This window comes from Typopeltis vanoorti, chromosome 7, assembly GCF_054136105.1.
Source record: "Typopeltis vanoorti isolate ZY-2024b chromosome 7, IOZ_Tvanoo_1.0, whole genome shotgun sequence".
Taxonomy (NCBI): Eukaryota; Metazoa; Arthropoda; class Arachnida; order Uropygi; family Thelyphonidae; genus Typopeltis; species Typopeltis vanoorti.
In genome coordinates, this window is record NC_143555.1 from 132,787,779 (window position 1) to 133,860,323 (window position 1,072,545).

Sequence of the window (1,072,545 nt, forward strand, 5' to 3'; positions counted from 1 at the left end):
TAATAACTTGAGCTACAACCTCCCAGATTCAGCTGTAATCATGTACTGCCGTTCACGTGATGTAATAGTTATACAATCTGGAAACCCTGCTCTACCAACCAAACACTACAATATTTTATATCTATATGGATGGAACTTTTTCAAAAAATACACTTCATACCTATATATATTTATGAAGAATTGAATGACTAGAACCGAGATTTAAGTAAAAAGGTTTTACTATAAAAACACTACTAGTTTTGGCCTGTAACAGGCTTCATCAGGTGACATTATAAAAGAAAGAAAAAAGAAAAAACACTAAACACTGAAGGTTAAAAGACTATGAACAACATACAGATAGTCATTCAGCTGTAATCATGTACTGGCGTTCACGTGATACTGCAAGCACACACTCTCCCAACAATACAACAAATGAAAGAACAGCTTTAAATACAACTACAACGTTTTCATGCTAATTATGTATAGAGACTCTCTATGTTGTTCATAGTCTTTTAACCTTCGGTGTTTAGTGTTTTTTCTTTTTTCTTTCTTTTATAATGTCACCTGATGAAGGCTGTTACAGGCCAAAACTAGTAGTGTTTTTAAATTAAAACCTTTTTACTTAAATCTCGGTTCTAGTCATTCAATTCTTCATAAAAATATGTATGTTAACTGAGTTAATGATCATTCTTTCATATATATATTTTTTTTTTTTTCCTCTTTTTTTTTTCAAACACATACTTTGCATATATGAATGTGCATTCACATGCATTCTATATAAGTATAAAGTGCATTTCATAAATTTCATTTCATTTATTTGACATCAGAAAAGAATGAATACTGATTGAGGGTGAGGAAAATGAGCAGAATGTGAATGAAAATATCAAAGTAGAGAGTGTAGTAGGGTTGGAACATCATGAAGTTTTCAAAGATGTTGATTGGGAGGATGCATGTCGAGCAAGAGTAGGTAGCTTGCTGAAAGAATGATAGATGCACTGGAAGAAGAAGAAGTGGAATGTTTCAAAAACAAGTTGAGAAGCATGAAAGAAGAGATTAGGTGACTGGAAACAATGAATGTAAAGCGAATCAGAGTAGGAGTTATGAGAATGATAGAAGGAGAGAGAATAGGAGAATCAGTGAAAGAGAGGGAGTGAGAGAAAGGTGAGACAGTGCAGGAACAAGTGACAGAGAGATGACAGGATGGCTGGTAAGTGGGGGAACAAAGAAAGAAAGTGTAAGTGGAGAGTGAGTGAGGGATGCAGGTGAGCAAGGAAGAAACAGAGTGGCAATAAGTACGATGTACGGAGACTCAATGATCCATAGTATAAAATATTTCTATATTGTATACCATGGATCAGGGTGCCAGAGAAGTATTTGCCTGGAGGAACAATAGATAGTGTGACTATGGCAATTAAACAAGATGAAAGGGTGGATGAGATGATTGTAACAGTGGGCACAAATGACTTGAGAAGCAGTGTAAATCAGGTGACAAGAGATCTGAGGTTCATGCTTGAGGTTGTGAAGAGAGGAAAGTAATGAGTGTGTTGCCCAGGTATGATAATGCAGAGCTGTGGAGAAAAGCATCTATAATCTATAGTATAATAGCCAGAATGTGTGAACAATAATGAATGGTATAACAGCTACATAATCCAAGCCTCTCTTTTGAGAGGCTTTGATTACATGGATGCTAGGAGGACATTTGAGAACAAAAGGAACTGTATGCGAAAGATAGCTTGCATTTGAATGAGGAAGGACATAGCATCTAGAGAGAATGTTGTTCTCCGAACAAGTCAGTGTATCGATGCAGGGAAACCAGAATTATCTGGGTGGATGGCAGCAGGGGGTGGCCTCTTGTGAGAATAATTGCTTGGAAGAAGGTGGAATACATCATGTAATACTGAATCCAGTGGAGTCTGGAGGGGGATAATAATATGTATAAAATCAGTGACAATGCCTTGATTCTTTATACTAATGCCAGGAGAATTCAGAATAAAGGAGATGAATTGGTGGTACTGAGAGCATCAGCATGTCCAAAGATTATTGAGATCTCTGAGACATTGTTGATGGAAGATGATATATTGACAGGAATAGAAGAAGTAGCAGGGTATAGCATTTTTTGACAGGATACGAAGGGCAAATGTGGTGGTGGTGGTGGAGGAGTAGTCCTCCAGTGAGGTGAAGTGGTCCTCCAGTCTGAGAATATAACTCACCACTTATGATAAGTGGTGAGTTATATTCTCAGACTGGAGGATTTGGAAGGCAATGGCACTAATGTTTTTGAAAGCATATAATGTGAGCTAGAGGTGGGCAGGACAGATATTTAGTGAGGAGTTGCTATAAGCCAGGGAGAATAAGGGTGAAGAGTGAAAGATGTTTAGGTAGTTAATCTTGGCGAGTGCAAACAAATGATTGTTATGGGAGATGTTTTAACTACAGCAGTATAAATTGGGAAGAGGAAACTTCATGTAGTAGTAGTAAGGGAATGGAATTTCTGGAATTCTTGATGGACAAATGTAGTAGAAGGAATACGAGGTTCAAGAGTTTTAGGTTTGGTCATAGCGCCAGAAGATCTGATTATAACTAAGAAAGATATCTCTTCCCCCAATTTAAAGAGAGCAACCATGTGGTTTTGACTTGGAAGATTAATAGTTATGCAGGAGTATCAAAGAGAAAGGAATGTATGTGGAATTATAAGGCAGGTGATTATAATAGTCTTAGATATCAGCTTGGGGCAGTTCCATAGATGGAGGAATTGGAAGAGGGAGATATCATCAGTGCTTGTGAAGGAATATATATATTATCAGCAATAGCAAGTTGTGTACTGCAAATGAAGAAGAGAACACAATTTGGTGTAAAGTGGATGACAAACAATATAAAATGGGAACTGTAGGTAAAAAGATGTTATAAAAGAGATATAAGGAGAAAGGTGGATAGCAGATACATGAAGAATATAAAACTCAGGCCAGGAGAGTGACTAGTATGGTAAGGAAGGCAAAATTAAAATATGAGAAGAGATTGGCCCTGAGATGAAAAGAAAATCCTAAGAATTTTTTCATTAAGTGGCCAGTAGAAGAGAATGATTGTGGAAGAATGACATTGTTGGATATAAATGGTAATAAAGTGACTGATATAAAGGACATAGTGGAGGTTGTTCAATGAACACTTTATTGGGGTATTTCATCCTGGAGAAATAGATTTTAATACTAGATGGATAGAGCAAGTTTTGAGGTTTAGAAGTGCAAGAGGAAAGTGTGTTTCAAATACTGAGTACTCTGGATGTGAATAAAGCAGTGGGACTGGATGGAATTTTGCCATGGGTTTTGAGAGAATGTGCTAAAGAATTGCCAGCTCCATTGATCTGACTTTTCAATGAAAGTCTGGCCACAGGAAAGGTGCCTAAGGAATGGAAATCAGTTTAACACAGCTAAATGTAATGTCTTGAAGTTTCGGATACATCGATGGGAGGCTGCATACTCTGTTGTAGGAACTGTACTGGAAGAGGTGGGGAGGCACATGGTCTGGGAGTGATGATTGATAGAAACTTAAAATTCGAGGAACATATTGCAAAGGTGGTGAAAGTTAGAAAGTAACCCAGAGAACTGCTGGAATACTGAGAAGGATGCAGACCTGCACAGATAAAAGAGTTGTCATTTCCTTGTATAAAACTGTGATCAGACCACACTTGGACTACTCTGCTCAAATCTGGTCCCCCAGGATTTGAAGGAGATAAATTAACCGTGGAAAGAGTGCCGAGGCAGATAACAAAGATGATATTAGGACTGTACAATGTTAGTTATGAGGATAGGTTGAGAGAATGTAGACTGACTGCAGAGTGTGGTAGATAGAAGAAGGAGAGGTGATATGATTGAGACTTTTAAACTGTTGAGAGGTTGTTACAGGGTTGACACTGAGAAGGTCGTTTGTTTGCTGAACAGGGGGAAGAAGCGAGGACAAGGGGCCATCCCTAGAAGTTACGAAAATTAGTTTTGAACAAGTGGCTGAGAAGTTGTTTCTTTGCATGGAGGATCATTGAGCCATGGAATGCATTGCCTTATAGAGTGGTGAGAGCACAAATGGTAAATAGGTTCTGGGAATAATATAACAGATTTTTTCTAGGGTGAACCTCCCATGATGAGTCTTCTAACTTCACAGAGACCTGAATCATCATAACAATGATTATTATTATTATTATCATCATTATATGCTTGAAAAATTTACTTATATTAAACAGACTGAAATACTTTTCAAAGACAACTGACATCACCAAGTGAAAGACTGAAGGAAAAGCAGTGAAGAGAAGATGAGTGGGAATTGCAATGTGGAGGTATCATTGTAATAATAGAAATTTTATACTTTTTATACTGCTTAATTAATGAAACATGCTAAGAAAAGTTTTCATCAGCTTTTGTATTCATTGGAAATGTAAATTTATGTACTTTAACTGAAGATGAGATTGCAAAATATTTTAATAACTTCAAAAGATCTTACAAATAATTTTTATATTAATTATCTTTTCTTGATATTTAGATGATATAAATTATGAAGAATATTTTTAAGCTGCTGAACAACTTGTAGAAGTTATGAAGATAAATTGGAGCTGCAGAAATAATGAGAAGCACATTGACAAGAATAAGTGAGTGATGAATCAGCACATATATAGTGAGTGACCGACATAAAGTAATGAGGGACCATATATACAGCATTGGGCAGATGAGGGTACTAATTTTTTATTGATTTCAAAAATATTTACATATATTTGATGGTGGAAATAGCAATATGCTAGCCTTTTATGATAAAGTTACAAGAGTATTAGATGAGGGAAAGACATATACTGCCATTTTCCTACACTTAACAAGGCATTTGACAGGGTGCCACATGATAAGCTGATATTCCAGTTGCAGCAAATGGATGTGGATGTCAAATTCGTCAACTGGATTCAGGATTGGCTGTCCGATAGGTATTATTATTGTTATTATTGTTCCGGGCAACTCCAAGGAGTCGACAGACTCATCGAGGGAGGCCCTAACATCATGTCAAGAACAACTATTCGACATTGACACAGTATCTATCATACCTTGCCTTGAACTCATTCACGGTCGTAGCACCCACAACAGACCCTGGAAGCTTATTCCACTCATTCACGGTCATAGCACCCACAACAGACTCTGGAAGCTTATTCCACTCATTCACGGTCGTAGCACCCACAACAGACTCTGGAAGCTTATTCCACTCATTCACCACTCTCCAAGTAAAAAACCTAGCTCTAACACCTTGTCAACCACGCTCTTGCCCAGCTTCCATGCATGGCCCCTAGTCCTCCCACCACCAGTCATATTTTCAAAAATATCTTCTGGATCAATCTTATAGAAACCCTTCAGTAATTTGAATGTCTCAATCATATCACCCCTCCTTTGCCTATCATCCAATCTCTGCAACCCACAAATCTTCAACCAATTCTCATAAGGTTCATTCCACAGACCTGCTATCATCTTGGTCACTCGTCTCTGGATCCTCTCCACTTCCTCCCCATCACGAAGAAACCCTGGTCCCATAACTGGGCACAGTAGTCCAGATGGGGTCTTATCAAGGCTCGATACAGAGGAACAACAACTTGTTTGTCTCTGCATGTTAAAGTATTTTTCAGAAGCCAAGTGATTTGATGAGCTGATTAAGTCACTTTTGCAATGTGCCCCCTAAACTTCAATTCCCTATCCACCAACACTCCCAAATCCCTGGCCTCATCAATCTCCTGGAGTACGGTTCCACCAATGTGATATACTGCTGCTATTCTTTTCATCCAAAAGTGCATAACCTTACACTTTGCCACATTAAATTGACATCCATTTTTCCTAGCCCAGTCCTCCAAACTATCCAAATCATCCTGTAAAATTTTGACATCCTGTGCACTCGCAATTGCTCTACCCAACTTTGCATCATCAGCAAACAAGTGAACACTTCCTCTCAAATCCTTTCCTATATCATTGATGAACAAATTGAAAAGCAGCATCAGAGAGTTGTGTATGGTGGAGCAATATCAAAGAGGCAGAAGGTTAGAAGTGGGGTTCCACAGGGCTCAGTACTATAACCTATATTGTTTAACCTTTATATCAATGACATTGTCCGTGGATTGCAAGGGGATATTCGGTTGTTTGCAGATGATGTGAAGCTGGGAAGGGTTATTAGTAATAGTGCAGATGTGGTAGCCCTGCAAGAGGATTTGAATAAGCTAGATGGATGTACAAATGAACGGGGGGGGGGGGGCGTCAGTTTAATGCAGTAAAATGTAAGGTCTTGAGGTTTGGGACACATCGATGGGATGTTGCATACTGTATGGTAGGAGTTAAACTGGAGGAAGTAGGGGAGACAAGAGATCTGGGTTTGATGATTGATAGAAACCTGAAATTTAGAGGACATTGCAAAGGCGGTGAAGGTAATACAGAGGATTGCTACAATAATGAGAAGGACACTGACCTGCAGAGATAAAATGGTTATCATTCAGTTGTATAAGACTCTGATCAGACTACACTTGGACTACTGTTCTCAGATCTGGTCCCCAGGATTTGAAGGGGATAAATTAACTGTGGAAAGGGTACAAAGGTGGATAACAAAGATGGTGTCAGGACTGTACAATGTTAGTTATGAGGATCAGCTGAGAGAATGTGGACTGCAGAGTTTGGTGGGTAGAAGGAGAGGTGATATGATTGAGACTTTTCAACTTTTAAGGTTGGTTACAGGGTTGACACTGGGGAGTCCTTTTGTTTGGTTGAACAGAGGGAAGAAGTCATGACAAGGGACCATCCCTGGAAGTTATGAAAGGAAACTGTGAGAAAGAGGGTGAGGAGTGGTTTCTTTGCATGGAGGGTGGTTGAACCATGGAATGCATTGCCTGATAGAGTGGTGAAAGCGAGAATGGTCAATGCGTTTAAGGAGTGGTATGAGAGACTTTGTGTTTCCTAGGTGGGTCCTCCCTCGATGAGTCTTGATTGACTTGTGTTTCTTAGAAAGGACCTCCCGCGAAGAGTCTTTTGACTCCATGGAGGCCTGAATAATAATAATATATGATGTATGTTATCCTTGACAAGAAATTATATTCTTGTTTTAATCCATACCCAACTGTAAGCAAAGAAACTTTGCATCTGAAGTATCTTCATAGTCCATCTGATATAGAAGTTGTTGATTTCACATTAACTGCCTTAGTATTCCACAATGCAAAGCACACTACCATTGTAATGTGTACATTGCTATGCATTATAGGAAGTGCCACTATCCAGACTGACTTCACTACATAAGTACATGAATTGTCACCAAAAACTAGGCAATCCTTCAGATCACTCCAAATTAACGAGTGAACCAACAAAATCATTCTAACTCATTACTCTTGATCTGAATCACTCAGGATAATCAGCAGTGGTTCTGCCAACTGCAAATCCTCAGTTGCACCCAGTAACAGGCAAAAAAACATACCACTGAGCCAACACCAGCTTCAGCAAGCAAGAACCGCTAATATCCCAGGGCAAGTACTTACCAAGGGACACTTTAATAGAAGCCATGCCATAGCCAAACATCCAATGGAATACAGTAAAACCACTGCAGTAGATAATCTGTCAGATCACCAACCTCAATGAGTAACCCAAAGGATCATTCTAACTCATTATTCTTGATCACTCCAGGATACCGAGCAGTGGTTCCACCAGACAACTCCTGCAAGAGAGAGAGAGAGACAGAGAGAGCAGGTAATTTGCATAGAGAGTGATTAGTGAATAGAATGCATTGCCTGAAAATGGTTAGTGAGTAGAATGAATTGCCAGAATGTGGTATGTGGATATGCTGAATGAGTTAAATGCACAGTTTGATGAGATTTATGTATGACAGTTTGTATCTTCCGCAATGAGTTTTTTGTATGAAAATCTGATGTTAATAATAATAATAAATTGAAATAAGATTAGCAGATAATCCTACTGAAATTGCAGATGGCCATTTACTTCAATTAATTAGCTTTAAGGAAAAACAAGATAAAGAAATAAGTAGAAGAATCACACTAGGAAACAAAACATTTGGCTGAATAAAAATTATCCGTTATGAGATTTACCTGTATTTTTAAAAAGAAAGCTATTTATTTTATTATGTGCATTATTCCAGTTTATCCATTGATATGAGACATGAGTCACAACTAAAAAAACAGGAACACAGATTGTATGTAACCCAAAGAGGTCTTAGAGAGATGGCAGGATAGAGGAAACTGTGAAGTATTGTAAAGCATGTAAATGGAGATATGCTGAATATAAGTATTACTTCCAAGCATCATGGAGGCTGCAGACTCATTACAAGAGGTCAAACACTCACAGATCACAATGGTTATCATATGTGAACTTGAATACATTCAATGCTGGAGAACTCACCACCCAATCTGGGATGTATTCCAATAATTTACCATTCTACCTAACAAAAAAGCTCCTTTTCACCTTTTTACTCACATGATCCCTGTACAGCCTCCAGGAGCTCTTACATTACCCATTATCCCATGCAATAATTCCCCTGTATCTATTTGGTAGGCTCCTTTCACCAGTTTATATGTCTCAATCATATCACCCCTTCTCCTATCTACCAAGCTCTGAAGACCAATCCCTCAATCTGTCCTCATACTCAATATTCCACAGTCCTGAGACAGTCATAGTTATTCATCTCGCATACTCTCTCTCCAATGTTTCCTTATCACCAATATATCCAGGCGAACAAATATGTGCACATAAATCCAAATGAGGCCATAAATCAAAATTAAGCATTGAGCAGATACTAAGAAAAGGAAAGTTTGGTCACCAAAGAACATGGTGTAAAGATGATCTGTAAAGGTTTGATGTGAAATGGTGGATGTCAGCTAAGGACAGAAACAAGGAAATTTACAGGGGGAGGCTTATATCCAGCAGTGGATGGAAAGGGGTTGAAGAAGAAGAAGTGCCACTATATAAGCAAAACTGTATTCAACTTCTCACAGAAACAGAATGGTGGTTTTAAATGGAAATATGCACTCAATCTTGGTAAAAACTTGGCAAAGCACTCAAGCTAAAAAGGAGCCAGTCTTTTTAGCTTGAGTCTTTGAACTTCATCTTCCCAAAATACATTGACTGGAATACTGAGTATGTCTCCTCTTTATCCAGCATTTTACATTTACAACTATTCTGTGAACCTTGATTTATTATTGACTGCAAACAACCTCAATTAACAATTATGATAGTAATTACAATAGTAAGTACACATTAGCATACTTACTGATTGTAATTACATCGTTAATTTTTAATTCTTAATAAATAATTTCTAATTAATAATCTGAAAAAAAACTGCAGTAACTACTGCTACTATTCTGCTTTTGATGACCCATTGAAAACAAAGTGAAATACATATGTCACTATGCAAATGAAAGACATTAATTTTTGCAAGCTTGAACTCCTAAAACTTATTACATACAGAAGCAAAGAGATGCTTAATGAAGCATTCAGCAAAGCTAATTAGCTTTAAGGAAAAACAAGATAAAGAAATAAGTAGAAGAATCACACTAGGAAACAAAGCATTTGGCTGAATAAAAATTATCCGTTATGAGATTTACCTGTATTTTTAAAAAGAAAGCTATTTATTTTATTATGTGCATTATTCCAGTTTATCCATTGATATGAGACATGAGTCACAACTAAAAAAACAGGAACACAGATTGTATGTAACCCGAAGAGGTCTTAGAGAGATGACAGGATAGAGGAAACTATCTTTATTATTATTATTATTATTACCACGGGCTACTCCAGGAGTCCTTAGACTCATCGAGGGAGGCCCTAAACATCATGTTCACGCAGCTGTTCAACATTCTCACAGTATCTATCATACCTTGCCTTGAACTCGCTCACTGTCATAGCACCCACAACAGACTCTGGCAGCTTATTCCACTCATTTACCACTCTAAAAGTAAAGAACCCAGCTCTAACACCCCTGCTAACCACGCTCTTGCCCAGCTTCCATGGGTGTCCCCTAGTTCTCCCACCACCAGTCCTGATCTCAAAAATATCATCTGAATTAATCCTATAGAATCCTTTTAGCAATTTGAATGTCTCAATCATGTCTCCCCTTTTCCGCCTATCAACTAGTTTTTTACAACCCACAAATCTTCAACCTGTTCTCATATGGTTCATTCCATAGACCTGCTATCATCTTAGTCACTCGCCTCTGGATCCTCTCAACCTCCTCCCCATCAAGAAGGATGAAGTATACAGCATCTTAATGAAGTATACAGCAAAGCTAATTAGCTTTAAGGAAATACAAGATAAAGAAATAAGTAGAAGAATCACACTAGGAAATAAAGCATTTGGCTGAATAAAAATTATCTGTTATGAGATTTACCTGTATTTTTAAAAAGAAAGCTATTTATTTTAGTAGTTGTGACTCATGTCTCATATCAATGGATAAACTGGAATAATGCACATAATAAAATAAATAGCTTTCTTTTTAAAAATACAGGTAAATCTCATAACGGATAATTTTTATTCATCCAAATGCTTTGTTTCCTAGTGTGATTCTTCTACTTATTTCTTTATCTTGTTTTTCCTTAAAGCTAATTAGCTTTGCTGTATACTTCATTAAGCACAGTTTCCTCTATGTGGTGAAACATAATAACTTAGTATCTTTCTGTTGTAACATGAGGAGTGCAACAGAAAGATACTGAGAAGACTCTGTCATACCAAATAATAGAGGGGAGAAGAATAAGTAGACATTCCTTACATTCCAGAACTAAGTAAAATTGTAGTGATGAATGGAGTGAAATATTTGTACTGTTTGGAATGTACTGTTTTCCAGAAATATTGGTGTATTAATTTCAGAGTCAGTCTAAAGAAGTACTACATGCATAACGAAAGCTAATATTACTTTACCTTGTTGATATATGAGACTCCATGAAGGCAAGTAATAATGACAGAAGAAATTAAAGGATATACAAATTAAAAATCATAAGGAATGTCTTAGTTAATCTAATTTCTTATATCTGCTTATGTAAATACAATAATATAGAGCAAATTAGAAGTGGAAGATTAGTTGCAAATTTGATTTCATTTTATAGCAAAAATACAAAGCATTATAATAGGATAAAAGTAAACTAAATAAGAAAATGAATCTTGTTTATCTCATTTTCTTTTATTACTCTTCCTGCCATAAATAAGGAAAATGCAGAATTTGGGACAAATGAACAAGAAGCAACCATATTTACATTTTTTAATTAAAAAATTTCAAGATAATCTGTAAGGAATATATATAAAATACTGAGCCAAAGAGAAATTATTAGCCTTGTTTTTATGAGACGATAACAAATTGCAATAATTATTAATTTTTATTAGCACTCCAAAACTATGAAACTTATAGTTAAAAGTCATTTTTAATAGGATTCACTTATCCTCACATAAAAAATAATGTCTTTTTTAAGTTTTCTGGATAAAGTATTAATTTTTTTTATTAAAAAGAAACATGTGAATTCCATGAGCAATTTGTATAGGAAACATTTCTTTCGGTTATTAGAAATAGATAAGTAATAAAAAGAAACTGAAAAAACAATTATTAAAAGCAAGTATTCATTTAATGATATCACAGATTAGGAAGATCTTATATGTAGTCTGGTGTAGTTGCCTTTTCATTTTAAGCATATATATATAGAAAACATAATCTTACAGCAGTCAATTGATTTTCGTTATGAAATATTAATGTAACGAAATCATTAAAAGTATTTCTTAATAAATTTTGTTAAACAATTATAAAATAGTATTTGATTATTAATTAACAAGCAAAACTCATGCATTTAAAATAATATCATGCTACAAAAATTCCACAAAATATTTTATATGCCATATTATTTTCGGCTATATATATATATATATATATATATATATATAACAGTATTTAGCCAATCAATAATTTTATTCTGTTACTACATTATCTTGTTAGCTTATTAATAGGCTATTTATTATAAAGAGAAAATAGGGGAAAATAAAACTTAAGATAATGACAGAGCAAAATCTAATGTTTAATGTATTTCCTATTAGTTCATAATTTTCTTACTACCTTGCCTTTTGCTAAATTTATATTTAAATTATATCAAAAATTGATATTTGCAGTGCATGGCGATACTGTATTTTATTTAAAACCTGCAACTGACAATGCATCTTAAATCGACTTTTCCTGCATTACTCAATCGTTGTGCAATAAAGTTTCAAATTACTCTTCAAAGCGGAATTACACTGCATGAATTACACATATACTCAACGCTACATAAATATAACATTTTCCCTTCCTTATCATAAATATTAATGCGTTTCAACAACTTCAAACTGTGACGAGTAATACGCCGAAAACAATAAATAAATATTTTCCATTAGATATTAGTATTAATTCTTTTATCTGCTCATGACATTTGAAGCTATGTGAAATGTAAACAACAGTTTCTGTCGTTTGGTGATGTTGCTGTAAAATGTGACCTTCGTTTGCACTGCGGCTACCGCAAGCGATAAACCGATGACAATAAGAGTTTAAGTGTTAAATGCAGAACATTTTATGCAGTTAGTTAACATTCAAGTAAACACTTCTAAATATTTAGTAATATTTTCTTTCGATATATAGTATTAGCAGTAAGTATCACCTGCTGCTTGGCAATAGGGCTTTCCTGGAAGATGTTAGCGAACTGCTTCAGCAGCACTCATGCATTTTAATCTGGCTGATTTGGATTGCTGGAGGTTGACTGCGATCAAGGAGAAGCATAATGGCACGGTTGGAAAGGTACTACACACCATCTAGTAACGTTATTACCCCTGCTTAGTAGCAAAATGTCCCCAACGAACTCTGCAAAGAACTATCGCTGCTCTGCGAATATCTCGCAGATCAATAATATGCGTAGGAGTGATGTGTGCGTGTGTGTTGCTACCGAAGAAAATAATCAGAGCTGTCCACACCGTCACGAATTGGTCACGATATTAAGTATATAGTATTTATGCCTTTATTTTGTTTTTAAAATTAACCTAAATCCAGAATTTTTTTTTTTTTTTTTTTTTGCTGCAAGTTTAAAAACCAACCGATTCCGCAAGAAAGTTTTTGGCGAAAAAAGTATTATAATCTATAAAAACACATTTTGCAGTGTTTTTATTGTACGTATTAACATTATTGTTAATACGTAAAGATGTTCTAGTAAGATTACTCGGTTTCCAGTGGAATTGTTTTCATATCCTATTTATATATTTGTCAACTTGACATGTAAGAAGTTCGCTGAAATTTTCATTAGGGCTCCAAAAAATTCAGAGTTCCAGAAATCGGAAATTAAAAATTAAAAAGTATATTTTTGATTGAAAACAAACTGGCTACATACCTTAGTAATAAACGAAAATATTTCATTTAAATATACCTATGCAAAAAAAAAGAAAAAAAACTATAATTAAAATTATATATATATATATATATATATATATATATATATATATATATATATATATATATATATATATATATATATATATATATATATAAAGAAGAAAACTCGGAGTATTGTTTGAGAGGGGGGTGCAGAGGGTAGGAGGGAGAGAGAGAGAGCATTTTTTTTTTTTTTTTTGAGGAGCTGTGAGTCAGTTATCCCCACCGATCCAGTATGAATCCGATTTTTGGAGGCACGAAGTGTTAATAAAAAGAATAACAAAAATTTTAATTTTTAAATATTGAAATATTCTTATGGATTTATTTAAGTAAATTACTAATTAAATAAATGCTAAAAGCCAAATTAATTTTTTATCCCGCCCTCCAAAAAATGAAGACTAGATATACTCGCCCTTTTTTTTTATATCATCTGCCTTCTCAGTTTTGATATTCTACTTCAAAAGAGGCAGAATTAGCTGGGTTTTTCTTTCTGCAAAACTCGCCATCGGGACGAAAATAACACTGAAATGCTACCCTACAAGATACACTGACATTCTCCTGTCACAGATTTCGAGGTTTACTAGAAACCTCCAGTCTCCACAATATCTTTCACAACCCCAGGATACGAATTTTAATATGTGGTGTTTAGAATCTTTATTAGAATTGTCGATAACCTCAATGCTGATAATTTAATTCAGACCATTTTAATTAGAAAAAAAAAGTAGCCAAAAACTATCCGAAATGATACCAAATATTACCTTCTTTCTGCCCGGGAAGATTTGAAATGTTGTTATTTGCTACATTACTACATTTGTCGTAGCATCTCGATATGGTTTAAATTTGACCATTTTTGTAGCAAAATTAGACATAACGATACAAAATGAAACGTTGCAAATAGCAATGAAATCTGAGTTGTGCAGTACGCAGTACTTTTAAATTTGTATATAAAGGGTTGCAATCCTGCCTGGCCGAGTGGTTAGCGTATCTGCTCTCCAGCTGAAAGGGTGTGGGTTCGAATCCCGCCCTGGGCAGAGATATCTGTGATTGTCTTAGAAAATACTGATGGAGGTGGATGGCGTTGGTGTAGTTGCGGTTAGTTGGTGGATTGAAGGAGTTGTAGAGCAGGTGCCCTCCCTCGATGAGTCTTTGGACTCCCTGGAGGTGTGTAACAATAATGAAGGGTTAAATATCTAAGCCACAAAAGGCACAGGAGATTCAATAACGTAATAATGAATTATTAGTTTTCTAGAAATTCTAGGTTTTTTACAACCGATTCTAAAAAAGAAAATAACCGCCCTCTCTCTTTCCTATTGATTTTTACATTTTTTTTTACTTCAGAATTTAAAAAAAATAGAAATATAAAATTTGTAATTCATGAAATATAAACATTTTGTACTAATGTAGTCACTTTTACTTTAATATAATCACAGTTAGTTACAAAATTAGAATATTGAAGATTTCAAAAAAAAAAAAAAAAACCTTTCTTGTTTATTGAAAATTTTAAGTTATATTCTTGACTTATTTTGACACATTTCTGTAGGACATCTTCATTGTCTTGTAATGTAATCTGATCGCCTCCACACAGTATTGTATGCAGATAACATCATATGGATAAAGTTCTTCTGGTTAACCGGATACCTTGTTTTAGTGTTGTTTTCCATATTTTAATAATCTGATCATTATATATACATTATATATATATATATATATATATATATATATATATATATATATATATATATATATATATATATATGTATGTATATATATATATATATATATATATATATATATATATATATATATATATATATATATATATATATATATATATATGTATATATATATATATATATATATATATATATATATATATATATATATATATATATATATTATAATTTACTATACTATATATACTAATATATTTTGTATATTATATATATTATATATAATATTAACTCCGAGTTAATATTAGTAGTCATATATATATATATAATTAATTTAACTGACTAGAACCCGAGAAAGTATAACAAAAACCTTTAATAAATCACGACTAGTTTCATCGGTGCTCTGACTTCTTCAGGTGAGAAAGAAAAAACATAAGACTTATAAAAATAGCAAGGTAAAAAACATGGACCTTCCAGCTTAATAAAAAGAAGTAGAAATTTCTACTTCTTTCTATTAAAAATTAATAAAATTTTAATAAAAAGTCCACGTTTTTTACTTTGTTAGTTACCTTGTTATTTTTATAAGTCTTATGTTTTTTCTTTCTCACCTGAAGAAGTCAGAGCACCGATGAAACTAGTCGTGATTTATTAAAGGTTTTTGTTATACTTTCTCGGGTTCAAGTCAGTTAAATTAATTTTATACATGTATACATCCCGAGTAAATCCTAATTTCAATAATATATATATATATATATTATCGAAATTAGGATTTACTATTATAATTTAATATTATAATTTCAATAATATATATATATATATATATATATATATATATATATATATATATATATATATATATATATATATATGATAACTGATAACTGATGTGGCATGATGGATATCAGTCCCAAGGACTCCAATCCCTTTGTCTCTATGAAATAGTCTTGCATTAAAGATTAGCGAGCACTTGGCTCACCCTATTTAGAGCTGTATGGAGGAACCTGAACCGATAAGGAGAGCTGTTTTCGGGCGCTTATGTTTCCACCTGTCGTGTTCGTCATAGTTAGAAGATTCTCGAATGAGTTGATTTGGATGAACAGCTGCTTTGGCAAAATAAGCAGCAGCACTGTTATGGAGGAACGTGGGAATATCTGGAATATCGGCATCACGGTGCAAGAGAGCATTTCTGACAAACCACGGAGCGTTAAAAATCATACGGAGGCACTTGTTTTGAATAACTTGTAGCTTGTTGATGTTGGTGGGGGAAGTGTGACCCCAGGCTGGAGATCCGTAAGTTAACGATGGTCTGATAATTGTTTTATAGATCCGTAGTTTGTTTTCAGTGCTAACTTGACTTCTTCTATTGAGGAGAGAATAGAGTTGTACAATTGCAGAGTTTGCCCTTTTGCATGCATAAACTATGTGGGAGTTAAAGTTTAAACGGTTATCAAGCTGAATGCCTAGATATTTGGTAGTAGATCTCCATGGGATGGCTGTGTTAAAAAGTTTAACTTCTCCAGAGTGAGATGCTTGTCTTCTTGTGAAGAGAATGGCAGTGCTTTTATCGGCATTTACAGATATTCTCCATTTTCTGAACCAGTCCTCCAATTTTCTTGCTGCAGTTTGTAATCGCTGAGTAGCTATATTAGGCCTAAGAGATCTGCTAAGAATTGCCATATCATCCGCATAACTAGCTATAGTGGTTAGTGATGTGCTAGGAACATCAGAAACAAAGATGTTAAAAAGCAGCGGTGAGAGCAGCGAGCCTTGAGGGACACCAGCAGTGATTTTTTTCATTGAGGATCGAATTCCGCGCAACTTGACCTGGATTTTACGGTCCTGTAGAAAGGAGTTAATAATTTTGGTAAGGTAAAGAGGGATGTTGGCTGTAATTAATTTATAGATGAGACCTTTGTGCCACACCTTATCAAATGCTTTTGCAACATCTAAAAAGATAGCTCCTGTATGCTGTTTCCAGTTAAAGCCTGTAGTGATGAATTCAGTCAGTCTGTGAATTTGCTGTGTAGTGCTATGGCCGGTACGAAAACCAAATTGTTCTTTCGGAATTATGTTATTTTTATTCACCTCCTCATTAAGTCGGTTGAGAATGACTCTTTCTGCGATTTTTCCTAAGCATGATAAAAGACTGATAGGTCTATAGCTCTGTGTCATTTGAGGTGCCTTACCAGGCTTGAGAATAAGGAATATATCAGCTTGTTTCCATCTTGAGGGGAAATAATTTAATCTCAGAATTGCATTAATAATGGCTACTAGATGCATGACAGCTTTGTGTGGGAGGGCTTTAATTGTTTTGTTGGTAATTTCATCTGGACCAGGGGCTTTTTTGTTTTTAAGCTTCCTAATGATTGAATAGATCTCTTTAGGTGAGGCGGGACAGATATTATCACAGCTACAAGGTTTCCGAAGCGCAGAGCGTACACGACGGTGTATCCTCTCTATGAAGGTCAGATCAGCATGCGTATAATTAGGACGGCACTGAAGCTGGAGGGCATCAACGAAAGCTTCGGCTTTTTCATTATCTCTGTAAACAAGACCTCTTTCTCCGTGAATGGGCTGGATGTTAGAGCGATCTGTACGGAGAGCTTTAGTCAACTTCCACAGAGAATTATCTTCAGCTTTGAGAGAACAGAGTTTTCTTTCCCATTGCTGGTTTTTGTGATCTTTTAATGCGTAACGAACTTGGTTGGATGCTCTATTTAGTACTCGACGGTCTTGCGGAGATAGCGTGTTGTGATAGCGGCGTCTGAGTCTATTTTTGTTCCTGATCAGAACAAGGATTTCTTCAGGAAGTGAGTTGACTTGAGCTGGGGTGGAAATAGAACAAGCTGCGGATAAGCCAGCGCGTATTTTACATTCAAGATTGCTGACTGCCAGGTCAATTTCTTCACAGGTGGAGATAGTAGGTACTGAGTCTATGATAGTGTTCATTTTAGCCTTGAATTTTGCAAAATTAGTGTGAGATTGGTTGGGAATGAGCTCAGGCTCCCCCCCTAAACTTAAGAGTACTGGATTGTGATCTGAGCTGAGCTCGTCAACCACTTGAAGTTGAAATTGATGACAAATATTGTTAAAAATAGCAATATCCAAAACATCAGGTCTGCCGATCGCTCCATAATGTGTTGGCTCGATTGGGCCTGCAATAACAATATTTCTCTTCAAGGCAAAATTGTAGAGGATCATTCCGTTGTTGTTAAAACTCTTGCTGTTCCATAAAGGATGCTTAGAATTGAGATCTCCTGCTACAATTATTGCTTCATTTGTATCTAGTAGCTGAGAGAGATCAGAGGGGAGTAAAGGTTTGCCAGGGGGGTTGTATACAGAATAAATCTTTAAGCTGCCTGCATTGTTGGTATGAATTTCTATGCCTGTCTCCTCGAGGTTAGATGTATTAGTCTTCTTAATCTCATTATAGCGGATGTTTCTTCTTACAAAGATGGCAGTGCCTCCTCCTCTGGCATTGAGTCTGTCATTTCTAAGTAATGAATAATTTCTGAGTTTGGGATTATCGCAGGGACGTAGGTGAGTCTCGTTTATGAGGAGAATATCAATTTGTAAATGATCTGTAAGTTCCTGTAATTCCAAACTTTTGTTGTTGAGACCGTTTGCATTCCAGAATATTATCTGTATAGAATTTGATGTTGAAGCTGAATTAGTCATTAATCATGGAGAAGATGACTTGAGTATTCCTAAGGAATTTGTTGGTATCGGCCTGGCTTGGATTTGTTTTGCTGAAGGCCATTAGCATCTCCCCTAGTGAGGCAGCAAGAATTGCTGAGGAATTTTGACTGCTAGCTGCAGGGAGTGCCTCGGTGTTACGTGAGGAAACCACAGAAGCATAAGATTTATCTGGTGTAACTTTTCGTGCTTTGATTTCAGGCACATATCTCACAATATTTTTCTGCGTGGGCTGAATTAACTCCTGTCTAGGTTTTTGAAGGTTGGATGGATAGAGAGAACAGCCCTTGTAATTAGCAGGATGTGGGCCACTGCAGTTCGCACATTTAGCAGGTGTGGACTTTGGTTTGACGCAAGTGTGCGAGGGATGGTTGCCACCGCATTTCACACACTTGTAGTCTGCTCTGCATAACATTTGTGAATGCCCAAATTTTTGGCAGCGATGGCATTGACCAGCCGATGCCTTTCTTCTTAGTGGCTCGGTCTTGATGACCAAATTGCAGACTATTTTAAGATCATAAATTTCTCTCTGATCTTTACTGATCTCTACTAAGACCAGAGGCATGGGACGCTTGTCTGCTCGATACATTCGAGAAATCTTTATTGGCTCCAAGCCTTGTAATCTAAGGTCAGTAGCTATTTCTTCTGATGTTATGTTTTCTACCAATCCTCTGATCACTACCTTGAGGTTCTTTTCACTTTTGAGTTGGTAAGTATGGTATGGAAATTTATGATCATCCATAAGTCTGGTGAGCTGGCGGTAGTCCGTTGTTCCTTCAGGCTGTATACGGACTCCGTCATCTGTGTTTTTGGCTGATGAGAACTTGATGTTATTTTTCTTCATCGTCTCTGCAAGCAATGACCATTTCTCCTTAGATCGCAAGACTACTGGTGGGATCCTCTCTTTGGGCTGTGTCGGTATATTTGTCTCTGTTCTTGCGCTAGATTGTGCTGATGTGTCCATTTGAGGTACAAATTCAGGTTCTGCAGCAATAGACTCTTTCTTTCTCTTCTTTCTGCTGACTTCCTGATAATCATTGGAATCTATGTCAGTTGTTGTGACGTTGTCATGTGTATTGTGAGGAGAAATTTCGGAGGTTTGAGGGTCTTCTGTCTCGACCTCCATAACCTGATGAATTTCAACTCTTCCTGGCCATTTCGTGTGCAAAATGTTACCAATTTGCCGAAAAATAGCTAGAAGTTCTTTGAAAGAGAGATCCTCATATGGTGAATCCATAATTAAATCTAGACTTGAAGTGGGGGAAGGATCTGCCTTGTCCCTTCAACCACCAAGTGCTGCACAGGGCAGGGAACAGGAGAGGGCCTGAAAAATGTTTTTGAAGATGAAATAAAAGTCTTACCTGCTCTGATGATCGAGCACTCTGTTGACGCTGGATAATGCACTGACGAAAATTAAGTGACTGTTTATAACAGCAAGCTATTAACTACTATTACAATGAATAATCATAAAAAATCGCTAAAACATATCAATTAAATTCACAATTCATCATCAATAATACCCGATACGAAACACTAACACACTCGACTGATAATTCTAAAATCAGAATTCTCAACATCGACTACTCGAGACGCCATCCTGAAAAATATCGACTACCTGACTACTTCCCGACTACCCATAATCACTCATATATATATATATATATATATATATATATATATATATATATATATATATATATATATATATATATATATATATATATATATATATATATATATATATATATATATATATATATATAGGGTGTTCGGGATAAATTTGACATATTTATAATTTATAATGACATATTTATATATATATATATATATATATATATATATATATTGAATGGAGTTCGAAATAAGTTACATCCATGTCTAATACCTTGATTAATTTCAAATTACCTTCTGTTAATTTATTACCTAACTGTAGCTGTATTTTTGTATCTTTATATAAACTTTGTATAGCTTGAATCAAATGTAACGGTTATTTGATTTTTTATTATATTCCATAATTTTTCTCTGTATTTTATCAAAGCCTTCTCATAATCTATACAGGGCAGATGAGTCTTCAAATTAAATTCTCGTCTTTTTTCAATAATTTGTTTTAGTACATAAATATTATGTATGCACGATCTTCCATGCCTGAAATCATTTTGTTCTTCTGAGAGTAGACTGTTTGCAATATTTCTAAGTCTTTTATTCAGAATTTTACTGTAAATTTTGTAATATGTATTTAACAGACTAATTCCTCTACAATTTCCACAATCATCTCCGTCTCCTTTCTTCAGTATAGATATAACCTTAGCTTTTGACCAAGCTGACAGAACCTCACATATCCTCCAACAGTTATTCATTTATTTTAAGAATCTCCACTGTATTTCAAAAGCTTTGTATTTATGGCATCTAATCCGTTTCATTTTCTATTTTTGATACCTTTATTGCTTTTTTTAGTTCTTCCAATTTTTATTGGTTCTATATCGGTATTGATTTCTTCATTATCATTTTCTGTTATTATATTTGGGTCATACCATAAATTCTTATAATGCTCTATCCATTGTTTTTCCTGTATTATGTTGGTTTATGTTGTATCTCTTTCTTCATTGCTTCCTTAATATTTTGTCGGCTATGTCTTGTCTTTCATATATGTATTCTATTTTATTAATAAATACGCCCCAAGAATCTTGGTGAGCTTTCTGTAGTATGGTTTTAGCTAATTTTCTTTTGATTTTGTATATTTCTTCTGTTTCCTTTGTACGTTTTTGAAGGAATGGTTTGTACGAGTATGCCATTCTTGTTTTTAGAGAAACTTGCGCCATAGTTCTATGCAATATATATATATACACGAAAACACAAGGCAAAAGTATTATTTATTAATTAAACTGACATATTCAGCCTGAAATTAACAGACCATCGTAATTGATTTTATAATTGATTTCGAATAAATCAGTTGTTTGCATTCTACCTTGTAAACAGTTTTTTAAGCCACTGACGATAGTCTTAATTTCAGACTGAAATATATGGCAGTATATTTAATAAATAATACTTTTACCTTGTGTTGTCGTGTATATATTATATGCCATTTGTTTTTCTTTTATTACGTTTTCTATATCTGTGTTCCAAATTTTTAATGTTTTTTCTTTTCAAGTACTTCAGAAGCTGCTTTATGAATTATCTTTTTTGAAGTTTCCCATTCTTCTTCTAAATCTTCATTGATTTTGCCTTCTTTTAGATAATCTGTTAATGATGATTGATATAGAATTTTAATGCTTTCTTCTTATAATATATATATGCTTTGTATACTTGTTCTATTTCTTTTTTCCCCTTATTTACTTCATTTCTCCATTTTGTTAGTATTTTTGTTTTAGAAACTAGTAAGAGAGAAAGTATTTTAAAGTACTATATTTAGAAAGTATTGATCTGAAAAATTTAATTTCCTCTGTGAACATGTACATATCTTACACGTGGAGCTAGTTTCTTATTTGTGATGATATAATCAATTATAGATTTTGTTCCTCTGTCTTTCCGAGTATATTTATTTCTTTTTATTTCTTTTTTTTAAATATTAGTTATTTTAAAATTACGGAAAATACAAAAGTTTAGTAATTCTTGACCATTAAATTAAAGATGGCATAACTTTGTTTGCTTACACTTGGATAAAGGATTAAACCAAGAATATCATTTCTTGGCATCTTTAATTTATTATATAACTATAAATATTTACTATTTAAAGTATAGTATAATTTATAGCATAGTGGAAAACTTTCAGTTCTTGACCATTGTCATTCATGCAAATTTCTCCATATTTTCCTAAGACATTTCCAATTGGATAATTTCCAACTCTAGCATTAAGATCTCCTACATATTTATTGAACTTAACTGTTTTTATAGTTCCTCATAAAATTGTTCAGAGTCCTGTTTTTACCTTCTTCAGGGGCATATACCCCTGTGATATTTAAGTAGCTTCCATTTGTTTTAAATTTAACTGTTATAATTCAATCGTTTACAAAATTATACTTTTCTATTCTATTTTTACGTTTATTATCGATTAAAATGGCTACACCACTATAGAAGCTCTCTGCTATGTTGGTCCACTCCACTATATAGCATAGTAAAACCATATACATATATCTTTTGTTCCCTTTAATTTCTTTTTGTTTCTGTTATCACCGCTACATTAATATTTTTAGTTTTTAGTTGTTTTGTTAATTCTAATTTCTTTGTTGCTATGCTTCATGCATTCTACATGGCTACTTTTCAAATGTCCCAGAAAAGGCGCACTCAGGATTTAATCTTGGGGGGACGAGTTGAGTAGACCAGTGATTAGCAAACGTTTTACCTCTGAGCCCCCACCTGACAAGAGAAAACACTGTCAGCCCCCCACCACCGCCGGTTTTATTTATCAAAATAGAAGGTCATATTAAGTTTGACGTTTTATTCAGTTTATTTTGTGTTTTCTACATACTTTTTAACAGTTTTTGACACAAAATAATTAAAGTATCACAATATTAGGCCTACAATAAAAATTAGTTTTAACACTTGCAATTAACCAAAATATGTATTGAAATGAAACAATATTTAACTAACAAGTATTTAATTTTTCTCTGTAAAAATAATCAAACATTTAAATGTCAAAGTCTAATGTGATGGATGGACCTGCTTTTGAGAACAAAGTTTATCAAAACGTGGTGTAATATCAGAAATGGCCAACTATCAACACTGCCTCTGGCACACGCGTTTTATAAGTGGGAGTGAAGAAAATAATTATTAGTTATTTTGAAATTCATGATAATTAAAACCTGTTTCATCAAAAGTTTTTCTTTCTGTATTTTTATTTGTTGTTATTTTTAAAACTGATTTAGGGCAGTTTTAATTTTTATCTGTAGGAAAGTATGCCGCGCCCCCCTTTCAAGCTATTCGCACCCCTCTAGGAGTCGCGCTCCACAGTTTGAGAACCACTGGTGTAGACGATTCGAGAATACAGACTACTCATCGCATACGACCTAGACTGAATATCTGCAATGATCGCTAATTCATAATAGTATAGAAGACACGACGCAACATAAATAAAAAAAAATGAATTTTTATTAGGAAAAGATTTTTGGAAAATTTTCTAGTGTTTTTTCCTTTTTCTTTGGGGGAACAGCCCCCCCCCTTCTGGGTGCGCCACTGGACTTGTTGCACTACAGATGTATATTATATGATTTACCCAATTTTGCCATTGAAACGATTTGACTGAAACTAGTGACCCGTCAAATTTTGAAAGAGATCCTAAATACTAAATTTAATAAAATTTAGTATTTAGGATCATAAATATTGCTCTAATTTAGAATTGTTTTACTAAAATTTTGCAAATAAAACTCTCTCCGGTAGAAACCAAAATTGAACTGACTGGATACATTTCATTGAATATCTATATAAAAATTTCTCTCTCCACCAGCCAAAGCGGAGTGATTTCCATGTATTGTTTCAAAACGTTTTGTCATTTTTCCGCTCCAAACAAATCGACGGAAAGTTCCCAGATATCGAATTTAAATAAAATCTGACGATTCGAGCAGCGGGGATCTCATGAGTGCTATATAACATATTACGAAACACAGTGCTCGTTAAGCAAATAAAAGGGCCATATTATACTTTGTCAGACAGTCCAAATGCATAAAATAGTGTATGTACCAAAACAGCATGCTGTATGTGGACAGCTTAGTACTCACAAAACTCTAACAAGACAACAAGAATATTTCCAATACTCAGAAAAAAAAGAAAGTCGGAATTAACAAGCAACTCTGTTTTGTGCTGCCATCTATCGGAAGGAAGTTAAAACAACTGTAACTCAATAAGCAAAAGCTTTTAAGAAGCCTCGTTGCCACCTATAAGGTCCGGCTAGGGTAACTCGAAAATGCTGGCGAGTGTATTCCCGTAAGCTCTCTGGTCAAATTTCATACGAAACTTTCTTAGTTTCTGTATTCGTCTTTGAAATGAAGCTGGATTTAATATCCACTTGATTTTTATAAATATTCAGAAGCCTTTTTGATTTGTGCTGCCATCTATTGGAAAAAAATAAAACACGTAACTCAGTAACTCAATTCAGTCTTTCCCCACTTGATGGAAGCAAAGGCTTCTATCAAGTGGGGAACGACTCAATAATAATTATTATTATCCTACTTACCTATTCTCTTTATTCCTTGTGGTTTATACCATCAGATTTGGTAGGTTTTTAGCAAATGCGCTTTTTATAACGTGACCATTTCGATAATTGGTAAAATTATCCTGCCACTGGCACCCATCTGACACCAGCGCCCTTGGCAACTACCCCAATGCCAAAGCGTTCCTACGCCTCTACATATGACATCAAACATAATTAAGCTTTTGCTTATTACAGTATTTTCCGGAGAGGCATTTCATAACAGTATTATCATCAATTTAACGTGTAGAAAAGCAAGTGTAGATGGCAGCGCTATGCGCTAAAGGCGATTGTGTAAAGCGATGTAGCTTATGTGTTTCGTTTCTGCCATATAAACTATTGAAGTGTAATTATAGTCGAGGAACCATTCGCTTACCTGACTACCCTCTGTAGAGAAGGGTAAGCCTAAAGGTTGAATCACGTCATGAACATGAATGCTTGTGATTGTCTTTTACTGCATACAGGTTGCAATAAGCAGTGGTTCAAGCTATGAAATTTGAAGGCCCAGCATTCCATGGGTCTAGAGAGAGCTTAAGTTATATATACCTAAGTCCAATTCAGCGCTCGAGTTTCCTGCATTCAACAATTTCGAAGGGACAAATAAATAATGAATCATGTTTGAGGTAACCCTTTAGATTCCAAAACTATTAGCCTCTCTGAGATAAGCTACAGAAGGAAGAACCAGAAATTCTATGTCACAATTGTGATGGACCAAGAGAAAATGAAGTAGCACAAAAGGAACACACTACACTTACTAATGGTTTCAGGGTTTTTTATCTGATGAAAATAAGAATTCACTCACTTTGCTGCATGCAATCTAGAATACACTGAATTTACCTACCAATCCATTGAGGACTGTAAAGAGCGTTAAACATACTCCAGTCGTATTCAGTGATCACCACATGATAGAGGCTAAACTTCAGTATTCCCAAAAAGAAAAACCAAAAACATTTATTGATCGAAACTTTCCATTAAGGAAGTTCAATGAAAAGCTAACAGAGGAAAGTGAATTTAATACGAAAATATAATAGCAGAAGCAGAAAAACATGAAAATGCAATCAGTGCGTGGGAAACATTTAAATTACATACCAAAAAAGGGTAGCTATCCGAATAGGAAGTGGAATAAAGAACCAGCAAAAGAGAGAACAGGAAGAAGATCTAAAAAAATTATCTAGTCTATACTACTCAGGCAGAACAAACAGACAAATAAAAGTAGAAATAAATCGATTAAAAAATATAATAAAATAATTATAATACAAAGAAATGGATGGTGCATGGCTACGGGCGCAGTTAAAAGCTGTAGAAAATGATGAAAGCAAAACATCCATTGCCTGGCTGTTCGACGGAAGAGACAGCAACGAAAGAAGAAGGATAAATGCTCTGCATTATGAAGAGGAAACATGGCAAGAAAATGCAGACTTACTGAAGGTGTCTCACAAATAAAAAGAGAGTGATACCATTGAACGAAATAAATTCGTGTCACTTTTACCCAAGATAACTCAAACGGAGGCTGAAGAGATCGACGCTCCCATTACAATATCGGAATGCAAGAATACAATAAAGCATCTCCTAACAGGAAGATCTCCTGGAGCAGATAGTCTAACCGGTGAATTCTACAAAAGATATGTTCAAAAGTTTGAAAACTTGTTTATGAGGATGATTAAACAAAGTTAGAAACACGGACAAAACCAGCAAACTTCAATAATGGATAGATCACCTTAATACCAAAAGTTTCTGATCAAAAAAACACTGAAGGATAAAAATGGAGAAGTATAACACTATCAAATATAGATTATAAAATAATTTCAAAAATTCTCACAAACAGAATACAGAGATTTCTACAGAAACTTGTGCCGATTAACCAAACCATGATACATCTTAGATGTATATACGAATACTATCAATTGACCAACAGACCATGCATATTACTAAGTCTGGACATCGAAAGAGCTTTTCACACAGTGAGCCAATACGTGAGCGAATCTCTGCACCTATCCAAATCAACTGTTCCGTGTGACAAGGTGATCCTCTCTCTATGTCCCTCTTTGTATTAGCACTCGAACCACTAATTACAGCAATAAACACAAATAAACAAATTCAAAGAACAAATATTCATGGAGAAAGCGAAGCAAAATTGCTATATGCCGATGACATAACTCACTCTAGAAAATGAAAAATCCATGGAGGAAACAATCAGAATATTGGACTCCTTTTCAAAGGCTTCAGCTCTTTGAGTATTAGTATTATCTAAGTATTAGGAATAAAAATTGGAAGTCCAGACTCATGTGTAGATCAATGGAAAGAGTTGTATGAAGTCATATTAAAAAATAAAAATAGTAATATGCGAAATAGACACCTTTCTGTGAGAAGCAAAGCTAGGATTTGCAATATGTACTTAGCTTCTCGACTGTGGTACAAAATACACGTACATAACATTCCACACCACACGGACAATGGACAGATAAATTTCACAGGATCTTTGCGACATAATATGGGGTTTACAATATGAACCAATGCACCGTACGACGCTATTCCACGAAATAGAAGCTGGAGGTGTCGGTCTAGTTAATATATACCTAAAACATTGATAATCAGAACCATAACTGCAGTAAGAGCTCATAATAAATCATACTACGGATACGCAATTGCTTTTCTACAAAAGTGCCTTCCTGACAAAGTCATCACAGAGTTACACAGGCCTTGTGACATAAAACAAAGAAAAAATAATTAAACTTAAATCCGCAAGTCTTAAAGCCCAACTTTAGTCTTAAATTTAATCCTTTCCGCTTTGTTTTGTGGTGTCTGTGTGCATTTGATTTATATATATATATATATACACACTATCTGATCAAAAGTATCCAGACACCTACTAGAAACTGTAATCAGACTTTCCCTGTGGCATACTTTCCAGTAATGGACATTAATACGGGGTGGGTCCACCCTTTGTTTCTATCACAGCTCTAACTCTACCAGGGAGACTTTCTACCACGTGTCGGAACGTCTCTGGAGGAAAGACAGCCCATTTTTTTCTGAAGAGCTGTAGCCAAAGCAGTTCGTGATGCGTGTCGTTGTGGTCGTGAGTGGAGTCAACGTTCTAATTCATCACAAAGGTGTTTTATGGGATTTAGGTCAGGGCTCTGGGCTGGTCAGTCCATTTCTGAAACGTTATTGTCCACAAACCATTCCCTCACAGACCTTACTTTATGGCAGGTAGCATTGTCATCACCGAATTGATCTTCTACTGTAGACAATATTATTATTATTATTATTACGGGCGACTCCAGGGAGTTCTTAGACTCATCGAGGGAGGCCCTAAACATCATGTCCACACAACTATACGAGATTCTCACAGTATCTATCATACCTTGCCTTGAACTCATTCACCGTCATAGCACCCACAACAGATTCTGGCAGATTATTCCAGTCATTTACCACTCTAAAAGTAAAGAACCTAGCTCTAACACCCCTGCTAACCACACTCTTGCCCAGCTTCCATAGGTGTCCCCTAGTTCTCCCACTACCAGTCCTGATCTCAAAAATATCCTCTGAATTAATCCTATAGAAACCCTTTAGCAATTTGAATGTCTCAATCATATCTCCCCTTTTCCGCCTATCAACTAATTTCTGCAACCCACAAATCTTCAACCTGTTCTCATATGGTTCATTCCATAGACCTGCTATCATCTTAGTCACTCACATCTGGATCCTCTCCACCTCCTCCCCATCAAGAAGGAACATATGTGACCAAATCTGGGCACAGTAGTCGAGATGAGGTCTTATCAAGGCTCGGTACAGAGGTACAATAACTTGCTTATCTCTGCTCGTCAAGGTATTTTTCAACAACGAAGTGAGTTGATGAGCTGATTTAGCTACTTTTGCAATGTGTCCCCTAAACTTCATCTCCCTACCCACCTAACACTCCCAAGTCCCTGGCCTCATCATTCTCCTGGAGTACAGTTCCACCAATGTGGTATACTGCTGCTAATCTTTTCACCCCAAAATGCATAACCTTACATTTTGTCACATTAAATTGACATCCATTCTCCTTAGCCCAGAACTCCAATCTATCCATGTCGTCCTGCAAGAATTTGACGTCTTCTGCATTCACTATTGCCCCCCCCCCTACCCAACTTTGCATCATCAGCGAACAAATGAACTGTTCCTCTCAAGATCCTTCCCTATATCGTTAATGAAGAAATTAAACAGCAGTGGTCCAAGAACAGAACCTTGTGGCATACCACTAGTCACAGGCCGTCTTTTGGACTCTACTCCTGAATAAACCACTCTCTGATATCTCTCCATCAACCACCCACCTATCCATCTCACCAACCCTATATCCATTCCCATATGTTGTAGTTTACGGATTAGAATTCTATGTGGTATCCTGTCAAATGCCATAGCCAGGTCTAGCAGTATCACTGTAAACCCACTACCCTTATCCAGTTCAGCCGTCACTGTGTTATAAAACTTGAGCAAGTTACTGAGGCATGGTCTACCTACCCTTCACAAAGCCATGCTGTCCTCCGTACAGTATCTCATTTTCATCAATCCATTCCTGTATTTTTTCCTTGACTACTTTCTCCAAGACCTCGACAACGACCCCTGATATGCTGATCGGTCGGTAATTTGCAACTGTAGTCTTGGATCCTTCCTTATGCAGTGGAACTATTTTCCCCTCTTTCTACACCTTCGGAAATAAACCAGACCCGAGACTCAGATTAAACAGCATGGTCAAGCGCACTGATAATTGTTTAGCCGCTTCGCGCAAGATCCATGCCGGTATACCATCCAATCCCACAGATGTATTCACATTAAGGTTCTGTAATAGACTATTCACCTCCACTTCATTCATCACAATTCCCATATAAACTAATGGTTCCTTCATTTTTTCAATGTCATCACCTGGATAATATACGTTTGCAAAGTGCTCGCTCAGTAACTCCGCTATATCGACTGATTCAGTGGCCTCCTTACCATTATCATTCCTTAAAATAATTTTGCCGTGCACAGTTTTTTTTTTGCTTGCAGCATATTGAAAGAACTGTTTGGGATTCTCTTTAGCTTGCATAGCTAGTTTCCTAGTTTCCTTTCATAATCTGCTTTTGCTTTTTTTACCACACTCGTTACCCTTCTGGCCTGCACTTTATACCGTTCGTGTGCCTGCAGGTCACCCCTTTCTTTAAATTCCCTCAGCACAGTTGTTGTTGTTTTTTTTACAGCTCAAGCTTAATGGTGTTATTCATCCATTTAACCCCTACTTGTTTTACTATTCGGACCCTAGGTATACAATCAGCCATAACCTTCTGTAAATGCTCCTTGACCACTTCCCATGCTCTATCGACATCCAGCCCTTGCAGTTGTACATGCCATGGCACTGATTCAAGCAATCTCCTAAGCTTGTCATACTTGCCAGCATGATAATTCCACATATACCCTGTCTTAATCAAAAATTCCATACCTTTCGCCACCTCCCAGGTCAAGACCTTATGATCACTCTCACCAATAGGTGGCAACATGGTCATATTCATTACAGTCAAATTCTCAGATGCTATTAACAGGTCAAGCACTCTCACACCCCTAGTATTTTCAATTACATGCTGTCTCAGATAGTTATCCCTTAATAATTGAATAAATTCCATTTCCTTGTGTCCTCACATGTGTCCTCTCCTCCTTCCAATCAATGTTACCATAGTTGAAATTCCCCATAATAATTATCCTCCTTCCATCAATTCGTTTATGCATACTATCTCCACCATCTATTCCATCACCTGGTCTATAGCAGCACCCAACTGTATATTTTGTTCTGCCAGTCTCAATCTCACACCAAATGGCCTCAAATGAGCTCTTTTCACTATCTTGCGATACAACTTCAATTCTCCTTGACTGCAGTTCATCAGCTATCATCAATAACACCCATTCCCCCATTTTTATTCTCCCTGTCCCTCCTAAACACATTATAACCTACACATTCTATCCCACTAACTATATCATCTTCCGTCAGCTATGTTTCACTAATGCCAATAACCTGTGGCCAGGAATAGCCAATCAAGGTCAAAAATTCTTCCTTCTTGTTCCTAATACTCCTGGCATTAGTGTACATGAAATGCAGTGAAATCCCACCCCTATCTTGATGCGTTATTCTAACTATCCCATTCCGATTTTTTGTCCTTAGTACTGGCTCGGGTACATTATATACATTCTTACCCTCAACTGTCTCACTGATGTACGCATATCCACGCCCCACCCCCTCCTTGGTAGTTCTAGTTTCCCTGGTTCTGGACATCCATTTTCACTTCATTCAGCAACACTTTTTCCAGTCTCCGCACACCAAATTCATTCAAATGCAGGCCATCCAACTAGTATAAATCCTTTCGCCCATCAAACTCACTCCACAAGTCCACTTAATTCCACACCACACCGTCTGCATAACCTGTGCATAATGTCATTTGCGATTATGGCCCTCCTTCTAAACTCCTCTCTGTCATACCGCGGCAACAGACTCACCATTCTAATTCTGTCACTCTTTTCTTTCGCTACCTTTAACAATACTTTCACGTCCTCTCTCATAAAAAAATTATTTCCTTTCAATTCATTCGTACCCGCCACAACTATCAATTCTTTCATCCTCTGATTTTGCGCTCTAATACTCTCACTTGCATCCTTAAATTTCTCACCCGGTAAGTACGATTTAGTTAAACTCCCATCTGTCACTCGTCTTAATAACGAGTCACCATACAACACTCTTTCCTTCATTTCAGAAACTCTCCCACTCTTACGCTTATTTTACCTTTCAAACACGTGTTTATTTACGTTTTTATACTGTGTGGTGTTACGAGAGGGCCAAGTCCATTCCATGAAAAACACCCCTACACTGTAACGCCATCTCCTCCAAATTTCACTGTTGGCACCACACGCGCTTGCAGGAATCGTTTTCCAAGCATTCGCCAGACCCACCCATCGGACTGCCACACGGTAAAGCGTCAAGGGACTCCAAATCACACGTTTCCGGTTTTCCACTGTCCAGTGGCATCGCTCTTTACACCACTGCAGGCAGTACTTAGCGTTCACAGGAGAAATGTTTGGCTTATGGGCATCTGCTCGACCATGGAACCCCATTCCTCTTAACTCTCGACGAACAGTCATGGTGTTGGCTGGACAGTTAGTAGCACTGCGGAAATTCCGGGTGATTGTTCGATGTCTGGCGATTTCCACGAACTACCTTCTTCAGCGCTCGACGGTCTCTGTCTGTCATTAAACGCGGCCTACCCGACCGTGGTTTTGTTATGGTTCTGCCTTCACGTTTTCACTTCACAATCACATCACCAACTGTTGCTTTGGAAAACTTGAGGAGGGTTGAAATGTCTCCGACAGATTTCTTAATGATGTGGCAACCAATAACTAGTCAACGTTCGAAGCCACTGAGTTCCCTTGACCTACCCATTCTGCTCTCGTACTTCTTATCACTGAACAACACACAGCTCCGCGCCTCATTTATATCGGTGAGGTCGTAGTGACATCTAGACGTCAGTTTACGAATTACAGAGGGAGGGGGGGTCCGGATACTTTTGATCAGATAGTGTATATCCCAATGATGTCTTTCTGACACAGACAAAATATTGGAATCATTCTGTCATTTACGCTGTCATCTTCATCTGCTGTCTTCAAAATTAATCCTATGCACTTCAACTAAATACACATTCAAATATCTTTGAAAGTGGTGACATTTTTGTGTGGGGGAGAGCTCCATCACTCTGATAATAAAAAAATTTCCCACGTATTTGTAGAGACATTTTACTCAGTTTTAAAGAAACATATAATAAATAATATTATAATGATATTATATTATAATTAAAAAGTTATAATGTCATATATAAAAATCCTTAAATATTTTTTATATCTTTATAATATAAGACTGGAGACAGACTACCAACTGATTTTCAAGATTTTTGACTACGTTTTGTCCCAAAGGGCGGCAGGACTCTTCAATACTAACAGAATTTTGAAAATCAGTAGGTAGTCAGTCTCTAGTCTCATCTGTGTCTGGGTGAAAGGGCTGCGAGAATGGAACCGACGGAGTTTAAAAGAGGTGTTGTGACAGGATGTCATGTTGCAGGCATATCTGTTCGGTAAATTGTTGACATATTTGGCCATCCCAAGTCAACAATCAGTGAAAACATACTGAGATGGAATCGCAGGGAGGCAAATACAAGTGCTACCCGCAGTCAACGACCGACCACTACACTCACCGAACGTGACCGTAAGGTGCTACTGTACGGAGGATGATAGGTAAACCGCCATCCATTCGTCGGCCAACATGTTGAATGCGGAGTTCCGGACATCGACTATAACACGAATCTACACTTTTCTTGTGAACCTCGGAACATTCAGAACCGAGGTTCACAAGAAGGCTTTCCATGGTAGGACCGCAATATGCAAGCCGTACATTACCTGAATCGACCTGCAGCGTTGTCTTCACTGGTGCAAAGAGCGTGTATAGTGGGACATGGAAGCTTGGATAGCTGTGTAATGGAGCAACGAATCACTCTACCGAGCAATGAACAGGTGAAGGTGTGGTGGATGCCCTGTGAACGTCTGTTACCAGAGGGCGTAACCCCAACTATGAAATTCGGAGGTGGCAGTGTGATGGTATGGTCCTGTTTTTCTTGGTTTGGCCTCGGACCTCTGTTTGTGGTGCCACGAACATTGAACTTCGAGAGATATCTGAGCATTGTGGGCAATGCGGTGCTTCCTACTTTGTGGCGTTTCTACGGAAATTACTATTGTCTCTTTCAGCAAGACAATGCACCATGTCATACGCTGCCGCTGTAACTGCGTGGACATGAACGTCACCATACTTGATTGGCCTCCACAGAGTCTGATCTCAATCCTACTGAACACGTGTGGGATGAACTCGAGTGCCGTTATTTGAGAAGAGTGCAATGAGGTTTAACCTATAGATTCTCAGCATATACGGTATGCTGAGAAGAAAAAAAAAGTACTGAACTTCAACACCCTTCCCGCCACGCTCTATGAAATATGCCGTTCGACTACATGCACATTAATAGAAGAGCACGTGTAGCATCTACGTCATTACATTTAGCTGTAGCAATGATGTTGACGTTAAGCATTATTTTCGTTCATATGGAGAGCAAACTCGTGGAGATCACGGACTGTTAACACAAACGAGAATCACGGGCGTGTCCTGGAGCAAGTGTTAGTTTACGAAACGCAGTCAACGCCGATCAGTGGTAAAACTTGTGATACCGAGGCGGTCACTACAGAGAATCCTTAAGGAGCTGGGTGCCTCTTCGTACGTCATTCAGGTAGGTCAGTGTTTAACAGAAAAACAGATTACGCTGCATGGTGGGAATACTGTGCCTTCGTGCTGGTCAATGTTTGGTTCTCGGACGAAGCGCATTTCCATCTCAGCTGTCAGTCATGTAAAACAGACGAACTTACGGTTTTCTTGGTTTCTCGAGACCTGAATTTGTCCAAGAGAAACCTCTTTACAGAGAGAAGACACCGAATAGTGTGTTTTCTGCTGGCATAATTGGACCCTGCTTCAATGAAGAGGGTGGTATAACCGTGACCTTGAATAGCGAGAATGTATTGGTTCGTTCGCCCAGGATTTGCATATAATGTGTCGTGCCAAAATCATTTCATTTCGTGCACAGGTATTCCAACAGGACGGAGCAACCTGTGGTTCTAGAGCCTGTTTATCAGAACACTTCCCCGGGAGGTTCATTTCGAGGTTCACAGAATTCCTGTACCCTCCATGTTCTCCTGATCTTACATCACTTGATGCCCACGTTTGGGGTATGTTGAAGGAGTGGGTATTCTACCATGACCTGCCTTCAAACCTTGATGACCTAAGGGATAAAATTTCACGATATGTCCACAGATGTCCTAACCCTTGTTAGGACATCTGTGGACATATGTCTCGAAGATGACGGACAACCTTCGCATGTGCTACGAAACCTGTCGAAACCTATTGAAAGACAAGGTTCAATATTGCTATTTAATCTTTCCAATGTGTTCGAAACAGTTGTGCTAGTTCTGTTGTATTAATTAGTTGTGATTTGTGAAAATTCTCGGTGCTTATAATATTTATGTTGAAGAGGCGTGAAAGGAAAACTTGTTTTCATGTGCACATCAAATGAAGTTATAAATAACCAATTAATCTATGCAAGAAAATAGCAGCAATTTTGAATAAAAGGGAGCAATCACTGGACAAATTGGTTGTCCGTTTTCAATCAGTTATTTTCTAGTAACTCCTCGTGGATGCGACATGTTTTTATGAGAGCTTGAGCCTAAAGACTCACAAAATAGCTATCGGCAAGTAGTCCATTATTTTGTAGTTTATTTTAATTAGGGATTTTTTAAATCTCTCTATACGTCCTGTTGTGATACTCAAAGACAGGTGAGAAGTATATTGTGAATAGTGGCTAGAAGTATATTGTGGGCCTCTGCAGTGAGTTCTTGGATTCCATGGACATACCTGGTTAACAGCAACAACAACAATAATAATAAATTTTAAAGCTAGATGTTTCCTAAAATATACAATTTGGCATATTTCCGGAAGTACTAAATTTCTTTGCTGGTGGTAATAAACCCATATCATGCTAATATCTCAATTTATTGTTAATGTCGCTGGCCTGGTTTGTCGAGTAGTTAACGGTTCCGCTCTCCGATCAACATGTAGGTTTGATTCCCTTCTTGGAGTGGATGTCTGTGACTGTGTTTAGGTGAAATGTGAATTTCATCGCCGGTGTCAGAACATCTCTTCTTAGTAGGGACCTGAAGTAACTTAAAAAAGTTCTATGTTTGGTCTATAGAGCAGGATTTCAGGATTATACAAGCAATAATAAAATCGATAAGCTCACCTACACCAAACCTAAGCCCACCAATAGATTTATGACCATCTTCAAAAGTTCACATTCAGATATAATCCGGACATAATTCTAGTTAATGAAACACACCTTAGACCAGCAAATAACCCAAGACTTAGAGGCTGTGTTATGTACAGAAGCGACACACTCGACGCCAGAGGAGCAGGCACCGTCATCTATATTAAAAGCAACCTGAACTATAATGTAATAACCAACCTGCAAACTAAGAACTTGGAGATGACTGGCGTGGAGGTGCACACAGCAATGCCGGCAGTCTCAAAATCTACACAGCTTACCATTCACCAAGCAATCCCCTATTAATATTAGAATTGGACTCCATCCTGGGCTCTACAGACTCGATTATCATAGCAGGGGATCTGAATGCTAAACATACTGCTTGGTTTAGCTCCACAGTCAATACAAGCGGTTGCACTCTACACAGCTCTCAACTCAGCCATAGTTGCTGGTCCGGTCGAGCCCACCATTACAGCCCTATACAAAGATCGGATGTACTAGACATTGTCATACTCAAAAATATCAGATATGGATACCAGTTAGAAATGGTCAATGAACTATCTTCTGACATAATCCCATCTTTCTCAAACTTGGGATGCAAGAACAACTCCCCCCCCCCATCATTCATAGCATCCGATAGGCTGGCCAAAGTTCGGTAGTTTTCCAACTACCGATATCATACGGTTAAAGAAGCCAGGAAAAAACCCTCAACTCCCAGAAAGCTACAGACGCATCAGTCTTTTATCAAGTTATCCTCATACGCCTTCAAACAGAAACAGATAAGATTGGAATTATCCCTAATGAGCAATTCGTATTCCGTAAAGACATAGCACAGTCCAACAAATTACACCGACTGGTTGAACATATCACAAAAGGCTTCAAACGGAATATTCATACAGCTGTGATTTCCATCGATGCTGCGAAGGCATTTGATAAGTTGTGGCATCAGGGCCTTCTTCATAAACTTATAGAATTTAACATACCAATAAAGTTAACAAAAATAATCCATGCATACCTCATTAGTTATATGCAAATTAAAATACAACTAAATAGTATCAACCAGATGCAAAATCCTGGCAGGTGTACCTCAGAGCTCTCTTCTAGCCCCGCTTCAAATTTTCAATTTTCAATCTACATAGCTAACCCACAGAATCCGAGAACAACTATCACTGCACTATATGCAGATGACATTGCAATACTAGCAAGATCTCTCAACCGCAACTTGCAATCAGAAGACTTCAAGGTAATATCAATACACTGGAGAAGTGGTTGGCGAACTGGAGGATCCAAGTAAATCCCCGAAAAAGTTCTGCTTTCTGTTTTCCAGAAAGAAGGTCCTTAGGAAAGAGGACATTCATCTCTTAGGAGTTAAAATTCCATGGCAGACAGAAGTCAAATATCTGGGAGTGCAACTAGATAAAAAACTCCAATTCAGCAAACATATCAAACTCATAGACTCGAAGACATCCAAAGTAATTGCTGAACTTTACCCCACGATCAACCGCAGAAGAAAACTAGATAAACAAACCAAGTTATTCCAAGTGGATCTCACACGAGACAGGGCGTATTACCATCTACAAGATGGTAATACGCCTGGTCATCACCTATGCTTCCCCTGCATGGAGCCATACCTCTGAAACAAATATTCTAAAACTGCAGAGAATCCAGAACAAATATCTGAGGATAATTCTGGATATTCCAACTCCCAGATCCATACAGAAGTCAACATCCCTTACATTTCTTCCCTTCTCCATGATCTAGCAGAAAAGTTCTTCACCAAGACAAGCAATCACCCAAACCCGCTGATCAAACAAGCTACTGACTACAATGAAGAAGAATATTGCAAATAAAAAAGACCCTAGCTGAACACAGCTAATCTCACTGTCCTCACAGGGCGAGCATAAAGTTCAATAACAACCCACCCATAGTTTTTCCTCTACAGATAAAGGAGAATACGAAAAGCATGCATGCTTCACCCATCCTGCCACTAACGTTCTGAGTTCGTAAATGCCGGCGAGTGTATCCCGTAAGCTGTCTGGTCAAATTTCATACGAAACTTTTATAGTTTCTGTATTCGGTTTTGAAATGATGTTGGATTTAATTCAATATCTACTTGACTTTTATAATTTTTGCATCGCCGAACTGAAACATTTTAGCTCTTTCTTTTAGTAAATACTTTTACGCACCGACCAAGAGTTCGCTTACGAAAAATACACCTTTTCGACGTTTTAAGTATTGAAAGCGAGTTTTTGCTCTCTTAAGGTCTAGTCTCTGACGAAAACCAACCAGTTTGAAACAGCTGTCAGGCCAGTGCAACTTTATTCAAATGGACCAATAAGAGGCGAATATATGAACGCTTGGGCATAGCGATCATCACCTATAAGATCGGGCTGGGGAACTCGTAAATGCGGGCGAGTGTATTCCCGTAAGCTCTCTAGTCAAATTTTATACGAAACTTTTATAGTTTCTGTATTCGGTTTTGAAATAATGCTGGATTTAATTAAATATCCACTTAATTTTTAAACACTCTTATATTTACGTTTCTTACTAATAAAAATTCGTAAAGAAAAAAATCCTTTTTGTAACAAGAATATATATTTTTAATATTATATTATATTATGTATAAATGTAATACGTGAGTGAGAGAGAGAGAGCTTCATCAAGTTCGATTCTATGCGAAAAATATTTTCTATGTTTTGTTTTGTTTTTTTCAGTCAGTGTTCTCGAATTAGTTGATCAGTGGCATACGCAAGTAGAGTTTCTTTTCTTTTCTTTTTTTTTCTCCCGTAAAGTAGAGCTATTAAGTCAGAATATTAATTACAAAAATCGGCTTTAGAACCCGACCATTTCAGACAAATATGAGGGCTAGGGTTTAGGATCCTATGAGCAAGCGATTGGACTCATAGGTAATGATGATAGCCAAGTTAGCCGGTCTTAGGCTTGGACTGCAAGGCTTTTCTCCCCGGTTTATCTGGGATTTTTCCTCCGCAAAGCAGGCAAACCGGTCTTAAGTACACATGGTTGCGCGTGGGGGTAACGACCCCACCTCGTAGTGAGTTATGAAATCCAAAAATGGGTGGCCAAGGCCCTACATGGGGCTGTAGTACCAAAGAAGAAGAAGAAGAAGAAGGTATATAGGGTTACGACCTCTTGCTGGTGAGAGTCACATATCACATAATAAAATAAATAAATAATATTATAACATCTTCATTCAATATATATATATGGCTTCTACATTACTTCAACCTTGGTATCTCTCCTGGGTCTGGCTCCCACTGAAGAGACCTCAATAAAGGTCGATGAATTGTCTTTCGATATTGCCTTTTCGATGAACTCTCTGGATACCGAAGTCATCAGTTTCTATATACAAGTAGCTCAGACGTGAATATTTTTCATGCACAAAACTTTGTTTTACTTACTTGGGAAAAGGATTAAAACCAAGTATAAAATTTTTTGGTATCTTTATATATAATATAAAGTATCTTTATATATACACTCGGGTCTCTTTTTATGCGTATCTTTTTTATGCGGTTTTGAAATTATGCGGTGCATAACTTCAAAACTTATGTACCATTGTACATAATGAACAGCGTGTTGCAGCACATTCTGGCGTAACGTGAATAACGTGTAACCAGTGAGTGTCCGTGAAGTTTAATTTTGCATTATCGTAAGTCTAAAGTTTGTTAATTTTTATTTTAAAGATTTAATTTAGCCCAATGGAGAAAAATAAGCACCAAAGAAAAGCAATTTCTTTGGAAATGAAAATTGCAATTTTATATCGCTTATCAAAAGAAGAGGGATCTACGGCAATTGGTAAACATTTTAATTTAGGTAAATCTACTATAAGAGCAATTAAAAAGAATGAAGTTGCAATACGAAAATCTGTCATTTCTGGCACAAAACTAAGTTCCAAATTACCATCGTACTCAAGAGATGCTTTATTAGGAAAAAACGGAACGAGTGCTCATAATTTGGACTGAAGAATTAACTTAAAGAAGAATTTCTATAAGTGGTTATTTAATTAAACAAAAAAGCTCTTCTGTTTTATGAACATATGAAGCAATTGGAGCCATCTACTTCCGCTTTCCATGCTGACAGGGGCGCGCCAGTAGTGTCCGGCGCCTGTGTGCAAAACTTTAGTTGGTGCCCCTATCCCCTCCTCCAATAAAAAAAATCACTTTAAAAAAACGTTTTTTTTTAAAGTATTTCCTCCTCTTTGGCGCCTTTACTATCCTGGCGCCTGTGTACATCGCACGCATTGCACATATGGCTGGCGCGCCCCTGCAGGCTGATAAAGAATTTTCAGCTAGCAAAGGATGGCTAACCGGGTTTTTAAAAAGGAATGCACTTCATAACGTGAAGATTACATGCGAGGTTGCAGCAGCAGATGAAGAAGCAGCCAAAAATTTTCAAGAGAAGTTAGCCAAAATTATTGAAGATGATGGATATTGTCCCAATCAAGTGTTTAACGATGACAAAACAGGATTGTTTGGGAAGAAAATGGCTAGTCAAACTTACATCGCAAAGTCTGAGAAAAAAAGCTAGTGGGTTTAAAGCAAGCAAAGATCGAGTAAGTTGTTACTTTGTAGCAATGCATCAGGGGATCGAATGTTGAAACCCCTCCTAGTAAATCGATCTCTAAGACCACGATGGATAATACAAAGGCCTGGGTAACAACTGCTGTATTTACTGAATGGTTCTATAATTGCTTTCTACCAGAAGTGGAAACATATATGAAGCTCTCGATTTTAAAGTTTTATTAATTAGTGACAATGCACCAAGTCATTCGCATTTAGAACATCCAAATGTGCAGGTAGTGTTTTTTCCGCCCAATACAACGAGCGTTATTCAGCCATTAGATCAAGGCATAATTGCTACTTTCAAAAAATTATTAAGCACACTTTTCAATTTATGTTGGATAAACTAGAAAATGAATCATTAACAGTAACTAACGTTTGGAAATATTTTTCTATTTTGGACTGCTTAAATCATGTTGCGTCTATTATCGCTCAATTAAAACCACACACTTTAAATGCCTGCCGGAAAACAGCTTGGCCTGGATGTGTTGCAAGCAGTGCAACCATTCAAACGTCTACATTATCAGCAGAAATCATTACTTTTGCACATGAAATTGGTGGATAATGTTTTGATACATTTAGCCAGAATGATGTAGACGAATTGTTTGTGGATAATGACTTAAGTGACGATGACATTATTGGATATGGATTAGCTTTAGATATCCTCGAAGATTCAGAAAACGATAGTGAAGCTGAAGAAAAACCTGTCCCCCTCACTGCAAATATAATTCGAGAATGTCTTGAACTGTGCAATAAATTTGAAAATCATTTTCTTGTTGATGACAACGAGCCTTTAAATTCCAACCTGAACGGAAGAACTGTATGTCTGGATATCGCGAGCTGTATAAAAAATTAGTGAAATCATCATCGCAAAATTTAATCACTGATTACATTGTCAGATGAAAAAAATCAGCACAGAAAGAGGGTGAAGCTAATTCTGTTTTGAAGAACCATTGCCTTTATCATACAGATCTGATGCGCTGACTATCTCTTCTGGTGATGAAAGTGATTTAGCACCAGTTCGCAAACGTTGCCGAATATTGTCTAATAGCGACGATAATTCTGATGAAAAAATGTAAAAAAAAATGTCAGTTTTCATTAAAATTAAATGAATAAAGATTTAAAACAAACTTAGGCATTCTTATTTTCCCGATTTTAGGTTTATTTTAATTCATTGCTTCGATTTTATGCGGTTTTAGAAAATTATGGAACATATCCCTAATTTTTCAACGTAAGTTTCTATGGAACATATCTACCACATAAAAAGAGACCTGACTATATATATGTTAAAATTGATAAAAAATAAAAATGAATATGATTTTTTTAACAAGTAATTACCTGAAAACTAAACGAAGATGTCTAAGTACACCTCTCTATTCCTGGATGGACGCGTAAGTCCAGATAACATCGTTCAGTGGTTTCTTACAATACATCGTCATCTTTTTTGCCGTGCTGCATAAAATATCAATTCATTTCTGAGCTATGCCATTCATACTGTGCAAAATCAAAAACCCATTAAAAATAACAACCATAAAGTAAAGGTATAGCTTTATTATTATTATTATTATTATTATTATTATTATTATTATTATTATTATTATTATTATTATTATTATTATTATATACTATCAATATACTAAGATACGCTATAACAACGTATGCTTTCCGTGCACCCTAAAAATTAAATAGATTAATGTCGATACAGTACAAAATGACAAAACTGATCTTTTGGGAACAAAGAGAAAATCACGACCTTATAAACATTGTAATGGCAGAACACAAAATACTGACAGCAAAACATTTATGTCACTATGCAGCCTTGCTAAAACATTATTTCGATGCCAACTACAGGACAGTTAGAAATACATACCGTATAACAAGACCTCAGACTACTAATTATATCACATATAAATACAATAATCACTACGGAAAGGCCACGCGAAACTTCTACATCCCAGACATGATAAACAAATTACCTTTTGAATACAGAAACCTTACAAACTACAATAGCCTGAAAAGAGCTCTAAGGAAATACTACGAACAAGAAACACGCACCCAAAATACCATACAAACTTAATGAAACACAATATATTCGCTCAGGCTTCCAGTTCAGCGACGCATCAGTACATTCCAATTTATTGTGGGTTGGTGGGTGTGTGGGTTGGTGGGTGGGTGGGTGGGAGGGCTGGCGGGCGGGCGGGCGGGCGGTGTGGGTGTGGGTGCGCGTGTGTGTGACGTGCGTGCGTGGGTGTGCGTGCGCACGCGCGAATTTCTCAATCATAGATTCCGTAGCATCCTAACACAGCAAAAAAAAAAAAAAATACATAATAACCAAATGGTGTCATCCTCAGATAAGCTTACATTTAAGCTTCGAGGATGAAAGGAAAAAAAAATTAGTTCTCATCCAAGATGTATCATATGTAACCAAATGCATGTAATGTACGTATCACAAGAAAACCAATGTATGCAATGTAAAAAAAAAAAAATTATTTTAAAAGTAAATCATGAGTTTACACCGTATGTTTGTGAAAATAAGGACACACATAATATTCAGATTGCATATGTGTAAATACTGTTGTATAATCACACCTTTTCAAACTTGAAAAAAAAAAAAAGTAAACCACAACATGTAATATTATACAACTTATGTAACTCTGAACAATATAATTGTAAATTATTATTATGATTGTTATATAAAAAAAAACTGTTATCGTCATTACTAGTTAAATCTCATTATATGTAGCACAAAGTGCTGAACCTTGTAAAATAAAATACTGAATAGATGATCATTGTACATATGTAAATATTTGAAAGGACAATAAAAAAAAAATTATTATTATTATTATCTGAGATCTTCAGGGAGTTAAGGACTCAGGGGCACGCCAAGGGTATTTGTCGCCCGAGTGAGAACTTTTATCGGCCTCCCCTAATACTGCATTGTATAATCCAAATTAGATATTAGCTACATAAAATACCGCTCTATTAATGTTGCCGCCCGGGTGCGGCGCACCCCGTGTACCCTCGGGTTGGTTGGCGCGGTCCTGCAAGGACTCATCGTGGGAAGATGGTTCCTTCTTAAAACAACTAAAGACTATTAGGAAGAGTTGCAAACGATATATGTATAATTTATTTCAAAAAATTCGTTTCGATTAAGTAATGCTACATAAAATACCGAATATTAGCTACATAAAATACCGCTCTATTAATGTTGCCGCCCGGGTGCGGCGCACCCCGTGCACCCTCGGGTTGGTTGGCGCGGTCCTGCAAGGACTCATCGTGGGAAGATGGTTCCTTCTTAAAACAACTAAAGACTATTAGGAAGAGTTGCAAACGATATATGTATAATTTATTTCAAAAAATTCATTTCGATTAAGTAATGTTTAAATAATTTAAACAATAAATAGTCTCGCCTATTCCCTAAAACTAAGAAGTCTGCAATGTACATTTCAGTAGCCTCGCCTGCAATTTGAGATAATCTCCAACTGCAGGCAGATAAACAAAATTAAATTAAACAAAACGAAATGCTTATTTAAGTTCAAATAAGGTAGGGGGGAGTTTCCCTGGAGAAACTACTTAACAAGACTCGAGTATTTGTAAAGTATGCAGTATTTTTATGTAATCCTAGTACCTGCACAGTTTTAAAACTCTTAAATTAAGCACTATATAGAATTTATCTTATTGTTTTCAGTTTCTGTTCTTGTTTTCAAGAAGAAAAATTCAGTTGACCGAAACAAATGACTGTTTTGTAATTCTATCTTAAAGTTGTCTCGCTTAGTAACGACCTTGCATACTGTTTCAGGCTCCTCTGGTAGGAGACGGCCATGAAAACAGTCAAACACCTAAGTTGAGTCATTATTTGATTGCTTAATCATTTCTAAAGTTATTTAAGAATGAGGCGCTGAGCCCCGGAAGTATACACAAACTACGAAACTAGCAGTGATAGTTTGGAATAATTTTAAAACTCGATAATGACAATGACAAAGATTATACGTATATTATTAATATTCTAATTAAAACTAATCAAAAATACATCAATTAAGACTATTCAAATGCAGTTACTCCTAGAGAAATGAAACTAAATGTACCGCTACATTGAATTACACAACGATCAATTTGGACGAGGACGAAATAAACAAATTAACGAATTAATGAATGAATAACTGACGAAGTGAATTGTATTTATTTAAATGAATAGTAGCATTATTAGGAAAATTAGATTCTTGTGTTTCCCAAGGATTACAACCTCCGGTTTAAATTTCCTAATAATGAAATAAAAAAAAATATATTTGAATTAAAATCAATTAAATGATTAAAATAAATCTTAATTAACTAATAAGAAATTAAATACTACATTTTAATTAAATAATTAATTACACGTTAATTAGTTTATGAAAATATTTCTAGGTGTCTTTTTCAGCAAGTTCCGAGTTTGACGCCTAGAAATCTTTTTATTTGTATAATTATAAGTACTGTAGTATTTGTATATATAAACGGGGGGGGGGGGTGACTTGAAACGTCAAGCGATTTTCAAGTAAGTGAGAGTATTGAATTTTCTCATATCACAGCTATATTCAGTATCGTTTATGCAATCATTAGTAAAAGCAAAACGAAATCAGTGTGATTCTTTGTGAAATAAAATTATTTATGTACTGAATATAAATAATAAAAAAAAATCAGCTAATGCCTTTTATTCCCTTATAGGGAGTAGGAGAGGCCTTTATACCCTATCTAGCTTTTGGAGACTGAGTGGGCAGTTCAATCTCCACCAGTAGCCAATCAGAGATATCTGGTCCATGTCTTATTATAGCAGCCACAGATGAAGAGGCTGACAAACAAGTGCTGCCATCTCTTGGTACCTAACCTTAACAAGATATGTTACTGTCTGAAATAATGTGGGTACTACGGTCGATTTTCTTGAGTTTAAGAGATAAAAAACCTGAGTTTCCGGGAGGAAAAACCCACTTTTTCGTGCCAAAGATCGACTAATTCGGGAATCGGTCGAAGAAAGGCTTAGAAAAAACTTACTCCAGTCGGCAACTAGATTTGAACCTAAGTCTGACTTCGAGCGACCAAACGCCACTTCTACTAAGCTACACGGGAAGGTTTCAGGTTTAGAAGTAAATGATTACTCATTATAATAGATTTATGTACTCAACTACCGTTTTCGAAAAAAAAAAGAAAAACACCTAATAGCATTAAAATTCTATTTTGGCCAGTACATTAAAAAGCCATCTGAAAGGCCTATTTCTGATATTCATTTATTAAATTCTAGTTAGTTTTGCTACTTATAGTCTATGTATTAATGTATTCAATGAATATATTCAATTGTATTTAGACTAGAGTATTTGGAAGTACATGAAGAGGATGTATTTCAAATACTAATACTCCAGATGTCAGTATCTACAGACATAGGATACACTGGGAGGCATAGGGCTAATTACTTTATCCTCGAAGCGGTAGTGGTTTCAAATCGTAATAGGCCATGCCTAATACGTACGTAACGGGCCACTAGGCCTAATACGTGAAAGGAGGAGGAGATGTCAGTAAGGCAGTAGAACTGGATGGGAGCACTATCAGCACATGAAATGTGCTAAAGAATTCGGTGCCATTGACCTGTCTTTTTAATGGAAACAATGCGAATGGAAAGTCCATAAAGACTGGAAAGAGTAATATAGGGTGATAGTAGAATTTACGTATCAATCTATAGACCAACTGTTATACACACGTCTTTGATATCTATCAGACAAGATAAGAAATTGGCTCTCTCTCTCAATAATATTTTTAATGGGCTTCGAGGATATATTCAAGAAAGGAAAGTAAATAATGGATATTTCAGTTTAATGCAGCTATCTGTAAGATTTTGAAAGCTGAGATCACATATGTGATTCAGATTTCTCCGCCTATCGACCAACTTCTGCAACCCACAAACTCTCAGTCTATCAATGTAGGGAGCATTCTTTACACCACTCACCAACTTAGTCACTCGCCTCCGAATCGCCAAGAAATCCAGACGACCAGACCTGAGCAGTAATCTAAGATGTGAACGTATTACTATTATTATTACGGGCAACTCCAGTGTATCAATGCCTTATAAAAAGGAATAATAACTTCTTTATCTATGCATGTTAGTGTGTTCTTCAATAGCCAAGTAATTCTATGAGCTATCTAGGACACCTTAACGATATTCTTTCTGAACTTCAACTCTCTACCCACTAACACCCCCAACTCCCTTGCCTTATCAATCTCTTGGAGCACAGTTCCATCAATGTGGTACGCAGCTTAATCTCTTAATCCCAAAATGCATAAATTTGCCCTTTTCCACACTGAACTGACATTCATTATCTGTTGCCCATATTACCAGCTTATTTAAATCATCCTGCAAGCTCTCTACATCAGCTAAATTAACTATTGCGCTACCCAACTCTGCATCATCGGTAAACAACTGAATTCATTTCAAGTAATATCCTATATCATTTATGTACAAATTAAACAATAATGGTCCAAGTACAGAACTTTGAGGCACACACATCATCAGCTTCATCCTGGACTCTGCTCCTCCATGCATTACTTTTAGTATCCGTCCATGAGCCATACTCGTATCCACATCACCAGTTTAATATTCATCCCCATTTGTTCTAATTTGAGTACAGTCATACCCCGAAGTTACGCGGTAGGTGGGACCAACAAAAAGCGCGTAAGTCGAATTCGCGTAACTCGGGTATAATTTTGCATACAAACATACAAAATATTAGTTAATTGGGACCAAAGGCTTACAAAAACAGCTATATTGTTTAAGAAATATAATCATAATTGGAGTTTTGCGTACATAAAAAAAGAAAGTTATTTCGATGTCAATGGTTTCATAAAATCTAATAGATTCGTCTGACGACATAATGTCTTTTTCTTGTCACGCAATATTTCTTCATAGCAAGCTAATGATTTTTTTATTCCTTACCTTGTGGCTACAATTCGTTCCTCGTTAAAATCTATGTCCTCCAAAATCTGTAAACCTTTCTTTTATGATTGTTCTTACTGTGGATTCCTGTAAATCAAACTTCTTTGCTAGCTCACAAATTTTCATTCCGCCATCAAAATCCTTAATAATGTTGAGTTTTGTTTTCAAAGTCAATGTTTTTCTTTTCTTGCTAGCTGTAGAAGAATTGGACTTGCTTCCTTTGGACGACATTATATTTTTTATGTGATAAAATTTTTATCAAGAACATAACATTAAACAATCGCAAGGTATGTAGACTTTAAAAATCGTGTATGAATGGAGATCACGCGAAACACGCCAGTGCTTGTTCACAGCATGTGCGACACTGGCGAAGGCGGCCAGTGCCGGAAAGATATGACTAGTGATGAGGCGTGAAGCGGGACGGGAATAGGTACATATATGAAACTGCGTAACTCCGGATTCGCGTAAGTCGGGGTATGACTGTAATGGTTTTCCAACAAAATTCAGCAGTATTACTGTGTAGCCATTCCCCTTGTCCAACTCAGCTGTCACTCGATTATAAAAATATAATAAATTACTAAGGCAAGACTGAGTTTTAACAAAACCATGTTGCCTCCCTTCCCATAGAGTATCATATTCTTATCCGCCCATTCATGGATTATGTCTTTAATCAACTTTTCCAAAACTTTTACCACCGCTCCCGAGATAGTGATTGGTCTGTAATTTTCTATCGCATCTTAGAGCCACTTTTATGCAAAGGAACTTTTTTACCTTACTTCCACTCCCTACAGACCTTACCAGAGATCACATTTAAGTTAAACAGCCAGGTAAGTGGCACTGACAATTCCTTTGCACCTTCACGTAATACTCGAGCTAATATTCCATTCAAACCTTCAGCAGTATTTGCATTTAAATTCTGCAATATCCGAAATACCTGTGATTCATTAACTTCCATTCTCATATGAGTTATTGTTACATAAGACAGAAATATCCTAACTCGGTGATAGATTCTTGAAAAGTCACTCAGTAATTCCACTATTACATCCGACTCAGTCACCTCTCTACCATCACCGCCCACTAACGTTATCCTTCCAAAGTCATTCTTTCTTTTACTTGCCACACACCGAAAGAATTCTTTGGAATTTCCTTTAACCAGCTTGGTTGAGGTCCTCGTAATCTGATTCAGCCTTCCTTACTAAGCTGGTAACCTTTCTAGCTTGAGCTTTGTACTTCGTGAATGTGCTAATCACCTTTCTCCTTGTAAATCCTCCATAGCATTTTCATTTGGTTTTTTTCCGCAGATCACGTCTAATACTACTACTCACCCAGATATCTAAGGCCTACGTTATTTATCTTCCTGATCATGGGAATACATTCCGATATTGCTTCCTTTAGACACCCATTGATTATATCCCATGTACGAGTATCTAAAGGCAGCACTATCGGAATGTATTCCCCTGCAATTTCTTATGCCGGGAGGGGGGCTGCAAGCTGCCTTCGAAGTTTGTCAATTACCTACCCTGTAGTTTCTCATATACCCCTTCTTAAGAGAGAAATCCACAAATCTTGCAACCTCCCAAGTCAATACTGCATGACCACCCCACCAATAGGAGGTAACATTGACACCTGACTTATGCTTAGGTCTTCTGAACCTAAGACAAGATCCAACACGAGCCCCTTCAGTTATATGCTGTTTCAAGTAATTATTTCGTAGAAGGTGTATGAATTCCATTTCCTTTTTTTTTTTCACGTTATCTTTCATCTTTCCATTTGACATCACGGTAGCTAAACTCCTCCATAATCATTACTCGACCTGCACACATTGCGCTAATTTGCTGATGTATGTCTTCTACATCAGTGCTTCCCAAACTTATGGATGTCAAGCCCCCCCCCCCTTTGGAAAAATTAAAAGACTTCACGGCCTCCTCAACAAAACTAACGGACCCCAAGGGGGGGGGGGACGCGGCCCACAGTTTGGGAAGCGCTGTTCTACATCACCACTTGTATCCCCTGGCAGCAACCAGCACTATATTTGGTTCCTTTGGCCACTATTTCACAGCAGATCGTCTTAAATGAACTACCATTCCCACGGCTATCTTCTTAATATCCTACTTTTTTGGCTGCAGCTCTTCAGCTATCATAACCCTGAAAATATTGTGCCCATCACATTCGATTCCAGTAAACCCCATCTTCTGCTGTCAGCCAAGTTTCACTAATGACTTTTGACGAAATTGCACTAACTAATGCCAAAACCTATTTCGAATGCTTCTTGAATTAGTATACAAAAATTGTAGATTCCCTTAAGTTCTTATACCACTTTTACAACTGATATACATTCTACTAATTTCAGCATTCACAATAGCCCCATATCGATTTTTATCCGCTCTATTCTCTATTCTCTAAATTATTCAGCGATAAGGGATCACCAAACGCACATTCCCTACATAAGCTTCTCTCTCCTACTCTCAACCTTAGCAATTCTAGTTTTCCTTCCCAAACAATTCAACTTGTTTGCTCAGAAAACAGCAACCTCTTCAAAGATTTATGGCCTTCCATATTCAGATGCAACTCATCTCTTGCATACAGCTCTCTTTTGCCTTGAAACACACTCCAAACATCAACGTATTCCATACTTCTTTTTCACGCATTCTTGCAATCATATCATTCATTATTATCGCTCTTCTACTTAACTCATAATTATCAAAACGAGGCAGCACACTCACTGTCTGCCCTCTGACACGTTTCTTCTTTGTAATATCTAACATGGTTCTTAAATCCTTTGCCACCCGATTAATACTACTTCTCAGGTCATTTGTGTCCACCATCACTATAACCACTTCTACATCTTTCCCTCTCTTTGTCGCTAAATTTAGTCTTCTATTGTTGCACCAGACAAGCACTACTCTCCATACCCTTAATAATTGAATCATCATATATTATACCCAGGTCAGTCGAGAAAGGGGTGAAGGGGGGTAAGATGCCCCGGGCCCATCATTCCTAAGGGGGTCCGTGATTTCTAATTTTGGGAGCCTGCTAAGAGCTTTTTCTCCTGACCCGGCGGTGATTTTCGATGTCTTCACACTCAAACAAACGTCTCTCACTTCCTTCTTTTCTACAATATTCTGCGTCACTCTCCCAGTTTCATGAATATTCTTCATCACTCTTTTTCTTACTCCCTCACAGCATCTCATTTCCTCTTGTGCTTTCATTTTCTTGACTTATAATCACCTCCATCCTCTTCATTACTCCATGATTCACCAATTTCTCCCTTTCACCTATTCCTGTTCTAGTTACATGAGCTAAAGTAGTCTCAGTGGTCCTAATCTCTGCATTGATCACTCTCAATTCAGTCTTCATTCCCTCCCTGTACCTTCTTACTGAACACTTCTAATTCCTCTTTCAGGATATGAAGATCAGATAGCAAGCAAGTTCTTCCTACAGAAATCTTGATCTTTAATAAAAGTTAGAGAATCAGCAGAATCAGTACTTGTTGAACAGTTAAATGGTACACCACTCCTCTTTAATTTAGAAAGCGGATAGACACAAGAACTGATATGCGATCCAGTGTCGATGATTCCTTCTTCTCTGTGCCAACATCGAACTTGTCCCAGATGCCCTTCAGTGGCACAAGTGTTGTTTTTTATTGAACTGACGTTCACCGGAACGAGGTACAGCAGCCAATACATGTGTATTATCCTTTACCTTAAGACTACGAGCACCATGTGAAGAACAATCACAGGTAATGCAGGAGAATCTCCACCAAATGACAAGGCAAGCTTTATGTCAGTTGTATCCTGTGTAATACGAGGGAGGTCTGAAAAGTTCTCAGCCTAACAATGAAAAAACGAATTTTTTATTTCAAAACTAATTTTATTTTTCAACATAATTTCCCTTAAGACTAATACATTTATTCCAGCGATGCTCCAGCGACATTATCCCGCACTGTTGTGGTTTTCAGTAAGATCTGAAAAATACCCCTCTACAGCTATAATCACCTCTTGATTCGAAGAAAAATGCTGACCAGCGAAGACGAGTTTTAGTTTTGGGAAGAGAAAGAAGTCAGAAGGAGTAAAATCTGGGGAATAGGGTGGATGTTCCCACAATTTATAGTGCAGATCACTTAATTTTCCCATTGCCAAAACACCTTTGTGAGCAGGTGCATTGTCCTGATGAAATATGATTTTTTTTTCTTCTGCAAACCGGGTCTTTTCTCACGAATGTTTTCGTCTGGTCTTGTTAAAAGATCAGAATAATATTCGCCGGTTATTGTTTTACTCTTTTCAAGATAATTAATAAACAACATGCCTTTAGCATCCCAAAACACCAAGAGGCCATGACTTTGTCCTCTTTGGCGCGGAACAACCGACTTGTGTCCACTGTTTTGACTGCTGTTTGGATTCTGGTGTGTAATGGTGAATCCAAGTCTCATCACAGTAATAAATCGACGCACAAAATCAGTTTTATGCTTGTTAAAAAACGCTCCAAGCACTGTTCAGAGATTTTTCATGCGAGTGCGTTTTTGATCTCTTGCGCAAAGCTTTTTCATTTACAATTCTTTATGCAAAATATAGCCTATACGTTCTTTTGAGATGCCTATAGTCTCAGCAATTTCACGCAATTTGACTCGCCAGTCATCCAATACTATATCGTGCACTGATCAATGATTTCTGGTGTTGTTACACGTTTTGGACGCCCTTCACGTGGATCATCTTCAAGGCTGTTACGGCCATTTAAACTCGGCAGCTCATTTCTTAATTGTCGAAAATGAAGGAGAAGAGTGCTCATAAACTTTTATGAACTTCGAATGAAAATAAATTCATTCGAAGTTCATAAAAGTGAATGAGCCAATCAGTTTTAAAAGTATTAACAACTTTTAAAACTGATTGGCATTAAACCTTATTTTACAAAGAATTTTATAACCGCACGATACTCAATTTTATCCATTTCAAGGGATAGAGACAAAACTTTTGCTTCAGACAGATGTTTAAAACAAACTACTTTCCAGCATTAGCAGAAAATGATAAGCGACTGGTGACTGGAGCTAACGTAAATAAAATAGGAAAAAATAAGTTGGGGAAAGTTAAATTAAAAGTGATATTAAGGAATAAGAAAATGATAGAAATGAACCAGAGGAAACACTAAATTCACAGGTTCATAAACAAAACGTGTCCATCTTCCCTTCATGAAAATTTTCCTATCCCAACATACCAAACAGCTGTGGAAAAGGCTTCATTTGGTAAATTCTTAGTCAAAATGGAGCCACTGAAACATGGCCACTGGTAAATGAGACTATTATTTACACTTATTTCAGTTATTTAAGACACACAGGTTTAGAAAGTTTCACGTTTATTACAAGTAACAAGATAATAGTTAATCTTCTTATGAAAGCTAAAATGATAATATTTTACATTATGCTCGAAGCCGTCAAGTCGTGAAGCTCGCTGTACTTCGTGTGCTATTCAAATCAAGTTAGCAAACATTCTCAAGAAATATAAGATCCAAACTTCATTCACTCCTCTAACCGAACTTCGATCCTTGCTTCGCCCAGTAAAAACACAACAGCGTAAAGTACCCGTGTATCGTGTTTGGTGTGATACAATGCCCCTCATTATGGACAAACAAAAAATAGGACCTCGGCTCTATCCAATTATGTTCTTAGCTCTGATAATTCCAAAGCAATTATATATAGATACTTACAATGAGCTTGAAAGAAAAAAATTAGCATCAACAAAAATTGTTCTCATCTCTGTCCCCTTATGTAAACCTCGGCTACAACTTTTCATATTGTTATTCCTCTGCTATTCAACTATGGCGTCCGCGCAACCATCACCACGTTCACTGAACAATGGTTAGCTCCACCCGTGTTTTATATATATATAATGACACTTTGTATTCATGTAATGTTTAGTTTAATTTCTCTGATTTTTTAAAAAATTTTCCCTTTTATGTTTATGCATCCAATGAAATATTCTAGTAAGACAAAATTAATCATTTTTTTTATAAACAGATGTCATTATATTTTGTGTTATCATACGTCCAATTCGTTTGTGAAATTGGTGATACGCATTCATGACTGCAGCAGCAAGAATATACCGCAGACAAAATTATCAGTTATGTATATGTGAGGGTGACACCTTATCCCAGAAAAGTCCAAAAAAATCCAAAAATCCAAGGGATTTAGTGGGGCTCACAGCAGCCCTGTTTGGAACAATCAACCAGCAGTAATGAGCTGACACGGGTTCAGCTTAAAGAACTTGCACAGCCTCGGATTTTAGTGCCTCTTGGGTTGCTGCATATTAGCCAAATCTAAACCATAGCAGTCAAGAAAAAAGATTACTCTATTATATATCATGTTATCGCTCTTTCTGATCTGATGGATAAGCACGATAGATGCCTTGGGTAACATCTTATGCTTAAATACATCTTTCCAACCATAAAGTTTGGTGGCAAAGTAGTAATCTGAATCTCCTGGACCACTGGTTTCAGTGCCTGGAAAGCAGAGTTCAACGCAGATTATAAAATTTCTCTATACTGCAATACTTATTAAATTGTGACACTTGTAGGAACCAGACTCACGTCTCTTTCAGCGCAACAATCCTGGTGTCATTCTGTAAGTTGGACTACTGTGATATGGTGGAAAATTATATTTTCCAGCACGTTTGATTCTCCTGCACATATCCTGATACTAAGAGAAGACTTGTGACATGAATTAGAACATGAGACATAGGCCAAATCATGTGTGTGTGTGTCATAAAGGAAGAATGGTCCACAAATACCTAACTCATATTATCATAACTGCTGACGGATGTGTCTAAAAGGGGGGGGGGGCAGTGATTAGATTAAATTACTTACAGAGGTCTCACATGCTATTAAGAAGACGTCTGCAATTTAGTTTCCTCTGAAACAGAATGCTGTCCCAACATTTTCGTAATCTAATCATAATAAACGAGGCTTATAAACTCAAGGAGCTATACAAGCACAAGAGGAGGCATTCACTAACATCCATGTCTATGGTGGGATTCGAACCCACAACCCGTTGAGTGAAGAGCAGATATGGTATTAAATCAGGCCGCCATGTATTTATATCAATATATTCTAAATTAATTTATTGTAAAAATAATGCTATTCTTCTAACATATAATTACTTAATGCCAGACGAATATCATTGTTTTTATAATAAGATTAATTTACAATATATTAATATAAATACAGGCCGGCCTCATTTGATACCAGATCTGCTCTTCACTCAACAGGTTGAGGGTTTGAATCCCATCGTGGCATGGTCTTAATCTGGCGAACACTCCTATTTTCTGGAGTCATGCCACGATATCCCTCAAACATATGTAATCATCGTAGACATCTGTCTATTTTCATCTGCACAAACCTACATTAAAATATAAATATCAACTATAAAACCATATGAAGCATACTATATTTTTATAAATAAAATATGTATACTGATGAAATATAATTATTCTTATAACAGTGCTAATGATGAGTTAATATTTTTGTACACACGAAGGCGTGTATGTTATTGTCTTCATGCGGCATTCTTTTTGAAAACACCAGTTTCGCATGAACTTATTTTATTGACAGACGATTCTGCTTTTGTTTTATAAATACTACTGCCGATAACAATATAATGGGTTTATTATTCGAGACAAAAAGGCGATTTTGTTTATATTTTCTAACAAACACGTACCTGTATTTTAAAAATGGAAAAATGTTGTGATGAAAAGGCAATATTAAATAATGTAACCATAAAAAAATCTGGAAACATTCATAATTTGCAAATGAATTTACTAAAATAAAGAACATGACATTGATTCTAGTTATATAAATGATGCTATTTTATGATACGTTCAGTTTACAACATATGAATAAACCTTTATTTATGTCTAAATATCATAACAACCTATTGTAGAAATATAGAATGCGTTTTATCTAGGAATACGTAAACAAAATCAGTTCTATTTATGTATTCTTAGCTTTTCATGTAATTCTTATATGTGACTATAACTGATAATCATAGCTGAAACACAATTGCATTAGTATTTACATAAACGAATAACATTACAAAAATAACCTGCCGTTCTACTTGTCCTTGCTAACCACATTTGCGATCTCGACCCTAACCTACTTTTTATATATGTAGGTTAGGCTGAATACCCTTGCAGACCCAGAAATGCTCTATAACATGTTTTTTACTAGCCGAACCAGTTTACGTGTTCATCACCTAAAACAAAGTTCTGCCATAAATACAATTAAGGACGACTATATTTCCACCTAACGATCAAAATTGCTGTTAATTCGACATAAATATATTTTGCACGAAGCTTATCGATAAATCGGAACTTAATATCCAGTTTGTTTTTCACAAGTATTTTGTTATTATCGTTGAGTGCAATCGGAATCATTCGGGATGTTTCGTGAGGCAGACTAGAATACTTCACACGCATGGAGTACGGAATATAACAGAAAATAATAATAATAATAATAATAATAATAATAATAATAATAATAATAATAATAATAATAATAATAATAATAATAATAATAATAATAATAATAATATGTAAACAGTTGAGAAAATTATTTGCAAATGGGAAGTAAATTGTGTTTAAATAATTGAATAAAAATGACTCAAACCAATACTCCTAACACAAGATGTTTCGTTAAACTGTTAAAATGTTCGATCAGTATAATGATCGAGAAGTATAAAATAAAAAGTAAATGTACTTTTTATATTTTGGTCACACACGGCGATAGTGTATTATGGGTCTTTGGACCTCTAGTGTGTTAAAAGTATTTTTTAAATAATTAGATAAATGAGCCTGTGTAGCTCAGTGGATGTGGTGTTTGCATACCACAGCGCTTGACCGCACGAAGGAAGACTTTCTTTCGAATCTAGTTTTTTCGACCGGTTCCCGAGTTAGTCGATCTCTAGCACGGGCAAGCGGGTTTTATCTCCCGGAAACTCGAGTTTTTCGTCCCGTAATCTCAAGAAAATCGACCATAGAACCCACATTATTTCATAAAATAAATATATTGTGTTAGGGTTAAGGACCACGAGATGGCGGCGCTTGTTAAGCCGTCTCTCTCCTCTGTGTGCCGCTTAATTAGTGATAGCCTTGGGCCAGCTCTCTCTGTTTAGGTACCAGTGAAGTACCTAAACAGAGAGAGCTTGAACTGCCCACTCAGTCTCCAAAAGTTAGATAGGGCTGAAACGGCCTCGCTTACTCCCTATACGGGAATAAAAAGGCGTGAGCTGATTTTTTTTTTTTAGATTTTTGAGATATCTACCCTATATATATAAAATGATAAGCCTTTTTATGTAACGTTTTTTGTCAAGTTATTTGAAACGTTTTGAAACTCAAGGGCTACCCTGAGTGTCGAGTCATCAGAATTCAAGGAGAACTGGCCTACCAGTCCGGAACACGGGGGGAGGGCGCCGTAGGCCCCAGGGGGAGGATTCCCCCTAGTATATATATATATATATATATATATATATTCATGTCTTCGAAAACAATCAGAGAGAGAGAGAGATGCAATATGTCGTAAGAATGATATATTATTCTCTCTCTCTCTCTCTCTCTCTCTCTCTCTCTCTCTCTCTCTCTCTCTCTCTCTCTCTCTCTCCCCCTAAATTTAACGTGAAGTAAATGAGTTCCCCAACAGGATTACGGCGTGAACCGATTCAACAATGACAGTCTCAGTTTTGAGGTCTTCCAGGACAACCCAAGCTGGTTTTTAAGTTTGTTCAGAAGAACCGTGTTTTCAACTATACTGTATAAACTCCAAGATAAATTGATACACAGTATTCGTAACAGGGTATACTGCAAGAAATATGAACATTAATAATCTTATCTCTTTTCTTTGCTGTTTATTTTTATTTCTTTAAAAAAAAGCAATATGCTAAAAATGAATAGTAGCTCATGAAGCAGTTTATAACGGGGTTCACCAACGAATGAAAATCTCTGAGAAAAACATCAAGTTTATATGAAAATATTTAAGCAGCAAATAGTTGAATAGTTCCTGTTTTTTTGAATTAATATTCAAACAAGAAATCTGCCTGTGTGTTGCTCAAAAGATGCCCAGTAAACAATAGACTATAGAAGTCTTACTGGCTTTTCTGAACAACATTGGAAATATGGAGCTCTCGTATCTCGACAAGAGATGACAACGAAGCTGTTGACGATTGGTTGGAATAATGGCTGAAGCAACTAAACGATGTGATGTCGGTAAATTTTGTCTTGCGTGTGTTATCTGATCCGGCTTGCCTGTGTATCAAGGTGAAAAAGTTCTGAGAAGGAAATTATGACCATAGTCCTTTTATCATTTCTTTGTAAGATTATAATCATTGGAGATAAAGGTAGTCTTAAAGAACAATTAGTGTTGTAATGAAGCATCTGTAGCGTTTCGATGGATTCGTAATATCTCCGACTCTCAGTAATGGCTAATGAAAATTCTGAACAACACATTCTGAGTACCATCGATCCTTATTCTATCCTTTTGTTGAGTTAGTTAAACCATATTTTTGCAGTTTGAAATCTTCTCTAACAGATTTGCAAGGTCTTCCTTCAAAAACTCACTTCTATCTATTATAGGTGAATTTACTCTAAAAGTTGAGTCAAGCGTCATCAGTTTCTAGTTCTGCTCAGTAAAAAAAAGTCTTTTTTTGTACGTGGAAGGAGAATCGACATAGGAAGATATTATCAATGTAAATTAGCCTCGTCAAAACTTTACCGAAATTAAAAATGTCCATTTTGCTCACACCCTACTTTTCTCAAATTTTGTTACCAAAATAATTAGTCCATTTAATCACTATTTCTTTCCAAATGATAAAAATATTCATTACATCGAGATCATAATGAAGGGGGTAAAAAAAAACATTATTCATAGTCTTTTGGAGAATTCGAACTATTTCCATTCGGAATGTCCAAGTTACTTACTTCAGAAAAGATAGCTAAACTCCTATGTTCTCTAAGACTACTCATCTTTCATCCGATATGTAAGTTAGCTCTTTATTTTCTCCAGATAAGCTACACCCACTGCCCTATTGAGGAGAGTGTCTTATTCGTGTGTTATGTCTTATTTTCGTCAAACAAGGATGTCAGCGCAAGTCTGTATAGAATACCAAGATTATAAAATCTACTAGGACTTCTTATGTTGATCATCATGCAGTTTCTTCCAGTCAGAGTTCATTCAAGCAAAACAGAAGTCATCCACAATAAACACTTTCCAAAAAAGAAAGTCTATGTAGAGCTGTGAAGCTAATCGATTTGAAATAGAAATGATTGTGCTATATTCTGATGTTAGGACTGCATAGTCCTAACATCACATGTGGACATTTTGGTAAAAAAAAAAAAAGAAAAAAGAATTATATGTGAGATTTTCGAGTAGAAGAACAGATTTAGACAGCAGGTCTGAACAGTTCCATATTATAATAAACTGTTACAGGAAAAAAGAAGTCGATAGTGCATGAATGGGTTAAGGGATGTTTGATAGAAATAGTGTTATTCTACTTACAGTTGGTAGGATAAATCAGATGTGAATATAGTAGAGAAATACAATCATTAGGTAAGTAATGCGTAAAAAATAAAATGCTATTGGGGAAACTTGAGGGAGAAGGTTATGAAGCATATAAGAGAGTACGATGACCAAAATGGAAAATTGGTGAGTAGGATAAAGATAAAATCATATTATGAGAAATAGAAGTCAAGTTCAAAGAATGATTATGGAAGAATAGCTTAATGAAGGTATATTGTAGAAAATGTGATGGTGGTAGTAGTAGTAGTTGTCGCATGCAGTAATAGCAGAAGGAATTCTGAAATACGAGTATCTTGTACTCCGTTCATCACGCTATCCAAGTTCTCCATGCTGTGGAGAGACTAGATGAGATAATATAGAAATAAATTAGTTAAAGATATTGGAAAAGTTTAATGGTAATATTTGACAATTCCCTTAACTTGGTGGTACTATTTGAATCTTAGTACTACCGTGGTTCTAACACAATGGAAATAGATCAAGATAGTATCATTGTATAAGAATGATGCCCAAACAAGGCAGCGAATTCTAGGGAAATCATTATTTTTGAAGTAATGGTTAAGGTCGTGAAACAACTTAGTTATGGCCGAAATTGAGGAACGAGTATTTTGTCATATGATCTTCTAGAGAGGTGTGGGGGAATGGCTTTATTCCTCCTAGAAACTTAATAATATTAAGGTTCGTTCGAATGATCTCTTCATATTTGGATGACAGAGATGGATACAACAGAACGGTGCTGTACGTTATGAAGATATTTCACGAAATCATCCATAGAAGGTTATTGTAAAAATTGAGCAGAGGGAGACAGGAAATTAGTAGGTGCCTAACTGATAGGTGTGAGAAAGTAATCTGTGGAAGAGAGGAGTCTAAAAAAATTATATGAGACATGATTTTGTTCATTGATTATTACTCTTCAGTTCTTAAGCTAGTATTATTGGGAATGTGTTAAAGAGAGACATGCGGCCTTTTGAAGAAGTGTGATATGCAACGATTCTATTATAGTCACTGCAGGATACGTGTTCTTGGAAAATGAGTTGATACCACTTCAACATTCAGATTAATGTAAAATTATGAAATTTGACGTAAGGAGATCGCAGACATCACTACAATAACAACAACAATAATATAACTCCAACACCATTAACAGAGCAATGCTGTTAGAACTACCTGCCCAGAGGCGTTAGGTAGCAATCCTACCCCCTAGACTTACCCAGCTAAAGGCCAGTAGCCTCTCGTGGGAAAATTTGTGATACTTTCTAGTCTCAGCCAAAGAAACCCCAGTCGGACTATCAGGGAAACGACCATGATTCAAGAAAAAGTAAACGAATTAGATGAAGGAACATATAATGAAAGTTGCAACTGAGAAAGTAAGAAGCATGTCACACAAAGAACAGGAACTTGATAAACAACTTAAACCAAGCTAACATAAAGATATGTGTAGTAACCGAAACAAAATAAAGGCAAAAAATGTCACCAGACAAACAAATAACTATATACAAATCTATAGCGAAGTAAAATGAAAAAAAGAAGAAAAAGAAAAAGCAAATATAGTAATTACGATATATAAATATATGGAAAACAACCACTGGACTGAAAGCCTAATAAAAATCAGTCTAAAAACAGTAAGAGGTTACATGACAATAATCAGGCATAGAAGAGAGCAAAGAACACAGTAACACCTTTTATGAAGAATTGTAGAAACTCACGGATGACACAAATAAAACAGACTATTTATTACTAGCCGGGATCTCAATTCCATAACAGGAAATATGAAATACAAAACAAACGCCGGAAGATTGAGCAAAGATATTTATATGTAATCAAAATGGACACAGAATGAGAGATTTTGTCATTTATATATTTGTCATATATGAGAATAATGAAGTTATTATGTGAACATAATATTATGAAAGAATTAAACCAAGAACCAGTAATAGAAAAAATTAAAAAATATAAACATAAATGGATGGAACACGTTCAAAGAATGAAAACAGAAAGATTACCAAAACAAGCCTTAAAGTACAAGCCATTAGGAAAAAGAAAACCAGGACGTCCTCTTAAACGATTCAAAGATGACTTCTAAGGCCAGAACAGGCCATGCTAGGCCTAAATCCTTGATACGTATGATGATGATGATTATGTGAACATAAAGAAATACATAAATATGTATACATATGGTCAGCCACATGATGTAAATCAATTATTGACTACATTATCACAAAATTTACCGTATTTTTCTGTGTATAAGACGAACCCTACTTTTTTGAACCCAAAATTAAGAAATCAATATTTTAAACATAAAACAGAACACATTTGTTATATTTTAAATATTCAAAGTATATTTAGTAATTAGGTAATATTTTTAAGATACATACTAAGATGCATTTTCTGGGCTAACTTGGTTCGTGTTCTCATGGCCAACCCTTCTCTTCTTATGAAGTTGAAGCACCATTTTGCCTTTCCTGTGAAATCAACAATATTCATTTCTCTTGCAAACCTTTTTGCCTCATATTGAATAAGTTTAGTTGACACATATATTCTACTCTGGAGCTGCTCCATAATCCAAATCTTAAGTCTTTGCTCCAAGTTTGGCCATTGTGCTGGTTTTTTTCTCTTAAGGCCGTCTTACTTTTTGGCATCTTGAGTAGTTGTCCTTCCTGTTTTCTCCACTGTCTAATCATACACTCAGTGGGAGGAGGTCCAAACTGTCTCTCTGAAGCTTTATTTCCATGTTCTTTTGCGTAATTGATCACTTTTAATTTGAAATTTGAAGAATATGACAATCTTTTTTTTTTTTTCGGATATTTTTATGGGCTAGTGCTCAAAATATTGTTAATGCATTAAGTTACCCCGCAAACGAGTTGTTGCAGACGTATGAATGCTTTCAGAGTTCTGATTGGTTTATTCAGAATCAGCTGTTAATGACGTCAATCGACAGATTTAACGAAGACTAGTGATTGGCGGAAGCCTGTTCGAGGAGACAACGTACCGGTAGTTTCTCCACGGCAACCGCAGGTTTATCAACCGTTTACCCCCCCCCCCCCCGTGCATAAGATGACCCCCAATTTTTGGTCTAAAAATTTTAGAAAAAAGTATCGTCTTATACACGGAAAAATACGGTAAATTTGACGAGTTAATCCTAGATGTAAGAGCATATCGAGGCTTCGAATTAAACTCTGATCGTTATAGATTATTGGCAAAAATTCGATTTAAACCAAAATAAATATCATCCGTATTACGAGATATCTTCATTACTAGATTCTCATTCTAGACAACAGTACGAAAATGAATTGATTTCAAAACTGAAATCATGCATGAGTCAAATAACCCAGAAGTGAAATGGGAAAAATCTGAAGAAAACCCTGACAAAAGCAGTAACAAAAAACTTAAAGTTTTTTTGAGTAAACGGAATAGAAAAAGACTTCGAAACGGGAACAAAGAAATAGAAATGATGATAAAACATAAAAGACAGTTGTTGAAATGGTTTAATTCTAAGATAACAAAATACAATAGAAATAGCGTACAACCAAAAACCTATAAAATAATAAAATACATGAACAAAGAAATAAAAGGAAAGGTAAAAATACAAATAATATATAAAGAAAAATGGATAACTTATTTTCAAAACCTGTTCACTGATGATAACAAAGAAGTAAAATTTTATGAAACAAAGAATGACCCAACAGAAAATATTACTATGTCAGAACTAAAAAAAACTACAATAAATAAGATAGAAAATAGAAAAACACAGGGAGAAAAAATATAAACATGAAACTGTGCATAAATTCAAGTGAAATTTAATGAAAATCTCCCGAAAGTCTGGATTTCTGGAAAAAAATCCAAAACTCGTGGAAAAAATCACTGGTTATTCCAATTAAAAAAAAAAATAAATAAAAAGAAATAAAAACGGCTTAAATAACTATAAGGAAATAAATAAAAAGAAATGGGGGGGAAATAAATGGAAAAATGTAGGAACATTATAAAAAAAAAAAACTAAAGAGTATTAAAGAAATCCACTACTAGAAGAACAGAATGGATTCCAAAAAGGCCAATCTTGCGTAGACTCAATTTTCACTCTAAAATTATTAATCAAAAAGAGAAGAGAATTTCAAAAACAAACACATGGCCTTCATTGTATGAAAAAGCGTTTGATAAAAATAATTTAAAAAAAATTGTTTTTAAATATTAACCAAGCTAAATATAATAAACCAACTCTTACAGTCTATTCAACAAATGTATACAGGAAATAAAATAGCAGTCAAATTAGAACAAATATCAGAATGGAAAGACGTGTGAAGAAGAGTATGACGAGGATGTACCCCTATCACTTCTATTTTTAATGCATATAAAATAAATTATTACAATCTGGAAACAGCATAACCCATTTGGTATATAATAAAGATAAATACACTATTATTTGCAGATGAACGAATTGTATTAGCTACATAAGAAGATGATTTACAAAAATCAGTAAAATCAGTAAATGAAATTTCAGAACAATATAATATGAGAATATCTAAAGTAAAGACGAAAATAACGACTTTTAAAGAAGAAAACCCAATAAAAAGTAAAATAGTGGTAGACTGTATAATAAAATATTAGAACAAGTAATTTTTTTTTTAATTCTTGGGACGCAACTTATTATATGAAGATAAAGAATATACAGACCTTAAAATATAAAATTATGTTAAAGTAAATGGCATAACAAATAATATACAATGTATTTAAGCCATCCCTTAGTACAAAAACACACCAGAATCAGACTATAACGTCTTGTTAAAACCAACTTTATTATATGGAAGTAAAACAAGGGCCATAAAAAAGAAGAATGCAAACCGGATTCAAACAGCAGAAGTGAAATATTTGAGGAAAACAGCTAGATATACCAAGTGGGATCATAAAACAAATGAAGAGATTTTACATTCCCTGAATATAAAACCAAGTAAGTACTATACAAGTAAATATAATACTTATAACCAATCATTTCTTTAAATTAAAAATAAATAAATAAATAAAACGATTGCAACCGAAACACTATTATGTCTTGCGTGTGTACTCTCGTTTGTCTGCTTTTTTTTTTTTTTTGCGGAGGGGGGGGGGGAGTAGTGCAAATATCCCAATTTCTTGGAGGTAAACCTTGCTCTTGTATGTGTGTAATGCTCTAATATCTAAGAAAATTACATTTACATAGGGTGAGGGAACACTAAAGAAAGAAGATAGTGATTCAAAAAAATAACTACCGAAGCATATTTTTTGAAGGCGGAGTACGAATCGTACATGATAAACATGATGTAAGAAGCACTGGAATGGAAAGACAGTCTACATTTAGAAGAGTTAAAAAAAAAATCTAAAGAAGGATCCATCTTCATAACGCAGTCAACTAACTTGCTAGAAACGTTAACCTCCGTCAGTTTTCATGATGAAATACTTTCTCGAAATTGGGGCTATCATGACTATGGCAGTACCAATTAGAGATACTGGACAAAATTACTGTCATTAGAAGAAGAAGAATATGTTATGAAATTTGATAACCAGTTGTCTTGAATTTTATTTGTTTTCATATAAATAGGAAAATTTTTCTTTTATCGAATAATTATTGTTGTTAGAAAAAAGGAACAACATAATGCTTCCTTTTAGATTAACAAATCTTTTTGAAATAAATTTCTTTTTCTTATAGTTTATCGAGGTATATATACTGCATCCGCATTTTATCGCATAATCCCATTTTCTTACATTATAAACATATTCTCTTAAGCTGAGGTTCTAGGCCAGCCTTGCTCCACCATGCTTAGACAACATGCATCAATTCACAAGAATGCTGTCTCATTTTGTTATTTCCACAAAGTCATTTTTGCGATCTAGTTACATTATCTGTGCCGTGTAGAACGCATTTAAATTCCCCAGAAAATAACACCAGAATTCTTCAGGAGCAAAAAAAAAAAAAAAAAAAAAAAAAAAAAAAAAAATCGTTTTGAGAGTCTGTCTTTTTAGTTAGACATGATATTTCACTGTAATTAAATTTATATTTATTTATTTATTGAAAATTAGTTTTCCACCTCATGCGAAACTGTCATTTGGGTTGTCCGTGATGGTATCTAGTGTAGTTGTGTATTGACATACGGAAGTCTAACATCCAGTGATCCATTAGACATGGTCTAATAGACTCTTGTCAATCAGACTCAGTGATGAAGTCAATTCTACTAATACGGAATGAATTCGTATTTCGGATACCTTCATTCTTATCAACAGTTCTAAAATAATTTCACACAGGAAAAAATATCCGCTTTTACTATGTAGCCTACATGTAAATTTTCAGGTTTGCAATCTTGCTTTGATAAACTGGTTTTTATCATGTATGCAAATACACCATTTTCATATTTTTAAATCCGTTTATCTTTATTTATATAATGTCAGTTTATGTGTAATTTTCAACTTCTTAGTGGCAAACGATGTAAAATTTCATCCGTGTTAAAAGTCTCAGTGAAAAGCATGAAGTGAACATGCCAAATGTGTAATAGGCAGACGAAGTGACTCATAGAAGCTAGTTCTAAATACAGTAAAGCCTTTTGTAAACTTCTTTCCTAACTATGAAGTAATTCAAGCTAGGTCAATAAACGGAATTCTATGGAGGAAAAAAAAGAAAGTTTTTTAATTATCTTTTTAAAATTATCAATATATATATATACACACACACACACACACACACATTTTTGTGATATTGCTATTTTTTTAATATAATTCAAATATAAATATCAGATATAATTTTTAATATTTCTATTTTCTTATATTTTAATAATTTTTCAGGATTTTGAAATTATACGTTTCATATTTCATTGATCCACACGCGCAATTGATAGACAAAAATACTACTGTGGAGAGTGACGTAATGTCTATGGAGGACCAAGTACTTGGGAGTGTGTGTGTGTGTTATGGAGTTCCCCACCTTAATAAGTCAATGGATTTCTTGATGGTGTCACGTAATAATATAATAAAATAATCCGGGATACTTAATGGCCCTTAAGGCCTAACACCTGTCAAGACTGGCTTTCATAACAATAAATTTCGGATGAAGTGGTTACTCTATACGTTTATTATCATTGTCATAAATATGAATACAAAGTATTTACAAATATACAATTTAGATTAAGCACAAGCTGCCTAGGTAACTATTTTTATATAAGCATACATAAATAATAATAACCATGCTGCATTTTACATTAGAATAATTGAAATATTTTTTTTTACTATAACTGATATCGTTTTTAATAATATTGGATCTAGGTGAACTATAACGCAATTGCATACATCTACATCCTCGAAGCTTGTGCTAAACTTATCTCATTTATGCGTCCATAGGAACACATTCATCAGTCATTGCATATTAATTTATTGCTTTATTGACAGTAGCTCATATATATTTTACACACGACACCCGCGAATCTGATGGTGCATCACTGAACTGGAAGTCGGTCAGTTTAGTACTTTGCATTAAGTCTGTAGGTTGTGCAGTGTGCGTATTTCTCTTTCATAGCGTAACGTAAGGACTCGTTTTTGAGTACTTTGCAAGGTTTCTGATCTCAAATGACAGTTCGTTTAGCATGTCTGGAATATAAAAATTCGTGGCGGCTTTTCCGTAAAGACTGGTGTATTTATATGTAATGCAGTTTTGTCTGAGGCTTTGTTATACAGCACATAGTTTTAGTTATTCTATAGTTTACATCAAAGAAATACTCTAGCATAAACTGCGTAGTGGCATGGGCGTTCAGCTGTTAATATTATATTTGCTATCAATGCAGTGCAGATAAAGTTGCAAATAAATAATAATTTTTATTCTCTCTTTCAAAGAAATTACATATACACAAAAGTAGATAAAAGTTTCAGTTCTGAATAGTATTGCTTCCGTTTTGTTACAGTAAGTAAAATTAACAGATGCAAATTATTATTAATAATATTATTTATTCAAACTTCATACTATGTACAATATATACATGTGCACATATGTGCATACAAATACATGTTATATGCATAATGATATATAAAAGTCATCACTTCATCGCCATGATGAATACATTGTATGATTTATAGAGAATTAAGATATTTTCGAATGTATTCGTTTTTTAATTAATATACTTATAATTATTATTATAAGTATAGTTTAATGGTAAGGCGTTTTTACTATTAACAATTACATGCCTTATATAAGAAGTATACAGGGTGTTCGGGATAAATTTGACAGTTTCGTAAGGAAAAAGAAAATCTTCTTTGTATCTATTAAATTTAATGAATTGACAAAAAACATTACAGGCAGAGTTAATTACAATACTATCAACAAGATTTACTCAAAATAACCACCATTAGCATCGATCACAGCTTCAATCCTGCTTCGGAACCTCGAACAAGCTGATGCTACAGTCTCCCTGGGAAGGGCCGCAAAAGCTGTTTTAATTTTATCCATTAACTGGGCTTTTGTATTACTGGAAGTGCGATTGGTGTCTTTTTCAACTGCGCCCCATACAAAATAATCCATGGGGTTAAGGTCTGGGGAGTTTGGAGGCCAAACATTTGGACTGGTGAAGTCGTAGAAATTTTCAGACAACCATTTTTGACTTTTCCCAGAGGTGTGGCAAGGGGCCGAATCCTGCTGCCATACATACGGCCTACCATTGGCTACCCTTGTTATCCAGGGCTTGACTACAGTTTTTAGCAACTCCACGTAGCCATCTGAAGTCAACCTGAGGCCCTCTTGGAAAAAATGCGGAGGCATCACATTGCCTTCAGAGGATACACATCCGAAAACCATCACAGTTTGGGGAAATTTAGTCTGCATTACACGAGGAATGTCCTTTGTACTGTATGCAAGCCTCTAGTTCATGCCTGATTGTTTTTACTGTATTCAGGGAGCATTGGGCAGCAGTCGAAATATCCTTATTTTGATGGCCGGCACGAATCATCATGATACAAGTTATTCTCTTCCATGATTCAGGTGGGTTCCAGCTATCCATCCTTTCTGACATCTTGTATATGAATGAAGAAGGGTCCAAACTTTTAAATGAAGAGAAGTGTGTGTTAATACATGTAACTTACGGAAAAATATAATTAATTATAAATATGTCAAATTTATCCCGAACACCCTGTATATTATATTGCATTACAGATGTGAAATAAGTACACATATATAACAAACGTTCACAGACAGACTTACGGAAAATCTCTCCTGACTATAACATATCTATCACACTGAAGTTTAAAGTAATTCACAACCTACTCAGGAATGCATCCATTCTCCTACCACTCTCCACGTAATAATAATAATAATAATAATAATAATAATAATAACCTTCTTACCGTGTTATTCACCACATCCCTGCTATTTTCAGGGATGGCCTCTAGTTCTTGCCCCTCCTTATTTTCCACTATCTGAAAAATCTCTCTCGTAATCATGAAATACTTCCACAAGAGCATAATCGTCTCGTTCATATCACCCCCCCCCCCTTCGCCTTCTATCAGCCAACTCCTCTACAGATTATATGACTTCAATCTATTCAAAGCTAACATTCTCCCGAAGTCATTAACTGCCACTGCACCCTATCCAAAGTATCTTCCCCCCCCCTTCTAAATCTCGGTAACCAGATTTGAGCACAGCCAAATGTGGCCTGATCAGAGCCTACAATGGAATCACTACCATTTTATATCTGCTGATTATGCTCGTCTTAATATTGCAACAATCCTCTGAGTTGTCCTAATCACCTTTGCAAATGCTCCTTAAATTTCGAATTTCGGTCCGCCATAACCTCAAGATCCCATGCTTCTTCAACTTCCCCATTTAATTCCACATATAGAATATGCAGTATCCCATCTGAAGATCCCAAAATTCGAAACGTTACATTTAGCAACATTAAACGCATCCCCATTAATCAATCCACATTTCCAACTTATTCAGATCTTTTTGACGAGCTGCTACATCAGCACCATTCTCAGTAATCTTTTCCAGCTTCAGCTTGAATTCCAGTGAAAAAAATCATCGATATAAAGGTTGAAATGTAGTGGTCCCAGCACAGAACCCTGTGGAACACCACTAGTAACATTCCTTTTCCCCGATATTGTTCCTCCATAAAAGAATCCCTTGAGCTATTAAACAACCAACTGCCAATCCATTCCACCAATTTAATACCCAATCCCAGGCGTTGCAGCTCAAATATCTGTTTATTATGTGGTACCCTATCAAATGCCTTTGCAAAATCTATAAAAAAGTACAGTGTATGCATTTCCATCATCAACCACTTTTGTTAGTTTATTATGAACGTTAGCAAGATTAATGAAACAAGAACGCCTCTTAACAAATCCGGGGACCTTCGCAGATAATATTATTTTCAAATGCCGAGTTTTGTATACGAGCTCTTACCAATTTTTTAATACCTCAACAACCACAGAAGTAACACAAACTGGTCTATAATTTGATGTCTTCATTCTCCCGTCACTCTTAGGTAGTAGCACTACTTCACCTCCTTCCACTCCTCAGGGACATTTCTAGATTTCTAGATTTTAGTGAGGCATAAGCCTCACCTCCACAGAATGAAACATTCTAATAAAGTATTCATTAAACATCTGTACAATATCATTCGCTTTGCTCATTAGACCAATCTTTCCATCTAAAAAGACCATTCGTCCATAATTCCTTCTCTTGATAGCCACATAACGAAAAAATTCCTTAGGGTTGTCCCTTCCCTTGAATGTAATGCTATGCTCTGTCGTATTCAAAATTTCCCTTTCTGACTATACTAGTCGCCTTTCTTATTTGAATTTTATTCCTCATGCATCTTTTCACCGTTTCCCATTCTATACTTTTTCCGAACCTCTTTTTTATCTGCAATTCTTTCTTAATCTCAGTACTCACCCATTTTAACCCACCTTTTTAATTTTTTTTTCATTCGTGTTATATACTTTGATCCTGCTGTTAACAAACGGTTCTTAACTAACTTCCATGCACCTCTTTATTCTCTAATTCTTCCATCCATAGCACTATCCCAAGTTGGTTTCTAAGATTATTGAAGTCTTCTGCCTTATAATTTCACATGGCTTTCTTTCTCTTTAAGACTTTCGCATGTCTGTGCACTCCCCAAATCAAAATCACATTGTCACTTTCACCAAGCGGAGGCAAATATGACATTTCAGTCACCATTAAATCCTCTGATGCTATAATCAAATCCAAAACTTTTAATCTTCGCATTCCTTCCAACACATGATTAAGACATTTGTCCTTCAAGAATTCCATAAATTTGATTTCTTTATTACCGCAGGCTACTTCCTCTGTGCAATCTATATTTTCATAATTGAAATCACCCATAACGATCACCCGCTTTCCATTCATTAATCTAGTTTGTTTGAACATTTCCTGTTCATTTTCCTCGTCTACATTTCCTGGTCTACAGTAACATCCAACTATATACCTGGTCCTGCCAACCTCTAATTCACACCATACACTCTCAAAGCCGTGCGCATTATATCCCTCCTAGCTCTCTATCCTTAGAATGTGCATCTCATCAACTACCATAAGCAATACTTCGCCACCACGTTTCTCCCCCTATCCTGACGGAAAATAAGGAAAGGGGTCTGGAAAGTTCTGCTAAACACCTAGAACCAAAACGATATTAAAGCAACTGATATAACAACAAGAAAGAACATACTAGGATACAAGAATATAAGATCATAAGTTACCTTCATAACTCTGCTATTAGTGAAGTAGCAAACAAATTAATCCGAACAAGTCAAATTTTCATTTTTGGTTTTAGTTCACTATCTGGTAGAGAGATGAGCATTTCAACTATCTCTACGATGTTTATTAATAGCACTGTGCGTTTTTAATAGTATAAACAAGTTTATATTCGTAGTGTTTTATTCATTTTTTGTGGCTATAAAATGGATACATATCCAGGAAATCTTTCAAAAATATGTACTCTTTTTCAGCACACATTCATCACTAAAAGACAAATTTCCAGTGAGCGTGGTGTTGGTTTGGATACTGTCAATGCGATTTTAAAGAGATTTAGGGAGACAGGTACTTTTTTTTTCTGAGAGAAAAGGAAAATGTGGGCCAAAAAAGGAAAACTGCACTTAATCAAGATCGTTTACTTGTTAGGTAAAGCAAAATGAATCCAAGATTGTCTGCTGCATACTTAAATAAAGACTTTGCAGCTAGTGGGATTAATGTTTCTGACATGACAGTCAGTTGAAGATCGTTGGAAGCAAGGAGGACTCGCCACAGACCAAAAGAAACAACTCTTGACAATGACTACGCAGAAAAAGAGGGTCCCGCGGGCAAAGTATACAAAGATTGGACTGTTGAGAAGCGGAAGAAAGTCATATTCTCAGATGAGAGCCATTTCTTTGTTCAAGGAGAGCGGGTATCGTATGTTCGTAAATCAGCGGCTGAAAAGACTTCTCTCGCCAACCTTCAAAAAGCTCCTAAACACCCAACTAAAAAGATGTTCTGGGGTTGTTTTACACAATGCCCGTTCAGGATCATTTGTGCCTGTTGATGGTATGATAAAAATTGACCAATGCATAAAAATATTGGAGAAGAGAATGGTCCCACAGATCCAGAAAGAAAAATAACTCATCTCCCAACAGGTTCTCACCCCATACCATCATCATTATCAAATTCCTGATATATATCCCCAAGGGGTGTACAGGATATGATAGTACGCTCCATGCCACTCTTCAAAAAATTGAAAGAGTTTCTTAAAACTCACACCATTCAATTGCTTTAGTGGCCAGATAACTCTCCTGACATTAACCCAATAGAAAATGTGTGGGCCATAATTAAAAAGATTAGAAAATTAAATTGTGATTCAAAGTCAACTTAATGCAATCCATTATAAAAGTATGGTTTTAATTTCGAGATGCAAAAATAAGAAAAATGTTGAAAGTTTATTTATCACTAGGTTAGACTATAATGAATTTAGTTTAATCCTTTATCCCAGTGAGAGCAAACAAAGTTGCGCCTGAAAATATCTTTAGGACTGAATATAGTGTTGTACTAACTTACCTGGGTAAGTAGTGCAACACCAAGGCAACTAGTAGCAAAGGTGGAGCAAGTTACCAACACTTCTAACCCAGTATCTCCCATAATTATAGTGTTGCACTACTTACCCAGGTAAGATAATACAACACTATATTCAGTCCTGAAGATATTTTCAGGCGCAAACTTTGTTTGCTCTCACTGGGATAAAGGATTAAACTAAATTCATTATAAGAAAAATGTGTTCTACGTTGATAGAAGCTATGCCTAAGCGAATTAATGAATTAACGAATAAGTACGTGCTCCTCTATTAGGAATAGAGGAGCACCTACTTATATTATTAGGTAAAGTTGGAGTTTAATTTTTGTATGCGAAATTAAAATATTTCTTTAAAATATGCGTATTCGGATTAATTTGTTCGGTACTGTATGTTCTTTCTTGTGGTTATATCAGTTACTTTTTATATCATTTTTGTTCTAGGTGTTTATCAGAACTTTCCAGATCCCTCCCCTGGTAGTATATCCTTTTACCTCTATTCCAGTCAAGACATCATCCTCTGTTAACCACGTTTCACTTATACCAATAATTTAGGAGAGATTATGATTTAATCAGTGCTCCTTATTCATTCCCTTTATTCCTAATGCCCCTGGCATTAGTATAAAGAAAAAAAGGCACTTCTCAGTTCGCTCTCTATATATGCTAGCTAAGTCATTTCTTTTGGTCCCGTATCTATTATTGTCCGTAATCTCCAATGCACTCAACGTTACCTTATCTCCTGAAACATCTTCTCCACGCGAGGTCGTACTTTCAACTCTCAACCCTATCAATTCTAGTTTCCCTGTCCAAACTCTCCTTCCACTAACTCAGAGAACAGCAGCCTCTCCAAACTTTTTGTGTCCCTCCCTATTCAGATGCAATCCATCTTTTACATCCAGCGTCTTCTACCATCAAATGTACTCCAAATATCAACATATTCTAGACTAGGGTTTCCCAAACTGTGTTCCGCAGCAGGTGAATAAGTGTTCCGCGAGACGTTCTCCTGGAATTTGTCATTTTAGTTTTCTAAGCATTTTTCGTGAATAAATATTTTATAGCTGAAATATTCTGAGGAGAATAATATTCGTGAATATGTCGAAAAGCTCAGACCCAGAACGCCTAATAACATCTGGGTATTGTTAATTTTCATACAGCCAAACCTTTCAACATTTAGGAAAGGGAATACCGCTGTTTATGACCCGACATACAAAATTTCCTGCAAGCGGATTATAACAATGGGAGGCGTATCCTCTGTTCTCAGAACTGAAGGGAATAACATCTGTGTAGCATATGTGAGTGACCAAGCGGCATATTTTTAAACATGGAAATATGTATGAATTATCGTTAATTTTCACACATCGAAATGTTTCAACAATCGGGAAAGAGAATACCGCTGATAAAAAGAGAATACCGATCATAAAAATTACCTGTAATCGCATTACAACAACTTTCGGTGTATCCTCTGTTCTCAAAACTGAAAGAAATAACATCTGTGTTGCAAATGTTAGTGACCAATTAGCAAGGAAGTATAAAGAAAACTTTTCCACTAAAATTGAAGATCAAGGTAGTCTGTATCCGGTTCTCAAATCTAGTAATACTGAATACTTTCTTCGCAAGTTCGTATTGTAGGGTGGAAGTTTCGAAACCGTAGTGCCGTGATTTTTTAAAAGTAATAGGCCTGCAGATTTTAATTTTAATATGAATAAGAGACAAGGGACTTTGTTTAAATTTGGTATTAAGAATAGCTCAGTGGATGTGGCGTTTTCACACCATGGCGCTTGGCCGCACGAAGGAAGACTTGGTTTCGAGTCTAGTCGGCGACTAGAGGAAATTTTCCTAAGCCTTTTTTCTACCGGTTCCCGAGTTAGTCGATCTCTGGCACGGGCAAGCGGGTTTTTCCTCCCGGAAACTTGGGTTTTTCGTCCCGTAAACTCAAGAAAATCGACCGTAGAACCCACATTATTTCAGACATTAAACATATTGTGTTAGGGCTAGGGACCACGAGATGGCAGCACATTTGAGCCGTCTCTCTTCACTGCGTGCCGCTTAATTAGTGATAGCCTTCGGCCATCTATCTCTGATTGGTACCAGTGGAAATTGAACTGCCCACTCAGTCTCCAAAAGTTAGATAGGGCTAAATGGCCTCGCCTACTCCCGTTATACGGGAATAAAAAGGCGTTAGCTGATTTTTTTTTTTTTTTTTTTTTTTTTTTTGAAATCTCTTATTGAAGGTGTTTGTGACGCAACAGATAGTGAGTCATCCACCACCAGCCTACAAAGCTGGTGGTGGATGACTACAAAGCTGGTGATGGATGACTCACTATCCAGGATGTACAAAAGGAGGGTAAAACTACCAGCACAGAGGAGAAAAAGTCTGCATTCACTCATAAGTACTTATAATAATATTATAAATATTTGGTGATCAGAATGGGATATGTCAATGAAAATCAGCACAAATTAATTTAATGATGTTTATGTTTAATTGATGTTTAATTAATAATCAATGATCAACTATTAACTAATAATAAAATCAGCTAAATTAACAATAAATTATTAATTAATACATTACAAAATGAGCTTGGCCGTTCAGTAGTATTAAAGCGGGAGTTAAGCCAGAAGGCAAAGCTGGCTGTCTTCAATATAGTCTATGTCCCCATCCTCACCTATGGTCATGAGAGTTGGGTTATTTTCGTGACCGAAAGAATGCGGACACGAATCCAAGCGGCTGAAATGAAGTTCCTTCGAGGGGTTGCGGGGCTGACAAAACTCGACAGGGTCAGAAGCTCTGCAATTCGGGAAACCCTCAATATTCAACCGCTGCTTCTCCGTGTTGAGAGATCACAGTTACGCTGGTACGGGCACCTGGTCAGAATGCCACAAGAGAGGCTCCCTCAGCAGGCCCTCTTTTCCAAGCCAGAGGGTGAGAGGCCACGTGGAAGGCCAAGGCCTCGCTGGATAGATTATATCCAAAACCTTAGGTGGACACGTTTGGGAATCCCACCAGAACACCTGAACTTGGTGGCAGAGGATCGTGACCATTGAAAGTTCCTCTTGCAGCTTTTGTCCCCACAACCCAATTAGGAAGAGTGGGCCTTGAAGATGTATGTATGTATGTACATTACAAAATAACCAAGGTGTCCCCTGAAAATTTCAGGATTTGTGAAGTGTTCCGTAGTCGGAAAAGTTTAGGAAACGTTGTTCTACACTTCTCTTGCCACATATTCTTACAATCATATCATTCATGATTACCGCTCTTCCATTTAACTCTTTGATATTGTCAAAGCGTGGAAGTACACTTACTATCGTAACCCATACACTTTTCTGTTGCAGTCTCTAACATTGCCGATTAACGCTGCCTCTCAAATCATTCGCACCAACACTGCTTTCATCTCCTCCACATTCTGTCCTCTCTTCATCGCTAAAATCACCCTCTCCATTGTTTCACCAGGAAGGCATTCTTCGAACATGCTACTCTACACACCCTGGATCATTGAATCGCCATATATTATTCATGTCATGGTTTTCTTCAGCACTTTCGGCATCCTATCATCGCCTCTCTTTCTATTTTTCTTATATTCTCTCGATTTTCTGTTACTTCTACTATCCTCAGCAAAAGTTTGACTTTTATTACTATCACTTGCTTTCTTTGGTGCATGATGTCTGAGTCACATCACTATTTACATATGAATGAGGAAGGGAGAGTTCAGTTAATGGAGAGTTAGGTGATGAAACTGTGATCGGCACTGCCTTCTCATTAATATCTTGGAGCACCTCTGCTCCAAGATATTAATGACAGGTCTTTCAATTTCACCTCTTTCTTTGTATATTTACTAATTGAGTCGCGAGGAAATCTTTTCCTAGATCTTCCTCTTTTACGCCTTCTTAACGGTGGCAACGTTTCACGAAGTTGTTTTTGCTGTATTCTAATAAGACCTGTGCACCGGGACAAGATCGCATTCTACCTGAAGATGAGAACGAGTGTCGATTAATCCAGCGCTGGTAAGACCAGCCATGTTATTTGTAACTTGATGTGAAGAACTAGCAACAGTTGATATGAGAGGTTCTTCAAAGGATACCAGGGCGCCTGATTTGATTCTGAGTCCCAAGGAATATAACTGGGCATAGAAAAGTCAGATGCATAAAACAAGAAACGAATGCCTGGCTACCTCCACAAGGCCCTGGTGCACTGTAGTAAGAATGAGCGGCTAACAACCCAGCAGTAGTACGGGTGGGGGACTGATATGCAACTGGATTAAACATATGACAGTGAGGGGAATTATCGGACTATATCGGCACATTTTCTGTTGTCCCCGGAATAGACACGAAGTCTGGTGCTAATAACCTTTGTTTATGCACTTCACTAGGAAGCAAACAAAACGGCTTGAAAACTTGAAGTCTGCTGATTTATTCTTTTATAATATCCGAATCATCCCGTTCTTCATCTGTAAAGTCTTCTAACCTTTCATCCTCATAGAACTTTAGCTGCTTTTAGAAGAGTCGGAAGTTGGTCCTGTGAAATCTTTACCTCTCCACTGTACCTGAAGTCTACAAATGCTTTCAGATCAGTATTTTTCATGCCATTGGGAATAATAGTGGAATGATTACAAGAATATTCCATAAATAAGCTCTGAAAGAAAGGAAATCATGTAGATAGCACCATTTTATGAGCATTTAAGCTGAATCTTTCGCATGTAAATGCCACATCTACTAGGACTTCATTTGAAAGTAATCGATAGAATGTGGTTAATATATTTGTCTGTAATTGTTCAATTTTAAATTCACTACATGTATTAAAACTGTTTATTATATCTGTATCATGGAGAATACACTGCTTGGAAAGAAGTTAATGGACATCATAGTGTGAGGAAGAAACATAACGCATACTGTAAGATGTAGGACCTCCTTTCGTTCTGATGACCACAGCAATCCTATGGGGCATACTTTGCACAAGCATACCATAGCGATCAATGGGAATTTTAGCCCATTCTTCGTGTAGGCATGTGATGAGGTGCTGGACTGCTGAAGGGAAGGACGTCTCTTGAGCTCACCAGTTCATCCCACACATGTTCAATACGATCGAGATCAGGGATCTGTGGAGACCAGTCAGGTGTGGTGACGTTCATGCCCACAAACCACAATGGTAATTTCCGTAGAAACGTCACAAACTAGAAGGCATTGCATTGTCCAAAATGTTCAGATACCTCTCGGAGTTCAATGTTCGTAGCACCATAAACAGTGGTCCGAGGTCAAAAACAAGGAAAAATAGGACCATATCCATCACACTCCTACCTCCAAATTTCATAGTTGGGGGTTACACACTCTGCTAAGAGTCGTTCACCGAGAATCCATCTCATTCACATTTGTCCATCTGCTCGGTAGCGTCATTCGTCGCTCCATAACACAGCTTTTCAAGCTTCCACGTTCCACTGTACACGCTCTTTGCTGCATTTTGGTTCAGGTAATGTGAAGCTTGTGTATTGCAATCCTGCCATGGAAATCCACTTTATGAGCCTCGCTTCTGAATTTTTTTTTGTCCAGATTCGTGTAAAAGATAATATATATAAATACGAAAGATATGTAAAAACTGCTATTCGTGACGAATAGCAGTTTTTACATATTATCTTTCGAAGCACCTACGGTCAGGTATGCATGGTTGTACTTATGCACAGGCGCACAAGGCTCTAGCTGGGGACCCAAACAATTAGAAAGGGGTGGGGGGGGGTGGAGCACTGTAGGACTCGGAGAAAAGTGTAAGACAGCCCTGCACGTTTGGTGAGTGTGGTGAGATGTCCAGTGCGGGTCGTACTTGTAGTTGACTCCCTGTGCTTCCATCTCAGTATGGTATCACTGATTGTTGACTGGGGATTGCCCAATTTGACAAACAGATTGGCCTGCAACATGGCATTCTATCAGAACGCCTCTTTCAAACTCCGTCAGTTGCCTTGTCGCAATGCCATCAAGTCCCTGTATGAATGCCCAGAGTTTTGTGTCAGGGTAAACAGCACAAAGTCTGAACCTTTCACAGTGTCCGTTGGCCTCCACCATGGGTGTGTTCTGTCATCCCTTCATTTCATAATATTTATGGACTGGATTGATAGGCACAGCCAAGGCAGTGAGTGGGTCAGAATTGGAAGATAGAGCATTGGACGTCTGCTTTTTGCAGATGACCTAGTTCTGCTTAGCTCTTCCACAGATGACCTTCAGCAGACTCTGGATAGGTTTGTAGCTGTTTGTGCAGACGCCGGAACGAAGATCAGTATGGCCAAAACTGAAACATTTGTGGTCTCAAGTCAACCATCCCAGTGCAGTCTACATGTAAGTGGAGTCCCAATGAGGCAGGTGGAGAAGTTTAAATACCTTGGGTCCATATTCACGAATGATGGAAAATGGGACATAGAGCTAGATACTAGAATTGGCTTAGCAAGCTCGATATTGCGGGCACTTGGCCGTTCGGTAATATTCAAGCAGGAGTTAAGCCAGAAGGCAAAGCTGGCTGTCTTCAATACAGTCTATGTCTCCATCCTCACCTATGGTCATGAGAGTTGAGTAATGACCGAAAGAATGTGGACACGAATCCAAGCGGCTGAAATGAGGTTCCTTCGAGGGGTTGCGGGGCTGACAAGACTCGACAGCGTCAGACGCTCTGCAATTCGGGAACCTCAATAGTCAACCGCTGCTTCTCCGTGTTGAGAGATCCTACGTTGGAACGGGCACCTGGTCAGAATGCCACAAGAGAGGCTCCCTCAACAGGTCCTCTTTGCCAAGCCAGAGGGTGGGAGGCCAAGGACTCGCTGGATAGATTATATTCAAAACCTTGGGTGGACACGTTTGGGAATCCCACCAGAACACCTGAACTTGGTGGCAGAGGATCGTGACCATTGGAAGTTCCTCTTGCAGCTGTTGCCCCCACAACCCAATTAGGAAAGGTGGGCATTGAAGATTTATGTGTGTATGTATAAAATAAAATGATTAAAATATGAATTTAACATTCTAATTTAAAATTAGTTTCACGTTCAAGATATTGACCAGAAATGGTCATTTTTTTACAGTTTATACAAAACTGAACCACATTCCTTAAAGATAATAACTTCATTGAAAAGTTCCCAATTAACCTCGTTAAATTTCTGCAGATGAAATTAACTATTTCTTCATTTCCAGTAAAATGTATTAAAATGATTTCAGCCTAATTATTAATAATTTCTTATTAGTTTATTTCTTGGATGTTTTTGAATGTATTCGGAAAATTACTCAAAAATATGTGTTTTCAAACTTTTTTTTCACGAAATTTTGAAATTTTATATAAAAAATCTTCGGTGTTTTTCTTATAATAAGATATTGCCATACAGTAAGATACTTTTTTTTTGTTTGTTTGCTTTAGATTTGATATTCGTTCTTGACTGAAAAAATATAAATTAAAAAAAAAAATAAGAAAAAAAAGAAATCATAGATTCATAAAAAGTACAGACGTTCCCCGAACATAATACAGAAAAAAAAAATGAACCTATTTAAGTTAAGGGATATTACATCCCATATTCTTTTATGGACGAATAAGAAACTCAAAGAGTTTCATGCCGAATATATAGGCGAGTCCAAGCGTAAGCAAATACCTGGATAGTGCAACACCTGACCCATTTGGTAGTGCAACACTGAGGCAACTCATAGTAAGGGTAGTACAAGCTCCGATCACTATTCTTGGTATTTACCCATAATGTGAAACCCAGCTCCCAGGAGCTGTATTAATGTTCTACATTATGAGATACATTATGAGAGAAGGTCACTACCCAGAACGGTTTCAACCTATATTGAGGTCTCATCAGTGAGTATACGTAGAATGGGAGTTAATGTCTTTGAACATCGGCCATTGAAATATACAGATTGCTGAGGGTCAGCAGGTAGTAATAGGGGAAGTTAAAGAAAGGTAAAGTAGGATAGTAGGAGGTAAAAAGAGGCCTCCGTCAACCTGTTTAGCTGTAACAACCCAGAGGTTGTGGCTAAAAGGTCTGTAAAACATCATCTCCTTATACCTGTTCTAAAAAAAACACTTAAACTTTACACTTTACTTTACCCAAAAAACATAACTTTAGATTAGATTAATCCAGATGTCTGGAGACGTCATCTCGTAGCCCCTAAAAAAGAAAACTGTTTGTTAAAATTTGGAACTTAGATTGCTCTTAAACTATGCTTTACAACTGAAAAAGACTGCGATAACGGGATCCGTATTGAGGTGGATTTTATCAACCAAAAACCGAGAGTTAGGGGAAGAACTCGGCCCGAGTGATACAGCCCACAAGGAGCTGCACCGCCTAGTAATATCAAGTGAGAATTGACATTTATGACTCTAGGGTGAAGCAAGATGCTTTTCATATTCCCCGCTATCCGTTGTGATTACAGTGAGGGTAAAATTTATGAGCAGATTGCTCTCCCTGAATGGGCATGGAGATTATGCATAGCTAAAGGAGGCTAATATAGCTTTTGGTCTTCTATATTTGAATATGTCCGTTGCCTCGTATGCTGCAGCTTGCTGAACCAAATCGTTGGGGTGTGTAGACGTCTTTAGAAAAAACTTGGATGCTAAGGATTGTAGAAAAGAGAAACTATAAGGAATATTTGTATCTCTATGAAGTTGATTGTTTCTAACATACCACGGGGCGTTCAGAATCATTCTCAAGCACTTGTTCTGCACTCGCTGTATTTTGATAATGTTAGCATTAGAGATGTGGCTCCAGGCCGGAGAGGCATAGGTGATTATAGGACGAATCGTCATCTGGTATAGTTGCAATTTGATTCTGTTGCTGAGCTTGCTATTTCTATTAATTAGCTGATCGATCTGAGCTATGGCTTTAGATGCTTTTGCGCACGAAGATTTGATGTGTTGGTTGAAAGATAGATTTTTGTCGAGAATCACACCCAAGTAATTTGTTTCTGTGTGCCAGGGAATTTTAGTATTGAATAGTAACACATCTCCTGCAGGAGACATTGGCCTTTTTGAGAAAAGAACGGCTGAGCTTTTCTGGAGGTTAACTTCCAATCTCCATTTGGAGAACCAACCCTCCAGTTTTAGAAGGTTTGCTTGAAGCTTTCTGGTAACGAAATGGGGTCGGAGAGATCTGGTTAGTATTGCTGTATCGTCCGCATTCAAGGCCAAAATGGAAGACATCGGATTGTGCGGGATGTCCGACATGTATACAGAAAATAGCAATGGAGCCAGTAGGAATCCCTGCGGCACTCCAGCAAAGATATGGCGCTGGGACGAAGTAGAACCGTTGATTTTTACTTGCATTGATCTATTCTGAAGATATGACTGGATTAGATGAACCATTTTTAGTGAGGTACCGGCTGAGATAAGTTTGTGTAGGAGTCCAAAATGCCAGATTTTGTCAAATGCTTTGGATAGGTCTAGGAAAACAGCTCCTGTGTACTGGCGCCAGTTATAGCTGGTGGTGATGTATTCCACAATTCTGTGGATTTTCTGGGTAGTACTATGGTGTTGCCTAAAACCAAACTGTTCTTTAGGGAGGATGTTTAGGTCATTTACTGAGGTTTGGAGTCATGAGAGAATGACCTTCTCTGCAACCTTACCTAGATTAGAGATAAGACTGATTGGACGATAATTTTGCGGTAGGTGTGGGTCTTTGCCTGGTTTATGTATAGGAATTACATCAGGCAGTTTCCAGGTAGAAGTAAAATAGTAAAATCTTAATATTGCATTTATTATACTGGTCAGGTGCACTACAGCTTTCCAAGGTAGCAACTTGATCACCCTGTTTGAGATGCCGTCTGATCCAGGAGCTTTATTGTTCTTAAGTTTTTTTAATAATATCATATAATTCAACAGGTGATGTGGGTGCAATATGATCCGCACTGGTATCTGGGAAATTTAAAGCATGTCTGACCTGTATGTGGATTTTGTACAAGTGATTGAAATCTAAGTTGTTATAAGAGAGTTTACACTGCTCCTCTAGATTCTTCACTATGGCCTCTGCCTTATCTACATCTGTGTGAACTAAGCTCTGGTTTGAGATTATGGGGTGGGCTGATTTTATTTCTGATGTTTCTCAGTAACCCTCTATCTGGGGGTTACTGAGAAATCAATCAATAGGTGAGATAGAGGATAACTTTTTATCCCAAACTTGGTTTCTATGAGTTTTAAGTGCATCTCTTACTGCCCCATTTATCCTGTTTAGAACTTATCTTCATCCCTTAACTCCCATTTCGTCGAATCCAAGCGTAAGCAAATATACCTGGATAGTGCAACACCTGACCCATTTGGTAGTGCAACACTGAGGCAACTCATAGTAAGTGTGGTGCAAGTTCCGATCACTATTTACCCATAATGTGAAACCCAGCTCCTAGGAGCTGTATTACTGTCCTACATTATGAGAGAAGGTCACTACCCAGACCGGTTTCAACCTTTATTGAGGTCTCATCAGTGAGTAGGTAGAATGGGAGTTCATGTCTTTCATCATTGGCCTATGGAGTATAAAGATGTGCTGAGGGTTAGCAGGTAGTGAGAGGGGACGAAATAAAGGTAGTGTGAGATAGTGGTAGGTAATAAAGAGGCCTCAGTCGATCTGTTTAACTAGATAACCTATTAGAGGTTGTGGCCAAACAGATCTGCCGACATCATCTCCTGACGTCTGTTCTTACAGCTTTCATCTGTCAAATATGTAAAAGATGTTTGACAGATGAAAACAGAACCTTACACAAACAACAACAAAAAAAAGATCAAAAAGTGAGACAAATAAATTCTGGAGTAAATCAGAAGGAGAACTGGAATACTTTTTCGGGAAAAATAAGAAACAAGTGGACTGTAAAATTGGAGGAAGAGCCCGTATCGAGTGATGCAGCCTACCAGGGGCTCCACCGCCTCGATGTAAGGCTTTGCAGCTCGGGTTTTATCAGGCCAACCCCCTCCTCTGTGAACTAGATATTAAACGATTAGAACGAAAAGGCAAATCCTTGTAGTCTTGTTAGTCTGGTGTGGCTGTGTTGATGTCGTCAATGTAGATGTCTAACCATTCGAAACTTATTTTATCGTGCCGAAGGTTGAACGCTGGCTGTATTCCTGTGTGGTGCATTATTATGAACAGGTTTTCTGCTGCTTCTATGGGTTCCCTATATCTTCTTAATATTATAACTCCATTTATATGCCTGTCTTTATAAGGGTCGGATTCTTCATCAAGTTCGCCCGATGGGGTTATGTTATCTGTGTTTGGTTTCTTTTTATCTTCTTCCTCTGGGCTTATGGGACGCTTTTCTGTGGCATTAACAGCCTCCATTTCCTCTGCGTCTTCTTCCTTTTTTTTAGATTCCCGGTTATTACGCTTCTTTTTTTTCTTGTTTTTATCTGCCGAAAATTCTGTAGCGGCGACTGTAGAGATTTCCATTCCTTTCTCTTCTGTGTCTTCTTTGATGTTTTCTGCATTAGAATCTTCTCTTATGTTGTGGTCATTCTTTTTCTTTACCTCTGCTGAGGGTTCTATGGCGGCGACTGTAGAGATTTCCATTCCTTTCTCTTCTGTGTCTTCTTTGATGTTTTCTGCATTAGAATCTTCTCTTATGAATGTCCTAGAATGTCAAGGGGAAAAATTTTTTTCCCCTTGACATTCTAGTCCTTTGGTTAACTTGTTCCTGGTTTCCACATTCATTTCTACTACCTGGAACCTGCCTGCTCCATATGGGCTAAAGCCAACTATATTTTCTGCCCCTACTGCTTCGCTAAGAGCTTTCGCCAACGTCCTCTTCGGTATGTCGGCGTCCGCTTCGATGCCAAGGGTCCTGACTCACGGTGAAAACGAAGTCATCATGATTTAGAGAAAAGACAAAGTCCCAGAAAGGAAAGACCTTCAGAACCAGGGCCAAGCGTTTCCTGTTTGCTGAAATCTCTTGCTAAACTAGTTAGAGGCAGAAGACTGCAAAACAGGCACAAGGCAAAATTAGATAAAATTATAAAAAATAGATTGCAACCGATCTTACCACTAGGATCAGGGACTGGATTCTGGAACATGGAGCTGTCTGTCATGGTCACTGCAAACAGGGACTTCTGGCAATCAGTAAGTAGGTAGACCTAGTAATGCCAAGTGAACTTTGAACTTAATTGGTTGATGGACTGAGTCCTTGACTCTTTATCCTTTCATTAGATTGTGGGTGATGAGAATATTGTGGGTAATTTACCCGCTCGTTGTGAGCATTGAGGCTGTATCAACTTTCTCTTGCGATGGAGGATTTGGGTTTTTTATTTTTGAAGCGATCTGAGGGCTTGCTGCCTGTCGAACTAGCTGATTTGGGTGATTATCCGTGAGTGTGAAGAATTTAACAATGCCTGTCATGCAGGTCTTAATATCTGGAAGATTGGCTTGTTGATGTAACTGGATGTTTCTGGTGAACCATGGGGCATTGAATGCCATTCTTAGGCATTTATTCTGTATTATCTGAAGTCTGTTGATGTTGCTTTTTGTCGTGTGACCACAGGTTAGAGAGGCATAAGTTAGTTGCGGTCTGATTACCGATTTGAAAAGGAGGGTTTTGTTGCTTATGCTTAGGAAGCTGTTCCTATTCAAAAGTGGATATAGCTGTGCTATGGTTTGACTTGCCTTAGTGGCGACACTATCCAAGTAGTAATAATACCAAGTGACAATTGACAATTGACATTTATGACTTAAAGGGTGAAGCGAAAAGCTTTTCATATTCCCCGTTGTCTGTTACGGTCACAGTGAGGGTAAATATTATGACCAGTTTGCTCGCCCAGAATGGGCATGGAGATTATACATCCCTGAAGGAAGTTAAAATGGCTTTTGGTCTTTTGCGTTTGAATGTATTCGTAGGCTCATAGGCTACAGCTTGCTGAACTAGACCATTGGGATGAGTTGACGTCTTTAGGAAGAACTTTTCAGCTAAAGTTTGTAGGAAGGAGAAGATATAAGGAATATTGTATCTTGGTGAAGTTGATGATTTCTGACGAACCATGTGGCGTTTAGGATCATTCTCAAGCATTTGTTCTGAACCCGTTGCAAATTGATAATATTTGTAGTGGAGGTGTGGCTCCAGGCTGGAGATGCATAAGTAACTATAGAACGAATCGTCAGCTAGTATAAAAGCAGTTTGATTCTGATGTTTAACTTGCTGCTTCTGTTTATTAGGGGGTAGAGCTGAGCGATGGCTTTAGATGCCTTTGTACATGTAGCCTTGATGTGTTGGTTAAAAGTTAATTTTTTGTCGAGGACGACACCTAAGTAATTTGTTTCTGTCTTACAGGGAATTTTGGTGTTGAATAATAAGATGTCTCCTACAGGAGATATCGACCTTTTTTGTGAAGAGAATAGCTGAACTTTTTAGAGGATTTGCTTGCAGTCTCCATTTGGAGAACCATCTTTCTAATTTTAGAAGGATTTCTTGAAGTTTTCTAGTAATGAAATGGAGATCTGACTAATAATGCTGTGTCATCTGCATACAGGGATGTGTATGATGGATGTGATTGGGTTGTGCGGGATATCAGACATGTATACAGAGAACAGCAATGGAGCCAGTAGTGATCCCTGTGGCACTCCGGCCAAGATGAGTCGCTGATATGAGGTAGTGCCGTTAATCTTGACTTGCAGGGTCCTGTTATGAACTAACTAAATGTGTCAATTTCATTAAGATACCACCTGAGATAAATTTATGTAGCAATCCAAAGTGCCATATTTTGTCAAATGCTTTGGATAGGTCAAGGAAAATAGCTCCCGTGTATTGATGCCAGTTGTAGCTGGTAGTAATGTATTCCACAATTTTGTGGATTTGGTGAGTAATACTATGGTATTGCAGAAAGCCGAACTGCTCTTTAGGAAGGATGTCTAGTTCATTTATTGAGGCTTGAAGACGTGCGAGGATGAACTTCTCCGCAATCTTGCCTACATGAGATGAGACTGATTGGACGATAATTTTGAGGCAGGTGAGGATCCTTGCCTGGCTTATGTATAGGAATTACATCGGCGATTTCTACGTGGAAGGAAAATAGTGAAGACTTAGGATTGCATTTATAATTATGGTCAGGTGCACTACTGCTTTTCGGGGCAGAAGTTTGATCACCCGATTAATAACGCCGTCTGACCCAGGACCTTTTTTGTTCTTTAATTTTTTAATAATGTCATATATCTCAGCAGGTGATGTTGGTGCAGTATGGTCAGTGATGGTGTCAGGAAGTTTGAGTGAGTGTCTGACCTTGCTGTGAATCTTATGTATGTGGTCAAAGTCAAGGTTTTCATACGAAGGCTGCATTGCTCCACCAAATTGTTTGCTATAATTTCTGCTTTGTCTACATCTGTGTGAGCAAGGCCCTGGTCAGAGAATATTGGGGGAAGGGATCTCTCTCTTTGTTTCTGATATTTTTCAGTAGTCCCCAGATGGAGTGATCAGTAGGTGAAATGGAGACTCACTTTTCTTTCCATACTTGGTCTCTATGAGCTTTGAGTGCATTTCTTACTACCCCATTTAATCTGTTTAGAGCTGTTTTATCTTCTGGTGCACACGTGTTACGGAATGTTTTCCTAGCTCTGTTTCTGTCTCTAATCAAGTTCATGATGTCTTCTGGCAAACGATCTGGCATGCGGGCAGATTTGTAGGAGGTAGCTATCGTTAGAGCAAAATTAATTTGTTGTGTGAGATTTGTAACTGCAGTTTCTACTTCTTCTTTTGTGCGTATGTGAGGAACAGGTCCAATATAATCCTTGAGTGCTATTGACAGTCTTTCTCATGCTATGTAGGAGTGAGAAGGAGGACACAGGTATTCTTGTTTTCCCAACTGTAGTAGAATTGGGTTGTGATCGGATGATATTTCATCCATACATATAATGCTGTATTGAAGTTTGATATCCTACAGGATAGCTATATCCAGGATGTCAGCAGTGCCAAACGTACTGAGATGAGTTGGTTCGGTGGGGCCTGCCACAACAGCATTGCTTGATTCTAAGTAATTGGAAAGGATGCAACCATTCTTGTTGGTGGTTGTGCAATTCCACGCAGGGTGCTTGGAGTTCAGATCCCAAGCTATAATGGTGGGGTCTCTGACGCATAAGATGGCATTTAGGTCAGGTGTAGTAGAGATTTTTGGCGAGGGTTGTAAACTGAGTAGATTTTCAATCTGCCAGCAGAGTTGATGACTACTTCCACGCCTGTGATCTAAAGGTTAGTGGTTGAAGGGTTGCTCACAGAGTGTTGCTTAATGTAATTTTTAATGAAGATGGCAGTGCTGCCGCTTCTGTAGAGTAATCTATCATTTCTGTATAGGCGTTAACCCCTTATTGTAGGATTGTCTGAGGGTCTTAAATGAGTTTCACTGATTAATATAACATCTGGTTGATACCAATATGTGAAATCTCGGAGTTCCAGAATTTTGTTTTTGAGGCCATTTGCATTCCAAGCAACGATCTGAAGAGATGCTGGAATGAGTTTGTTACTATTCATTTCTGAGAGCTGTGAAGATGACCTGCGTTTCACGAAGAAATCTTTTAGTGGAGGTTTCAGTAGGGTTTGACTGGCTGAAATCTTGTAGCATGTTTGCTAGTGAGGCCGTAATAACAGCTGTAAGATTTTTAGATGCTATTGGTTGATTTGTTCTGGTATTGGCATATTTGTACGGGTCACATCGCATAACTTCTTGTTTGCTTTTGGGTGTCTCTATTTTTGGAGGTCTCCGATTTTGGCCGCTGAGTCTCCGGTTTTGATGCCTTGACCTCTGGTGTTCTTATACTGTAGGAGGATGGCTGATTGACTTGCCTCCATCCGTCTGTTCTTTGGGTGCTGAGTACATCCTTTGTATTTCGCAGGATGAGGGCCACCGCAGTTGGCACATTTGGCCGAGGTGGTCCTCGGTTTTGTGCAGGTATTGGTTGGGTGGCTCTTCCCACATTTCAAACATCTATATTCCGCTCTACATAGATTCTGGGTATAGCCAAACTTCTGGCACCTGTGGCACTGCCCAGAAGATGATCTTTTCCAGAGTGTTTCTGGTGTGACGATGAGACCACAGACTGTTTTTAAGTTGTAGATATTTTTGTAAATTTTATGAATCTCTACTAGGACTAATGGCATGGGAGTCTTGTCTGCTTTGTACATTCTATTGACCTTGACTGGAGACAGATCCTGAGAATTAAGGTCAGCAGCTATTTCTGCAGTGTCAATATCTTCACAGATACCACGAAGGACCACTCTTAAGTTTTTTTCAGAGCTGACCGCAAAGGTATGATACTGGATGCCTCTGTCGTCCAGTTCTTTTTTGATAACCTTCTATAGTCTGTCACTGTTGCTGGCTGGATCTTTATGCCTTCATCCATGTTTTTGGCCTTAATGAAGCCAATGTGCAGTTAGAAATTGTGGATCTTAAAGCTCCCCATTTCTGCTTTTCTCTAAGGATGTAAGGATGATCGGAGGCACCTCTTCTTTGGGAGAAATAGCGGCGTCCGAACCCTAAGCATACTGTTCCATTTCGTTGTCTTTGTGTGGTTCTTCTGTTATTCTTCGCTTTTTGCGTGCGCGCACTTCTACAAAGTCTGAAGGAGAAGGCACCGATTCTAACTGATCTTCTGCAACAACGTCTGTGACACTTTCCGGGGGAAACGAGTCTTCAAGTTTCACTTTTCCCGGCCAATTGATGTTAAGTCGTTCACCTAGTCTTATAAATTCTCTATATACCTCCTCGAATATTGTCTCATTTAGCTGTTTTTCCATGACTATCAATGTGAAATATCTAAAGTTGAAGGAAAAAAAAAAACTTACCGTGCAGTTGAAGCCTTACCGGCACTTATGCAGGACTCAGAATTTTTTGGGTAGGAGCACTGATATATAATGGCGTGGTGTTCAGGACACATTAACAACAAATATCACTTGCCGGTCACTCCACACAATCATCACCATTCAATACTCAATTCATTTCTCGACTCTCGCCTGACATCTTGAAAAGCTCAGTACTTACTTCCAAAAGCACATCATAAGAAAACTAGTCCGATACCCCACAGTTGTTGATCATGCAGTCAATTCAGAATTCAATTCCATTCAGAATACAAATTTTGGCGGGTTCATATAATACCAAGTTACCATTAACCATTAACATTACTGACAGGATGGGTGAAGCACTAGTGCTTTTCATATTCCCCTTTATCTGTAATGAGAGTTATTTGGGAATGGGAGGTTTGTGAGCAGTTAAGCTCGCCCTCTGAGGGCAGTTGTGTTAGTTATGATCAGATGAGAGAAGAATAACCTTCGGTCTGTTGTGTTTGTAGTAATCAGTGTCATTGTAATTGACAGCTTGTATGATTAGTGGGGTGGAATGTGAATTTGACTTCACGAAGAATTTTTTTGCAAGATCACGAAGAAGGGAGGAGATGTATTGAATGCCGGCCTCTCGGTGAATCTGTGAATTTCTTATGAACCATGGTGCATCCAGGATCATCCTAAGGCATTTGTTTTGTATTCTCTGTAATTTCGAAATGTTTGATCTTGAAGTGTGACTCCATGCTGGTGAGGCGTAGGTAATGACTGGACGTATTACCATCTGGTAAAGAAGCAATTTATTGTGTAGGTTCAATTTGCTCTTGCGATTGATCAATGGGTAGAGCTGTGCTATTATTTTGGAAGATTTGGAGCCAATGAGATTGATGTGCTTGTTAAAAAGGAGTTTCTTATCCATTAATACCAGAACATATTTGGTCTCTGATTGCCATGGGATCTTATGACGAGAGAGCAGGATGTCTTCTTTAATGGAGACCTTTCTTCTTGAAAACAACACGGCTGAGCTTTTGAGGGGTTCACTTGAATCCTCCAGTTGGTGAACAAGTTTGCTAGCTGACTGATACTTCCTTGGAGTCTAGTGATTGCTAGGCTGAGTGATCTAACTAGAATAGCAGTGTCGTCGGCATAAAGGGCTGTAGTAGTTGTTCTGGCATTGAGAGGAATATCTGTCATGTAAGTTGTAAAAAGTATTGGGGCCAGAAGAATACCCTGAGGTACTCCCGCAGGATTTAGCGCCTTGATGACACAATTCCGTTGAGTTTTACTTGCATGTATCTTTCATTAATATATGAATATATGAGTTTCACTAGTTTAATTGGGATATTGTTTTGAATTAGTTTGAAGATAAGGCCTTGATGTCAGACCTTATCAAAGGCCTTGGCAACATCCAAAAATACAGCAGCAGTGTGAAGGTGCCAGTTAAAACCATGAGTGATATGTTCAGTTAGTCGGTGAATTTGTTGCACCGTTTTGTGAGCTTTGCGAAACCCAAATTGCTCGTTTGGGTTTCGTTTGGGATTATTTTCTGTTGGTCCACTGCTGATTGTAGTCTTGATAGGACAAGAAAGAAGACTGATGGGCCTGTAGCTTTGGTGAAGTTGTGGGTTATTTCCATGCTTTTTCAGAGGTATAATATCCGCGATTTTCCAATCTGTGGGAAAGTACTCGAATCTTAAAATGGAATTGGTAATATTAACTAGATAAATTGTAGCTTTTCGTGGGAGTAGCTTTATTATTCTATTGGTAATGCCGTCAGGGCCAGGGGCCTTTTTATTCTTCAGATAGGAAATAATATTTATTATTTCTATTAGAGATGTGGGGGTGATCGTTTCTGAATAATCCTTAGGCTGTCTTAGTGCATTTCTAACTTTACAATGAACTTTGTAAATAAGATTGATATTTAAGTTTATGTAAGATGGGCTGCATTGATTTTCCAGATTGTCAATTAGGGCTTCTACTTTTTCTTCATCTGAGTCTGCAATTCCAAGATTGGTCTTGAAGGGGGAAGTGATTGTCTTTTGGTGAAAAGAGATTTTACAAACTTCACATTGAGTTATCTTCTGGGTTGATTTCCCTGAGTTTGGATTCCCATTTGGAATTCCTGTGCATCTGGAGGGTTTCTCGAACCTGTCTGTTCAAGGTGTTTAAGGTTGTTTTGTCCTGCGGGGCTCTGGTGTTGTGATATCGCTTTCTGGCTTTATATTTGGCCCTAATCAGGTCCATTATCTCTTCTGGGATCCAGTTGGGAGCGTGGAAGACAGTGATTTGTGTGACTGATGCTATTACTGTGTTGATTTGCCTAGTTAAATTGCTTACAGCTTGGTCTATTTCTTCTTTTTTACGAATAACAGGGGGAGGACCGATGTGGACTGGAAGAACCTTAGAGAGCTTGTCCCATGGTAAGAAAGAATGATGGGTAGAGAGCTGATCTTGAAGTCCTAACCTGAGCAGGATGGGATTATGATCTGAGTTAAGCTCTTCAACTGTCTCCAGCTGGTATTGATATTTGATGTTTCTGAGGATAACTATGTCTAATACATCAGAACTTTCTGATTGGCTATAGTGGGTGGGCTCAGTGGGTCCAGCTATTATTGATGAGTTGAGTAATGTGTAGTTGAATAAGGTACAGCCTTTGGAGTTGATTGACGAACTGAACCTGGCCGTATGTTTGGAGTTTAGGTCTCCTGCTATAATTATGGAATCTGTGGAGCCGAGGATGGAGTCTAAGTCTTCTGTCAATAGTGGAATGTTGGGAGGATTGTACGCTGCGTAGATTTTGAGTTTGCCTGCGTTATTAGTGTGCACCTCCACACCCGTCACCTCAAGGTTAAGAGTTTGGGGGTTGGTCAGTGAGTTGTGGCTTAAATAATTTTTGATAAAAATAGTTATGCACCTCCACTAGAGTTAAGTCTGTCTGTCTGTCCTATGTAAAATATAACATCTTATTTTGCGTTGTTTGATGGTCTGAGGTGGGATTCATTGATCAAGATTATGTCTGGATTGTATCTTTTTGCGAATAATTCTTGCAGCTCGAGAATTTTATTTATTAAGCCATTAGCATTCCATGCTGTTATCGTGAGAGAATTTGGTTTAAATTTTTTAAACATTATAGAGAGCTGTTAATGTGGATTGGGTTTCTAGATAGAATCTCTTTCTTGAGGATGGTGAGGTGCTTCCGTTGTTGAATTCATGCAGCATTGTTGCAAGTAATGAGGTTAAAGCTGATGTGAGATTAGAGATTGTTCGCTCTTGCGATGGAGTCTGAGTTCTTACCGCTTTCGCTTATGATTTGAACATGGATGAAGGTCGAGTGCCTTTCTGTGTTGCCGAATGTGAGGTATTATGATCTGGAGGGCGACCACTTTCGTTGTTTGTGTCATTGCTTGAAGGAGCGTGGTTCGTTCTTGTTGATCCACGGTTTTTTGGATGGAAAAGGCATCCCTTGTAATTAGAGGGATGTGGTCCTCTACAATTGGCACAGCAAGCAGGTGTGGATCTGGGCTTGGTGCAGGAGTTAGTTTGGTGATCCTCACCACATTTTAGGCATGTGTAGGCAGCTCTGCACAGTTTTTTGGCATGCCCGAACCTCTGCCATGTGGCACTGCCCTGCCAATGCCTTCTTCCTTAGAGGTTCAGTTGTAATTTTAAGCTTACAAATGTTGGTAACTTCATAGATTCTTTTTTGAGTGTTGGAGAGTTCGACCAACACCAGTGGCATTGGTGTTTTATCTGACCTCAACATTCTACTGACTTTGATTGGGGCCAATCATTGATTGATGAGGTCAGCTGTGATCTCATCAGTTATGATGCCCTCAGCCACTCCTCTTAGAACTACTTTTAAGTCTTCTCGCTTGCTAGCGCAAAGGTGTGGAAGGGCAATTTAGAGTTGTCCAGCATTTGCGTCATCATGTGATAATCTGTGACAGTGGTAGGGTGAATCTTTACACCCTCTTCAGTATTTCTTGCCCAGGAGAAATTGATATTTCGTTCTCCTAGGGATCTTGAGACTGAAGTCCATTTATCTTTATCTCGAAGGATAACTGGAGGGACCTTTTCTTTTCTATCTTTGGTGATCTGATTTTGTTGAGATTACATCATCTTCCATTCTACTTTCCGATGTTCTGAGTCTTTTATTAGATTGTTCCTCATGTGAATAATCGAACTGTCGGGGAGTTTTTGTAGGTGGAACGGTGTAGTGTCCAATTCCATGTCCAAATCATCATCTTCAGTGTCATTTGCTTGAGTGAATAGATTCAAGCAACCAGGATAATCTGTTCCAAATTTCTTTAGGATGAATTTGAGAATGTCAAGTGACATATCTTTGTTTAACTGTTGAATGGCGTCCTTGATCTTTTACATTCTCCATCCTTGTGTACAATGAGGGATGAAATATTTATAATGGCTAAGAGAATGGGCTAGGGCCGGAAAATTGAATCAAAAAGTCAAAGTCTTACCTTGTATTCCGCTATCAAAGAAAATGCACAATATCTAAAACTCACTAATCACCACTGAAATCAAAAACATTCTTCGCAACAACAACCATCATGCCGGTATTCATCTTCCGCCATCTTGGAACCCCTATTTCCAAGTCTGTAGCAAACAGAACTTACATACCCTACTATGAGAATTGCCAAGAAGGTGTCCTAATAAATTATTATTTATATGCAGGGCCAAAGGCTTCAATTCCGCGACATGAACTTATTTAAGTTAAGGGATATTACATCCCATATTGTTTCATAGCCGAATAAGAAACACAAAGAGTTTCATGCCGAACATATAGAAACTATATATATATAAAGTTCGGCGAGTCCAAGTGTAAGCAAATACCTGGATGGTGCAACACCTGATCCATTTGGTAGTACGACACTGAGACAACTCATAGAAAGGGTGGAGAAAGCTCCGATCACTATTCTTGGTATTCTTCCATGGTGGGGAGTATCCTCAAGACCATTAAAATAGATAGGTTTCCCCTAGAATATTTGGAGAAAGGAGATGAAATTATAAAAAAGTACTTCTCCAAATGGGGAACAGTTAGAGAATTAAAAATATCCGACGATATGGACATCCCAAAGTGGAAGTCAGGGGAGGTTTTCATCTCCATGGAGATGAAAACACCCGTCCCCAACTTCGTTTTTTAAGGATCAGCCAGAGTAATGGTTAATTACCCTGGTATAAAGAAGCAATGCTTCAGGTGTGGTGCCTTCACCAACCTTGGGGCCGACTGCCCTAGACATAAGTGTAAAAATTGCATTAAAGCTGGCCATGCATTAGAACAATGTGAATCAACTTGCCTTAAATGTGGCACCATGGATCATAAAGTAGACACCTGCCCATCCAGAAACCAGCAGAAAGGATGGGAGGTGCTATCACGCAAGCCACAGTAACACCAGCAGTAAATATTAATGACACAGTACGGGAATACTTCCCAACCCTGAAGGCTGCACGTAACACAATAGCAACATGGAATCAAAAACGCAATAAGAAGGAAGCGCCCATAACTAAGAATGCAGAAACGACCAGCAAAGAAAGAACAGAGGAAGAAGAAACAGCCAAGGATCAAGCCACCACCACCGCAGTGGAAGAAATAAAGGAACACAACCAACAAGAAACTACCACTTTAGATAAAGAGAAGGAAAGCGAAGCAGAGGAAGAATGCGAAACGGAGGAAGAAATGGAAACTACTAAAGAAGAAGGTACACAAAAGCTGCCACGAAGCCCTGAAGAAGGGAACATTAAAAAATCAAAACTAGGTAACTCAACCTCATCGGAAGAATCAGAAGCTGATGAAATGGAGACCAAATACAGGAAGAGGCTGAAGAGTTTTCTGTAGAAGAAATCAAACTAGTTATGGGTGAAAATATGTTTAAAAATGGGACTGCAATAATAAAGAAATGGCGTGGACCCATCGAATCCGCAGACAGTGTATTCTTAACAATATGCAGAGAAGATGGGCCAACGTTCCTCCTTCGGAAAGGAATTATAAGTATGAAATGGAAGGATATCGAAATCGAGGACATAGCCACGGCTGTGCCCAACCAGGTAACGGGTCATCTGGGCCTGACAGAGGTCGAGAGTAAGTACTTCTGCAGAACATTAAAAAATCAAAACTAGGTAACTCAACCTCATCGGAAGAATCAGAAGCTGATGAAATGGAGACCAAATACAGGAAGAGGCTGAAGAGTTTTCTGTAGAAGAAATCAAACTAGTTATGGGTGAAAATATGTTTAAAAATGGGACTGCAATAATAAAGAAATGGCGTGGACCCATCGAATCCGCAGACAGTGTATTCTTAACAATATGCAGAGAAGATGGGCCAACGTTCCTCCTTCGGAAAGGAATTATAAGTATGAAATGGAAGGATATCGAAATCGAGGACATAGCCACGGCTGTGCCCAACCAGGTAACGGGTCATCTGGGCCTGACAGAGGTCGAGAGTAAGTACTTCTGCAGAACTCTGAGAAGGTTAACAGAGTCAGAGATCAAAGAAGACACGGAGTGGTTTGGACGTAAATACTTCCAAAGGTTACGACAGCTAGGAAAGTTGAGTTTGTTCACGCAGGAGGGGGTAGGGGAAAATATTATAATTTTTTGCTTGCCCCAACAGGTTTATGATTATTAGTCCACAAAGGAGGGGATAGACCTGAGAACCCGAGCTGTGAAGGCTTACATCGAGGCGGTGCAGCTCCTTGTGGGCTGCATCACTCGGGCCAGGTTCTTCCACCCATTCTGTCAGTCCCTTTTTATTTTGAGAGTTTCATTTGAATTTCCATTGATTTCTTTCAAAGTCATGTCAGGTTTCTTTTCCTCAGACCAACTCCAGAATTAATTTTTTTTCTTTTATTTTCCTTTTTTTAAAGTTTTATTTCAGATATGTTACAGTGTAAACTGTAAAGAACAGACGTCAGGAGATTTTCTCCCCTGAGTCGCCTTTCAAAACAATGGATCCCTTTAATTCGGCAATAAGCTAATTAGTCAAGTTTCAAAATTCAATCCTATATAATTTAAGTTTAAATTGTTTTCCGTTTTTCTTTCTTGTAGGAACAAGAGATGTCTACAGACACCTGGTTTAATTTAATTTAAGTCACTTTTTTTTTTATATAGAGCAATAGGTGTTAAGAGATGACATCTTCAGACACCTGGTTAAATCTAGTTTAAGCTATGGGGTAAAGTAAAGTACGTTTTACGTTTTTTTAGAACAGGTGAGAAGAGACGACATGTACGGACCGCTTAGCCACAACCTCTTGGTTACATAGCTAAACAGGTTGACTGAGGCCTCTTTATTATCTCCTACTATCATACTCTACCTTTCGTTCTCTTCCCCTGTTACTACCTGCTGACCCTCAGCACTCTTTATACTCCAAAGGCCGATAATGAGAGACATGCACTCCCATTCTTACTCACTGATGAGACCTCAATAAAGGTTGAAACCGGTCTGGATAGTGACCTTCTCTCATAATGTAGAACAGTAATACAGCTCCTAGGAGCAAAGTTCACATTATGGGTAAATACCAAGAATAGTGATCGGAGCTTGCACCACCCTTACTATGAGTTGCCTCAGTGTTGCACTACCAAATGGTTCAGGTGTTGCACTATCCATCCTGGTATTACATTGCGAATATATATATATATATATATATATATATATAGTACTGACTGTAAACAGCAATTCATTTATCAAGTCCAATATTACCTGCTCAAATGGGGTCAAAGAATTTTAAACAATATATTAGCGCAGTGGGAGGGGGATTCTCAAACTAATGATTTTTTTTATGGTAACTTTGAAAATTGCATGGTAATCTGTTAAATGTTTGAGTGTTTATAAATAAAGCAGAGTAAAAATACAATTGAAGTGACTGGAAAACATCAGAGAAGTCAATTATGACATCTTCGCAATGTAATTGAAATTAAAAAAAAAATGAATAACAATGGGAACTCCAATCTACTGGCTAACTTAAAGATTCAGGGGGTTGACTGTAATATACGCTTCAACGAAGTCTTTTCTAGCTAGCTGTGTTCTCATAATGCAATTATTTATTCGTTGCCAGTTTTTATCACCAAGATTTGAAGACCGAATTAAGTGGTAGCAAAATATACATCGTAATAAAGATTCAGGGGCGACTCGTGCATAGGCACTAGGGAAATGCAGTACCCCCAATTTTTCTCGATATATAAATATATATATTTATTTATTTATATTTGCTTGTAATATTTAATTTTATCATCAACAATCCTATACAATTCCCTTATTTTGTATAAAAAATAATAAAATCTATCTGTAGCACTTAGGAGGGTAAAGGACGCTAGCAGCACTGTGTTTACCACAGTTATTTGCTACGCGCGCAAGCATATGCACGTCATAGTGAGATGCGAGCTATTAGCGTAATGCGGCACTGTCCGTCACGCAGTTCCACTGTTGTTCATATGTAGTTTGCGCCAGTAGTAGGGTGTTCGTAAGCTTATCGTGTTTACTCCATCTCTATAAATATTTGGACATTACAATTAAGCTAAACTTTTTTTTTTTTGAACATTATTGAGGTTATGATAATGGATTTTATTTTTAAGCAATTTTGAATTATACTAAACTGTATAATTTTATCGATAATAAATAATATTTTTTCATGAAACAAAACAAGAAGAACATATTTTATTTTAAAGTAATTTTGAATTATACCAAACTGTATAATTTTATCAATAATAAACAATATTTTTTATGTTTATTATTATTTTTTTTAAATTTTTGACATAATTTTGATATTTTATCTGAACACGTATGCACTGTACTGTGTGTATGTATATTTCGAAAGTTGCAGCACCCCCACAATTTCTAGCCACGAGCCGTCACTGTAAAGGCCATTGCAGTTTATCGAACATGTACACCATTGTCTGGAAAGAGAGAGAGAGAGAGAGAGTGAGAGAGAGAGAGAGAGAGAAAGAGAGAGAGAAATATAGTTCACTGATAAACCTTTTGTTTTCTTTATTCGAGCAAAATATGAATGAAAACAATAATATAATCGCTTGATATACGCTTGTCATGTATAAAATCTACTTTCGAACCGACGGAAGAGGGGGGGGGAGGACTTATTACAACCCTTTAATTCGTTGTACATGGTGCAAAAGTAACACGTGCTTCAGTCATACGATCAATACACCGCGCTACATGCAAGAAATAAACTGTCCACCGATGATGCTTTTACAATACGTTTTGGGAGCACTTTAATAGCATGCATAAGAAAGAATGAAGAACCCAAATAGAATGTACATTTACGTACATGTATATTTACATGTCTTCCTAATGTACTTTCTGTTCACAATTAACCCGGTCTAATTCATCCATTCATCTAACTCATCCTCGCTCATCGAATATTTGCAGTTTTCATCGACAACTTTTTTTTTTTTTATAAATATATATTATACAATGTATACACTCATACAAAATTCAGCTTGGGTTTCAACACTCGTTGAAGCCGTCCTTGTAACCTTTCTAATGTGATATCACAGATTAGAGTCATTGTTTTGCGAGGCTATAAAGGCGTTTGTTAATTAGACTTCTTTAAAGCTGCTATTGACCAAGCGTACTGTACAATCACCTACTTGCCTATATAATATCGCACTTTGAACTATGCTTACCATTGTCTACGATCACAGTTTATTAAAGTTATAATTCTTTTTTTTTTGACCATAGAGAAATAATAGTAGTTTTAATAAACATACGATAAACTAATCTATAGTTCACGGGTTATATGTAAAATAATAATAATATTATCAATCTTGATTACTAATTATTTACCAGTGTACAGTATGGTATTTCAAGAATACCATACTGTGACTGTGTATGGTATGGTATCCTTGGTATTTACAACGGCCAGCAATATAAATTATTGCTGGCCGTTGTTGTTGTTGTTGTTGTTGTTGTTGTTATTATTATTATTATTATTATTATTATTATTAGATTTATAATGCTTGATGAATTAAATTATTGAGGGGTTAAATTGTTTTCCTAGATTAAATTAAAAAAAAAAAAATTCAAACTTTTTTTTCTTCTAATATTAGGCCTAGGGTGTCTGCCCTAATAATAACAAACTCAGCTTATTTGGAGCCTCATTTTGTGGCAAGCATTCCCTCTCTCTCTCCCGCACTCCATCTTTGTATTTTAAAGTGAATTCCGCCCAAGCACGAAATGTTGTAAACTAATAGTACATTAGCACTGTCGGTGGGCTAAGGCTTTTATTTTATTTTTTTTTATATAAACGGTCTGGAGTCCAAATGTGGAACTTTGTCATCAGTTCAAGCCCCCCCCCCCCCCCAAAATGGGGAGGTCTTTCACACTGGGCAATGAAATTCATCTCCCAACAGTTGGACCACTTAAAAACATTAACAAACATCCACGCCCGTGGTGAGATTCGAGCCTGAAGTCTGTTAGTTGGAGAGCGAATACGCTATACACTCTTCCAACCAGGTCGCCATGTACTGTCGGACCACAGATGCGAGAGCCGTTGCTGGCACGATGCCAAGAATAGTCAATTCATATTGAAAGGGAGAAAGGAATAAGGCGATTCGTCACCAACACGCGAAATCACGTGCTTTGTAAGTAAAATTTTCAAACTGTTGTACAAGCAACAGTTGGAAATGGTTACCACTTTAAAAACTAGAATTATATGAGTATGTCGAATGCTGGTTGAATTCTCCTTCCCCCTCCGTCAAGGCAGTTTTAACATGCTGGATATACCTTCAATTTCAAAGATTTTATTTACTAATTTTACTAATTTACTACTAATTTTAGTTTTATTGTACTTAAGTTGACTGCATGTTGCTTAATATCCTGGGATCTGTTGCTACCGACTCCCAGACGTCTGTTTGGTTTAGTCACAGAGAATACTTTTGCTTCACTTGTGGTTGTAAACTACAACGTGTGCTTTGCGTATGGTCCGAGCGGGGATCGCACTGCTTGAGTGGAGGGATCTTTCCCCGTAGTTTCTAGGACAGTCTATAAAGTATTCAGTAGTCATTTGCTAGCTTTGGAAAGATTTGGCGTCTTTCATGAAGCTATGCGTTATAGTTTCAAAGGCGATGATTGCGGGAGTAAAATCAGGTCTCTCAAGGTATTACATAATTTTGTGTAGAGATTAATTTGTCTCTATAGCAGTTAATTTTTACATTTCTTAACTGCTTGTAAGACGAATCCTTGTTATCTTATTTTCGATTTTTAAAGCTACGCTATTTGGGCATGTCTTTAATTGTTTCAATAAAGTATCTTTTCTATGTATATCTAAGATTACGTTTTGTTCTCTCCGAGAATTTTGGTTTGTCTGTGTGCATATTTTGATTTTCTTTATAGCTTTTTATATTTCCTCCAGTACTCGTTTGATGTATGAAATATGTACAAAATCTGGCAATGTCTTGTGTTTCCGATCAGTTTTTCTTATTTCATGGCTGAATATTTCTTCTTCCATTGGTTTCTCATATTGCTTTTCAGATGTGAAACATTGAATGGATTCTCTTCTAGTAATAGCAAAGAATAATGGTCTGTTATTTTGCATTCTGTAATCATTGCTTTTTATCTATTGGTAGTGCCGTCAATATTCAAAGTATTAAAAAAAATGCTGGATACATATCCTTCACGCAATTTTCTGAATAAATTGCTTAAAGCTAGAGTTCTATGCTTTATATTATCAAGATGAATATCATCTACAGAATTTGCCATAATGCTTATGGCAAATTCTGTAGATGATATTCCAGAAAATTCCAGAAAACTCCTGTACCTACAGGAGTTTTCTGGAAACTCTTTAGGAGAATAACAAGGCATCTAAAAACTAGATTTACATTTTTTTTTAAATTTAAAATCGTTTTATAACATTTTTAAAGCAAGTTAAAGAGGAAAGAATAAAGGAATATAATAAAAAGAGTTAACTCCAAGTCACCGCTAAAATATTAACAAATACGGAAGTGATCCAATTCAATATAGTATAGAGGCGTGCGTTTCGTAATAGCATTCTTGCATGATGACGTAAGTTATTATCACGGCAATTGAACTAGAGTTGTCTTTGCTTTCGTATAATTTTGTATTCGTATAATTCTGTAGCATTTCTATTTTCTTTAATTTTGCCACTACAAATGGCCAGATTTAAACCAAACTTGATGATGTCACAAATCTTAGTAGAGATCGTTTTTTTTAAATAGTAATAGTAATTGATAGTTATAATATTATAGTAGTAATAGTTAATAATAATAATAATTTTTTTTATTGATCTCTCAAATATTTACATATATACAATTATGTGTATTTACATATATACAATTATGTAATTACAACAACAACAACAACAACAACAACAACAACAATAATAATAATAATAAAATAGTTGCTTGGGCTTTTTTGAAATACTCCCACATAGATTTATTGTTATTGTTGTTATTTTAATATAAGATGCTGTAAATAAAAAAATCTGCATATTAAAATAAATATTCTTACTTAATAGAAAAAAATAGCAAAGCTTAATGTACTATTTTGCTGCTAGCTACATAATAATCCTTTAAAAATTGACCCATCAGCAATGATTTTTTTAAATAAGTTTCCTGTTTTATACAATAAAACAAAAAGAAAGTTTTAGTGACACAATCAGTATATTTCTGAAGTTCACTTGTGCGTTTATTTCGTTACTAGAGTATGGTATAATCTCGTAGCACAATCTCGTGCAAATGTCAAGGCATTGTTATCATAGCAATCTACCGAACTTATAAGTAGTTGGAAAAATTTGAGCAGAGCAGTTCGGACTGCAATTCTAATATGTCTGCTTTTCTAAAAGTAAACTTTTAGCACTATTTCTAATATTGAGGACATTAGGAAAATCGCTAAATATGAATATCAGATACTTTTTAGAATTCTAACTTAAAATATTATGTTTTCTAAATCACCCTCAAGTTTGTTTAAGACATAAAACAAACAAAAATGCAGGCACATCCAGTACGCACATTCAGCTACTTGTGTCGAGTAGTTCAGTGATAGCTCCTTGGACTCCTGGAAGCGATGTAATAATAATAATAATAATAATATTATTATTATTTTTATTGATCTCTAAAATATTTACATATATACAATAATCATTTTGATTGACATTCCAACTTATTATTTTACAAAGTTCAGCATTTAGTGCTACATATATGATTCATTTTGTACATTAGATTTCAATAAAAACTTTTTAACAATAATATTTTTACTCATATAATATGTATTTACAAGACATTTTGTTCTAATATTAACAATGAAGATTAGACAGAGTTTTTATATAATGAAAAACTAATATGTAACTGTAATTGTATTTTACAGTTGCAGTTGAATAAAATTCCATATTCAACTGCATTTTACTTACATATACGCATTATGAGACATATTTTCTGTACAGTACAAAGATTCAGTACCAAAACGCAGAGTACTTAATTCTTTATAAATGTAAATATGCATTTTTTTAAAAACTAACTAAATATTTATCCATCGTATTTACATTGGAACTAGTGTGAATACATTTCACTATACAATGCAGTAATACAACACACAGTTCAATAGTTATAATAATGCTTTTTTCGACCACTGATTATATACAAAACACATATAAACTGGGTTTAACTAGTCGGAGGTTTTTTTATCATTTTATTTATTTTTTTTATTGTAAAGTGTGGCGAAACTAGTAGGCTATTACTTTACAACAACAACAACAACAACAACAACAATAATAATAATAATAATAATAATAATAATAATAATAATAATAATAATAATAATAATAATAATAATAATAATAATAAACCTTCGACCAGTTAAACCCAGTTTATATGTGTTTTGTAAGTAATAATAATAATAGAATGATTTTATATTAATAAACATAACTCTTCTGCATTTTGTCTTTTGTGTATTCTTTATTTAATATAGATATTTTATTTTTCTACAAAAATTCCGTATACAAGTTACTGAGTACATTCTTTTTGATATACTTTTTTTTGTTTGTTTGGGTGGCATTTCTGCTTTCTTCTTCGAAGCTTCTGCAGAGCTTATCTCAGGAAGATGATATATATACGAGAGCTGTTCAGTAAGTAATAAGACTAATTTTACTGCCGCGAAACCACTCATCACAATATTAATTTCTGTGGAATAAAGAAATGTTGTCTGTATTAACAAAAGAGGTTGACAGATGGCGTATACTGATGTGCCAGAGTGTCACGTGACTAAACGCAAGCTTGTTGCGGCGTGCCTACGAGCCGCGACCAGTCGTCGAAATGGAAGTGTCCTTGGAACAGTGTTATGCGATTAAATTTTGTGTGCGTTTGCAAAAATCGGCATCGGACACTTTTAACATCATACGCCGAGCTTTCCACGATGAAGCAATGTTGAGGGCAAGTGTTTTTCGCTGGCATAAAACTTTTAAGGAAGGAAGGCAAAATGTGGAAGATCTTGAACGTGAGGGAAGACCTTCAACGTCCATCACAGAGACAATGATCAACACAGCAGCGGTTATCATCAAGGAGGATCGCAGAATTACAGCACGCCAGCTGCATGTTGTCCTGAATATTTCTGTGGGAAGTGTTCACTCAATCATGGCTGAACATTTGGGACTGAAACGCCCGATGATTTGCGCCCGATGGATTCCCAAACGCTTGCCACCGGAGCAAATCCAGCATCGAGTGGATGTGTGCACAGAATGAAAAGAAAGACTGGAACAAGAAGGCGACAACTTCTTAAAACGCATCATTACAGCAGATGAAGCTTGTTTGTATCACTATGACCCTACAATGAAACAACAAAGCAGTGAATGGAAGCATCCGTCTTCGCCTACCCCCAAGAAAGCAAAAACTGTAAAATCGGCTGGTAAAGTTATGACCATAATGTTTTTTTGACTACGAAGGCATTGTTTACCAACACGCTGTAAACCCGGGAATACTGTAAACGGCTCATACTATGCGGATATTTTACGGACAATGGTACAGCACGTCAAAGGGAAGCGTCCATTGCTGAAGAATGGCTTCTTATTGCATCACGATAATGCAAGGCCACATATTGCTGGTTGTGTAGTGGACGTTTTGCAGAAGAACAACATAGATATCCTACCACACCCACCATACATTTCTGGCTGTTTCCAACGTTGGGACAAATGCATCGCGTCTCACGGTAGTTACTTCGAAAAAGACCATGTAAATGATGGCGATTAAAGGTAATCTGTTTTCTGTATAAATATAATCTTATAACTTATTGAACAGCCTCCGTATTATGGCGGTGGTTCCGTGTTTTTGTTTATTTATAATATATATATATATATATATATTATATAAATGCTTTTTCCAGTTAGCGTGTAGAGGCGAGTACTCACCTTCACGAGCTACCACTGCATGAGCACGGTTTAACCTTTTTGAGGGGGGAGGAGGGGGTTTGGATTTCGATATGGCGTGTTTGTTTCATTGTAATGGTGTTTGAGAGGAATATGTTATAAGATTGTGTGTGTGTCTGTGTGTCTGTGTGTGTGTGTGTGTGTGTGTGTGTGTGTGGGTGGGTGTGCGTGTGCGTGTGTGTGTGTGCGTGTGTGTGTGTGTGTGTGAGAGAGAGAGAGAGAGAGAGAGAGAAATTTCTCCCTAATTTTCAGTCTCGCTATAATACCTATATATATCGTATATATCTCCTGTTTCAGCTCTCTGTAGGCCCCTAGGTTTCTGTCTCCAAATAGCAGTTTGTTGATCATGTTAGGTATGTAGAAACTTCGTGTGACTTTTCGTAGTGATTTATATAAGTGTATGTTATGTAGTTTGTAGACTGTGGTCTTGTTATCTGATATGTTGTACTGAAGTAATGTTTTAGGATGGCTGTGTAGTGGCATAAGTGTTTCACCTTAAGTATTTTGTGTTCTGTCCTTACTGTCAATAATAATAATAATAATAATAATAATAAAACTCGCACATGAGGATTCTCATCTTAACCAGAGGAATCTTTATAAGGGTTGTTTTTAAACGGATGGTGAATTAGCCACTCTCTCACGTAGATAGCGTGTTTTTTCTGCCGGAAACTCGAGTTTTTAAGCCCGTGTATAGACAAGACAGGGAGCACGTTCAACAGGAAAACAATGATATTATAGGGCGGTAGGTGGAGAGTGGTGTAGTGTGTAGATGGAAGATTAATCAAGTAGACGGTTGTGTGATGCAGAGTGCCCATCCACTCAAGTAGGCTTTAAAACTTGGAAATATGGCTATTTAACACCGCATCACACGTTGCAGTGTTAAAACTCATTTTACTGAAGCCAACAACATGAGTTAGAATTTATGATCACGAGATGAAGGTGGTTGTTACTGGCCGTACTCTCTCTCTCTCTCTCTCTCTCTCTCTCTCTTCAAAATCATCGGCAGCCATTTGCTCAGTTATTGTTGATAACTAAGCATGTAGACCAGCTAGCTACCCACTAATTTCCAAAGTGTGGTGCTAAAGAACTGCTTCCTTTACTTTAGGAAATAAAAGATATTAGCAATTCATTAATTTTATAATTGTAATGGAAGTTCAAGGCAGAGGGATCCTATACATACGAGCAAGGAAGGCTTTTCATTTCCGAAGAAGTTTGTGTTTTAAATCCCACAGTTCGAAAACACGAACTTCTTCGGAAATAAAAGTCCTCCTTGCTCGCATGTATACTGTATTTTAACTAATAATACAACTAATAATACACGCGACAGCAACAGTTATCGGCTGAATTCCTGCATAATTCCTTTGTCTATCCATACTGGCTAAATTTAAAGAAATCTATAGAAATGCCAAAGAAGGAAATCGGATACCTCACCTTCAGATTAAAAGCCCTGATAAAGTTCTTCATTTCCTAGACGGGATTCCAACCCAGGTCCTTCCAACTATACGATATCGTCAAAAATCGACTGAACCACGGATGCTCCCCGCTCACACACACATTATGGAGTTTTAAACCTAACTGATCGATCTAAATGGCTATTTTTTCATCAAATTAAAGTGACGTGTTTATGCAAATAATAATTTGCATAAACTCGTACCATGTTTTTTTCTCTGATGTATATCTAAATTGAAAGGCCTCTGTAGTTTAGTTGGTATAGACGACTTCCATGAATTGATTTTAATATAGTGCATCCATTATAGTTTTAGTTTCATCTGTAGATATATTATAACTTTATTTCAACAGGAGTAACATCAAGTTTTATTTCCAAAAAAAAAATAATAATAATAATAAAAATAAAACATAGGTGACGCTCGTGTTGGATTCAAATTCAATTAAATATAATGTACTCCTGTTTATCTAGCTTCTATTTTAATTATCAACATTTCGTTTTGATTTCTTCTTTTTCATATGAAAAAGCGAAATCAACATAAAATATTTACAAATAAAAATATAATTAATAGCTATTATTTTCTGCAGTTTATATATTATTGTTTTGTTCTTTTGGTTGGTGGTTGTTCTAGAATATTTTGTAATACTTATTTCAAGTGTTTTGTTTTTCAGATGCATGCTTCTTCACTATGTTGTTTATTGATTCTGAGAATAGTAGCGTGTTGGAAGATCATTTGGCATGTAACGCTTCGCACACAGCCAAAAATATTTGAATAATGCATCTGAATCTTAACAATATTTGAATAATATAATGCATCCCCGGATAGCAATGTTATATTTAATAAAGAAAATCTCAATTAAGTTTTTAAAAAATAGTAAAAGAAGAATATCTTCTTCTAAGACGAATCGAGCCCAAGTTAAAGTGAATGAAGATCCTTGAATAAATAATTGTAGATGCATTATTATTAATTAAACAATAACTATCAGTGATTGTTTAAGCTTTATACATGTACTGAAGATGTCTGTGATACTAGGGCGAAAATTCTACTAATAAATAATATTTTTACGTGAGTTATTCCGTTATTAGAATTTTAATTATTGTAATAAAATATACCGCAATATAAATACACTATAAAAAATGGGATCAGACAAAGCAGTTCTTTAAGTCCACGTTTGTTTCACATAATTGTAGATTAAATAATAACAGAATTTAAGCAACAGAAATTAAATGGATTGAAATTGGGGGAAAGAAAAAAAAATTTCTTTGGATATGCAGATAATATAGTATGACTTTACAGGAAATTGATATCCAAAAGCAATTAATTAATTCCAACAGATATGCAATAGTTTTACATGGAACAACATAGAAATTAATCACAATGGTAATCGTAAAATAACCAACAAACATAGATTGGAACTAAGTGGAAAAATATTGAACTAAGTAATGCAATTTAAATACCTATTACTAAAACGAAAATTTTTCTTGTGAGATTTTGACTAAATTTATTTGATTGGAAATCTATTTTTTTTTTTTTTTTTTTTTTTAGAAGTACCAACAGTGTGTTTTTACGGCTTGAGAACTTGATTAAAATCCCACTGTGGACATGAACGTTTATGAATGTCTTCAGGTTGTAGATGAATTTCATCATTCAGTATGAGATTGCTACTCTGTTCACTGGTCTTAAATGGCTTTGGGGGAAGGAAGTTCCATATCTTGTCTCTATATTAGGATTTGTTTCGATAATGAAATACTGTGGGTTGGCATAATCAAAAGAATTCTAAAAACGGAGGAAAACTCACGTAAAAAACTTGATTAAAGTAGAATTTTCGCACTGCAATTAATGTCAGACAAGTCTAAAAAGTGCTACCTGAGGTCATTATTTTCCTAACTTATTATAAACAAGTATACTGTATAAATTATTATTATAAAAAACTTCCATGGAGTCAAAGACTCATCGTGGGTAGTCCACTGTTATACACAGTTTCTCGTACCGAGCCTTAAATATTTTTACTGCCGCTGCGGTCACCACACTCTCGGGCAATGCATTCCAATCACTCACCACTCTTCATGCAAAAAACCTGCTCCGCACTCCTTTGCTCACACCCTCCTTATACAGCTTCCAGGGATGACTTCTTGTTCTCTTCCTATCTTCACCCATTTACAGCAAAACCTCCCTAACATTAATTTGGTAATAACATCTAAATAGCTTGTATGTCTCGATCATATCCCCTCTCCTCCTTCTATTCACCAATTTCTGCAAATTGCATTTTCTCAATCTGTCTTCATACTCAACATTCCAGAGATCAGAAACCACCTTAGTCAATCGTCTCTAAACTTTTTCCAACACATCTTCATCTTTTTGAAAACCAGGTGACCAAATCTGTTCACAGTAATCCATATGTGGCCTGATCAAAGCCTTATACAAAGGAACCATAACATCCTTACTTCTACAAGTCAGTACCCTCTGCATCATTCCCATTATCCGCTGTATTGTCCTCACAATTTTAGTAATATGTCCCGAAATTTTAAGTCGTCTACAATCACTCTCAGATTTCTCATCTCTTCTACCACTTCCAAGATATTTCCACCGATTGTGTACTCTACATCCCATCTCTGCTCCCCAAATTTCAAAACCTTACGCTTTGCAACATTGAATTGACATCCCCACTCATTTACTTATTCAGCCAGCGTATTCAAGTCCTCTTGCAAAGCTACAGCATCCGCTCTACTCCTGATATCTCTGCCCAACTTTTCATCAACTACATTCATCACCATTCAGACCTCTTCAATTATGATTTAAATACAAATTAAACAGCAATGGACCCAAAACAAACCCGTGGGATACACCACTAGTAACTTTCCTCTTCTGGGATATCGCTCCTCCATAGACAACTCGCTGATACCTATCAGACAACCAGTCTCCAATATATCGAACTAATCTACTGTTCAATCAATTTAGATTTTGCAAAGGCGTTTGATAAATTACCAGCTTGTCATGTGGCAATTTATCAAACGCCTTTGCAAAATCTAAATATATCACTGTATATGCAACACCCTTATCCAACGCATTTGTCATTTTATTATAAAAAAGTAAGCAGATTGCAAAAGCACGATCTTCCTTTAGTAAATCCATGTTTGCCGCCAAAGAGTATTTTTGTCCTGTCATGTTGTTAAATATACGACATAAACAAAATAAAGTTTGGAAAGATTAGCGGATTTGAAAAGTTCTATCTCCCACATAGACATAGACCATCGGATCTAATATTTTGGGACAGCGAAGTAAAGTTTCCCACTTTTCTTTATAAAGAATGAGGAAACGTTCTATGAGTTCTAAAATGTTCTAAAAGTTCTATGAGGAAACGACTTTTATGAAGGACTTTTGTCTTGTTTCAATAAACTTTCCTTGTTTAGTATCGATAGCATGCTCCGCAAGTCCAATCTGTTCAAGCTCATGGTATTTAATATAAGATTCGTGTTCTTCTAGACGAATAAAAGCAGATCTTCCGGTTTTTTCAAAATAAGATAACCTACAAGAGCAAGGAATCTAGTAGATACCTGGATAATTGAGAGGTGGAAGCTTGTCCTTAAGAGAAGCGAGAAAGGTGGAGATTTTTCTGAAGGGGCAAAAGGCAACAAAAATATTTAGTGGATTTAAAGCTTTCGCTATGCGTTCAGAAATGCCTTGCACATAGGGGATAGGAATGCGAGTTATTTCTTCTGTATTGGAAGAGGGAGAGATACCATAACTGTTAAAAGCTTTTTTTTGAAGAAAGAAAGAATTCTTAAAACCATTTGATAACAAGGTGGATTTAATATCTTGTAGCAGTTTTTGTAAAAGTTCGTCTGACATAAAGAATGAGCACAATGTACTAAAGTCTTGATAGTTCCAGTCTTTTGATTATAATGGTGGTGAGATTCAGCGTGGATATAACGGCCTGTATGAGTCTTCTTCCGAAAAACTTAAAAATGTCGGCTACCATCTGTTTGACGAAGAATTAAAAAATCTAAGAAGGCCAATTGGTTATTTACTTCTAAAATGAATTGGATCCAGGGATGAGGTGCATTTAATTTTCTGCAACTTAGATGAAGAGCCATTCCAAATTGCAAACATATCACCCTCAAATCTGTATCAATGTGTAAGTCTAGGTGAAATGTTATCACAAATACGTTGTTCAAAGTGTTCCATGAAAAATTTGGCAATAGTAGCAGAAATAGGATTGCCCATGGCTCTTCCTTCAATTGCTTGATATAATTTGTTTTTAACGAAGAAATAACCGGATTTATTACAATATCAAATAATTTAACAATATCTGAAGGAAATTCTTCTTGAAATAATTCAATGGTGTCAGATAAAGGAATATTAGTAAACAAGGATTCAACATTTTAGCTAATCATAATATACGAAGTGTCCAGATGAAGATCGGGAATTTTGTTTTTAAAATATAAAGTGCTTTTATATAAGTAGCAGTTCTTCTAGTTGAAGTAGCAAGTAAGTTAGATAAGAATTTAGAAATCTTATAAGTGGGACATCCTATACAGTCTACAATTGGTCTTCGTGGAGTACCTGATTTATGAACTTTTGGAAGGCCGTACAATCTAGGTGAACGACCAAAGAAGTTTTTAAGCTTTTCTTTCTTTTGATCTTCATTCCAATTAGAAACATTATCGATAAGAGAATTAAGTCTGTTTAGCTGACTACAAGTAGGATCGAGATGTGAGGGGGGCCTATAAGTTGAATAGTCTCAAAGTAATAGAGACATTTTTCTCTCATACTCTTTTCTATCTTGAACAATTACATCCTTACCTTTGTCAGCCTTAGTAATAATAAAATTGTTGTTATTCTTCAATAATTTCAGCGCTTAAATTCGGAGCAAGAAAGATTAGAACGGAAGCGTGGCACTAAAAAGAATATTTGCACATTAGAAACAAATCTTGTTAGCTGTTTTTCGAGATAAAGTTCGAAAACGTCTGATCTATGCTGTACAAAAAGGGCCATAAGGGCATTTTTTGTAATTGGTAAGAAACGGCGAAATCGTATCATTTTGATAAAACAAAAAAAAAGTTCATCCTGTGTTAGTGAACGGCCAGAAATATTGTTGACGAGCCTATCCGTGTCACAGACATTGTGAGTACTGGTTCTAATGGCTTACAAGGGAATCAAACTTACACTTTAAATTATCACGAGAAGCATTAAAAACACGGATTTGCAGAAAACTTCATCAGTGGAAGGAAAATCCCGGAAACTCGTTTTAGTTCCGCAACTAGGCAAACCAACTAGTAAAATACACGCAATTTACAGACAAAAGAATACTTATAACCACAAGGCTAACCATCTTATCTTCGAATGACGGTTACGAAATCCAAGGATATTTGAAAGGTCGCTTGAATGACTGGTCGAATCATTGATAATGAAGATGTTTTTTATCATCATCATTATCTTTTTCGATGTCAAGCAAGCCCTTCACAAAAGAGAATATGTTATTATCTGAGAATAATCGATAGTACTAGATTGGTCTTTTTTTTAAAACAACAACAACAACAACAAACAATTAAGATGGTAGATTGCTGGAGCAAGATCAGGTGTACAGACCACATGTTCGATAACCTTGAAGCTACAATCACGCACAGCAACCATTGTCCAAAGTTAGAAGACCTTTTGCATCTCTAGCACATTACCAGAATGTGATTAACTCTGCCTTTTTGGTTACCACACTGACAGTGTCAATCTATCTGACATTACTAAATCGTGGATTTTGTTTACCCAGTTGGCAGTCTTGGCGAATTCAGTGACTCAAGACCACAATGAAATTTGATTGCTCATTTCTTTACTGATGCATGGAATTGGGCATCCCTTCTTAATGTCTGTACGGTCTCTTTGTGGATGACTTTTATTAGATTCTTTATCTACAGAGAATGAATAATGACACGAATGCCAGTGTTATCCATTTACAGAAAACTTCATCCTTCTAATCCGCATCCTTCGAACTTTGGCTAAGAACTTTTAATTCACTCTTAGTAAGTATAACCAATAAATTACAATTTTCCCATCAAAAATTCCTTAATATTTCAGATATCGTATACAGTGGAGTGAAAAACAGTTTTATATTTAGTCAAACCCACTTTGGTACTTCAACCCTCTCAAAGTAACAAAAATGTTCTTTTATTATTTTAAAAAAAATCGAATCGATTCCACTTTACTCTTCGCCTCAGAAAAAAAAAATCTAATCAAGATTGATGCTTTTCTAGAAAAACTCGTAATACTCAATACCAGAATCTGTATTTGCATATCATGTATTTTTGATGCTAGCGCGCATCTTATCTTATCTTTATTTAGAAAATGATAAAGCTCTATAATTCTTTTCGTTTTGGTATAAAATCTCAAAAGTGAATAAAAACACAAGTTCCTAATAGTGAATTAACTATTGTAGACGTGGAACATTAGAAGGAATAGAATCGCTTTCCTGTCTCCCTACAAAATTATTACTGCGATTATTATATTCAATTAACAGTGCTAATAGTCGAGTACAGAAACATGTAAGAAATCAGGTCTTTGACTGATAGATGCGTCCAGTTCAAAGGCCCAGGAATCGAGAATATATTGTCGTAAAATGTGAGATATCTCTAATGGTGCGGTTTTCTGGAGTTGAGATAGTACTGTATCTGGAATGTTCAGCTTTTCCAGATGTTACATGAATCGGTACTGCTCCTAGTATTCGTACGACAACTGGAAACGTTCTTTTCTTATAAATTCATTGAATACAAATATCTAGATCTCTGTATTATCAATATTATTAGGTGGCAATTCCAAGGACTCTAAGAACTCATCGTACGATTGTGCCTGGGTACAGTCGTACGATGTACTTTTTTCACATACTTTCTACGTTGCTGTCTCCTAGTATCCACCTCCGCTAACGCCACGTCAGTGAACTATATACATAATTATTCAACTAGAGTGATATCTGGCATACTGTGTTCCAGATATCTATCTGAATTTTAAAGTTTACATAATATCTTTGCATTTTCATTTTCAATAACGTTTTCAAATGTATGTTCCCATGGAGTTTGTAATTTAGAAAACCATATTTCCCATAAGTTCCAGTATATTGCTTTTGCAAACCGATCACTGCCTTTCTTTATAGTCTGATTGAACCATCTTGCTGCAAGAACTAATCAAATGGCCCACTGTTTCTTCTTTATCTCTTCATAGTTAGCATGTGCTATCATTACTGATATTTTCAATATTTGTATTTGTTGCATTGTAATGCTTGTTCTTGAGCAGCAAGTATCAGAATATATCTCTTTCTCTATCAGACTTATCTCAAGAAATATCTCTTTCTTGATGGTACCATTTTTTTTTCCTTATATTGAATTTTGAATCTAAGCTTCTTTTTAATTTTGTGTCTGAGCTTCAATTAGCATTTTTATTCTTACCGCGATGTAATCAATCAATACTTTATTTTCTTTTCCTACTATTTAGGCTTCATTGCAAAATGTCCATGTCCTCACTTTTCCTGGATAGGTATAATCGACGTATATCACTGCCCGCATCCAAGGCATCATTATTTGTCATTAACTGTCGCGTTTTACAACCAAGTGCGTCCAAATCTGCTTGCGTCCAGTCAATTATCCTTCCTATATATCTGATTACAGGGATGGTCCATGTATTGAATGTTGTCTCCATTAAGTTTTCACTTTAGACCTTTTCTAATATTCAAAGTCTGTTTTCTTTTTGATTGCTGAATACAAAATATCTTTTGCTTCAAGAATTCTTAGATATTTGCAGAATTCATTCTGGAACAGGTTTTTAATTCTCTTTCTTTGTGCGCATTTGATTCCGTTGATGTCTGTTATTTTTCGTCAAGCTATGGAAAATGTTGTTGCACATTTATCAAGTCCAAAATGTCTTTAAACTCAATTTGAAGTATTGAAGACAGATGTTATCACTTAAGATTCGAACTCTACTGAACAGTGATTCAATTTCTCTGAATGATTTTCAGTATAGTTATTATTATTATTATTATTATTATTATTTTATTTATTTATTTTATTTTATTTTATTTTATTTTTATTTTTTTTTTTTTTAAAACATGAATATAGCAAATGAGATGTGTTTGTCCATTCATGTTGGAGGTTTAATGGAATATTATCAGCACTGAGAAAGGATTAAAACTAATTTTAATGCTTCCAATATTTCGTCGCCGTCACAGAGATATCTTCAGGGATTACAAAAAAAATTTTCGTAACAACACACACACAAATACAATACAATAGTGAGTGAAATTAAAGTCCTATCTAGGTGGTGCGCCCTCTGTGGGCATTTGCAGGTGGCCTAGGATGTAAAGAGGGATCTTTGATAATTAATGTTTCCCAAATTTTGGGAAGTTTTATGCAACCGTGTTACGAAAAGGTTTTTGTAATTCCTGAAGATGTCTCTGTGACGGATACGAAATATTGGAAGCATTAAAATTAGTTTTATTCCTTTCTCAGTGCTGATAATATTTCATTAAACCTCCAACATGAATTCATCACAGCACTTAAGCCTCAATACACGGAGATGTGTGTCTTTCTTCAGAATTTATTATAGATAGTATTTATAAAATTTTAGATCCATAAATATTATATATAATATTTATGGATGTAAATATGTATAGTAGTTCGTTATGTATATATATTTACATAATTTGGTAATGGAGAGTAATATTGTAAAACCAATGAATGTACTTTGTATAGACATTTCTTTCCTCCAACTTTAACAGTGGAGCTGTACGGATTTCGTAGTAAAATACGGGAAAGGAGGGTGTATGATTATTATAGAATCTGTTTCCTTGAAATATTCCCAGTCATCACTGTAGCAAACTTTCTTTTATAGTGATTATCACAGTTCTATTTTTAATATTATATTCAGTACTTGAAGTGGAAGAAAATAGGAAATGGGATAGCTTATCTTCTAGCAGCAACTGAGCGCACAATAACTTAAATAAATGATAAACATCCCGAATCAAAGCTAACTACGTTATCGTACACAATGACACCAAATGTAAACATTATTCTAAATAAGAACGGGAATGCCAATCCCTTGAAATTTATAAAGAGCATGATCATTTCTGTTTAGTTTTATAAATGCAATGCTGTAAGCAGAACAAACAAGATATGTATACAAAGACCTATCATAAAGTTCGTAGACTGATTTTTCACATCGTTAATTCCTTATTAATATATTAATCATAAAATTATTAATATAATAAACAACGGATCCTTTAAAACCTTAAAATGAAAACCCTGATAGCTCTAATGGAAAAACCCAAAATACTAATACGTAATAGAACACTACAACAACTTCATAGTGGGAGTTTGTAACACCTGGTGGGCAAATACTGCATGCAATTAATGTCATTTTGTCAATTGGTTGTGTTGAAACCAGAATTTAGATAATTCTGTACATTTATTAGAGATCTTAAAGACTCACTTTCATTACATTCCAGCAAACAACTGAGTTACGCTATTATCTATGAATAATATCAAATATTGTTCACACCATACGCCTTTATGCAAAGCATTATCAATGAGGGGGAGAGAGAGAGAGAGAGAGAGAGAGAGAGAGAGTACTATATTAAACAAATATCAAGTGAGGAAACAAAACTTTGCACTTTTTAAATTGTACTAAGGGATATCCTTTCTCTTGCTCTGAACGACATTATAGGAAATACAGATTTCCTACGATGGCTGAAAGTAGGAAGCAAATTTAAACAGAAATAGTCAGCCTCTTTAACTGAATGATATATTGGGAGAAATTAAATAAAGAAGCTAAAGCTTCAGGGTTCACAAATTATTTTGTCGCGTTAAGACAAAACTGCCAAAGTAGAGCTAACCACAGGGTAGATTCTTGAGTCATAATAGAAGTAGAATGAGTGTTAATACCTAACATCCATTTTACAACAATGAATAAGGCGCAAATTCAGAGTTCGCTGCACTTGTATCCTGTTGTTCAAATTCCGGACAGTCGGGTCTAGATTAAATCTATGGTGTCACGGAAATAAATGGGCGAAGTAACACGTCCATAATTTAATATTTTCAAATTGAATATTACATTTAGAAAAATATAAAAGACAGGAAAAAGAAACTATGGTTAGATTTTATCTTTATATATTTAATGTACTGAAAAAAAAGTGGAGTACAACTGGTCCTATGAAATACGATGTTGTGTAGTATACAATAAGTTTTATGTTGAAAATTCTTTATTTCTTTATGTATTATTATTATTTTTATTTATTTTTTTTTTCGTGCTGTATTTTCATTCTTAGGTTCAAAGCTAGTCAATGAATAGTTCCGCTTTTAAGGTAGAATCGGACTGTTTTTATTTGCAAAAACCATTTGAAATCATAATACACTGGCGTCCAAAACCTAAGGACGAAACCGCAGATTCAGACGAATCAGCTTGTGGCAATTTGTATAACTGACAATTTCGAATAGAAAGCGGATACAGATTCAAATTTTCGAATCGCGCACATAGGGGGGGTCACGTGGCAGCACTCAACATGATAAAGGGCAAAGGGCTACGTTAAACGACTTGTATTTGAAGGAAGCTCTTTTCGAGAAGGGATAAAGTTACAAATTTCGATGTCTTGTAATCTCTCAAAGACATTACTAGATGATTTCACGTGGGGAAGAATTATTGGAAAGCTTGAAGAAGGCAGCAGAATTACTGATAATGCCATAGAGTTTGGAATCTCACATAGTGTTGTTTCCGGGCTCTGGGAAGCGTTTCGAACCAATGGAATTTCTTTCAGACGTTTGCTGCGAGGTCGCTTTCGTTCTATGACGGAACATGAAGACATATTTTTGGTTATAACAGCAAAACACAATCGACGCACTACAGCAGGTCAGCTTGCAAGTCGGCTCCATTCAAGTACAGGTACGCGGATATCTAGACAAAGTGTGGCAAGTCGTCTGTAACAAGTAGTCCTATACACTCGAAGGCTCTGGGTCCCTTTATCCACAGCTCATCGTAGAGTACGTTTTCCGCGTATCCAGGGTCGGTTTTATCATTAGGCGAACCTAGGTAATCGCTTAGGAGGAGGGGGAAGATTTTGCTACATAGTTCGGGGAAAATATCAACCTTCGAAAAAAATTAGTAAAACCTTGATTAATAATAAAAAAACTGAAATAAGTCAAGCCGTCCTAGTGCTCGCTGATGATCCTACATTATTTTCGCCTTTCTCTATTTCTTCCACTCCCCTGCTCTTTGTATACTTAACCTCAAGTGCAGAGATTTTTCCTCCTTCTGGCATTTGTCCCAAGATGGGTGGGGAAGTTCCGGGGTATCCCTCAAACTAACAGTCAATGGTCGCGACTAACTGACTGTACTCACTTCTTATTTTCATTCCCTATAGACTTAATTCTGTTGATTTTTAGATTAAACCCTGTTTTTGCAAGCTCTCTGACGTCTGAGAAGTTGGGAAGTAGTCGTCTTAAAACTTGAAGGAAGTTCAAATTTATCGCATCCTTCGTAATGTGGTATAATGTACTTTTTGAAATAAACTTTACAAGCAAACAACTTCAAAATACAAGCCTTGATATAAATGGTGCCATAAATTGTATTAATGATGCAAAGAATTTCTTAATGAAAATCCGAAATGAGGAGATGAATATGAAAAGATGTTAACAGATGCGGAAAAAATCGCTGAGGTCTTAAGTGTAACGCTTAATTTGAACAAGAAACAGTTAGACTTAGAAAAAAAAAAAAAGAAACAATTTGTGTATGAAGCAGAGGATGAATTCATAACAGATTTTAAACAAAACTTTAAAGTAGATTTTTATTTTTCAATTATTGATACGGCAATTGCATATGTTGATGAAAAATTCAAGCGCATGTCCACAATTAACGCAAAGTTTGGTTTTCTCCTAAATATATATGAATTTCAAAAAATTACTTCAGCAGAACTGCTTAAAAAATGTTTGATATTGGAAAATTATTTAACACATGATAATTCTAGATATATGACGGAACAGATTTATGTAGTGAATTACAAATAATAGCAAGTCGAATTCTAGAAAATACTTCCTCATTAGCTGTCATACGTATGCAAAAATAATTTAGAAAATAGTGTTCCAAATGTGTTTATTGCTCTGAGAATTTTTTCGACATTGCCAGTATCGGTAGCAAGTTCAGAAAGGAGTTTCTCGAAATTAAAACTTACAAAAAACTTACACTCGCTCTATGATGACTCACTGGTCTAGCAATAATATCTATAGAGCATGAAATTGCATCAACAATCAATATAGATAAACTTTGCCAAAGCAAAAGCCCGAAAGATTAATTTTTCATAATTTTTGTATTTAAGATGTAATAATTTTCTTGCTATACAGATATTAGGAGTAATCATATATGTATGCAAATGTATTGGTTTGATTAATTTTTTTAATGTTCATATTGATATCATTTTTATAAATATCCACATGTGTAGGTGTGAAACTCACACAAGCACACGTTTCGTGTGCTTGTGTGAGTATGACAAAATATATATAGGGGCGCCTAAATTTTCTTTGCCTAGGGGAATCAGATACTCTCGGACCGGCCCTGGTGATATCCATAAAAATTGGACAAGACATCAGTGGGCTAATGTACTCTTTACAGATGAGATCATTTTAGTTTTCCTCCGATTCTAGACGAAACTTGATCTGGAGTGAAATTGGTACTTACCATCGCGAGAATGTTGAAAGTGATAGATACAGCACTTGTAGTTCGGTGCATACACTAAGCATAAGAGGCATTATGTTTAATGTATGCACCGAGCTACAAGTGCTGGATAAAGGAACTATGACTAGTAAATGACATTGCTACGAAGTTCTTCGCCTCATGTTCGATTGTTCCGTAGGCGAAAAGTTCATTTTTATAGATGAAAATACCACATCGTACACGAGCAGTGGAGATATGAGGGGGTATGGAAAGTTCCGATAAACACCTAGAACAAAAATGATATTAAAACAATTGATATAACGACAGGAAAGAACATACTAAGCATACTAGTAGCAGACTTATGAAGGTAACTTATGTTCTTATATCCTCGTATGCTCTTTCTTGTGTTTTCCCCCTCCAGAAAACAGACAAACAAGCCTTATTCTTGCTCTGTAGGAGGAGGAGTGGGTCAGTTTGCCTCAAGAACTCCTGAATCACTTGGCGCTAATAATGGTACCACGTCGTGAGAGCTGCATCGCAGTTCGGGGTGGACCTATTCAATACTGAAATGTTTCTCCGCATAGTTTTCTGCAAGCACTGTACATTGACTCCTTTACTAAGTCCTTAGGAAATTTGTAACTTTTGCCAAAAATGTATCGGAATTTAATTTGTACGAAAATTATAACACATTTTTTATGTAATATAATTTATTAGTATGCTGGCAATAAATTTATGTCAACATTAGGCTATAGTCATGAAAATGTTTTCATATAGATAAAAATGTACTTCGTGCTTAGCTTTTGGGCACCAGTGATAATTTGACTGAAACTTAAGCAATTAAAACTCGGTATTTATAATTTATATTAAAATTGTGAGTCATTTCAGTTTTGAATTCAAACGGACCATTTTATTGGTAAAAATTAGGATACAATTATGTTTGCAGCATATACGAGAAACCAGCTCCAGGTTTAATTATTGCAATAATGAATCGTGTCTCTATAGAGGAATGCGATTATAGAATGTGCCTTTTTTTTTGTTTATGATTGCCACAGATCATTGCTTAGAAAATGCCTACTACGATTTCCATACAGTAATTCTCTCTAGTTATTCTCTTACATTTTATAAATGTATGGTCTCGAATTTTCGTTTGCTTAATTTTCCCACTAAAAATGGTTCGAAAATTTCAGTAACACATTTAAGTAAGCAGACCAAATATTGAATTTAAATAAAAATCCATCATCTAGAGACGATGAAAGAAGAATGATATGCATGCACTTTATAAAATGCATCTAATAACAGAATTTCATTAACAAATTGCATGCATAGTTGTAAAACCATCATTTTATGAGTATCTCGAACTAAGTTCAAAATTAAAAAAAAACAGCTCTAAAATGTAGTCACAGCGAGACAATACAATGGCATTGTTTATTGATTGTAACTTAATAAACAAAAGTCAAGACGTTTGTTCCAAGAAAATACTGTGAGACTGCGTGTTTACTGGACACAGTTATCTCTCTAAGGAGAATTGAAACCACCAGCTTCGAAACGTTTATCCAATACGTCATTCGTGTTTGTCAGTTATTCGCATGTGACGTCATTCTGACGCCATATGGTCACTCCCGTACCTCATTGGGATTTGGGAGTGAAGCGGTAGGATCACAGATGCACTTTCTACACAGAGTTATTATTATTATTATTATTATTATTATTCCTGATACCTCCAAGGAGTCCGAAGACTCATCGCGGGAGGACACCTACAACTGTCTCTACACCTAACCTCTACTACGAATCATCTCCATCAACGCCATCTACCGCCCACCTCCAACACCACCACAACTAGTAATTTTTGTCTGTAAATTGCGTGTGTTCTGAAGGGCCGATTTGTATGTATGCGGGATGAAAAACCCGAGTTTCCGGGAGGAAAAACCCTGCTACCTCCGTATGAGATCGGCTAACTCACCTTCGATTGAAATCAACCAGATAAAGATTCCTCCCGTCGCGACGAGAATCGAACTTAGGCCTATTCCAATCGAAGGGCGCAATGTACCGTCGTTCTTCCAATTGCGCTACGGAGGCGAGTTAATAGGAACAATCACAAACATTCATGACCCTGGAGGGATTCGAACCCGCAGCCACTTGGATGGAGAGCGGATACGTTAATCCCTCGCCAACCAGGCCGGCATTCGTCTTTGGGAAACGAAAAATGTAATTTTGGCTTCGTATAAAGTGTAGTTACTTTTGTCGGATTTTAGTAAGAATTAAAATTGCTGAAAATTTGGAAGGTAAAAGTTATTGTCCAAAGAATTAAGTTCGTTGGGTAATAAAATGAAATAAAAAGGCACAGCCGAAGGTAGGGGGGAAGAGGAATACTTATCATGGAAAGAAATACTGGATTAACTTGGATGGTTCTGTCTGCAAATGAATTAATCAATTCGACAGATTTCGTTGCAAGTGTACTTTTTTATTTTATTTATTTTTAATATGGCTCCGTACTACAAAAGGATTTGCTGGATCCCATATTTTATATCCGTACGGTTTTAATTGGGAGCATATCCTCTATGGGAGGAAAAATAGATGTTTGCTTCCAATGATTTTATAAAGATGTGATTAAAACGATTATTTGATAATTGCAGGGGACCTACAGAAAGTACATATACCACAAGCTGTGTGCAGATACGGACAACACCACTGAAATTAAAATGACAATATTGTTATTATTATTATTTAGAGAGAGACCTCCAGGGAGTCAGGGACTCATCGAGGGAGGCCACAATACTACACGCACCAACTATCATACTTATTCTTGAATTCATTCACATTGGTTGCACTCACAACATCCAACGGCAGTCCATTCCAATCCTATGAGAGAAAAGTCAAGCCCTTACTCTCTTCTTAGCAGCATTCTTTCTGAGCTTCCAAGGATGCCCTCTTGTCTTTTCTCCTCCCTCTATAACTTATAAAATTCCATCAATTGAAATCCTGTATGAACCTTTCAGAAGTTTTTAAGTCTCGATCATATCACCTCTCTTTCTTCTGTTTGCTAGTGCCTGGAGTCTACAAATTCTCAATCTGTCTTCATAATCAGTACTCCACATCCTAATATCATTTTTAACACTCTCCTTTGTACTCTCTCCAATATATCAGAATCACAATGGAAACCAGAGACCTGTGCACAATAGTCCAAGTGAGGTCTCATCAAGGCCTTGTAAAGAGGCAAAATAACATCCTTATCTTTACATGTGAACGTTCGTTTCAGCAGTTCGTTTGCAAATACAACTCAATTTATCTATTGAGTTGTATTTGCAATCTTTGCCACATGTGACCTGAACTTCAACTTCCTATCTATTACCACTCCAAGATCTCTAGCCTGATCAGTTTCTTCTAGCATAATCCCACCAATATAATATGACATTGGATATCTAATCACGCCGAAGTGAATGGCTTTACATTTACTGACATTGAACTGAAATCAATTTTCCTATGCCCGCAATTCCAGCAAATCATTCTGCAAGCACTGTATATCAGCAGCGTTCCTGATTACCCTACCTATCTTTGCATCATCAGCAAATAGCTGTATGTCGCTTGTCAAATCCTTCCCAATATCATTAATGTACAGATTGAATAACAGTGGACCGAGCACTGATCCTTGTGGTACACCACTAGTTACCTTAAATCTTGCAGGCTCACATCCCCCATTAACACTCCAAGATCTCTAGCCTGATCAGTTTCTTCTAGCATAATCCCACCAATATAATATGGCATTGGATATCTATCACGCCGAAGTAAAGCCACTTCGGCATGATAGATATCATGCCGAAGTGGCTTTACATTTACTGACATTGAACTGAAATCAATTTTTCCTATGCCCGCAGTTCCAGCCTATTCAAATCATTCTGCAAGTACTGTATATCAGCAGCAATCCCGATTACCCTACCTATCTTTGCATCATCAGCAAATAGCTGAATGTCGCTTATCAAATCCTTCCCAATATCATTAATGTACAGATTGAATAACAGTGGGCCGAGCACTGATCCTTGTGGTACACCACTAGTTACCTTAAATCTTGCAGACTCACATCCCCGGTATATCACTGTTTGATATCTGTCAGTCATCCATGCTCTTATCCACGCTAATATTCTATAACTAAAACCCATATTCTCCAATCTATGCAACAGTTTACCTACAGTGTTTGCGACACAGTCGCAAACATGCTGTATTCTGTTAAAAGCCTTAGCAAATTCCAAATGTATCATGGTTTATCTGTTCCCCTTGTCTAGTTCAATGATAATATGACCTTCCCTTAGTAAACCCATGTTACTCATTGCGAAGCAGAGATTCGCTGTTAACCTATTTCTGAATGCTATACCTAATCAATTTTTCCAAAATCTTCGCCACTACTCTTGAGATACTAATTGGTCGATCTTTGCACCATCCTTGTGCAATGGAATTACCATACTCAGCGATTTCTCATTTTATGAATTAAAAGTCACAAATACATTTTGGTGTTTGTGATTTTTAGTTCGAAAAATGATGAATCAAGAGAAAAAGAATAAATAAATGAAAGTGAAATATTTTAAAATGACTTCATAAAGACATTGTAATAAAATGATCATTTGGCAATTGCAAGAGACTTAGATGTTATAGTGGGGAACAAAAATATATCACCAATTGTACACAGATATAGAGAACAGCTCGCAGTATGAGTACCTGAAGACGAATCTTAGATCAAGTTGTCAAAAATAATAAATAACGTCTGTGAAGTCAGAAGACTCTTCGCGGGAGGTATGCTCTAGGCTGCAGAAAGTCTGTCGTAGCACTGTTTAAACCAATTCACTCTCTGCACTCTACCCTCGAAAGCAATGCATTCCACATCCAATTCTTCCTATGCGCAACTTCCAAGGATAATCTGTTTTCTTTCTCCTTTACCATGTTTTAGGCTTTTGAAAATCTCTCTCTCATCGAATGCATCATTAAATATTTCTGAACACTTTATGTCTCTGTGTTATCGACAAGTATTTTTTTTACCTTTCCACTAAACTCTTTAGATTAACAACCTATTCCCATAGCTAGCACTCCACAGTCGTGATATGAACTTGATTACTCGCCTCTTTAAACTTTCCAATGTTTCCTCATACATCTGCATGTAATAGTCAAGTTTTGAGCTAATCAGGACTCAGCTATTATCTATGTTGTCTTGGCCACCTTCGTAATGTGATCACCGACTTCAACTCCATGTCGCAGTACGAACCGTCAATCAAAATCCATCTCCACGTTTTCCATTGAATACACAATCATTGTAGATTCCAAGCTTTAATATCTCACATTCACTACAGTTAAGAATCATCCCCATTCATTTGCTCTCCTCTCCTTTTCAAACTATTCAAATCCTCCTGAAGAGTCAGTACATCAGCATCATTTCTAATACCTTCTTCAACTTCTCATAATCACTGCAAACAATTAAATATCTGGCTGTAATCAGTATATAATAGATATCAACATTAGATAGTACAAGCCTCAGTTGTAAGCCATGAAACTCCGACTTCCACCTTTTCAATACTGTTTCCCGTACATAACTCTTTGATGTCTGTCAGATAGCCAACTACCAATCAAATCCATTAAACCTGATGTCTAGGCTCATTCATTGCAACTTGCATATTATTCAATAATAATTAATAAAAACTTAAAATGAATTTAAATATAATATTGAACTGTTTTATTAATATATTGCTACAGATTTCTGCAATAGAAACTGCCAGAGTCAGCCGTAGCAAAGGGAGGGGGAAATTGAGTTCATTTTAGTGGGGGTCCTTAACTTAAGATAATGATAATGTCGGGAGTATATGCTATTAAACAATATTAAAATTAAATAAATATTTACTTAATTTTATTTTTACAGAAAATAAACTTTATAAACATTTTTCTCGCTATTCGTTTAGTCAAATTTTACAGTGCGGAGAGCTCGATTATACCCAATTGACTTAACCCCATAAATTGCGAAGAAAACTAATCGACATCCTCTGCAAGACCATTGAATAGCCACTTTCCACGTTTACCTAAATGCTGTTTGTCATATTCACCAAATGTTGCTCTGCAATATGAGGCTCGGAAACAGTACTAATGCTTTCAACTACGTACATTGTTCTTATGGAATAAGATGATGTTCATCACGAAACACCATAACCTTGCTTATCGGATGCTTGTAGAAATATAAAAAAAAGAATAAAAAAACAATGTTTAGTCAGAAGTGTAAGAGTTCGTGCATATATGATGCTTGACCCACCCATACCACTAATGTGTTGGGTCATCCTATGTGGTAATGCAAAGGGAAGTTCCAGACTATGCTCAATCCAAAAGACCTCAATGCTAACTGTGTAGAAGAAAATACTCCGTACTTCAGTGAGTGGAATGGCGAAGGTAAGCTGTTTCAGAAATGTGACCTCGAAGAGTCTTGGTCTCCATACTACTGGAATTATAGCTCTGAGATGTCGGGTACTGTATGTCTGCAGTAATACACCAACATTCCCACGTTAAAGGACATCATGCACAAGCATTTTCCAGATGAAGACCACCGTCATTTTCGCACAATATCTATATAGTTCCTTTCTATAAGCTCCTAAATGGCGCATCCGCTTTTCAACCGAGAGGCTGCAGGTTCGAATTCTGTTTTCGATATGATGTTTGTGATTGTCTTTAGGTAGGAGATGAACTTTATAGCCTGGTGTGGGACCAATTCTCCGTTAAATGGAGGTCTGAATTGGCTTGAAAAAGTTTCATGTTTGTTCCGTATCGGACAATATAAAAAATTAATAACAAGAAAAACATGTATGAAATTAATAAAAAGTAGAAAAAAAATTCCAGCTCGCAACAGACACACTATAGGTTCACAACCTTTCACAGGTGTGAACTACATAAAAAATGTTAAGTCAACACAACTTATTTTGATGTTTTATAATGGAGTAAATAATTTTTTTGTGCTGATTATATATAACAAAAACTCTTGTCTATGTCGTACCACTTGATTTGACTTTGCAAACTGAAAATATTTTCATATAAAGATTAGCCAGTCTTGATGGCGTTTTCCTTCTCTGTGCCATAATCGACCGGACATAATTGCAAAGGCTGACTGAGGTCTGGATGATATATATATATATATATATTGACATGTTCAGTCAACAGTATGTATATATATAGTCTTTATATAGTTTAGTGGTATAGTTTAGTTGTTGTTGTTTAATTAAACACTTATTAAAATTAATGTGATGCCATAATGCGAATATGTTTTGGAAGGTCTGATCTTCTGGAAGAGTAGCTTAGGATCAAAGCCCGATAACTGGGAAATTATCCACCTCCTTTTAAGAAATATTGAGAATTGGGACTTCTGACCTAATGCCCATTCTTTTCGTGATGGATGTTGAACGAAGAAAGATGGGGCAGTAATATAAGATTTAGCACACTAAATGTCTTCTGGAGGACTCAAACCAAAAGACGATGATGGTACAACAAGATGAAATATTATGTCTTCTGTGGTCTTGCTTGACTATTTTCGTAAAGTAATCATGGCAATATTGAAAAGTTACTGAAAAAAAAAATCTCCAACTCAACAATAGAAGAATCCAAGATAAATACTTGCAATGCAGTTAGTGGTCCTAAAATATTACAGTTAAGTTGGAGGAAATATTTTTATATGAAGTTAATAATAATGTAACCTTTCCATATTCTACTGTCATGGTATCCTATGTACCACATAAGGATACTGGTCAGGAATCTGATGACGATCTTCTGAAAGTGAAAAATATGCACTTTAGCCAACAAAAATCAAAACAACAAAGCTGAGTATTATCACCCTCCTACTTGCTATATAAAGTAATCTTTTACCATAATGTTTTCTCTCATAACTATTCAATTTAAAATTTTTTTATCACAAGTTTCCTTTTATCACAAATATAATTAGGTTAATGCGAAGCCTCACCAATTTAGTGGCTTCCGCACTTGCTTTGCGTACGCTTCTAAATTTTGAAAGCTGCTGCAGCTAACATACAACTTTCAGCTACTTCTTCTTCCTTTCCAGGCTTATAGGCCAAGTGGCCTGTCTACTTTATTAAGATATGTTAAACTTCATCAGCTCTCATAATAATATAAACCAACATTATGAGAGTTTAGAAAAATTCGCAATGACAATCGCTGTTGCTAACACTCTGAAAGTGCGCGATGTGTAGCTGGCAGCTGTCATTTGTCTTCATCGGTGAACTGCATCGCCACATTTAAGGCTGTAGCAGGTGCAGACTTTCGAAATAGGTAGACGATGGTTCTTCGTTCGTCTAGAACATGTTCAGCCAAACAAATTTCAGGTATCAAAATTTTTTGATATCTTCTTGATATCAAAGGTATCAAGAAGGTACCTACACGATTAATTCCAGATGAGTGCATGATTGACATGGTCTTCAGAGTGGAAGTTGTAGTTATTTAACATTACGTTGAGGTAAGTTAAGCCATATGCCCGATGTATTATGCATTTCAGTTGTGGATTAATGTGTGCTCTTCAGCCAAATTATCCATCTTTGTGAGGGAGGGGAAAAATAAGAATTTCCTAGTAGAAAATCCTTTCCTCTACATATGAAACCACTAACTCATCGTCAGTTCTTATAACTATTCTTTACCTTGTAGACCGCAGAGGATTCAAACCTAAATCTTTCCAGCCAAATAGCACTCCACTCGTTTCGAAATGGAATCATTCCGAGCTGTAGCCACGAAACTGTAATTTAATGAGATAGTTGTTTTCAAAGCATTCGTGACAGAGGGTGTCTAATCATTTTCTTTCCCATGGAAATTTATTGATAAATGAGTCAATTGGTTCTGAAGATAAACTGCTTCTCAAACAGAGATATTTGGTACACACTGTGCCATTGTGTTGCCTGGCAATACACCTGATTCAGATCCCACTGTTTTGGAATGTTTGTAGGTAGCAAATAAATTTTATCGTCTGGTGTGAGACTACCTTTTCTGCTTATCAGAGGACTGAATGGCTTAAATTATCTGATTATCTACCTCTATCCTGAACGCAGTACTAATGTACGACAGGTTTACGATTTTTCGATTATATATATATATATATATATATATATATATATATATATATATATTTTTTTTTTTTTTTTTTTTTCATGTGACAGATAAGTGCTTTTTGATTATTGAAACAATAGTAGTAATTATTTTCCGACTGGAATTTATTCAAGAACATTGGTAAATAAACTGTGTTGATGTAAACCTCAAGACATAAGCTCTTTTTCAAATCAAGCACTAGTGTGTGAATTTCTTTCACCACATGAGGACGCTACTGCAAGATAAAGAAAACAGCCTTAAAGAAGTCAACTGTACACTATCAGTGGCAAGTTCTAAAGTAATACCGACCACTGAATTTGAAACTTTTATTTTACGTATAGGCATTCGACTGTCAATACCGATTCTCTTCAATTCCTTTCGCATAGTTCAGTGAGATATGGTTTGGGAACAGCCTTCATGAAATGTTTTGGTCAATTCAAGTCTGTTTATCCGTACCCGCCTTCTCAGATGACAGACGGCGATCTCGTTTCTGACAAACTATCTGATTAAACACCCGGGATATCTCACCTCTTGAGAAACCAATCAGCTCTGCTTTTTCAAAATGATGGTTCTAGCCAGAAGGGCACTCACAATAAGTCCTTTATTGAAACCGAAAGATCCTTTGTTTTTCCCATTGTGATCAACACTATTAACAATTCTGATCAGAAGTATTCTTAAATCGTTGTCTAGGACATGCGGTGACGCACGTGACCAAGTATTTTGCGTATACGCTGCGCGCTGCGTAATGTAAATTTCCACGAAGGTTTCTAATTCAGTGGCAGGTGAGTGTACATCAATTGCCGGATGCTCAAGATATTTAAAATAATAATAATAATAAACCTCAGTCGATGGCAATGTGAGGATGCACAGAGAGAGCAAATGATGTTTAGTTAGAAGAGTGGTTACTGGAATCTTGGCTGTCTGATATGAAAATGATCCAGGAGTTCAAAGAGTGGGTTTATATGGAAAGACAGTTGCAAATAAGCCAAAGGTCAACAACGAAAGGTACATGCGCAAAACCACGCTGGTGAAAAGAACATCACCACTAGTCTATACAGCATTTTAAGTCTGTGATATGAAGCAACGAATAACGTTACAGTCTTTATCTAATCGGATGTGACGGGCTGCAATGAGGAAAGCACCCAGGGAATACTTTATGCCTGAGTATATCATTCCGTCTATGAAATTTGGTTGTAGAGGAGTCATGGTCTGGAGCTGTTTCGCCTGGTATAGATCTAGATCGTTGATTGTAATATCTGGGTGACTACTGGCGGATACGCAGCACTTTTGTGTATATATGTATATGTGTGTGTATATATATATATATATATATATATATATATATATACACAGGGTGTTCGGGATAAATTTGACATATTTATAATTAATTATATTTTTCCGTAAGTTACATGTATTAACACACACTTCTCTTCATTTAAAAGTTTGGACCCTTCTTCATTCATATACAAGATGTCAGAAAGGATGGATAGCTGGAACCCACCTGAATCATGGAAGAGAATAACTTGTATCATGATGATTCGTGCCCGCCATCAAAATAAGGATATTACGACTGCTGCCCAATGCTCCCTGAATACAGTAAAAACAATCAGGCATGAACTAGAGACTTGCAATGGTGACTACGAGGATGTAGCAAGAAGAAAGATCCCTAGCAGACGATCTGATTGCGTTCGTACAGCAGAATTCCTCGCAAATCTGCAGGAACAGGTGTTGAAGAACCCTGGCATTGGAATTCGGGCTTTGTTCGTGGAGTTGCTAACTGTAGTCAAGCCCTGGATAACAAGGGTAGCCAATGGTAGGCCGTATGTATGGCAGCAGGATTCGGCCCCTTGCCACACCTCTGGGAAAAGTCAAAAATGGTTGTCTGAAAATTTCTACGACTTCACCAGTCCAAATGTTTGGCCTCCAAACTCCCCAGACCTTAACCCCATGGATTATTTTGTATGGGGCGCAGTTGAAAAAGACACCAATCGCACTTCCAGTAATACAAAAGCCCAGTTAATGGATAAAATTAAAACAGTTTTTGCGGCCCTTCCCAGGGAGACTGTAGCATCAGCTTGTTCGAGGTTCCGAAGCAGAATTGAAGCTGTGATCGATGCTAATGGTGGTTATTTTGAGTAAATCTTGTTGATAGTATTGTAATTAACTCTGCCTGTAATGTTTTTTTGTCAATTCATTAAATTTAATAGATACAAAGAAGATTTTCTTTTTCCTTACGAAACTGTCAAATTTATCCCGAACACCCTGTATATATATATATATATATATATATATATATATATATATATATATATATATATATATATATATATATATATATATATATATATATATATATATATATATAAATCCACTAACACCTTTTATTTTCCAGAGAAAACCAGCGAGGCCGTTTAGCCTAAACTAATTTTGTAGATTTTCTAGATTTTACCAGTTTTTATTGAACAGCCCTATATCTCATTGGCCACTTCAGGTGTTATTCATTGACATAGTTTAAAAAACTGATGTAGAAAAACTAACTTGCACAGTTATCCAATATCAACCCAACAGAACACTTTTGAAAAGACCTGGAACATTGGGTGCAGGTCATACCAAAGTGTCCTAGTTGAAATGAGTTGTGTGTAATTGGGGTTGTTATGGAATGTAGTCTCTTCCTGATACTTATTTTGTGAGCCTCCGTAGTTCAGCCATTATAGGCGAAGCCCTTTGGTCGGAAAGACCTGGGTTCCATTCCTGTTAGTGACGTGAGGAACCTTTATTTGGTCTCTTTCGACGAAAGGTGAGTTTGCCGGTCTCATACGGAGGTAGGGGTTTTTCGGCCCACAAAACAGGCAAACTGTCCCCGTGAACACACGCATCTACAGATATAGAACATACCGGGAGGCATAAGCTAACCACCTTATCCTCGAAGCGCTCGCGGTTTCAAATCGTAATAGGTCATAGCTAATATGAACGTAACTGGCCACTATGCCTAATACGGGAAGGGAGGAGGATACTTATTTCAATGTACTGTATGTCATCTTTGACATATGCATTTTAATTATTTGTTATTATATGACGAATGCAGTGGAAAAGCAGTATCCTATGAATCATGAACTATTGTCAGATGTGATTTGAAAATGATGACTGGTCATGCATGGTCTGCAAGAATTAATTATGGTGAGATTTCTATAGCAAAATTAGATTTGATTTGCAGGAATGCTGCACTCCAGGAAAGCAGATACGATAAAAAATAAATAATGTCGGTAAAGCTAAATAGTAGTGAGGATATGGGTTTAATGCGCAGTTGCGTCGCGAGCAATCGCACGATGCCAAAATTCGTTCGTTAGAGTGGTTTTCTGGAAGCTACAAATTTCGAATTATCCTTCTACATGGTTGGCATATAATTGTAGCAATGGCTATTACTTCATGCTATAAGGAATTTAAGCACCACAATATATAACCAGTAGCACTGTGCATGAATTAAACTTGTAGAATTCTCCACGTCCCGGAATCACATTTCCAGTTGAAGTTGGAAATGTGAAAATCTTAAAATCCATTGGAACAGACAGCTACAGTTTTCAAAATCCATTTTCTAACAAAGAGTTCAGTTTTCTGAAACAGAGATTTTGTTTTTTGATTTCATTATTATACAGGCACCTCCATATAATCATCGCCCATAGGTTTCAGAACATATTGTGCATAAATACATGCGGCGTAGTTTACTGACAACGGCTTAGGATCAGTAACATTTTAGATTTTATGGTAAGTTTATAGTAAATAGTCTATTACTGCTATAAAAGGATATCGAATATGTTTAGAAGTGGCTAGGCCTGCATTAACAAAATTATAAAGAGGGGAAGAATATATTTTCTTTTATTAAATTAAATCCAACAGTCTTCATTATCTAGTTCTTCAATTAGACTTAAACAAGTATAAGTCCTAATAATAGAAATCGGCTGCAAACGCATTTCCGAAGAGTGCAAGGCCGGAAGTATTTACGTTGAATAGACTGATAAGATTGGATGGGAAATTTCTAAAAAAAACTTGCATAATTCAGTATAATTTAAAATAATCCGCTTACTAATTGTTTGAAATTATGAATAAATTGCACTGGTGATACGTATTTCCGAAAATTGCAAGAGCTACAATTAAACTTGCGATTAAAATAGTATAGTCCTCATCCGCACCGCATGATGAATTGCACGCCGTCTGCTAGCAGGTACCGTGAACCACGTGTAAAGGCATAGTAGCTTCCGTTCACGTGCAGGAAAACTGCGATTTACATTACGTCACTTCCTAGCATATCATTTTCTTTCCCCATTTCTAATAACGTTATTAATTGCTTTTTGGATATAACAGACATTTTTTATTTTTAATAACTTTTGAAACTTAATTATGCGATTGCTTATTACTATTTTTTAATAAACAGTATCGTATTTATGCTTTCATTCAGTGAGAAGCACTTTAACTGTGACGTTAAAATGTGACGTCATCATATCGTGTCTTCTGCACTGATCATGGCGACCGATGTAGGTGTGAATGGATGCTCCGAGCCAGATATCGTAGATTGTAGGAAGAGACCACTGGATTCTGAATTTGATATCGGGGCAACCAAAAGGTCTCACCATGGCGGAGGTAGTGTATGAGTTTTATAGTCCTCCGCTTTCAGGATTTTTGGAAATTTAGGTAATCAATTTGTGTGACGTGGGTACCATCTGACACGAGGTTTACACGGTTTTGATGTGTTCCTGTGCCGAGTTCTGCGACTGCGGTTTACCGATACATACGTGTTTGTGAAGGGCCGTGACTCCAACTTTATTAGAGCCGTTCACCAAAATTATAGTTGTTTGTAACGACTGCCGCTTCCGAATGGATACGTTAGATGTAGTTATATTCTTAAGTTCTATTCTGTTTACTTGCTTTTTCTAGTGTACTATGTTTACTATGCCGTTTATGCAGTTGGTTGCAGGCTTTACTTCTAAATTTCGATGCAGAAGTTAAATGAACTTGAGCAGGTAAAAACAACAAAAACTTTGTATTACTCACAAATTGTAATTACTAATTATACCCAAGCATGTACTTAAATTAGCGATAATAAACATGAAATGAAATTAATCTTTGACATAGAACCTAGAAATATAACATTTAGCTTTTCTTGGTTACAAATTGCATTTCTAATTGGTTTAGACTTGTGACTTGCCAATGGCTACAGAGGAACAGTACCATGATCAAGGTCAAGGTGAGTTCTTGGAGCAAGTTAAAATTTTCATGTTATATGCGTCCGTATATTGAATAGGTTACAGTGCTTTGTTATAAGCCATAGTAATCCACATTGTAATACTGTAATAATAATAAAAGTAATAAGTCATGCATATTTCCCCCCAGGCTACTGTAATGTTTGAGAACCAATAGTTTTTTCCACGTATATTAGCGAGAAAGTCCCCTTCTCATCGACATACATTGGCCTCTATGTTAACAGCTGTCAGGAAAATTTTGAGTGAGTGTTAATGTGCAGGAAGAGGAAATAGTATGATAACAGTGGAGTCAACAGTGCAAAACAAGCCTATTTTTAGCCATTGAAAGCATAGTATATATTATTTTAAATAATTTTTGTTCATTTAAAATAATAGGAAGGCTTTTTATCTATGTTAACACTTTTAAGAATATGTTAGATAAGTTTTACATGCTTTCGTATTTAACTGCACCGACTTAAAAAAATTAATAAAAAATAAACTTGCAACACTCCCATGTATGTGTGTGTGTGTGTTGTGTGGACTAAAACCAGCGTGATTATCATTGGAAATACGAATATAAGCGGGTTAAAAGGCCCCACTGATCTCTAATTTTATTATTTGCAGATTAAAAGTTGAATTAAACATTTATATTGCTATGTTTTGATTCTGCAACTTACATTTTTTCAACTCGATGCATCAATTTTTTTCGAGTGAAAAGGACTGTAACGTTGAATACTTCTTAGCATTTAGTCTCTTTTAAGATCTTTTGCCGTAAGTTCTCACATTGGGTATAGGTCTTGCAACTGGTCTTATTATTAATTATTATTAAATTAACATTTAGCAGATCGATTGCTAGGAATGTCTGTTGAGATGTTTTGAATATAACTGATTTCAATAGCAGTATTTTAAGTGTAATAGATTTTCAAAGTAGAATAACGAAAAACAAAATAATATTTAATTAAGAAAAATAATGTACCAACTCATAGCTGGGTTCTTTAAAATAACATCCTGTATAAAAATATTTTGTAGTATAAAATAACCATGTTGCAAAAATAGCCTAAAATTAAGCATTAGATGTTTTTTTTTCTTAATCCAAGAGTTGGCTGATCAATAACATACTAAATTGTCAGAGATGCGTAATTAGAAATTATAGATCCAAGTCTCCTTTGAGGCTTGACTTCCATACTTTATTAAGACTTCTGTGGAACTGGAGTGTTTTCTGTTTTCTTGTCTTAATGTCTGTTAAGGAATCTGAAATTTGTGATCCTAGGTATACAAAGTCCTCTACTTCATCAAGGTGATCATTTTGATTTATATAGATGTGCCCATCTATCTGATTTTTTAATATCTTTATTTTTAACTGAAATCTTTCCATGGTTCTCCTAAGGCTGTTGAAGTAGTTTTGGGCATCTGTAATCTTGGAGTCAATAAGGACTATATCATCTGCAAAGCTCAGGTCTTCAAGGTGCATCTGTATATATGGGTCTCAAAGGAGACGAAGATGCGTCTTTATAAGTGCACCAGCCAGTCTACCTTTTGAAACCGCTCCCAGATCTGGAACATCTCAACAAAAAGCAGCAACCAATATTATAAATAGCTTTGGAACTACTTATCTAAGAAATATCCTGGATTACTCCTGGCAAGACCACATTTCCAACTCTACTATATTAGATGAAACCAGCAAGATCCTCTAGTCAGCACTGTTCAAAGAAACCAAATAAAATGGCTCGGCCACCAACTCAAACACCCACCCTCCACACCTTTTTGATGCTCTGGTCCTCTACATCCCTACAGATGGAAAAAGAAAAAGAGGCAGACCCGAACTCAATATTGGAAATACACCAGCAATATTCTCCCCATTTCCCCCAGCTCTCTGCATCAGAGATCTGTCAGTTAGCATATGACAGAGAAGCCTGGTTTTCCTTCATGTCATAAGAACCTCCAAGTTCTGTCTTAGTGTACACAGACTACTTATTTGTTTTGATTGGTTTTCCTATTTATAATTGTGAAATTATAAATAGGGAAACCAATTTATGATGAGATCCAAGTGAACACCTAGTCACTATTTTGCAGAATTTATGAAGAGAATCATTAAAAGTTTAAATATCAAAACGTGCTTAATAAGCACAGCATTTTATTTATCGTAATGCATTATTTTTAGAAGGTAGTTTTCATCAGAATTAGATGATTTACAGTGTGTTTCTGGAATATCAAAATTCAAAATCAGTTTTGGTACCAGTTGAAATATCATTTCTCATGAGATTTAAGAGTAGGAATGGATTGTTGTATTCACAGTCTAGGTTTTCCCACCCCTGTTTGGTGATACCATCATGATCTGACAAGGCATAACTATTTCAAATGTTATTACTTCACAAAATTCTGAGTTTGAGATAATATTTTTCCTTTTTATAAGTTTCTAAAGAATATTTATAGAAGCATGTTGTAATAGGTTTCACGGTATGATAAGAACACAGGTGGTTAAGAAAATAACTATTTATTAACTTATTTTAACTTAATAAATAGATTTAAAATAAATAAATTTTAACTTAATAAATAGTTATTTTAAAATAACTATTTATTAAGTTATTTTCTTAACCATCTGTGTTCTTATCACACCGTGAAACCTATTACAACATGTCTGACGAACACATAAGCCTATCCACGCATATTTATAGAAGCAGAAGTTTCTTCATTACCCATTAATCATGAAATTTTGCAAACCAAAGAGAACAGTGTTTTAAACACTTAGGTAAAACAGCCTTATCTTCTGTTAACTGCCTAACCAGCCATATGGATAAAATACATCACTCTGCATACACTTTGTATCCATCATATATTTCAATGTAATATCAGTGGTTCCAATTTTAATATGCACTTTGCATCCATGATAACCTTACGTCCATAGACGTCATGGCAGGTTGGGTGGTTAATTATACACCAACAGGATGCTTGGGCAGTGTATAAAATTAGTGGGGGACTTCAATGTTTAAATAGGAAAAGAATCAAAATATAGACCAATAATTGGTTAGCCCAGATAGTCTGCATAACACTAGTAATAACAACAGGATTAAAGCTATTAACTTGACATCCCCCAGACAGCTTACACTTAGTAAGACATACTCTCCCAAAAGAGAGATTCATTAAAAATTTTGGTTCTCCCACTTGAAACAGTAAACAACCAAATAGACCATGTGATGATAACTAATAAGCAACAGACATATAAGAAATGTCTGTACCTACAGAGCAGCTTTTGCAGTTACTGATTATTATCCAGTAAAAGCACATCCAAGCTAAGACTTTGTTGAATGTCAAAATGGTAACAGAAATAGAAATGCTAATTGATATGTCCAACCTTTGAGGATGTAAATATATGAAAGCAGTATTCAGAAAATATAAAGCAGGAAATACAATATTCTGCTCTTCCTATAACTGAAAGAAACAGAAAACACAAAGGACTCAAATCAAGCAAAAATTCTATAATTGTCAAACGAGAAAGAAAAACAAACTGTTTGATTAAGTATAGTCTCTGGGGAAAAATTCCCATGTTGCTCCTCTTAAACACTATAATTTCGGCTATTATAGCCTGTTTTTGTTTAGGAATGTCCCTTATTTAAATACATTGGCTATCAGTACTCAAGAGGGGTATATATATTTAGGGCATTATTGGTGAGTATAGAAGGCAATTAAGGTAGAATAAAGGAGGTGGAAAAATTTTGGTACATACCTTTTTTGATTCTACGATGTCTTCCACTTCCATGATCTTGCTGAAGGTTGTTTACAAACGGGAGGGGGGAAGAAGAGGGAGGGAGCGTGGGGGTGTGTTTTGACATACGAAAATAATTTTGGATAATCTGGGTTAATATTAATAATATATATATAAATGTATACATATATTATTTTGAATTCATGCGCATTTTTGTGGGGAAGGAAGAGGAGGAAGGGTATACTTATGTGGCGACTGGGGCAGGGTATTTATATAAGGGACACTCCTAAACAAAAACAGGCTATAATAGCCGTAATTATAAACTGTTTGATAATGCATATCAAGAGTTTATAAAGAAACAATGTAGTGCGGTTAAAAATTCTACAAGGACTTTACCAGTAAATACTGAGAACTGTAGGAGCTGCAGAAATTTAATTAGTAAAATACTGCACTAAGAGAAAAGCTGACAGAAAAAAGTTAATTGAAGAAATCGAAAAGCATATGAAAAACCTAAGTTATCTATATTATTTTTAAATTTCAGTCTTCTAGGAAGATTTAATGACCCAAGATAAAGAAACTGTTGAATTCAGATAGTATTTTGAGAGAGTGCTAAGCAAATTACCACTAGATTTAATGTTACACCAGAGTTGTTTAGAAGGAAATATTGAAGAACCCATGATATGAGGAACCATCTCTGTCAAGAATGTTATTAAAAGACTAAAAAATACAAGTAGCCAATGAAAATAAAATTTCAGTAGAACTTTTAAAAATTAGAGGAACATCCTTAACTGAAATTTATGAACTTATCAGGCTAATATGGCAAAGAAATCCCCATGGATTAGAATACAGCCATATTATGACTTGAGTCTTTAAAAAAAAAAAAAGAAAAAAAAAGACTCCATAATTGCTAGTAACTATAGCTGTATCTTTGTCTCCCTTTTGGATCTTTGCTTCAAAATGCACTGATCTGGATAATAATGCATATGCTTCAAACATCAGCAGAGAGCCTATCAATGTGTAGTCTTCTATAAGGAAAAGTCAACAGTTGATCATATTTTCATGTGCTGACAATTTTTAGAAATATGAATTTGATGAAGAATTACATATAGTATTTGTGGACTATAAACAAACATATGACAGTATGCACCATGGAATACATTGAGATGCTACAATAAAAGTAAACCTGATACAACTTATAAGTTCAAGTTTTAAAATAAAATCTGGACTTTGACAAGAAGATACTCTCTCACCAATACTGTTCAATGGAATAAAAGAAGTGTGGAAATGAATGAGAAGACCATCCTTTAGGCTTATGCTGATTATGTTAGGAGACTGGTCCAGATGTTATACAAGACTGACAGGCTTACTTGCTTTAGCTATCATTTAATTTAAAGCTTGTAAGTCTTGTCATGAAGCAGGAAAAGACTAAATACATGTGATGATTCAACTTGGCTGTTGATTATATCTTTGAGCAAAGCAGATCATTTTAAATATCTAGGAGTCATATCTAATGTTAATCTACAGTTGTGAAAGATGGTCAACAGCTAATATTAATAATAGAAAACTTATTAAAGAAAAGTAAGAAAGATTTTTGGACCATCTTCCAATTGGAGATTTAAGACTTTTGGACAGTCTACATTCTGCCGAACCTTGCTGTGAATGTAGCAATGGGATTAGTATTATGAGAATAATAATATTTGTATTATGAGAATGTACAAGGGAATTATCAACTCCTCTGATCATGGTGTTTAATTTAAGCCTCAGTACTGGGAAAGTGTGCCATTTGGATAGAAAGAGGGCAAAATAGTCCTATTTTGCTCTTTTTCTGCATAAAGGATGCCCCAATTCAGAAGTAGCAAATTGGTAAAATTGGTTAAAGGCAGAATTCAGGACTGGGTGGATAGGAATATGATACCCTATAATTACAACATGGTTTGTGAAGAGTAGTCTTGCCTTAGTAATTTGCTTACTTTTTATATTAAAACTGAAAGTAAATGATTAGTCAATGATATTGCTTGTCTTTGCAAAAGCATTTGACAGGATTCCACATGCTACATAAATTGGAGCAAATGGGGATGGATATATATGAATGTGGTGATTTGGATTAGAGGGAAGCTGATGGATATATATTAAAGTCTGGTTTATGGAGGAGTTGAATCGAAAAGAAGTAGGTGACAGATTGTATACCAGGGCTCAGTAGTTGGTCCTCTGTTGTTTAAATTGTACATCAGTGATATAGGAAATGACGTGATAGAAAATATTTGGTTGTTTGTTGACGATGCTAAACTGGGAAGAGCAATGGTAAATGAAGATATATTTATATAAAGGAAGACTTAGACTAGCAGGCAAAAGTAAATGCTGCCAGTTTAATGTGGACAAGTATAAGATGATGCATTTTGGGAAGAAGAGATCACAAGCTATATTGCACTTTTTACTGAAGGAAACTGATGCCATTGACTTGGGGAGAATACTCTCCACCACTTATTCATCCCCACAGAATCCAGGTAGCCAAAACAGCACTTCACAGATCTGGACAACTGGATTCTGTAGGGATGAATAAGTGGTGGAGTATTCAGAGGTGAGTGACAAAGATTGTGGTAGATCTATGGAATGCTCCTTTTTTGAGAATAGATTGTTGGTCTGTGGGCTTCAAAAAATAGGTGAGAAAGAGGAGACACGATAGAAGCATATAAGTTATTAAGACTAAAGACTTATTTCAATACATGGCAGGAAGGAAGAGAAAATGAGGGATCACACAGGGAAATTGTGGTTAGCAGGGATGTTAGGACTAGATGCTTTGCTTGAAGTTGAGTTCTTTGTTAGTGAATGAATTTGAGGAGATGTACGATAAGTTTTTGTGAATAATGCATCTCCCACAATGAGTCTTCTGACTCCATGGCGATAACTGTGTAATAAGAATTTGTAGTAACCTCAGTCTTTCTTGCTGTAAATTGGAACAATTTTACCCTCCTTCCACTGTTCGTTATTTTTTTCTGTTGAAGGTCTCGTTCAACAGCTGTGCGAGTAGTGTCATCTCCCTGGAGCATTCCTTCAAATCACACCGGTGATATATTAAGTTCCTACTGCCTTATTAACATCAGTCATACTTTCTACACCCAAGCTTCCCATTATGCTGCATTTATGAGGAAAATCTGCTGATAAACTTATTAAATTCCTAAATTACATCTTCTGCAGCAGTAACCAGTCTACCATTTTTCATTCACTAGCATCATCCTCTTAATCATTCTTTTTACTTGAAACATATTGAACTAATTTCTGCTTGTATTGAAATTCTTCAGATCTTATCAATTGCATCACCTTCTTGGCTTGCTGTTTTTATTTCTCATGTAACTGACTATTACTTTTCTTTCTGTGCTACCCCCATAACTTTTCCAAGTTGCTTGCTTAATCTCTTTTTTAACTCATTTTACTCTTACTTATTTATCCTTTCATCTGTGTAATACATTCAGGTATTGCTACTGTTAAATATCTCTTGATTAGTGCCCAAGTAGCATTGATCTTCTTTCCATTCAAATCCTCTTTCCATGTTGTAGCTCCCATTTGTCTAAGTTGTTCATAATCACTGGCCTGCGTAGTTCCACATGTATTCCTATCCTTACAGACGTTCTTATGACTGGCTACAACCCATGGTCATGATCACTCTTGTCAACTGGATGAGGATTAGACACTCCATTCACAATCACATGCTCTGATATGATCAGATCTAAAACTCACTCCTTGTGTGTTTTTCATTACATATTGTCTATGATAGTTATTCCTCAAGAGAGTCATTCTCTTTGCCTCCATGTACTCTTTTCCTTCCAGCCTATCTTATAGGAATTAATCAGCCATAATGATTACCCTTCTCTTGTTCACTAACCCAAGTTGCCTATACATCACCCTTAACATTTCCTGACTTATAATGCCATCCAATTAAATCTCTCTTTATGTCAATCAACCTGCACCTTAATACCATAGTTCTCAGAACCACTACCACTATTTCTCTTTGCATCTCCAACTCATACAGGCACTCTCCCCCACTTTTCCTGTCTTCACAAAAACATAATACCCTTCCATTTCTATTCATGTCATCATTCTTATTCCATATATATTTTTGGGTGAATGAATGTAAATGCAACAAATTAATCACCCTTATTTCTGATACCCCTGGCATTTTGTAAATAAGCATAATTCATTTCTTGGTCTATAACCAGTCCTATGCATGCCACACCTCATGATTTCCCCCATACGTGCTCCTTCTTTCTCATCTTTATAACCCCTTTTCTTGTATATCTACCCAGACTGAACTACTTCCATGCATCCTAGGCCATTTTATTCCTAGGCTTAACATCCTCACACACATTCCAGAATTATTCTCCATATACTGCCTTCCTGACTATTCCAATCCTTCCTACCCAATTCCTTGTTCAGCTTGTATTCCTGTATTCACATTTTCATTTCTCATACTACTCTTCACTCCATTCATGGACAATTTAATCTCACCTGTTCTACTCCCTCCTGCTCGTTAACATCACCTCTGACATCCTTAAATTCCTTGTTCACATAACTCATTACATGTTTTTGAGCACAGTGAAATCTTTAAATTCCTGTAATAGTTAATTATCCTATAACTGAAAATAAAAAAGTTTTTTTTCTAAACCTGTGCTATATTTATACTGTTCATACGTAAGTTTTTTCTTTATTTTTTATTAATTTTATATATATATATTTTTTTATGAGTATTAGAATTTAAAAAAAATTAATTTTCTTTTATGAATGGAGAATTTTGTATATGTCCTCGGGTTAAAAAAAATATTCATTGAAAAGCCTGTCATGTATATGCTACTGTAAACTGATTTAGAAAGAAAATCCATTTTTTTTTTTTTTGCATCATTATTAAATCACTTAACATAATTCAAATTCAGAGAGTCAAATTCCAGATTGGAGTAGAGGTCTCAGAGTACTTATTTATAAAAAGGGAAATAAAACAATGTGATTTAAAGTACAATTTCTCTATTGAGTGTTTGTTTGTTTCTGGTATGCAAGCATGCTTGAGAAAAGACTAAGAAAAATTATGGACAAGAAACCTAGAGAAGAGCAAACTTTATTCATGCAAAATGGACTTGGTCAGGATTAGATTTTCACTTTAAGACAAGTAGTTGAGAAATCACGGGAATATAACAAGAATCTGTATTTGTTTTGTATATCTGTAAAAAGCATGTGCCAAGAGCAAAGCTATTCAAAATGCCACAATTATGTTATGAATAGGACATTATATTGAGCAATAAATAGTCTGTATTTGAGCTGTAAGTCAGCAGTTAGAATTGAAGGAGATGGTTTGATGTAAAATCTTGTGTGAGAAAAGAGTTCACACTATCCCCACTGCTATTATCTATATTGATCATGAAGGAAAGTGGCATTAAACCTAACATCAAAATTGGAGATATTAATCTCAGCTCTTCACTTTATGCAGGTATTATACTACTAAATAAATCTAGAAATTAAATTAAATTTGAAAATAGACAGCAGAATTAGCAAAGCTGATATGGTAGAAAATCAACTGAATACATTTATATAGAATAAGAGAGAGAAGGAGAGATTAGTCAAAACACTAAACTAGCTGTATGCAAGACCATGTTCAAACCCATTTTAACTTATGGATCTGAGAGTTGGGTTAAAAATAAAACTTTTGATCATTACTGGAGACTACAGATATGAGAGTCCTGAGAAAGATTGAGACTATAGATGGCATAAATTTCAATATCATAAAAATGAAGATATTAAGAAAAAACTTAACATTGTTAGTATTCAGGAATGTGTTATCAGAGCTAATCTCAGGTGGCCACTTAAAATGGGAGAGGAAAGATTAGCAAAATAAGTGTTCTCTGCCAAGATGGCAGGAAAAAGACTCAGAGGAAGACCAAGATATAGATAGGTTGACACAGTCAGTATTATCAAATATACTGTCTGATAATATTGGAATGTTGACAGATAACAGGCTAATTTGGAGAAAAATTGTTGATGGGAAGTTAGTAACGATGTAACTTTTTCATGTGGTACTGTCATGATATCCTATAATATCCCTGAGAGTATATGTCAGGAATTTGATGATGATGAAATAAATCCAGTATAATCTGCAGAATATCTAAATTTAATAACAGCTAATAAATTTGATATGAAAATCAGCAATAAAAAAGACTTACAGCCATGAAAATAGGCAGGAACATTGAAAATATCATCTACATCCTGAATGGAAAATCTATAGAACAAGTCAAACATTTCAACTATTTTAGATACAATTTTTAGTTAAAGAATTAAATATGGAAATAGACATCAGAATTAGCAATGTTGGTATGGTAAGAACTAAATAAATTTATATCGAATAAGAGAAAAATTAGTCAAAATGCTAAACTATTTGTATATATGGCATTCAAACCAATTAACTTTTGGTTCTGATATCTAGGTTATTAAATATTAGGCAGTAACTGTTGATCAAAGATTGGAACCCATGGATATGAGAGTTCTTATGATTAGGAAAGTGAAGAGATGGAATCGTTTGCAGAATCAGATTAAAAATGAGGGTATCATGAATGGACTTGATATTTTTAGCATTCAGGAATGTGAACCAAGTTGTTTTTTTTTTTTTTTTTGCTTGGATGCGAGAAAAAAGATCCAGTGGAAGACAAAAATATAACAGTGAGCAATATTGGAGTCCTGAAAGATAAAATTAATTTGGAGGAAAATTGTCGATATGAAATTAGTAATGTAAGCTTTCATGTTCTAGCTTACCTTGAACTCCCCTCCCCTCCAAAGGTACAGATAAGCTTAGGTGTTGATGGTTATTCATGACTTATCTTTAACAGTATTAACAACAACAAACAATTTTATCAAAAGATGTTTTATTAACTGCTTATATTTTGCTGAATATCAAATCAGCATCATCAAACTAGTATACATGATCTATCCTCCCTACACCCCATAGTCAATAGCATAGATAGTCCCATGTATAAACTGGCCCAACAGTTAGCCAAGTCCCTTGCACCCTCCTACTGGCAACTCTACTTTTGTTAAAAAAAAAGTCCATTTCAAAACACTAGCTGAAAATTACATTCTTAAAAATTCACATAATGGTTAGTTTTGATGGCACCTCTTTATTTACCAATGTACCACTGATAAACACCCTTGATTTGATCGTCTAAATTTCCCCCCGATATCTGTGAATTATTCATATTTACTATGTATGCAGGTTACTTTACATGGGAAGGAAAAATCTACAACCAGATTAATGGTACTGCTTTGTGTTCCCCTCTCTCCCTGCCTAGCAAACTTTTACATGGAGCACTTTGAAAACAAAGTACTTACCACAGCTACATACAAGCCACTAGTTTGGTTATGCTATGTAAATGATGTGTTTGCCATTTGGCTCCATGGACACTTTGGATGCGTTTATCACCTACCTAAATAGCCAACACCCCCAAAATCCACTTCACTGTAGAAAAAGAATCAAATAACTGTTTACTATTTCTTGACACACTAGTCACCCACCTTTCAGATGGATCACTATCTTTTTCCATTTACAGAAAAGCCCACCCACACACACATAGGAAGATACCTACAATCACGTCATCATCATCATCCAGTCCAACAGTATGGCATTTTAAAAACACTTACACACAGAGCCATTTGTTCTAACGATACAGCTCTGTCCAACTCAAATATCTGCACCATACGTTCTTGGCCAACAGCTACAGTCCCTACAAAATAGATAAAATACTCAATAGCCACATTACCATTTCTATTTCCTATGTCAGAGGTACATCAGAAAAGATAGCCAAAGTACTGATGAAACATGGCCTTCGCACCACATTCAAATCTCATGTTAAACTAGCAACTCTGATGAACTTGGCCTACTATGGGCAAACAGGAAGATCAGTTAACATCCGCCTGGAAGAACATAAAAAATATATTTGCTACTATGACTATGACAAGACTAGCAGACCACGCATTGGACACTCCTTCACAGGATTAGATGGAAGAAAACGAATGTGCTGTTTAGAAGTCATTATAGATCTGAAAGATTATTTTTTGAGTCAGCCATGACTTTGAATAATTCTTCTAACCTAAACAAACAATTGCATTAATTTGCCAGTAATTTGAAGAGACTGTTATTGTAAGAGCAACTCCCACATAGCTGTAATTCGTGTGTAGAGGCTTAAGTGCTGTGAGATTTTTTTACAACACTCAGAAAGGATTAAAACAGAATTTAATACTTCCTATATTTCATTCTGGTCACTAAGACATCTACGGGGATTGCAAAAACAACTAATGTAACATGAACACAAATATCTTACAATACTAAGCCCAACCACATGGGTGACACTAAAGTCCTATCTAGGTGGAGCGCCCTCTAAGGGCAGTTGTAGGTGGCCTGGAATGTAAGGTGGGACCTCTGGTGATGAGTGTTTCCCAAATCTTTGGAAGCTTAATGCAACCGTATTTATTAAGATTTGGTTGATTTCTGAGAGCTGCTGCTTCTAAGAATAGTCTCTCTTTCGTGAATTTGCTGTGGTGGAGCATGGTGGTTTTCTTCCATGATACCCTGTGGGTGGTGTCCAACACATGGTCAGCCAAGCCTGAATGGCCATAGTTGTATTTAACGATGTACGACTTGTGTTCCTCCAGGTGGATGGATGCTGATCTGCCTGTCTGTCCAAAGTACGCCAGCTTACAGGAACAGGGTACTTTGTAAACTCCAGGCAGAGAGAGAGGAGAGAGCTGATCTTTCGTAGAATGGATAAGGGTAGCAAGTTTACAGTGGGGCTTATATGCTGTGTGTAGGTTGTACTTTTTTAGAATCTTCGCTATTTTTTCGGATGTACCATGGATGTACGGTATGGTGATGGCATTTTTAAAATCTTGTTGACGGGGAATGGGGGAGGAATTGATTATTTTTTGATACTGTGATTGCTGTAGCCATTGTAGAGGAAAGTGCTGTGAGGGCAGTTCCACTGGAACAAAGATTGTGGGCTCTCTTGGTAAGAGTTTTAATAATGCCATATTGTTGAGAGGGGGGGGGGAGAGTTTGTGAATGTATCTGCCTGTGTGTGTGGGTTTTCTGTATACAGTGAAAGCAAGTGTATCATTAGGCAGCCGTGTAACTAAGGTGTCTAGGAAGGGTAAACAATTATTCTTTTCCTTTTCCATAGTAAAAAGGATTCTTGGATGTAGGCTATTGAAATGACTGAGGAAGGAGTCAAACGTGTCTGGGCCATGAGGCCAAATAGAGAACACATCATCTACATATCTTAGCCAGATAGAAGGTTTGAGTGTCACCCATGTGGTTGGGCTTAGTATTGTATGATATTTGTGTTCATGTTACAATTGTTTTTGTAATCCCTGTAGATGTCCTAGTGACTAGGACGAAATATAGGAAGTATTAAATTCTGTTTTAATCCTTTCTGAGTGTTGCAAAAAAAATCCATTAAGCCTCCAAACATAGCCGTAATGTTTTTTTTTTTACAACATTGGAAGGTGCCAAAAATAGGACTTTAGATCTTTTGTCCATTACAATTATATTATTTCATTTACTGTCACGTATACTAGCAGTATTGTGCTCTGATGATGCTGATTTGAAATTCAGGGAAATATAAGCAGTTAATAAAACATCTTTTGATAAAATTGTTTGGTGTTGTTAATACCATTCAAAATAAGTAATGAATATCAGGACTTGGACATACTAATTCAGTTCCTTTTTGGTTTATATTTCCATAGTTATTTCAAAGGAATTTGCATTTTAACAGACATTTAGCTGTCTAAATTCTTTTTCATTATGGAGGTTTAGGAAATCTACTGTATAAGGGACTGTATCTATATCCAAAAGAAAAGTGCAAATTTCAGTTTTGAATTTTCTGAAATGCAAAAGGAAATAGCTAGACATTTACAGGAAAGTGGTATTATTTAAAGATTTGATTTAGATCTGTGAAACCTGAGAGATAACAAGGTACAAAGTTTTAAAGTTAGGGTATGTGACAAATTTTCATCTTGCTGTAGATCATATCATTTGCACACCCAGGGAGGGGGCTAAGGGGGCCCTGGCCCCCTCCAAAAGAAAAAGGATAAAAAAAATACTAGAAAAATTTCCATAAATCTTTTCCTAATTAAAATTCATTTTTTTAAAAAAATTTGTTGTGTCATGCCTTCTATTTCTATGTTACTTATGAATTAGTGGTCACATATGGTGGGAATACCCTATAGCTCTTGGGAATATAGGAACGAGCACCTGAGGTAGTGCTCAGGTGCTCGTTTGCCCGAGCCGAACCAGAGGAGATCACTGGTATCATGTATTGGCGATCACTGCAAATGCTCAATCATAGCTCATATGCAATGCGTAGTGTGTATTCTCAAATCGTCTACTCAACTCCCCCCCCCCCCCCAAGATTAAATCTTGAGTGCTCGGTCCCCTCTAAGATTAAATCCTGAGTGCACCACTGGATCATATACATAATAACAAATGCAAGAATCTTTAAAGTCAGATTTCCTTATCCTGAAAAATTAACATTTATGTTCAGTTGTAACTTATGAGAGGTATGAGGTGTAGTGAAGAAAGAGAAATTGGCATATGGAAGGAGATTGGATTAAACAATAAAGCAAACCCTAGAGAATTCTATTTATGTTGCTAGTAGAAGAAAGAGTGAACATGGAAGGCTGACTTTAGTTTCTGCAGATGGAACATGAGCCACATCTGCTGAAGATATAGTGAAAATGTTCAATGAGTATTTTGTTAGTGTATTTCATTCAGGTGATTAAGAGTAGTGTTGAATAGCAGTAGATAGGAGGACAGAAGACTGATAGTTTCAGAGTTGGAAATGTTTAGAATATTAAGTAATCTTTATTAACTTTTATGGCTATTTTGCCCATTTTTCTTTAGTTTGTTCAAAATTATTCCTTCCTTATATTCTTCATGTATCTCTCTTTAAAACATCATAAAAGGGGTACTCCTAAAGAAAAATAGGCAAAATAGCCATAAAAATATTTATATAGAGAAGTAGCATGGACAATTTTCCAGAAATAATATCCTTAAGTAACCTTGATGTTAAGGCTATGGGACTGGAATATTACAGGAATATTCAAAAGAGCTAGCAGTGCTGTTGACTTGATTGTTCAACAGAAGTATATGACAACAGGAGCAGTCTCAGAAGAGCAGAAAGAAGGAAAAATGTTGCCACTACGTGAGGGAGAATCTAGGTCACTAGTCTTGGATTCCAAGAGAATAGAGAATCCAAGTCTATAGTGTGTGTCAGGTGTAGTTGTGAATGTGTTAGAGAGGCTGGTTAGAAACAGAATACAAACTTGACTGGATTGATGAGACTGAAAATCTTTTGAGAGAGCTGCATGGGTTTGTTAGGAGAGATCATGCTTTCATAACTTGGTTATATTTTATAATAGGGTGATTGGTGATGAACAGAGATGATACTTATACCATGATTTATCTGGATTTTGCTAAAACATTTGATCAAGTACTACATATAAATTACTGTTGAAACTGAGCAGGATGGATAGTCATTTGGTTACAACGATGATTGACTAATAGGAGCCAGCAATTGTGTGTGTGGGGGAAGTTACAGTACCACAGGGTTCTGTTATGGGAGCACTGCTGTTTAATTTATTTTATCAGTGATATATAAGAGGAGATATTCAGTTGTTTGGTGATGATGCTAAATTAGAAAGAGCAATATAAGGAATTTCTTATGTGATGTTGCAAGAGGATCTGAATAGGTTGGTGCTTTGGGCTGAAGAATGGGGATGTTATTTCAGTGTTCGCTCTGGCCAGAGAAGTAGAATGAGGTTTACCATATTGAAGAAACTCTGCTTCAGGAGGTGGAGGAAGCAAAGGATTTGGGGATCTTGATGGATGGTGAACTGAAGTTCAAGGGATATATATATATATTTCAAAAATTACCCAGAAAATGACCACTAAATGTGAAGAATGCTGACATATAGGGGAGGTGATAGTTCCAATTAGGCTTCATTTTGGATTTTTGTTCACAGATCTAGTCTCCTGACTATATTGAAAATAAGGAAATATTTGATGGTATAGAGGTGAATAATTGACTGTCTCTGGACTAGAAAATTTGAATACGAGGACTGATCGAGGGAATGTGGTCTACTGGCTTGGCAGATAGTAGGAGGGATGATATGATTGATATAAGTTGGTGAGAGGAGCCTGTCAAATAGATACAGAAGAATTATCACTTAGGATTGGTCATGTGAATAAGGAAATGAAAAGGAGATTTTTTGCTCGGTAGGTGGTGAATGAGTGGAATGCTTGTTGGAATGTGTGGTGAGTGCTCCAACATGAAATGGCAACGTATGATAGATATTATGGTATGTGTTTTGATTGTGCAGTGAGCATTTGGAGATTCCATGGAGGCTTGGAAACAACGCTAATACTATTAGCAGTAGTGTTCTTTTTCCCTTTTGCTAACCTCTATATTAGAGAGACCATATGAAAATATAATTATATAGATAATACTATGTTTATTTTAAAAAATAATGATCAGTTTCTTTGCTTTATTAGTTTACCTTTACTGTAACAATTGCTTGTCCAAAATTGCTGCTAACACTTTTCACATTCCAGATAATTTCCTTTCAAAATGGTATACAGTATTGGTGGCCCATTCTTAAGTTTATTTCTGAGTTTGCTTTGAATTGCAGGTATTACTTGATTGGTACACCTCCAGGGAGTTCTTTCTCTCTCTGTTGACTTCATAAGTAGTTATTTATGAACTTGTGGCACAGAAGTAATATGCTGTTAAATGTGTTTTGAACTTAAGGGACACATTTGCTTGAGAATATTAGTTCAAAATTCTGTTTTGGATGAATGCAGATCACATCCTCACCAAAAATATAGCTTAATTTTATCTGCATTGGTTTTTAGAGTTCAGATAAAATTAATCTGCATGAGCTTTTAATATATTAATTTTAAGAATGTTTTTTCTTTTCTCCCCCTCTCTTATTTGAGATGAATTTCTTGCAAATGTTACAAGATAGTTTGTAACATTTTGATATTTGTTACATAAAGATATTTTTTAATTATGTCATAAGTGAACCATCAGTTAGTTTAAAAAAAAAAAAAAAAAAAAAAAAGAAAAACGGATGATTGTGCTTGCAGTGTATGTTGTAGATTTGAAGTTTCCAAAAGTATAAAAATAAGGGGGGGGGAAGCATTTTGGCCAATTGGCCAGAAAACACATGATTTGGAGACAAAATACTGTTCGGTAGGCAATGGATAGCTGTTATGTGAAGTGCCCACCTACAATGAGTCCTTGAACTCTTGGAGGTGTCACATAATAATAATAATAAAAGGAGGATTATGTACATAGAAATATCATGGAGGAAATTATACTTTGAGTTACATGTGCTGCTGTGATCAATGTATAGCATAATTATATGATCAAATACTCAGATTCTATTTAGAATAACATTACTTCATGGAAACTGATCTTATTCTGTATTAAGAGAAGAAATACTCTTAGGAAGCGTCACTGGGAAGCAGCAAATTCTGGTTGGAAAAACACTATTAAGAGTAAAATTGAGATCTGTAGAATATTTCCTGTAATTAATAGCTGAATTATCATTGGTTGTAGAATTTGGTTATCATATATCAAAATTAAATTCAGACACACAAGATTTAAAATAACAAGCGGTTCCTTGATTTTATGGGTGATTGGTTGACAAGCTAAGCTGGTTCAACAAAGCTTGATCATTTGTTAATTTTAATTTCAGTCAACTTGTAAATAGGGGGGTGTAAATTATATACTCTTCTTATAGATAATGTTAGTGGTACTTCTGGGATGGAAAGATTTTTGGGTATCTGTCATAGTTGATAAAAATTTAGCCTGCTGATTTATTATAGGAAATAGTTGATGTTGATACACGAGCATTTCAGTAATTTAAATCAATTATTTTGATCTAAATATAATAGATTGTCAGTGAACAAACAATTTGCTGGATAGAATAAATGGATTTCATATGACTGCTTAGTAATGTAATACAGTACAGTTGATGATAGGGGAGAAAAAATACTGCTCGTAACTTATTAATTAGAAGCCGAGTTACTTGGCTCTCTCAATTCTCACTCATCTTTACTGTATTACACTAACATCTAGCTAATATCTTTTGAAATCCATTGATATGCTACTATATTGAACTGTCCATTCACTAATGGTAATCTATTTCAGTCTGATTGAAGTGTTTGTTTTGACATATCATAAGTGCCATGATAACAAGCTTTCAGAAAGGTTGGAAAAGCACAAATAAAAGCATAACTTTTATTCAACATTAAATAAAATAGTATTCAACATTAAACACAAACTTTTTGAATGGCAGAATCAAGTAGAATGATTTGGGTAAATTTCAAAATGGGAAATTAGACAAATGAGACTGATTTGTGTCTGTGGTCACAAAGAATGGAAGTAGAGGAATTTTTAGTCATTACAGAGGGCAGCTGACATAAGGGAAAAAAAAAATTCTTTGTTATAGACATAAACATCAGAGTAAGAAATAGAGCAGACATAAATGTTTTAAGAAAATTTGGAAGTAAAAAAAAAAAAATGGCAGTTGCCTACTGAACTTCTATTTAAGGTACCATGTTCTAGCAGAAAGATATGCATGAAATTTACATGGAGAGAAGATACAAGAAATATATCATTGATTTAGGGGATTTGATATAGGAGATAATCACCATTTAGTTTTGAGCAGAATAAAAATTAATATCATACTGAAAAGAATAAGTTTTAAAAAGAATCAATCGAGCAAGTTTCATAGGTGAAAATGAAAGTGTTTGAAAAAAAAAAGCAAACTTTTGAAGTTCCAGAATCTAATGTAACTTAATGGTGGATTTACAAATTTAGAATGGGTTCTGGAAAAGAAAAATATTGTGAAATCTATTCCAAAAGTATAAAAATAAGGGGGGGAAGCATTTTGGTAAATTGGCCAGAGAACACATGATTTTGAGACAAAATACTGAGAGAATATAGAAAAAACCCTGTAAAATAGCCAAGTTATGTGTAAAAGTATCTAAACAAAAGTCATAGAAGAAGATTAGTAAGAAATGGAAGATACATATCATGAAGTTGGCAAAATATTCTGGAGGATATTGAAAAAGCTTAGAAATGGAGGAAAGCATAAAAGGAATCTGACATGAAAACCAAACAGTGGTCAGAAATATTCAAGAGAAATGTAGTCGAGAAATTCATTTTACATCATTGCTTGAGGTTGCAAATGCTATCATAGATCAAATGTGGAAAGACTTAGCTAGAATAGTTACTTGCCAGAAATGTTCAAATGTACGGGTATGAAAGTTTTACTGTGAGCTATGTTGCACATTTTAGAAGGTTGAATTCTACTAGCATTCTCCAGCATGCTAAGGAAGATAAAATCAGATTATGATAAGAAACTAGCCAAACTGGTTAAAGGAATTCTTAGAATTCTTTCATTACATTGCAGGTAAGAGGAAGAATAACCTTAAGGAGTGCTGAAGGTGATGTGGTGACAGTAGCAGATAAAGTAGTTGAGTTACTCAGGACCACTTTGCAAAGGTATGTCATCCAAGTTAGGTTACTGCTTTGACATATGTGACAGAGAATGATGTGGAAACAGAGGTGGATGAATTGGGGATTCTTAGTATATTGCAGAATCTCACTGGAAATATGGCTGGGATTGGACAGGATATTAGTTTGCATTTTACAAGAATGTACAAAATGAATAGGCTCTTTAAGTCTCAGCTCTGGTAGAGTTTCAAGGGAGTGGAAAGAGGGAAAAATAATTTCTTTGTATAAGGGAGGCTCTAAGACTGCACTAGCAAATTATAGACCAATCAGTATCTCAGGAGCAGTGGTAAAAGTACTGGAAAAATTGGTCAGAAAAGGAATTCAAGAATGGATGGATAGGAATATCCATCCATTCTTGGATGGATATTGTTGTCCATCCAAGAATGCCATGTTGTCCCTCAGATACTCTGAAGGACAACATGGCTTTTCAGTCAGTCATTTTTTAGTAATTTATTAACTTTATAGTAGTGACAGCTGAGTTTGATAAAGGAAATGGCTACATGTTGATTCTGCTGGATTTTGCAAAAGCATTTGACAGATGGGGATGGATATGACACTGGTTATGTGGATAAAGGAGTGGCTGATGGACAGATATCAAAAAGTGGTATATGGAGGAGCAGTATCCAGGCGAAACCATGTGGCTAGTGATGTGCCACAAGATTCTGTGCTAGGACCATTGTTGTTTAATTTCTAGATGAATGATCAGGAAATATTTTGTTTGCTGATAATGCAAAATTAAATCGAGTAATAATTAATCAAGGCAGTGCAGGAGCAAGGAGCATGCAGGATGATTTAAATAGGGTGTCAGTTTAATGTGGAGAAATGTATAGTTACGTATTTTGAGTTAATTGGATTACATGCTGTGTACCACATTGATGGAACTGTACTCCAGGAAATAGATGAAGCTAAAGAGATTTGGGGGTGGTGGTAGATAGAAGGTTGATGCTTAGAGGACATATTGCTAAGGTTTCCAAGGTAGCTCTTAAGATTACTTGGTTATTGAAGAACACACCAACAAGTAGAGAGATAAGGAAGTTATTCCTCTTTATAAGGCCTTGATACATCCACATCTGGATTATGGGAGTGGCTGATGGTTTCTTGAGGATGAGGAAATGGTGGAGAGGATTCAGAAGCGAGTGACCAAGACGGTGAGTGGTCTGTAGAATGTGCATCTTATGAAGATGGATTGCAGAAGTTGGTTGATAAGAGAAAAAGAGGGGAAAAAATTTCCCATGCATCAATCCTATAAAATCCTTTAAGAAACTTAAAAGGTTTATAGGATTGATGCAGGGGAAATATTTTGACACTTGGCTAGAGGGGACAGAATTGGTCATCCCCAGAAGTCGAGTAAAAGAGTTGATTAGTAGTGGTGTGAGGACTAGATTTTTCACTTGGAGAGTTGAAGGAATGGAATGGGTTACCAGAGTCAGTTGTGGATACTTTGTCTATTAATAGCTCAAGGAGAGGTATGATAGATTGTGTGGATAATTTGGATCTGCGATGAGTCTTCAGACTCCATAGAGGTGCTCATACAACAAAAATGACGATTAATGTAGAGCTTTCCCATCTGTTAAAAGAGAAATAAAACCATATGAGTGAATTAGAGAAATTTCCCTACCGAATATTCCAGGTAAGATTTATGCGAGCATCCTTGAAAGAACAGGCTAAGAAATATGAAAGAAAAACTGGAGGAAGAACATGCTGTTGAGGCTGAAAAGTTATGATCAGATTTTTAACTTTAAGACAGATAGTTAAGCAATCATAAGGTGCCAAGAAACACCGTTCAAGTGCTACAAGGTGGTAAATTGGACATTATACAAAGAAACACAGACTCTGCACTGAAGTTTTAAGTGTTCAATTAGAACTGAAGAATGTACAAGATGGATTTGATATAAAATCAGGTGATAGGAGAATGTTGCAAGTCATCCCAGAATAGTAGATATTGCACTTTTTATTTACTGATAATGTTATTCTTCTTACTTTGGTATGAAAATTAGCAGTAAAAACACAAACTGTGACAATTGACAGGAACATGGAGAACATCAACATTGTTCTTGATGGACAACTTATAGCACAAGTAAAACATTTTCAGAAAAAAATTTTACTGAAGTAGCAGATTAAATTTGGAAAGATACTAATAGAATAAGGAATGCTGGTATTCTGTGGAATCTAGTTGAATAAATTTATACAATAAAAGAAATTAGTCAAAATACTAAACTAGTCACCCTGATTTGAGAGTTTGGTTGTAAATAATACATCTGAACAAGGACTAGGAACTCGGAGAGAAAAATTAGGGTAGAAGTGAAACAGATGGCAAATTCATATTAAAAATGAAGATAATGTTAATATGAAATTGATAACAGAAAGTGTTAGTAGCGAGAATGTTGCGAGGAAAATGAGTGCACGTTCGAAAGAGAAGGATGGTGTGAAAGAGAGGCAAAAAAATGTTAAAAAATCTTTAAAAAAGAAAATAAGTGATTTCAAAACTGTAATGGATGGTTAAAAGGACTAAAGTGAGGTGAGAGTAGTGGAAGGAAATGAAACTGGAAATAGTGTGATGCAAGATTCCAAAGTTGAAAAAATCGAAAGAATGAATGATAGGAAAGTTGGACAATGATACATGGACCGAAAGTACCGAAACTCAAAAGAATGAATGAGTGAAAGTAAGAAGAGGGGATTGAGAGTTAGAAAATTAGAGAGAATGTGATGTGAGATTCGGAAGTTGAATTGGATTGGATGAGGCAAGATTTCATTCAGCATCTATGTTTATTCATGGATGAATAAACATGGATGCAGAATGAAATTAAGAAAATTAGGGTAAAAACGATTAAAACATCATGATGGCACGAAAGAGTTAACGAAAGATGAGCATGTGGGGTTGTATGGTGACTCCATTATTAAAGGTGTACTGGATGTAGGATGCACAAGGTATGTTTTCCAGATGGTAAAATGAGTAGAATGATTGAGGCATTGGATATGAGGAGGGAGCGAGCAAAGGAATTGATGGTTTTAATAGGTATGAATGATTTGACAGAAGACAGAGAGCACGTCAGAATGGATATCAGGAGGCTGCTGAGAAGGATAAAAGAGAATAGTGTGACCCTTTCTTTTAGTGTTACACGGTGATCAGCATTCATTTTCGAAATTATGGATTTTGCAACCGTGTTGTAACTAACTCTTTTTATTATCCCGATGTTTCGATCTTCATATCAAGATCATCATCTGGAGCATATACAAGACAAGCTGAATTACATTACAAACTGTAAGCTAGAGAAACAATAATTTGATCACATGTTATTCTACTGGCATGACCTCTAGCGGGAAAAAAATTATAAATCAAGCTAGTTTTAATTTAAGATAACACGAATAAACATTTTTTCTTATAGATAGTTTTCTTTCAGTAACATTGATGTCCTATTTTTAGTATTACAATTGTTATTTTTGATTTAGGATCCTGGATTTACTACAGTCCTGTTTATAGTTCTTCTTAGAGAGGAAGGAAGGTTCCGTGGGTCGAATATATGCCTTCCATATGTATGAGATTTTTAGACATTCATTATTGTTGGGGTGGTTGATAATGATCTCACAGACTTCCTTAAATTTGCGAATGGATATCATGCCATGTTTTGGTGTGATGTAGACAACTAGTGCTTTTTCCATTCAATTCTATGTAAGGTGTTCAGGGCATGATCAGAAAGGCCAGCTTCACCATGATTATTATATTTAATGTGTCGTTTGTTCTTTTTGTCTAATAGGAATTGTGCGTCCTGTTTCTCCTATATATGGTATATTACAGATGCAATGAATACGGTATACTCCAGGGTGGGCCAGCAGGGGGAGTCGAGTCGGTTTTTGGATGAGTTGAGTAAGCTCATCATAATTTGGCAGGGGGTTTAAAGGCTGCTTTGAGGTTGTATTTTTGTAGTACTCTGTTTATTTTGTGTGATGTCCCTTTATTGTAGGGAATGGTTATTGTTGTTGTATGACACCTAGTTTTTGTGTTGGGTGGTGATGGTAGGAGTTTGTGTGTATATATTGGCCAGTATGTGTTGATTTTCGGTAAACTGCGAAGGAAAGATTACCAGAAGGAAGACGTGTGACAAGTGCATCTAGAAACGGAAGTGTGTTGTGTTTTTCAATCTCAATTGTGAACTGTATGCATTTATGTAGTTTGGTTAGGTGGCTAAGGAATGTGTCTCGCGATCATGGGACCAGATTGCGAAAACATCGTCAATGTATCTAAGCTGGACTTTGGGTTTCAAAGGGGAGGAACCTAAAGCAAGTTGCTCAAAATGTTCCATGTAAAAGTTAGCAATGGGGTGGGGGGTTTAATGGCGAGCCCATGGCTGTGCCTTCTTTTTGGAGGTAGAAAGCTTTTTGCCATACAAAATAACCAGAACGTAATACATGCGCAAAGAGCGCCATGATATCTGGAGGGAATTTGTTCTGTAAAAGAAGGATTGTGTCATTGATTGGGACATTCGTAAAGAGGGCAGAGACGTCAAAACTGACTAATAAATCATCTTTTTCTAATGTAATGTCTTTGATGTTTATGAAGTGTTGTGTGTTTTTGATATAGGAGGGGGAATGACCTACCAACTCCTTGAGTGTTGCTGCTAATTTTTTGGCTAAGTGATAAGTTGGGCTATCTATCCCTTCAACTATAGGCCTTAGCAGTGTGTTTTCTTTGTGAATTTTCGGTAGTCCATAAATTCTTGGGGAATGAGCGTAGTGCAGAAATAGTTTTTTGACCCACTCCCGTGCTGGCCCATCCTGGGGTATACCATATTCATTGCACCTGTAACATACCATATATAGGAGAAACAGGATGCACAATTCCTATCAGACAAAAAGAACATAAATGACACATTAAATATAATAATTATCTGATCGTCCTTTCTGATCATGCCCTTGAACACCTGATATAAAATTGACTGCAAAAGCACCAGTTGTCTACGTCACACCAAAACATAGTATGAACGCAAATTTAAGGAAGCCTGTGAGATCATTATCAACCACCCCAATCTGAACAATAATGAAGGTCTAAAAATCCCATACATATGGAAGGCGTATATTCAACCCACGGAACCTTCCTCTCTAAGAACAAATATAAACAGGACTGTAGTAAATCCAGGATCCTAAATCAAAAATAACAATTGTAATACTAAAAATAGTTACTGAAAGAAAACTATCTATAAGAAAAAATGTTTATTCATGTTATCTTAAATTAAAACTAGCTTGATGTAAATTATAATTTTTTTCCCACTAGAGGTCATGCCAGTAGAATAACATGTGATCAAATTATTGTTTCTCTAGCTTACAGTTTGTAATATAACTCAGCTTGTCTTGTATATTTGTATATGCTCCAGATGTTGATCTTGATATGAAGATCAAAATGTCTGGATAATAAAAAGAGTTAGTTATAACACAGTTGTAAATTCCATAATTTCGAAAATGAATGGAAGAATAGTGTGACAGGAAGAGTAGTAAGCGTGTTGCTTAGGTATGACTGTGGTGAGATGAGGCAGAGAGCAAGGATTATGAATATGTTGGCTGAAATGTGTGAGGAGAGGGGAGTACAGTTTGCTAATGTGTGGAATGAGTTTGAAGGATGAAGCGAACTGTATGGGAGCAATGGACTGCATTTGAATGGTTATGATGTGAGTCGCTTGGAGAGACTGCTGTTAAGGTAGAGAAGTGAGTAGAGAGAATGAAGCAGATCAAGTGGGAAGTGATGTGGAAGACAGGAGAGAATGAAGAGGTGGTTATGAATGGGGAAGTGAATGGCATGAGTTTAGAAAATGAGAGAGGTGTGCAAGAGGAACAGGGAAACGTGGAGGCTCAGGGTGGACATGGATGCACAGCATGAGAAAGATAGATGCTCCAAGAGGATGTGAGAGCATGTGTAGACAGGAAAGGAATGGGATGACCTGGGATCAATAGGAAACAGTTGGAATTGAAGAGGGTTCTAAAATGAATTAGCAGAAAGGGAAATGGCCCCAGTCGAGCATGGAGAGATCACATCGAATGATTGATGTCAGTGGAACTAGCTGTAGATCCAGAAATGAGCTGTTGTGTTTGTATACAAATACTAGAAGTATAAGAAACAAGGCAGATGAAATGGTTGCACTAATTGCATCTGTTTGCCCAAAGATTGTTGGAAGAGGACGACATCCTGACAGGAATAGATGGAAGGGTATGATGTGTTTCGTGAGGATAGAAGGGGTAAAAAGGGAGGGGGGAGTACTATTAATGATAGAAAAAGAGTTATGTCCATACAAAGTACAGATGCAAGAGGGGAAATAGTTCCAGTGGTTTTGAGGCGGCAGTATGGTGTGAGATAGAGGTGAATGGAATCAAATATTTGGTTGGATGTTATTTTAGACCAGGTAATGTGGATGGTGGTGATAATGAAATATATGATCAAATTAGAAAAGCTAATAAGAAAAGGGTGATCATTATGGGGATTTTAATTATGGCAATATAGACTGGAATGATGAGTTAGCAACTGAAAGTAAAGAAAATGGGTTTCTTGAGTTTTTGAAGGATAACTACCTCAGACAGTATGTAACAGAGCACAATAGGATTGAGGGTCTTGGATTTGGTCATCTCATCAGAGGATGTAATTATAAATGAGGTGTCAAATTATTCCCCAATTGGTGAGAGTGACCATGAGGTGATTACCTGGGTGGTTACCAGCAGTGTGAGGACCTCTGTGAGAAAAGGGTATACGTGGAACTACAAGGGGATGATTATGAAGAGCTCAGGAGACAGCTTGCAGGTGTAGCATGGAATGAGGAATTAGCTGGAAAAGAGATCAATGCAGCTTGGGGGATTTTCAAAAACTATCTAGTAGATGCAATGTCTAAATGTATTCCAAGTGTGAGAAGGTTAAATAAAGTAGGTGTGAGATGGATGATTAAAGAGATTCAGCATGTGATACAAAGGGCATTATGGAGACAGCATAAGAGAAGTGGAAATAACCAATTCCATTAGGTTTACAAAGACCAGGCAAGGAAGGTGACTTGGTTGGTGAGGTTAGCTAAAGTGAGGTATGAACAGCAGTTAGCTAATGAAGCCAAAAAGAATCCTAAGGAGTTCTTTCAAAATGTACAAAAGAAAGAATGATTACGGAGAATGGCATTGATTGGAGAAAATGGTATAAAGACAGCTGTTGCGGAGTGTGTTATAGGATCACCACGTATTCTGAAGGAATGTACCAGGGAGCTGATACCTGCCTTGACAACTCGCTCAAGTTCCTAAGGAGGGCAAGATTGTGGTACTTCATAAAGGAGGTGATCAAACTCAAGCATCAAACTATAGGCTTATCTGTGTGTCAGATGTTGTGGTTAAGTTGTTGGAGAAGCTTCTGAGAACTAGGATCCAGAATTGGGTTGACAACAATGGTATTATCTTTGATGGACAGCATGGATTTGCTGAAGGGAGGTCATGTTTTAGTAATCTACTTACGTATGACAATAAAGTGACCGCGTCCTTGGACAGAGGAGAAGGATACATAGTAATATACTTGGATTTCGCAAAGGCTTTTGATAGAGTACCTCATGATAGGTTGGCAGTCGAACTAGAGCAGATGGGGTTGGATATTAGATTAGTGCATTGGATTGGAGACTGGCTATCTGATAGGTATCAACAAGTTGTATGGAAATGGAGCGATATCCAGGAAAAGGAAAGTCACTAGTGGAGTGCCTCAGGGATCTGTTTTAGGGCCATTACTGTTTAACTTGTATATTAATGATATTGGTGAAGATCTGGATGGAGATATTCAGTTGTTTGCAGATGATGCAACGTTGGGAACGAACCATGAAGAGTTGAGAAGATGTTGTGGCCTTACAAGAAGACTTGAATAAATTGAGAGATTGGGCACAGAAATGGGGATGCGAGTTCAATGCTGCAAAATGTAAGGTTTTAAAATTTGGAAAACAAAGATGGAATGCAGAATTTATGCTTGGTGAGGATATATTGTTGGAGGTGGAGAAAATAAGAGTTCTGGGGTGATAGTGGATAAGGATCTGAAATTTAGGGGACACATAGCCAAAATTGTAAAGACAACACAAAGGCTTCTGGGAATGATGTGGAGGACACTGACTTGTAGAAGTAGGGAGATTCTTGTTCCATTGTACAAGGCTTTGATTAGGCCACACAAGAACTGTTGTGCCCAGATTTGCTCACAATAGTTCATGTGTGGCCTTCGTCCTGGTTTTCAGTAGGATGAAGAGATGTTGGAAAGGATCCAAAGGCGACTGACTAAGGTCATTTCTAACCTCTGGAATGTCGAGTATGAGGAAAGATTGAGAAGATGCAATTTGCAGAGTCTGGTGGACAGGAGGAAGAGGGGGAGATATGATAGAGACCTACACGTTGCTGAGAGGTTGTTATAGGATCAATGCTGGAGAAGTTCTACAGAAAATAGTGGAAGATCGGGGGAGAACCAGAGGTTATCCCTGGAAACTGTATAAAGAGAAAAGGAAATTGACCTCATTAGCATTCAAGAATATGTAATCAGAAATGTCTAATATTATATGGTCATTTAGACAGAATGGTAGGTTAACAGAACTGGTGTTTAATAGCAAGGGACGAAAAAAATTTCATAAAAAGACCATCATATAGATATGCCTTCAGTAGTGCATTTATAGACAAAGATGAGAATTAACAATATAGGAGACTTCATAAGAAGCTAATTCTTGTAGAAAGGCTTATACGCTGGTTAGACATGATAACTAAATACTTAAGGAATTGACAGTGTACACTAGAAATATAAATTAAATCAACTTTAATATATACTTTCCGATATTTCAGCAACGTGACGTTGCCATCTTCATGGGAACTTAAGATAAAGACACGTTGAGGTTAGATACACGCTTAACCTCAACAAATTTGGATGCATGAGACTGCCCCAAATTTAGGAAACATATATCAGAAGAACTTCAGCCCAAAGGCCAAGAACACCTAATATAGCCTGCCAGGGGCATCATCAGGACTTTAGGAAAATGGTAGCTTCCTCACTTCATTTCTCATTTGCTGTTATGTAGTACTTGCGTGCACGTGTCTTTATCTTAAGTTCTCATAAGAAGCTAATAATAATGTAAATTTATGTGATACTATTATAGCAGGAGATCTGTTGTTCACACACTAACCATTATTCACGAAATGAATATCATACCTCTTTATTGAACTCATTCACAGTCAAAGTGTTAGTTATGATAATCAATTATCCTGTCGGCTGTGCCATTGTTATTTATATATGTATTTTTTTTTATACTTCCCTCTATAGTATATTAACTTTTTAGTCTACCGGCTGTGCCTTTGTTAATAATTATACTATATACTTATGAGGTGAAATATTATATAAATTTCTTTTACTAACAATTATTTTTATTTTGACTCCGAGTGTCCCTATATGTTATTATATTTGCACAAAGAGTTCACTCCAATTGGTGCAATGACTTTAACTCACTCTTTCAGAATCCAACTAATCATTGACTCAATACCAAGTACAAAATAAACACATTTAATAAAACTAAAACAATATATATACACTTCTAGTAATAATACATAACTATAACTACAGATTATATGGATCCAAGGCCTTATTTAAAAATATAAACTTACTCTTAAGACTAAACACTTTTTCTTTCACAATCACAAAAAAAATTTCATAGTCTTTTTCTTTTTCTGTTAAGGCTCTTTTCCAGAGGTTATAGGGCTCTGTACTTCATTATCAGGATCCTTTTCATCAATCAATATAACACACAAAGTCTTCTTGACTAAATCCTGTTTTCCTTTTAGTAGTAATACTCATCAGATCAGGCACCTTTAATACCTAAAAAATCTTCTTAATCAATATATTTTCTAAACTTTCACTTTCAGGCATTCTTAATACTTATAAAACTTCCTTATCAATATTTTCTCTAAGAAAAAAACATTCACTTTAGAATGCAAGCAACAAGTTCTCCTTTCATTCACAATACTAAATTGACAGTCTTAACTTATTTCACCATAAAATACTTACAGTTTCAGGATTTCCTTTTATTCATTACTTATTTCTCCTTGAAACCTAATATTTCCACTATTCCCTTTTCGGAATATATTATGAAAATTCTTTTGACTGCCGCACACAAAAAATCAAGTTCCTTCCAACTTGAATATTCCTCGGCCAGTTTATAAAAACTTATAGTTTCAAGACTTCCTTTTTAATCTTTACTTATTCCTGCTTGAAACCTATTTATTTCACTATTCCCTTTTCGGAATACATTATAAAACTTCCTTTGACTGCCGCACACAAAAAATCAAGTTCCTTCCAACTTGAATATTCCTCGGCAAGTTTATAAAAACTTATAGTTTCAAGACTTCCTTTTTATTCTTTACTTATTCCTGCTTGAAACCTATTTATTTTCACTATTCCTTTTTCGGAATACATAATAAACAAGAGAGCGTTCGAAAAGTTTTTTAGAACACTGGCCGAGGAATATATTTAAGTTGGAAGGAACTTGATTTTTTGTGTGCGGCAGTCAAAGGAAATTTCATATTGTATTCCAAAAAAGGAATAGTGAAAATAATAGGTTTCAAGAAGGAATAAGTAAAGAAATAAAAGGAAATCTTGAAACTGTAAGTTTTTAGAACACTGGCCGAGATATATTCAAGTTGGGAGGAACTTGATTTTTTTGTGCGGCAGTCAGAAGGAAATTTCATAATGTATTCCGAAAAGGGAATAGTGAAAATAATAGGTTTCAAGCAGGAATAAGTAAAGAATAAAAAGGAAGTCTTGAAACTATAAGTTTTTATAAATTGGCCGGTAAATATTCAAGTTAGAAGGAACTTGATATTTTTTTGTGTGTGGCAGTCGGAAGATAGTTTATAGTGTATTCCGAAAAGGGAATAGTGGAAATATTAGGTTTCAAGGAGAAATAAGTAATGAATAAAAGGAAATCTTGAAACTGTAAGTTTTTAAGGTGGAATAAGTTAAGACTGTCAATTTAGTATTGTGAATGAAAGGAGAACTTGTTGCTTACATTCTAAAGTGAATGTTTTTCTTAGAGAAAATATTGATAAGGAAGTTTTATAAGTATTAAGAATGCCTGAAAGTGAAAGTTTAGAAAATATATTGATTAAGAAGATTTTTAGGTATTAAAGGTGCCTGATCTGATGAGTATTACTACTAAAAGGAAAACAGGATATAGTCAAGAAGACTTTATGTGTGTTACATTGATTGATGAAAAGGATCCTGAAAATAAAGTACAGAACCTTGTAACTTCTGGAAAAGAGCCTTAACAGAAAGAGAAAAAGACTATGAACATTTTTTTTGTGATTATGAAAGAAAAAGTGTTTAGTCTTAAGAGTAAGTTTATATTTAAATAAGGCCTTGGATCCATATAATCTGTAATTATAGTTATGTATTATTACTAGAAGTGTATATATATTGTTTTAGTTTTATTAAATGTGTTTATTTTGTACTTGGTATTGAGTCAATGATTAGTTGGATTCTGAAAGAGTGAGTTAAAGTCATTGCACCAATTGGAGTGAACTCTTTGTGCAAATATAATAACATATAGGGACACTCGGAGTCAAAAAATAAAAATAATTGTTAGTAAAAGATATTTATATAATATTTCATCTCATAAGTATATAGAGGAAGAAGAAATAATATAAATAAAAATACACTTATAAATAACAAAAGTACTCGCGACCACCTCTGCCAACTCATTTCATCTATTCTTCACTTTACAAGCAAAAAATAGTCTTAACATCCTTGCTAACTACATCTTTATAGTTTCCAGAGATGGTTCATTATTCTCTCCCTCCCTGTCACATAAAAAAAAAAAAAATCTGTGTCATTCTTATAAAACCTCTTTAACAACTTATATGCTTCAGTCTGTTCTCAACCTTCCACAATCTTTGTCACTCACGCATCTGGATGCTCTCCACAACTTTTTTTATCCCCAGAATCTAGGTGACCAGATCTGTGTGCAGTACTCTAGATGTCTTATTAAAACTTTATAAAGGGGAATAATAATCTCACTATCCCCACCTTGTTATTTTGTTCTTTAACAACCACATAATGTGATGTGCTGTTTTGGCCACCTTTGCAATATGTCTTCTAAAGTTCATGTTCCTGTCCACAATCACTCCAAATCCCTAGCCGCATCAATTTCCTGCAGTTCAGTTCTGTCAGTGTAGTACACAGCTTGTGATCTCTTCTTCCCAGAGTGCATTGCCTTGCACTTGGTCATGTTAAATGCAAGTCATTTGTCTTTGTCCATACTGCCAGTCTAAGTCATCGTGCAGATCTCTACATCTTCATTGACTATTAGTGTTCCTAGCTTTGCACCATCAGTAAACAATTGGATATTTCCAGTCAGATCATATCCTTTATCATTATTGAACAAATTAAACAGAGTATTGAGCCCTGTGTTACCTGTCTTTTGCTGGGCTCAACTTTTCCATTAAACACTTTATCTGTCCATCAGTCATCCTCAAATCCAAATTACCAGCTTCATATGCATCCCCATTTGCTCCAATTTACAGAATTTCATGTGGAATCCTGTCAAATGCTTTTGAAAGTTCAGCAATATTACTGGTAAGCCATTTCCTTTATCCAACTCATTTGTCATTTTATTATAAAAAGTGAGCAAATTGCTAAGGCAAGACCTAACCTATCTTCACACAAACTTTGTTGCACCCCCTCATAAAGTGTATTACTATCTGCATAGTTTTGTCCATCCTGAATTCTTTTACCATTTTCTCCAGTACTTGAATCACCAGTCTATAGTACTGATTGGCCTATTATTTGCTACTTCTGGCTTGGAGCCTCCTTTATGCAATGGTCTATTTTATCCTCTTTCCACTGCATTGGTACTTTCCCAGAATTGAGGCTTAAATCAAACAGCTTAGTTAGAGGAGTTGCCAATTTCCTTGTTCATTCTCATAATACACAAGCTGATATGCCATCTAATCTCATGGCTATGTTCTCATTAAGCTTCTGCAATACTCTAAGCACTTGCAATTCTTCGGTCTATTCTCTTTTCAGTCAGTGTTACATTTGACATTTCACCTGGATGGAATTTTGCCTTTGCAAAATAATTAGTCAGTAACTCAACTATTTGGTGATCAGTCAGTAACTCAACTATTTGGTTTGCTCCTGTTACCTACCTCAGTTTTTGTTAGTCAGTCTTCCTTTTACTTACCATGCTACTAAAAAAAATTCTTTAGGATTTCTTTTGGCCTCATCAACTAGTTTCTGCTCATAAATAGCTTTGGCCTTCCTTACTGTACAGGTCATCTTTCTTGCCTGCACCATGTACTGCTCATGTCCTTTACCATTTTCTTTGTCTTCCCACAACTTTTGCTTATTATTCTGCAACTGCTTAATTGTTCATTAGATGGATGGATGCTATTTATCCATCTATTTCCTATTTGATTTATCCTTCTGTTTTTGGATATGCAGTGATACTGCTTTCATCATACACCCCTTGACCATCTCTTATCACGGCTAGCATTTCATCCTCGAAATTCTAATGATTGAATTTGCTGAAAGCTAATTCCTCAGTTTGTCATAATCACCTGCTTTGTAATTCTACGTATACTTATTAACTGAAAATTTTGCATGTCTGGTAATCTCCCAGGTTAAGATTACATCATTGATTTCCCCGAGAAGAGGGAGCGTGGCTATATTGGTAACTGCTAAGTTCTCTGATGCTCTGACCAGATCCACACTTTCATACTTCATGTCCTTTCCATTATGTGCTATTTCAAGTAATTATTTCTTAGCAGTTGTATAAATTCCAATTCCTTTCCTCCGTGTGACTATTCCTCCTTTCAATCTACGTCCCCATAGTTGAAATTTCTCGTAATAATTACTCAACCTGTATTCATGCCATTGCATGCCATCTACGCAGCAGTCAACTAATGTGTTTCATCCTGTTGGCCTCTGTTTCATGCTAGATAGCCTCAAATTTGCCAACCTGGTTTGCCAAGTAGTTAGCATATCTGCTCTCCAACCGACAGGCTGTAGGTTTGAATCCCACCATTGACATAAATGTTTGTGATTGTCTTTAAGTGGAATATGAATTTTATCACCCAGTGTAAGACCATCCTGCTTGTTGAATGCCTGAAGTGGCTTGAAAGAGGTCCATGTTTGGTCTATAGAACAGGGTTTTCAGACTATATTAAAAATAAATTTAAAAAAATATTATTATTCTACGATCCCCATGGATTTGACTCATCTAGGAGGTCCCTTTTGTCATACATACAGCTCATTGTACCTTGCCTTTCAAATTCTCTGCAAACACCACACTCTCAGGCAATGCATTCCAATCATTCACAACTCTCTATGCAAAAACCCCTGCTTTTCACTCCCTTGCTAACATCCCCCCCTTATACAGCTTCCAGGGATGATCTCTTGTTCTCTCCTGATCTCTCTCACCACTTGATGAAAAACCTCTTCAATGTTAATTCTATGGCAACCCCTTACCGAGTTGTATGTTTCTGTCCTCCTATCTACTAGACTTTGTAAATTGCATTTTCTCAACCTTTCTTCATATTCAACATTACAGAGATCAGAAACCACCTTAGTCAATCGCCTCTATAGCTTTTCCAACTAACATCTCTTCATCCTTTTGAAAACCAAATCTTTGCACAGTAGTCCATTTGTGGCCTAATTAAGGGCTTATACAATAGAATCAGAATCCTCCTTACTTCTACATGTTGATGTCCTCCACAACATTCCCAGAATTCATTGTTTTGCTCAGTTTTGGGAGATCACTCTTCCACTCACCTCTAGGTTGTCTTGGACTTGCACTACTCTGCACCCCCCCCCCCACTAAATATTCTAATTTACCTGAATTTGCATTTCAGAACCATAACTCGAACAATGCTTTCTCAAAACACCTAACTTCAAATTGACTCAGATGCAAATCATTCTGCCTTTACATAAGTCCATTTTCATCTCAATCACTATACATCCACAAATTCTATATCATTCCTCTTACATGACCTGTGTACAGACTCATTTGCAATCATAGCTCTTCATATCAGCTCTCTTCTATCATACCATGCAGTAGAATTGCAACGTTTGCTTGTAGCAGCAACTGTTTTATATTTTAATTTAGTATTTTGTAAAATCTTTTAAGGTATTTATCAGGAATTAGCAATGTTAATCCTTTTGTGGATTCATTTTATTTTATTTATTCACATGGGATTCTTCCATCATCCCATAGAACTAGTTGAGCCCTCCTAATGAGGGATTAAATATGTATTTTATGAATGTAGATCCATGTGTTCATGAGCTGGTTTGCCTGTTTTGAGGAACAAAAAACCAGAGTTTCTGGGTGAAAAACCCTCCATCTCGACGTGGGCATGGATCTTTGTGATTGTCCATGAAAATACTAGTGGTGGTGGTCGGCAGTAGATGGCATTGGTACAGATGATGAAAATAGTTGCGGTTGGAGATGGAGAGCTGTCTTCCTCGATGAGTCTGGACTCCCTGGAGGTGTTACGTAATAATAATAATAATAATTAAGTGACTTCATCTACCTGCTAATTTTAAATTGTTTTATTGGTAAAATATGTTCACATGTGAAAATTCTTTATTATAGTTGCTTTCTATAAGCTTAAGTTTTTATTATGTATAGTCTTGCAATAATTGCACTGGATATAGAAATGCATTAAACTAAGATTTAGAACATTCATTAACCAGGCATTATACTATATAAGCAAACCAATTTACTCAAAATTCAAAATGTTCTCTAATTTTTGTGACCCATACACATGAAAAACATTTTGTTCAGGTTTCCAGATTCAGTGTGTGTGTGTGTGTGTGTTTGCCTGCCTGCCTGATGATGATGTAATATTTATTATTAATGTTGTCTTCTCCTTTTTTTTTTGGTCTAGCAATAATTTGTAAAATTGCAAGCACTAAATGAATTTTGCTTAAATCCATGTAGTTACAAAAATCCATCACTGTTTGCACACAATTTCCCATTGACTGTACTGTCAAACCATAGACACTAAAAAAAATTGCTGACATCAGTGTCAATTCATCCACAAGCTGTATTAAATTGAAGTGGAGACAGTGGAGAAATTACTAAATGAAATAAGTGAAAAATATGATTTATCATATAATTTGTTTTTATGCTATGTTCAAAAAATTGACTGTAAATTAGAAAGTCTGAAAGCAAAAATTGTGTGCACTCCCCTTTTTGACTCATGTGCACAGGTTAGAGGTAACATTGAGAAGAGTGTGTGTGCACGTGCTGTTTAGTTTATCGTTTAAAAAGTTTTATGCTAGGTAGAAAACATGACATTTTAGCTGGATAATAATAAATATCTTTTACCTTATTTTCAAACCAAAGACAAATGTACTATTTCTTGCTTAATTTCCCCACACCATTTGTGTTTATAGCTAGTTTTCATTGGTCAAGTGAGTTTTCTCTTCATTAATTGCACGCCAAGTATTAAAACTGTTATTCCAGTAAATAAAAACTTCAGTAAAAAAAATTGAGTAATTTGATGAAGGAAATTTATTCATCCAGTTTTGATGGACTTCCAAGTTTTTGAAGTCTATTTAAAATTTAAAAAAAAAAAACAATAAAAAAAACATGTGGTATATTTGTAAGTCTAGTATAATCACCACTGTTTTACCTGGAATGCAAATTCAAATGGTTGAAACTAAAGATAGAACTCTGAGAGACTCCTAGTTTGCATCCACCGAGATAAAACAATTTCTGGATATTTAAAGTATGGCAATAGTGAGGGGGGGGTGAATCATTCTGGGAAATATATTATATAAATCCTTTATTTTATTGCTAACTAACAAAAATGGTGTAGTGTTAATAGGCATGAGAAAAGTTTGCCAAAGAATAGCTTTTGCTTTTGTGAATAATTTTTATTTATTTTTTTCTTTTATCTTAGATTTGTGACAAATCCAGCACAATTAAATGTTTCATTTAGAATAATTTTTATCCTGGTATCCTTGCTTTTTTAAGATTAAAATACAAGCATGTTATTAATTTTATTGTTAATATTAGTATATATAATTATGAATGACATAAGTGACTAGTGCTCACTGACTAAAAATTCAAAACATTCCAATATATTCATTAGCACACATGAAGACTTAAATTGCATGTCATTTATAACTAGTACAGAACATTATAATGGCTGATACAATACAGATCTTGTAGCATTAGTAACCACAATGCTATGGGATCATAAGCTCTTAAAAAGGAAGACATCTTTAGCATTAAATTTAGCATTATATTATTCAAATTTTGATCCTTTTGTCTTTTAGCAGTGCTGTGTATTTGAGGAGTCAGTATTTAAGGGAGTGGGGGCTAACAAGCACATTACCTGGGGATTTATTCTTGAGTCACTTTTATTCAATCAGCATATTTGGAGATATGTGAATATTTGGAAATGCTGAGAAGGGAGTTTTGTTTGATTGCATACAATACAAAGTTAGGAAAGGTAGGTTGAGCTGATGTGGAATATTTTAGCGGAGAGTTTAATATACTTGAAGATGAGAAGGGATGGCAGTCTGATAGGTTTAAGCACTGTCTTGCACTTGACAATTCAGAAATGGAGAGCTACTATAGTATTGGTGGGCAATTTTGCTAGAAGTTGAAGAGGACAAGGAATTTTGAGATAATCATTAATAAGAAACTGAAATTCAGGAAATGCCTTTAAGAACATGATCAAGAGATTTCTTTAATGGTGAGGATGTTCATAAGCACGCAAGAAAATCTAGTTCCATTATCTAAGTGATTTGGTTAGACAATCCCCTGCACTATCATATGATTTGAAAAATAGGAGTTATGATTGAACATATGAACAGTGGAGAATAACTTGCATGATCAGTACTACTGTGAATTTTTAGACATAGAAGAGGTGGGAATAAAAACAAAAGACTATCCATAGAAGTTGTAGAAAGATGTTAAAAAACAAATTTTTTTAAGCATATGGAATGCATGCATTTTTATGCATGAGTGGAATGCATTCTTAGTCAGGTATAATTGATATTGTAGCAGTATATAGAGATCCCCTGCAGTGAGCCTTGACATAATGGAGGAATTACAGTTGTAATAATAAAGTAGGCTTTGAATGCACTGTTTTGAATAATTTTCACTTAAAATCCAACTTCCTTACAAGTTTATATGAGAATATATGTACAGGATATTTCATAGATAATTAGTTATTTCATAAACAACTAGTATTTGCTTACCAGTAATACTTTATTTATATGCCTCTCTGTGTATATATTGTTTACTGTTACTTTGTTCTCACACTTAGGAAATGTTATTGTCCAATTTTAGGTCATGGTACTTTGTTTTGAGTAAGAAGCAAAGATGATTTTCATGTGCATTTCCAATTTCATAGGTATTTCTCTGAAGAAAAAGTAGTATATTAGTTATTTTAGATATTTACACCAGTATGAAAGATAATAATTTGATTTTCAATAAGTACTTTTTTCATTATATTTAAAACTCAGGGTTTATAATAAATATTAAATTTTGTTCTTTTATTCATGGTTCCAAAGTGAGCATAAATTATGGATAGTGATTGAACCCATACTTCAATTTTTCATAATTTATTAATGCTTCCTACTATTCTTGCTTCTTTCATGGTAGGTATTGCATAGCTTAAGTGGATTATTTATTATTGTTTATTTTTCCTAGTTACTGGAAGGATATTCAATATTTACAGGTATCTGTTTTTTGTGAATGATCAAGTGCTTTGATATTTTATCTCTGTTTAAAATTTACTCTTTAAATTATTTTGCAGTGTAGTAGTTTTCCAAAAACATTGAAAGTAATGGGTGCTGATGAATGGTAATGTATTTAGTGGTAATGGAATTTGATGATTGATGTCATCCTTTTGAATTCAGTCATTGATAAGTTATACTGCCATTTGATTCAGAAATATTATACAAACAACTTAAAATTTTTTTTAAAATTCTTATCCCAGGAAGCTAACAGCTTTTTCACTGTCATATCAGAAGTTATTCCTGTTTTTTTCCTTCCACTATGCAAAGGGATGTATCGGTAACCCCAATTGGTAGAGGATTAATGTCTTCTGAAGTTGTAGTGAGTGAGAAGGCATTGTTTTATTTCAGGACAACTTGTTATAATGTTAAGTTTACAGTATGAGAACCAGTATGTGAAACTTATCTTCTAGACAAAATATGCAAATGCTATTTGGGGTTTTGTTGATGATAGAATGATGTTGAACCTTCTATTTCAGAAATCTTGCTATTTACAAACAATGTCTGGAATATGTTCAACGATTTTTGAAATGTTGATCCATATTCATTTTCCCTAGGAAAAGATAACCTAGTTAACTTCAGTTACTCCAGCATCTCTCTCACAAAAAAAAAGGCAGAAATCTTGACAAATTCCCTTTGCTTAAATGATGGCTTTGAGAGAGAGAGAGAGAGAGAGAGGCTGAAGAACCAACTATAGCTACATAATAACTATTAATAACTTTTAACTATTAAAATCACATTTTACAAATTCCCTCCGCTTAAATGATAGCATTGCGAGAGAGAGATTATTATTGTATGGGCACTTCCATAGAGTCTGAAGACTCGCTGCGGGAGACCTAAATTATCCATACAATCTATCATGCGAGGTAGATCCCAAATGTTTCTGGCCTGACATACAAAATTCGCACCAATTTTAAAACAGTGCGTGACACATTGCAACATCTCTGGGGAGCTTAGTGTATCAGTTTCAACTCTTTACTTGTGTCATTCAGTTGGAGGCAGTTGATCACCCACCCACCCTACAGCCCACCAGATATAGCACCCAATGACTACTATCTCTTCTCGAAACTGAAGAAAGGCCTTTGAGGAAGAAAATTTGCAGATGATAATGAGGTTAAAGATGCAGTTTTTGTCACTTTTCAACATAATCTCCTTTTACTTTAACACACTTTTCACATCTTTGAATTAATATTCCTTGAAAAAATAGTCTGTAGTTTTGTCTGCAAAATGCCTAAAACTGCATCTTGCAGTTGTTTTTTTTTCTATCACTCTAAAAGCTATCAGGCTGGAAACTTATGGAACCACTCTCATACTTCTTCTTGAACCCATTAACATGTAAACCACTCACAACTGACTCTGGCAACCCATTCCATTCATTCACAAACTCCCCAAGAAAAAAATCTAGTCCTCGCACCCCTACTAACCACACCTTTATTCAACTTCCAGGGACAACCATTTGTTCTGGCCCCTCCAGCCAAGTGCTGACACATTTCCCCTGCATCATTCCTGTAAAACCCTTGAAGCAGCTTAAATGTTTCTGTCACATCTTCCCTCTTTTTCTCTTATCAACCAACTTCCACACACTCTCAATCTATCTCCATAGGGAACATTCCACAGACCACTCATCATTTTGGTCACTCACCTCTGAATCTTCTCCAGCACTTCCTCATCCCCAAGAAACTCAGGAGACTAGACTTGAGCACAGTAATCCAGATATGGAATCTCGATGGAACTTTGTTATACGTATGATTTTTTTGCCGGCCTGGTTGGCCGAGTGATTAGCGTGTCCACTCTCCTGCAAAAAGGCTGCGGGTTTAAATCCTGCCGTGGGCATGAATGTTTGTCATTGTCTGTGAAAATACTAGTGGTGGTGGTGGACAGTAGATAGCATTGGTGTAGAGGTTGAGTGGTGGAGACGGAGACTTGTAGAGTAGGTACCCTCCTTTGATAAGCTTGAACTCCCTGGAGGTGTAAAATAATAATAATATGTACTTACAAGGCCTTATAAAGAGGAATAACAACTTCCTTCTCTCTACTTGTTAACGTGTTCTTTAATAGCCAAGAAATCTTATGGGGCTACCTTAGCAGTATGTCCTCTAAACTTTCACACACTATCTACCCCCCCCCCCCCCCCAAATCTCTAGCTTCATCTATATCCTGGAGTACAGTGCCATCAGTGTGATACACAGCTTGTAATCTATTTATCCCAAAATGCATAACTTTACATTTCTCCACATTAAACTGAAACCCATTTTCTTTTGTCTATACTGACAGCCTTTTTAAATTGTCCTGAAAGCACTCCACATCCTTGATTAACTATTACTCTACCTAAATTTGCATCACCAGCAAACAACTGTATATTTCCTTTTAGGTTGTTTCCTATATCATTTATGTACAAATTAAACAGCAATGGTTCTAACACCAAACCTTGTGGCACACCACTAGTCACCTGGATTTTGCCTCGATTTTGTCCCTCCACATACACTTTTTGATATCTGTCCAGCAGCTACCCTCTTATCCACTTAACCAGTGTCATATCCATCCCCATTTGTTCTAATTTGCATAACAGAGTTCCATGTGGTATTCTGTCAAATGCCTTTGCAAAATCCAACAGAATCATCATGTAGCCATTTCCTTTATCTATCTCTGCTGTTACTCTATTACAAAAAGACAATAAATCACTAAGGCATGACTGACCCTTCACAAAGCCCTGTTGTCCTTCAACATGGGACAACATAGCTTTGTGACCCATTCACAAATTCTTGAATTCTCTTTTTGACCAATTTTTTCAGTACTTTTACCACCATGCCTGAGATACTGATTGGTCTATAATTTGCTACTGTAGCTTAAAACCTCCCTTATGCAAAGGAATTATCTTCTTTTTGCTTCCTGTGAACTCTACCAGAGCTGAGACTTTAAAGAGCTTTGTCAGAGGAATTGACAGTTCCTTTGTACGTTCTTGCAAAACCCAAGCTGATATCCCATCTAATCCCACAACTGTATTGAGATTTTGCAATATCCTAAGAATCTCCAATTCATCCATCTTTTTTTCCACATTAGTGTGGAAACTAACCTGACTAGGATGATGTACCTTTCCAAAGTGATCGATTACTCAGTAACTCAACTATTTTATCTGCTTCTGTGACCTCATGACTTTTTTTTCTTTTCTTTTCTTTTTCTTACTTGCCATATAACGAAAGAACTCTTTGGGATTTTCTTTGGCCTGCTTGGCTAGTTTCTTCTCATAATCTGATTTTGCTTTCCTTGCCATGCTGGTCACCTTTCTCTTTATATACCTTCCACAGCATTTTTTCTGCAGCTCATGCTTAATGATATTAGTCATCCATCTAACACTTACCTGATTAATCCTGCCAATCAGGATTAATCCTGATTAATCAATTTAATATGGCTTCCTCTAGATGACCCTTAACTATTTCCCGTGTGCTACTAGCATCCTTACCCTACAGTATTTTATGCCATGGCACAGATTTGAGCTTCTTCTAAGCTTGATGTAATCACCTGCCTGGTAGTTCCATGTATACCCTTTCTTGACAGAATATTCCTCATACCATCTCCCAAGTCAAGACTGCATGGTCACTTTCATCAATCAGAGGCAATGTAATCAACTTGGTTATGGATAGCTCTTCTGATCTTATGACCAGGTCCAATACTCCTCCACCCCTAGTCCCCTCCATCACATGCTACCTCAAGTAATTATCTCTTAATAGGTGTGTCAATTACATTTCCTTCCTGTCATGGTGATCTTTCTTCCTTCCACTCTATATCTCCATAGTTGAAGTTCCCCCATAATAATTGCTTGATCTGTACTCATTGTACTAATTTGCCGTTGCATGTCTTCTGTATCATCTGTGGAACTCCCTGGCCTATAACAACAGTCAGCTGTATATTTTTCAAGATTAAATCAATGAAACAACAATTGTTAAACATAAATCGAACTAGGTACAACTACATAATAGGAATTGCTCTTTTAACTATTAAAATATGATTTTAATGTAATTCATTCATATTTCATTCTAACCATGAGGGAAATTCATTTTTTTTATTTTGTTTTCATGAGTTATTGGTGATGAAGTTTGCATAATCAATTTCCAAAATTTTGAATGTTTCTTGTAAATTTGTAGTATTTATTTTTAATTGAAACAATGAATTGCACATTGGTGTCATGTTTATGGCCTGGTTGGTCAAATGGATAGCGTACCTGCTCTCCAACTATCTAGCTGAGGATTCATAAAAATTTTGCCCATCATGGGCATGTTTATGAATGACTTTAGGTGATAGATGAATAGCGTTGCCTAGTGTGAGATTCACCTCATCTCTCATGAGATGTGTGAAGTGGTTTAAAGAAAGTTGTGGTCTTTAGATCAAGGTTTGTGGAAATTTTAATCCTTCACCCATCCATAGTATTAATATACTGTAGGTTTGCATCTTTCAGTGAGTGAGACAGACAAAAAAATCCTACTGTTTTGAAAAATTTTAGGTGTTTCTGAAAGTGCATAACACCTTCAGATTTGATTTGTCAATTCATCTGTACACAGTAACTCTGCTATGGCTAGATAGAATTTAATGAAATTTTTGGGTGCAGTCTGTTTACTTTCATTCATATTTTTAGTGGAAAACTGCTCAAAGTGATAGCAGGACATTTCTTTTAGCTAAATGGAATTTAATAAAATTTGGTATTTAGAAGCTACCAGAATTGGTTAGATAATCTGAGTTTTATTATCATTTGAGGCCAAAAATGATATGCATTGTGATAAAATAAGTATCGAAACACAGGTTTAGAATTAAGCGCTAACATGTATGTTCTTGTCTTCTCATTGAAAGTATACTAATGATTTTTTTTCCCCTTTGTATTGAAATTCATTTTGTCTGTTGTCGGTGACATGCAGATAATAAAACAACAACAAATTACACGATAATCACAGTAATAAACTTCAATGAAAGTACAGTTTTTTCTATTGAAAATAACAGTACATCAGTGTGTAGAAACAAGCAAATCAAAGAACAGAAATACAAGGTACATACTACAATTGGGTTACCAATTAAAAATGATTGCAGTTAGCTAGAAATTGATATATAAATAATATCAAAACTATTTTTGAAGTTTTGAAGGAAAGTTATGAAGCACTTTTACATTGGCCTAACCTGAATTAGAATGATTCTCTCTCTCTCTCTATCCCAAATTTTTGAGAGATTCTCATTTTATGTAAACATCAAAAATAGTTTTAATATTATTTATTCATATAATATTAATTTCTATCTTACAGCAACCATTTTTAATTGCTAAATCATTTGTTGTATATACCTTGTATTTCTGTTCTTTGATTTGCTTGTTTCTACACACTAATGATGTACTGTTATTTTCAATATGAAATATCTGTACTTTAAAGTTTATTATTGTGGTTATCATGTAATTTGTTGTTTATAGTTATACCACAAATACCTTTTTAAAGATTAGATGCAGATAGGAACTTGCAGATTTTGAGTTATCACAAAATGCCATATCAGTTGCCATCTGTTTGGGACACTAATCAGATAGCTTCACTCAAAATCAGCTGCAGGTAATATTATCAATTGATATGTGAGGATACTGCCTTACTAAGAAATATACAGGAAGCTAACACCCTTGGCTGGCTGTGGGAAAATAATTAACAGCAATTCAGAGATACTATGAAGGATTTAGATTAGTAGTAGGATATAAGACATAAGATATAAGACACTGCATTTCTTCATGGAGTCTCACTTTCTGTGGAAGGATTGCCCATAAACGAAACATCAACCTTGACAGACAACAGACTGTCATGGACCAGTGTAGACTGCACTGGTCCATACAGGCTTAAGTTTGCAATACAGGATGCTGAATTATTATTATTATAATTATGGACTACCATGGAATCAGACTCATCGAGGGAAGCCTGAAACATCATGCTAAGCACTATCCAATATTTGCACAGCATCTGTAATACTTTGCTTTGAAATCATTCAGTCATGTCTCCCGCAACAAACTAAGGCAACCTGTTCCACTTATTCACCATTCTTCAAGAAAAAATTCTAGTTCTGACACCCTTGTTAACTACCCTCCTGCTCATTTTCCAAGGATTGCTCCTAGTTCTCCCAACCACTCCTTTTCTGAAAAATTTCCTTTGTATTAATCTTGTAAAAACCTTTCAAACTCTTCTCTAGTTGATAGTTATATCAAATGCTTGAGAATGGACTTATGCTCAAGTGCATTATCCCATTTGGTAGCAGAGGTGTGTAATAGTTTGGAAGTATTTCTCCTGGTATATGGACTTGCATTGTAAGTTTTGAAGGATATGTAACACCTTTTGGATACTTCACTGTTTCCTGAAACATCACTTTTATACAACACCTTTTCAACATGACAAATGGAACAAGTCATACTGCATGCTATTGTGACAATCTTTCTCACACCATATCACAGTAACACTGGGAGTATGACATGGTTGTACTGGATAAAGTCATGGGGTCTGTTCTATGAAACTGCCACTATCTGAGAAACATTGCCTAATTCAGAAGTGTTACATATCTGTCAGCATTCATCCTTTCACATATTAAGATCCAGATCAGCTGCAGACCAATACTCCTCGACCACCAAACTTCACTTGGAATGATGGATGCATTGCAATGTTCTTACTACTAGTGTAGTCTGTGCTGTTGGTTGCCATAGTTGATTTGACATGTACTATTCTATGGAGCTACTGTTCCATAGAAACTATGATTTGCAGTTCTTCACTTGATTTTGCTACTGACCTCACACTGCCATCCTCCATTGACTCCTTAAACTCATAGTTGATCATCGTCACATTGGACTAGAAAGATAGTCACATCAGTCCTTCATTGGTGTTAGCATCATGTATCTTCCTGTGGGTTTCTTGACTGAGGTGGCACCTTCACATTTTTATTGGGTTATAATATTACCTACAGTACCTCTTGGGTGATGCTTTTTTTAATGATGCATCCTATGATAAACACAACTTTCCATAAGTTCTCCATGCATCATTGATATACAGTCAACTCAGGAGTATAATCTTCAGCAACAGTAAATGAACTCGGAAAACTTATGGAGAGTATAGAATTCCTGATATATATATCATGTATGTACAGGATACTGTAATGGTAGTGTATGAAAAATTTACATTATTAATTTCCTGTTAACAATTTTCTTCTAAATCAAGTTATTTGTCAGGACACCAATATTGTCAGATCTTATATTTTGGTCTTCTAAAGCACTTCTAACTGCATCGATTCATTTTTTTATACTTTCTTACATATATTTCTTTTCAATATGATATTCAATTTTATTCTGCTCAAGATATTTCTTGCTATCTTCAATAAACAATGACACTTTTTTCTTATTCCTTCTCCTGAGCAGAAATCCAACAGGTACTTACCATTATTAGCTTTGTCCTTTTCTTGAAATTTTCTCAATACATAAGTGTACGTGGCAGCTTTCTAATCAACAAGCTGCAGGGTTGAATCGTGGTGTTGGTCACAGATGTTTGTAGTTGTCTTTAGGTGAGAGATGAATTTCATAGCCTGATATGATACTTTGCCCCCTGCCTACTAAGGGTCTGAAATGGCTTATGGACCAAGTAAAAAATTAATAAAAATACAAAAAAAAATAGAAAATTAATAAAAATAGGAAAAAAAGTCTTAGTTCACCTATATAGTATGAATCGGCCTATAGTATGAATGTACTGTAGGTTTACAAAAACTTTCATCGGTGGGAGCAAAAAAAAAAAAAAGAAAAAAAAAGCAGTTCACTGTTTATTTCCTACTTGGGTGTTTGCCCATATCACTCTACTCAATGCTACTTGCCATTCAAGATTATTGTCTTCATGTTTGGCATTGAAAACTATAGCTTCTCCTTTTTCATAATCATCATTTCTTGAATACAACATCTTGTAGTTATTTAGCAGCATCTCACCAGTTTTTCTCTTCATTTCAGTAACACCAATTATGTTGATGTGGTTACTTCTCTAATTGGTGTTACTGAAATGAAGAGAAAAACTGGTGAGATGCTGCTAAATAACTACAAGATGTTATAGTTGGTTCCCACCCACAGAAGTTTATTAGTAAACCTATAGTACATTTGTATTGTGCATGGGCTAAGAATTTTTTTTACCCATTTTTATAAATTTTATTTTATTTTTTTAATTTTTGTGTAATTTTTTATTTATTTCTACATAGTCCAGAAACCCTGCTCTAGAGACCAAACATGAAACTTTTTCAAGCCACTTCAGGTCTCCGATAAGCAGGTCAGTGCTCTCTCACTGGGAAATGAAATTCATCTCCCACCTACAGACAATCGCAAAAATCCATGCCCACAGCAGGATTTGAACCCGACCTGTTGGTTGGAGAGTAGGTATGCCAGCCAGGCCAGCTTATGTTCTCATGAGTGGAAAAGAAATTCCACTTCTTTTCTTGATACTGCTTATGTTTATGATAGCTATCTTGAATTATGCTAATATCGAGTTTGAATTTGTTCCATTAGCTGACTTTTTTGCTGTTTGCCACTGGTTCAGTAATGAAAGCAGTCGAGTTAGGCTTGTTTAACCAAGGGACACTCCCAGCTGGCATGGCTTTTCATTTTGTTGTACTATCATTGTCAATTTATTTAATCCTTTAAAGAATACATTTAGTCAGCTAAACCTAAAATTGCCAACCCATCTTGTTTGTTCAGTATTCAGGTATATAACTACTAATGGGACATACCACGAGACTGTGAAGATTAGATATTAGGTCAGAAGTTTCACATTCCTTAAAAGGCTATGTAGAGATCTCCTTCTAGTTATCTAGCTTGGACCCTGAAGCAAACCCACCTAGAAAAGGGTGAAAAGTATGACTAGATGTTCAGTAGCATGTGAGCCAAAGTATATGGAATTTGAATTTTTCTGAAATATATAGTGCTGTTCGATATTAATTTCAGCACAGCATGAGTTCCAGTTGCTGTAATAATGAATTATATACAGTATGCTGTTGTAAAATAACTTTTTATGACTGTCTTGAATCATTTTCATTTAACATTGCTTTATATTAAAAGTTTCATGTGAAGTTTGGGAATGAGCAGTACTTCATTATCATTATTTTTCTTCTGAAATAGTTTTTGGTCAGTTTTTTTCTCCAAGGAGAGTTAAATTATGTGTTGATATCAATACAGCTTATCATGATTCCCCCCCTCCCTTTGATGTAAAGGAATCTGTTTTTGAGAATTAAATTTTTAAAATTTAACAATTGCATGAAATGTGTTCCTAAAATTTAATACCCTTTGAAATATTTAAAATTTAACATTGGTTCTTGAAAATGTGTATAGATCCTTTTTCAAGAACAAATATCCTTTTGAATATGTTTTTCATGACATAAATGTATTGCATGTCATTTATGGAAAATATCTGTTATTCTCAGTTAGAGAGTGATCATGTGGTCTTGACTGGAAAAGGAAAGTGGGCTAGCATATGAAAGCAGGGGTGGCTCATGCATAGGCACTACAGAACTGCAGCACCCCCAATTTTTCTTGATATATAAATACAAATCCAACAAGAAACCAAACTTTTCGAAAATAGAAGAAACTAGTGGCGCCACCTGTTGTATCTTTTTGTTGTCGAAAGCGACAACCTTCATTAGTGTTGTGTCAACTGTTTATGACATTTGTTTCATTAGAAGTTGAGTTATAGTGCCAAGAGTGACGGTGTGTTTTGACCAACATCACGATATTCATGCCGTACACGACGAATTCTCATTATCAGTCGCTTCAAAACTTTGAGATAAAACTCACCATTGACCCTTGGGCCAGGTGGAACGAATTCTTTGTGGAATCGTAGAAACAAATCAGCATTGTCTTTACTTTTGACTTCTCCAAGCGACTTTTTTTCGGATGCCCCTCTTCTGGTGGTCTCCATTCAGCACTCTGGCGCTTCGTTTTGGACTCATACTCAAAACACCACGTTTCTCACTAGTGACGATCGTTTCAAGGAAGTTTGAGTCCTTACGAGCGGTTTTAATGAGGTCCTTGCAGTGTTCAATTCGATACATTTTTTGGTCGTCAGTCAACTTGTGGGGAACAAATGGCGAATTCAACTTATGAAGGCCCCAGCTCACGGTTAAAATGTTGTGCACAGTTGATTTTGGAATCCCCAATTCATCTTCAATCAATCTCACGGACAATTTTGGGTTTTCTTTGATGAAATTACGCACTTTTGAATGTTAACTTTGCTCAGTCCAGTTTTTGGATGGCCCAGCTTTTCGTCTTCCTCAAGCATCTCATGACCACTTTGAAATCGCTTAAACCATTCGTAAACTTGAGTATGGGATAAGCATTCATCACCGTAAGCTTTTTGAAACATTTGCTGCGTTTCGGTAAAACTTGACTAAGTTTAACACAAAAGTCTATCGCAGCTCTCTGTTCGAAACTCATTTTCTGACTGTTTGTCAAAACACACTGTCACGCTTGGCACTATAACTTGGCTTCTAATGAAATAAATGTCATAAACAGTTGACACAACACTAATGAAGGTTGCTGCTTGCAACAACGAAAAGATACAACAGGTAGTGCCACTAATTTCTTCTATTTTTGAAAAGTTCGGTTTCTTTTTGGACAGAGGGTGTAAATTGATTCTTCTCCAGATTTTTGGTAAATTGATACAGCCATACTTGTTGAAGTTTGGTGAATATTTTTAAGCTGCTGATTTCAAAAATATCCTCTGACTTGCAATAAGTTCTGCGTACAACTTTAGTTTTTTTTTCATCTAATCCTGCCAAGGGATGTCCCATCTCTAACAATGGTGGCGACTGTACTCGCATTTCTTGTGTTCTCTGAGGCTGATGTCAATAGATTCCACAGTAAGTGAGGTTACAAGTTCAGGACACTTCATGTATATGTAATAAGGGAGAAAGTTTGATATATGGTTTAAATATGGTGTGCAGTGCATTTATTAAGCACTCGGGATATCTTTTCAGATGTGGTGTGGTCTTGCGTATTAGGGAAGGGAGAAGATTTTTTGAGGATTATAGCCATTGGCTGAAAAGTGTGAAGACAGGCAAGTTCAGTGGTAAATACAGTGGAATAGATGGCTTTATGTTAGTAGGATAATACCGTAGTGTTGGACTGAATGATAGTGTGATTGTTTTTGTAGACTTTCTATAGATAGAAAAATAATAAATCATTGGAAGGTATGTGACTAGTGTTTAGGAAAGGCAGACAGCTGATTCTTTTTCCATTATGAAGATTTTAGGATTTTGGGTATTTAAATACACTAAAGTGTTTTTGTATCTGGTCCATGTGACCAAATAGCACACATACGTAGTTCAGCCAGATCACTGGTTTCAGCATGGTTTTGTTGAGTTCTTTGAGTGTTCTGTGTAGCAATTGGCTAACAGGAGGGAAAGGGGTGACTTATCGCTGCTGATTTTGTTTGTATATTTTTCTTTTCTATATGAAATAACTGGTATGTACTGTAAATTTGAAAAATTTGAATATATCTGGAGGAAAATGGAACTTTATGAAATCAAGGCTCTCAGTTAACAAACATGTTAAAAATTCAGACAATGATATATTCTAATTATTCAAATTTATTATATGCTGGTTATTTCTCATGGAAAGGAAAACTGCAAATAACTGGATGGGACAGCCATGGGTTCACCCCTTTTCTTCTCTTTAGCCAATTTCTACACAGAACACTTAGAGAACCAAGCACAACATAGCTACACTCAAATCATTGGTTTGGCTGTGCTGTACTGTGCAGGTGATGTATTTGTTATTTGGCCACCTGGTCCACACAAGTTCATTTAAATAGCCATCATTCTAAAACTTCATATTGGAAAATTAATAAAATAACTGTCTGTCCTTCCAAGACACTAGTTACATACCTTCCAAATGGTTTATTATCTTCTATTTATAGAAAGCCTAGCTACATACTGGAGTGCATGTACACAAATAATCATGCTGCCATCTACCCCAATAGTTGGTATCCTAAAAGTGCTAACACGCAGAGCCAGAGCTGTCTGTTCGTTATACTGCTCTTTTACCTCAGAACTCTCCTATCTTCACCACACTTTTTAAGCCATTTATTATCCTCTCTCTCTCTCTCTTTTCAACCTAATGGTCGGTGAGATAGCAGTGATACCTTTTACTAGGGAATAATATAGAACAAGGTAATTTCCTGTTGCCTTCCTTGTCCAACAGTAAGTATTCATGTCCATAGATGTGTGTTCATGAGGCTGGTTTGCCTGTTTTGAGGTATGAAAAACCTGAGTTTTTTGGGAGGAAAAACTTGCCACTTCCATATGAGATCAGTTAATTTACTTTTAATTTGGAAAGTCGTGAAAGTCCAGATAGAAAATTCTTTGTGTCATGGATGGGGCTTGAACCCAAAGCATCCCATCGAAGCTGAGCTGCAGAGGCTCTCCAATGGCTGTAATCCCAAAAAATGGAGAAAATGCTCCTCTCAAATCCCCTTCCTTCCCTACTACACAATACTACAGCTAAACTTTCTATTCTATACATTTAGGACACATCTAAAAAGATATCCAAAGTACTTAATAAATATGAGATCTGTACCACATCAAACTAGCAATCCTCATCTGTTCCTAAGGAGAATCTTTCTTCTTCCTCACATTCAGGAGCACATGAAGTGCCTTTATACTTGTGATGAACCAGCTTACAATGTTCCTTTCCACAGTTAAGATCTATTGATATCCACCATGAAGAACATAAATACAATCAACACCGTTGCTACGACCTGCCTTTCATTCCCTCGACAGGATTGGATGGAAGAAAACCAAAGTGCTATATATATCATTGCGAGTTAAGTTACGGAGAGAGAATGTGTGTCTGTTTTTGAAATCAGCAACAGCTTTAAAACATCCTCTAACCTCAACGTGCATAGCTTTATCAATTTACCAAAAATCTGGGAGACATTTTAAAATCTCTCTCTATACAGACAATGTCTGTATTAAAAACGAATTATTGAAAAAAAAGACGAGAATTTAATATAGATTCATATGGCCTTTATAGATGACGAGAAAGCTTTCATAAAATACAGAGAAAAACTATGGGATATCCTTGTTTTTTCATTATATTCCATAGTTTTTCTCTGTATTTTATGAAAGCTTTCTCATACATCTGGTACAAGCTATACAAAGTTTATATAAAGATGCAAAAATACAGTTACAGTTTGTTAATAAATTAACAGAAGAAATAAAAAGAAAAAATTGAAATAAATCAGGGCATCAGACAGGGATGTAGCTTATCTTCAGCTCTATTCAATATATATATATATATATATATATATATTTTATCTGATTATTAAAATATGGAAAACAATAAAACAAGGTATCCAGTTAAACAGGACTGTTATCAATACAATGCTATATGTAGATGATCAGATTACATTACAAGACAATGAAGATGACCTTCAAAAATCACTTTATGAATTAAACAAAATCAACAATACAATTTAAAATTTTCACAAAAGAAAACAGTCATGGCATTTAAAGGTCAAGATCATGTTAGATCAAATATTATTAATACATGAACCTCCAGGGAGTCCAAGGACTCATCAAGGGAGGGCACCTACTCCACAATTCTCCATCTCCATCACTCAATTCATAAACTACAACTGACCGCATCTACTTTCGACACCTACCGCCGACCACCACTAGTATTTTCAAAGACAATCGCAAACATCCATGCCCATGGTGGGATTCGAACCCACAACCTTCTGGCTGGAGGTTGTGGGTTCGAATCCCACCATGGGCATGGATGGGATTCCAGGCCGATAGTTTAATTATTTAAGCTGCATAATAACATATCTAAAAGATATAAATGAATAAATCAAGAAATTTCAGAAAATCTGTGGAACAATTAAAAGTACATTGACTAAAAAACAAGATGAGAAACAACTAAAATTTTATAAAGTAATGACCACTTCCACTCTACTATATGATTTTCAGAAACATGGACCATTAAAAAGAAAGATGAAAGTAAAACACATGCTACAAAGATGAGATTTTTAAGGGCAATCAAAGGATACAACACAAAATTGGACCATATAAGAAATGAAGACATCAGAAAAGAACTAGATATTTGACATAAATGAAGAGATCAAGGAATATATATATATATATATATATATATATATATATATAGAGAGAGAGAGAGAGAGAGAGAGAGAGAGAGAGAGAAATGGAAAGAACATCTGCTTAGGATGGAAAGGTTATATCGGCTACCAAAAGAGGTGGATACATATAGACCAAAGGGAAAGAGAGAGGAAGACCAGCTACAAGATGGAAAGTACCAGTGAAGCTTAGCAGGCAAATGTCTAATCCTTAAACAGAAGAAGATAGCTTGACCTCATGTATAGAGGTATTCTAATGTAAGCACTGTTTTCTTGTTCAGTCTCTCACTGTTGTTCTTTGCTTACACTGACATCTTATATGCAAGATGAAATATTCATATTATTATTATTATGGGCTACTCCAAGCACTATCCAATATTTGCACAGTATCTATCGTACTTAGCTTTGAATTGATTTACAGTCATGGCACCAACAACAGACTTTCAACATATTCCACTCATTTACCACTTTCCAAGCAAAAAAAAAACTAGCCCTGACACCCATGATAACTACACTCTTGCTGATTTTCCAAGGATGGCTCCCACCACCAGACCTGTTTGGAAAAATTTCCTCTGTATTAATCTTGTAAAACAAACTCTTAAGTAATTTATGCTTCTCAATCATATCACTCCTTTTCTGCTTTTCAACCAATTTCTGTAACCCACAAATCTTGAATCTGTTCTCATAAAGTTCATTCCACAGACCTGCTACCATCTTGGACTCACACCTCTGGATCCTCTCCACCTCTTTCTCATCACCAAGCAATCTAGGCAACTAGATCGTGGTTAGATAGGTTGATCAACCTATTTAACCACGCCCTAAACAAGGACGAAATCTCTATACTTAACAAAGGTTTAAATTTTGCTATAGCACCGAAATCGATAAACAAACCTGAATTTATGTATAATATTGAAAGAGGCCTAAGATTCATCCCTAATAACATAGCAGACAAAATACGTTTAGAAACTGCTAACATTTTAAATCATAACAAAACAATAACAAGCAGCATTACTAAACACGAATTAACAGCGATAAAATCACTTAAAACAAATACGAACATAGTAATAACCAGAGCTGATAAAGGAAATGCCACCGTTATTTTAAACCGTACCACCTACGTAGAAAAAAAGAATCTGCTGGTCTCTGACAATAACACATACAAATTAGTTAACTACAACCCAACCAACAGAATAAAAAACAAAACAGAGAAGCTGCTTAAGTCAATTACCACTTGGCCCGAAGATACGGTCAAAAAACTATTTCCTCACTACGTGCGCTCCCCAAGAATTTACGGGCTACCAAAAATTCACAAAGAAAACACAGCGTTAAGACCTATAGTTGGAGGAATTGATAACCCTATGTATCACTTAGCCAAAAAATTAGCAGCAACACTCAAGGAGTTAGTAGGTCATTCCCCCTCCTATATCAAAAACACACAACACTTCATAAACACCATCAAAGGCATAACATTAGAAAAAGATGATTTATTAGTCAGTTTTGACGTCTCTGCCCTCTTTACGAATGTCCCAATCAATGACACAATCCTTTTTTTACAGAACAAATTCCCTCCAGATATCACGCCGTTCTTTGCATGTATTACATTCTGGTTATTTTGTATTGCAAAATGCCTTCTACTTACAAAAAGAAGGCACAGCCATGAGCTCGCCATTATCCCCCCCCCCTCTATTGCTAGCTTTTACATGGAACATTTTGAGCAACTTGCCTTAGGTTCCTCCCCTTTAAAACCCAAAGTCTGGCTTAGGTATGTTGACGATGTTTTCGCGATCTGGTCCCATGGCCGCCAGACATTAGACACATTCCTTAGCCACCTGAACAAACAACACAAACGCATACAATTGAAATTGAAAAACACAACACACTTCTGTTTCTGGATACGCTTGTCACACGTCTTCCCTCTGGCAATCTTTCCTTCACTGTTTACTGGGAACTGACACATACTTGACAATATATACACATAAACTCCTACCACCACCTAACACAAAAACCAGGTGTCATCAACATGCTAAAAAACAGGGCATAGACGATCTGTTCCAACGAAGAGACACTAAAAGACGAACTTAAAATTATCTTTAATACTTTCCAAAAAAACGGATACAGCCAAAACACTATTAACAAACACTACAAAACCTCGATAAGAAACAAAGACAAACCAGACTACAGTAAAACTGTAACCATTCCCTACATTAAAGGAACATCAGACAAAATAAACAGAGTACTAGAAAAATAAAACCTCAAAGCCACCTTTAAACCTCCTGCAAAATTAAAAAGCTTACTCAACTCATCCAAAACCCACTCCCTCCACTAGCCCACCCTGGAGTATACTGGATTTATTGTACTTGCAACATACCATACATAGGAGAAACAGGATATACAATTCCTATCAGACAAAAAGAACATAAATGACACATTAAATATAATAATTATGGTGAAGCTGGCCTTTCTGATCATGCCCTGATTCCTTACACAGAACTGATTGGAAAAGCACTAGCTGTCTACATCGCACTAAAACATGGTATGAACGAAAATTCAAGGAAGCATGTGAGATTATTATCAACCACCCCAATCTGATCAGTAATGATGGTCTAAAAATCCCAAACATATGGAAGGTATATATTTGACCCATGGAACGTTCCTCACTAAGAACAACTATAAATAGAAAATTCAGTATCTTAAAAGCAAAAATAAGAATTGTAACACTAAAAATAGGACATCATTGTTTCTGAAAGAAAACCATCTGAAAGAATGTTTATTCCTGTCATCGTAAATAGAATTTAGCTTGATGTAAATTTTATTTATTTTTTTATTCTTTCACTAGAGGTCATGCCAGTAGAATAACATGTGATCAAATCATTGTTTCTTTAGCTTACAGTTAATAATGTAACTCAGCTTGTCTTGTATATTGATGTATGCTCCAGATGATGATCTTGATGTGAAAATCGAAACGTCGGGATAATAATAAAGTTTTTTTAACATGGTTGTAAATTCCACAAATTTTTAAAATGATTGCTGATCACTGTGTAACTCTAAAAGAAAGGATTACAATCTAAAATTAATGTAAGAATTAATACAAATGAAATTTACAAAATGAATTTTTAATCTTTGTTTGTGCTGGGTTGTGGATCGTCAGGGACATGTTCTTGGGTTGAGGTAGGAGATGTCCTCTTGATGAGGAACGTGCTGAGCTTTGTTTGAACAGTTTGTTTCTTTTTTTCTTCATATATCTCACAATAACAACGTACAGCATCTTGAATGATACGTTCAACCTTTGTGAATCGTTCGACATTAGGGTCCATTGCTTCGAAACTGGCGAGAGCTTTATTCAGTTGCAAAAAAGAATCTGATAAACTCTTTGCATTGAATTTCTTTTTCTGGCTCCTCTTCTTCTATTGCTTTTTCTTCTGACACTCTGTGCTTCCAATTCAATCAACTCTTCATCCGAAAGTTTATTTCACAATCTAGCAACTCCTCTACGTCTTCTATTTCACATTCTAATTTAAGATTTTTTTGCAAGTTTAACTATTTTTTCTGTAATCACTTCCAGTTCCTCTCCATTTTCAAATCCTTCAAATGTATTCGCATAACATTTTACACTTTTTCTAAATTCCTGACATACAATTCTTTGTTACACATTCCCATGCAGTCGAAATATTCTTGATACACCGAAGAATGTTATACTGTTTCCAAAAGTCTCGCAAAGATAAATCAGCACCAGAATCTATCGCTTCGATGACTTGTGTGAATGTCGTTCTGAGATAGAGCCTTGAATGCTGAAATAGCACCCTGATTCATGGGTTGAATGAGAGCAGTTGTGTTAGGTGACATAAAAACCATTCTAACATCATGCTGAAGGTCATCTAGATGAGGAAGGTGGCCAGGGGTTGTCCATAATTAATAAAATCTTGAAAGGGATACCTCTCTCTGCACAATATTCACGAGCCTGGGAAATAAAGCAGTTCCTGAACCAGTCTTCAAACAGTGCTTGAGTCATCCAAGCTTCAGGGTTTGAACGGTAGTAAACGGGCAATGTGTGCTTGTTGATGTGCTAAAATGCACGAGTGTTTTCTGAACGATAAATGAGAAAAGGTTTCAGTTTAAAACCCGCTGCCTTCCCACCAAGCAACAAAGTCAACCGATCCTTAAAAGCTTTGAATCCTGGCATCCTTTTTGCTTCTTGGTGTATGTATGTACGATTAGGCATGCGTTTCCATTGCAAGCCGGTTTCATCTACGTTAAATATTTATTCCAGTAGATAACCTTCTTCTTTGATTAAAGAGTCGAAACTATCAACAAATTTTTGTGCTTCATCTTCATCTGCACTTCCTGCTTCTCCTGTGACATGTACATTATGCAAAGGAAATCTTTTTTTAAAACGCTTAAACCATCCAGTACTAGCCTGAAAATCTTCTGTGTAATCGTCTCCAGCACGTGATTTTAAACTCTGAAACAGACTTCTAGCCTTCGCTTGCACTGTGCAAAGGCTCATGGGTGAATTTTTCTGTATGAAATCTTCCATCCACATAAACAACAATTTCTCCATTTCACGGATGGGTCCCTGATGTTGTTTGGTTAAAATTGTAGACTTCATAGGTATGGAACCTTTCACAGCTTCCCGAATTCTTTCTTTGTCCTTAAGTATCGTCAATACCATGGAATGTGATAACTTCAAGTCACGTGCTATCGTATTCATTTTCTTTCCGCCTTCATACTTCTGGATAACTTTCATTTTACACTCTAAATCAATAGTTTTCCTTGACTTCTTAGCTGGTGTGTCTGTAGATGCAGGCATTTTCCTTTTACTAGACATTTTATGGGTAGTATTTCAGTAGAATTTTAATTAATACACCACACGCAACAGATGCTTGAAAGCGACTAAGTGTATGTGAGAGATAGTTATCGTACGATAACTATCGTATCCCATAGTTATTGTATGCTCAGCTGCCTGATTTATTATTAATTTATTCATTAATTTATTTTTATTTTTTTTGTGGTTGTAAGTAGACGACCAGGTATATTGTGATATATGAAGTATGTCTGAACAACTAGCCAGAACTAAGAAAATGGTGTCTCATCTGCCTCCCTAAAGACCAACTCCTTGCTCTCTTGATTCCTGGTATATAATAAATTCTTTACTCCTGCATGTTGGCATATTATGGATAGGTTTGGTCATCTGAATGGAAGAACATAAATACAGACACCACTATATCACGTCTAGTGGACCTTGTCTGGACACCTCACACAAAATCAAATTGAAAAACTGTTATGACTTTTTTTTTTTTTTTTAAGAATTTGCCACTGATCTTAAAACCCAACCTAACTTAAATGCATTTGTGTGAAACGGTAAGGTTAGCTGGTTTTTAAGATATCGGAAACTAATTTTTAGACATCTTGTATGACAACCAAGGATTGTGTCTATAGAGATCTCTGCTTAGCTAGGGACTTGAAATCTGTTTGGTTCCACTTTGTGTTGTTTGTATGAGTTATAATTTGCATATGTTATAATCTACTTTGTACTACTGAAGATGTCTGTATATCAAAGGGAAAATAGTAGAGGCTTTATTGTTCATTGAACAATAATAAAGCCTCAGTCCTTTTCATTTTATTAAATGTTCAACATGAGTTTAACAGCACCTAAGCTTAAATCCATGGCTAAACAGCTATTTGCCTCTTTCTGTCAAATTCATTCATCAGATTCTGCTTATTTTCTCCTCTGTGCTTCCAACTGTTTTGCAGCACTTTTTGATTTTAAATTTCCTTTTTTTTAAATGTTGATTTTCTCCAGTCCAACTATCAATAAAAAGGTCTCTTAGATTTTGATGTTCACAACTCCAGTTTTACAGATTTTTCACATGCCTACCAGGTAATCTTCACTATTTTCTAAATATTCTTAATCAGTTCCTCATCAGTAAGCCTTCTAATTATACAGTGGGTGTTTGTTTACCATGTAGACAGTTTATACCATATCTAGTGTAGATTTCTTCTCATTGAGCAACACTCATATAGCCACTCTCATCTTATCATATATAAGTGGAATGGTCTTTCTGATTTCCACTCTGATGGTCCCTTTTCATTATTATCCTTAGCAAAGCCATTCTCTCACCTCTTACTTTTCTTGAAATCGTGCAGTGAGTATGGTAAATGCTGTCTGACCATTCGCTACTCAAAATATTCAGTCACCTGATTCTGATGGCATTTCTCCAATTGTCCCAGGTTGATTCTTGCTCAGTGTTGTCTTATATACTTTTGTATTTCACTGGTATTATCTGTTTTGCAGCTTGGACTATTCAACCTGTTAAAGAGTTTTCCTTACTATCAGATTAATATCCTACTGCTCTTTTTTTCAATTTTTTTTTTTCTGAAGTATTTTTTTTTCTCCTAGAAACTCAGGGTTTTTCACCCTACATACAGACTAATCTGCATGCCCTTGCACAGTTAACAGTTAAAGAGAAAAAAAAAATTACTTTACAAAAATACTATTACTGGGAAGTAGGAGTAATGACTAGCGGGTGGATGGAAGATTAAGTGTTTATAGTGGGTTGTGTAGTATAGTGTCCTCTTACAATAAGTTCTTAAGCTCCTGGGAAGTGCCACATAATAATAATAGTGAAAACTAAGCACCCAACTTCTACCCTGAAACCTGTTGACTAACAATCACTAGTACAGATTTCAATTATGTTGACCAACAAGGGTATCTTTGTATTTGTCTTCAATCTTTGAAGATGGAAGAGTATGGGAAATCTTTGTTGGTTGCTTGTAATATTTATTACAAAGGCTTAAATAAGCTCCCATCTGTCATCTAATTTCTGTAAACTTGGTTACCAGCTTTCTCTTGTAGAACAGATTGGTGTTTATCCTCAATCTTTGCAATAATTTGGAGTTTCCACATAGCTGTAATTTCACCTTCCTTGTACACATCAGTGACTTTCTCCAGTTAACTGCAAATCCAATCCATAATTTTTCTGATAACAGTACACTTCACTTCTCATTCGACAAACCCTGCACTACGCAATCAACAAATTATACTTGAACAAGAAATTATATTCTTATTATCGTTTACCCAAGTATGAACAAAAAAAGTTTGCATATGAAGTATCTTCAAGGTTAAGATACTGTTATATAGAGGCTGTTGACTTCAAACTATCTTAGTGTCCTGTAATGCACAGTGTACTCACTTTCAGATGTGTATATTGCCATGCATAGGACATTATATTGAGCAGTTCATAGTCTGTATTTGAACTGCTGTAAGTCTTCTTTCTATCATGGATTTTAGGCCAAGTGGTCCATTCTGGTCTCATGCCATTGCTTTCTTGGTTTTCAAATTCTTCTTTTTCCATTTATTTTATATTTGTATAGCATTTTTGGTATATTTGTATAGACAGTCTGCTTTGTCCATTCAATATAGATGTTCTTCTAACCATTTTTGTTTATATTTAATTATACAGTAGTTGATTGGTTTTATATTTGGGGATTGTAAAATTTCTTCATTTGTTTTATGATTACACTTGGTATATCCAGCTGTTTTTTTCTGAGAAATTTCATTTCTACTGTTTGAATCCATTTTAATGAGATGGAAGGAATGATCTTCTAATGAGGTGGAAGGAATACATTGACGATCTATATGACAAGGAAAATAGACCAAATGAGTTGCCATTAGAAGATATAAAGAAGATAAATGAAGATGATCTAAGCCCAGAGATTTTGAAGACAGAAGTAGAAATGGCCATTAAAGAACTAAAATGTGGAAAGGCAGAAGGAATAGATGAAATACCTGCAGAATTCCTGAAACAACTTCAGAAGAAAGGAACTGAAGAAATAACCAAAATAATAAATTTAATTTATAACAAAGGAGAACTACCAAAAGATTTTGACCTTAATATTTATACCTATACCAAAGAAAAGTAATGCAGTGAACTGCAAGGATTTTAGAACAATAAGCCTCATTTCCCACACATCAAAAATACATATGACAATCTTAACACGAAGAATTGCATCTAAAGTGGAAGAATTTCTTGGAGAAGATCAGTTTAGTTTCAGGAAGGGTAGGGGAACAAGAGATGCGATTGGACTGTTAAGAATAGTAAGTGAAAGAAGTCTAGAAGTGAATAAAGAAGTTAACGTCTGTTATATAGATTTTGAGAAAGCTTTGCTTTTGACTATGTAAAATGGGATAAGATGGTGGAAGTAATGGAAAAGATAGAAGGCTAATTATCTCACTATATATGGGACAAACTGCCATGGTGAGAGACATATATGATACAACAGAGCCAGGTATCATTGGACGAGGAGTAAGACGAGGCTGTTCTCTGTCACTAGTTTTGTTCAACATGTATTCCGAAGCAATGCTAAAAGAAGCACTGGGGAATTCGGAAGAAGGAATAAAGATTGGAGGTAGACAGATATTTGCAATAAGATACGCGTATGACAAGGCATTACTATCAAACACTGAAACAGGACTACAACATCTGTTGAACAGATTACTGGAATCCTGTATCAATTATGGAATGAAAATTAACATCAGAAAAACAAAGGTGATGAAAATAGTAAGGAAAGAGGCAAATATGGATATCAGAATAAATGGGGAAAAATTGAATCAAGTAAAGACATTTAAATAGATAGGAATTGTTATTAGCAGTGATGGAAGATGTAAAAGCAACATAAAAGCAAGAATAGCGATGGGAAGAGATGCCTTTAATAGAAAATGGAATTTATTCAGAAGTAAAATGGATAGAAACCTAAAGAAAAGACTAATAAAATGTTGTGTGGAGTGTTGGTATGCATCTGAAACTTGGACATTGAAGAAAGAAGAAATTAAAATTTTGGAAAGCTTTGATATGTGCATTTGGAGAAGGATGGAAAAAATCAAATGGACAGATAAAATAACTTATGAAGAGGTCTTAAAAAGTGTAGAAGAAGAAAGAAGTCTGTTAAGGAGGATAAAAATAAGCAAGGGAAACTGGATCAGACATATTCTGAGAGGGAATGGAATCATCAGAGATACCATCAAAGGAAAAATAGATGGAAAAAGACCCAGAGGAAGAGTAAGGAAAACAATGCTAGAAGACATGCTCAGTGGAGACAGGTACACAACCTTGAAAGAGAAGGCTCAGAACAGAAGAGAGTGGAAGGAAAGTTTCTGCTTACAAAGGTCAGTAAAATCTTCTTCTTCTTTAGTATTCTGCATTTGAGCAGGTTCTTCTTTTAGTAGCAGAAACATTGCGATCATCTGAAAATAATAGTGTGACTTTATTTGTGGGTTTATTTGTATACCAAATGGGTTATGCTGTTTCCAGATTATTATATATATATATATATATATATATATATATATATACACACACACATACATACAGTGTCTGTCATAAAATGTATAGACACTTTAACAGATGTCATCTATGGACTTTTTTCGAAATCGGATCGAATTACAGTAGCAATGTGTAGTATGATCTCTCAAAAGATGTCATTATTCACATGAATACAGCATCAACACGTGACCAGTAGGATAGTCAAACAAAATGGCCGAGGCACGATTGTTGTTCGAGGAATGCAAGACCATTTTAAAGTGGTATTTGAGATTTGAGAATGTTGAAGTTCAACAACAAAGGAGGCATGAGTTTGCAACACAACATCCAACATTGTTTGAGACCCATGGTACCATGTGTGATGTGCACAAGGGAAGATCTGGGAGGCCTCTCACAGCAACAAGTCCTGCTTCCTTGGCTATGGTGTTGTCTGTCTGACTCTCCTACCAGAATGTATTGATGCTAGTATTCATGTGAGTAACGGCATCTTTTGAGAGAACATACTACACATTGCTACCATAATTCGATCCAACTTCGAAACAAGTCTATAGATGACATCTGTTAAAGTGTGTGTATACATTTTTTTTTGACAGACTTGTGGATGTGTGTGTGTATATTAAAAAAGTAGAGGTGATAGATATATCGTGCCTTACTCCTCTTGATAAGTGTCTGGACAGCAACTATCTGTATTTCCCATTGCTGTTAGAGTTCAAGTTTGACTCTCTTTTCGCTGCTATTACAGACATTACCCTTAGGGTAGGCTTTCCACTAAATTCTGGTAAACTGCTGCTTGAATTTGCTTCTGTTCTTCCTATAGTATGGTGAACAGCTGACAAGTGTTAGCTGGGTGAGTATATCTGGCACTCGACCTTTGAATGGTGAGCCATACACTGTTGTCAAAAGTGTATGGATGTTCAGTGGGATTGAAGTCAGGGCTTTGGGCTGGCCCATCTCCATGTCTTCAAACCACAGAGCTACAGCCTTCAGATAATGCATCTGCTCACAAAGCAATGACTTGTATTGTTCTGTCCTTTGCATCTGTTCCAGAGCTCATGTGGAAGTCATTTGCAATCGTTGCTAAGTCTCACTGATGATTTACTGTGACAACATATTTGAGAGTTTGCTGATAGTGATTTGTCAGTTTCTTGGGCTTACCAGTTCAGGGAAGGGTTTGGTGGTTCCATTTGTTTTCCACTTTATGATAACCTCACTGACAGTAAACCAGGGCAGGTGGCAGAAACCTCTTGAACCGAATGACCAAACTTGTGGGCTCCATCCATGTTTTGAATGGAATCAACTATTTTTGTCTACTTATCCTGACAGCAAAGAATGTCTATATTCCTAATGCATGCCCATGTGCTTATAGTTATAAGCACATGGGCATGTGCTTATAGTTATATAGCATTGCAGATGTGTATTTGTGTCATATGGACAAGGCAACACAGAGCTATGGGGAGGTGTCGACACTTTGACAACATAGTGTATGGCTTACCATTCTGATATTTGAGCTGGTTTGGTATATTTAGCTTGGTTAATATTTAAAAACAATTTTTTGTCTATTTTTATCAAATGCTTTTTCATAATCACTGAAGGTCTTTTTGATTAATATATTCAGAGTGAAAATTGGGTATTCTGTTCTTCTAGTAATTCGATCTCTACAATACTGTTCAGTTTCTCTTTTAATATTCCTGCATATATTTTGTATCCTGCACTTAGCAAACTAATTTCCTTATAGTTATTGCAGTCATTTTTATTTTCTTTCTTATAAATTGGGCTTACCAGTGTTTTTTTTTTTTCCCCAAGAGTTTGGAGTTTTTCCAGAAATCCAGGACCATGTTAAAGAATTTCAGAAGTCTTTGATTAAGTTTTTACCTCCATACTTGTTCAGTTCAATTGTTATATCTTATTTATTGTATTTTTTAGTTCTGACATCATAATACTTTCTATTAGATCATTCTTTATTGTATAAAATTTTACTTCTTTATTATCATCAGTGCAGAGATTTTGAAAATAAGTTACCCATTTTTCTAAATATATTATTTGTATTTTTACCTTTTGTTTTATTTCTTTGTTTGTGTATTTTATTATTTTATAGGTTTTTGGTTATGGGTTAGATATATCCTTTTCTACTTCTGTTACAAACTTGTTTCATCTCTCTCTGTTTTTTTTTTTCCCTTGTTTTGCAATTGTACTATTTCTTTTATAATCTATTCTTGCTTTACTGTCTTGGAATTTAGCCATTTCTGGGAACTCTTTATCTTTTCTATTTCTTTTAGTTTCACTGTTCTCTTTTCTTATTCCATTTAGTCTTTATTCTTAAGCTTTCTGTTTCTGCTTTTTGTCACAATTTGTTTCAGATTTTCTCATTCCTCTTCTATTTGATTCATGTATGGTTTAAGTTGTTTTTAAATCAGTGCATTTTTAATATTGTTGCCTAATATGGGGATCTGGTAATGAAGGAATTTTGCAACTCAATTGATGGTTATTTTCCACTTTATTTATTTTAAGCCATTTTAGTTTTAACTAAATTTTTGCCAATACCATATAATGATCAGTTTAATTAAAAGCCTTGATATACTCTTACATATAAGATTAACTAGGATAATTTAAAATTTGTGATAACGTCGCCAATAACTGACTTGCATCCTGTGGTTGACCATGTATATTTATCTATTTCTTTATGTTCAAATACCCAGTTCATTATTCTCATATTATTATAAATGACAAAATCTTTAAGTCAGCAGTTAGAATTAAAGATACAAAATGGTTTAATGTAAAATCAGATGCGAGACAAGAGTGCACATTATCTGCACTGTTTTCATCAATATAGATCACATTATGAAGGAAAGTTGCATTAAACCAGATGTCTAAATTGGAGCTGTTAATCTCAACTCTTTACTTTATGTAGATGATTTATTCCTAAATAAATCCAATACAAGTTAGCAGGATTCTGTTTGCAGGTGATGAAAAACTGGGGAGATAGATGAGGAATCAAGTAGATGTTGTGGTCTTACAGAAGGACATGAGTAGATTGTATGAGTGGACAACAGTATAGAACTGTTAATTCAATGCTTCAAATTATACACTTGGTAGGGAGAGTTTGGAAGAAGTGGGGAAGATAAGAGACCTTTGGAGTGGTGGTGGACAAGTATTTGAAGTTCAGAGGTGACATTGCACAAATTGTGAAGGCAACACATCAGATTATGGCAATGGTGCTGAGGAGCTTAACTTATAGAAATAAACCGTTTCTTGTTCCATTGTGGAGCCTTGATCAGGCCTCATATGGATTTTTGTGCACAAATGTGGATGAGGTTACATTGGAAAAGGTCCACAGAAGACTAAGGTTATAACTGGTCTTTGGGATGTGGGATATGAAGACAGGTTGAGAGAATGCAGTTTGCAAACCCTTGTGAATAGGAGGAAGAGACAGGATATGATTGAGACATTTACTTTGGTAAAGGGTTGTTACCAGGTTAATACAGAAGACATTTTTCATAGAATTGGAGAACGGGATAAAAGACGGGGACATCCTTAGAAGCTGTTTAAGGAGAGTGTGAGTAGGGGCATAAGGAGCTGGTTCTTTGCATGGAGATTGGTTGGTGAGCAGATTGTGTTGCCTGACATTGTGGTGAATGCAGTTATGTTGAATGAGTTGAAGGCACGGTTTGATGGGCTTTGTGTGAAACAATGTTTTCCTTCCACAGTGAGTCTTTTGACTCCATGAAGGTCTGGTATTTTAATAATTCCTTAACTAAATAGATTTTTTTATTTAGTTAAGGTATCAGCAATAAAAAAACAACTTTTTATTGCTGATATGAAAATCATCAATAAAAAGACAACTCTGAAAACAGCAGGGACGTTGAATACCTCAGTTCCACCCTGAAGGGAGAACCTGTACAACAGATAAAACAATTTTTAGTCAAGATGGCAAATTAAAAATGATAGACAACAGAATTGGCATGGTTGAAAGTCAACTGAATGGATTTATATGAAAAAAAAAAAAAAAAGATTTGTCAAAACACTAAATTTAGCTGTATACAAGATGATATTCAAACCATTTTTAACTTACGGATTTGAGAGCTGGGATAGAAATAACAGCTCTATCCTAGCTCTCAAATCCATAAGAGCTGGGATAGAAATAACACACTTAAATACAGAAATAATACAGATTTGAGATTTCTGAGGAAAATTTAGGGAGTGAACTGATTGTATCAATGGCAGAATGATGTTAAAACTTATTTATAAATAACTATTAGAAACAAGGATATTAGAAAGAAATTTTTCATTGTAAACATTTAGCAGTGTGCAAGCAGAGCTAATCTCACATGTTATAGTCACTTTCACAAAATGAGAGAGCAAAAAGTTAGCAAAACAAGTTTTTTTTTTTTGCGAAGATAGTAGGCAAAAGACATAGAGGAATAACAAGGTCTAGGTGGATTGATACATCAAAAAGTACCTTAGAAGATTGAAATGTAAGACCTGAGAATATTGAAGTCCTGAGAGAGAACAGATTAATTTGGGGGAAAATTATGATTAGGAAGTTAGTAATGATGTAAACTTTTCGTGTAGTACACAGTATCTTTCCTGAAACACATATCAGGAATTTTATGATTAAAATGTAGATGTAAAATCAACTGTTGACAACTGTAAAATGTAGATGTAAAATCAACTGTATTTCTTGGAGAAGAAACTTCTCCAAGAAATAAAATGGGCAGCTGTGGGAACTTCTTCCTCATTCCTTCCCCCGCACACATTGACCAGTTCCTTCATGGAGAATTTTGAACTATCTTTGTGTTACATGATGTCAGTGCATTTAGTTTGTGGCATTGTTTAATAACTGAGCCCAAATGATCAAGAGTAATGCTATCCTCCCATTCATTGATGAATACATCAAATTCCTGATATGTGCCTTCAAGGAGTATATGGGATATTATGATAATACTACAAGAATACATTACATCATTACTAACTTCCCTTTGCCAATTTTCCTCCAAATTAATCTGTTTTTGGAAGAAGGCATGCAAGCTGGACACATTCTTGCTCAATCTTGAGTATTGTTATATATGTCAAAAATCCTGCACTATAAGGTAAGGGTTCTTGTCTGCTGAATTCACTTTTTTACTCTATATATAACCATTACTTCAACAAGAAAAATAACATCTGCAATCTCATAACCTTTTATCACTATATGTGTCTCCATCATATCTAACCTTTTCTTCCTATTCACTAGACTGCATTACATTTCCTCAGTCTTTCTTCATGTATATCATTCTATTAAAAACTTCATCTGCAATCTCATAACTTTTTATCTCTGTATATGTTTCCATCATAACTAACCTTTTCCTCTTATTCACTAGACTACAAATTACATTTCCTCAATCTTTCTTCATGTATATTGTTCTACAGACAAGAAACTGCCATCACCTTAATCAAAGGTCTATGGATCTCCAATATCTCTTCATCCATTTGAAAATAGGTGACCAAATTTGTGCACAGTAATCCATATGTGACCTGAAACCATTAGCATCCTCTGCATCACTGCAGGATATTAGGTCATTATCCATCATCACCCCCCTCCAGATCCTTTATCTCCTCCAAGATATCCCCACTAATTGTATACTCTGCAACAGAGAACTGGGAAATCCCACTCACTTATCTATACCCAGGCTACTCAAATCCTCATCTTGCAAAGCACTACTCATGGTTCTTCCCAACTTTGCATCATCTGCAGACAACTGCATATCACAACTCGGACTTTCCCGCTATCATTACCATACAAGTTAAACGGCAGTGGCCCCCAAAACAGACCTTGGGTAACTGTCTGAGATGTTGCTACACCTATCAGTCACTCTCCAATTCAGTGTATTAATGTAGTATCCAACCTCATATGTTCCAGTTTTTTAATTATCAGCTTGACATGTGGCTCTGCACTGTACTCAGGCAGTATTCCATCATTCTTGACTTGGCATCATTCCATCATACTCTGCTCTTTTCTCTTTTAAAGTGTTTTGGATGCTGCTCTCTGATGTCTGTTCAGGTCTTTCTCTTGGTCTTTTTCTTGCATTCTTACTTACCAGGCTTTCTTCGAATATCTCTTGTTCTCCATTCTGTGAATTCCAAATCATCCCAAGTTGTTTCCTGGATAATTGTTATAAAGTAGTTTTACTCTTAAACTGATTATTCTTTTTTTGGTTTCTTATCTTGTCTCTTTTGGTTTTGCCTTCTCACTTCCTGAGAAATCTCATTTCATTGGTTAACAGCTAGTGGAATTGTTTGACTGTAACTCACAATGTAGGTTAGTACTGGGATATAAAATGAGCAGTAAAATTATAATTTTTGTTTTCCTACTGGTTTCCTTTTTACTTAAATTCCTATTTAATATGTTGTACAACCTCTTTCTTGATGAGATTCTGCTGCTGAATCTGATTCCTCTTCTCCTTTTGACTGAAAATTGACCTTTAAATATTTTAAGCTGGTCACTTGTTCTAGAGTTTTATCCTGAAGCTAAATTAAATCTTATTGAACTGTATTAATAGCCTTTCTCTGATTTTTCTAATTGTATCTCATCACTTTTCATATAATTGTTATAATTATTCATTTTAATGATATCTGTCACAAGACTTGAGGCAAATTATTGCTATAAGAATCAGCAACAAAATGACTGAAACATGCATAGAAACTGAAAACATCAAGTTCATTCTCAATGACAATCTAGAACAAGTATAACATTTTAGCTCTGTGAGTACAGTTTAATGGGAATGGAAGATGGAAATAAGTAATACCTAGTATAGTTAAAAAGCCATTTAATAAAATTACAATGATCTCTTTTCTGACCTTTGATTAGCCTGTGTAGCTCAGTGGATGTGGCATTTGCACACCACGGCGCTTGGCCGCACGAAGGAAGACATGGTTTTGAGTCTAGTCGGCGACTAGAGGAAATTTTTCTAAACCTTTTTTCGACCAGTTCCCGAGTTAGTCGATCTCTGGCAAGGGCAAGCTGGTTTTTCCTCCCAGAAACTCGGGTTTTTCGTTCCGTAAACTCAAGAAAATCGACCGTAGAACCCACGTTATTTCAGACATTAAATATATTGTGTTAGGGACCACGAGACAGCGGCACATTTGAGCCGTCTCTCTTCACTGTGTACCGCTTAATTAGTGATAGCCTTGGGCCATCTATCTCTGATTGGTACCAGTGGAGATTGAACTGCTCACTCACTCTCCAAAAGTTAGATAGGGCTAAATGGCCTCGCCTACTCCCGTATACAGGAATAAAAAGGCGTTAGCTGATTTTTTTTTTTTTTTTTTTTTTTTTTTTTTTCTGATTACTTGACTCTTGAATAGGTTAATATGTCAACTGATTTATTGTACAGCACCATGTAAATATGCCAATCAGAGAAGAATCTCCTTCACTTTAAGAGATGAAAAATGTATATTTCATCTCTTGTATATATTCATAATATATATAAGATATATATCTGATTCAGTTGAAATATACATTTCAATTGAATCAGAGGCCTGACAAATAATAATGATATGGGAAGAACATTTTTTGATAGAAAACTCCTCTTTCACATCATACATTTGTTGGACAATTGCATCAATCCAATGAAAAATGAATCAAAATAATAAGTGATTCATTTTTAATATTATAAAAGTTACTCAAACTAATCAAAACATAAGATATATTAATTTTGAGAAATTTCTCAGTTTCAAAAGTTTGATTTGGCTAATGTTTTTATTAGTGAATTGATTGACCCACACTATAGTAGATATCATTATAATAAACTACTGAAAAGTCCTAACTGAAATGCTTGACTTTTCTCAATTCCTAATTGATCACAGTTATCTAGATCACCCATTATGTGATCTGAATCTGTCAAAGTAACAAACAGAACTGATGTAGGTGAGGGTAAGAATTAGATAATCTGGAAATCTTGCTCTGGAGACTAAACATGTGATGTATGTGACATTAAGTCTCCAATCAAGAAAATGATAGTCTCGCATTGAAATTCATCTGTCACCTGAAAACATTCTTTAAACACCCATACCAGCACTGGGATTTGACCGTTTAGCCCATTACTGAAGTGAGGAAGCACTGTCCACGACAGTTGCATGCTGACTATACAAAGTTTTATTTGTACTGAATTATTACTGTCTGATAAATTTTGTTATCCATCCATCCAGTTCTCATTGTTGTCCAAGACCTTGGGTGGGTTCCCAGTTTTGTCCTAGGTAATATAATGCAGCTGGCTTGCCATTCCTCTGCTGCATCCCTTTAAGGATAAATATAAGTATTTAATGTCTGTGGATGTTAATAAGGCTAATTTGCCTGTTTGCATGGTGAAAAAAACAGTTTCCCAGAGGGAAGGAAAAAACTGTCGCCTCAGTATGAGCCTAACAATCATCAGTTGAAATGCTATGATAAAGGTTCTTTGTGCCCTAGAGAGGATTCAAATCCAGGTCTTTCCTATCATTGGATTTCTCTGTACTAACTGAGCTATGGAGGTTTCTCATCTTGTTATATTGTATGAAAATTGTGTGTTAATTGCTTCTTTCTTTTGTGAAGAAATGTAGGTATATAGAATTTGATTATAACATCATTGCTTTATGAAAGCAGTCTTCTTGAGCTAGTTTATTTTGAAGTTGATTGCATTGCTACCTTTTATTTAATCATTCTCCATAAAAATGCTGATAATTTTAATGTTGATGCAATATTTTTATCTGTAAAGAATTTTGGAACTTAAATATCCCATATTTGAGAATGTCTAATTTTCAGAATTGATAATATGGTTTCTATTTTCTTTCCCACCATACAAAATTATCAAAAAAATAAAAATAAATAAAAGTAAAAATTGAATATCTCTATGGAGCTCTATAGAACTATTCAATTGTGCATAAGAGTAGATTCTTTCTTGCGCAATGTGTAAACTTTGCCTGAAAGCTCACCCTTCACCCGAGTTCTTTGGGGGGTGGAGAAATTTTAGTGAATGATTCAAATACTACAGATATTAGCTGTTTCACATATTTGTTGTAGTGCCTTAAATGAGACTCATGATATGTGTTTTTTTTTTTGTGCTATCTCCCAAGAAAAATTCTGCTAGTCTTTTGTGCAGAAATTATATTATGCATTCTGTGAAGTGTTTTTCAATTAGGAATATGATTATACATTGTAAAACAAGAAATGAGCTGGCTGAGTTTTACTACAGATAAGATTTACATGCAACATGGTATAACATTATTATGTAAAAAAATCTGCAAACATTCAGAATAGTAAATGATTATTGCAACAGTTGATACTATTTCAAAAAAAAGTATTAGAGCATGCCAGCAAAAGTGCACATAATGGAAATAGAGACAATATAAATGACATTGCATTCTAGGGAGATGTTACTTAGAATGTGATAGTGGTTGCAGGCAGAGCCGGAGCTAGGGTCTTTGTCGCCCGCATGCAATTTCTATCTAAGCGCCCCTGTAATGATCCGGGCATGTGTGGTTCTTTTACAATAATAAAAATTTAAATTATTTGAAATTTCTTAAATAAATTTTGACAGAACAGCCACACATTGGTTCGCTAAATGTAATGAACCGGGGGCGTTGACTAGGCAGGATAATCGTTAAAAACCCGAATATTCAAAAAATTCTCAAACGTTAAAGCAAATTTTGATAAAGCCACTTCACTTCAATCGTTGAATATAATGATACAGGGATTATAGCCTTCTCACTGACCTGAATTGCTAACAAAATTAAAATGAATTTTAATTAAAGTTAAAATTTATTTCAACTAAAGTTTAAAAAATTCTTGCATTTTACAAGTTATTAAGAATTTAGTAACTTGTAAAAATTTTTTAATAATTTTTATAAGTGGAACTATCTTTTAGGAAAATAAAAGAAACTCAAGATAGATGAGAAAATAAGAAAAGAATTCAGAATTAATTAGAACATTTAATATAAGTTTAAATTTAATATGGTATGAAAACTGACTTCAGATCTCTAAGCCATGATCCCATCTCCCATATCCTTGTGATCAATCTATGAAACACTTATCCTTCCCCTGTGATCTTAATTAACTCTGCTGGGATTCCATATGTACGCAGGACCTTAATGTTAAGCTTATGTGGAGGAGGTCCCAAATCAAAATTTTCTTGGTAAGAGAGCATCTCCAAATTTTCCTTATCGTGGTTGGAGAAACAACCTCCTTTCGATCAGATCCTATGTTGAATCTGATATCTGTGGGTCTCTTGGTCTTCTAATTGGGCCTAGATACTTCTTGGTTGTATCTTCTGTTATAACCTTGTTCCTTTCCCACAGCATTTCAGGTGAGTTCTCCTTATTAGTCTCAAAAAGATTGTCCAACATGTTAAAGCTTCTTCTGTGAATCCATTAGGGATTACTCTGACATCCTGTCTTGCAGGATGGGCATGACTTGGAAGGTTTTGGATTTGGGTTTTGGTCCTGTCTTTAGCTCTTACTAGCTGAAGCTCAGTATCACAGTCTGCTCCTGGACGAGTATGCACGTTGAAGATACTTATCTTCCACCGTTTGAGAGCCAGGATGTAGTCAGTCTGGTGCCTTGACCTATCCATATTAGATATCCAGGTATATGTTCATTGTAGGTGTTTCTGTAAGCAGGGATTGATGATAACTAATTGCTTGTATGGGTAAATTCTAACAGTCTTTCACCAGGGTGTTACCTGCACCTAGACCAAACATTCCACACTCAGAACTCACTCTTATACTCTTTTCCACTTTTGCATTAAAATCCCATGAGATGAAATGTAAATCCCTTCTTGGCAGGCAGTCCAATACAGTTTGTAGGTTTTCGTAGAATTCCTCACTCTCCCCATCAGGCATAAACTGATGCATCCCCACAGATGTGGGATGCATAAACTGTGATTAACGATGATTAACACATAGGTAGGATGAGCCTTAAGTCATACAAAGTATTCTGTCATTAACTGGATTATAATCAAGAAGAGCTCTTGCCTGAACTTTCCTTAGCACTATAGCTACTCTATGATGTTTAGTCACCTGAATAAATAACTAGTTTACCATTTTGTCTTTTGAAGTGACCTTCTCCGTTCCATTTGGTCTCTGCAATTATCAGTGTCAATTTTATACTTTTCCATCTCTTTATAGACTATCAAGAGTACTCATCTGTAGACTGTACATTCCAAGTGCTAATATAAAGTTCATCTCTGAGATTAATCCCATCCCTTATGTATTCACAGTAATAGTGACTTGTGTTGGAGACTTGTATACTTCTCAAACAGGACCTTCTGCCTAAGCCCTAAATGCAGCTCTGATTATTTTGCGACAACTGATGCAGCATGAGATGTATTATAAGGTGCAGACATGTTAAGATTTTGGAGTGAAGTCACTGCAAGAAAAAGTAGTAGGGTTACACAGACCCTTTCTACATCTGGGGGTGGGGATTTTGATCCTGTAAGACATGGTCTAGCATCAGGTAGCTTTGGTTTGCCACTCCCTTACTCACTAAAGTGAGTCCTTGAGGAATAATCAGGGGTGTATGGTGTCTTTTTGTCAGTCTGAGGGAATGATCACCAGCTGTATCCCATTTTTATGGGTTGCTCTTGGCTTATGGAAGTTTTGAAAAAATCATCTTTAAAATCAATGCTGAAAATGTTAAGGAGCATTTTATGCCCTTTTGCAATGATTTTACAAAGCATGAAATGATTCTTTAAAATCGTTGTCAGCATTGTAGAGAGAGAAAAAAAAAATTGTCATACAAAGCAAGGGAAATTTAAAGAGAGCAGTCTTAAAGTGGGAGGGCTAGCTCTTCTGTGTGTGTGTGTGTGTGTGTGTGTGTGTGTGTGTGTGTGTGTGTGTGTGTGTGTAACATAAGATGGTACATTACCAAACTTTTGTTTATCCATTCATCACCTGCCAAAATTCCATCACCACTGCCTTGTTTATTGTAGCCTGAAGTGGCTATGTTTGGTTCCCAGAGCATACTAAATGTACTGCGAAGATCCAATGCATATGGGACTTAAACATAATGGTAATTTGTTTGTGTCAACCAATTGTGAAGTCTCTTAATCTTTCTGCTATTTGCACTGTTATATCATGCCTGGAGGAACTCAAAGTAATGCTCAGGAATACCATTGTGCCACATTATGGCATGGAGATTGGATGCTTTCAATATGTCTGAGTACTTCTCCCATTGCATATTCCCCTGTTGTTTTGCTCAGTATGGTTTTATGAAAGGAGGTTCTTGTCTTATTTTCTTTAATTAAAGTGATTTTTTTTTTAAATCAGTCCAATCCACAAAACCCTGCTCTAGATAATAACATTGGCTAAACTAGAGACTACTCCTCCCCCAAGCCATTTAGGATTCTAGCAAACGCTTAAGAGAATGATTTTACACCAGGCAACTGAATATTATTGAACGTTGCAAAAAATATTTAACAATATAATTAGCAAATCTCTATTGTAAATTGGATTAAAATGGGGAAACACATGAAACTGGCATGAATAAGATGACTGATTGACAGGGTGGAGTATATGGTGGAGCAGAATCTAGAAGGCAGGTGACCAGTGGTATACCACAGGGCTATGTGCTTGAACTGCTGTTGTTTAATTTGCACATTAATGATATCAGGAATGATATAAGGGAAGGAAAGTAGTCCTTGTTTGAGGATAATGCTGTAATGAGGAAGGAAATAGTAAAGAAAAATAACCTGTTGTCAAAACCTGATCTGTTATTTCTTCTAGAAACTCAACTGGCTCAACAATTAGTCCACTTAGCTATCTAAACTACATTGCCTGAGATTACTTCTGTAATAAGGGCAGCACATATGTGCTTGTCAAAACTGACATAATCTATCAGAGAATACTAAACCTAGAATTTTCTTTAGGATATGTACTGGATCAAAATGTCTTTTTCAACCTCATTGCTTTTGTTTGCTATATTTACTGATCTTCAAATTTTGATAACTATTCTTGATTTATGTTCAAAACTTGATTTTCTGCAATCTAATTTTGAGAACAGCAAAGACATCTTCCTTGGTTTCAGTGTTCACAACTCAGGTTGGTTTCTCTTCTCTTAGTTGATTGATCAAGTTTGAAGAGAGAGTGAAGTACCTAGGTCATCTATTAGTAATGAGTAAGCAGTCCAAGATAAAAATTTAGTATATCTCAAGTGGCTCAAATCAAAAGCCCGAACTTTACATTCAGCTTATAATTAAGACTACAAAAATAAATAAATAAATAACGAAAATAATAATCCAAATTAGAAAGGTCCAAATGCAGAGAGGAAGAGGAAAATTGGCACTTGGTTTCTTGCTAAGGCTATTTGGACTCCACCTCTGAATTTACCCTCCCACGTGGCTTACATCCAGGTGGTATACCATTGTGACATCATATATTGCAATGACCTTCTGGCCTCAGTCTTCTCCAGCTTTTGTATAGACAAACAAGGCAAATCATCTCATCAACAACTTACTTTATACCTCTTTTGATCATATGCCAGAAAGATTGGAGGAATCCTTAATAGCATGAATATCAGAATGTCTCCTAGTCCAGGTGACATCTCTGTGTTATGCCCAAAATTTGTATATCAACAGCTACACTGTCATAGTCATTTGGCACCTATCTCAATAATATGAATGTCTGTATGCATCTAATCTGTCCCAAAGAAGATAAGTTGCACATAAGACCATCATCCATCCTGCTACCATCACCCCAAATTTCCCCTGGTGGATTCACTACAACTACGGAAATTGATTCATGTTGAAGTTTTTGGAATTAAAGCTATGTAGAAACAGGAATTAAATAAATAATTTACTAGATAAATTAAATATTTACATTCGGATATTTTGTCAGCTCAAGCTACCATTATCAAAGGCAACTTTGAAGATACCCAGGAAAGACTGAAATCAAATGTCCTCCAGAACAAAGAGTCGTGTATGGAGAGTAACAGTGGTGCTCTCTGTGGTAATGTTCTGTGATGATTGCTGATGGGTGATAGGATAATGAGCCAAAATTTATGCAGAATTTAAGCCATTTCTATTATAGTTCATTGGATTCTATGGCACATAAACTAATTACAGGAACAGTATGTGATTTGACTAGGAATTTTTGTGTAGTAGTGTCACTTTGTGTAGTTTTTTTTTTTGTTTCCACCTAATGAAATGGCCTTTATTCAGTGTATGTTGGGCAAGTCTGCTTTTTTTTGGTTGTGTATACTGAATATATTTGTTATGTTCTTACTGTGGAGGTCTGTTCTGTCTATCCAACGTACTGGATCCCACATTGACAGAGAATACTGTACAGGGGAAAACTTTTACTATAGCTTGGGAAGGAGGAGTATTCTGGTAGTCCTTAATTTGTCTGAGGAAAGTAGAGATTTTGCCCAGAGGTTTGTAGGCCATTCTGATTTTGTTTATTTTAGGAGCGAGTCCAGTTTTTTTTAGGTGTTGGTAAGGGTTTATTGTAACTGTTCTGTTCAAAAATGTAAGTAGTCTGTTGTTTCAGATACATTGCACATCCTGAGGATGAAATTGGCTCATTTCTGAAGGTTTAAAAGTTTTGAAAATTCTAAGTTTCTAGGCAAGATGGAGATTCAAAGTGGCATGTATCTTGTGGGACCAATGGTCAAGGCATCTGTATATCTTGCCCATGCTATAAGCTTGAGGTGGGAGGAACAGACTGAACTAAGTGACAGTGTTTCAAAAGATTTCATGTATAATTTGGCAATGGGAGGTGAAAGTGACGAATCCATTGCTACATCTTCAGTTTGTTTAAAGAAATGGTTATTTTAGCTAAAATGCTATGATTCAAGGCAGTGCTTAAAGATAGCAAATATCAGGAGGAATATTTTGGAAAGGAGCTCTAGTGGGTCCACTGGAACATTAGTTAAAAAAAGAATAACATATCAAGGCTCACTAAACAGTCATTTCCCTCCAATTGAGGGTTCTGCATAGTGGTTTTAAAATGCATAGTTTTTATGTGAAGATGTCTTGCCAGTACACTCATTGAGTTTGGATGCCAAATATTTAGGAAGTTTATAGGTAGAGCAATTTATGGCATAAAAATTTTTAAATTTGGACAGTTTCCATTAGCCAGCTTGTAATATTGTAATAATAAAAAATAAAAACTTATGGTTTTTATTTTTTATCAGTGTTATGGGATCCTTCCCTATTATAATATATGTTGATGTGTCCAATAATTCTTTATTTTGTTATTGTAGTCATCTCTATTAAGGATCACTGTGGTATTTTTGTTGTCTGCTTTTACTATAACTGTTTGTTCAATTTCAGGCTGTTCACACAGAGCTTGCAGGACTTCTACTCTGTCAGCTGAGTCTGACTACTGATACTGTCAACTTCATTTTTTGATAGTGAATTCTCTGTTTGCTGTGATCAGTGTGCACCAAATTTTTTTCTGGAGTAATTGTGAAATTACATCTTTTGCTTAAAATTTTGGTTCCATTGTCCAAAAATGTATAGTCCAACTCCCAGCAGACAAGGTGATAGTGGATCACCTTGTCTGCTGAGAGTTTGTGGAGATTTTTCTTCTTTGTAGAAGAGTATTGAACTTTTTGATTAAACTTCATTTATTTTCATTAAATATTTTCAGTTCATTTTTAGCTGAGAGCCACTCTGCAAAGAATCCAAATATTAGGCTTGAATTGCTTGAACTGCATAACTGATTTCCTTTTTTTATATGATGCCATGACAGTAGTCTAATCCCTACATGTGTGATCAAACAAAACTTTCATTCTCCTCAAGCACTCAGAATGTATACAAATGCTAGCCTTCTCTACTAAAGGAACAAATACAAAATACCCAGAGGATTCTTAGCATTCTCAACACAAGATACTACCTTCACCTTAAGCTTTTCCAGGCACTCGTATCATATGATTGTACATTTTGAATCACTTTTCTCTTAGCACAGTCATATGCCTTTTCCAAATCTCTGAAACTTAAATACAGATCCTTGCTGTATTCCCATGATTTCTCAACTATTTCTCATAAAGTGACAGTCTGATCTTAACACCCTCTGTTTAGCCTGAACCCAGTTTAAGTTCTCTTCTACAATTTTTTTTATCCTGTTCTCAAGTATGCTTACATTGCCTGGAATATTCATTAAGGAAATTCCTCTGTAATTCTGAGTCAGTTTTATTTCCACTTTTATAGATGGGTACAGTGACATCTCTGTAAGTCTGTAGCAACGCCCACCATAAATTCTATTGGCCTACACGTCAGATTGCCTCGAACTCGCTGACTACTTAAAAGACGAGCCCATCTTTTAAGTAGTGCACTGCCCAAGCATTCCTATATTCGCTTATTAGTGCATTTTGATAAAGGTTTCACTGGTCAGACAGCTGTTTTGAACTGACTGGTTCAAAACAGCTGTCTGACCAGTTTGCTCTCTTGGTTTGCTCTCTTGAGGTTTCTTGAGGCAGAAACCTCAAGAGAGCAAGAATATAATTATATAAAAATTATATTTCTATATAACATCAAATGCCAAATTCTCATAATCTCTCTGGTCAAAATTTTGAAACTTCGTAAGTATTCGGCTTTGAAATAATGTTGGATCTTTAATATCCACTATTTCTATATAATTTACATAGTGAAATGAAGTTTTATGGCTTTTTTATATTTTAAAATCCTTTCCCAGTATTGTTCATACTCCATTATACATCCAACACGATATCCTCCTGGCACTTACATACACAATTTCACCATTCCACCCCATGATCTAGTTTCCCTGACTACATTAGGTCTCATGCCAGTAAATTTCTTCAGGCTCCTGATGCTAAATCCATTCAAGTGCAGGCGATCTCTACTATATGTTTTTTACCATCAAACTCGCTCCACATATCGGAAAAACTTGCACCCATTATTTCTACACTGCCTATATGAACTATCGCACCCCTTCTTAACTATCATTTCTTCCATGATATACCAAGTTTTCACTCTCTATCTCTTTTTTTTTTTCCTACTTCTTCCAGCATATCTTCTCTTATACTGTATTTATCATTACTTAGATGATTTGTTCTTATGCCTACTACCATCTTTTATTTTCTGTTTCTCAATTGCATTTGTCACATGCTTAATATTAATTCCAGCGAAGCTTGCAGTAGTAACTTGATTATCAAACTTAAATTTAATTAGTGAATAACCCTACCATATTGCTTTTTTCTTACATTATGCTTTTTATTATTGATTAGCATTGTGCCAACTTCCACACTTTGCTGTCTCTTATTTTTCTGCTTATTTAAATGTTTTCAGACTTTTTCTAACTCCATTGTTGATTGCCTAATAATTTGTTTTACCTAGAAATTTAATGAATATGAAATTATCTTTATTTGTATACTCGATATTGGTGTTCTAAAACTTTCATAAGAGATTGAAATAAGTTGTCCTCATTCAAAATAGCCTCCTTCAAGTGTAGGCAATCCAATATGCAAGTTTTTCTCTGCCATCAGATATGCTCCACACATCCAAAAACTGGCACCCAACTAACATGCTACACAGCTCTTATACATCGAATTGTTTCCTATCTTAGCCCTTCCACCTTTTTCTTCTATCATTTGAAAATTTTATATAATCATCATCATCGTTTATTTATAATTTTACAATTATAAACAGGGAGACCAATCAAAACAAATAAATAATCTGTGTACGCTAAGATAGGACTTGGAGGTTCTTATGACATGAAGGAAAACTGGTCTCTGTCATACTCTGCTAACTGACAGATCTGTGATGCAGAGATTTGGTGGGAAACAGCGAGAATATTGTTGTTGTATTTCCAAGACCCAGAGTTGGTGGCCAAGCCATTTTATTTGGTTTCTTTGAATGGTGCTGACTAGTGGATCTTGCTGGGTTTCATCTAATATAGCAGAGTTGGGAATGTGGTCTTGCCAGGAGTATTATTATTATTATTATTATTGCGTGACATCTCCAGGGAGTCCAAAGACTCATCGAGGGAGGACACCTACTGCACAGCTCTCCGTCTCACCACTGAATCCACCAACTATAATGAACCTCAACTACCGTCATCTACACCAATACCATCTACCGCCAACCACCACCACTAGTATTTTCAGACAATCACGAACATCCATGCCCACGGCTGGATTCAAACCCACAGTCTTTTGGCTAGAGAGCAGATACGCTAACCACTTGTCCAACCAGGCTGGCTAATCCAGTATATTTCTTAGACCAAAGCTGTTTTATAATATTGGTTGCTGAGGATTCCTTTTGTTGAGATGTTCCAAGTCTGGGAGCTGTATAGAAAGATAGACTGGCTGGTGCACTTGTGAAGATGAATTAATCTCCTTTGAGATGAGGCTTGACTTCCATACTTTATTAAGACTTCTGATGGAACTGGAGTGCTTTCTGTTTTCTTGTCTTAATGTCTGTTAAGGAATCTGAGATATGTGATCCTAGGTATACAAAGTCCTCTACTTCATCAAGGTGATCATTTTGATTTATTTTGATCATTTTGATCATTTTAGGTGTGCCCCATCTGATTTTTTAATATCTTTTGATTTTTGGGAGTTTATTTTTAGTCCAAATATTTCTACAGACTAGAAATATTCTCCTAAGGCTGTTGTAATATTCTCCTAAGTGGTTTTGGGCATCTGTAATGTTGGAGTCAATGAGGACTATATCATCTGCAAAGCTCAGGTCTTCAAGGTGCGTCTGTATATATGGGTCTTCTTTGATGAGGATTCCAGATTTAACTCGAATCAATTTAAAAATATAGTCAATTACTATGATGAATAGATATGGAGCCAGAGTATCTCCTGTAGGTTTCTTGTGATGGGAAAACTGTTTTGTCTTTATTAACTCCATTATATAATATTTATTATTACATTTTCAAATGTAAAATAGCTAATTTGACTGGAAGAATTTGCTACTTAGGATCTCTACTAAAATTTTAAAATATTTGATTTTAAAATCAACATTGTTATGTTGATTTTAAAATCAGGCAATACTTACTGGAAAAATTAGGCATAATGATACAACATTGCTACAATGATAAAAGCTTATGGGTTATGTTTCAAAATGGCTTATTTCAGTAGCTGTGTGATGATGAATACTATCACTTCAGGTAAATGATGTGCCAAATGTACTTCTTATCTCTGATCATTTCCTAATCTGCTGTTATCTTTCTTAATTTATACTAGAGTAAAATAAGTAACTTTCATTGTTAATAGCTAATTACCATTCTTTCATGATTTCTTTGATTTTCTTTCATTTAGGTAATTTCTTTTTTTTTATATAGAATATAAAAAATTAATAGTGCATTGATATAATTTTAGTAATTTGTCATAGGTAATGGAACTTATCACTTCAAGATATTGGTCCCATCTGTGGCAGCAGGGGCTATTATTGGCAAAGGTGGAGAAACAATTGCTCAGCTACAGAAAGAAGCTGGTGCACGAGTTAAAATGTCTAAAGCCAATGACTTCTATCCAGGTGAGTTGTAATCACCATTTCATCATCATCAATTTCCTGATATGTATCCCTAAGGGTTATACAGAATACTGTGAGAGTACTATGAAGTTAAGTTCACAATATTGTTAATTTCGTCTCAAAAAGTTTCCTCCAATATTGTCAGATCTTATATTTCTGTCTTCTCAGGCTTCTTATTACATCAATCCATGTGAATCATGATCTTCCTGTGGGTCTTTTTTCCTGCCATCTTAGTATTAAACATCTGTTTTTGCTAGCCCTTTTTCTTTAATTCTCTTTAATTGGCTGTGTTGCATACTGCTACTTTACTGTGTTTGCTAATATCTCTTTTATTCCATATAAATTTATCAGGTTAGCTCTGCTCACACATTCCTGAATGCTATTAACATCATGCTCCTCCCTAATATGACTTTTTAATATGAATCTGCCATTCATGTCATCTGTTCACTCCCCTAATTTTTTTCAGAATTTTCTTGTCTCCACTTTGATCAACTGTTCAGGTTCTAACCAGCTCCCAAGTTAACTGGTTTGAACAATGTCTTGTATATTGTTAGGTTCGTGACGTTGCTAATTTCTCTCTTATTCCATATACATTTATTCAAATGGCTCCCTGTTATATCAGCTCTGCTTATTTTGTTGTCTATTTTCAAATTTAGGTCAGGAGAAGCAAAAGGAAGGGATAGATGACATGCATTGGCAAATTAACTCAATGAGCACAAGGTGAGTAATTATTATGGGGACTTTAAATACAGACACATTGATTGAAAGAGGAAAAGACACAGGGAGAAAAGAAAATAGCATTATGCAGCTGTTGAGAGAGAATTACTTGAAACAGCATGTAATTAAAAGTACCCTGGGTTTTTGGGAATATGTATTAGACCTGGTGATGGAATTTGTCCATAACCAAGGTAATCACTTTTCCTCTGACTGGAGAGAGTTATCATGCAGTTTTGAATTCAGGAAACACTTTGAAGTGGTGTCATAGCTTAAACTGCAGAATAAAATTATTTTCCTAAAGTTAGGAGGATAAATGAAATGGCAGTTAAATAGATCAGTAGTATGGGGGAGTATATATAAAAGTAGAAAGGTGATTAGCAGGCTCCAGACAAGAATCATGACTAGAATAGTGCAGAAGGCAAATTTAAACTGAAGGCTAAAGGAAATCCCAGAGTTCTTTTGCTGTGTGGCAAGTAAAAGGAAGAATGATTAAGGAAATAACTTTAATAACTATGATGATGGTAGGTAGGCAGGCAGGCAGGTGACAGAAGCAGAAGAATGGTTGAATTACTGAGCTAGTGGAACTGCTGTCTCCAAGTGTGTTGAATTGCAAGTGTGTTTGTGTGCGTGCGTAATCCAAGTGGAGATAATGCGGTGACTGGCATAAAGGTGGGAATAGAGAGATCAACTTGAGGTGTTTAGCATGTTAAGAAATTTCAATATAAATACAGTCATTGGTGGTTGAGATGTTAGCTTGTGTAGTATGGAAAAATGGCAGTATCCATAAGTAGCAGTAGACTTAAGAAGCAGCATAAATACTCAAATGCACAAGGTTAATTTCCCTCAAGGAAAACTACTGTGCATGAGTCTTCAGCTCCAGTCATTCTTCTTACCCATATATCATTATCTACTCAGTGCATAGTACTTTTTTTGTCTTGAAAATGCCAGATTGTCTTTGGTGAAATGCCAAATGTTAATTTATAACTTGCTAATTTATTAAACTGCTTATATTATTGTGGATGGTTTATTTCTGAAGTATTACAGTAACATGGAATGAAGTAGTCGCCCTTTAATAGCATTGTTAGTTCTTGAAAACTTTTCAGAATATTTATGTAATTATGATAGCATTCATAATTGAATTGACAAGGCAACATTGGTTCTTTGATTTTCTCATCAGTTATAGGAGCCAGTCTGCATTTTCAGAATGAAAAATTAATTGTCAATAGGCTTGCTTTAAGTCAGTTGTTTTCAAACTGTAAGGCATGCTCCCCTTCCAGTGGGGGGAGTCATGGGATCCATTTCTGAGGAGGGATGCAAAGCAATGGTCACTATTATTGCTTATTTTCAAGCACAACTCCCATATGTATTCAATATTCCCTCCACTTATTTCAGTACAATATAGGATTATAAACATTTGCAATTTCCATGTTTTTAATTTCATTAACATTTTTACATTGTAAGCTACCATTGTGGTTATGACTACAGTGTAGTCACAACATTATTAAAATTTGATGAATTGAATAAAATTTGATTGGAGAATTTGATAATATCAAATTCTCCAATGTGCAGATATTCTGCATCTGGGTTTTATATTGTACTATTTTTGCTGAGCCACTGCTCTGCAAACATATTCTCATTCTCTGATTAGATTTGAAAGACTGAACTGTTTTATTGTGGCAGTAAAATTGTTCAAAGTTTTGAAAAAAAACTCCTCCATCACAATTTATTCCAAATTTTGAGAAAAGAAAAAATTGACTTTTGAAGTCTTATGTAAGAAATTCAAAGATGCACTACATTTAGTTTAGTTTTGTTCAGTAAGTAATTGTATTTACTTATTATTTTTATGTTAACTGTGCTAACCACTTTTTAGAAAATGATCAACAATATTACTGATGGCAAGGAAAGACTGTTTTTTTGCTTTTTACAAATATTTTAGCTGCAGACAGCATGAAACACTAAAAAATTGAGATGTTTTCAAGATGTACATGTCGACATATCCAGAGAATTTTTCCAGAGAAAATTAGAGGTCCCTAATAAGCAAAATGAGACTCTGTGGAAGTTTTTGGTATTGAGACCACATTATTTTGGAAATCTTTTCTGCTCATGGTGGGTTGAGTTCTCAAACGAATTTTTGCCATTTCTTTCTGTTTGCTGTCTTTTTATGAAGTTTTATTATGGAGTTTAAGTGGGTGCTTTCTTTAATGTTGTCAATCCATTTCTTTCTTGGGCTGCCCTTCAATTCTACCATTTAATAATATGTTTGGTTTGGTTTTAATCATAATAATAATAATATTGTAAATAAAGAGTTTAATAAAAATAAGCAGTTATAACCCTACAAGTTTTGTAAATTGTCAGACTTACACCATCAAGGATACTAGTACAAAAAAAGCTTTCACACAACAAAAGACTATAAACAATTAATTACACATAGTAGATGTTATCATAACTTCATAACTAGTACATGCAAATCAGAAACCAGAATAAAAACATGTATGTGTTGGAATGCTGCTAGTTGTTGCTGTCACATTCTGTGGCATCACATCCTAGGTTCATGGCATTTAGATTTTTAATGGTAGGAATTGGATAAATAGCTTCATTAAGCAGGATTTGCACATGAAGGGCAGAGAGATGATAAAGAAAAAGATGATTGGCATGCCCATGAGCAGTATAAGGTACAGGCAAGAATGGTGCCGAGCATAGTAAGGAAGGCTAAAACTAATTATGAGAGAAAACTAGCTGATGAGGTCAAAAGAAATCTTAAAGAGTTTTGTTCACTATTTGGCAAGTAAAAGCAGGAATAACTATGGAAGGATGACTTTAAAAAGTGCTGATGGTGGGGAGATAACAGAACCAAATTGAATAGCTGAATTACACATATGATACCATGAGCACTTTGCATGGGTGTACCATCTAGGTGGTAACATTGCAATGCTAGATGTGACATGATTGATAGGAGAATAGAGGTTGAAGAAATGGAGGTGCTTAAAACATTGCAGAACCTCAATACAAAAACAGCCATGGGATTAGATGGAATTATCACCACCTCTGATCAAGATGTTTAATTTAAGCTTCAATACTGAGAAGCTACCAATGGAGTGGAAAGAGAACAAAATAGTACCTTTGCATAAAGGAGGCTCCAAGACAGAAGTAGCAAATTATAGGCCAATCAGCATCTCGGGAGTGGTGATTAATGTATTGGAAAACTTGGTGAAAGACAGAATTCAGGACTGGGTGGATAGGAATATAATACTCTATAAGGGACAACATGGTTTTGTGGAGGGTAGGTCTTGCCTTAGTAATTTACTTACTTTTTATAATCAGTTACATTGCAGTTGGATAAGTGAAATAGCTACTCAGTGATATTGCTTAACTTTGCAAAAACATTTGACAAGATTCCACGTAGAATTCTGTTGCATAAATTTGAGCAAATGAGAATGGATATGAATCCAGTGATTTGGATTAAAGAGTAGTTGATGGATAAATATCAAAGAATGGTTTATGAAGGAGTTGAGTCCAGGAGAAGGCAGGTGACCAGTGCTGTACTACAGGGCTCAATACTTGGTCTTCTGGTTTTCAATTTGTATATCAGTGATATAGGAAATGATTTGACAGGAATTATTCAGTTGCTTGCTATCTCCCTTCTGGCAATGCTAAACTGGGAAAAGCAATGGTAAATGAAGGTGATGCAGAGATCCTGCAGGAAGACAAACAGACTAGCAGTATGGGCAAAGATAATTTGCTGCCAGTTTAATGTGGCCAGGTGTAAGGAGATGCACTTTGGGAAGAGATCATAAGCTGTATACCTATATTGATGGAACTGAACTGCAGGAAACTGATGAGGCCAGGAACTTGGGTGTTATTGTGGACAGGAAGTCGAAGTTTAGAGGGCATGTTGCAAAGGTAACCAAAACAGCACCTAAAATTATATGGTTGTTGAAGAACACACTAACATGCAGGGATAGAGAGGTTAAGGCCACGTCTGGACTGCTGTACATAGATCTGAATGCCACGATTCCGTGGTGATGAAAAAGTTTTGGAGAATATCCAGAGGTGAGTGTCAAAGATTGTGGCAGGTCTATGGAATGCTCCCTATGAGAATAGATTGATGATCTGTAGACTTCAAAAATTAGCTGTTAGGCAAAAAAAGGAGGAGACATGATAGAAGCTTCATTTAAGTTATTAAAGGGGTTTTATAGGATTGACACTGAAGACTTTTTTCAGTACATGGCAAGAAGGGAGATAGCAAGTTGCCACCAGTGGAAGCTGTGTAAGAGTGTGGTTAGCAAGAGTGCTAGAACTAGAATTTTTGCTTGAAGGGTGGTGAATGGATGGAATGGTTGCCAGAGGTGGTTGTGGGTGCTTCATCAGTGAATGAGTGTAAGGGTAATGAATGAGGTATGATAGGTATTGTGTGAATAATGGATCTCCCATAATGAGTCTTCTGACTCCATGGAGATACCTGTGTAATAATAGTAATAATTTAAATGTTATCTAATTCCCTATCAGATCACCTTTTAGAGTACTAATCTTTTTTTTTTTTTTTTTATTATAATTACAGCTATTTTGCCTGCTTCAGTTTAGGAGTACCCCTGTTTAAATGTCATTGGCTATTTACTCATGGATTCTTAGGGCATTATGAGTGTAGATGTAATAAAAAGTATATGTAGCCTAAGAAATAGAAAATTGCACATACCTTTTTCTGGGTGTTGTGGCTTTTCCTCAGCCTGCGATGTCGAAAACTGCAGAGTGTGCGTTTGGGGGGGGGGTAGGCAGTTTGGTAGAATAAGTTAGAAAAACCCGGGTTTTTTTCGTAATATATAGAAACATATACTTTTATATAGGGTGGGGAAAAAAGTGAAAGGGTTAATTTTTTAAAATAGGGAGGGGGAAGGGGAAAGGTGGTTGACGGGGTGTGGACCATTTCGACTATTCGTGGTCGTCATCTGAACACATTGGGAAAGTGGAAGCTATGTCAGGTCGGGTGAGTGCTTCTGCTTTAGAGGTGTTTGTGTTGTCTCCTATTGGTCGGGGTTGTGACCTCAATTTTATGTTGTAAACCTCAAAGGCTGCATATAATCCATAGTGATAATTGAGAGTTAATGGATTGAGCAAGGGGGGGGGGGGAATCCTAACTCCAACCTCTAAGCCATTTAAATGTCATTTTATGGCTCTTGCATGTTGCTGACCTTCCTATTTGCAAACAGCTTGTTACTAGTTATAAGAACAAAACATAAATAAATAAGATAAATAGAAATAGGCAATGGGTGAATGAACTAGCTAATTCTCTTGTTCCATGTTAAATGCTTCGGTCAATTGCTATTGAAGTTTTGTTTTTCCATACAAGCCTTCACAACATAAAATTGAGGTCACAACCCCGACCAATAGGAGACAACACAAACACCTCTAAAGCAGAAGCACTCACCCGACCTGACATAGCTTCCACTTTCCCAATGTGTTCAGATGACGACCACGAATAGTGGAAACGGTCCACACCCCGTCAACCACCTTTCCCCTTCCCCCTCTCTATTTTAAAAAATTAACCCTTTCACTTTTTTCCCCACCCTATATAAAAGTATATGTTTCTATATATTACGAAAAAAACCCGGGTTTTTCTAACTTATTCTACCAAACTGCCTACCCCCCCCCCCCCACACGCACACTCTGCAGTTTTCGACATCGCAGGCTGAGGAAAAGCCACAACACCCAGAAAAAGGTATGTGCAATTTTCTATTCCTTAGGCTACATATACTTTTTAGTACATCTACACCCATAATGCCCTAAGAATCCATGAGTAAATAGCCAATGACATTTAAACAGGGGTACTCCTAAACTGAAGCAGGCAAAATAGCTGTAATTATAATAGTTTATAAAGAGGAGTAACATGGGAGTTTTCCCAGAAATAATATACACAATTTTTTTTTTTTTTTTGGACAAGGTGTATTTATATGTAATTAGTGAAAGGGAACAGTTCCGGAAAAAAGTTTCATGTCATTGGTAATGTTAATGATTGAGAGGATACTTGAATTCTTGCTAAATATAAAAGTGCGACATAGTTCCAACAGGTGTGTTAGTGAAACGAGAAAGAGAACTTCTATTTAATAATATGATTCCTCAAAGGCTGCATATAATCCATAGTGATAATTGAGAGTTAATGGATTGGGCAAGGGGGGGGGGGGGACCTAACTCCAACCTCTAAGCCATTTAAATGTCATTTTATGGCTCTTGCATGTTGCTGACCTTCCTATTTGCAAACAGCTTGTTACTAGTTATAAGAACAAAACATAAATAAATAAGATAAATAGAAATAGGCAATGGGTGAATGAACTAGCTAATTCTCTTGTTCCATTGAGATGATAGAATTGTTTGGTATTATGTGTGTGGAACATATCAGTTATAATTTTGAGGTTTTTATTCTTACTTTTCTTAAATATTCCATGTACCTGTTTATTTTCTTAGGAACAACAGAAAGGATCTGTCTCATAACAGGGAGTGTGGAAAGTATTCTTCGTATTCATGAGTTTATCATGGAAAAAATAAAAGAAAAACCTGATCCTAATGCAAAAATGGCAATTGATTTTGATCATAAACAGCCAGCAGAGAGAGAGAAGCAGGTAATTATATAATGTAGTACAGTGTACATCAACAAAAAAGTTAATTATTATAAGATACTGAATTTTTTTGTTATATTGTATTGAATAATTTTAGAAATAAAAAAACTAGAATAGATAATTATGTAAATGTTTGTTAGGGTTATAGCTTAAAAAATGTAAAGACAACTTTTTTGCTGTTCACATTTATTATACTTTTGAAGGCCGGTAGACAATCATAGGTGATTTGATCAACATTTCTCAAGTAGACAGCTTCATAAAAAAAATATATACATGAATGAAGTAGTATACATTTTGCTTAAACATTCAACTAGATTATTTCACAGCAGAATGTAAACTGCTTCAATCAAGGTTACCAATGATAAATGACTTTTAGGAATGTGTGACAAATGTAAACTGCCTATTAGGATTTCTTGATCAACCTTGCCCTTCTGGATGGCTGAGTATGGTCTCTCTTTTCCAGCCAACAGGCTGCTGTCTTGAATCCCACTGTGAGCATGGTTGTTAGTGAATATCTTCAGTTGACAGATGAATTTAATTACCTAATGTGAAACAGCTATATCCTACTTACTGGGGACTTGAATTGGCCTACTAAAAATAGTGTTTTAAGCCAGTTTTTAGTCTCTAGAAAGCAAGGTTTCCAGATTATTTCACCCATACCATGACCTCAATACTCATGTACTATAGGTTTATAATCGCTCATAGATGAGATTCACATACATATACAAGTAGTTCCCAGCTTATGTAAGAGTTATGTTCTGCAAACATAACTCTTACACAACTCAAATTTTATGTAAGTAGGATTCAATCGCTTTGCCTGTTAATCATGCTCTATTGCTTATGTGCTTATGTATGTGTATGCTGTAGTGCTTTAACATGTTTGAAGTCATTGTGCTGGTCAGTAATTGACATGCAAAAATTGGATTTTAGTATGTAATTGTTAATGAAAAGTATTATAATATAGCATAAATAGTGTGTGGGGAAAATAGAAAAATTTTATTAGCCTAAAAATATGCAGCACTAAAACACTAAAAATATAACATGTCTGTGTTGAAAGCAAGACTGAGGAAAGTGCATGCATGTATGTTCTCCCTTGGACTACCTGCCTTGCAGAAAACCTGCACTAGATGGCATGCAAATAGCATATGCAAATTAAATAAAATTTTTGCAATTTCCCCATTTTTCTACCCTTTTATGATAATTTGTGTAAGTCCGAATTTACATAAATCAGACTGCCTGTACATATATTTTTATGTGAACTCAACCAATCAGGTTAGCTGTCTTAGTTGGCTGAGTGGATAGTGTACCTACTTGCTGTCTTACAGTTTCATCATCAATATCATAATACACATACCAGACACTGAATTAGAAAGCTTGATGTAGATGTATGTAAACACCATTTGGCATATATGCGAAATGCTTGGTCACGTGCATCACGTGTTCTAGGCAACTATTTAAGAATTGTGCTGGTTGGTAATTGTCAAGATTACTGGAGCCTTGATTTTGAAACAAAGCGGACTGGTTTCTCAAAAGGTAAGATATCCCATGTGTTTAATCACTGGAAACGTAACCTACATTGCTTGTCTAAGAGGCATAATTGTGGTCCTAAGACAGACTGTCAGGAAGGAATTGCCTTCATCTGAGAGAAGGCTTGTATGGAAAAACAAAACTTCAATAGCAATTGACCGAAGCATTTAACGAGGACTATTCCTGACTTATATTTCACCAAATTATGGGCAGGGAATTGAAGTGGATCTGTACTGGCAGTTTGCATGCCTTTATGGAAACCACTGATTTCTGTGCAGAACCAGTACGTTTGTCTACAGTGGTATCAGAACATTATGACTGGACGCTAGAAGACTGGGAAAAAAGTCCTGTCTTGACTAGTCACAGTACACCTTGTTCTGTACCAATGGTAGGCAGAGAGTTTAGTGGGAATCCCCATGAAGCAATGAAGCCAGTTTGCCTTTTAAACACATCTCAAGTTTTGAAGGTGGTATCATGGTGTGGGGCATGTTCTGTTGGTATGGAATGGGTTCCCCAATATTGTTGGAAGGTCGGGTGTCCTCCAAGGAATATCTGAACATTGTTGCCAATCAAGTAAATCCTGCAATGTTAATTTTTTTATCCAACAGATGATGATTGTTTCATGGATTACAGTGGTACTGTCCACTGGCAAGAATTATTCAGCAGTTGTTCAGTGAGCATAACTTCCATCTTCCCTGGCCACCACAAAGTCTGAATCTGAACCCCATTGAGAATGTATGGAACATATTAGAAAACAGATCTGGAAGCATAGTCTTCTTCCATCAAATCTGAGCCAGTTAAAAGACTGTCTGGTGAACACCTGATCTGTTGCAGGCAGCATAGAGGCAATCCAACACCTTGTGGAATCTATGCCAAAATGCATATGTGCTGTAATTTGGGTTAAATGAGGTCCAACATGGTATTAAATAAAAATTTCTAATTTAGTGGCCAGCATATGTACTCTCAAGAGTGGTGTGAGATATTGTGACAGTACTACATTATCAATAATATAATATCAGCAATATTCTCCCAAATTAGTCTCTTACTTGTCATCACTTTAATATTGTCATATTTCACATCATAGTCATCTAAAACAATTCTGACTAAATCAATCCATTTAGTACTTGGCCTTCCTCTTGGTCTTTTTTCTGCCATGTTGACATCACACATCTTTTGCTAACCTTTCCTCTCCCATTCTGTGACCATAAAGTAACATATCACCTTAGATTAGCCAGCTTACTTATTCTTGAAAGTTAACAATGTCAAGTTCCTTCTTAATATCGCAATTTTTACTATGATTTTGCCATTGATACTGTCTATTCAGGATTCTAATTTTTCTCAGAACTCTTTATCTGTTTCTAATCTTTGATCAAGTGCTTTATTTCTAACTCGGTGCTCAATCTATAAATTAACATTGGTTTGAACATCGTCTTTTATATAGATAGTTTAGTGTTTTGATTAATTTCTCTTATTTCATATAAATTTATTCATTTGACTTTCTATCATGCCAGCTTTGCTAATTCTGATGTCTCTATTTGTTCTATAGATTCTCCATTCAGGATGTAGTTGTTGTTTTCAGTGTTTCTTCATATTTTTGTTGGCTTTGTGTTTTTATTGCTGATTTTTATACTGAATTTATTACAGCAGTTATTCAGTTTAGTTAGGAAATCCTGCTGGCTTGTTCATTTTTATTAATTAATTATTATTATGTGAACACCTCTAGGGAGTCCAAAGACTCATCGAGAGAGGGCACCTACTCTACAACTGTCTCCACCACTCAATCCACCAACTAGCTGCAACTACACCAACGCCATCTACCGCCCATCACCACTACTACTAGTTTCACAATCACAAACATCCATGCCCACAGTGGGATTCGAACCTGCAGCCTTTTGGCTGGAGAACGGATACACTGACCACTCGGCCAGCCAGGCTGGCAAGAAGAAGAATTTAGAAGTATAACATCATCTTCATGGAGTAAAGAGCTGAAATTAACATCTCCAGCTTTAATACCACTTTTCTTCATTATAGGATCCATATAAATGAGTAACAGTGGAGATAATGTGCACCCTTGTCTCACACCTGATTTAACATCAACCTGTCTTCCTGTACTTTATTCAGTTCTGATTGTTGACTTTCAACTCAAATAAAGATTATGCATTGCTTGATACATCCCATTTACACCATATAACTAGCATTTTGAACAGCTTTTCTCTTGGCACTTTGATATATACCTTTTCCAGATCTACAAAACTTAAATATAGGTCCTTGTTATATTCTCATTATTTCTCTTATTCCATATGTTCACTGGACATCCACAGATGCCTTATGGTCACTCCGATGCTCAGTGATGTGCCACACCAGGCCTCACCATGTAGTCCTATTGTATGCTTTTCTGGAGGTTTCAACTCTCTGAAGATCAGTCACTCCACACACACCATCCATCCTTCTCATTGATGGTTTATCCCTTCCTCTTTTTCCAGGAACTTTGCCTTCATTATTTCTCAACTTTGTCTTAAAGTGAAAATCTGATTTAACAACCCCTGAAAGCTTCCCTTCCACAATTTTTCTTATCCCTTCCTCAAGTATACCTTCATAAATCTTACTAGGAACACTTAGTAAGGAAATTCCTTGGTAATTTTCATTGTTTTATTTCCCTTTTTTATAGATAGGTACTATGAGAGTTCTACTTCAATCACCTGGAATTTGACCCTCTGACCAGGCAGGCCATCTGAGCTATGCAGTGTATCTACTCTAAAACTTCTATACCTCCATATCTGAGTATTTGTGGTCAAATATAATCTACTTCAGCTGCCTTTCCACATATCAGGTGTTTGATGACTTTTTCTACTTCATGTATTGATATATATCCCTGATTGCCTTCCTGTTGAGTGTTTCTACCACTATGCTGTTACTGCTTGTTTCATTTAGCAGTCTTTCATAGTAGTTGCTCCAGACATTAGAATATCTCTATCTTCAGTTTTCATGTCACCTTTATCATCTTCGATTCTTTTTACGATACTCTTTTCCTTCCTTTCATAGCTTTTTCAATAGCCTCCAAAATATTTTCTTCCAAAATCTTTCCATCACTTTTGTTTAGCTAGTTTTACATAGTGCATTGTTTTCTTGTATTTTTTTCCCCTTTATTCTCTGAGCACAAGCTGACTTAATTACCAGGAACTTTCGATATGCTTTCTTCTTGTGACTAACTGCTTCTTTATCTTCCTGAATCCACCATGGAGTTCTGATTTTTCTATTATTACATACAACCTCACCACACCACTGAATCTCCAAGATTTGGTTCTTGTTTTCAAATTCTTTCATTATTTCTTGAATGATGTTTTGTATTTTAGTCTACAGTTCACCTCGGTTCAAAAGCTGCTCAACTTTGATTTGTTTAAAAACTTGCTTATATACTCTTTTTTTCATTATGAAATTTGACTTGTTCTGCTCAAAACTAAATAGTGTTCACTTCCTATTTCAAATCCTCTGGATACTTTTGTGCTGAAAAACCAATAGGAAAACATCACTGTCAATAATATGATTTCTTATTTATTCCATCTTCTCTCCATGTGAATTTCTGCACATCTTTATACTGGAACATGGTGTTAGCAATGACTACTAGTCCATGTTCTGAACAGAAATCCAGCATGAACTTATCAGTATTATTAGCTTCACTGTTTTCTTAAAATTTTCCTTGAATTTCTGGGAATCATTTTCTACTCTACTGTTTAGATCTCCAACAAGGAACAACTTTTTTTTTTTTGTTATGTCATCTCCCTTTTCTAGTACCTTCAGAAACTTCCTGTACTACTTTCTTAGGTGTTTAAAGTTTTTTACCACTTGGTTAGACTATAAATTATATTTCTCTAATCCAGAGTAATTTAATAATAAGGTGTGACACCTTTTGGCAATTGACATATGGAAATATGACTTCTGCATTGCTTCAACCTTGGTATCACTTAGGGATCTTCCCACTGAAGAGACCTCAATAAAGATCGAAATCGGTCTGGGTAGTGACCCTTCCCATAATGCATAGCATTATACATGTCCGCAAGGAGATGTGCTTTACATTAGGGGATACTAAGGAAAGTGATGAGAACTCAGTCCACCTTCACCACAAGTTGCATCAGTCCTGAAGATACTTCAGGTACAAACTTTGTTTGCTTACACTTGGATAAAGGATTAAACTGAATATATAATTTATACTCCTTTCTTAGTAGAACCTTCTACAGGACCATAGGCACAAATAAGTCTCATTATCCAGTTCCCTACTTTAATATTTCCTTCCATCACTACTTGATACTGCCTACCATTCAATAAGATTATCCTCATATTTAGTGTTAAATACTATAGCTACCCATTTTCCCTAATCCTTGTTGTCTGCATATAATATCTTGTATTTGTTGATGCAAGATTTCATCTTTTTGTCTTCTGTTTTCAAACACCTTTTGTTGATCTGGTACTTTTCCAATTCAGCTATGTCTTTGATCCTTAATATCCTTCTATTTCTTTCTTTCTTTATCCTATCATCATCATCATCAAATTTCTGACATGTACCCTCAAGGGATGTACAGGATATGATAGTACTACATGAAAAATTTACATCATTACTAACTTCCTATCTACAATTTTCCTCCAAATCAGTCTGTTACTTGTCAAGACTCCAATATTATCATTATCAAATCTTATATTTCTATCATCTAAAGCACATTGTACCGTATCAATCCATCTATATCTTGGTCTTCCTCTGGGTTATTTTCCTGCAAACCTGGCAGAGAACACTTGTTTTGCTAATCTTTCCTCGTCCATTCTGTTTAAGTGACCATACCACCTGAGATTAGCTCTGCTAATGCATTCCTGGATGCCGACAATTTCATTCGTGTCTCACACCAGATTTAACATTAAACCATCTTCCTGTACTTCCTTCAATTCTAACTGCTGACTTACAACTCAAAAAAAGACTAAGTATTGCTTGATATAATGCCCCATTGACAACATATAACTGTAGCGTTATATGGTGTAGTCGTAAAGTGAAGATCTGATCCTGAAAGCCTCCATTTGACCTGAATCCAGCTTGTTCTTCACCAAGCTTTTCTTCCACAATTCTTCTCAACCGTTTCTCAAGTATACTTGCATATATCTTACCAGAAACACTCAGTAGGGATATACCTCTGTAATTCTCGCATTCAGTTTTATTTCTCTTTTTATATATGGGTACTATGAGAGCTCTACTCCAATCATTGGGAATTCGTCCCTCTGTCCAGGCTTTCTGAACTATGCAGTGCAGCCAATGTAAGACTCTTATACCACCATACTTCAGCATTTCTGGTCGAATATCATCTACTCCAGCTGCCTTTCCACATTTCAAGCCTTTGATGGCTTTTTCTAATTCAAGTATGGATATGTATTCCTGCCTGCATGCCTGGTCAGTGTTTTTTTTTTATCACTGTGCTGTCATCACTGCTTTCATTTAGCAGTTTTTCAAAGTAATTACTCCATGCTTCAAGGATATCTTTTTCTCCAGTTTTCATGTCACCTTTATCATCTCTAACTCCTTTTACAGCACTCTTTCCTCCATTCCTAAGCTTCTTCAACAACCTCCAGAATATTTTGCCACCTTCTTGATATTTATTTTCTATGTTCTTGCCAAAGTCCTCCCATGACTTTTGTTTAGCTAGTTTTACACACTGTTTAGCTTTCTTACATTTGTCTCTGTATTCATTAAGAGCACAAGCGAACTTATTTGCCAGGAACTTTTGATATGCTTTCTGATTTTCCTTCACTTCCTCTTTAACTTCCTGTGTCCACCATGGAGTTCTAATTTTTCTATCCTTGCAGACAACTTCACCACATGCCGGAGTTTTCTTCAAGGCTTGCCACTGAATCTCTAAGGTTTGATTCCTGTTCTCAAACTCTTTCATTTTTTCTTCAATCATGTTTGTGTGTTTTAGTCTGTAGTTCACATCTGAGAGCTGCTCAACTTTTATTCACTTTAAAACATTTTTACATGTTCTTCTTTTCAATATGGCATTCGATTTTATCCTGCTCAAGACTAAATGGTGATCACTTCCAATTTCAAGTCCTCTGTACACTGGTGTCCTGCACCATGGAGAAAACATCACTATCAACAATAACATAGTCAATGAGACTCTTCTTATTCCTTGCCTCTTCTCTCCATGTGAATTTGTGCACATTTTTATGTTGGAACATTGTGTTAGTAATAACCGGTCCATGTCCTGAGCAGAAATCCAACAGATATTTGCATTATTATTAGCTTTGCTCTTTTCTCCAAATTTTCCCAAAACATTTTTGTATGTCTGACAATCACTTCCTACTCTGCTATTTAGATCCCCAACAAGGACCAACTTTTCCTTTTTCATTGTGTCAGTAGCTTTCTCTAGAGCTTCAAAAAATTCCTCCACTTCTACCTTAGTAGAGCCTTCTGTGGGACCAGAGGCACAAATAAGTCTCATTATCCAGTTCCCCATTCTGATATTTGCCCAAATCACTGCCTGCCATTCAAGAAGATGAGCGTCATATTTTGTGTTGAATACTATGGCTACTCCTTCTTTTCTTTGATTGTCATTGCCTGAATATAACATGTTATATTTATTGCTCAGAAAGATGTCAGCAGTTTGTCTTTTTTGTTTCAGTCGCCCCTATTATGTCGATCTGGTACTTATCTAATTCCTCCACTAGCTCCATTTCTTTGCCATTCCGGCTTCTTATGTTGATAGTACCGATTTTTAACTCTGGCGATGTTGAGTTGGGGTGTGTTTTTAGATTTGTTCCAGTAGCTGACTTTTCTCTGTTTGCCCTGGTTCCCTGGCGAAAACAACGGGGGCCTTGTTTAACCGGGCGAAGCTCCAACCGTCGCCCGGTTAAACAAGGTACAACATGACAAAATCATGAAATTTTGTCATGTTGTACCATCATTTTGTATTTTGATTTAACCAATAGGAATACAATTTGGTCGGGTAAATCATTGTTTATCCTATGGCTTGAATAAATCAAATCACCTTGTACTTATGATTTAGAAAGATTATTTGTTTTCAATTTAATAATATCTGTTATCTGTTATGTCGGTTTGGTGCTGATCATTAATTTCTGTGCTGGCTTGAGTGCTTTGACTTGCTGTACAAGTTGGAAATTGTTTCTATTGTCAGAACACTGCAAAGGATGAAAAACACTGCCCTTGCAGGAAGTATATAGGTGGCACTAGCGAATAATCAACATTAAATTTGTGCTCCCACATTTTCTCGCAACTGCAAGTGTTTTTTGTACAAAATAATCAGCAAACACAAAAGTAGCAGAAGGTACTGAGCAGCTGAATACTACAATACAACTCATAAGTACCCATAGTTCATTAAATCTGCTATATTTTACAACTAAAAAACAGCCACGTGAAATCGCTATCCTACCATCTGAAATAAAGATGGCGGCAACAAAAGCCAACAATGGAAAACTACCTTGAGTCGCGTCAGCGTAGCGTCGCCGATCAACAACAAACCGAATAACATTAAGAAGTGCCACAGTTGTGAAACAGAAGTCAAAGAAGGGGAAAAAAGGTATATTGTGCGATTTCTGCTGCAACTGGATACATATTTCTTGTGCGAAAATAAATGAGTCGGTGCATAAGCTTTTCACCGATCTAAACCACCCCTACTTCTGTACGATGTGCCTCCCTTCCGTAAAACAGATACTAAACCTAGTGCAAAAGAGTCACAAACCTTGAGCAGCAGCTTAATATCGTGATTGATAACTTCTTCTCCAAAATCGGAAAGTTAGAAACTAAGATCGAAATGCTCAATGATCAGCGCCCGACTGCAAGTGCGCCTGTGCCTACTAACGAACTTCATGAATTAATCACATCATCGGTACACGAGTCGCTTGAGGCTGAAAATAGGAAACTCAACGCTGTTATCCTGAACCTTCTGACAGAAAACAGTAAATCCCTAAAAGAAGACGCCGGCAAATTTCGATTACAGAAACATCGTCACATGCCATCGTATCGGACCCATAAACAAAAGAAAGGGCGGAATGAACTATCCACATTTCGTTTAAGTGACCTGCAACTCACCAATAAACACAACCAAATTTACAACAGCGATAAACAAGCTAAAGGACACTTTCCCCCAGTCGCTCATACGTGTTCGACCTGATTTAACCTTTGCCCAGAGAGAACAAAGATGCCAACTCTGAAAACAACTAGAAGAAAAACGCCAAAATGGAGACAACAGTTGGGAAATAGACTACAAACAATCCAAACTAGTACAAAAACCAAGTGATGCCAGTAGCCACCAAGAACACCAGCATGCAGACTGCATAGGAAACGTGCAGGATCCTTGAGGTCAAATCCATGCCTCACAGAACCTTGCATATCCCCTTCACCAACATCCGTGGCCTCAACTCTAACCTCAACAGCATCCACTACCACCTGCATCCACTACCACCTAACCTAACCCCACCTACTCTTTTTAACTGAAACACAAATTTCCCCCCCCCCCAAGCACTATTCATCTCAACCGTCCTAACTGTACACTATTTAACTCCTTTCGACCCAAAGGTGGCGTCTGTGCATATATCCGCTCTGACATACCCTGCCAGAGAATAACTAGCTTGATCTCACCCGACTTCGACCTTCTTTGGCTGAAGATATCCCTCCCCCACTCAGTCAAATTCATCTGCTGTCTCTATCACTCTTAACACCACCACTCACTCAGAGCTCTTTCATTTCATCTCCTTCAAAGTTGATTTTCTCCAGTCCCACTCCCCAAACAGTGAAATCATCCTCCTGGGTGATTTCAACGTCCATAACCCAATTGGCTTTCCTCTTCCAGTTATACAGATCCTACAGGCAGAGATGCTGAAACATTTGCCATCACTAACGACCTTACACAAATTGTTCAAAAACTGACCAGAATACCAGATAACCCAAACCACTCCCCAAATACCCTAGATCTCTTCCTTACTAATGACCCCTCCAAATATGCAGTAAATGTAGTAAGCCCCCTGGGTAATTCTGACCACAACTTAGTGATTTCCCCCCCCCCCCATGTAACAACGCCTACACAGTTACTCCTACACAAGAGTAGTTTGGCATTATAATAGTGCCAAATGGGACAGTTTCCGAGACTACTATGCTTCATTCCCACGGAGCATAGTCCAGACATATGCACTGAACGCATCACCAAAGTGATCCTCGCTGGCATGAAAGCATATATTCCCCACACTACTCAGACCTGCCATCCCCTAACTAAACCCTGGTTCTCCAAAAAATGTGCCAAGGCAGTACAAATGAAAAATCAGGCATACCACAACTGGCTCAAATCAAGAATCCCATCCTCATTCGATGCCTACACTGAATTCCGAAACAAATGCAAGAAAACTATGAATACTTCCAAAACAGATTTTGAATGGGCAAAAAGCAGGATGCTTGCAGCCTGTCCAAACGGAAGCCGTGCCTTTTGATCCCTTGTCAAGGCAATTTGCCGTAACTTTTGCCCTACACTATTCTCACCTCTATCATACCCACATGGCCCATTTGTAACATCACCCATAGAAAAAGCTAACCTTCTGGCATCACACTTTGCCTGCAATGCACACATAACTGACAATGGCAAATGCCCTCCAGTCATTCCAACTGCCCAACATACAATGTCCCCTATATCCTTTTGCCAAAAAAGACATCACAAACCTACTGTCTAAATTAGACACAAAAAAGTCTCCTGGCCCACACGAAATTCCCCCAATTATTCTGAAGGTCTGTGCATCTGAACTAACTCCTATCCTATGTCACCTGTACACACTCTCTTACTCCACTGGTGTATATATATATATATATATATATATCCCAAAACCTGGAAACTGGCCTATATTCAACCCATTCCTAAAAAGGGTGACAAATCACTGCCATCTAACTACCGCCCTATCTCACTCACTTCAGTCCTATCTAAAGTAATGGAGAAAATCATCAACTCTCAAATCCTAATCTACCTTGAAGGTACCCGGCTATTAAGCAACCACCAGTATGGATTTTGCCAAAGCCGTTCAACAGGAGATCTACTCTCATACATCACCGGATAAATGCTATGAAGAAATTCGGCGAATCCCAAGTAGTTGCACTTGATATTTCCAAAGCCTTTGACCGAGTCTGGCACAAAGGCTTACTAAGCAAACTCCCATCATTTGGACTGCCTCAGGACTTCTGCATATAGATTGCCAGCTTCCTGTCTGGATGCACACTATGTGTGATGTTAGATGGCTCCCTATCCTCTCACCATCCAACTAATGCTGGGGTCCCTCAAGGCTCAGTTCTCTCACCGATCCTCTTCCTTCTATATATCAATGACCTATTTCAGTTGACCTCTAACCCAATACACAGTTTTGCAGATGACAGCACACTACATTCCTCCCTTTCATTTGATAAACCCTACCTTACACAACTCACTTCAACCCACAGAACATTAACCACCACTGCCCTTAATTCCGACCTCCAAACCATCCTCCGATGGGGCTCAGACAATCTTGTCAACTTCAACGCTAGCAAAAACCCAGTTCTGTCTTATTTCTCACAAAAAAGAACCATTTTCCCCCAGCATTGTTTTCGATAACACTCAAATTCACAGACAAGATGAAATTTCTCTTCTCGGAATTATCCTGACATCAAGCCTCTTCTGGCATAAACACATCGCAACCATTGCATCCTCAGCTTCCAAAAAAATTAGGCTTTCTCTTTCGCTCAAGATGCTACTTCACCTCTAAACAGCTGTTAACACTATACAAGTCACAAATCCACCCAGCTCTCGAATCCTGCTCTCACATCTGGAGTAGGGCTCCAAAAAACTCTCAAAATGTTTGACTCAATACAGAGGAGAGCAATTAGACTAATAAATGACCCATCCCACGCCAACTCGCTTCTCCCACTTTCACATAGATGCTTGGTCTTTGCAATCTGTATATTCTATAAATACTTTCACGGGAAAGGTTCATCTGAAACAGCATCAATAATTCCCTCACCCTGTACCGAGCCCATTGGAACATGTACAGCTGCTGCCCAACATCCTTTTACAGTACACCTCGAAACCCACAGAACAAGTTTCTTCTCCTCCTCATTCATCCCTGCTACTGCAGTACTGTGGAACAGTCTTCCCCCCCTGATGTATTTCCTAAGGAATACAATATACAGGCATTCAAATCAAATATAAACAAGTTTTTCCTTTCACACCTCATCACCCATATATGGTACTAATGTATGTACTATAGGTTGACCAGATAACCTCCTGTATATGGGCCCAACATAAAAAAAAAAAAAATCTCTAGTCACTGGTGGAAAATTATAGGCTAGTGTCTTTGTGTGGTGGTAAAGGTGTTAGAAAGAGAATACAAATTGATAAGAAAAGGAATATTTCTAGAGCAGTATGGATTTAAGTTGTGATTTTGCTTCAGTAATCTAGTTAGATTTTGTAATAGTGATGACTGTATTGGACAAAGAAAATGCATATACATTGATTTTTCCAGATTTTGCAAACATATTGGATAGAATATGACAAGTTTTTCAGGTGAATTTGAGGAGGATGAGAATAGATAATGGATAATCTGGTTATATGAATGGTTAGCTGACGGACAGCAAGTTGTGCATGGGGGTGGGGGAGAGCAATGTCCTCTCAAAAGAGAAGGCTGGCAGGAGAAAGATAAATTGCAAAAATTATAAGAGTTATCCAGAAAATTGCCATGATCCAAAAGATAACTGGAAAAATGGGATGAGGAGGAGATAGGCCACATTTGAATTTCTGTATATAGATCTAGATATCCTGATAAGGAAGCATCAGGTGAATGACAGACTCTCAGTAGTTTGGAATGTTGATGAAGTCATATTGAGGGAGTGTTCTTTGCAGAGTATAGCAGATAGGAGGACAAGAGGTTATATGATTAACATATAAGTTGGTGAGTGGATCCCAGATATATTGTAGATATTGCATAAAGAAATAGTAGTGAAAGAATGAGAGATCATCCCTGGAAACTGTATTCTGGATCATATGAGTAAGGAAGTAATTTTTTATTTTTTTGCATGGAGAGTGGCAGTGAGTGGAATGCATTGCCAGAGTTGGTATCAAGTGTAGCAACACTGAATGTATTCATGCTCTGATTATGTAATATAGGTATCTCTGAAGGAACAAGAGGTGGCTGGCAATTTGGGATTTAGCTGACCAAATCATATTCTTTTTTGGCTTAAACCTAACAGTGATGGTACAACATGATGAAAAGCCAAACCAGGTAGGGCATAACCCAGTTAAATAAGGCTTCTGAATTAGGGTGAACAGAGAAATCTGCTTCTGGAGCAAACTCAGCATCAACAGAATTTGATAACTACTATAAATATTAAAAGTGTTAATAGAAAAGGAGGAGGAACTGGGAGAAATTAGAAAATACCATTTTCTAATTTCAATATAATTGGTATTACAGAAATGAAGACAAAAACAGGCGAGATATTTTCCAAATAACTACAAGATTTTATACTCAGGTAATGATGATCAGGGAAAGGAAAGAGTAGCAATAGTCTTCAACAACAAACGCAATCTTTTTGAATGATAGGCAGCATTGTGCAGAGTGATGTGGACAAACACCAAACTGGAAGATTGGACAAGGCAACTTATTTGTGCCTATGGTCTAACAGAAAGTTCTGAAGAAGTCTAGGCAATTTTTTGAGTCATTAGAGAAGGCAGCTGATGTAGAGAAAAGTAGGTCCTTGTTGGAAGGCCCTGTGTTCATTCCTTGTTGAATGAACACAGAAGGATGACTTTAACTACTCAGTAATAGTTGAGTTACTGAGTGGTCATTTTGTAAGGGTGTGCCATCTAGGTGGTGATATTGTGCAATGCCAGATGTGAGGTTGAAGAATCGCAGGTGCTTAGGTTATTGCATAACCTTAATGCAAACATGGTCATGAGATTAGGTGGCATATCAGCCTGTGTATTACAAGAATGTGCAAGGGAATTATCTTTTTTGACCAAGTTATTTAATTTAAGCCTCAGTTCTGGGAAGGTACCAGAGGGCAAAATAGTTTACTGCTTGAAGGAGGCTCCAAGACAATAGTAAATTATTATTACTATTATTACGGGCAACTCCAGGGAGTCATTAGACTCATCGAGGGAGGCCCCAAATCATATTCATCACAACTATTTGACATTCATACAGTATCTATCATACCTCGCCTTAAACTCATCACTGTCACAGCATCCACCACAGACTCAGGGATTGCATTCCACTCATTCACTACTCTAAAAGTAAAGAACCCAGCTCTAACACCTTTACTAACCACACTTTTGCCCAGTTTCCATGGATGTCCCCTAGTCCTCCCACAACCAGCCCTGTTCTCAAAAATATCTTCTGAATTAATTTTATAGAAACCCTTCAGTAATTTGAATGTCTCAATCATATCTCCCCTCCTCCGCCTATCAACCAATTTTTGCAACCCACAAATCCTCAACCTGTTCTCATACGGTTCATTCCACAGACCTGCTATCATCTTGGTCACTCGCCTCTGGATCCTCTCCACCTCCTCCCCATCAAGAAGAAACCTAGGTGACCAAATCTGAGCACAGTAGTCTAGATGGGGTCTTATCAAGGCTTGATACAGAGGAACAATAACCTGCTTGTCTCTGCTTGTCAACGTATTCTTCAGCAACCAAGTGATTTGATGAGCTGTTTTGGTCACTTTTGCAATGTGTCCCCTAAATTTCAATTCCTTATCTACCAACACTCCTAAATCTCGTGCCTCATCAATTTCCTGGAGCACGGTTCCACCAATGCAGTAAACTACCGCCAATCTTTTCACCCCAAAATGCATAACCTTACGTTTTGCCACATTAAACTGACATCCATTCTCCTTAGCCCAGACCTCCAATCTATCCAAATCATCCTGCAAAATTTTGACGTCATCTGCATTCACTATTGCCCTACCCAACTTCGCATCATCCGCAAACAAATGAACTGTTCCTCTCAGATCATTTGCTATATCATTTATGAACAAATTAAACAGCAGTGGTCCAAGAACAGATCCTTGTGGCACACCACTAGTCACAGGCTGTCTTGTGGACTCTACTCCCGAGTAAACCACTCTCTGATATCTCTCTGTCAACCACCCTCCTATCCATCTCACCAACCCTATGTCCATTCCCATATGCTGCAATTTACTGATTAGAATTCCATGTGGAATCCTGTCAAAGGCCTTGGCAAGGTCCCGTAGAATCACTGTAAACCCATTACCCTTATCCAGTTCAGCCGTCACTGTGTTATAATACATGAGCAAGTTACTGAGACATGACCTACTACACTGGATTATACATCCAGTGTCTCAGGAGTGGTTGGAGAAGTTGATAAAAGACAACTCAGGACTGGCTGGACTGGAATATAATACTTTAGGAGCAACATAGTTTTGTGAATTTTCTTACTTTTTTATAATAAAGTGACAGAGTTGGACAAAGGAAATTGCTGCTCAGTGATACTTCTGGACTTTGCAAAGGCATTTAGCAGAATTTCACAGTAAACTGTTGCACAAATAAGGATGGGTGTGAAGCTAGTAATTTGGATTAGAAGGGCCAATGGACTGATATCAGAGTACTTTATGAGGAATTGAGTCCAGAAGATGGCAGGTGACTAGTGCTATGGCTCAGTATTTGGTCCTCTTGTTTAATTTGTGCATTAATGATATTGGAAATGATTTGACTGGAAATATTCAGTTGCTTGCTGATGATGTAAAACGGGAAAGAGTGATATTCAGTGAAGGTGTTGTGGAGAGATCTTGCAAAATGACTTAAATAGAATGGCAGTATAGGCAAAGGTAAATGGTTTAATGTGACCAAGTGTTAGGGCAAGCACTTTGGGATGAATAGATCACAAAGTGTACTACATCGATGGAACAGAACTGCAGGAAATTAACCACTCAAACAGGCCATGCAGATAAAATATATCAAAAATATATGCTTCATATTATTTCTATAATATCCAAAGGTTATGTTGACTCCAATGATCACTTTGCTTTCATGTAATTATGGACATATATACACACACATCAAAGCCAGTAGCTGGGAACTTGGGGGGACAAATTGCAAAACTGGTCAAAACAGCACATCAGATTACATAGTGGTTAAAGAACACATTGACAAGCAGGGATAATGAGGTTATTGTTCCCATTTATAAAGTTCTAATGAGGCCACATCTGGGCCTGCCCATAGATCTGGTCACCTGGATTCCCTGCAGATAAAATGTTGCAGAGGATCCCTAGGCAAGTGACAAAGACCTTGACAAATCTGTGGAATGCTCAGTGAGAATAGTTTGTGGGCTTCAAAAACTAGCTGGTAGACAAAAAAAAAAAAAAAAAGTGACATCATAGAATCATACAAGTTATTAAAGGGATTTTATAGGAGTGGCACAAAATACTTTTTTCATTTTTTCAGTGCGAGGTAGGAAGGGAGAGAATGAGGAAATGCCTCATTCTCTGCATCGAGTATTCTTACTCCATGGAGATTCCTGTATAATAGTAATAATAATATCTTTTGGATTCTGTTCAGGATACAGAGTAGTCATCATTGACAACATATTCCAACATGTGCACAAATATACACAGAGAAGATAGAATGGAGAAGAAAAGTATGTTATTATTGGTTGCAGTATCTTTGTGCTAGTTAAGGACATGACTATACAAGAGATTAGAAATAGGAAGTGATTACCATTTGTTTATGAGCAGAATAAAATTGAATATCATATTGAAAGGGGGAAAGAAAGTTTTAAAAATAATCAAAGTTTGAGTAGCTTTCAGAAAGGAATTGTATTTTCCTTCAAATATTATATGAAGGAAAATCATGGTGATTGGTGAAGTTGTGTCTGTAAGGAAAGAAAAATATGAAGAATATGGTGGACTGCTTCTTTAATAAGAAGTTAAAGAAGCAGTCCTGGAAAAGAAGAAAGCATATTGAAAGTTCCTAGCAAACAAGTTAGCAGATTCCCTGATGGAACATAAAGAAAAATGTAAGAAAGCAAAGTGGTGTGTAAAAGTTGCTGAACAAAAGTCTGGAAGACTTTGGCAAGGATATAAACTGTTAGAGGCTATTGAATAGTTTGGAAGTAAGGAAAGAGCACTGAAAAAGGAATTCAAGATGATAAAGGCAATATTAAAAACTGAAGATAAAGATATCCCAAATGTGTGAAATTATTTTGTAACTGTTAAATGAAACAAAAAATGACAGGACAGAGATAGGAAAATATTTAAAAGGAATGACATCAAGAGTACATATCAATACTTGAGGTGGAAAAAAGGCATCAAAAACCTGAAATGTTGGAAAGCAGCTGGAGTAGATGATATTCAACCAAAAATGCTAAATTATTATTATTAGTATTATTGCAAACTTGATGGAGTCGGCACAGTCATCATGGGAGGTTCTTTCAACTGACAACATATTTATCATACTGAATCTTAAAATGCTAAACACTCCTTGCATTAACAACATTATACTTACTTAACGGGTTCAATTCACTTAAAATTCCCCATGTAAAAAATCTACACCTTGCACTCTTCACCACACTCTTACATAACTCCCAGGGATGGTTTCTGGTGCTTCTCCTCTCACCTTCTATTCTTTTTAATAATCCCCTCTGGCTTAATTTGATCAAACTTCTCACTAACTTAAACTTCTCTATTATGTCACCTCTTTTCTTTTCATCCACCAAACTCTGCAATCCACATTTCTTCAACCTCTCTCTCTCTCTCCATAGCCAACATCCTAGAGTCCTGATATTTTCTTAGTCATTTGTCTCTGGACCCTCTCTGTTGTTTCCACATCACATTGAAAACAAAGTGATAAATCTAAGCACAGTAGTCCAAGTGTAATCTGACCAGTGCTTTTTACAATGGCACAACCATTTTCTTATATCTACATGTTAGAGCACTTCTTATCATAGCAGCACTACAATGTGCAGTCTTTGCATCACTTGCATTATGCCCCCTAAACTTCAGTCTGTCAACCCTCTCTCCCAAATCTCAAACCTCATCCACTTCCTGCAGTACAGAGCCTTATATTTTTGCGCTCCAAAATGCAGAAATATAAGGTATTAATATAAGTATAAAGCATTAATACTACAATCCCACTCCTTTTGTCCAAGTCAAAATTTCTATTCAAATATTCCTGAAGGAAATTAACATTAGTAGTGCTACTTATAATTGTCTCCAACTTTGCATCATCAGCAAACAGCTGAAGATCCACAGTTCAGTCCACATAATCTATCATTTACAAGTTAAACAGCAGGGGTCCAAGAACAGAATCCTGGGTTCCTTTTTTGACTCCATCATACACAACTTGCTGGTATTGTTCAGAGATCCAATCTCTGATCCATCTAACCAATATACTATATATTCCCTTGCCCGCAGCTTGTACTTATGTGGTAGTTGATCAAACTCTTTTGCCAAGTTCAAGAATATCACTTTATATGATTCTACTTTATTTAACACACTCATCACCTTATCATAAAATGCAAGTAAATTGCTAAAACAAGACCTACCCTTTACAAATCCATGCTGACCATAAAGAATGCTATGTCCATCAATCCCAATCTTGTATTCTATTCCTAACCAATCTCCAACACTTTGACTACAACTGCAATTATACTGACTGGTCTATAATTGGAAACTTCTGCCCTAGAATCATGCTTGTGAAGTGGTACTATTTTGCTTTCTTTCCACTCCTTAGGAACCTTTATCCACTGCAAGACTTTCATTAAATAACCAGGTCAAGGGCATACTGACTGCTGTGCACATTCCTTATGAATATGTGGTGATATGTCATTCATTCCCATGCTCTTATTAACATCTAACTCAATCAACACCTGATTCTTTCACCTCCAACCTAATAATTTCCTTCTCTCTCTATATATTGCATGGCATCATTTACATCAGCATGATATACACTGATAAAGTGCTTCTTCAATAATTCCACTATATCCTTTGCAACAGTCACTCTACTTCCATGACTATCCACCACTGTCAACCTGCCACAATTATTCTTTCTCTTGCTTGCCATATAGCTCAAAAATTCCCTTGAATTAATCTTGTTCTGACCAGCCAATCTCTCCTTATACCTTTCACTGGTGGTGGTCTTTATACTCTTCAGATCTGATCACCACCAACTGTCTTGTACCTCCTCCACAGCCTTTTCTTTTCCAACACAGCTTATTTGATTTCACTTCATATGGAAACAAAAGTTTTGCAGTGGCTGCATTGTGTAATTTAGAAGGTATGGAAATAAAACTGAATCGGAATTAATTTGGAATTTTTCTACTGTGAGTGTTCTAGGTAGATTTATTCCAGCATACTTGAGAAGAGGCTAAGAAAAATTGCAGAATAGAAACTAGGGAAAAAAAAACAAGCCGGGTGCAGGGGCTGTAAGGATCAGATGTTCGCTTTAAGACAACTTGTTGCATTTTGAACTAAAATGCTATTCAAAATGCCACAATTATATGGCAAGTAAGGTACATTACATTGAGCAATAAATAATCCATGTTTGAGTTGTAAGTCAGCAGTTAGAACTGAAAGAGATACAGGGAGATGGTTTAATGAGAAATTAGATGTGAGACAATTCTGTGGAGATTATGTGCACATTTGATTACAGATTATCTCTACAGTTATATGGATCATTATGAAGGAATATAGCATTAGGTCTGATATTGAAATTGGAGAAGTTAATTTCAGCTTGTTATTTTATGTACATGTTATCAGGGAGTCGAGGAATCATCGAGGGAGGCTATACATTATCCAAACCAGTTGTCATACCTTCTTGCATTCACTACTTCAATGGGCAAACTGTTTCACTCACTTCTCTGTGAGAAAAAAAAATCTACCTCATACTCCTTAACTGCAAAAACAAACTTAACTTTCATGGATGCCCCCATGTTCTCTCCTCACCTTCCAAATAATGAAAAATTTCATTAGATGATGTAACACCCATTCAGAAGTTTATAGACCGCTGTCATATCACCTCTTTTTCTCCTGTTAACCAGTCTGTAGTTGACATACTCTCAATGTGTCCTCATAATCTAAATTCCATAATCTTTATATAGCCTTTGTGACTCTTCTAAGAATAAAATAGAGAAAAAAAATGACTTCCTTTTATGTGTCAAGGTATACTTCAGCATTGCAATTATTTTCTGAGTTGTATTTGCAATTTTTGCTTTGTGACCTTTAAATTTCAAATTCTTATCCACCATTGTGGATAAGAATTTGAAATTGATCAGTTTCTTGTAGCATAACCCAACTAATATAATATGTCTCTGGAAATCTCATCATGCCAAAGTGCATAACTTTACACACTAACACTGAACTGAACTGATAATCAGCCTACTCAAGTCATTCTGCAAGTGCTGGATATCACAACATCCTAGATTGCTCGCCTATCTTGGCATCATCAAACAATTGAACATCTTGTTAGATCCTTCCTAATGTCAATTATGTATAATTAATTAGCTTATGATGACTGCGGATCCAATATGGGTAGTAGAGCACCATCTTATGAAACCAACATGAAGCTATTAGTTATAATGTATTTTTTTGTTTGTCAATTGTGTGTGTTCTCCTGGCTGGTTTGCCTGTTCTGAGGGATGAAAAACCTGAGTTTCAGGGAGTAAAAACCCTTTACCTCTATATGAGAACAGGAGAAAGGCTAATTCACCTTTAGTTGAAAGAGAACAGATAAAGGTACCTCACATCATGGACAGGAATCGAACCCAGGTCTTTCTGACCAAAGGGCTTTGTCTATACTGACTGAGCTATGGAGGCTGTTCATTAATGTATGGATTGAACATCAATGGTCCACAGACTGAACCTTGGGGAAACACTGCCGGTCACTTTAAACCTAACAGATTCACACCTACCATATGACTTTTTGATACCTGTTTGTCAACCATTCACTTATCCAAGTCAAGAGTTCATATTTCAAACCTATATCCTCCAGTTTATGCAACAGCATTTCATATAGTATCTTATCAAATGCCATAGCAAAATCCAACAATATCATAGTGTGTGTGCATTGCCATTATCTAACTGGGCAATGGCATTCTTATAAAATATAAGCAAATTGCTAAAACATGACCTTCCCTTAGTAAACCCTTGAAGAGCATAGCTTGTCTGTCTACACATTTCTGATTGAGAGTTCTTACCAGTTTCTCTAAAATCTTGGCCACCACAATGGAGATACTGTACATTGGTTTTTGCACTACCTTTGTGCAATGCAATTATCATACATTCTTTCCATTCCTATGGTATCTTTTCTGAGACTAGTTATTCAAACATGTCAGATGTCTATCCATTTCGGCTGAATATGCTTCAGCATATGTGCTGATATTCTGTCTATCCCTATTACAGAATTCTTATCTAGGGTATGTAACAGCTCTTTAACCTCATTTTTGTACACCTCTAATTCTTCATCCAATGTACACTATGTTATGTATACCTGGTTGATATATCTTAACAAAGTGAGCACTCATTGATTGAACAGTCTCATTAGCTTCTGACAGTAGTACCATCTGCATTCAATAAAGTTATTCTTCCATGTTCATTCTTTTACTTGCAGCATAATGATAAAATTCTTTAGCCTGCTTAATTTTTTTTATATTCTGATTTACATTTGCTCACAATGTTCATTACTTTTCTGGCTTGTGCTTTATATATCTTCTTTTTATATATAAAGCACATTCTTGCTTAATATATAAGCTTTATATATTGATATCTTTCCCACGGGACCAAAAATAGTATTCTCCAAAGTTAGTCATAATTAGAAGAAACACACGTATAAACCACAGTGAAAATTATTTAATTGTATAATACAATTAAATAATTTTCACTGTGGTTTATACGTGTGTTTCTTCTAATTATGAACGCACCACAGATTTCGTTATTTAAAAAAGTTAGTCATAATTTCCAGCTTTGTAGTTCAGCCAACATGTAACCTGTTCTCACTGGAACATCTATATAATTATGTACTTCCCAGGAAAGTATGGCATGATCACTATCACCAACTGGTGGTAAATGGTCATATTCTTAAGAGACCCCTTCTGAAGATGTGAATAAATCTAACACTCTTTGACCTCGAGTTCCTTCTTTCATACTGCTTGAGAAAGTTGTCTCGCAAGAACTTGATAAATTCTACTTTGTTCTTATGAGATTTTTCTTCTACCCAGTCAGTGTTTGGATAATTAAAGTTACCCATGTTCACTCGTTTAGGACCCATGAGGGTAATTTTGAGATGCATTTCATTGTCCCCTGCAACACTCCACTATATAGTTTATCATTTTAGCCTCCATTTCCACCAGATAGCCTCAAACTCACTACCTGGGAAATTATTACTATTATTGCTTTCATGGGTTTCTACCCTAACTGAACTCAACCTGCCTGATATCATTAATCATACTCGTCTCCTCTTCTATCTCTTAGAATACTATACTCTTTACACTCGATTCCAGTTGTACCATCTGATTCTACAAGCCAAGTTTCACAAATGTCAACATTCTTGGGTTATGTATTCAATAATGCAATGAACTCCTGATGCTCCTGGCATTTGTGCATAGACAGCAAATTATCACCTGGCCTTTTCTTATAACAACTTTCTTTTTTCCCCTCTCCAGACACACTCAAAAGGTCTGAACTCTCAAAGTGTACATTTCCACCCTTTCACCTGATGCATAACCATGTTCAATGCCATTATATTTTTATCATGTTTGCATAATATAGCTGAACTTTCACAAACATGCTTGCCATTCCTTCCATGATGATCTCATTTCCCTGCCCTCTCTGCATTAGATCTCGCCCCAATAAGTAATTTTTCCAAGCTCATGATGCCAAATCTACCTGAAGGGCTCACTTTAGTGAGTATGGGAGTGGCAAACTGCGGTACCTGATGCCAGACCATGCTTTACTTCATGCAATATATATCTGTTATATTTATCCGTAGACTGGTCCTTCCCCTTCTTTTCTTTTTTGTTCCTTTCCCTAATGCTATTAGAGTATTTGAGGGCTGGGGATGAATCTTTCCTATTTTGCTATTTCATTTCATTTCATCTTATGCAAAAGGAGTAGCCAGATATGGCGAATCAACTTCCATGGTTGCAGGCAGCAGCGTACACCATTACTGATCTTGAGGCTGAAGATGAATGACATCAACACAGTTCAAGACTTGGATACCTAGGGACATGGATAGAACTTCCTTAATGGCCATAATACCATGATGCAGAAAGCAAGAAGGGGAAACTACTGCATTCAACCTTCCCAGACCAACCACCATGGCAGACATGAGCACAATGACCCAAAGTTCCTGGTATCCCTTAAATGGCACAGTGGTGCTGTGAATCTCTGGTGAACCAATCAAAACAGGAACATGGGTTAGAACTATGTCCGAAGCTGAGAAATGTTATTGAAGAAATGAGAAGACTTAAAATACAAATCTTAGGTCTGAGTGAAATAAGATGGCCAGGCTCAGGTAAATGCTACTCCAACGATATGACCCAATATTACTCTGCAAGCAGTAATAATACTCCCCAATGTGGGGTATGAATATTAATAAGTAAAGAAACATCCAAAAGTGTACTCAGTTTTATTCCTTTCTTCGATAGGTTAATGCTCCTACAACTCAAGGACCAAGCAATCAACATCAGTGTTATATATATGTACTGACTGCAGCTAAGGATGATGCAGAAATTGACCTTTTCTATTCTCAGCTGAAAGAACTTCTCAAAATGACAAAGTAACATGACATCAACATTATCATGGGAGACTATAATGCAAAAGTAGGAAAAGGAGCATCTGGAGTCACAGTAGGACAGTTTAGACTTGGGATAAGAAACGATAGAGGAGATTGTTTAATACAATTTTGTCAAGAAGGCGACCTAATAATTACAAATACGTTGTTTGAGCTACCAAACAGAAGACTGTACACATGGAAATCTCCACAAGACAATAGCAAGTATAGTCAGAAACCAAATTGATTATATCTTAGTCAATCAATTTTTAGAAGTAGTGTAAGGAGTATAAAGACCTATCCTAGTGCTGACATTGCTACATTGATAGTAGCAGAGCTCAGATTGAGACTAAAGACAGATCAAAAACTAAATTTAAAAAACTTAAAGAATGTGGAAATAGAAAAAGAACTTAATAGAAAATTTTACTTGAAACTTCAATGATGATGAACTAGAAGTTCATCAATGAATTGCAGAAGAAACTAAAAGAAAAATTATTAAAAATAAGTACAGAAATACTGGGTTATAGTCTCATAAGCAGAAGGATTGAATTACTGCTGAGATCTTATCCCTTATGGACAGTGGTGAGCTATAAGGGGCTCACCTGAGCCCTTTAAGTTTTTCTCAAATTTGCGAGCCCCTGGTTCTTTTTGTTTACTTTATTATTTTTACAAAAAAAATAAAAAAATAAATTTTTGAAATATATTAAGTGACAAACTCGTACGGTAACCTAACAAAGTGATTTTATTAAATAAAATATTATAGTTACTACCATTTTTCAAATAAGAATTCACTTTTGGTAGCTTATAAATAATAAGACTATAAAATAATGCTCCTTGATTGGTACCATTGATTATCACTTGAAGTATAAAAACAAAGAGAAATATAACTTACTTCAATATTATTGTGTTTAGATAATATTTATTTATTATTTATAGATTGTTTGTCAAAAAAACTTCTATCGCAAACAAAAGAAATTTATTTTGTTTATAAAAAATGTAAACCATTTCATATGTGCGATTATAAAAGATTTTATTCTTATTGTATTTTGATAATAAAAAACTGTTTTTCTTATGTAAGATAAATTAACACAGATGATTGTGTGCAAATATTTCATGTTTAGATCATGAAATATTTGTTTACAAATAAGAATTCACTTTTGGTAATCGCATATAAATAAATAGGACTATAAAATAAATGCCCCTTGATTGGTACCATTGATTATTCACTTGAAGTATAAAAACAAAGAGAAATATAACGTACTTTACAGGTTGATTGTCCCCTCATACTTTTTGATTGGCATTTGTACACAAGCTGTATTAATAAAAGTTTTTGTGTGAAATACGGCTTTTTTTTTGCTCGGTGATGCAAGCCCTTTGTTAAAATTTCCATAGCTCACCACTGCTTATGGACCATTGCAGACTGCATAAAGATAAAGATATTATAAAATATGAAGAGATACAGGTCAAGATAAAATCTAAAATAAAAGAAGCCAAAGAAAAGTGGATGAAAGAAAGATGTAATGAAATTGAGGATCTACAAAAAAAAACAAACAAAAAAAAAACTTCAATCTTCACAAAAAAATTAAAGAATTTTTGGGATTGATGCAAAAATGACATCCTATGCTACTTAGGACTAATGAAGGAGAAATAATCCTACAAACATTTTAAAAAAAAGAACAAGTTTGAACTGAATACATTAAGGCACTGTTTACTAATAATAGACAAGACTTAACAAATTCAAGGAATATAGTCACACGTCCACCTATCTTGAAGTCTGTAGTAAAGATGATCAAATTATCAAGAAATAGTAAAGCATGTGACCAGCAGAAACGATTAAACTAATCAATGATAGTATATCGATAATATTTTAAAATTATTCAACAGAATTTATGACCCTGGTAAACTACCCTCTGACTTGATGAACTCGGTCTTCTTTGCATTACCTTAAAAACTACAAAAACTTGTGATGATTTTAGATTGATTAACTTAATAGCCAAACTCAAAATATTCCTAAAAATTATTCATGACAGAATATACCAAAAATGTGGTGATCTCATTAGTGGAACTCAGTATGGTTTCAGAAATGGCCTAGAAACAAGAGAAGCACTTTTCTGCTTATCTTAGCACAAAGATGCAGAGAACAACAAACTGACCCTTATATTTGTTTTATTGATTTTGAAAAAGCTTTTGATAAGGCTCAGCATAATAAATTCATAAATGTCTTAGAACAACTAGATAAGGATATTAGAATCATTAAAAACCTTTACTGGGACCAGACACTGCATCTGTCCAAACAGACAACATCAGATCAAGCAATATCAAAATTGAAAGAGGTGGAGACAAGGATGTGTAATATCTCCACTTCTGTTTAATATCTACTCAGAAGTCTTATTTCTCAAGGCTTTGAAAGGAAGGAGTAATCATAAACTGCTGATTAATAACTTATGCTATGTAGATGATACTGCTTTAATTGCAACAAATATTCAAGATCTTCAACAACTACTAGAATGTGTCAACAAAGAAAGTACAGAAATGGACCTAAAAATTAACACCAAAAAAAAAAAATTTATAATAAAATGTAACAACCCTTCGATAATAGCTGGCTTAATTCTAAATGGAAATAAAATCAAACAAGTGAACAAATTCAAATACTTGGGATCCTGGCTAAATGAATTTTGGACTGTGAAATGGAGATAAGATCATTCTTGATCTTATCTCCATTTCACTTCATCATTTGAGTATGATTGAAGTTTTACGTATGGTCAAGTCAACTATATGGAGTTGAAACATGGACATTCAAGACAAATACAATTGAAAAGTAACTGGAAGCCTTAGAAATGTGGATATTTAGAAGGATGCTCCAGATCCCATGGACAGAAAAGGTGAAGAATGAAGAGGAACTGTGAAGAATAAATAAAAATCAAGAATTAATCAACATTGTAAAAAAGAAAAACTGCTTACTTAGGACATCTAATGAGAAATCATAAATATAATATTCTCAAAGTAATACTAGAAGGTAAAATCAACAGAAAGGGAAAACCTGGAAGAAGAAGAAAAGAAATATCATGGCTAGACAATGTAAAAAAACTGGACTAAACTGAATGCAGAGCTCTTAATCAGCCACTAAAAACAGAAGTAAATTTGCAAAGGTGGTTGCTGAACTCTAGTAAATAGCACTTAAAGAAGATGATGCCAAATCCATTCAAGTGCAGGTTGTCCCTCTTATACAAGTCTTTTCCACTATCAGATGTACTGCACACATCTAAAAACTACTATCTATTTCTTCTACACAGCCTGTGCATTGAATCATTTTCTATTGTAGCACTCCTTACTTGGTACTGTCATATCTCAGCAGGAAACCTACAACTTATGTTCATAAGTAAATCTAGTACAAGTTTGTAGATTCCTTAACTAAACTGAACAACTGTTGTAACAAATATTGAGTAGAAATTCAGCATTAAAGACCAAAACTCTGTAAATAGCCCTAACACAAAAACATAGGCTGTTTTCTGGATGGGAAACCTAAAGAACAAGTAAAACATTTCAACTATTTAGGCAGTTTTTTATGAAAATATATGGAAATACAGTGGAATTAGGAAAGTTGGTAGGTTGGGAAGTCAGATGAATAAATTTATGGAATAAGGTAGAAATTACAACACTAAACTAGTAGCATATAGAAGTGTTCAAGTTAGCTCAGTTTTAACTTAGCTGAATTAGAAAAAACATATGACATCATTGGCAGAATGATATTAAAAATGAAGATATTAGGAAGGAATATGACAATGTTAGCATGCAGGAACACAATTAATCTCAAGTTGTTTGGTATTTAAACTCAGTAGGAGAGAAAAGTTTAGCAAAGTAAGTGTTTGATGCTAAGATGTCAGGAAAAGACCCAGAGGTTAACCAAGATGTAGGTCTGAAGATAACAGACTGATTTAGACGAAAATGATTGATAGGAAGTTAGTAGTGATGCAAACTTTTCATGTAATACCATCATAGTATCCCGTGAGGATGCATATCAGCAATTTGATTATGATGTGTGTAGAAATTTAGTTTTCACAATGAGTCTTGACTCAAAGGCCTGGAAATATGTTGCTACTAATGTATTAATGACCTAATACTAATTTGAAGAAAATCATATACCACCTAATCACCTAAGCAGTCATTTCAATGGGATTTTCAGAGCTTATTTTATCAGAATTGCTATTGGGATGAGAGTGAAGTGTAGTACTATTGCCTGGGTGACAACACTGTTACATTTCACCGATGAAATATGGTCATCTGCTCATTTGATAGTACAATAACATTTGCACTGATGTTCACTGCATAGCTGCTGTGATAATATCTCAGTAATTAAGACTTTAATAAGGCCTGTCAGTGAAGTTGCATTCTTGTTAACAGGCCTAGAAATGTTTGGATTTATTGCTAATGCTGTAATAGTAATGCTAATGAACCAGTAATTTGAACCTGGTGGAGTCATTGTTTGTCATTACCAAACAATTTTACATCATTTTATAATTTTCTTTTATTTTCTTCACCTGTAGGTTTTCTCATGCTGAAATTATTGTCCATTGTCACATAAAACGACTTTATGGGCATCACTATATATATATATATATATATATATATATATATATATATATATATGTAGAAAGTTTTTTACCTTTTTACCTTGGCTATATACTCTGTTGAAGATACCAAGCAATTTTATAAGCTAGGTTTTAATCCTTTTTCCCAAGTAAGTTAAGTTTGCACCTGAACATAGTTCAAGACTGAGGCAAATCGTGGTAAGGTGGAGTAAGCTCAGATCACTTTCCTTAGTGTTTTCCCCCAGTGCAAAGCACATCCCCTTGCAGAGATGCATGATGCTATGCATTAAAGGCAAGGACCGCTACCCAGACTGGTTTCGATCTTTATTGAGGTCTCGTCAGTGGGAGCCAGAACCCAAAAAATGCCAAGATTGAAGTAATGCAGAGCTTATAAATTTTACCTAAACAAGTTGCCACAAGCTTTCGGGGGGACCCTGTAATCCCTAGAGAGTGCTTCCCCTGGGTGGTGGATAGGGGAGCCCACCATGTGTGTGTGTGTGTGTACGTGCATGTATGGTGGGGTGGTCCGAATATACTGAATAAGGACTCGTGGACCAACAGGGCTATAAGGGGCAATCACCTTGATTGTAAGGGAAGTGGTACTCCCATGGATCCCTAGCTGGATCTATCCTCTTCTACTTTGAGGAAGATCCACTTACTTTAATCTTTCCTATAAGGCCTTATCAGCCAACTCTTCTTATTTTATGACCCTTATGCTATTAGAGTACTCGAGGACCATGGGGTCTTTTCATTTCTGGCCTTACAACTATGCCCTCTGTATAAACCTTACTATAATTCTATAATCTATTCTTTCTCCCTTCAATATACCCTATTCCTCCTATGGGTTTAAATTCGGAAGAAGGCTAGTTCAGAAGCCTTAAGGTAGCAGCCCTGACCACTGAACTATTCCATCGTCAGGCTAGTCCCCTGACATGGAGAACATAATTCTACTTGTAAGCTGACAGAAAAAGATAATCTGATTGAATCTATGGAAAACTACCCTGGAATGGAAAAGGTAAAACAAAAATGGAAATGACAAAATATAATACACATAGCAAACTGGAATGTAAGAGGAATAGCATATGAAGAAATAGAATTAGACCAACTATTAAATGAAAGAAATTTTAAAATAGCAGTAATCACTGAAACAAAAAAGAAATTAAAAGGAACTATGAGAACCAAAAATTTTAATGTGATATACAGTGGAGTTGACAGAGAGCAAAGAGCACAAGCTGGAGTCATGATTTGGATTCATAACTTCCTTTCAAAACAGTTAAAACAATATAAATTATGGAATGAAAGAATAATAGAAGCTAGAATAAAAATAGATAGAGGCTATTTAACAATAATTGATTTATATGCCCCAGAAGAAGGAAGAGAACAGGATAATATTGATTTTTATAATCAGCTGCAAAACATATATAATAAAATAAATAAAAATGATTACGGAATTTTAGCAGGAGACTTAAATGCAAGAATTGGAAACACCAAAATTAATAATAATATAGGAATACATGGAGAACATACTCTAAACAGGAATGGTAAAAAATTGATTGACTTTGTAGTTTATAATAACCTAAAAATAATGAATTCCTTCTATAAACATAGACATACATAAATATACTTGGGCAGCAAGAGGATGGAAATCAATATTAGCTTATTTTATATTAAATGAAGAGACATCAAAATTTTCACGAGATGTTAGAGTTCACAGAGGATATGAGATAAGCAGTGACCACTTCCTTGTTAAAATAAAATTAAGATTTCCACCTAAATGGCTACAAGTAACAAGAACAAAGAAAATTTGAAACATTTGTTTATAAAACTAGACCATAGTTTCTCAAACTGTGGTATGTTAACGTTATTTTGGTGGTACAATTTTTACACAAAATATTTAAATAAATGTTCAGAAAAATGCATTTTAATATTGTAACAAGCAGATTGTTCCAAGAATTTAGCTTGGCGAATCGAATAAAACGAACAAATAAATTTTATTGCAGTTTTATGTGAATTTTCGGATGCGAAGTCTCATTGGCATGTCATAAGGGTTTTCATATTTAATATTTATTTTGAAACAGTATTTTATGGTGGTACATATATTTTTTGATTCTTATTTATGTGGTACAAAATTTAAAAAGTTTGAGAACCCCTGAACTAGACTATTGAATGACACAAATGTACAATGGCTATATGAACAAAGAATTAACCAATATCTAGATAAAATAGAACAAAATGTAGAAATAGAATGGCTTAATATAAAAACGATACTAAATGCAGCAGCAATTGAAAGCTTAGGAAAGACCAAAAAATTCAATAAAAAAGAAAAAACTGAACATCTGGGATGATACAATCAAAGAAATAATCAAAAAGAAAAAAGAAGCCTATCGCAAATGGTTAAGCAGTAAAAGACTAGAAGATGAAATAGAATATAAAAGAATAAGTGCCATAGCTAAAAGAGAAGTCAGAAAAAGATATAGAGAATCATGGAACAATTTTGTTTCTAATTTAGAACATGATTTATATAAAATAAGACCCAATATATATAAGATATTGAAACACTTAAATGCAGATACCAAAGAAAACAAAATTAAACACCGAATTGAAATTAGAAGAATTTCTAAATTACTACACAGAATTGTGGACAGACAAGTATTTTCAAAAAGACAACTGGCAAATAATTAACGAAAATGAAAAGGAAATGACTAAAGAAGAATTAGAAATCAGTCTGAAAGAAACAAGAAACAGAAAATCACCTGGAGAAGATAAACTAGGTTCAGAACTATATAAATACTCAGGAACAAGATTCAAAGAAAGACTCATTTTTAAATAAAATTTATTTAACTGGTATTCTCCCAATAGAATGGAAAAAAGAAATTGTGATTCCTATCTTTAAAAAAGGTAATAGAGATGACCCCAAAAACTAAAGAGGTATCAGTATACTAAATTCCTGTTACAAAATATATAGCAGAATATTAAATAGCAAACTAATGAAATATTCCGAAAACTTTATTTTAGAAGTACAGAATGGATTTAGAAAAGGACGATCATGTATAGACCCGGCCTTTTGCCTAAAATTAATAATAGAAAAGAAGAGAATACAGTTTAGAAACACTTATTGCATTTATTGACTTTGAAAAAGCATTTGACAAAGTTAAAAGAAACATATTATTTAACATATTAAAAGAAAGATAAATACCAAATAATATCCTAAAAGCTATCACAAGTATATATGAAAATAATCAAATACAAATAAGATTAAATCATCAGCTATCATATATGAGAGAGATACCAAGGGGTCCGACAGGGATGTCCCCTCTCAGCAACTCTTTTTAATATTTACTTAAATGAAATAATAATAAAAATATACATCAAGGAATTAAACTTTCTCGTACAGTGAACTTAAACACCCTCCTTTTTGCCATCGACCCAATAATAATTACAAATTCTAAAGATAACTATCAGAAAGCCATTTTAGATCTACATGAGATAGCCAAAGATTATGGTATGATAATATCAACAGAAAAATCAAAAACTATGGCTTTTAAAGGACAAGATCCAGCAAGAACTAAAATAATAATAGATAACAAGATCTTAGAACAGGTGAATTCATTTAACTACCTAGGATGTATGATCACGTATGAAAAAGATATAAACATAAAAATTACAAAATATTTAAAAATAAAAATTAAAAATGAAAGGCGTAATTAACTCTATATTTAAACCAAACCTAGTTCAAAAACAAACCAGACTAAAAGTACACAATGCATTAGCCCTACCAGTCTTAATGTATGGAAGCGAAATCTGGACAATAAAACAAAAAGACAAAGATTAATAACAACAGAAATGAAGTTTATGAGAAAAACTGCAAAGTATACCCTATTTGATCACAAAAGAAATGAAGTTATGAAAGAATTAAACCATGAACCAGTAATAGAAAAAATTAAAAAAAATATAAACATAAATGGATGGAACACATTCAAAGAATGAAAACAGAAAGATTACCAAAACAAGCCTTAAAGTACAAGCCATTAGGAAAAAGAAAACCAGGATGTCCTCTTAAACGATGACTTCTAAGGCCGGAACATGCCATGCTAGGCCTAAATCCTTGATACGCATGATGATGAGTTGCCACAAGGTGCTCTGACCTTATTAAATAAAAATCTCAGGATCAGAGTAAGATGTAGGAAGTTTTTTACCTTGGGTAAATGTCGAAACCGGTCTGGGTAGTGGCCCTTGCCTTTAATGCACAGCATCATACATCTCTGCAAGGGGATGTGCTTTGCATTGGGGGAAAATACTAAGGAAAGTGATCGGAGCTTACTCCACCTTTACCATGAGTTGCCTCAGACTTGAACTCTGTTCAGGTGCAAACTTGACTTACGTGTCTGTTTGCTTACTTGGGAAAAAGGATTAAAACCTAGCTTATAAAATTGCTTGGTATCTTTAACATATATATATAATATGAAGCCTTAACATATAATGGTATGTTATTCAGGAGCTGAGTATTGTCCAGTGAAAATAATCTCATACCCATGTTACATGCCTTTCATTTTTATGCTACTGTCAGTTGTGCTGTCATTTTAGATTTTTCTTGTAGGAAGGCTTATACGTTGGTTACACATGCTTACTAAATAACTTAAGGAATTCACAACGCACAATAGAATATAAATTAAATTAAAATTTAATAAATATTTCCAATATTTTGGCAACGTCACGTTGCCATCTTCACAGGAACTTAAAATAAAGACACATGCACGCAGGCACTACACACAGTAAATGAGGACGCTATTGTTTCTACTAAAAGTTCTGATGGTGCCCCGTAGCAGGCTATGTAGGTATTCTTGGCCATTGAACTGAAGGTCTTCTGATGCATGTCTCCCAAATTTGGGACATGCTCATGCAATCAAATTTGTTGAAGTTTGGCATGTTTCTTAGGGCTGAGGCTGATTCCATGAAAAGCCTTTCAAATTTGACTTCCCCTAGACCTACATGGTGTATACCAGGTCCCTTGCAACTGTAAGCTGTCCTACTTTGACCAAACAGGCAGAACATCGAATATCAGAATTTCAGAACACAAGGACTACATCTGCCGCAGAATACGGTGGAAGAAAGCTACAGTAATACGTCGTAGCAAATTCAAATTTGAAAGGCTTTTCATGGAATCAGCCTCAGCCCTAAGAAACATGCAAAACCTCAACAATTTTGGTTGCATGAGACTGCCCCAAATTTGGGAGACATACATCAGAAGACCTTCAGCCCAACGGTCACTAGGGGGCCACCATCAGGACTTTTAGGAGAAACAATAGCTTTCTCGCTTCTTCCTCATTTACTGTGTGTAGTGCCTGCGTGCGCATCTTTATTTTAAGTTCCTGTGAAGATGGCAATGTGACATTGCCGAAATATTGAAAATATTAAAGTTTAATTTAATTTATATTCTGTTATATGTTGTGAATTCCTTAAGTTATTTAGTAAGCATTTTAGATTTTGTATTGCTTCTGAGTTTTTGTATGTGGATGTTTGTTACATGGGAATGAAAAGGGTGCTTTTGCAAATTTAATGCTTGCTTTTGTTTTAAAATTTAATTATTGGCAATTTAAATCATTTGCCTGTTAAAGAGGACATCAATTCATCAAATCATAGGATAGAGCAGTGGTCGATATTGGCCTCCAGGAGTCAATGTAACATTGAGTGGGGTCGATTCGGGCTCGGGTTGATAGAAAAATATACGACATCATTGTATGGGTAATATTTAATTCGGTTAACTTGGATTATCTCCATCCTGAATGACAACGCAATTAAGAGTGAATCGTGGAAGCAGTGACATGAGTAGGACCTGTAAGATGGAGCAAGGTCATGAAAATAGTTATGGAGGCCAATCAAGTAGGCTAAAATGACGTATTTACCAATAAATGGATGTGTGTGTGGTTCCCGCTCGGCAGGCGCAGCGGGAGCGAGATGGCAACATGTGTGCGGTCACTTATTTACTTATACTTACACGTATTCGATCCCAGTCTCATTTTTGCCATCGACATACAAGTGAGCCTTAATGTTCTAAAATTCATCAACATACATATTATAATTCAGTCGTTATTCATTCACGAGCTAAACTTCTCTATGTTGAAGAGTTGAGAAGGGCTGGTAGTAATACCAGTGATATTACTAGTGATAGTAATATAATAATATATACTATATTATACATACAATAAACACTAACTATAAAATAAACAATCTAAAAACTCACATAAGCATCTTTTTCGCTTGTCCTATTATAATTACGTAATAGTAAAATAGAGGGGGTCGATAAAGCATCAAGACACTCTTGAAGAGGTCGACGGTCAAAGAAATTTGGCAACCCCTGGTATAGAGGATAACTGAGTTTTACTCATTACTTTAGCCACATGCCAGCAGACTCTTTGTTAATCACATTAAAAAATACATGGACTTTTTTTGTTTGTTTTGTCTCTAGAGAGACAGATGATATCTAGAGAACCATGATATTATTAACCCTGCATTGAAAATTATTAGTACCCATGGATGCTGATATCAGTACTGTGGGTAGAAAATGGCTATCCAATAATTACAGAAATTAGGTTTAAAAGAGCTCTGCCCATTCCCCTTGAGGAAATAGGTGTTTTTTAAGCTATTATTAACCATCTCAAATTTGTTGTAAGAAAGTGTATAGAGGTAGCGTATGATAGATTGTTTAGAGCAGAGGTTCTCAACCTTTTCCAGTGGCTTACCACTCTATTTAATTCAGGGTATTAGATGTACCAGTAAGCAAATTTATTCTGGAAAAGCATGATTTATTGGTCCCAGGGGCAAAATAAGTACAATACTAGTGATTTATTTAGTTATTTATTATTTTATTCAGATATTTATTGGAGAAACGTATACTCTTTGAATGTATTCAGTGGATAGTTCTGTAAAATGTGCAAATTTTAAAAATTAAAAATAATGAGTGAATACATAAACAAATTTTGACAAACACATATTCCTGATAATGGTACTCCAGTTCTCAAATAAACTTACAATCAGTACAAGCTATAAGTGTAACTTGTTTTTAATTACAGAACTCACATTCTTGTTTCAGTGTGAAGGTTGTGCTTGTTTAGCTAAACACAGCTTCTTGTCTGATTTCAATTGACTTAATTTGAGTCTTAAATCGGGTTCAACATTCAACTTGTTCCTGTACGTGTTTTTGATATAAATGAGAGAAGAAAACCCACATTCACAAAGGTAAGTAGTTGCAAATATCAATAGAAATTTTACAGCTTTTTTGGAGATCATTGGATATTCATTTCTTCTTCCCAACCAGAAGTCTGTTAAATCCATCCTCTTGATCGTTTGCCTGAGACTTCTGGCGCAGGAGAGCTCGATCAGTTCATCTTTCTCGGAAGGAGTTAACGTATCTGGTAAGGTGTCATCAATGGGAAACGGCTCTCTAATCCAAAATTCTGAAGCCAGGTTTTCAGGGAAGTATTCCTTGAAATCTATGATTAGACTCCCAAGATGCTTCTTTATGTTCACTGCCAATTCACTATGAAGTAGAATTTCATTCCCAGTTAAGAAAACATCCAACAATGGAAAGGAATGCGTGTTTCCAGTATCGATTTCTTTAATGATGAAGCCAAGTTTTTCCTAAGAGCTTCAGTTTTATCCTATACCTAGAATAAGGAAGTACGCGCATCCTGCAAGCTCGTGTTCAGCTGGTTGAGGTGGCAAAATAAATCTGCCGGGTAAGCCAACCAGGCAAGCCACAGTTCATCAGTGAAATAATTCAAGTCTGAGGATTTGTCAGAGAGAGAAATCTGCACTTCTGAACGAAGTTCAAACAGGCGGCTCAATACATTTCCCCTTGACAACCACCTAACTTCGGTGTGAAGTAAAAGAGAATCATGTTCAGCACCCATTTCATTGCACAAAATGCTAAATAGTTGTGAATTCATAGCTCTGGACTTGATGAAGTTAACAATTCTTACACTTTCATTCAAAACTGTCTTCAAAGCAACAGGCATATTTCTTGCGGCTAAAGCCTCGCGATGAATGCTACAATGTAAAAATTTTGCTTGTGGAGCTACTTCTTTAATTTTTGCAACAATGCCACTGTGTTTCCCAACCATTGTACATGCTCCATCAGAAACAAACACCAACACATTTATTCCATTCTATATCATTCATTTTCATAAATTGGTCTAATTTTGAAAATATTTCATTTGAGGTTATTTGAGCAGGCAGTGGTTCACAAAACAAGAACTCTTCCTTCACTGTTTTCCCATCTATAAATCTTATATATACGTAAGAAGATGGGCCATGCTAGTAATGTCAGTAGTTTCATCCAAAACAATGATATTCGGACAACAGGAGTTACTGAACAGAATTACGATAGACAGATTTCAACTGGAAAATGTGGAACACTTCACATATCTTGGTTGCCGCATGACTTGGACCCCAAAAAAGAGATAAAAATTAGAATAGCCAGAGCAACAACTATTTTAAAAGCCATGGACAAAATATGGAAGAGCTGAGCTATAAAGATGCAAACTAGACTGCGCATTGTAGAAACCTGTATCTTCAGCAACATGCTCTATGGATGCGAGGCCTGGGTACTCCTGAGAGAATCTGAAAGGAGGATATTGGCATTTGAGAGGAAGTGCTATAGAAAGTGCTATAGAAAGAAAAATAAGCTGGATAAAGAAAGTGAACAATGAGGAAATCTACAGACAAATACAACCAAAAGAAAACCTGATCCAGAAAATAATCAAAAGGAAACTACAGCTACTTGGTCATATACGTAGAATGAATGATGAGAGGAAACTAAAAACGTTGCTGTTTGGAATAATTGAAGGAAAGAACAAAAGGAAGACCAAACAGAGAATGGGGCGATGACATCGTCAAATGGTGCATTAATTCTATACACAAACTGAGTCATCTTGCACAAAATAGAATGCAATGGGAGAATCATATCAAGATGGCAGCAGACACCTACGGGCACTGGACCCATGGTTGTTGATGATGATGCTCCTTAACACATTTGAAGACAAATCTGAAATTCTTTGTGATACAGTGTCATTGGATAATGGAATCATTTCAAGTTGTTTTGCTGCCTTTTTCTCCCAAACTTATTCTGGCCATATCTGTAGCTGCTGATAATATTAATGACTCTCCGATCGTGTGAGGTTTTCCTGCCTTAGCTATTCTTAAACTGACTTCATAAGATGCCTCCAGAGCCTTTGTGTTAAATCCTGAAAATGAGGATGTTTGTTTTTTCCTTGCTGACAAATTGGATAGTTTTCTCTTGAAATATTCCAAAGGTTTGTGTTTCAAATTGCCATGATTGGTTTCAAAATGACATTTAAGAAGGGAAGGCTTCATCGAATGTTTTGATAGCGTTGCATAACAAATCACACACTGGGAAACAGATGCGGTTTCTTCTCCAATATATGTGAAACCATATGATAATAACTAAGATTATATTTACGTTGTGCTGTACTGGGCTTTCTGTTGCATTCTTGTACAATGATGTCCTCCATTGGTTGGTTAGGATTCGAAGTAGTGGCTTCTGGCAGGGAGAATTGTTTCCCCTCACTTACACTCATTTCTCCCTTCGATCTTTTTGAGGATCCACTTATTCATGTTCTGGTTTTTATCCTCTGGTACAAACTACATATAAATATGACAATTTCACAAATAAAATCTCACATTCAAAGACAATAATCTAACACCACTACTTTCTTAACTGTAACTGCAGCTCGTGGCTAAACAAACGACAATGAACAAACTGTTTCCCATTGTTGTTCGATCAAATATATTCAAGTTACTTTCTGTTATTGTCATTTGATTAATACTTATTAAATTCAAATTGAACTTCCATATTATTTTTGTATATTATTATACAAAAGTTTTTAATGATAACGTAAAATCTAATTGTTTTCATTTAGTTTCATGAAATATTTTAAGTAGAACTGTTAAATATTTTTGCATACATTTTTAATTCTCAACTCATGTTGCGAGTAAAAAAATATGTTAATTACACCCTTTTATTTTATACTCTGTTTTTGTACCATCCCAGCAGTGGCTCACGTACCATAGGTTGAGAATCCCTGGTTTAGAAAATCCTGTAAGCTTTATCCAACTTTTATAATTTGATAAATATACTTATTTCTAAGTTTTTGCTTTTTAATATTGCACTTCCAATTAATCTTGACAAGTTCATGTAGTCATATTTTTTTCATCAAATTATTTGATTATGAAATCCAATTTTCTGTTACATAGTTATTAATTATGTATATGAACTGCTGTGGTCATTGGTTTCACCACACACTACAAGTCTAGGTTCAAATCCTATCTGCAGCAAGAGGAATTTTCTGTGCCTTTTTTCTCCTGACAGGACAAAGATTTAGATTGTGCTAGTATACTTTTTATTCTTGCTATCTGCATGCAGGCAAATCCCATGGTATTCATTTGAAACATGATTGTGCGATGGCCTGAAAGCGACAAACTTGCTAGGCTGCGATCTCTTCCATAGTATTGGAAGAATATTTCTGGGTGTTTTTAGTGGAAAAATAACTAATACAGTTATTAGTTTCTGTTTTTTTAACTAAATAACTGCAACAGACATTTATTATCAAATTTCATTTTGCATTAAAGTAAGCATTCCTAAATTATATAAACTATCAAAGTAAAACACATAAAGTGAAATGTTGAGAGTGGCATAACTTGGAGTGATAAGAATTAATTTTTTAAAAAAATTTCAGTTTTTTTGAAGACTACTAATTTTACTCTTAATTTCATATCTGCAGAACTGAAACAATTCTAATGAAATTTTCTCATTGCAGGTGAAGATTCTTGTTCCAAATAGCACAGCAGGAATGATAATTGGGAAAGGTGGTAGTTATATAAAACAAATTAAAGAAGAAAGTGGTGCATATGTACAGATTTCTCAGAAATCAAAGGATCATGCTCTAGCAGAACGTTGTATTACAGTAATAGGCGAAATAGAAAATAATAAAAAGGCATGTGCTATGATTCTAGCCAAAATTGCAGAAGATCCTCAAAGTGGTAGTTGTCTAAATGTTAGTTATGCAGATGTAACTGGACCTGTAGCAAATTTTAATCCTACAGGTTCCCCCTTTGCCAATGCTGCTAATGCTTCAGGTGGAACAATGAATACTAGTAACACGAGCTATAGTTCCAATGGTAGCTTGAATAGTCTTAGTCCTACAGTCACCAATAGTTTTACCTGTCCTCAAACTAGTGCACCTCCTACAGGAATAATGCCATTTTCTGGAATGGGGATGGGGGTTGGAGGCCCAGCTATTCATGCTGCTGCTAATTCAGCACAACTCATTGACAATGTTAAGGCTATGCTACGTACTAGTGGTTATTCTGAGCAAGCTGTAATGGAGATAACCGCAGCTATGAATACTTTAGCAAATTATGGCATGCTTAGTTTAGGACTGAACATGTTAAACAATATGAACAGCACTCCAGTGATTAGTAGTTTGGGAATAGGTATGGCCAGCTCTGCTGCCAGCAGTTGTCCATTGCCCCCAGGTAATATAGCTAGTCAAGGCATGTATACTTCTCCTACTGCAATACCAGGAATGGAAACTGCATGCACCTCAGTAGGAACTTCAGGACCATTGGCTGCAGGGTCAAGTATGTTTGGACCAATTGGGAGTCTTGGAAATGGAATTTCTGGACTTGGCTTAGGACCTGGCTTCACATCTCCCACTCCATCTCGCTCTACTGATCGATTTCTAATGCAAGCAGAAGGTACAGTATATGATCCATTTCGAAGAACCTCACCAGCTTTAGCATCGCCAAGTGCAGCTGCCTTACCAATTAATAATAATTCATTTGGACTTGGAACTAGCTTGAGTAATGTTCCCTCCTCTTTGCGAAAAAGTCCAACACCCAATGATCGTTCAATTGGAGACACTACGAAAATAGAAGTAGAAGTTGGTGAAAATATTGTAGGTGCAATCCTTGGACCTGGTGGTAAATCTCTGGTAGAAATTCAAAGATTTAGTGGAGCTAATATTCAGATATCAAAAAAGGGCATATTTGCTCCAGGCACTCGTAACCGTATAGTAACAATTACTGGTTCATCAAACTCTGTTGGCACTGCGCAATATCTTATTGAACAGCAAATAGCAGATGAAGAAGCTAAACGAGCTCGACAGAATTCAATGGGAGTTCTTCGCTAACTGCTTTATTGTTAAGTTTACTCATCTGTCATCCATTGCTGCAATTTTTATCCCTTCTTCCATAAACTGCAACTTGAATAAGTACTCTTGGAGGTACTTTTTTTTCCATGTGTTGAAGGTGAGGCAAATGGTGTTATTTGTTATGCATAACTAAACTATTAACTATTCAAATGTTAATCATATGTAATATATACATGCAAATTGTATTTTGTTTGAATACAATTACACGTGCCACATCTACAAGAGAATTCTCACTCGTTTTTGCAAAGCACTTTGTTACCCATATTGAAACATGAATGATATTATCTTGAGATTGTGCTCTGTCTCTGTGTTAATTTACTTGCTGCTTGAAGTGTACAGATAATCTAATATTGCATAGTCATACCACAAGGAGAAGGAATATTGTATTCCCTTTGCATAATTGGGTAATACCTTGATGTTTAGTCATTTTTTTTCCCTCCTTCATTTATCATCCCGATGTTTCTGATTCTGGTGTACCATCTTTTCTGCAACTTATTGTGTTTGCTTTGAACTCTCAATTTTTTTTTTTATATATATAATTTTAATCCTTAAAGGTGCTGTATAAATATGATATGTGTATGTGATAGTTACATACATACATCATATTTATGAAGTGTTTATGTATACATATGTAATGTGTGTTGTGTGTATATATATAGATATATGTATACATGGATATATATACACTATAAATTCCTATTTTGTGTTCATATTTTATATATATATATACTTGTGATGAAATAGCATCATCTATTAAGTGCTTGCTTATGTATATGTACACACAAACACACACACGTATGCATTTCTTTGGAGGGAAAGGTCCCTATTGACTGTGATGATTATTAAAAATTATGGCTTTTTTTTTTTTTTTGTATAAATAATTTAAGGGAAGGATGAAGCCATAAATAAATAAAAAAAAATGAAAACCAAACTAAGTTATAATTTTCCTCCATAAACTGGTATCAGTCAGTTTCTCATTTATTTATTTATTTTTCTTACAACAACAAAAAAAACTGTTAATAATATAATTACATTAAATAAATTGATTTAATATATGATTGATTTTGAACAGTATTGAGCTTCTGTACATGGATAAGTAAATGAGTTTTGTAGGAATAATTACCTGATATGAAAAGATTTAAGTTCATTCAGAACAATCATTGATTATACTATTTTTTAATTAATACAATATATGTATTTTATGTTCTAGAAGTTGCAGTTATGAATGTAATTTTGAGTGCTACAATTTGAGAAGTTTTTGGTATGTGTAAAAAACAACTTTTAATTTATAGATCTTCCAAGTTTTTGAAGATTGATACATTTCAAAATAACAAAATTTTGTGAAAGAACGAAATATTTAAAAAAAATGCTACCATTGTATTTAATTATTTTAGTTCTGTTTAAAATTATTTATTCAAAATTTGATGCAAACGGCATCCTTCCCTTTTCTGTGTATTGCATTATCAGTTATTATCCAGTGAGAAGTTTGTATGCTGAATTCTGAAAATAAGATTTTTAATTATTATTATATATAGATATATATATATATATATTATTTTTTTTGCATTATCTCTGGCCTGTCATGGCCAAGGAGACTGCTAGTCTGAGTGAGTATCATATGAAAATGAATTATTTGGAGTTGGTTCAAGTTACCTGCATATGCACTTGATGCATTATTCCGGAAAATGTTTGTTTAAAGTTACAGTTCCAGATTACTTTTTTTGTGTGTGTTTTTGTGTGTGTGTGAGGAGTTTCACTAGTTTGAAAAACAAATATTTATAGTTTGCTATGTAATTAGTTTAGAAGGATAAGGAAAAGGCTCACAATTTATTTACAACATTGAAGTTTTTTACAGAAGCATTCATAGAACTAAATTCATTTTATGTATAAATTTTTTTTTTTTTTTTACTGCTAATGCTTCAGAATTCTTGAACTTCTTCTGAATTTCTAGAATTCAGATGAAATTAGTAGTCAAGATTTATTGCTGATGTTTCTTTACAATCCATGTTTAAGATTGAATGAATAATCAGTATTGAGAGCATTGCCGATACCATTTCAGAGCAATTTTATTAAATTTGATTTTAAGGTTTTTAATGCATTCAGCATTTGTCATTGAGAACAAATAATCATGTTTGGTTTAAGTAAAAAGTGACAAATGTATTTACAAAGTAAGTGCAGATTTTCATCAGAGTATAACATTACTAGTATGTATTCTCATTACTACTTATTTTACTTATTTCAACCAATAGCGGATACATGCTGGTCGCTTCATGTGCAAAATAGTTTGTTCAAGAAGTTAATTTCACAAGTGTTTCAGTAACTAAATTTGTAATACTGCTGCAACAGAAATAATGAAATAGTTGAAGGCAATAAAAATTATCTGATATGAGGCTTATGTATTATGTATGACTGTTTATTTTATGTGAAATGATATTTTAAATAGTAGTAATGTGCAATTTTAGCTTCTTGATATGCTGTTTACTAGTACTGTACTATTTAACATTGCAGTGCACATAAAATTTATGAAATGATTTCAGCATATATTAGAACTAAAAATTGAAGTGTTTAACCAGCAACAAAATTAAAGCAGAATGCCCAAAATATCAAATACAAGCAACTAGTCATTCGCTTAGGACTGCTCAAGCAACCTGCAAATATCCTTATCCCAATCCCGAGAGAAAGTTCAAAGTTATATATATATATTGAATAAAGAAAATCATGCTATTTTCTTCACAATTTAAGAATATTAAAAATACTTGTCGCATGATCATAACAATGCAGTGTTAAACTGACGTGTATTTATTTTATGAATACAGACATTCTTTGTTGTCACTTTGAAGTTGCATCAGCTTCAAAACCATTTGCTGATAATTTTTATTAACTAGTTGTCCATTTAATTCTTTTGAGTTGACTTTCAAAGTCCTGCAGGCACAACTCCTGTGTCAGGGTTATCTTAAATGGTAGAGATGTAGAATTTTTGATACAGTTGCGTAAGGCACATCCATGTGTCTTGATACAGCACATGCACTGCAGGAATCAATGTTGTTATTCATGGCCTGCTCCAACTGGCAGTAACAATTTCATTCACTTGTGAACCGATTGGTTTGCGATCTCTGCCAGGTCTAACTCCCAACAATGCTGTTTCTTCAAAACGACTAATCATTCATCACAGAGCACATGGAGATAGTGGATCTCGTTGACATTTGTTAGGCAATGGAATTCGCGGAGTGCAGCAACAGGTTTACAGTTGTTTGGGTCATACAGCTTCATGAGCAAAGCATGCTGGAGAAAGGTTGGTCCCATCACTGTGGATGATATTAACAACCACAATGAAGGGAAAAATCCTGTGTTCACCTTTTTAAACCCTTCTGTCACCTGCCGAGTTGCATGATATGCAAGTTCTATGATTGTTGCTTATAGTGCCACTGGTAGTGAATTTTGGAACTACCATTTTTCCCTCAGATATCACTTCCACATGATGCACAATGTATTCCTGCAAATGTTTGCAGCATTTGAATTACTGGATGGCATTCCACAAGGCTTTACAAAGATACTTGAATTTTGGTCCTTGTATATATTACAACTACTCATCTATGAGAGTCCACAAGACATAACATCAGTGCTGTGTGTGTGGACAAAGTGGTTAGAGAGAAAGAAGAAACCTGCTAATGTATTTCTTGAAGAGATGTGGGAATGGAAATTGTATTTGGTGGACAAAATGGTATGGAGAAGGCTGTTCCAAAGAACAGTGGAAGATAGAATGAAAAAAGAGGAAAGTTGGTTCAATAAGGATGGAGCTGAAATACTTGTTAACCAGTGGCTGCTTATTTACATGGCTAGAGCAAAGTATAAGAATGGTGTTAGCCAGTTTAGTAGAGCAGTGCCCATGGAAATACCTATATATATATATATATATATATATATATATATATATATATATATATATATATATATATATATATATATATAAAGACAATGCAGAAAACAGTATCTATGAGAAAGCAACTGGAGGGAGTTGATGAGAGAAGAGTTTGTCTGTTAAGCAGATAATTTATGCAATGGCATAAATTGATGATAATCTTGTTATTTAAAAAGGGCAGCAGAAATACTATAGGCCAATTGGTTTGTTATCATAGTTGTGCAGAATTTTAAAATTCATTATATTAAATAAATCACAAGATTTTGGACAGCCACATGAACAAGTAGAACAAGATTCTCTAGAACAGATCATATTCACACTGTTAACCAAGTGATAGAAAAAGTAAATGAATATGATTTTCCTGCATATTTAGTGTTTGTCGATTTTGATTTATTAATAAAATAAAAGATATACGTGGAAGACAAGACAGCCTGCAAAATATTAAGGAAATAAAATAATGAAAGAGATACAGCACAAATCAACATAATACAAGAGAAAAACAATGGATAGAATATAAGAATTTACGTTATGATCGAAATTTATTAACAGAAAAAACAATGAAGAAATCGGTACTGATATAGAACCAATCGGAATGGAAGAACTAAAAAAAGGAATAAAGGCATCAAAAAATAGAATATTAACCAGATTAGATGGCATAAATAATAGAGCTTTGGAAATATTGGGGATAATATTTACATCTTAAAATTAATAAAATGATTGCTGGAGGAAATGTGAGATTCCATCAGATAAGTCAAAAGCTAAGGTTATATCTATATTTAAGAAAGGGATAGAGATGATTGTGAAATTATAGAGAAATAAGTTATTAAATACAGGCAACAAATTTACAGTAAAACTCTGAATAAAAGACATAAGATCACGTATAGACAATATTTGTTTTAAAACAAATTATTCAAAAAGGTATTTAATTTGGAGTCTCATTAAGCCTTTATTTATAGATTATGAGAAAGCTTTTGATAAAATACATTTCAAATGAGACAAGAAAAATTATGGAATATAATGGAAAAACAAGGATATCCATTACATTTAGTACAAGCTATACAAAGTTTACATAAAGATGCAAAAATACAGTATGTTAATTAAAAAAAAAAAAGTAATCAAGGTGTGTTAGGGATGCAGTTTATCCCAACTCTATTCAGTATATATATTGATTTAGATTATTGAAATATAGAAAGCAACAGCAACAATAAAACAAGGTTTCATTCAAACATCAGTTTATGAAATAAGTCATCAACTTATGACTTATTTTTTTGTGAAATTTTTAGGTTGTATAAATATACAACCTAAAAATTTCACAAAAGAAAAAAGTCATAGCATTTAAAGATTGAGATCATGTAAGATCAAAAATAGTAAAAGAAAATTAAATAATGGAACAGTTGACAGTTTAATTATTTAGTCTGCTTAGATGTAAAAAAGAAATTTAAGAAAATCTGTGGAATAATCAAAAGGGACACTGATGAAAAAATTTTAAAAAGGTCTTAGGTGTACCACCAAAGATGAGAACAGCATTACAAGCTTTGGGAGATTTTGTGATTTGTACAGTATTAGTACAGATGAAAAATCATTTCTTGAATGAAAAAGGAAGATGCTTTTTTTTAAAAAATTGAAACTGAGGATGCTATAGAAAGAGTGTTTGTGCCAGAAAAGGGTAGGAGTGTCAGTCTAAGAGTTATAATCTGGTTTTGACTGTTATGCTGAGCATCATCAAAGGTATAGAACTAAGATATTTTTTGTGAGAAAAAGGCAAAATTGTTGATGTTTGAGCACTGCAACAGTTGTCATGAACAGGAGAAATGAAGACTGCTGTCAGCAAAATTGAACAGATCAGTTAGAGATAGTTGGTATACGAAGAACAGTAAAATACTTGAGTCTTGATCAACCTGCATTATTAGGAAAATCTAAAAAGAGAAAACATCCTCCATGACACACAGTGAATGATCTGAGAGAAAACTGGCAATCCCACTACAAAGGCAGACTATAGCATGGTACTGTTCCGAGAAGCCTGTGCTTGGCCAAGATGAAGGCTAGGTCTACTGTGTAGATAAATTTAGTTTAATCCTTTATCCAAGTGCAAGCAAACAAAGTTTGCACCTGAAGTATCTTCAGGACTGAGGCAACTCATGGTAAAGGTGGACCAAGTTCTCATCACTCCTTGTCTTAGTATCTCCCATGATGCAAAGCACATCTCCTTGCAGACATGTATAACACTATGCATTAAGGGAAGGGCCACTACCCAGGCCAGTTTCGACCTTTATTGAGGTCTCGTCAGTGGGAGCCAGACCTAGACGTGGTGATACCAAGGTGGAAGCAATGGAAAAGGCTGAAGATACTTAGGGAAAACTTTGTTTGCTTACACTTGGATAAAGGATTAAACTAAATTTATTATAGTCTACCCAAGTGGAAAAACTTCCAACATCTTTCTCTAAATCCAGAGTAATTTAATAAGTTGAGACACCTTTTGACAAATCGTATAGGTAAATGACTTCTCCATTGCTTCTACCTTGATATCACCACCTCTGGGTCTGGCTCTCACTGATGAGATCTTAATAAAGGTTGAAACCAGTCTGGGTAGTGGCCCTTCCCTTAATACATAGCACATCCGCAAGGAGATGTGTATAACACTATTTGCATTATGGGCGATACTAAGACGAGTGATGAGAGCATGGTCCATCTTTATCATGAGTTGCCTCAGTCCTGAAGATACTTCAGGCTCAAAGTTTGTTTGCTTACACTTGAATAAAGGATTAAACTAAATTTATTATAGTCTACCCAAGTGGAAAAAACTTCCATCTACTGTAGATCTTGACTAGTGGAATCCTTATTGGTTACAATTTTCAAGGGGCTGAATTTAACCATTGACCTCCATTACTTTAGGCAGCACTGGTATCAGAGCAACAGGTCAATAGTAATTATCTCTGTATTTCAAGAATCAGCTAAATACTGGCTTCCATCCATCCAGACAATAATTGTCTGGACACCCCTGTTATTTGAAGTTATGGAACATTCCAGGTTTGGTAATAACATAAACTGGTGTACAGATAGTCATCATCAGTTGCATCAGTCTTAGGACTGGTAGCTCAGCAGCAATTTCCTCCATTCCGCTCTGTCATTGGCTTTCTTCTTAAAAGTACAGATAGTAGGAAGCAGTATTTTGTCGTAGCAGTTGAATACAGGTTGTATGGCAACACGATGTGAACTCGGTGACTTTGAGAGAGAGGTGTCATTGTGGGCTGTCAGATTGGTAGCATGTCCATACATACCATCACTGCTCAACTGGAGCATCCAAAATCAATGGTGGGCAATGTGATCAATAAATGGAGACATTCTAGCATCACTAGTGCAGGAACACAACCAGGGCAGCTGCTGAAAATGATTGACAGCAACAGTTAAAATGGGTATCATGCAAAACCTGGCTACATTCATGGGCTGTCAGATTGGTGGCATGCTACTGCTGCTCAACTGGAGCATCCATAATCAATGGTTGCGATGTGATCAACAAATGGAGACATTCTAACATAAGTGCAGGAATACAACCAGGGTAGCTACTGAAAATGACTGACAGGAACAGGAGGTTGTTAAAACAGGTAGCTTGCAAAAACCGGCTACAATTGGCACAGACCATCTGTGATGAGTTCCAGAGTGCCAGTAACACCATGGTGAGTACTAATACTGTATGAAAAGAACTCCATTTACTGGGTTTCCAAGGAAGACCAGCGACACACAAGCCAAACATCAGAACATGAACAAGGCAGCTCGTCTGGCCTGGTGCAAAGAGAATGTGAACTGAACAGTTGACCAGACCTATGGAAAACGGTATTCTGGTGCGATGAATCAAGGTTCACCTGTTTTGCAGGGTGTGGAGGCAGCCTGCTGTATGCTTGTTACTACAGTGCATTGTACCCACAGTAAAGTTTGGTGGTAGAGGAGTAATGGTGTGGAGTGCATTCATCTGGTTTGGAGTGGGACCACTGAAAAAATACAGGAAATTTTTTTTTAGTTATTTTATTATCTGCCATTTCCATCTTTCTCAAAAACCAATATGATTGATAATCTTGCACATAAAACTTAATTACATTTGTTTGTGACATCTTAAAAGTGCTAATGAGGTTTGATTATTTTAACTGCAGTGACACTATAGATCTCAGTTTACTGTTATGTTAGCGTGTCAGAGATGAGGTGAAAAAGAGCAGAGGAAAATGCAATAGGCAGAGATACCCTTAGCAATGTTACCCATAGAGTGCAATCTGGTATCCATGCTATAAGGTGGCTTCTATGTGCCTCTCTTCAGCCACAAAGGATACACCCAAAGAGCAAGGATTCGGTTTTGTTCCCCCCCCCCTCCATATTCTCAAAGATGAGAGAAAGCTCTGGATTTCCATGGTACATTCACACTACATATTAGCAGGTTTGGAGGGGGGGGGGGGCAGAAACTAAACCCTTCTCTTTGGACCAGACATATCATTAGCTCCGATGTCCATAAGTAAGATTATGGTGGTATTCAACTTGGAAGGTATCCTTTAGCCATTTAGAAATGGGCCTTACCTTGAGAAGGTGAGGTCGACTAAATGGGAGAGGCTGTATGTTGCACATCAGCAGTCAGTTAGTGGCCTAACCTTCCTTCAGTCTCTACTCGTTTTGCACATGTGTGCCAATATTTTGCACTTTGTATCTGAAGATGTTAATTTCAATTGGAAAAATACAGGAAATAATTTTTTTTTAGTTATTTTTTCATCTACCATTTCCATCTTTCTCAGAAACCAATATGATTGAAAACCTTGCACATAAAAGTTAATTTCATTTGTTTGTGTTATCTTAAAAGTGCTAAACTGCACTTCTTAAATTAGTCTAAGCAAGGAATGAATTAAATGCATTAGGTAGTACTGAAATATATTAAAGTGGTGCTTACTAAAATAGGAGGTATGTAATGTGAATTACTATAGAGAACAGGAAAATAAATATCAAGAAGGTGGTAAGATATTCTGGAGGTTGTTCTTAGAAATGGAGGAAAGAGTGCTGTAAAAGGAGTTAGAGATGATAAAGGTGACATGAAAACAGGAGAAAAAGATATCCTTGAAGTATGAAGTAATTACTTTGAAAAATTGCTAAATGAAACAAACAGTGAGAGCACAGTGGTAAAAAAACACTCAACAGGTATACAGTCAAGAATACATATCCATACTTGAAGTAGAAAAAGCCATCAAAAGCTTGAAATATGGAAAGGCAGCAGGAGTAGATGATATTCGACCAGAAATACTGAAGTATGGTGGTATAAAAGTCTTACAGTGGCTGCACAACATAGTTCAGAAACCTGGCCAGAGAGACGAATTCCTGATGATTGGAGTAGAGCTCTAATAGTACCCATACATAAAAAGGGAAATAAAACTGAATGTGAGAATTACAGAGGTATTTCCCTACTGAGTGTTCCTGGCAAGATCTATGCAAGTATACTAGAGAAACGGTTGAGAAGAATTGTGGAAGAAAAGCTTGGTGAAGAACAAGCTGGATTCAGGCCAAATAGACACTCTCAGGTCTTCACTTTACGGCAAATAGTTGAGAAAGCATGGGAATATAACAAAGATCAGTATTTAAGTTTTGTCTATCTGGAAAAGGCATATGACAAGCTGCCAAGAGAGAAGCTATTCAATACGCTACGGTTATATGGTGTCAATGGGGCATTATAATAAGCAATACTTAGTCTGTATTTGAGTTTTAAGTCGTCAGTTAGAAGATGGTTTAATGTTAAATCTGGTGTGAGACAAGGATGTACATTATCCCCTCTGTTATTCATTATCTATATGGATCACATTATGAAGGAAAGTGGTATTAAACATGATATCAGAATCAGAGATATTAATGTCAGCTCTTTGCTTTATGCGGACAATGTTATACTTCTAAATAAATCTGCTACAAGTCTGCAAGATTCCCTGACTAAATTAAATAACTGTTGTAATAGATATGGTAAGAAGGTCAGCACTAAAAATAGGCAGAATCGTTGAAAATGTCAACTGCGTTGTGAACGGAGAACATGTCAAACAAGTAAAACATTTCAGCTACTTAGGCATGATTTTTAGTGAAGATGGTAAATTAAATATGGAAATAGATAACAGAATCAACAAATCTGGTATGGTAGGAAGTCAATTGAATAAATTCATATGGAACGAGAGAAATTTGTTGGAACACTAAATTAGCTGTATACAAGACAGTGTTCAAACCAGTTTTAACTTAGATCTGAGAGCTGGGTCAAAAGTAAAACACTTGACCAAAGACTAGAGACTGCAGATATGAGAGTCCTGAGAAGGATTAGAGAACAGATGGCATCAATGGCAATATCACATTAAAAACGAGGATATTAGGAAAGAACTTGAAATTGTCGGCATCCAGGAATGCGTTAGCAGAGCTAATCTCAGGTGGTATGGTCACTTAAACAGAATGGATGAGGAAAGATTAGCAAAACAAGTGTTCTCTGCCAGGTTGGCAGGAAAATGACCCAGAGGAAGACCAAGATATAGATGGATTGATACGGTACAATGTGCTTTAGATGATAGAAATATAAGATCTCATAATGATAATATTGGAGTCTTGACAAGTAAGTAACAGACTGATTTGGAGAAAAATTGTAGATAGGAAGTTAGTAATGATGTACATTTTTCATATAGTACTATCATATCCTGTACACCCCTTGAAGGTACATGTCAGGAATTTGATGATGATGATAAAAGTGCTTGAGGTCAAACTTAGAGCATCAATCACTAAGTTGACATTCTTAATTTTAAACAATATATGGTCTATATTTGAGTTGCAAATCAGCAGTTAGAATAGAAGGAGGTACAGGAATACAAATTGATATTAATTCAGGTATGAGATAGTGGTGCACATTATCTCCACTGCTTTTCATTCTACATGGATCTCATTATAATGGAAAATGGGATTAGGCTTGATATCAAAATTGGAGATACATACAGGTAATTGGGGTTGGTTATTGATAACACTTAATGCATGTACTAATATTTCACAAGTTTTCTATCCAGCATCACTATAGCATAAATTACAACTGTGGCAAGCACATAGCATTCAACTAAATAGGTGTAGAAATTTTTTGCATTTTAACTGAAAATAACTGGTGTCTTAACAAGGTGCTCTCTACAGGCCAGACAACCATAAAGTTAATTTGATGAAATTGGGCTAGCTCTCAAATCTTTGGCAACTTAATGCTGCCATATGATGATGTGTTTGCTGTTTGGCACACATGGCTCCGATGCACTCCTCTCCTTCCTAACACACTTAAACAACCAACACCCCAGAATCAAATTAACCCTGGAAGAAGAAAAAAGCAACTACCTTCCTTTCTTAGACACACTAGTCACCCACCAGCCTGATGGAAGCCCCACCCATACAGGCAGATACATTCACCAACAACCTCCCTCCCCTTGCAACAAATGGAGTCATTAAGACACTACACAACAGGGCTAAACTACTTATCTGTTCACATGGCAGTGCCCTAAACACAGAACTAAACCACATTCTCAACACTGTCAGCCAATGGCTACCTCCCCCCCCCCAAAAAAATACTGAAACCAATACCCCCTCCCCCACAACAAGGATTACTCTAAATCCATCACCATACCCTATATCCAAGGCGCCTCGGATATAGAGTATGGAAAAAATTACAAAAATCCTAAAAAAAAACATTACTTAACGTCTTGTTCCAGACCCTATAAAAAATTGGCATCCCTTATCCACTCCACTAAAGACCCCCCCCCCCCCCCCGTCCTATCTGGTGTATACCAGGTTCCTTGCAGCTGTAAGCTGTCCTACTTTGGCCAAACAGGCAGGACAGCTAATATCAGAATTTCGGAACACAAGGACGACATCCGGTTTCACCAATACAGCCACTCTGGTCTTGCAGACCATGCGCTGGATACCCGCCATAGAATACGGTGGAAGAAAGCCACGATAATACACCATAGTAAATTCAAATACAAAAGGCTTTTCATGGAATCAGCCTCAGCCCTAAGAAACAATCCAAACCTTGACAAATTTGGTTGCATGAGACTGCCCCAAATTTAGGAAACCTACATCAGAAGACCTTCAGCCCAATCGCCCAAGAATACCAACATTGCCTGCTAGGGGGCACCATCAGGACTTTTAGGAGAAAGAATAGCTTCCTGCTTCATCTTCATTTACTGTTTGTTGTGCTTGCATGTATGTGTCTTGTTTTTAAGTTCCTGTGAAAATGGCAACATGATGTTGCCGAAATATTGGAAGTGTATTAAAATTTATTTTAATGTATATCCTAGTATACATTGTAATTTCCTTAAGCTATTTAGTAAAAATGTATAATCAACGTCTAAGCCTTTCCACAAGAATTAATGCTGCCATGCATGTTGAAGGATTCATAGCTGATGCTGATTCTAAAATAGTCTCTCAGACCTATAATGACTTATATATGGCAAAGCTATTATCCATCATTTAATTCTGTGGCAAGGTATATATCTAAAGTATGGTCTGCCAGTCCTGACTTGTCATATGGATGATTACAGAAGTAATCTTTGTTCTTCAAGGTGGATATTAACATATTTACTGGTCTGTCCAGAATAGGCTAAACTGCAAACACAACTAACTTTATACACTCCATAATGTGCAAGAGGATGAAGTTGATCCTTAGAGAATGGATGATGGTAGCTAGTTGAATGAGTGGTTTGAAATTGGCATGGAGGTTATATTTGGGAAGAACTTTATATAAAAATCACATACAGGAAGGTATTTACGTGAGCAATCACACCAGCATGGCATCCTCAAAGCCAGGGTTATTTGTTTAAATGGCACAGGCCTTGAAACTGAACTTTGATACCTTCACAACACTTTTTTTTTTTTTAGCCAAAGGCTACAACCCCTATAAAATCAACCAAATACTGCATACTCCCTATCCTTACATCACAGCACAGCTGACAAGATAAAGATCTCCAAAAGTATTATCTCCATGCCCCTTTCAAACTCATTCAGCTAGGTGTTTTCATCTGTTCTACTAAAGATCATCATCTTGCACATCCTTGAGTGTATAAAAGTTCTTTGTACCTGCAGTTTAGCCTACTTTGCATAGACTGGTAGATCTATTAACATCTGCCTTGAACACATAAATTGCATTAGCAATCACCTGTATGACAAGTTGGGTATGGAAGACCATGCTCTGACTCTTCCATCAGATTCAGTGGAAGAAGATATCTGTATCACATAGTAATTCTTGTAGACAGGCTTTCCTAGACACACTAGTCACCTGCCAGCCTGATGGAACCTTAGTTTTTTCAGTTTATAGAAAATCTACCCATAACAGGCAAATACATTCACCAACAATCCCCCTCACCTCATAAAAATATGGAATTAAGACACTATACAACAGGACTAAACTCTTCTTCTTCTGCAGCTTCTCCCACTTAAGTGGGGTCACTGTTTGTTATGAGTCTCCTCCACACCTTCCTGTCTTTGGCTGTCACCACATCCAAGTTCTTCATCTTAAAGTCCTCTTCTACCAGCTCCCTCCATCTCTTCTTTGGCCGCCCACGCTTCCGCCTTCCTTGCACATCCATCTGCATGACCCTTCTTCCCACATATTCGTCCTCCCTCCTCATCACATGACCAAACCATCTCAACCTTGCCTCCTGTATTTTCGCTCCTAAGTTCGTAACTTTCACTGTTCCCCTGACATGGTCATTTCTCAGATGATCCTTTCTGGTCACACTGCACATCCACCTAAGCATTCTCATCTCTGCTACTTCCATCCTGCTAATGTTATTTTTCCTCAGGGCCACAGTTTCCATAGCATATGTCATAGCTGGCCTCACTATTGTCCTATAAATTTTGCCTTTCAGATTGATCGGCACCCTCTTATCACATAATACTCCAGCCATCTCCCCCCAGTTCCTCCAACCTGCTTGTATCCTGCATCCCACTTCCTTCTCACCTTCTCCATCTTCTTCCACTGTCGAACCTAAGTATCTAAAGTCTCTCACCTTCCTGATGACATTTCCTTCCAGCTCCAGGTCTGTCTCCTGGCCACCGCCCACTGCGCAACACATATACTCTGTCTTACTTCTGCTCAGTCTCATACCTCTCTCTTCCAGTACTTTTCTCCATCTTTCCAGTTTAGTTTCCGCTTCTCTTGAATCTACACACAGCAAGATGTCATCTGCATACAACATTGTCCAAGGTGCATCTTCTCTCACCTCCTCTGTTACCACCTCCATCACAATATTAAACAGAAACAGACTTAATGCTGACCCTTGATGCAAGCCAACTGTTACTTGAAAACTTTCTGTCTGTCCCAAACAGGTCCGAACACTTGTCTTCACATTTCTGTACATTTCCTGCACCAACCTGACATATTTCTCCGGCACCTTCTTCTCCCTCAGACACCTCCAGACTTCTTGCCTTGGCACTCTATCGTATGCTTTCTCCAGATCAATAAATACCAGATGTAGCTCCCTTTGTTTCTCTCGATATTTTTCCATCATCTGTCGTAACCCAAAGATAGCATCTGTTGTTGATCTACCAGGCATGAAGCCAAATTGTTCCTTTGCAATCTCCACCTCCTCCCTCAATCTACCATCAAGAACCCTTTCTAGGATCTTCATTGTGTGGGACATCAACTTTATTCCTCTGTAATTTTTACAGTCTTGTGCATCCCCTTTACCCTTGTAGATGGGAACAAGAGTACTCTCCCTCCATTCCTCGGGTATATTTTCCTGTTGGCAAACTTTCATGAACAGGTCCCACAGCAGGTCAATTCCCTCTTCCCCCAGTGCCTTCCATGCCTCCATTGGAATTCTGTCGGGGCCCACCGCTTTTCTATTCCTCATCCTCTTCATGGCCTCTGTCACTTCCATTCTACTGATGTTCTGCACCATTCCCTCAGAAGGCTGCCCATCTCCTCTGTGAGTCCTTGCATTTTCCTCATTCAGAAGTCCCTCAAAGTATATTTTCCATCTGTTTCTTATGTCCACATCCCTCCATAATACTCTTCCTTCAGCATCTTTGATCTGCCTCACATGTAAGGTGTCCTTAGCTGCTTTATTTCTACATTTCGCTAGTTGGTAAATTTTTCTCTGTCCTTCCTTTGTTTCTAATTGATCATACAGATCTTGATATGCCATGGCCTTCGCCTGTGCCACAACTCTCTTGGCTTCTTGCTTTCTCTCTCTGTACACCTCTCTGTCCTCTTCCACTCTTGACTCATCCCACTTCTGCTTTGCCTTCCTCTTAGCTGTCACTGCCACTTGTACATCATTATTCCACCACCAACCCTCCTTCTGCTCTCTAATCTTTCCAGATGTCTCACCAAGCACCTCGATTGCACAGCTCAGGATTACTTTTGAATTATGTTTCCACCAATCTTGTACACTTTCCAGTCCATCTGAAATCCTCTCTAACACTCTCTCCCTAAAACGATTCCTCACACTCTCTTCTTTTAAGCGAAACCACTTAATTGTCTTCATCCCATGGCAACCAGAAGTTCTTATCTTCGATCTTAATTTAAAGTCTGCACACAGCAGTCGGTGTTGTTGTGCTACTTGATCTGTTGGAATTACCTTACAATTTGTCACAACCTTAAGATGTTTTCTTCTAGTCAAAATGTAGTCAATTTGTGAGCTGTTGTTACCACTTCTAAATGTTATCAAATGTTCTTCCCTCTTGAAGAAAAACGAGTTCACAATTGCCAGATCAAACGCTACTGCAAAGTCCACAACCCTCTCTCCTTCCTGGTTCATCATTCCCACTCCGTGGCCACCATGCACCCTTTCACAGTCTCTATTCTGTCTTCCTATGTGCCCGTTCAAGTCTCCTCTGACAATCACCATCTCATTTTCTTCCAATTCCCTCATTTCTTCATCTAACACGTTCCAGAACTCATCTTTTTCCTCTGCTGTACAACCAACTTGCAGGGCATATACACATAATACGACCACCCGCTCTTCTCCAAGACCCAATTTCATTCACATGATCCTGTCATTCCTTCTACCCACGTCCAGTACTTCACCCTTCATTCTGCCACACACCACAATTCTTACACCATTTCTTCAGGACTAAACTAATCTGTTCAAATGACAATGCCCTAACCATGGAACTAAATTGCATTCCTAACACTTTCTCAGCCAATGGCTACCTCCCTCCCCTTTCACAACAAAGATTACTCTAAATCCATCACCATTCCCTACATCCGGGGAACCTCAGAAAAAATTCCCAAAATCCTAAAAAAACATGACTTGACCTCTTGTTACAGACCATATAGAAAATTGCCATCCCTTCTCCACCTCCACTAAAGACCAACCACTTCCCCTAGACCTATCTGATGTATACCAGGTCCCTTGCAGCTACTTTGGCCAAAGGGCAGGACAGCAAATATCAGAATTTCAGAACACAAGGACTACATCCGTTTTCACCAGTACAGCCACTCTGGGCTAGCAGACCATGCTCTGGATACATGCCACAGAATACGGTGAAAGAAAGCCCCAATAAAACACCGTAGCAAGTTCAAATTTGAAAGACTATTCATGGAATCAGCCTCAGCCCTAAGAAACATGCCAAACCTCAACAAATTTGGATATGCGAGACTGCCCCAAATTTGGGAGATGTACATCAGGAGAACTTCAGCTCAATGGCCAAGAATATCTAATATAGTCCGCTAGGGGGAACCATCAGGACCTTAGGAAAATAGTAGCTTCTTCATTTGCTGTTTGTAGTGCCTGCGTGTGTTTATCTTAAGTTTCCATGAAGATGGCAGTGACATTGCTGAAATATTGGAAATATATATTAAAGTTTAATTTAATTTTTATTCTAGTATACGTTGTGAATTCCTTAAGTTATTTAGTAATCATATATCACATAGAAATAACTATAGGTCTGAGAGACTGTGGCATCAGCTATAAAGCATTTCTATAACCTCAAGTATGGCTGCATGAACGATTGTTATTTATATGGGCACTCCATGGAGTCAAAAGACTCATCATGGGAGACCCATACTATTCATTAACACCCCAACCGACCATGACATCTATAGATGTCTAGCAAATCTGGATATGATTCTGTAACATCCTTTGAATAATATGGATAAGAAGTGCAATTTGGCCTCACTATATTTCATCCACCTTGACCAGTAGGGAGATTAACACAACAATACGTATCATACATCTTAAACCTATTCTGTAGATGGTGTTGATGGAGATGATCGGTAGTAGCGGAGACAGTTATTGTATAGTAGGTGTCCTCCTGCGATGAGTCTTTGGACTCCTTGGAGATGTCACGAATAATAATAATATTCACTGTTAGGGTGCCCACAACAGTGAATCTGGCAATCCATTCCACTCATTCACCACTCTCTAAGAAATGAACCTAATCTGCACACCCTTACTAACTACATAAGCAGCTTCCAAGTGTGACTCCATTGTTTTCTTCCTATATTCCTCATGTATTGAAAAATTTCTTCTGTCAATTTTATAGTGTCAGTAACTTCTAAGTTTTTATCATATCCCCAATCCTCTGTGAGCTAAACTCTGCAATCCACAGACCCTCAATCTATCCTCACAGGGAGCATTCCACCGACTTATCACCAGCTTGGTCACTCATCTCTGAATTCTCTCCACGACCTCCTGATTCTCAAGAAATGAATGAACAAATCTGTGCACAGTAGTCAACATGGCTAAATCATAGCCTTATAAAGAGGGATAATAACCTCCCTATCTTTATTTGTTAGTGTGATCTTCAGCATCAAAGTAATTCTCTTGAGCTATTTTGTCAACTCTTACAATATGTCTTCTGAATTTTAAATCTCTATCCATCATACCCCCCCCCCCCCCAGATCCCTAGCCTCATCAATTTCTTGTAAACTAGTACCATCAATATGATACAAGTATCATTTTCATCCCAAAGTGCATTACCTTTTACAATATTGAATCGACAACCATTGTCCTTTGCCCACGCTGCCAATTTATATTTAAATCATCTTGTAAGATACTTACGTTACCTGTATCGACTATTGCCCTTCTAGTTTTGCATCATTGGCAAATAACTGAATGTCCCCCTTAAAATCTTTTTACTATATGATTAATAAACAAAGAGTAGTGGTCCTAGTAGATTGTACCAAGAATCTGCAAACTGTCATTCTGACTTCTCCAGATTAACTTGTAGTTATCTGGAATATTGTTAGGATGTGTTATTCTTTTCAGTTACAATTTGATTGGTTCTATAACTATTTAGTTCAGTGCTGTGCACTGCCATAGGTGTAATCTACCTGCGATGATGCTACCATAGTAAACCAGTGAAATATTACTACATTCAATGAAGTATATTTCATACCCCCCCCCCCCCACCCGTTTGGTATTGTTGAAAGGAAGTGTGCTTTGCATTATAAGTTGCTAAGGAAATTGAAGTGAAGACTTCAGTGTTTATATACAAGAATCTAACCATGCAAACATGTATATAAACATAAAATGTTTGTATGTTGCCTTGGAATAAAAAACATAATTTCCTGGCAAGTATAATGCACTTTCTAACCCAGCGCTTCCCAAACTGTGGGCCGCGGCCCCCTTGGGGGCCATAGGTTTTGTTCAGGGGGCCGTGAAATAATGAAAACAAATTTAAAATGTTTTAAGACTAAGATTTTTTTTATTTTAATGGAAAAATTCGCACATTGGTGTTGGTTCACAAACTTTGCTTCCTGCATATTTCGGCGCTTAATGAATATTAGTAAATATTGTTTATCCCAAAGCAGTGGTTAATTGTATTTACTTTGAATGCTCTCCAGGGAAGCTTCAAATCTCCCTGTCCCTTTCATCACGCGTTCTCGTAATCAGGGACTGTTGATGTTGACTTTATATGCATATCAAAACTCGTTTTATATTATCAGTCATCTGAGCTAGTTTTCTGTTACCAATAAAAGTTTCGCATATACTTCACACATGAAAAAAAGCTTAAACAAGTTCATGTGGGGAGACAGTAACTTGCTTCCAGTGGTAAACAACACCCCTCCCTAACAACCACTATACTGCAGAGGCAATAAAAACAAGTACTTTTATTATGCCAGTGAATAAGGTATGAGGAGTCTGTGTAATGTATTTCTCAACAAATAGTGCAATTACAGACAACTGGGATAAAAACACTAATTAATGAATCACATTTCCCCTCATACAGAAACTATGCTGTATAGACTGAAACAAAACCATATGTTGCATGGGCAAACACAGTATCTAAAAACTATTGCTATTAATTAGATGTGTGCGAGTTCGATTTCCCAAGACAATAAAATTCAACCGAACGTGTTAAAATTCGTAAAAGTGTTAAAACTAAGTAATATATATATAATGAATGTTATGGCAGTTTTACATATGGAATTCGGTTGAAGAGAGTTAGCATTTCAACTCAGTTGTCAGCTATGCTTTTATCTTTCGGTTGCGTGATCTTTTGTTAATACCGCACCAATCATATGCACGTTTTAATAACCTGCCTTTGCCGTCTGTTTCGCGTTAGGCTTAATTACCGTAAAGGGAGAAAAGTCACAAAAGAGAAAAATGTTCCTGGTCTGGGAATTCCCTTATTCAGGTAATATTCACTAATTTCCTGTTATCAGTCTGTGGTGTATTGGTAAGTGGTGATATTATTTGACTTATTCTACGTTAAAAAAATTAACCGTAAGATGGAGAAGTGGCTGATAAAAAAAATAAGAAAAAAATTCCTGCGAACAATCAGAAGCAGAAATAGACTAAAAAAAAAAAGACTATTTCATATTTTACCAGAACAGCCCGCATCGTCTTCAGAACCAAACGGTAGGAGGCAAAAAATAATACATTCATTTGATTTTTGCAATATTCGCTGTGTATGTTTTATATTGAATATAAATACAATAAATATTATAATAATATATCTCTCTATTATGATTTTTTTTTTTGAGGGGGGCCCTGACATCCAGAAGTTTGGGAAGCACTGTTCTAACCAAGTAAAAAAAAAAAAAACTTTCAACAACTATCTCTGATCCAGAGTATTTTAATAATGTGGTACACTTTTTTGCCACTTGTATATGAGAAATATGACCTGCATTAATTTAGCCTTGGTATCTTCCTGGATCTGGCTCTCACTGATAAACCTCAAAGGTCAAAACTGATCTGGGTAGTGATCCCTTTTAATGCTATGCATTATGCACTTCTGAAAGGCAGTGTGCTTTGCTTTATGGGATTGATGTGAAGTCATTAGCCTCTATACATATACACACACAAGTAGCCTGGACATGAAGATACTTCACAAGCAAACTTTGTTTGCTTACACTTGGATAAAAGAATAGCAATATAATTTCTTGGCAAGCATAATTTGCTTTCTAACCAAGTGCAAAAACTCAACAACAGAGACCAAATATCAAACTTTTTCAGGCCTTCAATAAACAGAGCAGTGGTCTCACACCATACAATAACCATTTGCCATCTAAATTTAGACAATCACAAACATGCCTGCAGTGGGATGTGAACCTACAACCTGTCAGAGAGCAGATACGCTAATCACTTGGCCAACTTGATCAGAGTGGAAACAGACATGAGTGCTTTCAATTAAGGGAGTGAACAGGTAGCATCAGTGGAAGAATCATATTAAAAAAGATTTTGGCATTGTTATCATTCAGGCATGTGTGAGCAACAACCTTTGGTGTTATGGTCATTTAAACAATGGAAAAAAAAGGATAGCAAAAACAAGTTTTTTGCCAGAATGGTGGGGAAAAAACCCACAGGAAGACAAACATCTAGGTTGATTGATATATTAATAAGTGGCTTAGAAGACTAAATATAAAATTGACAGTATTGGTGTTCTGACACAAAAGATTAATTTTGAGGAAAATTGTGGATAGGAAGTTGGTAATGATGTAAACTTTTCATGTAGTACTATTATATCAATTGAGAGTATGAATCAGAAATTCGATTATGACCCTTGGTAAATGCTTTTAAAACTATGCTTCATTTTGCTCACGGTTTTTTTTTTTTTTTTTTATATATATATATATATATTATTTTGTACTCCTTGGGCATATACCCAAGAAAATCAATACCTGAAATAAGTTAGTTGTATCTATATAGTTTATTTCCTAAAAAAATTAGAAGCATGTCTAACCATCTAACCAGCGTATAAGCCTATCTACAAGAATTAGTTGTACCTAGTAAATGATTTAATTCTGATTATTAAAAGGGATTTTGGAAGAAGTTCAGTGGATACAATGCAAAAGTTAGGGTTACCCTGAAAATTGATCATATAATGCAAAGAATGCTGACGTACAAATAAGGAGTGACAGTTCTACCATATAAAGCATTAATTAAGGCTCATCTGGCTATACTGGTGAGAGTGCTGAGGCTAATAAAGATTGTGTCAGGACTGGAATATTCAGTATGAGGAAATGTGGTCTTCAGAGCTTGGAAGATAGGAGGGGTGATACAATTGAGACGTATAATTTGGCGAGAGGAGCCTATCAAATGGATACAGGGGAATTATTGCATACGTTCATATATGCAAGGAAGTGAAAAAGAGATTTTTTGCTTGGAAGGTGATGAATGAGTGGAATCCATTGCTGGAATGGGTGATGAATGCTCTAACATGATGTATTCAGAGCAAGGTGTGGTAGTTATTGTGGTCTGAGTGTTCAACCTCTTGTGAACTCCATGGAGGCTTGGTCAACTTGGTTCTTATTAAAATGGGATTTGGAAGTTCAGGAGATACAATGCAAAAGTTAGGGTTACCCAGAAAATTGATCATATAATGAAAGAATGTTGACATGTACAAATAAGGAGTGACAGTTCTACTATATAAAGCATTAATTAGGCCTCATTAATTAATAACTTAGTGCGAAACTAGTCAGTTTCGCACTAAGTTTTATCTAGTGTGATTTATAATTTAAAAGCTAGTTTTGTTTTTATGCCTATTATGTTTTAAAGTTGTGGACTACTTTAAAATAAATACCGTATATATCTCCATATAAGAAGACTCAAATACTACACCCCTCGAAATCATAGGTTGTATTATACAGTAAGTATAAAAACGGAAACTTAATTTCTTGGATGAACATTTAGGTAGTTACAATATGTAGTTATATGAGAAAATAGGCAGTATTTATAAACAAATCAGATTAATTTTTTGTTACATAAATTTAAAATATTACAATAGATGTAAGTCTTAAAAAAACAAATAATTATTAACCTCAATTTTCATGTTAATTTTCTTTATCTGCTGAAAATAGTTCTTCAGATTCATTATTTAAATGATCGTCATATGGATCCCAGTTCAAATCCAGTGAATTGATTTCGTTTTAATCATTATCAGTGTCCCACAACAAATTATCTTCCATATCATCCATAAGATTAAAGATACCACACTTTTTAAATGATTTCATTAGTCTCTACTTTTACTTTAATCCATGCTTTGATCACAAAATTGCACAACATATCAAGTGATGCAGCATGCATAAATCCACTGTTTGTAAATGTTTTTCACCAGTCAACATCCAATTATTCCACTCTTCTCACATGTGATCTTTAAATGGTTTGTTCAAGCAGACATATAGTGGTTGCAATATAGAAGTTAAATCACCTGGTATAACACCAATTTTTGTGTTATTTTTTTCTAGAAGACTTAATATTCTCAGTTAAATCCACCGTTTGCCTACGAAATAATGTGTTGCATACATTATTTATCCATAATTTCACACCATTTTCATGAAAATGTACAAAAACACCTGAAGGAAATTTTATCTTAGGTTTAGTTTTATGTTTGACGATGATCATTGGTTTTAACTTGGTTCCATCAGCCAAACATGATGACACAACCGTAAACCTTGTTTTTTCATGACCTGTACTTCGAACTAGCACACTCTTACTACCTTTAGACCCCAGTTTTATTGCTTATCATATCAAAGTTCATAGGAGTTTCATCCATATTTCCAATATATTTGACAATAGAAATTTATGTTCTTGTCTCAACTGAATAATAAATTTATGGAAACTGGTAAGTTTGTGGTCAAGGTCTGCTGGTAGTTTTTGAGCGATTTTCGTTTTTTTGTCGTATTACCAGATTTTGTCTGTTCATAAAATGATTACACCATCCTAAGTAGCTTGAAATTCTATACTTTCATCCAGATTCAATCTTGACCATTTTAGTGCATATGATCTAATCATATTTCTTGTAACAACCATTTTGCCTTTGTTCAAACATCCATTCTGCAACATGATTTTCTAGTTGCGGCCATCAGGTGATCTCTGTTCTCATCGCACATTTTTTCTTTGGCAATTTTTTTGAAATATCTTCTTTCTTCCTCCATTCTCTTACTATCTTCTCAGTTATGTCAAACTTTCTTGCAGCAGCACAGTTATTAGTTTGCTTTGCCATTTCAATTAAATCGAGCTTCATACTTTCTTCGTTTTGTTGCTGGTTCCATGATTTTAAATAATTTTAATAATCCTAAAATTTAAAAAAAAAATGCAAAATTAATAATTAAAATTGGGGATAATCACTTAATCATGATAATTTGCATAAATACTAAATCTATGCTATGCAAAAAAATAACGGATATAGCAACAATACCTAACGTTGCATTAATACAAGACAGAAGAAATTGGGGGATCGTCTTATACAACTGACATGTTTAAAATCTAAAAATAGCCTAAAATTCAGGCCTCGTCTCATGTGCCAGTTGTCCTATACAGTATTTTAAATAAATAAATACTAATTTCTTGTATATGTAAAACATAAGATTTGTAAAAATTTTGAGAATATAGTAAGCATTTTCAATAACTTAGGATATGTGATATGAAAAAGTTGTGAAATGCAGGTTTAGAGAATTAGTCATTGTAACTGATCTTTAGCCCCTTGATTTAGGGATTTTTAAGGGATGAGGATGATTGGCAAACATTTTAATATTTGTTTACTACATAATTTGGTAAAGTAATTCTGAGCTATGTGTTACAACATAGATCGAGCAAATTACAATGGCAAAAATTATAAGTGGTTGATTAAAAGCATTTCATGAAAGCAAATTAAATCAGCTTAACATGCAATATATTAAAGAGACAATTTGGCTGTGGTGGCTGATTGTCAGTAAAAGGTGTGTGTGTGAGAAAGAGAAAGCACATTTTGCAAGGAGTGGGCGACCTAACTGCTCAAACAGTGCTATCATATTTTAGCATCATAGCCAATTTCTATTAAAGTAATTTTAAAATATGAAGAACCTTAAATTGTTGAAGATATTGATGGATGGCATTCTAGAACTAGACAATAAAATAACATAAACATAAAAAAGAGACTAAAGGAGAATTTGCTTTGAAGTAGAGAATGATATAAAATTAAGAAAGATGTCTAAATTATTTCCCCAATTTAGTCTTTTATTCTATTCCTGTATAATTGGTTTTTAATATTTTTTGGAAGCATAACGTGGATCTACATAAAGCCATGGGGATTTCCAAAACCAGATCTGGTGGAAACAGGTTGGTTAATCCTTATTTCCATAGTGTCCTATGTCTGTATATTACCTGTGTTCTTCTGGCTGGTTTGCCTGTTTTTGCAGGATGTAAAACCAGACTTTCCAGAAGAAAAACATGCACCTCTATATGGAACTGACCAACTAACCTTTTGCTAAGGGTTCTTTGCATACTAGACAGGATTCAAACCCTGTTTTGAATCAGGTCTTTCCAACCAAAGAGCATTATTGAAATCAACCGAGCTATGGGAGGCCAATTAGTAATAAGCAGCTAACAGACAATAGACATCTTACAAGAAGCAATACTATTTCAGAGTATATCACCATGTCCAATCTTTATATTTTTTTTAATTTTATGGTAATAGCATTAGAATAATGGGAAAAATCCTTAAATAATAGGACTGACCATATTAACACCTAACAATCCAACACCACATAGGAAGTATAGTGACTCAGCATAAGCAATATTCTTAAAGCTATAACAATTAATGTGTGATTTGACAAAAATGTTTTATAGTGTGTCACCTAAATAATCCATAACAGTATCTTTTTGCTTTAAGGAGTAAAATTTTTTCTATTGAATTGCAATAAAAAAAAAAAAAAAAAAAGCCAGAATAAAAATGGAGATATCCGAAGTCTTCTTCTTCAATAACTTTAATAATAACTTTAATGGACAAAACCACAACAACATCTGAACATACATACTATCATAGCATGGACCAAAGTTAACAATGTATTTGCATATTTATGCAATGTTAACATTGCAATTATCAGAAACAGGTAAATATCGCTGGGTTCAAGACAAAGGCATAATTGTTGGCATTTGAGTGTAAAATGCCACTCAAATGCCAACAATTATAACAAACGCCTGTACAGCATGTTTGTTGTGCAGTAATTAAGGTGTACACTGACTGGTTAAATGGACGAAACCACAGGAGCATGGAAAGGTGAATATTCATGGTGAGCAAAGGGTGCAGCATCTCACATGGGCTAATTTCAAATAATGTTGCAATACAGCAATATCTCAGCAACGATGATTTCTCACATATGGGACAAAAGAAGAATAGTATGGTCTGATGAGTTGCTGTTCCTGCTGCAACATTCAAGTATATCATGCAAACAATGTTCATTAATGCCTCCACTAAGGGCATAGTTTCTGTTATTCAAGGTATCATGATATGGAGTAAAATATATTCAATACCCTGATACCTGGTCAGAATTAGGCCTTCTTTTGTGGGTTGTCCCACCTCATCCAATGCATGGTGTAAAGAATTTCGAGGAACATATGGATATCACCCACCTTAAATGACAGGCAAATTCATTGCACATTAACTGAATCCAATAGGATGTTTGGGAATGTGCTATGGAATACCTTGCAGAAATAATAGAAAATCAGTGCCATGGATGGTACAGGCTGGCTTCCATATGAAACAGGTGGTCATAAGTCAGTGCACATTGTTTCATCAGTACCTAATCTCTCCCCCTCTAAAAAAAAATAATAATAATAGAAGTGATGATTAATGTCAAAGAGTGTTTTCCCACACAGTCTCATTGTTACCAGTTAGATTTCATCAGTACCTAATCTCTCCCCCTCTAAAAAAAAAAAAAAATAATAGACGTGATGATTAATGTCAAAGAGTGTTTTCCCACACAGTCTCATTGTTCCCAGTTAGATGTTTTATCCATGCATGTTTCAAACACGGCCTTCATACATATTTCTGATATCATTATGAATAACATTACACAGGATGGTTTAACAAAAAAATAGCAATAATCTCTTGCATGAGACAACTGGATCATAAAGTTATTCTGCAATTGCATTCATGATAAAATACATCATTAACAAACTTCAATACAAAAACACTACTTCCTTACCATGTTATCTCAGTTTATGTTTATATTTGCTACATATTAATCAGAGAGAATAAGTAAAGATCCACTTAGCTGAGGTGGAACTGCAGAAATGGAAATATTTTAATATCCCCCTCCCACACACTGCATATGGATCAAAACTAGATAACTGGAAGGAGACATGCAGATTATAAGGAATGTGGAGAACTCCAAATTCTAACCCTATGTTTCTCATCTTCCCATTGCACAGCATGTTATCAGGTATTATCTGCTTGGATACTTAAGGTGAGCTAGCAATTTATGATTTGACCCACACAAAATACAGTTTGTTCAGCTTAGTCTTACCTGTGTAAGACTAAGCTGAACATATTGTATTCAATATGATCAAATTTCATGCCAGCTGGAATGTCACCTCCTTACCAACAATGTGGATGAAATAGTGACAACAAATTGCACTTCTTATCCATGTTATTCGATGGGTTTTACAGCTTCGTATCCAGATTTAACTGGACGTCGTGGCGGTTGGGGGGGGGTTAAACAAGCCCCGAGCTGTGTTTATCAGAGAATCAAGGCAAACCAAAATGTCTGGTACAAACTCAAAGGAATTGATGGTTACATTTTGGTAGCATTAAAGCTCTCCAGGTTTTAATTCTCAAACCCCCACGTCTTGAGAATAACTTTAGTTGTGATCCATCTGCAGTGAATGATTACAGAGCAAGCTGGTGATCTGCTTACAAAGGGTAGCAGGAATATCTTAAGATAGTTTGGTAAGGCCATGATCCCAGACTCGATAAAATGCCATATAAATATCAAGAGCAACCACTTGAGTTTTTCCAGACTTTCCTTTTACCTATATCTAAAGGTGGGTGAGATTAGCTAAGTGATCTGCTGTGGAGCAAGAATAGTGGAATCCATATTGGCGAGGCTCCAAGTAGTTAAACAGTTGGCTGTTGATGGCCTTTTCTATTATCATCAAGAGTACGGAAGTCGGAGCAAAAGTTCGATGGTTGACTTATCTTCCTTTTTTTGGAACAGGCTAGATAATAGCTTGGTCCTAAGCTGTTGGGTAGATGACAGATGGTGCATGACATGACATGACATGCTTGTGTCAGATGAATGTATTTAAAGACATGTATTTATCTCCAAAGTTAAAGACAAATGTTTAATGTCTTATTATACCACAAAAGTGTAATATCGCAATTTCATCCTTTAAATGAATGCATAAATAACTATGTTATGTATGTTTCTGATGTTCTCTAATTCAAAGGTACACTGTATAACTCCAAATTTAAAATTTTTTAATATATGTTTCTTTTCTGTAATGAGAAGGTTTCATCAAATGATACAAGTATAAAACTACCAGTAAAGTTATATGCTTTCAAGGTTTTGTTCCATTAAACATTTAGTTTAATGGAGCAAAACAGCACTGGGAAATGATTAAAAATTGTATTTAATGCTTCCAGTATTTCATCTGTTATGGAGACATCATCAAGAGTACAAAATAAGACTTGCAACACTTCGAGATCCCAGTTTAGGATGTAAACTGGGATCTCGAAGCATTAGTGTTTCCCATATTTCGGGAAGTTTTATTCAACCATATTTATTCAAATTAGGGTGATTTTTAAGAGCAGCAGCAGTTTCTAAAAATATTTCTCTTCTAAATTTACTGTGATGGAGAATGATGGTCATTTTCCAATTGATTCTGTGAATTGCTTCCATTAACCATAGTCATGAATGTACATGTATTTTTTTATGTTCTATCATTCACATGGTAGCTGATCTTCCTATCTCTATGTTACACCAGAAACTGAAAGAAGAAGGAGTTTGTCTTTAGTGGATTGGATAAGGGTAGATAGTTTAAAGTGGGGCTTGAAAGTGATGCAAAGATTGTATTTCTTTAAGATTCTGGATATTTTATATGATGTGCCTCAGACATGGAGTATGGTAATAGCATTGCCAGTGCCGCGGGTAGGAGGCGCCCTTGTGCAAAACTTTTTCAGCACCCCCATAAAATAAGTTTCCATAAAAAATTTTTGCGAAAAATGTTACTTTGTTAAAAGTACAAAACAGTTTATACTCATACATAAAAATAAATTTTATGTAACAATAGTAGAACATTGTAATCACTAAAATTCATTAATAAGGAATTTTTAATAATAAAAGTTTTCAAAAATGTTTATTTCGTTAATCAATCGAAAATATTTATACAATTTTCGCTGAGTCGATGCTTACTCTGTGAAATAAAATCTGTGGTAATATTGATAACATTTCACTTCAAACATTTATAATAAAACTGGTGATGTATTAAGTTAAAAATAGTTAGATTATTAACAATTCATAATAATTTTAAATTTCAATTTTATTGTATTAACTATAATTTGTAATTTATAAAGTACGATATAATTCAAGAATAAGAAAATTTATATATTTTTTAAATTATTTCCCGTGGTGAAATGGCACCCCTCATCTTCAAGCGCCCTTGTGCGGGGCACAATCTGCACGGCATAGCCCTGAGCATTACCAAAATTTGTCTGAAGAGAAGGTCATGGATTGGGGAAAGGATTATTTTTTTTTTGATATTTTGGGAACTGTAGCCATTAGATAGAAAAGTGTGGTGTATATGATTGAGTTCTGTTGCAAGAGGTCTCATTGGAACAAAGGTTATAAGCTCTATGAGCTAGTGTTTGTGTGATAAAGTTTTTGAATGTATCTGCCTATGTAAGTGGGTTTCCTATATACTTGGAAAGGACAAGTTACCATTAGGTAGGTGACCAAGGTGTTTGGAAAGGCCAAACTATTATTAGTTTCCTTTTCCATTGTAAATTGGATTCTATGGTGAAGACAAATCAGTGATATCTACTATGGATGTTGGGAGGGGGGGAATGGGTTTGTGAATCTTAGGCAAGCAATTCCCCCTCAGAGTGGGCAGTTTGCCTAAGATTTATACCCTGGGGGGGGGGGATGGCAACTGAATGGTTTGAATTTTTTGTGATGTCAGGAAGAAACTTTTTTGAGTAGACTTTTTAATTTCTTGATGTGCAATTTAGTGGATCATAATCTACACATTTGTAGCTGGGAGTGGTATCTAAGAATGATATTCATTTTCTTATTGTATTCACTTGTATTGAGTATAACAGTAGAGCTTCCCTTGTTAGACCTAGTGATGACTGTGCTGTTATCTTTATGTTTATTTATTGCATTGAGCTGGCAGGGAGATAGATTTATTTTGTAAGGTGAAGATATAGAAAGTGAACTGGTGACATCAAGCTTAATGTTATTAGCTATGTTAGCTATCCCAGGAGCTAAGTTACGGATACTGCATTCGATGTTAATCATTAGGTCTAGTGCTGGTACTTGTGGTGCAATGGCAAAATTGTGGCCAAGACTTTGGTAGGATGCTAATGACAGCTTTGTTAAGCCTTTTTGACAACAAATAAACTGTATGAAGAGTGGAGGATGGGCTTAGAATACAAAAGTCTGTTGTACTTACGTTTGAAGGAATTGCTTGAGCTGAAGCTTCTGAAATGTTAAAGAGTATGGTATAGAGTTCCGTGTTGAGAACCATTACGAACTCAGACTGTAATGATGCGCTGATGGCTGCAAGAACAGTGCATGTAGCTGCGATCTCTTCACATAGCAGAGCAAAACTGGCATGCTTGTAGATACACAGGACTTTTTGGATTTGAACTTGACTTTTTGATTTAAAGCAAGCAGATAAAATTCCAGTATCCCAACATTTTTTAAGAAATGCCAGCCAGTTTAATTGTCTAGACAATGAAGTTTCACCTTACTATATTGTTTTGCCTTGCGTACTATATCTTCACCATGAATGATCAATATCTGTGTTAAGGAGAAAAACTCATGATAAAAGTTTAATGGAGTGAAAGAGCACTAAGAAACAAAAATCTTATTTAATGCTTCCAATGTTTCATTACAGGTCCTCATTTTGTCATCTCACTCTTCACTAAAAAAATTTTCCTTTTGAAATCATTGACCTGTTTTTCCTTTGCTATCCATTCTGGTTATTTCTTTTGGAAGAACAAAATTTATAAACAGGCAGATGGGTATCTCTATGGGATCTCCCCTCTAATCCCCCCCCCCTTGCCATTTTTTTAATAAAATGGAAGATTTTGAAAAACAAGCTCTTGACTCAACCCTTCTCAAATCTATCTAGTTAAAATATGTAGATGACATCTTTCCTATTTGGTCTCATGGTCCAGACAAATTAGACACTCTAGACATCTGTCTACCTAATGGTAACCTGTCCTTTTCAATTCAATATATAGGAAACCCACTCACACAGGCATATAAACTTACCCCCCCCCCCCCAACAATATGGTATCATAAAAATACTAACTGATAGGGCTTACATTTCCAACAAGACCTCTCTTGCAATACCGTATTTACTCAAATATAACTCGTCCTCGCTTATATCTCGCATCCCTAATTTTACTTTACAAAAAAAGAAATGAAAAAGTTTTGCATATACCTCACACACGAAAAAGTTGACAACTTTAAGAAATAGACAGTGAATATTATTATGGAAGTTTCAGATATTTTGGAATTTGGTTGAATAGAATCAGCATTTCAACTCAATTGTCATTTTGCCTTTGTTAATACTGCACTAATCATATGCAAGGATCGGAAGTAGCAATAGCGAACAGTAGATTCTTGGCAAGTCAGCCATTTTCATTTTTTTTAAAATCATGGTGATCTTATGATTTCAAAATGATAAAAGGAGAAGCAAGAATGAAGCTGTTTGTTTTAATTTAATTACAGAAGTATTGTTGCTAAAGATTCAAATATGTGGCATGATGAAGGTGAGCACCCAATCACATAAATAACAATAGGAAACCTTTCTAAAATGAATGATAATTAAAATTTAAATGCATTCATTTTATAAATAATGCGAGTAATGAATATTGAGAATTTAATTATAAACACTGATTTCAGGGGTGCTTAAGGGTCAAATAAATAATGCGAGTAATGAATATTGAGAATTTAATTATAAACACTGATTTCAGGGGTGCTTAAGGGTCAAAGCTGTATAACTGACAGGAGACCTCCACATAGCCTTTAAAGGAATGCGGAGAACCGACCAGGGCTTCTGACCTAATGTCCAATCCTCACCTTCTCGTGGTGCACCCTGTTGGGTATCTACTTTGATACTGAACGAACGAGGATGGGCTGGCAATTTGGGATTTAGCCGACCAAATTGTATTCTTATTGGTTAAACCAAAATAAAAAATGATGGTACAACATGACAAAATTTCATGCCGGCTGGGGCGTCGCCCGGTTAAACAGGGCCCCTGTTGTTTTCGCCAGGGAACCAGGGCAAACAGCGAAAAGTCAGCTACTGGAACAAATCTGAAAACAAATCCCAACTCAACATCAGCAGAATTAAAGATCGGTACTATCAACGTAAGAAGCCTGAATGGCAAAGAAATGGAGCTAGCTGAGGAATTAGATAAGTACCAGATCGATATAATAGGGGTGACTGAAACAAAAAAGACCAAAACTGGTGAGATCTTCCTGAGCAATAAATACAAAATGTTATATTCAGGCAATGACAATCAAGGAAAAGAAGGAGTAGCCATAGTATTCAACACAAAATACGAAGCTAATCTTCTTGAATGGCAGTCAGTCTCAAGTAGAGTAATGTGGGCAAATATGAGAATGGGGAACTGGACAATGAGACTTATTTGTGCCTATGGTCCCAAAGAAAATGAAAGAGTTTGAGAACAGGAATCAAACCTTGGAGATTCAGTGGCAAACTCTGAAGGAAACATTGATTAATTCTGCCAGAGAGGCATGTGGTGAGGTTGGTTCTACTAAGGTAGAAGTGGAGGAATTTTTTGAGGCTTTAGAAAAAGCAACTGACACAATGAAAAAGGAAAAGTTGGTCCTTGTTGGGGATCTAAATAGTAGAGTAGGAAATGATTGTGAGACATACAAAAATATTTTGGGAAAATTTGGAGAAAAGAGCAAAGCTAATAATAATAGCAAATATCTGTTGGATTTTTGCTCAGGACATGGACTGGTTATTACTAACACCATGTTCCAACACAAAAATGTGCACAAATTCACATGGAGAGAAGAGGCTAGAAATAAGAAAAGTCTCATTGACTATGCTATTATTGATATTAATGTTTTTCTCCCTGGTGCAGGACACCAGAGTGTACAGAGGATTTGAAATTGGAAGTGATCACTATTTAGTCTTGAGCAGGATAAATTCAATTTCATATTGGAAAGAATAACATGTAAGAAAGTTTTAAAGCGAATAAAAGTTGAGCAGCTCTCAGATGTGAACTGTAGACTAAAATACAGAAATATTATTGAAAAGAAAATGAAAGAGTTTGAGAACAGGAATCAAACCTTGGAGATTCAGTGGCAAACTCTGAAGGAAACATTGATTAATTCTGCCAGAGAGGCATGTGGTGAGGTTGTGTGCAAGGATAAAAAAATCAGAACTCCCTGGTGGACACAGGAAGTTAAAGAGGCAGTGAAGGAAAAGAAGAAAGCATACCAAAAGTTCCTAGCAAATAAGTCAGCTTTTACTCTTACAGAATACAGAGACAAATGTAAGAAAGCTAAACAGTGTGTAAAACTAGCTAAACAAAAGTCATGGGAGGACTTTGGCAAGAATATAGAAAATAAATATCAAGAAGGTGGCAAAATATTCTGGAGGTTGTTGAAGAAGCTTAGGAATGGAGGAAAGAGTGCTGTAAAAGGAATTAGAGATGATAAAGGTGAAATGAAAACAGGAGAAAAAGATATCCTTGAAGTATGGAGTAATTACTTTGAAAAACTGCTAAATGAAACAAGCAGTGATGACAGCACAGTGATAAAAAACACTGACCAGGCATGCAGTCAGGAATACATATCCATACTTGAAGTAGAAAAAGCCATCAAAGGCTTGAAATGTGGAAAGGCAGCAGGAGTAGATGATATTCGACCAGAAATGCTGAAGTATGGTGGTATAAGAGTCTTACAGTGGCTGCACTGCATAGTTCAGAAAGCCTGGACAGAGGGACGAATTCCCGATGATTGGAGTAGAGCTCTCATAGTACCCATATATAAAAAGGGAAATAAAACTGAATGTGAGAATTACAGAGGTATTTCCCTACTGAGTGTTCCTGGTAAGATATATGCAAGTATACTTGAGGAACAGTTGAGAAGAATTGTAGAAGAAAAGCTTGGTGAAGAACAAGCTGGATTCAGGCCAAATAGAGGCTGTCAGGATCAGATCTTCACTTTACGACAAATAGTCGAGAAAGCATGGGAATATAACAAAGATCTGTATTTAAGTTTTGTCGATTTGGAAAAGGCATATGACAAGGTGCCAAGAGAGAAGCTATTCAATACGCTGCAGTTATATGGTGTCAATGGGGCATTATATCAAGCAATACTTAGTCTTTATTTGAGTTGTGAGTCAGCAGTTAGAATTGAAGGAAGTACAGGAAGATGGTTTAATGTTAAATCTGGTGTGAGACAAGGATGTACATTATCCCCTCTGTTATTCATTATCTATATGGATCACATTATGAAGGAATGTGGTATTAAACCTGATATCAAAATTGGAGATGTTAATGTCAGCTCTTTGCTTTATGCGGATGATGTTATACTTCTAAATAAATCTGCTACAAGTCTGCAAGATTCTCTGACTAAATTGAATAGCTGTTGTAATAGATATGGTATGAAGGTCAGCAATAAAAAGACAAAGACAATGAAAATAGGCAGAATCATTGAAAATGTCAACTGTGTTGTGAATGGAGAACCTGTGGAACAAGTAAAACATTTCAGCTACTTAGGCACAATTTTTACTGAAGATGGTAAACTAAATATAGAAATAGACAACAGAATCAGCAAAGCTGGTATGGTGGGAAGTCAATTGAATAAATTCATATGGAATAAGAAAGAAATTAGTCGGAACACTAAATTAGCTGTATACAAGACTGTGTTCAAACCAATTTTAACTTATGGATCTGAGAGCTTGGTCAGAAGTAAAACACTTGACCAAGGACTAGAGACCGCAGATATGAGAGTCCTGAGAAAGATTAGAGGCGTGAACAGATGGCATCAATGGCAATATCATATTAAAAACAAGGATATTAGGAAAGAACTTGACATTGTCAGCATCCAGGAATGCGTTAGCAGAGCTAATCTCAGGTGGTATGGTCACTTAAGCAGAATGGGGGAGGAAAGATTAGCAAAACAAGTGTTCTCTGGCAGGATGGCAGGAAAACGACTCAGAGGAAGACCAAGATATAGGTGGATTGATACGGTACAAAGTGCCTTAGACGATAGAAATATAAGATCTGATAATGTTGGAGTCTTGACAAGTAACAGACTGATTTGGAGGAAAATTGTAGATAGGAAGTTAGTAATGATGTAATTTTTTCATGTAGTACTGTCATATCCTGTACACCCCTTGAGGGTACATGGCAGGAATTTGATGATGATGATGACACTGATTTCATTTTTTCCTGGTAAACTTTAGTTTTCTGAAAATCCCTGCATACATCTTGCACCAAGATTTTTTAAACTTTAATTTTTGGGGAAAAAAAGTGCAAGTTATATTCGAGCAAATACATACAGTAGAACGCAATCATATACACCATACTTTTCTATCTAATGGCTACAGTTCCCAAAATATCAAAAAAATAATCACTCCTTTCCCCAATCCATGACCTTCTCTTCTTACAGATTTTAGTAATGCTATCGCTATCCCCAATATCCAAGCCACCTTGGAAAAAATATCCAAAATCTTAAAGAAATACAATCTTTGCATCACTTTAAGCTCCACTTAAAACTACTAGGGTGGTTCCATAAGTTTCCGGCATAACTAACTTTTAGAGTTGATAGAAAGAAAACAACTGTGTCACTTTTCAACATAAACTCCCTTTACTTCAACACAGTCCTCACATCTCCAAATTAATATTTCTTTGTCCTTGAAAAAAAATAGTCTGTACTTTTGTCTGGAAAATGCCCTAAAACTGTATCTTTCACCTCATTGTCATCTGCAAATTTTCTCCCTCGAAGGTCTTTCTTCAGTTTTGAGAAGAGAGAGTAGTCGCTGGGTGCTAGATCTGAGCTGTAGGGTAGGTGTTTAACCTCCTGCAAGCCACAGTCTTTCACTGCAGCCTTCACAACAATAGCCGTATGGACTGGAGCATTGTCGTAAAGCAGGCAAACATGTCTCAGCATTCGTCTCTTCTCATGACTATTAAATTATTTCAGGAAATTACAACATATACTAAATATTAAAAGAAAACTATAATCAGTACTTCCTATATTTTGGTGATGTTACATTGGCATCTTCATGGGAACATAAAACTATGATAAGTGCATGCAAGCACTAACAACGAGCAAATGAGGAATCAACAAGAATTTGTCTCTTCTCATTTATGGTATGGTGAAAGAGTGAAGCATAATATTCTGCATTCACGGTGGTATTCATTTTCGTGAAGTATTAATCATCATCATCAAATTTCTGATATTACCCTAAAGGGGTATACGAATATTATGATTGTACTACATGAAAAACTTACATCATTATTATTCTTCTTATCTACAACTTCCTACCTTCTGACCTTATATCTACAATTTTCCTCCAAATCAATCTGTTACCTCTCAAGACAAACATTATCAGATATTATATTTCTGTCTTCTAAGGAATTTTTTACTGTATCAATCCACCTATATCTTGGTCTTCCTCTGGGTCTTTTTCCTGCCAACCTGGCAAAGAACAGTTGTTTTTGTTAATCTTTCCTCTCCCATTCTGTTTAAGTGACCATACCACCTGAGATTAGCTCTGCTAACACATTCCTGGATGCTAACAATGTCGAGTTCTTTCCTAATATCTTTGTTGTTAATATGATATTGGCATTGATGCCATCTGTTCATGCCCTAATCTTTCTCAGGACTCTCATATCTGTGGTCTTTGGTCAAGTATATTATTTCTAGCCCAGCTCTCATATCCATAAGTTAAAATTGGTTTCAATAGTCTTGTATACAACTAATTTAGTGCTTTGACTAATTTCTCTCTTATTCCATTTAAATTTATTCAGTTAACTTCCTACCATACCAGCTTTGTTGATTCTGTTGTCTATTTCCACATTGAATTTACCATCTTCACTAAAAATTCTGTCTAGGAAGCTGAAATGTTTTAGTTGTTCTATAGGTTCTCCATTCACAATGCAGATGATACTTTCAATGCTTCTGCCTATTTTCATTGTCTTTGTCTTGTTATTGCTGACCTTCATAATCTCTTATAACAGTTATTAATTCAATTTAGTCAGGGAATCTTGCAGACTTGTACTGGATTTATTTAAAAGTATAACATCATCTGCAATCAAGTAAAGAGCTGAGATTAACATCTCCGATTTTGATATCAGGTTAAATACCATTTTCCTTAATAATGTAATCCGTATAGATAATGAATAACAGAGGGGATAATGTACATCCTTGTCTGACACCAGATTTAACATTAAACCATCTTCCCGTACTTCCTTTAATTCTGACTGTTGACTTATTATCCCATGACTTTTGTTTAGCTTTCTTACATTTGGCTCTGTATTCTCTAAGAGCACAAGCTGACTTATTTAGGAGAAACTTTTGATATGCTTTCTTCTTTTCCTTCACTATCTCTTTTAACTTCCTGTGCACACTATGGAGTTCTAATTTTTCTATCCTTGCAGACAACCTCACCACATAGCTCTCTGGATGAAGCAATCATTGTTTTCTTCAGGATTTGACACTGAATCTCCAAGGTTTGGTTCCTGTTTTCAAACTCTTTCATTTTTTTCTTGAATAATTTTTGTGTATTTTAGTCTGCAGTTCACATCTAAGAGCTGCTCAACTTTTATTCACTTTTATCCTGCTCAAGACTAAACGGTGGTCACTTCCAATTTCAGATCTTCTGTACACTCTGGTGTCCTGCACCTGTGAGAAAACATCGCTATCAACAATAACATAGTCAGTTGCTTTCTCTAAAGTCTCAAAAAATTCCTCCTCTTCTACCTTAGTAGAACCTTTTGTGGGATCATAGGCACAAATAAGTCTCATTGTCCAGTTTCTCATTCTGATATTTGCCCACATCACTCTACTGATATTGCCTGCCATTCAAGAAGATTAGCCTCGTATTTAGTGTTGAATACTACAGCTACTCCTTTTCCCTGATTGTTATTGCCTGAATATAAGATTTTGTATGTACTGCTCAGAAAGATCTCACCAGTTTTTGTCTTTTTTGTTTCAGTCACCCCTATTATGTCAATCTGGTACTAATCTAATTTCTCAGCTAGCTCCATTTCTTCGCCATTCAGGCTTCTTATGTTCATACTACCGATCTTGAACTCTGGTGATGTTGAGTTGGGTGCGTTTCAGGATTTGTTCCAGTAGCTGACTCAAACAGCCGTCTGCTGTTCAGTGAAAACAACGGGGGCCTTGTTTAACTGGGTGACACTCCAGCCAGCATGAAATTCTTTCATGTTGTACCATCATTTTAAATTGTGGTTTAAGACATTTTTAAGCAAATTTTTTGGCTGAATCCCAAATTGCCAGTCCATCCTCATTTCCTTCAGTTTCTCCAGCAATCCCAAAAGATTGTTGCCTTGGACTTTGCTCTGTGGTGCTTCGCCTGCTTTATGCCTCTGTGGATTCCCTTTTGGAGAGAGGATCATAATAAAGGACCATGGTTTCATCCCTGGTGACAAGGGATTCTAGAACTTTTCTCTGATTCCCTTCGCAAAACTCTAAAAACTTGTGGGAGCATGTCAAATGACGCTCCTGAACTGAAGAGAGAAGTCAGGGCAGGGCACCCAACTTGCACTGACCTTCATCATGTGAAGCTTTCGTGAATAATCCGAAAGACGGTTTTTATAGAAAACCCCAATTTCACAGAGATTTCTTTGAGCTTCAGCCATCTGTCATTGAGCAGTTCATCCTCAACAAGAGAGACATTTCCTCAAGTCATCACTTCCACAGGCGAACCATCACGATGATCGTCTTTGATGCTCTCTTCTTACATGAAACTGTTTAGCCCATTCTTCATGGTGAAATATGAAGGAGAAGCTTCTCCATAAATACCATCCAATCACTGTCTGATAGTACTTGGAGAAATCCTTCTTTGGCAAAAAACGTTATCACCACGTAGTACCCAATTTTTAACATTACAGTGCCACTTAGCATGCCACATGTTAGTCAAACGACTTCAACAAAGCGTGCCTTCAACTGAATGATGCAAATAGAGAGTTGAAACTGGTACACTAACCTCACAATAGATGATGCTATCTGTCCTGCATGGCATTTTAACATTGTGAGAATTTTGTATGTCAGGCTGAAAACTTTTGGAACCTTATCCACTCCACTTAAAACAAACTCTGTCCCCCTCTCAGTTTTAGGTGTGTGTGTGTATATGCGGGTGGTCTGAAAAGTTCTCGGCCTAACAATGAAAAAACTAATTTATAATTTCAAAATTATTTTTATTTTTCAACATAATCTCCCTTAAGACTAATACACTTATTCCAGCGATGCTTCAGCACCATTATCCCGTCCCTGTAGTGGTTCTCAGTAAGATCTGCAAAATATCCCTCTACAGCTCAATCACCTCTTGATTCAAAGAAAAATGCTGACCAGCAAGGAAGAGTTTTAGTTTCGGGAAGAGACAGAAATCAGAGGAATCCAAATCTGGGGAATAGGAATTGATGTTCCAACAATTCATAGTGCAGATCCCTTAATTTTCCCGTGGGCAGGTGCACTGTCCCAATGAGAGATAATTTTCTTTCTTCTGCAAACCGGGTCTTTTCTCACGATTTTTTTCGTCTAGTCTGGTTAAAAGATCGGAATAATATTCCCCAGTTATTGTTTTACCCTCTTCAAGATAATAAACAAAATGCCTTTAGCATCCAATGCTATGACCTTTCCTGCTGATGGAACCAACTTTGTCTTCTTTGGTGCTGAACAACTGGCTTCTGTCCACTGTTTTGACTGTGTAATGGTGAATCCAAGTTTCATCCATAGTAATAAATCGACACACAAAATCAGTTTTATGCTTGTTAAAATGCTCCAAGCACTGTTCAGAGATTTTCATGCGAGTGCGTTTTTGATCTGCTGTGAGTAAGCATGGCACTCATCTTGTGCAAAGCTTTTTCATTTGCAATTCTTCATGCAAAATATATCCTACACGTTCTTTTGAAATACCTATAGTCTCAGCAATTTCACGCACTTTGACTCGCTGGTCATCCAATACCATATCGTGACTTGATCAATGATTTCTGGTGTTGTTACACTTTTTGGATGTCCTTCACATGGATCATCTTCAAATCTGGTACAGCCATGCTTAAACTTGGCAATCCATTTCTTAATTGTCAAAAATGAAGGAGAAGAGTGCCCGTAAACTTTTATGAACTTCGAATGAATTTCTTTTGGCATTAAACCTTCTTTTACAAAGAATTTTATAACTGCACAATACTCAATTTTACCATTTCATCAAGGGATACAGACAACACTTTTGCTTCTGACAGCTGTATAAAAAATTACTTGATAGAATGGCTTGCAATTTCACATGGATGCTTATGACAGATGTATCAACTTATAAAAAAAAAAAAATCTTGCCGATAGTGTTGCCATCTATGGTCGAGGCCAAGAACTTTTCAGACCACCTCATATATAGTTTCTTGTTCCTGCAAGTTGGCCTAGCTACCATCCAAATGGAAAAGAACATAAAAAATACATATGCAGTCATGACTATGGTCAATCTGGCCTTGCAGACCATGCTTTGGATACAGCTTTACAGATTAGAAGAGAAAGACTACTCTTAAAAATCAGCCTAGTTTGAATCAGTATGGTTGCAAAACTTCCCAAAATATGGGAAACACTAATTTGAGAGCTTTGAGATCCCATTTACATCCTAGGCTTAGACAAGTGTCCACAGAGGAAGCCCCCACCTAGTTAGGACTCGAGTCTTTCATCCACGTTTCAATTAGTTTTGTGCTTTCTTTGTGTATGTGTTGCGTGTCTCATTTTGTATTCCCTGACAATGTCTCTGTAACTGAGATGAAATATTGGAAGCATTAAATACTATTTTTAATCATTTCCTAGTGCTGTTTCATTCCATTAAACTTTTATTATGAGTATATTTGGAAGTCTTTCATACATTTGATATTCAGAGAGAACATCATGTATGCTTCATTGCTGCTGTCCATTCCAAAAATAGTCTCTTTAATATGTAACAATTCTACATATCACTGTAGTTTTTTTTTTTTTTCCCTGTGTAATACTGTGTGCATGGATGTTCCAAAGCTAAGGATCTACAGAGCAGTTATAAATCAAAGAAACTATTTCATCATCAGCAGCAATTAAGCACTTCCCCAAACCTCAATAGCTATGGCTGCATTAATTTACAAAAATTTCTCCAAAAATTGGAGACAGTCATTTTAAAACCAACTATAACTTAATAATTGTATCCAATATTAAAGAGGCACACCAAAATTGAACTCAAGTTCTTTTGTCACACCATGACAAATATTGGTTTAAAATCTAGTGCAATATTACTTAATATCTGATTTATTTTATTCTTATGGCATTAAGACCGCTAAACATAAGAATATCTGCCAACACCAAAGCTGTCTACACATTTAAATCCAGTAGGTTTCTCTCCTGCAAAACAGACAGATCTATATGAAAATATTTACTTACAGATGCACACTTAAAAACAGACTGATTCAACTAGGACTTTAATAACTTCTGACCCAGGTTACGTAGGAATGATGCGATGGATAATGTACGTTGCAGGCATTTATGCTCAGTTTGTTCTATTATTTAATTGAATTTATTAGAAAATGTATAAATTTTATTGTCTTATTCAATAAGCTAAAAATCACTCATAATTTAATGAGTATAATATTGCATAGGTAGTTTTAAAAGGTATATTCCAGTTGAAGTTAGAGTACAATTTGAAGATATCATCTTACAAATGTAAAAAATACTATTTTACATTTATGATAAAATTCAAATAAACCATTATATATATTCCACAGATTTATCACGATTATACAAAATTTTACTCTCCTGATTTACACAACTCTCGATCTCTTTACATAATTTGGCCTCTTTCTTATAGAAAGTAAAATACATTCATAGCAATGATCTGAATTAGTATATTATGGATCTTTACTATTGTGTATATATTTATTTTCCCCTAAATATTCCATCATGTAAGTTTTTGACCTCCTAATTTCATGGATCTTGACACTGGTTTCTTTTGTAATTCTTTCTTTCTTTGTTCACGTCTTTCTTCCCGTTTTTTTCGAACTTCAGCTTTATTCTGGCTGATATCTGGTTAAAAATAAAGAATTTAGTTTTCTTTCCTCAAATTTGATAAACAATTTTAATGAACTTTTCTTATTTAAAAAAGAATAAATTAAAATAAACAAAAGGATAAAAAATAAAGCATATTAAAGTCAAGAGAATACTAAGCATACTATTAAAGATAATAACATACACTGTTGGTGCAACATCAGACAAAAAATAAGTGGCTGCTCAGGTCTTGTATTTGATAAAACTGTGAAACTGAATTTGATTTATAAACAACAAAACATTGTATTGCAAAATCATTATAAATGTGCCGCTAGAGGGATTTGTAGTCGTTTGTGCTTCTTGAGAGCTCCTGATAAGATAAGTGTTATTTTAAGCTATTGTCGATAAATTTACTTGAATATTACATAGTTTTGTTTGCCTTGCGTATCTTAGTGCGCCTGCTTGTGTGTTTTTGGTGTTTCATTTTATAATTTGATAAAATACGTTAGAAGTAAGTATGGCTCCCGTATGAAGGAAAATGGTGGCCAGTAATGATGATTTGCCATCTTTATTCAAGAACGGTAATATAAAGGAGATGATTCAGTGTACTATCTGTGAAATGTACGCTTTGCGGAGCATGGTCGGAGTATGGTTAGATGATAATAAAGGAGTGAATGTGTGTAGAAAATGTAAGGAGAATGAGGAATTAAAGTGTATTTCGGGTTGTGAGTGTGATATTTTTGTCAAACTTCAGAATGATGAAAATAGTGATATGACAAGAAATGGCGAGGTTGTACCAGAGAACTGTGAGGACGTGAATGTAGAAAGTGTGAATGATAGTATTAATTCAGAGCATATTAATGGTTTTACAGAGAATAAAAAAGATGAGATACATGCAATGAGCGAGATCGCGTTGTTGAGTGGAGCGATACAAAGGGCAAAACGGCAGCTAGAGCGTATGAACAAAAGTCAACTGAGTTAACCAACCAATAATAAAAAGTATGATAGGAAAAATACTATTAAAGATAATAACATACACTGTTGGTGTATGTTATTATCTTTATGGTGTAAACATAAACAAAATGAAGGATAGAGTGCTGTATGGAGACTCATTAGTACAAGGTGTGTTAGTAGAGGATTTGACAAAATCGTACCAACCTGGTGCGACCATAAAAGATGTAACGAGTCTATTAGAGAGCAAAAGGAATGGGTGAAAGAAATTATTGTTGTGGCAGGTATGAATGATTTGAAAGGAGATAAAATGGATATGATAGAGAACCTGAATGAATTGTTTGAGGCAGCAAAAGAAAAGAGAGAGAGTTAGAATGATTAGTCTTTTGCCATGGTATGACAATGAAATGTTTAAAAGGAGGGCCTTAATTGCAAATGACTTTATGCGTGGGTTATGTATGACGAGTGGTGTGGAATTTGTGGACATGTGGAGCGAGTTCGATGGGCGAAAGGATCTATATAAGATGGATGGCTTGCATTTGAATGGATATGGTGTAAAGAGACTTGAAAAAGTGTTGCTGAATATAGTGGATGTGCAAAATCAGGGAAACTAGATTTATTAAGGAGGGGGGGGGGGTAGATATACAGTCCTTAGGGAGGCAGTTGAATGTATGAATGAGTATAATATGCCCGAGCGAATAAGGACAACAAATCAGAATGGGATAGTTAATATAAGGCATCAAGGTAGGGTTGGGGCTAATGGGGGGGGGGTCTTAAATTCATGTACGCTAATGCTAGGAGTATTAGGAACAAGAAGGAAGAGATTTTGGCCATGGATGGCACTTCCATACCACAGCCATGATTCACTAATGACTATTAGTGAATCATGGCTGACTGCAGATGATATAGCTAGTGGGATTGAATGTGATGGGTATAGTGTGTTCAGGAATGACAGGGAGAATAAAATGGGGGGGAGGAGTATTGTTGATGATAGCTGATGAGCTGCAGCCAAGGAGAATAGAAGTTGAATTGCAGGATAGAGAAAAGAGCACATTTGAGGCAATTTGGTGTGAGATTGTGGCTAGCAGAACAAAATATACAATTGGTTGCTGCTATAGACCAGGTGATGGAAAAGATGGTGGTGACAGTATGCACAAGCAAATAGAAGAAATGAGCGGAAGGAGGGTAATTATTATGGGAGATTTCAACTATAGTCGCATTGATTGGAGTGAGGAGAGGACACACGGGAGGAAGGAATTGGATTTTATGCGGTTATTAAGGGATAACTATCTGCGACAGCATGTAATGAAAAATACTAAGGGTCAGAGAGTGCTTGACCTAGTAATTATATCTGAGGATTTGGCTGTAACAAATATGACCACATTGCCACCAATTGGTGAGAGTGATCATAGGGTCTTGACTTGGGAGGTGGCTAAAGGTGTGGAATTTACAATTACGACAGGGTACATGTGGAATTATCGGGCTGGAAAGTATGACAAGCTTAGGAGTTTGATTGGTTCAGTGCCATGGCATGTACAACTGCAAAGACTAGAAGTTGATAGTGCATGGGAGGCAGTTAAGAAGTGTTTGCATGAAGCAATGGCTGACTGTATACCTAGAGTCCGAATAATAAATCAAGTAGGGGTTAAATGGATGAATAACACCATTAAGCTTGAGCTGCAAAAAAAGGAACAACTATGGACGGAATTTAAGGAGAAAGGTGACCGGCAGGCACATGAACGGTATAAAGCGCAGGCCAGAAGAGTAACGAGTGTGGTAAGAAAAGCAAAAAAGGATTACGAAAACATTGGCCATGCAGGCTAAAGAGAATCCTAAACAATTTTTTTGATATGTTGCAAGTAAAAGGAAAAATGTATATGGCAGAATGATTTTAAAGAATGCCGATGGTAGGGAGGTAACTGAATTAGTTGATATAGTTGAGTGACTGAGTGAGCACTTTGCAAGAATATATCATCCAGGTAGTAATATTGCAGAAATGAATGAACCAGTAGATTATATGGGAATTGTGGCGAATGAAGTGGAGGTGAGTAGCCCATTGCATAACCTCAATGTCAATACATCTGTGGGATTGGATGGTATACCAGCGCGTGTCGTACGAGAAGCGATTAAAGAATTGTCAGTACCCTTGACCATTTTGTTTAATTTGAGTCTCGGGTCTGGGTTAGTCCCGAGGGGATGGAAAGAGGGGAAAATAGTTCCACTGCATAAAGGTGGTTCCAAGACTGCTGTTGTAAATTACCGACCGATTAGCATATCAGGAATCATTGTTCAGGTTTTAGAGAAATTAGTCAAGAAAAGAATACAGGATTGGATAGATGAAAATGGGATATTATATGGGGGACCAACATGGTTGTGTGAAGGGTAGATCATGCCTCAGTAACTTGCTCACGTTTTATAACACAGTGACGGCTGAACTGGATAAGGGTAATGAGTTTACAGTGATTCTACTGGACCTTGCCACGGCCTTTGACAGGATACCACATGGAACCCTAATCAGTAAACTGGAGCAGATGGGGATGGATATAGGATTGGTGAGATGGATAGGAGGGTGGTTGATGGAGAGATACCAGAGAGTGGTTTATTCAGGAGTTGAGTCTAAAAGATGGCTTGTGACTGGTGGTGGGCCGCAGGGCTCTGTTCTTGGACCACTGCTTTTCAATTTGTTCATCAATGATATAGGAAAGGATCTGAGAGGAAGTCTTCACTTGTTTGCTGATGATGCAAAGTTGGGTAGAGCAATTGTGAGTGCACAGGATGTCAAAATTTTAAAGGATGATTTGGATAGTTTGGAGGACTGGGCTAGGAAAAATGGATGTCAATTTAATGTGGCAAAGTGTAAGGTTATGCACTTTGGGGTGAAAAGAATAGCAGCAGTATATCACATTGGTGGAACCGTACTCCAGGAGATTGATGAGGCCAGGGATTTGGGAGTGTTGGTGGATAGGGAACTGAAGTTTAGGGGGCACATTGCAAAAGTGACTAAATCAGTTGGCTTCTGAAAAATACTTTAACATGCAGAGACAAACAAGTTGTTGTTCCTCTGTATTGAGCCTTGATAAGCCCCCACCTGGATTACTGAGCCCAGTTATGGGCACCTGAGTTTCTACGTGATGGGGAGGAAGTGGAGAGGATCCAGAGACGAGTGACCAAGATGATAGCAGGTCTGTGAAATGAACCTTATGAGAATAGGTTGAAGATTTGTGGGTTGCAGAAATTGGTCGATAGGCGGAAAAGGGGTGATATGATTGAGACATTCAAATTACTGAAAGGTTTCTATAAGATTAATCCAGAAGATATCTTTGAAAATAGGACTGGTGGGAGGACTAGGGGCCATGCATGGAAGCTGGGCAAGAATGTGGTTGACAAGGGTGTTAGAGCTAGGTTTTTTACTTGGAGAGTGGTGAATGAGTGGAATAAGCTGCCAGAGTCTGTTGTGGGTGCTACGACCGTGAATGAGTTCAAGGCGAGGTATGATAGATACTTTGTGAATGTCGAATAGTTGTTCTTGACACGATATTAGGGCTTCCCTCGATGAGTCTGTCAACTCCTTGGAGTTGCCTGGAATAATAATAATAATAATAGCAGTAAGTAAAAACAGTATACTGCAGAAATTTGTGGGACAAAACTACCTCCATCTTGAGTACTTGATGCCTAACTTGACATCAAAAAATAATGTTTGGTCTTTAATTTTTAAGGTGCTTCTCCAGAAGTAACAGTATCACCTTCTGAGAACAGCTAAAATAAAACATGTTCTTCAAGACATATAGCATTCATGAAAAAGAAATAAAACACTACTTATTTCTAACAGCTCAAACAAATCACATAGCATTCATGAAAAAGCAGTACAGTTAGGTATTTGTAGATGAAGTTTTCTTTTAAAAAAATATTTTATTCAGTGATTCTGGAACAGTCATAACAGAAACCTGCTGTTGTTACTCATGATCAGTGATTGCTGAGGCCACTGTTCAACATAAGAGGAATTTTAGTTCACCACTATTTCCCCTCAATGAAAAGCTTTTGGTTCGCTATATTTTCACATATTTATTGATATCTTAAGAATAAAATTTCACTAATGAAATATAACATTATTCCAGAGAAATATTATTCAACTGATATGAGCCACATTTTGCAAACAATTATTTACTAGGAACATGAACCATTTACTTCTCTATAAGGATGATGAACCTGTGGTATGATATTTCGTTTTAAAAAGCAATAGTCTCAACACATAGCATGTCTGGTTTGTATTACGAGTCAGTAAACTAGTGTTATAGCTAGTTGACTGACTTACAATGCAAATAAGGCAGCCTCATGCTGGTAGTATATATATTAAAATTGCACTTGCATTTAATAAGATAAGAACAGATAAATAATAAATTTTTGCTCTGCTCCTCCACACTATAAAAACTCACTGTGGGCTGTTGTGGCAAAATTGGTAAATTGTTGACTTACAAAAGTTTTACCAATCATTTTAAATGTAAGGTTATGATTTCAATGTTCTTTAAGAAATAGGAAATTCTGAAAGAAAAAATAAAAGTTAAAGAAAGTGTCCTGTTCAAGAGAACATAGAGTTAAAAATCATGTTTAGCAGATATGAATTGATGCCCTATATTATGCTCATAACATTTCTTTCTTAGAATTAAAAACAGGAATAGATAGGCAGTGGTACTAATTAGTAATCAGGAGATTAAGACAATGCTGTGGCCCAAAGCAATGACTTAAAAAGGTACAAGATTGCTGATTACACACACACAAAAAGAAAAACAGTCAACAGTGTGCACTTCTTGATATAACAGCTGCTTGAGAATTGCAGTTGTAGGGTGCCAGTGCCTGTGAAAATTGTCACATTAGCAGAATCGCAGCTGCTGAATATTTTACAAAATTAACTGCTGATGCATGCACACATGGCATGGACTATAGACCACATTTCCCATTTTGCAATCTACTAATTACTGCAATGAATCTTTATGCCACCCAGAGACTGTCTTATCCAAGGCCAGCTTGCCTGAGTTGATGAGAAACGAAATAAAAAAATTTCTATAACAGAAATTTTCATCTTAATCACTTATCAAGTCTAAGTAATAGTTTTGTAAGCTAACTACTAAAGAAGTGTCATTTATCAATCTCCTCTGATATGAAGCCAGCATGAATTATTTGATGCAATTAGTTCCTGGACATGCAATGATCCAGAACAAAAATGTCAAGATCAACCACACTCTGGACATTGCATGTCCAGAGTGTGGTCGCTCTTGACATTTTTAGAACATTTGACTGAATGTGACAGAGGAATAATTACCATTTTATGGTCTACTTCCATCATTTGAAGATGGATCTTTGGTTTCCTCTCTTCAGATTCCCTCACAAAAAGCCAAGTATCCCAAGGCTCTGTACCTTCACCTACACTTTTCTTTCTATACATAATGACCTTCTCTCACTCACCTCAAATCCTGTCCACAATTTTTCAAGACAGTGCACTCCATTTCTTTTCTTCATTTGACAAACCATGTAATGATAAAATATTTTAAATTTCAAGATCTTTCATGAACACTGATCTCGTCATTCTCCAGGTAGGGTGAAGATACCACTGTCCACTTTAATGCTATCTTGCTATCACTGTGCTTTGATAGCATTTTACACAAGAAATTTTCACAAGAAAAATTTCATCTCATATTCTCTGTCAATACCTACCTAGAAAGACAAGTTTTCAATTTTTGCAATAAACAACACATCCACAGTCTCATGAGTCTCCATTCGTTCTTTTCTGCTTAAAAAATTACTTTCTCATGTTAAGCTGCTAATCCTATAAAAATCCCTAATTCGCCCATCTTTAGAATACTATTCTCACATTTGGAATGGTGCACAAAAACTTTACTAAAAATACTATTCAGAAAGGATAATCCACTACACAGATGATCCATATCTCACAAATTCTCCTTTAATTGTTAGGAAATTCTCCTGCTTGGTTATAAAGTGAATTATACTAGACAACAAATTGTATTCTTATTTTAATCCTTCAACCAAGCATTAGCAAACAAAGTTTGTGTATCTTCATGACTGACTTCTTATCATTTGCCTCAGTATCCCATAATGCACAGGACATGTATAATGCCATGCATTATGGGAAGGTTCACCATGCAGACTGGTTTTGACCTTTATCGATGTCTCACTGGCGGGAACTAAACCCAGAAAGATAACTGAGGCTAAATCAACTAAAGTTATACAATTTCTGCATACAAGTAGTAAAATGATGTATCACCATTTTACTACTTGTTATTATTCAACTTCCCTGGATCAGAGATAGCGTCAGCAAATTATTACAATCTCAGTATCTTTCTGAGTCTAGCTCTCCGTAAACATGATTTTGTTTATGGAAAATGTCATTGTTAGTTTAAGTAACTGAAAATGAAATAAAAGATGTCTAAAATATTGTTACGTTGATAAAATTATATTTGTTAAAATATAATTTTACTGTAAATAGAATATAGTAGTACTTTCGCTCTTAGTTGACTAGTGACGTTGTTAAGTGCCTCATGGCTACATCATCAGTGGAAACAGCTTATCATTTAGCAACATGATGAAGCTGCAAAAGTAGATGCTTTCCTACATCGTTGGAATTAAAATACCTATACATATTTTTTTTTATATGCTGAGTGCAATGAAATAATCATGAAATGGAAGACACTTCATTACACTGCAAATAAACATTATTTAGCCCAACATTACTGAAAACTTTGCTTTGCTGTCTGAGATACCTGACTGTCATGACACGATTCAAGCAGTCACAAATGAGAGAATATGGCATGTGCTCAACTGTGATATGGAAACGAACAGCTGATGGACGCGAGAGAGAGAGAGAGAAGTAAAAAAAAATGGAACAGATAGAATATAAGGGAGAACTAACAACAATTCCCTTTAAGAAATAAGGAATGAATAACTAATTTGCAGATTCCTTATATGTTCAAGTTCCTATTGAGTTTATATATCTTCACTGTTTTCATTTTGGTATTTTTGAATGACAATTAGATGAAAAGCTATTCTTTGTTTGTGGAATTGAAAGTTGTCAAGTAAAATTGCTGGAATGTTCCATACATTGTTTTCTGCTTCAGTGCTGGATAGCTGTATTTTATGAAGTAAACTGTTAATGCTTTTGGTACTAGTTTTAAGTAGTAACTGAATATGCTAGAAGTAATTCATATGCTTAATACACAGGTATGAGTTGTCATTTTTCCTGTGATTGTGTGCAAGAAAATTTGTGGCTGCTGATCATTCCCTTAGTGAACTTAAGGACTGATGAAGAACATGTGTCTTGACTTCCCAGAGGAAGATTGCAAAGTTTTCTATCATGTGTCTGAATTTCAGACTAAAATGTGTTAACTTCTCCCCTTGCAGATATTTTGTATATTAATGCCAGACAATCCAATATTATCATCATCATCAAATTCCTGCCATGTACCCTCAAGGGGTGTACAGGATATGACAGTACTACATGAAAAAATTACACCATTACTAACTTCCTATCTACAAATTTCCTCCAAAACAGTCTGTTACTTGTCAAGACTCCAACATTATCAGATCTTATATTTCTATCATCTAAGGCACTTTGTACCATATCAATCCACCTATATCTTGGTCTTCCTCTGGGTCGTTTTCCTGCCAACCTGGCAGAGAACACTTGTTTTGCTAATCTTTCCTCTCCCATTCTATTTAAGTGACCATACCATCTGAGATTAGCTCTGCTAACGCATTCCTGGATGCTGACAATGTCAAGTTCTTTCCTAATATCCTCATTTTTAATATGATATTGCCATTGATGCCATCTGTTCACGCCTCTAATCTTTCTCAGGACTCTCATATCTGTGGTCTCTAGTCTTTGGTCAAGTGTTTTACTTCTGACCCAGCTCTCAGATCCATAAGTTAAAATTGGTTTGAACACAGTCTTGTATACAGCTAATTTAGTGTTCCGAATAATTTCTTTCTTATTCCATATGAATTTATTCAATTGACTTCCCACCATACCAGCTTTGCTGATTCTGTTGTCTATTTCTATATTTAGTTTACCATCTTCAGTAAAAATTGTTCCTAAGTAGCTGAAATGTTTTACTTGTTCCACAGGTTCTCCATTCACAACACAGTTGACATTTTCAATGATTCTGCCTATTTTCATTGTCTTTGTCTTTTTATTGCTGACCTTCATACCATATCTATTACAACAGCTATTCAATTTAGTCAGAGAATCTTGCAGACTTGTAGCGGATTTATTTAGAAGTATAACATCATCCGCATAAAGCAAAGAGCTGACATTAACATCTCCAATTTTGATATCAGGTTTAATACCACATTCCTTCATAATGTGATCCATATAGATAATGAATAACAGAGGGGATAATGTACATCCTTGTCTCACACCAGATTTAACATTAAACCATCTTCCTGTACTTCCTTCAATTCTAACTGCTGACTCACAACTCAAATAAAGACTAAGTATTGCTTGATATAATGCCCCATTGACACCATATAACTGCAGCGTATTGAATAGCTTCTCTCTTGGCACCTTGTCATATGCCTTTTCCAAATCGACAAAACTTAAATACAGATCTTTGTTATATTCCCATGCTTTCTCGACTATTTGTCGTAAAGTGAAGATCTGATCCTGACAGCCTCTATTTGGCCTGAATCCAGCATGTTCTTCACCAAGCTTTTCTTCCACAATTCTTCTCAACCGTTTCTCAAGTATACTTGCATAGATCTTGCCGGGAACACTCAGTAGGGAAATACCTCTGTAATTCTCACATTCAGTTTTATTTCCCTTTTTATATATGGGTACTATGAGAGCTCTACTCCAATCATCGGGAATTCGTCCCTCTGTCCAGGCTTTCTGAACTATGCAGTGCATCCACTGTAAGACTCTTATACCACCATACTTCAGCATTTCTGGTCGAATATCATCTACTCCAGCTGCCTTTCCACATTTCAAGCCTTTGATGGCTTTTTCTACTTCAAGTATGGATATGTATTCCTGACTGCATGCTTGGTCAGTGTTTTTGATCACTGTGCTGTCATCACTGCTTGTTTCATTTAGCAGTTTTTCAAAGTAATTACTCCATGCTTCAAGGATATCTTTTTCTCCTGTTTTCATTTCACCTTTATCATCTCTAATTCCTTTTACAGCACTCTTTCCTCCATTCCTAAGCTTCTTCAACAACCTCCAGAATATTTTGCCACCTTCTTGATATTTATTTTCTATATTCTTGCCAAAGTCCTCCCATGACTTTTGTTTAGCTAGTTTTACACACTGTTTAGCTTTCTTACATTTGTCTCTGTATTCTGTAAGAGTAAAAGCTGACTTATTTGCCACGAACTTTTGATATGCTTTCTTCTTTTCCTTCACTGCCTCTTTAACTTCCTGTGTCCACCAGGGAGTTCTGATTTTTTTATCCTTGCACACAACCTCACCACATGCCTCTCTGGCAGAATCAATTAATGTTTCCTTCAGAGTTTGCCACTGAATCTCCAAGGTTTGATTCCTGTTCTCAAACTCTTTCATTTTCTTTTCAATAATATTTCTGTATTTTAGTCTACAGTTCACATCTGAGAGCTGCTCAACTTTTATTCGCTTTAAAACTTTCTTACATGTTATTCTTTCCAATATGAAATTGAATTTATCCTGCTCAAGACTAAATAGTGATCACTTCCAATTTCAAATCCTCTGTACACTCTGGTGTCCTGCACCAGGGAGAAAAACATTAATATCAATAATAGCATAGTCAATGAGACTTTTCTTATTTCTAGCCTCTTCTCTCCATGTGAATTTGTGCACATTTTTGTGTTGGAACATGGTGTTAGTAATAACCAGTCCATGTCCTGAGCAGAAATCCAACAGATATTTGCCATTATTATTAGCTTTGCTCTTTTCTCCAAATTTTCCCAAAATATTTTTGTATGTCTCACAATCATTTCCTACTCTACTATTTAGATCCCCAACTAGGACCAACTTTTCCTTTTTCATTGTGTCAGTTGCTTTTTCTAAAGCCTCAAAAAATTCCTCCACTTCTACCTTAGTAGAACCTTCTGTGGGACCATAGGCACAAATAAGTCTCATTGTCCAGTTCCCCATTCTCATATTTGCCCACATTACTCTACTTGAGACTGACTGCCATTCAAGAAGATTAGCCTCGTATTTTGTGTTGAATACTATGGCTACTCCTTCTTTTCCTTGATTGTCATTGCCTGAATATAACATTTTGTAATTATTTCTCGGAAAGATCTCACCAGTTTTGGTCTTTTTTGTTTCAGTCACCCCTATTATGTCGATCTGGCTTATCTAATTTCTCAGCTAGCTCCATTTCTTTGCCATTCAGGCTTCTTACGTTGATAGTACCGATCTTTAACTCTGCTGATGTTGATTTGGGGTTTGTTTTCAGATTTGTTCTGTTTAATCCAATTTAATTTAATCCAATATTAAGGTTATAAATATGTGTGAGTGAGTAAAAGGGGTCACTACTGTGTTTAATACAAATTTATTTTATATGTTGTGTTTGTTTTTATATATATATATATATATATATATATATATATATATATACACACACACTAGGGAGGGCTATGCCCCCCCCCCACGTTCCGGACTGGTAGGCTGGTTCTCCTTGAATTCTGATGATTCGAATTTTGAAGATTCGAAAGGGAGATCTGCCCCCTGGCACCTATGGCACTCAACCCCCTTGAGTTCCAGACCGCTAGGCCAGTTCTCCTTGAATTGTGATGACGCTCAGGGTAGCCCCTGAGTTTCAAAACGTGACATAAAAAGCTTATCATTACACACACACACACACACTTTGTTAATCAAATATATTAAAGGAAAACATAGTTTTCATGTATGTGGTATAGTGAAACACTAAATACACAGGCCTGGGGGAAGAACCTGTAAAAGTTAGGGGAAAATATATGCACAGAACCTCTAAAAAATTAACAGCAGTGACCCCCCCCACACACACCATAATATGTAGCAATATACATGTCTGGCAGAAAATGTGCTGTGCATTATGGGATACTAAGATAACTGATATGAAGCAGAGGCGTAGCTAGGGAGGGGGCAGAGGAGGAGGTCCACCCCGGGTGGCACTTTTAACCTTTTTGAACTTTTGCATTAATTCTAAAATACAGTCTCGAGAATTCATTTCCAAATATTATAATACTACTGCGAATTTTACTCACAATTGCTGTAAGTGTTGCTAGTTGTGAGAGGAGTTTTTCTAAATAAAATTGATTAAGAATTACCTACATTATTATGAAATAGACTTCGCCAATGTCATCGACGATTTTGCTAACAGAAAAGCAAGAAAAATAACATTTTAGAATGTCAAAATTAAAGTTTTACTTCATAGTGGTTTAATTTATTTCCCTATACATCGTTTTGACTTTTTGTAGTATTTTTGGTGTGTATTGAGAGGGGCAGCAAAAGCTCTAGCTATATCACTGATATGAAGTCAACAGCTCTATATACAAGTAACCTAGTCATGAAGATTCTAAATGCATAAACTTTGTTTGCATACGTTTGGGTTAAAACAGAAATATAATTTGCCTAGTATAATTTTCCTCTCCAATTACTTTCTGATAGCTGCTCTGTTTCTGCTTTATTGTTTTTTAGATACTTTCATGGGTACTGTCTGCTACTTCATTATTCCCCTACTTTCCTCCTAAAAAAATGCAGCTCCTGGTCAGTATCTATTTCACAGTCCAGATCCAAACACACTGAACGCTCTTCTTGTCTTTCTTTTTTATTCCATTTATCTGACTTGTGAGCAGCTTTTCTTATGCTGTTTCCCCCAAGACTTGGGTTCAACTCCCATCTAAGACAAGAAGAACCTTTATCAGAGCATTTTCAGCCAGTTAAACAGTCTTATATGAAAGATGGCAGTTTTTTTTTTTTCCTCTCCCAGAAACTTGAGTTTTTCATCCCACAAAAAGATAAAACCAACAAGAAGAACAGATGCTATTAATAAGCTCACCACAATGTCTTAGTTATATTGGCCATAACTTTAAAACCACCACAACAGTTGATTTCCACAGACTACAACTTTCAGTTGTTCAAGAAAAAAAGTTGTTCAAAAAATTTTATGAATTCCACTATGAAAGAATGCAGATCTCTTGTACATTTAATACAAGTGTAGTGGGTGGACCAAGGGCTAAGTGAGCTGGAAACACTGCTCTATGGACAATGAAAATCATCTATCTAAATTCAGAAATGCTATTAAAATTTGTTGAGTTTACTTATTTATTTTTTTCAATCACACCATTTGCAGTGGCAAAATTATATGTGTAGAGTGTATAAGTAAAAAAAGGTCTACATTTCATAAACTAGATTATACACATTCATTCCATTTTTAAAAAAGTACTGGGAGCCTCTATAGCTCAGTCAGTATTGATGATGCCTTTTGTTGGAAAGACTTCAAATTCTGTCTAGAATTTCAGGCTTTTCTAGTTTATATGCTTATAAGTGGAAATGAAGTACATTTCCACTTATAGGCATGTAAACAAGGTGAGTTAGCTGGTCTCATACAGAAGTAGCAGTATTTTCCTCCCAGATGGGTTTTTCATAAGGAAAACTGGCTAGAAAAACATATGCTATTTACAGACATCATACATTGGCTTCATAGCTTTAGTTGCTTTGGCCACAAATCCAAAATAGACAAACAAACAAAAGTGCTGCTGCCACTCACTACTAATAACTGAAATAATGGCAATTTGAAATTCAACTCTGAGCTTCAGCCAGTAATGGGCTGATTATTTACAATATATAGCCTTTCCCAACTAAGCCAGCACCACAATCTCATGATGTGTCCCATTTCCACAAATGGAGCTTTGCTTCATAAACACATTTCCTAGTTGGAGAAAATGCTAACCAGACCTCAAAGTAGATAACTTTCTCTGTGTGGTGAAGCATCACCTGCTTATTCGAGGCCTGAAGTGGCTCTTGCTATGTTTGGTCTCCATTGCAAGATCTCTGGTTCCACCCACTCACATCATCCCTTCACATACTCTAATTAACTAGTGAGCCATTACTCTATTTGGAGTAAAGCAATAATGCACAGAACTAAACCAGATAGTAATGCATCAGAAGACCTCCTAATCAGCTAGTAATTACCATATAGAAGGAATCTGAGTATACATGCTTAAGGAATTGATACTTCCTGTGTGAGAGTCATATTCAAAGTTTTCATCCCCATTGCTTTGTAAGTTTCTGATATTATTTCTGAAGTGAGTACATTGAGGTACATCAAAAATGCTCACCTGACTTTATTGAATTTGGCAGCCTACCACAGCCAAGAAATAATTCAACATCATGGAAACCTAATTAATGTTATAAGGCAGTTAATCCTATCTGCTTAGTCTGCTATGTCAGTTAACTGGTTAATTGCAGTACTTCGACAAATTTACTTTTTGGGGGGGGGGGGGGAGAACCTAAGTTTTCAGGAGGAAAAATTCTGCCACCAATTATATGAAACAAGCTAATTCACCTTGAGCTGAAAATCTTGGAATCAGACAAATCCAGGTCTCACCAACCAAAGGACACCATCATTACCAAATGAGCTATAGAAACTAAAAAAAATATTTTTAAAAGATTACATTTAAAAAAATTACATCAGCAAACACTTGTTTGCTGATGTAATTTTTTTTTCTTTTATAGGGGTTGTAGGCATTGGCTAAAAATTGTTGCCAAGGTATCAGAGTTGTTTCAAGGCTGTGCCATTTGAACAAATATTTCTGACTCTATGTGTTTTGAGGATGCCATACTTGTTGGGACTGATGCTGGTGTGATTGTTTTTGTAAGTACCTTTTCATATGTGTGAGTTTTCTGAAAACAGAAGAGGATAATGAACCATTTGGTACTCATGTCACTAGTATGTTCAGGAGTTTTTTATGTGTAATGTTTTAGGCCGAAGAGTAAGTTGGGTCTGGAATACCATGCTCTGGCTGTTCCTTCACACAGATGAAATGCAAGAAGACATCTATATTACTTAGAAGTAACTATAGGTCTAAGAGACTATTTTTTAGTTTCAGCATACTTATTAAGGTTATGGAGTGCTATTAAGCACTCCCTTACCTCAACAAGTATGGCTGCATTAATGTGCCAAAGATAAAGGAGGATAATCATTCTAAGACTGCATTAAGCCTAACTACTCAGGATTAGGGTAACTAGTAGAGTGCCTCAGGGCTCTGCACTAGCACTATTACTCTTTAGTCTATATATTGATACAGGGTTAAGATTAAAGGGGGGAGGGATTATTCAATTGTTTGATGATGCAAAACTAGAGAGGGCAATAGCAGATAAAGGTGATGTGGAATCTTGCAGGATGATGTAAATAAATTGGCATTGTGGCAAAGGATAATGGTTGTCAATTTTATGTTGCAAAATGTGAGGTTATGCACTTCAGGTTGCAAAGGTAACATACAGACATACAAAAATATATTTACAAAAATATATTGGGAAAATTTGGAGAAAAGAGCAAAGCTAATAATAATGCAAATATCTGTTGGATTTCTGCTCAGGACATGGACCGGTTATTACTAACACAATGTTCCAACATAAAAATGTGCACAAATTCACATGGAGAGAAGAGGCAAGGAATAAGAAGCGTCTCATTGACTATGTTATTGTTGATAGTGATGTTTTCTCCATGGTGCAGGACACCAGAGTGTACAGAGGACTTGAAATTGGAAGTGATCACCATTTAGTCTTGAGCAGGATAAAATCGAATGCCATATTGAAAAGAAGAACATGTAAAAAAGTTTTAAAGTGAATAAAAGTTGAGCAGCTCTCAGATGTGAACTACAGACTAAAACACACAAACATGATTGAAGAAAAAATGAGAGTTTGAGAACAGGAATCAAACCTTAGAGATTCAATGGCCAGCTCTAAAGAAAACATTGACTGATTCTGCCAGAGAGGCATGTGGTGAGGTTGTCTGCAAGAAAAGAAAAATCAGAACTTCATGGTGGACACAGGAAGTTAAAAATGCAGTGAAGGAAAAGAAGAAAGCATATTAAAAGTTCCTGGCAAATATGTCAGCTTGTGCTCTTGGAGAATACAGAGGCAAATGTAAGAAAGCTAAACACTGTGTAAAGCTAAGTAAACAAACGTCATGGAGGACTTTGGTAAGAACATAGAAAATAAATATCAAGGTGGCAAGATATTCTGGAGGTTGTTGAAGAAGCTCAGAAATGGTGGAAAGAGTGCTGTAAGAGGAATTAGAGATGATAAAGGTGAAATGAAAACAGGACAAAAAGATATACTTGAAGTATGGAGTAATTATTTCGAAAAATTGATAAATGGAACATGCAGTGAAGATAGCCCAGTTGCCAGAAAAACACTGACCAGGCTTATGTTTCATCCATCTTGTTTTGTCTGGATGTATTTCCAATCCAATTTTTGGCAGTTTTGGCTTATGTTATTCAGTATTAATATCTCACTCACACAAACTCTTGGAATCAATGCTGAATAACATAAGCCAAAACTGCCAAAAATTGGATTGGAAATATATCCAGACCAAACAAGATGGATGAAAAACAAATAGTGTAAAGATTATACAATCACTCTAGAATCCCATACCATTGAAAAAGTTGAAGGTTACACATCATCGGTGAATAGTAGGATATTTAACATTTCACCATTAAAGTTTATTCCACCTTTCATGTCAGTTTTTTGAACGATGCTGTCTAGAGTAGATGTGAAGAGATTAGGTGATATTTGTTGTGCATTCTTTGTAGATATCTTTTATGAGGTGGATGTATACATTTTCTACACCTTGTTCTATTAAAGTTTGGAATACTGCATTATGTTCAACAGTGTCAAATGCCTTTTTAAAATCTATAAAAAGAAGACAAAGTGGAATCTGGTATTCTCTGCATCTTTCTGTTAGCTGAGTAACAGTTTGAATGTGATCTATTGTTGAAAAGCCTTTTTTGAAACTGGCCTGTTCTTTGCAGCTATTTTCATTGATGGAGGTTTGTATTCTGTTTAGGATGACTCTGGCGAATATTTTATATGCGTGCGCTAATAGACAGATGGGTGAAGTTACTCATGTCTTCTTTATTACCTTTTTTTATGCAGAATTATGGTCTTCGATGTTTTCCATTCAGTAGGTACTTTCCTTAATTGTATATATTGAGTTTTTTCTGCTAGAGCTTTAAAGAGTATTTGTCCACCCATTTTTAATTCATCAGATTTTATACTATCAATTCCTGGTGATCGGTCAGTTTTCATATGGCAGATAGCCATTTTTACTTCTTCAGGAGGACAGATTGTATTTCCAAATTTTCGTCTGGTACTGGAGCTGTGATTACTTGTTTAGATGAGTAAAGGTTCTCATAAAACGATTTTACTATTTTTTCCATTTCACCTCTGTTTGTGTGTCTGTTTCCTTGATTGTCTATGAAGGCTGATGGTAGTGGTTGCTTTAGATTTATTTCTTTTTCTACTTTTTTTAGGCTACTGCAGAGCCTAGCTGCTTCTGCCAATTTTGTCGTTCTATATATGTTATAGTCATCTTTGATATTCTGCCTAAGTTGTTTACAGATAATTTTATAGTCTAAGTGGTCTTTTCATGTATCTTTCAGCATTCTTCCTTTCTTCAATAGTTCTATCGTTCTTGCTGATAGGCGTTCCCTGGTCTTAGGAGGAAGTTCATAAGAAGTTCTTTCTTTGCAGTTCATTAACTGATTATTAAAGTTTGTTAAATCTTCATCAATGATGTCATTTTTTTAATTTCCAGTCAGTTTCCTCCACATTTTTTCTAAATTCTTCTGGATTTATCTGTTTTGAGCATTTTTTATGATTGGACTGTGCACATATGCGTTCTTCATTTTTTTCTTTGTATTTTGAGGGTGGCTCTTATTGGACAGTGTTCTGAATGAATGTCGCAGTAGGTTTTCCCAATGACTTCGACATTGTATATTATGCAATCTGTTAGAATGAAATCAATTTCATTTCTTGTCTCTCCATTTGGAAGCTGCCAAGTCCATCTTTTTCCAGTTCTCTTTTTAAAAAACTATTCATAACGTACAGCCTTTCTGCTTCTACAAATTCTGCCAGGAGTTCATCTCGTTCATTTCTTTCTGCCACTGTCCAATGTATTTTTCTTCAATAAATCCTGTACTAATCTTTGCATTGAAATCACCACACACTATTGTGTATGTTGTTTATTTCTGTAATGTTTATCATAGGTGTTCATAGAAGTTTTCTATTTCTTCTTTGTTGAGGTGGGTGCTGAAGCTGTTGAGGTGGGTGCATAGGCTACTATTATTTTTATTGTTACTGATTCAATTTCAGGCGCAAACAAAGTTTGCGCCTGAAAGTATCTTCAGGACTGGGGTAAGGTAGTGCAACACCAGGAAACTCACTGCAAAGGTGGAGAAAGCTCTCATCACTCCTATCTCAGTATCTCCCATAATGCAAAGCACATCTCCTTGCGGATATGTGTAATGCTATGCATTAAGGCAAGGGCCACTACCCATACCGGTTTCGACCTTTATTGAGGTCTCGTCAGTGGGAGCCAGGCCCAGTAGTGGAGATACAAACGCAGAAGCAATGAGAGGTCATCCTAACCTATAGGAGTTGCCAAAGGGTGTGCAACCTTATTATTAAATTCCTCCAGATTCAGAGAAAGATGTTGACAGTTGGTTAGACTATAATAAGTTTAGGTTAATCCTTTATCCAAGTGTGAGCAAACAAAGTTTGTGCCTGAAAGTATCTTCAGGACTTCCAGATCTTATTTCACTCTACTTTTGATAATATTTAGAACATTATTCAAGATTAGATTTCTCTTCTTGAGGTGTTTTACACATCTACTCCTTCCTGGCTGAAATATATCAAGAACATATATAAAACTCCTAATGCTACATAAATCCCAAATCCTAAAACCATTAGAATACTATTCTCACATTTGGAGCAGTGCATCAAAAACTTCCTAAGAATGCTTGATGATGTCCAGAAGAGTCTAATCTGCTTAACAGTGATCTCTCTCTCTCTCTCACACACACACACACACACACACACACACACACACACACACACACACACACACACACACACAGACTGTTTATAAGCATTTTCCCATAGATACTGTTTCTGCATCAGATCTTTTCTACTGATATTTTCTAGGATGTGTTGCTCCAGCAAACTTGCTGACATCATTCTTTTACTTTCCTCTAAACATGTAAATAAAAACATGAGCAGCTGCTGGTGAACATTCATAAGCATATGAAACCAACTTTGCATCCTCCTCTTTTCATTCCATCTACCTCTGTTCTCTGCCTCCTCCATACTATCTTCCTCGAGGACTTCAACCTCTAGTTGATGAAGAAAACACATAAATTAATTCTTCTTTCTATGACTTGCTTATACAAGGCATTGCTGTATTATAAGTTCTGAAACCTCTCATGAGTGAAGTGGACATTGAAAAAAAAAGTAAACAATTAAAGTCTGTTGGTCACATGTAAACAGTGTAGAATAGCAATATTCAGTTACAGGTTTCAATAGTCGACGAAAGTATCCCCACCTTTAGTGTTATAATTTCACTGGTTTTTATTGACAGAATGATCTGAAATCATAATTCCACATGTGAAATTGAATGAATTTCAGTAATAATGATTTCAATTTCAGATATTTTAATGGCAAAATTATGCAAAAAACAAATTTCTGTCAATAGTGTTTGTGCCAAAAATAGCTTTATGTTCAAATGTTAATGAGTGATGTTATTATATATATGTATAGGATCCTATACATAGACAATAATTTCTCTGCTTGGTTTATTCAAAAGTGATTTTGTCAAAAAAAATTCTTTTACTATTGCAGTTTAACCACCTTGCATGTAACTGCTTACTGTTAGTATTCTGGTCCCAATCTTTCCATGAATCTTCTCCTGCATCCCAACTTTCATTTTGCTTTTCTTTCTTTACAGTGCAAGAAATTTCCTGATAATTAGATGCTGTACTGCTATTCTTCGGCTTCAGCTAGTTATGAATAAATAAAACACAAATATTTTAATGGACTTTTAAAAATAATATACTGTATATTATCGCGTATAATGCGATCCACATATAATGCGAACTAGAAATTTTGTTTGAAAACTAGCCCTAAAATGCCATGTCCACGTATAATGCGATCTGTTAATCTTGTTCCATAACATTATAAATAATACAATACGAATTAATGAAAGAAATATTTATTTTAAAACAAAATGTCAAAATCCTTCAAATTCTTCATCTTTTGAGTCGTCAAACATTTCATTTATAAATTCATCTATAGGGATTGCGTCATCAGTGAAGCAGTTGTTGTCATCGTCTTCATGCTCTCCAATTTGTTGTGCGTCATCCTCGCTTTCATATATGACGTGATCTTCGGATCCATCCATTGAATTACTTATTCCCCATTTAAGAAATGAGCGTTGAATCATTTCAGATGGTATCGAATCCCATACTTCTTTAACCCAGCTGGTGACTAGAGTAATCTCAGGCTTCTGAAAATTCCCACCCTTTGTCATCTTCACCAAACCAGATGGCATCCATTCTCTCCATTTTTCACGTAAGTGATCTTTAAATGGCTTATTCAAGCTGACATCAAGTGGCTGCAAAACAGAAGTTAGACCACCTGGTATGACTGCTAGGTCTGTACGTAGCTCACGTGCTTTCTCTTTGCTTGCCTCTGTTAAATGCGCCCGGAACATATCCCAGACTAGCATGCTTTGTTGACGTAACAAGCTACCTGGACATATGTTCCATACTTGATCCAGCCACAATTGTACACCTTCTTCATCCATCCAACCTTTCTGATTGGTACGAACAATTATACCTGGTGGAAATTTCATATGCTTCAGAATTTTCTTCCTTTTAAATATCACTGTTGGCTTTAATTTGGTTCCGTCTGCCATGCATGCTAGAACAACGGTAAAATGCGTTTTTTCATGTCCCGTTGTTTTTATGACAACATCCTTTTCACTAACTGAGTTTACTGTTCGATTCCCAGGCATATCAAAGTACATGGGCGTCTCATCCATATTGCCAATTTGGGAAAGTTCATATCCATGACACTTCCGTAATTTTATGATAAATTTATCGAAGGACTGCACTTTTTCTTCAAGCTGCTTTGGTAACTTCTGCGCAATTTTTGTTCGGTGTCGTAATGTTAATGCTTTGCGTTCCATAAATCTGTTGCACCACCCAGGCGAAGCAAGAAAAGATGAAATACCTGGTGTGTCCTTGAATTTACCATTCTTGAGTTGTAGAACTCAAAAACGAATTGCATTTCTTGTTACTATAATGCCATCTTGTCGTTGCATCAAAATCCATTCATTTAGCTCTTCTTCAAGTTCTAGAAAGGATGCTACATCTCCACGACAGGCATGTTTCGTTTTGGGGATTTTTTCAAGACTGTCTTTTTGCTTACGCCAAAGCCTAATATTACTCTCTGCTACACCAAATTCTCTCATAGCAACACTGCTATTATGTTCTTCTGAAACTGCACGACACGTAATTTAAATCCTTCTTCAAAAGATGAACGTTTATGTTTCTGTTGGCTCGTTTTCAGGCTAAGTTTTTTTAACGAATAATATTTAAAATGAACTGTGGTTAAACCGATATACCTAACTGTCGATGGAGAGCGCATTCGCAGATACGATGCGCGCTCGGTCGCCGAATGCGAGTGGGTCAAGTAGATTTGGTTGCATAGGTATTAGGTAGTATATGTTGTGTGTGCAAGTCTAATAAGATGTTATATTTTTTTAGGATCCACATATAATGCAAACCCCTAACTTTAAGTAGTATTTTTTACCATAAATTTTTCGCATTATACGCGATAATATATAGTAATCTTAAAGTAAGGTTAAACTATGAAATTCAGAACTTTTCTAAAAGAAATTCTAAAGTTACATAAATACTGAAATTACTTGTATTCTTATTATCTTCACAAAAATGATGCTATTTTAAGCTTGTCATAGAGAATAACAGAAGTTCCAAATTTGAAAAATGAATTTATTACGAGATGACATCATAATCTACAGCAAACCTGATCATTTGGCTAAATTGAGATATATTTATCTACAACAGTAACAGGTATATAACAATAACAGATATATAAAGGTAACATGAAAACAGGAGAAAAAGATATCCTTGAAGTATGGAGTAATTTCTTTGAAAAACTTCAAAATGGAACAAGCAGTGATGACAGCATAGTGGTAAAATACACTAACGAGGCATGCAGTCAGGAATACATATCCATACTTGAAGTGGAAAAAGCCATCAAAAGCCTGAAATGTGGAAGGGCAGCAGGAATAGATGATATTTGACCAGAAATGCTCAAGTATGGGTGGCTGTAATGCATAGTTCAGAAGGCCTGGACAGAGGGACGAATTCCAGATGATTGCAGTAGAGCTCTCATAGTACCCAAATATAAAAAGGAAATAAAACTGAATGTGAAAATTACAGAGGCATTTCTCTACTGAGTGTTCTTGGTAAGATATATGCAAGTATATTTGAGAAACGGTTGATAAGGATTGTGTAAGAAAAGCTTGGTGAAGTACAAGCTGGATTCAGCCCAAATAGAGACTGTCAGGATCAGATTTTCACTTTACGACAGATAGTTGAGAAATCATGTGAATATAACAAAGATCTGTATTTAAGTTTTGTAGATTTGGAAAAGGCATATGACAAGGTGCCAAGGGAAAAGCTATTCAAAATGTTACAGTTATATGGTGACAATGGGGCATTATATCAAGCAATACTTAGTCTTTATTTGAGTTGTAAGTCAGCAGTTAGAATTGAAGGAAGTACAGAAGGATGGTTTAATGCTAAATCTGGTGTCAGACAATGATGTACTTTATCCCCTCTGTTATTCATTATCAATATGGATCACATTATGAAGGAAAGTGGTATTAAACATGATATCAAAATTGGAGATGTTAATGTCAGCTCTTTGCTTTATGCAGATGATGTTATACTTCTAAATAAATCCTCTACAAGTCTGCAAGATTCCCTGACTAAAGTGAATGACTGTTGTAATAGATATGGAATGAGGGTCATCATTAAAAAGACAAACACAATCAAAATAGGCAGAAACATTGAAAATATCAACAACATTGTGAATGGAGAACCTATAGAACAAGTGAAACATTTCAGCTACTTAGGCACGATTTTTAGTGGAGATGGTAAATTAAATATGGAACAAGAAATTAAATTAGCTGTATACAAGACAGTTTAACTTATGAATCTGACAGCTGGGTCAGAAGTAAAACACTCGATCAAAGACTAGAGACCACAGATATAAGAGTCCTGAGAAAGATTAGGGGCATGAACAGATGACATCAATGGCAATATCATATTAAAAATGAGAATATTAGGAAAGAACTTGACATTGTCAACATCCAGGAATGAGTTAGCAGAGCTAATCTCAGGTGGTATGGGTCACTTAAACAGAATGGGAGAGGAAAGATTAGCAAAGCAAGTGTTCTCTGCCAGGTTGGCAGAGAATACTTCTATGTAAAAAGTGCCGTAGAAGATAAAAATATAAGATCTGATAATGTTGGAGTCTTGACAGGTAACAGACTGATTTGAAGGAAAATTGTAGATAGGAAGTTAGTAATGATGTCATTTTTCATGTACTATCATATCCTGTATACTCCCTTGAGTTTATATATCAGGAATTTGATGATGATGAGTAACAGCTATACTGGTCATTAGATATAATGACTAGGTTACATAGTAATGGATGAAAGTGGTCACAATGTTTCAGATAAAGACAGGTAACTACACTTACTTTGAGGTGAATAGCTACTGAAAACCATAACATATAACTCCACTGTGAGTGTAACAATGTGAACTGTACTTCATGAAATTTCCTATTTGTGAATTTTTAAAACTGGAAAAGAAACATGATTACTTAATACAAAATGATTTTAACTACCACCAGACATGAAATTTCATCTCCTACCATTTGGATTTTAAATGAAATCTATACACTATACATTTACTTGATATGGTATGGTGATTCAATTATAAAATTTGAGCTTGCTGATGGAGTCAATACTACTAGGCTTGCGGGGGTACAAATTAAAAATATGACAAATGTAATAGAAAATCGGAAAATTAAAGACATGGTAGTTTTCTTTGAAACTAATGTCCATGCAAAATACTACATAGGCCCATTACTCTGCCCCCCCCTCCCTAATACACAAGAATACAACATGACCATTTCTATTCCCTATATCAGAGGTACATTGGAAAAGATAGCCAAAGTATTGTTGAAACATGGCCTTCGCACCACCTTCAAGCCTCATGTCAAGCTGGCAACTCTGATCTGCTCACCAAAGGATAAACTTCACCCTTTAGCACACCCAGGAATGTATGAAGTTCCATGTGACTGTGACTTGGCCTATTATGGGCAAACAGGAAGATCAGTGAACATCTGCCTGGAAGAACATGAAAGATACATTCGCCACTATTACTATGGCAAGTCGGGACTGGCAGACCGCGCTTTGGACACTCCTTCACACAGGATTAGATGGAGGAAAACGAATGTGCTATTTAGGAGTCGTTATAGATCTGAAAGACTATTTTTTGAGTCAGCAATGGCTTTGAAGAATTCTCCCAACCTTAACAAATATGGTTGCATTAATTTGCCAAAAATTTGGGAGACGGTATCCTAAGAAAAACTCCTGGATAACTGCTGCCTTTTTTTTTTTTTTTTTCCCCGTTAGAGGGTGCCAAAAATAGGACTTTAGATCTTTTGTCTTTCTGCAATTATATTGTTTCACTCACTTACTATCGCGTTTACATGTGTGTTGTGCTCTGATGATGCTGAGTTGAAAATCAGCGAAATATTAGCGTTAATAAAACATCCTTGTTGATAAAAGTGTTTGTGGTGTTGTTAATACCGTGAAAAATAAGTCATGAATAACCAGCAACGCCTAAGCTTATCTGTTAGATTTGAAACTAATGATTTAAGCAAATAGTGAATATAGTATGAGGGAGGAAGAGAGGATATGAAAGGTCTGTTTGAAGAAGTGAAAAATAAAAGTGAGTGAGCAAAAATTGTATTTTTGCTATGGAGATATGAATTAAGGAGAGCTATAATAGCAAATAATTCAATGCACAAGCTCTGTAGAAGAAATGGATATATTTGTTGATGTTCTTTTTTTTTGAAAAAAAAAAGTATTGGTTATTTTTAATTTATTGAAAGTACAGAAGTCTAATGGTTCTTGATGATTGTTATTCATGCAAATTTTCCCATATTTTCCTAGGACATTTGCGATTGGATTATTTCTAACTCTGGCATTAAGATCTCCTGTTATTAATATATATAGTCATTTTTATTATATTCATTTAACTGTTTTTGTAACTCCTCATAAAATTGTTCGGAATCCACTTTCCTGCATTCTTCAGGGGCATATACGCCTATGATATACTCCTTTAAGTAGCTTCTATTTGTTTCTAACTTAACTATTATAATTCAATCATTTACAAAATTGTACTTTTGTATTCTACTTTTCCATTTATCATTATCATCATCTTCATGAAATTCCTGACATGTACCCTCAAGGGATGTACAGGATATAATAGTACTACATGAAAAATTTACATCATTACTAACTTCCTATCAACAATTTTCCTCCAAATCAATCTGTTACCTGTCAAGACTGCAACATTATCAGATCTTATATTTCTATCTTCTAAGGCACTTTTTACCATATAAATGTTTTGCTAATCTTTCCTCTTCTATTCTGTTTAAGTGACTGTATAACCTGAGATTAGCTCGGCTAACACATTCCTGGATGCTAATAATGTCCAGTTCTTTCCTAATATTCTCATTTTTAATATGATATTGCCATTGATGCCACCTGTTCACGCCCCTAATCTTTCTCAGGACATTCTTATCTGCAGTCTCTAGACTTTGGTCAAGTGTTTTACTTCTAACCCAGCTCTCAGATCTATAAGTCAAAATGGGTTTGTACACTGTCTTGCCTATAGCTAATTGAGTGTTTTGACTAATTTCTCTCTTATTCCATATAAATTTATTCATTTGACGACTTCCTGCCATTCCAGCTTTGTTGATTCTGTTGTCTATTTCCATATTTAATTTACCATCTTCGCTAAGTAGTTGATATATTTTACCTGTTCTATTGGTTCTTCATTCACAATGCAGTTGATGTTTTCAATGATTCTGCCAATTTTCACTGTCTTTGTCTTGTTATTGCTGACTTTCATACCATATCTATTATAACAATTATTCAATTTAGTCAGAGAATCTTGCATATAATGTGATACACATATAGATAATGAAAACAGAGGGGATAATGTACATCTTTGTTTGACACCAAATTTAACATTAAACCATCGTCCTGTACTTTCTTCAATTCTAACTGCTGACTTAAAAAAAGACTAAGTATTACTTGATATAATGCCCCACTGACATCATACAACTGTAGCGTTCTGAATACTTCTCTCTTGGCAATTTGTCATATGTCTTTTCCAGATCTACAAAACTTGAACACAGATTATTATTATTATTATTATTTGACACTTCCAGGGAGTCCAAAGACTCATCAAGGGAGAGCGTGCCAACAGCATAGAATGATTGATCCCCTTTCAACAACTAACCACTCTCAAACTTGCATAACGTTTTGCGTGAGCCATTAGTAGCAGAGGCTTTAACCAATCAACCAACCTTTGCTCTTTGTTATATTCCTATGATTTCTCAACTATTTGTTGAAAAGTGAAAATATGATCATAACAGCCTTTATATGGCCTGAATCCAGATTGTTCTTCACCAAGCTTCTCTTCCACAATCCTTCTCAACCATTACTCAAGTATACGTATACTTGAATAAATTTTACTAGGAACACTCAGTAGAGAAATACCTCTATAATTCTCACATTCAGTTTTATTTCCCTTTTTTTTTTATATATGGGTACTATGAGAGCTTGACTCCAATCATCAGGAATTCATCCATCTGTCCAGGTAAGACTTTTATAGCTCCATACTTGAGCATTTCTGGTCGAATATCATCTACTTCAGCTTTTGATGACTTTTTCTACTTCAAGTATGTATATATATTCTTGATTGCATGCCTGGTCAGTGTTTTTTTACCACTAGCTGTCACCGATTGTTTCATTTAGCAATTTTTCGAAGTAATTACTCCATACTTCAAGGATATCTTTTCCTCCAGTTTTCATGCCACCTTTATCATCTCTAATTCCTTTTACAGCACTCTTTCTTCCATTTCTGAGCTTCTTCAACAACCTCCAGGATATCTTGCCACTTTTTGATATTTATTTTCTACGTTCTTATCAAAGTCTTCCCATCACTTTTGTTTAGCTAGTTTTACACAGTGTCTAGCTTTCTTACATTTGCCTAAGTATTCCCTTAGAGCACAAGCTGACTTATTTCCAAGGAACTTTCTTTTCTTTCACTATCTCTTTAACTTCCTGTGTCCACCATGAAGTTCTGATTTTTCTATCCTTGCAGACAACCTCACCACATGCCTCTCTGGCTAAACCAATCAATGTTTTCTTCAGGGTTTTGCAAATAAATCGCCTAGGTTTGGTTGTACCTGTTCTCAAACTCTTTCATTTTTTCTCCAATAATGTTGATGTATTTTAGTCTACAGTTCACATTTGAGAACTGCTCAACTTTTATTCGCTTAAAAACTTTCTTATATGTTTTTCTTTCAATATGCAATTCAATTTTATCCTGCTCAAGAGTAAATGGTGATCACTCCCAATTTCAAATCTTCAATTAAAATGGCCACACCACTATAAGCTCTGATATGTTGGTCCACTCCACTATATAGCACAGTAAAACCAATTATATTTTTTGTTCCCTTAATTTCCTTTTTGTTTCTGTTATCACAGCTATATGAATATTTTTAGTTGTTTTACTGATTCTAATTTCTTTGTTGTTATGCTTCGCACACCCCATGTGGCTACTTTTATAATGTCCGAGATTCCTAATCAGGCAATGACAATCAAAGAAAAGAAGGAGTAGCCATAGTATTCAACAAAATATGAAGCTAATCTTCTTGAATCGCAGGCAGTCTCAAGTAGAGTGATTTGGGCAAATATCAGAATGGGGAACTGGACAATGAGACATTTGTGCCTATGGTCCCACAGAAGGTTCTACTAAAGTAGAAGTGGAGGAATTTTTTGAGACTTTAGAAAAAGCAACTGACACAATGAAAAAGGAAAAGTTGGTCCTTGTTGGGGATCTAAATACCAGAGTAGGAAATGATTGTCAGACACACAAAAATATTTTGGGAAAATTTGGAGAAAAGAGCAAAGCTAATAATAATGGCAAATATCTGTTGGATTTCTGCTCAGGACATGGACTGGTTATTACTAATACGATGTTCCAACATAAAAATGTGCACAAATTCACATGGAGAGAAGTGGCAAGAAATAAGAAAGTCTCATTGACTATGTTATTGTTGCTGGTGATGTTTTTCTCCCTGGTGCAGGATACCAGAGTGTACAGAGGATATGAAATTGGAAGTGATCATTATTTAGTCTTGAGCAGGATAAAATTGAATTTCATATTGAAATGAATAACATATAAGGATAAGGGAAATGGGTTTACAGTGATACTGCTGGACCTGGCAAAGGCGTTTGACAGGATACCACATGGAATTCTAATCCGTAAACTGCAACATATGGGAATGGATATAGGGTTGGTGAGATGGATAGCTGGGTGGTTGATGGAGAGATATCAAAGAGTAGTTTATTCAGGAGTAGAGTCCAAAAAACGGGCTGTGACTAGTGGTGTGCCACAGGGTTCTGTTCTTGGACCACTGCTGTTTAATCTGTTCATTAACGATATAGGGAAGGGTCTAAGTGGAGCAGTTCATTTGTTCGCTGATGATGCAAAGTTGGGTAGGGCGATAGTGAATGCAGAAGATGTCAAAGTCTTGCAAGATGACTTAGATAGATTGGAGTTCTGGACTAAGGAGAATGGATGTCAATTTAATGTGACAAAATGTAAGGTTATGCATTTCGGAGTGAAAAGATTAGCAGCAGTATACCACATTGGTGGAACTGTACTCCAAGAGATTGATGAGGCCAGGGACTTGGGAGTGTTGGTGAATAGGGAGATGAAGTTTAGGGGGCACATTGTGAAAGTAGCTAAATCAGCTCATCAACTCACTTGGTTGTTGAAAAATACCTTGACGAGCAGAGAAAAACAAGTTATTGTACCTCTGTACCGAGCCCTGATAAGACCTCATCTCGACTACTGTGCCCAGATTTGGTCACCTCGGTTCCTTCTTGATGGGGAGGAGGTTGAGAGGATCCAGAGGCGAGTGACTAAGATGATAGCAGGTCTATGGAATGAACCATATGAGAACAGGTTGTAGATTTGTGGGTTGCAGAAACTAGTTGATAGGCGGAAAAGGGGAGATATGATTGAGACATTCAAATTGCTAAAAGGATTCTATAGGATTAATTCAGATGATATTTTTGAGATCAGGACTGGTGGTGGGAGAACTAGGGGACACCCATGGAAGCTGGGTAAGAACGTGGTTAGCAGGGGTGTTAGAGCTGGGTTCTTTACTTTTAGAGTGGTAAATGAGTGAAATAAGCTGCCAGAGACTGTTGTGGGTGCTAAGACAGTGAGCGAGTTCAAGGCAAGGTATGATAGATACTATGAGAATGTTGAACAGCTGTGTGAACATGATGTTTAGGGCCTCCCTCGATGAGTCTAAGGACTCCTGGAGTAGCCCGTGGTAATAATAATAATAAAGAAAGTTTTAAAGCAAATAAAAGTTGAGCAGCTCTCGGATGTAAACCATAGACTAAAATACACAAAGATTATTGAAGAAAAAATGAAAGAGTTTGAGAAGGAACCAAACCTTGATTGATTCAGCTAGAGAGGCAAGTGGTGTAGTTGTCTGCAAGGAGAGAAAAATTAGAACACCATGGTGGACACAGAAAGTTAAAGAAGTAGTGAAGGAAAAAAGAAAGCATATTCAAAGTTCCTGGAAAATAAATCAGCTTGTGCCTTGAGAAAATATAGAGACAAATGTAAGAAAGCTAAACACTGTGTAAAACTAACTAAACAAAAGTCATGGGAGGACTTTGGCAAGAACACAGAAAATAAATATCAAGAAGGTTGCAAAATATTCTGGAGGTTGTTGAAGAAACTTAGGAATGGAGGAAAGAGTGCTGTAAAAGGAGTTAGAGATGATAAAGGTGACATGAAAACAGGACAAAAAGATATCCTTGGAGTATGGAGTAATTACTTCAAAAAATCGATAAATAACAGTGGTAAAAAATACTCAACAGGCATACAGTCAGGAATACATATCCATACTTGCAGTAGAAAAAGCCATCAAAGGCTTGAAATGTGGAAAGGCAGCAGGAGTAGATGATATTCGACCAGAAATGGTGAAGTATGGTGGTATAAAAGTCTTACAGTGGCTACACTGCATAGTTCAGAATGCTTCGACAGAGAGATGAATTTTTGATGATTAGAGTAGAGCTCTCATCGTACCAAAATATAAAAAGGAAATAAAACTGAATATGAAAATTACAGAGGTATTTCTCTACTGAGTGTTTTTGGTAAGATATATGCAAGTATACTTGAGAAACGGTTGATTGGGATTGTGAAAGAAAATTTTGGTGAAATACAAGCTGGATTCAGGTCAAATAGAGGCTGTCAGGATCATATCTTCACTTTATGACAAATGGTGGAGATATCATGGGAATATAACAAAGTTCTGTATTTAAGTTTTGTCAATTTGGAAAAGGCATATGACAAGGTGCCAATAGAGAAGCTATTTAATACGCTACAGTCATATGGTGTCAATGGGGCATTATATCAAGCAATACTTAGTGTTTATTTGAGTTGCAAGTCAGCAGTTAGAATTGAAGGAGGTACAGGAGGATGGTTTAATGTTAAATCTGATATGAGACAAGTATGTACATTATCCCCTCTGTTATTCATTATCTATATGGATCACATTATGAAGGAAAGTGGTATTAAACCTGATATCAAAATTGGAAGTGTTAATCCCAGCTCTTTGCTTTATGCGGATGTTGTTATACCTGTAAATAAATCCACTACGAGTCTGCAAGATTCCCTGACTAAACTGAATAACTGTTGTAATAGATATGGTATGAAAGTCAGCAAAAAAAGGTGAATAAAAAGAAAAAAGACAATGAAAATAGGCAGAATCGTTGAAAATGTCAACTGTGTTGTGAACGGAGAACCTGTGGAACAAGTAAAAATTTCGGCTATTTAGGTACGATTTTTAGTGAAAATGGTAAATTAAATATAGAAATAGACAACAGAATCAACAAACCTGGTATGGTAGGAAGTTTTTTGTGAACAGAGAACCTGAGGAACAAGTAAAACATTTCAGCTACTTAGACACGATTTTTAGTGAAGATGGTATGGTAGGAAGTCAACTGAATAAATTCATATGGAATAAGAGAGAAATTAGTCAGAACACTAAATTAGCTGTATACAAGACAGTGTTCAAACCAGTTTTAACTTATGAATCTGAGAGCTGGGTCAGAAGTAAAACACTCGACCAAAGACTAGAGACCACAGATATAAGAGTCCTGAGAAAGATAAGGGGCATGAACAGATGACATCAATGGCAATATCATATTAAAAACAAGGATATTAGGAAAGAACTTGACATTGTCAGCATCCAAAAATGTGTTAGCAGAGTTAATCTCAGGTGGTATGGTCACTTAAATAGAATGGGTGAGGAAAGAGTAGCAAAACAAGTGTTCTCTGCCAGGTTGGCAGGAAAATGATCCAGAGGAAGACCAAGATATAGGTGGATTGATAAGGTACAGAGTGCCATAGAGATAGAAATATAAGATCTGATAATGGTGGAGTCTTGACAGGTAACAGACTGATTTGGAGGAAAATTGTAGATAGGAAGTTAGTAATGATGTAATTTTTCATGTAGTACTATCATATCCTGTACAATCATATCCTGGGCACATGGCAGGAATTTGATGATGATGATGAATTTTCCAGTTCAAAGCATATGAGTTGCAGAAATTTTTTACTTGGTAAGTTATCCAGTCTTATGCAAAAATACCCGACCTGGATGACCAGGGTATCTTTTCTATTCTGGCCCACTACCTTTCGACCTGTCCAGCTAGAGAGATCCTATCAGTAGCTTAGCTACTGTTGGCATACTTGTTGTCATTGGTGTTCACAAGCCTCCTTACCACATCAAGGTGGAGATACCATTAAGGAGGGAGGGGAAAACGAGTGAATAAATTTATGCAGAATAAGAGAGAGAGAGAAAGTAGTCAAAAGACAGTGTTCAGAATGTATTTAACTCATGGATCTCAGAGTTAGGTTAGAAATAAAACAGATAATCAAAGACTAGAGACACAGATATGAACATTCTGAGAAAAATCAGGAGCAAACAGATGGTGTAATCGTATTAAAAATTAAGATTAGGAAGAAACTTGACATTGGTAGCATTCTGGAAGGAATGAGCAGAGCTAATCTAAGATGTTATGATCATTAAGACAGAATGGGAGAAGAAAGGTTAGAAGAAAGGTTTTAGATCTTTCAAAACAGGTAGCCTGATGCAGTTTAGTACTGCATCAGGCTACCTGTTTTGAAATATCTCTTTGGATACAAACTCTTCTTTATTGTTTGGCTGAGATCTGAAAACGAGTATTCACAAGTATCCGAAGAAACACTTAAGATTCCTAATGCCTACTGGTTTCACATTCGACATGTAAGTGTGAAACTAAATTCTTGAATTCGGTTTTCTTAATAAACAAGCACAGAAATCGATTGGATGCCAAACCAGATTATTTCAAGATTTTAAATGTTATCTGTATCACCTAACACAAAACCAATACGTGATGCTGAAAAAAACATCATGTTTATTATTTAAAATCAATAAACGTATAGTAAATAAGATATAATGACTTTATTTACTGGTATTGCAAATCTACTTATTTAATTCAACAAGGAATGTAAAGTTTAGGAGGAAATGCTATTTTAAACAATGTTGGAAATAAGAACTGGAATGTACCGCTAATGTAAAAAAGTTTCAAGAGAAAAGCTGTTAAATATATTACAATTATATGGTTCAAGTAAGAAATTATACATCTATATTAAGTTGTACTTCAGCTGTCAGAATGGAAGGAAGCACAGGAAGTTGATGTGATAGAAAATCAGATGTAAAACAGAGTGCATACCATCTCCACACTTATTCATCACCTATGTGAATCAAATTATGAAGGGAAATGGAATATTACGAAGGTGAGTAGTATACATAAAAAGTTTTATGTAATGAAAAGACTATTATATTATTTAAGGAATTTACAATGTATACTGGAATATTAATTAAAAGAAACTTTAATAAATACTTCCTATATTTTGGCAATGTCACATTGCCATCTTCATGGGAACATACAACAATGACATGTGTACACAGGCACTACAAAAAGCAAATGAAGCAGAAGAGAGAAAATTATTGTTGTTTCTGGAGTCCTAAAGTTGCCCCCCTAGCAGGTTATATTGGATTGTCTTGGCTGTTGGACTGAAGTTCTCAAGATGCAAGCTTCCCAAATTAGGGGCAGTCTCATGCACCCAAATTTGTTGAGGTTTGGAAAGTTTTTTTAGAGCTGAGGCTGATTCCATGAACAATCTTTCATATTTAAACTTGTTGCGGTGTATTAATGTGGCTCTCTTCCAACATATTCTGTGGCTGGTATCCAGAGCATGGCGTGCAAGCCCAGAGTGGCTGTACTGGTGAAACCGGATGTAGTCTTTATGTTCCGAAATCTTCACATTTGCTGTCCTGCCTGTTTGGCCAAAGTAGGACAGTTTACAGCTGCAAGGGACCTGGTATACCCCAGGTAGATCTAGGGGAAGTGGTTGGTCTTTGGTGGAGCAAATGAGGGATGCCAATTTTTTTATATAGTTTGTAACAAGAAGTCAGGTCATATTTTTTTAAGATTTTAGTTAACTTTTCAGAGGTGCTGCGGATATAGGGAATGGTGATGGATTTAGTGTAATCTTTGTTATGAAGTGAGAGGATTGTGGTTAACTGGTTTTAATATTTTTTGTATTTTTTGAGAGTTGTAGCCATTGGCTAAGAAAGTATTAAAGATGTGGTTTCGTTCAGTTGTTAGGACATTGTCATCTGAACAGATTAATTTTCCCTGTTATATAGTGTTTTTATAACCCCATATTGTTGTGAGGGGGTGGGATAGTTGGTGAATGTATCTGCCGGTATGGGTGGGTTTTCTGTAAACAGAGAAAACCAAGGATCCATCAGGCTGGCAAGTGATTAGAGTGTCTAGGAAAGGAAGACCGTTGTTTTCCTCTTTTTCCAAGGTAAATTGGATTCTGGGGTGTTGGTTGTTTAAGTATGTTAAGAAGGCGTGGAGTGCATCTGAGCCATGTTACCAAATAGTGAACACATCATCAACGTAGCGAAGCCAAACAATGAGTTTTTGTGGGGCTGAGTTTAAGGCTTTCTCTTCAAAAGTCTCCATAAAGAAGTTGGGCAGGGGTGGGGATAGTGGTGAACCCATGGCTGTCCCCCTCTATCTGTTTGTAGAATTTTCCTTGCCAAATGAAATAGCCTCAGTTCATTGTGAACTGAAATAGGGTTGAGATATTTGGAGGAAATTTGGCTTGGATGAGTTCTAAGGTTTCCTTCAGTGGGACATTTGTGAATTGGGAGGAGATGTCAAAGCTGACCATTATGTCAGTATGTTGGAGTGAGAGGTTTTCTATGCTGGCATTGAAGTGGGCTGAGTTTTTTTTTATGTGTGATGGTGTATTGCCAGTATAGTGTGTGGGTGCCTTGGCTAAATGTTTGGCTAATTTGTATGTGTGGGAATCAATGCCATCCACTATGGGACGTAACTGTACATTTTGTTCATGTATTTTTGGAAGTCTATATATTCGCACGGGGGGGGGGGGTCTAGAGTTAAAAGGTTTTAGTTTGTTGGTAACTTTCACAGGCCAAGAAGTGACCTTCTTAAGGACCCTTTGGAGTGTTCTAATTTGGGAGCTGTGGGATTATACTCAATAGGGAGGTAGGTAGTCCGATCTAACAATAAAGCATTAAGCTTACCTGTGTAGTCAGTTTGGTTGAGAACCACAGTAGCATTTCCCTTATCCGCTTTGGTGATTACTATTTCTTTGTTTTTCTTCATTTCTTGTAGAGCTTTATATTCTCCTTTGGAAAGGTTGGTTTTTGATGGTCTTGCTTTGGTGAAAACACCAGCTACATCCAGTCTGATATTGTTGGCGATATGGTTTGGAAGGTTGTGGACACCACGTTCTATCTGAATCATTATTTCTTCGGCCGGTATTTTCTTAGGAGATATGACGAAATTGTGGCCACGTGCCAGTGTGTTGAGTGCCTCAGGCTTCCAAGTAACAGAAGAAAGGTTGATTACGGTGTTGAGTGGTTATTGAGGTTCGGAGGCAGAGTCCTTTTGACTTCTCCATGCTTCCACCTTGGTATCACCACCTCTGGGTCTGGTTCCTACTGACGAGACCTCAATAAAGGTCGAAACCGGTCTGGGTAGTGGCCCTTCCCTTAATGCATAGCATTATACATGTCTGCAAGGAGATGTGCTTTGCATTATGGGAGATACTAAGACAAGGAGTGATGAGAGCTTTACCACGAGTTGCCTCAGTATTAAAGATACTCCAGGTGCAAACTTTGTTTGCTTACACTTGGATAAAGGATTGAACTAAATCTATTATTTATTTATTATTATTTAAACTAATTTATTATTTGCCAAGTGTAAGCAAACAAAGCTTGAACTTGAAGTCTCTTCAGGACTGAGGCAACTCGTGGTAAAGGTGGACCAAGTTCTCATCACTCGATGCACTGGCACGTGGCCACAATTTCGCTATATCACCTAAAAAAATACTGGCCGAAGAAATAATGATTCAGATAGAACATGGTATCAGCAACCTTCCAAACCATATCACCAACAATATCAGACTGGATGTAGCTGGTTCTCAACAAAGCAAGACCACCAAAAACCAACCTATCCAAAGGAGAATATAAAGCTCTACAAGAAATGAAGAAAAACAAAGAAATAGTAATCACCTAAGCGGATAAGGGAAATGCCACTGTGGTTCTCAACTAAACTGACTACCTACCTCCCTACTGAGTATAATCCCACCAGCTCCCAAATTAGAACACTCCAAAGGCTCCTTAAGAAGGTCACTTCTTGACCTGTGGAAGTTACCAACAAACTAAAACCTTTTAACTCTAGACACCCCCGAATATATGGACTTCCAAAAATACATAAACAAAATATGCCATTACGTCCCATAGTGGATGGCATTGATTCCCACACATACAAATTAGCCAAACATTTAGCCAAAGCACTCACAAACTATATTGGTAATACAGCATCACACATAAAAAACTCAGCCCACTTCAAAGCCAGTATAGAAAACCTCTTACTCCAACATACTAACATAATGGTCAGTTTTGACGTGTCCTCCCTATTCACAAATGTCCCACTCAAGGAAACCTTAGAGCTCATCCGAGCCAAATTTCCTCCCGATATCTCAGCCCTATTTCAGTTACAATGAACTCAGGCTATTTTGTTTGGCAAAGAAAATTCTACAAACAGATAGAGGGGGGACAGCCATGGGTTCACCAATATCCCCACCCCTGCCCAACTTCTTTATGGAGACTTTTGAAGAGAAAGCCTTAAACTCTGCCCCACAAAAACCCACTGTTTGGCTTCGCTACATTGATGATGTGTTCGCTATTTGGCCACATGGCTCAGATACACTCCACTCCATAACACACTTAAACAACCAACACTCCAGAATCCAGTTCACCTTGGAAAAAGAGGAAACCAAGTCGCCCTTTCTTAGACACTCTAATCACTCGCCAGCCTGATGGATCCTTGGTTTATTCTATTTACAGAACCCACCCATACAGGAAGATACATTCACCAGCTATTCCACCCCCCACAACAATATGGGGTTATAAAAACACTATATAACAGGGCAAAATTAATCTGTTCAGATGACAATGCCCTGTTATATAGTGTTTTTATAACCCCATATTGTTGGGGGGGGGGAATAGCTGGTGAATGTATCTACCTGTATGGGGGGTCTGTAAATAACCCTTTAGTCGGACTGAACTAAACCACATCCTTAATACTTTTTTAGCCAATGGCTACAACCCCCAAAAAATACAAAAAATATTAAAACCTTTTAACCACAACCTCCTCCTTCATAACAAAGATTACCATTCCCTACATCCGGGGCACCTCTGAAAAGTTAACCAAAATCTTAAAAAAAAAATGACCCGACTTCTTGTTACAAACTATATAAAAAATTGGCATCCCTTATCCGCTCTACCAAAGACCAACCACTTCCCCTAGATCTACCTGGGATATACCAGATCCCTTGCAGCTGTAAACTGTTCTACTCTGGCCAAACAGGCAGGACAGCAATTGTCAGGATTTCAGAACATAAAGACTACATCCGGTTTCACCAGTACAGCCACTCTGGGCTTGCATGCCATGCTCTGGATACCCGCCACAGAATATGTTGGAAGAGAGCCACATTAATACACCGCAACAAATTTAAATATGAAAGATTATTCATGGAATCAGCCTCAGCTCTAAAAAAACTTTCCAAACCTCAACAAATTTGGGTGCATGAGACTGCACCAAATTTGGGAAGCTTGCATCTTGAGAACTTCAGTCCGACAGCCAAGACAACGTAATATAGCCTGCTAGGGATCACCTTTAGGACTCTAGGAACAACAGCACTTTTCTCTCTTCTGCTTCATTTGCTTTTTATAGTGCATGTGTGCACATGTCATTGTTGTATGTTCCCATGAAGATGGCAATGTGACATTGCCAAAATATAGGAGGTATTTATTAAAGTTTCTTTTAATTAATATCCCAGTATACATTGTAAATTCCTTAAATAATTTAATAGTCATGTGTTACCAACTTATAAGCCTATCTATAAGAAAAACAAAATGCAAGTAACCAGTTTTTTAATTACTAAACTTAATAACTTAATAAATTCATCATCATCATCAATGGCTTTTAACAACCACTTAAGTGCCCATGGCATTCCAAGTATCCTTGGATTTCCTAACTGTAATACGAGGATAAGGCGGTCTCCCTGTGCATCTAAGTATTCTTGTCTGTAAATTGCATGTGTTCTATTGGCTGAATTATTTGTTTTGAGGGATGAAAAATATGAGGTTTCTGGGAGAAAAAACTCTCTACCTCCATATGAGACCGGCTAACTCACCTTTAGTCAAAAGAGACCACATAAAGGTTCCTCAATTCACAGACAGGAATCAAACCCAGGTCTTTCTGATCCAAGGGCTTCATCTATACTGACTGAGCTAAGGAAGCTCTTAATAATAAATTACAGGCATTAAATAGTTGTATGGCTTACTTAGAAATGATTATTATCAAATTGGGATTTAGGCTGCTTACTTTTCAATAAAAGTAATACATATAATAGTTTTATATTAAGTCAAATTATAACTTACTTTATTTACATCTTCTAAAAGCTCACAAAATGGATCAGGAGAGGCCTGTGATCCCCAATTATAAGAACTAGTTGGTGGCACACTACTGTGTTTCCTTGTTGTAAATTCTTCTCCCCAGCTTTCAGATTCCCAATCACTTTTGGAACTTGGATCTGATATGCACTAGAAGTGTTATTTATAAGTTTTTTTTTTTTTTTTTTTTAATGACAAAAAAATATATGCTTAAGTTACAAACATTTAGACAAACAGAGATCTCAGTAAGCAAAATATGTTTATTACATAATCAAAATATTTTAAATGAATATGGAAGAAAATCTATCTGCAAAATCTGAGAAATGATCTGCAATCATGTGGAATGACTGGGGAACTTCAGTTGTTTGCTGATGATGCAAAGTTGATGAGAATTACAAGCAATGTGATGTTGATTTTATTCAGGAAGACTTCAACAGACGTTTTGCTTGGAACAAAGGAGAAGCTGGGTGTGAGGAGTAGATTTTTTTTACATGGAGAACTATGGGTGAATGAAATGCATTGCTGTGTTAATGCAGGGAGTATTAAGGATTTTAAGATTAAGTATGATAAAAGTATTCTGCATTACTTCAGCCTTGGTATCTCTTCTGGGTCTGCTCTCACTGATGAGACTTCATCAGTGAGAGCAGACTGGCTAGTGGCCTTCCCTTAAAAAATGCATAGCATGTTATGCATCCAAATATATGAATGCTTTGCATTATGGAACATACATTAAGGCAATTAATGTAAAATCATTATCTTCTACGTACAGCAGCCTAGTCATGTCATGAAGATACTTCATGCACAAGGTGTGTTTGCTTACACTTGGATAAAGGATTAAACAAGAATAAAATTTCTTGGCATTTTCAATTTGATGTACTTTTGCAGGGATAACTGGAACCATATTCAGAATAGCAGTGTGCCATGTGCCAACTTGTTCCCCATCCCCACAATTAAATACATTTGTCCCAATCCACATAGATATGATACTGCATTAGGCATCCAACATCATCTTGTCTTCTGCATACATACCACACAATAACTCTAGTTTTTCATGCAGTAATCTATTCTAACAGATGCCTCTACAATGCATTGTAGAGGCATCTGATAGAATAGAATTCAGCTGTTATTCTTTTATAAAATGTGAGCAAATTACTAATGAATTGTAAGAGTCGCCTTCCTCTGTCATTCCTTTTCTGGATACCATGGTTTCCAAGAACTAAATCTTCTGCCTTTTGTTGCTTAGTGCCTACCTGGGCATTAAAGTCTCCCATTATAATGACCTGGGAGTTGTGGTCGTCTTATTGCTAGTGCAAGTTCATCGTAGAACTCCTCTATTTTTTCCTGATCATAGCTTGTGGTGGGAGTATAAACCTTCATTATTGTTAGCGATTTGTATTTTTCTAATTCTAACTTTAAGGAGGTGATTCTGCTTGTATAACTTTTAAATTCTGTGATATGCTTTTCCATATGCTTAAGGGAGTCAGTTTCTTAATTAAGAAACTGACTCCATTAAGTCCATTTTTGCATTCATTATGGTATTCATTATAGAAGGCCATTGTCTCTTTTCATAATTTTTTTGGTGTCACATCTCATCTCTGAAAGTCCAATGATGTCCCAGTTGATTTTTTTCAGGACCTCTTGTAATTCTACTAATCTATTCTCTGATTGTAATGTACATTCAGTGAGGATGTACATTAAGTAATGTACATTCAGTGAAGTGATTTTTATTGTATACACCCTTGATTTCCACCTCATCTCATCACTGTCATACCTAGACAACACACACTGCCTACCTTTTCTATCACATTATTATCTTGTATTATCTCAACAACCTACTGATATCCAAATCTTACATTCTCTCTGTTCCCAGTTAAGTCAAGTCATTTGTCCCTACTACCACTACCAACTCTTTGGCTAGCTTACTCCTCATAACTAATGCCTCAATCACACTATTAATTTTACAACCCGATAAACTTAATAAACTTTGTGCATCTCATTTACAACAACTCTAATAATCAAATCCCCATACAATGCCACTTGCAGGTCTTTTGTTACCTCATTCATACTGACATCATTTGTTTAAGTCTTCTCCACTCTTCAATACATGTCTACAATTCTCTACATTTCACTCTGCATCTGCCTCATCTTCACCAATTCAGATTTCCAATCATATGAAATTTTTTTGCTATCATTCACTCTTGCTATTTTATCACCAGTCACAGATACTTGTTTGTTGTAAACCCCACTTGCCACATTACCATTAATTGTTCTCTGTTTTTCAACAGCATAATCTATTGCTTTCTCATTAATTTCACTTTTATTTCTTTTCATCATTATCATCCACTTCATTGTCAATTGAACTCTTTTCCTCACTATCACTTGCACACACACTTCCTGAAAATAGCACAATCTTCTTCAACTGCTGTTTCAGTTATGATGCCATGTCATCATCATCATCATCAAATTCCTGCCATATACCCTCAAGGGGTGTACAGGATATGATAGTACTACATGAAAAAAATGACATCATTACTAACTTCCTATCTACAATTTTCCTCCAAATCAGTCTGTTACTTGTCAAGACTCCAACATTATCAGATCTTATATTTTTATTATCTAAGGCACTTTTTACGTATCAATCCACCTATATCCTGATCTTCCTCTGGGTCGTTTTGCTTCCAACCTGGCAGAGAACACTTGTTTTGCTAATCTTTCTTCGCCCATTCTGTTTAAGTGACCATACCACCTGAGATTAGCTCTGCTAACGCATTCCTTGATGCCGAAAATGTCAAGTTCTTTTCTAATATCCTCGTTTTTTATATGATAGTGCCATTGATGCCATCTGTTCACGCCTATAATCTTTCTCAGGACTCTCATATCTACGGTCTCTAGTCTTTGGTCAAGTGTTTTACTTCTGACCCAGCTCTCAGATCCATAAGTTAAAATTGGTTTGAACACAGTCTTGTATACAGCTAATTTAGTGTTCCGACTAATTTCTCTCTTATTCTATATGAATTTATTCAATTGACTTCCCACCATACCAGCTTTGCTGATTCTGTTGTCTATTTCTATATTTAATTTACCATCTTCAGTAAAAATCATGTATAAATAGCTGAAATGTTTTACTTGTTCCACAGGTTCTCCATTCACAACACAGTTGACATTTTCAATGATTCTGCCTATTTTCATTGTCTTTGTCTTTTTATTGCTGACCTTCATACCATATCTATTACAACAGCTATTCAATTTAGTCAGAGAATCTTGCAGACTTGTAGCGGATTTATATAGAAGTAGAAGTATAACATCATTCGCATAAAGCAAAGAGTTGACATTAACATCTCCAATTCTGATATCATGTTTAATACCACTTTCCTTCATAATGTGATCCATATAGATAATGAATAACAGAGGGGATAACGTATATCCTTGTCTCACACCAGATTTAACATTAAACCATCTTCCTGTACTTCCTTCAATTCTAACTACTGACTTACAACTCAAATAAAGACTAAGTATTGCTTGATATAATGCTCCATCAACACCAAATAACTAGCATATTGAATAGCTTCTCTCTTGGCACCTTGTCATATGCCTTTTCCAAATCTACAACTTAAATACAGATCTCTGTTATATTCCCATGCTTTCTCGACTATTTGTTGTAAAGTGAAGATCTGATCCCGACAGCCTCTATTATTATTATAATTATTATTATTTTCGGGCTACTCCAGGGAGTCCTTAGACTCATCGAGGGAGGTCCTAAACATCATGTCCACACAACTATATGACATTCTCACAGTATCTGTCATACCCTGCCGTGAACTCGCTCACTGTCATAGCACCCACAACAGACTCTGGCAGCTTATTCCAGTCATTTACCACTCTAAAAGTAAAGAACCCAGCTCTAACACCACTGCTAACCACACTCTTGCCCAGCTTCCATAGGTGTCCCCTAGTTCGTCCACCACCAGTCCTGATCTCAAAAATATCCTGTGAATTAATCTTATAGAATCCTTTTAGCAATTTGAATGTCTCAATCATATCTCCCCTTTTCTGCCTATCAACCAGTTTCTGCAACCCACAAATCTTCAACCTGTTCTCATATGGTTCACTCCATAGACCTGCTATCATCTTAGTCACTCGCCTCTGGATCCTCTCAACCTCCTCCCCATCAAGAAGGAACCGAGGTGACCAAATCTGGGCACAGTAGTCAAGATGAGGTCTTATCAAGGCTCAGTACAGAGGTACAATAACTTGCTTGTCTCTGCTCGTTAAGGTATTTTTCGACAAACAAGTGATTTGATGAGCTGATTTAGCTACTTTCACAATGTGCCCCCCCTAAACTTCATCTCCCTATTCACCAACACTCCCAAGTCCCTGGCCTCATTAATCTCTTGGAGTACAGTTCCACCCATGTGGTATACTGCTGCTAATCTTTTCACCCCAAAATGCATAACCTTACATTTTGTCACATTAAATTGACATCCATTCTCCTTAGCCCAGAACTCCAATCTATCTAAGTCATCCTGTAACACTTTGACATCTTCTGCATTCACTATCGCCCTCCCCAACTTTGCATCATCAGTGAACAAATGAACTGTTCCACTTAGATCCTTCCCTATATCATTAATGAACAGATTAAACAGCAGTGGTCCAAGAACAGAACCCCACTAGTCACAGGCCGTCTTTTGGACTCCACTCCTGAATAAACCACTCTTTGATATCTCTCCATCAACCACCAACCCTATATCCATTCCCATATGTTGTAGTTTACGGATTAGAATTCCATGTGGTATTGTTAGATTGTGATAGAGTGGAAATTTATGAATTCCTATCTTATCACAGTCTAACATGCTTTTCCAAACAAAAGAATGATATAAATACAATAAATTGCTTCTAAGTGTAGAATAAGTATTATGTATATATAAATCAAGTGAGTTCTTTAATGAAAGGGTATTTTGTGCCGTTCATGAATGTGATTAAATTGATATTGAAGGTATAAAACATTAGCAGAGCATTATAAAATATGTATAAAAGAATTACAAAATGTAAGCACAAATTCAACGGTTGGGGGGGAGTCAAGTCCAAAGGTTACGCGAGGGAGCGGATCGCCCAGAGTAAACAATGACGTCATCGTACGTGCGATTAGCGGCGGAGACGATGGACGCCATGACGTAGTAGTTCGCTGGACATCGAAATGGGGGAGAAACGCTGAGAAAGAGGAGGGTAATATAAGGGTCATGCAACCCTGTAGCAAGGCTTTTTTTCTCCTGTGGTTCCCCTCTCGAGGTGAGGAAGGGTGCCAGCGCCCGGTACCGGCAGTCGCGGGTTTCGGCGACAGTATCTCCACGGAAAAGTCCGGCTGTCCACAGAAGGCCAGTTTCCTGTGAACTTATGATGCCATAAAGAGCCATAAAGGAAGATAAGTAGACTTTGTTTGTGTTTCACTGAATATGAATGAAAGATTTGTGCCACGTTAACATGTTATAAAAGGGAACATTAATGATATAGGATGAGGTTGTATTGCTAGGACTTTAGAAGGATATTGAATTTATGTTTATTATCTGTCGTTGTGTTAAAGTTCGTCATTACATTGAATGAAATCAAGGATATGTTTAGAGTAAAGAATTGGCATAATATTAAGAGATTGTGAAAGATATGAATGTTATCTTGTGTAGTCTGACAGAGCTACGGAGTCTTAGATTGATTGTGATAATAGTACATGATTAATGCATTAGCGAAGGTTAATATAATTCTTACTTTAGGAAGCTACTGTATACTATTTTATAATTGTAATAGTACTGTTGGAATTTTATATACCTTGTCTGAAACTCCCTTAAGATGGGATTTGATTTAGTGTTATTATGTGTATCAACTTTTGAGTATAATAAACCTTGCTTTCGATTCTAACAAAGAGTTTCTGTAATTTCTGGAATCTGATGCACCGCTTATAAAATATTAATGCGAACCTATGCGGGATATTAAAAGAGATATTTGAAAAGAGTAAATTTTGGCCACGTCTGCAGAGTTGATAGGTATCATTAAGTATTAAGTACTGTCCAGAGATTACCTCTTGGTTGTTAATGTTTAATAATCTAATAGCGCTAAGTGGCACAGCGAAACAAATAAATTTCTTGGCGTTTTATGAGCGGTAAATCTTAGATCATGCCTGAATAAGAAGAAGCGACACAACATAAATGGCGCAGCGGTAGCATAGTTATAATAAAGAAAAAGAAACGTTACAACATTATCCTGTCAAACGCCTTTGCCAGGTCCAGCAGTATCACTGTAAACCCATTTCCCTTATCCAGTTCAGCTGTCACCTTGTTATAAAACTTGAGCAAGTTACTCAGGCATGATCTACCCTTTACAAAGCCATGCTGTCCCCTGTACAGTATCTCATTTTCATCAATCCATTCCTGTATTTTTCTCTTGACTATTTTCTCCAAGACCTTGACGACAACTCCTGATATGCTGATTGGTCAGTAATTTGCCACCATAGTCTTGGATCCTCCTTTATGCAGTGAAACTATTTCCCCCTCTTTCCACGCATTCGGGACTAAACCAGACCCGAGACTCAGATTAAACAACATGGTCAAGGGCACTGATAATTCCTTAGCCGCTTCACGCAACACCCGTGCCGGTATACCATCCAATCCCACAGATGTATTCACATTAAGGTTCTGTAATAGACTATGACTATTCACCTCCACTTCATTCATCACAATTCCCATATAAACTAATGGCGCCTTCATTTTTTCAATGTCACCACCTGGATGATATACTTTTGCAAAGTGCACGCTCAGTAACTCCACTATATCGACTGGTTCAGTGACCTCCTTACCATCGTCATTCCTTAAGATCATTTTGCCATGTACAGTTTTTTTTCTTGTTTGCAGCATATTGAAAGAATTGTTTGGGATTCTCTTTTGCTTGCATAGCTAGTTTCCTTTCATAATCGGCTTTTTCTGTTTTTACCACACTCGTTACCCTTCTGGCCTGCACTTTATACCGTTCGTGTGCCTGCAGGTCACCCCTTTCTTTAAATTCCCTCCACAGTTGTTTCTTTTTTTGCAGCTCAAGCTTAATGGTGTTATTCATCCATTTAACCCCTACTTGTTTTACTATTCGGACCTTAGGTATACAATCAGCCATAACCTCCTGTAAATGCTCCTTGACCACTTCCCATGCACTATCGACGTCCAGCCCTTGCAGTTGTACATGCCATGGCACTGATCTAAGCAATCTCCTAAGCTTATCAAACTTGCCTGCACAGTAATTCCACATATACCCTGTCTAAGTCAAATTTTCCACACCTTTAGTCACCTCCCCAGGTCAAGACCTTATGATCACTCTCACCAATAGGTGGCAATATAGTCATATTCATTAGTCAAATTGTGAGATGCTATTACCAGGTCAAGCACTCTCTGATCCCTAGTATTTTCAATTACATGCTGTCTCAGATAGCTATCCCTTAATAATTGAATAAAATCCATTTCCTTCCTCACATGTGTCCTCTCCTCCTTCCAATCAATGTTACCATAATTAAAATCCCTCATAATAATTACCCTCCTTCCACTCATTTCATTAATTTGTTTATGCATACTATCTCCACCATCTATTCCATCACCTGGTCTATAGCAGCACCAAACTGTATATTTTATTCTGCCAGTCTCAATCTCACACCAAATAGCCTCAAATGAACTCCTTTCACTATCCTGCAATACAACTTCAATTCTCCTTGGCTGAGGTTCATCAGCTATCATCAATAACACACCTCCCCCCATTTTATTCTATTCTCTCTGTCCCTCCTAAACACACTATAACCTACACATTCTATCCCACTAAATATATCATCTTTTGTCAGCCATGTTTCACTCAATGCCAATAACCTGTGGCCAGGAAGAGCCAATCAAGGCCAAAAATTCTTCCTTCTTGTTCCTAATACTCCTGGCATTAGTATACATGAAATGCAGTGATCCCTTTGTCCCACCCCTATCTTGATGCGTTATTCTAAATGTCCCATTCCCATTTTTTGTCCTTAGTGCTGGCTCAGGTACAATATATACAATTTTACACTCAATTGTCTCACTGATGTCTTCATATCCACTCCCTCCATCCTTGGTAGTTCTAGTTTCCCTGGTTCTGCACATCCATTTTCACTTCATTCAGCAACACATTTTCCAGTCTTTGCACACCAAGTCCATTCAAATGCAGCCTATCCATCCTGTATAAGTCCTTTCGCCCATCAAACTCATTCCACACCACACCGTCTGCATAACCTGCGCATAATGTCATTTGCGATTATGGCCCTCCTAAACTCCTCTCTGTCATACCGCAGCAACAGACTTACCATTCTAACTCTGTCACTCTTTTCTTTCACTACCTTTAACAATACTTTCAAATCCTCTCGTATAAAAAATATATCACCTTTCAATTCATTCATACCCGCCACAATTATTAATTCTTTCACCCTCTGTTTTTCCACTCTAATACTCTCACTTACATCCTTAAATTTCGCACCCGGTAAGTATGATTTAGATTTATTTGGCCGGAATCCAGCTTGTTCTTCACCAAGCTTTTCTTCCACAATTCTTCTCAACCGTTTATCAAGTATAAATAAAACTGAATGTAATTCTCACATTCAGTTTTATTTCCCTTTTTATATATGGGTACTAAGAGAGCTCTATTCCAATCATCAGGAATTCGTCCCTCTGTCCAGGCTTTCTGAACTATGCAGTGCATCCACTGTAAGACTCTTATCCCACCATACTTCAGCATTTCTGGTTGAATATCATCTACTCCTGCTGCCTTTCTACATTTCAAGCCTTTGATGGCTTTTTCTACTTCAAGTATGGATATGTATTCCTGATTGCATGCCTAGTCACTGTTTTTTACCACTGTGCTGTCATCACTGCATGTTTCATTTAGCAGTTTTTCAAAGTATTTACTCCATATTTCAAGGATATCTTTTTCTCCCGTTTTTATGTCACCTTTATCATCTCTAACTATTTTTACAGCACTCTTTCCTCCATTTCTGAGCTTCTTCAACAACCTCCAGAACATTTTGCCACCTTCTTGATATTTATTTTCTATATTCTTGCCAAAGTCCTCCCATGACTTTTCTTTAGCTAGTTTTACACAGTGTTTAGCATTCTTGCATTTGTCTCTGTATTCTCTAAGAGCACAAGCTGACTTATTTGACAGGAACTTTTGATATGCTTTCTTCTTTTCCTTCACTGCCTCTTTAACTTCCTGTGTCCACCAGGGAGTTCTGATTTTTTTATCATTGCAGACAACCTCACCACATGCCTCTCTGGCAGAATCAATCAATGTTTTCTTCAGAGTTTGCCAGTGAATCTCCAAGGTTTGATTCCTGTTCTCAAACTCTTTCATTTTTTCTTCAATAATCTTTGTATTTTAGTCTACAGTTCACATCTGAGAGCTGCTCAACTTTTATTCGCTTTAAAACTTTCTTACATGTTATCTTTTCAATACGAAATTCAATTTTATCCTGCTCAAGACTAAATAGTGATCACTTCCAATTTCAAATCCTCTATACACTCTGGTGTCCTGCACCAGGGAGAAAAACATTAATATCAATAATAGCATAGTCAATGAGAATTTTCTTATTCCTTGCCTCTTCTCGCCATGTGAATTTGTGCACATTTTTATGTTGGAACATGGTGTTAGTAATAACCAGTCCATGTGCTGAGCAGAAATCCAACAAATATTTGCCATTATTATTAGCGTTGCTCTTTTCTCCAAATTTTCCCAAATATTTCTGTATGTCTGACAATCATTTCCTATTCTGCTATTTAGATCCTCAACAAGGAGACCAACTTTTCCTTTTTCATTGTGTGAGTTGCTTTTTCTAAAGTCTCAAAAAAATTCCTCCAATTTTTACCTCAGTAGAACCTTCTGTGAGACCACAGGCACAAATAAGTCTCATTGTCCAGTTCCCCATTCTCATATTTGCCCACATTACTCTACTTGAGACTGACTGACTGCCATTCAAGAAGATTAGCCTCGTATTTTGTGTTGAGTACTATGGCTATCTCCTTCTTTTCCTTGATTGTCATTGTCTGAATATAACATTTTGTATTTATTGCTCAGAAAGATCTCACCAGTTTTTGTCTTTTTTGTTTCAGTCACCTCTATTATGTCGATCTGGTACTTATCTAATTCTTCAGCTAGCTCCATTTCTTTGCCATTCAGGCTTCTTATGTTGATAGTACCGATCTTTAACTCTGGTGATGTTGAGTTGGGGTTTGTTTTCAGATGTGTTCCAATAGCTGACTTTTCACTGTTCACCCTGGTTCCCTGGTGAAACCAACAGGGGTCTTGTTTAACCGGGCAACGCCCCAGCCGGCATGAAATTTTGTCATGTCATACCATCATTTTTTATTTTGGTTTAACCAATAAGAATACAATTTGGTTGGCTAATTCCCAAATTGCCAGCCCATCCTCGTTCGTTCAGTATCCAAGTAGATACCCAACAGGGTGCACCACGAGAAGGTGAGGATTGGTCATTAGGTCAGAAGCCCTGGTCGGTTCTCAGCATTTCTTTAAAGGCTATGTGGAGGTCTCCTCTCAGTTATACAGCTTTGACCCTTAATCACCCCTTGATGATTAAGGGTCAAACTCATATTTAAACTCATATTACCTACTCATATTTAAACAAGCCTTGTGGTCCATCAGATTATCACACTTCATAGCCACACTGAGTCTTTTCTCTTATTCAGCCTCTCTACATAAATATTCACAATATCTTTACATGCTACCACATTCACAACACTGTACTAATTTTGAAAAATCCGTGCCATTTAATTTAATTGTCTCCTGTGTTGTCCTATGCAAGGATTTGCCTTTCATCACCATAATTTATTATAAATTTATAATGATACTGCCCAAGAAATTTATCCAAAAACCACATTCCACATAATGTAAAAACACATTTCCTAGGAAATGTATGCTGTTATTCGGTTTTAAAACAATGTGGATTTTATATCCACATTGTTTTAAAAAATCTGTAAAATATCCACATTGTTTTAAAACCGAATAACAGCATACATTTCCTAGGAAATGTGTTTTTACATTATGGAAAATACCTAAGAATAGCGATCTGAACTTCTCCCACCTTTGCAACGAGTTGTCCGATATTATACTACGTACTAGGGTCACTTCCATTAGCTCACGCCAGTGATCGCCGATACTTTATAGTTTACTATATTCGGCATGAAACTCTCTGATTCCAATCTTTGAGTTTCTTATTCGATTTTAAAACAATGTGGATTTTATATCCCCTTAATTTAAAATATTGTTTATATCGCCGAAATGAAGCTTATTAGCTCTTTATATTTAAGTAACTTAATGGTTGCACCTCTTTGGAAACTCGTATAGCAGAGTATACAAGTTCTTTTTGCTATACACTTTGGTATTATGATCTAGCTACTCACTGATGAGGCCTCAAAAAAGGCTGAAACCGGTCTGGGTAGTGACCTCCCTCCATAATGTAATAACAGCATACATTTCCTAGGAAATGTGTTTTTACATTATAGAAAATACCTAAGAATAGAGATCTGAACTTCCCCCACCTTTGCAACGAGTTGTCCGATATTGTACTACGTACTAGGGTCACTTGCATTAGCTCACGCCAGTGATCGCCGATACTTTATAGTTTACTATATTCGGCATGAAACTCTCTGATTCCAATCTTTGAGTTTCTTATTCAGTTTTAAAACAACGTGGATTTTATATCGCCAAAATGAAGCTTATTAGCTCTTTATATTTAAGTAACAAAGAAAATAGTTCTGGCAATATACAAGAAGATACTCATGAGCCATCTGAAATTTACCATTTGGCACAAAACAGAACAATTTAGCTCACTTTCATTTAATAGACTTTATTTCCATGAGTTGTTATATAAATATTTCTGTATATATTTTCCTATTCATATATGAATAAATGATGACCTGTATCATTTTTTATGTAGGGTAAGGAAAAGCAACTTTGTAGTTGTCTTGCTGCTGTATACTACTGGCATATGTGATGACTTAGCTAAGATGTTAGTGATGATTTTAAGATTGTGTCCAGTTTTGGGGTATATACCATTAACATTTCTTTCTTTCTTTTCTTTTTCTTTTTTTTTTTTTTTTTTACTGGATTATTTGAATGCCCTGTCTTTGAGTGTTTTGGTGATGCCTCATTTTTGGGAAGGATGATCATGATGTCACATAGCATGTAGATATCTTCCAATGTTGATTTCCTATAGATTTCAAATGAAAGATTGCCTTGATTTTTTACTGAGATGAGAATATATAGGAATAGAAGTGATAATTTTTGTTCAACTTCTAATGTCAATTTGATTTTGTAGTTTAAACTATTAAGAAATTCTGTGAAATTGTGGAGGATCTCTTTGAAGTCTGGCTAAAATTACAAAGATTTCATCAATGTATCTAAGCCACAGTCTGGGTTTTAGTATTGGTACATGTTGACTGCTGTTTGTTCAGATGATTCCATGCAAGTATGGTTCCTGCTTTTTCTCTTTCAGATTTCTTTACTATATTATGTATTTGAATATAATCATTCAGATCTTTAATCTTTTTTTTTTACTTTTTTTTTTATGGTAGCTATTTTTATATTATATTGTTTTAATATTTTCTATAATTCTTCACCTTTATGTGCTATTCCACTAATATTCCATGTTGAAATTTAATGTTTTAGTTGTACTTTTTTTTTATCCTATTCTTTGTCTGTCTAGTTTCTACTTGTAGATGAGGCTCTGATTTGGTTATCAGCCATAATAGATCAAGTCTGGTGGAAGAAATGCTCTCTGTTGCCCTCAGATATATATATACATATATATACGACAGGAAATGCACACACTATTTCTTGTGGAAATGGCATTTTCATCCATAACAGTAGGCTGCCTGAAGAAAGACCTAAGTTAAATTCTAGTCACAGACTAGAAGAACTTTTACTAATTCTTTCTTTGAGCAGTTCCCAAGTTAGTCAACCTTTGTCGTGTACATGTGGATTTTAGCTCCCAGAAACTCATGTTTTTAATCTCATACTACTATACTTTTTTTCATTGGAGGCCATTTAAAATTAGTCTGGAGCCATCTATCTCTGATTGGCTAACAGTGGAGATTGATTGAACCTCAGTCTCCAAAAGTTAGTTAGGGCTAAAACTACCTTGCTTACACCCTATGGAGAATTTTTTATATTAATCCCATACAGAAGAGGTTAAATGACCTATAAGCACATCAGTGCCATGTGTGGGGATGCAGTTAAGGACTGTGATAGAAATTTATTGACAAATGAAAGGTGTCGTTGGTTATATATATATATATATATGTTTTAACAATAACTTTCATTATCCTCCAGAGTGGTGTTTTCCTGCAATGCATGCAGTAATCTCTCAAGTTAATGAACCTTCACATTGAAGAAAAATGAAATTCTCAATAACACAGTTAGGTAAATGGTTGATTATGCTTCATGTGTAAGTCAGCAGTTTGAACTAAATACCATAACAGAAAGATGGTATGATTGGTATAAAGACAAAGGTGCATGCTACTATCTACTGTGTTTCATCATCTGATACCAAAGATTTCATTGGGAATTTTGATATAAAGTGAAACCTTATATCAAAATTCTGTGTATTTAACATTATATGAAAATTGGAGTTATGAAACTCAACTCTTTCCTCTATTCAGATGGTGATATACTCTTATGTAAATTCACTACAAGTCTTCGAGGTTTTTTAACTAAATTAAATAACTGCTGTACCAGCATATTGGCATAAAAATTAGCTACGAAAATATGTTAGAACATGGAAAATATCAACTGCATTCTCATTAGAGAACCTGTAGAACAAGGTCGAGCACACTTTTAGTAAAGATGGAAAAAATAGTTATTGTGAGATTTTGAGTGTGGAATGTGGTTTTTGGATAAATTTCTTGGGCAGTATCATTATAAATTTATAATAAATTATGGTGATGAAAGGCAAATCCTTGCATAGGACAACACAGGAGACAATTAAATTAAATGGCACGGATTTTTCAAAATTAGTACAGTGTTGTGAATGTGGTAGCATGTAAAGATATTGTGAATATTTATGTAGAGAGGCTGAATAAGAGAAAAGACTCAGTGTGGCTATGAAGTGTGATAATCTGATGGACCACAAGGCTTGTTTAAATATGAGTAGGTAATATGAGTTTAAATATGAGTTTGACCCTTAATCATCAAGGGGTGATTAAGGGTCAAAGCTGTATAACTGAGAGGAGACCTCCACATAGCCTTTAAAGAAATGCTGAGAACCGACCAGGGCTTCTGACCTAATGACCAATCCTCACCTTCTCGTGGTGCACCCTGTTGGGTATCTACTTGGATACTGAACGAACGAGGATGGGCTGGCAATTTGGGAATTAGCCAACCAAATTGTATTCTTATTGGTTAAACCAAAATAAAAAATGATGGTATGACATGACAAAATTTCATGCCGGCTGGGGCGTTGCCCGGTTAAACAAGACCCCTGTTGGTTTCACCAGGGAACCAGGGTGAACAGTGAAAAGTCAGCTATTGGAACACATCTGAAAACTTGATTGATTCTGCCAGAGAGACATGTGATGAGGTTGTCTGCAAGGATAAAAAAATCAGAACTCCATGGTGGACACAGAAAGTTAAAGAGGCAGTAAAGGAAAAGAAGAAAGCATATCAAAAGTTCCTGTCAAATAAGTCAGCTTGTGCTCTTAGAGAATACAGAGACAAATGCAAGAATGCTAAACACTGTGTAAAACTAGCTAAACAAAAGTCATGGGAGGACTTTGGCAAGAATATAGAAAATAAATATCAAGAAGGTGGCAAAATATTCTGGAGGTTGTTGAAGAAGCTTAGGAATGGAGGAAAGAGTGCTGTAAAAGGAGTTAGAGATGATAAAGGTGACATGAAAACTGGAGAAAAAGATATCCTTGAAGCATGGAGTAATTACTTTGAAAAACTGCTAAATGAAACAAGCAGTGATAACAGCACAGTGATAAAAAAAACACTGACCAGGCATGCAGGCAGGAATATATATCCATACTTGAATTAGAAAAAGCCATCAAAGGCTTGAAATGTGGAAAGGCAGCTGGAGTAGATGATATTCAACCAGAAATGCTGAAGTATGGTGGTATAAGAGTCTTACATTGGCTGCACTGCATAGTTCAGAAAGCCTGGACAGAGGGACGAATTCCCAATGATTGGAGTAAAGCTCTCATAGTACCCATTTATAAAAAAGGGAAATAAAACTGAATGTGAGAATTACAGAGGTATTTTCCTACTGAGTGTTCCTAGCAAAATCTATGCAAGTATACTTGAGAAACGGTTGAGAAGAATTGTGGAAAAAAAGCTTGGTGTAGAACAAGCTGGATTCAGATCCACCCCCCCCCCCCCCCACCCCCCCCCCCCCCCACCCCCCCCCCCCCCCACCCCCCCCCCCCCCCACCCCCCCCCCCCCCCACCCCCCCCCCCCCCCACCCCCCCCCCCCCCCACCCCCCCCCCCCCCCACCCCCCCCCCCCCCCACCCCCCCCCCCCCCCACCCCCCCCCCCCCCCACCCCCCCCCCCCCCCACCCCCCCCCCCCCCCACCCCCCCCCCCCCCCACCCCCCCCCCCCCCCACCCCCCCCCCCCCCCACCCCCCCCCCCCCCCACCCCCCCCCCCCCCCACCCCCCCCCCCCCCCACCCCCCCCCCCCCCCACCCCCCCCCCCCCCCACCCCCCCCCCCCCCCACCCCCCCCCCCCCCCACCCCCCCCCCCCCCCACCCCCCCCCCCCCCCACCCCCCCCCCCCCCCACCCCCCCCCCCCCCCACCCCCCCCCCCCCCCACCCCCCCCCCCCCCCACCCCCCCCCCCCCCCACCCCCCCCCCCCCCCAAGGAACACTCAGTAGGAAAATACCTCTGTAATTCTCACATTCAGTTTTATTTCCCTTTTTTATAAATGGGTACTATGAGAGCTTTACTCCAATCATTGGGAATTCGTCCCTCTGTCCAGGCTTTCTGAACTATGCAGTGCAGCCAATGTAAGACTCTTATACCACCATACTTCAGCATTTCTGGTTGAATATCATCTACTCCAGCTGCCTTTCCACATTTCAAGCCTTTGATGGCTTTTTCTAATTCAAGTATGGATATATATTCCTGCCTGCATGCCTGGTCAGTGTTTTTTTTATCACTGTGCTGTTATCACTGCTTGTTTCATTTAGCAGTTTTTCAAAGTAATTACTCCATGCTTCAAGGATATCTTTTTCTCCAGTTTTCATGTCACCTTTATCATCTCTAACTCCTTTTACAGCACTCTTTCCTCCATTCCTAAGCTTCTTCAACAACCTCCAGAATATTTTGCCACCTTCTTGATATTTATTTTCTATATTCTTGCCAAAGTCCTCCCATGACTTTTGTTTAGCTAGTTTTACACAGTGTTTAGCATTCTTGCATTTGTCTCTGTATTCTCTAAGAGCACAAGCTGACTTATTTGACAGGAACTTTTGATATGCTTTCTTCTTTTCCTTTACTGCCTCTTTAACTTTCTGTGTCCACCATGGAGTTCTGATTTTTTTATCCTTGCAGACAACCTCATCACATGTCTCTCTGGCAGAATCAATCAAGGTTTTCTTCAGAGTATGCCACTGAGTCTCCAAGGTTTGATTCCTGTTCTCAAACTCTTTCATTGTTTCTTCAATAATCTTTGTGTATTTTAATCCACAGTTCACATCTGAGATCTGCTCAAATTTTACTAACTTTAAAACTTTCTTACATGCTACTCTTTTCAATATAAAATTCAATTTTATCCTGCTCAAGACTAAACAGTGATTACTTCCAATTTCAAATCCTCTGTACACTCTGGTGTCTTGCACCAGGGAGAAAAACATCACTATCAACAATAACATAGTCAATGAGACTTTTCTTATTCCTTGACTCTTCTCTCCATGTGAATTTGTGCACTTTTTTATGTTTGAACACGGTGTTAGTAATAACCAGTCCATGTGCTGAGCAGAAATCCAACAAATATTTGCCATTATTATTAGCGTTGCTCTTTTCTCCAAATTTTTCCAAATATTTCTGTATGTCTCACAATCATTTCCTACTCTGCTATTTAGATCCCCAACACGGACCAACTTTTCCTTTTATATTGTGTCAGTTGCTTTTTCAAAAGCCTCAAAAAATTCCTCCACTTCTACCTTAGTAGAAACTTCTGTGGGACCATAGGCACAAATAAGTCTCATTGTCTAGTTCCCCATTCTCATATTTGCCCACATTACTCTACTTGAGACTAACTGCCATTCAAGAAGATTAGCCTCGCATTTTGTGTTGAATACTATGGCTACTCCTTCTTTTCCTTGATTGTCATTGCCTGAATATAACATTTTGTATTTATTGCTCAGAAAGATCTCACCAGTTTTTGTCTTTTTTGTTTCAGTCACCTCTATTATGTCGATCTGGTACTTATCTAATTCCTCAGCTAGCTCCATTTCTTTGCCATTCAGGCTTCTTATGTTGATAGTACCGATCTTTAACTCTGGTGATGTTGAGTTGGGGTGTGTTTTCAGATTTGTTCCAGTAGCTGACTTTTCTCTGTTCGCCCTGGTTCTCTGGTGAAAACAACGGGGGTCTTGTTTAACCAGGTGATGCCCCAGCCGGCATGAAATTTTGTCATGTTGTACCATCATTTTTTTATTTTGGTTTAACCAATAAGAATACAATGTTTTGCTGGCATTGAAGTTGATAATGTTATCCAAACCCGATTGATGAATGCTTTGAAGATTGGAATTTCAGGTAACAAAGGTTACATTTCTGCAGGTTGTGGTGCCAATGCCTTAAACATTAATCTCCATACCAACCTTCAGTGGGGCAAGGATATCTTGGTCACTTTCAATGACACCAAAATGCATTCTTGTCTTTTCTCTCACAAAAGGGATTCCAGCTTACCTTCTGTTATCTTCAGCCACACAAATTACAAGACAAGATCAGATCTCTCTCTCTCCTTGGACTGACATTTATATCCAGCTAGTTTATCCACAATTATATGGTGCATACAATATGTTTGATACAGTGATCTTCCATAGCTTAGTTGACGTGATAATCTCCTCCCCCCCTTCGCATACACAGAGAAATAAATGAAAGATAGAGGAATCTATAGCACATAAATGCAATGTTAGGAAGTGCAGATAAGAATGGAGAAAGAAGTCTGTCTTAAAGAGCTGTAGGTTGTAGGGAACACATTATGAGGAAGGCTGTTCCAGAAATCAGAGGTAGATCAAATACACGAGGAAGAGGAGAAGCAGATCCCCTTTCTGTTGGGTGGCTGCTACTCTTGTTTTAACAGATCCACACAAAGTGGAGAGATGACGTTTTCCAGTTTGCTGGAGCAGTGACATTAGAAGTGCTAAGAAACACAAGAACTGAGAGAGAGAAGTTATCACTGAGCTGAACTGTCATCCTCTGTACAGCACTAAGAATTTTTAGGGAGGTTTTAGGTGCACTGCTCCAAATGTGAGTAGTATTCTAAAAAGGAATGGTGGTATCACACTGATCAATGAAATTCATTTCCCACCTAAAGACAATAACAAACATTCATTTGTACCCACAGTCTGTTGGTTGGAGAGTTTAAGAGAATTAGCTGTCTTATTCTCTTAAAGATTTAAATCTGGTCTTGACAACTCTAATTTGAAATGAATCAAGCTTACTATTCACTATTTTTTTCTTTAGCATTCCTCTTCTTGAGTATTCTTAAAGAAATGTTGCCAGAGATTTTTAAGAGAGAAATTCTTCTACAAATCTCATATTCATTCTTTTCTTTATCCACCTTTCCATTTTTTTAAAATATCAAACTCAAGCACCAAAGGCTGCAAGAAATACAAGCACATCAGTGCTTATGTGAACAGACTAGTATAATCACCAATCATTGGGATTCTACTTTCTAAATTCTGTGATATAATAACTAAAATTTTCATTCTATCAAATTCATTTAAGAATTTAAATTAAACATATTTGGTCATTTATAATTAAAATACAATTTTATTTAATGATGACCATAAAAATAAACTTATAATATAGCCTACCAGTTTCGCCAGCAGGCTGTCTGGCTTTTTCAAGGCGTTTATGAAACGACATAAAAACTAGTAAATGCAAATTGAAAGGAACATAAAAAATGTTGTAAACCAACTAGTAGCTAAGGTTACATGTTCGCATGACAGAGAGGACTTATTGTTCTTATTCATTATCATGCATGCCTGTTTGTTGTAAACGTGTAATGTGATTATTGGCTAGCTGTAGTTCAGCTTGATTAAGAGAGAGAGGATAAGGTTTTTCCATGAACTGTTTAGAATTACACCCTGATTTCTGTTGAGGTTTCTGCCAGTTATTGACACTATTGTAGTTCCTTGAATAAACAATGTCTGTAGTCGTCATCGAGATATGGCATGGAGCTGTTTTGCCACTCTATCGTGTGGTTAGACACAGAAATGACGAGCTAAGCCGGAAGAGATACTTCTGTTGTGGTTTACATCACCAACATGTTCTTTTTGTCTGATTTCTAAACTCCGTGAAGTTTGTCCTATGTAGGCAAGACCACAGGAGCAGGGAATGTAATACACTCCTGGATATTTGTAGAAAGGTACTTTATCTTTTGGGATCCTAAAACTTGTCTGATGCTGGTGGTTGGTTTGAAGAGACCACTCTGATGTTGCAGGCTCTTAGTATTCTTGCTATTTGATAAGAAATTGACTTGATGAAAGGGATCACTACAGTAGAAATGTGCTGGGAGTGTGATTCTTCTTGTCTGGGGTTGTCATTGTAGAGATATTTTTTTATGATGTTTTGAGGATATCCATTTTGTGATAATGTGTTGGTTATTAGTGAGAGTTCAGTCTGAGTATCCTCCTCTTCTGATATAAACTTTCTGGCCCTATATTTCAACATGTGGATAATGCTCAGTTTGTGTGTTCTTGTGATGGTTTGAAGTATAATGAAGATATCTTCCAGTATTTGTGGGCTTTCTGTAAATAGATAATTTGACACCGTTTGATTGTTTCTTTATCAAAATGTCTAAAAAATGCAGTTGGTCGTTGTATTCCACTTCCAGAGTGAATTTTATCTTGTTATGTATTGAGTTGATTTTATCCACGAATGATTTTAGGTTTTCTAAGCTGTCTTGCCATATAATGAAGATATCGTCAACATATCTCCACCATGTAGATGGTCTGGGAGAGATTGTGGAGAGAATTTCTTTTTCAAGTTTTTCCATGAAAAGGTCTGCATAAGATGGTGATAGTGGGCTTCCCATTGCTAGGCCTTCAAATTGTTGGTATATGGTGTTGTTAACCTTGAAGAAATTAGATTGAAGGCAGTGTCTAAACATCTGTGTGATGTCTAGAGGAAAGGAAGCCACAATAGTCAATAAGCGGAAACCTCAACAGAAATCAGGGTGTAATTCTAAACAGTTTGTGGAAAAACCTTATCCTCTCTCTTAATCAAGCTGAACTACAGCTAGCCAGTAATCACATTACACATTTACAACAAACATGCATGCGTGATAATGAATAAAAACAATAAGTCCTCTCTGTCACGCGAACATGTAATGTAACCTTAGCTACTAGTTGGTTTACAACGTTTTTTATGTTCCTTTCAATTTGCATTTACTAGTTTTTATGTCTTTTCATAAACGCCTTGAAAAAGCCAGACAGTCTGCTGGCGAAACTGGTAGGCTATAATATAAGTTTGTTTTTATGGTCAGCATTAAATAAAATTGTATTTCATTTAAGAATTCTTACCAGATTCATGTTGAATATCAACTATGCTGCAGTCATTCCATCTTTAAAAGTTTTAGTGTGTTTTGTACCTGCAGTATAGTTATATATGCAGGCTCAAAGTTTCATGCTGAATATAGTAAGCTATAAACGTTTGGCGAGTCCACGCGTAAGCAAATACCTGGGTAGTACAATACCGGGCAACTCGTAGTAAAGGTGGATAAAGATAGTATCACTATTCTTAGTATTAACCCTAATGTAAAACTCATCTCCTAGGAGATGTATGTTGTTTTAGATTAAGGGAGATAGCACACTACCCAGACCGGTTTTCAACCTTTATTGAGGTCTCATCAGTGAGTAGGTAGACCAATAAATACCAAGATTGTAGTGATAATAGCTTTAATACTTTACAGTATGAGTTGTTAAAGAGGTGCACAAATAAATTAATGATATAAAGAGCCAAAAGGCTTCACTTCGGTGATGTAAAAATTATTTAAATTAAGGGGATATTTAATCCCACATTATTCCAAAGCTGAATAAGAAACTCTAAGAGATAGAAATCAAAGAGTTTCATGCTGAATATAGCAAGCTATAAAAGTTTGGTGAGTCAAAGCGTAAGCAAATACCTGGGCAGTACAATACCGGGCAACTCGTAGTAAAGGTGGATAAAGCTAGGATCACTATTCTTAGTATTAACCCTAATGTAATACATCTCCTACGAGATAAGTTTTACATTAGGGTTAATACTAAGAATAGTGATCCTAGCTTTATCCACCTTAGCAAACATTAGCAAACTGAGTCAAGTCTGCATTTTCGCAGTGCATTTTGGAGCCTTTTGAAACATTCTGTGTACCACAATCCCACCTAATACAACTGGTTTTTGAAATTCGCCTATTATACGATCATTTTTGGTAAATAACAATATAGCAAAACTTTGTCTATTAAATTTTTATAGCAGTATGTACCACAGATTAGAAATTTTCAAAGTAGCATTAATAATGTTTTTTATTCCAAAACAGCAAATGAAAAAATGATGTTATGACATATTCAAAGGGGGGAAATAAAATTCTGTATAAACAGAAATACAGAAAAATTATTTCAAGCAGCTTTCCTTCTTTATTTTAAGATCAGAAAATAATATTAACCTTTATATCTAACTTTCATGACAAAAAAAAAGATAAGACTTTTTAAGAACAGATAATGTATCAGTAAAAATTATAACAATTTTAGCTTATAGTTATTTACTAAACAACTGCATACTGGATATAGATAAGATATAGATAAGAGAATAATAATTTCATTTTTTATAAATAAAAAATGATGGTACAACATGACAAAATTTCATGCGGGCTGGGGCGTCGCCTGGTAAAACAAGCTCCCGTTGTTTTCGCCTGGGAACCAGGGCGAACAGCGAAAAGTCTGCTACTGAAACAAATCTGAAAACACACCCCAACTCAACATCACCAGAGTTAAAGATCGGTACTATCAACATAAGAAGCCTGAATGGCAAAGAAATGGAGCTAGCTGAGGAATTAGATAAGTACCAGGTCCACATAATAGGGGTGACTGAAACAAAAAAGACAAAACTGGTGAGATCTTTCTGAGCAATTAATATAAAATGTTATATTGAGGCAATGACAATCAAGGAAAAGAAGGAGTAGCCATAGTATTCAACACAAAATACAAGGCTAATCTTCTTGAATGGCAGGCAGTCTCAAATAGAGTAATGTGGCCAAATATGAGAATGAGAAACTGGACAATGAGACATTTGATTCTATGGTCAAGAGAATGGTGCCAAGAGAGAAGTTATTCAATATGGTACAGTTATATTGTGTCAATGGGGCATTATATCAAGCAATACTTAGTCTTTTTTTGAATTGTAAGTCAGCAGTTAGAATTGAAGGAAGTACGGGAAGATGGTTTAATGTTAAATCTGGTGTGAGACAAGGATGTACGTTATCCCCTCTGTTATTCATTATCTATATGGATCACATTATGAAGGAAAGTGGTATTAAACATGATATCAAAATCGGAGATGTTAATGCCAGCTCTCTGCTTTATGCAGATGATGTTATACTTCTAAATAAATCTGCTACAAGTCTGCAAGATTCTCTGACTAAATTGAATAGCTGTTGTAATAGATATGGTATGAAGGTCAGCAATAAAAAAACAAAGACAATGAAAATAGGCAGAATCATTGAAAATGTCAACTGTGTTGTGAATGGAGAACCTGTGGAATAAGTAAAACATTTCAGCTACTTAAGCACGATTTTTAGATTTTTAGTGAAGATGGTAAATTAAATATAGAAATAGACAACAGAATCAGCAAAGCTGGTATGGTGGGAAGTTAACTGAATAAATTCATATGGAATAAGAGAGAAATTAGCAGAACACTAAATTAACTGTATACAAGACAGTGTTCAAACTAGTTTTAACTTATGGATCTGAGAGTTGCGTCAGAAGTAAAACACTTGACCGCAGATATGAGGGTCCTGAGAAAGAATATAGGCATGAACAGATGGCATCAATGGCAATATCATATTAAAAACGAGGATATTAGGAAAGAACTTGACATTGTCAGCATCCAGGAATGCGTTAGCAGAGCTAATCTCAGGTGGTATGGTCACTTAAACAGAATGGGCAAGGAAAGATTAGCAAAACAAGTGTTCTCTACCAGGTTAGCAGCAAAACGACCCAGAGGAAGACCAAGATATAGGTGGATTGATACGGTACAAAGTGCCTTGGACGATAGAAATATAAGATCTGATAATGTTGGAGTCTTGACAAGTAACAGACTGATTTGGAGGAAAATTGTAGATAGGAAGTTAGTAATGATGCAATTTTTTTCATGTAGTACTATCATATCCTTTACACCCCTTGAGGGTACATGGCAGGAATTTGATGATGATGATGATGATGATGATGAATAACTTCATTTCTCAACGGGTAAAATGAAGTTATAGATTTTGGATACTGAAATGTGAAGTACACACTGCGAAAAGTATGAAATACGAAAGAATAAAGAAAAGTAGATATTTATGTCAGTAACTATAGGTAGTCCTGGCAGCAGGGTGATTGGAATACTTCGAAACAAACATTAAATTTAAATCAATTCCATACATGAATGTCGCAGATAACTTCTTCATATTTTTTAGAATGGTTAAGAAATAGAATTCTTATTATTGAAATGTGCACTCTACAAATAACAACAATAATAATAATAATCTGTTTCATTTTTGTTTTCAATGTTTTTCAATCAAGAGATCAAAAAGGTTGCAACTCTGTTACAATAAAGTTTGAAAGATTCAACAATATTATTGCCTTATTTCTTTTTCTCGTGTGGGAGAAAAATGGTAAAATGTCACTCTTATAATTCTACCAGATGTTCTGTTGGCAAAAATAGCAATGTGCACTTTCTTTTGAAAACACAAAGAACATTGCAAATTCATCCAATGAAAAAGAAAATAGTACATATTTTAAGTTAAGGGGATAATAAATCCCTCTTTATTTAGCTGAATACGAAACTCGAAGATCAAAATCTAAGAGTTTCATGCCGAAGAACTTCCGGTGAGTCCAAGCGTGACTTACGCTTGGACTCACCGGAAGTTCTTCGGCATGAAACTCTTAGATTTCGATTTTCGTATTCGGTTTTGAAATAATGAGGGATTTATTATTCCTTTAACTTAATTTATGTTGCTGAAAAAATAGCCTCTTGGCTCTTTATTGTAGTACATATTTTTTTCTTACTATTATTATTCTCTTGTGGTACAAAAAATTCACTGGACATTTTAAAAAGATTTTCTTCTAGTTTAGATAAATAGCATTGTTAGAGTAGCTATACTTTACTTTTATTTTATACTAAAGTGTATAAGCATGTTCTCTGGGTCATTTACATTTGTAACAATTGTCTTGCAAATGATTTTGAAAATAAATTTTCTGTAATATCTGCAGATTGAATAGGTTGATAAACCCACTCAAAAATTTAAACAATTATGTAACACATGCATCTTTTTTTTTTTTTAAAGAATTCAAATCCTTTTTTTTTTTTCAAGATAAATGTATCAAATAATTTATAATTTTTCTATAAGAAAACTGCAAGTATGATTATTATAAATTAAGAAAGTATTTTGGCATAAGTACTATAGCAGCCTCTAAAAGAAATATGAGTATTTTCTTTAAGAATATCTGCTAATTAACAATTCAAAACCAAAAAAACAAGACATTGTTGATGTATTCTAACTACATCTTGAAGCACATTAGTGTTATTTCTGGGGAAATGTTCTCTCGCCTTTCTCAATAGGTAATAAAACAGAATTTTTAATCTCTCGTTGTTCTTTCTTGTTTCTTCCAATGATCCTTTCATATTCTTTCTCATACTATATTTATCAATACTTCAATCATTAGTTCCAACAAACACCACCATCTTTTTTATTTTTCCCTATTGCATTCTAAATGAACGATATACAATAAATATAAACTAAACTGCATTCTAAATGAATGACATACATACATACCATTTGTGGCTTCTGATTATCAGTATCAAAGCTACCCCAATCGCCATCTTCAGCATCCCAGTTATCCTGTTTGTCCATAGTGTCGATCATGATCTGTTGTTGCTTTTCTGATGAACTGTCAGAAACCTAAGGAAAAAGAGATTAGATATGGGTTATAAACAGAGTAGAAAGCAACAATTTTTACTTGACTATTTTCTATAAATAAAGAAAGGCTATAGTTTTCCCAAAATTCAGACTATGCCCACACTGCAGGGAGTCATGATAAATGATCAGAATAAAACATTGTTCTTGCTTACAAAAGTGATGTTCAATGAGACTTTGGGATTCTGTGGATATGAAGCCAGTCATGTATATTAATTGCATGTTTTCCAGCTGGTTTGTTTCACAGGAGTAAAAATATTACCACATTATAACAATGACCAATAACTTTCAGTTAAAAAAACCCTTATAATGGCTACTTTAATTTTAGGCAGGATTTGAACCAAGTCATTCCAAAAAAAGACATACATGGTATCTTCATTCTCTAAATTGTACTAAGAGGATGCTAGCTCTGGTAAATCTATAAAGGCTAATTCAACCATCTGAGCATTGTATAAACCTTGTGCTTTACCTTGAATGTACCCAGAAGAGAGCAGCTGACTAATATATAACCTCTCTTTCTCCCACAGACTCCCATCAGCTGCGTTCATACAAATACTCTGTTTCTGCATAGGTATTACTTTACCAAACTGGCAAACATCATTCTTCTGGTTCCGTTCATTATGTAAGAACATGAGCAGTCATTAGTACATTAGTCCAACATCTGTACACAGTTCAAATCATATTGGATGGGGTCCAAGGATGCATCGTGGTAGACCCAGACTATTCACACAATATTTATTGTACCTCTCCTTGAACCTGTTAACAGACAAAACACTCACAACCGACTCTGCCAACCCATGTTTAGTTTACTTTAATAAACAAAACAAGGGTTGGCAACACTAAGTCTTTCTACCTACTCCAGCAACCATTCCATTCATTCACAATTTACCATTTGAAAAATCTAGTCCTCACATCCTTACTTCCAGGGATGACCTCTTTCTCCCCATCAGCCAAGTGCTGAAAGATTTCCCCTGCATATAAAACCATTTAAGTTTATCATATCCCCTTTATAGACAAAACAGTGATGACTGCTTCCTCTCTAATAGGTATTGAAAAAAGGTTCTTTAGCATCTACTCCAGAAAAACCTTTTAAATGTTTTTATCATATCACTCACACTTTTCCTGCCTATTAGAGAAATTTTGCAACACACAAACTTTCAGTCTATCCTCATAGGGAGCACTCCCCAAACCAGTCTCTATTCTGGGTTACCTGCTTCTGAATCCTTATTCGACACTTTCCCATCTCCAACAAATCTATATGACCAAATGTTGATAGTTCAGATGTTGTCATATCAAAGCCACAATAATCATTTAAAAAAAAAGAAAAAAAAAGCGATAACAACCATCTTATCCATGCTTATCAGTATATTTCATAATATCTGAGGAATCCTCCAAGCACTATTTTGTCTACTTTTGCAATATGTCTTCTGAACTTCAATGGTATCGGTCATTACTCCAAATCCTCCTTCATCAATCTGTTTCTCGTAGACAGGCTTATACATTGGTTATGCATTATTAAAGCACTTAAGGAATAGAACAACATAGTTAAGGATATAAATTAAATTAAACTTTAATAAATATTTTCCGATATTTCGGCAAAGTCACGTTGCCATCTTCTAAAGGAACTTACAAAACAGTTACGTGCACGTAGGCACTACAACATAGAAACCGGGAATGAAGAGATGAAGCTATTGTTCTCCTAACAGTCCTGATGGTGCCCTCTAGCGGGCTAAGTAGGTGTTCTTGGCCGTTGGGCTGAAGGTCTGCTGATGTAGGCCTCCCAAATTTGGGGCAGTCGCATACAACCAAATTTGTTGAGGTTTGGAGAATTTCTTAGGGCTGAGGCTGATTCCATAAAGAGTCTTTCAAATTTGTATTTGTTACGGTGTATCACTGTAGCTTTCTTCCACCGTATTCTGTGGCGTGTATCCAGAGCATGGTCCGCAAGCCCAGAATGACTGTATTTGAGACAACGGATGTAGTCCTTGTGTTCCGAAATTCTGATATTCGTTGTCCTGCCTGTTTGGCCAAAGTAAGACGGTTTACAACTGCAAGGGACCTCGTAAACACCAGGTAGGTCTAGGGGAAGTGGTTGGTCTTTAGTGGAGCGGATAAGGGATGCCAATTTTCTGTAAGGTTTGTAACAGGAGGTCAGGTCATGTTTTTTTAAGATTTTGGTAATCTTTTCCGAGGTGCCTCGGATGTAGGGATGGTGATGGATTTAGAGTAATCCTTGTTGTGGGGGGTGGGAGGGGATCTGTGGTTTGTAGGTTCTAATATTTTTTTGGGGGGGGTAGCCATTGGCCGAGAAAGTGTTCAGGATGTGATTTAGTTCAGTGTTTAGGGCCAAGTCGTTTGAACAGATTAGTTTACCCCCGTTGTATAGTGTTTTCACTACTCCATATTGTTGTGTGTGTGTGGGGGGGGGGAGAATCGTTGGTGAATGTATCTGCCTGTATGGGTGAGTTTTCTGTAAACTGAGAAAACCAAGGATCCATTAGACTGGAGGGTGACTAGTGTGTCTAGGAAAAGGAGGCTGTTGTTTTCTTCTTTTTCCAGAGTGAATTTGATTCTGGGGTGTTGGTTGTTTAAGTGTGTTAAGAAGGAGAGAAGTGTTTCAGATCCATGTGGCCAAATAGCGAACACATCATCAATGTAGCGAAGCCATATGGTTGGTTTTTGTGGGGCAGAGGCTAAGGCTTTTTCTTCAAAGGTCTCCATAAAGAAATTGGCCAAGGGTGGGGAGAGTGGTGAATCCATGGCTGTCCCCTCTATTTGTTTGTAGAATTTTCCCTGCCAAACAAAATAGCCTGACTTCATTGTGAACTGAAATAAGGCTGAGATATCGGGAGAAAATTTAGCTTGGATTAGCTCTAAATTTCCTTGAGTGGGACATTTGTAAATAAAGAGGAGACATCAAAGCTGACCATTATGTCAGTATGTTGGAGTGTAAGGTTTTCTATGCTGGCTTTGAAATGGGCAGAGTTTTTTATGTGTGATGGTGTGTTGCCAGTATAGTGTGTGAGCTCTTTGGCCAAATGTTTAGCTAATTTGTATGTGGGGGAAATCAATGCCATCCACTATGGGACATAATGGCACATTTTCTTTGTGTATTTTTAGGAGTCCGTAAATACGGGGGGGGGGGGGGGGTATAGAGTTAAACGGCTTTAATCTGTTGGTAACTTCTACAGGCCAAGAAGTGACTCTCTTAAGGAGCCTGTGAAGTTTTCTAATTTGAGAGTTGGTGGGATTGTAATTGATAGGGAAGTAAGTGGCCCGATCTAATAGAAGAGCATTCAGCTTACCTGTGTAGTCCTTTTGGTTAAGTATACTACAGTTGCATTTCCCTTATCCGCTTTGGTGATAACTAATTCTTTATTATTCTTCATTTCCTGTAGAGCTTTATATTCCTTGTTTGATATGTTGGTTTTTGGTGGTCTTGCTTTGGATAGGACACAGGCTACATCCAGTCTTACACTGTTGGCGACTTGATGTGGAAGGTGGCGGATTCCGCGCTCGATCTGGATCATAATATCCTCACTAGGTATTTTATTGGAAGAAATGGTGAAGTTGTGTCCACGTGACAGCGCGTTGAGTGCTTCAGGCTTCAGGGTGACTGAAGAAAGGTTGATTACCGTTTTAGTAGCAGGTTTTGGAAAGACGGTAGAGTTCTTTTTTAATTTTCGAAAATTAAAAAAGAACTCCTTTTTTTTTTTTTTTTCCCCTCTTTGAACCACGAACTTTGGTCGATTTTACATGACGTTTCATGTACCGCTGCCGAAAAAGAATTTAAAAAAATACGAGGCCAACAGATGAAAAAGTTCAAAAAATTAAAAAAGAACTCTACCGTCTTTCTCAGTTTACAGAAAACCCACCCATATAGGCAGATACATTCACCAACAATCCCCCCCCCCTCTCACAACAATATGGAGTAGTGAAAACACTATACAACAGGGCTAAACTAATCTGTTCAAACGACTTGGTCCTAAACACTGAACTAAATCACATCCTCAACACTTTCTCAGCCAATGGCTACCCCCCCAAAAAATATTAGAACCTACAAACCACAGATCCCCTCCCACCCCCACAACAAGGATTACTCTAAATCCATCACCATTCCCTACATCCGAGGCACCTCGGAAAAGATTACCAAAATCTTAAAAAAACATGACCTGACCTCCTGTTACAAACCTTACAGAAAATTGGCATCCCTTATCCGCTCCACCAAAGACCAACCACTTTCCCTAGACCTACCTGGTGTTTACCAGGTCCCTTGCAGTTGTAAACTGTCTTACTTTGGCCAAACAGGCAGGACAACGAATATCAGAATTTCGGAACACAAGGACTACATCCGTTGTCACAAATACAGTCATTCTGGGCTTGCGGACCATGCTCTGGATACACGCCACAGAATACGGTGGAAGAAAGCTACAGTGATACACCGTAGCAAATACAGATTTGAAAGACTCTTTATGGAATCAGCCTCAGCCCTAAGAAATTCTCCAAACCTCAACAAATTTGGTTGTATGCGACTGCCCCAAATTTGGGAGGCCTACATCAGCAGACCTTCAGCCCAACGGCCAAGAACACCTACATAGCCCGCTAGAGGGTACCATCAGGACTGTTAGGAGAACAATAGCTTCATCTCTTCATTCCCAGTTTCTGTGTTGTAGTGCCTACGTGCACGTAACTTTTTTGTAAGTTCCTTTAGAAGATGGCAATGTGATGTTGCCGAAATATCGGAAAATATTTATTAAAGTTTAATTTAATTTATATCCTTAACTAAGTTGTTCTATTCCTTAAGTGTTTTAATAATTCATCAATCTGTGCAGTGCAATCCTATCCTATCAATATAATATACTGCTTGCAGTCTCATCAGACCAAAGTATATAGCCTTACACTTTATTGCATTAAAGTTAATAGACTGACTTTGTGGGTGCAGCCCACAGTGTCAATCCTACAGGACCTGACTCCTACATCTTTATTAACTACTGCTTCTGCAGATTTGGCATTATCAGCAAATCATTTGATACCTCTCCTTAATTCATTCTTTTATATTTATTTATATATATATATATTTGGTCCACACACGAAAGGCTGCAAGACCAATAGCACTTTAATGAAGTGTGTGTGGGGAGGGGGGGGGGAGAAGAGGCATAAAAGAAAGGAGTCTGTTCACATTTTGCTTGAACAGCTGAGGGTTGTAATCTTTGGGGAAGGCAGAGTTGAGGGGGACTGTTCCAAAGGACAGAAGTAGATGGAATAAAAGAGGAGGCAGTGAAGTTGGTTTGGTGAGTTTTAAGATGGACTGTAAAAGGGTGTTGGTTAACAGTGGCTCTTTTTGTTTTAATAATTTTGGAGGAGAGTGGAGGAATAATGGTGGCCAATTCAGCAGAGCACTGTCCATGAAAGTATCTGTTGGATTGAAGTAGGTCTGTGAGAGGGATCATTAATTAACTGGATCTCTTCTGGAAATAATCAAATAATCATAGAGAGGATTTTGGTGCACCACCCCAAATATGGGACCAATATTCCATGGCTGGACAGATTTGGACTTTGCATATAGTTAGCAGTTGTGAAGTAGTGTCTGGTGCAAAAAAGTACACCAAATTTTTTTGGCGGCTGCAAAAATTATAGTTGAAATATGGTTGTGCCAGGAAAAATTGGAGGTCAAGTCAGTCCCAATATCATCAATGCACAAACCAAACAGCAGTGACCAAAGGGGAGAGCCTGTGACACATGCTTGGTGGTCATCTGCATTAATTTTACTCCATCATATACTACTGTATCATGTCTGCCCACTCAGTCATTCTCTTTATTCATGTTACCAACTTCATGCCTATCCCTGCTCTAGCTGACATAATAGGTTTCCACAAAAGAGCCAGTTTCATGCAGAAATAATTTAGTACAATGTAATCACCTTGAGATCCAATAATCTTCTATGAATACAAGACTGATTACTTATGTTTCAATGACCTGACAGCACTATTCCTGGGGGGGGGGATCATGTTGAAATGCAGAAACATTTCTACATATGTCTAGTAACAAAATTTCAGTACAATGATGAAGTTTACCAAAATGACAATGATAAATCATTACACTAATGTGGCTGTTCCTTAAATAAAGTGACTTGTAATTTCCTTAGAAAGGAGAGTTTAACACTCTTTTTCTAGACATACAATTTATGCATACAGACATAAGTATAATTATTTTTTAATAATATTAGTGTTTTTCTTAAATTTCTAATAAAAGCATAATACCAAAGCATACACACAAACCTCAATATTGCCCCAATCATCTTCATTCCAATGATTTTCACTATCTGACTCATCTTCAAGCTGTTTTGGTGAAGATTTTTCATAATCAATTAGTTTTTCTGAACCTGGAGATTTTCCTGAAATCAAAATGACAAAATAATAATAATAATAAAAATAATTTAAAAAAGCAATATTAAATTTAACAAGTTTAATGATTTAGAAATATTAAAACATTTAGAATTAAGAAACATTACAATCAATGCAGATAAACTAAGCATTTTTTTTTTTTTCCATTTTACACAAATTATGGACTCTACAACCATGTTATAAATAACTATTTTATTTTCCCGACATTTCGACCTTCATATTAAGGTCATCATCTGGAGTATACACACACACACACACACACACACACATATATATATATATATACATATATATATACACATACACAGAGACAAGCTAAATTTACATTTCACATAGTATGCTGAAGAGACAATGATTTGATCAACGGTTATTCTACTGGCCTAACCTCTAGTGAAAATAAAATAAAATTACAATAAATAAATGAAATAAAATAAATGAACTGCATCAAAGCTATATTCTATTTAAGACAACATCAGAGAAACATTCTTTCATACAGATAGTTTTGTTGCAGTGAAAATGATGTCCTAATTCAGCATGTCTCACTTTTCCTAATGGAACACTTCACAAATCCTGAAGTTCTAATGGAACACCTTGGTTAGACTTGAATATCATCTTTTTCATATTCAATAAAAAGCTAAGCATACACTGTCGGCGAAGCAGGCTGTATCGCAACGCAAAAATGTAACAGCACCCACTACAGGCGTGCGGGCCGAAGGGCATCACATTGACCTTGCTTGCGACCGCAAATTTCCTAGAATAGATACCTCTGTACTCTGCTCATGCTTGGAGGAGTCGACAACCGAGGGTAGCTGAGTCAAGGCCAGCAAGCACTGGCCTTAATAGCACAATCCACACACAAAGTGAGGAGTGCCTGAGACAAGTTGAAACATGTTGTTACGCCGTTGTTTTCTCTAAAATGTTTAATGCTTTCCTTAATGTAATTTCCTTCCCTATACTGTGATCTATCCCTTCCAGAATTTTCTAACCTTAAACTCCGAATCACCCTTTTGTAATTTCCCTATGAAAGTGAAAATTAGCCGCCAACTAAGAGTGAATTCTCTAGACCTTCTTTCTGGGGCCGTCTCCTTTTCAGACACAGGCAAATTTATTTTTTAAAGCTGCACCAGTCAGAGTCCTAAGACAGAAGGATCCTTGTTCAGAGAGACCTTCCCAGAATCTTAATGCCTATTCTATCTTATTAAAGTTCTACAGCATCTGTAGAATTCTCAGGTTGCAGTCATGACTCTAATGTTCTAAATTCCCCTTTCTTATTCCCTTTCGCATAGGTTCAGATTTTATGAGTGGTAAGTTGGTTTCATTCTCAGACAACACTCAGGTTTACATAACAAAACATGTTTATTAGGATCTTAGAGTACTTACAATTAGATTCAAATACACACAAGAATTTAATCAAATAAACACTAAATCAAACTGGAATACAAATGAACATTCTAATAAATAATCAACAACTCTAGCCTCTAAGTTAATCGATGATACACATAACATTCACAATATAAAATTTCAAATCAGATTCTATCTGCAATTCTATCTCCTCACATTAATTTGGTCACACACATGAGCATAAGTTTTCAGACAACCAGTCCAATGAAAACACCAACAAATTGCTAAGCATATTAGTCATTCAAAGTTCCCTAAGTATCTGTCCATAAATTCCTTTCCACTAGAAACTGATTTGCCCTTCCTTCTAATACTATTGGAAAATAAGTAAGAAAGTTCTGTATGTTACCATCACTGTGTCTGATTACCCTCTCCACCTGGTCCATCTTCTTTTCTTGGATAAGACTCTGCACTTCCATCAGGTTGCATCCATGTGGAGGTCACGTTGTTCATCCAATAAGGCCTTTCTCTGCACTCAGCGATGCTAGCGTTTGTCTCAATCTTTTGCGGGTCACTACGGTCAGCGTTCCCACCTTTGGGAAATAACCTTCCGCTGCCTCATTCCGGTAGGACTTCTATCAACGGTCCAAAACAGTGGATGCTGACATCTCACGTACTGCCCGTCTGGTACTCATCAAGCATTCATGGGAAAAAGCTTGCCATCCAATATCGCAGCACTTTCTTGTATTGGTCAGCAACTTCAAGTCCAAGCGAGAACAGGAACAAAACTCAAGAGAGCTTGAAGCTCGTGCGAATCCTCCTTTATTCTATCTCTGTTGCAGAGATCTTCACACAGCACTTTTCCTTGTGCCCTTAAGCTGGTTCGTCATAACTCTTCTCCTCAAGGAGCGCTCTTTTTGGGGAATGCGAGCTCAATTCACCTCAAACATTACGCTAAACTGGGTGGCTAGCATGCAACCCTTGGACTTTTGTTTACAGTGGATATACATTTCACATAGAATACATTTTGATTGCTGCAACTTACAAAACGGAATTTCTATTTACACAAACAAAATTCATTTCTCCTTTGTATTTCACATTAAAGTTCATTTATGCTCCCTTTTTACAATTTGTTTCCTTACTATAGTACAAGTATCTCTTAGTTGTTATTTTATTCTTGTTAAATCTTGAATGAAATAATTTTAATGAAATTTCCTCATTCAAGATCTAACAATGTCCTAATTTAACATGACAATTGTTATATTAGATTTAGTATCCTGGATTACCTATGATTCTATTTAAAATTAATTCTTAGGAAGAAAGGTTAAGTGGGTAGAATATGTGCCTTCCATATGCTTGGAATTTTTAGACCATCATTATTATTAAGATTAGGGTGATTGATAAGAATCTCACAGGCCTCCTTAAATTTACGTTCATACCATGTTTTGGTGTGATGTAAACAATAGGTGCTCTTCCAGTCAATTCTATGTAAAGTGTTCAGGGCATGATCAGAAAGATCAACTTGACCATGGTTATTATATTTAATGTGTCATTTATGTTCCTTTTTTTTTGATAGGAATTGTGCATCCTGTTTTCCCTATATAGGGCAAATTACAGGTGCAATGAATATGGTATACTCCAGAGCATGCCAGTGGAGGGAGTGGATCCTTGGATGAGTTGAGTAAGTTCTTTAATTTTGTAGGAGGTTTAAAGGTGGCATTCTGTTTATTTTGTCTGATATCCCTTTAATATATGGAATGGTTACAGTTTTATTGTAGTCTTGTTTATTTTTGTTTTTAAGTGAGGTCTTGAAGGAGAGGAATCTAGAGCATGTTTCTCCCACTGTTCCATGTAAAAGTTAGCAATGGGGGGGGGATAATGGTGAGGCTATGGCTGTGCCTTCTTTTTGAGCAAATATGCTCTAGATTCCTCTCCTTTAAAACCCAAAGTCTGGCTTAGATACATTGATGATGTTTTTGCTATCTGGCCCCCATGGCTGCCAGACACTAGACACTTTCCTTAGCCACCTAAACAAACAACACAAACGCATACAACAATTCACAATCGAGATTGAAAAGCAGAACACACTTCCGTTTCTAGATACACTTATCACATGTCTTCCTTCTAGCAGTCTTTCCTTTACTGTTTACCGGAAGCCAACACATACTGGCCAATATATAAACAAAATCTCTTACCACCACCCAACACAAAAACTAGGGATCATTAATACACTTAAAAACAGGACCCTGAAGATTTGCTCCAATGAACAAGCACTTAAAGATAAATTAAAAGTTATCAACAATATCTTCCTAAAAAATTATTACAGCCAAAATACTATCAACAAAATTCTGTACAAGACCTCACTTAAAAACAAAAATAAACAAGACTACAATACAACTGTAACCATTCCATACATTAAAGGGATATCAGAAAAAATAAACAAAATACTACAAAAAAAAATACAACCTTACAACCACCTTTAAATCTCCTACAAAATTAAAGAACTTACTTTACTCATCCAAGGATCCACTCCCTCGACTGGCCTGCCCTGGAGTATACCATATTCATTGCACCTGTAATTTGCCCTATATAGGGGAAACAGGATGCACAATTCCTATCAGAAAAAAGGAACATAAACGACACATTAAATATAATAACTATGGCCAAGTTGGTCTTTCTGATAATGCCCTGAACACTTTACATAGAATTGACTGGAAGAGCACCTGTTGTTTACATCATACCAAAACATGGTATGAACGTAAATTTAAGGAGGCCTGTGAGATTCTTATCAATCACCCTAATCTTAACAATAATGATGGTCTAAAAATCCCAAGCTTAGGGAAGGCACATATTCTACCCACTTAACTTTTCTCCCTAAGAATTAATTTTAAATAGAACCATAGGTAATCCAGGATCCTAAATCTAATATAACAATTGTCATGTTAAATTAGGACATCATTTTCACTGTAACAAAACTATCTGTATGAAAGAATGTTTCTCTGATGTTGTCTTAAATAGAATACAACTTTGATGTAGCTAATTTATTTTATTTCATTTATTTTTGTAATTTTATTTTATTTTCACTAGAGGTCAGGCCAGTAGAATAACCATTGATCAAATCATTGTCTCTTCAGCATACTATGTGAAATGTAATTTAGCTTTTCTCTGTATATATATGTGTATACTCCAGATGATGGCCTTATTATGAAGGTAAATCGGGAAATTAAAATAGTTATTTATAACACGGTTGTAGAGTCCATAACCGAGGGAGTCACCACTTCTAGTTTCCCGGGAGCGAAAATTAAAAATAAGACAAACGTAATTGAAAATCAAGAATGAAATGTAAAAGAAATGGTAATGCTGGTAGATACAAATAATTTAAGTGGTGACAAACATAGTATGAGAGAAGATATGAAAGGTCTGTTTGAAGAAGAAGAAAATGTGAAAGAGTAAAAATTGTAGGATTACCACCTAGATATGATAGTACTGAGTTAAGGAGGGCAATGATAGCAAATGATTTCACGCACAGGCTATAGAAGATATGGATGCGAGTTTTTAGATGTGTGGGGGTGTGTTTGATGGCAGAAAGGATTTGTATAAGAATGATAGCCTGCACTTGAATTCATTTGGCATCAGAAGCCTGGAGAAATTACTTCTTGGTATGAGACTTAATGCAGAGAGTCAGGAAAACTAGATCATCAAAGGAGGAATGGGGAAAATGTGTGTGAAAGTTTAACTATGGTATACAAACGTGATAAAGATATGAATGCCTTTGAACATGGTTATGTATGTGGCAAAGGAGTGGAAAAATATGCTTTGGGTTCGGACCTTTTAAGTATGTCTGGGGACAGAAAAGAGAAAATTCTAGAACAAGCCCAAATACATTGCATATCTAATTATAAGAATAGGCTAGGTCGTAATTTATTATGTCTATACACAAATGCTAGGAGCATTAGAAACAAAGGGGTTGAGTTTGTTGCTTTATTGAATACAATGTGGCCTAAGATTGTTGGCATTAGTGAAACCTGGCTATCAGAATCAGGTATGGTAAGTGGGATCGAGTGTCACAGATATACTATTTTTAGGAATGACAAAAGAGATAGGAGAGGAGGAGTGCTACTAAACAAAGGAGGAATGGGGAAAATGTGTGTGAAAGTTTAACTATGGTATACAAACGTGATAAAGATATGAATGCCTTTGAACATGGTTATGTATGTGGCAAAGGAGTGGAAAAATATGCTTTGGGTTCGGACCTTTTAAGTATGTCTGGGGACAGAAAAGAGAAAATTCTAGAACAAGCCCAAATACATTGCATATCTAATTATAAGAATAGGCTAGGTCGTAATTTATTATGTCTATACACAAATGCTAGGAGCATTAGAAACAAAGGGGTTGAGTTTGTTGCTTTATTGAATACAATGTGGCCTAAGATTGTTGGCATTAGTGAAACCTGGCTATCAGAATCAGGTATGGTAAGTGGGATCGAGTGTCACAGATATACTATTTTTAGGAATGACAAAAGAGATAGGAGAGGAGGAGTGCTACTAATGCTATCAGATGACTTAAGTCTAGTTAGGGTAGAAATACAAGAAAACAATGATGGTAATAATATTCCATGTAGCAATGAGTTTGAGTCTATTTGTTGTGAAGTGGAGGTTAACAGAATGAAATGTATGGTGGGGTGTTGCTACAGACCTGGCAGCTCAGTTGTAGGGGACGAAGAAATGCATCGCCAATTTAGCTTTGTGGGTACCAAGTGAATGATCATTATGAGTGACTTTAATTTTCCAAACATTGACTGGGTAGAAGAGAAATCTCATGATCAGAAAGAATAGGAATTTATTGAATTGTTGCAAGATAACTTTCTCAAGCAGCATGTGAAAGAAGGAACTCGAGGTCAAAGAGTGTTGGATTTGTTCAGAGCATCAGAAGGGATCTCTGTCAAGAATATGGCTATTTTACCACCAATTGGTGACAGTGATCATGCTGTTCTTTCTTGGGAAGTATCTACTTGTATTGAAGCTCCGATTAAATCAGGCTACATGCTAAATTACAAAGCTGGAAATTATGATCAGCTTAGAAGAATACTATCTTTGGTCCCATGGTATCAGTTACTGAATGGAAAAAATGTCAGCAATGCACGAGAATCTTTGAAAAAGTGTGCTTGAATGAATCGATATCTGAATGAACTCGATGAGTCCTTGACTCCCTGGAGGTCTTAGATAATAATAATAATAATAATTTGTGTAAAGTGAATGCTAATCACTGTGTAACACTAAGAAAAGGATTAAAATATCATATCAATAATTTATAAACTGGATAATAATAACTTAGAAGTTGTTTAAGGGTTCAAGAAGCTAGATAACTCAAACCTCTATATAATCTGGAGTTTTGTGTTATCTAGTCTATTTGATCAATGGTTATTCTACTGGCCTGAAGAATCTGAAGAAATGAAGAGGATCTGACTTGAACCTAAATCCTCACCTACCAGTGGTGGACCTTGTTAGTATGCATGTATGTATTCATTTCAGTTATAAATGCACAGGCAGATATCAGTTCTTCTCTTGATAATTCAGCCCATGATCTTGTCAAAGTTTTCTTTCCCATGGGATACTCTTCACTTGGCTATTCTTAGTCTCATATCTTTCATCATTATAATGGTGCCAAATCTGATGATTTCTGTGACTTTTACTCCTCTTTTCTATGGTCTGATTACTATTTCCATTTCTCAGCTGTAAACATTTAGAGTAGGATGAGGAGGATGACCTAACTTTTCAGGTATATGGACTGCAAAAAATTAAACTTTAGATATAGGTCATCAAACAGGTCAGATAGCTATCAGAAGTGGAAAACAGCAAATGAATGCAATTCTGAACCTCTTTGATTATCTAGATGTAAAGAAATGCAAAGAATAATAGAAGCTAAAATAAAAATAGATAGAGGCTATTTAACAATAATTGGTTTATATGCCCCAGAAGAAGGAAGAGAACTGGATAATATTGATTTTTATAATCAGCTACAAAACATATATAATTAAATAAATAAAAATGATTACATAATTTTAGCAGGAGACTTAAATGCAAGAATTGGAAACACGAAAATTAATAATAATATAGGAATACATGGAGAACATCCTCTAAACAGGAATGATAAAAAATTGATTGACTTTGTAGTTTATAATAACCTAAAAATAATGAATTCCTTCTATAAACATAAAGACATACATAAATATACTTGGGCAGCAAGAGGATAGAAATCAATATTAGATTATTTTATATTAAATGAAAAGACATCAAAATTTTCACTAGATGTTAGAATTCACAGAGGATATGAAATAAGCAGTGACCACTTGTTAAAATAAAATTAAGATTACCACCTAAATGGCTACAAGTAACAAGAACAGAAAGAAAATCTGAAACATTTGTTTATAAAACTATACTATTGAATGACACAAATGTACAATGGCTATATGAGCAAAGAATTAACCAATATCTAGATAAAATAAAACAAAATGAAGAAATAGAAATATAATGGCTTAATATAAAAATGATACTAAATGCAGCAGCAAATGAAAGCTTAGGAAAGACCAAAAAATTCAATAAAAGGAAAAAACTGAAGATCTGGGATGATGCAATCAAAGAAATAATCAAAAAGAAAAAAGAAGCCTATCACAAATGGTTACGCAGTAAAAGATTAGATGATGAATAGAATATAAAAGAATAAGAGCCATAGCTAAAAGAGAAGTCAGAAAAAGACAGAGAATCATGGAATAAATTTGTTTCTAATTTAGAACATGATTTATATAAAATAAGGCCCAATGTATATAAGATTTTGAAACACTTAGATGCAGATACCAAAGAAAACATAAAATTAAACACTGAATTGAAATTAGAAGAATTTCTAAATTACTACACAGAATTGTGGACAGACAAATATTTTATAAAAGACAACTGGCAAACAATTAACAAAAATGAAAAGGAAATAACTAAAGAAGAATAGAAATCAGCCTGAAAGAAACAAGACATGGAAAATCACCTGGAGAAGATAAGTTAGCTTTAGAACTATATAAATATGCAGGAACAAGATTTTTAAATAAAATTTATTCAACTGGTATCCCCCCCCCTCAATAGAATGGAAAAAAGCAATTGTGATTCCTATCTTTAAAAAGGTAATAGAGATGATCCTAAAATCTATAGAGGTATCAGTATACTAAATTCCTGTTATAAAATATATATCATAATTTTAAATAGCAAACTAACGAAATATTCCGAGAACTTTATTTTAGAAGTACAGAATGGATTTTTGTCCTCATGGGGCTTGTGACTTGCAGGCACGGGCATGGCTAACCCAGGGTCCCAGAGCTAAGTATGATCTATTTCAAAGCTTTTGGTTCATATTTTTCTCTAACTCTTCCACTTCCTGCTTCTACCCTCATACTAACATTCTTCCTAATGAGGATTCTTTACTTAAAACTTTCTGTCTGTCTCTTTTCTTGCTTACTAACCTCAGGAGGAGGTCCTCCATTCTCCCTGAAGCTATTAGAGTACTCGAGGGCTAAGGGTGTTTTCTCCTCTTTCAACTAACCACTAATAATTATAGTAGTGGGCAGCAGCTCTACTTGTATTAACTTCCTGTAGCATACATGTTACAATACTGCGATGTGGAAGGCAAGGGGAAACCACCACATTACATTCCCAAGTAAAAGCAGCAATGGAAGTTAAAAATGAAATCAAGATTGGCGATGGAGCCTTCACTGAAGGAGTCATGCCTGGCAGGAGAAGTAACCAGGCTTCTCAGGTCGACAGCCAATGAAATCCTGGTACTTATTCAAAAATGAAGACAAGAAATAAGCTGAATATTGGAACATGGAATGCAAGAACACTGCTAGAACCAGGTAAAATAGAAAATGTGAAAAAAGAAATGGAAAGACTTGAAATAGACATTCTGGGCATTAGTGAGACGAGATGGGAGGGGCAGGGTGATTTCTGGAGTGGAGAATTTCGGATAATATATTCAGGACAAAAGAAGGGTGAGTCAGTATTGCAATAATGCTTCATAAAAAAGTTGGAAAGTTAATCACTACAATAATTAACTATAGTGACAGAATCATGGCGATAAGCATTCAAAATGAACCAGTAAACCTCAATATTATAATGGTCTACATGCCAACATCACAACATAGCGATGAAGAAATAGAAGAAATTTATGAACAAATAGAAGAAATCTGGAGCAGCTTTAAAGACAGAGACAATACAATAATAATGGGAGATTGGAATGCTATAGTGGGAGAAGAGAGCAATGATAATGTTTCAGGAAGATTTGGTCTTGGACGTAGGAATGAAAGAGGAAAGCAATTAATAGAATTTTGTACACAAAAACAGTTAGTTATAGCAAATACACTATTTCAAGCTCCAAAAAGAAGAAGATACACCTGGAAAGCACCTGGGGATTCAAATAGATTATATATTGGTCAAGAAAAGATATAGAAACCAAATAAAAAATTGCAAAAGCTATCCAGGTGCCGACATTAATAGTGACCATAACCCTGTCTTAATGAAAACAGAACTGAAACATAGGAAACAAATCCAAAGATACAAACCAATAAGATGGAACCTTGAAAAATTAAAGAGTAAAGAAGTAAAGAGAGGATACCAAGAGGCAACTGATCATAACATTCCAGAAAACATAAATAGTCAGAATAATATTGAAAACCAATGGAATATGATTAAAGAGTTAATTACAAATTCATCAAATCAATTATTGAAAAATGCAGAAAATGAAAAAAGAAAACATTGGATGACAGATGAAATACTTGGCCTTATGGATGAAAGAAGAAAATATAAAAATGCTGTTAAAGAAGAAGATGTGGCCAAATACAAATATCTTAAAAATCAAATTACAAGAAAATGTAGACAAGCCAAAAAAGAATACCTGGAAGAACAGTGTAATAACATAGATGAATTATTTAAAAAAGAAAACATAGAGAAAGCCTATAAAGAAATTAACAAACTGACTTTCAAATTTAATAAGAACAGCAAAAACAATGCCATCAAAGATGAAAATGGAAAATTAGTAATAGAATCTGAGAATATATTAATGGAATGGAAGAATTATCTTGAAAATCTCTATAATGGCGACAAACTTGGTGTTGATATCAGTATAGAAAATCAAAATGAAGATAATCTAGGACCCCAATAATGCGAGAAGAATTTGATAAAGCACTGTCCGAAATGAGTAATGGAAAAAGTCCAGGTGTAGACAATATTCCTATAGAACTGCTACAAAATCTAGGTGATGAGACAAAAACCTTACTCTATTAATTAATAGCCCAAATCTATGATAGAGGAGAAATACCAAAGGAGTTTATGAAATCAACCATAATACCAATACCAAAAAAGAATAATGCAAACAAATGCAGCCAATTTAGAACAATAGTTTTAATCCCACATGTTAGCAAAATTCTGCTAAAAATGATTCAAAATAGAATTTATTCAAAAATAGATTGTCTATTGGATGAAGACCAATTTGGATTCAGAAATAATACAGGAACAAGAGAGGCAATACTCTGTTTAAGAACAATAGAGAGAGAGAAGATTAGACCTTAGTCAAAATACTTATATTTGCTTCCTTGATTTAGAGAAAGCATTTGATAAAGTAAACCAGCAAATATCTAAATTGTCTAACTAATATCGGCATAGATTTGAGGGATAGGAAAATAATTTATCAAATTTACAAAAATCAAAATGGACGGATTAAAATCAATGATAAGGAGAAAATAATAAATATCAGGAGTGGAGTAAGACAAGGATGAATATACTTTCAGCACTTTTATTTAATTTATATATTGAAAAGGCCATTCAGGAAACTAAAGATAAAAGGTGAGCAAGTCATGTGTATAAGATTTGCTGATGACATAGCCCTTGTAGCAGAAAACAGAAGAAAACGTTAAAAACAATGCTAGAATTACTAAATAACAATCTTGAAAAATATAAAATGAAAATCAACACAGACAAAGACTAAGACTAAAATCATTGTTACAGGCAAAATCCCTATCAATAAAGAGCATATAGACATCAGTGGGAAACAAATAAAACAAGTGAAAAGCTTTAAATATTTAGGAAGCCTAATAACAGAAGATGGCAGAACAAGAGAAGACTTAAGATCAAGAATAAACAATGCAAAAGCCCAATTCTCTAAGATGAAAAGCACTTTAACAGGAAACCTCAACCTACAATTGAAAAAAAAATTAGTAAAGACATTGATATGGGGCATTGCACTGTATGGATGTGAAACCTGCATTCTAGGCAGAGAAAATATAAGAAGATTGGAGGCTTTTGAAATGTGTTGCTGGTGTGTCACATGAACAAAATAAAATGGACAGAAAAAAAATCAAACCAACAAGTCCTGAGAGAGATAAACGAAACAAGAACTCTAATAAAATCTATCAAAATTAGAAGGGATAGGTGGCTTGGACATATACTTCGACATGATGGACTTGTGAAAAGAATAACTGAAGGCAAAATAGAGGGGAAAAGAAGAAGAGGCAGCCCAAGGAAAAGCTTTCTTGACCAAATCAATGACAGCACGGGTTTGAGGAGTTACCAGGAGGTTAAGAAGAAAGCCAATGAGAGAGCGGAATGGAGGAAATTGCTGCTGAGCTACCAGTCCCAAGACTTATGCAACTGATGATGATGATGATGAATGGATTTAGAAAAGTAAAATCATGTATAGACCCAGCCTTTTGCCTAAAATTAATGATAGAGAAAAGAAGAGAATACAATTTAGAAACACATATTGCATTTATAGACTTTGAAAAAGCATTTGATAAAGTTAAAATAAACATATTATTTAACATATTAAAAGAAAGACAAATACCAAATAATATCCTAAAAGCTATCACAAGTTTATATAAAAATAATCAAATACAAATAAGATTAAATCACGAGCTATCATATACAAGAGAGATAAACCAAGGAGTCCGACAGGGATGTCCGCTCTCAGCAACTCTTTTTAATATTTACTTAAATGAAATAATAATAAAATGGAATAAAAATTTACATCAAGGAATTAAACTTTCTCCTATAGTGAACTTAATGTAATAATAATTACAAATTCTGAAGATAACTTACAGAAAGCTATTTCAGATCTAAATGAGATATCCAAAGATTATGGTATGACAATATCAACAGAAAAATCAAAAACTATGGCCTTTAAAGGACAAGATCCAGCAAGAATTAAAATAGTATTAGATAACAAGATCTTAGAACAGGTGAATTCATTTAACTACCTAGGATGTATGATCACATATGAAAATGAAAAAGATATAAATGTAAAAATTGCAAAATATTTAAAAATAACAGGTGTAATTAGCTCTATATTTAAACCAAACCTAGTTCAAAAACAAACCAGACTAAAAGTATACAATACATTAGCCCTACCAGTCTTAATGTATGGAAGCAAAATCTGGACAATAAAACAAAAAGACAAACAAAGATTAATAACAGCAGAAATGAAGTTTATGAGAAAAACTGCAAAGTATACCCTATTTGATCACAAAAGAAATGAAGAAATTATGAAAGAATTAAACCAGGAACCAGTAATAGAAAAAATTAAAAAATATAAACATAAATGGATGGAACGTGTTCAAAGAATGAAAACAGAAAGATTACTAAAACAAGCCTTAAAGTACAAGCCATTAGGAAAAAGAAAACCAGGACGTTCTCTTAAACGATGACTTTTAAGGCCGAAACAGGCCATGCTAGGCCTAAATCCTTGATACGCATGATGATGATGATGAAAGAAGTTTTGTATTCAGCCTACACTACAGGAAACGACCTATAAAAAATCCATTAACAAATCTAAATCAGACTCAGAAAGGGCTAAATACAGTCGAGTCTTCTGAACTCTCACTAAACTAGGATGCAACTGCTATGTTTCCGGTTCCTTCATGTGCAGGAACTGGAAACATAGAAGTTGCATCATGGTTGCAGATGTTACATAATGGTAACATCGCCCAAAGATAAAACTCACTGGTCTTCTCCTCCAAACCAGTAATAAATGATAATGTAGTAAACATTACCAAAACACAGTGTTGTCTTTGAGAATATCAAATCTTCCTTCAGAATCAGTTACTTCTTATTAATCAGTTAATTAAGGCCAATAATGATAGTTAAAAAGACAAAGTCTTAAGAAACCATCCAGATACTACATCTATCTAATGATCTGTTTAGTATGATATTATAAATTAATTGTTTTGGATGATAATATAAATTATATAATTATTTTATAATCACTTTTATGATTAAACCTTTTCTTCAGTGAAGCATAATGCTATTAGCAATTTAACATCAGGCGGCTCGTGCTATTTTGAATAAATCAATTGTTTGCATTCCACCGTGTAAAAAAAAAAAAATCTTGTTCAGGCCACTGATGTTAGTTTCAAACTGAAATATTTGGCAGTATATTTAATAAATAATACTTCTCCTTATGTTTACATGCAAATAATTTATGATACTATGGCACAAGTTTCCCTCAAAACTAGAATTCTTGAGCTGATATCCACTTCAGGCCTTTCCTGGCCCAAGTATATCATATCCGCAATCTTTTATTCTCCTTAATGCTATTCAGAAGAGGACAATCCAATTAACAGATGACCCCCTCCTCACAAATCCCTCCAATCACTTTATCACTGATGTTCTGCTTCTACATTTTGTCATGAGTACAATTTTCATGGACACTGCTCCACCAAACTGGCCACCAACATGTAAACTTATAAAAATATGAGCAACTGCAGGTAAACATTCATATATGGTTCAGTTTGGAACTTACTGAACGAATTTCTCATCCTCTCCTTTCTTTCTTTCATTCTCTTTACTTCTGGAACAACTTTGACCATACTATTTTCTCCAGGGATCATGACCTTCAGCTTTTCAAAAAACATGTCAACAGATTTCTTTTTCCCCATCCTTAATCAATTGTCCATATATGGAGAAATAAAAATAAATAAATAAAATAGTGCCTCTTCACAATATCTGGACTTTAGCAGTTCATAAAAAATGGGGAGGGGTCACGTCACTCACTCATTGCAACAATGTAACTGATAAAGAGAACAGTATAGTGTTGTAGTGAAACATCAGCACTTTTCTTCTCACCCAGATTTTTTTAAACCAATAATAGCTAATTTCAAAATATTAATATTATAAAAATATATTATTATACTATAGAATTTATCATACACTAGCTGAAATACCTGTTCTTGAAACAGCATGAGCTTACAATAATAGTGAACTAATTAATATATCACATTGTAGCTAAAATATTATATAGTCTTGCTCAGGGCTCAACAAATTATGCAAAATCCTACTTGCCATGCAAAAAAATTTATTCACACAAACCCCTTCCACACCCAACTTTTAATGATATGCTGAATAAGTCAATAGGAGTTCCATAAAATGATTAGTAGTGCTGTACTATGATTGGAGAGATTTTTTTTTTATTAAATAAAAAAATATTTGTTTTGTATAATCTGTGGCTACTTGACAGTTAGCAAAATCTACTTGTTATGGGTGAGTGTATTTCTCGAGCCCTAATCTTGCTAATACCAAATCCTGTTTATAAGCTGCATTTTTATCAGGGCATATATGCGAAGATTCCTACTACTACTCACCCTGAAGCATGCTATAGTTGCCCATATGAGAAACAGCAGGATGATCTCAAATCAATTTTGCAATACAGAGAGTGTGGTATTGCAACTTGTTAATAACAAGCATATGCTGACTGGAAACTGGAGGCATTTCTGGTTCAAGGCCATATGCAGATACATTATTTCAAGCTTTTGGGTGTTTTTTTTTCCCACCTCTTATTTATAGAGTGTTTTCTTAGATTAATTAGTGTATTTTAATATATTACTGTGGTTTTTGCTGGATTTCAATTGGTATATTACTAATATATCTGTAGACATATTGCTAATTTAAGACATGTTTTTTTTTTAATGGCAAGAAAAACCTGTCAGAAAAATAGAGCAACATCAAAAGCAAAGGGTAATGTATATGCCAGAGATAAGAACCTTTGCCCTACTGAGCAAAAGCATTACAACACTAATTTTGATTATACAAATGAAGATAATATGACCTGTGAACTTTACAGATTAAAGCAAATTATTAAACAATTGGTCAGGGAGTTCGAAAAGGTCGAGAAACATTTATAAAAACTCTCTGACAGGACAAGAAGAATAAGCAGAACAAAAAGGGGCAGGAAAGTGCAGATTTAGTGAATAAAAATAAGGTAATTCAATTCAAATGTAAGAAAAAAAGAAGTAATATGGTACAGTTACTCACTCATGAAATTTGAGCTTTACAATAGGGCCATTATTTCACAATTCACAGGAAAAAAAATGAAGGATGTAACAAATGCAACTGAGAAACAGAGAATAACAGTAAAACAGATAGTAGTGCTCATAGACACAAATATTTCAAGTATAGAAATAAATACAGTATAAGGTATAAGGGTAGACAAGAAAGCATCACTGGAAGAAGGAGCAAGAAAGAAGAATGAATGAGTGAATTAGAGAGAGAGAGAATTGCTACTCTGTTACTGAGATATGACAGTACTGAGTTAAGGAGAGTTGTGATAGTCACTGATTCAATGTATAGGCTGTGTACAAGAAATTGGTTCCTACACTCGAATGGATTTAGCATCAGGAACCTTTAGAAATTATTTACTGGGATGAGAACTATTGCAGAAAGTTGGAGAAACATGATGGGAAGAATACTCAGAATGTGTGTATGTGAGTATGTTCAAGCTAAACTAAGTTATGATATAGTGAAGGGTGGATCAGTACATTTGCTCTTTCTCATATCCTGGATTTTCCTAAGTGCTCAAGGAGATGAGAAAGAGTAAGTTGTCCAACTGGACTAAAAGACAGGCTTGCTCCAGTTGTACGGAGCAAGTATATGAAAGTACATACAAAAAAATGAGGAGATAACTTGCTATGTCTAAACAAAAATGCCAGGAAGATCAGAAACAAAGGAGTTTAGTTTGTTGTCTTGGTAAAAATGTTGTGACTACAGATTGTTGGCATTAGTGAAACCTGTCTGACAGAGTCAGATGTACTAACGGGAATCTGGAATGAAGAATATAACATTTTTAGCAAGGACAGAAGAGATAGGAGAGGAGAAGAAGGGTGCTACTAGTGATATCACATGATTTGAGTCCATTAGGATAGAAACTCATAAATGCATCATTATCAAATTCCTGCCATTTACCCTCAAAGGGTGTACAGGATATGTTAGTACTACATGAAAAAATTTACATTATTACTAACTTCCTATCTACAATTTTCCTCCAGATCAGAGTGTTACTTGTCAAGACTCCAATATTATCAGATCTTATATTTCTGTCGTCTAAGGCACTTTGTACCCTATCAAACCACCTATATCTTGGTCTTCCTCTGGATTATTTTCTTGCCAACATGACAGAGAACACTTGTTTTGCCAATCTTTACTCGCCCATTCTGTTTAAATGACCATACCACCTGAGATTAGCTCTGCTAACACATTCCTGGATGCTGACAATGTCAAGTTCTTTCCTAATATCCTCATTTTTAATATGATATTGCCATTCATGCCATCTGTTCAGGCCTACAATATTTCGCAGGACTCTCATATCTGGAGTCTCTAGTCTTTGGTCAAGTGTTTTACTTCTGACCCAGCTCTCAGATCCATAAGTTAAAACTGGTTTGAACACTGTCTTGTATACAGCTAATTTAGTGTTCCGACTAATTTCTCTCTTATTCCATATGAATTTATTCAATTGACTTCCTACCATACCAGCTTTGCTGATTCTGTTGTCTATTTCTATATTTAATTTATCATCTTCACTAAAAATCGTGACTAAGTAGGTGAAATGTTTTATTGTTCCACAGGTTCTCCGTTCACAATGCATTTTGCATTTTCAGTGATTCTGCTTATTTTCATTGTCTTTGTCCTTGTTATTGCTGACCTTCATACCATAACTATTACAACAGTTATTCAATTTAGGGAATCTTGCAGACTTGTAGCAGATTTATTTAGAAGTATAACATCGTCTGCATAAAGCAAAGAGCTGACATTAACATCTCCAATTTTGATATCAGGTTTAATACCACTTTCCTTCATAATGTGATCCATATAGATAATGAATAACAGAGGGGATAATGCACATCCTTGTCTCACACCAGATTTAACATTAAACCATCTTCCTGTACTTACTTCAATTCTAACTGCAGACTTACAACTCAAATAAAGACTAAGTAGTGCTTGATATAATGCCCCACTGACACCATATAACTGTAGCATATTGAATAGCTTCTCTCCTGGCATCTTATCATATGCCTTTTCCAGATCTACAAAACTCAAATAGAGATCTTTGTTATATTCCCATGATTTCTCCACTATTTGTCGTAAAGTGAAGATCTGATTCCGACAGCCTCTATTTGGCCGGAATCCAGTTTGTTCTTCATCAAGCTTTTCTTCCACAATTCTTCTCAACTGTTCCTCAAGTATACTTGCATATATCTTACCAGGAACACTCAGTAGAGAAATACCTCTGTAATTCTCACATTCAGTTTTATTTCCCTTTTTATATATGTGTAATATGAGAGCTCTACTCAAATCATCGGGAATTTGTCCCTCTGCCCGGGCCTTCTGAACTATGCAGTGCAGCTACTGTAAGACTTGTATACCACCATACTTCAGCATTTCTGGTCGAATATCATCTACTCCTGCTGCCTTTCCACATTTTAAGCCTTTGATGGCTTTTTCTACTTCAAGTATGGATATGTATTCCTGAATGTATGCCTGGACAGTGTTTTTTACCACTGTGCTGTCACTGCTTCTTTCATTTAGTAATTTCTCGAAGTAATTACTCCATACTTCAAGGATATCTTTTTCTCCCGTTTTCATGTCACCTTTATCATCTTTAACTCCTTTTACAGCACTCTTTCCTCTATTTCTAAGCTTCTTCAACAACCTCCAGAATATCTTACCACCTTCTTGATATTTATTTTCTATGTTCTTGCCAAAGTCCTCCCATGACTTTTGTTTAGCTAGTTTTACACAGCGTTTAGCTTTCTTACATTTGTCTCTGTATTCTCTAAGAGCACAAGCTGACTTATTTGCCAGGAACTTTTGATATGCTTTTCCTTCACTGCCTCTTTAACTTCCTGTGTCCACCATGGAGTTTTGATTTTTCTATCCTTGCAAACAACCTCACCACATGTCTCTCTGGCTGAATCAATCAAGGCTTGCCAATGAATCTCCAAGGTTTGGTTCCTGTTCTCAAACTCTTTCATTTTTTCTTCAATAACCTTTGTGCATTTTAGTCTACAGCTCACATCTGAGAGCTGCTCAACTTTTATTCGCTTTAAAATTTCTTTCATGTTATTCTTTTCAATATGAAATTCAATTTTATCCTGTTAAGACTAAATAGTGATCACTTCCAATTTCAAATCCTTTGTACACTCTGGTGTCCTGCACAAGAGAGAAAACATCACTATCAACAATAACATAGTCAATGAGACTTTTTTTATTTCTTGCCTGTTCTCTCCATGTGAATTTGGGCACATTTTTATGTTGGAACGTGGTGTTAGTAATAACCAGCCCATGTCCTGAGCAGAAATCCAACAAATATCTTTCATTATTAATAGCTTTGCTCTTTTCTCCAAATTTTCCCAATATATTTTTGTATGTCTGACAATCATTTCCTACTCTGCTATTTAGATCCCCAACAAGGACCAACTTTTCTTTTTTCAATGTGTCAGATGCTTTCTCTAAAGCATTAAAAAATTCCTCCACTTCTATCTTAGTAGAACCGTCTGTGGGACCATAGGCACAAATAAGTCTCAATGTCCAGGTCCCATTCTGATATTTGCCCACATCACTCTACTTGAGACTGACTGCCATTCAAGAAGATTAGCTTCATATTTAGTGTTGAATACAATGACTACTTCTTCTTTTTCTTGATTGTCATTGCCTGAATATAACATTTTGTATTTATTGCTCAGAAAGATCTCACCAGTTTTTGTCTTTTTTGTTTCAGTCACTCCTATTATGTCGATCTGGTACTTATCTAATTCCTCAGCTAGCTCCATTTCTTTGCCATTCAGGCTTCTTATGTTGATAGTACCGATCTTTAACTCTGGTGATGTTGAGTTGGTGTTTTTTCAGATTTGTTCCAGTAGCTGACTTTTTGCTGTTCACCCTGGTTCCCTGGTGAAAACAACAGGGACCTTGTTTAACTGGCAACGCCCCAGCCGGCATGAAATTTTGTCATGTTGTACCATCATTTTATAATTTGGTTTAAGCCAATAAGGAATTACAATTTGGTCAGCTAAATTGCAAATTGCCTGCCCATCCTCGTTCGTTCAGTATCCAGGCAGATACCCAACAGGGTGCACCACGAGAAGGTGAGGATTGGACATTAGGTCAGAAGTCCTGGTCGGTTCTCCACATTCCTTTAAAGGCAATGTGGAGGTCTCCTCTCAGTTATACAGCTTTGACCCTTAAGGACCTAATAGTAATAATGCACCAAGTAGCAATGAGTTTAAGTCTGCTTGGTTTGAAGTGGAGACTAAAATAATGAGATATATGGTGGCATGCTATTAGAGATCAGCAATTCAGCTGAAATGCATAACCAAATTACTCTGATGGATACTAAACAAGTAATCATTATGGGTGACTTCAATTGTCCGAACACTAACTGGATAGCAGAGGAAACGAATGATAAGAATGGGGAGGATTTATTGAGATGTAGTGCGACAACTTTCTTAAGCTGCATGTGAAAGAAGAAACTGAGAGAGTGTTAGATTTGATCATAGCATCAGAAGAGGGAGATCTCAATTAAGGATCTGTTTTACCACCAAATGGTGAGAGAGTGATAATGCTGTATGACCTTGGGAAGTAGCTAAATATATGGTTCTTCTAATCAGGACAGATTATACGATGAACTATAAAGCTGAAATTAGGACAAACAGGAGAATACTGTTTTCAGTCACATGGCATCAGTTACTGAATGTGAAGATATCAGCAGTGCATGGGAATGTTATAAAAGATGCTTAAATGATGTAGTATCTGAACATTTCAAGTTCAAAGAATGATAGGATGGGGTGAAATGGGAGTATAACCTTAAGTATAGATTCATAAGAAAATAATGATGTAGAAGAAATTAAGCAATTATTAAGCAATAGATTCATAAGAAGTTAATGATGTAGAAGGAATATCATGATAATAAGGATGAAAGGAGTTAGGAAATATATAAAGCACAGAACAGAAAAGTGATGAATATCATATGAAAAGCTACGTCAGAGTATGAAAAGAAATTGGCTGTGCAGACTAAGGGAAACCCTAAAAGAATTTTGTTACTATGCTGCAAGTCAAAGAAAGAATGAATGTGGAAAAATAACTTTACTGAATGCAGATGGTACTCTTGCATCAGAAGCAGATATGATTGTTCAAATAATGAATCACTCTTTGCTAGGATCTATCAACCTGGTATATCTAACATGGTGCACAGTGCTATATGTGTGTATCTGGTCATTGTTGAGAGTCCAGTATGGTACACTTGCAAAGCCAAGCACTTGGTTCATTCCAATATTAGAAACCTTAGATGAAATTAGCCAAGTAGCCTAAGACATATCCAAGATCATCCTAAACATTTTTGTATGTCTGACAATCATTTACTACTCTGCTATTTAGATCCCCAACAAGGACCAACTTTTCCTTTTTCATTGTGTCAGTTGCTTTCTCTAAAGCCTCAAAAAATTCCTCCACTTCTACCTTAGTAGAACCTTCTGTGGGCTCATAGGCACAAATAAGTCTCATTGTCCAGTTCCCCATTCTCATATTTGCCCACATCACTCTACTTGAGACTGCCTGCCATTCAAGAAGATTAGCCTCGTATTTAATGTTGAATACTATGGCTACTCCTTTTTCTTTGATTGTCATTGCCTGAATATAAAATTTTGTATTTATTGCTCAGAAAGATCTCACCAGTTTTTGTCTTTTTTGTTTCAGTCATCCCTATTATGTCGATCTGGTACTCATCTAATTCCTCAGCTAGCTCCATTTCTTTGCCATTCAGGCTTCTTATGTTGATAGTACCGATCTTTAACTCTGGTGATGTTGAGTTGGGGTGTGTTTTCAGATTTGTTCCAGTAGCTGACTTTTCGCTGTTCACCCTGGTCCCCTGGTGAAAACAACGGGGGGGGGTCTTGTTTAACCGGATGATGCCCCAGCCGGCATGAAATTCTGTCATGTTGTACCATCATTTTTTATTTTGGTTTAAGCCAATAAGAATACAGTTTGGTCAGCTAAATCCCAAATTGCCAGCCCATCCTCATTTGTTCAGTTCCAGGTAGATATCTAATAGGGTGCATCATGAGAAGGTGAGGATTGGACATTAAGTCAGAAGCCCTGGTCGGTTCTCCAGATTCCTTTAAAGGCTATGTGGAAGTCTCCTCTCAGTTATATAGCTATGACCCTTAAGCACCCCTCCTAATAATTTAAAAAGTTATTTTACACAATTTGTTTAATCTCAGTATAATAATGTGCATGACATTTTTCTGCATGCTGCGTATCTCAACAAGTGAGTGTACAGTGGTATATAAACTTGGCCACTGTCTTGTGAATGCTTTGAGAAACCTGATTTTCATCTGAATTAATTTTCCACTGAAATATTAAGATTGTACATGTTATGTCAACTTACTCCAGACTTCTGCACTTGGAGTGGCATATGAAGGCCCACTTCTGGTTGTAAAATATGACCTATCTGTAAGGGGTGAGGGTATGGGGACTAGCCAGAATAGTATTTAAGGTTATTGTGATCCCTAAATTATAACTTTTAAGAGGGCCCCTCTACTAAGTAAATCTGTACTGAGGCAGAGGCCCCTTGTCTAGTTTATGCATAAATCCATCCCTGGGCCTAGTGAGCAGTATGCACTGTCCAAGTGGCCTATGACCAGAAAACTTTGAGAAAGTGAGTTAGATACAAAAAATCTATCATAGCACACCATAAAAAAAAAAAAAAGAATACAATGGATGAAAATTTAAAATAAACAATCATTTGTGAAAGTTGGTATTGCAGCATGTGACATGATGTGTATCACAGTCAAGGTCTGTAAAGGCGAGATTTTTAATGAATGAAGACTAAACTTGATGCAGGATAATGCTTTGGTTCTTACTGCATTCAGTGGGAGTGGATATCATTTTGGAATCTTGAAATTTTCTTATGGAATTTCTCATGAAATTTCTCCACTAAAACAATTATGTTTAATACATGGCATCAGTACTGTCGACGGAATGTAGCATAGAGGCAGCCTGCCTCATGGCATGGCTTAATAAGGGCACTCGTTCAGCCATAGTGCGGCAGGCATAGGCGGCGGCGGTGCTACGCTAACAATTTCTGTTAGTATAGCAAGTGCGGAAAGAAGTTTTTCCAAGATTAACCACCTCACCAGCCATTATGGATCAAATACGCATCGTCATAAGCTTCGTATCCATCATATATTTCAACGTAATATCAATTGTATTACAATTTTAATATGCACTTCGCATCCATGATAAACTTCACGTCTATAGACGTCTTGGCCAGTAGCATGGTTAAACTGATTAAAAATTATTTGCGAACAGCAATGATCCAAGACAGATTGGTTGGTCTAGCAACTATATCGACAGAGGTGTACATAGCTTATAAACAGTTTTATTGTTCGATATCCCCGTTGGGCAAACATTTAATTAATATTATTATGTAATTATTTTGCATTAATGTTTCTCTTGTAATAAAAACAAAATAGCAATTTGACATATTCTTATATTTCTGTCTTATAATCCATCAGGGGTGATATTTAACTGTTTGCCTCAGGGTGCGATCTAATCTGGTGATGGCCCTGCATGGTGTTTTCTATTGTATCAGATGGTCCTCACTAGCTGTGTTAAAAGCTAAACTATGTTTAGCTCTTTACACAATTTTCTTTATCTATTTTTTATTTTATTTTCAACATTTTAAAAATATTGATATGTGGCTGCTCTAGAATGCTCTGTTTTACTAACATAACAAATATAATCCTGTGTACTCCTCCCCTGATGGCACATATCAGGAATTTGATGATGATGATGATGAACAAATTTAACATACAATCAGCTTGTAGACTAAGAATTTGGAACTTCTGTACAATGAAGTGAAAGCCACTTGTATGCATGACTTCAGAGAATCCAAGAATATTTGTCCATCACAGTGAATATGTAAGAGTGACCAAATCTTTGAAATCTTGTTTGTTTGTCAATGTTTTGGTGACAGCTTGCAAAATCCTGTTTATCATCTTGTGCCCATATCCACTAAGGGAAAGAGTAATGAATGAGGGAAAAAGAGGTATGGATGAAGTAATGTAGTTCCTTATTTCTCTTCTCTGTGTTGCTGGAGATGCTGTACTCTGTCCCCTAAGAGGTCTGATTATTCCTACCTTTTGCAAGGGGTAGTGGTGAGAAGAAGCATGGAGAACTCAACAATTGGTAGGCCAGCAATGAAACATCTATAAATATAGATACTGTACTGCAGGATTTCTACAGGAATATTCTTTCAGTTGCTTTAAGTGATAACATGACGGGGAAAAAAAATACTGTGGAAATATTTGTTATGTATAACTGAAAAGTAAATCAATTTTAGCACAAAGGGAAAAAAAGAAGTTTCTCATGTCATATTACTTATATTGCCTCACCTGATTCAGACTTATCAGTAACGAGAGCAGAATTTTTGATTCTGGTATCAGCAATATGGACGGATGAAGAGTAAAATTTTGCTGTTAGAGAACTAACAGCCCAACCTGCCCAACTGGCTGCCACTGCAGAAGGGGAACTGGAACTGGCGGCATTCACATCTTGTTCTTTATAAGCATTTACATGAAACATTAAAAAAAAAAAAAATTCAGCTTAATTATAGTATAATATTTAAATGCAATTTAAAATTTTAATACATTACATTTAGTATAAAAAATTCACCTCACTATACAAAACTACTGAAAAGTCTGACCATGCCTGAAAGGCACAATATAATTCTAAAGAAAATTAACTATAACATATATTTTTGCAATTCCTACAAGTTTACTATGGTGAAAGGCAGCTGTAGTTAAGTATAGTTATCTGTGTTTTTTTTTTTTCTAAGAGGAACTTGAAATTAAAATTATGACAAATTTCTCAAATAAATACAGCTGAAATAATATTTGTCATCATATTTATAACTTATATTAACAAATTCATTTACAAAAAAAAGAAAAAAGTTACAACAGTAAGCTTTCAATTTTTCTGCAATTTAAATGATCGCATACTGTTATTTGGGAAATGCAGCTTAACTCAGGTCATATGTCTACATTCATCCTTATTATTTTTTTTTTTACATATATTGATCCCATACATGAGAGGTCAAGGGACCTATAGGCGCCTCAGTGCCATGTGTGGGGGTGCACGTGAGGAGTTTATTGATGTTTTTTTGAAGACTTACAAGTTGTAGTTGTTTGGGAATGGGAACAGGTTTGGTGTGTTTGCAGTTGCGCAGTAAAGGGCAGCTACAGCTCTTGTATTAACAGGTGCAAAAGAAAGTGGAGGAATGATGGATGCATTCACTGGAGCAGTGACCATGGAAGTACTTGTAGAATGGTGCTGAAACATTGCACCTGTGAGATAGAGGTTGAAGAGGTTGTAAGAGAGGGATCATCTATGAGCCTAGTTACATGCCTCTGGATTGTATCAAAGATTTAAATGAAAGTTTTAGGTGCCTCACTCCAAGCATGTGAGTAGTATTCTAAACATGGATGGATTTGGGATTTGAATATATATAATTTGAGCACCTCCGTAGCGCAACTGGAAGAACGACGGTACATTGCGCCCTTCGATTGGAATAGGCCTAAGTTCGATTCTCGTCGCGACTGGAGGAATCTTTATCTGGTCGATTTCAATCGATGGTGAGTTAGCCGATCTCATGCGGAGGTAGCAGGGTTTTTTCTCCCGGAAACTCGGGTTTTTCATCCCGCATACATACAAATCGGCCCTTCAGAACACACGCAATTTACAGACAAAAATTACTAGTTGTGGTGGTGTTGGAGATGGGCGGTAGATGGCGTTGATTCGTAGTAGAGGTAAGGTGTAGAGACAGTTGAAGATGTCCTCTCGCGATGAGTCTTCGGACTCCTTGGAGGTATCAGGAATAATAATAATAATAATAATATAATGAAGATTCAGTTTCTTGGTGAGAAGGCTATTGATGTGATGTGTTTATGCAAGGAAAGACTGAAGGTAAACATTAATCCAAACAAAGAGAACTGATCGTATCTGGTAATTTGTGTATTAATGAGGATAAGGATAGGTGAGCTGGGATCTCTTTTGCATGAGAAAAGGCAAGACTGGCATTAAACATAACAAGGTTGTCCTTGCCTCATTGGAGGACAGCATGCAGATCAATGTTTAAGGCACTAGTTATAGATGATCTTGTAACCTGGGATGTCAGAGTACTGCATGGTTTGTTAAATGAGTAGGATGAGTGGAGAGTACTATCATCTGCCAAGCTGTGGATGGGAGTGGTTATTCTGAGTAGGTCATTTATGGTCAATTATGTTCTGTACAAGTTGTGGTAGCTGGCTGTCTTGAAGCTTCTCCACCAATGCTGGAGTTGGAGTAGGTAAGAGGACAGCCTTAAAGCATTCCAGCATTGGTGGGAAAGCTCGAAGAGCGCCAGCTACCACAACTCACACAGAATGACTAGAGAGAAAGCTGGCTACCCAATTATAGAGGGTGATAGGGAGCCCAAAGGATGGCAATTTGTTTAGTAACAGTGAGGCCATCAGGATGAGACCGAGAGATGGAAGTGCAGGAGAGCAGAAGTTGCATCCAACAGCCTTAATAAACAACCAGAAGGCATGGCTTCCATTTGGACAGGAGGTGAGTTTTCTGCTGGTGGACTTTATGACATTGGATTTGGATCTACTGATGACTGATTTGCATATGTTATGTTTCATGTTTTGTCATAGGCAGCATATGAAACTGGAGTTTTTGATGTAAGCCACATACCGTAAGCTAAATTTTTTTTCTTTGACTGCTTTGACACATTTTCAGCTGAACTACGGCTTGGAAAGTAGATATGGATTATGGGTTGGATGGAGGATGAAAGCTTTCCTACAAGTGAAAACAATTTCTGTGACTCAGTCACAGCAGGTATTAGGGGTCAGGTGAGTGGAAGCAATAGTCAGACCAAGGAAAGGAGGAATAGAAATTCTGGATTTCATTTCAATTAGCTCCTTTGTAGTGCCAGAGGATGCAAGGTCGGGGGGGGGAGCATTCTGTAAAAGAAAAGACTCGTACGAGATTGTGGACTGAGTTGCCAAGAGGAGAGGTGACCTCTATGGTGTATCAGGAATGAGAACTGGTCAAAAAGGGATCCAGAGTATTTGAAGAGTGAAGAGGATCAATTGTACATCTACCACTTGAATCAGGGATTCAAGTGGTAGATGTACAATTTGTGTGTTAGGTCTATTTATAGCAAAGATTTCTGTTTCTCATCTTGCTTAGTTGGTGGTGTTGGAGTAGGGAGTCAGTTAGAACTGAAGATGTTGAGGTTACCCACTAAGATGACCTCATTTGGATTCCAGGTAGTCAAAGTTTCATGGAAAGGAATGTGAAGAGATCTGGGTGGTTATTAGTGTTTGGAGACCAGTAAATGCAACAAATTAAAGTTACTAAATGGGGGAAAAGGAAAGCCTGGGCCAGAGAAAGCAGGGGATTTGAAATTAGCCATTCTCTGGAAAGCTTGTGCACTGGAGTTATAGTTTGGGCACTGGAGGTGTACAGCAGTAGATGTAGCTACAATCTGAGTTTCTGTCAGAAAAAAGATGTCCAGTCTGGAAGACTGCAAGTGATGGTAGATGCCATTTATGTTTATATTAATGCCACAGATGTTAGTAAAGTGGATGTGAAAGTGAGGTTTTAGTGAGGAGATTCTAGTATGGTTTGTATAACTTTCTTATTTAATAAAAGCTGAATGCAGAAAATTCCCAAAAAACATGATGCTTCTTATCCCACATGGTTAAGTTGTGAGTGTCCGGACAATTCATTGCATGGAAAATTCTTTGCAAGAAAATTTGAAATCATGTTTCATGTCATTCCCATATATGAAAAAAAAAAGAAAAAGAAAAAAAAAATGTATGATTTATTATTTTGATTATACTTAGTGTTCTGAAATTTTTTATTCTGTATAAAGTTATTAATATTCTTTCTTACTACAGGCTGTATAGATGGAATATTAATTGTTACAAAACTGGGATAGGATGGTTAGGGAGAAAGAGCACCATATTTAAGAATATTTAGGGATAATACTCATAGTTATATCCAACTAGTCTTTGGACTCCCTGGAGGTGTCACGTAATAATAATAATAACCAATATTTACAGTCAACTATGTATATATTCCTATTAACTATTCTATTAATAGTTAGAATAGTTATTAGAGAGAATAGCCATTTAAGAATAGTTAGGGAGAATGGGCAACATATTTAAGAATATTGATTCTTCTAACCGTTCACTATTTTTCTGTTCTGTGCAATTAGACATCCATCCAGGAGTGATATATTTTTTATATGAACTAATTCAGAAGGTGACATGTTTCAGTTATTGAATACACATCATTTTGAAAATCACTGCACTTTTCCTGCATAGTTATCTTTCTGATATTGTTCACAGAGCTAGTTTAAGATCATACATGCAATTTTGAATAAAGATCTTAAAGAAAATGATAATAAATTACATAAATGCTATCATAATGATGTAAATCAGCATAAGTAAATATGCTGCTTCAATCCTAGTATTTTATGGCACTAAGAAATTTTAAATTTTATATTTAATCTTTTTTACTGAAAAAAAAAAAAAAAAATATATATATATAGATGGATGCTCCCAAAGTGAAATACATAATTAATTACTTCTCTTGTGAACCATTCAATAGTAAACTCTAATCAGAAATATCATGTCATTAACAACAGACTCAAACAGCTAACAACCTCAGCAATGCAGATGATATAGTATTAATAGGCTCATCTTTAGCCAAGGCATAACAACACTTTGACAAACTATGCCAAGCTGCAAAAATATTTGGATTGACAGTTAAATGAAATAAAACTGAAATACAAATATAGTACAAGGTTCTATCATTACGGAACACAACAAATCTTTAGAAAAAAGTAGAAGACTTCCAATACTTAGGCGCAAATATAAATAATAGTGTAAATGACATATTATTAAGAAAATATAAACTCTCAATCAACAGGGGAATCTAAGAAATATATCGAAATTGCCCCTCACTACAAAACAAAAATTAGGCTTTACAAAGCAACCTCTCAGGCTATCTTCTTGTATCGGGGAGAAACATGAAACGTTTCCGCTCAAAAAGGTAATAAAAACCATTAATAGCTTTAATACAACTTGCTTAAGACTGTTACTCAGTTACTCTTGGAAGGATTATATTTGTAATTCCAGTAATTTAGAAGAGGCAAACCAAAAACCCTTGATTGAAACCCAATGCAGATGTCAACTTGATTGGCTTGGACATCAACTGAGACATCCTCCTTCTCCATAATTTGACATCTTATTTTAATATGCCCCCCCCTCAAATGGACAAAGACAGAGAGGAAGACCATCTAAACAATTCTGGCAGTATATTAACCACCTTTTCAGCACAGATACTCTCTCTCTCCATGAGAAATAACTCAACTGGCTCAAAACAGAGATGCCTGGAAAACTACATATAATAATTAACTTTTTCTTATTCCTATTTATTTAGTTTGTTTTCCTAATTGTAAATTGTAAATAAACCATGATGATGAACAACTGTCTAGATAGTGTACCCTCTCCCACCAATGAGCTGTGGATTCGAAACTTGCAATAGGCATGGATGTTTGTAATTATTATTAGGTGAGAGATGAATTTCTTCATCTGAAAATATTAGCATTGGAGGAAAAGGAAAAGACTAGTATTGCAGCTGCAGATGGCAATTTAGCTAATGCCAATTTACATCATTATTACAGCATATACATAATTTTATTATCATTTTCTTTAATATAATTACTCAAAAGTGCACCTATGATCTTAAACTAGTTCTTTTAACGATAACATTGTACAACATCAGACAAAAAATATCGTTGTTGGTGATGATGGGTGATAGATGCCACTGATGGTGGGTAGTGTTGCAGTTGGAGAATTAAGTAGTAGTGGAATGGATAAGATGTATTTAGCGAAGAGTAGAATAGTGTGCCCTCCCGCGATGAGTCCTTGGACTCTCTGGAAGTGTCACATAATAATAATAGTAATAATAATAATAACATATCTTTCCTATACGAAAAGTGGCATTATTTTCAAAATACACCTGTATTCAGTAACTGAAACACCTCATCTTCTATATATATCACATCTGGATGGGTGTCTAAGTGCACAGAAAAACAGTAAACGCTTTGCATAAATATTCTTAAATATGGTGCCCTTTCTCCCTAAACCACTCTATTCCAGTTTTGTAAATATTAATATTTCATCAACAGAACCTGTAGTATCAGTAAGAAAGAATATTTATACCTTTTTAAGATGAAACAGAAATTAGAAAACTCCCCAATCAATAAAATATGCATGCAATAAAATAAAATATAAGAATAAAAATATTATGAAATTCTAATTAAAATCTAAATAAATAATACATAGATCTTTCCCTCTTTTACCTTTACAGTGTCGAGGGTTTCTATTCCTTATAACCACAACCATTATACAAAGCTAAGGTGGTTGGCCCTATGCTTCCCAGTGTATCCTATGTCTGTAGAAGCATTATGTTCTCAAGGCTGATTTGCCTGCTTTCAGGAGGAAAAAACCCCAGATAAACTGGGGAGAAACTTCTGCAGTCCTCACCCAAGCCCGGCTAACGGCTAACTTGGCTATGTCTGAGAATGATTCTAAGCTCTTCACGTCAGCGACGGGAATCGAACCCAGGACACTCCTTTCAAAGGGGTGTCCTTTGCAACCAGCCACTCGGCTAACCGTGCGGACTAATACAAGGATACAAAATAAAATTATATTTTGTGAAATTTATTTTGCTCTGCATTTACTTTTCATATATCGGTATCAATGCAATATCATTTCAATTTTCTAGCGAATAATATTTTCAGCAAATTTTTTCCATGTAGTGAATTTTTCTGTGATGAATTTTCCATGAACCTATGGAGAATATAATGACTCATTACCTTTATATGCAAAAATACAGGCCTGAGGGAGGAAGAAATCATAGAAACTGCTATCATAATATTCTCTACATATCTATCAGGTAAAACAGAATAGCTGTATTTCTATGCTAGCCAGTGAACATAACTCCCAAATTATTCTACCGAAGGAGCCCAGTAGAACATGCATAGCTGTTTTTAAAGTAGAGGTTTTTCAAAAAAAAAAAAAAAAGAAAAAAAATCATACATATGGATCCAATACTGAATACTGTTTCAATAAAAAAAAAAAAAAAAGATATGAAGATTTCAATGATAAAAATTAAGAATGCTGAATACTGTTTCAATAAAAAGCTATGAAGATTTCAATGATAAAAATTAATAAAAAACATTTTGTTATGGAACAGATTAGTAAAAGTACTACACTAAGACTCAATAGACAAGTGTCTGTGCATAGTGTATACACATTTCAATAGTTCATTAGGACTCCTCTTCTAGGTTACAGCATCCAAAAGGCCAATGAGCAACATGTCATGATGTCACACCAGATACCATCTCTTTCACCCCCCCCCCCCATTCAAAAAAAAAAAAAAAAAAAAAAAAAAAAAAAAAACATGGACAAAAATCCCAAAAGTTTAAGTTCAGAGACCTTGGAAATGATGATCAGAATGAAAAATGGAGAAAAGTCGATGATCTTAGACAACAACATGTAGCCAAAGATATCCTGTCTAGCAATGACAATTTTATCTGCAGAAATCGCAACCAAATATATATAATAATAACCTGCAAAATCTTACAGGTAATTATTATATACCTCTGGAAAACAGAACAAACTGACCATAGGAGGACCATGACACACCAACACCGAAGCAATGTTGAAAATATATCTGACTATGCAATGTGAACTTTATATGATTCAACATACTTTATGAATAGTATAGGTACATACTCATATATGTGCAGAGCATCTTGTTGCCCTACACATATTTGAGAAATTCTTCACATACAAGGATTCTGTTGTACTACTGCAATAATGAGGGATCGAAAAATTTTGTGCTGGCTCACCAGTTAGGGAAATATCTTGCTGGTCAGGAGTCAGCCTGTGTGGAGTACCATGGTCATCTACTATATAACAGTCACAAATTAAACCGACTAGATCCGAGATGAACATATAAACTTTGGTTAATGCTGTGGTTAATTTTTATCCTGAAGCTGCTTCACTATCATCAATGCAAAGCAGTTTCTTAACTTTTAGGTAAGAGATGAATTTTTTTGCTTGGTGTGAGGCCCGAAGTCAGTTGAAAAAATTCGGTATTTGGTTTCTAGGAAAGGATTTCCAAATTATGTAAAAAAAATTAATTAAATAAATATAAAAATACCACTCACAATACCAATGGGCTGCTATAATTGTAATACAAAAAAAAACTACTTGCATATTATTGTAGTTATCAAATGATAAGATATAGGGGGAAGACCAAAAAACACACACATCAGTAATGTATGATCATTTATTCTTATTTATTTATTAATGATCATGATCATTTTTATACATTTTCAGTTGTAACACTTATCATATGTCTTGAATCACTTTTATGAAAAATCAGTCAACTTCTGTGCCAATGTCAACAAACGCTGAGGGTACAAAAATTCAAAATTATCATAAATATTCTCATTAGGACCATGCATGGATTAACTACATTAGTTGCTTTTCTCAATTCAGAATGGTTCCAAAACATTGGCAAATGGATGGATGGACAGCAGGGTACTCTCTCTCTCTCTCTGGCAAAAGAATAGTATCAGGTTCCATAATCAAGTTTTGATCTAATCAGTGCCTTGCATAATCAAAGCAAATACCTGTCAGCACCTCTCGTCATGCTGATAGATAGGTTATGAAGGATGTTCATTGCTTTATGGCACTTATCTTGCAACTGATGTATATAAGGAAAGAAACTGGGTTTCTTGTCAAATGTGAGTCCCAAGAACTTGGCTTCTGGTGCCAATGGGATTAAAGTTCATACTAGTCTGAGTTTTGGGTCAGGATGAAGAATAAGTCTGTAACAAAAAATGCACAACTGTCTTCTGCTATGAAAATGTAAGCCAATTTGCAAGCACCATTTTGAGAGATGTTCAATGGCTTGCTACAACTGCCTTCTTATGACCTCATATTACATGAATAACAGAAGATGATAAACATACACAGCACTACATGCAGTTGGAGAAAATTGTTTAATTATCAACATAACCATCATCGCAAAAAGTGACACTTAAAACTAAACCCTTCTCTTAGGTGCATGGTCAAGTGAGAGTGGTTTCCACTCAGACTTGGAAGATTTTATTGGATAACAAGAGGGAGATTCCCTCTGAGACTAAAACCGTGCAGATCTTTCACAATATATAACAAATCCCCAAACAGTATCATATACTTTTTCCCATATCAAAGAAAACTGACACTAAATGCACACATTTTAGGGAAGGCATCTCTAATGAATGCTTCCAGCTGGAGAAGACGATCAGATATAGAATGATATTTGCAGAAAATAGATTGTGTTCTGGAAATAATGGTGTTTCTCTCCAGAAACTATAAAAGACAACAGTTAACAATTTTTTTCTCGAATCATACAGAAGAAGCTGGTTAAAACAATTGGATAATAGTTTATTGGGATTTGGATCCTTCCCTGGATTAGGAGGCAATAATAATTAGTCTTCTGCCAAGTATCCAGGAATTCATTATCACAGAAAATTCTGCTGAAAAGGCATAGCAGTTGATCAGATAATGGCAACTAATGTTGAACATCTCATAATGGATGTTATCTGGTCCAATAGTAGTTGTACAACATTTCAGCAAAGCAGCTTTCATTTCATCTTCCATGAATGGCCTGATGTATTCTTCAGTACTGTTCGAAGAATACAGAATGTGATGTTTTTTCTCTGCATTTTTGGACAAGGAGCTGGGGGGGAGGGGGGGACAAGATACTGCTGATATTTTAGCAAAAATCTAAACATAAGAATATAACAGATGCAGTTGGGTTGGCAACTGCATCTGTTATGTTCACGGATAAAGAGCTAGTTGGTAGTATATCTGCCTTTTCCTTTCCAGAATTTATCCTATACTTTTTTGCTATTTGTTGATCTTTGTTATAGAAGATGTACACTTTATCCAGGATTCTTTCTGGTTCTGACAACGGATAAGTCTTGTTTGGTCAGGCATGTTTAAAAGCAATCAGGGATAGTGTTTTGAGATATCTGCAGAAGATACTCCATGCTTGTCACTAAGGCTTAGGGAAACTGATTAGATGCTTTAAGAAATGCAGTTATTATTGAACACTGTTAGGTGGTTCACTGCATCACTGATAGAAGAGCTGACTGTAGGATAAATGATTTTTAGTGGAAACCTGTGGCATAGTAATTAAATAATAAAGCAACACATAAAAACCACAGTGATATCTTTAATTAGTAAAAGGACAGATATTTCTTACTAAAATTAATAGTACATTTTCAATTAATAGTACAATATTCCATTTCTATTACTGTCTGTAACAGTAATAGAAATGGAATACAAGCAAAACATTCGGTGGATCAGCTATTAAAATACAATTATTACCATGTGCTAGGAAATAATAGAAATAACAAATTTAATCTATTAAGATAAATGGTTTTTTACATAAGATAAAAGTCTCCAAGATCTTTAAGAGAGACATACAGTCATTTCTATTTAAATTCAGTTGGTGTAAGATAGTTTCACAACTTTCTTTGAATAAGCATTCATATTTGAATCTGCATCTATGGAGGAGAACTGCTTTATCCCACTGGACACTATGAGTAGAGGCAATACTGTGCTGTGCCAGACGAGACTTCAGAGGTTTGTTATAATCAATATAATATATATATATATATATATATATTTTTTACTAAGTAATTTAAGGAAATTACAACGTCACTAGGATATACATTAAAATAAATTTTAATATGCTTCAATATTTCAGCAACGTCACGTTGCTATTTTCAAGAAACTTAAGAACAAGACACGTGCATGCAGGCACAATAAACAGTAAATAAGGAAGAAGCAGGAAGCTATTATTTCTCCTAAAGTCCTGATGGTGCCTCCTAGTGGGCAATGTTTGGTATTCTTGGATGATTGGGCTGAAGGTCTTCTGATGTAGGTTTCACAAATTTGAGGCAGTCTCATGCAGCCAAATTTGTTGAGGTTCAGATTGTTTCTTAGAGCTGAAGCTGATTCCATGAAAAGCCTTTCATACTTGTATTTACTATGGTGTACTATCATGACTTTCTTCCACCGTATTCCATGGTAGACATCCAGTGCATGATCTGCAAGATCAGAGTGACTGTACTGGTGAAACCGGATGTGGTCCTTGTGTTCTGAAATTCTGATATTGGCTGTCCTAAAGTTTCTTGAAAATGGCAATGTGACGTTGCTGAAATATTGAAGTATATTAAAATTTATTTTAATGTATATCCTAGTAACGTTGTAATTTCCTTAAATTACTTTTACTTCGTAAAAGATGCATAACCAACGTCTAAGCCTTTCCACAACAATATAATATTGATGTTCTTTTATTCTTTTTTCCAAAGAACGGCCAGTTTATCCAAAATAAGAGACGTCGCATTCGCAAGGTATTTGGTATACGCCAGCCAAAGATAAAGAAGACAGTTTAGTAGAAAGTAATAAAGAAGAAATTTTGTTGATAGGAATATATGTTGGAATTAATTGATACTTTTTCAGAATTCTACTTATATGTTCTGAGATTACTGGAATGTACGGAATGGGAACTCTGCAGACTGTTGAAGAAACTGTAGGTGTGTTGGAACATAAGAGTCAAGTATCTGTTGGATTTGATTGGAGTTGTAATCATTTGATTCCGTTAACTTTTTAATGATGGAAAGTTCTTGTTGTAAGATTATTGGGGAAGAGCAAACTTTATGTGCTCTATGAATTAGAGATTTAGGAATGCCAAATTTTTGAGATATGCGGTGTGCAGACTTTTTGTAAATGTATCTGCCAGTAAATGTGGGTTTTTGAAAGATGCTTGTAGATAAGGTACCAGAAGATATTCTAATAAGGAGGATATCCAAAAATGGTAAAGTACCAGAGTTTTCCTTTTCCATAGTGAACTGGATGCGTGGGTGAAGGTTATTTATCCATTGTAGAAAAGTGGAAAGTTCACTTCAGTGTGTGTGGCCAAACAGCAAAAACATCATCGACGTAACGGTACCAAAGAGATGGTTGAGGATGAATGGATGAGAACATAGTATCTTCGAATTGCTTCAAATAGTAATCCTACTAATTCACAAATTAAACAACTAAATAAATTACTTGATGAGGATATAAGTTGGATTACTAACTACGTGGATAAAATACGCACCTATTGTGAAAGAACTCCTCATCTTTATGGATTCTCAAAAATCCATAAAGAAGGCTGTCCTGTACAACTTATCGTAAATTGCATTGATTCTCCAACTTATCGGATTGCAAAACTATTATCACGCTCCTTAAGTGCTCTCACTAGTCATTCCAGATCCCATATAAAAAACTCAACAGATTTTCTTGAAAAAATCAAGGATATTAAAATTACAGATTCTGAAATATTAGTCAGTTTTGACATCGTTTCTCTGTTCACCAATATCCCATTAACAGACAAGGTCAATTCTTTATATGAAGATTATCCTTAAGATATCGCAAGGATATTCGAATATGTCATCCACTCAGGTTATTTCAGTTGGAAAAACAAAATCTACAAACAAATTGAAGGTACTGCCATGGGTAGCCTTTGGCAAACTACTATTTGAAACAATTTGAAGATACTATGTTCTCATCCATTCATCCTCAACCATCTCTTTGGTACCATTATGTTGATGATGTTTTTGCTGTTTGGCCACACACTGAAGATGAACTTTCCACTTTTCTACAACGGATAAATAACCTTCATCCACGCATCCAATTCACTAAGGAAAAAGAAAACTCTGGTACTTTACCATTTTTGGACATCCTCCTTACTAGAACGTCTTCTGGTACCTTATCTACAAGCATCTTTCGAAAACCAATATTTACTGGCATATACATTCACAAAACGTCTGCGCACCACATGTCTCAAAAATTTGGCATTCTTAAATCTCTAATTCATAGAGCACATAAAGTTTGCTCTTCCCCAATAATCTTACAACAAGAACTTTCAATGACTAAAAAGTTAATGGAATCAAATGATTACAACTCCAATCAAATCCAACAGACACTTGACTCTTATGTTCCAACACCAACAGTTTCTTCAACAGTCAGCAGAGTTCCTATTCCGTACATTCCAGGAATCAGAGAACATCATCATCAAATTCCTGCCATGTACCCTCAAAGGGTGTACAGGATATGATAGTACTACATGAAAAAAATTACATCATTACTAACTTCCTATATACAATTTTCCCCCCACTCAGTCTGTTACTTGTCAAGACTCCACCATTATCAGATTTTATATTTCTATCATCTAAGGCACTTTGTACCATATCAATCCACCTATATCTTGGTTTTCCTCTGGGTCATTTTGCTGCCAACCTGGCAGAGAACACTTGTTTTGCTAATCTTTCTTCACCCATTCTGTTTAAGTGAGACCATACCACTTGAGATTAGCTCTGCTAATGCATTCCTGGATGCTGACAATGTCAAGTTCTTTCCTAATATCCTCGTTTTTAATATGATATTGCCATTGATGCCATCTGTTCATGTCTATAATCTTTCTCAGGACTCTCATATCTGCAGTCTCTAGTCTTTGGTCAAGTGTTTTACTTCTGACCCAGATCTCAGATCCATAAGTTAAAACTGGTTTGAAAACTGTCTTGTATACAGCTAATTTAGTGTTGCGACTAATTTCTCTCTTATTCCATATGAATTTATTCAATTGACTTCACACCATACCAGCTTTGCTTATTCTGTGGTCTATTACTATATTCAATTTACCATCTTCACTAAAAATCGTGCCTAAGTAGCTGAAATGTTTTACTTGTTTCACAATTTCTCCATTCACAGCACAGTTGACATTTTCAATGATTCTGGCTATTTTCATTGTCTTTTTATTGCTGACCCTCATACCATATCTATTATAACAATTATTCAATTTAGTCAGAGAATCTTGCAGACTTGTATCAGATTTATTTAGAAGTATAACATCATCTGCATGAAGCAAAGAGCTGACATTCATCATCATCATACGTATCAAGGATTTAGGCCTAGTATGGCCTGTTCCGGCCTTAGATGTCATCGTTGAATCGTTTAAGAGGACGTCCTGGTTTTCTTTTTCCTAATGGCTTGTACTTTAAGGCTTGTTTTGGTAATCTTTCTGTTTTCATTCTTTGAACGTGTTCCATCCATCTATGTTTATATTTTTTAATTTTTTCAATTACTGGTTCTTGGTTTAATTCTTTCATAATATCTTCGTTTCTTTTGTGATCAAATAGGGTATACTTTGCAGTTTTTCTCATAAACTTCATTTCAGCTGTTGTTAATCTTTGTTTGTCTTTTTGTTTTATTGTCCAGATTTCGCTTCCATACATTAAGACTGGTAGAGCTAATGTATTGTATACTTTTAGCCTGGTTTTTTTTTGAACTAGGTTTGGTTTAAATATAGAGTTAATTACTCCTGTTATTTTTAAATATTTTGCAATTTTTATGTTTATATCTTTTTCATTTTCATAAGTGATCATACATCCTAGGTAGTTAAATGAATTCACCTGTTCTAAGATCTTGTTATCTAATACTATTTTAGTTCTTGCTGGATCTTGTCCTTTAAAGGCCATAGTTTTTGATTTTTCCGTTGATATTATCATACCATAATCTTTGGATATCTCATTTAGATTTAAAATAGCTTTCTGTAAGTTATCTTCAGAATTTGTAATTATTATTTGGTCGTCTGCAAAGAGGAGAGTGTTTAAGTTAACTGTAGGTGAAAGTTTAATTCCTTGATGTAAATTTTTACTCCATTTTATTATTATTTCATTTAAGTAGATATTAAAAAGAGTTGCTGAGAGGGGACATCCCTGTCGGACCCCTTGGTTTATCTCTCTTGTATATGATCGCTCATGATTTAATCTTATTTGTATTTGATTATTTTCATATATACTTGTGACAGCTTTTAGGATATTATTACACTTTATTCAACATCTTAGACAAATTGTTCTCAAGAAACATCACTACTTTTTTCAATCACTGTTTAACTTATAACTATTTCATTTGGCAAGAAATGATCTACAAACAACTCACTGGATTAGCTATGGGTAGCCCCTTCTCACCTCCTTGTGCTGACTTATTCATGGAAGATATAGAGAAAAAAATCTTAACTCAGATCTTTCCAAAACCGAAAATTTGGTACAGATATGTAGATGACATCTTTATCATTTGGGATCATACAAAAGAAGAACTAATGAATTACCTCAACCAAATCAATAGTTTCCACAATACCATCAAATTCACATTAGAAATGGAAAAAGATAAAAAACTGCCATTCCTTGACATTTTAATAAAGAAACAATCCAATAATAGTATCAACCTAACTGTATACAGAAAACCTACAAATACTGGACGTTACCTCCATTTCAACTCAGCTCATCACATAGCTCAGAAACTTAGCATTATCCATAGTCTCAAGAAAAGAGCTATACAGTATACGACAGACAAGGATGACCTACTAATGGAATTAACCACAATATCCAAGAAATCCAAGAAAAGAATTTAAAGAAACAGAACTTTCTTTAAATGGTTACCCTAAAAGACTCTATAACAAGATTCTATTTACTGATATACCACATCGACAACGTGATGACGTCCAATACATCAGTACAATTACAATTCCTTTTGTCAACAACCTTTCCAAAAAATTAGCTAACCTTTTAAAACCATACAAGATCAGAGTGGCATTCAAACCAATCAATACTATTCGGAAATTTTTAAGATCACCGAAAGATCCTCACCCATTCTACAAATACTCTGGAGTATATAATATTCCTTGCTCATGTGGTATTAGTTACATAGGTCAGACATCTAGAAGCTTCGAAACGAGAAAGAAAGAACACATAGGATATGTCAGAAACAACAGACAAGACATTTCAGGCCTTTCATGCCACTTTGCCTCTACTAACCATCACATTGAGTGGGATAAGAGCCTTATGCCATACATAGAAGATAACTACCATTCAAGAACCTTTAAAGAAGCAGCTACAGTCGTCCGTAAAACTGAAAACCTAAACAAGAATCAAGGTCTAATTTTACCAGAAATTTGGAAAACTTTTATCAGATCATTAAATATCAAAGAAATGAACTTTCATAACGATTACGTCATGAGTCATCACGAATAAATCACATTAACGAGACACGCACATTGTCACGCACAATACCAATTTTTGTATGATTTAGAACCATCAGTTATAACCTAGTCTGTAACCTTCATTTTGTGCTTACTGATTTGTATTCCAATAGAATACATGAGGATGCCAATAGAAACAGATTGGCGAAACATGTAGGAGGACAAAAATAAAGCTACTTGATAAAGATTTTATAAAAAAGTCTAATAGTCAAATGCAATATGTGTTTCTAAATTATATTCTCTTCATTTCTCTATTATTAATTTTAGGCAGAAGGCTGGGTCTATACATGATCGTCCTTTTCTAAATCCATTTTGTACCTCTAGAATTAAGTTTTCGGAATATTTCATTAGTTTGTTATTGAAGATTCTGCTGTATATTTTGTAACATGAATTTAGTATACTGATACCTCTATAGTTTTTAGGGTCATCTCTATTACCTTTCTTAAAGATAGGAATCACAATTTCTTTTTTCCATTCTATTGGGGGAATACCAGTTGAATAAATTTTATTTAAAAATAATAAGAGTCTTCCTTTGAATCTTGTTCCTGCGTATTTATATAGTTCTGAACCTAGCTTATCTTCTCCAAGTGATTTTCCATTTCTTGTTTCTTTCAGGCTGATTTCTAATTCTTCTTCAGTTATTTCCTTTTCATTTTTGTTAATTGTTTGCCAGTTGTCTTTTTTAAAAAATTTGTCTGTCCACAGTTCTGTGTAGTAATTTAGAAATTCTTCTAATTCAATTCAGTGTTTAATTTTTTGTTTTCTTTGGTATCTGCATTTAGGTGTTTCAAAATCTTATATACATTGGGTTTTATTTTATATAAATCATGTTCTAAATTAGAAACAAATTTATTCCATGATTCTCTATGTCTTTTTCTGACTTCTCTTTTAGCTATGGCTCTTATTCTTTTATATTCTATTTCATCTTCTAATCTTTTACTGCTTAACCATTTGTGATAGGCTTCTTTTTTCTTTTTGATTATTTCTTTGATTGAATCAACCCAGATTTTCAGTTTTTTTCTTTTATTGAATTTTTTGGTCTTTCCTAAGCTTTCATTTGCTGCTGCATTTAGTATCGTTTTTATATTAAGCCATTCTATTTCTATTTCTTCATTTTGTTTTATTTTATCTAGATACTGGTTAATTCTTTGTTCATATAGCCATTGTACATTTGTGTCATTCAATAGTCTAGTTTTATAAACAAATGTTTCAATTTTTCTTTCTGTTCTTGTTACTTGTAGCCATTTAGGTGGTAATCTTAATTTTATTTTAACAAGGAAGTGGTCACTGCTTATTTCATATCCTCAGTGAACTCTAACATCTAGTGAAAATTTTGATGTCTTTCCATTTAATATGAAGTAATCTAATATTGATTTCCATCCTCATTGCTGCCCAAGTATATTTATGTATGTCTTTATGTTTATAGAAGGAATTCATTATTTTTAGGTTATTATAAACTACAAAGTCAATCAATTTTTTACCATTTCTGTTTAGAGTGTGTTCTCAATGTATTCCTATATTATTATTAATTTTCATGTTTCCAGTTCTTGCATTTAAGTCTCCTGCTAAAATTATGTAATCATTTTTATTTATTTTATTATATATGTTTTGTAGCTGATTATAAAAATCAATATTATCCTGTTCTCTTCCTTCTTCTGGGGCATATAAACCAATTATTGTTAAATAGCCTCTATCTATTTTTATTCTAGCTTCTATTATTCTTTCATTCCATAATTTATAATGTTTTAACTGTTTTGAAAGGGAGTTATGAATCCAAATCATGACTCCTGCTTGTGCTCTTTGGTCTCTGTCGACTCCACTGTATATCACATTAAAATTTTCAGTTGTCATAGTTCCTTTTAATTTCTTTTTTGTTTCAGTGATTACTGCTATTTTAAAATTTCTTTCATTTAATAATTGATCTAATTCTATTTCTTTATATGCTATTCCTCTTACATTCCAGTTTGCTATGTGTATTATATTTTGTCGTTTCCATTTTCGATTCCAGGGTCGTTTCCCATAGATTCAATCCGATTATCTTTTTCTGTCAGCTTACAAGTATGGTTGTGTTCTCCATGTCAGGGGACTAGCCTGACGATGGAATAGTTCAGTGGTAGGGCTGCTACCTTAGGACTTCTGAACTCGCCTTCTTCCGAATTTAAACCCATAGGAGGAATTGGGTATATTGAAGGGGAAAGGGTAGATTATAGAAGAAATATAGTAAGGTTTATAGAGAGGACATAGTTGTAAGGCCAGAAATGAAAAGACCCCATGGCCCTCGAGTACTCTAATAGCACAAGGGCCATAAAGTAAGAAGAGTTGGCTGATAAGGCCTTATAGGAAAGATTAAAGTAAGTGGGTCTTCCTCAAAGTAGAAGAAGGAGAGGATAGATCCAGCTAGGGATCCATGGGAGTGCCACTTCCCTTACAATCAAGATGATTGCCCCTTATGGCCGTGTTGGTCCACGAGTCCTTATTCAGTATATTCGGACCACCCCACCATATACACACACACACACGCACGCGCATGTACACACACATGGTGGCCTCCCCTATCCGCAACCCAGGGGACACGCTCTCTAGCTGACATTAACATCTCCAATTTTGATATCGGGTTTAATACCACTTTCCTTCATAATGTGATCCATATAGCTAACGAATAACAGAGGGGACAATATACATCCTTGTCTCACTCCAGATTTAATATTAAAACATCTTCCTGTACTTCCTTCAATTCTAACTGCCGACTTACATCTCAAATAAAGATTAAGTATTGCTTGATATAATGCCCCACTGACACCATATAACCATATCATATTGAAGCTATTCAATTCTTGGCATGTTGTCATATGCCTTTTTCAAATCGACAAAACTTAAATACAGATCTTTGTTATATTCCCATGCTTTCTCAACTATTTGGTGTAAAGTGACAATCTGATCCTGCCAGCCTCTATTTGGCCTGAATCCAGCTTGTTCTTCACCAATCCTTTCTTCCACAATTCTTCTCAACCGTTTCTCAAGAATACTTGCATATATCTTGCCAGGAACACTCAGTAGAGAAATACCTCTTTAATTATCACATGCAGTTTTATTTCCCTTTTTATAAATGGGTACTATGAGAGCTCTATGTCAATCATCGGGAATTCGTCCCTCTGTCCAGGCTTTCTGAACTATGCAGTGCAGCCACTGTAAGACTTTTGTACCACCATACCTCAGCATTTCTGGTCGATTATCATCTACTCCTGCTGCCTTTCCACATTTCAAGCCATTGATGGCTTTTTCTACTTCAAGTATGGATATGTATTCCTGACTGTATGCCTGTTGAGTGATTTCATCACTGTGCTATCACTGCTTGTTTCATTTAGCAATTTTTCGAAGAAATTACTCCATTCTTCAAATATATCTTTTTCTCCCATTTTCATGTCACCTTTCTCATCTCTGACTCCTTTTACAACACTCTTTCTTCCATTTCTAAGATTCAACAACCTCCAGAATATCTTACCACCTTCTTGATATTTATTTTCTATGTTCTTGCCAAAGTCCTCCCATGACTTTTGTTTAGCTAGTTTTACACAGTGTTTAGCATTCTTGCATTTGTCTCTGTATTCTCTAAGAGCACAAACTGACTTATTTGCCAGGAATTTTTGATATGCTTTCTACTTTTCCTTCACTGCCTCTTTAACTTCTTGTGTCTACCATGGAGTTGTAATTTTTCTATCCTTGCAGACAACTTCATCACATGCCTCTCTAGCTGAATCAATCAGGGCTTTCTTCAAGGCTTGCCACTGAATCTCCAAGGTTTGATTCCTGTTCTCAAACTCTTTCATTTTTTCTTCAATACTCTTTGTGTATTTTAATCCACAGTTCACATCTGAGATCTGCTCAAATTTTATTAACTTTAAAACTTTCTTACATGCTACTCTTTTCAATATAAAATTCAATTTTATCCTGCTCAAGACTAAACAGTGATTACTTCCAATTTCAAATCCTCTGTACACTCTGGTGTCCTGCACCAGGGAGAAAACATCACTATTAACAATAACATAGTTAATGAGACTTTTCTTATTCCTTGCATCTTCTCTCCATGTGAATTTGTGCACATTTTTATGTTGGAACATGGTGTTAGTAATAACCAGTCCATGCCCTGAACAGAAATCCAACAGGTATTTGCCATTATTATTAGCTTTGCTCTTTTCTCCAAATTTTTCCAAAACATTTTTGTATGTCTGACAGTCACTTCCTACTCTGTTATTTAGATCCCCAACAAGGACCAGCTTTTCCTTTTTCATTGTGTCAGTAGCTTTCTCTATAGCTTCAAAAAATTTCTCCACTTCTACCTAGAGCCTTCTGTGGGACCAAAGGCACAAATAAATCTCATTGTCCAGTTCCACATTCTCATATTTGCCCACATCACTTTACTTGAAATTGCCTGCCATTGAAGAAGATTAGCCTCATATTTAGTGTTGAATACTATGGCTACTACTTCTTTTCCTTGATTGTCATTGCCTGAATATAACATTTTGTATTTACTGCTCAGGAACATCTCACCAGTGTTTGTCTTTTTTGTTTCAGTCACCCCTATTATGTCTATCTGGTACTTATCTAATTACTCCACTAGCTCCATTTCTTTGCCATTCAGGCTTCTTATGTTAATAGTACCGATCTATAACTCTGGTGATGTTGAGTTGGGGTGTGTGTGTGTTTTTTCAGATTTGTTCCAGTAGCTGACTTTTCTCTGTTCGCCCTGGTTCCCTGGCGAAAACCTGGTGGCCTTGTTTAACCAGGTGATGCTCCAGCTGGCATGAAATTTTGTCATGTTGTACCATCATTTTTTATTTTGGTTTAATCAATAAGAATACAATTTGGTTGGCTAAATTCCAAATTGCCAGTCCATCCTCATTCGTTCAGTATCCAAGTAGATACCCAACAGGGTGCACCACAAGAAGGTGAGGATTGGACATTAGGTCAGAAGCCCTGGTCAGTTCTCCACATTCCTTTAAAGGCTATGTGGAGTTTTTCTCTCAGTTATACAGCTTTGACCCTTAAGCACCCCAAATCTCAGAACATAGAGGTAGAATTCTGAAAAAGTATCAATTGATTCCAACATATATTCCTATGAACAAAATTGCTTCTTTATTACCTTCTACAAAGGATAAACTGTCTTCTCTATCTTTGGCTGGAGTTTACCAAATACCTTGTGAATGTGACGTCTCTTATTTTGGATAAACTGGCCGTTCTTTGGAAAAAAGAATAAAAGAACATCAATATTATATTGATTATAACAAACCTCTGAAGTCTGGTCTGGCGCAGCACAGTATTGTTTCTACTCGTAGTGTCCAGTGGTATAAAGCAGTTCTCCTCCATAGATGCAGATTCAAATATGAATGCTTATTCAAAGAAAGTTGTGAAACTATTTTACACCAACCGAACTTAAATAGTAATGACTGTATGTCTCTCTTAAAGATCTGGGAGACTTTTATCTTATGTAAAAAACCATTTATCTTAATAGATTAAATTTGTTATTTCTATTATTTCCTAGCACGTGGTAACAATTGTATTTTAATAGGTGATCCACCGAACGTTTTGCTTGTATTCCACTCCTATTACTGTTACAGACACTGAAGATGTCCTATTAATTTTAGTACGAAATATCTGTCCTTTTACTAATTAAAGACATTACTGTGGTTTTTACATGTTGCTTTATTATTTGTAGGATAAATGACTGGCCCACTTTCTATGCTAGAGAAAATGTTATGTAATACGAAGTAAGTCCAGGTTGTTCTTGAACTATTTAAATAAAATTTTTACTGTTTAACTTAGAAGCTATTCAGCCTTGAATAGCTTCTAAGTTAAACAGAAAGATTTCTGGAACGCTTCTTTTGGGATACTGAACAGTTCCACTAGTGCCTTTTTCTTTATCGAGTCAAATGACTCAAAATGTCAGCCTTTCAAAGTCAATTTCAATTTGGGGGTTCTTCTATGGGAAAAAAAAAGTCTGTTGGTGCAAGGTCAGGCAAGTAAGCAGGCTATGGAATGACTGCTGTTTAATGTTTTGCCAAAAATTGATGGATTAGTAATGATGTGTGTGCAGGAACATTATCATGATGAAGCATCCATCAGCATCAGGTTTTTTTTTTTTTCTGATAGCCTCACAAAGTCATTGCATTACCTCAAGATAATACTCCTTGTTCACTGTCTTGCCTTATGGAAGAAACTCATGGTGAACAATATCCTCAGAAAAAAAAAAAAAAAACTGTCATATCACTTTTGACATTTGATTGCACTCACTTTTTTGGGTTGTGGTGGGCTTTTTGACACCCACTGTGACATGTTCTAGTAGGTAAGTGGGGAAACTTTAGGAGGGAGAGAGACTGTCGTTGTGCATTCATTCAACACTTCTGATGATGACAATTCAGGAACTACCCTATTGAGTGTTGTGTCCATTTAAATTCCCAATTAAAATGTAAGAGAGAGTGGTAACTGCAATATGATATTATCAATGTCATCCTGAGAGAAATCTGTTGTAGAAGAAAGGTAGATGAAGCATACTATTATAAGAGTCCCAACTGAGAGTCAGATAGCAACTGCCTCTACAATGGTATTAAGTGGGACTTGCTGGAAGGAAGTCTGGCAGCCCACTAGAATGGTGACTCCTCTGTGGGAATGCCCATCCTGTCCTTATAAATGACACCTACGTTATTTAATGCTGGATCATCACTGGGCTTCTAATTATGTTTTTCCTGCAAGTACGAGCATTATTAGTTTATATTTCTGCAAGAGACCTCAATGTTGTCAATGTTTTATCAGAATCCATGACAATTCCACTGTAGAAATGTTTTTATTATTTCTCTTTAGTATAGTATCACTGTTTCCTAATATTAAGGTTTTTGTTTTCATGAGCCTTAGATTTTTTTTTTTTTTTTTTTTGGATAATTGTGGATAGCCATTGTCTATTATTTTTTTTATCTTCTTGTGGGGAACAAAGATATCCATGCCATCGATTAAAGAGCTTGCAGGAATGTCTTTGATACTTGGTGGTACATGTTCCAAAAGGTGTTAGCTGATTTATTTATTTATTTTTTTTTAATAATTATTAATTTTAAAAAAATTATGAACAATTAATAGTGATCATTTCCCAAAACTTGGATATTGGCATACAGTCTGATCACGTTCAGATTTGGACAATTTCTTAGCATTTCACAAGTTTCAAGGAAAACACAATTGAAATTGAACTTGCTGTGAAGAAATTTTCTTGTTCCAAAGAGCTCTGTGCCTAGTATCAACAGTGTAAGAAGCAAGGCTAGACTGACTTGCCAGATTCCAAAAATGTAATATAGTCTACAAGTTCTTCAATTCTAATCAAAACAGAACAGCCAGCCTTTCCAAAACTGGAAAGATGACATGAGCAGGGTTCTTGATGAACACCTGGTAAGGAAAGAGGTGGTAATGTATCTTTTCTTCATGGTAGGAAAGAAGACAGTTTCTGAGCGGGTTTGAAAGGAGCAAATTTATGAAGAATCCTTGCTATTTGTTCCAAGGTTTCTTTAAGTAGAGTATTGAAATTCTTTTCACCTCGGATTGTAGTCAGGTAGGATGATAATTATCCATAATTTTTTGAATGGTAGTTTTGTTGTATCCATTACATATCAGATTGCTTTTAATTTTATTGAGTTCATCCAACAAAAGAGGATCAGAGGAGCAGATTGTATGAGCTCTGTGTACACGACTCTAGATCAGTGGTCGCCAAAGTAGTCGAAATTGACCCCCAGGGATCGATTTGGGCTCAGGGGTCGATAGAAAAATATATGACATCATTGTACGGGTAATATTTAATTCAGTTAACTTGGATTACTTCCATCCTGCATGATAACGCAATTAAGAGTGAATCATAGGAACAGTGACATGAATAAGACCTGTAAGATGGAGCAAGGTCATGAAAATAGTTACGGAGGCCAATGAAGTAGGCCATAATTTTTTTGAGTTCATCCAACAAAAGAGGATCAGAGGAGCAGATTGTATGAGCTCTGTGTACAAGACTCTAGATCACTGGTCGCCAAAGTGGTCAAAATCGACCCCCAGGGGTCAATATAACATTGTTAGGGGTTGATTCGGGCTCAGGGGTCGATAGAAAAATATAAGACATCATTGTACGGGTAATATTTAATTCGGTTAACTTGGATTACCTCCATCCTGCATGACAACACAATTAAGAGTGAATCATAGGAACAGTGACATGAATAAGACCTGTAAGATGGAGCAAGGTCATGAAAATAGTTACGGAGGCCAATGAAGTAGGCCAAAATGACGTATTCACCAATAAAAGGATGTCTGTGGTTCCTGCCCGGTCGGCGTGGCGAGAGCGAGATGGCAACACGTGTGCGGTTGCTTATTTACTTATACCTTACATGTATTTGATACCAGTCTCATTTTTTGCCATCGACATAAAAGTGAGCATTAATGTTCTAAAATTCATCAACATACATATTATAATTCAATCGTTATTTATTCACGAACAAAACTTCTCTATGTTGAAGAGTTGAGAAGGGCTGGTAGTAATACCAGTCATATTAATACCAGTATATTAATATCACTAGTAATACCAGTGATATTACTAGTGATAGTAATAGTAATATAATAACATATACTATATTATACATACAATAAACACTGTAACTATAAAATAAACAATCTAAAAACTCACACAAGCGTCTTTTTTCGCTTGTCCTATTATAATTACGTAGAGTAAAATAGAGGAGGGGGGTCGATAAAACATCAAGAAACTCTTGAAGGGGGTCGACGGTCAAAGAAGTTTGGCGACCCCTGCTCTAGATAATACCCTTTTTTTTTGTTATGAATGATGATGGGAGGATGAGTGAATATATCTGCCAGTAAAGGTTGTCTCTTCTGATAAATTGAAAATTGAACATCACCTGTGGATTAGGAATTAGGAATTATTACAGTATACAAAAAAAGGGTAGTTGGTTACTGGATTCATGTTCAATAGTGAACTTGATACAGGAGTACAAGGAATTTATTTTCTCTTGGAACTGAAGTAATTCTGATTCAGTGTGGGAGCAGATTGCAAATATATATAATCAACAAAACATATCCACATACAAGGCTGAAGAAATATAGTGTCAAAAAGTTCTTTTTCTAGATGCTCCATGAAATAATCAGCTAAGGCTAGAGATAGGACTGAACATCCGTTCCTTCTATTTGTCTGAACAACTTGTTATGTCACGTAAAATAGCCTGCATTGGTGGTAAATTTAAATAGGTTGACAATGTCTTCTGGGAAATCATATTGTAAAAACTGAAGAGTATGTTGGCATCAAAAGAAACCATAATCTAGTTATTAGACAAATGTAGATCTTTTGTTTTGTCTTGGAAGTGAAGACTGGTTTTAATATAAGAGCTGGCATGGCCAGTGAAATTCCAAAGATGACGAGAAAAATGTTATGCAAGGTAGTAAGTTGGAGAGCCAATACAGTCAGCTGCGCAGATATTATCCTCGCTGGGAAGACAGCATAAGGTCACACTAGAGTCTCGGATTTTGAACAATCTGTGCAAGGTCCAAAATCAGAGTACTCAATTATATGAAAACAAAGAGCTGCTGGAAGAAAATAGGAGGGATGGACAATTTCAGTACCCACTGAAAGAAAAGCTATGTACAAATGCTAGGGTGAAAGTGTGTTTAGTGGTGTCTGGGACTGTTGTCTAACCCCAAATAATGGCTAATATCAAGAGCTTGTAAGACAGCTTTTATTAACAAACCAAAAGGCTGTCATGTATTGTTCAAATTTTCCCCATTGTGGATGAAAAATAGTTGGGCATACGAAGTGCTCTGGCAGGGATTTTATCTTTGTTACATATAACACTGTTGAGAGATGTTGAAAGTTTTTCACTTGGTTATACTATAAATTAAAGATGCCAAGAAATTATATTCTTGATTTAATCCTTTATCCAAGGGTAAGCAAACAAAATTTGCATGTGAAGTCATTTCACTACTGAGCTACTTGTATATAGAAGCTAATGACTTCACATCAATTGCCTTAGTATCCCACAATGCAACGCATATATCCTTATGGACATGCATAATGCTATGCATTATGGGAAGGGCCACTACCCAGACCAGTTTTGACTTTTATTGAGGTTTCATCAATGGGAGCCAGACCAAAAGTAATACCAAGGTTGAAGTAATGCAGAAGTTATATTTCCATATGCAAGTGGTCAAAAGGTGTCACACCCTATTACTAAACAGGTCTGGATACTGGTCCTTTCCATAATGCATAGTATTATCCATGTCTGTAACGATATGTGCATTGCATTATGGGAAACTAAGGCAATTGATGCGAAGTCATTAGATCTATATACAAGTAGCCCAGTCATGAAGTGACTTCACACACAAACTTTGTTTGCTTACTTGGATAAAGGATTAAACCAATAATATAACTGCTTGGTATCTTTAATTTATAATGTAGAGAGATGTTTTACCATCTCATAATGCATATTATCTAGTCCAATTGCAGTTGGACAGCACTTAACACATTCGCTGCCACGCTACTTCGGCATAGTCTGTTCCCATACGTGAGCAATTTCACTTCTTCAAGGTCAGTATGATAATCTCGTTGCCGGTGGTAAGCGTCATATGAGTATACTCGTAGTTGGCTTGTGCAGAGCACATACCTTCTATGAGTATACACAGTTTTGCCGCTAGCTCCACAAGCCAAGCATTTTCGCTTGTTCAAGGTCAGTACGGTAATCTGGTAGCCGGCGGTAAGCGTCATACGAGTATACTCATATACGAACCACAAGTATACTCATAGTTGGCAGCGAACGTGTTAAGCAAACCAGCTTTCATTTCTTCTTTAATGAATGGTTTACTGTATTCTTCAGTGCAATTCGAAGAAAAGAGAATTTGATGTTTTTCTGCTTTGTTTTTTTTGGTCAAGGAACTTGGGAAGCTAAGATGGTGCTAATGTTTTAGCAAAAATCTCTCCAAGCATTTTGGCAATTGCTGTTGGGTCAGTAACTGTGCAACCATTATGCTCTAAGATGAAGAGCTGGTGAGTGGTGTATCTGCCTTTCATTTTCCAGATTTTTTCCCATACTTCTTTGCTGTTGGCAGATCCTATTATAGCAGATGCATATTGGATCCGGGATTCTTTCTGGCTCTGACTATGGACATATCTTGCTTGGGCTTGAGCATGTCTGAAAGCAATTAGGTTTGTTGTTGTTGTTGTGAGGATATCTGCGTAAAATACCCAAAGCTTTCCTCTAGACTTCTTGGAGTGCTGTGCAATCATTATTCAATTTTTAGTGAACTAACTAAAGAGGAATTGACAAGCACAACTCTGCAAGAGTTGATGGAAGATCATAAGAAAATACTTTGGTAGGCAGAGGGTGCACCCACCAAATGATTTTCTTATGGTTGAACCAATCAAATGCCCTGGAAATGCCAAAAAAAAGTCCACACGTGTTTTTTCATATCTTACCGTGGTTTGTGTCCTAAGATCAATTAATGTAGGCTAGGAAATCTGCTGTAAAACAATGGGCTAAACCCATTAACCAATTGTGAGATGTGAATAGTGAAGAAGTTGACTGATCATCTCTTCCATTAGTTTCAAGGGCACTGAGATGAGAGCAGTGGAATGATAGTGTGATGACCGGCCTTTATTTTCATTGGGATGGGCTGAATATAGCTTTATTTCCATACAGGATAGGCATTCAAAGAAAATGAGATTGTAAAGATGATATATGATTGTCAATTATGGAACATAAATTTTTGGACTAAGTGGTATCCAACTATTAAAGATTTCTTCTACTGTCATTTTGACTAAAGGAGACACGTAGTGATCTCTTCTTAGTATAGTGGGCAGTGTTCAATATATACACTTAAGAGTAGTGTTTTCATTAGATAAAAAGAGGAAATTTGAGGAAAAACAAGGAAAGTCAGGATCCCTGATCTTAGCCATTGCAGAACTCTAATAAACAAAACAAGAATATTTCTAGGATATAAAGGTCATATATATATCACCTAGTTAACAAGCCTTTGAAGAAGTAACAATATAAAGTTAATGTTTAAATAAGTGAAAGCTTGTATAAACATTAGCCTAAATTAGCTAAAGCTTTTCTTTCTGAAGAAGGTTCATATCCAATATTATCAGATATTCATGGTTAAAATACCAGTTACTTGTAATAACATGATTGGTAATAAGGAAATTTGCATTTTGTACAGAATTCTTTTTGTATGTACCTGCATTCAAACAGTTCTTGGTTATACATGGAATTTTGTGGATTTATTTAGTCAGTCAGAAATCATGTTCAAAGTGGCACTAGTTAAGATAAATGTAAAAATTTCTATACTAACCCATTTGTTCTGCAAGTGAGGGCTCTTCGGATACTTTTTCCAACTTGCTTAAAAAACCCTTTATGGCCTTGAATGCCTAAAAACAGAAATATTAAAATATCAAATCATCATATAATGCTTAAAATGTTTACAATAGTCTTAAACAAAATTCTAAAATCTAAATGTATTATTTTTATTATTCTGTATATTATTTTAATTTCTTCACCTAACTAACCTAGATACGAATTTTATCAAGGAACATTAGCTGATGTATTTTAGAAAGTTGAATTAGGTGCACATTATTTTAATTTTTTCAACTTACTTTAATTTATAAGATATAAGGAAGTTCTAATGAGAATTATTCCAAATGTTAGTGATAAGTCTAAATGTACATAAATGAGTATAACTGAAGTTCAACACATGATAATATTTACATTATACTTAATACATTATTATGTATCATTTTACTGATACATAAACAAAAATTTAACTCAAGACTGTGCACAATAAAATGAGTTATTAATATCTAAAAAAGAAAAAAATAATAATAATTAACAGATTATAAAAATTATTACCTGATCCCGTACAGACTTTTCACTATCCATTGTACAGTGACAAAGTGCAGGAAGAACTTTAATGGCACAATCTCTTAGTGTAAAATAGTTCTGTGTGGCAGAAAGAGCCAAGATGCCTGCTGTACGAGCAGGAGAAAATGGATCCCTCATGGCTCTAATAAATGCTGGAATTAGTACTTTTTGCCTAATCTGCATTATAAAAAAATACAAATATATCAAATGCAACTATTCTTAATATATACATTTTTTTTTAATTTCAAAATGTTATCTTAATCTAAACAAAGCATCAAGAATATGTTTTAAAAGAGGCAGCACATCAAATTTTAAAAAATATCACAAAGGTTTTTTTTTATTTTTTGTTTACTTCCCTTTTCCCAATTTCTCAGACAACAACAGGTTTAGGTTTATTTATACCATTACACATGGATACAGGGATTAACACAAATTAAAAGAAAAACTTACATGGTGTGTGATAAGTAAGTTTCCCAATCTGTAATAACCATTTATGAAATAAACTGCAGACTATTTATATGAAATCAAGCTGAAGGTCAATTATATGATGGCCAGAATGTACAAACCTTCATCACAAGAAGATTTCTTTCCTGCATGTTTTTTGGGCTGGTTTGCCAGTCTTATAACATGAAGAACTGTCACACACAGTATGCCTCACCTTAAATAGTTCCATGGCATAAATGTGGCTCCAAGACAGAGGTAGCAAACTACAGACCAATTATCAGGAGTGGTTGTTAAAGTATTGGAGAAGTTGGTGAAAAGTAAAATACAACCGCAGTGGATAGGGAATGTGATACTCTATAGTGGGCAGCATGGCTATGTAAAGGGTAGGTCCTGTCTTAGTAACTTATTCACATTTTATAATAAAGTGAGAGCAGAATTGGGTAAAGGTAATGGCTACACTATGATACTGCTTGACTTTTCCAAGGCATCTGACAGAATACCACATGGAAATCTATTACAAAACCTGGAGAGGATGGGAATGGATATGAGGAAGGCTGATAGAGTAGCGTACCTCAGGGTTCGGTACTAGGGCCACTACTCTTTAATTTGTATATCAGTGAGAGGAGATATTCAGTTATTTGCTGATGATGCAAAGCTGGGGAGGGCAATAGTTGATAAAGGTGATGTAGATATCCTGCAGAATGATTTAAATAAATTGGCACTGTAGGCAAAGGATAATCATTGTCAATTTAATGTTGCAAAATATAAGGTTATGCATTTTGGGTTGAAAAGGTTGCATATAGTGTATCATATTGATGGTATTGGTTTGCAGGAAATTGATGATGGACAGAGTTAAAATTCAGAAAGCATATTACAAAAGTTGGTAAAATAGCTCAACAAATTATTTGGGTGTTGAAAAACACACTAACAAGTCAAGATAAGGAAGTTATTATCTCTCTTTATAAGGCTATGATTTGCCAATATCTTGATTACTGCGCACAGATTTCATCATCTGGGTTTCTTGATTTCGACCACCTCCTGGTCCCCTCTGGGGACCAGGAGGTGGTCAAAAAAATTCAGAGATAAGTGAAGATGATAACAGGTCTGTGGAATAATGCCTACAAGGATAGGTTGAAGGCTTGTGGGTTACAAAGTTTAGTTGATAGACAAAAAAGGGGGAACATGATAGAAACTTTTAAGATATTAAAGGAGTTTTATAAAATTGATGCAAGCAAATTTTTCAATATATGACAAATAGTCAGAGAACCAGGGGCCATCTGTGGAAGTTGTGTAAGAGTGTGGACCAGATTTTTTGAATGGAGAGTGGTGAGGGAGTGGAAAATGATTGCCAGAATTGGCTGCGAGTTCCCTGATGGTGAATGGATTCAAGGAGAGGTATGATACGATTTGTGTGTATGATGATTGATTTGGGTCTCCTGCGATGAGTCTCCAAACTCCATGGAAATGCCATAAATGATAACAATAAACTCGAAAGTTAAAGTCTTCATAACTTAGATGAGAAGGCTAAGAAAATCAAACTACTTATATGCACATATAAATCTGTATGTATTTGTCACAATTTGTTATTTTCTTATTTATTGTAAACTCTCACTAAAGCAAAGTTGTAGAGACTAGAAGAATACTTTGTTTTAGTAGTTAATTTACTATACCAAATTTCATTTAGCATGGACTTGTATCTATAAAGATTTGGTCAGGGTTTTTCTGTAGTTTGTTACAGTAATTGTATTATATTGATGTTTGCTAGAGTCAGAGATGACAGAAAATAAGTAAGAACTTGAATTTTGACTGTTATTATTCATTATACAAAAAATATATTTTTTAATACTTTTGTTGTTTTAAAAAGAAGAACAATTCTTGGGCATTTTAAATGATAATTTCATTTATTGATTTAAAGATCTACAAATTATTTTTTTTTTTTTCTGTCAGTGTGGAGTTGAACTGTGCAGGAGTACTATACAATTCGACAGCAGTAGAGATAATGCATGGAATTGACAATTTTCAAATTCAAAAACTGCACTACATTTACTTTAATAAAATAAAACTGCATAATAAAACCAATTTTCTTACTTAAAAGTTTATTTTACACATTTTATCCAATTGTTCAAGAAGAGTGCCACTGAGTTATATTGGCAGTTTGAAGGTAATGTGTGCATGTCCACACATTGAAGCATCAGTGCAGCTAAAGAATAGCCTGTTTTTGCATTGCTGTGAAGATTGGAAAGAATATGAGTTTTGTTTAGAGAGGAGAAAGAGTTATGGGAATGTATTCAGAGACATATAGATTTATCTGAAATTTATTGTTTCAAATGTCATAAGACCACCAGAAGATAAAAATCTAGAAGGCCTCTGATGCTGTTCTTGTTTTAAAAAAAGTTTGGAAAGGGCAAATTCCAGTACTAGTTTTGGTCTAGTGTTTGTTGTTTATTTAACCATGTGTTTATTCTTGTCAACAGATTAAACTGAAGACAGAACATTTTCCCAAGCAGAAAGCTGTGCTTTTTTACTAAACTGTGTTCTTTATGAAGTGCACATTACAGAATAACAAAGACAAGAAGAAAACTATATTATTCAGAAAAAGAAAGGGACTGAATTCATGTAATGAAGAATTGTTTAAGGAACTATAAAGCCAACAGTTTTTCTCTTCATGGATAACTTTCTGGACCAGGGTAATTTTTCTACTGAAAATTGTTTACACTGAAAGCTACTGAAGTAGGATAAGATTATTTATTTGCAAAGAATGTTAACTTTGGGTCAGAAAAAGAAAGGGACTGAATTCATGTAATGAAGAATTGTTTAAGGAACTATAAAGCCAACAGTTTTTCTCTTCATGGATAACTTTCTGGACCAGGGTAATTTTTCTACTGAAAATTGTTTACACTGAAAGCTACTGAAGTAGGATAAGATTATTTATTTGCAAAGAATGTTAACTTTGGGTCAGACTGGGATGACTTCATTTGGTTGCAGGGAAAAGTCATAGAATTATCAAAGTCATACTTTAATAATTCTAGAAAGAATTAGTAAAGGAATTATTACCTTTGTTTGATGTTAGAAGTTTTTTTTTTTTTATTCCTGAAAGGAAACGTGAGTGTGAGAGATAGTGTATCTCTTATGAAATCTTTTTTAATGAATTTTATGTAAATAATTATATTTGTGTAAATAATTATACTGTCTTGTTTACAAGAATAAGATAAGTGAATGTAGTAAATGAGATTTTAATAGTTTGGAAAAATTAGAATTATTTTTTAAGTAGTATATTTAATGGAAGAAACTAGAAATAATTAAATAATGCTCGTGATACTGGCCTAACCTGATTTTATATGTGCCAGAAACAATGTACATATAGGATGAGAATAATATTCTTTGTTTATTTCCATAAATTTTATATTTATTATTTCAGGAATTTTATTTGCAATGATTAATGAAAATGTAGTTGATTATGTTCTCATTATTAGATTTAATGGAATGAAAACAGCACAGAGGAACAATAAAATACAAGTTTATTAGATGCTATATTTTGTCCCTGTCACAGAGACATCATCAGTATACAATCTCAAGATTGTAAAAGTGTGCGCACGCATGCATGCACACCCACAAAGCAATAAGTGAAAAAAAAACAGACTAAAAGCCTAAAGTGCAATGAAGAGGTGCCTCTATGAGTGCAGTAGGATGGGAGGTCTAAGCTTAAAGTTCCTACAAAACTGGAAAACTTATTTATTAAGATTATGCTGGTTTAACAAATCTGCTGCTGATTATAAGAAAAGTCTTTCAAGTTTACTTCTATTGATGTGAGACATATTTTTTTTTTTTCTTCTTTCACCATTTGATTCTGGGCAAGATATCCAAAACATGGTCAGCCAGACCAAACTGACACCATAGTTATGGAGATAGATGTATTTCTTGTATTTGTCTAGGCAGATGTTGGCAGATCTCCTAGTTTGACCATAACAAGATAATTTGCAAGAAACAAGGAGCTTTGTAAACCATATTATAAAATAATATGGTCACAATTATAAAATGATTAACAAATTGGTTTTTCCTCCCTTCTATTCATATCCCTCTCAACAAACAGACTACAGTAATGTAATTTCTAATCCCTATATCCAGGTCACCTCAGAAAATATAGCCAAAACTCTAAAAAAAAAAAAAAAAAAAAATATATATATATATATATATATATATAGTCCCCTCGGTTAGCCTAGTGGCTATGTGCTTCGCAACCATATGCCTGGGGAAGGAGTGTCCTAGGTTCGATTCCCGTCGGTGACGTGAGGAGCTGAAGGATCTTCCTCAGCCATAGCCAAGTTAGCCAGTCTTGGGCGTGGACAGCAGGGTTTTTTCCCCAGTTTATTCTGGGGTTTTTCATCCCGCAAAGCAGGCAAACTGGTCTTGAGAACTTAACACTACAGGCCATAGGATATACCGGGACATAGGGCTAACCACCTTATCCTCTAAACGGACTGAGGTCCGATGATCAATGGACCCTCAACACCGCGAGGGTAAAAGAGGGTATAATGAAGATGATGAATGAATGATGAATATATATATATATATATATAATTTCTGCACTGCTTTCAAACCTCATCTAAAGCTGGCTGCCCTTATCTGCTCTCCTAAGGATCTACCACCCCCCTCTCTGTTCCAGGTGTTTACAAGGTTCCTTTGTTCTTGCAAATTATCTTATTATGGTCAAACTGGGAGATTTGCCTAGAAGAACACAAGAAATATATCTGCTGCCATAACTGGTTAGTCGAGTCTAGCTGACCATGCTTTAGATACCTTGTACAGAATCAAATGCAACGAAACTATTATGCTTCACTACAACAAATATAAACTTGAAAGACTTTTCTTTGAATCAGCAAGCTAATTGTTAAAACAGCCTAATCTTAATTGTAAAAATTTCCCAAGATCTGTAAATTAAAGATGCCAAGAAATTATATGCCTGGTTTAATCCTTTATCAAAGTGTAAACAAACAAAGTTTGCACCTGAAGTATTTTCAGGACTGGGCAACTCATATATAGAAGCTAATGACTTCACATCACTTGCCTCAGTATCCTATAATGCAAAACACATATCCTTACAAACATGTATAATGCTATGCATTATGGGAAGTCCCACTGATGAGACCTCAATAAAGGTCGAAACCAGTCTAGGGTGACCCTGACTCTTCCCATAATTTATACATGTCCATAAGGATATGTGCTTTGCATTATAGGATAGTAAGGCAAGTGATGTGAAGTCATTAGCCTTTATGTACGAGTTGCCCAGTCCTGAAAATACTTCAGGTGCAAATTTTGTTTACTTGCACTTGGATAAAGGATTAAATCAAGAATATAATTTCTTGGCATCTTTAATTTATAGTATAACCAAGTGGAAAAACTTCCAACAACTATTCCCAAGATCTGGAAAACTTTAATTTTTAGGCTTCTTGCCCAAGAGCAATCCTACAGAAGGTGCCTCTTCTTAGGACTACAGGCTTTAGTCTAGTTTTTTTTCACTTACTGTTTTGAATGTTTTTTTGTGGGCATTTTCAAGTTTTGAGATTTTATCCTTGATGATATCTCTGTAACAGAGATAAAATATAGGATCTAATAAATTTGTATTTTATTGTTTCTTTGTGCTATATTCCTTCCATTAAACATAATGAGTTTATAAATGATGAGTTTAAACTAGCACATAAGCATAAATACTAGACCAAGTGATTTTGACCAGGTCAGCCTTTCACACATCTCTTCAAAATGAAGAATTTTCAAAACTTATTAATTTGAAAATATTAATTCATACCTTTAATGGTATGGTATCCGTGCGGTGACATGAGGAACTGAAGGATCTTCCTCAGCCACAGCCAAGTTAGCTGGTCTTGGGCGTGGACAGTGAGGTTTTTTTCCCAGTTTATCCTGGGATTTTTCATCCCAGAAAGCAGGCAAACTGGCCTTGAGAACTCAACACTATGGACATAGGATACACCAGGGTGTAGGACTGACCACTTTATTCTGTGAATGGTTAGAGGTCCGATGATTAATAAACCCTCAACACCGTAAGGTAAAAAGAGGGGAAAAGGAAGATGAGATGATGAAACCTTTAACCCCTTAACGTATCAATTAAAAATCAGAAAGCGGTCGTTTTTCTGCCAATTTTTTGGGTGAGTTTTGGGAGAGGGCGATTTGCTGGATCAAATTCATCATTATTTGAAAAATAATGATGAATTTGTGCAAACGCAAACGAAATAGCCGATACACGGCGTTGGCAACAGGATTGTCATCATCATCATCATCAAATTCCTGCCATGTACCCTCAAGGGGTGTACAGGATATGATAGTACTACATGAAAAAAAATTTACATCATTACTAACTTCCTAACAAGATTGTCTAGCATCTATATTCGGTTGTATTTATATGTGAAACCAAAATTCAAAATCAATTTTGGTGCAATAAACAAAAGACGTGTCACAGACGTCTTTGTATGTTAAGGGGTTAATGGTGAACTTCAAGAAAATATTGAGGAATATTTTTAAACTGCTGAAAGAGTTAATCTCTGGTAAATGATCAGATACCCAGTTATTCGTTGCTATTCTAAGAGCAAAATTACAAGCCAATGTTAAGAGATTTGCTCACAGGTTGTTGATTATGCAACCTTTAAATCTATAATGCTTCAGAGAATTTCCAGGAAATTGGATATTGGATAAGACCTTTCACCAGTATATTCAAGGAGCAAAAGAACTGTATTTCAATTTCATGACAGGCTCATGGTGATAATGATTTCTTAGAAGGAACTCTATTTTCAATTTAAAAATGATTTGAAACCTGAATTGAAATGGAGTCTTTATAAAAAGAGTGATGATACAATGGAGCAAGCTTTAAACATTGCATTCTGAGGAGACTCTGATGAGGAATATTATCTTTTCACATGGGAAGGAGTTTCATCCAGTTGAAAGAGTAAAATCGTTTGCTAAGATCAAGAGATAGAATGAAAGGGAGAATCCGCATTATTACAGATGTAATAAAAAAGGGCATATATCAATATTTTGCAAGCAGATTTTTCAAAACTCCCTAAGTGAGATGCCAAATCTAATTTCTCCTCTTCTAATGTTGGTAAGCAAAAGAATTTTAGTTTCAATGTGTCGAATGCTCTTAAGCTCTGGAAACATTATTCAAAAGAACTGCAAGAATAGCAATTTAGTTCATACTTCCAATACTAAATGCTTGACCATTCTAGTATCTGTTAACTCAGAACCTGATGAATAGCAATTTAGTTCATACTTCCAATACTAAATGCTTGACCATTCTAGTATCTGTTAACTCAGAACCTCTGAAGATTGTAAATGCATTTATTTTGGGAATTCCATACAAGGTACTCTTAGACATAGGAGCCCATTCTTCTGTTGTAACATGGAATTTTTTTTAGATGATAAAGAATAGCTAACAAGGAGAAGTGGAAAATTTAGACTCTAAAATGCATTTTTAATCAAGAGAGTATAGCTACTGAAGTTTTAACAACTGATATTAAATTTCCAAATTTTAATTTAAAGGTGCCTCAAAGTCTTTGATTGCTCCTGCAATTGTCAGTAATACAGTTGATATTATCTGTGGAGAGGAATTTTTGATTCTGAACAGATATTTTTGTTTTTGAAACAGGAATTATCCCAGGAACAAAATTCCTGCGTGTAAATTTCAAATTTCACAATCAAATAATTTCTCTACTCCTCCTTTAATCTTTAAATAAATACTGAAAAAAAAAAAGCCCACTCATTCAGGTCATGGAGCAAGCTTTAAACATAGCATTAGCTGAAGAGAATCTGATGAGGAATGTTAGCCTTTCACACTGCAAAGAATTTCATCCAGTTGAAACAACATTCTTGCTCATTGCACCACATATCACAAAAACTAGGTATTATACATCGACTCAAAAGGGAAAGTGTCTTTATCCGTAGCAAAATCCTGACATTCACTACAGGACTTCTGTTTTCATACCTTACAATGGCAGAAAACTTTTACTTAAGACTGCCAGTCTCCTCAAATCTCATGACTTAAGAGTGGCTTTCAAGCCCATTTTGACTATTTGAGATTTACTGCATTCGCCTAAAGACTACGAACCATTCTACAAACACACCCTGAGGTCTACAATATTTCATGTTCTCATGGCTATACATCCCAACTACTAGATAAGACACAAACATCTAGTAGTTTGGAAATAAGACAAAAAAAAACAGATTGGAGATGTCAATAATAACAGAGAAGAAAACTCAGGCCTGGCTTTTCATTTTTTGCATACATGCATAGACCATTACATTGAATGGAATAAGAGTGCAACCTTACAGTGCTTGTAACATAACAGAATCCACCATCTATTCAGTGTGCCTCATCTGTTCATGAGGCACACTCAATAGGAATCAAAGATTGATCCTGTGCGATATTTCAAAATCACTCATCAGATCTTTCTGCATTTCAGGCTTCAACTTTTCAGTCAACTAACATGGTAGTTAGCTATTGTTCAGCACATTATGCTGAACAATAGCTATCATGTAGAATGTGGAAATTAGCTATTCTTCAGCTCCCACATTCCAAATGGTTTCCTTTTCCTACATGCTTTATATATTTTAGTAATGTTATAATTCATGTCAGGCTTTTCTTGTATTTTTTATGTCATTCTAACTCACAAGTATTAATCATGGCAAAACTAACCGGTTTCATTATATACTGTTTATGACCAAATAAACCCAGTGTATTTTCTTCTTTAACTTACAACCATTGGACAAAAGTCTACACATTCAATAAAACGCTCACAATTTTGTCCAATACACATGACCAAATACAATTGACAGTAAAGCTGTGGGAAGGACTCTATAAAATTATTTCCATTTTGTATTCCAACTAAAAAAATAAAATAAAAATAGATTTTTTCTGCCTTTTAAATTAACTTCACTGGGATTATTTGAATTAAAAAAAAAAAAAAACATCTTTGACTCAGAGATGTCCACAGATGGATAACATGTTGAAAATTCATGTCTGATGTATATGCAATCACCATGAAAATCTCTAACACTGAGACTGGAACATTCAACATATGAACTTTAGCTAAGGATGTTTAAGGTAAACTTTCTTCTGAAAGGGAGGGGAAGATCTAAAATTTGATTTTTTAGCAATATGTGAAACAAAAAAGACAAGCTGCCCCAACTGCAAAATGGAAGGATTAACAGATCTTCCTGGGTGAATCGTATCCAGAAAACAATGCCGATAGAGTGGGTTACAGGATTACGGTGAAGTCATTAGCCTCTATGCGCTTGGAGGTTCTGAAAGACATGGTCAGGGACAGATCGGAGAGGAGAGTGTATGTTCGTGGAGTAGACAGGAGTCGGAAACGACTTGATAGATCATATAACACAACACACATGAGCCTCTATATACAAGTAGTCCAGCTGTGAAGATACTTTACATGCTAACTTTATTTGCTTACACTTGGATAAAGGATTAAACAAGAATGTAATTTCTTGGCATCTTTAATTTAATTTCTACCAGGCTATAACTGATGTTGCTGGAACAAAGAAGACAAAACAAGATTCTTGTAAATAACAAATGCAAGAGATTACATTCAGGCAACAGTAATCAACAATAATAAATTTTTTTTAAAAAAATAAATAATCTTGAATGAAAGAGATTAAGTAAAGTGATGTGAACAAATATCAAATTGGGAAAGTAGACAGTGAGACTTATTTGTTTCTATGATCCCGCAGGAGGTTCTACTAAAAACAATGTGTAGGAAATTTCTGAGTCATCAGAGAAGGAAATGCTGGTTCCTGTTGGAGATCTAAACAGTACAGTAGGAAATGAATACCAGATGTATAGAAATGTTTGGAAAGAAGTTGAAGAAAAGAAAAAGCTAATAACAATCGCAAGTATTCTGATAGATTTCAATAAGAACATAGACTTGTCATTACTAACATAAATATGAGCCACACACAAACAAAAAGATGAGCACAAATTTATATGGAGTTCTGAACTAGCATGAAGTTATAGCCTGGTATAAATTAAATTAAGGATGCCAAGAAATTAAAGATACATGTTAAATATATATAAATCCGAATGGTTTAGCTCTTGTTTTCGAATTCTGATTTTCTTCTTGAATTTCATCGTCAAATTCCTGACATGTACCTTCAAGGGGTGTACAGGATATGATAGTACTACATGAAAAATTTACATCATTACTAACTTCTTACCTACAATTTTCTTCTAAATCAGTCTGTTATTAGTCAAAACTCCAACATTATCAGATCTTATATTTCTATCTTCTAAGGTTTGTACCATATCAATCCACCTATATCATGGTCTTCCTCTGGGTCGTTTTCCTGCCAACCTGGCAGAGAACACTTGTTTTGCTAATCTTTCCACTCCCATTTTGTTTAAGTGACCATACCACCTGAGATTAGCTCTGCTAACACATTCCTGGATGCTGACAATGTCAAGTTCTTTCCTAATATCCTCATTTTTAATATGATATTGCCATTCATGCCATCTGTTCAGGCCTACAATATTTCACAGGACTCTCATATCTGCAGTCTCTAGTTTTTGGTCAAGTGTTTTACTTCTGACCCAGCTCTCAGATCCATAAGTTAAAACTGGTTTGAACACTGTCTTGTATACAGCTAATTTAATGTTCTGACTAATTTCTCTTTTATTCCATATGAATTTATTCAATTGACTGCCTACCATACCAGCTTTGTTGATTCTGTTATCTATTTCCATATTTAATTTACTATCTTCACTAAAAATCGTGCAAAAGTAGCTGAAATGTTTTACTTGTTCCACAGGTTCCCCATTCAAAACACAGCTGACATTTTCAACAATTCTACCTATTTTCATTGTCTTTCTCTTTTTATTGCTGACCTTCATACCATATCTATTACAACAGTTATTCAATATAGTCAGGGAATCTTGCAAACTTGTAGTAGATTTATTTAGAAGTATAACATCGTCCGCATAAAACAAAGAGCTGACATTAACATCTCCAATATCATATTTAATACCAATTTCCTTCATAATGTGATCCATATAGATAATGAATAACTGAGGGGATAATCTACATCCTTGTCTCACACCAGATTTAACATTAAACCATCTTCCTGTACTTCCTTCAATTCTAACTGCTGACTTACAATTCAAATAAAGACTAAGTATTGCTTGATACAATGCCACATTGACACCATATAACTGTAGTGTATTGAACAGCTTCTCTCTTGGCACTTTGTCGTATGCCTTTTCCAGATCGGTAAAACCTAAATAGAGATCTTTGTTATATTCCCATGCTTTCTCAACAAATTGTCGTAAAGTGAAGATCAGATCCTGACAGCCTCTATTTGGCCTGAATCCAGCTTGTTCTTCAACAAGCTTTTCCTCCACAATTCTTCTCAACCATTTCTCCAGTATATACTATTAGTCCAGTATACTACTTATATATGGGTACTATTAGAGCTCTACTCCAATCATCAGGAATTCGCCCCTCCGTCCAGGCTTTCTGAACTATGCAGTGCAGCCACTGTAAGACTTTTGTACCACCATACCTCAGCTTTTCTGGTCGATTATCATCTACTCCTACTGCCTTTCCACATTTCAAGCCATTGATGGCTTTTTCTACTTCAAGTATGGATATGTATTCCTGACTGTATGCCTGTTGAGTGATTTCATCACTGTGCTATCACTGCTTGTTTCATTTAGCAATTTTTCGAAGAAATTACTCCATTCTTCAAGGATATCTTTTTCTCCCATTTTCATGTCACCTTTCTCATCTCTGACTCCTTTTACAACACTCTTTCTTCCATTTCTAAGCTTCAACAACCTCCAGAATGTCTTACCACCTTCTTGATATTTATTTTCTATGTTCTTGCCAAAGTCCTCCCATGACTTTTGTTTAGCTAGTTTTACACAGTGTTTAGCTTTCTTACATTTGCCTCTGTATTCTCAAAGAGTACAAGCTGATTTATTTGCCAGGAACTTTTGATATGCTTTCTTCTTTTTTCTTCACTGCCTCTTTAACTTCCTGTGTCCACCATGGAGTTCTGATTTTTCTATTCTTGCAGACAACCTCACCACATGCCTCTCTGGCAGAATCAATCAAGGTTTTCTTCAGAGCTTGCCACTGAATCTCCAAGGTTTGATTCCTGTTCTCAAACTTTTTCATTTTTCTTCAATAATCTTTGTGTATTTTAGTCTACAGTTCACATCTGAGAGCTGCTCAACTTTTATTTGCTCTAAAACTTTCTTACATGTTATTCTTTTAAATATGAAATTCAATTTTATCCTGCTCAAGACTAAATAGTCATCACTTCCAATTTCAAATCCTCTGTACACTCTGGTGTCCTGCACCAGGGAGAAAACATCACTATTAACAATAACATAGTTAATGAGACTTTTCTTATTCCTTGCGTCTTCTCTCCATGTGAATTTGTGCATATTTTTATGTTGGAACATGGTGTTAGTAATAACCAGTCCATGTCCTGAACAGAAATCCAACAGGTATTTGCCATTATTATTAGCTTTGCTCTTTTCTCCAAATTTTTCCAAAATATTTTTGTATGTCTGACAGTCACTTCCTACTCTGTTATTTAGATCCCCAACAAGGACCAGCTTTTCCTTTTTCATTGTGTCAGTAGCTTTCTCTATAGCTTCAAAAAATTTCTCCACTTTTACCTAGAGCCTTCTGTGGGACCAAAGGCACAAATAAGTCTCATTGTCCAGTTCCACATTCTCATATTTGCCCACATCACTCTACTTGAGACTGCCTGCCATTCAAGAAGATTAGCCTCGTATTTAGTGTTGAAAACTATGGCTACTCCTAATTTTCCTTGATTGTCATTGTCTCAATATAACATTTTGTTATATTGAGACAATGTTTTATATTTATTGCTCAGAAAGATCTCACCAGTTTTTGTCTTTTTTGTGTCAGTCACCCCTATTATGTCGATCTGGTACTTATTTAATTCCTCAGCTAGCTCCATTTCTTTGCCATTCAGGCTTCTTATGTTGATAGTGCTGATCTTTAACTTTGGCGATGTTGAGTTGGGGGGGGGGGTCTGCTTTCAGATTTGTTCCAGTAGATGACTTTTTGCTGTTCACCCTGGTTCCCTGGCAAAAACAACGGGGGCCTTGTTTAACCAGGTAACGTCCCGCCGGCATGAAATTTTGTCATGTTGTACCATCATTTTGTATATTGGTTTAAGCCAATAATACAATTTCGTCAGCTAAATCCCAAATTGCCAACCCATCCTCATTCGTTCAGTATCCAGGTAGATATCCAACAGGTCACACCACGAGAAGGTGAAGATTGGACATTAGGTCAGAAGCCCCGGTCGGTTCTTCGCATTCCTTTAAAGTCTATATGGAGGTCTCCTCTCAGTTATACAGCTTTGACCCTTAAGCACCCCATTCAGATTCTTAAAATCTGAGAAGCCTGCATTGCATACTATACCATTTGACAGAGGACACCGAGTTTTTTGAAATAAAACCAAGATTCTTCATTCCAGTAGATCTGTTTGATTGACTATTTCTTAAATTTTGTGATATTTTACGACACCATCCGAATCTTAACTGCTCTAATTGCATGCCAGTTTCAAAGTTTTGAGAGGTAATTACCATTAATTGTTCATTTTGTTGTTGTAATAATGAAGATGCTATGCTATCTTGATTTTTAATTACAAAAACTATCCACTGTTTCCCTATGAACTCTAATAATGCATTCTCCTCTTAACTCAGATGGGACTGAGACATAAGCAAGTAAACATGTATTAGATCATTTGTTGAAGTGACCAGATTTATGTTTATGATTGTGATTTTGTTTTGAATGTTTTAACTGATCTCTTCTCTCCCTGATGATGTTCTTGTAACACAGGATGAAATATCTTGGAGTTTTATTTAAATTCTAATTTTCTATACATATGACAGCCATTATCAAAATGTTATATCTTACTACATGTTCCTTTAAAAACGTTCAGATCCTGCAGTGATGATCACGTCAATATCCTATTCTCACTCATACTTTACTAAGAAATGTTCACTACATGCCACCTCTAAGTATCCTGCCAGGCAGAAATCAGAAGAATCATGAATAACTTGGATATGAACAAAGCACCTAGTACTGATGTATCTCATCCCACTATGCTAAAAACTTGTACTCCATAGCTATTATAGATCACCTTTTCAATTTTTCTTACTCAGTTGGCATCTATCTAGCCGACAGTATAAAAAAAAGCCTACATTTCAGCCTATTCAAAAAGAAATGATGGAGGTCACTGACAGCCAACTTCTTCACCACTTGGAGACTCACTAGCTAATCAGCAACCACATTACACGTTGGTTGCACTACTCGCAATCCACAACTGATCAAGCCACGGAAAAGTTTGGAGAAACTCATGTGATTGCTCTCGATATTCCTAAGGCATTTGTTTGTATCTAATACAGCTCACCACACTATCAGATATGTCTTCTAATCCTTTACAGTGGGTTGCCAACATCCTCGTTGATCACTATGTCGTGACTGATGGCTTGATCTTCTTAAGTTTTCCAATCAATGCAGAATACCCAAAGAGTCTGTACTTTCACCCACTCTTCTACATAGATGGCATCTCCCAACCATTCCAGATGCCCAACATACAATGACCACTATATCCTTTTGCCAGAAACTGTCCAAATTAGACACAAAAAAGTCTCCTGGCCCTGATAACATTCCTCCAATTGTCCTGACGGCTTGTACACCAGAACTGACTCCTGTCCTATGTCACCTGTATATAATGTCTTACTACACTGGTATCTATCCCACAGCCTGGAAATTGGCCTATATTCAACCCATTCCCAAGAAGAGTGACAAATCACTGCCGTCCAACTACTACCCCATCTCGCTCACCTCAGTCCTGTCTAAAGTAATGGAAAAAATCATCAATCCCCAACTCCTACACTACCTTGAAGGTACCTTCCTAATAAATGACTGCCAGTATGGATTCTGTTGCTGCCGATCAGCAGGAGATCTGCTCATATATGTCACCCATCTCTGGACAAATGCCATGGAGAAGTTTGGTGAATATTTGTTTATTTGGGTGTACAGTTCATTTCTGAAAGCTGCTTGACTTTGATTATTTTTAAAACTTTCATATGAACTTTTCTTTTCCACATGATATCAATTTTAACTTAAAAACTAAATTGAGAGCACAAAGCAAATTTAAAACAGTAAGTGATCAAAATTTAGTTTTGATGTTAAAATTGATATCACATCGAAAAGATCAATTTTACAAATTTCTACAAATCATTACTGTAAAAACAATCAAAGTCAAGCAACTTTCAGAAGTGACCTGTACACCTAAATAAATGAATATTATTCAAGAGAAAAATCAGAATTCAAAAACAAGAGCTAAACATGTAGATTGATGGGCAGACTCTCAAAAAAAAAATTTTTTTTAAAGCCAACCGAAGACATGGGTAAAGTTGTCTGCAAGGTTAAAGAAATCAGAACACCATAGAGTAGTTGGAAAGTTAAAAGAGCCAATAACACAGAAGAAGAAAGTATATAGAAGGTTTGCAGCAGGTACATCAACATATTCTCTGAGAGAATACAGGCAGAAATGTGAGACAGCAAAGCAATGTGTAAAAGAAGAAAACATACAAAAGCAAAGGGAGGACTTTGTCAAAAATACTGAAGATAAATATTAGGTAGCAAAAATGTTCTGGAGACTACCGAAAAAGCTTAGGAATGGAGAAAAGATTACTGTAAAAGAAATCAGGGTTAATAAAGGCATCATAAAACTGAAGATGAAGATAAATCTAGATATCTGAAGTAATTCACCCCCCCCCCCCCCCGCCAATTACTCTGAACAATTGCTAAATGGAAAAAAAAAGAAGTGACAGTAACTTGGCAAAAATATTCAAATAGAATGCAATCCGAAGAGCATATCAATAGATACAGAAAAGCTATCAAAAACCTGAAATGTGGAATGGCAGCTGGAGTAATGGTATTTCTGGTCTAATGATATTAGAACAGAAATGTTCAAAAGTCATTTCTCCAAATATCTTGTCAACCCTACTTTCTGAAATTGCACTACCAGGTATGTCCTTTTAACTGCCCATAACATAATCTAAATGTTACATTAAATGTAAACTTAGCTTTATTTTAAATTTACATTAAATATCAAATTTGGCTTTGGTTGGTAAGGAGATGGCAGCTCCATCCAATAAGCTTTGTTGTTTCCATCACAGCATGATGATAAACTTCTTGAATGACAGGCAATCTCTAGTAGACTGATGACTGCAAATTAATATTTGTAATAATCTAACAACTGATATGATAGTAACCAACTGACTTTATTTGTACCAATATTAGATAGCTTTCACATTTGCAAATAAATCTGTTGAAGCTATTTGTTAAGTAATCTGCTCCTTGAGAATGTCAATAAATTTATGCATAGGAATGCTTAATACACCTCCACGTCATAGTGAACATTTTAATTATGTTCCGATATTACTATTCTGAATAACATGCTATTAAAAAATTAATGTACTATCAAAGGCTTAAATAAGAATATATCAAGTCATTCTCATCATCATAACACTAATTACTGGTATAGACCATGTAGGTCTCTTTCAGTCTCATTATCCATCCAATATTCTTTTTTGAAGTCTACCCTGCCTTCTCTTTACAATTGGCTTATATTTTAGCATTTGTTTAGGATGTCTGGTGTTGGCCATTCGGTTTACATGTTCAATCCATTTTTGTTTATAATTGTTTAGTTTTTCTTCTATTGATATTATTTTTAGTTCTTTTAAAATGTCTTCATTCCTCTTTTGATCTAATAATGTGTATTTTGCAGTTCTTCTCATAAATCTCATTTCACTTGTTTTTATCCTTTGTTTATCTTGTTTGTTTATTGCCCAAATTTCACTGCCATATAATAATGTGGGCACTGCTAAAGTATTGTATATTTTCAAGAGTGTTTCTTTTTGTACAATATTTGGGTTTAGTGTTCTATTTATTAGGCCTATAATCTGGAAAAGTTTTGAAGTTTTTAATTTTATGTCGTTTCCTCCTTCATATGATAGTTCACATCCAAGACAACTGAAAGTATTTATCTGTTCTATTATTTTATTATTAATAACTATTTTACTTCTAACTGGAGTTTGACCACAAAATGCCATTGTTTTAGTTTCATCTATGGAAATTTTCAATACAAACGGTTATAGTATAATGTTTAAATTATATATTGCTCTTTGTAAATTGCCTTCCTTATCTGATATTATTACCTGATCATCTACAAATAATAGCATATTTATTTTGTTATTCTGGAAAATTTCTATACCTTGATTTAAGGTGTTCCACTGTATTAATATTTCATTAATGTAAATATTGAAAAGTGTTGGAGACAGTGGGCATCCCTGTCTTACTCCGTGAACGGATTGTTTTTCAAAAAATTTTCATTTATTTTTATTTCATTATATTCACATATATTCAAGAGGTGCATAAGGGTCAAAGCTGTATCACAGAGAGGAGACCTCGTCTCAGTGATAGCCTCAAAAGGAATGCGGAGAACCGACCTGGGCTTCTAACCTAGTGTCCAATCCTCACCTTTTCGTGGTGCACCCTGTTGGGTATCTGCCTGGATACTGAACGAACAAGGATGGGCAGGCAATTTGGGATTTAGCGAAACAAATTGTATTCCTATTGGCTTAAATCAATATACAAAATGATGATGTGCAACATGACAAAATTTCATGCTGGCTGGGGCGTCGATCGGTTAAACAAGCCCCATGTTGTTTTCGCCAGGGAACCAATACGAACAGCGAAAAGTCAGCTACTAGAACAAATCTGAAAGCACACCCCGAACCCAACATCAACAGAGTTAAAGATCGGTACTATCAAAATAAGAGGCCCGAATGACAAAGAAATGGAGCTAGCTGAGAAATTAGATAAGTACCAGATCGACATAATAGGGATGACTGAAACAAAACAGACAAAAAGTGGTGAGATCTTACTGAACAATAAATACAAAATGTTATATTCAAGCAATGACATTCAAGGAAAATAAGGGGTAGCCATAGTATTAAACACTAAATACGAGGCTAATCTTGCAGACAAATATGAGAATGCAGAACTGGACAATGAGACTTATTTGTGCCTATGGTCCCACAGAAGGCTCTAGGTAGAAGTGGAGGAATTTTTTGAAGCTATAGAGAAAGCTACTGACACAATGAAAAAGGAAAAGCTGATCCTTGTTGGAAATCTAAATAGCAGAGTAGGAAGTGATTCTCAGACATACAAAAATGTTTTGGGAAAATTTGGAGAAAAGAGCAAAGCTAATAATAATGACAAATAATTGTTGCATTTCTGTTCAGGACATGGACTGGTCATTACTAACACCATGTTCCAACATAAAAATGTGCACAAATTCACATGGAGAGAAGAGGCAAGGAATAAGAAAAGTCTCGTTGACTATGTTTCTGCTGAGGAATTAGATAAGTACCAGATCGACATAATAGGGGTGACTGAAACAAAAAAGACCAAAACTGGTGAGATCTTTCTGAGCAATAAATACAAAATGTTATATTCAGGCAATAACAATCAAGGAAAAGAAGGAGTAGCCATAGTATTCAACACAAAATACGAGGCTAATCTTCTTGAATGGCAGGCAGTCTCAAGTAGAGTAATGTGGGCAAATATGAGAATGGGGAACTGGACAATGAGACTTATTTGTGCCTATGGTCCCACAGAAGGTTCTACTAAGGTAGAAGTGGAGGAATTTTTTGAGGCTTTAGAAAAAGCAACTGACACAATGAAAAAGGAAAAGTTGGTCCTTGTTGGGGATCTAAATAGTAGAGTAGGAAATGATTGTGAGACATACAAAAATATTTTGGGAAAATTTGGAGAAAAGAGCAAAGCTAATAATAATGGCAAATATCTGTTGGATTTCTGCTCAGGACATGGACTGGTTATTACTAACACCATGTTCCAACATAAAAATGTGCACAAATTCACATGGAGAGAAGAGGCTAGGAATAAGAAAAGTCTCATTGACTATGTTATTGTTGATAGTGATGTTTTCTCCCTGGTGCAGGACACCAGAGTGTACAGAGGATTTGAAATTGGAAGTGATCACTATTTAGTCTTGAGCAGGATAAAATTGAATTTCATATTGAAAAGAATAACATGTAAGAAAGTTTTAAAGCGAGTAAAAGTTGAGCAGCTCTCAGATGTAAACTGTAGACTAAAATACAGAAATATTATTGAAAAGAAAATGAAAGAGTTTGAGAACAGGAATCAAACCTTGGATATTCAGTGGCAAACTCTGAAGGAAACATTGATTGATTCTGCCAGAGAGGCATGTAGTGAGGTTGTGTGCAAAGATAAAAAAATCAGAACTCCCTGGTGGACACAGGAAGTTAAAGAGGCAGTGAAGGAAAAGAAGAAAGCATATCAAAAGTTCGTGGCAAATAAGTCAGCTTTTACTCTTACAGAATACAGAGACAAATGTAAGAAAGCTAAACAGTGTGTAAAACTAGCTAAACAAAAGTCATGGGAGGACTTTGGCAAGAATATAGAAAATAAATATCAAGAAGGTGGCAAAATATTCTGGAGGTTGTTGAAGAAGCTTAGGAATGGAGGAAAGAGTGCTGTAAAAGGAATTAGAGATGATAAAGGTGAAATGAAAACAGGAGAAAAAGATATCCTTGAAGTATGGAGTAATTACTTTGAAAAACTGCTAAATGAAACAAGCAGTGATGACAGCACAGTGATAAAAAACACTGACCAGGCATGCAGTCAGGAATACATATCCATACTTGAAGTAGAAAAAGCCATCAAAGGCTTGAAATGTGGAAAGGCAGCAGGAGTAGATGATATTCGACCAGAAATGCTGAAGTATGGTGGTATAAGAGTCTTACAGTGGCTGCACTGCATAGTTCAGAAAGCCTGGACAGAGGGACGAATTCCCGATGATTGGAGTAGAGCTCTCATAGTACCCATATATAAAAAGGGAAATAAAACTGCATGTGAGAATTACAGAGGTATCTCCCTACTGAGTGTTGTTCCTGGGAAGATCTTTGCAAGTATATTTGAGAAACGGTTGAGAAGAATTGTGGAAGAAAAGCTTGGTGAGGAACAAGCTGGATTCAGGCCAAATAGAGGCTGTCAGGATCAGATCTTCACTTTACGACAAATAGTCGAGAAAGCATGGGAATATAACAAAGATCTGTATTTAAGTTTTGTCGATTTGGAAAAGGCATATGACAAGGTGCCAAGAGAGAAGCTATTCAATACGCTGCAGTTATATGGTGTCAATGGGGCATTATATCAAGCAATACTTAGTCTTTATTTGAGTTGTGAGTCAGCAGTTAGAATTGAAGGAAGTACAGGAAGATGGTTTAATGTTAAATCTGGTGTGAGACAAGGATGTACATTATCCCCTCTGTTATTCATTATCTATATGGATCACATTATGAAGGAATGTGGTATTAAACCTGATATCAAAATTGGAGATGTTAATGTCAGCTCTTTGCTTTATGCGGATGATGTTATACTTCTAAATAAATCCGCTACAAGTCTGCAAGATTCTCTGACTAAATTGAATAGCTGTTGTAATAGATATGGTATGAAGGTCAGCAATAAAAAGACAAAGACAATGAAAATAGGCAGAATCATTGAAAATGTCAACTGTGTTGTGAATGGAGAACCTGTGGAACAAGTAAAACATTTCAGCTACTTAGGCACAATTTTTACTGAAGATGGTAAACTAAATATAGAAATAGACAACAGAATCAGCAAAGCTGGTATCGTGGGAAGTCAATTGAATAAATTCATATGGAATAAGAAAGAAATTAGTCGGAACACTAAATTAGCTGTATACAAGACTGTGTTCAAACCAATTTTAACTTATGGATCTGAGAGCTGGGTCAGAAGTAAAACACTTGACCAAAGACTAGAAACCGCAGATATGAGAGTCCTGAGAAAGATTAGAGGCGTGAACAGATGGCATCAATGGCAATATCATATTAAAAATGAGGATATTAGGAAAGAACTTGACATTGTCAGCATCCAGGAATGCGTTAACAGAGCTAATCTCAGATGGTATGGTCACTTAAATAGAATGGGAGAGGAAAGATTAGCAAAACAAGTGTTCTCTGCCAGGTTGGCAGGAAAACGACCCAGAGGAAGACCAAGATATAGGTGGATTGATACGGTACAAAGTGCCTTAGACGATAGAAATATAAGATCTGATAATGTTGGAGTCTTGACAAGTAACAGACTGATTTGGAGGAAAATTGTAGATAGGAAGTTAGTAATGATGTAATTTTTTCATGTAGTACTGTCATATCCTGCACACCCCTTGAGGGTACATGGCAGGAATTTGATGATGATGACTATGTTTCTGTTAATAGTGATGTTTTCTCCCTGGTGCAGGACACCATTGTGTATAGAAGATTTGAAATTGGAAGTGATCACTATTTAGTCTTGAGTAGGATAAAATTGAATTTCATATTGAAAAGAATAACATGTAAGAAAGTTTTAAAGAAAATAAAAGTTGAGCAGCTCTCAGATGTGAACTGTAGACTAAAATACACAAAGATTATTGAAGAAAAATGAATCCTTGGCGATTCAGTGGCAAGCTCCGAAGAAAACCTTGATTGATTCTGCCAGAGAGGCATGTGGTGAGGTTGTCTGCAAGAATAGAAAAATCAGAACTCCATGGTGAACACAGGAAGTTAAAGAGGCAGCGAAGAAAAAGAAGAAAGCATATCAAAAGTTCCTGGCAAATAAGTTAGCTTGTGCTCTTAGAGAATACAGAGGCAAATGTAAGAAAGCTAAACAGTGTGTAAAACTAGCTAAACAAAAGTCATGGGAGGACTTTGGCAAGAACACAGAAAATAAATATCAACAAGATGGTAAGATATTCTAGAGGTGGCTGAAGAAGCTTAGAAATGGAAGAAATAGTACTGTAAAAGGAGATAGAGATGATAAAGGTGACATGAAAACAGCAGAAAAAGATATCCTTGAAGTATGGAGTAGTTACTTCGAAAAATTGTTAAATGAAACCAACAGTGAGATCACAGTGGCAAAAAACACTCAACAGACAGACATACAGCCAGGAATACATATCTTTACTTGAAATAGAAAACACCATCAAAGGATTGAAATGTGGAAAGGAAGCAGGAGTAGATGATATTCGACCAGAAATGCTGAAGTATGGTGGTATAATAGTCTTACAGTGGCTGCACGGCATAGTTCAGAAAGTCTGGACAGAGGGACGAATTCCCGATTATTGGAGTAGAGCTCTCATAGTACCCATATACATAAGAAGGGAAATAAAACTGAATGTGAGAATTATAGAGGTATATCCCTACTCAGTGTTCCAGGCAAGATTTATGCCAGTATACTTGAGAAACGGTTGAGAAGAATTGTGGAAGAAAAGTTGGTGAAGTACGAGCTGGATTCAGGCCAAATAGAGGCTGTCAGGATCAGATCTTCACTTTACGACAAATAGTTGAGAAAGCATGGGAATATAACAATTTAAGTTTTGTCGATCTGGAAAAGGCACATGACAAGGTGCCAAAAGAGAAGTTACTCAATACGCTACAATTATATGGTGTCAATGGATTATTATATCAAGCAATACTTAGTCTTTATTTGAGTTGCAAGTCAGCAGTTAGAACTGAAGGAAGTACAGGAAGATGGTTTAATGTTAAATCTGTTGTGAGACAAGGATGTACATTACCCCCTCCCCCCGTTATTCATTATCTATATGGATCACATTATGAAGGAAAGTGGTATTAAACATGATATCAGAATTGGAGATGTTAATGTCAGCTTTTTGCTTTATGCAGACGATGTTATACTTCTAAATAAATCCATTACAAGTTTGCAAGATTCCCTCACTAAATTGAATAACTGTTGTAATAGATATGGTATGAAGGTCAGCAATAAAAAGACAAAGACAATGAAAATAGGTATAATCGTTGAAAATGTCAACTGTGTTTTGAACGGAGAACCTGTGGAACAAGTAAAACATTTCAGCTACCTAGGCACGAATTTTAGTGAAGATGGTAAAGTAAATATAGAAATAGACAACAGAATCAACAAAGCTGGTATGGTAGGGAGTCAATTGAATGAATTCATATGGAATAAGAGAGAAATTAGTCGGAACACTAAATTAGCTGTATACAAGACAGTGTTCAAACCAGTTTTAACTTATGGATCTGAGAGCTGGGTCAGAAGTAAAACACTTGATCAAAGACTAGAGACCAGAGATATGAGAGTCCTGAGAAAGATTAAAGGTGTGAACAGATGGCATGAATGGTAATACCGTATTAAAAACGAGGATATTAGGAAAGAACTTGACATTGTCAGCATCCAGGAATGTGTTAGCAGAGCTAATCTCAGGTGGTATGGTCACTTAAACAGAATGGGAGAGGAAAGATTAGCAGAACAAGTGTTCTCTGCCAGGTTGGCAGGAAAACGACCCAGAGGAATACCAAGATATAGGTGGAGTGATATGGTACAAAGTGCCTTAGACGATAGAAATATAAGATCTGATAATGTTGGAGTCTTGACAAGTAATAGACTGATTTGGAGTTAAATTGTACATAGGAAGTTAGTAATGATGTAAATTTTTCATCCTGTACTATCATATCCTGTACACCCCTTGAGGGTACATGTCAAGTATTTGATGATGATGATGATATATATATTCAATATTGCATGTAGTAAAATATTAGGTATATTTATTCTTTGTAATATATCAAATAGTATATATCTTTTTACTTCTTCAGGTCATTCCAATTTCATTTAATGAATATACCTTAACAAAATGCAAAGTGAGCACCTACTTACCTGTGGATGCAGACAGCTTGCAATTTTTCCCAAGCATACAGTAGTGTTTGTCCGTATTCCACCCTTAAAATAATATATTTCTCATTATACAGAAGAAAAAAATGCAATTAAATTGCAAAATATATAAACCTGAGCATATGTTATGATGCTATTGTATGTAACATGTTGCACTGACAAGAAAATAAACAGAATAAGAGAAAATTTGGAAATTAATTAAAAAAATATATATATATAATCAGTATAAATCAATATATAAATAAGCATAAATGATAATTATGTAAAGTCAACCCTCCTATAACGCGATTAATTCGTACCGCGTTATATGGACACCGTGTTATAAGAAACTCAGATTTAATGTGCAAACCAGGTTAATTCGTGCCACGTTATATGGAAACTGCGCTATAAGAAACTCAGAATTAGTACGAATCAGATTGATTCGTACCGCATTATATGGGAACCACCCTTTAAACGATTTAAAATTTGGATTTTGTCCTCAAGAGATATAAACTTTCTTTTTAACTGTTTTCTTGTTTCTTTTGTGTTTGACATTATGCAAACCTGGGGTTAACAATTATTTTATTATTATTATATTACAACAAATAAAAAATATTACCTACAGTATTGAGGAATGTTGTCCAATTACGATAACACAAATTAAGCGATTAAAAGGCACTTTATTGAACACTAATCATGATATGTACGTCTGCACGGATTTACAGACAGTTTCCTATTAAGTTGCACTTAAAATTGATGACAGTGTGGGTGATTGCAACAGCGAAAGTTCGGCAGCGCTATTGGATAAAAAAATTCAGGCAAATACGCAACGGCCAATCATACGGTCTATTTTAAGTATTAAATCAGAGCACTGTGAACAATCTCACATCGTTTCTTCGCTTATAGGGGAATTACCTGATAACTGAAATTGGAAAATGGTGATGTACCTTCACCAAAAAGAAGGGAATTCCCCATTAATTTCAACTGTAAAAATTTAACACATAGATAAATTCATACTATAGAGAATCTTCTTAAACCAATTAAGTTAATGGAATGTCGTTTAACAGAAACCGCATTATAAGAGTACCGCGTTATAGGTGGGCTGTCGCAATTTTGGCTCCACGTTATATGGAAACCGTGTTATAAGAGTACGGCGTTATAAGAGGATTGACTGTATAAACATTATCATGACTATATGAGAAGTTATTAGTTTAATCATGACACAACATCATCTAAGGAGCTTTGTACCGTATCAATCCACCTATATCTTGGTCTTCCTCTAGGTCGTTTTGCTGCCAACCTGGCAGAGAACACTTGTTTTGCTAATCTTTCCTCGCCCATTCTGTTTAGGTGACCATATCACCTGAGATTAGCTCTGCTAAAGTATTCCTGGATGCTAACAATATCAAGTTCTTTTCTAATATCCTCGTTTTTAATATGATATTGCCATTGATGCCATCTGTTCATGACTATAATCTTCCTCAGGACTCTCATATCTGCAGTCTCTAGTCTTTGGTCAAGTGTTTTACTTCTGAACCAGCTCTCAGATCCATAAGTTAACTGGTTTGAACACTGTCTTGTATACAGCTAATTTAGTGTTCTGACTAATTTCTCTCTTATTCCATATGAATTTATTCAATTGACTTCCCACCATACCAGCTTTGTTGATTCTGTTGTCTATTACTATATTTAATTTACCATCTTCAGTAAAACTCGTGCCTAAGTAGCTGAAATGTTTTACTTGTTCCACAGGTTCTCCATTCACAACACAGTTGACATTTTCAATGATTCTGCCTATTTTCATTGTCTTTGTCTTTTTATTGCTGACTTTCATACCATATCTATTACAACAGCTATTCAATTTAGTCAGAGAATCTTGCAGACTTGTAGCGGATTTATTTAGAAGTATAACATCATCTGCATGAAGCAAAAAGCTGACATTAACATCTCCAATTTTGGTATCATGTTTAATACCACTTTCCTTCATAATGTGATCCATATAGATAATGAATAACAGAGGGGATAATCCACATCCTTGTCTCACACCAGATTTAACATTAAACCATCTTCCTGTACTTCCTTCAATTCTAACTGCTGACTTACAACTCAAATAAAGACTAAGTATTGCTTGATATAATGAGCCATTGACACCATATAATTGCAGCGTATTGAATAGCTTCTCTCTTGGCACCTTGTCATATGCCTTTTCCAAATCGACAAAACTTAAATACAGATCTTTGTTATATTCCCATGCTTTTTCGACTATTTGTCGTAAAGTGAAGATCTGATCCTGACAGCCTCTATTTGGCCTGAATCCAGCTTGTTCTTCACCAAGCTTTTCTTCCACAATTCTTCTCAACCGTTTCTCAAGTATACTTGCATAGATTTTGCCAGGAACACTCAGTAGGTAAATACCTCTGTAATTCTCACATTCAGTTTTATTTCCATTTTTTATAAATGGGTACTATGAGAGCTCTACTCCAATCATTGGGAATTCGTCAAATTGTGCACATTTGTGCACAAATTCAAATAATATGTGCACAAATTCACATGAGAGAAGAGGCTACGAATAGGAAAAGTGTCATTGACTATGTTATTGTTGATAGTGATGTTTTCTCCCTGCTGCAGGACACCAGAGTGTACAGAGGATTTGAAATTGGAAGTGATCACTATTTAGTCTTGAACAGGATAAAATTCAATTTCATATTGAAAAGAATAACATGTAAGAAAGTTTTAAAGCGAATAAAAGTTGAGCAGCTCTCAGATGTGAACTGTAGACTAAAATACACAAAGATTATTGAAGAAAAAACGAAAGAGTTTGAGAACAGGAATCAAACCTTGGAGACTCAGTGGCAAACTCTGAAGAAAACCTTGATTGATTCGGCCAGAGAGGCATGTGGTGAGGTTGTCTGCAAGGATAAAAAAATCAGAACTCCATGGTGGACACAGAAAGTTAAAGAGGCAATAAAGGAAAAGAAGAAAGCATATCAAAAGTTCCTGTCAAATAAGTCAGCTTGCACTCTTTCCTCCATTCCTAAGCTTCTTCATCAACCTCCAGAATATTTTGCCACCTTCTTGATATTTAATTTCTATATTCTTGCCAAAGTCCTCCCATGACTTTTGTTTAGCTAGTTTTACACAGTGTTTAGCATTCTTGCATTTGTCTCTGTATTCTCTAAGAGCACAAGCTGACTTATTTGACAGGAACTTTTGATATACTTTCTTCTTTTCCTTTACTGCCTCTTTAACTTTCTGTGTCCACCATGGAGTTCTGATTTTTTTATCCTTGCAGACAACCTCACCACATGCCTCTCTGGCCGAATCAATCAAGGTTTTCTTCAGAGTTTGCCACTGAGTCTCCAAGGTTTGATTCCTGTTCTCAAACTCTTTCATTTTTTCTTCAATAATCTTTGTGTATTTTAGTCTACAGTAACATCTGAGAGCTGCTCAACTTTTATTCGCTTTAAAACTTTCTTACATGTTATTCTTTTCAATATGAAATTGAATTTTATCCTGTTCAAGACTAAATAGTGATCACTTCCAATTTCAAATCCTCTGTACACTCTGGTGTCCTGCAGCAGGGAGAAAACATCATTATCAACAATAACATAGTCAATGAGACTTTTCTCATTCCTTGCCTCTTCTCTCACGTGAATTTGTGCACATTTTTATGTTGGAACATGGTGTTAGTAATAACCAGTCCATGTCCTGAGCAGAAATCCAACAGATATTTGCCATTATTATTAGCTTTGCTCTTTTCTCCAAATTTTCCCAAAATATTTTTGTATGTCTCACAATCATTTCCTACTCTGCTATTTAGATCCCCAACAAGGACCAACTTTTCCTTTTTCATTGTGTCAGTTGCTTTTTCTAAAGCCTCAAAAAATTCCTTCACTTCTACCTTAGTAGAACCTTCTGTGGGACCATAGGCACAAATAAGTCTCATTGTCCAGTTCCCCATTCTCATATTTGCCCACATTACTCTACTTGAGACTGCCTGCCATTCAAGAAGATTAGTCTCGTATTTTGTGTTGAATACTATGGCTACTCCTTCTTTTCCTTGATTGTCATTGCCTGAATATAACATTTTGTATTTATTGCTCAGAAAGATCTCACAAGTTTTGATCTTTTTTGTTTCAGTCACCCCTATTATGTCGATCTGGTACTTATCTAATTCCTCAGCTAGCTCCATTTCTTTGCCATTCAGGCTTCTTACGTTGATAGTACCGATCTTTAACTCTGGTGATGTTGAGTTGGGGGATTGTTTTCCGATTTGTTCCAGTAGCTGACTTTTTCTCAAGAATAAATTTATTCAGTTGACTTCAGATCAAACTAGTTTTAAAAATTCTGCTATTTCCATATTTAATTTGCCATTTTCATTAAAATTTATGGCTAAATAGTTAAAATATTTTATATAGTTTCTCCACTGAGAATGTCCCTGAAGTTTACCATTTCATTGCATTTTATGCCAAATTTGTTACAACTCTTATTCAATTCTATTAAAGAATTCTGGAGACCTGTACTAGATTTGTTTAGGAATACATTTGTATAAAACAAAAAGCTAAGTGTAATATCTCCAATTCTGATATCAGGTTTAATCTCAATTTTCTTTCATAATGTGATCCATATAGATGATGAATAAAATTGGAGATAGTGTGCATCCTTGTTTAACATCTGACTTAACATCAAACCATCTTCCTGTACTTCATTCAATTCTAACCACTGACTTACACACCTTAAATATAGACTATGTGTTGCTCTGTATAAGGTTCCACTTATCTCATATAATAATAGCATTTTGATCAGCTTTTCATTTGGGATACCCTACTTTTTTCCATAACTACAAAACTTAAGTACATGTGTTATATTTCCTTGATGTCTCAACTATTTGCCATAAAGTAAATAATCTGATTCTAACAATTTCTAGTTAGCCTGAGATTGCTCTACCCCCAAAGTTCTCTTCCACAATTCTGGAATATGACCTGAATTTCTAGGATTGCCTCTTTTTCTTCCTGAGTCCATCATATTCATGAAAGACTTGGGATCTATCAATGTTTTCTTCAGAGTTTGCCACTGAGACTCCAAGGACGACTGGTTCTTGGTTTGAACTCTTTACATTTCTTCTTTAAATAATATTTGCACACGAGTCTACAGTTCATCTGTAATAGCAAGTTTGATGTTTTTCCCTTCAAAATGTTACTTCTCTTCTGCCTCACTCCCAACACTTTATAAGTCTCAGATCCAACCAACTTTGGAATATTGTTCCCACATTTGAGGTGGTGCAACCAAAACCTCCCTAAGAATTCTTGATGATATACAGATGAGAGTGATAAACTTAATAGGTAACCTCTCCCTCTCTCTCTCTCTCTAGCAGACTCCCTTTGGTCACTTTCCCATAGGCATGCTGTTTCTGCATTGTGCCTTTTCTACAGGAACTTTCATGGGCACTACTCTCTGCTGAACTGGTCACCACCATTCCTCTACGTTCTTCTAATCATGTCAGAACTAGAGCAACCAATGGCCAACATTCATACACTGTCCAACTCCAAAACGCACCAAATGCTTATCTTCTTTCATTCCATACATCTGTGTTCTTTGAAACAATCTCCCTATACTATTGCTGAGTTCAATCCTCAACTCTTTAAGAAACATATCAACAGATTACTTCTTTCTCCTTAATCACCTACCCACACATGGCACTGTTGTGTTAGAGGTCTTTTAGGGTTATTAAAAAAGATTAAAAAAAAATAATAATTCAATTGCGCTGTACATACATGATGTTAAAACAAGTTATGGGATAGACTATATTTAAGAGAAGTTTAAATGGTACACCTCAACAGCATGAGGGTTCGCTTTTTGTCCTTATTCCAATTCGATCTACTGTTGAATGCACTAGCATGGCCTGTAATTCCATTTCATCCCAAAGCTGCTATATGGAATGGAGATCCAGATTTTGTGTAGGCGAGTCAAGCTTTTCTACATCAACATCCTTAAATTATGTCAAAACAACACTTATCAATATCATATGTTGCCTTGTCATGCTGAAAGAAACATAGGGCATTTTGATTAAATTGCCACTATACATAGGAATTGTTACATATCTATCCTTCCAGGCACTACAACCACAGGAGAAACAGACCAATTACGCTTCCACCAAATAATTTCACAGTTTGGATGAGCGCACAGATATAGTTAGTTCCTCAACCACCATATTCACTCACACTCAATCATCTCACTCATGTAGCAAGATATGAAACTACACATAATGGAAATCTAACAATATGGATCCATAAGGATGTTTTTTCCACCAAACTTTGCTTCATCTTTCCACATTGAAATACTGAGATTTCTTTAAGCATACTTTGGATCCTGGGTGTTAGTGTCCTGAACATCTCATTCTTGGTTGGTTGGTTAGTTTATAGTTTATCTGGCACAAAAACAACAAAGGTCATACTGTGCCATACTAAAGGTTACAGCTATACATAAGCAGTTAAAGAAAATTATTAACAATATGCCTGGACAAAAATTAAGTTCCACAAAGCAGTATCTAAAGATAAACAGAATTGCTGCAGAGGGCACAGCAACACACAAGGTCAGACGTTGTTACACTTTTGAGTATAGAAATAGTTAACAATACAAGTTAATAAACAAAACGCATGTACAAAACATCAAGCCAAGGAATGCAGTATCCACATATAGATAAAATTGTAACCAATGCTTTTACAGCAGTACAAAAATAGGAAAAAAGGAATTTTTATACAACATGCATGCATAAAAATTAAATTTAGCAATGTAGCATCTACATAAAAACAAAATTACCAGAAGATTACACAAATATACAAAGTATCCTCCAGCATATATAATTAGTCGAAAAATAAACTAGTAAATAATATGTATGCACAAAAGTTAAGTTAAGCAATGCAGTATCTACATATAAACAAAATTACTGCAGAGGTTACAACAGTATATAAATAGACAACAGTACAAGTTAATTAACAAATGCATGAACAAAACCAAGCCAAGGAATGCAGTGTCTACATCTAGATAAAATTACAACAAATGTTATTACAGTAATACATGAGGAGTCAAAAAGGAATTATTATACAATATGTATGAATAAAAATTAAGTTAAGCAATGTGGTATTTACATATTAATAAAATTACAACAAGGTTACACAAATATACAAGACCGTGTACAAGATCTTGTATATACAAATATACAAGATAAATACATAATTGGTCAAAAATGAAACTAATGAATAATATATATGTACAAGAGTTAAGTTAAGTAATGCAGCATTTATATATAAACAAAATTACAGTTAAATGTGTTTGTACAAATTAATTCTTTGTAAAAAATTAAAAACATCATGCAATCTGCCTGAGTATATGGCTTGGTTAGATAGGTGAAAATTTCATTCCTCTCTCCACCAGAATATGACAAATAGTGGGATGTGTATTGCATTTTTCACAAATGGGAGGGTCATCAGCCCTCAGTAAATAAGAATGTGTAAGATGACTATGACCTATGCAGAGCCTAGCAAGAACAACTTCCTCTCTTCTCTTTATATGTTGACTAGAATGCCAATGTTTAATTTCAGGTTTAATGTCATATAATTTGTTTGTCAATGCTTCCTGCCATGATGACTCCCATTGAGCAATTAGTTTTGATTTTATAAGCTGTCTGTATAGGATAATGTCAAACAGTATGGAGAGAAAGTATCAGCTGATTTAGCAGCTGCATCTGCAGCCTCATTTCCCTTAATTCTAATGTGGCCAGGAATCCAGCACAACTGATCATCAAAATTAAGGATTTTCATTTTGTGAAGCAGGTGTAGCACCTCATAGAGTACTGGATGTGGATTATACATAAGAGAAGAGAGGAGATAGCCTATAAAGAGCTCAATGAGTCTGTATAAATTATACACTTTTGGTAGCAATTTTCTTTTATATGCACAAGTGCAAGCTGAGTGGCATATAACTCTGCTGTATAATTGCCGCAATCAGGTAGGATCTGGTTGGAGATAATAATGTCAGGAAACACAGCAGCACAGCCAGCAGGTATTAATTCTTGCTTGAACCAACAGTATAGATGGGCAAGAAATCAGAGTGTGCTGCCTGTGTGCATTAAACAATTGCAGGCAGACAGATGATGGAGTATGAGACTTCTGTAGCTTACAAAGTGAGAGGTTGCAGGATGGAGTGTAAACCTGCCATGGAGGATCCTGTTATGTTTAGCATAGGCAATATTGTCAACATTCATACAGCTTGTAGTCTCTTTAACATGCATACAAAAAGGATGTATAGCAATTTGAAGTGTGTGATATTGAGCTTCCCAATGCAGAAGAAAAGACACTAGTCCATGTAGGGTGATCTGGGAGAGACTTTATCTTTAGGGCATAATTAAGAGACAATTGTTTCCGTATAAAGTGATGAAGCCGGTTCATTTGCTTCAACATAGACTTTGAGTTGGTGATGTACAAAAGACACAAGCAGCTATCCGTAACCTTGATGATGGATGGAATCCAACCATTGCAGGTTACTCTGTTCTTACAGAACCATAGACTTGAGACCAATAATCCAGCTTTGAACGTATAAGTGCATGATAAAGACGGAGCAATGAAGATCGATCAGCACCCCACTCAGTAGAGGATAGAGTGCGAAGGAGGTTCAACGCTCTCTTGCACTTTTCTCTTAGTTGACAAATATGTGCTAGAAATGTAAGTTTTCTGTCAAAGATGAGTCCCAAGAACTTGGCTTCTGTAGCTGCTGGAATAACAGTTCGTCCCATTCTTAATTCAGGATCTGAGTGATGAGTGTGTTTTTGACTGAAGTGTACACAGACACTTTTTTCTGTTGAAAACCTAAACCCATTACTAAGCACCCTCAGAGACACATGACCAATTGTTGCTGAAGTTGTCTTTCAATTACCCTCATGTTATGTGAGTGACAGTAAATTGTGAAGTCAACATATAGAGCACTGTCTACAGTGGGAGGAAGCTGTTCAGTGATTGAGTTAATTTTAATAGCAAAAATGTGTCACACTTAAGACAGAGCCTTGGGGAACACCCTGTTCTTGATGGTATGGTCAAGATAGCATATTTCCCACTCTGACTTGGAAAGTTCGTCTGGAGAGAGAGTTTTTAATAAATACAGGAAGGTGTCCTTTGAGATGTAGGTTATAGAGGTCTTTTAATATGCCATATCTCCAGGATATGTCATAAGCTTTTTCCATGTCAAAGAAAACTGAAACAAGGTGTTTTGCTTCAGAAACACATCTTTTATTCAAGTTTCTAAATGAACCAAATGGTCTAAAGTTGAATGATGTCTATGGAACTCACACTGTGTATTGGAGAGAAGATTATTGCTTTCTAAATACCAGAGAAGTCTGGCATTAACCATTTTCTCTAGTATCTTACAAAGACAGCTGATTAAAGCAATGGGTCGATAATTATTTTCTTGTGTTGGATTTTTTCCTGGTTTTAAATAGCAATAACAATTGACTTATGCCAAGAATTTGAAAACTCTTCCTCTGCAAATATTCTATTGTATAACAAGAGAAGGAGATCCACAGAAGATGATGGTAGATGTTTTATCATTTCATAATGGATGTCATCAGACCCTACTGCACTAGGGTGTGATAGTAGGAGAGCTCTTTTTAGTTCTTCCTTAACAAATGGCTGATTGTATGGCTCAAGAACATTGGTAGAAAAATTTAGCCTTTCTTTTTCTTGCTGCTCTTTCAGTATTAAAAATTCAGAAGGATATGAAGCTGTTGTGAGATTCTGGCAACCTTTTTTCCCAAAATGTCTGCAATAGCTTTGGGATCAGCAATAACACTTCCATTATGGTCTAAGGTAGACAAACAATGTGTATGATACCTGCCTTTCATTTTCTGGATTTTATTCCATACAATTTTTGAACTAGCCATTTGATTAATTGATATAGTAAATTGGATCCATGATTGTTTTTGACTCTGCCGTCTCACATAATGTGGTTTGGCTCGAGCATGCTTGAAAGCTATTAAGTTTGATGTGGTGGCGTATCTACAAAATATACTCCATGCTCTTATTGATCTTTTTTGGCAGTCTGACATTCTGTGTTAAACCAAGGCTTTGGATAGAATGGAAACTGAGATAACATTTTCAGGATGGCCTGAAAAAGTTATCTCAGTTTTGGTTTTTCCTATTGTTTTGGTTTTATAGACTTGTCTGGTTTTTGGAAGGTTGAGGTCAAGAGTCTGCACAGGCCAGGATAATTGTTTAATACCTGTCTCTTCATACCATGCCATAGCAACTGCAGTTTTGTAGCATGGGGCATTGTCGTCTTGATAGTAACATGGATCCATTACATAAAAACTCCACAGTGTGTAGGCAGCACTTGATTATCCAGCATATCAAGCTACTGAGCTGCCTTCATGGAACCACGGACAATGACAGTGGTTCCACTCCAAACCAACTGAATGCACCCCCACACCATTACTCCTCCACTGCCAAACATTACCATGCGTACAACACACTGCGGTAACAAGTGTTCACCAGGCTGCCTCCACACCCTGCCATCAGACTGGAAACAAGTAAACCTTGATTCATCGTTCCAGAGTACCATTTTCCAGTTCACACACTCTTTGCACCAGGCCAAATGAGCCATCTTGTTCGCTGTTGTGATGTTCAGCTTGTGTGCTGCTGCTCTTCCATGGAAACCCAGTAAATGGAGTTCTTTTCATACAGTATTAGTGCACACAATGGTGTTACTGGAACTCTGGAACTCATCACAGATGGTAATAAATTTAGTTTAATCCTTTATCCAAGTGTGAGCAAACAAAGTTTGCACCTGAAAGTATCTTCAGGACTGGGGTAAGGTGGTACAACACCGAGCAACTCGTTGCAAAGGTGGAGCAAGCTAACATCACTCCTATCTCAGTATCTCCCATAATGCAAAATGCATCTCCTTGCGGATTGGCTCCCACTGAAGAGACCTCAATAAAGGTCAAAACTAGTCTAGGTAGTGGCCCTTCTCTTAATGCATAACATTATACATATCCGCAAGAAGATGTGTTTTGCATTATGAGAGATACTGCAATAGAAGTGATGTTAGCTTGCTCCACATTTGCAACGAGTTGCCCGGTGTTGTACTACCATACCCCAGTCCTGAAGATACTTTCAGGTGCAAACTTTGTTTGCTCACACTTGGATAAAGGATTAAACTAAATTTATTATAGTCTAACCAAGTGAAAAATAAACTTTCAACATCACAGATGGTCTGTGCCAATTGTAGCTGGTTTTTGCATGCCACCCACTTTAACACCCTCCTGTCCCTGTCAGTCATTTTCAGTTGACACCCTGGATGTTTTCCAGCACTAGTGATTCCAGAACATCTCCATCTGTTGATCACATCACCAACTGTTGATTTTGGATGCTCCAGTCGAGCGGCAATGGCACGTATGGACATGCCACCAATGTAACAGCCTACAATGACACCTCTCTCGAAGTCACTGAGTTCACGTTGTGTTGCCATACCACCTGTATTCAACTGCTAGGATGAAATACTGTTTCCTATTATCTGTGCACAGGATTTTATGTTATTAACAAACCTGGAATGTTCCATAACTTCAAATAAAAGGGATGTCTGGACAATGATTGATAGTAGTGTATATATATATATATATATATAGGATTAAATACCACAAATATATTTATATATATTTGTGGTAAGGATATGAATGATGGTGGTGGTGAAGTTTCTTTTTGTATGAATTTTTGTTAGTTTTTTTTTTTTTTTTTTTTATATTTTATGCTGTTCTGTGGAAGTGTTTGTTGACTGGCAGTAATATTATAACTATTAGTGATACTTTTTAGAGCTGGTGATGGAAAAGAAATGATCAATGAATAAGCTCATGCTGGATGGAAGATGCACATTTTTCTCACACAAGAAATGTAAGGTTTTTCTGGCAACTGTATGGCCTTGACATTGTCCATACTACATATCACTACATTCAGATTCCCTCAAGAACTTGGAACAGTAAACTTTCAATTTGTAGAATTTTTTTTTAATGCAAATTTCATCCACAGGAGGTGATAAATCATTAGTATTATTGGTGAGCTAAGCTTATTCACAATACTAACAATACAGAAATCCTGCTCTAAAGACAAAACACAAACATTTTTTAAGCAGCTCCAGAGGCCTTCAATAAGCAGAGTGGTGATATCACACTGATAATGAAATTCATCTACCACTTAAAAATATTCACAAAAAAGCCTACAGCAGTGAGATTGAAATCTGTAATTGGAGAGCAGAGATGCTACTCAATCTATGGTGCTATAGACCAAAACATCAAGCCAGTAAAGCAGCATAAGCCAGTTGCAATAATCGAAATATACATATCTGTAGGTTTATTTCAAAAACAGGGGATATCAGCTGGTTTCAACACAGTATACAGAAGAAATTAAACAATAATGATACAAAGAAAATATTACATTTATAAAATTTACCTGCTCATCTTTTGCTTGTAATTTTGCAAAATATTTCAGCATTTCTTCATTTAAATTATGATAATTCAACTTTGGGGCTAGATGTAGCATGCACTGAAAAAACATAAAATAACAAAAATATACTTGGGCAGCCGTTTCTAAAGATTAACTTTAGAAGATAGTTTTTAAAATAAAAAAATGCTGCAATCCATTCTAAACTTTTTGCTATAATTAGTAATACAGTTGACCCTTGAAGAACACAAGTTTGAACTGAATAGATCCACTTATATGCAGAATTTAAAGAATAAATATTGGAAATTTTTTTGGAGATTTGTGACAATTTGAAAAATCTCATAGACAAACTGCGTAGCTTAGAAATATCGAAAAAATTAAGAAAAGGTAGGTATGTCATGAATGCATAAAATATATGTAGATATTAGTCTATTTTATCATAAACTACCATAAAATATACACAAATGTATTATAAAAAGTTAAAATTTATCAAATTTTGCATACAAACACTTACAGACTGTACACGGCCATCTGAAGTCGAGAGAAATACAAACAAAAATTAAAGATGCAGTGTTAATTCATAACTGGATAAAATTAACTGTTATTAATTAGTTAAATTAATTAGCATCAAATAAAAATTTTATAACGATTCATTCATTACTGTATAGGCTAGGCTACCAGAGCAATCATATTGATTGCACCAAGCTATCATAAAGCAATTATATTGCTGCTTTTTCATTATCAATGCATAAATCGTTTTACCTGTAAATAAACATGAATAATTTCTTTCTCATTTCTGACGTCTAGTGTTAGTAATACGTATAACAACAACAGTGTTTTGTATCATATAAGACAATAGTGATGTAGGTACTGACAGACATACAATCAATCTTGTAAACAGAGGACGTAAACTATCAATAATTACAGTATCAATAATTACAGTACAATATTGTAAATGTATTTTCACTTCCTTATGATTTTCTTTCACAACATTTTCTTTTCTCTAGCTTACTTTATTGCAAGAATATAGTACACCTAAACCTCTTTTTATGTGAATTTTTTTTTACACGAATTTGGAGTTACACGAATTGGGATATCAAAAATAATTTTTTTTTACGCGATTTTTATTCACTTTTACATGACCAACCTAAAGTCTAAGTTAGGAAAAAATCCGTAATTCAAGAAAATTCTGAGAATTTTGTAGAACTGCATTCTTGTTTCAATTAAGAAAATTCTAAATTCTAAAAAATTCTGAGATTTTTCTTTTTTTTGCATTCTCGTTTCAATTAAGAAAATTCTAAATTCTTACGAATTTCATTTATTGAGAATTCCCCAAATTACATAACTGACTGCTTTTTTATGCGCAGACAACACAGTTAGACAACACAGTTACCGCATTTTTTAAGTGAAATCTAAATAAAAATCACGTTATAAAATTAATAATTTTGCCAAGAAATAATAAATGGTAAGTTATATGTAATTTTCAAACTATAATTTCATTAACCGAAGATTTTAATCCAGCCCTCACATGATGTTGCCGATAACCAAAAAAAAAAAAAGGAAAACCGTTTCCTTGGATATAAAAATTCAAATTTTAGATCGTCTTCAAACTAGGGAAGGTGTGATGGCTGTGGGTAAGCATTTTGGAGTCTGTGAATCAACTGTCAGATCTATAAAGAAAAATAAAGAGTTTATTAGAAATGCGGTATGTTCTGGTACAAAATCGAATGCAAAATTATCATCATACACAAGAGATGTTGTTCTAGAAAAGGCCAAAAAAGATTTAGTGATGTGGATAGAAGATAATGTACAAAAAAGAATGCCAGTTGATGGAAATTCCATCAAGCAATCAGCATTGAGATTTTATGAACAGATTAAAAAACTGCAGCCAGATACTTCATCTCAATCGAGGAAAAAATATGAATTTCATGCAAGCAATGGTTGGCTGGCTAAGTTTATTAAAAGACATGCTCTTCATAATATAAAAAGTAAAGGTGAAACGGCTTCTGCTGATGAAACAGCTGCTAAAGCATTTCCATAAAAACTTGCTAAAATAATTGAAGATGGAGGTAATACTCGTGAACAAGTTTGGATTATAGATGAAACCGGCCTTTTCTGGAAAAAAATGCCAAACAGAACTTGCATATCAAAAATGCAAAAAACTGTTGGTGGGTTCAAAGCAGCAAAGGATTGCATAACACTCCTACTTTGTTCGACCGCTTTAGGAGATTGGATGTTAAAACCACTGCTCATAAATCGATCATTAAGACCACGGCCAATGAAAGGCGTAGATTTTCAAAAATTGCCAGTTCATTGGATGGCCAACAAAAAAGCTTGGGTGACCATTGATATTTTCACTGAGTGGTTCCACAAACATTTTGTGCCAGAGGTTAGATGCTATTTGAATGACAAGGATCTCGAATTTAAAGTGCTTTTGATTCTTGATAATGCACCCGGTCATCCTGCCATAGAACACCCAAATGTGCAATTTTTTTTTCTGCCGCCCAATACCACATCATTACTACAACCTCTAGATCAGGGTATAATTGCGACTTTTAAAACATATGTCAGATGAACATTTCAGTACGTTTTGAACAAGCTAAATGATGATGAAACACTGTCAGTTATGGATGTGTGAAAAAAATTTTCAATTATGGATTGTATTGATCAGGTTCGATTATCGTTATCTGAATTGAGACCAGAAACTATGAATGCATGCTGGAAAGCTATTTGGCCCGCATGTGTTAAAGAGAATGCTCCTGTTCCCTTCAATCATACTGCAGAATTCCCCAATATAATAAGTTGGGCATGTGAAATTGGCAGAGAAGGATTCGATGATCTTACTTCGGCAGATATCGAAGAATTGTTAATTGATAAACCTCTTAACGAAGACGAAATAGTGGAGATTGTTTCTGAGACTCCTGAAAGCGAAGAAGTTAATGATAATGATCAAGACAATCCTACTTTTACTGCTGATATTATTAAAGGAGGTCTTAAACTGGCCAGTAATTTAGGCAATTATTTTGCCCGACATGATCCAAATGAAGAACGTGCTGGGAAGTTTTCACGTGAGCTTAAGTTGTTAATGTCCTCATACAGAGAATTATGTCGCGACTTATCTAAAGCATCAACACAGCGATTAATAACCGAGTTCATGCCTAAAACTACTGAAACAACCACTGGTACTTTTGTTCAAGACATGACAAGAAGAATTCCACAAGTTGAGGTGGAAGTCGATGACGATAATACCATATCTAGTAGTTCTAGTGATATTACAGTCTCACGAAAACGAAAGCTTTCACGTTTATTGTCAGAAACTGATAGCGAATAACATAATATTTTTATAGAATCGTTAGCAAACAAATGAAATATGTCTTTTTAAAGTTATTAAAATTCTTTATATGTATGTGTGTTCTCCATGAAATGTAAATAAAAATCTTATGATCCTAATGAATTTAATGTTTGTTTTTTTCATTATTTTGCTTATATTTCAGGTTTGGAACCAATCTTCACTTTTTCTATGGAGTCAGTAGTTCTTTTTACACGAATTCTATTTATGTGTAATTTTTAGGAACGTATCTATCGCGTAAAAAGATGTTTAAGTGTGTATACATACATACATACCACATAAAATGTGTTAATTGACTGTTTATGTTATTGGTAAGGCTTCCAATCAACAGTAGGCTATTAGTATTTAAGTTTTTGAGGAGTTAAAAGTCATATGCGGGTTTTCGAACAATGCAGGGGGTACCCCTAACCCCCCATGTTGTTCAAGGGTCAACTGTATAAGCTGCTATAATTATTATACTATATTTTAACAAGCTGTTATATTAATTACATAAGCTGTTAATTTACAACTCTCTCTCTCCCTCCCTCTTTGCCTCCATCTTTCTTGCTTATTTTTTTAAATGTAATGAAAATTTTCAAAAGCAAATAGATATAAATGTTTGCATATACATATATAACTTTAAATCAATTTGAAGAGACAGAATTTGAGAATTTCTATAGTACTCAGGCAGTTCTCAATAGCATGTCCAAATCCAGCCAAAAGGACTGTGGGTTCGAATCCCCCCCCCCCCTTATTAACAAGTAGTAAAAGGTGTCACACCTTATAGTTTCAACATCTGACTCTACATGGTTAAACTATAAATTAAAGGTGCCAAAACATTATATTATTGGTTTAATCCTTTATCCAAGTGTAAGCAAATAATGTATGAAGTCAAGTATCTTCACAATAGGGTTACTGGTATATCGAGGCTAATGACTCCACATCAATTGCCTTAGTATCCCATAATGCAAAGCATACATCCTTTAGGATATGCATAATGTTATGCATTATGGCAAGGGCCACTACCCAGACCTTCTGGGTCTGGCTTCCACTAATGAGACCTCAATAAAGGTCAAAATCGGTCTGGGTAATGGCCCTTTCCATAACACATAGCATTATATATTATCCAAAAGGGTGTGTGTTTTGCATTATGGGATACTAAGGCAACTAATATGAAGTTATTACCCTCTATATACAAGCAGCCCTGTCATGAAGATACTTCGTGTGCAAATATTGTTCGCTTACACTTGGATAAAGGATTAAACCTAGAAAGGATTAACTTCCTACCTACAATTTTCTGCCAAAGCTACAACATTGTCAGATCTTATATTTATATATCAATCTTCTAAGGCACTTTTTATCGTATCAATCCACCTATATCTTGGTCTCCCTCTGGGTCTTTTTCCTACCAACCTGGCAGAGAACACTTGTTTGGCTAATCTTTCCTCGCTCATTCTGTTTAAGTGACCATACCACATGAGATTAGCTCTGCTAACACATTCCTGGATGCAAACAATATCAAGTTCTGTCCTAATATCCTCGTTTTTAATATGATATTTCCATTCTTGCCATCTGTTCATGCTCCTAATCTTTCTCAGGACTCTCATATCTGCGGTCTCTAGTCTTTGGTCAAGTGTTTTACTTCTGACCCAGCTCTCAGATCCATAAGTTAAAACTGGTTTGAACACTGTCTTGTATATAGCTAATTTAGTGTTCCGACTAATTTCTCTCTTATTCCATATGAATTTATTCAATTGACTTCCCATCATACCAGCTTTGCTGATTCTGTTGTCTATTTCAATATTTAATTTACCATCTTCACTAAAAATCGTGCCTAAGTAGCTGAAATGTTTTACTTGTTCTATAGATTCTCCATTCACAATGCAGGTGATATTTTCAATCTTCTGCCTATTTTTATTATCTTTGTCTTATTATTGCTGATTCATACCATATTTATTACAGCAGTTATTCAATTTAGACAGGGAATCTTGCAGACTTATAGCAGATTTATTTAGAAGTATAACATCATCTGCATAAAGCAAAGAGCTCACATTAACATCTCCAATTTTGTTTTCATGTTTAATACCACTTTCCTTCATAATGTGATCCATATAGATAATGAATAACAGAGAGGATAATGTACATCCTTGTCTGACACCAGATTTAATATCTAACCATCTTCCTGTACTTCCTTCAATTCTAACTGCCGACTTACAATTCAAATAAAGACTAAGTATTGATTGATATAATGATCCACTAACACCATACAACTATAGCGTTTTGAATAGCTTCTCTCTTGGCACCTTGTCATATGCTTTTTCCAGATCTACAAAACTTAAATGCAGATCTTTGTTATATTCCCATGACTTTTCAACTATTTGTCATAAAGTGAATATCTGATCCTGACAGCCTCTATTTGGCCTGAATCCAGCTTATTCCTCACCAAGATTCTCTTCCACAATCCCACTCAACCGTTTCTCAAATATATAGGTATAAATCTTACCAGGAACACTCGGTAGAGAAATACCTCTGTAATTCTCTCAATCAGTTTGTGAGAATTATCATCCAATCATCTGGAATTCATCCTTCTGTACAGGTCCTCTGAACAATGCAGTGTAGCCACTGTAAAACTTTTATACCTCCATACTTGAGCATTTCTGGTCTAATATAATATACTCCAGCTGCCTTTCCACATTTCAGACTTTTAATGGCTTTTTCTACTTCAAGAATGGATATGTATTCCTGATTGCATGCCTGGTCAGTGTTTTTTATCACTGTGCTGTCATCACTGTTAGTTTCATTTAGCAACATTTCGATATCCTTGAAGTAATTACTCCATACTTCAAGGATATCTTTTTCACCAGTTTTCATATCACCTTTATCATCTCTAATTCCTTTTACAGCACTCTTTCCTCCATTACTTAGCTTCTTCAACAACCTACAGAATATCTTGCCACCTTCTTGATATTTATTTTCTATGTTCTAACCAAAGTCTTCCCATCACTTTTGTTTAGCTAGTTTTACACAGTGTTTAGCTTTCTTACATTTGTCTCTGTATTCTCTAAGAGCACAAGTTGACTTATTTGCCAAGAACTTTTGATATGCTTTCTTCTTTTCCTTCGCTGCCTCTTTAACTTCCTGTGTCCACCAGGGAGTTCTAATTTTTCTATCCTTGCAGACAACCTCACCACATGCCTCTCTCGTAGAATCAATCAACGTTTTCTTCAGAGCTTGCCACTGAATCTCCAAGGTTTGATTCCTGTTCTAAAACTCTTTCATTTTTTCTTCAATAATCTTTGTATATTTTAGTCTAGAGTTCACATCTGAGAGCTGCTCAAATTTTATTAACTTTAAAACTTTCTTACATGTTCTTCTTTTCAATATGAAATCAATTTTATCCTGCTCAAGACTAAATAGTGATACTTCCAATTTCTCTGTACACTCTAGTGTCCTGCACCAGAGAGAAAACATCACTATCAACAATAACATAGTCAATGAGACTTTTCTTATTCCTTGCCTCTTCTCTTCATGTGAATTTGTGCACATTTTTATGTTGGAACATGGTGTTAGTAATAACTAGCCCATGTCCTGAGCAGAAATCCAACAGATATTTGCCATTATTATTAGCTTTTCTCCAAATTTTCCCAAAATATTTTTGTATGTCTGACAATCATTTCCTACTCTGCTATTTAGATCCCCAACAAGGAACAACTTTTATTTTTCATTCTGTCAGTTGCTTTTTCTAAAGCCTCAAAAAATTCCTCCACTTCTACCTTAGGAGAACCTTCTGTGGGACAATAGGCACAAGTAAGTCTCATTGTCCAGTTCCCCATTCTGATATTTGCCCACATCACTCTACTTAAAATTGCCTGCCATTCAAGATTAGCCTCACATTCAGTGTTGAATACTATAGCTACTCGTTCTTTTCCTTGATTGTCATTACCTGAATATAATATTTTGTATTTGTTGCTCAGAAAAAGCTCACCAGTTTTGGTCTTTTTTGTTTCAGTCACCCCTATTATGTCGATCTGGTATTTATCTAATTCCTCTGCCAGCTCCATTTCTTTGCTATTCAGGCTTCTTATGTTGATAGTACTGATCTTCAATTCTGGTGATACTGAGTTGGAGTGTGTTGTAGGATTCGTTCCAGTAACTGACTTTTTGTTGTTTGCCCTGGTTCCCTGGCGAAAACAACTGGGGGCCTTGTTTAACCGGGCGACGCCCCAGCCGGCATGAAATTCTATCATGTTGTACAATCATTTAATATTGTGGTTTAAGCCAATAAGAATACAATTTGGTCGGCTAAATCCCAAATTGCCAGCCCATCCTCATCCGTTCAGTATCCAGGTAGATATCTAACAGATTGCACCACGAGAAGGTGAGGATTGGACATTAGGTCAGAAGCCCTGGTCAGTTCTCCACATTCCTTTAAAGACTATGTGGAGGTCTCCTCTCAGTTATACAGCTTTGACCCTTAAGCACCCCTTAAGAATATAATTTCTTGGCATCTTTAATAATCCTGCCTTTTTTCCTATAAAAGAGATCTCTGTTCACTTTCCTTTACCTGCAGTAATGCATAAATCACCAGAGAGGATCAGATTTCTCTCTCTCTCTATCTCTCTCTCTCCTTGGACTGACATTTACCTACAAGTTCACTTCGCATAAACACATCATATCAATAGCTTCCTCAGCTTCAAAAAAGCCAGATATTCTTATCTGCTCAAGCCGCCACTTTACTCCCACCCAACTACTAACCCTCTACAAATCCCAAATCCACCCATCCTTAGGATACTATTCACACATATGGGATGGTACATCCAGTGGTGTAGCTAGAGCTTTTGCCGCCCCTTTCAATACATATCAAAAATACTACAAAAAGTCAAAACGACGTATTTATTTTTTGAAGTAAAACTTTAATTTCAACATTCTAAAATGTTATTTCTTGCTTTTCTGTTAGCAAAATCGTCGATGACATTGGCAAAGTCTATCTCATAGTAATATAGGTAATTCTTAATCAATTTTATTTAGAAAAACTCCTCTCACAACTAGCAACACTTACAGCAATTGTGAGGAAAATTTGCAGTAGTATTACAATATTACATATCATAGCATCATAGCTAGAGCTATGATATGAGTCAAAGAGAAAATGATATAAGGGCTAGGGCATACCCCTTAAGAGATGCACAGCTACATCACCCTACAGCTGCGAGAAGTGGACAACAGCTACCGAATCAAGGGCGGGTGCGGTTAAAGAAGCAAGCCTAGCAGGTGGAGAAGATGTTGCGAGTGGGAACACTGAATGTTGGAAGCATGACTGGAAGGGGAAGAGAGGTGGCAGACATGATGAGGAAGAGGAAGTTGGACATTTTATGTGTGCATGAGACAAGGTGGAAGGGGGGAAAAGGCAAAGGAACTGGGAGATGGATATAAATTGTTCTACTGTGGAGCAAATAACGAGGGAAGAAATGGTGTAGGAATTGTGGTGCGTGGCAGAATGAAGGGAGAAGTACTGGAAGTGGGTAGAAGGAACGACAGGATGATGAGAATGAAATTGGGTCTTGGAGAAGAGTGGGTGGTCATATTATATGTATATGCCCCGCAAGTTGGCTATACAGCAGAGGAGAAAGATGAGTTCTGGAACATGTTAGATGAAGAAATGAGGGAACCGGAAGAAAACGAGATGGTGATTGTTGGAGGAGACTTGAATGGACACACAGTGAGACAGAATAGAGATTGTGAAAGGGTGCATGGTGGCCACGGAGTGGGAATGATGAACCAGGAAGGAGAGAGGATTGTGGACTTTGCAGTAGCGTTTGATCTGGCAATTGTGAACTCGTTTTTCTACAAGTGGGAAGAATAACATTTAGGAGTGGTAACAGCAGTTCACAAACTGATTACATTTTGACTAGAAGAAAACATCTTAAGGTTGTGACAAATTGTAAAACAATTCCAACAGATCAAGTGGCACAGCAACACTGACTGCTGTGCGCAGACTTTAAAATAAGATTGAAGATAAGAACCTCTGGATGGCATGGGATGAAGACAATTAAGTGGTTTCACTTAAAAGAAGAGAGTGTGAGGAATCGTTTTAGGGAGAGGGTGTTAGAGAGGATTTCGGATGGGCTGGAAAGTGTACAAGATTGGTGGAAACATAATTCAAAAGTAAACCTGAGCTGTGCAATCGAGGTACTTGGTGAGACATCTGGAAAGATTAGAGAGAACAAGAAGAAGGGTTGGTGGTGGAATAATAATGTACAGGTGGCAGTGACAGCTAAGAGGAAGGCAAAGCAGAAGTGGGATGAGTCAAGAGTGGAAGAGGACAGAGAGGTGTACAGAGAGAGAAAGCAAGCAGCCAAGAGAGTTGTGGCACAGGCGAAGACCATGGCATATCAAGATCTGTATGTTCAATTAAAAGCAAAGGAAGGACAGAGAAAAATTTACCAACTAACGAAATGTAGAAATAAAGCAGCAAAGGACATCTTACATGTGAGGCAGATCAAAGATGCTGAAGGAGGAGTATTATGGAGGGATGTGGACATAAGAAACAGATGGAAAATATACTTTGAGGGACTTTTGAATAAGGAAAATGCAAGGACTCACAGAGAAGATGGGCAGCCTTCTGAGGGGATGGTGCAGAACATCAGTAGAGTGGAAGTGACAGAGGCCATGAAGAGAATGAGGAATGGAAAATCAGTGGGCCCTGACAGGATTCCAGTGGAGGCATTGAAGGCACTGGGGGAAGAGGGAATTCACCTGCTGTGGGACCTGTTCATGAAAGTTTGCAAACAGGAAAATATACCTGAGGAATGGAAGGAGAGTACTCTTGTTCCCATCTACAAGGGTAAAGGGAATGCACAAGACTGTAAAAATTACAGAGGAATAAAGTTGATGTCCCACACAATGAAAATCCTAGAAAGGGTTCTTGATGGAAGATTGAGGAAGGAGGTGGAGATTGCAAAGGAACAATTTGGATTCATACCTGGTAGATCAACAACAGATGCTATCTTTGGGTTACGGCAGAATATGGAAAAGTTTTGAGAGAAACAACGGGAGCTACATCTGGCATTCATTGATCTGGAGAAAGCATACGATAGAGTGCCAAGGCAAGAAGTCTGGAGGTGTCTGAGGGAGAAGAAGGTGCCAGAGAAATATGTCAGGTTGGTGCAGGAGATGTACAGAAATGTGAAGACTAGTGTACGGACCTGTCTGGGACAGACAGAAAGTTTTCAAGTAACAGTTGACTTGCATCAAGGGTCAGCATTAAGTCCATTTCTGTTTAACATTGTGATGGAGGTGGTGACGGAGGAGGTGAGAGAAGATGCGCCTTGGACAATGTTGTATGCAGATGATATCTTGCTGTGTGCAGATTCAAGAGAAGAAGCGGGAACTAAACTGGAAAGATGGAGAAAAGTACTGGAAGAGAGAGGTATGAGACTGAGCATAAATAAGACAGAGTATATGTGTTGCACAGTGGGCGGCAGCCAGGAGACAGACCTGGAGCTGGAAGGAAATGTCATCAGGAAGGTGAGGGACTTTAGATACTTAGGTTCAACAGTGGAAGAAGATGGAGGAGCTGAGAAGAAAGTGGGATGCAGGATACAAGTGGGTTGGAGGAACTGGAGGGAGATGGCTGGAGTGTTATGCAATAAGAGGGTGCTGATCAATCTGAAAAGCAAAATCTATAGGACAGTAGTTAGGCCAGCTATGATGTATGCTATAGAAACTGTGGCCCTGAGGAAAATTAACATTAGCAGAATGGAAGTAGCAGAGATGAGAATGTTTAGGTGGATATGCGGTGTGATCAAAAAGGATCGTCTGAGAAATGACTATGTGAGGGGAACAGAGAAAGTTACGAACTTAGGAGCAAAGATACAGGAGGCAAGGTTGAGATGGTTTGGTCATGTGATGAGGAGGGAGGACGAACTTGTGGGAAGAAGGGTCATGCAGATGGATGTGCAAGGAAGGAGGAAGTGTGGGCAACCAAAGACGAGATGGAGGGAGCTGGTAGAAGAGGACTTGAGGATAAAGAACTTGGATGTCGTGACAGCCCAAGACAGGAGGATGTGGAGGAGACTCATCATCAACAGTGACCCCACTTAAGTGGGAGAAGCTGCAGAAGAAGATTACAATATTTGGAAATGAGTTCTGGAGACTGTATTTTAGAATTAACTGCAAAAATTCAAAAAGATTCAAAGTGCCGCCCAGGGTGGACCACTCCACCCTAGCTACGCCTCTGGGTACATCTAAAACTTCCCTAAAAATTCTGAATGCTGTTCAGAGGAGAACAATTTAGCTCATTAATAATCCTTACCTAACAGACTCACTTCAACCTCTTATCCTACATTTCAGACAAATTATGGTGACTACAACCATGTTGTAATTACTTTATTATTATCATTATTTAATAATATTATTATTTAATATAATATTTAATATTAATTACTTTAAAATTATAATTAATTATTCCAGATGACCTTCATAAGGTCGAAACATCAGGAAATTAATGCAATTAATTATAACACAGTTGTAATGTTTCTTGAAATGGATTATTGATAAAAGATACAATTATTTCAGTTTTATTGAAATCTTTGAATCTTGAATTTATTTCTTCCTCTATTTCTTCCTAATTCTATTTCATGAATAAATTCTTTTAAATCATAGAGAAGCATTTCTTGATTTTATTCAAAAAATTTTAATAAATATGAGAGATGTCTAAATTCGCAGTCATTTATATTTTTCTTTAATAAAAGTAAGTATTGTTGGAAAGTTTTTATTGAACTTAACATGTCAATTAAATTTTTATCTCCACCTTGTAACTCTAAATTTAAATTGCTTAATTTCGTACAGAAATCTACTAAAAATGATAAAGTGTAACAACCATCTTTTATCACTCAATTGTGGATAAATATCTCCTTTTTCATCAAGAAAATTTTTTATATCGTTAATTAATACAGGAAATCTTTCTAAAAATTGACTTCTGCCGATCCAGTGAACATTATTGTACAACAGAAGTTCCCTATCATCATCTGCCTGTAATTTAAATAATCACCATTGCAGGGCTTTTCCTCGAACAGAATTTACAATTTTAAATGAAATATCCAAAACATCTTTTGTGTTTAATCTTTTATTACACATAGTACTTGTTGGTGAATAACACGATAGTACGTTAAAAAATTTGGATATTTGTCATCGTTTTTACATAATGAAATGAAGCCTGATTTATTACTTATCATTGCAGGAGCACCATCAGTAGTAATAGACACAAGTTTAAAAAGCGGAAGTTTGTGTTGCTTCACAAATTCATCAAATGCCGAAAAAATGTCTTATCCCCTAGTCCTACCCAATAATGGTATAATTTTCAAAAGTTCTTCTTTACTTGAATAATCTTGAAATACCATTAACTGAGCAATATCAGTGAAGTCAAATGATTCATCAAATTGTAATGAAAACGCAACACACTGGTGAATGTCTGACATTAACCTGGCATGGAAACTTTTCTCCGGCAATTGGAACTCTTCCTTTCGGCAATTTGAAACCTTGTCTGCAGCCTAGAAGTAGTCTCTCTCTAGCAACGTCTCGAACCGAGAAGCTCCTTTCTGGAAGCGGTAAACTCCTCTCTCAAGCAATGTGGATCCAGGCAGTCTCTCTAACGGCAACTCTGGACAAGGCGGCCTCCTCTCTGACAGCAATTATGGAACCTGGCATGAAGTTTGGCAACCTCCAAAGAATCGGCATGAGTCTTTCATCTTAAGTTTCAAGTTCAGCACGCCTTTGGTTTTCCTCCGCTTTCTTTTGATTGTAAGTTCCCAGCCAGTGGAATGTTGTTTGAACCTTTTCTGACTGACTTCGGAGATGTTTACACTTAAAGCCTGCAAGCCTTTCTCATACATACAGTTTTAATAACAATCTTTCTAATGCTGCCATGTACAGCTTCAGCGACAAAAACATTGCCTTTGTTTTTAACACTTGAACATATTCTTATTAAAGCAGTATATACAGTTAGCTTCAAAAGAGTTATTTACAAAAACATCTAATACAAACTATACTGAGACAAACAAAGTTTATTTTTTTACAATATTAACATGGGACTTAACCTAAGTAAAAAATCGATGTAATGTGCTTTGGAATATTTAATATTTAAGCTACAATCGAGTTTTTACACTTTGCTTATAATCGTATTCACTCGGCTCGCTGTTTGACTTCCACTGATCCAAATTAATTCATTTACCCGGACTTATAAGAAAATTACTGATTTGACAATTTTAATGAAAAATAAATAAACAATAGCAATACACCAAAAGTGAATTAAAAATAATACAAAATAATGATAAATAAAATATTATGTTTTCAGTTTTAATTAAATTTGTAAGTAAGGAGGAATACACAAGAGATCGACCAAAATTCGCTCCGCAATTGACGAGTTGAACACCCCTGACCTATAGCTTTTTTTTTTTTTTTTTTTATGTTGATCCCATACACGAGAGGTTGGTTGATCAATCTATAGTACATTAGTATCATATGTGGATAGGGAAAGGAGAAACTGCTTTAAATTTGATTTAAAAGCCTGAATATTGTATTCCTTGGGAAATACATCAGGGGAAGGGGAAAAACTGTTCCACAGTACAGCAGTAGCAAGGATGAAGGAGGAAAAGAAATTTGTTTGTGGGTTTCAAGATGTACTGTGAAACGACTTTGAGAGGCAGCTTTACATATTCAAATGAACTGAGTGGGGGGGGGGGGGTTATTTATACTATTTCAGATGCACATTTGCTGTGGAAATATTTGTAAAATACACAAGTTTCAGAGATCAAATGTCTGTGTAAAAGTGGAGAAAGTGAGTTGGTAAGAGATAAGATTTATTAATCTAATTTATCTCTTCTGTATTGAGTCGAGCATTTTGAGGGAACCCTACTCCAAAGGTGAAAGCAGTATTCGATAACTGGATGGATTTGTGATTTGTATAAGGTTAACAGCTGTTCAGAGATGCAGTAACGTCTTAAGCAAAAAGAGAAATCCTAGTTTTTTGGAAGCTGAGGATGCAATGGTTGTGATGTATTATGACAGGAGAGGCTTGATGTCAGGATAATTCCAAGAAGAGAAATCTCATGTTATCTGGAAATTTGAATGTTATCAAAAATAATAAAAAACTCCTTCAGTTGAACTCCAACCCAATACTATGTATTGGGTTGGAAGTCAACTGAAGTAGGTCATTGATATACAGAAGGATGAGAGTTGATGAGAGAACAGAACCTTGTGGAACCCTGGCATTAGTTGGATGGTGAGAGGATAAGGAACTGTCTACCATCACACACACACGGTGTATGTCCAGACAGAATGCTGTCACTCCAACTGCAGAAGTCCTGAGACAGACCAAATGATGGAAGTGTGCTTAGCAAGCCTTTGTGCCAGACCTGGTCAAAAGTGTTGGAGATATTAAGTGCAACCACTTGAGATTTGTCAAATTTCTCCATGGCATTTGTCCAGAGATGGGTGATATAAGAGAGTAGATCTCCTGTTGATTGGCAGTGACGGAATCCATACTAGTGATTACTTAATAGCTGGGTACCTTCAAGGTAGTGTAGGAGTTGGGAATTGATGGTTTCTCATCACTTTAAATAGGACTGAGGTGAGTAAGAGTACAATGATTTGACATCCTTCTTGGGAATAGGTCATATAGGTCAATTTCCAGGCTGTGGGATAGATACCAATGTTGTAAGACAGTATGTACATGTAGCATAGGATAGAAGTCAGTTCTGGTGCACAAACCTTTGGACAATTAGAGGAATGCCACTAGAGGCAGGAGACTTTTTTTTGTGTCTAATTTACACAATAGGTTTCTGATCTCTTTCTGGTAAAAGGATATAGGGGTGTTATATGTTAGGCAGCTGGAATGGTTTAGGGGCATTTCCCATTATCAGTTATGCATGCATCGGAGGCAAAGTGAAGACAGGAGATTGGTTTTTTTCTGTGAGTGATGATGCAGTAGAGCCAGCTGGGGATATGATAGCAGTGGGAATAATGTTGGGCAAAAAGTTATGAACAATTGCTTTGGCAAGAGACCAAAAGGCACAGCTGCCATTTGGGCAGGCTGCAAGTTTTCTGCTTTTTGTCCATTCAAATTCTGTTTTGGAAGCATTGATATGATAGTTTTTTTTTTTTTTTTTTTGCATCTATTTAGGAGTTTGGTATAAGCATTGAAGGAGTTCTTGATGTAAGCCAGTTGTGGTATAATTTATCTGTTATATTTTCATTTAATTTAATTAGTTTTAATTTCAACTCAGTAGTTGTTAATCCATGAACAAGCGACTATATACATAGAAGGATTCCAATTTAAGCATGCACGCTACTGTTTTCTTTTAATTCAATTCCTATTGTTATTCAATAATTGTGCTGATGATGTCTTATGATACATATGACGAAATATTTACATAATGAAAAAGTTATTTACTGTGGCATACATGTTATTCTATAGATAAAAGATATTTAATTCATATAAAACACTTCCATTGTAACAACATGTCGTTACCATGCACATACTTATACATAGATACACTCCTTTCTACTATTTTTTTTAAAATCAAAATAACAGAATTTCTCTTTACAAACCTTTTTGTAGACAATTCAAAAAGTGCTTGCATGCCACCATCTGACCCGCAGACCTTGGGTTGCCCATGGCTATTATAATTGGTAGTTTGCTATAGTGAAATTACTTTAATTGGTTGGAATTTCTTGATATCTGTTGCGGTGAATAAGTTTATCGTGTAGTTTAACATGATAATCATCATAGTTTACTCTCACTATGACATCATAATTACAAATTCATTCATTATCATCTTGGAAAATAATGATGCTATTTCTCTATAGCTGAATTTGACAAATTGAATGGCATAATAGCCTAAGTGTATCTCTTTACTAAAGCAATACCATTGCCACGATTAATTTAGATTACATAAACTAGTCATACATACCTTAACAGTGTGTTCACGAATAGCAGGATTGGTGTCCATAAATCCCTGAACTACGTTAGGAAATATTTGGTCATTTACCACAGAAGGTTGTAGATGATTAATGAACTGGTCTATCTACAATATGTGTTTAGAGAGAGGATAATACAGAATGAAATAAAATGAACAAATATAATAAAGTTTAATATGAAAAAGTTGTAATTAGCTATTAAGAAATATTAATTTTAAAAATACAATTTAAAAATCTTTAAAAGAAATCCTATAACTTTTTTTTTCCAAAGTGCAAACAATTGTAAAAATGTTATGCTATATTATATAAAAAAATATAATTAAATAAATAAGCAGTGTAAACACAAAAACCCATGGTCAAGACAGATATTATTTGGTCTTGTGGTATGAGCACGCTAGTTATATTTCAGTGAATTTAAACAGCTGACATTCTAAAATGCACTTAAAATAGAAAAAAAAGGATTGTATAACTGTCTAACCTTCCTAGACATATTTTTTATACATCAAATGGTTCATGATTTTTTCCATTTACAGAAAGCCAACACACACACTAACCTAGAATACTTTACTGCTGGGTTACAAAGTACATTATACTTTATAATAAAATACACCAAGTTGTGTGTGAAGTATATTCATGGCTAGTCTATTTGTATATACATGGGTGGTCTGAAAAGTTCTCAGCCTAACAATGAAAAAACGAATTTATAATTTCAAAATTATTTTTATTTTTCAACATAATCTCCTTTAAGACTAATACATTTATTCCAGCAATGCTCCAGCAACATCATTCCTTCCCTGTAGTGGTTCTCAGTAAGATCTACAAAATACCCTTCTACAGCTGTAATCACCTCTTGATTTGAAGAAAAATGCTGACCAGCGAAAAAGATTTTTAATTTTAGTATGAGATAGAAGTCAGAGGGAGCCAAATCTGGGGACCAGAGTGGATGTTCCAACAATTCATAGTGCAGTTCCCTTAATTTTCCAATTGCCAAGGCACCTTTGTGGGTAGGTGCATTGTCCTGATGAAACATGATTTTTTCTTCTATAAACCGGGCCTTTTCTCACAAATTTTTTCATCTAGTCTGGTTAAAAGATTGGAATAATATTCCCCGGTTATTGTTTTACCCTTTTCAAGATAATTAATAAACAAAATGCCTTTAGCATCCCAAAACACCAATGCCATGACCTTGTCTTCTTTGGCACTGAATAACCGGCTTCTGTCCACTGTTTTGACTGCTGTTTGGATTCTGGAGTGCACTAGTGAATCCAAGTCTCATCCATAATAATAAATCGATGCACAAAATCAGTTTTATTCTTGCTAAAATGCTCCAAGCACTGTTTAGAGATTTTCATGCGAGTGTGTTTTTGATCTGCATGGCACCCATCTTGTGCAAAGCTTTTTCATTTGCAATTCTTCATGCAAAATTTATCCTACACGTTCTTTTGAAATGCCTATAGTCTCAGCAATTTCACGCACTTTGACTCACTGGTCATCCAATACCATATTGCACTGATCAATGATTTCTGGTGTTGTTACACATTTTGGACATTCTTCATGTGGATCATTTTCGAGGCTGGTTCAGCAGTGTTTAAACTTGGCAGCCCATTTCTTAACAGTCAAAACGAAGGAGAAGCGTGCCCATAAACTTTTATGAACTTCAAATGAATTTCTTTTGGCATTAAACCTTCTTTTACAAAGAATTTTATAACCGCACGATACTCAATTTTATCCATTTCAAGGGATACAGACAACACTTTAGCTTCCAACAGCTGTATAAAACACACTACTTGATAGAATGACTTGCAATTTCACATTGATATTTATGACAGATGTACCAACTTAGGGGAAAAAAAAAACCTTGTAGATAGTGTTGCCATTTATGGTTAAGGTCGAGAACTTTTCAGACCACCCACGTGGAAGCTATTGAGTTCAAACTGGTGTATCACCATATTATTAAATACTCTAGTTCAAGATAGTTGTAGAAAGTTTACTGCTGGGTTGCAAAGAATATGGTGATATGACAAATACCACTTGTACATAGAAAATATGACTTCTGCATTGATTTAATCTTAACATTTTCTTGAGTCTGGCTCCCACAGATGAGACCTTAATAAAGTCAAAACTGATCTGGGTAGTGGACTTTCCTATAATGTTTTTGCATTAAGTCAATAGCCTCTACACATAAGGAGACTAGTTGTGAAGATACTTCATGTGCATACTTTGTTTGTTTACTCTTGGGTAATGAATTAAAACAAGAATAATTTCTAGTCAAGTATAATAAACTCACACCACTGGATGATATTTACCAAACAATCATCCAGCCCAACAAGATAGTTTCCTTTGTAGCAAAACACTGATACAAATAGTCAAGACTATTTGTTGCAATAGCACAGCTCACTTGCACTGTAATCACTACCGTTACCACACATTTTTAACCCAACACTTACAACCCCAATAAAACACTACATGCCTCCTCTTTTTCCCAGTACAAAACCTATAGCAAAATTATTCCTTTTCCCTATATCTGGAGTACATCAGAAAACATACACAGAGTATTTAATAACTATAATCCTGATAATCGTGTTTAATCCACACTCTGAACTAGCAAGTCACATCCATTCAACTCAGTACAAACTCCATCCACTATCATATCCAAGAACATATAAAGTGCCTGTAACTTTTCCTGTCTGTACTTAGTAAGCCAAGTTATCCACTTTAGAGAATGCAGAAATGGCAGACTGCTTTGTGTATCATATCACACAGTGCTATACAGAAGTCATTACAAGTGGACAGACTATTTTTCGAATCATCACTGGCAATAAAGCACTTTCCAGATAACAAGTATGGAAGTCTTAATTTTACCAAAAATCTTCAATGAGGCATTTTAAAACTAACAACTCCAACTAACTTGAAGCTCAAGTTGTAGATTTGTTTTTATCCATAAAAAGTTAGTTCTGATGTTCAATACAATTTTGAATTGTTTCCACTATTTCTACTTGATTGTATGCTGGTGCTATGACAAGTTGTCTGTGTCCCTAAGATGCTGGTTAAAAATCCAGCAAAATATTGGCAACCAATAAACATATCTTATTATTTCCATATTCCTATGGTGCAGTGTTGAATATCAATAAACCGGTGTTAAGCATCATGTTCCATAATGCTTAACACCGGTGTTAAGCATCATGTTCCATAAATGAAACATACAGTCTGCAAAGAAGTCTTTTTTTTTATAATGTATGTTAATAAATATTATAAAGAATTATTATAAATAACAATTATAATCGCAAAATAAATGAATAAAATGTTTATTATAAATAAGAGATTATGTATATTAATTAGTTAAACTTACTTGAAAATTATAATTAAAACAGATGACTTTAAAACATTCATGTTACAAAGCAATATTATTATTATTACTATTATTATTATATGACACCTCCAAGGAGTCCAAAGACTCATCGAGGGAGGGAGGGCACCTACTATACAACTCTCCGTCTCCACCAACCGCAACTACTTTCATCACATATACCAACACCATCTACCATCACTAGTATTTTTGCAGACAACTATAAACATTCATGCCCACAGTGGGATTCAAACCCACAGACTCTTGGCTGGAGAACAGATACGCTAACCACTTGGCCAACCAGGCCAGCTAATTATGAGAAATGATATTAATAACATTTCTCGTAAATGTACATAGTCTACATATAAATAAATTGATAACATAAATGTATTCCTTAACGTTCGAAGAAAACTATGAGAACTTGTCCTTATCATATTATAGATGAGATGTACTACTCCTCATATTTTATATGTTTATTAATTTTATTACTTTAAAAGTAGCAAACATTATTGAAAGACAAGTTTTCCTAGCCACGGGACTGTCCCGTATTTTACGTCAAATTTTGCTGTTCTGTATTCTGTATTGTACTTGTAGGGACAGCCTAATGTCCCGTATTTTAATGAAAAGACAAAATTGTAAATATTATGTTAAGCAATTATAATTTTCAATATTTTTTTCGAATAATCCAACTTAAATTGATTTGTAAGCCATAAAAACTGACAATTCGAGGAAATTAATTGTGTTCACAGTTTATGGTGGAGACGGTCCATTTCATTGGTCGCTTTTTTTTACTTAGTATAAGCATTTTATTTATAATTCTGTACATATATATTGCATTTGCCTATTTTCAAACAGTTCTTATTTGGACATTGTGTGGTATGGTATCGGTACAATATGTGGATGTTATTTCAATAATTATTAAAAAATAATATCTCACCTTTTTCGAATGTGTGATATTTGGTTAATACATACTTCTGTAATTCTCACATTCAGTTTTAATTCTTTTTTATAGATGAGTACTATGAGAGCTTTGCTCCAATCATCTGGAATTCGACCCTCTGACTAAATTATGAAATGTAGCCACATTAAAACTTTAATACCTCCATATTTGAGCAGTTCTAGCCGAATTTCATCTATTCCAGCTGCCTTTCACATTTCAGGTTTTTAATGACCTTTTTCTACTTCAAGTATGGATATGAATGCATACCAACAGGAATGCATTCCTTGACACTGCATTCCTGTTGGTAGTTTCTACCATGATGCTGACACTGCTTGTTTCATTTAGTAATCTTTCAAAGTAATTAATCCAGACATCGAGAATATTATTTTCTTTATCTAGAATATCGTTATCATTAGTTTTTATGTCACCTTTATCATCTCCAATTCCTTTTACAGTACTTTTTCCTCCATTTCTAAGCTTTTTCAATAGCCTTCCGAATATTTTTCCACCTTCCTGATATTTATTTTCTATGTTCTTACCAAAGTCTTTCCATGACTTTTGTTTAGATAAGTTCACATTTTTCTCTGTATTCTTTAAGAGCACAAGCTGACTTACTTACTAGGAACTTTCAATATGTTTTTTTCTTTTCCTTCACTGCCTAATTAACTCCCTGAGTCCACCATGGAGGTCTCATTTTTCTAACCTTACAGATAATCTCACCACATGCCTCTCTAGCTGAATCAGTGTTTTCTTCAGGGTATGCCACTGAATCTCCATTATGTTTGTGTATTTGAGTCTACAGTTCACCTCTGAAAGTTGCACAATCTTGATTTGTTTTAAAACTTTCTTACACAGTCTTCTTTTCAATATGAAGTTCAATTTTATCCTACTCAAAACTAAATACTGATCACTTACTATTTCAAATCCTTGGTATACTCTCGCGTTCTAAACCAGTGGGAAAACATTGCTATCAACTAGTCAATGAAACTTTTCTTATTTCTTGCATTTTCATCCCATGTGAATTTGTGCATTTTACTCCAAATTTACCCAAAACATTTCTATATGTCTGGTAATCAATTCCTACTCTGCTGTTTAAATCTCCAACAAGGACCAACCTTTTCCTTTTTAATTGAGCTAGCTGCCTTCTCTAATGCCTCATTAGAGAAGGCAAATAAGTTTCACTGTCCAGTTCCCCACATCACACTACTTGATATTGCCTGCCATTCAAGATTATCCTCATATAGTTGTGCTCTCTTTTTCCTGATTGTTATTGTCTGAATATAACATCTTGTTGCTTAGAAAGATCTCACCTGTTTCCATCTTCTTTGTTTCAGTAACACCTATTATGTCAGTCTGGTACTTATCCAATTCTTCTGCTAGTTCCATTTCTTTTCCAGTGATGATTCTTATGTTGACAGTACTAATCTTAAACTGTGTTGATGTTGAGTGTGGGCATGTTCGGTGATTTGTATAAAGTCATAGATGACCATTTTATTTATTACTTTATTATTATTTTTTTATATGGTTCCCACCCATGAAAGGATATTAGTAAACCTATAGTACATTAGTACCATCGGTAGATTAAGGATTTTTTCCCCCAATTTTACATATTATTTTGTAATTTTTAAATTTATTTTTACATAGTCCAGAAACCCTATTCTAGAGACCAAACATGGAATTTTTTCAAGCCGCTTCAGGCCTCCAATAAACAGGATGGTGGTTTCACACCAGGCAATGAAATTCATCTCCCACATAAAAACAATCACAAAGAACCATGCCCATTTGAAGACACAAGCTGTTGGTTGGAGGGCAGGTACGCTAAACACTCGGCCAACCAGGCTGGCAAATTACCACCTATGTGTTATTATACCAGTCTTATGACAATTCCAAGAATATTCCCATTCTCAATATTCTTTACCAAAATTTCTCAAATAAGAGTTCCCCATAAATTCTGGCAAAATAACTTGTGCATATTAGGACATACTCTCAGATGTAAACATGCCATTTAATATCTCAAACTTTGGATGAAAGGATTGCATTTCTCACATAAGTCAGACTGAGAAAAGAGTAATTTATCAGCACTTTGCTACAATTCTTAAAGGGATGGGCTCTGGTATTGTCTCTAACAATTAAATAAGTGAACATGAATATTTCTGTGGTTTATCAAATCTTCATTTAATTTCTGGCATCGAGACCACATGTTTCTAAACATAAAACATAGCCGAGTGGTTAGCGTATCTGCTCTCCAGCCAAAAGGCTGTGGGTTCGAATCCGGCTGTGGGCATGGATGTTTGTGATTGTCTGTGAAAATACTAGTGGTGGTGGTCGGCAGTAGATGGCATTGGTGTAGATGATGAAAGTAATTGCAATTCATTGTAGTTGTTGTGGAGTTGATGCCCTTCCTTGATGAGTCTTTGGACTCCCTAGAGGAGTCATAATAATAATAATAAAAAAAAACATTTATTAAATAAGCAATATACAGCAATCCCTCGATTAGTGCATCTAATGCTGTTCTTTAAAACAGGCACATTAATCGAAAATGCACTAATCGAATATAATAATCTATGGGAAAAACTATAAGTCATTCCTCAAATTTCTTTTCTGAACCTTAATTGTTTTATAAAAGAATTAAGGTATGTCTCAGGGCCTAGTTAAAGGAAAACTATGAAGCTGAATGACAATAAAACATATTCAGAATATAAATTTTATTATTCTACTTCTTAACAAAAAATTGAGCTAAAGTAGTCTGGTGGGCATTTTTTTCTTTTTTTTTTATACAACCGACGGTATGGACCTATTGCCTCTTCTACTCTTCTGCAAATTTCACTGCTCCTCTCTTCATCAGGGTCAGCCTCTAAGCATTGTTGCTTAAAAACTTCGATTGTACGAAAAATATTTTCAAATTGTTTCTGTGAAATCTCTTTTGGCTGACTATCAGTGGTTAAATTTTCTTCATATTCTTCGGGATCTTCCCGCTGTGCATCTAAATTTAGCAGGTCGGAATCACTCAATTCTTCAGAATGAGATTTAATTAACTCTTGGATGTTATCACTGAAGGGGAGAAAGAAATGAAGGACATACGAATTGGCCAAGTGAAATCACTTGCTTTATAGATAAAATTTCCCAACTGTTACACAAGCAAAATAGTTACCACTTTAAAAACTACAATGATCATAAAAGAGAAGTTAATATTCCGACGTGTAATAATAAACAACTCATCCCAGAAGATGGACTGATTACCCTATTATCAGAATGATTACCCTATTATCAGAATGGATTCTCCTTTTTGTGACATGCGCAGAAGTGTAGAAGGGTCTCGAATCTGTGGGCGTACTATAGCAGATGACATAAATTTTGGCAGTAAAAATCTGGAACATAGTATACATAGTGTACATGGAAGTAGTGTAGTATGCCATTAAAAATAACTTTGTAAAATGTTTTAAATCGGTAACTAAATCATTTCATTCTGGTGGGTGAAATTTTTTAACAAAATAGTTAGCCATAAAAATGTATAGATAGAAAATTTTTAAAATCTGTAACATTTATTTGTAAGATGTATATAGGCACACTAATCAAATTTTAGAGATGCACTAATCGAATTTGGGTATTGAAAAAAAATGATGCACTAATCGAGGGATTACTGTACCAACAATTTTCATACATTGTCAGATTTACATTATCAAGGATACAAAACTTGAATAAGAAAAAAAAATTAACTTCATGCTCTCTGAAGATTTTGCAAAGATGTTACAAGAACTTCAAAACCAGTACATATAAAACAAAATGCCAAAAAAAAATATAAATATATAAATAACATTTATTAATTACTACATATGCATTGCAACAACAACAGTTGCTGCTGTCACTTTCTGAGGCATGATGATGTTACATTTTTAATGAAAACAAACTAAACTTAGTGCAGGTTTAAGCCTTAGTTTTTATTATGTTGTGTGTGTGGAATATGGAGCATTTCTGAGGTTTCTTGAAACTTTCCTGTTTCTTTCCAAACTACTTGGTGGCCTGTGTTGATTGTGTGGAAGGCTAATCCTGATCTGTGCTGTCTTCTTTTCTCAACGTCTCTTGCATGTTCAGACATGCATATCTCTCCAGACCATCCTATCTGGCTTACATGACAAATGTCACAAGAGCAGTGAATTTTGTAAACTCCTGGTTTTTCCTCATGGAAAGATGTGGAGGTTTTAGTGAATGCAACAACCTTGAGATCTTTTATATTGGTTATAAAAGCTAATTTAACATAGCAATCATGAAGCAATTTTTTCTGTAACATTCTTGATATGAGGTAATGTAATTGCATTTTGAAATCTTGTCTATTTATAGGAGCTATATTAATATATCCAACTGATATCTTCAGGTAGCCTAAAGCCTTTAATAGCTTTAGGCCACAATTCAATAGACCTCCTGAAGATGTCACTTGGATTCCACTCCCATATATTAAAGGAATTTCTGAACATATTGCTAAAGTTCTAAAACCTCTTAATATTGCAGTATCTTTTCATCATATCAGGAAGATGTCTACCTTCTTTCTTCACCTAAAGACAACTCAGTATTCTACACCCTCTGTCCAAAAAGAAACGAACTTTTGATAGAAAATAAAACACAGGCCAATTAGAATTATTCAAATAATTTATTTCAATCAATATACTCTCCCTCAGCTTCATACAGCATTTAGCACAGTCAATTAATTCGTTAAATGAGTTTTTTTATATCGGTTTTTGGGATACTGTTGAGGGTCGTGGTTACTGCTGCTTGAACGTTTTCAATGGTGTCATATCGCTTTCCTTTCATTGGCAAATGAAATCGGAGGAAGAGAAAGAAGTCACAGGGTGCTAAATCAGGTGAAAATGGCGCGTGATCCAACACACAAACTTGGTTTTGGCTCAAAAACTGTCTCGCAATGTTCGAACAATGAGATGGTACATTATTGTGCAAAAGTGGCCAGCTGCCTGCATCATGATATTCATGCTGTACGCGATGAATTCTCGCTATCAATCGCTTCAAAACTTCGAGATAAAACTCACCATTGACCATTTGGCCAGGTGGAACAAATTCTCTATGGCCCTTGGAATCATAGAAACAAATCAGCATCGTCTTTACTTTTGACTTCTCCAAGTGACTTTTTTTTTGAATGCCCCTCTTCTGGTGGTCTCCACTCAGCACTCTGGCACTAGTTTCGGGCACATTTCATCACCAGTAATGATCATTTGAAGGAAGTTTGAGTCCTTACAAGCAGTTTTAATGGGGTCCTTGCAGTGTTCAATTCGATACATTTTTTGGTCATCGGTCAACTTGTGGGGAACAAATCGCGAAGTCAATTTACGAAGGTCCAAACTCTCGGTCAAAATGTTGTGCACAGTTGATTTTGGAATCCCCAATTCATCTTAAATTGATCTCAAGGATGATTTCGAGTTTTCTTTGATGAAATCACGCACTTTTTGGATGTTAACTTCACTCACTCCAGTTTGTGGATGGCCAGGCTTTTCATTGCTCTCAAGCGTCTCACGACCACTTTGAAATCGCTTAAACTACTCGTAAACTTGAGTACATGATAGGCATTCATCACTGTATGCTTTTTGAAGCATTTGATGTGTTTCGGTAAAACTTTTTCCAAGTTTAACACAAAAGTCAATTGCAGCTCTCTGTTTGAAACTCATTTTCTGACCGTTCATCAAAACACACTGTCACTCTTGGCACTATAACTCAGCTTCTAATGAAACAAATGTAATAAACAGCTGACACAACATTAATGAAGGTTGCCGCTTTCGACAACAAAAAGATACAACAGATGGTGCCACTAGTTTCTTCTATTTTCGAAAAGATCAGTTTCTTTTTGGACAGAGGGTGTAAATATCTACCAGATCATCTGCTCCTGTGGTTTGTTTTACCTCAGACAATATGGCAGATCTGCAGCCATCCATCATGAAGATCTGCTACTAATGGCTCGCAAAAGTTAAGCAAGTTTGAGCGTGGTTAGTAATTGGAAGGGGTTCAATCGTTCGATGCTGTTGCCACACTCTCCACGATGAGTATTTGGATTCCCTGGGGGTGTCACATAATAATAATAATAATAAATCAGATATAAGATTTATGTGCTTCCCAAACTGTGGGCTGTGGACCCCTTGGGGCTGTTAGTTTTGCTGAGGGGGACCGTGAAATAATGAAAACAAATTTAAAATGTTTTTTAGACTAAATGTGGCATGTCAAATGTGTATGTAAGTTGATAAAAATGTAATATTTCATTTTATTTTTATGATATTCGCTGTATATGTTTTGTATTGAATATAAATACAATATTATAATAATATATGCCTGTATTACAATTTTTTTTTTTCGATGGGGGCTGTGAAATATTTTAATTTTTCCAAGGGGGCCTTTACACCCATAAGTTTGGGAAGCACTATTATATCCAATATCTTGAACCTGAGCAGTTTAGCCAAGCAGAACATGTCATCTCACTAAACATAGTCTTTTGGAAGAAAACTAAACTTTTACATAAAATGAGATTCCTTACAGAGTAGTTATATGGGGAGAGCCGTGAGGCCTTTCTAAACAGATCTGATGGCCTTCAGTTATCCCCTTTATGGAAAATATATCATTTTTATGCATTATTGTAATTTTCATTTTTTTTTTTTTTTTTTTTTTTTTTTTTTTTTTATAATTGAGAATTTACTGACCATTAGTTGTCCTACTGATGTGTACTACCACACATAAGTGATATAATGTACATAAAAAGGTCTTAATTTTGTACTTTTATTTTCTTCTCCTGAAGAATTGTGCCATAAGGAACATGAAATTAGTAGAGCAATAAAAAATAGTTATTGTCATATGCAATTTATTCCAGAACACTTTCCAAATTCTACAATGTATACTTGCCATGGGCCTTGAAAGGTATCACTCATGCTATATCTAAGAATAACAGAAAGAGGTCAAAGAAATCTGACTGATATTGTTAAAAAGGTTAAATTCTTGTAATTAATGCTTATGAAGCATCTAAATAATCAAAAGTAACAATGATTTGTGGTGACACTAATAATTCAATTTTGAGTTAGTGATATTAATGAACTGCATGAATGTTTCTAAACACTGTAATTAGTAAGCAAAGTGAGACAACAATATTATATATTGTATATTATATTATATAATATTATATATATATATATATATATATATATATATATATATATATATAATATCTCACACTGTCATTTACTGAGTATTCATAACATTCAATTAAAATTATCTATTGACATAAATGTGAATGTTTATTAAAATACAGTTCAAAAGCAAAGAATGCATATGAAAATATTTCTATGAGATTTTGCATAGCTCAATCAGCTTCTAATCAGCATACAATTAGTGCAACATATATACCTGTTGAAGTAACTTTGCTCTGGTAGCTCGATCCTTTGAAGAAAACAATCTCACAACACAAGGCACTATCTTCTGCTGATATTCTATTTCATCCAGTAACTTTCCAAGCTATAACACAAAGTAAAAATATAAGAAAGAAGGCATCATTTTGGTGCCTTCTTTCTTATATTTTTCTTATATAATTTCTTATATATAAGAAATTATATAAGAATTTATATAATTTCTTATATATAAGAAATTATATAAGAAATAAATAATAAATAATTTCTTATATATAAGAAATTATATAAGAAATAATAAAAGAAATAATAAATAATAAATAATTTCTTATATATAAGAAATTATATAAGAAATATATAAGATTATATAATTATATAATCTTATATATTTCTTATATAATACAATAAATTCAATTTAATCAACCTATGATAATTCACCACTGACTTTAATCCAAAGTGGATAATATTCTCTTATCCATTTAATAATTTTGCAAATACACTTAATTTGCAAAATTTGAAACAAAACTGTAACCATGTCCATTATAAGTTTTGATTACTTTGTTTACGATAGCACAGCTGCTCAGACAAAAGCAAACCTCTCCAAATGTAAAAAGTAAGGAAAAATATAAACAACTAAAAATTATAATAAACAGATAATTTAAAGAGGCACAAGAACAATGGCATATAAAGTGCAGAGAAATAGAAGATTTAACCATGACTGACAGAAATGATAAGCATATAACATTATAAAAGGAATGAACCAACAAAACAAAAAGTGCAGTTATCAAAAATAAACATGGAAGCATTCTTATAGATAACAAAGAAATTTCTAAAAGAATGAAGGAGTACTTAGAACAACTCTATAATGGAGATCAAGTGGTTATAGAAGATTAAACAAGATTTGATGTGGAAAAAATTGGCCCAATCATATTAAAAGATGAACACTAAATGAATTGTCTGTAACAAGGCACTAAGTGTTAATAACATTCCCTCAGAATTAATAAAATATTCAGGAAATATAATTACATATTCAAGATCATTATAATTATTATTATTATTGCACAAGTACCTACATGAAGTCCTAAGGCTAATCGTGGGAGACCCAAACTAACAATGCAATATCTATCATACCTCTACTTGAAACCATTAACAAACAAAACTCACAATTGACTTGGACAATCTTTTCTATTCATTCACCACACTCAAAGAGAAAAATCTAGTCCTCATGTCCTTGCTAACTAAGTTATGTCCCTGCATAACTCTTAGAATGATTACTGAAAGAAGATTTGAGAAGAATAAAATGCCCTGATAGTTTTTCTTGACTTAGAGAAAGCCTTCCATAGTCTTGACTAGAGTCAAATGTTTCAAACCAGAAAAACAATAAAGGTAGAGTGGAGAGATAGAAGGTTCATTCATATATAATCTCTACAAGAACCAAGAAGCTCATTTAGAAACAACGAACAGCAAGGATACATAAAGGTGTAAGACAAGGGTGTTCTCTTTCTCTGATACTGCTTAATCTCAACTTTGAAAAAGCAACATATATGAAGCACAAACAGAAAGGTTTGGTCAAGAATTTTTTTTTAAAAAAAAAAAATAAATAAATAAATATTAGAGAAGAAAAAACTTTTATTATAAAAATTTTATTAATGTTTTATTATGCCATTGACTTCCGCGTATTTTTTGTACCATGGTACCAGCTTCTTTACACTGCATCAAAAACTTCTGCTGCTAGTGAGTTTATCAACTGAATCGTGCTGTTCTTCAATTCCTCATCTCCTTCAAAGCACTGAGATGAAAACCACTGCTTCATATGCAGGAATAGGAGGTAAGGTAGCCACTTGCACAAGGTCAGGATTGTAGGATTAGGCTGACCACACGTCCTGATTTGACCGGGACGGTCCCAGTTTGAAGGTCCTGTCCTGGTGCCCCGGCCAATTTGTGAACTGTCCCAGGAAAACATAATATTACTATTATACATTATCATGAGTGAGAATGAAGTAAAAATAGAAAAATAAATAAGTTTATAAAAATAAAGATGCTGAGCTAAACTCTAGAATATGTGTAATCGATCTGCATCAAGGCCACTTTGACTGTGGCTAGACCACTACTAACCATGAAACTATGCGCATGCAGAATCTATACAGGCATGCAAATCACATGTCCATGATATAGCATCTTGCATGTTTACAATGCTGTTCATTCATTCTAGTAGTGATTCAAGTGCTATTCACAACATGTGCCGAGAGTGTTTTGCTTTAGTTTATGTTATAATTCTGCTTTGTTCTTCTCCCTGTCATGCCTAAAAGGAATTGTAAGTTCACCGATGAACTACAAAAGGGCTTTCCTTTTCTTAAGAGATATTGTGATGAAGTTGATCGGGTGCGATGTGATCATTGTGCCTCAATTTTCTCTGTAGCGCATGGCAAGCAGTCAGACATTAAAGACCACTTGAAAAGTGGTCTTTAATAAAGCTGGTTTGTTAGCGGTGGCAGGTTGTTCTTCATTATCTACGTATTTCAAAAACAGTAATCCTACAGAAAAGGACCTAGCAATCGCTAGAAAGTGGAGAAAAGTGGATTGGATTGTTCTCCCATTTCAAGAGCCAAAAGATAAATTTGTGTAACCTCTCTCTCTCGTGTCATAGAATACATGTTATGCTTTCCTGGTACTTCTGCTCCAGTCGAAAGAATATTTTCAGTGATGAACAATGTGAGGTCAGAAGAAAAAAGTAGAATATTGGAATCAACTGTTAAAAGTTTGTTGTATTGTAAAATTAATATTGAACTTACCTGAACACAGTTCTACGACAAAATAAAAAAAACACACAATTTTTAAAGAAGGTTCACTCAAGTGTTAAATATGAGTGGTATACTACAGCTCAGAAGGAATAAAGACAGTGGATAAAAATATCACAAACATTAAAGATACCAAGCTATTTTAAACCTGGTTTTAATCCATTTCCCAAGTAAGCAAACAGACAAGTAAGTCAAGTTTGAGCCTGCAAGTAGTGCAAGTCTTAGGCAACTCGTGGTAAAGGTGGAATAAGCTTTGATCACTATTCTTCGAATTTACCCTTAATGCAAAACACATCTCCTTGAGAAGATGTATGATGCTATGCATTGAAGGCAAGGGCCACTACCCAGACCGGTTTCGACCTTTATTGAGGTCTCATCAGTGGGAGCCAGGCTTAGAAATACCAAGGTTTAAGTAATACAGAGCTTATAAGTATTTTACCAAAACAAGTTACCATAAGGTGCTTTGACCTTATTAAATAAAAATCTCAGGATAAGAGATAGATGTAGAAAGTTTTTTACCTTGGGTATAATATACATTAAAGATACCAAGCTATTTTAAACCTGGTTTTAATCCATTTCCCAAGTAAGCAAACAGACAAGTAAGTCAAGTTTGTACCTGAGTAAAGGTGGAATAAGCTCTGATCACTATTCTTTGTATTTACCCTTAATGCAAAGCACATCTCCTTGAGGAGATGTATGATGGGTCTGGGTAGTGGCCCTTGCCTTTAATGCATAGCATCATACATCTCCTCATTAAGGGTAAAAAACTTTTTATTACAAACACTGTTTAAAATAATCATTAATCTCATCAACATTCATAGCCTAAAAACTATTTTTAAAGTTTTATTCCAAAAAACAAAACAGACATTTAAAATATACATAATTTATAAAATACTTTTAATTTTTTTTTAAGTTAAGTTTTATTTTTTTTAAGTTGCTTTTCTTGGAAGAACTGTGCTTAAATGTATAATTATTTTTTATGCCAATTAAACAATTTAAAGTTAAAAGTCGATATTAATATATTCATCATACCAGTTATTGTCTCGTATAGAAGTGTCCAGTTTGGGAAAATCAAAATATGGTCAGCTTATGTAGGATGGGTGGCTGATCAGAAAGTTCCCACCCAGATTTCTAAATTTGCCGAATTACTCGTCTAAGTTTCTTCAGTGTTTTGCAATGTGCATTAGCATTAATCATTGTTCCTTGCTGAATGAGCAAGATCTGTTTTTGATCCCAGAAGACAGTGGCCTCTTTTTTTTTTTTAACAGATGGTGCCTATTTGAATTTTTTTGCTTTTGGAAAATGATGAATGGCATCGTTGCATTGATTGTTGTTTTGACTCGACATTTATGTATGAAATGTTTTGTTACCAATCACGATATGAGAAAAAAGTTCATTTCCTTCATTTTCATAATACTCCAGAAATTTTTGAGTTGATTCCCCTTGCTGCTATTTATGAATACTGGTCAGCATTTCTGGGACCCATCTGGCACAAAATGTCTTATACCCCAGCTTTTCTCTCAAGTTCATGAATGATTAAGTGTGAAACTTTAAGGAATTTAAAAAAAAATTCCATAATTGAGAAACGATGATTCTCACAAATTTTCGTGTTCACTCTTTCCAGCAAATTGTCTGTCAACACACATGGCAGGCCATTGCGCTCTTCATCATGATTATTGTTACACCTTTCTATAAACAAATAACACCATTGCCTAAGCTTACTGTCACTTATTACATTAGGTCAGTAAACCTTAAACGGTCATCGGTAAATTTCTACAGCACTACTGTTTTCTGCCAACAAAAATTGCATCTCATCACATCACGAACCTCACACAAATGGCAGGATTTTTTTTTATCACAACACTCAATACAAATTATTCATAGAAGACCACAAGTGAAAACATGGTGAAAGTGAAATGCTCAATGGTAAGTTAATGAATCACTGTATGCTACAACATGTGCGTGACCCCCCCATCCATATCTTATTTGGAAGTAAATTCGAACAGACCTTACTGGATGCACCTTGAAAATTTACAGAACTAACAGAAGAGGAATTAAGATAAATGATAAATGGAACTGAAATTGCTGCTGATATAGTGGTTATGAGGCGAAACTGAAGAGCAAGCAATTTCAGTTCAGGTGGGAAAATGAAGTATTCTACTACGACATAGAAGCAAACTGAGGAGGGTTTTGATAGCCAATGAGTTTATACATAGATTGTGCAAAACGAATGATGTAGAATTTGTAGATCTGTGGTCTCTGTTTGATAGAACAAAGGATTTGTACAATGCTGAATCATCACTTATCAGGAAGACACCTAATACCAAAACCATCTGAATGGCTTTGGTATTAGGTGTCTGGAGAGAGAGAGCTTTGTTCACCAAGCATGCTGAAGTGCAAATTCAGGAAAACTTAAGCAATTAGAGTGGAAGCAGGTAAGTTTGTGTGAAGGCACCAATGAAGCAAGTGAGTGTGAGAATGACCAAGTGAGGAATCTAGTCTCTCGAGCAAAAATACTGAATAGGGTAGTCAATTCAGAAAGTAAAGGTGGATGGGGGACTAAACGGATGCTAAATATAGGTGGGAAAATGAGAGATCTAGTAGTGGTGCTGGATAGTAAACCCGAGGTTTAGGTATTACTAAAGGCATGAAAATATAACAATGAATGAGGAAGATATTGGCACACAGAAGTAAAGAGATGGTTGCACTAATGCCAGAAGTATCAGGAACAAGAGGGACGAGTTTTGAGGAGTGGGTAGAGAAACCTTGCCAAAAATTATAGGCATTAGTGAGACTTGGCTAACAGCAGATGACATAGTTACAAGGATGAGGGGAGAAGAATACTGCTGATGATAGCAGATGAATTGCAACCAAAAAGAATAGGAGACAGGTGGGAGGATGGCTGTACATTTGAAGCAATCTGGTTCAGATTAAGACCAGTAAGACAAAATATACAGTTGGTTGTTGCTATAGGCCAGGTGTTCCACAGATGATTGGGAAGACATGCATCACCAAATTAGTAAGAGTACAAGTCAAGTGATTATTATGAGGGACTTCAATTATGGAGACAAAGACTGGAAGGAAGAAATATCATATGGCAGGAAGGAAATGGAATTTATACACCTGCTGAGAGATGATTACTTAAGGCAGAATGTGACAGTAAATTAAATATGGAAATAGACAACAGAATCAATAAAGCTGGTATGGTAGGAAGTCAACTGAATAAATTTATATGCAATAAGAGAGAAATTAGTCAAAACACTGAATTAACTATATACAAGACAGTGTTCAAACCAATTTTAACTTATGGATCTGAGAGTTGAGTCAGAAGTGAAACACTTCACCAAAGACCAGAGACTGCAGATATGAGAGTCCTGAGAAAGATTAGAGGCATGAACAGATGGCATTAATGGCAATATCATATTAAAAATGAGGATATTAGGAAAGAACTTGACATTGTCAGCATCCAGGAATGCATTAGCAAAGCTGATTTCAGTGGTATGGTCACTTAAATAGAATGGGAAAGATTAACAAAACAAGTGTTTTCTGCCAGTTTGGAAGACCAAGGCAGACCTGCAGAGGAAGACCAAGATATAGGTGGATTGATGGTAAAAAGTGCCTTAGAAGACAGAAATATAAGATCTGATAATGTTGGAGTCTACAGCTAACAGACTCATCTGATTTTGCTGCTCACCTTTCTCTTTATATACCTTCCACATCATGTTCTTCTTCTGCAGCTCATGCTCAATGATATTACTCATCCATCTAATGCCTACCCAATTAACCCTCCTTACTCTAGGTATACAATTTAATATTGCTTCCTCTAGACCAGGGGTCTCCAAACTACGGCCTGCAGGTCAGATGCGGCCCACAATATGATTTTATCCGGCCCACCAATTGGATTAATTTTTCAATAAGAATCTGAAAAAAAAAAAAAAAAAAAAAAAAAAAAAACGGGCTGTTGATAGATTTCAAATAATCCAAGTTACGGTCTTTCTGACTGTAAAAGGTCAGTTAAAATGGACTAATAAAGAAAAAAAATTTTAAAGAATTCAAAACGAAATAAAAAAGTTACATCCGAATAAACTTTTTTGTCAACAAAAAAAATTTATGTCGCACGAAATAAGAACACTTAAAAAAGTTCGTAAAAACACTGTTAAAATGAACTAACAAGCAAAAAATAAAATAAAAACAAAATTTTCCGATCTGTATTCATTGACAAAAAACTCGAAGTTATACGAAATTAAAAAAAGTTACACGTAACTTGTCAGTGTATATTCGGTAGAAAAACTAACGACTAGCAAAAATTTGCTGATACTGTTCGTTGTCATTAATATACGATAAGTTAATCTCCCATACTCTGTAATCAGTTTTTATCTGCTTTCAATAAAACTCATATATCTCGAGTTTTTTCTTACTACAGCCCGCCGAACAGTGCTGAAGTACCGAATGTGGCCCTCACGGCGAAACGTTTAGAGACCACTGCTCTAGACAACCTTTAGCTATATCCCATGCACTAGTAACCCTTACGCTGCAGTGTAAGGTACAGATTTAACTTTCTTCCTAAGCATGTCATAACCAACTGTCTTGCAGTTTCACAAATACCCCTCCCCCCCTCTTGACAGGTAACAGACTGATATGGAGGAAAATTGTAGATAGGAAGTTAGTAATGATGTTAAATTTTTCATGTAGTACTATCATATCCTGTACACCCTTGAGAGTACATGTCAGGAATTTGATGATGATGAGAATGTGATGGAGGGGACTAGGGGTGGGAGAGTATTGGACCTGGTCATAGGATCAGAAGGGCTGTCCATAACCAAGGTGACAACATTGCTCACCAATGCAGTCTTGATTTGAGGGATTGTAAAACTTGAGGAATAATCTATCAAGAACGGGAATTTGTGGAACTACAAGACAGGTGGTTATGACATGCTTAGGAAGAAAGTTAAATCTGTACCATGGCATAATACACTGCAGGTATTATGCCATGGTGAGGATGTTAGCAGTGCATGGGATACAGCTAAAGGTCATCTAGAAGAAACAATATTAAATTGTATACCTAGAGTAAGGAGAATTGGGTAGGTGTTACATGGATGATTAACATCATTAAGCACGAGCTGCAGAAGAAGAAAATGATGTGGAGGGTATATAAAGAGAAAGGTGACCAGTATGGCAAGAAAGGCAAAATCAAATTAATGAGAAGAATCTAGCTAAGCAGGCAAAAGGAAATCACAAAGAGTTCTCTCATTATGTGGCAAGTAAGAAGAAGAATTACTATAGAAGATTAACCTTAATGAGTGATGATGGTCATGAGGAGACAGAAGCGGATAAATAGTTGAGTTACTGAGTAACCACTTTGCAACAATATATCATCCTAGTAAGCTTTAACATGTAGTGGATGTGCAAATTCAGGGAAACTAGATTTGTTAGGGGGCGGGGAATAGAGATACAGTCCTTATGGAGGCAGTTGAATGTAAGAATGAATATAATATGCCAGAGCAAATAAGGACAACAAATCTGAATGGGACAGTTAATATAAGGCATCAAGGTGGGGTAGGGGCTAATGAGGGTCTTAAATTCATGTACACTAATACTAGGAGTATTAGGAACAAGAAGGAAGAGTTTTTGGCCATGGTTGGCACTTCCAGACCACAGGTTATAGGTATTAGTGAAACATGGCTGACTGTAGATGATATAACTAGTGGGATTGAATGTGATGGGTATAGTGTGTTCAGGAATGACAGAGAGAATAAAATGGGGGGAGGAGTATTGTTGATGATAGCTGATGAGCTCCAGCCAAGGAGAATAGAAGTTGAATTGCAGGATAGAGAAAAGAGCACATTTGAGGCCATTTGGTGTGAGATTGTGGCTAGCAGAACTAAATATACAATTGGGTGCTGCTATAGACCAGGTGATGGAAAAGATGGTGGTGACAGTATGCACAAGCAAATAGAAGAAATGGGTGGAAGGAGGGTGATTATTATGGGAGATTTCAACTATGGTCGCATTGATTGGAGTGAGGAGAGGACACACGGGAGGAAGGAACTGGATTTTATGCGGTTATTAAGGGATAACTATCTGCGACAGCATGTAATGGAAAATACTAGGGGTCAGAGAGTGCTTGACCTAGTAATTACATCTGAGGATTTGGCTGTAACAAATATGACCACATTGCCACCAATCGGTGAGAGTGATCATAGGGTCTTAACTTGGGAGGTGGCTAAAGGTGTAGAATTTTCAATTAAGACAGGGTACATGTGGAATTATCGGGCGGGAAAGTATGACAAGCTTAGGAGTTTGATTGGTTCAGTGCCATGGCATGCACAACTGCAAGGACTAGAAGTTGATAGTGCATGGGAGGTAGTTAAGAAGTGCTTGCATGAAGCAATGGCTGACTGTATACCTAGAGTCCGAATAATAAATCAAGTAGGGGTTAAATGGATGAATAACACCATTAAGCTTGAGTTGCAAAAAAAGAAACAACTATGGAGGGAATTTAAGGAGAAGGGTGACCGGCAGGCACATGAATGGTATAAAGCGCAGGCCAGAAGGGTGACGAGTGTGGTAAGAAAAGCAAAAAAGGATTACGAAAGAACATTGGCCATGCAGGCTAAAGAGAATCCTAAACAGTTTTTTAGATATGTAGCAAGTAAAAGAAAAAATGTACATGGCAGATTGATTTTAAAGAATGCCGATGGTAGGGAGGTAACTGAATCAGTTGAGATAGTTGAGTTACTGAGTGAGCACTTTGCAAAAGTATATCATCCAGGTGGTGACATTGCAGAAACGAATAAACCAGTAGATTATACGGGAATTGTGGTTAATGAAGTGGAGGTGAGTAGTCTATTGCATAACCTCAATGTCAATACATCTGTGGGATTGGATGGTATACCAGCTCGTGTTGTACGAGAAGCAGCTAAAGAATTGTCAGTACCCTTGACCATTTTGTTTAATTTGAGTCTCGGGTCTGGGTTAGTCCCGAGCGGGTGGAAAGAGGGGAAAATAGTTCCACTGCATAAAGGTGGTTCCAAGACTGCTGTTGTAAATTACCGACCGATTAGCATATCAGGAATCATTGTCACTGACTCTTGACTATTTTCTTAGAGAAAATAGTCAAGAGGAAAATACAAGATTGGATAGAAGAAAATGGGATACTGTATCGGGGACAGCATGGTTTTGTGAAGGGTAGGTCATGCCTCAGTAACTTGCTCACGTATTATAACACAGTGACGGCTGAACTGGATAAGGGTAATGGGTTTACGGTGATTCTACTGGACCTTGCCAAGGCCTTTGACAGGATTCCACATGGAATTCTAATCAGTAAATTGCAGCATATGGGAATGGACATAGGGTTGGTGAGATGGATAGGAGGGTGGTTGACGGAGAGATATCAGAGAGTGGTTTACTCGGGAGTAGAGTCCACAAGACGGCCTGTGACTAGTGGTGTGCCACAAGGATCTGTTCTTGGACCACTGCTGTTTAATTTGTTCATAAATGATATAGGAAATGATCTGAGAGGAACAGTACATTTGTTTGCAGATGATGCAAAGTTGGGTAGGGCAATAGTGAATGCAGATGACGTCAAAATTTTGCAGGATGATTTGGATAGATTGGAGGTCTGGGCTAAGGAGAATGGATGTCAGTTTAATGTGGCAAAATGTAAGGTTATGCATTTTGGGATGAAAAGATTGGCGGCAGTTTACTGCATTGGTGGAACCCTGCTCCAGGAAATTGATGAGGCACGAGATTTAGGAGTGTTGGTGGATAAGGAATTGAAATTTAGGGGACACATTGCAAAAGTGACCAAAATAGCTCATCAAATCACTTGGTTGCTGAAGAATACGTTGACAAGCAGAGACAAGCAGGTTATTGTTCCTCTCTATCGAGCCTTGATAAGACCCCATCTAGACTACTGTGCTCAGATTTGGTCACCTAGGTTTCTTCTTGATGGGGAGGAGGTGGAGAGGATCCAGAGGCGAGTGACCAAGATGATAGCAGGTCTGTGGAATGAACCGTATGAGAACAGGTTGAGGATTTGTGGGTTGCAAAAATTGGTTGATAGGCGGAGGAGGGGAGATATGATTGAGACATTCAAATTACTGAAGGGTTTCTATAAAATTAATTCAGAAGATATTTTTGAGAACAGGGCTGGTTGTGGGAGGACTAGGGGACATCCATGGAAACTGGGCAAAAGTGTGGTTAGTAAAGGTGTTAGAGCTGGGTTCTTTACTTTTAGAGTAGTGAATGAATGGAATGCGCTCCCTGAGTCTGTGGTGGATGCTGTGACAGTGAATGAGTTTAAGGCGAGGTATGATAGATACTGTATGAATGTCAGATAGTTGTGATGAATATGATTTGGGGCCTCCCTCGATGAGTCTAATGACTCCCTGGAGTTGCCCGTAATAATAGTAATAAAAAAAAAACATATGTGACAGACACTAATGTGGGAAAAGAACAGGGGTGGATGAATTGGGGATTCTTAGGATGTTGCAGAATCTCAATGAAAATAAAGCTGTGGGATTAGATGGGATATCAGCTAGGGTTTTGTGAGAATGTGCAAAGGAACTGGCAATGCCTTTGACTAGGCTGTTTAATTTAAGTCTCAGCTCTGGTAGAGTTCCAAGGGAGTGGAAAGATAGCAAAATAATTCCTCTGCATAACGGAAGTTCTATGATTACAGTAGCAAATTACAGACCAATCAGTATCTTCAGGTGTGGTGGTAAAAGTACTAGAAAAATTGGCAAAAAAGGGAATTCAAAGATGGGTAGATAAAAATATGATATTGTATGAGTGTCAACATGGCTTTGTGAAGGGTCGGTCATGATTTAGTAATTTACTAACTTTTTATAATAGTGTAACCGCTGAGTTGGATAAAGGAAATGGATAACACAATGATTTTGTTGGATTTTGCAAAGGCATTTGACAGAATAGCACATGGAACACTGTTATGCAAATTAAAATAAATGGAGATGGATATGACACTGGTTAAATGGATAAGAGGGTGGCTGCTGAATAGATATCAAAAAGTAGTATATGGAGGGGGGCGGGAAATCAAGGTGAAAACAAGTGACAAGTGGTGTGCCGCAAGGTTCTGTGCTGGGACCATTGCTGTTTCATTTGCACACAAATGATATAGGAAATAACCTGAAAGGAAATATTCAGTTGTTTGTTGATGATGTGAAATTAGGTATAGCGATACTTAATCAAGGCGATATGGAGTGCTTGCAGGGCAATTTAAATAGGTTGTCACTATCGGCAAAATTTAATGGATGTCAGTTTAATGTCAAGAAATGTAAAGTTATGCATTTTGGGATAAATAGATTACATGCCGTGTATCACATTGATGACACTGTACGCCAGGGAATAGATGAAGCTAGAGATTTAGGTGTGGTGGCAGACAGAGTTAAAGTTAGAAGACATATTGCTAAGGTAGCCCATAAGATTACTTGGCTATTGAAGAACACATTAATAAGTACAGATAAAGAAGTTGTCATTCATCTTTATAAGGCCTTGATACATCCACATATGGATTACTGTGCTTAAGTCTGGTCTCCTGTTTTTCTTGGGAGATGAGGAAGAGGTGGAGAAGTTTCAGAGGCAAGTAATTGTTGCCTCTGAAAAAAAAAAGTTGCAAGTAATTATAGATGTTTGTCACTTGCCTCTGAAATATGGAATGTTCCCTATTAAGATGGATTGAGGGTGTGTGGATTGCAGAAATTGGTTGATAAGAGAAAAAGAGGGGATATGATAGAAATGTTTAAGTTGCATAAAAGGTTTTATAGGATAGATGCATAGGAAATGTTTCAGCACTTGGCTAGAGGGACCAGAACAAGGGGTCATCCCTGGAAGCTGAATAAAGGTGTAGTTAGTAAGGGGTGCGAGGACTAGATTTTTTGCTTGGAGAGTAGTGAAGGAGTGGAATGGGTTGTCAGAGTCAGTCGTGAGTGCTTTGTCTGTGAATGGATCCAGGGAAAGGTGTGATAGATTGCATCTCCAATGATGAGTCTTTGGACTCCATGGAGGTGCCCATATAATAATAATAATCACTGATAATGAGGGCAAACTGAAATCCACTCTGAAGATATTTTCACCCAGTATGCCCTAAAAAATTAATTATAAGAAAACTAAACTTTTAATCACAAATAAAGAGAATCACATGAAAATTAATTTTGAAATAACTCAATGAAATAGATAACTTTTTTTATACAGATTACAGATAATTTCCTTCCATGATGACCTTGTAGGTTGTCATGGAAGATGCCAATCATATATAAAAGCAAAAACAGGCTTGGACATAATGGCTTTCTATAATAAAAGAAACATTTTTACTAGTAAAGGACTCGGTATTTAATTAAAAAAAGAGATTGGTAAAAATATACATATGGAGTATAGCATTATGTGGTTGTGAAACTTGGACCTTCACAAAACAAAGTCTGAATTTCTCCAAAAAGCTAGAGGCATTCAGACTTTGGTGCTGAGGAAGAATAACGAGGATTAGTTAGACAGAAAGAAAGAAAGACTAATGGAATTCAGTTCTAAATATGGTTCAAGAAGAGTAGTCACCAATGAACTGCATCATTAAGAGAAGAAAATGCTTATTTGAGCAACATCTGAGGCTTGGAGAACTTCTTAGAAATAATGGAGAAGGGACTATGAAAGCAAACAAGCCAAGAGGGACCAAGAATTTCCTATATAAACAACAATAATAACTAGAGCTAAGAGATATGAAGATTAAAACGAAAAGCACAGGATAGGATGTTATGACATACTGCTGACACTAACTGTTCTTTGTTTTGATGAACCCGAAAAGGTCTACCCAGATAACATATTTTCTTCTCAGGATTTTTCTTTTGTGTTGGAAAAAATTTCAGGCTTTTCAAAGGTTGATTTTGGCATAATTTTCAACAGTTGTCACTTTTAATATACATCAGAATGAAATGACTGGCCACTAACCATCAACTAAATATGAAATCTTCAATCCTAAAGTTTGCTCAAGTCTTTAATCCTAAAAAATCAGACTACAAATTATTTAACAAATATCATCACAGATAGCTAATAGTGGTCATTTGGATTATTTATTTATATACAGTCAACTCTCACTATAACAAACTACCAAAAGCCTGCTACATTTCTTTTAGAATCTTTGTATCTATCATAGATGCAAAGATATTCTAAAAGAAATGTAGCAGGCTAAGCAACATAAATGATTTCTGAAGTCCCATAGTCCATTAAATCAGCTATTTTTTACAACTAAAAAACATCTACACGAAAGCGCTATGCCAACTGTGCGAAGTAAAGATGGCGGCAACAAAGGAGGACTACCTTGAGTCCGATCGGCGTAGCGTTGCTGATTGCCAACAAACTGAATGACATTATGAATGACGCAGCTGTGAAACCAAAGTTAGAGAAGGAAAAAAGATATCTTGTGTGATTTCTGTTACAACTGGCTACATACTTCCTGCGCACAAATAAATGAATCGGCAAACAAACTTTTTACCGACTTAAACAGCCCTACTTCTGCATGATGTGTCTCCCTTCCATAAAAGAGCTACTAAACCTAGGCAAAAGAGTTGAAAACCTTGAACAATAGTTTAATACTATGATCGATACTTTCTCCTACAAAATCAGAAAGTTGGAAACTAAGCTCGAGATACTCGATGACCAGAGCCCAATCGCAAGTGCATCCATGCCTGCTAATGAACTTCACAAACTAACCCCATCAATGATACATGATGAGGCTGAAAATAGGAGACTGAACACCGTTATCCTGAACTTTCTGATGGAAAATGGAAAATCCTTAAAAGAAGATGTCGGCAATCTAGCTGGAGAATGCAATTTTGATCCCAGCAATATAATTAAATGCCATTGTTTCAGACCCATAAACAAAAGAAAGGATGGAATGAACTCTCCACGTCTCGTGAAAGTGACCTGTGACATACCAACAAACATATCCAAATTTATAATGGCGATAAACAACAAGGAAGAAATCATATCAAAAGTTTCTGGCAAATAAGTCAGCTTTTGCTCTTAGAGAATACAGACAAATTTAAGAAAGCGAAACACTGTGTAAAACTAGCTAAACAAAAGTCATGGGAGGACTTTGGCAAGAACATAGAAAATAAATATCAAGAAGGTGGTAAGATATTCTGGAGGTTGTTGAAGAAGCTTAGAAATGGAGAAAAGAGTGCTGTAAAAGGAGTCAGAGATGATAAAGGTGACATGAAAACAGGAGAAAAAGATATCCTTGAAGTATGGAGTAATTACTTCAAAAAATTGCTAAATGAAATAAGCAGTGATAGCACAGTGGTAAAAAACTGACCAGGCATGCAGTCAGGAATACATATCCATTCTTAAAGTAGAAAAAGCCATCAAAGGCTTGAAATGTGGAAAGGCAGCAGGAGTAGATGATATTCAACCAGAAATGCTGAAGTATGGTGGTATACAAGTCTTACAGTAGCTGCACTGCATAGTTTAGGAAGCCTGGACCAAGAGACGAATTCCCGATGATTGGAGTAGAGCTCTAATAATACCCATATATAAAAAGGGAAATAAAACTGAAAATGTGAGAATTACAGAGGTATTTCCCTACTGAGTGTTCCTGCCAAGATCTATGCAAGTATACTTGAGAAACTGTTGAGAAGAATTGTAGAAGAAAAGCTTGGTGAAGAACAAGCTGGATTCAGGCCAAATAGAGGCTGTCAGGATCAGATCTTCACTTTACGACAAATAGTCGAGAAAGCATGGGAATATAACAAAGATCTGTATTTAAGTTTTTTCAATCTGGAAAAGGCATATGAGAAGTGCCAAGAGAGAAGCTGTTCAATACGCTACAGTTATATGGTGTAAATGGGACATTATATCAAGCACTACTTAGTCTTTATTTGAGTTGTAAGTCAGCAGTTAGAATTGAAGAAAGTACAGGAATATGGTTTAATGTTAAATCTGGTGTGAGACAAGGATGTAGATTATCCCCTCTGTTATTCATTATCTATATGGATCACATTATGAAGGAAATTGTTATTAAAAATGATATTGGAGATGTTAATGTCAGCTGTTTGCTTTATGCGGACGATGTTATACTTCTAAATAAATCTGCTACAAGTCTGCAAGATTCCCTGACTAAATTGAATAACTGTTGTAATAGATATGGTATGAAGGTCAGGTTAGCAATAACAAGACAAAGACAATGAAAATAAGCAGAATCACTGAAAATGTCACCTATGTTGTGAATGGAGAACCTGTGGAACAAGTAAAACATTTTAGCTACTTAGGCACGGTTTTTAGTGAAGATGGTAAATTAAATATGGAAAGAGAGAACAGCATCAACAAAGCTGGTATGGTAGTAAGTCAATTGAATAAATTTAAATGGAATAAGAGAGAAATTAGTTGGAACACTAAATTAGCTGAATACAAGACAGTGTTCAAACCAGTTTTAACTTATGGATCTGAGAGCTGGGTCAGAAGTAAAACATTTTACCAAAGACTAGAGACTGCTGATATTTGAGTCCTGAGAAAGATTAGGGGCATGAACAGATAGCATCAATAGCAGTATCATATTAAAAATGAGGATATTAGGAAAAAACTTGACATTGTCAGCATCCAGGAATGTGTTCAGCTAATCTTAGGTGGTATGGTCACAGAATGTGCAAGGAAAGATTAGCAAAACAAGTGTTCTCTGCCAGGTTGGCAGGAAAACGACCCAGAGGAAGACCAAGATATAGGTGGATTGATACAGTACAATGTGCCTTACCCAATAAAAATATAAGATCTGATAATGATAATCTTGGAGTCTTGACAAGTAATAGACTGATTTGAAGGAAAATTGTAGATAGGAAGTTAGTAATTATGTAAATTTTACATGTAATCATATCCTGTACATCCCTTGAGGGTATATGTCAGGAATTTGATGATGATGATGATAAACAACAAGATAAAGGACACTTGCCCTCCGCCCCCAGTCACGCATACATGCTCAATCTGATTTAACCTTTGTCCAGAGAGAATAAAGATGATAACTCCGAAGACAACCAGAAGAAAAATGCCAAACTGGAGACAACTGTTGGAATGATAGACTACAAACAAACCAAACTACTGCAAAAACCAAGTGATCTCACTAGTAGCCACCAAGGACACCAGTATGCAGGCACTACATATTAAACGTGCAAGATCCTCACGGTCAAATCCATGCCTCACAGATCCTTGCATATACACTTCACCAACATCCATGGCCTCAATTCCAACCTTAATAACATCTACTATCATCTACAGTCTACCAAACCCCACCAACTCTTTTTAACAGAAACTCAAATTTCACCTTCCCCCAGCACTGTTCTTCTCAACCATCCTAACTATACACTATTTAATTCCTTTCGACCCAAGGGTGGCGTCTGTGCATATATCAGCTCTGACATACCCTGTTAGAGAGCACCTACCCTAGAATAGCCCAACTTTGACCTTCTTTGGCTGAAGATATCCCTCCCCACTCAGTCAAATTCATCTGCTGTTTCTATTGCTCTCCTAATACCAATCACTCTGAGCTCTTTCATTTCCTCTCCTTTAAAGTTAATTTTCTCCAGTCCCATTCTCCTAACAGCAAAATCATCTTCCTGGGTGATTTTAACATCCATAACACCAATTGGCTATCCTCTTCAAGTTATACAGATCCTACAGGCAGAGATGCTGAAACATTTGCCATCACTAACGACCTTACACAAATTGTTCAAAAACCAACCAGAATACCAGATAACCCAAACCACTCCACAGAAATACCCTAGATCTCTTCCTTACTAATGATCTCTCCAAATATGCAGTGAATGTAGTGAGCCCCCCTGGGTAATTCTGTCCACAAACCTAGTGCCCATCTCCTCCCTCATGCAACAACGCTTACACAGTCACTCCCACAGAAGAGTAGTTTGGCATTATAACAGTGCCAAATGGGACAGTCTCCAAGACTACTATGCTTCGTTCCCATGGTTGGACTATTGTTTCCGGTCTTCCAGTCCAAACATATGCACCGAATATATCACCAAAGTAATCCTCACTGGCATGAAAACATACATTCCCCATACTACTCAGAAATGCCGTCTGCTAACCAAACCGTGGTTCTCCAAAAGATGTGCCAAGGCTGTACAAATGAAAAATCAGGCATACCACAGCAGGCTCAAATCAAGAACTCCATCCTTCTTCAATGCCTATACTGAAGCCCAAAACAGATGCAAGAAAATTATCAATGCTTCTAAAACAGAATTTGAATGGGCAAAAAGCAGGAAGTTTGCAGCCTGTCCAAATGGCAGCCATGCCTTTTGGTCTCTTGCTAAGGCAATTGGCAGTAACTTTTGCCCTTCACTATTCCCACCTCCCAGATGGCTCAATTGCAACATCACCTACAGAAAAAGCTAACCTCCTGGTTTCACACTTTGCCTCCAATGCACACATAACTGACAATGCCATCCAGTCATTCCAACTGCCCAACATACAATGCCCTCTGTATCCTTTGGGCAAAAAAGATATCATAAACCTGTTGTCTAAATTAGACACAAAAAAGTCTCCTGGCCCTGACGGCATTCCTCCAATTGTCCTGAAGGTCTGTGCACCAGAACTGACTCCTATCCTATGCCTTCTGTACACACTCTCTTACTCCACTGGTATATATATCCCAAAGCCTGGAAATTGGCCTATATTCAACTCATTCCAAAAAAGGGTGACAAATCACTGCCATCTAACTACTGCCCTATCTCACTCACTTCAGTCCTATCTAAAGTAATGGAGAAAATCATCAACTCTCAAATCCTAATCTACATTAAAGGTACCAGGCAATTAAGTGACCACTGTACAGATTTTGCCAAAGCAGATCAATAGGAGATCTGCTCTCATGCATCACCCATTACTGGACAAATGCCATGGAGAAATTCAGCAAATCCCAAGTAGTTGCACTTGATATCTCTAAAGCCTTTGACCGAGTCTGGCACAAAAGCTTACTAAGCAAACTCCCATCATTTGGACTGTCTCAGGACTTCTGCAGATGGATTGCCTGCTTCCTGTCTATACGCACACTATGTGTGATGGTAGACAGCTCCCTATCCTCTCACCATCCAACTAATGCTGGGGTCCCACAAGCTTCAGTTCTCTTGGCAACCCTCTTCCTTCTATATATCAATGACCTACTTCAGTTGACCTCTAACTCAATACACAGTTTTGCAGATGCTGCACATTACGCTCCTCCCTTTCATTTGACAAACCCTACTCTTCACAACTCACTTCAACCCACAGAACATCAACCACCACTGCCCTTAATTCTGACCTCCAAGTCATCCTCCAATGAGATTCAGATAACCTTGTCAACTTCAATGCTAGTAAAACCCAGTTCTGTCTTATTTCTCACAACAAAAAAACATTTTCCCCCAGCATTGTTTTTGATAACACTCAAATTCCTAGACAAGATGAGAATTTCTCTTCTCGGAATTACCCTGACATCAAACCTCTCCTGGCATAAACACATCACAACCACTGCATCCTCAACTTCCAAAAAACTAAGTTTTCTCTTTCGCTGAAGATGCTATTTCACCTATAAACAGCTGTTAACATTATACAAATTACAAATTCACCCAGCTATCGAATACTGCTCTCAGATTTGGAGTGGGCTCCTAAAAACTCCTTCAAAATGCTTGACTCAATACAGAGGAGAGCAATTAGACTGATAAATGACCCATCTCTCACCAACTTGCTCCCCTCACTTTCACATAGACATTTGGTCTCTGCAATTTCTATATTCTATAAATATTTCCATAGGAAATGTTCATCTGAAACAGCATCAATAATTCCCTCACTCTGTACTAAGCCCATTGGAGATGGAGAGTTGTGGAGTAGGTTCCCTCTCTCATACTGGCCAATAGAACACATACAAGCCACCCAACATCCCTTCACAGTACATCTTGAAATCCACAGAACAAGTTTCTTTTCGTCCTCCTTCATCCCTGCTACTACAGTACTGTGGAACAGTCTTCCCCCTGATGTATTTCCCAAGGAATACAACATACAGGCTTTTAAACAAACGCAAACAAGTTTCTCCTTTCCGAGCCCACCACCCATATACAGTACTAAAGTACTATAGGTTGACCAGCCAACCTCTAGTATATATGGGCCCAACATAAAAAAAAAAAAAAAAAGTTGGCTACAGACAGAGCTGACTATACTTTGCAGTTTAATTTCCAATTAAAATAAATTCAACCACACAAATATCCAGTTGAATTTCTTTGTGCATAAAGACATGGAGAAACTGTGTGCACATACATATGCAGGTACACAACACAGAGCACATTTAATTAATGTAAGCAGTTTACTTCTTCTGGATATGAACAACTATAGAAACATGCAGACACCTTTTCATTACATACATATCTCTTAATAATAAGTTCCTTTAAACATTTGTTACTATATTGACTTTTCTGAGTACACTTTTCAAGGAGAAGTATTTTTTAAAAATCTAGAGATTACATTTAAAATGAATAATTGCTCTCTAGGACTGTTTCAAACCTGAATACAAAAAAGCAAATATTCCTGTCATATCAAGGGGCAATATAAATATCAATGTTAAATAGGATTTGAACCCATGACCTAATGTCAAAGAGCAGAAGCATTATTTATACTGGGTCTCTAAAGCAGGGTTTCCAGATTACATAACTTTTATCTAACCCATGGTTGCAAACCCTATCATACTGATGTACAACAAAATTACAATATTTTATGGATGGGATTTGCATTAAAAAAAAAGCAAGTTATTATAAGTGTTTCATTTCTCAAGTTATTAATTTACTGGCATGCTCCCTCAAGGACTGTATATAGAATACTATGAGTATTACAGAATTAAGTTTGCATTATTACTAATCTCCTGTCAGCAGGTTTCCTTCAAATTAATCTCTCACCTGTTAGCACTCCAATATCATTAGATCTTATATTTCTGAGAGCCTCCATAGCTCAGTCAGTATATACGAAGCCCTTTGTCGGAAAGACCTGGGTTTGATTCCTATCAGTGAATTGAGGAACCTTTATCTGGTTTCCTTTGACTAAAGGTGAGTTAGCCGAAGATAGAGGATTTTTCTCCCAGAAACTCTGGTTTTTCGTTCCTTAGAACAGTAAACTGGCCAGTAGAAAACACATGCAATTTACAGAGAAGAATATTTAGAGGCATAGGGGTAACCGCCTTATCCTCGTATTATGATTAGGAAATCCAAGGATACTTGGAAGGCTGTGGGTGCGTAAGTGTCTGTTAAAGCACTGATGAACGAATAGAGCACTTCTGACTGCATCAATCCAGCCATACCTTGGTCATCACCATAGTCTTTTTCCAATAATCTTGGCACAAAACTTGTTTCCTAACCCTTCTTCTATTCTGTTTAAGTAACCATCATCTGCAATTAAATATGTTCACACATTCTAGAATGCTAACAATTTCAAGTTCCATCCTAATATTTTCATTTTCAGAATATGATTCTGACATCAATGCCATCTGTTCACTTTCCTATTACTATCATATCTGTAGTTTGTAGTATTTTACTGGGTATTTTATTTCTAACCCAGCTCTCAGATACATAAAATGAAATTGGTTTGAACTCTGCCTTGTATAGAGTCAATTTAGTGTTTGACTAATTTCTACCATGCCAGCTCTGTTAATGTACTACCTATTTTCATGCTGGTTTTTAACTGTTGATTTGCATAACAAATCTGTTACTGTAGTTATTCAATTTAGTTAAGGAATCCAGAAAACTTGTACTGAATTCATATAGTAGTATGATATCAACAGTGCACAGTAAAGAACTGAGATTATTCCATCATTGATTTCCTGATATGCACCCTCAAGGGGTTTACAAGCTAAGATGCCAGCATTACACGATTATGTTTACATTATTACTAATCTCCTCAACAATTTTCCCTCCAAGTAGTCTGCTACTACTTGTCAGCATGCCTATCTAACATTTTGGTCTTCTGAGGTACTTCTGGCTCAATCAATCCACCTAGACCTTGGTTTTTCACTGGTTCATTTTCCTGCCATCATAGTATCAAACACTTCTTGCTAACCTTTCCTCTCCCATTCTGTTTAAGTTGACTATATCCCTAAATTAGTCCTGTTCACACATTCTTGAATGCAAACAATGTCAAAAATCTTTCCTAAAGTCTTCATTTTTAATAAGATTCTGCCATTGATGCAATTTGTTCAGGCTCCTAATTTATTTCAGAACTCTCATATCTGCAGTCTCTGATCTTGATCTTTGATCAAGTGTTTTCTAACCCAACTATCACATCCATAACTTAAAACTGGTTTGAACACCTTGTAGACTACTAGTTTACTGTTTTGGCTAATTTCTTTCTTATTCCATATTATTGGTTATATCCATTTTTAATTTGTCCTCTTCACTAAAAACTATGCTTAATAGCTGAAATATTTTACTTGTTCTACAGGTTCTCCATTGAGAAAGAATACAGCTGAACTTTTCCATGTTCCTTACTATTTTCATAGTTTTAGTCTTTTTATTGCTAATGTTACAGTCAGCCCGGTTGGCCGAGTGGTTAGCATATCCACTCTCCAGCCAAAAGGCTGCAGGTTTGAATCCTTCCGTGGGCATGGATGTTTGTGATTATCTTTGAAAATATTAGTGGTGGTGGACAGTAGATGGCATTGGTATAGATGATGAGGTTCACTGTAGTTGGTGGATGATATGGTGGAGATGGAGAGTTGTGGAGCAGGTGCCCTCTCTTAATGAGTCTTTGGACTCCCTAGAGGTATCACATAATAATAATATTCATGCCAAATTTGTTACTGCTGTTATTAAATTCAGTTAAAGAATCCTGGAGACCTGCACTAGATTTTTTAGGATTACATCATCATCAGCATAAAGCAATTTCATATTTCTGATTCTAATATCAGGTTAATGCCACTTTCTTTCATAAAGTGTTCCATAAAAATTATGAATAAGAGTGGCGATAATGTGCATCCTTGTCTTACACCTGATTCTACATCAAACCACCTTCCTGTATTTCCTTCAATTTTAACTGCTTACTTACAACTTAAATATAGACTATATATTGACCTGCATAATCTTCCATTATATAGCCAGAAAAAAGCCACCTTACTCCACCAAAACAAGTTCGAGAGGCTTTTCCTCGAATTTGCTACAGCTCTTACCAACTACCCCAACCTAAGAAAATTTGGCTGTATCAGACTACCCCTCATATGGGAAACCTTCATCCCAAAGTCAATAGGAGGCATAACTGTATGACTCTAGGTCTTCCTGATCTCTCCTGTTTTCATCTTTGTTAGTGAGGTGTGTCTACATGAATGTGTTTAATACTATTGTAATAATCCCTGAAGATGCCAATTTAACTTCGGTGAAATAAAAGAATGAGTAAATAAATGTTTTCAACTATCAAAATCTATGTGGTTAATTTCCTTAAACAATATATGATACAGAATCTTCCCTTTACTCCATATAACTATAGTGTTTTGAAAAGCTTTTCTCTGGGCACCTTGCCATATGCAAAAAAAACTTAAAGTACCTTGTCACATTCCCACAATTTTGCAACATTTGTCTTAAAGTGAAAATTTGATTTTGACAACCTGTATTTGGCCTGAACCCAGCTTGTTCTCTCCAAGTCTATTTTTCACAATTTTTCTCAACCTTGATTTTATTATATTTATGCAAGCATAAATCTTACCTGGGACACTTAAAAGATAAATTACTCTTGAATAATTCTCGCATTCAGCTTTATTCTCTCTCTCTTTTCTTTTTTTTTTTTTACAAAAAAACTATAAGAGCTCTGCTACAATCATCTGGAATTTGACCTTCTGACAAGGCCCCTGAATTATACAGTATAGTCACTGCAACAACACTTTTATACTTCCCTATTTAAGCTCTGGTTGAATGTAATCTACTCCAGGCACTTTTTCACATTGAGTTTCTGATGGCTTTAGCCACATTAAGTATTGATACGTATGTACTCCTGTTAGCATTCCTCTTGAAAATTTTCTAGTATGCTTCTGTCACTGCATTTAACAGTCTTTCAAAGTAATTAATCCAAACATTATGAATATCCTTATCTTCAGTTGCCTTTATCATCTTTGATTCCTTTTACAGTACTCTTTTCTCAATTTCTAAGCTTTTCCAATAGCCTCCACAACATTTTGCACCTTCATGACATTTACCTTCTATATTCTTAGCAAAGCCATTAGGAAAAAGAAAATCAGGACATTCTCTTAAATGATTCAACGATGACTTCTAAGGCCAGAACAGGCCATGCTAGGCCTAAATCCTTGATACGTGTGATGATGATGATGATGATTCTTAGCAAAGCCTTCCCCTAACCTTTGTTTAGCAATTTTTACACATAACTTAGCTCTTCTAGATATTTCTCTTTTAGCACCTCAGTTGACTTATTTGCTAGGAACTTTGGATAAGTTTTCTTCTTTTCCATGATTGCTTGTTTGCCTTCTTGTGTCTACCATGATGTACTCAGTTTTCTGTCCTTGCAGACAACATCATCACATGACTCCCAAGTTGAATCAATCAATGTTTCCTTCAGAGTTTGCAAATGAGACTCAAAGGTTTAGTTCTTGTTTTCAAATTGCTTCAATTTTTTCTTCAATAATTTTTATATACTTAAGTCTACAGTTTACCTGTAAAAGCTGCCTGCTCAACTTTAATTCTTTTGAAAACTTTTTTTACAAACTATTCTTTTCAATGTGATATTCATTTTTATCCTACAAACGTTTGCACATGAAGTAACTTCACAACTGGACTACTTGTAAACAGGGACTTCACATCAATCCCATCAATTGGAGAAAAGGACAAGGTTAATGGTATCTGTTTGATTTCTTCTCAGGATATAGACTATGTTCCAACATAAAGATGTGCTCAAGTTTACATGGAGAAAAGACATGAGAAAAACCTCACTGATTATGTCTTTGTTGATAGTGATATCTTCATAATGCAAAACACTCCTTTATGGTGTGTGTTTTGCATTATAATGCTATGTGTTATGGGAAGGACTACTACTCAGGCAATTGATGTGAAGTCATTAGCCCTTATATACAAATAGACGTTATGAAGATAACTGCATATGCAAAACTTTGTTTGTTTACACTTGTAGAAAAGATTAAACCAGGAATATAATTCTTGACATCTTTAATTTAAAGTTTAAACAAGTAAAGAAACTTTCAACATTTTTATCCTACTTAAAATTAAATGATGGTCACTTCCTATTTTAAATGCCTTGTACACACTTGAACTGAACCAGCATGAAGACCACTATCAGCAAAGACAATCAGTAAGGTTTTTCTCATTTCTCTTTTGTCTTCTCTCCATGTGAACTTGTGCATATTTTTATGTTGGTGGGACATAGTCCATATCCAGAATACAAATGATGATCTCATCATTTCTATTCTGGTTTATCAATTATTTAACGGTTGTGAAGTTATTAAAAACATCTAATATGCTTAAGTATAAAGAGCTAATAAGCTTCACTCACTGATGAAGCCTCAAAAAAGGCTGAAACCGGTCTGGGTAGTGACCTTCCTCTATAATGTAATAACAGCATACATTTCCTAGGAAATGTGTTTTTACATTATGGAAAATACCTAAGAATAGCGATCTGAACTTCCCCCACCTTTGCAACGAGTCGTCCAGTATTGTACTACGTACTAGGGTCACTTGCATTGGCTAACGCTAGTGTCGCCGATACTTTATAGTTTTACTATATTCGGCAAGAAACTCTCTGATTCCAATCTTTGAGTTTCTTATTCGGTTTTAAAACTATGTGGGATTTAATATCCCCTTAATTTAAGTAACATCTAATATGTTTAATTAATTGTTAACAGGCTTTTGTCATGTAAACTTTTATGTACCACTACCACTGATGATGCAAGCTTATGATGCACAAAACTTGTTAGGTTTTAATTACTTATTTTTAATAAACTCCTTATTTATATTACAATGTGGTCTCAATACCGAAAATTTCCAAGCGTAATACTAAGTATGATCATGTGGTACTTTTCCAGTCCTTCTGCAAGTTTGACTTCATTTCATTAACACTTCTTGTTGAAAGTTTTTTCACTTAGTTATAAATTAAATTAAAGAATGCCAAGAAATTATATTCTTGGTTTATTCTTTATCCAAGCAAGCAAAGTTTGCACATGAAGTATTTTCCTGCCTAAGCTACTATACGGAGGATAATGATTTCACATTAATTGCCTTAGTAGCCTATAATGCAAAGCACATATAATAATTTGGGGGTGTGTATAACACTAAGAATTATGGGGAAGTGCCACTACCCAGACTGGTTTCAACCTTTATTCAGGTCTCATTGGGGGGGGGGGGGGAGGACTCAGAACTCATACCAAAATTGAAGTAATGCAGAAGTGATATATTTCTCATGTACCAGTAATGAAAAGGTGTCACACATTATTAAAATACTCATGATCAGAGCTGGTTGTTGAAAGTTTTTTTCACTTGGTTATAAATTAAATTAAAGATGCCAAGAAATTATATTCTTGGTTTATCCATTATCCAAGTGTCAATAAACAAAGTTTGCTCATGAACTATTTTCACGACTAAGCTACTTGTATATAGAGAGTAATGACTTCACATTAATTACCTTACTATCCAATAATGCACCTGGATCTGGCCCCCACTGATGAGACTTCAATAAAAGTCTGAACTAGTCTGGGTGGTGGTTCTTCCTATAATGCTTAGCATTATACACACCCAAAAGAATGTGTGCTTTGCATTATGGCATACTAAGGAAAATAATGTGAAGTCATTATCCTCTATAATCAAGTAGCTTAGTTATGCAAATACTTCATGTGCAAACTTTGTTTGCTTACACTTAGATAAAGGATAAACCAAGAATATAATTATCGGCATCTTTAATTTAATTAATACTCCTTATACTGATAGTGCCCATCTTGAATTTTGGTTGGCCAAGTAGTCAGCATATCTACTCTTCAATCAAAAGGTTGTAGGTTTAAATCCTGCTTGGGAAAAGATGTTTGTGACTGTTTTTAAATGGAGATGAATTTCATCATCTGCTGTAAGACTACCATCCACTTACTGGAAGCATGAAGTGGTTTGAAAAAGTTCCATGTATGGTCTCTAGAGCTGGAATTCTGGATTATATAAAAAATAAAAGAAATACATCATCTTCTTCTCCTTCTCCGTATTAGGCCTACTGGCCTGTTACATATAATTTATACCTTGAGCCATTCTAAGTCGTACTCGTCCTGAGGATAAGGTGACTGGCCCTATGCCAACCGGTATATTCTATAGCTGTAGCTGCGTGTGTCCATGGGGACAGGTTGCCTGCTTGTGGGAAGAAAAACCCTGCTGTCCACCCCTAAGACCAGCTAACTTGGCTATGTTTGAGAAAGATCCTTAAGCTTCTCACGTCGGCAATGGAAACCGAACCCAGAACACTCCTTTCCAAGGCATATGGTTGTGAAGCGCATAGCCACTAGGCTAACCATGTGGACTTAGGTTTTCTCTTCCACTACAAAGTGCTACTTTATCTCTGAACACCTGTTAACTCTATACAGATTATTTAGATGGATCTTATCCTTAGAAATAATGCCAATTATGCTGACCTGGGATTTCTTTAATTCCTCTGCTAGTTTCTCCTCTTTTGGATAGGTGGTGCTTCTGATACAAATGACTAAGACTAATGTAATTTCTAGATATGATGAATTTATGTAATTTACTATACACATAAATTACATAAGGCAAAATAAAGCATTTAATATAAAACACTTATATTTCATAATGAGTAACTCATCACATGTGAGTAAACACATGCAGAAGAACAAACAACTACATGAAGCAAAAATGGAATGAGAATAGATGTTATAGAGTGCTTTCTATTGCACTCTGGCAAGCATGATGCTATTAGGAGCCCATGGGAAACAGTAAATGTAGTCAATCAACAATAGAGCATATGGTTTGTTACATGGAAATGAAAGCATAAATAAAAAGATGAAAAAATAATAATTTTTTCCTAAAATAAAAATAAAATTAGAACATTTCCATAAAAAAACTGCATATATAGTACATATACGACAACAGATTATCTATGCGAAGTGTATATAAAAAGAGTATGTAACAAAAAATAAAAACCGACCAACCTATGAACACCAATATATTATATACACACAGAACAGCTATCTTTGAACAACCACCAGTGTGGATTCTGTTGCTGCCGATCAACAGGAGATTATCACATATATCACCCATCTCTAGACAAATGCCAAGGAGAAGTGTGATGAATCTCAAGTAGTTGCAACTGATATCTCCAAAGCTTTTGACTGGGTTTACTAAGCAAACTTCCATCATTTGGTCTATCTCAGGACTTCAGCAGTTGGATTGCCAGCTTTCTGTCTGGATGCACACTATGTGTGATGTAGACAGTTCCTTATCCTCTCGCCATTCAATTAATGCTGGGATTCCACAAGGTTCTTTTCTCTCATGAACCCTCTTAATTCTATATATTAATGACCTACTTCAGTTAACCTGCAACCCACTACACAGTTTTGCAGATGACACCACATTGCACTCCTCCCTTTCAACTTGATAAATCTTACTCTACAGAACTCGCTTCAACCTACAGAACATCAACCACCACAGCCTTCAATGCTGATCTCCAAACTATCCTCCAATGGGATTCAGATAACCTCATCAATTTCAATGTTAGTAAAAACTCAGTTCTGTCTTATTTCTCACAAAAAAAAGAATTGTTTTCTCCTAATATCATTTTTTTGATGTCACCCTGACATCAAACCTCTCCTGGCATAAACACATCACAATCATTGCATCCTCAGCTTCCAAAAAACTAGGATTTCTCTTTCACTCAAGACATTACTTCACCTCTGAATAGCTATTAACCTTATACAAATTAGAAATCTGCCCAGCTATTGATTACTGCTCTCACATTTGGAGAGCCCCCCCCACCCCCAAGAGCTCTCACTCTCTCTTAAAATGCTTGACTCAATACAGAGGAGAGCAATTAGATTGATTGATGACCTATCTCTTACCAACTCACTCCTCCCACTTCTACAGACATTTGGTTTCTGCAATATTTGTATTCTATAAATATTTCCATGTCAAATGTTTATCTGAAATGGCATTAATAATTCCCCCACTTAGTACTAAGTCCATTGGAACACAAGCAGCTGCTGCTCAGTATAAATTCATGTAAAGGTTCATTCGTTTTTTTTTTTTTTTTACCCTGATGATTAAATTAGACACCAAGAAATTATATTCTTGTTTAGTCCTTTATCCAAGTGCAAACAAACAAAGTTTGGTATGAAGTGCCTTCACAACTAGGCTACTTGTATATAGAGACCAATGACTTCACATTAACATGAAATCATTGAAGAAAGCATGTGAAGATACTTCAAACACAAACTTTCTTTGTTTACATTTGGATAAAGGATTAAACAAAAATATAATTTCTTGGTATTTTTAATTTAATTTATAACCAAGTGAAAAAACTTCAAACAACTAGCTCTAATCCAGAGTATTTTAATAATAAGGTGTTACACATTTTCATTACTTGTTTATGGGAAATATATGATTTCTGCATTACTTCACCCTTGGTACATAGTTCCAATTAAGATTACTATCAGGTCTATGGATTTGGGTTTTGAGAGTAGATGTGGTCAGTAAGTCAGGTGATACTTTGTTCGAGATTAGGTGAATCATCATCTCTGGTTATTCACTTCACAATGTAGTGCAAGTCTCTCTTGGATTAATTTTTGGAATTTGGATCGCAATTCAACATTCCATCAACTCTCTACCTTTCAGATGTAGGTAAGTATTTGGTGAGCATCCTTTTTTTTCTCTCCTTTAACTATTATTGACAAAGCAGAAGTCAATGAGAGATCTGAACTGGGTGCACCTGTACTATGAACAGGTACTCAAGATGCATGAGCAGACTAAGATGGTCCTGAAGAAGAAATGCCCACACCGTTTCCAAATGCAACACTCAATCCATCTCCTGATAAACCTAACACCAAACCACAGAAGAACCTAGCAGACATCAATGGTTTCCAATAAGTCAGCCGCAAAAAAAAAGCACAAGGAAACAAATAATGAAAACACGGAAATGCCCATGGATGCCTGTGGTGCTATTCTTTTCCTTTTGATACAGACCATCAAAAAAAAAAGAATAGCACCACAAGACAAGGTACAATGGATCACACTATCCTCAGCTCTAAAAGTAGATAAAATAGAATTTAGCAAGGCTAAAAACACCACTGAAGACATCTTCATTCAGCCACAGATAGTTGCTAACCACTGCATAATTTCCAAATTCATGGACAATAAAAGAGTCCATACCATACTTTCACCTTGAAAAATTAAGAATAAACCTGAAGGTGGTGTTGTGTGGTATCACTGAATCAGTAACAACTGAAGAAGCGACATTCAATCTTCAAAATTGTGAGCTACAGCCCATCGAAGTAAGTTGCATGCTGAGAGAGCAGACAAACTGTCAATGTTGCTTATGCTGGTTGAAATCAGTAAAGATGAGCATGAGATCTTTGACCTGGTTATCAAGCCAGAATCTCTATGACAAAGGGAATCCAATGGCCAATGTCACTGCTGTCAAAAATTTGACCATTCACAGAGCTGCTGTAAGAGTGAGTTTTGTTCCATCGAGAGTGGGGAAAATCATGCAACAACTACATGTGTGAAACTGAGAACAGAATTGGCAAAATTCATCGACCTGTACTGGACCACACTCTGCCAACTACAAAGGATGCAGAGAGCTGCCAGTTTCCAAGAAATTCGGAAAACCAACTCAGGCCCAGCCTGACACATCCCCCCAAAAAATTCGAAGATGTACCAAAATCTGCTCAGGCACATGCCTCATACACAGAAGTGGTGGCATATAAAAAAAGCTACAAAACCAAAATCTCAGCAACACAATGAGTCCAATAAACCTGCAAAAGCTGCAGCTGTTCTAGAGACATGCTTATTGGACATTATAATTCCAACACTAGTTAAATTTTATACTAATCAATAATGGTTAGTATACTGAATCCACTTATTGGATTCAGAATGTTTTCTGGCATGCCAATGGCCTAGGAAACAAAATGAATAAGCTTCAAAAATTCATGACGCCTCATGATGCTGACCTAATCCTGGTAAACGAAACTCATCTCTGACTAGCCGGCAATCCATGGCTCAGAAACTACATATTATATCATGACAACCAGCCCACAGGCAGGGGAGGTAGAATGAATATCTTTATCTAATGCAACACTGAGCACAGCGAAATCAAAAACCCTTCTAATGCTAGCACTGAGATCACAGGAATGGAAATCCAGAAAGCCAAATCTACTCTGTGCACAATTCTACCAGCAAATGGCTACTTGACGCTAACTTATCAGAGATATTGGACACAAACCGAGCAGTACTACTAGCAGGAAGCTTAAATGGCAAACATCCAGCCTGGAATAATAGGACCACTAATCAGAATCATAAAATACTCAACAACTTCACCACCACAAGGAATATCACGGTTGTTGGACCTCTAAAAAACACACACTATAGCACAACAACAGGACATCCCAACCATTTAGATTGCCATATTCCAAAACATCACTCACCAATACAGGATGAATGTGGTGGATGACCTCAGTTCCATCCACAGCCCAGTACTATTTCAATTAGGCTTAGACCAGGAAAATACTCGTGACCAGCTATCAGTATCAACTGAGAAAAGCTATTCTCGGGTTCATAGGCCCAGTCCCAACTATGAAATTTAAAGAGATGATTAATACTTCGATATATAACTTGGAAAAGCAGATAACAACAGCATTCCAAGCTGCTACCTCTGCAATACCATGCTCAAACACCAACTGTCTCCCAGAATCTCATCCATGAGAAGAACAGAGCCAAATGCCACCATCACAGGACACTGGCTCCTGAAGACTAAAGCAACCCCTCAACAGAGTCACATATTCAGTCCAATAAGCACTGAGGGACTATCAGAACCAACAGTGAGAAAAGAAACTGCTGTCCCTAAACACTAAGGAAGGTGACAAAGGCTCTCAGAGCAGACTCACCCCCCCTCCCACCAATCCATAGTGAAACAGGTTTGGTCTGTCATGATGCCAAGAAGGCAGAACCTTTGGCTGATATTTTAAAAAACAGTGCAGCCCAAACTATAAGCATGCAGACCTAGATTTCATCATGAAAGTTGATGCCAGCATACGCTACAAATATCCCAAATGACACCCAACCAACATCACCTACTGAAATACGAGAAATAATCAAGAAACTAAAGAATAGGAAAGCACTGGGCCCAGATGGGATTTCCAACGACATCAACAATTCTAAAATTTCAGTACTTTCTGCCACACCTGAAAGAAACTGACATAATCTTAATCTCCAAAACCAAGGAGAACTACCACTAAATCAGTCTGCTCTCCTGCCCAGGAAAGACTGCCAAAGATAATTAAAAGACTGCAAAAAATCACAAGGGAAGAAAACTCATACCCAATAAGCAGTTTGGCTTCAGTAAGAATCATCCCCAGTGTACAACATATCGACAACAATCATGACGAGAGGAATTCTTATATGAGCTTTTTTCAGTTGAAGGTGAGTTAGCTGATCTCATACAGTAGTAGTAGGGTTTTTTCCCCTCCCGGAAACTCTGGTTTTTCATCACACATACAGACAAATCGGCCTTCAGAACACATGCAATTTACAGACAAAAAATACTTGTTGTTGATAATGGGCGATAGATGGCGTTGATGGTAGTAGTGTCGTAGTTGGAGAATTAATTAGTAGTGGAGAGGATGAGATGTATTAGCGAAGTAGAGTATCCTCCCACGATGAGTCCTTGGATGCGTTCCATGAATATCATGATATTCATGGAACACATCAGTGTGGGATACAATTGGAAACAGCACATTGTTGCCATCTTTTGCGCATTGCAAAAGCATTCATCAAGATCTGGCATAGATGGCTACTCTATAAACTAATCAATGTCAAAATGCCATTAAGCCTGACCAGCCTAAGTGGTTCCTATCTTAAAAATTGGAAGCTTTGTGTGAAACTATAGGGAATCAGATCATCTGATTGCAGGATTACAAGAGTTCCCCAGGGCTCCCCTACTGTCATCTTTGCCATCTATGTGGCCAACCTCCCCTACCTCCCCTGTAGCCAGCAGTGAGCTATGGAAATTATTTTAACAAAGGGCTCGCATCGTCGAGCAAAAAAAAAAAATAAAAAAAAAATAAGGGGGGGGATAACTTAGCCCTTATAATACTTATATTGCAAGTTTGTAGAGCTTCTGACAGATATGATAATTCCTGCAGGATATCATCAATCATTAATGCTAGATATTTTAAAAATTCCAAATTTAGAAGTCGGTTTAAAAAGCCCTTGTATTCATCGTTCGGTGCAAAATGCTTGCATAAAGCTGGGTAATTTCTCCACAAAGCAAGAGCCATTCGTAAACTGCAAGCTGCCCATCGTGGTCCAAACACATGGCCGATCTTCAAAATTTCAATAGCAAGATCTTTTGCAATCGTATTTAATTCTCGTTGATTTTTTGGTGATTGATGATAAAAAGCATATAATTTATCCATAAATATTTCAAAATGATTTATTTCTTTAATGTTTTTATATCGAATCGTCTAATGCTAATTGTAAAACAATGAACTACGCAATGCCAAATCACAATGTTGGGAAATTTTTGTAGAAGTTTGATTGAAACACCTGATTTGTTTCCTAACATTACACTAGCTCCATCAGAACAAAATGCAATGAGATGATTTTTAAATAGTTATCAGAAAATCCATATGAATTTAAAGTAGCAATTATAGTAGTATGTATACATTCTGCGGTGATATTTTCTAGTTCTACAAGATTATTAAACAAGAAGAACAAGGGGCTCGCAAATTTGAGAAAATTTGCTTCAAGACATCACACCAAAACATGGTATGAACGCAAATTTAAAGAAGCTTGTGAGATCATTATCAACCACCCCAATCTAAACAATAATGATGGTCTAAAAATCCCATACATATGGAAGGCATATATTCGTTCGTCCCATGAATCCTTCCTCTCTAAGAACAACTATAAACAGGACTCTAGAAAATCCAGGATCCTAAATCCATAATAACAACTTTAATACTGAAAAATAGGACATCACTGTTAAGGAGAAAGGAAAAAAAAAAAAAAATCTATAAGAAAGTTTATTCATGTGGAAATTTATAAATAATTTTTTTTTTTAAATCAAAAATAACAATTGTAATAATAGATATAGGACATCACTGTTACTGGAAGGAAAACCATCTGTAAGCAAGAATATCTATTCATGTAATCAAAAATTAAATTAGCTTGATGTAATTTTTTTTTTTTTCACTAGAGGTCATGCCAGTGAGTAGCATGTGATCAAATCATTGTTTCTCTAGCTTACGGTTTGAAATGTAACGCAGCTTGTCTTGTATATTTATGTATGCTCCAGATGATGATCTTGATATGAAGATCAAAACATCGGGATAATAAAAAGAGTTATTCTAACACGGTTGTAGAATCCATAATTTCAAAAATGGATGATCAGAGCTATTCTGATGTACAGATTGCCAAGTTGATGCAGCTATCCACTTTAAGTCATTAAAGTAGATAGCTTCATCACTTCAAGACACAAATGTCCCAAAACCACACTGTGCAGGTAAGTATGAAATACACTGCTAATCAGCACATAACAAGCAAGCCAAGTGTACACTAAACAAACCTAATTTACATTTTTTTCTTTCAGAAACTGATAAAAGGATAAAGAACCAAAGATTATGTCCATCTTGGGGGAAGTGTTAACTATTAACTGTAACCTACGTGTCTCTTATATGTCTGGCTCCCACTGATGAGACCTCAACAAAGGTTGAAACCAATCTGGGTAGTGGCCCTTCCCATAATGCATATACATTATACATCCTTAAAAGGATGTGTGCTTTGCAATGTGGGATACTAAGGCAATTAATGTAAATTCACTGGCCTCTATATACAAGTAGCCTAGCTGTGAAGATATTTCACTTGCAAACATTGTCTGCTTACACTTGGATAAAGGATTAAACAAGAATATAATTTCTTGGCATCTTTAATTTCTAACCAACTGAAAAAACTTTCAGCAATCACTGTGATGATGTGATGAGATATACATTGTAAAACATGTCTTATATTAAATGTTTTATTTTGTCTTTACGAATTTCTGTTTATAGTAAGATCACTGCTTCTTCTGTTGACAGTGTCCATTTTCACTTTTTGTTGCCATCCAACTTGACTATTAAAAACAGCAAGGATGTTGTATAACTAGACAATGCCCAGGCTAACCAATACAGAATATAAGCTGGTTGACTACATCACAAATTGCCAGCTCATCATTTTCATTCAACATCCACATGATGAGAAGTTGTAATGCATTCGATCTGCAGGCAATCTGTACAATCTTGATTTTTAACATATCTATCAAATAAGATTGATTTTTTAGAAGACCTGTACAATCTTGATGTCTTTATTTTATCAGATTTAATGAAATGTATTATTCTTGAATTAAATGAATTTTTAGAAGCTATTTTATGTCTAAGCCTAATTTTTTTATTTCACTTAAAATCTATTTACTAATGCGCATGAAAATACAAAGTGCATTTCTGTGGCATTCTTTGGAATAAGGTATATTAACTTCTCAAAAGTAAGTAATCCACATTAACACACTTGGATAAAGGATTAAACTAAATTTATTATAGTCTAACCAAGTGAAAAATAAACTTTCAACATCTTTCTCTAAATCCAGAGTAATTTAATAAAAAGGTGGCACACCGTTTGGCAACTCCTATAGGTAGAGATGACCTTGCTAATGCTTCTGCCTGGTATCTCCACTTGGGCCTGGCTCCCACTGAAGAGACCTCAATAAAGGTCGAAACTAGTCTGGGCAGTGGCCCTTCCCTTAATGCATAACATTATACATACTGCAAGGAGATGTGTTTTGCATTATGAGAGATACTGATAGGAGTGTGTTAGCTTGCTCCACCTTTGCAACGAGCTGTCTGGTGTTGTACTACCTTACCCCAGTCCTGAAGATACTTTCAGGCGCAAACTTTGTTTGCTCACACTTGGATAAAGGATTAAACTAAATTTATTATAGTCTAACCAAGTGAAAAATAAACTTTCAGTACAGTAAGTCTCTGACTTACATGGATTTGTACATACAGGGATGCAAGCACTTTGACTTAAACTATCAATATCCTCTATCAGATGCCACTTTGAACATATTTCATGACTCTCCTAGCAACCTGAAACACAGCTCATAATGTCATCACCATTTTGTTTGTTTTTATCTCAAGTACAAGTTAAGTCTTGTTAGATAACCTATGTAGTACTTACTGAAAACAAAATATAAATCTCAAATATGAGAATAAATACATGTATTTACAGTGGTAAGAAGAGGTGCATTATAATTATGGAGAATAAATTAGATATTATTAAATGACATGAAAAGGTAACAAAGGCACAGACATTGCACAAGCTCATGAAATGAATGAATCGACCGTCAGAACTGTTATAAAAGATAAAGTTCATATTATGCATAAGGTGAAAGTTCAGCCATTCACGATCACTCTAAGAAAAGAGACATATAATAAAAAATGAAAAATTATTGGCAATTGGGATTGAAGACATGCAACAACAACAAATGCCCATAAGTCTTATACAAGAAAAAACTCAAGATGCCACTGCATGCTATAAACTGATTTACAAGGGGGGAAAAAAAAGGGCTGTGGTAGTATGGACTGTATGCACTAGTACACACTATGTGTAATACATGTTGATAATAAATATATAAGGCTGTTTGTATTAGTTTTCTTACTATTACATATGCTTTTTATATTCATATATTCACTAGAATAATGAGTAAACTTTCATTTTCTCAAAATGTTTTCTTTTCATAAGCACAACCAGTTTAGCTTTAATGACAAATATTAAGATATTTGTCAAAATTGCATTGTATTTAAGCATAATTTAATTTATGTAATTTTCAACTTGCACAGAAACTTTCATGATGAATTCATTGCATAAATCAAGGACAGCAAAAATGTGCATTGTTTCCCAAAAAAAAGTAGCAAATCAAGTACTTACTATTACTGTTCTAAAGCTGACAAATCAGGTATTGCCAGGTGTGAGGACAGCAATCAAAGATTTATCCTGGATATAATGCAGTTATAGTTATTTAAATAGGTATACGAATCTTCTGGGGAAGGCAGTAAACTAACATGCTAACTTTTTAAACAAACACAAGCAAAAAAAAAAAAAGTCGTGTGATCTTTTTTACATATACTAGTTCCCTCCCCGTCTGCTGTCCTGTAAGCCTGTGTAAAAAAGAGTGTACAATGCAGGTATGGATACATGTGATGGATACACCTAAGTAGATAACAACAAGCTTGGAAATAGTCATATAATTTAAATTCATTTAATTTGTAGCTGGTCTACAAATTGCAAATTAATTGGAATATCCTACATTCCATTTTTCATTATTAATGTTTTATATTACACAGCCAATGCATATTAAAATTCTGTGACAAAAATATTTAAGAGATTCTCATGCTAAATGGAATCCAACAATAATACATGACTAATGATATGCTGGCACCCAAGTACAAATAGGAAGGAGATTGCCTCCAGAAGACTATATCTGCATTCATGATGCAAGCATGTAAAATAATAAGCGACAGTTATTGTCTTAATGACTTTGAACAGAGAATAATAGTGAGATTAAGATGGAGCAGTAAGAGCATCCAGAAAATAAAATGCTCTTATAGGTGAGGATGGCTATATTAGTGTCACGACAACACTTTGATACAGAGAAAACATTGAATAAATGTTATACATAGCAGGAAACAGCTGACTGATGTACAGGGCCGGTTTTATCATTAGGTGAACCTAGGCAGTCATCTAGGGGAGCTAAGACTTTGGGGTTTATGTTTGTGTGAGTATGACAAAATATACATATAGAGAGAGACAATGTATAGGGGCACCTAAATTTTCTTTGCCTAGGGGCATCAGATACTCTCAGACCAGTCCTGCTGATGTGGAAAGGATGAGAGAAAAGAATGAGGAATGTAAAGGCTAGCTAAAATATGAACTAAAACTGGTCAAATACCTGTACATACTGCATCTGCATGCACTGGACAGTATAGTGTTCAGTGCATTCAGACCACCCATTGAAAATGCTACTTGTCTAATAAAAGAAGCAGCTGTTGTTATGGAAAGCAAAGGAATGTTAGCAGTGGACACCAGAGGAAGTATACAAAAAGATTAGATGAAGTGATAAATTCCAATTCTTGTTCTTTTATGCGAATGAAAAGAATCAGGTACAGGGCAAGAATGATGCAATGTGCTGACAGTGGAGAGATGGATTGGAAAAGATATTCCCTGGGACATTTTTGCCTCAATTACATCAAGCAGAGTAAACACAGTGCAGCCTCCTAAGCATCATCTCTTACTGAAAAAAATGCTTATTCTTGCTGCCTGTGATAATAACTTTAACAGACTGGCTCTTCAATCATTTGATTTCAATTCCATTGACATCTATGGGATGTAATGGCATGAGACCTTAGCAACAGGGACCCAAAGCTAGCAAATGTGCTGCAAATTGCATCGCATTTGCTAAGAGTAGAATACCATGGTAAGTTCTAAAATCTTCTAGAGAGTTTCAAGAATCTAATGTTCTGGCATTTCAAGGCTGCCATAAAGTGTTCAACGTACTGTTTGGTGGGAATTTATAATAAAATGGCAACACAGTGTACTTACATGACCATAAAGAGAACTGAGAGGAATAAAATGTGAGTATTAATTGTCTTCTTATAACAAGTTACAAAAACTTACTTTAAACAATGGTGATAGAACTGTGGATCCAGCATTCCCAAATTCAAAGGCATTTAACAACTGTGGAAGGATCTTATACTTGCACATATCTTGAGGAAAAGTATCCAAAAGTGTTGTTAATCCATTGAAAAATCTGCATGTTTCATTTGAATCTTTGATCTAGTAAAGAAAAGAAGAAAAAAAAAACATTAAATCAGAAATAAAATATGGAAATAATCTGAGAGGATTGTATAAAATGTGGGTAATGTGACATATCCTGTTTCCTTTTCTTAATGGAAACTTTATGGTTCAAGCACTTAAATTCCACATCAAGGCCATGAGTAGTTGACACAACCTGAAATGAAATATTAAACTGTTCAAAGAAGCCCATGCCTACTAATGCAATTGCCATAACCAGCTATTTATACCCTGTTTCAACTAATGAAAATAATGGATTAACCAACCAACAACAATTATTACTGTTATTACCCAAAACCTCCAGGGAGTCAATGATGCCTCAAAAGAAGCCACGGTTCACCAATACCAAACTTAACTTCTACAGATGCTCCCCCCCCCTTGTAACTATGCCCCAGTTTCTATATAATGATAAATTTCACCAGTCAATAATCTATAACACTCTTTCAGAAATTTATAAACCTCTATCACCTGTCTACAGTCCACATACTCTCAACACATCTTAATAATCTAATAATATGCACACAGTAGTCCAGGTGCAGTCGCATCAAAAAAGTGTAATGAGGCAAAATGATTTCCTTATCCTTACATGTCAATGTTTGCTTGTTTCAACATCACAATTATCCTCTGGGTTATACATGCAATTTTTACAATGTGACCTTTAACCTTCCTACTGATTGATTCCTTCCTAATGAATCTCTAAGATTGCTTGCCCTATCAGTTTCTTGTACCATAATCCCACCACCATAATGTGCCTTTGGAAACTTCATCAAGTCAAAGGGTATAAATTACACTAGCAAACAATGAACTGAGAACCATAATCATTTGTCAGCTGTTCCAGCTTATTAAAATAATTCTGTAAGTGCTGTTTATCAAGAGCATTCCTAATTGCTCTGCTTCTCTTTATATCATCAGCAAACAATTGAATATCTTCTGTCAGATACTTCTCAATACCATTAATATACAGGATGAATAACAACAATGGTCCAAGGAATGATCCCTGGGATACACAACATTGGTCACCCTAAATCTGGCATATTCACCCTCTCCCATATACCACTTTTTGATACCTGTCCATCAGCCACCCACTTATCTAGTTCAAGAGTTTATATTCCAATCTCATATTCTCCACTTTATACAACAGCCTTTCATGTGATATCCTATCAAATATCTCAGCAAAGTCCAGCAGTATCATAGTGTATCCCTTACACTTTAACTTAGCCATAACATTATTATAAAATATGAGATTTGCTAAAAAGGTTGGTAGCTTAGCTTGGTAGTTAGACACATCAGTTTTTGCAGCACCTTTATACAGTTTGCCGGTCTGGTTGGCTGAGTCATTAGTGTACGCTCTCCAACCAACAGTCTGTGGATTCGAATCCCGCTGTGGGCATGGATGTTTGTGATTGTCTTTAGGTAGGAGACGAATGTCATCACCAAGTATGGGACCACCACCCTGCTTATTGGAGACCTGAAATGCCTTGAAAAAATTCCATGTTTGATCTCTACAGCAGGACTTCCAGAGTATGCAAAAAATAAATGAAAAATACAAAAAAAAAATATATAAAATTGATAAAATAGGAAGAAAAAAAAAAATCCCTAACACACCCACGGTACAAAATGTACTATAGGTTTACAAATAACCTTTGTGGGTGCGAGCAACATAAAAAAACATAATTTCCATTACAGTGGGATATTTCCCAAGCTGAGAATCAAGTTATGCAAACATGTCAAGGGCCAAGTCAATTCAGCTGAACAATCCTTTAGCATATGTATCAGCCCATATTGTACAATTCATAAACAGATTATGCAATAACCTTATGAAACCTTCAATCAATGGGGCGGTAGAACTATCCCCGATGTTATGTATATCTGATTGACATATATTAACAATGTGAGCACTTGCTATTTGAAAAATCTCATCTGTTTCTAACAGAAGGGCCATCTGCATTCATTAAAGTGATTCTTCATTGTTAATTTTTTTCTTTTACATGCAACATAATGATAAAATTCTTTTGGGTTGCCTTTAGCTTGCACAGCTGGTTCTTTTCATACTCTGATTTAGCTTTGTGTATAATACTCACATTCTCTGCTATATGCTTTATATACCTGGTGTCCAAAACCTATGGATGAGCACTATTTCTGAAGATTATAATCACAAATTCAGAAGAATCAGCTTGTGACAATTTGTATAACTGACAATTTCAAGTAAAAAGTGGGTATGCATTCAAATTTTTGAATCACATGCAAAGAGGTCATGCGGTAGCATTCAACAGGATAAAAGGCTGCATTAAGCGAATTGTGATTGAAGGAAGCTCTTTTTGTGAAGGAAGAAGGTTGCAAACTTGGATGTCTTGTAATGTCTCAAAGATATCACATTTAGATGGAAGAATTATTAAAAAGTTTGAAGAAGGCCACAGAATTACGATGGTTGTTTGTGTTCACATTTTTCATAAAAATAGAGAAAAATGATTTTCATGCAGTGATAAAACACTTTTATTTGAAGAAGTAGATGACAATGCAGATCAAAGCTGAGTTAAATGCAGTTCATGGGGACTCTGCACCAGCATTACAGACTATTTATTTTTGGATAAATGAGTCTAAATGTGGTCATAAGCCCATCGAAGATGAAGCTCGCTCTGGATGCCTGATGAGGAAATGATTGACAAAATCCATGGTATCGTTATGGAAGACCGGCGAGTGAAAGTGCGTGAGATGGTTAAGATTGTAGGCACTGAACAGGTGTATAACATTCTACACGAAAAATTGCACATGAAAAAGCTGTGTGTGATGGGTACCAAATTGTTGACTGTTGATCAAAAATGCATGCGAAAAGACATTTCAACGCAGTGTTTCATGATGTTTAATCGCAATTCGCAGGATTTTTGTATCGATTCGTGACTGTAGACAAAAATTGGATCCACCACTACACACCTGAGTCCAAGCAGCAGTCAAAACAGTGGACAGTGCCTGGTAAAAAGAGCACCAAAAAAGTGAAGACCGTTTTGTCAGCTGGGTAGGTGATGGCAACTGTTTTTTTTTGGGATTCCCAAGGAATTATCATGATAGACTAGTTGGAAAAGGGTAAGATAATAACAGGAGTCTATTATGCGTCATTGCTGGACCATATAAAAGAAGAACTGAAGAAAAATGGCCAAGATCGGTGCACAAAAAAGTGTGCTTTCATCAAGACAATGCACCATCTCACACATCAGCCATCGCAATGGCAAAATTGAGGTTCAAACTGGTTCCACATCCACCATATTCTCCAGACTTCGCCCCGTGTGACTTCTTATTCCCAAACTTAAATATTTGGCTCGGTGACAAAAAATTTCTTTAAACGAGAATGTCATCAAGGCTGTCAATGACCATTTTGCACAATTGACAAATCCTACTTTTTAGATGGGATGAAAAAATTGGAAACTCGTTGGTCCAAATGTGTAGACCTCGATGGAGACTATGTTGAGAAATAAAGGTGATTTTTTTGAAAAAAATGTGTTTAACTTATTTTTTTTACCAAACTTTTTAAACAACCTTCGTACTAATACTGCCAGAGACTTTGGAATCAAACAATGCCCATTGTATCCATGCAATGGGCATTGTTTCAAACCAATGGGTTCCAGAAGTTTGCTAAAAGATCGTACTCACTCTACCATAGAGCATGAAGACAGATATTTGGTTATAACAGCAAAACATAATCGATGCTCAAGGGCAGGTCAGCTTGCAAGACAGCTCCATTCAACCAGAAGTATGCAGTTATCTTGACAAACTGTGGCAAAGCACCTGAAACAAGTAGACCTATATGCCTGAAAGCCTGTAGTCCACATCCCTTTATCCATGGCTCATCATAAAGCATTTTCAGTGGTGTTGTGTCCACAAAAATTCGACGAGACACCAATGGGCTAATGTATTCTTTAGAGACAAGTGTCATTTTAGTCTTTCCTCCGATTCTAGATAACACTTGATCTGGTGTGAAAGGGACACTGCTTACCATTGCAAGAATGTGCTTAAAAGGGATAGATATGGCAGTGCTGGGGCCATGGTGAGGACAGGTATTATGCTTAATGGATGCATTAAACTGCACGTTCTGGAAAAATGGACTATGACTGGTGAACAACATTGAAACAAAGTTCTTCAATGTCATGTTTGATTGCTCTATGGAGCTGTAGGCAAAGAACTCATGGACAAGAAATATAGATGACAATGCCACATTGCATGGTACATGAGCAGTGGAGATACTTCTGGAGACCGAGGATATTAACTGAATTGAGTGGTACTTTTTGGGATGCAATAGGAAGCACATTGCTGCTTGAAATTCCCCTCCAAAAAACAAACAAGGCCTTCTCTTTGCTCTGAAGGAGGAGTGGGCCAGTTTGTCTAAAGACGTCTCGAATCTCTTGGTGCTAAGCATGGTACAACACAACATTGTGAAAGCTGCATCGCAGTTAGAGGTGGACATATTCCATACTGAAATGTCTCTGCATAGTTTTCTGTAAACACCGTACATTAATTCCTTAACTATGTCATTAGGAAATTTGTAATTTTTGCCAAAAACAGATTGCAATTTACTTTGTATAAAATGAATAAAACTAGCTAAACAAAAGTCACAGGAAGACTTTGTTAAGAACACAGAAAATAAATATAAGTAAGGTGGCAAAAGATTCTGGAGGCTATTGAAAAAGTTTAGAAATGGACGAAAATATACTGTAAAAGGAATCAGAGATGATAAAAGTGGAACGAAAAGTGAAGATAATGATATTCTAGATGTCTGGAGTAATTACTTTGAAAGACTACAAAATGAAACATGTAGTGTCAGTATGATGGTAGAAAACTCCCAACAGGAATGTATTCAGGAATACATACAGGGTGTTCGGGATAAATTTGACAGTTTCGTAAGGAAAAAGAAAATCTTCTTTGTATCTATTAAATTTAATGAATTGACAAAAAAACATTACAGGCAGAGTTAATTACAATACTATCAACAAGATTTACTCAAAATAACCACCATTAGCATCGATCACAGCTTCAATTCTGCTTCGGAACCTCGAACAAGCTGATGCTACAGTCTCCCTGGGAAGGGCCGCAAAAACTGTTTTAATTTTATCCATTAACTGGGCTTTTGTATTACTGGAAGTGCGATTGGTGTCTTTTTCAACTGCGCCCCATACAAAATAATCCATGGGGTTAAGGTCTGGGGAGTTTGGAGGCCAAACATTTGGACTGGTGAAGTCGTAGAAATTTTCAGACAACCATTTTTGACTTTTCCCAGAGGTGTGGCAAGGGGCCGAATCCTGCTGCCATACATACGACCTACCATTGGCTACCCTTGTTATCCAGGGCTTGACTACAGTTAGCAACTCCACGAACAAAGCCCGAATTCCAATGCCAGGGTTCTTCAACACCTGTTCCTGCAGATTTGCGAGGAATTCTGCTGTACGAACGCAATCAGATCGTCTGCTAGGGATCTTTCTTCTTGCTACATCCTTGTAGTCACCATTGCAAGTCTCTAGTTCATGCCTGATTGTTTTTACTGTATTCAGGGAGCATTGGGCAGCAGTCGTAATATCCTTATTTTGATGGCGGGCACGAATCATCATGATACAAGTTATTCTCTTCCATGATTCAGGTGGGTTCCAGCTATCCATCCTTTCTGACATCTTGTATATGAATGAAGAAGGGTCCAAACTTTTAAATGAAGAGAAGTGTGTGTTAATACATGTAACTTACGGAAAAATATAATTAATTATAAATATGTCAAATTTATCCCGAACACCCTGTATCAGTACTTGAAACAGAAAAAAAAAAAAAGTCATCAAAAACCAAATATGGAAAAGCTGCTGGAGTAGATGAAATTCAGCCAGAAATGCTCAAATACAGAGGTATAAAAGTTTTACAGTAGCTGCATTACATCATTCAGAAGACCTGATCAGAGGGTCGAATTCCAGATGATTGGAGTAGAGTTCTCATAGTACCCATATACAAAAAGAGAAATAAAACAATGTGAGAATTACAGAGGTATTTCCCTACTGAATGTTTCTGGTAAGATTTATGCAAGTATACTTGAGAAACAGGAAAGAAAAATTGTGGAAGGAAGAAGCTTGGTGAAGAACAAGCTGGATTCAGGCCAAATAGAAGTTGTGAGGATCAGATTTTCACTTTAAGACAAACAGTTGAGAAATCCTGGGAATATATAACAAGGATTAACATTCAAGTTTTGTTGATCTAGAAAAGGCATATGATAAGGTGCCAAGAGGAAAGCTCTTCAAAATGCTCTAGTTATATGGTGTAAATGGGACATTATATCAAGCAATATGTTGTCTCTACTTGAATTGTAAATTAGCAGTTAGAATTGAAGGAGGTACAGGAAGATGGTTTGATGTTACGCCAGGTGTGTGACAAGGGTGCACCTAATGGTAATAAATCTGATATCAAAATTGTTGATGTTAATCTTAGCTCTTTAATTTATGCAGATGATGTTATACTTCTGAATAAATCTGGTACAAGTTGAAAGATTCCCTGACCAAACTGCATAACTGTTGTAATGGGTTTGGTATGAAAATCATCAATTAAAAAACAATGAAAATAGGCAAAAACGTTGAAAACATGAACTGTATCGTGAATGGAGAATCTATAGAACAACATTTTACCTATTTCGGCACAGTATTTAGTAGAGATGGTAAATTAAATATGGAAATAGACAACAGAATTAGTAAAGCTACTATGGTAGGAAGTCAGCTAAATAAATTTATATGGAATAAAAGGAGATGTGCTTTGCATTATGGGATACTAAGGCAAGTGATCAGAACTTATACCCCTTTACCATGCGTTGCCCCAGTCCTGAAAATATTTCAGGAATCGGGCAAATTTCAGGCACAAACTTTGTTTGCTTACACTTGGATAAAAGATTAATGCATATATATATAATTGGTAGCATAGCCGATTGAAAAAACTTCTGTCTTAAATTTATATTTTAAAACATTTACTGAGTTTAACTCTCTTCTTAAATAAAAGAAATGTTGGAATATAATATACCAAGTGATTCACTGTTTAGAATTGGGATTCTGTTCACGGGTATTCAGGTGTTAAAATTTGAAATCAGGCTTAATATGGACAGATAACCATTGTGATTATTAATATAAAATTAAAATATACAGCAACAACCATTTACTATAGACATAACATGATATCACATTGTAAAAAAAAAAAAAAAAAAAGTTGTTAACAATATTTATGCAGCAGTTCCATACTAACAATGCACAAATCAGAAAGTCAAAAACAAGAAGCATAATATACAGTTAACACACATTAAAGCAAACCTATAGGGACTAGCAAAATAATCTGATTAATAGATAATTTGGTATACTGAGTTTTCTTTAGAACAGCAGTGGTATTCATATGGAATCTGGTAGTGACTTTTTGCTAATGGTTACTAGAATTATGTGTTATTCAAGTATATTTCAGGCTTTCAAGTCTATCAAAAATGGCAGTAATGAGGTCTGCATATCATATTTATTACTCTAGGATGAGAGAAATTAATTTTTTTTTTATATTTAAATCAGCTATTAAGAAAACTCAGTTTGATCCAAATACTACAGAAACATGATATACCATTTACAGTTGACTTTTACCACTTGTAGTGGCCGCCAGAATAGTCTGATAATAAACAGTTTCTAGTACATGTTGAACTTCCTTTCTTTTAACAACTGAATTTGTTATAAGGTGTTTGCTATAATGAGAGCTGACTGTAGTCACAAAATTCTGCATGCAATTTTGAGAGCTGCTGAATTATAAACAGATGCCTAAAAAGAAACAGAAAATTACAGGCATCTGTTTATAATTCAACAAGCTCCCAATATATATTTGACATGATAGTTAACCACTCAATATCTGACATATACCAAACCATTTCTATGATGGCTGAGCAGCTAAATGGCTGACAGCTTGAAGCTCATCAGTAGTGTGACCAGTTACAAAGAAGAACCAGCCTGTACAGCGAGCTGCTCATAAATGGATACTGAGCAGATAGTGAGCAGGTGGCCAGATATCATGGAAATCACTATAGTAAGTAAATTATTGTAAATCATTCACTTTCTCTGTAAATCAACTGATGAAAAAAATTTGCATTACAGAATAAAATAAATCCAAGCCATACCTGAATTTCTTCTAAAAATAATAATGCCTCTACAAATTTATTTTTAAGAAACCCATCTGCCATAGAACACCTTTTAAGAAACTCTGAGGGACTTGGTCTAGATAATGGATTAGCACCCACAAGTTCACAGTACTGAGGAATTAGGTTTGCAGGAATCTACAGATGTTGGTAGACAGAACATAAAATCATGACATCCAAACTAGAAAAGAATATTAAAAACACAAAAATAATAGTAATAATGTAAGATAAAAAAAATTAAAAAGAAAACGCAAAAATAAATTATAGCAAAAGCTTTGATTATTCAAAAGTGGGGCTGAACAAAACTACTTCAAATTATCTGATCATCATCATCATTCTACACAAAACAAACTAGAAATAGTTCACAGATTAATTTTATGAAGTTCAATGATTTTTTATTGGAGCTTTCTAAATGCTTCTTCTTCTTCTTCTGAAAGATACAAAATATTTGAATGCATTCAGATAATGAAATATTTTAGCCGAATAATGAACTCAATGTCACCATTTATTCAAATCACTGCATCTTGTTTACTATATCTTTTTAACCGCTTTATATAAAAACTCATGTCAATGATGATGAAAAGAAGGATTGCTCAACTAATGAGTGCCCACTCTACTAAATAAAATACCAATCTGGTGTTCACTACTACCTCTTCAATAGATAAAGAAACTCTCATGTATGAGGAGGAGGAAGAGGTACTGGTGCTTTTGCACAAACTAAATGAGAATTCTGCAATGGGGCCTGATGAGATATCAACATGAATACTAAGTATTTAGCTTAACCACCACCACTTGTGCACTGGAATTGACTTATCAGTATCTCTGGAGTTATAAAGAAGATTCTGGAAAGTTAGTAAGAGCTTGTATACAGTAATGGATTGACAGAATCTATACTTGGGAATGAATAGCACATTACTCAGGGAAGGTCGTGTTTGAGCAATTTGCTCACATTTTATAATGTAACTGTTGAGAAAGACAAGGGGAATGTATGCCATTATACTTTTAGACTTTGCTAAGGTTTTTGACAGGATGCAGCATGGAAGACTATTGCATAACAGACATATGACAGTCAAAAATTGTTACATGACAGCCAAAATATTGCATTTTGGCTGTCATGTAACAGCCAAAACATATGCTCAACCACCCTATGTCATGTGACATATGGTGATAGACCTGTTTGGAGAGCTCTGAAAGATAAGTTGTTTACTTTGGAAAAAATAATGATATTAGTTAAAAATTGTGTTAGAATTAGATTGTATTGTGGTGGTAATTAGATTTAAGTTAAAAATTTTATTTAAATATAGTTAATACAGTCTGTCTGCACATTACGCTACATAGCATACAACATGGCATTGATGTGAAACAGAACAATAGCATCCAAGTCATCATCGTATAAGGAATTCAACCAAAGGGACTTCGTACAGTGCAATGTCAGCAAGATGTATGCATTACCAACAGCAAATGGACTTTAGTTTTAAAAGGATAGTGGTGGGAAATTGCTATGAAAGTGAGGGCCAGGTTAAGAGTTTGAAGAAGTGGATGGAAAGAGAATATACACAAAGTGTGTGATGGTGTAATGGCAGATAGGATTGAAAGAGAGGTTAAAAGCAACACAAATGAGAGGGGGAGCAAAAGTGTTGATTGAAGGAATAGTAGCATGACAGATATAAAGAATGAAGAGCAGTAATTAGGGAGATAGCTCAGTTATGCAGAGTGATACACAGGATGAAGCAGTAATGAATGCAAAAACCTGGCGAGTGGATCAGCTGATATCAGAAAGAAAGAAATGTGAGAAAAGAGAACGAAATGCTTGACTAACAGAGAAAGTAAAATTAAGGAGCAAGTCTTCTATGGCGATTCTATCATAAGAGGTGATTGGCAAGAGTAACAAAATCGTGCTTCCCAGGTGCAAAAATGAATGATGTTGGCAAGACTATTAAAGTGCAAAAGAGTAAAGTGAAAGAGTTGATTGTTTTGGCTGAAAAGAATGATTTGAAATGAGAAAAGTTTGGCATGAGTGAGAACATGAAAGAGTTACTGGAAGTAGCAAAAGAAAAGAGTGAGAAAGTGAAGATAGTGAGTTTGTTGTCGCAGTATGACAGAGTTGAGCTGAGGAGAGCCATAATAGTGAATGAGTCAATGCATAGGTCATGCAGGAGGAATAACGTGGTGTTCATGGATGTGTGGAGCTAGTTTGATGGATGAAAGGACTTAAACAAGAAGGATGGTTTGCATTTGAATGGATTTGATGTTCAGAGTTTGAAAAAAGTGTGGTTGAATGAAGTGAAAGTGGATGTGCAAAATCAGGGAAATTAGAGCTTTTAAGGATAGCAGTGAGCATAAGGGGAGGGCATAAACAGTGAGCATAAACTTTTCCCCTTGTTCTGTATGCTCCTGGCATTAGTGCCAGGAGCATACAGAACAAGGGGGAAAAAGTTTTTGGCATTGGTTAGTTCATCCTGGATAAAGGTTCTTAGCATCAGGGAGATTTCTTGATAGAGGCATGCTGTAAAAGACAGTCTATCTTCCTCTCAGGATACAGGATAAATCCCACCTATCAAGAAATTAGTTCTAACCATACAAAAACACAAATTATATTAAACAATTAAATAAGCTCCTTGATGAAGTTGCTAGCTGGGATGAAAATACTTTGAATAAGTTATGCACCCATTTAGGAAGGACTCCTCATTTATATAGTCTTTCAAAAATTCATAAAGAAGGTTGTCCATTAAGACCCATTGTGAATTGTATTGACTCACCCACCTATAGAATTGCTAAATTTCTTTTATGTTTATTAATTGCCATTATTGGACAATCTTTCATTCATCACGAATTCCATACTTCTCAAAAAAAAAAAAAAAAAAGCATTGGATTTGTTAGTCAGCTTTGACATTGTTTCCTTTTTTACCAACATTTCGTTATCTGACACTACTAGTTTACTATATGATGATTTCCCTCCTGATGTGCAGAGTTTTGAATTTGTTATGCAATCAGAATATTTCAGCTAGAAAAACAAGATCTATAGATAGCTTGAAGGCATTATCATGGGTACCTCTCTATCTTCACTTTTGACAAACAATTTTTGAACTATCTGGAAAATACCTAGTTCTTATCCATCCATTCCCAACCGTCTCCTTAGTTTTGTTACATCAATTTTTGAGGTTTGTCCTCATTCTGAAACTGAAATTACCACATTCCTACCTTTGATCAATAGCCATCACCAGCTCACTCAATTCATCATGGAAAAAGAAGATGCTGGTAGTTTACCATTTTTGGATATCCTTCTTATTTGCATAGTTTCCAATACTTTGTCAACCAGTTTATCAAAAACCTAACTTTACTGGTAGATACATTCATCAAAAGCCTGCTCATCACACCTCCCAAAAAATTGCTGTTATCAAATCTTTAATTAACAGAGCACATAATGTATGATCCTCTCTCTCTCCCTCAACCTTACTAATAACTACCATGTTAGAGTAAAACTTTAGTTTAATATAAACCAAAACAAACACTTGACATTTCGACCTTCACATTTAGGTCATCATCTGGAGTATACACATATATACAAAGAAACAAGCTGCACTACAATCTACATGGCATGCTAAAGTTACTGACCAACTGGCCTGACCTCTGGTGTAAAAAAAAAACTTCCTACATCAAAGCTGGAGTCCTGTTATTATTATTATCTATTAGGTTACAAAATTAAATTAAGCTGGAGAGCAACATGTTTATAAAAAGAAAAAAAAAATTTTTTTCTTTTTATAAACATGTTGCTCTCCTGCTTAATTAAAAAACGGGATTAAAACTGGAAAACCTTAATTAAAAAATTTCCGGCAAACCCTTAGGACTCTAAGCAGTTTTTCAACTTTTATTGGCCACCATCCATACCAGTGTGTTGTAATTTATATGTATACTATATGGGTGATTTTTATATATTTTATTTTATTTATTAATTTACTTTTTTTTTCTTTTTATAAACATGTTTGCTCTCCAGCTTAATTTAATTTTGTAACCTAATAGATAATAATAACAGAACTCTAGCTTTGATGTAGTAAGGTTTTTTTTTTATTGTTTGTTTGTTTTTTTTTTTTTTTTTTTTTTTTTTTTTTTTTTTTTTTTTTTACAACAGAGGTCAGGCCAATAGTTGTAAAGGTTGGTCAGTAACTTTAGCATACCATGTAGATTGTAGTGCAGCTTGTTTCTTTGCATATATGTGTATACTCCAGATGATAACCAAATTTTTAATTTGTTACCATCTACAAAAGACAATCTGTCACCTCTATCATTAGCTGGTGTTTACCAGATTCCTTGTGAATGTAATTAGACATACTTTGGGCAGCCAGGCCATTCTGTGGAAAAAATAATTAATGAACATCAATATTACATTGAATACGTAAAACTTCAAAAGTCTGGTCTGGTACAGCATAGTATTGACACTAAACACAGTATCTGGTAGGATGAAGTTTGTCTTCTCCATTGAAGCAGTTTTAAATATGGATGCCATTTCAAAGAAAGTTGAGAAGCCCTTTTACATTGGCCTAATTTGAATTGGAACAATTATCTCTCTCCCAAAACAATGGGAGTTTTCATTTTATATAAACATCAAAAATTGTTTTAATATTACTTATTAACATATTGATTTCTAGCTCATGGCAACTGCTATTAATTGGTAAACCAACTGTTGTATGTACCTTGTATTCCTGTTCTTTAATTTGCTTCTTTCTACACACTGATGATGATGATGCACTTTATCTGTTATTTTCAGTATGAAATATCTGTACTTTCATTAAAGTTAATTGCTGTGGTTATCATCTGATTTGTTGTTTATACCCAGAGTCAAGAGACTAAATCAAGTGGTAAAGAACTGGATCATAACCCCACTAACAGGTAACTGAGGAAATTAAATTCCCTTCTAAGTTATAAGTTTAGATGCAAACATCATAGAAAGGTTAAAAATTCATTTTGCAAGACCTCCTAGGTTTTATGGTCGACCAAAAATCCACAAGACAGACATTCCTCTGTGTCCTATTGTAGACTGTATTGATTCACCCACTTACCGCATAGCCAAATATCTAGCGAACTGATTGAAATCACATATAGGCAAATTTTGCGCTTTTTTGAAAAACTCTTCAAATTTCTTAAATAAATTAAAAAATGCCTCCTCACAACCTACTGAGCTTATGGTGAGCTTAGATGTAGAATTACTCACTGACATCTTCCCACAAGATATTGTAAAATTATTTGGATTTGTAATGCACTCCGGATATTTTGAGTGTCAAAACAAATTCTACAAGCAAATAGAAGGAACTGCCATGAAAGTCCACTTTCCCCTGCTCTAGTCAACTTTTATTTGGAGCAATTAGAAGACATCCTTTTTTCATCTATATATCCACAACCTTCATTCTGGGTTAGACATATAGAAGACATTTTTACAGTGTGGCCTCACAACATCGATTCCTTACCTTCCTTTTTAGTCAAAAGCATTGATTTTCATTTCATTTCATTTTCAAGTTCACCATGGAAAATGAAAAAAAAAAGGTAACAAATTATCCTTTTTTAGACATTCTTCTCTTCCACTCACCATCAGGTAATTTAACATCTGTTTACAGAAAACCCACTTTTAGTGGACGTTACATTCACAAACAATATGCTCATCATCCTTCTCAAAAGACAGGAATCATTAAATGTTTAATTCGATAAGCGAGAACTAAATGTTCAACTCCACATCGGATACATAAAGACCTTTCTACTATCAAACATTACATGAAATTAAATGTTTTCTCCGAAAGGACTACTACACAACATCTGTTCGAATCCTACAATCCAAACCAAAACAACAAAGAATGGATACATCGAGTTCCAATCCCATATATCTCCAGAATTTCAGAACCAATTTCAAGAATTCTGAAGAAATATGATCTAACAGCTACTTATATTTCTATCAATAAAATATCCACCTATTTCCTATCGTCTAAAGATAAACACTCAACTATGTCTCTTCCTGGTGTATACCAAGTTCCATGTGACTGCCATCTTTCTTACTTTGGATAAACTGGACGCTCTATAGAAAAAAGATACAAGAACATCATCATCATCATCAAATTCCTGCCATGTACCCTCAAGGGGTGTACAGGATATGACAGTACTACATGAAAAAATTACATCATTACTAACTTCCTATCTACAATTTTCCTCCAAATCAGTCTGTTACTTGTCAAGACTCCAACATTATCAGATCTTATATTTCTATCGTCTAAGGCACTTTGTACCGTATCAATCCACCTATATCTTGGTCTTCCTCTGGGTCGTTTTCCTGACAACCTGGCAGAGAACACTTGTTTTGCTAATCTTTCCTCTCCCATTCTATTTAAGTGACCATACCATCTGAGATTAGCTCTGCTAACGCATTCCTGGATGCTGACAATGTCAAGTTCTTTCCTAATATCCTCATTTTTAATATGATATTGCCATTGATGCCATCTGTTCACGCCTCTAATCTTTCTCAGGACTCTCATATCTGCAGTCTCTAGTCTTTGGTCAAGTGTTTTACTTCTGACCCAGCTCTCAGATCCATAAGTTAAAATTGGTTTGAACACAGTCTTGTATACAGCTAATTTAGTGTTCCGACTAATTTCTTTCTTATTCCATATGAATTTATTCAATTGACTTCCCACGATACCAGCTTTGCTGATTCTGTTGTCTATTTCTATATTTAGTTTACCATCTTCAGTAAAAATTGTGCCTAAGTAGCTGAAATGTTTTACTTGTTCCACAGGTTCTCCATTCACAACACAGTTGACATTTTCAATGATTCTGCCTATTTTCATTGTCTTTGTCTTTTTATTGCTGACCTTCATACCATATCTATTACAACAGCTATTCAATTTAGTCAGAGAATCTTGCAGACTTGTAGCGGATTTATTTAGAAGTATAACATCATCCGCATAAAGCAAAGAGCTGACATTAACATCTCCAATTTTGATATCAGGTTTAATACCACATTCCTTCATAATGTGATCCATATAGATAATGAATAACAGAGGGGATAATGTACATCCTTGTCTCACACCAGATTTAACATTAAACCATCTTCCTGTACTTCCTTCAATTCTAACTGCTGACTCACAACTCAAATAAAGACTAAGTATTGCTTGATATAATGCTCCATTGACACCATATAACTGCAGCGTATTGAATAGCTTCTCTCTTGGCACCTTGTCATATGCCTTTTCCAAATCGACAAAACTTAAATACAGATCTTTGTTATATTCCCATGCTTTCTCGACTATTTGTCGTAAAGTGAAGATCTGATCCTGACAGCCTCTATTTGGCCTGAATCCAGCTTGTTATTCACCAAGCTTTTCTTCCACAATTCTTCTCAACCGTTTCTCAAGTATACTTGCATAGATCTTGCCAGGAACACTCAGTAGGGAAATACCTCTGTAATTCTCACATTCAGTTTTATTTCCCTTTTTATATATGGGTACTATGAGAGCTCTACTCCAATCATCGGGAATTCGTCCCTCTGTCCAGGCTTTCTGAACTATGCAGTGCAGCCACTGTAAGACTCTTATAAAACCATACTTCAGCATTTCTGGTCGAATATCATCTACTCCTGCTGCCTTTCCACATTTCAAGCCTTTGATGGCTTTTTCTACTTCAAGTATGGATATGTATTCCTGACTGCATGCCTGGTCAGTGTTTTTTATCACTGTGCTGTCATCACTGCTTGTTTCATTTAGCAGTTTTTCAAAGTAATTACTCCATACTTCAAGGATATCTTTTTCTCCTGTTTTCATTTCACCTTTATCATCTCTAATTCCTTTTACAGCACTCTTTCCTCCATTCCTAAGCTTCTTCAACAACCTCCAGAATATTTTGCCACCTTCTTGATATTTATTTTCTATATTCTTGCCAAAGTCCTCCCATGACTTTTGTTTAGCTAGTTTTACACACTGTTTAGCTTTCTTACATTTGTCTCTGTATTCTGTAAGAGTAAAAGCTGACTTATTTGCCAGGAACTTTTGATATGCTTTCTTCTTTTTCTTCACTGCCTCTTTAACTTCCTGTGTCCACCAGGGAGTTCTGATTTTTTTATCCTTGCACACAACCTCACCACATGCCTCTCTGGCAGAATCAATCAATGTTTCCTTCAGAGTTTGCCACTGAATCTCCAAGGTTTGATTCCTGTTCTCAAACTCTTTCATTTTCTTTTCAATAATATTTCTGTATTTTAGTCTACAGTTCACATCTGAGAGCTGCTCAACTTTTATTCGCTTTAAAACTTTCTTACATGTTATTCTTTTCAATATGAAATTCAATTTTATCCTGCTCAAGACTAAATAGTGATCACTTCCAATTTCAAATCCCCTGTACACTCTGGTGTCCTGCACCAGGGAGAAAACATCACTATCAACAATAACATAGTCAATGAGACTTTTCTTGTTCCTAGCCTCTTCTCTCCATGTGAATTTGTGCACATTTTTATGTTGGAACATGGTGTTAGTAATAACCAGTCCATGTCCTGAGCAGAAATCCAACAGATATTTGCCATTATTATTAGCTTTGCTCTTTTCTCCAAATTTTCCCAGAATATTTTTGTATGTCTCACAATCATTTCCTACTCTACTATTTAGATCCCCAACAAGGACCAACTTTTCCTTTTTCATTGTGTCAGTTGCTTTTTCTAAAGCCTCAAAAAATTCCTCCACTTCTATCTTAGTAGAACCTTCTGTGGGACCATAGGCACAAATAAGTCTCATTGTCCAGTTCCCCATTCTCATATTTGCCCACATTACTCTACTTGAGACTGACTGCCATTCAAGAAGATTAGCCTCGTATTTTGTGTTGAATACTATGGCTACTCCTTCTTTTCCTTGATTGTCATTGCCTGAATATAACATTTTGTATTTATTGCTCAGAAAGATCTCACCAGTTTTGGTCTTTTTTGTTTCAGTCACCCCTATTATGTCGATCTGGTACTTATCTAATTCCTCAGCTAGCTCCATTTCTTTGCCATTCAGGCTTCTTACGTTGATAGTACCGATCTTTAACTCTGGTGATGTTGAGTTGGGGTTTGTTTTCAGATTTGTTCCAGTAGCTGACTTTTCGCTGTTCGCCCTGGTTCCCTGGCGAAAACAACGGGGGCCTTGTTTAACCGGGCGAAGCCCCAGCCGGCATGAAATTTTGTCATGTTGTACCATCATTTTTTATTTTGGTTTAACCAATAAGAATACAATTTGGTCGGCTAAATCCCAAACTGCCAGCCCATCTTCGTTCGTTCAGTATCAAAGTAGATACCCAACAGGGTGCACCACGAGAAGGTGAGGATTGGACATTAGGTCAGAAGCCCTGGTCGGTTCTCCGCATTCCTTTAAAGGCTATGTGGAGGTCTCCTCTCAGTTATACAGCTTTGACCCTTAAGCACCCCGATACAAGAACATCAATCTTATATTCTTCACAACAAATCCGATAAGTCTGGATTGGCGCAACACGGAATAGAGACAAACCACAACATTCTCCGGTCTAAAAGTCGTCTTCTACAGAAATACCAATATAAATTCGAACGCCTATTCGAAGAGAGTGCTGAGGCCCTACTTCAACACCCTAACTTGAACAAAAAAGGCTGCATATCCTTGTCAAAAATATAGGAAAGTCTGATCCAAATAACACATTAAATTTTTTTTTTAATACCTTCAAGATACTACATCTATCTAATGATATCTTTAATATGATTTTATAAATTAAGTTTTTTGTATGACATTGTGAACTTATACATGTAATTTATTTCTGCACTCTTATGTTTACATTTCTTCAGTGAAATGATATTGTGATTAGTGATGTAACATCACACGGCTTGTTCTAATTTTGAACGATCAATTGTTTGTATTCTACCTTTTAAAAGACTGTTTCCTGTCAAGCCACTGATGATAATTTGTTATTTTAAAAACTGAAATATCTGGCAATATATTAAATATAATCTTCTTGTGCTAACGTATTGATAATTCTTAACCAAGTGGGAGTTAAATGGATGAATATCATCATTAAGCTGGAGCAAAAAAAAGAAAAATCTCTTTTGCTTTTTGCTATTACTCTACCTAATTTTGCATCATTCAGCAAACAACTGAATATTTCCTTTCAAGTTATTATATAATTGTAAAACTTAGAATAATTTCTGCAAACAGCTGATGAAAAGAAGGTAGTGGCTGAAATAGTTAGATTGCAAAGAAATATTCCAGTTTCAGATGCATCAAAAGGCACAACAATATTATAATTTGATTTCTTTTCTCAAAATAGCAAAATGAAGACTGTGCAAACTTTTAAACAGTAGGAAGACAAAGAGTAGATTATAATTCAGTTCCTGGAGCAGAGGGGAGATGCCTGAAAACCTTAAAAATGAGCATAAATTTTGAATCAGTTTGTATAGGATATGTTTCATTCATTTCCACTGCATCCTATCTACAACAGTTAAGACTCGGATATTATTGAAATGAGCAATCTACTAAAATCATCTATCACAATTTTAAGCTAAAGGTGAAAGCAACTGATATTCTACCAAAATATTATTGGATATAAATTTTTTATATTAAAAAAGTCTCACAATGAAAAAGCGAGTGATACAATTTAACATCATATAAGGTTTATAAAAAATTGAAGCACGATGATCCGCATAATGTATTTTGAAAGAAAAAAGTTCAATGGATTTTTTCAACTGAAGGTGAGTTAGCCAATCTCATACAGAGGCAGCAGGGATTTTTCCTCCAGGAAACTTGGGTTTTTCATCCTGCATACAGACAAATCAGCCCTTCAGAACACACAATTTAGACAAAAATATTAGTATTGGCGGTAGTGGTGAGTAGTAGATGTTTGATATAGTGGTGGAGACAGAAAGTTGTAGAGTAGGTGTTCTCCCTCGATGAGTCTTAAAACTCATTGGAGGTGTCACGAAATAATAAATAATAATAATATTTATTTCAATTAACATGACAATTTTCAATGCATTTGAAAACAGTGTGAAAATAATTTCTACAACGTTGTCAGTAAAATAACGTCAATTATGTTGCTGTACTGCACTGATCTGAAAAATAAAATATAACAAATTTACCATTAGTAAATAAATTCATTGCTAAAGGCAGTAAATAAGTTCTTACTAAGGCTGATATCTTGTAACATTTCGAAACAGATTATTTTCACATATACGTGATATTCCATTTTATCTTTGGGAACAAACAGTAAATAAATAGGTAAGTAAATAAATTGCAAAGCAAAAAGTTAACATACTGAAGGGCAATAAAGGAAAGTCAAAGTAAAACGATACACTTTAGGTCAAGCAGACAAAGATCAGTCTCTTTGTTACAGTTAATCCATTAACAGCAGAGTAAGCTATTACATGATAACAGGCACTAAGCAGCTTCATGTTTTAATCCTTAAATAATCAATGTGGTTTGTGTATTTCATGCAATTTAGCCAGTAGGTAGGTTAAAATATTTTACTTTATTCTAATCACTAAGGAAAGGAAATACCAATAGTTGCTTTGCTTTCCTTAAGTAAATCAAGAAATTTAAAAAATACTTTGAAACCATCAGCACATCATTTTTTTTTTTTAATCAGGCTGTATTATTATTATTATTATTGTTGTTGTTGTTACATGACACCTCCAGGGAGATTAAGGACTTATCTCAGGAGGACACTCTACTTCGTTAAATACATCTCACCCTCTTCACTACTACTTAATTCTCCTACTATGACACTACTACCACAACACCATCTACCACCCAACATCACCAAGAACAGTATTTTTGTCTGTAAATTGTGTGTTCTGAAAGCTGACTTGTCTGTAAGTGGAATGAAACACCTCAGTTTCCAGGAGAAAAACCCTGCTATCTCCGTATGAGATCAGCTAACTCACCTTCAATTGAAAAAGCCCATATAAGGATTCCCCTCATCATGATGAGAATCGAACCAGGTATTTTTCCAATCGAAGGGCATAATGTTTCCACTGTTGTTCCAATTCTTCTGTATGCACATGTAGTTTTAATAAAACTTCCATTTTATTTCTTAATTAATTTTATGGAAAGTCAACCCATATGATGGATAATAAGGAAAAACATTGCAGCTACTCATGTTCCCCTTGATGACACGAACAAATCCATTAGTGTGATAGAAGAAGAGCTCACCACCACCTGAATGCTGACTTTTGGATGACCTTTCCCGATGTTTCAAACTCTTCAGCAAAGAGCTTCATAAAATAAGAAATGGGAGGCTATTGGGAAGCACTCATCCTCAGATCTTCAGGCCAAGGCCACCCAATTCAGCGTGGGGGGGGGGGGGCATTTAGGACTCTAAGCCCAACTTTGAATGCATTTCTTCAGCCTCATTTATCCAATGTTAGTACTTTCATCCACATATCATTCTGTGATCCCCTGATGATGACAATTTGACTTTGCCAAAATACCAGAAGTATTACTTAGTTATCATAAATATTCAGTATACGTTATTCTTGTAGATAGACTTATACGTTGGTGATACATAACTGTTAATTTTAAGGAAAGACAACATATACTATTATATTAATTAAATAACTTTAATTAATACTTCCTATATTTCGGTAATGTTACATTACCATCTTCAGGGAACATAAAAATTAATGAAATGTGCACGCAGGCACTAATACTGAATAAATATGGCTGAAGACAACAACTGAAGTCAGTCCTAGAGTGCTAAAGGTGCCACACAGTGGGCCAATTGGGTATTAATCTTGGCTGTTGGGCTGATGTTCTAAGAATGCAAGCCTCCCATATTTGGGGCAGTCTCATGCATTCAAATGTATTGAAGTTTGGGGAGTTTCTTAAAGCTGAGGCTGATTCTAAGAATAATCTCTCATATTTAAACTTGCTGCAGTGTAGTAAGGAGGCTTTCTTCCAACGTATTTTATGGCGGGTGTCCAAAGCATGGTCAGCATGTCCTGAGTGGCTGTAATGGTGGAAACGGATATAATCCTTATGTTCAGATATCCTGATATTAGCTGTCCAGCCTGTTTGGCCATAGTAAGACAGTTTGCAACAACAAGGGACCTGGTAAACTCCAGGTAGATCTAGAGGACGTGGCTGGTCCTCAGTATACGTTGTAATTTCCTGAAGAGCAGGTTTTTTGCATGGAGAGGGGCTGGTGAGTGGAATGCATTACCTGAGAATGTGAAGAGAGTGTGGAAATGTTGGATAAGTCTTAACTCCATGGAGGTTTGGTGCTAATAATAGTATTTATTATCATCATTATTAATGTTATGAAACAATAATATTATTGTTGTTCCATAGCATTTGAATTTTCCAATATTTCTCTCTCTTCTATACCAACTACTAGTGTCGAGCAGAGAGAGAGAGAAAAAGACAGCTGTCAGTCAACACATGCTGATGACATACTGAGTGTCAGGTCAACTGCAGGTTCTAGCTCCACTGCTATCAACAGGTGCCTTTACTAAACATAAATAACTTCTTAAACAATTTTCTTTAATATTTTCCAATACCCTAGCTCTGAACTCATTCAAGTAATTAAATAAATTGCTTTCAGTTTCAGAACTGCTCTGCTACAATATCAACCAACTAAAAACACTAGCATCAACCACTATCACACATCAAATTCCTGATATGTACTTCAAGGGGTGTACAGAATACCAAGATAGTACAACATAAATGTTTACATTATTACTAATTCAAATTGACAATCTTCCTCCAAATTAACATGTAATCTGGCAAATACCAAGCTTGTCAGATCTTATATTTCAGTCTATTTAAGGTACTTTGAACATTGGGACTTTTTTCCCCCCTGCAAAAATGTGTTTTGCTAGCCAAGCTTTTTCCGATTCTCTTCTGCTTAAGTGATCGTACCACCTTGAATTAGCTCTCTTCACATTCCTGAATAATAACAATGTTAAGTTCCTTCCTGATATCTTCATTTTTTAAACATGATTTGCCATCTGTTCACTCTCTTAATTTTTCTTGGAACTCAGATATCTGTAACCGTGTGGGAAGTCTTATATGTTATCAGATATCTGTGTTCTTTGGTCTTTGATCATGTACCATATTTCTAATCGAACTCTCAGAACCATAACTTAAAACTGGTTTGAAGACTGTCTTGTATATAGCTAGTTTAGTGTTCTGACTAATTTCTCTCTTATTCCATATAAATTTATTCAGCTGGCTCTCTACTATACTAGCTTTGCTCATTCTGTTTTCAATTTGCCACCTTCACTAAAAGCTGTGCCTAAATAGCTGAAATATTTTACTAGTTCTATTTCTCCATTGAGAATGTAACTAAAGTTTTCTGTGCTTCTCCCTATTTTCATAGTTTCAGTCTTTTTATTGCTGATTGCGTGCCAAATTTTTTTACATCAGTTATTCAATTTAGTCAAGGAATTCTGTTGTATTTATTTAAGAGTATAACATCATCTTGGATAAACAGCTGAGCTTAATATCTTCAATTTTGATATCAGATTTAATGTCACTTTCCTTCATTATGTGATCCATATAAATGATGAATAAGAAAGAAGATAACATGCACTATTGTCTCATAACTGATTTTACACAAAAGCATCTTTCCAGCAGTACCTTCAAATCTAACTTCTGAGTAATATTGTTTTATGTATATAACGAGTTACATAATCTATATCTGGTTACACCATACGAGGGTGGTCTGAAAAGTTCTCAGCCAAACAATGAAAAAACGAATTTATAATTTCACAATTATTTTTATTTTTCGACATAATCTCCCTTAAGACTAATACATTTATTCCAGAGATGCTCCAGTGCCATTATCCCATACCTGTAGTGGTTCTCAGTAAGATCTGCAAAATACCCCTCTACAGATGCAATCATTGATTTGAAGAAAAACGCTGACCAGCGAGGAAGATTTTTAGTTTTCGGCAGAGATAGAAGTCAGGGGGAGACAAATCTGGGAAATAGGGTGGATGTTCCAACAATTCATAGTGCTGATCCCATAATTTTCCCATTGCCAAAACACTTTTGTGGGTAGGTGCATTGTCCTGATGAAAGATGATTTTTTTTCCTTCTGCAAACCAAGTCTTTTCTCACGAATTTTTTCATCTAGTCTGGTTTAAAATATTAGAATAATATTCCCTGGTTACTGTTTTACCATTTTCAAGATAATTAATAAACAAAATGCAGCATCCCAAAGCACTGATGCCATGACCTTTCTTGCTGATGGAACCAACTTTGTCTTCTTTGGCGCTGAACAACCGGCTTCTGTCCACTGTTTTGACTGCTGTTTGGATTCTGGTGTGTAATGGTGAATCCAAGTCTCATCCATAGTAATAAATTGATGCACAAAATCAGTTTTCTTCTTTTTAAAATGCTCCAAGCACTGTTCAGAAATTTTCATGCAAGTGTGTTTTTGATCTGCTGTTAGCAAGTGCGGCAACTATCTTGAGCAAAGCTTTTTCATTTACAATTCTTCATGCAAAATATATCCTACATGTTCTTTTGAAATGCCTATAGTCTCAGCAAGTTCATGTACTTTGACTCGCCAGTCATTCAATACAATATCATGCACTTGATCAATGATTTCTGGTGTTGTTACACTTTTTTGGAAGTCCTTCACATGGATCAACTCGGCAGCCCATTTGTTAATTGTTGAAAATGAAGGAGAAGAGTGCCCATAAACTTTTATGAACTTTGAATGAATTTCTTTTGGCATTAAACTTCTTTTACAAAGAATTTTACTCAATTTTATCCATTTCAAGGGATACAGACAACATTTTTGCTTCAGACAGCTGTATAAAAAAAACTACTTGATAGAATGACTTGCAATTTCACATGGATGCTTATGACAGATGTACCAACTTAGGAAAAAAAAAAAAATCTTGCCGATGGTGTTGCCATCTATGATCGAGGCTGAGAACTTTTCAGACCACCCTCGTATAATCATAATGTCTTTGAACAGTTTTTCTCTTACTATCTTTCGTATGACTTTTTAAGATCAATAAAACTTAAATATAGATCCTAAGTATATTCCCATGATATCTCATCCATTGATCTTAAAGTGAAATGCTCATAACAAATTGTATTTGGCCTGATCCCAGCTTGCTCTTCTCAATGTTTCCATTACACATTCTTCAGCTCTTCTTAAGCATGTGTGCATAAATCTTACCTGGCAACACTAAATAGGGTTAATGATGAAATGGTTATTTTTGACCACAAGAACTATAGGAAAGGTAGACTTCTATTTGGGTTTGTAGGTCAAATTTATTTCAAACTAAGTTATACCAACTAGTTTCGCCAACTATAGCTGTTGGCTTCGTCAGGGTAAAAGATATATAGATGTAAGACCACTTAAACTAAAACTATTACACTAAAACTGTAAATGAACCAAATATAATTGCATTTTTACAAAAAACAGAAGAACACATACATCACACGCATAGAGCATGTATGACCTCACTTGTTGTTATGTAGGAATGTTCTATAATTTGTAGCAAAATTTAATTCTGGCAAGTTTAAAGATCTAATGAGGGTCTTCCAGATCTCAGGGAGAATTAATCCTTGGTTTCTATTTAGGTTTTGTTTTGAACAAATAACTGTTGTAGCTTTCATTTCTCTAGGACAAACCATACCACAGAATGGGACAAAAGTTCCATGCCCTACTTAGAGGATTTCCATTCCCAAATGATAAAAGAAGCGTTTTAAATAAATAGCGTTTTTAATTCTTTCTAATGTTTTACTCCATTAGGCTTCCGCCATCAAACAAATTTTAATTTATGGATCTGAGAGTTGGATTAAAAATATCCACCTCTTAGATTTAATGCTACTCTTTAGCTCATATCTGTGGTTTTCATCTTTGAAAAGATAAAGATCACAGATAAAGGGTTCTGAGAAAATTAGGGGTATGCCGTCAATGGCAGAATCATGTTAAAAATGAAGAAATTAGGAAGGAATCTGACAATCTTAGCATTTAGGAATGAATGAACAGAGCCAATGGTCACTTAAACAGAATGGTAGACGATTAGGAAAACATATGTTTGAAGGAAAAGGACCCAGAGGGAAAACCAAGATCTAAATGGACTGAAGGAATTAGAAGTGCTCTAGTAAACAAAAAGATAAGATATAACAATCCTGGAATACTAACTAATTTGGAGGAATATGTTCAGTATTAATTTAAGATTTCTGTTTAGATTGCTAACAAGGACCAACTTTTCCTTTTTGTTTTCATCAGCTGCCTTCTCTAATGACTTGAAAAATTGTCACTTCTTCTCTAGTAGAACCTTAACCTTCTGTGACTCATTTGTGCCTCTACAGGCACAAATGAGTCACATTGTCCAATTCCCCATTTTGATATTTGCTCACATCACTGTACTTTTTTGCTTTAATATCTCACCAATACACAAAAGATCACAAGACTTGCAGAATAGTGCTGTATGTGGGCAAGAGGATAAAGAAGGATTCTGTTCACATTTTGTTTGAAAGCTGGAGGTTACATTCTTTTGGTAAGGTAGAGTGGGGGGGGGGTCTGCTTCAGAGAAGAGAAGTAGATGAAATGAAAGAGGAGTTGGTTTAGTGAATTTCAAGAGACTGTAAAAGGGTGTTGGTTAGCACTCCTATTCTAATGATTTTGGAGGAAAGTGGAGGAATAATAGTGGCCAATTAAGCAGGGCACTGTCCATGAAAGTATGTGTAGAAGAGGAACAAGACAGAAACTGAATGTCTGTGAGAGAGGGATCATTAAATAATCTGGTTGCCCTCTTCTGGATAGAATCAACCAATCTTAGAGAGGATTTTGATGCACCACCCCTTAGGAGCAATATACCATGGTTGGACAGATTTTGGATTTATATAGATTCAACAGCTGTCAATGTATGAAGTAGCGTATTGTGTGAAAAAGTACACCAAGTTTTTTTATTGCTGCAGAAGCTATAATTGAAATGTGTTTATGCCAGGAAAGGTCAGATGTATAGTTCAGTCCAAGAAAGGAAATTGGATCATGTTTAGATATCTAAGTATTACTGAGGGTAAGGGGGGGGGGGACCGCAAGCTCTTTCTTGTGAGAGATGAGACAGGACTGAGTTTTGGTGGCAGTGAAGACTACAAGGGTGCACTGCGATATAACTAGATCAGAGTTCAGTTCAATGTTTGTGGTGAATCTTGAGGATTCTAATACTTGAGCACTACAAGATTTGTCATGCTGCCTACATTCTAGAAGATTATCCTTGTGCTTAGTGTTAAATTACACTTTTTTTTGTGATATCATTATTGCCTGAAAATAACAGCTTGTTATTTAGAAGGATCTCACCTGTTTTTGTCTTCTTTGTTTCTTAAATGTCAATTATGTCAATACTTCATATCCTAGTTCACTTCTTTTCATTGATTTTTGCTGTCACACATATGATAAGAATGAATGAGGTAATCTCTTACACTAGAAATTCCTTATGTTAATAATGTGAAATACAGAATAACAAGTCTTTCTCACTCTAAGTGAATGGATATTATTAATTTTGATGTACAATCATTAGCAGTGCTTAATGGGTTAGCACTGCTAATGATTGTACCAGTACATTAAGTACTATTAATGCAAATTTGACTTCTGCCTGATAGTTAAAATAAAATTTTTCATTCAACTTAGCTCAAAATAACTTACATTTTTTGTGGATTTTAGTGCATTAGAGGATGGGAGTGGTCCACTGAATGCTTCCCACACCAAACAGCCAAGCCCCCAACTGTCTCTTGACCTTTGAAAGAAAAAAACATCTATAAAGGCAAACTACACACATATACACAAAGATCTTCATACCAAAGAAGGGATTGAAAAATTCCAAATGCAGTGACCAAAGCAAATAAATATCTCTTGTACCAGAAAGATTTCTTATATGGTACATTTAACACTAAAAAGATACTTAATTTTACTTATTAAACAATATATTTCATCAAGTTTATACAAAAGATATATTATATAGGGGTTGCTCCTAATTTTATCATTAATTTTTTCATCATTTTTTTATAACTAAAACTTTCATTTCTGAAAATTAAAGAATGGCAAATTAGGTTTGTGTGATAAATTTTGGATGGAGCATGGCAAATGCATGTTTAATCTTCATAAACCATGAAGAAATCTTCAAATAAGATACACTGGTATCCAAAAGCTAGGGATGGACTACATTTTTACATGTATATGAAAAAATCTTCATGACTACAGCCAAATGTGAACATAAATTTATTGCCAACATATTAATAAATTCTATTACACAAAAAATGTGTTATAAATTTCATACATATTAAACTGCAATACGTTTTTGCCAAAGTTACAAATTTCCTAAGGATTCAGTAGCATCTCCACTGCTCATATATGATGATGCAGTGCAGCACTGTCATCCATAAAAATGAATTCTTCACCTACAGCACCAGGGAACAATCAAACATGATCTTGAAGAAATTCATTGCAATATCGTTCGCAGCCATAGTCTTTTTTCAGCACTTGTAGCTTGGTGTGTTATAGTAAAGGAATTAATATACAGTGCTTACAGAAAACTATGTGGAGAGACATTTCAGTATGGAATATATCCACTCCAAACTGCAATACAGCTCTCACAATGTTGTACCATGCCTGGGACCAAGTGATTAAGAAGATATTGAGGCAAACTGGTCCACTCCTTCTTCAGAACAAGGATACAGTCTTGTTTGCTTTCTGGAGGGGAATTTCGAGTAGCAATGTATCTCCTTGTTGCGTTCCAAAATGTTCTATGGGGCTGAGATCTGGGGAGCGTGCTGGCTACTTGATTCGATTAATATCCTCGGTCTCCAGTAGCATCTCCACTGCTCATATATGATGATGCAGTGCGGCATTGTCATCTATAAAAATGAATTCTTCACCTACAGCACCAGGGAACAATCAAACATGATCTTGAAGAAATTCATTGCAATATCATTCGCCAGTCATAGTCTTTTTTCAGCACTTGTAGCTCGGTGTGTCCATTATGCTTAATGCTTACACCGTGACACAGGCTCCACATACCTATACCTTTCAAGAACATTCTTGGGATGGTAAGCAGCACCACTTTCACACCAGATCAAGCGTTGTCTAGATTGGAGGAAAGACTAAAAATCTCATCTGTAAAGAGTACATTAGCCCATTGGTGTCTTGTCCAATGTACAGGCCTTCAGGCATATAGGCCTACTCATTGCAGACATCATTTTTTGTTTTTTTCATTTGAAATGCAGGATGTTTCACTTATGAACAGAATGGGTTCTGTTCTGACAGATTTGGCAGAACTACACATGATATGCAAAGAAGAAAAAAAAAAAACTGTTTATAATAGCTTGTAACAACAAAAACTGGTTATACCTATTTGGGGTACTAATGTGTTATACAATATCTACCAATAACTGTCTGAATTTACCATATTACAACTGATACAACCAAATTACGACCAAAGGTGGACATACCAAATATTAAGGTTCACCAGCAGGTGAACCTTAATATTGGGTATGTCCACCTTTGGCTTTGTTCACCTACTGCACCCTATGAGGGGGACTTTCCACCAATGTGTAACAGAAATCAGGTGGAATTTGTCTCCGTTCCTCCATCAAAGCAGCACGGAGTCCAGTGAAAGAGGATGTGCTGCTCTGTACCTCAACTGCCACTCCAATTTGTCCCACAGGTGTTCTATGGGGTTGAGGTCAGGACTCTGCACTGGCCAGAGCAGTCGTTTAACACCCATCTCTTCATACCATTCCATAACAGCTGTAGCTTTGTGGCATGGGGCATCGTAACCTTGATAGCAACATGGGTTCGTTCCATAAAAACTCCACAGTGTAAGCAGTGCCTGATTATCCAGAATATCAAGGTACTGAGCTGCCTTCATGGAACCATAGACAACGACCAGTTGTCCCACTCAAAACCAGCTGAATGCACCCTACACAATTACTCCTCCAACAAACTTTACTGTGAGTACAATACACTGTGGTAACGAGCGTCCACCAAGCTGCCTTTACACTCACACCCTGCCATCAGACTGGAAACAGGAACTTGATTCATCGCTTCAGAGTACCGTTTTTCCACTGGTCAATTGTCCAGTTCACATGCTCTTTGCACCAGGGAAGATGAGCTGCTTTGTTCGTTATTGTGATGTTCAGCTTATGTGCCACTGCTCTTCCGTGGTAATCCAGTAAATAGAGTTCTTTTCGTATAAGATCTCCATGGTGACTGAAAAACGGTTTGTGACATTCACTAGAAATGCTATCAAATCAGTGGCCTTTCAATCTTAATTTCAATTTGAGAAAGGGAAATAATCTGCTGCTGAAGCCAAGGTCAAGGAGCTAAGAAGTAGTTTAGAGAACTGCAATCTGTTTGTAAGCCAGAAATGCCTGCACACTGATTGCTGTGAAAGCAGGCACAATATTGTACAACAGTCCATCAATTAGATTGTTCCAAATCTGGCCATATGCACTTGATTCTTGCCAAAAAAGAATTCAATAGCTCTAACCAGTAATCACTGGTAGTAGTTCTTCCTTATAGAATGGATACTTCATGGATTATGCCTTTGTGACTGATGAATATGATCAGCATGGTTGTGAGCGAAGAAAGTGCTAAGCACAGTTCGACAAAAGCTGGTAATTAGCATCAGCTCTCTTTCTTAACAAATTTCCAATGGTGTAAGCCAACTGTAAGGATTACAAGTACAACAATAATTTGTTATATTGGATAGCCTGCTATAGTGAATTTTCTTTGGAAAAGATTCTGTCTCAGTATTTTGTTATAGTAAGCAAATTTGCTATAGTAAGAGATGACTGTAATACTATTTGGGAAATCAGCTTCACTATCAGCTGTTTGAACAAAATATTTGAAAGCATCTAATCATCTGAGTTTGTTCTTGTTATGTAAACAGTGTGAAACAAACTTGAAAAAAAGAAAAAGTAAATGTTTATCTTCTCAAGACTGTGGTCATTATAAATCATACTGATTCCTTATTCACATCTAACTTGCCAGCATTCTCAGTATTAACTGACAGCTATTTGCAAATGAATTGTGCATTTTGTTTACCAATATGAGGCTGCAGATCAATTTTCAATTGTTCACTTTTTTTTTTGTCCACTAATTTTTTTTTTTCCCATATAGATACCAATATCTTTAGTTATCAGTTTCATGTATCGATGATTCAATACATATAAATAAATAAAAAATTAAAAAATTATGTCTGAATTAACAAAGAGAAAAAAAAAACATTATTTGGATAAGTCAAATGAATCTAACACCTTATTTTATACATAAAGCTTATTAATCTATTCTATACTATAAAATGATAAGCTGAAATTGGAAATAGATGTGACGTTGGCTTGAAACAGATGTAGGCTGTAACGTTTTTATGTAACTTTTCTGTTAAGTTATTTGAAACTCAGAGGCTACCCTGAGTGTCGAGTCTTCAAAATTAGAGTCATCGGAATTCAAGAGAACCGACCTATCAGTCAGGAACAGAGGGGATTGGGTGTCGTAGGCATCAGGGGGCAGAGCCCCCCCTAGTATATATATACACACACACACACACGAGGGGGTTACCCCCCCAGAGTTACGGACTGGTAGGCTGGTTCTCCTTGAATTCCGATGACTCGAATTTTGAAGACTCGACACTCAGGGTAGCCGCTGAGTTTCAAAATGTTTCAAAACACATGACATAAAAAGTATAATAAATTTAGTTTAATCCTTTATCCAAGTGTGAGCAAACAAATTTTGTGCCTGAAAGTATCTTAAGGATTTTGTTGTTGTTGTTGTACCACCGTTGTTGTACCAACGTTGTTGTACCACCTTAAGGTAAGGTGGTACAACAACGGGCAACTCATTGCAAAGGTGGAGCAAGCTAACATCACTCCTATCTCAGTATCTCCCATAATGCAAAACACATCTCTTTCCAGATATGTATAATGTTACATTAAGAGAAGGGCCACTACCCAGACTAGTTTTGACCTTTATTGAGGTCTCTTCAGTGGGAGCCAGGCACAAGTGGAGATACCAGGCAGAAGCATTAGCAAGGTCATCTCTACCTATTGGAGTTGCCAAATAACATTATATTATGCATAACCTTAATGCATAACATTATACATATCCGCAAGGAGATGTGTTTTGCATTATGGGAGATACTGAGATAGGAGTGATGTTAGCTTGCTCCACCTTTGCAACGAATTTCCCGGTGTTGTACCACCTTATCCCAGTCCTGAAGATACTTTCAGGTGCAAACTTTGTTTACTCACACTTGGATAAAGGATTAAACTAAATTTATTATAATCTAACCAAGTGAAAAATAAACTTTCAATGTGACATAAAAAGGCTCAGCATTTTATATATATATATAGGGTAGATATATATATATAGTTTTATGAAGAATTGATAAAATCGAGATTTAAGTAAAAAGGAGTAATTTAAGTAATTCTAGTCATTCAATTCTTCATAAAACTATGTATGTTAACCGAGTTAATGATCATTTTGTCATATATATATATATATATTTTTTTTTTTACTTCTCTCACCCAAACCATAATTTTTTAACAATAGAAAACTCAGTTACCATTTATGTCCTCTTCTAGTGGATGAGTCTATGCATTCTGGTGGTTTATACCTATCCAGGCATGGTAATGTCTTATAAGGAACTGAATCTGATGCAAAACACATATAATCTACTCCTCCCAAAAACCACTCTCCAGCACGATTCACAAATACAGATGCCATACATACATTGTTGTGAGTTAAATTACAGTCACTGATCAAGAAACTAAGACCTTTCTGAAAATCAAATAAAGTATATGTTAATTTATTGGCACAATGCTATTCTGATTTTTTTTTCCTCATGTAATTTTATTTGATATAATGGCAAACTAGGCAACTGAACCAGCTACAAAACAGGGTAAATGCAGTGGCATAGCTAGGGGGCACGGAGGGGGCGGCACTTTGAACCTTTTTGAACTTTTGCAGTTAATTCTAAAATATAGTCTTGAAAATTAATTTCCAAATATTGTAATACTACTGCGAATTTTCCTCACAATTGCTGTAAGTGTTGCTAGTTGTGAGAGGAGTTTTACTAAATAAAATTTTATTAAGAATTACCTACATTACTATGAAATGCACTTCGCCAATGTCATCGACGATTTTGCTAACAGAAAAACAAGAAAAATAACATTTTAGAATGTTGAAATTAAAGTTTTACTTCAAAAATAAACATCGTGTTTTAATTTATTTCCCTATACGTCGTTTTGACTTTTTGTAATATTTCTGGTGTGTATTGAGAGGGACGGCAAACTCAGGGACCGCCCTGGGTGGCAACAGCTCTAGCTACGCCACTGGATAAATGAATTCTACTATAATGAAAGTAGGAAAAAATATAATTTAATATAATCATGAATGACAATATAATCATGAATGCCATAACAGCCAGGATTTTGGGTCTGGCTGCACTGTTGATGAAGTGACGTCAGAAATTATTTTAACACATTCATAATAGGCTATGTTTTGCATATGATGCACTTCTGGTGGTAACTTGTTTGATTTTGTGACATTTCTTACTCTTTGTGCAAATGGGCACATTTTTATACATTCAGTAATAACACATGACACACCAATTTCAAGTTTCTTTCAGAATTTTCATGTATAAAACTAACATTCGTGAACTGTCTTAATGTATACCTACAATTTGAGAATTTAAAAATTCAAACAATTACAGAATTTCTCTTCATTATTGGTAAATTATACAGCTGGAAAGTGAAAAGCTTTTTTTTCCCTTCTAGAAAGCACACTTAATGATTCACTGCATCCTGCACCATAGGAGAGTACTAACACAATGTGTCCTACTCAGCATGAGCATATTAAATTAAACGTTGAAAACAGACCCCATACTATATAATCACAGATGAAGTTATGAAAATAATTTCATTATCAGTGGTTATTACATTCAATCATTTTTTTAAATATATCCAAAACAGCAACTTTAATGCAAAAAATAAGAAACATAAACATATCAAGCATCAATGGAAAGAGAAATGGCATAGCACAGGAATTACAGAAATTCTACGATGACATAATTATGGTTACCTACATGAAGGAAAACAAAACAAATTAAATTATTTTAAATAATAACTGAATAAGATATACTAGTTAAGCAATGGATCAGGGGAAGAGGCTTAGGATTGATATATCATTTAATATCAAACACAAATATAAAAATTCTTGAATTGCAAATGTCTCAACTATACTGAAACAAGAAATTCCAAAATGAAAAACTGGACAATGCACCTTCCTGTACTGCACAAATACCATCACAAGCTTGCTATTACAGCAAACAACAGCTCTATATATATCAGTAAAATGCCATTGTCACTAGATCTATCAAGAAATAAAATCAAGAAATGTATATAAATACCAATATCAGAGAAATTATCCCAAATGCAGAAAACAAATTTAAATTCAAAAAAGAAATGACCACCACTATAAACTGAAATAAAGGAATTTGGAGATTTAGATCAAAAACAAAAAATTTACATATTAAAAAAAAAATCATTTAAAAAAATTTTAAGTTCTGATATAAAAAAATCTGCTTTATTAATGCTATCGTAGAACTAAATTATAAATCTTTATACCAGAATTCTCAATTTGTAGAGCAACTGAAAGAACAACAGAACATTGCACTCTTGGAAAAGACCTAAGTTCAATTCTCATTGTAACAAAAAGGAATCTTTATATGGGCTTTTTCAAATGGAGGGAGTTAGCCGATCTGAATACAGATCTTCTTCTTATTGTGCTATCTTCTATCGAAGGTCAGCGACCATCTTGGCAAACAAACTGCGATCTTGTGTTAATCTGAGCAGTTGTGCACTGCTCTTTCCTGCCCACGTCTTGATGTTGTCAAACCATGATATTCTTTTTCTTCCTCTAGTTCCTTTGCCATCAATTCTTCCTACCAAAATAGTTTGTAGAAGTTGGTATTTGCTGTTTCTCATGATGTGTCCAAGATATGATGTTTTTCGTTTCTTGATTATTTGTACAAGATGTTTAGCTTTGCCTATGGATTTTAAGACATCTTCATTGGTAATTTTTTCTGTCCATGATATCTTTAGCATTCTTCTGTATAGCCACATCTCAAAGGCTTCGATTTTCTTGATGGTTGTCGCCTTCAGTGTCCATGTTTCAACTCCATAGAGCAGAATAGACCACACGTAGCATTTCAGCATTCGGCATCTGACTTCCATGTTTAGGTCTTTATTGCAGAATAGTGTTCTCATTTTCATGAAGGACTGCCGTGCAACTTCAATCCTTGTCTTTATATCTATTTCTGGATCCCACCGTTCATTAAGCCAGCAACCAAGATATTTATATCTTGACACTTGATCAATATTTTTCCCATTGAGTGTCAGTTTCATTGATGAGGCTGGATGTTTGCTGATGATCATGTATTTTGTCTTGTTGATGTTTATATTTATTCCCATTCTTTGGCTTTCTATGCATACTCTGTCAACGAGTTTTTGGAGATCCATAATGTTATCTGCAATTAGCACGGTGTCATCTGCATATCGTAGGTTGTTAACAATCTTTCCATTTATTGTGATTCCCTCTGGACATTCTTCCAATGCTTTTTTAAAGATTACCTCTGCATATATGTTGAACAGGAGTGGTGAGAGCACACATCCTTGTCTCACTCCTCTTTTGATGTTAATATCACTGGTGGTAATGTTGTCTAATTGAACGGTAGCTGACTGATTCCAATACAGATTTGTTATTAGTCTTATGTCTTGTTCGTCTAGCCTTATTTGTTGAAGGATTTCTATTAAGTTGGTGTGTCTGACTTTGTCGAATGCTTTTTCAAAATCTATGAAACACATAAAGACAGATTTCTGTTTTTCTATGCATTTTTGTATCAATATTTGGGTACAGAAAAGAGCCTCTCTAGTACCAAAACCATTCTGAAAGCCGAATTGTGTTTCACTTAGAGTTTCTTCACTTTTTCTATAAATGCAATTCTGAATTACTTTCAAAAATATTTTTAATGTTTGGCTCATTAGACTAATAAGTCTGAAGTCACCACAGGAATTCGCTTTGGGTTTCTTTGGGATAGTGATAAATGTAGATTTGAGCCAATCTGATGGAAATTCATCACTTTCATATATTTTATTAAATAGTTTTTCAAGAAGTTTGATGTTATCTGGTTCGATTAATTTTAAAAATTCTGTTTGCACACCATCTGGTCCACTGGCTTTTCCTGTTTTACTTGTTTGTATAGCATTCTCTATTTCGCATTTCATGATTGCTGGTCCTTGAATGTTATCTTTTATATTTATAGGCTTCTGTCTAGTATCATTGAAAAGTTCTGTTACATATTTTATCCAAATCTGTGCTTTATTCTCTTCTTCTAGAACTATTCTTCCATTTTCGTCTCTTAGAGACACTATTTGCTTTTTCCTCAGTTTTCCGGAAATTTCGTTGATTTTCTTATACAGATTGAAATTATCATGTTGTTTCTGAAGCAGTTCAATTTCAGTACATAAATTTTTCATCCACTTTTCCTTGGCTTCTTTTATTTTTTCCTTGATGATGTTATGTGTTTCTGTATACCTGGCTAGGTCTTTGTTTTTATACATTCTTCTTGTATCAATAAGAGAAAGAATCTCATCTGTCATCCATTCCTGTTGTTTTATATTATTCACATAACCTACTTCTTCAATACTTGTTGTTACGATGGCATTCTTTAAGCTATTCCAAAGAGATTCCACACTTTTATTTTCTTCTATGTTAATCTGTTGGAATACAGATAAATTGGTCAATAACACATACACCATTTACACACACGAAAAAAAAAAATACTGGTGGTGGTGGGTGGTAGATGGTGTTGTTTGTTGATGGTAGTAGCATCGGTATGTAATTGGAGGATTAATCAGGAGATAGAGAGAGTGGTTATGTTTAGTAGAATAGCATGCTCACCTACGATCAGTACTTCAACTTCTTGGATGTGTCATGTAATAGCCGCTAGAGGAACTCGTGGTGTGTAGTGTTTGCTGAGAGCTCCTGATAAGATAAGTGCTAATTTAAGTTATCATTGACAATTTTGCTTGAATATCACGTAGTTTTGTTTGCTTTTCGTATCTTAGTGTGTCTGGTTGTGTGTTTTTTGGTGTTATTTCAATTATTAATTTGATAAGATAATTCGACAGAAGCGTGCACATGACTCCAGTAAGAAAGAAAATAAAGGCAGCCAGTAATAATGGTTCGCCATCTTTGTTCAAAAATTGTAACATAAAGGAGATTATTCAATGTACTATCCGCGAGATATATGCTTTGCAGAGAGCGGTTGGAGTCTGGTTAGATGATGATAGTGGAGTGAATGTGTGCAGAAAATGTAAGGAAAATGAGCAATTAAAGTGTGTTTCAGGTCGTGAGTGTGATATTTTTGTTTGAATGTCAGAATGTAGAAAATAGCGATATGATAAGAAATTGTACCAGAGAGCTGCGAGGTCGGCATTGAAAGTGAGAATGAAGGTAATAATACAGAACAAATAAATGGTTTAACAGATAATAAAAAAGATGAGATAAATGCAATGAGTGAGATCGCACGGTTGAGCAGAGGATACATAGGGCAAAGCGGCAGCTGGAGCATATGCACAAATGTCTACCGAGTGTACCAGCCAATAAAAAAACGTATGATGAGAAAAATAAGAGTATGATTGTGAATGTAAACAAAATGAAAGAGCGAGTGCTGTATGGAGATTCGTTAGTACGAGATGTGATAGTTGAGAGTTTGACAAAATTGTACCAACCTGGTGTGACCATTAAAGATGTGAGTCTATTAGGGAGCAAAAGCAAAGGGTGAAAGAAATGATAGTGGTGGCAGGTACGAATGATTTGAAAGGAGATAAAATGGATATGATAGGGGACCTGAAGGAATTGTTTGAAGTAGCAAAATAGAAGAGTGAGAGAGTTAGGATGGTTAGTCTGTTGCTGCAGTATGACAGTGAAGCGTTTACAAGGAGGGCCATAATTGCTAATGACTTTATGCGCCGGTTATGCAGGATGAGTGGTGTGGAATTTGTGGCCGTGTGGAGTGAGTTCGATGGGTGAAAGGATCTATGTAAGATGGATGGCTTGCATTTGAATGGATTCGGTGTAAGGAGACTTGAAAAAGTGTTGTTGTTGAATGAAGTGAATGTGCAGAATCAGGGAAACTAGATTTATTAAGGGGGGGGGAGTAGATATGCAAACCTTAGGGAGGCAGTTGAATGTATGAATGAGTATAATATGCCCGAGCAAATAAGGACAACAAATCAGAATGGGATAGTTAGTATAAGGCATCAAGGTAGGGATGGGACTAACGGGCTTCTGCAATTCAAGTATACTAATGCTAGGAGTATTAGGAACAAGAAGGAAGAATTTTTGGCCTTGGTTGGCACTTCCAGACCACAGGTTATTGGCATTAGTGAAACATGGCTGACTGAAGATGATATAGCTAGTCTATTTAATGTGAGGGGTATAGTGTGTTCAGGAGTGACAGAGGGAATAAAATGGGGGGGGGAGCATTACTAATGATAGCTGATGATCTGCAGCCAAGCAGAATAGAAGTTGAATTGCAGGATAGAGAAAAGAGCACATCTGAGGCCATTTGGTGTGAGATTGAGGCTAGCAGAATAAAATATACAATTGAATGCTGCTATAGACCAGGTGATGGAATAGATGGTGGAGATAGTATGCATACGCAAATAGAAGAAATGAGTGGAAGGAGGGTAATTATTATGGGAGATTTCAACTATGGTAAAACTGATTGGAAGGAGGAGAGGACACATGGGAGGAAGGAATTGGATTTCATGTGGTTATTAAGGGATAACCATCTGCGACAGCATGTAATGAAAAATACTAGGGGTCAGAGAGTGCTTGACCTAGAATTTGACTATAACGAATATGATCACATTGCCACAAATTGGTGAGAGTGATCATAGGGTCTTGACTTGGGAGGTGGCTAAAGGTGTGGAATTTACAATTAAGACAGGATACATGTGGAATTATCGGGCTGATAAGTATGACAAACTTAGGAGTTTGATTGGTTCAGTGCCATGGCATGTAAAACTGCAAGGGCTCGATGTTAATAGTGCATGGGAGCAGATAAAAAGTGTTTACAGGAGGCAATGGCTGACTGTATACCTAGAGTCCGAATAATAAATCAAGAAGGGGTTAAATGGATGAATAACACCATTAAGCTTGAGCTGTAAAAAAGAAACAACTATGGAGGGAATTTAAGGAGAAAGGTGACTGGCAGGCACATGAATGGTATTAAGTGCAGGCCAGAAGGTAATAAGTGCGGTAAGAAAAGCAAAAGCGGATTATGAAAGAACATTAGCCATGCAGGCTAATGAGAATCCCAAACAGTTTTTTCAATATGTTGCAAGTAAAAGAAAAAAATGTATATGGCAGAATGATTTTAAAGAATGCCGATGGGTGGGAGGTAACCGAATCAGTGGAATTACTGAGCAAGCGCTTTGCAAGATTATATCATCCGGGTGGTGACATTGCGGGAATGAATGAACCAATAGCTTATACGGGAATTTCAGTGAATGAAGTTGAGGTGAATAGTCTATTACAAAACCTCAATGTCAATTCATCTGCGGGATTGGATGGTATACCAGCTCGTGTCGTACGAGAAGCGATTAAAGAATTGTCAGTACCCTTGACCATTTTGTTTAATTTGAGTCTCGGGTCTGGGTTAGTCCCAAGGGGGTGGAACGAGGGGAAAATAGTTTCACTGCATAAAGGTGGTTCCAAGCCTGCTGTTGAAAATTACCGGCTGATCAGCATATCAGGAATTGTTGTCAAAGTCGTGGAGAAAATAGTCAAGAGGAAAATACAAGATTGGATAGATGAAAATGGGATACTGTATGGGAGACAGCATGGTTTTGTGAAGGGTAGATCATGCCTCAGTAACTTGCTCACAGTGACCGCTGAACTGGATAAGGGTAACGGGTTTACAGTGATTCTACTGGACCTTGCTAAAGCCTTTGATAGGATACCACATGGAATTCTAATCAGTAAACTGCAGCATATGAAAATGGATATAGGGTTGGAGATGGATAGGAGGGTGATTGATGGAGAGATATCAGAGAGTGGTTTATTCAGGAGTAGAGTCCAAAAGACGGCCTGTGACTAGTCGTGTGCCACAGGGTTCTGGTCTTGGACCACTACTGTTTAATTTGTTCATTAACGATGTAGGAAAGGATCTGAGAGGAACTGTGCATCTGTTTGCAGATGATGCAAAGTTGGGTAGAGCAATAGTGAATGCTCACGATGTCAAAATTTTGCAGGATGATTTGGATAGTTTGGAGGACTGGGCTAAGGAGAATGGATGTCAATTTAATGTGGAAAAATGTAAGGTTTTGCATTTTGGGGTGAAAAGATTAGCAGCAGTATATCACATTGGTGGAACTACTCCAGGAGATTGACGAGGTCAGGGATTTGGGAGTGTTGGTGGATAGGGAGTTGAAGTTTAGGGGACATATCACAAAAGTGGCTAAATCAGCTCATCAAATCACTTGGTTGCTGAAAAACACTTTAATAAGCAGAGACAAACAGGTTATTGTTCCTCTGTATCGAGCCTTGATAAGATCCCATCTAGACTACTGTGCCCAGATATGGGCACCAGGGTTTCTTCTTGATGGGGAGGAGGAGGTGGAGAGGATCCAGAGACGAGTGACCAAGATGATAGCAGGACTATGGAATGAACCTTATGAGAACAGGTTGAAGATTTGTGGGTTGCAGAAATTGGTTGATAGGCGGAAAAGGGGTGATATAATTGAGACATCCAAATTACTGAAGGATTTCTATAAGATTAATTCAGAAGATATTTTTGAGAATAGGACTGGTAGTGGGAGGACTAGGGACCATCCACGGAAGCTTGGTAAGAGTGTGGTTAGCAAGGGTGTTAGAGCTAGTTTTTTACTTGGAGAGTGGTAAATGAGTGGAATAAGCTTCCAGAATCTGTTGTGGGTGCCATGACTGTAAATGAGTTCAAGGTGAAGTATGACAGATACTGTGTGAATGTTGAATAGTTGTTTTTGACATGATGTTGGGCCTCCCTCGATGAGTCTGAGGACTCCTTGGAGCTGTCCATAATAATAATAATAATAGTAACGATAATAACTGCAGAAATCTCAAAACGCATAAAAATTATGCATAAAGTCACTATAAGTCATGAAGATGCTACAATATGGATTCCCCCTCCCCCTAGAAACTCCTGATGGCATCATCATTTTAATAACTAAAAATAATTATAAATAAAGCACAACAAAAATTTAAACTTTTTTTTAATTTATATAATTTATAACTTGGTTCAAAGAAGTTCAGTGATAAGTAATGCATCTGTTTTGCCAAGGAGTTTTTTTAAATTAAAATTATTATTATTATTATCCTAAGAACCCCATGGAGTCACAGACTTATACAGGAGGTCTCTTTTGTCATACTCATCATGCATGCCTTAAACACTTTCAAATTCTCTGCAGACACCACACTCTCAGGCAAAGCATTCCAATCATTCACAACTCTCCCTGCAAAAAAACCTGCTTCTCACTATTTTGCTCACATCCTCCTTATACAGCTTCCACAGATGACCTCTTGTTCCCAATCTCCCACTATTCTATGAAAACCTCTTCAACGTTAATCCTATAATAACCCCTTACCACCTTGTACATTTCTATCATATCACCCCCTTTTCCTCCTATCCACTAGACTCTGCAAAGTGCATCATCTCCACCTTTCTTCATACTCAGCATTCCAGAGATCAGAAATTCAGCAATCAATCGTATGTGATATGATAGCTGTTATATTTAAAGATGACTTCCAGAAAAGACTTATTCAAGTATGAAATCATACTTGAATAATTCTTAAATTTTTACTGATCATCCTTATTGTACTCATTAAAGAAAGTAAGAATGCAAGGGCTGAGTGGAAGGATTTCTTGCTTGTTCATTCTTAAGCATATCTGTCTTATTAGATAACCTAAGTTTATAAAAAATTAAAAAAATAAAAAGATTCCTTTAAGCTTATAGTAAAAAGCATTGACGATATAGTCAAAATGTACAACATTTGTACATTAAGTTCATTAGAGTAATTTTTATTTAAGCATTTAAGCAGTAAACTCAATTTGGCCTTAATTTTTTTTTAACAGCACTTATAATAAAATACTCAATTTTTTTTCCTTTTTTTATATATATACACCTGAGTCGACACGAAAGGCCACAAGTCTTCTAGCACATTAAAGAAAGTAGAAATGCAAGAGCTGTGGGAACCGGATAAGAAGAAAGGAGGAATCTGTTCACATTTTGTTTGAACAGCTGTATTCTTTGAAGGGCTGTATTCTTTGGGAAAGGCAGAGTACAGGCAACTGTTCCAAAGAACAGAAGTAGGTGAAATGAAAGAGAGGCAGTGCATTTGTTCAGCGAGTTTCAAGATGGACTGTAAATGGACATTGTTGGTTAGCAGTGGCTCTTGTTGTAATGCTTTTGGAAAAAGTTGAGGAATAATAGTGGCCAATTAAGCATGGCACAAGGCAGAAACTGAATGTCTGTGAGAGAGGGATTGAAGTGGATATGTGTGTGAGAGAGAGAGATATCATTAATTAGCTAACTGCCTTCTTCTGGATAGAATCGAGCAACCTTAGCAAGGATTTTGGTGCACAACCCCAAATATGAGAGCAATATTCCATGGTTGGGTGGATTTGGGATTTGTATAGAGTTAGCAGCTGTCAAGGTGTAAGGTAGAGTCTTGTGCAAAAAAAGTAAACCAAGTATTTTGGTGGCTGAACAAGCTATAGTTGAAATGAGTTTGTGCTATTTCATTCCAATGGGTTGTCCCTTCCCCACTGGAATATAACTAGGAGATCTGAGTTCAGTCCACTGTTTGTGGTGGATCTTGAGGATTCTAATACTTGAGCATTACAAGGTTTTTGTCAAATGAAAAGGAGGAATGGAGTGTACTGTCATCAGCAAAGCTATGGATAAGATATGAAGTCTGTGAGAGCTGGTAATTTATATACAAGAGGAAGAGAGTGGATGAAAGAATGGAACCTTAGGATATTCCCAGGGCTCTGTTCTTTCATTGGGAAAATCTGAGGAGAGGAAACCATCCACCATGACACACAGTGAGTGACCAGGGAAAAAGTCAGTGATCCAGTTGCAGCGCGTGGAAGGCAGACCATAGGATGACAGTTTGCAAAGGAGACCCCTGTGCCAAACCTGATGAAATGCCTTTGAAATGTCGAGGACAACCACATGACTTCTTGAAATTTTTTCATGGCTTGAGTCCAGAGGTGGGTGGTGAAAGCAACATCAGCGGTAGATTGCAAGTGGCAGAATCCATATTGCTGGTCACTGATTAGTTGGTAGGGCTCTAGGTGGTTCAAGAGTTGGTTGTTGATGACCTTTTCCATAATTTTAGAAGAGAGGTGAGAACAACTGGATGGCGATTTTTACCTATCACCTTTTTTTGGGATGGGATGGATATGGACCTGTTTCCAAGTAGGATAGACTGAAGAGGCAACACCGATAGGTGTTAGTTCTGGGACACAATTTTTTAAAACAGTAGGTGGGATACCATCAGAACTAGATGCCTTGTTTGCATTCAGATCATTAAGGAATTTTTGGATTTCTTTCAGACCAAAGAGTATGAGTGACATGAGAGAGCTGTTCTTGGTGGAGGGAACTTTGACCAAGTCATCAATGCAGAAATTATAACAGAAGAGTGATGCCAGTAAATCAGCCTTGCCTTTAGGTGAGGTAAGTATACCAACCAGATGTGAGAGTAGTGGATACCTGTGTGGACAAAAGTTGCACCCAATTACCTTGCCATGCTATTAGAAAGAATGACTGACATTTGGGCAAGATACAAGTTTGCAGCATTTAGCCCTTACAAAGTCTGATTTGGATTTGGTGATGATTTTTTTTACAGCTGTTGCAAGCTGCAGTATAGGCAGAGTGAGTAGCTGGAGTTTTGGTCTTGAGCCATTCATGGCATGAAGAGGATTTTTCTTTTACTGCATTGGCACATGTTTTTGAGAAGGCTTGGATGGTGGCTGAAAATTTGGAGTGGAATAAGAGATGAAAGCATTCATTCCTATGAGGATGATTTCTGTTATTCAGTCTGAGCAGGTGTTTGGAACTGAAGCAGTGGTCAGACTATGGGAAGGAGGAATAGAAATCATGAAGGTCATCCCATTTGGTACCCTTGTAGTGCCAAAGGACATGAGACTGAGAACTGGTGGATGAAGGCTGTTCTATGACAAAAGAGACTTGTCATGAGGATGTGATCTGAGGTCAATTCTGAAGTCAATCCCTATATAACATGTTTCTTTTGCTAATGCCTTTTAGCATTAGTGGATTTATTTTATTTATTTATTCAAAATAAATTGCCAAAAGGAATTTGTTATATAGGGATTAACTTCAACCTTAGCCAATCACATATAACTGGCCTAAAACTATCAATAATTTTCAATGGCATCCAGGAAAGAGAGTACAGCAGACAACTGCTATCTCATAGTCCCTAACCCTATGCAGTATTACTGTCTGAAATAGTAAGAGTTCTAAGGTAAATTTTTATGAATTGTGAGATTAAAATCCAAAGTTTTTGAAAGAAAACAAACCCTACTTGATATAACAGAGATCAACTAATGCAGGAACCAGTCACTTAATAATTATAAATGTAAGATTTTTGAAATAATAGAAAAAAATAGGATTATTAAAGAACACACATTTCTAATTAAAACCAGTTTGTTCCATATTGAATGCATTTCAGTATGGAAATTTAATACCATGACTACACAATTAACTACAATATGATATTCAACCAGAGAAGCATAAATCAAAGATATAAAAATTCTACATTTGCTCCATGGAACAGTTCAGGAGATCAGCTATACTCTCAAATATACCTTAGATACCCTCCACATTTTCTTTTTTTGCAGCTCACACTTAAATATAACTATTCATCCATCTAACTCTTAGCCAATTTACCCTCCTGACCTTAGTGTGATATTGCTTCCTCCAGATATCCCTTGACTATCATGCACTATGGACATCTGTCTCTTGCAGATCTTTATGCCATGACACTGCTTCAAGTTGTCTCTTAAAGTGCATCAATCACTTGCCTTTTAGTTCCACAAAAACTGGAATTTCCTTATGTTTTGCTATTTCCAAGTCAAGACCACATGATCACTTTCCCCAACTAGAGGCAATGTAGCCTTAGTTATGGACAGTTCTTCTGATCCTATAACAAGATCCAATACTCTTGTACCTCCAAGTCCCCTCCATCACATTCTGCTTGAAGTAATTATCTCTCAGTAAGTGTATAAATCCCATTTCCTTTCTGCCATGTGATCTTTCAATCTATGTCTCCAAAGTTGAAGTCCCTATAATAATTACTCAACTTGCACTCATTATACTGATACATGTCTTCCACATCATCCCTGGCTTATAGCAGCAACCAATTTTATATTTTGTCCTATTGGCTTCAATCTCACAACAGATTGACGCAAAAGAACCGTCATCTGCCCTACTGACTCCTACTCTTCTTGGCTGCAATTAATCTGATATCATCAGCAATACCCCAATCCCGTCATGCCCTGTCTACTCTATCTTCCCTGAAAATATTAAATTTGTCATATTCTATTCTTGTAACTACATCATCTGCTATTAGCCAAGTCTCACAAATGCCTATAACTTTTAGTGGGCACTAACTAATGCCAAAAACTCTAACCTCTTATTCCTGATACTTCTAGCTTTAGTATATAGAAATTGTGTCATCCCGTCAGGCCCCCAACCACTTTACATCCTTAATTGACCACCCCATTTGATACTGTTGCCTGAGAAACTAGATTCCACATTTTTCATTCACATACTCATCTGTTTCATGGATGCCTTCATAAACTTGCCTGCATCAGCCCTAATTTCTTTAGTTTTCCTAAACTGCTAAAATACTAAATTCACCACACTTTATCCATGTAACTATGTCATCTGCTGTTAGCTTAGTCTTACTAATGCCTATAACTTTTGGTGTGTTTGTACTAAACAATGCTAAAAACTCTTTCCTCTTATTCTTGATACTTCTGGCATTAGTATATAGAAACTGCAGCATCCCCTTAGGTTCAATATATTGTTGCCAATTAGCAACTTAGAATTAAATTATTTACAAAGTTACTAATATTTCAATAGATTTCAAATCAATATCTTCAGAGAAAAAAATATATTACTGAACACAGAGTACTCATTTAGGGGCAGTTGTAGAATACACTGTACAAGCTGTAATTGGGAAAAAGAAAAAAAAAAAAAAAACGAATGTAGAAAGTATATTATACTTTACAAGAAATTATATACTTGTTTTAATTCTTTACCAAAGTGTAAGCAAACAAAGTTTGCACATGAAGTATCTTCATGACCAGCACCTTGCATATAGAAACTGTTCGATCTGCATCAATTGCCTCAGTATCCCATAATGCCAAACACACTTCCTTTTAGACATGTGTATGCTATTCGTTATAGGAAGTAAATACCCAGACCAGTTTTGACCTTTATTGAGGTCTTATCAGTGGGAGCTAGACCTAAAACGATACTCAGGTTAATATGCAGAAGTCATCTATTTTCTCATATACAAAGTAGTAAAATGGTGTATCACCATATCTAAACTACTTGATAAAATACTCTGGATCAAGAGAACACTAGAAAGTTTTTCCACTTGGTTGCAAAGTATATTATAGTTGATAAGAATGATATTCTTATAATTACACATAGTCCTTTACTCAAGTGTATGCAAACAAAGTTTGCTTATGCATGGATGGTATAGTCTATATTTAAGTTGTAAGTTAGGATAGAAATGAAGGAAGTACAGGAAAGTGGTGTGATGTAAAATCAGATTTGAAAAATATATCTACACTCTCCACTGTTATTCATCATCTATATTGATCACATTATATGAAGGAAAGTAAAGCCCAGATATCAAAATTGGAGATGTTAATCTCAGCTCTTTAAATCTCAGCTTTCTAAATAAATCCAGTGTAAGCCTTGGATTGAACTGAAAATCAGCAGTAAAAATACAATGAAAATAGGCAGAAACATTGAAAACATCAACTACATTTTGAATGGAGAACCAACAGAACAAGTAAATTTCAGCTATTCAGGCACAAATTTTAGTGAAAATGACATATTAAATATGGAAATAGAATTAGTAATGCTAGTATGGTAGAATCAACTGAAGAAATTTTATGGAATAAGAAAGAAACTAGTCAAAACACTAAACTAGCTTTATACAAGTGTTCAAATCAATTTTAACATATGGATCTGGGAGCTGGGTTAGAAATAAAACACTTGATCAAAAACTGGAGATGACAGATATGAGAATTCTGAAAAAGAAATGGCATCAATGGCAGTATTATATTAAAAAGAGAGGATATAACATTATGAACGAACCTGACAATGTTAGCATTCAGGAATGTATTAAGGGCTAATCTCAGGTGATATAGTCATTTAAACAAAATGGAAGAGGGAGAAGTTATCAAAACAAGTTGTTTTTTTTTTTTTTTTTTTTTTTTTTTTTGTCAGGATAGCATGAAAAGGAACCTGTTGTTGATTTTGATACTAAATTTGTTGCAACAGATATTCAGTCAGAGAATCCTAAATACTTGCACTGGATTCATTCAGTAGTATAACATCACCTGAATAAAGTAAAGAATTAACAGTATATTTCTAATTTTTGATATCAGATTTGATGTTAATTTATTTTATAATACATAAGAGATAATGAAGAAGTGCGTAGACAGTGTGTATCCTTGTCTTACACCTAACTTTACATCAAACCGATCTTTAAGTCTACCTGTGGACCTGCATCTTAAATATAAACTGTATTTTGCCGTAAAATATAAAACAAATGTAAAAAGCTAAACACTGTGTAAAACTAGCTAAACAAAAGTCATGGGAAGACTTTGGCAAAAATATAGAAAATAAATATCAAGAAGGTGGCAAAATATTCTGGAGGTTGTTAAAGAAGCTCAGAAATGGAGGAAAGAGTGCTATAAAAGGAATTAGAGATGATAAAGGTGACATGAAAATGAGAGAAAAAGATATCCTTGAAGTATGGAGTAATTACTTCGAAAAATTGCTAAATGAAACAAGCAATGCTAGCACAGTGGTGAAAAAACACTCAACACGCATACAGTCAGGAATACATATCCATACTTGAAGTAAAAAAAGCCATCAAATGGGGAAAGGCAGCAGGAGTAGATGAAATTCAACCAGAAATGCTAAAGTATGGTGGTATAAAACTCTGGACAGACGAATAAATTCCTGATGATTGAAGTAGAGCTCTAATAGTACCCATATATAAAAACAGAAATAAAACTGAATGCGAGAATTACAGAGGTATTTCCCTACTGAGTGTTCCTGGCAAGATCTATGCAAGTATACTTGAGAAACGGTTGAGAAGAATTGTGAAAGAAAAGCTTGGTGAAGAACAAGCTGGATTCAGGCCAAATAGAGGCTGTCAGGATCAGATCTTCACTTTACGACAAATAGTTGAGAAATCATGGGAATATAACAAAGATCTGTATTTAAGTTTTGTCAATCTGGAAAAGGCATATGACAAGGTGCCAAGAGAGAAGTTATTCAATACGATACAGTTATATGGTGTCAATGGGCCATTATATCAAGCAATACTTAGTCTTTATTTGAGTTGTAAGTCAGCAGTTAGAATTGAAGAAAGTACAGGAAGATAGTTTAATGTTAAATCTGTTGTGAGACAAGGATGTACATTATCCCCTCTGTTATTCATTATCTATATGGATCACATTATGATGGAAAGCGGCATTATACATGATATCAAAATTGGAGATGTTAATGTCAGCTCTTAGCTTTATGCGGACGATGTTATACTTATAAATAAATCCTCTACAGGTCTGCAAGATTCCCTGACTAAATTGAATAACTGTTGTAATAGATATGGTATGAAGGTCAGTAATAAAAAGACAAAGACAATGAAAATAGGCAGAATCTTTGAAAATGTCAACTGCGTTGTGAATGGAGAACCTGTGGAACAAGTAAAACATTTCAGCTACTTAGGCACGATTTTTACTGAAGATGGTAAATTAAATATGGAAATAGACAACCAAATCAACAAAGCTGGTATGGTAGGAAGTCAATTGAATAAATTCATATGGAATAAGAGAGAAATTAGTCGGAACACTAAATTAGCTGTATACAAGACAGTGTTCAAACCAATTTTAACTTATGGATTTGAGAGTGGGTCAGAAGTAAAAACTTAACCAAAGACTAGAAACCGCAGACATGAGAGTCTCGAGAAAGATTAGAGGCATGAACAGATGGCATCAATGGCAATATCAGATTAAAAATGAGGATATTAGGAAAGAATTTGACATTGTCAGCATCCAGGAATGCGTTAGCAGAGGTAATCTCAGGTGGTATGGTCACTTAAATAGAATGGGCGAGGAAAGATTAGCAAAACAAGTGTTCTCTGCCAGGTTGGCAGGAAAAAGGCCTAGAGGAAGACCAAGAAATAAGTGGATTGATACATTATAAGATCTGATAATGTTGGAGTCTTGACAAGTAACAGACTGATTTGGAGGAAAATTGTAGATAGGAAGTTAGTAATAATGTAAATTTTTCATGTGGTACCTTCATATCCTGTACATCCCCTTGAGGGTACATGGCAGGAATTTGATGATGATGAGGATGTATTTTGCTGTGTAGTGTAGTGTAGTATTTTGTAAAGATTTTCTCTTTGCACCTTGTCATATGCCTTTTCCAGATCTACAAGCCTTAACAGATCCATGTTATATTCCATAATTGCTCAACGATTTGTCTTACAAGTGAAGAATCTGACCCTGGCAGCTTCTGTTTGGTTTGGTTCAAACAGAGGCTGTTTGGTTCAAACAGAGGTTTGAACCAAACCTCTGCTTCTCCTTCAAGTTTCCTCTTCCACAAATTTTTCTTATCTCCTTCTTAAGTATGCTTGATAAAGCATCCTAAATATAATACTAATATACTAAAATAACATACTTGATAAAGTAGGGAAATTATTCTGTAATTCTCACATCAGTTTATTTCAATTTTTTTATTTTATTATCATTGTTTTATACAATGATATATGGTACTATGAGAGATGCTCCAGTTATCATCACCTTCTCTTTCAGGTCAGGCTCAACCTCACAGCCAACTCATTTGGCTTCAAAACCTGATACTGATTATGACAGAATGGTTAATAGCACTACTAACTTCCTATTGATAATTTTCCTTGAAATAATTTATTATCTGTCAATACTTCAACACATAATAGTGCCTTAGAAGACTGAAACAATACACCTCTGTTCCAGTCTTCTAAGGCACTATTTACTGTTCTTTTAGAGATATATACAGTCCCTATCCCATAGATTTTTGGCACCTCAAAACCAATTTCTAGAATTTTAAGTACAATCTTGTGGCTACATTTATTCTGACCAACAAACTATCATTATAGTTCCCATCTTCTAAAAATAAACGTTCCTCTCTTGCTCTTCTTGGCATTTACCAAGTACCTTGTGAGTGTCACCTTTTATATTATGAACAACTAGATATTCAGTGGGAAAAAAGAATATGAGAACACCAGTCTTATACCATCAATAGAAAATTTGAGAAATCTGTTCTTGCAAAACATGGAAGAGATACTGACCACATTATCATATGGTGTGAGATGCACTTACTCCATCACTGTCACTACAAATCTGAATGTTTTTATTTTAATTACACATCATTAAAGTTTTCATTAATAATATAATGTCTCTTCAGTTATGCCTTTGCATTGTATAACATCACATGGCTCTCACTGTTTCAAAGCATCCATTGTTCACATTCTACTTTGTATTAAACTACCATTTGCTACTGATGATGGCCTGTAATTTTAATTGTGAATTGGGCCATATATTGGGCAAAATATATGGCCTTTGAATAAATATTAGTTAGTTATTTCCTTGTGTTTTTGTGTGAATTGAAGAAACTTTTTAGTGACTATTGGATACAATAAAAAGTGCCTTAGTTGATGTAGTACTATCATATCCAATGTGTCCCAGAGGGTGCATATCAGGAATTTGATGATGATTAATAAACAAAGTATATAGCAGTAAAACAGTGACAGAATATATCTAAGAAAGATGGAATCATAGCTTTTTCTAGAAGGAGAAGAAAATACCTTTTTTTGAAACGAAGTAAAATGTGAAAATTCAGTTGGAACGGATAACATTCGACATGAATACTTATATATTGCTCAAAACAATTTTGGTTTTCTTGTAAATTATAAAGTTATAAAAATAATTTACAAATGTAACACTTAAAATATTCTTAATATACAACAGTGTAAAAAACGCAACTGCATACAAAATCATGTTAAGACTTGCTGAAACGAGTCTTAGCTGTATTAGCATGGAGGGGGGGATATAAAAGCGTGGCTTGTTGCGCTCACTTCCACAGTGCATAATTATCATTTCAATTGTAGACTTGTGTCACCTACCACACATTATTTTGTTAAAAATGGCAGAGCAACATGATATCCCGGAATCCATGGCTTGGTGAGCCATTGGTCGATTAGAAGCTGGACAAACGCAGCAAGTTGTCGCTTAAGCATGTCGTGTATCTCAAAGCGTAATTTCGCGACTTTGGAATTGCTTTCTGGAAACGGGAAATGTTTGCCAAAGACAAAGTCAAGATCATCCATCATCAACAACTCCAACAGATGATCATATTTGTCATTACTTGCCAGAAGAAATCTAACATTTAATACAATACAACTTTGAAGCGAACTTGCCGCAGCAACAGGGTGTCTAGTATGGACACAGACAGTATGAAATTGTCTTCATGCCTTAGGCTTATATGCTTGAAGACCAATGGTTTGCATTCCACTTACTGCAAATCACAAAAGAGCCCAAAGAATTTGGGCACAGGAACACCGTAATTGGACAAATGAGGATTGGGCTTGTGTACTTTTTAGTGACGAGTCCAGATTCAGTCTGCAACCAGATAACCAACGTATCTTGATATGGAGTGAAAGTGGAACAAGAAATAATCCACAGTTTGTTTGTGAAAGACCCAAAATCAAGGTGGGAGTTTGGTGGTATGGGCTGGAATAAGTATAGGTGGCCATACTGATCTCTATTTTACCAGAAACGGTTCCTTCCTTAACACCAAAAGGTATCACAATAAGATTTTGGAACCTATAGTTTGTCCATATGCTGCTACAATTAGCCAAGAATTCATTTTTATGGATGACAATGTTCTGTCTACACCGTGCAAATTTGGTATAAGAGTGGTTTGAAGAAGAAGGTATTGAATGAATGGACTTGCCTGCCTGTTCACCAGATTGTAATCCAATTGAACATGCCTGAGATGCTTTGGGTAGGTGCGTTTCTGCTTGACTGGTGTCACCATGATCACTTCAAGAGCTCGAAATTGCTCTCATAGAAGAGTGGGGAAATATCCCACAAGAACTGTTTGATCATCTTATCTGATCCATGCAATTAAGATGTATTCTGTTTTGGCTGGGAGACCATATGCCCTATTAAAAATTAACAAAACCGTTTTTTTTTTTGTTATTCTTGTTAAAATTATTTCACGCTAAAATGTATAATTTGTTAAATTTGTAATAAATATCGATTATTTAAACAATATTTCATTAATTAACCCTATCCATAAGTAAGAAATATTTATTCATGTATAAAGTATCCAATAGTTATAATCATTTGCAGAAATTTATAATTATCCGACAGAAACTAAAATATCCCCTAATTGTTTTGAGCATAGTATAAGATTTATATAAGTTTTACAGTAACTAACTGCAAAATTCAAAAGGCAGATCAAATGGATGAACCCAACATATCTGGATAGATCTTTCATTGAGAAAATTAAACAGAAATAAAAATGAATGTGAGAATTACAGAAGTTTACCTACTATATTAACAAGAAAGATTTATACAAGCATAAATCTAAGGAAGAGGCTTAGGAACAAAAATGCTGTCACATGAATAGGTAAAGTATACTATATTTTTAGGGAGGATAAGAAAAAACTGAGGGAAGGGTTTGTCAATGATAGTAGAATAACTGCTATTTGATGGGAGATAAAAGCTAATAAGACAAAACATCACATAAGTTGGTTATCAAGGGAAAGAAAGCAAAAGGAGATTTGGATGATATGCATCATTAAATTAGCTCAATGAACACAGGGTGAGTAATCATTATTGGGGGAGGGGGAGCACTTCAACTAGGACACAGTGGAAGAGAGAAAATGCACAGAAGTGGAATTTATGTAACTTTTCAGATATAATTATCTTAAATAGCATGTGATAGAAGGTACTTGGAATTTCAGAGTACTAAAAGTGATGCAGAGAGAGAGAGAGAGAGAGAGAATTTTTCCATAGCCAATATAACCACTTTATTGCTGACTGAAGAAAGTAATCATGCAAATTTGATTGGAAGGTGACTAAACATGTGGAATTTTCAGTTAAGTAGGAGTGCGTGTGTAGCCACAAAGTTAGTAGTTATGACAAACTCAAAAGGCAGATCGGAGTAGTGCTGTGACTCAAGAGAAGTATGGATATGAAAGAGAAAGGTGATCAGCAGCCTCATGAGCAATATAAAACAGAGACAAGAAGGATGAGTACGAAAAAATCAGATTATGAGAAAATGAGCTGGGTAGACCAAAGGAAATCCTAGAAAGTTCTTTTGCTATATGGCAAGCAAAAGAAAGAATGATTACGGAAGGATAGCTTTAATGAACATTGAGGAGTGACAGAAGCAGAAGAAATTGTTGAATTATTGTGATCACTTTGCAAGTGTGTATTAGTGTGTATTGAGGTCGAAACTAGTCTGGGTAGTGGCCCTTCCCTTAATGCATAACATCAGACATATCCGCAAGGAGATGTGTTTTGCATTATAGGAGATACTGAGGCACAAACTTTGTTTGCTCACACTTGGATAAAGGATTAAACTAATTTTATTATACTCTAACCAAGTGAAAAATAAACTTTCAACATCTTTCTCTAAATCCAGAGTAATTTATTAAAAAAGGGTATCTCCACTTCGGCCTGGCTGCCACTGAAGAGACCTCAATAAAGGTCGAAACTAGTCTGGGTAGTGGCCCTTCCCTTAATGCATAACATCAGACATATCCGCAAGGAGATGTGTTTTGCATTATAGGAGATACTGAGTTAGGAGTGTTGGTAGCTTGCTCCACCTTACCCCAGTCCTGAAGATACTTTCAGGCGCAAACTTTGTTTGCTCACACTTGGATAAAGGATTAAACTAATTTTATTATACTCTAACCAAGTGAAAAATAAACTTTCAACATCTTTTTCTAAATCCAGAGTAATTTATTAAAAAAGGGTGGCACACCATTTGGCAACTCCTATAGGTAGAGATGACCTGCTAATGCTTCTGCCTGGTATCTCCACTTGGGCCTGGCTCCCACTGAACAGACCTCAATAAAGGTCGAAACTAGTCTGGGTAGTGGCCCTTCCCTTTTCTGCTATCCCTTTACTGCAGAAAACGTTCTGCACTAAAGTGATAGCAGAGTTGGATATATGAAACAGCTACACCATGTTATCGCTGGATTTTGCAAAGGCAATGTCAGGATAGTGGTGTGCCACAAGGATCTGTTCTTGGACCACTGCTGTTTAATTTGTTCATAAATGATATAGGAAATGATCTGAGAGGAACCGTTCATTTGTTTGCGGATGATGCGAAGTTGGGTAGGGCAATAGTGAATGCAGATGACGTCAAAATTTTGCAGGATGATTTGGATAGATTGGAGGTCTGGGCTAAGGAGAATGGATGTCAGTTTAATGTGGCAAAATGTAAGGTTATGCATTTTGGGATGAAAAGATTGGCAGCAGTTTACTGCATTGGTGGAACCCTGCTCCAGGAAATTGATGAGGCACGAGATTTAGGAGTGTTGGTAGATAAGGAATTGAAATTTAGGGGACGAATTGCAAAAGTGACCAAAACAGCTCATCAAATCACTTGGTTGCTGAAGAATACGTTGACAAGCAGAGACAAGCAGGTTATTGTTCCTCTCTATCGAGCCTTGATAAGACCCCATCTAGACTACTGTGCTCAGATTTGGTCACCTAGGTTTCTTCTTGATGGGGAGGAGGTGGAGAGGATCCAGAGGCGAGTGACCAAGATGATAGCAGGTCTGTGGAATGAACCGTATGAGAACAGGTTGAGGATTTGTGGGTTGCAAAAATTGGTTGATAGGCGGAGAAGGGGAGATATGATTGAGACATTCAAATTACTGAAGGGTTTCTATAAAATTAATTCAGAAGATATTTTTGAGAACAGGGCTGGTTGTGGGAGAACTAGGGGACATCCATGGAAACTGGGCAAAAGTGTGGTTAGTAAAGGTGTTAGAGCTGGGTTCTTTACTTTTAGAGTAGTGAATGAGTGGAATGCGCTCCCTGTGTCTGTGGTGGATGCTGTGACAGTGAATGAGTTTAAGGCGAGGTATGATAGATACTGTATGAATGTCAAATAGTTGTGATGAATATGATTTGGGGCCTCCCTCGATGAGTCTAATGACTCTCTGGAGTTTCCCGTAATAATAATAGTAATAATAATATCATACAGAGTTCTATTATGTAAGTTGGAATAAATGAGGATGGAAATCAAGGTAGCAAGCAAAACAGATAGAAAAATGGTTGATTGACATCAGAGAGTAGCATACGGTGAACTTGAATCCAAGAGAAGGCAGGTGACAGCAATTGCCAAAAGCCTCCGTACTGGAGCAATTGCTGTTCAATTTGTACATTATAGTGGATTTCATGATTTCAGATGGATTTCATTTCCCATGATTTCATGGGAAATATCCAGTTGTTTATCGATAATGTTAAACTGAAGAAAGTAATAGTTAATAAAAGGAGATGTAGAAATCTTCCGGGATGATCTAAACAGATTGGTAGTTTGGGAAAAGGTTAATGGCTACCACTTCAATGTGTCAAACTGTGAATATATGTACATCATGATGGGGAAAAAAAAAAAAAAACTACGCAGTGTGTATTACAGAGATGGAACTGAGCTTCAAGAAAATTAAAATAGGCTTAGATTTAGGTGTTAATGGCAAACAAAAAATTAAAGTTTCAAGGTCATATTGTAAAAGTAGACTACTGTTCACAGATTTGTCTGCCTAGGTTTCTTGGGGAAGTAGAAGAGACAGAGAGGATTCGGAGGCAAGTGACCAAAACTATGGCCAGTTGAAGTGCTCCCTAAGAGATTAGAATAAAAGTTTGTGGTTTGCAAAGCTTAGTTAACTTAGCTAACATGTAGAAAAGAGAACATATGATGGAAATATTTAAGTTATTAAAGGGGGGAGGTTATAGATAGGGTAAACACTAAAGAAATATTGCAACATGTGACTGGACAAGAAGACATTCCTAGAAGATGGGCAAAAATATTATTATTATTACGTGACACCTCCAAGGGGTCCAAAGACTCATCAAGGGAAGGCACCCAATCCACAACTCTCCGTCTCCACCACTCACTCAATCCACCAACTACAACAAACCACAACTACCATCATCATCATCATCTACACCAACACAATCTACTGTCCACCACCACTAGTATGCTTACAGACAATTAAAACATCTATACTCATGGTGGAATTTGGACCCGCAGCCTTTTGGCTGGGGAGCAGATATGCTAACCACTCAGCCAACCAGGCCAGCAATATAGTTAGCAAGAGTTTAAGAACTAGATTTTTTACATGGAGTCTGGTAAATGAGCACATCAGGTAAGAAGAGAGAGTTATGAGTGTTGTTTTAGTAACACAACTTTAAGAAAAGATTGATTGGTTGTTTTGAATATACAGATAAAACAGGTGTATCTCAGTAAACTGCATGTGTTCTTCTGGCCAGTTGGGCATTTTGCAGAAAAATCAATGTTTCCAAGAGGAATAACTTTAAGGAGAGTCACTGCACTCTATGGAGATACCCATGTAATAACATACATTTCTTCATGGGCAAGAAATTTTAAGTAGCGTGATGTGGGCAAACTCTCATGAGACTTATTTGTGGGTATGGTCCTACAAAAAAAAAACCTCTACTAAGGAACAGGTTAAAGAATTTTTCAAATCATTAGAGAAGGCAGCTGACAAAAAGAAAAAGCCGGTCCTTGTTGAAGAAGATCAAAACAGTAAGAAATGAACACTAGACGTATAGAATTTTGGGAAAATCTGGAAGAAGAAAAAAAAAAGACTAACAATAATAATGATAAGCATGTGCTGGATTTTTGTTTAGAATATGGATTAGCAAGCAAATTTGCTTCCTGCCCAAATTGCAGTTGCTCCTTTTGGTCCCTTGGACACAACTTCTGCCCACCCAGGTTTCCACCTCTAACATCTCGATGATACTGTAGTCATCTCACCAAAAGACAAGGCCAACATACTGACATCACTCTTCTCTTCCAATTTCTGCATTGATGATCTAAGCAAAGTTCTCACCACACCACAAAGAATGGCTCCCTTCATGTCTCCCATAGTCTTCCGACAAAAAGAAATTTGAAAAATCCTTAATAACCTGAACACTAACGAGGCATCTGGTCCTGATGGTATCCCACCTATTGTGTTAAAGAATTGTGTCCCAGAACTAACAGCTATCCTGCATCACCTTTTCAATCTATCCCATTCAATTGGCATCTACCCTATAACGTGAAAACAGGTTCACATCCAGCCCATCTAAAAGAAGGCGATAAAAGTCAATCAACGAACTACCATCCAATTGCTCTCACTTCTGTTCTCTCAAATATCATGGAGAAGATCATCAATAACCAACTCCTGAACCACAATCAGTGACCAGCAGAATGGATTCTGCTACTCGCGATCTACAAGTAATCTTGCTTTCACCACCCACCTGTGGTGGTTGTAAACACTGAAGTTTGAATTCCATCCATGATGCAAAGAACCCTTATCGGGACTTTTTTCAATTAAAGGTGAATTAGCCAGACTTGATGATGATGGTAAAGTTTTCCTCTCAGAAATTCAGGCTTTTCTCCTGCAAAACAGACAAATTGGCCAGAAGAATACAGGTAACCCTCGTATAATGCAGATGTTAGGTTACATAGAAATGCCAAGTTATATAAATCGCATTATGCGAGACTTAGATCACATAGAAAAAGTAGTGTTATGTTCCAAAATTGTTTTTTTTTTTTAATTATATAAACAACAATGACATATCCAACAAAAATATATTTTTATTTCATTCAGGTAATTCATGTAAGTTAAGAAAATATCTAAACTATGAAACAAATACATAGTATAAACTTATAAAAATTACAAATTGTATGTAAACTAAATTGCACGTAATGCATAAATGTTTCAGGCAAAATAAAATAAAGTACATATTTTAAGTGTCATCACTGTCTTCAAAATGAACATTTCATAGATGTTCTTTATTTACAAGTGGCCGGATGTAGTCATCACTTGAAACCTCTTGGACATCATTTGTATAATTCTCATTGCATACTTTGGCTGGTTTAGTTATCAAGAGGTCAGTAATAAGACCTTGCTTACCACTATGCTGCAATTTTTTATTAAGTTCATAATATGGAACTAAATATATAAATAATACGGTTCATTCAGCAACCACTCAGCTTTTGCCCACAAAAAATGGGCTATAAATTTAACTAACTGTCCTTTTACAAATGACAAATTAAGTGTATTGTCAAAAGGTCTAGATTATGCAATAATACCTCATCTGCCTCAGGTGTAGAAAAAGGCATCAGGGAATAGCAGATATTGCTAACTAGCTAAGGTCTGAGATTGCAACGAATTTGTATAAAGCTAAACCTCCTCTGCTGAATATTTCATTACCTACAATTTCTATATTCTTTACACCAAAATAATTACATTGTAATATCAAAGTCTGACAAATGAAATGCAACTGTACTAATGGATACCACTGACTACAATTGCAAACTTAATGTTTTACTGCAAGATAGATCCACTTATAGTATAACTGACAGAGATCCTATGCAAAACCAGTTAAACAAACAGAATAAATTGTTAGGTCAAACATATTCCTTAGATAATAATACTACTGAAAAGTTGCAAATTCATCATGCTCGTCCCCACGTATTTATGTCCTTTTCTAAGGTACGCAATTCTGATTATTCATTATAATTGACTGTATAGGATCTACTTATTATTTGGCAAAATATCTTTCAAGACTTCTAGGAAATTTTACTGGGAAAACTACCTCTTCTATATAAAATAGTTTTCACTTCGAAGAAAAAAATTAAAGATCTTGTAGATTCTGAAATGATGGTTTCCTTTGATGTAATTTCACTTTTACAAATATACCACTTCAAGACATTCTACAACTCTTACAAGTATATTTCTCTGTTCACATTGTCAATTGATTCAAGTTTACTATCAATGCAGGGCTATTTCGCTTGGCATAATAAATTATTTCAGCAGATTGAAGGTACTGCAATGGGTAGTCCAATATCTCCTGCTTTGGCTGATTAATTTATGGGGCATTTAGAGGATCGAATTTCTAACACCATTTCTCCTCGACCTTGCATTTGACTACTATTTATAAATGACATCTTTGCAATCTGATCTCACTCTGAAACAGAACTACTTTAGTTTCTGGATAAAATTAACTCCTTATATACTCAAATCAAGTTCATTATCAAATGTAAATCCTACAACAATCTTCCCTTTTTGGATACTTCAATACATCATAACTGCTGGTAATATTGAATTTCTGTTAACAGGGGGAAACCATCCTTTACAGGCATTTTCACATCATCATCCTTCACAAAAAAATGTCTTGTACACTGAGCATGCACAATTTGTTCTTCCAAGTTGATTAGAAGAATTAAATAAAATAAAACTTACTCTATATTTAGTGGATACAATGAGACTTTATTACTATTACACAAAATATACAGAAAAGATTTGATAATTTCAAAAAATTGCTAAATTAAACAAGCAGTGATAGCATAGTGGTAAAAACACTCAACAGGCATACAGTCAGGAATACATATCCATACTTGAAGTAGAAAAAGCCATCAAAGGCTTGAAATGTGGAAAGGCAGCAGGAGTAGATGAAATTCGACCAGAAATGCTAAAGTATGGTGGTATAAAAGTCTTACAATGGCTGCACTGCATAGTTCAGAAAGCCTGGCCAGAGGGTAAATTCCCGATGACTGGAGTACAGCTCTAATAGTGCCCATATATAAAAAGGAAAATAAAACTGAATGCGAGAATTACAGAGGTATTTCCCTACTGAGTGTTCCTGGCAAGATCTATGCAAGTATACTTGAGAAACGGTTGAGAAGAATTGTGGAAGAAACGCTTGGTGAAGAACAAGCTGAATTCAGGCCAAATAGAGGCCGTCATGATCAGATCTTCACTTTACGACAAATAGTCGAGAAAGCATCGGAATATAACAAAGATCTCTATTTAAGTTTTGTCGATTTGGAAAAGGCATAAGAGAAGGTGCCAAGAGAGGAGCTATTCAATACGCTACAGTTACATGGTGTCGATGGGGCATTATATCAAGCAATACTTAGTCTATATTTGAGTTGTAAGTCGGCAGTTAGAATTGAAGGATGTACAGGAAGATGGTTTAATGTTAAATCTGTTGTGAGACAAGAATGTTCATTATCTATATGGATCACATTATGAAGGAAAGTGGAATTAAACATGATATCAGAATTGGAGATGTTAATGTCAGCTCTTTGCTTTATGCGGACGATGTTATACTTCTGAATAAATCCGCTACATTTTTAGTGAAGATGGTAAATTAAATATGGAAATAGACAACCAAATCAACAAAGCTGGTATGGTAGGAAGTCAATTGAATAAATTCATATGGAATAAGAGAGAAATTAGTTGGAATACTAAATTAGCTGTATATACAAGAGAGTGTTCAAACCAGTTTTAACTTATGGATCTGAGAGCTGGGTCAGAAGTAAAGTTGACCAAAGACTAGAGACTGAAGATATGAGAGTCCTGAGAAAGATTAGAGGCATGAACAGATAGCATCAATGGCAATATCAGATTAAAAACGAGGATATTAGGAAATAACTTGACATTGTTGGCATCCAGGAATGCGTTAGCAGAGCTAATCTCAGGTGGTATGGTCACTTAAACAGAATGGGCGAAGAAAGATTAGCAAAACAAGTGTTCTCTGCCAGGTTGGCAGGAAAACGACCCAGAGGAAGACCTAGATATAGGTGGATTGATACGGTACAATGTGCCTTAGACGATTGAAATATAAGATCTGATAATGATAATATTGGAGTCTTGACAAGTAATAGACTGATTTGGAAGAAAATTGTAGATAGGCAGTTAGTAATGATGTAAATTTTTCGTGTAGTACTATCATATCCTGTACACCCCTTGAGGGAACATGTCAGGAATTTGATGATGATGATGTTGAATATTCCAGGTGTGCAGTGCACATCCACGGAATATTAATATCATTGATATTATATTTTTGCATTTATTCCTATTAAAGACTCCCGTAATTGTTTCCTGGCTTCACATGATTCCTAAAATGAAACACAATATACTAATAGATATTATTTCTGGAAAATTTTCCATATTACTCCTCAAGATTAATATTAATTTTTTATGGCTTTTTGCAAATTTTGCTTTAGGAGTATCCCTTTTTATGATATCACTGAGTTTTTACTCAAATTTTAGGGCATTATTGGTATCTTAAAAACTTAAATACATGAAGAATATAAGGAAGGAATAATTTTGGACATACCTTTGTACAGTGTTCCAGGTTGTCTTCTTTTTGAGCAGCATTAGGCATGTAGCGATAACCATTTATATATTACTGCTGAAGTATGACTGAAAGGAAGGGGGTTGAAAATGTGAAGATGGAAAGATATGGGAGAAATGCAGAGAAGACAAAGGTATGCGAATTTAAATTTTGCAGTATGCGAATTTAAATTTTGCAGTATGCGAATTTAAATTTTGCAGTATGCGGTTTTAAATTTGCATACCTTTGTCTTATCTGCATTTCTCCCACATCTTTCTATTGCCACATTTCCAACCCTCCCCCCTCTTCCTTTCAGTCATACTTCAGCAGTAACATATAAATGGTTATCGCTACACACCTGATGCTGCTCAAAAAAGATGACCAGGAACACCCTACAAAAGGTATGTCCAAAATTATTCCTTCCTTATATTCTTCATGTATCTATGTCAAGACATCAATAATGCCCTAAAAATTGAGTAAAACATCAATGACATCATAAAAAGAGGTACTCCTAAAGAAAAATAGGCAAAATAGCCATCAAAATTAACAGACGTGTAAACATTGCATCACATTAGCATTAATAGCCCGGGCATGCGTTCAAAATATATACACCTTTGAGCTCTTTGATCAGATGTACAGATGGTGCAGTGAGTTAAATTCTTAGCGTTCCAGTGATTTTAAACGGCAAAGAAGGCAACACAGGGTGAATGCAAAAACAACAGTACCTAGAAATCAGTGACTGTTGATTGGTTATTGTGTCAACCAGTTCAACTGAATGTTGTCATTTGTCATATGAGGTGCTGTTTTTGTTTTCTGAGTTTCATCTGTTTTGCGTGCGTAAAGTGTGAACTGACGTGGTAGGCAAGTTTTTAATATATAATTTTCCATAAATGTATAACAATTTTCTGCCAGAACTTTTGCGGATTGTATGACTGTAATCGAAGAAGGTAAGCCTTGTCCTCCTCTTCCAAATTTACATCAAATTTGCATCTTTGAGCCAGCACAAAGATGCAAAAACTGAGTACATGAGACACTTCTCTATTTCACAATACAATGCAGTAGAATGGTTAACTAGATGTGAAGTGCAGTCAAGACTTTTTTTTGTTGTTTTGTTGTTGTTGGTCTTATTATTCTTCAGAGAGAAAGGTGTTTGGAATAAACATGGATATTCTGACCTTAATCATTTAACAGCAGCAGTGCAAAAACATGAGCATTTTAAATCTCATTTTTAAATCTTAAGATGTTTGAAAAATGAAGAACTGACATTCTCATTGACAAACAAAGAAAAGCTGAAGTTACACGTCATAATGAACAGGTAAAGAAAAATAACTATATTTTTTTAAAGTTTACTTTTAATTAAAATTTAAATTCATTTTTAATTTATATATTAATAAATATTAATTAATTAATTAATATTTTAATTAAATTAAAAAGATTAACTGATACTGTTTACTATTTGGCTAAGCAAGAGCTTCCTTTGAGAGGTCATGAGTCTGAAGATTCAGCTAATCGAGGAAATTATGTAACATTTTTAAATGTACATGAGTATGATCCTCTTTTAGACAGTCATTAAAGGATTCGATTGTATTTCAAGGAACTTCTTCCACAGTTCAAAATGATATCATCAGTGCTATATCTGATGTGGTTAAAAATGTTATATGGGATGTTCGTGTCACCTCTATCAGTAAAATTTTATTTCTAAAATTAGCATTTCTTAAGTGTCTGGATGATATCAAATATTTCAAATGCAATTCAAACTGATTTCAAGTTAGTTAGTTAGTTACACACACACACTCATTTTGCTTTTCATAAATTGAGCACTTTCTGTATCCAATTACTGTAATATAAATGACTGTTGCACATGTTTTCTGGAACTAAAAATTTGAAAGTGGATGTTGGGACAAATGTGTTTAGTAAGATGCTATGTTTACTACTACAAGAAATCTGTTCTGTTTACACGTATGTAGCATAGTCTGCAGGACTGGAGTGTTTTTCCATTAAGTGCATTGTTTTGAGTTGCCTAATTACACTAATTGTTCCTAAATATAGTAATATGTGTTAAATGTCTGTTTACTGTATTTAGTGATAAACAAAGTGACTTGTTTTTCTTGCTTGTGCAGTATAGCATCTGTTGAGGTTGGAAAGTTTTTTTAATGGTACAGGGACATTTTTATTCTAGTCTTCAGAAACAATAGATGTAGTAAAAATTTATCTATTCCTGAATAAAAATGAATACTTCTGTGTATTATAACAATGTTGATCTACAACAAAATACTAGCATGTGTGAGATATCTATTATCGATAAGACAGAAGAGCTGCTGACACTAAATAAAAATAATAATAAATAAATAAATAATAAATAAATAAAACTAATGAATGTAGGATTCACGAAAGTGTGGATAATTCCAATAATGATCGGATATTGTGTATCCTATTATTGCATAAAATGTATACTGAGTCTCAGTAAACAACAGAAAATTCTTAGAAAATGAAGCAAAATATACATAAAACATAGAAATACACATAACATGCACAACAAATTTTATGAGATGATTTGCTGCTCCATCAAACCACATGTATTCCTGCCACACCTAAACGAATCACTTGATCAATGTTATTAGTTCATTGAATTAGCCTCTCCCTATAGTTTTAACTGAACTAATAAATGTATACAGTGGCTGTTTATAACTGGTTAGTTATTTATACTTTGCAAACAAATCTCTTTTCCTCTCCTCATAAGTTTTTTTTGTTTAATTATGCCATCATAAATTCACTTATTCATGTCTAGACTTTATAGGACTGCATTGCTATTTGCTCTACTTAGCAACTTATAGGACACACATATCACAAATGTTAATGATCAGCAATTCGTTTGCCATTAATGAAAACATTTCTACTAACATTTTTCCCATTCTCACATGGCTTATAAATGATGGTTCACATGTTTACACCATTGAGTAATTCAAATATACCAACCAAATAAATAGAGCATTCACCTTTATTATTGTTTTCTAATATATCTTAAAACAAACACACAGTCCCCCACTCTATGCAGATTTGGTTAAAATTAATTGATAAATTAAAGTATTCAAAGTTATCCTACAGTTAATTGTAATGGAAAAATTAAGATGAGCATTGATGTACTATGCACCCTTAAAACTTTCATACATCAATAAAAATGCAATCATACGGTCAAACTGACATGAATTTTGTAGCGCAGATTGCATAAGCCATACAACAGCACACCCAATCGAAATGGGCATGCGATGCCACTGATTATCACCTTTACCCTAGCCTGGTTTATCAAATACCCTGTTCGTGTCATCTTTGCTACTTGGGACAGACTGGCTACTCTGCTACTATTAGAATTAAAGAACACGAAGATTATATAAGATTTTCAAACTTTAAAGGTTCAGGCCTTGCTTCTCATTCCATTGACACTAGACACAGAGTTCATTGGAACTGTATCAAGATGCTACACTACTGTAGATTCAAATTTGACTGTCTATTTTTTGAATCATGTGAAATCTCATGGCACCATCCTAATCTAAATTGGACAGACTGTACGCCTATTTCTAAGTTTTGGGAAGTGATTGCTGTTAACTGTTTATATTTTTTATATTTTTATGTATTTATTATGTTTAAATTAATCAATTATACATTTATTCCTATATACACAGGGAGAGCCTGTGTAACCCCAGTAAAAGTGACGTTGGCACTATATGGAGCTCGAATGTAAGAAAAGACTTCAGTTCGAATCTAATCACCAACTAGAGGAACATTTTTATAAGTCTTTTCTCAACCGGTTCCTGAGTTAGTTGATTTCTGGCACGGGCGAGCAGGTTTTTTTGTCCCGTAAAAACTCAGATTGACTTTTTATCAGCCACTGAACTCATACTATTTTCAGACATTAAAAATACTGTGTTAGGGTTAGGAACCACGAGATGGCGGCACTTGCTAGCTGATTGGCTACCAGTGAAGATTGAACCCAACTCAGTCTCTAAAAGTTAGATAGGGCTAAAATGGCATTGTCTACTCCTTATGCGGCAACGAAAAGGAATTATTATTATTATTAAACAAGACCTCATGGAGTCAAAGACTCATCTAGGAGGTCCTTTTATCTCACACACATCTCATCATACCGCGTCTTAAACACATTCAAACTCCTTGCAGACACCACACTCTCAGACAAGGCATTCCAATCACTCACAACTCTGCATGAAAAAAACCTGCCTCTCACTCCCCTACTCACACCCTCTTTATACAGTTTCCAGGGATGACCTCTGGTTCTCCCCTGATCTCCCATTATTCTCTGTAGAACTTCTCCACCATTGATCCTATAACAACCCCTTACCAACTTGTAGGTCTCTATCATATCTCCCCTCTTCCTTCTCTCCACTAGACTCTGCAAATTACATCTTTTCAATCTTTCCTCATACTCGACATTCCAGAGGTCAGAAACTACCTTAGTCAGTCACCTTTGGACCCTTTCCAACATCTCTTCATCCTTCTGAAAACCAGGTGCCCAAATCTGGGCACAATAGTCCATGTGTGGCCTAATCAAAGCCTTATACAATGGAACAAGAATCTCCCTACTTCTACACGTCAGTGTCCTCCGCATCATTCCCAGAAGTCTTTGTGTTGTCTTCACAATTTTGGTGATGTGTCCCCTAAATTTTAGATCCTTATCCACTATCACCACCAGATCTCTTATTTCCTCTACTTCCAACAATATATTCTCACCAAGCATAAATTCTGCATCCCATCTTTGTTTTCCAAATTTTAAAACCTTACATTTTGCAACATTGAACTCACATCCCCATTTGCTTGCCCAATCACTCAATTTATTCAAGTCTTCTTGTAAGGCCACAACATCTTCACTACTCTTTATGGTTCGTCCCAACTTTGCATCATCTGCAAACAACTGAATATCTCCATCCAAATCTTCGCCAATATCATTAATATACAAGTTAAATAGTAATGGCCCTAAAACAGATCCCTGAGGTACTCCACTAGTGAATTTCCTTTTCCTGGATATTGTACCCCCATACACAACTTGTTGATACCTATCAGATAGCCAGTCTCCAATCCAATGCACTAATCTAATATCCAACCCCATCTGCTCTAGTTTGACTGTCAACGTATCATGAGGTACTCTATCAAAAGCTTTTGCGAAATCCAAGTATATTACTGTGTATCCTTCTCCTCTGTCCAAGGAAGCAGTCACTTTATTGTAATAAGTAAGTAGATTACTAAAACACGACCTCCCTTTAGCAAATCCATGCCGTCCATCAAAGATTATACCATTGTTGTCAACCCAACTCTGGATCCTAGTTCTCACAAGCTTCTCCAACAACTTAACCACAACACCTGACACACAGATAGGCCTATAGTTTGATGCTTGAGTTCGATCACCTCCTTTATGAAGTGGCACAATCTTGCCCTCCTTCCACTCTTTAGGGACTTAACCAAGTGCAAGACTCGTATTAAAAAAATATGTCAAGGCAGGTGTCAACTCTCTGGCACATTCCTTCAGAATACGCGGTGATATATTATCAAGTCCCACAGCCTTATTTACATCTAGTTTACTCAACTCCCCAAACACCTCTTGCTCACTTACAGTCAGTCTCTCCTCCCCATCATCAACTGCTCTTAATCTCTCCATGAAGTCACATTCACAAGATTGAAAGATCTTTATGAACTGCTCATTAAGTATCTCCACCACACATTCTGTAACAGCTGTCTTTATACCATTTCCTCCAATCAATGTCATCCTTCCATAATCATTCTTTCTTTTGCTGGCTACATATCGAAAGAACTCCCTAGGATTCTTTTTAGCTTCATTAACTAACTGCTGTTCATACCTCTCTTTAGCTACTCTCATCAACCAAGTCACCCTCCTTGCCTGGTCTTTGTAGACCTCATGAAACTGGTTACTTCCACTTCTCTTATGCTGCCTCCACAATGCCCTTTTTCTCTGTATTGCATGCTTAATCTCTTTATTCATCCATCTCACACCTACCTTATTTAACCTTCTCACTCATGGTATACATTTAGACATTGCATCTACTAAATAGTTTTTGAAAATCCCCCAAGCTGCATTGATCTCTTTTCCAGCTAACTCCTCATTCCATGCTACACCTGCAAGCTGTCTCCTGAGCTCTTCATAATCACCCCCCTTGTAGTTCCACATATACCCTTTTTTCACAGGGGTCCTTGCACTGCAGGCAACCACCCAAGTAATCACCTCATGGTCACTTTCACCAATTGGTGGATGATCTGATACCTCATTGATAATTACATCCTCCGATGAGATGACCAAATCCAAGACCCTTAATCCTCTTGTGCCCTCTGTTACATACTGTCTGAGGTAGTTATCCCTCAAAAACTCAAGAAACTCATTTTCTTTACTTCCAGTTGCTATCTCTTCATTTCAGTCTATATTGCCATAATTAAAATCACCCATAATGACCACCCTTTTCTTATTTGCTTGGCTTATTTGACTATACATTTCGCTATCACCACCATCCACATTACCAGGTCTATAACAACATCCCACCAAGTATTTGATTCTATTCACCTCTATCTCACACCATACTGCCTCAAAACCACTGGCCCCATTTCCCTCTTGCATCTCTACCTTGTATGGACATAACTCTTTCTCTATCATCAATAGCACTCCCCCTCCCTTTTTATCCCTTCTATCCTCACGAAACACATCATACCTTTCCATCTCTATTCCTGTCAGGATGTCATCCTCATCTAACCATGTCTCACTTATTCCGACAATCTCTGGGTGCACAGACGCAATTAGTGCAACCATTTCATCCGCCTTGTTTCTTATACTTCTAGCATTGGTATACAAACACAACAACTCATTTCTGGATCTACAGCTAGTTCCACTAATACCACTCACTCGATGTGATCTCTCCATGCTGGACTGGGGCCATTTCCCTTTCTGCTTCTTCATTTTAGAACCCTTTGCAATTCCATCTGTTTCCTTTTGATCCCTGATCATCCCATTACTTTCCTGCCTACACATGCTCTCACCTCCTCTTGGAGCATCCACCTTTCTCACGCTGTGCATCCCTGTCCACCCTGAGCCTCCCCGTTTCTCTGCTTCTCTTGCACACCCATTTTCTCATTTTCTATACTCATACCACTCACTTCCCCATTCATTTCCACTTCTTCAATCTCTCCTGACTTACTCTCCTGCTCTTCCACATCACTCCCCTCTCGATCTGATTCATTCTCTCTATTCACTTCTCCACTTTCCAGCAGCAGTCTCCCCAAGCGACTCACACCATAACCGCTCAAATGCAGTCCATCGCTCCCATACAGCTCACTTCATCCCTCAAACTCATTCCACACATTAACAAACTGTACTCCCATCTCCTCACACATTTCAGCCAGAATATCATTCATAATCCTTGCTCTCCGCCTCATTTCACCACAATCATACCTAGGCAACACACTGACTACCCTTCCTGTCACACTATTCTCCTTTATCTTTCCAAGCAGTCTCCTGACATTCGTTTTGACATGCTCTTTGTTCTCGCTCAAATCATTTGTACCAATTAGTACAATTAACTGTTTTACTCGTTCCCGCCTCATATTCAATGCCTCAATCACTCTACTCATTTTACCGCCTGGAAAACATACCTTGTGCATTTTATCCTCTAGCACACCTTTAATAATGGAGTCACCATACAACGCCCCTCGCTCATCTTTTGTTAACTCTTTCATTCCATCATGATTTATTTTAATAGTTTTGACCTGAATTCTCTTAATTTCATTCCGCATCCATTTCATTTCTTGCTTCATCCAATCCAATTCACCTTCTGAACCTCGCGCCACATTCTCTCTATCATTAAATCTTTCTAACTTTCTAACTCTCGACCCCTCTTCTCACTTTCCCTCTCATTCATCCTTCTTTGTTTCCGTACTTTCGGACTAACATGTGTCCAACTTTCGCTATCATTCTTCTCACTTTTACTGTCATTCATCTTTCTTTGGTTCAGTACTTTCGTTCCAACATGCGTTCAACTTTCGCCATCAGTCATTCTTTTTTCGCTATCATTCATTCTTTTGATTTTTTTTACTTGCGATTTCTGCATCACGCCATTTCTACTTTCATTTGTTCTCTCAATTTCGTTTCTTTCCGCCTCACTTTCGTCCCTTTTATCATCCGTTACGGTTGTCAAATCGCTCTTTTTCTTTTTTCCTGATTTTTTAACATTTTTTCGCCTGTCTTTCCCACCATCCTTCTCTTTCAAACGTGCACTCGCGACACAATCGGTACTAGCACTTTGTCATCAACTTCATATTCGCATTCATCAATTCCTCGTTCAGGTCACATTTCGCACACACCCTTCTTCCATCCGCACTAAACATCCACAAATCATTTATGTAATCGAAGAAATACATATAGCAGACCTCACACTTAACGAAACGACTGAAATCCAAATTAAAATCATGTAATGACAATGTCGCCGCCATTTTTTTTTTTTTTTTCTCTGCAGGTTACTAGGTCTAATATTAACGATTTCGTGTTTAGTTTAAGCAAGAAAAAAAAAACCACACTAATAATATCGGTAGCGTACAACGTTTACAGCCGCTCTTACTTAAACAATTAAGCATATATACTTAATTATTCCTAGTAAAACTTATCTGAATCAGGAGCTCTTCAAAACACGTCCGTAGCGCTTAACCCACTCGTGCCCCCTTGGTGCGCTAGTGGGTTTAGCGTCCCCAAAAATTAGCTGATTTTTGTTTTTTTTCCCCGCATCTCTGAACTCTAATAGTGGTTCCACTTCTGGACAGCTGTGACCAAGACAGGTGATATTATACGAGGGTGGTCTGAAAAGATCTCAGCCTCAACCACACACGGCAAAACTATCGGCAAGATTTTTTTTTCTAAGTTGGTACATCTGTCATAAGCATCCATGTGAAATTGCAAGTCATTCTATCAAGTAGTTTGTTTTATACAGCTGTGTGAAGCAAAAGTGTTGTCTATATCCCTTGAAATGGATAAAACTGAGTATTGTGAAGTTCTTTGTAAAACAAAGTTTAACGCCAAAAGAAATTCATTTGAAGTTCATAAAAGTTTATGGCGCTCTTCTCCTTCGTTTTCAACAATTAAGAAATGGACTGCCGAGTTTAAACGTGGCTGTACCAGCCTTGAAGATGATCCATGTGAAGTACGTCCAAAAAGTGTAACACCAGAAATCATTGATCAAGTGCATGATATGGTATTGGAACCAGTGAGTCAAAGTGCATGAAATTGTTGATAGGCATTTCAAAAGAATTTTCCATTACGAATTGCAAATGAAAAAGCTTTGCGCAAGATGGGTGCAATGCTTGATCACAGCAGATCAAAAACGCATTCACATGAAAATCTCTGAACAGTGCTTGGAGCGTTTTAACTAGAATAAAACTGATTTTGTGCATCGATTTATTACTATGGATGAGACTTGGATTCACTATTACACACCAGAATCCAAACAGCAGCCAAAACAGTGGACAGCAGCCGGTTGTTCAGTGGCAAAGAAGACAAAGTTGGTTCCATCAGCAGGAAAGGTCATGGCATAGCTGTTTTGGGATGCTAAAGCCATTTTGTTTATTAATTATCTTGAAAAGGGTAAAACAATAACCAGGGAATATTATTGCGATCTTTTAACCAGACTAGGTTGTGAAAAAAGGCACGGTTTGCAGAAGAAAAAATCATCTTTCATCAGGACAATGCACCCGCCCGAAACAAAGGTGTTTTGGCAATGGGAAAATTAAGGGATATGCACTATGAATTGTTGGAACATCCACCCTATTCCCCAGATTTGGCTCCCTCTGACTTCTATCTCTTCCCAAAACTAAAACTTTACCTTGCTGGTCAGTGTTTTAATTTGATGATTGCAGCTGTATAGGGGTATTTTGCAGATCTTACTGAGAACCACTACATGGACAGGATAATTGTACTGGATCATCGCTGGAATAAAAAATGTATTAGTCTTAAGGGAGATTATGTTGAAAAATAAAAATAATTTTGAAATTATAAATTCATTTTTTCATTGTTAAGCCAAGAACTTTTCAGACCACCCTCATATGCATGCTGTGTGTGACTTGTGCTCAGCATTTAAATTTTGTTACCAGTTTTTCTGTCTTCTCCCAGAAAAAAGCTCATGCCACTGTCAGTAAAATATATCAGAGCAATAAATTATATTTAATTTTCTCTTACATGCATGAAGACATTATTAAAAAATAAAGAGTCCTGTTACTTTTGAAAAGTAAAATCATGCATGTGTGGGCTCTTCATATACACTGTGAATTATTCTAAATTTTTCCACTGAACCTGACTGGATGATGAAATATTATCCATATAATGCAGCCATATTTTGGGTTTTTGACTTTTGACAGTACTTTCTAGAACTTACCTTTCAAATGTTTCCATGAAGCAAAAAACAGAGGTGAGCCCATAGCATGATTTTCTCATTGTAGCATTTTTCTTGAAACTAGAGAAAGTATTTTCTGTGCAATGTTTGAAAAGTGTATAGTATTTTGAAACGATTTTAAAACAGTTCCAAACTTTTCTTCTTTGTGAACTTTTGTAAACAAATCTGTGACATTTTGGGTTGCTAGATCATCTGACAATTCTATCATCAGAAAAAGAAAATAAATTTCTTTTTCTTTTTTTATGTGTGTGATGCTACTAGCTGCAACAGACATTTGGAGAGAGATTGAAGGTGTTGGAATCTCTGGTATCTACAATAGATCTCAAAGATATTTTTGTTTTATGTATCTTTGGAGCTGCATAAATTCTTGGAATTAATGGATGTTTGTTATTTTTTGATTTCCTCAGTTAGTGGTTGAGGTTTTTGATCAAAATTAGTGGTTTTATTGTGTGTTGGTCATGTCAGATCTGAATCTAGTAAGTAATAGGTATCATCCAGTAAATTATTCGCTACAGATGTATATTCTTCATAATTACTGAAGTATTTCCTTTCTTTGTTTTTATAACTATGATACTGCTGTTGCAATAATTTCAAGAGAGAGAGACTGACTTTTTGTTATGGACAAAACTGCCAGCCAGAAATTAACATTTATATCTAAAATAACTTCCTAAAGTGTACAAAAAAAAAAAAGGTACATGAAAAAAAGCTAGTAGAAAAGTGTAGTGATAATAAAGTTTTCATATCAGAATTGCATGGTCTTCTTATCAGAACTCTCAAAAATTTCTGCAGAACAGATATCACATATGGTTCTCATAGATAAATTTCCCACAACACCTTTGACATATTCGAATTGAAAATATAATACACAAACAACAAAAACTGTATGACAAAAGCAAATAAATTATCAGTTTTGTTCATAGTTCAATTTTTTTCTTTTTAAACTACTGTAATGTATATGAAGAAACAGCTATTAAACCTAAGGGTTTATAAAACATAGATTATATAAGTATTAGATAATACATACACTAATTTGATGTAGACCCCATGATATAGCAAGATGCCTCTGTTCATCTGTGTATATACTATTTACAAAATGTTGTTCCAAAGGTTCTACATACTCAGTGACTAGATATATCACTTTATCAGTCTGAAAAATAGACATAATAATAAGGCACTTCTAAATGGGAGAATGGGGGGAAAAAAATCATAACAAAAGAAAATTTGAAATTTCTTTCTTATATTAAAATTATAAATAAATGTCTAACCTAGATTAAATTATATTAAATACAGAAGTATTCTTCCAGGTCCGCGCGGTTAGCCTAGTGGCTTTGTGCTTCGCAACCATATGCCTGGGGAAGAAGTGTCCTAGGTTCGATTCCCGTCGGAGACGTGAGGAGCTGAAGGATCTTCCTCAGCCATAGCCAAGTTAGCCGGTCTTGGGCGCGGGCAGTAGGGTTTTTTCCGCCAGTTTATCTGGTGTTTTTCATCCCGCAAGCAGGCAAACCGGCCCCTTGAACACACAGGGATACAGCCAAGAATACCTTGAGGCATAGGAGTGACCATTCTATCCTCGTATTTCGGTTACGAAATCCAAGCATGCTTGGAAGGTTGTGGGCCTTAAAGGCCTGTTAAAACCAGTGGGATAGATAGATAGATAGTATTCTTCCAGTATTAAAATCTTTTTTTTTTAATACATCTATAAATTTACACAAACCAGAATTATCAATTTAGATCAGGGATGTTAATATATGATCAACAGCTTTGAATAACATCCAATTCTAAGTGAGATGTTGCTATACATTTTTCATTCCGTGCTTTTTATTTTATTTTAAAAAATATAATCAAATGGAACCATTAACTATATCCCTTCTTGATGTCCACTTCAAAAGAGAAACAGATGGTCCCTTTATTGTACAATGAAACCTGTGGAAAATTCATGACTAAACAAACACACACAACAACCACAGTAATAAGTTTTAATAAGTAAATATTTCATCCTAAGTATCAAAGGACACTGTCAGTACAGTTAATTCAAACAATTTATATTTTAATTTAATTCTATAACACGCTACTGCACGCATATTGGGATTCCATTGTAATCATGCGTCCTAACTGTATGTTATTCCTAGTATTGTTTGAATTAACTGTACTGACATTGTCCTTTGATACTTAGGATGAAACATTTACTTATTAAAACTTATTGCTGTGGTTATTATGTGTGTTTGTTTAGAGATGGTTCCATATCCACTTCAATCTATTGCAAACCATCTTTCTCCAGTCGATATATTTAACACACACACACACACACACACACACACACACACACACACACACACACACACACACACACAGGTATACCACCCCAATTTGGTATTATTAACACAGAAATCTGGTATTATTAAATGCATTTTATAAAGAGTCCACATTGTCTATTCTTCATCCAAATCACATCAGCAAGAAATTTCAACTATCAGACAAACTACCTCTCTCTCAACTAATACAACCTAAAAACTATTGAGAAAATTATCAGCCATTTTTCTCCTGCTTCCATGAAAAGAAAGGATGATGCCTGCAGAACCTCCATCCCATATAACAGAAGTATTTCTGAACATGTTTCTTATATCCTTAGGAAATTATCTTTTAACCACATTTAAACCTATTAATCAAATCAGCTCTTTGTTGCCATCTCCAAGGATAAAGTACAATCTTTGCTGATATCTGAAGTCTATTCAATTCTGCGTAATTGCAAGTTATTTTACTTTGATCACACAGGCTGATCCATCACTAAATGCATTTCTGAACACCAATCTTATGGTGAATCCAAAAATCTGGACTTTCTGAATATGGAATCACCAATACTAGCTGTAGAATCCTCTGGAATAATGCAAAATTATTGCATAGGTGCTCCTATAAATATGATGAACAACTGTTTAAAGAAAGTGCCCGAGGTGTCTTTCTTCACCACCCACACCTCGACGACAGATTATCTATAACCAAAATTTGGGAAACGTTTTAGTATGTTTTGTAATATAGTAACACACACACACACACATCCTTATATCAGATCCTTATAGTACAGGGTGGCCATAAATTAACTTTCACTCTTTGGAGATATCTGTAGCTAAAACTAATACACGGAATGAGACCACATTTTATATTGAGACTTTCAAAGGCATGGGGAGATGAATTCTGCGAAAAAAAAAAAAAAAGATTTAATACCAAAAGTCGCTGATAGGGGAAATTTTGGTGCTGGTGAAGCCGAAAGCAGTCGAATATTTGCAGTAAGCGTATGTAAAAAGGATTATGCAAATTTTACTGTGCATACATGACAGCAACACCACCAATTCCAACTTAAAAAGGGATTGGGAATGTTCAGGCAGTTATTCGAATGACTGACGAATTGTGCTCAATATGCATCCTATCTTGCCTCAGCGTGCTTTACATGTTAAGTTGTTTTACCTTAAGCAGTGCAATGCCATAGCGGCTCTTCAGGAATTTAGAAGGCTTCATAACCTACGTACAGGTCCTATGTCAGCTGTAGCACTGAGAGCTATGATTAGGTTTGAAGAAACTGGATCACTAGGAGTTAGACCTGGCAGAAGATGGAAAGCAGTGCAAGAAGAGACAGTAAAAGACGTTGCTACTGTGGTGTTCGACGACACAGGGACCAGTACTGGTCCAAGCGCTCGTGCCATAGCTCACAAACTTGATATGGCTTATGGTAAAGTCTGGAAAATCTTACGGAAAATGCTTCACTTCTATCTGTATAAGTTCAATCGTATACAAGCACTAACTACCGCATATTATGATGAGCGCATGACCTTCACACTAACGTTTCTTGCCCGAATGGAGGTCGACAATGACTGGCCTTGGAGAATATTGTGGAGTGATGAGGCTCATTTTTATCTGAATGGGTCGGTCAACACTCACAACTGAGGAATTTGGGCATCTGAATATTCCCAAGCGATCCAGCAAGTACCACTGCATTCTCCTATATCTGAATGGGTCGGTCAACACTCACAACTGCAGAATTTGGGCATGTGAACATCCCCAAGTGATCCGATCCAGCAAGTACCACTGCATTCTCCAGAAGTGACCGTGTAGCATGGCTTCACAGCCGATTTCATAATAGGACCATACTTTTTTGAGCATATTACCCCTACAGATCCTGTAACCTGCTCCATTACTGGAGAGATTTATATACGAATGCTGAAAAATTTTGTCATTCCTGCATTACAGCAAAGACAATGTTTGGACTCCATAATTTTTATGCAGGATGAAGCATGGCCACACATTGAACGTTCAGTACAGCACCTTTTACGCCAGCATTTCAGTAATGAGAGGGTTATCAGTCAGTTCTTTCCGAAGGCATGGCTACCTTGATCCCCAGACACCACTCCATGTGACTTTTGGCTGTGTGTGTGTGTGGGGGGGGGGGGGGTATTTGAAATCCGTTGTGTATGTTGGTGGCGTTCCCAACTTGCATGTCTTAAAAGAGAACATAAAACAGGCTGTTATGAACATCTAATCAGACTCCTTACGCTCAGCTATAGAGCATGTTGCACACCGGATGCAATTTGTTGTACACAAGAAAGGTCAGCACATTGAAAATTGTGTATGTGGTCCAGGGGTGCCTGATTCTGATGAATAAAACATTATTTCCTGTGAGTTTAATCACTACATTAATTTCTGTCTTTCTCGCAAGTTGTTGTTTTAGTTTAATTATTACTATTCTTATTATCATAAGCATTAGCAGGTCATCTCCACATCCATTCTCTAAATCCAGAGTAATTTATTAAAAAAGGGTGGCACACCATTTGGCAACTCCTATAGGTAGAGATGACCTGCTAATGCTTCTGCCTGGTATCTCCACTTGGGCCTGGCTCCCACTGAGGAGACCTCAATAAAGGTTGAAACTAGTCTGGGTAGTGGCCCTTCCCTTAATGCATAACATTAGACATATCTGCAAGGAGATGTGTTTTGCATTATAGGAGATACTGAGATAGGAGTGTTGGTAGCTTGCTCCACCTTTGCAATGAGTTGCCCAGGTGTTGTACCACCTTACCCCAGTCCTGAAGATACTTTCAGGCGCAAACTTTGTTTGCTCACACTTGGATAAAGGATTAAACTAATTTTATTATACCCCTTGAGGGTACATGGCAGAAATTTGATGATGATGATGTCCCATTTTGAGCAGAATCTTTTTTGCTTCTAGTAACTCCTGATCACCAGGTAATAGTTAAACATGTATTCATATGTTTAAACTCTCTGTCAGTGTCTTTATCTCTTGTGATGCTTTTGCGTGCGTGTGCACACACACACACACACACACACACACACACACACAGATATAATGTTCATATTATTTACTGAATTCTGAGAATTAGAAAAACAAATTAATTTAATCTAACACACAACATGTTTTGTCGGAATGCCAGCTTCTTCAGGCATGAGAACATTAAAAGCAAACACAAGAAACATTGTACACTACAATAACAGACTATGAATTGAAATTAAGTTTAAACTGAAGCTACAGTCCGGACTAAAGTTCTATTGTTAGGCACATGCGAGTGATTTCACGAGTGCACCAGTATCTGATGGCAGAGCTATGTGAGTCTGGCAAACTATAACCAAGTTTACTATTTATGTAAGAGTCTAGGATAATTTCTTTGGATTCAACTATGTGGCATTCTACTTCATCGTGGCATATATGAATGTTTGATGTTGTATTCCAGTCTATTTCGTGTTGGCGGCCTTCATTATTTGTGTTCACTGAGAACAGAACATGGCTTGAGAGAGCACTTGCTCTAGTTCTGCTATAAGCAATGTCTCTCTCTCTGATGTTCTTCGAGACGCAGGAGGATGGACTTCTCAGTTTGGCCATAATTCAGTTCAAACTTAATTTTGGTTCATAGGCTGTTATTGTAGTGTACAATGTTTCTTTACAGTGTTTTTTTTTGTGTTTGCTTTTAATGTTCTCACACCTGAAGAAGTCAGCATTCCGACAAAACATGTTGTGTGTTAGATTAAATTAATTTGTTTTTGTAATTCTCGGAATTCAGTCAGCAAATAATATTAACATATCTACATACTATGAGATGTTTTTCTGTAAACGTATAATACATTTCTATCCTGGATGGCTAAGGATTTTTTCTATTTTTTATTAGTTATACACCTAAACCTCTTTTTATGCAAATTTTTTTATGCGAATTCGGAGTTATATGAATTGGGATATCAAAAATAATTTTTTTTACGCAATTTTTATTCACTTTTACGCAATCAACCTAAACTCTAAGGATAAAGTCAGTAATTCAAGAAAATTCTGAGAATTTTGTAGAATTGCATTCTCGTTTCAATAAGAAAATTCTAGATTCTTACGAATTTCATTTATTGGGAATTCCCCGAATTACATAACTAACTGCACATAAAAAAGCAGTTCTTAGCAGCTTGAATTTGGTGTTTGAGTAGACAACACAGTTGCCGCATTTTTTGTATTTGCATTTTTTAAGTGAAATCAAAATAAAAATTGCGTTATAAAATTAATAATTTTGCCAAGAAATAATAAATGGTAAGCTATATGTAATTTTTAAACTTTCATTTCATTAATTGAAGATTTTAATCCAGCCCTCACATGATGTTGCTGATAACCAAAAAAAAAAAGGAAAGCCACTTCCTTGGATATAAAAATTGAAATTTTAGACTTCAAACTGGGAAAGGTGCAACGGCTGTGGGTAAGCATTTTGGAGTCTGTGAATCAACTGTCAAATCTAAAGAAAAATGAAGAGGCTGTTAGAAAAGTGGTATGTTCTGGTACAAAATCGAGTACGAAATTTTCATCATACACAAGAGATGTTGTTCTAGAAAAGGCCGAAAAAGCTTTAGTGATGTGGATAGAAGATAATGTACAAAAAAGAATGCCAGTTGATGGAAATTCCATCAAGCAATCAGCATTGAGATTTTATGAACAGATTAAAAAACTGCAGCCAGATACTTCATCTCAATCGAGGAAAAATATGAATTTCAATCAAGCAATGGTTGGCTGGCTAAATTTATTAAAAGACATGCTCTTCATAATATAAAAATTAAAGGTGAAACAGCTGCAAAAGCATTTCCACAAAAACTTGCTAAAATAATTGAAGATGGAGGTTACACTCATGAACAAGTTTGGAATATGGATGAAATTGGCCTTTTCTGGAAAAAAATGCCAAACAGAACTTACATATCAAAAATGCAAAAAACTGTTGGTGGGTTCAAAGCAGCAAAAAAGGATCGCACAGCACTCCTATTTTGTTCTAACACTTTAGGAGATTGGATATTAAAACCACTTTGTTAATTGATAAACCTCTTTAGCGAAGACGAAATAGTGGAGATTGTTTCTGAGACTCCTGAAAGTGAAGAAGTTAATGATAATGATCAAGATAACCCTACTTTTACTGCTGATATAATTAAAGAAGGTCTTAAACTGGCCAGTAATTTAGGCAATTATTTTGCCCAACATGATCCAAATGAAGAACGTGCTGGGAAGTTTTCACATGAGCTTAAGTTGTTAATGTCTTCATACAGAGAATTATATCATGACTTATCTAAAGCATCAACACAGCGATTAATAGCTGAGTTCATGCCTAAAACTACTGAAACAAACAGTGGTACTTTTGTTCAAGACATGATAAGAAGAATTCCACAAGTTGAGGCGGAAGTCGATGACGATAATACCATTATTACAGTCTCACGAAAATGAAAGCGTTCGCATTTATTGTCAGAAACTGATAGCAAATAACATAATTTTTTTATAGAATCCTTAGCAAACAAAGGAAATATGTTTTTTTAAATTTATTAAAATTCATTATATGTATGTGTGTTCTCCATGAAATGTAAATAAAAATCTTATGATCCTAACGAATTTAATGTTTGGTTTTTTTTTTCATTATTTTGCTTATATTTCAGGTTTGGAACCAATCTTCACTTTTTCTGTGCAGTCAGTAGGTTCTTTTTACTTGAATTCTATTTACGCGTAATTTTTAGGAACGTATCTAATGCATAAAAAGAGGTTTAGTTTTGTGTGTGTGTGTGTATGTGTGTGTGTGTGTGTGTGTGTGTGTGTGTGTGTGTTTTGGTATTTTTTTATTTATTTTTTTACATAATTCTGAAACTCTGTTCTAGAGACTAAACCAAATGTGGTACTTTCTCAAGCTACTTCAAGCCTCCTATAAGCAGAGTCAGTGCTCTTACACTGGACGATGAAATTTATCTCCTACCTGAAGACATCACAAACATCCATCCCAATGGTAGGATTTGAACTCACTGCCTGCTGATTGGAGAGCGAATACACTAACTAACTCAGTTAAGCGGATCGGCACATCCAAACACAGTAGAAAGATATTTAATTAACTGTAATTAATTGTGCAAAACATTTTTGTGTGAGTTTATTAAACCGTTATCAGTGCAACAGAATAGAAATGGGAAATTTGAAAGACAACAGCCTAGGTGCATGGAGAATACCATTTTTTATATGTGCATTTGTGAGAGAGACAGGTAAGTATCCAGGGTGGCCATAAAATAACTTTCCCTCTTTGGAGGCATCTGTAGCTAAAACCAATAAACGGAATGATATCAAATTTTATATTGAGACTTTTGAAATTTGAATTCCGGCAACAGACCGAAAAAGAAACACTAGCAGAAAACACAACCTCCATGAAACCCGTAACGGGTAAGACATCCAGGGCAACCCACCACATCAAGGAAATAACAGCCAACTTCGAAACCCGCAGCAAAGAGGAAGAAGTCGTAACAACCAGCGCCCCAATAAAGCGCACAAGAGAGGCAGAAACAGAAGAGGCAAAAAAGGCTAAACAAAGCAGCCTACTCTCGTCAGAAGATGAAATGGACAACATCCAAACTACAAGCCAATGCGAAGGCACCCAGCCCCTTGAGGAGGTGGTAACAAAGACAAGAAACCTATCCCCAGTAGCGGACCAACCTGCAGAACCCCATTCACATATCTGCAGCACGGACATTTATAGCGTCACAGAAATGGAATTTCAAAACGACCTCGTTATGGATATTCCAAACAGCTCCAATAGTGAATCACAGGTGGAACATGTAGAGCAACAAACAGACAACACCCCCCCTTCCTCCAAATACCAACATGGATTTTAAAATTGCCACTTTAAACACCAATGGTTTACGCAACCCCTTCGCACAAAGCACTGTCTGGAAGCTAATGTTAAGGTACAAAATTAATATCCTCCTGATTCAAGAAACCCATTTTTATAAGCATTGGGACGTGGAGAACTTCTCGAGAAGCTACCCAGTCACCAGCTACTGGTGCTTTGGGGATGCTCACTCGCGAGGGGTGGGGATACTAATTCTCCCCCCCCCCAATCGTGGGGGGGGGGGTCTTCAACGTCCAAAAGGACACCATGGGACGTCTAATAACGGTGGACTGGAAGTACGGTGGCCGTACCATCCAGCTTGTTGCAGTATATGCCCCGAACAACCCATACCACAGAAGCGGTTTCTTCTCTGCCCTTGAAAACTACCTCTTGGGAGCAGAATACCTAATAGTAGCCGGGGACTGGAATTGTGTGGAAGACACACGTTTGGACAAAGTAGGCGGGAACGCAAACTCCGGAACCGCCGCTCTAAAAAGATGCTGTGTAAATTTTGATTTCGTCGATGTCTGGAGGAGGAATAACCCATCGAAGGTAGAAATAACGTGGTGTCGTGGCCAGATATCGACGAGACTAGATAGGGTGTACATGTCCCAAAACTTGGAACAGTATGTTCAAAGGACACGTCACACCACAGCACACAACATGTCAACAGACCACAAATTGGTCATTTTAAAAATTACACTCCCAGAGGTTATGGAAACAGCCAGAGGTCCTTGGAGGCTTCCTCCCACCTTTCGTCTTTTTAGCGACCAGCTACAGAAACTCTGTGATGAATGGACAAACATCAACTGGGACTGGGAAAACTGGCTGCACTTTAAGTGGCAGGCTAAGGAACTGTTTCAAAAATGTGGGCGCGAAAGGGTCTACCAACAACGTAAACGGCTGAGGGATCTCTACAGGGAACTCGGCTGGTACCGGTCAAGCGAACGGAGCGGAGTTCCCTGCAGACATCTTATCAGACAGGTAGAAATAGAGCTGCAGAAAGAGCGGCAGAGTAGAGTCGATGACCTCGACTTTCGCATGAGACTCTATCTCAGAAATTTGGAAATACCCTCCGCCGCATTCTACAATCAACAACGGGTGGCAGCAAACGATGAAAGAATGATTTACCAGATCGAGGAGAAATGCCAGATTCTAAATTCAACCCATGAAATACTCCGTCACTTTCACCAGCAGTATCTCGGCATCTTCGCTGACCAGCAGGGCACGGATGACTTCAGTGAGTGGGATGTCAAACGTTTTCCCGAGCATCTTAGCACCCTGCATGACAGGCCGATAACTGCAGCTGAAATAAAAGCCACATGCAAAACGATGAAGACAAAAAAGACCCCAGGGCCAGACGGACTGGGGATAGAATTCTATAGATCTATCTGGGACCTTGTACTGCTAGCACTAGTAAAGATCTTTAACGAATTCCTCACTTCGGGAAACATCCCCGAGGAATTCGCTAAGAGCTATACAATCTTTATCCCCAAAAAAGACCGAGATCGGACCTTGTCAAATAACTGGCGTCCCATCTCCTTAACTAACCTAGACTATAAACTTTTCGCAAAAATTATCTGTACACGCATTAAGGGTGGAATAGAAAACATAATAACAAGTTCACAGGTCTATGGAATCCCAGGTAGATCTATGGAATTTAATCTCTTCCTGCTAAGAGACCTAATCAGACTGGCCAAGGAAAAAAAATACCCCCTGGCACTTCTCTCCACCGACCTGGAAAAAGCGTTCGACAGCGTCAGCCACACGTACTTACAGGACACCCTAAAAAAAGTAGGCATAGGCCCGAGACTTCGGCGTACAATGAAACATATGTACGCGAAGGCCTCGACACAACTGTCTATTAATGGGTTTCTGACAGAACCAATCCGTATAAAGAGAGGGGTTAGGCAAGGCTGCCCACTAAGTCCCCTTCTCTTTTCCCTAGCATTAGAACCCCTCATCAAAAGAATAGAGAACATCCCTGCAATTTATGGTATTCCACTGCCCCAAGTCTCCAAACAGTGCAAAATAGTAGCATATGCAGATGATGTAGTGGCCACACTCAGAGACTCTGAGTCTATCTGCATCTATCTTGACATACTGCAAAACTTCAGCATAGTCAGTGGTCTCCGAGTTAATGCACAAAAAACCAAAATCAAAAATTTTGGAAATTTCCATAACACCGGACTTCCCTACGGTTTAGCACTGCATACGCAGCACCTAACAATACTAGGAGTTCCCTTTTCTGAGTCGCTAGCTTTACCAGTTAAAAAATTACAGGAAATAAGTACGGAAAAGATAAGTCTATTCAAACCGACCTTTTTCTCCTTTTATGGCAGAGCCACAGTGATAAAAACAATCGTTACCCCAATGCTGATGCACACAGTCAATATCACAGGCATCACACTGCTACAAGAAAACCAATTATCCAAAAAACTCATAGATTTCTTCTGGAATGGAAAAAAACATGAGGTTAAAAACAATACCTGCAACTAAAACATGAAGAAGGGGGTACGCTCTGCCTGATCTCAAAAGCTTGCTTTATGCAAATACATTCAAAACCGTATGGAAGGCCTTAAACTCAAACCATATTTCAGGCCTCCTAATTAGATATTTTATAGGACTTTTCCTCCCCCTCTTTGGAACCACGGACTATGCTGGACCCCGTGCAAGGGTTATGCCCAAGTGGTACCGCACACTAGTAAAATCACTCACAGTACTTAGAGACAAAGGAACAGAAATCCTCACACACAACGAAAGCAGTATACTGGGATTTCTTCCAACTCTCCAGGCGTGATACACCAAACCTCGGGACAAACAATGAAATTCTCTTTAAAAACATCAAGAATAGCTGGGGACAGCCTTTTCATCTGGATCTGGCCTGGTGAACAGCTTATGGGAGGCTCCCGGTGAAACAAGTTAAATCTAGGTACGTACCCAGTCTGTGCGATCCCTTTTGTGATGTCTGCCGGGGCGTGGAAACGGTGGAGCATTTCTTTTATTTTTGCTCACCAGCCCAACGCGTCTGGCAAAGACTGAGCACAGCACTGGGAATCCCGATGCTATCACTAGAAGAGGTCATACACCTGCAATTCCCGCCACCAGTCAACAAGACCCAAAAATTCACCATTTTTTTAATTAACGTCTTAAAGTATCACATCTGGAAGGTACGGAAAAAATCCCAGGTACGGGGTGCAAATTTAATGTACGCAGGAATAAGGAAAGGTTTCTTTTTTTACCTTCCTAAATTTCTTGCGCAAGAGAGACATCTACTAGGCGACTTTAAATTTGTGAACAAATACTGCAAACCACCGAAAATATGCTTTCTTATACAGGGACACATCAAGCCCTGTATATTTCATTAGTATCTCCAAAACTCCACCTAACTCTCCCTAGGAAACAACTACTCTATTCTTCCTCGCCACAAAGCTTTCGCTGGCACGGTTTCCTTTACTCCAAATAAGGGGGGTAGATCTGAGAACCCGGGCTGCGAAGGCTTACTGCGAGGCGGTGCTGCTCCTTGTGAGCGGCATCTCCCGGGCCAGTCTTCTACCCCATTCTAAGTCCCAGTGGTACCAGGTCTGTAAGTTCCTTATTTTGTTCCCTTTCAGTTCAACTGACTGGACCTTAAGTCCTTTAATTTTTATGTAATTTAAAAAAAAAAAAAAAAAAATGTTCTAACTGAAAATACCGTTTTCAAAACAGGTCAATGGATCTCCTTCATAGATAACTGACGAAATTATTAAGGATAAATTTATAAGTGAACTTTAGTCAAAATTTTTATGATTAAATTTTCTTTTTTTTTTTAACAGATAAATTGAGAATATGTGTCACAGACCAATTAGCCATATAAGGCTAAACAGGTTGACTGAGGCCTCTTTTACCTCCTACTATCCTACTCTATCTTTCATTATTCTCCTCTCTTACTGTTTGCTGACCCTCAGCATGCTTTATTCTCCAAAGGCCTATGATGAGAGACATGAACTCCCATTCGACCTCAATAAAGGTCGAAACTAGTCTGGGTAGTGGCCCTTCCCATAATGCATAACATTAGACATATCCGCAAGGAGATGTGTTTTCATTATAGGAGATACTGAGATAGGAGTGTTGGTAGCTTGCTCCACCTTTGCAATGAGTTGCCCTAGTGTTGTACCACCTTACCCCAGTCCTGAAGATACTTTCAGGTGCAAACTTTGTTTGCTCATACTTGGATAAAGGATTAAACTAATTTTATTATACTCTAACCAAGTGAAAAATAAACTTTCAACCTTCAAGGGGTGTACAGGATATGATAGTACTACATGAAAAATTTACATCATTACTAACTTCCTATCTACAATTTTCCTCCAAATCAGTCTGCTACTTGTCAAGACTCCAACATTTTCAGATCTTATATTTCTATTGTGTAAGGCACTATTGTCAATCCACCTATATCTTGGTCTTCCTCTGGGTCGTTTTCATGCCAACCTGGCAGAGAACACTTGTTTTGCTAATCTTTTCTCACCCATTCTGTTTAAGTGACCATACCACCTGAGATTAGCTCTGCTAATGCATTCCTGAATGCTGACAATGTCAAGTTCTTTCCTAATAATTAAGTGTACTTATAACATCGGATGATGATAGAGAACATTTATACACAGCAAATACACATTTAATTCTTGCAAAAAATGAATGGTAATATGTGACATGGCATGTGGCACTGTCTTGCTGGAACCAACAATGGCATTCACTGACATCAAGAAGTGCCATTAACTGTGTGATGATGTCTTGGTACACGGAGCTATTAACCGCCGTTTCAAAGAAAATGGGTCCCACTATATGACGGCATGATATCGTACACTAAACTCCAATTTTTTGGGAATGCAAAACTTTTTCATTAAAAGGATGTGGATTTTCACATGACTAAATCCTACTGTTTTGACTATTCACATGTTAGATTACCCAGATACCCACTGAGGTGAACCAAACCTCATCACTGAACAAAACTGTATCAAGCATCTCTATACTACGTTCTGCAATGAATGAGTGCAACCATCTGTAGATTATTCATTTGCCTTTATCTAAGTCCTTCAGTTCATCGCATACTAAACTCCAATTTTTTGGGAATGCAAAACTTTTTCATTAAAAGAATGTGGATTTTCACATGACTAAAATCCAATTGTTTTGACTATTCACATGTTAGATTACCCAGGTACCCACTGAGGTGAAACCAAACCTCATCAGTGAACAAAACTATATCAAGCATCTCTATACTACGTTCTGCAATGAATGAGTGCAACCATCTGTAGATTATTCATTTGCCTTTATCTGAGTCCTTCAGTTCACGGACTGAGTGCACTTGATATGGATGAAGGTGTAGCGATCTCACAGCTTTCTGAGCTACCGTATGACATTGATGATTGCATGTCAAATTTCCTAGGCTTTTTTTCTTTCCTAGGGACCGCTGCAATGCTTTCTTTACCTTATCCATTTTATCATCGTCAAAATGAAAAGTCTTCCAGAGCAATTCCTATCTGTAACAGATCCAATGTCCCGAAAACACTGCACTAATCTCATTATCGTTGACTTCTGTACCCAAATATTTCTTGCAAAATTACTCAGCAACACATGCATAAGAAAAATTAACGAGATAACTTTCCAAAATGAAAAGTCATTGCAGCTGGCAAAAAGACATTTCACTTCCACAACAAAGTAACACTGAGAACAACCTGTACACGTATGACATTGGAGACACAGTGAACTAGGTGTCTCCAATAGTTTGTAATAATATGATAGTGACATTTAGTGGCATAACGATTTATTATAACGATTTGGAAACAACTGGTACAAATTCAAACTTTCAGTTGCACAACTTTACAGTCACCCTGTATTAGGATCAAATGTAGTATATGTGTAGGATTTAAAAAATTATAATATTAAACCATATAGTTCTTAATATGTTTCATAAATAGTTCTATTAATAGTTCTTAATAACTTGAATTTCATATTGAAAAGAATAACATGTAAGAAAGTTTTAAAGCGAATAAACGTTGAGCAGTTCTCAGATTTGAACTGTAGACTAAAATACAGAAAGATTATTGAAAAGAAATTGAAAGAGTTTGAGAACAGGAATCAAACCTTGGAGATTCAGTGGCAAACTCTGAAGAAAACATTGATTGATTCTGCCAGAGAGGCATGTGGTGAGGTTGTGTGCAAGGATAAAAAAATCAGAACTCCCTGGTGGACACAGGAAGTTAAAGAAGCAGTGAAGGAAAAGAAGAAAGTATATCAAAAGTTCCTGGCAAATAAGTCAGCTTTTACTCTTACAGAATACAGAGACAAATGTAAGAGAGCTAAACAGTGTGTAAAACTAGCTAAACAAAAGTCATGGGAGGACTTTGGCAAGAATATAGAAAATAAATATCAAGAAGGTGGCAAAATATTCTGGAGGTTGTTGAAGAAGCTTAGGAATTGGAGGAAAGAGTGCTGTAAAAGGAGTTAGAGATGATAAAGGTGACATGAAAACAGGAGAAAAAGAAATCCTTGAAGTATGGAGTAATTACTTTGAAAAACTGCTAAATGAAACAAGCAGTGATGACAGCATAGTGATAAAAAACACTGACCAGGCATGCAGTCAGGAATACATATCCATACTTGAATTAGAAAAGGCCATCAAAGGCTTGAAATGTGGAAAGGCAGCAGGAGTAGATGATATTCGACCAGAAATGCTGAAGTATGGTGGTATAAAAGTCTTACAGTGGCTACACTGCATAGTTCAGAAGGCCCGGGAAGAGGGACAAATTCCCGATGATTGGAGTAGAGCTCTCATAGTACCCATATATAAAAAGGGAAATAAAATTGAATGTGAGAATTACAGAGATATTTCCCTACTGAGTGTTCCTGGCAAGATCTATGCAAGTATACTTGAGAAACGGTTGAGAAGAATTGTGGAAGAAAAGTTTGGTGAAGAACAAGCTGGATTCAAGCCAAATAGAGGCTGTCAGGATCAGATCTTCACTTTACGACAAATAGTCGAGAAAGCATGGGAATATAACAAAGATCTGTATTTAAGTTTTGTCGATTTGGAAAAGGCCTATGACAAGTTGCCAAGAGAGAAGCTATTTAATACGCTGCAGTTATATGGTGTCAATGGGGCATTATATCAAGCAATACTTAGTCTTTATTTGAGTTGTAAGTCAGCAGTTAGAATTGAAGGAAGTACAGGAAGATGGTTTAATGTTAAATCTGGTGTGAGACAAGGATGTACATGATCCCCTCTGTTATTCATTATCTATATGGATCACATTATGAAGGAAAGTGGTATTAAGCCTAATATCAAAATTGGAGATGTTAATGTCAGCTCTTTGCTTTATGCGGATGATGTTATACTTCTAAATAAATCTGCTACAAGTCTGCAAGATTCTCTGACTAAATTGAATAGCCGTTGTAATAGATATGGTATGAAGGTCAGCAATAAAAAGACAAAGACAATGAAAATAGGCAGAATCATTGAAAATGTCAACTGTGTTGTGAATGGAGAACCTGTGGAACAAGTAAAACATTTCAGCTACTTAAGCACGATTTTTACTGAAGATGGTAAATTAAATATAGAAATAGACAACAGAATCAGCAAAGCTGGTATGGTAGGAAGTCAATTGAATAAATTCATATGGAATAAGAGAGAAATTAGTCGGAACACTAAATTAGCTGTATACAAGACAGTGTTCAAACCAGTTTTAACTTATGGATCTGAGAGCTGGGTCAGAAGTAAAACACTTGACCAAAGACTAGAGACTGCAGATATGAGAGTCCTGAGAAAGATTCAAGGCATGAACAGATGGCATCAATGGCAATATCATATTAAAAATGAGGATATTATTAAAGAACTTGACATTGTCAGCATCCATGAATGCGTCAGCAGAGCTAATCTCAGATGGTATGGTCACTTAAATAGAATGGGAGAGGAAAGATTAGCAAAACAAGTGTTCTCTGCCAGGTTGGCAGGAAAACGACCCAAAGGAAGACCAAGATATAGGTGGATTGATACGGTACAAAGTGCCTTAGACGATAGAAATATAAGATCTGATAATGTTGCAGTCTTGACAAGTAACAGACTGATTTGGAGGAAAATTGTAGATAGGAAGTTAGTAATAATGTAATTTTTTCATGTAGTACTGTCATATCCTGTACACCTCTTGAGGGTACATGGCAGGAATTTGATGATGATGATGATGATAGTTCTTAATAATAATTTCACAGAATACTGGTATGTAAAGTCCATCATTAAGGACTTTCCATTCTCATATCTAAAAGAAGTTTAATATCTCCACCACTTTCAAGTCAAAAGTGGTGGGGGTACCATTTCCAAAAGATAAAATTTCACCTCTATGACAGCTGAACAATGTAGACAGATTCAGAGCTTTCTTTAAAGAGATGCTCATATTTATGGGAGCAGCATCTGTAATAATTTGGTGTCATTCCAAAGGATTCTGTGGCTAGCATATAATCCCATGTTCTAAACACAAGTTTTTTTGTTTTGTGGAAGTAATAGTGTTACAAAATGCATACAACAAAAAAGATCAGCCTGTTTGTCCAAAGTAGATTAACTGACAATTACACAAGACTGAATACACTCCAGTAGAGGTTGAATTTTATCTATTGGAAATGGTATCTTCATGCTGATTGAATTAACAGGCTTGAAAGTGGTGGAGATATTAAACTTCTTTTAGATATGAAAAATGAATTCTGAGCTGCCTTTAATGTATGGGATGATGATTCTATGTAAGTTTTCTGTTCTAACAGATGATGGGAAAAAAATTGTTGATAATTTTCTTTATTGTTTTCAGGTTGTACAACTGAGAATAGCTGTTTGTTTGATTATAGAAATTTCTTTTAGAAGCAGTTCAGATCATCATCATCAACATCATCATCAAATTCCTGCTATGTACCCTCAATGGGTGTACAGGATATGACAGTACTACATGAAAAAATTACATCATTACTAACTTCCTATCTACAATTTTCCTCCAAATCAGTCTGTTACTTGTCAAGACTCCAACATTATCAGATCTCAGTTTTCTATCGTCTAAGGCACTTTGTACCGTATCAATCCACCTATATCTTGGTCTTCCTCTGGGTCGTTTTCCTGCCAACCTGGAAGAGAACACTTGTTTTGCTAATCTTTCCTCTCCCATTCTATTTAAGTGACCATACCACCTGAGATTAGCTCTACTAATGTATTCCTGGATGCTGACAATTTCAAGTTCTTTCCTAATATCCTCATTTTTAATATGATATTGCCATTGATGCCATCTGTTCATGCCTCTAATCTTTCTCAGGACTCTCATATCTGCGGTCTCTAGTCTTTGGTCAAGTGTTTTACTTCTGACCCAGCTCTCAGATCCATAAGTTAAAACTGGTTTGAACACTGTCTTGTATACAGCTAATTTAGTGTTCCGACTAATTTATCTCTTATTCCATATGAATTTATTCAATTCACTTCCCACCATACCAGCTTTGCTGATTCTGTTGTCTATTTCTATATTTAATTTACCATCTTCAGTAAAAATCGTGCCTAAGTAGGTGAAATGTTTTACTTGTTCCACAGGTTCTCCATTCACAACACAGTTCACATTTTCAATGATTCTGCCTATTTTCATTGTCTTTGTCTTTTTATTGCTGACCTTCATACCATATCTATTACAACAGCTATTCAATTTAGTCTGAGAATCTTGCAGACTTGTAGCAGATTTATTTAGAAGTATAACATCATCTGCATAAAGCAAAGAGCTGACATTAACATCTCCAATTTTGATCTTAGGTTTAATACCACTTTCCTTCATAACGTGGTTCATATAGATAAGAATAACAGAGGAGATAATGTACATCCTTGTCTCACACCAGATTTAACATTAAACCATCATCCTGTACGTCCTTCAATTCTAACTTCTGACTTACAACTCAAATAAAGACTAAGTATTGCTTGATATAATGCCCCATTGACACCATATAACTGCAGCGTATTGAATAGCTTCTCTCTTGGTACCTTGTCATATGCCTTTTCCAAATCGACAAAACTTAAATACAGATCTTTGTTATATTCCCATGCATTCTCGACTATTTGTCGTGAAGTGAAGATCTGATCCTGACGAGTCTATTTGGCCTAAATCCAGCTTGTTCTTCACCAAGCTTTTCTTCCACAATTCTTCTCAACCGTTTCTCAAGTATACTTGCATAGATCTTGCCAGGAACACTCAGTAGGGAAATACCTCTGTAATTCTCACATTCAGTTTTATTTCCCTTTTTATATATGGGTACTATGAGAGCTCTACTCTAATCATCGGGAATTCGTCCCTCTGTCCAGGCTTTCTGAACTATGCAGTGCAGCCACTGTAAGACTTTTATACCACCATACTTCAGCATTTCTGGTCGAATATCATCTACTCCTGCTGCCTTTCCACATTTCAAGCCTTTGATGGCCTTTTCTAATTGAAGTATGGATATGTATTCCTGACTGCATGCCTGGTCAGTGTTTTTTTATCACTGTGCTGTCATCACTGCTTGTTTCATTTAGCAGTTTTTCAAAGTAATTACTCCATACTTCAAGGATATCTTTTTCTCCTGTTTTCATGTCACCTTTATAATCTCTAACTCCTTTTACAGCACTCTTTCCTCCATTCCTAAGCTTTTTCAACAACCTCCAGAATATTTTGCCACCTTCTTGATATTTATTTTCTATATTCTTGCCAAAGTGCTCCCATGACTTTTGTTTAGCTAGTTTTACACACTGTTTAGCTTTCTTACATTTGTCTCTGTATTCTCTAAGAGCACAAGCTCACATATTTGCCAGGAACTTTTGATATGATTTCTTCTTTTCCTTCTCTGCCTCTTTAACTTTCTGTGTCCACCATGGAGTTCTGATTTTTCTATCCTTGCACACAACCTCACCACATGCCTCTCTGGCAGAATCAATCAATGTTTTCTTCAGAGTTTGCCACTGAATCTCCAAGGTTTGATTCCTGTTCTCAAACTCTTTCATTTTCTTTTTAATAATCTTTCTGTATTTTAGTCTACAGTTCACATCTGAGAACTGCTCAACTTTTATTCACTTCAAAACTTTCTTACATGTTATTCTTTTCAATATCAAATTCAATTTTATCCTGCTCAAGACTAAATAGTGATCACTTCCAATTTCAAATCCTCCGTACACTCTGGTGTCCTGCACCAGGGAGAAAACATCACTATCAACAATAACATAGTCAATGAGACTTTTCTTATTCCTAGCCTCTTCTCTCCATGTGAATTTGTGCACATTTTTATGTTGGAACATGGTGTTAGTAATAACCAGTTCATGTCCTGAGCAGAAATGCAACAGATATTTGCCATTATTATTAGCTTTGCTCTTTTCTCCAAATTTTCCCAAAATATTTTTGTATGTCTTGCAATCATTTCCTACTCTGCTATTTAGATCCCCAACAAGGACCAACTTTTCCTTTTTCATTGCGTCAGTTGCTTTTCTAGAGCGTCAAAAAATTCCTCCACTTCTTCCTTAGTATAACCTTCTGTGGGACCATAGGCACAAATAAGTCTCATTGTCCAGTTTCCCATTCTCATATTTGCCCACATTACTCTACTTGAGACTGACTGCCATTCAAGAAGATTAGCCTCATATTTTGTGTTGAATACTATGGCTACTCTTTGTTTTCCTTGATTGTCATTGCCTGAATATAACATTTTGTATTTATTGCTTAGAAAGATCGCACCAGTTTTGGTCTTTTTTGTTTCAGTCACGCCTATTATGTCAATCTGGTACTTATCTAATTCCTCAGCTAGCTCCATTTCTTTGCCATTCAGGCATCTTACGTTGATAGTACTGATCTTTAACTCTGGTGATGTTCAGTTGGGGTTTGTTTTCAGATTTGTTCCAGCTGCTGACTTTTCGCTGTTCGCCCTGGTTCCCTGGCGAAAACAACGGGGGCCTTGTTTAACCAGGCGACGACCCAGCCGGCATGAAATTTTGTCATGTTGTACCATCATTTTTTATTTTGGTTTAACCAATAAGAATAGAAATTGGTCGGCTAAATCCCAAATTGCCAGCCCATCCTCGTTCATTCAGTATCAAAGTAGATACCCAACAGGGTGCACCACGAGAAGGTGAGGATTGGACATTAGGTCAGAAGCCCTGGTTGGTTCTCCGCATTCCTTTAATCGCTATGTGGAGGTCTCCTCTCAGTTATACAGCTTTGACCCTTAAGCACCCCACAGTTCAGATCAGGAACTAATATTAGCTATTGACAGAAAGCATTTAATGATACCTTATTTCTGTGAGGGATGGTGAGAAATATGACTTTCACAAACTTTACTTCTATGGGCATAGAAAGAAAGTTTGTGAAAAACAGATGTTGACAAGGAACATCCAATTCACTTTTTCTAAGGACATCTAGAAAAGATATAGTCCCATCTGATTCAAGTTTCATAGTGAATTTAATTCTGTGATGAACATTACTAATTTTTGTAAGCAAGCTTCTAGTTGTTCATGTGAATTATTCCAAACAGCAAAAACATCATCCAAAGATTGCACACTGTTCTGTTACTATGATAAGAAGTACATCAACATGTAGGGATAAGGAGGTAGCTGTATGTTGCTGTAAAAAACACTGATCACACCAAATTTAAACTATTGTGCTCAGATTTTTCACCTAGTTTTTCATTGTAATGTGGAATCATGGGAGAAGGTCCAAGACAAGTGAAGAAAGAATCAGGACTATGGAGAGAGAGAGAGAGAGAGAGAGAGAGAGAGAGAGAGGGGGGGGGGTAAAGAAATGAAATTAGAGTTTAGTTCATAGGGAGAAAAGAGGTGTGTGATAGAGATGTTTAATTTAGTGAGGGGATTTTATAGGATTAATACAGAGGAGATTATAAAAAGAGTAAAAGGTGAGAGTGCAAGAACTAGATGCCATCCCTGGAAGTTGTGTAAGAGTGTGACAAAGGAGTAGATTTTTTACATGGAAAACTATGAATGAATGGAACATATTATCAGAACATGTTGTTAATGCATAGCATGTTGAGGATTTTAAGGTTCAGTATAATAAATATGTTGCCAGCTGAATAACTCATGAAAAGTCTGTGGACTCCATGGAGAGAGTGATGATGATATTGTAGCAGAGGCATGGCAAGTCGCTACATTATTATGCCAGTAACTTCCATGAACCCGAGAAAATCTACAAACAGAGAAAATGCTACTGTGTGCGGGACAATCGATGTGCCTACTCGAAGACCACATAGAGTAGGTGAGGAATCAGCGATGTGGTCAGCAAAAGACGTGAAGTACATAGCCACCCTTAACATTAGATCATTATACCAACCTGGAAAATTGCAATTAGTCCAGGAAAATTTAAAAAGACTGAAATGGAATGTTTTAGGTCTATCAAAGAAACATTGGTCCAGACTTACACACTTACACACTCAGTAATTGAAATAAAACCGATGTCTTCCAGAATAATCACAGCTAAATTTCAAGCAAAATAAAGAGGTCAAGTAATTAAAATAATTCAAATAGACAGTAACCATCCAGAGGAAGAAATAGAAAATTTCTATGAAGAACTACAACAGGAAATAGATAAATCAAAAAACAGCAAACTCATGATAGTGATGGGAGATTTTAATGCTAAAACAGGACAGTTCGCAGTTGACAAAAAAGATGCGATAAGACAATTTGGATATGGAGAGCTTAACGAAAGAGGAGAATAATTACTCCACTTCAAAGCAAATGATCTAATGATTGCAAACACACTGTTTTATCAACATCCTAATAATAAATACATGGACATCCACAGATGGTAATATAAAAAACTGCATCGATTATATCATCATAAACAAATAATGGAAAAGATCAGTAAATAATGTTCGAACATTAAGAAGTTTTGATTTTGACACTGACCATGAAATATTAACTGCCAAAGTGAAAATAAAATTTAACAAGAAAACTAATATCAGTAAAGAAGAAAGATTCAAACTATCAAAACTAAAAGATAGTTCAATCAGAAGTCAATTTTTAGAACCAATATGCCTGAGATTAAAACTTCCAATCTCTCAGAACACTGGAAAATACTGGGAAGAAGGAAAAGAAACAGTGCTTATCAATAGCTTTAGGTAACAAATCCAAAATAAACAATCAGTGGATAACCCAAGAAATCCTACCCACAACAGAAGAAAGAAGATAGGCCAAGATACTTGTAAACCAACAAAACAACGAAGAGAACACAGAAAAATACAGAGCACTAAAAAATAAAGTTGATAACCTGTGCAAAAAAGCCAAAGAAAAACACTAGAAGAAAAAGCTAAAAATGCCAAGAAGCATATCAAAAAAACAGCCTAAAAGTCTTCCATGTGTTACATGGAAGACTTTTAGTCTTACACTACAAGAGAAATTATAAAGAAATTCTCAGCAAAAGCAGTAATAATGATAAAAAACAAGATAACTAAAACCAGGGATATCGAAGAGATAAGGAAAATCTGGTCGAACCATTTTAAAATTATCTACCATCAAGGAAATAAAACTACAATGCCAACAACAATGAAAAATTTTAAAAGAAGTTAGATATGCAATAAAACAAATGAAAAATAATAAAGTACCAGGTATTGATACTATCCCCAACTGAACTGTGGTCATATGGAGACAGTACATCAATAGAATATTTAACAATCCTATTCAACAAAATACTAGAAACAAAAGAGATACCAAATGACTGGAGAACTGAAAAGATCATCTCAATATACAAGAAAGGAGACAAAAGAGATTGCAGAAATTACAGACCAATCATACTCTCTCACACCAATAAAATATTCATAAGAATTATACAAAATAGATTAAAAAGCACCTATGAAGAACTGATAGGCACAGAACAAGCTGATTTCCAAGGAAACTATTCAACAATAGATCAGATTTTCACATTGCACCAACTAGCAGAACTCTGCTAGGAAGACCATAAAGAACTATATTATTGTTTTATAGACTTTAAACAAGCTTTCAGCATCGACAGAGAAATTCTTCTTAAAGTTCTACTAGAAAAAGCAATAGACAAATGTACAGGGTGTCCCAAAATTCACGCAAGAAGTAATTTTGATAGAAAACACAGGTTTTTAATTAAAAATTGTAATTTCTTATTGATTCATGAAGTATACAGTATAGGGTTATGCATGGAATAGCATATCGGGTAAATGGCCTCCACGGCTTGCTGGCACATATGCACTCTTTTGTCGAAATTTTCCATGACCGTTTTGCATAAATGTGGCTGAATTTCGTTGATACAGCACTCAATTTCCTCCTTCAAGGCGTGAGTGATCGTGGGCTCGTTGGCATAAACCTTAGACTTCAAAAAACCCCAAAGAAAAAAGTCCAACAGCATTAAGTCACATGATCTGGGCGACCAATTCTGATCACCAAAATGGGAAATTACACGACCAGGAAATGACTCATGCAGTAATTGAATTGTTTCTCGGGCTGTATGGCATGTGGCACCGTCTTGTTGAAACCACATGTCGTCCACGTCCATATCTTGCAATTTAGGCACAAAAAACTGGATTATCATGTCACTATAGCGAGCACCATTAACTGTTATTGCCTTACCAGCCGCATTTTCGAAGAAGAATGGCCCGATGATGCCTCTAGCCCAAAATCCACACCAAACAGTGACACGTTGTGGATGCATTTGTTTCTCAACAATCACTCGTGGATTTTCTGAACCCCAAATGCGACAATTTTGTCGATTAATGAAGCCATCAAGATGAAAATGAGCCTCATCGCTGAAGATGATTTTGTTTGAAAAATAAGCATCCACTTGTTGTTGTTCCATAATCCATTCAACGAACTCTCTTCGCTGTGTGTGTGATCAGTATAGGGCTTGAAAGGATTATCCTCCCTAGGATTTCTACAAAAATAGAAGCCACTTTACCTAGTGAACAGGCTGGGTTTAGACCTAGCAGAAGCTGGTGCAACCAGGTCCTAGCTCTCACAACTCATATAGAAGATGAATACCAAAAGGGTTTAAAAACAGGTACCACCTTCTTCCATATGGTGTCATAACATCAACTTATGACACCATATGGAAGAAAAGTTGACTATATAAAGCAGTCAAAATAATCAAATGCCAAAAAAACTCTAAAATTATTAGAACAGAAAAATAAAGATTTATCTGAATTCACAAAAAAAAAAAAAAAAAAAGAAAAAGAAAATTCATCCTGCAGGATAGATTACCACAAGGATTTTACATGTAGTCCTCGGTTCAGTTTTATTCAACATGTACACAAGCAAAATTCCTCCAAATAGCTAGTCAAAAGTTCATCTATGCTGATGACATAGCTATGTCATCAGCATAGATAAACTACCCAAGACAATACCTTCCAAGGCCTTGAAGAAACACTGCACAAAGATATGAGCTCACTACAAAATTATTTTGAAAGCTGGAAACTATCTCCTAATCCCAGCAAAACTTATTTCTGCTTTCCACCTAAATAACTATGATGCTTATATAAAACTAAAAATAAACTTCTGCAACAGGACTCTAAAACAGAAAGTAACCCTCGATTACCTTGGTGTCAAATTTAACTTACTGAAAACATGAAAACTGGATAAAACTAAGTTAAAGAAGATATCTGCAAGGAACAAATCATAAACAAGCTGAGAGGCACAACTTAGAACCTCGACTCTTAAAACAACGCACAGCATTGTTTGCAATTTGTTGGTGACATCACTCCTCCATGCTTCAGAAGAGAATATGTTACCATCAAAGAAATAAAGAAAATCAGAAATAACATGCAACTTTCAATACATCAAGATATCTCTTCACCTCCAGATCTCTCATATGGCTAGTGGAAGTGCCAAACGATGGCCCCAGGACTGTTGGAGAAGACTCTGGAATGAACTACAAACAAGAAAACCTGATTACAGATCCAACCATCAAACTCGACACCTCTTGAGCCAGCTAAAGAGATTTAGGACTTGACAAGGCTGCTGTGCCCACTTATATCTGTGGAGAATTTCACAGTCACACTTTTGCATGTAAGGTGCTGTGCAGACTATGCATTATATCACTAATGACTGACTGCACTACACACACACACACACACACACACGTGCGCGCGCGCACGCACGCACGCACGCACGCACGCACTCCTTCCCTCGAGGCCTCAGAAACTTGCATTCACTCACAGATAGTGCAACAGTGCAACTGATTGGTTAACTCAATTCTCAGTCTGTATATATTTTTCCTCCATATGCTAAATAAATAAATAAATTTATTTTGTATGATGATAACAATGGCTATGAGCCCCTTTTACGAGGAGATTATAGCACCTTCTTAATCCCCCCCCCCATTTTACCCAAGACTGGCATAGCTGACGAATCAGGCCTACGGCTAGATCTTAAGTATTCCTGACTGTAATCTGTGTGTGTGTTTGTGTGTGTTCACGATGACAGTTTGCCTGTTCTGGGGGACGAAAACCAGAAACCCAAATTTCTGGGTGAATAAAACTCCCTACCTCCGTATGAAACTGGCTAACTCATCAAGGAACTTTTATCTGGTCTCTTTCGACTTCGTTGAAAGAGACCAGATAAAGGTTCCTCATGTCATGGACAGGAATCAAACCCAGGTGTTTCTCAGCAAAGGTCTTTGTCAATACCAACTGAGGCTCGAATAAATAAATAAAATGAATTAAAAGGTTTTGGATTGAAAATGTTTCTTCACGATAGAAGAAAGGAAGTTGTTCCAAATAGAAGTTAGGAAGTTGTATAAAAGTGTGGCAAAGGGGAGTGTGAAGAGTAGATTTTTTCATGGAGAACTGTGAGTAAATGGAACATATTATCAGAGCATGTTATTAATGAGGAGTGTGTTGAGGATTATGCGATTCAATATGATAATTATGTTGTCAGATGAGAGAAATTTGATTTGCAATACATTCAATTTGTCAAGACAATTTTTCATTCAAAGCTGATATATCAAAAATTCATGATGAACATCATGAGGTCTAACATATCCAATGGAAACTCAGACAATAAAAATTCCAAGCTGTCAAGAGAAACATTGTAAAAAGTGAAGCTATGTGATATCTTACTAATAAATCTGTGGAGTAAAGTCTCAGATCTTTAATTTTTGATATAAAGTTACTTGTAATTTTAATATAAGAAAAGGAATGGGCAGTTAAGGGAGAGGAGATTTGCATGGCACTACTAAATTTTATGTGTAGGACTTCCTATGCACCTTCAGCAAGTCATAAATTCTAAGTGGTCTTGCATGACAATTCTGATATAAAACAGAAAATGAAAACTGATGAATTAATCAGCAGTGACCCAACCAAAAGTGAACTTAACAAATTTAACTCCTTATTGGAGGATGTATTTTTGCTTGCTCTGAATACAGTTCAAAAACAAAATTCATCATGCAAAGCAACCTAGAATTTATGGCTTGCAGAAGTTGCACAAACCAGGATATCCTAGTTGGCATATCTGCTCTCCAACCAACAGGCTGCAGATTTGAATCCTGCTATGGGATGGATGTTTGTGATTGTCTTTAGGTGGGAGATGAATGTTATTGCCTAGTGTGAAACCACCACCCTACTTAATAGAGGCCTAAAGCGACTTGAAAAAAAGTTCCATGAGAAAGATTCTAATAGCAGGCTTTCTGGATTACGTAAAAAATAAAAACCAATATTAAAAATATATGTATATATAGTCAATAAAAATATAATAAAAATGTACTATAGGTTTACAAATAAACTTTTCATGAGTGAGAGCCGAATAAAAAAAATCCTCTTCAGCTATGAATTAGAAGTTTTCTTACAAAAAAAAAAAAAAAAAAAATCAAATAAAAAAAAACTTCTGCTCACAAACTTGCACATCTATATCATATCACTGCTTTGCCACCTATCCACTAAACTCTCTAATTTACATTTCTTTAACCTCTCTCCTTACCTCTCAGCTGGGTAGCCAGCTGAATAAATTTACATGGAATAAGAGAGAAATCAGCCAAAACACCAAACTAGCAGTATACAAGGTAGTGTTCAAACCAGGGCTGTGGAGTCAGTGCATAACACCTTCAACTCCGATTCCAACCCCTCAATTTAATGGTACTTCCGACTCCAATTTTCTAGCCATTTCTCCATTTAAGCCTAAAAAGGCTGATTATGAAAAAAAAGGATAGAGTACACTATTCTTCACTGCCATTTCAATGATGTGGTTTTTAAACTTTGTCAGATGTAAAGAATCTTGGTAGTTATTGTTTGCCCTCCAGTAGATTTCTGATCTTTCTTTATCCCCAAGTAGAGGGAATGTTTTTATTACTGTCTTTCTCATTCACAGCATCTAACACTTAAATTTGATGCTCTTGTAGGTGCATTTTGATCAGAACTACAAAAACTACTCATTTTTGCATCACATGCTTTTTCACAATCACCATCTTCTATAATACATTGACACATATTATATTTCTCATCTGTTGTTATTGTAAAGTATTCAAAAACAATGGACTCCATTGACACTTTTATTTGCCATTGTGAATTTTTTCATGGGATGCCGCTTTCACTAATATAATATATAAATTATCATAAATATTGTGTTAGGGTGAGGGACCACGAGATGGCAGCACTTGTAAAGCCGTCTCTCTTCACTGCATGCCTCTTAATTAGTGACAGCCTTGGGCCAGCTATCTCTAATTGGGTACCAGTGGAGATTGAACTACCCACTCAGTCTCCAAAAGTTAGATAGGGCTGAAACAGCCTCGCCTACTCCCTGTACTGGAATAAAAAAAGGTTAGCTGATTTTTTTTTCCATAAAATATGTTTTATTTTGAAATTTGCAAAGAACTTGAAATTAAAATATATTCTGAAAATATAGGTCAATAAAATTATTATCTATGAAATAGGAAATTTTAACATATTATTTATATTACAATTTAAATTCATTACGAGCTGGAGTCGGTACATTTTTACTGGCTCTGACTACAGTAACCAAGAATTGCTTCTGACTCCACAGCTCTGGTTCAAACCAGTTTTAAGTTATGCATCTGAGAGTTGGGTTAAAAATAAAGCCCTTGATCAAAGACTAGACACCACAGATATAAGGGTTCTGAGAAAAATTAGGGGAGTGAACTGATGGCATCAATGGCAGAATCACATTAAAAATGGGATATTACAAAGGAACTTGACACTATTCAAGAATGTGTAAGCAGAGTTACTCTAAGGTGATATGGCTACTTAAATAGAACGGGTGAGGAAATGTTAGTAAAACAAGTGTTTGATGTCAAGAATGCAAGAAAGAGACCCAGAGAAGACGAAGGTCTAGGTGAACTGAATCAGTCAGAAGTGGCTTAAAAGAACAAAATGTTAGATATGACAATATTGGACCGCTTATAAGTAATAGACTAATTTGGAGGAAAATTGTCGTAGAAAATTAATAATAATGTAAACTTAATCATACAGTGCTGTCATAGTAACCTGAACACCCATTGAGGGTATATATCAGGAAACAGATGATAACCTCTCTCCATAACCAACACTCCAGAGTCCTGATAATACCTAGTCACTCATTAATGGACCTTCTCCAATGATTCCACATCACAATGAAAACTAGATGACCAAATCTGAGCAGGGAAGTTCAAGTGTGGTATAACTGTATAAAGCCCTGAACAGGGCTTTATACAGCAGCACAACCACCCTCTTATTCTTACATGTTGAAATACTCCTTATACAGGGTGTCCCAAAATTCACGCAAGAAGTAATTTTGATAGAAAACACAGGTTTTTAATTAAAAATTGTAATTTCTTATTGATTCATAAAGTATACAGTATAGGGTTATGCATGGAATAGCATATCGGGTAAATGGCCTCCACGGCTTGCTGGCACATATGCACTCTTTTGTCGAAATTTTCCATGACCGTTTTGCATAAATGTGGCTGAATTTCATTGATACAGCACTCAATTTCCTCTTTCAAGGCGTGAGTGATCGTGGGCTTGTTGGCATAAACCTTAGACTTCAAAAAACCCCAAAGAAAAAAGTCCAACAGCGTTAAGTCACATGATCTGGGGGGCCAATTCTGATCACCAAAATGGGAAATTACACGACCAGGAAATGACTCATGCAGTAATTGAATTGTTTCTCGGGCTGTATGGCATGTGGCACCGTCTTGTTGAAACCACATGTCGTCCACATCCATATCTTGCAATTTAGGCACAAAAAACTGGATTATCATGTCACAATAGCAAGCACCATTAACTGTTATTGCCTTACAAGCCGCATTTTCAAAGAAGAATGGCCCGATGATGCCTCTAGCCCAAAATCCGCACCAAACAGTGACACGTTGTGGATGCATTTGTTTCTCAACAATCACTCGTGGATTTTCTGAACCTCAAATGCGACAATTTTGTCGATTAATGAAGCCATCAAGATGAAAATGAGCCTCATCGCTGAAGATGATTTTGTTCGAAAAATAAGCATCCACTTTTTGTTCCATAATCCATTCAACGAACTCTCTTCGCTGTGTGTGGTCGGTAGGGTTCAGTTCTTGAGTCAATTGAACTTTGTAAGCATAAAGATGCAAATCTTTCGTGAGAATACACTGTAGAGAGCTTCTCGAAATGCCCAATTCAAGACCACAGTGCCGAATTGATGTTCCTGGACTCTCAGCAACACTCTCACGAACTGCTTCAATGTTTTCTGTTGAATGACGGCCAGAGTGTATAAGATCACTAATTGATCCGATCCAGTTTCCTTGACTTTTTTAATTAATCTTTTCACAGTTGATGAAGTTAAATCACTATTCCGACCATATTTTGTACGAAAATTGCAAACTGTAGCTGCCAAACCTTCATTATTTTTAAAATATTGCTCAACAATGAAAATGCGTTGTTCTTTCGTGTAGCGCTCCATTTTTAATAACCCTGAAATGTCAGCTATCACACTGTCATTTTTTTCTCATTGGCAACACTTTACCGCACAAATGGCGTTAAATCTTGCATGAATTTTGGGACACCCTTTAGTAGTGGTATTGTTAAATTCTGTTTGAGAAAAATTTGAAGTAAATTATGCTCAATCAAGATTTAACATATCCACCATTTCCCCAAGGTTAAAGTGATATTCAGAAAATATACATCTGTAGAAAAATACTGTTGTAAATACTCTAATTCTAAGTTTATTTAACCTGTAAGTCAAATCTGTAAATCGTGTGTTAAAAGTTTCCATACATCTTGTAAAATACAATTGGGTCTAGACACGTTTCCTGGAATTTAATCCTTTTAACATGAAAGTCTGCCTTTGGCAACACACGTGAAATGAAATGTGCAAGTCACGATTCCGACGATAAAGTTGGCCACCAAACGCGTCTATGGCGCTACTGTCAGAGTACAGTTACATTTCCGACCGCGAGAGTACCTTTTGGTACTGGTGGCCTATGGTACGACAGATGATTTGTTGTGTGAATTGATCCAATGAAAGTGACTGAGAGGGAAATATAAAAAATTGTTACTGATCCTAGAAGCGCTCTCTTGTTCCAGAACTTCTTGCCCAATGTGTCATCCCAGATGAGTCGCTAATGTCAGAAACTCGGAGCACTCGGATAGGGATCTCATGCTACAGGACTTAGTGTTGAATCATCTGCAACAGTTCTTCAACAAAAAGATTCTATGTCCGAGCAGGCAAAATCCAAGATGCGTCCAGAGTATTCTAGAGATCAGAAACTTTGCTGACCAAGGGATCCCCATATGCCAGAACCGATGAGAACTGTGGTTCCCGTGAAAAGGTATATACTAAGAAGCTAAAGAATTTGTTAAGGAACACTCGTAACTTCTGTGAAGAGCTTCCTTGAGGAAATAATCCAGTTAGTTACCGAATTATGATGAATGTCGTCTGCAAATGGTAAGAGAAAATTTGTTCCTTCCTTTTGATATTATCATGACTGGGAAAATGTGCCGTGAATTAGTACAAGGACTCTAGGGACCTCAAGATTTAGTTTTGTTCCATGTGAACATATCTAAATTCAAAAAAAAATAAAAAAAATAAATAAATAAATAAAAAAAAAAATAGGAAAAGGAATTTGTCAGAAGACTAGATATCTTGGAAACTATGTAATACTGAGATCTGTAGAGAAAACAGTGCCTTATAAATTAGAATATTTATGGTCCCCAGGAATTTATGTAAAGGAGGGTAAATAAGAAATGATGAGATCATATCAACTTAACTCGTTCCTTACGAACGAATTAAGTTGATATGAAGTGAACTTGGAATGGGACATTACTGTAATTAGAATTATATGTCTTGATAAAATGCTAAGGAATTCTGATTGCCATTAAGAATTGTATACTATAGAGCAGGGGTTCTCAACCCTATGCCCGTGGGCACAATGGCGCCCGTCTACCAATTTGTGTTTGCCCGCCCCTGTTCAACCGTGTGACTTCTGTAAGAAAGAAGTCTAGAGAGAATTGAGAGATATTTGTCCAGTGTGAAATAGTGCTTATCAGTTACTTACTCCTAGAAAATACGTCTGATAATTTCTAATCATAGAGTGACACAGAGACAAATAAATTTCTCTATGTTGACAAAGATTATAGTAATTGATGAGAACCCATAGAGTAAATAAGAAATGATGAGATCATATCAACTTAACTCATTCCTTACGAACGAATTAAGTTGATATGAAGTGAACTTGGAATGGGACATTCCAAGTTCACTTCATATCAACTTAATTTAACGAGTGATTATCAACTTAATCACTCGTTCCTTACAAACGAATTAAGTTGATATGAAGTGAACTTGGAATGGGACATTACTGTAATTAGAATTATATGTCTTGATAAAATGCTAAGGAATTCTGATTGCCATTAAGAATTGTATACTATAGAGCAGGGGTTCTCAACCCTATGCCCGTGGGCACAATGGCGCCCGTCTACCAATTTGTGTTTGCCCGCCGCTGTTCAACCATGTGACTTCTGTAAGAAAGAAGTCTAGAGAGAATTGAGAGATATTTGTCCAGTGTGAAATAGTGCTTATCAGTTACTTACTCCTAGAAAATACGTCTGATAATTTCTAATCATAGAGTGACGCAGAGACAAATAAATTTCTCTATGTTGACAAAGATTATAGTAATTGATGAGAACCCATAGAGTAATGGTTAAAATTAATGACTGTTATTTTACTAAATTCTGATAAGTCTATCCTCACACTTATGAGTTTTGACTGCAATTTATGTCTTCAAGTCTGAGGGATGGTTGGAGATTTTTAAACTAAAAAAAAAAAAAAAAGATAAAATATTTTATCTTTTAAATTATAGACAGAATTATAAAATTAGATAAAGAATTGACATGATAAAGATTAGAAAGAGATAAACCAATACAACAGTATGATATGCAATCTTTGGTTGATGTTTTTGTTGTTTGGAATAATTCATGGAAACAACTAGAAACTTGCTTACAAAAAAATCAGTAACCTTCATCACAGAGTTAACACTATGAAATTTGAATCAAATGGGATCTTTTCTGGATGTCCTTAGAAAAAGAGAACTGGATAATTGGATAATCCTGTCTTATACTTATATGTAAGTAATTGTATTGATATAATCACCTTTCAAATGTGCTCTAACGAATTGTCTCAGTAATATGAAAAATTAGAGTGTATTAATTATCAAAATTGATTCAGTGGTTCCTGTAAACTAGTTCTTCAAAAAATGCAAGACGCGTGTTCAGTCAACTGCCATTCTCACCTTGACGTTACCTATTAATCCTTCTTCAAGGTCAACAGTCGAGATATGTCCGATGCTAATTGTAAAAGCTGTAAAGGTAAGATAGATGAAAATGAAGTACTTCAATGTTCTTTGGAATGTCACGAATATTATCATCCCGTATGTATAGGAATAGCAGAATCTAAATTTCGTAAAATGTCAAGGACAAGAAATTAAAATGGAAATGTCAAATTTGTATTAATAGTTCTCCTAAAAATGACCTTAATACTCAAACTAAACTAAATAGAAGCAATGATGGTTTGGATTTGACCAAGGCAGTAATCAAAGATGACGGAGAAGCTGATGTTAGGGTTTTCCTAAAAAAATTCAGAGAACAGGTTTTGGAAGACCTCAATGCCATCAAAGTAGAAATTAAAGATGATAACTATGCGATAAAAAGAGAAATGGAAACTCTATTTAAAGCAGACTTAAATGATCTGAAGGCATCATTGGAATATAGCTTTGCATGATTCAAGATCTTAAGAACAAAGCCGAATGCGATGAAAGCTAATTAATGACCTCTGCACTAAAAACACTGAACTAACAAACGAAAATAAAATACTAAAAGCCCAAATGAATGATCTGAAATGGGAAGTTAAGGAAATTCAACAGTGCTCCAGGATGAACAATATCGAAGTAAATGGTCTACCAGAAGCTCAGAATGAAAATTTGCATACTATACTGAAAGACTGGTAAATCTACTTGGAGAAAAAAAAGAAGGCATCACACACGTCCACAGAATACCCACTAAAACAGAAAAACTGACATCAAGCTAGTTATTATTCAGTTAGAAAGAAAGATTACTAAAAATAAATGGATGATGGAGGCAAGAAAACTCAAGAATACAGCTCAACAAATTGATGAATAGTTAAAACCCGTTTCCGTCTACATAAATGAGCATTTGGCTAAACTTAATAAGCAACTTCTTTAAGAAGGAAAACAAATGAAGAGCAAGTGGTGCAGTTAAATATGTATGGGTAAGAGATGGCAAACTATTCATGAGAGAGAATGACAACACTAAAGTGATACAGATAAAAACACCAGACAATCTCAAACAAAGAAGGCAGTAAATCTAAATGTTACCTATGAATAACTGGAGCAATATAAACCAAATGGATTTAGGATTTAACATGAATAATTTAGATTCTTATACACCTGTAAACTGTAAAAATATATATAATTTAACTTCTGTTAAGAAATTTTTTGATACTACTATAAATTCATCCATATTTTCAATATATATCATGTTAATATCAGGTGCATATCAAAAGTTCATGGCAAATAAGTCAGCTTGTGCTCTTAGAGAGTACAGAGACAAATGTAAGAAAGCTAAACACTGTGTAAAACTAGCTAAACAAAAGTTATGGGAGGACTTTGGCAAGAATATAGAAAATAAATATCAAGAAGGTGGCAAAATATTCTGGAGGTTGTTGAAGAAGCTTAGGAATGGAGGAAAGAGTGCTGTAAAAAGAATTAGAGATGATAAAAGTGACACGAAAACGAGAAAAAGATATCCTTGAAGCATGGAGTAATTACTTTGAAAAACTACTAAATGAAAGAAGCAGTGATGACAGCACAGTGGTAAAAAACACTGACCAGGCATGCAGTCAGGAATTCATATTCATACTTGAAGTAGAAAAAGCCATCAAAGGCTTGAAATGTGGAAAGGCAGCAGGAGTAGATGATATTTGACCAGAAATGCTGAAGTATGGTGGTATAAGAGTCTTGCAGTGGCTGCACTGCATAGTTCAGAAAGCCTGGACAGAGGGACAAATTCCCGATGATTGGAGTAGAGCTCTCATAGTACCCATATATAAAAAAGGAAATAAAACTGAATGTGAGCATTGCAGAGGTATTTCCCTACTGAGTGTTCCTGGCAAGATCTATGCAAGTATACTTGAGAAACGGTTGAAAAGAATTATGGAAGAAAAGCTTGGTGAAGAACAAGCTGGATTCAGGCCAAATAGAGGCTGTCAGGATCAGATCTTCACTTTACGACAAATAGTTGAGAAAGCATTGGAATATAACAAAGATCTGTATTTAAGTTTTGTCGATTTGGAAAAGGCATATGATAAGGTGCCAACAGAGAAGCTATTCAATACGCTGCAGTTATATGGTGTCAATGGGGCATTATATCAAGCAATACTTAGTCTTTATTTGAGTTGTAAGTTAGCAGTTAGAATTGAAGAAAGTACATGAAGATGGTTTAATGTTAAATCTGGTGTGAGACAAGGATGTACATTATCTCCTCTGTTATTCATTATCTATATGGATCACATTATGAAGGAAAGCGGTATTAAACATGATATCAAAATTGGAGATGTTAATGTCAACTCCTCGCTTTATGCGGATGATGTTATACTTCTCAATAAATCCGCTACAAGTCTGCAAGATTTCCTGACTAAATTGAATAACTGTTGTAATAGATATGGTATGAAGGTCAGCAATAACAAGACAAAGACAATGAAAATAGGCATAAGCATTGAAAATGTCAACTGTGTTGTGAATGGAGAACCTGTGGAACAAGTAAAACATTTCAGCTACTTAGGCACGATTTTTACTGAAGATGGTAAATTAAATATAGAAATAGACAACAGAATCAGCAAAGCTGGTATGGTGGGAAGTTTATTGAATAAATTCATATGGAATAAGAGTGAAATTAGTCGGAACACTAAATTAGCTGTATACAAGACAGTGTTCAAACCAGTTTTAACTTATGGATCTGAGAGCTGGGTCAGAAGTAAAACACTTGACCAAAGACTAGAGACCGCAGATATGAGAGTCCTGAGAAAGATTAGAGGCATGAACAGATGGCATCAATGGCAATATCATATTAAAAATGAGGATATTAGGAAAGAACTTGAAATTGTCAGCATCCAGGAATGTGTTAGCAGAGCTAATCTCAAGTGGTATGGTCACTTAAACAGAATGGGCAAAGAAAGATTAGCAAAACAAGTGTTCTCTGCCAGGTTGGCAGCAAGGCGACCCAGAGGAAGACCAAGATATAGTTGGATCGATACGGTACAAAGTGCCTTAGACGATAGAAATATAAGATCTGATAATGTTGGAGTCTTGACAAGTAGCATACTGATTTGGAGGAAAATTGTAGATAGGAAGTTAGTAATGATGTAATTATTTTCATGTAGTACTATCATATCCTGTACACTCCTTTGAGGGTACATGGCAGGAATTTGATGATGATGATATGGTCAAATTTTGATAATTTAATGTTATTTTTTACAGAGATCCAATCATATATTGATGTACTAGTCTTAAGTGAAATATGGATCAAACAGCTTGAGGTTGATCATTATTCTCTCATAGATTACAATATGTATTATGATTGTCACGATTATAATTGTTCAGGTGGATTAATTCTATATGCTAAAAAAAAATGTTTATAAATTTCACAGACTGGAATTAAAATTGCAAAGTGCTGAAACTGTAATGATTTACAATACAGCAATGAATATACTTATAATTGCTATATACTTTGCATGCAATGGCCCAGTAGATATCTTTCTAAAAGAGCTAAATAATGTCTTAAAAACCTTAAAATATGACAATATCATACTAGTGGGGGATATAAATTTGGACCTTCATAAGAGTAATAGTAAAACTGAAGAATATAAAAATATATTATCTACTCATGGGTTTCTTGCTTACATCGATGGCAATAGAGAGTAGTGTACAACTCGACTAGTTGTTTTGATCATATATTCATAAGAAACAGAATGGCCTATGAGGTATCCACTGTAATCTACATTAGTAATATAACAGATCACCATTCGATACTTTTGAACCTATCTATACCTGATAGTGTTAACATGAGTTGCACAGGTTTATAATAAATTTGTAATTGGCACCAATTATAAAATATTTGAAAGATACATAAAACATTATCAACTGCCACAAACTGATTTATTAGACACAAATGAGTTTCAGTTATATGATGAATTTATCAAAATGATTAAATATGCAGACACTAAATCGCAATATCATAAAACAGTTACTACAAAAAAGGATGTTCACACACACGGATAACATACGAACTAAAAAATATGATAAAGACAAAAGAGAAGCTCTACTATAAGCATAAAAAAAATTCATACAATTTAAATTTTGAATATGACTATAAAAATTTCGTTAAGCATCTACAGGAAAAAATAAAACAGGCAAAAGAACATTCTCTGCTATCGAAATTTCTTTCTTGTTGTAATGATAAAAGTAAAGAATGGAGGTTGGTCAATATGTTAATAGGTAACACAAAACAGAAAACACGAGAATTTCCAGAGGGTAATGGCATCACTGACATACTTAACAAAATGAACAACCACTTTACCAACTATGGCAGTTGTGTTTTCGACCCTGCAGAAAGGACAAAGCATGTCAGTCGCCTTCTGTGGATTAAGAATTCTATGTATCGACATGCAGTAAATGAAGATGAAATGAAGAGTGTAGTAATCAGATTAAAAAAAGGGAAAAAAGTGGGATGTGACAACATAAATGTTAAAAAGTTATAAACATTATCATTAGGCATAAATTATAATTCTTTACAAATATCATTAATAAATCCTTTGAACATGGTAAATTTATAGAACACCTAAAGACTGCTTCAGTTATACTGTTATTTAAAGGAGGAAATAGAAATGAAATCAAAAATTACAGACCAATATCTATACTATCCACAATCTCAAAGGTTATTGAAATTCTGATAAAAAAAACGCTTGAATAGCTATTTAAATACAATATCCTTTTACGCTACTAATCAATACAGTTCAGATCCGAAAGCAATACTGAAAAAGCGCTACTCGAGTTTCATAAAAAGGTCAATAGTGGAATAAATGAAGGAATACACACAGCAGCTGTTTTTCTTGATATATCTAAAGCGTTCGACTGTGTTCATCATGATCTATTGCTATTAAAAATGTCCAAATACGGCATTAGGGGAATTACTAATGACTGGTTCAGATCCTATCTGATTAATAGAAAACAATATACCAGCTATGATATATTTAAAAGCACAACAAAATAATAAAATACGGAGTCCCACAAGGTTCGGTACTAGGACCCATCCTATTCATAATATATGTTAATGATCTATGTAAATACAAACTTTTTGGCAAAATGATATCCTTTGCTGACGATACGGCTTTAGTATACACCGAAACAACCCTTAAAAATCTAAAAAATCGGATTAATAGTGATATGTTAAAACTAAGTATATGGTTTAGCAACAACAGATTTAACACTAATACCGACAAAACGAGATATATGTACTTTACATTAACAGACAAATTAGATCACAGTATAATTATAAAATGGCATGAAAGGAAATATAGTGATACTCTAAATTATAAATGTAGCTTAATCAAAAAAACAAAAACCGTCAAGTATTTGGGCCTCCATATCGATAGCAATTTGAAGTGGAACTCCCACTCCACTTTCTTAACAAATAAGTTTAGGTTCATAATTAACAGAATATATTATGTTAAAAAATTTGTAAATGCAGCATTCGTAAGATGTTTATACTATTCCTGGGTAAATTCTTCACTGCAATATAGCATTACCTGTTGGGGAGGAGACTATTATAACAATCTGCTTTCATTAATAAGAATACAAAACAGAATAATTAGAGCCATAACTACTACCGACTTTGCACATTCAACCAATGATCTGTATATCGTTAATAATATTCTACCATTTCAGAAACTATCTCTCTATGGTTGTCTGTTGTTACACCCTGAAACCTTCACTATGTGGAATTTTCAGTTATCATGGTGTAACATGAAGAGAAAATAAAATAAAACCCCTGTATAAGAGCTAATATATAAATTACTTAAAGAAAGAAAAATATTCTTGCATCCAAGTAAAATATATAACAAAAAAAGTGTTTGTTGAACTAACTAATAAAAGAAGGAATAAATTACAGTTGTGATATGAAAAAAATTAGCTAAGTAAGACAGAAAGGATCAGTCATAAGGAATTGTATGTGAGAAGCTAGAGATAAAAATATTAAGTAAATTCTTAGAAAATTTGGAAGGGGGATTAATTTAGAGGCTAGCAAAAGAAAAGCAAAAGACTATCGCTCAGGGTCAATTCACGGATTGAGACATTGTCACGTGCTCGCCGACTGTAGGATGTTTGGCAGAAAAACGCCACCCTAATTGGTCGGTGAAGTTGAATCCAGTAAGGGGAGGAAAAAAGAAATTAAAGAAGGTGCCGGTAGGGGTCAAGGTATAAAAGGGTTAGAAACCCCCCCCCACATACACACAGGGCTTTTTCCCGGATAGTTTCTTCATGAGCTCCTTCGTATAGGTTTTCACGTGGTTTTCCTGAGTGGCGGGGTTGCAGTTATATCTCTGTCCGACACAACAAGGGAACAAGTAGTGAGCAGGATTTCGATTCCGTATTTCCTATGGTAAGAAACAAGGAATGCCATTTAGCTAAAGAAGGTATTATCTATGTGTTTCTTCATCCAGTGACAACTACGAAAAAAGGAAATCCGTAAAGAAGTCGGAGTCCACGTGGCGAGTTTCACAGCCATGGTATAGATGATTCTAAAGTGTGTTCTTAATTCAAGTACAAAAAGTAAAGATCACATAAGCACAGTTTAATGCCAAAAGAACTTAGGAGTGACCGATTATAGGAGAGATCATACCAGGATAGTTTAATTGGAAAAAGGTAGAGGCCAATATAGAAAACTCAAGAGAAAAAGGTACTGTAAAAATCTCGTGTTAACTGAAAATCATCTGTAATTGTAATCATTATTCTATTACTGAACTGTTGAAGAGACTAAGGAAAATCATACCAGGACTTTAGTACATGACTAATTATACTGAGGGTATGCTCGTTTAATATTAATTATACAGGTATTCATGTGTTCTGAGAATTATGCATGTGTATTGTAACGTATAGGAAAGTTTTAAATGTCAAAGTTATGTGTTAGTACGGTGAAAGGATAATTTAATCTACATAGTTTTGGATAGTTAAATAGCATATATTCAGACTAATATAAGGTTAACTAAGGTGTTAATTAGATCTGAGATTATACATATGATTGTATATGCTGAATTTGTTATGGCGGCATGATCGTAATACCCATATAGGATCTTAGCCAAATACTTGTGATTAGCTAATGTTATTTTGTAAATATTTTCTTAGTATTGAATTGAATTATATTAGAAATTGAATTGTACCATGATAATGAGTTTAATAAACCTTTGTTCATTGATAAAACAGTTGTCTGAAATTGCTGCCCAATGCACCACTTGAAAAACGTACGAACCTAATCACGCGGGAGATTAATGTGTTAAGTTACGAGATAGAGGGTCACGACTGCAATATTGTTACACATTCAGACATATTTTAGTAATTGATCCTTGTTTTTGTATTTAATATCTCAAACTAAATGTCCCAAAAGGCGCAGTATAATATAAATATTAGGGACACTAAGGGGAGAAATAGCTTAAATATTTGTATTTTGGGGTGATATCTCATACATAGATAAAAGTTGAATATAGATAAGCAGAATTTCACTAGATAGAATAATAATCATAAATTGGGACACAACACTGTTATATGTAAAAAGAAACACTGAAAGCTTCTTGGTGTATAATGTAGACTATGGATTGCGCTGTGGTCGAAACACGCTGAAAGTACCTAAGGCTAATAAATAAATTTTTCATAAATCTTTCGAGTACATTGGGGCAAGCAACTATAATAAACTTCCGATTGAAATTAAATCTATAACCTCAGAATATGTATTCAGAAAAAGATTGAGAAACTACCTTATGGGATTAAAGAATGTTGACAATTATTTTAAACGTATAGTATAAGAGATCATTATAACTCATATATCATAACCAATTAAGGTATTGATTTACAAATTGGTTCATTCAATTAGGAATTAAAATATCAACATGTACATTATTATAACTGGTAAGGGAGCCCTCTTAGATGTGGTCGCCAGACTCTCAGTGTCTGTTTTAAGCTAATTACTTTTCTAGTAACCAGTATGGCTATGGCTATACATATTTGCATTAACTAACTTACATTACTCTAAACCAATTACTTATCATAACTTTGAAACCATTCGAAATATATTATATTTTACTTGCATATATGAGAAAACTTTTTATTAACCATAATAAAATAATAGCCATAATAAGTGTTAGTACCAACAGAATATGAAGTAATACTTGAATTTATTTTGTAACATTGTACTGTGCATTGAATTGTATTGTGAAATATTATACATAATTATACAAGTTCAATAGTATAATATGTATAATTTGTATACATGATGTGAATAATAATAATAATAAACAATAAATAAAAAAATATATAATAATTCCTTGTCGACATGTTTTTCACAAACCTCTCTTCTTCTGTGGTCGGTATATCCATCACACTTCTCAAAATTCCTCACAGAAATATGGTATTATTAAATATCTTCTGTGAAGAACTCATTATCTATTCATCATCTGATCTGCTTCTAAAGAAGGCAGTTAAATGATTCTTCAATGGTGAAAATCTTCTCATCTGTGAAGAGGATATTTCTGTTATGTTGTTCACAGACTGCTGGAGAAGTGCCTTTGATTTTAGCACCCTCTGCTGCATAAATTCTGGTGTTAGGAAGTGTCCAGTAGAATGATGATAGCTCTAACCCCCAGGACATCTGTTAGTACACAACATCATCCTCTGTGAAATGTTCACAGATGTGACTCTCGCAACATCACTTTGTGTTCTCATAGGATTACAGCAGATGTGTGCTTTCACAGTCCTCACAAGCTATTGCATTCTAATGCATGTTCAACCTGTTCTTTGGTGGTCAGATACATATTCTGTGTCATTATAATGATTAATAGTCCAATATACAAACACCCAACTGATTCCGAGTCGAGTGTTTTTAGCATGTTGAAAATAACAGGTGGCTGTGTTCTAACTCTGTGAAGTGCTATTAGAGTTACATGGTCCTCATATTCTCCCAACTGCATGTTAACCCATAGAGCTAGACAATTCTCTCTGTACTGATAAATAAGTGAATGTTGGTTGAACATAGTGCCACTAATGGAACCAGGGTACAATTCAGTTGAAAGTTTATTTTTCACTTGGTTAGAGTATAATAAAATTAATTTAATCCTTTATCCAAGTGTGAGCAAACAAAGTTTGCGCCTGAAAGTATCTTCAGGACTGGGGTAAGGTGGTACAACACCAGGACAACTCGTTGCAAAGGTGGAGCAAGCTACCAACACTCCTATCTCAGTATCTCCTATAATGAAAACACATCTCCTTGCGGATATGTCTAATGTTATGCATTAAGGGAAGGGCCACTACCCAGACTAGTTTTGACCTTTATTGAGGTCTCTTTCAGTGGGAGCCAGGCCCAAGTGGAGATATACAAGGCAGAAGCATTAGCAGGTCATCTCTACCTATAGGAGTTGCCAAATGGTGTGCCACCCTTTTTTAATAAATTACTCTGATTTAGAGAAAGATGTTGAAAGTTTATTTTTCACTTAGTTAGAGTATAATAAAATTAATTTGGTGTTGTACCACCTTACCCCAGTCCTGAAGATACTTTCAGGTGCAAACTTTGTTTGCTCACACTTGGATAAAGGATTAAATTAATTTTATTATACTCTAACCAAGTGAAAAATAAACTTTCAACATCTTTCTCTAAATCCAGAGTAATTTATTAAAAAAGGGTGGCACACCATTTGGCAACTCCTATAGGTAGAGATGACCTGCTAATGCTTCTGCCTTGTATCTCCACTTGGGCCTGGCTCCCACCGAAGAGACCTCAATAAAGGTCGAAACTAGTCTGGGTAGTGGCCCTTCCCTTAATGCATAACATTAGACATATTCGCAAGGAGATGTGTTGTGCATTATAAGAGATACTGAGATAGGAGTGTTGGTAGCTTGCTCCACCTTTGCAACAAGTTGCCCTGGTGTTGTACCACCTTACCCAAGTCCTTAAGATACTTTTAGGTGCAAACTTTGTTTGCTCACACTTGGATAAAGGATTAAATTAATTTTATGGTACAATTCAGTATTTATGGCAAGATTATGTATATATCTTTTTCTTCTTCACCCATAGTCTAGATCATTGGAGCACTATAAAGATGACAGTCCTAATAAACTCTCTTCCGATATTTCTGTTTTGGGATCTCAAAAAGTGGAGAATGAAGAATTAGACCACTTTCAAATATTATCTATCCAGGTGATTCTTCATCCCAATGTCTTTTACCAGCAGTCAAGTCCTCAAGTGCTAATTTATGTAAGCTATCTGATCTAGCTATGTGGCCCAGCCACCGAAGTTGTTTCCAACATATTTTAGTGATATTTTCTAGTGTTCTAGCAATGGTGCAGATCTTCCTTTTAACATTGTCATTTGTTATGTGTGCCATATATGGTATCTTCAAAAAGTTTTCTGTAGCACTTCATCTCAAAGGCTACTAATCTTACATTTTATTGAAAAGGTAAACGATTTAAATATAGAGCCTTCAAGACATTCTAGCAAGTTTACATGTAGTCAGTCTTTTGACCAATGTACCTAGGCATGACATAGTGGATCTGCTTCTAAACCTTTGTCCCACTTGACACAATCAGACTATTCAAATGCTATATGGAAAACACTTTTTTCATATTTCAGGACAAATATTGGGAACAGAAAGGACTTGCCCCGAGTTGCTTCCTATTTCCAGCCCTGGCCAGCCTCTGTTGGAAAAATTTTGAAACAAATGCTATTAAAAACTATCACAAGAAACCAAAAACTTGGTTATGTTACATTCATGATATTTTCATTGTCTGGTCAGGAACAATGGACGACTTAATTCATTTAAAAAATATCTGAATAGCTTGCATCTCAACATAAAATTCACTCTGGAAATGGAAGATAAACTACATCATCCCATGAAAAAACCAGGAATTTATGAGATTCACTGCTTTTATGGCATTTGCTATGTAGGTCAGACAGGAAAGTTGGGGGGGGGGGGGTGTCCAAATGTCTGAACATGTAAAAGACATCAAAAAAAAAGAAAAGAAAAGAAAGAAAGAAGATGGCATAAATGAGTTTTGGAATCCCATACAACCGACATAGGACATCAAGAATTTGTCAACAAACAAAAATGCAATTGTTTTATATGAAAGTTCAAGGTCCACACACAATATAACAAAAATCAAAGCTTAATCCCACACCAAGTTTGGTTAGCTTTCACTAAAAATATAAATACTGCAGACCTTGAATACAACATGCACAATGCAGAACATGATAACAACAATTTTATTCTATTTACTTATTCCTATGTACCAATTGTGAAGTTCATTGTTTCTAGTCTTTTTTTTATACATAATAAATAACGGAAAAACTCACGTATAAATATTATTTAATAGTATAATTTTCGCCTGTGTGTCACAGGCATCTTCAGTACAATTAGGCACAAAATTAAACACTAACTGACAATTCCAAAAAGCGCCACCTAAGTGGTGCTTTTTGGAATTGTCAGTTAGTGTTTAATTTTTGGAAGTTTATTTTTTGGAATTGTCAGTTAGTGTTTAATTTTGTGCCTAATTGTACTGAAGATGCCTGTGACACACAGGCGAAAATTATACTATTAAATAATATTTCTACGTGAGTTTTTCCGTTATTTATTATGTATAGTTATGTCTACTCACGGTTTACCTCTTTTAAAACTTAGTCTTTTTTTTGTGTATAATTTTTGCTATTATCCCTGATGATGCAAGTCTGACGAGTTACAAAACTTGTAGGATTATATTTGTTTATTTTATTAAACTCATTATTAATCTAAAAAATTTTTAGATTAATAATGAGTTACAGAACTGCTAAACCACAGAAACTTACATATTCAACAAATAAGTTTCACTGTCCATTTTGAAGTGTGCTCACATAACTTGAAATTGACTTCCAATCAAGAAGTTTATTTTTTGTTTGTTACTGAATGCTATTCTTGCTCCCTCCATGCCTTCATCATTATTGCCCAAACATAATCTTTATTTAGTAGGATCTAACCTGTTTAAATCTTCTTATCTCAAAGCGCATTAAATAATATTAAAGTTATACTAGTATTTAATAACTTGAAAATATGATGAGTGCCATATTATGTTAATAGTGAGGAGAAAAATACTTAATACCTAAAAAAGATAATTTACATACCTCTAAACTATCTACATATGTCAAAATATTTGGGTGTCTCATTGTTTTCAAACGTTTCACTGATGCCTTGGCAATGTCCAACTATATTTAAAAGATATAATGAATTAATATTAATAGTTAGGTGATTTAAAAACTGACAATTAATAAGTTTTATTATATTTAAATAAAACTAATCCATCCAAAACATACATTAATCAAGAAAACAAACAGAGTATCTTAAGTTTAAATACACATTCATATGAAAAATTAAAATCCTTAATACTATCCATGCAAAACAGGCACACATGCCATAAACACAATTAAAGAAAAATAGACATGAGGATAAAGGTCGAAACTGGTCTGGATAGTGACTCTTTCCATAATGCATTACAATATACATGTTCAAAAAGAAGCTTTGCATTATAGGATATTGAGGCAATTGATGTGAAGTCAACATTCTCTATACAAGTAGTGAACTAAGCTTGGTAGCGAAGATACTCCATGTACAAACTTTGTTTGCTTTTGCTTAGATGAAGGATTAAACAAGAACAGAATTTCTTATCAAAGAATAATTTACTGGGAGACAATATACTGAAAGTGTATTCTGGAGGCAGTAATGAATGCATGTATGAGGATGGTCAGCACACAGATGGCCTGGGACAGAGAGTGAAATTGTAGGAATGCAAGATTTGATGAAACAGTTATTGAAAATGAAAAATGAAATGAGGAATATGCGGAATGATATTAGACATTTAGTGAAAACTAATGAAAGTGCAAAAAATAGAATGAAAGAAAAAAGGGTAAAAGAGGTGATAAGTGATTTAAGGATAAACAGTTAGTTAATGAGAAAGTTAGAAGATTAGTTAATGAGAAAGTCCATAGGGTCTGCTATCCAGGTGGGAGAATGAGAAAGATAAATTCAGGCATTGGACATGAGGAACAAATGAGCCATTTGTTCCTCATGTCCAATTGTCATTAAATCATTTGTCCCCACAACTACTGGTGGTTGTGGGGACAAACGATTTAAGTGGACATAAGGAGCATGCAAGGGCAAATATCATGATGTTGTTGAGAAGAGTGAAAGATCAGTTATAGTAGGAAAGTGTCAGTGTGTTGCCAAGATATGACAATGATAACTTGAGACGGAGAGCTTGAATCATGAATGATATGCTAGCAGAGCTGTGTGAGGAGAAGGGAGTACAGTCTGTGGATGTATGACATGTGTTTGAGGGAAGAATGGAATTATACAGGCATGATGGATTACATCTGAATGGTTCTGGAGTGAGTGCACTGGAAAAAGTGTTGCAGATGAAAGTACAGCATGTGATGCAAGCAAGAGATCAGAAGTAAGAGATAAAATGAAAGATCAGGAGAGTGTACTGAAGAGGTAAAAGTGCTTGGCAGTGAAAACAATAGTAGCGTGAGAGATGAAGAGAGAACAGGAATGCAAGAGGAACAGGGAGAAAAAGGGGGGAATGCCTGAGTGGACAGGGAGACATGGCATAGGGAAAGTGGATATTGAAAGTAGCAGTCAATGTGTGTATAGAGATGATCGGCATGGCATGGAGATGGAGTATATTGCGATGTGGGTGGGGAAGTTTAGACTGAGTGGATATGTAGTAAGTGGCAATAGAAGTGATTGGGCAAGGGCAGGTGTGGCAGGGAAATCACAACCAACAAGTGGCTTGGACAGGACTGATTACAGACCTAAAAATGAACTGCTGTGTTTGTTTACAAATGCCAGAAGTATCGGAAATAAGGGAGATGAAATGGTTTCACTGATTGAGTTTATATGCCCAAATTCATTGGAATAAGTGAAACATGGTTGAATGAAGATATCCTAATGGGAATAGAAATGGAAGGATAATGTATTTTTTGAAAGGATAGAAAGGACAAAAAGGGAGTGCTGCTGATGATAGCATGGGAATTATACCTACATAAGGTAGACATGAAAGAGGGAACTAGGGACAATGGTCACGAGGCAGTGTGGTGTAAAGTGGAGGTTAACAGGAAGCCATATTTAGTTGGATGTTGCTATAGGCCTGGGAATGTGGAGGGTGGTGATAATAAACAACTTGGATTAGTAAACACAGGAAGGATAATAATTACAGGTGATTTTATTAAACCAAAATAAAAAATGATGGTACAACATGACAAAATTTCATGCCGGCTGGGGCGTCGCCCGGTTAAACAAGGCCCCCGTTGTTTTCGCCAGGGAACCAGGGCGAACAGCGAAAAGTCAGCTACTGGAACAAATCTGAAAACAAACCCCAACTCAACATCACCAGAGTTAAAGATCGGTACTATCAACGTAAGAAGCCTGAATGGCAAAGAAATGGAGCTTGCTGAGGAATTAGATAAGTACCAGATCGACATAATAGGGGTGACTGAAACAAAAAAGACCAAAACTGGTGAGATCTTTCTGAGCAATAAATACAAAATGTTATATTCAGGCAATAACAATCAAGGAAAAGAAGGAGTAGCCATAGTATTCAACACAAAATACGAGGCTAATCTTCTTGAATGGCAGGCAGTCTCAAGTAGAGTAATGTGGGCAAATATGAGAATGGGGAACTGGACAATGAGACTTATTTGTGCCTATGGTCCGACAGAAGGTTCTACTAAGGTAGAAGTGGAGGAATTTTTTGAGGCTTTAGAAAAAGCAACTGACACAATGAAAAAGGAAAAGTTGGTCCTTGTTGGGGATCTAAATAGTAGAGTAGGAAATGATTGTGAGACATACAAAAATATTTTGGGAAAATTTGGAGAAAAGAGCAAAGCTAATAATAATGGCAAATATCTGTTGGATTTCTGCTCAGGACATGGACTGGTTATTACTAACACCATGTTCCAACATAAAAATGTGCACAAATTCACATGGAGAGAAGAGGCTAGGAATAAGAAAAGTCTCATTGACTATGTTATTGTTGATAGTGATGTTTTCTCCCTGGTGCAGGACACCAGAGTGTACAGAGGATTTGAAATTGGAAGCGATCACTATTTAGTTTTGAGCAGGATAAAATTGAATTTCATATTGAAAAGAATAACATGTAAGAAAGTTTTAAAGTGATTAAAAGTTGAGCAGCTCTCAGATGTAAACTATAGACTAAAATACAGAAATATTATTGAAAAGAAAATGAAAGAGTTTGAGAACAGGAATCAAACCTTGGAGATTCAGTGGCAAACTCTGAAGGAAACATTGATTGATTCTGCCAGAGAGGCATGTGGTGAGGTTGTGTGCAAAGATAAAAAAATCAGAACTCCCTGGTGGACACAGGAAGTTAAAGAGGCAGTGAAGGAAAAGAAGAAAGCATATCAAAAGTTCCTGGCAAATAAGTCAGCTTTTACTCTTACAGAATACAGAGACAAATGTAAGAAAGCTAAACAGTATGTAAAACTAGCTAAACAAAAGTCATGGGAGGACTTTGGCAAGAATATAGAAAATAAATATCAAGAAGGTGGCAAAATATTCTGGAGGTTGTTGAAGAAGCTTAGGAATGGAGGAAAGAGTGCTGTAAAAGGAATTAGAGATGATAAAGGTGAAATGAAAACAGGAGAAAAAGATATCCTTGAAGTATGGAGTAATTACTTTGAAAAACTGCTAAATGAAACAAGCAGTGATGACAGCACAGTGATAAAAAACATTGACCAGGCATGCAGTCAGGAATACATATCCATACTTGAAGTAGAAAAAGCCATCAAAGGCTTGAAATGTGGAAAGGCAGCAGGAGTAGATGATATTCGACCAGAAATGCTGAAGTATGGTGGTATAAGAGTCTTACAGTGGCTGCACTGCATAGTTCAGAAAGCCTGGACAGAGGGACGAATTCCCGATGATTGGAGTAGAGCTCTCATAGTACCCATATATAAAAAGGGAAATAAAACTGAATGTGAGAATTACAGAGGTATTTCCCTACTGAGTGTTCCTGGCAAGATCTATGCAAGTATACTTGAGAAACGGTTGAGAAGAATTGTGGAAGAAAAGCTTGGTGAAGAACAAGCTGGATTCAGGCCAAATAGAGGCTGTCAGGATCAGATCTTCACTTTACGACAAATAGTCGAGAAAGCATGGGAATATAACAAAGATCTGTATTTAAGTTTTGTCGATTTGGAAAAGGCATATGACAAGGTGCCAAGAGAGAAGCTATTCAATACGCTGCAGTTATATGGTGTCAATGGGGCATTATATCAAGCAATACTTAGTCTTTATTTGAGTTGTGAGTCAGCAGTTAGAATTGAAGGAAGTACAGGAAGATGGTTTAATGTTAAATCTGGGGTGAGACAAGGATGTACATTATCCCCTCTGTTATTCATTATCTATATGGATCACATTATGAAGGAATGTGGTATTAAACCTGATATCAAAATTGGAGATGTTAATGTCAGCTCTTTGCTTTATGCGGATGATGTTATACTTCTAAATAAATCCGCTACAAGTCTGCAAGATTCTCTGACTAAATTGAATAGCTGTTGTAATAGATATGGTATGAAGGTCAGCAATAAAAAGACAAAGACAATGAAAATAGGCAGAATCATTGAAAATGTCAACTGTGTTGTGAATGGAGAACCTGTGGAACAAGTAAAACATTTCAGCTACTTAGGCACAATTTTTACTGAAGATGGTAAACTAAATATAGAAATAGACAACAGAATCAGCAAAGCTGGTATCGTGGGAAGTCAATTGAATAAATTCATATGGAATAAGAAAGAAATTAGTCGGAACACTAAATTAGCTGTATACAAGACTGTGTTCAAACCAATTTTAACTTATGGATCTGAGAGCTGGGTCAGAAGTAAAACACTTGACCAAAGACTAGAGACCGCAGATATGAGAGTCCTGAGAAAGATTAGAGGCGTGAACAGATGGCATCAATGGCAATATCATATTAAAAATGAGGATATTAGGAAAGAACTTGACATTGTCAGCATCCAGGAATGCGTTAGCAGAGCTAATCTCAGATGGTATGGTCACTTAAATAGAATGGGAGAGGAAAGATTAGCAAAACAAGTGTTCTCTGCCAGGTTGGCAGGAAAACGACCCAGAGGAAGACCAAGATATAGGTGGATTGATACGGTAGAAAGTGCCTTAGACGATAGAAATATAAGATCTGATAATGTTGGAGTCTTGACAAGTAACAGACTGATTTGGAGGAAAATTGTAGATAGGAAGTTAGTAATGATGTAAAATTTTTTCATGTAGTACTGTCATATCCTGTACACCCCTTGAGGGTACATGGCAGGAATTTGATGATGATGATGATGATGATGATTTTAATTATGACAGTATAGATTAGAATGAAGAGACAGCATTTTGGAATAAGGAAAATGAATTTCTTGAGTTCTTGAGAGATAACTATCTCAGGCAGCATATAAAGAAGGGCATGCTAGGATCGAGAGTTTTAGATCTGATCATTTCATCAGAGGATGTAACTGCGAGTAGGGTTTCGCACTTTCCTCCAGTTGGTGAAAATGATCATGAAGTGATCACCTGGGTTGTGGCTAGCAATATGTGGACTTCTGTGAGAAAAGGATATAAGTGGAAGTACAAGACTGATGATTATGATGAGCATAGGAGACAGATTGCAGCATGGAATGAGGAGTTGAGCAGAAAGGAAATAAATGCTGCTTGGAATTGACAAAGAAATACATAACAGCATCAATATGTGGTTGTATTTCGAAGGCCAAAAGGCTAAATAAAGTAAGTGTAAAATGGATGAATGAGGGGGCTTAAGCATGAAATCTGGAAAAAGAAGGTGCTTTGAAGAGTACAAGATGAATAATGATAATAATTAGTCACATGAAGAGTATAAAGAACAAGCTAGGAGAGTGACTCAGTCAGAAAGGAAAACAAAAGTAGAGTATGAGCAGAAATTGGCAAATCAGGCAAAGAAAAACTTTAGAGTTATTTAGATATGTGACAAATAGAAGGAAGAATGATAATGGTAAGATGATGGTAATGGATGAAAATGGTAGAATGGTAACTGCTGCAGATGACATTGTTGAGGTATTCAGTGATCAATTTATAAAGGTGTTTCATCCTCATCAGGGTGGAATCATTAGAAACTTAAATCATAGAAGAGGATGGCTTAATAGTGAGTGAGCAGGAGGTATTTAAAGAAATAAATAACCTTGATGTCAATAAGGCTATAGGATTTGGTGACATATCACCATGCATCTTAAGGGAATGTTCCAGGGAACTGACAGTAGCACTGGCATTCCTGTTTAATAAGTCTTACAACATCACAGGTTCCAAGGGAATGGAAAGAAAGTAAAATTGTTCCACTGCATAAAGGTGGTGATAAAGCTGTGGCCACAAATTATAGGAATTTTGACGGATAAACTGCCACACAACAACCCATTACATAAACTGACAAACGGTATTGGATAACAGACTTCTGAGCTGGATCAGTAACTGGCTGTCAGATAGGTACCAGAAACTTGTATATGGGAGATGCAGTATCTCAAAAGAGGAAGGTCGCTAGTGGTGTGCCACAGAGGTCAGTTTTGGAACCATTATTATTCAATTTGTATGTTAATAATACTGGGATGGGTTTAATTAGTGATATGCAACTGTTTGCAGATGATATAAAATTTGGGAGAGTAATGCAAAGTCAAGAAGATGTTATGGCCTTACAGGAGGACTTGAATAGACTGTATGAATGGGCAGGTAAGAGGAACTATCAGTTCAATGTTGCAAAGTATAAGATTTTGAAATTTGATAAGCAATGATGGGATGGGATGCAAAATATACACTTTGTGGGGAAACTTTAAAGGAGGTAGAGGAAATGAGAGATCTGGGAGTAGTGGTGGACAAGGACCTGAAATGCATAAGTTGTCACATGGATAATGGCAATGATGCAGAGGACATGCAGAAATAAAGAAGTTATGATGCCATTCTATAAGGCCTTGATCAGGCCTCATATAGATTGGGCACAGATTTGGTCACTGGGTTTTCATCGTGGTGATGAGGATATATTAGAAAGGGTCCTCAGAATATTCACAAAGGTGGTCAGTGGTCTTTGGAATTTGGAGAACGAGGCAAGATTGAGAAACGTAAATTGCAAAGCCTTGCGAATAGGAGGAAGAGGAGGATATGATTGAGACAAATAAGCTAGTCAGGGGTTGTTATCAGATTGACATGGAAGAGATTTGTCAGAGAATGAGAGATGGGGATAGAACTAGAGGCCATCACTTGAAATTGTATAAGAAGAGAGTGAGCAGATGAGTGGGAGAATAGATCCTTTCCATGGAGAGCATGAATTTTCATTCATTCTCTCTACTATACTTCTCTGGAACAACTTCTTCAACGTCATCAAATTCCTGCCATGTACCCTCAAGGGGTGTACAGGATATGATAGTAATACATGAACAATTTACATCATTACTAACTCCCTATCTACTATTTTCCTCCAAATCAGTCTGTTACTTGTCAAGACTCCAACATTATCAGAACTTATATTTCTATCGTCTAAGGCACTTTGTACCGTATCAGTCCATCTATATCTTGGTCTTCCTATGGGTTGTTTTCCTAATCTTTCATTGCCCATTCTGTTTAAGTGACCATACCACCTGAGATTAGCTCTGCTAACGCATTCCTGGATGCTGACAATGTCAAGTTCTTTCCTAATATCCTCGTTTTTAATATGATACTGCCACTGATGCCATCTGTTCATGTCTCTAATCATTCTTAGGACTCTCATATCTGTGGTCTCTAGTCTTTGGTCAAGTGTTTTACTTCTGACCCAGCTTTCAGATCATCATCATCTTCTTCTTCTTCTTCTGCAGCTTCTCCCACTTAAGTGGGGTCACTGTTGATAATGAGTCTCCTCCACACTTTCCTGTCTTGGGCTGTCACCACATCCATGTTCTTCATCCTCAAGTCCTCTTCTACCAGCTCCCTCCATCTCTTCTTTGGCCGCCCACGCTTCCGCCTTCCTTGCACATCCATCTGCATGACCCTTCTTCCAACATATTTGTCCTCCCTCCTCATCACATGACCAAACAAACTCAACCTTGCCTCCTTTATTTTCACTCCTAAGTTAGTAACTTTCACTGTTCTCCTGACATAGTCATTTCTCAGACGATCCTTTCTGGTCACACCGCACATCCACCTAAGCATTCTCATCTCTGCTACTTCCATCCTGCTGATGTTATTTTTTCTCAGGGCCACAGTTTCTATAGCATATGTCATAGTTGGCCTATAGATTTTGCCTTTCAAATTGATCGGCACCCTCTTATTGCATAATGCTCCAGCCATCTCCCTCCAGTTCCTCCAACCTGCTTGTATCCTGCACCCCACTTCCTTCTCAGCTCCTCCATCTTCTTCCACTGTTGAACCTAAGTATCTAAAGTCTCTCACCTTCCTGATGACATTTCCTTCCAGTTCCAGATCTGTCTCCTGTTCGCTGCCCACTGTGCAACACATATACTCTGTCTTGCTTCTGCTCAGTCTCATACCTCTCTCTTCCAGTACTTTTCTCCATCTTTCCAGTTAAGTTCCCGCTTCTTCTCTTGAATCTGCACACAGCAAGATGTCATCTGCATACAACATTATCCAAGGCGCATCTTCTCTCACCTCCTCAGTTACCATCTCCATCACAATATTGAACAGAAACGGACTTAATGCTGACCCTTGATGCAAGCCAACTGTTACTTGAAAATTTTCTGTCTGTCCCAGACAGGTCCGAACACTTGTCTTCACATTTCTGTACATTTCCCGCAACAACCTGACATATTTCTCCGGCACCTTCTTCTCCCTCAGACACCTTCAGACTTCTTGCCTTGGCACTCTATTGTATGCTTTCTCCAGATCAATAAATGCCAGATGTAGCTCCCTTTGTTTCTCTCGATACTTTTCCATCATCTGCCGTAACCCAAAGATAGCATCTGTTGTTGAGCTACCAGGCATGAAGCCAAATTGTTCCTTTGCAATCTCCACCTCCTTCCTCAATCTACCATCAAGAACCCTTTCTAGGATTTTCATTGTGTGGGACATCAACTTTATTCCTCTGTAATTTTTAGTCTTGTGCATCCCCTTTACCCTTGTAGATGGGGACAAGAGTACTCTCCCTCCATTCCTCGGATATATTTTCCTGTTTGCAAACTTTCATGAACAGGTCCCACAGCAGGTGAATTCCCTCTTCCCCCAGTGCCTTCCATGCCTCCACTGGAATTCTGTCAGGGCCCACCGATTTTCCATTCCTCATCCTCTTCATGGCCTTCATCACTTCCACTCTACTGATGTTCTGCACCATCCCCTCAGAAGGCTGCCCATTTTCTCTGTGAGTCCTGGCATTTTCCTCATTCAAAAGTCCCTCAAAGTATATTTTCCATCTGTTTCTTATGTCCACATCCCTCCATAATACTCTTCCTTCAGCATCTTTGATCTGCCTCACATGTCAGATGTCCTCTGCTGCTTTATTTCTACATTTCGCTAGTTGGTAAATTTTTCTCTGTCCTTCCTTTGTTTCTATTTGATCATACAGATCTTGATATGCCATGGCCTTCGCCTGTGCCACAACTCTCTTGGCTTCTTGATTTCTCTCTCTGTACACCTCTCTGTCCTCTTCCACTCTTGACTCATCTCACTTCTGCTTTGCCTTCCTCTTAGCTGTCACTGCCACTTGTACATTATTATTCCACCACCAACCCTCCTTCTGCTCTCTAATCTTTCCAGATGTTTCACCAAGCACCTCGATTGCACAGCTCAGGATTACTTTTGAATTATGTTACCACCAATCTTGTACACTTTCCAGTCCATCCGAAATCCTCTCTAACACCCTCTCCCTAAAATGATTCCTCACACTCTCCTCTTTTAAGCGAAACCACTTAATTGTCTTCATCCCATGCCATCCAGAGGTTCTTATCTTCGATCTTATTTTAAAGTCTGCACAAAGCAGTCGGTGTTGATGTGCTACTTGATCTGTTGGGATTACTTTACAATTTGTCACAACCTTAAGATGTTTTCTTCTAGTCAAAATGTAGTCAATTTGTGAACTGTTGTTACCAAACCAAAATGTTATGAAATGATCTTCCCTCTTGTAGAAAAAACGAGTTCACAATTGCCAGATCAAAAGCTACAGCAAAGTCCAAAATCCTCTCTCCTTCTTGGTTCATCATTCCCACTCCGTTGCCACTATGCACCCTTTCACAGTCGCTATTCTGTCTTCCTATGTGTCTGTTCAAGTCTCCTCCAACAATCATCATCTCATTTTCTTCCAATTCCCTCATTTCTTAATCTAACATATTCCAGAACTCATCTTTCTCCTCTGCTGCACAACCAACTTGCGGGGTATATACACATAATACGACCACCTGCTCTTCTCCAAGACCCAATTTCATTCGCATCATCCTGTCGTTCCTTCTACCCATTTCCAGTACTTCACCCTTCATTCTGCCACACACCACAATTGCTACACCATTTCTTCCCTCGTTATTCGCTCCAGAGTAGAACAATTTATATCCATCTCCCAGTTCCTTTGCCTTTTCCACCTTCCACCTTGTCTCCTGCACACATAAAATGTCCAACTTCCTCTTCCTCATCATGTCTACCACCTCTCTTCCAATTCCAGTCATGCTTCCAACATTCAGCATTCCCACTCGCAACATCCTCTCCACCTGCTGGGCTCGCTTCTTTAACTGCACCCGCCCTTGATGCGGTAGCTTTCGTCCACTTCTCACAGCTGTAGGGCGACGTGGCTGCGTGTTGCTTAAGGGGTACACCCTGGCAGTTATATCATTTTCTCTTTGACTCATATCATAGTTTGAGCTGGCATTGAAGTTTTCCGACAGGATGCCCTTCCTGATCAACCCTCACATTTATCCACGCTTGGGGCCGGCACCTATTGAGGCTAGCTTGCCTCCTTCGGTGGCTACATAAGACGAAATGACTTAGCAAGATAGGAAAGACTCACCCCTAGCCCTCGAATACTCTAATAGGATCAGGGGGAAGGAGCAAGGAGAGGAAAAAGAAGCAAAGAAAGAAGAGGAGGGACCAGTCTACAGAATAATATAACAGATATATATTACATGAAGTAAGGCATGGTCCAGCATCTGGTACCTCGGGTTTGCCATGCACTTACTCACTAAATTGAGCCCTTCAGGTTTCAGATCCATAAGTTAAAACTGGTTTGAATACTGTCTCGTATACAGCTAATTTAGTGCTCTGACTAATTTCTCTCTTATTCCATATGAATTTATTCAATTGACTTCCTACCATACCAGCTTTGTTGATTCTGTTGTCAATTTCTATATTTAATTTACCATCTTCACTAAAAATCGTGCCTAAGTAGCTGAAATATTTTACTTGTTCCACAGGTTCTCTGTTCACAAAGCAGTTGACATTTTCAATGATTCTCCCTATTTTCATTGTCTTTGTCTTTTTATTGCTGACCTTCATACCATATCTATTACAACAGTTATTCAATTTAGTCAATGAATCTTGCAGACTTGTAGCAGATTTATTTAGAAGTATAACATCTTCTGCATAAAGAAAAGAGCTGACATTAACATCTCCAATTTTGATATCAGGTTCAATACCACTGTCTTTCATAATATGATTCATATAGATAATGAATAAAAGAGGGGGATAATGTACATCCTTCTCTCACACCAGATTTAACATCAAACCATCTTCCAGTACTTCCTTCAATCCTAACTGGTGATTTACAAATATAGACAAAGTATTGCTTGATATAATGTCAGGGTGCTTAAGGGTCAAAGCTGTATAACTGAGAGGAGACCTCCACATAGCCTTTAAAGGAATGTGGAGAACCGACCAGAGTTTCTGACCTAATGTCCAATCCTCACCTTCTCGTGGTGGACCCGGTTAGGTATCTACCTGGATACTGAACAGATGAGGATGGGCTGGCAATTTGGGATTTAGCCAACCAAATTGTATTATTATTGGTTAAACCAAAATAAAAAATGATGGTACAACATGAAAAAATTTCAGGACGGCTGGGGCGATGCCCGGTTAAACAAGGCCCCAATTGTTTTTGCCAGGGAACCAGGTCAAACAGCGAAAAGTCAGCTACTGGAACAAATCTGAAAACAAACCCCAACTCAACATCACCAGAGTAAAAGATCAGTACTATCAACGTAAGAAGCCTGAATGGCAAAGAAATGGAGCTAGCTGAGGAATTAGATAAGTACCAGATCGACATAATAGGAGTGACTGAAACAAAAAAGACCAAAAATGGTGAGATCTTTCTGAGCAATAAATACAAAATGATATATTCCAGGCAATGACAATCAAGGAAAAGAAGGAGCAGCCATAGTATTCAACACAAAATACGAGGCTAATCTTCTTGAATGGCAGTCAGTCTCAAGTAGAGTAATGTGGGCAAATATGACAATGGGGAAATGGACAATGAGACTTATTTGTGTCTATGATCCCACAGAAGGTTCTACTAAGGTAGAAGTGGAGGAATTTTTTGACGCTTTAGAAAAAGCAACTAACACAATGAAAAAGGAAAAGTTGGTTCTTGTTGGGGATCTAAATAGCAGAGTAGGAAATGTTTGTGAGACATACAAAAATATTTTGAGAAAATTTGGAGAAGAGAGCAAAGCTAATAATAATGGCAAACATTTGTTGAATTTCTGCTCAGGACATGGACTGTTTATTACTAACACCATGTTCCAACATAAAAATGTGCACAAATTCACATGGAGAGAAGAGGCAAGGAATAAGAAAAGTCTCATTGACTATGTTATTGTTGATAGTGATGTTTTCTCCCTGGTGCAGGACACCAGAGTGTACAGAGGATTTGAAATTGGAAGTGATCACTATTTAGTCTTGAGCAGGATAAAATTGAATTTCATATTGAAAAGAATAACATGTAAGAAAGTTTTAAAGCGAATAAAAGTTGAACAGCTCTCAGATGTGAACTGTAGACTAAAATACAGAAAGTTTATTGAAAAGAAAATAAAAGAGTTCGAGAACAGGAATCAAACCTTGGAGATTCAGTGGCAAACTCTGAAGAAAACATTGATTGATTCTGCCAGAGAGGCATGTGGTGAGGTTGTGTGCAAGAATAGAAAAATCAGAACTCCCTGGTGGACACAGGAAGGTAAAAAGGCAGTGAAGGAAAAGAAGAAAGCATATCAAAAGTTCCTGGCAAATAAGTCAGCTTTTACTCTTACAGAATACAGAGACAAATGTAAGAAAGCTAAACAGTGTGTAAAACTAGCTAAACAAAAGTCATGGGAGGACTTTGGCAAGAATATAGAAAATAAATATCAAGAAGGTGGCAAAATATTCTGGAGGTTGTTGAAGAAGCTTAAATGGAGGAAAGAGTGCTGTAAAAGGAGTTAGAGATGATAAAGGTGACATGAAAACAGGAGAAAAAGATATCCTTCAAGTATGGAGTAATTACTTTGAAAAACTGCTAAATGAAACAAGCAGTGATGACAGCACAATGATAAAAAACACTGACCAGGCATGCAGTCAGGAATACATATCCATACTTGAAGTAGAAAAAGCCATTAAAGGCTTGAAATGTGGAAAGGCAGCAGGAGTAGATGATATTCGACCAGAAATGCTGAAGTATGGTGGTATAAGAGTCTTACAGTGGCTGCACTGCATAGTTCAGAAAGCCTGGACAGAGGGACGAATTCCCAATGATTGGAGTAGAGCTCTCATAGTACCCATATATAAAAAGGGAAATAAAACTGAATGTGAGAATTACAGAGGTATTTCCCTACTGAGTGTTCCTGGCAAGATCTATGCAAGTATACTTGAGAAACGGTTGAGAAGAATTGTGGAAGAAAAGCTTGGTGAAGAACAAGCTGGATTTAGGCCAAATAGAGGCTGTCAGGATCAGATCTTCACTTTACGACAAATAATCGAGAAAGCATGGGAATATAACAAAGATCTGTATTTAAGTTTTATCGATTTGGAAAATGCATATGACAAGGTGCCAAGAGAGAAGTTATTCAATACGCTGCAGTTATATGGTGTCAATGAGGCATTATATCAAGCAATACTTAGTCTTTATTTGAGTTGTAAGACAGTAGTTAGAATTGAAGGAAGTACAGGAAGATGGTTTAATGTTAAATCTGGTGTGAGACAAGGATGTACATTATCCCCTCTGTTATTCATTATCTATATGGATCACATTATGAAGGAAAGTGGTATTAAACCTGATATCAAAATTGGAGATGTTAATGTCAGCTCTTTGCGGATGATGTTATAGTTCTAAATAAATCCGCTACAAGACTGCAAGATTCTCTGACTAAACTGAATAGCTGTTGTAATAGATATGGTATGAAGGTCAGCAATAAAAAGACAATGAAAATAGGCAGAATCATTGAAAATGTCAACTGTGTTGTGAATGGAGACCCTGTGAAACAAGTAAAACATTTCAGCTACTTAGGCACGATTTTTACTGAAGATGGTAAATTAAATAAAGAAATAGACAACAGAATCAGCAAAGCTGGTATGGTGGGAAGCCAATTGAATAAATTCATATGGAATAAGAGAGAAATTAGTCAGAACACTAAATTAGCTGTATACAAGACAGTGTTCAAACCAGTTTTAACTTATGGATCTGAGAGCTGGGTCAGAAGTAAAACACTTGACCAAAGACTAGAGACTGCAGATATGAGAGTCCTGAGAAAGATTAGAGGCATGAACAGATGGCATCAATGGCAATATCATATTAAAAATGAGGATATTAGGAAAGAACTTGAAATTGTCAGCATCCAGGAATGTGTTAGGAGAACTAATCTCAGTTGGTATGGTCACTTAAACAGAATGGGCGAAGAAAGATTAGCAAAACAAGTGTTCTCTGCCAGGTTGGCAGGAAAACGACCCAGAGGAAGACCAAGATATAGGTGGATTGATACGGTACAAAGTGCCTTAGACAATAGAAATATAAGATCTGATAATGTTTTGTGTCCTGACAGGTAACAGACTGATTTGGAGGAAAACTGTAGATAGGAAGTTAGTAATGATGTAATTTTTTCATGTAGTACTGTCATATCCTGTACACCCCTTGAGGGTACATGGCAGGAATTTGATGATGATGATGATATAATGTCCCATTAACACCATATAACTATAGCGTATTGAACAGCTTCTCTCTTGGCACCTTGTCATATGCCTTATCCAAATCGACAAAACTTAAATACAGATCTTTGTTATATTCCCATGATTTCTCCACTATTTGTCATAAAGTGAAGATCTGATCCTGATAGCCTCTATTTGGACTGAATCCAGATTGTTCTTCACCAAGCTTTTCTTCCACAATTCTTCTCAACCGTTTCTCAAGTATACTAACATAAATCTTACCAGGAACACTAAGTAGGGAAATATCGCTGTAATTCTCACATTCAGTTTTATTTCCCTTTTTATATAATGCAACTATGAGAACTCTACTCCAATCAATGGGAATTCGTCACTCTCTCCAGGCCTTCTGAACAATGCAGTGCAGCCACTGTAAGACTTTTTATACCTCCATACTTGGGCATTTCTTGTTGAATATCATCTCTTCCTGCTGCCTTTCCACATTTCAGGCTTATGATGGCTTTTTCTACGTATACATATCCATACTTTTTCCAAGTATGAATATGTATTCCTGACTGCATGCCTGGTCAGTGTTTTTTTGCCACTGCACTATCTTCACTGCTTGTTCCATTTAGCAATTTTTCAAATTACTCCATACTTCAAGGATATCTTTTTCTCCTGTTTTCATCTCTAATTCCTTTTACAGCATGCTTTCCTCCATTTCTGAGCTTCTTCAACAACCTCCAGAATATCTTGCCACCTTCTTTATATTTATTGTCTATGTTCTTATGAAAGTCCTCCCATGACTTTTGTTTAGCTAGTTTTACACAGTGTTTAGCTTTCTTACATTTGTCTCTGAATTCTCTAAGAGCACAAGCTGACTTATTTGCCAGGAACTTTTGATATGCTTCTTCTTTTCCTTCACTGCAACTTTTACTTCTTGTGTCCACCATGGATTTCTGATTTTTCTATCTTTGCAGACAACCTCACCACATGCCTCTCTGGTTGAATCAATCAGGGTTTTCTTCAAGGTTTGCCACTGAATCTCCAAGGTTTGGTTACTGTTCTCAAACTCTTTCATTTTTTCTTCAATAATCTTTGTGTATTTTAATCTATAGCTCGCATTTGAGAGCTGCTCAACTTTTATTCACTTCAAAACTTTCTTACATGTTATTCTTTTCAATATCAAATTCAATTTTATCCTGCTCAAGACTAAATAGTGATCACTTCCAATTTCAAATCCTCTGTACACTCTGGTGTCCTGTACCAGGGAGAAAATATCACTATCAACAATAACATAGTCAATGAGACTTTTCGTATTCCTTGCCTCTTCTCTCCATGTGAATTTGTGCACATTTTTATGTTGGAACATGGTGTTAGTAATAAAAAGTCCATGCCCTGAGCAGAAATCCAACAGGTATTTGCCATTATTATTAGCTTTGCTCTTTTCTCCAAATTTTCCCAAAACATTTTTGTATGTCTGATAATCACTTCCTACTCTGCTATTTAGATCCCCAACAAGGACCAACTTTTCCTTTTTCATTGTGTCAGTAGCTTTCTGTAGAGTCGCCTCAAAAAATTCTTCCACTTCTACCTTAGTAGAACCTTCTGTGGGACCATGGGCACAAATAAGCCTCATTGTCCAGTTCCCCATTCTAATATTTGTCCATATCACTCTGCTTGAGACTGCTTGCCATTCAAAGAAGATTAGCCTCGTATTTAGTATTAAATACTATGGCTTCTCCTTCTTTTGCTTGAATGTCACTGCCTGAATATAACATTTTGTATTTATTGCTAAGAAAGGTCTCACCAGTTTTTGCCTTTTTTGTTTCAGTCATCCCTATTATATCGATCTGGTATTTATCTAATTCCTCAGCTAGCTCCATTTCTTTGCCATTCAGGCTTCTAATGTTGATAGTACCGATCTGCAACTCTGGTGATATTGAGTTGGGGTGTGTTTTAAGGATTGTTCCAGTAGCTGACTTTTCGCTGTTCGCTCTGGTTCCCTGGCGAAAACAATGGGGGGGGGGCCTTGTTTAAACATGCGAAGCCCCAGCCGGCATGAAATTCTGTCATGTTATACCATCATTTTGTATTTTGGTTTAAGCCAATAAGAATACAATTTGGTTGACTAAATTTCAAATTGCCAGCCCATCCTTATTCGTTCAGTATCCAGGTAGATACCCAACAGGGTGCAGCACGAGAAGGTGAGGATTGGACATTAAGTCAGAAGCCCTGGTCGGTTCTCCACATTCCTTTAAAGGCTATGTGGTGGTCTCCTCTCAGTTATACAACTTTTCTTTGTATATTTGTACAATCTGGTCTTTCAAATCAAATATTAAGTTTTTTATAGTTCTTAACCTTACACAGTACACTATGCATCCTCACATTTAGGAGCATTCTAAAATAAATATTTAGATAAATAAAATAAAAGTTAGGCAATAACAATTTTAAATTGAGTAATACATAACTACTACCACTTACCAGTATTTCTGACTCAGGTTTTACTTCAAATACAAACACAGAAGCTAATTCACCAGAACTCTGAGAGTAAAAATAAAAAAGAAAAAGCTTTATTATTAAAATTTAAAAAAAAAAATGGTACCAAATTAAATAAAGCATACAGATTTTCATGTCACAGCTCCCAAACTTCTTAACACAGGTATTTAGTAAAAAGATTCTAATTGAACTGGAAAGAAACTGGTCTATTGGATCCACATTAAAATTTAAATATAAGGAGGTCATGTTATAAAAGTGTTATGAAACCCACTTTATAATAGATATAGGCTAGTACAAATTAAGTCTAATTTCAAGGAATATAATCTATTAATGGCATACAACCTCCAACACAAATTCTCATTCTGGGGAGAAACAATGGAAAAGTATTCTTTCTTTTAAGGTTACTTCACTATGAATGCTGACCACTGTGTGGTCAGCATTCATAGTGAAGAATTTATGGAGACAAAACACACACGTTAAAATAATTTCCTTACTTAACATTAAGCAACAATCAACATTGCGACCTCGGTATTGAGGTCATCATCAGGAAACATACATATGTACAATATACAAGCTACATGCCATTGCACTATATAAAAGTAAAATTAATCTAAATGTTTGTTAATCATTCATCCTAGCCTGACCCCTGGTGAGGAAAAAAAAAACATGGAACTATATTAAACAATTTCTACAGTACTTTCATATTGAGATTTTCTTCAGTCTGGGGTTGTTCCAGCTGCTATTTTAGTTGAAGATGGGTCCTCCACATTCTTGGAATAATTAATCCATCATTTTTGTTCAGATTTGAATGATGTTTTAGCATTTCACAATCTTCTTTGAATTTTCTTTCATATCAAGTTTTGGTGTAGTGTAGGGACTAAGTGCCTTTCCAGTAAATTCTAACATGCCACAAAGCTAATAACTTCCCATCAATTACCTTCTTTTTTTATTCATGTGGGGTACCCCCTATTCCTCAACCCCCCCCTAGGACTGGTTGAGCCCTCCTAATGAGGGATTAAGTATTATATCCTATGACTGTAGCCTGTGTGTTCACGGGTCCTGTTTGCCTGCTTGCAGGATGAAAAACCCTGCTGTCCACGTCCAAGACCGGCTAACTTGGCTATGGCTGAGAAAGATCCTCAAACTCCTCACATCGTCAATGGGAATCGAACCTAGTACACTCCTTCCCCAGGCATATGGTTGCGAAGCACATAGCCACTAGGCTAACTGTGTGGACATCAATTTCCTTAATATCCCATAATGCAATGCCCATATCCTTACAGACATGTATAATGCTATGCATTATGAGAAGGGCCACTCTTTAATTTATAATATAATCAAGTGGAAAAACTTTCAACATCTATCTCTAATCCAGAGTATTGTAGTAATAAGGTGCGACACCTTTTGTGCTACTTGTATATGGAAATATAACTTCTTTATTACTCCAACCTTGGTATCACTGCTGGGTCTAGCTATCAATGATGAGATCTCAATAAAGATCAAAACCTGTCTGTATAATGCACAGCATTATACATGTCTGCAAGGATATGTGTGTGTTGCATTATGGGATACTAAGGCAATTGATGGAAAGTCATTAGCCTCTATATATGAGTTGCCCAGTCATGAAATTATTTCATGTGTAAATTTTGTTTGCTTATCCAAGTGTAAGCAAACTTTGTTTGCTGACACTTGGATAAAGGATGAAACCAAGAATATAATTTCTTGGCATCTTTAATTTATAATATAACCAAGTGGAAAAACTTTCAAGGAATAAGGGACAGGGAGCCACCTGAATAAATTTATAAGGAATAAGAGAGAAATTAGTCAAAATATCGAACTATCAATATACAAAACAGTTTTCAAACCAATTATTACTAACTCAGATCTGAGAGCTGAGTTAGTAATAAAACAGTTCGTCAAAGACTGGAGACCACTAAGAAAGATGAGGAGAGTGAAAAATGGCATAAATTGCAGAATCATATAAAAGTGAAGATATTATGAAGGAACTTGACACTGTTAGAATTTAGAAGTATGTTAACAGAGCTAATCTCAGTGTATGGTGGTTATTATTATTACCTGAAAGACCCCATGGATTCAAAGAATCATCTAGGAGGTCCTTTTGACACACATGGGGTCTTTCAGGTAATAATAATAACCACCATACACTGAGATTAGCTCTGTTAACATACCTCTAAATTCTAACAGTGTCAAGTTCCTTCATAATATCTTCACTTTTATATGATTCTGCAATTTATGCCATTTTTCACTCTCCTCATCTTTCTTAGTTTTTTTTTGTATGCAGAGACCACAACTCTGCATACAAAAAAAACCTGCTTCTCACTCCCATGCTCACACCCTCCTTATACAGCTTCCAGGAATGACCTCTGGTTCTCCCACTATTTGCTGTTGTTAGATCTTGAATGAGGACCTTTTCATCAAAAAGGATCATTCATTCAAGATTTAACAAGATTATAATAATAACCAAGAAATACTTGTAATGTTAGTAAAGAAACAAATTGTTAATAGAGAACATAACTGAATTACCTTAAAATTAAGTACAAAAAAAAAGGAGGAATTTGTCTGTCTAGATAGAATTATTATTGTTTGAAATCACTAGTAAGAAAAAAAATACTCTATGCAAAATGTATGTCAATGCAAACAAAAGTCAAAAGGCTGCGTGTGAGTTGCCCACGATAAGCATAACTACCGAAGCGAAGGCATTCGTGGAAAGCGAATTGAACTTGCGTTCCCTGAAAAGAGCGCTCTTGAGGAGAACAGTTGTGACTAAACAACTTAAGGACCAATAGGAAGGTGCTGTGAGAAAACTTCTGCAATGGAAAAGAGGGCGCAACAAGGGATAATAAATGCAGGTTAACATGGGTTTCAGCCCCTGTTTTCACTCAGACCCATGATGCTGACCAGCGGAAGGGAATTTAAGACTTCGGACAGCAAGTTTCTCTCCGTTGCTGACTGGCGAGTATCGGGCGAGCTGCACATGAGATGACGCCGTCCACTAACTCGGGCCATCGGTAGAAGAGCTACTGGAATGAGACAAAGAAGGTTCCTCCAGGGAGACAGGCAGTCTGACGACAGTGACCAGCAAGACAAGCATTTGCCCAGCAGAGTGCAGAAAATGGTTGTACGGGACAAATGAAGTGACCTCCACGTGGACGCAACCCACTGAAGCAGTAAAGAATCTAACAGTAAAGGACGGATAAAGAGGACATGGTAACCTCATGCGGCGGTGGTAATGTACAGAATTCTCTAATTTTATTTAACAGTTAGCATTAGAGGAAAAGGGTGATCAATTTCTAGTTGGAAGAAAAATAGACAATTGCCTAGAGAACTTTTTGAATGACTCATATGCATTGTAACTTGTTAGTTCCACTGGACTGGTAATCAGAGGACTTAAGTTCTTGTGCGAGACCTAATTAATGCCAGTCGTCTGTGTTAGCATTTGAAGTTGAAAAAGTAAACTTGTAATTTCCCATGCTAAGTGTGTTTTAATTGACCAGAGGATATGAATTATATGTTCATTAACTAGTGTTCATTTATGATTGTCAGTTTGATTTAGTATAGGTATTGTGATAAGCTTTTGATATGTTTAAACCTAATTGTAAACTCATTAGATCTTTAATAAACATGTTTTACTAAGTAAGCCTGAGTTTTGCTTGAACATGAGACTAATTTACCACTCATAAAAGTTTGAACCCATGCATAAAATTCTTGAATTCTAGAATTCTTGAGGGACAAATGTCTTAGGCAACATGTAACAGGCCCACAGGGCTCAGTACTAGGACCTATATTGTTTAACCTTTATATCAATGACATTGCCAGTGGATTGCAAGGGTATATTCAGTTGTTTACGGATGATGCGAAGCTGGGAAGGATTATTAGTAATAGTGCAGATGTGGTAGCCCTGCAAGAGGATTTGAATAAGCTAGATAGATGGGCAAATGAATGGGGGTTTCAGTTTAATGTAGCAAAATATAAGGTCTTGAGGTTTGGGAAACATCGATGGGATGCTGCACACTCTATGGGAGGAGTTATACTGGAGAAAGTAGAGGGAGACAAGAGATCTGTGGTTGATGATTGATAGAAACCTGAAGTTTAGGGGACATATTGCAAAGGTGGTGAAGGTAACACAGAGGATTGCTGCAATTATGAGAAGGACACTGACCTGCAGAGATTAGAGGGTTATCATTCCGTTGTATAAGTCTCTGATCAGATCACACTTGGACTATTGTTCTCAGATTTGGTCCTCAGGATTTGAAGGAGATAAATTAGCTGTGGAAAGGATACAAAGATGGATGACAGAGATGGTTTCAGGACTGTACAATGTTAGTTATGAGGATCGGCTGAGGGAATGTGGACTGCAGAGTTTGGTGGACAGAAGAAGGAGAGGTGATATGATTGAGACTTTTAAACTGTTGAGAGGTGGTTACAGGGTTTACACTGGGGAGTTCTTTTGCTTGGTTGAACAGTGGGAAGGCATGATGACAAGAGGCCATCCCTGGAAGTTATGAAAGGAAACTGTGAGCAAGAGGGTGAGGAGTGGTTTCTTTGCATGGAGGGTGGTTGAACCATGGAATGCATTGCCTGATGGAGTGGTAAGAGTGAGAATGGTCAATGTGTTTAAGGAGTGGTATGATAGAGTTTGTGTTTCTTAGCGGGGGGGGGACCTCCCCTCGATGAGTCTTTTGACTCCATGGAGGCCTGAATAATAATAATAATAATAATAATAATAAGGAGAAAGTATAGAATAATTAGAAAGGTTAGGGCCATGACTGCAAACTGAGATCTCTAGAGACGCTATATATATTTAACGAATTTAGGTAGCTTTTAGAACTCTGGGAAAGTTTCTCTGAGCAAGAATTCTTCTGTCCTAGGACTCTGACTGGCACAGCTGGAACAAACAAATTTGTCAGAATTCGAAAAGGAGACTGCCCAGGGAGATCTGATTCTTAGTTGGCACAAGAGGGGATAATAGTAAAATAGATTTAAAGAAAAACCACGAAGTAATATCGTAAAACCTCTCCAACACTGATCCTATAACTACCCCTTATTAACATGTAGGTCTCTATCATATCAACCCTCTTCCTCCTATCCACTAGACACTGTAACTTGCATCTTATCCAGTTTTCCTCATATTCGACATTCCAGAGGCCAGAAACTACTTTAGTCAGTTGTTGATGGACCCTTTCCAACATCTCTTCATCCTTTTAAAAACCAGGTGAACAGATCTCTGCACACAGTAATCCATGTGCAGCCTATTCAAAGCCTTATACAATGGAACAAGAATCTCCCTGCTTCTACAGTCAGTGTCCTCCACATCATTCCAAGAAGTCTGTGTGTTGTCCTCACAATTTTGGCAGTGTGTCCCCTAAATTTCAAATCTCTATCCACTATTACTCAAAGATCTCTTATTTCCTCCACCTCCAAAAATATATGCATCATCTGCAAACAACTGAATATCTCCAGCCAAATCTTCGCCAATATCATTAACATGCAAGTTAAAGAGTAATGGCCCTAAAACAGACTCCTGAGGTACACCACTAGTGACTTTCCTCTTCCAGGACATTGCTCCTCCATACACAACTTGCTGATACCTAGCAGTTAGCCAGCCTCTGATTCAATGCACTAATCTAATATCCAACCCCATGTGCTCTAGTTTGACTATCAACTTATCATGCAGTAATCTGTATCAAAAGCCTTTGCAAAATTTAAGTATACTACTGTGTACCCCTCTCCTCTGTCCAAACGAATCCATCACCTTATTGTAATAAGTAAGTAGATTACTAAAACATGACCCCCCTTTAGCATGCTGTCCATCAAAGATAATACCATTGTTATCAACTTGATTCTGATGCTGGTTCTCAACAGCTTCTCGAACTTAACCACAACAACTGACATAAAGATAGGCCTATAATTTGATGCTTGAGTGCTATCATCTCCCTTATGAAGCAGCATAATCTTGCCCTCCGCCTGGAGACTGATTATGAATTAAATCTGATGATAACAAATACCTCCTTTCATCCATCAAGAAGGAGTTATAAGTATTAGAGAACATTTGTTCATTGAACAAAACACTAGACTATATACCTGGGAAAGCCCAGATGGTAAAATTAAAACCAGATTAATTATATAATGTTCAGAAAAAGATATTCAGAAATAGTACTGCACAAACCAAAATGTGCCCATGAGCTGATAAAACTCTGCCCGTATCTCCTTTGGAACTCGGCCCAGTGCAAGACTTGTATTAAAAAAATATGTCAAGGCAGCTGTCAACTTCCTGCCACATTCCTTCAGAATACATGGTGATATATTATCAAGTCCCACAGCCTTATTAACATCAAGTTTGCTCAACTCCCCATATGTCTCTTGCTCACTTACAGTCAGTCTCTCTCCTCCCCATTAGTTGTTCTTATAGCATTTTCTCCAATCAATGTCATCCTTCCATAATCATTCTTTTTTTCTTTTTCGCTGGTTACATATCGAAAGTACTCCCTAGGATTCTTTTTGGTTTCATTAGCTAACTGCTGCTCATATTTCACTTTTGCTACCATTACCAACCAAGTTACCAGTCTTGCCTGGCCTGGTCTTTGTAATCCTCTTGGAATTGGTTATTACCACTTCACTTATGCAGCCTCCATAATGCCCTTTTTCTTTGTATCACATGCTTAATCTCTTCATTCATCCATTTCACACCTACCTTGTTTAACCTTCTGACCCTTGAAGTACATTTAGACATTGGTTCTACTAGAGAGTTCTTGAATATCCCCCAAGCTGCATTGATCTCTTTGACAGCTAACTCCTCATTCCATGCTATACCTGCAAGCTCTCTCCTGAGCTCTTCATAATCACAACCTTGTAGTTCCACATATACCCTTTTCTCACAGAGGTCCCCACACTGCTGGCAACCAACCAGGTAATGACTTCATGGTCACTCTCACCAAATGGAGGGTGATTTGACACCTCATTTATAATTACATCCTCTGATGAGATGATCAAATCCAAGACCCTTAATCTTCGTGTGCCTTCTGTTACATACTGTCTGAGGTAGTTGTCCCTCAAGAAACTCATTTTCTTTACTTCCAGTTGCTATCTCATCATCCCAGTCTATATTGGCATAATTAAAATCACCCTTTTTCTATTTGCTTGGCTAATTTGATTATACATTTCATAGTCGCTACCATCCACATTACCAGTTCTATAACAACATCCAACCAAGTATTTCATTCTATTCACCCTCTATCTCACACCATACTGCCTCAAAACCACTGCCACTATTTCTCTCTTGCATCTCTACTTTGTGTGGACATAACTCCTTCTCTATCATTAATAGCACCCCTCTCCCCTTTCCATCTCTATTCCTGTCTGGATGTCATCCTCATCCAACCATGTCTCACTTATTCCAACAATTTTTGGGTGAACAGACCCACTTAATGCAACCATTTCATTTGCCTTGTTTCTTACACTTCTAGCATTTGTATACAATTCAAAGCTCATTCCTGGATTTATAGCTAGTTCCACTGATATCACCCATTCAATGCGATTTCTCCATGCTCAACTTGAATCATTTCCCTTTCTCCTTATTCATCTCAGAATCCTCTTCAATCCAACTGCTTTCTCTTGATCCCAGGTCATCCCTTTCCCTTCCTATCTACACATGCATTCACATCCTCTTGGAGAATCCACCTTTCTCACACTGTGTTACCCTGTCCACCCCGAGCCTCCTTGTTTCCCTGTCCACCTTGCACACTGTCAGTCACTTAAACAGAATGGGAGAGGAAAAGTTAAAAGTTGTTTGTTGCCAATATGGCAAGAAAAAGACTGAAAGGAAGACCAATATCAAGGTAGACTAGTGCAGTCAGAAGTGGCATGGAAGACAAATATATAAGATCTGACAATACTAGTCTTGACAGATAACATTCATTGGTTGACAGGAGATTAGTAATGATGCAAACTTAATCATGTAGTACTGTCATATTATTCTGTATGCCCCTTGATGGTACAAATCTGGAGACTGATTATGAATTAAATCTGATGATAACAAATACCTCCTTTCATCCATCAAGAAGGAGTTATAAGTATTAGAGAACATTTGTTCATTGAACAAAACACTAGACTATATACCTGGGAAAGCCCAGATGGTAAAATTAAAACCAGATTAATTATATAATGTTCAGAAAAAGATATTCAGAAATAGTACTGCACAAACCAAAATGTACCCATGAGCTGATAAAACTCAGCCCGTATCTAGTTGTTTCAAAATTAAGACAAACTGATATAAGAAATAAAGAACATTAACTGAAAATTAGTATGCAGCAAAAATTAAGTTATTTTGAATGTTAGAGGGGAAGTTTAATTTAGAAAATGATGTAAATTAGAACATAAGAAAATGATAAATTGAAGACAGTAAAAAGAAACAAATTAAGACAATTCATAAAGATCTTGCCTATGACTATCTCCAAAAAGACTCAAGACAGAAGGAAACTGTGGATGAATGAAAATGTATTAAATATGCAAAAACAAAAAATAAACCAGAATATAATACCTTAAACAAAATGAAAAATGCAGAGAAACCAAAGAAATCTAGATCAATGAGATGAGCAAACCACAACTTCTAAATGTAACATATTCTTGGAAATGTGTTAAGTTGAATTTTTTTCCCCCCCATAAGATATATGAGGGTTCTTTGAAATGTTTGGTAAAAAAATAAGTTAAACACATTTTTTTAGAAAAATATCACCTTTATTTCTCAACATAGTCTCCATCGAGGTCTACACATTTGGACAAGCGAGTTTCCAATTTTTTCATCCCATCTAAAAAGTAGGATTTGTCAAATTGTGCATAGTCATTGACAGCCTTGATGAATGACATCCTTGTTCACAGAAATTTTTTTCCCACAGAGCCACATTTTTATGTTTGGGAACAAGAAGAAGTCACACGGGGACAAGTCCAGAAAATATGGTGGATGTGGAACCAATTCGAACCTCGATTCATGCAATTTTGCCGATGTGTGGGATGGTGCATTCTCTTGAAAAGCGCACTTTTTTGTGCACCAATCTTGGCTATTTTTTCTTCAGTTCTTCTTTTAAACTGTCCAACAATGATGCATAATAGACTCCTGTTATGGTCTTACCCTTTTCCAAATAGTCTATCATGATAATTCCTTAATAATCCCAAAAAACAGTGGCCATCACCTTCCCAGCTGGCAAAACTTTCTTTGCATTTTTCAGTGCTCTTTCACTGAGTATTGTCCATTGCTTTGACCTGCTTGGATTCAGGTGTGTAGTGGTGGATCCAAGTTTCATCTACAGTCACGAATCAACGTACAAAATCCTGCAGATTGCAATTAAACATCACCAAATACTGCGTTGAAATGTCTTTTCGCATGCGTTTTTGATCGATAGTCAACAATCGCGGCAAAGAAAAGAAATAAAACTGATCCTCTGTAAATTCTTCACATTCCATCCAGGTAGCTTAGTGCATTTTTTGAAATATTTGTCAAGTGACTGCAAAAATATCTGAAAAATCAGGAAGCGAGACACAATAAAAATTGTTAAGATTACATCAAGAGAATTTACTAATGAATATTTACTCTTTAGCACATCCATCTTAACAAACTCTAAATTAATTAATTAAAATTTTAAGTAAGAATGAAAATGAATGCAGAAATATTTCATAAAATTTTTATTTCCTTTGTTTCAAAATTTGTCCTTTTTATTATATATTTTGTGATTACAAACAAAACTTGCATCTTAGTTTTGTAAATACCTAATGACATTTAACGTGCACACAGCTTTTTCATGTGCAATTTTTCATGCAAGATATTATACACCTGTTCAGTTGAGATGCCTACAATCTCAGCAATCTCACGCACTTTCACTCAGTGGTCTTCCATAACGATACCATGGATTTTGTCATTTCCTTTGTAGTGACCTCAGTTGGACGTCCAGAGCATGCTTCATCTTTGATGGACTTATGACCACATTTAAACTCATTTATCCAAAATTAAATAGTCTTTAATGCTGGTGCAGAGTCCCCATGAACTGCATCTAACTTGGCTTTAATCCATGCAGCCATCCACTTCTTCAAATAAAAGTGTCTTATCACCGCATGAAACTCATTTTCCGCCATTTTTATAAAAAATGTAAACATGGAAATTTTAAATGTTTGCCAAAACGAGAACTACGTGTTGCATGTGGCTAAAATTTTGCCAAGGGTCATGAAAAAGATGATAAGTGCTGACACTGGTATGAACGAACGAATTATGTTGCCATCTATTAGAAATTTACCAAAGTTTTCAAACAACCCTCGTATTGTTAAATTTGTTAATATATTTCTGAAATAAATTAACTTAATACAAAAATTATAAAAATGTATAAGAAAAGTTAATTGTAAAAATATAGTACATAATTTGAAAAATATTTTTTTTTCTTTTTCATAATCATGCTTTCAGGGATTTAAGCCTAATGGCCCATTCCAGTCTCATTCCATCTCTTCCTTGGTCGTCCCTCCAACTAGGTGATATCAGAGTATCTTTTTGGGTAGTCTTGTGTAATGTATAGAAGCAATATATCTTTATTATGGGGGCAGATTGCAAAAACACTTTATATAATAAACCCAAAATGAAGGTTGAGGGTAAGTGGACAAGTAAAGGATGTCTTCTAAATATTCTAAATAAAAGTGCAGGAGGAGAGTGGGCTTCCCGTGACAGTCAGAATAAATTTGACTGTCAAATTTATTCTGACAAATAAAATATCTGGAGTGCATAAAAAATTAAAATCATCATCATCATCATCATCATACGTATCAAGGATTTAGGCCTAGCATGGCCTATTCCGGCCTTAGAAGTCATCGTTGAATCGTTTAAGAGGGCGTCCTTGTTTTCTTTTTCCTAATGGTAAGTACTTTAAGGCTTGTTTTGGTAATCTTTCTGTTTTCATTCTTTGAACGTGTTCCATCCATTTATGTTTATATTTTTTAATTTTTTCTATTACTGGTTCTTGGTTTAATTCTTTCATAATATCTTCATTTCTTTTGTGATCAAATAGGGTATACTTTGCAGTTTTTCTCATAAACTGCATTTCTGCTGTTGTTAATCTTTGTCTTTTTGTTTTATTGTCCAGATTTCGCTTCCATACATTAAGACCGGTAGGGCTAATATATTGTATACTTTTAGCCTGGTTTGTTTTAAACTAGGTTTGGTTTAAATATAGAGTTAATTACACCTGTTATTTTTAAATATTTTGCATTTACGTTTATATTTTTTTCATTTTCATATGTGATCATACATCCTGGGTAGTTAAATGAATTCACCTGTTCTAAGATCCTGTTATCTATTACTATTTTAGTTCTTGCTGGATCTTGTCCTTTAAAGGCCATAGTTTTTGATTTTTCTGTTGTTATTATCATACCATAATTAGATTTAAAATAGCTTTCTGCAAGTTAGCTTCAGAATTTGTAATTATTAATTGGTCGTCTGCAAAGAGGAGAGTGTTTAAGTTAGCTGTAGGTGAAAGTTTAATTCCTTGGTGTAAATTTTTACTCCATTTTATTATTATTTCGTTTAAGTAGATATTAAAAAGAGCTGCTGAGAGGGGACATCCCTGTCGAACCCCTTGGTTTATCTCTCCTGTATATGATAGCTCGTGATTGAATCTTATTTGTATTTGATTATTTTCATATATACTTGTGATAGCTTTTAGGATATAATTTGGTATTTGTCTTTCTTTTAATATGTTAAATAATATGTTTCTTTTAACTCTGTCAAATGCTTTTTCAAAGTCAATAAATGCAATATGTGTTTCCAAATTATATTCTCTTCTTTTCTCTACTATTAATTTTAGGCAAAAGGCTGGGTCCATACATGATCGTCCTTTTCTAAGTCCATTCTGTACCTCTAGAATAAAGTTTTTGGAATATTTCATTAGTTTGTTATTTAAGATTCTGCTATATATTTTGTAACAGGAATTTAGTATACTGATACCTCTATGGTTTTTAGGGTCATCTCTATTACCTTTCTTAAAGATAGGAATCACAATTGCTTTTTTCCATTCTATTGGGGGGATACTAGTTGAGTAAATTTTATTTAAAAATAATAAGAGTCTTTTTTTTGAATCTTGTTCCTGCGTATTTATATAGTTCTGAACCTAGCTTATCTTCTCCAGGTGATTTTCCGTTTCTTGTTTCTTTCAGGCTGATTTCTAATTCTTCTTCAGTTATTTCCTTTTCATTTTCGTTAATTGTTTGCCAGCTGTCTTTTTTAAAATATTTGTCTGTCCACAGTTCTGTGTAGTAATTTAGAAATTCTTCTAATTTTAATTCAGTGTTTAATTTTATGTTTTCTTTGGTATCTGCATTTAGGTGTTTCAAAATCTTATATACATTGGGTCTTATTTTATATAAATCATGTTCTAAATTAGAAACAAATTTATTCTATGATTCTCTATGTCTTTTTCTGACTTCTCTTTTAGCTATGGCTCTTATTCTTTTATATTCTATTTCATCTTCTAATCTTTTACTGCTTAAACATTTGTGATAGGCTTCTTTTTTCTTTTTAATTATTTCTTTGATTGTATCATCCCAGATCTTCAGTTTTTTTCTTTTATTGAATTTTTTGGTCTTTCCCAAGCTTTCATTTGCTGCTTTTAGAAATAGAAATAGAATGGCTTAATATAAAAACGATACTAAAAAAATTAAAATAATTTCACTATATCTTCGAGTAGATGTAGTGTATCCTCAAGAGGAATATTTGTGAAGAGAAATTCTATATATCAAAAGCTAACCATTATATTAGTGGATTGTAGGTTCTAATATAAACAATCTACATCCATGAATTAAATTTACTATGGAAATGGAGAAAAACAACAAACTGTCCTTTTTAGATATTTTATTCCTTCCTTCACCATAAGGTGAATTAATTACTTCTGTTTTTTATTATTATTATTATAATCATTCTGGCCTCCATGGAGTCACACGACTCATCGTGGGAGGTCCTTCCTAAGAACATAAAGTCTGTCAAGACTCATCGAGGGGAGGTCCCCCCTAAGAAACAGAAAGTCTATCATACCACTCCTTTAAACTCATTGACCGTTCTCACTCTCACCACTCCATCAGGCAATGCATTCCACGGTTCAACCATCCTCCACATAAAGAAATCACTCCTCACCCTCTTGCTCACGGTTTCCTTTCATAACTTCCAGCGATGGCCTCTTGTCATCACTCCCTCCCGCTGTTCAACCAAGCGAAAGAACTCCCCAGTGTCAACCCTGTAACCACCTCTCAACAGTTTAAAAGTCTCAATCATATCACCTCTCCTCCTTCTATCCACCAAACTCTGCAGTCCACGTTCCCTCAGCCGATCCTCATAACTATCCTTGTACAGTCCTGAAACCATCTCTGTCATCCATCTTTGTATCCTTTCCACAGCTAATTTATCTCCTTCAAATCCTGAGGACCAAATCTGAGAACAATAGTCCAAGTGTGATCTGATCAGAGACTTATACAACGGAATGATAACCCTCTAATCTCTGCAGGTCAGTGTCCTTCTCATAATTGCAGCAATCCTCTGTGTTACCTTCACCACCTTTGCAATATGTCCCCTAAACTTCAGGTTTCTATCAATCATCAACCACAGATCTCTTGTCACCCCTACTTCCTCCAGTATAACTCCTCCCATTTCATTTATTGAAAGCCTACTTTCACTACATGCTATATTCAACAGCAATCAGCTCACCATCCATCAGAGAACACTAGAATTATAAAAAGTCTATTGTGATATGCTCATACTATTTGTTCTACACCTCAACTATTACTGCAAGAACTTTGGTGTTTAAGAGTTCGTTCTTGCTGTAAGAGTCAAGGTGTAGAACAAATAGCATGAACACATCACAATAAACTTATTATAATCAAACGATATATGAAACTCAATGGCTTCTCAGAAAGAATCATGCAACAGATTTTTTAATTCTTATAATCCTAGCTCAAATAACAAGGAAACAGTATGCAGAGTTCCTATTCCTTACATTTTTGGCATCTCAGAACTCATTTCCAGAATTCTTAAGAAATACAATTTAGTAGCTACTTTTCTTCCTATCAACAAATTATCTGCATAATTTCCATCTTCAAACGATAAATGGTCTCCTCTAGCTCTCCCTGGTGCCTGCCAAGTTCCTTGTGACTGTCATCATTCTTACTTTGGATAAACTAAACTCTTTGTAGAAAAGAGAAAACAAGAACACCAATCTTACATTAGCAACAGCAAATCTGAAAAATCTGGCTTGGCAAAGCACAGAATAGATACAGACCACAATATTCTATGGTATGAAGCATGCTTACTTCATTGATGATAGTATAAATTTGAATGCTTGTTTAAAGAAAGTGCTGAGGCCTTACTTCAACATCCAAACTTAAATTGGATGACTGTCTCTCTCTCTAAGATATGGGAAAGTCTTATTTTAATCAGACACCCAAGTTTTTGTTTTAAATAGCTAATGAATTATCAATATTTCCTCTGTTATATCATTACATTAGTTTATGTATAACACCATGCAGCTCTTACTTTTTCAAATCAATCCATTGTTTGCATTATACTTTGTAATTAACTATTGTTGCCACTGATGATGGCCTGTAATATTTAGGCTAAAATATATGACATTAAATAAACAGTCTTGTTCCTTGTGTTTTTTCGTGTTAATCTGAAGAAACCACTCATGGCACAAGCATCTCTTAAACAATGATATAGTTACAGAGATAGAATGTAAAGGGTATTGTATTTTCGAGGAGGATAGAGAGAACAGAAGGGTAGGATATTGCTGAAGACAGTTGAACTACAGCTAACAAAATTAGAAATTAAACAGGATTTTAGTTCTGGGGGAAATGGTTCATTTGAGGCGTGTGGTGTGAGCTAGAGGCCAATATGACAAAATATATTGTTGGCTGATATTATGGATCACAGAGTCCATAGGATGGTATGATGCCATGTATCGGCAGGCAGAATACTTATTATAGGAGACTTCAACTATGGGAACATAGATTGTAGGGATGAAAGGCATGACGAAGTGGAAGTTAAGCAGTTGCTAAGGGATAATTACTGGAAACAACACGTTATAGGAGGGACAGAGAGATTGAAGAGTGCTAGATCTAGTAATAGCATCAGAAGATATATCCAAAACCAAGGTAGACACTCTGCCTCCAATTAAGGAAAGTGACTGTGCAGTCTTGTTCTGGCAAGTTTCAATGATGATATGAAAGAGCGGGAGATTGAATTAGGTGAGACTGAGGTGGTTGTGAATGGAGAAGAGAATGTGAGAACCAAAATGCAAGTTCGACATAGGAGGTTAGGTTGAGACAGATGACAGACAGGAGCAGGTGGGAAAAAAGTCACAGATGGGTGACAGCATGAGTAAGACAGCTTTAGATCAAGAAATGAATTATGTTTATTGACGAATGGCAGAAGTATCAGAAATAAGGGAGACGAAATTGTTGCATTGATTGAGTTATGTGCTCAAAAATAGTTAGAATAAGAGAAACTAGTTGGATGAGAATGGCATCTTGATGGGAATAGAAATGGAAGGATATGTTTTTTGTAAAGATAGGAAAGGCAAGAAGGGTAGAGGAGTGCTGCTAATGATAGCAGGGGAATTATATCTGCACAAGATTGAGATACAAGGGGAAACAAAGTTGCAGTGGTTTCGAAGTAGAATGGTGTAAAGTGGAGGTTGATAGAATGAGATATTTGATGAGGGTGTTATTACAGGCCAGGGAATGTCAACAAAAATGTATGGGCAATTGGCTTAGTGAGCAAGCAAAGGGTGATCATTATGGGTGATTTCTACTACAGCAATATTGACTGGAATGAAAACAAGCATCTGGTAATAAGGAGAATAATTTCTGGAGTTTTTAAGGGACAACAATCTTAGGCAGTACGTAATGGAGGACACACGAGGGACAAGAGTCTTAGATCTGGTTATATCATCAGATGTGATTGTGAGTGGAGTGTCTAATCTTTCTCCAGTTGGTGAAAGTTCATGAAGTGATCACTTGGAATGTAATCATATGAGAACTTCTATAAAGGAGGGATATATGTGGAACTACAAGTCTTATGGAAAGATTATGGAAAGCTTAGCAGACAAATGGGAGTTATAGCATGAAAATAGGAGTTGAGTGGGAAGGCTATAGAGTCTGCATGGGCATTGATCCAGAGCTATTTAGCAACAGTAATATCTGAGTATATCCTAAAGACTAAAAGACTAAACAATGTAGGAGTAAAATGGATGAATGAAGAGATTAAGGGCAAAATCTGAAAGAAGACACTAGAGGCAACACAAGATGAAGGTTGATAATGATTAGTTGCATGAAGAGTACAAAGAGCAAACCAGGAAGGTAACTCAGTTGATAAAGACAACAAAAGTGCAGTAAGAAGAAGTTAGCCAATCGGGCTAAGAAAAATCCTAGTGAGTTCTTTCAATATGTGGCAAGTGGAAGTAAAAATGACTATGATAAGATGATGCTAGGTGATGACACTAGTAGACTGATAACCAATACAGAGGATATAGTTGAAGCATTCAATGATCAGTTTATCAGTGTATTTCACTCTTATGATGGCAACATCATGATAAACTGGAGTGTAGATGGTATGGTGGAGGGGGAGACTGATGGTGAAAGAGCAGAAAGTATATGAGGAATTAAGTAAACTTGATATTAATAAGACAATGGAATTTGACAGTATATTGCCACGTGTTTTGAGGGAATGCTCTATGGAATTAATGACACTTTTGGTACAACTATTTAAAATGAGTCTTGCATGCAACAGGACTAGTCCCAAAGGAATGGAAGGCAGAAAAAATTGTTTCACTTCACAAAGGGGGGGGGGAGACTGAGGCCACAAATTATAGTCTAATCTGAATGTCTGGAGTTATAGTTAAGGTATTAGAGAAGTTGGTGAGGACTAGGATTCAGAAGAGGGTTGATAATAGTACTATTCTTTATCATGGTCAGCGGTCGAAAAGACAAAGGGATCGATTCCTGTCCATGATGTGAGGAACCTTTATCTGCATTAAGGAGACAAACTTTTGACTAAAGTTGAGTTAGCTGGTCTCATATAGAGGTAGAGGCTTTTTTTATTATTGAGGGGCTATCTAACTATATACAACATTGGGCAAATGAGAGTAATGTTGTCTGTGAGAATCAACATGGATTTGTTAAGGAGTGCTCTTGCTTAAGTAATATGATTGCCTTTTATAATAAAGTGACAAGAGCAGTTGATGAGGGAAAGGTATACACTGCCATTTTTGTTTGGATTTTGCAAAGGCATTTGACAGGGTGCCACATAATAAGCTGATATTTAAGTTACAGCACATGGGTTTAGATGTCGAGTTAGTCAACTGGATTCAGGATCAGCTGTCTGATAGGTATCACAGAGTTGTGTATGGTAGGGCAATATCAAGGAAGCAGAAGGTTACAAGTGGGGTTCAACAGGGCTCAGTACTGGGACCTATATTGCTTAACCTTTATATAAATGACATTGTGAATGGAGTGCAAGGGGATATTCAGTTATTTGCAGATGATGCATCAATGGGAGCTGGCATACTCAATTGGGGAAACTGTATTGGAGAAAATAGGGGAGAGAAGCGATCTGGGAGTGATGATTGATAGAAAACTGAAATTCAAGGGGAGGCATATTGCAAAGGTGGTGAAGGTAACCCATAGAAGGGTTATCAATCTGTTGTGTAAGACCGTGATCAGACCACACTTAGACTCACTTAGTTCTCAAATTTGGTCCCCAGGATTTGAAGGGGATAAATTAACTGTGGAAAGGGTGCAGAGGCAGATAACAAAGATGATTTCAGGACTGTACAATGTTAATTATGAGGATCGGCTAAGGGAATGTGGAAAGCAGAGTTTGGCGGATAGAAGGAGAGGTGTATGATTGAGACTTTCAAATTGTTGAGAGGGAGTTACAGGGTGGACACTGGGGAAGTCTTTCACTTGGTGGAGCAGGGGGAAAGAGCGATGACACGGGGCCATCCATGGAAAGTACTAAAGGAAGCGTGTAATGCATTGCCTGATAAAGTGGTGAGAACAAGAACGGTCAATGAGTTCAAGGAGTTGTAGGATAGACTTTGTGTTCCCTAGAAAGGACCTCTTGCAATGAGTCTCTTGACTCCATGGAAGCCTGAACAATAATAATAAATAATGATTTTGTAAGTGGGAGGTCATCTGCAATCTGCTTACATATTACAACAAGGTGAAAAATTTACTCGATAAAGGGGATGCATATACAGTGCTGTACTTGATTTTTCAAATGCCTTTGATAGACTGCCACATGACAAGATAGTAGCTAAACTGAAACAAATGGGATTTAATAACAGACTAGTGAGCTGGATAATTGATTGGCTGTTAGATTGGTATCAGCAGGTTGTATGTGGAGGAGTAGTATCCTTAAGGAGGAGGGTCACTAGTAGAGTGCCACAGGGATCTCTTTTGGGGCTATTATTGTCTAACTTGTACATTAATGACATTGGAACTTATCTTTATTGGATAGGTCAGTTGTTTGCCAATGATGCAAAGTTGGAAAGGACTATGAAAACTAGAGCAGATGTTGTGACCTTGCAGAAGGATCTGAATAGACTATGTGAGTGGGCAAATGAGTGGAGCTATCAATTTAATGTTGCAAACTGCAAGGTTTTGTTGATAGGCAAGGTTGGGATGCAGATTATAAAATTGATGGAGAAATTTTGGGGAGATGGAGGAGATGAGAGATCTGTGAGTGATGGTGGATAGAGACTTGAAGCTTAGGGGTCACATTGCTAAAATTGTAAGACCAACCCAGTGGTTTATGGCAATAATCCATTGGGACATTGACATACAAAAGCAAAGAGGTTATGGTTTGCTTGTATAAGACTTCAATTAGGCCAGATATGGACTACTGTGCACGGATTTGGTCACCTTGTTTTCAGGAAGATGAGGATGTATTGGAGATGGACCAGAGAAGATTTACTAAGTTAGTGTCAGGTTTATAGAATGTCAGATGCAAGGACAAATTGAGGGAATGCAACTTGCAGAGGCTTGTGAATAGAAGGAACAGGGATATGATTGAAACATATAAGTTGGTGATGGTTGTTACTAGATTAACGTGGAGAAGATAATTCATAGAGTAGGAGGCAGCAAGAATAGAACTAGAGGCCATCCATGGAAGTTGTATGAGGAGGATGTGAACAGGGGAGTGAAAAGCAGGTTCATTGCATAGAGAGAGTGATTGTGAGTGAAATGCATTGCCTGAAAGTGTGGTGAGTGCAGAAACTATCAATGGACTCAAGGCAAGGGTCGATGATGTTTTGACATGAGAGTATAAACCTCTTGTGACAAGTCCTTTCACTCCAGGGAGGTCGGATAATAATAATAACAATAATAAGTACTACATTGTTAAACATGTAGCAATGTAGTACTTCAAGATATGTAGTACCACGTAGCACTTAATTCAAGAAAGGGTTTATGATAAACTATAAAGCTGGTAATTAATAGACTAAGAGTCATCTTGGAGCAGTGCCATGGCCTGAGGAAAGAAGTGGTCAGAGATTGAGAGAAGTAGTATCAGACTGCATATCCCATGTTAGGAGGATAAACCAAGTTGGAATTAAATGAATGAGTAGCAATATAAAGCAAGAGCTGCAAAAAAAAAAATAAATAAATAAACACTGTGGAAGGAATATAAAAAAAAAAGGTGATCAGCATATTCATAAGTACAAAGTGCAAGCAAGAAGGGTAACTAGTATGATAGGAGAGGCCAAATCAGATTATGAGAGAAAATTAACTAACCAGGCAAAAGTAAATCCAAAAGAGTTTTCAAGTATGAGGAAAAACGACTATGGTAAGATGACTGTCATTGATTACAGTCAATGCTGATGGACAGAAGCAAAGCAAATTGTTGAGTTGCTGAGTGATCATTTTGCAAAGATGTATCACCAAGGTGGAGATTTTACAGTCACTGATGTGACAGACACATATCAAAACTGAGGTAAATGATCAGGAGGTATTCAGCATATTGAAAAATATCAATGTGAATACAGCAGTGGGATTAGATGAAAAGTTAGCCTGTGTACCACGCGAATATGTAAGAGAAGTGGCATTGCTTCTAATTATTATTATTATTATTATTAAACAAGACCTCATGGAGTCAAAGACTCATCTAGGAGGTCCTTTTATCTCACACACATCTCATCATACCGGGTCTTAAACACATTCAAACTCCTTGCAGACACCACACTCTCAGGCAAGGCATTCCAATCATTCACAACTCTGCACGAAAAAAACCTGCCTCTCACTCCCCTACTCACACCCTCTTTATACAGTTTCCAGGGATGACCTCTGGTTCTCCCCTGATCTCCCACTATTCGCTGTAGAACTTCTCCACCATTGATCCTATAGCAACCCCTTACCAACTTGTAGGTCTCTATCATATCTCCCCTCTTCCTTCTCTCCACTAGTCTCTGCAAATTACATCTTTTCAATCTTTCCTCATACTCGACATTCCAGAGGTCAGAAACTACCTTAGTCAGTCGCCTTTGGACCCTTTCCAACATCTCTTCATCCTTCTGAAAACCAGGTGACCAAATCTGGGCACAATAGTCCATGTGTGGCCTAATCAAAGCCTTATACAATGGAACAAGAATCTCCCTACTTCTACACGTCAGTGTCCTCCTCATCATTCCCAGAAGTCTTTGTGTTGTCTTCACAATTTTGGCGATGTGACCCCTAAATTTTAGATCCTTATCCACTATCACTCCCAGATCTCTTATTTCCTCTACTTCCAACAATATATTCTTACCAAGCATAAATTCTGCATCCCATCTTTGTTTTCCAAATTTTAAAACCTTACATTTTGCAACATTGAACTCACATCCCCATTTAATTAAGTTGTTCAATCTAAGTCTCAGCTCTGGCAAGGTTGCAAGGGAGTGGAATGGGCATAAGATAGTTCCATTTCATAAAGGTAGATCCAAGATGGCAGTAGCAAACTACAAACCAATTAATATATCAGGAGTGGTTGTTAAAGTATTGGAAAAGTTAGTTAAAGGTAAAATCCAGTGGTGGGGTAATTTGTAATAAAGTGATAGTGGAAATGTATAAAGAAAATGGCTACACCACAATCATAATACTGCTGGACTTTGCAAAGGCATATGAAAGAATACCGCATGGAAAATTATTGCAAAAGTGAAACAAATGGAATGGATATGATGCTTGTAGCATGGATTTTACAGACAAACACCAGAGAGTAGTACATAGTAAAGTGGAATCTATGAAAATGATTAGTGGAGTACCTCAGATTATATACTAGATTTCTATATCAATTTTCTTATATTAATTTCTATATCAATGACATAGGAAAAGATTTAGAGGAAGGATATTCGGTTGTTTGATGATTAAATGTAGATTTACTGCAGGATGATTTGAATAAATTGGCGCTGGCCATTTTTTTTCAACAAACAACAAAAAATTTTGCTGGCTTGCTATGTATATAATAGGTTTTCATTCTCAGTTCTTTCACAATCTAATGGCTAGGTTGGCTGACTGGTTAGCATATCCACTAACCAATAGGTATACCTGTTATAATAGGGCATTCAATTAACAAGAAATAAATCAGCTGTGTATATATATATATATATTGATCCCATACACAAGAGGTAGTAAAACCTATAAGAATATCAGTGCTGTATGGGGAAGGTTTCTTTTTATTTTTATGTGGTTCACACCCACAAAAGGTTATTTGTAAACCTACAGTATATGCATACTGTGGGAGAGTTAAGAATTTTTTTTTCTACATGGTCCAGAAACCTGCTCTAGACCAAACATAGAACTTTTTCAAGACACTTCAGCCCTCCAATAAGCAAAGAATCTCCCACATAAAGACAATCACAAACATTAGTATATCTGTAGACTACATCTGAAAATTTGCTAAGTTACAGAATATGTCAAGTAATAGTGCCAGCCGGCTTGGCTGGCCAAGTGGTAAGCATATCCGTTCTTCAACCAAAAGCCTGTGGGTTCGAATCCCACTGTGGGCATGGATGTTTGTGATTGTGAAAACAGTAGTGGTGGTGATGGCATTGGTGTAGTTATTATTATTAAATAACACCTCCAGGGAGTCCAAAGACGCATCGAGGGAGGGCACCTATTCCACAACTCTCCATCTTAACTACTACTTTCATCATCTACACCAACGTCATCTACCGCCGACCACCACCACTAGTATTTTCACAGACAATCACGAACATCCATGGCCACGGCGGGATTCGAACCCGCCGTGGGCATGTTTGGCTGGAGAGAGGATATGCTAACCACTCGGCCAACCAGGCCGGCATATTATTTTTATATATACTTGCAGCTATCAATAGTTGCAGTTCGTTGGTGGATTGAGTGGTGGAGACAGTTGTAGAGTAGGTGCCCTCCCTTGATGAGTCTTTGAACTCCCTGAAGGTGTCACAATAATAATAGTAATAATAATAATAGTTGTGCAAAATTTTAGTATTGATAACTGCAAGTCAACTAATAGGCCACAGCCTGTTAGTTGGTGAGCAGATATGCTAACCAGTCAGCCAACCAGGCTAGCAGGCATAGGTAAGGATTGAGAAAGAAACCCACTGACATTTTTCTTGAAGAGTTAACGGTTGTAGTTTTTCAGGGATAACTTCATGAGAAACCTCTGTTCTTCCTTCTTTTATTCTTACCTCTGTTCCACAGGTAGGAATAAAAGACAGGGGAGAAGTAGGTTCAGCATGTTGGCAGTTGTATGGAAAAGGGTTGCTGGGCATTTACTACTTTTGTTTTAACAGGTCCAGCAGAAAATGGAGGAATGATGGTTGCCACTGGAGAAATTCACACTCGATCCTTTTTTTTTAAATTTTTATATATACTTGTAGCTATCAATAGCTAAAATTTTGCACAACTATTACTTGACATATTCTGTAACTTAGCGAATTTTCAGATGTGGTCGACAATTTTTTTTTTAAATAAATTAAATAATTTATTTAAAATAATTTTATTTTCACTCCATCTCTTTCACAAAGTTTCTACTGCAACCATTTCCTACAAATATTTTCATGGTCAAGGAAATAGATGTTCACTTAAATTAGCTGCAGTACTTCCAACAGTCAGTTCCTCAAAATCTCTTTTACCAGATTTCGAGGAACTATGTTAACAGATTTTGGGAATAACAACTAGATCAACACCCTTTCACAGATCAAGTTCATAACTCACTGGAAAAATTTTCTTCTTCATATTCTGCTCATTCTCTTTCTCTCTCTCCATGTCTATAAATTCCCTAAAAAAAAAAAGTATTTTTTAATTCATTCTCAAATTCAATCCTGACAAGTTTCTTCATTTAGTTATTTGAACAAGTTCCTGTTTTGGGATCATATAAAATGTTTTGCAACATCATAGTGATATATACCCACTTATTTCTCAGTTGCTGTTGATTGAAAGTTATTTGATTGAGGACACTAACTCTGTAAGATACTGTATACTATATTAATCTATCATAGACCATGAAAAATTGATGACAGGTCTAATTGCAGAAATAAAAGTATACTGATATCAGTGATTACATATTACCTATTGAAGATAAATTTCATTTACCTTCTTTTTACCTTTGTGAAGTTTCCAGATTGATTTTTCTTCAAGTCCAGATATACATTCACCTATTTCATATGCAAAATCCTTCGCTGGATCCCTTGTAAAAAATGACCACATCATCCTAATTTAAACAAGCGTTTTAGTTTTTAGCTGCTATACAAATACCGTAGGTCTCTTTACATTTATGGCTGTCACTTTAAAACTACCTCAGAGATTCATAAAGACGCCTTCTTCGGTCCTACATATTCTTTATAAATATTATTTATATTCCTTATACATGTCTTAATTGAAGATACCATTCGATATTAAAAAGTACTTTATAACACTAACTTAACAACGGCCTTTTCATTTTTGCAGCACAAAAAATGACAGCATGCACATCTTCACAATAATACAAACTCGTTACGTTGATACTTTAAAAAGGCACGTGCAGTGGTAATAGTAAATAAAACTTTTGAGTCACGTGAAAAAATATACATGACAGTTTTTCCACTTAAAATATGACTGTCAATAAAAGGCATCTAGTTATATGGATATCTTTGAAAGTATCGAGATTAACAAAAAGTTGGAGAAATCAAAACGTCAACCTATGAAACGTGTGATATTCTGAGTTATCCAAAAATTAAAGGACCATATTTTCGCATCAATTATTAATATTTTTACTAATTACCGTTACTATTAACCTAGGACCATTCGGTAATTATTTATTAAAGTTAAAAATCAGCAATTTTTTGAAAACATTTTAAGTATAATTTACGCCTGAAATTAAATATCATCAGTTTGTTGTTGCACAATTAAAAGTGCATGTTGCGTTGCTGATCCACTGATCACAGTTAATCAGTAGGGGGTAAACCGACTGATAAGTTGAAAAACTAATTTTGAATTTATAATACACTGTCTTATATAATAAATATTTGAAATGAGTTCGGCAATTGCTCGTGGACCTTTAATTTTAAGGCTAATATCAGCCTCCGTATCTGTAATCAACAAGGCAGGAAATATTATTCGTGATATAATGCATAAAGGCGAACTTGGTATAGTTGAAAAGGTACTCTGATGAATTTTCGTATTTTGTCAGATATATTAAGTTCTATCATAAATGAAATGAAAGATTATTTTTTTACTATTATTATGAACTCGTCTGAAAGTTTTTTTTTTTTTTATGTGTGTGTCATGGAGACTGCTGCGGTACATAATGCACAACTCGTGAATGATTATTATTATTATTTCGGGCGACTCCAGGAGTCCATAGACTCATCGAGGGAGGCCCTAAACATCATGTCCACACAACTATGAGATTACATTCTCACAGTATCGATCATACCTTGCCTTGAACTCGTTCACCGTCATAGCACCCACAACAGACTCTGGCAGCTTATTCCACTCATTGACCACTCTAAAACTAAAGAACCCAGCTCTAACACCCCTGCTAACCACACTCTTGCCCAGCTTCCATAGGTGTCCCCTAGTTCTCCCACCACCAGTCCTGATCTCAAAAATATCCTCTGAATTAATCGTATAGAATCCCTTTAGTAATTTGAATGTCTCAATCATATCTCCCCTTCTCTGCCTATCAACTAGTTTCTGCAACCCACAAATCTTCAACCTGTTCTCGTATGGTTCATTCCATAGACCTGTTATCACCTTAGTCACTCGCCTCTGGATCCTCTCCACCTCCTCCCCATCAAGAAGGAACCGAGGTGACCAAATCTGGGCCCAGTAGTCGAGATGAGGTCTTATCAAGGCTCGGCACAGAGGTACAATAACTTGCTTGTCTCTGCTCGTCAAGGTATTTTTCAACAACCAAGTGAGTTGATGAGCTGATTTAGCTACTTTTGCAGTGTGCCCCCAACTTCACATTCCTATCCACCAACACTCCCAAGTCCCTGGCCTCATCAATTTCTTGGAGTAGAGTTCCACCAATGTGGTATACTGCTGCTAATCTTTTCACCCCAAAATGCATAACCTTACATTTTGTCACATTAAATTGACATCCATTCTCCTTAGCCCAGAACTCCAATCTATCTAAGTCATCCTGCAAGACTTTGACATCTTCTGCATTCACTATTGCCCTACCCAACTTTGCATCATCAGCGAACAAATGAATTGTTCCACTTAGATCCTTCCCTATATCGTTAATGAACAGATTAAACAGCAGTGGTCCAAGAACAGAACCCTGCGGCACACCACTAGTCACAGGCTGTCTTTTGGACTCTACTCCTGAATAAACTACTCTTTGATATCTCTCCATCAACCAACCACCTATCCATCTCACCAACCCTATATCCATTCCCATATGTTGTAGTTTACGGATTAGTATTCCATGTGGTATCCTGTCAAACGCCTTTGCCAGGTCCAGCAGTATCACTGTAAACCAATTTCCCGATGATACTCAATGAATGATACTCAACTCAATACCCGATGAATGATACTCAAGTTTCAAGTTAAATTATATTATTATTATTACCCCAAGACCTCATGGAGTCAAAGACTCATCTGGGAGGTCCTTTTATCACACACACAGCTCATCATACTGTGCCTTGAACGCATTCAAACTTCTTGCAGACATCACACTCTCTGGCAAGGCATTCCAATCATTTACAACTCTGCACGAAAAAAAACCTGCCTCTCACTCCCCTAATCACACCCTCTTTATACAGTTTCCAGGGATGACCTCTGGTTCTCCCCCCGATCTCCCACTATTCTCTGTAGAATTTCTCCACCATTAATCCTATAACAACCCCTTACCAACTTGTAGATCTCTATCATATCTCCCCCCTCTTCCTTCCTCCTATTCACCAGACTCTGTAAATTATATCTTCTCAATCTTTCCTCATACTCGACATTCCAGGGGCCAGAAACTACCTTAGTCAATTGCCTTTGGACCCTTTCCAACATCTCTTCATCCTTCTGAAAACCAGGTGACCAAATCTGGGCACAATAGTCCATGTGTGGCTTAATCAAAGCCTTATATACTTTGCTTTGAAATAGTTAATTACAACTGAATCTTCTGTTTCATTTTTATTATGAGATTTATGGAATCGTTGATGGCCAGTCAACTCCATTCCATCCATTAAACATATTTTCGTGTCATTCCCAGATAAAGTCACATCCATATATATGATTGAGTAATTTATTTATAAATGAAAAAGTCATAATATACATGGCTTTATGAAGGGCAGGTCATGTGTCAGTAACTTGCTTATCTTTTATAATATAGTGATAGCAGAGTTGGATAAAGGTAATGGGTATATGCTGATACTTACGGTGACCATACATCCTTTATTTAAGAGGACAGCCCTTTATTTCACTGCTCTGTCCTTTAGATTTTTTTTTTTTAATTATTAGTTTTATTCAGCCTCCATGGAATCAAAAGACTCATTGTGGGAGGGCCTTCCTAAAGTGGTATGATAGACTCAAAGTCTATCATACCACTGCTTGAACTCATTGACCGTTCTTGCTCTCACCACTCTGTCAGTCAGTGCATTCCACAGTTCAACCACTCTAAATGCAAAGAAACCACTCCTCACCCTCTTGCTCACAGCTTCCTTTTGCAACTTCCAGGGATGGCCCCTTGTCATTGCTCCTTCCCACCGTTCCACTAAGCAAAAGAACTCCCCAATGTCAACCCTGTAACTACCTCTCAACAGTTTAAGTCTCAATCATATCACCTCTCCTTCTTCTATCTACCAAACTCTGCAGTACATGTGTTGAGGCTTAAGTGCTGTGAAGAATTTATGTTAGAGGTTTAATGGAATATTAACAGCACTGAGAAAGGATTAAAACTAATTTTAATACTTCCAATATTTTGTCTCCGTCACAGAGACATCTTCGGGGATTACAAAAACTTTTCACTTTGTATTGTATTTGTGTGTGTGTTGTTACAAAAAGTGTTTGTAATCCCCGAAGATGTCTCTGTGATGGAGACGAAATTTTGGAAGTATTAAAATTAGTTTTAATCCTTTCTCAGTGCTGTTAATATTCCATTAAACCTCTAACATGGAGTTAGTTATGAGGATTGGCTGAGGGAACGTGGACTGCAGAGTTTGTTCATGTTAGAGGTTTATTCGAATATTAACAGCACTGAGAAAGGATTAAAACTAATTTTAATACTTCCAATATTTCGTCTCCGTCACAGAGACATCTTCGGGGATTACAAAAACTTTTTGTAACAACACACACAAATACAATACAAAGTGAAACTAAAGTCCTATCTAGGTGGTGTGCCCTATATGGGCATTTGCATGTGGCCTGGGATATAAAGAGGGATCTCTGATAATTAAAGTTTCCGAAATTTTGAGAAGTTTAATGCAACTGTATTTGTTTAAATTAGGTTGATTCCTGAGTGCAGATGCAGATTCAAAGAATAGTCTTTCTTTTTTGAATTTACTATGGTGGAGCATGGTAGTTTTCTTCCAGGAGATTCTGTGGGATATATCTAAAACATGGTCTGCAAGGCCAGACTGACCATAATCGTGTTTGCATATGTAAGAACTGTGTTCTTCTAACTGGATGGATGCTGACCTGCCTGTTTGTCCGAAGTAGGCAAATTAACAGGAACAAGATACTCTATATACACCAGGCACTGAAGGAGGAGCTGGTCTTTAGTGGAGCGGATAAGGGTAGCAAGTTTATGGTGGGGCTTAAAAGCTGTATAGAGGTTGTACTTTTTTAACGATCTGACTATTTTTTCTGAAGTTCCACGGATATAAGGAATAATGATGGCATTTCTGAAGTCCTTCTGAAGAGATGGTCGGGAAATGGGGAAGGACTTGATTCTTTTTTTAATTTTGTACTCATTATAGCCATTGGAAAGGAAGGTGTTGTGTATGTGTTTGAGTTCGGTTGACAGGGCAGTTTTACTGGAACAAAGATTGTGGGCCCTATTGGTCAGAGTTTTAATAATGCCAAATTGCTGGGGGGGGGGGGGGTTGTGAATGTATCTACCTGTGTGAGTAGGTTTTCTATATACAGAAAAAGAAAAGTTACCATTAGGAAAGCATGTTACTAAGGTGTCTAGGAAGGGTAAACTATTGTTATTTTCCTTTTCCATCATAAACTGGATTCTTGGATGTAGACTATTGAGGTGACAGAGGAAGGAATCTAATGTGTCTGGGCCATGAGGCCAAATAGAGAACACAAAATCTACATATCTTAGCCAGATAGAAGGATTTAGTGGGGAAGAGTCAATGGCTCGTTTTTCAAAATTTTCCATTTAATAATTGGCAAAAGGTGGTGAGGGGGGAACCCATGGCAGTTCCCTCTATCTGTCTGTAGATTTTGTTCTTCCAAGAGAAATAACCAGAGTTGATGGCAAATGAAAAGAGCTCTAAGATATCAGAAGGACAAACGTCTCTTAAGAGTGTTAAGGTGTCAGTTAGGGTAATATTTGTAAACAAAGAGATGATGTCAAAGCTGACTAATATATCTGTATTATTTGAAGTAAGATTTTCAATTAAGTTTTTAAAATGGGTGGAGTTTTTTACATAAAATGCGGTAAGACCAGTGAGGGGTTTCAAAGAGTTAGCTAGCTGCTTAGATAATTTGATGCAAGGTGCATTGGTGGCATCTACTAACATTGAACAGTCCTGAAACCATCTTTGTTATCCACTTCTGTACCCTTTCCACAGTTAATTTATCTCCTTCAAACCTTGGGGACCAGGTTTGAGAACAGTAGTCTAAATGTGGTCTGATCAGAGTCTTATACAATAGAACGATAACTGTTTTATCTCTGCAGATCAACGTCCTTCTCAGTATTGCAGCAATCCTCTGGGTTACCTTCACCATCTTTGCAATATGTTCCCTGAATTTCAGTTTTCTATCAATCATCAATCCCAGATCTCTTGTCTCCCTACTTCCTCCAGTACAGCTCCTCCAAACGAGTATGCAGCTATCGTCGATATATCCAAACTTCAAGACTTTACATCTTGCTGCATATAAACCGACATCTCCATTCATTCGCTCATCTGTCTAGTTTATTCAAGTCCTCTTGCAGGGCTGCCACATCTGCACTGCTACTAATAACCCTACCCAGCTTCACATCATCTGAAACAACTGAATATCCCCCTGCAATCCATTGACAATGTCATTGATATAAAGGTTAAACAATACAGGTCACAGTACTGAGCCCTGTGGGACCCAACTTGTAACCTTCTGCTTCCTTGATATTGCCCTACCATACACAACTCTGTGATACCTATCAGACAGCTGATCCTGAATCCAGTTGACTAACTCGACACCTAAACCCATGTGCTGCAACTTAAATATCAGCTTATCATGTGGCACCTTGTCAAATGCTTTTGCAAAATCAAAAAAAAAAAAAAATGGCAGAATATGCCGTTCCCTCGTCAACCGCTCTTGTCGCTGCATCATAAAAGGCAACCATATTACTAAAGCAAGAGCACTCCTTAACAAATCCATGTTGACTATCACAGATAACATTACCCTCATTTGCCCAGTGCTGTGTAACCCTCACTAATTTCTTCAAGATCTTAACGACTACTGATGAAATACTAACTGGTCTATAATTTGACACTTCAAGTCTGGCTACTGCCCTTATGCAGTGGAACTATCTTACCCTTCTTCCACTCCTTTGGTACCTTTCTCTTGGCCAGCTTTTCACTGAAAAGCCATGTGAACGGAGCTGTCAGTTCTTTAGCATATTCTCTCAAAAAACCCATGGCAAAATTCCATCCAGTCCTACTGCTTTACTGACATCCAGGGTACTCAGTAATTGGAACACACTCTACTCTTGCACCTCTAAATCTCGAACCTTCCCTATCCCTCTCGTATTAAAACTTACTTCTCCAGTATGGAATACTTCAATAAAGTGATTGAACAATTCCACTATGTCCTCTGCATCAGTCACTCTATTCCGATTTTTATTCCACAATGTCATTCTTCCACAATTATTTCTCCTCCTACTGGCCACGTAGCTAAAAAATTCCCTAGGATTATCTTTGGGTCTTAGTGCCATAATAGATTTAGTTTAATCCTTTATCCCAGTGAGAGCAAACAAAGTTTGCGCCTGAAAATATCTTCAGGACTAAATATAGTGTTGTACTATCTTATCCAGTAAGTAGTGCAACACCAAGGCAACTCGTGGCAAAGGTGGAGCAAGCTACCAGGCACTTCTAACCCAGTATCTCCCATAATGCAAAACACATTTCCTATGTGGATATGTATACTGTTATGCATTAAAGGGATTGGCCATCTACCCAGACTAGTTTCGACCTTTATTGAGGTCTCTTCAGTGGGAGCCAGGCCCAGAGCTGGAGATACCAGGCAGAAGCAGTAGCAAGTCATCTGTGCCTATGGGAGTTGCCAAAAGGTTTATCACCTTTTTTAAAAATTACTCTGGATTTAGAGAAAGATGTTGAAAATTTATTTTTTATCACTAGGTTAGACTATAATAGATTTAGTTTAATCCTTTATCCCAGTGAGAGCAAACAAAGTTTGCGCCTGAAAATATCTTCAGGACTAAATATAGTGTTGTACTATCTTATCCAGTAAGTAGTGCAACACCAAGGCAACTCGTGGCAAAGGTGGAGCAAGCTACCAGGCACTTCTAACCCAGTATCTCCCATAATGCAAAACACATTTCCTATGTGGATATGTATACTGTTATGCATTAAAGGGATTGGCCATCTACCCAGACTAGTTTCGACCTTTATTGAGGTCTCTTCAGTGGGAGCCAGGCCCAGAGCTGGAGATACCAGGCAGAAGCAGTAGCAAGTCATCTGTGCCTATGGGAGTTGCCAAAAGGTTTATCACCTTTTTTAAAAATTACTCTGGATTTAGAGAAAGATGTTGAAAATTTATTTATCACTAGGTTAGACTAGTCCTGAAGATATTTTCAGGCGCAAACTTTGTTTGCTCTCACTGGGATAAAGGATTAAACTAAATCTATTATAGTCTAACCTAGTGATAAATAAATTTTCAACATCTTTCTCTAAATCCAGAGTAATTTTTAAAAAAGGTGATAAACCTTTTGGCAACTCCCATAGGCACAGATGACTTGCTACTGCTTCTGCCTGGTATCTCCAGCTCTGGGCCTGGCTCCCACTGAAGAGACCTCAATAAAGGTCGAAACTAGTCTGGGTAGATGGCCAATCCCTTTAATGCATAACAGTATACATATCCACATAGGAAATGTGTTTTGCATTATGGGAGATACTGGGTTAGAAGTGCCTGGTAGCTTGCTCCACCTTTGCCACGAGTTGCCTTAGTGTTGCACTACTTACTGGATAAGATAGTACAACACTATATTTAGTCCTGAAGATATTTTCAGGCGCAAACTTTGTTTGCTCTCACTGGGATAAAGGATTAAACTAAATCTATTATAGTCTAACCTAGTGATAAATAAATTTTCAACATCTTTCTCTAAATCCAAAGTAATTTTTAAAAAAGGTGATAAACCTTTTGGCAACTCCCATAGGCACAGATGACTTGCTACTGCTTCTGCCTGGTATCTCCAGCTCTGGGCCTGGCTCCCACTGAAGAGACCTCAATAAAGGTCGAAACTAGTCTGGGTAGATGGCCAATCCCTTTAATGCATAACAGTATACATATCCACATAGGAAATGTGTTTTGCATTATGGGAGATACTGGGTTAGAAGTGCCTGGTAGCTTGCTCCACCTTTGCCACGAGTTGCCTTGGTGTTGCACTACTTACTGGATAAGATAGTACAACACTATATTTAGTCCTGAAGATATTTTCAGGCGCAAACTTTGTTTGCTCTCACTGGGATAAAGGATTAAACTAAATCTATTATAGTCTAACCTAGTGATAAATAAATTTTCAACGGTCTTAGTGCCAGTCTCTTCTCATATTCCAGTTTCACTTTCCTTACCATATTAGTCACTCTTCTGGCCTGAGTCTTAAGTCTTATATTCTTCATGCATCTGCTCTCCACCCCTCTCTTTATATCTCCTTCATAACCTCTTTTTCACCTGCAGTTCCTGTTTGATATTGTTTGTCATCCAGGAACTGCAAGTGAAAAAGAGGCCATGGAAGAGATTATTATTATTATTTCATGCTACTCCAGGGAGTCCTTAGACTTATCGAGGGAGGCCCTAAACTCATGTCCACACAACTATTTGACATTCTTGCAGTATCTATCATACCTTGCTTTGAACTTGCTCACTGTCATAGCACCCACAACAGACTCTGGCAGCTTATTCCACTCATTTACCACTCATTTACCCAATTTTGCATCATCAGCGAACAAATGAACTGTTCCACTTAGATCCTTCCCTATATCGTTAATGAACAGATTAAACAGCAGTGGTCCAAGAACAGAACCCTGCGGCACACCACTAGTCACAGGCCGTCTTTTGGACTCCACTCCTAAATAAACTACTCTTTGATATCTCTCCATCAACCACTCACCTATCCATCTCACCAACCCTATATCCATTCCCATGTGTTGTAGCTTACGGATTAGAATTCCACGTGATATCCTGTCAAACGCTTTTTCCAGGTCCAGCAGTATCACCGTAAACCCATTTCCCTTGTCCAGTTCTGCTGTCACCTTGTTATAAAACTTGAGCAAGTTACTGAGGCATGATCTACCCTTCACAAAGCCATGCTGTCCCCTGTACAGTATCTCATTTTCATCAATCCATTCCTGTATTTTTCCCTTGACTACTTTCTCCAAGACCTTGACAATGACTCCTGATATGCTGATCGGTCGGTAATTTGCATAAAGGAGGATCCATAGTCTTGGATCCTCCTTTCTGCAGTGAAACTATTTTCCCCTCTTTCCACACCTTCGGGACTAAACCAGACCTGAGACTCAGATTAAACAACATGGTGAAGGGCACTGATAATTCCTTAGCTGCTTCACGCAAGACCCGTGCCATTATACCATCCGATCCCTCAGATGTATTCACATTAAGGTTCTGTAATAGACTATTCACCTCCACTTCATTCATCACAATTCCCGTATAAACTAATGGTTCCTTCATTCTTTCAACGTCACCACCTGGATGATATACTTTTGCAAAGTGCACGCTCAGTAACTCCACTATATCGACTGGTTCAGTGACCTCCTTACCATCGTCATTCCTTAAAATCATTTTGCCATGTACAGTTTTTTTCTTGCTTGCAGCATATTGAAAGAACTGTTTTTGATTTCTCTTTTGCTTGCATAGCTAGTTTCCTTTCATAATCGGCTTTTGCTGTTTTTACCACACTCATTACCCTTTTGGCCTGCACTTTATACCGTTCGTGTGCCTGCAGGTCACCCCTTTCTTTAAATTCCCTCCACAGTTGTTTCTTTTTTTGCAGCTCAAGCTTAATGGTGTTATTCATCCATTTAACCCCTACTTGTTTTACTATTCGGACCTTAGGTATACAATCAGCCTCCTGTAAATGCTCCTTGACCACTTCCCATGCACTATCGACGTCCAGCCCTTGCAGTTGTACATGCCATGGCACTGATCCAAGCAATCTCCTAAGCTTGTCAAACTTGCCAGCATGGTAATTCCACATATACCCTGTCTTAGTCAAAATTTCCACACCTTTAGCCACCTCCCCAGGTCAAGACCTTATGATCACTCTCACCAATAGGTGGCAATATAGTCATATTCATTACAGTCAAATTGTGAGATGCTATTACCAGGTCAAGCACTCTCACACCCCTAGTATTTTCAATTACATGTTGTCTTAGATAGTTATCCCTTAATAATTGAATAAAATTCATTTCCTTCCTCACATGTGTCCTCTCCTCCTTCCAATCAATGTTACCATAGTTGAAATCCCCCATAATAATTACCCTCCTCCCACTCATTTCATCAATTTGTTTATGCATACTATATCCACCATCTATTCCATGACCTGGTCTATAGCAGCACCCAACTGTATATTTTATTCTGCCAGTCTCAATCTCACCCCAAATAGCCTCAAATGAGCTCCTTTCACTATCCTGCAATACAACTTCAATTCTCCTTGGCTGCAGTTCATCAGCTATCATCAGTAACATCCCTCCCCCATTTTATTCTCTCTGTCATTCTATCCCACTAACTATATCATCTTCCGTCAGCCATGTTTCACTAATGCCAATAACCTGTGGCCAGGAAGAGCCAATCAAGGCCAAAAATTCTTCCTTCTTATTCCTAATACTCCTGGCATTAGTATACATGAAATGCAGTGATCCCTTTGTCCCACCCCTAAGAGATATAAGGAGAGTCAGTAACGCTGTTGGACTGGATGGAATTTTGCCATGGGTTTTTTTTGAGAGAATATGCTAAAGAATTGACAGCTCCATTCACATGGCTTTTCAGTGAATTTTGTCCTCTTCTTCACTCGTGGAATATATCCCGGTCTTCCTGATTATGCCCTCCATGGAACCGCCCCAAGTTGATATCTAAGACTGTTATAAATCACCTGCCTTATAATTCCACGTATGTTCCCTTTTCTTTGATATTCCTGTATACTCCTGTATATCTTCATCTCTCAAGTCATAACCACATGATCACTCTCCAATGGGGGGGGGAGATATCATCTCAGTTATTATCAGCTCTTCTGATGCTATGACCATATCCAATATTCTATCCATTTTGTCCTTTATTTTGTGAAATGAAATAGTAAGTTGAATATTGGCAAACAGCCCATAGAAACGTGAAACTGTCATTGAAAGCATGCATTTATACCAAATGCAACTTTGACATGAATTGTAGTTTTATGAATTTTTAAAACACAAACCTGATTTATTAAAAAAGTTCATTCTTGTGAAAAGTATCAAAATTAAATTTTTTTAAAGTAATAATATGATTGTTTAAAATGCTATGTATATGCTTATATTTTATAATAAACGTTTTAAAGCTTTTTAGTTTTAGTGAAACAAATAAATGGAACCTGCTTTTTTTTTGTATTATGAAACAATTTCTGATTTTGTCCTTTATTTTCTCCAAAAAAAATATGGTCACCATACTGATACTGCTGGCCATTGCAAAAGTTTTGGACAGGATACTGCATGGAATCTTGATAAATAGCCTGGTTGGCTGAGTGATTAGTGTGTGCTCTCCAACCAACAAGCTGTGGGTTTGAATCCTGCCTTAGGTATGGATGTCTGTGATTGTCTTTAGGCGGTAGATGAATTTAATTGTCTGGTGTGAGACCACCACCCTACTTATTTGAGGCCTGAGGTGGCTTGAAAAAGTTCCATGTTTGGTCTCTAAGATTTCCAGACTATGTAAAAATAATTGATATATATATATATATTGATTCCATACACAAGAGGTCAAATGACCTATAAGCACATCATTGCTGTGTCTGGGGTACAGGTAAGGAGTTGGACGTTTATTAACTTTTTTTTTTTTTTGAAGAGTTGCAGGTTGTAGCTGCTTGTAAATACTTCCTGTGGAAGGCTGTTTGGCTTTTCCAGAGGACATAGGTAGATGGAATGAATGACAAAGAAATAAAGCAAGTTTGGTGTGTTTGCAGTTGCACAGTAAAGGGGTACTACTTAGCTGTTGCTCTTGTATTAACTAGTGCAGCAGAAAGTGGAGGATTGATGGTTGCCAGTTCAGTGGAGGAATGACCATTGAAGTATCTGAGAATGGACACAGAGTTGAAACACTACATCTGTGAGATAGAGACTGAAGGGCATCTTAAAAGAGGGATAGTCTGTGCCAAATTGCCCTCCTCTGGACAGTGGCAAGAATTTTTAGAGAAGAAAATAAAAAATACAAATATATATATATTTGTATTCCTAATTTCATATCGTTTCAAGAAAAAATAACAACAGAACGTGCTAAATGAATTTATCGTAAAACAAAGTTAGATCTTCTCAGCGAAAGAATCTCAGATACAAAACACCGTCTTGCCTTTTTGTTCAACATAAAAAGATCTTTAACTCAAAAACTTGGAGAAGTTATGGATAATGATAATTTTCATGATTTTATCAGTGAAGCATTAACAGTGAAGCGCAAGCAACACGGATACAAAATAATAATAAGCTTAATCTTATGAAGAAGTTTTGAGATTCTTAAGAGAGTACAAAACACATCTGTTCCTACTAAAGCCTGTATTAATCCTGACAAAGTTATAGTAAACAATTCGTCACATGTTTTAACAGTTGCAGAAAAAGATATTCTAAACAAAGGTCTAAATTTCATTCCCTCACCTAAGTTTATTCCAAAAGAATCTCTACTTACTAAAATAGAAAAAGGCAGTTCACTTATTCCTAATCATTTGGCAAATCTTCTCCGTATTGAATCCATCTTCATTATCAATAATGCTAAACCTCCAAGAGATAATCTTTCTCCTGCCGAAGATAGGCCTTAAAGAATCTTAAAAAGAACAAAAACATCATTATTTTACCTGCAGATAAAGGCAATGCCACAGTCGTCCTCAACTCTGAAGATTACCACAATAAAATGCTTTAATTGCTTGAAGATAACATATTCAGTTCTTCAGAATGATCCAACAAGGGAACTACAAAACTGCACAAATAATCTGTTAAAGACTATAATTGAACTTCCTCACAATATTCGCCTTTCTTTACGCTCTCTACACCCTCTTATACCATGCATTTATGGAGTTCCGAAGATCCACAAGGAAAACACCCCTCTTTGCCCAATTGTGGAAGGAATTGATGGTCCTACTTATAAGCTTTCGAAACATCTTGCAGAATACCTCAAGTGTTTCTCCAATAAATCTTCATCGTTCATCAAAAACACCACAGACTTCATTTCTCATATCAAAAATATTTCAATCAGCGAAAATGATATCATAGCAAGTTTTGCCATTATCTCATTATTTACTAACGTCCCTACTGAGGAGGTATTAACATTACTAAAGGACAAATTGTCTAAAAAGATATTTGCTTTATTAAAGCATTGTATTCAATCTGGCTACTTCAGATATAGGGACTCCATTTACAAACAAAACCAAGGCCTAGCAATGGGCAACCCTTTATCCCTGGTTCTAGCAAACATTTTCCTGGAAGATTTTGAAACGAAAGCCATATTGTCCTTCTCACTTAAGCCAAAACTTTGGAGATGGTATGTTGACGACATTTTCGTTATATGGAGTCACAGACACACATCTCTCATGGATTTTCTTCATCATCTTAACAACCAGCATTCTAATATAAAATTCACTGCCAAACTGGAACGGAATAACTGCCTTCCATTCCTGGATGTAATTCTTTCATGATGCTCTGATAGATTTAAAATCTCTATATACAGAAAGCCAAAACTTTGGAGATGGTATGTTGACGACATTTTCGTTATATGGAGTCACAGACACACATCTCTCATGGATTTTCTTCATCATCTTAACAACCAGCATTCTAATATAAAATTCACTGCCAAACTGGAACGGAATAACTGCCTTCCATTCCTGGATGTAATTCTTTCATGATGCTCTGATAGATTTAAAATCTCTATATACAGAAAATCCACTCATACTAACAGAAATCTGGACTGTCAATCTCATGACTTTCCACCACAAAAGCTCGGAACTATTTCTACCTTAGGACACAGAGCACACTCTCTTTTAAATGAACCAGATGAGCTCCAAAAAGAAAATAATCACCTTTCTCTTATCTTTAAACAAAATGGATATTCTGAAAAAATTTCTTCTGGATCCTCCTAGGCAGTGTACTACGGAAACTACTGATTTTAAAGGTAGCATCTCAATACTTTACATTAGTTCAGTCTCCAATAAATTGGCTAAAGTCCTTAAAAAATACAACATCAGGACATTTTTCACTACACTCCCTAAAGTCCATTCTCTTATAAGCCATCCGAAGCCTATTCATCACAACCTGAAATATCTAGGTGTATACAAGTTATGGTGCGATTGTAATATTCCTTATTTTGGACAGACTAACAACTACATATAGAGGAGCATAAGAGAGACATCTCCTATAAAAGATCACGTGCATCTGCGCTATCCAGTCATGCTCTTTTCTCAAACAATCCTCATGATAATCTACAGGGTCACTCAGTTTGCTGGGATAAATCCAAAAACATTTTTCGCTGCAGTGATGAATTTGGAAGGAAAATCATGGAGTCCAGAGAAATCCTCCTTAATCCATAACATTTGAACAGCAATTTGAGTTACAACATCCCTGATAGCCATGCTGTAGTTGTTCAATGGTGTTCACGAGAACTTGCAAGCATGCATGCAACAAACAACAGTGCATTAGATAGAACAACTTGAAAAATACAACGTTTTCTGTGTCAATTATGTATTGCATTTTTTGCCTGTAATTCTCAGTTTTTTGTAACTTCAATTTTTATTATTGTGTTCTACCTTTAGTGGATACCTGATGAAGGCTGTAAAAGGCTGAAACTAGTTGTATAATTTTCATTAAAACATAATATTTTATCTCAGTTTAAAGTCATTAAATATTTATTCTTTAAAAAAAAAAAAAAACTATATATATATATATAGTTTTTGATTATATATATATATATATATTTTTTTTTTTTTCAAAAACTATGGCCTTTAAAGGACAAGATCCAGCAAGAACTAAAATAGTATTAGATAACAAGATCTTAGAACAGGTGAATTCATTTAACTACCTAGGATGTATGATCACTTATGAAAATGAAAAAGATATAAACATAAAAATTGCAAAATATTTAAAAATAACAGGAGTAATTAACTCTATATTTAAACCAAACCTAGTTCAAAAACAAACCAGGCTAAAAGTATACAATACATTAGCCCTACCGGTCTTAATTGGAAGCGAAATCTGTACAATAAAACAAAAAGACAAACAAAGATTAACAACAGCAGAAATGAAGTTTATGAGAAAAACTGCAAAGTATACCCTATTTGATCACAGAAGAAACAAAGATATTATGAAAGAATTAAACCAGGAATCAGTAATAGAAAAAAATAAAAAATATAAACATAGATGGATGAAACACGTTCAAAGAATGAAAACAGAAAGATTACCAAAACAAGCCTTAAAGTACAAGCCATTAGGAAAAAGAAAACCAGGACGTCCTCTTAAACGATTCAACGATGACATCATACGTATCAAGGCCTAAATCCTTGATACGTATGATGGTGATGATGATGATATATATATATAAAACATTAATAAAAATGCAAAAAAAATTCTTAACCTACCCACGATATTAATGTACTCTCATCATCATCATCATCATCAAATTCCTGCCATGTACCCTCAAGGGGTGTACAGGGTATGACAGTACTAGATGAAAAATTTACATCATTACTAACTTCCTATCTACAATTTTCCTCCAAATCAATCTGTTACTTGTCAAGACTCCAACATTATCAGATCTTATATTTCTATCGTCTAACGCACTTTGTAGCGTATCAATCCACCTATATCTTGGTCTTCCTCTGGGTCGTTTTCCTGCCAACCTGGCAGAGAACACTTGTTTTGCTAATCTTTCCTCTCCCATTCTATTTAAGTCACCATACCACCTGAGATTAGCTCTGCTAATGCATTCCTGGATGCTGACAATGTCAAGTTCTTTCCTAATATCCTCATTTTTAATATGATATTGCCATTGATGCCATCTGTTCACGCCTCTAATCTTCCTCAGGACTCTCATATCTGCGGTCTCTAGTCTTTGGTCAAGTGTTTTACTTCTGACCCAGCTCTCAGATCCATAAGTTAAAACTGGTTTGAACACTGTCTTGTATACTGCTAATTTAGTGTTCCGACTAATTTCTCTCTTATTCCATATGAATTTATTCAATTGACTTCCCACCATACCAGCTTTGCTGATTCTGTTGTCTATTTCTATATTTAATTTACCATCTTCAGTAAAAATCGTGCCTAAGTAACTGAAATTTTTTACTTGTTCCACAGGTTCTCCATTCACAACACAGTTGACATTTTCAATGATTCTGCCTATTTTCATTGTCTTTGTCTTTTTATTGCTGACCTTCATACCATATCTATTACAACAGCTATTCAATTTAGTCAGAGAATCTTGCAGACTTTTAGCGGATTTATTTAGAAGTATAACATCATCCGCATAAAGCAAAGCGCTGACATTAACATCTCCAATTTTGATATCGGGTTTAATACCACTTTCCTTCATAATGTGATCCATATAGATAATGAATAACAGAGGGGATAATGTACATCCTTGTCTCACACCAGATTTAATATTAAACCATCTTCCTGTACTTCCTTCAATTCTAACTGCTGACTTACAACTCAAATAAAGACTAAGTATTGCTTGATATAATGCCCCATTGACACCATATAACTGCATCGTATTGAATAGCTTCTCTCTTGGCAACTTGTCATATGCCTTTTCCAAATCGACAAAACTTAAATACAGATCTTTGTTATATTCCCATGCTTTCTCGACTATTTGTCGTAAAGTGAAGATCTGATCCTGACAGCCTCTATTTGGCCTGAATCCAGCTTGTTCTTCACCAAGCTTTTCTTCCACAATTCTTCTCAACCGTTTCTCAAGTATACTTGCATAGATCTTGCCAGGAACACTCAGTAGGGAAATACCTCTGTAATTCTCACATTCAGTTTTATTTCCCTTTTTATATATGGGTACTATGAGAGCTCTACTCCAATCATCGGGAATTCGTCCCTCAGTCCAGGCTTTCTGAACTATGCAGTGCAGCCACTGTAAGACTTTTATACCACCATACTTCAGCATTTCTGGTCGAATATCATCTACTCCTGCTGCCTTTCCACATTTCAAGCCTTTGATGGCTTTTTCTACTTCAAGTATGGATATGTATTCCTGACTGCATGCCTGGTCAGTGTTTTTTATCACTGTGCTGTCATCACTGCTTGTTTCATTTAGCAGTTTTTCAAAGTAATTACTGCATACTTCAAGGATATCTTTTTCTCCTGTTTTCATGTCACCTTTATCATCTCTAACTCCTTTTACAGCACTCTTTCCTCCATTCCTAAGTTTCTTCAACAACCTCCAGAATATTTTGCCACCTTCTTGATATTTATTTTCTATATTCTTGCCAAAGTCCTCCCATGACTTTTGTTTAGCTAGTTTTACACACTGTTTAGCTTTCTTACATTTGTTTCTGTATTCTGTAAGAGTAAAAGCTGACTTATTTGCCAGGAACTTTTGATATGCTTTCTTCTTTTCCTTCACTGCCTCTTTAACTTCCTGTGTCCACCAGGGAGTTCTGATTTTTTTATCCTTGCACACAACCTCACCACATGCCTCTCTGGCAGAATCAATCAATGTTTTCTTCAGAGTTTGCCACTGAATCTCCAAGGTTTGATTCCTGTTCTCAAACTCTTTCATTTTTTCTTCAATAATCTTTCTGTATTTTAGTCTGCAGTTCACATCTGAGAGCTGCTCAACTTTTATTCGCTTTAAAACTTTCTTACATGTTATTCTTTTCAATATGAAATTCAATTTTATCCTGCTCAAGACTAAATAGTGATCGCTTCCAATTTCAAATCCTCTGTACACTCTGGTGTCCTGCACCAGGGAGAAAACATCACTATCAACAATAACATAGTCAATGAGACTTTTCTTATTCCTAGCCTCTTCTCTCCATGTGAATTTGTGCACATTTTTATGTTGGAACATGGTGTTAGTAATAACCAGTCCATGTCCTGAGCAGAAATCCAACAGATATTTGCCATTATTATTAGCTTTGCTCTTTTCTCCAAATTTTCCCAAAATATTTCTGTATGTCTCACAATCATTTCCTACTCTGCTATTTAGATCCCCAACAAGGACCAAATTTTCCTTTTTCATTGTGTCAGTTGCTTTTTCTAAAGCGTCAAAAAATTCCTCCACTTCTACCTTAGTAGAACCTTCTGTGGGACCATAGGCACAAATATGTCTCATTGTCCAGTTCCCCATTCTCATATTTGCCCACATTACTCTACTTGAGACTGACTGCCATTCAAGGAGATTAGCCTCGTATTTTGTGTTGAATACTATGGCTACTCCTTCTTTTCCTTGATTGTCATTGCCTGAATATAACATTTTGTATTTATTGCTCAGAAAGATCTCACCAGTTTTGGTCTTTTTTGTTTCAGTCACCCCTATTATGTCGATCTGGTACTTATCTAATTCCTCAGCAAGCTCCATTTCTTTGCCATTCAGGCTTCTTACGTTGATAGTACCGATCTTTAACTCTGGTGATGTTGAGTTGGGGTTTGTTTTCAGATTTGTTCCAGTAGCTGACTTTTCGCTGTTCGCCCTGGTTCCCTGGCGAAAACAACGGGGGCCTTGTTTAACCGGGCGACGCCCCAGCCGGCATGAAATTTTGTCATGTTGTACCATCATTTTTTATTTTGGTTTAACCAATAAGAATACAATTTGGTCGGCTAAATCCCAAATTGCCAGCCCATCCTCGTTCGTTCAGTATCAAAGTAGATACCCAACAGGGTGCACCACGAGAAGGTGAGGATTGGACATTAGGTCAGAAGCCCTGGTCGGTTCTCCGCATTCCTTTAAAGGCTATGTGGAGGTCTCCTCTCAGTTATACAGCTTTGACCCTTAAGCACCCCATTAATGTACTCTAGATTTGCAAAAAAAAAAAACTTGCATGGTTACATAAAAAAATAACTTGTTTACAAATAAGAATAGATAGGAAATTATTGATATGGATAAGAGGACAGTTAATGAAGAGATAACAAACAGTAGTTTATTCAGCAGTAGAGTCCAGTAGAAGGCCTGTTGAGTAGTGGTATGCCTCAAGGTTTTGTACTTGGGATCACTACCAGGGGCGAATGCTGGTCTTGAAATTCACGCTTGCTCTTGTTATCATTCAGGGAGTGAGAGGTGTGATTAAAGTCTGATTAATGGAATAATGAATTACTGACCATTTAAAACTATATATTTAGAAATTTATGTACATTTAATCATACAAATACAACATTTATTTTACAAATGATATTCTATATTTTTCAGTTTAGCTACTTGAATACAAATTCTAACCTATGGTTCTTCTTTATGAACTGGTTAATAACATCGTCATAAAAATTTGGTTGTAACTTAATTTTCCCAAGCAACACGCACACTTGTAAAGGCTGGCTGAAGCTCACTGGCTAGAGCTACTTTGACTGCATATAGCCTTATGTTTAAGACGACGTGAAGGGAGCGGATATGGCTATGCGTGCACATGAAATCACAGTGCTGCAGCGAGGACTTTGAAGCTCCTACAACCGAGCAAGCCAAGATAGCTTTGACTAGACTGCGTTGTGTATCAGCCTTCAATACACAACGCAGAGCTCAATTATTGCCGCGCATGCTTAAGATGTCTTCTGCCTACAAAAATAAAAGCCTAAATGGAATGCTTATAAATGCATGCATTTATTAACAAATAAATATTACTTCTTTCTCAATTAATGAGCTTGGATTATATTACTTCTTTCTCAGTTAATGAGCTGAATTCTCCATAGCAAGCATGAAGAATTCAGCACGGGTCACTACTGTTTAATGATATAGGAAAGATCCAAGGGGAAATCATTCAGTTGTTTGCCAATGATGCAAAATAGGGTACAGCAATAGTCAATAAAGATGATGATTAAAATTTTACAGGATGACTTAAATAGACTGGCAGTTTGGGCTAAGGAGAACAGATATCAGTTTTATGCAACAAATTGCAAAGTTTTGTATTTTGGGGTGAAAAGATTACTAATTGGGTATCATATTGATGCAACTGTACTGCAATAATTTGATGAAGCCAGGGATTTGGGAGTTTTGATGGATAGGAAGGTGAAGTTTAGAGGGTGTAGTGCAAAAGTGACTAAAACAGCTGGTTGGATTACTTGGTTACTGAAGAACACCCTGACAGGAAGAAATAAACAGGTTATTATACCTCTTTATAAGGCCTTGATAAAGCCTCATCTTGACTTCTGTGCACAGATCTAGTCACCTCAGTTTCTTAGGGATTAGGAGGGAGTAGAGAGGAGATGGAGGCAGGTAATGAACTTTATGAGGATAGTTTCAAGATTTTTGGGTTACAGAAATTGGTTGATAGATGGAAAAGGGGTAATTTGATTGAAACATACAAATTACTGAAAAGTTTTTACAGGATTAATACAGAGGAAACTTTTTCAGAATGGTGCCATGAATGTGAATACGTTCAAAGCGAAGCATGATGGGTCTGGCATGAATGTTGGAGTGGTTAACGTATTGGAAAAGTTAGTTAAAGGTAAAATCTAACATTGGGTCAATTGGGATAAAATACTTCTTAGTGAGCAGTACCGGTATAACATTGTGAAGGGTAAGTCCTGTTTAGTAATTTATTTACATTTCATAATAAAGTGACAGCAAAACTGGATGAACAAAATGGCTAAACTATGATACTACTGGACTTTGCAAAGTCATTGGACAGAATACTTTAAATTTAAGTGGGAGAAGTGGTAGCTGGCCTGGGTGGCTGAGTGGTTAGCGCATCAGCTCTCCAACCAAAAAGGCTGCAGGTTCGAATCCCGTCATGGGCATGGATGTTTGTGATTGTCTTTAAAATTACTAGTGATGGTGGTGTGTGCGGTAGATGCCGCTGGTGTAGTTGTGGTTCGTTGTAGTTGGTGGATTGAGACAGAGTTGCTGGTGGAGACAGAGAGTTGTAGAGTAGCTGCCCTCCCTTGATGAGTGTTTGGACTCCCTGGAGGTGTCATGTAATAATAATAATTTAAATATTAAATATTAAATATTTTGTAATTTGAAATTGTAATTAAAAACATAAAATTTTTAGTATAGTTGTAGTAGTTCTTAGTACTTGGTTCTTTGTAAACTATTTGAATAATGATGGCAGCCGGAGCTCAGTTTGCTATTGGCTTGTCACCAAGTGCAGTTGGTCGATTGGTAGAGTCTGCTACTAATGGCTCATGCAAAAAGTTAAGCAAGTTTGAGTACAATTAGTAGTTGTTACACTTTTTGGACATCCTTCACGTGGATCATCTTCAAGGCTGGTACAGCCAAGTTTAAACTCGGCAGCCCATTTCTTAATTGTTGAAAATGAAGGAGAAGAGTGCCCATAAACTTTTATGAACTTCAAATGAATTTCTTTTGGCGTTAAACCTTCTTTTACAAAGAATTTTATAACCACACGATACTCAATTTTATCCATTTCAAGGGATACAGACAACACTTTTGCTTCAGACATCTGTAAAAAACAAACAACTTGACAGAATGACTTCAATTTTACATGGATGCTTATGGCAGATCTACCAACTTAGAAAAAAAAATCATACCGATAGTGTTGCCATCTATGGTTGAGGCCAAGAACTTTTCAGACCACCCTCATATGGAAATTTGTAGTATGCAGTGCTTGTGGTATGTATGCATCCCAGGAGTTGGATATGTGGCAGGTGAGAGATCAGGGAGTGCATATATGCAGAAAATGTAGGAAATGGGAATTTCCTACATTAGCTGGAGATTAATATAACAGACCTCGGCAGTATTGCATCAGAGGCGGGAGAATACTGACCTAGAACGATGAGTAGCATGAGAGGTGAAGATAATGAGTGGAATGTAAATGAAAAATAAAAGTGGGAGTGTGGAAAGTTTGAATCATTGTGAAGGTTTGGGAGATAATCTTAGTTGGGAGGATGAATGGCGAGCAAGAGTGAGTAGCTTGCAGAGAGAGAAAGAGAGAGAGAGAGATGGAATGTCTCGAGTATATGTTGAGAAGCGTGAAAGAAGAGATTAAGTGAATGGAAGAGGAGAGAATAGAAACAGTAGAAGAGAGGGAATGAGGAAAAGATGCTGGAACCAAGGATAGAGAGATGCCAGTACAGCAGGTAAGTAGGGGAACAAAGAAAGAAAGTGTTAGAGGAGGGGGGAGGGGTATGAAGATGAGCAAGGAAATAACAGAGTGGTAAGAGGTGTGATGTATGGAGACCCAGTGATATGTGGTGTGCAAGATACTATGCCTAAGGAGTGTATGCCTGGAGGATTGATAGAAAGTGTGGCTATGGCAAATAAGTGGGGGTGAAAGGATGGATGAGATGATTGTGATAGTGGGCATAAATGACTTGAGAGTCAGTGTGAATTGGGTGGCAAGAGATCTGAGGTTCAAATGCTTGAGGTTGTATGGAAGAAGTCTCAGAGGGAAGATCGTGTGTGTGTGTTGCCCAGGTATGATAATGAAGAGTTGAGGAGAAGAGCATTAATAATGAATAGTATGATAACCAGAGTGTATCAATAGAGAGGCTTGAATACGTAAATGCTTGGAGGGCATTTGAGGACAGAAAGAATCTGTATGGGAGAGATGGCTTGCATTTGAATGAGGAAGGACATAGGCATCTGGAGAGAATTCTGTTCTCTGAATGAGTTAGTGTGTCAGTGCAGGGAAACTAGAATTATCAGGGTGGATGATAGCAGGGGTGGCCTCTTGTGGGAATAGGTGCTTGGGAAAAGGGGAATGCATCAGATAATGCTGAATCCAGCGGAGTCTTGAGGGAATAATGATAAGTACAGAAACAGTGACATTTTTATTCTTTATACTAATGCCAGGAGCATCTGGAATAATGGAGATGAATTGGTGGTGCTGATAGCTTCAGACTGTCCAAAGGTTATTGGGATCTCTGAGACATGGTTGACAGAAGATGAAATACTAACAGGAATAGAAGTAGCAGGATGAAGCATTTTTGCAACAGAATAGGAAGAAAACCTGGTAGTGGAGTGCATTTATGATTAAAGGCACTCCACTACCAGGGGATTTGGATGGCAATGTCACTAATAGTTTTGAAATCATGGGGGGGGGGGGGGGGCAAAACATGATATTTAGTGAGATATTGCTACAACCCACAGAGCATAGGGGTGGGGTGAGGAGCAGGAAATGTTTAGGCAGTTGAGCTTGGCAAGTGCAAGAAGAATGATTGTTATGGGAAATTTTAACTACAGCAGCATAAATTGGGAAGAGGAAACTGCATATAGTGATAAGAGAATTGAATTTGTAGAATTCTTGAGGAACAAATGTCTTAGGCAACATGTACAAGGAGGAATATTAAGTTCGAGAGTTTTATTTCGTCATAGCATCAGAAAAGCTGATTGTAACTGAGATGGCATATCTGCCCACAGTTGGAGAGAGTAACCATGTGATTTTGACTTGGAACATGAATAGGCATCTAGGAGTATCGAAGAGAGAGGAATGTATGTGGAATTATAAGGTAGATGATTATAATAGTCTTAGATATTAACTTGGGGCAGTTCCATTGAAGGAGGAATTGGAAGGGCGAGATATCATAGTGCTTGGAAAATTGTGGAGGAATATTTATTAGCAGCAATAGTAAGATATACACCACGAGTGAAGAAGAGGACACAATTTGGTGTAAAGTGGATGACAAACATGAACTGCAAGTTAAAAAGAGGTTATGGAAGAGATATAAGAAGAGGGGTAAAGAGCAGATGCATGAAGAATATAAGACTCATAAGACTCAAGCCAGGAGAGTGACTAGTACAATATGGAAGGCAAAACTGGAACATGACAAGAGATTGGCCCTGAGATCCAAAGAAAATCCTAAGGAATTTATTTGCTATGTGGCCAGTAGGAGGAGGAAATGATTGTAGAAGAATGACATTGTTGGATACAAATGAGAATAAAGTGACTGATGCAAAAGACATAGTGGAGTTGTTCAGTGAACTCTTTACTGAGGTATTTCATTATGGAGAAATAGGTTTTAATATTAGTAGGATAGGGCAGGTTCTTGGTTTAAAAGTGCAAGAGGAGAGTGTGTTTCAAATACTGTGTACTCTGGATGTCAATAAAGCAGTGAGATTGGATGGAATTTTGCCATGGGTTTTTAAGAGAATATGCTAAAGAACTGACAGCTCCATTGACCTCGCTTTTCAGTGAAAATCTGGCCAAGGGAAAGGTACCCCAAGGAGTGGAAGGTGGGTAAGATAGTTCCATTGCATAAGGGCGGTAGCAGACTTGAAGTGTCAAATTGTAGCCCAGTTTGTGTTTCATCAGTAGTTAAGATCTTGAAGAAATTAGTGAGTAAACATATACAGCTTTGGACAGTTGAGGGTAATGTTATCTGTGAGAGTCAACATGGATTTGTTAAGGGGTGCTCTTGCTTTAGTAATATGGTTGCCTTTTATGATGCAGTGACAAGAGTGGTTGATGAAGAAAAGGCATATTTTACCCTTTTTTTTTTTTTTGGATTTTGCAAAGGCATTTGACTGGGTACCACATGATAAGCTGATATTCAAGTTGCTGCACATGGGGTTTAGATGTCAGGTTAGTGAAGTGGATTCAGGATTGGCTATATAATAGGTCTTAGAAAGTTGTGTATGGAGTGGGAGGCAATATCAAGGAGGCAGAAGGTTACAAGTAGGGTTTAACAGGGCTCACTACTGCGACCTGTATTGTTTAACCTTTGTATCAATGATATTGATACAAAGGCATTTGACTGGATAGATACTGTGAGAATGTAATCGCATAGTTGTGTGGACATGATGTTTAGGGCCTCCCTCGATGAGTCTAAGGACTCCTGGAGTCGCCCGAAATAATAATAATAATAATAATATTGTCAATGGATTGCAGGGAGATGTTCAGTCGTTTGCAGATAATGTAAAGCTGGGAAGGTATTAGTATTAGCTCAGATATGGTAGCCCTGCAAGAGGATTTGAACAAACTTGACAGATGAGCAAATGAATGAGGGGAGGTCAGTTTAATGCAGAAATGTTAAAGTCTTGAAGTTTGGGATTCATTGGGAGGTTGCTTAATCTTTTGGAGGAGCTGTACTGGAGGAAGTAGGGGAGGCAAGGGATCTGAGTATGATGATTGATAGAAACCTGAAATTCAGGGAACATATTGCAAAAGTGGCCAAGGTAACTCAGAGGTTTGCTGCAATACTGAGATGGACACTGACCTGTAGAGATAACAATTTTCATTCCATTGTATAAAGCCTTGATCAGACCACATTTGGATTATTGTTCTCAGATTTGGTCCCCAGAATTTGAAGAGGATAAATTAACTGTGGAAAGGGTGCAGAGGGATAACAAAGATGGCATCAGAACTGTATAATGTTGGTTATAAAGACAGTCTGAGGGAATTTGGGCTGCAGAGTTTGGTAGATAGGAGAGGTGATATGATTGAGACTTTTAAACTGTTGAGAGGTAGTTACAGCATTGACACTGGGGAGTTCTTTTGCTTGGTGGAACAGGGGAAAGGAGCGAGGAAGGGGTCATTCCTGGAAGTTAAAAAAAGAAGCTGTGAGCAAGAGGATAAGGAGTGGTTTCTTTGCATGGAGAATGGTTGAGCCATGAAGTGCATTGCCTGATAGAGTGGTGAGAGCATGAACAGTCAATGAATTCAAGGAGTGGTTTGATAGACCGTGTTTGCTAGGATGGGCTTCCCACGTGAGTCTTTTGACTCCATGGAGGCCTGAATCATAATAATAATATACCACATGTAAAACTATCACAAAAGTTGGAGCAAATAGAAATTGATATAAAGCTAGTAGCATGGATATGAGGATAGCTGACTGACAGACAGGCACCTGAGAGTAGTATATGATGAAGTGGAATCTAAGAGAATGAGGATAACTACTGGCGTACCTCAGGGTTCTGTATTAGGAACACTACTCTGTAATTTTTATATTAATGTTATAGAGAAAAATTTAAAGGGAGGATATTATTATTATTATTACGGGTATCTCCATGGAGTCAGTAGACGGTAGCAGACTTGAAGTGTCAAATTGTAGCCCAGTTTGTGTTTCATCAGTAGTTAAGATCTTGAAGAAATTAGTGAGTAAACATATACAGCTTTGGACAGTTGAGGGTAATGTTATCTGTGAGAGTCAACATGGATTTGTTAAGGGGTGCTCTTGCTTTAGTAATATGGTTGCCTTTTATGATGCAGTGACAAGAGTGGTTGATGAAGAAAAGGCATATTTTACCCTTTTTTTTTTTTTTGGATTTTGCAAAGGCATTTGACTGGGTACCACATGATAAGCTGATATTCAAGTTGCTGCACATGGGGTTTAGATGTCAGGTTAGTGAAGTGGATTCAGGATTGGCTATATAATAGGTCTTAGAAAGTTGTGTATGGAGTGGGAGGCAATATCAAGGAGGCAGAAGGTTACAAGTAGGGTTTAACAGGGCTCACTACTGCGACCTGTATTGTTTAACCTTTGTATCAATGATATTGATACAAAGGCATTTGACTGGATAGATACTGTGAGAATGTAATCGCATAGTTGTGTGGACATGATGTTTAGGGCCTCCCTCGATGAGTCTAAGGACTCCTGGAGTCGCCCGAAATAATAATAATAATAATAATATTGTCAATGGATTGCAGGGAGATGTTCAGTCGTTTGCAGATAATGTAAAGCTGGGAAGGTATTAGTATTAGCTCAGATATGGTAGCCCTGCAAGAGGATTTGAACAAACTTGACAGATGAGCAAATGAATGAGGGGAGGTCAGTTTAATGCAGAAATGTTAAAGTCTTGAAGTTTGGGATTCATTGGGAGGTTGCTTAATCTTTTGGAGGAGCTGTACTGGAGGAAGTAGGGGAGGCAAGGGATCTGAGTATGATGATTGATAGAAACCTGAAATTCAGGGAACATATTGCAAAAGTGGCCAAGGTAACTCAGAGGTTTGCTGCAATACTGAGATGGACACTGACCTGTAGAGATAACAATTTTCATTCCATTGTATAAAGCCTTGATCAGACCACATTTGGATTATTGTTCTCAGATTTGGTCCCCAGAATTTGAAGAGGATAAATTAACTGTGGAAAGGGTGCAGAGGGATAACAAAGATGGCATCAGAACTGTATAATGTTGGTTATAAAGACAGTCTGAGGGAATTTGGGCTGCAGAGTTTGGTAGATAGGAGAGGTGATATGATTGAGACTTTTAAACTGTTGAGAGGTAGTTACAGCATTGACACTGGGGAGTTCTTTTGCTTGGTGGAACAGGGGAAAGGAGCGAGGAAGGGGTCATTCCTGGAAGTTAAAAAAAGAAGCTGTGAGCAAGAGGATAAGGAGTGGTTTCTTTGCATGGAGAATGGTTGAGCCATGAAGTGCATTGCCTGATAGAGTGGTGAGAGCATGAACAGTCAATGAATTCAAGGAGTGGTTTGATAGACCGTGTTTGCTAGGATGGGCTTCCCACGTGAGTCTTTTGACTCCATGGAGGCCTGAATCATAATAATAATATACCACATGTAAAACTATCACAAAAGTTGGAGCAAATAGAAATTGATATAAAGCTAGTAGCATGGATATGAGGATAGCTGACTGACAGACAGGCACCTGAGAGTAGTATATGATGAAGTGGAATCTAAGAGAATGAGGATAACTACTGGCGTACCTCAGGGTTCTGTATTAGGAACACTACTCTGTAATTTTTATATTAATGTTATAGAGAAAAATTTAAAGGGAGGATATTATTATTATTATTACGGGTATCTCCATGGAGTCAGTAGACTCATCGCGGGAGACCCAAACTAGCAAAACAATATCTGTCATATCTCTTCTTGAATTCATTTACAGATGAAGAGCTCACAACAAAGTCAGGCAATGAATTCCACTCATTCACCACCCTCCAGGCAAAAAACCTTGTTCTGACACCTTTGTTTACCACACTCTTCTTTAATTTCCAGAGATGACCTCTTGTTCTTCCATCACTATCACACAGCTGAAACATTTCCCCTGCATCAATCCTATAAAAACCTTTTAGTAATTTGAATGTTTCTATCATATCCCCTCTTCTTCGCCTATCAACCAATTTCTGCAATCCACAAGCTCTCAATCTATCAATGTAGGGAGCATTTTTTATATCACTCACCAACTTGGTCACTCTTCTCTGAACCCTCTCCACAGCCTCCTCATCTCCAAGGAATCCAGGTGACCAGACCTGAGCACAGTAATCCAAATGTGGAAGTATCAATGCTTTATAAAGGGGAATAATAACCTCTTTATCTCTGGATGTCAGTGTGTTCCTCAACAACCAAGTAATCCTATGTGCAATCTTGGACACCTTAGCAATGTGTCCTCTGAACTTCATCTCCTTATCTACCAATACCCCTAAGTCCCTAGCCTCATCAATCTCTTGGAGTACCTTTCCATCTATGTAGTACACAGCTGGTAATCTTTTAATCCCAAAATGCAAGACTTTACACTTTTCCACATTGAACTGACATCCATTTTCTTTTGCCCATTTTACCAGCTTATTTAAATCCTCCTGCAAACTTTCAACATCAGCTTGATTTTTTATTGCACTACACAACTTTGCATCATCAGCAAACAACTGAATATCTCCCTTTAAGCCGTTTCCTATATCATTTATATACAAATTAAACAACATTGGCCCAAGCACAGAGCCCTGAGGCACACCACTGGTCACCTGCCTCATTCTGGACTCGGCTCCTCCATACACCACCTTATGGTATCTCTCCCTGAGCCATTCTCCTATCCATATCACCAATTTAATATCCATTCCCATCTGCTCCAATTTGCGTAACAGTGTTCTATGGGGTATCCTGTCAAAAGCCTTAGCAAAATCCAGAAGTACCACTGTGTAGCCAGTTCCTTTGTCCAACTCTGATGTTATTCTATTATGGATAGTTAATAGATTGCTAAGGCAGGATCTACCTTTAACAAAACCATGTTGGCCTCTATAGAGTATCATATCCTGATCCACCCATTCTTGAATTTTGTCTTTAACCAACTTTTCCAATACTTTTACCACTACTCCTGAGATGGTGATTGGTCTGTAATTCAATACTGCAGTTTTAGAGCCACCCTTATGCAAAGGAACCACTTTGCCTAACTTCCACTCCCTAGGGACCATACCAGAGTTCAAACTTAAATTAAATATCCAGGTAAGAGGGGTTGACAATTCATTTGCACATTCACGCAACACCCGAGCTGATATTCCATCTAAGCCTACCGCAGTGTTTGCATTTAAGTTTCGCAATATATTTAATACCTCTGATTCTTTAGCTTCAATTCTCACATTAGGTATTGCTATAGGTATAGAGATATCCTCACTTGGGTGATAGACTTTTGAGAAGTGATCACTCAGTAACTCGACTATTACATCTGATTTTGTCACCTCAATACCATCAGCACCCACTAAGGTTATCCTTCCGAAGTCATTCTTCCTCTTACTTGCCACATAGCGGAAGAACTCTTTGGGATTACCCTTGATCTCTTTGGCTAAGGTCTTCTCATAATCTGATTTAGCTTTTCTTACTATGCTGGTAACCTTCCTAGCTTGAGCCTTGTACTGCTCATGGGTGTCCTGATCGCCCTTCTCCTTGTAAATTCTCCATAACATTTTCTTTTTTTGTAGTTCAAGCTTGATACTACTGCTCATCCATCTAATGCCTGCCTTGTTTGACCTCCTGACCATGGGGACACAATCTGATATTGCTTTCCTCAGATACCCGCTGATTTTATCCCAAGCACTGCTAACATCTTTCCCTTGCAATATGTTCTGCCATGGGATGGCTGCAAGCTCACTCCGAAGCTTGTTATAATTGCCTAACCTGTAGTTTCGTACATACCCCTTCTTAATAGAAAAATCCACAGATTTTGCAACCTCCCAAGTCAATACCACATGATCGCTTTCACCAACTGGAGGTAACGAGGTCACCTTACTTATGCATATAACCTCTGAACCAATAACCAGGTCCAACACTCTCACACCACGTGTCCCTTCAGTTACGTGCTGTTTCAAGTAATTATCTCGTAGCAGATGTATGAACTCCATTTCCTTTTTGCTACGTGATATTTCCTCCTTCCAATTGATATCACCATAATTAAAATCCCCCATAATAATCACTAAGCCTTCACTCATTGCACTAAGTTGCTGATGCATGAATTCAATATCTCCCCCTGTACTCCCTGGCCTATAGCAGCATCCCCAATATTCAGTTGTTTTGCTGATGATGCAAAGCTGGTGAGGGCAATAGTTGATAAGTGTAAAAGTAAATATCCTGCAGGATGATTTGACTAAATTGGCATTGTGAGCAGAGGATAGTGATTATGTTTGATGTTTCAAAATGTAAGTTATACACTTTGGGTTGAAAAGGTTACATACTGTGTATCACTTTGATGGTACTGGATTGCAAAAAATTGATAAGGGTAGGGACTTGGGAATAATAGTGGACATAGAGTTCAAGTTCAGAGGCAATAGTGCAAAAGTTGGTAAAATAGCTCAAAGAATTACTTGGATGTTGAAAAACATGCTAACAGTAAAGATACGGAAGTTATTATCCCTCTTTGTAAGATTATTACAATATGATTCGGCCACATCTTGACTGTTTTGTACAGATTAAGTATTCTTGGGGAATAGGAGGTGGTGGAGAGGATTCAGAGACAAGTAACCAAGCTGGTGACAGGTCTATCCAGAAATAGTTTGTGGGTGCCCTGACTGAATAAATTTAAGGAAAAGTATGATAGGTTTTGTGTGTATAAACGTTAATGTGGGTCTTCCATGATGAGTCTCCAGAGACTCCATGGAGATATTATATAATAATAATGTTTAGGGCCTTCCTCAGTGAGTCTATGAGCTCTGTGGAGTTGATCATGTAGTAATGATAATAATTAAATGAACTCATGGTAGGTGCATAATCAAATACTAAATAGAGCTAAAGACTTCAATTTGGTATAAATAAAATATTAAAATGGAGGATGTTTGGATCCATACATGCTTTATAGCCAGATGCCTCTTAATGTTTCTGCCTGGTCTTTGATGAGAACCAACAGTTTGAAACATGTTAGGCTAGTGAAAGCTAATTTGTCATGTGGGTTCCTGTGCAGAGTTTGTGTCTTAAATAGTACAAAGCCAAAGCAACTCCAATGACAAGGGTTTTATTCTCATAAGCTCTCTGGAAAATTTCAAGAAGTTATCAAGTTTCTTTTATATTTAGCTATAAAACACAGAATGATCCAGAATTTCTTCCATTTTAACATCTTGTTTATAATATGTTTCTAGAAAAATGTAATTGTGTTATAATTACTGTATAAGAGCAGGCATTTAATGATTTAATAATTTCTTTATAGGGCATAAATGATCTACAGACAGAAGCAGACAGATCTGCTCAGAGATGTATTATAACTTCACTTTCCAAGCAGTTTCCCAGGGTAACAATTATTGGAGAAGAGGTACTGTTATTTAAATTTTTTATATGTATAACAAGTAAATTAAAGTAAATTTTTCTTCTTGTAATTTTGCCGTCACATCAAGAGAAGCAAATACTTAAGTATATAAATATGCAGATATAAAAAATTTCATTCATCAGGAAACCCTCCAAAATAATGGAAAAGAGCAAATAGTTATTCTTATTTATATAAAATGTAATAAAGGAGATTCCTGATAATTATAGTGAAATAATTATTTAGAATTCCTATTACAAAATATATAGCATAATATTAACCTCCCTATCAGCCAAGGATGAAATATAGTGAGACCAAATACTTGTTATCCATGTTATTTGATCCGTGTTACAGAATTGTATCAAGATTTAGCTGGATGTCTATGGACATTATAGCCGGTTGGGATGTTAAGTAAAGTAACAAAATATTTCCAAGGATTTAAAATCTGAAAGCACAGATTATGGTTTTAGAAAGGGGAATTCAGTATGGATCCAGTTTTTTGTCTAAAATTAATAATAGAAAAAATAAATGAATACACATTACATCTATTGATTTTGAAAAAAGCATTTGAATAAGGTAAAAAGAAACATTTTAATTAGCATATTACCAGAGAGACAAATATTGAATAGCATTCTAAGAGCTATTATATGCTTACATAAGGGGGACATGATAGAAGCATGCAAAGTCTAAGTATACTCCTATGTACATCTCCCACATCCAATGCTGCTGTCACATTATTATAATAAGTAAGTAGATTACTAAAGCATGACCTCCCTTTAGCAAATTCATGCTGTCCATCAAAAATAATACCATTGTTGTGAACCCAATTCTGGATCATGATTCTCACCAGCCTCTCCAACTCTTTAACCACACACCTGACACACAGATAGGCCTATAATTTGATGCTTGAATTCTGTCACCTCCTTTATGAAGCAGTGCAATCCTGCCTTTCTACCACTCATTTGGAACTTGACCCAATTTAAGACTCATATTAAACAAATATGTCAAGGCAGATGTCAACTTCCTGACAAATTCCTTCAAAATACGCAGTGATATATCATCAAGCTCCTCAGCCTTATTAACATCAAGTTTGCTTAATTCCCCATATACCTTTTCCTCACATTTCGTCTCTTCTCCTCCTCATCCATTTCTCTTAAACTCTCCATGGTGTCGCATTCATAAGGATGAAAGACCTTTATGAACTGCTCATTAAATATATCATCTATATCCTCCACAGCAGTTATCCTTATACCATTTTCTCCAATCAATGTCATTCTACCATAATTATTCTCTTTTTTGCTGATCATATATCGAAAGAACTCCCTAGGATTTTTTGGCATCATTAGCTAACTGCTGCTTATACTGAACTTTTGCTACCCTTACCAACTGAGTCACCTTCATTGCCTGTTCTTTGTATTCCTCTTGGAAATGATTATTACCACTCATCTTATGTTGCCTCCATAATGCCTTTTTTCTCTGTATTGCATGCTTAATCTCTTCATTCATCCATTTCACACATCTACCCTACCTTATTTAATCTTCTGACCTTTGGAATACATTTAGACATTGCTTCTACTAGGTAGTTCTTGAATATCACCCAACTTCTCATTCCATGCTACAGCTAATTTGCTTATACGTTTACTGGTTACTATCTCCACATTATCAGGTCTATAGTAATCTAACTAAATATTATATTCTATTCCACCTCTATCTCACACCATACTGCCACAGAACCACTGCTGCTATTTCTCCCTTTCAGCTCTACCTTGTATGGACATTACTCTTTTCTGTCATTAATAGCATTCCTCCCTATCTTTTTACCCTTTCTGTCTTCACAAAATACATCATCCCCTTCCATCTCTAAGTGAGACATCAGGATGTCTCGCTTATTTCAACAATTTGTTTATTTTTACATACATAATCTGGAACTAAGCTCTAGAGTACACTTTGATTTAAACTTGAAAATTTTAACAAAAAACATAAAAGAAAAAATGTTTTCTTTGCAGCATGTTCTAAAATAAAACACAACCCCATCTACAGAATCACACTTTTTTAACACTATGAAGAGCAATGTTGTACCTTCGGCAAGACACCTGAGAGACATCCCTATAAGAGAAAGTTGTATTTGAAGTTCTTTGGTTATTGGGGGGGGGCAAGTCATTACACATATTTTTACTCCCTGAGAACTTGACTGCTCTTTCCTGGTGTCATCATTGTCATGTAAGAGATAGTAGAACATTTTTAGTTGTCTGATGTAGTAATGATAAATTCTTGAATTCTTCTGAAAGTGAGGAGGAAGAGTCTTGGTCTCTTAAAGAGTTAAATTTTCACCTCTTTCAGTTTAGATATTTCATATAGGATAAATGCATGTGCAATATGAGAACAAGCTTTGGATGCTCTGTAATGGTCAGGATCATATGCAGACAGTGATTGCTTAAGTTTATGTACTTCAATAATTTCTGTCACATTTTGCATTGTGAGTTTTTTGTAGTCTCTGTATATATATATATATATATATATATACACACATACATACATACATAGAGGTTCTGATGCAACTTCTTTGTCGATGTTAAGAATTTCTTCTTAAAAGAGGATTATACCCAGTGTTGAACTATAAGGGACTCGTGTGAGTCCTTTGCTAAATTTTTCTCAAATTTGAGAGCTCCCTTGTTCTTCTTGTTTAATAATCTTATAGAACTAGAAAATACCACCGTGGAATGTATATATGCTATTATAATTGCTACTTTAAATTCATATGGATTTTCTGATAACTATTTAAAAAATCATTTCATTGCATTTTGTTCTGATGGAGCTAGTGTAATGTTAGGAAACAAATCAGGTGTTGCAATCAAACTTCTACAAAAATTTCCCAATGTTGTGATTTGGCGTTGCACTCATCGTTTACACTTAGCATCAGATGATTCAATAAAAAACATTAAAGAAATAAATCATTTTGAAATATTTATGGATAAATTATATGATTTTTATCATCAATCATCAAAAAATCAACGAGAAATAAATACAATTGCAAAAGACCTTGATATTGACATTTTAAAGATTGGCCGTGTGTTTGGACCACGATGGGCAGCTTGCTTTTTAAGCCGATTTCTCAATTTGGATTTTTTAAAAGATCTGGCATTAATGATTGATATACTACAGGAATTATCATATCTGGCAGAAGTTCTACAAATTTGCAATATAAGTATTATAAGGGCTAAGTTAAGCCCTTTTTTTTTTTTTTTGCTCGATGATGCGAGCCCTTTGTTAAAATTTTCATAGCTCACCACTGATTATACCTCTTCCAAATTCCAAAACTATCACTATTACCTCAAGGACAAAAGTTTTCTTGCTGTCCCACTTCAATTTCTTATTATTGTTGTGGTTTGGAAATCAGGTGCAATTTGAGAGAACAAATTTTTCTATGTGGTGAAAATGATGATTTCTTGCTCTTATTTTCCAAAAGCATATATGATATGATAACTCCTCCAGAATTCTCTCAAACTTAGCTTGCCTTCCCCATCAGTCATCACAAAAAAAAACATTGCTTGAATTTTCCTTTTAAAAGTCCCTATTGCTGAATTCTTATTTGGTTTGTGCAACAACTCTAATACCTCCTCTTCATACACCTGAGTTTCTTCATTCATTGGAGAGGTAGCAGTGAACTCAATGTTGCGTACACCAGGTTGATAGCTTTTAGTAAAATGGGCACTCAGTTGAACAACCTCTTCTACATCTGTCACCCTCACACCATCTGCATTCAGAAAAGTTATTCTTTCATATTCATTCTTTCTTTTACTTGCAGCATATCAATAGAATTCTTGGAGGTTGCCTTTAGCTTACAGAGCCAGTTTCTTTTCATACTTAGACTTAGTTTTCCATACAACAGTTGTGACTCTTCTGGCCTGCAACTTATAATTTTCATAATGGCCATCATCCTTCTGCTCACAGTATTCCTTCCACATCATCCTTTTCTTATGAATATCTTGCTTGATAAGATTACACATCCATTTTGACTCCTACTCTATTTATTCTTTGAACTCTTGGGACACATTCTGATATCACATCATTTAAGCATTGTTTAAATGCTTCCCATGCACTGTCAATATTTCCATCAAGCAACCGATCCCATTCCACTGAACGCAGTATACTTCTCAGTTGGTCATAATTTCCTGCTTTGTAGTTCAGCATGTAATCTTTTCTGAAGGGAATATTCATAAGCTTAGCCACTTCCCAAGTGGGTACAGCATGATCACTCTCACTAACCAGAGGCAGAATAATTGTCTTTACTGAAACACCCTCTGACACTATAATCAAATATAACATGCTTTGGCCTCAAGTTCCTTCTGTTACATGCTGCTTGAGAAAGTTGTCTCACAAGAGCTTGATAAATTTGGTTTCATCCTTCTTGTGAGATTTACTGCTACCCAATCAATGTTTGGATAATTAAAGTTGCCCATTATGATTACTCTTTTCGCATCGTCTTGATTTGGTGATGCATTTCTTCATCACTAGCAACTGATCCACCAGGTCTGTAACATCACCCCACTATGTATTTGATCGTATCATATTCCACCTCACACCAGATGGCTTCAACCTCACTGCCACACAAAAATACTCTAACTAGTATTACAATGATAGGTCTTGACACTAACAGGATTCAAATCATCCGCTATGATTAGCAGCATGCCCCTCCTCTTCTATCCTGTCTATCCTTCCTAAAACGATACCAGTTAGTATGTCTGATTCTGATAGCCAGGTCTCACATATGCCTAAAATCTGAGATCCCAACACATTGACCAAGACAACAAAACTCTACCCCTTTGTTTCTGATACTCCTGGCATTCGTATACAGACATAATAAGCTACCTGCATGTTCTTTTATATACTCTTGTCTGTTGTCTGCTTGACAAAGTTGGACAACTTGCAGATTTCTGTTCTTCTCTAGTGCCTTATACATACATGCCTTATACATGCCTGGTTCGGACTCATCAAATGTGCAAACTGTCTGGTAGACAGCTTTGCACATATTTGATGAGTCCGAACCAGATGAACACAAAGTCGAAATCATTCTCTCCTCATAATAATTTTCATGATAATGATCATTCCTGTTCATTAACATAGTTACATAACATTGTCATTCTTATGCTCATATTCTCACCATTCCTCTCATTTCTCTGATTCTCTCTTAGGTCTCATACCATATAGTTTTTCAAGACTCCTGATACCAAACACATTTAAGTGTTGATCATCCCTCTTATACAAATCCAATCTTCCCTCAAAACTCACTCCACACATCCAAAAATTCGCATCCATTCCTTCTACACAGCCTACTCATCGAATTGTTTGCCATCATAGCTGTTCTTAATTAATATCATACCAAGGTAATATACTCATGATTTTCACTTTCTCACTCTTCACTCTCGCTTCTTCCAACAACCTTTTATATCCTATTGAATGTATTTAGTAATATTTGTAGATCATCTTCATTTTCTGCTAGTAAGATTATATCATCAGCATATCCAGTTATTCTTAGTTTTTCATTTTTAAATCATATTCCACATTTTTCCATTTTGTTTACTTCTTTTATTATTTCATCCATCACTAAATTAAATAATGTGTGACTGGGACTTAACGAATTGTCTAATTCCTTTAGTCTGTCCTTGTTCTGTATTTATTATAAATTGTTATCTGTGTGTGTGTGTGTGTGTGTGTGTGTGTGTGTGTGTGTGTGTGTGTGTGTGTGTGTGTGTGTGTGTGTGTGTGTATATATTCTATAATATAAAATGATAAGCCCTTTTTTTGTAACTTTTTTTTTTTTTTGTCAAGTTATTTGAAACGTTTTGAAACTCAGGAGCTACCCTGGGTGTCGAGTCATCTGTTATACTGTATTACTAAAAACCTTGGTATTTCAGTGTCTAGCTACTCACTGAGGAGACCTCAAAAAAGGTTGAAACCGGTCTGGGTAGTGACCCCCCCCCCACCCCACACACACATACCCATAATGTATAACAGTATACATCTCTTAATGAGATGTGTTTTACATTATGGGAAATACTAAGAATAGTGATCAGAGCTTTAACCACCTTTACAACGAGTTGCCCTGGTGTTGAACTACCTTTAGACTTGAACTACGTTCAGGCGCAAACTTAACTGTTTTTCTTACTTGGGAGAAGGAGTAAAAAAACAAAGTTTATAAAATTGCTTGGTATCCTTAATATATATTATCCCCAAGGTAAAAACTTTGCGCACACACACACACACATATATATATTCTTAATTAGTTCGAAAACTTGCTTGGTATTTTTCTAATTTTCATTATGGTTATATCTTTTAATTGTTTTCTGTCAAATGCTTTTGTTAAATCAACAATGCACATATAAAGAGGTTTATTGTATTCAACTGATTTCTCTATTATTTGCTTTTATATAATTATTGCATCTATTGTTGGTCTGTTTTTTCCTAAATTCATGTTGCTTATCTGATAATTGAATATTATTATTTATATTTATATTTTATATCAGCAATAACTAATATGAGAATTGAAGTTAAGAAATCAGAGGTACTTAGTATATTGCAAAATTTAAATGCAAATGCTGCTGTAGGTTTAGATGGAATATAAGCTCAGGTGTTGCATGAATGTGCAAAGGAATTGTCAATGCCTCTTACTTGGTTATTTAACTTAAGTTTGAACTCTGGTATGGTCCCTAGGGAGGTGGAAGGAAGGCAAAGTGGTTCCTTTGCATAAAGATGGCTCTAAAACTGCGGTAGTTAATTACAGACCAATCACCATCTCAGGAGTGGTGGTAAAAGTATTGGAAAAGTTGGTTAAAGACAAAATTCAAGAATGGGTGGATCAGGATATGAAACTCTATAGGGGCCAACATGGTTTTGTTAAAGGTTGATCCTGCCTTAGCAACTTATTAACTTTTTATAATAGAATTACATCTGAGTTGGGCAAAGGAAATGGCTACATAGTGGTACTTCTGGATGTTGCTAAGGCTTTTGACAGGATACTCCATAGAATACTGTTGCGCAAATTGGAGCAGATGGGGATGGATACTAAACTGGTGATATGGATAGGAGAATGGCTCAGGGAGAGATACCAGAAGGTGATGTATGGAGGAGCAGAGTCCAGGATGAGACAGGTGACCAGTGGTGTGCCCCAGGGCTCTGTGCTTTGGCCATTGTTGTTTAATTTGTACATGACTGATATAGGAAATGGCTTAAAGGGAAATATGATGATGCAAAGTTATAAAGCACAATCAAAAATCATGCTGATGTTGAGAGTTTGCAGGATGATTTAAATAAGCTGGCAAAATGGGCAAAAGGTAATGGATATTAGTTCAATGTGGAAAAGTGTAAAGTTATTCATTTTGTGATTAAAAGATTACCAGCTGTGTACTACATTGATGGAACGGTACTCCAAGTGATTGATGAGGCTAGGGACTTGGGGGGGGGGGGTGTTGGTGGATAAGGAGATGAAGTTCAGGAGACACATTTCTAAGGTGTCCAAGATTGCACATGGGATTACTTAGTTATTGAGGAACACACTAACATCCAGAGATAAAGAGGTTATTATTCCCCTTTATAAAGCGTTGATACTTCCACATTTGGATTACTGTGCTCAGGTCTGGTCACTTGGATTCCTTGGAGATGAGGAGGTTGTGGAGAGGATTCAGATGAAAGTCACTAAATTGGTGAGTGATGTAAAAAAGGCTCCCTACATTGATAGATTGAGAATTGCAGAGGTTGGTTGATAGGTGGAGAAGTGGGGATATGATAGAAGCATTTAAATTACTAAAAGATTTTTATAAGATTGATGCAGGGAAATGTTTCAGCTGTGTGATAGAGATGGAAGAACAAGCGGTCATCCCTGGAAATTAAGGAAAAGTGTGGTTAACAAGGGTGTGAGAATAAGGTTTTTTGCCTGGAGGGTGGTGAATGAGTGGAATGCGTTGCCTGACTCAGTTGTGAGTTCATCGTCTATAAATGAATTCAAGAAGAGATATGATAGATATTGTTTTGATAGTTGGGGTCTCCCACAATGAGTCTACTGACTCCATGGAGATACCCGTAATAATAATAAAAAAATAATAATATTTACAGTTCATTTTGTGCATAATTTTAATGTAGCGCAGATCAGATTTATTACTCTGAATTTGTCTTGTCTCCTTTCTCAAAGATTAGTATTGTTAACCTCTTTCAGTAGTCATTTGGCATTTTTCTTCTTCAAATACTGTATTTAGAATATGTTACAGTTCTTTAGTTAATTGTTTCCTCCATATTTTAATAGTTCATTCCGTATCTTATCTATTATGGCTGATTTTCTGTTTTTAATTTCTTTAAAAGTTTGTTCATTATTTTTCTAGTGTTTCAAAAGTTATATTATCTCCTTTGAAAACATCATTATTGTTGATTATTTTATCTTTGTTCTTTTCTGCGTATTGATTTTGAAAATAATTTTTCCATTTATCCAATCCAATGTTTGTTAGCTTTATACTTTCATTAAGTTCTTTCTTCTGAGTTTGTATTATTTTTCTTTGAGCGCTGTAAAAATTATGCTCTAATTCTTTGGAATTGAATTAGAGGTCTTTAATTTGTTTTGTATATATATATATATATCTGTGAAATACAATTTTTATTTTCTTTCACTAAACTTTTTATCTCGTCTTTGAACCATTGTTTATTTTTAAATATTTTTTGTCTTAATGGTTCTTTGCTGCTTCATGTACATCTTTAAATACTGTCCATTTTATTTCTGCTGTTTGTTTGTTTTGTCTTGTTATGTTTCCAACTTACCTAACAGTCTTCTCTGGTATGGGTATATCTTTCATCCTGAAGTAATTCTATCCTGTATTTTGTTCTTCTCTGTATGTTTTGTTTTGTTTTATTCTTTAATAGTTTCATTTTTCCAAGAACAAGCTTATGGTCCCTTCCTATATCTGCTGATGTTAGAACTCTTACATCAATAATTTCTTCTGCCAGAATTTTGCCCTCTTGTATTCTTCCGTGTTATTTTATGTTGTATGATAAAAAAATGTGTTTTTTTTTCGTAATTCATTATTTGTACAAAACTGCAGATTCACTCTAATCATATTGATTACTTCCTCATTAAATCTTTGGCATTTACCTGGAATAGCTGTATTACCAATTCTTGCATTGAAATCCTCATATTTATTTTGTCTATTTTATTTTGAAGGTCTTCATAAAATTCTTCTATTTTGTATGGAAATTTCACTTGAATGAATCCTGCAGTATACTCAAGATCAAAGCAACTATCTGATGCATTGTTAACAAATAATAGAACCTTCTTTGCCAAGTTCTTAGTCTGGAGATATTGCTCTATTTGCATACAATAATTCATAAATCAATCTTGAAAATTTTTATTAGTCACACCTTTCAATTGATATTCTTAAAAATCATTGAAGTCAAGAATAAACGACATTCTTCTTGGATTCTCAAAAATAATGATAATGAGTAACTTCATTTTAAAGCCACTCAAACATTTGATCCCAATATCTCATCTCATCTTCCTTTTTCCCTCTTTTACCTTGCGGTGTCGAGAGTTTATTAATAATCATCGGACCTCAAACCGTTCACAGGATACTATGGTCAGCCCTATGTCCCGGTGTATCCTATGTCCATATTGTTGAGTTCTCAAGGCCGGTTTGCCTGCTTTCCGAATGAAAAACCCCAGGATAAACTGGGGAGAAAACCCTACTGTCCATGCCCAAGACCGGCTAACTTGGCTATGACTGAGGTCGATCCTTCAGCTCCTCACGTCATCGATGGGAATTGAACCTAGGACACTCCTTCCCCAGGCATATGGTTGTGAAGTGCACAGCCACTAGGCTAACTGTGCGGACGATCCCAACATCATCATTAGAAATTGTTTTAGTACCTTGCATATCTGGCAGCTTCTGCTAATCCTTTAATAATATATTCATAATCATCATCATGTGTCGTCTCCATTCAGGAGGTTGGCTGCCATGTCTCTCCACCAACTTCATTCCTGTGCCTCCCTTGCACATTCCCCATATATTAGATATGTCTGGTTCTTAAGATTGCTGCTCCAAGTAGTTCTTTGCATTCCTCATTCCCTCTTTCCCTGTACCATTCCTTCCAGGACTGTTTTTTGTAGGCTGTCATATCCAGGGCTGCATTTACCATTAGGCACATGAGGTGCAAGATGGAGGCCTCACTCTCTGGGGGGGGGCCTCATTTTAAACCTTACTCCTCACAAAGAACAATAAAAAAAACTGCATAGTTATAGTTGCAAAATAAAATACTTATTTTTAAATATTAAATTCATAATATAAAAACTAGAGGCTGCTGAAAAATTTGTGAGGCTTCCCGCTTCCATTTGAAATACATTGTTCTTTCAAAATGAAAAGAGCACTTACCTACATTACCTGGAATACATAGTAGCTACATTCTGTGGCCTACAGCAAGAAACGCAGTTACTTGTCGTTTGCGTGATAACTGGAATCTTAAGTTATATCAGACTAAATACCTATGAGTCATATTCATTTTGCTGCTTGTTTTTATCGTATAATTATAGTTTTTAATGCCAGCATAAAATAAGAAATTCTTTCATACTTTCTTTACTTCATATTGTATCACTTTGGAAGATCAATGTCACTATCATTTTTTTTTGCTAATTATTTTAATCGCCAATACATTTTAAAATTCTCCAAGAACTTGATTGAAGATAATTATTTTTGTCAAACAATTATTTTATAAATTCATGAAAATCCAAATCTAAAAATGAATACAGCCTCCACTGTTCTAAATTAAGTTTCCTATTTTATTCATAATCTTAGTTCTAAGGTTAGTTATCATACTTAAATCTTGAATTATATCATGTCATGCATAATTTTTATAACGTAATCTGTAGGTTTTTACATTTCAACTTTCTTGGTTTCCCTCCTAATCATTCACTACAAATCAAAATAAACGGCAGTTATGAAGTCAACTGTTATGTACATATTTTCGGGTAATTTTGATATTATGCGGCAGTTTTGAAGTAGTGATATTTTCCCTACAGTTTATCTTTTGAAACATGTGTAGGCGCATGCATCAAAATGAAATTTTATTTCCAAAATTTTCATAACAGAATTAATTCTCCTTTAATGGCTAACTCCCCCCTCCCAAAATTATCACCACACACACACACACACACAAATACTGCTAGATAACATGTGCGCACTTTCTTTTTGTTTGAATTCGTTATTTTTCCAAAGTAATTGTACTGTTGCAATTTTAAGCAAAAGACAAAGGCGTAGAATCTCTGATAAAATACCATTGGATATAAATTAAAAAGACTCACAATCGGAAACCCTGAGTAATGCAGTTTAACACCATTTGTTGTTCATAAAAAAAAATAAAAAAATCGTTGCTAAAATTAAAATGTGCGACCCATATAATCTTATTTTGCAAGGAAAGGAAGCAAAATGTCATATTTATTTCAATAAATGTTATTTAAAAAATATATTAATATTTGACATAATATTTCCAATGCAAACAAACATTGTGATTATTTATTTTTGCATATGTGAAATTCGTTTTTATTTGGGAAGAGACAATAAGTAAATTGTGCTGCAAAAAAGGGTCAATCCAAGAAATACAGTCACATATCTACAATAATTCGTTAACAGCAGGGGGGGTTGCATTTTAACAGATAGAATGCTGATGAAGTTTCATCAGCATTCTGCCTTTTTATTAGGTCAAAGGGATTTTGAATATGTTTGTGAACAGATATATTCAACATAACTTAGCCAGTTTTGTTGTAAAAAGTGCCGCATTTGAAGAAATATTAGCGACATAATAATAAAATAGCAAAATTCATAATGCTTCAGAATAACTTGATAATTTTGATAATACCAAAACAAGATGAGACACATCTGTAGAAATCTATTATTATTATTATTATTATTATTAGAGTCCTTTTAATTATGAACTCTATAAAAATATACTTAATAAATTTGTATTTTTGTGTTTTTAAATAAATAAACTAGTTTCATTTTGTCACAGATGGTTTTTGCTGGACTACCTGTACTTTTAGACTATTGTTCTTATTAATATTGTAAAAACTCGATTGTAGCTTAAATATTATTATTATTATTATTATTCCGGACAACTCCAAGGATTCGATAGAATCATCGAGGGAGGCCCTAACATCATGTCAAGAACAACTATTCGACGTTCACACAGTATCTGTCATACTTCACCTTGAACTCATTTACAGTCATGGCACCCACAACAGATTCTGGCAGCTTATTCCACTCATTCACCACTCTCCAAGTAAAAAACCTAGCTCTAACACCCCTGCTAACCACATTCTTGCCCAGCTTCTATGTATGGCCCTAGTCCTCCCACCACCAGTCCTATTCTCAAAAATATCTTCTGGATTAATCTTATAGAAACCCTTCAGTAATTTGAATGTCTCAATCATATCACCCCTTTTCCGCCTATCGACCAATTTTTTCAACCCACAAATCTTCAACCTGTTCTCATAGGGTAAGATATGTTAAAGTGTTAAAATATTCCAAAGCACATTACATAGATTTTTTACTTAGGTCAAGTCCCATAAGAATGTTGTAAAAAATAACCTTGTTTGTCTTTGTATATTTTGTATTAGATATTTTTGTAAATAGCCCTTTGGAAATTAACAGTGTATACTTCTTTAATAAGAATATGTTAGACTGTTAAAAACAAAGGCAATGTTTTTTGCCGGAGCTGTATGTAATAGATCTCCTGTCCCGTCAGGTGTCTTCTCCCTCCAGGAGATTGACTACCATGTCCTATTCTGCGCCTCTCTGCTGCATTCCTCATATGACAGATAGGTCCAGTCTTCTATATTTTTCATCCATGCCAGTCTTTATCTTCCTCTCTTTCTCTTTCCCTCAACAGTTCCTTCGAGTAATAGATCTACATGGTGGCAATAGAAAGGTTGTATATTAAATTTTGTGTGTATGAGAAAGCAGAGTCGTAGCTAGGGAGGAGCGTAGGGGACTGTCCGCCCTGGGTGGCACTTTGAACCTTTTTGAACTTTTGCAGTTAATTCTAAAATACAGTCTCGAGAACTCATTTCCAAAGATTGTAATACTACTGCGAATTTTCCTCACAATTGCTGTAAGTGTTGCTATTTGTGAGAGAACGTGTGGACAGACTTATGTGTTCGTCGAACATGTTGTTTATTATTTTAACGGTATAATAGAACACAGAAACTAAGTAAATAATTGATTTATTAACTTGATGCTGATATTTCGCTGGTATTATAACCAGCATCTTCAGAGCACAAAAACACTGTTTGTCACAATACGCGAGACTAAAACAACATGGTGTACATTAACAAAATTGTAGCAGCAACACAAAGACTAGAGTCCTGATTTTGGCGCCCTCTATTTGGAAAAAAAAAAAAAAAACGCTATCATATATTGCTAGAGTCCTAGAAAAGTGCTAGTTTTTCCTTAATATGACTGTCTCCCAGATCTTCGGCAAGTTAATACAGCCATATTTGTTGAGATTTGGAGTGTGTTTTAGGGCTTCTGTCGCCTCTAAGAACAATCTCTCTGATTTATATGGGTTTCTGTGTAGTACTTTTGTGTTTTTCCAGTTGATCCTGTGTGCAGGGGTATCCAGAGCATGGTCTGCTAGGCCCGACTTCCCATAATGATATTTCCGGACGTATCGTTTATGTTCGCTGATGCGGATATTCACAGTTCTTCCTGTTTGACCGTAGTAGGCTTGATTGCAAGAGCAGGGTACTTGGTAGACTCCTGGATGTGATAAAGGAGGAATGCTGTCCTTGGGTGAGCGGATGAGGGTGGCTAATTTGCTACATGGTCTGAATGTAGTGCGTAGTTTATGTTTAATGAGAATTCTTGAGATCTTTTCGGATGTGCCTTTAATGTAAGGGATGGTGACTAGCACTTTTCTAGCACTTTTCTAGGACTCTAGCAATATATGATAGCGTTTTTTTTTTGTTTTTTTTTTCAGATAGAGGGCGCCAAAATCAGGACTCTAGTCTTTGTGTTGCTGCTACAATTTTGTTAATGTACACCATGTTGTTTTAGTCTCGCGTATTGTGACAAACAGTGTTTTTGTGCTCTGAAGATGCTGGTTATAATACCAGCGAAATATCAGCATCAAGTTAATAAATCAATTATTTACTTAGTTTCTGTGTTCTATTATACCGTTAAAATAATAAACAATTTGTGAGAGAAGTTTTTCTAAATAAATTGATTAAGAATTACCTACATTATTATGAAATAGAGTTCGCCAATGTCGTTGACGATTTCGCAAACAGAAAAGCAAGCAAAATAACATTTTAGAATGTTGAAATTAAAGTTTTACTTCAGAAAAAAGAATAGTGTTTTAATTTATTTCCCTATGCATCGTTTTGACTTGTAGTATTTTTGGTGTGTATTGAGAGGGGCGGCAAAAACTCTAGCTACACCACTGTGAGAAAGGCTTGTAAGCTCTGCACGTAAACATCTCTGAAGTCAGTAAGAAAGGTTCAGACATCTTTCCGATTGTTGGTAACTTACAATCAAAAGAAGGCACAGAAGAGAACAAAGGGCTGGCCAAACTTGAAACTTAAGATGAAAGAATCATGCCGAATTCTTCAGGGTTACAAACTTCATGCGAGGTCTCAGAGAAGGCATAATAAAAGGGGACAGAGCCAAGCATACAGGGCTTCCCCGATCCAGAAGTCGCTAGAGAGAGGGCTTCGAGTTGCCGAAAGGAGATGTTCCAATCACCGGAGAAAAGCTTCCAGGCCACAGAGGAATCCTGGTTGACAATTTGAGTTAGTGGAGGAGGCAGTCGTCCAGACATTTTTGGCGAGCCCAAGCAGAGGAGAAAAAGCGAGACAAATTACCCAAAAGGACCTTCGCTCGGAAGTTTTTCTTTTTGCCACGGGAGAATAACTTTTTGCCAGAGCTGTATATGAGTACCGCAGGACACAGTTCACAGTCCCTATTTTCCCGATAAGATATTTCTGAAGCCAGATTTCCTCAAGCTCAAGATCTGAGATGAGAGAATTGCCTTAGAACTTTTTGTGCAAGACCATTGACTGAATGTGCGATACAGAGCTTTTGTAAGTTATATACCTTTGTACAATTCCTCTTATAATGTGTTTTAGTTGGACAATTAAGATTTAGATTAACAGTAACAAGAACTGTCATTAAGAGAATCTATTGGCATATTTGAAGTTGATATACAGTTTGTAAAAGTAACAATAGAGAGTTAGCTAACCTCTTTGAAAGTATACTTAGGATTAATAAGTGGAAATTGTAAACAGAGTAATTAAGTTTTTGAGTTAAAGAAAGTTTTTGCGATCATTTTGAAACACATTCCAGAGACAACAGAGGTTTTTTTGTGTGCTGCTGCTATTTATATTAATTAGTTAGGTAAGAGCAGTTTCTATATCACATAAATAGAGCATTAGAATTTCAAGTTTATTATTATTTATAAATTAAACTGATTTTTCAGTTCATTTTTTTGTGCATCAAGATTCTAGTCATTTTAGGGTAAAATGTTGAGTAAAAAAGTGGATGTTAGCGAGCATAGCAAGTTATCGTTACTATTTATTGCCTGTACGTTTTAACTAAAGCTGGAATTATTATGCTTATTACTGCAACTTAAAAAAATCAAAGCTGGAGTTGAATAAATCTTGTAATAAATAAATGTTGTAATTCAATAAATATGATGATTTTTGCTATAATTTTTATTACCATAAATTCAAAATTTTTATTTTTAGTGAGAATATCTGAACAGTTCATGAAGTTCCAATTTTTACCTTGATTAGCAAGCTTAATTTGATTGCATTTAAATTTTTTTTTTAAAAAAACTTTTATCCTTATACTAAATTATTACCATACCTTTTAATATTTTTTCATATTCAGAATTTTTGTAGCAACTATGATGCTTCTCAAACAAAATCAACGTTCTCAAAATCAATAATCAACACTGCAATTGAATTCTTCCACAGAAAGATTTTAATTACATCTTTCTTTAAATTAATTATGATTCAATTACATGGAATATTTAAAAGTGTAAATAATATATATATTTAGAATTACATTAAAAGATTTTAAACTATTTAGAAAATTTAATATTAAATATAAAGTATCGTAGAAGTTGCATAATTATTTATAATCCATCGATATAAGTTAGTCATTTATTTATATAAAATGACTTACAAGGTGCTAGTTTAATACCAAGATTTTTTTAATATTAATATTTATTGTATACATGTGAAATTCGTTTATATTTTTGGGAAGAGACACAATAAATAAATTGTGTACCAAAAAGGGTCAAATATAGAACAGTAAAGGAAATTCCAAAAAAACGGTAATTAAACTGTTAGTTTAGTTACTGTTATTTGACTAGTACTTGTAAAGCAGTATACTGTATATAAGTGTTGTGGAAAGGCTTAGACGTTGGTTATGCATTTTCACTATGTTTGCCAAACCGGCAGAACAGCAAATATCAGAATTTCAGAACACAAGGACTACATCCGGTTTCACCAATACAGCCACTCTGGTCTTGCTGACCATGACCATGCGCTGGATACCTGCCATAGAATACGGTGGAAGAAAGCCAGGATAATACACCGTAGCAAATGCAGATATGAAAGGCTTTTCATGGAATCAGCTTCAGCCCTAAGAAACGATCCAAACCTCAACAAATTTGGCTGCATGAGACTTCCTCAAATTTGGGAAACCTACATCAGAAGACCTTCAGCCCAATCACCTAAGAATACCAACATTGCTCACTAGAGTGCACAATCAGGACTTTAGGAGAAATAATAGCTTCCTACTTCTTCCTCACTTACTGTTTTGTTGTGCCTGCGTGCACGTGTCTTGTACTTAAGATCTTGAAAATGGCAATGTGACGTTGCCGAAATATTGAAATATATTAAAATTTATTTTAATGTATATCCTAGTACGTTGTAATTTCCTTAAATTATATAGTGAAAATGTATATAAGTGTATATACCTAATTATATGGTTAAAGTAGTCGCAGTTGGTAAGAATATATTATTCAATTAATTATTATTCTTATTTTACTGTTACCCATTTATTTTAACAAAACCAAGATACTACTGTTTCTATTTTTGTATTTTTTAAGCTTTTAACGTAATTGTTTATTTTATTTATATGTTTATTTTGGATTTAATAAATATTTATTTCACTTTTGATAGATTAATACACATAATGATGCCAAGAACATTTGAATCTGGAGTTAGTAAAAGAAAATAACCTAGAGAAAATGAAACACAGCTAAATAGTCAAAAGGGGACAATTTTGTCTTTCTTGCGTTCTGAAAATGAATAATTTCGTAGAACTGAAGTTGTACTTCACAGTTCTCGGAATAAAAATGAAACATTGGTATCATTATCAGGAGGAGATGAAAGTGAAAATGAAGAACATCAAAATGATGTGGAAAACATAGAAGGAGAGAAAAAAGTAAATGAAACAAATCAAGAGGATTCTGAAGAAAATTTTCAATCGGAGTCTGTACTTACCAGCAAGCAAGCTATCTCTTATCCTGCTGATATAGCAGTGTGGCCACTTACTACTAATGAACAGTTTATCGAGCATATCTTAATAAATATGTCCCAGAATGTTGGTAAAATCGAAAATTTAAAAAAAGAATACACAGAACGCAATAAAATATATGTCAGAAATGTAAATATATCACAATTTTACTGTAAAAAGGCGAATGGAACAAAAGAGAAATGAGAGTGGTTAATTTTTTCATAAACCAGCAAAGCAATTTACTGCTTTGTTTGTAAATTGTTTTCTAAGTCAAATAATAGCTTAATGAAGGATTTTAATGACTGGGATAATGTAACATGAACCTTATGTGATCACAACCATTCTACTGAGCATATACGAGAGATGTGCACATATCGCAAAAGAAAATCAAGTTCTGTAAACAGTCAAATTGATTCTGAATTGATCAAACAAATACAATCTGAAGAAAATTATTGGAGAGAGATTTTAAAAAGAATAATAGTTACCATTAAGTTACTGAGTAAACTAGGGCTAGCATTTAGAGGAAATACAATAATATTTTTTCTGATTCTTGCTGAGCTTATTTATCATGTTTACATTATTTAAGTGAATTTGATGATTTTTTAAAACATCACATGAAAATGTATGCCAACTGTGGTTCTGGCAGATCAAGTTATCTTTCTTGCCATACTTGTGATGAATTCATAGCGTTAATAGCTAAAAAAACAAGAGAAATATTAATATCAGAAATAAATTTCAAAAATTAAGGAAGCTGCTTATTTTGCAATAACACTTGATTCAACGCCAGTCATTGCCCATAATGACAAACTAGTTATGATATTTAGGTATGTTGCCGCAAATTCTGACATTAGAGAAACATTTATCGGGCTCATCAGAATTACACAACATCATAATCATCATCATCAAATTCCTGCCATATACCCTCAAGGGGTATACAGGATATGACAGCACTACATGAAAAAATTCCATCATTACTAACTTCCTATCTATAATTTTCCTCCAAATCAGTCTGTTACTTGTCAAGACTCCAACATTATCAGATCTTATATTTCTATCGTCTAAGGTACTTTGTACTATATCAATCCACCTATATCTTGGGCTTCCTCTGGGTCATTTTTCTGCCAACCTGGCAGAGAACACTTGTTTTGCTAATCTTTCTTCGCCCATTCTGTTTAAGTGACCATATCACCTGAGATTACCTCTGCTAACGCATTCCTGGATGCTGACAATGTCAAGTTCTTTCCTAATATCCTTGTTTTTAATATGATATTGCCATTGATGCCATCTGTTCACACCTATAATATTTCTCAGGACTCTCATATCTGTGGTTTCTAGTGTTTGGTCAAGTGTTTTACTTCTGACCCAGCTCTCAGATCCATATGTTAAAACTGGTTTGAACACTGTCTTGTATACAGCTAATTTAGTGTTCTGACTAATTTCTCTCTTATTCCATATGAATTTATTCAATTGACTTCCTACCATACCAGCTTTGCTGATTCTGTTGTCTATTTCTATATTTAATTTACCATCTTGAGTAAAAATCGTCCCTAAGTAGCTGAAATGTTTCACTTGTTCCATAGGTTCTCCATTCACAACACAGTTGACATGATTCTGCCTATTTTCATAGTCTTTGTCTTTTTATTGCTGACCTTAATACAATATCTATCACAACACAGTTATTCAATTTAGCCAGGGAATCTTGCAGACTTGTAGCGGATTTATTTAGAAGTATAACATCATCAGCATAAAGCGAGGAGTTGGCATTAACATCTCCAATTTTGATATCATGTTTAATACCACTTTCCTTCATAATGTGATCCATATAGATAATGAATAACAGAGGGGATAATGTACATCCTTGTTTCACACCAGATTTAACATTAAACCATCTTCCTGTACTCCTTCAATTCTAACTGCTGACTTACAACTCAAATAAAGACTAAGTATTGCTTGATATAATGCCCCATTGACACCATATAATTGTAGTGTATTGAGTTGCTTCTCTCTTGGCACCTTGTCATATGCCTCTTCCTAACCGACAAAACTTAAATACAGATCTTTGTTATATTCCCATGATCTCTTGACTATTTGTCGTAAAGTGAAGATCTGATCCTGACAGCCTGTATTTGGCCTAAATCCAGCTTGTTCTTCACCAAGCTTTTCTTCCACAATTCTTCTCAACCGTTTCTCAAGTATACTTCCATAGATCTTGCCAGGAAGACTCAGTAGGGAAATACCTCTGTAATTCTCATATTCAGTTTTATTTCCCTTTTTATATATGGGTACTATGAGAGCTCTACTCCAATCATCGGGGATTCGTCCCTCTGTCCAGGCTTTCTGAACTATGCAGTGCAGCCACTGTAAGACTCTTATACCACCATACTTCAGCATTTCTGGTCGAATATCATCTACTCCTGCTGCCTTTCCACATTTCAAGCCTTTGATGGCTTTTTCTACTTGAAGTATGGATATGTATTCCTGACTGCATACCTGGTCAGTGTTTTTTATCACTGTGCTGTCATCACTGCTTGTTTCATTTAGCAGTTTTTCAAAGTAATTACTCCATACTTCAAAGATATCTTTTTCTCCCATTTTCATGTTACCTTTATCATCTCTAACTCCTTTTACAGCACTCTTTCCTCCATTCCTATGCTTCTTCAACAATCTCCAGATTATTTTGCCACCTTCTTTGATATTTATTTTCTATATTCTTGCCAAAGTCCACCCATGACTTTTGTTTAGTATTCTTGCATTTGTCTTTGTATTCTCCAAGAGCACAAGCTGACTTATTTGACAGGAACTTTTGATATGCTTTCTTCTTTTCCTTCACTGCCTCTTTAACTTCTTGTGTCCACCATGGACTTCTGATTTTTCTATCCTTGCAGACAACCTCACCACATGCCTCTCTCTTGCAGAATCAATCAATATTTTCTTCAGAGTTTGCCACTGAATCTCCAAGGTTTGAATCCTGTTCTCAAACTCTTTCATTTTTTCTTCAATAATCTTTGTGTATTTTAGTCTACAGTTTACATCTGAGAGCTGCTCAACTTTTATTCGCTTTAAAACTTTCTTCCATGTTATTCTTTTCAATATGAAATTCAATTTTATCCTGCTCAAGACTAAATAGTGATCACTTCCGATTTCAAATCCTCTGTACACTCTGGTGTCCTGCACCAGGGAGAAAACATCGCTATCAACAATTACATAGTCAATGAGACTTTTCTTATTCCTAGCCTCTTCTCTCCATGTGAATTTGTGCACATTTTTATGTTGGAACATGGTGTTAGTAATAACCAGTCCATGTCCTGAGCAGAAATCCAACAGATATTTGCCATTATTATTAGCTTTGCTCTTTTCTCCAAATTTTCCCAAAATATTTTTTTATGTCTCACAATCATTTCCTACTCTGCTATTTAGATCCCCAACAAGGACCAACTTTTCCTTTTTCATTGTGTCAGTTGCTTTTTCTAAAGCCTCAAAAAATTCCTCCACATCTACCTTAGTAGAACCTTCTGTGGGACCATAGGCACAAATAAGTCTCATTATCCAATTCTCTATTCTCATATTTGAGAAGATTAGCCTCAAGAAGATTAGCTTCGTATTTTGTGTTGAATACTATGGCTACTCTTTGTTTTCCTTGATTTTCATTGCCTGAATATAACATTTTGTATTTATTGCTCAGAAAGATCTCACCAGTTTTTGTCTTTTTTGTTTCAGTCACCCCTATTATGTCGATCTGGTACTTATCTAATTCCTCAGCTAGCTCCATTTCTTTGTCATTCAGGCTTCTTATGTTGATAGTACCGATCTTTAACTCTGGTGATGTTGAGTTGGGGTTTGTTTTCAGATTTGTTCCAGTAGCTGACTTTTCGCTGTTCGCCCTGGTTCCCTGGTGAAAACAACGGGGTCCTTGTATAACCGGGCAATGCTCCAGCCGGCATGAAATTTTGTCATGTCGTACCATCATTTTTTATTTTGGTTTAACCAATAAGAATACAATTTGGTCGGCTAAATCCAAAATTGCCAGCCCATCCTTGTTCATTCAGTATCAATGTAGATACTCAACAGGGTGCACCACGAGAAGGTGAGGATTGAACATTAGGTCAGAAGCCCTAGTCGGTTCTCTGCATTCCTTTAAAGGTTATGTGTAGGTCTCCTCTTAGTTATACAGCTTTGACCCTACACAACATAATTCCTTATATTTAGAAGAGGTAGTATTAAAAAAATTAGAAGAATTATCTTTGGATATAAAAATGTGCAGAGGACAAAGCTATGATAACGCTGCCAATATGAAAGGTATCTATACAGGTTTACAAGCTAGGCTGAAAAAACGTAGTCCCTCTGCAGATTATATACCGTGCTCTATTCATTCTTTAAATTTAATTGGCAACTATGCCGCTGAATCTTGTCCAGAAGCAGTGCAATATTTTTGTTTTATTCAAAATGTAAATAGTGACTCTTCATCTTCAACAAGAAGATGGGGTATACTCCTTAAACATTTAGAAAAAAAATCTTTAACAGTTAAAAGACTAAGTTAAACGAGGTGGTTCTGCAAGAGCTGACGCTATATTGGCTTTGAAACGTGGATATTAACAAATTAAAGATGCATTACTTGAACTATCCATTTCTCCTCATGAAAAACCTATTTCTAAATTAAAAATAGGTTTTTCATCATTGGCTGAACATTTTGACAAACCAGAAACAGTAATTTTAACAGTTATGTGGGACAAAATTTTACAACGAATAAATAATCCTCTACAAGATCCTGATATAGATTTGTTTTTAGCTAATAATTTGTTACACTCTTTAGTTGGTTTTATTTTAGATATAAGAAATAGTTTTGCTGCTGTAAATGAAGAAGCAAATTTATTAACAGATGAGACAAAATTTAAAGATGAAAAGGAAAGAGTTAAAAAATGAAAAAAAAAACGAATGACTAAGTTTCACAATCTAACAATGAGGTTATATTACATGGGAAAGAAAATTTCGCTGTGAACACTTTTAATGTCATTTGCGATAAGCTAGTTTTCGAAATTAATGAAAGAACAAAAAGCTATTTCGACATATTAGATATGTTTGACATTTTTTGAAGGAAGATATAGATCAAGACAAGTACAAGATTAGTATTGATAAAATTTTACAAACTTATGGGACTGATATTGATCCAGAAAAATTTACTGATGAAGTTAGCAATTTTTAATAATGATAAAGGAAGCAAAGTCTTCAATTAAAAATATGTACAAATTTATAAACGATTGGTTAAGGTCTACTTTTCCGAATGTAGAAACAATTTTAAAAATATTTTGACGATGCCTATTTCAAATGCAAGTGCTGAATGCTTATTTTCAGTGTTGAAACGAATAAAAAATTATTTAAGAAGCAACTTGCACCAAAATAAAAGTGACCTGTCGTTATTATGCATTGAATCAGATGTAATGGACTTGATCAATTATGATGACATTATAGATATATTTGCTAAAACCGAAGCCAGAAAAAAAAACTTTAATTATTAATTTTTTATTTAAATTTGAACTGATTTATTTTTATACTTTTTTTTTAAAATGCAAATATATGTATACCAATGTTGTATTGCGTTATTAAAATGAGTTATTATGAAAATGTTGACTGTTATTTTCAATAAACTAAAAAAAAATGCTTATTTTTGAGGGCCGCATAATGATGTTGTGCCTCGGACCTCCAAAAGTATAATTGCGGCCCTGGTCATGTTTTAGCAAATGTCTGAAATATTTGGCCTTTCTTCTTTTGATAGCTTTAAGAAGACTTCTTTTTTTCTCCCATCATTTGTAGAACTTCTGCATTTGTTTTCTTCTGAGTTCATGATACCTTCATAATTCTTCTTAAAACCCACATCTCAAAAGCTTATTTTATCTTATGCCTCCTTTAATATTGTCCATGTCTCAGCCCCATACATTAGTATTGACCATATAGAGTATTTTGTCAACCTTATCCTCATTTTTATGCTATGCTCTCTAGATGTCAGGACATTTTTCAGTGTGCTGAATTTCTCTTTTGCTATTTCAATTCTTCTTTTTATTTTTCTTGTGCTTCTTCCATCTTCTGTTATTAAGGTGGCGAGATGTGTAAATTTATCTACTTGCTGAATAGGTATGGCATCTATTTTGATATCAATTTTAGGTATTGTCTTTTTCCTGGTTATTGCCATTATCTTGGTTTTGTTGGGATTAAAAAGCAAACCATATTCCTCACTCATAACTCTTACATTGTTGATTAGATCTTCTTCTTCCTAACATGCATTTTAAGTCAGGTGGCCTGTTCTGGTCTCATGCCATCTCTTTCTTGGTCTTCTGATTCTTCTTTTTTCCACTTATTTTATATCCGTACAATATTTTCTGCAGTCTGCTGTTGTTCATTTGGTTTAAATGTTCTATCCATTTTTGTTTATACTGTCTTATGTAGTACTTAATTGGGTTTATATATCAAGGATTGTAAAATTTCTTCATTTGTTTTATGGTTTCACTTGGTATATCCAGCTGTTTTTCTGAGATATTTCATTTCTGCTTGAAGTCATTTTTCATCTTTCCTTGTTAGAGTCCATGTTTCATTTCGGTTTAGTAAAGTTGGGTTTGACAAGACATTATATAGTCTGATTCTAGTGTGTTTTTGTACTAGGGATTTTAGGGAAAGACAACGTTTACTAGAATATTAATTACAAACTTTAATTATAGTTTTTGCAATTATTAATTTAAAATTTTAATTAATACTGCCTATATTTCGGTAATGTTACATTACCATCTTCAGGGATCACACAATAATGATATGTGCATGCAGGCACTAACACTAAGCAAATATGGCTGAAGAAAACAGCTGAAGTTGGTCCTAGAGTCCTAAAAGTGCTCCCTAGTAGGCTAAATTGGGTTGTATTGGCTGATGTTCTTAGAATGCAAGCTTCCCATATATGGGGAAGCATATATTCTCATGCATCCAAATTTGTTGAGGTTTGGGGAGTTTTTTTAGAGCTGAGACTGATTCCAGGAATAATCTCTCATATTTATACCTGCTGCAGTGTAGTAAAGTGACTTTCTTCCAGCATATTTTGTGGTGGGTCTCCAAAGCATTGTCAGCAAGTTCCGAGTGGCTGTATTGGCAGAACCGGATATAGTCTTTATTTTCAGATATTCTGATATTAGCTGTCCCTACTGTTAAGCCATAGTAGGACAGTTTGCAAGTACAAGGAACTTGGTATACTCCAGGTAGGTCGTCTAGGTGAAATGGCTGGACTTTGGTGGAGCGGATAAGAGATGCTAATTTTTTATATGGTTTGTAACATGTTGTCAGGTCATATTTTTCCTATATTTCGGTAATGTAACATTACCGAAATATAGGAGGTATTAATTAAAGTTTTTTAATTAATATTTTAGTATATGTTGTCTTTCCCTAAAGTCTGACGGTTCGAGACATCAGAAAGGATCATCCAAAGGTCAACATTCAGTGTGGCAGCAAGCTCCTCTTCTAGTGCACGAATAGCCTCGTTGGTGTTGGCCAAGAGAACGTGGGTGGTCCCAATCTGTTCCCATAATAGAGTGAAGCTAGTGCATCTATATATGCGGAGAGCTTTAGGTGAAGTGATTCGGTGTTTTAATTTTACACAGTTAGTGATCACATTATCATCCCGGCAGCATTTTAGAAAGGCTAATCGATTCAGTGGTCTAGAGATCTTCAGTTTTAACTTGCCATATTGATGGGCCTTGCATGCGATGGAATCTCCATGGATTATTTTTTGGGGAAGAGGAGAGACTGATGGGAAAAAATCAGGGGTGTGAGTAACGGGGTGTGAGACAAGGCTCATACCCCGTTACTCCCACCCCTGACTTTTTCCCATCAATCCCTCCTCTTCCCCAAAAAATAATTTCTGTCTTCAGATCCTTCTCCCACTTCCAAACACTCTCTACCCATCCTTAATAATAATAATATTATTATTATACATATAAAAAACCCAGGTTTTGTCAACTGATTCCCCCACATTACTTTACCCTCACTTTCTCAAAACTCCTTTAACAGCTTAACAGCAGAGGAATGCATATCACCAGGATAAGGAGACAAAAAACAACATCCAAAAAAGATATGTCCGAATTTTTCTCCAATATTATTCTTCATATATTAGTTTTATAACACTTCAGTAATTCCCCAAGATTTGAGTAAAGAGCCAATGACATTGTAAAAAAAATGGGACACTGCTAAACGAAAGTTGGCTCTATTAGCCATTAAAATAATAGTTAGAGTAACATGGGCATTTTCCCAGAAATAATACCTATTAAATTAATGTTTATAATTAAATCCTCGATATTCATTATAATTGATAATTGCTCACATTATCTATAAAATGAATGCATTTAAATTTTAATTATAAAAGTTATTTATGCAATCGGCTGTTCACCTTCATCATGCGATATATATGAATCTTTAGTGACAGTGCTTCTGTTATTAACTTAAAACACACAGTTTATTCTTGCTTGTCCTTTTATCATTTCAGAATCATAAGATCCTTGAGTTTATCATAACTTTTAGTTTAAAACCAGCACTGTAACTTGAACGTTTCTCCATATTTCAAATAAAAATTACCAGTAATTCACAAATGGCTAATGAGAAGTGAAAGCCAAGTGTGAAATGGACAGCAATGGTAGGCCAGTGGAGATAGAGCAGCTATGAAGACATGCATATGATAGGTGTGGTATTAACAAAAAATCGCTCGATGCAATGACAAAGGCAAGCCAACAATTGTTGAGTTGAAATGCTGATTCTCTTCAACCGAATTCCAAAATATCTGAAACTGCCTAACAACATTCACTATATATTTCTTAGTTTTCATGCTTTTACGTCAGGGTGGTGTTTCACTCATTCATTTGTTCCAACAGGATTTCTTATTATTGTTTCTGTACCGTGTGCATGGGGAGCTCAACTGACAAAGTTTCAACCCCTCTGTTGAATTTTATTGCTGTTTGTTTGCTTGCTGCTTCCTCATCGGTGGCAGACTCGCACACACTCATTATATGGCATCAAAAATTTCAAATGCAATCAAATAAATACTTATTGTAATTGAAAATTTGGACAAATGTCTGTCCAAACATTTGTCCAATTTACAACATATAGTTTTGCTTGAGTGTATACAACATAGTTACTGTGGGAGGGGACATGTGATTCATTAGGTAGTGACATTTTTATTTCAGTTGTCTCTAATTGCACTATTTGTTGACAAATATATTACACAGACTGCAAATGTTTCTGTACCCTATTCTGTGATACAATAAAAGTTTCTTGCATCTGCAGTAGTGGCTGTGGGGAGGGCATGTTGTTTACAGCGGCAAGCGAGTTATTATCGCCCCAACGGGAACATGTTTAAACGTTTTTTCGTGTGCGAGGTATATGCAAAACTTTTTAATTTCTTTTTTTTTGTAAAATAAAATTAAGGGCAAGTTATATGCAAGGTCAAGTTATATTTGAGTAAATATGGTATTTCCTTAGTCATTCATTAGTTCCTTTCAGTTCTGTTTATCTTAAGTAATATATTTTTGATGTTTCTTGGATGTTTGTTCTGAATGCATCCCAGTTCTGTTGAGCTGTTTCCTTTGTTACACTTGTATTACCAAGTATATTAGTCACGTTTTTATTGTTTTCAGATGCAAATTTATCTTTTATACTGGCTTCTTTAAGAATACTGGTATCATGTTTTGGACTTGTCTTGCTCCTGATGATTTTAGTTTTAATTTTGCAGTTACCACTACTGGGTTATGATCCAAGTAGTGTATATAGTACCAAGTAGATATATCCTATCTCTAATCCAGATAATTTACTATTACTATTACTATTATTACGGGCAACTCCAGGGAGTCATTAGACTCATCGAGGGAGGCCCCAAATCATATTCATCACAACTATCTGACATGCATACAGTATCTATCATACCTCGCCTTAAACTCATTCACTGTCACAGCATCCACTACAGACTCAGGGAGTGCATTCCACTCATTCACTACTCTAAAAGTAAAGAACCCAGCTCTAACACCTTTACTAACCACACTTTTGCCCAGTTTCCATGGATGTCCCCTAGTCCTCCCACAACCAGCCCTGTTCTCAAAAATATCTTCTGAATTAATTTTATAGAAACCCTTCAGTAATTTGAATGTCTCAATCATATCTCCCCTCCTCCGCCTATCAACCAATTTTTGCAACCCACAAATCCTCAACCTGTTCTCATACGGTTCATTCCACAGACCTGCTATCATCTTGGTCACTCGCCTCTGGATCCTCTCCACATCCTCCCCATCAAGAAGAAACCTAGGTGACCAAATCTGAGCACAGTAGTCTAGATGGGGTCTTATCAAGGCTCGATAGAGAGGGACAATAACCTGCTTGTCTCTGCTTGGCAACGTATTCTTCAGCAACCAAGTGATTTGATGAGCTGTTTTGGTCACTTTTGCAATGTGTCCCCTAAATTTCAATTCCTTATCCACCAACACTCCTAAATCTCGTGCCTCATCAATTTCCTGGAGCAGGGTTCCACCAATGCAGTAAACTGCCGCCAATCGTTTCACCCCAAAATGCATAACCTTACATTTTGCCACATTAAACTGACATCCATTCTCCTTAGCCCAGACCTCCAATCTATCCAAATCATCCTGCAAAATTTTGACGTCATCTGCATTCACTATTGCCCTACCCAACTTCGCATCATCTGCAAACAAATGAACTGTTCCTCTCAGATCATTTCCTATATCATTTATGAACAAATTAAACAGCAGTGGTCCAAGAACAGATCCTTGTGGCACACCACTAGTCACAGGCCGTCTTGTGGACTCTACTCCCGAGTAAACCACTCTCTGATATCTCTCCGTCAACCACCCTCCTATCCATCTCACCAACCCTATGTCCATTCCCATATGCTGCAATTTACTGATTAGAATTCCATGTGGAATCCTGTCAAAGGCCTTGGCAAGGTCCAGTAGAATCACCGTAAACCCATTACCCTTATCCAGTTCAGCCGTCACTGTGTTATAATACGTGAGCAAGTTACTGAGGCATGACCTACCCTTCACAAAACCATGCTGTCCCCGATACAGTATCCTATTTTCTTCAATCCAATCTTGTATTTTCCTTTTGACTATTTCTCTAAGACCTTGACAATGATTCCTGATATGCTAATCGGTCGGTAATTTACAACAGCAGTCTTGGAACCACCTTTATGCAGTGGAACTATTTTCCCCCTCTTTCCACCTGCTTGGGACTAACCCAGACCCGAGACTCAAATTAAACAAAATGGTCAAGGGTACTGACAATTCTTTAGCTGCTTCTCGTACAACACGAGCTGGTATACCATCCAATCCCACAGATGTATTGACATTGAGGTTATGCAATTGACTACTCACCTCCACTTCATTAACCACAATTCCCGTATAATCTACTGGTTTATTCGTTTCTGCAATGTCACCACCTGGATGATATACTTTTGCAAAGTGCTCACTCAGTAACTCAACTATCTAAACTGATTCAGTTACCTCCCTACCATCGGCATTCTTTAAAATCAATCTGCCATGTACATTTTTCCTTTTACTTGCTACATATCTAAAAAACTGTTTAGGGTTCTCTTTAGCCTGCTCGGCCAATGTTCTTTCGTAATCCTTTTTTGCTTTTCTTACCACACTCGTCACCCTTCTGGCCTGCGCTTTATACTGTTCATGTGCCTGCCGGTCACCCTTCTCCTTAAATTCCCTCCATAGTTGTTTCTTTTTTTGCAACTCAAGTTTAATGGTGTTATTCATCCATTTAACCCCTACTTGATTTATTATTCGGACTCTAGGTATACAGTCAGCCATTGCTTCATGCAAGCACTTCTTAACTACCTCCCATGCACTATCAACTTCTAGTCCTTGCAGTTGTACATGCCATGGCACTGAACCAATCAAACTCCTAAGCTTGTCATACTTTCCCGCCCGATAATTCCACATGTACCCTGTCTTAATTGAAAATTCTACACCTTTAGCCACCTCCCAAGTTAAGACCCTATGATCACTCTCACCGATTGGTGGCAATGTGGTCATATTTGTTACAGCCAAATCCTCAGATGTAATTACTAGGTCAAGCACTTTCTGACCCCTAGTATTTTCCATTACATGCTGTCGCAGATAGTTATCCCTTAATAACCGCATAAAATCCAGTTCCTTCCTCCCGTGTGTCCTCTCTTCACTCCAATCAATGTGACCATAGTTGAAATCTCCCATAATAATCACCCTCCTTCCACTCCTTTCTTCTATTTGCTTGTGCATACTGTCACCACCATCTTTTCCATCACCTGGTCTATAGCAGCACCCAATTGTATATTTAGTTCTGCTAGCCACAATCTCACACCAAATGGCCTCAAATGTGCTCTTTTCTCTATCCTGCAATTCAACTTCTATTCTCCTTGGCTGGAGCTCATCATCTATCATCAACAATACTCCTCCCCCCATTTTATTCTCTCTGTCATTCCTGAACACACTATACCCATCACATTCAATCCCACTAGTTATATCATCTACAGTCAGCCATGTTTCACTAATACCTATAACCTGTGGTCTGGAAGTGCCAACCATGGCCAAAAACTCTTCCTTCTTGTTCCTAATGCTCCTAGTATTAGTGTACATGAATTTAAGACCCCCATTAGCCCCAACCCTACCTTGATGCCTTATATTAACTATCCCACTCTGATTTGTTGTCCTTATTTGCTCTGGCATATTATATTCATTCTTACATTCAACTGCCTCCATAAGGACTGTATCTCTACCCACCCCACCTAACAAATCTAGTTTCCCTGATTTTGCACATCCACTACATTCAGCAACACTTTCTCAAGTCTTCTTACACCGTAACCATTCAAATGCAAGCCATCCATCTTATATAGATCCTTTCGCCCATCAAACTCACTCCACACATCCACAAATTCCACACCACTCGTCATACAGTTATACATTTAGTAATAAGGTCTGACACCTTTTGACTTCTTGTATATGGAAATATGACTTCTGCATTGCTTCAACCTTAGTATTACTTCTAGATCTGGCTCCCACTGATGAGACCTCAATAAAGGTCAAAACCAATCTGGGTAGTGACCCTTCCCAAGATTCATAACATTATACATGTCTGTAAGGATATGTGCTTTGCATTATGGGATACTAAGGCAACTGATGTATTGTTTGCTTACACTTGGATAATGGTTGAAATCAAGACTATAATTTCTTGGCATCTTTAATTTATAATATAACTAAGTAAAAAAAAACTTTTAACATATAAGAGTTCTGCATCTGGAATTTGAACCTTCTTACCATAATTTATGGATTATGCAGTGTAGTAACAGTAAAGCTTTGTAGAACTTGATGCTTCCATTTTGAGTATTTCTGGTCAAGTATCATCTACTCTCTAGCTGGGCTTCCGGTTACTGATGGCTTTAAGTTGAAATAGTCACTCCTGATCGCATTTAGAAATCTTTCAAAGTAATTACTCTAGCCAACTAGAATATCTTTATCTTCAATTTTCATGTTACTTTTATCATTTCTGATTCCTTTTACTGTATTCCTTCCTCCATTTCTAAAGTTTTTACAGTAGTCCCTCTAGAACATTTTCCTGATATTTATCTTCTATATTCTTATCAAAGTCTTCTTGTAACTTCTATTTATCTACTTTTACACACTGCTTCTCTTTCTTACATTTTTTTCTGTATTCTCTCAGGATGCATGATGATTTACTTGCTAGAAACTTTCAATATGTGTTACTGAAAATAAAGAGCCAAAAGGCTTCACTTCGGCGATGCAAAATTATTCAAATTAAGTGGATATTGAATCCAACATTATTTCAAAGCCAAATAGAGAAACTATAAAGTTTCGGCAGATCCAAGTATAAGCAAACCTTTCATGACAGGGGCAACTCGTGGTAAAGGTGGAGTAAGCTCTGATCACTCTCCTTAGTATTTCACATAATGTAAAGCACATCTCCTTATGGACATGTATGATGCTATACATTATGAGGGGTCACTACCCAGACCGTTTTTGACTTTTTTTGAGGTCTCATCAGTGGATAGGTAGACCCAGGTTGAAGTGATGCAGAAGTTATATTTTACCATACAAGTTACCAATAGGTGTCATATCACAAAAGGCCCCAAAAATTACTGAAAATGAAGAGCCAAAAGGTTTCACTTCAGCAATGCAAAATTATTCAAATTAAGTGGATATTGAATTCAACATTCTTTCAAACCGAATAGAGAAACTACAAGAGTTTCGTGCCAAATAGAGAAACTATAAAGTTTTGGGAGATCCAAGCATAAGCATATTGAAATAACGTTGGATTCAATATCCACTTAATTTGAATAATTTTGCATCGCCGAAGTGAAGCCTTTTGGCTCTTTATTTTCAGTAATTCTTGGTGCCTTTTGTGATTTGACACTTGTTGGCAACTCGTATGGTAAAATATAACTTCTGCATCACTTCAACCTGGGTATTTACATCTGGGTCTACCTATCCACTGATGAGACCTCAACAAAGGTCGAAACCAGTCTGGGTAGTGACCCCCCCCCCCCTCCCATCCCATAATGTATAGCATCTACATGTCCACAATCCACAAGGAGATGTGCTTTACATTATGGGAAATACTAAGGAAAGTGATCAGAGTTTACTCCACGTTTACCATGAGTTGCCCCTGTCATGAAAGGCTTGCTTACTCTTGTATCTGCCACAGCTTTATAGTTTCTCTATTTGGCTTTAAAAGAATGATGGATTCAATATCCACTTAATTTGAATAATTTTGCATCGCTCAAGTGAAGCCTTTTGGCTCTTTATTTTCAATAATTCTTAGTGCCTTTTGTGATTTGACACTTGTTGGCAACTCATGTGGTAAAATATAACTTTTACATCACTTCAATGTGGGTATCTACATCTGGGTCTACCTATCCAGTGATGAGACCTCGACAAAGGTCGAAACCAGTCTGGGTAGTGCCCCCCCCCATCTAATAATGTATAGCATCTGCATGTCTGCAAGGAGATGTGCATTACATTATGGGAAATACTAAGGAAAGTGATCAGAGCTTACTCCACCTTGACCACGAGTTGCCCTGTCATGAAAGGTTTGCTTACGCTTGGATCTGCCGAAACTTTATAGTTTCTCTATTCGTCTTTGAAAGAATGTTGGATTCAATATCCACTTAATTTGAATAATTTCAGTATGTGTTCTTCTGTTCCATGTCTGCCTCTTTAACTTCCTGAGTCTACTATGGATTTATGATTTTCTATCCTTGCAAATGATTTCACTGGATGATTCCCTGGCTGGATGGATCATTTATTGTTTTCTTCAGAGTTTATTACTGAGTCTCTAAGGTTTGATTCTTGTTTTCAAATTCTTTCATATTTTGTTGAGCAACATTTGTATATTTGAGTCTATAGTTCACCTTTGAAACTTTTCTTTTCAGTATTTTATTCAATTTTATCCAGCTCTAAACTAAATAATGATCACTTTCCCTTTAAAATGTACACTCTTATGTAAAGTAAAGCATGGAAATTTCACTATGAAGAATAACTCAGTCAATTAGACTTTTCTTGTGTCTAGTGTGAAATGTTACACATCATTATATTGGATCATGGTATTAATAATGACTAGTCCATGTCTGAACAGAAATCCAGTAGATACCTACTATCATTATTAGCTTTGCTGTTTTCTCCACATTTTCCTAAACTCATAGCTATAGACCTGGCATTCATTTCCTGCTCTGATCTCTAATGTAGTCTCCATCTTTTACTTTTTCTTTGTAATAAGCTGCTTTCTCTAATGATTAAGAAAAATTCCTTCACTTCTTTCTTAGTTGAACATCTCTGGGACCATAGGCACAAATTAGTCTCATCATGCAATTCTCAATTTTAATGTTTTACCACATCTAATCCTGTTGTTATTCCTGAATAATATGTATATGTTCATTCATATCTTCATAATGTTTGTTCTTTCCAGAAGAGACCAGTTTTATTGATGTTGAACACTTCAGAAGAAATAATTTGGGACATATTAAAATTTTCCCATATTGCAGCTTTATCTATGGATTCTCCCATGCCTCATAGTTATTTGATCTCACTGCTGTTCTGAAATGCCTAAGAGTCCCCATAACTTGCTTTAAATTTGAATGTGCAACTTTTTTCTTATCAAGAAATGGTCTGTACCTTCTTTACTATATCTTTTTCACATCTGATTGGAAGCCACCTCAATATTTTTTTAAGAGGCAACAAAATAGAATTTTATGATAGTCTGGAAGAAAAGATAGTAAAAAAAGACTATCTTTTTTTACTATCTTTCAGGAGAAGGAGAGCAAAGAATAGAAAAAAAAAAAGTAAAGAAAAAAAGGAACAACGAAAAGGGTCAATACCATCACTGGGAGGTCCCCTCCACCACAAACAGGTGCCACACAGGGAGGTGAGATAAGTGAAAAAATACATCCTACAAGTGTGTATTGTGCTCTTCTCCCAGGGTTGTGTTCTTTTCTTGTGTTTAATACTTTAATACTAGTTATAGGAATCCAAGTACTGAATGAAAAAAGGAAAGCCTTAAGTATTGATGATAAACTTGAAATAATAAAACAATTTGAAAGTAATTAGGGAGCAACACCTTAAAGGAATCCGCATTGTCTACCATCAGAGACCGTGCTGCAAAAATAAAATAACTTGCTTAGCAGAACAATTATCAGTGCTGTAAAGCTGAATAAAACAAGACTTAAAACAAGAAATGCAGTATTTACTGTACTACTGTATTTCTTTATTTATTAAGAATTAAGGATGTTTAAAACTATAGTAGCATTTTTATTGGGTTTGCTATTGTTGATTGATTGAGTTAATCAGTCTCAGATGATGACTCCAGGATTGATTTCCTTGCAGGTGCTTCAGTTTTCCCCTCACAAACATAAAACTGAGTTTAAATGCATTTTGGTTTTAGGTACATTTACATCCCAGTATAAATATGAATTTGGGTATTTTATGGAGTTCATGCTGTTGCCACTAACATAGAAGAGGGGTTTCTTGGTAGAAGGCCAATAATAATATATGTGAAGTAAAGAAAGTGTGTGATGTAACATCTTCGGGAACACCTTGCATGCATTTCAAAATTGGTTCACCAAAAAAATTATGAATCAGTTGCAAAGGGTGGAAAGCAGTCCATGAGATGGTTATTTGATGAGAAGCCCTCCATGCTAGATTATCAAGTGCATTAAAAATGTCAAGCATAACAGCACAGGTGTCTCTAAACTTTTCCATGGCATGTGCCCAAAGGTAGATGATGCAGGCAGGATCTACTGATTCTTGAGTGACAAAATCTGTACTGTTATTCATTGATTGGGTGGCATTTCTCCTAGTGATGAAGAAGTTGACCATTGATTATCTTCTTCATTACTCCACTACTCTTTTGTAATGACCTCCACTCATGAAAGGTTGTAAGCTTATAGTACTGTGAATGGGCTAAGGGGTTTTTCCTATTTTTATTTATTTTATATATTTTTTTGCATTTTTATTTATTTATTTTATATAATCCACAAACTGTGCTCTAGAGATCAAACATGGAACTTTTCCAAGTCACTTCAGATTTTCAGTAAGCTGGGCAGTAGTTTTATATATCAGGTGATGGAATTCATCTACCACCTAATGATAATCACAGACATCCATACCGTTGACAGGATTCAAACCTGCAGCCTGTTGGTTGGAGAGTGGATGTGATAACCACTCATCCAATCGGGCTGGCAAAAGTTAAACAGGATGTGGTCAGCAGAACAGATGTTTGAAGCAAAAAAAAAAAAAAAGAGTAAAGGAAGACCAAGGACCAGGAATTTTTTTTTCCCGACCACTAGATATTATAAGATGATATAAACTGGGTTTAATAGGTTGGAATTTTTGATACAGAATGTTAGCCTACTAGTTTCACCACCTCCACCTGACTGGTGGCTTTGTCTGGGCAAGATAACTCTATACAAAACTCTATAAAGAACAAAAACAAGCTTAAATTACAACTAATACATAACTGAAGGATGAAAAATATCAAATTCATATGAACCATTACATGAACGCATGGAGCATGTATGTTAGCAGTTGGTCAGTCATTGTTTAGAAGGTGTGTCCTATAATTGGCTGCAAAGTTCAATTCTGATGTGCTGAACGATCTTATGAGTGATTTCCAGATGTCACCAAGGATCATCTCTTGGTTTCTGTTTAGGCTACTTCTTGAACGGATCACTACTACAGCTTATTTTATTGAGTGGGAGGTGTAGTCATCTTCTATGTACTGCATAGTACTTTTATCCCATTCAGTATTGTGGTTTGTATTGGAAAAATGGAAAGCTAAACCAGAATTGTCTTCTCTGTTTTTGTTAATGGCTACAATATGTTCCTTTTTTCTTATTTCTAAACTTCTAGAAGTTTATCCTTTGTCTTATTACATAGGACAAACTTCTAGAAGATATTAGAAATAAGAAAAAAGGAACATATCAGAGATGTTAACAACAGAGAAGACAATTCTGGTTTTAGCTTGCCATTTTTCGAACACAAACCACAGTATTGAATGGTATATAAATACTATGAAGATGACTACACCTCCCCTCTCAATAAAAGAAGCTGCAGTAGTGATCTGTTCACAGAAACCAAGGGATGATCCTTGGTGACATTTGGAAATCACTCATAAGATTGCTCATCACATCAGAGTTCAACTTCGCAGCCAATTATAGGATGCACCTCTAAATAATGACTGACCAACTGCTAACATACACGCTCCATGTGTTCATGTAACGGTTCATATGAGTTTGATAGTTTTCATCCTTCGGTTATGAACTAGTTGTAATTTAAGCTTGATTTTGTTCTTTAAGGTGTTTAGTATAGAGTTATCTTGCCCAGACAAAGCCACCAGTCAAGTGGCAAAACTAGTAGGCTAACATTCAAAAATCTCTGACCTATTAAAGCCAGTTTATATCATCTTATAGTATCTTAGAAGACAGAAATATATAGTCTGATCATATGTTGGAGACTGACAAGTAAAAGTAATTTAGAAGAGAACTTGTGTTGGAAATTAGTAACTATTTTGTATCTAGATTTTTGGATACTGCCATCCAAAAATCTAGATCCAAAATAGTATCCTGTATATCTCTTGAGAATATACAATGGCATTATGAAGAAGATGAGTAATTACTCTGTAATCACTCATCTTCTTTCATAGCAGTACCACCTTTTTTAAAAAGAAAAAAAAAAAATCTTTTTAATGTATGGATTTCCATCATGATAATGGAATGTATTAGCCTGCATATTTGATAAGATTTTTTATAACTGTTTCTTTCTGTAATCATAATACATCTTCTGTACTGGTGCATTCAATAGACTAGGAAGTATACAAACAGAATTACAATTTAAATTCATGTTTTTCTTGAAATTCTTAAGATTCAGAATTATGTATAAAACTCTTTTCATAGTTTAATGTCTTGATTAAGTATGATATAAATCAAACAATGATTTATCACTGCATGTATAGATATTCAGAGATTCTAAATGAACAACTTGTTTTTAAGAATGTCATATTTTGCTGTTTAAATTTATAGGTGCTTGACCCACAAGAAAACATTAATGAGGATTCATTAGTGACTATGATGGACAAGGAAGTTTTATCTGCAAAATGTCCTGATGAGCTTCAGGCAGTTTTAGAAGAAGATGTAAGTAAATGGCTGTCTTGTATAATCAATACACTTCCCTTTAAATAGATCTGCAGCAGGAAGATTTTTTTATTTTTTTGAAGCCTTGTTCCAGAGAATGCTGAACACAATTTCAGTGAAATATAAATTTATACTCCTCTGTTAAAATATAGTTTAATGTCGGATATGTTTTTATTAGCACCAACACAAGCATATCATCACTTGTAAGAACCATTACCTTTATTATGCTTTGGATTAAGTTGATTCCTCTACATACATATATATATATATATATAATATGCTTTGGATTAAGTTGATTCCTCTACATGCATACATATACATACATACACACACACATACATATATATATGTGTGTGTGTGTGTGCGTGTAGGGTCTGTAGCTCAGTGGATGTGGCGTTTGCACACCACGGCACTTGGCCACAAGAAGGAAGACTTGGTTTCGAGTCTAGTCAGCGACTAGAGGAAATTTTTCTAAGTCTTTTTTCGACCGGTTCCCGAGTTAGTCGATCTCTGGCACGGGCAAGCGGGTTTTTCATCCCGTAAACTCAAGAAAATCGACCATAGAACCCACATTATTTTCAGACATTAAATATATTGTGTTAGGGTTAGGGACCACGAGATGGCGGCACATTGGAGCCGTCTCTCTTCACTGTGTACTGCTTAATTAGTGATAGCCTTGGGCCATCTATCTCTGATTGGTACCAGTGGAGATTGAACTGCCCACTCAGTCTCCAAAAGTTAGATAGGGCTAAATGGCCTCGCCTACTCCCGTATACAGGAATAAAAAGGCATTAGCTGATATATATATATATGAAAAGTTTTTTACCTTGGAGATAATATATATTAAGGATACCAAGTAATTTTATAAACTTGGTTTTTTTACTCCTTCTCCCAAGTAAACAAAACAGTTAAGTTTGTGCCTGAACGTGGTTCAAGTCTAAAGGTAGTCATGTTGGAGGCTTAATGGATATTTTTACAACACTTAAAAAGAATTAAAATAGACTTTAATGCTTCCTATATTTCGTCCTAGTCACTAGGACATCTACGGGGATTACAAAAAATTAATGTAACATATGCACAAATAACAAACAATACTAAGCCCAACCACGTGGGTGACACTAAAGTCCTATCTAGGTAGAGCGCCCTCTAAGGGCAGTAGTAGGTGGCCTGGAATGTAAGGTGGGAACTCTGGTGATGAGTGTTTCCCAAATCTTCGGAAGCTTAATGCACCCATATTTATTGAGATTTGGTTGGTTTTTGAGAGCTGCTGCTGCTTCTAAGAAAAGTCTCTCTTTCTTGAATTTGCTGTGGTGGAGCATGGTGGTTTTCTTCCATGATACTCTGTGGGTGGTGTCCAAAACATGGTCAGCCAAGCCTGAATGGCCATAGTTGTGTTTGAAGATGTAAGACTTGTGTTCCTCTAGACAGATGGATGCTGATCTGCCTGTCTGTCCAAAGTACGCCAGCTTACAGGAACAGGGTACTTTGTAAACTCCAGGCAGAGAGAGAGGAGGGAGCTGATCTTTCGTAGAACGGATAAGGGTAGCCAGTTTGCGGTGGGGCTTGTGTGCTGTGTGTAGATTGTATTGTTTTAGTATCTTGGCTATTTTTTCAGATGTGCCACGGATGTAGGGTATGGTGATGGCATTTTTAAAATCTTGTTGACGAGAAGGAAGGGGAATGGGGGAGGAGTTGATTATTTTTTTGATACTGTGATCGCTGTAGCCATTGGAGAGGAAAGTGCTGTGTATGTGGTTAAGCTCATTAGTGAGGGCGGTTCCACTGGAACAAAGATTGTGGGCTCTCTTGGTAAGAGTTTTAATAATGCCATATTGTTGAGAGGGGTGGTGGTGGGAGAGTTTGTGAATGTATCTGCCTGTGTGTGTGGGTTTTCTGTATACGGTGAAGGTAAGTGTATCATTAGGCAGGCAGGTGACTAAGGTGTCTAGGAAGGGTAAACAATTGTTCTTTTCCTTTTCCATAGTGAACTGGATTCTTGGATGTAGACTATTGAGATGACTGAGGAAGGAGTCTAACGTGTCTGGGCCATGAGGCCAAATAGAGAACACATCATCTACATATCTTAGCCAGATAGAAGGTTTGAGTGGGGCTGAGTCTATGGCTCGTTTTTTGAAATCTTCCATATAGAAATTGGGAAGGGGGGGGTGAGAGGGGGGAACCCATGGCAGTTCCTTCTATCTGCTTGTAGATTTTGTTGTTCCAAGAGAAATATCCAGAGTTAATGGCAAAGGAAAAGAGAACTAAGATGTCAGAGGGAAAAACCTTTTCTAAGAGAGATAAGGTGTCAATTAAGGGAATATTGGTAAACAAAGAGGAGATATCAAAGCTTACCAATATGTCTGTCTTCTTCAAGGTTAAATTTTCTGTGAGGGCTTTAAAGTGGGTCGAGTTTTTTATATAGGAAGGGGACCTTCCGGTGAGGGGGATCAGAGAGTTGGCCAGCTGTTTAGATAGTCTATAGCAAGGTGCATTGGTAGCATCTACTATAGGCCTGAGTGGGGAGTTGGGTTTGTGGATTTTTGGTAAACCGTATATTCGGGGGGGACGGGAGCGGAAAGGTTTAAGTTTTTTCGTGACATCTGGGGGCCAGGAAGATACTTTTTTGAGTAAAATTTTAAGTTTCTTAACTTGTGTTTTTGTGGGGTCGTGTTCTAGCGGGATGTAGGTAGCGCGATCGCGGAGGATAATGTTCATTTTACGCTTATATTCGCTGGTGAGTATAAGCGAAGGTACTCATCAGCGAATGTAGCACGGATGTAGCACATTTTTCAGATGTGCTACATCCGTGGCACATCTGAAAAAATAGCCAAGATACTAAAACAATACAATCTACACACAGCACACAAGCCCCACCGCAAACTGACTACCCTTATCCGTTCTACGAAAGATCAGCTCCCTCCTCTCTCTCTGCCTGGAGTTTACAAAGTACCCTGTTCCTGTAAGCTGGCGTACTTTGGACAGACAGGCAGATCAGCATCCATCTGTCTAGAGGAACACAAGTCTTACATCTTCAAACACAACTATGGCCATTCAGGCTTGGCTGACCATGTTTTGGACACCACCCACAGAGTATCATGGAAGAAAACCACCATGCTCCACCACAGCAAATTCAAGAAAGAGAGACTTTTCTTAGAAGCAGCAGCAGCTCTCAAAAACCAACCAAATCTCAATAAATATGGGTGCATTAAGCTTCCGAAGATTTGGGAAACACTCATCACCAGAGTTCCCACCTTACATTCCAGGCCACCTACTACTGCCCTTAGAGGGCGCTCTACCTAGATAGGACTTTAGTGTCACCCACGTGGTTGGGCTTAGTATTGTTTGTTGTTTGTGCATATGTTACATTAATTTTTTGTAATCCCCGTAGATGTCCTAGTGACTAGGACGAAATATAGGAAGCATTAAAGTCTATTTTAATTCTTTTTAAGTGTTGTAAAAATATCCATTAAGCCTCCAACATGATGTCCTCACAGCACTTAAGCCTCTACACACGTATTCTAAAGGTAGTGCAACACCAGGGCAACTCGTTGTAAAGGTGGGTAAAGCTCTGATCACTATTCTTAGTATTTATTAGGTCGAAACCGGTCTGGGTAGTGACCCCCCACCCATAATGTATAATAGTATACATCTCTTAGTGAGATGTCTTTTGCAGTATGGGAAATACCAAGAATAGTGATCAGAGCTTTACCCACCTTTACAACGAGTTGCTCTGATGTTGCACTACCTTTAGACTTGAATACGTTCTGGCACAAACTTAACTGTTTTGCTTACTTGGGAGAAGGAGTAAAAAAACAAAGTTTATAAAATTACTTGGTATCCTTAAAAAAAAAAAAATATATATATATATATATATATATATGCATGTATGTATGTATGTATGTATAACAATAATTATAGTAAATATAATTTTAAAAAATAAAAAAATACTTATAAAATTACTTGGTAGCCCTAATATATATATATATATATATATATATATATATATATTTATAAAAATAAATGTAACTGACTAGAACCCGAGAAAGTATAACAAAAACCTTTAATACATCACAACTAGTTTCATCGGTGCTCCGACTTCTTCAGGTGAGAAATAAAAACATAACATATAAAATAACACGGTAAAAAATGAACTTTACAGCTTAATAAAAAGCAGAATAATAACAGTCATATTTGAATAGGTGACCGCGTGCTACCGTTGGCATGAGTAGAATGTGTGCGACAGCTAATTTTTGAGCGCCAGTACTGGATTACTGCGCTATGGGAATCGGGTAAATTGTAGCTAAGATTATTGTTTAAATGTGAAGGGTCCAGAACTATTTCTTTTGATTCGATGATTCTTCTTTCAAATTCATCCTTGCAAATATATAAATTAGTAGTGCGTTCCCAATCAACTTGATGTGGCTGTTCTTCAAGGTTAGAGTTTGCCGAGAAAAGGACATGACTGGAAAGGGCGCTCGCTGATTTTATTTTTATAAATTAATTTATTTTATTTATTTTTTTTTATAAATGTATACATCCCGAGTAAATCCTAATTTCAACAATATATATATATATATATATATATCATAGCTACATACAAAAAAGTAACAAAACCTATAATATTTCTAGGGAGGTGGGATAAAGAAAAAGAGGCAGCCTGTTATGTGTTTCTTTAACAGTTGGATATTATAGTCCTTTGGAAAAACAGTGTGAAGAACACCATTCGAAAGCACACAGATAGATTATTATCCCTAAACTCCCATGGAGTCAGTGACTCATCATGGGAGTTTCCTCTGTCATACAAGCAGCTTATCATACCATGCCTTAAATACTTTCAAATTCTCTGCGTGCATTCCAATCATTTGCTATTTGCCATACAAAAAGCCTGCATCTCAGTCCTTTACTCACACATTCTTATACAGCTTCCAGGGATGACCTCTTATTCTCCTCCATCTCCCACCATTCAGTGAAAAACCTCTTTAATGTTAATCTTATAACAACTCATTATCAACTTGTACATCTATCATATCACCCCTCCTCCTATACACTTGACCATAAATTACATCTTCTCAACCTTTTTTCAAACTCAGCATTCCAGAGACCAGAAGGAAGATGGATGGAATGAAAGAGAAAAAAAAAAGTTGATTTGGTACGTTGGATGCTAGACTGTGTGGATGTCGATTGTCAACTGCCCATATTTTGACAGGCTTAAAAGAAAAGGGAGAAATGATGGCATCTGGTTTGTCAAATCTTATAGAGAAGGTATGAGACAGAAAGAGAATGCCCCTGGGAATGTGATTGATTGAAGTGAGCCTATGAGAGAGAGAGAGAGAGATTGTTTGTCCATAACATATGCAATTTATGTCCGTAAATTGCATATGTTCTGGCCAGTTTGTCTGTTTTGTGGGATGAAAAACCCTGCCATTTCTGTAATGAGACCAGCAAGAGAGAGAGAGAGAGAATCTAGTAATCAGATTTGTTTGTTTGCGTCTGGTAATATCATTTTTATGAGGACATTTTTTGATGCACTCAAATGTGAGAACAGTATTCAGAGTTTATGTAAATCTCATCCACAGAGCTTTGTATATATGGTACATTAGTATCAGTACTGTTTCTAGATTATTGAACTCTTAGCCAAATTGCTATAAGTTTGATAATCCGGAAACAGTTCTCTAGATTCCAAACATGGAACTTTTCCATACCATTTTCAGGCCTCCAGTAAGCACATTGGTGGTCTCATATGAGGTGATGAAATTGATCTACTACCTGAAGAATCACAAACATCTGTGTTCACAGCATGGTTCAATCATCACTGCCTATTGATTGGAGAACAGGTATTATGGATGCGATCTATTTATATCAAGGAAGTTTTGAGTTGTGAATCAACCCACAAAGAGAAATGTGATTGTGGCTGGAGAACTGTTATGGCATGAAGTGGGATCTTTTTTAGAAGAAATAAGACAGGATTGCATTTTGATAGCATTGAAATTCACCAAGTTGTCCTCACTCCACTAGAGAATGGTAAAAAAAATAAAAGTAAACAGTGTTTAAAATACTGACCTTGTTAAAATCCCTAATATCACTTCAATATGGCTTCATGATTAAATAGCAAATCGTGCCATCTGATCCCTTGCAAAGGCCATTGGCACACCTTTTGTTCATCTTCTGCTTACACCTTTGCACTATTGTAACACCTAAAGACAAAGTTGACCTCTTGTCATCATTCAACTCCTCCAACCATAACAGAAGCAATTCATGCATGCCCTCTGCAGCGTTTTGCAAAAATGACATAAGAAGAATTGTGCATAACATACAGAAAACAAAAAGGCTTCTTCCTGATTGTGTTCACCACTGGTACTTATCAGATGAACCTCTGTTCCCTCTCCTATAACTAATCTGCATGCTTTATAATCAGCTAGTATCTACTTCACAGCATGGTAGCAAGCCCATATCCAATCTGTTGCAAAAGAAAGTGTCTGTCATAAAACTGTTGACCTATTACCCTTATCTCAGCTCTCTCTCTAAAATAATCATCATCATCAAATTCCTGACATTTACCCTTAAGGGGTGTACAGGATATGATAGTACTACATGAAAAATTTACATCATTACTAACTTCCTATCTACAATTTTCTTCCAAATCAATCTGTTACCTTTCAAAGCTCCAACATTGTTAGGTCTTATATTTCTATCTTCTAAGGCACTTTTTACTGTATCAATTCACCTATATCTTGGTCTTCCTCTGGTTCTTTTTCCTGCCAACCTGGCAGAGAACACTTGTTTTGCTAATTTTTCCCCTCCCATTCTGTTTAAGTGACCATACCACCTGAGATTAGCTCTGCTAACACATTCCTGGATGATAACAATGTCAAGTTCCTTCCTAATATCCTCATTTTTAATATGATATTGCCACTGATGCCATCTTCATGTCCCTAATCTTTCTCAGGACTCTCATATCTGCAGTCTCTAGTCTTTGGTCAAGTGTTTTACTTATTACCCAGCTCTCAGATCCATAAGTTAAAACTGGTTTGAACAGTCTTGTTTACAGCTTATTTAGTGTTTTGACTAATTTCTCTCTTATTCCATATAAATTTATTCATTTGACGACTTCCTACAATTCCAGCTTTGTTGATTCTGTTGTCTATTTCTTTATTTAATTTACCATCGCTAAAAATCGTGCCTAAGTAGCTGAAATGTTTTACTTGTTCTATAGGTTCTCCATCCACAATGCAGTTGATATTTTCAATGCTTATGCCTATTTTCATTGTCTTTGTCTTGTTATTGCTGACCTTCATACCATATCTATTACAACAGTTATTCAATTTAGTCAGGAAATCTTGCAGACTTGTAGCGGATTTATTGAGAAATATAACATCATCCGCATAAAGCGAGGAGTTGACATTAACATCTCCAATTTTGATATCATGTTTAATACCACTTTCCTTCATAATGTGATCCATATAGATAATGAATAACAGAGGGGCTAATGTACATCCTTGTCTCACACCAGATTTAACATTAAACCATCTTCCTGTACGTCCTTCAATTCTAACTGCTGACTTACAACTCAAATAAAGACTAAGTATTGCTTGATATAATGCCCCATTGACACCATATAACTGCAGTGTATTGAATAGCTTCTCTCTCGGCACCTTGTCATATGCCTTTTCCAAATCGACAAAACTTAAATACAGATCTTTGTTATATTCCCATGCTTTCTCGACTATTTGTTGTAAAGTGAAAATCTGATCCTGACAGCCTCTATTTGGCCTGAGTCCAGCTTGTTCTTCACCAAGCTTTTCTTCCACAATTCTTCTCAACCGTTTCTCAAGTATACTTGCATAGATCTTATCAGGAATACTCAGTAGAGAAATACCTCTGTAATTCTCACATTCAGTTTATTTCCCTTTTTATATGTGGATACTATGAGAGCTCTACTCCAATCATCTGGAATTCGTCCCTCTGTCCAGGCCCTCTGAACTATGCAGTGCAACCACTGTAAGACTTTTATACCTCCGTACTTTAGCATTTCTTGTTGAATATCATCTGCTCCAGCTGCCTTTCCACATTTCAGACTTTTGATAGTTTTTTCTACTTCAAGTATGGATATGTGTTCCCGATTGCATGCCCGGTCAGTGTTTTTTATCACTGTGCTGTCATCCAAAATAATGGAGATCATAAATCATCACCTTTTTTTGTCACCTGGAGATACCTGTATTATTCAGTACATATTTTACTGCTCCAGATTCATAGCAGTTCTCTTACTTATGCTCCCACCTCCCAACACGCTCTAGAAAGGTTTGGTAAACCTGTGCTATTAACTTGATGCTTCCTACTCATTAATAGTTTGGCATAGCAGACTATTCTGCAGAGTGTGATGTTATCATCTTCCTTCTACTAATGTTAATTGGTTTTCTTTGTAATCATATGCTACATGTAATGGTTGATCTCTCTTTCTTTGTTTCTGTCAATTTATGTGGACAGAAGGTCATTACATAACAGAGCTCTGAGGTACTACCTCAGAGCTCTGTTAGGTTGTCTACCTTATTTGTCTTGTATTTAAATGACCTTTTGTCCTCAAGATAAAAATAAATCCTCTAATGCCTTTTATTCTCCAAAGAGAGTAGACAGAGCTACTTTAGTCTTAACTTTTGGAAAATAGTGAACTCATGCTACCAATGCATATGAAAACTTGTAGAGTGAGTACAACAGACAACTGCTGCCATCTTGTGGCCCTAACATCCTTATTATCTGAAATAATGGACTTAAAAAAATAATGTCATCTAAAATAATGGAGATCATAAATCATCACCTTTTTTGTCACTTGGAGATTTTTTTGTCCTTGGAGAGGGAAAACTATTTGCCAATGTCCAAGATTAGCTATACACATTACTTCTGCAATGTATTCTTCCAGATTTCATGCTTAATCACTTCATTCATTCATTTGATACTTATCTTATTCAGCCTTTTGACCCTTGGAATATTTTCACACATTGGTGCTGTTAAATAGTTCTTGCTATTTAATAGCACCAATTTCTTGGTTAACATCCAAGCAGCATTTATCTCCTTTCTGCTTAACTCCTCATTCCATGTATAACGAAAGCTTGCAGCTAACCTTTTCATAATCACCAACCTTTCTAGTTCCACATATATCCTATTCTCACAGAAGCCTTCATGTTGTTGGCCACTACCCAAGTTCTCTCATGATCACTCTTGCCAGGTGGAGGGAAATGCAACACTCCTTCACAACCACATCCTGTGATGAAATGATCAGATAAAACACTGCCAATTCTTGAGTGTCCTCCATTATATACTGCCTAAGATACTGTAGATGTTCTTCAGTAACTCAAGAAATTCATTTTCCTTATTCACAAATGTTGCTCTTCATTCTAATCTATATTATCATAATGATTGCCCTTCCCTTGTTCACCAACTCAGGTTGCCTATATATTTCTTCATCACCACCCTCCACATTACCTAGCCCATATAGTAACATTGGCTCAGCTATACATAATGAGATATTTATACTTCATCCTGTCACCCTCTACTATATTGCATCTTAAAACTGCTGCCACTGTTCCTCCCCCTTTGCATCTCTGTTTTAAGCATACATAATTTCCCTGAATGCTGAAGGGTGAGAAATGAGTTAATCAGGATGATAACCTTGCAATCCAACTGAACCATACCTTCTCATTTCTCTTGTTCAGTCTCTCTGCAGACACATCCCCCACATTTTCCTATGCACATATGCTGCACTCATGACAGTGAACCATTTTCAAGAAATCTGCTTTGTTAATCACCTTTGATCTTTGTGTGACATGATGATCTCATTTCTACCATCATTTTTTGTTATTTATTGAAAGCTACAAACTTCAGGAAAAGCAATACTAACCAAAAAAAGCATTACCAAATGTAAAAAATAAATCAAAAAATATAAAATTAATTAAAAAAATGGGAAAACATCCTTAACCCACCCACTGTACAAATGTACTATAGGTTTACTAATAGCCTTTTGTAGACGGGAGCAACATCAAAAATAAAAAAAAAAACATCCCACAAAGCTCCACATCATTATGTAATAAGGCTAAGGTATCAAAACTAAATAAAATTTTACCAAAATGTGAATGGTAACAGTATGACCAGTTGGTTAGCGTATCCACTCTCCACCCAACAGATTGCAGGTTCATATCCCACTGTGGGCATGGATGTTTCTGATTGTCTTTAGGTGCAAGATGAACTTCATCACCCAATCTGAGACCAGTGCCCTACTTATTGGAGGCCTGAAGTGGCTTGAAAAACTTCTATATTGGTCTCTAGAGCAGGGTTTCCAGACTGTAAAAAAATAAATAAATATATGTGTGTGTATATCCATTCTATATATATATATAAAGATAAGCCGAAATTTGAAACGTTTTTATGTCATGTTTTGAAACATCCAACAATGTGTTTTACTGATGTTCATATCCCACTGTGGGCATGGCTGTTTCATGAGATTACAATTTATTAAGCTGATAAGCCAAAATTTGTCACGTCTTCATTGTTTTGAAACGTCCAACAGTATGTTTGCCTTCATGTGACAACAATTTCATCGTTTCAGGATTACAACAAACTCATTGTCAACCATTAGAACAGTACGTGTTAGTATTCATTACTGAAATTAGCATAACGCGCATGACTGATTATATAATAAATATTTTATTTTCATTTCGTGATTTTGAATAATTAAAGTGAGGTTCATAAAGAACCAGCCTACCAGCCTGGAACTCGAGGGGTTGGATGCTGTAGGCACCAGGGAGGGAAGAGCCCCCCCCCTAGTATATATATATATATAAAATCAGTAAAAACAGAAAAAATCCTTAGCCTATCCATGGTGTTAATGTACTATATGCTTAATTATAAACCTCTCATGGGTGGGTGGAAGAGGCAACATAAAAGAAATTCTTACACAAAAATACAAAATAACTCTTATCTTTTCCTGGGCTCATTTCCAGTTGCTTGCCATTTTTCAGTCCTCACACTCATCAGATTTTTAGAACACTATCACTGTTCAATAGATCTCTTTGAATGCCATACATAAGTGTATGATAATTTATATGAAAATAAAATATATATCATCATCAATTTTCTTATATGTATTCTTAAGTGTAAAGGCTACTATGCCAGTACTGCATGATTATGTTTACATTATTACTAATCTTCTATCAACAATTTTCCTCCAAATTAGTCTATTACTTAACGGCACTCCAGTATTGCCTAATTTTTTTTATTTTATTTTATTTTTATTTTTATTTTTTTTTAGGAAATTTATTGACCTTTTTAGTTATCTTACACCAGCTGCTTAGGTGCTGTTTTTTGGAATTGTCAGTTATTGTTTAATTTGAGCTTAATGTACTGAAGATGCCTGTGACACACAGGTGAAAATTATACTATTAAATAATCTTTGTACGTGAGTTTTTTCCGTTATTAATTTTGTATATATATTTCCTACTGTTTTTTTTATCTGAACTGCTTGTTTCTTCTTCTTTAATAGTATCAGATTTACTCGCTGTTACAATACGTGTATCACAATTAGGATTACTTTTACCTGCTTTGGGTAAAGCTAATCCTAATTGTGATACACGTGTGCTTTGCCCTTCTTTTCAAAGTCCTAGTTCTAAGCCACTTTTCCATTATTAGAAAACGTTGCCGAAAAATATATAAATATATAATACTGGGGTTAACTCAGGACACACTTTGTCCAAGTATCACTTAGCACTTCTCGAGATATACTGAGCGTTGAAGGAGGGAAACCTTCAATAGTAAAAATCAATAAACAACAAGTATAACTGGTAATTAGTTTACGGAATTAATAATGCATATAAAGTATATTAATTAAAGGTAACTTTAATGAATAACTTCTATATTTCGGCAACATCACATTGCCATCTTCAGGAACATAAAGATATGGTATGTGCATGCAGGCACTAACACAAAGCAAATGAGGAAGAAAGCAAGAAACTAATATTGTTCCTAAAGTCCTAATGGTGCCCTCTGGCGGGCTAATTTGGTAGTCTTGGCAGTTGGACTGAAGTTCTCATAATGTAAGTCTCCCAAATTTGTTGAGGTTAGGAACATTTTTTAGAGCTGCTGAAGATTCTTTGAATAATAATCTTTCGTATTTAAACTTGCTGTGATGAATTATTTTTGTTTTCTTCCAACGAATTTTATGGTGGGTATCTAAGGCATGGTCTGCCAGCCCAGAGCGGCTGGACTGGTGAAACCGGATGTACTCTTGGTGTTCTGAAATCCTGATATTTGTTGTTCTACCTGTTTGGCCAAAGTAGGACAATTTGCAGCTGCAAGGGACCTGGTATACACCAGGTAGGTCTAGGGGAAGTGGTTGGTCTTTGGTAGAGCAGATAAGGGATGCCAACTTTTTATATGGTCTGTAAAAGGAGTAAGGTCATATTTTTTGAGGATATTGGTTATTTTCTCAGAGGTGCCCTGGATGTAGGGGATGGTGATAGACTTGGTGTAATCTTTATTGTGGAGGGGGGTTGTGGTTTACTGGTTTTAGTATTTTTTGGATTTTTTTGGGGTTATAGCCATTGGCTAAGAAAGTGTTGAGGATGTGGTTTAGTTCAGTAGTTAGGGCCTTGTCATCTGAGCAGATTAATTTTGCCCTGTTATATAGTGTTTTTATAACCCCATATTGTTGTGGGGGGGGGGGGCTGCTGGTGAATGTATCTGCCAGTATGGGTGGGTTTTCTGTGAACAGAGAAAACCAAAGATCCATCAAGCTGGCGGGTGATTAAAGTGTCTAGGAAGGGGAGGGTGTTGTTTTCCTCTTTTTCTAAGGTAAACTGGACTCTGGGGTATTGGTTGTTTAAGTGTGTTAGGAAGGAATGGAGTGTGTCTGAGCCATGTGGCAAATAGCAAAAACATCATCCACGTAACAAAGCCAAATAGTGGGTTTTTGTGGGGTGGAGTTTAAGGCTTTCTCTTCAAATGTCTCCATAAAGAAATTGGCCAAGGGTGGGGAAAGCGGTGAACCCATGGCTGTCCCCTCTATCTGTTTGTAGAACTTTCCTTGCCAAACGAAATAGCCTGAGTTCATTGTGAACTGAAATAGGGCTGAGATATCGGGAGGAAACTTGGCTTGGATGAGCTCTAGGGTTTCTTTGAGTGGGACATTAGTGAATAGGGAGGAGACGTCAAAACTGACATTATGTCAATGTGTTGGAGTGTGAGGTTTTCTATACTGGCTTTAAAGTGGGCTGAGTTTTTTATGTGTGATGGTGTGTTGCCAGTGTAGTGTGTGAGCATTTTGGCTAAATGTTTGGCTAATTTATATGTGGGGGAATCAATGCCATCCACTATGGGACTCAATGGCACATTTTGTTTATGTATTTTTGGGAGTCCATATAATCAGGGGGGGTCTAGAGTTATAAGGTTTTAGTTTGTTGGTGACTTGCACCAGCAGTCCCACCCCCCCCTCACAACAATATGAGGTTATAAAAACACTATATAACAGGGCAAAATTAATCTGCTCAGATGACAAGGCCCTAACTACCGAACTAAACCACATCCTCAACACTTTCTTAGCCAATGGCTATAACCCCAAAAAAATCCAAAAAATACTAAAACCAGTAAACCACAATCCCCCTCCACAATAAAGATTACACCAAGTCTATCACCATCCCCTACATCCAGGGCACCTCTGAGAAAATAACCAATATCCTCAAAAAATATGACCTTACTTCCTGTTACAGACCATATAAAAAGTTGGCATCCCTTATCCGCTCTACCAAAGACCAACCACTTCCCCTAGACCTACCTGGTGTATACCAGTCCCTTGCAGCTGCAAATTGTCCTACTTTGGCCAAACAGGCAGAACAACAAATATCAGGATTTCAGAACACCAAGACTGCATCTGGTTTCACCAGTACAGCCGCTGTGGGCTGGCAGACCATGCCTTAGATAGCCACCATAAAATTCATTGGAAGAAAACAAAAATAATTCATCGCAGCAAGTTTAAATATGAAAGATTATTCAAAGAATCTTCAGCAGCTCTAAAAAACGTTCCTAACCTCAACAAATTTGGGTGCATGAAACTACCCCAAATTTGGGAGACTCACATTATGAGAACTTCAGCCCAACTGCCAAGACTACCAAATTAGCCCGCCAGATGGCACCATTAGGACTTTAGGAACAATATTAGTTTCTTGCTTTCTTCCTCATTTGCTTTGTGTTAGTGCCTGCATGCACATACCATATCTTTATGTTCCTGAAGATGGCAATGTGATGTTGCCGAAATATAGAAGTTATTCATTAAAGTTACCTTTAATTAATATACTTTATATGCGTTGTTAATTCCGTAAACTAATTACCAGTTATGTCTGACCAACGTATAAGCCTTGCTACCAGAAACAACAAGTAATTGGTTGAAATGTGGATAACACGTTCACTTCAAATCTGACAAAACAACAAGGGAAGGCGGAAGCAATAAGACTATATTATTGTTCACTTCACCCCTCTTTTATTATTATCATTCTGCCGCTACAAATTTAGCGGTAGAATGATGAATAATAAAAGAGGGGTGAAGTGAATAACAATATAGTTTTATATTTTCCACCTTTGAACATTCTGACGATATTTTTTTTTAAGTCTCCATTTGATTTCAATAATTTTTACTTACTTATTCAATTTTAATTTGTTTAGATAATTAAAAAATTTATATTTATTTAATTAATTTAAGTCTGCCTGCAGACCACTTGTCCCATCGTTCCGGACCACAGGTTGAGAAACACTGATGTAGAGCACGTGAGCTCTACATGATTTTCCACATTTATCATTTTAAACATTGATCTCCTTGCCATTCTCCAGTGGGGTAAGGATTACCTGTGAACTTCAGTGCTATCTAAACACAGTCCTGTCTTATTTTCATGATATATGTCACTTCACTTCCCTTTACTTTTGATAAAAGCTTGACTAAACATTTTAGTATTATTTTTCTTCTTGAATCGATATACATGAGGGGGGGGGGGGGGGGCGCGTCCGGAAAGTTCTGATAAACACCTAGACAAAAATGATATTAAAGCAACTAATATAATCACAAGAAAGAACATACTAGTAGCAGTTATGAAGGTAACTTATGTTCTTTCTTATAGTTATATCAGTTGCTTTAATATAATTTTTGGGATTAAAAGATTACCAGCTGTGTACTACATCGATGGAAAGGTACTCCAAGAGATTGATGAGGCTAGGGACTTAGGGGTATTGGTAGATAGGGAGATGAAGTTCAGAGGACACATTGCTAAGGTGTCCAAGATTGCACATAGGATTACTTGGTTGTTGAGGAACACACTGACATCCAGAGATAAAGAGGTTATTATTCCCCTTTATAAAGCATTGATACTTCCACATTTGGATTACTGTGCTCAGGTCTGGTCACCTGGATTCCTTGGAGTGAGGAGGCTGTGGAGAGGGTTCAGAGAAGAGTGACCAAGTTGGTGAGTGATATAAAAAATGCTCCTTGTGGATTGCAGAGATTGGTTGATAGGCGAAGAAGAGGGGATATGATAGAAACATTCAAATTACTAAAAGGTTTTTATAGGATTGATGCAGGGGAAATGTTTCAGCTGTGTGAAAGTGATGGAAGAACAAGAGGTCATCTCTGGAAATTAAAGAAGAGTGTGGTTAACAAAGGTGTCAGAACAAGGTTTTTTGCCTGGAGGGTGGTGAATGAGTGCAATTCATTGCCTGACTTAGTTGTGAGCTCTTCGTCTGTAAATGAATTCAAGAAGAGATATGACAGATATTGTTTTGCTAGTTTGGGTCTCCCGCGATGAGTCTACTGACTCCATGGAGATACCCGTAATAATAATAATAATAATAATAATAATAATTCTAGAGGGCCAGGGGAACAGTCGTGTTTTCAGGAAGCTCCCGAAAGCTAAGTACAATTTTGAATGGAAATTAGAATATATGTTAAAAATCATAACGTAATATTGTCTAAATTTGGTAGCTTGTTGTGTCTGTGTGATTTTGGTGTAAATTCCGTAAATTAATTTAGTCTTTAACGATACGTTTCATATATTTGAATATGGCGCCAATGCGACGTAAGATAATGGCGTCCAAAAATACGACGGCATTGTTCAAAAACTATAATGTGAGAGAATTTGTCCAATGTGATGTGTGTGGAATGTATGCATTCCCGAATGAGGCTGGAGTATGGATTGAAAGTGATAGTGGTGGGAGAATGTGTAGAAAGTGTATGCAAAGTGAGGAGTCGAAGTATGTGTCAGGTTGTGAGACAGTTATGGTTGAAGAAAGCCAGAATGCGAGTGAAAATAGTGGCTCGATAGGGAATTGCGGTGTACAAGATGGCAATGTGAGCGGTGATCTAAGAAAGAGTGAGAGCAATTATACAGAAAGAGAAAATGGTTTGAATGATAAAAAAAATGAGGAATTATTTGTAGGAAGCGAGATCGCTAGGCTGCGTGCAGTGATACAAGATGCGCAGCGGCAATTAGAGCACCTGCAAAACTCTTTCCAGAGTGATTCGGCTAACGTAAATAAACAGCGTGGGCGAGTTTCCGAAATGAAGAAGAGAGTGTTGTATGGTGACTCGTTATTAAGAGGAGTAATAGATGGGAGTGTAACTAAATCGTACTTACCATGTGCGAAATTTAAGGATGTAAGTGAGAGCATTAGAGTGCAAAAACAGAGGGTGAAAGAAATAACAATTGTGGCTGGTACGAATGAATTGAAAGGTGATAAATTTTTTATGAGAGAGGACTTGAAAGTATTGTTAAAGGCAGCGAAAGAAAAGATTGACAGAGTTAGAATGGTGAGTCTGTTACTGCGGTATGACAGAGAGGAGTTTAGAAGGAAAGCCATAATCGTAAATGATATTATGCGCAGGTTATGCGGACAGTGTGGTGTGGAATTTGTGGACGTGTGGAATGAGTTTGATGTGCGAAAGGACTTATACAAGATGGATGGCCTGCATTTGAATGGACTTGGTGTGCGGAGACTGGAAAAAGTGTTGCTGAATGAAGTGAAAATGAATGTGCAGAACCAGGGAAACTAGAACTACCAAGGAGGGGGGGAAGTGGATATCCAGACATCAGTGAGACAGTTGAGTGTAAAAATGTATATAATGTACCTGAGCCAGCAATAAGGACAAAAAATGGGAATGGGATATTTAGAATAACGCATCAAGATAGGGGTGGGACAAAGGGAACACTGCAATTCATGTATACTAATGCCAGGAGTATTAGGAACAAGAAGGAAGAATTTTTGGCCTTGATTGGCTCTTCCTGGCCACAGGTTATTGGCATTAGTGAAACATGGTTGACGGAAGATGATATAGTTTGTGGGATAGAATGTGTAGGTTATAGTATGTTTAGGAGGGACAGAGAGAATAAAATTGGGGGAGGGGTGTTATTGATGATAGCTGATGAACTGCAGCCAAGGAGAATTGAAGTATTGCAGGATAGTGAAAGGAGCTCATTTGAGGCTATTTGGTGTGAGATTGATACTGGCAGAATAAAATATACAGTTGGGTGCTGCTATAGACCAGGTGATGGAATAGATGGTGGAGATGGTATGCATAAACAAATTGATGAAATGAGTGGAAGGAGGGTAATTATTATGGTGGGGGATTTCAACTATGGTAACATTGATTGGAAGGAGGAGAGGACACATGTGAGGAAGGAAATGGATTTTATTCAATTATTAAAGGATAACTATCTGAAACAGCATGTAATTGAAAATACTAGGGGTGTGAGAGTGCTTGACCTGGTAATAATATCTGAGAATTTGACTGTAATGAATATGACCATGTTGCCACCTATTGGTGAGAGTGATCATAAGGTCTTGACCTGGGAGGTGGCTAAAGGTGTGAAATTTGTGATTAAGACAGGGTATATGTGGAATTACCATGCTGGCAAGTATGACAAGCTTAGGAGATTGCTTGGATCAGTGCCATGGCCTGTACAACTGCAAGGGCTGGACGTCGATACAGCATGGGAAGTGATCAAAGAGCATTTACAGGAGGTTATGGCTGATTGTATACCTAAGGTCCGAATAGTGAAACAAGGAGGGGTTAAATGGATGAATAACACCATTAAGCTTGAGCTGCAAAAAGAGAAACAACTATGGAGGGAATTTAAAGAAAGGGGTGACCTGCAGGCACACGAACGGTGTAAAGTACAGGCCAGAAGGGTAACGAGTGTGGTAAAAACAGCAAAAGCCGATTATGAAAGGAAACTAGCTATGCAAGCAAAAGAGAATCCCAAACAGTTCTTTCAATATGCTGCAAGCAAGAAAAAAACTGTACATGGCAAAATGATTTTAAGGAATGACGATAGTAAAGAGTTCACTGAACCAGTCGATATAGTGGAGTTACTGAGCGCACACATTGCAAAAGTATATCATCCAGGTGGTGACGTTGAAAAAATGAAGGAACCATTAGTTTATATGGGAATTGTGATGAATGAAGTGGAGGTGAATAGTCTATTACAGAACCTTAATGTGAATACATCTGTGGGATTGGATGGTATACCGGCACGGATCTTGCATGAAGCGGCTAATGAATTATCAGTGCCCTTGACCATGTTGTTTAATCTGAGTCTCAGGTCTGGCTTAGTCCCGAAGGCATGGAAAGAGGGGAAAATAGTTTCACTGCATAAAGGAGGATCCAAGACTATGGTTGCAAATTACCGACCGATCAGCATATCAGGAGTCGTTGTCAAGGTCTTGGAGAAAGTAGTCAAGGGGAAAATACAGGAATGGATTGATGAAAATGAGATACTGTACAGAGGACAGCATGGCTTTGTGAAGGGTAGATCATGCCTCAGTAACTTGCTCAAGTTTTATAACAAGGTGACAGCTGAACTGGATAAGGGAAATGGGTTTACAGTGATACTGCTGGACCTGGCAAAGGCGTTTGACAGGATACCACATGGAATTCTAATCCGTAAACTACAACATATGGGAATGGATATAGGGTTGGTGAGATGGATAGCTGGGTGGTTGATGGAGAGATATCAAAGAGTAGTTTATTCAGGAGTAGAGTCCAAAAAACGGCCTGTGACTAGTGGTGTGCCACAGGGTTCTGTTCTTGGACCACTGCTGTTTAATCTGTTCATTAACGATATAGGGAAGGGTCTAAGTGGGACAGTTCATTTGTTCGCTGATGATGCAAAGTTGGGTATGGCGATAGTGAATGCAGAAGATGTCAAAGTCTTGCAAGATGACTTAGATAGATTGGAGTTCTGGACTAAGGAGAATGGATGTCAATTTAATGTGACAAAATGTAAGGTTATGCATTTCGGAGTGAAAAGATTAGCAGCAGTATACCACATTGGTGGAACTGTACTCCAAGAGATTGATGAGGCCAGGGACTTGGGAGTGTTGGTGGATAGGGAGATGAAGTTTATTGGGCACATTGCGAAAGTAGCTAAATCAGCTCATCAACTCACTTGGTTGTTGAAAAATACCTTGACAAGCAGAGAAAAACAAGTTATTGTACCTCTGTACCGAGCCCTGATAAGACCTCATCTCGACTACTGTGCCCAGATTTGGTCACCTCAGTTCCTTCTTGATGGGGTGGAGGTTGAGAGGATCCAGAGGCGAGTGACTAAGATGATAGCAGGTCTATGGAATGAACCATATGAGAACAGGTTGAAGATTTGTGGGTTGCTGAAACTAGTTGATAGGCGGAAAAGGGTAGATATGATTGAGACATTCAAATTGCTAAAAGGATTCTATAGGATTAATTCAGATGATATTTTTGAGATCAGGACTGGTGGTGGGAGAACTAAGGGACACCCATGGAAGCTGGGCAAGTTAGCAGGGGTGTTAGCTGGGTTCTTTACTTTTAGAGTGGTAAATGAGTGGAATAAGCTGCCAGAGTCTGTTGTGGGTGCTATGACAGTGAGCGAGTTCAAGGCAAGGTATGATAGATACTGTGAGAATGTTGAACAGCTGTGTGAACATGATGTTTAGGGCCTCCCTCGATGAGTCTAAGGACTCCTGGAGTAGCCCATGGTAATAATAATAATAATAATAATAATAATAATTTTTGTCTAGGCATTTATCAGAATTTTCCATACCCCCACCTCCCATATCTCTAATTTTCCTGGCAAAAGCATCATTATATCCATAGCCTCTCATAAACTGTATGTCCTTTCCATTTAAGATTGCTTATAACCTTTTCTACTCCTAATAATTTACAAATCCTAAATTTGAATAACTTTGAAATACTTTTTTCATATTTGGGACAGTGCACAAAAAAACTTTCCTATATATATATATAAATGCTTGATGTTATCCAGAATAGGGCAATCTGCTGTGCAATAATGGTTCTCTCTCTCTCTCTCTCTCTCACACACACACACTCACCTCTGTCACTTTCTCATAGGTGCACTTCTGCTAAACTGGCTTGCATCATGCCTTTAATTTACTCTGGATTGCTTGGATTTTACAGACTAAACTCCAGGTTAGGCTGAGAAGTAATCTTTGACTATTGAATGTTTGATATCTCAATTGTTGCCAATAAGATAAGACTTGAATACTGCTTAAAGTTACATGAGCAACTTGGTTTAATTAATGTGCTTAGATAGCATAGTATTGAAATCTTATGCTAATGCGTTCATCAACCTTTTGTATTATATATTTAATGTTTTGCATATATTAAATTGTAATTGCTAATTAAACCTGTGTCATTCCTGAAGTCTTGAACAGTGACCTCACTATTTGCTTTTTACCTAAGACATGCAGGCAAACCATCCAGAAGACCATATACAATTTACATACATACAATTTACATACAACCTGCATAACAGCTGGTGCAGAGAGGATTAACTGACCTATCATAAACAGTAATCAGGTTTCTAAGATGCCAATGCTATGTTACTTTGCCATGACAGGCCATTGAGTCTAGCACAAAAGGAAGATCACTATCAATGGGATCTAATGCCTTGCTACCATGTTTGCTGTATAGTGCATCCCATGTATATCTGGAAATGTGGGAAGGATCCTAGTAGTTTCATGCAACATTGGCCTCTGTTTCAGCAAGACGGTGGTCCTGGCCAATCATTCGGCTATTATACTTGTCAACAAGAGTTAACGGTATTGCACTGTCTCCATTTCTATGGTTCAGGAACAAGGCCCAGGCTTGCTCTGGTGCATCCAAAAGTAATTCTAATGTTCTACTTCCAAGCACAATCATTACTTGCCAGAGAGTGTGCATCCATGTATGGTTGCTCAATGGTGGATGGGGAGCTTTGGTACTGAAACAAACTCCCTTTAAGAATGAGTAATTTTTCATCCTCAAGTTTATCAGGGATCCTCAACCCCAAGTATGTCAAGAAACCATTGTAACATCAACTGAAAACAAAATAAAGAAGCAATAAACATACCAACCTTTTTAATATTACACTCAATTGAAGAACATCCATTCAGGAAAATGCCATTCTTCTTGATTCAAAAGGGTTTGGAAGTGTTGATAGGATCTCCAAAATCAGTCAAGAACTTCTGTGCAGGAGACATTGTTGTAGAAACAACAACTCAGACACAATCAGTGCAACTCCTTCATGCAAAATCTGTTGTGAGGGAGAAACTATCTAAATGATAGCTTCCCCTCGCCAAACTTGAACAACTCTTGAAGAGTATATCAGAGTGGGATCTTCTCAGTATTCCTAATCAGGAGATCTGATCTGAAATGAAAGACTAAGGAGTGAATGCCATGAGGAAAATACTTATATATACGGATGGTCACCCAATTCCCACCAGGAATATCATCTTTGCCTTTTAACATGCCTAAACTACCACCATCTGTGAAAGCAGGTAAACTGCCCAGTTATTCTCTACATCCGAATCCTTTCCACTGCTTTAAATGTCAGAAGCATGGTGATTTTCAAATTACCTGTCATGACTCTGTCCAATGTGGTAGTAAAAATCATAAGAACAAAGACCATAAGAGCAAAACACCAAAATGTCCTAACTGTGAGAGAGATCACACAGCATACTTCTGAGCATGTCAAAGGTGGAAAGATGAAAAGAAGATCCAAAAAATAAAAATTGAGCTGATCATTCCGTATCAGGAGGTGAGGAAGCAGTATACCACAAAAGTAGCAACATCTAGTGGTAAACCCTCTTTCACCATGAAGGATTGGGGGACCTTAATGTGTGTCGGTCCCACCTTCTCACAATTACAACTTGAATGGTATGATTTGCTTGCTGCTCTAAATTTAGAGCACATCAAAGAGAAAATTAATATGGGCTCGTACCTAAGAACATGTCAAAAATGGTTCCCTTAAATGAAAATCCACTAAAAAAAAATAATGGAATGTGCACTGCAGAGAATCAAGGACATGTTTCCAGATCTATTACTGGATAAAATGGATATCTCTCCTTCCCCCCGCCTCTCAATAAAATAAAACAATTAATATATCTAGTGCCCAAGAGGATTACAGTTTAATGACATTTTTTATATTGTTCTGGATAAAGAAGAAATCATGGGCACTTCCATCCAAAAAAGGAAAAATCCAAAGTCAATGAAAACAAAACCTGACATCAGAAGCCAGATGATACCACCAGAAATAAACATTTCTACAATGGAATTGTCATGGATTCCATGAAAACACTGATGTCATCAAGGCTCTCTTGCAGAAGTTCCCAAACCGTTGAGTTGTTTTCCACTTGTACCTAAACTGTGGTATAATGCTAATTTCATAGAAGCTGAGGAAGCGCAGAAGAAAGATTGGAGTATCCTTCATAAATACCTCACAGCAAACTTCATTGCTTTCAAATGTGCCCAAGCCTGAGCAAAACACATCTTTAGCTGTTGTCAGAGCCAAAAGGAATCCTGAAACATATATGTCAAGGCAAACAGGTCACCCTTTCATTTGGACATCAACCACTGTCTATGCAGTTAAACTAAAATCCCTTCCAGACCATCCCACATGGGTGAATATTTTTTGCCCACAGTGGGAGAATCTGTATAACACTCTTCAAACTGCCTTATGACCCTTTGGTTTGGAAAGAGAAGCACTCTTAGAAGTTTTATATATTGGGGTATGTTGCACGGATGCCATGAAATATACTACTGTACATGTATATGGAGGCTAATGACCTCACATCAATTGCCTTAGTATCCTATAATGCAATGCACATATCCTTACAGACACGTATAATGCTACGCATTATGGGAAGGGCCACCACTCAGACTGGTTTTGACCTTTATTGACATCTCAGTCAGTCAGAGCCAGACCCAGAAGTGATACCAAGGTTGAAATAATGCAGAAGTCATATTTCCATATACAAGTAGTCCAAAGGTGTCACAGATTATTACTAAAATACTCTGGATTAGAGATAGGTGTTGAAAGTTTTTTTCATTTGGTTATGCCGTAAATTAAAAATGCCTAGAAATTATATTCATGGTTTCATCCTTTATCCATTTAAGCAAGCAAAGTTTGCATGTGAAGTAACTTCTGGAATAAGTAACAACTGGACTTCTTGTATATAGAGGCTAATGACTTCACGTCAGTTGGCTTAGTATCCCATAATGCAATGCACATATCCTTGTAGACATGTATAATGCTGTACATTATGGGAAGGGCCACTACATAGACCGGTTTCAAACGGTTATTATAACTTTAATTAATATAACTTATCTGAAATCATTATAATTTATAAACTTTAAAACCTGCAATTTCTTCATTGAAAGAAATGCAACTTCAAAATCAAATTTAAACTCAAAACTGTATTTCAGCTTGCAAGAATTTTGCTTGCCATCAAAATTTTATCATTTTAAAATTGAAGACAACTGTTATTGACATGCCCCTTCCTCCCACAGTGGCTGTTTTGATCATGATTCAAGTGATTGTAGAGAAGAGGAGACAAAACTGTTATGAAATGGTTTCTATTGGCCACATTTCACTTCTTAAAAACAAATTTTTAAGAAGTGAAATGAAATACAAAACACACACAGAATTAAATATAACACTCACAGGTGGATAGCTCCCTCTCGTTGAGCCTTGCCACCAATATAGATGTACCTCAGAGCTCTGTTTTTATCATCTAAGAATTAACAACCTCTTGTAAATAGTACTGATCTCATCCTACTAATATGACAAACCGGGCAGTGCTCAGACATCCCAGACTTCAAGATCAGCTGCAACCAGTGCCTTAAACACTAATCTCCATACCATCCTTCACTGGGGCCTGATAATCTGGTCACCCTCAATTCTACCAAAACATAATCTTGCCTTTTCTCTTGCAAAAGTTATCCCAGCTCATCTTCTGTTCCCTTATCCTCAGTAATACATAAATCACCAGACTTGATAAGATCTCTCTCCAAGGACTGACATTTACCTCCAGTTTATACTAGCAAGACAAAGTTCATGATTCTCAAAGGAAATACAGACAGCAAAGCCCCTAAGAAACAAGTGTATCTTAATGGAGAAATAATTGAGGAAGTCAACAGGTTTGAGTACCTAGGATCCATTTTTAATGTGAAGAATTGCTGTTCAGAAGATGTCAGAAGAAGATTGGGAATGACTAAAACTCTCAGAGACGGGTATAAAATCTGGAAGGATGAAATAACCTCCATACGAACAAAGTTTAGGATTCTGGATGTAGCTGTTTTTCCAACAGTGATGAGAGCCTCCATAGTTCAGTCAGTATAGACAAAACCCTTTGTCGAAAATACCTGGGTTTGATTCCCGTCCATGATGTGAGGAACCTTTATCTGTTCTCTTTCAACTAAAAGTGAATTAGCTGGTCTCGTACAGAGGTAGAGGGTTTTTTCTCCAAGAAACTTGGGTTTTTCGTCCCTCAAAACAGGCAAACTGGCCAGAAGAACACACACACACACACACACACAAATGACAGACAAATAAATACATTATATCCATTAGCTTCATGCTGGTTTCATAAGATGGTGCCGTACTACCCATATGGGAGTCATGGCCACGGTATTGTTGGATCCTACTTCTTGTCAATCTATACTTTGGATCCGACATTTAGTTATTACGATGTTCTTAACCTAAAAAATAGTTGCTAGTTGATTTCTAATACAAATATAGAGAAAATTTATATTTATAGACTGAGCCACTCTATATCTGAATTAGTTCAAGAATTGAAGATAAATCAACCCTCAACTATTTCTCCTTAATATATTGTTATTATATATACTGGCCGAGTATATTTAACTAACTTAATTCACCTGCTTTGGTTCGAATATTTCATGAATGGTGCAGTAAAAGAGATTCAGGCAAAATACAACTTTTGATTAACAAAAACAAGCATTTAATTTTATAATCACAAATTATACACTTAAGTTGAAATCACTAAACAAGTTATTATAAACACTTCAGCCTTTCTGATAATAAAGTCATGCAAACTCAGACAATGGTAATTCTGTTATCTGTAATACAGTCTTCTCACAGTTCCTTTTAGCTATTTAATAAAGTTCCTTAATGATCATTCACATCAATATCTCATAGTTCTTTAAGTTTTAAATACAATAAAAATTGGAGTAATACCTCTTCACAAGCAAACACTTATAAATTTACACTTTAGCTAATTTCCTCAATAGTTATTGTTAGTATAAGGAAATTCTAGGATGAAACCCTCACACTTCTCTGTATAGGAATATTAATGGTTGGAATAATCTTACCGATAATCTTTTTTCTTCACCTACTTATATGTAAACACTTTTTATAACTGTAAACACTTAAACAGTATACGGCACTCATTAAAATAGTTCCTCTAAGCAATAACTGAATTAATCGTCAGTCACTATAGGCATAAACAAACATTGTTGCATAAAGTACTACTGATCACTCATGAAATAAGGCAACACACAATAATTCCTTAACTTGAAGTTTTATATACACAGTTGTTCACTCTTCCGGCATTCAATTAATTCTTTAGACACTACAATTCTAAACACAGCTAACAGTAAACTTCAATTTTACAGCCTCTACTATTCCCTAGTTACTCGATGCTTTATTTCAAGATTCTGTGTGTCCTTGACAGGTCAGCCCTGAAATTATATCTCAATTCAAATATCGCTAGTCTGATTAATAGTCTCTCAGCTGTTTTCCGTAGCTATAATTGTTATTCTACAACTTATTAGCTAACTGCTTCTCGACTAGTAGACTTTATTAGCTGCTTGAATGACTTGCCGACTCGCTATTATCATACTGTGATTCCCGAATGCCGAATGTTCCGATTCCAACCTAATGCCAATCCTCTCCTTTCTCTCTCTCTTCTATCTCTTAATTAATTAATAATTTCAGCGTTCATCGCTTATATATCTGTTCTTCCTGCCTAAATTATTCTCGTGATTTCTTTCTAAAACTCTTTTCAATAAACCTTCTCCTCACGTGGTGTTCCAAAAACATGCTCACTCACTTACATACGTTTCCATGACAACCAAACAAAATATAATAAAATTGAGGTATTGCATAACGCTAAACTTCTACAAATAGGAATAAATAAAGAATATTTACATTTCAATTAATGCACAGTTAAATTATCAAATACAAATTCTTATAATATTAACATAGTAATAAATAAAATAGCTTAATAATATTTAATACAGTCTTTTGATTATTAATACATATATCTTTGATTAATTAATTAAATATTAGATAAAATTAAAGTAGTTATATGAATATTAAATTGTAAAATAAGTTGTTTACGTTAAATAATATTTACAAGTCTAGCCTTTGTGATGGAAGATCATGTTGGATTCTGAAGCAAATAATAATTACTCCAATCTCTATATTATCAGAATCCAACAGTATCATCATATGCTAATTAATTAATTTCCAACAGTGACCTACAGATGTGAGACGAAACCTAAAAAAAGTCTAATAGGAAAAGGATAGCTGCCTTTGCGATGTAGGGTTAAAGAAGACTGTTCAGGATACCATATACTGAAAAGTAGACTAACAGATGGATAATAAAAAGGATCAGTGGAACTTTTAAGTCTTCTTAAGGATATTGACAAAAGAAAGAAAGTTGAAATACTTTGGATGCATTGAAAGGATGGAAGGATGACCTTTCAAAACAGTAATAGAAGGTCGAGTTCCTGTAAGAGGAAGGTGTGGATCTCAGTGAGATGGATGGTGTCTGGAGTGACTTCTTTAGACAGTTCAGCCTCCAGAAAAGTACACAACAGGACCTCCAGGTGTGGACTGGTGTGACACATTACCAAGCAACATAGTGACCGTATGGCATCTGATGATGTCCAGTGAATAGATGAATGGTATCCTGGCATAATCAAATTACCTGAATAACTTCTTTCGCTTCTAAGAATCTCATTCGTTTCCACTCAAGATTTTTTTTTTCACCCATGCTAATTATACAAATCTGAAATCTGCTCTTCCATAGAATACTGTTCACATGTTTGAGGGTGCTTCACCTAAAATCTCCTTTGATATTCTTAATTTTCTCCAGAAGAAAGCTGGTCAGCTCAGATAATCTAATCTCACAGATGCACTGTTTCAGCTCTCTCTTTTCTGTAGCTACTATCATGGTCACTTCTCCACCGAATTGGTGACAGTCATTCCTCTACTTGCTACTGGGCTGGGAGTGATGGTGGATCGGAACCTAAAATTTTGAAAACAACACAACAAATTCTGGCAATGAATGTAGAGGATACTGACTTGTAAGTAGATTATAGTTCCACTTTATAAGGCCTTGATTAGGCCACATATTGACCACTGTATACAGATCTGGTCAATTGCAAAAGAATGAAGAGATATTGGAAAGAGCCCAGAGTCAGCTAACTAAGGTGATTTCTGGTTTCTCAGTGTTGAGTATGAAGAAAGGTTGAAAAAATGCAATTTTCAGAGTCTAATAGATAGGGAAAGTAGATTATTGTTATTACCTAATACACATGGAGACAGAGACTCATCTAGGAGGTCCTTTTGTCATACACACAGCTCATCATACCACACCTTAAACATACTCAGATTCTCTGCAGACACTACACTCTCAGGCAAGGTGTTCCAATTATTCACAACTCGACATGTAAAAAACCTGCTTGTTACTCCCTTGTTCACACCCTCCTTATGCAGCTTCCAGGAATGACCTTTGTTCTCTCCCGATCTCCCATCGTTTTCTGTGAAACCTCTTCAACACTGATCCTATAACAACCCTTACTAACTTGTGGGTCTCTATTATATCACCCCTCTTCCTCCTATCCACTAGAGACTCTGTAGATTACATCTTCTCAATCTTTCCTCATATTCAACATTCTAGAGATCAGAAACTACCTTATTCAATCACTTCTGAGCCCTTTCCAACATCTTTTGTCCTTTTGAAAACCAGGTGACCGAATCCGTGCATGAGTAGTAAATTAGCAGCCTAATCAGAGCTTTATATACAATGGAATAAGAATCTAATCTCCTATAAGTCAGTTTCCTCTGCATCATTAACAAAATTCACTTTTGTGTCTTCACAATTTTGGCAATGTGCCCTCTACATTTTAGATCCTTATCCACCATCACCCCAAGATCTCTTATTTTCTCCACCTCCAACAATATATTCCCACCAAAAGTATGAAGATCTACATCCATTCTTTGTTTCCCAAAATTTAAAACCTTACATTTTACAGCATTGAACTGGTAGCCCCACTCTTCTACTCTTCTGCCCATTCACTCAATCTGCTCATGTCTTCTTGTAAGGCCAAAACATCTGTAAACAAGAGTGACTATCCCTATTCAAATCCTCACCAATATCATGAACATACAGGTTAAAGATCAATGGCCCTGAAACAGACATCCCTGAGGTGCACTGCTAGTAACTTTCCTTTCCTTTTCAAGGATATTGCTCCTCCATACAAAATTTGCTGATACCTATCAGATAGCCAATCACTGATCCCATCCACTAATCTAATATATAACCCCATCCACTCTAGTTTAACTATCAACTTATCATGCAGTAATCTATATCAAAAGTCTTTGCAAAATCTAAATACAGTCATACCCTGACTTACGCGAATTCGGAGTTACACAGTTTCTTATATGTACGTATTCCTGTCCTGCTTCGCACCTCACCACTAGTTGTATCTTTCAGGTGGTGGCCGCATTCGCCAGTGTCACACATGCTGTGAACAAGCACTGACATGTTTCGCACAATCTCCATTCATACACAAATTTTATAGTCTACAAACCTTGCAATTGTTTAATGTTATGTATTCTTGATAAAAATTTTATCACATAAAAAATAATAATGTCATCCAAAAGAAGCAAGTCCGATTCTTCTACTGCTAGCAAGAAAAGAAAAACATTGACTTTGGAAACTAAACTCAAACATTATTAAGGATTTTGAAGGCGGAATAAAAATGAAAACACTATATCTTCCAGTTGTCCTTATACATTTTCTCCAATCAATGTCATCCTTCAATAATCACCCTTTTTTTCTTGAAAGAATTCCCTAGTATTTTTTGGCTTCATTAGCTAACTGCTTCTCATAGTTAACTTTTGCTACCTTACCAACCAAGTCAGCCTCCTTGCCTGTTCTTTGCAGTCCTCATGGAATTGATTATTACCACTTTGCTTATGCTGTCTCCATAATGCCTTTTTCCTTTTTGCTTAATCTCTCCATTCATCCATTTCACACCTGCCTTATTTAACCTTCTGACCATTGGAATACATTTAGACATTGCTTCTACTAGACATTTCTTGAATATCCCCCAAGCTGCAGTGATCTCCTTTCCAGCTAACTCCTCATTTCATGCTACACATGTAAGCTGTCTCCTGAGCTCCTCATAATCACCAGTCTTGTAGTTCCACATATACTCCTCCCTCACACTGCTGGCAACCACCTAGGTAATCACTTCATGGTCACTCTCACCAACTGGAGAGTGATTTGATACTTCATTTATAATTGCATCCTCTGATGAGATGATCAAATCCAAGATCCTCAATCCTTGTGTGTCTTCTGTTACATAATGCTTGAGATAGTTGTTCCCTCAAAAACTCAAGAACCTCATTTTCCTTAATTCCAGATATCCAGATATTCATCCCAGTCTGTGTTGCCATAATTAAAATATCCCATAATGATCACCCTTTTCTTATTTGCTTAGCTAGTTTGATTATACATTTCATGTTCACTACAATCTACATTACCAGGTCTATAACAACATCCGACTAAGTATTTCATTCTATTCATCTCTATCTCACACCTTACTGCCACAAAATCACTGGCACTATTTCCCTCTTGAATCTCTACCTTGTATGGACCTCTTTCTTGATGATAGAGAAAGAGTTCTCTATCATCAATTGCACTCCCCCCCACCTCCCTTTCTATCTTCACAAAACACATCATACCTTTCCATCTCTATTCCTGTCAGGATGTCATCCTCATCCAACTATTTATCACTTATTCCAACAATTCTTGGGTGAGCAGACTCAGTTAATGCAACCATTTCATTTGCCTTGTTTCTTATACTTCTATCATTTGTATACAAACATAACAGCTCCTTCCTGGATCTGTAATAAGTTCCACAGATACCACTCATCAGATGTGACTTCTCCATTCTTGACTTGAGCCATTTCTTTTTTCTCCTTATTCCTCTTAGAACCTTCTTCAAATCAAACTATTTTCCATTGATCCCATGTCATCCCCTTCCCTTTTTTTTTGTCTGCATATGGATTCACATCCTCTTGGAGCATCAACCTTCCTCATGCTGTATTTCTCTGACCACCCTGAGCCTACATGTTTGTTTTCACTTGATATGATAAATATGATAGAGACATATAAGTTGGTAAGGGATTGTTATCAGATTAATTTTGAAGAGGTTTTTCAAAGAATGGTAAGAGATTGGAGGAGAAGAAGAGGTTACCCTTGGAAGTTGTATAAGGAAGGTGTGAGCAAGGGAATGAGAAGAAGGTATTTTACATGGAGAGTGGTCAATAATCAGAATTCATTGCTTGAGAGTGTGATGAACTGTATGTGTGACCGAGGTACCTTTCACAGTGAATCTTTCACTTCATTGAAGTCTGAAAATAACAATTATATTTAATATTTAATTATTAAAGTTACAGCAATATAAATGAATTTATCTTCAAATTTTTAAGGTGAACCTTTATTAAGTAGAGCGATGTGGGCAATTGGACAGTTGTCCCTCAGGTCCCACAGAAGATTCTACTATGGAAAAAGTGGAGGAATTTCCCAAAGCATTACAGAAAGCATCTGAAAAAAATAAAAATGGAAAAATTGATGCTTCTTGCAGATCTAAACAGTACAATAAGAAATGAATAAAAGCATACAGATATGTTTTGAAAAAATTTGATGAAAAAGAGTAAAGCTAACGGTAATGGCAAGTATCTGCTAAATTTCTGCTCAAGACATTGACTAGTTATTACTAGCACAATGTTCCAACATAAAGGTGCACACAGATTCATACAGAGAGAAGACACAAGAAATAAGAAAGTCTCATTGACTATGTTATTGTCGATAACAATATCTTCATGTTTGTTCAAGACACCAGATTATATGAATGATTTGAAATAGGAATTGATCGCCATTCAGTTTTGAGCAGGATATACTTTGAAATCAGAATATCATATTGAAAAGAAAAATATATAACAAAACTTTAAAAAGAATAGGAGTTAAGCAGCTTTCATGTGAATTGTACACTCCAGTGCATAAATGTTCTTCATGAAAAAAGCAAAGAGTTTCAAAACAAGGATCAAACCTTGGAAATTAATTTGCAAACACTGAAGAAAATATTGATTGACTGATTCTGCTCTATGGCTGAACCCTCCATTATTGAATGGAAGGTTCAGGAAGACCCCCTCCATTGTTGATAATGAAAAATTACATGCCACTGTTGAAAATAATCAACAAGATTAACTTGTCAACAACTTTGACAAATGTTTAACGTGAGTGGTGAAACAATTTGTTTACACTTGCATTGACTGGGAAAATCACAGAAGCTAAGCAGATGGTTCCCACATGCATTATCTGATCACACTAAACTTCAAAGGCTATCAATTTGTTCTTCACTTCTTTCACATCATAAAAATGAGCTGTTTTTGGATTACTTGCTCACTTGTGATGAAAAATGGATCTTGTACTCTAACAGGAAGCAAACTTGTCATTGATTATCACCAAACAATCCAGTACCGCACACTTCAAAGATACTGCTTCATACCCAGAAGACTATGCTTTGTGTGTGGCGGACTGGAGCTGGTATTGTCCACTTTATCATTGCAGGCCAACAATTACAGCCAAGATCTACTTGATGCAATTCAAGTGTGTGTGTGTGTGTGTGCGTGTGTGCGCATGCATGCGCAGGATGCATTACTTCAGAAACAGCCAGGACTAGTTAATTGGAAGAAAGTGCTATTCTTACAGGACAATGCAAAACCTCATACTGCAAAACTTACCCGTGAGAAGATTTGTTCTTTATGATGGGAGATACTCCTTCATCCTCCATATTCTCCTGACATTTCTCCAAGTGATTATCACCTTTTATTGGCACTAGACAATCACATGCGAAACAGACAATTCTGCAACAAAACAGAGATTGAAGCAGAAGTTGTTAGGTTTATTACTTCTACAGACAAAACCTTTTATGAAAGCAGAATTTACAAGCTTTTATCTTCTTGGGAAAGAGTTGTGGATTGTGAAGGTGCTTATTTTAATGAATAAAACATTTTATGAAAATTTCTGCAGTTGTTTAGTTTTCATTACAAAAAACTGCACAAACTATTTTGATAAATCTTATCAGGAACACTCAGTAGGATAATTTCTCTGTAATTCTCACATTCAGTTTTATTTCCCTTTTTATAAATGGGTGCTATGAGAGCTCTACTCCAATCATCTGGAATTCTCTTTAATAATGCCTTCTGAATTATACAGTGTAGCCACTGTAAAACTTTTATGTCTCTATCATCATCATCATCAGTGGTCCTAACAGTCACTTAAGTGCCCACGACCTTCCAACTATTCTTGGATTTCGCAACTGCAGCTGTAAGTCGAGGATAAGGTGGTTAGATCTAAGTTTTCAGGAGGGAAAAAACCATGCTACTTCCATATGAGATTGGCTAACTCACCTTCAATTGAAAAAAAAAAACCTATAAAGATTCCTCTCGTCATGACGAGAATCAAACTTAGGCCTTTTCTAATCGAAGGGCACAGCACACCGTTGTTCTTCCAATTCACTGTGGAGGGCACTTATATTTGCACAGCTTTATGTTGGAACATGTCATGAACAGAAATCCATCAGGTACTCAACATTATTATTATTTACCTGTGAATTGTTTTCTAAACAGAAAGCACTTACGTAATGCACTTTGACTGCATTATTTAAGTGATTCAAGTTTAATGTTTATTAACTGTTCGCTGTGAAAGTGCTAGTGTTACATTCTAACATAACAGTTTTAATAAGCTTTGTGGTATTTAATTTTTTTTTTTTTTCGTTCTCAGTTTTATATTGTTAAAAGGATATTAAGTCTGTGAGAATGTTAGTTAATATCATTGAAAATTTTTCCTTAACAATATTTAGTGCATTTCTATGTCTTGCTTTTTATTTTTTTAACAGGTGGTTGTATGGGTTGATCCTCTTGATGGAACTTCAGAATACACTCAAGGTGCTTATTTCCAATTTTATATATCTATTTCTTTTTAAAATTATATATGGTGATCATTTTCTGGAATGAATATTTTCAAACATTTTGTAAATTATTCAACATCAAGCAGAAATATTGTTTTAGTTACAAGTTGATTTACTTTCTAGTATTAAAAAACAATGAAAATAACACAATAACCACAGCAATAAACTTGAATAAAAAGCACAAATATTTCATACTGAAAATAAAAGTACATAACAGGAACACAAGGTAATACAACAATCAGTTTACTATTATTCTATTTACCTTGTATTCCTATTCTTAAATTGCTTGTTTCCACATGTTGATGATGTACTATTATTTTCAGAACAAAATATCTGTGCTTTTCATTATGGACAAAAGAGGATATGGGGGATTTGAAATAGGAAGTGATCATCGTTTAGTTTTGAGAAGGATAAAATGAAATGTCATATTGAAAAAAAAAAATGTGTAAGGATGTTTTCAAAAGAATCAGTCAAACAACTTTCAGCAGTGGACTATAGACTTAAATATTTAAATACCTTTCATTAAATACAATTGCAAACAAGATCAGGTGGGTAAAAGTTGAAAAAAAAAAAAAAAGTTGATTCTAACAGACAGCATGTTGGGATGTTGTCTGCATGGGTAGAAAAATCAGAACTCCATGTTGGATTCAGGAACACAAATAGGCAGTCAAGAAAAGAAGAAAGTAAACTGAAAGTTCTTGGCAAGTAAGCCACCATGTGCTCTGAGATAATATAGAGAAAATGTAAGAAAGAGCAAAGCAATGTAAAGTAGCTAAACAAAAGTCATGGGAAGAATTTAGTAAACATTGAACATAAATATTAGGAAGGTGACAAAATGGTCTTGAGGTTATTGAAAAGCTTAGAAGAAAGAGTACTGTAAAAGGAATTAGACATGATGAAGGTGACATAAAAACTGAAACTAAAGTTATTCTATATGTCTAGAGTAATTACCTTAAGAGACTGCTAAATGAAATAAGTAGTGACATCATGGTGGTTAAAAACTTTCAAGCACCATGATCAGAAGTGTATGGTCAAAAAAGCCATCAAAAAGCTGAGATGTGGAATTGCAGCTGTAGTAGATGACATATGACCAGAAATGTTTTCAAATATGGAAGTATAAAAGTTGTACAAGTGGTTACACTATAAAACAGAATTCAAAAGATCAAATTCAATATGATTGGTGTAGAGCTGTCATGGTACACCATCATCATCATTATCATCAAATTCCTGCCATGTATCCTCAAGGGGTGTACAGGATATGACAGTACTACATGAAAAAATTACATCATTACTAACTTCCTATCTACAATTTTCCTCCAAATCAGTCTGTTACTTGTCAAGACTCCAACATTATCAGATCTTATATTTCTATCCTCTAAGGCACTTTGTACCGTATCAATCCACCTATATCTTGGTCTTCCTCTGGGTCGTTTTCCTGCCAACCTGGTAGAGAACACTTGTTTTGCTAATCTTTCCTCTCCCATTCTGCTTAAGTGACCATACCATCTGAGATTAGCTCTGCTAACGCATTCCTGGATGCTGACAATGTCAAGTTCTTTCCTAATATCCTCATTTTTAATATGATATTGCCATTGATGCCATCTGTTCACCCCTCTAATCTTTCTCAGGACTCTCATATCTGCGGTCTCTAGTCTTTGGTCAAGTGTTTTACTTCTGACCCAGCTCTCAGATCCATAAGTTAAAACTGGTTTGAACACTGTCTTGTATACAGCTAATTTAGTGTTCCGACTAATATCTTTCTTATTCCATATGAATTTATTCAATTGACTTCCCACCATACCAGCTTTGCTGATTCTGTTGTCTATTTCTATATTTAATTTACCATCTTCAGTAAAAATCGTGCCTAAGTAGCTGAAATGTTTTACTTGTTCCACAGGTTCTCCATTCACAACACAGTTGACATTTTCAATGATTCTGCCTATTTTCATTGTCTTTGTCTTTTTATTGCTGACCTTCATACCATATCTATTACAACAGCTATTCAATTTAGTCAGAGAATCTTGCAGACTTGTAGCGGATTTATTTAGAAGTATAACATCATCCGCATAAAGCAAAGAGCTGACATTAACATCTCCAATTTTGATGTCAGGTTTAATACCACTTTCCTTCATAATGTGATCCATATAGATAATGAATAACAGAGGGGATAATGTACATCCTTGTCTCACACCAGATTTAACATTAAACCATCTTCCTGTATTTCCTTCAATTCTAACTGCTGACTTACAACTCAAATAAAGACTAAGTATTGCTTGATATAATGCCCCATTGACACCATATAGCTGTAGCGTATTCAATAGCTTCTCTCTTGGCACCTTGTCATATGCCTTTTCCAAATCGATAAAACTTAAATACAGATCTTTGTTATATTCCCATGCTTTCTCGACTATTTGTCGTAAAGTGAAGATCTGATCCTGACAGCCTCTATTTGGCCTGAATCCAGCTTATTCTTCACCAAGCTTTTCTTCCACAATTCTTCTCAACCGTTTCTCAAGTATACTTGCATAGATCTTGCCAGGAACACTCAGTAGGGAAATACTTCTGTAATTCTCACATTCAGTTTTATTTCCCTTTTTATATATGGGTACTATGAGAGCTCTACTCCAATCATCGGGAATTCGTCCCTCTGTCCAGGCTTTCTGAATTATGCAGTGCAGCCACTGTAAGACTTTCATACCACCATACTTCAGCATTTCTGGTCGAATATCATCTACTCCTGCTGCCTTTCCACATTTCAAGCCTTTGATGGCTTTTTCTACTTCAATTATGGATATGTATTCCTGACTGCATGCCTGGTCAGTGTTTTTTATCACTGTGCTGTCATCACTGCTTGTTTCATTTAGCAGTTTTTCAAAGTAATTACTCCATACTTCAAGGATATCTTTTTCTCCTGTTTTCATGTCACCTTTATCATCTCTAACTCCTTTTACAGCACTCTTTCCTCCATTCCTAAGCTTCTTCAACAATCTCCAGAATATTTTGCCACCTTCTTGATATTTATTTTCTATATTCTTGCCAAAGTCCTCCCATGACTTTTGTTTAGCTAGTTTTGCACAGTGTTTAGCATTCTTGCATTTGTCTCTATATTCTCTAAGAGCTCAAGCTGACTTATTTGCCATGAACTTTTGATATGCTTTCTTCTTTTCCTTCACTGCCTCTTTAACTTCCTGTGTCCACCAGGGAGTTCTGATTTTTTTTATCTTTGCAGACAACCTCACCACATGCCTCTCTTGTGGAATCAATCAATGTTTTCTTCAGAGTTTGCCACTGAATCTCCAAGGTTTGATTCCTGTTCTGAAACTCTTTCATTTTTTCTTCAATAATCTTTGTGTATTTTAGTCTACAGTTCACATCTGAGAGCTGCTCAACTTTTATTCGCTTTAAAACTTTCTTACATGTTATTCCTTTCAATATGAAATTCAATTTTATCCTGCTCAAGACTAAATAGTGATCACTTCCAATTTCAAATCCTCTGTCATGGTACTCCTCTGTAAAATGGAAAATAAACTGAATTGAGAATTACAGAGGAATTTCCGTATAGAATGTTCCAGCTAAGATTTATGCAAAACCTCAGAAGCTAATAAAAATTCTGGGAGCTAAATTTGAAGGGAAACAGGCTGGGTGCAGGCCAAATGCCTTGTTAGGACATTAGTTCTGTGTCAGTTACAAATTGAATTGTTTCTAATGTTTTAGTGTAGTATCCATGTGCTTGTCAGTTATAATTTGTGCTCTGAAGATGCTGAGTGGAAAATCAGCAAAATATTAGTACGTTCAATAAATTAATTTGTTTTTTCCTCTCTTGGTGTTGTTTAATATCGTGAACACTATTATGAATAATCAGCTATACCTAAGCCTTTCGATCTGTACTCATCTCTGGAAATGGTCCAGCATTAGTTCCTTGTTCTATACTACCTGAGTTTTCTACACCCTCTCAGATTATCCAAATTATATTGCAAGACATGAACTAGTGTCCCTGTTTTATTTGAAGAGTCCCTGTATCACCTTTTCCGATTCTTCACAAAAGGTGAAACAGGGACTCTTCATACATTGTCATCAAGATAATAGTAGTTCCATGATCATCATGATGTATAAGGATGCATCTGGAATACTGATATCACTTAGACAAGTACTCACAACTACATGAGCAGTAATCTCAACTACCAAGTCCAAATGTTGTCACTCAGGAGTTGCACGAGTTCTTAATTCTTGGAAGTCCTTGTCACAACATCAGTATGATATCTATTACAGGTACCATTGATTGTTCATAATAGAGCTTCACAGTATAAACAACACCAATAGAGTTAAAAATACATTTATTAAACTTACTAATATTTCATTGGTTTTAACCCAGCATCTTCAGAGCACAGTCATAACTATGACAAGCACTGAACTGAACTAAACGAATGTGGAAAACAATTCATATTGTAACTGGAACTGAACTAATGTCCTTGCATGATTCCCTTTATGAGCCAGATAACCATAAAATTTATTTGGAGAAGTCAGGCTATCAGTTCTCAAAATGACAGTTTCTCATATTTTTGACAAATTAATACAACCATACTTGTATTGCTGTATTAATATTGATGGAAGAGTGCTTCAGAGCTGATGCTGATTCTAAAAATAGTCTCGGAACTATAATGATTTCTATGTAGTATCGATGTTTTCCTCCATCAAATTGTATATGAAGGAGTATCCAGAGCATAATCTACCATGCTGATTATTGTGAATGTCATTTTTGTGTTTTACTGATCTACCAGTATGTCCAAAGTAGGCTAAACTGTAAGCACAAGAAATTTTATACACTCCAGGATGTGCAAGAAGATGAAGTTGATTATTTGGAAACAGATGAAGCTAGCTGAATGAAAGATTTGAAAGTGGCATGAAGATCATATCTGCAGAGAACTTTGACTATTTTTTCTAATATATCCTTAATATGGGATGGGGAATGGTTTTGCTGTGATCCTGTGTATTGATTGCAGGAGGGTGCATGCAGTATTTTATCTATTTTATAAGAGCTGTAGCCATTGGCTACAGCCCTTATAAAATAGTGAAGATTCCTGCACTCAGTTTCAAGGACTGTGTCATTTGGACAAATAGTCCGTACTTGATGAGCAAGTGTTTTGCAGATGCCATACTGTTAGGAAGTGGTGTATGATTGCTTGTGTAGATACCCCTGTATTGGTGAGTTTTCTGTAAATGGAAAAGAATATTGAGTCATTGGAGGTGAGGGAGGTCATGTCACTTATATCTAGAAAGGAGAGACAATTATTACTTTCTTTGTTTATTGTGAAGTTTATTTTAGGATTTTGTCCAGGGAAGCTAAGAATAATCCCAAAGAGTTCTTTTGGAATGTATTAGGTACAAAGGAGAAGGATTATTATTATTACGTGACACCTCCAAGGAGTCCAAAGACTCGTCGAGGGAGGGCACCTACTCTACAACTTTCTGTCTCCACCACTTAGTTCACCAACTACAGTGAACTTCATCATCTACTGCCCACCACTACCACTAGTATTTTCACAGACAATCACAAACATCCATGCCCACAGTGGGATTCAAATCCGCAGCCTTTTGGCTGAAGAGCAGATACACTAACCACTCAGCCAACCAGTCCAGCTCATATATGGTAACCATTTTGTTGATATATTTGCAGTCTGGTACCACTCTGAGTCAGAACCACTTCAGCTCCCAGAGAAAACAAACTCCTTGCATTCCTGTGAAGGCCACTGAACGCAAATCCAACAACCAACCAGCCAGTCCATACTAGTTCGCATTCACACAGGTCATGCTGAATTTTCAATCCATTGGAGGCCAACCCCCCCTACAGACAGCACATTCACTCACCCTCCCACTACCGCTCATCACAGAAAATGAGCATCTGCACACAGAGAGCCCATAAGATCTGTTCTTCTTATTCCCTTTTGTTAGTTAGACGAACCGAGAACTGAATCAAATTAACCTCCCTACCGGCCAATGTGGATGAAATAGTGACACCAAATTGCACTTCTTATCCATGTTATTCAATGGGTTTTAAAGCTTTGTATCCAGATTTATCTGGACTTCTATAGACGTCGTGGCCGGTTGGGGGGTTAAAAGCAATCTGATATATATTGGATATAAAACCACCATTCAAAAAACTATTGATAATAATCATCCCTCCACCAGATGACAATCTGATGCAAAAAGAACCCTAACATCCTACCTTAAAGGAACCCCAGAATATACATTAAGGATTCCTCATAAACTCAATCCACACACCTTCCCCAGACCAGCTCGGAAACTGTCCCCCCCACCACCACCTCCTTTCCCACCAGTCATCAATCAAACACCTTGCCCATGGCATCCCTACTATTTTGGACAGACTGGCCACTCTACATTGATCAAAATTGAAGAACATCAAGACCATATGGCATTTTTGGAATCCGATAAGTCTGGCCCTGCTGTTGCACTATTGACACCAGGCACAGAGCTCTTTATAACCAGACAAAACTTCATTCCAGCAAATTCAAATTTGATGGTCTTTTCCCTGAAATGTGAAATACTATGAAATTGTCCAAACTCAACCTATCAAACTGCATGCCAATATCCAAATTTTGAGAAGTGATCATTATTAATTGTTCATAAGTTTTTTTTTTAATTAATAATTGTTTTAAATTATTTTATATTTTTTTATGTATGCAACTTTCTATAATTTCTCATTTGCACTCTAATGCAACCGTGACACAAGCAAATATAGGCTTGTGTCACGGTTGCATTAGGATTATTGGATTCATGTTCCGAATGCAATTAATAGGCTGTCTCCTGACAATGACCATGCAATGCTGGATGAAATATATTGGAGGTTTTGAATAAAACTGTATACGTTTTATGTGTGTAAGCCATGAACCTTATTTAAATAAGTCCAGTGTCCATTAAAACTATTTTTTACAAAATTAGGATATGTAAAATTATATAATTATAATTATGAAATTAAATTTATAATTATATTATGGTAGAATAATTAATTTTGATGAATGCTGATAGTAGGAAAGTTACTGAACCCAATGAAATAGTTGAATTATTGAGGGATCATTTTGCAGTAGTGTGTGTCATCCAGGTTTAGATACTACATTTCACAGATTCAGCAAAGACTAATGTGGAACCAGAGATGGATGAAACAGAGATATATAGGATCTTGCAGAACCTTGATGCAAATACAGGTATGGTATTAAATGGATATCAGCTTATATATTGCAAGAATGTGTTCTAGTACATTCTTGTAATACGCAGTCTCAAACAGATTGTTTGTGTCTCAGTTCTAATGGGGCCTATCAGTGTATAAAGAAGGGAATATAGTTCTATTACATAAAAGAGGCTCCAAGACAGAGGTCAGCAATTATTAACTGATCAGCATTTCAGAAGTGGTGGTCAAAAGGTCTTGAAGAAGTTAAGGGAAATTCAGGAATGGGTAAATATGACTAGGAGGCCATATAGGAGGGTCAGCATAGTTGTGAAGGGTAAGGTTAGGTATGTCTCAATAATTTACTCACTTTATTATTAAAGTAACAGATGAGTTAGATGAAGGAATGGCAATGATAATACAGCTGGACATTGAAAAATAATTTGACAGGATATATGAACTCTCTTACATAAATTGGTGCAAAAGGGTTTGGATATAAAGCTGGTGATGTGTTTAAGGTAGATATCATAAAGTAAGTTATGGAGGAGTAGAGTCCAGAAGAAAAGCATGTGACAGAGTTCTGTACTTGAGCTGTTGCTGTCCAAACCTGATCTCCTGTTTTTGCCCACAAATCTTCACCACAACCATAGCTCAGGAGTCCGAGGAAATATTCAGTTGTTGTTAGTAATGTAAACCTGGATAGATCAATAGTCAATAAAGACTATAAGGAGATCTTGTGGGATGATTTAAAAAACTGACATTATGGAAAAAAATAAATTGCTATCAATTTAACATGGCAAAGAATAAGGTTATGCATTATGGGATGGAAAGATTACCAGACTAATGGAACTGTAGGAAATTAAGGAGGCTAGGAATTTGGGAATGCCAGTGGACTGTGAGTTAAAGTTCAGAGAGCATATTGCAAAAATAGTGAAAATAGTTCGCAGGATAGCCAGGTTATTGGAGAAAAAAAAAACACTGATAAGCAAAGATTCGAAGGGTAATATGTCTTTTATTTAGTGCCTCCCACGCACTAAAGGTTGTGAACCTATAGTATATCAGTACTGTGAGCATAGTAAGGAATTGGGTTAACTATTTTTATTATTTTATTTATTTATTTTTACATAATCTATAAATCCTACTCCAGAGACCAAAAAATGGGAACTTTTTCAAGCTACTTCAATTTTTCAGTAAGCAGGATGGTGGTCTCATAGCAGGGCTAGCAGGTTATGAAATTCATCTGCTACCCAAAGACTATGACAAACATCCATACCCACAGCAGGATTTGAACCCACAATCCAATCTATTCTTTGGAGAGCTTACTTGTTAACTAACCACACAGTCAACCAGGCCAGCAAACCTTTGACATGGTCCCCATCTGGACTATTTTGAAGATCTAGTTTCCTAGGTTTCTTGGAGCTGTTTACAAGATTGAGAAGAAGATCTAGAGCAGTGTTTCTCAGCCTTTTTTGGATCATGCCCCACCTCAACGTCTCAAAGATTTCAATGCCCCCCCCTAGCATAATAGTCAGCCAAATTCTAAGAAAGTATAATATAAATATGTACATGTACATTTTCCAATTGCCCCCCAAATTCTTCAAATTTTCCCCTGTGGGGCATATGCCCCACGTTGAGAAACACTGATCTAGAGGAAAGTGACCAAGATGGCAGCAGGCCTATGGAATTCCTTTATGAGTATAGATTAAAGATTTGCAGAATTTGGTTGACAGGCAGAAACCTGTCAACCAATTTCTGTAAAGAAGGATTATGATAGAAAAATAAGTTACTTAAAAGTTTTTTATAGGATTGATATTGAGAAAATTTTTCAGTACATGACTAGTGGCAAGTATGTGAGGTCTAGATTTTTTGCTTGGAGAGTAATGAGCGATTGGAATGAGTTGAAAGATTTTGGGTGCATGATGATAACCAAGTAAACAAGTTGCGAATTTAAAAAAGATATATTGAATCACTAAAATAGTTTTTAATATATTATAAAAATTGTTCAGATATTTAGAAATTTCCAAACCAGTCAGGCACATACATCCACACGTACTGTAAGTGCTGCATTTTGACTGAAAGTTTCATGCATGACGTGATCATGGAATGTTTCTTGCCTGTTTTTTTTTCACTTTAGTATTCCCACTCAATATGTACAGCTACCTCACATATGATGAAATAAAAAGATGATTTATTCTTTTTTTTCTGACTAACTTAAAATTGATTAACATTTGTTGGGCAAAAAAAATATGTTGATTGCATGTTTCTGTTTAATATATATATTTTATGGTGCAACATGTTGTGGATTCAGTGCTTTACTTCAAAGTACAAACTTGTTGTTAATGGGCAGTATCAAATTTCGCTTATTTCAACAATGTGTTCTAAAAGAAAAATCACAGTAATACAGATATCAAGGAAAGCAGTATTACTGCCTAAATCATATGTGCCAAAATTGAAATGCTTGATTAGGAAAAAATATATATATATATGGATTGGCAATTTAAAAGTCTACAACATTGGAAAGGAATTTGATCACTTTTAGGAATCCATATTCTTTTCTTTAAAACCAATTAATTCTTAATAACATGAAACTGAAATACTTCCAGGAAGGTAACAATTGGTCAAGAATAAAGGAATATATAAATGTCATTCAGTGAGCAGTTCTGTTTATTTTGGAAAATAAAGAAAATGATATTACATTTGGGATGCCATAGGAAGGTGCGCTCTGATGGGAACTTCTGATTGGTAATGATTTCCATCTGATGGGTCAAAGTATATAACACTTGTTTTAAAATACAACTACAGTTGACCCTTGAACAATGCTGGGATTAGAGATGCCGACCTCCTGCATTGTTCGAAAATCCATGTGTAACTTTTGACTCCCCAAAAACTTAACTACTAATAGCCTACTGTTGAAACCTTACCAATAACATAAACAGTCGATTAACACATATTTTATATGGTGTATATATATATATATATATATATATATATATATATATACTATATTCTTACAATAAAGTAAGCTAGAGACAAGAAAATGTTATTAAAAAAATCATAGAGAAGAGAAAATACATTTACTGTACTATATTTATCGATACATAGTTTAGATCATCTGTTTACAAGATGAATCATATGTATGTCAGTACCTACATCAATATTGTCTATGTGATACAAAACACTGTAGATGTTATACGTATTATTAACACTAGACAAAAATTTTAAAGATAATATGAAAATGAAGTTCATATTTATTTACAGGTATAACGATTCATGCATTGATAATGAAGAAGCAGCAATATGATTGCTTTATGGTAGACTAGCCTATACATACTAATGAATGAATCATTGTAAAATTTTTATTTTACAGTGATTAATTAATTCAGTTACAATCATTAACTAATTCATTTACCTAAATATTAACAGTTAATTTTATGCAGTTATGATTTAACATTGCATCTTTACGTTTGTTTACATTTCTCTCGAATGCAAATGGCCATTTATGGTGTGAGTGGTTGTGTGCATAAGTTTTGATAAATTTTAACTTTTTATAATAGATTTGTGTATACATTGTGGTAGTAAATGATAAAATAATCTAATCTCTACATGTATTTTATGCATTCATAATATACCTAACTTTTTCTTAATTTTTTCGATATTTCTAAGCTATGCATTTTGTCTACAAGTTTTTTCAAATTTTCGCAAATCTCAAAAAAAAAAAAATTCCAATATATTTATTCATAAAAAAACTGCATCTGAGTGGATCCACGCTGTTCAAACTCACGCTCTTCAAGGGTCAACTGTATTTCGAAAGAAATTTTGAGTTGGGATTCATCATATAATAAATTGATATTTTAAAATTATTTAATTAACATAAAGTCCAAACATTTTGTGAAATCCTTAGAGTTGAATTTCTGAATATGCTTATATATTTATTAAAAAAAAAAAAAATTGTACCGTACTAGGAATATGTTTTCTGTTATTTTTCCACAAAAAAAAAAAATATATATATATATACAGGGTGTTCGGGATAAATTTGACATATTTATAATTAATTATATTTTTCCGTAAGTTACATGTATTAACACACACTTCTCTTCATTTAAAAGTTTGGACCCTTCTTCATTCATATACAAGATGTCAGAAAGGATGGATAGCTGGAACCCACCTGAATCATGGAAGAGAATAACTTGTATCATGATGATTCGTGCCCGCCATCAAAATAAGGATATTACGACTGCTGCCCAATGCTCCCTGAATACAGTAAAAACAATCAGGCATGAACTAGAGACTTGCAATGGTGACTACGAGGATGTAGCAAGAAGAAAGATCCCTAGCAGACGATCTGATTGCGTTCGTACAGCAGAATTCCTCGCAAATCTGCAGGAACAGGTGTTGAAGAACCCTGGCATTGGAATTCGGGCTTTGTTCGTGGAGTTGCTAACTGTAGTCAAGCCCTGGATAACAAGGGTAGCCAATGGTAGGCCGTATGTATGGCAGCAGGATTCGGCCCCTTGCCACACCTCTGGGAAAAGTCAAAAATGGTTGTCTGAAAATTTCTACGACTTCACCAGTCCAAATGTTTGGCCTCCAAACTCCCCAGACCTTAACCCCATGGATTATTTTGTATGGGGCGCAGTTGAAAAAGACACCAATCGCACTTCCAGTAATACAAAAGCCCAGTTAATGGATAAAATTAAAACAGTTTTTGCGGCCCTTCCCAGGGAGACTGTAGCATCAGCTTGTTCGAGGTTCCGAAGCAGAATTGAAGCTGTGATCGATGCTAATGGTGGTTATTTTGAGTAAATCTTGTTGATAGTATTGTAATTAACTCTGCCTGTAATGTTTTTTTGTCAATTCATTAAATTTAATCGATACAAAGAAGATTTTCTTTTTCCTTACGAAACTGTCAAATTTATCCCGAACACCCTGTATATATATATATGTATATATTGCATAGAATAAAACTATTTTTTGTTTTATTTTCTTCACTAGTTTTGTGATTATTTTTTTGTTTCACTTCATCAGTTTCATAAACTTAAAAACTAAAAAATAAGTAATAACAAGTTAAAAACTCTAGTGAAAATATTTGAACATGAATAACAAGGGTGCTTAAGGGTCAAAGCTGTATAACTGAGAGGAGACCTCCACATAGCCTTTAAAGGAATGCGGAGAACTGACCAGGGCTTCTGACCTAATGTCCAATCCTCTCCTTCTCATGGTGCACCCTGTTGGGTATCTACCTGGATACTGAACGAATGAGGATGGGCTGGCAATTTAGGATTTAACGGACCAAATTGTATTCTTACTGGTTAAACCAAAATACAAAATGATGGTACAACATGACAAAATTTCATGCCAACTTGGGTGTCACCTGGTTAAACGAGCCCCCGTTGTTTTCGCCAGGGAACTAGGGCGAACAGCGAAAAAAAGTCAGCTACTGGAACAAATCTGAAAACAAACCCCAACTCAACATCACCAGAGTTAAAGATCGGTACTATCAACGTAAGAAGCCTGAATGGCAAAGAAATGGAGCTAGCTGAGGAATTAGATAAGTACCAGATCAACATAATAGGGGTGACTGAAACAAAAAAGACAAAAACTGGTGAGATCTTTCTGAGCAATAAATACAAAATGTTATATTCAGGCAATGACAATCAAGGAAAACAAAGAGTAGCCATAGTATTCAACACAAAATACGAGAGGCTAATCTTCTTCAATGGCAGGCAGTCTCAAGTAGAGTAATGTGGACAAATATGAGAATCGGGAACTGGACAATGAGACTTATTTGTGCCTATGGTCCCACAGAAGGTTCTACTAAGGTAGAAGTGGAGGAATTTTTTGAGGCTTTAGAAAAAGCAACTGACACAATGAAAAAGGAAAAGTTGATCCTTGTTGGGTGTCTAAATAGCAGAGTAGGAAATGATTATCAGACATACAAAAATATTTTGGGAAAATTTGGAGAAAAGAGCAAAGCTAATAATAATGGCAAATATCTGTTGGATTTATGCTCAGGACATGGACTGGTTATTACTAACACCATGTTCCAACATAAAAATGTGCACAAATTCACATGGGGAGAAGACGCAAGGAATACGAAAAGTCTCATTGACTATGTTATTGTTGATAGTGTTGTTTTCTCCCTGGTGCAGGACACCAGAGTGTACAGAGGATTTGAAATTGGAAGTGATCACTATTTAGTCTTGAGCAGGATGAAATTGAATTTCATATTGAAAAGAATAACATGTAAGAAAGTTTTAAAGCGAATAAAAGTTGAGCAGCTCTCAGATGTGAACTGTAGACTAAAATGCACAAAGATTATTGAAGAAAAAATGAAAGAGTGTGAGAACAGGAACCAAACCTTGGAGATTCAGTGGCAAGCCTTGAAGAAAACCCTGATTGATTCAGCTAGAGAGGCATGTGGTGAAGTTGTCTGCAAGGATAGAAAAATTAGAACTCCATGGTGGACACAGGAAGTTAAAGAGGCAGTTAAGGAAAAAAAGAAAGCATATCAAAAGTTCATGGCAAATAAGTCAGCTTGTGCTCTTAGAGAATACAGAGACAAATGTAAGAAAGCTAAACACTGTGTAAAACTAGCTAAACAAAGGTCATGGGAGGACTTTGGCAAGAACATAGAAAATAAATATCAAGACGGTGGCAAAATATTCCGGAGGTTGTTGAAAGAGCTTAGGAATGAAGGAAAGACTGCTGTAAAAGGAGTTAGAGATGATAAAGGTGACATGAAAACTGTAGAAAAAAGATATCCTTGAAGTATTTAGTAATTACTTTGAAAAACTGCTAAATGAAACAAGCAGTGAGGACAGCACAGTAGTAAAAAACACTGACCAGGCATGCAGTCAGGAATACGTATCCATACTTGAAGTAGAAAAAGCCATAAAAGGCTTGAAATATGGAAAGGCAGCAGGAGTGGATGATATTCGACCAGAAATGCTGAAGTATGGTGGTATAAAAGTCTTACAGTGGCTGCACTGCATAGTTCAGAAAGCCTGAACAGAGGGACGAATTCCCGATGATTGGAGTAGAGCTCTCATAGTACCCATATATAAAAAGGGAAATAAAACCGAATGTGAGAATTACAGAGGTATTTCACTACTGAGTGTTCCTGTCAAGATCTATGCAAGTATACTTGAGAAACGGTTGAGAAGAATTGTGGAAGAAAAGCTTGGTGAAGAACAAGCTGGATTCAGGCCAAATAGAGGCTGTCAGAATCAGATCTTCACATTACGACAAATAGTCGAGAAAGCATTGGAATATATCAAAGATCTGTATTTAAGTTGTGTCGATTTGGAAAAGGCCTATGACAAGGTGCCAAGAGAGAATATTCAATACGCTACAGTTATATGGTGTGAATGGGGCATTATATCAAGCAATACTTAGTCTTTATTTGAGTTGTAAGTCAGCAGTTAGAATTGAAGGAAGTACAGGAAGATGGTTTAATGTTAAATCTGGTGTGAGACAAGGATGTACATTATCCCCTCTGTTATTCATTATCTATATGGATCACATTATGAAGGAAAGTGGTATTAAACATGATATCAAAATTGGGGATGTTAATGTCAGCTCTTTGCTTTATGTTATACTTCTAAATAAATCCACTACTAGTCTGCAAGATGCACTGACTAAATTGAATAACTGTTGTAATAGATATGGTATGAAGGTCAGCAATAAAAAGACAAATACAATGAAAATAAGTAGAATCATTGAAAATGTCAACTGTGTTGTGAATGGAAAACCTGTGGAAGTAAAACAAGTAAAACATTTCAGCTACTTGGGCACGATTTTTAGTGAAGATGGTAAATTAAATATAGAAATAGACAACAGAATCAACAAAGCTGGTATGGTAGGAAGTCAATTGAATAAATTCATGTGGAATAAGAGAGAAATTAGTCAGAACACTAAATTAGCTGTATACAAAACAGTGTTCTAACCAGTTTTAACTTATAGATCTGAGAGCTGGGTCAGAAGTAAAACACTTGACCAAAGACTAGAGACCGCAGATATGAGAGTCCTGAGAAAGATTCGAGGTGTGAACAGATGGCATCAATGGCAATATCATATTAAAAACGAAGGTATTAGGAAAGAACTTGATATTGTCAGCATCCAGGAATGCATTAGCAGAGCTAATCTCAGATGATATGGTCACTTAAACAGAAAGGGCGAGGAAAGATTAGCAAAACAAGTGTTCTCTACCAGGTTGGCAGGAAAAAGACCCAGAGGAAGACCAAGATATAGGTGGATTGATACGGTACAAAGTGCCTTAGACGATAGAAATGTAAGATCTGATAATGTTGGAGTCTTGTCAAGTAACAGACTGATTTGGAGAAAATTGTAGATAGGAAGTTAGTAATGATGTAAATTTTTTCATGTCGTACTATCATATCCTGTACACCCTTGAGGATACATGGCAGGAATTTGATGATGATGATAACAAAGAAAAGCATGTAGTTGCTATTACACTGACTGCTCATTCATATGTTTCTGTATGCTACTGGTAGGTATGAGTTTCATGATAAATTATTGAGAACAAACGATGTAAAATCATCCCTTGTCTTTTGTTGCACTGTAGAGGACGTTTCATCATTTCAGCTGATTCTTTGAATGCTCTTGAGAAAAAAATGATAATCTATGTAGAGCATTTTTGTTTGTTGTCATGCTACTTGATGTTTTGTTTCGGTCTGTCTGTGTGTGCTGCCATTCCTGATTTGTGTCATCTTTTGTTCTCAATGTCCTTGAAGTGCAAACTACAACTGATCTTGTAGACACTTGGATTTTAAGTGGCAGATGTGGAGGGAGGTTCAGGAGGTTTCAGTTGGTTAGAGATCTTATTGATTGGGTGGAAGGCAACCTTTAAATTTTGTTGGTGAAGCAACTTGCTATTTTGTCTGTGACTGATTGTGTATTTGGGAGAATCACTGCTCCTTTAAAGTCTTGGTTTCCTTGTTTATCTGATTGTTTTGGAGGTTGAAGTAGAATTTTTTTTTATTAACGGTCTATTGTGGCCATTTTTTGGTATGATTGAACTCAGGTATTATAGTTCTTGGTTCCTTTTTTTCTATCATCACAGACAACTTCTTCACTGCCTAGAAATTCACCTATTAATTAATAAGCACCAATATGGATTCTGCCACTCTTGCTGCACAACAGATCTCCTGGTTGTCCTTGCCCACATTTGGACACAAGCTAACAAAAGATTTCAAGAAATTTGTGTCGTTGCTCTTGACAGATCCTGATCCAAGAAAGTAGATCAGGTCTATCATGTAATATGCTGCCATTTATGTCTGCTACTTTTTTTTTTTAATTTTTTTAATGTTAATCCCATCCATGAAAGGCTGTTAGTAATAATAGATTAGTATTGGTATTAGTACAGAGGTGGGCCTATAAGGACGAAACAATCTGGGAAATGCTGTTTAAAGAAATTGAACATGGAACCTTTTCAGTCACTTCAGGCCTCCAGTAAACAAAGTGATGGTCTTAAACTTGGCAATGAAACTCATCTATCACATAGATATTCAAAAAACATTCATGCCCATGATGGGCTTCAAACCCTCAACCTGTTGGTTAGAGTGAACACACTTACCACTTAGACAACTAGTCTTTCAGATTGGTCACAAATTTCCTTTCTTCATATTTTCCCTGCTTTTCAGCTGAAGGTGAGTTAGCTGGTCATATACAAAAGTGAATACCAACTTGTGGTTGCTCTTGGTATTTTGTGATCTGGGGAAGTAGATCACATCTGTCATATACTGTGCTAACACCTTATGGACTGCCAGATTTTTGTGTTAATCCCATCGACTAAAGGCAGTTTTTCATCTCACAAAATAGGCAGACTGGCCAGAAGAACACTCAGTTAACTGGTATAATACACTTCTCATTGTTTGGACATAATTCCAAATAAACCAACCCAACTCTTCAAATATCTATAATGCACAATACTTCAGTGCTCTGTACTTCCATTAAAACTATTCCTTTATACCAGTGGTTCTCAAACTTTTTTGTCTGGAGGCACACTAAAATCAATAAATAAATTTCACGGCACCCCTAGTATTATTTGCTTTTTATAGAGAGTAAAGTGCCGATTAATTGATTCTGAAAGACTCGCATATATACCCATAAATAAATTGATATTACAGATACTAAAGATATGAAGGAAAGCGTGTTTAAAAGAAAACAGATTTTATTTAAACTAAAAAGGAAAAACATTTGTTTATGATGTCTCTCATTATAGTTGGAAAATATAACAATAAGAAAAACCTCTACTCACTGAATTTAACGACTTTAATATCGTACTTCATTTATTCTCACCGATGACAAAAGACTCATGATTTTTGTTTAGGGGAAATGATCATGTATAATACTTGTCACACTGAACAGAGAAATACTCAAACAGACAGCAGGACAATTAACCATTCATTAGCTCATTTTCCCCAGGTATTTATGTGCTGTCACATATCTAGTTACTACGACACGCGGTGATCTAATGAAATCCCAGGATATAATATAAGAGTGATACAAAAAATGATAATTTTTATATGCGCGTCATCCATTAAAATCAGAATATATAATTTTTTTGTTTTTGATTTAGTTATTTGTGGCAATTGAATATTTTGCTTTTTTCAAATAAACGATTCAAAATTTCGTGGCACCCTTGTGGCATGCTTACGGCACCCAGTTTGAGAACCACTGCTTTATACGTTAATGATTCTCTTGCTAATCTCGAATCCAATTTATAGTTTTGCTAATAATAACAAATTCCTCTCCTTTCTTTAACTAATAAACCTTATAGTGTTCAAACGATTCAAGCTCAAAGATCTTCCATAATAAGTGTCTTAAACACCGACCTCCTTAATTCCCCAACAAGTTGAGGACAATCTGGTGAACTATAATGTTACCAAAATACAATCCTGTTGTATTTCTCATAAAAGAACTCACTTCATCTCTCTTTACCTTTGTTACTACTTGAGTTTCCAGTCAAGGTCAGATTTCGCTTCTGGAGCTGACATATGTTTCCAGTATTTTGCAGCATAAACACACCACATTTATAGCCTCCTCAGCCCTCAAACAACTTCAAGTCCAAGAAAGTTACTTCTCATATTTGGGACAGTGCATCAAAAATCTCCCCCAAAATGCCAGAAAAGGGTAGTCTGCTTAACACAGGCAGTGATGTAATGAGGGCATAAAACGCCTGTGGCAAGTGTCTAACTTGCATCCCCCCAACCCAAAAATAACAAAAATGTTATATGTTTTACGACCCAAACCTAGTTGCACCCGTGGTGGGCGCCTCTTTCACCATGCCCTCATTACAGCACACTTTTTAGACCATCAATCCCTTCATGGAATCCTTGATCCCTCATTGACCCCAATAGTGTTAAATAAATGAATAAATGTTATCAATAATAAAAGTCTCCATTTAAAAATAATAATTCCTTCACCCTTTTCATTGTTTCATTGGTAAATGATGGTATAAATCCAAATTTTAAATACTCTTGCGAATACTGTCGGCACTTCTTATTATCAGGAGCCACCATTACGGGCACTATATCTTTAAAAAAATTACACAGTAAATTCAAAGTTATCAGATCACTGAATACCACTCTGATAGCTATGGGCAATAAATGCACACTACAGTAAATTCAAAGTTATCAGATCACTGAATACCACTCTGATAGCTATGGGCGATAAATGCACACTAACCCTAATTGTCTCTGTTCTAGATGTCTTCATCAGGGAGAGCATGTACTTCTTCCTCATTGACTCAGCCAGTTGGCATTGCATGTTTACTAGGTGTTACTCAAAATCTTTTAGGTGTTTATTGATCCCCATTTGACCCCTAGACATTTATCGACCACTTTGCCGATCCCTGGCTTAACAGATGCCCCACCCTCTCTCTCTCACACACACACACACGCACACCAATCACTTTCTCATACATCTTTTATTTCTTCTGTATACTTTTTTTTTTTTTATGAGTCTTTTCATGGGTACTGCTCCACTGAACTGGCCACTGTCTCTTCCTCTTAAACATTAAAAACATGAGTTGCTGCTGGTCAACATCCATGTACATTTAAACTTCAGATTCTTTCATTCTGTCTCACACCATTTGTCCTAAGGGCCTCACCCTCCAGTATTGATGAAACTCATTAACAGGTTCTTTTTTTCTCCAACTTTCCCCACTCCACTGTTGTGTTATAAGTCTTGCAACCTTCTATATGAAATTGATATAAAATCAAAACATTCTTCAAACTATCATATAAAAATGTGAATTATATATGATGAAGATAGTAATGATTTATATTACACCAGATGTGAAGCAACCTTTTGTTTGTGTGTTGACTATTTAAAAAAAGGGTGCATAGTTTTCTACATGTAAATCTGCATTAGCACACTAATTTGGAATTCCTTCTTCTTCCACAAGTTGCTTGATTGCTGCCAGAATGATCATGTAGTAATTATCTCACTTTCTAATGAGATCTAGGAAGATATAGATAAAAAAAAAATTTTTAAATAGATTACTTATATAAGAAAATACTTCAGTAATAAAAATTTTTGCTCATCACTTTGTAGGCATCCTATTGGAATAAAATATTTATCAAGCTACTGATATTTCACTGTATGTAAAGCCACTACTTCAGAACATAAACTATGTGTCACAGTTCATAGGCACTAACAAATGAAGTAATGATAGAAAAAGTTCAGATTATAATGGTCAGAACTAATGCGCACTTTTGATTCCCCTAATGGTGGTTAAAAAAAAAGTTTACAGTTGGGTAGGAGATGATCTCTCCCAAATTGTTGGGTATTAATGCTACCATACTTATTAAGGTTACAGGAGTGTTTCATGTGTGTGTGTGAGAGAGAGCCCCATACATCAGAGGTCTCAGGACCTGAACACAGTGTGGTGCTGTTTGCAGGCAAATGGTTAAAAGAAAGAAAGGAATTTGCTCGTGTTTTTTTTTTTTGAAGACTTGACGGTTGTAATCATTGAGGAAAACAGTATGGAAAAAGACTCTGCTTTGTTGCTGACTCTAAAAATAGTCTCCAACTTGTAACTACTTCTATCTTGGCTTTGTTTTTCTCCTCCATCTTGTATAGATGATCATGGCAGATCTCATCCCACCATTCTACAAGCCATCCACAGTATGCCTCCTGTGAAATTTTGCCAAAAAGACATCAGAAAAATACTCAGTAGCCTTGATACCTGTAAGTCTCCTGATGCTGATGATATTCTTTCAATTGTACTAAAAGCTTGCTCAAAAATTCACACCCATCGTGTATTGTCTTTTCACACTCATCCAGTATTTATCTGGTAGCCAGTCCTATCCTATCCCCTCAAAAAAAAAAAAAAAAAAAAGGGAGATGAAAGTCAACCATCTAACTATTGCCCTGACCTCACTAATCTAATCTAAATAATGGAAAAAGTCATAAATAGTTAACTGCTTCACTACTTGGAGACTCACCAACATGCGATCTGCCATACTTGTCCACAGCAGATCTTCTATCCAGCCTCCCTCACCTTTAGATGCAGGCCATGGAAAAGTTTAGAGACACACATGTGGTTGTTCTTGATATATCAAAGGCATTTAATTGTGTCATGCATTGTGGGCATGTTACCAAGCTACAATCTTATGGTATTCCTTCTTTCCTCTGCAAATGGATTGCCAGCTTCCTCTTCAGTCATACATTGAGGGTTATAGTGAATGGTTTCCTTTCATCAAATTTTTCAATCAGTGCTATATTCCCCAGTGTCCTCTGCTCTCACCTATACTCTTCCTCCTATACATCACTGATCCTCTCTCTTTCTCTCTGACATCCAATCCTGTTCATAGGTTTGCTGATGATAGTATTCTTCACTCCCCTTATTCATTTTCTAAACCTTTTGGTCAGGTAATTAGCACTTCATGATCTTCTTTAACCAATGCCTTAAACATTGATCTCCTTGCCATTCTTTGGGGGGGGGGGGGGGAGGATAACCTGATGAACTATAATGCCATCAAAAACAGCCCTGTCTTTATCTCCAGGATAAGACAGGACCTCACTTTCAACAATATTCGCAATATTCGGCATTTCAATCAGGTCTAGTTTTCTCTTCTTGGATTAATTCACACATCTAACCTGTCTTGATGTAAGCATATCAGATCCACAGCCTCTTTAGCCTCCCAAAAGTTGGTATTCTTTTTCATTCCAAACAGTACTTCTTTCTCCACTTTCCTCTAATCATGTATGAACATGATTAGAGGAAAGTGGAGGGATGGTGGTCGTGGCCAGTTCAGTGGAGCAGTGCCCATGGAAAAACCTATAAAAAAGATATAATTATAATGTAGCAACAGAGCACCCACAGTGAAGTGACTGGAGGAGTTAGTGAAGGAAGGGTCATCAGTTTAAGCACATTGCTCACTTCTGAAAAATCATGCATTCTGAAGGAGGTCTTAGGTGAATCATACCAAATGTGAGGACAGTATTCTAAAGTCAGGTGGATTTGAGTTAAGTTAAGATTTGAGAATACTGTCCTCACATTTGGTATGATTCACCTAAGACCTCCTTCAGAATGCGTGATTTTTCAGAAGTGAGCAATGTGCTTAAACTGATGACCCTTCCTTCACTGACTCCTCCAGTCACTTTACTGTAGATGCTCTGTTGCCACATTATAATTATATCTTTTTTATAGGTTTTTCCATGGGCACTGCTCCACTGAACTGGCCACGACCACCATCCCTCCACTTTCCTTTAATCATGTATGAACATGATCTGCTCCTGGTCAGTACCTACCCTTATGCAGTTCAACTCCACATTCATTGAACCAACTTTTCATCCTCCACTTTCATTCCCTATACCTCTGCTCTTTGAAACAGTCTTTTTCCTATACTGTTATTCCCAATCATTGCAATTCTCAAGTCTCTTCAAGAAACACGTCAACAAATTCCTTTCTTCTTTCTAACCCTTTTCCCACACACAGCACTGCCATGTGATAGTTCTTAGGACCTTTTGTATATGGAGGACTGATATTAAGAACAATCTAGCATTATCATTTTTTTGGAAAAAATGATATCCATAGTAGGCCAAATTACACAAGGGCAGTTTATGTGTTCCTGGATGTTATAGAGGATAAAGTTCGTCCTTCAGCAAGTGGGCGAAGATTTCTAGCTTGATGTATGAGTTGAGTATAATCTTTACACCACATTTAATCTACATTTTGATGCAACAGTTTTAGTGATATTGCCACTAATTATGCTGTTAGTAAATAAAATATTTTTTTTTATGTTATATGTTTATGTTGTACATCCCATCATACTTAAGTCATTAAATAATCTATTTAAGAGATTATTATAAGTGTATTGATTATAATTTTCAGCATTAAATGTTATGGTGTTTATCATTTTCTAGGTCTTCTTGACCATGTTACTATTTTGATTGGAGTTGCAGTACAAGGAAAAGCTATTGGAGGTATTATTCATCAACCATATTATAATTATCAGGTTTGTTTTAACTTGTTTTCATTAATAAATTCAGAGTGCAAGTACTCATTTTAATTGTTATTGGACACACTTTTCTCCAGAAATTCTCATAACCAATGTTCTTCCTTTTTATTATTATTATTCTTATTATATAAACCTTGTTTATATAATAAGAAAACTCTCAGGGGGACCCTGTAACCCCTAGAGAGCGCATCCCCTGGGTGGCGGATAGGGGAGCCCACCATGTGTGTGTGTGTACATGCGCGTTCATGTGTGTGTGTGTACATGCGCGTTCATGTGTGTGTATATATATATATATATATGGTGGAGTGGTCCGAATATACTGAATAAGGACTCGTGGACCAACAGGGCCATAAGGGGCAATCATCTTGATTGTAAGGGGAGCGGCACTCCCATGGACCCCTAGCTGGATCTATCCTCTCCTTCTTCTACTTTGAGGAAGATCCACTTACTTTAATCTTTCCTATAAAGCCTTATCAGCCAACTCTTCTTACTTTATGACCCTTGTGCTATTAGAGTACTCGAGGGCCATGGGGTCTTTTCATTTCTGACCTTACAACTATGTCCTCTCTATAAACCTTACTATATTTCTTCTATAATCTACCCTTTCCCCTTCAATATACCCTATTCCTCCTATGGGTTTAAATTCGGAAGAAGGCGAGTTCAGAAGCCTTAAGGTAGCAGCCCTACCACTGAACTATTCCATCGTCAGGCTAGTCCCCTGACATGGAGAACATAACCATACTTGTAAGCTGACAGAAAAAGATAATCGGATTGAATCTATGGGAAACGACCCTGGAATGGAAAAGGGAAAACGAAAATGGAAACGACAAAATATAATACACATAGCAAACTGGAATGTAAGAGGAATAGCATATAAAGAAATAGAATTAGACCAGTTATTAAATGAAAGAAATTTTAAAATAGCAGTAATCACTGAAACAAAAAAGAAATTTAAAGGAACTATGAGAACTGAAAATTTTAATGTGATATACAGTGGAGTCGACAGAGACCAAAGAGTACAAGCAGGAGTCATGATTTGGATTCATAACTCCCTTTCAAAACAGTTAAAACATTATAAATTATGGAATGAAAGAATAATAGAAGCTAGAATAAAAATAGATAGAGGCTATTTAACAATAATTGGTTTATATGCCCCAGAAGAAGGAAGAGAACAAGATAATATTGATTTTTATAATCAGCTACAAAACATATATAATAAAATAAATAAAAATGATTACATAATTTTAGCAGGAGACTTAAATGCAAGAATTGGAAACACGAAAATTAATAATAATATAGGAATACATGGAGAACACACTCTAAACAAAAATGGTAAAAAATTGATTGACTTTGTAGTTTATAATAACCTAAAAATAATAAATTCCTTCTATAAACATAAAGACATACATAAATATACTTGGGCAGCAAGAGGATGTAAATCAATATTAGATTACTTCATATTAAATGAAAAGACATCAAAATTTTCACTAGATGTTAGAGTTCACAGAGGATATGAAATAAGCAGTGACCACTTCCTTGTTAAAATAAAATTAAGATTACCACCTAAATGGCTACAAGTAACAACAACAGAAAGAAAAATTGAAACATTTGTTTATAAAACTAGACTATTGAATGACACAAATGTACAATGGCTATATGAACAAAGAATTAACCAGTATCTAGATAAAACAAAACAAAAGGAAGAAATAGAAATAGAATGGCTTAATATAAAAATGATACTAAATGCAGCAGCAAATGAAAGCTTAGGAAAGACCAAAAAATTCAATAAAAGAAAAAAACTGAAGATCTGGGATGATACAATCAAAAAATAATCAAAAAGAAAAAAGAAGCCTATCACAAATGGTTAAGCAGTAAAAGATTAGAAGATGAAATAGAATATAAAAGAATAAGAGCCATAGCCATTGGGGTAGCCATAGTATTCACCACAAAATACGAGGCTAATCTTCTTGAATGGCAGTCAGTCTCAAGTAGAGTAATGTGGGCAAATATGAGAATGGGGAACTGGACAATGAGACTTATTTGTGCCTATGGTCCCACAGAAGGTTCTACTAAGGTAGAAGTGGAGGAATTTTTTGAGGCTTTAGAAAAAGCAACTGACACAATGAAAAAGGAAAAGTTGGTCCTTGTTGGGGATCTAAATAGCAGAGTAGGAAATGATTGTGAGACATACAAAAATATTTTGGGAAAATTTGGAGAAAAGAGCAAAGCTAATAATAATGGCAAATATCTGTTGGATTTATGCTCAGGACATGGACTGGTTATTACTAACACCATGTTCCAACATAAAAATGTGCACAAATTCACATGGAGAGAAGACGCAAGGAATACGAAAAGTCTCATTGACTATGTTATTGTTGATAGTGTTGTTTTCTCCCTGGTGCAGGACACCAGAGTGTACAGAGGATTTGAAATTGGAAGTGATCACTATTTAGTCTTGAGCAGGATGAAATTGAATTTCATATTGAAAAGAATAACATGTAAGAAAGTTTTAAAGCGAATAAAAGTTGAGCAGCTCTCAGATGTGAACTGTAGACTAAAATGCACAAAGATTATTGAAGAAAAAATGAAAGAGTGTGAGAACAGGAACCAAACCTTGGAGATTCAGTGGCAAGCCTTGAAGAAAACCCTGATTGACTCAGCTAGAGAGGCATGTGGTGAAGTTGTCTGCAAGGATAGAAAAATTAGAACTCCATGGTGGACACAGGAAGTTAAAGAGGCAGTTAAGGAAAAAAAGAAAGCATATCAAAAGTTCATGGCAAATAAGTCAGCTTGTGCTCTTAGAGAATACAGAGACAAATGTAAGAAAGCTAAACAGTGTGTAAAACTAGCTAAACAAAAGTCATGGGAGGACTTTGGCAAGAATATAGAAAATAAATATCAAGAAGGTGGCAAAATATTCTGGAGGTTGTTGAAGAAGCTTAGGAATGGAGGAAAGAGTGCTGTAAAAGGAATTAGAGATGATAAAGGTGAAATGAAAACAGGAGAAAAAGATATCCTTGAAGTATGGAGTAATTACTTTGAAAAACTGCTAAATGAAACAAGCAGTGATGACAGCACAGTGATAAAAAACACTGACCAGGCATGTAGTCAGGAATACATATCCATACTTGAAGTAGAAAAAGCCATCAAAGGCTTGAAATGTGGAAAGGCAGCAGGAGTAGATGATATTCGACCAGAAATGCTGAAGTATGGTGGTATAAGAGTCTTACAGTGGCTGCACTGCATAGTTCAGAAAGCCTGGACAGAGGGACGAATTCCCGATGATTGGAGTAGAGCTCTCATAGTACCCATATATAAAAAGGGAAATAAAACTGAATGTGAGAATTACAGAGGTATTTCCCTACTGAGTGTTCCTGGCAAGATCTATACAAGTATACTTGAGAAACGGTTGAGAAGAATTGTGGAAGAAAAGCTTGGTGAAGAACAAGCTGGATTCAGGCCAAATAGAGGCTGTCAGGATCAGATCTTCACTTTACGACAAATAGTCGAGAAAGCATGGGAATATAACAAAGATCTGTATTTAAGTTTTGTCGATTTGGAAAAGGCATATGACAAGGTGCCAAGAGAGAAGCTATTCAATATGCTGCAGTTATATGGTGTCAATGGGGCATTATATCAAGCAATACTTAGTCTTTATTTGAGTTGTGAGTCAGCAGTTAGAATTGAAGGAAGTACAGGAAGATGGTTTAATGTTAAATCTGGTGTGAGACAAGGATGTACATTATCCCCTCTGTTATTCATTATCTATATGGATCACATTATGAAGGAATGTGGTATTAAACCTGATATCAAAATTGGAGATGTTAATGTCAGCTCTTTGCTTTATGTGGATGATGTTATACTTCTAAATAAATCCGCTACAAGTCTGCAAGATTCTCTGACTAAATTGAATAGCTGTTGTAATAGATATGGTATGAAGATCAGCAATAAAAAGACAAAGACAATGAAAATAGGCAGAATCATTGAAAATGTCAACTGTGTTGTGAATGGAGAACCTGTGGAACAAGTAAAACATTTCAGCTACTTAGGCACAATTTTTACTGAAGATGGTAAACTAAATATAGAAATAGACAACAGAATCAGCAAAGCTGGTATCGTGGGAAGTCAATTGAATAAATTCATATGGAATAAGAAAGAAATTAGTCGGAACACTAAATTAGCTGTATACAAGACTGTGTTCAAACCAATTTTAACTTATGGATCTGAGAGCTGGGTCAGAAGTAAAACACTTGACCAAAGACTAGAGACCGCAAATATGAGAGTCCTGAGAAAGATTAGAGGCGTGAACAGATGGCATCAATGGCAATATCATATTAAAAATGAGGATATTAGGAAAGAACTTGACATTGTCAGCATCCAGGAATGCGTTAGCAGGGCTAATCTCAGATGGTATGGTCACTTAAATAGAATGGGAGAGGAAAGATTAGCAAAACAAGTGTTCTCTTCCAGGTTGGCAGGAAAACGACCCAGAGGAAGACCAAGATATAGGTGGATTGATACGGTACAAAGTGCCTTAGACGATAGAAATATAAGATCTGATAATGTTGGAGTCTTGACAAGTAACAGACTGATTTGGAGGAAAATTGTAGATAGGAAGTTAGTAATGATGTAATTTTTTCATGTAGTACTGTCATATCCTGTACACCCCTTGAGGGTACATAGCAGGAATTTGATGATGATGATGATGATGATGAAGAGCCATAGCTAAAAGAGAAGTCAGAAAAAGACATAGAGAATCATGGAATAAATTTGTTTCTAATTTAGAACATGATTTATATAAAATAAGACCCAATGTATATAAGATTTTGAAACACCTAAATGCAGATACCAAAGAAAACATAAAATTAAACACTGAATTGAAATTAGAAGAATTTCTAAATTACTACACAGAACTGTAGACAGACAAATATTTTATAAAAGACAACTGGCAAACAATTAACGAAAATGAAAAGGAAATAACTGAAGAAGAATTAGAAATCAGCCTGAAAGAAACAAGAAACGGAAAATCACCTGGAGAAGATAAGCTAGGTTCAGAACTATATAAATATGCAGGAACAAGATTCAAAGGAAGACTCTTATTATTTTTAAATAAAATTTACTCAACTGGTATCCCCCCAATAGAATGGGAAAAAGCAATTGTGATTCCTATCTTTAAGAAAGGTAATAGAGATGACCCTAAAAACTATAGAGGTATCAGTATACTAAATTCATGTTACAAAATATACAGCAGAATCTTAAATAACAAACTAATGAAATATTCCGAAAACTTTATTCTAGAGGTACAAAACGGATTTAGAAAAGGACGATCATGTATAGACCCAGCCTTCTGCCTAAAATTAATAATAGAGAAAAGAAGAGAATATAATTTAGAAACACATATCGCATTTATTGACTTTGAAAAAGCATTTGACAAAGTTAAAAGAAACATATTATTTAACATATTAAAAGAAAGACAAATACCAAATCATATCCTAAAAGCTGTCACAAGTATATATGAAAATAATCTAATACAAATAAGATTAAATCACGAGCTATCACATACGAGAGTGATAAACCAAAGGGTCCCACAGGGATGTCCCCTCTCAGCAACTCTTTTTAATATCTACTTAAATGAAATAATAATAAAATAGAGTAAAAATTTACATCAAGGAATTAAACTTTCACCAACAGTTAACTTAAACACTCTCCTCTTTGCAGACGACCAAATAATAATTACAAATTCTGAAGATAACTTACAGAAAGCTATTTTAAATCTAAATGAGATGTCCAAAGATTATGGTATGATAATATCAATGGAAAAATCAAAAACTATGGCCTTTAAAGGACAAGATCCAGCAAGAACTAAAATAGTATTAGATAACAAGATCTTAGAACAGGTGAATTCATTTAACTACCTAGGATGTATGATCACTTATGAAAATGAAAAAGATATAAACATAAAAATTGCAAAATATTTAAAGATAACAGGTGTAATTAACTCTATATTTAAACCAAACCTAGTTCAAAAACAAACCAGGCTAAAAGTATACAATACATTAGCCCTACCGGTCTTAATGTATGGAAGCGAAATCTGGACAATAAAACAAAAAGACAAACAAAGATTAACAACAGCAGAAATGAAGTTTATGAGAAAAACTGCAAAGTATACCCTATTTGATCACAAAAGAAACGAAGATATTATGAAAGAATTAAACCAAGAACCAGTAATTGAAAAAATTAAAAAATATAAACATAGATGGATGGAACACGTTCAAAGAATGAAAACAGAAAAATTACCAAAACAAGCCTTAAAGTACAAGCCATTAGGAAAAAGAAAACCAGGACGTCCTCTTAAACAATTCAACGATGACTTCTAAGGCTGGAACAGGCCATACTAGGCCTAAATCCTTGATACATATGATGATGATGATGATATAAACCTTGCTTATTTAAAGCATCTTTGGTCTATTCAGTGGTGATGATATTCTTTGCTTAGAAAGATTGGAGTTGGATTCCTGTCACAATAATGAGAGAAAGCCTATATAAGGACTTTTCAGATAAGATTGAGTTAGCTGATCTCAAATAGAGATGGAAAGGTTTGTCTTTCCAGAAACATGAGGTTTTCATCCCACAAATATGTAAACTGGCCACAAAATGCAGTTGAACGAAAATATGTTTTTCAGCCAGTAAGAGATGATGCTCTATCTTTCTATAATAGGACTCGTACTTACATAATTATCATATGTCAGTTTAAAAATCTCGGGTGTGTTAAAACTCTCATAATACATTGCAAGTGATGGGGGGGGGGGGCTGTTGGCATCATTTGACTTCATTTTAATAAGATAAGGTAGTCATTCCAGCATCCATTAAAATATATTTGTGTCTGTAAATTGTGTTCTCTAACCAGTTTGCAAGATGAAAAGATTCAAGGAAGGAAAAGCACCACCTCTGGAAACCATCTAACTTATCTTTTAGTTGAAAAGCATTTCTAAAAGTTGCTCTCATCATAATGAGATTCAAAGCAAGATCATTCCAGCTCACTCTAAAGATGTTAATTTAATGATTATGAGAGTGGAGGAACCTCCCCAGATATGTGTTTGGATGTGTCAAGTGAGTTTAACTGTAGAAAAAAACTAGTATTGGATCACTTGCACTTTTTTTATGTGATTCCCACTCCCAAAAGGTTATAGGATACTGTGAATGGTAGGATTCAAACCCACAACCTATTTGTTGGAGAGCAAATATGTAAACCACTGGTCTGACCAGGCTGGCAGTTGATTTGGCATCAGTAGCCTGGAGAAATTATTTATTGGATTGAGAGTCAGGGAAACTAGATCATCATAGATGGAACAGCAAAAATATATGTGTGTGTAAGCTCAACTATGATATGTGAATGTGACAGTGATATGAATGCCACTGAGCACAGTTACGAATCTGATAAATGGGTAGAAATACATGCTTTGGGTTCAGACTTTTTTTTGAGTGTGCCTCTCCAGGCAGAAAAGAGGAAGTGGACCAACCAAACCAGACTGTAGATGTAAGTATACAAAAACCCAGGAGGTAAATTGTTATGTCCATACACAAATGCCAGGAGCATCAGGAACAAAGGTATAGTGTTTCAACTTGGTGAATATTTTTTGGCCTGAGATTATTGGCATTAGTTAAACCTTGCTCTCAGAGTCAGATGTAGTAACTGGAATTGAGTGTAAAGGGTATAGTATTTTTAAAAGGATAGGAGATGAAAGGAAAAAGGGTACTACTAATGATATCAGATAATTTGTGTCCAGTTAGGTCAGAGACTCATGAAAGCAATAATGATAATAATGTCTCATGTAGCAATGAGTTTGAGGCTATCTGGTGTGAAGCAGAGACTAACAGGATGAAATATATGATGGAGTGGTGCTGAAAACCTGGGAGTTTGGTTGCTGAGGACAATTAAATGCATCACCAAATTACCCTGATGGGTACTAAACGAGTAATCTTTATAACTGATTTAAATTATCCAAACATTGATTGGGTAAAAGAGAAATCTCCTGATAAGAACAAAGAAGAATTTATTGAGCTGTTTGCAAGACAGTTTTCTCAAGCAACATGTGAAAGAAGGAACTCAAGGTCAAAAAGTATTCGATTTGATTATATCATCAGAAGGGTTCTCAGTTAAGATTGTGACTTTTTCCACCAGTTGATAACAGTGATTATGCTGTATTGTCCTGAGAGGTTGCTAAATTATATGAATCTTCCAATTAGGACAGTTTACATGCTGAATTAAAAAGATGGAAATAATGACAACTCAGGAGAAGACCATTTTTGGTCTAATGGTATCAGTTACAGAATTGGAAGCTTTGAAAAGGTGCTTAAATGAGAAAGTATCAAAGAACAAATGTGCAGTCTTATTAATCAACAGATCCATAAAAAGCAGATGATGTGGAAGGAATATTGTAAGAATAAGAGTGAGAGGAGTTATAAAATATGTAAAGTGCAGGCCAGAAAAGTTACAGGTATTGTAAAGAACATGAAATTATCCTGAAAATCTGTTCAGGATAATTGCAACCAAAAAGAATTTTATCATTATGCTGCAAGTAAGTGAGAAAAAAATGAATGTGGAAGAATAACTTGAATAAATACAGACAGTTCCCTTCTGTCAGAAGCTGATAAGATTATTCAAATAATGCATGCTCACTTTGTTAAGATTTATCAATCAGGTGTATATAATATGGTGCACAGTTCTACTACTACCTTGAATGAAGAGATAGAGGATGTATGAGAATGAGGTTCAAGAGAGCTGCTGCATAACCTAGATAGGAATTTTGGCAATAGAGACGGGTGGGATATCAGCATGTACATTAAAGGAATATTTTGCCAAATTGACTTCACTCTTGACATGTTTTGTATGGCTTGAATCTCAGCTCAGAAAGATCTCACAAGAATGGAAAGAATTTATATTTCCACTGTACAAGGGTGTTGCAAAAGCTGATATATATATAATACACCTTAGTATTTCTGGAGTGGTGTTGAAGATTTTAGAGAAATTGATAAGAACTCAGATACAAAAATGGGTTGACAGAGAAGCTCTACTTTGCAAAGAACAGCATGGGTTTAATAATGGATTCATGTTTTAGCAGTTTGCTCTCATATTTTATAACAGTGTTATGGCGGAGCTGAATAATATGAATGGATATGCTGTCCATTCATATTATTCAGCAGAGCTGAATAATATGAATGATACTGTTGGACTTTGCTAAGGCATTTGATAAAATACAACATGAAAGGCTGTTGCATAAACTGGAGAATATGGAATTGGAATATAAACCATTGACCTGGTTAAGTGGGTGGTAGCTAATGGACAGCTATCAGAAAGTGGTATACATGGGGAGGTCTGGTAGATTCATCCCCGACCCCCATGTGCACTCCAGGGATTAGTCGTACCATTGTTGTTCAGTCTGTATATTAATGATATTAGGAAGGATCTGACAGAATTTATTCAATTGTTGCTGTTAATGCAAAGATAGGTAGAGCAATCAAGGATTGTACTGATATACAGTGCATGCCAGTGGCAAGTTAACATAAATAAAAGAATTGTCGAAAAATAAAATTGTGTCTCACGTGAAAAGTGCCATCCCCAAAAAAGTGCCACCCAGAGCGGATCGTCCCCTCCACCCTCCCCTAGCTATGCCACTGGTGCATGCAGAATGATTTGAGTAAGCTATAGTGGGCAAATAATAATGGGCATCAATTCAATGTTAATAAGTGTAAAGTTATGCACTTTGATGTGATTAGATTTCCAATGGCATATTATATTGGTGGGATTATGCTACAAGAAACTGAAACTAGGGATCTTGGAGTTATGGTGGATAGGAAACTTAAGTTCAAAGGTCACATTGCAAAAAAAGGTAAATGCAACTTAGAGGATAATTGCAATATTGAAACAGACATTGACATGTAAGAATAAGGAAGTCGTTCTGCTCTTTGCAAGACCTTGATATGACCACAGCTCGATTATTGTGTGCAGATTTGGTCTCCAGGGTCGGGAGGGAATAAAGAAGCTGTGAAAAAAGTATGAAAACAGTAACAATTATCATATCATATCAGGATCATTGAATGTCGATTATGAGGAAAGTCTATAAACTTCTGAAAGGGTGGTATAGGTTATTCCATATAATTTTTTTATTATATGGAAGATGCAGACAGGACAATAAGGCATTCATGGACGTTAAGTTTGTGTGGTTAAGAAGGGGGTGAGAATTAACTATTTCTCTCATGGAACAGTAAGTGAGTAGAACAGTTTGCCTGTAGAAGTAGTGAGTGCATTCAATGTGAATAAGCTGGTGTTCTGTGACCTCCCTCAGTGAGTCCTTGACTTCCTGGAGGTCTCTGGTAATAATAATAATTAGTTCTGGCACTTCATGGAAGTGCCAAGTAATAAGAATATTTTGACTTTGTTATTTTTCAATTAGAAGAAAGAAATCATTAGTCACTTCTGCTTCCAACAAATGAATAGAAATGTTCTGTACTTACGGAACACTTCTCCCTAAGCGGAAAGATGGTCAGTTGTTTGCTGATGAGTCAAAAACTGGGGAGAGCAATAACTGATAAAAGTGATGTAGATATCCTGCAGGATAATTTAAATAAATGGCATTGTGAGCAAAAGATAATTGTCAATTTAATGTAGCAAAATGTAAGGCTATGCACTTCAGATTGAAAAGGTTACATACTGTGTATCACATGGATGGACTGGATTGCAGGAAATTGATGAGCCTAGTACTTCGGCATAATTCTGAACACAGTTGAAGTTCAGAGAGCATATTGCAAAAGTTAGTAAAACAGCTCAAAGAAGATTAATTGGATGTTGAAAATCATTCAATTAATCTCCTTTGAGCTGTTTTACTAACTTTTGCAAGTAAAGATAAGGAAGTTATTATCCCTCTTTACAATCTGTACAAAATAGTCAAGGTCACAGCTTGACTATTTTGTACAGATTTGCCACCTGGGTTTCTTGGGGATGAGGAGGTGAAGGAGCAGATTCAGAAACAAGTGACCAAGCTGGTGACAGGTCTGCAGAATGCTCCCCATGTTAAAGGCATGTGGATTACAAAGTTTAGTTGATAGGTGGAAAAGAGTAGACATGATAGAAATGTATAAGATATTAAAGGAGTTTTGTAAAATTGACATAAATTAAATTTTTCAATATATCACAAAACCAGGGATTATCTGTGGAAGTTGTGTTAGAGTGTGGTTAGTAATGTGTGCAGACTAGATTTTTTGCTTGGTAAGTGGCAATTAGCAGAAATGAATTGCCAGAATTAGTTGCGAGTGCCTTGACATTGAATGAATTTAAGGAGATGTATAATAGGTTTTGTATGTTAAAAAAAAAAAAAAAGAAGTTAGGATGGGTCTCCAATGATGGGTCTCTGGACTCCATGGAGATACTGTATAATAATAATAATAATAGCACTCATGGGGACTAAAAGAATAGTTTCTGCAATGAATTTCTAGAATAGCTTTTGATGTTTATAGAACTTTCCATGAAATTTCGCTAGTTTGTTATAGTCAATGAGAGATGAACGTGGTATCTCAATTTATGATACTCTTTGTTTTTGCAGCACGAAAAAGACTTTAGTAAACTTGGACGTACTATGTGGTCCATTCAGGGTTTGGGGACATTTGGCATTGAACGTCATCTTCCAGAAAAAGGTAAAAGAATAATTGCAACCACCAGATCTCACTCCAATCCAACAATAAATGCAGCAATAGAAGCAGTACAACCTGATGAAGTATTAAGAGTTGGAGGTGCTGGACATAAGGTGATAACATTTTTATTGGCTAACTTTTGTAATTTGTTTTGAATTGTATTTTAAAAAGTTTAGAAAAACATTGATTTAAGATGGAAATGTTCTGCACTTACTATAATCAAGATATTTTGAGTTGCTCCTTGCTCATCTCTCTTTTTTTTGAAACAAAGCAACTAATAACTTCACAAAACATGTGAAACATAATTTTTGTTGAGCAATGCTTTCTGTTATCTGTTTATAGTAACCTTTATTTTTTTGTTTGTTTTTAATATGATTTCTACCCATGAAAGTTATTAGTAAACCTATAGTTCAATTGTACCGTAAGTTGACACAAGGATTGTGTTTTTTTTTTTTTTCATTTTTATCAATTTTATATTGTTTTTTCTAATTTTTTTATTTATTTTTACATAGTCTGAAAATCCTGCTCTAGAGACAGAACATGGAACTTTTTCAAGGCACTTCAGGCCTCCAATAAGCAAGGTGGTGGCCTCACACATGCTCTCATCATGAAATTCATCTCTCTCATAAAGACTACAAGCAGGATTTGAACCTGTAACCTATTGGTTAAAGAGCAGGTATGCTAACAACCCGCCCAACCAAACTGACAAAGTTATTTCTAAAAATACAAACCCTCACTAGGTTTAAATAATATGCTATATCAGAATCTGCATCACATACTCTGTGTAATGAGATTTGTAAATATATATATATATATATATATATATATTTATTTATTAAGAGATGTTCTCTAGGGATGGATGTAGGAGCAGTGACAAAGTTGAGACCTTTAGCAAGTATGCTTTCTTCTGCCAAAGATAATTGATGGGAAGACTTATTGATGACAACTTTTTTTAGATAGGTAGGGTCAAAATGAGAAGTTTTGCTATCCTGATTATATTTAAGAGAATCATATTTTCTAACGAGTTTTATTTTATTTAAATTCTGTATTTTAGAAGCCTTAAGAGTGCTAATTTCTTTTAAATGTTTCCAAGATGAACTGTCTAGAGAATGGGGAAAACGTGTTTCGTGATAGGTCTTCTTGGAAAAATAAGCAGCAAGACAACGTTTGGTATCACAAATGCGTTCCAATAAAATATCTAGTTTTGCTCTCCTATAAATTCTTTCAGCTCTAGCGGTTTTTATCGATTCTTTAAAATTAAGGAAGCGTGGAATAATAGAATTGCACTGATATATATATATATATATTTTTTTTTTTTTTTTTTGCTGTCATTCATTTATCTTGTTAATTTTTGTGCACAATCCACATTCAGCATATGTGCACAATCTTTTAAATGACCAGAAACCTGCATAACTCCATATTTTGTCAACATCGTGTTATTCTTTTACTGTTTAGTAAGTCTTCTTTTCTTTATATAATACTTTTATAGTTAAAAGTTTATTGCAAGTATACAGCTCAGTTTCACTATTTATTCCAGCTAGAACAGTATTTTTTATAATAGTTGCCATGTAAGTGTATAGAAAATATTTACATGGCAGCTATTATAAAATGTTTTCTGTATAGTTCACTGAAGAAGTGTAATATGCTGCGTCACAGCTAAAACGTTTGGAGCCAGCTGAACAACACATAGAAGTTAATGCTGCAACTTGATATCATTAACTTTTGTAGCATAATGCCAGAAGAGACTAATCTTTCCTCTATATTAAATTTGTTCTTGACTTAGATTTTCTCTTTTTCATTGTTTGAGAAAATTCAAGTGTTTATACAAATTCAAGGAATTTTCATACATAAAATTTCATTTTCAGGGAAATTTTGGTAACACCAATGTACTTCCTCTTAGACAAAGGCAATTTGGAAGAAGTTATAATAATATTTTATTCAAACACGATATTTTTTTAACATTCCACTCATTCACCAGTCTCCAAGCAAAATATCTGGTCCTCACAACCTTACCAACCACACCTTTATTCAGCTTCCAGAGATGACCCCTTGTTCTGGTCCCTCTAGCCAAATGCAAAACATTTACCTGCTTCTATCCTATAAAACCCTTTAAGCAACTTAAATGTTTCTATCATATCTCCTCTTTTTCTCCTATCAACCAACTTCTGCAGTCCACACACCTTCAATCTATCCTCATATGGAAAATTTGACAGGCCACTCACCATCTTGGTCACTCACCTCTGAATCCTCTCCACTGCTTCCTCATCCCCAAGAAATCCAGGGGACCAGACTTGAGCACAGTAATCCAGATGTGGGCATATCAAGGCCTTAAAAAGAGAAATTACAACTTTTATCTCTACTTGTTAATATGTTCTTCAATAGCCAAGTAATCTTATTGGCTACCTTAGCAATATATCCTCTAAACTTTAACTCTCTGTCTATCACCACCCCTAAATCTCTAGCTTCATCTATTTCCTGGAGTACAGTGCCATCATTGTGATGCACAGCTTGTAATCTGTTTATCCCAAAATGCCTAACTTTACATTTCTTGACATTAAACTGACACCCATTAACTTTTGCCCATACTGATAGCTTATTTAAATCATCCTGCAAGCTCTCTGCATTATCTTGATTAACTATTACTCTACTTAATTTTGCATGATCAGCAAACAACTGAATATTTCCTTTCAGGTTATTTCCTGTATCATTTATACAAATGAAACGCCAGTGGTCCCAGCATTGAACCTTGTGGCACACCATTAGTACCTGTTTTTGCCTCAATTCTGCTCCATATACCACTTTTTCATATCTATCCAGCAGCCACCCTCTCGTCTACTTAACCAATGTCATATCCATCCCCCATTTGTTCTAATTTGCATAACAGAGTTCCATGTGGTATTCTGTCAAATGTCTTTGCAAAATCCTGCAAAATCATCATGTAGCCATTTCCTTTATCCAACTTTGCTGTTACTCTATTACAAAAAGTTAGTAAATTACTAAGGATGACTGGCCCTTCACAAAGCCATGTTGACCCTCATACAGTATCATATTTTTATCTACTCCTTCTTGAATTCTCTTTTTGACTAATTTTTCTAGTATTTTTACCACCATCCCTGAGTTACTGATTGGCTATAATTTGCTACTATAGTCTTACAACCTCCCTTATGCAAAGGAATTATTTTTCCCTCTTTCCATTCCCTTGGAACTCTGCCAGAGCTGAGACCTAAGGAAAGATAAATGGAAGAAGAGGACAATGAAGATGAAGAAAATCTTGGCTGGCAGACATCAGACAGTGGACTGGCATGAGCTCTGAGGGAATATTCATAGTGGCTGATGATTGTTCAAAATTTGCCAAAGTAGTTGTCAACCTCTGATAGGAGATGGCACTCAAAGAAGAAGTTGAAGACATTGCCAGTTCCCTTGTATATTCTTAGCTGGTATCCCATCTAATCCCACAGTTGTATTAACATTGAGATTCTGCAATATCCTAAGAACCTCCAATTCATCCACCTCTGTTCCCATATTAGCGTCTGTCACATAGGTTAAAGCAGTAACTCAACTGTTTTATCTGCTTCTATCTCCTCTTGACCATCATCACTCATTAAGGTTAATCTTCCATAGTCATTCGTTCTCTTACTTGCCACATAACAAAAGAACTCTGGGATTTCCTTTGGCTTGCTCGGCTAGATTCTTCACATAATCTGATTTTGCCTTCCTTGCCATGCTGGTTACCTTTCTCTTTATATACCCTCCACAGCATTTTCTTCTTCAGCAGCTCATTCTTAATAATATTACTCATCCATCTAACTCCTACCCAGTTAACCCTCCTTACCCTAGGTGTATGATTAGATATCCAATGTCGTATTATATTGGTGGGATTATGCTAGAAGAAACTGATCAGGCTAGGGATCCTGGAGTGTTAGTAGATAGCAAGTTGAAGTTCAGGGGCCATGTAGCAAAGATTGCAAATACAAAAAAAAAGCATTGCAATTATCTTTTGATAATTACAATGCTGTAATAAACTTTCACATGTAAGGATGTCATTTTGCCTCTACAAGGCTTTGATAAGACCTCACTTGATTATTGTACGCAGGTCTGGTCTCCTGGTTTCCATTGTGATTCTGATACAGTGAAGAGAGAGAGAGAGAGAGAGAGTGCAAAGGAGAGTGCTAAAAATGATATCAGAATTGTGGAATACTGATTATGAAGACAGATTGAGAATTTGTAGACTGCAGACACTAGCAAACAGGAGAAAGAGGGGTCATATGATTGAGACTTACAAACTGGTGAAAGGATCATACAATATTTCATTTGATGGAATTTTTCATTTTATGGAAGTTTGGAAAGGACAAGACAAGTGGAATCAATTGTCATTAGATGTTATGTGTGCAAGCAGTGTGAATGAATTCAAGAATAAGTATGATAGTTGGTGTGTGTAGTATGTTGTCTCCCTCGATGAGTCCCTGACTCCCTGAGGTCTCTCTTAATAATAATAATAAATTATGTAAAGAAAAATAAAGCATTTAATATCAAACACTTATAATATTCTCTATGTATAAAAAACACATTATTGATACTAGTATTTTCACAATTGGTTCTGGACATGATTATACAGCGGACTTGAAACTGGAAGTGATCACCATTAAACGTGAAAAAGCAAAGCGCTGTGTAAAACTAGCTAAACAACAGTCATGAGAAGACTTTGGTGAGAACATAGAAATTAAATATGAGGAAGGCGGGAAAATTTTCTTTAAGGCTAGTGAAAAAACTAGCTAAACAACAGTCATGAGAAGACTTTGGTGAGAACATAGAAATTAAATATGAGGAAGGCGGGAAAATTTTCTTTAAGGCTAGTGAAAAAAACTTAGAAATGGAGAAACAGTACTGTAAAACAAATCGGAGAGATATTAAACTGAAGATCAAGAAAATATCAAGGGTATTGGGAAAATAGGAGTTCCCAGGTATGCAAGTTGGCAGATGTATGATTTACTTTTGATCATTACTTAAAACAAATACTTTCAAATATCATTGAGCTTGGTCAGTGGTATTGGGCAGAGAAAGCCAGTTGTAGTTATGGACATTAAAGTTTTACCTAGGAAAAGACTTCACTGTTAGGATAGGTGAATTGCAGAAAACCAAGCTTCAGAGATAAGAAGCCATGGAGGAAGAGTGGTTTTCAGAAGAAGAATCATATATAATATATATGATTTATATGTATATGTTTATACAGTGAAGATAGACTGTGGGTCTCATCACAAACTGATAGAGAGTGTGGCTAGAAGGATGAAAAGATGCTATTGAAATGCGTGCAATTTGGGTTTTTTTCAAAAGGTACTGTTGTTCCAGTACTAATTTCAGCATAATGTGTGTCTTTACATGTCTCCTATAACTTATATTCATTGATAACTATTTGGATAGGTATAACTTTTTTTTTTCTCTCTATTAGTACTGGAACTGGTTTCCTTTTATTGGAAAGATCTGGGTTCAGATCCTCTCCAAAATGCACAGGATGTATGGACTTGACATCTAAGTGTGACTTTGCCAATCTCATGAGAAAGGGGCAAAATTTCTTCTCCTCCCCCTCATATTTAGTGCAACATAAGGAGGAGGAGAGGAAATTTTGCTAATACATTTAATAGGCATAATATATAGCCTTGTGATCTTAAGGTGAGATACCTTGACATAATAGAGAATACTTTAGAAATAGTTACCTTTTTGAAAAAATCAATGCCTTGTCAAAAAAAAAATAATAATTTTATGCATGTCATCTTACTTGGAAATTTCCTAAGTAAAAATAATTCTCTTTATGAATTATCTTTTGTGTAGGTTTTGCTACTCATTGAAGGAAAGGCACATGCATATGTTTTTGCAAGTAAAGGATGTAAGAAATGGGATACATGTGCACCAGAAGCATTGCTTCATTCAGTAGGTGGAAAACTTACTGATATTTTTGGCAACTCAATACAATATCACCGTGATGTAGAACATGTTAATGCTGGAGGTGTATTAGCTACATTTGATGCTTCAGTTCATGAGTGGTATTGTTCCAAAATACCAGATGAAGTTAAAAAACATTTATCATCTTCATAGTATATATCATGAAGGATAATATTTTGGAAAAAAAAAAAAATATATATATATACATATATATATATATATATATATATATATATATACACATATAAACAGTATGCAATATTCCAGAATCATATAGCATTATAACTTTATTTGAAATTATTGTCTGAAACAATAAAAGTTTAATTTTAATTCAATTAGAATTAGCAGTTCAAACTTGGTTTCATTATATATGGAAAATTTTATATCTTAGGCTACTTGGATATATCAAGGAATATTTTTAATATAAAACTTACAAGTTAAATTTTTATATACAGGAACTTGGCTGTAAGAAATAGTTTTATAACTAAACATTTAGTAAATTTGTCATCATTAATTGATGATTTGAACTTAGACTATTTCAGTTAATGTGCATAATTATTAGGAAAATATTCATGTAATTTTGGCAAAAGAAAAAAGTATGTATAAATAATTCATAAAAACATATAAAATATTAAAAATGGCATTTTTATAATTAGGTATATAACTTTCTGTTTACAAAGAAATGTATTTAGTGTTCTTGCATTGCTGCTCACTCTTGATCTAATATAACTTTGATAAATCATCATCTCCCATTGAACAAAAATTTCAGCTATTTAACCTTTAACCGAGGTCAAGACAATAATTGTTTTTTTCTCTCTCTGTGTCTATCTGTCTGTCTCTCTCTCTCTCCGTGCGCGCGCGTGTGTATGTGTGTGTGTGTGTGTGTGTGTGTGTGTGTGTGTGTGTGTGTGTGTGTGTGTGTGTGTGTGTGTGTGTTCTTTCAAACTGTTATTTTTTATTTATTTTTATTTTATTATATTAAAAGTTGTAATATAATAAGACACGCTATATAGAAAAAATAATAATGATGATGCAGTAATGGTAAAAAAATAATACAGTCCAAGGAAATAAAGTAGTAGTTTTTCAGCATGAAGAAAAATATGAAAAACTAATAAATATGCTCATATTTAGTTATGTTATTGGAAAACAACTAATTTTTTTATATGTTAATTCCATTTATAGTCCTTTCAAACTTTAGTAAAATTCATACAGAAGAAAAAAAAATAATGCTGATTAGTAATGTTTAGTAATATTGCTTCTTATAATCATGTTAAATGCAGTCCATCATCCATTGTTCAGATTTGGACAATGTAGTAATATTTCACTCTATAGAATCTTTTTCTGTTGAATCCTATGTACACAGGTGACCACGTGCTCTTCAAGTTTAGGGTATTTCAGTTTATAGCACATGATATTTCTCATGTTCCTTGTGACAACTTTAGATTTTCAGATTGACCAAAGTGTAGCTTCAAGAGAGATGATAAACACTAGGAAATGCCATGCCAGTAAAGACAGATTATTCTCTATAAAACTGACAAAAGAAGAAAGCACCAGATCAAGCAGAATTCAGTATGAAGTTAAGAGTTCTGACTAACCGGTGTGCTTAGAGATTCCTTGGGCATAAAGAATATCGATCATCACCTGACATAGAAACAGATAAACAGTCTTTTGGTGGTAAATGAATTTCATCACCCAAAATGTGTGATCACCACTGCTCTACATACTGAGTTCCATATTTGGCCTCTAGAACATAGTTTCTGAATTACCTTACCTTAGCCCACTCATGATGATAATGTATCATGGATGCATAATTAAAAAAAAAAAAAAAAAAAAAACTGTGTAGCCCAGCCAGTATCATTAATGGTCCTATATTGAAAAGACCTGGGTTTGAATTCTGCCTAAAATGTGATAAACCTTTATAAGGACTTTTCATTCCAGAATGAATTAGCCCTTCTCATACAGAGTTAACAGAGTTTTCTCTTCTGAAAACTCAGATTTTCATCTTGCAAAGCCAGTGTATATTCTCTGACCATTCATCCAGAAAATATATGCATCTGATTATGTTGATAGGATTAACTGCCATATCAATCAGGTTTCATAAAGCCAAGCTACTTGGCCATGACTGGCCATTGAGCCTAACATCCTAACATGGAAAACAAACATATGTATATATATTTTTTCATTTTTCTAAAGACAGTACATAACATTTTATGCATGCATTATTTATTTAATATAGCTGACAGCCAACTTACTTAAGATAACATAACAAATCATTTCAGTGCAAAATTTATGAAAATAATTAAGTTATAAAATTCTGAAATAAAGAAATATTGCAAATTTAAAAAAAATAATAATATTTAAATTAAGAAGATATTTAATCCCACATTATTTCAAAGCTGAATAAGAAACTGTAAGATAGAAATCAAAGAGTTTCATGCCGAATATAGCAAGCTATAAAAGTTCGGTGAGTCCAAGTGTAAGCAAACACCTGGGTAGTACAATACCAGGAAACTCATAGTAAAGGTAGATAAAGCTAGGATCACTATTCCTAGTATTAACCCCATCCCCTAGGAGATGTATGTAAAACAACACACATCTCCTAGGGGATGTATGTTGGAGTCTACTCGTTGATCTGCTCAAGCTAGGATCAAGAATAGTGATCCTAGCTTTATCTACCTTTAATATGAGTTGCCCGGTATTGTACTACCCAGGTGTTTGCTTACGCTTGGATTCGCCAAACTTTCATAGCTTGCTATATTCAGCATGAAACTCTTTGATTTCTATCTTTAGAGTTTCTTATTCAGCTTTGAAATAATTTTTACATTGCCGAAGTGAATCCTTTTAGCTCTTTATTTCATTAATAATAATAATAACTTAAATTCTGCTTTTTCCCTTTCACCCTGAGATTATTAAAATTAAATAAATTTTGAAAAATAGTTAAGTACATCAGTTATAACATTTGTTAGGTCAAGTGCTAAAAAAATAGTTTTCTACAACTGTCAGGAGAGTAAAAAGAGTTCCAAATGATGACACGCACAGTCAATTTGAATTGTTGACTGTCATTTTATATTCCTGGAACTTTCTATATTTCAAACTTTATGACTATAAATTTCTAAAACAGAATCTTTAATTGATAAATAGAAAATATCAGATATGATTAGCATAAGATTCCATCATTATCAGTATGATGATGGAACTTATTGGTATAACTATACTGGATCATACTGATGATTCATTATTTGTTTTTGTAGTAAAATAAAATTGTTTATAATTAGTTATCATTGTCTACTTGCACTTACTCAGGAAGTTCAAGAAAAAGTTTCTTTTATCTTCCACAGTGAGTAATGAACAAATCCTAAAACCTGTTAAGATAGCCCTAGACCTGAAAAGTTGTAAGTCATTCCATCTTAAGTGCAGAGAGGGATCAGTAACTCTCTTCCATTCTCAAATGTGTATGTGTGTGTGTGTGTGTTATCTAGAAATGAACTAGATTGAAACTATATATTTGCAAAGATAAGTATAAATTTCTTTTGTCAGTTTATTAATGGTTGTTAAGTTGTAGTTCCACAGTACTCATATTTAAAATAAATTAACAGAAGCCTTTTGAAGAATTGAGAAATATAACCTTACTTGCATGTTATTCAAATTATCTTCTGAAATGCTTTGCAGGGATAAATTATGAAATCAGCAACACCCTGTCAGCATGACTGTAAATGTTAACATTTTTTGGGCTTCCATAATTATTTGTAGAACAATTTCTGATATTCATACGGGTAGTAAAAAGTTATATTTTAAAATCAGATATGCTAATCAAAGCTATGATTGTTCATTTTTTATACAGTACTTAGTAAACACTTCAAAATAGTATTTATGTTGCAGAAATTTAATGGCATTTGTGTGGGGAAAATGTCTGCATGTTTTAATTTGTCAACTTTTTCACATTTCTTCAATGATAAACAATAAATAACTTGCCATAAGGTTCATGTCCAGAAGTTTTGATATTAAAACACAAATTATAACTATTCCATTTAGTATTGTTATCTTGAAATGTTGAAATAGGAATGAGATTGTTAAATGCCTTCTGTAAATTTTATGATGTATTTATTTTTAATCTAGAGATTTTATCTAGTCAGACAATGCAAAATATGTTCTTGCATTGCTTTTGACCAAGTAAATATGGGTGTTTATAATAGTATGAAATATACAAGTATATATATATATATATCGGTGTTGATCTGCTTTGTACGAATGTTAATTTCTGCAATAAAACAAGTCACTGCATATTTGTAGATACATCTTAATTCAAGGATATATGCACAGTGTGGCAAACAAGTAATGAGATCAAATTTAAATAAGACAAAATATGGATAAGGAAAATATTTTCTTACTGCCTCAAAATAATTCTCAAGGGAGATCAAATATGCCTGTTAGAACCTTTGTAAAAGGTGGAAAAGAAAAGTCATCTGTTGTGATGATATTTAGTTCTTCTGTTACATTGTTCTGAATATTATTATTATTACATGACACCTCCAAGGAGTCCAAGAACTCATTGAGGGAGGACACCTACTCCACAACTCTCCATCTCCACCACTCAATCCACCAACTACAATGAACTGTCTTATCTACCCATCTACTGCCTACTACCACCACTATTTTCACAGACAATCACAAACATCCATACCCATGGCAGGATTCAAACCCTCAGCGCCACTGGTGTATCTGCTCTCTAGCAGATACACCAGTGGCGCACTCAGGATTTAATCTTGGTGGGGTGGAGGGAATTAAATAGACAATTTGAGAATACACACTCCACATTGCATACGACCTATAACAGCACTGCAGTGATCACCAATACATGATACTCGTGATCTCCTCTTGCCCAGCTCGGGCAAATGAAATAGTGCTCGTTCTGCCCAAGCACTACTTTGTTTGTCTTGCATTCACAGCGGCCGTGATTCCGGAGAGCTTATTCCCACCTTATGTGATGGCTAATTCATAGTATACAAATAGAAGATGCAACACAACATAAATAAAAAAAATGAATTTTAATTAGGAAAAGATTGGTGAAAATTTTCTAGTGTTTTTGTTTCTTTTTTTTTTGGCGGGGGCACGAGCCCTTCCCCCCTGGGTGCACCGCTGGGCTACGCTAGCCACTTGGCCAACCAGACCATCTTTAAAAAGGAAAAAAAAAAATTACACCCTTTCAATCTTGCTTTCAATTCTGGAAACAAACAAAATCTTTCTGGAGCCAAGTCAAGGATAGTTGCAACCTGCTTGTAAGCCAGAAATGTTCGTTCACACAGTGTTAATTGCAGTGTGATTATGGCTGGTGTCTGTTGCATTGTCCTGTAATAGATATTAATAACCAGACTGTTTTAAAAGTTGGCTATATGTTCTTGATTTTTGCTAATAAACTTCCAGTATCTCTAAGTCAGGGATTTCCAACTGCAGCCAACTCACTTGAAAGAGGTCAAATGAGGTTCACAAGCAGATTATATTACAATAATAATATATCATAATCAATATACTGTGATATAAAAGACGTCACGATATATAATTGTGATGTATCTGTATTCTAAATGAAGGTATCTTGCTCATTGGAATAATGAAGATATATAAAATTATGGTGATTATTATTATACAGTATCTCCATAGAGTCCAAAGAATTATTGTGGGAGACCCACAGTAACTTTTATACATGCAAAACTTATCATACCTCTCCCTAAACTCATTTGCCACTCTCCATGCAAAAAATGTAGTCTGCACACCCTTACTAACTCTTCCACACTCTTCCACAGATGACCCTTAGTTCTTTATTTGTCATCTACTGAAAAATTTCCTTTGCATCAATTTTATAAAAAAACCCTTTAATATCTTATGTTTCTATCGTGTCCCCTCTTTTCGATCAATCAGAGAAACTTTGTAACCCACATGCCTTCAAGCCTCAAGAAAACATTCTACAGACCTGTCACCAACTTGGACACTCGTCTCTGAATGCTCTCTACCACCTCCTGAGACCTACAGGTGACCAAATGTGTGCACTGTAGTCAAGATTGTGGCCAAATCATAGCCTTATAAAGATAGATAATAATTTGGCCAAATCATAGCCTTATAAAGATAGGTAATAATTTCCCTATCTTACTTGTTAGCATGTTTTCATCATCCAAGTAATCCTCTGAGCTATTTTACCTACTTTTGCAAACTTCAGCTATCTGTCCACCATTATTCCCAAGTCCTATTCAATTTTATTCGTTTCCTGCAATCAAGTATCATCAATATGATACATAGTATGCAACCTTTTCAACTCAAAGTGCATAACCTTAAATTTTGCAACATTAAATTGAAAATCATTATCCTTTGCCCACAATACCAATTTATTGAAATCATCCTGCAGATATCTATATCCCCTTTATCAACTACTGCCCTAGTTTTAAATAAGAATTCTAAATTGCAAACTACCAGCAGAACCCTTTTTGTTAACTTTCCCCACTTCTTTTATTGTGAAAGCTACATTCACTCATATCAGAACACAGGAACTTAAGGATAAAATTGAGTAATTTTAGCTCAGATGGCACATCTTATTCCAAACCATCAGGCACACCTATGCCATTAAAATCAGTATAATATTCTGAAATTTTGCACTGATTGTAATTTATGCTGTATCATATTTGTTAATAAATAAATAAATATTAACAGTTTTTTTTTCCTTATAATAAGTTCATTAAAGTTAAAATGTATTATTTTGTATTGGGGGGGGGTATTTAAGGAGATATGCTCTTATGAATGGGTTATCAGGTAAAAAAAAGTTCAGAACCCCTTCTGTAAGTGTTAAACACTGATAAAACTATGATGTAAAAGACATCACGATATATAATGGTGATGTATCTGTATTCTAAATGAAAGGGATTGGAATAATGAACATATATAAAATTATGATGATTATTATTATTATACAGTATCTCCATAGTCCAGAGAATTATTGTGGGAGACCCACAGTAACTTTTATACATGCAAAACTTATTTTGTATTGGGGGGGGGGGGGGGGGGGGTATTTAAGGATATATGCTCTTATGAATGGGTTATCAGGTAAAAAAAACTTTCTTCTGGGACATATGCCTTATGAATCCATTTGTGATTAAAAAATGAAATCAACATGTAATATATTGGTCCTACAAAAGATAAAAATAGGAAACCTTGATACCAGTTGTTTTATTCCTAATTTGTTGTTCATATTGGATGCACCATCTCTCATCACTAGTAATAATGCTGTTTAAAAAACAAGGTTCACTCTCATTTGAACATAATCTTTGCATGCATCTAGTTATATGAGTGTTTCTCATCAAGCAAATAAGAGTGGAACAAACTGTGCAATTTTTTTTTCTTCGTCTTTGCTAATTATAGAACCTATTCACATTTAACTCACTTGCTGGCATTCTCAGGGTTAATCAGTAGTCACTTTTTTTTTATGTGACCCCTGTCCAGAAAAGATTGTAAACCTATAGTACATCAGTGCCACAGGTGAGCTAAAATTTATTTATTTATTTATTTATATTTATTTTTTCATAATCCAAGAACCCTGCTCTAGAGATGAAACATGAAATTTTATCAAGCCACTTCAGGCCTTTAAGTCTCTTGGTAGGAGTAATTGAAAAAAAAATACTGGTTTGCTTTATTCCTAATTTGTGATTCAAGGGAAACCTCAGATATTCTATAATAATACACAGCCAGATGTGCAAATCATAAAAAGTATCGAAAACATTCTACATGCAGCCAAGATCCCTACCCATTCAGATGACAGCTTGTGCAGTCCTATTATGTGAACTAATGAGTTCTCTAGTTCATTTCTGTAAGTAGCACAGTTAAAAATTTGAGTTTTCCATTGAACAAAAATGAAAGTGTGATTGCCTCTTCCAAAAGTCTTCTGCAGGTACCATCAGTCAACTTTTTTGGAACAAATTTGAAATGTACAACAAAGTCATGTTTTCAATTATGAAGATCCACACTCCTCCCTGAGAATTTCAGTCCAGTCAGACTAAAGGAAGCCAATTTCTTTTGATCCATTTTGGAATATTATCATTTCCAATATTACCGATCAGAGATAGCTAGCTGTGACGATCACTAACTAATTATAAATGCCACCCGATCAAGAAGGGCGGGCTTCGATTTCCTATTCCTTGACTGTTTTTCAACATCATCTAAAATCATAAATGATTTTTTTTATTTGTTTGTTTGTATTTTTAAAAGAATTAGTGAAAGAGTAGAGAATTAACCAATCAAAATCATTAGAACAATGAGACATTTAAGAGCGTATGCAGTATTAGGTGTTAGCCGTGACAAAAGTCCAGCAAATCACAGTCTCCTATTCTGTAAATAAATATATGATATAATAATAATAATACTTAGGTTTCCATCCATTTCTCATCCATCACAGATGATTGAATGCCCTGATTAAGGGCTCCAGGCAATCTAAAAACAATCAGCCGCCATTCTTCTGCTTCATCCCTCGTAAAGGTAAGTATTTTACGTCTGTAGAACTGTATACAGGGGGGTTAGTTTGCCTGTTTTCTGAGAGACGAAAAACCCGAGTTTCCGGCTGAAAATAAACCCCTACTTTTGTATGAGACCAAAAAGATTTAGAAATATACGATAGCAACGGGTGTCAGCTGCATTCACGCTACCACTCATGTACTATAACAGTACCGCTTATTTCTTTGTATGAAAGAAGAGAAAAAAACAGTAAGAATTATACTTTACTCATTTTTAGAAAATACGTTGAGCCTTCACTATCTAGTTTCGAATACCACCTAGGACTGAAGAACTTTTATTTTTAAGAGGTGGTTTTTAATCTGAAGGTCAGCTGACTGGTCACTTATGCAAGGGGAGGACTGGTTTCTTTGGGAAACTCGGCTCTTTGCATCCCTCAAAACAGGCAAACCACCAGAAGAATACGCAGTTTACAGATGTCATTACAGCTTTGGTTGTTTCGGCTTAATTCCAAACAGCACACTTCACCTTCTTAAAAAGTCGTTGGATTTTGTTTCTTGAAGGCAGCTGACTGATCACTTACAATGTGAGACAGCAGAAAGGTTAGGTTATTTCCTTGTGATTTTTCTCTGGGGTGCTAGCTTGCTAAGATCAAGAGATCGAGGAGAAACTTCTTTTTGCGGTACACGGCATTTCTTTATTGGTATACTGATACGTCGTTTATCCAGGTACGAGTATAAGTTCTAGAACACAGTGACGGCTGAACTGGATAGGGGTAATGGGTTTACAGTGATACTACTGGACCTTTCCAAGGCCTTTGACAGGATTCCACATGGAACCCTAATCAGTAAACTGGAGCAGATGGGGATAGATATAGGGGTGGTGAGATGGATAGGAGGGTGGTTGAAGGAGAGATACCAGAGAGTGGTTTATGCAGGAGTGGAGTCTAAAAGACTGCTTGTGACTAGTGGTGTGCTGCAGGGCTCTGTTCTTGGACCACTGCTTTTCAATTTGTTCATCAATGATATAGGAAAGGATTTGAGAGGAGGTGTTCACTTGTTTGCTGATGATGCAAAGTTGGGTAGAGCAATTGTAAATGCACAGGATGTCAAAATGTTACAGGATGATTTGGATAGTTTGGAGGACTGGGATAGGAAAAATGGATGTCAGTTTAATGTGGCAAAGTGTAAGGTTATGCACTTTGGGGTGAAAAGAATAGCAGCAGTACATTGCATTGGTGGAACCATACTCCAGGAGATTGATGAGGCCAGGGATTTTGGAGTGTTGGTGGATAGGGAATTGAAGTTTAGGGGGCACATTGCAAAAGTGACTAAATCAGCTCATCAAATCACTTGGCTTCTGAAAAATACTTTAACATGCAGAGACGAACAAGTTGTTGTTCCTCTGTATCGAGCCTTGATAAGACCCCATCTGGACTTCTGTGTCCAGTTATGGGCACCAGGGTTTCTTCGTGATGGGGAGAAAGTGGAGAGGATCCAGAGACGAGTGAACAAGATGATAGAAGGTCTGTGGAATAAACCTTATGAGAATAGGTTGAAGATTTGTGGGTTGCAGAGATTGGACGATAGGGGAAGGAGGGGTGATATGATTGAGACATTCAAATTACTGAAGGGTTTCTACAAGATAGATCCAGAAGATATTTTTGAAAATATGACTGGTGGTGGGAGGACTAGGGGCCATGCATGGAAGCTGGGCAAGAGCGTGGTTGACAAGGCTGTTAGAGCTAGGTTTTTTACTTGGAGAGTGGTGAATGAGTGGAATAAGCTTCCAGAGTCTGTTGTGGGTGCTACGACCGTGAATGAGTTCAAGGCAAGGTATGATAGATACTGTGTCAATGTCGAATACTTGTTCTTGACATGATGTTAGGGCCTCCCTCGATGAGTCTGTCGACTCCTTGGAGTTGCCTGGAACAATAATAATAATAATTCCATATACGAAGAGTTATTCAGCCTATAGTACTTTGGATAGACACAAAGTCAAGGAGAAAGAAAACGAGAGCACCTGTATCGTACACTCAAGGAAATACATTACAGGGATGCCTCTTCCAAAAAACAGTAGCAGAGGGAATGAAAGAATAAATGAAAATCTGTCATAATTTTCAAATTATACTAGGAAGGGGATGACTGCGTGTTTTTTAAGAGATTTCTGGTTATTTATCGATGCCACTTCTGATGAGAAATAACTGGAGATATTTATAGAAAATGTAAGATCAGAAACTGAACATCTAAATGAAGAGTGAAATAAATTGATGAACGATAAGTAATTAAACGAATCGCTTTTTTTTTTTTTTTTTACTGTGACAATTTGTAGAGAACTCGCAGTGAAACCATCCAAACTGAGAAAATTATTCAAGCTTGGATGATCTGTGGGTTTATATATATAGATAATGTTCGTAATCTATTTATACCAAGAAGGATTAGAGGGCAGAGTTATACCAAGCAGAGAAATCTCGTATTATCTAAGGCGTTGGGTGTTGTCAAAATACGCAATTGTTTCTTAGCATTGAAATTAACAATGTTATCAGACCTCCACTGAAGAACAACTTGGATATCAGAATTTAGGGTTGTACGGTATGGCAAAAAAAAAAAAAAAACACTCCATTCAGTACACACGCTATGGGATGTGCCGTTCGACTGCATGCATATTAATACGAGTGTAGTCTGAAAAGTTCTCGGCCTCGACCATAGATGGCAACACTATTAGCAAGATTTTTTTTTCTAAGTTGGTACATCCGTCATAAGCATCCAAGTGAAATTGCAAGTCATTCTATCAAGTCGTTTGTTTTATACAACTGTCTCAAGCAAAAGTGTAGTCTGCATCCCTTGAAATGGATAAAATTGAGTATTGTGCAGTTATAAAATTCTTTTTTAACGCCAAAAGAAATTCACTCGAAGTTCATAAAAGTTTATGGGCATTCTTCTTCGTTTTCGATAATCAGGAAATGGGCTGTGGCGTTTAAACGTGGCCGTACCGGTCTTAAAGATGATCCACATAAAGAAGAAAGTGTAACAACACCAGAAATCATTGATCAAGTGCACGATATGGTATTGGATGACCGGCGAGTCAAAGTGCGTGAAATTGCTGAGACTATAGGCATTTCAAAAGAACGTGTAGGATATATTTTGCATGAAGAATTGCAAATGAAAAGCTTTGCGCAAGATGGGTGCCTCGCTTGCTCGTGGCAGATCAAAAACGCACTCGCATGAAAATCTCTGAAAAGTGCTTGGAGCGGTTTAACAAGAATAAAACTGAATTTGTGTGTCGATTTATTATCACGGATGAGACGGATTCACAATTACATGCCAGAATCCAAACAGCAGTCAAAACAGTGGGCAGAAACCGGTTGTTCAGCGCCAAAGAAGACAAAGTCGGTTTCATCAGCAGGAAAGGTCATGGCATCGGTGTTTTGGGATGCTAAAGGCATTTTGTTTATTATCTTGAAAAGGATAAAACAATAACCGGGGAATGTTATTCCAATCTTTTAACCAGGCTAGACAAAAAAATTCGTGAGAAAAGACCCGGATTGCAGAAGAAAGAAAATCATGTTTCGTCAGGACAATGTACCTGCCCACAAAGGTGTTTTGGCAATGGGAAAATTAAGGGATCTACACTATGAATTGTTGGAACATCAATTCCTGTTCCCCAGATTTGGATCTCTCTGACTTCTGTCTCTTCTCCAAACTAAAACTCTTCTTTGCTGGTCAGCGTTTTTCTTCAAATCAAGAGGTGATTGCAGCTGTAGAGGGGTATTTTGCATATCTTACTGAGAACCACTACAGGGACGGAATAATGGCGCTGGAGCATCGTGTAGTCTGTGCCCCAAGCAATAAATGTATTAGTCTCAAGGGAGATTATGTTGAAAAATAATAATTTTGAAATTATGAATTCGTTTTTTCATTGTTAGGCAGAGAACCTTTCGGACCACCCTCGCAGAAGGGCACGTGTAGTCTGCGCCATTACATTTAGCTATAGCAATGGTGTTGACTTTGTTGTTAAGGCAATATTTTCGTTCATACCGAGTTGGTAGAGCAGATGGTCCAAGCCTACGACATATGTGAGCAGTTTGTTCATCGTTTCCGTAAGTGTGCCCCAAGCAATAGTATTATCATCGTTTGAATTGAGAGGTTCCGACGTACCGGGAGTGTTCTATTGCAAAGCAAAGGACATTGGAGACTACGAACGCTTAACATAGAGAATCAGGGTGTGCTGGAGCAAGTCTTAGTTTCCGAAACGCAGTCAACTAAGAACAGCGATAAAACTTGGGATACCGAGGTGACCATTACAGACAATCCTTAAGGATCTGGATGCCTTTTCGTACTTCATTCAGGTGTCTATTGCAAAGCAAAGGACATTGGAGACTACGAACGCTTAACATAGAGAATCAGGGTGTGCTGGAGCAAGTCTTAGTTTCCGAAACGCAGTCAACTAAGAACAGCGATAAAACTTGGGATACCGAGGTGACCATTACAGACAATCCTTAAGGATCTGGATGCCTTTTCGTACTTCATTCAGGTGGGTCAATGTTTAACAGCAACGAATTACGCCATACGGATGAAATAGTGTGCACACGTGCTCGCCAATGTCTGAAGATCCATCCTTCTTCCATAATGTCTGGTTTTCGGACGAAGCTCATTTCCACCTAAGCGGTTATGTAAACAGACGAGCCTACAGGTTTCTTGAGACTCGAGTTTGTTCAAGAGAAACATCTTCACATCAAGAAGGTCATCGCATGGTGTGCGGTTTCCGACCATGGCATAATTGGGTTCTACTTCATTGAAGAGGGTGGTGTAACCGTGACCTTGAATAGTGAATGCTATGCTACATCGAGAATATGTTAGTTCCGTTCACCAGGATTTCTATAGGATGTGTCGTTCAAAAAACATTCCATTTCGTGCACAGGTATATTCCAACAAGAGGAAGCAACCTGTCACACATCGCCTGATTCTATGGCCTATTTATCAGAGCACTTCCCCAGGAGGATCATTTCAAAATTCACAGAATTGCTGTCACGTTCTTCTGATCTGACATCACTCGATGCCTTCGTTTGAGGTATACTGAAGGAATGAGTATTCCGCATGACCCGCCTTCAAACCTTGAACCGATAGTTGTGGATGTACATATCATCATGTGTAAACATATATTTCTTTGTTAATAAACCTGCTTACTTCATAACATATATCGTTGTAAGTTATTCAGTCGTTGTTTTTTCTCGCCATACTGTAGAAGTTATTCTGTGTGTTTTTCTACTGTAATGAAAAGTTTGTCAAATGAAAAAGAGAAGTGCAGTGTACTCTTATTAGCAATGCTTTGGATTGAATTTGCATCAGCTGGTGAAGGTCATTGTATATAGAGAGTATCTAAAAGAACAGAGTTTTGTGGAACACAAGAATTAGTTTCAGAGTTTGAGAATAACAATTCACTCACATTACACATAATGTAACTAGAGAAAAAGCTCAATTCATTTTCAGAAGACAAACCACACCGAGAGCTCACTTAATAGCTTTTATGCTAAACATAAATGTTTAAGATATCAAAGCAGTACTTGCGACTTTCGATGGCATTTGTCCATAGGTGGCAGAAAGATCCCCTGTTCAATGACGGTGACAAAAGAATCCATACTGGTAATCATTTATTAACTGAGAGGTTTCCTGGTAGAGTAGTTTAGTGTAATGATTTTTTTTTCATTAATTTAGGAGAAATTGGAAGGTAATTTGATAGTACTTCTTCTGGTACAATTTGTACTTCTTCTGGTGATTAGGCTTATGTGCACTCAATTTCCAAACTGCAAAAACCTTCAACTTGGAAGAGGAGAAAATAAAAATGCAGCAGAGGACAGTATTAACAACACAATTCAGAGCAATCAGAGAAATGCTTTCAGGAACAGGAGACTTGTTTGATTCCGGTTAGCACAAAATTATTTTGATCACGCTAGCAAAATATAACAGAAAGCATTGAATAGTGTGTTTGATGATAGGATGACCTTTACCAAGATCATCTATGCAAGAATTTGAGGAAAGGTAAGAAGTTCAGAAGTTGACTTTTCATGGATAGCAAGTAAAACATAAGTGCAAGCAGTGTTGGAAAAAATATAGTCCATAGCTTAGGCAAAGACCAGGAGACATAACTCATTTCGACAGATGATTTTTGACCCTTTCATCCATTAGGATGGCGATAGTTTGCTTGTAACTATTCCAGTCATTAATATAAACAGGAAAAGAAGATTGAGATTTCGATGAAAAGTAAGCTATATATTAGATTATTCTATTGTACGACTTGGAACACTTGGAGAACAAAGGAAGGAGGATTTAAAGTAGAATGAGGAATATATGTTTCAATACCAATAAGAATTGTTTTAATGGTGGGTTTAGTGCAAATGTCTCTATCAGAACACAGACTGAAACAATAACAAATTAGGAAAATGAAGTACAAAGATCACGATGGCAGTTCCACTTACTTTCTTATGCGAGTAATACATACAAGACATTGATGAAAGTGGCTGTGTGAGTGCTTCTAGTGTTGATTTCTTTTCCAATGGGGAAGAAATCAACACTAAATATTAGTCTGAATCGCCTACAAGAAGACAACATCTACAGTATATTTATAAGGGTTGTTAGTGAATAAGAGATCAAGAGACGTGGAATGAGGATTATCTGATATTCTGAGGCATGTGAACATTATGTGTAATATTAGTAATGATAGTAAATGCGCGGTTAGCCTTGTGGCTATGCGTTTCGCAACTATATACCTGGGGAAGGAGTGTCCTAGGTTCAATTCCCGTCGACGACGTGAGGAGCTCAAAGGGTTTTTCTGAGGTTTTCATCCCGCAAGCAGGATGTAAAACCCCAGATCACCGCCCACGTGAACACACACGGATTACAGTCATGAATATCGCCCTTAGGAGATGCAGCAGAAGAGTGGCGAACCTGCTGCATTAATACACCAGATACTCCTCATTAGGAGGGGACTCAACCCATCATAGACGGATAGGATAGATAGTAAATATCTCACCATCTGCACTGCTTGCTAAGTCATGTTGGAAAAGGCAAGCCAGTTAGAGTTGTGAACATTAAAATCTTCAAGGAAGATAGCATTGCTGTTATGGACGGTTGGACTAAAGAAAATTTCTGAAATCGAAAACATTCAGAAATTTTAGTCGCATTAGGAGATTGACTCAAACAGCAAATGAATTTCATAGAATGGCAGTGAAACGTGCAACTGGGAAAAGCAATTCATTACACCTGACAAGAAATTATATTCTTGTGGTGATCTTTTACCCAAGCATGAGCAAACAAAAGTTTGCAAGTGAGATATATTCTACTTCTAGACTATTTGTGTAGAGTCTGCTGACTTCATATCAAATTACCTCGGTGTCTCATAATTCACAGCACATGTTGCCGATGCGTGTACTGTCCGACCACAGATCCGAGAGCCTAGTCCGGCAACCTGCCAAGAAGAGTCAATTCATGCTGAAGGGGGAAAAGAAATATAAAAGATATACGAATTGGTCACCAACACGCGAATTCACGTGCTTTATATGTAAAAATTTCCAACTATTATACAAGTAAAATAGTTACCACTTTAAAAATTAAAATGTTCATAAAAAAAAAGTTAATTTTCTGAAGTCGGTGACGTTAGGAGCTGAAGGATCTTCCTCAGCTATAGCCAAGTCAGCCGGTCTTCGGCGTGAACAGTAGGGTTTTTCCCCCAGTTTATCCTGGGGTTTTTCATCCTGCAAAGCAGGCAAACCGGCCTTCAGAACTCAGCACTACTGGACATAGGATACACCGGGGGGCATAGGTCTGACCACCTTATCCTATGAACGGTTTGAGGTTCGATGATTAATAAACCCTCAACACCACAAGGTAAAAGAGGGAAAAGGAAGATGAGATGAGATGAGAATTTTCTGACATGTAATAATAAACAACTCATTCCACAAGACGGATTGATTACCCTATTATCAAAATGGATTTTCCTTCTTTAGACATGGGCAGAAGTGTCGAAGGGTCTCGCATCTGTGGGCGGACAGTATTGCCATGCATTATGATAAGGGTCACTATCCAGATTGGTTTCAAACACTAGAAAAGTGTTTGATATTATCAATAGTAAATGAATTATATTTAAATTTTACGAATTAACCTTCACAAAATGGATAAATGGTTAAAAAATTTCCTCCAAAGAAACAGCGAATTGAAGATAATTATGATAGTACTTCTACATCGGACGAACAACAAGGAAAAGATAGGATTGATTCTTCTATTCAAACGAGTTCGTTATCAGTCAAAGTATGTGATGAAAACATTAATCTGAAACTTAACAAAACCTTGCCCAAGAAAGTTCGAAATTATCAAGAAGACTACTTGAAATGTGGATTTACATCGACGATAGTCTACAATGAACCTCGTCCTACATGTGTAGTGTGTCATAAGACGCTATGTAATGGAAGTATGAAACCATCATTATTAGTAAGACACTTAAAAACTAAACATCTTGAACATAAACACAAATCTTTACAATTCTTTCAACGATGTTTGAACACATGTAATTCTCAATCCAACAACTTAAAAAAAATCACTAAAATTAACGATAAATATTTGGAGGCATCTCTTGAGGTTGCATTCTTAATTGCAAAAGACCAAAAGCCACACACCATTGGGGAAACACTTGTACTCCCAACCATAAAAATGGTAGAAATAATCAATGGAAAAGAATATGCAGATAAACTAAAATGTATTCCCTTATCAGCAAATACTATTGGTAGACGTATAGAAATCATTGCAGATAATTTAAAGAAGCAACTAGTAAAACAAATGACTCAATGTGGGAAATTTGCTATACAGCTTTATGAAAGCACAGATGTTGCCAGCATGTCTCAGTTATTGGTATTTACTAGACATTATTTTAATAATGGATTACACGAAGAACTACTTTTTTGTTAGGCACTTCAGGAAAGATGTACAGGGGAAGATATCTTCTCAACAGTAAATAACTTCTTTGTTAAAAACGATATTTTGCGGAAAAACTGTTTAAGCATAACTAGCGATGGAGCAGCTACTTTAATTGGTACAAAGAAAGAATTCAAAGGAAAAGTAACCGAAATAGCACCACATGTCAAATTCATTCATTGTATTTTTCACAGGCTATTGCGACACAAAAAAAAAAAATGCAGCCTCATATACACAAAATACTGCAGGGTGTTATCAATATAGTTAATTTTATAAAAACGAGGCCTTTGAATAGTAAAATATTTACAGTACTATGTCAAGAGATGGGCAGTATCCACGAAAATCTTCTATACCACACGGAGGTACGTTGGTTATCTCGAGGAAAAGTGCTTAAGAGAGTTGTAGAACTAAAAGATGAGTTACGCATTTTGCTACTGGATAAAGATAAGAAATTTGCAGATCTTTTCAATGATGATAAGTGGTTATTAATACTATGCTACCTAGCTGATATTTTTGAAAAAGTAAACATGCTTAATTTGCCTCTTAAAAGAAAAGGTAACATTTTAACATTGAATGAGAAAATAACTGCATTTCGAAAGAAAATGATGCTGTGGAGAGAGAAATTTGAAAAGGATTGTTTAGAAATGTTTCCATCTTTATCTGATTTCGTTACAGAAAATAATGTAAATGTAAAACAACAAAAAGTCTAATATCTGCACATTTTAAAAGTTTAGAGACATATTTTTGTAACTTATTCACAGATCTTCCTGGCGAAGAATTTCAATGGATTTTATACCCATTTGCAGAAAATGTAAAAATTGACCACTTTCCGATTATTTTTCAAGAGCAATTAATTGACATTAGATAAACACAACTTTGAAAAACGAATTATGAAGAGATTTCAACAGAAATCTCTTCATAATTGGTGGATGGGACTGAGGTCCGAGTATAGCAATTTAGTAAACACGGCAAATGATGCACTCCTACCGTTTGGTTCTACTTATTTATGTGAGGTATCATTTTCTGCAATGACAGGTATTAAAACCAAATATCGAAATAAATTAAACTTGGAACCAGACCTTCGTATGGCAGTATCAGAAGCCATCAAACTAGAATTTCAAGAAATTATGAAAGAAATGCAAGGCCATTGTTTACATTAAATATTGTAATAAATATGTTTGTAAGCTGTTAATAATAAAAATAATGTATAAAAATATCTAGCTTTTTTAATTATTATATGATGATACAAGGCATATTTTTTCTTTATAATACTGTACTTATTACAATAGATTTTTGCTCAATCAATTGCGGGTACGCGCTGTTTATTTTTTCTGTCTTCGGGATACGCGATCAAAAATGTTTGGAGACCACTGCTCTAGGCGGCGATTAGAATTGAATGTAAGTCTTTATTTCGGGCGGCTTAGCACAGAAGAAGCAAATACCACTTCCACTGAGCTACACAGGGTTTGAATGATAGCAGAAATTAGTAATTTAAGGTGGTAATTATAAATATTGAGATTTATTAGTTTGTACATTTGATTTACTGTCAGCCAAGGTAAGAATTGAATTTGCATGTAATCAGCACAAGGGGATCATTAATTCACAGAATGAAGAGAGAATGAAATTGTAAGACAAAAACCATACGCACTCACATGTAGTGGAGAGTCAGAGAGGAAACTGACACTAACTTACAAAATGCAGAAGGAAGACAATGCTTCTCTCTCTCTCTCTCTCTCTCTCTCTCTTGGAAGTAAGAGCTGTATAGTGCCTTACGAAACTTGAACTACCTTCAGTATGAGTATCCCTTGATGGAATATTTAAAAGACACCATTTTCCAGGAGCGAGTATTTTCTCCTTTCGTTGTTGTGTTCTTTAGTGGATTCGCTGATGCACTGACAGATTCAATCTCACTGGTTCAGCTCAGTAAACTTAGGTATGTCGACCAATTATTTACCTATGCATAATACTTATGATTTACTGCTGGGGGGGGGGGGGGTAAACCTTCCCAGATGGTATGTGTTTCCTTCCATCTCTGGAAGGAAAGGAAAAGGTTAATATAAAAAATGATATGTAGTATTCACAGTTTTTTTTTTTTTTCATTTTCATAATAAAATGTAGTTTCATCGTAATTATACTGGAATTACTGGCATCACTTGACAAAATCTTGACGTCACCAGTGAAATAAGTATGACAATTCTTGCATGTTCGTAATTCAAGATGGAAAGGAATGACAAAACAGAATTGATCGTTTTAGTTTTTATCGAAACTCATTCAAAATTAAGATCGATCAGGTTATTTATTATTTAGAAGTATTGGGATCTGAAAGGAGGGTGAGAAGGTAGCGCCATCTACGCAATTCCACCTAAATCATCCAGTGGTTCTGAATAATGTGCAAAATTGCGTGAAAAATATTACTGCATCCCTTACTAAAAGAAAGCGAAAAAAAATATCGTCTGCCATTTACTAATGATAAGCATGTTCCTTCCCAGCATACAGAATGCTATTTATGTTTCAAAAACAAACATTATTATTATAACTTACACCTCAGTGAAAGATCAGGACTAAAAATAAGATTTATCACTCTCGTTCAGTAGTTTTCATTGTACTGAATTTCAGTTACTGGTTGATAGCACATTGAGAGATAATAGCAGAAAATGTTAATTTAAAATTAACAAAAAAAAGAAAAAAAGCCACACTTTCTTTAGGAAAATTGGGGTCGATTTAATCCAGGTTAAGGAAATTATTAGTATTATTATTATGTGACACCTCCAGGGAGTCCAAAAGACTCATCGAGGAAGAATGCCAACAGCATCAGGGGCGTATAGTCGGGGTGTGCTAGGTGTATATATAATATATATATCAGGGGCGAATGCTGGTCTTGAAATTTACGCTTTCTCTTGTTATCATTCAGGGAGTGAGAGGTGTGACTGAAGTCTGATTAGCGAAATAATGAATTACTGACCATTTAAAACTATGTATTTAGAAATTTATGTACATTTAATCATACATATACAACATTTATTTTACAGATGATATGCTATCTTTTGCAATTTAGCTACTTGAATACAAATTCTACCCTACGGTTCTTCTTTATGAACTGGTCAATAACATCGTCATAAAAAGTTGGTTGTAACTTAATTTTCCCAAGCAACACGCACATTTGTAAAGGCTGGCTGAAGCTCACTAGCTAGAGCTACTTTGACTGCGTATGGTCTGTGTTTAAGCAACAGAGTGAGACGACGTGAAATGGCTATGTGCGTGTGCATGAAATTACAGTGCTGCTGCGAGGACCTGGAAGCTCCTACAACCGAGCAAGCCAAGGTAGCTTTGACTTAACGAGCAAGCATCGGCCTTCAATACACAGCAGAAAGCTCAATTATTGCGCGCAAGCTTAAGATGTCTTCAAAATAAACGCCTTCAAAATTTTTGTCTACAAAAATAAACGCCTAAATGGAATGCTTGTAAATGCATGCATTTATTAACAAAAAAATAGTACTTCTTTCTCAATTATTATTATTATTATTAGTAGTAGTAGTAGTAGTAGTAGTAGTAGTAGTAGTAGCAGTAGTATAAAAGCCTCCATGGAGTCAAAGACTCATCGTGGGAGGTACACTCTTATACACGCAGTTTATCATACTGTGCCTTAAATATATTCAGTCTCTGCACTCACCACACTCTCGGGCAAAGCATTCTAATTACTCACCACGCTCCATACAAAAAAACCTGCTCCTCACACCCTTGCTCACACCCTCCTTATACAGCTTCCAGGAATGACCTCTTGTTCTCCTGCTATCTTTACCCATTCTGTGCAAAACCTCCCCGACATTAATCTGGTAATAACCTCTTAACAGCTTATATGTCTCAATCATATCCCCCCCTCCTCCTTCTATCCACCAATTTCTGCAAATTGCATTTTGTCAATCTGTCTTCGTACTCTACATTCCGGAGACCAGAAACCACCTTTGTCAATCGCCTCTGAACTTTTTACAACGCAATTTCATCTTTTTGAAAACCAGGTGACCAGATCTGTGCACAGTAATCCATATGTGGCCTGATCAAAGCCTTATACAAAGGAACCATAACATCCTTACTTCTACAAGTCAATGTCCTCTGCATCATTCCCATTATCCGCTGTGTTGTCTTCACAATTCTAGTAACATGTCCCCGAAATTTTAGGTCCTTGTCTACAATCACTTCCAAATCTCTCATCTCCTCTACCTCTTCTAAGATATTTGCACCAATTGTGTACTTTACGTCTCATCTCTGCTTCCCAAATTTCAAACCTTACACTTTGAAATATTGAATTGACATCCCCACTTATTTACCCATTCAGCCAGTATATTCAAGTCCTCTTGCAAAGCTACAGCATCCACCAGTGGCGGCCCGTACATAAGCACAGCGACACTGCAGCACCCCCAAGGAAAAAATGAAAAAATTAAATTTTGTTTGTATTTATAAATAATAATAATGCTTACAACATTATATACATACAGTACAACATGTTAAGGGTTACAGCTTTTGTTTTGACATTGATTGAATAGTTAATAATCGGAATTGTTTTCGATTAACGCTTCAGATTACGAAACAAATGCACTGCGATCGAACACCGATATTCGTTTGCTCTTGTCATTGCACGTTAAGTCACTCCCAACTGCAACTGCTCAAGCGGCAGTGTATTTTTAGTAAGCTTACGCGACTTATTTCTGTGAGATATGAAACGTTTAATAAAATCAAGTCTAATAAAATAAGATTAACAAATTATTTGTAAATCTTATTTTATTTTGTTAAAATAACATATAATTGTTTATTTATTACAGATACAAGGCTGAATTATGACGAGTGTCGCTGTTGAAAATATGAAAAGAATAATATTTTTTCAATTATCGTTACATGAAACAAATGCACTGCAATCTGATATTCGTTTGCACTATTGTCATCGCTATTCATACGAAATTTTATTATTGGTGTTTGTTCTTGATGAGGATGAAATATTTTTAATAAAGCAATTTTTAATATGCAAATTTATTTATTAATAAATTCGTTACTGATTAGGAAAAAAAAGTTTTTTTTTTTTTTTTTTTTTTTTTTTTTTTTTTTTTTTTTGTATATGCAGTACCCCGACTTAAAATTTTTACCGGCCGCCACTGGCATCCACACTACTCCTGATAGCTCTCCCCACCTTTGCATCATCTGCAAACAACTACACATCACCATTCAGACCTCTCCAGATATCATTTACATACAAATTAAACAGCAATGGACCCAAAACAGACCCTTGAGGTACACCACTAATAACTTTCCTCTTCTGGGATATCGCTCCTCCATAAACAACTCGCTGATACCTATCAGACAGCCAATCTCCAATCCAGCGAACCAATCTACTGTTCAGTGCCATCCGTTCCAATTTAATTACCAGCTTGTCATGTGGCAATTTATCAAACGCCTTTGCAAAATCTAAATATACCACTGTATATGCAACACCCTTATCCAACGCATTTGCCACTTTATTATAAAAAGTAAGCAGATTGCTAAAGCACGATCTTCCTTTAGTAAATCCATGCTGGCCGCCAAAGAGTATTTTTCTGTTGTCAACCCAATTCTGAATCTTATTCCTAACTAACTTCTGTAATACCTTGACCACAACTCCAGACACACAGACTGGTCTATAATTCAAAGCCTTACTCATCACCTCCCTTATGAATTGGAACAATTTTACCCTCTTTCCACTCTTTTGGAACTTGACCAGTGAGAGCCTCATGTTGAAAAGATATACAAAAGCTGTTGTTAACTCTCTGGCCCATTCCTCAAGATACGTGGTGAAATAGCATCAAGTCCCACAGCCTTATTTACATCAAGTCTATTCAATTCCTCATATACCTCCTGTTCACTTACTAACAGTTTCTCCTCCTCCTCCTTTCCCACTGCTTTTAAGTTCTGCATGATGCCACATTCACAAAAATGAAATACCTTTAGAAATTGCTCACTATATATCTCAACTATATCCTCCGCAGCGGTTATCATTCCTCCGTTTTCACCAATCAAGCCCATCCTACCATAATCATTCTTTCTTCTACTGGCGACATATCGAAAAAAACTCCTTAGGATTTTTTTTTTGGCCGCTTTAGCTAACTGTTGCTCATAGTGCATTTTTGCTACCCTTATCAAGCTAGTCACCTTCCTCGTCTGCTCTTTGTACTTCTCATGCAACTGGTTGTTATAAATACTAATTTTGTGTTTCTTCCATAATACCTTCTTTGTACTTCTCATGCAACTGGTTGTTATAAATACTAATTTTGTGTTTCTTCCATAATACCTTCTTCCAGATTGCATACCTTATCTCTTTATTCATCCATTTTACACCCACTCTATTTACCCTCTTGACTCTTGGAATACACTCTGATATTGCCTCCACCAAATAGTTCTTGAGTATGGCCCAAGCAGCATTGATATCATTTCCATCCAGTTCCTCTGTCCAATTTATTATCGCAAGCTGTTTCCTGAGCTTTTCGTAATTACCAGTCTTATAATTCCACATATATCCCTTTCTGACAGACGTCATCGAATGACTGGTCACCCTGCACGTGATCATTCTCACCAACTGGTGGAAGATTTGACACCTCATTTATAATAACATCATCTGATGAGATGATCAAATCCAATACTCTTGATCCTCGTGTACCCTCCGTTACGTGCTGCCTAGGGTAATTATTTTTCAAAAACTCCAAAAATTCATTTTCTTTACCCACAGATGCAGTCTCTTGCTTCCAGTCTATATTACCATAATTAAAGTCACCCATAATGATAACTCGTTTCTTGCTAGCTAGGCCAATTTGCCTATACATTTCCTTCTCATTACCCTCCATATTACCAGGTCTATAGCAACACCCAACTAAATATTTCATCCTGTTTACTTCTACCTCACACCAAACCGCCTCAAAACCGTGACCACTATTTGCACCTTGGAAATCCACCTTAGATGGACACAACTCATCTGCTACCATTAACAGTACTCCTCCTCCCTTTCTTCCCTGTCTATCTTCACGAAAAATATCATATCCGTTCATCCCTATTCCTGTTAGGATGTCATCGTCATCTAACCACGTCTCACTTATACCAACAATTTTGGGGCGAAGAGACTCGAGCAAAGCAACAATTTCGTTCCCCCTATTTCGAATACTTCTAGCATTATTGAATAAAAATAAGAAATCATTACTGCTTCTACAAGTCCTACGAACGTCACTCCTACGATGTGACTCTTCAATACCTTCCCCAGTCACTTCCTCTATATTACCACCAATTCTACAACTTTCTTCACACGTAAACTCTTCCCACCCATCCCAGGCCATCTCAATCTGTGTTTGCTCGCTTACACATTCACCTCTGAATTCAGCACCCGCATGTTTCATAAGTTTCTCCCCGTCGACCCTAACCCTCCCCCCTTTCCCCTGTCCGTGTTGTACATCCACTCTCTCATTTACTTCATTCATAATATTCGCCTCCCCATTTGCAAGTGAACAAATACCTCTCCCTACCCTACTTTTTTGCTCTTTCATATCACTTCGCACCACCTCAGATATATTCATTACAGTCATTAACTCTCCTGCCAGTACCAATCACTCCAGCAGACACACACACCAAAACCATTTAAATGCAGCCCATCTTCTTTAAAAAATTCCACCCGTCCTTCAAATTCCTTCCACACATTCACAAAATGCACTCCATTCTCCTCACATAACTGCGCTAACATATCATTCATAATCTTTGCTCGCCTCCTCAATTCATCACTATCACACCTTGGCAACACACTGACTACCTTTCCTACCACACTGTTATCTTTTACTCTCCTTAATTATCTCCTTATATCCAATCTGGCATTTTCCTTGTTCCCATCCAAATCATTTATTCCTACTACAACCACCAACTCTTGTGCTCTCTTATTCCTCATGTCCAACGCTTCAATCACTCTCTCCATTCTACCACCAGGAAAACAAACCTTATGCATCTTCTCATTCACCACACCTCTAATAATGGAATCTCCATAGAGAGCCACTCTCGAATCATTCGATATATCTTTCGCATGGCGATCTTTCCTTCTACTCTTTTTCACTCTTCCATGTATGTCTCTAATTCTTTTCATCTCATTTCTCATGCAGTTCATCTCTTGCCTCATCATCATCAACTCTACTTTCATGTCCGCATCCAATATATATTCCTGTCTGACATTTTCATGCAGTTTTATATTGTCTTTGATATTTTCAATTGCGCAGCATCTACAGCAGTCCTCACACTGATGTTCTGACGAGGATATCCAAGGATAATTAACTGCATGAAAATGTCATGATCAACAGCTTCCATTACAGCAACATTCTGGTCCTGTAATGGAAGCTTGATCATGTATTTTAGGAATGATTGTCATAACAACAGTAGGCCTGGATGTATCCTAAGACATCATCATCATCATCATCATCATGGATCTACTTCCTTGATGTGAAGAACTGGCACAAGGTGAAACTGCAGCTCCAGGTAATAAGAGTGAGACACCAGGTTCGATATCTTTTATCATACTTTGTGCAACTTGAAAAGAAGTAGATAATTCAGGTGATACAGAGAACTAATATTTGGCTATCTGTATTTAGCCCTGATTCTATGTTATTTGAGTGAGTTTCAATTAACTCAACAGTATTAAGAATAGGCATCGTATTCATTACTGGGATTGACAATGAATCTTGGAGCAAACTGTCAAAAGATGTTGTCACCGCCTGTGATTCCTCAATTTTTATTATTGTATCTTCACTTTGTTGTGATCCTTTTACCAACACTGAACTCTGTATAGATGGAAATGAGTTCTGAGTTGGACTAGGATGTATATTTGAATTAGAAACAGAAATCTCATTCCATGCTTGCTATGCTTGCGCAGCAAGCATGGAGAATATATGCGCCTGCACGTAGTGCAAGTCTAGGCAACTCGTGGTAAAGGTGGAATAAGGTCTGATCACTATTCTTAATATTTACCCTTAATGCAAAACCCATCTCCTTGAGGAGATGTATGATGCTATGCATTAAAGGCAAGGGGCCACTACTCAGACCTGTTTCGACCTTTATTGAGGTCTCATCAGTGTGAGCCAGGCTTAGAAATGCCAAGGTTAAGTAATACAGAGCTTATAAATATTTTACCAAAACAAGTTACCATAAGGTGCTTTGACCTTATTAAATAGAATCTCAGGATGAGAGATAGATGTAGAAAGTTTTTTACCTTGGGTATAATATATGTTAAATATGCCAAGCTATTTTAAACCTGATTTTACTCACCTTTAACACGGGTTGGTAAAGGTGAGTAAAACCACCTTCACTACTTTGCGGGTCATCTAAACTTGGCAATAGGTGCAGGCGCAAACTTGACTTATTTGTCTGTTTGCTTACTTGGGAAATGGAGTAAAATAAGGTTTAAAATAGCTTGGCATCTTCAACATATATTATACTCAAGGTAAAAAACTTTCTACATCTATCTCTCATCCTGAGATTTTTATTTATTAAGATTAAAGCACCTTATGGCAACTTGTTTAGGTAAAATACTTATAAGCTCTGTATTACTTAACCTTGGTATTTCTAAGCCTGGCTCCCACTGATGAGACCTCAATAAAGGTCGAAACCGGTCTGGGTAGTGGCCCCTTGCCTTTAATGCATAGCATTATATATCTCCTCAAGGAGATGGACTTTGCATTAAGGGTAAATATTAAGAATAGTAATCAGACCTTATTCCACCTTTACCACGAGTTGCCTAGACTTGCACTACTTTGCGGGTCACCTAGACTTGCACTACGTGCAGGCGCAAACTTGACTTATTTGTCTGTTTGCTTACTTGGGAAATGGAGTAAAACCAGGTTTAAAATGGTTGGCATCTTATATATATATATATATATATATATATATATATATATAAGTAATTTTTTAACTTGGGGATACTGTATATTAGGTTTACCAAGTAATTTTATAAGCTTGGTTATTTAACTCCTAATCCCAAGTATGCAAACAATTAAGTTTGCGCCCTGAAACATAGTTCAAGTCTAAAGATGGTACAACACCAGGGCAACTCATTGTAAAGGTGGATAAAGCTCTGATCACTATTCTTAGTATTTTCCCATTATGTAAAGCACATATCACTAAAAGATGTATACTGCAATACATTATGGGTTGGGTCACTACCCAGACCGGTTTCTCCTCAGTGAGTAGCTAGACCCTAAATACCAAGGTTTTAGTAATACAGAGCCTTATCAACTATACCTATAGAAGTTGCTGCAAGGTGTTTTATTTTTAATAAGAATCTCCGGAGGAGATATAGGTGTAAGTAATTTTTTAACTTGGGGATACTGTATTTTAGGGTTACCAAGTAATTTTATAAGCTTGCTTATTTAACTCCTAATCCCAAGTATGCAAACAATTAAGTTTGCGCCGGAAACATAGTTCAAGTCTAAAGATGGTACAACACCAGGGCAACTCATTGTAAAGGCGGAAAGCTCTGATCACTATTCTTAGTATTTTCCCATTATGTAAAGCACATCTCACTAAAAGATGTATACTGCAATACATTATGGGTGGGGGTCACTACCCAGACCGGTTTCAACCTTTTTTGAGGTCTCTTCAGTGAGTAGCTAGACCCTAAATACCAAGGTTTTAGTAATAAGTTGATAAGGCTCTATATTACTAAAACCTTGGTATTTAGGGTCTCGCTACTCACTGAGGAGACCTCAAAAAAGGTTAATAAAAAAAATGAATGCTTTTCTTATTTGGAAATCATTTAAAAAGAAAAAAAAATTGTCTTCCTCTCTCTCAGTGATTTTTTTTTGAGGGGGGGGAATTTGTTTGATTTCGTATTACATATTAAAGATTTTAAAATCTGACGTCATTGAATTGTAGTCTCTCTCTCTCTCTCTCTCTCTCTCTCTCTCTCTCTCTCTCTCTCTCTCTCTCTATATATATATATATATATATATATATATATATACTACAATTCAATGACGTCAGATTTTAAAATCTTTAATATGTAACAGGAAATCAAACAATTCCCCCCCCTCAAAAAAAAATCGCTGAGAGAGAGGAAGACAATTTTTTTTTCTTTTGAAATGATTTCCAAATAAGAAAATCATTCATTTTTTTTTTATCAATGATTTGCACGGAGGAAACATTACGCCCTCTTCTGATATTATGCTATCGTTGATATCAACGGTATCTTCACAAATAACTCAAGAAAGTGAGTATATAACTCCCGTGCAGTTTCGCAAGTACTTTTCGAATGCTATCGGTACAACTGTTGAGCAACGTTTAGAATGACGTCACGGTTATAAAACTGCAACGGCAACACATGGTAGTACGTACCTCTAGCTTCAATTGGATATTTGTCAGGTAGGTGTTAAGAATTTGAATTTTAAAACAGAGTATGATGTTTCAATCAACATAATTTTTAACGGTGTGTACTTTAAAGTTGTTAAAATATATTTTCAGAAGGTAATTACTGTAATGAAAAATAAAATATATATATATATATATAATTATTAAGCTTCCGACCCCACCTAGTTGATGCTACACAAATCACATGATCACTTGTACTGCTTATTTAGAAAATACGAAACAAACGTGCTTTCCAGAATTAATAAAAAAAAATGATTAAAAAGCAATTGTTGTAAAGAAATTAGTCTCAATTTTGAAAAAAAACTTTATGGCTTTTCTGCCCTTGATTCATATAAACACAACACCATAAGGATAAAACACTACTAGTTTCGCCCTGTAACAGCCTTCATCAGGTGACATTATAAAAGAAAGAAAAAAGAAAAAACGCTAAACACTGATGGTTAAAAGACTATGAACAACATAGAGAGTCTCTATACATAATTAGCATGAAAACGTTGTAGTTGTATTTAAAGCTGTTCTTTCGTTTGTTGCATGGTTGGAAGAGTGCGTGCTTGCAGCATCACGTGAACGCCAGTACATGATTACAGCTGAATGACTATCTGGGAGGTTGTAGCTTAAGTTATTATTTAGATGAATAGGATCGAAGATGATTTCTCTAGATTCCACGATTTTTCTCTCAAGTTCATCATTGCAACGGAAGATGTTAGTAGATTTTTCCCAGCAGACTTTGTGACTTTGGTTTTCATCGTTAGGGACATTACTTACAAGAGACAGCGAGCCAGTGCATTATCAAGTCATATCCTTTTCTCGGCTAATCCTAATGATGAAAACCAAAGTCACAAAGAAGTTGGAAGAGTGCGTGCTTGCAGCATCATGTGAACACCAGTACATGATTACAGCTGAATGACTATCTGGGAGGTTGTAGCTTAAGTTATTATTTAGATAAACAGGATTGAAGATGATTTCTCTAGATTCCACGATTTTTCTCTCAAGTTCATCATTGCAACGAAAGATGTTAGTAGATTTTTTCCAGCAGACTTTGTGACTTTGGTTTTCATCATTAGGATTAGCCGAGAAAAGGATATGACTTGATAATGCACTGGCTCGCTGTCTCTTGTAAGTAATGTCCCTAACGATGAAAACCAAAGTCACAAAGTCTGTTGGGAAAAATCTACTAACATCTTCCGTTGCAATGATGAAATTGAGAGAAAAATCGTGGAATCTAGAGAAATCATCTTCGATCCTATTCATCTAAATAATAACTTAAGCTACAACCTCCCAGATAGTCATTCAGCTGTAATCATGTACTGGCGTTCACGTGATGCTGCAAGCACGCACTCTTCCAACCATGCAACAAACGAAAGAACAGCTTTAAATACAACTACAACGTTTTCATGCTGATTATGTATAGAGACTCTCTATGTTGTTCATAGTCTTTTAACCATCAGTGTTTAGTGTTTTCTTTTTTCCTTGTTTCTTTCTTTTATGATGTCACCTGATGAAGGCTGTTTCAGGCCGAAACTAGTAGTGTTTTTATATTAAAACCTTTTTACTTAAATCTCGGTTATGTATGTTAACCGAATTTTGATCATTCTTTCATATATATATATATATATATATATATATATTGTGTCATTGACTGATGAGAGTCTAGTGATAGAAGAATTTGAGGTGCTTAGTATATTACAGAACCTTAATGCTAACACTGCCATTAGGTTAGATGGCATATCTAATTAGAATTAGCACCTCCTCTAAGTTGGCTGTTTAATTTAAGCCTCAGTTCTGGTAAAGTCCCAATTGAGTACAAAGAGGGAAAAATTATTCCGCTACATAAGGGGGGGGGGGCTCCAGGACTGAGGTAGCATAGACCAATCAGTATATCGGGAGTAGTGGTTAAGGTTCTGGAGAAATTGATAAAAATTAGAATTCAGGACTGGGTGGACAGCAATATGATACTTTATAAGGGGCAACATGGTTTTGTGAATGGTAGATCTTGCCTTAGCAATATGCTCACTTTCAATAATTAAGTAATAATGGAGTTGGATAAAGGAAATCCTTTTTCAGTGATCTTCTTGAACTTTGCAAAGGCATTTGACAAGATTCCACATGGCACTCTGTTGCATAAATTGGAGCAAATGAGCATGGATCCGAAACTAGTGATTTGGATTAGAGGGTGGCTAATGGATAGATATCAAAGAGTGGTTTATGGTGGAGCGGAGTCCAGTAGAAGGTAGGTGACTAGTGGCGTGCCTCAGGGCTCAGTGCTTGGTCCTCTGTTATTTAATTTGTACATCAATGATATTGGGAATACTTTGAAAGGAGATATCCACTTGTTTGCTGATGATGCAAAAATGGGAAGAGCGATAGTTAATTCAGATGATGTGGATATCTTACAGGATGACTTAAATAGACTGGTAGTTTGGGCTAAACTAAATGGCTGCCAGTTTAATGTGGCCAAGTGTAAGATGATGCACTTCGGAAGGATGAGATCACATGCTGTTTACTATATTGATGGAACTGAACTGCAGGAGGTCGATGAGGTTAGGGACGTAGGAGTTATTGTGGACAGAGAACTTAAGTTTCGAGGGCATATTGCAAAGGTTGCGAAAACTTCACATCAGATTATTACATGGTTATTGAAGAACACACTGCCAAGTAGGGATAAGGAAGTGATTGTCCCACTTTATAAAGCATTAATACGACCTCATTTGGACTACTGTGTACAGATCTGGTCACCTGGATTTCTTGGTGATGTGGAAATGGTGGGCGGATTCAGAGGCGGGTTACGAAAATTGTTGCAGGCCTGTGGGATGTCTCCTACGAGGATAGATTGAAGGTCTGTGGGCTTCAAAAACTAGTTGATAGACGTATGAGAGGAGATATGATTGAGGCATATAAATTATTAAAAGGGTTTTATAGGATTGATACTGATAACCTTTTTAAGACCAGTGAAGGAAGGGAGAGAGTGAGGGATCATCCCTGGAGATTGTGTAAGAGTGTGGTTAACAAGGATGTTAGGACTAGATTTTTTGCTTGGAGGGTTGTAAATGGGTGGAATGCGTTGCCAGAGGTGGTTGTGAATGCTTCATCTGTGAATGAGTTTAAGGGGAAGTATGACAGGTATTGTGTGAATAACAGTTAGTATGTCAATGTTGGGTCTCCCGCGATGAGTCTTTTGACTCCATGGAGGCACCATACATAATAATAATAATAATAATAATAATAATAATAATAATAATAATATATAAAAGGATAAGCCGAAATTTGAAACGTTTTTATATCACGTTTTTTGTCTTCCAGTTTACCGGCTTACCAGCCCGGAACTCGGGGGAGCGTAGGTGCCAGGGGGGGATGGCCCCCCTATATACTGATATATATATATATATATATATATATATATATATATATATATATATCAGTACCAGGAGAGAGTCGGATTGACGACAAAGAAAATGAAAAAATTACAAAGTATCGCGATTTACAAATCGAAGTTGAACGAATCTGCCAAAGAAAACGAAAGTTGTTCCCATAATAACAGGTGCTTTAGGCGCCATCCCCATAACATTGAAAAATTGTTTTAGGGATGTTTTAGGAAAAATTGAGAAGCACTCGAGTTAGATATATTAAAAATTGGGCTGCTGTAAAAGGCCGCTTTGTTCGGCACAGCTTTAATTTTCAGAAAGTATTTCCACAACTCATAGGCCCTTGGGTGGGGCTCGAATTAGTGGAATATAACCAGCCTTTTCTTAAGACTGAGGAAGCAAATAAAGCTTTGATGAAGATATATAATTATTATTTCCGGTGTTGATGAAATGAAATAGCAGTAGGTGAGTCAGAATGGTACCGGTGGCAGTCAAGGTGTTGTGTTTATATGAATCAAGGGCAGAAAAGCCATAACATTTTTTTTTCATTCACTTTAAGGTCAAAGTTCAGACTAATTTCTTTACAACAATTGCTTTTTAACAATATTTTTTTATTAATTCTGAAAAGCACGTTTGCTTTGTATTTTCTAAATAAGCAGTACAAGTGATCATGTGATTTGTGTAGCATCAACTAGGTGGGGTCGGAGGCTTAATAATTATATATATATATATATATATATATATATTTTTTTTCATTACAGTAATTACCTTTTGAAAATACATTTTTACAAAATCCTGCACTAAGTGCTGCATATGTGGTTCATTTTCTACATTGGCTTTCAATTAAAAATTTTAATAATAATTTTTTGCCTCTATATTATGTATTTACAACACATGTTCTAATATTAACAATGAAGATTATCCAGAATTTTTTGTATGATGAATAACTAATATATATATATATATATATATTTATTTTATTTTATTTTTTGACACTGACAAGTTTATTGTCCTCATCACATATACATGATATTTACAAAACAGTTGAAAGTGCGATTTTCTCTTCAGTACAATTATTCAATTCAGAAGGTAAGTAAATAATATTATATATATATATATATATATATATAAAGCATTTATTTATATATATATATATATATATATATATATATATATCTTTTTCATTTTAATAATATTGGTTATGGAATAATTTTATGTAAATATACACAATAATAATAGATAATAGTTAGTTTGCTTGGGTGGCATTTCTGCTTTCTTTTTGGAAGCTTCTGCAAGCATTTATATTTACATTATATATATATATATATATATATATATATATATATATATATATATATATATATATATATATATATACAGTGGTGAGCTATAAGGGACTCGCGGGGTTCGCCCGAGCCCTTTGTTAAATTTTTCTCAAATTTGCGAGCCCCTTGTTCTTCTTGTTTACTTTTTTATTTAAAAAAAAGAAAAAGAAAAAAAACATAATTTTTTGAAATATATATATATATATATACAAGAATTCACTTTTGGTAATCGCATATAAATCAATAGGACTATAAAATAATGCCCCTTGATTGGTACCGTTCATTATCACTTGAAGTATAAAAACAAAAGAGAAATATAACGTACCTCAATATTATTGTGTTTAGATAATATTTATTTATTATTTATAGACTGTTTGTCATGAAAACTTCTATCGCAAAAAGAAATTTATTTTGTTTATAAAAATGCGGACGATTTCATATGTGCGATTATAAAAGATTTTATTCTTATTATACTTTGATAGTAAAAAAATGTTTTTCTTATATAAGCTAAATTAACACAGATGATTGGGTGCAAATATTTCATGTTTAGATCGTGAAATGTGGTTAAAAATGATAACCTTTACAGGTTGTCCCCTCATAGTTTTTGATTGGCATTTGCACAGAAGCTGTATTAATAAACGTTTTTGTGTGAAATACGGCTTTTTTTTTTTTTTTTTTTTTTTATTTGCTCGACGATGCGAGCCCTTTGTTATAATTTCCATAGCTCACCACTGTATATATATATATAAGCATATACATGCTACCCGGAAGCAATACATGCTTATTTCCGGGTAGCGTGTAGAGGCGAGTGCACGCGTCCACACGGACTACCACGGTTTAACTGTTTTGAAAGGGGGGGGGGGGTTGGATTTGGATATGACGTGTTAGTGTCCTTGTAATGGTGTTTGAGAGAGATTCGTTATAAGCTTTGTGTGTGTGTGTGTGTGAGAGAGAGAGAGAGAGCAAGAGTAATTTCTCTATAATTTTCAGTCTCGCTATAATATCTATATATCACCTGTTTCAGCTTTCTGTAGGTAGTGAATTGTCGTTTCTGTCGTCAAACGGCAGTTCGTTTATCATGTCAGGTACGTAGAATTTTCGGGTGGCTTTTCCGTAGTGATTATTATACGCAGTGGCGCACTCAGGATTTAATCTTGGAAGGGGCCGAGCACTCAAGATTTAATCTTGGGGGGGGGGGGCATTGAGTAGACTATTTGAGAATACACACTACACATTGAATACGCCCTATGACTGATTATCTGCAGTGATCACCAATACATGATACCCGTCCTCTGGCCCAGCTCGGGCAGCCAGAGCACTACTTCGTTCGCCTTGCATTCACAGCGGCCGTGATTCCGAGAGCTATAGTGTATTCCCACTTTATGTGACCGCTAATTCATAAGTAGTATAGAAATAGAAAACATGACACAACGTAAATATAAAAATGAATTTTAATTAGGAAAAGATCTTTGGAAATTTTTCGAGTATATTTCTTTTTCCTTTTTCTTTTGGAGGGGGCCAGGGTCCCTTGGCCCTCCCCCTGGGTGCGCCACTGATTATACGTGTATGTTATGTAGTTTGTTGACTGTGGTCTTGTTATCTGATATGTTGTTCTCGTTACTCTGTAGTTTGGACTAAAGTAATGTTTTAACATGCCTGTGTAGTGCCATAAGTGTTTCACCTTAAATATTTTGCTTTCCGTCCTTGATGCCCGTATAAGTGTGGGTTGTTCTCTTTGTTACCAGAATATCAGTGTTACCATTTTGTTTTGCAACGATTGTAATCTGTTAAATTGATAGTCTTAATAATAAAGGGAAATCGTCTCCCTGAAAAAAATATATATATAATTTAAAAATCAAAAACATGGATCAATATATTAGCTATAAAGTTTTTTAAAAAACATGTTTTCGTTACAAAATATATATTACCTATTGTTACAACAACTGATTTAATTTCTGAAATATGATTAAATAATTCAACTGAAGCGTATAATTAAATAAGGCGCTATAAAATAAATAAATCCTCTAATGCCTTTTTCATTCCCCAGAGAAGGTAGGTGGCACTCTTTTCTGTCCTAACTGCTTAGAAGTCTGTAACTAATCACTTGAGCTGCAAGATTAAAAGCTGAAGTTTCTTTTGAAAAAAAAAAAAAAATAGTTTATGCAAAGTTCGACTTCTCTGAAATCGGCAGAAAATAAAATACAATCCTACGAAAAGATCTTATAACTGGCGGCTAGAATCGAACACCGAAGTTCATTCGTCTGCAGCACTAATATGTAAATTACCACGATGTTGCACAGACTTGCTTACGTGTCGAAAAGTTAATGAATGAATTAAACTTGACATATAATCTTAATTTTAAATTAATTTAAATTTTTTTCTATAACAAAAAATATTCCTCACTGTTGAATACCAATCTGTGAAATCAAATCGATAATTTCTGTAATACATGTCATCCTTACTGTCACTTATGCATATTGGTGTTAGATCTTACAGCATATTTCAAAGGTTAATTTATTTTTGCTTTTCCAATATAGGTGTTTTTTGTTTGTTTTTTTACTATACAGGTAGTACACAATAATGCAACACCATACACAATACTACACATTACACTGGTATATGTAAGTTACATAAAAAACAGAAAAAATCTTTTAAAAAAAAAAAAAAAAAAAAGATTTACTTGTGTTGAGGCTTAAGTACTGTGAAGAATTCATGTTAGAGGTTTAATGGAATATTAACAGCACTGAGAAAGGATTAAAACTAATTTAATACTTCCAAAACAGGCAGGTCGGCATCCATCCGGCTAGAAGAACGCAGTTCTTACATCTGCAAACACGATTATGGTCAATCTGGCCTTGCAGACCATATTTTGGATACATCCCACAGGATCTCCTGGAAAAAAAACTACCATGCTCCACCATAGTAAATTCAAAAAAGAAAGACTATTCTTTGAATCTGCATCTGCACTCGGGAATCAACCTAATTTAAACAAATACAGTTGCATTAAACTTCCCAAAAATTGGGAAACTTTAATTATCAGAGATCCCTCTTTACATCCCAGGCCACCTGCAAATGCCCATAGAGGGCTCACCACCTAGTAGGACTTTAGTTTCACTTTGTATTGTTTTGTGTGTGTGTGTGTGTGTGTGTGTGTGTGTGTGTGTGTGTGTGTGTGTGTGTGTGTGTGTGTGTGTGTGTGTGTGTGTGTGTGTGTGTGTGTGTGTGTGTGTGTGTGTGTGTGTGTGTTGTTACAAAAAGTTTTTGTAATCCCCGAAGATGTCTCTGTGACGGAAACGAAATATTGGAAATATTAAATTAGTTTAATCCTTTCTCAGTGCTGTTAATATTCCATATTACCTCTAACATGAATTTTTAAAGATTTGCAGATTATAGTCCTTTGAGTAAACTAGAAGAAGAAGAGGAACACGTTCCAAGGAACAAAAGTAGTTGACCGGTGATGAATATAGGCTGAAAAGAATGGTATTTTCCTTATATACAGAAACCCTGCCGATTTATAAAAACATAATTCAGAAATGACATCAAATTATTTTTCTCCAGGCAACAGAATGCTCAGCATTGGTCCTGAAAAATGAAAGAAGTAGAAGAATTTGTACTACCTTGGGTTTAGAGTTGGACTGTGTATGGATGTTCAGTAGCCTTTCATTGCTTTTTATAAATTCAAAAGGATGCCATTTCGGCTGTGTTTTGCCGGCTATAATCAAAGATTTTAGGTTGGTGTATGGTTCATACGAACATATGGGAGAATATGAGAGCCATATTCTACATGAATCTAATCGCTTGGGGAGAAAACTATTACCCTGCTTATTGGAAACTCTAAATGACTTGTAAAAAAGATCTTATCTAGAATTTCTGCCCTAGAGATAACTTCTGTAGAGTTTATAACTTAGTACACTCACGATACTGATATATGATTTGTTTACAATCATCAGTGGATGGGATTCTGATAAAACAAAAACAGATAAGTTTTAGCATTTACACAGTTATGTAGTTAATGAGAAGAGAACCATCCTCTGGAATAAAAGAATATTAGTCCAAGAAGTGCTACGTGATCTTATCTGAGGATAAAAATGATCAAAAATAAAGGGAGACGATGAAGATGATTGCAAGCAACAAGACTAATTTTATTTGAAATGAAGCTCAAATGGGAGACTAGATTGTAGTCCCCAACGAAGGACATGAAGATAGGTATATCAGCCAGGTGATGACTTTGCTGCTAAAGAGGTGACAGAGACTGGTGTGAGCATTGAAGCAGATGAACTGGAGGTACTCAGTGTATTGAAAAATATCAATGCAAATACAGCAGTGGGCCTGAAGGGTATGTTAGCTGGTGTACTACGAGAATGTGCAAGCGAACTGGCAGTACCTCCAACAAAATTGTTTAATCTAAATCTCAGCTCGGGCAAGGTTCCAAGGGAGTGGAACAGAGGATAAGATAGTTTCATAAAGGTGGCCCCAAGACAGAAGTAGCAAATTACCGACCAGTTGGCATCTCTGGTGTGGTGGTTAAAGTATTGGAAAAGTTGGTTAAAAGTAAAATTCGGGAATCTGGAGATAAGAATATGAAACTCTAGAGGCGGAAGCATGGCTTTGTAAAAGGTGACCCCAGAATTGGATAAAGGAAATGGCTATACCATGATACTGCTAGTTGCAAAGACATTTAACAGAATACTGCATGGAAAACTATTACATAAGTTGGTGCAAATGAGAATGAATGTGAGGCTGGTGGCATGGATAGGGGGTGGCTGATAGACAGATATCGGAGGGTAGTGTATGGTGGAGTGGAACAAATGAGGGTGACTAGTGGTTCTGTACTAAGACCACTACTCTTTAATTTATACATTAATGTTATAGCAGAAGATTTCAAGGGGAGTATTCAGTTGTTTGCCGATAACGCAAAACTAGTGAGGGCAATAGTGGAGAGAGGTGACATAGATATCTTACAAAATAAGTTAAATAAATTGGCAGTGAGGACAATGGTTATCAATTCAATGTTGTAACATATAAAGAAATGCACTTCGGTATGAAAAGATTACTCACTTCGTATCATACTGATGGCGCTACTTGACAGGAAATTGATTTCAAATCTCTATCAACCATCATCTAGGGGTGATGGTGCATAGAGATTGCATGGTTTGTCAATTGAAAAAGACGAATGGAATGTACTGTATTTTCAAAATCATGTATAGGATTTTTGACATAACGATATGTCACAGAACCAACCATTTCTCCTACATTTGTACGAAAAGTCCCAGTAAGTGCTAATTTTTTATCATCGTCATCATGCCTATTAAGGATTTATGCCTAGAGTGGCCTGTTCCGGCCTTGAAGTCATCGTTGAATCTTTTACGAGGATGTTCTGGTTTTCTTTTTCTAATGGCTTGTACTTTAAGGCTTGTTTTGGTAATCTTTCTGTTTTCATTCTTTGGACGTGTTCCTTCCATCCATTTATGTTTATATTTTTTAATTTTTTCTATTACTGATTCCTGGTTTAATTCTTTCATAATTTCTTCATTTTTATGTGATCGAATAGATTATACTTTGCAGTTTTTCCTCATAAATTTCATTTCAGCTGTTATTAATCTTTGTCTTTTTGTTTTATTGTCCAGATTTCACTTCCATACGATAAGACTGGTAGGGCTAATGTATTGTATACTTTTAGTCTGGTTTGTTTTTGAACTAGGTTTGGTTTAAATATAGAGTTAATTACAATTTCCTGTTATTTTTAAATATTTTGCAATTTTTAGGTTTATATCTTTTTCATTTTCATATGTAATCATACATCCTAGGTAGTTAAATGAATTCACCTGTTCTAAAATGTTGTTATCTATTACTATTTTAGTTCTTACTGGATCTTGTCCTTTAAAGGCGATAGTTTTTGGTTTTCTGTTGATATTATCATTCCATAATCTTTGACCATCTCATTTAGTTTAGAATGCTTTCTGTAAGTTATCTTCAGAATTTGTAATTATTATTTGGTCATCGGCAAAAAGGAAAGTGTTTAAGTTCACACTAGGAGAAAGTTTAATAACTGATGGAAAGTTTTATTCCATTTTATTATTATTTCATTTAAGTAAATATTAAAAAGAGTTGCTGAGAGGGGACATCCCTGTTGGACTCCTTGGTTTATCTCTCTCGTATGGTAGTTCATAATTTAATCTTATTTGTATTTGATTATTTTCATATATACTTATGATAGCTTTTAGAATATTATTTGGTATTTGTCTTTCTTTTAATATGGTAAATAAAATAATGCTTCTTTTAATTTTTTCTTGTATGCTTTTTCAAAGTCAATAAATGTAATATGTGTTTCTAAATTGTATCCTCTTTTTTAATTTTAGTCAAAAGGCCGGGTCTATACATGATCCTCCTTTTCTAAATCCATTCTGTACTTCTAAAATAAAGTTTTCAGAATATTTTATTAGCTTGTTATTTAAAATTCTGCTATATATTTTGTAACAGGAATTTAGTATGTGCATACCTCTATAGTTTTTAGGGTCATCTCTACTACCTTTTTTTTTAAGGATAGGGATCACAGTTGCTTTTTTCCATTCTATCGGGGGGGGGGGTTACCAGTGTAATAAAATCTATTCCAGTTGAATAGATTTTATTTAAAAATAATAGGAGTCGTTCTTTGAATCTTGTTCCTGCATATTTATGTAGTTCTAAACCTAGCTTTTCTTCTCCAGGTGATTTTCCGTTTCTTGTTTCCTTCAGGCTGATTTCTAATTTTCTTTGGTTATTTCCTTTTCATTTAATGCTTGCCAGTTATCTTTTTTTAAATATTTATCTGTCCACAATTCATTAGAAATTTAGAAATTCTTCTAATTTCAATTCGGTGTTTAATTTTATGTTTTCTTTAGCATTTGTATTTAAGTGTTTCAAAATCTTATATACATTGGGTCTTATTTTATATAAATCATGTTCTAAATTAGAAACAAATTTCTTCCATGATTCTCTATGTCTTTTTCTGACTTCTCTTTTAGCCATGGCTCTTATTCTTTTATATTCTATTTCATCTTTTAATATTTTACTGCTTAACCATTTATGATAGGCTTCTTTTTTCATTTTGATTATTTCTTTGATTTTATCATCCCATATCTTCAGTTTTTTCCTTTTATTGAATTTTTTGGTCTTACCTACGCTTTCATTTGCTGCTGCATTTAGTATCGTTTTTATATTAAGCTACGGTAATTTTTGATTAAATACTTTAATCTTTCTCGATGAATGTGCTTTTCGTGTGAAAAGACCAAAATATTTAATCAAAATATTTGGGATTAAGTAAAGTTCGAAGAATATTAATGTATTCATTTATGTCTGCAATATATGATCTCATGTCATATACCTTTTAAATGTTAATCCTTGCGGGCCTGTTACAGCCAACTAAATTGGGTTTTTGTGATGTGTTATTATTGGCAGGATATGACAGTTGAACGTGTTACTAATTGACAAACAGTTGACTCTGTAAAATCATGTGTAGGGTTCTTAGACCTGTTTGTAGCAGGATTGTGTATCTTGAGGAGGATAAATCTTATGTGAAATCAACTAACTCACCTTCAATTGAAAAAAAAAAAACATTTTATGAACAAAATATCATTATGAATGAAACTGACTTTAAAATCGCTATATTTTGTACAAATAGAATATAGATTAATGGAATTATCCTAAATTAATGGATGAATCTTAAATTAAGACTGATTGTTCTTATACTTTTTTCCAGGTTAAATTTTTCAGAAAGCTAGTAACAAGTCTCACAAAAAAAAAAAAATAATAATAATAATTTGCGATGGATGCCAGGAATAGAGTTTTAAATCCAGTAAGTAAATTATGTCGTAGTTGTTAAACTGAAGTTAACATTGATTGATGTTGTTGCCATAAACATTACACAGTATAACTTAATATCCAAGAATAAACCAAGTTCACAGCTATAAAATGTGTCTGTACATATGTGCAATATATCTATCATTTAAACTTTAAAGTTTGAAATAATAATCAAAAATAGTCTTTCAATAGGTAAGATCTACTTTATTGTTAATGTTTCTTTCGAGATCTACTGTATTTGATTTTTATGTGGTTAAAACCAGGGGTTTCATGAATTGCTTTAAATTCATACCACTCTAATTAATCACCTCCTGATAGTAAAATGCATCGTTTAATAATATTTAATAAAATATTATTAAACGTTATTTGATATATTTCCTAACAAAATTTTAAAAAAAAAAGTACTTCTTTTACATTTCATAAAGAGTTCAGATCATGGACTCAGAAGTGCGGGTACTCAATGACATTTGCAACTTTTCAAAAACACACGGCTTCTCTTTTTCCTTTTAAAAAAGAAAAAAAAACATTATTAAAGGAGCTTTACTTCCTCCCTTTGCTAAATAAAAGGTGTTAGAGAATTTTTGTTGTTGTTATCATACCTTCCGAAATACCATATAATCCTAATCACTATCCAAACAATTTTGATCTCTTCCTCGCCAGTGAACCTTCTAAATATATTATGCATACCTATTGTCCTAGGCAATTCATACTACAAAATCTAGTGTCTCTGCAATCATGGGATAATATTAGCACAACCACTCTCATCTTCATATGGTCTGGAATATTAAGACCAAATCGTATGATCTTCATAATATATATGTTTCATCTCCATAGCAGAATTACTGTTTCAGTCGTCTGATCCAAAGATTTGTGTTGGGCACATCACTAAAATAATTCTTATCAGTATGGAAATATTATTTCACATCACAATTTAAATTTTGTTCCTTATTTAAGCATTTTCCTTTTGTGTATAGTGTGTGTAACAAAGCTCAAAATAACTGTAAGCAAACTATTAACTCATCAGAAACTGAAAAGATCAAAAGGCAGAAAAGTTGCATCACTCACGCTACTTCTTTGTTCTAAAGATTTGTGCTCCTTTCTTTTTTCTTAAATTCTCCGGTTACTTAGTATTTACGTTATAGCTTGAAAATTAGCCTTTATCTGTTTCTCAGAAAGACAAAAAATGTTTACTATGCATGTAATTACTGTCCTGTTGATCTCACTTGACTGCTTTCTAAATAACGGAAAAATCCATCAACAGTCGACTTCCATGAAAAATAAAAATCTTTCAGCAAATAAACTAGTTCTGAATTTTGCCGTTGATCACAGGAAATCTTGCTTAGTCGCTTACTTTTGGACAAATCTTATCGAAAAGTTCTGAAATTTTCACTGGTTCTTGCTCTTGACATCCCTAATGTATTTCGTTAAATTTGTCACAAATGCATATGAACGAGCTTCCATTTATGAACCTGTACTTTTTGCAACGCTGTTGCCAGTTTTCTCTCTTGTTCCGCATTATGCGTAAAGGTGGATCAATTTTTATATCATTTCAGATTTTTCAAGTAATGCTGTGATATACAAAAGCTCCTTTATTCACTTGCTCTTTTCCTTCTGTATAGCAATGAGTTTCTCCATTTGATTAAGAATTCCAATCACCAGTTTTGGTAGAGATTTCTTTTTTTCTCATTGTCGAATGAGAAAAATAGGTTCTCAATTGTATTCCAGAATACAACTCTAAATCTGACCTCCAGGCTATTCTAAGTTCTGACGCCATTGTTAACATCGACGTTTCAAACTCGGCCGCATCTTATTTTTCTCAAGAAAATATATCGTTTGCTTATTTTCTTACTTTTGACAACATCCAAATCTTTGCAAAGATGCAATTTCTCTTCTTGGGATAACAATAACTTCCACTCTTTGTTGATAAACATATCTCATATATTGCTTCTTTGGCACCAAAAAATAATCTTCGTCTCGGGTGTCACCTTATCTCTGAAAAAATATTTAACTCTGTACAAATTGCAAACCTGTACAACAATTGAATACTGTGTTCGTATTTAGAATGGTTTCCCCCCCCCCCACACACACACACGCACACTTAAGCACTCCCTAAGAACCATTGAATCAGTAAAGAATGTAGCAGCTAGTTGCTCGATGATCCATTCTCTCACACACATTCAAATACCCCTTCACAATTCAATTTGAAATTCGCCGGTGGCGCTCTGGATTCGAAACCAAATCGTGGGAAACGATGTTTTATGAATATTTTTAGGTGGTAGTATTTTCATCGCCGGCTATAATTGGTCTTTAAGGCAGGGATCCTTCAAATGGAAAAGTGCATTAAAATTGCTTCAGAGATTCCTAATATAGTCCTTAGTATTCTAATAAACTATGAATAAGGAAAAGTTTATAATTGCAATATTTTAACTTGCCCTTGCTGTATGAAATGTTAATAATTTATTTAGTTAGTTATTCTTGTATTTCGAACGAAATACACGTGCAGAGATAATGGTTTTAACTAGTACGTATTGTTATTCTTTAGTTCTTAAATACTGTAGATACAGATTATGGTTAGCACATTAATTGGATTGTAGTAAATCCAACTGAGACTACAAGACTACAACATACTAGATGTTTTGAGGTATAGGTTATTAATCATAAATTCCGTTTTCACCAGCAGAACCTCATTTCCGAGATAGCAAAGAACAGTTTAAATGAATCGATGTCATAAAATAAAAATAAATAATATTACCTAAAGATTAGCAAAAAATAACACGTATAGAGTTACTGTATGGACATAATGTGTCCAAAATTTTATGACAAAATTAAAAACGATAACAAATTCTATAAATTAAAACAAATATACCATATATGGACAAATATGAATGACTTAAGAAATATTATATTTGTTACAAAACATATTTACTGTTTTTTGTATAAAAAAAATTGGAATAAATCTGAATAGAAAACTATCTATGACGACTCCGAAATCGTGATTTACACCAACTTTAAATCGAGTTTGCCGCTCTGAATGTGTTCTAGTTTCGAGGTTTGGAAATATGGTAACAATGGGATAATAAGGAGTTAAGAGAAATACATGTTGGCAACACTTGCGCGTCTCAGACGAGGGTCTGTTCTGCTGCTGTCGACTGTTTACCAATTGAGATCGAATCTTTTTGAAGTGAAAGTATACAAATACAGTAGTACTTCAATATATACACGTCAGAGTTGAAGAACTGAAAGACTTATGACTTTGGAGGAAACGATTGTGCTAAATTGTTACAGCGTGGAAATACATGATTTTTGTCCTTGGGTCCATCAATTGACAAAATTTTAAGAATGTTTGATGAGCTTCGTTCTTATTTTCTCAAGAAAAATGCCCTATTATGTTGCGAGAATTGTTTGACGAACCCTATTTGAAATTGTGGTTGTCATTTGCAAGAGATCAAGTGTCTACGTTTCAAACATACATTAGTTTAATTGAAAAAAGATAATATTTCAGTTACAGAAGTAGCCATGAAAATTGAAAAAACAGTTTAGAGTCCAGAAAAAGTGTAGTGTTTATAACCAGTCATGTCAAAAAACAACTGAAAAATGTTAGTAGATTCTGGAGAAATTAATGAGGCTGTTTTTTTGAGGTAGTTGAGAATTTCTATGAAATCAGCTTCGAATATGTCAACAAGTGGTAGTGCAGTTTAGGAAACACTGAAAAGTTCAAGTGAGTGCTACTAAGGAAGGCACCTGAATGGAAAGAAATACAGGACAGCCTGAACGAGGAACTCACCACACGCACAGAAACAGAAGAAACTCGTGTATTCGATCAGTGGACTCTCATAAAATCTATAATTGTGAGGCAGATGGATACGTGGAATAAAGAAAACATTCCTGTATCTGATAAATGAGTACAGATTTTTGTCTTCTAAAATGAGCGAAAAACGCCTAGACTTTCAATACTTTTGTAATATTGTAGTTTATTCTTCTTTGTCTTTCAGGAAGTACAGCATCTGTTGAGAGAATATTTTCTGTTATGAACAGGATGTGGTCAAAGGAGAAATCTAGCTTGTGTTGAGGCAATGAGGGCTATATTAGTTATAAGATAAAATTGTGTTACGGAGTGTGAGAAGTTTTATGATAAGGTGTTGAAAGACCGAAATTTGCTTCTTAGGATCACTTCATCGGAGAAATATTCATGGTACATCTTGGTGAAATATAGTCCCCTCTACGTCTATCTAAAATTTTTGTATGGGTTCTGTCACTGAAATAATGGTAAGCTCAATATGTTTATGTAATAAAATTTTTTATAGTTTTTTTCATGAATACAGAACATTACATAACCCCTGTCTCGTTTTTGCCATATCAACGTCCCGTTTTTGTCTCAAGGAAATATGGTCAGCCTATCCAGAACCTAACTCTAGAGACCAAACATGTTTTTTTTCCCAAGCCACTTAAGGCTTCCAGTAAGCAAAGCTGTGGTTTCGCACAGGCTGATGACATTCATCTACCACCTAAAAACATTTACAAAGCATCCATATCTACAGTGCGATCCACTTGTTGACCGAGTGGTTAGCACTCGACCAAGAAGGCCAACAAATTACTGCTGAAATTATTAAATAACATATAAATATATATATAACTGAGACTACAACTAATAAAATAGTAATTATATTCCATTTTTATTATAGATCAAACTTGAGTTTGAGTTCGGACTATGAACCATTTCATGCAGGAAGCCCATGTAGTTCAATGGGCTCTTAGACTAATCGGCAATGAATTATCTTCCCCGATTAATCAGTTATATTGACACTATCAAAACATGAGTAAGGTGCGACTCTTATCTAATCAAAGTCGAAATGTTATTTTCACCACGCTACTTTTATCAATGTGTAGCAAGGTGTTACAGAATCCTGTGAAGTTTCGAGTAGATTTTTCAGGCGAAATTAGACCTTTTAATTCTCAGAGATATTATGCGTCTGTGAGGTTTGTTTATTTCGTAAAATAATATTACATATTATTTTACGAAATAGCTAAAAAAGGAAGTAATGAAAACTCTTCTTCTGTACTAAAATGACACACAGCCAGACGCATACAAAAAAAGATTGATAGCAGCTATAGAAACATGAGATTGAAGACAGTACTTTTTATCTTGTTGCCTTAAGCCAAGTAAATGCAGATAAGGAAGTGAGCAAAGGACATTGGGCAGACTTAATCAGATAAAAAAAAATGATAATCGCATTCTCTTGTTATCCTCAAAAAGAAGAAATTATTATGGGATGAAACTTTCTGCTGCAGAAATATGAATGAACGTATGGAAGAAGAATCACAATAACATGAATATTCGTTTTGAACCTCTTTTTACATTGTGGTGTACCTTGTGCTCTCTTGTAACTTATCAACGTTAACGAATTTTAATAATTAAAATTAAGGTTAAAAATAGATAAGAAAGACACTTTTTGTTTGACTTGACACCCGGCGTGAGCACGCACATCAAATTTTCAAATAGGATTCCATTCTATGTGAAACTTTTGCGATTTATCAGAGAACACAAGAAGAAAAGCGGAGGCGAGAGAGAGAGAGAGAGAGAGATTGGATAAAGTAGGATAAAATGCAATGGAAAGAGAAGGTGCTAAGAGAGTGTAAGAGAAATAGGGATGAATGAAAGGCATGGAGAACGTCTCAGACTGTCTACCCCCCCCTCTCTACAAGATGCTATTCAATGAGAGAATGAAAGCATGGATGAGGCGAAGAGCGAAGAATTAATTGTAATGAGTGAGACAGTTCTTCACAGTACAAAGTATGGATTTGAGAGATTTCAGAAACGTCTTGCGAGTTGTAATGCTGAAAAGAGAAAGAAACAAAAGGTGCGTTGGGTGAAAAAGGAATGCTTGACTAAGAGAGAAAGGAAAGTAAGGAGAAAATTTTGTATCGAAATTCCACGACAATGGAATTGTCTGGTGAGAGCTTCCAGGTGAGAAAATCAACAATATTTGTAATTATTCAAATTAAGTGGATATTGAATCCAACATCATTTCAAAGCAGAATAGAGAAACAACAAGAGTTTCGTGCCGAATATAGAAACCATAAAAGTTTCGGCGGATCCAAGCGTAAGCAAACATTTCATGACAGGGGAAACTCGTAGTAAAGGTGGAGTAAGATCTCATCACTATCCTTAGTATTTCCCATAATGTAAAACGCATCTCCTAGCAGACATGTATGATGTTATACATTATGGGAGGGGGGGGGGGGGGGTCAGTACCCAGACCGGTTTCGACCTTTGTTGAGATCTCGTCAGTGGGAGCCAGACCCAGATGTAAATATAAATACTCGGGTTGTAGCGATGCAGAACTTATTCTTTACCATACGAGTTGCTAAAAATGTCACATCACAAAAAAGCACCAAGACTTACTGAAAAAGAGAGCCAAAAGGCTTCACTTCGGCGATGCAAAATTATTTAATTACTTAATTTGAATAATTTTGTATCGCCGAAATGAAGCCTTTTGGCTCTCTTTTTCAGTAATATTTGTAAGACTGTTAGGATGCGTAACTGTAAAGTGAAAGAGTTTATCATCATTGGCAGGTGCAAATGATATGAAAGATGACAAGCATGACATGAAGGAGTTAGTGGAAGTTGTAAAAGAGAAAAGAGAGAGAGAGAGAGAGAGATAAAAGATAGCAAGTCTGTTACCACTGTATGATAGAGTTGAGAAGGAAAAGCCATGATTCCAAACGAGCTAATGTGTAGGTTGGGCAGGAGAAATGATGTGCAGTTCGTGGAAGTATGGAGTACGTTCGATGGACGAATGGACACATAAAACGGATGTTTGTACTTGAATAGATTTGGTGTTGGTAGTTTCAAAAAACTACTGTTGAATGGAGTGAGATTGGATTGCGTCAGGTAAACTACAGCTATTAAGAAGGATGCAGTGGGGGGGGGGGGGTGCAGGAACCAATGAAACACATGAATGTGAGAATGAACAAAAAAAATGCCGAATTTAATCGGAATGGGATAATCAATTTCAAACGTAAGGGTAGTTGTGGGCCTAGGAGGCTATTGCACTCTATGTACAGTAATGCTAATACCAGAATCATTCGATACAGGGAGGGAGTAACAGTCTTCAACAGTCTGCATCATATATGAATCCTATCGTACATTTAACACCACGATCTGAAAATTATAAAACCCTGCTCAAGAAACCAAACGTAACTTTTTAAGTCTCTTGAACCCTGCATTAAGTATAAGGGGAGTATTACATTAGGCGATGCAATCCATCTCCACCTAAAGAATTTCCATTCATTAAGCCGTGAATGGAAATTCTGTTTTCAGTAAATTTTCATGAAATCAGGCAATGTGCATTACACCTTGTGTGGTGGTTTCATTGGAGATAAACTAAGGCCAAAAATATACTCAGATGAGGGTCAAGAAAGAGGAGAGGAGAGGGTGGAATTTTGGGAGAAATAGAAATGTCATTGCTCTGTTGACTAACGTGAAGATTAGTTGTTTCGCTTGCAATATTTTCAGAAACTTTGGTATTCTATCCATAAGTATTTTTATATGAAATAGAAGAAATAAGAAGTTTAGAAGTAAGAAGGAATATTTCAAGTGAGCCTTAATTCTCAATAACTAAACGTTATAGCAAAGAATTAATTTCTGTAAACTGTTACTATCGCTCAATTTAAATATAGTAGACACATAATTATGTAATTTTTAAAAAAATAATAGGATCAGTTAAAGAGAATAAAATAGCGAATATTTTTATTTGGCTAGCAACTTTAGTCTTAGAACTCGATAATATTTTTAATTTTTCAGCCATTACCTTATTGGGGTCCAATTCCTGATGGCCTCTACGTCGGTAAGATGGTGGAAGTAAATGCCTTTGTTCCTTTTGACAGTTATAGGTGAGTTGCATCTTACCATTCCGTTAGTTTTGAAAAATTGTATGCTGTAACTTTAATCTGCTAATAAAACTGATTATTTAACGAACCTAAAAAGTTTTATTTGAAAAGTAAACTTAAATATTTTAAATAACTAAGGTGGAGTTGAATATGAATAACTTTAATTATTATTATTATTATTATTATTATTATTATTATTATTATTATTATTATTATTATTATTATTATTATTATTAGAAAGCTAATAATTACCAATTCATTGAGTTTTGTTTTCATTGTTGTTTAGTCAGGTAAATACTGGTGTGATTATAATCAAATGAACTAGATTTAAATTTAAAAAAACAAGAAAAGAAAAGATTGGGGAATAAAAAAATAATAAAAATTAGAGGATTTGTTTTATTTATTAATAAAAAAAATATTTTTATATCTTTTCAACTCATGGTTTCAGATCTAACTAGGAATCTTAGGGATAAAAGACAAGTTGGGAAACAACACAAAGCTGTAATAATGACTTTCTTTACTTAACATTGATATCCTTATGATCCTCCACCTTAGGGAAGGAGGAGAAAATTCCGTCCTCTTGTGAATTGATTCGCTAGTTTATATCATTTTTAATTATATTATTTTTGACTGTTCCAGATTCAATATAAACTTGGCCGAAGAACCCAACGAAAGCACCATGCCACTGCATATTAGTATCCGCTTTGATGAAGGTTGTGTGGTGAGGAATAATAAAGAGTACGGACAATGGAGGAACGAAGAACGAGAAGGAGGTTTTCCACTTTCCCGAAATACAGATATTCGAGTTGTCATTTTGGTCACAGAAAGATCATATAAGGTAAGCAGTGGCCATGTTTGTACTCATTTCTGAATGTATTTTGCTCTTGATATCGCTAAGGTATCTGATTATATTTATACGCTCCGATCACTCAGTCTTCTGATTTTTACAACTGGGTTGCCAGCTTCGTTCATAGGCCCTCATTACAAGTGATGGTATATGCTTGTTATTATTTTTGTTTTTTTAACTCAAGCTTTGCAGCTAATTCTAGGGCACCAGGAGGAAAGAACTAGAATTGATTGATATACAGAATATATCAACTGCCTTCTATGATTCACTGCAACCCAATCCACGGTTTTTCTGCTAACAGTACGCTGCACTATTCTTTCTCATTTTTCGATATACTACACAAATGAAAACAATTTCTGGAAGGCTTATACAACCCTAAATTTTGACCAGTAATCAATTTTCACTGGAGTTCTAATAACTGTCTTAACTTCACTTCTAGGTAAAACTTAATCATGTCTTATGTCTCTCAAAAAAAAATAACTATTCCGTTTTTGTTTCTCTTATAGTTTAATAATATTTGAATCTCTAGATAAGACGAAATTTTCCTTCTTGCAATAATGCTATCCTCCCTTTTTTTTTTCTTACTATAAGCGTCATAATTACTGTCTGCTTAGTATCCTAAGTCATTAAAGTACTGCTTTCAGATTTGGAGTCTGAGAAAGAATAATGATTACTGGAAAATGCGAAAAAGAGAACGATAAAACTGATGCTTAGAATGAGAGGCCAATCTTAATGAGGAAAGACCTGGTTCAGTTTGCATGTTAAAAATAAAAATTAGGCAAAGCGAATAAGAGGAGATGTGTTTCAAGCTTATAAATCTGTTTATAATAAGCTGAATAATAGGAATAATTTTACATTTGACCCAGGAATCGCATACCATAGATAATAATTAAAACCTGATGAAAACACCCTACGTTAAGAAACTATTATTTTAATGAATGAGTAGTCAGCCACTTGAATCAACTTCCAGAAAGTATTGGAGTAGCAGATACCTTATACACATTCAAAGAGGTCATATATAAGTATTTAGAAAACATTAGTTTATCATAAATGATATTTTTTATAATTTACACTCAAGTGTTGTTAATAGGTCCCATGTGGATGGGACAATCTGAAGTATTTGGCTCTTGAGGATATTCTGTTTGTATTCTGAGATCAATGCTCTGTAAGCATTGTTTGCTTGCTTAGACGAAATAAATAAGTCGTCTTATTTATGCTAAATAAGACGAGTGTAGTAGCGAATGCCTTGCTAAAATGTAAATACAGTCGAGGTTCCATATTCGAGGGATTACGTGTGAACGCTTCCTACGAAAATTCGTACCCCAAAGATTTCTACATATGCCTAAACACTTACATAACCATTTATAATGAGCAGAAAAAAATGATTAAATGTATTTAAAATGTGTTAATTACGCTAATTCAGCACAGGATGATGAGTATTTAGTTCTCGTCAGTAGTGGTTCGGAGGCTGGAGAAGAAGAAGAAGAAGAAGAAGGAGGGTTGGCTGAAGTCGAGACTTCCGGTTTGGCCTTCTTCTGTTACACAGCTATGTAGAGATGCGTTGAGGCATCTTCTTTCAGAATAATGCAATCTCATCGGCATTGAACACCTATTCACGTTTAAATTCCTTCTGTTCGATGAGCTTCTTGAGTAGTGAAGGGAAGGCCTTCGCAGTCTCGTGATCAGCTGAAGCAAACCTCGCCCGTAATCTTTATATTACGGAGTGAATAACGCCTCTTGAATTCCTGGTACCAGCTTTGCTGGAAAAGAGAGCGGTTTCCTCAGTAGTGTGGCTGGTATACGGAGTTTGCTGCTTAAAGCAGTGTAAAGAACGGGACCTAGCCAAAATTATACCTCTGTATGATTTTGAACATGGCTATTTTAGCACCAATTGGTGACAGTGATCATGCTGTACTTTCTTGGGAAGTATAGGAGTTATGAAATATAAAGCTCAGGCCAGAAAACGAGTATACGATAAATATAACGAGTATTGTGAGGAAAGCTAAATCGGAGTATGAAAAGAAATTGACCATGCAAGCTAAAGGCAATCCAAAAGAATATTATCGTTATGCCACAAGTAAAAGAAAGAATGAATGTGGAAGAATAACTTTATTAATTGCAGATGGTACTCGAGTGTTGGAAGCTAGTGAGATTGTTCGGTTAATGAGTGCTCCCTTTGCTAAGATATATCAACCAAGTGTATGTAACATGATGCACAGTGCTACTGCTATGTTGGATGAAGAGTTAGCGGTTCATGAAAATAAGGTTGAAGAGCTGTTGCATAACCTGGATAAGAATTTGTCAATAGGGACAGATGGAATATCAGCCCTTTTGTTAAAGGAATGTTCAGCCGAATTGGCTAGACCTTTCACATGTTTGTATCACTTGACTCTCAGCTCAGGAATGATACCACAGGAATGGAAGGAATTATGATAGTTACATTGTACAAGGGTAGTGCAAAATCTGATGTGTCTAACTACCGACCTATTAGTATTTTTGGTGTCGTAGTGAAGATTTTAGAGAAGTTGGTAAGAATTCGCATGCAGAAATGGGTCGACAAACTGTGCAAGGAACAACGTGGGTTTACTAAAGAAAGGTCATGTTTTAGCAATTTGCTCATATTTTATAACAATGTTATGGTCGATTGGATAAAGGGAATGGATACACTATGGTGATGTTGGATTTTTCCAAGGCATTTGATACGATACCACACGAAAGGCTGTTGCATGGAGAATATGGGACTAAAACATAATCTATTGACTTGGATCAGGAGATGGTTGACAGACAGATATCAAAAAGTGATATACAGTGGGTGGGAATCTTCCAGATTTCAGGTGACCATTGGTGTACCTCAGAGTTCAATCCTTGGGCCGTTATTGTTCAATCTATACATTAATGACATCAGGAAGGATCTAACATCAGATGTGCAATTGTTTGCCTATTATGCGGATATAGTCAGGATAATAAGGGTTGCTACTGATATTCAGCAATTACAAAATGATTTGAATAGACTGGAAATTTGGGCAAACGAAAATGGTTGTCAATTTAATGTTAGTAAGTGTAAAGTATGCACTTTGGCGTGATTAGAATTCCAGCATCATATTATATTAGCGGGGTTATGCTACAAGAAACTGAAGAGGCAAGGGATCTTGGAGTATTTGTGGATAGGAATTTAAAGTTCATAGGTCACATAGCAATAGTTGCAAATACAACTCAGAGATAATTGCAATGTTGAAGCGAACCACCTTATCCTTACCTTGACGTGTAAGGATAACAAAGTCATTTTACCTCTTTATAAGGCTTTGATAAGACCACACCTGGATTATTATGCGCAGATTTGGTCTCCTGGGTTCCAAAGGGATTAAAGAAGCTGTGGAAAGGGTGCAAAGAAGAGTCTTTTGAATTATAGGATTTAGATTATGAGGACAGATTGCGAGTATGTGGATTGCAGAGTGTGCTTAACAGTGGAATAATTTGCCCTTAGGGGTAGTGAGTGCATCTCGTGTGAATGAATTTAAGGGAAGGTATGAGAGCTGGTTTGGGTAATTTATATTCTCCCTCTATTAGCCCTTGACTCTCTGAAGGTCTCATATAATAATAATAATAATAATAATAATAATAATAATAATAATAATAATAATAATAATAATAAACCTCTCGCTTATGGGTTCAACATAAAATAAAAAGGAATTAAAAAAAACTTTCATTGATACCAAACATGTATCCTACCTACAGCCGGGTATGTGAGCCCTTCTCGACATTTATCTAGAATCATAGTTCATACTCATAACTTTCTTGACCCCTTTAGGTTTTTGTCCGTCACTAAATGCACTTCGTTTAGAATCCATGGGTATTCAAATAAGCACAGTAGCATAACGCTTACTGCGAAACTGAAGATGTGCGATTTCGCGATCGTCAACACGAAAACACGAATACAGATCCCGCGAATATGGAGACTCGACTGTATATAGTGTCAGAATGATTTCCATCATGCCCTCAGTAAAAGTATTAAACAGGCTTTGAAATAATCATGCTACGACTCGCTTATAATTTCTTCGATATCTAGTGATACTGAAGATGATCCTTAACTAGATGTTTGCTTTACAGGTACGCAGTTCATTTCACATTTTGAATGCTTAAATGATTGGGTAACATTTCCATTATCCACTCATCTGGAGCTTTCGCTAAATCTAAGTGTGCCTGACGCTTCCCTCATTATTAAAGTTAACGGTATGACTGTCTCAAAGAAATGTTTTGATAAAATTAAGATGGATATTTGCAGTTTTTCCCATGCTTATTTTCAGTTATTAAAATTTCTTCAACTTTGTAAGGACATTTACTGCTTTCATTTATTGTATTTGCTAATAATATTCTCGGAAGGGCAGTTATTGTTATTCCTGAACAGATTTACACTCATTTTTGAAGTGTCTATAATTCCCTATTTCTTTCACTGGCACTTCTCGCGAAAGCTTTTTTATTTATCTACTTTGGCAGATCAAATCAGCTAACACCTACTTGTTCCCGTATAGGGAGTAGGCGGGGCCGTTTACCCTATCTAACTTTTGGAGACTGAGTAGGCAGTTCAATCTCCACTGGTAGCCAATCAGAGAGATAGCTGGCCCAAGGCTATCACTGATTCATCGGTACGCAGTGAAGAAGGCGCCAAGCTAGTGCCGCCATCTCGTGGTCCCTAATCCTAACACAATATTTTTAATGTCTGAAAATAGTGTGGATTCGACGGTCGATTTTCTTGAGTTTACGGGACGAAAAACCCGAGTTTCCGAGAGAAAAAACCCGCTAGCCCGTGCCAGAGATCGACTAACCGGTCGAAAAAAGGCTTAGAAAAATTTTCTGTAGTCGGCGACTAGATTTGAACCACCAAATCCTTTCTTCGTGCGGTCAAGCGCCGTAGAGTGCAAACGCCACTTCTACTGAGCTACACAGGCCTTTGATTTCGACCGAGCCCTTTGGTCGGAAGATCTGGGTTCGAATCCTGTCTATGATGCGACTAATCTTTATCAGGACTTTCATCAAAGGTGAATTAGCCTGACTCATATAGAGATGGTAGGTTTTTCCTCCCGGAAACTCCGCTTTTCTCTCCTCTAAACAGGCAAACCAGCCCTGAGAAACACACATATCGACATAGACTATTGGACAAGGAAGGCACTGGGAAATCTTCTTGTTCTACACTGTTTTCCTAATAAAGTTGCAAAACTGCCCTCACCTACTAGGGGGCACCCCAACTACTAGGTTGAAGAAAGCACACATTGTACCTTTAGAAGTCTCATCATATATAATTATTATAGCTAAATGAATCTCGTTAGCTTATAACTGTTTCAAGAAGCTTTTTATATTTATCCTTATCTGATGCATCAAATCTGTTCTTATCAATTTTAAATACATTTCATTTCAACGCTTGATTTCTAAAGTACTCTACAGTTATATATAAAAGATGTTTATAATTAAACTTTCACTATTCAAAGAACTCCGGAGAATGTTAGTGGCTGGAATATCAATAAAGGAAGACGTGTATGTCTTCATATTTTCGTTATCAGAAAAAATTGGAGCGGTAATTGAACCCACCACTACTGTAAAAATGTGTTGAATCCTAAACGGCTTCAAAATGACCAGAATGGTAATAATGTAGTACACTTTAAGGACAATGCCCAGCTACATTACGGAAATCAGAAGCATCTGTGGCGAGGACATTTTTCATTTGATATTTCCTCCACATTTTATATATCTTTTATCTTTTGCCATTTGCCTTTTTACTCATGGATATGTAATCAGATATTGCTTCTTCCCTTGATCATTTCTATTGCATTGCTAAGGTCCTTTTCTTGCAGTTCCTTATGCCATGGTTGCTAACCTCTCTCAAACTTTGTCATGCTATTTGTTTTTGCCATAAAGATTCAATTTTTTTATTATTAAAATGCCATTTGTTTATCATTGCTATTTACTATTTTATCCTTCTTTCTTTTAATTTACAGATTGCCTTTAACGGACAGCATTTCTGTGAGTTCTTTCACCGAATGCCTTATAATATAGCAAAACTTGTGAACTTAGAAGGTAGTGCACAAGTGAGAAGCCTTCTGTTTACGACAGGGGAATTTCAGGTATTTTTTATTTTATACATTGTAGCTTTCAAAATAATAATAATAATAATAATAATAATAATAATAATAATAATAATAATAATAATAATAATGTAGTACTGCGTTTGAAGAGCTCTGAAAACAAACTTATTTAATTTTTTTTTTTTTTAATTGCGTTATTCGTTTAAAAATTGTACTAAAATTAGAATATATTTCGGAGCTAATTAGTTTAGCTTAAAAAGTTTGTTTTCAATAGAGTTAATTTAGTAGTTTGATAAGACACGTTAGATACGTAGCGTAGCACATGGCACCAAAGCGAAGAAAGGCAACAGCATCCAAATCGCCGTATTTACTTGAAGAATTTAACCAAAGGAAATTCGTCCAGTGTAAGGTCTGTGGAATGTATGCTTTGCCGAGAGCAACTGGAGTTTGGTTTGAGAGCGATAGTAATGGGAAAGTGTCATGAAAGCGAGGATCTGAAGTGTGTCTCAGGTTGCAAGATTGATGTATAGTTGAATAGAGAATAAAAGTTCAACACACCAGATAGCCTGAAATGTGAAAATAGCACATTTGAGGCTATCTGGTGTGTGATTGAGGTCGGCAGAACAAAATTTATAGTTGGGTGCTGCCATAGACCAGGCGATGGAATAGATGATGGAGACAATATACATAGGAAAATAGACTCAATGAGTGGAGGACAGGTAATTATTATGGGGGGTTTCAACTATGGTAACATTGGTTGGAAGGAGAAGAGGACAAATGGGAGGAAGGAAATGAATTTTATGCAGTTACTAAGGGATAACTACCTGAGACAGCATGTAATGGAATATACTGGGGGATGACCTAGTAACTGCATCTGAGAAATTGACTATTATGAATATGACCATATTGGCACCAATTAGTGAGAGTGATCATAAGGTAAGTAGCTAAATGTGTGGAATTTTCAATTAAGGCAGGGTACATGTGCAATTACCAGGCTAGTAAGTATGACGAGCTTAGCAGGTTGCTTTGATCAGTGCCATGGCGTGTTAAACTGCAAGGGCTGGATGTTGGTAGTGCATGGGAAGTGGTTAAAGAGTGTTTGAGGAGGGTAATGGCTGACTGCATACCTAAAGTCTGGAGAGTAAATCAAGTGGGAGTTAAATGGATGAATAACACCATTAAGCTTAAGCTGTAAAAAAGAAACAATTGTGGATGAAATTTAAGGAGAAAGGTAAACTGCAGGCACACGAACAGTACAAAGCACAGGCCAGAAGGGTCACTAGTGTGGTAAGAAAAGTTAAACCAGATTTTGAAAATAAATTAGCGATGCAAGCTAAAGTGAATCCCAAGCAGTTCTTGCGATATGCTGCAAGTAAAAGAAAAAATGTATACAGCAAAATGATTCTAAGGAATGCCGATGACAGGGAAGTAACTGAATCAGATGAAATAGTAGAATTACTAAGCGAACACTTTGCAAGAGTATATCACCAAGGAGAATGAATGGCTGATACAGGAATTGAAGTAAATGAAATGGAGGTGAATAGCATATTACAGAACCCTAATGTAAATACATCTGCGGGATTGGATGGTATACCAGCTCGAGTCTTACGTGAAGCGGCAAAGGAATTCTCAGTTCCCTTGACCATATTGTTTAATTTAAGTCTCACGTCTGGGTTAGCCTCGAGGGAGTGGAAAGAGGAGAAAATAATTCCATTGCATAAAGGAGGTTCCAAGACTGCTGTTGCAAATTACAGACCGATCAGCATATCAGAAATCGTTGTCAAGGTTTTGAAAACATTACTCAAGAGCAAAATACAGGAATGGATAAATGAAAATTGGATACTGTATGGAGGACAGCATGGTTTTGTGGAGGGTAGATTATGCCTTAGTAACTTGCTCACGTTTTATAATACAGTGACGGCTGAACTGGATAAGGGTAATGGATTTACAGCTGGACTTTGCTAAAGCCTTTGATAGGATACCACATGGAATTCTAATGAGTAAACTGCAGCACATGGGGATGGATATAGGGTTGGTGAGTTGGAGAGATATCAGAGAGTAGTTTATTGAGGAGTGGAGTCCAAAAGAAGGCCTGTTACTAGTGGTGTGTCGCAGGGTTCTGTTCTTGGACCATTGCCATTTAATTTGTTCATTAATGATATGGGAAAGGATCTGAGAAGATCTGTTCATTTGTTTGCTGATAATTTAAAGTTGGGTAGAGCAATAGTGAGTGCACATGATATCAAAATTTTGCAGGATGATTTGGATAGATTGGCAGTCTGGGCTAATGAGAATGGATGTCAGTTTAATGTAGCAAAGTGTAAGATTATGCATTTTGGGGTGAAAAAATTAGCAGCAGTATATCACATTGGTGGAACTGTACTCCAGGAGGTTGATGAGTTGGGTGTGTGCTGGTGGATAGGGAGTTCAAGTTTAGGGGGGAACATAGCAAAAGTGGCTAAATCAGCTCATCAGATCACTTGGTTACTGAAGAATACTTTGACGAGCAGATATAAGCAAGTTATTGTTCCTCTTTAGTGAGCCTTGACACAACCCCATCTTGACTACTGTGCCTAGATCTGGGCCCTGGGTTTCTTCTTGATGGGGAGGAGGTAGAGAGAATCCAGAGGCGAGTGACCAAGATAATAGCTAGTCTAAGGAATGAACCTTACGAGAACAGGTTGAAGATCTATGGGTTACATAAATTGGTTGATAGGCAGAAAAGGGGTGATATGATTGAGACATTCAAATTACTGAAGGGTTTTTACAAGATTAATTCAGAGGAAATTTTCAGAGCAGGTCTGGCGATGGGAGAACTAGGGGACATCCCTGAAACTGAACAAGAGTGTAGTTAGCAAGGGTGTTAGAACTAGGTTTTTTAGTTGGAGAGTGGTGAATGAGTGGAATAAGCTGACAGAGTTTGTTGTGGGTGCCATGGCTGTAAATGAGTTCAAAACAAAGTATGATAAATACTGTGCGAATGCCGAATAGTTGTTCGTGATATGATGTTTAGGGCCTCCCTCGATGAGTCTAAGGACTCCTTGGAGTTGCTCGTAATAATAATAACAACAAAGATGGACGACCTGTATGGATTTTATTAGTCATGTCTAATACACACAATTTACTCACAAAAATGTAAATACGGATTCTTCTTCTTCTTCTAGCTTACCGAATCTCTAAGGTTCTTTAGAGCAAGTATCACCTTCTTCCTCTCTTTTCTGTCTTGCGATCTTCCAGTTTAGTCCAGGTTTCTTATCTCAGCTAAGTATTTTTGGATATTATCCTCCCAACATTGCCATGCTTTTCCTCTAGATCACTTTCCATTAGTCCTCATCTTGAATACTTGTTTAGTCATTCTCTTCTCGACTACTCTTTTTACATGAATACTGCATATTCCCTTGACCGTAGGTCGTTATGCTAAGTTTTAGATCGTTGATTAAAGAAACATCAAGTCCGTAAAACCCAAACTTAGAAGAAATTAATGTTTGTTTTCTCACCTTAATGAAGAGTCCCTAAGTAATATCATAAATAATGACCCAAGTATATTCACGCCTTCAAATGACACCTCGACAACTTCATATTACGAAGATTTTATTGTATTTTTCTCGCCTGCTTAGTCCTAGTGGTTAGCGTATCTTCTTTGCATAAAACAGACTGTAAGTTGGAATCGTATTCTGAGCATGAATGTTTGTGAATGGCTTTAGATGGTAGATAAATTTCATCGTCCAGTGTGATATCCCCATCTTTGTTTTTTAAAGGTCTGGAATAGTGAAAATGTTTCCGGATTATCTCACCCTTAGCCTACCTACAATACTAATACTAATGACCTATAGTTTATCAGCGTTTTACGAAATTCATATAAAATAATAATAATTATTATAATTATTATTATTATTATTATTATTCATGTTTATGTCTAGTGGAGAAAACATACGTGTAAAACTAATAATTAACTAAATGTATTTAGATAATTAAATCAATAAGCCAATATTCGACTTGGTCAGCAAGACATCTTCATGGGCACAAATTAAAGCACGCGAAGGGAGAATCTTAGAATCCTAACGGGTTCTCTTATGGGTGCGCTAATGAAATCTTGTCAAAGGTTTAAAAATGATGGCCTTCCAGATTTCTGGCAATGCGATGCAGTTAAATTTTTTTTAAGTTTAGTTAAGTTGCAGTCTGTGGTGGACTCCAGATATAGTGTCTGTGATTTAAATCTGTGTTCTAGACGGATATCGGCAGTTCTTCCCGTTTGTCGTGGTGTTTAAGTTTGCAGGCGGAAGAGATACCGTAGATCCTAGGAGGAGATCGTTTGGAGCGGTTAGCCAATTTTGGTCTTTTAAGAATGCGTACAATTTTTTCTCAGATGGCCAGAGTGGGAATGGCAATGGATTTTTTTGTTTTCCGAAATTTGGGGGAGATTAGATTTGGAGAATGGGCTGAGAGTTCTGTTGGTTTTGTTAAGGAGAAAGCCGTTGGCTAAAGAAAGCGTCCCAGTGTGATTGCTTTCGGCAGAGAGGCTAGTGTGGTCCGAGCAGATGGGTCTAGCTTTAATTGCTAAGGTTTTTAATAACACCATACTTCTGAAAGGGATGGTGAATAGTGAATATGCCTTCCAGTGTGGAAGAGTTTTCTGTAGACCGAAAAGAAAATAATAAGGATCTATTGGATAGCCAGATAATCAGAGTGTCGAGAAAAGACAAACAGTTATTGTCTCTTTTCAGTAGTGAAACGGATCTCCAGGTGAAACTCATACCCAGCTATCCAACTGATTCTTATCCTTATCTAACCAAGTGAGAGTTCTTGAACTAACACCCATCCTGTATCACCTTTATAGGCTTTCATACTCATCTGACATCTGTTCTCTCCTTAATTGACACCTAAATACACCTTGAAGTATTATTCTCACACCTAGATTGGGGCACGAAACCCTCCATCAGAATGCTTGAATGTATCCAGAAGAGCTATTCATTTAATAGATAATCCCCTTCTTACTTCTGTACCGTCTTTTTCTTTCATTATTCGCATGGACGCTGCTCCATGAAATTGGTAACTATTTCTTCTTTCCTATAAGTGTTACAACCAAAACGGGCAGCTACTAGTCAACATCCATATGTGGTTCAGCTCCAAACTGACTGAACCACCTTCTCAGTTTCTTCCTTCATTCCATATACCTCTATCTTTTGGAACAGCTTTCCATACTGTTTTCCATATCGAATATACCCCCACTCTCTCACCAGGTCTTCAAGAAACACACTAACAATTTATTTTATTTCCTTTTTTTAAACGATTTGCCTGCACACAACACGGCAGTGTTGCGTGCGAAAACAAATTTTACCAAAAAAAAAAAAAAAAAGTCATTAAAAGTTTTGATTTCATGTAAACGCCTTAGTAATGCTTGATGTCTCTTTTTGAATAATGAATTGATTTTCCTGACTTTACGTTCTTTTTATATAGTGCGTCATATTGATGATTATTTTTTTTATTTTTTTTAAATAAAAAAAAGACTCTCAAGAGCAATCATTTCTCCTACTCCGTACGAAGAACATATTGTGCAAATATCAAAATGAAATCTTTGCAAGATCTCATATATCACGAATAATGAAGTTAAAATACAAACAAAAGATGAATATTAACTGAATAAAAAGCAAAGTGGTGATGACTGCTGTGCAGATCTGTAGAAATGGCATTAACTTTATAGCCCTTAGCCGCCACTATAGGTTCTATTTTGATCATCTCTCTCTCTCTCTCTCTCTCTCTCTCTCTCTCTCTCTCTCTCTCTCTCTCTCTCTCTCTCTCTCTCTCTATCTATCTATCTATCTATCTATCTATCTATCTATCTGAACAACAACAGTGAAACAATGGGTCTTGTAACACTAGACCAAGAAAAAGCTTTCGACCGCGTTGAACACCTTTACCTCTTCAACTGCTTGAAAGCATTTGGCTTTGGCTCAGGCATCATTCACACTATTAAAATGTTGTATGCCAAGGCACAGTTTTGCATGAAAATAAACAACAGGCTTACCATAACTGCACCATACAGCAGAGGTATTAAACAAGGCTGTCCACTCTCCGGTCCTCTTTACACAATTGCCATCGAACCCTTTTTGTGTAGACTCAGCATGCTGCTCAAAGCATGCCGCCCTAAACTTCCCTACCAAACCATAACCCTGACAGCATATGCTGATGATGTTACAATCATAGCCCGCAAAGAAGAGGACTTTCATAACATACAAAAGGCATACCAACAATATCAGGCAGCTTCAGGAGCCAAACTAAACACACATAAAACCATAGGACTATGGTGTGGCAAATGGAAAAACCGAACCGATTCCCCAATGTCTGGTACCTGGTCCACAGAGGGAAACAAATACCTGGGGATTTACCTAGGAAACACACCCTCTTATGTGGATAAGAACTGGGAAACACTAAACAAGCGTTTCAAGCAAGTTCTAGGAAAGTGGGCAGCAATACGAGCCTCTGCCTCCACAAGAGGGAGAACAATAATCGTTAACCAAATAGCCACCAGTGTCCTTTGGCATACACTAAAGATTCTTACGCCACCAGTGCAATTCATCAAACAAATAAAGTCAACCATATATCGATTCATATGGAATAAAACAAACTGGCTTTCCTACTCTCAGCTATGTACTTCTCTCAAAGATGGAGGACAAAAGTTGGTCTCCATTGACAACAGGATAACAACGTTCCGCGCTCGATTTCTCATAAATGCCCTACAACAGGAAATATCACACAAATGCACCACTGAGTACATTTTCACTTCTGCCACTAGAGGTCTCTCTCTCTCCACCACCTTAAGAATGACAACAGCTCAAGTGCCTGTAAATTTAACAAATTTCTACAAAGATGCCCTTCGACGATGGAAGAAGCTAAACCTCCAGCACACAGTGAAGACAGCATCCCTACCTGAAATCCTCATGGAACCCATCTTTCACAACACGATGGTAAGAAGCCCGATCACTCAGAAAGAATTTTTCTTTCCTCCATGGAGCTGGCGAAACGTGAGGATCTTGGGTGACATTCTTTCTCCAAGCCTCACCTGGCGCTTTCCAAATTCGCTCGAAAACCTAGAATATGGGAATGAGGCTGAGCAGATAGACACCGTAAAGGCCGCGTTTCAAGCAGCTATGCCTGATAACATAACAGAAGTGGGGCTTTGCCCTCCAAACTCAGAAGTTCTGGCGCCTATCTTTCTTATAAAAACCAATAACTCATGGGAGAAACTTACACCCAGCAACACCAACAAGATCTACAGTACACTAACACAACAGTCGAACCAAAGCACTTTGTTGGAAAATCCTGCATCATCTGATCAAACACTATTTCAATGGGATCTACCATATCGCACAAGAGCCATCAAACCTGACGCAGATATTCAGTGGAGAATGTGGCATAATATATTACCCACTCCTACTATTTTACGAAAATTTAACTCAAACGTCTCAGATAACTGCCTCTTCTGCTACCAATTAGGAACGGTCCGGCATATATACTTGGAATGCCCAGTCAACACTAAATTAATCAGTTTGACTCGGGAAACGGCAGCTCTTACCTGTGGTAATCTTCATACAGAAGAGGAATATTTCAATCTCGTCCATGTGGAGTCCAATAACCATTCATTCTGCAATTACCTATTCATCACCGCAAAAGCGGTAATATACAACTTCTACCTCAGACATACAAGACCAGACAGCACAGCAACTTCACAGAGAGAGGCAACTGACCAACTCACTGCAGCCTTCCAACAAAAGGTGAGATGTCGGATCCTACACGAGCATCACCACCATAGGCAAAACAACACCTTAGATCTTTTCCACCAAGAATGGAATCCACGGAATCAACTCCTGGCTGAGCAGGGCGACTGCATTATAATCCACTTTCCAGCATAGAAGTGACACCTTTACCCCCCCCCCCCAAAGGAAAAAAAAAGAAAGGGGGAGAAAGAAGGATTGTTGTGCTTAACAGTGCGAAAGTTAATCAGCTGGCACTCTCATGTTAATAGATAATATTGTGCAAAAGTAACTTTTATGTTCTTCCACATTTATGTTCTTATGTTAAAATAAGATCTTATGTTATCATGTTAAAATAACTCTTAATGGCTTTAATTTATTTAAAAAAAAAAAATGTAATTAGCCTTATAAGTGACCTCGATGTAACATACCTCAACAAGAGTATGAGCATGTAACCTCTCTGTCTGACTGCAGAGAACCAAAAACCGGTTAATCATGTATATAAGATTGTTATGTTTACAATAAAAAAAAAAATAAAAAAAAAAATATCTATCTGTCTCTGGAAAATCGTTTAACTCTGGAAACGTTTTTAACCTCACAACTAAAAATATCGACAATAGAATTCGCTCTCTTTCAGACAATAATACCTGCTAGGATTTAAGAAATAACAGTAGCATTTGCTTTACTTCTTCCTGATGCTTATGAAATCACTGATAGCCTAGGGCTAAGCTATCAGTGACAGTTTTTGGTAGGAGACCAGCTGCCAGCCAATCTTTCAGAAAATGTTATTTAGGGCTAAAAAGAACTCAGTGTACTCTCATTGGGAATAAAAGGCAGTAGAGAATTCATTATGTTTTTATTAAACTGTTAAGCATAAATGTGTATACGTTAATTAAGATACAAATTCTCGATGAAGATGAAACTGTTACATGACAAATTTCTTTAAAACAGGAATTTATAATTAATGATTTAAGCTGTATTTAGAAACTTTGTAGATTGATTAAAGTTGTCTTCTATTTTTAAAAATATGCGAAAGGTGGATGTCATTTTTATTAGTGCATGTTTCGTTTTGGTTTCCTGAATATGGGTACATCATTCTACAAAATGAGAAATCATTAATCTTATATATCCTCGCTAAATTTTTTGCAGTAGTTTTAGTGATTTGTTCAGACATTTTTGTCTTGTTTTTGTTTTTAATAAAATGAATTGTCCTGCTTTTCCTGAAAGCAAGCACAGCAACTTTCTATACATTGCAGAAAAGTAGTTTTAAAAAATCATAAATAAAGTCAGCAGCCAATACCGAGTGAAATTTTGCTAATTTTATTTGCCTTCTTTTTTTTTTTTTCTCGTGATAGGAGCAGGGATTTCCTTCTCGTATTACTATGCCACCTGTTGCACCTATTCCTACACTGCCACCCAGGACTGTTTGTCCTGTAGGGCCATCCGGAATAGGACCAAGACCAGTCTGCCCCACTGGATTTGATTATCCCTGCACCATTTATAATCCAGTAAGTATAAAAACTGCTTTCACTGTGATGAATATTGGGTACAATTTCATGTGATCGATTATTTTCTTTAAATAGTTTTGCCCTTTTCTTATTATCAAAATTACTCGTTATGAAATGTCTTCTTGGGCGAAGTGTCATACAGTATTCACTGCCACTTGTTTAAAGAAATTAAATTTTTGAGAATTGTTCATCAAACGTATTAAACCTTTACTGGTAGCAATGTTTCGATATGTTATGAACTGCAAATCACAAGATGCACACAGTAGATCTTCCACTCAGTATGAGAATGCAGAATTCAATTCCTGCATGTGAATGTAACAAAGGTTTTTTCCGCCAGTTTATCTGGGGTTTTTTATCCCGCAAGCAGGCAAACCTACCTCGTGAACACACAGGCTAGTCATAAATACTTACAGCAAGGAAGACAACGGGAAACTACCTTGCGTCACTGTCTCCCTATTAATCAGCTGCAACCCTCTCAAAGAGTGGAGGACACAGGATTAGGATTAGATTAAAATGTAACAAAAACAAAATTCCCCAAGTCTGTTTTTTTCCAACTTACTTTCAGTATACATACATACATGTGAGGCTTTTTCATTGGGGGAGAAATGGTGTTAACTATTGGTTCTCTCCCGCTTACAGTCGTCTGTTTTCAATTATAACAGTTACTTTTTGGTTATGTTTGTTGATGTAGTAATATGAGAAAGGAAGATACTGTTTTCTAGATTAGATTTTTCTTCTAATAGAAAGAAATTCAATGTTTTTTCAACAACAGTTGGCACTCGTGGGAGGGTGGGTGGGGGTAGTTCCTTGGAGACTATAGCATGGTGACTTCTCTTACCGAAAAACAGAACTTAATCCTAAGTAAGCAAACACTTGTAATAAGAACATTTCTAATGTTTGACATCTTAGAGGTTCCAAAAATAGTCGAAAAATAGCAGTAATTATCTATGTATAAATCGACAGCGAATTTCACAGCGATTCTCCTTGATATTCCCTCTGAAATTCTAATCGTTGTTTTCCAACAGCGAGCCTGTTTCTTGGAAAAGAAACAGGCTCGCTGTTTCTTTTCCAAGAAAGAGAGAGAGAGAGAAGAAAAAGACCAGCAGCAAGATGGAAACACTAGTGAACTTCTAGTATAACAAAGTCGTGATACTGCATTACATGCATGTACTCTGTCCGAGTAGAAAAGTCATAAATCTGTATTTCATTAAAATAAAAATCAGAAAAAATTTTAATTAAAAAAAAACACTTTTTTTTTCCTTTTTTCTTAAATCTGGTAACGTACCTAGTTATTGGAAGTTAAATAACTTAAATCGTTATGTGGTGATTATTTCTTATGAGAGTTGTTGGGTTAGTTTGTTTTGGAATTACCATGAGAGGGAAGTATCAAACGCTATGAGACAATGTAATTGTCTATTGATTGAATGTATTTGTGAGTTATTCGTCTTCAGTTGAAAAGTCCTTATGGGGATATGTTACGGCAAATAATTTTCTTTCGTTTAGTCCAAGGTCTTAAATGTTAAAATTTTGCTGTTATTCACAAAAGAGAACCAGAAGACAGATCTGTGAAAGAGTAGTCATAATGATAATGATTTGTTTATAGTAATGGTAATGTTTATAACGATTAAATCAAAGAGAACACCAGAAATTTCACGAATTGAAATAGACAAAAAAAATCAGCCAGGATCTGACTCAACTCAAATTGTTTATTCTGGTTCCGATCTATGCAGATCTCTGGTCTGAATCCGCCCATCATCTATTTGCACTTCAGATGAGGTTGACACGTAGATATTCTTTCTAGTCAGCTATCAAAAGAACATTTATAACTTCCTTCCCTTCTATTCCGAAATACGTTGTTATCCGAAAGTCACCTCACATTTCCCCCTCTAATTTGGCCTCTCTTTAGGGCAGAGGATGCGATATTTATCCTTCAGCTTAGATAAAAACCGAGGTTCAAATCCCATCTAGAATGCAAGGAACTTTTATAAGGGATTTTCAACTAAAGGTGAATCGGCCAAACAGGTAGTTTTTTTTTTTTTTTTCCAGAAACTCGTCATCAGCGAAACAGTCAAGCTAGCCAGAGAACACACGAAATTAACATATGTAATACGCTGGCTTCAGTTTGTTGCGTCGGTGATAATTCAAACTATAATTCAAACTAAAAATCTCATTTAGAATTTATTATCGACTCGAAGCTTGTTAACACTTGTATGTTTTGTTTTTTTCAGCCAGTTCCATTTTCCCACCAGATCAGTAATGGTTTGCATTCAGGAATGATGATTACCATTGATGGTAATCCAACAATTAGCGCCTACAGGTAATTTTTTATAATTAGATTACCATCCTCAGTTCTCGCTAATTAACATAACTAATTGGATTATGTTTGGAAATGAGCCTTGATCATAAATATAATATCCAACTTCCATTGTTATTTATTATTCATTTTATTTTATTTTATTTAAATTAAGATGACTCAACAGATTTTAATATAGATTCGAAATGTCAAATTTCATTAAAATTCAACTGTCTAGAAGGCGACAGTAAGTTTCGCAAATTATTGCATTAATATATTTTTTTTTCTTTTGCAGATTTTCTATAAATTTTGATTATGGATATAATCCAGATTCGAATACTGCGTTTCATATGGGCTGCCGACTTGATCAATCAGCTATCGTTCGCAATACTAAACGCAATGGAAGCTGGGAATCAGTAGAAGAAAGACGAATCCCTCATTTTCCTTTTATGCCAAATTCTAACTTCCAAATGCTAATTCGAGCGGATGACTCGAAATTTTGCGTTGCCATTAATGGCCAACACTTTTTTGAATATCAACACCGCATGGTTCCTATCAGTGAAATAAAAAGGCTTCACATAGAAGGGGATGTTTATATTACATCGGTTAACTTTGCTTGATTAAGGTGTTCAGAAAATAGAATTCAAAAGAAAGAATTAGATTTCATTATTTGTGATTTTATTTTTTCTGTATACATAATTACTTTAAAAATGATTTTTGTTGCATAATATTTTAATTAAAAACTACTTGGCATTTCTGGTATCTGTATTTTTACTTTAATTAGTATTTTGTACAATGTTATGATTATATAAGGATTATTAAAAAGGTCATGTTTATTTCTAAACATGACCTTCCCGCAACAAGTTTCAATTGATTTCTCCCATCAAAAGCCTTGTCTCCGATCGTCCACACTTGCTGGATTTCACGGTCTGGTAATGAGGAGTTCTTCCACGGCTATTATGGAATAGGCTGACCCACCTTCAAGTGAAAAGTCCTCATAAATGTTCCTGGCATTTTTAAAAGGATTTGAATCTTTTTTTTTTTTTCAACTAAAGGATGCATCTGCCTATTGCACATGGAGGCTCACGACAACATAGAAGTGAGGTTTAGATGCTTGGGGAAAGGATAGGAGTCTGAAGATTAGTGCATAATACTATAATAATACACTTCAAATAAGGTTTGGAAAAAATTATAAAAACCGAAATTTTGCCAACGAAATGCTGTCATGCCTATCTGGGAGACGAAGGATTCATTTCAGATAAAGGAACATGCCACTGCCTAATAGTAATAGATGCGAATTATCATAGGTATTGTTAGTCTTCCTCTGGAACCACGTCATTTCCCTCAGGATCCATTCATTTAATGAATGCATTTCTCCTCTTCTACTGAAATACTTCTCTAGGGACAATCTGTGGTATCTACACTACTTTCGAGTATTTTTTACAATGTTATGATTATAGAAGTGAGGAAAAGAGTGGAGTGTCAGGACAATAAAAATTAAATCCAAATGATTTAAAAATATTTATTGGAATACCTAAGTTTAGGAGAAAGATGGCCTGAAAGAATAAAACAAAATTTAATAATAAAATATTCATCCCTTCTCATGCTTTTAATTACAGCGTTTCATCCTCTTTAACTTGTATGGCAGACAAGTGTCGCCATCTCGTTTTCCTAAATTCTAACAGGCATATTGTTGTCTGAAATGGCATCTATTTTATGGTATTTTCTTCTTCTGCTAAAAACCCAACTTTCCACGAAGGGGAACATCCTACTTTGATGTGAAAAAAAAAAATAATAATAACAATAATAAAATTCCAAATCATGAAAAATAATTTGTCGATCCTTGCATTTCAAAAAGCAGGATCGACAATAAAAATGATCGTCCACTAGAATGTACGTGTTTTCGTTAAGCAATATTAAGCTAAATCATTGAAAGTTTAATTATTCGTGTGGGACCCCCGTTCCAAGACCGCCCTTCAGGACTGGTTGAGCCCTTCTAATGAGGGATTAGGTATGTGTATTTTGATTGTAGCAGTGTGCTTACGTGGCCGATGTGTCTGTTCTGAGGGACGAAAAACCCGAGTTTCCGGGTGGAAAAAACTCTCTACTTCCGTATGAGACCGGCTAACTCGCCTTTAATCGAAAGAGACTAAATAAAGGTTCACGTCATGGACGGGAATCGAACGCAGGTCTTTCCGACCAAAGGGCTTCGTCTATACCGACTGAGCTACAGGGGTTCTTTCCATTGAAAGTCAGTTAATAGAAGTAGCTCTAACTTTAATAATGAGGAGTATTGTACAGTTTTTTAATACTACAATGCATAATAAACAATCCATACATATATAAAAAAATAGAAAGCTGATAGTATACAGTAATCAACAAACCTCATCCTGATGACGATGTTGGCTGCTGTCGACTTGAGTTTCCGGAGACAAACCTTACTGTGTCAGAGATCTGCTACGTCGGGAACTGGGAGAAAAAAGGCTTAAACATGTTCCTCTAATCAGGGTCCAGAATTTGACCTATAATGCTCTTTTTCTTTTTTATATAGCGTCATAGAAAATACCACGAATACAGATGCATCCAGTTTTAAAACATTATAAACAAATACAATAAAACCCCTTTTTTAAACTTTCCAGGGGACTGATGGAAAAAAGTGTAAATAGCAGGAATTGTAAAAAAATATTTAAAAAGGCTAAAAGATGACTTACTGCTAGTATGTGACTCTACATACTAGCAGTCTACATACTACATACATAATACAGCCGAAAGCAACGCCATCTGGGATCAGAAATGCGCAGATTTCCGCAGAAATCGATTTGAATGAGAGGAAATCGATTCAAAAAATCAGTGTTTTTGAATCGATTAAGAGAAAAAAAAAACGAAAATCACGGGAAATAACGTCCACATCAAGTTGTTAATGGTGGGAAAACAATATATCGTAAGAATAGGCCTTAAGAAGGGACCAACGGAAAATGACGTAAATGGCAGGAAAACGTAAATTGCGGGAACGTAAAAACGGGATTTTACTGTATATTGAAAAAAGTTAACTAAATTTTATTTAACTACATTAGAGTGCAGTACTAACAGTAAAAAAGGCAAATGTGAAATGTAAAACATTTACAATGAGAATCAGGATCGACAGCACTTTTGCAGTATTTCTGTACTTCGGCGTTATCTAAGTATGTCACATAATTAAAGAAACAAAGCAATCTGGAATAAAATTTAACATGAAATCCATTTTTACCAGGGGCGAATTCTCCGTGCTTGCTGCGCTAGCTCATTACTTGAGAAAGAAGTAATATTTATTTGTTAATAAATACATGCATTTATAAGCATTCCATTTTAAGCTTTTATTTTTGTAGACAGAAGACGTCTTAAGCTTTCGCGGCAATAATTGAGCTTTGCGTTGTGTATCGAAGGCCTACGTTTGCTCGTCTAGTCAAAGCTACCTTGGTTTGCTCGGTTGTGTGAGCTTCCAGATCCTCACTGCAGCACTGTGATTTCATGCGCGGGCATAGCCATTTCTGCTCCCTTCACGTTGTCTTAAGCACAGGCCATACGCAGTCAAAGTAGCTCTAGCCAGTGAGCTTCAGCCAGCCTTTACAAGTGTGCGTGTTGCTTGGGAAAATTAAGTTACAAGTTAATTTTCCCAACTTTTTATGACGATGTTATTGACCAGTTCATAAAGGAGAACCGTAGGGTAGAATTTGTATTCAAGTAGCTAAATTGAAAAAGATAGAATATCATTTGTAAAATAAATGTTGTATTTGTATGATTAAACGTACATAAATTTCTAAATATATAGTTTTAAATGCTCAGTAATTCATTATTCCGCTAATCAGACTTTAATCACACCTTTCACTCCCTGAATGACAAGAGCAAGCGTGAATTTCAAAATCAGCATTCACCCCTGATTTGTACTCTTTCGTTAATCTTAGATTACACTTAATGATGAAGGTTTACAAAAATGAAAAAAATATATATATAAATATAAAAAAAAACACATAAAACTTTCTACGATATATTAAAATAAATGTTAATAAGTAAGTACACGCTTGTAACGAAATTGCTCTTTGAACATATTTCGAGTGCCGTTGATTGGAGGACATGCTCACAAAGCATGTCAAGAATTATATGCTTTATGAATTACAAAGAATGCAATTTCAAGTCAAATTTCTTAACTTTGAATTTTTAGTATGACAGATTTTTTTCATAATATGAAAGATCAGGCCTTGAACTTTTTTTATATTTTTTTATGCGGACCTTCGTTAAGTGCAAAATGCCTACATCCTGTTTTTATACATTCCATTTAGAAATACGACACTTAGAATCAAACTCAAAGAGAAACGTGATCACCATAAACAATATACTGTACTTTACTTCCTGTAGTTTTGGCAAATATTTCCAGGAGAACAGGTCGTTTGCAAAGATATTATTCATCGTAATTCGATTTATTAACTCTTCCCATAAGGATTGTTTTTCATAAATAAAATTTCCGTTTTTTTTTGTTTTTTTTTTATATGTTTAACAATTTTAGCAGGAAAATGAAATCAAATTACAGTTTATGTAATTTGATTTTAACTAAATAACTTTACTTCTACACTCAGCGGCCAAAATATTAGAGAAAAATTGCGAGAAGGTTTGGTCTCCTGGTTTCCATGATGATTCTGATATACTGCGAGAGTGTGCAAAGAAAAGTGTTTAAAATGATATCAGGGTTGTGTAATACTGATTATGAAGACAGATAGAGAATTTGTAGGCTGTAGACACTAGCAAACAGGAGAGAGAAAAAAAGTATGATAGGATTGAGACTTACAAATTTCTGAAAGGGTCATACAGGATTTCATTTGATGGAATTTTTATATTATGGAGTGGGGAAAGGACTCGAGGGCATCCTTGGAAGTTGAGAATAAATGCTGTCAAGAAGGGGGAATGAGGGCTAGATTTTTCTCTGATAGAGTAATGCATGATTGGAATGAATTGCCACTGGATGTTGTCAATGCAAGTAGCGTGAATGAATTCAAGAACAGGTATGACAGCTGGTGCGAATAGTATGGCCTCCCTTCATGAGTTCTTGACTCCCTGGAGTTCTCTCTTAATAATAATAATAATAATAATAATAATTTTTTTAAATAATAATAATAATAATTTTTTTAAATAATAATAATAATTTATTGATTGCTAAAATATTTACACATACAGTAAACATATCGAGTGACATTGCAACTTATAATTTTACACAATTCAGCACTAAGTGCTGCATTTTCTACATTGGATTTCAATTAAAATTTTCAATAATACTTTTTTGCCGCTATATTTTACAACACATGTTCTTCGAATATTAACAATGAAGTTTATACAGAATTTTTTGTATAATAATAATAATAATAATAATAATAATAATAATAATAATAATAATAATAATAATAATAATAATAATAATAATAATAATAATAATAATAGGCCTGTGTAGCTCAGTGGAAGTGGCGCTTGCATCCTCTGCGGTTGGTCACTTGAAGTTAGACCTAGGTTCTAGTCTAGCCGCTGATTTAGGTACCAAGAGATGGCAGCACTTGTTTGCCAGCCTCTTCATCGGAGGCTGTTATAATTAGTGATTGACATGGGCCAGCAATCTCTGATTGGCTACCGGTGGAGATTGAACTGCTTACTCAGTCTCCAAAAACTAGATAGGGTATAAAGGCCTCGCCTACTCCTATTAAGGAATAAAAGGCGTTAGTTGATTTTTTTTGATTGATAATAATAATAATAAATGGAATATGTATACACAGGTATGAATAGATAGTCGATGGCCTGAGAGTATCATTGAAAACCGCTTCCCTTCTAGGATAGCTGGCTGCTTGAAGCGTTTTCTCCAGTATACCAAGAATGGTGCGATAAACTGGAAACATCAAACAGACGTGAATTTGGTCGAAAACAACTGATCGATGCAATTGACAGATTTCTATTACTCCTTGATTCAGTTTCAGTGTGCCTTAGCCAATATGAAACGACATGAGGTGTATTAGTTGTTAGTGTTGTACAATGATGTGGAGGTTATCGCAGTAGTGAATCATGATTGCTATATCCTGTTTATGTTCTGGACCACTAGGCCTCTTCTACATTGGCAATTCTATGCATTAGTCCCTACATCTAATACAATAACTCTCCATATCACGAAGAAATAATTACTGAAAAGTCGTCTGAAGTAAATAACATCCAATCATTGCAGTAGCTAGCAGAGCATCTTACCACAAAACACAATACCACCAATTTTACATTAGAAATTACACGAATTTTTGTACGATAATGATTAAACCGTTATGTTGATATAATGACTATGAAAGTTTAACGTCTTCATGTCTAATTTATATGATAGTTTTCGACATGATTTGTCTTCTGTTGGTTCATTGGTATTTTCCAGCCTTTTAAGATAACTGTCTCGTCAGGGATCTTTAGTTTTCTTCATTTTAATTTAGTAGGAAAAGATTAGTATTATGTTTATTAGATTACTTTGTCCATGAATTGTGTTTGCTTTTCTAGCCATTTTGCAAGAATGAAAACCAAGTTTAAGGAAATAAAAATACTTGTTACATTCTTATGAGACTGGCCTAACTCACGTTCAGTCAAAAAGCCGTTATAAAAATTCTTCGTGCATTCACTCGAACCTCTATTCTCTCAGCATCTTCGTTATGAATTCAGCTACAGAAGATCTGTGGTTTAAATTGGCGTATATTAATAGATCTTGGATTACACATCTTGAAGATTATTGGTGTTATTAATAATATCCACAAAAAATCTTATGCGAAACGTATGAAAACCAGGTTTTTTTTCCCCCACATTCTTCACATTTCTATGCATAAGTACAATTTGCATGAAGAGAAACTCGGAGTTAAAATTGTATATTTTAAACTTAGCAAAGCTTAGAAGTGATTGTGAGCAACTCCCTGCTGTTTGCTCTTAACAATCTGATACTAAATTTATAATGCGTTAACAATTCGAATAAAGTATAAAAAAACACATACCTTAACTCATAACTGACTTGTTGGAAATCTGTAATAATGATATTGTTGAAATTGGAGATGCAACAGTTCAGTGCGTTGGTGGTCATTTCTTTGCAAAACTTCAGATACCGATATTTCAAGTTGTTGTTTAATAAAAGCCTAAAACCTTTAAAAGCCAACCCATTGTAAAGTGAATTTCTTTTTCCAACAAAAGGAAGGGGAAAAAATGGAAAAAAAAAGGTGTAAAGTTTAAAATCACACGTAGCTTTCAAAATATTAAAAAAAAATCTAAAAATGAATTATTCGTTATGGTGTAACGGCCATATCGATGATGCCATCGTTGTCAGAAGAATGAATGAAAGAAAGAAAGAAAGAAAGAAAGAAAGAAAGATTTCATTCACGAAGCAGATGAAAATGACCTGAATACGACAGCACTTTTTACAGTTAATTGTATTGAAGTAATTTAATAGGTACAGTTCCTGGTACAATATTTCATGGCGATTAACTGTCCAATATTTTTCGTATACTGCATATACAAAATAAAAATTTTAAAAAATAATAAATTATTTTTTCCCTAATCAGTAACCAATTTATTAATAAATAAATTTGCATATTAAAAAATTGCTTTATTAAAAATATTTCACCCTCACCACGAACAAACACCAATAATAAAAGTTTCGTATCTCACAGAAATAACGAGCGCAAGCATACGATACACTTCCCAACCAAGCAGTGTCGGAATGACTTGTAATGTGCAATCGAATATCGACGAGTCCGGCTGCGATTGGTCGATCGTGATAATTCCGACACTGTATTAGATGGCAGTGTATTTGTTTCGTAATATAAAGCGTTAATCGAACAATTCGAATTATTAACTATTCAATCAATGTCAAAACATAAGCTGTAACCTTTAACATGTTATACTGCATTTATATAATGTTGTAAGCATCGTTATTATTTATAAACACAAACAAAATTTAAATTTTTAATTTTTTCCTTGGGGGTGCTGCAGTATCGCAGTGCTTATGTACGGGCCGCCACTGCTTTACACAGCAGTCGTGTGGACGACTCAACATTAACACATCGGTTGGAAAAGACATGGATTCGAATCCTTGCTTCTACAAAAAATCTTTGTAAGCACTTTTCGTTTGAAGATAAACTAACCGATTTCATACGATGGTAGGGTTCCTCTCGGAAAGTGGTTTATCATCGGAACAAATCGGGCAAACCGGTTGATAATCGTACGCAGTGAACTAATAGCCGCAGTTTCTACGGCTATATTTCAATCCAATATCAACTCTTTCTTGGTGATTATCATTTCATGGTACAGATGGGTAAATTTTCTTCCTTTTTACGTAGAATTCAATTATGGGAATACTCAATTACTGATAAAAATCTTGTCAGTTTTTTAAAAGTTCCCTAAAAAGAAGAAATGTAATTTTGATCCAGAGGAACACATTCGTATGGAACAGCGTCAACAAAAATAAATGATGTATTAGCACTTACTTCACTTTCGGCCAGATGTGGCATGCTCTTTTTTTTTCTTTTAGAGGAGCTTAATCTTTTCCATTATGGTTATAAGACTTGAGTTCTGGACCTTAGCCTTAAATATACACCGTGCCATGTAACGAGTCAGGTGTTTTTAGCCGGTATAAATTGGAGGAATGTAATTAATATAAGTCAGTGCAACCGTGTCTGGGTAAAGTGGCTGCGAGAAGGGAAAGTGGATTTGTAGTAGGATGTCATGTTGCAAGCCTATCTGTTCAACAAATTCTTGACAAGTTGGGACATCCCGGATCAATAATATCATACTTAAATGGAAGCACAGGGAGTCAACTGCGTGCTACCCGCAGTGGACAAATCACCACACTCACCGAACGTGACCATAGGGTGCTACGAACATAACATGTAAAAACGCCATTCGTCGGCCGCCACCTTGAATGCAGAGTTCCTGGCATCGACTTCAACACGAATCTTCACTAAAGCATTCAAAACCGATGCTCACAGCATGGGTTTCCATGGTACGACAGCAATATGCAAGCCCCACATTACCCGGACCAACATGCTGTGGTGCAAACAACGTGTACAGTGGGACATGAAAGCTTGGAAATGGAGTGGAGAATCAAGCAAATGGACTGGTGTGGGCGTGGAGGATGCTCGGTGAACATTTCTTACCTGAGTGCGTAATCACAACTATAAAATTCGGAGGTAGAGATGGTATGGTCCTGTTTTTCCTGATTTGGCCTCGAGCCTCTGTTTGTGGTGCCACCAACACTGAACTCTGATCAATGTAATGCTTCCTTCTCTGTGGCGTTTCCGCTGAACTGATGATTGTCTCTTTCATCAACACAATGCACATAAGGCTGCTGCTGTAACTGCCTGATTTGTGGACATGAACGTCGCCACACTTGACTAGCCTCAAGAGAGCCGTGAACATCTGTAGGATAAACTGGAGCTTCGGGCAAAGTCAGGGAACGTCCTCCCCACAACAGTCCAGAGCCTTATTACATACCTACAGAAAGAATGGTTGAAAATTCTCATTGATCGCTATTGCGCGCTTATGGAAAGTATGCCCCGTAGGATTGCTGCAGTCATCGCAACGAAAGGAGATCCTACATCTTATTAAGGCTGTTTGTTCGTCACACTATGGTGTCCGTTAAATTCTTTCCAGGCAATGTACATATTTGTGATTTCTTTTGAGCGCCTCCGTAGCGCAGTTAGAAGAACAGCTGAAGATTGCGCTCTTCGATTTGAAAAGACCCGAGTTCGATTCCCGTCGTGACGAGAGGGATATTTATATAGGCTTTTTTCAATTGATGGCGATTTAGCCGATCTCATACAGAAAAAGTACAGTTTTTCATCTCGCATATTATTATTATTACGTGACACTTCCAAGGAGTCCAAGGACTCGTCTCACCCTCTCCACTACTATAGGCAAATCGGCCATGAAACACCCGCAATTTATAGACAAAAATACCATTGTTGTGGATGGCGTGTGGAGCTGGAGAATTAATTATTGGAGATGTTTATTGTAGATATAATGTTATTTCCAAAATCTCAAAAACTTGCTTCCAAAACGTTTTTGAGTCTCTCTTATGTGATTTGAAAAAAAAGAAAAAAGAAAGAAAAAAAAAAACATGAATGCCAAAACGATAGCTTTTCGTAAAGTTTACTTTACAGTCACAGCATAAATGAATAAATATATAAAAATTAAAATAAAAGTCATTTCAGGCATGCTGATTCGGTCAGCAATTTTAATTTTCAATCATTCTAATAAAAATAATCTGAAAAACAAACCGAAACTAAAAGCATAAAGAATATTATTTGAAAAATCCTCCAGATGGGCTAATGTAAGCTTTCATAATCAGCTAGAAGAAACACCCTTTCTTTATCACAGTCGATAGCAAAAGCAGAACTTCTACTACTACCACTATTCACAAGTTGTTGATAACATCGATAACACTTGCCATTTGTCAGGACGGTAAGGTAAGTGAAATCCACCATAGTGACCTATTTTTAATAAATAAGTTAACAGTATAAATAAAGATAAATATTTTACCAAACTGTGAAATAGAAAGATCAACTTAGCACCGAATAATTATTCGATGCTAATAACAATTATAATTTGTTGTTCGCCAAAAAATTAAAATAAAATGTATTGTGTTACAGCACAATAGCTGGAGAGGGGGGGGGGGGGAAATATTATCAGGAAAAGAGTCAAGAGATAAGCTGCAAATGGATTCAGTCTTCGATTCCAATGCGAATGGCTGCTATTTGTTTAGACAAATCTCTTTGGCTAGGTGGATAGTGTACCGTGTTCCCTGCCCAATACTTTCTGTAGGTTCGAATCCCACTGCGGTGGAAATGTGTGCGAATATTGCTTAGGCGTGAAACGATTTCTGTCATCTAGTGTGAGACGGCCATCTTATTTATCGAAAGCCTGCAATGGCTTGAAAAGTTTGTTGATGTGTTTAGTCTCTAGAGAAGGATTTTTGGATTATCTATGCCTTATTATCCATGATACTGAAAGATACTATAGTTTTCCAGCTTTGAGGGTAGAACGGCAAAGAAAAAAAGTTCGGAATATGAGAAATAAAATAAAAAAACCTACACACTGCTCAACTGATTCAATAAAATCACAGTTGTCCTGATAACCTTCGCCCTTAGCGGAGTGATATTTCTGAATATCTACGGCGGCATCAAATGGCCTGGCTACTATACTTAAAGCTGTAGGTTTTTGTTGTGTTGTAACGCAATCAGAGTCATAGGGAATTATATCTTCTGCGAGTTACTATACAGTAAGAGGAAAAAATAAGTACGCTTTCGATTTTTGAATGGCCAGGGGTCACAGTGGGCTGCATTAGACATACTCATGATGGCTTAGTAAGAATCCCGATTTAGCAACCACTTCATATGGCATCTTTCACTCTGGTAGCTATAGAAACCAGCACACGCACACTGATCTCGCATACAGTATATACTTGAGCATTGTTGTACTTTTTAACATAGTTTTAAAATTTAAATTATTTCGTTTTTTTCCCTTTATCTCTGGTATAACACAATACTGATTATATGTATTATTTTTCAGCTAAAGGGTGCATTCTTGGACACGTCAAAATACTGAAGAGAAGCAACCACAATGGGAAATAGAGAGATTTATAAACCAGTATGCTTATTTTTGTAATAATAATAATAATAATACTTCTTTTAATGATTGCAGATAGCTATAATAATGTAGACATAGTTTTCCTTAAATAGTCCTTAGTTTTCTTTATATATTTTTTTTCTTGTTGTTTCTATTTTCTATTTTCTTTTTTTTTCTTGTTCTTCATTTTTCCCTTTTTTTATTTTTATTTATTTGTGAAAGAGGTGAGGAGGAAAGAAATCCTATAGGTTTTTGACAAAGTAAGAGATGACCCAAAATTTAAAGAATTTTTTAACCATGGTTCAGTTAAAAAAAAAAAAAAAAAACAGAGAGAAAGGGAGAGAAAGAATAACAAAAAAAATCCTGTAAAGCTTTTTATTCTCTTATAGGAGTACTCAATGCCGTGAGAGAATAATAAATTAAACAAAAAATTATTAAAATTGATTTTTTTTAAAATAAACTTGAACATTTCTTTATTGGTAAAACAATCTATCATTGATAAATGTTATCGTGATGCATGAACAAATGCACTAGAATATCATAGAAGAACTTTTTTAGACCCCCCCCCCCCAGCCATTTCTGAGGTTTATTTGGAAGAGGAAACTTTGGTTCTCTCCTGGAAGAACACCATACACCCATATGTGTATATATGTTTATTACAAAAGAGTTAATTCTTTTGTAATAAAATTGTTTTATTATAAAATATAAACAAAGAGAAAAACTTTCCTGTTTCCTTGACACTTGTGTTTGGTATTTCTGAATATGTTAAATATAAAATAAGTGGCTTGGATTTTTACCCTATTAATTATAAGAGCTGTTGAATTTTTCATTTACTCTATTACAGTATTATTTCACATATATAATACCGTATTCATTAGCTAAAGTAATATATGATCTTTCAGGCCGTGCCTTATTTGGCACCCATAGTAAATGGAATATGTCCTGGAAGTATGATCCAACTCGATGGAAGAGTAACTTATGGAGGAGACAGGTAAGAAGGCATACGCTATTTGTGATTATCGTTCACGTTTCTTTTTTTTTTTTTCTAACTAATCTGGTGTGTTCACAATATTATATTAAAAAACTACATAATATTAAGATCGTAAGGTGCAATGTATAACATTAAATTTGAGAAATCACTAATATCACAATGTGATGAAAATGAAAAATGAACAAGAGTGGTTACAGCTGCTGTTAAAGAGCAATAAAGTTCCATCAGATGATATAAGGTCAACTGAAGCCACGTGTGTAATGTCCCTAACTGGCAAGATGACATGATTTAAAACTTAGATTTAGGTTTATAGTAGCATAATCATTAGATTCCAATTTGCCAGGCGGAATTATTGTAGGCTGGTGCGACAATCTTTTCTCAATATTTCTTTGATATACTTCTGGAGGTGACTTTATCATATTGTATTGATCTGTTCAGCTGGATCTATTTAGCATTTGTGATACGCTAAAGGAGCTATTTGCGAAATATGTCTATCGCAATCCTATCAAAGATGAGATGCAATCGATTCAGTATGTAGCATCCGTGCTATTAAACAATTTTAACACTTCTTTTATCACAATATTGTTCTTTTTAATGTTAAACTCGGTTTTTAGTTGTTGTTGTTTTTCGTCTTTTGTCTTCTTTCTAGTCTAAATAAGTACGTACGTAGACATAACTACCATACTCCGAAAGTATACATTGCAGGGAAGGAGAGGATAGGTAAGCCAAATGAAGGCATTGATCAGGGTCGACAAAAATTCTCAGACTAAATAACCTGTAGAATGCTTCTTGCTGGCTATCCCAAAATCTTCGTTATGCCGGTATCTATTCTCTCTCTCTCTCTCTCTCTCTCTCTCTCTCTCTCTCTCTCTCTTTCTCTCTCTCTCTCTCTCTCTCTCTCTCTCTTTCATTTTCATAAACTTTGATCAAAAAATTATTAGCATTTATTTATGGTACATTGATAAACAAATCCATAATATTTGATAAATCATTAAGCAGTACATAATAACAATCGACTACTTTTGCATATTCTTACAAAAATACTAATAAATAGAAACAAGTACTAAATTGTGTTTTTGTTTGTTCATGCTATATAAAAGTCTTTGGTTTCGTGAGATAACTTATTGGTTAGTTTACTTTTTTTCTTAAGTTTTAATTTCGTGTAAGAATGAAATATTGGTTTCAGAAAAGTTTTTTTCGAGAGACATACTGTAAATAAAAAGGTTCAATAACTGGTGAACATGGCCCATTGTCTTGTCAAGAGAAGTTTGAAACCCACTCACAGTCTTTTTCATCTAAGAAATTAAAATTGGGAGTTTAAGTACATACGACGAAGTGCTAACCGCATTCGTTTCAATCTGATAAGTTGGATTATAGAGTCTGATTTTTATTTTCTATTAATTATTAATAATACTTTTTCTATCAATCAATCACACTTTATTATTCATGCGTACTATTCACATTATATACATGTGTACAGCATGTGCATACAAGTACATACAGGGGATACACGATACGTTATGTTATCTGTGGGTTCGGTTGCTGTGTAGGCTATATTTCAGATAAAAGCACTTCATTAGGATGGAATAGCATGGATAGCACGTACTCACGCTCACGATACTTAGGAATGTGATATTGCGTCTGAACTGGAAAGTCGGAGCTCATATGGTGCACTGCATTAGACCTGTCGAGTGTAGTTCTTGTTGTTTTTAAATAAAAATAATAATAAAACATGAACTCTCTTTCACAGTAGGTTGCAAACCTTAATCTAACCCATACCAAAAAAAAAAGTTTAACATCAAAAAGTTTTATTTATAATATACAAGTCACTCGATATATTTGGGTCACAATAATGCTATGGCACTGCATTTTATGACTACATGGTTATCTTATTATTATTCATCCATAAATTTATGTAGTGCTTATTATGTTGTCTGAAAATGACACTACAAGCGATACGCATTTCCCCCTCTTACTTTCCTTCTTGTTATGTTTATTATTAAATCCTGAATACAATTTGTTCTATTTTATTGCAGCGTAGTTGCGAACTTGTCCCAAGGTCAACAACTATCAAATCTAGCACTTCATATCAGCTTTCGCTTTAATGAAAACACCATTGTGTTGAACAGCAGAGTTTCTGGAATCTGGAAGGAAGAGGAAAGACAGCAATACAATCCACTGCATCGTGGAAAAGGCTTTCGACTGGTCGTACTAGTAACGGATAACTGCTATAAGGTAGGAAATGGAGTAATTTTTCACACACGAGGACGTCAGAGTATCTGTATTGTTTTATTTATTTATTATAGGTTCGTATGGGCTGGGCTTTTGATAGTAACTGAATAGAGGTGTCTATCGATTTCCAAAATAGTTAGGGGTAAAAGAGCTTTATCTACTCCTTTTGTGGAATAAAAAAGAGTAAGACATTTTTTTAAACTGTATTTATTTATTTGACTGGTTCTGCTACTGCTGAATGGATACACTCAAAATGAAATCTAGTTATTTGGATGAGGTGGTTGACTTATTTTTGTGGACTGATGGTGTAGATGGTGAAGAGATTCAAAAGTCTAACACGTGGTGACAACGTTTTGGTGCAATAAGGTATTTACTGTTGGATTCACATGTACAAAAACGGCTGAATAAGTGTCACAAGTTTATCTTCGAAATATCCCATCCACAGCAGATTTCAGTTTATGGAAATTTGCAAGACTGGTTTATAAACAACTCATGGATGATCACGATTCAAACCGTTTGAACAGTTTTACGATTGGTGGAGTCTTCTTCAGGAGCATTTTTATTGATGAAGATAATACAAGCTACTTTCAGGAATTGACAAGAACCATTTTGAACACTATCAAAAAAGAGAAATGATAACCATTTACACTACATTACAACCAGGGCCGTCGCCAGATTAGATCGTACCTTGAGGCAAACAATTAAATATCGCCCCTGATGCATTATAAGACAAAAACATAAGAAAATCTCCAATTGCTATTTTGTTTTTATTACAAGAGAAACATTAATGCAAAACGATTACATAATAATATTAATTAAATGTTTGCTCTGCTGGGATTTCGCACAATAAAACTGTTTATGAGCTCTTCTAAATTTAAATTATAAGCTATGTCCGCCTCTATCGATACAGTTGCTAGACCAACCAATCTTTCTTGGGTCATTGCTGTTCGCAAATAATTTTTAATCAGTTTAAGCTTGGAAAAACTTCTTTCCGCACTTGCTACGCTAACAGCAATTGTTAGAGTAGCGACGGCGCTCCCTTATTAAGCCCCGCCGTGAGGCAGGCTGCCTCTATGCTACACCCTGTCGACGGTACTGATTACAACCAGCAATCAAAGAAAATGTTGAGCGTGTTGTCACAAGAAATTGTGTTATTACATGATAACGCCGGTCTTATACCGACACTAGGGTTTGAAGTCTAGCAGTAAACATTTCAAACCAGTTGAATTCGGCATTCAAATATGATTTGAAAGGCCTGTTTTGTAAACGGTAATAATGAAATGAAGAAGACTGTATAAACGTATTTGCTATTCAGGAGAATTTTATTTATATATATATTTTTTTTATGCAGACATAAACATGAGAACTATATTGAGAAGTGATGCTCTTTGAACTTTCTGCATAAATCTTAATAAATACATTCGAGGCTAGGATGCTCGAAAACAGACCGTTCTAAGTTTTACTCTAGTCGCCGACTAGAGGAAATTTTTCCAGGCCTTTCTTCGACGGGTTTCCCAGTTAGTCGATCTCTGGCACAGGTAATCGGGTTTTTTCTCCAGGAAATTCGGGTTTTTCTTCCCATAAATTCAAGAAAATTGACCGGAAAACCAACACTATTTCCTACAATATATATTACTTTAGGATTAGGGAGTACGGGATGGTTGCACTTGTCTGACTCTCTTCGTCGAATGCCGAAATTCTTGTTTATTAAAAATTAAGGACAGTCTTAGGGAGTTATCTTTAATTGGTACAGTGGAGATTAATTGCTGCTGAATCTCCAAAAGTTAGATAGGGATAAAAAGACCTTGCCTACTTCTTATGAGGAATAAAAGGCGTTAGTGGGTGTATTCATTTATATTTATTTGCAAAACATTAATAGATATATGAATTCTTGTTTTTCTAAAAAAAGTTACAAGGTTGAAGCATGTGATAAAAACTAAGACACGTTCTTATTTTCTCAGATATCTGTAGATGGAAGACATTCATGCGAATTTAATCATCGTCTGCACTATGGATCAGTATCTTTCTTCAATGTTCAGGGTTCACTTGAGATCGACTGGATTAAGTTCTACAATCCAACTGTTCATCCAGTAAGTTTGTTTTTTGAACTATTGTCTAAACATTGTTATGTAAATGTATTCGTTTGTAGAGTTCCAGAATAGCGAATAAAAGCACATACGAATAGCGGAAGATATATACTTACATCAGCGTTCCCTGTCGGTGAGAGAACGAACTACAAACATAAGCATCCACTACTCGATGGAACTCTGGGATTTTATTTTCCTCTAGAATTTCTCACGATATTTCTCACGATATGGCTACATATAATATTCTAAGTTAAAAAAAACCTAGTTTATGTATTGTCAAATTGCCATGGCGGTGTTAAGGTATATGCTATTACTTTTAAGTTCTGCGGTTAATATTAAGATTAAATCTAGTTCAATGAAATGAAGTATAGCACAAACGTCAGTACACAAACAGATATCTCAAAGCCAACATACTAGTAATGGTCTTATATATTTCATAACAAAACAAATAAACGAAAGTAATATAAAAAGAAACAAACCACTCCCAATTAATATTGCATCTAACAGAAAAGCAGGAGTGCTAGTAATATGAAATTAATATCCTCCAAATATGCTTAAATATCTAATCCTACAGTGCAACTCCTTAACTCTAAACTCATAGCAACCCTTCATTGGCTTATAGCTATGTTTCGATCTTCCTGGTATGCGATTTTCGGAAATTCCTATAATTCAACTTGTATTCCTTAATTTGATAAACCTCAATCAAATGTTCAGGTATTTGGAATGAGTCCTTGCTCTTATTAAAGAGCAGTCACTCGTTCCAAATACCTATTCCTTCTCCTGTGTGTTTTCTGTTATGTACTAACAAAATTTCTGTTAATTAATGTACTGTCTGAACACTGTTCTAAACTGAATATTGTTCTGAAAACTATACCTTAAAACTGCCATAATGTACATGAAAAGTGTCAAGTTTCCTTGTAAAACATCTCTTTAGTTTAAAAAGCACTATTTTAGGTATGAATAAAATTCAGTACATAAAATACTGTTTCAAAAATTTCCAAATTATAAAAACTTAAAGAACTTATAATTGATTTCACAAATTCTCTGTCTTTTCTTTCAGAATACTCCAACTGCTCCCTTGCCAACTCAAGGAAACCTTGCTCCTGTGTTAAATCCGGTAAGTACAAAGACATATAATAATAACAATAGTAATAAAAAAATTAGCTAAAGTCCTTTATTCCGTTACAGGGAGTAGATAAGGACGTTTTAGTCCTATCTATGTTTTGGAGACCGAGGAAGAAGTTCAATCTCCACCGGTAGCTAATCAAAGATAGCTAGCCCAAGATTATCACTATTTTAAAGGGCATTCAATGAAGAGACGGCTAAAAAGTGCTGCCATCTCGTCGTCCCTAACCCTAAATAATATGTTATTGCCTCAAATAGTGTGGGTTCCACGCTCGATTTTCGTGAGTTTACGGTAACTTAAACTATTTCCAGGAGAAAAACCCGCTTGCCAGTGCCAGAGATCAACTAACTCGGAAACCTTTTGAAGAAACGCTTAAATAAAGTTTCTCTAATCGGCGACTAAAATCGACCTCGGTTATTCTACGCGTAGCCTAACGCAGAGGATGTAAGTGCCACTTCCACTAGTTACACAATAATAATAATAATTTTTATTTATTGATCTTTCAAATATTTTCATACATATAACAGTCATCTTGAGTATCATTCCAACATATCATTTTAAAAAACTCAGCCCTAATTGCTGCATATAGTTCATTTTCTACAATGATTAGGTTTCAATAATATTTTTTTTCAATCAAATTTTATTATTATTCACACATACTGCTAACATACTTTTTAAAAAAAATAATAATAATTTTTGCATACAAGTACGTGCTGTATATATCTGTATACATTTACATTACATATACATATGCATTACATATAAATTTCTTTTAATTTTTAACACTTTATTATGTCCCAGATAAATTACTTTTTTAACACTTTATTTTGTTTGCATACATATAATAATTACATTATAAATTAGAGAAATGACAAAATTTAAAGATTATAAAAATTACTTTGATTTCTGAAATCATTTTTACACAATTATAATAATCGTCTTTAATGACATTCCTGCTTGTAATTTTTACAAATTCAGCACTGAGTGTTGCATATGTGATTCATTTTCTACATTGCATTTCTATTCAACACGTGTTCGTCTAATATAACAATGAAGATTAGAATATTTGAATAATGGATAATAATAATAGTATGATAATGTCTCAGATAAATTACATATATATGATTATTACCGATTTTTTTGCTTGTTTACATTATGTATAAAATAATAATTTTTCTATTTTCGTCGTACAGAGTATTTACATATTTACAATTAATGAATATTACACTGGATGCTCTGTACATTATACTGTGCGCAGTTTAAGGCAATTATTTCTTTTCAGTATTTTTTTTTTCTTTGGATACCAATTCATGTACTTTTTTTTTTAATATCTGTATATAATTTTAGTATATTATGATTGTATATCGGCGGGTGTTCTTGGATTCAGTTTTCTTGTTCTGAGGGACGAAAAACCCGAGTTTCCGTGTGAAAAAAATCTCTACCGCTTTATGAGACTGGCTAACTCACTTTCAGTCGAAAGAGACCAGATAAAGGTTCCTCACGTCTTGAACGAGAATCGAAGCCAGGGTTTTCCGATCAAAGGGCTTCGTCTATATCGACTGAGCAACGGAGACTTTAAGGTAATGAATGAGAAATATGTAGAAAGAGATGGATGGTGGACCATAAGATAGTAAGTTTCGAATGCCTGAAAAATATCTAGTGCCGCTATTTAAGCTTCTCCGTGCCTTTCGTATTTTGAGTTCATGGATGGGTAATGTTGGCAAAGCAGTCATCTGTGAATCGAGAAAGAAGAAAGGAAGGAAGAAAAGAATCCTTAGTGGTGTCACTGATTAACGAGTGGACTTCTTAGTGATGAAAAACTACACATGATTTTTCTAGAACTGAGATGAGAGCAAGGATAATAGCTTGATGGCTAGTTTTTAATCTTCTTTGTTTAGGATAGGCATGCTTTGCATTGTACAATAGATACCGAATGAGCACGGAAGATTACAAAGACGACATAAGAAATGGGTGTTAAATAGGTGCTACTACAAAAGAAAAAAAATTAAATGAAATAAAAATTAAAAAATTAAATTAAATTAAATTAAAAATATCGGCAATACCGATTAACATGGCGGGTGAGCTAGCACCCTGATCTTTTCCAACAATTTTCATTACAATATGATGTTCAAATTAGCCTCGTATTTTATTGTTAGACCACATATAACATTATAGATAATTTTCATCCAAATAAAATTAATCTAATTCTTTTCTTGTAGGTAATACCACTCACTCACCCTTTGTCTGGAGGTTTGTACCCCGGAATGAAGATCCATATCTCTGGACAGCCAACTTATTCTGCACGAAGGTAAGTCGAAACATTGGCAATAGTACACTGACGCAGTTTGCTTAAAATTGAAATATTTCTAAAAAATGAAATAACAGAATTTGGATGATGTTACTGTCAATTTATAACATGAAAATCGGAATATTCATGAATTTTTTTCGAAGGTCTTAGTAGCTCTTTGTGTAAGAATATATGAACTAATGATGAAAGACAATTTTTTCCTTTTATTATTAGATCATATTAATTGTTCTTTCTGTTTATATCACTCCCACTCACGAAAGTATTACAAATTCATAATACAGTAGTACTGTGGGTAGATTGAGAATTTTTTTCTGTTTTATATATTTTTGTATTTTTTACCCAGCCGGAAAATCTCTTCTGCAGAGACCAAACATGGAACATTTTAAAGCCTCCAACAAGTTGGATAGTAGTCTCACACAGATGATGAAATTCATCTTCAACTAAAGACAGTCACAAACATTCGGCACACGGCGCATTTCCAACTGGCAAAGTGTTGGGTGGAAAGCAGATGGCAATAGTATGGGAGCCACTAATAACCAGATCATGATCAAGATAAGGAATCGTGACGTGATCGGTTGTTCACCTGAAGACGTCATTGTGTGTGTGTGACGTCATGGGTTTGGAATTTCCCTGGGGAAATTCCAAACCCATGGGGAAATTTCCCTGGGGAAATATATGTGTCAATGGCTTCAGTTCTTGTGTTTGGGTCCGCGTATGGAATTATGGGTGATAGTAGAGATAAGGATTCGTGTCGTGATTGGTGGGACACTTTTAAACAGATCAAGATCAAGATAAGATAAAGAATCGTGTCGTGGATGTGTGTTGTTATCAGATGAAGATAAGTGACATCATTTGTTAGTTGTAAATAAGTGACGTTATTGTTTTGAATGGAAAAGGCAGACATATTCTGGAGGAGAGTAGGGTGAGGGATTAGGGGATGGGTGGGGAGCATTGCAGGGAAGACCACTGTCACCTTCTCGCCTACCCTGGGTGGGGAGCATTGCAGGGAAGACCACTGTCACCTTCTCGCCTACCCTTTAACCTCCACCACCTAATGCTATTTTTTCCCCATCCCAACAATTTTTGACATATGAGTGAGAGAATTAGTCACGTGCTCTAACATCAAAAACGCTGTTTGAGGATAAAATACTTAACATAGTAAAGACAAATAATATAGAATACCCTTCGAGCTACAGAGATAAGGTTTTCCCAATGATGTCACAAAGTAAGATAATCTCACAGCAACATCATATCCAACAACATACGGAAACATGCTACTAATCGTGGGAACTACTAATCTCTAATAGAAAGCCGGTGTCATATGAACACAGAAAGACCGCACAAAACATCAAAAGGGGGGAAATTGAGTCATGAAAAGACACGTTGTATGCTTACCTAAACATATCATATAGTCTAAAATTTTAAATCAACTAATGTTCCCACACTCTGAATGAAGACTGAAAACAAATGACCAGATATGAGTCACTCAGTTATCTACAAACAAGACTGATGAAATTAACAGTGTGGGAAAATAATACACACACACACACACACACAGTTTATTTATTTATTTATTTTACTCAGTTATTCTGGTTATAATACACGATTTATTTATTTATTGAACTCTAAGATCTTAATTTTAGACAAATCAAAATATTCGGAAACTCACGTGAATGCTAAAATCACTTAGTCACTGTGGGAACTGAAAGAGGACCGAAAACTAAGACCGGAAATTAATGACTAATCTTCAAGAAAGACTAATGAAAATATAAACACTGTGGGGGGAAAAATTCACACACACAGTTATTTATTTATTTATTTATTTATTGTTCAGTTATTCTGGGTAGAAAAAATGTAGTTAACTGATTTTTGAAGTAAAATAAAGAGAAAAAAAATACGAGTCTTAATAACAAATCTACTAGAATTCCAAAAACAGGAAATCGCTAGTAGGCTCAACAGTATGATGACATTTTTTGGAATATTTGCATTTAAAATAGCCATTCTGGAAGGACTGTAAGTAATTTGAATTATCATTAGAATTTCTAGAATACATACAAATGGTTTTGTAATCCACTTAACCATCCGTTTATTTTAATTTATTTTTTAAATACCGTTTAGTTTTTCTCTTGACTGTAAAGTAAAAAATAACAATAGCCAAATATTTTGAAAAAATGATAACGTTAATTAGAAAAGTAATGAAGTTTAAGATCTTAAATGTAGACAAATCAAAATATTTGGATGAGTTATGTATATGAGAAAAAAAACTGTGTGTTTGAGGGACACCAGCATATAATTAAATTATTCAGAAAAACCTAAAAAATGTCGCTACTAGACTCTACTATACTCTAAGAATTCCCATAGTCTTTTAACAGGATGTTTGTCACCCTGGGAAATTCCAAGATATCTTATCTCAAAAACATCACTCACAATTCCATAGGCAAACCAAAACACCACGTGATTTCACAGAGACATATGTTCCCCAGAAATTTACAAACACATAACGTCACGATTCCTTATCTCGAAAACAAAAGCTATACGCGAACCAAACACTACGTGATGTCCCTGACAGAAAGGGTCCCCCCAGCGAAATTCCAAAAATTTCAAACTCTATAATAACACACATCCACGTCACAATTTCTTATCTTATCTTGATCTTGATCTGGTTAAAAGTGTCCCACCAATCACAACACGAATCCTATCCCGTAATATATCTTCCTTTTCCATTCAAAATAATGTCACTTATTTACAACTAACAAATTCCTTCACTTATTTACAATTAACAAATGACGTCACTTATTTACAACTAACAAATGACGTCACTTATCTTCATCTGATAACAACACACATCCACGACACGATTCCTTATCTTATCTTAATCTTGATCTGGTTAAAAGTGTCCCACCAATCATGACACGAATCCTTATCTCTACTATCACCCATAATTCCATACGCGAACCAAAACACAAGAACTGAAGCCATTGACACATATATCCCCAGGGAAATTCCAAACTCGTGACGTAATACACACAATGACGTCATCAGGTGAGCAACCAATCACGTCACGTTTCCTTATCTTATCTCGATCTTGATCTGGTTATTAGTGGCTCCCATACTACTGATGGCCTAAAGACTAGGCCACTTTCTCTCACTCCTGTTTCCTGTGTCTGATTTATTTTTAAAACTGGCTTCATTCTGCGGGATTAATCTGGAAGTAAGAATAGAGGAATTCGAGATCCGCTCGATATTACGGAATCTGGATGTTAATACACTATGAGTTTGGACTGGATATCAGCTCGTGCGTTACGGGAATTTTCTGGGAATTGGTAGTCGCTTTGACTACCAATTCTGGGACTCGACCCGAGTGTCAGCTCGGTAGTGTTGAGTGTTAAGTGCTGGTGGATAGGGAGTTGAAGCTGATTCAGAAACGAGTGACCAAGATGTCAGGTCTGTGTCTGGGGGGTGGGGGTGGATATGATAGGCATGCAAGTTGCTTTGGGCCTTATAGGACTGAAGTGGAGGAAATATTTCAGTGCATGAATAATGTCACGAAAACTAGAGGTCATCCATGGAAACTGAGTAAGAATGTGGTTAGCAAGGGAGTGAGGATTAGATTTTTTACTTGGATAGTGGTGAATAAGTGGAATGAATTGCTGCAGTAAGTGTGTGTGTGTGTGTGTGTGTGTTGTACTGTTTTTTCATTTCAGACGTTTCTGAGGTGACTTTTGTAGGCATTGCTACAAGATATTCCTGGTGAGATTTTTACAGGATAGTTCACTATTGCTTTCCCCAATATCCCAATTTTATCCAGACTTGGGACCGGCCTGGAACATATTCATGACTGTAATCTGTAATCCATGTGCGTCACCCTGTTTTGGGGGACAAAAAATCCGAGTTTCTGAGTGAAAAAACACACTACCTTATGAGACCAGCTAACTCACCTTTCGTCGAAAGAGACAATTACAAACATTGAGCCCACGGTGCGATTCAAACCGGCAAGTGTTCGTTGGAAAGCAGATGGCCTAAACACTAGACCATTTTCTCTCACTCTCTGCTTCCTGTGTATGCTTTATTTCTAAAACTGACTTCACTCTGCCTTCAAGTCAACATTGTTCAGAGTTATTGGAGAAGACAGCTAACACCATGAATCACGTGTAAATTGTTTGATAAATGCGTGTGTTCCTTGCTTTACTGGGTATGTTTTTCAGTGATAAGTAAAATTCCTCTGTTACAACATCCAAAGATTATAGTTTAGACACATTTTTAACTTTAGCATTAGTAAGTTTTGACTAAAGGAAATGAGAACAACAAGGGATTGGACTCTGTGTTAGCATTTTCTTATTAGAAAGGCCCCGTTATCTTATTTTGTTAATTTCACACTGTTGTGCAAACAGCTGGCACAAGGACTTGGTAATTTGCACTCGTAAATATTTTTCGCACGCATAAATAAACAGAATCTTTTACTGTGTGTTAACAGACCGTTGCTAGTATGATATTTTAAGCATAATTCTAATAATGGGTTAATTGGTCAGAATTAACATTCCGACAAACAGGGCAAACACGTCGCCATTTCTGCAACAGTTTAATGATACATCATAGAGTTAGCAACTTTAACTTAACAATTGTCTGAAAGGGTACCATATTTCTTGAAAGCAATATACGACATCAGTGTTGACCATAAAATAAAATTGTAAAGAAAAATGAAATGTTTACCTTCAAATAAATATTTATTCACTTTAATTGTACCATTCATATTTTTCAGAGGAATGAACATTCTTTAAAAAAAGTTTCATTTTTATCAGTTCATAGAACTGCGAGCAATTCACAATTCAATTCACTTATTTGAAGGAGACGATTAGTGTTTTCAGTTAAAAAGTCTGTATCGATCAGCAGACTGAACATTGTTCATCAGAGAAAAATGCTTTCAACTGCCACTGTCGATCACGGCAAGCAATAGATGAACCCCCATCACCTTTTCAAAGTTTTCACATTCAATCCCATGTTGTTTTCATCATTTTGAATAACGCAACCCGTAAATTAAAAACAATCGATGTGAGCTTCTTGATATGCTTCTATATTTCTTCAATCTGATTGCTTGTTTTTCTCAATTTTACTTTTAAATCTTGCAGTATTATTTTTATAATTGAAACCTCATCAAAAACTTTGTCTATTTCAACAATGGCTTTTGTGAATGATTTATGGAATTAACAAATTCTGCAGATGCTTCAACATCTAGCCACTGAACCTAAAAATTCTGACTTTATCGCATCCAACAAAACTGCTCTGTAGTTTTGAGACTGCCTCCCCTCATTTCTAAATAAGAGATACATTTCTCATAAAAATTCAAAATGTACCAGGGGCGGCTCGTGCACAGGCACTGTGGAACTACAGCACCCCCAATTTTTCTCGATATATAAATATATTTATTAATTTATTTATATTTGCTTATTATATTTAATTTTATCATCAAAAATCCTTACAATTCTCTTATTTTGTATAAAAAATAATAAAAATCAATCTTGTAGCACTTAGGAGGGTGAAGGGCACTGGCAGCACTGTGTTTACTGCAGTGTCATATTGGTTCACGCGCAAGCATATGCATGCGTGAGATGCGAGCTATTAGCGTCATGCGACATCTCTTTAAATATTTGGACATTACAATTAAAGACATAACATTTGTTATAGTTTTTATTTTAGAACATTATTGGGATTATTGACACGTATGACCTCAGAAAGTAATTTGAATTATACCAAACTGTATAATTTTATCGATAATAAACAATATTTTTTCATGTTTAATTTTTTTTTAATGTTTACCATAATTTTGATATTTTATCCAAACACATATACAGCGTGTATGTATATTGCGAAAGTTGCAACACCCCCACGATTTCAAGCGATGAGCCGCCACTGAAATGTGCTTTATTTACTTCTCATTTGCAGGCATACAGAGAACAGCTTTTGCTTGCAAAGCTGTGGGGATTAATTTGTTTTCTCTTCTGGGTATTAATTTTATTTTCAATTACTTGTACTTCAAAACTACTTCTGTTCCTGAAATTTCATTTTTTTTTCAAACGTTGACACAATTTCTTGAAAAATTTGAAGATGGCATGAACAAATGAGGCTAATAATTCACTGAGCAGATTTTCATAAGAAAGTCTCTGATTAGTTTGAGGTCAGAAATTTTACACTGTGAAAGGAAGTAAAGATTTCCTTCCTACCGAAATCAAAAGAATACTTTGCAGACCAGGTACCACACTTAAACATCTTATAGTACTGTGTGACTATATGACTATACATTTTTGCACTCATTGTCTGCAAACTTGCAAACTTCTTTTGGATTTTCTACTCTTACAGTCAAAATATGAAAATGTAAGACCCATTTCCTAAAGTTTTCTGCCCATTTCTTGTTGTTGCTATGTACGAACATTAGGTTAACCTATCTTCTCATTCTCCCAAATTTTGTATTTGTGTTACCTGCACAGTACGATACCAATTAAAAAGTTTCCACACCAAACTTTGTAAGAGTTTTAGTAACGTGTTGGTTTAAAATATCTACTGTCTCTCTGTAAAATAACCAAATTGCAACAGTCTTACTTTAAGTTCAAACTGCGGAACAAACATTCTAGTCTGGTGATAGATATCTACAGATATAATAATAAAAGTGTCACTATTCAATTCACTTGTACTTTATTCACAAAACCACAATTATGTTATTTGCTATGGCCTCTGTTCTTAATTCTAACACTAGAATAATATGGGTGGTAAAGTTGTGAAATAAGTTTCGACTCACAGTCACATGATTGTAAACTTTTATCATGTACCATTGTGTGAAAAGAAAAGAAAATATACCTTCTCTTGATTGTTGAAAACTGCATCGAGAGTTTCTGATATTACTTGCTCTTACAGCCTTTTGATGTTTTGAAGTGTCTAGTTCTGTCACTCATATATCAAAATTTGTTGGGATGGGGAAAAAAAAAAAGTTCATCGGAAATTAGACTCAGTTAATCTATTTTTAAGTATTGTTTTACATTTGTAACTGTTTGGTTTGATTAAAAGTGATAGTGCCTGCTGTATGGTATAATTATGTGATAAATTGTCAGATTTATAACTTAATGAACAAATTCATATGATTGACCACGCCTCCATTATGTTCCATTTTTACAGTTATGACAGGCTTGTAATGAATAGAAGAACCAATAGGATTAGGTGGAGGTGGGTGACATCAGTCTTTCCTACAATGACCACCCTCTGCCTCCAAAAAATGTCCAGTCCGTAAAGCGGAGATGAGTGACGTCGCAAGTGATGTCACCATTTGCTGTTTCCCCTTTACTGACTGGACATTTTCTGAAGGAGAAGGTGGGGGTCATTGTAGGGAAGACTGACATTACCCACCTCCACCTAATCCTATTGACGGATGTTTCACTCAGGAAAATTCCAAGGATTCCATACTCTATCACCCAGAATTCCATCACCCAGAATTCCATATGCAATCAATTACCCAGAATTCCATATGCAAACCAAAAGACACAACGTGACGTCACAGAGAGATGTGATCCTTATCTTATCTCTAACCATCACCCACAATTCCATATGCGAACAACTACCCAGAATTCCACAGTCAAACCAAAAGACACAACGTGACGTCCCAGAGAGATGTGTCCCCAGGGATATTCCAAGGATTGCATACGCATGATGTCACTTATCTAATCACCCAATGACCTCACTGATCTAATCAGCCAATGACGTCAGGTTTCCTTATCTTATCTACATCTTGATCTTGTTAAACTGACTAGTATACTAATATTATCATAAAAAAATTTTATTTTAATTAACGTCTAAGAATGTCATCAAATTCTCCAATGCGCAACTGTTTTGCACATCCAGCTTCTAAGCGATTCCGTAAAGCAATTGGAAGAACAACAGGTTATTGCCTTCGAATGGAAGAGACCTGAGTTCGATTCTCGTCTTAACGACTGGAATCATCATGGGCTTTTTTAGATGGATGGTGAGTTACCGATCGTATACGGAGGTAGCAGGGTTTTTTCATCCCACATATGCCATATAGTCCAAGAGAACACATGCAATAAAAATACAATTTGTTGTGATGGCTGGTAGATGATTTTGTGCATTGATGGTAGTTGTGTAGCTGGTGGATTAAGTAGAGGAGATGGTGAGTTGTGTATAGTGGAGGTGTTATGTAATAATTAACAGTGATATCACACTTCTATTTTTGCTAGGCCTACTATTCTGCATATGCATTCTCATTTTCTGATTAGATTTCAAATACTGTGAACTAGTTTGTTGTGACAGCCAAACTGTTGAGAAATTTTGCAAAAGAATTCTTCCCATCACAATTTATTCTAAGAAATTACGAGTGAGAATATCATCAACTCCACGTTTGGAAAAAATTTTTAGTGTTTAGAAATTTATTGAGTTTTCTAAAATCACAGAGAAAAAAAATTTAAATATCGGTTTCTAAAAAATATATATAAATAAATTAGAAAAATATTTAGTTTTTTATAAAAAGTAGAAAAATTAGAAAAACATACCGAGCTTTCTATGTAGCATTTAGAATGTAACTGACATACATTTTTTTCTTTACAGTTTCGCAGTTAGTCTGAAATCATCTCTCGAGAACAACGTGGCATTTTACATGTCTTGCAGTTTATCACAACGTAAGATAATTCGAAAGCGTTCCTGTAATGGTATGTGGAAGTCACAAGAAACGAGCACTCCTCATTTTCCTTTTCAAAAGGGTTCGAATTTTTTTATGTCAATATCAATACATAATGGGTCATTTTCTGTTACCACAAATGGAACGCAATTATTTCAATTCAGGTATCCTGCAAATCTTGACTTAACAGACTTATTAATCATTGAAGGAGACATTTCTGTATCGTCAATTAATTTCAACTGAATTTTCTAAATTTCTACATTAATGTATTCAGATATGTCCAAAATGAGCTTGAGCTTGCTAAAATTATGTACTGTACACATATATTATATTTCATATAGTCATGTATGAAACTTAAGCCTACCTCTATCGTAACTCATTAATATGAGAGCCTACGTTAAACATAGTACACAAAAGATTACGATAATGCCAAGAAACTTTTCTCTAGTTGCAAAGAGATGAGCAATTGTAACATCTCTTTACTTATGTGCATAACCATAACTTATGCGCATCTCATGATTAAGCACACTGTTATAATTCTCATCACTGAAGGCTAGGCTTTTTTTTTCTGTTATTAAAAATGTATAATAATGGTATAGATGACTCCAATAAATCTTGATCAGTGTACTGTGATATTGTAATAACAACGCACTCATTCATTATAAAATTTATAGTATATTATTCTCGATTAGAATCACCGAAATGAAATGCACTTCTGGTGATGAAGCAATTGTTGCGCCCTCATGGGAGAACGGACTTATTTTAGAATGGACTTGTAAAATCAGGTAATCTAGGTATGTATTGGTATGAATGTCATAATGGATCTGTAGAAACATCAGACCATTAAAAAAACATCAAAAAAAAACCAAAGAACAACAGCGATTGGTGTTTAATATCACATTTTGATATCTGAATAACATAGTTTTTATCTTTTATCATATAAAAATAAATAAATAAACAAAATCAGCGAGCGAATGCCTTTTGCTATAGAGAGTAGGAGAGGCTGGTTTAGCCTTGACTTTTGGAAACTGAGTTTAACTTCACCGAGTAGCCAATCAGAGAGGCTGGCCCAAGATTATCACTAGTTTTAAGCAGCATCCAGTGAAGAGAAGGCTAACAAATGCTGCCATCTCATGGTCTCTAACCCTACCACAATATTTTATTGTCTGAAATAGTGTGGATTCTACTATCTTTCTTGAGTTTCTGGTAGGAAAAAAAATCCGATTGCCCATACCAGAGATCGACTAATTCGGGAATCGGTAGAAGAAAGGTTTAGAAAAATGTTCACTAATCGGCTACTAGAATCGAATCTAGGCTTTGGATGTAAATGCCACTTCCGTTGATCTACACAGGCCCACATATAGAGTATCAAGTTCTCGAAATACAAACAAAAGTCAATTGACTTTTGTTTTCGAATAAATTTCCAAAGTTTCTAGGAGAAATTTATGTGAAAAACAAAAGTCCCTTGCAAAACAAAAATCTGGCCACAGTCTTGAAACACTATGTAAATATTTGTTTCATTCAACCATTTTAATTCTAAATTCAATTCTCAGAAGAATGACTAATCTTCATGACTAGAAAGTTAGATGGCACTTGCCTCCATCAAAATTCCAAAAAGAACAAATCTCTTCACTGCCAAAGCTTCAGTAAAGAAATTACTCCATTGCCAACCATTCATCAACATTTGGCTTTACTGAGCAATGCGGTCCTTTGATAAAAACTACAAATTTCTCAAAATGGCTGAAAATGATGTATTCTCTCATTTTGAAACATACCTTGTTCCTTTATTCAAAAATAGCAACTGTTAAGTCAGAGAATTTTAAATGACTAGAGAGATAAAATCCACATAAGCTGTCAAGTCTTCCTCAAGAAACTGTTTTGGACACCTACCATTCTCAACACTCTCATGGTCCCATGATTACAATGCGAATAAGACCGATAAGTCGAATATATATATATATAAGGATCTCCGATTATGTGATTTTTTCCCTCAAAAGGTGTATATCATTTTTATTTGCTAGCCCATCTTGGAAACAGCTTTTGAAAATTTCTATTAAATGTGGAGTATATGTATATACTGTATATATATCACAATGGTACAGCTTACTGATTGTCAACATTATGAATTGGAAACGAGTTGTCGAAAGCTACTTATACTAGTCTCCTTATTTGCATTGTAATCGTAGGGACATGCGAGGGTTAGGAATGGTATATTTATTTTGATAAATATAAAAATCCCTTGCAAGACAAAAATGCAGTCACAAAATGGACCAACAAATAAAAAGTCTTACTTTTTGAGAGAAAAAATCACATGATCGGATTTTTATTTAAAAGCTTCAATGGACTCATTTTCCCTGACTCCTGCCATGTAGATCTTGTTTCATATAACAATAAGGAGAGGTGATAGGATCGAGACATAAATTGTTAAGAGGAGCTTAACAGATAGATACCCAGAATATTTTCCAAAGGGTTGAAGGATGGAATGGAATTGACACAAGAGCTGTCATTCTTGGAAATTATATGAAAGTGTGGTGTATAAAAGAGTGAGACATGATTATTTTGGAGAGAAAATGACTCTTTAGCATGTTGGTGAGTGGAATGTTTTATCAAATAAGGTTGTGAGTGCACAAACATTGAACAATTAAGATGAGATATGATAGATATTGTCTCCGTTAGAATACACCTTACTGTTGCCTCCCTCAATGAGTCTGACTCCAGCAAGTGTTGGTACAATAATAATGGTTCTACAGCTAATGGCACTAACTCGGTCTCATTGTGCAATATCTACCTTTCCTGCTGATGGAACCGACTATGTCTTCTTTGGAGCTAACAATTCTGTCCAGTGTTTTGACTGCTGTTTGGAATCTGGTGTGTACCGATGAATCCAAGTCTCATCCATAGTAATAAATCGACGCACAAAATCAGTTTTATTTTTGTCAAAATGCTCCAAGCACTGTTCAGAGATTTTCATGAGAGTGCGTTTTTGATCTGCTGTGAGCAAGCGCAGAACCATCTTGCTCAAAGATTTTTCATTTGCAATTCTTCATACCAAATATATCCTACACGTTCTTTTGAAATGCGTATAGTCTCAGCAATTTCACGCACTTTGACATGTCATTTCATCCAATACCATATCGTGCACTTCAATGATTTCTGGTGTTGTTACACTTTTTGGACGTCATTCACGTGGATCATCTTCAAGGCTGGTACGGCCACGTTTAAACTATGCAGCCCATTTCTTAATTGTCGAAAACGAAGGCGAAGAGTGCCCATAAATGTTTATGAACTTCGAATGAATTTCTTTTGGCGTTAAATCTTCTTTTACAAAGAATTTTATAACCTCACAATACTCAATTTTATTCGTTTCAAGGAATACAGACAACACTTTTTCTTCAGACAGCTGTATAAAACAAACTACTTGATAAAATGACTTGCAGTTTCGCAGGGATACTTATGACAGATTTGCCAACTTAGAAAAAAGCAGCTTGCCGATGATGTTGTCATCTGTGGTCGAGGCCGAGAATTTTTCAGCCCATCCTCGTAAGATAACTCACGGTATCATAAGAAATGTGCAAAATTGATGGATTTCCCACAATTTCACCGAATGTCCACAATTCTTCTGTAATCTTAGCCTGAATATTTATCTTTTATGACTCTTTTTTTTTTACTATAGTTTACAGTGACATTTGACTCGTATACTTCGCTGCCTCACGTTTATTCTGTTCTGTATAAGTACTTACATTCCCACAGGTGCAGTTATCAGCACCATGTGTTCTCTTATGGCACTCTGTGCAACGCGATAATATTATTAGCACTTCCTTTACAAATTTCTTAAATTAATATATATGCTGAATCTTAATTTAAGGATAATTTTTACTGTTATTAATGAAAAATTTACGTTATTCTTTATTATTATATACCGACATAATTTCTCAGTACCTTGAATAATGTGATATGAGAATTAATATGAATCATATTATTAATTATAATTAATTTGTAACAATTTGTTCTAATGATAAGGGACTTTTCATTTGTACTAGAGAGCGCTACATAAATTGTTGATTTTCCACTTATGATTTTCACTCATCTGACATAATTAGAACAAATAGTTACAATAAGTAACATCTGCGATCTGAAGACAGACACATTGTTACATGTCACAGGTAATACATCTGGCATAGTTGTGGTCAGGTAATAATTCATATGGCACTTAAATGACGAGTACAATATTTGAGTGCTCTTTCTCGACAAATTCTATTTGTTATACTCGTAACTAATGCTTGACTTGATTGGATAGTTTGGGTTGTTGGTTGTTGGCACCTGGTCTACTTAGATAATGTCAGAATTTCCGATCTCAGAGTACAGTTGTGCATGCATAGATATTTCCATGCACGTTATTCTTATTTCTGAAATTACCGTAATCGTTGCACCAATAGAGTAGGAAGATAGCATGGATCAATTGTCATATTTGCTTTGGAACAACAATCTTCAGTCGGAATATTCAAACTTTGCTACTGAATATTGTAGTTTCTTGGTTTTTGGGTCCAGAAGCAAAGATTCGGTCAGTAATTGCGGAATTGTCCACATAACGGGCCTTTGTTGCTGGAGGTATGTGCGGGAATGTCGGCCATGCAGATGCTGAAGAGCAGGAGTGATAGCAACACCTACTGTTATCATGCGTTCTTAGATAGAATCTGATGAACTGGCCATAACTTAGCACTTAGTCAACAGCGAAGAGTGTAAATAAGAAGACACTGTTATGCCAGACTTTCTCAAACTCTTTGGCTACATCTAAAACACACACACACACACACACACACACACACACACACACACACACACACACACACACACACACACACACACACACACACACACACACACACACACACACATATGCTGTCTCAGGTTAAATCTTGATATTTTATGATATTCGGTGATATTCTATAACTCGGTGAGTTTGTTAAGTCGTATCGTGATTGCCAACGTAACCGCTCTCTACACTATTTCCTGCAGTCTCGTCTCAGATATATTCTTCAGAGAGGAGATTAGACTATTTATTATTAGACTATTGAGACAATGTTTCTGAGGAAGCTCCATTACTTTCTTAGATTTCGGGATTAATATCACGTTGCCCTTTTCGCAGCATGGTGAAGTAAGAGAGCCTCAATGTTGCATTAATCATTGTGGTAAAATTCATGATGACCTTGTGCTGTACCTGTTTGTGGACCTTATCATCATATGGTGTACTCGCTTGCTGGGATATGCACCACTCTGAAGAATTCAAGGTCTGTAGATGTATAGTTGGGAGTAAACCTCATTTCTAGGCTAAACACTTTGATTTTCTTCACATACTGATATAATAATCCTCTCGTCGAATATTGCTGGTAGAGGTTGATCCACGCGATAAACCATGGGAATTTTCTAGATAGAGCAATTTCTGTTGTCCTGTTGAGCATTTGTTGAGGTGAATAGAGGTGGCATTTGCTGCTAGTAAATAGAGATGGTCGCTTTGCTTTTCCAGGCTTGCCACAATGTCAATATTCTTTTTCGAGTTTTATTTATTATGGTATCGGACGAGGAGTAGCAGGTAGTATTCCGAGCGGAAGATGAGCAGGAAGTCGGATGTTGATATGTTCAGAGACAAGGTTAATCAGGGCTCAATTACAGGGCCAATTCTACAACAGGCAACATTCCTGTTGTAGAACTAGAAGATCTATGTAGGACGTATGAGGATCCAGTCGTCCTGGTAGCATTGAGTGGACATGCGATTTCATTACTCCAGATGCCGGGGAATTCATTAACGATTTTATAGCTGCGATTCATTCTGCTGTTCCAGATGATGCCCTATTGAGCAGTGCTTCATTGGTATTCAGCATCTCAACAAAGTAGAATTTCAGAGTTACTTGGAGTTGTATCTCAACAACTAACTAAAACACTTAACAATTCATTGATCCAGTCGTATCAGATCTGGTAAGTAGTCAGCGCCACCGCTGTTTGAAACTCAGTCAGGTTAGTTTAGAAGGTGCTTTTTTATTCTGATTGCATTTTTATCAGGGTTGACACTGATTGGTCAACCGCACTCTAGTGAAAAGGTTACTGATTGAAAACCAGAAAAAGAAGACTATACAAGGTTTTTAAGACACATAGGACAAGATTTAAAAACATATTTTTAAAGGTCAGATCCGCCACTGGTAAACGTTTCTAATAACGATAGATGTTGTTATTTTTGAATGAAATTTAACAGGGTTGAGACTGACTAGTCTTAGCCACTGTGTGGTGGAGAGGTTACAGGGTTACACTGGGTAGTCTTTGACACTTCGTGGTGAAGAGATTATTAGTTGAAAACCAGAACACGAAAAGCCTTTACAAGGTCGGATCTAACAGTAGTAAATGTTTTTACTACTGTGCTCGCATTTTTCTCTTTTGACTGAATGTTAACATTGTTTACACTGAATAGTCGTAGCCACTTCCTGGTGTAACGGTTACTGGTTGAAAATCAGAACACAAAAAGCATTTAAAGTGTTTATATAAGACACTGAGGACAATCTGTTATAACCTTTTTTAAGTGTGTTATCCACCACTGGTAAAAGTTTTTAAACAACAGTAGATCTAGAAAATAGTCAGAGCCTCTGCTGTTTTCGCTTTTTTCATTTGTGGGGGGGACTGAATTTTAACAGGGTTGACAGGGAACTTCTCTTAGCCACTCCGTGGTGTAGAGGTTACTGATCGAAAAGAAGAACACGAAATGCCTTTACAAGTTTATCTAAGACACCTCCCCAGGACAACTGGTAAAAATGAACCACTGGTAAAACTTTTTAACCCTGTGGAGGTCGCGGCTGATCTGACAGATACAAACAAATTGTTTAATATAACTATTCTTATACATATATAGTGTATAGCTTGGAGGTCATGACTAGCTGCGCATGCATATATTACGAGTGATATTCCACACTGTTTATGCGGTCAGTTTTGGTTTAACACGTGTTATGTAAAGGTGTGTGTGATAGTTCATAGTAAATTGTATCTGAGAGATACCGCGAACTCCGATGTCAGTACAGTATTGGTTTAGTTTATTTATTGATTATTTTATTTTATTTTTATTTACGGTTGAAAAAAAAGGGCTGGAAAAATATATCGATTGGGTAATCCATCAGATGTTGAAGAGATTCCGCGAATGTTACTCGAGTCCGATGATGAGAATGATAACGTCGAATACGAAAGTAATATTTGATAATAAATTGTATCTGAGAGATACTCCGAACTCCGATGTCAGTATAGCATTGGTTTAGTTGTGTTTTTTTTTCTGTTTCTTTGTTCAGTAATTTCTAGATTGTAACTGAAAATAAATAAACCATCATGTATTATATTCACTTTTTTTTAAAGTTTTATGCATTTTATCATACTAATGAATGTATTTCTCAGGATACACGCGACCTACGCTGCAATTTTTTTCCACCTCGACCTCCTCAGGGTTAAGAACGGTGGATCTGCTAATTAATTAGAGTCTTTCTGGTTAGGTTAAGAGATCCTCGCTTTTTTGCTGTTAATCTCCTGGAACCAGTTCTGATCTACATTTGATTCTTGGATCTTCCTAATAGAGAGTTGGACCTAATATTATGCATAAATGTTTAACACATTTTGGCCAGAATACATTTCGGTTCAGTAAGTAGCTGACTGTGGGGCATTTTTCACCCAAAATAACTCAGCACTATTTGCCATTGCATTTGTCTGATCGAATTTTAATAGCGCTGGCACGGATTAGTCTTCTTCCTGGCGGAGAGGTTACTGGTTAAAACAGAAACACGAAGATTCTTTATTAGGCTTTTCTATGACACGGAAGATACGCTTTTAAAGCCTTTTTAAGGTCAGATACACCTATGTTAAAAACAGCGGTAGATCTAATAAGTGGGCAAGTCATCACTGTTTAAAAGTCGCTCAGATTAGGTCAGAACTGCTTCCGTTTATCCCCTTTTAGCCTCCTGGAACGAATTTTGAGTACAATCGAATCTTGGCTCTTCTCATTGGAGTGGGACCTAATGTTTTAGAACTTCTTAGAATTTTCTCTCATGACTTATCTGTTTTCTTGTGAACAGTGCTGGCAAAGAGACCAAGCTCAATGCTTTTTTATGCCTTCACTAACTTGATTTTTAAGGCAAAGACCTATTTGGCAAAGCAAATATCAATCCTGGTGTTTCACCATGTGCTTCACAGTGAAGTACTGGAATTGATATTTTCTTCTATTGCCAACTCCTCGAAAATTATAATATAAATAAAAATATCTCCAGTGGCTGCCTTCCCAAACGGAGTAGAAGGAGTTTCTTTAGCCTAAATTAGCTTTTTGAAGGCAGTTTGTGTTGTGTCCCCCTTTTACCGTCCGATAATTGTTAATTCCTCTTACAAGTTTATTTTTTATCTGGTTTGTAACAAATTTCTTACTATACGTGATATCACCCAAATACAAGGTATCTAAGCTCTTGCTCCCCTTAGTATCCTAAAACATTTATATTTTTAGATGCACCATTTAGGACATTTAGTTTATGAAAGAAAATCAAAACAAGAAGCAATTTTTTAAATATGTTTAGGTGTGAAACAATTATGCAGTCGTGACCTTAAACTCGCAACTAAATTTTTTCTTCCCTGCCCCGCGGCTAGATTCGTACGTTATTACAAGCGGTGCATTGAATCGCAATTTCAGACAACTGAGTTTTCAATGAGCAAACGTTTATTATACACATAAGCACAATACATTAAAAATCGTTAAAACTTAATTCAATGCTAAGCTGCAACAATACAAAGCAATACTAGCAAAACGCAAATGATAGGTTATAAAATTCTATGTGGGAAGACGATTATGCCGCCACAAAAGACTCCACCCATACGATAAAAGGATATCCTCGCAAATGTTAACAATTGACCAAATCTTCTCATCTGTCTGAGCACAATATTAAGACACAATACCTTAATTAAACACAATTAGTTTACACACATTAACTCACGAGAGTAATATGGGTTAAATAGTCCTATCGCTACAATAGTAACCACATTCAATTCTACAGATAGCTCTCAGACAAAATATAGATGACATGCATAAGTTGCTAGACACACGATTATTTATGTACTATTTCAACTGATTCAGTTTCTTCCCTGCCATCGGCATTCATTAAAATCATTCTGCCGTATACATTTTTTCTTTAACTTGCAGCATATCGAAAAAATTGTTTGGGATTCTCTTTAGCTTGCGTTGGTAATTCCCTTTGATAATCTGCTTTGGCTTTTCTTACCACACTAGTTACCCTTCTGGCCTGTGCTTTGTACTGTTCGTATACCTGCAAGTCACCTTTCTCTTAAATTCCCTCCAAGGGTGTTTCTTTCTTTGCAGCTCAAGCTTAATGGTGTTATTCATTCATTTAGCCTCCACTTGATTTACTCTCTGTACTCTAGGTATGCAGTCAGCCATTACCTCCTGCAAACGCTCTTTATCCACTTCCCATACACTATCAACAACCAGCCTTTGCAGTTTCACATGCCGTAGCTAAATCAAGCAATCTCCTAAGCTTGTCATACTTACCAGCCTGGTAATTCCGCATGTACCGTGTCTTAATTGAAAATTCCACACATTTAGCCACCTCCCAGGTCAAGACCTTATGATCACTCTCACCAATTGGTGGCAACGTGTTCATATTCATTACGGTCAAATTCTCAGTTGAAATTACTAGGTCAAGCACTCTCGAACCCCAAGTATATTCCATTACATGCTGTCTTAATTATCTATATTAAAATAAAAAAGCGTACTTCCAAAACGCTTTACTTTATAATAAAAGTGTATGAATTTCTCAATTTAAGAGATTGACAGAGTGTAGTATTTCTGGAGACCTGTCATGACCAAAAATAAATAAATAAATAAATACTGCAACTATCATGCCAATGTCGCCGATATCTTATGCCAGTACCTTATATTATCTGATGTGTAATGGTGGCCGGAACGTGATCTAGCCGGATGAGAAACCTGTTATGAAGAATGAAAGACAATTATGAAGTATTCAATAAATCTGTTATAAGAAATGAAAAACCTCTTATGAATGATTAAAAAAACATATTCAAAGAGATGAATTTCCATGTTTTCAGAAGGGAAAAATATCTGACATTGGCTAATTTGTCTTTCCTTGTTGTTTCCATTCATCTCCTAGATGGGATTCGAACTTATCTCTTTCCCGGATTTTTTCAGTCCTCGCCATACCGGCCTCGATGGAATAAATTCTTTGATCTGAGATACAAAACACCAAAATCATATAAAAGGGAATAAAATCAAATCATTTTCCTTATATGCGAAATAATTCTACCTTCGAACAGATAATCCCAGTCTCAAACTCCTTAACGTTAAGTACCAACAGCGTCATCTTAACCTTTGGTGGTGCCGTTAAGATAATAGCAGTCGAATGTAAAGTTCAACTCTGTGAGAATTAACTTTAGAAGATATCCATTTGGGACTTTGAATTTTCTGAAAGCTCTACTACCTATATTCGCTCAAAAAATTGTTGCCAAGGCATTCTGAAATAAAAGAAAGGTATTAATTACTTCGTAAATATTCATCTCCAGTGCGTATGAATATTACATCCATAATAAATCTGATCTAAATGTGACGCACATAATCAATGGCACATGAGAAATAGATACTCGTAGTTGCACTTCAAATTCTCTTTCGATTAGTTGCCATTATACATGATAGCACAATAAATCCCTTCCTTCCCTATCACTTTCAAATCCGAACTGCATGATGATGATTTGGTTTATTAATATTGTTAAACTGTTTTTGTTTAACACTATTTGTTTATTTATTTTTTATTTTTTTAGTTGTTAATTGATTACTTTTTGTCGATGAGTTTATTGTTCTACTTTATTCTCCATAACGTAACAATATTTGGCAATCAAACTTAAAATGTATTCTATTGACGGAAGAAAAATATTATAGTGCTCCAAATATCCCTCACTCTCCAAAAGTTAGATAGAGCTAAAACGGCTTCGCCTGCGTCTATTCTGAGATTTATTTTTAACCAAACACAACTTTAAATATCTGAAATGTGTATAGCGCGCTTATAGTTACACAGGGCTATCTTTTATCATACTGCATTCTACTTTTATCATACTGCATTCGTATTATCATACGAATATACGCATACCAATTAGAATGAAAAAAAATCCGATAGACGACTCTGTCTATCCGCCATGTCTAAAATTCAACTTATCTGTATCTTTTCTTTTTCTTTTTTTTTTTTAATATTGCTAATAATTTTATTAGCTTTTACATGAACATTTTAATGAAAACGTTGTATTCCTGTTAAAAATTCATTTTTTCAAGTTTCTCTCTCTCTCTCTCTCTCTCTCTCTCTCTCTCTCTCTCTCTCTCTCTCTCTCTCTCTCTCTCTCTCTCTTTCTGAGGTTTCGTACAAGTTTGGACCATAAGCAATAACGAAGAGAAAATTAAACATGGTATTTTCAAGAAAGCAACTTTTACTCTGTATTTTCATCTATTGACATTGTAATCTGTGAACATTCATTCCTAACGGTTGTCAATCTTGATCATTCCCAATTGGTAATTAGTATCTGTGATCTGTTTTGGAAAGCAAAGCATTGGGCAGAGGATATCGAGTATGAGTTAACAAATCAGTATATGGATTAATAAATCGCCGGCCTGGTTGGCCTAGTGGTTAGTGTATCCACTCTCCAACCAATAGGTGGTGGATTCGAATCCCGCTGTGGGCATTGATGTTTGTGATTGACTTTAGGTGAAAGACGAATTTTATCGCCTGGTGTGGCTTATTGGAGGCCTGAAGTGGCTTCAAAAAGTTCCATTTTTGGTCTCTAGACAGGGCTTTCGGGCCATGTAAAAATAAATAAATAAACAGAAATTACAAAAAATATATAAAAATTCACAAAAATGGGGAAAGATTCCTTAGCCCATCCATGCGGTACACTTGTACTGCGTGGATGGGCTAAGTATAGGTTTAGTAATAACTTTAGTAATAAGTACAAGTATAGGTTTAACTGTAAATTTTCGTGAGTGGTAACCTCTTCAAAAAAAAAAAAAAGCAGAAAATTAGAATTATTACAATTTGGGGAAAGTTGAAATCTAGCCGAAATTCTGCAAATATTATATAATTTTTCCTAACGTACTGTGTCGTCACCAACGTCTCGATTTTTAAATTTAGGGAAAGGTTGGTTGTTGTTGGTTATTGTACGTGGAGAGGAGGTACTGATACAGAAACAATCCTTCAATCGCTCCCTTTATAGTTTTACCTAGGTAGGTAAAACTAAAAAGGTACCTTCTTATCTCATATTCCAATTATTATCGGTCCTTAACTATATTTCTGAATATTGAGTGTCTCTCAAGATCAAGATTCCGATACTTTAACCACTATTTCAGGTCCTATCTTCCTTTAGCGTAATTTAGGTCTTCGATCCTTTAGATTACTACTTCAAAACCATTCCCCGCATTCAAGAGACAATAGTAAATCTTAATCTTTTTTTCATCCTTATATATGCTAAGGATGGTTTGTCTGATTTGCAGATAGAAAAACCGGAGTTAACTGTGAGCGGTAAACCTACCTTACAGCGAGCTAATTAACTTCTGTTGAAAAGTCATGGTATTTATAGATTATTATTATTATTATTATTATTATTATTATTATTATTATATTATAAAAAACCTCCATGGAGTCAAAGACTCATCGTGGGAGGTCCACTGTTATACACACTTTATCATACCGCATCTTTAAATATATTTACTGTCTCTGCTCTCACCACACTCTCGGGCAATGCATTTCAATCGCTCACCATTCTCTATGCAAAATACCTGCTCCTCACTCCCTTGCTCACACCCTCCTTATACAACTTCCAGGGGTGACCTCTTGTTCTCTTCCTATCTTCGCCCATTTTGTGCAAAACCTCCCCGACATTAATCTGGTAACAATCTCTTAACAGCTTATATGTCTCAATCATATCCCCTCTCCTCCTTCTATCCACCAATTTCTGCAAATTGCATTTTCTCAATCTGTCTTCATTCTCAACATTCCAAAGATCAGAAACCACATTATTCAATCGTCTCTGATTTCCAACACATCGTCATCGTTTCGAAAACCAGGTGACCAAATCTGTGCTCAGTAATCCACATGTGGCCTGATCAAAGCCTTATATAAAGGAACCATAACATCCTTACTTCTGCAAGTCAGTCCCTCCATATCATTCCCATTATCCGCTGTGTTGTCCTCACAATTTTAGTAATATGTCCCCAAACGTTTAGGTCCTTGTCTGCAATCACCCAAATCTCTCATCTCCTCTACCACTTCCAAGATTTTTCCACCAATTGTGTACTCTACATCCCATTTCTGCTTCCCAAATTTCAGAACCTTACACTTTGTAACATTAAATTCACATCCCCACTCATTTACCCATTCAGCCAAAGTATTCAAGTCCTCTTGCAAAGCTACAGCATACACTCTACTCCTGATGGCTCTCATCAACTTTGCATAATCTGCAAACAACTGAATATCACTATTTAGACCTCTCCTGATATCATTTACATACGAATAGTATGATAGATACTGTGAGAATGTTGAACAGCTGTGTGAACATGATGTTTAGGGCCTCCCTCGATGAGTCTAAGGACTCCTGGAGTAGCCCGTGGTAATAATAATAATAATAATAATAATAATAATAATAATAATAATAATAATAATAATAAAAACAGACCCTTGTGGTACACCACTAGTAACTTTCCTCTTCGGGAATATAGCGAACTAATCTACTGTTCAGCCCCATTCGTTCCAATTTAATTACCAGCTTATCATGTGGCAATTTATCAAATGCCACATGCAAAATCTTAATATATCACTGTATATGCAACACCTTTATCCAACGCATTTGTCACTGTATTATAAAAAGTAAGCAGATTGCTAAAGTACGATCTTCCTTTAGTTACTTTTTGGCGGCCAGCATGGATTTACTAAAGGAAGATCGTACTTTAATCTGTTGTCAACCCAATTCTGAATGTTAGTCCTAACTAACTTCTCTAATACCTTAACCACACTCCAGACACACAGACTGGTTTATAATTCAAAGCTCTACCATTATCACCTCCCTTATGAATTGGAACAATTTTACCCTCTTTCCACTCTTTTGGAACTTGACCCAGTGAGAGACTCATGTTAAAAAGATATGCAAAAGCTGTTGTTAACTCTCTGGAACACTCCCTCAAGAGACGTGGTGAAATAGCATCGAGTCCCACACCTTTATTTACACTAAGTCTATTCAATTCACCATATACCTCCTATTCACTTACTAACAGTTCCTCCTTCTCCTCCTCCTTCTTTCCCATCAAGTTCTGCATGATGTCGCATTCATAAGAATGAAACACCTTTATAAATTGCTCATTAAATATCTCAACTATATCCTCCACATCGGTTATCATTCCTCAGTTTTCACTAATCAATCCCATCCTACCATAATCATTCTTTCTTTTACTGGCCACATATCGAAAAAACTCCTTATGATTTTTTTTTTTTTGGTTGCTTTAGCTAACTGCTGCTTATACCGCACTTTTGCTACCCTTATCAAGCGAGTCACCTTCCTCGCCTGCTCTTTGTACTTCTCATACAACTGGTTGTTATAACTACTCATCTTATGTTTCTTCCATAACACATTCTTCCAGATTGCATACCTTATCTCTTGATTCATCCATTTCACACCTGCTCTATTTATCCTCTTAACCTTTGGAATACGTTGTGATATTGACTCCACCAAATAGTTCTTGAGTAGGGGCCAAGCAGAATTGATATCCTTTCCAAATGGAAAGAGTTCCTCTTTTCAATTTATTATCGCAAGCGGTTTCCTGAGCTTTTCATATGAAATTCTTCACTTCAGCTATGATCGAACTCAGGTCATTTCCATCTCCAAAGGATGTATGTTGTGTTATCCATACTTGTCCTATTTGCTGATCTTCCTGCTGTGGAGGAAGGGTATTTCATTATCCGCTTCGCGTTCATAGCTCTCTGTCAATACTCATGCGCCACCTACAGGTTTCCCACGATTCTCTTTGCATATTTGAATTTTGCATATTGTGCATATGAAGAAATGTAGGAAGCTATTATTAACTTGAGGCAAGCGTGTTTGAAAAAAAACTTTTCAACAGAAATAATTTAGAAGTTAATCGAAAAAAATCAATTAAAAACCTCGATAAGCATTTAAATACCTCTCCTTGACCTTGGAATTAGATACATTTTGGGGGTGGAGGAGAAAACGGAAAATTTTCTCGAAACTTAAGAATTGGTTAACTTTTTTCATTTAAATTCATTAATTCCATTAAGGGTGAGATTCATGAAGTACTAGAACTATATATTCCCTATCGTAAGCCTTATCAATTTTTTCTGCAAAGGCAAAACAGATAAACCGACCAAAAATACGCAGTTAGCGGAGAATATATTTGCCTGATGGCCTTCTGTGATTCCAATTATTCCAACTGCCCATGCGCCGAATAGTGACGTGACGCGTAGAGAATTAATATTTTTCTGTACCACTTCGTATGCTATCCTCGCACAAGTCATATGTCAAATCCTACTGTGCGTGACCAGGCATATAAGAATGAGCACATAATTATAGTGGAAATACAGTTCAAAAAACGCTGATCTATCAACTGTTTGCAGCATGACTTGCAACGTATACTGTACTGCGTGCTTCGAGTTTTCTTAAAATTTCATGCATGCACTTTAAAACTTTCGTATGATTCTTAATTTTTATTCTGCTTTGTACGAAAGAAAGGTCCAATTTCCATCTGGAACATTTTAAAGTTCCCAATTCCAGATAATTAAAAACGGAACATATTTTCTAAAACTTGGGGAAGGTTATTGAAAGCAGTGCTGATGCAGTGGCTCTTCGGGAAGATCTGAATAAATTGTAAATGTTAGAAGATAAATGGGGATACCAGTTTCATGTTGTTGCTAAATATAAGCTTTTGAATTTTGGGAGCTACAGATTGGCTACTGCATACTCTATATGCGGAAGTATACCAGAGGACGTTGTACCGTGGGATCTTGATGTTATGGTGGATTTAAATTTTAAATTTAAGGGACATGTTGAAAAGGTGATTAAAACAACTCAGAGGATTCCTGCAATATTAAGACGAACATTAATCAACAGCATTGTACAAGGCATTGATCAGGCCACATCTGAACTACTGTGCTCACATCTGGTCACTTGAGTTTAGAGGTGGATAAAGATACTTTGGAGAGGGTGCAGAGGCGGTTGACAAAAATGATTTCAAGTATGTAGAGTGTTAGCTATAATAATAGATCGACAGAATTCATGTAATCTGCAGAGTTAGGCTGATCGAAGGCGAAGGGGTGATGTGATTGAGACGTTTACGCTCTTGAAAAGTATTCATCTGATGGATACGAGAGAGAGATTGTTCAGACTGTAGAAAATAAGGAAGGGACAAGAACTAGAGGCCATCCCTGCAAATTGCGCAAGGAAGTGGGGAATAAGAAGCTGAGAAGTATTTTTTACATGGAGAGTGATGGTTGAGTGGAATGCATTCCTGAGTATGTTGTTGAAAATTTTTTCTACTTGGTTATACCATAAATTAAGATGCCAAGAAATTATATACTTGATTTAATCCTTTATCCAAGTGCAAGCAAACAAAGTTTGCGTGTGAAGTATCTTCAAGACTGGGGAAACTAGTGATAAAGGTGGTATGACTTCACATCACTTACCATAGTATCCCATAATATAAAGCACATTTCCTTGCGGACATGCATAATGCTATGAATTATGGGAAAGGTCCTTTCGACCTTTATTGAGGTCTCATCAGTGGGAGCCATACCCAGAGGTGATACCAAGGTTGAAGTAATGCAGAAGAGTTATACAAGAAAAGTAATACACCAGGCATAATTTAAGGTGAGACACCTTTTGGCAACTTGTATATAAAATTATGACTTCTGCATTACTTCAACCTTGGTATCACCTCTAGGTCTGGCTCCCACTGATGAGACCTCAATAAAGGTCGAAACAGGTCTGGGTAGTGAGCCTTCCCATAACGCATAGCATTATGCATGTCCGCAAGGAGATATGCCTTGCATTATGGGCTACTAAGGTAAAGATGGTATGAAGTCATACCATCTTTACCACGAGTTTCCCCAGTCATAAAGATACTTCAGGCGCAAACTTTGTTTGCTTACACTTGGATAAAGGATTAAACCAAGTATATAATTTTTTGGTATCTTTAATGTTCGTTCCCGTGTATGTTGTGACTGTTAAGAGTGTGAATGAGTTCAAGCTTCAATGATAGATAGATTACAGGCAGGAGAGATTTTCTGTAAGTCTGTGGACTTTTGCAATATATGTATACTTATTTCACATCGTAATGTAATGTAATATATAGATTTCTTATATAATTTCTGTAATTGTAAATAGGATAAACCTCTCTCTCTCTCTCTCTCTCTCTCTCTCTCGATGATTTGACTCCAGAAGAGTTGATGTAATAAAAATAATAATATATGCAATGATGTTTGGTTGATTTTGTACTATTTTTCAGTGTTAAAAATATTAGTAATTCACATGTGGATAAATAATAAAATAAAATATTTACCTGCACCAAACAAAGACAATACTCAATGAAAAAAAGAGGGCAAGGAGGGATGGACATCTGTGTATATAAGGGACATCTGCGTAACTTTGTCGCAACGCTTATGGTTCCATAATGCTAGATTACCAGAACCATTATAGATTGATTCTAATCTCTAATTAAAGAAACTTTCCTGTTTTTTTTTTGTTTGTTTGTTTGTTTTGTTTTCAGCCGCTTCCCCCAATGTAGTCGATCGTTGGAACAAATAAGTATTTTACTCGTATTTTTTGCCATAAACTTGGATTTTTCACCCCGTATTTCAGAAAAATTAACCGTACACTTCATTCTATTGCAGACAGTAATACGACTTAGGTTAAGATTACAAGATGGAGGCTACTGTCTACCATATTCTTTCCACGAATCCTTTCACAACAAGAGAGCCATGAGCCCTTTTATAGTAACGTCTAAGGGTAGAGTGTGGCTTTCTGCCGATTTCTAAAAATGAATTAGGGTTATTGGGGGATTTATGTTTTAATACATATAATCACAAAAGAATGTAAAAGACACATAATCACAGTATTAGTTACATAATCACAATAATAAGATTATGATACTATAACTGCGGCTGATTGCATAATACTTTGATTGCATTATGTACAAGCTTATTGTGCCATATGAAAGTATAAAGGGTGCAACTGCTATCGTTATTGTAAATTTGTTTTCATCTGTACGAGAGTCGTTAACACCCCATAAAAATAGTTATTCACTTAACTCTTAGCGAAGAGAAATATCCGCTGCGAGATGTTAGCAAGAAATATGGGATTTCAATCATACCATGTATTCAATAAAAATAAATAAATAAATAAATAAAAAGGAGAAACTTGAGATTGGTTATCTGTACAGGAGACCTGGAGGTAGAATGAATAGGCTATCTATGGAGAAACAGGACCACTACTTTTCCATACTTTATAACTAATGGCTTGTAGATTAATCCATTTGCCATACTCCATTTCTGTTGAATGACAAGGAGATTGGTGGTCTTGCCGTGCTACTCACAAGAGAAACCTCACTTCATTTCTCGTTAATCTTTCAAAATAATGATTTCCGAAGTGTCAGCTATTTGGCACTTATTTCATTGGTTTAGTGACACGAATGCCCCCTTTTTAAATTTTATATATATTAATTTCTTTATTAATATTGTGTTTTTTCTTCGATTCTTAATTGTTTTGACAAATTTTTAATATTAACTACTTAATCAAATAAATAAAAATCTGAAAACACACCCCAACTCAACATCATCAGAGTTGAAGATCGGTACAATCAACATAAGAAGAAGCCTGAATGGCAAAGAAATGGAGCTAGCTGAGGAATTAGATAAGTAATAGATCATTACACAATAAGAGTGGCCGAACCAAAAAAGGCAACAAATGGTGAGATCTTTCTGAGCAATAAATGCAAAATGTTACATTCAGGCAATGACAACAAGGAAAAGGAGTAGCCATAGTACTCAACACAAAATACGAGGCTAATCTTCTTGAATGACAGTCAGTCTCAAGTAGAGTAATGTGGGCAAATATGAGAATGGGGAACTGACCAATGAGATTTATTTGGGCCAATGGTCCCACAGAAGGATCTACTAAAGTAGAAGCGGAGGAATTTTGTGAGACTTTAGAGAAAGCAACTGACACAAAGAAAAAGGAAAAGTTGGTCCTTGTTGGGACCTAAATAGCAGAGTAGGAAATGATTGTCAGACATACAAAATATTTTGAGAAATTTTGGAGAAAAGAGCAAAGCTAATAATAATGACAAATACCTGTTGGATTTCTGCTCACAACATGGACTGGTTATTACTAACGTGATGTTCCAATATAAAAATGTGCACAGATTCACATGGACAGAAGAGGCAAGGAATAAGAAAAGTCTCATTGACTATGTTATTGCTGATAGTAATATTCTCTCCCTGGTGTAGGACACCAGAGTGTACAGAGGATTTGAAATTGGAAGTGATCACCATTTAGTTTTGAGCAGGAAAAAATTGAATTTCATTTTGAAAAGGGGAACATTTAAGGAAGTTTTAAAGCCAATTAAAGTTGAGCAGCTCTCAGATGTGAACTGTAGACTAAAATACACAAAGCTTATTGGGGAAAAAAAATGAAAGTGTTTGGGAACAGGAAACAAGTCTTTAAGAAAACACTGATTGATTCAGCCAACGAGCATGGGTTGAGGTTGTCTGCAAGGATAGAAAAATCAGAACTATAGACACAGAAAGTTAAAGAGGCAGTGAGGGAAACGAAGAAGCATATCAAAAGTTCCTGACAAATAAGTCAGCTTGTGCTCTTAGAGAATACAGAGACAAATGTAAGAAAGCTAAACACTGTGCAAAATTAGCTAAACAAAATTCATGGCAGGACTTTGGTAATAGCATAGAAAATAAATATCAAGAGGGTGGCAAGATATTCTGGAGGTTGTTGAAGAAGCTTAGAAATGGAGGAAAGAGTGTTGTAAAAGGAATTAGAGATGATAAAGGTGAGATGAAAACTGGAGAAAAAGACATCCTTGAAGTATGGAGTAATTACTTCGAAAACTGCTAAATGAAACAAGCAGTGATAGCACTGTGATAAAAAAAAACACTCAATAGGTATACATTTCAGAATACATATCCATACTTGAAGTAGAAAAAGTCTTCAAAGGCTTGAAATGTGGAAAGGTAGCAGGAATATATGATATTAGACTAGAAATGCTGAGATATGGAGGCTACAGTTTTACAGTGGCTGCACTGCATAGTTCAGAAGGAATGGACATAAGGATGAATTCCCGATGATTGGAGTACAGCTCTCATAGTACCCATATACAGGGTGTTCGGGATAAATTTGACAGTTTCGTATATATATATATATATATATATATATATATATATATATATATATATATATATATATATATATATACAATATATATATATATATATATATATACGAAATATATATATATATATATATATACGAAATATATATATATATATATATATATATATATATATATATATATATATATATGGGATTTTATTTTATTTATTTATTTAGCAATATGGTTCTTTTCTGTTCAGCTTTTGTATTCGATTCAGAAAATACCTACAGTTTTTATTTATTTATATATTTTATCTGTACCCTCAAGTGTCGTATAGGATTTGATAGTACTACATCAAAAATTTACATCATTACTAACTTCCAATCTTCAATTTTCCTCCAAATAAGTCTGTTACTTGTCAAGACTCCAACATTATCAGATCTTATATTTCTATTATCTAACGCTCTTTTTACTCTATCAATCCACCTATATCTTGATCGTCATCTGGGTCGTTTTACTACCAACCTGGCAGAGAACACTTGTTTCGCTAATCTTTCCTCGCCTATTCTGTTTAAGTAACCATATCACCTGAGATTAGCTGTGCTAACCTATTTCTGGATGCTGACAATGTCAAGTTCTTTCCTAATATCTTCATTTTTAATATGATATTGCCATTGATGGCATTTCGTGCCCCTAATCTTTCTCAGGACTCTCATATCTGCAGTCTTTGGTCAAGTGTTTTACTTCTGACCCACCTCTCAAATCCATAAGTTAAAATTGGTTTGGACACCGTCTTGTATACCGCTAATTTAGTGTTACAACTAATTTCTCTGTTATTGTATATGACGTTCTTCAATTGTCTTACTGCCACACCAGCTGTATTGATTCTGTTGTCTATTTTCATATTTAATTTACTATCTTCACTAAACATCGTGCCTAAGTAGATGAAATGTTTTACTTATTCCACAGGTTCTCCATTCACAACACAGTTGACATTTTCAGTGCTTCTGCCTATTTTCATTATCATTGTCTTGTTATTGCTGACATTCATACCATATCTATTACAACAGTTATTCAATTTAGACAGGAATCTTACAGACTTATAGAGGATTTATTGAGAAGAATAACATCGTCTGCATAAAGCAAAGAGCTGACATTAACATCCCCAATTTTGATATCAGGTTTAATACCACTTTCCTTCATAATGTGATTCCATACAGATAATGAATAACAGAGGGGATAATGTACACTGACACCAGATTTAACATTAAACCAGCTTCCTGTGCTTCCTCCAATTCTAACTGCTGACTTACAACTCAAATGGACATAAGGATGCTTCATATAATGCCCCACTGACACCATATAACTGTAGCGTATTGAATAGCTTCTCTCTCTTGGCACTTTGTCATATGTCTTTTCCAGATCTACAAAACTTAGATGCAGATCTTTGTTATATTCCGATGATTTGTCAACTATTTGTCGTCAAGTAAAGATTTGATCCTGACAGCCTATATTTGGCCTGATTCCAGCTTGTTCTTCCACAAGCTTTTTCTTCCACAATTCTTCTCAACCGTTTCTCAATTATACCTGCATAAATCTTACCAGGAACACTCATTAGGGAAATACCTCTGTAATTCTCACATTCAGTTTTATTTCCCTTTTTATACTGTATGTATATATATATATATATATATATATATATATATATATATATATATATATATATATATATATATATATATATATATATATATATATATATAATAACCTATATATATATATATAGGTTATCTACCAGATCTTCCTGGAGAAAAATTCCACTTTGCATCAAAAATCGACTAACTCGAAAACAAGCAGGCTTAGAAAAAGGTTCTTCTAGTTGGTGATGACTTTAGATAGATCAGCTATTGCATTCCAGTATGGTAAATTTTCAGTTAATATCAATGATTTGTCATCAATCCCAAATAGGAATGATTCGCGCTGTTTTGAAATAAACCGGAAGCAACTGACGCTATGAGATAAGCGTATTATGTATGTTAACTGCATGTGTGTGCTCTAGCAGTTTTGGCTGTTTTTACTCCGCTCGATTCGAGATATATCAGGCAAGACGAACGTAAGCATTGTTTGGAGCAATGCTTTGGTTTTCATGCAGTAGGTCTTTCATGACAACAGCATACACACCAAAACACTTCCAGTTAGTTAGTTGGGGAGGAAAAGTCCCGCTACCTCTGTATGAGATAGATTATTCCCAGTTGAATACCAATATAATAATATGGATATTCAGGTAGGTCATTTTCTTGCAACTGGCAGAGCATATACAACGCAGAATTTTCTACAATGAAAACTATCATCTTCATTTTTTTATGTTCAATTTTATTTATTATTATTTTATTTATTTATTTGGACATTCATTCGGCAATCCTAGAATGAAATCATCAACACCTCAGAACACTGCCACCACCGCACTTAACAGATGCAGTGACGGTCTTCAGATCATATGAGAGTCGCCATCCAATTTGAAGAGTTCACTCTGTGCCATACTTTTACAAACTGTTCATTGTCCGCTCGAGTTAAGATATATCAGCCAAGTCGAATGTAAGCATTGTTTTGATTTTTACATACGTGTTCTTTCATGGCAACAGCATACAGACCAAAACTATGGAGGTCAGCACGTAATATTGTGACAAAAAAAACCTCTCCATTTGTAGTTATTGTGAACCAAAACAACAATGGTAACCCTGATTGAGCTAATTCAGTTACTAATAATAATATGCAGCCCATTTTTCAATCACTTCCTTTCCACCAGTTGATGTGGTCTGTTGACTAACTGTTTCTTGAATTGTCGTCTTTCCCCTCCAAATACTTATGTCATGACACTAATCTAAGCTGACTCCTAAGTTTGTCATAATCACTCGCTTTTTAATTTCACATGTCCCGTCTTATAATAAAATTTTCCATGTCTTAAAATCTTCCAGATCAAGACCACAGGATCGCTTTCTCTAAGCCAGTGTTTCTCAAACTTCAGATATCCGCGTACCCCTTCTTAAATTGTAATTATTACCAAGTAACCCCTAATTAATTAATTAAAAATAAATTCATTAATTAATTAAAAATTAATTAATTAAAATTTATAAATTAATTTAAAATATTAATTAAAATTAAATATCTGTTTTATTTGAATTTATATGTTCATGTAAACAAAAAATATGATTTATTTTTAAATTTTGGTTCTCTAGAGATGTCAGACGACACGACACACTCTTATCAATTTCATTTGATCCAGATGCAATATCAACGTTTCCTTGTTGCTTACAGCTACTTGTATTTGCTATATTGCTCTCTTTTGGGGATTTTATAAATCCAGTCTTTAACCAATGATCCATACATAAGAATTTGAAAGCTAAAAAAAAATACATTACTCGAATGTAACTCTAATTTTTTTCCCAAAATTAAAGCTAAAAAATCGTGTTGCGAGATACGTGCGGGAATTTTTGGAAACTAAAGTTTTCAGAAAAAAAATTGAAAATGGTGCGACTTACCAAGCTCCTACTCGCTATCACTACTTTTGTCATCGAGGACAGTTTCTTTGTGTGCATCGTCAAAGTCATCTACCCAAATAGCGTAATCTTCTTTCCCATTATTTCAAACAAAAATTACTAGTAATTTACAAGACTTGAGATACGTAGAGCAGCGAAGAACTGCATGTCATTGGTGCGGTATTAACAAATGATCGCGCGAACCAAAGACAAATTAGCATTTCAGCAGTTGAGTGGGAATGTTAATTCCCTTCAACCGAATTCCATAATATCTGAAACACATTTACTATATATTTCTAAGTTTTCGTTAACGACGGGGGTGGTGTCAAGCAAAACCATATGTTCCACCGGCAACATATGGTTTTGCTTGATTTATACAGAAGTTTCGGTTGGAGAGGGAATGTGGTTCATTAGTTAGTGCCGTTTTATCCCGATTGTCTCTAATTGCACTGTTTGTTGAAAAATATAATGACTCCTTTAATTATGCATAGCCGAAAATTGCCACGTATCCTCTAATGACCTTTCGCGTACCCCCTGGGATACGCGTACACACTTTGAGAAACACTGCTCTAAGCAAAGGCAGTGTGGTTACTTTCTTTAGAAACGCATACTCTGATGCATTTCTAAATCAGATCCACCATTCTAGAACTTCGAGTTCCCTCCATTGTATGTTGTCCCAGGTTATTATCTCTTATCAGTGGTATGAATTTCATTTCTTTCCCTCCCCATGATGTTCCTTTTTTTAAATCTATGTTCCATAGTTGAAGTCTTTTATAATAATTACTTATCCTTTACACATTGAGTTTATTTGTCAATGCATGCCATCCACATTCCCCCTTGAATTAACCAGCCTATAACAAAAACAACCAGCTGTGTATTTCATTATGTTGGATTCATCTTACACCAGACAGCCTCAAATGCACCGCCTTCTGCATTGCTGTCCTCGTGATACTTTTATTCTTTTTTTTTTAGCTTCAGTTCTTTTGCTATAATTAGCAAACGCAAAACTGTTTTACATCGCAAAATTATGCGATGTAAAATAGACTGCATGTGGATATTAACTAATTAACTGACTAACCAGTCATTAAAATAATTGGTTAGTCAGTTAATTAGTTAATATCCACATCTGGAGAAAGAACTCTTTGACACTGTATATCCTCAGACTGCTTGCAGTCTAGTCTCGCAATGACTCAGAATTACATCAGTTCAAAGAGAAAAACTCCTTGTACTCCAGTATCAAGTTCACTATTGAACGTGAGTCCATCAAACAACAACACTTTTTGAATACCTTAATAATTCGTGTCATGAGGAATTTTCAGTTTATCGGAAGCCAACCTTTCTTTGCAGATACATTCACTCATCATTCCTTACCATCCTCATACCATCTCCTTACTTCGTATCATCATTCATTACAGAAAACAAGTATTATTGAGAGTCTTTTTACGTAGATCTTATTCGACCTGCACTTCTGATCCCCATTTGTTAGATGAACTCAATAAAATTAAAAACAATCTGGTATGTAATGGAAACAACAAAACTACCATTCAAAAAATTACTGATAATTATCATCCTTTTACCAGACTACAATCTGATGTGAAAAAAATTTCAATACCCTATCTTAACCTCGGAACAAATAACAAGGATTCTTCTTCAATACCCTACCTCAACCTCAGAACAAATAACAAGGATTCTTCGTAAATTCAATCTATACGCTTCCTTCAAACCAGCTCGGAAACTGCCTCCCTTCCTACTATCTACCTCTGTAGATGGTAAGAAGGAAGGCAGTTTCCTCTTTTCTTATTAAGTGTCTATCAATTACCCTGGTCATGTCTTCTTTGCTATTTTTAGAGACTGGCCGTTCTGCCTTGATTAGAATTGAAGAACATCAAACTATATTACATTTTTGGCATCCAACAAATCTAGCCTTGCTTCTTACACTCTTGACACTAGGCACAGAGTTCTTTGGAAACAGAAAAACTTGTTCATTCCAGCAAGTCTTTTCCTTGAAACAAGTAACTCTTCGAAATCGTCCGAACTTTAACAGAGCAGACTGCATGCCAATATCAGAAGTGATCACTATTAATTGTTCATATTTAAAAAATATATATATATATATATTATTTTTTATCTACTCAAATTTTTACAATTGTTCTTTGAACTCTAATAGTATGATATTATATACTTCAGTTGCGACCGAGCTAATATACATATGATTTACGACTCATTTATGATTCATGTTTTGAATGCAGTAATGGTCTGTCTCTCTGACTATGTCCATGTAATATTGGATGAAAAATAGTGGAGTGCTTGCATCAAATTCTATATAAATTTTGTTACATATCTGTAAGCCAAAAATGTTATTTTAATATGTATAGTGCACATGTGCCAATAAAACTATTTATTCAGACCTAGCCAATGTTAAAAACTTCTCTCTCCCTTATTCCAAATACTTCTACGACTAGTATATATAAACCGCAACACCACTTCATCTCATAACTCTCCTTAAAAATTGTGTTGATTTTTCCACTAACGTTAGCAACCTGGAAAGCTACATTCAACATCATGTGATCATTCTTTTTCTCCCCTATTATTTTTGCACCCACACTCACCTGCATCCTTCTCCTAAAGACTAGTTTCCCTGACTCTACACTTGTGAACTCTCACTGAACAATACACCAAACTCCAAATCCATTCAAATGCAAATACTCTGATATTCTTGGCCAATTACCATCATATTGTGGCAGCGGACTCACAATCTCTTTTTCTGTTCTTCTTCATTTGTACTGGCAACTCTTTCATATCTTCTCACATTCCACACTTATAACCTCAAATCATTTTTACTTGCCAAAATCATTATCTCTTTCACTTTTCCTTTGTGTATCCTAACAGCATCCCTGACATCCTTAATTTTCGCCCCAGGAAAAGATTTCGTCATGCTCTTCACCTCAATTACTTTGTATCCATGTTATAATATTAATAAGTAAATAAAAACATTCTTTACGAGATGCAGAATAAAGAAAAAAATCAAATAAATGCCCTTCACAGTATATCTCAACTATTCCTTAACTTTTTCAATAAACATTTGAATTTAAAATATCTGCATTTATTTTGTAGTAATCCGCTATTTTACATGTTCGGAAAGTATTGATTGTGAAATATGAGGTCAATACAAATCAGTGTAGATTAAAATAATTTTTTTTTTTTTTAGATACAACAATAGTTTTATTTACACGTATATATATATATATATATATATATATATATATATATATATATATATATATATATATATATATATATATATATATATATATATATATATATATATATATATATATATATATATATATATATATATACATAATATTTATAATAGATTACAATTGTGAATAACAAACACTAGCGAGTTATTAATATTTTTAAATTATAATATATTTTTTTTAAAAAAATAATATTTTTGTTCACTGCTAAAATATTTACACATACATATATACGATAGTTATCTTGAGTATAATAGTAATAATTTTTTCTTTTTCTTTTTTTTATGTCTCAGATGAATTGCATACATAGTTGCTGTAGTAATTATATATATATACTATTTATAACGCATTACAAGTCTGTATAACAGATTCTTGCAAGTTAGTAATTTTCTTCCTCGAAGCTTAGCTGAGCTTATCTGAGGAAGATAACAGATGACGACTGCTATTACAGTTTAACTTTTATTTATTTTTTTATTTTTTTATATTTTTTGTGCAAATAGGGTTGGATTTAGACGTGGTGTGTTTGTTTCTTTGTGTTCTTGTAGTGATAGTTTTTGAGAGGAGGGGTTGTCATAGGTTTGTGTGTGTGTGTGTGTGTGTGTGTGTGTGTGTGCATGTGTGGTGGGGGAGAGGGAGACAGGAATTGCTCTAATTTTCATTCTCATTATAATATTTATATAGTGCCTGTTTCAGCTCTCTGTATGTTCCTAGGTTTCTATTGTCGAACGGCAGTTTGTTTATCATGTCAGGTACGTAGAAGTTTCGGGTGGCTTTGCCGTATTGATTGTTGTACTTATATGTTATGTAGTTTGTTGACTGTGGTCTTGTTATTTGATATGTTGTTCTGGTTACTCTATATGTTGGGCTGTAGTAGTGTTTTAACATGACTCTGTAGTGGCGTAAGTGTTTTAACATGACTCTGTAGTGGCGTAAGTGTTTCACCTTGAATATTTTGCGTTTTGTCGGTGCTTCCTGCATAAGAGTGGGTTGTTCCCAGAATATCAGTTTTATTATTTTATCTTGCAACCATTATAGCCTGTTAAGTCTGTAGTCTGCGTAGAATGCGTATGATGTGATTGCATATCTTAAAATGTTTTCACATAAAGCTTTATAGATTAGTATTTTTATGTGGGTTGGGGCAATGTCTTTTAATCTGTATAGTTTGCTTGCTATTATCCTAAGCTTGGTATATAGGTAGTTTGTATGGCTATTCCAACTTTGATCAGCATCGAAGTGAAGTCCGAGATAGCGTGTTGTTTTCACCTGTGTGATGGTTGTGATTTTAGGTTCTGCACTTTGTGTATAGGAGGATGAATGTTTGATAGTGAGATATTTAGTTTCTATGGGCAGGGTTTGGGGGTTTTTGAATATCATTAGCTTTGTTTTTCCAGGGTTTATATATATGCCGTTTTCGGTTAACCAGTTAGTTATTTGATTGATGTCGTGTTGCATATTTTTGTAAGCGATATTTGCATTGTTGTGAATGGATACTATGGCCGCGTCGTCTGCATACTGGAAGATTTTACTTTTTAGGGGGAGTTGGCTTATGTCGTGTGTGTATATGTTAAATAGAATGGGAGATAAGACAGCTCCTTGTGGTACTCAACAGGTTACATGTACCTCTTTGCTGTGTGCTGATCCTGTACGTGTGATGTGCTTTCTGTTTTTCGTGTATGCTTTAAACCACTGGAGTAGACGACCTCCAATTCCGATATGGGTAAGTTTCGTTAACAAGGTTTTATGTGTTAGTGTGTCAAATGCTTTTGTTAGTCAATGAAGACCACTAATGTTATTCTGTTTTTATCCAATGCAGCGTTTAGTAGATCTGTGAAATCTTCCAGGAGTGTTCCTGTTCCTTTATTTTTTTGAAAGCCATACTGTGTTTTGGGTATGATTTGAAATTTTTCAACGTATGTGGAGAGTTTCTGATGTACAGTGCACTCCATGATTTGGTTGATTACAGGCAGCGTGTTGACAGGTCTGTAATTACTGATTATGTTTCTTTTTCCCTGTTTGTGTATGGGTGTGATTAAGGCAGTCTTCAGTGTTTCAGGTATGTGTCCCGTTTCGAAGATTTTAATTAACAGTTTTTGTATAACTGGAAGTAGGTCGGTTGAGTGTTTCTTGATGTCTTTTGGTCTGATTCCGTCTATCCCTGGTCCTTTGTTAGGATTAATTTGTTGAATTGCCAGTGATAGTTCTTCTTTTGTTACTGTGGGAAACCACATCGACTGGGTTGCTCGTGGACCTAGTGGAGAATGTTCGTTTGTGTGAGGAAAGGTTGTTTCTTGTAGCTTTTGGACAGAGTTCACGAAGTGCTGATTAAAGTTTTTTGCAAACTGTTTGAGAGATTTGGGGTCTCAGGCAAAGCTGTGTTATATTGTTTCTGAGGCAATGGTTCTGTGTATATTGTCCAGCATTTCATTAATCAGGTGCCAGGTTTCCTTTATGTCATTCTGCGCTGTTGTTAATTTGTTACTGTAATAGTTTCTTTTTGCCATTCTAATCTGGGTTGTTAGGAGATTCCGTTTTCTTTTGTATTCAGCTTTTAAAGCGATATTGTTTGGCGACTTCTTAAATTGTTTCCATAGGGCATCTTTTCTTTGTATGTCTGTTAGTATGTTGTCTATTATCCATGGATTTTGTTTCGTTTGGGGGCGTATTTTTTTTTTGTTAATGCTTTGTTATATATTTTGTTAAATGCAAGTTTAAGATTATTATATACAGCTTCAGCAGAGTCTAGAGATGCTATTTGCATCCAGTCTGTTTTTCTGATTTTATCGTTCACTATTGCTTCGTTTACAATGCTATGATACTGTTTTGTAGTCTCAGTGATTTTTATGGGTTCTGGTTCAGTGTGTAGCTGCAATGCTGTGAAATAATGGTCTGTTAGTTTGCATGTTATGACGGCTGCTGTGTGGCTGTTTGGAGTGGCCCTTATATTTATATGATCAATGCAGGTTGAGGTTGTTGTGTTTCCGACTATCTCTTCTCGTGTATACGACTGTATGGATGGGGTCATGTTATATGCCGATAATAGGTCTAGGTATTGTTCTGTATTGTTATTTATGTTCCTAATGTTTATATTAATGTCTCCTATTATTATTATCAAGTATTTTGAGGTGCCTACTTTCGTGGCTGAAAGCCATCTGTTTAGTTCTTCTAGGAATTTTCTGGTTCTTAAGTTGGGTGGTCTGTATATTGCGTTTAATATCAGGGAGTTTTCTTGTTTGATGTTTTTAATTTCGATGCATATGTTTTCTGCGTATTCTAATTTATAGTTTATTTCTGTTACTTCTAGTTTATGTTTGGTAAATATTATTATACCACCGCCTCGTTTTGTTTGTCTGCAATGTTTGTGTTGTTGGAAGTGTGGCATTTGGTAGGAGGTTGCCTCTTCGTTTGTCGTAGATACTTCAGTCAGTATTAAAATGTCTATTTCGTCTATATCTTCCTTCAGATAAGCTTGCAGGGTCAGCCAGTATTTTTGAATGCTTCTGATGTTGATATGGAGAATAGATAGTCCTTTTTTGTGGATTGTCAGTTGTTTCCATTCTGATATTGATTTCAGAATGTGGCAATTATCATGTTCCGGGGTGATTATGTCTGCTTGATGGTGTGCATTCATGTTGGTTGGTGTGCTGTTCCTTCTTTACGAGTTGTCAATATTCCTTTCAATGTGACAGCCTGTTGAGGTCATCTACGGATTTTATTTCGATTGGTTTTGCGTCTTGTGTCTTTCTAAGGAATATTTTGCTGTCTCTTATCCATATAAACTGGTAATTGTTTTCTGTTTTTACTTTCCTTGCTTGGTAGAATATTTTCTGATAGTGTGGAATAAGGTATTCAGACAAGTATATTGGGGTGTTGTCGTGGTCTCCTTTCAGATCCTTTACTACTGGATTTTTAATCCTGCTTGCTTTTATAAGTGTAGTTTGTTAGGCTGTTGGTGAGTCGCACTACGACGGGAGAAGGATGGGTGTTATTTTCTCTTTTCCTTTTTTGTGGTAACCGATGCACTGACTGGATGTCTCTTGATTCAATGGGAGAGCCGATATTTTGGCTTAGTTGTATTACAGTGTCTCTTAGATGTTCCGTAGCTATTTCTGGGAGACCATTTATGAGGAGGTCATTTTTGTGCTGCTGTTGGTTTGAGAGCTCGTACTGTTGCTTTAGAGAGTTTAGTTCTTGATGTATGTCCGTTGTCTCTTTAATTAAATTATGCTGTCTTTCAGTTAGCTCTTTGACACAGTTTTTAATTTCTCTAACGGTCTGTAACATACCTTCTATCGAGTTATTATTAAATTTAATAAATTCCTCGTATTGGTTGAATTTTTCTGTAATTTGTGCGGTATGTTTTTTAAATAGTTCTCCAACAAAATCGATTAAACAGTCTTTTAGGTTTTGTAATCTATTTTCAAGTAATGCATTTAAAGATTGCTCACATGGGTTTCCATTGTTGTTTTCTTTGTTTTTAATTCCCTCTGTTGTTGATAGCTGTTTACTGCCTGCGGTTGTTTTCTGCATTGGCTGTTTTCCACCTGCAGTCGAAGGCGACGTTCCTTTGTTGTCTCTGCAATGGGGACACTTCCACTCGTCACGATTCTTATTTGATTTTCGCTTCCAAGTAGTCTCGGACAATCCTGAACATAGAAAATGCATGTTTCTTTGGCAGTTCCTACATGTTACATGGTTTTCTTCCCCTGTTAGATCTTCTTGACATTTGTAGCACTTCATATTTCTTGTTTGACGATCTTGCTGTATTTTCTAATATGGCGTCTTCCTTTGTTCTCTTCTCGCGTAGTTGACCAACGTATACTTCGAACTTTGAATACTTATATTTTACTTATTACTTAACAGATACTTACAGTTTTTACATCTATATGTTCGTCTTGAAGAACGGAGTTCACTGATGTACTTTAAATTTTAATTCACAAGAATAGATCTACTTTGCAACTTAAAATATGGAGCATCAGAATAGCGTGCTTGCGACTGCTTGCTGCTAAAGCGCCATAATAATAATAATAATAATAATAATAATAATAATAATAATTTTTTTTTTAAAAATTTTTTTATTGATCTGTTAAAATATTTACACGTACAATAAACATCTTGAGTGACATTGCAACTTATAGTTTTACAGAATTCAGCACAAAGTGCTACATTTTCTACATTGGATTTCAATTAAAATTTTTAAAAATACTTTTTGCCTCTGTTATTATGTATTTACAACACATGTTCTTCTAATATTTACAATAAAGATTATACAGAATTTTTGAATATAGAATATACATAATAATAATAATAATTATTATTATTATTATTATTTATTTATTTATTTCATTTATTTATTTATTTATTTCATTTATTTATTTATTTATTTCATTTATTTATTTATTTATTATTTTTTTATGTGTCAGATAAATTGCATACATAAATGCTGTAATAATTATATATATATATATATAATATTTATAACACATTACAATTGTGAATAACAGATACTTGCAGGTTAATAATTTTCTTCTTCGAAGCTTAGCAGAGCTTATCTGAGGAAGATAATAGATGATAGATGGTGGTGGTTTCTTGGTTATGTTCCTATACTGGTCACAAGCCAGGTGTTGATTTTATTGTTTGTTGGTACGTGCTTGGAAGACTTCAACTGCTATTACAGTTTAACTTTTTCTCTTTTTTTTTGTGCAGATAGGGTTGGATTTAGACATGGCATGTTTGTTTCTTTGTGTTCTTGTATGATGGTTTTTTGAGAGGGGCTTTGTCATAGGTCTGTGTGTGTGCATGTGTGTGCGGGGGGGGGGGGGAGAGAAACAGGAATTGCTCTAATTTTCATTCTCGCTATAATATTTATATAGCGCCTGTTTCAGCTCTCTGTATGTTCCTAGGTTTCTGTTGTCGAACGGCAGTTTGTTTATCATGTCAGGTATGTAGAAGTTTCGGGTGGCTTTGCCGTATTGATTGTTCTACTTATATGTTATGTAGTTAGTTGACTGTGGTCTTGTTATTTGATATGTTGTTCTGGTTACTCTATATGTTGGGCTGTAGTAATGTTTTAACATGACTGTGTAGTGGCATAAGTGTTTCACCTTAAATATTTTGTGTTTTGTCTGTGCTTCCTGCATAAGAATGGGTTGTTCCCAGAATATCAGTTTTACCATGTTATCTTGCAACCATTGTAGCCTGTTAAGTCTGTAGTCTGTGCAGAATGCATATGATGTGATTGCATATCTTAAAATGTTTTCACATAATGCTTTATAGATTAGTATTTTTATGTGGGTTGGGACAATGTCTTTTACTCTGTATAGTTTGCTTGCTATTATCCTAAGCTTGGTATGTAGGTAATTTGTATGGCTATTCCAACTTTGATCAGCATCGAAGTGAAGTCCGAGATAGAGTGTTGTTTTCACCTGTGTGATGGTTGTGATTTTAGGTTCTGCGCTTTGTGTATAGGAGGATGATTGTCGGATAGTGAGATGTTTAGTTTGTATGGGCAGGGTTTGGGGGTTTTTGAATACCATTAGCTTTGTTTTTCCAGGGTTTATATATATGCCGTTTTCGGTTTACCAGTTAGTGATTTGATTGATGTCATGTTGCATATTTGTGTAAGCGATATTTGCATTGTTGTGAATGGATACTATGGCCGCGTCGTCTGCGTACTGGAAGATTTTACTTTTTAGGGGGAGTTGGCTTATGTCATGTGTGTATATGTTAAATAGAATGGGAGATAGGACAGCTCCTTGCAGTACTCCACAGGTTACATGTACCTCTTTGCTCTATGCTGATCCTATACATGTGATGTGCTCTCTGTTTTTCGTGTATGCTTTAAACCACTGGAGTAGACGACCTCCAATTCCGATATCGGTTAGTTTCGTTAACAATGTTTTGTGTGTTAGTGTGTCAAATGCTTTTGTTAGGTCAATGAATACCACTAATGTTATTCTGTTTTTATCCACTGCAGCATTTATTAGATCTGTGAAATCTTCCAGGAGTGTTGCTGTTCCTTTATTTTTTTTTGAAAGCCATACTGTGTTTTGGGTATGATTTGAAATTTTTCAACGTATGTGGAGAGTTTCTGATGCACGATGCGCTCCATGATTTGGTTGATTACAGACAGCGTGGCGACAGGTCTGTAATTACTTATAATGTTTCTTTTTCCCTGTTTGTGTATGAGTGTGATTAATGAAGTCTTCAGTGTTTCAGGTATGTGTCCCCTTTCGAAGATTTTATTTAACAGTTTTTGTATAACTGGAAGTAGGTTGGTTGTGTGTTTCTTGATGTCTTTTGGTCTGATTCCGTCTATCCCCGGTCCTTTGTTATGGTTAATTTGTTGAATTGCCATTGATAGTTCTTTTGTTACTGTGGGAAACCACATCGACTGGGTTGCTCGTGGACCTAGTGGAGAATGTTCGTTTGTGTGAGGAAAGGTTGTTTCTTTTAGCTTTTGGACAGAGTTCACGAAATGCTGATTAAAATTGTTTGCCTACTGTTTCAGGGATTTCGGGTAGCAGGCAAAGCTGTGTTTTATTGTTTCTGAGGCAGTGGTTCTGTGTATATTGTCCAGCATTTCATTAATTAGGTTCCAGGTTTCCTTTATGTCATTCTGAGATGTTGTTAATTTGTTGCTGTAATAGTTTCTTTTTTCCATTCTAATCTGTTAGGAGATTCCGTTATCTTTTGTATTCAGCTTTTAAAGCGATATTGTTCGGCGATTTCTTAAGTTGTTTCCATATGGCATTTTTTCTTTGAATGTCTGTTTGTATATTGTCTGTTATCCATGGATTTTGTTTCGTTTGGGGGCGTATTTTTATTTTTGTTAATGCTTTGTTATATATTTTGTTAAATGCAAGTTTAAGATTATTATATACAGCTTCAGCAGGGTCTAAAGATGTTATCTGCATCCAGTCTGTTTTCCTGATTTCATCGTTTACTATTGTTTCGTTTAGAATTCTATAATACTGTTTTGTAGTCTCAGTGATTTTTGTGGGTTCTGGTTCAGTGTGTGACTGCAATGCTGTGAAATAATGGTCTGCCAGTTTCCATGTTATGATAGCTGCTGTGTGGCTGTTTGGAGGGGCCCTTATATTTATATGATCAATGCAGGATGAGGTTGTTATGTTTCCGACTATCTCTTCTCGTGTATACGACTGTATGGATGGGGTTATGTTATATGCCGATAATAGGTCTAGGTATTGTTCTGTGTTGTTATTTATGTTCCTAATGTTTATATTAATGTCTCCTATTATTGTCAAGTTTTCTGAGGTACCTACTTCCGTGGCTGAAAGCCATCTGTTTAGTTCTTCTAGGAATTTTCTGGTGCTTAAGTTGGGTGGTCTGTATATTGCGTTTAATATCAGTGAGTTTTCTTGTTTGATGTTTTTAATTTCGATGCATATGTTTTCTGAGTATTCTAATTTATAGTTTATTTCTGTTACTTCTAGTTTATGTTTGGTAAATATTATTATACCACCGCCTCGTTTTGTTTGTCTGCAGTGTTTGTGTTGTTGGAAGTGTGGCATTTGATAGGTGGATGCCTCTTCGTTTGTCGTAGATACTTCAGTCAGTATTAAAATGTCTATTTCGTCTATATCTTGATGATAGACTTTCGTCTATCATCAAGATATAGTTGTTTCATCAGATATAGTTGTATCATGAAGGTGTTGATGATAGCTGATGAGCTCCAGCCAAGGAGAATAGAAGTTGAATTGCAGGATAGAGAAAAGAGCACATTTGAGGCCATTTGGTGTGAGATTGTGGCTAGCAGAACTAAATATACAATTGGGTGCTGCTATAGACCAGGTGATGGAAAAGATGGTGGTGACAGTATGTACAAGCAAATAGAAGAAATGGGTGGAAGGAGGGTGATTATTATGGGAGATTTCAACTATGGTCGCATTGATTGGAGTGAGGAGAGGACACACGGGAGGAAGGAACTGGATTTTATGCGGTTATTAAGGGATAACTATCTGCGACAGCATGTAATGGAAAATACTAGGGGTCAGAGAGTGCTTGACCTAGTAATTACATCTGAGGATTTGGCTGTAACAAATATGACCACATTGCCACCAATCGGTGAGAGTGATCATAGGGTCTTAACTTGGGAGGTGGCTAAAGGTGTAGAATTTTCAATTAAGACAGGGTACATGTGGAATTATCGGGCGGGAAAGTACGACAAGCGTAGGAGTTTGATTGGTTCAGTGCCATGGCATGTACAACTGCAAGGACTAGAAGTTGATAGTGCATGGGAGGTAGTTAAGAAGTGCTTGCATGAAGCAATGGCTGACTGTATACCTAGAGTCCGAATAATAAATCAAGTAGGGGTTAAATGGATGAATAACACCATTAAGCTTGAGTTGCAAAAAAAGAAACAACTATGGAGGGAATTTAAGGAGAAGGGTGACCGGCAGGCACATGAAAGGTATAAAGCGAAGGCCAGAAGGGTGACGAGTGTGGTAAGAAAAGCAAAAAAGGATTACGAAAGAACATTGGCCATGCAGGCTAAAGAGAATCCTAAACAGTTTTTTAGATATGTAGCAAGTAAAACGAAAAATGTACATGGCAGATTGATTTTAAAGAATGCCGATGGTAGGGAGGTAATTGAATCAGTTGAGATAGTTGAGTTACTGAGTGAGCACTTTGCAAAAGTATATCATCCAGGTGGTGACATTGCAGAAACGAATAAACCAGTAGATTATACGGGAATTGTGGTTAATGAAGTGGAGGTCAGTAGTCTATTGCATAACCTCAATGTCAATACATCTGTGGGATTGGATGGTATACCAGCTCGTGTTGTACGAGAAGCAGCTAAAGAATTGTCACTACCTTGACCATTTTGTTTAATTTGAGTCTCGGGTCTGGGTTAGTCCCGAGCGGGTGGAAAGAGGGGAAAATAGTTCCACTGCATAAAGGTGGTTCCAAGACTGCTATTGTAAATTACCGACCGATTAGCATATCAGGAATCATTGTCAAGGTCTTAGAGAAAATAGTCAAGAGGAAAATACAAGATTGGATAGAAGAAAATGGGATACTGTATCGGGGACAGCATGGTTTTGTGAAGGGTAGATCATGCCCCAGTAACTTGCTCACGTTCTATAACACAGTATCGGCTGAACTGGATAAGGGTAATGGGTTTACGGTGATTCTACTGGACCTTGCCAAGGCCTTTGACAGGATTCCACATGGAATTCTAATCAGTAAATTGCAGCATATGGGAATGGACATAGGGTTGGTGAGATGGATAGGAGGGTGGTTGATGGAGAGATATCAGAGAGTGGTTTACTCGGGAGTAGAGTCCACAAGACGGCCTGTGACTAGTGGTGTGCCACAAGGATCTGTTCTTGGACCACTGCTGTTTAATTTGTTCATAAATGATATAGGAAATGATCTGAGAGGAACAGTTCATTTGTTTGCGGATGATGCGAAGTTGGGTAGGGCAATAGTGAATGCAGATGACGTCAAAATTTTGCAGGATGATTTGGATAGATTGGAGGTCTGGGCTAAGGAGAATGGATGTCAGTTTAATGTGGCAAAATGTAAGGTTATGCATTTTGGGATGAAAAGATTGGCGGCAGTTTACTGCATTGGTGGAACCCAGCTCCAGGAAATTGATGAGGCACGAGATTTAGGAGTGTTGGTGGATAAGGAATTGAAATTTAGTGGACACATTGCAAAAGTGACCAAAACAGCTCATCAAATCACTTGGTTGCTGAAGAATACGTTGACAAGCAGAGACAAGCAGGTTATTGTTCCTCTCTATCGAGCCTTGATAAGACCCCATCTAGACTACTGTGCTCAGATTTGGTCACCTAGGTTTCTTCTTGATGGGGAGGAGGTGGAGAGGATCCAGAGGCGAGTGACCAAGATGATAGCAGGTCTGTGGAATGAACCGTATGAGAACAGGTTGAGGATTTGTGGGTTGCAAAAATTGGTTGATAGGCGGAGGAGGGGAGATATGATTGAGACATTCAAATTACTGAAAGGTTTCTATAAAATTAATTCAGAAGATATTTTTGAGAACAGGGCTGGTTGTGGGAGGACTAGGGGACATCCATGGAAACTGGGCAAAAGTGTGGTTAGTAAAGGTGTTAGAGCTGGGTTCTTTACTTTTAGAGTAGTGAATGAGTGGAATGCGCTCCCTGAGTCTGTAGTGGATGCTGTGACAGTGAATGAGTTTAAGGCGAGGTATGATAGATACTGTATGAATGTCAGATAGTTGTGATGAATATGATTTGGGGCCTCCCTCGATGAGTCTAATGACTCCCTGGAGTTGCCCGTAATAATAGTAATAATAGTAATATCTTCCTTCAGATAAGCTTGCAGGGTCAGCCAGTATTTTTGAATGCTTCTGATGTTGATGTGGAGAATAGATAGTCTTTTTTTGGGAATTGTCACTTGTTTCATTCCGTTATTCATTTCAGAATGTGGCAATTATCATGTTCCGGGGTGATTACGTCTGCTTGATGGTCTATATTCATGTTGGTTGGTGTGCTGTTCCTTCTTTACGAGTTGTCAATATTCCTTTCAATGTGGCATCCTTTTGAGGTCGTCTACGGATTTTATTTCGATTGGTTTTGCGTCTTGTGTCTTCCTAAGGAATATTTTGCTGTCTCTTATCCATATAAACTGGTAATTGTTTTCTGTTTTAATTTCCTTGCTTAGTAGAATATTTTATGATAGTACGGCGTTAGGTATTCAGACAAATATACTGGGGTGTTGTCGTGGTCTCCTTTCAGACCCTTGACTACTGGTTATTATTATTATTTTTTTTATTGTTCTTTCAAATATTTACATATGTACAATGATCATCTATTTAGTATATTATTTTACAAGGTTCAGCACTTTCTGCTACATATAATGAGATTTTAAATAGTAATGATGATAACAAGTTTTTTTTTTATATAACAATCATAATAATAATTTACAATTATATTGTTCACAGTTACATAAGTTGTATAATATTACATGTTGTAGTTTAATATTTTTTTCCCAAGTTTGAAAAGGTGTGATTGTACAACATTATTTACACATATGCAATCTAAATATTATGTTTCCTTATTTTCACAAAAATATGGTGTAAACTCATGATTTACTTTTAAAGATTTTTTTTTTACATTGCATACATTTGTTACAGTTATTATATACATTGCATACATTTGTTACAATTATTATATACATTACATACGTTTGTTACAAATTATTATATACATTACATACATTTGTTTATATAAGATACATTACTTACATTTGTTTACATGTGATATTTACATTATGTACATTGGTTTTTTCATGCGATTCGTACATTACATGTATTTGGTTACATATGATACATCTTGGATTTTTTTTGCTTTCATCCTCGAAGCTTATATATAAGCTTATCTGAGGATGACACCAGTTGGTTATTATGTATTGTTTTTTTTTTTTGCTGTGTTGGGAAGCTACGAAATCTATGATTGAGAAATTCGCGTGCGTGCACGCAGGCACACACACACACACACACACACACACACACACACACACACACACACACACACACACACACACACACACACACACACACACACACACACACACACACACACACACACACACACACACACACACACACACACACACACACACACACACACACACACACACACACACACACACACACACACACACACACACACACACACACACACACACACACACACACACACACACACACACACACACACACACACACACACACACACAATAACTTGGAATGTATTGATGCGTCGCTGAACTGGAAGCCTTAGCGAATATATTGTGTTTCATTAAGTTTGTATGGTATTTTGGGTGCGTGTTTCTTGTTCGTAGTATGTCCTGAGAGCTCTTTTCAGGGTTTGTAAGGTTTCTGTATTCAAAAGGTAATTTGTTTATCAAGTCTGGGATGTAGAAGTTTCGAGTGGCCTTTCCGTAGTGATTATTGTATTTATATGTGATATAATTAATAGTCTGAGGTCTTGTTATACGGTATGTATTTCTAACTGTCCTGTAGTTGGCATCGAAATAATGTTTTAGCAAGGCTGCATAGTGACATAAATGTTTTGCTGTCAGTATTTTGTGTTCTAACACTGCAATGTTTATAAGGTCGTGAGATTTTCTCTTTGTTCCCAAAAGATCAATTTTGTCATTTTGTACTGTAGCGACATTAATCTATTTAATTTGTAGGGTGCACAGAAAGTATACGTTGTTATAGCGTATCTTAGTATATTTTGGCATAGTGCTTTGTATATTAGCGTTTTTAGGCGTATGGGAACTATGTCTTTTAACCTGTAGAGTTTGCCACTTATTGTTCGGAGTTTGTTGTGTAGATGGTTTATGTGGCTATTCCAGTTCATATCTGCATCGAAGTAAATTCCAAGGTATCATATTGTTTCAACCTGAGTGATTGTAGTGGTTTTTTGGAAAGTGGATGTTGGATGGTTATATATTTGTTATCAACTGGTCGAGTCAGTGGATTTCTGAATATCATTAATCTTGTCTTTTCTGAGTTTAGGTGTATGGAGTTTTTCGTGAGCCAGTCTATGATCAGATTTATATCATGTTGCATATTTGTTTGGGCTATGCTTGCGTTATTATGGATGGATATTATTGCTGTATCGTCTGCATATTGGAATATCTTACCTTTGAGTGGTAACTGATTAATATCGTGCGTGTAAATGTTGAATAGAGTTGGGGAGAGCACAGCTCCCTGTGGTACTCCACAGGTTACTGGTAGCTCTCTGCTTCGGTTTGATCTGATGCGTGTGATATGCTTTCTATGTTGGAGGTAGTTTGTAAACCACATGTGAAGAGGCCCGTCTATTCCAACATGCCTCAGCTTTTCTAACAAGGTTTGATGTGTAAGTGTATCGAATGCTTTAGTTAGATCAATAAAGACTACCATGGCAATTTTGTTTTTGTCTAAGGCGGTATTAATTACGTCTGTAAAGTCTTCCAAGAGAGATGTTGTTCCCTTATTTTTCTGAAAACCATATTGTGTTTTGGGGATAATATGAAAGATTTCAGTGTATGCTGTGAGTTTCTTCAGTATGATCCGCTCCATAATTTGATTGATAATTGGTAATGTTGCTATGGGTCTGTAATTGCTGATTAAATTTCTTTTTCCTTGTTTGTATATGGGTGTGATTATGGCGGTCTTTAGCATACTTGGTATCTGTCCTGTTTTAAATATATTATTTATTAGTTTTAATAGGATTGGACTTAAACTAGTTGCATGTTGCTTTATATCTTTAGGTCTGATACCATCTATTCCTGGGCCTTTGTTTGGTTTAATTTGATGTATTGCTGAGAGAAGTTCTGCTTCTTTTATGGTTGGGAACCATAATGTCTGTTTTGATTGCGGTTCAAGTGGAGGGTCTCGTTTTGTGATCGGGGGAATATTTCTGTGCAGTTCTTGGATGGATGGAGTCTGCAAAGTATTGTTTAAAGTCATTTGCTAGTTGTTGGATAGGTTTTGCGTCTTCCATGAAGCTGTGTTTTATGGTTTCGGAGGCGGTGGTGTTGGGAACAGAATCTAGCATCTCATTAATCAGATGCCAGGTTTGTTTCATGTTGTTTTGTGCGGAGGTTAGTTTTTCTCTGAAGTAGCTTCTTTTTGCATTTCTGGTTTGTGTTGTAAGGCGATTCCTTGTTATCTTATATTCAGTTTTTAAAGCTGTGTTATTTGGATATCACTTTAATTCTTTCCATAAAGCGTCCTTTCTGTGTATTTCTAGGATTAAGTTTTGTGTTATCCAGGGATTTTGTGTTGTTTTTGTCGAATTCGGACTTTCTTTGTAGCTTTCGTATATATTTCCTCCAGTGTGAGTTTAATGTTGTTGTATAAGCTATCTGCTGAATCTGATGCCAGGTGTTCCCAGTCTGTTTTTCTTATTTCGTGGTTATTAATAATAATAATAATAATAATAATAATAATAATAATAATAATAATAATAATAAAAGAGCCTGCATAGCTCAGTAAAAGTGGCGTTTTTCTCCCGGAAACGGGTGTTTTTTGTCCTGTAAACTCAAGAAAATCGGCCGTCGAACCCACACTATTTTCAGACATTAAAAATATTGTGTTAGAGTTAGGCACCACGAGATGGCGGCACTTGCTAGCCGCCTTCTTCACTGAGTACCGATTAATTAGTGATAGCCTTGGGCCAGCTATCTGTGATTGGCTACCAGTGGAGATTGAACTGCCCACTCAGTCTCCAAAAGGTAGATAGGGCTAAATGGCCTCGCCTACTTCCTATATACGGGAACCAAAAGGCGTTAGCCGATTTTTTTTAATAATAACAGAAACGTTCTGTTAATACTACAATCGTATTTCAATTGTATTTCAATTCGAATTCTCATAATAAAGTTTAAAATAATTCTACAACTATATTTTTTTTAATTATTGAAATAATTTAAAATTAGCGATAGTCTTGAGCCAGCTATCACTGATTAAATAACAGTGGAGATTGACCGCTCCACGTCTCCAAAGTTAGATAGAGCTAAGCGGCCTTCCTTACTTCCTATTGAAAGTAAAGCGTTAGCGGGTTTATTTTTGTATTCTAAAAATAATTTACTGTCAGATGTTGAAAAACCCCTCTCCCTATTCCAATACTTCTTCCATTAATCTTCTTTTTCTTGTTCTTCTTCTTCTTCTTCTGCAGCTTCTCCCACTTAAGTGGGGTCACTGTTTGTTATGAGTCTCCTCCACACCTTCCTGTCTTGGGCTGTCACCACATCCAAGTTCTTCATCTTCAAGTCCTCTTCTACCAGCTCCCTCCATCTCTTCTTTGGCGGCCCACGCTTCCGCCTTCCTTGCACATCCATCTGCATGACCCTTCTTCCCACATATTCGTCCTCCTTCCTCATCACATGACCAAACCATCTCAACCTTGCCTCCTGTATTTTCGCTCCTAAGTTCGTAACTTTCACTGTTCCCCTGACATAGTCATTTCTCAGATGATCCTTTCTGGTCACACTGCACATCCACCTAAGCATTCTCATCTCTGCTACTTCCATCCTGCTAATGTTACTTTTCCTCAGGGCCACAGTTTCTATAGCATATGTCATAGCTGGCCTCACTACTGTCCTATAAATTTTGCCTTTCAGATTGATCGGCACCCTCTTATCGCATAACACTCCAGCCATCTCCCTCCAGTTCCTCCAACCTGCTTGTATCCTGCATCCCACTTCCTTCTCAGCTCCTCCATCTTCTTCCACTGTTGAACCTAAGTATCTAAAGTCTCTCACCTTCCTGATGACATTTCCTTCCAGCTCCAGATCTGTCTCCTGGCCACCGCCCACTGCACAACACATATACTCTGTCGTACTTCTGCTCAGTCTCATACCTCTCTCTTCCAGTACTTTTCTCCATCTTTCCAGTTTAGTTTCCGCTTCTTCTCTTGAATCTACACAGAGCAAGATGTCATCTGCATACAACATTGTCCAGGGTGCATCTTCTCTCACCTCCTCTGTTACCACTTCCATCACAATATTAAACAGAAACGGACTTAATGCTGACCCTTGATGCAAGCCAACTGTTACTTGAAAACTTTCTGTCTGTCCCAGACAGGTCCGAACACTTGTCTTCACATTTCTGTACATTTCCTGCACCAACCTGACATATTTCTCCGGCACCTTCTTCTCCCTCAGACTTCTTGCCTTGGCACTCTATCCTATGCTTTCTCCAGATCAATAAATACCAGATGTAGCTCCCTTTGTTTCTCTTGATATTTTCCCATCATCTGTCGTAACCCAAAGATAGCATCTGTTGTTGATCTACCAGGCATGAAGCCAAATTGTTCCTTTGCAATCTCTACCTCCTCCCTCATCTACCATCAAGAACCCTTTCTAGATCTTCATTGTGTGGGACATCAACTTTATTCCTCTGTAATTTTTACAGTCTTGTGCATCTCCTTTACCCTTGTAGATGGGAACAAGAGTACTCTCCCTCCATTCCTCGGGTATATTTTCCTGTTGGCAAACTTTCATGAACATGTCCCACAGCAGGTAAATTCCCTCTTCCCCCAGTGCCTTCCATGTCTCCACTGGAATTCTGTCAGGGCCCACCGCTTTTCCATTCCTCATCCTCTTCATGGCCTCCGTCACTTCCATTCTACTGATGTTCTGCACCATCCCCTCAGAAGGCTGCCCATCTCCTCTGTGAGTCCTTGCATTTTCCTCGTTCAAAAGTCCCTCAAAGTATATTTTCCATCTGTTTCTTATGTCCACATCCCTCCATAATACTCTTCCTTCATCATCTTTGATCTGCCTCACATGTAAGATGTCCTTAGCTGCTTTATTTCTACATTTCGCTAGTTGGTAAATTTTTCTCTGTCCTTCCTTTGTTTCTAATTGATCATACAGATCTTGATATGCCATGGCCTTCGCCTGTGCCACAACTCTCTTGGCTTCTTGCTTTCTCTCTTTGTACACCTCTCTGTCCTCTTCCACTCTTGACTCATCCCACTTCTGCTTTACCTTCCTCTTAGCTGTCACTGTCACTTGTACATGATTATTCCGCCACCAACCCTCCTTCTGCGCTCTAATCTTTCCAGATGTCTCACCAAGCACCTCGATTGCACAGCTCAGGATTACTTTTGAATTATGTTTCCACCAATCTTGTACACTTTCCAGTCCATCCGAAATCCTCTCTAACACTCTCTCCCTAAAACGATTCCTCACACTCTCATCTTTTAAGCGAAACCACTTAATTGTCTTCATCCCATGGCAACCAGAAGTTCTTATCTTCGATCTTATTTTAAAGTCTGCGCACAGCAATCGGTGTAGTTGTACTACTTGATCTGTTGGAATTACTTTACAATTTGTCACAACCTTAAGATGTTTTCTTCTAGTCAAATGTACGGTATATATAAACTGCGATTCCGTTTCATCTCACAACTGCCTTTAGAAATTGTGTTGACTTTACTTGCGACCTAACCGGTGTTGCAAGTTTTAATTCGTTATTTTTATTTGTAGGTGGCGTTCAACTTGCATGTGACTTTCATGGGAATCGACTTTAGCACGTGAATGTAACTTCATTTTATCAGTACGCAATCAACTTCATCTAATGATAGCGAGTATATGTGCCTTGAAGATTTGATACCGTATGTCAGCTAACATGCGTTACCCAGATCCATCAGCTGTTGTTTACAAACCTGTGAGTTCATTTTTTTATGAAAAATAAAAAAAATATTATTGTTGTTGTTGTTTTTTAATACAGTTGTGAAGAGGTTTTTTTTTTCCTGTTTCGATTTCTTGAGTTTTTTTAATAGTCTTGTCTTTCAGTGTAACTATTAGCAACTATACAACACATCTATTTAAAACTTTATTACCGATTTCTTTGAGTAAATATTGGCCTGCGGTTCCGGCAAAAGTATTGACGTGCTGTTTGTATTTCATATGCTTAAAGCGAGAAAGTTGCAAAGTGTTACATCAGATTTATCAGTCTAATGTATGTATATAATTATTAACGATGTAAACGAAATTTAAAATTGCGAAAAATTTTCAAGTAATTTTTCTAATTGTATTTCCTGAAAACATATTTTTATGTGAATTGGGTAATTTGTTATTAAAATGCGGCGTATTTCTTCATTACAGTATTGCGTAATTCCCCAAAATGTCAAGTGATAAATTTTCTTGGTGCAGCGATCTTTTTGGCATGTTATCATCATCATCAGTGGCGCACCCAGGGGGAGGGCCAAGGGGCCCTGGACCCCTCCAAAAAGAAAAAGGAAAAAGAAATATACCCGAAAATTTTCCAAAAATATTTTCCTAATTAAAATTCATTTTTATATTTACGTTGTGTCGTGTTTTCTATTTCTATACCACTTATGAATTAGCGGTCACATAAAGTGGGAATAACCTATTGCTCTCGGAATCACGGCCGCTGTGAACGCAAGGCGAACGAAGTAGTGCTCTGTCTGCCCGAGCTGTGCCAGAGGACGCGTATCATGTATTGGTGATCACTGCAGATAATCAGTCATAGGTCGTATTCAATATGTAGTATGTATTCTCAAATAGTCTACTCAACTCCCCCCCCCCCTCCCCCAAGATTAAATCTTGAGTCCTTGGCCCCTTCCAAGATTAAATCCTAGGTGTGCCACTGATCATCATCAAATTCCTGCCATATACCCTCAAGGGGTGTACAGGATATGATAGTACTACATGAAAAATTTACATCATTACTAACTTCCTATCTACAATTTTCTTCCAAACCAGTCTGTTACATGCCAAGACTCCAACATTATCAGATCATCTATTTCTATTGTCTAAGGCACTTTTGTACAGAATCAATCCACCTATATCTTGGTCTTCCTTTGGGTCGTTTTCCTGCCAACCTTGCAGAGAACACTTGTTTTGCTAATCTTTCCTTGCCCATTCTATTTAAGTGACCATACTACCTGAGATTAGGTCTGCTAATGCATTCCAGGATGCTGACAATGTCAAGTTCTTTCCTAATATCTTCGTTTTTAATATGATATTGTCATTGATGCCATCTGTCCACTCCTATAATCTTTCTCAGGATTCTCATATCTGCGGTCTCTAGTCTTTGGTCAAGTGTTTTACTTCTGACCCAGGTCTCAGATCCATAAGTTAAGACTGGTTTGAACACTGTCTTGTATATGGCTAATTTAGTGTTCCGACTAATCTCTCTCTTATTCCATATGAATTTATTCAATTGACTTCCCACCATACCAGCTTTGCTTATTCTGTGGTCTATTTCTATATTTAATTTACCATCTTCACTAAAAGTCATGCCCAAGTAGCTGAAATGTTTTACTTGTTCATCAGGTTCTCCATTCACAACACAGTTGACATTTTCAGTGATTCTGCCTATTTTCATTGTCTTTGTATTTTTAATGCTGACCTTCATACCGTATCTATTACAACAGTTATTCAATTTAGTCAGAGAATTTTGCAGAGTGCATTTATTTAGAAGTGTAACATCATCTGCATAAAGCAAAGAGCTGACATTAACATCTCCAATTTTGATATCATGTTTAATACAACTTTCCTTCATAATGTGATCCATATAGATAATGAATAACAGAGGGGATAACGTACATCCTTGTCTGACACCAGATTTAACATTAAACCATCTTCCTGTACTTCCTTCAAATCTAACTGCTGACTTACAACTCAAATAAAGACTAAGTATTGCTTGATATAATGCCCCATTGACACCATATAACTGTAGCGTATTGAATAACTTCGCTCTTGGCACCTTATCATATGCCTTTTCCAAATTGACAAAACTTAAATATAGATCTCTGTTATATTCCCATGCTTTCTCAACTATTTGTCATAAAGTGAAGATCTGATCCTGACAGCCTCTATTTGGCCAGCTTGTTTTTCACCAAGCTTTTCTTCCACAATACTTCTCAACTGTTTCTCAAGTATACCTGCATAGATCTTACCAGGAACACTCAGTAATAAAATGCCTCTGTAATTCTCACATTCAGTTTTATTTCCCTTTTTATATGTGGGTTGTATGAGAGCTGTATTCCAATCATCGGGAATTCATCCCTCTGTCCACGTTTTCTGAACTATGTGGTGTAGCCACTGTAAGACTTTTATACCACCATACTTCAGCATTTTTGGCCGAATATCATCTACTCCTGCTGCCTTTACACATTCCAGGCCTTTGATGGCTTTTTCTACTTCAAGCATGGATATGAATATGAAGCATACATCTCATAGACAGCACATTGCGTAAACGAATTTATGCGATGTTCTGTCTGTGAGATGTATGCTTTGCGAAGAGCAGTGGGAGTCTAGTTAGAGGGTGATAGTGGAGTTAATATGTGCAGAAAATGTAAGGAGAATGAGGATCTCAAGCGTGTTTCGGGTGGTGAGAGTGATATCGTTAATGATAGTCAGAATGTATAAAATGGCGTTGTGATAGAGAATTGCGTGGTAGTGCCAGATAGGTGTGAGAGCGTCGTTGAAAGTGTAAATGAAGGTAGAAATACAGAACAAATGGATGATTTGATTGATAATGAAAATGGTGAGATAAATGTGAGTAGTGAAATTGTGCTTTTGAACGGAACGATACACAGAACAAAGAGGCAACTGGAGTGTATGGAAAAATGTGTGCTGAACGTACCAACTAATAACCGGCGAAGGTCTGTGACGACAAATAATAGCATGTTCATAAATGTCGATAAAATGAAGGAGCGAGTGCTGTATGGGGATTCGCTATTAAGAGGTGTGATAGTTGAGAGTTTGACGAAGTCGTACCAGCCAGGTGTGAACATAAAGGACATCTGCGAATTATTCGGGTGCAAAAACAGAGGGTGAAAGAGATGATAATCGTGGCAGGAACAAATGATTTGAAAGAAGATAAAATGGAAATGATAGCGGATGTGAGGGAATTACTTGAGGTAACAAAAGAGAAGAGTGAGAGAGTTAGGATGGTGAGTATTTTACTGTGGTATGACAGTGAAGTGTTTAGAAGGAGGGCCATAATTGTCAATGACTTTATGTGTGGGTTATGCATGGAGAGTGGTGTGGAATTTGTGGATGTGTGGAATGAGTTCGATAGGCGAAAGGACTTATATAATATGGATGGGTTACATTTGAATGGAGTTGGCGTACGGAGGCTTGAAAAAGTGTTGATGAATGATATGGATGTGGATGTACAGACTCAGGGAAACTAGATTTATTAAGAGGGGGAGTAGATATGCAGACTTTAGCGAGGCAGTTGAGTGTATGAATGAGTATAATATGCCTGAGCGAGTACGAAGGACAACAAATCAGAATGGGATAGTTAGTATAAGGCATCAAAGTAGGAATGGGACAAATGGGCTTCTACAATTCATGTACGCTAATGCCGGGAGTATTAGGAACAAGAAGGAAGAGTTTTTGGCCTTGGTTGGCACTTCTAGGCCACAGGTTGTTGGTATTAGTGAAACATGGCTGACAGAAGATGATAAAGCTAGTGGGATTGAATGTGACGGGTATAGCATGTTCAGGAGGGACAGGGTGAATAAAAAGGGGGGGGGAGTGTTATTGATGATAGCTGATGAGTTGCAGCTGAGGAGTATAGAAGTTGAACTGCATGATAGAGAAAAGAGCACATTTGAGGCTGTTTGGTGTGAGATAGAATCTAGCAGAACAAAATATACAATTGGGTGCTGCTATAGACCAGGTAATGGAATAGATGGTGGGGATAGTATGCATAGGCAAATAGAAGAAATGAGTGGAAGGAGGGTGGTAATTTTGGGTGATTTCAATTATGGTAACATTGACTGGAAAGAGGAGAGGGCACATGGGAGGAAGGAATTTGATTTTATGCGGTTATTAAGGGACAACTATCTGTGGCAGCATGTAGTGGAAAATACCAGGGGGCAGAGAGTGCTTGACCTAGTAATTGCAACTGAGAATGTGACTGTAACGAACATGACCATGTTGCCACCAATTGGTGAGAGTGACCATAAGGTCATGACTAGGGAGGTGGCTAAAGGAGTGGAATTTACAATTAAGACTGGGTACATGTGGAATTACCAGGCTGGTAAGTATGACAAGCTTAGGTGTGTGCTTGGCTCAGTGCCATGGCATGTAAAACTGCAAGGGCCGGATGTTGATAGTGCATGGGAGGTGGTTAAGAAGGGGGTGGTGGAAGAGCCCCCTTTGTGTGTGTGTGTGTGTGTGTGTGTGTGTGTGTGTGTGTGTGTGTGTGTGTGTGTGTGTGTGTGTGTGTGTGTGTGTGTGTGTGTGTGTGTGTGTGTTCAATGGCTCACTTTAGTGAGTATGGGCATGGCAAACCCGAGGTACCTGACGTTGGATCATGCCTTACTTCATGTAATATACATCTGTTATATTATCTGTAGACTGGTTCCTCCCCTTCTTTTTTTGCTTCTTTCTTCTCTTTTTGCTCCTTTCCCTCCCCTCCCAATGCCATTAGATCATTTGAGGACTAGGGGGTGAATCTTTCCTGTTTTGCTATGTCATTTCTTCTTATGCAGCCACCAAAGAGGGCAAGATAGCCTCAATAGGTGCCAATCTCAAGCCCAGATAAATGGCGAGGGTTGACGTCAGGAAGGGCATCCAGTTGTAAAACTTCACTGCCAGCTCTAGCTATGATCTAATTAGTCGAAAAGAAAGTGATACAAGGGCTAGAGCATACCCCTTAAGCAATGCACAGTGACATTGCCTTACAGCTGCAAGAAGTGGATGAGGGCTACTGCATCAAGGGTGGATGCAGTTAAAGAAGTGAACCCAGCAGGTGGAGAGAATGTTGCAAGTGGGAACATTGAATGTTGGAAGCATGACTGGAAGGTGGCAGACATGAGGAGGAAGAGGAAGTTGGACATTTTATATGTGCAAGAGACAAGGTGGAAGGGGGGAAAGGCAAAGGAACTGGGAGATGGGTATAAATCGTTCTACCCTGGAGCAAATAGAGATGGAAGAAATGGTGTCAGAATTGTGGTGTATGGCAGAATGAAGGGTGAAGTACTGGAAGTGGGTAGGAGGAACAACAGGATCATGCGAATGAAACTGGGGCTTGGAGAAGAGCAAGTGGTCTCTTATGTCTATACACCCTGCAAGTTGGCTGTATAGCAGAGGAGAAAGATGAGTTCTGAAACGTGCTAGATGAAGAAATAAAGGAACTGGATGAAAACGAGATCGTGATTGTTGGAAGAGACTTGAACGGACACATGGGAAGACAGAATAGGGACTGTGAAAGGGTGCATGGCAGCCATGGAGGAATGATGAACCAGGAAGGAGAGCGGATTGTATACTTTGATCTGGCAGTTGTGAACTTGTTTTTCTACAAGAGGGAAGAACATTTCATAACATTTAGAAGTGGTAACAACAGTTCACAAATTGACTACGTTTTGACGAGAAGAAAACATCTTAAGGAAGTGACAAATTATAAGGTAATCCCAACAGATCAAGTGGCACAGCAACACCAGCTGCTGCGTGCAGACTTTAAAATAAGATCAAAGATAAGAACCTTTGGAAGTTACGGGATGAAGACAATTAAGTGGTTTCACTTAAAAGAAGAGCATGTGAGGAACCGTTTTAGAGAGAAGGTGTTAGAGAGGTTTTCGGATGAACTAGAAAGTGTACAAGATTGGTGGAGAAATAATTTTCAAAAGCAATTCTGAGCTGTGCAATCGAGATGCTTGGTGAGACATCTGGAAAGATTAGAGAGCAGAAGGAGGGTGAGTGGTGAAATAATAATGTACAAGATGCAGTGACCACTAAGAGGAAGGCAAAGCAGATGTGGGATGAGTCAAGAGTGGAAGAGGACAGAGAGAGAGAAAGCGAGAAGCCAAGAGGGTTGTGGCACAGGCAAAGGCCATGGCATATCAAGATCTTTATGATCAATTAGAAATAAGGAAGGACAGAGATTGATAAGGAAGGACAATATAGTAAAATGTAGAAATAAGGCATCCAAGGACATCTTGCTTGTGAGACAGATGAAAGACTCTGGACGAAGAGTATTATGGAGGGATGTGGATATAAAAAAAAAGATGGAGTATATACTTTGAAGGACTTTTGAATGAGGAAAATGCAAGGACTCGCAGAGAAGATGGGCAGCCTTATGAGAAGATGGTGCAGAACATCAGTAGAGTGGAAGTGAAGGAGGCCATGAAGAGGATGAAGAATGGAAAATCAGGGGGCATGGAAGGCACCAGGGAGGGAAGAGGGAATTGACCTGCTGTGGGACCTGTTCGTGAAAGTTTTCCAACAAGAAAATATACCCGAGGAGTGGAGGGAAAGTACTCTTGTCCCCATCTACAAGGGTAAAGGGGATGCACAAGACTATAAAAATTACAGAGAATGAAGTTGATGTCTCACATCAACTTTATTCTCTGGTCGATCAACGACAGATACTATCTTTGGGTTATGGCAGATGATGGAAAAGTTTTGAGAGAAACAACAGGAGCTACATCTGGTGTTTATTAATCTGGAGAAAGTGTACGATAGAGTGTCAAGACAAGAAGTCTGGAGTTGTCTGAGGGAGAAGGTACTAGAGAAATATGTCAGGTTAGTGCAGGAGATGTACAGAAATGTGAAGACAAGAGTTCGGGCCTGCCTGGAACAGACAGAAAGTTTTCAAGTGACAGTTGGTTTGCATAAAGGGTTTGCATTAAGTCCATTCCTGCTTAATATTGTGATGGAGGTGGTGATGGAGGAAGAGGTGAGAGAAGATGCACCTTGGACAGTGTTGTATGCAGATAACATCTTGCTGTGTGCAGATTCAAGAGAAGAAGTGGCAGCTAAATTGGAAGAGAGAGGTATGAGACTGAGCAGAAATAAGACAGCGTATATGTGTTGCAAAGTGGACGGCAGCCAGGAGACAGATCTGAAGCTAGAAGGAAATGTCATCAGGAAGGTTAGGGACTTTAGATAGTTAGGTTCAACAGTGGAAGAGGATGGAGAGGCTGAGAAGGAAGTGGGATGAAGGAACTGGAGAGAGAGAGAGATGGCTGGAGTGCTATGTGATAAGAGGCTGCTGATCAATTTAAAAGGCAAAATTTATAGGACAGTAGTGAGACCAAACTGTGATGCCTGACGAAAAATAACATCAGCAGGATGGAGGTAGCGGAGATGAGAATGCTTAGGTGGATGTGCAGCGTGACCAGAAAGGATCGTCTGAGAAATGACTATGTGAGGGGAATGGTGAAAGTTACAAACTTAAGAGCAAAGATACAGGAGGCAAGGTTGAAATGGTTTGGTCATGTGAAGAGGAGGGAGGACAAATAGGTGGGAAGAAAGGTCATGCAGATGGATGTGCGGGGAAGGAGGAAGCATGGGCGACCAAAGAAGAGATGGAGGGAGCTGGTGGAGGAGGACTTGAGGATGAAGAACTTGAATGTGGTTACAGCTCAAGATAGAAGGATGTGGAGGAGACTCATCAAAAACAGTGACCCCACTTAAGTGGGAAAAACTGAAGAAGAAGATATATATAATGTGTGTGTGTGTGTGTGAGCGAGTCTTTTATTGTTTATTAATCTATGATTTTTTTTTTGATATCCCTAGTCATCCATTTTATTTCATATCACTATCTTTTTCACTCAAGGTATGCAATTTGCTATTGATGCTAACAAATATTTCTTAATTAGCTTCCATGAACCACTAACTGCTCTTCCTTCAAATTTTTCTATTCATTACTCTCCCAGGCTAAGCCTGTTGTTGCTTGCCCTATAATGCCACATGAATTCCTTCTTCCTTCATATGTCTGCATGCTTATTCATTCTCCTAGTCAGGACTTCAGACATCCTCACAATGTGAAACAAGTATGGCATCATAGTCACAATCAGATCATCTGATACCATGACCAAATCCATACCTCTTAAGTTCATAATGATGATAATAATGTTCCTCAAGAATTCCAAAAATTCAGTTCTTGTTACTGTATGCTGTTCCTTTGCCCAGTTTACACTGCTGTAGTTAAAGGCTCATCTAGTTGTCACTCATTTTGCACTTGCCAACCTAGTTTGTAACCTTTCTACCTTACAACCTTCTAAAACAAACATCCCACTAAATATCCTATCCTCACATTATATACTTTCAAAACCATCAGTACTATCTTCCCCTCTTATTCTCTATTCTAAGGACAGAACTGTTCATTTATCATAAGTAATACTCCACCATCCCATTTACCTTTCCGGTCCTGTTGAGATATTTGTTACTTTCAATTTCTCCAGCTCCAGCTGCCAATTTGCCCTGTGTATCGCTCCACGTAACCGAGCGATCTCACTCATTGCATCAGTCTCATCATTTTTATTCTCCGATAATTCATTCATTCGTTCTGTATGTTTACTTTCAATCTCACTTTCAACGCCACTCTGACAGCTATCTGGTACTACCTCACAAATATCACTATTCATACCTCGCATATCACTATTGTCTAGATTCTCACTTTCAATGCGTGTTATATTTTCCACTTCATTCAAATACATGATTGAATTGTAAAATAAAGAAATGAGGAGCTGTAAATATTACTTTAATATCAGTTTCCTCTAAGCCTTTAATATTGTTTGAATACTTTTGATTGCAGTTGATATTAGTGTATGGGATGCTACATTTCCTTTTGATAGCAATTGATTTTAGTGTAGGGGATACTATGTTCCTTCTTCAAATGTGAAGGAATGTGGCCTCCACAAATTTTAGAATGCAATTTTGAATACAATGTTATATATCATTTTATTAACATGCACATAACTGAATTGGAAAATAAAGAAATGAGGGGGCTATGGCTGCTACTTTAATATCAGTGTTCCTCTAAGCCTCCAATATTGTCTGAACATTTTTTATTTGCAGTTTATCTTAATATAGAGGATAAGGATACCATATTGAATGAAGAAGGAATGTGGCATTCTTCCTCCACACACACACACACACACACACACACACACACACACACGCAGAGTATTCAGGTATGCTATTTATTTAAACAGTATTCCAATAAATTTAACTGATATTTTATGTGTTAATTTTTTCCTTTTTTTAGTATGTTCCCTATTGGAATGTTATTCAAAATGTATTGCAGCCTGGAAAGATGGTGGAAGTGATTGGCCATGTACCATATGGTGCACATAGGTATTTGTTAAATAAAGTTTTATTTATAATGAATATGTAAGATTAACATAACTAGTAAGGTTAATATATTGTGTTTTAGTAATAAACATATTATATATGCATACAGCTAAGTTTTCTCTGGTCATCCTTGCTACCTTATTGTCTTGTTCACTGGGAGATTGAAGTGGCTGTCTTGATTGGTTTCCAGTTTGTCTCCCTCTTAGATGCAGTGCAGATGTATACTTCAAGGGTATTCCAAACATGCCATAGAGTGAAGAATTCCATGATTTGAATACATCCCTAATGGTTGCTAAATTAGTGCATTAGACTGAAGCCAGAAAAAGAAGTTCATAATATAGAGACAAAATTCAGTGGATATAGTATTTTTAGAGAGGACAGAGGGAACAGGATTGGGAGAATGGATTTTGCTAATGATAGCAGAAGAATTGAAACCAAATAGAGTAAGTTCATCAGAAAGATGGATGCAGAGGATGTGAAATAAAGACCAACAAGGTAAAATATGTAAATTGTTGTTGCTGTAGGCTGGGGAGGGTGCAGGGCAAGTAGTTGTGGAGGATTTCAGCTGTGAGTGACATAGATTAGGAGGAATGGTCACATAGAGGAAGGGAATGGAATTTCAGATGCTAAGGGATGATTTTATAATTATGTGGGTATCTCCATGGAGTTAGAAGACTCATTGCAGGAGACCCTACAATATACACAACCAACCTTTATATACACCATGCCTACCATACCTTTAAACTCATTCATTGTCATGGCGTATACAACTACTTCTGGCAGTCCATTCCATTCATTCACCATGTGTGTGTGTGTGTGTGTGTGTGTGAACATCGGGAAGAGCTGCGTATTTAGATGTTACTGTCTCTAGCTTCAGTGATTGTGAATAGTACGATGAAAACTAGTGAGTGTCAGCGAAGAGATAAGAGTAGTATGATCAAGGGAGAGGAAGGTGGGCATGAAATGGCAATGGTCTTGACATTAGGTAGTATGACTGGAGATAAGGATAATCTGTAGGACTATGTTAATTGTCAGTGAATCTCAAGTGAAGATAGGATGCTTGGGGGAGGTACTGAGAGAGGAAATGGAAGATATGAGAAAAAAGAGTTTATTCATGTAAAGGCAAGGGATTAGGAGATTCAAAAGGCTAGCCAATTTGAGATGAACGAGTCATTGTTGTGGAAATAAGAGAATGGGAAAGCCAGGAAATGAGAGTATACAAGCAAAGGATAGAGAAAAAGGTATGAAGCAAGGTATTAGAAAACAAGGAGAGAGTGGTTGAGGAATGATCTATGTTTTGTTTTAGGACTCATAATAGAATTTTGAAACCAGAGGAGTTTAGAAGATCAATTTTTATCCCCATTCCAAAAAAGACGGGAGTTTTAGACTGTAACAATTTTAGAACGATAAATCTTATAACTCACACAGCAAAAATTCTGGTGCAAATAATTTTAGAGAGAATTAGGAATAAAATAGAAAAAGAAATGAACGGGGAACAGTTTGGATTCAGAACCAACAGAGGAACTAGAGAGGCTATAACTTGTCTAAGAATTATTGGGGAGAAAACGCTAAACCATGGGGGAAAGTTGTTTGGGGGATTTCTAGATTTTGAAAAGGCATTTGATACAGTGAAACATGAAAGGCTTTTTGACATTTTAGAAAATACTGATATTGACTCTTTTGATTTGGAAATTTTAAGGAGATTATATTGGTCACAAATAGCGTCAGTGTGTCTGTAAATGGAGAGGAAACAGGAGAATTCCCGGTGGAGAGAGGAGTCAGACAAGGATGCAAGTTATCACCATTATTGTTTAACTTTTATAGTGAAGAAATGTTTAGAGAGGCACTTGAGGATGTAGAAGAAGGAATAAAAATAAACAGAAGAATCATTAATAACTTAAGATATGTGGATGATGTAGTAGTGATGGCAGAAAGTGAAAATGGGTTACAACAAATTATTCAAAGAATTGAAAACTCTTGTAAAGAGTATGGACTAAGAATTAACACAGAAAAGACCAAGATAATGATAATGGGTAGAAAAATAGGAGATAATGTAAAAATAAGATGTGGAGGAAAGATTTTAGAAGAAGTGGAAAGATTTCAATATTTAGGTAGCTGGATCTCAGAGAAAGGAACTTCAGAGTTGGACATTAGAAATAGAATAGGCAAAGCTAAATCGGCATTTATGGAAATGAAGAGAATTTTAATAAACAAGAACACTAAAATAGGCGTTAGAATTGGAATAGTTAAAGCAACAGTTTGGAGTATTGCAAGTTATGGAAGTGAGTCATGGACACTAAGAAAGAGAGATATGGAAAGAATTAATGCATTGGAAATGTGGTGTTATAGAAAGATGAAAAAGATTAGCTATACAGAAAGAATATCAAATCAAGAAGTTTTAAGACGAGTTGGGATGGAAAGAACACTGTTAAAGAATATTATGCAAAGAAAGACTAGATTTGCAGGACATCTTCTGAGAGGTTCTTCGGGACACCTGACAAGAACTATATTACAAGGTAAAGTTGAGGGGAAGAGAAGACGTGGAAGACCAACTAGAGAGTGGTTTAATGACATCGTGGAATGGACTGGTTTAAGAATGATGGAAGCGACAGACAGAGAGAAATGGAGAAGAGCTGCTCATCTGCTGCAACCCTCTTACTAGAGGATGCTACCGGACGACGACAAATAGAATTTTAGAGGAATACTTGCTTGTAGTAGTGATAATGTAGAATTGAAGAGGAGAGCTGCAGTAATGAATGACTTGATAGTAAGAATGTTTTGAAAGGAACATCTCCAGAATATTTGGATGCTTGGACTACATTTGAAGGGAAGAGATGGATTGCCGATAAACTTGAAAGATCTAGGCATCTGGGGAGATTGTTCCATAGGCCAAGTGAAAGTGTTATGGCAGGAAAACTAAAGTTTTCTTTTATGCAGGTAGTTTTTTTTATGCTTGTGAGATGGGCAGATGTGTGGTATTTTACAGAGTCAAATGGAGACTGAAGGCAATAATAATAGGTACAGAAATGCTGACAGTGTGTTGGTGTTTCTTAATACAAATGCCAGGAGCATCAGAAAAAAAGGAATGAATTGATGGCCTCAGCTAGTCCAAAAATTATTGGACTCCAAAGAGTTTGTATACAAAATTGGAGAGACGAGAGTAACATTATCTGTAAAGATTAACATGGATTTGTTAATTCTTCTTGTTTCAGTAATCTGTTTCTTTTTATAATAAAGAAACAGGAGAGGTTCATGATGAAAAGGCACACAAGTTTTATTGCAAAGGCATTTGACAAAATGCCACATAAGTTGTTGATATTTAAGTTGCCACACACATTGGGTTAAATATCAGGTTAGCCAATTGAATTGGAAATTGGCTGTCTTGATAGATATCAGAATTGTATATGGGGAACGGTATCATAAAAAAGAAAGTTCACAAGTGAGTTCTGCAGGGCTCAGTGCTGGGACCTTTGCTGTTTTAAATTTCATGATAATGTCAGTGAATTACAGGGAGATATTCAGTTGTTTGCAGATGTGGTAGTCCTTCAGGAGAATTTGAATACTCTAGACAGATTGGCAAATGATGTCAGTTTAATGCAACAAAATGTGTAAGGTCTTGAAATTTGGGACCAAAGGGAGATTGCATACTCTATTTGTGGAACTAAATAGAGGAGTTGAAGAGGCATGGGATCTTGAGGTGATAATCAATAGAAATTTGAAGTTTAGAAGACATATTGTGAGGTGGTGAAGGTAACCCAGAGAATTGCTGCAATTGAGGACTTTGACCATCAGAGAAGTGGTGATTCCATTGTATAAAGCCCTGATCAGGAATCTGGATTATTGTACTCAAATCTGCTCACTGGAATTTGAGCACAATAATCACTTGGAAAGGGTTCAAGGGTGGATAACAAAAATGACATCAGGACTTATACAGTGAGGATAGACTTGAGGACATGCAAACTTCAGTTTGGATAGAAAAGTGAAAGGGTGACATGATTGAGACAAACTGTTGACAGGTGTTTATAGGATTGACACTGAGGGATTTTTCATATAGTAGAACAGGGAGGAGGACAAGGGGAGGGCATCCCTGGAAGTTGTAAGAAAGCAAGAAGTGGCATTTTTTGCATTGATGTAATTCGATCATGGAATGCATTGCCTAATAGGATGGGGAACATGCAGATTTTGAACAGATTTAAGGAATGGTACGATAGACATAGTGTTGTGCAAGATAAGCTTCCTGTGACTCCATGGAGATCCTGAATAATCATGATAATGTAGATATATTGGTGGTAGATGATTTTCACTCATTCTGCTTATTGGAGGCCTGAAGTTGTTGAAAAAGAAAAGCCATATTTGATCTCTCGAACCAGGACTCGTTGTTTTTCTAGCTCATAGCCTGTACTATAGATTTTACAGCCTTTCATGAGTGGGATTCATATTTAAAAACTTTGTATGTATAAAAATGCTGCTCTAGTTGGCTAAGTGGATAGTGCTTCCAATCTCAACCAGTGAGTTGTAGATTCAAATCACAGGAGACATCTTACTAAATAACAAGTTTAGGATTTGCAGGTAATAACGATCAAGGAAAGGAAAGGAAGGATTAGTGATAGCATTCAACACCAAACATGCAGATAAACTTCTTGATTGTAAGGTAGTTTCAAGAAGAGTGATATGGGCAAACTTCAAAATGGAGAAATGGACCATGAAATTTATTTGTGCTCATGGTCCCACAGAGGATTCTTCTGAGGAAGAAATGGAGGATTTTTTTGAGTCATTAGAACAGACGACTGACATAAAGAAAATGGAAAAAGCGGTCCTTGTGAGATCTGAATAGCAGATTAGGAAATGAATTCCACAAGGTATATAGGAACATTTTGGGAAAATTTGGAGAAAAACTCAACTAATAATTGGTATTTGCTGGACTTCTGCTCAGGATGCAGACTAGTCATTACTAATACTGTGTTTCAACATAAAGTTGTGCACAAGTTCACATGGAGAGAAGACACAAGAAATACGAAAAGCCTCATTGACTATGTCATTGTTGATAATGATATCATCATATTGGTTCAGAAGATCCAGTATGATGTATCAAGCGTGTACAGAGGATCTGAAATTGTAAGTGACCATTACTTAGTACTATGCAGGATAAAAACGGATATCACATTGAAAAGAGCACTATGTAAGAAAGTTTAAAATAATTAAAGTTGACAGCTTTTACAGGTAAACTCTAGACTCGACTATACAATATCATTGAAGAAAAAAGAAACTGGTTGAAAACAAGAACCGAACCTTGGAATCTCAGTGGTAAACTCTGAAGAAGACATTGATTGAGATGAGGAGGTATATAGTAAAGTTGCCTACAAGGATAGAAAAATAAGAACACCATAGTGGACATAAGAAGTTAAAGAAGTAGTCCTGGAAAAGAAGAAAGCATACCAAAAGTTCCTAACAAATAAGTCTGCAGATACCCTAAAAGAATACAGAGAAAAATGTAAGAAAGCTAAGCTATGTGTATGAGTAGCTAAACAAGTCACAGGAAGACTGTTGTAAGAGTATGAGAGATAAATATCATGAAGGTGGCAAAATGTTCTGGAGGCTATTGAAGAAGAATAATGGAGGAAAGAGTAATGTAAAAAGGAAAGAGTTTGTCAAAAGATGATAAAGATGACATGAAAACTGAAGATAAGGATATCCTAGATGTCTGGAGTAATTACTTTGAAAGACTTGAATGAACCAAGTAGTGACAGAACCATACTAGAAAAGTTTCAAGAGGAATGCAAAGAATATATATCAATACTTAAGGTAGAAAAAGCCATCAAAAAGTTAATGTGGAAAGGCAGCTGGAATAGATGATTTTGACCAGAAATGCTTAAACATTATGAAAGTTTTGCAGTGGCTGTACTGCATAATTCATAGGACCTAGTCAGGAGATTGAATTCACAATGATTGGAGTAGAGCTCTTATACTTATCTATAAAAAAAAATAAAAATAAAAAAAAAGGGACTAAAGCTACATGTGAGAATTGCAGAGGAATTTTTCTGCTAAATGTTCTAGGTAAGATTTATGCAAGCATACTTGAAAAGAGGTGAAGAAACTTGGAGAACAAGCCAAAATTTTGGTTCAGTCCAAATAGAGGTTGTCAAGATCACATTTTCACTTCAAGATAAATAGTTGAGAAATTTTAGGAATATGACAAGGATCTGTACTTAAGTTTTGTAAATCTGGAAAAGGCATGCGACAAGATGCCCTGAGAAAGCTTTTCAAAACACTACAATTATATGGGGTGAATGGAACATTATACAAAACAATACAATCTATATTTAAGTTGTCAGTCAGCAATTAGAATTGAAGGAAGTACAGGAAGATAGTTTGATGTAAAATCAGAGATAAGACAAGGATGCCCATTATCTTTACTATTATTCATCATCTATAGGATCACATTATGAAAGAAAGTGGCATTAGGCCCGATATTAGAATTGGAGATATCAAACTTAGTGCTTTACTTTATGCAAATGATGTTGTACTCCTAAATGCATCTAGTGCACATCTCCAGGATTCTCTAACTAAATTGAATAACAGCTGTAACAAATTGGCATGAAAATCAGCAATAAAAAAACTCAAAACTATGAAAATAAGCATGAAAACTTCAGTTGCATTCTAATGGAGAGTCTATAGAACAAGTAGAACATTTCAGCTATTTAGGCACAGTTCTTATTGTAGATGGCGAGTTAAATCTGGAAATAGACAACAGAATAAGCAAAGCTGGTATGGTGGGTAGCCAGCTGAATAAATTTATATGGAATAAGAGAGAAATTAGCCAAAAAACCAAACTAGCAGTATATAACTACCAGTACTACCTTACCCCAGTTTGCTCACACTTGGATAAAGGATTAAACTAAATTTATTATAGTCTAACCAAGTGAAAAATAAACTTTCAACATCTTGCTCTAAATACAGAGTAATTTAATAAAAAAAAAAAAAAAGGTGGCACACCGTTTGGCAACTCCTATAGGTAAAGATGACCTGCCATTGCTTCTGCCTGGTATCTCCACCTCTGGGCCTGGCTCCCACTGAAGAGACCTCAATAAAGGTCGAAACTAGTCTGGGTAGTGGCCTTCCCTTAATGCATAACATTATACATATCTGCAAGGAGATGTGTTTTGCATTGCCCGGTGTTGTACTACCTTACTTCAGTCCTGAAGATATTTTCAGGTGCAACTTTGTTTGTTCACACTTGGATAAAGGATTAAACTAAATTTATTATAGCAGTATATAAGACGGTGTTCAAATTAGTTTTAAGTTATGGATTCTGAGAAAAATTGGGGGGGGGGGACCAATGGCATCAGTGGCAGAATCATATTAGAAAGGACCTCGACGTTATTAGCATTGAAGAATGTGTAAGCAAAGCTAATCTAAGGTGGTATGGTCACTTAATTAGAATGGTGAGGAAAGTTATCATAACAGGTGTTTGAGGCTAAGATGGAAGACAAGAGATCCAAAGGAAGACCAAGATCTCAGTGGATTGATTTAGTCAGAAGTGCCTTAGTTATGACAATATTGCAGTTTTAACAGGTAATACTGATTTGGAGTCAAAATGTTGATAGGAGACTAATAGCAATGTAAACTTAATCATATAGTGCTGTCATAGTAACTTGAACATCCCTTGAGGGTACATATAAAGAAATTGAAGATAAAAATGCTGATCTGGTTGACTTAAGTAGATGGTGCTTTCACTCTCCAATTTGAATTTTTTTTTACTTGTTTATACTATAAATTAAAGATGCCAAGAAATTATATTCTTGGTTTAATCTTTTATCCAAGTGTAAGCAAACAATGTTTGTGTGTGAAGTATCTTCATGACTGGGCTACTTGTCTGGGTAGTGGCTCTTCCCATAATGCATTGCATTATACCCTTCTGAAAGGATGTGTGCTTTACATTATGGATACAAAGGCAATTGACATGAAGTCATCAGCCTCTATACACAAGTAGCCCAGTCATGCAGATACTTCATGCTCAAACATCGTTTGCTTACACTTGGATAAAGGATTAAACCAAGAATATAATTTCTTGGTATCTTAATTTATAGGATAGTGAATGAACTGTTGGAATCATATTAAGAATGAAACTATTAGGAAGGACTTTAACATAAGCATTCATAAATATGTGAAAATTGAAAATCTAAATTGCTATGGTCACTTTAACACAGTGGTTCTTAACCTTTTTTTGCCTGGTACCCCCTTTCAACTATTTGTATTGCCTGGTGCCCCTGCTCATTTTTGCACTAGGTTAATGACTCAATAAGATGACTATAATTTTATTAGGCAGACCTAAATTACCATCAACATATATAAACTGATAGTTAATTAAAAATTAGTGACTTTGATACAAATTAATTTTTATTCAAAAAAGATGTAAACTTACTGTATAATAAGCCAATCATTAATGGCTACCCTGAGTCTGAGATCCTGCTAATTTTTCGATATCAGGTTCAATGTTCGCCATACGAAGTCTCAAGTTTTTTTATATTTTTTTCAAGTTTATTATTATATTGGTAGTATTGTAATGCTTACCACCCCCCTCAGCTTCCCCTAACTGCTTGCCACCCCCACCCTCAGCGTCACACCTCCCAGGTTAAGAACCACTGCTTTAACAAATTATAAGATTGTAAGCAGAAAGCTTAGCAAAGAAGTGGTTGATACCTGAGATGGCAGAAAATAGGGACACAAACCACACGTGTTGAAAAGATTATTTTCATTATATTAAGGTGTCTTAATTTTGTCAGGGGTTTAAAGGTGGTTTTTATGTTGTATTTGTGTAGTGTTCTATTTTTTCTGAAATGTCTCTAACATATGGTATAGCAATAGCATTCTTGACACACGTGTTGAAAAGATTATATTAAGGTGTCTTAATTTTGTCGGGGGTTTAAAGGTAGTTTTGATGTTGTATTTGTGTAGTGTTCTATTTTTTCTGAAATGCCTCTAACATATGGTATAGCAATAGCATTCTTGAAATCTTTTTTGTTGTTAGTGGTATCTTTGTGGAGGATTTTGTGAATGGTTTTTATACTTATCCATTTTTTATATAGCTTGTTTCTTATACACATGTATCCTTCTGAAGATGACCTCAATACAGGGGTCGAAACGTAAAGTTATTATTTTATTATTAATCAGTAAAATAATCTTTTCAACACGTGTGTTTTGTGTCCCTAAATTCATAAATATGAATGCTGATCACCGTGTAACCTTAAAAGAAATAAAGTCTGTACATCTCTTGAGAGTACATATCAGGAATTTGATAACAATGAATTTATTAAATTCAGATGTAGTTACTTTTTTTGGACTACTTGGTACCGAAAAGCAGTATGTAACTTAATTGTTTTTTTTTTTTTTCAAATAGTTAAATGTTTTATCTCTTGTAATTGGTTTCATTATATGTAATCATAGATTTGAAATAAACCTAGCATCAGATATTGAAAAGGAAAATGACACAGTTGATTTACCATTGCACTTGAGCATTCGATTTGATCAGAGGGCTGTTGTGCGCAATACCCGTATAACTCAACAATGGGGTGCTGAAGAACGACAGGGAATATTTCCTTTCCATACTGGCAAGGACTTCAGTGTACTAATTCTTGCAGAAGAGAAGTCATACATGGTAACTTTGAAGTTTTTATTTTAAATTAGTTATGGGAACTTGAAAATATTTAAAAAATTGAGTATTAATTGTGACACTAGCAGAGTATATATATGAAAATGTATTTGCTGAAATACATATTATATTCACTGTTGACTGTTATTTATGAATTTAAAAATAATCTTTATGCTTTCATAGAGCATGAACTGATTAGAATGATTTTATATAATTTGACCATATAGTTCCCACTTAAAGTCATTTTTGGCATAACTCATTGTAGATTAAAAGTCAGCAAATAGACAACCAACAGATTTTTCACAGAGCATATGTGATTTGAACCCCACTCATAATTTGTATCAGTTAGTTATTTTAGTTTTACATTTCACGTCCTCTTATACACCGGTGTCCAAAACCTAAGGACAAGCACTATTCCTGAAGATTACAGCCACAAATTCAGGCAAATCAGCTTGTGGCAATTTGAATAACTGACGATTTCGTGTAGAAAGTGGGTGCACATTCAAATTTTCAAATTGCACACAAAGGGGTCATCAGTGTAGCAGTAGAACTGTCCCCAGTTTTACGTACACCTGGTTGACATAGCAATGTGAGCACTTACTATTTGAACAATCTCATCTGTTTCTAACAGAAAGGCCATCTGCATTCACTAAAGTTATTTTCATTGCTAATGTTTTCATTTACATTCAACATAATGATAAAATTCTTTTGGGTTGTCTTTAGCCTGCACAGCCAGTTCTTTTCATACTCTGATTTAACTCTTCATATAATACTCAAATTTTCTGCTATGTACTTTATATACACTGGTGTCTTTGAGACATCAAAAGATGTCTCAAAGACATTGCCCAGATAATTTCACACAGGGGGAAGACTTGTTCAAAAGCTTGAAGTTCACAGTATTACTGATGTCAGAGAGTTTGGAATCTCACATAGTGTTATATCCAGGCTCTGGGCAGCTCAAACCAATGGAATGTTTGCCAAGAGGTTGCCCTCACTCTACCACAGAGCACGAAGACAGATTTTTGGTTACAACAGCAAAACATAATAGACACACACACACTATGGCAGGTCAGTTTGCAAGTTGGCTCCATTCAAGCAGAGGCATGCAAATATCTCAACAAACTGTAGCAAGATGTCTGTGACAAGTAGGCTTATATGTTCAAAGACCTGTCTGCGTCCCTTTTATCCACAGCTCATCGTATAGTACCATATCCATAAAAATTGGAAAAGACACCAATGGGCTAATGTACTCTTTACAAATGAATCATTTTAGTCTTTCCTCTGATTCTAGATGACACTTGATATGGCATGAAAGTGGCACTACTTACCATTGCGAGAATGTTCTTGAAAGGGATAGATATGGTAGTGCTGGGATCGTGGTGTAGGGAGGCATTATGCTTAACGGACACACTGAGCTATGCTGGTAAAAGGACTGGTGAATAATATTGCAATGAAGTTCTTGAATGTAATTCAATTGTTCTGTAGTGCTGTAGGCAAAAAATTCATTTTTATGGTTGACAGTGGCATGCAACATCATATATGAGCAGCAGAGATACTTCTGGAGACTGAGGATATTAATCGAATCAAGTGGCCAGCACGTTCTCTAGATCTCAACTCCATAGAACATATTTCGAACGCAATTGGCGCTTGAAATTTCCCTTCAGAAAACAAGGCCTTATTCTTGCTCTAAAGGAGAGGTAGCCAGTTTGCCTCAAGAACTCCAGAATCACTTGGTGCTAAGCATGGTACACTGTTGAGAGCTGCATCGCAGTTTAAGGTGGACATATTCCATAATGGAATGTCTCTCTGCATAGTTTTCTGTAAGCACTGTACATTAATTCCTTAACTATGTCCTTAGAAAATTTGTAACTTTTGCCAAAAATGTATTGCAATTTAATTTGTGCAAAATTTATACCACATTTTTTTTGTAATATAATTTATTAGTATGCTGGAAATAAATTTAAACTCATGTTTGGCTGTAGTCATGAAAATTTTTTTCATATACAGATAAAAATGTAGTTTTTCCTTAGCTTTTGGACACCAGTGTATATGGTATTAAAACTAATCATATTTGCACATTTTTGTGAAGATTGTAGAACACATGTATTTCACATTTTGGAGAAGTTATTGCCCAAAGCTATTATAGAAACTATAGTATAATTATAAATATTCTTCATAATTGTCATAATTAATAAAAGCAGATTTAAAAAGATAAGTGTTAATGTTAATTTGTAAAAATATAACTCTTTTGTTATTTTAGCATAATTTTAGTCTGGTTTGGTTGTGGTTTTAGTGTGGTGAGTTGGCATTTCGAAGTTAATCAATTTGAAGCACTTTCAGGATAACAATTAATGGAAGTAAAATGGCAGTAAGTATAAAGTCATCCAAACATACAGCACGAAATTCAGTTGTACTAAGTGTGGTATGGATTTTACCAAGATTGTTGCTGGGAATGTAATATGTACATGTGGCAGATGTTATTGTTTAGAGATTAACCAAGAGAAGTGAGAGAATGAGGGTCTGTAGAAAGTGTGATATGTTAATTGGTTGCATGATTTGGAATGAAAGTAGGGAACTAGAAGTAAAGAATACCAGGTGAGAGGCAATGATTGATGTAAGACTAAGAATGATAGCCAGAAGAGTGAGCGTGAGAATATGAGTGTGGAAAATGTGATTATAAATGCTGGAATGATTTTTAAAGGGAAACCAAACATAAATGCAGAAGCGTGCCTGACTGATGAAATAAGAACAAAGGTTACAGAGTGAAATTATTAAGATGAGGAATGAAATGAGGCATGTACAGAATGAAATTAGACAAATGATGGATATGAACAAAAGACTGCAAAAGATTAAGAAGATAGTAGAGAGAAAGAAATAGTAAATGACTAAAGAATAGCACTATATGGAGATTTTATCATAAAAAATGTGGTGGATGAGAGGGTGCACAAGGTATGTTTTCAGGAGGGACAATGAACAGGATGATTGAGGAACTAGTATGAGAAGCAAGCATGCAAAGGAGTTATTGGTTGTGTTTGGGCATAAGAAGAAAGTGAGATTGATCAGCAGATTAGGGAGAGTGAAAGACAACAGTGTGGTAGAAAGCAGGGATGAATTCTCCAGACTTGCTATGCTTGCTGCGCAAGCTCATTAATTGAGAAAGAAGTAATATTTATTTGTTAATAAATGCATGCATTTATAAGCATTCCATTTAGGCTTTTATTTTTGTAGACAAGAGATGTCTTAAGCTTATGCGGTAATAATTGAGCTTTGCGTTGTATATCGAAGGCCGATGCTTGCTCGTCTAGTCAAAGCTACCTTGGCTTGCTTGGTTGTAGGAGCTTCCAGGTCCTTGCTGCAGCACTGTGATTTGATGCGTGTGCATAACCATTCCACGTTGTCTCACTCTGTTGCTTAAATACAGGCCATACTCAGTCAACGTAGCTCTAGCCAGTGAGCTTCAGCCAGCCTTTACAAGTGTGAGTGTTGCTCGGGAAAATTAAGTTACAACCAACTTTTTATGACGATGTTATTGACCAGTTCATAAAGAAGAACCGTAGGGTAGAATTTGTATTCAAGTAGCTAAATTGAAAAAGATACAATATCATTTGTAAAATAAATGTTTTACTTGTATGATTAAATGTACATAAATTTCTAAATGTATAGTTTTAAATGGTCAGTAATTCATTATTCCGCTAATTAGACTTCAATCACACCTCTCACTCCCTGAATGATAACAAGAGCACCTATAACAAGTCCCACCCATTAGTGGGACTGGTTATAGACCTAGAAATGAATTATTTATTTATGAATGCCAGGAGTGTCAGAAACAAGGAAGAGAAAATTATTGCATTGATTGAGTTTATGTGCCTGAAAATAGTTGGAATAATTGAAACATGGTTGGATGAGAATGACAATTTGACAGGAATAGAAATGGAGGGATATGATGTTTTTTGTGAAGATAGGAAAGGCAAGAGGGGAGTGAGAGAGTGCTGTTGATGATAGCAGACTATCATCAGCAGAGAAATTATGTCCATACAAGGTTGAGATACAAGGAGAAAAAAGTGACAGTTGTTTTAAAGCAGTATGATATCAAGTGGAAGTTGATAGAATGAGGTATTTTGTGTGGTGTTGCTACAGGCTAGGGAATATAGAAGGTGGAGACAAAGAAATGTATAAGCAACTTGGCTGAGTGAGCAATCAAATGGTGGTCAGGGTGATTTTAGCTATGGCAATATTAATTGGAATGAAGAGATAGCATCACGGAATAAAGAGAATCAATTTCTTTAGTTCTTAAGGGACAACAATCTTAGGCAGTATGTAAGATTGTTGTCCCTGGGTTTATAAGGATATTTTGTTTTAAAAAGAATCAGTAAAATATAGAAATATTATTCAAGGAAAAATAAGAATGAGGGGGATGCATGGCAAACAACTTTGTCCCATGTGTCTCTGGCTATAAAAATCTGATCTCCATAGAATTAAAAAGGCAGTCATCCTGGAAAAGTATTCTACTTTTCCAAGATGACTGGAAACTGAAAATGACTAGATGACTAAGAAAGTAATCAAAAGTCCCCAGTAATAATCAGCATGTGCACTGAGAGAATAAAGAAAAAAATGTAAGAAAATTAAGCTGTAAGTGCTTAAACAAACATCATGTGAAAACTTTTAGACTATGGAAAATAAATATAACAAAATGGCTAAATGTTCTGGATGCTGTTGATAAAGCTTACAAATGGAGAAAACAGTACTAAAAGGAATCATAGAGGATAAAAATAATGTAAATACTGAAGATATTCTAAATTTTTGGGGTTATTGTTGTCCTAGTTTGCTAAGTGGTTAGCATATCTGCTGCTCAACCAACAGGCTGCAGGTTTGAATACTGAGATGAGGCCTGGATGTTTATGATTATCCTTAGGCAAAAGATGAATTTCTTCACCTGCTGAGACCACCGTCTTACTTATTGGTGGCATGAAAAAAGGTCCATGTTTGGTTTCTAGAGTGAGTTTCAGACTAAAATTATATATTATTATTATTATTCAGGCCTCCATGGAGTCAAAAGACTCATCGTGGAGGTCCTTCCTAAGAAACACAAAGTCCATCATACCACTCCTTGAACTCATCAACTGTTCTCGCTCTCACCACTCCATCAGGCAATGCATTCCATGGTTCAGCCACCCTCCATGCAAAGAAACCACTCCTCACCCTCTTGCTCACAGTTTCCTTTCATAACTTCCAGGGATGGCCTCTTGTCATCACTCCTTCCCGCTGTTTAACCAAGCGAAAGAACTCTCCAGTGTCAACCCTCTAACCACCTCTCAACAGTTTAAAAGTCTCAATCATATCACCTATCCTCCTCCTATCCGCCAAACTCTGCAGTCCACATTCCCTCAGCCGATCCTCATAACTATCATTGTACAGTCCTGAAACCATCTTTGTTATTCGCCTTTGTACCCTTTCCACAGTTAATTTATCCCTTTCAAATCCTGGGGACCAAATCTGAGAACAACAGTCCAAGTGTGGTCTGATCAGGGTCTTATACAACGGAATGATGACTGTTTTATCTCTGCAGGTCAGTGTCCTTCTCATTATTGCAGCAATCCTCTGTGTTACCTTCAATATATAATTAATAAAAATGGGGGGAGGGATCTTAGCCTGCCCACAGTACTAATATAATACTGGTTTAAGAAGGGGGGGGGAAACATTTTTGGCTGGGAGTCACAAAAAATAATAATAAAATATGAGAGATTGGGAGGTCAAAACACATCATAAACCTGAAAGATTTTCAAATAGAAATTCTCAAATATGGAGGTTTAAAAGTTTTACTATTATTACCCAAGACCTCATGGAGTCAAAGACTCATCTGGGAATTTTACCATGGCTACATTGCATTATTTAGAAGACCTGGTCCAAAAACTGAATTCTGAGTGATAGATACTAGGAAAACTGTACTCCAGCCTCTAAAAAGGGAGGTAAAAGGAATGCAGAGGAATTTCCCTACTGAGTGTTCCAGGTAAGATATATGCAGGTGTACCTGAGAAATGGCGACTAAGAAAAATTGTGCAAATGAAACTTGAGAAAAGAACTAGCTGGGTCCAGGCCAAATCTAGGTTGTCAGGATCAAATTTTTACTTTATAATAGAATCTGCTAAATCCACTAATGGCTTTTATTTCGTTATAGGGAGTAGTTGAGACTGTTTTAGCCTTAACTTTTTTGGAGACTGAGGGGACAGTTCATTCTCCACTGGTACCAGTCAGAGAAAGCTGACCCAAGATTATTATTAATTATAAATGGCATCTGTGAAGAGATGGCAGACAAGTGCCACCACCTTGTAGTCCCAAACACAGTACATTTATTGTCTGAAATAGTGTGGATTCTAAGGTTGATTTTCTTGAGTATATGGGACGAAAAACCAGTGTTTCTGGGGTAAAAAAAGCCACTCACCCTTACCAGAGATTGACTGACTTGGAAACCAGTTGAAGAAAGGGTTAGAAAAAATTCCTTTAGTCTGCAACTAGATTCAAACTAAGACCAGCTTTCTTCAGGCAGCCTAGCACTACGACTGCAAACATCATTTACACAGGGCTGTACAGGCCTTCATGACATATTATTATTACGTGACACCTCCAGAGAGTCCAAGGATAAAAGAACAAAAATTGCAAAATGGGCAGGAACATGGAAAACATCAATTGCATTCAGAATGGAGAACCCTTAGAGCAAGTAAAATATTTCACTGTTTGGACACAATATTTAGTGAAGATGGCAAATTAAATATGGAAATAACAGAATAAGCAAAACTGGAATAGTGGGGGAGTCAATTGAATAACTATATACTAGTTTATATTTCTATAAATGTAGTTCTACAGCTCTCGATCTCCACCACTCAATCCACCAACTACAATGGACCACGCCTACACCAATGCCATCTACTACCAACCACCACTAGTATTTTCACAGACAATCACAAACATCCATGTCCATGGCAGGATTTGAATCTGCAGCCTTTTGGCTGGAGAGTGGATACGTCAACCAGGCTGGCAAAGCAAATATACAAAGCACTCACCATACAGAGTATAAAACACACACACACACACTATATGGAGTACTCACTCTATTTCATGTTTAGATCCAATTACTTAATATACTGCAACCTGTAATTTTTTGTCTATACAAAGCACTCACCTTGTCTTTATTTCATGTTTAGATCAACTTTTTAATATCTCTGCAACCTTTAGTAATAGTAAATAGCTGAGAAATCTTGAAATATAACAGGAGTCTATCTATGTTTAAGTTCTATAGATCTTGAAAAGGCATATAACAAGGTGCCCAGAGAAAAAGATGTTCAAAATGCTTCAGTTACATGGCATAAATATAGATTGCTATACAGTGTCCTGCAGCATTACACTTTAATTGACTGTACTGCTCTATATAAAGAGCAGTATAGTCTATATATTGAAGTGTATGTCATCAGTTAAAATTTAGAGGGTGCAGGAAGATATAATGTAAAATCAAGTGTAAAGGAAGGGTGCACACTATGAAGGAAAGTACTATTAAATCTGATTTCAAAATCAGAAATATTCAACCAAGCTTTTCTTTATGCAAGTTTTCAGGATCACTTAACTAAGTTGAATACTGCTATAACAAATTTATTATAAAAATGAGCAATAAAAAGACAAAAATAGAACAAAAATTGCAAAATGGGCAGGAACATGGAAAACATCAATTGCATTCAGAATGGAGAACCCTTAGAGCAAGTAAAATATTTCACTGTTTGGACACAATATTTAGTGAAGATGGCAAATTAAATATGGAAATAACAGAATAAGCAAAACTGGAATAGTGGGGGAGTCAATTGAATAACTATATACTAGTTTATATTTCTATAAATGTAGTTTACAATATTGCATAAAAATTTATACTCTTGTATATACCAGGAGTATACAAAACAGTGTCAAACCAATTTTAACTTATGTATCTGGGAGTTAGGCTAGAAAGAACACTTGATCGATGAATATATACCACAAAAATCAGTTATAAGAAGAATCACTGTGAATGAATGGCATCAATGGCAAAATCATATCGGACAGACTTTTTAGTCTGTCCAATTACCAATTTGCTCAAAATCAGTCTATTTTTCAAGACTAATATCACATCTTAGATTTCAAATCGGACAGACTTTTTAGTCTGTCCAATTACCAATTTGCTCAAAATCAGTCTATTTTTCAGGACTAATATCACATCTTAGATTTCAAATTAAGACACTTCTAATTGCACCAATCCAACTAGAGGTTGGATTTGTGCAAACATCAAATAAATTAATAATCAGTATGCAAATGCCTATTTTGATAACCTTTGATAACCGGTACAAAATACTCAGAAGACCAAGCTCTAGTTGGATTGGTGCAATTAGAAGTGTCCTAATTTTGAAATCTAAGATGTAATATTAGTCCTGAAAAATAGATTGATTTCGAGCAAATTATTGATGGGAAGTTAGCAATGGTGTAGTGCTATCAACCCCCCCCCTGGATAGTATGTATCACAAATTTTATGATGATAATTGATAGTATCTTTCCTTGGAAGAAGCTCTTCATCAAATGGTATTTTCATGTTTATTATATTGTATTCTGTGTAAAGATTAAAGTAAAAATGAAACATATTTTTAGATTCTTATTCATGCATATTCTTTGTTTTTTAATAGATTGCCATAAATAGACAACATTTTTGTGAATATCACCACCGTTTACCTCTGTCTAATGTGAAAGCATTCAATGTTTCTGGCAATGTGCAGTTAGAGAGTATTACCTATCATCACAATGGATTATCTGTAAGTTGAATTTATCGGTATCGTAAGACTTTCATTTTATGAATTAACTGAGCAGAACAGGATATCATGTTGAATGATTAATGGAATATTAACAGCACTAGGAAAGAATTAAAAATTAATTTTAATGCTTCCAATATTTCGTCTGTCGCTGAAGACATCTTCAGGGATTACAGATAACTCTTATAACACACACTTAAATACAACACAATACTAAGTGAAATATGTAGGTGACTCTAAAGTCCTACATAGATAGTGTGCCTTCTATGAGCATTTGTAGGTGGCCTAGGATGTAAAGTGGGACCTCTGATAATTAATGTTTCCCAAATTTGGGGAAGTTTTATGCAACTGTATTTATTTAAATTTGGCTGATTTCTGAGTGCCACAGCAGATTCTAAAAAAGTCTTTCTTTTTTTGAATTTACTATGGTGGAGCATGGTGGTTTTTCTCAAGGCGATCCTGTGGATTGTATCCAAAACATGGTCTGCAAGGCCAGATTGACCATACTTGTGATTGCAGATGTATGATTTGTGTTCTTCTAAACAGATGGTTGCTGATCTACTTGTCCGAAGTAAGCCAGCTTGCAGGAACAGAGTATTTTATATACTCCAGACATAGAATGGATAAGGCTATCAAGTTTACAATGGGGCTTAAAATCTCAGAGGTTGTACTTTTTTAAGGATATGGCTATTTTTTCTAATGTGTCATGAATGTAGGGGGATGGTGATGGCATTTCTGAAATCCTTCTCAAGAGATGGTCGGAGAATGGTGGAGAACTGATTGTTTTTTTAATTCTATAATTGCTGTTGCCATTGGAAAGGAAGATGTTGTGTAGCTTAAAATCTCAGAGGTTGTACTTTTTTAAGGATATGGCTATTTTTTCTAATGTGTCATGAATGTAGGGGGATGGTGATGGCATTTCTGAAATCCTTCTCAAGAGATGGTCGGAGAATGGTGGAGAACTGATTGTTTTTTTAATTCTATAATTGCTGTTGCCATTGGAAAGGAAGATGTTGTGTATGTAGTTGAGTTCAGTTGAAAGAGCGGTTCCACTTGTTCCTCCCCCATTCCCCAGCCATCTCTTCAGAAGGATTTCAGAAATGCTATCATCATCCCCTACATCAGAAAAAAATAGCCAGGTCCTTAAAAAAAAAAAAAAAAAAAAAAATACAACCTCTACACAGCTTTTAAGCCTCAGTGTAAACTTGCTACCCTTATCCATTCTACCAAAGATCAGCTCCCTCCTCTCTCCGTGCTTTAAGTACCCTGTTCCTGCAAGCTGGCTTACTTCAGGCAGACAGGTAGATCAGCAACCGTCCATTTAGAAGAACACAAATCATGCATCTGCAATCATGCCTATTGTCAATCTGGCCTTGCAGACCATGTTTTGGATACAACCCACAGGATCTCCTGGAGAAAACCCACCATGCTCCGCTGTAGTAAATTCAAAAAAGAAAGACTGTTTTTAGAATCTGCTGTGGCACTCAGAAATCAACCCAGTTCCACAAAACTTCCCAAAATTTGGGAAACTTAAATTATCCTATCTAGGTGGTGCGCTCTCTCTACAAATGCCCATAGAGAGCGCACCACCTAGATAGGACTTTAGTCACCCACCTGTTTTATTCAGTATTATGTTGTGTTGTATTTGAGTGTATTACAAGAGTTATTTGTAATCCCTGAAGATGTCTCAGTGACTGAGATGAAATATTGGAAGTATTGAAATTAGTTTTTAATCCTTTCCTGGTGCTGTAAATATTCACTTCTTAAGCTTCAACACATGAAAGCAGAACAGGATATATTTCTGAGAAAGGTGTCATTCATGTTCACGGCCTTGACTCTTAATGTAAAGTTAAATAGTAGATACTTGGTATCCACTATTATCAGTCACAACTTTTAACTTGATGTTCTTCATTCAGTGGGGGAGGAATGCATCAGGATCTCAGGAGAGCATCTGTAGTTAGGAAAGAAACATTAAATTACAAAGAACATATTAGAAAAAGAAACTTGAATACATCTAAACTTCATGTTATTCCATGATATCAGTTCATCTTAACTATCCTATTGTATTCTACATCTCTCTCTCTCTCTCTCTCTCTCTCTATAAGAAAGATGAAACATGCATTTCATTTGTAGGATGATTTAAATAGGCTGACAGTGTGGGGGAAAACATAATGGATATCAGAAATACAATTTTATTAATACAGACCAGTTTACAATAAAATCATTTATTCAAACCTACCAGTTTCGCCAGCAAACTGTCTGGCTTTTTCAAGGCATTACGGAGATATGAAAGTTAGTAAATGCAAATTAAAAGGAACATAAAAAACGTTGTAAACCAAACTAGTATCTTGAAAGTTTATTTTTCACTTGGTTAGAGTATAATAAATTTAGTTTAATCCTTTATCCAAGTGTGAGCAAACAAAGTTTGCACCTGAAAGTATCTTCAGGACTGGGTTAAGGTGGTACAACACCAGGACAACTCGTTGCAAAGGTGGAGCAAGCTACCAACACTCCTATCTCAGTATCTCCTATAATGCAAAACACATCTCCTTGCGGATATGTCTAATGTTATGCATTAAGGTGTTTTGCATTATAGGAGATACTGAGATAGGAGTGTTGTTAGCTTGCTTCACCTTTGCGATGAGTTGCCCTGGTGTTGTACCACCTTAACCCAGTCCTGAAGATACTTTCAGGTGCAAACTTTGTTTGCTCACACTTGGATAAAGGATTAAACTAAATTTATTACAAACTGGTATCTATGGTTACACGTTTCGCGTGACAGAGATGACTTATTGTTCTTATTCATTATCACTCATGCATGTTTGTTGTAGACTTATAATGTGATTACTGGCTAGCTGTAGTTATCTGGAAGATATCTTCACTATACTTCAAACCATCACAAGTCACACAAACTGAGTATTATCCACATGTTGAAACATAGAGCCAAAAAGTTTATATCAGAAGAGGAGGATACACAGAATGAACTCTCACTAATAGCCAACACATTATCACAAAATGGATATCCTCAAAACATCATCAAAAAATATCTATACAATGACAACCCCAGACAAGAAGAATCCCACCATCAGCACATTTCTACTGTAGTGATACCTTTCATCGTTAGACGGCAGAAATGATGTGCTAAGCCGGGAGAGATGCTTCTGTTGTGGTTTACATCAGAGTGGTCTTCAAACCAACCACCAACATCAGACAAGTTTTAGGATCTCGAAAAGATAAAGTTCTGTTCTACAAATATCCAGAAGTATATTACATTCCCTGCTCCTGTGGTCTTGCCTACATCGGACAAACTTAATGAAGTTTAGAAATTAGACAAAAAGAACATGTTGGTGATGTAAACCACAACAGAAGCATCTCTCCCGGCTTAGCACATCATTTCTGCACGTCTAACCACACGATAGATTGGCAAAACAGCTCCATGCCATATCTCGATGATGACTACAGGCATCGTGTATTTAAGGAAGCCACAATAGTACTAATAACCGGTGGAAACCTCAACAGAAATCAGGGTGTAATTCTAAACAGTTCGTGGAAAAACTTGATCCTCTCTCTCAATCAATCTGAACTACAGCTAGCCAGTAATCACATTACAAGTCTACAATAAACACGCATGCGTGATAATGAATAAGAACAATAAGTCATCTCTGTCACGCGAAACGTGTAACCATAGATACTAGTTTGGTTTACAACGTTTTTTATGTTCCTTTTAATTTGCATTTACTAACTTTCATATCTCCGTAATGCCTTGAAAAAGCCAGACAGTTTGCTGGCGAAACTGGTAGGTTTGAATAAATGTTTTTATTGTAAACTGGTCTGTATTAATAAAATTGTATTTCTATTATAAAACGACCAAAAATGTATAATTTAAATAATGGATATCAATTTAATTTTGAATAGTGTACAGTTATGCATTTTGAGATATAAAGATTACAAGCTGTGTACCACATTCAGGAAACTGTACTCCAGGAAATTGACAAAGCCAGGGATTTTGAGGCAGTAGCAGTAGTAAATAGAAAGTTGAACTTTAGAGGGCATGTTGCTAAAGTAGCCAGGGTAGCTCGCAGGATTATTTTTATTCTTGAAAAACACACTAACAAGCAGAGATACGGCAGCTATCATTCCTCTTTATAAATTATAAAAGTAATCCAGATGTAGGTCTTGATATGACTACATCTGGATTACTGTGATCAGGTCTAGTCACCTGGGTTTCTTGGGGATCAGGAGGTGGAAAGGATCCAGAGGCAAGTGACCAAGATCTGTGAAATGCTCCCTGTGACGATAGATTGAGAGTTTGTGGATTGCAAAAGTTGCTTGATAGGTAAAAAAAAAAAAAAAAAAAAGAATGGGGGGGGGGATATGATAGAAACATTAAGTTGCTTGAAGGATTTGATAGGAATGATGCAGGGGAAATATTTCAGCACTTGGCTAGAGGGAGCAAAAGAAGTTGGAATGACAAGGCCGTGAGGACTAGATTTTTTGCTAGGAAAGTGGTAAATGAATGGAATGGGTCACCTGAGTCCGTTGTGAGTGTCTTTGTTAACGGTTTCAAGACGAGGTACAATACATATTGTGTTCATAAATGATAATTTGAATCTTAGGACTCTGTGGAGGTGCCCGTGTAATAGTAATAATTTGGAAAATGAAATGCACATCTGAAGTAAATTCCACTTCAGAAAAAAGTAGCTAAAGTTTCTCCTGGTCATAATGACATATGTTAAAGTGTTCTAAAGGTTTATATTCCATAATTAATTCCTGTTCTACATCTCTTTGTATTCTCTTGTTCCACTAGTATTCTATCCTACATCCTGAAAATCAGCTATATTCAACCTGTTCCTAAGAAGGGTTACAAGTTATCATCATTAGCATCCAGTTTCACTCACTTTTCTTTCTGAAGTAATAGAAATTGGCCTTACTTTAGAAAGAGCACTAACATAATTTCTATACTACTTTAAAACCACTACATAAAAGATTTCCAGTATGGATTCCACTACTGTCGATCAACATACTTTTTAAAAGTATTGGACAAATTCCATGGAAAATTGGGGAATCGCCCATGGTTGCTCTTTGATATCTCTAAAGCATTTGATCAGTTTTGATACAAAGGCTTATTAAGTAAGCTCCCATTATATGTCATCTGCAACTGGATTGCCAGCTTTCTGTCTGGATTCACATTAAGTGCGATGATGGGTGGATCTTTATCCTTGAACTTTTCAATTAATGATGGTATTCCACTAGACTCTATTCTTGCACCTGCTCTCTTAATTCTGTATATCAGCAACTGTCTCCACTTGACTACTGATATTCAGTAGTTTTACATGATAGTACGCTGTGTTCCTCTTTCTCATTTGACAAATAGGGTGCTCCATAACTTCAGTAATATCATCTTCCACAATCCTAAGTTCTAATCCCTAACCCATTTTTCAATCTTGCTTTATTTCTCAAAAAAAAAAAAAAATCCTTTTAGTCTTACTTTTAATAACACTCAAATCTCTAGACAAAGTGCTTTTTTTTTTCTTTTTTCCTCCTCCTCCCCATGAGATTACTCCAGCTTCTTTTGACATAAACACATTACATATATCACCTTCTCAGCATCCCTAATATTAAGAAATTTCATTCACTTAAGGTGTTACGTTGCCTCCGAACAACTATTACCGCTATACGACTCTAGTCATCCACCTACTGAATACTGTTTTCACATTTGAGTGGTGTCCCTAAGAGATTTCTTAAAAATACTTGACTCAGTACAGAAGATAGCACTAGTTGATTGACTCATTTCTAACCAATTCACTTCCACTCTTTCCCACAAACATTCAGTTTGTGCTACTTGCATTTTCTAAAAATATCTCCATGGTCATCAGAATTTGCATCAACAATTCCTCTATTCTTCCTTCTAAATCCATTAAACTATGTGTGGCATTACTTTCACAGTTCAACTCCAAACTTGCAGAATAAATTTTTTTCCTACTCATTCATTCCTTTTTACCTGCTGTCTTTTGGAAGTTTTCCTTATATATTTACTAAAAATAAATTATTCTACAGGTGTGAAATCCAATGTTAACAAGTTTCTTCTTTCTCCCCAACTACTGTCGTATCAATAGGTTGAACCTCTTATGAATGGGATTCCCATTAAAAATTTTTTTTTTTAAAAATGCTTTCAGCTTTATTTCTCTTAAGAGGTTCTGTGAAAACTTATTGCTATAGAGAACTGAAAATAAAGTTTCTCCATTGAATACCACATTTTTAAGGATGTTTATTACAGATAAACCAATTCTTAAGGGACAGGAATATGGTTAACCAGCATCTAGCTTTAATATAGTAAACATTATTAAAGAATATAAACTGCATTTCTTTGAACATGTCAGCTTCTCGCTTGGTGCCGAAATAGTCAGTTTCATTTGGATATATTTCTTCTGATGAGCCAAATCCCCCCCCCCCATTTTTCATCTCTTTGAGTAGATAAACCATCTTTTATAACAGTAAAATTATAATTACAGTAAAGGAGATAGTATTAAAGAATATTGAAATTTTAAAGTGATTACTTCTGGTTAGCCACTTTCAATCCATTAAAATTAAACTATAGTGGATATATTCTAATTGATAAGCCATGTCTTAGCATTGTAGCATACATAAAAATATTAATTTTATGACAGGATTTGAAAATTTGTATTTAATTATTCAATTATCATTTCATGTTTTATTTTTTTTATAGCCACTACCCAGAAAAAATGATCCAGAAATATCTGAAAAATCAAACTCCTTAGAGATTTATAATCCTGTGAGTAACCTTAAATTTCTTCAGACTTAATTGTATGCCACTTCCATCATTTATATACTTATTTTGTTAATTATTAAACTATATTATCCATACATGTTTTCACATGCAATTGTTACCTTGCCAGAACAATTGCTAGGAATCGAGTCTACTTTTCAAGGATGACTATATAGTACTTGCACATATAATTAATGCTTTATCCATATATGTGTGTGTATACACACGGAAAGAAGTCAACAGACACCATAGTGTGAGGAACAAATAGCCATGGCACCCACCTTATTAATATGTAGGACCTCCTTTTGCTGCGATGACTGCAGCAAACCCACAGGGCATACTTCCTACAAGCGTACGATAGTGATCAGTCGGAATTTTAGGCATTCTGCCTGTAGTCATGTAATGAGGTCCTAAACTGTTGTGTGGGGCGGACGTCCCGTGACCTCATCTGAAAATTCAGTTCATCCCATAGATGTTCAGTAGAGTTGAGATCGGGGCTCTGTGCAGAACAGTTAATTGTAGTGATGTTCATGTCCACAAACCACACAGCTACAGCACCAGCCTTATGACACAGTGCATTGTCTTGCTGAAAGAGATAGTGGTCAGTTCTGTAGAAATACCATAAGGTAGGAAACATTGCATTAGAATGTTTGGATGCCTCTCGGAAATTAATGTTCGTGACACCACAAACAGAGGTTCAAGGCCAAACCAGGAAAAGCAAGACCATACCATTACACTGATACCTCCGAATTTCATAGTTGGGGTTATGCACTCTGGTAAGAGATGTTCACCAGGCATTCACACACCCATCCATCTGCATGGTAGAGATTAGCATGATTTGTCTCTCCATTATACAACTGTCCAAGCTTCCATAGTACATGCTCTTTGCATCACTGAAGACAACACCTCATGTTGGTTCAGGTAAAGTGGAGCTTGTGTATTGCAGTCCTATCATGGGAGCCCATGTTGTGAACCTCAGTTCTGAATGTTTTTGTGCAATTCATGTCCCAGTCAATACCCAGAACTACACATTCAACATGTCTGCGACAAATGGTGTTTTTTTGCTTGTTATCCTTCATAGCACCCTACAGTCGTGTTCAGTAAGTGTGGTGGGTCATCTACTGTGGGTAGCAGTTCCAGTTGACTTCCTGCCTTTCCACCTCAGTATGGTTGTTGATTACATCACTGATTGTTGACCTGGGATGATCCAATTTATCTACAACTTGCTAAACAGATAGGCCTGCAACATGACATCCTATCACAATGCCTCTTTCAAACTTTGTCAGTTCCCTTTCTGCAGCTGTTTCACCTGGATGCAGTTGCACTTACTTGGGAGCATTGTTTTCCTCCAATTTATACCATCTACAAATGCATGACTTGTTACATAGCATGATGCACCTTGCCCATTGATTTATTTCCAAGCTGTGTGTGTGAGAGAGAGAGAGAGAGAGAGAGATTATGAAAGATGGTAGCTTTTCAAAATACTTAACATATGCCGTTGTGTTTGGTATGCATTAACTTGTCAGGCTTAGGAGAATGAAAGTGAAAACATTCTTATTATATGCATGTGGCATCCACAAAATCGTCTAGTTATTACAATTGATCTCTCCCAAAGGAAGTGGGAAATTAATCTGGATTTCTACAGAGCTTAGCTTATTCACAAATCCTGAGCATTAATGCTGAAATGTGTTGTCATTTCTATAATTGGCAGTATGCACCAAAAAAAAAAAAAAAAAAAGTACCAAATAACTACAATGATATATGTTATGGAGTAAACGTGTTTATTAACAAAGAAATATGTTTACACATATGTACATTATTATTATTATTAAGAGAGAGACCTCCAGGGAGTCAGAGACTCATCGAGGGAGGCCACATACTACACACATGCCAGCTATCATACTTATTCTTGAATTCATTCACACTGCTTGCACTCACAACGTCCAATGGCAATCCATTCCAATCATGCTCCACCCTCTGAAAAATCTAGCTCTCACCCCCTTCTTAGCAACCTTCATTCTCAGCTTCCAAGGATGCTCTCTTGTCCTTTCCCCACCCTCCATAAATTGAAAAATTCCATCAATTGAATTCCTGTATGACCCTTTCAGAAATTTGTAAGTCTCAATCATATCACCCCTCTTTCCCCTGTTTGCTAGTGTCCACGGTCTACAAATTCTCAATCTGTCTTCATAATCAGTATTACACAATCCTGATATCATTTTTAACACTCTCCTTTGTACTCTCTCCAACCATTCATGATGGCAGATTACGTGAATAAGGTGCCTTGTCTTTCAAGACGAGTTTCATAGCACATGCGAAGGTTCTGTGTCATCTTGGAGAACAAGGATTGGGACATCTGCTGGACATATTGTGTAATTTTATCCCTTAGTTCAAGGTTTGAAGGTGGGCCATGATGGAATACCCATTCCATCAACATATCCCAAATGAAGTCATCAAGTGATGTGAGATGAGCGGAACGTGAATCATATGGGAATTCTGTGAACCTCGAAATGAGGCCCAATTATGCCATCGTCGAAAACCACACACACACCATGTATTCTGTGTGTGTGGTTTTCGATACCTTCTCACTGTAAAGAAGATTTTCTTGGATAAATTAAGGTCTCACGAAACCTAGGTTCGTCTGTTTATGACCAAATATTTCTTAGATATAAATGTACTTTGTCTGAGAACCAGACATTATGGAGGAATGATGGTTCTTCATAGACATTAGCCAGCACACGTGCATGGTATTCCCACCGTGCAGCCTATTCTGTTGCTGTTAAACACTGACCCACCTGAATGACATACGAAAAGGCACTCAGCTCCTTAAGGATTCTCTGTAGTGACCACCTCAATATCCCAAGCTCAGTATCACACCAGCACACATTCATGATTCTAATTTGTATTAACAGTTTGTGGTCTCCCCGAATGTCCTTTGTATTGCGATAGAACACTCCTAATGTCAATGATGACACTATTGCTTGAGACATGCTTATGGAAACGATGAACAAACTGCTCACAAACATGTTGTAGTCTTGGACCATTTGCCCTGCCAACTTTGTATGAACAAAAATAATGCTAAACAGTAAATGTCTTTTCTTCCAGCATCAAAACCATTGCTACAGCTAAATGGAATGGCGTAGATGTTACATGTACTCTTCTATCAATGTACATGCAGTCAAATGGCAAATCTCATAACTTGTGTACTGAAGGGGGGGGGGGGTCGAAATTCAGTACTTTTTTTTTTTCACCATACCATACCATGATTACAAAACAAAGCTCAGTAATGAGAGAAAACAAATAATGCATTGCAGATCTGGCTTTAGTATTGTGACCAGGACCAACTGAAATATACAGGAAATCAGTTCAGTAGCATCAGTCATAAAAATAAAATATTTATTATTTCCTTTGCTGTGTAGTTGGTTACACCATATCCTGTTGAAAAACTTTCCTTAAAATGGATATCTTTGTCTGGCAGAAACTGCTTAAGGATATGGCAGTAATGGTTACTATCCATGGTATTTTTCAAGAAATGGTCCATTACATGCTAAAATGATGCACTCTGCTCTGCATTTTTATGAAGTGTCATATGCCATTATTTTCTGTTCCTACAGATTTTTATTCTGCTTATAAAATGGCCATTCAAATAGGGTCATCTTACATTTCACAAAACTCCACGCTTGTCTTTGATATCAATAATAATAAAAAATTGCTGCATATTAATTTCTTATGGAAACTATTTAACATCTCAAACAATCCTATGATTAAGTATCCAGTTTCTTATAAATATTATTTCTGGAAAATTTTCCATGTTACTCCTCTAAATTAATATTAATTTTTATGGCTATTTTGCCTATTTTTTTAGGAGTACACCTTGTATAATGTCATTGGGTTTTTCAATCAATTTTTTTAAAACATTATTGAAATTTTAGAGATGTAAATACATGAAAAATATAAGGAAGGAATAAGTTTGGAGCAGCATCAAGCATATAATGATAAACATGAAGTATGATAGAAAGGAAGGGGACTGGAAATGTGGAGATAGAAAAATGTGGGAGCTAGAATTGCAGATAAAACAAAGATATGTAAAACAAAAATATCTCCAGCACACAAGAAAGATGTAATGAAGAACTAAAATACTTAACACAAATCCTCCAACAGAATGGGTATGAAACAAAAACCATCGAGAGAATCCTTAAAATGCCTCCAACTAACAACACAATAAAACAGGATTACAAAAACGCAATCTCGCTTCCTTATATCAAAAATGTTACAGATAAGCTAGCCAAATTAATGAACAAACACAACGTAAAAGTAGCCTTCCTTCCTATGGAAAAAATCTCAAGATTCCTACATCCACCAAAACCACCTCATCATCCTCTTAAAAAACCAGGAATCTACAAAATCCGTTGCTCTTGCAGGATTTGCTATGTAGGACACAGGAAGATCTGGAGAAATACGCATGGCTGTACAATACAAAAGAGAACAAAAAACGGGTCTTGCTTTCCATACTACTTCCACTGGACATGATGTACTCTGGCAAAAAACAACGATGTCATACATAGAAAACAACTGCTATATAAGAAAATTTAAAGAAGCTAATGAAAAACCCAACCCAATGCAGTAAAAATCAAGGTTTAATTCTCCATCAAGTGTGGTCAGCTCTAATAAAAAATCTACCTCAATCTGAGCTCGGACTGTATGAACAAGAACAAGAACACGTGACATTGTCCAGTATTGTTCAATGTCAATAATGTTTTATATCTGCATTCTGTTATTTGAGTTTATGAATAGCCAGACGGTTATGATTTGTATTTATTAATTTTTCTTGTTTAAAATTTAAGTTATACTATTTACCTCTGAAGATGTAAATCCTATGATTTACGAAACTTGTCGGGAACTGTTATTATTTCAGTATATTGTATAACTGAATAATAAAAAATATGGTATAATCACCGAAATATGTCTTTTGAACCAATTAGCCACAGAAGTCTACATTTGCAAAGATATGTAGATTAAATAGTTTCCAAGGTTGGGCTGTAAATTGTTTGGGAAGGAGGTGAAAAATATAATATAATACTTTTAGGGGAAAGGAGAAGGATAGTGTATGATGAATCAAGATTAGGGGTGGGAATAACGTAACGTGAGCCGTTTCGACTAAGTATTGCCTTCGGAGCTCATGGAAAAAAACTTTTCCCAGACAGAAAGACCTTCTTTTCTGTTATACTTCAGCAGGGATACATAAATGTTTATTGTTATACACCTTATGCTGTTTCAAAAGAAGAATATCCTACAAAGTTATGTCCAAAATTATTCCTTCCTTAAATTTTTCAAAAACAGATGGAAAGAATACTGTGAGGAACTGTACAGCAGAGTGGATAAAGAAAATGTGGAGCCCTCCCACCAGGAAAATTTTGATTTGGAACCTCCTCCACTTAGGTATGAAGTTGAAAGAGCAGTTAAGCAGCTCAACAGCAATAAGGCCCCAGGTGCAGATGAAATCCTAGCAGAGTTAATTAAGGCCACAGGGGATGGAGGGATAAGAGTGTTTCATAGATTGATTACAAGGATATGGGAGACAGGATCATGGCCTAGAGACTGGAAGAAGTTAGGTTTCATACCACTACATAAGAAAGGTGATATAAAGACATGCAAGAATTATGGAACTATTAGTTTGAAAAATCATGCAAGCAAAATTTTATTGAAGATCATGCTAAATAGGATTGGGGCCAAAGTTGAGGCAGAGATGCCTGAGGAACAAGCTGGTTTTAGGAAAGGTAAGGGCACCAGAGATCAGATCCTTTGCCTTAGACAGATTATAGAAAAATATAAAGAATTCAGACTCCCTCTGGTAATGTGTTTCTTAGACTACTCTAAAGCTTTTGACTGTGTTGAGCATATGAAACTGTGGGAAGTAATGAAAAGAATGGGTTTTCCTCAACACACTATCAGATTGATAGCCAACTTGTATAAGGAGCAACAAGCCACGGTAGGAACAGGTGTTGGATTGACTGACTGGCTTCAAGTTGGAAAAGGAGTTAGGCAAGGATGTTTACTTTCTCCTCACTTGTTTAGTATATATGTGGAGGACATCATGCATGAAGTATTGGATGAGCTCAGGACAGGAATTAGGATAGGAGGTAGATTGATCAGTAATCTGAGGTAATGCTGGTGATATAGTACTCCTTTGTAATGACATGGAAGAACTAGGACTAATTCTTGACAAAGTTAACAAGATCAGTAATAACAGAGGACTTCAACCCAATCCAGCAAGACAAAGATTATGGTTCTCAAAGGAAATATAAACAGAGAAGCTCTTGAGAAACAAGTGTACCTTAATGGAGAAAGAATTGAGGAAGTCAGCAAGTTTGAGTACCTGGGATCCATTATTAATGTGAAGAATTGCTGTTCAGAAGACGTCAGAAAAAGGTTAGGAATGGCTAAAACAACAGAGACCTGTCTAAAATCTGGAAGGATGGATCTATCTCCATGGAAACAAAGTTGAGGATTTTGGATGCAGTTGTTTTTCCAACAACGACTTATGGATGTGAGACTTGGAACCTAAAGAAGTCAAATAAGAAACAGATATTTGCTTTTGAAATGTGGTATTACAGAAGGCTGTTGAGGATATCATATACTGAAAGGCATACAAATGAATGGGTATTAGAAAAGATCCTCAGAACTTTAAGGCTTCTTAAGGATATTGACAGAAGAAAGTTAAAATATTTTGGACACATAGAAAAGATGAAAGGAGGACTTCTCAGAACAGTAATAGAAAGTAAAGTTCTGGAAAAAGAGGCAGGGGTAGACCATCAGTGAGATGGATGGATGGCGTTTGTGGAGTGACATCTTCAGAGAGTTGAGGCCATCAGAAAAGCAAACAACAGGAGTACGTGGCGAGGCCTGGTGTGGCACATCACCGAGCATCGGAGTGACCATACGGCATCTGTAAATGCCCAGTGAAGAAGAATTTTTCATGCATCTACATCTAAAAATTTCAATAATGTTTTAAAAAATTGAGTGCAAAGTCACTGACATTATACAAGGGGTACTCTTAAAGAAAAATAGGCAAAATAGTCATAAAAATTAATATCCATTTTCTTATGTGTTACAATTTAGTAGTGGGATGTTGCAAAATTTATAATGTTAATGGATAACGAGCAAGTATTTTTCATTCCACGAAGTCAGTCATTATTTAATTGAAAGGATGTCTTATGTACATTTGCATAGCAAAGAAAATGAAGAATATTAGTGAAATAGCATTTGTTCTAATGAATTAATGCACATGAAGTTGCCTTTATGTATACTTTATTGCTGCTACTGATTTTTCTTGATTAGTGGGTTCGAATACCACCAAGGGCATGGATGTTTGTGATTGCTCTTCAAACCAGTTACCATATGTACTGCTGTGTCCTGGTGCAGTATGACCTTGCATGTTTTCACACCATAACAAAAAATCAAATCACTACTACTAACAACAACACACATCTGCCATTACAGTAGTCAACAAGATTCCATCAAGCTCAGTATTGTTAGTTACCCAAGTGTTTTCCAACTGGGACATTTTCAGCACTTTTTAATGAAGGATATAACAAAGTTTGTGAGCTACCCAAGATGAGAAAGTAAATATGGAAAGAAATAATATAATAAGCATGCTTAGTATGTTGGGGGAAGCAAGCTAAATAAATTTATATGAAATTAAAAGAAATTAGCCATAACAGTCAACTTGCAATATCAGAAAAGAGCTAATCTAAAGTGATATACTAACTTAAACATAGTGGGAAAAGGAAAGGTTAGCAAAACAGGCATCTGATGACCAAATGGCAGGAAAAGATGCAAAGGAAGATCAAGGTATTTTAATGCAGTTGTAGTGTCTTATAAAAGATGTAATAACAAATAGATTACTTTGGAAAAAAAAAAAACTTATGATGGGAAGATAATGTTAACTTTATCGTACAGTACTATTATTATCATCTATCCCATAGATCAGTGTTTCTCAAAGTGTGGTATGTGTACCCCCCCGGGGAGGTACGTGAAAGGTTTTCAGGGGGTCCCTGGCAATTTTCGGCTATTCATCATTAACGCATGGAATAAAATTTAATGTATCTGTGAAGTTCGAGATCGTAAAGCGTTCCTATTATATCACTGAATAAGGTAGACAGACATCTGCAGGCTGTGTAATATGTTTCTCAACAATTTTAACTAATGAATCGCATTTCCCCTTCCACATAAAATGCTGTATAGATTCGAGTAAAACCATATGTTGCACCGGCAACATATAGTTTTGTTTGAGTGAACGTGTTAAAACTAAAAAATATATAGTAAATGTGTTTCAGATATTATATAACGAATTCGGTTGAAGAGAATTAGCATTTCAACTCAACTGTCAGCTTGCCTTTGTCATTTAGTAGCGTGATCTTTTGTTAATACCGCACCAATCATATGAATGTCTTCATAGCTGCTTTGTCTCCACTGGCCTAGCATTGCTGCCTGTTTGGAGCTCTGCTTTCACTGGCCATTTGTTGACTGTTTGTTAAATATGGTAATTTTTTTTAGCTTTCAAATTCTTAAGTATGGATCATTGGTTAAAGACCGGATTTTTAAAATGCACAAAAGCTAGGAACATAGCAGATACAAGTAGCTGTCAGCAACAAGAAAACGTTGATATTGTATCTGGATCAAGTGAAATTGATAAGGGTGTGTCGTCTGACATCTCTAAAGAACCATCTAAGAAGAAGATGAGAAAACTTCATAAGTACGATATAAATTACTTGAAATGTGGATTTTCGTGGATGGGAAACGAAGAGAAACCTATTCCATTATGTGTAATTTGCGGTGAAACTTTAAAAAATGAAAGCATGAAACCATCTAATTTAAATCGCCATTTTGAATCGAAACATAATGAATACAAGGACAAACCTGTCAAATTTTTTCAAAATAAACTAAAAAATTTAAAAGAATCTCAAAAAATGATGCCGATCGTGTCAGGAGGTGAAAATATGAAGGCTTTAGACGCTTCGTATCGTGTGTTGCTATTAATAGCAAAAAAGTGGTGCAGCGGAAACAATTGGTGAAACTTTGGTCAAGGCCTGCAGCAAAAATAATAGCAGAAATTATGATCGGAGATAATGCAAAAAGATCTTTTTATCGGATTTGCCTTTCAAATAGTACTGTTCATCGAAGAATCACTGAAATGGCTGAAAATATAAAACAAACATTGTTATCCAATATACGTAAGTCGTTATTATGCATTGCAGGTAAATGAATCCACCGACATTAACAAATTTTGCAAATAATCTGATGTTCGTTAGGTAAGAAAAAAATCAAAAATTCATGACGACCTTTTATATTGCCAACCTTGCCAGAACAAACAGGTGAAGAAATATTCAACAGTATAAATACTCTTATTCATCAAAATAAGCTTGATTGGAAAAGTTATGTTGGAATAAGCACGGACGGAGTGAAATCCATGGTTGGATCTAAAAAGGGGCTTGTTTCAAAAATTCAAGCTGTTGTACCAAATTCAAAGTCGACACACTGCTGCATGCTTTGGCTACACATATGATGTCTGAAGACCTAAGAAAAGTTCTTGATGAAGCTGTAAAAATCATAAATTATATTAAAGGCCATCCTCTAAATGCTAGACTTTTCTCTCTACTTTGCAAAGAAATGGGAAGCAACTATACACGACTACTTTTCCATACCGATGTTCGTTGACTTTCTCGTGGAAAGGTCCTTACTCGTTTATTTGAACTTCGGAATGAACTACAACTTTTTTTGATGAAAATTTAAATTGAAAAAGCATTTACATAATTGGAAATGGCTCAGTCAATTAGCATACCTGGCAGATATATTTACTGTATTAAATAGTCTTAATTTATCTTTACAAGGCAAGGAAATTTCTATATTTCATGTCCAAGATAAAGTGAATGCCACATTGGCAAAAAATGAAGTTATGGCAAAAGCGGGGTGGTAATGGAGAATTTGACATGTTTCCATCTCTTCATGAATTGCTCACAAGTTCAAATGAACAAATTGATGATGATGTGAAAATTACTATCATGGAGCATTTACAAAGCTTACAAATAAATCTAGAAAAGTATTTCCCTGAATTGGACATTAATATCGAGTGGATAAGATACCCTTTCGATATCAACAAATCTATACTAAAGTTGTTCTTCTTCGTCAATAGAAGAAGAACAACTTTTAGAACTAGCTTTTGATGGTTTCCTAAAAAATAAATACAACGAGAATACGTTATCATCATTTTGGCTACAAATACAGAATGAATTTCCTGAATTAACAGGTAAAGCTCCAAGGTTCATTTTTCTATTTCCAAGTTCATATCTGTGCGAAGTTGGATTTTCGGCCCTTGTAGATTTTAAGACAAAGAAGTGGAATCACATTATAGATGTCGAACTGTATCTGAGATTGAAATTAACAACTATAGAGTCAAATTTTGCTGAAATTTTATCTTACCATAAGCAATTTCACTCCTCTCATTGATGATAAATTATTTCAAGTAAGTAAAAATTTATAGTATCTTTATAAAGTTTGTTCTATTAAAAATAAATCATATTTTTTGTTTACATGTACATCTAAATTCAAATAAAATAGACATTTACAATGAAATATATTTTATTTATTTATTATTATTATTATTATTTTGATAAGGGGATACTTGGTAATAATGAAAATTTAAGAAGGGGTATGCGGATGTCTGAAGTTTGAGAAACACTGCCATAGATGATATATCCCTTGAGGATATATTATTATTATTATTACATCGCACCTCCATGCATTATTATTACTCCATTATTACATCCATGCCCACGGCGGGATTCGAACCTGCAGCCTTTTGGCTGGAGAGCGGATACGCTGACCACTCGGCTAACCGATATATATCGGGAAATAAAATTTCCCGATATATATCAGGAAATTATAAAACAGGAAATATTTCACTGTGTATTCATGTTTAGAGCAACAGGTCATCTCAGAGATCTGCCCACTCAATGATGCTAGCAGTTGTCCAACCTCTTATGAATGTGTTCTTCACAAAATAAAAGCACCATTCTTAACCAAAAATATGAAATTTTTCTGCTGTGCTATTCCCCCCTCAATAGATAACTCTGTTGCGGAATTGTGTTCTATGGAAAACACTATCAGTATAATAGATGGCATTGGCATAATCATATAAAAAATGAAGATATTAGGAAGGAATCTGACATTGTTAGCATTCAAGAACATGCAAACAGAGATAATCTAAGGTGGTAGGGTCACTTAATCAGAATGGGTGAGGAAAGATTAGCAAAGCACTTGTTTGATACCAGGTGTCAGAAAAAAGAACCAGAGGAAGACCAAATTCTAAATTGATTGATCCAGTGTCAGATGTGTCCTAAAAGATTGAAATATAAGATCTAACACATGACAGACTAATTTAGCAGACAGTTGTTGCTAGCCTGGTTGGCCAAGTGGATAGCATATCCGAATATGCTATCCACTCGGATCCCGCTGTGGGTATGGATGTTTGTGATTGTCTGTGAAAATACCAGTGGCGGTCAGCAGTAGACGGCATTGGTGTAGTTGTAGTCAGTTGGTGATTGAATGGTGGAGATGGAGTTGTAGAGCAGGTGCCCTCCCATGATGAGTCCTTGGACTCCCTGGAGATGTCAAATAATAATAATACATCTCCATCTTGGATGACTGAATTCTTCAAATAGGTTGCATTTTCTGTTTTGAAATTTGCCCACATAACTAGTTAAGAATTGTCTACTGTTTAAGAAGTTTCTCCTGCTGTTCTCACCTGCTTGTCTTCATCTTGATGATACCAGTTATTTTGACATCTTATTTCTCTAATTCCTCTGCCAGCTTCACTTCTTTTCTGTCGATGCTACTACTTTTGTTTATTAGACCAGGACTTTCTTTATATCTGAGTGTAAGGTTGTGAGTCCTGTAGGTGACTTTTCATTGGTATTCATAAATTGACAAGAAATTCTTGTTTTAATCCTTTACCTAAGCATGAGCAAACAAGAGTTTGCATGTGAATTATCTTCATGAACTAGGCTACTTGTATATAAAGGCTGTTGATTTCACATCAAATTGCCTCGATATCCCATAAGACACAGCACATTCCCATTTTGGATGTGTATGTTGTATGAGACAAATTTGATTTGAGGTCCTTTACCAAAGCTTATGGTTTATGTTTGTTTATGCTTTAGTAAAGGATCACAACAATATCTTGTCAAGTATAATTTACTTTCATCTAAGCAAAAACTTAACTAGTATTCCTACATTTTTGATTTACTGGAGAGTGCCCTTGTATAATAAAGCATTACCCCTAGCTAGCTTGTATAATAAAGCATTACCCCAATGCAGAATACAGTTTGATTGGTTAAGTTACAAATTCCCAACCCATCTTTGTTTATTCAGTGTCCCAGTGGATAACTACTAACAGTGTGTGTGCTGCTGTTAGTAGATATCCACCATGATATTCTAGATGATACTTGTACATTGGATTTGGAAGCTCTGATCAGTTTTTGTGTGTAATCCTTATGGCCTATGGTCAGGTCTCCTCTCAGATATCTAGCTTTGGCCTTAAATGACACCTTTATATTCATGTTTTATTCAGATGAAATATTTTAATAAATGCATAACGGAATTGCTAGATACTGAAATAACAAATCGGAATTAATTCATTGGAGGTTAACACGTTCTCTGCCAACTACGAGTATACTTGTAGTTGGTATATGAGCCTCACAAGCCAACTACGAATACACTCATATGTCGATTATCGCTGGCAACGAGATTACTTGTACTGACCTTGAAGAAGTGAAAGTGCTTGCTGTGCAGTAACAAACTATGCCCGAGGAGCATGGCAGCGAACGTGTTAAATTACTTAATATTATTAGTTAGTACCTTAGTGTAGTAGTGTCATAATTATGCTTTCTTACTCCTCCTCCTACCCCCTTTTATGTAAGCTTTTAATCAATTCTAATTAAAAGTTTACAAATATCCCTTTAGAACCTGCTAAGCCTTTATTCCCCCCCCCCTTGCATGGTGGTCAAGCCACTGTTGATAGTTAAAGCTTTACTTGTTTGTTCGCATTTCTTTATTGTAAAATAAATCTTCATTTGTTTTAGAAACTTCCCATCTTTCATGAATTGTCGGATGGTGCTTATTCTGGTCTCATGATATTTATTAGTGGTCACCCAGTTGCTTGTCCATATAGGTAAGTTATCTTGCATCATGAATTATAAGTATAATCTCATCAAGTAAATATATAGTAATATATTAAAATACGTTTAGTACATTAAAGTACTCCAGAGAAATTGTTTTCTTTTCATCTCTCAATCTTGTAAATTAAATCATGCAATATCAATCATAAATGATTATATTGGAACAAAAAAAAAAAAAAAAAGATACAGCTAGAATGACATTAGAATGAGGTACAAAAACATTTTTTGCACCAAAGAGAACACATGTAAAACTTGGGTAATCTTTACCTATATGCATTTGTAAAGTAATTTGTGTTTTCAGTGATGATCACTGTTATCTTTATGTTTCAGGTTTTCAATCAATCTTCAGAATGGAAGTGGTCCATATCCCATGCCAGATATCGCATTCCACATCAGCTGTCGTTTTGATAAGAATACTGTTATTCGAAACACAAGGATTAAAAATCACTGGGGAAATGAAGAATCTCTTATACCTTATTTTCCTTTTCAACCAGGCATTTACTTTGACCTGATTATTAATATAAATAATGAAAATTTTATGATTGCTATCAATGGGCAACATTTTACAGAGTATCGACATCGTTTTCTACCCCTTAAAAATATCACCATGCTCAATATTGAAGGAGATGTTCTTATATCTTCTGTACACCTGCAGTAAAAACATTTATATATGTTTGCAAAATGCTATGTAGCTGTTGAAAATAGTGTATAGTGGCTTAATTTTATATTGTTGAATCAAATGACCTTGTTAATTGTGATAACAAACTATTTTTTTTTATCTCTGTAACATGGCTGTTTGCTCACTACTTCACATAGTCACAAATGTAAGTATAAATAATCAAAGTATTGTTATATATTTGTCATAACCAGAGATATATATATATATATATATATATATATATATATATATATATAGTCATATTTTTATATTGTTTTCTACTTTCCATGTATAGTTATTTTTGCATATGATAAATATTTTTCAGAGTTTTTGTTATTAATTCAAGTTATTTTTGGTATTTATATCTTTATATAGTTCGACCTTCTGAATGTAATGTTAGCTTATTTTATTGTCATGAATATCCATAGCATTTCAAAAAAAAAATTTATAATTGAAATTATTATTAGGCTTTGTTGTCTTTGAGTTGCAGATATTTCTGTTCATAAAAGAACTGCAAAGCACCAGTAATATAAATGTAAATTCATGTGAAGCAAAACAAACAGTATAAAGATGGTGCAGCAAAATTCTTTCGAATGTGCTAACCGGAATACTGTTCTTGCATCAAGTATTCTACAGAAAATGTATTTGTATTGATCTTTATCATGACCAGGGATTTTCATACCTGAACATATCATAAGGGAAATATCATCTTTCAGATATCTGTATCTGCTTGGTATTCCTTCTCTCTGTTGCTTCATATCATGTCATGATGGTAACTGTCAACCTCAATATTTTTTTAAGCAAGACTTTTAAAAATGCTTTCCAAAATCTTTCCTAATCTCCAGAGGCCTTACATGAATATCTGTTTCTATTATAATAAAAGTATACAAAAATAATTCTTTCTTAAAAAAAAAAAAACTTTAATAATGATGGAACTATCCAAACTACATCAGAATTGTTGCCTTTCTCCAAACCTTTCATATAATTCTCCATATTATCCATATAATTTGGGAAGCTGAATTTAACACATTATTATAAAACTTAGATTGCAACAAATTAGTAATAAACCTCGGATATTGTTATTAAAGCTAATATTTCTCTTGTTTGATGTTAGTTTCCTCAAAGCTAGCACAGTGACTCAGTTTTGTTTAAAGGAAGAAACAGATATCCAGGGGTAATAACGTTTATTAAATTATTAACCGGTCTTTCACCTTGGTCTCTAATGCATCTGAGGCATATGGGCACAACATCAGACTGGATTCAAAATAATATAACTTTACAGTCGTGACTGGTGTTCTCTCTCTCTCTCTCTGAGTGCAGTATAGGAATCACGGTTATTCAGCGGGTAGTCACATGGTGATAGTTTCCAGATTTTTGCTAGCAACGTAGCTATATTTACTTAGGTTAGAAGAATGTGATAGAGCTGTTGCTAATTTTCAAAAACATCCTCTTTCACTTATTAGAGATTTTTTTTTTCCCACTAAATGTAATGAATGGTGTCATTGGCATGGCCTATAGCTGCAGAGAAGCTGTAGTGTAAATATTAATGTATTTTTTTTTTTTGTGTGTTCACCAGTTGAATATTGGTTGTTTTTCCAGTCTGACCAAAATATATCAGTATGCTTCTACACATTGACACATAGGTGGCAGGATGATCCTAAGTAATGAAGAGGATCTTTTGATCAATGGATAAGATTAGCTAATTTTTGATAAAGCTTGAAGGATACGTAAATATTATATTTGTTGAAAATGTGAAATATTTCTGAGTTTTGGGAGAGAAAAGCCATTAGCTAAAGTGTTATGGGTGTGATTAAGTGGAGAGGTGGTATGGTCTGAATAGGTGGGTTTAAACAGAAATTAGAAAATATTTTATTTAATGTGATTGGTCTTTGCCATAAAACATAAGATTCATTTTTATTTACAGGAATAAACATACTTTTCCTTGCTATGCTTTTTTTTTTTTTTAAAGGCTGGAATGAAAATGTTCTTGTATAATGATAAACATCCCTTCCCCAAGAAATACCATACTGCAGATGCAAGAAAAACAAGTGGCTTTATTGTATCACTAAATACAGTATAGAGACTGTGTGTGTGCATGCATGCATACAATATGTAGCAACAGTTAGTGTAAATTAGAGACAACTGTAATGAAAAACAGCTTCCCTCCCAAAGATACTGTAGTGCATACAGGCAAGCAAAGCAAAGATTTATTGTGATGCCAAACACAGTATCTAACTAAATACATTGTCCATTATATTTCAAATTTTCAGTTGCAGAAAATATGTGGTCACTTGGCTCTTTCTTTAGTAATTACTTTTATGCACCGACTTAGAGTTCACTTATGAAAAATACGTTTCCTTGACATTTCAATTTCCTTAGTACTGAACAAGAGTTTTTGTTCTCTTAAGGTTTCTGCCTGGTCTCTGAAGAGAGCCAATCAGTTCAAAACAGCTGTTAGGCCAGTGAAATCTTTATCAAATGGACTAATAAAAGTTGATTATATATGAATGCTTGAGCAGTACCCATGTCTTTTAAGTAGTCCATACTAAGGCAACTCATGGATGCTGAGGATTGTATTCTCATAAGCTCTCAGGTCAGCTTACAAAATTTTCATAGTTTCTACAAACATTCAGCTTTGAAAAAATTTTAGATTTAATATCCACTTTGCCTATGTAATTATGTGGTCACTGTTCATAACATAGATATAACATGGAATGCAGAGTTAAGTGGGAGGGAGATAAATGCAGCTTGGGAAGTGGCCAAGAGATTCATTCATTGTGGGAATGTATTCCAAAGGTCAGAAGGCTGAATAAGGTAGATATCAAATGGAAGAATTAATCGTAAAATCTTCAAAACTGCACAGTGGAGGCACCACAAGATGGTCTCTAATAATCATTAAGTAATAATCAGTTGCATGAAGAGTATAAAGAGCAGGCCAGGAAGTTGATTCAGTTGGTAAGGACAGCACGATGGAATAATTTATCACATCCATTTGGATGCTAGCATTTTAGCATGGCCATTTGGGTGCCAAACATTTTGGCACTAGAAAAAAAAAATGTTCGATTAATTCATCAACATTCAGAGGTAAAACTTTAAAGTTTAAAAAAAAGTTTTAATTGATTAAAGGTTACAATGTAATGGACCTTTATTTAAAAATAAAGTTAAATTTACATTTTCATTAAAATTGTAAAATAAACAGAAATTTAAATACTAGGAATAACTAAAAACACTAATGAAACTTTATCTAGTTTTTCATTTGGTAATTATGAGCACCGCTTCTCAGGTACTCGTCCACATCTGTTTTCATATTTAAGAACTGTTTCATGTATTTTTCTGTCTGTATTTCTATACTTCTTTTAATTTCTGCAATGGTTCATGCCCAGCCAGCAACTTTCATAGTATGCATCTCTACCTTTCTTTATTTTATGTAGTTCATATATTAATTTCCATGCGGGAAACTTTGTGCTGAATTTGTATTTTATTTGATGGTGGACTGCCTCCACATGATTGTTTGTGCAGTCCTCCCAGTTTAATGTTCTCTGATAAAGGTTCCAAATTTCTGGGAGAAATAGAGGAACTTATCTTCCATTTCCTTATCTGTTTTGGCAACCAGCATATGTATCTTCAAACAGTTGAGTAAACCTTGTAGTTCTTGTGGCAACTTGGTCACTAGAGCATCCAGATATTTATAAATCTTGTTCAAAGGCAGCAATCATTTCAGCTTTTAATATGAAATTTTGATTTGTGTTATATAAATTAGTAAAACCCAATGTACCTAGATTTTTTTTTTTTTAATAATTAAAAAATAATATCATTTTATCTGTACATCAGGAAATGAGTCCTTCGTAGCACCATGCACAGCTAGTTCAAAATTGCAGATGACTGAAGTGGGTCACAAATTGGGTTCCCTGTCTTTCAATAAGTCAAAAATTCTTGCATATGTGATGTGTTGCTTGTTGGGCAAAAGAACATACAGTATAAGATGAACTCCTTTGTGTTTTTTTAGCCAACTTACATAAAGCTGAGAAAAGAAGCTTGGAGCTATAATATCTGATTGCATCCTGATCACTATCACAGAATAAAAATTTTTTTGTTCTACTCCTGGTTCAGGGATGTATATTTTGTAGCATTCTGGCAGAACTAACTGTTCTAAATTGCAGTTGGATTGGTGGAGGCATTCATCACTGAGTTACAGGGTGTTCGGGATAAATTTGACATATTTATAATTAATTATATTTTTCCGTAAGTTACATGTATTAACACACACTTCTCTTCATTTAAAAGTTTGGACCCTTCTTCATTCATATACAAGATGTCAGAAAGGATGGATAGCTGGAACCCACCTGAATCATGGAAGAGAATAACTTGTATCATGATGATTCGTGCCCGCCATCAAAATAAGGATATTACGACTGCTGCCCAATGCTCCCTGAATACAGTAAAAACAATCAGGCATGAACTAGAGACTTGCAATGGTGACTACGAGGATGTAGCAAGAAGAAAGATCCCTAGCAGACGATCTGATTGCGTTCGTACAGCAGAATTCCTCGCAAATCTGCAGGAACAGGTGTTGAAGAACCCTGGCATTGGAATTCGGGCTTTGTTCGTGGAGTTGCTAACTGTAGTCAAGCCCTGGATAACAAGGGTAGCCAATGGTAGGCCGTATGTATGGCAACAGGATTCGGCCCCTTGCCACACCTCTGGGAAAAGTCAAAAATGGTTGTCTGAAAATTTCTACGACTTCACCAGTCCAAATGTTTGGCCTCCAAACTCCCCAGACCTTTAACCCCATGGATTATTTTGTATGGGGCGCAGTTGAAAAAGACACCAATCGCACTTCCAGTAATACAAAAGCCCAGTTAATGGATAAAATTAAAACAGTTTTTGCGGCCCTTCCCAGGGAGACTGTAGCATCAGCTTGTTCGAGGTTCCGAAGCAGAATTGAAGCTGTGATCGATGCTAATGGTGGTTATTTTGAGTAAATCTTGTTGATAGTATTGTAATTAACTCTGCCTGTAATGTTTTTTTGTCAATTCATTAAATTTAATAGATACAAAGAAGATTTTCTTTTTCCTTACGAAACTGTCAAATTTATCCCGAACACCCTGTATGCTTTCTATCTATTATTTTTCTAAAAGCAGACTTAGGAATGGCAGCTAAACTAGCTTGGGATATGTCTGTCAAACATTCATTAACAAGTACAGTTGGTGGCTCTGCAACTTTTTTAGATAGATGCGTGTGTATGTGTGTATGCATGTATATATATATATTAGTTTTGACAAGTGAAACTTTTGTTTGTGCAACAGAAGCCTGATACTAATGTCCATTCAACTCAGTTATCACCTCTCTAGCTTTAATGCTCAGCCTTGCTTTGCACAGAATTTTTTTTTTTTTCTTCTTTTCTCACAGTGCCAAAATTGGCAGTAGTATTATCTGTCACTCATACATGGCACCATTGTTCACTCTAAATGAGTTTTTCACATATAAAATATTTTATTTTTTATTTGACCTATTTGGCTCCAAAACGTTTGTTGTCATATGGACTGGAACCAAAATGAGTTTAGCACCCAAATGTACTCAACCCAGAGAGCAAAAGCATGGCAGAAATTATCATCATCCAACCTCCATGGAGTCGGAGACTCATTGTGGGAAGGTACACAGAATGCTCATTCAACTGTGCCTTAAACTGATTCAATGTGTCTACATTCACAACACACTCAGCCAATGCATTCCACTTACCAACCACTCTCCATGCAAAGAACCTTCTGCTCACACCCTCTTTATACAGTTTCCAGCAATGGCCTCTTGTTCTACCCCCCCCCCCCCTCCCAATCTGTGAAAAATCTCTTCCATGTCAACCTGATAACAACTTATATGTCTCAGTCATTTATCTCTCCTATTCATGACACTTTGCAACTTACATTCTCTCAATCTGTCCTCGTATCCACATTTCAAAGACCACCGACCACCTTTGTGAATATTCTCTGGACCCTTTCCAACATATCCTCATCACCATGAAAACCCAGCAACCAAATCTGTGCACAATAATCCATATGAAGCCTGATCAAGGCCTTATACAATGACATCATAACCTCTTTATTTTTGCATGTCAGGGTCCTCTGCATCATTGCCATTATCCAATGTGACATCTTCACAACTTGTGCAATGTGGTCCCTGAATTTCAGGTCCTTGTCTACCATCACTCCTAGATCTCTCAACTCTACTTCCTTTAAAGTTTCCCCGCCACATGTGTACCTTGCATCCCATCATTTCTTACCAAAACTCCCAACAAAAAATTAACAAGTCAGGCCAAGAAAAATTCAAAGGATTTTTTTTTTTATATGTCAGGTAGAAAGAAGAATGATTATGGCAAGATGATGTTAATGGATGAAAGTGGTGGATTGGTAACTGCTGCAGACTATAGTCAAGGTATTCAGTGAGCAACTCATTCATTACAGGAATACCTATAAATCTCCTGATTTACAGTATGAAATCAGAGAAACTAAGTGTAGAGGAAATGGGAGCAGACTTACTATTGAGCAAGCAAGTGGTATGTGAGGAGGTAAGCTCAATGTCATTAAGCAATAGACTTGATGGTGTATCACCGTGTGCTTTAAGGGAATGTTCCATAGAGTTGGCATCAACCATAGCTTACCTGTTTAACAAGAGTCTTGCAATGGCACAAGTTTCAAAGAAGTGGAAAGGAGGAAGGTAAAAATTGTTTCACTTCACAAAGCTGATAAGGCTATGAATACAAATTATAGGCCCATCTTTATATCTGGTGTTGGAGAGGTTGGATATAAACTAGGATACAAAGCATATTGATAACAGCAGTATTCTCTGGGTTTGTTGAAGGGAGGTAATTTTACGAACTTATTTTGTATATGACAAGATGATGAATGTATTTGGCAAGGGAAATGCATATACAGTGGTATACTTAAGTTTTGCAGAGGCTTTGATATATTCCCACACAACAAATTGGTAAGTAAAGCGAAACAGATGGATTGGATGCTAGATTAGTGATTTGGATAGGTGATTATTTGTTGGATAAGTATCAGCAAGTTGTGTATGGGGAATGCAGCATCCAGAGGAAGGTCACACCACACACATTAGTGATGTGGGGGGGGGCATTGTTTAACTTGTGTATTAATGATATTGAGGGGTTTAACTACAGATTTACAGCGGTCTGCAGATGATGGAAAATTGGGGAGAATGATGAGGAATTAAGCAGATGGTTGTGGCCTTATATGAGGTCTTGAATAGATTGTATGAGTGAGCAAGTGAGTAGAACTATCTGTTTCAATGTTGTAAAGTCCTGAAATTTGGTAGGCAGCAATGAGATGCAAAGTATATAGTTGGTGGAGACATTTTGGAGGAGGTCAATAATGCCAGAGATTTAGGAGTGGTGGTGATGATGGTGGATAAGGATCTAGCATTCAGAGGCCACATTGCACAAGTTGTGAAGTCATCATCAAATTATAGCAATGATGTGCAGAGCCTTAATATGCAAAAATGAAGATGTTGTGGTTACATTGTATTAGACCTTGATCAGGCCTGCCTTGTGTGGATTAATGCGCACAGGTTTGTTCTTCTGGTTTTCATGGTGATGAGAATATATTAGAAAGGGTCCAGAGAAGACTGACTTAGATGGCACCTAACTGGTTGTAATATGGGATGAGGGAATAAAAATTGTAAAGTCTCGTGAATAGGATGAGGAGAGGAGGATACTGTTAAGATGTTTAAGTTGATAAGGGGTTGTTACTGAATTAATGTGGAAGAAATTTTTCTTAGAATGGGAGTGGGAGGAGGTAAAACAAGGGGCCACCTCTGGAAATTAAGAAGTCAACAAGGATGTAAGGTGTAGGTTCTTTGCATGGAAAGTAGTTGGAGAGTGGAATGCATTGCCTGACTGTGGTCAATAAGCTTTTTTTTAAACTTTATAGAGGTTTGGTTTTAATAATAATGCAGTCAATGGTTGTAGGAACTAACAGATTTATGTAAAGCAAATTTTCCAAAGCGTACACACACACAACTTGAAATTAGAATTACATTTGAGATTTCTGTATCTTTAAGACAATTCACCAGTACTAATTTTACAATAAAATGTAATCAAAAATATTCAAATTTGCATGCTGTATATATTTAAAACTTTGTAAAATTTGCCCACTTGATGTGGAAGGGACATAATATATCATCAAGAGTTCCTACTTGAAGAAACACAGAGGATATAACACTGCCTGGCATGAACATGTTAATTCTGACATTCACTCTGATATTTTTTATTCTGTTTCATTTAAAAAAAAAAAAAAAAAAGCTAGTTGCGACCTCCTAAACTTATTTTAAGACCCACTAATGGGTTGCAACCAGCACTTTGAAAAACACTAATCTAGATTACCCTGAAGACCATGTTATTCTCTGCTCCTACAGATCAATACATTTTGATTAAGCTGAATGAATAAAATTATACCAAATATTTACATTACACCCACTCTAGAACCATAGACCATACTAATGACATTGATATTATTGGGGGGGGGGGGCCTTATAGAAGAAAATATAAATCTCAGACTGGTTTTGAAATATGCCAGATCCCTACAGTACTGGCCACTACACTCTCCCAGAAATCTGGGACACTCATCATGAGACCATTAACTGAATGAAAAAAAAGTCCCTTTATTGTGGCCATAGATAGTACCAGTTAGGACTGCTAGGTTTGCTTTTCTGCTGCTGTGCCCACATGCATATCTTATATCCTTGTGCATATGAAGATATCTTGGTAAATAAAGCATAATATTTGTTAATATTATAATAACTAAAAAGTTAATTCCTAGATGTCCAGTTTTTTTGTTTTTTTTTATCCACTTAAGCAAAATCATAAGTGATAACAGGTGTCTAAGTATCCATACCAAGTTAACACATCAGGTGCAGAAACCATAAGGAATAAACAAATTAAGCCCCATATACAAGATGATTACAAATCAAGTATGTAATCATCTTGTATATGGGGGTGGGGAGTATGCATATACACTGCTCAAAACAATTAGGGGATATTTTAGTTTCTGGATAATTTTAAATTTCTGCAAATAATAACTATTGGGTACTTTATACATGAATAAATATTTCTTAGTTATGGATAGGGGATAATTGATCAGATATTGTTTAAAATGATTGATATTTATTACAAATTTAAAAAATTATACATTTTAGTGTGAAATAATTTTAACAAGAATGGCCAAAAATGCTTTTGTTAATTTTTAATAGGGTGTATGACATTAACAGCCAAAACAGTGGTACATCTTGATTGCATAAACCAGATAAGATGATCAAACACTTCTTGTGGGATATTTTCCCACTCTTCTGTGAGAGCAATTTCGAGCTCTTGAAGCGAACGTAGTGGCACCAGTTGAGCAGAAATGCACCTACCTAAAGCATCCCAGGCATGTTTGATTGGATTACAATCTGGTGAACAGGCAGGCCAGTCCATTCATTCAATACCTCCTTCCTCAAACCACTCTTGTACTAAATTTGCGTAGTCTGGATGAGCATTGTCATCCATAAAAATGAATTCTTGGCCAATTGCAGCAGCATATGGATGAACTATAGGTTCCAAAATCTCATCACGATACCTTTGGGGCTGTTAAGGAACCATTTCTGATAAAATAGAGATCAGTATTGCCACTACTTATTCCAGCCCATACCATTAAACCCCAACTCAACATTACCAGAGTTAAAGATCGGTACTATCAACGTAAGAAGCCTGAATGGCAAAGAAATGGAGCTAGCTGAGGAATTAGATAAGTACCAGATCGACATAATAGGGGTGACTGAAACAAAAAAGACCAAAACTGGTGAGATCTTTCTGAGCAATAAATACAAAATGTTATATTCAGGCAATGACAATCAAGGAAAAGAAGGAGTAGCCATAGTATTTAACACAAAATACGAGGCTAATCTTCTTGAATGGCAGTCAGTCTCAAGTAGAGTAATGTGGGCAAATATGAGAATGGGGAACTGGACAATGAGACTTATTTGTGCCTATGGTCCCACAAAAGGTTCTACTAAGGTAGAAGTGGAGGAATTTTTTGAGGCTTTAGAAAAAGCAACTGACACAATGAAAAAGGAAAAGTTGATCCTTGTTGGGGATCTAAATAGCAGAGTAGGAAATGATTGTGAGACATACAAAAATATTTTGGGAAAATTTGGAGAAAAGAGCAAAGCTAATAATAATGGCAAATATCTGTTGGATTTCTGCTCAGGACATGGACTGGTTATTACTAACACCATGTTCCAACATAAAAATGTGCAAAAATTCACATGGAGAGAAGAGGCTAGGAATAAGAAAAGTCTCATTGACTATGTTATTGTTGATAGCGATGTTTTCTCCCTGGTGCAGTACACCAGAGTGTACAGAGGATTTGAAATTGGAAGTGATCACTATTTAGTTTTGAGCAGGATAACATTGAATTTCATATTGAAAAGAATAACATGTAAGAAAGTTTTAAAGCGAATAAAAGTTGAGCAGCTCTCAGATGTGAACTGTATACACAAAGATTATTGAAAAGAAAATGAAAGATTTTGAGAACAGGAATCAAACCTTGGAGATTCAGTGGCAAACTCTGAAGAAAACATTGATTGATTCTGCCAGAGAGGCATGTGGTGAGGTTGTGTGCAAGGATAAAAAAATCGGAACTCCCTGGTGGACACAGGAAGTTAAAGAGACAGTGAAGGAAAAGAAGAAAGCATATCAAAAGTTCCTGGCAAATAAGTCAGCTTTTACTCTTACAGAATACAGAGACAAATGTAAGAAAGCTAAACATTGTGTAAAACTAGCTAAACAAAAGTCATGGGAGGACTTTGGCAAGAATATAGAAAATAAATATCAAGAAGGTGGCAAAATATTCTGGAGGTTGTTCAAGAAGCTTAGGAATAGAGGAAAGAGTGCTGTAAAAGGAGTTAGAGATGATAAAGGTGACATGAAAACAGGAGAAAAAAGAAATCCTTGAAGTATGGAGTAATTACTTTGAAAAACTGCTAAATGAAACAAGCAATGATGACAGCACAGTGATAAAAAAACACTGACCAGGCATGCAGTCAGGAATACATATCCATACTTGAAGTAGAAAAAGCCATCAAAGGCTTGAAATGTGGAAAGGAGGAAGGAGTAGATGATATTCAACCAGAAATGCTGAAGTATGGTGGTATAAATGTCTTACAGTGGCTGCACTGCATAGTTCAGAAAGCCTGGACAGAGGGACGAATTCCTGATGATTGGAGTAGAGCTCTCATAGTACCCATATATAAAAAGGGAAATAAAACTGAATGTGAGAATTACAGATGTATTTCCCTTCTGAGTGTTCCTGGCAAGATCTATGCAAGTATACTTGAGAAACGGTTGAGAAGAATTGTGGAAGAAAAGCTTGGTGAAGAACAAGCTGGATTCAGGCCAAATAGAGGCTGTCAGGATCAGATCTTCACTTTACGACAAATAGTCGAGAAAGCATGGGAATATAACAAAGATCTGTATTTAAGTTTTGTCGATTTAGAAAAGGCATATGACAAGGTGCCAAGAGAGAAGCTATTCAAAACGCTGCAGTTATATGGTGTCAATGGGGCATTATATCAAGCAATACTTAGTCTTTATTTGAGTTGTGTGTCAGCAGTTAGAATTGAAGGAAGTACAGGAAGATGGTTTAATGTTAAATTTGGTGTGAGACAAGGATGTACATTATCCCCTCTGTTATTCATTATCTATATGGATCACATTATGAAGGAAAGTGGTATTAAACCTGATATCAAAATTGGAGATGTTAATGTCAGCTCTTTGCTTAATGCGGATGATGTTATACTTCTAAATAAATCCGCTACAAGTCTGCAAGATACTCTGACTAAATTGAATAGCTGTTGTAATAGATATGGTATGAAGATCAGCAGTAAAAAGACAAAGACAATGAAAATAGGCAGAATCATTGAAATGTCAACTGTGTTGTGAATGGAGAACCTGTGGAACAAGTAAAACATTTCAGCTACTTAGGTACGATTTTTACTGAAGATGTTAAATTAAATATAGAAATCGACAACAGAATCAGCAAAGCTGGTATGGTGGGAAGTCAATTGAATAAATTCATATGGAATAAGAGAGAAATTAGTCGGAACACTAAATTAGCTGTATACAAGATGGTGTTCAAACCAGTTTTAACTTATGGATCTGAGAGCTGGGTCAGAAGTAAAACACTTGACCAAAGACTAGAGACCGCAGATATGAGAGTCCTGAGAAAGATTAGAGGCGTGAACAGATGGCATCAACGGCAATATCATATTAAAAATGAGGATATTAGGAAAGAACTTGACATTGTCAGCATCCAGGAATGCGTTAGCAGAGCTAATCTCAGGTGGTATGGTAACTTAAATAGAATGGGAGAGGAAAGATTAGCAAAACAAGTGTTCTCTGCGAGGTTGGCAGGAAAACGACCCAGAGGAAGACCAAGATATAGGTGGATTGATACGGTACAAAGTGCCTTAGACGATAGAAATATAAGATCTGATAATGTTGAAGTCTTGACAAGCAACAGACTGATTTGGAGGAAAACTGTAGATAGGAAGTTAGTAATGATGTAAATTTTTCATGTAGTACTGTCATATCCTGTACACCCCTTGAGGGTACATTGCAGGAATTTGATGATGATGACCATTAAACTCCCACCTTGATGTGGAGGTCTTTCACGAAGAAACTGTGGATTATTTCTTGTTTCACTTTCATGCCATATCAAGATACGTCGGTTATCTAGTTGCAGACTGAACCTGGACTCATCACTAAAAGGTACATGAGCCCAATCCTTATTTTTCCAATTGTGGTGTTCCTGTGCTCAAATTCTTCGGGCTCTTTTTTGATTTGCAGTATGTGGAATGCAAACCATTGGTCTTTGAGCATATAAATCTATGGCATGAAGACAATTTCGTTCTGTCTGTGTTGATACCAGCTTCACTTGTTGCAGCGGCAAGTTCGCTTCGGAGTTGTGTTGCATTAAATGTTAGATTTCTTCTGGCAAGTAATGACAAATACTGATCATTTCTTGGAGTTGTTGGTAATGGGCAACCTTGACCTTGTCATCGGCAAACATTTCCCATCTCCAGAAAGCAATTCCAAAGTCACGAAATTACTCTTTGAGATATGCTTGAGTGACAACTTGCTACATTTGTCCAGCTTCTAATCGACCAGTGGCTCTCCAAACCATGGATTCCGGGATATCATGTTTCTCTGCCATTTTTAACAAAATAATGGGTAGAAGGTGATACAACTTTACAATAGAAGTGATAATTATGCACTGTGGAAGTGAGCATAATAAGCCATGCTAATATGGCTAAGATACATTTCGACAAGTCTTAACATGATTTTGTATGCAGTTATGTGTTCTGCACTGTTGTATATTAAGAACATTTTAAAATAAATGTGTTACATTTGTAAATTATTTTTAGAACTTTATAATTTACAAGAAAACCAAAATATCTCCTAATTGTTTTGAGCAGTATAAGTTTTCAGTAAACTTGCACACTTGAAATAATTATGATAAAGAAATGTGTTTTATGTCATTATCAGTGGTTAAACCATAGACATCTGATAATCTGTTCTTGAAAAATGGATGTAATCTCATTTTCATCAGTATAATTTCATTTCATTAGATTGACCAGTTTGTTCATAGTAATTCAGATTATGTGAACATGAAATTTTGTAAACACCGTTAATAGACCAGAGATGTATTTTGTAAATTAAAGATGCCAAGAAATTATATTCTTAGTTTCATCGTTTATCCAAGTGTAAGCAAGCAAAGTTTGCACATGAAGTAATTTCACAACTGGGCTACTTGTATATGGAAGCTAATGACGTCACATTAATTGCCTTTTATTCAATAATTCAGTGCACATTGCATTATGGGATATAAGCATGTGCATTTCATATCCTTATGGGATATAAGCATATGTGCATTTCATATCCTTATGGGATATGCAGTGCACATATCCTTACAAACATATAATGCTATGCATTATGGGAAGTGCCACTATCCAGACTGGTTTTGATCTTTATTGAGGTTTCATCAGTGGGAGCCAAAACCAAGAATATAATTTCTTGGCATTTTTAATTTATAGTATAACCAACTGAAAAAAAAAAAAAAAAAACTTTTTCAAGATGTATTTTGTCTTTAGCTGGAGGAAGAAAACTTATTTCTTAACTGGAAAAAAAGAAGTAAAAAAGATTTAATTTTGAAAAATTCAGTTGATGGTAAGTTTAAAAGATTATTCAAGAATCCTATGAGGCCTCTCCACACCAATTAACTTAACCAACTTATCACCAATTGAGAGATAGTTAACCTCTAAAAATGAACATTTTAATTATATTCAATTCTGTTTTTGAGAAGAGATTCATCTTACATATCCAGCTTAATCATGTATTTGACTTGTGTTACTTAACAGATTGTATTATTTTTGTATCAGCATCTTTAGATGTTTCAGTTACATAACATAAATTCTAATTTTAATAAATTTAACTAGTAAAGTTTTATTAGGTAAATGTATGCACTGACAATTCCTGTTACTCCTGCTAACATGAATTAACAAAATATATGTATACTTTCATGAGCCAACTCTTATTTCCTAATAAATTGCCATTAATTTTGAAAATGTATCTGTCTTCTCCTGTTTCAGAGTTATTCTTTCAAAGTAAATATCTTGGTGATTTTTTTCTATTTGATATTAAGAGAAAAATGTTTATTTCGATTAAGCATTTTGTCTGTTTGCTGAATAGTAGCATCTCTTCATTCGAGCTAACACAGTCCGAATTCCACTGTGGACATGGATGTTTTTGATTGTCTTTAAATAATAGGTGAATTTTTTTTTTTTATGAGGCTCTGATCCATAGAAGGTTTCTTTAAACCTATAGTACATTCATACCATTGGCAAGCTAAGGATTTTTATTATTTATTTTCACATAGTTTAGAAACCTTGCTCTAGGGACCAAACATTGAACTTTTTCAAGCCACTTCAAGTCTCTCACACTGAGCAATGAAATGCACATCCCATCTAAAGACGATCAAACATCCATGCCTACAGACTGTCAGTTGGAGTGCAGATATGCTAACCACTCACCTAACCATGGTTGGCATTGCTTAGTGCAAGACTAACCCTCCTTAGTGTTGGCCTGAAGTAGCTTGAAGATGTTCCATCTCTGCTCTCTGGGATAGTTTCTAGAATAATAAAATAAATAAATAAAATTAGTTAATGCCTCCCCAATTCCCTCTATAGGGAGTAAGGGAGGCTATTTTAGCCCTATCTAACTTTTTGAGACTGATGGGACAGTTTTCTAGAATACTTAACAATTAATCTGCTTGCAGCATTTAGATACTATAGTTTTACTACCTTTCATGGCTTGGATTTGCATTAAAATTGCAATGTAATATAACCCTAGTATTATCCAACGCTTGGTGTGCACTTATAAGTGGATCTCCAGCTTCGAATGTTTAAATATCTTGACCATGTGACTGTGCAGTTTTACATGATCAAATGTAAAATTAAGAATAAGTGGAACCACATTTGAAATACCAGGTGATTATAAAATAACATCAAGTGTTCAGAGCCCTCTAGCGAGTAATGTATTGGAAGAAACACGGCAATATTCGGTAGACGTACACAGTGGAACATGGGGATTTGATTTAACGGGAAAAAAATAGTACCAAAAGTCGCCAACAGGGGAAATTTTGGCGCTGCCAAATTAATTTTAAATTGCTAACTTCCAATCGGCTATTTTTCTCCAAATTAATCTGTTATCTGTCAAGCCTAATGTTATCAAATCTTATATTTCTGTCTTCTAAGGCACTTTTTACTGTATCAATGTACCTGGTTCTTGACCTTCCTCTGGGTCTTTTTCCTGCCAACCTGACAAAGAACACTTGTTTTGCTAATCTTTTCTCTCCATTTCGTTTTAAGTGACCATACCACCTGATATTAGCTCTGCTAACACACTTGCTAATAATATCAAGTTCCTTCCTAATGTTCTCATTTTTAATGTCATGCTTCCATCTGTTCACTTCCCTAATATTTCTTGTAATTCTAATATCAGATGTCTCTAGTCTTTGGTTTCTAACCCGGATCTCAGATCCACAAGTTAAAATTGCGTTGAACACTCTCTTGTATACAGCTAATTTAGTGTTGACTAATTTCTTTCTTATTCCCCATAAATTTATTCAGTTGGTATCCCACCATACCAGCTTTACTAATTCTATTTTCATATTTAATTTGCAATCTTCACAAAAATTTTGCCTAAATAGCTGAAATGTTCTACTAATTTTATTTGATCAAAAGCATCAAGATTCCAGTTATCACTTTTGCATAATGTCTGTTTCTCAGCTCTATAACACAAAACAGAGAGAGACTATTGTTAATTTTAAATTTTTACTGATGTTCCAATGTCTGTCCAAACTTTCCATAATTTTTTCAACACTCCTGAAGCCAGCCTTAATCTTTTACCCCCATCATTCCTCATCTCTCCAGTGTCAGTTGCACAGCTACCAAGATAACGGAAGTGATTGACTTGCTTTATATCAAATCCTTTAAGAAAGGGAGAAGATTGTCTTTATCACCAGTTTTCATTCTTTGTTTTCTTAGTATTAATAATCAAACAGTTGATTTTTAACATTATCAACTGTAGCAATAAAGGAGTTAATTTCTCCTACAGTATTTGTGAATAAGATCAACTTATCAGCATAATCCAGATCAGATACTCAAATCATTTAATCTCCACTCCTTCCCTCTGCAAGGGAAGGAGTGGAGTTCATCACAAAATCAATTACAAGACTAAATTGAAAAGATGGCAGGATATGCATAGTCTTACTTCACACAGTAAGACTATTCATAGGCGTAAGACGTTAAAATAATGGTATTTTAACCATTCATTGTATTATACTTTGTCAACTTTAACACAAGCCTCGCTGTTATCATATACAGCAATCATAATGCTGATAAGTTTCAGGTATGCTTTAAGCTCTTTCAGTCTTCCATAAATTTTGCCTATCAACCAAATGAAAAACCTTTGTGAAGTCAGCAAAATGTATTTACAGGTTTCTGAAATTTTAAATGTTCTTGAGGATCTTCTTCTTTAGTCTCTCTCCATCCACTACTAGATATTAGCCCACCCCCTTAACTTTTCAGTTCTTTCTGTTTTTAGCCACTGTCCACCATCTTAAATCTTTATAGATCATTCCTCCACTTTGATGACCTTTCCTTCTCTTTCCATCGCAGCTTTACAACGGTTTACAATATCTTCTATTCCAGTCATCGCTCTAGTATTTCTTATTCTCTCCCCTTTTTGTTATGTGGAGCATTTTTCTCTCCAAGGCTCTTTGGGCCACATGCAACCTGTCTCCCTGTTTTTTAGTTGTCACCTATGTCCCACTTCAATAGATAAACACTGGAATGATGCATGTATTAAACAGCTTTCTTTTCAATCATATAGGTAAATCTAACAAGTATCTTTATACAACCAAAATGCTTTGTTTCCTTGTGCAGTTCTTCTGCTTATTTCTTTATCTTGTTTTATCTTAAAACTAACTAATTGGACAAGGTAAATATAGTCCTCCACAATTTCAATACAGATTATCTGCTAAGCTTAGTTTGGTATGATCTGAATTTGTCATCAGTTTATTTTAATTAGATTAATCTTTAAACCTTTTTTCTTGCTCTCTCTCAAGGTCATTTAGTGATTCATGAGTTGCTTCTTTTTTTTTTTTTTGCTAAAAGAACAATGCCTCCTGCAAAACATAAGTGATCGAGATGTTTTCCATTGATGGTAATTCCATAGTTTTTCTAAGAGATGGTCTTAAAGACTTCTAATGTAACAGAAAACAATTTGGGTGATATAGGATCTCCTTGCCTTATTCCTTTCCCTAATGCTCTAATTTTACACTGGCTGTTGAATTTTTATATCAGATTTTTAATAATCATATATACTTTGTTGGGAATAGTTTGTTTTAATCTGTTTTATTTCTGAATGATATAGAGAATCAAGAATTTTTTCAAAATCTACAAACACTAAATATGTAGGAAAATTATATTCACTTTCTTTCTTTCTATTACTTGGTTAATAGTGCAGATATGATCTATTGTATAGACTCTTGCTCTGAATCCTGCTTGTTCATGTGGCTTTGCATCATCCATAAACCTTGTGATCCTATTTAATATAATGGCTATAAACATTTTGTATAGTTATGAAAGCAAACTGATTGGCCTATAGTTATTGATATCATCTCGACCGCCTTTTTTATGTAATAAGACAATCAAGGATTTATGCCATTGCACTACACTGGAATATTTTCTGTAGTTAAAATATCATTGAACGTATCCAGTATTATATGAAACTGTGAACCTCCTGATTTTGTGTTCTGCTAATATGCCATATTCTCCAGGACTTTTATTATTCTTTGCTGACTTCAGGACTGTACATAATTCTTCTGTCACGATGGTTTGTTCTGTAGCTGCCTCATCTAAATATAATATAATAGAGGATTTTATATCCATTTCATTTCCTTTCATTTCATTTTATAGAGACCTATATACATAGGTCTCTATAAAAATAATTACATATTTCCATTACTTCTTGTGTAGAGGCTTAAGTGCTGTGAGGACATTATGTTGGAGGTTTAATGGATTTTTTACAACACTCAAAAAGAATTAAAATAGAATTTAATACTTCCTATATTTCGTCCTAGTCACTAGGGCATCTACGGGGATTACAAAAACAATAAATGTAACATGCACACAAAAACTTACAATACTAAGCCCAACCACGTGGGTGACACTAAAGTCCTATCTAGGTGGAGCACCCTCTAAGGGCGGTCGTAGGTGGCCTGGAATGTAGGTGGGACCTCTGGTGATGAGTGTTTCCCAAATCTTCGGAAGCTTAATGCAACCGTATTTATTTAGATTTGGTTGGTTTCTGAGAGCTGCTGCTGCTTCTAAGAAAAGTCTCTCTCTCTTTCTTGAATTTGCTGTGGTGGAGCATGGTGGTTTTCTTCCATGATACTCTGTGGGTGGTGTCCAACACATGGTCAGCCAAGCCTGAATGTCCAAGTTGTGTTTAACGATGTACGACTTGTGTTCATCAGGCGGATGGATGCTAATCTGCCTGTCTGTCCAAAGTACGCAAGCTTACAGGAACAGAGTACTTAGTAAACTCCAGGCAGAGAGAGAGAGAGAGGAGGGAGCTGATCTTTCGTAGACCGGATAAGGGTAGCAAGTTTGCGGTAGGGCTTATATGCTGTGTGTAGGTTTACTTAAAAAAGTAACCTCCTGCCCCCTGACATCACGAAAAAACTTAAACCTTTCCGCTCCCATCCCCCCCGAATATACAGTTTACCAAAAATCCACAAACCCAATTCCCCACTCAGGCCTATAGTAGATGCCACCAATGCACCTTGTTACAGCCTGTCTAAACAGCTGGCCAACTCTCCGTCCCCCCTCACCGGAAATTCCGCATCATATATATATAAAAAACCCGACCCACTTTAAAGCCCTCACAGAAAATTTAACCTTGAATAATACAGACATATTAGTAAGCTTTGATATCTCCTCATTGTTTACCAATATTCCCTTAACTGACACTTTATCTCCCTTAGAAAACGTTTTTCCCTCTGACATCTTAGATCTCTTTTCCTTTGCCATCAACTCTGGGTATTTCTCTTGGAAGAACAAAATCTACAAGCGGATAGAGGGAACCACCATGGGTTCCCCCCTGTCACCCCCCCTTGCCAATTTCTATATGGAAGATTTCAAAAAACGAGACTTAGACTCAGCTCCACTCAAACCGTCTATCTGGCTAAGATATGTAGATGATGTGTTCTCTATTTGGCCTCATGGCCCAGACACGTTAGACTCCTTCCTCAGTCATCTCAATAGCCTACATCCAAGAATCCAGTTTACTATGGAAAAGGAAAAGAACAATTGTTTACCCTTCCTAGACACCTTAGTCACACGCATGTCTAATGATACACTTGCCTTCACTGTATACAGAAAACCCACACACACAGGCAGATACATTCACAAACTCTCCCACCACCACCCCTTGCAACAATAAGGCATCATTAAAACTCTTACCAAGAGAGCCCTCACTACTGAGCTTAACCACATACACAGCACTTTCCTCTCCAATGGCTACAGCGAACACAGTATCAAAAAAATAATCAATTTCTCCCCCATTCCCCGTCCCCCTCGTCAACAAGATTTTAAAAATGCCATCACCATACCCTACGTCTGTGCCATTTCGGAAAAAATAGCCAAGATACTAAAAAAGTATAACCTACACACAGCATATAAGCCCTACCGCAAACTTGCTACCCTTATCCGGTCTACGAAAGATCAGCTCCCTCCTCTCTCTCTCTGCCTGGAGTTTACAAAGTACCCTGTTCCTGTAAGCTTGCGTACTTTGAACAGACAGGCAGATCAGCATCCATCCGCCTGGAGGAACACAAGTCATACACCCACGTGGTTGGGCTTAGTATTGTAAGTTTTTGTGTGCATGTTACATTAATTGTTTTTGTAATCCCCGTAGATGTCCTAGTGACTAGGACGAAATATAGGAAGTATTAAATTCTACTTTAATTCTTTTTGAGTGTTGTAAAAAATACATTAAACCTCCAACATAAAATCCATTACTACTTCTCTATTGTATTGTACTATTCCTTGCTTATTTTTCAAATTTTGAATTCATTTTTTTCTTCCATGTAATGAAAAGAAAAAATTGATTTTTTTTTCCTTTTTTTGTAACCCTTGTTTGACAATTTTCAGAGATTGTTTTCTGTTATATTCTGAATTGTTCAGAAAATTATATTTTCTGTTATATTCTGAATTGTTCAGAAAATTATATTTTCTGAGGTCCTTTTTTGATTTCTTTTCTAATCCACGTTTGCATTTTCACAAATTCTGTATTATCTTTATTACTTATGTATCTTCGTTTCTTGGGCGGTAGTGTTGAGTTATGCTAGAAAACGTGTTTGTAAATTAAAGATTTTTGAACTAACACCACTGAAGGATGTTATTGTTTGAAACACTGTTATATATTGTGTTTTCGCTGCTGTTTCACTACTTCAGCATCTAAAGATGGCATCCAACAAGAGACGTACGTCTGCGGCTCAGAGGACTTCTATACGAAAGTATGGCTCTACGTGGGAATTTTTGCAATGGATGCGTTGCAGAAACTGATACATGTATGCTCCAATCTGTGGACTGTTTGGGTAAATGAGAAGAATGAAAATGTCTACATATGTGAGAAGTGTCGAGATAGGCTGAAGTGATTAGGAATGGAAGCAGACGTCGGGACCATAACGGAAGAACTTCGTCAAGATTTCAATAAAATGAAAAGTGACCATCTTCTGCAAGAGAATTGGAAGTGCTCAGTAAGGAGGTTCTGGAAATTAAAACTGAGTTAAATGTGTTGAATAGAGAAATTAGGACTCTGGAGATTACTTTAGCTGAAGTAACTAGAACAGGATTAAGTATGGGAGAATCTTTGGTAATTGAAGTAATAAATAGTATGGGAGTCAACAGAATGAAAGCACAAGAGGTATAGAAGAAACGAGATATTGTGAGAGTGAGGGAGTAAGTAGAAGAACGTGTAATGAAACTGGGAGAGTCATGCTGTATAGCGTAGAAAATGAGTCCGTGAGTGACACTTGTTTGGACTTGAATGAAGTTACGAGTGGTAAAATATATGGTGATTCTATGATTAAGGTTATGGAGAGCGGTATGCCTGAGGAGTGCTTGGCTAGTTGAGCAACAAAGAGAGAGAGCATGATGCAGAAAACATGATTGTTATAGCGGGTACAAATGACCTGAGTGATAGTATAAATCGGGTAGCAAAAGATTTAAGAACATTGTTAGATATCGTGAAGAAGAAGAGTGTCAATGGGAGGATAGTGTGTGCGGCCTCGTTTTGACAATTATAAGTTAAGTAGATGAGTGATGATAATCAATGATATGATTGCAAGAATGGGCAAAAAAGAGGTCTGGAATTTGTTGATGTCTGCAGTGTGTTTGAAGGCAAAAGACAGCTGTATGCAAGAGATGAGCTGCATCTGAACATAGAGGGGTCATAAGCAATTGACCCCTCCATGTTCAATGTTTTTATTATTGAACAATTATTTCAACTTGTTCAATGTTTTTTGAACAAGTTGAAATAATTGGGCAGGGAAACTAAAATTGAAAAGGTTGAGTGTAAGAGGGAAAAACTTAAGCAGTGATTGCATATTTGTTGATCCTTATTCGCAGAATAAATTACAGAAAGAGTGGATAAAAATCGGCTTGAGGCTACTACTGAAATCAGTGACATGTATATCACTAATAAAAAAGCTGGTACAAGAATTAAAGGGAATCTGCAATTTTTGTATACCAATGCAAGAAGCATTCGAAATAAGAGGGAAGAATTTTTGGCATTAGTCAGTGCAATCTCACCAAAAGTTGTAGGCATTAGTGAAACTTGGCTGTCAGCAGAAGATGTGGTCACTGGAATTGAATGTGATGGGTACAGTATTTTCAGGGACAATAGAGAAGATAGAACGGAGGGAGGAGTACTGTTGGTGATAGCTGATGAGTTGCAGCCAAAGAAAGTAGTATATCAAGATGATAGTTCATTTGAGATGGTCTGGTGTGAAATAGTGACCAACACAACCAAATATACAGTTGGTTGCTGCTATAGGCCAGGGGGTACAATGGGGTGATAATGAATTCGTGCATCAGCAAATTAGTGCAATGAGTGCAGGTTTAGTGATTATTAATGGGGATTTAATTATGGTTATATCAATTGGAAGGAAGAAATATCATGTGTCAAAAAGGAAATGGAATTCAAACATCTCCTACGAGATAATTACTTAAAACAGCACAAAACTGAAGGAACACGTGGTGTGAGAGTGTTGGACCTGGTCATTGGTTCAGAGGATACAGTATATGCATAAGTAAGGTGTCCTTGATACCTCCAATTGGTGGGAGCGATCATGTGGCATTGGCTTGGATGTTGCAAAATTTGTGGATTTCTCTCTTAAGAAGAGGTACATACAGAACTACAGGTTAGGCAATTATAACAAGCTTCGGAGTGAGCTTGCAGCCTTCCCATGACAGAACATATTGCAGGGTAAAGATGTTAGCAATGCATGGAATAAAATCAGCGGGTATCTGAGGGAGACAATGAATCGAAGGGTGATGAACAAGTGGAATGCATTGTCTGACTCAGTTGTGAGTTCTTCGTCTGTACATGAATTCAAGAAGAGAGATGATAGCTATCTCTTCTTGATATCAGGTAGAGCAATAGTAAGTGCACAGGATGTCAAAGTTTTGCAGAATGATTTGGAGGACTGGGCTAAGGAGAATGGATGTCAATATAATGTGGCAAAGTGTAAGGTTATGCATTTTGGGGTGAAAAGATTAGCAGCAGTATATCACATTGGTGGAGCCGTACTCCAGGAGATTGACGAGGCCAGGGATTTGGGAGTGTTGTTGGATAGGGAGTTGAAGTTTAGGGGGCCCATCGCAAAAGTGGCTAAAGCAGCTCATCGAATCACTTGGTTGCTGAAAAATACGTTAACAAGCAGAGACAAACAGGTTATTGTTCCTCTGTATCGAGCCTTGATAAGACCCCATCTAGACTACTGTGCCCAGATATGGGCACCAGGGTTTCTTCTTGATGGGGAAATATTTCTTTGGGGAAAATTGGTTCTTAGAACCTACTAATTGGGGAAAAGGAGATAATCCTTTTACCCAATTAGTAGGTTCTAAGAAGACTTTGCTAGTAGACCAACTGAGTCTACAGGACATTCGCTGGCAGGCTTCAAGCCCTGTGGGATTATACACTGCTAGTAATCTCTAGGTACAGGATACTTTGGTGGCGGGCCCCTGGCCCTGCGAGATTATTATACTGCTAATAACCAATTTCTGCTGGCAATAAATCGCCAATTTGACATGGACAACATCAAAGATCAGATCCAGATCGTTAACAAGGAGCAGTCTCTAGAGGTACTCAAACTCATAATAAGCAAGTTAGAATCAGACTGGCCAGGATTTATAAGAGAAAATATTCACTTTAATGATCAGGATGGAGAGGAGGATGAGAATGAGATCTCACAAGAGGATCTCATTGCTGCTCTGTCACCAAAATCCCCATGTCAAAACATCTCTCAAGGGGAGCACTCTAACAAAAGAAGAAGAACCATAGAAGACCAGATGATGAAGACATATACCAACATTAGAAGTCCCAAGGAACACCGAAAAGGTTCCACCAGTAATAGTAAGGGACAAAGACAAATGGACCACTGTCACAACAGCCCTTAGGGAACACAAAATTGCATATTCCTGGGCTAAAAATCAAGATGGAGTGAAAATCCAGCCAGCCTCAGTCACTGACTATAGACAGCTGACAAGATTAATGGAAAACAAGATTCTTCCATATCACACTTTTGCTTTACCCAGTGAGAAGAATCTCAAAGTGATGTTTCGAAGAGTGACCAACGGTTTCACCTGTGAAAAAATCACCACCGATCTTATGAGTCAGAGCCTAACACCAGTGAAAGTGAGCAGGATGCTCAGGACAAATAAACGGCCAATGCCACTGGTTCTCGTAGAAATTGATAACACACAGAAAGAGATTTATGAACTAACAACTATATGTGGCCTCAGAATGTCTACTGAACCACTAAGGAAGAAGTCGACAGCTGGCCAATGCCATAGGTGCCAAAGGTTTGGCCATGCCCAAAAACTTTGCAAGGCAAATTAGAGGTGTTTAAAATGCGGCGAGGGCCACCAGACTGTCGTGTACAAAACCAAGATCCACTCCAGCTAAATGCGCGCCAATTATGGAGGACCTTATCCTGCAAACAACAAGGGATGCATTGCACACCCAAATAATGGAGGGTTAGGAAAAACTACCCTTCCAACACATTACAGCGATGCTCAAGACAGCCGTGCTAATCACACTCCAGTCCAAACTATCTCCAGCCCGACAACTCAAGAAAGGAAACAAAAGCCTAAAACTTATGCAGTGGCAGCACGAACAAAGGCTACTCCATCTCATGATCATATAGGCTCAAATCTAACATCAGTACCAACTGCCTCACTAGCTACCATGTTACAAGAATTCTGTATGACGAATCCTTCGCCGTCCTCCACGAAAAGATTCCTACAAGGTACCCACTCAATTCTAACAGCTCTCAACAATGAATAAAAGAAAATTCCATCCCAACTCTCTCTCTCTCTCATGATCACTGCATGGAATGCCAACGGACTCAATAACAAAATTCTAGAACTACAAGAGTTCTCTCACAGGCATAATCCTGACATAATACTGGTATATGAAACACATCTCAGGCCAGCTAATAATCCCAAATTACGGAACTATACTATGTAAAAAACAAATAGACTCACCAGCAGCAGAGGAGGAACAGCTATATACATTAAAAACTACCTAAGCCACAATGTTCTGACCAATCCCCAAACCAAGAACCTAGAGATAACAGGCATTGAAGTTAATACCAATCCACCAAGCATTCCATTGCTGGTATCTGACTTGGACTCCATTCTCAGCTTCACAGACTCCATCATCATGGTTGGTGACTTTAATGCCAAACATACAGCCTGGCATAGCTCCACAATCAACAACAAAGGTCGAACTCTAAACCATTACTCAATGCAACATTCTATTGTTGTAACTGGACCCACAGAGCTCACCCATACCAATATCAGCTGGAAGCAATAAATGAACTTTCGTCCGGTCACAACCCTATTCTGCTTCAACTTGGTACTCAAGAACAATTCTCCCCTCCCCACTCTTCTATATCTTGGGACAAACTCTTCAGAATCCTACCTGATCACATTGGCCCAGTCCCCACTTCACACTAAAGAGGAGATAGAAATGGCTACAAACAACTTTACCAGTCAAATCAAAAATGCAATAAAGTCAATTACTCAAACTACAGTCTTTCACCCTAGTGGTCGGATCCCCGACGAAATCATGGATTTAATTAGACTGAAAAACAAAACCAGAAAGAGGTATCATAACACAAGAGCCCCTCAAGATAAAGCAAATTTGCATAAACTAAACAGACAAGTCCGTGAAGCCATCCAAAAACATCGAAACCAAGAATGGGAATTTAAGCTAACGAAATTAAACCCAGAAGACAACTCGATATGGAAGTTTCTGAGAACCTTCCATACTAAAACACAACTTTTATCCCCAATTCAAACCACGAAAGGAATAGCTCATACTGACAAAGAAAATGTAGAGGCTCTGGCCAGCAGCTTGGAAACTCAATGCCCCTTATATGAAAATTTGAACATCAATCTCATCTACAAGATTCACCGCCGAGTTAGGCAGGCCATAACACAACAAAAAGATGACCTAGAACCTTTCACACCTACTTTTCCAACAGAAGTTTTAAACATTATAACCCACATGAACAACGATAAAGCTCCAGGTTCAGATGGAATTACAAACAAAATAATTAAACTACTCCCCAGAAAAGCCATTGTACATCTAGTCAACATAATTAATGCCATCCTCAGACTCCAGTATTTCCCTTTAACATGGAGAATAGCAGATGTCACACCAATCAAAAAGATGGGAAAAAATGCTCAACTCCCTGAAAGCTACAGACCTATCAGTCTTCTGTCTAACATTGGAAAGATCGCAGAAAAAGAAGTTCATACTAGGCTTTAATCACAAACGGACCAACTACATATAGTCCCAAATGAGCAATTTGGATTCAGAAAAAACCACTCCACCATTCAGCAGATCCACAGGCTGATGGAATACATCTCCGAAGGCTTCAACCGGAACCTTCATACAGCTGCAGTCTTTTTAGATGCTGCAAAGGCTTTTGATAAGGTGTGGCATCAGGGTCTTCTCTACAAGCTCATCACATTCAATATGCCTACTAATCTAGTTAAAATAATTCACTCTTAACTCAGACACAGATACATGCAAGTCAAAATAAATGAAACTGTATCAACCAGACGAAAGGTTCTGGCGGGAGTGCCACAGGGCTCACTCTTGTCCCCCTTGCTGTTTTCTATCTATATTGCTGATATCCCTCAAAACCCAAGCTCAACAATCACTGCATTATATTCTGATGACACTGCATTATTAGCAAGATCTCTCAGCCTCAAACTAGCTATCAAGAGACTCCAAAGCAGCATTCACACATTAGAAAAATGGTTGATGGACTGGAGAATTGCATCAACCATTCAATCAAGAATTCAATCAATCCAATCCAAAGAAGAGCTCAGCCATACTGTTCACTAGAAAAAAGCCTCAAATCAAGGAAGATATACATTTACTATGTGTTAAAATCCCATGGCAGAATACAGTCAAATATCTCGGAGTAATTCTGGATAAAAAACTACAATTCACCTACCATACAGAACACATAAATTCAAAGACATCCAAAGTAATAGCGCAGCTCTACCCCATGATCAACAGAAAAAGTAAATTCGATACTCAGAACAAATTGCTCATATACAAGATGGTTATACGCCCAGTCATAACTTACGCATCTCCTGCGTGGAGTCATACTTCGAAAACAAATATTCAAAAGCTGCAGAGAATACAAAACAAATGTCTGAGAATGAGTTTGGATGCTCAGTGGTTTATCAGAAACTCCCAAATTCACAGAGACGTCAACGTTCCCTACATCACATCTCTCCTTCATGACCTAGCAGAAAAGTTCTTCATCAAGACAATTAATCATCCGAACCCACTGATCATGCAAGCTTCAGACTATAATGAAGCAGATTTCTGCAAATACAAGAGACCCAAATCAATTCTATGCTCAGCTGAACACAGTTAATCTCACTGGCCTTTCAGGGCGAGCTTAAAGCTTAATAATTCTCCACCCAAAGAACTTTTCTTTTCAGATGGAGGGGAATATGAAAAGCATTTATGCTTCACACATCAAAACAGTATCGTTCTGCCTTTGGTGAATGGCCAAGTTTACGGTAGCGGCCGATAGGAGAGGGGTATAAAAGGATTGGAATCTCCCCCCTGGAAGGAGGAGTTGATTCGATCAGAGAGATATGAGAGGCAGCAGTTTAAGTTTTGAAGTGCTAAGCTTTTGATCAGATATAGTATATGTTATAGTCGAATAGAATAGTATAGGATATAGGATATAGATTGCGTGAACTAAATTCGTGATCAGTGCATCTGCAGTGGATTAGGATCATCTACAACAGAACAACTAAAGAAAGTGCATGGAAGAAAATCCGGACATTGTAAGTAAATTTTCTATTTACTATTACCCATCCACCACCAACTAACAGTAGTATACTGGCAGAACCAAATGGAGGAACTAACATTAACAAACTTTAATTACGACCAACTAATAACACTCTTCAGGAAGATAGGTTTAGAACTGGAAACCAGATACCCGGGCCCTGTAACACTCATAGAATCGCTACCAAACGACGAAAGAACTGATGGCCCTACCAACTTAGAAGTCGAACAACCAGAACCTTCCCCACAAGAACACAATTCTAATTCAGAGGACAAGACTGAAGATTTCGAAGTAATCAACAGAAAAAAAAGACGAAAGGTCACGGACACAGCAGAACAGGAAACACCATTGGACGCATCGACCAACACACACACACAAAAAATGCATCGCTCCACTTATCCTCTGATCGAAGGAAAAATGGTCGGAGACAGCAAATATCATGAAACACAGCCAGATCAAGTTCTCTACAGCAAGAAATACAGCAGAGGGATTACGAATACAACCCGAAACAGTTACAGACTTCAGATACCTCACCAAAAAACTAGACGACTCACTGATCCCTTACCGTACGTTTGCTTTAAAAAGCGAGAAAAACTTCAAAGTTGTAATAAGAGGTGTAGTAGAATCAATCACAACAGATGAAATTAAAGCAGACCTAACAAGACAGGGCTTTGTACCCATAAGAGTCTCGACAATGCACAGGGGAGACAAAACCCCGATGCCGCTAATCCTAATAGAGATCGAAAAAGACAAACACGACATATACAATCTAAGAATAGTGTGCGACCTCATCATCAGAATGGAATCACTTCGAAGGAGGGCATCAACCGGACAGTGCCACCGATGCCAAAAGTACGGACACGCCCAGAGCCGATGCAAGGTAGAGTTCAGATGCCTGAAGTGTGGAGACAAACACCCCACATCTTCCTGTGCTAAATCCCGTACAACTCCAGCAAAATGTGCAAACTGTGACTGCCCGCACCCTGCAAATTATAAGGGATTTCCTAAGCACCCAACCAACGAAGTGACAACACGGAAAGCAACAGAACCAAGCTCCACATCAGATACAAACAAACACACGCCACCACATCAAAACCAGTAATTCCCACGACTACCTGCATAAACACAACATATGCCGATATAGTAAGAACAAACCAAGAACCCCCACCCACAACCAACCACCCAACTCAGCCCAAATAACAGTCGCCCTAGGCGAAATGCTACTCGCATTCAGTAAGACAAGAGTCAACAAAACACTTCATGAAAAACGCACAAGTAATCTTCTCTACCCTCACTCATGAATAACACAATCAACACCAACAATTCATTACAGATAATATATTGGAACGCAAACGGCATACTCAACAAAATGCACGAACTAAGAGAATTCATACAACGCATAGACACAGACATAATACTAATAAACGAAACTCACCTGCGCCCATCAGACAACCCAAAACTAAGAAATTCCCAGCTATTCAGAACTGACAGAACAACAGCCAGTGATGGAGGAACAGCTATCTTCATCAGAAAACAACTGAAATTTAACGAAATAACCCCGCCCCCCCAGCTCACAGGACTACAAGTTCATCTAGCCAACACAAACAGTCTCAAAATTTATGCCCCATACAACTCATCAAACAAACACATATCTACCACAGACCTGTTGCAGCTACTAGACAATAATGAAACCATAATAATGACTGGTGACTTAAACGCCAAACACACGGCATGGAATAGCAGGATTGCAAAAAAAAGCGGCAAAATTCTACACAATTTCACTGCTAACAGGAACATTGTGGCAGGACCGATCGAACCAACACACTACTGCACGATCGGGCGACCAGACGTCTTAGACATCGTTATCCTGAAAAACGTGAACCATCAATACCAGCTAATAACAATAAACGATTTAAGTTCAGATCCAGTCCTACTCCAGCTAGGTGCTACACCAGACGAAACAACAACAAACCCTACCACCACAAACTGGACACAACTACCCACAAAACTCAAGACACTATAGGACCCATACCTATCATTTCCACGAAACAAGATATCGAAACTACTGTCTCCAACCTAGAAAAACAAATAACGCTAAGCCTAGCAGCAGTAACTTCGATTATATCTGGCACAAAACCAAACCAACTCCCAGAAGACATCCGAAAGCTCATTCGGCACAAAAATAAAATACGCAGACAATATCACAAAACATTAGCGCCACAAGACCGACAAGAACTCAACAAAGCCACCCAACTAGTCCGCTACGCAATTAAAGATTTCCGCAACCAACACTGGGAAAACACAGTCCGATCTATACAACCAAATGACCAAGCACTATAGAAACTACTCAAAGGCCTTCGCAACACGTCAAGCTACGTACCACCAATTCATGGGGAACGCGGTACGGTCTACCGCGATGACGAAAAAGCGCAAGCTTTCGCGGATAGTCTAGAGCTACAATTCTGCACCAACTACAAGAATGTAGACCTAACATTTATCACAAAAATACACCGACAGATGCGGCATGCACTAAAACAGCACAACCAACCGAATATCCGCCCAACATCTCCAAAAGAAACACGCGAAATAGTTAAACACCTTAAAAATAAAAAAGCACCAGGTCAAGACAAAATCACTAACAAAATAATCAAACATCTACCACACAAAGCACTCATGCACATAGTCGCCATCACGAACGCGATGCTCTAGCTCAGCTATTTTCCAAATCGCTGGAAGACTGCAGACGTAATCCTGATTCCCAAACCAGGAAAAGACCGGAAATTCCCACAAAATTAGAGACCCATCAGTCTTCTCTCCTGCCTTGGAAAAATATCCGAAAAAGTAATCTTGACCAGACTACAAGAAATAACCGCCAAAAACAACATCATCCCAGACGAACAATTTCGGTTCAGACGACATCACAGAATACATCCATCACACACGGTTTCAATTGGAAACAACAAACCAGTGCCATTTTTCTCGACATAGCCACAGCTTTCGGCAAAATATAGCACATCGGTCTCCTACATAAACTACTAATAGCAAAAGTACCAATACATCTAGTCCTCCTGATTAGCTCATGTTCCTGAGATCCTCGTGGATGTCCCGGGTTTTTACCTCGTGGTCGGCCGCGTATCTATGTGCCGATTCCATCGCTAGCATGCAGAAGGAACGGTTGTCGGCGAAGATTCTGATTCCAAACTTCCACCACATAGTAGCAGGCTATACAGAATGAAGTGCCCGAGAAAGTTCGTAACTGGAGTGCTAAGAAATTAGAGGTCCATGAAGAAGATCGCGTTGGCATATCGTCGATCGGAGGGAAAGAAAACAAAGCATATAGATAAGTAAAATTTTGTTCTCTGATTTAGTTGTGAAAACAGAATCTAAGAATTGTAAAAGAATCAATTAGCGAAGAACTCTAAGAATAGTTAAAATAAGGACTGTAGGAAAGCGATTAATTTGATCTAAAGAAAGTAGTAAATGAATAGGCACTGTATGGTTGTAAATGTTAAACTTGTCAAGGAATATCAGAATGAAATTTGATCCTAGGAGTGAATGTTTTTTTAAAAATTGTTAATTTTAAAACTAGTAGTGTATAACGGATATATTGTATGGAATAATTAAGGTTAAATGAATGATTCTTGTATGATCCTTTGTAACCAAGAATGTACGATCATCCCATAGCACGTGTATAAATTAAGAGTTTAATCTCACATAGAATTATTGTAACAAAGAACCCAGAGACAATTATTATAAGGACATTAGGACAAAGAGAAACCAGTGTGTGGAATATTATGAGTAATCTGATGAAATGTGTATTAGATTAATACCTGTTTATAAGAGGATTAATAAGATTGTGTCTAGATTGAGGATATATAATTAGAGATTGTTTAATTAAGGTTTATAGAGTTGAATAGTTGTAATAAGAGAGATATATAAGGTCAATTGAAACTTAGTGTGAATTTTGATTTGCGTGACTTAGTATTGTTAGACTTGACTTAGCTCTTATTGGATGAAAAACTTTCTTTGTGTAAATTGTATTGTATGTCTTATGTTAAATAAATTTTGCTATTCTTTAACTAAATCCTGTGTCTGTATGGAATTTAATGCACCACCTGTGAAATAATACGGATCTAAGCGGGGAACTCATTCAGTGTAAATTTAACTCATTCAGGATTGCAATTTTTGTGATACTTTGGTGAAGCTCTCTACCAACCTCTTTATTAACATTTCAATTAATCTAAGGGTCCTAGGTGGCGCAGTTAAAAATAAATATTCTTAGGGCTTAACGAGAGGTTGGTTAGGAAGAATCATCCACTTAGGTTTTGGCTCGACCATCGAGCTATTCCTTTGTGAACCAGAGATATCACGTGCCACACGTAAGAGATTCCTTTGAGGTAAAATAAATAACTAATATCTAAGAGAAAAAGGGACATAACACCATGTGACCGAGTATATTTGCATATATGCTACATAAATGACGTTTATATTAGCGCCTCCGTAGCGCAATTGGAAGAACGACGGTACATTGCGCCCTTCGATTGGAATAGGCCTAAGTTCGATTCTCGTCGCGACGGGAGGAATCTTTATCTGGTCGATTTCATTCGATGGTGAGTTAGCCGATCTCATACGGAGGTAGCAGGGTTTTTTCTCCCGGAAACTCGGGTTTTTCATCCCGCATACATACAAATCGGCCCTTCAGAACACACGCAATTTACAGACAAAAATTACTAGTTGTGGTGGTGTTGGAGGTGGGCGGTAGATGGCGTTGATTCGTAGTAGAGGTAAGGTGTAGAGACAGTTGAAGATGTCCTCCCACGATGAGTCTTCGGACTCCTTGGAGGTATCAGGAATCATAATAATATATATACCTGCATATAGTTGAGATGGTAAAGCATCCTTTCTGATTTCACAAGTTAAAAAAGTGCTTGAGAATGGCTACTCGCTATATAGTGCAACTACAATGAACTCACACGATGCGATTTTTTATTATTTTGATAAAATATTATTTTTAAATAAATGGTTCTTATTAAGTTTGAATCATTCCTCTTTAAATACCAAACGTAGCATATCAGACAATTTACCTTTCAATGATAACAGCGCAATTCATATGAATTGGAGCTCGTTATTTGTTTTTGAATGAATCCATTTCCAAAATCGGACTCTTTCCCTTCCAACGGGCGGTTCGTTAACATGGCAGTCTACGAGAGACCGGAGCGGACGCATTTTTATGTGAGAGGTGCCCCGTGTTCGTTCGCAATCGGATGTGACGTCACCAGAGGGGGGGATAGAAGTTACGGCAAGTTGACGTCGCCGTGACATGCGGTAGTACAGGAACTTGCGATAGACCGTTGGTTTGGTTAGGTTACGTTCCAGGTTCCAGCGAGATGCTTTCCTCCTCCTAACCTAAACTAACCTAACCTAACCATCGATTATAGTTGAGTAGAAAAATTGCATTTGATTCGGTTAGGTTAGTTTAGGTTAGGTACCTGACCTAAACTAACCTAATCTAACCTAAACTAAACTAACCTAACCTAACCATCGATTGAGTAGAAAAATTGCATTTGATTCGGTTAGGTTAGGTTAGTTTACGTACCTAACCTGAACTAACCTAACCTAACCATCGATTACAGTTGAGTATATAAATTACATTTGATTCGGTTAGGTTAGGTTAGGTTAGTTCAGGTTAGGTACTTAACCTAAACTAACCTAACCTAACATAACCATTGATTACAGTTGAGTAGATAAATTACATTTGATTCAGTTAGGTTAGGTTAGGAGGAGGAGGAGGAAAGCATCTCGCTGGAATGTAACCTAACCAAACCAACGGTCTGCTGCAAGTTCCTGTACTACTGCACGTCACGGCGACGTCAACTTGGCATAACTTCGGGTTTCATCCCCCCTCTGGTGACGTCTCATCCGATTGCGAACGAACATGGGGTACTTCTCACATAAAAATGCGTCCGCTCCGGTCTCCCGTAGACTGTCATGTTAACGAACCGCCCGTTGGAAGGGAAAGAGTCCGATTTTGGAAATGGATTCATTCAAAAACAAATAACGAGCCCCAATTTATATGAATTGCGCTGTTATCATTGAAAGGTAAGAAATTGTCTAATATGCTACGTTTGGTATTTAAAGAGGAATGATTCAAACTTAATAAGAACCAAATAAATAAAACCAGCGAACCCTATTTATTCCCTTACAGGGAGTAGCGACGCCTTTTAACCCTATCTAGCTTTTGAAGATTGACTAGGTAGCTTAAACTTCACCAGTAGTCAATCAGGGTTAGCTGGCCTGAGATTTTCATTAATTATAAGCAGCAATTGAAGAGACTAGCAAAGACGTGCTGCCATATCTTGGTACCTGACTCTAACTGGATATGTTACTGTCTGCGGTTAGTTTTCTCGAGTTTACGGGATGAAAATCTCGCTTGCCCATGCCAGAGATGGACTACCTCCAGAAGAGGTCGAAGAAAGTTTAGAAAATCTTCATCTAGCCAAGTAGACTTGAATTTAAGTTTCTGGCTAAGCTAGGAATTTATTAGTATAATTATTTTTTGAATGAGCAATTGTAAGCTATGACAAGAAGAATTTGACCAAACTTTAAGCACTACTATCACTTATAACATTCTTACTTTCTTAAATATTCTTTCCTTTTCTTAAAGTAAACAAGTTTTTTTTTTCCTTTTACACTAGTACATAACACTCCCTTTAGATATTTTATAATTTCTTCCTTTCCTTTTCTTGTTAATACACTTATTATTAAAGTGCATATTACTATTACCTAGTAATAGTAATGTGTACTAAACTGGAGTAAACTATATAACAGAGTATATAGTTTATACTCTGTTATACAATGAAAAGTAGAATCATGACATTCTAAACTTATCAGGGTATAACACTGGTCTCCAGACAACTGTGAAGGAAAGCTGCAGTCAGGAATCGTCAATAGCTTTGATAAGAATGTGAAAAACAAAGTATCTTTCGGATAAAGGACTTATTGTGAGTGTCCGTCTGGCTGGAACCACGAGTTTGAAAACAGCAGAGCTGACTGGTTTCTCAAAAGGAGAGATACCCAACGTGTTTAATCAATCGAAAAAATAACCTACCTTGCTTGTCTAAGAGGCATAACTGGTTCTAAGACAATGCCAAGAACGAGATCGCCATTGTCTGAGAATGTTTGCATGAACAAACAGAAATTGGCCAAAGCATTTAATGAGGGCAGCTCCCTACCAATATCTCACTAAATTATGAATAGGGATTTGAAAGGATTAGTATAAGTAGTCGAATATACCTATTAGGAAAGCACTAATTTCTGCAAAGTACTAGAAAGTTATTCTACAGTGGTGTCGGGAGCATGGAGAGTGGACATTGGAAGGTTGAAAAAAAGTCGTGGACTGGCGAGTCACAGTACACCTTGTTCTGTACCGACAGTAGGCAAGCGGTTGGTAGGAGCCTCATGAACAAATGAACCAAGCTTGTCTTGTAAACACAACTCAAGGTTCTAGATGTGGTGTTGGACATATTCTGTTGATACGGATCAGGTCCCCTGATGTTGATGGAAGGTTGGACGTCTTCCAAGGAATACATGAATAATGTTGCCAATCAAGTGCGTATTGCAATGTTGACTTTTTATCCAGCAGGTGATATTCATCTCATGCAGTAAGATGCTCTGCCCATCTCGCAAGAATTGTTCATCAGTGATTCAGCGAGTATGACAGTAACTTCAAACATTTTTGGCCACCACAAAGCCTAGACTAGATCTGAACCCTATTGAGAATGTATAGGTCATGTCAGGAAAACAAATCCACGAGCAAAGTCCTCTACCATCATATCTAAAGCAGTTTAAGAACTGTCTGGTATATCATAGACGTAGATGCAATCTACCGGCTTGTTGAAACTAGACTTGAGTTCAAGTCTTCTAGATGACTGGAGGAACTTTTTCAAGCCTTTCTTCGATCGGTTCCCGAGATACTCGCTCTGTAGTACAGGCAAGCTGGTTTTTTTGTCCCGAATCATCATCTATTCACTGAATATCCATATATGCTGTATGGTCACTCCAATGCTCGGTGATGTGGCTGGTCATATAGTTCTTCTGTATGCTTCTCTGGAGGCTTCAACTTTCTGAAGATCAGTCATTAGACACACACACACACCATCCATCCATCTCATTGATAGTCTATACCTTCCTCTTTTTCCAGGAACTTCAACTTCTGTTACTGTTCTGAGAAGGCCTGTGTAGCTCAGTGGAAGTGGCGCTTGCATCTTCTGCACTTGGCCGCTGGAAGTTAGACCTAGGTTCAAATCTAGACGCCGATGGGAGGAACTTTTTCTAAGCCTATCTTCGACCCGTTCCCAAGTTAGTCGATCTCTGCACGGGCAAGAGGGTTTTTACTCCCAGAAAGTCGAGTTTTTCGTCCTGTAAACTGAAGAAAATCAACCGTAGTTGTTTCAGACAATAACATATCCTGTTAGGGTTATGCACCAAGAGATGGTAGCACTTGTTTACTGATCTCTTCATCAGTAGCTGCCTATAATTAGTGATAGACGTGGTCCAACTATACCTGATTGTTACAAGTGGAGACTGAACTGCCCACTTAGTCTCCAAAAGCTAGATAGGGTATAAAAGCCTCGCTTACTTCTTAATAGAGAATAAAAGGCGTTAGCTAATTTATTTGATTTTTTTACTATTCTGAGAAGTCCTCCTTCCAACCTTTCAATGTATCCAAAATATTTTTAACTTTCTTCTATCAATATCCTTAAGGAGTCTTAAAGTTCTAGTGATCGTCCGTAAACTCACGAAAACCGACCATAGAGCCCACATTAATTCAGATTGTAACATACCCTGTTAGGATTCGGAACCAAGAGATGGCAGTACTTGTTTGCTTATCTCTTCATCGGTTGCTTCTATTAATTAGTGATAGTTATGTGGGCCAGCTATCTCTGATTGGCTACCAGTAGAGATTGAACTGCAACTCAGTTTCCAAAAGCTAGTTAGGATTAAAAGGCCTTGCCTATTTCCTATAAGATAAAAGGCATTAGCTGATTATTTTTATTATTTATGGAAAGTTAATTGCTCAGTGAAGTAAGTCAAATAAAAGAATTCTATTCGTTTTTAGTATGAAAGGATTTTCTCTAGAAGAACTATGAAGGAAAATAATAAATACTGTAATTGTTGGAAGTTTTCTTTTCACTTGGTTATACTATAAATTAAAGATACCAATAAATTATATACTTGGTTTAATCCTTTATCCAAGTGTAAGCAAAAAAAGTTTGTGCTTGAATAATTTAAGGACTCGGTCAACTCGTATAAAGAAATTAAGACTTCACATCACTTGCCTTAGCATCCCATAATGTAATTATGCAGTATACAATAATGCATAGCGTTTTACATGTCGACAAGGAGATGTGTTTTGCAATTATGGAACACTAAGGGAAATGATGTGAAGTCAGCTACTTTATACGAGTGGCCCGAGTCATGAAAATACTTCATGCACAAATTTTGTTGGCTTGCACTTGGATAAAGGATTAAACCAAGTATATAATTTCTTGGCATCTTTAATGTATAGTATAACCAAGTGTCTTTCGAAATGAAAACTTACAAAAGACTTTTGAGAATTCCCTATACCGCTCACGAAACCAATGAAAATGTCTGAAAACTGATTGATTCAATAGATGGGAGAAAAGGGGAAATATTCTGACAGTTCGGACATGTGGAGAGGGGTTAATGGCATTCCGAAGCAAGCACTAGAAGGAATCATTCCGGGATCTAGGGTAAGGGACCGACCTCGATTAAAATGGACTGATAACATCAAAAAATGAACACATTCCTACCGTTCTCAACTGACATCAAGAACAAGAGACGGAGACGACTGGAGGAGACTAGCAAAGAGTATCACCTACCAGCCATGAATGATCCAACGGTTCATTTCGGACTACGGGAGAAGAAGAAGATAACCAAGTGTAAAATTTCCACCAATTTTCTCTAATTCAGAGTAATTTATAATGTGTGACACCTTTTGGCAACTTGTATATGATAATATGACTTCTGTGTTACTTTAACCTTAATATCACAAGGTTATGGTAGTCGAGCGCGATAGTGATGTCCACCACTCGGTCAGTTTTGGAATTCTGGTGCTTTTATTATATTATGTGTCTTGCCAAAACAGTACAGAGACCTGTAGCAGTGCCAGTAAGACTGCAACTGCATTTGTTTATATATATATATATATATATATATATATATATATATATATATATATATATATATATATAAACTATTTAACATCAATTGGCCGGGAAAAGTGAAATTTTACGACACATTTCCCCCGGAAAGTGTCACAGACGTTGTCGCAGAAGATCAGTTAGAATCGGTGCCTTCTATTCCTTCAGACTTCGTAGAAGTGCGCACACCAAAATGCGAAGAACAACAGAAGAACCGCACAAAGACAACAACGAAATGGAACAGGATACTCAGGGTTCGGACGCCGCTATATCTCCCAAAGAAAAGGTGCCTCCGATAATCCTTAGAGAAAAGCATAAGTGGGCAGCTTTAAGATGTGAAATCCATAGTGTCCAATCTGCACATTGGCTTCATTAAGGTCAAAAAACATGGATGAAGGCATAAAGATACAACCAGCAACAGTGACGGACTATAGAAGGTTGACTAAAGAACTGGACGATAGAGGCATCCAGTATCATACCTTTGCGCTCAGTTCCGAAAAAAACTTAAAAGTGGTCCTTCGCGGTGTCTGTGAAGACATTGACAGCAGAAATAGCTGCTGACCTGAATTTTCAGGACCTGCCTCCAGTCAAGGTCAGCAGAATGTACAAAGCAGACAACACTCCCATGCCATTAGTCCTAGTTGAGCTTCATAAAATATACAAGGATATCTACAACTTAAAAACAATTTGTGGTCTCATCGTCACACCTGAACCGCTCCGGAAAAGATCATCTTCTGGGCAGTCCCACAGGTGCCAGAAGTTTGGCCATGCCCAGAATCTTTGTAGAGCAGAATATAGATGTTTGAAATGTGGGGACAGCCACCCAACCCATACCTGCACAAAGCCGAGGACCACCTCTGTCAAATGTGCCAACAGCGGTGGCCCTCATCCTGCGAACTACAAAGGATGTACTCAGCACCCAAAGAAGAGACAGATGGAGGCAGTCAATCAGCCCTCCTCCAACAGTATCAGAACATCAGAGGCCTAGGCATCAAAACCGGAGACTCAGCGACCACAGTCGGAGACCTCCAAAAATAGAGACACCCAAAAGGAAACAAGCAGTTATGCCGATGTGACCTGTACAAATAGACCAATACCGAAACAAAATCAACCAACAGCACCTAAAAATCTAAGAGCTGTTATTACGGCCTCAATAGCAAACATGCTACAAAATTTCAGCCTATCAAACCCTACTGAAACCTCCACTAAAGCATTTCTTCGTGAAACGCAGGTCATCCTCACAGCACTCATAAATCAATAGTAACAAACTCATGAAAATGAGATACTGTACAGCGTACAGCATGGCTTTGTGAAGGGTAGATCATGTTTTAGTAACTTGCTCAAGTTTTATAACAAGGTGACGGCTGAACTGGATAAGGGTAATGGGTTTACAGTGATACTGCTGGACCTGGCAAAGGCGTTTGACAGGATACTACATGGAATTCTAATCCGTAAACTTCAACATATGGGAATGGATATAAGGTTGGTGAGATGAATAGGTGGGTGGTTAATGGAGAAATATCAAACAGGAGTAGTTTATTCAGAAGTAGAGTCCAAAAGACGACTTGTGACTAGTGGTGTGCCAAAGGGTTGTGTTCTTGGACCACTGCTGTTTAATCTGTTCATTAACGATATAGGGAAGGATCTAAGTGGAACAGTTCATTTGTTCGCTGATGATGCAAAGTTGGGTAGGGCGATAGTGAATGCAGAAGATGTCAAAATCTTGTAGGATGACTTGGATAGATTGGCGTTCTGGCCTAAGGAGAATGATGTCAATTTAATGTGACAAAATGTAACGGTATGCATTTTGGAGTGAAAAGATTAGCAGCAGTATACCACATTGGTGGAATTGTACTCCAGGAGATTGATGAGGCCAGAGACTTGGGAGTGTTGGTGGATAGGGAGATGAAGTTTAGGGGGCACATTGCAAAAGTACCTAAATCAGCTCATCAACTCACCTGGTTGTTGAAAAATACCTTGACGAGCAGAGACATGCAAGTTATTGTACCTCTGTACCGAGCCTTGATAAGACCTCATCTCGACTACTGTGCCCAGATTTGGTCACCTCGGTTCCTTCTTGATCGGGAGGAGGAGGAGAGGATCCAGAGGCGAGTGACTAAGATGATAGCAGGTCTATGGAATGAACAATATGAAAACAGGCAAGATTTGTGGGTTGCTAAAACTAGTTGATAGGCGGAAAAGGGGAGATATGATTAGACATTCAAATTGCTAAAGGGATTCTATAGGATTAATTCAGAGGATATTTTTGAGATCATTACCGGTGGTGGGAGAACTAGGGGACACCTATGGAAACTGGGCAAGAGTGTGGTTAGCAGGGGTGTTAGAGCTGGGTTCTTTACTTTTAGAGTGGTAAATGAGTGGAACAAGCTGCCAGAGTCTGTTGTGGGTGCTATGACGGTGAGCGAGTTCAAGGCAAGGTATGATAGATACTGTGAGAATGTCATATAGTTAAGTGGACATGATGTTTAGGGCTTCCCTCGATGAGTCTAAGGACTCCCTGGAGTCGCCCGAAATAATAATAATAATAATAATAATAATAATAGTTCCAGCATCTGTTCAGACAGTTGCTTGGAACGCAAATGGCCTCAAAAACAAAATTCTGGAACTCCGAGATTTCATATATAGGTATTAACCAGATGTTATTTTAATCAGTGAAACTCATTTAACACCCTCAGACAATCCTACTATAAAGGGCTATCACCTATACAGAAATAACAGACTACTCCACAGAGGCGGCGGCACTGCCATCTTCATTAAAAACTATATTAAGCACCACTCTGTGAGCAATCCTTCAACCACTAACCTTGAGATCATAGCCATGGAAGTAGTCACCAGTTCGACTGGCAAACTGAAAATCTACTCAACTTAAAACCATCCTCAAAAATCTCTATTTCACTCTGACCTAAATGCCATCTTATGCATCAGAGAGCCCACCATTATTAACGGGGATCTGAATTTCAAGCATCCTGTGGAATTGTAACCACAAAGAAGAATGGTTGCATCGTTTCCAATTATTTAGGATCAAGCAACGCTGTTGTGGCAGGCCCTACCAAACCAACTCACCTCAGTACATACGGCACTGCTGACATCCTGGATATAGCTATCCTGCAGGATATTAAACTTCAATACAGCATCGTATCTATGGATGAACTATCATCCGATCACAATCCAATTCTACTACAGCTAGGAAATCAAGAATACTCGTGTCCTCCTTCTCACTCCTACATTGCATGGGAAAGACTGTCAGCAACACTCAAGGATTATATTGGACCTGTTCCTCACATACGCACAAAAGAAGAAGTAGAAACTGCAGTTACAAATCTCACACAACAAATTAATTCTGCTATAAAGGTGGCTACCTCCTACAAATCTCCCCGCAAGCCAGATCGTTTACCTGAAGACAACATCACGAACTCGATCAGAGACAAAAACAGAGCTAGGAAAAGATTCCGTAACACGCGTGCACCACAAGATAAAACAGCTCTAAACAGGATAAATAGGGCAGTTAGAGATCCACTTAAAACTCATAGAAACCAAGTTTGGGATAAAAAGTTATCCTCTATCTCTCCTATTGTTCACTCTATCTGGGGGTTACTGAGAAACATCAGAAATAAAAACAGTTCCCTCCCCCCATAATCTCAAACCAGGGCTTAGTTCACATAGATGTAGACAAGGCAGAAGCCATACTAAAGTCTGTTGAAGAGCAGTGCAAACCCTCTTATAACAACTTAGATTTCATCACTTGTACAAAATCCACAGACAGGTCAGACATGCTTTAAATCTCCCGGATACCAGCGCTGACCATATTGCACCCATATCACCTGTTGAATTATATGATATTATTAAAAAACTTAAGAACAATAAAGCTCCTGGATCAGATGGCATCTCAAACATGGTGATCAAGCTGCTGCTCGGAAAGCTGTAGTGCACCTGACCAGTATAATAAATGCAATATTAAGATTTCACTATTTTCCTTCCACCTGGAAACTGGCTGATGTAATTCCTATTCATAAGCCGGGCAAAGACCCACACCTACCGCAAAATTATCGTCCAATCAGTCTTATCTCTAATTTGGGTAAGTTTGCAGAGAAGGTCATACTCTCACGACTCCAAACCTCAGTTAATGACCTAAATATCCTCCCTAAAGAACAGCTTGGTTTTCGACAACACCATAGTACTACTCAGCAAATCCACAGAATTGTCGACTACATCACTACCAGCTACAACTGGCGCCAGTGTACGGGAGCTGTTTTCCTAGACCTATCCAAAGCATTTGACAAAATCTGGCATTTTCGTCTCCTGCACAAACTTATCTCAGCCGATACATCACTAAAAATGGTTCATCTAATCCACTGATATCTTCAGAATAGATCAATGCAAGTGAAAATCAACAGTTCTTTATCGTCTCGGCGCCATATCTTTGCTGGAGTGCCACAGGGATGTCTACTGGCTCCATTGCTGTTCTCTATATACATGTCAGACATCCGGCACAATCCGATGACTTCCATTTTGGCCCTGCAGACGCTATGGCAATAGTAACCAGATCTCTCAGACCCCATTTCATTAACAGAAAGCTTCAAGAAAACCTTCTAAAGCTGGAAGTCAACCTCCCTGAAAATCTCAGCCATTCTTTTCTCAAAAAGACCAATGTCTCCTGCAGGAGATGTGTTACTATTCAATACTAAAATTCCTTGGTAGACAGAAACAAATTATCTGGGTGTAATTCTCGACAAAAGCTATCTTTCAACCAACAAATCAAGTCTACATGCGCAAAAGCATCTAAAGCCATAGCTCAGATCTATCCTCTAATTAATAGAAATAGCAAGCTCAGCAACAAAATCAAATTGCAACTATACCAGATGACGATTCATCCTATAATCCCCTATGCCTCTCGGGTCTGGGGCCACACCTCTAATGTTAACATTATCAAAATAGAGCGATTGCAGAACAAGTGCTTGAGAATGATTCTGAACGCCCCGTGGTATGTTAGAAACAGTCAACTCCACAGTGACACAAATATTCCCAATATTTTCTTTTTTCTACAATCCTTAGCATCCAAGTTTTTCCTCAAGACGTCCACACATCCCAACTATTTGGTTCAGCAAGCTGCAGCATACGAGGCAACGGACATATTGAAATATAGAAGATCAAAAGCTATATTAGCCTCCTATAGCGATGCATAATCTCCATGCCCATTCAGGGCGAGCAAATTGCTCATAAATGTTATCCTCACTGTAACCACAACAGATAGCAGGGAATATGAAAAGCATCTTGCTTCACCCCCTAAAGACATAAATATCAATTATCAATTGTCTTAATATCACCTGTGTGTCTGGCACCCACCGAAGAGACCTCAATATAGGTCGAAACCAGTGTGGGTAGTGACCCTTCCCATAATACATAGAATTATGTCCCCAATGAGATTTCATTTGCATTACATTATGGGATAAGGCAAGTGATGTGAAGCCTTAGCTTCTTTATACGACTTGACCCAGTCGTAAAAAATACTTAGGCGCTTACACCTGGATAAAGAATTAAGCCAAGTATATAATTTCTTGGTATCTTAAATTTAAATACTGTAATTATTGAAAACGAGTTTAAATGGCTAAGTTTCGGATTTTTAAATTAATAGAAGAAGGCGATATTATAAATTCATTCTGTTCTCATAAGTTGTCATGTGTAGTGTTAAAATTATAAATTTCTGTACATTCTTCTTGAAAATAAGGATCAGTGGAAGTGACGCTTGCGTCCTCTGCGCTTGGTTGTTTGCTCGAAGTTAGACTTAAGTTCAAGTCTAGTCGCCGACAGGAGGAACTTTATCTAAGCCTTCCTTCGACCGGTTCCCGGGTTAGTCGATCTCTGGCACGGGCAATCGGGTTTTTCCTCCCGGAAATTCGGGTTTTTTTTATCCCGTAAACTCAAGAAAATCGATTGTAGTGCCCACATTATTTTCAGACAGTGATGTATCATGTTAGGGTTAGGTACCAAGATATGGGAGCACTTGTTTGCCAGCCTCTTCATTGGTGGCTGCTATAATTATTGATAGACATGGGCTATCAATAATTATAGCAACCACAATTATAGCATGTTTGGGCATGTTATCTCTGATTGACTACCGGTGGAGATTGAACTCGCCCACTTAGTCTCCAAAAACTAGATAGGGTATAGGGCCTCGTTTACTCCCTATAAGGGAATGAAAGGCATTAGCTGATTTATTATTATTATATATATATATATATATATATATATATATATATTGAGGAGAGAGGCTGTGTAACTCAGTGGAAGTGGTGTTTTCTTCGACCGTTTACTCGATCTCTTAAACGAGCATGTAGGTTTTTCTCCCGGAAACTCGGGTTTTTCGTCCTGTAAACTCAAGAAAATCGACCGTAGAACCCATACTATTTCAGGCATCAAAAATATTGTGTTATGGTTAGGGACCACGAGATGGCGGCATTTGCTGAACCGTATCTTCACTGTGGGCTTCTTAAATGATGATAGCCTTGTGCCAGCTCTGTTTGGCTACCAGGGGAGATTGAACCACCCACTCAATCTCCAAAAGTTAGATAGGACTAAAATGGCCTAGCCTACTCCCTATAGGGGATTAAAAAAGGCGTTGGCTGATTTTTTTTTTGATAGAGTTTTTCATAAAGGCGAGAGTGGCGAGCAAGTAAGTGAAAATCGTAAGCATATTACCTCAATATGATAGAAATTCATTTAGCAGAAGTTATGTGATGGCAAGTGGTTGGATGTGTGGGGTGAGTTTGAGGGAATATTGGATTTGTATAAGAGGGACGGTCTACACTTGAAGCGTTTCGTACAGTTGCCTTGAAAAACTAACAACTGGCATGAGATCTAACACAGAGAAACTAAATTATAATGGGAGGAATGGTGAGAATTTGAGCAGAGGAGCGACAATGTTATGCAAATGTGTTAATGAAGGGAATGGGTATTATCATGGAAATGATTACCAGGAGAGAACTTTTAACTTTGTGTTCGTCAGGTTCGGACCTATCAAACGTGTGCAAAGATGTTAACATGTATATGGTACTAGACAAGAATAGAGATCTGCAAGTTGTCCAACTGTGTGTGTGTGTGTCACACACAAACTACTGACAAGCGTATACAAAACAATATGCAAGTAGCTGATTATGTTTGTACACGAATGCTAGGGGTATCAGAAACCAAGGGGTAGAGTTGTTGCGTTGGTCAAAATGTTGAAACCTCAGACTGTAAGCATTAATGAGACCTGGCTATCAGAATCAGGCATACTATCTTGCATCGAATGTAAAGAGTATAGTGTTTTTGGGAAGGAGAGACAAAATAGGAGAGGATGAGCAGTGCTGCTAATGATAGCCGATGATTTGAATTAAGTTAATGCTCCTGCGATTGTAATAATAGTAACAGTTTTTCATGTGGCAGTGAGTTTGAAGCCATCTGGTGTGAGGTATAATCTAAAAAGATCAAGTACATACTGATGTGTTGCAGTGCCAGATTAAATCACGTGCAGGTCCCTAGGCTGTCGAAATCTCGCTCCTCCCCCCCTCGCAAATTATCGCCTAATACGTTTTTAATTTTGCCAACCAACAATTTTAATAAACCAATTTTATTACACAAAACAAACATTAACAATTATTAATGTTATTAAACAAATAAACATATTATGTTATTAAACAATAATTATTAAATATTATTAAACAATATTACACAATATTATTAAACAAAAATAAGGATTTTTTAATTTTAATAAACAAACAAAACCTCATTTCTAGAGGTTTCTCATGCACGTACTCTAGTGCGGTAACATTAATGCAAATTTTTTGTTTCCTTGAGTTGATTCATTTCTTTTCTATCTTTCGGAAACAATTTAAAAAAAGATTGATGGTAATTTTCTTTCAAGATTAAATCAATATTATATCGATCCATTGTTGCGGGGCCCATAAACGGCGTGGGGCTACCATGCCGGTGCCTACTCTGCCTATTTGGTAATCAGGCACTGGTGTGTTGTTACAGACCTTGTACATCGGTTGCTAGTGATAAAGAAATGCGTCACCAAATAAAGGCGCGAAAAGAGTAATCATAATGGGAGATTTAAGTTATCCAAACATCGATTAGGTAGCAGTAAATTCTCATGAGTAGAATGAAACACAATTTATTGAACTGTTGCCACAATTTCCACAAGTAGTATGTGACATAAGGAAGTCGAGGTCAAAGAGTGTTAGATTTTATTATAGTGTCACAGGCTGTTTCAGTTAAAGACATAACTATTCTGGCTCGGTTGATGACTGTGATAATACAGTACTCGCTTGGGAAGTAACTAAGTTTATGAATGTTCCATTCAGAAAAGGTTAGATGCTGAACTATAAAGCAGGAAAATGTAACCAACAGAGGAGTTTACTAAGTTCAGAGAAATAGTATCAGTTGCTGGATGGGAGGAACATTGAGAGCGCATGGGAAGCATTTAAAGATACTTAAATGATGCGATATCAGAATGTTGTAAGTGGAGGTTGGGAAGTAACTTGGGAAGTCGCTTGGGAAGTAACTAAGTTTATGAATGTTCCATTCAGAAAAGGTTAGATGCTGAACTATAAAGCAGGAAAATGTAACCAACAGAGGAGTTTACTAAGTTCAGAGAAATAGTATCAGTTGCTGGATGGGAGGAACATTGAGAGCGCATGGGAAGCATTTAAAGATACTTAAATGATGCGATATCAGAATGTTGTAAGTGGAGGTTGGGAAGTAACTTGGGAAGTCGCTTGGGAAATAACTAAGTTTATGAATGTTCCATTCAGAAAAGGTTAGATGCTGAACTATAAAGCAGGAAAATGTAACCAACAGAGGAGTTTACTAAGTTCAGAGAAATAGTATCAGTTGCTGGATGGGAGGAACATTGAGAGTGCATGGGAAGCATTTAAAGATACTTAAATGATGCGATATCAGAATGTTGTAAGTGGAGGTTTCTGTGGTTTAGAAGTTCATAAGGCATATTCCAGTAATTTTTTATTTCTTTTTTCTTTATTATTATTTTTTTAAATTTCTTTATTGTGCTTTTAGCTTATTAAAAAAAATGTGGTCCAAATACCGGAATGTGCCTTATGGATATCAGAATGTGCCCCGAGAGTTCGAAGAATAAATAGGGTATTAATCAAATGGATGTGTAATCTTATTAAACAAGAAATTGGTAAGAAACAGATGATGTGGAAGGAATACAGTATGCATAAGGGTGACGTCCGATGACGTCGCAGGCTAGAACAGTCACAGCTGTTGTACGGGAAAGCTGACTCTGCAAGCAAAGAGAACGCACAAGAATTCTATCGATATGCTGCAAGTAAAAGAAAGAATATATATTAAAGAATAACTCTTCTGAATACAGATGGTTGAGGGTGAGAGGTGCAGAAGAGGTTGTTCAACTAATGTGTACCATTTTTCAAAAAGCTATCAACCTTGTGTATGCAACATTGAGTTCACTGAATGAAGAAACTCAGGTGTATGAAGAGGAGGTATTACAGCTGTTGCACAAACTGAATAATAATTCAGCAGTATGGGCTGAGGAGATATTTGACTAGGATATTTGATTCCTTTAACTAGGATATTTAATATGAGTCTCAAAATAGGCAAGATTCTTCAGGAATGGAAAGAATGTATGGTAATCCCATTGCATAAGGGTGGCGAAAAGACCGATGTATCCAACTATCGACCAGTCAGTATCTCATGAGTTGTGAAGTTTTCGGAAAAGCCGGTTTAAGGCCAGTAGCACACCCAGGATTTAATCTTGGAGGGGGGGGCCGAGCACTCAAGATTTAATCGGAGGAGGGGACCGAAGTGAGTAGACGATTTGAGAATGCACGGGTATCATGTATTGGCAATCTGCCGTGATTGCTAATACATGATACCCATGATCTCCTCTGACCAGACTCGGGCAAACGAAGTAGCGCTCCTTCTGCAAGAGCACTACTTCGTTCACAGTGGCCGGGATTCCCGTGAGCTATAGCGTAGTCCCACTTTATAAAAAAATCAGCTAACGCCTTTTTATTCCCGTATACGGGAGTAGGCGAGGCCATTTAGTCCTATCTAACTTTAGGAGACTGAGTGGGCAGTTCAATCTCCACTGGTACCCAATCAGAGACAGATGGCCCAAAGCTATCACTAATTAAGCGGTACGCAGTGAAGAGAGACGGCTCAAACGTGCCGCCATCTCGTGGTCCCTAACCCTAACACAATATATTTAATGTCTGAAATAATGTGGGTTCTACGGTCGATTTTCTTGAGTTTACAGGACGAAAAACCCGAGTTTCCGGGAGGAAAAACCTGCTTGCTCATACCAGAGATCGACTAACTCGGGAACCGGTCGAAAAAAGGCTTATAAAAATTTCCTCTAGTCGCCGACTAGACTCGAAACGAAGTCTTCCTTCGTGCGGCCAAGTGCGGTGGTATGCAAACGCCACATCCACTGAGCTACACAGGCTCGCACTCCCACTTTATGTGACCGCTAATTCATAAGTAGTATAGAAATATAAGACACAACATAAATAAAAATAATAATTTTAATTAGGAAAAGATTTTTGGAAAATTTTCTAGTTTTTTTTTCCCTTTTTCTTTTTTTTTTGGGGGGGGTCAAGGGCCCCCTCCTTGGGTACGCCACTGGTTAAGGCTTCATTCAGAAATGGGTTGACAGAGAATCTCTACTTTGCAATGAACAGCATGGGTCGAAGGAAAGGTCATTTTTTAGCAACTTGCTCACATTCTATAATAATATTACAAGACAAGAGTAACGGATGTCCGCGCGGTTAGCCTAGTGGCTTTGCGCTTCGCAACCATATGCCTGGGGAAGGAGTGTCCTAGGT

The 1,072,545-nt window shown here is 36.1% G+C and overlaps 6 protein-coding genes across 14 annotated transcripts; 5 read left to right on the top strand and 1 right to left on the bottom strand.

The window, feature by feature from the left end:
• Positions 1-131,862: 131,862 nt before the first annotated feature.
• On the top strand, positions 131,863-264,433 carry LOC150105078 (RNA-binding protein Pasilla-like). Of its 8 annotated transcripts, XM_090395479.1 has the most exons (6): positions 131,994-132,360; positions 132,533-132,584; positions 170,220-170,283; positions 213,446-213,589; positions 220,760-220,914; positions 260,644-264,433. In XM_090395479.1, exons 3-6 carry the CDS (start codon positions 170,253-170,255, stop codon positions 262,015-262,017), a joined length of 1,704 nt encoding a protein of 567 aa, XP_090251605.1. In that variant the 5' UTR covers positions 131,994-132,360; positions 132,533-132,584; positions 170,220-170,252; the 3' UTR covers positions 262,018-264,433. The 8 variants fall into 8 exon arrangements, with proteins under 8 accessions (XP_090251601.1, XP_090251604.1, XP_090251606.1 ...); XM_090395478.1 differs by lacking the exons at positions 131,994-132,360; positions 170,220-170,283 and adding an exon at positions 131,916-131,980; XM_090395480.1 differs by lacking the exons at positions 131,994-132,360; positions 132,533-132,584 and adding an exon at positions 131,929-131,980.
• Positions 264,434-302,948: 38,515 nt separating this feature from the next.
• yata (N-terminal kinase-like protein yata) lies at positions 302,949-689,741 on the bottom strand. Its single transcript, XM_090396135.1, has 20 exons — positions 689,159-689,741; positions 665,501-665,560; positions 648,031-648,111; positions 602,985-603,107; positions 562,272-562,486; positions 557,357-557,447; positions 538,697-538,852; positions 530,371-530,529; positions 491,644-491,751; positions 479,962-480,075; positions 463,675-463,767; positions 451,190-451,252; positions 426,864-427,052; positions 426,310-426,385; positions 398,064-398,228; positions 373,853-373,968; positions 367,434-367,559; positions 342,121-342,282; positions 323,459-323,588; positions 302,949-303,647 (listed from the first exon to the last, which is right to left on the bottom strand). Exons 1-20 carry the CDS (start codon positions 689,273-689,275, stop codon positions 303,523-303,525), a joined length of 2,469 nt encoding a protein of 822 aa, XP_090252261.1. The 5' UTR covers positions 689,276-689,741; the 3' UTR covers positions 302,949-303,522.
• A 229-nt stretch (positions 689,742-689,970) lies between these two features.
• LOC150105080 (3'(2'),5'-bisphosphate nucleotidase 1) lies at positions 689,971-834,188 on the top strand. Its single transcript, XM_090395484.1, has 7 exons — positions 689,971-690,203; positions 721,090-721,191; positions 758,341-758,451; positions 792,014-792,062; positions 814,662-814,753; positions 826,357-826,557; positions 832,271-834,188. The coding sequence occupies exons 1-7, from the start codon at positions 690,075-690,077 to the stop codon at positions 832,532-832,534; spliced, it is 948 nt and encodes a 315-aa protein (XP_090251610.1). The 5' UTR covers positions 689,971-690,074; the 3' UTR covers positions 832,535-834,188.
• Positions 834,189-861,100: 26,912 nt separating this feature from the next.
• Positions 861,101-900,886, top strand: LOC150105081 (galectin-4-like). 2 transcript variants are annotated; one of them, XM_090396136.1, is made up of 8 exons: positions 861,101-861,228; positions 873,660-873,755; positions 881,565-881,653; positions 882,290-882,488; positions 888,488-888,613; positions 897,681-897,833; positions 900,062-900,150; positions 900,422-900,886. In XM_090396136.1, the coding sequence occupies exons 2-8, from the start codon at positions 873,726-873,728 to the stop codon at positions 900,744-900,746; spliced, it is 1,011 nt and encodes a 336-aa protein (XP_090252262.1). In that variant the 5' UTR covers positions 861,101-861,228; positions 873,660-873,725; the 3' UTR covers positions 900,747-900,886. The 2 variants fall into 2 exon arrangements, with proteins under 2 accessions (XP_090252262.1, XP_090252263.1); XM_090396137.1 differs by lacking the exon at positions 861,101-861,228 and adding an exon at positions 866,869-867,006.
• Positions 900,887-910,528: 9,642 nt separating this feature from the next.
• On the top strand, positions 910,529-929,826 carry LOC150105082 (galectin-4-like). Its single transcript, XM_090396139.1, has 8 exons — positions 910,529-910,616; positions 911,719-911,796; positions 912,678-912,766; positions 914,803-915,001; positions 916,960-917,088; positions 918,146-918,202; positions 920,431-920,519; positions 929,124-929,826. Exons 2-8 carry the CDS (start codon positions 911,770-911,772, stop codon positions 929,434-929,436), a joined length of 903 nt encoding a protein of 300 aa, XP_090252265.1. The 5' UTR covers positions 910,529-910,616; positions 911,719-911,769; the 3' UTR covers positions 929,437-929,826.
• A 44,631-nt stretch (positions 929,827-974,457) lies between these two features.
• Positions 974,458-1,023,373, top strand: LOC150105083 (32 kDa beta-galactoside-binding lectin-like). The gene is made up of 7 exons (XM_090396140.1): positions 974,458-974,625; positions 983,938-984,026; positions 993,468-993,678; positions 1,002,366-1,002,491; positions 1,009,216-1,009,281; positions 1,022,415-1,022,503; positions 1,022,841-1,023,373. The coding sequence occupies exons 1-7, from the start codon at positions 974,575-974,577 to the stop codon at positions 1,023,166-1,023,168; spliced, it is 960 nt and encodes a 319-aa protein (XP_090252266.1). The 5' UTR covers positions 974,458-974,574; the 3' UTR covers positions 1,023,169-1,023,373.
• Positions 1,023,374-1,072,545: the final 49,172 nt, after the last annotated feature.

What these genes read in the sequence shown, in the direction of transcription:
- LOC150105078 (XM_090395475.1), top strand. Translation starts at nt 131,863, where the DNA reads ATGGCGACCGATGTAGGTGTGAATGGATGCTCCGAGCCAGATATCGTA. An exon ending in AGCCAATGACTTCTATCCAG is followed by an intron (nt 213,590 to 220,759) that starts GTGAGTTGTAAT and finishes TTATTTTCTTAG; the next exon opens with GAACAACAGAAAGGATCTGT. An exon ending in CAGCAGAGAGAGAGAAGCAG is followed by an intron (nt 220,915 to 260,643) that starts GTAATTATATAA and finishes TTCTCATTGCAG; the next exon opens with GTGAAGATTCTTGTTCCAAA.
- yata (XM_090396135.1), bottom strand. Translation starts at nt 689,275, where the DNA reads ATGATGTGGTCATTTTTTACAAGGGATCCAGCGAAGGATTTTGCATAT. An exon ending in TACAAGCAAAAGATGAGCAG is followed by an intron (nt 451,253 to 463,674) that starts GTAAATTTTATA and finishes TATTATTTTAAG; the next exon opens with GGTGGAATACGGACAAACAC. An exon ending in ATAATCAGAAGCCACAAATG is followed by an intron (nt 342,283 to 367,433) that starts GTATGTATGTAT and finishes TAACACTTCTAG; the next exon opens with TGCATATCAGATCCAAGTTC.
- LOC150105080 (XM_090395484.1), top strand. Translation starts at nt 690,075, where the DNA reads ATGAGTTCGGCAATTGCTCGTGGACCTTTAATTTTAAGGCTAATATCA. An exon ending in TAACAATTATTGGAGAAGAG is followed by an intron (nt 721,192 to 758,340) that starts GTACTGTTATTT and finishes TTAAATTTATAG; the next exon opens with GTGCTTGACCCACAAGAAAA. An exon ending in AACTTCAGAATACACTCAAG is followed by an intron (nt 792,063 to 814,661) that starts GTGCTTATTTCC and finishes ATCATTTTCTAG; the next exon opens with GTCTTCTTGACCATGTTACT.
- LOC150105081 (XM_090396136.1), top strand. Translation starts at nt 873,726, where the DNA reads ATGGATGCCAGGAATAGAGTTTTAAATCCA. An exon ending in TTACGACAGGGGAATTTCAG is followed by an intron (nt 888,614 to 897,680) that starts GTATTTTTTATT and finishes TTCTCGTGATAG; the next exon opens with GAGCAGGGATTTCCTTCTCG. An exon ending in CCTGCACCATTTATAATCCA is followed by an intron (nt 897,834 to 900,061) that starts GTAAGTATAAAA and finishes TGTTTTTTTCAG; the next exon opens with CCAGTTCCATTTTCCCACCA.
- LOC150105082 (XM_090396139.1), top strand. Translation starts at nt 911,770, where the DNA reads ATGGGAAATAGAGAGATTTATAAACCA. An exon ending in GTAACTTATGGAGGAGACAG is followed by an intron (nt 912,767 to 914,802) that starts GTAAGAAGGCAT and finishes ATTTTATTGCAG; the next exon opens with CGTAGTTGCGAACTTGTCCC. An exon ending in TAACGGATAACTGCTATAAG is followed by an intron (nt 915,002 to 916,959) that starts GTAGGAAATGGA and finishes TTATTTTCTCAG; the next exon opens with ATATCTGTAGATGGAAGACA.
- LOC150105083 (XM_090396140.1), top strand. Translation starts at nt 974,575, where the DNA reads ATGTCAGCTAACATGCGTTACCCAGATCCATCAGCTGTTGTTTACAAA. An exon ending in CAGCTGTTGTTTACAAACCT is followed by an intron (nt 974,626 to 983,937) that starts GTGAGTTCATTT and finishes TCCTTTTTTTAG; the next exon opens with TATGTTCCCTATTGGAATGT. An exon ending in CAGAAGAGAAGTCATACATG is followed by an intron (nt 993,679 to 1,002,365) that starts GTAACTTTGAAG and finishes GTTTTTTAATAG; the next exon opens with ATTGCCATAAATAGACAACA.